The sequence below is a fragment of the Vicugna pacos genome, chromosome 9, assembly GCF_048564905.1.
Source record: "Vicugna pacos chromosome 9, VicPac4, whole genome shotgun sequence".
Taxonomy (NCBI): Eukaryota; Metazoa; Chordata; class Mammalia; order Artiodactyla; family Camelidae; genus Vicugna; species Vicugna pacos.
In genome coordinates this window covers 44700132-45725816 of record NC_132995.1, presented here as the reverse complement: position 1 = coordinate 45725816, position 1025685 = coordinate 44700132, and the positions used below count along the sequence as shown (strand labels likewise).

Genomic DNA, 1025685 nt, shown 5'->3' with positions numbered 1-1025685 from the left:
TCACAGGACTATGGGCTGCAGGCCTGAAGTGCGCGAGGCAGGCCGGCAGGCTGGAGACCCAGGGCAGAGCTGATGTGGGGTCTCCAGTTCCCAGGCGGTAGGCGGTCCCACCCATTCCTCCTCCCTCCGCGGGGCCTCTGTCTTCTCTCTTAAGACCTTCAGCTGAATGGATGAGGTCCACTCACATCATGGAGGGTGATCTGCTTTCCTCAAAGTCTACTGATTTAAATGGTATTCGTAGCTAGAAAATACCTCTGCATCAATATCTAGACTCTTGCTTGACAGGTTGGCACATACAATTAATCATCACAACCTCCATTTATTTGCTTGTAACGTGGGCAATGATACTTTTCCTCCCTTTGTTTTTGTTTTTGCAAGACTCAAATAAGGAACATAGAACACTTGGTCCACTGCAAAATTTTTCAGGGCACAACAGCTACTCTTGTTATGATTGTTGCAAAGTGAGCTGCACGGCCGGGCACTGAGGCTCTGGGCTGTGGGATACGGGGAGTTGAGCCAGAATGAATGATGGCGGAGGCTGGAGACACGCAGCTGAGGCGCAGAGCCTGTGCCCAGGCTGTTACCCTGCAGCTTGTGGTGGGAGCTGGGTGGGAGTCCCCAGGTGCCACTGAGGCGGATACTTTGACCTCACTGTGACTTCAGTAAGAACTACCTGGGCTTGGTGGAGGTGCACTCAGGAGGCACCTGGGAATCCTGGGCGCTTGTCTGAGCTCAGGGAGCTCTTTCCAGGCCCAGGGCTGCTGTGTGTGGATGACCTATGAGCAGTGCTATCCCCGGGCCTCAGGTGATCTTGGCTGACTTGGCCTCTTAGCTTTCCATTATCTACGAGCCACTGCTTCTTGCTGAATGTTTGCCCTTCGTTCCCCTGAGAACTTCTAGCCCTGGTCTGCTGGCTGTGTCCTGGGCCACCTCCCCTGGGTGACCAGTTCGGACGCCCAACCTCTGCTCCTACAGGCTTTGGGTGGAACGTCACAGCAGCCTCCTGGGAAGCTTGTGTCCTGCCTCTCATCCCATCACCATGGGGACCAACTCCTGCGGCCTTGAGAAGCAAAGGCAGCCTGGATCCTTGGCCACAGAGGAAAGTTTGGAGTCAGGGGAGCTTGGCCAGAGTTTCACCCAGGCAGTGAGCCCCTGCCTGGGACTTGTTACCCTTCTCAGGGCAGCAATTTAAACCGAAGCACAGCAGAATCACGGGAGGAAGACATCCCCGTGGCAACAAGCCTGTTGGACTTGGGCATGAAGGACAGGGTCCCAGTCTCCTCTCCAAGCCCGCTTAGTGCAGAGCTCTGGGACCAACAGCATATTTGCTTGTTCCAGGCTGCACATTTTCTCCTCAAACACTTTCTCAATATCTGGTCCCCATACTTTGCTCAGAAAGGGGTAGGCACAGACCCTCTCCATGTGACCTGGTGCCACACCTCATCCCACATGCAAAAGTTTATACTCCATTTATAATTATTATAAAATATTGGCTATGTTCCCCGTGTTGTACATACACCCTTGTAGCTTATTTTATACCTGATGGTTTGTACCTCTTAATCCCCACCTCCATCTCGCCCTTCCCCTTTCTCTCTCCCCACTGGTAACCACTAGTTTCTTTTCTACATCTGGGAGTCTGTTTCTTTTCTGTTATATTCACTAGTTTGTTGTATTTTTTTAGATTACACATGTAAGTGATATTTTATAGTATGTGTCTTTTTCTGTCTGACTTATTTCATTTAGCATAATGCCCTCCGTGCCCATCCATGCTGTACACCAGAAAATAATACAACATTTTAAATCAACTATACTTCAATTAAAAAGCAACCAACCAACCCATTTAAAATATCAGCAGAAGAACTGAATAGACATTTTTCCAAAAGAAGAAATGCAGATGGCCAACAAGAACATGAAAAGCTGCTCAACATCACTAATATTAGGGAAACACAAATCAAAATCACAATGACATACAAAGGGAGTTCCCTTGTATGATATTTGTTGCTTTTCTCTTGCTGATTTTAATTTGTACCATCTCACACCTGTCAGAATGGTCATCATCAAAAAGAACACAAATAACAAATGCTGGCAAGGATGTGGAGAAATGGGAACCTTTCTACTCTGCTGCTGGGAGTGCAAACTGGTGCAGCCACCATGGAAGACAATATGGAGGTTTCTCAAAAACCCAAAAAAGAACCACTACATGGCCCAGCAAGTCCACTCCTGGACATATATCCAAAAAAAAACAAAAACATTAATTTAAAAGATACATCTACCGCACTATTAACAGCAGCACCACTTACAATCTCCAAGATATGGAAGCATCCTAAGTGCACATCAATAGATGAATGGATAAAGAAGATGTAGCACACACCCACAAAAAAGGATATTTTGCCATTTGCGGCCCTTAATTCACTTTTTTTTTGTTTTGCACTTCAAAACCCAGAATTTTATAACTGGCATAAACATTTCCATTGCATCAAAAACAACAAAATACCTACAAAAAAACTTAACCAAGGAGGTTACCTATACTCCGAAAACTGTAAAACACTGATGAAGGAAATTGAAGATGATATAAAGAAATGGAAAGATACTCTTGGATTGGAGGAATCAACATTATCAAAATGGCCACACTACCCAAAGCAATCTACAGATTCAGTGCAACCCCTGTCAAAATACCCATGACATTTTTCATAGAATTAGAACAAACAATTCCAAAATTTATATGGAACCATAAAAGACCCTGAATTGCTAAAGCAATCTTTTGTTGGTCTTTTTTTTTCTTTCTTCTTTTTGTTCTCTTTTCTTGTGGTTTGATGACTACAGAAGTTCCTTTAACATTTGTTGTAAAGCTGGCTTGGTGGTGCTGAATTCTTTTAGCATTTATCTGTGAAGCTTTTGATTTCTCCATCAAATCTGAACGAGAGCCTTGCTGGATAGACTATTCTTGTTTGTAAGTTTTTCCCTTTCATCACTTTAAATATATCGTGCCACTCCCTTCTGGCCTGTAGGGTTTCTGTTGAAAAATCAGCTGATAACCTTACGGGAGTTCCCTTTTATGTTATTTGTTGCTTTTCTCTTGCTGATTTTAATATTTTATCCTTATCCTTAATTTTTGTCAACTTGATTACTATGTGCCTTATTGTTTTCCTCTTTGGGTTGATCCTGTGTGGAACTCTTTGCATTTCCTGGACTTGGGTGACTGTTTCCTTTCCCAAGTTAGGGAAGTTTTCAGTTATTTTCTCTCCAAAAATTTTCTCAGGTTCTTGCTCTCTCTCTTCTCTTTCTGAGACCCCTGTAATGCAAATATTTGTGCACTTCATGTTGTCCCAGAGTTCTCTTCAACTATCCTCATTTCTTTTCATTTCTTTTCATTTTGTTTTCTGTTCTGCCACAGTGATTTCCACTAATCTATCTTCTACCTCACTGATCTGTTCTTCTGCCTCATTTAGTCTGTTCTTGGTTCCCTCTAGTGTAGTCTTCATTTCAGTGATTTTATTCTTCAACTCTGTTTGGGTATTCTTGATATTTTCCAGTTCTTTGCTAAAATCTTCATTCTGTGCATTTATACTCCTCTTGAGTTCTCTGAACATCTTTGTCATCATTACTTTAAACTCTTTCTCAGATATTGCCTATCTCATCACTTATTTCTTCTGGGATTGTATCTTGTAAGATATTCCTCTGCCACTTCATATTGTCTATCTTTCTGTTTGTATTTTTAGGTAGGTTAGGTAACGTTCCTTGACCTTGGAGCAGTGGCCCTCTGTGGGAGATGTCCTATGCGTCCCAGCAGTGCACTCCTCTCTTGTCATCCAAGGGCCAGAGTCCAGCTGGTCCCAGTGCAGAGTCTGGCCTGTGTTTGTGAATTCCTTCCACAGGCTTTGGGATTGTTGTTTTCTTATTTCTAGTATTTGCCCCTGGTGGATGAGGCTGGATTAGAAGTTTATGCAGGTTTCCAGGCAGGAGGAGCTGGTGCCTGCCCACTGCTGGGTGAAGCTTGGTCTTGGACCTCTGGTGGGTAGGGCCCTGTCTAGAGGTGTTTGTGGCTCAGGAGGTCTGCCGATGGGTGGGGCTGTGTTCCTACCCAGTATGTTGTTTGACCTGAGTCTTTCCAGACTTTAAGCCTACAGGCTGTTGGGTGGGGCTAGGTCTTGGTGATAATGATCCAGTCAAGATGTCAGTATCCAGGAAAGCGCATGTAGATGAACACTCCTGGAATGTCTGCCATCAGCTTTTACGTCCCCTGGGTGTTTCACAGCTGTATCCTACTTCCGCAGGAGACGTTCCAAAACCAGCAGGCAGGTCTGGCCCAGGTTCCTATGAAATCACTGTTTCTGCCCCTGGACCTGGTACAAGTGAGAGTCTATGTCTGCTTCCCAAGAGAATGAAGTCTCTGTTTTCCCCCAGTCCCATGGGGCTCCTGGAGTTAAGTCTCACTGGCCTTCAAAACCAGATGTCTTGGGGTCTCCTCCTCCCAATGCCAGAACCCTGGTCTGAGGAGACTGATGTGGGGCTCAGAACTCTCACTCCTGTGGGAGGGCCTCTGCAACTTAATTATTCTTCAGCTGTGGGTCACCCACCTGGGGGGTAATGATATCATGAGATCACCCCTCCTACCATCCTGCTGTGGTTCCCTCTATATGTTTCCAGTTGAAGAAAGTCTTTTTTGCTAGGTTCTAGTCTTTTTTTCAATGGTTGTTTAGCAGTGAGTTGTGGTTTTGTTGTAGTCACAAGGAGAGGCAAGGTCATGGTTCTACTGCTCCGCCATCTTGACTGGAAAACCACATTAATTAATTTTTAAATGTTAAACCAACCCGGCATTCTTAGAATAAACACTATCTGGTCATGGTGTTTAATCCTTCTATATGGTGCTAGATTATGTATCATAATATTTCATTGAGGATTTTTGTGTCTCTACTCATGCCTGATGTTGATCTATAATTTTCTTTTCTTGTGATGTTTTGGGGCTTTGGTAGTAGGATAATACTGAACTTATGAGTTGGAAAATCCTCCTCTTCTGCTTTCTGAAAATGTTTACATATGATTGGTATTATTCCTTCCTTAAATATTTGATAGAATTCACCAATGAAGCCATGTGCACCTAAGCTTTCCTTTGTGGGAAGATTTTTAAGCACTCATTCAATTTCTTTTACTGCAATAGGTCTATTCAGATTTTCTTTTTTTTCTTTTTTTAAGATTTTCTATTTTTTCTTGAGTCCCTTTTGGTAATTTGTCTTTCTAGGAATCTGTTTATTGTACTTATATTGTTTATTTTGTTGACATAAGTTGTTCTTAATAGTCCCTTACAACCTTTCTGATTTCTGTAGGATCAGTTGTGATGATGTCCCTTCTTTCTTTCCTGATTTAGGTAATTTTGTCTTTTCTTTCTTTTATAAGTGTTTATTAAAAGAAAAATTTTAATTGTACAATCATCTTCATAGAAATTTTACTTGCAATAAACAAAAGCTAAAAACAACCCAAATATCCATCAATGAGAGTGAAAATACAATGAAACACTAAATATCAAGTAAAATAACAACAACAACAAAACAACCTACTGATATAGGCAACAACACGGATTAATCTTACAGACATTTCATGGAGCTAAGGACTCTAGCCCTCAATGTATGTCTATTCTCTATTTATACGAAATTCTGAATAAATAAAATTAACTTATGATTTCTGATAGAAATCAGATTAGAGGTTGCTTATTGGGGAACTCTGTCTTGCAAGAAAGGGGATGCTCATTCTCAAAACCCACCCCAAGCACTCAGCAGGCTCTTGCAAAGTCTGGACCCAGGAGGAAATATTGCATACATTACTTTGCAGTGCCCTGGTTAAGGAGTCCAGCAAGGTTGTCGCCCCTGCTTTACACCACTGGACATTGAGACCCAGGGTGGAAGTGATAATCCCTGGGTCATACAGAGAACCTGGGTTAGAACCTAGGGCTTCCAATGTCCAGTCTGCTCTTTTCTCTGCTCAGTTTCTCCCCCTCTGGCTTCTGAAGTCAGGCTCACCCTGGTCTCCTCTTACAGTGAAACAGGGCCCCTCCAAACTCATTCCACTCAGGTCCCAAAGTATATTTTCCTCCCACCTGTGCTACATGCCCAGCTTTGTGTTACAGGAAAACTAGCCACTTTTATCTCCAAAGCCCAGGAGCAGGACTTGGGTCTTCTGTTACCCGGCATAGAGCAGGGCCATGGGAACTGAACTCAAAGGGCCATGAAGTAACTGAAAGCACCAGTGTCTGGGAGTGTGCAGACAGACCCTGGATTAGCTGGGTTGCACCATGTGCTTGCCGGGTGACCCGGGAAAAGTTCCTTAGACACATTGAGCCCAGCTTCCTTATCTACAAAATGGGTACTGCGTCTGCCACTGCCCAGGGTTGCTGCAACAATTAAGTGAACTCATCTGTAAAGGTGCTTTGTAAGCTCTATAGAAAAAGGTCACTATTTTATTAAGCACTTCTGGGATCCAGATGGTGAATTTGAGGTTGTCTGGTTATCAGTTAGAGGGAGAGAAAGGCCCGAGGCCCTGGGTATTTTAACGGGGCACGCAACTGAAGGCCAGCTTAGAGGTCCTTATGCCAGCTCTGCCCCAACTCCCCAACACCCATGAAGGTATCCACAGTCCATCGGTGTTCCCCACTCCCACTCCAGCAAGCTAAGCCCACTTGCATCTCAGCAGAGCTTCCAGGGAGTGGACACCTGGCTCTGAGTGGGTGCAGGCCTAGGGGCCAGGGGTCACACGCATTCTAGAAGGAGGATGTAGCTGGCTTGCAAGACTGTCTTTTGGGATGGGTGAAAAACCTTTGATCTGCCCTGAGGGGAATGCGGGCATTTGACTGTGGCCTGCAGGACAGATTCCTTTTTCTAAGAAATGTGGGCCATGATACAGATCTGCTTCAGCTTATTCTACTGGGATTGTGCAAGTCTCGGCCAGGCCCTGGGGCATCATGGCAGTTTTCTGCCCTCCTGCTACACTGTCTGTTTGTCTGGAGGCCAACTTGTTCCCAGCAGGGGCTCCAGTCAGCCAAGGGCATCACGTGCTCTCCTCCTGGGCTGGTCCTCTCCTGGCCTGTAGTCATGTGAGTGGGGGTAGGGGCACCAAGGCTGGGTCCCAGCCCCCTACACCACCCAGACAGATTGTCCTAAGGTACCAGTTTCAGCCCCAGCTCACTCCCCTGCAAACCCAGCACCCCAGTGCCCCCACTGGTGGCACCTGACTAGTGTGCGGTTACCACCTGCCTATGTTTAATTCATGGCTGGGGGATGGGATGAGCTTCCCAAGAAAGTAAAGAACTTCCTTAGGATCTTGCCCAGTTCCTGCCTGCCCACAGGGCACAGGGCCCCAGCCTCCCCAGGCCTGGGGCTGAGAGGAGAAGCTCCCGATGGGCCCCAAGGACCCTGTCCCAGCAAGGGCACAGCCATTATTCGTTAATCCGCAGCCCTGGAATGTCTACGGGCCAATCAGCAGGGTCTCAGAGGGCTCCCCAAGGGCTCTAATAATCCTGCAATGATTAGCAGGGGCCACGGGGTCATTGTGAACCACTCACTAGTTTGGTGGGCTGGCTGACCAGCGGCCAGAGGAGGGAGGGAGCCCAGGATTGAAGCTGTCTATCTCCTTTCATGCCAACGCTGACAGAGGCTGTTTGGACACACCGATTACTCACCAGCCTCCCCCTTTTGTCTGGCAGCCCAGCCTGACTCCTCGAGATTGTGAATAGCTCCATCCAACTTGGGAAGCGAGCTGGACAGCTGAGCGCCCAACAGGCCCATGCTGAGGCTGGAGCTCTCCCCCAGGCTGCGGGGCCACCGGCCTGGCCTCCTGCCCATGTTCCTGGCTCTCCTTGGCATGACCTGGGCAGAGGTATGGCCACTCCAGCTGCAGGTGAAGCAGGTTCCAACGTCTGGAGGTAAGGGGCTCTGGGTGAGAAAAGAAGTAGAGGAGCCATGAGCCCTGCAGAAGGGTCCCAGGGGGCTTCTAGAAGCCAGTTCCCAGGCCTGAGCCCTGGGCATGCTGGTGTGATTTAAAGAGCCACCCTTAAACAGTCCAGGGGTCTGAGATGGATGGAAGAGGCTTGGGGCTGAAGAATGAAGGGGAGTGGGACCAGGCTTGGGAGTGAAGGAGGAATACCGGGAGCCTGCAGCGGGGCCCAGGAGAGGCCCAGTGGCGGAGAGGACTCCCAGCCAAAGAGGCTGCTGCGAGCCTAGGGCTGGCCCCCTCCTCACATCGAGCCCCCATACCCTTCTATCACCCCACCCCCAGCTCTCAACCCAAGGCTCCTTTACACCTCCACCTGTCTCTGTCTCAGCCCCACTCTTTTCTGCATCTCTCTCAGTCTCCCCCATCCCCCTGCTCCAGATCCTCCCACACACCCACCATCATCCAGTCCCATCTCAAGTCTTGTATCTAAGTGCAAGTTTGTACTCTCATCTCGCCATGGTGACCCCCACCCCATCACCCAGAGGACAGGCCCAAGTCCCACTGCTCAGGTGGTCTGAACTTTTCTCCCGCCCCAGCCCTGAGCAGGAAGGAGAGCTTCCTGCTCCTCTCCCTGCACAACCGCCTGCGCAGCCGGGTCCACCCCCCTGCAGCCAACATGCAGAGAATGGTGAGTACCCCCAACCCCCAACTCACCCGGGGGACGGCTGGAGGGGACCCCTGAAGAAGGCTGAGGAGGTCTTACCGGTTCCACCTGGCAGGGCAGGAGGGGCGCCAGTCAACTGCACACTTCAGGGACTGTGCCTGGTTGCCAGGGGAGTGGTGTGGGGGAGACAATGCTTCCTCCACCCCTAAAAGGCAGCCCTTTGACCTTTCATTGCATCCCTTCCTGTTGTCTCGGAGACCAGGAGACATGGAAAGAGCTGGGGTCCCCTCTTCCAGGGAAGAGGAGCATCACAAAGGAGTCCCAGCAGGATGGGGGAGTTGGGGGGAGGGAGAAGTATCCTGCCAGGGGTGGGAGGGGAGGAGGCTTGTGTGCGACCAAATCTGCTGCTTTTCCAGCAGTTTGTCTAGACGACTAGGAGGGGCCCCTCCCAAGTTCCCTGCTCATTCACTGGGTTTCCCACCACTCCCTGGGGGCTTCAGGGTTGAAGGTGTCACCCTGGGGCCCAGAAATGCTGCCCCAGTAGTATGGAACCCCAGCTGCCCCAGCTCACGGTAAGAGTCCAGGGAGCGAGGGCGGGACAGCATGGGGGCGGGCAGGGTTCCCCATGGCTGCTTCCCATAAACTCCTCCAAGTCTGGCGACCTTGAGAGCTCCCGGGTCAGGTTCCCAGGAGGTGGGGGTGGGGCGGTCTGGCAGGAGGGGGTCGCTTCTCCCCCTTTCCCTGCTTTGCAGTGGCTCTGCCCCTCCTCAGGCCCAGGTCCTGGCTCCCATCTCCTACACTGGTGAGGGTGTGCTCCCAGCCACTTTCTGTATTTTCCATGGCTCTTAACAGCATTTCATAAAAAATGCAAGTGAAGCACCACCGCTCAGCCTCAGTCACATCCACAGTTTTGGCCCTGGGCACCCCTCTGGGCCTTTAGGCCTTTTACCTAGTAGAGGCTGAGGTCCTTGGGGTGGTGCTGAGCTGTTGAGACGCCCCAGGCAGTCTCCGGTGCTCCCAGCTCTAGACCCCATTAACAGTAAAATCACAACCACCATCTATCAAGTGCAACCCTTTCCTCCCTGCATCCATTTAATCCTCACAATCTTATCATATAGGTACCTCACTATTTCCATTGTACAGAAGAGTATGTTGAGTCTTATGGAGATTAGGGGACCTCTGTAGGTCACACAGCTGGCATGAGGTAGCTGGGCTAGACCAGGGCATAATGGTGGAGTGACATGTCATCCTGGTTGCTGAGCCCTTGTTTCAGGGGAGGGGCAGGGCAGCTGGTGCGTAGGTGGGGAGAGCAGATTAGGCCGCTCCAGAGAAGTTGGGTTGCTGGGCTCAAAGTGCTGAAGCCTTGGAGACCTCTCACACCGTCTCTGGTCCTGCTTCCCAGCTGGTGCCCCTACATACTCCAAAGCCAGGATTGGGGAATAGGACACAGAGGCCTGGCTGCTGTGGCTCTTTGTGTCACAGAGGGGAAGCCAAGAGGGAGTTGACAAGCCTTTCTGACAATGGCCAGGGCTAGCTTTAGCTAACAGAGGTCTCTGTTTGAAAGGCTTGGGCACTGCCCAGGGCTCGCATTACCAGACAAGAAAAATTACACAGCAGAAGCGCATCCCATCACCTGGGCTGGCATCACACCCCCAGGAACCCCCATCCCCCTTAGTGGGGGGAGCCCTGGGTGGGGCCTGAAGGTACCCACTGAGGGAGTCAGGAGGACTGAGGTTCTCAGTCCTGGGCGGAGCTGGGCTCTGGGTGGCAGGTCCAGACAGGACAGGTGCTTTTCCAACACCTTCAAGCATCCTTTGCAGGTCCCGTCTGACCTTCCCTGGCCTCAGTGAAGTAGGTGAAACTCACTCAGAGCACTCAGGCAGCCAAGCAGGGCTCCCAGTCCAGGGCTCTCTTCTCTGCATGACCAGTACCCCTGGAGGCGCAGGAGCCAGTGGGGGGTCAGATCACTAAGGGCTGGCTCAGGGATCCCTGCTGATGTTGCTGTTTGTGCCCATTCCCCCAGGACTGGAGCGAGAACCTGGCCCGACAGGCTCAGACCAGGGCAGCCCTCTGTGGCGCCCCGGCCCCGAGCCCGGCCTCTGTCCCCCGGGCCACCCTGCAAGTGGGCTGGAATGTGCAGCTGCTGCCCGCGGGCTCAGCATCCTTCATCCATGTAGTAGGCCTGTGGTTCTCAGAGGGGCAGCAGTACAGCCATGTGGCAGCCGAGTGTACCCCCAACGCCACCTGCACCCACTACACTCAGGTAAGGCCAGGGTACCAGCTCTGAGACCCCTGCCCTGCTGGGCCAGCTCAGAAGGGCTACAGTTTGTCCTCAGATTGGTGGTTGCTTTTCCTCCCATTTGTTTAGTTTTACTTTTTTCAGCTCTAAATACGAAATATTTCAAAACTAAATCAAATAATGGACTCCCTCTTACCCATTACCGAGATTTAGAAAATGTCAACTATACTTGTTTCTCATTTCTTTAAAACAAATAACTAAACTAAGGCCTCCTCCTGCCCTCCCTCCCTCTATCCCTTCCCAGAGGTAACCTTCCTGAAGTCCAGGTTTTTCACTTTCAAGCATGTTTCCTGGTTTTTTTCCCTCAACAAAATGTGTCTTCTCTATAACTGGCATTGTTTAGGTGTTAAGGAACAGCAGTGAAAAACACAAAATCCCAAGCATGTTTTAAGCCTTTACTACACATGGAAGTGTTTTGATACCTTTTCTACTTGTCCAAGTGGGTGGTGTGTTATTAAATCCTACCTAAGTGCTCTCTCTGTGTGTCTCCTTTTGCAATTTGTGTTTATCACTCTAGATCACATTTATAGGATTTATTTCCATTGATCTCTCCTTGCTTCCCTCTCCCTACTGGTAATCGCTAGTCTGTTCCCTGTATCTGTGAATCTGCTTCCTTTTTGTTATATTCACTAGTTTATTGTCTTTTTTTTAAATTTCTCATGTAAGTGCCAGCAGACAATATTTGTCTTTCTCTGACTTACTGCACTTAGCATAATGCCCTCCAACTCCATCTGTGTTGCTGCAAATGGCAAAATTTCATTCTTTTTTATGACTGAGTAGTATTCTGTTGCAATATACATACCACATCTTCTTTATGCATTCATCAGTTGGTGGACACTTAGGTTGATTCTGTATCTTGGCAATTGTACATAATGCTGTTGTAAGCATTGGGGTGTGTGTATCTTTTCAAACTATTGTTTTGGCTGTTTTCAGATGTATACCCAGGAGTGGAATTGCTAGGTCATATGGTAGTTCTATTTTTAATTTTTTGAGAAACCTATATGCTATTTTCCATAGTGGTTGCACCAATTTATATTCCCATCAACAGTGTACAAGGGTTCCTTTTTCTCCACATCCTCACCAACATTTGTTACTTGTGTTCTTTTTCATGATAGTCATTCTGACAGGGGTGAAGTAGTAACTCATTGTGGTTTTGATTTGTATTTCCCTGATGATTAATGATATTGAGCATCTTTTCATGTGCCTGTTAGCCATCTGCATTTCCTCTTTGAAAAATGTCTATTCAGTTCTTCTGCCCAATTTTTAATCAGGTTTTCTGATGTGAGTTATATGAGCTGTTTATATATGTGGGATATTAATCCCTTATCAGTCTTACCATTTACATATATTTTCTCCCATTCAGTAGGTCATCTTCTTGTTTTGTTTATGGTTTCATTTGCTTGCAAAAGCTTTTAAGTTAAATTAGGTCCTATTTGTTTACTTTTGCCTTTACTTTCTTTACATTAGGAGACAGATTGCCCCCAAAATTGCTATTTATGTCAAAGAGTGTTCTCTTTTCCTTTAGGAGTTTTATAGTATCTGGTCTTACATTCAGGTCTTTAATCCATTTTAAGTTTATTTTTGTGTATGGTGTTAGAGAATGTTGTAATTTTATTCTTCTACATGTAGTTGTCCAGTTTTCCCAACACCACTTATTGAAGAGACTGAGTTTTCTCCATTGTATATTCTTGTTATGGCTCACTTTGTTTCATCTGTATCCCTACCTATTTCCCTCTCTTCCCATGTTATTTTGAAGCAAACTTCAGATATCATATAATTTTATCCGTAAATAAGCATGCATCTCTAAAAATAATCACAATACCAACATTAATATATATTTTTAATGTTAACTCTTCCTTGCCTTCCTACTTGAAGGGCTGTAATTCATCTGTGTATCATATGCTCTAACAGTTATTCAAATGTTAAAATACTTACATGTTAGTAAACAGCTGCTACCTCAAGTTCCCAGAATGCACCTGACCTAGCCTCTTCCCTGGGACACCTGGGGCCTCTCCTACTATCTAGAACCAAAGGGTGAATGTTTGGCACAGTAGTAGGTCTCCAGGATCCTGCTCCAGGCCAGCATCTGTTCTGATTGGCAAGTATGCATGCCTACTAGTTGTTACATATTTGGAATATCTGCCTACTTGGCATGTCATGTGATGTGAAATAATGTAATGCTGGTGTGTGTGTATGTATTATTTTTAACTAATTGCTACATTTGGTTTGCTAAATATTACTTGATAGTGAAGTTGACCTCTGATTTTCTTTTCTCATACTGCCCTTAGCTAGATTATACCAATGTTCTACTAACCTCATAAAATGAGTTGGAAGCTTTACCTCATTTTCTATTTCCTAGAATAGTTTCTATAATATTTGCTGTAACTATTCTGTAAAACTATTTGGGCTTTGTTCTATTTTTCAGTTGTTTTGTGTATGTATATGTATCCATAGATGTTTAACTACTGGTTCAACTTTTAGAAATGGCCATAGATCATGTCAGTCAGATTCGCTATTTCTTCTTGAGTCAGTTTTGCCATGTTCTTTTTTCTAGGAAATTGTCCACTGTATGCTTTCCAGTTTGTTGGTTATAATTGTTCATTACTTAACAGAGATTTAAAACTAGAGTTAAATAGATTTCAAAACTATTTCCTGTGTCTGTAGCTATGTTCAACATTCTCCATTTTGTTTATTTGTGCCTCCTCTCTCTTTTATTCTTCATCCGTCTTCCCAGAGGTTTGTCTATTTTAACCAAATTTTTGTTTGTTTTTATTCTTTTTTTCTATTCTGTTTACTAATTTTTGCTCTTATTTTTTTTTCTTTATTTACTCTATGATTCTTTTTAATATTCTTGATATGGGTTCTTAACTCATTAATTTTAACTTTTTTTCACTTCTGCTATACGCCTTTACAGCTATAAATTTCCCTTTCAACTTTGTTGGCTTCATCCCATAAGTTTTGATATTTAGTGATTTCATTGTCATTTAGGTCTGTGAGTTTCCTATTTTCCTTTATGATGTTGTCTTTGATTTTGAAATATATATTTAAATATCCAAACTATGTTTTCTCCTTTACTTACTTCTAAGTTATTTATTTTAGATTCTATTGCATTGAATTCACAGAATGTGGCCTGTAGGATATTGGTTATTTGATATTCATTGAATCTTGCTTTGTGGTTTAGTGAAGGTCAATGATTGCAGAAGTTCCCTGCTCTCCTAAAAAGAATGCATATTCTCTAAGTGTTGGATACATTTGTAAGACTCCATGTGCACACCTCCCTGCTTCATGCTGGCCATTTTTAGTGGCTGCCAGAGTTGGCTTACCTATTCATTGATTTTAAGACTGTAAATCTACATTTTGAATACTATGAAACTTATGTCTGTTAGCTGTTGCTGAATGACACATTACCCTGAAGTTGAAAATCTGAGGATTCTGCAGGTGGGCAGTTTGGCTTGGACTTAGCTGGGAGGTTCTTCTGATCTTGGCTGGGCCCATTCCTGCAACTGCAGTCGGCTGCTGGGTGGGCTGGGAGCTGGCTGTCAAGAGCAGCATCAACTGGTTCATCTCTGCCCTTTGAGGTGGCTAAACCTCCAACAGGCTTGTTCACATGGTGGCTGAGCACCAAAGCTCTAAGAGAGTGAGTGGAAATTGCAGGGTCTCCTGAGGCCTAGATTCAAAAAGGTTCAGTATCACTTCTGCTGCATTCTGTCAGCAACACAAGCCATAGGGCCCCCAGATTCAATGTGTCAGAGAGAAACTCCTCCTCTTGATGCAAAGAACTGCAGAGGCACATTTCAAAGAGCAGGCGGTAGGGAGAAGTGAAGGGTTGTGGCCATTTTTTTGCAGTCATCACAAAGCCATTGATGTCCAAGTCCTCCTTCATCACTGTCCTCTACCCATCCACAATCCTCACTCCCTTCAGGTGTCACCTGACCCTCACCTCCCCACCCAGAAGGCCTTTTAGACTACTCCCATCCATCTTTATAGCCCTGCCCAGCACGGCTGCTCTCCTGGGGCCCCCAGGGAGGTGAGGGAGCTGTCTGTCTGCCTGGTCTGGGGTAAAAGCTGGGTCCCCCTTCCCCAGGTAGGCATCATCTGTGCTGCTGGCCCCCAGACTGGGAGTTGGGGGGAGCTCATGGGTTTCTGAGCCACTGTGTCTCCTGCAGCTGGTGTGGGCCACCTCAAGCCAGCTGGGCTGTGGGCGGCATCCCTGCTCTGGGGCCCAGGCTGGGATGGAAGCCTTTGTCTGTGCCTACTCTCCCGGGTAAGCCCCCTCCGTGACAGCTGCCCCACCATCCCCTGCTGGTCTGTGAGTGGCATGCTTTCACCCAGGTTGAGACACTCACCCACCCACAGGCCTTTACTCCTTGGTTTGCACCCTGGGTGGGAGAGGGAAGGTGGGAGAAAGGGAGAGGATGCAGAGGGGCGCAGCACCAAGCAGAATGTGGCTTCTCCTCAGACGCCCCTTCCTGGAAGCACTATTCCTACCCTGCGTTCAGGGAATTTGCCCAGAATTCGTTTGGAGGTCTTTTCTTTCCTAGGAAATCTCCCTGTCTCACCCAGCTCCCTGACTTCCTGGCTGGGCCAGAAGGAACTGAAGGGGCCAGTGAGGCAGGCAGTAAGCCCTGCCCCTGCCATGCCCAAGGCCAAGCCCTTCCAGCTCCCTGCTACTTGCTCTCACAGAGGCAACTGGGAGGTCAATGGGAAGACCATCATCCCCTATAAGAAGGGCGCCTGGTGTTCACTCTGCACAGCTAGCGTCTCAGGCTGCTTCAAGGCCTGGGACCACGCAGGGGGGCTCTGTGGTAAGTGCCCCACCCTACCTGCCTCTGGCCAGGCCAGCAGATACATGAGAGCTTGATCTGTGATCCAAAAGGAGGGTGGCTGCCCCAAAAGCCCTGGCCCTCACTCAGCACCCAGGGAGGCACCTGCCTAGCCTGCCTAGAGGAGGCCCCCTCTCAGAGTTTCCTTCTTGTCTGACCAGAGGTTCCCAGGAACCCATGTCGCGTGAGCTGCCGGAACCATGGACATCTCAACGTCAGCACCTGCCACTGCCACTGTCCCCCTGGCTACACAGGCAGATACTGCCAAGGTGAGGGGCACTTGGAGTTCCAGATGATGACTCCCTGGGGGACCCAGTGAGTTGTCTGCACACTGCATATAGTCACTCAACAAGCATTTACTGAGCACTGACTGTCTGCCACAACCTGAGCGGTGCAGGGGAATCAAAGTGAAATCAGATCTGGCCCCTTAGGTTCTGGGATGGTGAGGAGAGGACAGTATTAGGACCCAGAAGCGGATTCCTTTCCCACCATCCACCCTCCCCAGCTCTGTGACCATGAGCAGTTCTGCTCCCAAACCCCAATCTGCTTTTCTTTACAAGAAGATCAAACCCAAGATGCCAAATGTGGCAGTGGTTCCATTCCTGAGAGGGGTTTTCTTGCTGTGGTTCCCCGCACATCCGCAGCCTGTGGGGGGCAGTCCAGGGTCCAAGGGCTGTGAGCTGACTGTTGTCCCCTCCCATCCCGTCCTGGCAGTGCGGTGCAGTGTGCAGTGCGTGCACGGCCGGTTCCGGGAAGAGGAGTGTTCCTGCGTCTGCGATGTCGGCTATGGAGGAGCCCAGTGTGCCAGTGAGTCTTGCCCCTAAGCCCCTTGACGAGCCGGACCCCTCCCAGGACCCCCTCGGTGTGATGCGGGGTCTGGCTCCGACCATATCACAGGAACACATCATGGGCACCTCTTCCCCATGCCCGCTCAGTGTCATCACAGTGGTAGCTTCAATTTGGCCACTGTGGGGGTCTTTCTACCACAGAAATGGCAAATGCTAAATTCATAGTTTTTTTTTTTGAGACAGCAAGAGAGATGGTTGTTACACATTTACCAGCACATCACTGACCCCAACCCACCCTCCAGTTTGGAGCAGGTGGCCAGAGGAAGGGGCACCTTGAGCTTAACTCCCTGGCAGGGCAGGAAGGGTAATGATTCGGAGATCCACACACACAAAATCAGGCTCCCCTCCCCCCAGCCCAGGTGCACTTTCCCTTCCACACCTGTGACCTGAGGATTGATGGCGACTGCTTCATGGTGTCCTCAGAGGCAGACACCTATTACGGAGCCAAGATGAAGTGCCAGGTGACGGTCAACCCCTGCCTTCCCAAGGACCACTTCCCAGGGTTCAAGCGAGGGTCTTAATGGAGGAACCCTGGACCAAAAGACAAACTCCTTTTACTTCTCCTAACCTGACTCTCACCTTTAGTATAAAGTAGGGATCACAAGTCAGAGGCCCATGGAAGCCAGGAGGTCACTTAATGAGCTGAGGGACCCCTCCAACCCCCATCTAAGTCAGGATGTTGACTCAGCCTGAGCTGCGGGCTGCCAGGCAGGAATTTGAGTTCAAGAAAGCCAAAACCTGGGAATTTTCAAGAGAACCAGGAATTCAGATTTTCACTGGCATCTCTTGATTTATTAATGTTGGCAACCAATTCAAATGCATTTAAGACACTGAGCAGATGAAGCAAAACCCCTCCAAAGGTGAGATGCTGCCAGTCTGGGCCCCTGTGCACAGAGAGAGGAGATGTGGGCAGGGAAGAGGAAGGGGGACCCCTGCTCTAAGAGGCAGGAGGCTGTGTGTGTGTGTGTGTGGCAGGGGGGTTGATGACAGCCTGGCCAGTACACAGATTTGACATCCATGGCCATGGTGGGTGGCAGGATGGAAAGGAAAGGTTGGCCTGAGCTCTGGGGCCCTGCCAGCATGACCCAGAGTCGGGGTTACAGGGAAAGGGCGGGATGCTAGCCCAGATTGAGAGCCAGAAAGTGCAGGACATCCTCGCCTTCTACCTGGGCCGCCTGGAGACCACCAACGAAGTGACCAACAGTGACTTTGAGACCAGGAACTTCTGGATCGGTAAGTGCCTGGCTGATCGGGGGATGTGGTGAGTGCTGGGGCTGGGGTGCTCCAGGAATCTGAGCTGTATAAACCCACAGTATTCTTCAGCAGATAGTAAGCATGTGGTGAGGGCTGGGCAGAGTAGAGCCAGTAGTCAGGCTGGTGGCCCTGTTTCCTGGGGAGAGAGCTGAAGAGAGAGCCACCAGGGGTGCTGGAAGTGCTGGGAAGAGGGTTTGAGGGTAGGGGGCCAGACAGGCATTAGGCAGCAGGCTCTGGGCTTGGATTCTCATCTCAGGGAGCCTGGGCTGCCAGTGGAGCCCAGGGATTTCAGGTGTGGGGCCAACCCTGGCTGCTGTGGGCTCACAGGGCTCACCTATAAGATGGCTAAAGACTCCTTTCGCTGGACCACTGGGGAGCACCAGTCCTTCACCAGTTTCGCCTTTGGGCAGCCTGACAACCAGGGGTGAGTCTGAGCTGCCCTCCCTCCCCAGGGCCCATCTTCTAATCTAGGCCTGCTTGATGAGCCCTCAGACACCAATGAACAACCTCCACTGAGCCTGCTGCCTGGTGGAGTACCCTAGAGTCTGGGCCTTTCCTGATGCCCAGGTGCCAGGAAGTCTGGGCACAGCTGGGTGTGGGCCCAGTGCTAAGATGAAGTATACCCTTGGTGTCGAGGGACTCATATAAAAGAGAGGAAACCCAAGTTTTCACCCAGCCACCGTCCCCATCGTCCCCTCAGCTGTCTCCCCATCCCTCTAGTGTCTGTCCATCCCTCCTCCCGTGCCCACTCTGCCTGTATCAGGACACTGGTCCTGGCCCTCTCTAGCTGGCCACCCACCTGCATCCACACACCCACACATCTGCCCACCAGCCAGCCTGTACTGAGGGCGTTCTGGTTACATCGCCCAGCCCTGGTCCTCAAAGCCCAGGAATGCCCAGGGCAGGCATGGAGGTGGTCAGGCTGTGTGGCCACTAAGGGCTCCAGAAATCTCACCTAGACTTCCCTCTACCTCCTTGATGGCAGCCATGCCCCTTAGCCCCCTGACAAGCCGGGCCCCCTCCCAGGACTCCCTCGGTGTGATGCTAGGTCTGTTCCAACCTTCTCCCCCACCCCTGGTGGCTAGTGTGGCTGAGTGCTGGCCATGGTAAGTGGAGCTGTTACCCCAGAAGAGTGCAGTGGTCTGAGGAGCAGGCATGGAGCTTGGGGGTGGGTCTGGCTCCCAGAAGCCCCAAAAGTGGGATGGGGGCACCTAGGAGTCACCTCCCTAGATGCAGTTGGCCTGCTAGGGTGGAGGATTTAAGCCTCTCCCAGATTCCCAATTTCATTCCTCCACCCTGAGCCCTCAACATCTTGGCCTGGCAGGTTTGGCAACTGTGTGGAGCTGCAGGCATCGGCCGCCTTCAACTGGAACGACCAACGCTGTAAAACGCGAAACCGTTATATCTGCCAATTTGGTGAGGGCCTCCCCACGGCTCCCCTCCTCTGGTCCCTGTCCCCTGGGGTACCTGCTGGCCCACTCCAGGCTGCTAGGATATCCAGGTGACAGGCTTGGAGAGTGTCTGATCACACAGGGCCATGAGGACGTCCTGCTCAGGGCTTTGCTGAACCTATAGGCCCCTGAAGCCCAGGGGGTAGGTGAGGCCGGCTTCACGTAGCACGTCCACGCAGTAGCAGGACCAGAACTACAGCCTGGCCAGGAATTTCTCCAAGATTGCTTTCCTCCCATCTCTAAAGCTGCCACACAGGGACCTGTTGAGCTCCTCAGTATTCACTGATTCCCTACAGCCCTGTGAACTGTGTTTGGAGCAGAGGTGAAACCTAGCCCAGAACTGGACCCCAGCAGCACCTGCTGTAAGGGTCTGGAGCTTGGCATGTGACCTTGGCCATTTCTGGACCCTGGGCAGTCGCTGACCTTCTTTCTGTTCTCTTCCTTTCCAGCTCAGGAGCACATTTCCCGGTGGGACCCTGGGCCCTGAGGCTCAGCCAGGCCTCCCCTCTGCCAGTGCCTGAGTGCACAGCCCTGCTTGCCTGTCTGCCCACCTGTCTGAAACAAGGGCCGGACTGTGACTGCAGGCCCAAAAGCCAAAGAAGTCTCAGACCTTTCAGGGAGTGGGGCAAGGGGACATGTGAGGTTGACAGAGAGCCTGACATAGGGGGAGGGGAGCCTGGGTCCCCCACAGCCTGCTTTTGATTGGGAAGAGGGATCTTAATTAGGCACTGAAATAGGAGTCTGGGCCAGCGGTCAGAAGAGGCCATTCTCCTCCAACTGGGCTGGGCCCTCTGGGGCAGATGGAGGTTCCTTACTGCCCAGGGTGCACCACGCAAAGGATTAAACTAAGTTATGGATCAAACAGACTTGTGAATGTTCATTGTGAAGGGGAACCCAGAACGATCCTGGGAAGACCAGACGGCCCCCAAGGCATCACTTCCAGGGAGACTCCTACCCACCGCAGTCCCTTCCCTGTTTACCCACATGACCCACGCCACCCACTGGAGGTTTTCAGACTCTCATTCCTGAGTAATGCAGATTTACAATTCTCTTTTGCATCCCTAATTTCCAGCTCCTCTCACCACTGCCTCTCTCAACTAGTTTCCGTTCACACCCTCTCTTTTCATTCATTATGCCTACTTCTACATGTTTCTTCTTTCTTTGTGATTATCTGAACTGGGGTGTGTTATGGCCCCTTCTCCTTCCTCTCTCTACAGTGGTGAGAGGGTGCATCCAGGCAGGTGAGAGACTGGGAGTTGCTACCAGTAGTGTCCAGAATGCACCATAGCTGGGTTGCACACTATTACATGTGAACATCAAGTTACTTTGCTGGTTGGAAGCAGAAGTGTGGCCTGGGACCACAGAATGGGGAGAAGCGTATCAATCACGGTTCTTAGTTGCAACCAACAGAAATACAGAAATAGCTCTGGCTAGTCATGGCAGAAAAGGAATTTATGAGAAGGACAATGATTTCAAAACGGGTAAAGAACTTGAATAGACAGTTCTCCAAAGAAGATATACAAATAGCCAACAAGTACATGAAAGGATGTTCAACATCACTAGTCATTAAGAAATCCAAGCAGGGGAGAGGGTATAGCTCAGTGGTAGAGTACATACTCATGAGGTCCTGGGTTCAATTCCCATTACCTCCTTTAAAAGAGTAAGTAATCCTAATTACCTCCTCCCAACCAAAAAAAAAAATCAAAATCAAAACCACAATGAGACATCACTTCACACCCATTCAGATGTGGTCAAAGAAACAGACAATTAACAAGTGCTGGTGAGGGCATGGACCAGTTGGAACCCTCATGCATTGCTGGTGGTAAAACAACGCAACTACTGTGGAAAACAGTTTGGCGACTCCCAAAAAGTGAAACACAACTACCATATGACCCAGCAATTCCACTCCTAGGTATGTACCCAAGAGAAATGAACACAAGTTCTCAAACAAATCCTTAAACACAAAGTTCAGACCAGCATTACTCACAATAGCCAAAAGGTAGAAACAAGCCAAATGTCCATCAGTGAATGAGTGGATAACAAACTGTGGTGTATACAAGCAACGGAATATTTTCAACCATTAGAAGGAATGAAGTACTGATACATGCTACAAAGTGGATGAACATGATAACATTATTTTAAGTGAAAGAAGCTAGTCATAAAAGATCCCATATGGCATGACTCCATTTATGTAAACTATTCAGAATAGGTAAATCCACAGACGCAGATGGGTGGTTTCCAGGGGAAACAGGAGAACACGGAGTAACTGCTCAATGGGTATGGGTTTTATTTTGGAATGATAAAAAATGTTTTGGAACTTAGGTAGAGCTGGTGGTTACACAACATTGTAAAAGCATCAAATGCCACTGAATTGGTTAATTTCATGTTGTGCAAATTTCACTTCAATTTTCTTTTTAAAGGACAATATTTGGTCACAGGATCCTGGGGAGAGTGAGAGAACGAGGTGGAGGGGCTATGTGGCCAAGAAATAGTGCCCCTAATTCTGCTGCAAAGCCAGTCTGGAGAGGTACTGCTTCCAGGCCGGAGAACGGCAGAGTGTACGCTGACAGCAGCCACATGGGAGCCACCTTAATGGCAACTAAAGCTGACAATCCAATGCCCTCTGAGGCTCTGACACCCCAAATACGAGAGTCCCATTCAGCTGCCTTTCCCATCAGCGTTCCTGACACTATGGCACTTCCTTCACCAAAATATTTCTCAATTCCTCAGCAAAAGACGTGTCTTTGGGGCCATCTCAGGGTTCGTGGGTGGGGATGGCAGTGTGCAGGTCCTACCTGAAAAGGCCATTTCAATATCCTTATCTGCAGGCTCTGCCACTTACTATGTGACTTTATCCCAGTTTACCTGGAACTGTCCTGGTTTTAGCACTCAAATTCCCACATGCTGGGAAATCCCTCCATCCCTGACAAACCGGGACAGTTGGTCACCCGAAAATATCTCATGATCCTCTTCTGTAAAATAAGGATAAAAAAATGAGTTAATATGTTAAAGTGTATGAAACAGAGCCTAGGGAGAGTAAACACTGATGAATGTTAGCTCGGCTGAGCCAGCGTGCTCATTCTCAACTCCGTCATCAACATGACACCATCTAAAACTCATTTGTTAGCTAAGTAAATTTGTTAAATAAATAAAGTGCTTAAAACTGTCCCTGGCAGATAGTAAATGCTCAGCTATTACTACTCTTACTAGTCTTAGCTATTCTTACTCTTATCCGCTATTAGCTAATATTATTTGGCCACAAGTGAGTCCACATGTTAAGCAACCATCAGCACAACTAGAACCATCTCAGCTACTTAAACTAGCCTCATAAAATCCTAAATATGAAGACATTTAACCCCATCTAACATTTTCTTCTTTCCCCGCTCTCCACCCTCAAAATCCATTTCAAGATCACTTTGTAGGTTTTTGCCAATATAAATGAGCAAAATCTCATGGTTCTTTCAGTGTTTCAATATCTTCCTCCCAGATATGAAGTTTTTGGCCCCTGGGGCCTGCAGGGATCTGACTTAAAGTCTGGAGACAATGAGGGGTGGTGGGGTAGGCCACACAAGCGGACTCCTTCAGTGCAAGGGCGTCTTATTTAAGGAAACTTAAGCTGCTGGCCTGGTTGCACATGTACAATGGGGGAGGGGAACCCACACTGAGTGAGGCCCTGGCACCTGCAGCACACTGCTTCCCAGCTCACCCAGGGCATTGAAACTCAGGTGGCCAACTTGGGAAGCAGGAGGGTGGACAGTCATTCAGAGGATGCTAGGGGCCAGGCCTGGAAGTAGTGCACATCCTGTCCACCCATCACCACAGGCCACATGTCAGCCATGCAACTCATTAACTGCAAGGGAGGGTGGGAAACTCCACCTAGATGTGTGCTCAGAAGGAAAGGGATATGGGTTTGGCAAAGAGCTAGTGAGTTTCTGCCACCAGGACCTTCAGAATGACCAAGAAGAGTCCCTTTGGCTGGCTGGGGAGCCTCAGCAGGGGTGGGGGTACTGAGCTTTCCACAGCTCTCCGCAGAACCCCATTCTAACAGCCTCTCTTCTCCACTCTCCACTTTTTCCCAATTAAAGACCTAGAGAAGGTGTGAGGCCACCTGGTGGTATCACTTTATAACCACTGATGAAGCCTTAAGTTTGTATTTTAACTCTTAGCCTTGCAGCTACAAGATATAAAAATTCCCTGACTTTGTAAACATGTCTTGAGCCAAGAATTTGGACTTTGAGTTTGTCTTTCTTTCCTTTAAACTATTGGTGACAATAGCACAACACTCTGCCCAGCAGCTCTTGATTTCAGGGTAATCTTTATTTTCTTCTCTGGCAAGAGATACCAGGTCTCAAAAGCCTTGCGTTTGATGGGCACTTTGTTCTGGGGGAACCACAGGATTAAGTGTCTCACCATGGCATGCCACCGGCTATTGCTGTCCTGTCCCTTCATACGAGATGGATTTTCACTGTCCTCTGGCCACTTGCCAGCCTTACGTCATCCCTATTTCCCACAGGGCTTCTTGCTCTATCCACTTTTAGTCCTATTTTTCTATCAATCAAGGTTCTTAACTTTAAGCAACATAAACTGATTCTGGTGACTCTAATTAGAAAAAGAATTTTCCCAAGATACTAGTTAGTTCTCAAGAGTTCTAGAAGATCAGAGGATCAGATCTGCAAGAGACCCTACTGTCTCTCTTGGGCACAGATGCCATAATTGGCACCACCAGCGAGGGACGGAGGTGGCACCACCTTTGAAAGCTGGATGTAGCTGCTATGGCTGCCGCCGTCAATTACTGAGATGGGCTTCTTCCATTGGCAGCTTTACTTAAAGTTGGGCACATGGGTCTGATTGGAGGAGCCAAGTCATGTGCCGAGGTCCTTGCTGACAGGGTGGCTGGAAAAGGGAGGCAGAAAGGGGCATTTTCAGCTTCTTTCATGGGAGGCAAGTTCTGTCTCAAAGCTGGGGGATACCTCTAACACAGGAAGGGGGCTCAAATGTGTGGTGGCCAAAAGAATGACTCAGGTCCATTGCAAGAAGCTACCTGGTGCACCCGAGACCCTGGCCTGCAAGAGCTGGCCTTGTCACCCCATGCTGTAACCAGGGACCTCACCAGCCACTGGATTCTGTACAGAGTAAAGCGGGTAATGGAGCATTCCTATGCAAAGGCACCGTGGCCTGGAGGTGCTGACAGAATCAGGCCCTGCTTATAGCTGAGCCCAATGGTGCCTTCCAGTACGTTCTCTAACTTCCTGGAATACTGCAGTGGTTGCCAGGCAGGTGACTGAGATCTCATCATTCCTCACAACTTGCTTTTCACATGACCCTGGACACATTCAGTAGCCTTTCTGTAAGATGGGGAAGCTGTTGTGGGGATTAAGTGAGATTATAGATGTAAAATCTGGCACCTAGTCAAGTCCCACATCAGAGGGAATGTGCAGATTGGAAACTGTTGAGGCCACAACTGAGTAACAAGGAAGGTAGAAGGGAGAACTCACAGGCATTTCCCATCTAAAGTCTGTATCTTATCAAGGTTGTAAGTATTGGAGATCACCTTAAAGCATTAAGCTAGCATCAACCTATTGGGTACATCATTTTTACAAAAACTTGACAAGCAACAGGTACAAAGTTTTAAAATGATGATGCAAAGCAAAGTTAAAACTAATATGACAAGTTTACTTTGTATGATAGTTCTAAACCAGGAGCCCAAACCTGAAAGTAACCAGCTAAATAGGTCAAAAGACCAGGGCTTATCAGGTGAAATTTGTTTTAACCAATGGGCTTATTCCCTGATCTTGTGTAATTAAGTTTCTGTTTCTCCAAAGGTATTTACCCATATGAAGCAGGTGTTACTTGCAATTGTACAAATGCCATCTTGCTCAGCAAGTAGATAATCAAGGGCCACGTGATTATTCAAAACTACTTTAGCCAATAAACCCGGTAATAACTATGGTCAATTAATCTTCCAAAAAGGAGGCAAGAATATACAATGGAGAAAAGAAAGTCTCTTCTGCAAGAGGTAGTGGGAAAGCTGGACAGCCATATGTAAATCAATGAAGTTAGAATACTCCTTCACACCATACACATAAATAAACTCAAAATGGCTTAAAGACTTAAACCTAAGACAGAACACCACAAAACTCCTAGAAGAGAACATAGGCAAAATATTCTCTGATGTAAGTTATACCAATATTTACTTAGATCAGTCTCCCAAGGCAAAAGAAATAAATGCAAAAATAAACAACTGGGACCTAATCACATTTAAAAGCTTTTGCACAGCAAAGAAAAGCATAAACAAAAAGAAAAGACAAGCTATGCATTCGGAGAAAATATTTGCAAACAATGCATCCAAAAAGGGGTTAATTTCCAAAATATACAAACAGCTCATACAACTCAATACCAAAAAAAGAAACAACCAAAAATGGTCAGAAGACCTAAACAGACATTTCTCCAATGAAGACATACAGGTGGCCAACAGGTACATGAAAAGATGTTTAACATCACTAATTGTTAGAGAAATGCGAATCAAAATTACAATGAGGTATCACTTCACAACAGTCAGAATGGCTGTCATCAAAGTCTACAAATAATAAATGCTAGGGAGGATGTGAAGAAAAGCTAACCCTCCTGCACTGTTGATGGGAATTTAAATTGGTACAGTCACTATGGAGGACAGTATGGAGGTTCCCTAAAAAACTAAAAAGAGACTTACCATATGATCTAGCAATCCCACTCCTGGGCATATACATGGAAAAGACAAAAACTCTAATTCAAAAAGTTACATGCACCCTGATATTCAAAGCAGCACTGTTTACAACAGCCAAGACATGGAAGCAAGCTAAGGGTCCATCAACAGATGAATGGATAAAGTAGATGTGGTGTATATATAGACAATGAAATATTACTCAGCTATAAAAAATGAGTGAAATAATGCCATTTGCAGCAACATGGATGGACCTAGAGATTATCATACTAAGTGAAGTAAGTCAGAGAAAGACAAATATCCTAATGTCACTTATATGTGGGATCTAAAAAAATGGCACAAAGGAACTTATTTACAAAACAGAAAGAGACTCTCAGATATAGAAAACAAACTTATGGTTACCAAAGGGGAAGAGAGGGAAGGGATAAATTAGGAGTATGGAATTAACATATACATACTACCATACATAAAATAGAATTTATCACATAGCGCAGGGAACTATAGTCAGTATCTTGTAATAATCTATAATGGAAAAGAATCAAAAAGAAAGAATACATATAGGTTATACATACATAACCAAATCACTTTGCTGTACACCTGAAAGTAACATAATATGGTAAGTCAAATATGCTTCCATTTTTTTTTAATGGGGGCTGCGTACATCAACTATGGTACTTCCATTTTTAAAAAAGAATTAAAAAAAAAAGAAATGGGAGACATTCTTTTAAATAAATATTGCTGCCTGACTGTAAATCTGAAAAGACAAGACAACAAAATATGAACCTATCAGAGAGTGGTTACAGCCTGGCCTTGAGGAGATATCATTGTGTGTGTCCAGGGTGGAAAGGGTGGCTGCTCTTGTCCTGCAGAGACCCTTTTGTTGCTCCATTTACTGTGGTATAAGAGCACTTGCTCTCAGATGTGTTGGATTATTCCACAGTAAGAAATACTATGGCCCAGCAAATACTTACACATAAAAAACATATAAGTAACTGAAATAGAAGTTTAATAAACTGACATGTATCTCCTATTTTCCATGTATGCCATGCATGCACTCTATTTTGCATTTTATGAAATTATTCTCTTCTATTTATAGATAATAAACAAATCTATAATAAAGTTATCTATAAATTATAGATAAAATTGAAGATCTATATTATTCATTTATCTATATCCACACAGACAATATGTATATTTTCTATTTAAATAAATGTCAATCATAATTCATCAATGGTCTGTGATCACAGTTTGAAAATCAAGAAGTTACAGTAAGTCTTTCCACAGTAGGAGAAAGCTCTTATGGGAGCTTCATTGTTTCTCATCTTCCAAAGGGGTGACTGCTTTGCCTGCATCCTCTCAGAGTCAATATACAGTTTGTGTAGAGTTAATTTACATTTATTACTCTAAGTGCTTTTTTTAAATTGAGGTATAGTCAGTTTACAATGTTGTGTCAATTTCTGGTGTACAGCACAATTCTTCAGTCATACATGAACATACATATATTCATTTTCATATTCTTTTTCACCGTAAGCTACTACAAGATATTTAATATATTTCCCTGTGCTATACAGTATAAATAAACTTGTTTATCTATTTTATATATACCAGTCAGTATCTGCAAATCTCAAATTCCCAGTTTACCCCTTCCCACCCTTCTCGCCCCTGGCAACCACAAGTCTGTATTCTGTCTGTGAGTCTGTTCCTGTTTTATATATAAGTTCATTTGTATTTTTTTTTTTTAGATTCCACATATGAGTGATATCATATGGTATTTTTCTTTCTCTTTCTGGCTTACTTCACTTAAAATGACATTCTCCAGGGACATCCATGTTGCTGCAAATGACATTATTTTATCATTTTTTATGGCTGTATTACTCTAAGTGTTGTGATAGTTCTCTGTGCTTCGTCTTTTCAGCTCTTCTTCTAACTTTTAAAACTATTTGTAATCTTTATTTTCTAGTGAAAACTAGGAAGCAGGAAGTTGTGAACTGTCTGTCATGTATTAGCATCCTGCGGAAAGCTAGTATACTTATAAATACACTTCATAATTTCCAGAAGTATTTTCTTAACTGTAAAATTTTGTAATGTGGCACAAAACATGTTTATTAAGAGATTCAAATAACTTTTGTCTCTTTGTAAAAATTAAAAAGACAAAAATAGATAAACTATGTTTAGCATTTAACATTTACCTTACTTGAAAATGATTTAGATTCAATGAATATCCTTTATTTAATTTAAATTAGTATAAATTTTGATCTTATATTTATTTTAAAACCTTGGTTTTTCTTGGTAATGTACAATAGGATAAATATAATTAACACTGCTGTTATGTTATAAATGAAAGTTGTTAAGAGAGTAAATCCTAAGAGTTCTCATCCAAAGGAAAAAAATTTTTTTCTATTTCTTTAATGTGAGATGATGGATATTCAGTAAACTTACTGTGGTAATCATTTCATGATGCATGTACGTCAAATCATTATGCGGTCCACAAACTTATACAGTGATGAATGTCAATTATTATCACTAAAACTGGAAGAAAAAATACTTGTTTTTGACAATTATGTTTGGAGTAGACACTAAATAGCTAACCATAATCTTAAGTTCTTTTCTTTTTTTTTAATTTTTCTTTTTTAAAAATTTATTTGGAGGGTAATTAGGTTGTTCATTTATTTATCTTAATTTTTTAAGATTTTTGATGAGGTACCAGGGATTGAACCCACAACCTTGTGCATGCTAAGCATGTGCTCTACCACTGAGCTATATCCTCCCCCTTAAGTTATTTTCTTGCTGACAGATTTTGAAACAAAAAATGCATGAGCCTTTTTAATTAGTAAACCCAGGCAGAAAAAGTTGCATATTTGCATTATACTCAATACTGACAACTCTGAAGATATGCTTGTTTTTATTTGCCAAAAAACTTCAACTAGCTTTTATCTATCAACAATTATTCCAGGTCATACGAACTTGAAAAACATTTGAGTTAATTTCTATATTTCTGAGAGTATACTTGATTTATAAATTCTTAATTTTCTTTTAAGCCAACTAAATACAGCTCCTTACAAATTAATTTTGGCAACACCATGTGAAGGTAGAAAAATATCACATACCTATAACATATACACACAGACATACATAATATACCAACAGACATAAAGATTTTACAGCTTTTAAAAAAAAATTTTAGCCATGTCCCAGGTATAAATTCAAATCCAAATTACTTTTCTGGCAGATGGAGTTAAGGTTATCTGATCAGATGGGCACAAGTTTTTGTCTGTTTGTTTTGGGGTTTTTTTTTGGTCTGTTTTTAATTGAAGTTTAGTTGATTTACAATGGTGTGTTTTTTCTGGTGTACAATGATTCAGTTATATACATGTATATATTCTTTTTCATATTCTTTTTCATTATAAATTATTAGAAGATACTGAATGCCATTCCCTGTGATATACATTGGGACCTTGTTTATTTTATATATAGTAGTTTGTATCTGCTAATCCCAAAGTCCTAATTTATCCCTCCCTCTCTTCCCCACTATTTCCTCTTTGGTAACCATAAGTTTGTTTTCTATATCTGAGAGTCTCTTTCTGTTTTGTAAATAAGTTCCTTTGTGCCATTTTTTTAGATCCCACGTATAAGTGACATTAGGATATTTGTCTTTCTCTGACTTACTGCACTTAGTATGATAATCTCTAGGTCCATCCATGTTGCTGCAAATGGCATTATTTCACTCATTTTTTATAGCTGAGTAATATTTCATTGTCTATATATACACCACATCTACTTTATCCATTCATCTGTTGATGGACCCTTAGCTTTCTTCCATGTCTTGGCTGTTGTAAACAGTGCTGCTTTGAACATCAGGGTGCATGTAACTTTTTGAATTAGAGTTTTTGTCTTTTCCGTATATATGCCCAGGAGTGGGACTGCTAGATCATATGGTAAGTCTCTTTTTAGTTTTTTAGGGAACCTCCATACTGTCCTCCATAGTGACTGTACCAATTTAAATTCCCATCAACAGTGCAGGAGGGTTAGCTTTTCTTCACACCGTTCCTAGGATTTATTATTTGTAGACTTTTTCATGATGGCCATCCTGACTGGTGTGAGGTGATACCTTGTAGTTTTGAATTGCATTTCTCTGATAATTAGTGATATTGAGCATCTGAAAGATCTTTTTATTTGCATGCTGTAAGAATCTCTTAGAGTTTTTTTAAAACTTATTTTATCTTTTAGAAAATTCTGCATACCAATCAAAAAATGCATTATGCTGTCTCTAAGAAATTTAGAATCCTCTCTTTTAAGGGTTCCCTTTAGGTGGACTTATCTAAAACAAAGTTTCCCTGAAATGGCCATTATAACTCCAAGTTATCTAAAAGTTCACCCATTTTTCCAGAAAGGCATAAGATGCTGGTTGAAGGATTACGTGGAACCTATCTTGCCTTTGGATTTCCTAAAATGTCTTAATTGTGTCATAATTTTAAAAATTATGTTTCCCAATAGCTGTTTTAAAACACTAGGACTCACGTGTTTCCCATTTGGAACAAGATGGGTGACTTACCAGGAAGCTTCATGAAAACAGATCTCTATAAAGCTAGGGAACTCAAAACACAAAGAGAACAGAGCTCAGACCCAGGAGAAAACTTACCCTCAAACTCCAGGGTTAGCAAGAAAGCAGTGAGCTCAGTGAACTCTGTCAGTACCAACACCTGCTTGCTCACCAGCCTCCAAGTCATTAGATGGTACTCTGGATCCCACTTCTGATACCATGCAATGTCAACCTTAAAAATAAAACAGCCAGTTATTTTACCAGCAAAGTGGGTTTATTTGGGAATAGCAGAGAATTGCCACTTAGGACAGGCTAGCTATGGTGAATCATAGGCAAGCCTGGAGAATAAAGGAGAGGGGCTTGCTTTTACTAGGTTTTAGAGGGAAATTGGGAACTTTTTTGAATAAAAGCTCATTGCAGAAGGATGAGACTTTGAAGTTGTGGCAGTTCCTCATTGGTTGCAAGTGGTGGTTAGAGAATTGTTGCTGGGGTAAGAAGGATCTTCCTTCTTTTCTGAAAAAGCAAAAGATAAAATCTGCATGTGATTAATGTCCTCTCTTGACAAAATCATTCTTCATTCTTCCTGCTGGTTATGCAAGCTAAAACGAGTGGTACACGTGTGAGTTCCCCTTTCAGGGCTTCTCGACTCCATTTTAACTAAGGTTTCCTTTATCTTTACAGTCCTCATGGACTATTGCCCTACATGTTGGACATGGCTGTGATTTTCTGTCCCCTCTGGACATTGCAAGTACGAAAGTCAAAGGAACAGACACAGAAAGCCAGACGACGTGGAAGTATAGGTGTTTTCTTGGTGCATGGGTATTTGTTTAATGTGTCCTTGAGTGGATATATCAGGGTCACAAATGGAAGAGAAGGTCCAAGGGTGGGGGTACAGAATCGCCAACTTCCTCTCAATTGAACCCTTGATCTGGATTGTCAAACCCTCAGGGGCATCGTTGTTGGTCTCCTTGTTCCTCACCACGAGCAAGCAGGTGCTGGATAAATGCTCCTGGTGACTGTGTTGCAGGAAGTCTTGTGAAAAGGAAAATGAGACGGCTCACAGTTGTTACTGTATGACAGCTAAAAGTGGGCCATGGATGATGATCATAGATTCAGGAAGAAAAGGGGTGGGCTCAAGGAGGTGCCTCCGAGTCACAGGTGAAACTCTGTGGTCTGATTCGAACCCACAGAATTGATTTAATGCAGTTCCATTCATTTATTTAGCAGATATCAACTGAGCACTTACTGAGTGGCCAGGCCCTAAGTGAGCTGTGGGTATACAGCAATGAGCAGGATTCCCCTCCGTCTTGTCTCCTGAGAGAGCATAGAGCTATGTGCTCAGAGGGTGAACACTGAAGGAGCCGAGAAAGGAGACCATTCGGTGGCCGGGAACTGGTGCAGATGGCTGCCGGGCTTGACTTCTCAGCCCTCCCCTAAATCGAGTTCAGTGACTCTTGACTCCTCCACCTCCAAGAGAGTGGGCAGTGGGGCATCTTCTTCCCAGCCCAAGTGGACTGTTTGCTTTGTTTCTCACTCAGAGCCACCCTGGCCTTTTCAGACACAGCCAACCCAGGGGCTTAGACCAGAGGCAGCTGTGGGGCGTGGGCCAGGCAGCAGGCAGGCCTGTGGGCGGGCAGACAGGCAGCAGAACACTCAAGAATTAACCTGGACCAGGGCTGGAAGTCTCCTCAGAGGATCACGGACATACCCCCTCCTGACTTTTGACGGTACCACCCCCAAATTTCAAGGCCTGGGCAATGGGGTTGAGTCTCATAGTCAGTTTGAGGAAACAGTAAAGCGCCCTCCCCACCCCTGGGTTTTGTTGTTGTTGTGAGGTGAGCCAAAGGGACTGTTTGTCTCAGCGTCATGGTCCCCTCAGGATGGAGGTGGCCCCTCTGAGCGGGAGCCCAGCCCTGAATAGGTGGGCCCAGGGTCCAGAGGCCAGGCCAGGCTGCCCACTGACCAGGGACAGGCGCTCTGCTGTGATGCCTCTCAGGGGTCACTGCCCACTGCCTCAGAGCTGAAAAGCAGGGAAGAGCCAGCCAGGAGGCAAATGGGGTCCATGTGCTCTTGGCCCCTTCCTCCTGCACCCCTCCCTCCCTCCAGCTCTGCCCCACTCTCTGGCTCTCTTCAGATTTAGCCATGGCTCAGGAGCCGAAGCCCAGCCCTGCCCCGCCAGGCCAGAAGAGGCCATGGGACACAGTCATCTCCTGGTGAGTCTGTCTGGGGTTGCCTGCTGGGGATGGAGACTGATCGCTAGCTTGTTTGGGGCCCTGGGCTCTCCTGGGGCAGAACAAGGACCCCAGGAGACTTGTTCACTGAGTTGTACCCCCAGCCAACTCAGACTGCCAGTCCTACTCACTGTGGTACCAAAGGAGGTCCTGACTCCCTCTGCCACAAGTTTTGTCTGTAAATGCAGGAGGGGTCCATCCAATTCACTCCAAGCCCCTTCTAGCTGATGTAACCCAGCCACCATCCTGCTGGTGGTGTCCCCACCCCTGGCCTGGACCCTGGGTTGTGGGTCCTCCAAGGAGAGCCTCACCTGTTGGGTCCTTGGGGCTTTTTCTGAGTAAAGGTGTTTGGGAAGTAGCAAATGGGAAACTTTCTGGATGAAATCTTGTCTCTTACTTGGGAAGCTTAAAGAAATTTTAAAGAAACCTTCAAACGTTTTCAGAAAGGAGCTTACCAACCTCTGCCAGCCAACGTGCCATTTTCACAGGCGTAACGAGGGTGTGTGTAACCCCAGCAGCTCCTTCATCCCCTCAGCGAGGCATGTGTGATAGTTGCACTCAGCTCCTGGCCCCATCTGTGGGCATTTGGGTGGGTTCTGTCTTCACCAGCAATGGAGGCAAGGAGGCAGTGTGGCAGGTGGTTGCTGTTAGGAAAAGCATTGTGTAAACACCCTGGTGGCAAAGGTTCTGATTTCTCTTGGGTCTCATACCCCAGAGGTGGGATGGCAAGGCTGGATGGGGGCTGCTGTGAGAAACCTCTGCACCTCCAGGTTGACCTGGAAAGAGATTAGGCCAAATCTCTCCCTCAAAGTGGCAGCTTGTCGACGGCTTTTTCATTGTTTTGGGCTGATGGTAGATGTGTACTCATAGGTAACTCCTAGTTTTTTAAACTTGGGTTTCTTTAGTGATGCAGAACTGCACATGCAGTGTGTTGGTTTGCCTCACGTCTCCTGTGGTAGCTTCTTATCTGGAGGTTGATAGGGTTCTGTAAATAATAGTCAGATATGAGCAAAGTGGTTCCTTCCCATCATACTCTCCTGTTTCTTCACATGGCCACTTTGAGGCTGGGTGAACCCCTCCTCAGTTCTTCATTTCCAGTTGCCTTCTTCAGAGTTCATGTCTACCCAACCCCCACAACACCCTCTTGCCTAGCAGGCTTGGACCCAATCCTGTAGGTACAGGTAGGGGAACAGGGAAGCAATGGGGAGTAATGGCAGCTGTGTTGCAGGAGCTCTGACTCTATTCAAAGGGGCACCTGACATTCAAGGCCCAGGGCAGAGGTGGCCTCCTTAAGACCCATGTGTCCTCAGGGGACCCCACTGGGGAAAATGAAGCCCTTCCCTGGAGGCTAGGGCAGCATGTCTGGGGCAGCAGGCTGTAGCTGTGGCTCTGAACCCTTGGGATGGTGTCCTGAAGGTCGGGGGTGGGGTTCTTGTGGTTCCTGAGCTGCTGGATGACTTCTCCATAAGAACTGGTCACATCCAGGCCATGTGCCTTGGGTCTCAAAATGGCATTTGTCAACCTGGAAGGAAAGGTTTGTGATGGAAGGATTGCCCTAGGTCCCCTTCCCCACCACCCTCACCCTTGGCCCTGAGGACACTGGAGAAGGTGGCTTGACCTCTGCCCACAGCACTTGGTGTGTTTTATTTCTCTTTTTGTGGGAAGCCCCAGTTTGCAGACTGTAATTAGCCCAGACCAGGGAATGAATGTGGCTGCGAATCCTGGGCAACCAGGCAGCTGCCCCATGGGAAAAGAGGGTCAAGGCCACACTGCCAGGGCACAGGCATCAGACCTAGCTGATGACTGGGGACAGGGGCAGAGCAGGGAGGACCTCAGGCCGGGAGGTTCCCCCTAAATGCAGCAAGCTGTAGCAGCGAATATGGCCTAACCTCTTCCTCCTAACTCCATCCTGCCCTCGTCTCAACTCAGGTAGCTCCCAAGTCTGTGCTCATCGATCAGTGATTTACCATTTCTTTACCGTTAATTTTTGGGTACTTTAAAAAGTCATTTTAGGGAAAAATATAAAGGGGCAAAGAAAAGATACACCTCGGGAATTGGCCGGTAATCGAACCTGGGCCTCCCACGTGGCAGGCGAGAATTCTACCACTGAACCACCAATGCTCTGGCATACGGTGTCTCACCACAGCAGGTAAGGCTGTCAGCTATTGGCTCCCAGGCTGTGTCTAATCTCTGCCAAAGTTTCAAGCCCAGTCCAAGAGAGGGGCCTCCAAGGGGGCCTGAACAAGTGAAAATTTTCTCGAGTGGTTGTGTCCAGCTGAGACTCATCACCTTGAGTTTTGTCCTGCCCCCAGCCCTCCTGTCTTGGTTTGCCCTGGTCCTCAGAGGGCTGCCTGTTTCCTGCACTGCGCCCTGATCCCCAGGCCCCGGACCCGGACCCGGACCCTGCAGCGCCAAAGGGGTGGGTATAGGCTCACCCAACGCTCTGCTGGCTTGCTTCCCTTTCTCCAAGGATGATCCTCCCACCACCGGAATCAGCATCCCTGCTGCTCCGGGGCCGCCCACCCAGACTTCCTGAGGCGGAAAGCAGGGACGAGGGTGGCCGGAAATCTCATCAGCAAGCCTGGGGATCTCTCGAGATGAAAGAGAAGCGACCCTGAATGTCCTCCATTTCCCCTCAGTGCCCTCCATAGACCTAGCCCCTCGTGGGCTGGGCCTGAGCTGGGGGTGTGGGTGCCCAGTACCAGGAAGTTACTTAAAAAACTTTACCGCCCCCAGCATGCAGTCCCTCTCCTCCCCCTTAACTCCTCACTTGCCTCAGCCCAAGCTGCAGGCTTTACCTGAACCTCCTGCAGCTGTATCCCCATGGGGCCTTCCTGCCCAGGCCAAAGCCAGTTCTCTCTCTGCACCTGTTTCCCCTTCCCTTCTGGGCACCAGTTCCCTGGAGGTGCCTGAGAACAGGGATGAGACCAGGCAGTAAGAACTTCTTGGGACCTTCCAGGTTCAGCCTCTCTCCCACTGCCTGGAGCGAAGGGGAAAGTGGCCTGGCAAGACACTAACCATGGCTGAACTTGCATCCTGGGAATTCCCACACAAGGATTAAAGGCTCTCACACCCTCTCCATGGCTTTAGGCCCTGACTTAATTCTTCCTTTTCATCCTTTGCCAGACTAAGAACCAGACTAAGATCAGTAGTGCCTGGGTCAGGCAGAGGAGCCTTTGGAGGGCCCAGATCTGGCTGCCAATTGCCCCTCCTGCCACCTGGAGCCACCCAGAAGGTGCCTGTATCAGAGGCCAGCTATGGGGAAGCTGGTTTGCTGTGGTCTCCAAAGTGACCTTGGTCAAGTCTCTATACAGGAGCTCTTCTGGTGGAGATTCTTGGGATTCCAAGGAAAAGCTGCATACCTCAGCTCCTGCAAATTAAACTGCCGTCTGCGCAAGGACTCTGGCCCTGGCCCTGGCCCATTCCCATTTATCTCTATCACAGCAGGAACTATGACCTGGACTATGAGCTGTACAGGGAAGACATCCCCTATAGGTAGGTCCCCTGCCCCCTTGATCCTCTGGGCAAGCAGGTGGGGCAAGTTGGCCTGACTCCCTGTCTGTCCTGTCTCAGTAGGGTGTATGAGTACCAGAGGATCCCTCCACTAATCAACGGCGTGCCTATCAAGATCCGGAGAACCCATGTGGGCATGGGGCTCAGGAGCAACTTTAGTCCCCACAAAGCCCCCAGGAACAGCCACCTGCACACAGGGCAGATAAAGCGTGAGTGGGCACAGCCCTCATCTGCAGGGTTGGGGGAAGCTGGGTGGCCCTTAGCAGTGAGGGCAGGCTCAGGAATCCTGGCAGCACTGCCCTCTGCCCCCTGAGCCTGGGAGACACCAACTCTGGCCCCTCTCCCAGCAGTCCAGACTGAGGAGCTGCACTCCATCAGAGGAGAGCTGAGCCAGATCAAAGCCCAGGTGGACCGCCTACTGGAGAGTGTGGAGCGCATGGACCAGCAAAGGGACCGGCTTCCAGGTCAGGCACCCGCAAGTGTGGGCCTAGTCCACGTGCTCAGCAGGCTCCAGGTTTTCCCACTCCTGAAGGTAACAGGGACACCTGGGGTCCTGCCTCGGGCTTTCCCTGTCTGCAGGGCTCCTTCCCACCCCATTTCCCTCCCTCTGGCTATTCTTGTGGATTCTAGGTTGTACTACAACCCCTCACCCACTCAGCATCTGTCTGGAGCCAGAGCAGTGTCCCAGCTTATCCCCTTCTTGCCCTTCCCGGCTCTAGACACCCTAGATCAGTGATAGGCATCAAGTGGCCTCCAAACCCAGCCACTGACCAGTGACTCTCCCGGTACAGGGACAGAGGGCTGTGAAGAGAACAGGGGCTCCGAGAGTGAGGGTTCCTCATTCAGAACCACTGAACCCCAGCAGGAGCCCAGGAGTCAGAAGGCCCATCCAGAGGCGGACAGCGCTCAGTAGAACATGGACCCCAAGGATGTAGTGAGTGGTCTTGCACCTCCCCTTATCCTCATCCTCTTGTTTGGGTCCTTGAGGCCTCTCTATGAGCAAGGGAGGGACAGGGTTTGTGCAGGAGCCCACCATAGTGGTTGTGGGGAGGCATATGACTTCCATCACAGGCAATGCCTGGAAGATGGGGCTCTGTCCTATTTCTTTTATCCCCTCCCAACTCAGGCTTAGCTCAGCTGGGCCAGGAGCTCATGCTGGGAGCGGAGCCAGTTCTGGCCTGAAACACTATCTCCTCCTGGAATGTGGGTGGAGAGGGGGCTTTGAACACTATAGAGGGAATATCACAAGTGTTCCTCAGAGCCCCAGACCCTTTGCTTGAGAACCACTTGGTAAGCCTGCCCCTGCCCCCACTTGCTACCCCAGGGGCTTTGGGCTGTCTTGCATTGTACTATGCTCCCCAGAGAAGCTGGAGCACACTGATCTTCCTGGATTAAGAATATCCAAAACTGAACCTGATGATAGCCCTTTGTGCAGCTTGAAAAGGCTTCAGCATTCCCTGCCCTACCATATCCTCCTTCCCTATTGGTGATCCCTGAGGTGGGCTAAGCCCCGCCGTTGTTGTTTGTGCCATCCTAGCAAGGCTGGGGCTGCTGGGGGTTGGCAGTGAGCAGTCTCCCTTCCTTCACCTGCCCAGCTCTGCTATCCCTTGGCCTGCTGGGCTCCAAGATTGAGTCACATCTAGAAGACTAGGCTAGGTAGAGAAAGTGCCTTTTGTCTCGTGGTTCTGGGTTCCCAGGTGTCAGGAAGAATCTAGAGTAGCACTGAGCTGCCAAAGTTGCCAAGAAAGGGAGGTGGGGGTGGGAGACTGGGAGATGTTAGCAGATGGCCCTCCCTTTCCTACCCAGGCCATGCCTTTCAGCCCTCTGGGCTACAGTCCTGCTTCTGCTTCTCCTACAGGTGAAGAACCATACATCAGATCAGGAAGGCAGCCAGTAGAAGGTTGGAAACACCCTCACACCACTCACCCCTGCCCTGCCAGTCTCCTCAGCTCTAGGCACCTTCCTGATGGTTCATTTCTTGACTTGAGTGGTTTTTCAAAGGCCTCCCGGTGGCACCCATGCAATCCATTCTGGAGCAAGGGCAATGAAGTGGAGGCACAGCTCTGCCAGACCAGCCAGGAAGCCTCCCCCCAGTGCTGGCTTTAGTTTTGAAGGTCGTTTCCAGATGACAGTCTGGGGACTGGCAGGGATGGGAGAGAGGAGGTCTGCAACTGCCTAGCACCAGCTCACTATCCTCATAAAGCTGAGGCTCACTCTTGCAAGAACAGCTGGACAGCCCCCACCCCCACCCCGCCCCAGAGCCCCAACAGCCCTCTGACTGCTGCTAGTGCTTCAGCTGCTCTTTTCCCCTCTCAAAGCCCCACCAGGGCTTTGACACCTGTCTGGGTGTCAATAGGGTATTATCATTTTTATGTCACTCCTATCTTGTTTCTTGCTGGTGAGGTATTATGTATTTCAGGTCTGCTTTAGAAATGTATTATGTCACTGGAGGAAAATAAAACTTGTATTTTTTTCCCCTGGTCAAGGGTTCTTGGTGTGGTCCTTCAGCTGCCCCAGGCCAGCCCTTGCCAGAGAAGCTGAGCAGGCCCCTGAGACACACAAGCTCAGAAGCTCATACCAAGCCACGCCAGAGAGGGGACCAAGCTGCCCTTCCTTCCTCCATTCCAGACCTAAGCACAAACCCACAAGGAAGATTCCACCTTTGTGGTCAGACTAGCCAGTTCTGCCCTAAAGAATGGCCAGACTGCATCTAGTTTCCCAACATCCAGAAACTCTCACTCCTAGCAGTTCAAATGCCCTCTCCCAGGAGCCAAGACTGAACCGTTTTAAGACAATGCTGACATGTTTAAGACAATGCTGTCTCAAGGCCTTGACACCAAGAGTCCAAGAACACACTACCCAGCTTAGAAGAGCTTTTTAAATCCTGTACCAAGAACAACAGAAGACCTTTTCAGATATAAGAAGGCACAGCCCCCTTGACCGACTGTTCTCTCAAAAGCAGCCCAATTATATAAGGAGTCACTGGCTGGCCTGTATAGGGTCCATCCTTTACAAGACATCAGCTCCAGGTTCCGCTTTCCAGGCAAGTCCAGATGAAGTCCTTTCCAACTTGGGAGTCAGGCTGCATTCGCAGGTTTCTTTCAACGGTCGTGGCTGGGAGCCAACTCAAGTACAAAAGTTTCAACATAACAGTTTGTAAAAAATCGTTCCAACAGAGGTGTCCAGGTGCATCAATTCCAAGCGCGCCTCCCCAGATTCTCTCCCGTGCTCCGAGTTCTCAGCTCCCCACAGTGCAAGTCGACAGCGCGGGTCCTTTCGGTGACAGTGGCAGCTTGGTCCTGGGCGTCCATCGTGGCCCAGGCTTCCAGTTCAGGGCGGCGCGGCGGTGCCCCTTCGGCGGGCGGCCCGCACCAAGCACTGCTGCAGAACGGGGTAGAGGCGCTGGCAGCCCTCGAGACCCAGGCGCACGGCCTCCGCCCAGCTTTCGGTAGGGCCACCCTCCCCGCTGCCCAGCAGCCCGGCCACCTGGTTGAGGACGGGCATGAGCGCCACAGTGAGGCTGGCGGCGGCGCGTTCCTCCTCGAGCAGCGTGGGGTCCAGCAGCCAGATAGGCGCAGGCCCCGGCGCGCGGCTTAGGCCGCAGCCCACTACCAGATCGTACATCTCGATGCCCGCATCGGCCAGGGCGAGCGAGGCGGCAGTGAGCGCAGCAGCCAGCGCAGAGCCGCCATCTTCTAGCAGTAGTGCGGACACCTCGAGCTGTGCGCGTGGGTAGCGGCCCAGGCGCACCGCCGGCTCCAGTGCCTCTTGCAGCGCCAGTGCCAGCTCGCGCTCTTCGCCGCCGCCTGGGGGAGCCCGGCGCCGACGGCCCGAGAAGGGAGCACGGCGGAAGTCGCAAAGCAGCCGGCCGCGCAACGCGGCCGGGGCCTCACCGCCCGCTCCGGCCGGGCCGCTGCCGCGCTCGCCGCCCTCGACCTGGCGCGGGCCAGACACGGCGCACAGAACCTTGGTGCCTCCCGCCTCCAGGTAGGCGGAGCCCTTCGCCTGGCTCAGCAGCCCCGCACGCGCGTACACGGGACGCAGCCGTGTCGAGTCGCGAGCGACTGGCGCCTCGTCTTCGTCAGCCGCGTACAGCTGAGGCGGCTGCGACTCTTCAGGCCCGCGGATGCGGCGGTGGTCCCCAGGCATGACGACGCCTGGTGTGCTAGCCGCTTCCGCCCGCTTAAAGCTCCGCGCCCGCGCGAAGATTGTCGGGATAGCGGCGGGCGGCGCCGTTCTGCCCCCTGCCGTCTCGGAGGGAGAACGGCGAGCGCTGCAGAGCCCGGGGGCCGCAGCCAGGACGTCCAGTTCTGAGTGGATGGGTGCATAGATGGACCGGGCTGGCCTGCAGAAGTGGGACCTGGACAGGCCCAAATGACCTCTAGCCACAGGACCAGGGAAGTCCAGGGCTTACGTCTTCTTCCTTTCACTTGTGAAGTTTGTAATTATTTTAATTTTGCACTTAATTGTGTGACTATTTTATGTATGTTCCCCACTGCCTGGCCCAAGAGGGCAGTGACTTTTTTGTCTTAGTCATTCTGTACATCAGTGCCCTGGCTGGCATAAATGCTCGTCAAGTGAATGAACGTAAGTGTGTCTCTCCTGCATTGGATTGTGTAAGCTCTTTGTACCCCTAGCACTTGTTGCTGCCAGGGCCTCAGCACCCTCTGTCTGCTTCTCATCCTCCAAGTGAGGCCAGCCCCTCAACGCCAGGCCTGTGACAGCCGGCCTCTGCTTCTCCTCCCAGCATAGATCTGCTTTTCCTCCTCCCTCTGAGTTAGCAGGGCTGAGATTGACCCTGGGCTCCAGAGCCAGCCTGCTGTACCCAGGGGACAGAAATCAGCCATAGCGAGCACAATCCAGTACCATACACCACTGCTTCCAAACCCAGCTATCTTCAGACTTGGGTGGACAAAGAACCAGGTCAGATTCTCTATCCTCACTGTCCAACTCAGGCCCAGGAACCAGCAATGATGTTTAAGCAGTTTAAGGAGTAGGGGGAAGCAACTGTATCCTAACACCTCCTATACTAAAGAACACCTCTGACCTCACACCCAACCTGCACATCAAGAAAGGAAGAGGGACATGGGCCTAAGAAATGGGAGAGGTTCTTCTATAAGAGGTTCCAAGAAAGGAGCCTCTCTCTCTTTCTAGTAACCCCGTAGATCATGTTTCATTGAATGATTAATGCCTCTTTCCAGCTCACCCTCCTATTCTGTGAGCCACCTCCACCAAAGTCTTTAGGCAATCCCAGGACCCATTATTTCCAAAGTCCTGGGGTCTGGGGCTGGACTCAGTAAGGACTGCAACCAGAAGCCAGCTGGAGCCACAACAGTTATTCTACAGACACCCAGAGAACCTCGGGCTGTCACCCTGGGGATGCCTAAGGAGGGGAGGGAAGGTAAGAGATCACATAGCATTATCAAGTATTATTGCACATGGTCCTTTTTATTCTCTGCAGCAAAAATGATTTCTCCCTGCAGACCCAGAACTTTGGGTCTACAGAGAACTCTTTCTATAGACATAAGCGTAACAACGATAAATAGAAAACCTGGGGTAGTGGTTCTAAATAGACGGCACTGACGTGCTGAGGGCAGAAATGTAACGTGGGCATTGAGTCAGGCTGGCTCCCGGGTTAAGTTCCAATTACTGCTGGGTTAGGAGGACACAGAGGGCTGTTTAACAGTCCCAAGATTAAAATGTCCTTGTGGTGGATGGAGAGCTCTTGGCTGGATGGATGCATCCGGATGAGGGGAGATGCCTCCTAGTGGAAGCCACTTTTGCCCCTCAGTTCTTCACATCTCCCAGGTGGAGCTGGGCAAAGGAAGTGGCCAGCTGCAGCGCCTCCTGCAGGCAGCCCACATTCTTGCCTGTGGCCTGAGCAGACACGTCTTTGCCACCACCTTTGCCGTCCATTAGGCCTGACACCTGCTGTACCCACTCGCTGGCTTTCAGGCCCCGGTTGGCTGCATTCTAGAAGACAGGAAAGAGAAGTGGAAGTCAGGACAGAGGATGGGATTGAGGGAGACAAGAGACCCAAGGGAAAGAAAAAGGATGGGGGAGCAGACCTGCCCTGAGTGACACTGCCCTGAGTGACGTTGCGGGTGTTGAGACAGCCAGGGTGGGCATACTGAGTAACAAAGCCAGGGATCATCCAGCAGAGGCAAACATATCCACCAGGGAAGGGAGGGCATGAGGGTAAGGGCTGTTGGGGAGGTGACAAACAGGTGGGCAAGAGAATAACCATTTCTAACAGGGGGTACACAAACATGGGTCTTGGCAAACAACTATAAGCACTTAGTTCCTTGAAAACATCACTTCCCACTGGCACAGAAGTGCTGTGAGCATTACTGCAGGGCATTCTGACCTGGGGGACTTGACACAAGCACGTGATCTTGCCAGCCTCATTATCCACTGTGAAGAGCATGGCAGACGTTTGAGGGGAATGTGTCTTGAAGAGTTTCAAGGCTTCGTTCAGGGCCTATGAGGAAAACCTGGCATCAGGCCATGGCCCTGGGAAAGGGGACCATGCTCTCCACAAGTGCAGTGGGTTTGCAGAGCTCATTTCAGAGCCCCCCACCCCCGACCCCTTTTAAGAGCAGGTTCTGGTCCCAGGAGCCTGGATGAAGGACTCAAGCACAGTGCCTCACCCACCCTCTGGCTCTGAGGTTTGCCTTCCACCTCCAGGAGCCACAGCTTTCCAGCCACCAGACCTCTCCATGGCTCAGCCTAACCTCAGTCCCAGAGAGTGGGTCCTCAGGCAACTACTCTGCTAGGGCCACAGAGTTCACACTTCAGCCACCAAAGGGCTGAGATCCCAAGAGAAGGAGACAAGCAGTGGACAGGCACAGAGCAGCATGTGGAGCCCCAGCCCCTGGGTTGCCTTGGCCGAGGCGCCGCTCTCCATCTCCAAGATGACAAGGGGCTGGTTGGGGTTGCTGTCAATGAGCTGCTTTGTCTTCTCCAACACCTGCAAGGAGGCAAGTCCAGAAGAGTAGCCTCAGGTCAAAGGCCCAGACGTTTACCCAGCAGTCTGCACAGCCTCGGCTAGGGAAATTGTCCTGGTTCCCTTCCAGCCACCAGCACTGCCAGGACTCACTCGCTTCTGGACGTCAGCTTTGCTAGCCCGGTCTAGATCATCCATGATCTTCTTCAGGGACCTGAGGTTCTCCCGGAATTCATCCTTCTGCCACTGGGGGATGACTGCGGTAGCCAGGGCCTAGAACCAGAACAGAACACCGCTGGGATCTCGACCATGAGGAGCTAGGATGTGAGCCCATCCCACCCTTCTGGCTTTGAACAGCAAAGTCCCCCCGTAGCGTCCAGAGGAGAGAGAACACAAAAACAAAAAGGCATCCACTGGGCCTGAGACCCACCCTTTTATGAACAACTGCATCAGCTGTAGCGAGTAGGGCTGGAGAGAAAGGAGCAGACTAGAGAGAGCTGGACCCTCTGTTAGACCTGGTTCCTACAAGGCAGTGAACAAAGCCTGTGAAGGGCTAATGGGAGGACCCTGAAAACCAACAAACATGGGAGGCCTGGAGACAGTGGGCACTTGGCGCTCCCCCAACTCCCTCCACACCAGTGCCCACTGAGTTGGAATGGGCTCTTCTGCCATTGGCAATGGGGGCATCTGGCAGGCTCCAGGGGTCTGTAGAACCAAGAGCCATGGAGTCCCCCTTACAAGAATGCCAGACAATAGAAGTCAGTCCAAAGGCCCTGTGTGCTAAGAACCAGGACCCGAGGAGGGAGGCTGTCCCTACCTCACCAAGGTCAGCAATCTCCCTCTGCACGTCCTTATTTGGCGCAGTCTGGGCCTTCACTTTGGCCTCCATGAGAGAGAGAGAGTTCTTCAAGCTTTCCGCTTTCCTGAGGGCCTGGGAGGACAGTCAGAGCTGTAAACTCCAGGTCAGGTAACTTTCAGCTTCATGATTCTATCTATAAACAACTGTGGCAAACACTGACGGCAGGTCATGGAACAACACAACCCCAAGACGCCAGAACTTTCTCTTCCTTCAAGGACCAAGCGTTTGCAACCTCATGCCCCAGAAAGGAGCACTTTCCTCACACACCACGACAGCGGAACTCAGGTTCAGGGTCTGACAGAGAACTCACACATCCTGTCACACCCCACGAAATGATCACTCCCCAAGCTTCGGCACACATAGGGCACATCCCCATCCCCAGAGCAACTGTCCCCGTGGTCCATGCCTCTCAAACTAGGTACGTACTCTTAGGGAGACACAGCTAAGTGCTGGGGGCACAGAAACTATGGCTTACCCTCCTAAACACAGATATGTTGTGGCACAGAATTTACATATATTTTAAAGATTAAACATAAGGTAGCTAGAAAGCCTTGTGTGGCGGTGGCTTTCTCCTGCCAGGCAGGGGTATCTGGAGGGTATTTTGGAGGCAGCACTGCACCTCCAATTCTGACCGCAGCAGCCACAGGACCATGTGCACTGTGGATTCAGAGTCTAGACTTCTCTTGCCTTGTTCACATGAGCCACAAACCAGCCTGACCCGCTCACCTTCTGGGCTTCAGCACCTGTGACAGCAACAATCCTCCGGATGCCCTTGGCAATGGCTTCTTCACTCACAATCACAAAAGCTCCCGCATGACTCGAATTTTGCAGGTGACTGAATGGCAGAAAGCAAAGTCCATGGCGATGAGGAAGACTGGGCACCCCGGTCCTCAACGCACCCAGGGAGCCCTTGGCTTGGGGACATGAGCCCTATATGAGGTAGTTGCTCCCAGGGAAGCTCCATCAAGGGGAAAGTGGGAAGAGGCCCTTCATTTGCATTTCAGAATACAGCTCTGGCTGGGAAGGGAAAGGCAGTCAGAGAAGGCCTGGCTGGGGCTGAGCATTGTTTTGTAACAATGAGCAAGACATAACCTTGCTGAGCCTCAGTTTTCTTATGTATAGAATGGGGATAACACTCCCCAACAGAACTGTTGTGAAAATCAAATGAGATCAAATGAAAGTGCTTCGTAATTTCTAGTACGTAAAACGTCACTGCTCGTGAGCTCTGCTTCTTCAGATTTTCTGTACTCTTTGGTGGAAAGTAAGCTACATTCTTCTATCCCTGCTCAATAGCTAGAAGTATCAGAGGGTCACCTTTAAAATCTTACCACAACCCCTTTAAACGCATAGGTTTTAGTCCCCGTTTGCTCAGAGAACCTCAAATGCTCATTAACTCTCAGTCATCCTGCGAGGATGATGTAAAGTCTCTGAAAGCTGTTTCCTGTGCTCTAGAGAGTGTCATATAAAGAGGTATTATTATGGCAGAAGTGGGACTCATTCAAAGGCCCCAATTCAACTGCACAGAAGGGAGCCTGGAATGTGACCTCCCAGACCCCTGCCCCACCCTCCACACGTCCACCTGTCTCTGCCTCCCTGAGGCCCACAGGAGGCCATGGATGGGCTCTACCATGGCCTGAGAATGTTCTTTTCACCAAGATTCCTTGGGAAGCAGGAATTTCCCAGTCCAGCAGTCCATCACAGAAAGACCCCAAGGGCCAAGGAGGAGTCCAAGTTGGCAGAACAAGGGGCTCGTCCAATAGCCAAACTGAGCTGGTTCTACCACAGGGCCTGATTCAGGGGCTCTGAGACAATGAGGTTAATTCCCTAGATGCTGCTCAAGCTGGCAAAGGGAACTAAGGGAGGCTCCAGGAAGGAAGAGGGACTCAGACCAGGTCAGAAGCTCCATGTCCTTGCTGAATCCGAATTCACCGGCCTTCTTGTCAGCATCAGTTCAGAGACCAAGAGCAAGCAATTGTGAGGTAAGTGTTAAGATAACATTTTTCACCTTCCCCTTCTAGGAAGAACATTTAATCACAAACCCCGTAAATGTCAACATCAGACTTCTGATGGAAGCCTGAGGATGCTGATTCTTGGGAACGCTGTTTGGCAACTATATTTCTGAGGTCTTTACTTCAACCTCAAATGATAGCTGGTCTAGCTACTACCTACATCCTCCAAGGGTAATGCAAATGAATAAGAGGCAGATCCACCCACTGCTCCCTAAGGTACTCACGTTCCCCCACAGAACTCAACAGAAGTGAGTGAGCCAGCAGGACCAGAAGGGTCATCCAACAGCTCAGACACCGGGACCCCAATGGAGACGACTCGCACTGGGTCAGGATAAGTCTCATCAAACACAGCCCGCAGGCCCTGGATGGCTTTAGCTGCTGCCAGAGGACAATCCTGGGTGTAGACGGGCTGCCATGGATAGAAGACAGAGAAAAGGATGGGAAAAGATCTTCTCTTGAGGTGCAGTAGGAAGCAGTAGGGATAGAAACAGGCAGGGCTCTGGATTTCTAATCCCAGTTCTGCATATAATGTGCCCTGAGCCTCTTGAAATAAGGCCCTACATATAAAGCCAAGGGGATCAAAATAGGAATTTCTAACTATTTTGTTAAGCCGTGAACCAAATCATAAATGGATGTGCTATATGTAAAACAGACCTAACTATAAAAGCTCTGATTGTTCTAAGGAGGGCGTGAAGCAAAGACCTCCCCTTAAGCCCCTCCACTGAACACCACCACTACCCACTACTCAGCAGAGTTGAGAATCACTGCTTTAAGCAAATCTGTGTGCAGGACAGAATATGGTTTGACAGAGTAAGAGCATTTGGGCTGCTGAGGCTCCATGGATAGAAAGCGATGGTGCAGGAAGGTGTGAAGTTCATGACCCAAGAACTCACATGTAATACAACCTACCTTGGCTGCCTCAATCATCTCATTAGCAATCTCCTCAGCCTTCTTGATCTGTTGAGTAGACATGGCTCCCTTGGCAGTGAAGTCAAACCGAAGGCGGTCAGGAGCAACCAGGGAGCCTCTCTGGTCAGCCTCCCCAAGCACCGAGCGCAGGGCGAAGTTCAGGATGTGGGTGGCTGTGTGGTTACTCATGACAGGCCTCCGTCGGGGCTGTAAGGGGCAGAGCCGGCTGGTGGAAAGGTCTACAATGGACTGCTGGTCAGCCCCCAGCCCCTGCTGCCCACTTTTTCCCAAGTACTAGAGTTTTTAGTTGGACATAAGGCTACCCAGAATAAAAACTACATTTCCCAGGTTACCTTGCAGCTAATTGTGGCCATGTGACTAAATTCTGGTTAGTGGGCTATGAGCAGAAGTGAACACCCTCAAAGGGAAGGAACATGCCGCCCCACTCCTCTTTCTCACTGTCTAGAACAAGAGTTGGCAAATTATGGCCTGTGGGCCAAATCTGTCCAGCAGTCCATTTTTATAACTAGGTTTACTGGAACACAGCCACATGTGAGTGTTTACACATCATCCATGGTGCTTTTGCGCCACAACAGCAGAGTTGAGTAGTTGTGATGGGGACCGTATGGTTCAGAAAGCCAAAAATATTTACTATCTGGAAATTTACAAAAAAGTTCACCAACCCCTGGCCTAGAAAACAGATCTGATAGCTGTCTTCTTGGACCATGAACTCAAGGACAGCACCCCAGGAAAGATGGTGGAACAAAAAGCAAGGAAGAGCTGGGCCCTATGACTTCGTGGAGCAAGACCTCTGCATCAGCTTACACTTTCAGGTGAGAAACACATTTCCATCTTGTTTTAAGCTACCATTATTAGAGCTCTGTCACATGCAGCAGAACCCATTTCCTCATTAATACAAGATCCTTAGCTCCTGAAGAAGTATTTGAGGTTAAATTGGAGAAAGGCAATCCATGAAAATGAGTCTATAGGATCTCAACTGAAATCACTGTGGTCTGACTTGGGAACACACAGACTTAACTCTCAGTCACGTCCCTCACAAAACTCACTCCTGTACCTTACTTATAATAGCCTACTTACAATTTCACTTAGGAGGGGCAATAATGATGGACCAATCTGAATCCAAGGGAGGGGTTGAATTCTTTTCATAACGTGTATCAGATCACCTTAGTGTACACCTTAAATATCATTTGGGCCCTTTAGGCCTCAATAAAGCTGAAATTTATTTTTTTAAAAAGGGGAGATGATTACTAACCAGCATCAAGCAACTCACCTCATCAATAAACAGCCGGACTTGATCCCCCACTTTCAGGCTGCCATAGACCATCCCTATGTGTAGCACATACCCTCCTCGGACCTGAGCGTTCTTCACTGTAAACTCGGTTTTCTAAGAGGAGTCAAGGAGGAGACCAATAAATAAATAAATCCAAATATATACATACGTGTACATATAAAAAGATATATAAATGTATCATATGTAAATTCTCCCTTTATATATACAAATTATACTCACACACACTAAGACTCTAAGACTCTTCTTACTGGTGTGTGTGTGTAAATTTACGTATATACCATTATTACCTAATATATAATTATTTATATACACATATGCACCACTATAAACCTACAGACCATTGTATACACACAGTACTTTCTACATGTACACACATGTATGTGTATATATATACACAGACACGGACACACACACACACATACTCCATTAAGGAGCATCTTACAGAATTAAAGCCACCATGAGGAGCCTCAAGCCCATAAAGTCAGCAGTGGCAGCACAAGAGGCCGAGTCTTCTACAAGGACATCTGCCCTCCAGAGAGCTGCCTCTCTTCATTTATGAGGAAAGCGTAGAGAACAGAGGATCAACCTAAGCAGCCAGGCTGCAAGGATCCTACTCCTAGGGGACCTAACAGTGACGAAGACAACACAGTACAAGAAGCAGCTCCCTCAGCTTCAGAAATACCATGAAATGCAACCCAAAGACAGGTAGTATGTGCCCCTCAAAGCTGGGAGCACTGAGGAGCCAGAAAAGCTGCCTGGGTCCCAGCCCCGTCCTTTGTTGGACCCCCGCCCCTGCTAACAAGGAAGAACTGTTGGCTCACATCTTCGCTGCTGTCATCAACCTTCACCAGGTAGCCTTCATCATAGATCTGCCCTCCTTGCTCGGCATAGAAACAGGTCTTGTCCAGCACCACTCCACACTCCTGTCCCGTGGACACTTCTTCCACGAACATCTTGTCTCTGCGCAGAGCCATCACTGTAGCCACTGCGCTCTCAAACGCTGCACAGAAGAGGAAAAACAGTGTCGATGACTTAATTCACATATTCTTATCTGGCTTTTGTTGGATTCTATTTCTCAGATTTTCTGTAGGCCCTAATTGTCTAATTTTATTTTGGAAGCAAGTTTCCACAAAAGGACTTAATGTGCTGGTTTTCTGCGGGAGAACACAACACTCAGTAGGGTGACCAACTGTTCTGGTTTGCTTGGGACCAAGGGGTTTCCCAGGATGTGACACTTTTTCAGTGTCAACACTGGGACAGTTCTGGGAAAATGGGACAGCTGGCCACCCTAACTCTGAGCTACTGAGCAGAAACCTGGTGAATTTGATTAGTAGGTATTTGATAGTAATAAATTCCCTGCTCCAAGGTCAATTCACAAAGAATGTATTCATTTTGTGGGCTTCTTTGGATAGATTTAGGTCTCTGCTGGAACAAAAAAAGCAAAAATGTGTACCGCCTGTATATTTCTTTAAGTCATCTTAACTTTGGGATGCTACTATCATGATGCAAAATTCAACAGCCACTGTGGACTGTATCCATGTTAACTTCCCTGTTTCCTGCAAGATGTTAGTAATTTCCTGGTAATGTCTTTTTTACAACTTCCTGTGAATCTATAATTATTCCAAAATAACGAGTAAGAAGATCAATTGCCAAGGATCTCCATGACTATAAAATCACTTAGCTTGACTACACAGTACCACAGGAGTGGCTACCATGGATGTCTTGGGTTCCTAATCTACACGCTTCTCTTGAAAACCACTCCAGATGAGCACAGTAACATACCGTAGCTCCCACTGGAGTCTGAATGGTAATTATACTTCGGGGAATCGTCTGTTGCCTCCAGACCCCTTTCCCGGAGCTCTTCAATAGCATATATGTCCAGCATAATGAGGTCTTCCCCACTGGCTCCCTTGCCTTGTGATTTCAGCTGCCAGTAAGAGAAATAAGCACAAGTTACCTTAATGTCAGAGAAAAAGAACTCTGAAGGGCCCCAAATTGCTAAACAATGCTCAATGTAAAGCTCTAAAACAGTTTTTCAATCTCGGCACTACTGACATTTGGGGCCAACTAATTCTTTGTTCTGGGGGGCTGTTGACTGTAGGATGTTGAGCAGCATTCCCAGCCTCTACCCACTAGATGATCTGCCACTAGCTGTGAAAACTAAAAAATGTCCTCACATGTTACTGCCAAACAGCTCCTGGAGGGCCAAACTGCCCCAACTTGAGATTCACTAGCCTTGGGAAAAACAGAATTTCTAAGACATGAATGGAAGGAAACTCTTGCTTTGTAGCAAAAGTGCCAGCTTGCTTGGTGCTGAGTTTCTTCCTCACTCCCCAGATGCTTTACCTGGGCCAGTTTCCTCTCCTCTTCAAAGCCATCCATATCTACCACCAGGCCCTTCTCCTCAGCAATCAGTCCGGTGAGATCCACTGGAAACCCATAGGTGTCATAGAGGAGCCAAGCAGTGTCCCCTACACAGCACAAAGGAATTGTGTAAGAATGGCAGAGACGGCCCCTTTCTTTTCCAGCCCAAGCCCTTCCCAGGAGGACACTAGCAGTGACAGAAAGGATTATAAAGCAGGCAAGTTAGTATTGGTTCTGTGTATCTGTCAGAAAATCCATCAAATCTTTTGAAATTGACCTGGAAAAAGCACAAGAGGTCCCTGAAAAAGTTCTGTTTCTTAATCTGAACACAAGTATGTTCAGTTTGTGGAAATTCATCAGGCTTTCCCCTTGTACTTTCTATTATACTTCAATAAAAATTATAATCTTTTGGAATTAATTTTCCTGTCTGGTAAAAAATAAAGCAACTTGCAGAAGTGTATACTATATGTTCCCATTTTTGTTTGTGTACACACATGTACACACACAGATACACCACTACATATACACATTTGTATACAAATAGAGAAAAGTCCTAAATAGTTATATACCAAATTCTTAAGAGTTGTTACCTCTTGAGAAGTGAGCTTGGGAAAGAGGATTTTCACTTTTTACTTCTACTGTTTGAATACTTTGCCACGATAATATATTACTTTTATAATCTTACTACAAACCCCATTTTACACAAAAAACAGTTTAACCAAGTGATGCTGAGCCTTTGGAGCCACAGGAGCCAATGTCAGTTTGTGAAAAATGGGCTTGTCCCTTCCAGAATGAATCAGGCTGATGAAGAAAGGAACAGACTGGTCCTTACCGGGAATGGTTCTGTTGTCTCCTAGGCTCTGAATCTTCCGATCCAGGATGCGGCGCCCTCTACTGAGAGTCTTGAGAAATTGCACTTCTTCTTCATTAATGATGTCCTTCACCATATCTGGGTCCTTCTTTAGCTCAGGAAATGCATCTCCCTGGCAAATGGGAAACAGAGATGTGGGCCCAATAAAGCCAGGACCTATGCCATGACCCCTCTAAAAATTCTCATTAACACTATGCTATTCCCTACCCTACCCCTCTTAAGGTATGTGCTCTAGTACAGACGAGGTAAGCAGGAAATATACCTACCAGGGACTGGACGACAACATCTACTAATGTAGCAAAGAAACCCCTGCTGGCGTTGAGTTTTTCATGGGAGTATCGAACAGCCCGGCGGAGAATCCGTCTCAACACATACCTGTAAGAGGCAGAACCCAGTCCCCTGCTAGACAACACTCCCAACCAAGAGTTTTGCAGTGGGTCCTTTGGAGTTCCATCCAAAGCAATATGGCCAACTTTTTAGTCTTTCTCTTTCAGAGACTTCCTTTTTTCTTAAGCCTGCTGCTTTCTGCATTCCCCTAAGGTCATTAACTTTAATTCCAGCATAAAACTCAGTAACATACCCACAAATACACATCAAGGATGAGCTGGGGTAACTTTGGTTTATTTTCCAACCTTGTTCTGCAGAACCAGAGATGGAGGCCAGAAGTATAGACCAGATAGCTGACTTGATGCCCACAATCCCAGGTCCTGCCGGTCAGTAATGGGATTACTATCTACCCTGCCCCTGCCAATATCTTATCAGATAACTTTAAATACAGTCCTTATCATCTCGTACTTAGCAGCAAAGATTTAATATAGTGATGACTCTTTGAAGTGAGCTGAAACTCCTTTTATCTTTAAAAAAAATAAAGGGATCCCTCCAACTAACTAGAAGACAAAGGAAACAATGATGAAGTGTGACTTTAAGTTCCAGAGAGAGTCAAAATACTCACAGCGTCAGTGTCAGTCCTAACCCTGTTCCACGTATAGCACACTTACCCTCGCCCAGTGTTGTCAGGTCGGCCGCCATCGGCCAGGGCCACAGTGATGGTCCGAGCATGGTCAGCCAGCACCCGGTAGGCCATGTCGATTCCATCAGCATCATCAGCACCCACCTTCCCAGTGTATGGCCGGGCACCTGTGCCCTACAGATTAAAAACCAGGAAGTAGCTCATCAGGAATCAGTCCTTCTGGCATTGTCTTACCCTGGGAGATTCTGAGAGGACTGTGGGGGCATTAGGAAAAAGAATGACCCTCTTGCCAGATCCTATAACTCCAAGAAATGCAACAGCAGCAGGAGTGAAGAGCCTCCAGCCAGGCCCCTGCAGACACTAAATTACAGTGCCTTGGGCTGAGACCTTGTGTTAGGTTGGCAGATGGTCACAAGTACCCTCAGATGGCAAAGCATATGACTTTTATACTTGACAGTACTAATGAGAGAGTCCAGCCTAGAAACCTCCACAGAAGTTTGCAATAGGACCAGTACCTTCTGAATGGCTTCAAAGTATGGGACAAAAAGGTCAGTGTCATAGTTTGACATCTTATTCTGCAGCACAGACACCAGTCGCTCCAGGCCCATTCCTGTGTCAATGCTTTTCTTGGGAAGAGGTTTCAGAACGCCATCGTTTTCCCTGCATGATCCAGAGAAAGAGGAAGATGAAACAAGGACACAGGCTGCCACCTCTCCCTGCCAGGTAAACTCACTTAGCATAGTTTGCAGGCTGTGACTGTCTGCCATTTGCCTCTGCCCATTTTGGTGGGAGAAGGGAATGGAGGGAAAAAGGGAAGAAATACTCTGGGGATCATTAAAGAGTGAGGCAAGTTTCAAGGAAATGGGCTTTAAAAGAGCAGTCGAAATTACAGCAAAAATGACCTTACAGGAATATCACTTAAGCAGATATTATGGAGAATAAAACTAGTTAATAAAATAAGCCCAGCCTTGTCCCAGAGATCAGAGGAAAAATCTGAGAAATAAAATTTAAAGAATGTCCCCAAGATCCCATGATGCCTTCAGTGCCTGCTGTAGTACTGCTCCACTGTCCCCAAAGATGAGAATAAGGAGACAGCCATGTGTCTGAGTTCCTCTTTCTCTACTTGGTTTGAGGAAAGGTCCCGCTCCTAGCTGTTCAGGACCCCACGGCCACCTGTTATATTGGATGAACACAAGGTTCCAGATCTCCAGCACATTGGGGTCATCCTGGTTGACGAGGTGTGCAGCATCCCGACCACCAATCCGGTCATAGTGGATCTCACTACAGGGACCACATGGGCCCGTGTCACCCATCTCCCAGAAGTTATCCTTCATGTTGCCGGGGAGGATTTTGGCGTCATCCAGCCTACACGTAGTAGGGAAGATAAGCCCAGTTACAGCCGCTGACAGGATTCCAACCGGACGTGCAGCCACCACAAAAGGAGATCCTTATGCATTTCTAGAAAGAAGGCTCACTCTTTGGTGATTATTAATCCTGAGTCTGCATACAAATCCTGATCAAGAAACAGGACATGATTCTTCTCAAGAGAGACTACAATAAAATACAAAATATACATGTGCTATGGACATAACTAAATAAAAATATGCCAAGATACAGATAAAGCCTAGAAAGGAACACATAAAAATGAAAACTTTTATGCTGAATATGAACAGAATTTAAACAAATCTCTTTCCACATTTCTTTGCAAATGTTCCTTCATTTTTATAAATGAAAACAATTATATTGTATGACAGTATAAGTGTTAAAAAGCTGTTGATTATTTAAAGTCACCTCACTATGCCCCAATTTGTCATCTTTTTTATCTTAAAATGATACCCAGAATTTAATAAGATTAAAACATTTCCAAAATATTTGATTCTGCTGAGAGTTGCTAGAAAACAGAGCACTCCAAAAAGATTATGCTTGCTTGAAAACAAAGTACAGATATACATAAACCAAGTAAAGTGGATTCAAAAAGTCAAGATCAGTATTTAAATTTCACATGCGTCACTACCCAAAATATCCAAGTACATTTAGACTATAGAGTCTAATCAAGTAGGGGTTTCAGACGAAGTACAAGGGGAAGCTGGATTGGAATAATATACCTGGACTAAAAGTTAAAAAAAAAAACAACAGAAGCAACACTGCTTAAGCGTACTAAAAGGCTATGCACTAAAGGAAAAGAGAGTTTAAGTAAAAAGAACAAAAAAATGAGACAAAGACATCATGGGAATCCCATCTATCCACAGGGGAACATCACCCCACCTGCATTCCCCGAGGCAGCACTTCATAAATTGTCTTAGGTTCAAGACACAGAGCACACACTGCTCATCTATCATGCTAACTTTTATGCCATATTATTTTATTTTAGGATTATATTATGTTTAAAAAAAAAAACCCAAAACTTCCTTTGTCCTAGACATGTTTGATGCCATTACATTTCCATAAGAAATAAACTGTTTCACATGAAGAGTACACTCCATTGAAAAAGACACACATGTACATGCAGGGCTACAGAAACAGGGAAAAAAGCCTGGAAGACTATATCTGGGATATTAAACTATTAACATAGACTAATCACAGGGATCTTCCATTTCCTATTTTTTACATTTCCGTATAGTTTGATATTTCATAACATATGCACTATATGTACAATTTCTAACAAACATACGAAAAGGACAAAAATGAGAGACTCTTTATGTTGGCTTTCAACAACAGAATGATCAATTAAACCTACTAAGAAGCGATGGATGCACCAAAGGATAATTACTCTCAGTCACCTCCAACTCCACCTCAAACGTGCCCCAAGTTTTAAGACCTCACTCTGGTACTGAGTGTAGGAATCAATTTACTCTTCCATACTCTCAACATGTGAGCCGCATTCTTACCCCAAATTTTGCCAGATCTGTTTGCACTCCAGGTCTGGTTCTAAGCCTGCTGCTTCATCTCCACCAAAGTAAGTAACATAGAGTCTTTCAATTGGAATGCCAAACTCTTGGGTGAGAAGTTCTAGAGCCATCTTACATGCCAGTTCCTACCGAAAAAACAAACAAACAAACAAAAAAGATGTGGAACATGGCCAAACCAAAATCTATTTAGTGTTGAGTATGAAAAGGCCAGTTCCTGGAAACACAGATATAAAAATACAGTATCTTCACCATAAACAGCCACATTCAGGATCAATTTACACAAGAAATCCAAATGTAAACTGAAATCATCAAATTACAAGTACAGCTTCCAAGAATTCTTAGAATTAATGCCTTTCATTTCTGAATCTCCTACATGATATTCTGTATTTTGAAACAAGCAAAATTAGAACCCACTTCCCTCAGTAGAAATGAACATTTTGCTCAAAATCCAAACAGATCTCCTCTTTGAACTTACCTTGAAGTAATCTCCAAAAGACCAGGAACCCAACATCTCAAAGAAGGTGTGATGATAGACATCCTTGCCCACGTCATCCAGGTCATTGTGTTTGCCCCCAGCCCGGATGCATTTCTGTGTATTGGCAGCTCTGCTCAGCTTTGCCATGGGGTGAGATGGGTCAATAGTATTCAGAAAGATGGGTTTGAACTAAAAAAGAAGGGAAACATTTCAACTCTTAAAGAGCTACAGATATATCAGATGGTCACATGCTGGCAGGAAGAGACCACATATAAACTGTTCAGTTCTGGATTTGATTAGCCTGCAATACAGAAACTTATCAGAGGCAGGTGGCCTGCTGGGGCTGCAAAAGAAGTAGCCTATCTTGGAGCAACTCCTCCTTGGTCCAAATTCTCTAATGATCCCACCACTGTCAGTAACACCACCTGCACAAAGGAAAGCCCTGGCAGAGCTGAGATAACAGCTAAAGTTGATGCAGTAAAACCTGTGCTTCCTCGCAAGGCTCTGACAGGGCTTATCCCATCTTTCTGGAAGAATTTATTCTAAAACTGATGTGCTGGCTTAGTAGTAAAGGTGCCAAGGAAAAAAAAATTTTTTTGAAACCTTTTAAAGGAGTAAAATCAGCACAGCTTGGTCACACTATGTCACACTAAGCTGGTGTGTGATTAGATATAGAATATTACCATCACCACAGAAAGTTCTATTGGACAGCCCTGTGCTAGACCGTAAACTCCTTAAAAGCAAAAACTCTCTTACTCAGCTCTGTAGCACCTAGAATAGTACCTGAAAAAGAGCAGATGACCAATATATACTAACTCAAAAAAAAAAAAAAAAAAACAAAGAAGCAGAAAAACAAAAAAAGTCAAGGTATTTCTTATTAAGAGGCAGTAGAGCACATAAGTTAAGCAGATGACCATCTGGCTTCAAATTCATGTGCCAGCATTTACCAGTTTCGTGAGCTTGGGCAGTTTACGAGTCTTCCATGCCTCAGTAGGATAGTACAGAGTGAAGATTAATGAGTTAATGTACATAAGACACAGAAGAGCGCCTGGCTATAGCAAGTGCTCTATGCAGGCTACTAGTTACTGTTATTCAGAGACTATAAACACTGGACCCTGTGTGTGGTCTTTCCACCAAGTACAACAGCTCATATGGAGAAGACAAAGCCCATGCCTAGGTATATTTGAGTAGAACAGAATCGTTCCGATGTACCAGAAAACCCACTATCTTGAAAGACTCCCCCTAAAATGAGTGTCCCCAATTCCAGGTGTATGCAGAGGACTCATACATACAACTAAAAATATTTTTATAATTTCATAGTTAATGTTATACAAGGTGGAAAATGTTCCTGCTGCCTCTAATTTTCCATGCCAGAGAAGAGACCTGAGAGAAAAGAAAATGTCAACTTATCCCAGAGTGAGGCACATCCTAAATGCTGGTGGGTCCTCTGGGCTAAGCAGGAATCCCATACAACCTCCAAAGCAAAGTCCTGAGGGCACCATCTATCCTGAAACCACGTCCAGTCAATTAAATAGCTTTCAGTGCCATAGGCATATTGAAAGGAACTCCTTTTATTTTTTTTAATATATATTTTTATTGAAGTATAGTCAGTTTAGAACGTTATATCAATTTCTGGTGTACAGCATAATGTGAAAAACTCTTTTTAAACGCCTTTATAAACTTGTGATGCTCCCATTATTTCAAGAGAAAATTCTTTTCTCCAACAACAAAACTTTCAAATATCTTTTATAATTCAGCTGCCCCAAACACAAATCCTACTAATAAAGTTTCTTCAGCAGGGGATCCAAATCGGCATTAGTGGCTGTAGCTTCCAGAAAGAAGTTAAAAAAAAAATCAATAAAACTGTGCATGGCCTAGAATAGGAATGAAAGCAAAGCTTTAAAAGAATCCTGAAGAACTGACTTACTTAAAGAGAAAAAAAAAGGCAACAAAAAGATGAAGAACCACAACAGCTGAGATAACAAGTCTTGTCAGGGCTCAGCAAGATTAACCCAGCCTCTGATTCTAATAAATACAGCTTCTTCCTTAGGGAGAAGGCAAAACTTCACAGACTAGATACAGGCTCTGTTTTTCTTGAGAGGCACACAAGTTTAATCCATGGGTATCAGAGTCTTTCATCATAATTATAACCATGTCTGAGCAGCTACTCAAACACTGTGCTAAACATTTTTAATGTTCACTGCAACCTAAAGGCAGGCAATATTATTATTCCCCATTTCCTGGGCAAAGAAACAGAGGTTCAATGACATAAACTCTGCAAGATCACACAGTAAGGGGCAGAACTGGGATTCTACTGCCTCCAGTGTGGACAAATAGCCAAAAAGGAAGGGAAAACACCCTTACCTGGTTCATGCCTGCATTGGCAAAGAGCAAAGTGGGATCATCCAATGGAATGGTGGCAGAAGAGTGAACATAGGTGTGTTCATTTCTCTTGAAGAAATCTATAAATCGCTGACGGATCTCACTTGCTGTTAGGGTTGAGTCCATCTTGAAAATAACCCTACGGAACTAACCAAAGAAAAAATGAAGGAAAATTAGGGGAATTGAAACTGAGAGATAAAAAGCATTACACAAGACTCCGAGCTCTCAAGCCAAGTCAAAGCAGGACCCGGGTAAGCTGGTTGATCCTAAAACCTCTATGCTATAATGTCCAAGGCTAGAATCATCATTGAAGCAAAACCTGCAGCACCAGCAGACAACAGCCCCATGTGCTATTCCTTCCCATGCCAACCTCAGTAGGTTCAATACACCAACACATCAACTGGAACAGGAGGTGGTTTCACGTATTCATTCACTGCAAGAAATGTACAGAGCATCCACTATGCCAGGCCCTCAGACAGGAATTAGGAAATAGGAATAAAAACCTCACGTTCATCGTAGGAGAGAAGCGCACTGGAGATGGGGGAGGCTAAGGAGACCTGGGTTCCAGTCCTAGCTTCAAGTCCTTAAGGGGGTTACTTCACTTCACCACCAAAAGGAGAGGCCCATGCTGGATGAACTCTAAGAGCTCTTTCAGCTGTGTGTTAACCCACATGCCCAGAACCACACAAAGTTCCAATATCACTAAAGGCAATGTCTCTAGGTTTGGGCTGACCATCTTGGGGAGGCTGTTGCCAGCAGCAGTGGACCTGGGGATGGGTCCATCTGTACAAGGGACTGCCCACCAGTAGCAGGAATGTATGTGCCAGCCTCCACTTAGCCTAAGCACCTCCAGAACTCAACTGGTAAACTGCTGCCTTCCCAGCTATTAGATTACTGGGGAGTGAGGATGCTGTAGCCACACTGAGGAGGTAGAACTCAGAATGAGTGAAAGAGAAGGGGAATCAAAAGAGAGGGAGATTAGGAAATTAAACTTTATAATGTCAAAGCGCTTTCACGTATATTACACGATTTCTCTGAGGGGCAGTTCAGAGAGAGGTGACAGGCCTTGGTGGAGGGTACCAATCACTGGCATGGAGCTGTAGTGCTATGTAGCACTGGGCATCTAGAAAAATAGGAACCATCTCATTTACAACATGACCTAAAAGTCTCTAGAATTCTAGACCTAGCTCTAACCTTAAAAAAGTCACTTTGTTCTTGGTTTGTTTCCTTTTTTTGTAAAAACGTAGTATCTACTCTGCCTACTTCACTGTGGGTGTTGTGAGGCTCAAATGCCATCCTGTATTTGGAAGCAATTCGTAACCCGGAACAAATGGAATACTATTACTTTAAGTCACAGCTCAATGTTTTCTTCCTTTTTAGGAGGAAGATACAGAGATACAAAGTGAACATGATGTGAAAAAATGTACACTGTGAACATGAGACTGTGGCCCTCAGATTTATGTTTAACCACAATTTCAACTGATTTATCCACAACCCAATTAACTCATTGTTCAAACAAAAGCCCTTTGGGCAAAAAGATGGTGGAACAATGTCTGAAAGAGCCAAAGAGCTGACTAAAACCCCCATAGCTGAGAACTTTTTGTCCCTGCGAAGGACTCAAGCCTAGGGTTTCCATAAACATTGTCACATCACAGTCTTCCTTGTCCCTCCTCATCATGGCTCTCAATGAATCCTTTTTTTTTTTCAATGAATCTTAATAATAGCAGCAAAAACGAATGCACAGTGCTAACTCTGGCTGAACAGCAACATCAGAACTGTTTCAGGGGGGTGGAGGGTGGGAAGGGATAGACTGGGATTTCAAAATTGTAGAATAGATAAACAAGATTACACTGTATAGCACAGGGAAATATACACAAAATGTTATGATAACTCACAGAGAAAAAAATGTGACAATGAGAGTGTATATGTCCATGAATGACTGAAAAATTGTACTGAACACTGGAATTTGACACAACATTGTAAAATGATTATAAATCAACAAAAAATGTTAAAAAAAAAAAGAACTGTTTCAGAATGTTCACTGCTCCTCCTCTAAATGTGCTACTGAGGTAAATAAGTTCCATTCCAAAAGAGACATGAATTTTCCATTTTTGCTTATTCACTCATCATATGGAAATACATACAATATGCTGAGAACCAAGATGAATGAGCATCTATACCTTAATGGGGAGACAGTCATATGCAGAAATAACTATAGTAAGGTGTAAAAGGATCCAATATGTTAACGTTAAGCCCTATGGAGGCTGGGACTATTAAAAGCCTTGTTATGTGGTGGAGAGATAGCTTAAGCGGTAAAGCACATGCCTAGTATGCACAAGGTCCTGGGTTCTAATCCCCAGTATGTCCATTAAAATAAGTAAGTAAAACAAACAGACAAAAAAACGAATTACCTCTGCCTCAAAAAATAAAAATAAAGAAAATTAAGTTTAAAAAAGGAAAAAGCTGTATCACTATCACCACTCACTCATTTATTCAATATAAATATACTGGATGGCTGTAGGGGACACAGAGGTAGCACAAAGGAGAGATCTCTGAGTCCACTTCCTAGCAGAAGCTGTAAAGGTCTGAATATCTTATATCACAGTGGCCTTTACACAAAGGCTCCAGCCAGAGGAGCTTTCAACACACTTTTCATTTGTCAGGTCTGCTGTCAACTCTACTCACACTCTTTCCCTTTTCCTAGTTAATTTCTCATCGTTGGTATCTCAATTCCAAAGAGCCTTATTTAAGGAAGTCTTCAGTTTCTTGATCAGATTCTCCCTAGTTTATTCTCATAACCCCAGGGGTCTTCCTTTATAATTTCCACATGCATTTGAGGGCTTGTTTAACGTCCACCTTCCCATCAGGCCTCAAGTATCAGCACAGTGGGAATCATGACTGGTTTTTGCTCACCTGTATGGGCATATCCTCAGCATCTAGTACAATGGTTGCCAAATAAGTATTATTACACGACTGGGTATAATAATCCTTTAACAGCAAACTATGAATGACCCTAAAACACACCGGAAACGCAGGCTGTCTGAATAAGTAATAGCTGAACGCGATGGAGCACGGAGAGCATCTCTAGACGGACCTGGACTAGTATCAGTTACTTAGCTAATTTTAAGAATTGAGAATGGCTCACAGCCAGATTTCACCTGACTGGACCGGCCGCCCCTAGAGAATTAAAACCACAGATTAAAACCTCAGCTTTGGGAGAGTAATCAGTAACAACGGTGATCCTCCCAAGATCTTGGTCTTCAGGAAGACCATCCAAAGCCACCCCACCCTCAGTGTTCCTGGGGTCTGACAAAGGCCACTCTTCGCCTACGGTGTCGCCAAGCGACTGCCCCAGCCCCGGTTCCAGCCCAGGCCGCGGTTCCGTAGGCCTCACGGTGCCTGGCCGGGCTCCGCCGTTGTCGCAGCATCACAGAACTCTCTCAGAGGCCCGCCTGCTTCTCCCGAGGGTCGCAGTTCCTAACTCTCCCCTCAGAGCCCACCGCCGGGAGCCCATACTTACCTGTTCCCGCAGACACGCAGATGCACGGACCCCAGTCCACGACCCGCCGCAGCACGCACCGCCTCGTCCAATCAGAGCGCGCCGATGGAAAGTGATCCGCTGCACCTTACCTTCCCTAGATATTATTGGCCGACCAGCATGCCAATCACGCCGAGCACAAGTCAGCTTATTAGTTGGTTCCTGGGAAGGTGGCTCTAACTCGGCTGATGCAATGGCGGGTAAAGAGGGGACGGGGCATGTCACATGACAAGTTAGGCTGCAGACCGCCAGAGACCGACATGTTGGTATCCTTACGCAAAGTCCTAATTGTTGACATGGTTAATGAGGGGAAACGGTGACGTGTTTTGTAGAGGTCACAGCTCTTAGTAAATTGTCATGTTCGTTAAATAGTTGCAGAATAGCATGCAGACCTCAGAGATTCTGGATATGTTGTGTCCATCGATACATTTGTCCTTGTCAGATCTTTTCGGACATGATGTGGAAGAAATAACTTACTCGTTGAGAGATCATTGAATTGGCATCTGGTTCTTGATTTGCCTTTGAAAAATACTATTTAATATTTATATGCAAGGCATTATATTAAACATTTCATAGATCATTTAATTTTTAAACCCTATGAGGCAGGTCAACTGGCATCCCTTTTACAGATAAAGTAACTGCCTTGCCAAAGTTCACTCTGAAGAGTAAATTGAAGAGCCAAGATCCAAACTCTTGTCTAGACGTTTAACTCCGAAGTCCATGCTCTTAATCTCTCCACTATTATCTACACCATCTCATATATCTAAATAAAAGGGTATAAAATAGAGCTGCAGGTCGTAACTGAGTTAAAGATATTGCAGAAAAATCGTACTCTTTTTATGTAAAAGAGCATACTATACAAACAGAAGGTCAAGCTCAAAAGCTAGTAACAAATACTTGAGTTAACTTCCCAGTTCACAGTGACTCATTAATAATAATCATCACACCTAACATTTGTTGAGCTCTTCATATGCAGCAGACACTGATCCTTAGAACAACTTTATAATGAATGACAATTAAAACCTGCTATTAACAGCTATGGAAACTTAGGCACCCAGAGGTTAAGACAGCTAAGGTCAAAACCTAGACAGACAACTGTTTGTTCTGATCCAAACTGGCCCAAAATAGCATATTTAGTCTAAACAATGTAAGAAATGGTCAGACTTTCGTGCTACCATAATTAAAATGGAAAGCCAAAATCATACAAATTGTACTTTCAAAAAGTAATATTGGTTGTAGTCCCAATAACTTAACTACGTTGCCAAAGTTGTTGCTGTTCGGATAGCACATTTGCTAACAAAACAATCAGAGATGGATTAAAAAAAATTTTTTTTATTCACCCAATGACTGGGTCAATACACATGAAGAAAAATTGTCATTGAAACCCAAAGGTCACATTCTTCTAAACATGAATTTTCTACATAAATTATTCAGATAATTACCCAGTTCTCTATGATATTTTTCTCTTGTAGATAATGTCAACAATATAGTTAAAGGAAAGCTATCTTAATGCAACTTACAAATTATCTATTTTATGAAACTTCTAACTTATTCTAGACTAAGCAAATAAGTCTGTAGGTAAGACTGAATGCTGTGCACATGACTTGCTTTGCAGTGGAATATTGGTTGAACGTCACCTGGGACATGAGGAAGATAACAGGGGCTCAAGATAGTACAACTAAAATACTTAGTTTTGGAAGGATGTGGTCTTAGATTCTAACTCTCCCATGGCACCTAAGCTACTTTTATGATATATAAAATGGACTTTGAATGTTCATTTACTTGCTGTAAGGTCAAATGGGTGTAACTGAATAGTTGTTTTCAGACCATAAAATGCTGTAGGAATCACCTGGGCTCTTAAAATGCAGATCCTGAATTAATAAGTCTGGAGTGAAGCCTCAGATTCTGCATTTCCAATAGGCTCCTAGATGTTATCTATGCTGCTGCTGAGGGATCAAACTTGGAGTAACAAGGGTCCAAACTGGAGAATGCGCTTCCTTACCTATTTGCTCAGAGGCAAAGATTAAAAAGTTTGATCTGCAGGTGGGGTAGTCAGGGGTGCAGTCCTCATCTAGTTTTTCACAAAATGAGTGTCTATTATGCATTAAACCCTAGAGATCAACATTAAGGAGAGCAGGCACTGCCCTGTCCTGCCCTTATGGAGTTCCCAACCTGACGAGGGAGCCAGACATTCAGCAAAAAATGACTCAAATTAAAAAGCTCCAGGGGGAAAAAGAAAAGCTCACTACACAAAGGCGCCCCCTGCTGGAGCCTCGACCTGGCCTTTTGCCCGTAGGCTCCTGGGCTTGCCTGCCCGAGATTTGATGTCCCCTCTGTTGATTGGCTGGCAGGATCGGCATCCAAGCCTAAGACCATGAGGCTCAGGGTGTGAGCGGCCGTTGGCCGAGGTAACCGCCATGCTGAAGGGCGATGGCTGGGGCTGCTGGCCGCTTTCGAGGCCGCGCCCTAAGGCTCTTTCCGCTCGCCCTGCCTGTCGGCGACGTATCTCTGAGGCTAGAAACGAGACCCCTATTTTCCATATTTAGGCGTCTCTCTCGCTCCGACCCTGGGGGACGGGGCAGGATTACTAATAGCTTATATTTATCAAGCCTTCGCCATAGGCGAGGCACTGGGCCGGTAGTCTTAACTTTGTGATCTTGTTGAATCCTTGAACCTTGAGGTGGGAGACGGAGGCTGCCTAAGGTCACGTGGGAGTAAATGCAGAAAGCTGAATTCAAATATAGGTACTCTTACTCTTCTAATTCTCTCCATGCCCCACTTGGGAAACCAGGTTCCTTCTTAGCAGGAGTCTCACATTGTGCAGGTGTGGGGGATGGACGTAGGAAAGTCTAGAATCCTGAGGCATTTTTTTAAAAGAAAAAGTTATATATGCTAAAAGCATTTATGGGAAAGATAAGCACTAAATTCAGGAGAGAGACTGCCTCTTGCATTGGCAATGCAGGGGCTTCATTTGAATCTCGTTTTATTAAGCCTTAAGGTCGGACTCAAGATATCTGTTACAGTATTACCTTTCTTGTTTGCCTGAAATACAATTATAAAAGGACAACACACACATGAAAAAAAAATCTTCAGAGGCTAAATTGTACACAATGAAAAGGAAGTCTCCCACCCTAGACTTCTAGAGCCCCTAACTAGAAGCAGCCACTGATAACCAGTTTTGTGTGTACCTTATACATTTTCTGTAGTATCTACAAGCATATATGAGTTTTGTTTGCTCAGGTGGATCCTCTTGTATACGGTCCTGCACCTTTGATGATTTTTTTTTAACCTCATTAAACTTAAAAGCTCTTTAACCTCTTCTAGCCCTGTGATCAGTGTAATTTGGCAAAACATCCTCAGGGTTGCTTTTGACATTAGATATAGGTCTTGGTTTGTCAGACTGCATAATTGCCTTTTTCTTTTTGCATATCCCCACCTATAGGGTCCAAAAAAACTTCCCCAAATTAACCTTGTAAAGAGTGCAAGAGAAAAAGAATTGTGGCAAGAAGATTGCAGGAACTGCTTTACCCTTTCCCAAACATTTTTACTAGTACTCTACAAGTAAAATTCTACATAGAGCCCACTATTACCTAAAATTAATTTGTTGTAGTGGAATATTGGCGAAGTGAGAGACATGGGGATTCATTTCTCAGGTTGCAGGGAAATTCCCAGCTTCTTTCTAGTGAAGTAACAACGATAAGCTTGTTTGATCCCAGTTAAGGTAAAATGTCCTTATTTTACCTTTTCTAAAAGCCCATTTTTCCCCCCTTTAAAAAATTTCTCCCAATCACAGAACATTACATGGGAGGGCTGGGATTTTAGCCCAGGCACAGCTAACTCCAAAAGTCACACCAGAGAGGGAGGAGTTCGCTGGAGTGAACTCATTTGCTCATTAAGCTGCTCTGCTCTGCCCTCTTCATGAACTTCCTACCAATTTCTTCCTCCCTGGTTGTTAATCATTCCAGAAACTGTTCAGTTCCACAAAACGATTTTCTCTTCGCCTGTGAGCCTCTGCCTGGAATAAAGTTCCCTAGCACCCTCTTCGAGTATTTTTCGAGGTTAAATTCCTGTTAAATAGTGTCTGTGGGACAAATTTTTAACCAAACGGTGTTTGACAGGGCTGATTCCCAACACCCTGCTCAACACTTGGGCATTTAAAATTACCAGCCTTAAAAGTGAAGGAAAAACCTGTTTCCAACTCATTTTGCCTATTAGCTGTAATGGGTTTGTGTACTGGTATATTAAATCTATGTGAGCATCTTCTATGCCGCTGTGCAGGGCGACAATGTGGTTTTGCTCTTTGGTTGGAAAGACGATTGACATGAACTTGGGCACTTTAAGATACTACCTCAGTCTGCGGTCCTGGACGTTGGATAAGAAAGAATGAGCAATGTAGAGGTGAGGGTGGGGGTCTGAAGGCGACAAATGTGACAGTCCGAAGGGGGCGAGGGGCTGCCGGGCCGGCGCGGACTCCTACGTCACTGCGGCGCGCCGCTTTCCGGTCCCCAGCGCGGGCGCGAAAGACTTCCCCCTTGGTGGGGCCGGAGTTACCCGGGATCGCGGATCGCTCATCGCGCCGCGCTAGCCGGCGAGTTCGCCAGCACCAGCGTCTCAGCTGCGCCCGGCACCATGGCCACTGACTCGTGGGCCCTGGCGGTGGACGAGCAGGAAGCGGCGGCCGAGTCGGTGAGTTGGCTTCAGCCGTAAAAGGGTCAGGGGGCCAGTTTTGGCTGGGGGTCAGATCCCTGGGAAAAAATCCCTAGCTTGGTCTGGGCCGGAATAGGGTGTCGGGGGGAAGGAGCCTGGCCCTTGGCTTCCTTTACCCACCTGCCTCCCGGTTATGTAAGCTCAGGTGAGCGCTCCCATCTGTAAAGAGACCAGTCATCCGTCTGTCTTCCTAGAGTCAGTATTGACTGCACTCACCACCCTGAATTGTAGTAATCGCCTTTGTAGCTGTCATTTTCCATATCCCGATTCTGAGCTGCTTGGGCTCAGGGACCATGGCTTATACATATTTGTGCGGTTCAGCTTGCTCAGTGATGATGAATGATAGACTGTAGGCCTGGCAGTCAGTAAATCCTCTCCTGATCCGCTTAACTTTGTGCTGGACCTGACACACAGTAAGCAACATGCGTGTTAAACGTTACAACGTGGGATTAATTTTTCCCTGCGAAACGCTCTTAAATTCTGATAGTGCATAGGACCCGCTTTGTTAATACTTGTTCCTATGAACTTCTCGAGAACAAGTTCTTAGTCTTATTTTTTACAAATGATTAAAAAATGTTTCATGTACACATAGTTCGAGTCAAATAGTTTTAAAAACTAGTTCCCGCCCATTTCTTTCCTTTCCAGAGAAAACTATTTCTTTTTTCTTTTTTAAAACTTTTTAAACCTTTTTAAAAAATTGAAGTATGGTTTACAATGTTCTGTCAATTTCTGATGTACAGCATAATGTTTCAGTCATACATATATATACATACATTCCTTTTCATATTCTTTTTCATTATAGATTACTACTATAAGATGCTGAATATAGTTCCCTGTGCTCTATACGGTATACATTTGTATCTGCAACAAGTAGTAGTTAGTGTCCGCAAATCTCGAACTCCTAATATAACCATTTCTCTTGGAATCGATTTACAATATTGACCTCCTTATTCCCTGGATAACATGCATGCTTTGCTACTTCTTGAATTTTCCGTTTTAGATGTTTATTGATTTTGACACTTTCCGCCATTCTCCTTTCCCCGCCACAAAAGCACACCTTCCCATTCCCCATTTCTTCATTTTATTGTCATCTTAATTAGACCAGTATTGTGTATTTATATTAGTCAATTTGTGAATTCTTTTATTTCCTGTACAACTTTTCCTTGGAATTTATCATTGCCTTGTGTTTTTGCATTGTGCTCTTTGTGCTTATCACCAATTCAACCCCAAGCTCTTTGCTAATTGTCTAAGTTTATTGCAGGATGTTCAGACACATCAAGTATTCTATCAATTCCATTTCTGCCTGGTCTTTTAGCCTTTTTCAAGCTGTGCTAGTAGTCCCTATGTTTAGAGCACAGTTAATTTTGGGTACTGGAGGGGAATAGGGCTAATTTCTGCCCTCATTCTGGGCAGATCTCCTTCTGTTTTATATTGGATCCCCTTCTTTCTGTATCCCCTCTCTTTGTCTTTATTAATTTGGTGGAGCCATTCATCAGCTTTCTGCATATGTATGGGAAGTAAGTTCCTTAAGATACATTGCCTTTCCAAAATTAGCTTCTTTTGCCCTATCTGAATAATAATATGGCTGGCAGTAGAATTGTAGGATAGAAATTATTTTTTTCTGCCAAATTTTAAAGGAATTGTTCTATTGCCTTCTGGATGTCTGTATTTGTTTTGAGATGTCTGAGACTGTTCAGATTCCTGATGTGACTTTTTTTTTTTTTTTTTACTTTTCTAAGCTTGAAGAATCTTCTATGTGTCTTCAGTATTCAGAAAATTCATGATGATATGTCTTGGTATGGGTCTATTTTCATTCATTTTACTAGGCACTTGGTGGGAACTTCAATCTGGAATACTTTTGTCCTTGAATTATGGGAAATCTTGAAATTTTTCGTTTTTAATTTCTTCACCTTTTTTTATTCCATCTTTCCAGACTCTTATTAGTTGAATGTTGAATCTCTTAGACTGCCTTTTAATTTTTTAAAGTCAAGTTTATTGAGATACAGTTTATATAAAGTAAAATTCACCCTTGTTAGTACTACAGTTCTGTGAATTTTGACAGAGGCATACAATTGTGTAGCTACCACCACAATCAAGATATAGAACATTTCCACCACTCCAAAAAGTTCCATCAAACGTTTTGCATTCAGTTCCTTCTCCCTGCCCTTCTTTAGCAACTGCTGATTTGTTTTCTGTCATTTAGTTTCCAAAATGTGGTATAAGTCAAATGATATAATATGTAACCTTTTGAAAAATTTGGCTTTCACTTAGCATAATACATTTGGGATTCAACGACGTAGTTACATGAATCAATAGTTTGTCTTTTTAGTGTTCCATATATGGATGTACCATCTTCTGTTGAACATTCAGATATTTTCTAGTCTTTGACAATTATGAATAAAGCTATTATATATATTAGGATACAAATTTTTGTATGGACTTATGTTTACATTTCTCTTGGGTAAATACCTAAGAGGGTGATTTGCTGAGTTATACGTTAAGTATATGTTTAACTTTATAAATTATATGCCAAACTGTTTTCAAAGTGGCTGTACCATTTTGTGTTCCCACCAGTGATGTCTGGGAGCTCTGGTTGCTACATATCCTCATCAGCACAGCATGGCAGTTCTTTTCGTCCATTCTAGTAGGTGTATAGTGGTGTCTCACTGAGGTTTTAATTTACATTTCCCTAATGAATAATGATATTGAGAATCTTTGCGTGTGCTTATTTGCCACCCATATAACTCCTTTGAAGTGGCTTTTCAGATCTTTTGTCCATTTGAAAATTCAGGTTGTTTTCTTGAGTTGGGAGAATTCTTTATATATTCTGGATACAAGTCTTTAATCAGATACGTCCTTTAAAAAAATTTTTTTTGGTGGTAGGTAATTAGATTTATTTATGTGTTGTTTTAATGAAGGTGCTGGGGATTGAACCCAGGACCTCGTGCATGCTGAGCACATACTTAACCACTGAGATATACCCTCTCCCCATCAGATATGCCCTTTGCATAGTCTCCCAGACTGAAACTTGCTTTTTTATTTCTTAACAGTACTTTTAGAAGAGCAGACATTTTCAATTTTGGCTAATTCTACTTGTCAGGTTTTTTTCATGATTAGTTCTTTTTGTGCTCTAAGAAATATACCGTACCCAAGGACAAAACTTTTCATCTGTATTTTCTTCTAGAAGATTTACAGCTTTAAATGTCACATTTATGCCTATGATCCATTTTGAGTTATTTTTTTTAATGTAGTAGGAAGATTGGATCAACATTACCACAGTCAATTTTATAACATTTTCATCACCCTGAAAAGAAACCTGAACCCATCAGCATTCACCCCTTTTTCTCTTCAACCTCCTACCCCAGCTCCTTGCAACCACTAATCTACTTTCTGTTGCTTTAGATTTGCCTATTCAGGAAAATTTCATATAAACTAGTCATATAATACATGATCTTTCATAGCTTTCTTTCACTTAGCATAGTATTTTCAAGGTTCATCCATGTTGTGCAACTGATCAGTATTTTATTCATTTTTATTGCCAAATAATATTCCATTGTATAGATATACCATAATTTATCTATTCATCAGTGTCCATTGATGGACATTTATAGTTTTCTACTTTTTAGATATTATGAATAATGTTGCTATGATCATTCATATACAAGTTTTTGTATGGACATATATTTTCCATTCTCTTGGGTTTATATCTAAAAGTAGTATTGCTGGATTATATAGTAACTCTGTTTTTAACTTTTGAGGAATTGCCAGACTGTTTTCCAGAGTGACTGCATCATTGTATCATCTTTAAGTGTATTATTCTATTTGAGATTAGTATCATCTATGAGAGGCACTGTTGTGTAGAAGTTAAGACCTAAAACTTTGTAGCCAGACAGACTTGGATTTGTATTCTGGGCCCATCACTGACTAGTTATATGATCTTGGGCAAATTGCTTAACTATCCTGTGCCTCAGTCTCCATATTTGTAAAATGGGGATAATCATAGTACATAACTCATTGAGTGATGGACATGCCTAAAATAAGTGCTATATAAGTGATAGCTATTATTATAGTTGTTGTTGTTGCTATTTATAATTCACAATTTGCTTACAGGAATCTTTTAAATTACTTGTCCATATTGTACTGATTTGCTGAACTTGGTTAAGTTTTATGAATCTACTTAATCATGCACAGGTAAATTATAATAGATCATAGCATTCTAAAACTGAGCAAATGAGCAGAGACAACTGTTCACCTCTGCTTGTGGAACTCCCACTGAGGATCCCCACAGGAATTGCGTGACACAGGTGACTGTGACATCTACAGTGCAAAGTTACTGTATTTTAATATCTCATCAAGCTTTGTTTCTTACTCATTTTAGATAAGACAGTATTAGACCCTATTTATATTTATTTTCTCATTCCCCTGTAGTTTTTCTTTGTCCTCCTGGTTCCTTGGGAAATTTCTTTTCGATTTAGAGGTGGGCAAAGGGAGTAGGAAATTCTGATGGGTAAGACTCTAAGTCTCCTACTTCACCATCATGTCTAAGGCAGTCTTTATTCAGTATAACCCCCCATCATTAAATCTTCCTCCTTATGTCTCGAGAATCCTTTCTCAGGTAGTTTTTAAATAAAGTGCAGTGTGTAATGGTGTAGTTTTCAATTATTTTAACATATCTTAAAAACTAAAATATTAATTAAAACATTGAAACATGTAGATATTATAAGATGGGTGGGTTTGCTTTTGTGCCTTTCAGTTAATTTTCTGGATTTCAAAATGGTTTCCAAAGAATTTGCAAGAGAAATCAGTTTCTCCATTTTGGTCTAAATAAACAGCAAAGGAAGGAATCTGAACTAACTGGACTTTTCAATGTATATTTCAGCATTTGGTTTACTGACACCACAGTAGGTGATACAAACTTCACTGTCCTGTTGCTTTTGCTGTATAGGCTTTGAGATACTTAAAGCCAAATGAGGGCTGAGTATGTTTTCAGAATCTGCTGTAACTTCTCCAGAATCTGATACATGGTAACCAAAATAATACCTATTGATTTCATTTACATTGTTGCTATCAACTTTTCCTACACATTGCATTTTAGTTATTTTAACTATTTATTTACTTTGTTAGCTTCAATTTTAACACTGTATCAACAACAACAAAAAAGGTTGTCTTTTATCATTGAATATTAAAATGCTTTACAATAAAGGATATTTCTAACTCATTGGTACCTCATTAACTCTTTTATATCTCAGCCATAACATTCATTTTAGGTAGCAGTTATCACCCTAGGAGTGAATACTGTTAACCCTACTCTTGTAAATATTGCTGGTAAGTCAGTCTCTCTGATTTTAATATCACACTTAAACTAGGTTCAGTGGCAGGATGTGGAGGAGGAGTGCTGTAGTGAAGGCTAGACTATATGGAACATCTATTATATATCATATCTTATACTGGTTGCCTCATATTCATTATCTGTTTTTTGGAATTAATAACGGGTTGTTACTGCTTTATAATGATTTTCTTTTTGGCCAGTTTCCTTTCTTGTCAATCTCTCCAGTGTATTTCTCCCTGGTTTCCCCTTCCTCCACCCCAACACCAAAGTAGCCAGAGACACCAGAAACTCCCTTTTCAGTTTCCACCAGTAGAAGTGAGATTCCTCCACCCCCAACTAACTACCCATTAAAACAGTTTTTACATTCTTCCCTCTACTTTCCTCTGTCTTAAACTTAGAAGAAAAACAGAAATAAACCCCAAAACATAAAAAACTTGTGTAGGTGGTGCTTTAAGAAATAGCCATTTGATTGTGGTGATTTTCATTCTTCCCCCCTCACTATATGATGTTTTAAGCCCCACTTAATATTTTATTATTAATCTGCTTTGTGCTAGATCCAAAGGTCAACTAAAAGTAAAAATATCCTGTCTTTAAGTTTTTCTTTTCCCCCCACTTTACTGAGGTATAATTGATAAATAAAAGGGTATATTCGTTGTAATAGAGGAGGGATGTCCTGCCAGGAAATCCATAATTTACAGTGTTTGATCAAAATCCAAATAAATCTTTCTTCGAAATGTCTTTGCTCTGTCCCTTCGTTTCTATTCCCAATTCAGCCTGCTGGGTATTTTGATTATATAGTGTGCCATGATGCTCCAGGCTGTTCCCAGTTTAAAATATAACACATCCAGCACAAGGCAACCCAAATTTAAGGTTGCATGCATAGCAGTGTGCTGTTGCCTGTGGCTCAAACATAACCCACAGCATAGCTGATTCCCACCCACAGAAGGGGGAACCTGAGGGGGCAGGGCTCGAGGCCAGCTGGAGCGGGGGGAGGCCTTTTTTTTTTGGATAAATTATGAAATTTATTTATATTTCACCTTTTAAAAGCCAGAACATAACAAATGTCACTCTCTGGAAAGTCATCTTATTAGAAATTTAATACAAGGAAATCAGTTTCCCACCCACAGATGCTTTTCATTGTAGTCCTCCACCTCAGTGTTCTCTGAAGAATGACTGTATTTTCCAGGGTCTCTTTAAATTTCTTCTTGTTTGGAAATTGAGAGTGACAACTCAAATGGTATTCTGTAGAGAGGTCTTTGTAATCAGGGCATTAAGCAAATTCATGAATTGTAATTGTCTCTAAGGATTGTAATTAGGTAATGTGGATTTTGAGCTGTTGTGTAATCAATTTTTTTCTATTGCTGTACTTAGGGGATATTTTGTTTATTCTCGCCCTAACACTTAGTAAACAAAAGGAGTCCAGCAGAACATCCTAATGAATATGTCCTAATGAATAGGTTGTGAGAGTGGTTCATTTCCCCCCAGCTTCACTAGGGTAGGCTCTGTTGATACAAAGTCTTTTCAGTGATTTTCCTGACACTTTCCCCCCTGTATTCTCCATTTAGCTGAGCAACTTGAATCTTAAGGAAGAGAAAATCAAGCCAGATGCCAATGGTGAGTAACTAAAAGCTAGTTTGAAAACCAACATGATCTCCTATAGTATTTATGTTTTAGCATAGTAACTATCTGGGAAAAAATTATATATGTGCTAGAAAGGAGGCTGGCAGATACTAGAAGTCATTTAGTTTGGGAATCAACAAACTGGATTGTTTTATACTGGGCTTAATATAAGCATGAGGATGGTTAATTGGTTTATAAATTACTGAATTTATTACTAATCATGAAAATACACTGCCAAAGATTATTTGTTGTTTTTAAAAATATTCCTCAATTTGAGATGAGATGGACAAAGTATGAGCAACCTGAGAGTTAACCTATTGTAATTATTCTGAAATCATATCTACTAAAAATCTAAGATTTCCATTAAATTTTTGTTGATGTATTTAAAATTATAGGGGAGAAATTGTAACATTTATCTCATTCTGAATTATCTTTCTCTGTATATTTTTACATAACTACAATGCTGAATATGTGTTTCTGTTAACAGCTTATATTCATAGTCTCTTAATGGTATTGTGTTCATATTTTGATGAAATATGATTTGCATAGATATTCCTCTGTTGAGCATCAGGGTGGTTTCTGATCATTGCTGTAATGATCTTTCTGTAACATTTGAGAAATGTTGATGCTGTGAAGGAAATTAATACTAGGTTTTGGGTATAGTGAGAGGACTTGGAACAGGAAAGAACTGAAATACAAGTAACAGTTTGCATACCTTTGTTTATGTAGGAACAATAAAATGTTTTTATCTGTGGCTTGGTTTCCTCACTTATTTTTTTGCTCCCCAGGCCTTTACATTTCTAGTGTCTCATAGAATTTGAATTGTCTCAGCTGTTGGGTATGGGATGTGATTTTGAATGACGGCCACTTTGTGTCTGATAAAGGTGCTGTTGTCAAGACCAATGCTAATGCAGAGAAGACAGATGAAGAAGAGAAAGGTAACACAGCCTAGAGTCATATATACATGAAGTTCTACACACTAAGAGAATGAAATATTATAAGGTTTCATTTTTACACGCTACTTGGTTGGACTTTAATGGGAACCACAGTGCTAGTAAAAGTTTGACCTAGTCATTGGTAAAACAATTCTAATTGTTTACATACTAGAGAAGTTTTCCTTTGAACAACTGATAAATTTCAGCAGCAGCACGAAATACCCCTGAATGATTATCATGTACAGGTCTTTATAAAAGAAATTCTAGGATGCATCTCCACTTTCTAATAAAATTATATTTAATGATACTTTGACACACTTAACATGAATAAAAAGATGCAAACAGCTTATATGATGTCAAGATACAGACTTTAATTTATTTATATTTACAAATCAAAACTAAAATATACCTTGAATCAGAAGTCCCAGTACAAATAAATGTTATTACTTAAAATACCAAAGGCAATTGAATTCAGATGAGCTCACATTAGATTTCACAGACTTTTTTTTTTCATTGAGTTATAGTCAGTTTACAATGTTGTGTGGATTTCACAGACTTTTAAAAATCTTCATGCTGTCTTTCCTGACAGAGGACAGAGCCGCCCAATCCTTACTCAACAAGCTGATCAGAAGCAACCTTGTTGATAACACCAACCAAGTGGAAGTCCTGCAGCGGGATCCAAACTCCCCTCTCTACTCAGTGAAGTCCTTCGAGGAGCTACGCCTGTGAGTACTTACTTTGACTCTCCCCTTTGTGTTTAGGTAGAACTCCTAGGCTTGTTAATATGTTTTTTTTTTTTAATCACAGCAGAACATTTTGAGCTAACACACGTTTAATAAAAGAATTTAGCTGCTTTAGGCTAGTAAGTAAAATTTCCAGGTAATTTGTAAAAGCTTTAGTTGCACTCACACATTGTGCTCAGTTTACAATTAACGTATTGTTAGCTAGATATCTGGCTTCTTTCTTCAGCCAAAAGACTGTGACTTTCATCTTTAACTGTTTTTCTAGGAAACCACAGCTTCTCCAGGGAGTCTATGCCATGGGCTTCAACCGTCCATCCAAGATACAAGAGAATGCATTGCCTTTGATGCTTGCTGAGCCGTATGTGTCCTGATGCAACTCTATCCCATATTCAATTTTCCATGTTTTTTTTAAACTTTTATTATTTTAAAAACTAAACTAGTAATTTGTGCTTCTTTTAAAAAAGTTAGAAAACAATGAAAAGTAAGAAAAAAACTTGTGATCTCCCTCCAACACACTCTTAATATTTGGAGTAGAGACTTCTAGATGTCTTTCTGTGTAAACTTACATATGTATATTTTCTTCTTAATGGAACCATATAGAATATTTAAATGCTTTTTAAAAACTTAATTATAAGATAATCTATGTTGGTAAATATATATACATTTATGTCATTTATATACAACGTGATTTCAGTGTATGGATATGTAAAATTTATGTGTCAAATGTAGTAGGCAGAAACCAAACAGGGTTCTAGGACACCAGAATAGTACAGTTACTGAGGTGGTTTTCTGGTGCAGTGCTTCTTGCACTTTCATAGGTATGTGAATCTCATAGGAATGAATTAAAATGCAGATTCTGATTTCAGTAGGTAGGAGGTGGGGACTGAGGTCCACCATTTCTAATAAGCTCTGGATGACTCTGATACTGCTAGTGTCAGGCAACTTTCTGAGTAACAAAGTTCCGGGGCATAGGAATATTTGATAGAAATTGATCCCTACATTATATATGATTATGTAAAATTGTACTGCATATAATCCTAAATCCTAAAAGCCCTTTCCTTATTTGTCTGAAAATAGATATTTTAGGTCTTATTTTCTTCAAAGTTTTCTTTGTTCTGTGTCATAAAAGTGACATCTTTTTCAAGATGGGTAATTTCTTCTTTTTACTTGTCACTTTGAGCAAACTTAAAAGTGAATAAATGGAATGTTTAGTAGATTGTTTCACTTTAGTCATTTTTACTTAATGGATTTTGATGCTTTCATAGATGCTCATTGTTACATTATCAATGTTAGAAGAGACTTGAGAGAATTATCTAGTACTTTTTCTTCATTAACAAATATTTACTGAGGGCTTGGTTTGTAACAGATACTATCCTAGGCACTTGGATACGTTAATGAACAAAGCAGACCAAAACTCTTGCCCACAAGATGCTTATATTCTAGTTTGGAGTATAGTTGATTTATTTTTATTAAAAACAAATAAAATATGTGGTATGTTAAAAGGTGATAGATTATAATTAATGCCACTGAATTGTACACTTAAAAATGGCAAATTTTTATGTTATATATTTTACCATAATTTTAAAAAATAAAAAATGTAATATAGCATAAAGCCCTGACTTGTATACTTTAAAAGGGTGAATTGTATGATACATGAATTATTATCTCAATAAAGTTATTTTTTAAAAAGGTGATAAATGCTAAGGAGAACAATAAACAGAGCATAATAGGGGAGATCGGGAATACCAAGGACCTGATTGCGGTTTTACCCCCAACATTTTAAGAAAATTTGTTCAAACATAAAGTTGAAAGGATTTTATAGTGAACACCTATATACCCACCTCCTAGATTCTTTTTTTTTTAAGTTAATTTGGGGTGGGTAATTAGGTATTTTTTTAGATTTATTTTTAATGGACATACTGGGAATTGAACCTAGGACCTATGCATGCTAAGCATGCACTCTAGCACTGAGCTATACCCTCCTCTCCCCCAGATTCTTTCATTAACATTTTATTATGCTTTATCATGTATGTATCCAATACATCTTGTTTTTTAAGGCATTTCAAAGTAGGTTTGTGTTTTTTTGGGGGGTGGGGGATAAATTCGGTTTATTATGGAGGTACTGGGGATTGAACCCAGGACCTTCTGCATGCTAAGCACACACTCTACCACTGAGCTATACCCTCCCCACTGCAATTTTAAATCAAATAGGGTAGAATCTCATCAAGAAGGTGATACCTGAGCAGAGACTTGAAGGAGAGGAGGGAGTTGACATGTTGTCATATGGGAACAATTGTCCCAGGCAGAGAATACCCAGTGCCCAAGCCCTAAGACAAGAGTGTGGCTGGCATGTTTTCAGAGCAGCCGTTGTGGTGGAGTGGAGTGAGTAAGGGAGAGGGTGGTGGATGAGAACAGAGAGAAAGTGTAGAGATCCAGATCAGGTAGGACCTGGGAGGGCATTATGAGAACTTCAGCTTTTACTCTGAATGAAATCTGGAGCAAATGGAAGGTTTTTGAGCAGAAACATGATATCAGCTGACATATTTTAAGAGAATCACTGACTGCTGTGTAAAGAATAGATAAAAGATAAGGACTGCTTCAAATCTCACCATAAAATCTTCTGTTTGTGAAGGTAGCATGTGTAACTCTGCTACAGAATCCAAGGCCTCCTTCTGTAAATTAAGTTTGAATACTCATTCTTTAATTAAGCTTTATTCTTTACTTTTATTCACGGGAAGAATACTTGCGATTTAAACTCCTAAACAGTTTGTTTTCTTGTGCAGCCCACAGAACTTAATTGCCCAGTCTCAGTCTGGTACTGGTAAAACAGCTGCCTTTGTGTTGGCCATGCTCAGCCAAGTAGAACCTGCAAACAGATACCCTCAGGTAAGGCCTTGGTGAATTTGGGTTTTCTAACCCATAGCTAGAAGGGAAATGCCACTTGATGGATTAAAAGCCAAGCTATGAATTACTCTTCATATAAACTAGAACTCCTTAGGTTGAGCATAAACAACATGGTCAATCTTCCAGTAACAACAAAAATCCTCTTCCCCTTTTGATGATTTTCCAGCCTTGGGATACTGCTGATAGTTCTGACTCCTTTAGTTTCAGGAAAAACCTCCTTCATCTACAACTATCATCCATTAGAAAGTTCTGAGAACCTTCTGAGTAAGTAGAAAGGAAGCTGATCTCCAACTGGAATTTCAGATCCCTGCTTACTTGTAGGTTTTGGTACTCCAGTGACCAATAGCTGTTTTCAGCATCTTTACCCAGCCAGAGTTCTGACCCTTAAAAATTCTAGCTTATGCAGCTTAAAGAATTGAATGGTGTGCACTTTATACATCCTATCCTTCAGCCTCAGCTGGAGGAATAATTAAATCCTAATGATAATTCCCCATTGCAAAAGAGCTAGTGTCTTGAATTCTCACCCTGCACTCTTTCCCTGCCAGTGTCTGTGCCTCTCCCCAACATATGAGCTCGCTCTTCAAACTGGAAAAGTGATTGAGCAGATGGGCAAATTTTATCCTGAACTGAAGCTAGCATATGCTGTTCGTGGCAATAAATGTGAGTATGAATATGTGGTCCTAGTGAATTAAGCTAATAACTTTTCATTTTGAAAATTTTCAAAATGTACGCCATAGTTGAAATAATACAATGAACATGTGCCTTCTGCCTAGATTCGAAAAGTTAACATTTTGCCATATTTGCTTTATCTGTACACGTATATGTGTATTTTTGGTGAACCATTTGGAAGTAGATTGTAGACAATGTGGCTCTTTATTCCTAAATACTTCAGTATGCATTTCATAATAACAGTCTTCAACATACCCACAGTACCCTTATCACAACCAAGAAAATTAATAGATTCTCTAATAACTAACATCTAGTCCATTTCCATTTTACCCTAGTTGTTCCAGAAGTGTTTCTTTATGGCTTTTTTGTTTTTGAACCAAGATCGAGTAACGTATATGCATTGCATATTGGTTGTTGCATCTCGTTAAGTTTCAGTCTGGAATAGTCCCTCACACTTCCCCCCACCGTTGCATTTGACTTTTTCAACAGACCAAACAAGTTTCATATAAAATCTTCCAAATTCTGGATTTGTTTAATAGCTTAATTTCTTTTTAATGTCATTAGAAGAACAAAAGTGTTCTAAAATGTTCATGGTGATTAACTATGGGAGCTATTTATATTATTTTCTTTATCCATCCTTTCTATTTTTGCTTGTTTTACAACAAACTAACAATATTTAAGTATTTTAAAATTTGTGGGAATCTTGGTTGTCTTGTGGATCTTTAACACAAACCTGTGACTTTATGACTGTCAGAAATCTGCCTAGAGTGTCCTAAAGCCAACTTAAGTCAGTTCTGAGGAGAAAAGTTAATAAAATAATAAAACTTAGTGGAAAATCATCATAAGACATTTAAAATATTGAAATTTGGATTTGAATCAGGATGGCAGAGGATTCTGAATATTTGTTTGTGGCGGGCAGTAATTGGTTTGTTAACTGGTGAGAGGCAGCATTTGTTAACTTTGAATTGACTCAACATTGACATTTGGGCAAAACTTTGGCTGTGACTGGAGCCAGATATATGTATGTATTATACGTATCTGGTCAAGGCTGCACTGTAATTACAGGACTAAAAATTGAATCAGTAAGTACCACCTAACTCAAAATAAGCCAAATTCTCAAGGATGTGCCGTGGTCTGCCAGGCCTAGAGGGAGGAAGCACTCTATCTAAGAGAGGCAGTTTGTTTCTTTGAGGAGACAACACCTTTTATAATGAGTCCTATTTACTGAGCTGGGCAAGGGGCATGTAAAGGCAACTGACTTATTCAGTATAGATGCTGGGAGAGCCGAGGGGCAGAGTACAATTGGAGTAAGAAGAACTCTGAAAAAGTCTACCTGTGAGGAAATGCAAACCTAGGCTGGGGAGAAGGTTGGCGGAGAAGAAATAAAGATAACAGATCCTTGAAAGAGGATTGATGATTGTAGACAATGTAAAGAATACCACTGAAGAGGTTTCCATCTCATTCTTTATACCCTTACTGTATCTTTTCAGCATTACTACCTGTTTTTTGTATGTATGCCCATTAAATACTATAGTGCTATCCTAACCTTCCCTTAAAGTATTAATGCAAATATCAAAACAACTGCATTAAAATACATCATAGCTTTAAAATGTCTCACAGAGGGGAGCTGGCTTTGCCAAGGAAATACCCACAGACACATCTTGTCTCCACAGTGGAAAGAGGTCAGAAGATCAGTGAGCACATTGTCATTGGCACTCCTGGGACCGTTCTGGACTGGTGCTCCAAGCTCAAGTTCATTGACCCCAAGAAGATTAAGGTGTTTGTTCTGGACGAGGCTGACGTGATGATAGCTACTCAGGGCCACCAAGATCAGAGCATCCGCATCCAGAGGTAGGGACACTTGAGGCAGGAGGAACTCTCCAGACTCCATTTTGCCCCTGCCAGGTTCTTTCCTCCACTGCTCCAGGAGCATTTGTCTGATGGGCCATTTCCGTGTCAGCATGGACCACACTCCCAGCCTGCGCTGAGGAAGGAGACTTAGGGAACTACTGGCACCCCGTCCCTGCCCTGTGTCTGCTCGCACCTCCTTCCTGCAGTGCTCCTCTCCTCTCTGCTGCCTTCCTGGGGGTGTAGGTCACCCTGGCCTGGGAGGCTGGGCTTCTGTCCCTCCCAGTGAAACATTTGGGCGGGTCATGCCGAACACCTGGGCCTTCCCTTGCAGGATGCTGCCCAGGAACTGCCAGATGCTGCTTTTCTCTGCCACCTTTGAAGACTCTGTATGGAAATTTGCCCAGAAAGTGGTTCCAGACCCAAATATCATCAAACTGAAGCGCGAGGAGGAGACGCTGGACACCATCAAGCAGTATTACGTCCTGTGCAATAACAGAGACGAGAAGTTCCAGGCCCTGTGCAACCTGTATGGGGCCATCACCATCGCTCAAGCGATGATCTTCTGTCATGTGAGTAGCAGCAGCAGCAGGAGCAGGGGGAGGAGGAGGAGGAGGAGGAGGAGGAGGAGGAGGAGGAGGAGGAGGAGGAGGAGGAGGAGGCGGCGGCGGCCTGTAGGGGAGGAGCTCCCTGGAGGGTGTGGCCCCACCCCTCCCTCTCAGCCAGCTCCACCTTAGTGCTGGGGCCAGGTTCCCTCCACACAGCTGGAAAGGAAATGAATCCCCTACATCTGGCCCAGGACAGATTCTCTCAGATTGTAATGAGTTGTAAGATGAAGACTGAAGAGCTAAACCTTCTTTGATCCCACTTCTTAGAGATAACTTGGAAAAAACTCCAAGTAACATCTAAGGAAATAATTTTAAAGTATTAAGACTATAGGGCGGAAGGTATAGCTCAAGTGGTAGAGCGCATGCTTAGCATGCATTAGGTCCTGAGTTCAATCCCCAGTACCTGCTCCAAAAATAAATAAACCTAATTACCACCCCCCCCCAAATTAAAGTATTAAGACTATAGAGTATTTAGGAATGAAAACATTTGGCTCAAACCACAGTCTTCCTAGATGAACACTAAGATCATTAAGTTATTCATACTAGAAAAATCGTGGCTAAAAAAATAGAGAAAATTTAAGCCTGATCTCCTGACTGAACTCAGCTGAGCGTTTATGCATGTTAATGGCAATAAGCCACTTTTCTGCAGGGGTCTTCATTTTTTTTTTTTTACAGGTATCTTCATTTAAAACAATTCTTTTCACTCCAGACCCGTAAAACAGCTAGCTGGCTGGCAGCAGAGCTCTCAAAAGAAGGCCACCAGGTGGCTCTGCTGAGCGGTGAGATGGTGGTGGAGCAGAGGGCTGCCGTGATTGAGCGCTTCCGAGAGGGCAAAGAGAAGGTTCTGGTCACCACCAATGTGTGTGCCCGCGGTGAGCACAGAACATACCTCAGTATGCTAGGCTCAAGGGAGCAAGAGAAATCCTCGTGTGGGGGACACTCTGGTGGTGTGGGGGAGAGCAGGTACGCTTGGTAGCGACACTGTTTGCTAGGAGAGCCTGTTTAGATTCCCTCAGCAGATGATAACTTTTGCAGAAACCAGGAGTCCTGACTTAGTGGTTTAGAATGGCGCCTGCTCTTCTTGGGGTCCCCAGTGAGGCTTTAGCTGCTTCTCCACATACTTGTATCCAGCAGAGGCTTTGACTGATCTTGTAATTTGGCCAGCATCTGTGGAAGTTCTGTTTTTCCCCTCTGGGTTCTGTCACCTGCCCCTCTGTCCAAATCCCAGAGCTGGCCCGTCCCAGACTCTTCTTCCACCTGAGGTTGGTGTGTGCAGGCCCGAGTGTGGGTGACAGTGAGTTACATCCTGCCTTACTCCTCTCCACCTCTCCTCCCTGCAGGCATCGACGTTGAACAGGTGTCTGTCGTCATCAACTTTGACCTCCCCGTGGACAAGGATGGGAACCCGGACAATGAGACCTACCTGCACCGGATCGGGCGCACTGGCCGCTTTGGCAAGAGGGGCCTGGCAGTGAACATGGTGGACAGCAAGCACAGCATGAACATCCTGAACAGAATCCAGGAGCACTTCAGTGAGTCCTCTGGAGGGTCCCTGCCCCGCCCTTGCCTTACAGGGGCGAGTCAGGGGGAAGGGGAGGTTTTCCTGTGTCCCTGAGAGAGGCCTTTGTTTCCGTCCCATTTTCCTCCTTCCCTACAACGCGGAAGTTCTCAAAGAGCACACCTGGAGAGTTTGGGGCTCGGGGACTTGAATGACAGTCCCCCTTGGCCAGGCTGCAGGGCCCAGTGCTCTGACTGTTGTCAGTGTCCCTCGCTCAGTCACCGGAAGCCTCTGGGGTTCCGTGAAGGATCCCTGTGGCCAGAGGCACAGAAGTTCCTAGGGGGCGGAGACCTGAGTTTCCTCTCTCCCTGCTGTGTGGCCCCTTCCCTGGTGGTTGTCTCTGTGTAACCCCATGTTGATCTCTCTTTGAATTCCATTTCTCCCCCAGATAAAAAAATAGAAAGACTGGATACGGATGATTTGGACGAGATTGAGAAAATAGCCAACTGAGAAGCTGCAGCAGTCAGTGGTGCCCGCCCTTGGCGCTCCCCCTGCGTGGACACTAGTGCTTTCACGGCTTAGCCTTTGACAGTCACCACAGAGATGAAGGCACGAGTAGAGAGAAACTACCTACCTCATTTTAAATTACGTTTGGACTTGACAAAAATTGTGCAGATGATGGGGAAAGGTAGAAAAACTGTTTACACAACTTTGAAGATTAGGCGTGAATACACAGAAATTTACCTTTTGGAAATTCCGTCGTCTTTCTTGGCCAGCGTTTTCCCCATCATTACATCAGTCTTGATGTTGTGGCTAATTACTTGCTCAGGATCCTCTGAGGCAGCCCCTGCCTGGTTCTCTGCATGGGCATGTTGAGGCCAGCTTCTTGCCCTTGTGGAACTGACAGAATAGAGGTGAAGAGGGGACACAGGGAGAGACCCCAAGTAGGACAGGTGTGTAAGTCTGCCATCATGTTTGGAGGAGACCTGTGAGCTGCTGCTTTGAATTTGAGTTGGGACAGCTCCTCTGAGCGTTGTCAGCCCCCTCTGTCCTGAGGCCCACAGCAGGAAGGGATTTGCTAAGCATGGACCAAAATGCCAGCCTGGGAGCTGTGGTGAATGCATGTCTGTGTTGCAGACCATGACCTGTTCTTAGCAGGTATGGTCTGTGTAGAGAGCACATCTGATTACTGGTGGGTCCCTTGCTTGTGCTTGAGCAAGTCCTGTGGAGAAGTCATGGTGGAGAATGAGTGGTGGTCCTAGCTTGCCACAAAACCTGGTTTTGTGGGCACTTGCAGCATTTTTTTTTACTTCCCTAACATCACCTTGACCCTTTGGTAGCCCCAAGCATATAAAAGGTGATCTGAGGTTTGGATCCTCAGTGAAAATTGTGGTGTCAAGTTGCTAATGGCCAGTCTTAAGTCACCTCCAGAAGTCATCAGACATAGTCACAAATCCTTGCTTTGTCTCGATTCCAGAAGTCAAGTTTTTTGTCAGAACTGAGGAATAACTTCAGAAATTTGGCATCTTGATTCTAAAGGGAATCTGAACATCTGCGTTCACAGTGTTTGGAATACAAACAGGTACGACTAAGGGACAAGGTGGGCTGCAGCCATTCATCTGTCCAAGGCAAGAGTAACTGCCAAGGCCTTTGCCCCATCTTTATTTGACATCCTTGTGCAGAACAGTCAGAGCAAATAATAGTAGTGGACACTTTCTGACACCTGGCCAAGGCTGTTGGTACCCACAGAGTGACAGAGCAAAGATGAGACGAAAACAGCTGCAAGAGCAGTATGAAACCCCAGCCAAAAGGAGTCCTCTTCAGCTCTGTGACTTTGACACAGCAAGGCCACTTTATTTAGGACCAGATCTGGAAGAGGGATTTTTGTGATGAGAACTATTCCAATTCTAGACCTCCTTGTAGGCATTTTTGTATTTTAAGGCCAGATTTGTCTCCTGGGAAGGGAGAGGACCAATGTCAGCCTCCAGGTGGTGTCCTTCATCTGACATTACAGGTCCTGCAGAGAACAACAGACTCCCAATCCTGCCACATTCCCTATGGGCACTTGACTGTGTTGAATCTTGTTTGTACTTCTGGCCAGCTCTGATCTGCCTTGGGAGTCTTGTAAGAAAAGAAGAAATTTTATACTTCCCCCTCCCCCCAAATTCTGTGGATGAACCCTGAAATGACTTATAACAAAGGCAATAATTAAAACAATATAGACTCCTCTCGAGGCTGCCGGCTGAGTATATCCCCCAGCTTCTCACAACATGAGTAACCTACCCACTAAGTAGCCCTGTAACCAAGCAGGAAAATGGGAAGGGATGTGCTTCAGACTCTTCGGCAGTGGGAGTAAATGGTATCTGGTAGAAATTTGGATCAGCACTTCCTAACCTGGGTGCTTGGACCCCTAAGAATTCACTGGATGGGTTTCATGGAGTTTATGAAGTATATACAATATTTTGAGTTTAAATGCATTTTCCTGGGGAGAAACTCCCAAAGGAGTATATGCCTTTTAAACAGGTAAGACTCACTGTATGGATGGCTCTGGAATGTCACCCCAATGTCCCTGCAGTCTATATTCCTGCACAGTCCAACTTCATTCCTGCCAGCGCTTGGCTCCTAGGGTGCTCTGGTCCACAGCTTCCTCTGCAACCTTGTGCCGTATTGAGACATCAGTGATGTGACATGTACTGAGCCCTTGCAGAGCTTCAGTCGTCAGTTTCTTTTACTGTTTTCAGTAAGTTCCTCTGTATGGAACTGTCCATAGAACAGAGAAACTCACTTGAGAAAAGGAGATTTGGGTCCAATGGAAAATTCTGGATATGTTCAGTATCCATAAACAATGGATTTCACTGGTTTTGTTGAATGTTCATTGACTGTATGCATAAAAACTAATCAGTTAATGTATTCTTTATTGAGGTTAATGGAACGTAATTGTAATGTTCACGTTACTGAGATATTCATGAGTACAAGAAGAAAACAGTAGCATGTTTTTGGTTGCTAGTATTGGTGATCATAAGTACTTGAGTGAAGATTTACGTATTATTCCATAGACTAGTCATCACCTGATATTGCTGTTCCATTTCAGAGTTGACATTGCTCCAGCATGAACAGTTGGGATGTCTCCATAGGCCAAGGGCCCTACTCAGTTGCCAGAGGGCTCCTCATGTTCCTTTTTTCCCTGTTGGTAAACCAGAGGATGCTGGCTGACTAGTCAGAAAGAAGGTAGATGCCAGCAACACAGAGTTCTCACAACCTATTTTCTAGTCCTAGGAAATGAACAAAATAGAGCTTGGAAAGAGGTCTTCTCCCTTTGTTGTTCCCATTTCATTTATTATTTAACACGAAGGCTGTTTCATTCCAGATGTCTTTGGTATTCAGAAGGTAAGGATTTCTGAGGTTAGAGAAGACCTCATGAAGGAGTGGTATTTGCTGATGAGAGAATAGTGGGATTCCAAGTGATAAGAAGTGTGCCCTAGGCAGATGAGGCCCTATTAAGACCAAGGCACCTTCACCAGGATAAATGCAGTGTACTGGAAGGGCAGTGAGGGGAGCAGCCTTGCCATGTGAGTAGAGAAGTCTTGTTAGGTAGAAAATGAAGATTTGATTATTTCAACAGTATTTGGATTCAGTAGTAAATTGTCATAGATTCTTAAGTCATAGGAAGTGATGATGTAGTTTTGAGGGTGGGGGAATAGGTCTACCAGAGATACTCAGGATATATTGGAACTGGAAAAGGCTGGCGTCTGAGAACACAGTTAGAAGATTATTACATCAGTCCCATCACAGAGCAAGTGCCAGGACAACATTGGTTGCATTGAGAGCACAGAAGTAGACCAGAGGGATATTACAGAAGAGGAATGGTAGGCTTTTATACCCACTTAATGCTGTTATTCCAAGAAGATTGTGTGGCTCTTAAAACTTAAACTATCTAAAAATAATTCTGGGGAGAAACCCAAAGGGAAGGTTTGGAAAGAACAAATGACATCAGGGTTGAGTCATGAGGGAATGACTCATGAAGTCAGGCCCATTCCCTTTGCAAGAAGAGACTAGCCTCTCTTCACCAACACCCCCAAGCCCTTACAGATTTCAAGGCCCCTCTTCAGTTTTCTCTTGGTCTTGGACATAGATAACAGGTTCTTAGGAACTGCCTGCAGTTTTACCTGACTTTGCTTTTCTGGCTGAGAATTAATTTCCCTATTCTGTTGATTGACTCAGATTGCAGGATCTTCCAAAAATGACAGTAGAGGTGAGGGAACCTGAAGGGCTGATGCTAGGAGGCTCCAGTACCCTGCTCTCCAAATCCTAAATCTGGAACAGGGCTCTCCCAGAACAGCTTCAAACACCTAGTGGGAAGTTACAGGCAGATGGGAATCTGCTTGGAGGACGTTCGTCACACTCTTAACCTCATGCCCTCTCTTTCTCCAGCCCATTGGATGCTTCTGCCTTGGCTTAGAAACAGTTCTGGCATTCGTATCAGCAGAGCAAGAGGTTTCTCCATAGTAATACTAATTGTAAAATGGGGAGTGGGGTAGGTGGAGGAAAATACTAGATGAAGCCTGAGAATGGTGGCTGTCTAAGATATCAGGTGCTCAGATGAGACACAGCCTCTGCTTTATCAATATGTCATAGGCAGAGGTGCTTGGGTGGCAGATCTTTCTTTTATGCCATCCTACAGCCCAGGGCTACAGCCAGCTTCTCCAAGAGGAAGTGGGGTAGGGGAGGGGGCTGTTTAGATGGAACTCTTCTGGAAGTACTAGTACACATTTTGTGAGTCTTTACAGCTGTTACATCCTCATCCATATGCTTCCAGCATCCTCGGAATTCTGCAATTGGAGAAATGCCAAATAGTTTTAGGTTAGCTTATCCCTATGAGCAAACGTCCCTACACTTAGACTTGAAAAGATCTGAGTTAGCCCCTGATCAGGTTGTGTGGCCGAGTGTGTTAGGCATATTGTTCTCTGGTCTTTGTTTGTCTCAAGTCACTAGCAGCTTCTAAATTTGCACAGAAATTGTCCTGAAAACCAATGCCATTTTGAGTCCAGGTTTAATAACAAAACAGGTCCCAGTGTTTTGGCTTTGCTTTGTTAATTTCTAAAACAAGTAGAATTATGCTAGAGGGACAAATTAAATATTGTCCAATTCACCTGATTTCATATTTAACATCAGCAGAAGGAACAACTTCAGAAAAAGTTGCAGTGTCTCTAGCCTCATAGATTAGTCCTTTCTGGTTAATTACCCTACTCTGTCCAGTTACCATTTCAAGACTTTCACTCACCTTGAAAATCCAACCCCATTGTCCCCTCAACTGTCAACAAATAATCTCCCTATTCCCAGTAATGGCCAACAAAAGGAAACTCCCTCAACCTTCTGTCCCAGACCTTCCTCCAAGCACATTATCCTTCCTGCCCTCCTATTACAATGGGAGAGATATCCCTATTTTCTAAATTTCTCTACCAGTGCACCAAAGGCCCTCTGCTGCAGCTTTGTAAGGACTTGCTCCATTGATTCATTTTCAACCTCTCCCACCCTGTCTACCCCATTAGCTGGTCCCCTGCTCCAGTTTTCTTGGGGTGGGCTGTTTGTTTTCTTTTTTCTTTTTTTGTGGCAGTATTATAGGGATTGAACCCAGGACTTCTTGCATGCTAAGCAGCGGCTCTACTACGGAGAGTTCCAGTAGCTCCTGACCAAGGTTCATTCCTTAACCAGTTTAGTTTAGTCAGGCTCCTGAAACTTCTTGGCCCATCTGTGCACTTTCCTGTAAAATCTAGTTTTAGTAAGAACTGGACCACCCTCCATATCAAGTTCTTCATCCTCTACCACCACCCAGGTGATGTCTGATCACCCTGGCCTGTCTTTAGCAATAATCCTGTTAAATTGGTTTAACCAAAACTCTCCTTGCCCCTGATATTTCCTCTTAAGTTTCCACCCACCTTTCTGCTCCTTGGCTATAAATTCCCGCTTTCCCATGCTGTATTTGGAATTGAACCCAATATTTCTCCCCAGTACAAAACCCCATTGCAGTGATCCCTGTAACTATGGTAATGGTCCTGAATGAAGTTTGCCTTATCATCTTTAACAAATGTCATTCAAGATTTTTTTCCTTAACATTCCACATCCTTACCAACGCAGGTGGATCTTGCCAGGATGCAGTGATACCTCACTGTGACTTTGATTTGCATTTCCTTAATAACAAATAATTTCGAGTTCCTTTTCTTATGCTTACTGACCATCTATCCTTATAAAGTGTTCAGTTCATTCACACACTTTGACATAAATGTTGGAATGATTAGGAATGTGTCCTAGAGTAATACGTTTTGAACTAAAATTTATATTAGTCAATTCAGCCATACATTGAAAAGTATTTATTGAAAATCTACCATATGCCACGCAATTTTCTAGGTTCATCAATCAGCTGTGACTAAGGTTAAGCTCTTTGCTGTTGAAGAGTTAATATTTTAGTAGGGAGAGACACAAAGTAAACTAGAAACAAGATGATTTTTGATGGTATGGAGAGGCTTACTTAAGTCTCATCAATTATCCATAAAACATGGGAAACAACCTATATTCCTAAGCGGGGGAGGAGGACGGGTACTTAGGTGATTTATGTGATATGAGCTTGATGGACTATTATAAAGCCATTACATTGATAATTATGACATTAAAAAATACTTAGCCGTATAGAAAGTCAAATTTAAAATTGTATATGTACTTTAACACTATGTAAAACACCTGTGCTACGACGCATACGGACAAAAATTGGAAGGACCCAGAAGAAAAAGAAAATGCTAGGGTTTTTTGTTTTTCTGTTTGTCCCCCACCCCCGTCTTACACGTTATCTCGCTCGTAACAGTATAAACTGGTATTATATAGTAACGCCCTAAGATTTTCCTTTCTGTAAAGCTTTACAGTTCACAGACTTACAGATTCATCATGAGACGTGGCAGACTTAAAAATAAAATTTAGATTACCTCAGTGTGACGTGAAACAAAGAAGTATGGGCTAGGAATTTCACTCAATAGAGCTTAGGAATTTTAAGGCACGATGAGGCTCTTCCCCAGGAAGTCGGCGGAAAAGAGTGTTTGCGAAGGAGGGGTTGGGGCGAGACTGGAGGACAGGCCCGTTGCGGCACGGCACGGAATAGTGACGTCTTATGGCGCGGGGCGGGAAATGACGTCATCTTTGCGCACCGTCGCTTCCGGCCTGCGTGAGTGTTGTTCTCGCGCCTGCGGCGGGCTCACGGCAGCTGTTGCCGCGCGTGTGGTCCTTTTTTCGCGAGTCAGCCTCCCTTCCCCGGGACCATGGCCACTGACTCGTGGGCTCTGGCAGTGGACGAGCAGGAAGCGGCTGTTAAATCGGTTAGTTGCTTCAGTTCCGTGCGGGGGAAACATACTAGGAGGGCCCAAGCGGACCCTGCTGGGAGTCCAGGGAACTGCCCGGGTTGGGAAAGCGGTGGCCCACACACCTTTAAGGTTTGCCTCAGGGAATCATTTAACCCTTATTTGTGCCTAAAGCTGAAGAAACCAATCTGGAGCCTTTATCTCTTGATCTGGGCCATTTAAAGACTTTTATCCTATGGCAAATCCGTCCCCGCTATGTATTCTGTCTGTCTTGCCTTGCACCCCCGCTTCTCAGTGGCGATTGTAAGGAAAGACATATTCAGATGCTGATTCTCTTTTTCTGATTTCTCTGTTTTCTGGGTGAATCTGTGTTACTCTTAACATTTTTTATTTATTTTTTTAACATTTTTTATTGATTTATAATCATTTTACAATGTTGTGTCAAATTCCAGTGTTCAGCACAATTTTTCATTCATGGACATATACACACTCATTGTCACATTTTTTTCTCTGTGATTTATCATAACATTTTGTGTATATTTCCCTGTGCTATACAGTGTAATCTTGTTTATCTATTCTACAATTTTGAAATCCCAGTCTATCCCTTCCCACCCTCTACCCCCCTGGTAACCACAAGTCTGTATTCTCTGTCCATGAGTCTGTTTCTGTCCTGTATTTATGCTTTGTTGTTGTTTGTTTGTTTGTTCTTAACATTTTTTTAGATGCATGCTTAACATGGTTGGCAGTTTGTAGCTCTTTGCAGAATAACAGATTAAGGTTTATTTTACATTTGTGCTGGATATTAGAGAATAGTCATTTAAGATAGAAATGAAGATGAATGGCATTTTAAAAGAACAGAATGCACAGAAGTGCTGGACTTGCCTAGAGAACAGGAATCAGAACTCATTTCTGCTGCAGCTTAAGATTATTGGGTTGTAGTAGAAGCAGTATAGAAAATATTGTAGGGAGTGTACTTTGGACTTAAGTACTTAAAGAGGAGAGGCCTTACTTGGTTGGTTTGGGGATTTTTAAGGATACTGACAAGATTAGATCTAGAGCTGGCAAGTTTTATTGGACTGCAGAGAACAGAATATATTAGGAGTGATGTCTAAAGAAGAGGAGATGTGTGTGGAAGTTACTCTAATAGTCCAGAGGTAGAGGGCCTATGTTGAATGGTGAAAGTGGAGATGAGGGATTCAGGAGATAACTATGGAGGTACAAAGATTTAGGAAAAAGAAGAGAAGGGAGATAAAGGCAAAGATTACTGCTTTCATTCTGGATCTTACAAGGTGTTATTAATAAAAGTGCTAATAACAGGACTAAGGGAGTGGGAGGAAAGGCAGATCTGATATTTAGGATGAAGAGTTCAGGTTTGGCTGCTCCGAATTTGAGGAAAGGAGTACAGTTTGGTAAGCTATCTGTGTTGAGAGTCTTCAAGAAGTGTCCAGATTCGATGATCACTGATGAGGATTCACAGGACTCAGGATATAATTAATTGTATTCACAGCTATGATTTATTACAATGAAAAGCAAAATCATCAGAAGGAAAAGGCCCATGTTGCAAAGTCGAGAGGAAAGCAGGCACAAGCTTCCAAGAATCCTCTCCCAGTTTAATTCATGTTGAATTCATGTTTAATTCCTCTAGCCATGGATGAGGTGTTTTCAGTGGAGCTCGTTAGAGACTCGGTGCTTGGGGGTTCTGTTGGAGACCTAGCACATAGTCATCTCTGCCTAACAGGTACCAAAATTTCAGACTCCTAGAAGGAAAGCAGGTGTTAACATAAACCACAAGTTTTCATAAACATAATTAGTGAACCCCTCAGTAGTTCTGGGGATAGTGGGAACCCTCTCAAAATCCAGGTTCCCCGGATGCCAGCCAGGGGCTAGCTTTGCAAGCTGACTTGCCTAAGGATAGCAGTCAGACTTGCTATGTTAACTCCTTTCTGTACAGTACCCACTTGGAAATGTGGCACTGGAGTTCTGGAGGAATTAGGTCAGAGGTATAAAATTGTCAGTTATCCTCAAATCACAAAGTATTATAAAGGATATGGTTCTGTACTCTAGAGTTTAAATCTAGTATTTAGCATCAGATCTTCCCTGAATGACAGTTACTGAGAATTGATTTCAAATCTTTTTAAACCTATGACCCTAGTCTAGGTGTGATATGAATAGCACAAATACAGACCCAAACATACTTGGTATCTGATTTTAACCACTCTGCTTATTGGGTGGCTGGTATAATTAAATGTGTTAAAACATTGCTTCCTAATAGTTGGGGAGGACTCTCTCCCCATTTTTTTTAACCATATAGTCTTGTGTACATTAGCTTAATAAATACAGTTGACTCTTGAATAATATGGGGGTTATGAGCCCCTAATCCTTCCTGTAGTTGAAAATCTCTGAATTTGTTGAAATTACCCCTCCATATATGTGGTTCTGCATCATCAGATTCAACCAACCAGGGGCTGTGTAGTACCGTACTGTTTATCCATGGATAAGTGGACCCTTAAAAGTTTAAACTCTGGTTTTTAAGGGTCATTTGTAATTCATGGTATTTGGTTATTACATAGCTCTGCTCTTAAGTGTTTCTTTTTATTCCCCTTCAGATGAGTAGTTTGCAGATCAAGGAAGAGAAAGTCAAACCAGATACCAATGGTAAGTCACTAGTAACTATAAGCTATGTGTGTGATTCACTTTGCACTCATAGCTGCAATGTGGAAAGAAGCTTTCTTTAAGTTTTTTGGGGGTTTTTTGTTTGTTTGTTTTTTTAATGGAGGTCCTGGGGATTGAACCCAGGACCTCATGCATGCTAAGCATGCACTCTACCACTTGAGCTATATGTTCCCCGCCACCAGTTATCTTTTGATAGATACTTGGATTGGTTATATTCTATTTTTTTCTTTTTTTCCAGCCATATTCTTTTTCTCTTGTAAACACTGCTTCGTGGAATAACGATGAACTTAATTCTTTTTACATGTATGCAAATATGTTTGTAGGATAAATTCTCCCAAAATGGATATTCCATGGTCAAAAGTATATGCATTTGCAATTTTTAGTAGTATTTTCAAGGTACCCTCCATAGTATTATATAATTTACATTTCTATCAATAAAGCGTAAGAATGTGTGCTTCCCTATAGCCTCACCACAGAATTTTTAGTCAAAACCTTGAAGTTGATCTGATAGGTGGATCAGCATTTTAATTTGTATTTCATGAGTAAGGTTGAAAATTTTCATAAGTTTAAAAGAATTTGTATTTCCTTTTCTATTGAGCTTTTTCTCTTCTAATTATGAAGAACTTCATATTTTAACTGTGATAGAAGTTTTAATACTTTTGCCAGTTTTATTTGTCTTTAGACTTTATTTCTTGTGTATTTTTGCTCTACAAACATTTTTATATAGTCAAATGTATCAGTGTTTTACATTATTGTTTCTGAAATTTGAGTCAGTTTTCATAGTTAGTCTTTGATCCTTTTGGAATTTTTCCTGGTATGCTTTGTGAGATATGGATCTAAATTGTTTTCTCTAGTGTGTTTCACCTTTTAAATTTCAAGATGGCTACAGATTTGTTTCGGTACTACTTTTGTATTAGTACATTTTTCCTCTCTAGTTTGGGATACACTTGTATAATATACTAAACTCAGCATTTTCTCATCTATCAAGTTTCTTTTGCATATTCATGTATCAGTATCATATTTCTCATTGCTGGAGCATTATGACATGCTTTAATATCTGTGAGTGCTGGTCTCCATTCATTGATCTTTTTTAGAGTTTTCTTGGCTGTTCTTGCTTATTTTCCATACATGTCCTTTTAGAATCAACTTGACTAGTTCTAAGAAGAAAAAGGATCTTTTGGTATTTCTCTTGAGACATGATACATTTATAACTTAACATCTATATGCTGTTGAGTCTTTACAGAAACCAAATGTCTTTCCATTTTTTCAAATCCCTTTTTGTGCCCTTTAGGAATATTTTAATGACTGTAGGATATATGATGTCCCCCACCTTTTTTTGTGTGTATATATATATTTTTTTGAAGTATAATCAATTTACAATTTTGTCAATTTCTGGTGCAGCATAATGCTTCAGTCATACATAATATACATTTTCATATTCTTTTTCACTGTAAGGTACTAAAGATATTGAATACAGTTCCCTGTGCTATACAGTGTGAACTTGTTGTTCTACTTCCATTTCTAAAAGTGGGAATATGTGTTCTACTCTTTTTATTGAGGAGTCTATCTAGAGGCTTATCAGTTTTTTTATCTTTTCAAAGAGCCAGCTTTTGACAATGTTAGTTTCCTTGAACATTTGTCTTTTATTTCATAGGTTTCTACTCTATTTTTTTCCTTTCTACTTACTTTGGGTTTACTTTACTCTTCTTTTCAGAGGTATTTTCTGTTGTTGTTTGTTTTTAATGGAGGTACTGGGAATTGAACCCAGGACCTTGTGCATACTAAGCAAGTGCTCTACCATGGAGCTGTATTGCCACCTGCTCTTGTAGACAGCTGACAGTTGAATCTTGCTTTTTAATCCATTCTAATAATTTCTAACTTTTAGTTAGAGTGTTTTATCTATTTACATTTAATGGAATTATTGATGTGATTGGGTTTAGGTTAACAGTTTTACTATTTGCTGTTTACTATTTTACTGTCCTGTTTGTCCCTTCATATTTTATTTCTCTGCCTCTTTTCCTGCCTTTTCAGTTAATTGAATATCTTAGAATTCCATTTTAGTTTATGGACTTTTTAGCTTTATCTCTTTGCATTATTTTATGAATGTTTTAAAGGTTTTTTCATGTAAGTCTCATATTTTTTGTTAACTTTATTTCTGGGTGCAGTATTTTATATTTCTAGGTGCTATTATAAGTAGAATCTTTTTAATTATATCTGTTTATATCTATAAAAGCCATTGATTTCTTTTTATTTTGTACATAGCTCTTTTAATCTTTTGCTGAGATATCTTATTTTGTAGTCATTTTTAAGTTGATACTCAAAGTCCTGTAAGTTTACAATCATATATTCTACAAGTGGTCATTTTACTTTCTTTTAATTTTTAATACCTTTATTTTCTTTCTCATGTCTAATCGTGTGTGCTAATACAATGCTATATTTTAAATTAGGATAAGTAAATCAGAGGTAACCTATTCTGATCACTTTAAAGTCAGCCAGGATTTCTAGAAATTTGAAATTTTCTTATGCATTAAATTTCCTAGGAATAAAAATCCATTAAACATAAAGAAATACCAACTATTTACATTTTGACCACTTAAATAAGGTTTGATATTTATATTGTCCCACCTTTTGAGTGGATTTAATATTTGCCTTTCTGATTATGACAACTGTTTTCTTGTGTAGGTGTTATCAAAGCCAATGCCACTCCAGAGAAAACAGATGAAGAAGAGAAAGGTAACTACTCTTTGAAACCCTGTAGCAAGAGATGTTATATCACCCAAGACATGCCTCTCTGGAGCCAGAGGTACTCTTAGTTATATGATCAAGGAGATGAGGGAGAATCAGCAAAGGATATTGAGAACAGTCAAGTCAGATAGAAGGAGAATCAAAAGAGAGTAGTATCCCAGAAACCAGAAGAAGGAAATGTTTCAAAAGTAGGGAATCATCTATAGGTAGGTACTAGGTTGGTTAAGAACTAAAAATTGTTCTGTTCAGTTGATTTAGAGTGTAGAAGTCATTGGTGAACTTGACAAGGGCTGTTAAGGTCAAGTGGGGAGGTTATATTTAAAGTCTATTCAGTGTACATTTCACAGGGAAGGGGAGAAGAGGAAGTGGAGCTATGAGTACAGACAGCCTTGTCAGGGAGTGTTCCACAAAGGGAAGCAGAGAATCGGGGCAGTAACTGGATCAGGATGTGGGGTAAAGGAGGAAGCAGATTTACGGTGAGAGATGTTAAAACGTGTACATGTGCTGGTGGGAATGATCCATTGGAGGGGGAATCTGATAATGCGAGAGAGAAGGTCAGTGCTGGGAGAAATGCCCTTTCAGCAAGAAGGGATGGGGCCTGTTGTACAAGTCAGGGGTTAGCCTCCAGGCACAGATGTCCAAGTTATAGGGGTGAAGGTGGAGAACACGCGTACAAACGCAGGTGGGGGTGAGGAGTGGAGTATAGAAAGGCATCTCAGCCCACTGGAGTTTAGCAGTCAGGAGTTTAAAGTGAGACCTTTTGGTGTGATTGTGTCTTTCTCACACCTTGCTGGCACCTCAGTGTGATTACAGACGTGGAGAGAGGGGTTTCACGAGGGTGAGGTTTGCCTGATGAATATGAAGATCTACTGGTTTTTTTTTCCTGACAGAGGACAGAGCTGCCCAGTCCTTACTCAACAAGCTGATCAGAAGCAACCTTGTCGATAACACCAACCAGGTGGAAGTCCTGCAGCGGGATCCAAACTCCCCGCTCTACTCAGTGAAGTCCTTTGAGGAGCTACGCCTGTGAGTGTTCGTTTCTTGGAACAGTTGTTCTTTGCCAGTCCCTACTTTATAACACTTAGCATCCGAGATCTTGTGGAAATTTACTTTCCACTTTTATTTTTCAAAAATCTTAATGTATTTACTTCTTTGACTAACCATGATTCAAAAGTTAAAAAGTATGAAAATGTTTACAGTGACGGTCTCCTTCCCACTCTTGTCTCTTGGCTACCTAGTTCTCTTCCTCTAGGTAGGGATTTTTAAATGCCACAGATTTATTCATCATAGCTGAAAGTCTTTTTTCTTTTATGCTCTTAGAACTTTCAATAAAATATTGGCTGACAGGTGATTTCTGGATGTCAGGAACATTTCTTATTAGGTAAGCCCTTTTGTTAGACTATAGGGTTTACAGTCTTAAGAACAGTTTATCTGCTTTTATAAAATCTGTCAAAAAAAAAGAAAAGCCTGTTCAGAATTCCCAATACCTACAGTGGAAAGCAGCCTTCAACGTTCCAGAATTTTTTTAAAAATTCAGAGCCCTGAATTAAGCATTAAGGGTGGAAATTTATGGCATTGTGCTAAGAATAACTTCTACTGCGTCCTTATTTTAAAGGCAGAGAATTATGAAATGTCATACCAAGCGTTTTGTTTCCTTCAGTAAGTTAGTAAAGGGGTGTTTAGGGGTCATTGGTTTAGGTACATGCCACTGTGCTGGGTGTTATGAGTAACATAAGACATAACTACCTCTTGCTGCCTGCCAGGACCAAAATCCCAGACAGAAAATAGGTGGTAAATAAGAAAGTCGTGGAATAAATGGATTCTTTGTCTTTGTTCAGCAGAATCTATCATATGCCCACTGTGGGCAAGTAGAGGCCACATTCCTTCCAACTGTTGCCACCATTGTAGAGTAAGAGACATTTAAAATAAGAGAGCTAACTAGAACCAAATCAAGTTGTTAATGAAGCAGTAGCTAAGAACAAGTTTTTTATTTTTTGGGGGGGATAATTAGGTTCTTTAATTTATTTATCTTTTTTAATAGAGGTACTGGGGATCGAACCTAGGACCTTGTGTATGCTAGGCAGGCGCTCTACCACTGAGCTACACCCTCCCGCTAAGAACAAGTTTTTTTTAAATGTGGCCTTTTCAGTGTTTTCAGGAAGTTATACTTTCCTGTGTATATTTCCTCTGTCAAGGGCTTTTTTCAGCAAACCTGCCATCTCTGCTTTTGTTCATAACTGTCAGGGCAGCTGGATGTGCTCTATTGTTTCTTGAACTGACAGTTTGCTTTTCCAAATATCAGTATTTTTTTTTAAGTTCCTTTCATTGAAAGGACTGGAGCTCTCAGACCAAGTATTGCTGAATTTTCCTCTTTGAAAAGTTAAATTCTCTCTGATTTAGTTATTAGTAGCCAAAGGAAACAAAGAATAAAACCTAAGTCACCTAATATATTTGGTCTACCTTGTACTGAAAATATTTGAATCTGCAAAATAAAAGAGAAATAATGAGCCACTGATAGCTCCTAGATCACTTGAGTCCTTGTTCAGTAGTGACTCTGTTTCCTTGGCAACCAAGTCAGAATCTATTAAGCTTCATAGCCTTTTCTTCCAAATGGAAGTACGTTACTTTTCAAAGTTCTTTGATTCTGAACCAAAGAATCAGCATATACCAGAAGAACTGCCTTTTAGGGAGTCTGTTAAATTCTATGGAAGGCTTAGAGAACAGTCTTGACTTGGTTTAATTTTTCTTTAAAAATAATCTGGTGTGATTTTTGTTAAACACCTTGTCAATTTAGATGTAGCAGAGAGCTTATTATAAATGCACTGTAAGAGCAACTTTAATTGATACTTGAGGTGTGGCTACTTAGATAAGAAGTTGTTGCTTTTCTAGTCTTGATTTTTAACCAGACATAGTGAGTAAATCTGAGCATATGTAAAGTTCAGTATAACTGAACTCCCCTTATCTGTTTACTAGAAACTGGCTGAATCAATTTTCTTACCTCTTGATTGCCCCGAGTTCTTGCGCAGCTGGCTTTGTAAGATCCATGAACACAAAATGAACTGTGGTTCAGTGGAGTATCTGCACTGAGAAATGTATAGTGAAATCCCAGTCTCTAAAGGGACTTCTGTATCTTAGCGGTATAGTAAGCAGTGTTTATTTTTTAGCTATGTCCTTTATAATTTATTTTATACTGTAAATTAATAAATAGCATTCTTGCAGTATCCAGAGAACATTTGTTATTCAAGGCCAACCAGATTTGTAGGTCTGCTGAAAGGATGAATTTTTCCAAGAAAGAAAAGAAGGAAACTAGCCTGAATTTTATAAATTGCATAATTGTTTCAGATTAAGATTTAGTATGGAAAGATGTTGGTTTTGTTTTAGATAGTATCTCTTAAGGCATAGGGAAATACGTCTGACAGATGGGAAGTACCATTCTTTGCTAGATATATGGGAAAATAAAATTCTAGGCCTTTAAAACAATTTCAACGACTAGGAATCCATCCTATCTCTCCTTGGCCTCCTAGGAAACCACAGCTTCTCCAGGGAGTCTATGCCATGGGCTTCAATCGACCATCCAAGATACAAGAGAACGCGTTACCCATGATGCTTGCTGAGCCGTAAGTATCACAGACCCCAGTGCACCTCTTAAGAATTTGGTTTAACCTCTCCCACCAAGAGCCATAGTGTTCCTGAGCACAAGATGGGCCATTGAGGGCAGCATGCTTCTTTCAGGGAAACAGCTTGGACAAGTGCAGAGAGACTCAGATGCAATTCAGTACAGTTTCTGCTTTTTCTACTTAATGAAAACTGATAGAGAAAATTGGTGCTGTTAATCTATGCAATTCTAAAAGCTGGGTTTTTAAGTTTTTGAAATTTTTGAGACCTACAAAAAGGTATCATGAGCAATAACCAGGAACATCTCTGCAACCCCATCCTGCCAAAAAGTGAAGTGTTATTAATCTAGTTGACAACTGAAGCCCCCATGTACTCCTCTCTGTTCACAGCTCTGTCTTCCACCCAAGTGAACCTCATCCTGACGTGGGTCATCATTCTCTAATTTCTTTATCCTTTTACCAAATATCTATGTGTCCCTAAGAATCTAAAGAGGAGTTTGCATATTTTTAAACCTTAGATAAATGTTATCATACTTTTTGTAGCAACTTTTTTTTTATTCAACTCTATTATTATTTCTCTTTTTTTAATGATAAAAATGCCACCTATTTCCACAACAAACGTGAAGTGAAATGTGAAAGTTCCCTCTAAAGCATCTGATTTGGTATTATAAATTTTCCATAAAGATGAGAAACAGGAGCACACAGAAGGAGCCAAGTCCTGGAGACACATATGGCTCAACAGAAAATGTCCCCGGGGACTTGTCTCAGCACAGATCTTACTCTGCAGTCTTAATTTCCATGGGCCCTTGGGGTACAAAATGAGGGCACTCTAGCTGTGCTAGAGTCTAGAGTGAGGATTTCTTAGTGTGAGCCCATCTAAAAGAATCATTATTTCCCTTAATATTTAAGCAGTTTTTTAAACAACATATAAAGAAATTATCTTTGTGCTCAGTGCAGAAAACCTGGGTAATAGGAGCATGAAGGGGGAATATCCATATTCCTACCACCCAAAAAGAACATTTGGACACTTGATTGTTTTACCTAATATTATCTTCATCTCGGTTCTCCCTTAATCCAGTCCACAAAACCTGATTGCCCAGTCTCAGTCTGGTACTGGTAAAACAGCTGCCTTCGTCCTAGCCATGCTCAGCCGAGTGGAACCAGCAGAGAGATACCCCCAGGTGAGGGCTGGGGAATCCTGGGGGCTCTGGCTTGCTTGTCCTGGGAAGGGTGGCACCATCTGGTAGGAGATTAACGAGAGTGCTCCTGGTGGAGCCTGAATGTTTCTGATGCCTCAGATTGTGGCTCAGGCAAAGCTCCGTAGCACACCAGGCCCTGACCTGGGTAGAGTTGAGTCGGAATCAGCAACCTGAAACAGTGGCTTCTGAAGGCATCCACCAAGCCAGGGCTCTCTACTGAAGGCTTCCATCTATAGCTAAGAGGTGGACCTGGTTGACAAGGATGTGGTTCCCTGTAGTGTTCAAGTGGTAATGACAGCAGTGTACTTGCTGCTTTAGAGCCTGTTGTCTGTTACTGCAAGGCTCTTCTAAACTCATCCTCTATGATCTGCCTGTCAGTGTCTGTGCCTCTCCCCAACATATGAGCTGGCGCTCCAAACAGGAAAAGTGATTGAGCAGATGGGCAAATTTCATCCAGAACTAAAGCTTGCTTATGCTGTTCGAGGCAATAAATGTGAGTATGAAGGGACAAGACCTATGCCGTGAGTCGGGGTGGGTGGCTGGATGTTTGAATTTTGAAGATGTGATGACCATATTCAACTTTCTGATTCAGTCTGATCTTGGAGCCCAGATCCACTGCTTTTAGCAAATCTATTTAAATACTTGCTGACTTGTTATTAATCCTCTCCACTCTTAAAATAAGATTTGAAGTTTTTTTTTTTTAAATCACATGGGTCATGGAGTTCTTAAAGTGTGAACTTTTCCACTGAAGAGACAGGGTTTTGGATTTGGCATCCAGAGTTCTGGAAGCTGCTTACTAGGGAGGGCTTAGCACTGAGGATGGTAGGTTGGGTCAGATCCCTTTCTCTAAAAGTTAAGCACAGCATTAGTTAAGAGTAATCTAAGAGCACAGACAGTTAACTTGGTCTTATCAAAATCAGAAATCCTTCCAACGAGTCTTTCTTCCTTGTCTGCAGTGTGTAGGGAGTGTGCGTTAGAGTAGGGGGAGGAGCAGGTAGATTAGGGGTGATAGGGAAGTTGTCAAAGTATATAAAACTACAAATCAATAAGAAAAAAGTAAACATTTTCATAGGAAAATGGACAGAAGAGTCCCAGATGAATAGATGCGTCACAAAAGAAGGAATTCAGATGGTCAGTAAATATGAAAAATTGATGAGCCTCACTAGTCATCAAGGAAGCATCAGTTGAAACCACTATATGCCTCTCAAGGGGTAGAAATGAGGGAGTCTGACACCACCAAGTGTTGGCAAGGATGTGGAAGAATTGGAACACTCATATGCTCCAGTGGGGAGTATACACTGGCACGATCACTTCAGGAAGTAGTTGGCATTACCTAGAAGAAATGGAAGAGAGACATCCCTTCCACCCAGCAGTTTAGAATTCCAAAAGTTCTTCAACTTTGTGGTCTCTTACACTGCTTTAAACATTGTTTAGGACCCCAAAGCATTTTTGTTTCTGCAGGTTATCTCTTGATTTCTGCCTTATCGGAAGCCAAAAATTGAGAAATTTTTTAAGTACTTACTTTGGAAGAAAAGAAGAAAATCTGACCTTTCAGATAATTACAGATACTCTTTTTTTTTCGATGCCTCACCAAAACTTAACAAGGGGTAATTACTTAAAAGTTAGTTGCAATGTGACATCTGAAATCATATTAATAAACTCTTGGTGCTTTTACATTAAAATTCCTTGGTCTCTCTCTTGCACTTTGAATGCATCTTTTCCCAAGAATGATTTTTTAATATCATACCTTAGTCATTTGGAAAATCCTGTCTTACTGAGTTATGCTGATCTTCCAAATGCTGACATGTTTCATTATACAAAATTTTAAATAGCATTTAAAATGCACTAATAATCACCACCAAACTCCTCAGAGGGGTTTATACATGGAGAAATGCTCAGCCTTCTTATAACTGCACCTACAGGTTTTTTCAAAATTTGAATTCTAATTTTCTCTTAAGCTTAAATGTTACCATGACAGCAAATAACAGCTGATTATTTTCATTGAAGAGACAGGCTCTCTTTGCTAATTTTCAAGAAAGTGTTTATCAGATTCCCTCCTTGATTTTCTGTAGTTTGTCAGTCAACAAATGAAAATGACTAGTGCAGTTTACCACATGAATAATCACAAATGAGCTTTTCCTGGAGAAAACCGTCATATTTCAGCATGCAGCAAGAACACTTTAACTAATAGTTATTAAGTTGGATATTTTTGTATTAATGTCTCAAACTGATGGGTGCACACAAATGTAGTGTACCAGAATCTTGTGACAACATGTATCTTCTCTAGATTGTTTTATAATAAATAGCAGGGGACTTCACTGTGTATAAAGAATTAATATATTAACTAATGTATCATTTTTTAAAAGTTCAGTTTAGACTGATGGGCAATGGACAATGAGAACCATTGTATGTAAGACTTCATTTAAAACTTTTCCAATAGATAGTTGATGACTTCCAAACTCCCCTTCTCAAATCTTAAACTTTATTTTTAAAATAAAGATACTCACATGTTTCAAAATTGAAAGGATGTATGGAAGAAACTTTTCTTTCTCTCATACCTTTCAACCACCTAGTTCTCTTTCCTAAAGGTACCTAGTACTAACTAATTCTCATGTGTCCTACAGAGATAGTCTGTGCGGCTACAGGCAAATAATCATGTGTGTGTAAATATATAACATGTACATTCACATACACGTACGTATATTATCTGTATTCTTTTTTGCCCTTTTTGGTATGCAAATTGCTCTGCAATTTTTTTTCACATTTAATAATGTATTTTGGAGATTGCTCAATATCAGTTCCTAAACAGTTTTATACTTTTATTGGTATCTTACATTGGGTGTATCATTTTGCCTGATTAGCTATGTTTTGATACATGCATATCCTTGGATATGTTACTTCACACATATTCATATACGTATAGGATTGATTCCTAATAGTGGAAGTATTGGTCAAAGGCTACAGTGCATTAGTAATTTTATACTTGGCTGTATCCCTCTACTCCCACCAGGTATAATTTGAGAGTAATGTGTGTTTTAAAGAGAATTTGTACTGAGGAAAATTATCTACACAATTACAATATCTAACAAAGCAAGAAACCATCGGGCCAAGATCCTTGGAGTCTAAACTACCAATTTATGAGGAAATTAATGAACCATGAGTGAAGGATGGTATGAAAAGGATGAGTAATGCCAGAGAGAGAGTTCGATGATGGTGAATTACAGGAGAAAGTAGGAAAAGGGAAACTAATACTTATGGAGGGTTCAGTGTGGAGGATTTAATCCCGACAGTGCAGTGAGACGGGTGTCACGATGCCCATCTTGTAGTGGAAGAACCCAGGAATTTTGGATAATACTTCTGTATATTTTGAAATCTTGAGTTAACTTGTTCTACTAGATTTGGAAGGATGGGCAAGGCTTTGATTTCTAAAGCTGGTTTAGCCATGAAAATACCCACAGACACATCTTGTCTCCGCAGTGGAAAGAGGTCAGAAGATCAGTGAGCACATTGTCATTGGCACTCCTGGGACCGTTCTGGACTGGTGCTCCAAGCTCAAGTTCATTGACCCCAAGAGGATTAAGGTGTTTGTTCTGGACGAGGCTGACGTGATGATAGCTACTCAGGGCCACCAAGATCAGAGCATCCGCATCCAGAGGTAGGGACACTTGAGGCAGGAGGAACTCTCCAGACTCCATTTTGCCCCTGCCAGGTTCTTTCCTCCACTGCTCCAGGAGCATTTGTCTGATGGGCCATTTCCGTGTCAGCATGGACCACACTCCCAGCCTGCGCTGAGGAAGGAGACTTAGGGAACTACTGGCACCCCGTCCCTGCCCTGTGTCTGCTCGCACCTCCTTCCTGCAGTGTTCGTCTCCTCTCTGCTGCCTTCCTGGGGGTGTAGGTCACCCTGGCCTGGGAGGCCGTGCTTCTGTCCCTCCCAGTGAAACATTTGGGCGGGTCATGCCGAACACCTGGGCCTTCCCTTGCAGGATGCTGCCCAGGAACTGCCAGATGCTGCTTTTCTCTGCCACCTTTGAAGACTCTGTATGGAAATTTGCCCAGAAAGTGGTTCCAGACCCAAATATCATCAAACTGAAGCGCGAGGAGGAGACGCTGGACACCATCAAGCAGTATTACGTCCTGTGCAATAACAGAGACGAGAAGTTCCAGGCCCTGTGCAACCTGTATGGGGCCATCACCATCGCTCAAGCGATGATCTTCTGTCATGTGAGTAGCAGCAGCAGCAGGAGCAGGGGGAGGAGGAGGAGGAGGAGGCGGAGGCGGCGGCCTGTGGGGGAGGAGCTCCCTGGAGGGTGTGGCCCCACCCCTCCCTCTCAGCCAGCTCCACCTTAGTGCTGGGGCCAGGTTCCCTCTCCGTGGCTAGAAAGGAGGTGGTTTGTGAAGATGCAAGAAACAATTTCTTCTTAGTATCCCGAGGTATCCATAGTCAGAGCGTAGAGCTCCCTGAACTTTAATATTTGAAGATGATACATTAGAAAACCCAAAAAAATTAACTGATACTTACAGGAAAAATAAGAAACTAAACAAAATGGTTACAAAATTAATAGAAAATAAGTAGTTTTTCAGTCTCAAACACAAACACTTAGAAAATGGAAGGATGGATGGATCCCATTAAACTGAGGATCCAAAAAATTTTTTCAGGAATAAGATCTCTGAAGAAAACATCAAAATGCTGTTAAGGGATATAAAAATAAGACAGCTCTTACTCTGTTAATGGAAGACTTGTAAATTAAAAAAAAATTTTTTTGAGGACTGGCATCCCTCCCCCAAACTCAGATTGAAACTTTTAGTCATTCATGGACATATACACACTCACTGTCACATTTTTTTCTCTGATTTATCATAACATTTTGTGTATTATTTCCTTTTTTTTTAACATTTTTTGTTGATTTATAATCATTTTACAATGTTGTGTCAAATTCCAGTGTTCAGCACAATTTTTCAGTCATCAGATTGAAACTTTTAAACCTACAGAAAAGATGAAAAAAAATAAAATAAGCACAGTTAGACCTGTCACCTATTGTCAACACTTAGCCATATTTGCTTTACCCATAAGCTTGTGTGTGTGGGATATCTGGACTTTTTCTTTTTTGCTGAAGCATTTTAAGGTGAGTGGTGGACATCAGGACACTTCAGATGCTTCCTAAGAATGAGACTACTCCTGCATGAGCACAATATATTGTCGCACTTTTCACGATGATGGCAGCGTTAGTGTCCCCTCTGCAGCCCATTCACGTGCCACTTTCCCCGTATGTACCAAAATGTTCTTCATTGCTTTTGGCTCCTGCTGTTAAACCTTAGAGCCAATTAGAGATTGTTTGTTGCATTTAGTGTCATGTCTGTTAAGACTCCCTTAATCTCGAACAGTTTCTCCACCTTTCATGACATGGACATCTTGAAGAGGCCAGGCTACTAACTAGTTTTTAGAATTTCTCTGATTTTTTTTCCCCTTGTAATTATATTAAAATTAATATTTTTTTACGATTACCACACAAGTGACATTGTTACTTTCACACTATATCATGTTAAGAATTGTAGGAATTGTAACGCTTAGCTGCTAAAGTAGTCTTCCAGATCAAAAATATTCTCTTAAGTTACTTCATTTTTCAACTGTTGTCTTCCTTTCAGACCCGTAAAACAGCTAGCTGGCTGGCAGCAGAGCTCTCAAAAGAAGGCCACCAGGTGGCTCTGCTGAGCGGTGAGATGGTGGTGGAGCAGAGGGCTGCCGTGATTGAGCGCTTCCGAGAGGGCAAAGAGAAGGTTCTGGTCACCACCAATGTGTGTGCCCGCGGTGAGCACAGAACATACCTCAGTATGCTAGGCTCAAGGGAGCAAGAGAAATCCTCGTGTGGGAGACACTCTGGTGGTGTGGGGGAGAGCAGGTGCGCTTGGTAGCGACACTGTTTGCTAGGAGAGCCTGTTTAGATTCCCTCAGCAGATGATAACTTTTGCAGAAACCAGGAGTCCTGACTTAGTGGTTTAGAATGGCGCCTGCTCTTCTTGGGGTCCCCAGTGAGGCTTTAGCTGCTTCTCCACATACTTGTATCCAGCAGAGGCTTTGACTGATCTTGTAATTTGGCCAGCATCTGTGGAAGTTCTGTTTTTCCCCTCTGGGTTCTGCCATCTGCCCCTCTGTCCAAATCCCAGAGCTGGCCCGTCCCAGACTCTTCTTCCACCTGAGGTTGGTGTGTGCAGGCCCGAGTGTGGGTGACAGTGAGTTACATCCTGCCTTACTCCTCTCCACCTCTCCTCCCTGCAGGCATCGACGTTGAACAGGTGTCTGTCGTCATCAACTTTGACCTCCCCGTGGACAAGGATGGGAACCCGGACAATGAGACCTACCTGCACCGGATCGGGCGCACCGGCCGCTTTGGCAAGAGGGGCCTGGCAGTGAACATGGTGGACAGCAAGCACAGCATGAACATCCTGAACAGAATCCAGGAGCACTTCAGTGAGTCCTCTGGAGGATCCCTGCCCCGCCCTTGCCTTACAGGGGCAAGTCAGGGGGAAGGGGAGGTTTTCCTGTGTCCCTGAGAGAGGCCTTTGTTTCCGTCCCATTTTCCTCCTTCCCTACAACGCGGAAGTTCTCAAAGAGCACACCTGGAGAGTTTGGGGCTCGGGGACTTGAATGACAGTCCCCCTTGGCCAGGCTGCAGGGCCCAGTGCTCTGACTGTTGTCAGTGTCCCTCGCTCAGTCACCGGAAGCCTCTGGGGTTCCGTGAAGGATCCCTGTGGCCAGAGGCACAGAAGTTCCTAGGGGGCGGAGACCTGAGTTTCCTCTCTCCCTGCTGTGTGGCCCCTTCCCTGGTGGTTGTCTCTGTGTAACCCCATGTTGATCTCTCTTTGAATTCCATTTCTCCCCCAGATAAAAAAATAGAAAGACTGGATACGGATGATTTGGACGAGATTGAGAAAATAGCCAACTGAGAAGCTGCAGCAGTCAGTGGTGCCCGCCCTTGGCGCTCCCCCTGCGTGGACACTAGTGCTTTCACGGCCTAGCCCTTGACAGTCACCACAGAGATGAAGGCACGAGTAGAGAGAAACTACCTACCTCATTTTAAATTACGTTTGGACTTGACAAAAATTGTGCAAATGATGGGGGAAGGTAGGAAAAAATGCATTTTGAAAAGTTTAGTCTTTCTTCCCTCTCCCTTTAAAAGGAGAGGGAAGAAAGACACAGTTTCCCCCAGCTTTATAATAATGTGGTCACTGCTAGTAATTGCTGGCCCTAGGATCCCCTGCCTGTTTTCTGGCCAGGGGTGTTGGGACCAGCCTCCAGCCCCTGAAGAATGAGAGTGGTGTGGGCAGAGGGCAGGAGTGGCCCGGGCAGCACAGCTGTATGAGCCCCATGCATGGATGGAGCATGGGGAGTAGCCCCCCTTCTCTGTCCTTTGTGACAAGAGACTTGACACAAATGTCTCTTGCCCCTGGCTACCTTCCTTCTCAAATTCAGAGATGTTCCAGCCCATCCCTTTTAACTGTTTTCTATGCCAAGAGGATATCCCTGTTTCTCCCTGTTTGAGCATCTTGGCTACTTGTGTGAACCTCAGATTTGGGGAGAAGCATGGAATTCAGTGAATCTTCAGAGGGACTGGCCTGCAAGGGAGATGATCCAGGCCTACCTTCACCACCTGCAATTGCTCTGTCTGCTCAAGTACCTGTTGTCAGTCACAGCAGCCAGAGGACTTCAGGTGGTTTTCTGATGCAACTGGCCCAGTGAGTTGATTCTCACCCATGGGTGTCACACTGCCTGGAGGTGAGCTGCAGAGTTTGGAAAGGAATTTATGATCAAGTGAAAACTAATGCTGTTCATCCTTAATACCACTATTGGTTACTTTAATTCATACATTGTCTGTATGAATAAGGATGGATAAATTAGAGCTATACCCATATTCATTATGTTAAGAAATTTAAAAATAATTATGAAACGCTTTACTAATCATGATTTGTTTTTACTTGTATTTTTCTGCTTATTAGACTAATATATGCTCATTAAAAAAAGATGCGTGTGTGTGTGTATATATTAAAAAAACATACAAGTGCTCTATGTCCCTACCTCTCTGGGATCATCATTGCTGACAGTTTGGTGAACTGTTTGCCTTCTGTTTGCATATATCAACCTACTTTCCTTTTACAAAAATGTGAACATTTGTTCTTGTGTAGCCTGCCTTTTCACTTACCAGTGTATCTCTCAAATGTGATGTGGATGTACCTCACTCTCAACAATGGCATCATTCCAGCGTGTAGCTGCCCCAGCATTTACTTCATGGCTCCTAATGATAGGCATCTGGGGGCTTCCACTGTGCTGTGTTGCCCACGGTGAACACAGGATCCAGCTCCTCCCTGCCCCACTGATACTCACTCAGGATGTGTTCCGAGAAGTAGAGTTGTTGGGTCAAAGAGTGGAGACACTTAACATTTTAACACACTGCTGATGTAGCCTGCTGAAAAGTTTTTACCAACTTACGCTGTTGCAGTAATAACAAAAATACCTACTACGTGCTTGCCAACTCCATTGCCAGTTTTTAAAACTGCCCGTTTAAGTAGCAAAAATAGATTATGTAACTGCTTTTTTATTTTTGATTTAGTGAAGTTTGGCAATTTTTCAATTTATTGGTATTATGTATTTTCTCTTTTGGGGTGCTGCCCATTCTTGTCTCACTATTTTGCTATGGTGTGTAGGGAGGTAATTAGGTTTAACTTACTTATTTATTTTTTAGAGGAGGTGTTGGGAATTGAACCCAGGACCTTGTGGATGCTAAGCAAGCACTCTACCACTTGAGTTATACCCTCCCCTCAACACCATTTTGCTATTGAACTGCCAGTCCTCAACAATTTTTACCTACCTTTCTATTTTAGGGAAATTAGACTTTGTCTTGAGCGGTAGATGTTTTCCTAGTTTGTCTTTACAAAATCATTTTTTCTTAATACTGCACAAAAATTTAATTTTAATACTGCTCAGATTTTATTTTTTAAGAAATCTAGATTTCACGTCATGGCAAAAAAAAAGCTTTCCTCAGTATTATAAATGATTTACTTGTGTTTCCTGAAGTGGCAATTCTTGGGCAGAAGGTTTTCTAAATTTTTGTAGGTCTTAAAATATCTTTTTTTCCCAACTTATTTGCTGTGAGTGATTACAGGTACCTCAGGGTGAGTGGGGTAGGGTGCGGGCCAGAGTCCAGACTGAGCAACAGAGGGTCCAGATGGGATCAAGTGTCAGAGAGAGAGACTGAAGTGAAGCAGGTACCCAAGTGACTGCAGGTGTGAGGGGCGCATGCAAGCCACAGTGTGGGGAGGGAGTTCTGAGAAAAAAAGGGAGCGAGAAGGGGAGCAAGGCTCCAGAAAGGCTGGGGATAAGGGGAAGTGGGGAGGTGGGGGAGCAGTGTGAGGTGTGCTCTGGCAAGGCCTGGGAAGGGGGAGGGAGTGAAATGGGGGAGGGAGGCCTCGTGCAGTGCCAGCATTCCAGTTACGTGATACCCACTTTCACCCCAAAACACAACAGTGATACAGAAAAGATACAACTAGAAAACAGGAAACATACCGCCTGACCCAAAAATGAGGTGAATATTTCTGTGGACGAGCAATGGAGCGAAAAGGCAAAGTGGTGAATAGGGCTGAAGCCAAAGCTTGCTGGGCTCCCTGAAGCTGAAGGCTGTGAGGTCCCAGGCACTGAGGGGCCTGGAAGGGCTGTACACAAGAACCAAAGGCAGGCTCGCAGCTTGGAGGGGCCGGCTGGATGGGAGCTTCATGCACGCTGGTTGGACAGGAGATTTTCATCAAGACACAGGCCCAGAGAGGCGGCGGGAGGACTTGGAGCAATCCCCACCCTCCCAACCTTGTCGACTGCCTGCCTGGTCTGTGATATCCCCTGATGGCTGAATCAGCACACCTGGTTCGAGAATAAGGCCCAAAGGGGTGGGGACCTGGATGGAGCCCATTGCTAAACCCAACTGTGGATTGTAGGGAGAGAAGAAATCAAATGCTAAGACTGCAGACAATAGAGGGAAGAGGGGAAGGGCAAGAGGGGTACACAATTAGGAGATACAAACTACTATATATAAAATAAATAAGAAACAAGGATATATTGTGCAGTACAGGGAAATACAGCCATTGTTTCCTAATAATGAAATGGAGTATCATCTATAAAAATATTGAATCTCTGTGTTGTACAACTTTACTTCAAAAAATGATATAAAGAAAATTCACCCCAAATAAAATTAATTGTATAGAATGTCCTTATAAAAGACTTGAAGAATGTTTGGATATTCAAAGAGGACGAGAACAGGGGGAAGGATATAGCTCAAGTGACAGAGTGCATGCTTAGCATGCATGAGGTTCTAGGGTCAATCCCCAATACCTGCTCTAAAAATAAATAAATCTAATTACCTTCCCCCACCAAAAAAATAATAATAAAAGAAAAAGAGAATAGAATACATTTCACTGAACAAGAGCAAGGAATTATGAAGCAAATTTAGACAAGAGCAGTGGTGTATTGAAACTCACAAGAGCTGGTTGTTAAATCACTTCATAGCTTGAAGTGCTAGGAGTACTTACACCACAGAAATCAGTAAACGCTACAAATCAGGCATTTCAGTTTGTTTTCAGAGAGACAGTTTACCAGCATCCTACTGGGTAGAAGTAACCAAGATCAGAAATTTTAGAAATGAGAAAGTTAGTTATTGAAATAAACTCAATAAATGAGAACACTAGATTCTAAATCTTAATTAAACTCTCATTTTAAGGACAAGAATAAAGAGAAAAAAAAAACCCACAACCCTAATGTCAGTAAATTCACACAATAAAACTTTCTTGCTCTAAACCAATGGGTCCTGATTGGTTGGCTCTTCTGGACATTACCCTCCTCCCCTAACTCCTTCTGTTTAAAAAATGTGGGTTTGTTTTTTTTTTATAGACTTTATATTTTAGAACAGTTTTAAATTTATAGAAAGGCAAAATTATTTCATAGCAAAAGGAGGACTGAACTCTGATCCCTCTGAATGCAGATACCATATGTTCTTTCTCCTTCAAGCCTTCTCCCTAGAGAGAAGCCATGTTGCCAGAAAGAGCCTGCATTATTCTCAGGAACAGAAACAGTTGTTAGAGGAAAGGTGTTGTTTCTATATTCTCAGAGGAAAAAGCTGATCCTGATACCCACAGTTCAGCAAGTTTTGGGGGAGGGGGCATCTTCTTGCATTTTTGTACCTTAGTTTTCACCCAGGCATAGACTGCAGAGGCTGTTACTCTTCTGGAACGGTAGTGAGAAGGAGCATTGATTCCTAAAGCACATTCAGAAAGGAGTAATTTGATTTTTTTAAATGTAGGTTTAGGATTTTACCCTTCCCCTCACCTAGCAAGGGATGATGTTTTCTTACCTTGCTAAATACATCACAGGAGGCAGCTCCTTGCCTCCTGAATGGCAGCCCTCAGCTGTTCCTGTAACGGTAAAATACTTAATAGCATTCTGCTCTTCCCCTGGCATTCAGCCAGAGTGCCAGCCAAGTGAGTAGCCATCCACTCCTGGCCAGGCCATAAATTCCAGTGTTTCCTTCCAAAGAGCTCTCTGTGTTCAGACTGTATTACTGCTCATTTAAAGATGGTGCCTCTCCCAGAAGAATACAGATCCTTGCTAGACTGAGGCATGGCCATGGGACTCCTTTGGCAACAAGAAAATGGGAACTTCTTGACAGAAGTTTTACGAGCCAGCATGTGATTGACCAGATTCTCTTTTCCTGCCCTTGAAACCCAGATCCACCACAGATAATGCCATTGTCTGCCCAGGTCCCTGAGTGACTGTGACGTGCACAGCCCATGATGGAAATGTGGTTTGAGTGAGAAATAAACTTTGTTGTTTCAAGCCTCTGGGCGTTTGAAGGATGTCTGTTACTGTAACATAACCTAGCTTATCCTTACCACCATACCACTCCCCCCAACAACCCTACCCCCATCCCCACTTCACCCCCTCCTTTGGAACGGCTGTTGGAAAACCTGTCCAGCCACTCTAGTGCCAATCCAGATAGTAGATGTATCCATCCAGGTACACAAAATTCCCAAGCAGTTTCTTGTTCCACTATTTCAGAAGAGAGAACAATCTACAATTTCCAATTATTTAAAAAGCCTCCATCGTGACAGAGAGAGGTTAAATAAGCAACCACACAAAACCAACTCTGTGGAAACAGAGGAAAACCAAGGAAGGTGTCTGCAAAGTATGTGACTAAATATCACACTTACCTAGCTTTCCATGAGCTCAGTGAAGTCATAGGTAAGAAATGAAACTGACATGGACAAATGTTAGGAAAACACACACACACACAAAATGAAAAAGCTCCCACCTATTCAACTATTGATGTGCACTTAAGATGCTTCCATATCTTGGCAATTATAAATAATGTTGCTGTTAATAGCAGGGTGTATGTATCTTTTTGAGTTAATTCTTATTTTGTGGTTGGCTTTATTCCTCTGATAACTATGTAAGTTTAAAAAGCTAAATCTCTAAACGTTCTTACAATGAACAGTACATATATGTAAATTAAAAAATATATGTGCAGTAAAAAAAAAGATCTATCAAGCCATGAAAGACATAGAAGAAACTTAAAAAGACATATTACTAAACGAAAGAAACCAGTCTGAAAAGGCTACAAACTGTGCGATTCCAACCAAATGACATTCTGGAAAAGGCACAGCTACAGAAACAATAAAAAGATCGTGGTTTCCAGGGGTTTGGGGAGATGGAGGGAGGAATGAATAGATGGAGCACAAGGGATTTTTAGGGCAATGAAATTATTCTGTGTGATACTATAGTGGTGGCTACATGTCATTATGCATTTGTCAAAATGCATAGAATGTACAACATCAAGAGTAAATCCTAATGTAAACTATGGACTTTGGTTGATAATAATGTGCCCATGTTGGTTCATTGATTGAATCAAATATGCCACACTGATAAGGGATGTTGAGGGTAGGGGAATATATATGTGTGGGTGGGGAGGGCTATGTAGGAACTCTGTTTTCTGCTCAATTCTGCTGTAAACCTGAAACTGTTCTAAAAAAAAAAAAAAGTCTATCAAAGAAAGAAAGAAAGAGGGAGGGAGGGAGGGAGGGAGAGAGAAAGAGCTCCCATTTTTAGCAATACAGGGAACTATCCAAAGCATGAAAAAATGTCCCAATCCAAAAACCAGCTACAAAGCTATTTTATTTTATTTATTTTATTTTTTGTTTGTTTTTGTTTTATGGCAGGTGGGGGATTAGGTTTATTTATTTACTTACTTACTTTAGTGGAGGTACTGGGGATTGAACCCAGGACCCCTTGCATGCTAAGCATGTGCCCTGTCACAGAGCTATACTCTCCCCCCTACAAAGCTATTTTAATGTATAAAAAAATTACTACTTTTAGAGTTTTATTTTTTACACTTAGTTCTGATTTATTTGGCATTTTGGTGAATGATTTAAGGTATGGATTTAATTTTATCTTTCCCCAAATGGTTATCTAGTTATCCCAATAAATTTTATTTAAACATTGACATTTTCCTAAGTGATCTGAGAGACCATCTTTATTGTAAACTAAATCTCCCCATGGACTCCGGTCTAGGCAATCAGACTAATGAAAGAGAATAGAGTATCCAGAAACACTCGAGTGAATATGGAATGTCAGGGTAGTGGCAGACTTCAGGGGAAGGTAGGGGGTTGTGTTTGGCAAGGAAGATGGAGCAGGGAGGCTTCTGGGGAGCTTGCACAACCTGAGTGGTGGTTACATGAGTGTTCATCTTAAAATAATTCATTAAGGAAATTCCATACTGTTCTCCATAGTAGCTGCACCAAGTTACACTCCAACCAATAGTGCACAAGTGTTCCTTTTTCTCCACATCCTCACCAGCACTGGTTATCTCTTGTCTTTTTGACAGTAGCCAGTCTAACGGGAGTGAGGTGTTATCTCACTGTGGTTTTGATTTGCATTTCTCTGATGATTAATGATGTTGCACATCTTTTCACATACCTGTTGGCCATCTGTGTGTCTTCTTTGGAAAAATGTCTATTTAGATCTGCTCATTTTTTTAACCAGACTGGTTTTTCTCCCTATTATGTTAGTCCTTTACATATTTTACTTTCAGGTCTTATATTTAAGTCTAATCCATTTGTAGTTAATTTTCGTGAGTGGTGTGAGATAGGTGTCCAGTTTAATTCTTTTGCATGTGAATATAGAACTACCACATGATCCAACAATTCTATTTCTGGGTACAAATTTAAAGGAATGAAATCACCACCTGGAAGAGACATCTGCACCCCCCATGTTCACTGGAGCATTATTTACAATAGCCAAGACATGGAAACAAACTAAGTGTTCATCAACAAATGAATGGATGAAGTAAACATGGTATATATATACAGTGGAGTATTATTTGGCCATAAAAAGGAAGTAAATTCTGCCATTTGTTACATGGATGGACCTTGAGGGCATTATGCTAAGTGAAGTAAGTCAGACAGAGAAAGACAAATACTGTGTGATCTCACTTATATGTGGATCTAAAAAAATTAAACTCATAAACAGCAGATTGGTGGTTGCCAGGGAGTAGGGTATAGGAGTGGGTGAAGGTGGTCAAAGGTATAAACTTCCAGTTATAAGATAAATAAGCTCTGGGGATGTAATGAACAGCATGGTGGTTGTAGTTAATATTGTAATGTATGTTTGAAAGTTGCTAAGAAAGTAGATTTTGAAAGTTCTCAACACACACACACAAAATTTAACTATATATGATGGATGTGTTAACTAACCTTATTGTGGTAATCATTTTGCAATGTATACAATCACTACATTCTACACCATATACACATATACAATATTCTATGTCAATTATCTCTCAATAAGGCAGAAAAATAAATAAAATTCTAGCTTTTCAAACTGTTCTATATAACATGTTGAATCACCTCTTTTTTTCTTCAGTCCATTTTGGTATCCAAATAGCAGTGGAAATTGTTTTTCCTTTATCATAGAAATTATAATATACAATCCTATCTATTTATAATCTATAATATATATTATATGACAATATTATCCTTTCTTTGCTTTACCAAATAAATTTCCATTACGGAGCTTTAAAAACCAGTAATAATTCATTAACTATATATTTTTGTACATTTATTTTTATATTCTTTTCTATATATGTATTTTATCCCACAACAAAAATGGTTTTAAAAAAAAAACTAATCGCATTAGCAACTTGGGCACCATCTTTAAAGAACTCTGCGGTGGCTGTTACGTGTAGGTCAGAGAATTTGATCCAAGCCTGATAAAGACCAGAAAGCTAGCTCAGGTAGGGAGGCACATGTACAACAATCCAGTTTGGCCATTAGAGTTTTGACCTATAAGGATTTGGGACAATAGTTAATCGACCATTAAGTTCCCCAGAAATGAAAGAGATGTTGGGCAACTTACTAAAATACTGCTTGATGGGTATAGGAGGGAAAATTCTAGGTGTGCTGAGAGGAAACCTGGGTCACAAAGTTGGAGATTTACAACCTCTCACCTAGTTCCCAGACCTAATCACGTCACATACCTGGAGCATTTTTCAAGGCGATCTCAGTGTCCTTTGAGGAGAGATCCTATGACGTAGCAGGTATATAGTGTGACTCTTCTCCCAAGACTTTCCAGAGGAACCCATTTCCTGGAGTGACAGTGCACTGTGGAAAGGGAAGTACCTAGACCTTTGGGAGTTATCAGCCACTGGCTGAGACCCGAATGCCAATGCAGCTCACCAGTTAGTCAGAGCTTATTATGAGAGCTTATTATAAGCTCATCATCTTTTAGATGGAGCTCTGGTCTAAGTCCATTTAATGGTAGGTCCAGTGAGACCACAGACCCATTTTAAGGTTGTTTCCTCAGTTTCATAAGGAGAGATATTTACCACCTGGCAAAATCATCATATTGGCAACTGGACCCATGGAGGGATAATGGTTATGATGAGATGTGCCTAATAGAAGTCCCTGGAACTATCTCCAACATAGTAAGTCAAATGCAATACCACATCCCAGCAGGATGTGCAGACTGGTGCTGCCATCCAACCTAAGTTATGGAGGGGTACGTGATTTCTTCCTTATCCCATTTACTCACCATCTGAATCATGGAGAACAACAGTAGTTTATTGCAAATGTAAATAAGTAGTAATGCCAACCTGTGGTTCCATATGTGGCATCTTTGCTGGATCAAACCAACACAGTCCTTGTCCAACATTTGGGAAAAAAAAAAAAAAAGACACATGATTTGGTGGGACTCTTGATTCTGGAGGCAACAGATAAAACATCTGGAGTGCTGCTCCAACCAAGTGTAGTGACTTATAATCCATAAGGCAGTGGCTCTGAGTGGCACCCAGACAAGAAATAGTTCTCAGCAGTGCAGGCTATGTGAACACCATGACCTGGGCCTTAGGACTCGGCCAACCAAATGCTCTTGGAGACTGTCTGTAGTGGAGAGAGATGTTTTATGGAGTCCTATGGTTTTAGAAAAAGATCAATTCCCTCCTCCACCAAAAAGTATTCTCCATTTGAAAAGCAACTCCGGACTTGCTCTTGAGCACTGGCAGAAACTGGGTTGTAAGACACCAAGTGACTACAGACCCTAAGAAGTCCATCGTGAGACCAATGTTATCTGATTCACCAAACTATAAAACTGTATGTTTTATGGCATTCCACTGCAGGCTTGAATGGCTCCAGGCAGCCCAAGGAAGAGGCACAGGCAGCTGCCCCAGAGGTCTGTGGCACCTGCTCCTATCATTTTGCCAATTCCCTGCCAACCCACACCTATGGCATCATGAAGTTCCACAGAACTTGGAAATGGAGGGGAAAAGCCCTATTCTGGTGTTTGCTGGATCTGCACACGGTGTTGGCCCTGACAGTGGACAGTCTCTGCCCTGCTGATACACTTGGGGCCCGTGAAGAACAGAGGTGAAGAACCACCCTCCTGGAGGGTATAGCTGGCAGCTGGGGGTTGGGAGGCCTCAGGTATAAGGGGAGGGTGTCTGGGAGTCATCCTCCCCCCTTTACATCCCCCCAACGGTCTTAGCCATTACTTAGTCACAGCTCCCCACTGACATATACACCTTCTTTCCACAATAAAATGTACTTCAGAATGGACGAATGACTACATAGTTTTTGTGTTCTTTTTAATTCAGAGAGAGAAAGGGAAGAAAATAAAAAAACAGTTGTTTAAATAACTATTGCAGAAAAGAGATTTGGGCTGGATGCTGGGACCTACCTCTTCCAGAATGGGGATTTATTAATGTTTTAAACAAAACCAAACCAAAAAAAAAAAAAAAAAAGAAAAGAAAAGAAAAGAAAAGAAAAGAAATAAATTATTCTGCTCAATACTGTTTGGCATAATTGCATTTTTTTTTTTCATCTTCTAAACACTCAAAACAGCTTCTTCAGGAAGCACTGAGATGAGGCTGGCAAGAATGGTTGGGGCCTCGACTCTGAAATGGTGGGGGAGGCCCTGAGAGAGGCGTTCCATTAAAAGGCCCCCAAATCCACCCCCATTTTTTACCCTTCCTACTTTTGGAATTGGGAAGGAACATCCTCATGCTAAGTCCTCAATATATTAATATTTAGGGGTGCCCACTGCCCCACCCTAACCTTCCAATATATTCCCCTGCGGGTTTTGGTTTCCCCAGCCAGCTGTAGGAACTACATCAATGGCCAGGAAGGTGCTGGGTAGTATCAACTAAGAAAAATGGTGGTTTTTGTGTTCATCACTGTTGGAAAGGGGGATCCTTTTTAGTGGTTTGGAAGCTTCACAGAAGCACTTTCCCACCTCATACACTTCCCCAAGCTTGAAAGGTGAGAATACCTTCAACAGTTTCCTCTAGGGACTTAAGCTGGGTTCAGTCATGCAAATAGCTGCCAGCTGTAACCTCTGGTTGTTAGCTTCCCAGCCCTTCTAGAGCTGGAAATGGAAAGTGGGTTAGAGGGAAAAGGCAGGAGCTGAGCATGGAGGAGGGGATGTGTGGGCAGGGGAAGAGGCATGCAGGGGCAAGTCTACTCCTCCTTCGCTATTTGCATGGCAGCTCAGAATTTGAAAAGAATTTTTATTGGTCAACCACTCTTCGTAATTTCAGGTTAACTAAATTATGAGCCCAAAGCAAATTTCACTCCCAAGAGATTTCCTACTCCTCTTTGGGACAATGGATGAAGGACTAAACAGCTGGGCTCCACATCGCCAGCCTTCTTTCCCACGTGTTGCTCTCTCTCCTTAGAGCCAGCCAAGGACTGTTTGTGTGTGTACGCACACTCGAAAGGTTGTGGGCGAAACAGTAAGGGCCAAAGGTGCACGTGAGTGAGAAGCACCTTACATTTGATGTGACAGGGCTTCCTCATCCCCTGCCCTGTTCCTTACACCTGCGTTCCGGAGTTAAGCCCTAGGCAAATTCCGGCCCCCCTGCCCCGCAAGAGGTGAACACAATTCTGGTTTTCTGGTGAGACGCTAAATGCCATGGTCAGAAAGGCCATTCCATAGGGTGGCCAAAGACGGGAGGGGAATGAGAGGAGGTGGAGGAGAACTGGACCCACGCGCCCTCTGGAGTCACCGCGTTTCTTTGGTGGGTTTACACTTACCCATCTGGGCCTGACCGAGAAAGGAAATGAGGGGTCTAGTTCTCTCGAAGGTCCGGGGCGGTTTGGGAGGCTCTAGCTTTTCCCTTAGGGGAAAATGCGCTCCCTGGAAACCACCTGACCTCCCCTCGACCACCAGAAAGCCTCTGCAAACAAATCTCCGCCCGCCCCGAAGCCACGAGGGCCCCCCCGGGAAGGGGAGGCCGAGGCGCCGCTGCCCCGCGCCTTCCCCAGCGTTTCCTTTTCGGCGCCCCACGGAGGGCCAGGCTGGCAAGCGACTGAGACGCCTGCTGCCAAGTCTAAAGAAAGTACTTCTCGAGGCCACACCCAACTCCTACTCCTCAGAAAGCGTGAAATTAAACCCTACCCAAAAGCATAGTGGAATGGGGACTGAGTGGCCGCCAGCCCACTTCTAAAGGCCATTGATTGGAGGAGACGGAGCCCAGCGCCGGAAGTTCTCCTTGAGTCGCATAATTGGCTGAGGAAGAGGCTCCGCCCAACGGCAGCGCTGATTGGTGCTAGTGCCAGGCTGGCCCCCAGAGTCTTGTGATTGGCGAGGGACAGCCAGCGCTCACTGGACTGCAGCTTGATTGGTCCAGACCGCGTCTGGCGTCGCTCCCGATTGCCTGCCAACGCCCAACGGGGCGCCACGCCTGCGCCGAGGCCGCAGCCCCCTGGGCTGGCCCGGAGTTCCCGCTGGGGCGCTCGCCGGCGCCTCGCAACGGGGCCTGAAGAGTCGCGGCAAGGCTGGGCTCAGTTGCCTCGGTAGACCTCGATCTTGCTGGCCTTGGCCAGCATGTCGATGATGTGGGCCTCGAAGTCGGCGTCGTGCACGCCAGTCTTCCGGAACTCGCCCGCGTACCGGTTATTCTCCCAGTAGTGGTGCCAGTTGCCCCGGCTGTCGGCCCCGAACCCGTACACATTCACCTGCGGGGGAGGGCGGCGCAGGTCACCCCACGTAGTGGACCAGGAGCACAGGGCGCGGGAGAGACTTGGTCGTGGTTGAGGAGGAGAAAGGAGCCACAGCGACCCGACCATAGCCGAAGGCCTGGAGCTCATCAATGCCCAGGGCGGGACACCCAGCTCTGGCGCTAAGGACACTGACCTGGAGGGAGACTTCTCCCTTACGGTTCTCCTTCCACCCACCCGTCCGGTGACATCAAGAACGCCTCAGTTTGGGGCTAGTCTGAAGGCTCTCGAACTCTTGCTAACTTTTTTTTTCTTCCTTAATGGAGTACTTTTATTGAAAACTAGTCAAGTACCCAATACTGTACACTAAAGAGCACACTGGTAATAAAACTGAAACAGGGAAAAAAAAGTGGGTGTGCTGGGCGTGAGCGCTGCCCTATTAAGACACAGGAGCCCTTCCTGATAGAGATGTGGCTCCTTGAATGATTAACCTACATTTCTAACAGTAGATGTGGGACACACCAGCTGCTGAAGCTTAACTACATTGTTTCTATTCCATTTATGTTAATAGTTATTCTTTTATGGCAAGTAATATCAATTATGGTTGTAGTATTCGATTTCCTTTTTAAATAAATTTAACGTTTCAGTGAAGTAATTCCAGATTTGGTAAAATCATGAAAGTATTAAGTTTGGGTAATGCATATCTATACTTTGCAGCCTAGAAATGAGAATGAAAATCACCTGGTTTCTGCCTACAAAAACATATTCCTCTTGAGGCACTGCTAAGCCTTGAGAAGGGCTGACTCCCACTGTTCCATGGGTCTCATTATTTTACCGCCAGACTGGGCTACCCACCTCATCACACACATGCAGGGCAAAGAAGAGTACCAGCATCCCAGTGGAAGGGTACCGCCCGTGATGCTCTGTCCACCTGTCGTGGATGTACTTGAAGAAGGCTGGGTTGTAGATCTGGACCTGAGAGGAGAAAAGGTAAGGAGGACATAAGGGCTTCTGGGACTTGGAGACTGAGCCAGGATTCCCTGGTTCCTGTGGCCTCTGTGGGAGTCAGGTATACCAGCAGATGGGGGCTCTGAAGTTTACAGAAGGGTATTGGGAGATACCTGAGCCACAGGACTAGGCACATCACAAGTCAAGCTTGCACTGTTTCCCTTGAGGTGGGAATGAAGGAGGAGGAGGAGGGAGCTTACCTTTTCTTTGTCCACTCGAAGGAAGGACTTCACTGGGGCATAAGTGCTGCAAGCAATAAGAAAAATAACATTGAGATGGCCCCATGGACTCAGGGATGCTCTTCTTCCCACCCAGGCCTGAGTGATGACAGCCTCATATCAGGCTCCCCTGCTTCCAGACTGCTCTCCCACAGCACATCACTGCAATACCTTGCTCAGAAACCTTCAATGGCTCCCCATGTCCTTCAGGATAAAATAAGGATGTTTTAGACAAGCACTGGGGTCTTCCATAACCCAGCCCCAACTTTTCTTCCAACAGCTCTCTGCTGTGACCTCTCCACTTGAGTTAGCCAATCCTCTCACACCCACCATGTCTATGCTCTAACCTCTGCTCACAATAACCCTCTCACTACTCTCCTCATATTTGGCATAAATCCCTCCTTCTGTTTTAGGCACCCATGGTGCCTATAACCTACATGCCCCTTTCTGAGTATTTATGGGACTTAAACTCTACAGCATTTATTTTAGCCCTTATGTCTCCCAAACATAAGATAAAGTCAGAAAACTGTAACTTACACTTATGTGTTTAAAAAACACATGGTGACAACAAGCAAAAGGTGGAAACAATCCAATTGTCCATTGAAAGATAAATGGATAAACAAATATGGTATATCCACACAATGGAATACTATTCAGCCTTTAAAAGGAGTGAAATCCTGACACATGCTACAACATGGATGAACCCTGAAAACATTATGCTAGTGAAATAAGCCAGATGCCAAAGGACAAACACTGTATGATTCCACTTATATGAAATACATAGAATAGTTGAATCATAGAGACAGAAAGAAGTGGTTATCAGGGGCTGGAAGGAGGGAAGAATGGGGAGTTAGTTAGTGTTTAATAGGTACAGAGTTTCCATTTGAGATGATGGGAAAATTCTAGACTTGGACTATGGTAAGGTTTGCACAGCAATATGAATGTACTTAATTTACTGAACTGTGTGGTTAAAATGGTATATTTTATGTTACACGTATACATTTTTTACACACACAGACAAACTGGTGCGACAGAGAGTGGATTAGTGGTTGCCTCGAGCTGGGGAGTAGAGGTGGAGGAAATGGGGGTGATGACTAAGGGTTACAGGGTTATCTTTAGATTAAAGATCTTCATCTTTAGAACATGAATGTGCTCTAAAATTAATTGTGGTAATGGTTACACAACTCTGCGAACATACTAAAGCTATTTATATGTACATTTTAAATGTGTGAATTTTATGGTGTGTGAATTACATCTCAATAAAGCTGTTAGAAAAATACTTGGTGAACTGCATTTCCTGAGGCCCCTAGCTGTGACTGAGCAACTGCCTCCAAAGAAAGTTCTCAGCAGGCAGAGCTCCTACAGTCAGGAGCCACCTCCTGGGAAGGAGACCAAAACCAGATTGGTCTTTCCCCACTTTGCTACACTAGTATGCTAGCTGCCACCATGCAGGAAGTGACCCAGAACAAGCTGTGGCCTCAGCTAACCCACCATTTTGGTCCCTCCCTACTGTTGCCTCTCTCCTCACCAGCCCCTCTTGGCCAAAATATTCAAATTAAAGGAATTCTAAGATCCTGTCCCTGGAAGACTCCTTCCAAGGTGGAACTGTCACCCATATTCCACTCCCAGCCAGCAGAGTGGCTCACAATCGGATCTGCCCTGTGGACAGGGCACTGGCGATCCACAGTAGGTCCAGGGCTTTGAAGGGCACCAGCACAAAGCTGACGTTGGCGGGCAGGTTCTTGGCACTCTCAGGGTACATGAAATGGTGGGTGGTTCGACTGCCGACATCCTGCTCAAAGCCCACAGTTGGTGCCTGATTCATCCTGCAGGAACAAGAGGGTAACGTGAGAAGACACCGCCATGGAAACTGGTAAAAGAGCTTTAGAGGACAGTCCAGTGCTGGCCATCAAACATGTAAATGGGTGTGCACTTAACCAGCAATTCCATTTCTAGAAATCTATCCTATAAAAATGGTTGCATGAGTGTGCAAAGATATGTGTGTAAGGACATTCATGGCAGCATTATTTACAACAGTGAAAAGGAGGATCAATCAAACAGTAAAGAACTGGTTAATACATTTTGGCACATTCATATAAGAGTAGCATGTAGCCATCAGAATGAATGAAGTATAGTTACACATGCTGGTAAGAAATAAGGCCAAGAGCTATTCAATGAAAAAAACCAAGTGGTGTGAGAAATCTCACTTCTTTCCTTTTAACACCTATCTTTTGAATGCCTGTGCAGCAGGAGGGAATTGCAAAGCAGAAAAGCAAAACAAGAAATTAGATAGTGTGATTCTATTTTTTTAAAAGAAGAAAAAAGGAAGGATGGATGGAAGGAGAGAGAGTAAGAGAGAGAGGAAGGAAGGAAGGAAGGAAGAAGGAAAGAAAGAACCAACTTTTGTATATGAATAGAAAAAATCTGGAAGAATAGTAAAATTGTTAACAATGGCTACTTTTGGGGAATGGGACTAGGGAGGGATAATTCACTTTTTAGTGCATACATCTTTGTTTGTTTTTTTTCCCCAATAAACAAGCATATGTTACTTTTATGATTTTTTTTTTTTTAAGAAAAAGTCTTTCACAGCTTAACTGGGTTGTTCTGTCCTCTTTCCTAGAAGACAAGATAAGAAGCAAGAAGTTGAAGCATTCACCCGGCCCCAGGGCAGATGGTTCTATTCCACCAGCTCCAGCCACCCTTTCTCTATAGTTTAAGTGTCTGTCTCTTGTCTCTTGTCTTGTTTCCACTCCAAGGCCAAGAGGGATGCCCCGAGTTCTGACAATGCCCACCTGCGGCTGTCCTGGGCAGATGTGCAGTGCAGGGCTGTCTATCCTACGCTGTCATGGAAGAACCCAGAACCGCAGTGCAGGCTCCCCACCCCGGGGGTGTGACAAGCCAAGAAGGCTTCTAGTTCCTTTCAGGTGATGCAAAACATAGGCTCAATAAAATCATCTTAAAACAGGTGATCTAGCTTTAAGTACATATGTGTTGGCCTTTTCTTTTTTTTTTAATTTTATTTTTTATTTTTTGGGGGGAAGTAATTAGGCTTACTTTACTTATTTTTAGAGGAAGTACTGGGGATTGAACCCAGGACCTTGTGTATGCTAAGCATATGCTCTACCACTTGAGCTATACCCTCCCCCACTTGTTGGCCTTTTCTGCTGTGACCGATTATGAGAACATTCCTGTCTTGTGTGGATCACACTGCAGAATCATACCACCCAGGTGGGTGACTGTAACCTGGGCATCTGCTGAGGACACAGGGATTTGGGAGAGAGGGAGCAAAGTCTCCACATGCTCTCCCAGTGTTTTATGCCTGTTCAAACATTCCCTGTCCTTTGAGTGGCCAGTGCCCCCTAGCTGGGTGTGCTGCTTTTCTCTTGCCCATCTCCTATTGATGGCCCATTGCAACAAGAGGGTGTGCAGAATGCCCCACCACCACTGGTCACACTGCCGTACCACTTGCCTCTCTGTTTCTCTTCCCCTGAGGGACTGGAGGGTACTTTGGGCTGGGACGACATAAAGCCCAACAGTGGCCTGATTTAGAACTAGAGTGAGTCCTTGTTCTTCACCACTTCAGTTCCAGTCTGGTTCAAGCAGATGCCTAGAATCTTTCCTGTAGGACCACCTGTGCTCTGGCCCCCATACAGGGATCCAGATCCTGCCTCACTCCCCTAAATGCAATTCTTTAGATTAACTTCCTCTTTGCCTGTATCTGGGGGTCCCTCTGATCTTTTGATCTTTAGGGTTCAGAGTCACTGCCTATGAGAAGAGCTGAGAAGTATTTTCTCATCTATTAATAACAGTTTGTTGCGGCTGCTACAGCTCCACACACAGCCTCAGTCCTACTGTCACTGCATCCACAGCCTGGATCTGCCTCTGCCATGTCAGCCCTGGGGTGTGTGAGGAACAGAGCAGGAACAGAGCAGCTGGAGAGGAAGCCTTAAGGGGGATGATGTTTCTCAGCTGCCTGAGATATGGAAGTCGGTAGCAGGAGGTAGAAGACTGAGATTGGTGACACTCAAGTTGGCTGGGGCCTGGGCTGGGCAAGAACTGAGGTCAAGGTTCACTCTTATGAGGACCCAAGAAACAAACCTCATCTCATCCAAGATGGAGAGGTCAAGCTGGTCCTACAGATCTAAGGGCTGCAGCTGCCCCAGGCTGGCCTCTGAAGACACCCTCTATATGCCTTTTCCACTGACTCAGGGACCAGAGCTTTCATAAAGTCCCTTATTAAACCTGTCACCCAGGATTACTGCCTCCCACCCTTCAGTCAGCCCTGCTGTAGAACCTCTATCCCTTGCCTCCAGCTGCCACCTGCTTGCTGGGCAGGCACCAGCTTTCAAAAGTCTGGGAATGAACAGAATAAGAGGTTCAAAAAGATGTTTCAGAGCCTCCAAGAAAAGAGAAGGAACATGGCATGCATGCTGCTTGAGACAGAATTGTGCTTTGAGGCTCTGATTCATTCTGGAGAATCCAAGCCCTGGAAAGGGACCAGAGCAGGATGGAGAGGATGAGCTGGAGCTCTGTGACTCAGGAGAAAAGCATTCTAGAATTCCAAAGAATGCACCTGAGGGCAGGGGCCCAAGCAGGATGGACGTACATTCATGTTTAGGGTTTGGTGTTTGGTCACCTAGTCAGTCTCTTTCATTCATTCCTGTATTTATGGTGAGCCTACAATCTGCTAGGCGCTGTCTAGGATCTGTCTGCTGGCCAGCGGAGGCAGGACCAGCTCAACTCCATTTGGAGTTGTCAGCAGGACTTAGAAGACAGAGGGGAGGAAGCAGCTAGGGGAGAGCAGGTGAGTGGGGAGTGCGTAGGGCCATCATCTCACTGCAACTCAGCTCAGCCCTGCTTCCAGGAAAGGAGACCTCACCTCCACTGGTTCGAAACCAAGACACATTTATAGGCAGTCACTTCCATGACCATCTGGCTGCTTCTACAGATCAGCAAAAAGCCAATTACCATCTGGGTCACTCCTTCCACAAAGCAATTTTAGGGTCCACTCTCAAACATGTCATCTCAAAACAAACAAGAAACACCCCATCTCCTAGTCTGGTCCCTGTGAGAGAACATCTGTGAATTCCTTTCTGCAGCCTAGCCTGACCAGATGTCAGAGCAGCCGAGCCTTTCTATCTGCAGCGCTCCTCCCCTAGAGCTTCCCAGTCATCACTAAGGCACTTAGTGAAAGCTCTGCAGGTGGTGGGGCAAGGGAGGCAGTAGCTTTGGGTACTCGAAAGCACTTCCTGGGGCTTCCCAACTCCCCAAAGGCTACACTGACACAATGGCCGCCTCATTCCCCAATCTCAGCCACTGTCTCTTGGGGAGAGAGGCCCCTTTCCAGCTCCCAGCTTTCCTCCTTTGCATTCTGGGTGCCAGCAATGGGAAGCTGGGGGAGAACCTCAGGTGGTTCTGGGTGCCTGGATGGGGCCTAGCATCCCCCTCTCCCCCCACTCCCCACCATTCTCAACATAAGAAAGGTTTCACAAGGAATGTTGAAAGCCTCAGAGACATATAGCTGCCTTGGTGTTGCTATGGAGACAGCAACAGTTTCTAAGACAAAGCCCTGCCTTCCGCCTCCTGGGAAACCTGGTCTTTCTGCAATGCTCATCCTAAGAAATGCTTAGTGAAAACGGGGCATTTTCACTATCTTTATTCTTAGGGCTCTTCCTCCACCAAGGGGTAGGATGGAAGGATCCCCACTGTGGCATTTCCTGTCCCCAAGACTAGGGAGGGAGTCAGAAAACAGAGGTTCAGGAGCAGAACCAGCAGACCGTGTCTTGGTCACAAGACTATGCTCTAGTCCCTGCTCTGTGCCTTTGTCTGGCATGCATGCCCTTCCAAACCTTCACTTTTCTTCAGGGCTGGGTACAGATGTCTGTGGAATAAATGAGCCCCCATATAATCTAAACTCTATGAGATAAAGCCCCCAGGGTAGGTATCAATAGCTCCTTTCTCTGCCCAGGACACCTGTCTTCTGTGAATCAGCCAGAAGGAATCAATTATCTGTGGCTATTAAGCAAGATGCTAGTCTAGGACCTGCACTCCTGGCCCTACTGCTATGGGAACCAGGCAGGTGGAAGGGCTCCTGGTGGGAATTTACACCAGACATCAGCCAGGAATCTAGTTTTAGCTCTTTTCAGAGGCATTCAGGGCTGGAAACTGAGTGTGGGCCTCAAGCGAAGTTTAGAATGGGAATTTTGCCTTCCCATCTACCCCAACAAAAAAGCCAAGAGACTTGAGCCTGTCATGGAAGGTTCTGGGTGTCAGAGCCCCACATCATCCCCAGCAGCTGGCAACTCCCATGCTGCCAGATAAGGCTAAGGAGGCCAGGGCCCCTTCCTGGAGGCTTGTCCTGAGCCCAGCCTTGAACTCACTGGGGCTCACCTCATGATGAAGTTGTGTCCATCCACATCTGGCCCATAGCCAGAGCCTCGCAGGTTGCCGGAGTTCCCCACCACGGCACAGCGCCGGCACTGGTGAGGGTCCCGGAAACGGTAGGGGTTCTCGCCTGGTACTATCTGGAATAGCTTCTCCAGCACCTCGTTGGTGTTGTGTGACTTGAACTGGGGCTGCAACATCTGTGGAGAGAAGGAGAAAAAAAGGAGGGGGGACAGAAGGGGAGCGGGTGTGAGCAGGGGTGGCTCTGCTGCTTCCCCTCCCTGCCCTCACTCTCCAAGGTCTAAGCGGCATAGCCCCCTACGGGGCTCTGTCAGGGAGAGGGAATCCTCTCTGAGCAGGGAGGACCCTCCCCCTCAACAACAGTGTGGTGTCCCTTCCCTTGCCCTGCTAGCAGAGCCCCTCTGAGGCACTGCATGGGGCTTAGGGGTCAAGGCGCTATGCAACGCATTCTGTAGGTTCTGCAGGCCTGTGCTGTGAAGCAGAGGAACTTCCTGAGCTCGTCATGCATGAAGAGGCCTCTACTCTGCTGTCCTGTCGGAGCAGCTCTGATTCTCATGAAGAGTCATTTTTAGGTGCAGTTATGTGGAAAGTCCCACTGAGCTTCAAGGCCTCATTCCCAATCTACCTGCAGGGGGCTCCCCTGGGACACAGCCCAAAGGCTCCAGGCAAGATCCGTGGGGTACCTGGAGCCCTGAGCCCTGGAGCTTTAAAAGGCAGAGAGGCACCCTTATTCTTTCAAAATCAGAATGGCTGACATGAAGCTAGTCCCCTGCACCTCCCACCACCAGTGTTGCAAAAGACCATGAAATGAGGCCAGGGCAGCACTAAATGCCTACAGTGCCAGGCAGGAAACACACAGAAGTGAAGACGCTGGTGGGGTCTACAGCAAAGGAGTCCCCATCAAAAAGGGGTGACTTCAGCCAATGGTTGCCTTGTGAGCCCAGAAGGACCTGATTTTCTGGTTTTTCAATAGAAGCTGAAAACACAGATTTCATGAGAAATATCTTAATTCCTAAATGATGGTAACCAATGAAAATAGTTTAAAAGCATTGAGTGTGCTGGGCTTGGCCCCCAGGCCACCAATCTGTAGGGTGGAAACTAGGGCTTTAAAATGCTCTGTGGTTCAAGCTATAACACCCTGGGTTTGCAGCCGAGCAGGAGCTGCTCAGGGAACAGAATACATGGAGAGGGTGGGTGGGCCTGCTTTTCTGCCTCTTCTCTGAGCACAGGAAGGGTCCCTGAGCACAAGAACATGAACTCAGTGTAGAGAGGAAGCTTAGCTGTGAGACAAAAATTTCTAAGTTCACAGCAAAAGGGGGTGACTGTGGGGAACAGCAGAGAAGTGGCTTCTGGTGCTTAAACATGCTAGTTCTTAAATAGCCCTGAGTTCCATCCCGGTGGGCAGGGGGCCCAGCCTGCCTCTGGGTCTATTCCTGCAAGAGGCCTGTTCTGGCCCTCAGTGGTCTATGTCCTTGGGCAAGTACTTAGCACTCTCTGAACCTTGATTTTTCCCATAAAATGAGGGCTGTGACTACAAGTAATGGGCAGGACCCTTCAAGGGCTCCAGGATGTCACAGGAGGGCCTATGGGGCTCCTGGTGACCCCTGATCTATAGACTCTCCATTCTTAGGGACTCTGACAAGTCTGGGCCAGGAAGCAGAATCTGTGAATTGCTCTGATAAGCTGGATCGCACAAGTTCATCCTCACAGCTGCCCTGAATGTGAGAAAAAAGGGGCATCATCATTCTCCCCACTGGCCAGCTGGGAAAACAAGAGACCATGAACTGCCTCCCAAGTCCTCTAGCAGGGAATGCAGGAAGGTTAAGTACTGACACTGCTCCACCTCTGACATGGGTGGCAACCAGATGGCCTTGGCAGAGCCTAGGGAGTGATGGTCCAGAGATGACAGGGATGAGGTGAAGGGAGTTAGAGCAGCAGAAAGGTGACGGAATCCAGAAGAGCAGGGAGGCTTGGGCACACCTGTCCCCTCATCCCCTCTCCTTCACCTCCCTTACCCTCCAGAGGAGCTGACAATGCTTTCTTATCCTAACTCAGAAAGACTTTTCCAGCAATTGTAAAGAACCGAGTGAGTGGTCCTCACGGTGTTCAAAAATTATTTTCACCCAACAAATAAGGATATTTAAAAAAAAAATCAGGACTCCTGGGTTCCCTTAAAGGGTCAGAGGATCCAGCAGTGATGGGATGCCTCCCTGCAAAGCAACAATCACTGGAGCTGAGGGGCTGCCTCCCTTATGAAGGGCGGGCTTTCTTCCTGTTGTCATGGTCCTCACTTCCCGCCATCTTCTCCCTAGAGACCTGCTTTTCCTGTCTATTTTATCTTCCTGGCCCGGTAGGCATTTCTGGTCTATGTTTGGCCCCTGAAGACACTAGAAATTGTTAGTTCTCGCTTCTTCTAGGCCAAAACTCACTTTGCCCTTCAGAATCTGTGACCATAGTAGCTATCTCAGGTCCAATGGACCTCATACTCTTTCAAGGCTTTGGGGGCCAGAGGACAGACAGCCCAAATCCAAGAGGGAGGGCTCTATGGGTGACACCTGAACAGGGGGGACAGAGTCCTGGAGAAGGGGCAGCAAAGGGGAGGCAGGTGGGGCCACAACTTTCTCACCATCCACCACCTCTGGACATCCGGGGGCAGATCCATGTTCTCTCGGGTCCAGACAGGGGAAATGTTGCTGTTGAAGTGGCTATCAAACCAGTCGGAGGCGCCAGCATCGCCCATACAGCGGGGGCAGGCACAGCTCTTGCCTGCAAGCCCCTCCTTGCTGAGGCGCTGCAGGCCGGCATAGCCAGGCACAAGCTTCACCCGGTGGGTCCCGCCCAGGGCGCCTGAGTCCAGGTAGGGCAGGGTGGCCATGCTGTGGTGGGAGTAGGTGAAGAGCAGGGACATGATGAACACCAGCAGGAAGGCCACGGAGAGGAACCACACCCGCAGGGAGCACTTCATGGTTCGGCGCCCCGGGGAACTGGGCCCCCAGCCCAGCAGTCAGGCGGGTGTCACCGTGGCCAGTCCTTTCCCAGTCCGATGATGGGCCAGCCACAGTGTACCCTGCTTGTTCTGGAAACACATGCAAAGGGCATAAGGGCACGTGCCGAGGAGGGGACAGTGGCAAGGGTCCCAAGCCACGCCCTCTCCCAATATCACAAGAAAGTGCCTGTCCCTAAGCCACCCAGGCCCTGCTTATGGCTTCATTGGGTCTCTCCGTCACTAGCTGGGCCACAGAGGCTCTGCTTCTCCTGGAGCCCTGGAGACGGGGAGGTCAGTCCATCCCAGCCCTCTAGTCCCTTGGGGTTGCTGGCTGCCAGCTCCAGGGGTCCCCCTCTTTGGCAGCTTGAAATGATCCAGTCTGGAGCATTCGGGGTCCTTGAGGTTCATGAGCAGATGCCGAGGCAGCCCCTCGTCCCCTGCAGCAGGGAAGCCCTTGAACCCCAATCACAGCAGAGAGCATGTGGGCTTCAAGCAGCCTGGAATTCACGCAAGAGTCGTCCCCACCTTGGTTGGCCCAACCCCTCTGCGAGGGAAGGGAACCAGGTCCCAATCCAGAGAGAAGAAACCCAGGAAGCTCCGGGGTTGTCTGAAAACTCTGCAGAGACCAGGAACCTCCTTGTGTTAGGTTCTACCTTTCTGCTTCCCATCCAAGGCACAGGCCCCTTCTCCGAGGGTCACAGCCCCATCTGTAGGTGCGTAGGGGTGGCGGAGCTCCGGCTCCTGCTGTGAGGTCCTCCAAGGCCTGGGAACAGCCGTTCCTCAGCAGGGTGCTGCCTTGAATGCCATCTGGGTCAGCTGAGCAAGTGTGTGCAGAGCTCCCGGCCAAGGCCCAGGCCTTCTTCTTGGTGCTGCTGGTCTGGGCTCGGAGGCTGCTCTGCCCATCCCCGCTCCAGTGAGGCTGCTGTCCTGCCTCGAGCTAGCAATAATCCCCTGGCGGTTTCCCCTCACTAGTCAGGCGCCAGGCTGCTGCAGCATGACCCTGAAATTGCAGAGAGGAAAAATAATGTGCAGACAGATCACACGTGCACACAGGCTCTCCCTCAGCCCCGCCCCCAAGTCCCAGAGGGGTCAGAGCTGGCAGGAGAGGAGATACCCAATTAACCAAAGGGTGGACAAAAGAAAGGGCTCTTTCCTCTAACTACCCAGAGACAGTGTTGCTCTGCTTTCAGGCCTCAGAGGACCAGATTAGCCCACTGTCCTTACTTATTAGTCAGAACATAAACAAGTGATTTCCCTAGAGTCATAGGGAGAGTCACTGGAAAAGCCAGGTTTAGGAAGTTCTGAGTCCAGCTATGTGAGGTTAATTCTAGGTGAAACTTAAGACAAAATGGCCCAGAGAAAAGATCGCAGGGGGCTGCAGCTATGACTCCCAGCCCAGGCACTCTCTACCCCCAATAAGAGGTAGAGAAGCCCCTCCAAGGGTGAAAGATGGGGTGGTTGGCCTGGGCCCTGGGATTTGCCCGCTTCTCTCTCTGGTGTGGGCTACAGATGAGGCATTCTTGGGTTAGCTGGGTGAACCATTAACAATCCTTCCAGCCTAGGGTCAGGGAGAGAACCTGACTGTGTCAGTGATGTGCTGGGCTCAGCAGCACCACCTCTCAGCCCTCAGTGTAGCTGCTTTCATGTGCAAGTTACAAATCAATGCCAGGGTCCCTGGCGATACGACAGCCTGAGGCACTGTGCTACCCTGGACAAGAGGAAGGAGAAGATGTATCAGGGTGGTCTAGGGCTTGGCCCTAAGGAAAGGAGCCTGAATCCATGCCATGTACTAGGGAATCAGGGCAAAAGTCAGGGACAGGGCTAAGGGTGGAGCCCCCGAGCCCTGGCTCCACACCACAAGGAGCACTTAATCCTGACTGCTTGCCTGTCCCTACCATCTCTACTCCAAACCCAGCCTGATCCAGTTCTGACCTGGCCCCTGGGCCTCATAACCCCTTGTTGAAAGCACCAGCTCCAGCCAGCCCTTCCAGGGACCTCTGGCTGCTGCCAGCAGCTGCAGAGAAGGCCTCTTAGGCTCTATATTCAAGAACCTCCACCACCCCGCCCTCCTTCGTGGCAGCTCAAATTTCTGGGGCCAAGCCAAACCACAAAGCCACCAGGGAATGGAACTAGCACGTTCTGACAAGGAGGACATTATTCTGAGTGGAGAAACAATGCTCACAGACATGAAGGAACTTGCCTAAGGTCATAACCTCCTGAGTGGGGGTGAGATTTGAGTCTGGGTCTATCAGGTTCCAAAGCCTGCAGCTGGCCAGGGTGTAGAAAGAAGCCCATGAGTTCCTTCAACTACCCAGGGGCTCACGAGTGAGAGACAAGGAGACACAAAAGCAGGCTTCCCAGGGTCGAGTGAAGCTTTGCCCACATGCCTCACCAGGGGCTCCCAGCTCTAACCCAGAGGCCTGGCAGCACCAGTCCAATAAGCTCCCTCCAATGTTCAACTGCGCCCTTGTCAGGTCGGACTCCAGACACAGCCTTCGGTGGAGTCATCTGTAAATAGAAGCCAGGTCACTGTCTCCTCCAGTCCCTCTTTGCTCATATCCACCCCCGAACATAAGGAAAAGAACTTGGTTTTGCAGGGTCCTGCTCTCAGTGCCCTGTGACCTGAGGAGAGCCAGCAGGAGGCAAGGGGCCTAGGAGGTGGTGACTTTTCAGGCCGAGCAAGGGATGGGTGTGAGGGGCCTCGCTGGGGAAACATGGCTTCTGGTGAGCACCCCACTGTGTCCCCCAAAGGCAAGGTTGGCAGCAGCTGGCACAGGAGGCTCTGAAGGAAACATCTACCCTATGGGGAAGTCAGTAACTCCTTGGGGTCTAATGCAATGAAAGGGGCATCTGCGGTAACCGGCTGCCTGTCAGGGAGAGAAGTCCCAGTTCGTCACTGTGTTTGGGAAGAGCAGAGAAGTGAAGTCATGAGCAAAAGTCCTGGCTTTGGGATCCCAAGGCTGGGCCATTTCTGGGAGTGTGAGCTGCTCCACTTGTGCTGAGGGCACTGGAGCAAGAACCATCAGGGGCCCCAGACGTGCACCAAAAATCCCAGAAGTCACCTAGTTGAGCCCTTCCATGCACCTCATTTGCTTCTGGGAAATCCCTGTGCCCTACGGTTGCACAGCTCAGTTTGATCTCTCCCCTTCACAGCTGCTCTGATCATTCACATTAAGCCCATGCAAAGCATAATATAAGTCAGGAGGAGGGCCACACTTGGGCATCAACCCCCACCTGTGGTGCCTGCAGAGGGAAACAGGCCAGCCTTCTGGGATCCCCTGGCTGGTGTGGGCTCGTGTATTTATTCGACAGATACTTAACGGGCCGGCGTGCGGCCAGGGGGCTGGTGGGGGACAGAACACAGACATCCTGTCCACATGGAGCTTCTGGTCCAGCAGCAAATACAACGGCATGGGGATTACAAAGTGTCCTGACAGGGAAATTTCAGGGCACTGTGAGAGGGAACAGTGTAGAGGGCTTCAGGAGGAAACAGCCTGACCTGTCAAAAACATGGCAAGAAGGCCAGCGAAGCTGGGGAGGTGTTGGTGAGGAAGGTATAAAGGGCCCAACCACAGAAGGCTTTGAAGGGGTTAGGATTTATGATGAATCTAACGGGAAGGTTTTGAGGAGGGATGTGTCATGATCTGATTTATACTTTAAAATGGACCCTTGGAGCAAAGTTTTAAAAACTAACAGTACCAAGGGTTTGGAGAGGATGAAGAGTATTAAGAACACTCACACTCACCACTGGTGGGAAAATAAATCAGTACAATGGTTAGGAGGTTAACTGGGCATTACTTAATAAACATGGACATCAGTATATCCCAGTAGTATTTTTTTTAAAGAAAAATTTAAAAACATCTTTCTCACAGAAAATATGATGTGGGAACAGAATGAGAGATTAGAAAATTCCCCCATTTGTCCTAGGCTAATTTATTTTATGATGTCCCATGTGAGTAGACATTCTCAGAGACTGTAATCCTCCTCAGGTTTGGGTGGGAACAAATGGTTTCTCACCCAAAGGTTGACTAAGAACTGATGAAGTACAAGGCTGGTGAGTCAGCCTGCTTGTCCTATTAAGCAGATTTTAAGCTTAAGTTCAACCATTACAACTGGTTGAATAGACTGTTTCATTTTCCCCCAAAATCTTGCCCCTACTTGCGACAATCTTTTTTTTTCCCTTTTTTTTTTTGAGGTTTTTTTTTCCCTTTGAGGTTTAATTCATGAATAAGTGGATGCAGAAGTCTTTTAACGTAAAGCTTAATGAATGTTTACCTGTATGTACAAGTGTGTAACCACCAAGTATAAAATACAGGGCACTTCTATCACCCCAGGAAGTTCCCTTGTGCTCTTTTCCAGTAATCATTCACTGCTCTACCACTTTACTGAGTCCTGTCACCATAGATTAGATTTATTTGCTCTTGAGCTTCATGTAAACACTCCTGCGTGTCTGGCTTCCTTTGCTCAGTGCAATGTTTTGGAAATTCATCCATGTTGTGTGTATCAGTAGATTGTTCATTTCTATGTTTGGACATCTGAGTTGTTTCCAGTTTTTGGTTATTATGAGTAAAACTGCCTTGACCTTCCTGTACAAGTTGTTTTATGGACACATATTCTCACTTCTCTGGGGTAAATATCTGGGAGTGGAATTACAGGGTCATAGGGCCTGTGTGTGTTTAACTTTATGAGAAATTATAGTTTTCCAAAGTGGTTGTAGGATTTTATGTTTCCACTAGTAACCTATGAGAGCTCCGTTTGTTCTATGTCCTGAATAGTTTCTACCTTTGTAATTTTAGGCACCTGGGTAGGTGTGCAGTAAATTCTAGTATTTCTACTACTAAGTACACCTGAACATGTGTACCGAGAGATGTACAAGAATGTTCAACAGCACTGTGTAATAGCTGAAAACAGCAAACAACCCAAATTTCCATCAGAAATGGATAAATTGTGATACATTCATGTCATATAATAAAAATTAATAAACTCCAGTTTCAGATATCAACAGGGATGAATATGACCAAAAAAACTATTATGTTGAGTAAAAAGAATAAGTCAGGGATAAATGTCTATAGTATGAGTTCATAAAAGGTTCAAAAGTATGCAAAGTGAAGCAAGACATTGTTTAGGCCTCTATACATAGATGATGAAAAAAAAAAAACAGATAGAATCTAGGAAACACTGTAAAATACAGGAAATTCTCCCAGCGGCGAGGAAGCTAGATAAGAATAAGGTCCTTTAGGGACTTCAGAAGTGCTGGGGAAAGCACTACTCCTTAATTCAAGTGGTAGGAACAGAGTATTTCAAATTTTTATTCTTTAAAGAATTTATATGATATATACTATTTTGAATATGTGACGTGATATTTTATAATAAAATCTAATCTTCTTTTTAGATTAAAACATTTTTTTACTCAAGGACCATTCTGGCTGCTATGTAAGATTAGCAAGGGACCAGAGAGGAGGTACTTCAATATCCCAGGCAGTAGAGGTTATGAGAAGTAGCTGGATGTATTCTGAAAGGTTTAACTGATGAGTTAGATGGAGGGTGAGGGGTGGGAGAAGAAGACCAAATCAGAGGCACAGGGGCCCAAGCAAACTGGTGGCGGAGGTGACATTCATTTATACAGAAAAGTCAGGAAAGAGATAGTTTGGATGAGAAAAAACAAGACTTCTGTTTGTGACAGGTTAAATCTGAGATGCCCTTTAGACATCCATGCAAAAATGGCAACAAGCAGCTGGACACACACATCTGAAGTTCATGGAAGAGGTCAGAGCTGGAGGAATGCCTCTGAGAGTTATGAGAGCACAGTTCATTTTTAAAACTACAGGAGCAGGAGAAGCTGTCAGCAGTGACCTTCATAAATGCTGGTTCAGAGGTATGGAGGGGGTGAAAATCTGAGTGGATGAGAAATGTCCAACAAGTAGATGAAAAGATTCCCGACATCATTAGCTATCAGGGAAATACAAATCAAAACCACAATCAGATACCACTTCCCACCCACTAGGATGGCTATAATCAAAAAGTCATATAATAACAACTGTTAGTGAGGATATGGAGAAATTGTAACCCTCATACATTGCTGGCGGGAAGGTGAAATGGTGTAGCTACCTTCAAAGACAGTCTGGCATTCAAAAGGTTAAATACAGAGTTACCATATGACTCATAAATTCTAATCCCAGGTCTACACCCAAGAGAAATGAAAATATATATCCACACAAAAACATAAACACACACAAAACATATATACAAATGATTAAGTGGACTCAAAGTTACATCAACTGATAAGTAAACAATATGTCGTATATCTATACAATGGACTCTTATTCAGCCCTAAAGAGGAATGAAGCACTGATAACATGCTACATGGATGAACCTTGAAAACATGGTGCCTAGTGAAGAAAGCCTGACACAAAAGACTATGTCATATGATGTGACTCATTTATATGAATTGTCCAGAATAGGCAAATCCATAAAGTAGATTAGTGGTTGCCTACGGCTGGGGTTTGGAACAGATGGGGAGTGACTGCTAATGGATATGGAGTTTCCTTTTGGGGTGATGAAATGTTCTAAAACTGTCTGTGATCTAAAATTGCATAACCATGGGAAATACACTAAAACCTACTGCCTTGCATGCTTGGAATGGGTGAGCTGTACGGTATGTGAATAATATCTCAATAAAGGTGCTACCAAAAAAAAAAGAGAGAATAAGACAAAGCAGAAAGGGAGATATTATAGAATGTTTGTATAACGGTGGGGATGGTTCAGTAGAGGGAGAAGTTAATGCTTCAGGAAAAAGAGAAGATAACTAAGGAGTAAAGTCCCTGAGCAGCAAGAGCAGGGTGGGAGGTGGGGGAAACCAGTGCCCACATGACCAGGGTCAACCTGTGCAGCAGGAGGCGAAACAGACCATGGGTATAGGCACAGGGAGGGATGCATCCGGGGGCAGGAAAATGAGGAGGGTCTCTCTACTGTTGGGGTTGGAGTTTTACAGAGATCAGATGTGAAACAGTCCTCTAAGAAAGAAGGGGAGTAACAAGGAAAATTTTAACAGAAGGCAAGGCAATGCTAGGGACTTTCCAGAGGTCTGTGGCCACAAATTTAGCAAATTTGGTGAAACATTTAACGATAAAGATCTCCTGAGTGGCTAGTCGAGCTCAAGATGCTGAGGCTGAACAGAGGAATAGGAGACAAGAATCCAGAAGGTCAAGGGGCAGCCTTGAAGAATGTATGGTAATTTACCTCCAGTAGAGCCTTCTCCCAATCAGAGGATGCATGCTTGATCAACTTCGCTGATACAAGGAATCAAGGGAAGCTAAAGGAGACCCTTGCTGGCTTGTAGGTGGAGGAGAGAAAAAGCAGGCATATGGGATTAAGCAGCAAATCTTGCCCCAAAGGAGGAGAGGAGGGGCTGGGTTTTGGAGGCTAGTGTGGTTTTAGAGCCAGTCTCCGGTCAATTCCCAGGAGACAAGCCATTAAATTAACCTAATGAAGCACAGGATAGCACAGCCTCAGACCAGCACAGCTGAACACAATCTTCTTGGCAGGCAGAGAAAAGAAATGTCAAAATAAGGCTCAGAGGATGGGGGGAGGGAGATTGCTTGAATCTGCTAGGGGTGTGGAGAAAGAAAAAAATCCCAGCCCAAGACGCTGATAAAGCACCTTCTTTCCACCCATTGACACACAGCCTAAGGATGTGTCCCAATAAAGGCATCAAACCACAGATTAGTACTCACATTGCATGATGCTTTATGAGCTTCTGAGCACTTGCAGGCATAGCCTCTCATTTGGTATGCAGAGAAGTCCCATGATGAGCTGAATGAGGTCAGCCAGGCGGTAAGTGACGGAGCTTTAATACTATTCCAGGTCTGATGGCTCCAAGGCCAGTGGTCCTTCCACAAGTGCTCACTGCCTTCCAGAGAGGCTTTTCTCACTAACTGGGGTTCCCTGTGTCCCAGAACCCTGCCAGCGGAGCAACCCAGCAAACTCCCTGCCTTCTGAGTGCAGCAACAGCTGACCCTGGCAGAAGATGCCCTAGGTCATCAGTCAATATCTGGAGGAAGAGACCTGACAGCCCCTCCCTCACATTCAGCTGAAGCCCAGAGAGGCAGTCCATGATGTGTCTGAGAACTGGCTGCTTCACCTCTGCATGCCTGGCTAACTGAAGTCACTGCATTGCAACATGCTGGCCCAGCCTCTGGCACAGACCCCTCATAGCTATCCTAGTGACTAAGGCCTCCTCGCTTCCCAGTTACAACCCCTCTGGCAGCCTCTGCCTTGGGAGCTCCCGCTTTCCTGCAGGATACCTCACTTTGATTTACTGTCCAGCCTGAGATCTCAGCTCCGGTACTTCTGATGCTGCCCAGAGTGAGCAGCCAGGAAAGCAGAAAGCAAGAGCTAACAAATTTCTTCCAGCCTATGATCATCACTCTGGCTAACTTTCAATGAAATCCCAGAGAAATAAACCATCAGTCTTCATCGCAAGAGAATGGATGTTGAACTCTAATAGGTTCTAAGGGGAGGGATGTTGGGCTGTGAGGCACGGGGAGGGGATAGGGCAGGGGGACAGCTGAGATGTGGGGTCCCTGCTGTACTCCACACCTGCCCCCTAAAGGAGCCCCAGTGTGGTTTGTTGGTGTCTTAAGCGGTGGGGGGGGGAAGCCCAGGAATTTGTTATACATATCTACAGTGGGCAGGAAGCAGTCTAGAAAAACAACACTATCTCAGTAGCAAGGCAGACAAAGCCAATCAGAAATAGTTGGGGATAGGGGGAAAGATAGGGCAAGGAATAGACAATTGTTTAAAGAACAGAACCATCCATGTGATGAAGGCCAGAGCTGTTCCTGTTAAGTTTCTGTGTCCCATTGACCAGAGTTAGCAGCCAGGAAAGCAGAAAGCAAGAGCTAACTATTTCTTCCAGCCTATGATCATCACTCCAGGCATTTTATCCAGTCTGGTAGTTTTTTCTTTTCTTTCTTTTTTTTTTTAAGTTTGGGTGGGGGTGATTAGTTTTATTCATTCATTCATTATTATTATTTTTAAAGGAGGCACTGGGGATTGAACCCAGGACCTTGTGCATGCTAGGCATGCACTCTATCACTGAACTACATCCTCCCCCAGGTAGTTTTTTCTATTTAACACATGAGTATAAACCTTTATGTATTTGGACTTATATTACTATCTTTGTGTTTCCTCTTTACTAATTTTTCTTTAGTTCTTTTTCCTTTTCCTGACTTCTGTTGGATGGACACACTACCCTTACTCCCACCACTTGTTTTTCCTCCTGGCTTGGAAATTATATTCCTCTTCTTTCTTTGTTTAGTGGTTAACTTGTTGGCATATATATATTTTCCTAATGAAGTCTAGTTTTCAGCAGCACTATTCTCTTTGACAAGGCAGAAACTTGGTGTGATTTAAACCATGAAATTCCCTTCTTTATTTTACCTTATTCTTCCTTGATAATGTGGTCAACAACTTTAGTTTTCCTTTTTTAAAAATTAAAAGACAGACTAGCTACTGCATTTGTTTGTGTGTTTTGCCATCTGTGGCAGACACTGTTGGTTGCCTACCAGCAGCCACTCCCCTTTCTTTCCTGCCAACAGAATCCTGATTTTGTTCAGGCAGCAAAGGACTCAGTCCCAGAAGATGAGGCAAGCCTCATCAAAGCCAACCACATTAAACCTGTTTCCTTTTACCAGGAATTCGTGTAAGGATGAACCAGCTCAGGCCAACGAGACATAAGATATCTGCTGGGGACTTCTTGAAAAGATTCTCCTCGCCAAAAAAGAGGCACATTAGAAAGAGCTTCCTTTCTCTTAGAATCTCCCTGCCTTCCTGCTTGGGATGCTATAGGACAATATGATACCTGGAGTGCAGCAGCCATCTCACAACCACGAGGAGAGCGATCTTATATCCTTAAGATGGCAGAGCAGAACAAAGGAATGACCCAGCATCTTTCATGTCAATGCTGGACTGCCCTACCCTGAATTCCCTACCTCCACACTTCTCATTATAAGCTAATTAAATATTTTTCTAGAGTTTAAGTCAAGGTGGGTGACTTAGGCATCCTGATATACTGTCTATAGTTTATTAAATTTACCAACATGATGTGTCAATTTGTGTTCAGTGTTGGTGCTAGCAACCTGCTCCTCCCCCAGAGTCTACATTTCTTCCTACTAAAGTAATATACTTTTAGTAGTTCTTTTAGCAAGGATCTGTAGGTGATAAAATTGTCTTACCACATCCAGAAATATCTTTTTGTTGTTGTTGTTGTTGGGGGTAGAGGTAGTTAGGTTTACTCAATTATCTGTAGAGGAGGTACTGGGGATTGAACCCAGGACCTTGTGTATGGTAAGCATGCGCTGTACCACTTGAGCTATACCCCCCTAGAAATATCTTTATTTCACTTCATTCTTGAATGATAGTTGGATATAGAATTCTGGCTTCCCTAAGCTATTCCTCGATCATCTCTGGCATCTAATGTTGATGAGATGTGGTCTGCCAGTCTGACTGTCATTTCCTCAAATTCTGTCTTTTTTTCCTCTGGTAGTTTTTAATATTTTCTCTTTATTCTTATCTGCAGTTTCACTATATTATGTCTAGATATTTATTCTATTTTGCATTCATGTTGTTTCTTCAATTCTGGAATTCTCAGCCGTTATCTCATCAAAAAAAATTTTTTTTGCCATTTTCTTGACTCATATCTGGAATTCCTACTAGACACATGCGAAAGCCTGTCACTCTGTCCTCCACATCTGTGCCACATACTAGACGACTTCCTCAGCATTAGCTTCCAATTCATGACTTCTCTGTGTGCAGGCTACAGTTATCCATTGTTTAAAATTCTAATTACACTATTTCTCACTGCTAGAACTTTTAATTTAAAATTTTCATATTTATATATTCTTTTTTCTTTCATAACTTCCCTTTATTTTCTTTAATGAATTTCAAATTTCCCTATTTCTTCGAGGATCCTTAACCTACTTCTATCAAAGGTATTTTCTGATTACTCTGTTATTTTCATTTCTTCTGGGGTAAATTTCTTTGATTTTTGTTCTTTTTCTTGTATTAGTTTTCCTCACATGTTTCTGAATGTCAGTGTATAAGCTCAGCCCTCCCTGATCTGGGGGGTTTTCACCTTTGCCTCCCCAGGTCCTCTGGGTCTCTTGGTCTAGAATCAAATCTTGTAGCAGTAGCTTAGGTTAGTCCAGGCTGTGAGGTTCTGCCTTCTGGGTAAGCATATTCATAATAAGCCACAGCCCCAAAGAATGGGTGACAACAACTGTTTTCAGCCTACTTTCCCAGCCCCTGGTTTCCAGCAGTGTACTAGCTTTAATTCCATGCTTTGTGTCCAGCACATAGCTCTGTCACCCCAGATTTCTAGCTGCTTCTGCCTGCATCCAGACTCAGAGGCCAGCAGCCCTGCAGCTTCTGCCCTGCTTTCCCCTGTGTGTTCCTGTTCCATTTCTCCTCACACGGATGTTTATCATTTTATGTATGGGGAGGGATAGGGAGTACAGTGCTATGTTTTTAGAATTTTGTCTTTTATGTATTCCTGCTCTGTGTTTAGAGCATAAATTTACAGTGCCATCTTGACCGGATGAGTTGGATTAAACTTTGTACCCAGAAACTGGGGATCCTTGCCAATATGAGTCTCCTGAGAAGGCCTATCAAATCATCTCTAACGAGATTCACAGAACTCCAGCCAGCACACAGAGGGAAGCCACTGAGACAGCCTGGGGTAAGCGATCAAAAGTCCCAATTAAAACGGCTCTCCCATCCCCACCCCAACTTCGTTCTAGTCCACAGTGGGGTGAGTAGGGGCGGGAGCAAGCAGACAGGCAAACAGGATCTGTCAGATGTGGTCTGGCCAGGCTTTCACTGAGGAAGTCCACCCCCGCCTTCAGCCCCTCTTCCACGCCACTTGAGCATTTCCCAGTGTTTCACCTGGCCAGGGAAACATGCACACTGGCCACACGGACACCTTTGATGAAAGGCCCATCTGACTCACTTCAAGTCCCCAGCCTCTCTTTACTTTCAATTACATCAGAACAGCAGTGGATTCAGGAGCCAAATTCTAGTCCAGGCTGTCACTAGGCAGCTAGCCACTTCTTTCCCCCCAGGTCAAGGTTCTTGAATAATCAGAAGGCTATCCCACCCTGACTCTCTTCCTCTCAGCTTATTCTCCTGCTTCTTCCTCCTCACTAGCCTGTTGACTTCCAAGCCACCGCAATCTACTTTCTTGACTCGGATCCTTCCTTACTGGCTTCTTTCAGCGGCTAATAGATTCTGAAGGTTCTGCCCTCAGCCCTTTTTCTCCTTTGCCTCTCTGCTGTGCCTCATCCCCTTCCAAATCTAAGAGCCTGCCCTTTTACCTGGATTCTGGATGTACATTCTCATCTGCCTCTTTAGCCATGTAGCATTTCAGACTTAACAAATACATCATCTTCCTGAATTCAAAAGCATATTACACAGAGACATGGCACTCATTCATGGGGCTGTGGCCAGGCTCTTTAACACAGCATCCAGAGATCCTAAAACCAGGACACCTTCCTAAGCCTCATCTCTCACTGTGCCCTATCCTCTAGGGATTATAAGCTAATTTGGACCACAGTCTAAATCTGGCCCGTACTTATTAAGATCCTACACGAAACCTAGAAAGACACAGACATTATCCCCTTCACTTAAAGTCTAAGTGTACAGAAACCATGTTATTTAATTTATTATCTAGCACTGGCCTACATATAGTAGGAATCAAAAAATAAATATTTGTCCAACTGAGTATCATCTCAATATATAACCCTAAGGTTATAAGAAACAGAAGAAATAATTGTAATGAAAAAATACTTTGAAACCATTTTTATAAATTATGTAAGGATGGAGATAGAGGTGATAATTATATTAAATCCCCACTCTTCCAGCTCCGATATTCTAGAAGTGAAAGCTTTCTCTAACTTCTCTTGGACCACCAAGAAACACGAGGCCTCAGGTATAAACCAGACTTATCAAATTAGAGGCAATGAGAAAGGTGAGTGTATAAAAACTAAAAAAGCTACCTGGACAGTGGGAACAATTCAAGTTTCTGCTTTTAAGTTTCAGTCAGCAAACACACACCAGGGCTGCTAGAATGGGACTCTCTCTGGTCACTTCCCTAGCACCGCAGGCTCCTGGCTAAGTCCTCCCTAGCTTAGACTCCTCAGATCTCACCACTGTTCACCCCAACTCAAAGTCCCTTTCCAGTCAAGCCTCCCAAAATGAAGAAAGCACCTAGAAAAACTTGGCTTCACATTCTGGTTTTGCCACTTGCCGGCTATTAACCATTTAACTTCTCTGGTCTGTGGTCTTATCTGTAAAATGGGAGTATCACCCATCTTGGAAGGTTTCTGAAAGGATGAGAGCCAGAAAACTCCCAGCACAGTGCCTGTGCTGCTGGGTCGGGCAGGTTGAGGGTCATGGTTCTGTTAGCCCCAGATCCAGCTTGGCCAACTCTCTGGTCTGGAGTCCCATGATCCAGGATAGGCATCACACGTTCCTCAGCACCCCACTCCAAAACCCCCTCCTCAGCACCTCCAGGATCTTGCTCCAGAGTTTCCTTCTCTGCCCAACCCCACTGACCCCTCACAGTGGCAGCTTCCACAGGGCTGAAAGCCACAGACGTTAATCGACATAGGAGACTGGGAAAAAATCTAAATTTCTTTGAAGACTTTTGAAGGAAGTGGGGAGTGAGATGAATAAATAAATGGTAGACTGGGGCAAGCCAGAGATGAGTCTGGAGAACTGAGGTCTAGACCTTATTGCTCAACTCTGCCTCCCAAGGGCAATTAGTTGACCACACTGCCTTCCAGGGTCAGGGGACTAGGGTGCTTATAGTCTGCTCAGATTTCCTTTAGAGATAAGGTTCAAGCAACAGGTGGCTTGGCTATTCATCACTATTTATGATTTGGATCTCAGGCATACCTGAGATGGATAATGAAGAGCTGCAGAGAAGCTGCTGGGCCCTCCTTTTCCTTCTGTACTTGTCTGGATGTCTGGGATGTTTTGAATCTCAAGAGGAAATCAGAGGATGCATTCATTCAACAGATATTCATTGCACCAGGGAACAGCAGATCACACAGGAAGAGCCCCCGTCCTCTCCCTCCTTGTATAACCGCATCACTGACCCCTTAGTGAAGCCCATCTTTCTCCAGCCTTGCAGCTCCTGCTCTGTCAAGGAGCAGAGCAATGGAGCTCCTCTGTTTTGAGGACTCCCCTCCAGCCTGCCTACCAGCCAGGGCTCCTTAGTTTTGTCATCCAAGCTCTCCCTATGAGGGCTGCCCTTCCAGGGGCAGCTGATCCCAGATACCAGTATCCAAGGTACCAACTGTCAGCCTCTTCCTCTAAAGAGGGAGCTGGTAACATATTTCCATGGCATATCCCAGAGGCCCTAGGAGGGGTATAACTAGAGCAGTACTCACCAGCTAGAACATTGGCGGAGGGCAGAGCCGAGGGCTTCCGTAAGGAAGAGGTGAGTCAATCCTTAACTTACAGACCCCTTGGGGAAAAGGATCATGCTTTCCATCCAACTCACTCTTATCAAAGGGAGCCCTCCTTGCTCATCAAAGAAACATGGGTTAATCCAATCCTCCCAAATACTGGCTCCCCCAAACACACACACACACATCCTCTACTCTGGTGTGGGAGGACTAGTGCGGGTTTAACAGAAGGTTCAGAAGAGAGTCTCATTGTATTCCACTGCCCTCGCCAGAACTGGGGTGAAATGCAAGAAGAGTAAATGGTTTCTCCAGGTAATCTTCAACCTCATCTTCCCCAATCCACACACCCACGTGGCAGGGAACCAGCCAGTAAAAACTTGGCCATTACAACCAGAGAGCTTCCTGGAACACTCCTGGGCAGGGGCTGAGAAGGAAGCTTTAGGGACTGGGGGCAAAGGTTCTCCTAAAGGAGCTGTGATTCATACAGATGGCAAAAAGAGTCAGGGTGTTCCCTCCCTAACCCCCAACCAGCCCTCTCAGCAACACCAGGAATTCCTGAATCTGATCACCCTTGCCTTCACCTCTGGGAAAGGAACAGGACTGCTGCTTCTGCTAAACACCACTGCCCTCACTTGCCCCTTCCCAATCCTACACGGTGGCACGGGGCTCTGGACTGGGTTCTCCTTCTTCCACCGCAAGCACTGGAAGGTTGTCCACCCTGAAGAAAGCTGATGGAGAAGGGCTGAGCTAAGGTCTATACAAATCCTGCCAGTGCACACCTAGGGAAGGGAGAAGCTGTGCTTCTGGAAGCTTCCAGGCCAGTCTCTGCAGCTCAAAACTCTAGCCAGGCCATGGCCCAGGCCCCGAGTTGAAGGATTCAGCTGAAAACTCAAGGAGCATGTATCCCTGTATCTTCTGTGGGATGGGGGCAATGGGACAGAGAATGCCGAGGAAGAGGTCATAACCTAATCGCCGGCACTGTGAACCTGCAGGAAAGGGGCCCAGGAAGCAGGGTAACTGCTGCTTCTCTGGCAGGAATGCTGCAGGCCTGGAGTCTGTGCAGTCATTGCAAGCAAATGACCCAGCAGGATTCTGGGCCTTCAGCAACCAGAGGGCAGACACCAGCACTTCCTGGGTGGCACCCTGGGATGGACTTGGCCCAAAGCTCCAAAACACAGGACAAGCTCCAGCCCCTAGGAATGCTGACAGAGCTGATGGGATGAGAGGGCCCAGAAAAATCAATGCTCCCTGAAAGCACAACAGCCCCAGTTCTGGGGTTCTCCCCTCTCCCAGCTTGAGGGGTAGTCAGGAACAGCACACTCACTCTGCAAGGGCCAGTGTCACACTTGGAGGTACAAATGAGAACAGGGCTCTCTGTCCTCAGCCTCAGGAATGTGCCAACCTCTCTCTGGCTGGTATGACCTCTGGCTAGAACTTTTCAGTCCTCATGGCCCAAACAACCCAGGTGGAAAGTCTGCCAGAGCCTCTGGGACTGGGCAGTATCATGAAGGTGACAGCCCAGCTGCAGGCAGGGGAGCCTACTTTGCATGGAGCAAATTTCTCTAAAGGGTTCCCACCCCACCAGGGTGGGGACAGCGGGCTGTAACTGACAGCAGACAACCTCCCTCTTCCTACCCACCCAGCCCCCACATTTCCTTATGAAGCAGCGGTTCTTTTGATTTCTTGTGGCTTCATCTGAGCTTTAGGTATGAAATGGGAGCACCAGGTGTGCTGGCAGTTTAGAGTGTGGAGACCTGCCTAGCTCCTGGGCTCCATTCACATGCCAGGCAGGAGGCAGAGGTGGTGCTGCAGGCACCACTTTGCGGTCAGGCGCTTATCTTCTTCCTTCATCAAGACTGGATGACTTCAAAGTGTTCTTTTTGTTTTATTTTTAAACCAGAATAATCTTTCCCCCAACCCACATGAAAACTTCCATCAACCAGGCCAACTTGTCAGCTTCTATTCTTGTGGCCCATTGGGAAGTAGGAGCCAGAGGGTGAGACATGTACAACTCCTGCCAAGACTGGATGCTGGAGAACCACCAGCCCTTTATGGCCGCTTTTGGGCTAAGCTGGGGCCTGAGCGCACGGCAAGAGATGGGTCCTATTACAGGGCTCACTTAGAATAAATGAGGTGGCACTCTTAAAGGTACCATCATGTAGGTGCCAAGCCCCTGTGGTCCTAGGGAGGTAGTCATTCCCTCAGAGCCAGTCAGCCCTGGGTAGAGAGGAAGATGGGACAGGCACTTGGCTAGTAGATGGCCCAGCTGCCCTGGAGAGGACTCACGGTGTTTTGAGTCCTAAGGGTCCTTAGATGGAGAGATAGATCAGAGCTTGGAGACCAGAGACTCTGGCAGAAAGGCATGAAGAGGTGCGCTGGCCCTAGGAGTGGGTATCTCCAGTAGGGAGAGTGCCCCGAAAACCCTGGAAACAAACCAGTAACCTGAACTTTGTGAGCCAGACTGTTTTCATTCTTCATACACCCTATATTTAGCTTTCTTTCGTTTTCCTCTTATATTGAGTAATGTCTTTTGAAAAGGTCAGCCTGTGGCAGCTATGCTAATGGAAACCCAAAGGAGGTGTTTGCATCCATGCCTGGACCAGGAGATTAAAGGGAGCAATGTCCCCTCTCTCCCCAAGGACTGGATGTAGAGAGTAGTCCAGAGCTGAGCCCCTTACTCAGCCACTGGAGTCATCATTCCAACAGGAACCTTGGAAGTTCCAGTTAGAGGCCCTGAGATCATGCTCAGTCTGGTGCCACAGGGTAACTTCCAGCACCAAGCCTGCAGGAAACACCCCTGCCCTATGCCCCTACTATTCCCTGTATCCTGAACATTCAGCTCCAGGAGGCAGAGAGCAGATGGTTGGTAAACTGGAGAGCCTAGCGCACACTTGCTTTCATTCCTCCCTTGCTGTGGCTAAGCCATCTTCCTTTTCACTGAGGAGCTGATAATAAGCTGCAATGGACTCAGGCAGGACCCCTGGGAGGAAAGAACATCCCCAAGGTTGTTAGGTAGGTAATCTGCTTCACCATTCCAGGAAAGCAGCAATATCAGCTGCTAGGAGGAGGCCAAAGGTAGCCTTCTCCTTGCCCTGCCTCTGCCCCCCACCCCAGGTGAGAGGAGCCAGGGTGAGAGAGCAAGGGGCCCTCCCCAGTCCCATCCTCAAGGACCTAGCCTAAATTATACACTCCCTGCTAAGATGATATCTGTCATGACATGCATTACTACTGTTAACTTTGCAGGGATGTGGAGGGGAGGAATGCACAGACTGGGGTCCAAGACAATGGTACCCAGGGAGTGGTCTCTGTTGGCAGGCTTTATTACGTATCTTAGGGTTACAAGGGGATGGCCAACATGATGGTGCTTGTTTGGGGCTTGAGCTATGCAGGGGTGACCTGAGGGCCATGAAGATGTGGGGCCCAGGGGCCTCCTTTCAAGCCCCCTGCCTGTGAGACTGGGACATCCCAACCCTAACGCATGTCTATGAGTTAGCATTTTACAACGAACTCTGGACTAAACCCAGATGACCTCAATTCCAGGACTGGCTCTGCTATTCGGCTGTTGTGTCTTGACAAATCGTACCTCTCTGGGCCCCAGGTCCTCCATCTGTAAAGTGGGCATAATGATGCCTGCCCTGTTCATCTCAGTCCCTGTCAAGATGAAGCAAGCGATGACCGTAAGCTGCAGAGCAGTATGTACCTGCGGTATCATTGAGTCTCAGCTTCACAGAGAGGAGGGAAGCAGGGATAAGAGCAGACACTGTGCCTAAACCTGAGGGAACAGAAGGTCTGGCCCAGGCTGGTGCATCACCGAGAACACAGCCCCAGACAAAGACAGACAGACAGGGGAGCCTCTGGGAGCCAAGCATGCGGGGCAGACAGAGCACTCTGGTCAGTCTGGGTTGGCAGACAGTTGAGAAGAGAAGACTGGCTGTCAGCAAATATCTGAAGGGCAGGAGGAAAGATGCATGAGGAGATGGTCAGAATGAAAGAGGAATTTAGCCCCAAACTCAGAAGAGTCCTGCCTCACTCAATGAGCACCAAGGATCTAGTGAGAAGCCCCCAAGCTCCCTGGACCTCAGCATCTTGTTAATATATAACTCACACTCACGGGGACAGCCTTCCTTTTCTGACCAGAGGCCCCAGGGGAGACCCACTCTAGGCAAGAACCCTGTTAGACTGAACTTGAGGTCTCCTCTTGCTAAGTTGGAGGCTTGAAGCCCAGAGCTCTTTCTATATAACACCCCATTCCTGGCTCTGCCAAGCTGGGTCAAATATCTATACCCTCACAAATTGGAGTTGACAGGAACTAAGGCCAAAATTGTGCTATCTGTCTATTTGTACCTGGAACTGGCCCCACTGTCCTGGGCATTCCCTTCCAAGGGAAAAGAAGGAGGGGTACCACCCTCCCAGCAGGAGATAACCCAATGTAATTCAGAAAGCACAGCAGCCCTAGAGGTAGATCCTTATCCAGGCCCCAGCAGGAAATAATACAGAGGAGGGTGAGCATGCAGGAAGCCGAGGGGACAAGGGTGATAGAGAGGGGATGGAGGCAGCACCAGGGCAGAGGTTCTCCAGAGCTGGGCCAGTGCCGCCTCTATTTACTGGGACCTAGTTGAACTCACACTGAGTGATGTCTCCTTCATCTCAAAAAGATGCCTGCTTAACACCATCCACCATGCAGATACCCCTGGCCACCAAGAGGAAGGGACCAGTTGCCATAACCCACCTGTCAGCTCTTTGTCCTGTGGTCCAGGCATGAATCACTTTTGTGGATGGGCAGCTGGGCCACCAGGGAGCTCCTTCCTAAAAGATGCCACTTCCTACTGGAAAGAGCCTCAGCCTGCAAGTCTGATGACCTGGGTTCTGGTCTTCATTCTTTTACACACTTATCTGAGAACATCAGGCAAATTTCTCAACCTCTACTTCCTGATCTGTAAAATGGAATGACTTGAAGACTCTAAGTCCCATTCGACACGCCAGCATTCAGTTTTGAACAAGGTAAATTAATAAATGACAATAAATCCCTATTAGTCTGTCAACAGTAGTGATTCTGACATGCACACATAGCTCTGCCTATGGCCTCAATACATGATGTCTTTAGAAAGGACAACAGCCCCATTTTCCTTTGGGGAATCATCTCTCCCCAAATTCCCATCTCTGTGCCTGGCCAATCAGAACACCAAATGTACCCAACCACAGTACCCAGTCCAGGGTTGGGTAAGGGCCCCAATTCCAAGTGGCAGTCCTGGGATGGGATGCTGAGAAGACTGCAGGCAGGCACCTCCTACCATGTGGGAACTGAAAGTGGCATCACCATGAAGAAGGGCAGGGTGAGATGGGAGTTGCTTGAGCCCCTCATCTTCCTTGCATGTGGCCAGCCATAGCCTCAGGTATGACTCAACAGAGTCATCAAGGCACTTTCATCAAGGCACTTTGAGTTGGATTTTTGGCCATTGTAATTGAACAAGTCCAACTGATACAATCTTGCACACACGTACAACCATTTTTCATTTCATTTAAAAGAATTTTAAGAGCCACTACAGTATCGCTTGCTATCTGATGCAGAAGGGCTGCCTGAATCTGGCCCTAAAACCCCACTCTAAGTAGGTCAACCCAGCTCAGAGGCCCAGGGGCCCACAGGAACAGAAGTGGTTCTGGGATTCCCCGCAATGTCTCAGTTCTGGCCAGGACCCAGGTCTTTTTCCAGCCAGGGGCACAGCACAGATGTGCAGATGGTGAGAGAGGCACCGACGTGCATAGCCTTCCTGGGTGGTCTGGGGTCAGCACTGTCCACCACCAGAGTCCCCCCAATACGGGGACAACTCAGCAGGGTGCTGCCCAGCCAGGAACTGAACTGGCTGAAGTAGTCAGAGAAAGAGAAGATGATCCTGGACATGGAATGCAAGGGGAAGTCAAGACCCTATTCCATTCCTTGTCTGGCAATAGATTTTGCAAACCTGTTTCTCAACCTGTTAAGAGTCATGTCTGGCTTCTTAAATGATGCCAGAGACTCCCCTGAACTCCAGACCTGTCTATCCCACTCATTTCTGGAAGCCTACTTTGATGACAAACTGTAGAAGTACACCAAAGTACCAAATTCACACATGTTCTAAGTGCTTCAAACATAGACTGACCTCCTTCTATATTCCCAGATGCTGGGAAAAGGACATTATCCATCCAACCTGAAACCTGGGAGTCATCTATGCCCCTTCCTTCCTTCAACATCCTTCAGCCAACCTATTACAAAGTCCACCTGCTTTTTACCACCTAAATCTCTCATATTTCTACTTCCCTCCACATCTACCTCCATTACTCAGTGCAAGAATATCATCTTCCACCTACAGTAACCCCTTAAGTGCTAAAGCCCCAGATCTACTCAAGAGAACCCTCCAATTCAATCTCTACAAGGAGACCAAAGTGATCTTCCCAAATGTAAATCCCATCAGATCTCCATCTCCATTCCTCCCAGCAAAACAGCCATACCTCCCAATGCTCTGGGGCAAAGGTGGGACTCCCCAACACCCTTGGCCCCAGGTCTGGCTGGCTGAATGGCAGAGTAACCCTGGGACAAAGATGGACCAGGCAGGTCTGGGAGTAGCTGCTCAGCCCACTGTCCTGGCTGTACCCTGGGGTGACTTCCCACTCCTAGGTCAGACTGAGAATTGGCTCAGTCTTGCTAGGACTGACCCTCCCCCAGTGCAGACTTCATCTGACCACAGACAGGAATGGGAGCTGGCGGCCAGGCAAAGGAAACCCAGCTGGGCTGAAGCCAGGGACTGTCTATGTTAGGAAGAAGAGATGGAGCAAGAGCAGGGCCACAATAGACTGTCAGTATCTGTGGGGCTGGCAGAGAGAAGGCAGCTGTCGGGAGGATAAAACTCAAGGAGTCTATCTCTTCTCTCTTATCAGACTGACCCATGGCAGCCTAGCAGCCTGTGGAAAACAAACAGTCGTTAACAACCCTTCCCACACTTCCTCCAAGCACAATCCTGTGTGACCAGCCAGCCCTGGGAAAGCCTGAGCCCTCCCCTCAACCAGGGTGGGTCTTGGGGCCCATCTCTCTGCCAGACTTCTCCATCCTGCCCCTCCTTCTTGGGCAATGACCCAAGAAACGTTATGCTCTGCCCAAACTGGTCTCCTCAGGGCCCCAGTTGTCCCTTGTCCCTTCAGCTCCGGCCTTTGCCTCAATGCCTTCCTTCTCTCCTCTACTAAGAAATCCTACCCCAGCCCTTCCAGGTATGTTCTCAACTCCCAGTGGACCCACCAGGTGCCTGTGCTGCTGACCTGGTGCCTCCCATGATCAGCCTGTGATCCAACCTTCCATGCTGGCTTTGGGGAAAAAACCTTGCTAGGACAGAGTCCAGGGCATAAGAGGGTGAGGGGACTGGGAGCAGAAAAAAATGAAAATCCTATAGTCACCCCAGGGCCTAACCAGTGGCCAGTGTAGGAAGGGAAGAACATGATGAGAGATCAGATGGATTTTTCTGCCTGAACCCAGGACAGATCCAGAGCAAGGGTTGGGAGGTGGTATGAGGCCAATGGGAGGCCTGGGGACTGCTCCCTTGGCTGCAGGAGCCCAAGTTCTCCAGAGTGCCAGAGAAGGCTGGCTGCTTTTCTATACATCCAAGCGTGTTAGGAGGGGAAAGGTCAAGTGAATTCGGCATGGTAACATCCAGAGCACCCAGTACTGTCTCCCTGCTCAGGATATAGTGTTCCTCTGTTGGGTCAACCAATGGTTTGAGAGAGAATCTCTGAGCAGGTCTTCAAATTCTTTACTCACAGATGAGAACTCTGAGGCCCAGAGAAGGGCAGAGACTTACCCTGAGTCACACGGCACCAAACCTCCTATGAGTAGGTAAGACAGTGAGAACCCTGTATGCACTCAACCAGATTAGGCCCTGGACTGTGAAAATCATCAAGAGGGCCCCCTGACCAAACAAGCTGCTTCCCCTTTGGAGAGCCAAACAGCCCTGCCCTGAGACTCTCATCCAGCCTAGGTATCCACCTTGGCCTCACTGGCTGCCAACAGAGGGCCTGCTAGCTCTTCCTCCTGTTTTGCACAAGAATGGCAGGGGATGGGCAGGAATTGCTGGGAAGGTGGGTGGACAGCATGAGTGGAAGAAGACACCTTCTGAAATTCCTCACCCAGGTGTGATGAGGGGTGAGGTATCTTCTGTGTTAACCACAGAAAATGCCACTTGAGAGACTTAAACTCACATTCATCCTAGAAGTTTGTCCATCCTAGAAAGTTTGCTGCTTTAGGGTCAAGCGTGAATTGCTTTTCAGGCACTGAGGAAATCCCTCCGCCTATCAGCTGCCACTGTGGCCTTGGGCTGGACCTCCTTCACACGCACTGTTTACCAGGCTCCCTGTTTATCCTGCTCCCTTTTCACAGCATCTTCCTGTCTAAGGAAGTGCTGGTGTAGGCTCCCCTACACTGGAAGAGCCTGAATGGGGTCCCCATGCCTCTCCTAACCCACTTTGGGCTTTCCCATCTCCCTTTACACATGGTACTTGGGGTCCCCTCCTGAGCTATGCCAGAGGCCCCAGGAACCAGCCAGAAGCTGAACAGGTGTGGGTCCTGGGAAACTGGACATCTGGGACAGGACAGAACAGAGAGAAGGCCAACCCCTGGAAACTCCCTTGCAGCCTGACCGCCCTAGACTGGTCCCCCGAAAACACAACAGAGATAGGAACCGGGAGCTCAGGGGCTATCTCCCATACCCTGCCTTCCCACATAGCCTCATTCCTTTTGGGCATACAGTCAGAGGACTCAGCACAGGCCCAAAGAGACTTTCATTTCCTCCTGACTCTGGTTGCAGTTCACCATCAGTATCAAATGATTGGTATTTTAACTGAACTTGGGTGGGAATGAGGGTTGGGGGGAATTCCACTGACACGTCAGGGCAAACCCCAAGCAACCCCCACAAAGAAGGAAGGAGGTTGTAACTATGTATAGTGATAGATGTTAATTAACTCGTATACATTTTGTAGTGTATAAAAATACCAAATTATTATGTTGTACACTTGAAACTAATATAACATTATATGCCAATTACCCTTCAATAAAAAAAAAAGAAGGAAGGAGGGAGCAGGAGTGGAGAAGGATGGAGCTGTGGAGGTGACAAGGGCCAGGAAGGTGACTCCGCCCCCCCATTCCCTCATCTGTGCCTCTTTCTACAATCCACCTCTCACCTGCCCCTCTTCACTCCCCCACCTCAACCCCTCCAAATTCTCTTCAGCCACACAAATAACTAACTTGTTGATTCTTCCTCACCAGAGCAGTTCCCTCTAGATCAATTAGCTATTTGCATTTGTTGCCGATTTTCTTCCTCAGAAGGCTGCAAACCTGCTCAGGCTGGAAGGTTGTTGCCTGCCCACTGTGCTAGGACTTTACAGCTGAAGGATTCAGAGAGAAAAGGGTGAGGATTGCTCTCTGGGGTCCCTGGGTCATGCCCCAACAACTTGGCGTCTCCTGCCCTCTATTGAGCTCCCTTTCAGGAGCAGGACAGGCCTCATGCCCCAACTGCACAGAAGTAGGGTAGCTTTCTGTGTCCCTCTGGTATGTTTCCCACCCTGATCCTAGAGAGGAAGAGGAGAGAAAAGGGAAAAGACTGTTCATGGGCAAAAATTACAATCCAGGAAGAGATGAGAAACAGAGGACTACACACAGAGAACGATGCCCCTCCAGGCAGGAGATCTCTGTGCTGCTGGCTCCCCTCCCACCTCAGCAGCCAGGGGAGTGATGTCAGTCAACCTCCTTCTCTCTCTGGGCTTTCTCATTTGCAAAGTCACATCCCCCTGAAAGAAATGCTGTCTGAGGATATTTTTCAATACGTAATAACAGAATTGTTTGTTTGTTTTAACATTACTATTTCACAAATACAAATTTAGCACTGACATCAAAATTAAGAGAAATCACTTTTTTCTCTAGATTTCCCTTGTCCCTGGTTCACCTTATTGCGTAAGGTAGTACGCACTGTGTTCATTGATGGCAAAACAACACATATATTTGAAAGCGAACAGCTGGAATTGAGGGGAACAGTACCCCAGGAAGGTATTCCTCTTCATTCTCTTCTCTCTGAGAATCTGTGGGGAAAAGTGGCGTTGCCCCTCCGCTCCAACCCAAAGAGGACCCTGCTCCCTCCCTCCCATTCTTATAGGAGGAAACTTCCCTAGTTCTCAAGTAGAAAGTTGGGCCCAAAGCCCAGCATATGCCCTGGAGCCTTAGGAGAAATGGACAATGGCAACACAAAAGTGTGACTGACAATATGTTGTAATTACAATAATGATTTATAAATAAGCAACAAGAAGCACTCTAGAATGACTGGTTAGGGACACACAGAGGGTCTCTGGTGAGTACAGCATAACTGGAGGAAAAGCCTGTATCCCCAGAGAGCAGGCAAAGTTCAGATGCTCTCCTTGCAAAAGGTCATTTGGAGATGTTTGCCCAAATAGTTAGCAAGGACTTGTTAACAACCACTCTGAGTAGAAAAGGAGGAAAACCTGAAAACCTAGGTCCAGAAAGCTGGGCCAGGCCCTTTAGTCAGTAAGGGCTCAAGTATGCGGAACATGCAGTGGGGGGAAGTTGGGGTGGGGGAAGTTGGCCCATGGGAACTGAGAGTAGGGGAGGGGAAGAGGAAGAAACAGAAACCCACCCCAGGCTGAAGTGTGGAGACAGAAGAGATGCAGGCGTGCTGAGCCTGGATCTCAAAGCCCCAGCTGCTTTCAGGACACACTGGGTCCCTAGAGCTTTGCGGCCCCACCTCCTCAGGGCCAAGGCCCCAAACAACAGGGAGCATGGAGTCAGGAGTAATGAGCTTACCAGGGTTTCAGGTACCCTGTCAGCATTCCGCATGTAGCTTCTCCAAAGCAAGGACATCATCTCCTGCAAACGCTTCCTCCACCTGACTGCCCCATTTCAGCTAAAAGAACCAACCTCATCACCCAGACACTGAAGTGTCAAACCCCAGCCAATCAAGTGTCTGTTCCAGAAGATACCTACTTTCACAGTTTTCTAGAATCAGTCCCTTCTTTTCCATTTTTACTGCCAAGTTGCTGCCTTCATTAGGTCTCACCTGGACCCTATCTAGTTTTCCATTTTCTCCCTCCCTTCTTTCTTTGTCCCCTTGTGACCCAGCCATACCTTGCTGCCAGTCCACCCTCTGCCTGCTCAGAAACTTGTCAGAACCAAGTCCTCCCCTTGCTGCCTGCCAATTCAAGTTCTCATCTAGTACCCTGCTGGACTGATCTTTTGCAGTGTCCACTTCCTCTTCTTCCAGGGACATTAGCTTTCACATACAGTCTAGGGGGCTGCATACCATGCCACCAGCCCTTCCCTTCCACCAGCCAAGGGAGGAAGCATGTCCTGAGGCTGGACCAACTAGACATCTCCTCCTTAGAATGTGACTCCCAAGCTGTGGTGAAAAATTACAGAGCACAGCTGGAACAGATTTATCCTGGTGACAGTGGTACCCTGAAGAGGCTGGCCCTTGACTCCTGTTGTACCCACTCCAAGACCCTGGAGGGGAGCTGGGTCCTGAGTTATCCCTCTGATTTTGGGAGTTTCCATAGCCCTCCAAGGAAGTCCTTTCCTGCCAAAGTCAGCCAAGTTGTTGCTTGTAACCAAGCTGGATCTTCTCATTATTTTTTGAAATACCTCTCCTATGCTTCAACTAAAAGGGAAAATTTCCCAAAGTGCCATGGTGGACTCTCTCTGCACCTGTTGGCCTGCACACCTGTTGGCCTGCACACCTCTCCAGCCCACAGGTGCTGCTGGAACTCTGCCCCTTTAGGGCCCAACGCAAAGTCCTCTTTTGAACTCTGTACTGGGATGACTTCTACCTCCTTTAAACCTACAAGAACTGGCTGCCCCTTCTGCCTTCCACTGTAGACACTGGTGTCTTATCCTTCTCCCAGGGGACAACGACTTGGACATTGTCTCCTCTACATCCAGCATAGTTCCAGGCTCAGTAAAATTCACCAGGCTCTGGGGGCAGACAATCCAAAGGACAATTACAGGTTTGCTGAGCAAGACAGACAGTGAGTGACAAAAAGCACAGCATGTGCTGTCAGAAAGACCTGAGTCTGACTTCCGGATCCTCCACTTACTTGCTGTTTTTGGGCAAGTCTCCTAAGTTCTGTAAACCTCAGTTCTTCAATGAAAGAATGACAATATGCCGACCTTGAGCCATTACTGTGAGGGTCTAACATGTGAGAACATCTAGCATGGGGTCGGGCTAGGAGTAAGCACTCAGGGGACAGCAGCTGTTATTCCAGCTATTCAGAGCTACTGCTTTAGCAGATACTCCATCGGAGGGTTGGAATCAGGAGTCCTTGGCCTCTGTGTGACCCACAGTGCACCTCTCTGTTCCTCAGTAACCCCACCTGGGTCTACATCTGCCTTATAAACATCCCAAAAACCACAGGTAGAAAATGCTTGGCAAGTAAAAACACAATGTAAGTGATTCCTTCTGTTTTTCTAAATTTCAGAGATTCTCAGGCATCCTGTCCAGTGTGCAGCCATGGCCAGCATCCCAACCTGCTTGGTCAGAGGGACAGGGATAAGGCAGATGAAGGCCTGGTTCAGCGTCTGCTTCCCCATGTCCACACAGCCACCCCTTTTCCAAGGCCTTGGTGCCAAAATGTCCTGCTTTTGTGGGGCCTTTCTTCAAATAACCGTGGGGGCAGTTTTGGCTTTGTGGTTACAGAGGGACTAAGAGCTCAGGCACCATAAGTCATCCCTACCATTAACCTAGCTAGCACTAGGCAGCATGAGAACAGAAGAAAAGACCAATCCAGGGCAGCTGCCAGAACAAGCCCGGATGGGGAAGAAAGGTGGGAGGATTAATCTCCCAAGCAACTGTCATGGCCACAAACCAGTGGTTCTCAAGCATTACCACCAAGGAGCTGGGTAGAAATCAAATTCTAGGCCTCACCCAGACTGCCTGAATCAGAAAACTCTGGGAGTGGAGCCCAGCAATCTGTGCCTCAAACAGCTCTCCAGGGGGTTCTGATGTCTGGTCAAGTATGAGAAATCTGCCCTAAACATTTAACTGGCAAGACTCTCCAATTTAACTTAAATTTCTGAACATTTACTATGGGCCAGCTGGTGATATTTCGGAAATAAGGACACATCTGAAGAACTTCCACAGTCTATAGGGGACCAAAATCAAGTACATGAATACACAAAGCAAAGGAATCAGCTTTCCACCCTCTTACCAGACCCCACACCTCAGATCTTCTCTTGCCATGACTGGAGAAAAGGAAACCGCAGTTCTGGGAAACCTGCTCCGCATGCTGCTATTTTGGATTTCTCATGGTTGCAGTAGTTTTCTCAAGAAGAGAGTAAGTCTCACCCTAAGGCATGTTTCATGTCCAGAGGTTTGGTTCATGGAGAAATGGTCCATGCGGCCACACCCAGTGGTTCTTAGCAGCTTGGAAAGTGGCACTATCTGGGGTTTGGGCTCAGAAAGTACCTAGAGGACCGTGAACATGCCACAGTATCACAACACTGCATTCCCGGGCAGGGTCGCTTCCTCAGGTCCCTAGCAAGCTTGCATGTGAGCACACAGACAGTTGGCCCCCTAGCCTCCCTTCCTCCATTCTCAAGTTACAAGGTTAAAGGCTTCCTATTCACAGCCAAGGGGGAGGGATGTGAGAGCGGGTACTAAAGCAGGGAACCATCTGGTTCAGATCAAGATTGCTCATTCAGGACCCCGATGAACTCCTAGAGCCTTCCCGCCTGCCGAGCCTTCCTGATGGCTCAAAGATTCCCCTCCCTCCCCCCACTTCCCACTGGGAAACTGAGGATTGGGCTGGGAAGCGATGATCCAAAGGCAAATCTGCCAAGGAAGATGAGGAAACAAAAAAGTGAATTATACAAGCAAGCCTCTGTGCTACCTCTCTGAGCCCTGGCTCCCTCTTCCCTTCAAATCATGAACACCACGACTAAACTTGAGATCACCGCCTACAGACACACAGTCTTCCTCCACAAAGAGCTCAGGGCACCTGGCAGGCATCCTTCCCTGAACAGGCAACCCCCTCCAAAGTTAGCAGTAGAACAAGATGAGGCTTAGGGGTGTGGACTCCCAGACTCTTCTTATGCCTCCATCTCCACCAAGGTAGGAGGTTCCCTCCATCTCAGGGACTTCAGAGTCCACCAGGCATAAGAGGAAGGGATGACAAACCAGTTTCCAGACAACTGTCCCAAAAACAAGATGGGAGTGTGTGTTACTGGCTAGGAATGACTTACCCAGGGACCCCAGAGTACCCTGAACTCCCATCTGCTGCTTTGGCTGAAATAGGCTGCTATTCCCTTTCCACCACCGGCACCTCTCTCTCCCCTTTCCCCCAACACCACCTTAGACTTTTTGACAGTGCTTTACAGAGCTATATAGCAAGAGGCAAGATGGATGTAGTTGGTAAGAAACAGAAATTGAAAGGCTAACTTGAGCAAACAAGCAATGGGTGGGTGACTCTACAGGTAGAAAAGGTCAGGAGTAGGATAAGGGAAGGAGGAGGGGGAAACAGAAGTAGGAGAAAGCTAAAGGGGAAACGAAGGCGGGCTCAGCCCAGAGCTGCATCAGGGGGCTAGGAAGTTTGGTCCAGTCACAGAGGAATGACTAGAGGGAAGAAATGACTTTCATGCCAAGGCAGAGGCTCAGGCCAGCCCTACAAGACTGGGGCCAAGTTCCTGGTTTGTGCCAAGCCTCAGTTTCTCCAAAGTGGGAAGGAGGTAAAGCTGTTAGGTTTCATCAGAGAGAACTGGGCCACTGTGGGTGGCAGTGCCAGGTAGGGAAAAAGGAAAGGTGCTGATGGTGCAAAGACAGTCTCCAGCCAAGAGGAGTGGGGCAGGGGTCTCCAGGTAGTGCAGAGGCCGGGAGCGCGCGTGGAGTTTGGGGGTGCGAACTAGGCAGTGGGCTGAAGTCAGGACTGGGGCAAGGAGCGCTTCCTAGGGTTGGTGCTGGGGGCTGGGGACTGCCACCAAGGAGTGGAGCAGTCGCGCCTGGAGGGCTGGGAGCGGCTGGAGGTGCGGAAGCAAAAGGCGGGGATGGGGATTGAGGCCAGTGGAAGAGGACCCCCGCCCCTACGGGGGACGCCAGGGCCCCGACCCCAGGGAAGTTGCCGGGGTGGACTGGGCGGGTCTGGGCCGCTGGCAGAGTCAGTTGCTCGCGCAGAAGGGGTTCAAGGCAGCGAGGGGCCCGGGGCACCCCACATCCTGCCCGCCCTCATCCCGCCCGCGCACCTCAGTCAGCGCTCGGCGCCGCGCGGGCCATGCTTGCCGCTCCTGTCGCCGCCTCCGCCCGTGCAGAGAAAGCCGCTGCCGCCGCCGCCGCCGCCGCCGCCGGCGTCCAGACCCGTTAGCTCCGCGGCTCCCCTGCCCGCCCGCAGCGGGCTAGTCCCGCCCTTGCCGGCCCTGCCCTCCCAGAGAGCTGAGCCGCCGCCGCCGCCGCCGCCGCCGCCGCCGCCGCCGCCGCCGCCGCCGCCGCCGCCGCCGCCGCCGCTGCCGCCTCAGCCCAGCCCCTCCCCCCACCCTAGCCCAGCTGGAAGGGAAGGGTGGGGGCAAGGGGTTAGCTGCCCCCTCCCCATTCACATCCTTCTGGTCTGTCCCCTCCCACCTCCTCTTGCACGCGCGCGTGCATGCTGGGATATGGAGTCCAGCCCGCGCTGGGCTGCTGGGTGTGCTCCGCATCCAGGACTACTACTCCCAGAAGAAAGTGCGCGCGCCCTAAAGTTTGTGGGCTTTGTAGTTCGGCCCGGGCTCAGGGAGTCTATCACGCAGGAGGGGAGAGGGAGATGAGAGAAGTCTATTCCCAGAAGGCCGGGCTCCCGGCGGTGGAAACAGAGGATGTGGAGTCTGCGATGCCCCGGACCCGGGTTGAATACCTGGCTCTCAAGGGAGATGCAAAGTAGCCCAGGATGCCTCTCAGACATGGCTGTGGCCAGCGCCGGCCGAGCGAGACGGGAGGGGAAAGCCTCTGGCCCGAGAACCGCGCCCTGGGTACAGTTCCCATTCGCGCTCGCAAAGAGCCATGACCTGAGGCTAGCTTGGGTTACTGACCCGGCTCCGCAAGCCCGAGCTGCGGTGGGGCGGCCGAGCCCAGGCTGGAGGAGACAGAGCACCACGAGCTGTGTGGGCGTGGGGTTTTCCCTACCTGGGAAAAGGGGGCCGAGTGTCTGGGTTTCCTAGAGCGCTCACCCCCTTGGGCACCTTCTTATTCCAGTCTGTCTTTTTGGCTGATGCCCTTAATTCCCAACTGTTTAAGGCAAAGGCACACATTTTAAATATTTTTCCATGTCTTCTCATAGCACATCCTTTCTCCAATTTCCAAACCTAGCTCAAATTCTTAAATGAAGCTTCTAGTCTACGGCAGTTTCACCCTCTAAACTTCATCTCCTCTGGCAGAGAAGAGGCCTGTAGGTCAGTGGTTCTCAAGCTGGCGTGTATCAGATTGTCCTGGAGAGTTTGTTCAGACACAGTTGACCCATACCCCAAATTGCTGTTTTTTCAACTCCATGGTGGACCTGAGAATTTGTGTTTCTAACAAGTTTCCAGGTGCTACTGGTCTGGAAACCACTTTGAGAACCGCTGCTGGCATTGTCCTTCAAGGATGAGCCTGCTATGGAATAATATTAGCCTCTGAAGAGCCAGGCCGTAGAAAGCTGGATCTCAGGGCTAGTTTAGTACAGAAATGCTTTTTTATTTATACCAAAAAGACCATTCTTTTATTAGAGTATGTTTATGGTAACTGCATGGAGATATTAATTTCAGGAGGCAGAAATGCTCTTTTTAATTGAAATAAATAAAATCAGTTCATGCAATAAAAAGAAAAGTGGGCCTGAAAGATGTTCCAGACCTTAGCCCTTGGCATTCTCTTCAAAGCTGGGAAGGTTTTCTGTTTCAAAGGAGGGCAGCCGAGGTACACCTGGTGCTACACACCCCCCGCCCCCAACCCAAGCTATGGATACAAGGCAGGAGTTGTGATTTCAGACCTCTAGGATAGGGTCAGCTCAGTAGAATCCACTGCTTCTGGGTGGGCTATGACCTAGAACAGGCTGGAGGAGTGAGAGGTGCGAGGTGGATTCCTGACTTGTCACTTACCTGAGTGACTCTACTACCTACCTAGGTAGACCTTGCTTACCAGCTGCTGTCTTGATGTTCTGGGAACTACAAACCTCTGAAGGGGAAACTTCGTGCCCATCATCCTCAGGCACGATCTCAGCTGTGAAAGAACAAAGATTCTCTGCTGGACCAAACTCTAGCCAGGCTTCTCTGGGCCCTCTTCTACAAAAGGCCTCAGCCTTGGCCTATAAAAACTACACTCTCAACACAAATAATTTCATCCACCCTCCTCCCCCTATATTAAAAGACTTGGGCACAATAGCATAGTTTGTAACAGCTCAGAGCCACATCCCTAGGATGACCCTAGCCCCCTTTAACATGCCTGCTTGATAAAGCACAATGCTACTGAAAGAATTTACTGTTCTAGCCAACACCTGTTGTAAGGTTCCTGATCACCCTTCTTAGAGCATTTGCTGAAAAGGGCTTACAATTGTGACTTCTTCCTCTGTCCCTTTGAGGTGTATATAACGTGTATATGTATTATGTGTCTCTCCCAAGGACCTGAAAGCCATTCCTTTGAAATGTAATCATCGGAAAGGATAGGGCCTCTGTCTCCCAGCCTCTGTGGGAGAGTAGAATCCTAACTTCAAAAATTGCCAGCTGACAGATATAGCTGGCCTAATCAGCATTTGCATGAACCAACCCTTTGTAATTTTTCACTTCCCTGACTCTACTGAGCCCCCGCTCACCTTGCTCCATACTCCCTCATTCTCCCTTGAATATGCCAGTTCCCTCTGTGCAAATCAAAGTGGAGTTCAGTTCATGCTGGACCTTCTTCCCTATTGCAGTAGTATATTGGTTAAAATTTGTCCTTACCACTTTAACTAGTGTCCGGCATTGTTTATCTTTGACAAAGAGGTTAGCCCTCTATGAGTCCTGGGGGCTCAGGTTCTAGCTTTCCTCACATCCACCTAGGGTCAGAAGGTGAATTATCCTTAGGTCCTTGAGCAAGTAGCCAAGTGGCCACCAGAGGCATTGGGCCCTGACTAATGATGACCTTGGAATACTTTTCTAGTTTTTTTCAGATGTGTGTCTCTGTGACAGGCTGAGGGGGCTGAGTAATTCACATGCATCCCTGTGCTCTGCCCCTAAAACCAGCTGCCAGGCCCTTCCTGCAAGGGCTTTGCCTCTGCACCTGAGTCACATACAACGGCAACATTCCCTCACAGGCAGAAGGTAAATGAGCCTTTTTGAGTTTACATTCATCTGCCAAATCTCTGTTAGCAGAATATTCAGGGAGAATTAAGATGTCCTTTTATGGGCAGGACAGAGAGACCCTCTTGATCCCTCGACTCCAACAGGAACTCCCCTCCTCGCCCTAACTACCTCCCAATTAGATGTCAAATTGGTTAGCCCATGTCCGCTTCTTGTTGTGCTTTTCTATCCTCTCCACCCATCCAAATTCTGCCCAACTGTCCAAAGTCTGCCTTGAGTTTTTCTTCTTGCACAAGGTTCTCCCCAACTGCCTCAGACACATAGCCACACATGAACATCACCCCTTGTGTAGCACTTGAATTTGCCTCATTGACTTGAAAGCCTAACTCTGCTGGTGAGCATCCAGTGCAAGAAAAGCAGTGGTGCAGAGAGTCAATGCAGCTGATGAAAGCACAGGGTTTTGGAGGCAGACAGCTACTAAGTAGCAAGGTGCAAAGAGAAGCTGGCTCCCTTCTTCCCTGGGTTTCTGATCCACCTGGCAGCTCCCACACCTAATGGTTTGTGTGACCCAGAGCAAGTTACACAGTTCTGTGATCTGTAAGATGGCAATAATAATAATAGAGCCTGTCTTTTAGAGTTGTTTTAAAGAATAAATGCCAGCAATCCCACTCTTGGGCATATATCTGGAGGAATACTAATTCGAAAAGATACGTGCACCCCAATGTTCACAGCAGCACTATTTACAGTAGCCAAGACATGGAAGCAACCTAAATGTCCATTGAAAGATGACTGGAAGCCATAAAAAAAGAATAAAATCATGCCATTTGCAGCAACATGGATGCACGTGGAGATCATCATACTAAGTGAAGTAAGCCAGAAAGAGAAAAAAAAATACTGTTATGATATCACTTACATGTGGAATCTAAAAAAAAAAAAAGACACAAATGAACTTCTTTATAAAACAGAAACAAACTCACAGAAAACAAACTTATGGCTACCAGGGGCAAAGGAAGGAGAGGGATAAATTGGGAGTTTGGGATTTGCAGATACTAACTACTATATATAAAATAGATAGACAGCAGGGGTTTCTACTGTATAGCACAGGGAACCATATTCAGTATCTTGTAGTAAACTATAATGAAAAAGAATATGAAAAGGAATATATGTATGTATATGTATAACTGAAACATGTTGTTCATCAGAAAGTTAATCTATAAGTTTAATGTGACCACAGTACAAATACCAGGAGGGTTTTTGTGGGCTATTTTTTGGAGGAGTAGATAAAATTTTGCGTGTATGTGTGTGTGGGGGGGGGCGTAATGAGGTTTATTTATTTTTTTATTTTTAATGGTGGTACAGGATATTGAACCCAGTACTTCGTGCATGCTAACCATATGCTCTACCATTGAGCTATACCTTCCCCCAAAATTTATTTTAAAAATTCATTTGGAAAAATAATAAGTAACACTAGTGTCAATGAATATTGATCAATAGTTGAACTAAGAAAGAAATGGAAAATTCTATTAAAGCCAACTTGAGGACTCTTCTGCCTCTTAGAGGTCAAAGCACAGTTATTTAAGTTCTTGAGATAAGAGGTTAGACATCAAATGACATATTGGCAGTTTACAGAATCCAGATCTGAATGTACAAAGCAAGTAGTGTGTCATCATGATCACTCACAAGATTAAGAAGGAAGGTTATCTCCTAAGGAGATCTGGTTAATACAGATACACAGTACACTCTAAAGGGGAAGGAGAAAGACCAAACAGGCAGAGAAAATTTTTATGTTTAAATTTTTCTTGTCTTGCCATAAAATATGAATTTCATTTCATCACTAGTCAGGAAATTTTTGAAAAGCTAACACTAGTGAAGGGTGTTAGCCCTCTCAGATATTAAACATATTATAAACGTACAGTTAAAATAGTATGATAGATCAATAACAGACCTGCAAGTCTAGGAATAAACTTAAATATTCATGGAAACTTGAATATGGTAAAGATACATTTCATTTAAGCAGGGTGAAGACGAATTATCCTATAGATGGTGCAGGGACAATAGAGGACCATCTGCTTAAAAAAATGTCAACTCTGGATCTAGGCAAAAATTACCACTGGCTACCAATATCACAACCAATGAACATAAACAGATAACTGACCCCTGATGGAAGTACAATATTCTGAAAGTAGTGGTGAAAAAAGAAATCACCTGAAATCTGACAGCTACCAATGTACAGAAAATACAGGTATCAGAGGGACATGTTATTTGAAACCATGGGCATTCAATCTACAAAATTCAGTGAGAAACTGTATAGGACAAATGACCCAGTTTCTTCAATGAATACACTGAAAAAAATTTTTAAGGACAGAGGAGAATCTGTAAATTAAAAAAAAAGCTATATCAACCAATTGCAATGTACAGACTTTATTTGAAACCTAATCCCAACAAACTGAAAAAAAGTATGAGAAGAGGGGAAATTTGACACTAACCATTGGATGTTACATAATTATTAATTTTAAATGTGCTAATGGTGTTACGGTTAGTTGTGTGTGTGTGTGTTTAAGATACTTCATTTAGTGATGTATACTGAAAACATATTTATGGAATGACAAGACGTCCAGGGTTTGCTTCAAAATAATCCGTGATTGGGGTGGAGGTATAGATACAAGGTTGGCTAAATTGGTAATTGTTGAATCTGGGAGATAATGGTCACTTGAGATTTATTATAACATTTTTTTTCGACTTTTGCATGTACTATATTTGAAGTCTTACATAATAAAATGGTTTTTTTAAAGTTCAGTCAGATTTCTACCTCATACCTAGCTAAAAACCAAAACAACAATAATAACCAAATCAATAGAAAAATGTTATACCAGGGTAAAAGGCTAATACAAAGTGCTCTGTAAATCAGGAAAAAGATGACCAAGAAACCAACAGGACATGTGAAAAGAGTATAAACAGACAATTTACAGAGAAGAAAACACAAATGGCTGTAACATGAAAAGATGCTTAACTTCACTCTTTTTTTAAAAATTGTGGTAAAATATACAGAACATAAAATTTACCATCTTAACCATTTTTAAGTGTACAGTTCAGTGGCATTAAGTATATCCATATGGTTGTGCTACCATAACCACCAGCCACTCACAGATTTCTTTTTCATCTTGCAAAATTGAAATTCTGTACCCATGAAACAATAACTCCCCACATTCTCCTCTCCCTCTAGCCTTTGACAACCACCAGTCTACTTTCTGTCTCTGTGAATTTGACTATCAAGTCATGTAAATATGAAGACAATATTTGTCCTTTTGTGTCTGGCTTATTTCACTTAGCATAATGTCCTCAATGTTCATCCATGTTGCAACATGTGTAAGGATTTCCTTTTTATTTTTACGCTGAATAATACGCTATTGCATGTATATACCACATTTTATCCATTCATCCACTGATGGACACTTGGGTTGCTTCCATCTCTTGGCTATTATGAACAATGATATTATGAACACAGATGTACAAATATCTCTTTGAGTCCCTGCTTTCAATTCTTTTGGATATATACCCAGACGTGAAATTGCTGGATCATGTGATAGTTCTGTTTTTGATTTTTTGAGGAACCACCATAATGTTTTCCACAGTGACTGTACAATTTTCCATTCCTACCAACAGTATACAGGGTTCTGAATTTATCCACATCCTCACCAACACTTATTTTCTCAGAGCTTCACTCTTAATGAAAGAAATGCGAATTAAAACCACACTGAGCTATCATTTTTCACATATCAGATTGGCAAAGATCAAAAAGCTTGACAGCTATCTTGGCAGAAGTGAGGGAACAAGGATTCTGGTACACTGCCGGTATGGCTGGAAATCCTTACAGCCTCTATGAAGAGCAACTTGGTAATATCTTCAGATTACGCATGCATACACCATTTGACCTAGCAACTTCTAAAAAGGTATCCTATCTGCACAACTATCTACTTAGTTACAAATAGAGAGAACTATTTGTGACAGCATTGTAAGAGCAAAGATTAAAAATGATCAAAATGTTGATGGTCTAGATTAAACATTAAATGACTGGAACTGAGGAAGCTTCAGTTTATGGTGTCTTCTGTTATCATTACTTCAGTAGAAAATGCTGATTAGGTATTGATTAAATTAATTAAAGTATTTCTTAGCCCCTGGCAGAATAAATTGGCAGGCAGCTCAGGGAGGTAAAGTGGTTTGTACAAGGTCATCCGTAGAAACTGTCCACCTGTTCCTCATATGCAAAGCATAGTGGCAGGCACTGTGAAAATAAATTAAATTGAAGAATTGGACCCTGTCTTCTAGAAGCTTGAGACTTGAAGCACTCTGACAGACACGAACAATACTAAGCTTTTTTAAAGTGTCCTTTCTATTATATCAGTGGAGATCATCAGTCTGGTGTATAAACTGAGGCCCAGATCACAGAAACGGTTTCTCAAAGGTCATACAAAAAGGCATAAGAAGAATGCTGAGTAAAACAGAAGTCATCCTTCCATTTGTGCCCCAACCTTAGTGTCCTAGGGGTCTCATTTCAAGGGACCCACTTTCCACTAATGTTCTATGCACTGGGTCAGCCTTCGACATTATAGGTCCTGTGAGATGCTCCCCCAAAAAGGATTCCCTAGCCTAAAATGTTTGTGAAATGCTTTATATGTTAGCCTAAAGCTTCCCCATGCACACAGGTATTTTTTTTCCCCTAGCTTTATCCACTGAGAAAGCCTGGGAGCAGTGACACCTTATTAGTAACAACCACACTGAGCTTGTTATTTTATTAAATTGAGGTGAAATTCATATAACATAACATTCAATTAACCATTTTAGAGCATACAATTTAGTGTATTTATTAATATTCACAATGTTTTATAACCAATATCTCTATCTAGTTCCAAAACATTTTCATCACCCCAAGAGAAAACCCGCTAAGCAATCATTCCCCATTCTCCCCACTCCCAGCGCCTGGCAACCATTCATCTGTTTCCTATCTCTATGGATTTAATTATTTTGGATATTTCATATACAAGAAATCATACACTATGTGGTCATTTGTGTCTGTCTTCTTTCACTTCGCATGTTTTCAAGATTCATCAATGTTGCAGTATGTATTAGTATTTCGTTCTTTTTTTATGGCTGAAAAATATTCCACTGTATGGATATATCACATTTTGTTTATCCAGAATATTGGATTTCTTTTCCATTTTTCTTTTCTTCCAGTATATTAGTTTTTTAAAGTTGTGAGAAGAAAATAAACCAGTCTACCTTTGTTTAATGGACCTGCACGCCCTCCGCTGCAACACTTGTTAATATCCTATAGAAGCACACTTTGAAAAATACTGCACAAGATATTTACCAAAGGCAGGTCAGGCTCTGAGGAACAGGGGCTGTTTAATGATAAAGTAAACTTAATAGCTCTCCAGAAAGAGTTTGCTGTTTGGTTATCCTATCAGGTCTGGGTTTTGATTATTTAAAACCATACCAGTGGCTTCAGTTTCTCCTTGGAAGACTCAGCAGGAGAATTTAATAGCCTCTCCCTACTTTCTTCAGCCAGTTTCCATCTCTTTGCCAGTCTCCCTGCAGTAAATTCTCTTGGTTCTATCCCTTTACAGGGGTGGTGCACCCATTCCCCAGCCGTTGTGAGTGTTGGCTGCTAATGTCTCATATCTCTGCCCTTCTCTATAGAATTGTTCTCAGTCCCTGTGAGTTGCTTTGCCCAGAGATGCCTGGGAAGTTATGCTCCTCCTTTCCCCACCTCCCCTAGGTCTGCAGTCCATGAATGACAGATGTGAGGTACAAAGCCCAGCTCCCTTGCTTCCAAGAGGGATAAACCTTGTGGTGCATTTTATGCTCCAGGGCTCCCCATAGGATCAGGCAAAGGCTAGACTTAGCTGAACCCCCATCTTTGCTTGACTTCTTCCCCTGCCCTATACTGCCTCCCTCACTGCCCTAATAAATCATTTGCACAAGAATCTCTTTCTCAAGCTCTGTATCTAGGGAACTCAACCTAAGATATCCCTGTGGGTAGTCCTGGCTCTCAGGGGGATTTCCTGCTACCAGCAGCAGCCACACATCTCATGCAGGATCCTGCAGAATGTACCTCCTCCTAGAAGCCTTCCAGAACTGCACTCTCACATTCTGACAGCATGATTGTTTAACAAGGAAGTTAGACGCCTACTCTGTGCCAGGCACTGTGCCAAACCCTTCATATACGTTAGCTCACTGAATCCTCCCAACAACCTGGTTAGGCAAATACTACTGTATTCTTACAGGGGAATGAAACTGGTGCTCAAAGAGGTCGAGAGGTTTGCTCACTGTCAGAAAGTGATGGGAACTGGGGAGAATTTGTCTAATTCCAAACCCTGTATTTAACCACTAAAATTTGCCCTATATTATGGCATCAGAATGCTTTTTATGTCTGTATCTACCCCAGACAACGTGCCTACACACAGAGCAGAGAGCTACATGTTTTTGTGTCTGCTACTGACAGATTGCACTGAGGGCTTTATCCTGTTTAAACAAACAAACAAACCTTCCCTGAGTATCTTAGTTAGTGGCCTTGAAGCCACTCCCCACCTGGCCAGCATGCTTGCCCTAGGAGGTGGCACAAAGCCCTTCGCCTCTGAGCATCTTGGAGCACACTGTTTTCCTTGAGCCCCCGCCAAAGCTGCAGCTGCAGGCATCCCTGACTTCCACTTTACTGCAGAGTGGGGATCTGCATTGCTGAGAACAACAGTAGTGGGAAACAGCTCATCACCTCCCTGGAGGCCTCCTGGGTTCACAGGAGAAAAGAGCAGGTGCTAAAGTGTGTGGGAAGGAGGATGAGACTTCGGCCAAGAGAAGAGGGGCCTGACTCTAGTGGGAGAAGATTGAGGGAAAGAGAGAGATATAGGGGAGGAGGCAGAGTAGTGAGAGCTGAGCAGGGGACTATTCTATATTCATTCAGTCAACAAATTGTTTTAACCACCTACAATGTCCTAGGCAGATTCTAGTTAGAGGATACAATAGTGAGCAAATCTACTACTGTTTTAATGAGGCCCTGTGGGAATAACAACATTTTAAAATAATCATAATAGTAGTTAATATTTTGGGAGCCTTTACTATGGAGTCAAGCATTTATTTATCTTATCCTCATAAAAATCTCAGGCATTTGATACTAATACAGATGCATTTTACAGATGAAGACAAGGGAATACAGAGTAGCCAACGACTAGTCAAGGTTGCACAGTGTTAGAGCAAGGTCACCTATCTTCTTTGAGACTGACTATTGGACCTCTCAGGCTCCTTATTAATGACAGTAGATTTGGAAAGTATATTCTTGTAAGAAAAATTCAAAAAATACCAATTAAGCTCAAGTTCTCCCTGCCTATCCCTATGCCTGGTAGTCTCCACCTCACAGTGTGCTCCTTCCAGTCCCGTTCCTGTCCACATGTACTATATGTCCACATATATGACTTTTGACCTGGGTGGCTTCCCATAGATAATGTTCTTCAATAAATGTCTTGAATGTCTTTGCCTATTGTACATATAGATCTAGCTCATTATTTCTAACTGCTGCATAGTATTCCATCCCATGGATGTGTCTAGTTTAGTTTTCCAGTACTCTAGAGAGTGTGTTTCCAATTTTCCACTATTACAAACAACGCTGCCATTCATAACTTTCCAAAAAAGCTGCAGAGTTGGAAAGTTTCTACCAGAGGACTCACGTGATGAACCCGCGAAAGCATTGCCAATTGGCCGATCCTAGGGTAGTCGCTTATGCTGGGACGACATCACTGTCTCCCCTGGTCCCCTCGTTTTTTTTTTTTTTTTAATCTTCGGAGAAAAGCGGCGCCCCCAGGCCTGGCCAGGGGTTTAAACAAACAAACAAACAAACAAACCAACCCCCAAACTGGAACCCCGAGTCCCAGAAAACAAGCTGTGTCTTTAAGACCCACCGGTCCCTCTGGGAGTTGTAGTTTTACCACCCAGCGAAGCCGCCTTCTCCCCTCACCTCCCTTCTCCATGTGAAGACTCACTGCCCTTGAGGAAAGCGCTGCCTTGACCATCTCCGCTAGCTCATGCGGTATCTCGGAGCTGGTCTTTGGGGGAGGACAAGCCAGGGCGGGCAGAGGAGTGAAACTACATTTCCCAGGGTGCACCGCTAAGGCACCCACAGCCCACGTTAAAGAGCCCGCTGCGCTGAATGCCCGGCCGAGGCAGGTACGTCGGTCCGCTTGGGTCCCGAAGCCGCGTACCCCAGTCCCCGCGTCTTTTCCCCGACCACACTCTTGGACCACTAGGAGTCAGCTAGGCCACTGGCTGCCCAGTTCCTACTAGGGAAGAGTCTCCGGGAACTCTGCCAGCGCCGTAAGGGCGTGTCCCTCTACCAGTTGGTCTGGGTCTTTCCACGGAAGCTCCGGGACCTGGGGACACCCGGGACAGGAAGGACAGGCAGGTGGGCCGCTGGATGTTGGCGCTGCTGATTTTGGTTTGAGGTCGCCTCTCCTGCCTCAGTTTACCCCATCGGGGCTCATGATTATCCGCAAATCTCAATTATATGCCGTTTGTGCAATTTGCAACGTGATTTTATTCCCAGTCACCTTTCTTCTGCTTTTTTCTTTCTTTTTTTTTCAGAAGGCAAATCAGGCCCCTCTGTGAGCCTGTTTTTTTCTCTTTAAAGCTCTAAAATGCAAAATCCCTGCCCCATCTCTCTTTGAAAGCGTACATGAAGAGGCATTATTTTTTTCTGTCCGTGACTCCCGTTCCCTATCAGTTTTGGGCAGCATGTGGCTGAGAATATTAAAAACGATTTCTACTTAGCTTCACTAGATGAAGTTCTATTGGAAGTGTGCAAAATGTTGGCACAGAGCCCTGAATTCTCTAAGATTTCCGTACAAATGTCAGGTATAACAAAGGGCAAAGACTCCAGGAGAGATTTTTTGTTTCTACGGGGTGGCTAAGAACATGAATCTTGGAGTTGGACATACCTGACCTGCCTATACTAGCTGTATATAACCTTGGGCAGACTGTTTCATCTCTTTAAGCTACAGTTTCCTTACATATAACATGGATGTGGTAATAGTCAATTCATAGGGCTGTTGAGTGGGTCACATGAGCTGATACCTCAATGTCTTTGGTGTGGTGCCTGAAAAAAACACTCCATAAGCTACTGGTACCATTCCTTTTGTGTTCTCAAAATACCTTTTAGGCTGATCTGGCTACATAGCCTTAGTGGATGTTCCCAGGCCTTTCCTGATTTTTTCTTCTTCAGGGACATTTTTTTTTCTTTTTTGAGTTTTAGGGTAGAGGTAATTAGATTTATTTATTTATCTTTAATAGAGATACTGGGGATTGAACCCAGGACCTCATGCATGCTAAGCAGGCACTCTACCACTGAGCTATATCCTCCCCTATTTCAGGGGCATTTTTGACCCAGAGTATATTTCAGAGCCTTCACTCCAACATGCTTCAGGGTCAAGTTAAACTCTCCTGCTGCTATTCTCCATTGGAGAGAACTACCATTCTATGAGCTCCTGCTGTGTGCCACATATTTTATGTTTTATTTAGTGCAACAGTCCTAGGAGGTTGGTGTCTTTGGCTCCAGTTTTCAGATTAGGAAATTGAGGCTTAGAGAGGTTAAGTAACCTGTTTAAGACCACACAGGAAGAGGCAGAGATGGAGGCAGGCTCTGGGGGTTGATTCCCAGACCAGGACTATTCCTCTGCCCCAGTCTCTAGTAAGGTACAGTCCAGATCATGCTGTCTTCCCTCCTCTGCCCATGACCTGTCACCTGCCCATGGCTCCTGGTCACTATGCTGAAACCAAGACTGGGCTCAGACCTTTGGAATCTCCTTGGAGCATTTCTTCCTTGTTTTTTTTTCCAGTGCCTTCACTTGGGATCAAACATCATTGTCACCATTACCTAAATAAGAATCTGAGAGATCCAGGTCAGTCATGACTGCATTTGTAAAGTAGACAGAATACTTACCTGGCAGTGGTGTTGTGAGGATGAAAAATCATAGTGTCTTAACTATGGATCAGAATGGGTGAGTGAGCTCACTCCTGGCGGCTGTTATCATTAATGTCATCATCCCCATTTCATTGTCACCTTGTATTGGGCACTTTACATACATTTAGTACTTTTGTTCTTTACTCAATCCTGCAAAGTAGGTTTGATGTAGTGGTAAAGAGAATGGACTCTGGGAAAAAGGTGTCTGGGTTCAAATTTGGCTCTACCACTTGTTAGCTGTGTGACATTGGGTAATTTACTTAATTTCTCTGTACCTCGGTTTCTTCATCTTTAAGGATAAAGAAAGTACTTCCCAGACATTAAGTTAGAAGTTCTTACAGTAGTTTTACCTTTGAAGATGCCAAGTGAAGATGATACACTTCCTATGTTGGTTCAGATCCTTGGAGAAGCAGACAAGATGGGATTAGACTTGCAAGAGATTTATTGGGGGAGGGAGGAAGGGGAGGGAGCTGGACGAAATAAGGAGAGCTGTCAGTTTGCATTCCATGTCTGCTTCCTGAGACAGAGCACCGGAAGGAAGAAAGGTATAGGTGGAAGGCTCTCAGATTGCAGTGCAGTTCTAAGACAATTTCTTTTGGGTTGGTGGGGAGTTCTGGAGCCAAGGTTGCCTGTCAGAGGATCCCCATTTTGCAGGAATGGGTCTGTCTTCATGTCATTGGCTAGTGGGAAGCATGGCCTCCGTGTGAACAAGATGGGGCATCTGTCAGTTACACTTCCCACTACGGGAGGCCAGAGAGGGTTAGGGGTGCCAAAGATCACTGAAGGAGTTTGTGGCCAGTCTGGAATCCCCGGCCACCCTCTTTTCTGGGAAGGCCAGATGGGCAACCTGGGGAATGACTTTGACCTCAGGTGCCCGGACAAGATCTCTAGCTCATATTTCCCCTCTGGGTTTCCCTCATGGGCTGAGCAGGGAACAGACCAGTTTCTGTTAGTTGTGGAGGCTTCCCTGAAAGCTTGTGGGAGTGTGGGTGTTGCTAAGTGGCAGTTCTATCAGCCTTAACCATAGGTTTGGTGGCAGCAGCATCTGGCATAAGAAGAAACCGTTAACTGAGGTTCAAGTTTCCTGTTAGCTCTGGCTGGGGCATGGGCTGACTGCTGGACCTGTGTGCAGGGCACCTCTAGGATGGCATGAGCTCAGTCCATGTCCCTCCCCACACAGAGCTTCAGGGGCTGGGGGAAAGAGGTGGGGATGGGCTATTTAATGGGACAGCAGCTGGGACCCTGCCAGAGGTGGATGCCCATGCACTCCTAGGGACTCATCTACGTTGGTCCTGGGGAGGCCAGAGCTTTGGAGTCAAATTGGTTTCTTGTCTGGTAGGAGAGGAGTGTTGGGAGGAATGGGAGCGGGTGAAGCCACAGCTTTGGCCTCACCTTCCCCTCACTTGCTCACGGTGCTCTGGAGGAAGATGGCTGACAGGTGGGGTTACAGCCCCTTTCTGGCTTGGAGACTCTGAGAAGGGAGGTCCCTTCTGAGGCCCCTGTGGTGGGTGCTGTTGGCACACTGCCCAGATCCCCTTGAACAGGCTGGAACTCCCCTCCCACAGCTGCCCTCTTCTTCAGGAAATTGCCCTAGGCCTCAGAAACCTGGAAATTAGAACCACCCTCCCCCAGCTCACAGCTAATAATTGGACAATGAGAGGTCTGCGGTAAGAAACGGCAGCCCCTTGCCTTAAGGTGGGACCCACGGCCAACCCCACTCTGCTCCCCTTACTTCCTCTCCTGAGGAAATCACATGCACCCAGATTGATAAAATCAAAGATATCCTTATCATATGACCCAGTAATCCCACACCTAAGTATCTAGGAGAGATGAAGTCTTATGTTCACACTAAACCTGCACATGAATGTTTATAACAGCTCTGTTCATGATTGCCAAAACCTGGAAGCAGCCCAGTGGGTGGGTGGAGAAACAGACTGTGGAATGTCCGTGTGATGGAATAGTGCTTGGCCAAAAAAGAGAAAGAACTATGGATATACACAGCCAACTTGGATGAATCTCAGAGGCATTATGTTGAGTGAAATAAGCCAATCTCAAAAGATTACATTCCAACTATAGCTTTGGAGAACAGATGGCTGGTTGTCAGGGGTGCAGGATGGAGGAGGGTGTGACTGCAAAGGGTTAGCTTGTGGGACTTTTTTTGGATGTAGAGGTCATGACCACAAGAATCTGTACATATGTTAAAATTCATAAAACTATTTACAACCCAAAAAATCAATTTTAAGATATGATAATTAAAAAAATTCACATATACCCATATCTCTGCCCAGAAAGCCAACTTTGACAGAAATGGAGCAGCCGAAGGGGGTTGATTGGACGGTCATCATCCTGACATGCCAGTACAAGGACAGCGTTGAGGTCTTCCAGAAAGGTAGGGGACCCTCCCTCCCTGCTCTGATGTAGAACACCGTTTGTCTTCCTTGCCACATACCCCTACAGCCCCAGGAGCCAGGCAGACCTGGGTTCAAACTCAGATTCTGCTTTTTCCTAGCCATGTGACCTCAGGCACATATTACTTCACTAAGACTCAGTCTTCTCATCTGTGAAATGGGAGTAATTGTACTTACCTCACAGAGTTGGGCAAAGATCTAGTGAGCTACTGCATGAAAAGCTACTAAGTCAAAGAAGATAAAATAGTGACTGTCAAGGTTTGCTTTAGGTGCTTGGGACCAGGGCGGGGAGACTTGGAGGGTGGGCAGGGCAGGTCCCAGCCACGTTCTGACCACAGAGCTGGAAATACGACAGAAGCGAGAGCAGATCCCTGCCAGGACGCTGCTGCTGGCTGTGGAGGACCCCGAGGTTCGTGTGGGCAGTGGAGGAGCCACCCTCAATGCCCTGCTGGTGGCTGCTGAGCACCTGAGTGCCCGTGCAGGCTTCACTGTGAGTGCTCCCAAAGTGGCTCTCTTGGCACAGCAGGGATGGGGGCTTCAGACAGAGTCTTTCCAAGGTCCCAGCTCTTCTGGCTCTGTTGCCCTGCCCGTTTGGCATCAGTTTTTACATCTGTAAATTGGGCAGACTCATCCAGGTCAGGGTAGAAGGCAGGGCTAGCCTTTGTAGTGGTTTTAGAAAGTTGGAGCCAGGATCTCAGAATTAGGCTTTCTGGCTTCTCTGGAAGAATCTCATCTTGCTACCCTAGGCTCTCTTTCTCACATAGCACGGCTTGCTTTAACTGAGATACGGCGGGCCTCATTTGCACAGGGGATGGGTGTCATCGTCCCCACTGGGCCCACATTCCACACACACCCAGCCACTTCACTTGGTCACCTTGCCTGCATGGCACCCTGGCATAGTGAGCAAAGGTGGTCACAGACATGGACACGCTCTGGTGATGGGGTTGCTAGGTACCTGCAGGGGAGGGGACCACTGTGTGGTTGCCATGGAGCTGACTTACTATGAGTCACCCCACCAGCTAGCCCCACATTCTTGCCTTCAGCCTTCCCAAAAAAGGGGACTGGGGACAGCCCAACTGGAGGGCCATTGTGCCTCCTTATCCAGGAGGGGCCAGGGCTGCCTCCTGCCTGTCTGTGACCATTAGTCTTGACCTTGCCTATTGTTCCTTTGGTACTTGTGTGGATTTGTGCTGGAGTCTCTCTCTGGACAAGAGGGTGCCATCCTTGGTTGCCATCTGCAGACCTCTGGCAACAGGGCTCTTCCACGTTTGACAGGTGGTCACGTCAGATGTTCTGCACTCAGCCTGGATCCTCATCCTGCACATGGTTAGTAGAATACTGGGAAGGGGCCATGCTGAAGGCTAGAACCATTGTTCCTCCGGTTGGATAGGTTTTGGGGCATCTTTTACCTTTGTGTGCAAGGTGTTCATCATGCAAATCCAGAAGAATCAGAATCAGAGTTGATCCAAGTGTCCAAAATAGGGAACTCTTTAAATATAAACAGCATATCCTCTTGGCGGAATATTAGGCAATGATTAAAATATCCATTTAACTCTGTGCGTTGACCTGAAAAGAGACTTACCAGCTCTGGGACCTGGGGCAAGTCACTTGACCCTTTCTAGGCCTCAGTTTCTTCATCCATAAGAGGACGGCAGGAGTTCGTGCTTTGTGTTGATGTGCTGAGGTGACCCGTTAAATGCTTAAATTGGGGCCTGGCCTGGCTCTCCATGAGCATCAGTGAATATATTTTCATTGGTCAGTAAGAAAGTCCAGCCACACAAGTTTGTGTAGAATGATCTCACTTTTTTTTTTAATGATTTCAGTTTTTTTTTAACTGGAAATTTGATTGTGATCATTCTAGATCTACGTGTAAGAAATAATCCAGAAAGAAGTCTTTGTAAACTTTGCCCAGACCCCCACAGTGGTCATATTTTCTAAAACTATAGTATAATTGCAGCCAAGATATTGACATTGAAATAGTTCCCAATCTTATTTCCCCACTTTGATTTGTACTAGTGTGTGTGTGTGTGTGTGTGTGTGCGCGAGAGAGCGAATTTTTGTCTCCACCTTTTTCATTTTTTTAAAAAAAAATTGAAAAGATATTCATATGAGGTATATGAAAGAGTGTACCTCAAAAGGAGTGCAGTGGTTATTATCCCTGAAGGATTGTTTTTCTGTTTGCATATCTGCATTTTCTAGTTTTTTTTTTTACCATAATTATGTTATTAAAACAATCATAAGGTGGTCTTTGTAAAAGTCCTGTAGCTTGATGGCTTTCCACCCAGGCTCTCTGCCTCAAGCTATTCTGCCTGTCCCTGCTCCCACCCTAGGGCCGAGACTTCCCCTTTGATGACTGTGGCCGGGCCTTCACCTGCCTCCCTGTGGAGAACCGTCAGGCCCCTGTGGAGGCTGTAGTTTGCAACCTGGACTGCTTGCTGGACATCATGAGCCATCGGGTGAGGCAGGCTACTGCCATGGGGCTTTGTCCTCCTGCTTTCCCACTGCGCCACCAGCTGTAGTCTGTGTTGGCTCAGATGGGGGACGCCAGGAACAATGGCTCTGGGTGCCTAGAGTTAGTTAGAGCTTCAGGAAGTTAGCATTGGCCACACTAGGAGGAGGTATGGCCCCAGGAAGTAAGCAGGAGGGCTGGCATTGTCACCACATATCTCGGGAGGTCCCTGTTACCTCAGCAGCCCAAGGTCCCCTGGACAAGACAGCTGCTGGAGCACGTGGAACAGGCTGAGACTGGCTGTTTGGGGGCAGAGGAAGGGCTGGGCCCGGCCACCAGCTGCATTCTCTCTCCCCCACAGCTGGGCCCTGGCTCCCCACCAGGTGTGTGGGTCTGCAGTACTGACATGCTGCTGTCTGTTCCTACAAACCCAGGTGAGCCTGAGAAGGCTTGGGACCCCCTTCCCTAGCCGCAGCCAGGGTGGGCTCTGCCTTTCTTCACCCACCCCGTCTCTGGGCCTGGCCTGCTGCCCTATTTAGAGGGAGAAGCTATAAGATATGAAGGATGAAGCCTAAACTGGAAGCAGGGTTTCCCCCACTGGAGACACTCAGCCTTGCCCCTTTTGCCCCTAAGGCTTCTGTAAATGAACTTTAGGAGGGGAGGTGGTGGTGTTCTCCCAGAGGAATGTCATTTGGCTTTGGAAACTGTATTCCTGTAGAGATGCCTGGATGTCCCTGCCCTGAGCTCTTGCCTCCTCTTGGCCAGGGCCCTCTGCCTTGGGTTGGGGGTCCCTGGAGAGCCTCCTGACTCCCCCACCTACAGGGATCAGCTGGGATGGCTTCCAGGGAGCCAGAGTGATCGCCCTTCCAGGCAGCATGACCTACGCCCAGAACCACGGTGTTTACCTCACTGACTCCCAGGTAGTGCCCCTGGGGTAGTGGTGTGGACAGCTGAGCCTTCTTCCTGGGATGGCTTCCTCATCCTGTGCTCTGGGAAGCCTCATCCTGGACTTTCTGGCATGGTCTGGATTCAGAGGAGTTCCCCCCATGGCAGCAGCTCTTGTGTTCACTTAGCCTTTTGCCAAACATGAATTACACACTGACCCTGTGCCAGGCCCTGTGCCTGGGCTTGGGGCTGTGGAGACATTCAAAATCTTCCCTCTGCCTCTAACAGCAGAAGGTGGGGGTCTCGGGTGCTTGTGTCCCTGGGAGTACTCTGGGACCTGTCAAACTTGTGTCCTAGATTTTCATCTGGAGAACACGCTTGCGAGCCCTCCTTCCTGATCCTCTCTTGCTCGCTTCCCTAACTCTGTTTTCTCCCTCCATGTAGGGCTTCGTTTTGGACATTTACTACCAGGGCACCAAGGCAGAGATCCAGCAATGTGCCAAGCCTGATGGTCGGGTACCACTGGTATGACTGCCAGGTCCAGGTTGGGGGCCTTTGGAGACTATGGGCTGGGGGAGGGAGGGTTTGCTTTCCTGCCCAGGGCAGATTGTCACTCCTAGATCTTGGGGCAGGCTAGAACCTGAATCTGAGGAAGATCTGGCACTGGCATTCAGGGGAGCAGGTGGGGCCAGAATCTGAAGAAGAGGTAGCCTTTGAATTCAGGGTCTTATCCCAAACCAGAAAGGCTAGAACCAGACTAGGGGGGTGGGTGTCCTTCTAGAATTAAGGACAAAAATACAAGTCGTGAGTAGGGGCTTGGGACTAGACCATAGCGAATATGGAGAACTGGGTTTGGGAGGAGACCTGAATATTGAGGAGGTCCCAGAAGGTGCCTGCTGAGGCACCCTTGGTGGGAGGTGCCCCCAGTAAGCCTGGAATCTGGATGCTGGAGTGGCCCAGAAGATGAAGGACCCTGTCCGATGTGGTAGCCAGACTTGCTCAGCCTATCTGCACCTACCCTCCCTTACTCTGGGGCAAGCCTGGCCCCAGGGTCTCCCACCTGACCCTTGTGTGGGCCCTCTCCAGGTTTCTGGGATTGCCTTCTTCTCTGTGGAGACTGCTGAGCACCTCCTGGCCACCCATGTGAGCCCGCCTCTGGACGCCTGCACCTACATGGGCTTGGACTCTGGAGCCCGGCCTGTCCAGGTGACTGGGATTAGGGGCTGGGAGGTCATGGCCTGGGTGAGAGGCACTGACACTGACAGCATGGCTGTTACCTCAGGCCAGTCCTTTCTGCTCTCTGTGTCAGTGTCTCTAAAGATGGAACTGCCCCAGCTCAACCTAGGAACTCACTAATAGCAGTGCTTCCTACCCTTGCCCCAGCTGTCTCTATTTTTTGACATCCTGCTCTGCATGGCCCGAAATGTGAGAAGGGAGGACTTCCTGGTGGGGCGGCCCCCGGAGATGGGGCAAGGTGATGTGGACGTCGCAGATTATCTGCATGGCGCCCGGGCTGAGCTGTGGAGGGAGCTTCGTGATCAGCCCCTCACATTGGGTGGGTACTGCCTCTTGGCTCTCCAGAGTGGGGAGGTCATGGGAGTGAGGACCTCCAGAATGAGGCTCCAGTCCCACCTGCCTGGCCCCCAGACTTCTGAACCAGGCAGGCCTAGTGAGTGCATGAATTGGAAAATTACCCCAGAGTCTCCTGCTGAGGAAATTCTTCCCTTCTTCCTTTGTCTCATTCCTGGGCTCCAGTCCTGGTCTTTCTACTTTCTAGCTGCTTGACTTTGGGCAAGTTGCTGAGCCTCTCTGGATCTGTTTCCCCATCAGCAGAATGGGCTCATTTCCATACCTGCCCTCCCAGGGCCTGATGAAAATGTGTCTTCTGGTGGGAGGCCCAGTCTGGTATCAGAGCTGCAGCAGGCAGGGGGTTGGGGTCAGTATTTGTATCTTTGCAGCATATGTCCCTGACGGTAGCTACAGCTACATGACCAACTCAGCCAGTGAGTTCCTGCACAGCCTCACATTCCCAGGAGCTCCTGGGGCCCAGATCGTGCACTCCCAAGTGGAGGTAAGGCCAGAAGAGCCTACTGGATGGGGGCTGCAGAGAGGGGAAGGAATAGCTCATGCTTGGGACAGATTACCTATGAGTGTAGGTGTTATCCTCATTTCTCGCATGAGGCACTGGAGGCTCAGAGAGGTTAAGTTACTTGCCTAAGGCCACAGAGCCAGTAAGTGGCCAAGTCAGGATTCTGCATCCAAGTCTGCCAGATTGAGAAGCTAGAGAAGACTGCCCCAACCCTTTCTAAGGGGTCTGCTTGGGGATTCAGGCACATTTGTGGTGATGGGGGCAGGTAGAGTTCAGAGTGGCCTTCAGGATGGCAGGGGTCAGGGTAGCTAGACAGGTGAGAGAGGTTTTTCTGGGGGAGCTGTCATCTAGTGGGACCTCCATTACTGAGTTCAGATTTCCTCTGGAGGAGAAGGCCGGGAGAGTGTGCCCCTGGGGGACAAGGTGGGATGGGAGTCAGTCTGAGGCTGGGGCCAGGGAGGTACAGAGAGGGATCTGGCTGGTCGACAGGCATGGGGAGCATCAGGAATTCTGGCTGGGGCCTTGGCTGTGAAGGAGGACTAGGGCAGCCACTGCCCTCATGCTTCACAACTTTCTCCCTGGCTTCACAGGAGCGGCAGCTACTGGGGACTGGGAGTTCTGTGGTCAGCTGCCTGCTGGAGGGCCCTGTGCAACTGGGTCCGGGAAGTGTCCTGCAGCACTGCCACCTGCGGGTGAGGCCTGAGAATGCAGGCAGAGGGAAGGCAAGGCTATGGGGGCCAAGGTCCTATGTGTCTTGGGCTGGTGCTTGGGGCTGTGCTGCCCTAGTGGGATGCCTGTTCTCTCCCCTATCAGGGCCCCATTCACATCGGCACTGGCTGCTTTGTGAGTGGCCTGGATGCAGCCCAGTCCGAGGCACTGCATGGCTTGGAGCTGCGTGACCTGATCCTGCAGGGACACCACATGCAGCTACATGGCTCCCCTGGCCGGGCCTTCACTCTCACTGGCCGACTGGACAGCTGGGAAGTAGGTGCTCACTGTCGCCCCCATCTTTAGACTTTGGGGAGCCCTGGGGTTCCCAGCCCAGCCCCAACTCCACTGCAGGACTCTCTGAGCGCTCACCTGAGAGATAGGCTGTGTGGAGGGTGTGGCCAGTATAGTCTGAGTACCTTCCTCCTTGGCTCCTCTGAGGTGGGCTAGGTGGGGACTTTTATCCCCATTTTACAGGCCAGAGACTGAGGTTCAGAGAGGGAGGTGACCTCCTTGGGCTGCGGAGCCAGTTATGGTGGGTCTGGCCTAGAGTCAGGTTCTTCTCCAAGTTCCAGGCACTTGGGCAGGAGTGTTGAGGTCCAGGGCTTGATGCAGTGTTTCAGAATTGCCTGTGTGCCCCCATCTCTCTGTTCCTTCTTGAGTAGTTCCTGGTCCTCTGGCCTTATTGTCCATAACCCCTTCCTGTGGCCCCTGCAGCCCTAACTGCTTCCTTCTCTTCCCCCAGAGACAGGGGACAGGAACGTATCTCAACATGTCTTGGAGTGAATTCTTCCAGAAGACAGGCATTCGGTAGGGTTGGTGGCCCTATGGGCCTCTGTGGACCTCAGCAGCCAGGGTGAGGCAGGGAGTGGGAAAGGGGCTGCTCTGGGGCAGGAGCAGGGATTTGCCCTAGCATTTTCTCCCTGGGCAACTTCAAATTCCTGGCCGTGCTCAGGCTTTGGGATTTGTTCAGTGGCCTGGGTAAGGAGGCAGGGCAGCTAGGCCTCCCTCCCTAAATTGCCCATTTGTGCCACCTCTGGAGGAGTTCATCCTTCCTATGAATGAGCTAACCCCCAGCTAACAGGTGGTCAGGGCTTGGTGACCAGGCAGGAGCCCTCCTACTAATGTGTCTTCTCCCCACATCAGAGACTGGGATCTGTGGGACCCAGACATGCCCCCCACTGAACGCTGCCTTCTCAGTGCCCGCCTCTTTCCCGTGCTCCACCGCTCGAGGGCCCTGGGGCCCCAGGATATGCTGTGGATGCTGGACCCCCAGGATGATGGAGGCAAAGCTCTGCGGGCTTGGCGAACCTCCTGGCGTCTCTCCTGGGAGCAGCTGCAGCAGTGCCTGGACCGGGCTGCCACACTGGCTTCCCGCCGGGACCTGTTTTTCCGCCAGGCCCAGCATAAGGTGAGGCGTGTGCTGGAGGCTCGGCAGGACCTCAGCCTGCGCCCGCTGATCCGGGCTGCTGTCCACGAGGGCTGTCCTGGGCCCCTGATGGCCACATTGGACCAGGGTGAGTGTGCTGGGCACCTGCTGGGAAGCCAGACCCAGCATCACCTGCCCTATCTGCCTGCTAGGTCATCAACCTGAGGGTACTAGGGAGTCATGAGACTTTAAAGCAGGAGAAATGGAGTTAACGTTTAGGTTTCTGGGAAGCTCCATCCCTGTTAGTGGGGAGTTTGGTGAGAAGCAGAGGCTTAGGGCTGGGCCTCTGGGTCCTGTGAGCAGGAGTAAAGCCTGCATGTTCTGTGCTGGGGGCTGGATGTGGGTGAAGAGCTCCAGCAGAGCCCCAAGGGGATGTGACCGGCCCTGTGTAGGGGCCCAGGCACACTGGCTGGGGGCTCAGCCTTAACCTCACAGGCAGCACTTCATTCTCCGCTTAAGTTACTCACTCACGCAGCTGGTGGTGGTTTGCTCCCTGAGCCTGAGCTCTTAATCATTACAAGCGTCTTGGGTAGGAGGTACAGAGGCATGTCTGGGCTGGGGCTGGCAGGATGAGAATTTTGCCAGGCAAGGATACATCTTGGGCAAAAGTATGGGGCGATGGGGGTGGGCTCCCTCCCCAGCTACCCTTAATTCTGGTCCCTCAGTGGCAGCTGGTGCAGGAGACCCTGGTGTGGCAGCCCGGGCACTCGCCTGTGTGGCGGATGTACTGGGCTGCATGGCAGAGGGCCGAGGAGGCTTACGGAGTGGGCCAGCTGCCAACCCCGAGTGGGTGCAGCCCTTCTCATATCTGGAGTGTGGAGACCTGGCAGGGGGCGTGGAGGCACTTGCTCAAGAGCGGGACAAGTGGCTGAGCAGGTGGGTGCTAATGATGTCAAAACCCTTGGAGAAGCCCCCTGCTGTCCTTGGAGGTGGAAACCCAGAGGTGCGGCATCCTCAGATCACCTAGGGCAGTAAGGTCCCCAAAGCCAGGAAGTCTGCCCTCAGTTTGGGGCTCCATCCTGCCATCTCTCCCTTCCCCCTGGTAGACCAGCCTTGCTAGTGCGAGCTGCCCGCCACTATGAGGGGGCTGGGCAGATCCTGATCCGCCAGGCTGTGATGTCAGCCCAACACTTTGTCTCCATGGAACCGGTGGAGCTGCCTGTACCTGGGCAGTGGGTGGTGGCTGAGTGCCCGGCTCGAGTGGATTTCTCTGGTGAGCCCTTTGTGGGGAATGGGGATGACAGCAGCCAGCCCAAAGCTGAGCTAGCAGCCCTGTAACCAGCTTGGTCTTGTTCAACTGCCACAGGGGGCTGGAGTGACACACCGCCCCTTGCCTATGAGCTTGGTGGGGCAGTGCTGGGCCTGGCTGTGCGAGTGGATGGCCGCCGGCCCATTGGGGCCAGGGCACGCCGCATCCCAGAGCCTGAGCTGCGGCTGGCAGTGGGACCTCAGCAGGACAAAATGGCCATGAAGATAGTGTGCTGGAGCCTGGATGACTTGCAGGATTATTGCCAACCCCATGCCCCAGGTCAGGGCACCAATGACATGTGCAGGTGGGGATGGCACACCCAGCCAGCTGGGGGATGGGGGCAGAACCCTAGAGACCGTGCAGACCACGGGGGGCCTGGCCTGAGGGTAAGCCAGTCTGGCGGATGAGCCCTGAGGTCACCCACCCAGGTGAGGGCAGGTGAAGGATGTAGAGCTGGCACATCTGCTGGTGCTGGGGAGCTTAGAGGACATTTTGTGGCTTGGGATGGGGTCTGCACTGCTGCTGGGCATTTATCCCCTAGATGAGTCCCAGGCCAGCCTAAGTGTGGGGTGGGGTGTCTGTTTCTACCCTTGGACACCAAATTCCTTGCTGTGTGCTGCTCATTCTGCAGGTGCTCTGTTGAAGGCAGCCTTCATCTGCGCGGGAATCGTGAGCATCCACTCCAAGCTCCCGCTGAGTGAGCAGCTGCTGTGCACCTTCGGGGGTGGCTTTGAGCTGCACACCTGGTCTGAGCTGCCCCATGGCTCTGGCCTTGGTGAGCAGGCTCTGTACCCCTGCTGCCCATCGACTCCATTCCCCACTTCAGCTTCACCTCTGATCTCCTCCCTGGCCTCTGCCTGGTGGAGAGGGAGTGGGCGGTGCAGGACTGGCTGGACAGACCTGCTTCATGCCTGGTACCCTCCTCTGAACCTCGCAGGCACTAGCAGTATCCTGGCAGGGGCTGCCCTGGCTGCCTTGCAGCGGGCTGCGGGCCGGGCGGTGGGGACGGAGGCCCTGATCCACGCAGTGCTACACCTGGAGCAGGTTCTCACCACAGGTATGGGCAGGAGGGAGGTCACAAGCACTTTTCGAGGGCCTCTGGGGGCTCTCCTGGACTTGCAGACAGCTAGAGAACTATGCTGCTCCTTAAAATGTTTAGAGCTTCCTTCTTATCACTCTGTCTCTCTCGCTCTGATTTTCAACATGAAATATTTCTATCTCAAAGGACTTGATGTAGGAGCACCTACTAAGTGCCAGATTCTGTGCTGCACCTTTCACGTGTGCTAGGTACCTGTTAATACCACGTGCTGTTCTTCATGTCTCTGCTCCCATCCCGGGCTGTCCCTCAGGGTGGGGCTGGGTTAGGAATGAGGACCTTTGACAACTTGCCCCTCCTATGGTTATTTGTGCCCCACTTCCCCCACCTTCTTTGGGAGGCACCCAGTGCATGGCTGTGATCATACAGAATGTCATTAGCACCAGGCTTTTTCTTTCTCCTACTCACCACTGTGGCCCTTTAGAATCCACACACAATGGAGAGCAGTCAGAGGTTTGGCTTTAGAGTGCTCTGGTCACCTCAGGATGCCAGGCCTTATCTCTAGCACGACTCTGGGAAGGAAACTGCCACAAAGACATATAGATGCCTGATTATGGTATCTTCTCTGGCCACTTTGTAGCCTAGCTTCCTCTTTTTATTGTACTATCACATCCGATAATAGGTAGTCATCAAAAGGGGCAGATGGGTAAGCCTTTTCAGTTTTCTTTTGAGGTGTACCATTCATATCCTTCATTTGGTCAAATGACAACTATCTATCAAATATCTACTCTTTATTGGGCCCTGGGGATAAAATGAGCAAAAACAGGGTCCTTGCTACCATATGGTCTATTGAAGACAGATATTAATCAATAACCACTCAAATGAATGTATAATTACAAGCTGTGCTAAGTGCTCTGAAGGAGTAGGGTGCAATTAGGGAGTTCTTGACAATCCAGGCCTGACACTACCTACCATATTTTGGTTGTAAGGTTCCAGATGCCTCCTGCCATTGCATTTTATACTTGAAATCCTTGTAGGCCCTTCCCAAAATATCAAGGGCCTATCCCAGAATTATCTCAAGTTTTGTCATTTTTATATAGCTGCAAGAAGAAAAGAGATCCATACCTTTCATTACTAAGGCAAAATGTGAACAAGCTATTTTAGTTTCAGTAACAGATGCTGAAAAGCTTATTTCTAAATCAACACCCTTTATCAGGAAAGACAGGGTGCAGGGACCGTTAGTCTGTAAGAGAAGTCCTATACCATGCCTCCTCAGGAGGAAAGGTTAGTCTAAGGTTTTATCCTTTGATGTGCTTTACCCCAATTCCAATCACACATTAGTTCTGCAACAAAACTTGGGCCTTGTGTATTCTAAGCTTGGCTCCAGAATGAAGCCCCTTTCCTTGCTGGGTTCATCTTGATCCGAGGGCTGGGGCAGAAGCTGCACAGCTCACTGCACAGCTCACTGCAAAGCTGCACACTTCCCAGCTGAAGTTGTGGGACGCTGTCTTCCCATGCTGGTCCCTGCCAGAGAAGCAGAGCCAAGAGCCTAGAATGGGAGTGGGAAGTTGGGATAGAAGGGAAACAACAGTGATGGGGCCCGGGCTCTTGTAGGAGGTGGCTGGCAGGACCAAGTGGGTGGCCTTATGCCTGGTATCAAGGTGGGACGCTCCCGGGCTCAGCTGCCACTGAAGGTAGAGGTGGAAGAGATCACTGTGCCTGCGAGTTTTGTACAGAAGCTCAATGACCACCTGCTCCTGGTGTACACTGGCAAGACCCGCCTGGCCCGGAATCTGTTGCAGGTGAGCCCTGGCCCCAGAAAGAGGGAGGAAGGCAGACGGCTCAGCTGGGCTGAGACTCTCTGCATGCCTTCTGCCCCATCTGTAGGATGTACTGAGGAGCTGGTATGCCCGGCTGCCTGATGTCGTGCAGAATGCCCACAACCTGGTGCAGCACACTGAGGCCTGTGCTGAAGCCTTCCGCCAAGGTGAGGCACTTTTTCCTTGGACTCAAGCACCAGGGGTAAATGCCTGTTGCCTGTGGGTCTGAGGCTAGGGGCCTCTGCAGGCTGGGCACCAGCCCCAGGCATGAGGCCCCTGCGGACAGAAGCCTACTATTTATCCTCTGCAGGGTCTCACACTTAGGTGGAAGTCTTATCTCAGGACAATACTTACATCTTGAGGAAGGCCTCCAGTCCCACATACCAGGAAGCAGATGGGAGAAGAGGCTTGGCTCCACAGCCAAGTTCTAGGGAGTCAGAATTGATTAGGGCTCCAAAGTTCACTGAACAGTATGCTGGGTACCATGCCAGCTGCTCTATGCTCATTAGTCCTCAAACAACCCTGTGGGTGGGTATTATCACTCCTGTTTCCAGCTAGTAACTGGGTCCAGGTTCTTAACCATGACACTGGTTAAGTAGTACCTCTTGGCACCCCATTCAGTCTACAAACAGGCATTGAGTGGTATCCTGGCTCAGGCACGCAACTTCCTTTTCTGTCCCCACCCCAGGCAGCCTGCCTCTGCTGGGCCAGTGCCTAACGTCATACTGGGAGCAAAAGAAGCTCATGGCTCCAGGTTGTGAACCACTGGCTGTGCGGCATATGATGGATGTCTTGGCCCCCCACGTGCATGGCCAGAGCCTGGCAGGGGCAGGTGGCGGGGGCTTTCTCTATCTACTGACCAAGGAGCCACGGCAAAAGGAGGCTTTGGAAGCTGTGCTGGCCAAGACTGAGGTATGGTATGGTCGGCATATGGTAACTGGTGGGGGACAGGAGCCCTCACTGTGGCCCACTAGCCAACCAGGGGCTATAGCTGTAGGTCCCCCTGACCCTGCAGCCCCAGTCCAACCTACTAATGATCTGAAATCTGCCCAGAGCCCTCTAATAACCTCCTTCCCTTTGCTCCTAGGGCCTTGGGAACTACAGTGTCCACCTGGTAGAAGTGGACACTCAGGGCCTGAGCCTGAAGCTACTGGGGACTGAGACCTCAACCTAATGCCCCTTCCCATAACGGTTTGTCCCTCTGCAAGAGGAGAAAGCCTGGAGCCATAGAAGCCCCTCTTCCTTCCCCCATGGGAGCACTCAGCTTTCTACTCTTCATCTACTTTTTTTGTGAATCTGCCCAAAGGAAGCTGTCCTAAGTTCAGGCCCAGCCCTTTCTAAAACTTGGTGAAGCAGAGATGGTGCTTGGGAACAGGACTGTGACCTCCAGGTTGACAGAGGCTTAGACTTAGTCTCTGCTCCACATGGACATGGGAAGGTCCTAAGCTTAGCATCCCCTGTGGCCTTTACAAGTCCAATGGCCCAGCTTGGGACTTGGCCTACTCACTCTCCACGAGGGCCTGGAAGGGGATGACAGCCAGCCTTAGCAGATGGCTGGGGTCCCTTCCTGAGGCTGACCCTGAAGAGGCATTTCCTGTGGCCTTCCTCAGAGGTCAAGCTTTATTTTTTTGCCTGAGTAGAGACTTCCTGTTCAACACTCACTCCCAGGCTGACTTGACAGGGGAGTGGGAACAGGGATGAGGGTCCATACTCATGTTTGTGGCAGATAGCCAGTGTGGTCCTGCAGCAAGTCACTACTAATTGAGGCCTTAACCAGCAACACCATGGACTATGCCACATGACCCAGTGCCTGTGAGCCTTGGGTTTTCAGGACTGCAGTATTTTTGGAATAAACTCACTCTGCCCTTTAAGGTTATCCTCATAGTTTTTCTATGTTCCTGCTGGGAACAATTCCCATTTACCTGGCACCGTGGGAAACTGCCCCTGCGATGATCCCAGCTTCTGGTGCTGAGGGCCCAAGAGGGGATGAGGATCTGGGATTGGATAAGGCACCTGGTATTATTTGGGTCATGGTGGTAGCCATGTGCTACTCTGGGTATGGGAGGAGGTTGAGGATTTAGGCTTTTGCCTTCAAATTTCAGTGCATCTGGTGGACCTGTCTTGCCCTGGAGCATCCAGCCCTTCCTAGAAATAGCACACTGGCATATCTCCAAGGAGTGTCTTTATTCAGGGTGATCATAAACATCACAGCCTCTCCTTGGAGTAAACCTAATTCTTTAAGTCCCTAGATAAATCCGAGTCCTTTAGGACTGACAGAGAGGCAGCTCATTTGCGACAACATCCAAGGACGAAAGAATGACCACCCATGCAGAAGGCTGGCCTGCCTTGGCTTTCCCACCTAACTAGGAGCCAATGGGGACCTACCTCTCTTGGTGGGGAGAGACTGTCCCCAAATCACCACCCAGACAGGTCTATTTACAGAGAATGGCCTGAATCAAGGTCTTGTTTCCCTGCTGCCAGTAGTGGAATCGTCTGGGCTGTGAAGAATTCCCCCAAGCCAGATAGACTTGCTCAGCTTCTGGGCTGTGGCCACTTAAGAGAATGGGCCCTGAAGTGTGATGGGCCAGTTGGGCTCACCCTGGCAGCTACAGGCGCAGCCTCTTGATGTCCTCACTGCGGAAGTCTATGCGCAGAGCCAGCACCTGGCGTACTTCAGCAGGAGTGAGGCGCCACGTCAGTGGGCCAGAGTTGGCGCCCCAGTAATCTAGGATCTCGGTCACCTGTGGGGAAGAACAGAGATGAGCAAGGAAGGGTTATCTTGAGATAAGGCCTTGGCCTCTACCAGAGGCAGAGCAGGGATGCCCAAGAAGAAGGTGGCCTGCAGGACTGGGCTTCTGGTGGAGTTTGGTTTTGAGGGAGTGGCAGGGATGCAAATTTTGTCTCTGCCTCTCTTCCCAGTCACCTTTCCCTGTCAAGGCCAAGGGAGCTCTACATACCCGCTCCAGATTGAGGATTGTGGCCATCTGGGAGAGCCGAGCAAACTTGTCTCGGATGGTCCAGGTGGTCACCGTGGTAAGGTAGGCAATGAGTGACCTCAGCTCCTTGTCAAACTGAAGACCACCCAGCTGCAGGGGAACACGAACCCAGTCACTGTTCAAGGCCTGGCCTTCTGGCCAAGCAGAACGGGCCCCCAGTTTTGCTCAGTGCCAGGCTGCAAGGCCAGCTGGTGCCTCAGTTGGCTCCACTGCCTCAGGGCAGGACTAAGCCAAGATAGGGGTAGCAGACAGAGGGTACAGACTTGTCTTTCTTAGAAGGGAAACAACAGAGCAGGGACCTGTGCTCCCTTGACGTTACCCGGTTGAAGGTGGACTTCAGCACAACTTTCTCCAACTCAACTGCAACAAGGCTGGTCATGAGGCTGGTCAGGCTGTCATAAATGACTGGGGACAGGCCGGCCTGCACACAGAGGTTAGACATCAGCAGGAGTCCCACCTCACCCCTCTGCCTCCACAGGAATCTGTGGGACTATTTCTATAGGCTGAGATTGGAAGGGTTTCCAGCGTTCCCAGTAGGAGTGTGATGAGAAGCCTCAGGCTGCTGGTTTGGGAAGAGGTGGGTAATTCTATAAGCTAGTCCCAAGATCCCCTGCTCACCTTGAACTCTGCCATTTGCTGCTCTAGATTAAGGATGAACTGTTGTACCCAAGGGTCATTGGCCTCATAGTCATTGAATTCTTCCTAATGTCAGAAAGCAAGGTGGGTTAGGTCACTGGGGGCTTCTCCAAGAAATACCATTCACCCCCACCCCACTCCCACTCCTCTAAGAAAACAGCTCCTGTAGCTTATGACTCATCCAGCCTAAAACCAGCTTAAAACCAGGCTGGTAGAAACTGCTGCTGTTTCTGTATCACACTTCTGACCAGAAAATGGCGCTGGACTGCAGCAGTGGCCCACACAATAGGGTAAAGCTCCTCGCAGTTTATTCTCTCTTGAATCTCATGTTCCACAGGAATGAAATGATTAGGCTACAAAAAAAGGCTCCTAAGTCTATGAGAGGTGGGGCAAAAAGGGCCTCAATGAAAGAGAATGTGTCAGTTCAAGGCAAACTCCCTTCAGATGTCTTTTGGAGCCCTGACTGCAGGAACAACCTGTTTCTGGGAGGAACCTAGTCTTCGAAGGTGAGGGAAGTGGGCCTGAGAAATATGTAACGTCTAGTCCATTCAGACTGCTCCACTGCCCTACAGCAAAGGGCTGGGAAATGAGAGGTAATCCTGGCCTTGATGGCTGCCCATGGTCAGTCTGACCTCCTCGATGTTGTGGGAGACAGACAGAAAGGTGTTGATCCAAGGCTGCACCTGTGGCTTGATGGCTGTGCTGTTTAGTTCTGTCAGCCCTTCCTGGAGGACAAGGCAGAGACACATCAGACACAGAAGGTGTATGCCCCCATCCCTTCCCTTCTCCTGCCCCATCCATCCTTTGACTGTCAGACATTCTTTCAGCTCTGAGGCTTTTCTGCAGCCCTATCTGAAGTCTAATAGAGATAATGCCAATCAAAGAGGCTAGGAACAACCTGTTCCTTTCCAGATATGTGCCAATTCAGGTCTAGGCCAGATACAAGGCGGTGTGGTTGGTCTGGTAAACTCTCAAAAGAAGAGATTTCTGAGTGCCTGGCAGCACCTCTGGCTAAAGCCAAGCAGATCTGAGTAATCACGTGGTTGTTTCCTCCAAGCACCTTTCTGAGGGCTCTTGGCACTGTGGGGGCCAAGTGGAGATTCTAGAGGACCAGAATGCTGGCTTGACAGGTGCACTGCTGAAAAGCCTTTAGTCTTCAAGGGACTTGCACAAGTTCAGTGGGTTGCACTCTACTCCCTCACACCTCCTTCCCCATTTCGTTATATGCACAGAGCCCCTAATAAGCCAGTAACAATATTCTCAGGATTCAATCGGCAGTTAAACCTGGGGCTTACCTGTAAGAGGTCTCGGAATTTGTTGGACACTGCAGCCAAGTCAGAAAGGCAGCTGTCAAACTTGGCCTGGGCCTGCTCCCCTCCAATGCCCTGGCTGAACAGCTTGGTGCAGTCACTCTAGGGGAGAACACCTAGCCATCAGGCTTCTGAGTATGCCTGGACCACAGGAGTGTAGGGAGGGTGGAGAGGAGGCCAACATGCAACCAGCCATTTTTCCTATTTCAGCCTTCCCTGGGAGGAGTTCTGGTTACTCTGAGGCAAGAATGCTGCTGGGTTTCAGGAAACCTGGATTTGATCCTGTGGCTAGCTACTTGGCTTCCACTTCCCCCTCTGTAATACGAGGGTACTGGTTTCAGGGAGTGTGAATAAGAAACACAAATATCAGAAGTTTTTTTCATACCTTTAGAGTCAGACATTCCTGGCTTCAAATCCTGGCTTGCCATTAGTTGAACGTACTACTGTAAATTCCCACCTGACTGCTCTCTCTCAGCCTCTCTCAGGAATCCTGTCAGCTCCTAGGCCCTCTTCTCATGTGCTGGCTCCTGGCCTTCTCAGTCTGCTCAGCCTGAAAGCCGACACTTACCGCAGCCTGGGTGCTAAGCCCTATGCTTCTGTAGCAAAGCATCTTCCCTGTTATGAGTGCCCACTGGGGAGGCAGGACCCTGGCCTCCTTCCTCCCCAAGAGGCAGAGTTTGTGAGTAGGGGAGAGTTGGGCTCTTTTCTAACACTTAACAAGGTGATTGCTCCATGCTGCTGTTTATAACTACGAATACAATCATTAACTACCACTACAGGTACTTTATATTATCTCATTCAAGTCTCAAAACAAACCTGTGGGGCAGGGACCATTTTCCCTGTTTACAGATGAGGAAACTGAGGCTCAGGGAGATTAGAGAACTTGCCTCAGGCTGCAAAACTGGTCAGTGGTCAAGCGGAGACCTGAACTCAGGAGTATATAACTTCCAAGCCTAAGCAACTTCCACTATATTATGTGGCCTTCCTTTAAAAAAATGGTAACAGCAACAGGCTCTGTACAGGGTTAAGTGAACCCTATATCGTCTTAATCTCAAAATTTATAGAGGACTTTATCACTTTTATAAGGTGCTTTCAACCCTGTTTTCTTATTAGGCCGCCCAACAAACCCAAAGCAGGGAAGGATGGAGATCTGTATCTCATTTCATAGGTGAGAGAACTGAGGCTCAGGGAGTAAGGACTTGTCCAAGGTACCATGTCCAGTATGTGCTTGAAGAGCTAATCTGAATTCTGATCTCCCAACTCATGGGTCAGCTCTTTCCACAGTTCAGAGATGCCTTTCTACCACGTCAATCACTAATGAATCCCCTCAAGTGCTCTGAAGAACTGGCTTAATGCCAGGGAATGTCACAGTCCCCCACAGAAAGAGTGCACAGGGCTCGTTCTCAAAGGAGGCCTGGGGAGGCTACAGCCGCTGAAAGCTGACAATTTTTTCCTGTACCTCCAGGGTCTTCTTCAAAGTGGATATGTTTTCACTGCAGACTTCCACGTTGTTCAGGGTCACCTGGGAGACAAGGATAGAGGAATGTGACATCCTGCTTACTGTTGTCTGTACCCATTCCAAGGCCAAACTGGCTGACAGTTGTACTCCTGAGGCTCAGGGAGGTTAAGGACCAACCATAGCACTCTCATCAGGTAAGGGGCTCAGGTGACAGAGTGCACAGAATGGTGAACTAGGATTGCCCTTTCTCCTGGGCCTGACAGCAAGGCAGCAAAGTCATCCAACCTCAGAGGCAGTGACCCAGTTTTAGGTCTTTTTGCTCCACGTTTAGGCATGCAGGGTCTGGGAGAAGTTCTGGGGCTCCAAACCTCTAAGCCCAGACCAGTGATGTAGAGGCTGACATTCATTAAAGAAATGCTTCCTGAGAGTCTGCCACCTATGAGGCATTTTCTCATTCATCAGTTTGCTGACTCTGATTAATACATTCTGCAAAACAAGTATAGTTGACCCTTGAACATTGTGGGGGCCAGGGGAGCAATAAAATATCACTGTATAACTTAGAGTTGAATTTCCGTATCCACATCCACAGGTTCAACCAACTATAGTAGTTGCCACTGAAAAAAATCCACTTATAAGTGGACCCGTGCAGTTCAAACTCATGTTGTTCAAGGGTTAACTGTATTATCAAGCCAGCTCACAGGTGGAAACGAGACTCCTAAGAGGGTAAAATGATTCACCTAGGTCAGTTAACTTGATTCAGCAAATATTTAAAGTGCCTATTATGTGCCAGGCACTGTTCTAGGTACCAAGAAGAAAGCAGTTAACAGACAAAATCCACTCCCTCACAGAATTTACATTCCAGAAGGGAAGTCAGATAATACAGTATCAGGTAGCAATAAAGGCCATGAAGAAAAATAAAGCAGGGTAGGGGGACAGAAATTCAGAGTGATAGGCCACAGTGCTAGTGCCAGAATTAGAATTTAGGTCTCCCCACTCTAGACCAAAGGCTCCTTCTTTCATAAATCAGTTGCCTTAGGTGCTTCGTGCAGAAACACCAATCATAAAAAGCAGCATGTGAGCGAGAAGCCTCGGAGGTCACTGTGGGGAAGTGGGGTGGGGGCAGCATGGCAGCCTCCTCATGGCTCTATGGAGCCGCCCCTGGCCTCCAGTACTGGAGCTGCCAGCTGGCAGTGGCCAACCTTGCAGCAATGTGTTCTGGGTCAATGGCTTCTAAGACTTCAACTGGATTCACTGGGGTAGGCAACATGGGGAATCCCATGGGAAAAAAAAAATCTTGTGAAACATGGCTATCTGCTCATTATTTATGTGTTCCCTGACACATGCAAAGACTTTCTAGGTGCAGGTGAATAGGCCAACTCCTCGCTTCCCTCAAGGTACAAGAGGCCACCTGCAGTTCCAGGTGAAGAAGTGCTTTAGTATGTTACCACCCTGGAGGTTTTTCTTCAACCAAATAGTAATTAAAAACTGCTACATGGGTTATGAAGGAAATAAAAATTTTGATAAAATATTAAAAAAGGGAGTAGGTGACAAAAGTGATAATTAAGGAACAAACTGCTATGGCTATTTAGAGGAAAGAAAATATTTTGGTCTAGGGTATTCCAGGAAACCATGGTACAGTTGGTAAATAAGCAGAACTTAAAAGGCTAGAACACAATTCTGACAGGAGAGGAGGATGAGTACATTTCTCCACCCCCATCAGCCTCCCTCTAGCCTACCGTCCTGTTTGATATTTTCTTAATGAGTCTTAGGAGTATCTGATATTGTCTTGTCTGTTTCTTGTTTGCCTTTCCCACTAAAATGAGAGCTCAGTGAAGGCAGGGACCTAGTCTATATTCTTTACAGCCATATCTCTAGGATAGCACTCTCCAATACAACTTTCTAGATGAAGGGAATATTCTAAATCTGAACTGTCCAGTACAGTACTCCTAGTCATGTATGGCTATTGAGTACTTGAAATATGGCTTAGGAACTGGATTTTTAAAGTTAAATTTTTTTTAGGGGGGGAGGTAATTAAGTTTATTTATTTATTTATTCTTGAACCCAGGACCTCATGCATGCTAAGCATGCACCCTACCACTTGAGCTATACCCTCCCTCCTTAAAGTTAAATTTAAATAGCCACCTGTGGCCAATGGCTCTCATATTGGGCAGCACAGCTCCAGAACCTAGGACAGTGTTTGATATGTAGAAGTTTTTAAATTTATATATTGAATAAATCAGTGAATGTTTTCTGGAGAAGGGTTAACATAAGCAAATGCAAAGTAGCAGAAAATCCCCAAAAGTATTTGGGGATAAGCAGAATCAGTGCACAGACATGTGCAGGGAAACAATAAAAGGTGGAGCTACAGAGACAGAAGTCAGACTGGGATTTGGATGCTATGCTGTCCTGTGGATAATAGGGTGGCACTGAGGATTATTTAAAGCAGGCAAATGCCACATGAGCACAGTTGTGGTTTGGGAATACTAATCTAGAGGCCATATGTGGGAGAAATAGGAGTTTGAGATCACACTGCTTCTGAACTGGTGTGCTGGTGGCATGACCAGCAAGGCAGGATGAGGTTGGGAGGAGCTAAAATGTCAAGAGATGAGTCAGGAGCTTCAGGATTTCAGGGTGAGAGAAGAATCCCAGAAACACAGGGATTGAGATTGGAATGTCCCTCTTGCCTTCCACAAGACTACTGGCCTTGTCAGTGTCCTGAAGCCAATACTGAATGATCATGCTGCTGACAGTGGTGCTAAGGCCACTTCTATGATGAATAAATGAGACTTAAGGCCTTTCATTATCATGCCACAAGGCTGCTAACTTCACAAGTTTCCAGTGAAATAACTGCACTGTCATGATAGCTCAAGGATGAAAGCCACAACCTAAATGTTTCGAAGGTGTTTAAGGGCATAAGAAAAACCTATCATGAGGGGAAAATGGATTTTGGTTCAAATGGTATTGATTTCTAAGTTTCCTTGTGCTGACAGTCCTTGTAAGCATGCATTCACTGGGCTTATCCCCAGCTCATGGTGAATGATGTATCAATACCATTGGGAAATTCATCCTGACAGCCAAATGAATCAAGGTGACATAAGAAATAGGCCCTGTGGTGGGAGTGATGACATTTTAAGTATTTGGCTTCAGGAAATGTAGGAACCTGTCACCAAGCATTTAGCATCACCTTTTCTTGTTAGGCCCCCAAACAATGAAGCTGTCTGAATGGGAGCAGTGAATGTGTGAACACACAGCAGCCAGCCTAATGGGGACTTGTGGAGCTAAGGGTAGAAAATAGGACTAGAGTGATAGGATGGGTCAGATTCAGGAGGCCTTCAACAAACCACTAGGCAAAGGTTTCTGTCTAGTTTTGATTTGGTAAGTAGCAAGAAGTTGTTTCTGAGCAGAGAAATCGAAGAATGAAAGTAAGTTCTGTAAAAACTTATGTAAAAAATGAAATAGAATGCAAATAAAAAGAAAAATTTCAGTCAGTTCATGACCATAAGAAGCTGGTTGTCAGACATTATGGCAAAGTTCTCCAAAGGTACAGTATTTCAGAGGCAATAATTTCTTGGAACTGGTCCTATTTTTTGGCAACAACCATGACATCCCAGATCAACTGAACCCATGCCCAGGGGAAATATTTCCAATGACAGGAAGAAAGTGGGGCTGCCTAAGTATTCTTCATGTTGAAACTGTCTGAGAAGGAGTTACTATGGGTCCCTGGGCACAGGGATGGGGTAGATATTAGTGCACTTAGGGTTCTGTGTCTGAAAGCAACATCTCTCAATTCTTTTAGTGTCAAATACCCCTTTAAGAATGTGATGGAAGCTAAGGACCCTGCTTCCAGAAAAAAACATATATACATTTTTGCATCCAACCCCAGAGTGTTCAGAGATCCCATATGTGGGCTGTTGACAAAGCTCTGCTATTGGATGTTTCCTTCAGGCTCTGAACCACAGGACCTAAGAAGACTCAGAGTCTGGCCAATGTCAGGGTAGAGCAGAATGACTTCTCACAGCACTGTTCCCACACAAGCCAGGACAACATGTGCCAGACAGGCCTCATCACTGGCTTAGGACTCATCTGCATCCTTTTGGGCTCATCACAAATTGGTTGTTACCTTGTATAATTCCTTTCATCCTTCCATACTTCTACTTCCCCAACTGTCTGTCACACAACTAGTAAGATTCACTGCTTCATCACATCTGTCATGCTGGGTAGTAAGGGCTTTAAGGTCACCTTTCTGAGGAAGTTGAAGGCCTAAGAAGTTTGCTAGAAAAGCAGTCTGGGAGGCCTGAAGGATTGGCCCCCAACCCATGCTGTGGGACTGTTTTCAGAGAAGTGGTCCGGGGGTCTGGCACAGATGCAAGCCAAGCTTGATACTCAGTGGGGTCCCTGAACAGCTGGGTAGTGCTCTTGGGAATAAGCACTGGGGAGAGCTGAGGCACCCAGCCTTCCAGGCCAGGAACAGTGCATGTCCTGGCTCAGGCTGCTCTGAAATAGGTCCATGGGTAATAAGATATAGTTTCAGAACCTTCTTTCTAGGGAGAGCTTTCCTTAAAGGAGTTTTCCCTCTATACAGACACTGGAGGAAGTCTCCAGTTGAAGACTGATTATACTGTGCTTAGAGGTCACAGTTTAACCTCTTGAGATAAACTGACCAGCTCCCGACCTGTGGGGTTACCTACCAGGAAGGACAGCTTGGCCTCGTCAGTGCTCTCGATGCCTTTAGTGTCGAATTTGCCTTGCTGGAGGCTGTTGTGCATGATGTTCACTGCACTTGTCACCCCACGCTGGATGTCCTGTAAGGTGGTCGCTGGGAAGCCCATCCGCAGCTTATTACACAGAACGTCCCTGGGGGCAGAACAGCATATGGGAATTGACAGCGTTCAACCTGGCCTCTAGGACAGCAGCACCAGAGGGCTCACTACTCTGAGCCAGCAACATGAGTTGCTCTTTCAGGGAAATAACCGATCCCTGAGATCACTGTAGGAGACTTTGAGCAGCCAGGGTATGAGGCCAACACCCCCTCAAGGGCACTGATGTGACAAGAACACACAGAGAAGACTGGCTAACTCCCTACTCCTTATGAGGCTTTTATTTAATGCCAGTGAGCTCCAACAAACTCAAGAAGATGTAGTACAGCTTAATGAAATGCAGCACCATGTAAGTGTTGAGAATAGGTTTCAAAAGTCAGACTTTATTCCATATTCTACCATTTATGAGGTGTGAGATCTGCCTGAGCCCCAGTTTCCCCTTCTACAAGAGAGAGCTAATGGTTCCTGCCTCATAGGGTCACTATTAGGACTAAACAAGAGCAGGAAATGAGCACAGTGCCTGGCCTGTAGAAATGGTAACCATGATTAATATTACAACCACTGCCTTCATCTGAGCCGCTTGTTCTATTTCCCAGGGCTGAGGGCCAGTAACTCCTCCAGTCCAGCCCAGGAAACACAGATTTTGCGTATAAGATATCTGGTTGCTGTACAACTGCCTGGAGTTAAGGATGTCATGCTATGAATAGGAGCTTATATCCTGTGTAGAACTGAACTAAAATCATAAGGAAGAAAAAGGAAGAAACAAAATGGGGCTCAGAAATCAATCACAACTAGAACCTTTTTGCTTCCTAGAAAGTAGAAAGGGCGTCAACTGTACCTGAAGTCAGACTCCAGCTCTGTGGTGGCGAGGTTGATCATGGCACAGAGACAGTCAATGCTAGAGCTAGACAGAGCCCGGCCAATGCACTTCTTAACAATGTAGAAGACATCATCCACCATGCTGGATGTCAACTGGCCCTTCTCACAGGTGTCCAGAGCCACAGCCTACCCGAAAGGCAAAGCACCCAGTGAGGGCCCCAGTCTGCATGTTACTGTTCTAGATGGTTCTGGAACAGGCCCTGGCCCTGCTCCCTTTTTTGTACCTTGTCCACAGTTTTCCCAACACAGCTTATTCTGGTCATAGCTTGGTGTGGCTCCTCCTTGCCAAAATAGCTCACTTCCCTACTGAACACCATGTTAGGAAATTCAGTATGGAGGGCATTTGCCTTGGGAACATCCGTTACATGGGATGTAAGACATCAGGTGAGGCCCTTCTTCCCCAGGGCTCCTCACCCTCATGCCTTTAGGGCGGCAGGGAGCAGGTAGGCTCCCAGAGGAGCTGAGGTATTCTTTTGTGATCCTTGGAAAGAAGTCCTAGCTGAGTCCATGAAGAGGATGACCACTCCCAAGATGCCCCCTAACCATTCAAAGCAGTACAGTCAGTCTACGCAGGGTACTCTCAAAGCAGGACCAAGAAATTTGACATACCTCAGTCACTGCTTTCAGCCTGGCTTCTTGGACAGGAAGCCCCATTTCCAAGGGACATGCCCTTTGTCCTACCTTGTTGACAGTCTCCCTCATGAAGTACTCCTCCATGGTAATATAGAGACCAATCAGCTCCTGCATGGTGCAGCTCAGGAGACAGTTATTGAGGAGTTTGTCCAGACACTTCTGGTGCTCTAGAGGACAGCCAAGAAAGGAATACTCACTCTTCTTCCCCAAGGGAAATAGATCAACTTTTCTCAGTTTTTCAGGTTCCTTTCTAGTCTCTGTTGCAAATCTATACATATTTTACATTATTATAACCACAGTACACATACATTTTTATATTTTGCTTAAAAAATTACATTATAAGTATTTCAGTGTTTCTACATAGCTTAGTTTTTCTTCTTTTTAGCTTATTCATTTTTAATGGCTGCGTGGTATTTTATCAGGTACATAGTTTATAATTTTTTAAACTACTCTATTTTTAGACACCTGGGTAATTTCCAAATGTTTAGCCATTATTAGAGATAATTGTAAATCACAGTAATTGGAGACTTTAGTTAACGTTTTTGTACAATAACTTTTTACTTCTTTTTCATTATTTCCTTAGAATTAATCAGTAAGACTCAAAAGATGTAAGGTTCAAGGCCAAAGACTGAAATATACTGGTATAAAACATTTCATTCTCTAACCAGAATTTTCTGTAATGATGGAAATGTTCTATATCTGTGGTGTTTAATATGGTAGCCACTATTAAGCACTTGAAATGTGCCTAATGTGATCGAGGAACTGAATTTTTAATTTTATTTAATTTCAATATAATTGAAATTAAATATATAGTCACATGTGAACATACACAGTCATTATTAGTAGCAATAAACTCCAAACTCTAAATGAGCATATATCCTCCTTTAAACACCAACTCAAGGCAGTACCACTAGGTCATATAAATAATTCCCTTGCCCTGTATTACTGGTATTAGCCATGCAGAATGCCACAGCTGCTGGGTCAGTTTCAGGTCTTCAGTTCAGGGAATTCTGCATATACTTAACTAGCAGAAATTAAATGTTCTTCAAAACCTGGAGAGTCAATGTGTCAATGAAATAGAACTGTGACACATCTTTTTATTCAACATATTTATCAATTCAAAAGTTGTGAGTGGGGGAACTAGGAGACCAAGGGGGAGGGTGAAAGGCTTTCCTTATACCATATACTCTTTTGTATACTCTTTATATTACATGCTCTTTTCTTGATACTATACCTCAAAACTACACTGAGGTGTAATTTACACAACATAAAGTTCACCCATTGTATATGCACAAATCAATGATTTTTTAGTAACTTTATACAGAATATTGTAACAATAGCCACAACCCAGTTTTAGAATATCCCTATCACTCCCAAAAGTTCCCTCATGAAGTTATGCATATCTTTTCTTCTATCCATCTAGCTATCTATCATGTGTACATATCATCTACTTAAATTGAACACCAATCCCCAAATCTGAGCTGGTGAGGAAGCACAGTGTGGGGAAAAGAGCAGAGAAAAATCATTTAACCATTCTTACCATTAGCTCTTCTCATCCGTAAAATGATTAGAAAGCCTCAAAGATCTAGACCAATTCTAAAATTTGGAAAGTCTGGACTTGCTCCTGGGAGTCAATTTGTTCACAGACACCCTCCCACCTGCTGCCTGAGACTAACCAGCCCTGGCTTATTAAAGGACCCATGGCTTAACAATTACAAAACAGTGCCAACTCTACCCCATCCCATCCCATCGCATCCCAAAGAACATGGGAAACACCTTTTACCTTGTTTTACTTCTTCTGAGGCCATGGAGTCCCCCACCTCAAAATCTGAGCTGATCCTTTTCCTGAGGAAGCGTAAGTACAGCTCACTGCGGGCATTCATCAGGGTGACCTCCGTCAGGATAGGATCCAGTTCCCTGAGGCACATGGAGCAGAAGGAATAAGCAGGACACTGGATTCCTTCAGACATAAGAGCTGTAGAGCAAACACAGTCCCAAACTCTCCTCCTCACTGCACCCAGAAGGGTCAGCTCTGCCAGATGGTCATCCTAGCTCTGCTAGCCTGAGTATAATCTCAAGACAGCTGTCAACTACGTATTTCATTTACATGTTTCACCTGAATTATGCCCCCCTAAAATCCTGCCAGGGCAAAATAAGAGATTGGGAGATGTATTTGTTAGTGGCTTGAGTAAAAATTATCCACGCTTCGTGTGAAAGAAATCACACTGCCCTATCCCCTTATGTAGCTGTGGTGGGATTTTTTAGGATACACCATTCAACTGTGTCCCACTTCCATTCATCTACCATATAAACAGCCAAAACAATCTTGGGAAAAAAAAAAGTTGGAGGACTCACACTTTCTGATTTCAAAATTTACTACAAAGCTATAGCAAACAAGACAGGGTGGTTTTTACTGGCATTAAGGATAGGCATACAGATTAATTGAGAGTCCAGAAATCTTTACATTTATGGTCAACTGATTTCTGACAAGAATGCTAAGACAATTCTATAAGGAAAGAATAGTCTTCTCAACAAATTGTGCTAGGATAACCATACACACATTACAAAGAATGAAGCTGATCCCCTCGCTAACATTACATACAAAAACTAAACTCATTTTCAACACTGAAATCCAAGAGATCTTTTCAAAATGTAAATCTGGTCATATTGTAATCATGATTTCCATAGCTTTTAGGATACAAGACCCTGAATGGCCTGACCCCAACAGCCTCTCCACATTCATCTCATATCAGGCTCTCTCCAACTCTGTGCTTCATCTACACTTGCCTTTTTCAGTTTTTCAAATACACAGGGTCTTGGCACATGCTTTCCCAACTCCACCTGGAATACTTTTCATCTCTTATTCCTATGTAATCTTAAAGTCTCACATCTAAGCTCACTGTCTCAGGATTCTTTCTTGAGCTTCAATGGCTTAGGTTACATCTATTTTTACATGCTTCCCTGTACTCTACATTGAATATACTATGATGGTGAATAGCACCAACTCTAGAGCCAGACTGGATGGATTTTATTCTTTGTTCTGCCATTTTCTAGCTGTATGATCCTAGGCAAGTCACTTAACCTCTCCAGGCTTCAGTTTCCTCAACTGTAAAAAATGTTTATGGATTAAAATCAGTGGTCTAAACTGGGGGTGACTTTACCTTCCAATGGACATTTGGCCGTGTTTGGTGACATCACACTACCAGTATCTAGTGGGGAGAAGCCAGGGATGCTGCTAAACATCCTAAAATGTACAGGATCATCCTCCATAATGAAGAAATGACCCAGCTAAAATTCCAATAGTACAGAAGATGAGAAAACCTGGATTAAATTATTTAGTATTTGTTAAATGCTTAGAACAATGTCTGACATATAGTACACAGTATGTATGTGTTACTTATTATTATTTGTCTACTTTTTAGGTCATAGATGCCTCAAAGAAAGAATTATGTCTTGTTTACTTTGCTTGCTAACATATCCCCAGTACCAAGGACCAGTGCCTGGCACATAATATGTACTCAGTAAAAATTTGTTGATTGAGTCAATACATTTTTATGTTTGGATTCTCTTTAAATAAGCATATATTACTTTTATTAGAAAAAATTAAGTTTAAAATTTTAGAGTAATTGTTACCTTTGGGGGAGTGAGAAGAGGAGAGTCACTTTGGGGGCTTCAAAAATACTGGTAACAATCTATCATTCTTTAAAAAATACAAATTTGCTGTTCACGTGCTTTTGTTTTTCAGCTATGTTACATTAAAATAAAAAAGGGTCATAGATAAAGTATTTTTAAAACATAAACCACACTGTAGGAGAGTAGTCTCTGATTCTTGATTACCAATTCAAACTTCTATGGGCTAAAGAAAAGAGGATTATTACCTTGGTTCTATTTTTTCTGACGTAGAATTTCTCATCAAGCTGTTCTGGACATGCCGGAACTGCAACATACCACAGAAATGAGAATGCCCTTCCCCTCCCTCCTTCTACTTGCCCCTTGCTGGTCACTCTAAACTTCTGGCATAAGAATGTTTAGGTTTAGTTTGCTTAACAGACAAGTCAAAAGTAGGTTCTCAAGATGAGGAGCCAAAGATTTACTTTTGATTTATATGCTAAGATTAACCTCTATTATTGCACTTAAAAGTGATGCTAATGTTGTTCCAATGGACTACTGTCTACAGTCTCCTAGAGTTCTAGAAATAAAATTATATGGGGCTGCCTGTATTTCTAAGTGCTACTCTTGCTTTACCTGCTCAAAGGAATGGAGAAATAAAGTTCTGAAAAAGTAAATGTTATCTTTAGCACTTAAGGAACTAAGGAGAAATTTGAGACAAGTTACTTAATACTGAATAAGAAGACCTTAAGAAATAAAATCTCACTGTATCACCAGAGGCACTGTTGCACATTCTGTGATAGAGAATTGGTCTAGCGTTTCTGTTGTATTCCTTTTAGCCCTTTTTATTTTCTTTTCAAGTCTTGTACTGAGGTCATCATCACTCTGATAAAACTTCAAGTCCAAAGCAAGCTAATGAGGGGCATGATGCAGGCTAGTCTGCATTTGGCATTTTTCTCCCAGCTGCACCTTTTTACTTTCCTCTCCAATTTATTCTATTTGGTGTTGCTGGCTAATGCTGTTTCCAAACCATCTATAAGCTTCCCTGCTTACCTGCTGGTGGTAATCCCTCTGCTTGATGAACTTGTCTACCACTTTCTCCACCTGCCTGTCACATTCCACCTGCAGATATTTTATCAGGGTATAAAGTCTCCCTGGCCCATAGTAGGTTTCCACTATTGGTTGGTGGGTCTCCACAATTCTGGCAATCCCTAAAAGGGAGAACATGAGAGGGTTGAATTCCAAATATTCTTCCCTGAAGACTAAACTCCTTTCTTCCATCCAGGACTGAACTTGGGTCTAACTTAACCCTTTTTGGTTATCTTACTTCTCAAAATGAATACAAATGGTTCTTGTCAGTGCCAGGAGCTAAGCAAATCTGCCTGTTAAATATGCAAAGTGCTGAGTATACCAGCAGGCATTTGATAAATTATACTGATAGTTTCTACAGGAGCATCTTTTGAAATAAGTATCACTCTCTTTCTAGTCATTGATTTTAGGGTTAAATTCACTCTTAGAGTTTGGGTCTCGAGGGCAAGGAGAATCACATCTAAGAACTCTAATCTCTACTAATCAGACACTGACTTGGGAAGTTAATTCTCCAATAAATCAATACACAGCAAAGTACAGAATTAAATTAAAGGCATCAGGCTAGTGAGAAGAAAAGCTAGGATGTAGGTGTTAGAAGTGTTTCTAGTTTCCTGAGAGTGGAGAAAGTTGCCTGCCTTCAAACAGAAGAGTTAGTGTATCTGCAAAGATGACTGCAGCTCTTCGATCACTCATGTCCGTCCCTAGAACCAATAGTAGATTCTCCTCAGCTTTACTGGCCACCTGAAAAAAGTAGAAAATCCACATATATTTCTTAGACCAAAGGTTAGCCTCAGTTTCCCAAAAAAGACCTCCTATCGGCTTTTTTTTCCCCATATTTCCCTTGAGGCTGGAAAAGCACAGAGGAATGTCCCCTGGGGGCTCTGGGTTGTCTGGGCCTCAGGCAAGACAAAGGACTTAACACAGTGATAACTCTTCTTCCATTCAGAAGTATAAATAATGCTTTCCTTTTTTTTTTTTTTTCAAAGTTTAACTCAAAGTTATCATTAATGGTGCTTTGCTGAGCAGGGCAAGGGATCTGGATACTGTGGAAGGGACTTTTAAGGGATTAAAAAGGAGAAGCCATTTCCAGGTTCCACATGGAAAAGTACTGATAAAAAAAGTACCAGAAAGCAGTTATATTTTATTTTTAGTTAATTAATTTTCAGAATGAGTAAAACACACTAAAACATTGAAAAGGAACAAAGAAGTGTTTGGTGAAAAGTAGTTCTTCCTCTCACCTATGTCTCTTGGTCTCCTAATTCCTCTCTTGAGAGGTAAGCACTATTAACCCTTTCAAAAATATCCTATTTATACAAGCATACATCTGCATTGCCACCTCCCTCATTTTAAACAGGAATGATAGCATACTGTTATTTGTTTAACTTAAAAAACCACATATATTAGAGAGTGAAATATGTCAGCACATATGGAACCATCTCATTTTTCTTAATGGCAAAATAGTGTTCCATTATACAGAATTTGGGAAGGGGCGGGATGCACTCTGACACATGGTTAAAAAAAACCCAACACTCTTATGCACATGTGTCTGCTGATACTTGCTTCTCTCCATCTAAGGTTGGGGAGAAAAGAGGCTAAGACTTAAACTTCAGCCTGTTTGTTTTTCAGTTTTAACTTTGAGTGACCTCACTTGCTTCATCTCAATTTTTAAGATTCACTCCTGGGTTTTCCACCTACCCTGCAAGTCTTTTTTTTTTTTAAATGATTTATTTTTTGGGGGCGGGTGATTAAGTTTATTTATTTATTTAACGGAGGTACTGGGGATTGAACCCAGGACCTCATGCATGCTAGGCACGCACTCTATCACTGAGCTATACCCTGCCCCGTGCAAGTCTTATTTTGAGACTCAAGCCTTGTTATGTAGTCTTAAAATCACGAATCAACATCTCTGAATGCTCTTAAGAAGCCAGTTCCCAGCTGACAGCCTGGAAGGGGTGATTCAACTTGTCAGAGAGTTTGCATTTTAATTCTCCTATACTTTCTGTTCGTCTGCTGGAAATAAATGTACATCAGCAGATGTCGACGCTATGCCTGGTACATAGCTGACTGGCAATGGATTAGTGTTGAATGAATGTATGCAGCCAGTCCTGCTAGGGTACAGCACAAAAGGGGAGTCAAATCCAGAGGTGAAAAAGTATCCACAGACACTGAATCTATCCAGTGCCCCAGTCTGCAGGCAGGAACTGTACCATTATCTTGCCAAACAATCAGGGCCATACCTGCTTGCAAAGGTATTCTGAGAACTTGCTTAATCCCTCCTCATGCAAACCCAGCAGTGGGAAGATCTTGAAGAAGCGCTCCACCTGGGGCAGATCTCCTTCCTTAGTGGCAATAGCAAACTTCTCTGTGACAATGGCTTTGAGGCGCTGCTCAGCTTCCTGCAGCAATTTCAGGTTGGCATCAATCATACTGCCTGCAAATGGGGAGAATATGAGAATTAATGTAAAGAATGGTACTATGTCAGGTATATGCCACTTAGTCTTCCAAAAATATGTATTAAGCTCTCCATGTGTGCAAGATACAGAACTAGCAATATGGATAATTAAGAGATGAATCAGCCATGATCCTATTGTCACAGAAGTTACAATCAGTGAAAGAGATGATTTGTGCAAAATAACTATAATGTAATTCAGTGTATGATAAGTATCATAAGAAAGGTGCCCAAAAGTCATATTTCTGGTTGAAGTAATCAGAAGAGGCTTCCTAGAGATATCACATTTCTAAAAGATGAGCAGAATTTTGATACCTGAATAGGGGTAACATATATTCCAGGCAAGGGGAATGGAATGAGCAAAGGATTAGAAACAAAAAGGTGAAGAGTATTTGCAGAGTACTGCAAGTAGTACATAGCCTGGCATATGGAGGAGCTCAATAAACATGAGCACAATGAATGGATGCAGGAGTGAATAGCATGAAATAAGGCTATAAAGATAGGGTGGGTCAAGACCATGGAAGGCCCAGAAAACCAAGCTAAGAATTTAATTTTAATTTTATAAGCAGGTAATATGGTAAAGTGTAAGGAACCCACTGGCCAGAGGAACAGCAGATCTAGTTTCAGTTTCCTTTTCTATAACGTAGGAAGGACATCTGCTTTGGGATGATCTAAGACCATATCGGGTCTGGTATCAGACAAGGAAATTTTCTAACAGATGCCCTTTTCCTGGCTGAGTTTGCTTAGTTCAGATTACAGATGCCTGTAACTAAACTATGAATCAACAGTTTGGGATGCCAACCTTCTTTACCCTGTCGGCTGAGCTCAATGACTGACTTGTCCAGGCACAAGTAGCGATGAATGTGGGCTGCAGCCTGCTCATAGTCTTCATTTCTCAGAGCAGTCTGAACTCCATCCATGCAGAACTTCAGGTCTAAGATGTCATCAGCTCTCTGAATTGCTTGATAGAGGCGATTCTGCAAAAATGCTTGGTGCTTAGAAACAATGTCCTATTCTTTAAAGAAAAAATCTCTCCAGAAGGTAGGGAGTTTCAGGGGCTGAATCTGGTTACCAGAGGTCCTTTTCAGCTTTCACTGGTAAACTAAAATCACACTTCCACTCACGAAACTTTTTGGCCATGGTCAGTACCACGAGAAGGTATCATACAACTTTATTTATGTGACCAGCATTTATTTTACTAGAGGCAGGAATGGGGATAATCCATATTTATGCTTGGCTTATATTGTTAAATTTATAACACAGACAGAATATATTTGATATTTTGGGAAGATGACACTGTAAACCAAGTAATGAAGTAAGCAAAATATGTGGAAAGTATTTTCTTTTAGAATAAGCAAGAGTGTTTCAAAAAAAATTTTAATATGTGAGTTGGTGGCTGTGTGATAAATTATTTTGGCAGAATGTGAACAAATAGAGAAGAGTTATGCTATTTCACAGGTGCAAGCTGAGGCTGGGACTGACTTGTTCAAGAGCCCAGATCCTGTGCTATTCAATACAGCAGCCACTAACGACCTTTGGCTACTGAGTGCTTGAAACACGACCAGTCCAAATTAAGATGTATATATGTAAAATACATACTGAATCTCAAAGGATTAGTACAAAAATAAATAAGGTAAAACATCTCATTAATACTATTTTATAGTAATAACATATTTAAATGGTATTTTGGATATGATAAGTTAAACAAATACATTAAATTGTTAAAATTATTTTCATCTATTTCTGTTTCACTTTTTAAGAACAGTCACTGGAAAATTTTAAATTAAATATGTGGTTTGTATTAGATTTCTTTTTTTCCAATCTGCATGACTTCTATTTCATTTTCCTGCCTAACTGCCCTGGCTAGAACCTCCAATACAATGTTGAAGAGAAGCAGCAAAAGCTAACATCCTTATTTTATTCCTGATCTTGTGGGCGAAGTACTTAGTCTTTCACCAATAAGTATGATGTTAGCTGTGGGTTTTTCATAGATGCCCTTTCTCAGGTTGAGGAAGTTCCTTCTGACAAGTTTGTTGAATGTTTTTATTGAAAGGAGTGTTGGATTTTGTCAAATGCTTTTATCAAGTCTATGAGATGATCATGTGATTTTTGTCCTTTATTCCACTGATACGGTTTTTTACCTTAATTGATTTTTAGATGCTAAACCAACCTTGCATGCCTGGGATCAATCCCACTTGATCACAGTACAGTCTTTTTATATGTTGCTATAATTTGGTTTGTTAGTGTTGTTGAGGATTTGTATGTCTATATTCATAACAGATATTGGTCTGGAGTTTTCTTGTGATATCTTTGTCTAGTTTTGGTACCTTCCATTAGGTTTCTATTGGATGGTGCAGCTTTAACTTTTAATGTGGTGCCTTCTCTAATGCCCTCTACTAACTCAAATATCAAGAGTTCAATAGGATTACCTTGGCCAGGTCAAGCTGACGGACTTTGCTAGACACATCCTCAGCTAGGTTGCAAGTAAAGGTGATCATTCCTGCCAGCTGCTTTGCATCTCCTTCAATCAACTGCAGGTTGGGACTGGAAACACACATTGTCAGCACACATAGTCACAGGGGTAGATGGTAGAAGAGGCGGAAAATTTTTTGTAGATGGAGACTATGTCTTCTACTACTTTTGTACCTCCCCAAGACTCTTAGCTCTGCTCACTCCATTGCTTTGTATGAGTGCTTACTGAAAACTCAGGCCTAACTTAATAAAAAATTCATTTCAGTAATTATTAAAGATACCTGTAAATAGGTACTGCCAAAGGAGTACAGATTCTTCCAGTTGCTAAGTGAACATAAAATGCACTAACCAACAATCTAGGAACATGATGAAATCAACAATTTTTATGACGAACAAATATACAAAGCCTATAAAAACAGTGGTTCTCAAACTTGAGCCATACATCAGAATCACCTGGTATGCTTGTTAAGATAGAGATTCCATGGCCCCATTCCCAGAGTTTCTGCTATACTAGGTTTGGTGTGAGGCCCCAGAATTTGCATTTCTAACAAGTTTCCAAATGATGTTGATACTTGCTGGTCCAAGTACACTTTGAGAACAAATTAACTATGTCCTTAGGTATTCACTTTACCTGGAGGTAATGCTCCTGCACAGTTCAAACTCAACTGACACTGTATAACAGAAAGTTAGGAAAAATAATAACTTATCCAGTGGACCCTGATGGCATTTACAATAGTTCTTGCTGAGATGAAGACTCACCCCATCCGGTGGAGAGTGACCATTTTACTTTCAATGGTGTTTTGTTGTTCCAAAAGAGCATCTAGCTCTCTCTCTACCACTTTCTGAAACACAGAGAAACATCCTATCATCAGTATGATCAGAAGGAACCTTAAGAGTTATCTACTCCAGCTACTTAGCTGAAGGGTAAATCCCATTTCAAATGTCTTTCTTTTCACCAAGTTCCCTTAGGACTTTAACAAACAACACTTCATTTTTGCATTTATCATATTACATAATAATTGTTACCTTATGTGCATCTTACTCCATCTAGGAGGTGAACACCACAAAGGGAGGAAATAAACCTTAATTCAATTTCATTAGCACAGTGGCTAACACAGGAAGGAATTTGAAATATAAAGGCTAAAATAAAAAATGAGACATCTAAAGTGTCATTCGTAAAGTCTCTTCCAGTGTACAGTCAATACTCAGAAAGTATAAGTATAATTCTCTCTCAGTCAAGTCTTTTACTGCATTACCTTAACTAATGTAACCTTCTTATGCTTGAGTTTCCTCATCGGTAAAATGGGGATAGGAATGTATACCCCACAGGACTGCTGTGTGAGCCAAACAAGACAACATATACAAGGTGCTTAACATAGCATGTGGTATATGGCAATAATAGCCACTAATATTAGCTATACAAGCACAGGGAATTATATTCAATATCTTTTAATAACCTATAACAGCAGACAATCTGAATAATATACATATATATACATACATACATACACATATATAACTGAATCACTTTCCTGTACACCTGAAACATTGTAAATCAACTATACTTCCATTAAAAAAAGCTACACATTTCTATTAAAATTAGTCCAGTAGGATCCAGAGGGAAACTTGCCCTCGATAGTCATCAAATAAAAAAACAAAACTAATATGTTGCTTCTAAAATTGACTTAATTTTCCCCCCCAAAGTATTGATTGACTCAATAAATGCAAGTTCAGGAATGTTAAGTCAAGAGTATTGAGTTTTATAAAGCACATCTTGCTGAAAGATGTATCAGAAACTGCTGGAGTTGGTGGAAGTTAACATTTCAAAAAAAAACTCAATAGTATCAATGACTCCTCCACCCCCATGCTGAAACTGCCTTTTGTGCTCAACCTTAGTGAAAGTTTGGTTTAGGGAACAGCTACTAAACTTTCAGATCAGAGCTCAGACCTTTTTTGTTTTTTCTTCCTACTGGCCAAGGAACCTAACTGACATTCAAAAACGTATTGACAGCATTAAGTTGCACAGAAAAGTGAAGGCTGCAAGGAATCTTCAACAAAACATAGCCCATGCCCCTCATTTGACACTACGTAGAGGTACAAGAGATGAAGTGAGCTGTACAAGAAGAGATAGTTGTGCCTGAATCTTAAAATCTCAAGCTTCTACAAAGTCCTGCATTTAAGCAAAACGCTAAACTTACATCCCAAAATCATTCCCAAGAGGAAATCTTAAAACGCTTCAAGTTTATTTGCTGTGATTTCTCGCTTAGATGAGATAATGGGGTGAAAGTGTTTCATGATTTTTTAAATTGCTAAGCCGTTGCAAAAGGGCCTTTATTCTTATTCTGAGAAGCAAGGGAGTCGGCGTATACTCTCAAGTCTAACTTTACTCTGGTGGAGAAATGTAGCGTTAAGAGAAATCAAAGGGGCCCGGGGGTGGGGCAGATCACTCGGACAACAGGAAAACATGCTTGGAGGCATCAGACCTAGTGAACAGAGATGTCAGGTCCCCGCAACCACACTCAACTACATTCCTGCTTCTCGAGTAAGTGCTTTTCTGTTTCCTTGGCAAGAAGAGAACTTCCCACATTTCACATTTCCCAAGACTGAAGGCTCCTAGTCCCACTGCCCTTGCATTCTCCTGGAAAAAAGAGGCTCAGCTCCCCCACCTCCTCGCCGCAGAGCCGTTCGTACACAGCTTCCAGCTCGTGCAGCTCGGTCAGAGAGCGAATGAGCTCGGTGGAGATTTCCGAGCAGCGGTCTCCTCCCACCCCTTCAGGTGGCGAAGACGCCCCTGATAGCTTCTCAGGAGAATCGACGTCCGCCATCTTGGTCCTCATTCTACGTTTCCGGCCCGACGAGGCCCCCTCCTCGTTGGCGCGCCACGTCTTTGGGGCTGCCCACGGAAGTGCCCAATGAGTTTATAATTTTTAAAAGTCTACTTAAAAGGGTCTATTCATTTTATATTCTCCTGGAAAAAGTGACGATCATAAAGTATGCTTGAGTAATTTTTAATGCGGCATGGAAGCCAAACAGAAGCTTTAAAGAATTATATATACATTCTTCAGGCGCCGGTCGGGGACTTTTTTCCGTCGCGCGCCAAGCGGAAGGTTTCTGTCTTAGGACTTAATGGCGGACGCCGGCAGAGTGGCACTGGCGGTTGCCTAGGTCTTAAAGGAACTCAGAATCTGTAGGATATCTACTCCATCCTCCCGGCTGCAGGGTAAAGAAACAGCTTCCTTACTTCCCTGAGTCCGGGGAGGCGGAAAGCGGCCATGTAGGAGGGTGCGCCGAGGCTTTGGTAGGGGTTTTTGAGGCAGCTTAGGCCCGAGAGGTACGGGCAAAGGACGAGGAGGTGGTGGAGGGGAATGCTTGGGGCGGCTTTAGGGAATCGTCTCCCTCTTCTGTTCACAGTGTGGGAACAAGGCCTAGCTCAAAATAAGCTTTCTAGAGACTGCGTAGGTTTTAGACCCTGAGGGAGGTTTGAGAAGGGGCAGGAGGGACCCCCACCCCTCGGAGAAAGTAAACGACACACTGACGGTAAGGTGGAAAGGTCGAGAGCGTTAAACGTGTAAATAACGAAAACAGCTTTTAGAACCAAGGCCTTGTTTTGTATTTGTGTTTTGGTACTTGGGCAAGTTATTTCCTTCTCTGATCCTCAGTTTTATCATTTGCAGAGTGGGGACAATATCTGTCTTGAAGACTTTGCGGAGTTTAAATGCGGTGGTGTTCCTTTGGCACTTGGAGAAGGGGTAGAGGGCAATCACCGGCTCATCTATAAAACTAGTGTAATATTGAGTGCTTAATAGGTTTCTTGTGAGAAAAGCAGCGTAAATGGCATTAGTACCTGGCAAATAGAGGGCACTAATTATAAATATGTTGTTCCTCTTACTTTATTGATTCTGCTGCCTTTATCCAGAAGTTCCCATACAAGAATAAAAATGTCTGTTAAAATAACATTTTCACAGCTGATGTTTTTCTGCTTTTATGTACTCTTAGCTTGCTTTGACTTGATAGAACTAAGACCCGGGTTGTGGAGTTGTGGGTGGCTCAGTGTTAATGCGACCATGTTCCTGTACAATTTGACCTTGCAGCGAGCCACTGGCATCAGCTTTGCCATTCATGGCAACTTCTCTGGTAAGTCCTACAGTTACTGTCTGAGTTTAATTTTTTTTTTTTTAACATTTTTTAATGTTACTAGGTTTATGCTTCAACTTGCTTTTCAAAATATAAACTTTTATTTCTAAAACAAATTACAGGAAAGAAATTTTAATCATCAGACAGTGCAATGGGTATAGATAGGATAAGAAGCCATTTAGGCATTAGTGAATACCTGTGCTAGGGCAGTGAGGATAGAAAGAAAGAAGAATGTGAGTTTGCAGCCTGAGTGGCAGAGAAAATGACAGTAACATTTATAGCAGGTTACTTGAGACCAGAGAAGGTGTTTGGCAAAGGAGGAACTTAGTTATTTTAAATATTTAGTTTAAAGTTGATGACAGCTTACCCATGTGGAATTATATAGCAGGGAGAAATCTGGACAAGTTGGCTGTTACGTATTTGTAGGTGCTGACTGCAGTTATGAAAGCAAGTGAATTTTTTAGGAGTGAGTTTAGAAGTAAACATAATACATTATGAGGTGGCAGTGTTAAAAATTCTGTGAGATCCAATATCAAAGTTCACAAAAAGTTAATACGATTTCTTAGAACAATACCCTTAAAGGTGGGCTGCACGGAGCCTATGGAAATTTTAAATTTTATGAAGCTAAACAGTCTGTGTTAATAACGTTTATAGGCAACTCCTAATTATGCAGATCGAGGACAAATCTTAGAAAAATAAAAAGAAAGTTAAATACCATATAGCTTGTGACCATTTTGGAAAGTTTTTCTTTGATACCACTGTTAGACAATTTAAATTCTAGGAAAATTATCTTTTAAAGTAGAATAAATTAACTTAAAATACTAAGCCCCCAACTCATTTAATTATATTTATCTTTAGTGTCATTTTGATCCATCCAGATTACTTTTTGGACTAGTTCTTACTGTTCATGGTCTTTATTTTTTGTGTAATTTAGGAACCAAACAACAAGAAATTGTTGTTTCCCGGGGAAAGATCTTGGAGTTGCTTCGCCCTGACCCCAACACTGGCAAAGTACACACTCTACTAACTGTGGAAGTATTTGGTGTTATTCGTTCACTCATGGCTTTTAGGCTGACGGGTGGCACGAAAGACTACATTGTGGTTGGCAGTGACTCAGGTCGGATTGTTATCCTAGAATACCAGCCATCTAAGAACATGTTTGAAAAAATTCACCAAGAAACCTTTGGCAAGAGTGGATGCCGTCGCATTGTTCCTGGCCAGTTCTTAGCTGTGGATCCCAAAGGGCGAGCAGTTATGATTAGTGAGTGCCTTTTCCTGTTGACTCTTTGACTCTTATAGAAGCTCAGTTTAGAATAACAATGTTGTGTTCTTGTCACTGTGTCAAGAAATTACTCAACCGGGTGAAGTTTGGATTATTTTGGATTAACTCCTTAACTTAAAGCTGCTTTTCCTTTTAAAACAATGGGGAGAGTTACAGCACACTTTTTTTACTTATCTAGGTGGAAATGGATGTTTTTCCAATTCTTTATCTGTAGCAAAAAGACTACACTGAACGTTTTTTATTATTAGACAATGAATATGGTTGCTTTCATCAGCCTGAAGTGATGAGTCACATTCATGTCTCTTCTCTGATAAATCTCTTGAAGAAAATTGTGTATCTGATCAGGCTTCCAGAGGGCACCCCTCTCTGACCAGTCACAAAATCATTAGATCTAGCTCAGAGAATAAAACTGGCAATTTTATGAATTATTGTTTGTTTGTCATAAAAAAATTTGAAGAGTTAGGATATTAAGATCCCTATTAGGAAGAATGGAGGGTAAAATTACGCTCTTGTCTACTTTAATGAGAGCAAAATCCTAAGTTAATACATTTGTAGAGTTAGTGCTGGGTATTAATGATTTTTCAGAATATAATCGTGATGTGAATCTAGCTTTTCTGCAGCCTCTCTTTTCATTATCTGGAGTCTTTTTTTTATGTTTTGTCACCAACAACAGGTGCTATTGAGAAACAGAAGTTGGTGTATATCTTGAACAGAGATGCTGCAGCCCGGCTTACCATTTCTTCTCCCCTGGAGGCTCACAAAGCAAACACTTTAGTGTATCATGTTGTTGGAGTAGATGTGGGATTCGAAAATCCAATGTTTGCTTGTCTGGAAATGGATTATGAGGTAATGGAGGAGTATCCATCTCTCTCTGTTTTTCTCCTCTCCCCCTCTCTCCTTTGGGTTTCTTCCACTCACCTTGGTGCTTTCCTGAGATTTTCTTCATTGTACATGTCTTTTAGCTTACTTGCTCACTAGTTTTTTCTGTATTCAAATGCTCTACTGAAGTACTTTGGAATGTTTCAGGGTTTACCTGACTATATAATAGCACTTTGTTCTGATTTGAACAATCTCCCTTTGGAAATGGTATTTACTGGGGAAAGATGCCCAAAAAGAAGATGAAACTGTATTTGGGATATTTTGTCACTGGGAGGTAGTGAAAAGTGGGGCATACCATTTTTCCCCTTGAATGAAAGGCAGTATTCTCTAGTAGATCTAACCTTGGTCCCAGAAATAGAAGATCTGGGGTTTTGCTCCCATCCTGCCATTACTCAGTAGTATGAACTTTGGCAAACCATTTGTTATCTGTGGACCTCTCCTTCCTTATTTGTTAAGTAGAGGAATTCTGATGCCCTTTTCAGCCCTTAAAGTTTTTTATTAAAAAAATTTTTTTTTTGAAGTACAGTTTACTGTGTCAATTTCTGGTGTTCATACATATATTCTTTTTCATTGTTTTTCATTATGGTTTAGTACAAGATAATGCATATAGTTTCCTGTGCTATACAGAAGAAACTTTTTGTTTATCTATTTTATATGTACTACTAAATATTTGCAAATCTCATATTCCCAGTTTATCCCTTCCCACCCTGTTTTTCTCTGATAACCATGAGATTGTTTACTATGCCTGTGAGTCTGTTTCTGTTTTGTAGATAAGTTCATTGGTGTCTTTCTTTTTTTAGATTCCACTATGAGTCATGTCATATGGTATTTTTCTTTCTCCTTCTGGCTTAGAATGACAGCCTTCAGGTCCATCCATGTTGCTGCAAATGTCAGCCCTAAAAGTTTGATTTTATGGGACTGATTAATCTTTATGCCACTGTTAATCTATAGGAAGCAGACAATGATCCAACTGGGGAAGCAGCAGCTAATACCCAGCAGACACTTACTTTCTATGAGTTAGACCTTGGTTTAAATCACGTGGTCCGAAAATACAGTGAACCTTTAGAAGAACATGGCAACTTCCTTATTACAGGTACTTTTCTCAGAATTGCTCTGTACCATATTGCTTGGTCCATTTTATGCCCAAACTTAGGAGGCTTTACTAAATAGGCTTTGAAAACTAATCCATTTGTAGTAAACCCGAGTGCCTTTTGGCTAGGTTAGACGTTCATACAGTGGTTTAACTTTTATCTTCTAGTCGGGTCAGGGAAGAAAGAACAGTCAGCTTGAAATATGGATTACTGTCAGTTGCTCTGGTGTCTTGACTGTAGTCAGTCTTTCATTCTAACTAAAATCAAAACCTGGTCTGTGAAAAGACATTATGAACAAACCCAATAATATAAAACTGTCCATGAATTTGAAAACCTAGATGAAATAGAAAATTAAAAAAAAATTTTTTAATTTTTACTTATTTTTTTGGTGGGGGGAGGTAATCAGGTTTATTATATATTTAATGGAGGAACTGGGGACTGAACCCAGGACCTCGTGCATGCTAGGCATGCACCCTCCACTGAGCTACACCCTCCCCATGAAATAGAAGTATTTTTGAAAACTGTTACCCAAATTGATTCAAGAAAAAATTGAGAACCTGAATAGACCATCATTTCTGAAAAAAATTGGAGCAGTAGTAAAAAGTTTCTTTCCTTGGGGAGGGTATAGCTCAAATGGGAGAGCACATACTTAGTATGCAGGAGGTCCTGGGTTCAATTCTCTGTACCTCCTGTAAAAATAAATAAACCTAGTTACCTCCCCCGCAAAAATAAAAATAAATAATTAAAAAAAAAAGAAACTAGGAAAAAAAATGTTTCTTTCCCTCAGAAGATTTAAGGTCCAGAGTTTTCAGGGACCTTAAATTTCTCCAGAGATTAGAAAAAGAATAAAAGCTTTTGTACCGCTTTAGAAGCGTAATGTAACTTTAGTACCAAAACAGGAAGGATTGTAATGAGAAAAATTTGCGGGCTGCTTATACTTACGACCATAGGGAATGAAAATCTTAGGTTTTAGTAAATCGAATTCAGGAGTGTTTTATATGCACCATAACAAAGTAAGATTTTCGTAGGAGCTCAGAGATGTTCACCATTAACAATCAGTATCAGTTGAAAAGACTAAAGGAGAACAACTGTATTTGTGGTTATCTAAATTTCACCAGGCTTGGGTAAGTGATTCAGTCCCTTTTGTTTCAAATCATTTGTGTTGGGATTGATGTTTTAAATGAAATGTGCGTGTTGTTGGTGGAGGATTTTGGAGAAGAATGATACAAGACAGCACTAGTCTTTAAGCATTAAACCTTAGGAAGAGACTGCATATTAAGCAGAAGAATTAAAAAAAACAGATTCTCATTACTTGCTGTTACATATTACTTTGCTTTTCACTTACGAGAGTTTCATTCATTAAACAGATTTTTGCTGAGCCTCTACAGTCAATATGTGCAGAGTCAGTCTACTGGGCTTTGGGACTGCAGTGGTGAAAAAATATTTGTGGTGTCTCCTATGTAAGATTGAGTGTAGCGGTGAACACATACTAGTAATAAAAAAATTGCCAGAGTGTACCAAATGCCATGACAGTGTAGAGGAGGGGTCCCTAACCTAGGGAATGGAAGAGAATGGGTTAGAGAAAGCTTTTCAAAGAAGTGCTCTCAGCTAAGACCTGAAGACTAGTTAGAGTTAGCTAGATGCAATGGAGGTGGAAAAATTTCTGTTGTGGGCAAAGGGAACAGAATACACAAAGTCCCTAATGCAGGAAAAAACATGGCTCATTGAACTGAAAGCTCATTGTGATTGGATCATTAGAGCTAAAGGGCTTGGGTAGAGGTAGTGGTGGGGAGGAAGCTACTGAGGGATTTTAAGCAGGAGAATAACGACATGTTAAAGGTGAACATTTTAGAAAGATCACTTACGTTTTGGTAACGAATGGAGGAGATTAAGACTTAAGTCAGGAGACTGGTCAGAAGCTGTTTCACTAAACCAGGAGAGATTCACAGCATTAAGACTGCTAAGGAGTTAGAATCAATGGGATTCTATTCAATGTCAGAGGAGAGAGAATTGAAAGGTGATAACCTGGATTCTGTTTTGGTCTATTGGTCAATTGTAGTGTTCTCTAAGGTGGAGAACCCAGGAGATAGAGTAGGTTTGGGAAGGAACTTGGTGCTTGTTTATGAATACATTCGCTTTCAAGCTGCTATGGAATATCCATTTCAGTGTCCAGTAGGCAGCTGGATTATAGGTCTGAGAACTGAGTTCTGGGCTTGGAGCTAAACATTTAGATGCTTTATCAGTTATCAGGACAGGCTGAGATCACTACCAAACTGTACTCCATTCTTCCCTAGCATAACTATCAGGGAAAAGAAACACCGTGTTCCTCACCGTCAGGCACACTGTACCTTTAAGTTGTGCTGAAGGAGAGAAGGGATGGAAAGCTAAATTGTAATTCGTGGTTATGTCATATCATTGCTGAATTTCATTTTATCTTGACAGTTCCCGGAGGGTCAGATGGTCCAAGTGGTGTGCTGATCTGCTCTGAAAACTATATCACCTACAAGAACTTTGGTGACCAACCAGATATCCGCTGTCCAATTCCCAGGAGACGGGTAAGATCTTTGTTTGCCATAAGAGAAAATATATTTTGTCTTTGTGAAATGAACTTGATTTTTGTACTTATAGTGTAGTTTCTTACATTATCTGCTTAACAAGTTTTAGTTTCTTTGTAAATGTTTTTAATAAAACCAGTAAAATACTTCAGTAAAAACAAAATAAAATCTTCAAGAAAGGAAGTTAAAAACCAACACAATTTTATGTTGTACACCTAAAACTGATGTTGTAAATCAGTTGTACTTCAGTTAAAAAAAAACCAACACAATTTCCATTTTTGAAGATCCTGTGGACACTATCAGTTTGAAATTCTGAAAGTTTATAGTTTGAAGAAGCCAGGCATATTCATTGGAGATAAGTTGTCTTTCCTTTTGTTTGTCTTCCCCCTGCCCCCCACCCCCTGCTCCTTTGCCCTATTCCAACATACAGAAAAATTTAAAAGAGAACAATGGATTCTTGTATGCCTTTCACTTAGTTTCACCAATTAATATTGCTTTGGCTACATTTGTGTTTTCTTATATGCCTCTGTACTTTAGGCAAAACCATTTGAAAATAAGTTGCAGGCATCATGACACTTCAAGATGTAGCATCTAAGAATGAGGAAATTTTCCTGCATATCCATACTATTAATATTGTGCCCATGAAATTTACTATTTTGAATAATACGATTTTCTTACATACAGTTCCTATACCAGTTTCTCTCATCTCTCAAAGTTTTCTTATATCTTTTGTCTCCTTAAATTTAGAGTATTTTTTCTCACCTTTGTTTTTGGTCTTTTATGATATGGACATTTTTTAAGAGTCTGGGCTAATTTTTTTGTAATTTGTTCCATAATCTTTTTCTACTTGATTATATCCATGTTAATATTTTCAATAGAATTACTGCTCAGGTGGTGATATGTATTTCTTACTACATCACATTAGGGGCATATAATGTTGGTTTGATTCATTATTGGTGATGCTGAATTGATCACTTTGTTAAGATGGTGCCTGCCCACCTTAATTTTATGTTTACCCTGGAAATTATTAAGCATGCAGTTGGCCCTCTGTATCTACAGTTAGCATCTGTAGATATGGAGGGCTGACTATTCCTTTTACCACCTCATTTTGTATAGCATCCATGGATTTTGGTATCATTGGGGGCTCCTTGAACCAATCCCCTGCAGATACCGAGGGGTGATTGTATGTATAATGAACTTCTGTGTATCCATCTTCAGCAGTTATGAACAGCACATGGCTAATCCTGCTTGATCTCTGCTTCTTCAATCTCTCTTCTCCCCCTGGATGATTTATTTTTTTAATATTAAGTTATAGGTCCTGGGGTTAAATGTTCTAGGACTTAGTTTGTCTACTACATGGCATCCGAGTAAGAGTCCATTAATTTTAGAAAATCTGATAAGATTAGCAAGTTAAATTCTTAGTAAGGGGTGGAAAGTAATTCAATTTAGTTTACTAGAAATTTATTGAGCACCTAACCCAAGTGCTGTACTTGGCTTTGGGTCTACAAAGAAGTACAAAACATGTTTTTCCCTCAAAGAGCTTACTCTGAGAGAAGTACAAAATGCTGGATACCTTAAAAGAAAAAAAAAAAAAATCCAGCCAAGGGGGATGCCTTTTAGGAATCAGGGAAGTTGATACAGAATAGGAAAAAAAAATTGAACTGATGATGGATGGTATTGTTGTGGACATGTTAAGAGTCTTTTATTCACAGCCTGAAATGATGGTTCTTTACATTTCATGTCTCTTCTCTGACATTTTTCTTTGGAGATAGTTCTTACCTTATTGATCTGATCAGGCTGTAGAGTGAAGTTGTGGCTTTTTTTTTTTTTTTTAACCCAGGCTTATGTATCTATAGTAGACAAGGATTTTTGGTTATTGTGTTTTAGTCTTGTGGTTGGTAGGCTGCTCTGGGTCAAAGCTTGTATGGAGAGGTTTCAGGTGCCTTTAGGCCCTGGGTGGCCTGTATGGTCCTTGTTGGTAAGGTGCTGAATTCCAGAAATAAGAAATACTCATTTCTAAGATGTTGGTTGTGTATTTGACTTTGCTAGAATGACCTGGATGACCCTGAAAGAGGAATGATTTTTGTCTGCTCTGCCACCCATAAGACCAAATCGATGTTCTTCTTTTTGGCCCAAACAGAGCAGGGAGATATCTTTAAGATTACTTTGGAGACAGATGAAGATATGGTAAGTTGACCATGGCTGAAGGGGGAAAAAATGAAAAAAACCCATTTGTTATGGTTAATTTAGTTTGATAACTTCCTACAATTTCATTCTAATTTTAATATAACATTTAAAGACTGGTAAGTACATTTAAGGTTTACAAAGTGATTCTATAAACCGTTTGTTCATTGCATCTACTCATTAAGGTAGAAAGGACAGTTTATACTTTACACATTAAAAAAATTGAAACAGAATGCCTTAAAAAGTGGTTGTGTAAGATGTTAAGGCTTTTAACACGTTGATTGCCACATCACCCAAATCTGGGTGACAGTTGTGTTTCCTCGGGGATACCCAATCCACAGTGGGCAATCAACGTGTAAAGCTTGGAACTGGTATATGCATGTAGGTTTTCCCACTCTGGTTTAAGAGATTTCTGGTCTGATAGTCTCACATATAATATGAGACTGGATAATGCTACTTTTACTGAATAGCAAGAGAAAGCTCTCCATGTCTAATGAAAACTGGTAATACACATGGTCTTTTACTTTCATTCCATGGAGGAACTCTGAATACCAGGCAATTTAATAGATACCTGTTTAGTTCAGGAGTTGGCAAGCTTTTTTTGTAAAGACCAGGTAGTGAACATTATCAGCTTTTGTGGGCTGTGTGGTTGTCTCAGCTGCTCATCTCTGCTATTACACAAAAGCAGCCATAGGCAGTATGTAAATGAATGGGCATGCCAGATCTGCAGGCTGTAGTTTGCTGACCCCTGGTATGGATATGAAGGACAGTACTTTATTTGCTGCTTTGCTTATTAAGCTATCATAATACTGGGCTACCTTCTGTGAGCTAGCTTCACTTGCCTACACACTAGAATCTTTTTCTCCTTTTATTCTAGGTTACTGAGATCCGGCTCAAGTATTTTGATACTGTGCCTGTTGCTGCTGCCATGTGTGTGCTTAAAACAGGCTTCCTTTTTGTAGCATCAGAATTTGGAAATCAGTAAGTAATCCTTTTATTACCCCGTTTCACCCTGGTTACTATAAAAGTTGATGGGAGGGAGATGTAGTTCCCAGGCCACTGAGCTTTCCCCAGGAATGTTTTAGTTTTTTCAAAAAAAGTTTTGCCCTCTGTTCCCTTTTACATTTTTTCTCTTGATGTCTTCCTCTGTTTCAGTGGCTTCTATCAATACCTGTGAGTAGCTGCAAAAAATAGCTTTAGAAGTGATCTCTTGATTTTTGCTGAACATTTCATTGAATATTTGTTGAACTGCTTAGTATCAAATAGATGTTACACAAACACTTCTCTTACATAAATCTGCAGTTGAAGCTCGTTGGTACCTACAGCTTCCCAGCCACATCACCAACCCTCCCAACCTCACCATTTCTGTTCATGTCTGATGGGCCAGTTCTAGCAACTTGAGTGTAAAAATCTCAGTTTTTGCTGTCCTCCACAACTTTCAGTTGAATGCTAAGTTATGCTTTTACTTCTGTATACCTTTTTTGTGGTACTAGTCTGAGTTAGTTCCCTAGTTTTTTTATTGCTATGTATTCTTTCCTATAAAACTCAACCTTTATAGAGTCATCTCATTAAGCAGATAAGACACAACTTTGCTGAAATAATTTCCACATCCCTGTTTTACAATCTCTGATGGCTTTTCATTGACAAATACATTACATCTGACCTCTAGCTAAAGTCTGTGTAAACTACTTGTCTAAAGCCATTTCTTCATAATGAAAATGAAGGTGTTGTCTAGGATTCTGGGATTGTATGCCATTTCTCCTTACCTTTAACATGCCTTTTGTTCATCCTCATTGATTTTATTCCAACTGTCCTGTTATTACTCCTTTTCCCAATTTATAGCTCTTTTGTTGCACTTTTCACATTAAGTCTGTTATGTCTGTTTTTAATCCATTTCTATTTTTTTAGTTTTTTTCTTAAGGAATTTTCATTGTCGAAAAGTCAGAACGTGTATGTAAGCAAAAATGTCACCTATAATCCTTCTACCCAAAGATATTTTTGTGTACCCTTCTGAAGTGTATATATATTTAAATGTTTTTACAGCAATACAACTATGCACTATGTATTTTTTTGTAACTTGCTTTTAAAATATAGTAATAAATGATAAATATTTTTCTATACCAATAAACAGATCTTTAACATCATTTACTTTTTGGTAGCATCTTTTTGTCCTCCACTTTTTTGTGGTAAAATGTATATAACATAAAATTTGCTATTTTAACCATTTTTAACTTTAATTTGGTAGCATTGATTACATTTATAGTGTTGTGTTGTCATCGCTGCCATTTTCCCAAACTTTTTCATCACTTCAAACAGAAACTCTATACTGATTAGGGAATGATTCCCCATTCCTGTTTCCTAACTCCTAGTAACCTAAGTGGAATGGTACAACATTTACTCTTTCCTGTCTGACTTATTTTTCTTAGCTTATATCATAATATTTTCAGGGTTCATGTGTAGCATTATCAGCACTTTATTTTTTAATCTTTGAATAATAATCTACTATATGTCTACCACATTTTGTTTATCTGTTAATGAACACTTGGATTCTTTCCACCTTTTGCCTATTGTGAAAATGCTGCATTGGACATTGGTCTGCAAATTTATCTGTTTGAGTCTTTTTTAAATTTGTTTGGCTATGTATCCAGGAGTGGAATTGCTGGGTCAGATGGTAATCCTGGTTAACTTTTTGTGGAACTGCTGAGCTTTTCTATAGCCACTGTGCCATTCTGCATTTCTAGTATGTGTGAGGGTTCCAGTATCTCCATATCCTCAGCAATGATTGTTATTTTTCACTTTTCTGGTTATAGGCAATAGATGTGAAGTGATATTTCTTTGTGGTTTTGATTTGCGTTTTCACCTGGGATCAGTGATGTTGAGTATCTTTTCATGTGGTAATTGGTCATTTTGTTTACCTTTGGAGAAATGTTTAAGTTTTTTACTTGGGTGGTTTGTCTTTTTTTATTTGCAAGAGTTTTTTTAATATTCTGAATATTAATCTGTTATCAGATTCATGGTTTGCAAATATGTTTTCCTATTCTGTAGTTGTCTTCATTTTCTTGATAATGTTTTTTGATGCACTAAAGTTTGTAATTTGATGAAGTTCAGTTTATCCTTTTTTCCTTTGTTCCTTGTGCTTTTTGTATTCTAAGAATCCATTGCTAAATTCAAGGGTATGAAGATTTACCCCTGTTTTATTCTCAGGGTTTTATGAATTTATTTTTTATGATTAGGTTGTTGATCCACTTTTTAAAATTGAGCTGTAGTTGATTTACAGTATTGTGTTTCACATTTTTTCATTTCAGATTTTTTTCCATTACAGATTATTATAAGATACTGAATATAATTCTCTGTGCTATACAGTAAATTCTTGTGCTTTATTTTATATATAGTACTATGTATTTATTAACTCCATACTCCTAATTTATTCCCTGTCCCTTCCCCTTTGGTAAACTGTAAGTTTATTTTCCATTTTATTTTTTATCTAGTACTATGTATTTATTAACTCCATACTGCTAATTTATTCCCTGCCTCTTTCCCCTTTGGTAAACTGTAAGTTTATATTCTATATCTGAGTCTGTTGCTGCTTTTTTCTTTTTTCTTTTTTTTTGTTTGGTAGTATAGTCAGTTTACAATGTTGCATCAATTTCTGGTATATCACATAATGTTTCAGTCATGTATATTTGTTTTCATATTTTTCATTTTAGGTTACTATTGTTCTTTTTAAAATAAGTTCATTTGTGCTTTTAGATTCCACATGTAAGTGGTATCAGATAATATTTGTCTTTCTCTGTCTGGCTTCACTTAGTATGATAATCTCTAGGTCCATCCATGTTGCTGCAAATGGCAGTATTTCATTCTTTTTATGGCTGCGTTATATTTCAGTGTGTGTGTGTGTATGCATTTGCATTTGCATGCGCATGCGCACATCCACACCACATCTTTATCCATTCAACTGTCAATGGACACTTAGGTTACTTTCATGTCTTAGCTATTGTAGATAGTGCTGCTATGAACATTGGTGTGCATGAGTTAAAATTTTTATAGGATGCTAAGTAGCAGTTTAAGTTCATTCTTTTACATGTGGAAATCAGTTGTCCTAGCATTATTTGTTGAATGTACATCATTTTTAATGCCTATACAATATTCCATTATGTGGGCATGAGTTAATTTACTTAAGTAAGCTTTTATTTGTTGTTAAGTAGACTTAAGGATATGGTTGCTAGATTGAAGAGTACACGTTTTCAAAGTTTTTGACACATTGCTTAATTACTAAAAGTTTTTGCTGATTTATGTTTTGCAGCAGGGTATGTTGTCTATTTTGCTTCATATTGTCTACACTAGGAATATATATATATATTTATATATATATATATATATATATATATATCAAGCTTTGCTAATTTGGTAAAATTTTTGTTTAATAAAAAGATTGGACTTTTTTCATTTATTTGCCTAGCAGTATATCTTCTGTTAATTGCTTAATCCTATCTCTGCGTAATTTCTATACTATCCTTTAGTCAGGGACATTTTGGAAGAGGCAGTATAGTCTACCATAAACTCTGAAGTCACACTGCCTGGATTACAATCTTGGTTTTATGTTTTCTAGCAGTATGTCTCAATTTTCTCCTTTATCAAGTGGGGATAATAATAATGTATATCTTACTGGATTTCGTGGGTATTTAATACAAATGTCAGATACTAAGAAGTACTTTTATTGTGTGAGCATTCAGTAAATGTTGATTAATCCCATTCTTGTTATTTTACTCTGGAATGTAGAAAGTTTTGGAGAGTGAATAAAGAGCAAATAAATAATAAAAACTACTCATAATCCTAGGATTCCAGAATAGTCACTTCAACATTTTGTTGTATCTACTTCCATTATCTTTATTTTTTAACATGTATAGGTAGTTTTATTTTAGAGAACTGAAACATTCTACAAAAAACTATTAGTTTACTTTTTCAAAAAAGCAGTACATCTTAAAAAAAACTTTCTGTATCAGTGAGTCTTTATTTTTCACTTAAAATTTTTATTTTGTTTTTTCATTATGGAAATTTTCTAACAGGCACAAAGGAAGAGAGAATAGTATAATTAATGAATTACACTGTTCAGTATAACTACATGTGCCCATCACTCAGCTTCAACAAAGGCCAACCCATGGCAAATCTTATTTTATTTACACCTCCCCGAAATAATAATAGTTTATTAATATAATCAAATGGCCAGTCAATATTCATATTTCTCTATTGTCTCAATATTTCTCCAGTTGATCTGTTCAGATCAGAATATTAGCAAGACCCATACATTGCATTTGGTGTACAGTATACATTTTTAATGGCTACATAATATTTTATGGCTATATCCCCTATTGCTGGGTATTTAGGTGGTTTGTACTTCTGCTGTTATAAACAGTGCTAAAATGGACGTTGTGGGTATATCTTGGCACGTTAGCTGAATAAAGCCATGGTAAAATTCCTGTATGTGGGGTGAGATTTTGATAGGAATGCCAAATTGTCTTTCAAAAGATGGTATCATTTTACATTCCCACCAACGGTGTAAGGAACCTTTTTTCTTCTCAGTACATGACAAAGGGAGAGTTAATAAGCTTTTGAAAATCATTGAATAAAAATGGGCAGTTCAGTCAATAGAAAAATGGTTACAGGATTTGAGCATGCTTTTCACAGTAAAAGACATACCAGTGGTCTATAGGTATAATATGTAAAAAGATTTTTAAGCTCATTCATAATTGAAAGAATGCCAGTCAAAAGAGGGTACCATTTTTTTCATCTAGTAGATGGCAGACATTAAAAACTTAGATAATAACCTGTACTGATAAGGCGATAGCTGCAGGCATAAGGTATTATCTTCTTGCCTATTACCTTGTGCAGATAGTGTGTTTGCTAGGATTTACACATCCCTATAGTCTATAAAGTCTTCTAAAAGTTTTTAATACAGACAATGATTTCTTTTGTTCTGAAGAATAGTGGTGTACATTTGTTGAGTACTTGTCTGTATGTATCAGGCACTGTTCTGAATGCTTTTCTTATATTGTCTTATCTTGGGTTCTCCTGTAAGCAAAGCCTGAGAAAAGGACTAAGGTGCCAGGTAGATTACTGGGAGGTAATTGCAGGAAGCAAGAATGAGAGATCAGTGGGGAGAGGTAGGGAAAGAGGACAAGCCAATATTAAGGGTGTGTTGCCAAGGTTCCTGCTGTGGGCTATGGGAACTGGCTTCTGTCAAGACCTGCTGAGAAGCATGCAAAATGCCTCTGAAATTGGCCGCCTGGAGGTTAACACCAGCTCCTCTCCCTCCTGGGTTGAAAGTTACTCCTGGGGGCATGATCTCTCCTGTACCTTCTGTTGCTCAGGCAACCTCTCCTGGAATAGATGTTTTGGGGCAGAGTCCAGAAAGCTTACAATGCACAGATGGGATATTTATCAGAGTGAGATGGGTTTGAGCTTGTGAGAAATTAGCCATTACTGCTGCTGCTGAAATCTAGAAGACTTAAGAGTGGTGATTTGGGATATCAGAAACATGTACTATGGGTGTTAACTGATAAGGCAACCTGTTTATCAAACACTTAATTGACCGTTTACTATGTTCTAAGCACTTTACAAATATTAATGAGTAACATACTCTATAACAGTGTTGTTATCCCGTTTATAGTTTAGGGAACTGGTGTCACAGAATTTAAGAAATCTGATCACACAACTAAATCTGACTAAAACCTAGACCACCTGGTTCCAAAGTTCCTGCTCTGAAGCATAGCACTATAGTCACGGAAACTGATTCAACCAGAGCAACCTTTCCTGTGATAGAGATAGTGAACCCAGCATCCTTTTGGTTATCTAGCAGTTACTAGACAGGGAAGGTATCTTTGAGAGGTGATCTTTATCATCTGTATATAGACACCTTGCCTGAATAAGGAGTTTGGATTACTTAACTTTTTATATTCTGTCTTCTCAGTGCATTTGTAAATCTTTCAAGGATAACAACTACTTGCTTTTCCATAATTTAGCATAGAATCTGATGGGTTTACCAAAGTTAAATGCTGATGTTTATTTGGCTTATTTGAGACCCTGATTTAATCATTTATCCTGCTCCTAAAAAGCTACATTCAGTTGTTCAAAGCGCTTTGTATTGAAGGTTTGCTGTATTACTTAAAGAATAAACATGACCAGTAGCAGTGTAGTGTTTTATTTTAATTGAGCTGCTTCCCACAAGTAGGCTCATTGCATACTCAGTTTGTGATGGTATATTGTTACAGATTATCTACTCCTAAATTCCGTTCTCTCTCTCTTTCTCTCTCTCTTTTTTTTGTGTGTGTGTGTTTTGTGTTTGACTCAGTTTATAGAGCCAGAGGACAGACAGAAAAGCAAGATGATTTTGTTGCTTATTATTTCTGGATATGTTTATGTTTCGTTGTTAGGAATAATATTATCTGCATACTTTTACAAAGTCATCAGTGTTTTTTTGTTAGATTTGGCCTGGTTAATGGTTAAAATGGGAAGTGGTTATAGATTTTCTTTGGATTTCCTTTATCCATATTTCATTTTATTTGACAAAAATTGTTCTTATTAGATGCGATGTAATGCTCTAAGTACTCATTGAATTCTATAGGAAAGTATTTTTCAATTTTGCAAACAAGACAAGTGAGGCACAGAGAGATAAAGTAATAACACAACTGAGGGGCAGAACTAGGATTCAAATCCAGGCACTCTAGTCGAGGCTCAGTGCTTTTTAACCACTGTATGCTGTAACTTCTTGTCACTGTACCAGTTTGAATTCAATAGTCTTACATTTTTTGCCCCTGCTCTTAAGTAGAAAAGCTCACTCATAAGCAGAGATTTCAAACTATAGATGCTGACTCAGCATAAAGTGATTTATGAGCATTATCTGGATGGCAAACATCTTCAGACAGAAAATTTTTTAAAAATGCTATTTGCTTTTTTTCTTCCAGTTGTGTTGAGATATAATTGACATACATGGGTGTAAGTTTAAGGTGTGCAACATAATGATTTGACTTACATACGTCATGAAATGATTACTGCAGTAGGTTTAGTGAACATCCATCATCTCATTTGGTATAACATTAAAGAAATAGAAAAAAAATTTTTTTCCCTTGCGTTGAGAACTCTTCGGATTTATTGTCTTTTGACAGCTTCCATATATAGCATATTAATTATACTTATCATGTTGTACATAAGACAAAGCATTTTAACTAAAGTCTTTTGCTTTTCCCCAGTTACTTATATCAAATTGCACATCTTGGAGATGATGATGAAGAACCTGAGTTTTCATCTGCCATGCCTCTGGAAGAAGGAGACACATTCTTCTTTCAGCCAAGACCACTCAAAAACCTTGTGCTGGTTGATGAGTTGGACAGCCTCTCTCCCATTTTGTTTTGCCAGGTGTGGGTCTTTTCAGTCACTATAATGAGCAATGCCAGCCAGCTGGTTTTTAATCTGAATGAATTTAAGGTTTTAACTCCAATTAAATTAAGGTCTAGTTTAAGAGTTAGGTTTAGCAGAATGTCTGTGGAATTGCCAGTGTTAAGGGTGAAGCAGCTAAAGGTACTTGGGTGATTAAAAACCATCACATAAATCCTAGGGCTTAATTTTTTTTTTTATTATAAAAGTCTTGTTTTATAAAAATTCAGATTGTACAAAGCTAAAAAAAAAAAAATCCTGGGCCATGGTGAAGGATTTGGATTCTTTTATTGGGAAGCCCAGCCCATCTCTGTTCTGCTTCCCTTTGAAGCTGTTCCCATTGGCCTTGTTAAATGTAATTTCACCTTTTTTAGAACTTTGACTGAGGTACACCTCTAGCAGTTGGCATATAAAGCCCTGAATTAGAGATTTTTTTCAAACATGTTTTATCTTTCAAAGAATATTAGGTCTTAAAAATCAGGAGCCATGAATTTTTGTATCCTCTAAAGACAGTGGCAAACTGAGTTGAGTGCACAGTAAATATTTGTTGGCTCAATAACGGGGGCAGTAATTAAATATTTCTCACTCGTGATTAGAGTTTCATTCTGTGCTCTCTCCAGAGAAGTTCTAAACGCATGTTACTTGACACAAAAATGTTAACTGAGGCCCTCCTTGTTAAATTGACTTCTCAGTTAATGACCACAGACCAATAAATCTTTTGTTAGAGGGGAAAAAAAAGAAAAGAAAAAATCCTACCCCCAGTCTTTTCAACCCTCCATTGCACCAATCCTTCACCATTAATAGCTTCCAGTGATTGTTTCCAGGCATTTTCTCTGCACCTATAAGCATGTGTGTTTTTCTTTTTAATGTAATGCCCTCATCACGGGATTCTGAAATAGACCTTTTATCACTGAAGAGTCTATGAATTCCTTTATTTATCTCATTTTAACACTCATTTCCTCCTTAAAATACTCCAGAGACACTAGGATCATTCAGTAACAGAGCCTTTTTAGGAAACCAGGGTGGCCCAGGATGGGGATTTTTGTCTCCCACTACTGGTGTTCAAGTGTAACAGGAATTTTATCATGTCAGTGTATCCTGGTTTCCTTGGGTTCCAGTGATCATTAGGTACCACCTGACCTTGTCTAGATGATTATACTTTCAGTAAGAGAGAGTTTTGCTAACTGTGTGCTAGGGACTCAGGTCGGCAATCAGTCACTCTTCCTGGCAAAATGAACAGTTCTGAAATTAACTGCTTTTCCTTCTTCCTGGGAAAGGGTTAGTTCTAAGGGCAGTAGAAAATAAGTATGAGTAATTCCTAATTGGGTTATTAGTAATTTTTTTTTCCATTTTCATTGGAATTTGAGGAAATAATTGTGTAAATAGTTTGTAGATCAAGAATAAAATGAACAGGAAGTTCAGGTATCTTTAGCAGTACTGTAAGCATTTTTTGCTACGTATTTCTTCTAGCCTGATGAGTCATCTGCATCCCCTCTCTGAATAATATTTTTAAATGTATATAGTAATAAACACGATTGTCAAGATAGCAAGTAATTTTTTAGGTTGTGAAAAATTAATATATGTGCTTCTGTAATGGGCTTTAAAATAACAAGATGCTTTTAAAATAGGTGAGTTAATTTTTTTTTTTTTAAGAAATCAGTGTAAAGGCTGTATACGCTCACAAGCCGCTTGTTCATCCATGTTACAGTAGGCGGCACTGCCTTACAGGCAGTCAAAAATTTTCATTTGAATTGTACAGCTTGACAAAATTACAAATACAAATAACTGACCTCTAATTGTACTGGAAAGCAGCTAGATGTCTGGGTTACTAGTACAAGAACACATGGCTTCCCCATTTGGTGGCAAACGACCAGGTGCAAAGTTACCCATTAGTTGATCAGACAAATCATAAGAACATCTGTAGATAGGGTAACTGATCATGTGCATTCTAGCAGCAGGTCTAAAAAATACAATTTTGAAGTAGTGATGAGAGAAGTGATAATTGGCGGTATCTGTAAACTTTAATGTTGGTGACAGAGTCACAGATAATGGTCATATAGTTTATTATCTATATTTTTAGTTGGAAGGAAACACCAAAGTTTTAGTTTGTTATATAACAGCTTCACTTACTGTAAAAAAAAAAATACTTCATTAACTCAAGAAGCTATATAAGCCTCTTTTTGTTGGTAAAACTTGTTTCAGACTGGCTTGCTTTTTGGAATGTTGGGTCTTTTTCATTCCATACCCCCAGAAACTGTAGCAATATTTACAGCCTAATATACTAAAAAGCCTTACCTACTAAAAAGTGGTTTGTCTCCCTGAGAATAATCAGGTTTGGGTGCGGAGAATTATCACAAGCAGACATTTTCCCCCCTAACTTTCTCCTTGCAGATAGCTGATCTGGCCAATGAAGACACTCCACAGCTGTATGTGGCCTGTGGTAGGGGACCCCGGTCATCTCTGAGAGTCTTAAGGCATGGACTTGAGGTAAGATTGAAATTGCTAGATCATCTGCAGAGTTTGGAGGGAAGCATTGATAACGCAACCTTTGGCTTTATTCTGATGAGACTAAAAATGTATTTAATGTTTCTGTGAAACAATGTTTTCTTCCTTCCTTACTTCCATACAGTTTAGAGTGTACATGTCCTATTCTTATCATGTTGGCACGGTGGGCATATTTGAAAAATTTGGCAAATGGAGATAAAAGGGGAAAAACACCTTTATTAGTTCTAGGTTCATGGAGATTAGGAAATCTGCATGGCACGTTTTACTCCCTTTACTTTTAGGTCTTAATTCAAAGTTTTTAGATACTTATAAACTGTTAATACTTTGTATACATTTTTGTATCTTACTTAATTTATTCCTTATTACTGTGTACTCTAAAGTTATGCTATTTTTAATGTTTTTGCAATAAACCTCCATAGTAGGTGGGTTGTAATTTATTTAATGAATCCTTTATTGTTGGACTTTCTGGGTGATACGGACACCTAAAAAATATGGACAAAATTATCTTCTCAGATCCCATAACCTCTTCTCATCATGGTTCTAGTGTTGATGCCTTTTAGCAAGTGCCCTGGACTTGATTTTGTTAGGAGTAAAATAAAGCTTCCTGTGACAGTTTGCTTTTAGAGCTTGGGGTTGGCAAATTCCAGACTCTTAGAGGGCTACTGCCTATTTTTGTTAATTTTTATTGAAACACTGGCAAGATGACCTCAGTTTTGAATTCTGGCTCTACTACTACTAAATAGCTATCACTAAGCTTTTGTTTCCTCTTCTGTAAAATGGGCTTAATAACAGCACCTGCCTTAAAGGATTGTTGTGTGAATTAAATGAGAATGCATAGGAAGCAGTTACCAAGGTTTGGCATACGGTAACTGTTCAATATTCAATAAGTGTTAGCTATTAATATTGCTGTTCAAAAACATTTTAACTCTGCCAAAATGAGTATTTTGGCATTCATCAGGTCACCCAATTTTCAATGATTCGAATGCAGTTGAGACCAGTAGTTCTTGATTAGTTACTGCTCATTGGATCCTGTTGAGTAGCTGTTGAATGAAAGCAAGTACTCAACACAAAAAATACATACATGCATTTACAGAAAATTTGTGTACGGTATAAAAGATAAAGGATTCAATTAAGAATCATTGTTTTGGAGCCCCTGCCCCCTCTCACTTTTTCCTAATTCTATAAAAAATGTCTTTGTTATATATAAAAAATATTTTCAAATTCTTGAATATTGCTGTGTTCCTTTATGTCTGTTTGTTGAACCTTATTGTCTAGCTAGATTATGGTCTCAGTTGAGCAGGGACACTGTCAGATACTACATTCAGTGTATAGACTGTAGTATACCTGACATTTACATTTTATTGATGATGAAGCTTTCTAGGGTTCTCCTGTACCATGATCAGGTACTCCTATTATTACATCAGTAAACCAACGAAAGAGTAATACCTTTCACATATGTACTTGAGTTCTTCCTATAAAAGGTACAGTGTTTTAGGCTGCTTATTTTTTTGTCTCTACATCATTTAAGAAATATTCAATAAAATTTTTATTTTAGAATGGTTTTGGATTTACAGAAGAATTACAAGGACAGTATAGGGCAGTTCATGTGTGACCCACACCCAGTTTTCCCCTCTAGATCATTTGAGTTCTCATTTAAGAACCAGTAGGACATTCAGAGGATTCTTGACTCTGACCTTAAGGAGTGTAAAAATCTAGTAGGAAGGACAAAACAGTTCCTCAGATCACTTTTTATGTAAGTATCCTAAGAGGTGGCGATTGTGATTTCTGTAAGAGCTTATAGAAGGAAGAGGAGATGACTGCCAGCCAAGAGGATAAGGGAAGATTTTTCCTAAAGGATGTAACATTTGAATTGTTCTGTGAAGAGAGTTGGAATTTGGCCTTATGGGAGTGAGAGAAAGAAATGGGATGCTAACTTAAAAGGCCTGTTTCATTCCCACATGCTCACTTTTTTGTGTGAGTTTGGATGCAACAATTATCCTGTTGCTGCTTGTTGAAGTCTGTTATGGGGATTGCTATTACCTCTTGCATTTTGGTTCTTACGTACTTTCTGACTGGATGGTTCCTTTCTTTTAATTTAGTATATACAGTGTGATTCCTGCCATATTGGAACTGTGTTAGCTTGTGTAGTTGTGAGCAAGGAGCTGAGTTTCATACTCACTGGATATGTGGTTTGTCTCTTCTGTCAGGTATCAGAAATGGCTGTCTCAGAGCTACCTGGTAACCCCAATGCTGTCTGGACAGTGCGTCGGCACATTGAAGGTAAGCAGTCCTTTCCTGACAGTCGAAATGAGGGTCTGGGTGCCATTGACAATAGAAGGCTTAAGAAGCTGTATTTGTAATACTTCTATATCACTTCATCTAGCACCATATACTAGAATCTGGCCCAATACCATGTTTTTGAGGCTCTTGCAGTCAGGATGCCTTCAGTAACTATTTGTACACATGGATAATGGGTGTGTAGGGTGGCTGTTAATATTCAGTACCTATATACTTAAGTATCATAGATAGAGCTATTTCTGCCATGTGTCATGTTCTTTGACTATATCATCTTTAAGATATTATTTCCGTCTGTAAGAGGTATGGTATAGAGGTGAAGTTTTTGCTGCTTCATTTTTCTTCAACCATGTTTTCTCTTGTGCTGAAATCACAGTGAATTGAAGGTGTTATTCTACGTATTAAGAGATTTTGTAAAGCTTAGTCAGTCCTGCTTAGTGGATGAGTATGTGCTTAAGGAAAGCAGAGGCTGATTGAATGGAATCAGAATTTTAGAGTGAGTGGAAAAGAAGGGATGGAAGAAAGAGGAAATCTGAGTTCCTGAATACAAATGGTCACCTCATCCTAAAAATTTGAAAGTTATGTGAAAATGAGTAGTAGTGCAACAACAGGAAAGTCTTGTGACAACTGAATTTCAGTCCCTTAGAAATAAAATTCAATTCTCATTTTCTGTTTAATTCTTTGGAGTTGTAGGTCATTTCTACTCCTAGACTTTATTTTTCTCTTATTCCCTCAGGAATGTGGGACTGGCCAGTATACAAAGCTTTTTCAAGAAAGCAGCTGGAAATCTTTCTGATATTTAGATGTTTTGGTTGTATGGAACAAATTAAGGGAGCTAGGAAATGTGTAGGAGGGAAACCTCTATTAGTAGAATACACATTTTAATGGATTTTGTTTTCATGTAGGGATTGGAATCCAATCTGAGTTCAATAAAAAGAAAAAAGTGAATAGGAAATTAGTTTCGTTTTAGCTGAGAAGAAGATAATTATTAGATGCTTGGTTTTGAAAGATTTCCCCATTTTGCGTAATGTCTTCATAAAGAAACTGGTCAGTGTTGATGTTCACGTTTAGATTGGTGGCTGGTTGACTGGTTGATAGTAAGGGTCTTGAAAACTTTGCTTAAACTGAAGTAGAAAGAACCTTTGAGATAAAACCTAATGTGTTCCTCTTTTTTGTTTGTTTTTAATTATTAAACTTTATTGTAAAATAGATTTGTATTTGCAGAAAAGTTACCCCTCATTTTTATGAAGAAGGCAGAAAATCACAGGGGTTGACTGTCCCAAGATAGCACACCTAGGTGATAGAGACTGAAAGCCCTGTCTCCTGAATCCCCATCCACTGCTCCTTTGACTAACCTTGCAATGGGAGTCTGGGTCCTGCTGGTTTTCTTGGATAAGTTTAGTATTCTTCAGCCTGCTGTCTTTTGAGTGTCTACCTTGTACTCAGAGTAAGTAAGATAGGATCCCCACTGTTAAGAGTACTTGCCATCTAAAAAAGAAGACAAGTATACAAAACTTTTGTGTGTTCTGATGTGATGAGAGGCATGTTGCCAGGAAGGGTTAGAGAAGAGGGAACAGACGTTTTTAAGAACCAGGAAAGGGTTTTGGGGTGATGTTTGATAAGTTAGTGATAAGCAGTATGTTGCATGATGGAATTTGTAGCTGAAAAATTTTCTCCTCTAAATACCAAAATCTAGGAAATAATTACAACCTGATAAGTTTTACTCTTTAGAAACTATAATTTGGGCAGTCATCCACAAAACCAGGTCAGGTTCTTTCTCTTTATTCTCTTTTCAGATACCCTTAGTTACTGTTGAGTGAACATTCCACATGTCCACACATGCTGCAGTCTTCCAGGCAACTACTAACTTTGGCTGGTACTTGGTGATGCACACTACCAATACCAAGCCTTTTTTTCTCTTCCACAGGTGGCTGTGAAGGTGCTGATCACCACAGGTGTGTACCTATTGCCAGGGTCTACCATGGGGTCTTAGAGTTTACCCAGGGAGAGGGAACTGCACAAAATATAGAGGCTGCCCTGATAACATCTCTCAGAGGGTAACTTTGCAGTTGGCTGTCCATGTGCACTAGGTGCATACCCATCTTTGAGTAGTCTGAGGCAGGAATCAGCTTCTCTTACTTTCTCCCACAGGATGTGAAACATAATCATTTTGTCTTTCATTACTTTGAAAGAGCTGTAGCTAGAAAACCTTAACTTTATACTCCCTTGGAGTTTCTGTATGTTCCAGGTGTAGTGACTGAAAAGATTAGGCCCTGGAGAAAGTCCCCCTTTTTCTCTTTTTCTTTTGAGTATAATCAGGACTGTGCTGAGGCAAGACAAGGACTGAGTAGTCTGAATATAAAGTGAAAATGAGATATTGGAGGCCTAAATTATCTGGATGATCACTCCCTTTACCCTTTGGAGTGGGCTGTTTGTTGAGTTTGAGATACTAAGGTAGTGGAAAGAGAATAAAGCATTCCCTCTTCTGTGGGCTGCTTACACATTGCTCAGACAGATGGAAGTCCTGTTTAACAGACAAAGATGTATCTTCATACGCTGATAGATTCTTCACTGAGGTATGAACTCATGTTCTTTTAGATGAAACTTGCAGCCTCTGGAAGAAGACAACATAGATACTCATAGTTCACAGTCCATCGAGCATCTTTATTTTTATGTCTGAGCAATTTGGGACCTTGGGTCAAAGAGAAGATAAGGAACTTAAGCAGCCCTTTTCCTCATTCCCCCCATTCTCTACATACAAGTTTAAAATGTATGATTTGGGTTTTGTGTTTTTTTTTTCCTGGATGCCCTCCTTTCCCCTTAACTGCAAGAAGAGTCCGAAATCTTGGCCAGTTAGAGCCCTTTGTTGTTTGGCTTTAATTTGCTTTGACAGGGCTTTTTAAGATACTAGGTTTCAGTGTTGAGAATGTAGGAAAGGACACAGTATTCATTTAACGTTAAAATTAAGCAATTCCTGTTGTTTTTACACACCAAAAATTTCCAGTTCAAAAACTTAGGGCTGGAGTAAAGCTTGTAAGTTTGGTGTTGTGTGAAGACTGATGTTGGGTTTGTTGTAAGCTATTAAGATACCATTTTGGGGATAACCATATCTATACTCAATATTTTATGGTGGTGAACAGTGTGGTCTTAAAAAGCCATTTTATAAGGTGTCCCCAGGGTATGTGATACATGTTGACACTTTACAACAAAATAATCTAAAATCAACTGTTTGTCTAGTGTTACTCCTAATTTGGAAATTGAACCCTTACTCTGGATTCCTGGTGTAGCCATTAGATTACAACCATCGGGAAAGATCTTTGATCCTTAACTTCTTCAGCCACCCAGTTGATATACACAGATATTATTAACTGAAGCAAAAGTTTTGCAAAACAGTACTTAACCGTTACTATGTGTGAAGCACTATCATAAATTACATTTATTTCTATATTTCTATTTTAAAATGCTGATTGAAATCCACCAAGTTGATTTTATGTCCTGCTAATAGGTCAGAATGCTGATATAGGTTATACCAGTATTAATACATTTTCATCTGGCCCTTTTTGCTGTGAAGAACACTGATTCTATTGAAAATGACAAGTAATCTTAGTTCAGTTGAACCACCTTTGGAGCAATCAAAATTCAAACTATGTCCTTGATGTGGGTGGGATGGATCAGACCTATGGCACTGAGCTCTGATAATAATCAAAACAGCATGGTATTGGCATAGAAACAGACATGAATCAACAGAATAGAATAGAGAGCCCAGAAATAAACCCACAGATTTATGGTCAATTAATCTTAGACAAAGAGGCAAGAATATACAGTGGAGAAAAGATAGTCTCTTCGGCAAGTGGTGTTGGGAGAACTGGACAGCCACGTGTAAATTAGTGAAGTTAGAACACTCCCCTCACGTCATACACAAAAATAAACTCAGAATGGCTTCAGGACTTTGTTTTAGACAAGACACTATAAACCTCTTAGAAGAAAACATAGGCAAAACATTTAATGACATAAATCTTAGCAATGTTCTCCTAGGGTAGTCTACTCAAGCAATAGAAGTAAAAGCAAAAATAAACAAATAGGACCTAATTAAACTTAAAAGCTTTTGCACAGCAAAGGAAACCATAAGCAAAACAAAACAACAACCTGTGGAAAGGGAGAAAATATTTGCAAATGAAGTAACTGACAGGGGCTTAATTTCCAGAATGTATAAACAGATCATACAACTTAATAACAAAAAAAACCAAACAACCTAATCCAAAAATGGGCAGAAGACTAAACAGATAATTCTCCAGTGAAGACATACAAATGGCCAGTATGCACATTAAAAAATACTCAATATTGCTGATGAACAGAGAAATGCAAATCAAAACTACAGTGAGGTGTCACCTCACACCAGTCAGAATGGCCATCATTAAAAAGTCCGTAAATGATAAATGCTGGAGAGGATGTGGAGAAAAGGGAATCCTCCACTGTTGGTGGGAATGTAGTCTGGTGCAGCCATTATGGCAAAAAGTATTGAAGATTTCTCAAAAAACTAAAAATAGACTTATACGATCCAGCAATCCCACTCGTGGGCATATATCTTGAGGGACCTCTAATTTAAAAAGATACATGTTCTCCAGTGTTTATAGCAGCACTGTATACAATAGCCAAGATGTGGAGACAACCTAAATGTCCATCGACATATGACTGGTTAAAGAAGCTGTTATGTTTATACAATGGAATACTACTCAGCCATTAAAAATAACATGGATGGACCTGGAGATAATCATTCTAAGTGAAGTAAGCCAGAAAGTGCAAGAAAAATGCTATATGATATCACTTGTATGTGGAATTAAAAAAAAAAAGACAAATGAGCTTATCTACAAAACAAACAGACTCGCAGAGTAAACAAACTTATGGTTACCAGGGGGCAAGGGGGTGGGAAGGGATAAATTGGGAGTTCGAAATTTGCAGATACTAACTACTATATATAAAATAGATAGACAACAAGTTTTTTCTGTATAGCACAGGGAATTATATTCAATTTCATAGTAACTTATGGTGAAGAAGAATATGAAAACGAGTATATATATGTATATGTATGACAAACATGCTGTACACCAGAAATTGACATATTGTAAACTGACTATACTTCAGTTTAAAGAAAAGAAATCTTGTTCATCTGGCTGGCAAAACTTTGAAAATAAAGAATGGTCCAAGTATATCATTCTTAAGAAAAGTTTATCACTAGATATGGTACTAAAAAATAAAAATGCTCCAAAAAAATCCAAACTATGTCCTTGATATGGGTAGGATGGATCAGACCTATGGCATTGAGCTCTAACAAGGGCTTAGGCTAGCAGGGTCTTTTAGCTACTTCTGCTAAGAGTGAGGTAGCCACTCCAATTTTAGTACCTTGTCTACTTGTCATTCTGTCCCATGTTTGCCTGATTTCTGTGTGAAGGGGACAGAAAGAGGGGAATTGATACAGAAAATTCAAATGTTAAGTAGGAAAATCTTAATTCTTTTTTAAAAAACAAATATATACCTTTATTTAGCATTTATCAAGCTTTATGCCAAACATCGTGTTGGATGTGAGACGCAAAAGCTGTTTTGTGCTGTAGGGTGGAATGTATGAGAAATAGATTAACTGGGATCTGCATGAGAAACTTTGGGGATTGCCTATATGACCTCCTTGAGAAACTCATTTGTGTTTGTTATCCAAATACATTTTATTAAATAAAAAGCAAATCCTCATGACCACTGAATAGTTATATTTTTAAATGTGAAAAACTAGAGAGGTCAAAGGGCTGACAATATCAACTACCTCATCCCTTTCATGGTTATACAGTATTTATACATCACTCCTATTGGGACATCTTGGAAATCTCAGTTTCCAACCCTAGAAAGACTTAGTTTCATGGAGGCTTAATCTCTATTTTGTTCGTTAGGTCTTGTGTTCCCCCATAAGCTTCTTTTGGAAGAAGATGGAGACCTTTCTTGGTAATAGGGAGTATCTTTCAAGAATGGATTGTGATTAGCATCTCGCATGAATAAACAGGCTCTAGCTTCAATATGTACAAATACCGTAATATTCAAATTTTCCTCTTGCTTTGTCCTCTTGCATTTTTCTAGCAAATGTCTCAAGAAAATATTAGCTTGCAGAGGTATTAGATATGGGCATGTCTAATCTATGTACTGTTTAGCTATTTAAGGAAGTATGTCTGTAGGCTGTTACGACCCTCAGTTACCTTTTGGATCATCCTATGCTGTTTTCCACATGATTGTGTGTCTGATGACTACACATAGAAGAGCCTTCGAAGGTTTCTGAAGAGAAAACTTAGTGTGTCTCATTTGGCTTTGTAACTAATGAATTCTTAGCTAACCAACTTCTTTCTTTTTCCTTTTTCAGATGAGTTTGATGCCTACATTATTGTGTCTTTCGTGAATGCCACACTGGTGTTGTCCATCGGAGAGACTGTGGAGGAAGTGACTGACTCTGGGTTTCTGGGCACTACCCCAACCTTATCCTGCTCCTTGTTAGGAGATGATGCCTTGGTGCAGGTGAGGATTCTCAGAGAGCTGCTTAACTGCTCACCTTTGTCCTTTTTTTGATCTCATTATGGTGTAGGCTGTTGGGTTCACATAAAGCTGGATGCTACAAACTTCTTTGATGTGGATGTTGCAAAATACGAACTCTTCTGAAGTTAACTCTGACTGGTCCCTCTTAACTCTTTTTTCATTGACCCAACTGGTACGTCAAATGCAGTGCCTCTAGATCTGACAGGTCTGATAGGTGTCAGGGTCATGCTTGAGTGATAAGTCAAATTGCTAAAGTCAGGTTTCTTTCTGTTACTGCCTCTAGGTGTATCCTGATGGCATTCGGCACATACGAGCAGACAAGAGAGTCAATGAGTGGAAGACTCCTGGAAAGAAAACAATTGTGAAATGTGCAGTGAACCAGCGACAAGTGGTGATCGCCCTAACAGGAGGAGAGCTGGTCTATTTTGAGATGGATCCCGTATGTTATTTTACCCTTTACTGTGGGACTTACTTAGGGTTCAGAGGTGAAGATAGGAGTTGCAATCCAGATATCTAGATTAAATATTCACGAGAAAGAGAATTGAGGAGGGAAAGAGTCCAAAAGCCCTTTTCATGGGAGTTGAAGGTGGATACGTTTTCATGTCTTTAATTCTAATTTGAGTTAGTAAATCCCATCTTAGCAATGAAACACTTTTTCTGCCCTTCACACTCGTACTTTCTGCCAACTATTTGCCATACATTTAATCTACGATCTGAATCAATTTTGGAAATTTTATTTTACTTTTATATATAGAAGGATGTTAGGTATACTTAATTATGGTCTCAGGATGTCTCTGGATATGGCCAACTGTATAGTCTAACTACGTATGATTGAGTGTTTTTTTTTGTCCTTATTTGAATTCTCTTTCACCCAAAGTATTTTCATGAACAAATAAACAGTTTTGTATATTTCCATTTCCTGAGAGCTAGATTGGCTTAGGAAATTTGTGGTGCATTATATTGCCAAAGGTCTCTTGATTCTCTTGTCAGTAATTTTGCTTGCTGTTTGCAAAATACTGTAGAATTTAGTCTTGGAACCTCAAGTAGAGAAATTCTTAGTCATTGATTATAGTGAGAAGAGTGAGAGGAAGCCAAAAGGAACTTAACAAGCCCCCTTTTCTTCCCCAGGTTCAGGGCTTGGGGGTGAATTGGAGTGGCTTGTGACCTTTTTTCATCTCCATTCCTGTAGTCAGGACAGCTGAACGAGTACACAGAGCGGAAGGAAATGTCAGCAGATGTGGTGTGCATGAGTCTGGCCAACGTGCCCCCTGGAGAGCAGCGGTCTCGTTTCCTGGCTGTGGGGCTGGTGGACAACACTGTCAGAATCATCTCCCTGGATCCCTCGGTGAGTGTCACTGTTGACTTCAAGGATTTTCCAGTTATTGGAATCTGAGCACCTGGTCCATTCCTGATGTTCTTCTCTGAGATCAGCTAGACTGGACCCTGAAATCTGTACCTTTTCCTTCTCCTGATTATTGTAGCAGCACACCCCAGAAGTCTTCTACAGTGCTTGAGAGATGCAGGTCTAAGACTACTAAATTCGGAGGGAGGGTGTAGCTCAGTGGTAGAGTGCATGCTTAGCATGCACAAGGTCCTGGGTTCAATCTCCAGTACCTCCGTTAGTTAATAAACCGATTACCACTCCTCTCCCTGCCCCCCAAAAAACACTTATGAAATAAAACTACGAAATGCTTCTTCGCCATAAGTCTTGACTCCCTTTATTAGTTAAAAAAAAACCCCAAGACTGTTTACAGAAGAGGATCTTAATATTTGAGGTGCCCTTTGCTTATTTACTTTTACCATTATCCACTTTTACAAAAAGAGGAAAGCGTGATCCTCTCTAGAGCTTGTTCTAAGGTTCAGTTTAACTAGTAGCCCACTACCTATTTATAATTCACTCCTCAGGTTTTCCCTGTCACAAGAAAGTTATTCTTCACTCCTAGAATTGGGTTTCTCTGGTTAGGTTTTTTCCCAGATGGTCACTTACCATGTTTTATTCTTGTCTCTTTCCCCTTTAGGACTGTTTGCAACCTCTAAGCATGCAGGCTCTTCCAGCCCAGCCTGAGTCCTTGTGTATTGTGGAAATGGGTGGGACTGAGAAGCAGGATGAACTGGGTGAGAGGGGCTCTATTGGCTTCTTATACCTGAATATTGGGCTACAGGTAAGAGATCCAGAAGCTCACATTGTTGGTATCAGGACTTCTTTTATTTTCTTAATTCCTTTGTTCAGTACAGGCATTTTTGGTGCCCAAGGTTTCAGTTACCCACTTAATGAAAAGTGAATGGTGCTGCTCTCTGTTCCTCTTTTTTCAAGTCTAATTAGATGAAATCAGGACTGGAAAAGAATATTTTTATAAGCAGTCTTTGGTAAAATTGCTTTGTGATCACTGTTCCGGGGCAAAAACTAGATGGGGTCCTTAAGAGTCGTCTATAGTTCTCAATATGCAGCTTTTGAAACTAATAAAGTCTGTCTGTTTCCTTGAGGGATTGGTTCCAGGACCCCTCTTGGATACCAAAATCCGAGGATGCTCAAGTCCATTATATAAAATGGCATAGTATTTGCATTTTCTTCTGTACATTAACTCTTTTTAAGTAATTGCTGTGCATGTGTGGCAAATCCAAGTTTTGCTTTTTGGAATTTTCTGGAATTTTTTTCCTCGAATATTTTTGATCCATGGTTGGTTAAATCCACAGATTCAGAACCCACAGATATAGAGGGCCTCACAGTTCATAATGGGCTCCGTTAGCAATAAAGGACCAATAGGTGTTCCCTGTTGTCAAAGCAGCTGAGCTCTCCATGGCATGAAAAGCAGGAACCTAAGGATCAGAGAGTGTCAGATTTTTGACCATATACTTTTCATTTTTCTTTATGGTTATTTACTCAGACATGTAAATAATCTAGCCCAGGTACTTTTTAATTTTACTTAATTTAGAAATTCTCAAACATGCACACGAGTTAAACTAATGTAATGAATCTCCATGTACCCGTAACCGGTTATCAGTGTTGCTATTCTATCTTTTCCTCCTCTTTTCTTTTGCCTAAAGTATTTTAAGGCAAATCTAATACGGTATATAATTTCATCTATAAATATTTAAGAATGTGACTCTAACAGATGTGTGTTTTTTAAGGCCCTAATGTTATCATGCTTAACAAAATTTTAACAGTTGCTTAATATCATCTGATAGCTTCTGTGTTCTAGTTTTCCTCCTTTTTTTCTTTTTCCAAAAATGTTTTTACTTTTGGCTCTACTCAGGATCTACATAAAGCTATCTCTAGTTTTTATCTGCTTGACTTATCTTTTTATGTTTCTTTTAATAACTGTCCCAACCTTTAAAAAAATTTTTTTTATAAGGAAATCAGATCATTTTTCTTGTGGAATTTCCCATCTTCTGGATTTGGCAGTCATTCCTTGTGTGATTAATGTTCCTTTATTCTCTGTATTTCCTACAAACTAGTGGATAGACCTAAACCATGCTACCCATTAAAAATAGAATACAAGCCACATGTGTAATTTAAATTTTTCAATAGCCACAAAAAAGGAACAGATGAAGTTAATTTTAATGTTTTATTTAACCTAGTATATCTAAAATACCATTTCAGTTACTAATCAGTATACAAATTAAGGTATTTTATGTTTTCTCCCTTTCTGTTTTTTTAAGTGTGGGGAGAACTAAGTCTTTGAAATTTGGTATTTTGTACTTTGAACTTAACAGCGCATTTCAATTCTGACTAGCCACGTGTGGCTTGATGGCTGTAGGATTGGATCGCACAGACCAAGAGGTTGGTTAGATTCAGATTTAGATATTTTGGGGGGAGGAGGTGAGGGACAAGAATATTTTATATAGGTGCCATTTGCTTCCTATTACATCACATCAGGTGGCATATGAAGTCTGGTTGTCCTACTTTTAGTGATGTTTGAATGTTTGTATCTATTTTAAATGATCTCTTTTAAAGCTTCTCATCAATCTTTTACTTAACAACAGCCATTGATACACATTGCCTAGATGCATTATGTCATTGGGGGATGGGAAATGATGATTTTCTAGTTCATTCTTCCTTTAATTAGCTGAAACTTTTCTCTAGAGACAAAATTTTCTTCATATCTTTGCTTACCCTGAAATACAGTTAATACAGGGAAAGGTAAATTTCTTTTTTTTTCCCTTTGTTTACTTACTTTCCGAGTAAGGACTTGATGCCATAGCAGTCTTCAGTGAGGACTGAGGAAGTGTTTTTTTTGGTTTGTTTGTTTTTTAACTAACATTATGAACTTGCAGATTTTTATATATTTGTGCTTCCAACTATTGCAGTCTTTTTTTGGATGTTTAATTGCCACATTTTAGATGAGTGGGAGTTCCCCTTTGAAGATGGCTCCTTTGTCCTTTTTAACATGATCCCACTATCTTTGGGGGCTTTGACACAACAAAATGGCCCACACATATCTGGAACATTATTACCCCAGACCTGAATTAGCTATTTCTCTTAGGATTCTTATTCTTTTTAAGGGAAATGGTATGTGGACACCACAGTGGGTATGGATATTTTAAACTGTGTATGTCTTAAAACTTATAAAGAAGAGTTTAACATACATGGTAAAAAAATTTTTTTAAGGATATACAGTGAAAGATAAGTACTTTTCATACAGTAAATGGTTAACAACTATTTGATTTAGTGAGAGAATGAATGAATTATTAGCATATTCTTTAAACCACCTACTCATTTCTTTCTATCTGCTCTGAAATAAAGTAGCTAAAGGAGTTTCCATTATGTATATAGGCTTTACCCATTCCTCTCCTTTTTATCAGAATGGTGTGCTGCTGAGAACTGTCCTGGACCCTGTCACTGGGGATCTATCTGACACCCGTACTAGGTATCTGGGATCTCGTCCTGTGAAACTCTTTCGTGTCCGGATGCAAGGCCAGGAGGCCGTAAGTAATGAAAGGGCTCAGGCATTATGTTTTGATGTTAGTGGCATCAGCTGAGAAAAGTCCCCTTGGTGTGAGATTTGCTCTGATTAATTCACCAGTATTATAGTTGGTCAGACATTAGCTCTATTTTGGTTAGTTTCCTTCATGTGGGAAGTCTTTGGTTCCTTAATGCAGAGCTTAACTGGAGTTTCATGGCACTGTGCCATGATTTGGTAATGGGTGAATCAGAATATTGATGCCTTCTGTCCTCAGGCTGAGCAAATGGAATGGACTGAAAGTTAGCTGAAAACCTCCTATGTAGGATACCATTACCCATGAGCAACCTGGTGTCAATATCATGGCTTACTGTGTAATATGAAAGAGGCTGGGAAGTGTTGTGTCCTTTGTAACTAAGAATATTAGTGGTGGTGTGTTCTCTGCTGGCCTTATGATAGTATTCCCATTTTACACTTGTGGAAACTGAGGCTCAGATTGAGTAGATCACCTGGCTGGTAGCCAGTAGCTTTTAGCAAATACTAAGCCATAGTGCCTCTTCTCTAGGCCTCTTTTTCTTAAGGTAGTCTTTTAGGTTTCTAAAATTCCTTGGGATATTGTACAGACTAAAATTTGGGGTTAGGGTAGTTTGGTTAGCATACTGTGTTTGAGCTTTTTCCAAGTTTATGGAGATGCTTTTCTTTCCTCAGGTGTTGGCCATGTCAAGCCGCTCGTGGTTGAGCTATTCTTACCAATCTCGTTTCCATCTCACCCCCCTGTCTTATGAGACCCTGGAATTTGCATCTGGCTTCGCCTCTGAACAGTGCCCTGAGGGCATTGTGGCCATCTCCACCAATACCCTGAGGTGAGAGAGTCCCAAAGTTGAAGCCCAAGGAGAGACTGGCAAAGAGCCAACTTTTCACTGTGTGGCTAGTGTGTTGCAATTGAAACCTTCATTTGGCTCAGGATATAAGTACCTGGTAGCTAAGTTTTGGTGTTTGGAAGTTTTAGCTTCTGTTTAGACTTTCAGGGCCAAGTTATAATACTCAGCAGAGTAGTTCAGTTTGTGAAATTTAAAATTCTTGTTTTCCAGGTACATGCCATTGGGTTAGTTTTAGAGCAGGCATTGAATCGGTATTTTGTGGGTTGTTTTTTTTTTTTTTTTTTTTTTTGTGGTAATGTCTCAGAACTTTTAATATGCTAGTGTCACTGTGAACCTCCAAGGTTTAGAATCTTCTGGCCAGGATTTTTCTTTTTTTTACTGAAGTATAGTTGATTTATAATGTTTCAGGTATACAGCAAAGTGATTCAGTTATACATACATATTCTTTTTCAGATTCTTTCCCATTATAGATTATTATAAGAGATTGAATATAGTTCCCTCTACTAGGTCCTTGTTGTTTATCTGTTTTATATGCAGTAGTGTGTATCTGTTAATCCCAGATTGATCCCTCTGCCCCCTCCCCCCGTCACTGGTAATCTTTTCTCACTCTGTCTTGTCATTTTCATTGTTAAATCTTAAATTTTAACCTCAGTATAATTATTTAGGCCTTTGCAGGTTAACAGACTATTTATAGTGATAATGATAGAGTGAGCACTATATATATTGCAAGATAGAAAATAACCTATTTAGTGTGACTTCTCAAGGTTTTTTTGTGGGGGTGGGTTTTAATGCCACTGGTGTCATTCATGTCCTAGTTACAACTATTGACAGTTCCAGTGGAACTCTTGCCTCTTGATACATGAATCACTATCACTTGTCAAGTCCCAGATTTGTCTGCAGCAGCTTTCAGGAACTCTTCAGTCATTGTTATCTCTCTTTCTAAGTTTCAGGCACTTTGTATACCTTCTACTCCAGCAGAATTGCTCTCCCTGCATGCCTTCATACATTCTTTCTTGGTTTTTGATCTATGCACCTGCCCCTGGAATGTTTCCCACACACATCTTTGTCTGCCAAGGTGTAGCCTCATCCATGGGCCCTCTAATTGTTTTATCTACGCGCGCTCATCTCCTAGATTCCTATAAATTTAAACAATTCCACAGACTTTCAAGCTTTTTTTAGCAGCAGCAGATTTTTCCCACAGAACAAAGTTGTGGAAGGCCTCTGTGTGAAACAAAAAAGCAGAGTTCTTGGAAGCATAGTTTAAACACTACTGTTTATAGTACTTACTGTCAGAACCAGTCAGTTCCACTTTTGACTATTATGAGTAATGTTGCTATGAACATTTATGTGCAAGTTTTTTTTTAAACACCTTTATTGTGGTATGATTCCTACAGAAAACTACATATTTCAGATGTACAATTTGATGAATTTTGATAGATGTATGTACAAGTTTTTATGTGGGTGTATTTTTTCATTTTCTTGGGCTTATTTCTGCAAGAGTGAAATTGCTGGTAACTGTTCAATTTTTTGAGGAACTGCTAGGCTGCTTTCCAAAGTGGCTACACCATTTTATATTTTCACCAGTGAGGTATGGAGGTTCCAATTTCTGGACATCCTTACCAACATTTATTATTATATGACTTTTTGATAGCCATCCATCCTAGAGAATGTGAAGTGATATCTTGTGGTTTTGATTTGCATGTCTTTGGTAGTCAGTGATATTGAATCATCTTTTCATGTGCTTATTGGCTATTAGTTCTTTGGAGTAATGTCCTTTTAGATCCTTTGCCCATTTTTGTAATTTGGTTATTGTCTTTTTATTATTGAATTGTCAGAGTTTTTTATATGTGCTAGATACAACTGCCTTGTCAAATAATATGATTTGCAGATATTTTCTCCTGTGGATTATCTTCACTTTCTTAGTAGTATCCTCTGACACACAAAAAGCTAATTATTTTTTAAATAATTATATTTTAAAAATTCCATCTGAGAACTGCCTGAAGTCAGCTTGGGTATCACCAGTGCTATATGCCCCACTTTGACAAACTCTGGCTAACCTCATATTTTCCAAGGAAGAATACAACATGAAAGCATCTGTGTCCCCTCCCATATTGTGTTTCTCACTGAAAGCAGGTCCTCCCTTTGCCTGGAATCTGCCTGTTGGCGTGGTAGTGTTCCTTTATGAAAACAGGTAAATGTGTGGGTGGGATCAGAAGAATCAAAGCTATAGGATCTGTGGTCATGGTTTTTGTTTATGCCACACTTACATTTTTCTTGCAGAATGACAATTTTTTTAAAAATTCTTCTTTTTTCTTTCTTGTATTTCTGTGTGTGTGTGTGTGTGTGTAGGGGGAAGTGATTAGATTTATTTTTTTGAGGAGGTACTGGGGATTGAACCTGGGACCTTGTGCATGCTGAGCATGCACTCTACCACTTGAGCTAAATCCTCCCCCTTAGAATGACAAGTTTTGATGTTTAAATGGTTGATTTCTTTACTCTCACATGCATTAAGTACTATATTTTTAAGAGCATCTGGATTCTGCTCGTTTTGTACATAATTTGGCTTAGGCACATCTCTGTCCTTTTTGACAAGGTTGTACGTTTCATACTTGCTGCCTCTTTCTACACTGTTGTGGATTTCCTAAAGCTTAGGTAGTTTTCATTCAGAATGGCATCTACTGTATTATGGAACACTGTCACACAAATACTGTATGTCGGTAATTGCAGTGCTTCACAACAAATTTGAAATTGGTATTCTTTATATCACAGTTTGTCAGTAATAATCAGGAGGAAATTTTAACTATCACTATCATATTATCATTGGAGGGATTAAAAAAAATTCCTTTGGGGATTCTAATGTAGATTTCACTGGTGAAAACTGGAATCACCATGAACCAGTGGTGGCCTGTTGTGAAGTAAAGGGCCTTTCCCAGATCTCTATGTCTCTTGCGCAGAATCTTTTAGATTAGAAGGCTAATGTTTCATGTTACCTAATTCTACCATTAGAGCTTTAGGGGTTGATGTGTTTTCTGTGATAGCTTATTGACCATTTCAACACCAGTTTCTTGGTCCTGAGTGAGTGACCTATTAACTACATTGACTTTTGCCGTAGGATTTTGGCGTTGGAGAAGCTCGGTGCTGTCTTCAATCAAGTAGCCTTTCCACTGCAGTACACACCCAGGAAATTTGTCATACACCCTGAAAGTAACAACCTTATCATCATTGAGACTGACCACAATGCCTACACTGAGGCCACAAAAGCGCAGAGGAAGCAGCAGATGGCAGAGGTAATGCAGCTGAGCTTCAGGGTTCAATAACAAGGCATTTGTGTGAAATTCTATTTTATTGAAAAGTTTAAACCGCTATGTAATTGTTGGTTATTGTCTTTGTGATATTTAAGATCCAGGTCCTTCAAGTGGAGCCCTCTGCCATGGTCATTGGTTTTAGAGACTTATGGCTCAGGACTAAAACACTGACCTGGGTTTATTCAGTATTCAGCTCCCTCTCTGGACTCCCTTCAGTCCTTGAACTTCTAAAACAGTCTGTGTTATATGTTCCTTGGATTCGGGCCCAAGAGAGCTTTCATATTCCCTGCAACACCAGCTTCTTCCAGAAATCATTTCCCTGCAAGAAGCAAACAGTCCCAACCATGTAAAACTATCTGGCCTAAAAGAGAAAGGAAAAGTAGTCTTAGCAAGGGAAATCAGATGATTAGGTAGAAAAATGGTGTTTTCATCTTCATGTTTCTCAGACTACTAGTCAAGTAATCACCACAGCCGATGTCAGTTCTTTTTGGCATTGATATTTAAAAATAAGTACCTAGTTTCTCTTTCAGTGATCTTTCCCCTTCCCCTTGTCTGTACACCTCTCCAGTTAATCTTCATTTTGGGAAATCCTGATTTTGGTGACAGATTTTGCTACTTTGTATATTATGAGGACCCCCTGGAGGTGTTTTTACTGCTTGTCCACTTCTCACCTAGTACCCACCTCTGAACACACCAATTCCTCCTTGGTTCTTCGGATTTAGGAAATGGTGGAAGCAGCAGGGGAGGATGAACGGGAGTTAGCTGCAGAGATGGCAGCAGCATTCCTCAATGAAAACCTCCCTGAGTCCATTTTTGGAGCTCCTAAGGCTGGCAATGGGCAGTGGGCCTCTGTGATCCGAGTGATGAATCCTATTCAGGGGAACACACTGGACCTTGTCCAGCTGGAACAGAATGAAGCTGCTTTTAGGTAAGGAGCCCAGGGCATCAGGGTTTTTGGAGACTGGAATGGGAATTATCTAGGCTATGCCTAATGCCTGACTCCTGATTCTTTCTCTGTAAATGCAGTGTGGCTGTGTGCAGATTCTCCAACACTGGTGATGATTGGTATGTGCTGGTGGGTGTGGCCAAAGACCTGATACTGAACCCCCGATCTGTAGCAGGAGGCTTTGTCTATACCTACAAGCTTGTGAACAATGGGGAAAAACTGGAGTTTTTGCATAAGGTAGGAACTAACCAGTGGTTTTCCTGAATCATAGGTCTTACTAGACTTTTCCACTTTTGCGTGAGTTGTGGGTCGGATCTTTTGGTGACCATTTAGAGAGCCAGCTCATTGGTTTCTGATCCATCTCTTGATGGCACAAGAGAAATATTAGGGCTTGCGTGCTCCAGTGAAGCTCTGCTGCCTACTGGTGCCACAAGAAGCGTGTGTGCTAACCACCCTCCATGGGGAGATACAGACACACTGAATAAGCCCCTTGTTTTCTGGTCTTACTAAGTAGGCAGCAATTTGTGACCAAAATCCAGCAGTTCTAAAGAATTAATATTCTCAGAGTGGAGGTAATGGGGGTGGATTACTGTTTATTTGGTTACATAGTTCCCTTTTGGAAAGGTCATAAAGTTCTGAAGGTGAATGGTGGTGATAGTTGCACAACATTATAAGTATGCTTAATATTACTGAATTGTATACTTGAAAATGGCTTGAATAGTAAGTTTTATGTTATGCATATTTTACCATAATTTTTAAAATGAAAAAATTCCTGTACACTGATAGCACATGAATATGGTTTCTCTAGGCCTCCCACAAAGGGAGTGTTCTCTAGGAAATAATTGCTTCACAACCTTTTTTGTGCTAAACTCATTGTGTCTCCCTTAGAACTCAGCCATCACTTATCAGTAGGACTCCTTTCCCCTCCCCAGTATACCACTGTCACTTCTGATATTGAGACTTCACGATTAGTTAATGGCACCATGTGAATTTGCATGGGCTCTCAGGCAGTGTTCATCAGGCACCAATCCACTTTTCACTTGTGGCATCAATCCACTTGCTGAAATGCAGTGTTTGGGACCTGTTTACCCAAATACCCTGTTTCATAGAGACTGTTCTTTGTGTAGTGTATTTTCTCTGATGAGCAACAGATGATCGCTCGCTGTTTTCCTGATGGATGCCTGTAGAAGGCATTTTGGGTTGAAGGGGTATGGCTGTATGTTTTAATAGCCATATTACCTGGTTTTTTTCCCTCACAGACTCCAGTGGAAGAGGTCCCTGCTGCCATTGCCCCATTCCAGGGGAGGGTGTTGATTGGTGTGGGGAAGCTTCTGAGAGTCTATGACCTGGGAAAGAAGAAGTTACTCCGAAAGTGTGAGAACAAGGTAAATTTGCTGGTAGAGGGCCCAGATCTAGTTAGTGAGGAAGGAGGAGACTCTGGCAGGGTGGTGGACAGGAACTGTTAGAATCATGTGCCTTTATCAGTACCTTGTTCTCCAATTCCAGACTATGAATTAAGCCCTTGAGACTTGAGAAGGGCAGGAGTAGGTGGGTTTCTTGACTTCCTCACACTAAGAGCCAGATTTCTGTCCTGTTTGCTTCTGTAAGGAATTTATCTGGGGCAATTAGTCATATATTTCCACTGTGTTAAAACCATCTAGCTCTTTTTTTTTTTTTTTAACTTCTGGGGATTTATTGCTGACTGCTGTTCTTTGGTGTGTGCCATTCTTGAGACATATGTTGCAGTCAGAGTAAGCTGATCTTTGTTGATTCTGTGTCCCAAGGTTACGCCCATTGCTGTCCTTGTTTTCTCAGCATATCGCCAATTACATCTCTGGGATTCAGACTATTGGACATAGGGTAATTGTATCTGACGTCCAAGAAAGTTTCATCTGGGTTCGCTACAAGCGTAACGAAAACCAGCTCATCATCTTTGCTGATGACACCTACCCTCGATGGGTCACAACAGCTAGCCTCCTCGACTATGATACTGTGGCTGGAGCAGACAAGTTTGGCAACATTTGTGTGGTAAGGTGATACTGGGTTACAGTGATGTGTAGGAAAGCTGACTCAATTCAGTTTGTTTGTGGTAAAGCCAAGGACCCAGGACTATGAATATGGAAAGTAAAAATGGATTTAAAAGCCTTTTCAATCCCCTAACCCTTTTCACCTTCCTCCTCCCCATGCAGCATGATTTAATAATGATAAATTTGTTTGAGCTAACGACTAATACTTTCAGTTTTTGCCAGAATTTTGGTTTATCTTTTAAAGCCCAGTCTGGCTTCTCTTGTTTATGTTCTGTGGTCTTCATTTTTCCTCTTGCTGTGTTAGACCCTTGCTCACTGGAGTTTTTTGCTCCTCAGACACCAGAACAGGTGCAGGAGACTTGGGCTCAGGCCCCTGTCAAAGGACCTGGGGCAAACATGTTGCTTGGTGACAAGGGTGAGTAGGTGCAGGACCCAGCTATGTGATTTGTGTCACTTCATTGTAGGTGAGGCTCCCACCTAATACCAATGACGAAGTGGATGAGGATCCCACCGGAAACAAAGCCCTGTGGGACCGGGGCTTGCTCAATGGGGCCTCTCAGAAGGTAAGATTGCAGAAGGACCAGTCTACGTAGTACATTCTTCACGACCCTCACCAAGGGAACTTTTTTTTTTTTTTTTTTTTTTTTTAGTAAATTATCCACAGTGCACATGACTGCTGAGTGCTCTCCCATGCATGGATATCTCTAAGATTGACAGTATATAGCCTATAATGGATGGACACTGGGTTTGACACACAGTGACCAAGTTACTATTCCATTTTTTTAACAGTAAAATAGAAATTTTTCTGAGACATTTTAGCAGTGTAAATCTCTTTGGAGCTTAGTGGGTTCCTTGGGAAAGATGGTTGCACAGGTTTATTCCCAGTACTAACCAGCTTCTCTCTGAGGTGTGTCCTGGTCTTTACTCTTTTCTTGTGGGAATATACTGCTGTAGTAGAGCATCTCTGGATCTTTAAAAACAGATCCATTTTAGGGGACAAGCCTAGTGATTGCTGTTTTTTTTTTTTTTATGATTTTTTTGTGGTTTCATTTTTGTAAACTTGATAATTCAACAAAAAGATTTTTCAAATATAAATAAAAAATGATGTAACTTCAGCATGTTTGTGAGGACATAAAGCTCTAAGTAAATGCTAGGAACATTTCAAAGTATGTTTAAATTTTAGTATTTCATGAATTTTAAAAGATAGTAAAATCTGCCATTTGGAGGCGCCACTTGCTTTTGGGAATCTAGAACAGGCTTCTGAGGGCACATATAGTTAGTTACCAGTCTGGTTTTGATTTTCAGGCAGAAGTGATCATGAACTATCATGTGGGCGAGACAGTACTTTCATTACAGAAGACCACGCTGATCCCTGGAGGCTCAGAATCACTTGTCTACACCACCTTGTCAGGAGGAATTGGCATCCTTGTCCCATTCACATCTCATGAGGTGATATCTTCCACATGACTCTAGCTTTTGCCTTCCCAGTGTTATTTCTTGGTGGTAAATCTGCCTGAGAAAGCAATCCAGTTTGTCCCCATCTGCAACTCAGAGTGTTGTGGAAATTTTACAAGGTGATTGGAGTGCCTGGGGAGATAGGAATCTTGATTTCCCGCCCCCGCCCCCACCCCTTCCCAGGGAAAGCCATTTGCTTTTATACTGTACCAGGGTTTGGTTCAGTTCTGATGTAGGTATAGGGTTATTTAAAGGCCAAAGCCCCAGAACCAAACCCCACAGAACAGAAATAGTGGTATGTTGTGGACTGGGCATTTACTGCCTCATAGAGTCAACTCTAGGATTGGCTAAATTTGGTTTATGTAATTGCAGCCAGGGAAGCTGGGATTAGGAATCTAACTTCACAATTACTCTTTACATATGATGTTTTCTCTCATGTTCTACAAATACAAAGGGGTTTTCTTTCAGGTTTAAGCTATCTTGTAGCAGGAAAATCTGTGATCACCAGGAACAATTAGATATTTGTGGTAAAAATTAGTAGCTTGTCTGTTCATTGTGCTTCCGGAAACCATACACTAGTAGTTGAAATCACTTTTTTTTTTAGTGACAGATTCTTTGTTTCTTCTGCCAGGACCATGACTTCTTCCAGCATGTGGAAATGCACCTACGATCTGAACATCCCCCTCTCTGTGGACGAGACCACCTCAGTTTTCGTTCCTATTACTTCCCTGTTAAGGTAGGTCTTTCTTAGAAACTTGGGCTGAAGAGGGGGATCCTTAGCCCATTATAACCAGTCTTCTCTGGGCATCCCTTCATTAAAAATTAGAATCGTCCTGAATGAAGTAGCATCGAGAGAGTGGATTGATGGAGACAGTAATGGGGAAGAGGAATAGTGATATTCAGAGACCTCTTCCCTGAGGACAGTCCATAGCCAGAGAAGGTTTCACCCAGTTCTGCTAATCTGAACTCTGTTTACTAAGGATCAACTTTGAATATTGTTCCTGGCCTGTAAATGGAATTCAGGTGTCTGAGGGAGAATAAAAAGTTTTCCTTGCAGTTGCTGCTTTAGCATGTGCCATTTTCTTTGAGCATCTAACCTTTTTCTTCCTCTCTCATTTTTCCACATCTTAGAATGTGATTGATGGAGACCTGTGTGAGCAGTTCAACTCCATGGAGCCCAACAAACAAAAGAATGTCTCTGAAGAACTGGACCGAACCCCACCTGAGGTGTCCAAGAAGCTTGAGGACATCCGGACTCGCTATGCCTTTTGAGCTCTTCCTTCCTTTTCCCATGGGGCTTGTCAGAGACTGTATTATTTTCCTCACCACATGGCTCTGAATCCATATGGCAGAAGAAGGATGGCTGGATAATTAAGATTTTGTAATATTAAAGCTAATAGCTCTTCCCCTGGAGTGACTGGTTTCCCCTAATTGGCACTAAGATTTGCCATACTTTTTCTGGCCTAGTACATAATACATTGCCCCGAGGATCCAGTGTGGAATACAGTGCCTCTTTTCCCAGATCTTTCTTGCATTGGTATTTCTGGCTATGTTGTCTACTTTTGTACACACCCTTAATTTTTAACTGGTTTACCTGTAAATATCGTTTTGTATGATGTTACCTTTGAGGGAGGGAGGGAAGCAAAGGTAGGGACCAGGTTGGATATAGTATAATTCTGGAGTTCTGCCACTCTGGAACCTAACCAGAAATACAAACTTAGTTTTTAAGGTGACTGGTGTCCATGCGTCTTTTCTGGGGATGAGAATTTAGGTGGGAGATCTGAGCCTGAGTTGGAGCAGGAAGAACTGGGTATCTTCCTTCCAGCTACCTACTTGGACTAATGGCTTCTATTGTCCTCATGCTCCCAGCTCTGAGATGGTGTATTCGCTTTCTGTTGTCTTTTCTACTATGTAGATAAAACTTGGGCTCAATAATAACCATGTGGTCATCCATGCCTCTTGAATAGTGAGGAAGGGTGGCTGATTTCTTCTTCCCTGTTTAAGCTCCCTTCTACTTTGAGGTCTAACAGTGAAGGATTTGGCATGAATTCCAGCTGGCTAGTCTCTTAATAGATGCTCCTTTTACTTCCACAGCTCCTGAAATGATCAGTTGCCATCTGTCTACTAGGAAGGATCAGTAAGTACAGAAGAACTTGCCCTTGGGAATCAAGTCAGTACCTGTGGCTCCTATTTAAAGGCATGTGGGTAACCTGGGGTGGGAGGTGTCTGTCTGCCACAAACATCTTAGGTGGGCTTTGAAGGGCCTTTCAAGTATTAGGAGACAGCAGCTAGAGGTGACCCAGTCTTAGAAATGTTTCAGCTCACACACTATAGAATTCAGCCTTCCGCTGTCAAGCTGTGTGGGAAGCCTTAATGTTTCAGGCGGTTGTGCAGCTTTATTAAACATAGTGAGGCCTAATTCACTTCTGGGTAAGACTTGACAGAGTAAAACACCTTTTCATGTGCGTGTGTGCTTACACACTTCCATTGAACAGATTCTCTGGCAGGCACTGGGTTAGAATCAGGAATGGAAGTGGTTAGATACAGTCTTCAACCGCAGATAACCCACAGTCTAGTGCACAGAGGGTTTCTGATGCTATCCCCTGGAAATGAGTATCTCTTTAATCATGTCTTGGTTTTACATTAGTCAATAGAGAGACCCAAGTTTTGCTAGGAATTGAATCCCCAAATGACACTTTACTTTCTCACTTAGCTCATGGGTATGTATAGTAGACAGTACTTTTGAATTACATTATTACATTTGCATAGCCTAATTCCAGGGCTCATTTTTCCTGCAGCCTCCACTTGTTCTGTTTAGCCTTTCAGATTCTGTGATGTTGACATGCAGAAGTATGAGAAACTCAGCATTGGTACTTGAGCAGCAGCAATTTGTTCCTAGCCTCTCTCCTGAAATATTTCTTCCTACAGTATTAGGAAGTATTAGGAGGAATATGTAAGAAAGGAAACCTTGATCTCTGTGTATAGTCAGGAATTGCCTTTTTTTTTTTTTTTTTGGTTATCATGTAGACAGCAGTTTATTGGTCACATCAGAGCCCATGGGAGGAAAATACTGCATGCCATGCACTACCACATGGGGGTTGCACTTAGGAACCCAGTAAACAACTGGGGGCTTTGGGAGACAAGCTTTATATTATCAGGACGGTAGAACGCTTCCTGGTTCCTGTGAGAAGTTGTGATTGGCTTGTTTGAATAAACCCATGGACTGGCAGGGAGCCGAAACCTGCTGCTCAGAGGTGGGCAGAAACTGTGCCTGGTCCTTTGATACAGAGGGTTGTTTAGCTACAGAAGGAACCTCATTCACAAGAGCAGAATGGGGACGGAAACCTGTGTGTAGGCCATTTGGAACCCTTCTGATTTTACAGCATGTAATACTGAATCTTAATTTTAGATCTTATACCACAACTGGGAATGTGTGGTCATCTGATTATTGCCCCACAGGAGAGCTACAGGTAGGCCAGACGAGGGTGGATTTCTCGTTGGATCATCTTGTGCTTCTAGTTTATTACAAGAATAATACGAGTGTATTACTCTTTTCCATCCCCAGGTAAAATGATACAAACTCTGGAATTGTCAGAGGAATATGGGTGTGTTTTGGAAAACGTTATCAGATAGATGACAGCAAATCATGAGCTAATATTCCAAGCATTGTGCTAAGCATAGTGAGAAATTCTCAAGGCCTGCTCAGCTGAACTTGACATTCCACTAGGGGAGAGGAAGCTTATACAGATGAAATAATCAGCCAAATGTGTTTATAATAGAGAACTAGAATCAGGCAAAATGTCAAATAACAGCTGAGTAAATTTGGGCAAGCCATTTAAAACTTCTGAGCCCTGGCTCCCAATCTGTAGAAAGTGAAAGGAGAGGTGTAATATATGCTGCACAGAAGTCCTTAAGTATGTGGCCCAGCCCACTTGGAACAGCATCTTATTAGTTCCTTAGAATCCCAACATTTATCAGCAAGTCAAAGTGATCATGTATCTCTTGTGAATACAAATTTTCGTTTGTATGTTTGTTTTATTTTTCCCGAATTTTCCTAATCATGAAAATTATCCCTTAGGCCACTTAATAAAAATATTGATTCCTCAGAGCCTCCCCCTTAAATCTGGAATGGGAGCTTGTAAATAAGACTAGGCATGAACTCATAAGGCCTGAGTTCAATCCGGTCTCTGCCTCTGATTAGATCCATGATTTTTGGTCAGGTTGGTTGACTTCTCATCCACAACATGGAGATAAACAGGATTGATCTCAAAATAAAATGAGATCATATACCTCAAGTACCCAATAGCCAGCCTAGCACATTGTAGGTTATTACTGATCCAAACCTGAGCTCTTAATGTGTGGGGCTTGGGTCAGCACAGTGAAGTCTTCCATTTTCCTTTAGGAGTCACCATGGTTGCCAATCTCCTTCCCTCCCCACCCCACACATAAAGGTGATACTCTCTTTTACCCTTATGCTGCTTTTTCAATGTGTCTGTTGACATTATCACATTCTCTGATGTGGCCAAATGGGTGCCGGATGAGGTAGAGTTTCAAGAGGTAAGCAGATAGTTTCAGCTCCATAACTAAGGGGCCTTCTCTGGATTTGATTTCTCTACGAATTCTCACAGCTGGAAAGATTTTCTTTTCTCTGTGTTTTTTTTTTGGTGGGAGGAATATAATTAGCATACATCACTGTATATTTTGATTTAAATATATTGTCAAATAATTTATCATCTCATAGGTACAACAAAAAAGGCAAAAAATTTTTTTTCTTATGATAAGAACTCTTGGAACTTACTCTTAACAACTTTCACATGTATCACACAACAATCTTAACTAGTCATTATGTTGTGCATTACATTCCTTGTACTTATGTATCTTATAACTTCTCTTTGGCTTATTTCACTTAGCGTAATGCCCTCAAGATTCATCTAGTCCTGCAAATGACAAGATTTCCTTCTTTATGGCAGGATAATTTTTTTAATTGTGTGTATGTGTGTGTGTGTATCTATCTCACATATTATTTATCCATTTATCTGTTAATAGACACTTGATTTGTTTCTGTGTCTTAGCTATTGTAAGTAAGGCTGCTGTGAACATGGGGGTGCAGACATTTCTTTGAGTTAGTATTTTCATTTCCTTTGGATACTTTCCCAGAAGTGGAGTTGTTCTATCAATAAGGGACTTCTATTTTTAATTTTTTGAGGGCACTCCATATTGTTTTCTATAGTGGCTGTACCAGTTTATAATCCCACCAACAGTGTGCAGGAGTATCTTTCTCCCCACGTCCTCACTAGCATTTATTACCTGTTGTCTTCTCGATGATGGCCATTCAAAAAGGTGTGAGGTGATAGTTCATCATTTTTTTTTGATTTGCATTTCCCCAGTGTTTAGTTTTGTTGAATATCTTTTCACGTACCTGTTGGCCATTCATGTATCTTTGGGAAAATGTCTATTCTGGTCCTTTGCCTATTTTTTAATTGGATTACTTGTGTTTTTGCTGTTGAGTTGTATGAGTACATATTTTGGATGTTTACCCTTTATCACATTGTGGTTTGCAAATAATTTTTCCCATTCCACGGGTTGTCTTTTTTACTTTGTTGGTTGTTTCTTTTGCTGTGCAGAAACTTTAGTTTGTAGTCCCATTTTGTTTATTTTATAATTTTGTTACTTGTGTTTTAGGTGTCCTATCCAGGAATTGTCACCATTGAGCTTCTGCATATTCATGAGTTTGCTGGCCCTCTGCACAAGGGCTCTCAGAAGTGGAATTTTAGGAGCGTAGGCACAACAAATTAGGCTTGAATATGTTAAGAGCAGTTTTGTCCAGTTCGTAGTTGTTGCTATAGGATCTACAAAAAATGTTTAATAAAATTTAGTGATTCGATGAGTCTAAATTTACAAATCTCGTCTGTGTGTTTAGGGGACCTAATCAACTCCTTTGGTTTAGTTTTGCAACCAGGTAAAGGGAGAACTCTGTCCTGTCTTGCAAAACACAGTAGAGGTTGCCATGAAACTGAAAAGGAATGTCAAGCCACCAAGGCATTTGCCCTTGGTTATCAGGATTGCTCCCATTCTGCTGCTGTTAAGTCTCTGCAACTTGGGTCAAAAAAAGGACTGAAAAGTTTTTAGTTGCCTCAGCCTTTCCCTGGCATCATGAGTGGAGGTTCCACAGATATTTCATTTTGAAGATCTTTTGCCAGGAACAGCATTCCTTGTGGGGAGGAGGTTCAAGTTGGACTGCAAATGTAGTGTTTTTGTTTGTTTGTTTGTTTTAATGTATTATTAGCAAGACAGCTGCTGGGGCTGGAAAAGGCCCTTGGGGTTCACTCATCTCATGGGAACAGCTCTGGTCTCCAGAATCTGTGTTGTTCTCATGACTGTAAGCCTGTCTTGAATTTCTCATTAGTGGGAAGCCAGAAATGTTGGGAGCATTCTTCACATGGATTAACTGGCTTTCTTTTCTTTTCTTTTTTCTTCTTTTTTCAGTTCCTAGATTCTGTTTCTCTCTCTCTCTCTTTTTTCTAAATTGAAGTATAGTTGATTTACAATATTGTGTTAGTTTCTGGTATACAGCAAAATGATTCAGTTGTACATACATAGTTTATTCATTATGGCTTTTTATAAGATATTGAATATAGTTCCCTGTGCTACACAGAAGGACATTGTTATTTATATATAGTAGTTTGTATCTGCTAATCCCAAACTCCTAATTTACCCCTCTCCCCACCTTTCCCTTTGGTAACCATAAGTTTGTTTTCTATGTTTGTGAATCTGTTTCTGTTTTGTAAATAAGTTTATTTGTATCATATTTTACATTCCACATATAAATGATATATTTGTCTTTCTCTGACTTCATTTAGTATGATAATCTCTGGGTTCATCTGTGTTGCTGCAGGTGGCATTATTTCATTATTTTTATGGCTGAATAGTATTCCCCTATTCTATTGTGAATAGTATACACTGCCCCCCCATCTTTGTATCTATTCATCTATTGATGGACGGTTAGGTTGCTTCCATGTCTTGGCGATTGTAAATAAGGCTGCTGTGAACATTGAGGTGCATGTATCTTTTTGAGTTAAGAGTCTTCTCCAGATATATTCTGTTCATTCAGAATAGAAATGACATGTGTTTGGGTGAATCATTAACTTGCTCATTTGCATATGGAATATTATATGTGAATTTTGTAAGTTTATTGCATGCTTATGATATATTCAAGGGCTGTATCCAGAACTCAGAAGAAGCATCTGTGGTGCTGAAGTCAGATCTTAACCAAAAAAATAACAATGTTGGGGGAAAGGTGCTTGGAGTACATGGGTAACAATATCTGGGATATATGGGTAGCGACTTGGTGAACACCTCTGTGGTTGGTGGCTGATTTATAGTTGGTCCCTGTGTGGGCCATGTATGAAGTTTAAGTGAACTGAAATCAGTAGATACTGACTACACAGCAGTCAGAAGAATCCCCTTCACTGGTCTACATCAGTGTAACCAAGAGCTGTTTTTATAGAAGTTTTGAAAGCAAACATCAGGAGACATGCCTAACTCACTAGAAGATGGTGCTACATAGGCCAGTTTTTACTGAGCACCTACTCTGTGCCACCTCCTCACAGATCTGCTCTACACCCAGGAGTTTTTTTATAACCTAGCAGTTCCTATTTGAGACTGCTGGTGAGGTGAGTCTGCCAGAGAGCCTGGCAACAAGTTTCAGAAGAGCCTAAGGCCCTTAATCTGGTTTTCTCAGATAAAACAGGCACAATTTTGGACTTCTCAGGAAAATCGGAAGTTCCTAAGTCTGAAAAGGAAGAGGAGGGTGGGCAGCCAAAGGTTCTTGTCAGAAAACTAGGAAACCTGTTGCAGTGGCTTTTAACCCCAGCTGGACATTAGGATTGTTTGAGTTTGTCAGAATAGTTGCCTGGATTCTGCCCTAGATCTCTTCTGGGAATGTCTGGGCACCTGTATATTTCACAGCTGAAAATTACTAGGTATGATGGAGAATGAGGGATCATTGATTCTTGTTCAAACAAAGGGAAAAAAAATCAAAGCACCAAGTTTGCAAATTCCAGTTTGGGGACAAAAGGCTGGGAGACTCAACTGGAAGTAGCTAAAAACCTCTGTCAACACCACCCTACCCGTTACCCCCTCAAATCCAGCAGCTTTGTCAGTACCCAGTCAGGTGTGGTTGTAATCCCAGAGGCAAACCCACCTCAGTTCCCCACCTCTGTCTTTTAGAGTCAGTCTTCAAATTTTCAATCCACAGGCTCACCCAGCAGAATTCACTCTCTTTTCTAACTGAAAACAAAATCTCAGGGGATGAGGTTGCTTTTGATCAGATTATTTTGGGAGAGTTATCACAAGTTAATAAATTGCAGTCATAAATGTGTATAAGCTAGTGACATGGTAGTCAAGAGAAATACTAGCATTTACTGTGGGTCAGTAGGGCTTAATGCTGTAAACAGGGCACACTGGATAATCTCTTGCCTTTAAGGAGCTGATGCTGCAACTGGAGAAAGGCACCTTCAAATAAAGCAATCAGAAACAAGATCTCATCTGCCAGGTGCCAAGTAGGCTTGAAGCCCAAAGAAAGCACTGGACACAAAGTCAGATGACCAGGGTTCACCAGTCTCTAATCGTGGTTTTGGTTTCCTGTCTGTAAAATGGGAGAGTAAGACCAGCCTCTAGGGGTCTTCATAACAGAGAAGTGCTTTCCCCTGAGCTTTCAGGGGGTCTGAGGCGTTGTGGCCGCTGAACTTGGGTCTGGAAGCCTTGGGAGACCTGGAACCACCTCCATCTTGAACTGCAGTCCTTCCTATATGTGCTACTTTGAAAGAAAGTATTCTAAGCCACAGGGTCCTGCACAGGGCACGGTAAAGTTTGTTTAGGCTTCTGTGAGGCTGCAATGAGATCCTGTGGCTGTGCCCCCATCACTTCTACCTGACCTTTCCCTCCCATGGACTGACTACTGTGAATCAGCTTGGCAGAGCTCTACAGCAAGGCCTTGTAGAGGGTGTGGCCAGCGTAGCCTTTGCCTTGGCGGTGGGGGTGGGGAATTATTTAGCCCAAGTGCATTCCGTTGTAGGTGTTATTGTCCACAATAATGGAAGTTCAGGGCCAAACCAGGGATCTAGTTTTGTCAATCCAATTGAGAAACCTTTTCTTGAGAAACTTTTCTTGAATAACTGCTGTGCCAGGCATTGGCATTCAGAATAAGACATGCCAACGTCTTCTAGGCCAGTGTTTCCTAAACTAGGTAGTGTGGAGTCCTAGATGCTAATAAAAAGCCCCTTTGTGCTCTACACTGGAAATTGACACAACATTGTAAACTGACTATAACTCAATAAAAAAAATTTTTAAAAAAGCCCCTTTGTAAAGGATTCTGTGCTCACATTCAGGGAAACATGCAAACTATCTTCTTGGATAGTTTGATACTTTGAACACAGGCCTTCCCCTGTCCCTTGTTCCCCACTTGTAATGTCTGCTGGTGTTGGAGCTAAAAGACCCCTTGGGATTGGCCCACCCTTGAAGACTCCAAATAACAATAAATCTGGGAGCTTGCTCTGAAAACTAGGGTAGAGATGGAGCTGCCCCCTCTGGTGCCCACAGAACTCTGCTGGCAGAGCCATCCTCAGCACTCACTCTGACCCAAGCAAAGTCAAAGTCCTTGGAGATGGGTTTAAGGGCCTCTCTTGTGTCATCAGGAACTCCCACAAGTGCTGTGGCAGACCATATGTTGCACCAGGACAAGCCCTGAGTTTTGGGGAAGTGAGCCCTCTGGCTGTGTGATCTTGGGTTAAATACTTCATCTCTCTAGGCTCACTTATCCATCTGTAGACTGACTGACTGGTCCTCAACACTGATATTTATCAAAGGCCTTTTTAGTAATGTTTTTTCCCCTACGTAGACATGCCCTCTAGTCACTATCAAATCACCCAGATTTACTCAGTTTTGTAGAAGAGTTTTTGTCAGTAAATGTGTTCTGGAGAGGAGCTGGGATAGTCCCTTAAAATGGCCCAAACTGCCTGGGAGCCAGGACTTGGTTTGGGGGGCTGCCACCATTAACGTTAAAGGGCGTCCTCATAATGGTTCCCGACTGATCCTCCGGGTTTGTGGCCCCCTCCTACTCCACAGTCCAAGGCAGACAGGCCACGTGGCCCCGCCCCGCCCTTGCTGGCTCCAGTTTCTGAATTGCAGTGGCCTGCTTTCCCCGCCCTTCCCACCAGTCGGGAAGCCTGGATTGTGGACTAGGGGAAGCCACAGCCTCTCCCACCTGGCACCCACTGCCCCCAGCGCCTAGGCACCTGCTCCGAGCCCCTTGAAGCTGCCAGCAGAGCCCTAGAAGACTGCAGCCTGGTAGGTTGACAGGTAAGAAAGCGGTCGGTTTTCTCTCACATGGTTTTCTTTGCCTGACTTGTCCACCCCAATTTAGCTTCCTTCACAGATTACAGCAAGAGGGATTTGAGCTAGACTTGAAAAAGACAGTCCCAGCAGGAAGCTCTGAACTACATCTCAGAGAAATGGTGTGAATTCTCTATTTTGTTTCTTTTTTAAAACTTTGCTTTCATCAGCCTTGCAGGAAAACAGCAGATCCAAATAACCATAAAGCAAGTTACTTCCCTCTGTGTTCCCTTCTGAGTTTTGTAAATCAGCAAACCCACATTCTTAAATGGCTGTCATGGGTTACTGGAGGCTGCTCCACTGGATATTGCTTTAGATCTTTAGTCTTTAATGTACCATGTACTGAACTATGTACATGAATTACCTTATCAAAAATTGATTTAAAATTCTTTAAAGGAAAGCATAAAGATAAAATGGCATAAGTGAACCTTCCTCATTCAGATGGTATTCTGAAATTAAAATGAAGTGTTCTCCTTTTACACTTTGCCTTTATTCTAAATGCATGTAAACCAACTGATTTTTAAAGTCCATGTGTATCCGCCACGTTAACAAGCCCATCCCAGGATACGCAGCCTTTGTCCATCATTTGTGAAGTTAGATTGCTTCCAGGTGTTTTGGAATTAACAATTGAACTTTTATGGACAACTCTGTGGATATAACTTTTTTCGTCTTTTCAGATTTAAAAAAAAAATCTCTCCTTGGATTTTATTCTCCATCCAGAATAAATACCTGGGGCAAAGGGCAAGAACATTTTTGTAACTCAGCTCATGTTACACATGGGGTCAGCTTCCTCATGAGAATTTTCAAGACTGATGTCATGAAAGAGTGGGTGGGGAACTTGTTTTCTCTGAATTTTTCAGGAAGGGGGATGGAGGCAGTCTAGTACAGTGGTTAAGCTTTGTCCTTTGAAGGCAGGAGAGCTTGGTTTGTATGCATAACTGCCTAACCTTCAACTCTCACTTAATAACTTCAAATACTTCACATGTGAAATACAGATTAGAAATCTCCTTAGGGTACAGGAAAGGCAGAGAGAGTATTTGTAAAACAACATTGGGTTCTTAATAAGTACTCCTCGAAGGATCTTTCAAACCTGGGGCTTTCTCTGGGTCATTTTACAAGCTGGGCAGAATTGAGACAGTCATCTCAAGAGCATCTTTTTGACCCCTTCCCTTCTTCTGATTCAGCTATCTGTTAGAGGTAGTTTTTGTTTTATTTTGTTTTGCTTTGGAAGTTAGGCTTCTATCTATGCATCAGGGAACAGCAGTTCAGGTCAGTCTCTTTCTGAAGGTCCCCCAGACTCTGGGCCTTCTGCCATCAGACCTGGATGCCACCCATCCCATCTCTTAGCCACCTTCCTTGAAGGGCAGGTTTAAGGGATCCTTGGGCAGAGTGGAGAATTCCTCAGAAGTCCGCAGGCACACCTTTTGTTCCCCACTCTGGTAGGATACTGGGAGACCACACTGAGGCCCAGTGGAATGTGCACAGATCGGGTGGGGTCCTAATCCTGGCTGTACCAAATCCCAGCAGTGCACAGTCAGTGGACCCCTCTGAGTGTCAGTTTCCTCATCTATAAAATGGAAATGTTAATACCTGTGCCATAGAATTACATGAGGTAACAGGTAAAACAGCCAGCACTTAGGGGCCCATTACTGTGAAAGGTCAAGGCCATGTTCCAGAGCCTTTGGGAAAGTACCAGAATTAGCAATAAAAGACTGGCAGAAAACTCATGTTCATTGTCTTGATCAACAAATATTTATCAGGCTGGCTGATCATGGTGCTGGAAGCTAGTGAGAGAGAGATTATGCAGGCTCCCTGCTCTTGGTACAGGCATACAGTCCATCCTGAGGGACAGAGGAGACTGACTACAGCTGCCTGGGCACTCCGGGACAGCTCCCTGCTTAAGAAGGAAGAATAGTCTGTTAGGCAGAAAATGGGGAGGAAGCAGGAGTAGCAAGTGCTAAAAAACAAGTGGTTTGGGAAGGGGTGGGAAGTTCAGGAGGGCTGCCGAATTGGGTGAAGGGAAATGAGAGGAAGTGGTGGAGACCAAATCTGAAGAACCTTAAAGGTTAAGTAGAATGTGGGCTTCATCTCAAGGATGGGGGGATTTAAGTGGATTTTGGAATGCCCCTGATGGCAGCTTTGGGTGGGTAGAAGATGATGTTAGAGGCCTGGAATGCCCCAGCCTTCCACTCTATCTTAGGGGCATTGATGATACCTAAGATAAATCATTGCAGACAATGGGATTCTCAGGATAGGCTTGGTGTTGGGAAGCCTGGCCTGGGAGTTGGGGCCCTGGGTTCTGGAGTTCTGGTCCCATTTCTTCCACCACCAGAGTAGGTGGATCTCCTCTCCTGCCTCAGGTGAGAGATCAGGGCATTCAGGTTTCTTACAGCTCTTTCTGTGTGTCTGCAAAATGTCTCTGGAGCCCACATTCCCCTCTTCTCTCCCCACCCCTGCAACACTGTCCATGGTGGCTGTCCATGACCCAGCCTTATCCTTGGGAGGAAGAGTCATCTTGTCTGAGGTGGAGAGTCTGGCCCTTTGGCCCTTGAGAAAATCCATGGAGGTCTGAGAACTGTGGCCTCTAGGCCTGTGACAATCCCAGGGGAAGTTGTGGGCTCTGACAGTTCTGCACATTTGTGCCTGAGGGCCGTGTCCCACAATTGGGTGGTGGTGTCCCCTGGGAGCAGAGCTGTAGTCAGCCTGGGAATCTACCTCCCAAGCTTCCCAGGGACTGCTAGAAGAGTGCTGTATGTGCAGCTCAGCCAGGAAGGGCTCGATTGTCATGCCTAGAGAACCCACTGGGACTTCCCCCTTGGGGCCATTTCAGGTGATGAAGAGGTAGATGAGAAGGAATGTAGTACAGTTAGCAAAGTTGAGATCAAAGTGATGAGTTTGAAAGGCCAAAGAGATGTGAACTTGCCTGGCAGCTGTTCAGAAAGGTCAGGCCCTGCTCTAAGGCTTTCTGGGTGCGTGTTGTCTGTCATAGCATGAGAATATCCACATTCTGGTCCAGGACTCTCTCACCACATCCAAACCCCCTCTTCTGGCTTTATCACCTGCAGATCTCAATCTTCCTCTCCCTGTAGCCACACCTGCCCTTCCCTCTTTTCCAAGAGCCAGGACTTTCCTGCTGCTTTGTCTTCCTACTTTCTCAGATCATTAAAATCTCTTCATAAGCTTTTATAACCATCTTAATCATTTTTAAGTGTATAGTTCAAAAATATTAAAGTATATTTACATGGTTATGAAACAGACCTCCAGAACTTTTTCATCTTGCAAAACTGAAATTCAGTACCCGTTAAACAATAATTTCCCCTTTCTCCCTCCAGCCAGTACCTGGCAATCACCATTCTACTTTCTGTTTCTGTGAATTTGTCTATTAGTTACCTCATATAAGTGGAATCATACCATATTTGTCTTTCTGTGCCTGGCTTATTTCACTTAGCATAATGTCCTTAAGGTTCATCTGTGTTGTAACTTACATCAGAATTTCCTTCCTTTTTAGAGTAGTATTCCATTGTATATATGTATATATACCACGTTTTGTTTATCCATTTTTTTGTCAATGGATGCCTATGTTGTTCCATGTTTTAGCTATTGTGAATAGTGCAGCAATGAACATGGGTATACAAATATCTCTTCAAGACCATGCTTTCAGTTCTTTAGGGTATATACCTGGAAATGGAATTGCTGGATCATATGTTAATTCTGTTTTTAATTTTTTTGAGGAAACTCCATATTGTTTTTTATAGTAGTTGCAGCATTTTACAGTCTTACCAACAGTACACAATTGCTCAAATTCTTTCACATCATCACCAACACTTGTTATTTTCTGGGTTTTTGATAGTGGTCGTCGTAATGGGTGTGAGGTGATATTTCACTGTGGTTTTGATTTGTATTTTTCTGATGATTAGTGACATTGAACATCTTTTGTTATACCTGTTGGCCATTTGTATGTCTTCTTTGAAGAAATGTCTGTTCAAGTCTTTTGCCTTTTTTTTTTTTTAACGGCGCTACTGGGGATAGAACCCAGGACCTCGTGCATGCTAAGCACTCACTCTACCACTGAGCTAACACTCTTCCCTACTCCTTTGCCATTTTTCAGTCAGGTTATTTGATTTTTTTTGTTATTGAGTTGTAGAAGTTCTTTATATATTCTGGACTTTAACTCTACATCGTATTTGCAAATACCTTCTTCCATTCCAAGGCCGCTTTTTCACTGTGGTGATGTGTCCTTTGATGCACAGAAGTTTTCAATACTGATGCAATTCCGTTTGTCTATTTTTGCTTTTTGTTGCCTGTGCTTTTGGTGTCATATCTAAGAAATCATTGCCAAGTCCAATGTCACAAAGCTTTTTGCTCTTCTTCTAGAAGTTTTATAATTTTCGATCTTAAGCCTTTGCAAGCATTTTAATAAGCCTTATTATTTTTATGACTTGCCTATTATTTTAAAATGCCAACAGTTCAGAAAAGCACAAGAAGAAAAGAAAATCTCAATCCCATTCCCAGAGGTAACCACGCCCTAATAATATTTTACTGAGCAATTCTCCAGACAATGCCTTACTTCATCTCTTCTCAAACTGTAACCTGCACTTGAATCACGGAATTTTGTTAAGTTCTGGTTACAAAGGCCCAGGATGAGCCCAAGAATCTATATTTTTAACAGGCTCATAAGTGATGCTACTGTTATTGATCAGGAAAATGTACTTGGAGTGTCAATGGTCTCTATGTATAGACACACACAACTTTGTCCTGTGAGATCATCTATACTTGATTTTCTCTTATAACCTCCCCACCCCGACTCAGATGTATATTATGGAAATGATAAGAAATATAGGTCTTCATCATTCTTTACAGTGGCCACCTACTAACGATCCCATTGCATGGTAGAATGGTAATCGAGCTAGTCCCTACAGAGGAAGTTCAGGTGCTACCAAGTTATCACTGTTACAAAGAATACAGTGGCAAACATCGTTGTGACCATGCTTTTGTTTACCTGAAGGAATTACTGGTATGGTGTTTTTTCCCTAAGAATCAGACCAGAACTAATACATTCAATGTGTTACTCCTCAGATTCACCTCGGGGGCTGGATATTTAATCTCAAGGCTCTGCCTGCCCTCTAATGGTGAGAGGCAGAGAAGTGTGGGATAGGTGAGGGAGGAGGCAGTGGTGGCCAGTGCTGTTGGTGCCCACTATTCAGCCAGGCACCATGTGTCTGGTGCTCATTTAATGCCAACAGCTCCCTACAAGGTTTGACTTAGTCTCCCTCATTTTACAGATGAAGAAACTGAGGTGCAGGGAAGACTCCTAGCTTCCCATAGTCACACAGGTGGGATGAAGCAGCACAGAGGATCCACCCGACCCTGCGTCAGCTGCTAGTTGCTTGGATCACCTTGTGTGCCTGGCCTCACCTTTCACGTGACCCCACCCCATGCTCCAGCTGCACTAGGCCTCGGCTCCACCAGATATGAGAGTCTGCAGGCCGCCCTGCACTGCCTAGATTGGCTCCTTGCTCTTGCCCTATGCCACCCCTGCTCTCACTCAAGATAATTCAAGACACCACCAGCCTCATCAGCCTCATCAGGATCCTGGGCTGGCCCCCCTACTCCAGCTCACCGTGAGAGGGAGACCCAGCCAGAAGACGCCTCCAAGCTCTGCATGGTAAGGCCTTTGCTGAAACACTAATTGCAGGGTCACCTGACACTGGGGTTAGTCTTGCACTCTGGAGCAGTGGGGAGTTTCTTTTTCAAGGTCACTCCCTGGCCAGGCCTCTTTGGACGGACCTCAGGGGATGTTGGGGGGGCCCAGGGTGGTCACTGACCAGTTGGACATCAGGGATTTGTTGGAATGGGGGCTGTTGAGAGCACTGGACAGCCGCAAACAGCTTGAGCTTAAATCCTAGCTCTGCTGTGTGCTGCCAGTGGGACCTTGGGCAAGTCAGGGCTCCTCTCCTGTTTCGCTTTCCTCAGCTGTAAAGTATGGTAAACATAGGCTCTCCCCATACCCTCTCACACACATTAGGATGGTTACTGTGCAGAAACAAAACAAAATAACATGGGTTGGCCAGGATGTGGAGAAATTGGAACCTTGTGCACTTTTGGTAGGATTGTAAAACGGTACAGACGCTATGGAAAACAGTTTGTCAATTCCTCAGAAAATTAAAAATAGAACTACTATATGATCCAGCAGTCTCAATTCTGATTTGGGTATATACCCAAAAGAATCGAAAGCAAGGTCTCAGAGAGATTAGTGCACCCATGTTCATAGCTTTATTTACAATAGACAAAAAGATAGAAGCAAGTAGAGTGTCCAGTGACAGATGAATGGATAAACAAAAATATATACACACACACATACATATGTATACACAATGGAATATTATTCAGTCTTAAAAAGGAAGGAAATTCTGATGCACACTACAGCACGGTGAACCTTGAGGACATTACGCTAAGTGAAATAAGCCAGACACAGAAAGACAAATGCTGTGTGATTCCACTTACATGAGGTACCTAAGAGTAGTCAGATTTATAGAAACAGAAAGTAGAATGGTGGTTGCCAAGAGCCGGGGGAGGGAGGCATGGGGGAGTTATTGTTTAATAGATTTAGAGTTTCAGTTTTGCAAGATGAAAATATTCTGGAGATAGATGGTGGTAATGGTTGTATAACAGTGTAAATGTACTTTATACCACTGAAATGTACACTTAGAAATTGTTAAGATTTTATGTTATGTGTGTTTCACCACAATTTTAAAGTAGAATATGCCTCACAGGGCTTTTGTGATGATTGTGTAAGGCAAGTGAATGTGAACTATTATTAATGTCAGGTCTGGGGACGTCCAAGACTCTGCCTCATGGACCCAGGCATTGGAGGGGATTTGTGTGTTCCTGTGGGGAGCAATTATGCCATTCTACATAAGATGCTCAGGATGGGGTTCAAGGGAGACTTCCTGGGGGAATGACTGAGGCCCTGCTCAGAGGGTTCCTAGCGTTTGAGGGATGGGTGGATTCCAGACATTGGAAAGTCTCTGGCAGAAATATCACTAAGGGGCAGTTTGCAGGGAGATTTGGCTCCACCTAGTGAGTGATCGGAGTGTCTGAATGTAAAACAAGCTGCCTTATGGAGTGGTGAGTTCTCCGTTAGTGAAGGCATGTAAGGAGAGGCGGGCAAGCTGCAGAGGAGACTCCTGCATGAGGCGGGAGTAAAGCCAGAGGGTCTCTTAGGCTCTGTGCCTCTCTGATATGATCCAGTCCAGACAAAATTATAAGTAACAGCCCTATGTAAACGTGGACCCAAGTCAGAGGGAGAGGCCAGATAGGTGGGAAGCCTTGCTACCAGCCCTCTCGTAAAAATCAGTAATAATAGCTGCTGCCATTTACTGTGGGTACACACTGTGTTAAGTGCTGAATGGGCTTGATCTCAAATACTCACCACAACCCTGTATGGTGGATACTACTGTCACCCCCATTTAACAGCTGGGAACTGAGGCCCAGGGGTTAAGTCTCCTGCACAAGGTCAGCCAATAGATGGTGGAGCTGGCATTTGAACCCAGGCAGTCTGGCTCCCACCCACTCTGCTAGGTGGAAATCTCCAAAATCTGCCTCTGCAAACTGGCTACTCTCTGCCACCTTGCTCCTGGCTGACAGTCCAGGGTCCTGACACTCTCACAGGTAGGGATTAACAGCTCTGGCCCCTCCCTCTGGCTGGCTCCTCTGCATAGCCAGGCCCCACCTGCTTAGGTCTCCAGGGTTCAAGGATAACGTTGTGCAAACAGCACTGGCCTTGATTAGGAGCAAGGCTCCCTGTCACTCACTTCTCCCTTCTCCTTCAGTTAATGGGACCTTCCTTGACAACTCTCTTCAGGGCTCCAAGTCTTTCCTATAGCTGTTGAGTTCATTCTGCCTTTTTTGCAGCCGTGTTTTTTCCAACCCACCTCTCTGATTGCCAAGACCTTGTCCGCATGATTCAATTTGTCCAAGTTCCCAGGCTAGCACCTGCAAGTCAGTAAGTGCTGTCCCTAATGGTGGCAGTGAGTAGCGTCCTCTGTCCTCAGGATTACAGAGGAAGCCCTGGCAGGGACAGTGATTTATCCAGAATGATCCAGTTAGCAGGGGAGGGCATTCACCTTATGAAGGCACAAGGAGCTATCATTTAAGGACAGTTCCATGCCAGGTGGGGTGCTAAGCTCTGTTTAGGCACCGTCTCAAGGAATTCATAGTCTGAGAGGTGAAGACCTATTATTTTCCCATATTTCAGATGAGGAGACTGAGGCTCGGAGAGGTTAGGTCACGTGTTCAGAAGCTCAGATCTTTCTCTCTCTCCACTGCTGCCGTGGTGGCTCTGTGTCAGTTGTTAGTCTGATAACAGTAATATTAGTGCCACTTGCTGCTTGGGGGAGTAGTGTACATTTAAGATTCCTCTCCCACTACCTCCTGGTCCCTCACTGTCACCCTGGGAGTGGGCCTGGGTAGTGCTATTTTATTGATGAAGAAGGTGATTAGGGCTCCCCAGGGTCCTAAGGGATACACCAGGGTAGGGCAGTGGTCTTTCTGGACCCCTCACTCTGCAGGCCTCTTCCCACCTCTACATCCTGGGCCTCAGGCTCCATAGACCTCCCACTTGAGGGGCTGTCCCAGGCCCCAGTGAAGTGGTTCTGCATAGAGGCCAGCAGACCAGCTGGCCGAGCAGAGGCTGGCTGGGGCCAGGTGCTTTCCAGTGTCTCCCCGCAGCTGGGAAACGTTCCTTGGATGACACTGAGAAAGATAAGAAAAAAAGTCAGTTAAACTGTGATTTGCCACAGATTCTGATTTCAAAGAGGTTAAAATCTGGAGAGAGGGGGGAAAGGTATGCTTTAGAATCAGTGGGATATGGTAACACTAAGAGCCCTATTGTGCATTCAGTGTGCAATGTCTCACTATCAATGGCTAGTAAGCAGGCACTATATGCCCAGAACCATCCTAGACTCTAGGGGATTTAGTTCTCTGCCCTTATGGAAATCACAGGCTAGTTGGTGATCTCGGAAGGAGGTCCAGAGAACATATGCAGAATAGCTCAAGGCTAGTCTCTATGGTGTGGATGATAAATGCTTTAAGTGTTTGCAGAAGGGATATATCAAAGTTGGCCAAAAGTGGTTAAAGTAGGTTTCATGGCAGGGAGAAGGGGTAGAGACTTAAGCTAGAGAATGAAGGGTGGAAAATGTGGACAAGAGAAGACAGAGGAGGGAGAGGTGGGGATAAAGTGAACAAGGCATGGAGATGAGGCCCACATGGCAGATGCTCATGACAGCAAAGAGAAGGTCATTGGTATGGAGCCAAGAAACTGGGTGTCACGGGAGTCAATTTTGGACAGGCAGGACAGTAGCAAACTATACCAGGCTTTGAGATCACACATATTTAGACTTGATACTTGTCCCATTTGCTAGCTATGTGATTTGGGGCAAGTTGTTGAACTTCCTCTGCTTTGGTTTTCTTGTCTTTAAAGTGAGGGTAAGAGTCCGTAACTCTGGTACTGATGTGTGTGTGTTAGGGAGGTGTGGATTAAATGATATAAGGTGATTAATATTAACTGTTATGATGATGATCATCATCAGTGTCCTTTTAGTCCTTTTATTCAAGCCGAGATAGCTCCAACTTCTTCCTGTGGACACTGCCTACATTATTAACCCAGATTTTATGGGCCCCAAACATCCCTGAAGCAGAGGGAGCTCCATCTCTGTGGCCATCCCCAGCCTTGACTGGGAGCTCTAGCTGCTTTTCCCTCATTCTTCTAGTTTCCACTGAGCATCTCCTCTGTGTTCACTGGAGGCTTTACCTGGTGAACACCAGAGCTCTAGTTTCATTGGAGAAATAAGGCAAAACCCCATGTAAAGTTATAGCTAAAAACCAATACAAGGAAAAAGAAATGTAAGTGAGGCTTCTTTTCAGCAGGATGGATGATTTGATGATTTTGTGGGAAAACACTACAAAAACATTCAGAAACTTAGGATACAGAACAACCAGCACATTTCTTATGCATAGCTAGCTGCATGGAAATAATGGGAGAGTCTTGTAAAGGAATTTGGGAGAGAGAGAGGCTGCTTTGCCTTCCCTGAGGGCCCTTCACTGGTCTGTATAATCCAGGGACTAGGGCCAAAGTTTTGAGCCTACATGAATCAGGGAGACCCCCACAGGCAGCTGGGACCTTTGAAGGTTTAAGCTTCCAGTGAAAGTTAGGTCAGAAAAAATTCACCCACTGGCAGAGGCAGAGAAGGAATCTTTTCTAATCTGAACTGGGTCTGGTTGGAGAAGGGGAAGGCTTCCTCTGAGACATGTATAACCACACATCTGCCCTCTTTTGGATTTGGGATCAAATTTACACTACTCATGTGATCCTAGAGACTCCAGGCCAGGAAATGAACATAAAAGCTATTCCTGGCTGGAAAATTCATAGAGAAAAAAAGTAGAATGGTGATTGCCAAGGAGTGAAGGGAGGGGGAAATGGGGAGTTGTTTAATGGGTAGAGTTAATGTTTTGCAACATGAAGAGTCCTGGAGATTAATTGCACAACAACATGCCTTGCCTCTTCCTGGGTTCTGGCCTGTGTTTGGGTTTGAGGCCACTGTGGGAAAGACTGGGAGGCTGGTAGAACCCAAGGTTGCCCACCATTGTGTTCCCTGTTGAGGAGAGTTGGGCCTGGGTGTCAGTCTGTAGGCCTCTATCTGTGGTAAAAAATATTTCTGGAATTCTAGAAGACCCCTTCTTGCCCAGACTGGGTCCCCTTGTGAGACCCATCTGTTAGAGGGGGGGTGAAGCCCACCCCTTCCCAGCCCCCTGTCCTCTCTGTGCCCCCTCCCCAGCCTGCTCTGTGACCAGGCCTCCCCACCAGTGTCAGCTTCTCCAGGCTGGGTTCCCAGCTTTCATCTTTGTGTTCCAGCCCTGAACACACAGGAGAGGCATGGATCACAAATGCACATAGAACAGAATTTAAGTCTGATGCAGAGACTCCATGACCCATTTAACAAGTTTCCTGTTCTTGTATAGGTGGCAGGGGCAGGAGTGGGGGTTGTGGTGGAACCATGGTAGGTCCTGGTCAGACTGGTATATGTGAGGAGGGGGAGGGGATGCAGCTGGCCTTACAAGGAGGCTGGCTACTCCCCCATAGTCTGAGACCTTCCCTTTCCAAGTGGCTCAGGCACAGGCGGCTGCGTCTGATTCCCCTTTGGCTGCTATAGTGATGCATATTAGAAAATACAGCCCAGACCTCCACCGCAGAGCTTCCTGCCTTACTTAGTTAACACAGAGATTGAATTCTTTTCATGATAGGCATGGAGCTAGGAATTCAGTGGGGCTTATGCTCCAGCAGCGGGGAGAGATGTGAAACTACTAATGCATAATTGTTTAATTATAGTTGCAATAGCTGTTATGAAACATAGGCCCCTTGCTCTTGGAAGGTGTAACAGAGCAAGTCTGATGATGAGCCAGAACAGAGCCTGTACACCAGGGCCTGCATCCCTGCCAGCAGCTTCGGAAGAGCAGGGCTTGAACCCAAACTCAACAAATATGAGGCCAAATTTGCAGGGAAACAGGCCTCATGCGACCAGGACACTCCCAATGGTAGGGACCTCTGCACACACCCTTACTTCCCCTCTACCACTTCTGCCTCTGCATCCAGCTTGAAGAAAAGCTTCTCAACTCCACTTTTCAGATGGGTAAAGTGAGGCCTAGAGTAAGGAACTAGAGTAAGGAACCGATCTGCTCTCCAGGTCCAAAGCCAGGCTTCCTGGCACTCTGTGCAGCCTGCTCAAGTCCCCACAATCTGTCCTCTGTGAACCAAAAAATGAGAAACAAAGCTGCTCTGTTCACCGAGAATTCTATTTTCCCATTGTTCTCCACTGAGGACATTCCTGAATTGGTAAAGAAGGGAATGACTCAGCCCAAGTCCTGGCAGTGATCGGCTGTGCCTAAACCAGAATCAGTCAGGAGACAGAGGGTGTTAGAAGTCTGAGATTTGAAAGATCTCCCAGCTGGAGGTGAGACAGGGAATAGATGCTCAGGACAGTGTTATCAGGTCAAAAGGACTGAGGGTGGAGGGGGCATAGAGAGACAGCTCCCTCCTCTTTCCCCTCAAATGCAAATGTCCACTTATATGCAATATTTTTCAGTTATTTTTACTTTTTTATTGTGGTAAAATATGCATAACTTAAAAATTACCATTTAAAACATTTTTTAGTGTATAATTCAGTGACATTAAGCACATTCACAATGTTGTGTAACCATTATCACTATTTCCACAACTTTTTCAGTATCTCAAACAGAAACTCTGTACTCATTAAACCACTCCCTCATCCCCCCTCCCTCCAGCCCCTGACAGACTTTCTGTCTCTAGATTTTGCCTATTCTAGGTTCCGCAATATGTATGCAATTTTTGAAGAATGGCTTATTGAGTTAAAATTGACATGCAATAAACTGCACAAAAGTGCATAATTTGCCATTTGATTATGCATCCAGATACTGACTATATCAATCACTGCAAAAAATTTCCTTGTACCCTTTGAAATTCTACTTTTTGTCCCTATAGATTAGTTTGGATTTTCTGGAGTTTCAAATACATGGAATTACACAGTTTGTACTCTTTCTTTTGGGTTGTCTGGTTTCTTTCAGCATAATTATTTTGAGCTTCATTGATGCTTTTGGGTGCATCAGTAGTTCATCCTTCCCATCACTGAGTAGCATTCTGTTGTGTGATCTACTGTAATTTTTTTATCCATTCGTCTGCTGTTGGACAATGAGGCTGTCTCCAGCTTTTGGTGTTTGTAGATAGAAATTCAGTGGATTTTTGTACCTTGATCTTGTGTCCTGCAACCTTAGATGAACTCGTTTATTAGCTCATTTTATTCCTGATTTTAGGGGAAAAGCATTCAGTTGTTCTCCGTGTGGCTGTCAGTTTCTCATAGATGCCCTTTTCCATGTTGAGGAAACCCCCTTCTATTCATAATTTGCTGAGAGTTTCCATCAGGAGTCAAAAGGACAAAATCTATTGCATCTGCTGAGGTGACCATAGGTTTTCCTTTTTTCAGTTTGCTAACACGGGGAATTTACAATGCTTGATTTTCAAATGTGAAACCAATCTTTCATTCTTGGTACTACATGTGATTAGAATAGAACTCAGGGATCCAGGTACTGGGATCCAGGGGCTTGTCCCCTAGTGAGAGCAGGCTTTGCGCCAGCCATCCCGGAAGAGGGAGGAAGGGGGAAAAGGGCAAGGGCGGGGAGAGCGTCGACTGCCAGACATAGCAGCCCTAGGTGAGCTGCCCAGGTGAGCCAGGGGCCAACCTGGGGCGTAGCAGCTGCTCCCTGCAGCGTGTATGCGGGGTAAGGCAGACCCTTTTCTCATGTGGTCTTGCCTGAGGAATCTCTAGGCCTCGCCCTGAGACCAGTGCACAGCCCTTGCATCACCTGGAGCTTCTATCTCCACATCTGTGAGACGGAGCTGTGGTGGCCAGGCCGCCAGAACACTTGGACTGTGAGGAGGCCGTGAGCCGCGGCCAATCGGCTCGCCCCACAAGGGGTTCCCGAGTGCAGCGACTGCCCACCAGGCCAGGTCCTCGCCAGCGTTTCCCTTCTCTCTGAAATGAAGGTAATGATCCTTCCTCCCAGGGCTGCTCTTTTCAATAACCTGTCCCCCATGGTGACAAACCACTTAAATAAATCAGATGAAAGTGTCCAACAGACAATGTGATGTTGGACTCTAGGCCCTCACTCACTAGCCGTGTGTCCTTCCGCCAGTGGCTGAATCTCTCAGCTTTCCTCTCCTCACGCATTAAATGGAGATAATGACACCACGAGATAGGGATACGGTTGATAATTCGATGTCATTGGGCAGATGAGCGAGCGCCTGGCACGTGGGAAGTGCTGGGTAATGTCTTGGGCGGTTCAGGTATCCAGAGCCAGTAAGGCTCTGGGGTTGGAGACTGTTCTGGAGCTGGAGAAGCTGCAGAGGCAGCTGCAGCACCAGTGTACCCTGCCCTGGTTTAAGTGTGCAGTGGTGTGCATTTGAGCAGCCTTCTGCCACAGCCAGTGCTCTCAGCAACCCTGCCAGTCTGGCATGATCCTTGGCCCCCACCCAGATACTATCGGGATGGGTGGGGGCGAGAGGGAGGCTCAGAGTTAGAGCTAGCGTTGGAATGCAGATGCCCCTAGTTATGAAAAGTTTGCATCCTCCAAAAAGGTGAAGGATCTCCCCAGGGCTGCTAACTCTGGTCCCACGTTGAAGGGTAGGAATTGAGAGATCTGGGAGAGGAGAAAGGAATCAAGTAGCCAAGGAAATTCTTGGTGGAATCTCTCCTTCCCCACCTGGCCTTGGGTCTGGTTTTCCCTGTAGCTTCTTGGGCTGTGGAGTGTTTACTGACCTAGTTCTCCTTCTCAGTTGGCATTTCAGCATCTGGCCCAAATGTCCTAGTCATTCACTTAGATATTTTTCATCACAGGTTATCCTCCTCCTGTATGCATAGGCTCTGGGGACGTAAGTGAGGAGTTCAGAACAAGGCTCTGTCCCCAGAGGCCATTCTAATAACAAGATAACACACAAGTGAACACAGTCAAAACAATGTCAGAGTGGCCAGTTCCATGCATAAGTGCCACAGAGGGTGTGACAGGGAATGACCAGAGAAAGGCTCTCTATGCAGGCAATGTTTGAGTTGACAACAAGGAGCTAGCTGGGCAAAAATCTGGGTGGAACATTATAGGCAGAGGGAACAAAGTCCTTAAGGAGCAGTCAGTCTGCTGTGTGACTGGCGGTCAGTGCATGGCCATTGGGTGTAGCTGGGGGAGGGTTCACCTTGCAGTTTGCCAGGATGACAGGGGAGCACTTAGGATTTGTTCTAAGTGCAGATTCCAAGATTCTTCTGGAAATGAAAGTGCTTGTATTCTTTCCTCACCTTCTGTCTTTTTTCTGTTGGGGGCATCTTATTTGGAAACACATTGGAAAGGCTCTCAGAACTGGAAGGAAGTGTTGGTGCCCACCAGATCCCCTTTAGCCACTGTTGTACCTACTTCCTGGTTGCTGCAGGGTGGGAGGAGCTGCCGTGAACATCAGATCCCATGTCATTCTCTAAGCCACCTTGCCAGAGATACCTGGGGGGTCACATCCCCTATAAGGACCACTGACTAGTCAGGGATATGAAAGCCCAGCCTCCTTACCTCAGGGTGGGAGGACTCTGGTGTTATTTAAAAATGCTTCAGACCCTCTGAGATCTACCCTTCCCTACTGTCTCCCCTCATTACTTCACCTGAAAGGTTTTTCTGGAGAGCACGCCCTCAGTAACTTATGTGAAACCAAACTCCTGTCTCAGGCTCTGCTTCTGGGAAAGTCAAGCTTAGACAGGCTTAGGGACCATGGGTTTTTTGGATTAGAAATTGGAGTTCTGGGATTAGAACCTTTCAGCTCTGAAAGTCCCTAAAACTGTGTGATTTATTCAATCACACAAGTTAGTGGCAGAGCCAGGCCCACAAACCACTCAACAGCCTGAAGGCATCGGGGTGGTGGTGGTGGGGGGGTTGCTGCTGGTGAATGTGGTGCAGAACCAGGGTCGCATCTGTGGTTTGCAAGCAGCTATGTTCCTGGATCAAGCTTCATCTCAGGTAAGGCAGTAATTAAGCTGCCTTAATTACTCCAGAGAACTTGTGTCCAGGATTCCACCCACGTTCCTCATATGAAAATAATTCACACTAAAAGGTGAAAGATTGTTATCTCAGAGGCAATGCATCTTGAAAAGATGCTTGTTAACTTAAATAAATCTGTAATTTGATGGGCTTTTTGTCAAGGTGGTAAAGTGAGTTGGGAACAATGCATACAGAGCAAGTCTATCAGGTTTTGAGGTCATAAGGAAGCCATATATCAGGAAATTCCTCAGCTTTCCCAAGGATTAGCTTCCACACCCCCATTTATGCTTCTCATCACCCTCATGTCCTCACAATCAGACCAAAGTTAAAAAGTGAGTCAGACTGTTGAAAAATACTTGGTGGCTTCCTCAGGTTTCCACAGCAGGGTCTGTCAAAGGTGTGAATCACTGGAGGGGAAGGTGACTCAGCTAAAGAAATGATTTGGCCAAAAGTGCATTTTTAAAAAGAACAGACTTGTGATTTGAGCTAAGCTCCGTGGAAAGTGGCTGATTTCTCAGAAGCACAGAGGACTGTGTATGATTTAGCAAATTTCCATGCCATTTTCTAAAGGGTTGGCATCACTTACTGACTTAAGCAGGTTTGTGGTATAAGTCTGGGGACAGTAGGGGAGGCTCTCCTGAGGAATGGTGGCCATCCTGGATGGGTTTCACCTGATCTCTGCCCTTACCGTCCAAGTGGCCTTGGACAAGTCATTTATTTTTTCCCAGGCACAGTTTCCTCATCTAAACAAATGGAGCTGGATATTCCAGAGCCTTGGTATTCAAAGTGTGATCTGCAGACCAGGAGCATCTACAACACTTGGGAGCTTGTTAGAAATGCATAGTCCCAGGTCCCACCCCAGAGCTTGTGAATCAGAATCTGCATTTTAGGAGTCTCAGGCCATTTGAACACACATCACAGTTTGAAGAGCCCTGCTCTGGACAAGAACTATTCAAATGTGGTCCTTAAACCTGCTGTATTAGCATCACCCAGGAGAAGAAGCTTGTTAGAAACGAGAGTTCATGGGCCCCAGACCTACTGAATTATGTCTCTGAGGGTTAGGCCTAGAAGTCTGTGTTTTAACAGCCTCTCTAGGTGATCCTTAAGCACACTGACCTTTGAAAAGCACCAGCACTCAGGTCTAACATTGATTTCAACACAGCCTTGGCTGTAGAGCAGCTAGTGTGTACAGAACCTGTTCAGTGCTGCTTTGCGGCTTCTGGAAATGCTCACACCAGCACTTAACAGTAATTTGGTGATGTTCTTTTGTCTTTTTCTTTGCTCTACCAAAGAGAAAACTGAAGTTTAAGGGAGGTTAAACTAGTTGTCCCAGATATTTCTGACTCGCAGTGTCTTGCATAGCAATATTAACGTAAGATGTTTCTGGCAAAGTCAGTTGTTACAGGGTAATAAAACTCCTCCTAAATATTTGTTACCTGTTGGTAAGTGAATGACAAAGTTGGAACATGAGCAGGGATAGATTTTTGTGAGTCTTGATCAAGGCTTAGGAGCTTGGGAACTGCAGCTCTTCTTTTACTGTTTACTGTTTTGATTAGATAATACATTCATATGGTTTAAACATCATGTAATAAAGGACTATAGTCAAAGTTTTTCTCTTACTGTTGTTCCTTAGCCACCCAGGTAACTGTTTTTAGTTTATTGGATTTAGTCTAATTAAAGCTGATTCTTGGCAAAGCTGTGAAATCTAATATATGGCTACCTTCATGACCCCCAAAATATCTGGTCTTGCTCTATCTGCATTTTTCCAGTTCACTTTATCATCCTGACAAAAACCCCACCAAATTACAGACTTGTTGGGGTTAACAAGCATCTTCTAAGGATGCACCATCTCTGGGAAGTTCTGAGCTGGCAGTCTTTCACACTTTAGTGTGAATTATTCTAATAGAGGGTCTCTTTATGAAAATACAGGCATCTACCAACATGTATATATTTGTTATATAAAGTATGTATTAGTAATATAATATAATAATATATATTATATATATAATGCTTTGTCACCTCTGTTTTCAGTTTATAAAATAGAATACATGCTGTTCTGTGCCTTGCTTGTTTCACTGAATATAGCATGCCATTCTATCGTGTGGTAGCCGTTGTTTCTATTCTACAGTCACAGACACTTCTTGTATATGTGGCATTTGGCTGGTGCTTATTATATATGCAGGATAAACTCCCAGAAATGAGATTTTTAGATACCTGCGTTTGTAATTTTAAGAGATATTGCCAACTTGCTCTCCATAAGTTAATAACAATTTGCACCTCCACCAGCTTTGAGTGAGAGGTTACTGTTTTCTCTGTCTTCACCAACTCATCAAATTGTCACATCACTGGAGTTTTACCAGTCTGATAGGTGAAAAACAGTGACTCAACTGAGTCTTAATTTAAATTTGTAATGAAAAGTTTTAAACTTAGACTATGTTTCAGGGTCATTTCTATTTCTTTTTCTACAACTAACTTACTAGTAGTACTCTCTGCTTATTTTAAAAATTGGATTATTGCCTTTTTCTTTATTGATATGAACTGAGTATCTATTAGGGAAGATCAGCCTTTTACCTATGATAAAAATTGTGTCCAGTTTTGTATTTCTTTTTTATTTTGTTGATGGTTTGTTGGTTTTGTTTGCATGCATTTTTATTTTTTGCAGTCACATTTGTCAGTTATTTCTTTTATGATTTCTGAATGTTGAATCATAGATCCAAAGGTCTTCCCCACTTCAAGATACCAGAACATGTCCTTTATTTTCTCCTATTACTTGCATTCAAGCTTTTTTATAATAAATTTATTTTTTGTTTTTTTAATCAATTTTTTTAGGGGGAAGATAATTAGATTTATTTACTTATTTATTTATTTTTAATGGCAGTAACGAGGATTGAACCCAAAACCTCCTGCATGCTAAACATGCACTCTACCATTGAGCTATGCCCACCCCCTTTTTTGCATTCAAGTTTCGATCCATTTGGAATTTATCCTGATGTAAGCTGTGAGGTATAGAGTCAGTCTTTTTTTTTTTTCTCCAGATGGCTATCTTTTATCTGCTGAATTGAGAAGCTACTTTATTGTAAGCTGCTTATCATAAGTTTTTTTCTCATACACATGTGGATCTCTTTCAGAACTTGCTACTGTTTTCCATTGGTTTCTCTACTCATGTTCATACTGTTTTGCTAGCTATGGTTTATAATATTTAAAAATATCTTTTAATATATGGAAGGACTGCTTCCGTTATCCTTAGATCCCTTTCAGGCTATTCTTGCTTATTTGTTTTGCTATTTGAACTTTAAAATCTATTATATAATTATACACACATGCTGGGTTTTTAATTGGAATTGCTTTAATAATTGAAGTGAAACATACATACAGAAAAGGGAATAAGTTTTAAGTATACAGCTTGATGAATTATCACATAGTAAAGTGAACTGTTATCTAGATCTGGAACTAGAGTGATACTAGCATGCAGAAACACTGCTCCAGCCTCAAAGCAGTTACTACCCTAACCTCTTCTGAAAGGTAATCATCATCATTTCTTATGTTATGGATTGGTTTTGCTTTTTTTTTTAACTTCATATAAATGGATTCTTTTGTATCTGGCTTGTTTTGCTTGACATTATATTTGTGAGATTTTTTTAATCTGTTCTGCTAATGGGCGTTAACATTTTGGTGCCCATATATGCGCATTTCTGTTGGGTATTTACTTATAAGAGGATTTATGCATGGGATATGCATATGTTCAACGTCAGAAAATACTGCCAAACTGTTTTCAAAATAGATATGTAACAGTTTACCCTCCTTCCAATAGTATCTGAGAATTTTAGTTATTCCATGTTCCTGCAACACTTGGTTTTGTTGGTCTTTTGAATTTTATTTGTTCTGGCGTTTGTGGTGGTAATTAATTGTGATTTTAATTTTCACTCCTGTAATGACTAGTAAGGTTAAGCACGTTAAATATATGTATTTTTTGGCAATTTAAATATTCTCTTGTGAAATGTATTTGGATTGCTCTAAATTTATACATTAATTTCAGAGAATGGCCATATTGATGATATTGAATCTTCCTATCCAAGAACATGGCATGTCTTTCTATTTGTTTAAATCATCTGTGTCCTTTAGTATTGTGTGCAGTTTTTTAGTATATACCTTGCACATTTTTTGATAGGTTTATTCCTAGTTATTTTATCTTTTTATGGAGTCTTTTCTAACTGGCTATTGTTTGCAGTACTTTCATAGTTGATTCTCTTAGATATTCTGGGCTTATAACCATTTCATTTATTAAATAGAAATAGTTTTACTTCCTCTTATCCAGTTCTTTCTTTTTTATTTTCTTATTGAGATATAATTGACATGTAACATTGTATTAGTTTTAGGTGTTAACACATAGTGATTTAATATATGTATATTTGTGAAATGATTGCCACAATAAGTTTAGTTGACATTCATCACATTTCTTATAATGAGAACTTTTAACATTTACTCTCTTAACAATTCTCAAATATACAGTACAATATTGTTAATTATAGTCACCATGCTGTGCATTATATCCCCCCATCTAGTTCTTAAATCTGCAATTTCTTTATCTTATCTAATTGCACTGGCTAGTACCTCCTGTACAATGATAGTGGGCACGTATGTGTTGTTTCTAACTTTAGTGGGAATGCTTCTGGTGTCTTAAGCAAATGGCTTTTATCTGACTGAGATTTATGTATTTTATCATGTTAAAGAATTATCCATTGATTCCTACTTTAATGAGGATTTTTATCAGGAAAGTATATTTTTTGTCAAATTTGTCAGAGACTTATTCAACTTAATGGATTTCTTGGGATTTATCATTATGGTATACTATTTTAAGAAATTTCCTAATATTGAACCATCCCTATACTGCTGGAATAAATTCCCTTTGGTCTTTTAATGTGTTGTGCCAACTTACTGTTGACTGAGCCAACAGCTACTATGAATTCCTCTGAAGTGTCCTTTCCTGAAGTAAGATTGGTTTGATTCTCTTCCAGGAAACCCAGCTCCAAATTTATCCTTGGTGAAATGGGCAATAGAAACAGATTTTCCCATCAAGTTGGGAAAAAAATGCATGATTCTGATCTCAGCCTTTTTCAGTTTAGCTCTGTTATTTGGTTAACTTTCATCTCAAAACAAAACAAAACATACCAAAACCCAAAAAACAAAACTGAACAATCTTAATCCTGTTACACTCAATTTTTGTTTATGTAGTGCTTTGGAGGATGTCCCAATAGACTTTTAGAGTCTCTGGACTATTATAAAACTAAATTTGGGACTCGTGGTTCTCAAGAAGGGAAAAATATGTTGAAAGAGTCTTGATCTGTAACAAAGGGAAACCTTTGGGTTCTTGGTCACTAGGGAACGCTGTGCCTGATCCAAAGAAGAGACATCCACTTGGCAGCACAGTCCAGCGAATAAGACTTTCAGGCCAGTATGGGCTCAAATCCCTGTTTCGTGGTTTACTACTGTGCGACCGCGGACAAGTAACTTCACACCTCTGGTCCTCAGTAGTTTCCTCATCAAAAAGTGAAGATAATAATGGTCTTATCTCTAGCCTTGTTGTGAGGATTCAGTGAGTTTATGCACAACAAGTTCCTTAGCCATTAATGTCGGGGAGCAGGATGGAGATTAGAGCATCCAGTTGGGACTGGGCCAGGTGGTCTCTGTATTCAGTGACCTTCCTGACTTTCACTGACCCTAATGCTCATGCAGATATCTGCAGGTGTGCTTAGACAAGTGACTGGCAAGTTCTCAGGATCAGGGGCTTCTAAGATGAAGCAAAATAATGAATAAAAATTCTCCTTTTGTAAGTTTCTGGGCTATGGAAAGCAACGAAATGGAAAATTCCTTAAGGTTGATACTTCAGATAATAAATTTGTGAGTGAACGAAGAGTTGGATTAAGGTTCTTGGCCCCTAACCAGGCTTTCCTGCAGTCTTTAATTGTGAGGCTTAGAGCTCCTTCAAAAGTGGGCTGGTTCACTTTTGAACCGGAAATGTGCAAGGTGGTGTAGTGCTGCCCTCAGTCCCCATGTTATTTGTGTTTGAGAAGGTGAAGGAGACATTTTTGCTGTGGGCAGAAGGGACAGCTTTGTGTGGTGGATGAGCATGAAGGGAGAGCCACTGGGAAGGAGGGGTCCTGCTGAGCAGTGCCTGGGTTCTCCCACTGCATGTGGATTCTGAACAGCATTGGCTGGCTCTCCTTTATGTGTTCTATCTAATTTGGTGAAGCATAAGCCAGGATGGAGACCTCATCACCAGCTTGTTGTTTCCAATGAGCTATTTTCAGTTTTTAAAATTGGAGTGTATTTATTTAAAATAAAAAGCACAGACATTAAACATTTGGTTTGATGGTATATTAGTTTCCTAGGGCTGCCATAATGAAGTACCACAAACTTGGTGGCTTAAAAGAACAGAAATGTATTCTGTCACAGATATGGAGCCTAGAAATCCAAGATCAATGTATTAACAGGGCCGTGATCTCTTTGACCTTTCATTGCCTCTTCCTGACTTCTGGTGGTTGTACAACATTCCTTGGCTTGTGGAGGGGAGGGTGTAGCTCAGTGGTACAGCACATGCTTAGTGAGCAAGAGATCCTGAGTTCAATCCCCAGTGCCTTCTCTATAAACAAACAAACATACAAACAAACCTAATTACCTCCCCCCACTTCAAAAAATTGATAAAAATAAAACAAAATTTCTTGGCTTATGGACATAAATTCTGACCTCTGTCGTCACATTGTATTTTCCTTGTGTGTCTCTATTTTCTCTTATAAGGACACCAGTCATTAGATTAGCCTTCACTAATCTGATATGACCTTTTTCTAATTTAACTAATTACATATGCAAAGACCCTGTTTCCTAATAAGTTCATATTCTAAGATTCTAGTGGACATGAATTTTGGGGAGACACTATTCATCCCAGTACAGATGGTTTTTGACAATGGTATATACCCATGTGACTGCCACCCCATCAAGAGCCAGGATATTTCCATCACAAGCCCCTTTTTAGTCAGTTCCTACCACCACCGCTCAACCCAGACAACTGCTGTTCTGATTTCTATAACCTATTCTTACATTCAAATATATGGAATTATATAGCATGTGTTCTTTGGTGTCTGGCCTCTTGTGCTCATAATAATGTTTTTGAGATTCACCCATGTTGCATGGATCAGTAGTTTGTTCTTTTTTCTTGCTGAGTAGTTTTCTATTGTGTGATTATACCACAGCTTGTATATCCATTCTTCTATTAATGGACATTTGGATTGTTTTCAGTTTTTTGAACTGCATATTATTCATAATATGAATAGAGTAACAATGCACATTCTTGTTTGTTCTTTTTGTGGACATAGATCTTGATTTTTCTAGGTTAAATACTAGGAGTAGAATTGCTCTGTCAGAGGGCAGGTGTGTATGTAACTTTATTAGAATTGACACACAGTCTTCAAAATGGTTGTGTGCTCCCAAGGCCGATGTGTGAGAGTTCCAGTTGTTCCACATCTTTGGAACTTGATGACTTTCTTGGCGATAGTTATTTTCTGTAATGCCTTGAGAAGATAATCCTCTGCAGAGGTTTTCGTTTACAGAGCTGTCAGGCTAAAGGCTTTCTAGCTACTGACTTCTACTTCATCCCTTTTTGTTTTGTTTTGTTTTGTTTTGTTTTTTACTGTGTTTCTCCAAGGACACTTTTGGGCACAAAGTTCTGCTGGAGTCCCTTTGTTCAATTGCCCCTCTTTTCTGAGAATAGCACGAGGATGGACCCTCCAAACTCTGTTCTTCCACTCTTGAATCTCCTTGCTTGTTGGAGGGCAGAGATTGAAGGTCAGTGGTTGGAGTCCTTCAGGAGGACATCAGCAGCTTTCTTGAAGCAGTAGCTCTTCAGAGTGTTCAGGGGTCCCGTGTGACTAGTTCCACATTGGGCTTCTTTCTTTCTTTCACAATCACGTAAGTCTTTTCCTCACAGAACTCTATTGATGGTGCAAAAGCAACAGCAATAAAGGAAGTCATTCAAAAATAAAAGAGAAAACATAAGTTTTCTAAAGCCCATCTTTACTGCTATTTATAATAGTGCATAATAATAATAGTAAATACTGAGCTACTGCATACCATCCCATGTTCTATGTTTTCTATATATAGAAACTTGGTAAATACTCTCATAACCCTTTGAGGTCAGAATTTTATATCAGGCTCATTTTATAAATGAGGAGCCTGAGGTAGGAAGAGAAACGTGGGTTGTGTGCCACTGGTTAATATTGGATGTTGTAACATGGTACTTGGATCCTGCATTAAATAATATTGAATCCTAGAGTGAGGAAATTACTTTTAAGTTCTTTTTCAACCCTTCTACCTCTCTAGGAAACAGGGTTTCTCAGCCTTAGCACTATTGACATTTAGGGGGCCGAAAAATTCTTTATTGTTGGGGGGCTGCCCTGTGCATTGTAGAATGTTTACAGCATCCCTGACCTCTACCCACTAGATATCAGTAGGACCCCCATCTCTAGTTGTGACAATTAAAAGTCTCTCTAGACATTGCCAAATGTCACCCTGGGGACAAAATCCACCTCCCAGTTGAGAAATACTGCTGTAGGAGAAAGACTCAGTCTAGTGCTAATATATTTCAAACACCTCTCTAACCCTTGCTTATCTTCCTTTTCCAAAAAGAGAAAGCAGAACCCTAGCTCAGAGCCTTCCGCAGGCAACGCTTTCTCATTCGAATTTAATTACGTTATTTACTTTCCTAGATGTTACCTTTCCATTTTGGCAAATGAGAACTATTTTTCTCTCAATGTTAGTCTTATAAAGTTTTCTTTACAAATACATTTAAGTAAAACAGTGAGTGAATACAGAGAAATAAATCTCGATATATGTAGATGTGGTCCAAATAGTGCTGTGCTAGACCCCTGGTTCTAAGCAAATGCTGAGTAATGCGTTTTCCTGTTTCAGTGCTTCCATCATCTGTAGCACTGGGCTGGTTTTCATGTTTTGCTTCACCTAAGACAATACTCTAGCTTGGGACATGCCCTAAGGATCTGGTGTAGGTGCCAATCCTCTCAGATGTGCTGACACTGATCTCATACATGCAGCGTCTGTCAGAAGTGAAATGTCTGCTGCAAGCATTTGGTCTGTGGGCCCAGGAGTGAGTCTTAGTTGACAGAATAAGGTAGCTTTGGATTACAAGGGTAAAGGCAGTGCATGTCTGGGTGCTAGCCAATCTCTTTCTGAGAAGCAGGCATTTGAAAACAAATCACACAGACCTGTTGCCTTTCTGATTTTACTGAGAGGGCAGATGTGGGAGGAAAGCACAATATGTCATTCATATCAGACATTTTGGCAAAGCTGCTGATCTGCTACTGACTCTGCTTGCCTCATGGGAAAAGGCTTGATCAGATAGCAGTGTGAGTGAGAATATCACACTTAGCAACCCTTGGTTAATTAGTAGGTCTAGGCATTAAGCATCATTAGCTGCCAACATCAGAAAAGAGTGAAAGCCGGGCATTACTTGTCTCCTGTTGGGAGAAACCAGCACCATCTGTAGTTGTGACAAGGGATTTGAACTTGAGTCTGATCCCACCACCAAAGTGAAAAGCAGAGGATAGATGAAAGTGTTGAATTGCAACATGAGTGTGCAATAAGCAAAGCCTAGACTGGAGATACTCTATGGGACACATATCCTGGGTTCTTTAACAGATGAATTGTCAGAGGAAGAATGGGATGGAGGAGAAATCCTGTAGATTAAAAGAGGCTTAAAAGATAGACGAAAAATTTTAAATACACAAAGCTAAAAACTGTAGTGTCTAGGAATACACACTTGGTTGATAAAACCAGAAAGAAACCTAACAAAGTAATTGCTGTAATGGTTGAGATGGTGGTTACTTTTCTGGAGAGATGTGAAAGGTTTGACTGTCTTATAATAATTCATTAAGCTATACATTTGTTTTCTGTTATATGTATCCATGTTTTATTTTTAAATAAAAAGCTTTTTACATGTATAACTGAAAAATTGTGCTCTACACTGGAATTTGACACGACATTGTAAAATGACTATAACTCAATTAAAAAATGTTAAAAAAAATCATTTGAAACATGGGGGAAAAAAAGCTTTTTAAAAAAGTAAGCAAAAGATTTGAATAGATGTTTCTCCAAAGCAAATATACGAATGGCCTATAAGCACATGAAAAGTTGCTCGGCATCATTAGTCATCAGGAAAATGCAAACCAAAACCACAGAGATACCACTTCATTCCCATTTGGATGATTATAATGAAAAAGACAGATAATAGCAAGTGTTGGTGAGGGTATAGAGAAATCAGAACCCTCATACATTGCTGATGGAAATGTAAAATGAGGTAGCTGAACTGGAAAATCAACTGGCTCTTCCTCAAAAAGTTAAACATAGAGTAGCCATATGACCCAGTAACTGCATTCCTAGGAACACACCCAAAAGAACTGAAAACATACATCAATACAAAAACTTGTACATGAATATTCATAACAGTATTACCCACCATAGCCAAAAAATGAATTCAAATGTCCATCAACTGATGAATGGATAAAGAAAATGTGGTATGTCCATACAGTAGAAGATTATTTGATAATAAAAAGGAATGAGTGTTGGGCACGGTGGTGAGATGGCAATTGACACAGTGTGATGTGGTAATGGCAGCAACTGAGCCAGAGCTGCTCAACCACAAAGAAGCAAAAAGGGAAGCAGAATCTTTCAAGGAAAGTAAAAGGAAATGCATACCATGTCAAGGAAGATTGAAATGACTCTTTTAACAATTATACATAGATAAGTGTCCTAACAATGCCAGCTATTATGGAAGCTGGACAGTCATCTTAATGGTGCTCAGAGGGTTCTGGGAAGCTCTTGGAGATGCACAGCAGTGAGCAGAGTTGGATGACAGTTTCATCCAGGGACACCTATGAGAGGGAAAAAGGCATCTATCTCTAGGGAATGCCATGGTGGCATGTTGCAGTTTCCAGAGAGCCCTAGAACTGGATCACAAAATTGCCCTGGCACAACAGAAGTTCAGGAGTGCTAATGCAGTCACAGAATATGAGAAAATAGCCAAAATGAATTTTGAGAAGCAGAATTTTTGGAAGCCTATTTCCTATATGGACTATGCTTTAGAATTTGCCCCTGCCTGCTATTGCTTCAAAATCCTCCAAACAGACTATTCAGCAATGCTGGATTGTTACTCAGAAGCACAGTCTGTGGCCAGTGACATTTTATGAATGGATTACACCAATGTGGACTCTCTGTATGTATGAGGTCTTTGCCTTTATTATGAAGATTGTACTGAGAAAGCAGTTCAGCTTTTTGTACAACCGCTAAGGATGATTCCTGAGCACGAGGAGACCTGCATTACTTGCAGAAATACGAAAGCACTTAAAGACAGAAGACAGGAATAAAGCATTTAAAGAAAGAATTTATAAGCTCACATATGAACTCTACACAGAAGCCCTGGAGATAGACCCCCAAAATATTTTTTAAAATGTTAAACTCTAGTGTAATCAGGGTACAGTTAATTTCAAGTGTAGAAGACAGCACAAATGCAGTGAGGCTTGGTGACACACAGAAGCTACTTGAGAAGAGCTCAGTGCTACATGGACACAGAACAGTATGAAGAAGCAGTGCAAGACTATGAAAAAGTGCACCAGGTGGAGAAAAGAGAACACAAACAGCTCCTAGAAAATGCACAGCTGGTACCGAAGAAGAGTGAGAGGAAAGATTACTGCAAGATTCTGGGAGCGGGCATGAATGCCTCTGAGGATGAGATCAAGAAAGCTTATTGGAAATAGGCCTTGATGTGCCATCCAGATCGGCCCAGTGGAGTCAGTGCTGAAGTTGAGGAGAAGGAAAAAAGTTCAAGGAAGTCGGAGAAACTTTTACCATCCTCTCTGATCCCAAGAAAAAGACTCACTATGATACTGGGCAGGACCTGGATGAGGAGGGCATAGATATGGGTGATTTTGATGCAAGTAATATTGTCAAGGCATTCTTTAGCTGTCCTGGGGATTTCAGCTTTGAAGTATCTGGTCCAGAGAATTTCTTTTTTTCAGTTTGACTAATGGAGGGAAAACATCCAGAACCCGGAAAATGCAGACTTGCTTGGTTAAACCTTGAATGTGGGTGCAGTTTACCTCCTCCCTTTATCTTGTCTCCAGATACTTAGAGCAGTTTTGTTTTCTCAGTTTGATACCCTGTAACTGTGTGAATGGAGTGAAGGAAAGGGAGCCAGACTGAAGACCGTGGGTAGGGGAGGGAGACAAAGCATGAACAGGGAGGCAGCTTGTGAATTTTTGTTTTACTGTTTAAATTTATTAAAAAGGAAAAAAAAATTAAGAGGATAACATGTTTCACCTTTATTTTTTTAAACAAAGGAGGGAAGTACTGATAGATGCTATGTCTTAGTCAGCTCAGGCTGCCGTAACAAAATACCATAGATTGTGTAGTTTAAACAACAGAAACTTATATTCTCACAGTTCTGGAGGCTGAAGTCTCAGATTAGAATACCAGCGTGATTAGTTTCCGGTGAGGACTCTCCTGTTGGGTTGCAGATGGCCACCTTCTGGCTCTGTGCTCACATGGCCTCCTCTTAATGGGATCCTGGAGAGAGAGAGCAAGCTCTCTGGTGTTTCTTCTTGTAACGGCACTAATCCTATCATGAGGGCTCCACCTTCATGACCTCATCTAACTCTGATTACCCCTCAAAGGTCCCATTTCTGAATACCATTATCACATTGGGAGTTGGAGCTTAAACAGGAATTTGGGGGTGGGGGACACAAACACTCAGTTTATAACATGCTACAAGATGAATGAACTCTGAAAACATTATGCTAAGTGAAAGAAGCCAGTCATAAAGGACCACATATTGTAAGACTCCATTTATATGAAATGTCCAGAATAGGCAAATCTATAGAGATAGAAAGCAGATTAGTGGTTGCCAGGGGTGGGGAGAAGAGGAAATAAACATTGACTGCTGATGAATACAGAGTTTATTTTTAGGGTGATGAGACTTCTGGAATTAGATTATGGTAATTGTTGCACAATTTTGTGAACATAATAAAATTTCACACTGAATTGTACACTTTAAAATGGCTGATTTCATGGCATGTGAATTATATATTAATTTTTTTTTTAAAAGGAAAAAAGATGTAGCAACACATCAGTCAATGAACTACCTTATTGGGCTCTTGATTCAAAGAAAGCAACTGAAAAAAGACATTTAAAAATGCTGGAGAGGGTGTGGAGAAAAGGGAACCCTCCTACATTGTTGGTGGGAATGTAGTTTGGTGCAGCTATTATGGAAAACAGTATGGAGAGTCCTCAAAAAACTGAAAACAGAGTCGCCATTTGATCCAGCAATCCCACTCCTGGGCATATATCCAGAGAAAACTCTAATTTGAAAAGATACATGCACCCTAATGTTCATAGCATCACTATTTATAGTAGCCAAGACATGGAAGCAACCTGTATGTCCATCAACAGATGAGTGGATAAAGAAGTTGTGGTGTACACACACACACACACACACACACAGGAATACTACTCAGCCATAAAAAAGAATGTAATAATGCCATTTATAGCAACATGGTTGGATCCAGAGATGATCATACTAAGTGAAGTAAGTCAGACAGAGAAAGATAAATATCATGTGATACCACTTATATGTGGAATCTAAAAAATGATACAAATGAACTTATTTACAAAACAGAAACAGACTTACAGATAGAAAACAAACTTAAGGTTACCACAGGGGAAAGGGGGAGGGAAGGGATAAGTTAGGAGCTTGAAATTAGCAGATACAAACTGCTATATATAAAATAGATAAACAAAAATGTCCTACTGGGAACCATACTCTATATTCAATATCTTGTAGTAACCTATAATGAAAAAGAATATGAAAAAATATATATAAAATAACTGAATCACTATCCTGTAACCAGAAACTAACACAACATTGTAAACCAGCTATACTTCAATTTAAAAAAAGACATTTAGAAAATAACCAGTGAAAATTGAATATGGCTTATTTAATTTTATTTTTTGCTGCAGTAACATTGGTGTATAATATTATATGTTTCATTGGTACAACAGTGTATTTCTACTTATGTATGCACTACAGTGTGCTCACCACCAAAAATTTAGTTTACATCCATCTACCATACAGTTACACCCTATGTTGCTCTGTATCTAAGTGTTTGTTTTTGTTTCATTTGGTTTGTTCTTTTTTTTGTTGTTTTTTATGTTCCACATGAGTGAGATCATATGATATTTGTAATTCTCTGTCTGAGTTATTTCACTTAGCATGGTACCTTCAAAGGTGCATTCATGTCGCAAATGGCAAGATTTCATCTTTTTATGGCTGAATAGTATTCCTGTGTGTGTGTGTGTGTGTGTGTGTGTGTGTGTGTGTGTATCTTGCTATTTTAAATAATACTGTGAGGAACTTAGGGTTGTATATATCTTTTCAAATTAGTATTTCATATTTTTTGGATAAATACCTAGAAGTATTGCTAGATCATATGGTACGTCTATTTTTAATTTTTTTGAGGAACTTCCATACTGTTTGTTATAGTGGCTGTATCAGTTTACAATCCCATTAACAGTGTATGAAGTTTCCCTTTTCTCCACATCCTCACCAACATTTGTGATTTCTCGCCTCTTTGTTAATAGTCATTCCAACAGGTGTGAGATATTTCATTGCGGTTTTGATTTGCATTTCTCTAATAACTAGTGATATTTAGCATCTTTTCATGTACCTGTTGGCCATCTATGTATCTTCTCTGGAAAAATATTTACTGAGCTCCTCTGCCCATTTTTTAATTGAGCTTTTTTCTTGTTGAGTTGTATGAGTTCTCTATGTATCAGAGAAGACATATGCTTTGCAAATGTCTTCTCCCATTTAGTAGGTTGTCTTTTTGTTTAGCTGCTGATTTCGTTTGCTGTGTGGAAGTTTTTTAGTTTGATATGGTCCATTTGTTTATTTTTGCTTTTGTTTCCCTTGCCTGAGGAGACATATCTAGAAAGATATTGCTAGGACTGATGTCAAAGAGTGTACTGCCTGTATTTTCTTCTAGGAGTTTCATGGTTTCAGGTCTTACATTTGAGTCTTTAATCCATTTTGAGTTGATTTCCGTGTATGGTGTGAGATTGTGGTGTAGTTTCATTTTTCTGCATGTAGCTGTCCAGTTTTCCCAACATCATTTATTGGAGAGACCATCCTTTCTCCATTGTATGTGCTTTGCTGCTTTGTAGGAAATTAATTGGCCATATATGTGTGGGTTTATTTGAACTTTTTTTTTATTAAATGATATAAGGAATTATTGATGTGGGAATGTGCAATAATAGTAATGCGATTGCATTTTAAAATCATTACATACTGGTAAAAATGGCATACTTGATATTTGCTTTAAAATACTCTAAGGGAAAAAGTTGAGGGATAGGTGAGAGAGGAATGACAGATTGCTGATAATTTTTGAAGCTGAGTAATGGCTGTATGGGGGTCTATTGTACTATTCTACCTTGTTTGGGTTTAACAAAGCTATAATAAAAACATTAAAAAAATAAATCAAATATGGCAGAGGGGAAAAAAGTCTTGATTAGCATTGAATTTCAGAAAGTTCCTCTTTCAACAGAAGGTTCTGAGTCAGGCCCTAGGGCAGTGAAAGCACATCTTTTCCTCTAAGGGCCTGAACTTTATTCAGAGGAGAGAAGCCAGCAGAACCACTCCCAGAAGATGCTTTGGGTTAGAATTGATCAGGCTTTTTACAGAGCATTTGCAGAGATGGTATACTTCCAGGCTGTATCAATTAGCTTATGTTGTGTAACAAATTACTCTCAAGCTTAGTGGTTTAAAATAAACAAGCATTGATTATTTCTCACGATTCTGTGGGATTCTGGGCTGACTTAACTGGGGCCAGATGGTCTGGTCTAGGATGGCCTAAATGAAGTGTCTGGGGCCTCAACAGTGCCTCCTGTAGGAAGCTAGCCCAGAATTGTTCACATGATAGGAAGCCCTCCCAGCAGCAAGAGAGGACAAGCCCAAAGAACAGGCACATCTCATTGGTCAGAAAAAGTCACATGGCCAAGCCCAGATTCAAGGAGGTAGAAATAGACTCCTTTGCAGATTGGATTGTACTGAATGGGAGCTGAGGGAGCCAGTCAGAGTGTGACTCAGTCTACTTCTGTGGGTGAGACTGACTTCTCAGATGTGGCCAAGAGTGGGTCCTATGTTATCATGTACCCCAGGCCTAGAATTCTCTTTCCCCTGGTAAAACAGAGGTTGGGTGAAATGTTGCTTAGAAGTATAGATCCTGGGCTACTGGAGTTAACTAGAATAAATCATTCCTATTTCTGCTGTTGTTTGTCTTTCTTTTTCTGTGGCCTGAACTCAGTCCTGTTTTTCTTCCACCGCCTCCTTGAATTGAACATCTGTGACTCACTCCTCATGGCTGTTTGATAGAATGTCCCTTCCCACATTCTCAAAGGGCTGAGTGACATGATTCACAGGAGGAGGATGGGGCTGGGCATGAGGCCATGGGACAGCTCCCTCCCCCAGCCCTGTTTTCTCATGTCTAGATGCAGGGGTTTGCATGGAATGCCTCTGAGGCCCTTGTGGCCCTGCCCTGCTTATAGGAAAGTGGTCAGGCTGGAGTAGGTAGTCCAGTGCTCTGTCCACTGGGCCACTTTGGGGAGAAGATTGCTCTGTGTAGATATAATAGATTAGTTGCAGAAGTAGCCCCATTTCTTTACACACACCCCTATCCATGCCCTTTGCAATGATATTTTGCAACTCCCTCCACCAAGGAGTGGGGTCTGTTTCTTGCCCACCCACTCCCCAATCTGCTTTGGCTGATAGAATGAGGTAGAAGTGGTGTGGTTGTTCTGTGCCTTGGCCTTAAGGAACATGGCCTTATTTGCTCCTTTTCTTAGAACAAACCTAGGCTAGCCGGCTAAAGGATGAGTCATCCCAGCTGAGGCCAAGCTAGACCAGCCAGCACCCTGCTGACCTATCATCAGGACTCGATCAGCCAAGTTCCAGCCAATCCATAGATTCGTGAAAAGTAATAACTTACTGTTGTTTTTAGCCACTATATGTTGGGATGGCTTGTCATACGGCTGATAGCATGGACACTTAGGCTGTGTGTGTCCTAACATAAAACTGCGTCTCCTCTTCAGGCTGGGCACAGGCTCTAGAGTTTAACTGCTGGGCTCCAATTCAGGTTCCATGCCTCCCTCCCTGGGGAGCTGGAGCTGTCTTCCTTCTCAGGCAGAGGAGGGAGGAGCCAGAGCAGGCAGGTGAGGGTCCTGGGGGAGCAGGTCCTTGCTGCCCGACCTGGATGGACACAGCAACACAATTCCAGCATTGAAATGCCTTTTAAAATGTGAAGTTTCTCTTTTTTCACTCAAAGTTACATCTGCTCCTGAATTGAAGAATCAAATCGTACAACATGACTCTGTTATGAGCAACAGCAGGCACCTGTCTTTCCAGACACACAACTTTCAACATTTTTAAAAGCAATGTATATGTTTTTATCCTTCTAAATAGCATGCTCTTATTGCTACTTCTCCATTTGAGACACTATCTGTTGACCTTCCACCAGGGAACATTTAGGTCCTTGTCACAGCTTTCCTTTCCACACACGTGCACCCTCCCCAGGCCCTTGTCCTACCAGAATCCTTAAGTCATGATTCCATTAAATTAACATTCACTTTTTACTTGCTGTGACTTTGAAAATGCTATTTATAATTAAACTATGCAGAATCATACTCCAACTTTTACTTTCTTACACAACTTTTCTCTGTTTGAGCTTCCTGAGGACTGTTCCAAGCCCTGGGGTAGAGTTAGGGTGGGACAGGAGAGGCTATTCTCAAACTCCTCCCCCTCTCTCTTCCCTACCAGGGAGAGACAGAGGGAGAGGTGCCCTGGGCTCTCCCAGGATTCGGCAAGGCCACTCTTTTAGGTGATTTCCTCCATGTCCCTCCACACCTAGAGAAGGCTCTGGCTTCTGTGTCATTGGGTAACTCCCACTTTGTGCCTTTCTTGATCTTCACACATCTCCCCCATTTCAGTGGAAGGGTGGGCCCTGCAGAATTAGGGGTCTGTGGTGTTGCATGAAGGTGACCATGACCCCATTCCTCATTTTCTCAGCTTCTCTATCCCAGGCTGGTGGTCTAGGGCTCATGGTGGGGTCCTTTCTGGGAGATCTCTGAATGAGAAGGTGGTCAGGAGAGTTTTATGGGGTGTGGATGGGATGGCAAGCCTGATTCTGGTGTGTGCATCTGTGTGGGGAGGTCTGGGCTGAGGGACGCCCCAGCAGTGGGAGCAGGATACCACTGTCCAGGCCCCAGTGCACACTGTGCAGAGCTGAGATGTGCTGAAGGGCTCTTGAGCCTCCAGGTTACAGAGAGGCCCAAGAGAAATGGAAATTACATCCACATCAGTGAAGGCTTGTAATGGCTCTATTCACAATCATCAAAAAGCTGGAAACAATCCAGATGCCTTTCAACTGGTGGATGGACAGACAGTGCTCTGTCCACACAATGGAATACTACTCAGCAAGAAAAAAGAACAAACAACCAACACAGGCAGTGTCCTGGATGAATCCCAAATGCATTCTGCTAAGGGAAAGGGGCCCAACACAAAAGACCATGCACTGTGACTGCATTTATAAGGCATCCTGGAAACACAGACTGCTGGATGGACAGGCATGGGTTGTTGCTTGGGGTTGGGGTGGGAGGAGGGATTGACTGCAGAGTGGCAGGAGGGAATTTTCTGGGTGAATAGAAATGTTTTATATCTTGATTATTATAGTGGTTACATAGCACTGTGAAATTTGTCAGAACCCATGGGATTGTACACTGAAAAAGGTGAATTCTGCTGTAGGTAAATTATACCTCTATAAACCTGAAAAAAATGAGCAACGATAACAAAAAGTTTCCATTAGGTTAGTGTTTGTAGTGATGCTGTAATAGCAGAGAAATTACCAGGGTAGGTTAGAGAAGGAGCTGAAATTCAGGGGTGATCTCATACAAGCCTGTGTTCTCTGGGTGAGGCTCTACCTGTCTCGGGGAACCTCCATGGGTGAGAGCCAGCACTTCCAATACATTCTGTGGGGACACCACAGATGCCACAATGGAGAAGACCCCCAAATCATACCTACTTTCTTCTCATGCCACCAACCTGTGGCCATTTCCCTTGACCAAAGGGGAAATAGGGGAAAGGCAAGAGAATGGAACAGTATTGTATCAGAGGCTGAACTTCAGAGCCAGCCAGTCTCTGGCCAACTCAGCCTCTCAGAGCCTCAGTTTCCTTACCTGCAAAATGGGGACAACAGCCCATTTCTCAGACAGCCCGGTGAGGGATAAATGAGATGACTGTGAGCCCTGAGCCCCCTATGCCCAGCTGGCAACTTACATGTAGGTTGAACTCCTGTTGCAGTTCTTACTAGCAGCTTTGTGACCTTGGACAAGTATCTTAACCTTTCTGGGCTTCAGTTTCCTCATAGATAAAAATGAGTCTTTATGACTCCATAAGATTGTTGTAAGGATTCAATGAATGTAAACCTTAGCTCTGGGCGTAGTACATCATGAGCACTCAGGAAGAGTTACTGAATTGCTATCATAGGGTTGCCAATTTAGCAAATAAAGATACAAGACTCCCAGTTAATTAGGAATTGCAGATAAGCAATGAATATTTTTGTAGTGTAAGTGTGTCCTATGCAATATTTAGGATATGCTTATACTAAAAAAGTACTCATGACATAATTATACTAAAAAAAACCTTATCTGAAATTCAGATTCAGCTGGGAACAGGTATTTCGCCTGGCAACCCCATTAAGAGGGGAAGCAGATTTGGAGTAATGAGGATGGGACTAAGCCTGAAAGTGAGTAGAGGGGTGAATGGTTTGCTTTTTTTAACCTCCCTGCCACCCAAGTTATTCATGTACTTTTAACATATGGTCTTACCGCATTCAGGAAATTCCCTTTATTTAACCGATACAGTCCATTCATTCCTTGGTCCTGCTTTTGTTCTGACCTCAGGCTGTCAGTCAGTGTCACTGGAACTCACTCCGGGGCCAGGGATGCCCTCTGGATGTTCTGAAGTCATTTCTGTGTCCCTGAGTAGCCAGCTACCAGGCAGGGCTGCGCGCCTCTGGCCTTCCCAGGTGGTCCCAGCCAGGCAGTGGGTGCAGCCTGCACAGTAGGCTCTGCGCGCCTGTGGCTGATGGCTGAGTGGCAGCACCACTCTTACATAATCGGTTTCTCTCCTCCTTTCTCTTTCCAGAGCCAGATTTCACACTGAGCAGCTGCAGACGGAGAAATCAGAGAAAGCACAACCCAGCCTCAGATTCCGAGGGGCCTGCTGGGGACTCTTTCCTGCTCAGAAGGAAGACCCTGAGGCAGCTGTCTCAGGCCAGGTCCTGGCTGCAATGGAACTTACCACCACTGATCCCCAGCTGCCCTCTGCACTGCCGGGCAGATAAGGACAAGCCCTGCCCAGGACCACCTGCTACCTGCTGCTGGGCTGCTCCTCTGTGACCAGCCCTTCCTCGACTTTGGCCACCTTTGCTGACCTGAGGCCATGTAGGCCCCACTTGGGCCTCTGTGAATAGAACACCACTGGGGAAGCCACCTCTGCTCTCTGGGGGACCCAGTGCACCACCATGCCCCGGGAACTCGTCTGGCTGCGCTGTGAGTACTGGGGTGGGGGTTCGTGGGGACTGCCTGGGGAGGCCTTGGCCTAGAGCCGGCTCTGCAGTAACCATGGCAACTAGGGCTTTCTTGCTGGTGAGAAGTTGAGATGCTTCCCAGCTTAGTGGCAGGTGCCCTTGGGGACTCCCACGCTGCCATCTGCCCTGTCTCCAGCGGACTGCAGCTCAGACGGACATGGTGGGTGTGAGTCTTAGGCTGGGTGGGCACAGTCAGTGGGTCACAGGGACAGAGCAGGCACTGGGGGTAGGAGGCAGCATCTCACCTGCTCAGACTCATTGGTGCTGGGGAGTCTGGTCGGGGTGGAGGTGGCAGAGAGAGGATTTCTGGCCTCCCTGGGGGTGGCCAGCCAGAGTGGGGGCTTGTAAAATTGTAGAGAGAAGGGCAGCCTGTTCCCTCTGCCTCTTCCTTCATAAAGAGCAAAATCAAAAAGAGCAGAAAGAGAACAGTGTTGTTGGGAAAAAGAAAAACAGTTGAAATGAGGACAGAAAAGAAAAAGAATCTAGAAGCCTCTAAAGCCTACTTGTGGGAGGCCAGACCAAGCTCCCTTCAGACTCCAAGATGCAATTTAATTGACTCAAATTCAGCATATTTTTCTGGTGCCACCCACATGCCCACTGGAGAGGCACTGCCATAGTGACAAGGACCTGGGCTATCTTGTGTATCCTTCTCTAACACCTGGCATGGAATTAGGCTCTAGGAACTGTGTGCCGAATGAATGAGGTTTGGAGTCTGATCCTGCAAGGGATTCACAGAGAAGCTGTGTCCACCCTGGCCCTGTGGAGGGTACTGCAAAGGGGTCAGGATGTTCAGAACGGGTGGAAGGGCCCAGACCCGGTGTTCTGGAAGCTTCCAAGTCATGAGCAGGGGAAGCAGGAGAAATATCAGGTTGGGGTGCCACTTGAAATGATGTCAGGGGTAATGGAGTTCACACTTGCAGACATGGCAAGGTGAGGACACTGTTCCTTCCAGGAAGAGGGAACAGCCTGAGCAAAGGCTGAGCAGTGGGACCGTGAGAGGCCAGACTGGAAAGCTGGTTTGGACACAGGCAGCTGAGGCCTTGAAAGCCAGGGTGAAGAGTCACTAATTCATGAGATAACAGGGAGCCCTGGAAGGTTTGTGATCTGGGGGTGGGGGCTATGATGGGGAGTTACTCTGCTTTCAGAAGATCAACCTGGCTGTGCTTTCAGGAGTCTCTGTTGTGATCTTCTGGGCAAGAGGTAATGAGGGTCCCTTCTGGAGATGGAAGTGAAAATGAAGAGGCCTGGCAGAGGGGAAAAGCTGGTGAAGGCAGATTGCAAGATTGACAAGGACTGGCTGTGGGGTGAGGGGAAGCGAGGGATTCAGATCAGGGACTCAGAGAGGGGCTGGAGTGCTGGAGAAGGTGTGGCTGCCATAACAAATTACCACAAACTTGGCTTAAAACAGCCCAAATGTATTCTGTCACAGCTCTGGAGGCCCAAAGTCTGAAATCAAGTTGTCAGGGCTATACTCTCTCTGAAGGCACTAGGGGAAGATCTTTCCAGTCTCTTCCAGCTTCTGCTGGCTCCTGGCGTTCCTTGGCTTTTGGCGGCATCACTCCAATCTGCCTTCATCTGTAAAGGCCACGTGAATGGTCTCTCTTGATATGTCCTTCCCTCTTCTTGTAAGGACACCAGTAATTGGATTTAGGGCCCACCTTAAGTCCAGGATGATTTCATTTGGAGATTCTTAATAATACTTGCAAAGACCCTATTTCCAAATAAGGTTGCTTCTGAGGTTCAGGGTGAATGTGAATTTGGGGGGATGCTATTCACCCCCTACACAGGCTCAGATTTGGGGATGGTAGGCAAGCCCCATTTGTCACTGTACAAAGGTCATACTCTTTCTGCAGCCTCTTCTATCTTGCAGGCCTCTTACCTCTGGAGGGAGGGGGCAAGGTGGGTTCCTTTGTCCAAATACTGGGATGAGAACATCAGGAGAGAGAGAGAGAAAGGAAGTACAAGATGGATTGCAAATTTGCAGCTTTGCAAAAAATATCGTCAGACTTTTGCGAGGAGAAGGGCTGGTGGTCTGCAGCCCATAAGGGGCCCGGGCTTGAGTAGACCTGAGGGGCTCCTGGCCCAGCAGGAGCACAGGCCTGGCAGCAGGACTGAGGAGGAGGAAGGGAAGTGGTGGTGAGCAAGCCCAGGCCAGTGAGGGTTTAAGAACAAAAGTCTTCCAAAGTGCCAGGAAGGTGAGTGGGTAAAGTCCAGTCAGTAATTCCTACTCACAATCAGGGGTGGATCAAAGAGATGACTTAGCCTGCCTGGCTATTTTTGGAAAAAAAAAAAGAAAAGAAAAGGAGAGAAAAAGACTGCTTTTGACTATAACAATAATAGATACTACTTGTAGAATATGAAATATATCCTATGAAATATATCCTATGAAATATAAAGAAGAGTATAAAAATCTCCCCAAAAGATTTGGTACATATTTTTCTCTACATTTTCTATGCACACACATATATATTAACAAAATTCAAGTCATGCTTTTATACCCAGATACAGAGTGTTCAGCCAATCTTTTTAAAACTTCACTAAGCATATCAAAAGTATTTTTCTTATCACATAAACATATTGTTAGCATTCTTTGAGATCTTTATTGGCTACATTCACTATTTTTGAATATCCAGGCCATTTGCAGATGTTCACTATTATAAAATAATACTGCAGTGGATTTCCACAAATCCCTTTCAATTATGGCTCTCTTTTTTCTTTTCCTTCACATTTATTCCTAGAAATGAGTTTAAATGGTCAAAAGGTGTGGACATTTTGGAAGCTTAGTGGGTCAAAGTGTGTTGACATTATTAAGTTCATTAATATTAAAAATTACCAAATTGCTTTCCAGGATGAAAGTGTCTGCCTCACTACTTTGCTAACACCAAGTGTTATTAAAATAAAATAAAACAACAACAATAACAAAAACCCCACTTTCCACTGAAACAGGTGAAACATGGATCTGATTGTTTTAATGTGAATTTATTAGTAAGATTGGTTTTCAGGTATGTCTCTTGCTCATCTGTATTTTGTTCTTTCTGCCCTGATCTACTTAACCCTTGTTCATATTTGTTGCAAATTCTCATATTTTTTGTCTGTTCAGTTAGACAGAAACCATACTGTTTTTGAAGTCACAGTGACCCCCAGTGGTGAAAGGCTGGTAACGTTTGGAAGGTGGCAGCTTGTTTGTTAGCAGGGAAGAGACAAACAGCCTGAGTGAGATTCCCTCAGCATCCTGCAGAGAGACCAAACTGGAAAGGCTGCTACAAGCTTGCTGGTACCTCTAACTGAGAGGCATGCCATGGTCAGATAGAGCAAGGAAGAAAATGGCTTGGGTCACCCAAACGTCATTTGGAGAGTTGGAACTAGAATCCACATCTCCAGAATCTCTAGATGGAAAATGCAGAAAATCCTAGCGAGGAACAGAGGTTGCCCTGGAAGGGAGTTTTTGCTTCCCCCATGGGTTGGAAGTGGGGAGGAGACTGGAAACCAACCCTAGCACATAGCTCCTGAGGAGGCTCTGCAGGCCCTGGTCGGGGTGGACAGGCTGGACAGCTCATGCTTGCCTGGCCTTGCTGTCCTGGAGCCTGGACCCCAGGGAATGCATTCCCGGTGCTGGGAAGGCCTCCTTGGGGCTCTATGCCCCATCCCTGACCCTCCCATGAGGACTTGTAACCAGGAGAAGGGAGGACAGTGTGCACAACTCTGCACCCAAGGACATGTGGAAGCGGTTCAGGTGGCTCATGTGTTCTTGTTGGGTGTGATCCACAGATCTTGGGATCCTCCTTGGCATGGCCTTGGGGAACGAGGGATTGGAGTTGTGGCCCTTGACTCAGAGTGAGGAGTGTGCCATCACTGGCTTTCTGCGGGACAAGCTGCAGTACAGGAACCGCCTTCAATATATGGTAATGTAACCACAGGGGCACCTGCTACATCCCTTTTCCCACACCCCTTGGCTCATGGGACATAAGGAGCTGGACATTCAGTCTCCTGGGGCCTGTGTCAGCCCTGAGCCTACCATGCCTCCTTTCTCCATCTTATACACATGTGCCTGGTTTGCACTTCCTGTCCCCTCTCCTGCCATCCATCCCCCGGGCCTCTACCTCTCCTCCTTGATCTGACCTTTGATCCCCTCTCCACGTGGCACTCGCCCAGTGACTCAGGGATGGATTCCAGGAAACCTTGGGGGGAACCCTAAACATATTATTATCAGAGGAGATAAGGACCTAGAAATTGGAATGTTTGATTCTTTTTATAGGGTGGACCACGTGGCATGTAGCTCTATAGGTCTTTTTTGTCCAACAGCTTTATTGAGATGTAATTCACATACCACACAATTCACCCATTTAAGTGTACAATTCAATGGCTTTTAGTATATTTGCAGTTATGCAGCCATAACCATAATAAGTTTTAGAACAAACTTCTTTTAAAATATACATATATATTTAAATTTATTTTGGGGGGAGGTAATTAGGTTTGTTTGTTTGTCTGTTTATTTATTTAATGGAGGTACTGGGGATTGAACCCAGGAACTTGTGCATGCTAGGCGCATGCTCTACCAACTGAGCTATACCCTCCCCTACTAAAATATATATTTTTTGAAGTATAGTCAGTTTACAACTGGAACACTCTTTTAAAGTCATCTTCCTCCCCGAAAGGATATGGTTCTCTTGGGGTGGTAAGTCTCTCATTCTACATCTTGGCCTGAGACTTCTGCCTTAACAGGAACTACGTGTTTTATTTCACCTTCCCTGTGTCCCAGACAAAAGAGCTGTCTTTATCACAGTTGGGAGCCAAGTATATATTCCCTGTAGAGGACCCACACTGTCATCGAGGGCTGGTCCTGGTTCCTTTCCTCCTGCATCACATTCTTCTGGGAGGTTGGGGGAGTCTGTCTGAGATGTTTCTGACTCTGACTTCATGCTTTGTTCTTGTATCTCCCCAGAAACACTACTTCCCCATCAATTACAGGGTCAGTGTGCCTTATGAGGGGGTGCTTCGAATAGCCAACATCACCAGGCTGGTGAGACTCTCCCCCAACCCTGACTCCAGGGACATCCCTTGGGCCCTGCCTGAGAGGCACATTGGTCTGGGCAGGTACTGTTGCCAGAGGTCATTCCTGGCTCCTAAAGCAAGCCCATCCTTGGTTCAGGCCCCAGGTTGCCCCCTGTTCACAGTAGACACCCATGGTCTGCTCCCTCTGCAGGGCAAATCTGGGGAGTGGGGTGCGATCTGAGCTGTGAGGGGCAGGGCCCAGAGGCCCATGTCTGGGGTTTCAATAATTTCTCCTGTCCCTGCAGCAGAGGGCCCGGGTGAGCCAGCAGGAGCTGCGGTATCTGTGGGTCTTGGTGAGTCTTAGTGCTACCGAGTCAGTGCAGGAGGTTCTGCTCGAGGGCCATCCATCCTGGAAGTACCTGGAGGAGGTACAAAGGCTGCTGCTGGATGTCCAGCAAGGCCTCACGGTGAGTAGTGTGGAGATGCAGGCAGGCAGGGCAGGTGTGTGTGTGTGTGTGTTTGTGGGGCCAAAGGCTATTGAGGGAGGATGTAAATGCATGGAAAGTTCTGGCATGTCCTGGAAGATGTGGGGGACATGGGGGTGTGGGGTGGGCTTGTGGAGGCAAGAGATGAGCCTGAGACCCTGTTCTTAGACTCTGCAACCCTGGGCAAGTCATTGATTCCTCTTGCTTTGTTTCTGCATCTAAGAAACGATGTTCCTTTGTAGGGGAGGGAGGAGGGATGAACAGGTGGAGCACAGGCGATTTTAGGGCAATGAAACTCTTCTGTATGATAAATGGACTTGAATTAATAATAATAATAATAATAATAACAATAATAATAATAAACAATAATAATAACAATAATAGAGTTTCCTGATCACTGCCTGTTCAGCAGTATTGATCTGAGGCCTGAGGGATATGTCTTCCAAAAATTCTAAATAGTAAGGTGATGGGACCCGTGTGTGTCCGTGTAGGCCATGTGTGTGCCAAGGGACCCCCTCCCCACACTCCCACTTTGCTCTACTCCCCATCCTAGCCCTCCCTGGGACCCTGGTACATACCTGCCCTGAGGCCCCCACCTACTTCCCAGTGAGAACAGCCAACAGCAACTGTGAGCTACTGATGACACCAGGGCTTAGGGGCCAGCAATTGATTTTGCAGCTACCTAGAACTTTGGGGAGGGGCACTCAATTCTGGTATAGGCCCGGAGACCAAGCCATTTCCTTGGTGGCTTTGTTGTGCCTGTGGGGAGAGTAGGTTGGAGCTGACCTGAAGAACAGACCATGTTCCCTCCTCAGTTTTGCTCAGGAGAATCTCTGGCTCTTTGCTCAGGAGAGCTCTGGGAGGCTGGTTTGGGGGCTGGGAGGGAGACTGTGGGTAGGCTGAGACCCTGCCCACCTAGGCTGTTTAGACTGAACCAGCTTTCAGCCTCTTCTTTCTCCCAATGTTAGTGGTGTACGGCCTACTCCAGATAGAACCAGCATCTATGGGGCAGTGGGTCCTCCCTTGCTAGGGAGTTGGCCTTGGGAATGGGTCCCTTTTCCTTTCCTCTCGTCATCTTCACTTCTCTCTCTAAGTCTTTCTGTATTAGTTTTTTTTTAGGGCGGCCATCACAAATGACTAACAGCTGGTGGCTTAAAACAACAAAATTATTCTATCACAGTTCTGGAGACCAGAAGTCCGAAATCAAAGTGTCAGCATGGCTATGCTCCCTCTGAAGGCTCCAGGGGAGGATCCTTCCCACCTCTTCTGGCTTCTGGTGGCTGCTGGTGTTCTTGGCTTGTGTCAGCATCACTGCCATCTCTGCCTCTGTCTCCCCATGGCCTTTCCCTCTGTCCCATGTCCTTTCTCTTGTAGTAACACCAGTCATTGGATTTAGGGCCAACCCTAAATCCAGAATGATCTCATCTAGAGTCCCTAACTATAATTACATCTGCAAAGACCCTATTTCCAAATAGAGTCATATTCACAGGTACCAGGGGTTGGAACTTGGTTAGCTTTTAGGGGGATGTGGGGCAGGGGGACACGCAATTCAACCCAGCACACTTTACTTTTAGGAAGGTCCTTCCCCAGCTCAGGCCCCAGGATTCCTCCTGCTCAGTCCCTCCCACAGCTCCTGGAGCTCCCCACACCATGTTCCTTTTGTTGTGTTGTGGACAGAAGCCCCTGAGCTTGGAGCTGGAGACCCTACCCTTCAGTGTGCTTTGTGCCTCAGTGTCCTCAGGATACAACTGACCTCATTAGGGCCCTGCCTCTTCTTCCCTGGAGTCGATGAAGGCCTTTGCATCCTGAAGGACAGTGTCCCTGGGCCAGGGACTCCTCATATGGTGGTGGCTGGGCCTGGGTTGAAACAGCAAGAATGCCCCAACCTCTTTGCCATCTGGCCTGCCTCCAGGACGGAAAAGAGAGAAGCCTCTGTGTGTTGTGCTTGGGTGTAGGGTGTCAAGGGGCCCCTTCCAGGAAACATGGCACCTGCAGGAAGAAAAAGGAGAGAAATTGCTCCTAGGCATCCTGGTCACAGGAAGTCCTGTCCTCCTTCCAGGCAGGACAGCCCCCACAGCTCTCCTGGGATGTTGCCCGCCTCTTCACAGTCTGGAGGTGGTATCTGTGGTTTTAAATGTTTCCTCCTTTCCAGGGTGTGGAGGTCAGCCCCCAGGTGGAAGCGGTGTTGTCCCTCCTGAGTGCCCCAGGAAGCCTGAAGCTGGTGCGGCCCAAAGCCCTTTTGGACAACTGCTTCCGGGTCATGGAGCTGCTGTACTGCTCTTGCTGTAAGGAACTGTGGCTGGGGCTGAGGGTGGGAGGCTGGGTGTCCATGCCCAGGTCATTGAGCAGAGCCAGGACCCTCCTCGGCACGCCCTCTACTCCCCAGGGCTACAGGCCATTTTTGGAAGCTGATATGGACCCTGGATATGGGGATGAAAACAGTGTGACTTGGTCTGGGGACGAGGCAGGGTGTTGATCACTCCTGCAGTCTTTTGTGTGTGTGTGTGTGTGTCCCCCCTACAGGTAAACAAAGCTCCGTCCTAAATTGGCAGGACTGTGAGGTGCCAAGCCCTCAGCCTCACAGCCCAGAGCCCTTGTCACATTGTGTGACTGCCCTGCTGTACCCTCCGCCCCAGCAGTCCCTCACCTCCCTGCCTGGCTCCTCGGGATCCATGGCCAGACTGCCGGCTCAGTGAAGCTGCTGAGGGTAAAGGCCTCCTGCCCTGAGTGGTCTGAATGGTGACCTGGGTAAGGCAGCTGAAGGAGTTCTTGCAAGAGATGGACTGGGCCTAAGACTTCACTGGGTGGTGGTGGGGAGAACTTCTTGGGAGAGGAGGCCCAGGGTCAGGGGCTTCCTCTGAGGGGATTCTGTGCCTGAGAAGGCTCCGCTTCCCATCTTCTGTACCTCACATGGTCTCACCTGGAGTGGTGAGGGCTGGGGACACCTGAAGGTGGACAAAGACAGAGCCTGTGGCCCCTCCTGGCACTGCCCAGCTCCTCTTCCCTGAAGGCAGTGCTGATTGTCTCCTGAGCCCAAAAAGGCAAGAGCTGTTCCAGGTGGGCATGGTGGGGACATGACTCAGCAGGGCCAGGAGAGGGCAAAAAGCCTGGGGAGAGGGCAGAGCCACATCTTTTATTTTTTTCTATTAAACACCCGCTTTGTTTTGGTTTGGTTTGGTTTTCATGTGAGGGTGAACTCTGAGAAGGCCATTTTCCCTTCCCCTCTAGTTGGCCAAGTACGGGAGGCAGGAAGAGTAGGATGGTCTGGTCTGGTCTGGGTCTGAAGATTCAGATTTGGAATGGTTGTGGTGCCTTAACTAGGGCTCTGGAATGGTGGGAATTTGAGGGATTGTTTCTTCCAGTCCTGCCCCGGCCCATGAAGCCTCAACAAGCCTGATGTGTCAGTGCCTCCTGGCCACCGGCCCACCCTCTCTCCCTCCATCTGGCAGTCCCAAGCCTGCCCCAAGCAGGGACAGAGCTGAGGCAAAAGCATGGGTCCTGGCACAAGATATGGCCACTCCTGCCCACCTCCAAACAGAGCCCTGCAGAGAACCCCCCACCCCTGGCCGGGAACTGGGAAGGGCAAGTGCTGGCAGAGGCTGCTGGGGGCGGCAGGTAAGCGGCATTGGAGTAAGCCAGGCAGAGGCAGGGGTGTTACAGTACAACTTTATTAATACTGGAATCTTCACAGTGCATTTGTTACTTGTAGCAGTGACTATTTAAATCAAGGGGAGGATGGGTTGCAGGAGGCGGGGGGGGGGGAGGAAAAGATAATTTATCCATAAACAGACAAAAAGAAAAGAAACAAAATGGTTCTGATGGGATGGGGGTGGGGTGGTGGAGGGAAAAAAAAGTGAGTAGGAACCAGGAGGGGAGGCCTGGGGTGGGGAAATAAATTAAAAAAAAGGAACAAGTTAACAACAGCACCAGAAAAGTTACTTCAGTCAAAAGACGCTTTTGAAAAGAATATTTCTCTGTACAAAGAAAAATGAAACAAACATAAAGTCCCCCAAAACAAACTTTGTGATGTGGGATGGTTGGCTGGGATCCCAAAGGGGTGGGCCTATGAGGTGGTTACTACATGGACGAGAGTTGGTCAAGGGGATGGAGGAATTATGTACAGCCCTGGGGTGGCTTAGAGGGGAAGGCAGACACGGGACCATGGGGTTGGGGGGCGGCTGTGCCACACCCATCCCCTCCCTGGCTCTCTGAAGCCCCCTCCCCTCCCCCGGGGGCAAGCTCTTCCTCATGGGGACTCAGCTATACCCCCACCCCACTGCCCCTTACCCTGCTAACATCATATGACCTGCATCTTACCTCAGCCCACCTGGGCAAACCCGGGGTTGGGGGGCAGTGTAACCCCCCCTCCAAGGGTTTCACAAATAGGCCACTTGCTCTCTGGGCCCTTTCAGGCCTTCCCGCCTCGGGCCCTTCTCCAGGTGCGCTCAGCAAGGCTCCTTTCTCAGACCTAGCGACTTACAGGTACCATTCTCTACCCGCTTTCGGGGAGCCCATGGGGCTCCATTCACTCAGGGCTACCCTTGGTTCCCCAGTCCTGACTGGCCCGCCCTGCCTCGCCCCCAGTTCCCAGCACAACAACTACCAGAAGCTCCAGCCTGGTGCTGGGAGACTCGCCCCAGCCCCAACCCATCCAGACCAGGAAAAGCCAGCTCTCCTGACCCTGGGAGGTCCCTGCCCTGCGGCCCTGCTAGGCCACAGGAAGCCCTCCGCTTGCCCTTGGCACACGTGCTTTTTACCTGCTTAGAGTTGGCGTGACAACTGGTGTGGGGTGGGAGGAGGGGAGGTGGTGGTGAGGAAGGGTGTACTCCCCTCCCTGCCCCCACCACCAGCACAAGACCAGGATGCGGGGACCATCCTGGAATGGCATCTCCTCTGACAACAGAGAGTCAAAGCCAATCTCCCCTACTCCCTGACTCCCACTCCATCTGCTGCAGACCAGCAGGAGGTCCCGCCCCCAGCCCTCTCCAACCTCATTTCGGCTTGAGCCGCTGGAGAGAATAGCTGCCCCCTGGCTTGGCGGGGGGGCTTTTTGGCTCTCTTCCTCCTGCCATGGGACCACCAAGCCACTGTTGGGCCCCCTGACCCTCAGGCACTCTTGGACACACCCTGTACCGTCTACCCTGTCCCCACACGCAGTCCTTGTCCAGTCAGCTCCATTTTATTATATATTCATAAAAGAACCTTCCCGGCCCCAGCTCCAAATCCTGCCCCCAAAGGTGGCCAAAACCATGATCAAAGTGCCACCAGAGTTAAATTGTCTCCATGTGACCAGGTGAGGCTGGAATATGAAAGTAGCTCCTGGGGGACTGGCTAGATGACCCTCTGAACTTCCCTGCTGCCCAGCCCTACCCTGCCCCCTAACCCCAGCCACACCTTGGGGAAAGGGATGCTTCCTCAGGATCCTCCCATCCTCCAAGCAGGTCCCCTGCATTTACCCCCAAGAGACTTGACTTGGGCCCTTCCCCCTATAGGCAGGCTGGCTCCTAACTTCAACTGGCTCCCTAAATTGCCAGCCACTTTGTGGAGTTTTCCAGTCAGATCAGATACCTTAGTGCACTGGGCTCCTGGTCCCTCCACAGCCACTCTGCCTCCCAGATGGAGAGGAGCCTGGGAGAGGCAGAGAGAAGGGGGAGGGAAGAAGAGTGAGCCCAGTCAGGGAGGAGGGACCAGCATCCTGGAAAAGCCGGAGGCTGCCAACTTGGGAGATGGGGAGAAGCCAGGCCAGCTAAGCTGTGGCACTGAGGGCACAGCTAGGCAGGTAGGGTGGCGGGAGGTGGGCCCAGCCTCTGTTGTGGGAAGGGAGCACGATTCTGGTGCTCACACAACGTGGAAAAGTCAGGCCCTAAAAGGAGGAAGAGGAGGGACAGAGTAGGCAAGAAAAATATGAAACAGGCTCCAAATCCAGTTCAAGGCCCGCAGGCTTCATCCTGGTGAGGTTTGGTAAAGAAGTCACTTCCTGTTTAAACGCTGAAATCTAAGCTGAATGTCTCTTTCCATAAAGTGGCTTTGCCTTGTGTGACTTTCGAAAAAAAAAAAACTTGCCTGACTCTGTTCTCTCCTGACTGTGCCTTTGCTCTGAGTGGCTGTTGCCCCCACTGGCCAGGCCACCTGCCTTGCCTGGGCCCTCTGAGGGTGGGAGGGTGGCGCCATCACAAGATTCGGGGTGCCGACCTGTCATTGGTGACCGTCCTGCGGAGCCGCACCCCGCGCCGGATGGCCACCAGCATGTCTTCAGCTGGGGGGTCGCTGGTGGCAGCTGGGGGTGGGGTGGGTGTCTCCTCCGCAGGGGTGGCTGAGAGGGCAGTGGGGAAGGGGAACTGGCCCTCGCCCAGGGCATGGGCGCCGGCCACCAGCTCCCCAAGCTTCTCCACCAGGCTGTGACGGTTGGCGGCCAGCTGCTGCTGCTGCTCCTCGTCCTCGGCCACCAGCCCGGCCCCCGGCCCAGGGTAGCTGGCTGCCTCGGGGGATGGGCTGCCCCAGGCTGTGTTGGGCAGGCTGAGCCTCTTTGGGGAGGCCTTGGCCAGGTCTGGCGCCAGGGGTGAGGCAGCCTCATCAGTGTAGAAGACGCACTCCTCACTGCCCGCCCGCGTGGGCCCCACGTAGCCAGGGGAGTCGGGCACCGTGGGTGTCTTTACAGGGACGATGGGTGGCCGGATGGGGATGGGACCGGCACTGGAGAGGGCACGGCGCACGGTAGGCTTGGTGGAGGGTGTGCGGCGGATGGTGGCCACACCAGGCGGTGCACCTGAGGCAGTGGGCAGCCCAGCGGTGGGCAGCCCCGCAGTGGAGGCTGGGCGCTTGGTCTGGATCAGGCGGCGATAGTTCTGGGCAATGTTGCTGTTGCGAGGGATGGTGGATGACTTGTCAAATTCGGGTGGGCCCTCGCCGTCTGCGTCCCCATTCACTGAGTAGCAGTCATAGTCAGAGCCTAGGGGACATGGACACGATGGGACTCGGGCCTCGGGACTGTGAAGGCTCAGCTGCCCACCCCCAGCCCCTGGGGCCTACCTTGGGAAGGGATGGTATCCTCGGAGCATGAGGGCGTGGTAGTCTGCGTGCTGTAGCCGCTGGAGTACTGCAGCGAGTCCCGGCTGCTCTTCTGGTGCTCCAGGCTCAGGCCACGGGTCAGCACCATGGCCAGGTCACTGGCCGCAGGGGACACCTCCTCACCATGCTGGGGGTAGCAAGACTGTAGGCTGAATTTTTGCTCCTTGCTTCCCCCCTCAGCCTGGACTGCAGACAGCTCCAAACAGACAGAACTGGCCCTGTGACCACTTACCAGGCCTCCTGGCACTGATGTGAGAGTGAAGGTGGGGCCCTGGCTGGGCTGCCTGGGGAGCTGCTGCTTACCTTGGCTGCAATTGTGGCAGGTGACATTCGGGGTCTCGGGGCCTCCTCTCCACTGGGTCCCAGGGGTCCCCCGCTGGCTGGGCCTGGCTCTGTGTCTCGTAGGAGTTCCACTCGGTCCTTCCTCCGCTGCAGGGTGGTGCCCGAGGGCTGCTCGTGCGGCCCAGCCTTGGACCAGTCCTGCAGGGTATGGCAGGTAGGTCAGGATGCTTGGCCCTACTGCCTATGGCCAAGGGGGCCCTCACTGGAGTTGAGGATCACGGTTTCCAGGCCCATATGGAGCCTCAGGCTCACAATCATGGCCGAGGGCAGAGAATGGAGGGTGCCGTGACCCACCTCCCACCCCAAGTCCCGCCAGGCCCAGGAGCAGGAAAAGGAGCCCCAGGAGGGAAAGACGTGAGTGTATGGGGAGTGGCTGCAGGTGGTGCCCAGTAGCCTTGTCTTGTAGGGAGAAGGTGCTGTTTGCACACCCTTCTGGTTGGACCTGGTCCTTTCCTGAGTACCCCTGCAGGTGGGGAGCACTGACCGATGTGGGGGAGCTGCACTCGCTAATAGACTGGCAGGTTTCCGAGGCCTCAGAGGACGCAGAGCTGGAGGACTTCTGCCATGCAGAGGTGAGCAGGCAGGCGGATGGGGCAGGAAGGCAGAAGGAGAGGAGAGAACAGATCTGGTCAAGGGCCGGCATGCAGCGGGGCTTTCCGACTCAGCACCCCATCACATGCCCCACAGGGCCACGCCTGCGAGCGTCTGCAGCAGAATGCAGCACTCAGAGCACACACCCGACAGGCACTGACCTACCCCTGGGCCCAGGTCAAGAACCACATGTTTTTAGGATTAACAACAGGACTGGTTGCTGATGGCCTGGATGTGGTGGGCGGGGAAAGAGATACTAAGGATGGATATGGGGTGCTGGCTTGAACCTCCAGGTTGTTGGTGTCACTGTTTCCTCAGAAGGGCAGGCCTGGGGGAGGTATGGAATCTAGAGTTCCATTCTGCACGTGTTAAGCTGAACTGCCTGTTAGGTATCTATGCACAGATGCAATGCAGGCAACTGTATTTACAAGTCTGTAGTTTAGCGAAAGGTCAGGGTTGGAGCCACAAGTCCACTAGCCATGGAATGGAATAAGGTCATCCAGGTAGTCAGGATGTGGGTAGTTAGAGAAAAGGTTCAAGAATATCAGGCCGACATTCAGTGCTTGGGAAGAAGAGGAAGGTCCAGCGAATGAGAGTGACAGGAGCTGCTGGTGATGTTGGAGGAAGACCACGAGCAGGCGACATCACAGAAATCAGAGAACCTGGTGTGTGAAGAAGGGAAGGTCATCGGTACTGAGGCTGCTTGGGGCCCATCATATGAGGCAGAGAGATGTCCATGGAGACCTCCAGAAGTGCTTCACAGCATGGTGGGGGTGGAAGCCCATGGAAGACGGGACTGAGGGTGTCCAGGAAGCTCCTGCCTGGACACTGGCAGGAACTAGGTGCTCTGAGAAACCTCCCCCTCAACTCAAAACAACAAAAAATGAAGAAAAAAGAAGAAAGGGCAGAGGCTGGCTTTAGCACTGTGGTTGAGAGACTGGACAAATGGCAAGGTGGGGAGGTCATCCTATGATGACCCAAATTAAACCTGGAAGGGCAGTGATCAGTAGTGCCTCTTCAGATCCTGTACCAAATCAAATTCTCTAAATCATCCTGATTTAGACTCCCTGATGTTTACAGTTTATGATGAACCAAAATGACCAAAATAAAAGGAAACAAAACTCTGTAGATGAGGATTCAGAGGAAATAATAAACACATTTAGAATTTCAACCAGTATAACTGTTACAACACTTAGACTAGGACTAGAAAGGAACTTCTTTAATTTGACAAAGAGAATCTACAAAAATATCAATACTTTTATTTCTGAGGTTGGAAAAAGATAAGGATGCCCACTACCACCATTTTTATTTAGCACTGGTAGTCCTAGCAGTGCAAAAAGGCAAGAAAAAGTAAAAAACAAAAAGACTGGAAAAGAAGAAAATGGTTATTTGTAAGAGATATGATTGTTGTATGTAAAACACGCAAAAGAATCTATAGTTATCAGAAACTAATACGTTTTTTAAACAAGGTTATTGGATATAAGATCAACATGTTAAAAAAAAATCAAATTTCTAAAAAAAAAAAAAATCAAATTTCTAAATAGCAGCTAACACACAGAAGAATCCAAAAAAGTCAAAATAGCTTAAAATAGCATCAATAAACATCAAATACCCAGGCTAAAAAAACAAAAACCCTAGTGACAGATGTGCAAGATCTTTGTATGAAAACTACAAAATATTACTGAGAGAAAGAAAAGCCATAATAAATGGAGGCTACGTAATCCCAACCAAAATCCCAGGTTTTTTTTTTTTAGTGGAAACTGACAATCTGATATTAAAATTTAGAACAACATGCAAAGGTTCAAAAATAGACAAGGTAATACTGAAGAATAACAAACTTGGAGGACTTTAATTACCAGACATCAAGATTTTTTGTAAAATTACAATAATTAAGATGGTGTGGTATTGGTACAAGAACAGACAAATCAACCAGTGGAACAGAATACAAACTCCAGAAACAGCTACACATACACAGACACCTGTTTTATGACAAAGGAAACAATGCAGTGCAGTGGAGAAAAAGATGATCTTTTCAATAAATTGCCAATTAGATACTCATATGGAAAAAAAGACCCCTATCTCGTAACTCACACATACAGACAAAATCAATTCTAGATGAGCTATAGACAAAAAAAAAAAAAAAAAAAAAAAAAAAAAAAAAGGTTAAAAAAAAGGCTTTTAGAGGAAAACATCTTTGTGACCTTGGAGTACACACAAAAATCTCAAACAGGACAGGAAAAGCAATAATAATGGGAAAAAATGGGAAAACGACATATATTAAAATTAAGAACTTTAGATCATCAAAAGACCCGATTGAGGGAGTAAAACAGCAATCCACAGAATCAGACAAGATACCAGATGAAGGGCTTATATCCATGATATGTAAGAAATTCTTCAAATCAACAATAAAAAGACAACCTATAGTAGAAAAACAGGCTAAAGATCTGAACAGGTCCTTCACAAAAGGGGATATCCAAATGGATTTAAAAGTATAAAAAAAGTATTCAATGTCATTAGTCATCAGGGAAATGAAATTTAAATGCGTGAGGCAGTATCACTATTAACACATACCAGAATGGCTAAAATGAAAAGGATGTAAGATACCAAGGGCTGGTGAGGACGCGGAATAGCAGTAAATCATTGCTGTGCTCTTCTTGCCAAAAATCTATGGCCACCATCTAATTATGAGAAGACATCAGGCACACCCAAACTGAGGGATATTCTACCAAATACATGCCCAGTATTCTTTAAAAGTCATGAAACAAGAAGAGGAACCGAGGAGACATTACAGACTGCAGAAGCCATAATAATAAAATGCATTGTAGGATCCTGGACTCTTGGACCAGGAAAAGAGTATTAGTGAGAAAGTTGGCAAAATGTGAAAAAAGTCTGTAGATGAGTTAATAGTACAATGTGTGTATTAATTTCCTGGTTTTGAAAATTGTTTGGTAGTTACATGAGATGATGACCTCAGGGAGACTATAGGAAGGGTAGGTGGGAACTCTATACTCTTTTTACAAATTTTCTATAAGACTAAAATTATTTCAAAATTAAAAAAAAAGCCTCAATGGATAGGTTAAATAGCTATAAAATAGAGAGAAAATACATTGGAAGATAGAACTGAAGAAATTATCCAGAGACACAAGGAGATGGCAAATGCAAGAGTGAAGAGACACAGACACACAAAGACAGAACGAGAAGGTCTGACAGACATTTCACTGGAAACCCAGAAAGAGAGAATAGAAAGAATGAAAATAAGAATAAAGAAGTAATGGCTGAAAATTCCTAGAACAAGTGAAAAACATGAATACAAAGAAAGAAGAACATAAGCATATCAAGTGAGGTTAAATAAAAACAAATCTACAACTAGATACATTGTAGCAAAACTTAAGCGGCCAGAGAAAGAAGTCAGATCACTCCCAAAGGAGGAACAATGTAACAGACCTCTCAATCCATCACAGGAGGCAGAACATGGGGAAAACAGCTTCAAAATGAGGGGACACAATAACTGTCACCCCAGAACTGGTCCCTGGCAAAACTAACTTTCAAGAGAGAGGAAAAAAATAAAGCATGTTTATAGACAAATAAGTGAGACTTTACTACTATAGACCCATCCTAAGAAAACTTCTAAAGGATGTATCTTACTTCAGAAAGAAGGGAAGTGACCTTAGAAGGAAGATGGGATACAAGGAAAATATGAACCAAAGAAGTATAAACACATATGGGTAAATCTAAATAGATACTCTGTGTAAAATAGTGATGAAATTAAGAAGAAAAATGTCAATTGTAGGGATAATAAAAAAGGAGAGAATAATGTATAATAGCTTATAAGTTGGGAGGGAGCGGGTGCCTGAAAGTTAAAATATACATTAAGGTCCTTGAGTTACTTAGGAGGTGGGGTTGTGATTTTCTGAGGATGCATGGTAAAGTTTCAGGGTAACCTGTAAATGAAATGGAATAAGAAAATCCAGTAGAGGGGAAATAATGGGGAACGGAAAAACAAAAAGCAAGGGAAGAGACAAAAAGAAGCATAGAAAAAGCAGAATAAATAGAAAGAAAAAAGGCAGACATTAGTTCAAATATGCCAGTAATCATAATAAATATAAATGAGCTAAAAAGGTCAATTAAGAGATAGAGATTCTCAGATTGGATAGGAAAAGAAAATCTAGGCATATGCTGTTTACAAGAGACTCATTGAAAACATAAGGACATAGTGAGTTTAAAAGCAAAGAAATGGAAAATGTTAATGTAAATATTGAACAGTGTAAAGCTGAAGTAGCTGTAGTAATGTCAAACAAAATAAACTTTAAGCTGGAAAACATACAAGGAATAGAGGATCAACTACATCATGTTAGGAGATTCAGTTCACTACGAAGAGTTAACGTTTTCAACTTGCATGTACCTAATAAAATAGTCTCAAAATATAAAGCAAACATGGATAGAAGTATATGGGAGAAATTAACAATCTTGGTTTTTCAATTACTGATAGGTGAACCAGAATTACCTGAATGGGAAATAAGGTAGAGATAGATGGCCAGTGTAGACAAATCTTTTGAGAAGTTTTGCTGTGAGGAAGAGACTAGGTGGCTAGAGGAGAACATGGAGGAAGGGAGGGCTTTTCAGATGGATGATACTGGAGTACATGTTTGTGTACTGATAGGAAGGAGTCAGCAGGGGATGAAGACTGGGAATCCAGTGGGGACATCCTTGGATATGAGAGCAGGAAAACACAGAATGTTGAGCTTAAATGGGGGCACAAGCCATGATGGGGGACAGCAGAGTGGATATGAATGCAAGTACGGTCACTCCTGCTACCCTGAGAATAGAGCCTTGGGCATGTGGCCTGACCTCCCTTTGTCTTCTGCTGTAGTCCCTCTGTTTGCATCTCACTGAGGCTGCAGGATCTGAGATTCTTGGGCCGGTGTATGCATTCAGAGTAAGTTGGCCAAAGTGTAGAGAAGGGGAAGGATGTCTGCAGATCCTTGGGCCCCTGGGGATGCCTCCTAGGGCCAGCCACTCCATCACAGTCAGCCTGTCCTGAGGGAGGGTCACAAGGGCTAGAGCTGGCAAGCTGATGCTAGCTTCTTCAAGACCTTCCCCACCTCTCCTGAGCCATGAGGCAGTGAGTTTAGGTTGGTCCCCAATGATGTAGCCCCAGGAACCTCCAGGCTAGTGTCAACAGCTGTAGGTGGACCCCTATGTGGATAGCCCAAGGCAGCATGAAGCAGCTGTACCCCACCCTGAGTGGTTCTGCAGACACCCCCTCACCTGGCTGGTGATGTCTGAAGGCATGGGTGAGGGGGGCTTGGAGTAGGTGGCATCCTGGGAGACGAAGCCAGAGTCGTGGGAGGAGACGCTGGAGAGGCGGGCAGTGGTGGTGGCTGGCTGTGCCAGGCTGCGGTAGCGACAGGTGGAACCGGGTGAGTATGTTTGGGCACCCCCAGGCCACGGGGCTCCGCCACCCTTGGCACTGCTACCGCTGCTGGGGGCGCTGGGGGAGTGAAAGGGGAGGCACAGCAGCCAGACAGGGAGACACAGGGGTGTGTGTGGAGGGGAAAGGTGACAGATGAGGGTAGGGGAGAGAGGTGAGGGGCAAGGAAGGAAAAGACAATGTCAGACTACAAGGTCCTGAGACCCAAATGCCACAGAGGAGCTGAGTTCTGGGAATGCGGGATAGGTTGGGGCCTGGGCAGGGGACCATAATGAAGAGCTGGCTCAGCAATTGCCCCTGGAGTGCCCCGGATCTCCAGGAGCTGCTGTCAGGGCACGCCCAGGACAAGGTCGTCTCTGCACCTCCTACTCTGCCACTGAGAACAGCAGATCTTAGGTTACCAATGGGGAAAGTAAGCTACTGTCAAAGAATTTCCCAGTTAGACTAGAACCAGATACAAGTCCAATCATCTCTAGACTGTCTTCTCAAAGTCTGATATTTGCCATCAAATCCTAATTGGACATCCAGTGTGTGGTGATGGTCTTTGTGGGTCTTGGACTCACCATCACCCTCACCTCCACTCTCTAAGGGGTGTCCGGCCCTCTGTAACTCACATCCTCTAGGCAGCCATTTCACCACTGGGCAATGTTTCCAACAATGAAGGCTGCCTTCCTCCTGAGCATGACCCAGAAGGTCCCACCCCTGGTCATGGGTATCCCCTGCAATCAACCCTCCCTCCTATGCTAGCCACCCTCTTGGGGTCTAAAGAGCCTCCAGCTGACTCGTACCCTCCTCTTTCTGCTGTGCCTGGCTTACCACCCACTCCCTCGGTGCCCAGCCAAGGTGGTTCTGGGGAAAGGGTGTGCGTAGGACAGAGGAGCCTCTCCACTAGTAACTCACTCTGTGCTCACTGCCCTTCCGCTGAGGAGCCTTAAATCTTAGTCATTTCCTCAAATCCTGCCCGGGAAGCACCTCGATCCTGAGCCTGCCCAGTGATTGAGGAAGACCCTTGGCCTCTTCCTGGTTCTGCAAGATGCTGGGGGCCAGCCTGGGCTGAGGTTTGGGCCTGTGGCAGCTGCCTAGGCACCAGCTCTCAGGAACCAGCCCGGCTGGTGCCCATAAGGTAAGCTTGTGGCCTCAGTACATGTTCCCCGAAGCCTCCATGGCACCCCCATTCATCTTAGATTCTTACTATTGCCCCAGACTGTGCAGGGCATGGCAGAGTCTAATGGCTAAATGCTGGGATTCTGTGCTTCAGTTTCCCCTTCTGTGAAATGGAGACAATACCATACCTGATATGGTGATGTTAGGATTCACTGAAGAAAATGCATAAGGCATTTAGCAAAGTACCTGGCGCATACTTGTTGCTTCATAAGTGAAGCTGCTGCTTCCCTGTCATCACCTCCCCCCAACAATCACAACACACGCCTGCACCAGCATCAGTCGTGCAATGGGAATGTATTTTCCCCTACTCTGGCAGATTCCTCAAGGACACAGAAGTATAAAATTTGGGGCCGTGAAGCAATTCTTGATGCAGTTTTGGTGGGAGCTCTCCCATTCCCTGCTTCAGTACCCTTGTCCCTCCCTGCCCCCTTTAATTCCCCCTGACCTGCACATGCTGGACTTCCGGGAGCTGGAGCTGCTGGGTGATGAGGGTGGAGTCTGGTAGGACCAGCTGTAGTCTGAGCCCTTCAGGTCTTTGATCACCTGGATGGGAACATGGATGGGGTCACTGGAGGCAGCCTTGTCCTGCAGAAAGCTGTATCATTTTCCTGGCCGCCTACCCTTGGAGGGATGGTAAGCTACAGTCCTCCCACTGTCTTCCCAATTGGGAACTAGGCCCTAGAGGAGAATCCCCAGGAGTCTGAAGCCCCTCTCCCCCCACCTCTTCCTAATGCAATCTCCTTAATCCAGGGTAGAAAGCAGGGCTGCCAGGGGGCTGGGGGAGATGCCTGGGGAGATTCTGCCTTCTCTGATTCTCAGAGACGTTGCCTCCGCGTGGGGCCAGGCCTGCTCAGCTCCCACACAGTGGATTCTGAGCCCAGCCTGGGCCAGGCTGGGACTTGGGAGAACCTGGTGCTCCTGAGGACTCACTGATGCTGGAAGAGGAGCTAGGTCACAGTGACCATGAAGGGCACTATGGGATTCAAATCCTGGCTCTGCTGTGTCCATGGGCAAGTTTCTGGGTCTCTCTGAGCCTGTTTTCTCCTGTGAAATGCAGCCAATCATTCCTATCTTACTGGGCCTCTGGTGTGATTGAACAAGATGACCCTTGAGAAGTGCTCAGTGCAGGGCTAGGCACACAGTAAACATCCAGTGAGAGAAACGCCACAGCGCTGTCAGGCAGAACTGACCCTAGTGCAGGGGCAGTCTGGTGGTGGGGTGAAGTGGGCAGGGCGGCACATAGCGGGCAGCGTGCCTGGGTCTAGGAGAGCTAACAGGTGTGGGCACGGACAGCAGGCAGGCAACACACCAGGTCTGGCTTGTACAAGTGAAGCCTGAGGACGGATGCCAGACCCACCCCTGAGGACCCGGGACTTCAGCCCATCTGCTTTCAGGCTGAGGCCCCCATTGGGCCCTGGGTATAACACCCCTCGCCTGGACATAACACCCCTCGCCTGGACAGGTCCTCCTGGATCCCCACAGAGGGTGGTCCTCTTGGACAGACATGGTCCTCTGTATCCAGCTGCTTCCCCCAAATGCTGTTCCCTTTTCTCCTCTATTGCCCTCAACCAAGGGCAAGCCATCCCCTCCCCTGTCTCCTCGCCCCAGAGTTGGCCGCACCTGCTCACTGGCGGGGGGCAGCTTGTGGGGCTCCGCGGTCAGCACCACCAGGTCGTCGATGATGCCCTGCAGGTGGGTGATCTCTCCCAGCATGGTCAGCTCGCCGTTCTGCCGGAGCAGTGAATCAGCCTCTCCAGCCCCACCCCTGCCATGTATCCTGGAGGAACAGGCCACACTGGGCCTCTCCTCCCTCCCCCTTTCCCACCAATCAATGCTGCTTGAACTGATGGAGGCTCCCAAATCCTGGTTCTTAGGATTTTTTGGGATTCATGGGGACCCCTCAACTAGCCCAGCCTTGGGGATGCTCAGAATGCCTCTGTGTCCCTGAAAACCCACCACCACAGGCTGCAGGAAGGTGATAAAGGTGCAGAAGCGGCCGCGTTCCTCGATCAAGGCCCGGCGCACCGCCTGCTTCTCTGTCTCCTCCAGCAACAAGTACATGTCATTGACGTCCTGAAGGGCACTGTCCAGCTGGGGCTGCAGATCTCCTTTCCCTGGATGGGTTGGGAGGAGAGGCCGCGCTGGGGATGGTGGCCCAGCCCGCTGCATCCAGGGCTTAGGCCCATTGGTGATGTGCCTGGCTGGGAGCTGGGTACTGCCATGGGTCAGGGAGGGGACTAGGGAGGGCAGCTGGGATGCTGGGGCTTGCGAAGGGGCTGGTACCCAGGGCAGGCAGAGAAGACAGACAGACAAGCACATAGGAAAGACACCAAAGCTGCAAAGCCACCCAGGTCCTGGGGTGGGCAGAACCCTTGGAGCAGCTGTGCTCAGGAGAGACTAGTGGAGGCCTCCACAAGAGCTGGGACTCCCACCCCCCAGGATACCTTCATTGCCCAGAAGAAGGGGGCCCCTCACTTCTCAGGGCACAGGGAGGAGGGCTGGAAGTAGGACAAAGTAGAGCATGGGGGCTCAGTTGCAGGCTAGGCCACTGAAGGGTGTGGGGACCAGGAGAGCGAGGGACTGGGCCAGGTGGCAGGGAAGGGAGTGTCTCAGTGTGGGCCCCCACTCAGCTCAGGGAGCGACACACAAGGACAGCAACAGCAACACAAAGAATCAGCGAGAGAGAGAGAGAGGCAAGATGATGTAAGGGAGATGGCGACACAGGAAGTGGGAAGGCAACAGGTACAGACTCTGGGCGGGCCTGGTCGGGGTGGGACAGCCAGGGCCTGTGCCCCCCACCCTGTCCAGTCCAACTCCTCTTGGCCTGGCAGACTGACCCAGCAGTGGTCCCAGACTCATCCCTGGCCAGGGGCCCCGGGGGCCCCAAGGGGACTGTGCCCAAAGCCCCTCCCTTGCTGGACCGACCGCCTTCCTCGCTCCTCCTTGGCCTGGAGAGTCTCCTTCCAATGGCCCTGAGCTGGGGGAGACAGACAAATGCGACAAGGACGGGAGGAGCAGCTGGAGGAACGGACATCTGACTTACCAAGTAGCTCTACAGGAAGGATTGGGAGGAGGAGAAGAGAGACAGAGAAAGAAAGAATGTGTGAAAGACAGCCGGATGGACAGAGCCACTCCTTGGGGCAGTGGGGGGTGCCTAGGACTGTTGGGCCTCCTGCTGCCTCCCTGAGAAGGGAGGTCTTGGGCCAGGTCTGGGGTGCTGGGCACTCCCTCTGCCCCACCCAACAGGTTGGAGGGTCTTATGTCCAAGATAGGGCCCCTTGGGCCAGGATGATGACCTGGGATGCCTCATAGGGTAGTGGGGGATGGGAGTGGGGCCCCGTGGGGCTGTGCCTCCATGGGCCACTCTGGGCTCTACCTTTGCGCGCTTTCTTTTGCAGTTTCAGCGTGTCTGAAGACTTCTTCTTGATCTCATGCCGGGCTCGTTTGTACTCTGTGCCGGGGGTGAGAGAGGAACACTATGATAGAGTCTCTCAGGAGTAGGGGGCAGGAAGGCCCAGCCCAAGTCTGAGTCCCACCTTTCGCGTGGTCCTTGTCCAGTTGGTTGGCTGACTTCTTCCAGTCCTCAATGCGCTCCTGCAGTGGGTTAATGAGGCTCTCCAGCAGTGCACTGTGGGCAGGGGCGAGAGGGTCAGGGCCACCATGGGGATCTCCCTGCGACACCCCCGCCCAGCCGCAGCGCCCACTCACTTGGTGAACTGCCGCAGCTTGGTCTCGATGCTGCGGTGGCGCATGCACATGCGCGTGAGCGCCGAGCCGATGTCCCGTGTGGCCCCTGGCGAGGCAAGCGCGCGGCATTGGAAGGGGCCCGTCTGGCCTTCTGCAGTCCCGGCCTAGGGCCACAAGGGGGCGCACCAGCCCGCGAAGGCCGCACCTCTCGCCGGCGCCCCGCCCCCAGCATTCCGCAATCCTGTCAGCCCGGCAGGGGATTTGATCTTTCCTCACTATTTACCAAGCCCCTCCGCTGTGCTAGACCAACGTCCCACCCATCTCGGCCATGCCCGTCTCCTGCAGCTGTGGGTGCTCTGACGGTCAGGCGAGGGGCCGCCCTTCGCCAATCTAGGAGATGCTAGCGCTAAAGGCCGTCCAAAGAGCCAGCCAAAATTCCCTCCTGTTCTACAGGGAACCCCTTTCAGATGTGCCTAGATGCAGGTGTGAGAGTGTCAGCATGCTCCCATTGCCTGGATTCTCATCGGCCAAAGGAGCAGGGGCCCCAAGTCCCTGCTACTTGGACCAGAAGGCAGAGGAGACACCACGGCCAATAGAGAATGTTCACTTGTACTTCGGGCTCTCAGAAGGGCAGGTGGGGGTGGGAGAGAAGCCATAATCAGACTCACTGTACGGCAGGGTGAACAACTGCAGCTGAGAGGTCAAGCCAGCTGCCCATAAGTGAGAAGGAAACCCCTATGAAACATCCCTGTCACCTTTCACCCACTCCTGCTTGTATGACTCAAGTGATTAGAGGCTCGCTCTCTGCACAAAAAGCCCATTCCATTAGGGAGCAGAACTCAAGGACTCTGGGCCTGGTGTCCTCTCCCTGGCTCACATTCCACTCAGCCTTTCCAGCTTCTGAGCCCAACCTGGAGCATCCTCATCCTCCAGCCATGCCCCTCCCCACCTCGGGTGTTGGTGGCCATGTCAGCCACTTTCTGGAAGGCATCCAAGAAGGCCACAGCAGCCAGCACAGTGGTCCTGGGGAGATACAGTGAGATTGTTTGTGTGTGAGGCGGCTTCTTCTCTACCCATCCCCTTCGTAGTGGGGCCCCCTCCGCAACCTCACCTCAGCTGGGAATGCAGCTTCGTGGCCTTGGAGTTGAAGTCCTCCCAGATGGGGTAGGAGCTCTGTTGAGGAGACAGGAGAGGAAGTGAGACTCTCTAGGGGCAGCAGGGCTCTACCTGGGCTGGGCTCCCCACACGCCTGGGTCCAGACTCTGGGCAGTTTCTGAGAAAGCAGCCCTGCTCCCACGGAAAGGGAGGCTCCTGGGCCCTTTAGGCAGACAGAGGACCAAGGACAGAGCCATGGGGCATGAGGAAAGCCTGGCCCTGGGAACAGGCACCTTTGTCCATCCCTCCCTTCTCGACAGTCAGGAACTCTGGCCTACTGTCTGCAGTGGTGACCATTTTGGCCTATGCCGTCCCTCAAGGGAGATGGAAACAGTGAATGGCAGGTCCTGTCTCCTCGGGGATCTGAGGGTTTTGGCAGGGAATTGAGCCTCACGAGGGGTGCTATGTCCCCCGGACACAGCCTAGGACGGTCCATATGGCATGGGGGCAGAGGCTCAGTGCACAGTGGCAGAGCTCAATGCATGCCAGGTCTAAACTGGGGCCTCTGGTGGCCCCCACCCTGTGCCCCGGAAGCTGCTGCTGGCCTGGCCACCCATCCCAGGCCAGCAGCGTGGCTCCAAGACCCAAAGAGGCTGTGGCTGCTGCAGGACATGGCCAGCCTGCCCAGGACAGTCAGGCCCCAGGCTGAATGGGGCCTTGTGCAGCCAACAGAGCCACCTTTCTCCACCCCCTACTCCCCTCCCCTCCAGGGGACACAGTGTGGCCTTTATCCCAGCCTGGCCCAAAACTCTGAATTGGGAGGGGGTTTCCCAGTAGGGAGGCGACCAAGTCATCCAGTGTGATCAAGGGGCTTTTCTGGCTAAGATGCCCTCTCATGGCTGCTGGGTCTTGGCTCAAGGGCCCTATAGAGACCTTGCTCCTTGAAGGGGAGCCCTGGCACCCAACACCAAGGGGCTTCTGACCCTCTCTTCCTTGTGGGATGGGGTGCTGGGGACTGGGCTTTTTCAGAGGAAAGGCGGAAGGCAGAAACCCCAGACCCCAAGGCCTCAGAGAGAGGCTCTGTCGGGCTGGAATCCCAGGGGCAGGGCAGCTTCTGGGAGCCTCAGAAACTCCCTCCCCTCCCAGCCCAGCCCAACCAGTGCCCAGGGAAAGCAAATATTTGAGAAGTTCACACAGGCTGGGGCAGGAAGGGGGAAGCTGCGGGTGGGCTGTCTCTGTGCGGCAGGGTTGAAGATAAAAGGGACTGGGAGGTCATCCCTGGCAGTCCTGAGGACCTGGCACCACCAGGGTACTTCTGAAAGGTGGCACCCTCCCCCTACCTCAACACATTCAGTCCTAAGCCTTGCTAAGACCTCCAGGATAGAGAGATGATGCTGTGGGTGTAGGGGTCCAGAGGTAGCTCCCCTGACCCCTAGGAAACCTCAGCCCCCTTGGACTATATTAGGGAGCAAGGGACTGGGAGAAGCTGGGGAGAAACAGATCCCTACCCCATTAAAGTCCTTGGGCTGGGGCCCACCCCTACAGTTTCTGCCTGGCCAGCCTGACTCCATCCCAGACCCTCACAGCCTCAGCTCTCCCAGTGGAGAGGGGAAAGGATAGGGCATGGAGGAGGCCGGACGGACAGGAGCACCTTGGTCTCGGAGGACCTGGGACTCTATCCTCTACTGGTAACTCATTAGGACCTCAGAGGCTAGGAGGCTGAGGGAGTGGAGCAGCCAGTGCCCCAGGGGAGTGTCCTCAGTCTTCACCTGGGTCAGTGACCTTACCCAGGCCGCATCCTGACCCTCAGGGTCTAAGACTCTGGGTTATTATCACTAGTGACACTGATGCTACCCTTGATCAAGTGCTTATGGTGGCCTAGTCACTGGGCTAAGCCCTTTCACTGTGTGATGGCATCGAATCCTTACTACAGCCCTGTGAAATGAATACTGTTATCACTCACTTTCTACAGATGAGGAAACTGAGGCTCAGACAGATTAACTGCCTTGCCCACCAAGTGACAGGGTCAGGATCTGATCCTATGTCTGACTAGTTGCTACATGTCAGAGTAGAGGGACCTGCTACTTCCAGAATGCAGGGAGAAGAGTTTCTGGGCATCAAAGGTAGGGAGGAGGCAGGGGCTGACTGCAGGGATGAGAGAGATGCCCAGCTCTGCCCTCAGAGCAGTGAGCTGCTCTGGAGGGGAGAGGTTACGTGCTTGTCACTAGAGGAGCCCAAGAGGATGGGATAAGATCAGTGTGGAGGCTGCCTGGCCCCTGGCTCCTGGATAGTCTGTCTGTAACTGGGCACAGGTGAGTGACCAGGCTGCGATCTCAGAGAGGGGCTTTCTGGGTGGCCTTGGGCCAGGGCCTCCTTACCTGTAAGGTCAGAATGGGACATGCACTTACATCACTGGGTCAATGTGGAGACTCTGCGTGGAAAGCACTAGCACAGCGCCCAGCACACAGTAAGTACCCAGTTAATGCAGGCGGACAGAGTGGACAGGTAATCCCTGCCTCTCTGCCAGAAGCCTCTCCCACCTGGCCAGGGCCTAGGTGTCTGGATGACATTCTCCACTCTTGAGAGAGAAGGCAAAGATTATGACCCCATTTTCTGGATGGGCCAGTGCTGGCAGAGGCCCCATCCACTCTGCTGAAGGTGCAGCCTGGGGCTAAAGTAAAGCCCCAAGTGCTGCACCCAGTCCTTTCATCTCAGGCAAGTCCCTGCCCCTCTCTGGGCTTCAGTGGGCAGCCTGGCACCCAGTGGGCATCTGAGCTGAGTTAAATGAGACACGGCAGGCAGGCAAAGCTCCTGAGGGCCCCCTCCCCGTCCCTGAGCTAGTGCCCTACTCCAGGCCCTCCAGGCTCCGGGTTCAGCCCACCCTCCCCTTACTCTGCCACCCCTACACCAGGTCTGACCTCTAGGAGGGCCAGGCAGGCTGTTTTGGGGCTGGTGGATGAGCTGTGGAGAGGCCTCATGGGTAAGCTGAGTCTCCTCAACCTGGCAACCTTCCTCTATGGAAACCCTGCTGCTTCTGTGACTCGGGCCATGGAGGGAAACAGCCAGAAGCTGCCCCCAAATCCAGATGATTGGCCTCCAGGTGGCCCGGACCCCTGCTCTGTCTCTGGCCCAAACACACGCATGTGCCATAGGTAGGGAAATATCAGGACTTGGCATCACCCCAGGAGAAACCTCTCCCAGTTTGTTTCCACATGTCATAAAATCCTGCCTGCTTGCTGCAATCTAGGCCCATTTCCTTCTGTCTCATCCCAAAGTTCCTTGCAAATTGCCTGGAGAGGGAGGGAGACAGTCCTGCCCCTCTTCGCTGAGCAAAAGCTGCTGGTCTCTGCAGTGTTTGTGGAGAGGATGCCAGCAGTGGGAGGGTGTGGGAAGGCCCCTCTCCGCCAGCCCTGGGAATGGCTGGGGGAGGGCAGTCTGGGTTGCCTGGTCCCAGGAAGGAAACCCAATGCTAGGGCTGTGATATCTACAGGGCAGGAGGGGCTGCTGGGGGCAGAGAGAGGCCAGGACTTCTAGGGGCCAGCAGAAAGGGCTTGGAGGTAAGTTGCAAGGGATGGAAGTCTCAGGAGAACAGTCTGTGTTGGGGGCTGTGGGGGGCATCTAGACATGCTGCTGACACTGTAGTTCCAGGAGGGGATGGCTCATCTGGCAACTGCCTTGGGGCTGTTCCCCTGGAAGCACCAGGAGCCCCCTGAAGGGCCTGTTCAGACACTGGTGTGTCTTCCTGGAGCCTGCAATGTCACTGTAGGATTCTGTGTGTACTTGGGAATGTAAGGGACTATTAGGATTGAGGCTCTCAGGAATTCCTATGGGAAGCCCAGTTTGCTCCCTTGCTCTTACCCTGCCCCACAATCCTGCCCCAGAGGAGAAGGGTAGAAATGCTGCTTCCTGGCCCCCATCCTGTCATTGGAGCTGGCCCTCCTCTCTGCCTAGTCAGCTTGGGTCAGCCCTGCCAAACCCTGGCCTCTTTGGGGGTGAGGATCTCCCTCGCTCCCTGGATCAACAGTGAGGGGTGAGGTTAGGGACAGCGTCCAACAGACTACTTAATGACCTTGAGCCATCCCCAGGCCTCAGCATCCCCACCTGGTAAGCCAGTGGCAGGCCAGAAATTGGTGGCCCGCTCCATCCTGACCTTGGGCAATCATGGGGAGGAGGTTGGCGCTGAGAGCCTGGAGTAGTAGTAGGCCCTCCCTTGGGGTTGCTCCATCAACCCAACCTTCTTATGCCTTCCAAGGTGAGGACACAGGCCTTGGGATGCAGGGACACTCATCGAGGAGATCTTGGAGTCCTGGAGCTTCCTGGGGCTTGTTTTGGGGGACCAGGGCAGGGGTGGTACGTGCAGGGTCGGTCGCAGAGGCCGAGGCCGGCAGGGAAAGAGTTAACGGTTCTGTGCTTTATTATTTTCCCCTGCTTTGGCAGTGACAGCATTGTCTGGGCTCCGGGGCGATCGGGGGCGGGGGAAGGCGGAGATGGTGGTGGTAAGGGGCAGAGGCCGGAGAGACCCTGGACCCATTAAAGGGCCATGGAGTCGCCCCCACAGGCAAACCCCATTCATGGTTTGGGAGTCTAGGGAGCGGGGGTGCCCGCGTGTGCGCAGGCTCGGGTCGAGACCCCAAGAGGGGCGCGGCGACCCGGGGCATGGACCCCGGGCACCGCACGGACACCCCGACACATGAGCACCCACATCCCCGCAGTCGGGCACTCACAGACCTGGGAGAATGGCAGACGCAGGCCTGATACGCTCAGACAAGGACACACAGACAGGGCGGCGCACGGACACAGCGGGGCACCGCTACCCGCCGCCACGCGTCCCCAGAGGGGACACGCACTCGCGCGCCAGCCGGGCGCCCGGCCCCACCGCGCCCCTTTACCTTCATGTCGTTGACGATGGCCTGGAAGAGCCCTCCCAGGGCGCCACACTCCTTCTCCGCCGTCTCCATGCTCGGGCCGGGCGGCGGCGGCGGCGGCGGGGCGCAGGCAGGGCGCGGGGACTCGGGCCGCGGCGGCGCTCGCTCCGAGGCCAGGCCGGGCTTGCCGCCTCTGGGCCACGCTCAGCGGCCGGCTGCGCCGCGCTTGGGGGTTGCGGGCCGCCGCGGAGCGGCGCGGGCCATGTCGCGGCGGGGCTGGCGGGCGGCGCGGGGGGCGCGGCGCGGGCAGCTGGCGGCGAAGCCTCGGCGCGCAGAGTGGAGCGGCGGCCGTAATCCGAGCCGCCGAGGCTCGGGAGTCACGTGGGCGCGCGGAGGGAGGACCGCGGGGAGGGGCTGGGCCGCGGTGGGAGGGGGCTGTGGGAAAGGCCAGGCGAGCGCCGGCCCATTCACCGCCAGGAGCCTGGGCTTTGAAATCCGAGCCCGGGCGCGGCCAGACTGGTTAAGCGAGCGGGCCAGCCGAGCGCAGGCGCCACCGCCGTTCGGGGGCGGTGCTGGGGCGGGGTCTGCCTGGCTTCCCCTTGGGAGTGGGACGTGTGGTTGGATACCTGACCCTGGGAGAGGCTCACTACCACCCTCCAACCTTTGGTCTCTGGCCGGGTTAGAGGGGTTCCCGCGCTTTCAGAAGAGGGCAGCAGGCTGGGGTCCTCGGGGTGCATCTCGCGGGACGGATACACCACACTCAGCAGAGGCGCATGGTGTCATGGGGGCTGCCCGCCCTGGGAAGTTTCATCCCAGGCACAGAAGAGTTTGAGCCCTCCTCCAGCTTCTTTTCCAAGCAGTGCGGTGCTCATGCCACCTGGATGGGGTGCCCCAGGCGGGGACTTTGGAGGTGGGAGTGGGAGGGTGGTATCCTGGTCCTCAGACCACCTTCCTCCTCGGAGGTGGGGGCCGTGTGGGACCCACAGAACAGAGGTGGGCCACTCTCCCCAGTCCCTGATGCCTGGGTACATATGTGTGGGGACAACACAGTGAGTTCATCCTGTAGTTCTGTCCTGGAGACTTCAGGCAGGGAAACCCTCTGTCTGGTGCCTGTGCTGGGGCTCTGGGGAAAAGCCCACACAAGCTCCTTCTCTCCCATTCCAAGGGCCCACAAGAGCCACTTGGGAGCTCATTAGGCCAATCCAGGGCTTCCCAAAGTCAGGCGGACTCTGGCCGATAGGTTTGGTGAGCTAAAGCTCATTTAGCCAAATCAAGGGGTAGGCGTGGGGAAGCTCAATGCCCACCATACCCCCAACTCCCTGAACTGATCTGGGCCTTTCCTTCCATCCCCACTGATCTGGAATGTTCTGCAGTGTGCAAGGCCCATTCATTCAGAAACTCTAGAGGTGCACTCAGTTCATCTGTCCAGTGGGGACGTCTCATCCCCTCAGGGGAGTCAGGATGGAAAAGTCAGATTAGGTGCTCGGGAAGGCAGGAGTCAGGGGGCCAAGCCAGTGCTTAGTACTCTCCAGGAAGAAGGGGTGGGTCTTAGGGATGAGAGCAGGGCCCCAGGCCCACACCCCTGTCTGGTGAATGAATGCAGTGAGTGACCAGCCTCTCATGGCACAGCCAGTACTCCTGGGGCCACCATGAGAACAAGTCTCTGGGGGCAGGTGGCAAGGTCCTGGGATAGCTGCAGTGCCAGGCAAGAGGTGGATACTAGTGGGAAGGAGCAGGCCAGGCATGGGTTGAGGGTTTTCTGTCCTTTCTTTATTGGGGCAGGGGGTGCATCATTCATACGGACTTCTGTGCTGGTCCCTATGTGCACACAGGTGTGTATACACATATGTACACACACGAATGCATGAGGCCAGAGCTCTAGTGGGCTCGGGAGGTCAAGAGAGCATTAGAAAGAACGTGATTCCAGAAGATGGGAGCTTCTGAGGCTGCAGTCCCACCCTGGTGGGAAGCCAGCTCTATGAATGCCAGAGTGCAGGCGACTGTCTGGGGGCCTGGGGCCTGTGAGAGGAGTGTGAGTGGACAGAGCCTCTGCCCCTCTACCCTGCCCTGGGCTGGTGGCCTGGCCCAGCTCTGCCCCTGAGGCAGGTCCCCGGGCTCTGTGGGGAGGGGGCCAGAAGACCCTAAGTGCTCCATGGGACCCTCCATGGGCCCTTCTCCATGGCAGTCCTGTCAGAGGACAACCCTCCGGTCCAGGTGATCCCCACGCCCACTCCGCTGATGCCTCACTTCCAGGTGCTTCTTCTGGACCCTCTCGAAGTGCTGCAGCAGCTCTGCGTAGTCGATGCTTGGGGAGTCTGCTTTCTGCGACTTGGGGGCTGCCTTCAGACCGTCTCTGGGGGAAGGGAGCAGAGGGGCTCAGTGTCAGTGTCTCAGCACAGGGGGATGCTGGGGGGCGGGCAGCACCAGCCACAGGAGGGCAGTGGGGTCAGGGCAGGTCCACTGGCTGATGGAGCCCAACCTCCATCTCAGGTCAGGCAACCCTTCCCCAACAGTCAGCCCCAAAGAGTGGGGAGCCCTTTGAGCACCCCGTCCCCCACAGTTGGTGGGACTAGTCAACACTGCTGCTTGGATATGCCCTCAGCTTGTGGGTTGCCGATGGCGCTCAGAGCAGGCATCACATCAGGAAGCATTTCCTGTTTATGAGTGGCTCTCTTTGGGGTGAATGCCAGGGCTAGCAGCCAGCAAGGAAGCCAGCTGGGGCCTGGAACAGGGTCCAGAGAGAAGAGGGAGGAGGCAGCCTGGCTTCTTCTCTGGGATAGGGCTAGGGCCAGGGACCACAGGGATGGCTAGAAGAGTTTCTACTGGGACCTCAACTTTGCAGAACGTCTGTTTTTGAGTGTTGGGGCCCAGAGGCCTGCAGTTACTCTCTGTCCCTGGGGAAGGAGAGCTGGTCTTACCACTGTGCAGCTGATGGGTCCCAGAACTCCTCTTGTTACCACCCTCCCCAGCTGCTCCATACAGCAGCACAGGTTGTGCACTGCACCACTACAATGTGCCCGATGCTCCCTATAGTTGGGCAACACAGTAGCCCTGCTGTCCCCTTCAAGCCCAGTGTTTAGCTTGTACCTGGGGACAAGATCCCCTTGGGCCCCTGTCTCATTCCTAATCATCACCCCTGCAGAGAGTCTCATGAAAGACTTCTCCGCCCTCATTTTGGCCTCACTGGTTTGGGGAAGCACATCTATGTGGGCTGGGAGAGATCTGCTTCCAGCCTCCAAGCCCTGGTGGCCCTGATAAGGCTGTGGGGCTGTTTAGCTAAGCAGAGAATCTTTGGGCCCTTTGAGTTCATAAGGAGATTCCAGTGGGGTGAGGGGCCAGGCAGCAGCTGAGCACAGGAGCTTGATAGACCTGGGTCCGACTGTAACACGACCACTTCCTAGCCACTAGACCTTGCGCGTGTAACTCCGTATCCTCATCTTTAGGGGGTGCTGCCACAGAAGTCACCCCATAGAGTGGTTGAGGATTCCTCCAGACTTGACATGTAACAACTTAGCCTGATGCCCAGCCCCAGCCTAGGTACACAGTGGGTGGCCACTGTGGCTACAAATACGTCCTCTGAAGTGAGACCAGCCGGGGCCCAGCAGCTCAGTCCATTTAAGGGAATCGTGATGGTGCTTTCCCCAAATGGGACCCTCACCAATGAGCCCAGCTCCTGGGACGGCACAGACAACCACTGGTCAAACCCTAAAAGGCATCTCTGACAGGCCACCAGGCTGCTGGGGCAGGACCAGGGGCAGTGGGAACTCTTCTCACAGTTGGGAGCCCAGAGGTGCGCCCTACTCAGCCTGTTCCCTTCCTGTTGAAGATGCACCACCTGAAAACACCTCGGATGGGGGCTGTGGCTGCTTCCTTCTTGGGCCTCAGGCCCTGCCTCCGGAGCTGAGATTCAACTAGCGTTAGTTCCATGAAGATCAAAAGCAGCTGGGTGGGGCCTGCTCTAGGGGGCCAGACTGCGGGCAGCACTCTGGGCTCTGGCTGCTGCTTTCAACTCCCCTGGGAATGGAGGAGACACCTCCTTGTCACAGTAACCCTGTGGCCCAGGTGCCACTGCCCCAAGAGAGCAACCTGGGCTTCTGAGGAGGCTGAGGGGCACCCTGGACCTTGGAGCCCTAACTCCAGGGGGTGGCCTGATGCCACCCCAACCCACATAGGCCAGGACGGGGGAGAGATGTGTAGGCCAGAGATAACACTAATGCTGGGCCCCATGGGTCTGTATGCTTCTCCCCCCGGCTCCCAGCATTAGATCTAGAGGAACTGAGATTAGGGGTTTCTGGGGAGATGCCAGCAACGGATGGCAAATGTGGGGTGATGTGCACAGACATGGCCAGAGGAAGGTGGTGGTGGGGAGGAGTGGGCCGCACTTTGCTTTCTGGGCCCTCATGGAGGCAAGAAGTCCTGTCCCCAGGGACTCAGCCTCCCTGTGGGCAGACCCTTCCCAGCCTGAGGTCTTGGGCACAGAGAAGGGTGTGTCCATGGGGTGTGGGGACTCCTCTGAGCATGAAGGCTGGGGCTGTCTCCCTGCCAGTCATGTGGACACGGCTGCTGCTCAAGCCTTCATTTTTTCTGTATGTTTACAACAACCCTCAGGCAGTGAGTGACTGGGGGACACTCAGCCAGCAGCACAGATCTGGGATTCCAGAACTCAAAGCCAGCTTTCTCTCCTGCCACTCCACCCACACACCTGTCACCAGGCTAATGCTGGTGAGTGTCACCAGCTTCTCCTTCAGGGGCTCCCTCCTGCCTCACTGAGAAGATGGTCCCTGGGGAGTGGCCTGGAAGCCTGAGTAGGGGTCAGGGTCCCCTAGCCCTGCCGGCGCCTTGAATGCACAGGAGGGATGGACAATGGCAGATTCCTCCAGCTGTTCCTGGCATGCAGGCCTGTTGGGCAACCCGACGCTGTCTTCCAGCTGCCTGCCCCTCCCTGGGCTGAGACTGTCCTCAGCCCCCTCTCCAGGGTGGGAGCTGTCCCTCTGCACCCAACCCTGCAACCTGACCCTGCCCCCAGCTGTTCCTGAGGCCCCCTCCTCATCCACCACTCCCCTGCCTTTTTCTATGACAGCTCTTCATAGGCCTTTGCACAGGAAGGCTGGGAACCCAAGTCTTGAAGGCTGGGTAGAACCTCAAGGATCCATTTAGTCCAAATGTTCACTTACTGATGAAGAAACCAAGAGCCCAGAGAGGGCAGGGGGCTTGTCTGAGGTCACACAGTAAATCCTCAGTAGAACCTGGACCTAGATCCTAGTCCAGGCCTGTGAACCATACAGTGTCTCACAGACTCCTCTACCCAGAGGCCTCAGCTCTTTGGCCCAAGACTTCCTAACTCTGACCAGGGCAGATTCGGAGGAAAGCTTCGTTTTCTCCAGCTTCCCTCTGCAGACTTGCTCTACCCTGGCTTGGGGTGCACATGGAGAGGGATCCGACTACTCTGAGCCTTCCTGCCTTTTCCAAGGGATGCTCCCTAGAGGAGGAGATGCAGCAGGCAGAGGTCTGAGAAGGCGCTGGCCCTCAGCAGTACAGGGTCTGTGGCCTGGCCCAGAGGTCACAGGGAAGCAGCCCTTCCCGCCTCCCTCTCCCCTTGAACCGCACTTCCCCTCATAAGTGGCTGCCAGGGTGACCCTAACACCCCTTGGGCACTGGGAAGGCGGGGAGAGGCCAGGCCAGTGAAGCACGGTGTGGCGGCAGGGCCTCTCTGAGGACGAGGAGCCAGAGGGGCTCTGGCCAAGGAACTCCAAATGCAAACTGAACTCCATGCTCCTCCCTGCTCCCCTAGGACACTCTGCACTGAACACCATCTCCTAAGGATGACGTGGCGGCACCGCGAGCAGCTATCCCTGCCACCTCAGCACTGTTGTCTGGGGAAAGGGGGAGGTGGGCAGGAGCCACACCTGCAAGGGGCTCCAGCCACTCCAGCAGCCTGGGGCAGACACCCCATCTGGTGCCCCACACCCAGCCCCTGGAGGGGCCAGGTCAGGGAGTGGTGGTGGTGGCCGAGGCCCTGTGGCACGGAGCTGCACAGGGGCTTGGGTCAGTGCCCCTGAGCGCTGGGAAGGCCCATCTCAAGGCTGCCTGCATCCATCCCAAGGGCAAAGGCCTGAGACTTTTCGTGGGAGCGAGGCGCCAGGCCTGCCAAGCGGCTCCAACAGCCTGGGAGGGAATTCTAGACACACAGGGCATCTGATGCAAGCTGGGTGCGCTCCATTCAGTGTAAATCTTCTCAGTGGCTCTGCTTGTTTCCATGGTGACCTGACAAGTGAAATTTTCCATCTCAGATGCCAAATGCCTGTGGATGAGGCAAAGCCTCTAAGGGTTACCAAATATAGACATGACCCAACAGGCTGTGGGGGCCAGGCCAGCAATGGGTTCAGGGTGGGAGCCTGGACACCCCCGAGGGGCTGCAGCCCTTCTGCCCAGTGTCTGCCATGCTGGGCCTCTCCATGTAGAGTGCCTGGGACCTGTGCTTCCCACAGGCAGGGCCCGAGCAGGGGAGCCACGGGTGCACCCCTGCCTCCCACCTGACTCAGAACAGTTGGGAAGGTCCCAGCAGTGCCGGGGTGGCTCAGTGGCCTGAGGTGAGCCTCTACTACAAGATGGGAGAGGAGGGCTATCTGGGGCCTGGGAGCTCTCTGGCCCATCTGTCACCTGGGACGCAGTCTCTGAGCTGGGGCATGAACTGCATCCCCTGGACTTTCTAGGGGCCTCTGTTTGGGTGACTCCAGCACACCCTCGATTTTTATGATTAATTTAACCCTGATTGCTTGGAGAAGGTATTGCCACTACCTACCTCCTCGTAAACACTCCCAGAATTCCCCAGCCTTGTGCTCCGATGTGGAAACGAGAGGCCCAAGGGCAAGTGGCTGTGGGGCCGACAATGTCTGCAGTGACAGGAGGTGTGATGCTGAGGCGGGGGAGACCCTAGGCAGCCCCTTCAACACTCTGCACTCGCCAGGCACTGCTGACCCTGACCTTGCTCAGTGGCAGAGCCCTGCCCCCCAGCCGGGCACTCACTCTGTCTGCAGCAGCTCGGGGTTGGGCACGCACTGGAGCCGGTGAGACAGCAGCTGGAAGGCGCTGCTCTGGGGCAGCAGCATGAGCAGGCCGTACAAGGCCTTGATCAGGTACGGGTTGTTCTTCACGTCCAGCAGCTGCAGGCGCAGATCTGTGGGAGGGCAGAGAGCAGGGGTCAGAGGGCAGAGGCCTGGCACTCCTCTGGACTGTCCCTCAGCCTGGCCAGGAGATGGCCCGCCAGGTGGCCAGGCCTTAGAGCGAGGCGGGGCTCCTCACAGCCAGACATGCCTGCCCCTCCTCCAGTGGCATCTTACCCGACGATCGCATCATCCTTTCTTCCTCCCTGCCCACCTGCCTTCTGTCTGATCGTCCTAACAGTCACCTCAGCCCGGTGACCCTAAAACTGCTGCCAGGCCTGGCCCCTCCACCACTGCCTCTCTGGTAATGAGGGCGCTGGGGGCCTGTGCATAACAGATTCCCCAGTCTGCTCCACACGTGCCAGCACAAGAGAGCTATAAATAGGGTGAGCTGGAGAGAAAGACTGGATTAGGACAGCTTTAAGGGAGGGCAGGATGGAAAAACGCTTTCGTGTGTGATTAAACACACACCAGGCCCAGGAGTGTCTGGTAGATGCTTTTGGAAATCCACCTCAGATACCAGCCCTGCCCCCACCCCGCCAGCCAGGAGGAGATGCACCCAGGGCCTGCCCAGCACCCATCCCAACCAGACAGGCCCAGCCGTCTCTCCTCTGAGCCCTTCCAGGAGAATCACTGGCTTCTACCTTTAAGGCGTGTCTGGGGCATCCTTGGTGGAAGATGAGCCGCAAACTTCTAGAGAGCCCACATCACCCCAGCAGCTGGGCAGGGCCCCTGGGGCCAGGGTGAGCCAGGAAGCAGGGGCCTCCCACAGCAGGCCCTCCCCTTCCCCCGGTGGCAGTCGTCTCCAGGCCCAGTGACTCCAGCAGAAGCGGAGCCCTGTTTTGAATCCAGGCCCCACTCTGGGCCTTAGGAAACTGGCCTTTGAGGCCAAGCCAACCACCAGTGGGGTCTTGGCAATCTACGGTTGGAATGGGTGCTGGGAAGGACCAGGGTATGACTGCTGTGGTCACCCCAACAAAGTCCTGGAGGGAAGGTATTCATGGCTTCTCTAGGGTTGGGCCGGACTTGATCTCAGGTGAGAGCGTGCCGGGCTGCCACAGGAGGCCGTTGGGGAAGTGAAATGTTAGGCCATAGGACCATTTGGGACAGGCTTTGATACACTCTGCTGGGAAAAGTGTCTCCCCTTCTGCTTGTGTCTCCCAGGCATCTGTCACTGTGGTGGCTGGCTGTTTGGAGAAGCTGTCTTCTGTTTGGATGGGAAGGGGGCCCCGACTCCTGGGAGGGCAGGATGGAAAAATGCTTTTGCCTTTGGGCTCTAGGGTGGAGGCTTATGGGCTCGCCTTGGGCAGGTCAGGGGCGCTGCCGTAGAGCAGCAGGCCTGGGCAACCAGCCTGGCAGGAAGGTGGCCGTGGGCAGGGCTGCCTCCCGGCTTCTCTGTCACACAGTAAGCACATGAGCTTCATTCAGAAAGTTGCCTGCTATGGGGAGCAAGCATTGTATGTGTTGAGGCGCCAAGAGCTGCGCTCGGCCCAGCCAGCTGCCACTTTTGCACATTCAGCCTGGGTGTTACAATCAGGCAGCTCCTGCTTATCAGCTCCCAGCAAATGCCAACTCTACTTTGCAGAGACATGAGGGTGTGGCTCCTAGGCACAATGGAGCCGTGCAGGTGGGCCCAGGGTACTCCCAACTTCCAAGATCTAGGGCAGAGGGCAGCACACTTGGAGGGGTGGCTGGGGACAGCTCTGGGATGGCTGCCCCACTGGCCCTCTGACAGCATCGCTCCAGTTCTCCTTGCCGGGGTTGACACTAATCTTCAGGTGATTTTTGCCGTCAGTGGGTCGATACCCACCTTGAGGCATGCAGGCAGGACCCGTGTTCTGATGCCACATGTCCCAGCCCTGTTCTAGCTGATCTCCTCAGCCCTGTCATCCCCATCCTTACACTCCTGACATTCCAGAAGCATCCCTGGGGTGACTGCCCTCCCTCCCCAGCAGCAGCCAAGAGCTGCTCTCTGAGCTTCGCTGCACCCAGCCTCCCTCCAGGCTGGCCAAAGGCCAGAGGCAGGACTCTCACATGTGAAGATAGGGCACTCGATCAGCTGCACCAGCTTGTCCACCTCTGTGAGGAAATCCACAGTGACCTCCAGGTCCCCGCTGAGTGGGCAGTCAAGGGAAGTCTGACCACTGACCTGGGCAGCTGGTCTCAACTGGGGGTAGGGGCAACCTGGGCTCGACCCAGTGGCACCAAGCGCTCCTCCCACTGGGACCTGGCTTCCAGGCACTGAACGTGGTTCTGCCTAAGTGGGATTCAGCAAAAGACAGCAGCCTATTCTCCTCTGCCTTTCTGTCCCTCTAAACGAAGAGTAGCACAGCTGTCCCCCAGCACGGCACTCCGGTTCTGCTCCAGCAGCTCTCTCCTCTGTGCCCTCCAGTCTCTGAAAGGCTCTTATCACAGCCCTGCAGCCCATAGGGGAGGGCTGGGCAGGAAAGGCCCTCATTCCTGCCTGAGTGGACGCCTGTCAGCAGGGCCAAGGATAGGCACAAGCATGTGGCCTACAGTCCCTAGGTGATACCAGGGGCTGAGAGGAGCAAATCTAGGTTTGAAGGCGAGCAGGCACCTGGAGGGAGCCAGGCCAGGCTGCAGCTGACCCTCAGTGAAGGCACCTCAGGGCCCCTCTTTCCTTACCCCCAACTCCTGGCCCATGAGGGAGGAGACTAATTTTGTGCCCTAAGTAGATCTCCAATCCAGGGTCACAAGCCAGGTGTTCACAGAAGCTGGTTTGCTTCACAGTGTTTCAGACAAAATCTGACCATGGATGCCTTGCTCTGAGGCAGGCCCTGAAGTGTGCTCTCCCTCTCCCAGAGGCCACAACCCATCCAGCCTGCTTCTCCCTGTTATGTCATCTGATGAGCCTGCTGGGCTCTGCCTCTGTGGCCCCTGAAGGTGTGTGAACTCCTCACCCGCCACCTGCTGCAGCCCAACAGCCCCCTGCTCCCAGGCTTTCTCTCTCTGCTGTCCCCCAGCACTAGGCAGAGGGCACCCTGCCTCTTTCCCGGGGTTCCCTTACTTAGGTCGCCTGGTAAGCACCTGTCTCTGATCCCCATTCACAAGGCTTCTTCCAGGGCCAGCTCCCCTCTGGGGAGACCCCAGACATCCCTGTTTATTGCCAACAGCAGTCTCTCAAATACATCCCTCACTGCGCTCTCACGAGTCCTGAGGTTGCCAGGCCGGGAGGCAGAGCCTAGGGTCGGGACAGGAGGATGGCAGTCCGGTCTCTCACGTGGGTGGAAAGGGGGCCCCTGGCCCACACCTGTCCCTCAGTGGCTGGGCGGGAAGAACAGTGAGTGAAGGATACAACTTCTGGATGAGGTCATAGGCATGCCGGTAGTTCTGGGTGAGGAAGCAGAGGGACACCGTGGTGACTGGGTTGTGGCACCAGGAGCGGTACAGGCAGCAGAAGAGGTTCTGACTCTCCTGAGGGGGAAGAGGTGTGAGCAGTTAATAGAGCCCCTGCTCCATCCCCTCGGGGTCCACAGCCTAAGATTCGGGGATGCCAGGGAGCCAGCTCAGCACCCGGGCTGTGTTTGGCAGCCCAGCTGGGAACGAGCTGTCACAAAGGAAATGCTGACAGCTCCTCCTCAGACCCTGTCATTACTCCTGGTCCCGCAGAGCCACGTGGTGGTGGCTGTAAGGGCCTGGTCAGGAGTGAGTCTGTCCTTTGTGCTGGCATTTCTGCCCTCGGCAAATAACAGTAATCGTCCTCTCCAGAACTCTGTGGTCCTGGAGCCTGTGGGGCCGGGACAGGGTGTGACAGGACGGCACTGGGGGGCGGGTGGGGAGGAGGCTCCCTCAGGGCCCTGGCTCTCCCTGGCAGCATCCTCCCGTCTTCCTCCAATGCCATTGCTCCCCTCCTCTGCAGCCCACCGTGCACTCGGGAACCAGCCTAGGAGCTGGGCCCAACTCGGGAGAGCCCCTGCCCTGAGGAACATTCTTCAGGCCTCCACGAATGTCTGGAAGGAACCACAGGAAGGAGGCAGAGGTGTGGCCTGGATCACTCCCAGGGGCTTGGCCCTGGATGCCCTCAGGCATGGGCTTGGATGTCCTGGAGCCTCCCTAAGAGGGGCCCAAGCAGGTCTGAGGGCAGTACCCCCATCTCCAGCAGGGTTATCATCCTGAGGCCAGGTCCTGCAAGGTGGGCTCAGAACCCAGCCTACTCTATGTGTGAGGGGGCACTGCCGAGTAGGGGAGGGTATCAGGGAGGGCGTGTGGATCTTGGAATGGGGTCTGGAGTCTCCTGTGGGCAGAGACTTCCATAAGGTGGCTCCAAGGAAACTCGCTGTGACTCACTTCCATGGCTGGTGCTTACATGCAGCCAACCCAGAGGACCCATATTTGACACTGGACCAGGGAGACCTCAGGTTTTATCCCTGTCTCCTCCCTGCCAAATTCCTGGGGCCGAGGGGTGGGCTGGCACAGCTGTGTGCCTGTGTGCATGCGGAGTACCGGGGTCTTCAGGTCCTTGAGCTGGTTTCGCAGCTGGAATAGTTCAGTGGATGTAAGCAGGATGGTGTTGAGAGTGTGGACCATGGTCGAGGCGAACTTGAGGTCCTCTTCCCGGAGCAGGATGTCTGCCATCGAGTGGAAGATGTTCTCCGCATTCAGCAGGAGGCAGAGCTGCCTGAAAAATGCGCCGAGTGGAGGTTCTGGAAACCTCTGGGCCTCAGCCTCAGAACCCTCTCCCTGGTCTTGTAGCTCCTAAGGAAACCTACTCTTCCCTGGTCTGGTGTGGGGCCCCAGCTCCGGGGCCTGTAGGGGCCACTGGGGCTGCTCACGGGTGCTCAGTGGACCTGGCTCCACTCATCCCAGCAACTCCAGAGCCCCACGAGCTGTATTTATCCCGCCACCCAGCCCCAAGCCAGAAAATGTTTCCTGAGACCAACAGCTGGGCCTCTGGCTACCAGTGTGGTCAGAGGAGCTGAGTTACCTTTCTGATCTTGGCAACACCCCTCCAGTGCCCCTTCCTGGTTTTATTTTTCTGGATCGAGATTATCTTCATGTAAAAATAACACACATACTGGTCACCCACGTACTGTCCCTTTGCCCTCCCCCTGAGAGAGTCCTGGGGTCAAGAGCTGTTTGTGCTGTTCACAGTGGCTCCCCTGCCTGGAGCGGTGCCTGCAGGTAGAGGGGCGCGGTAGGTGCCTGTGGGATGAACAAGCCCTAAGACAGCCCTGAATTTTGCCTTCGCTGCTCTGATAATTAAACTCTACCGGTGCGGTAGCCAAGTGACTTGGCCAAGGTCTCCGGATTACTTAGGGTCACTTCTTCCTACCATCTCTCCCCTAGGTCTCTGCCCACAGAGGCCTGGCTTTGAGGGGATGAGCAAGTCTTCCTGTCGGACTCCAGGGATCTCAAGGCTCTGGATCGCAGACAAGCAAACTTGGTGAGGAAGGTGGGGTGTGGCCCCGAGCCTTCCCTGCCTCCTGTCCAGGGTTGATGTCTCTTTGCCTGACTCCTAGTCTCTGCTCTAGGGAAGCACCCACAGACTGTGCCTTAGGCTTGTGGGGTCTGAGGGGTCTGAGGCCCCAAGGCCTTGGGTGCTGAATGACTGAGCACTCTTTGAAGCCAATGTGCCTGACACCATCCATCCCCAGTCACTGAACTCACACTAGACTCAGCATTATCAGGGACCGGCTTCTTGTTTCCCTCCAAATACCAGCCATGCCTTGGGGCCAGGCTGGAGAAGATTCTTCCCCAGCCCCGGCTCCAGAAAAATCCCAGAGCATTTGGTAACAGAGAGGCCAAACCACGAAGCGCAAACAGCAGGCAGGCCGTCTCCAGCCTAGGCCCAGCCGGAACCAGCAGACTTGGGCAAGAAACCACCAGAGAAATGGAAACAAGGTTGTTGGGGGAATGAGGCTTGAGGGTGGTGTGGGGAGGGCTCTGCTTCCCCCCCGGGGTGGGTGTGTGTGTCCCCTGCTCGCATGGTGTGGGTGTGGGATGGGCCACAGCCCCAGAGCCTGGTGCTCCTGACCAGCTGTGTCACCCAGTATGTCCGTGTGACAATTTCTTCTCCTCCGAATTGGGGGTGACTTCTATCTGCACCATGAGGGCTACTCAGAGGACAGCTCCTAGACTAGTGACAACTTGGGTGGGGTGCACAGTATGTGGCAAATAGGATCCCTGGTTGGGTACCCCATTAGTACCATGGGTGGGGACGACAGCCAGCTCCCAGGTGGAAGCCTGGCCCTTCAGCAGAGGGCAGGTAGCACTTCCTGTCCCCCCCTCCCCCTGCTCCATTCTCCCACCGAGATGGGCCCCATCTCCAGGGCTGAGGGACAGAAATGTTTCAGGAGGGCAGGCTGGGGAGGAAGGGTAGCATTCTGACAAATGGTCACAAATGCCCGTCACCTGCAGCTGCTGCCGTCTCCATGACAGAGGCCGACAGCTGAGGCTGCTGCCAGGCAGCACTCTCCAGGGACCACAGGCCTGAGGGACCTGAGGCAGCTGGGGAGGCGGGGGTGGTGCGCTCACGTGAGGGCCGCTGGGGAGGGTGTGAAGGGGCAAACGATGGGATGGCGGCGGGGAGAGGTGGGTACCAAAGTCCTCTTGGTGTCCCCAAGAACCTGGGAACACTGACAGAACTACAGAAGGTCAGAGTTTTCTGGAAACACTCTGCTCTTGCCACCATTACACTCACCTCCTCTAGTGTTTCAGTAGCCCTCTGCTCCCTCTCTGGTTTGCACCTGTTGGTGGTCATGTCTGGTCCCATGGATATCTTCAAAGTCATCTCTAGATCAGTCGCTACTACATGCGCCTCTCGAGCCCCTACTGAACTCTGGATGGGACAGCCACCTGCCCAGTGGATGCTCTGCCTGGCTGCCCGACAGGCATTTCAGGCTTGGCAGGGCCTTAGCACACCTCTTGGTTTCCCTCGGACTCTGGTCCCCCAACCTTCAGGGGGGGCGTCACCGCCCACCAGCCTCAGGAAGTGGCATCACTGGCCAACCAGCTGCTCCAGCCCAAATCGAGGAGTCCTCCTTGATTCCCGGGCCCCTCTGTCCTATGCACCAGCCACCTGGGGACTCTGCCTGCAGGGCACACCTGCCTCCTCCTGGCCCATCTCAGCTGTCCTTGGTAGGAGTGTCTTAAAAAGTCTCATCAGAGCATGGCATTCACCAGTGGCTTCCTGCTGGATCTAAATAAACCCAGCTCCTCATGTTGGCCTCCAGAACCTCATATTGGCCGCCAGAACCTCATGCCTTCTGGTCAGTTCCTCTCTAACCTCAGCTCTTACAAGTCCTCCTTTACTCACGACGTGCAGCCTTCTAGAGCATTTCTTCTGTCCCTGACCTCTGCCCTGGCCAGCTCTGCCCAAGGACCCACATGTGGCTGGCTCCTTCCGGCCTCCAGGTCTCAGCTCCAACACTAGCCCCGGTGAAGCCTCTGTCCCCTGCACCCACTCCCACCAGCCCTTTCTAAGGAAAGTCGTTTCTTTCCAAGCATTTCTTACTACTTGACTCATCTGGTTGATGGACTCATTTACTGGGTCCCTGGTGGTTTCTCCTAACAGAATGTGAGCTGAAAAGGGCAGGGCCTTGCCTGTGACTCTTGTGTCCCTCATACCAAGAATCACTTTTGATCATTACTGCTGATCTCCATCCAAGATTTTATGGACAGGCCTGAGACCTTCCTCTCCTCACTCCAGTGCATCCCTTAGCTCCTCCAACATGGGCCCCGGCCTGCTGTGCCAGCCTGGTCTGCAGAGAGCAGCTGCCCTGATGGTGCACTTCTACCCTCTCACCCAGGGCCTGGCTGCCTGGCCCAGGGAGACCCCAGGAGATGACTGAGCACACGTGGCCTGAAGGACTGGCAACACAGCCCACCACAGGGTCTCCCCTGAACACTGCTGATTAAGCCAGCACAGGGGGAGGGTGATGGAGGAGCGGCAGCGGGGCACATGCAGTCGCTAGTCTTCAAGTCCCACCCACGGTGCTCTGGGTGTCTGCAGCTACCCTGGCTTCAGTGGGGTTTCTCTCCTGGCCCAGGAAGCCACTTGGCAGAGCCTGGAGGGCCTGAGGCAGCAGCTCGGGGCCGGCGGGGTGGGGGTTCCAGCCCTGCAGCTGGGCAGGGGCAGGGGGTAAGAGCAACACTGGGGGTTGTACCTCACCTCATCTGGCCTTTGCTGTCTCATCCCAAGGTCAATTGAGTTTGGGGAGAAGGAAGATAGCTCCCAGACCGCTCCAGGAAGCAGGAATGATAAAGTACTTGCTGGCTCCTGGGGAGACCTGACCACATGCCGAGTACTGTGCTGAGGGTGTTACACCTGTCCACTTGGGACAGGCCAGGGGTGACAAGAAAGGACATGTTCATGTCTCTAAGTGCTCACGCGGTTCAGGGCACTCTCTAGGCATTTCAGAGGAAGGCAAGTTTGGGTGGGTGGATAGGGCTGTACCTTGGAGAGCTCTGCACACCTGTATCAGGGAGGTGGGGGAGGGAGGAGAGGGGTCCACTCTTCACCCAATCCTGAGTCTCCACAAGCCCAGCCTTAGGTTCCTCCCGTGGCATTTGCTGAGTCCTCACACAAGCCTGGACCCCCATGCAGAGAAGCCCTGCGCCGCAGGTCATGTAGCTGCCCAGGGGAGGAAGGAGGGTGGGTCTAGATCCAGAAGCCTAGTTCCTTTCTGCACTCTGCCTCCTCTGTGCCTGTCGTGAGCGGGCACCAGGGGCCGTCCCCACCCGGCGGGGCCTGGCAGATGGCTGCCTCGCAGGGCTGCTGCATCATCACTTCTCTCTGAGCCCCCGCCTGGCTTGAGCTGCCTGCCGGGCTCTCAAGCAGAGCATCAATAATGGAACACAGCTTGCAAGCATTAAAATTTGCCTATATTTTTTAATACCCATATTAAAGTGCTATTCATCATGAGACAATGGCTTGGAAAATACTTGGGGACAAGGCAGAAAGGTGGGGCGGGAGGGAACCTGGATGGGGTCTGGGAGGTCACAACCTGGAGGCCCACCTTGGGGCCAGAGGAGGACAGGGGTCCACACGTGTGTGCCCTGAGGTGGCCTCTAGTGTGTAGCCAGGGGCCCATAGAGGAGGCTCTGTGTCCCTCTCCGCCAGACGCCCTGCTGCTGCCTAGACAGCTGTTCCCCCACTTCCAGGTCTGGCTTCATGCTTGGGAGGGAACAGCTCTTTTATGTCTCTCTGTCATATACAGGAACTTGAGGGGAGCAACCTGCCTCCGGTTGTTTCTGAAGCCCCTGGGACCCAAGAGGGGGAACACCACTTTCCCTAATAGACTGAGACAGCACAGAGAGGCCCACACAGAGGCTTCAAAAGAACAAGACCTACACTGGGGCCAGAGGAAGGCCGCACCATACCTGTCTGGTTGGTGTGAGCCTAGTGTTACTGTTGCTTCAACTACAAATACTGGCTAAGCATCCACATGCACCAGACTCTGGCCCTGAACGTGCACCAGCCTCAGCAGAGGCCCTTGGTGGGAGGTGCTCTCCCGAGCCCAGCCTGGTACCCACCTACTGCTCCTGCTTCAGGTAACAGGTGGGCCAGAGGGAGTGGGAGGAGGAAGGCATTAACTGGCCTTGCAGGTGGGTCAAGATGGGCCGGTCAAGCTGTGAGGCCACGTGGCCTGGGCTGGGCAGGAGAAGACCGGCCTCCTGGGGGAAAGACATGGGCAGAGCCAGCCCCCTGGGCCAACAGGGAGCCTGGTGCTGTCCTTTGTTCTGTCCTGGGTGTGGGAAAGGGGCTACATGCTGCTTCTTTTCTAGGGACCTGGCCAAGGTGAAGCCTCGGTTTGGAGGACAAGACCTGCCCAGTAGCTCTGAGCCCTGCTCTCCCCCAGCCCAGGTGCATGAGGAGCAGGTGAAAGGAGGCGTTGCCAGACGCCCCTTCCCACCTGGTTAGCCCCTACTCTCAGAGGGGTTCATCCTGGGGGCCTGGGCAGGGGACGAGGGACAGGGTTCAGCAGTGAGACCACGCTGGTACTGAGGTACTGAGTGGGGAGCCATTCCTTTTGAGACAGATGTGTTCTAGTGGCAAGTAGGGCCTGGCACAAGGAGAGGGGCAGGGACATTGGGGACAGCAGGGGACAGCTGAGGGTTGTAGCAGGAGGAGTAGGGGATGGGCTTCTCCCCAGAGCCAGGCCTGTGTGTAGACGCAGGGGCCATACACTGGGGTGTGGGTCCTAGGGGGTAGAGGTCCAAGCATAGGTGCCCATCCTGGGGAAGAGGCATTCTGCTCCCCACTGTGCTGGGCTCTGGGGAATAAGAACTCTGCCATGTAGCTTCGGGGGAAGATGTAAAACTTCTTCCCATGACCCCACTTCCCTGCGTCCTTCACAAACAGGACCAGCAAAGTTACCACTCCTCTACTCCCACTGTCAGCGGATCCTTCCCAGATCCCTGGGTTTCCTTCTGGGGCTCTTCCGGGCTCCCATCACCAAGTAAGGGCATGCTGACTCCCCCACTGCCCTGGCCCTGCCTGTTCTGACTCTGAGCCCAGAGTGGACGGTTGGCTGGGGAAGTGAAGTCAGCTCATCTACACTTGCTGGGGCAGTGCTGGGGCTGCTGCCCTCCTCTCCCCTACCCACTCCATCCTCAGGCCTGGTTTTTTGAGAGTGACAAAGGCAGAAGCAGATGTGTCTGATGCATGGAGGGGATGCCTGGGGTGGGCGTTCAGCCTGAAGGGTCCAGGAGTGCCCCTTATCCTGGCTGACAGAGCTGGCTTTGGGGTGGGCTGGTGGGTACAACCTGCCCCATTGGCAAGTCAGCCCAAGGCTACTGGATGGGGACCAGGTAGATTCAAGAGATGCTTAAGGTGACATGGAGGCTGGAAGGACCACTTCCCCACAGGCCTTTCCCATTCTTGACTATCCCAAGCAATAAGCTGACCACATAGATGGGATGGCCACCAGCACAAGGCACAGAACAGCCGGTTGATGGGGAGAGACCCAGGATCTACCCTACCTAAGTGGAAAGAGATACTGATGTTGAGAGATGGGCATAAAAGCTGGGGGCGCCTCCTGCCCCTCAATGCCCCCCAGTTACTACTAACACAGTTCATTCCCTCTTCAACCCTTGCTCGCCTCCCTGCTAACTGCCCCATGGAAACAGAGAATTCAATATCAGCCTCGGCTGCCAAGTTCCAGACTGCGAGGTGCACCCAGCTCTTTAACGCCCCCATCTGCTGTGTGGTCAAGGGGACGAGTCCTTCTTGGGCCTGTCCAGACCCCGAGGAAGCAGGCCATGTTAGTGCCACACCAGGGGCAGGCGATGGGAGTGATTTCATTTGGCACCTCCTGTTAGGTTGGGCCCAACAAATGGCTTCCCCGACGCAGGAAGGTCTGTCTGCCATCACCTCAACTGCCCTAAATGCTCACAGAAGCATCCCCATCCCTTCCACCGACACTGCCCCGCTGAGGCCTTCCTGCCTCCACTTCTGCCCTGGGGCATGAGGACCACCTGGTGCCCCATCTTAGCCTTCAGGTTGGGAGCTGATGGGTGGTGTGGACGCTGGAGGGCAGGTGAGGTAGGCCACCAGCTCTGAGCTCAGAGGGGTGGCTGGGCAGGCAGTCCCTCTGAGAGGGTTCGCACTCCCTCTCAGAGGCTGGAACTGAACACTGCCTTTGAGGAGAGCTCAGGGTGGGATGGACTCCGAGGCCCTCTGCAAGCCAGCCTCAGAGCTGGGCCAACTGGCTGGAGGGCAACACGCTCCAGGCACCTCCTGTCCAGGCATCCTTGCAATGGGGCCGAATCCCTTCTGCTCAGAGTCTCTCCTTCTCCCTTGAGCCTGGGCCTCCTTCCTTCACCTCCATCCCCAGCTGTGTGCGTCCTTAACAGGCTAACATCACAAGTGAAGGGATAGGCCCTCAACAACTCTCCACTTTGGCCGCTAGCCGGTGTTCATGTCCCCTCAGTGTCCAAGGCCAACGGGACATGGGCTTTCCCGGGAGACGCCTGGAGCCTCGCAGCCAAAACTCTGAAATGCAGCCTAATGTCAAGTACAGAAAACACAGGGGCCCAGAGCCATTCCCACCGGAAAGGCCTTCCCGCCTGTCTCTGCCCAACAGCTGGGATCCTTTAGGAATTTAAAGAGAAAGCAGCTTTCAGGTCAGTGTAACATTAGAGTGGGGGAGGAGGGAGTGGCCTCCCCTCTGAAGTTCAGAAAGCTCCAGAGTTTCACTGCATCCGCCCCCCACTTTCCCCTCACTCCTCGTCCCTTCCAGCTCTCTGCTTCCTAAGTATGAAAACTGTAAACCTGTTTTATTTATTTCAATCAGTCCTCGGCAATGTGTGCCCCTCAGGGCAGAGGCAGCCATGGTAACCCTGCCAACTCATGCCTTAAAAATTCATCATGTTTAATGCAGTCGATGTGTCTGATACACTTAAAAGTTTCTTGGTGGGGTGTGGGGTGACAGGGGTAGGAAGAGTAGGCAAAAGGATTTGTTTTTCTGGGTCTTGCTGGGAACTGGTGGAAAGGGGATGGAGGGAGGGCCACGGCACGCTGAGGGAGAGGCGGAAGAAAGGGGTCTTTTGTCCACTTAGCTGTCAGTCTGTCTCTGTTTAAGAGCAGCACGGCCAGACTCTGGGGGGCCACAGACACCTGGGCTCCTCTGGGCAGATACCGTCAAGAAAACCAAATGGTCTCATGCCTCAGCCCCTCTGTGCCGAGCCAGCCCCTCTCCAGGTTTGGAGTTTGCTCTAGGGACCAAGGTGAGTGTAGAACAGAGCCAGGAGAGGTGACTTCCACTTCCTCCACTGCCCAGGGTGGTCTGTGGCGCTTCCTGCCACGTGAGGGGCTCTGGCCACTCCCCAGGACAGAAGACATGTGCACATGGCCCGCCAACCTGCTGGGTCTCGTTTCCCATGTGCTGTTAGCAACCTGGCCAAGTCTGTCTCCACTGTCAACTCCCAGGCACCTCTCCAGCCCCTTCTGGGCCTTTGCTCAAGCTGTCCCTGACCCCTGGGAGGGCCTTTTGCTCCGCTCCTGCCTCCCTCTTGCTAGTTCCCCAACATCTGCCTCCACTCCCCTGAGATCTGTCTCCTGACACTTGTGGTGTCTCCTTCCTTAACCTCAGCTTCCCAAGGCAGAAACCCCACCGGCTGGGCTCCTGTGGGCAATAGGAAGATGGATACTTGTGGAACAGGAAATCAATTGCCAGGAGGGGCCGGGTGGCACAGGTCACTACAGTGTGGAATCCAGCTTGCATGCGGAAGTGCAGGTGTGGGGGCCCAGGGAGCCAGGTGGGTTTTGAACCAGACATCGGGGTTTTGTGAAGCATCTGGTTCTGGCTGAAGCACTTTCATAATTTGAAAGGCAGGGACAATGTCCAGGAAAAGAAGCTGCACCTTCTGTCCCCCAGGGAGCTTGCCCCAAATAGGTCTGGAGGCAGGTCTGATGGTAGGGGTACGATCACCTGCTGGAGGCTCCAGGGACACCATGAGATAGGGTGGAAAGACCCTGGGGACGGATGAGGTGTGTTGGGCACTGTGAGGAAAAGGCAGTGCTGGGAGGACCAGGCTGGAGAGAGGGGACAGAGGGAGAGGCTGCGAGAACGTCGTGCTGGGGGCCATCTCTCCAGGCTTCAGTGAGTAGTGAAGGAAGCCCTTGGCTTCAGTGTTTCATCTTTTGAGCCCCCAGGGCAAATGAAAACAAAGGGATGGGCCACTAAAGGAAATTCTGTTGTCTCCACAGTGATCAACTCCACCAAGCCCTGAGAGATGGGGTTCCTGCCTCTCCTCTCACAGGGATTCACTTCAGGTTGAATCACCATCTCCTTCCTGGCCACGGCCACATGTAACCCACATCTGTGACTGCTTTCTCGACATTAGGCATGTCATGGACCTTAAGTCCTTTTAACACGGGACTGGTATTATTTTAGCCATCCTCTTCTACAGAGAATGAGGGTGAAGCACAGAGCAGAGCCTTGCCAAGGTCCTCATGTGGTCAGCCCACACTGGCACCCAAGCTCTCAGCTGCCATCTCCCCGTACACTCAGCTTGTAGGTTCCAGGGCCCAGCTGGCACAGGGGCTCAGACGTGCTTTTTCTGGAAGATGGATGGTTTTCTGGGAGGGAAGTGGGGGCACCTACAGATATCACCAGGCCTTCTGATGGACCAGAGCCTGAGTTGCTCCAGAAACTTCCTGTGGTTCTGGGGCAGTTTCTATGCAAACCAGCTCCTTCTACCCGACCCTCACCCTGGGGCTACATCTGGCCAAGACAGTGCTGACCTGTGCCCACACTTAATTCTGCCCTGCTTGGGTGATGGCCTATCTCCAAGGAGTGAGGCAGAGTCTGGGAGGCAGGACCCAAACTCAAACCTGGATCGGGATGGGGGCAGGATCTATGGGGGTGACTCTATCAGCAGGTTCCCACGCCAGTGGCTGCCCGAGGTCCAACAGGGAATGTAGATTTCAGTACACTGACTCCTGGTGCTCCTAATCCAGGCTGAGACTGCCAGGAAAACAGCGACCCTGAGCCTTGCATGCCTGGGAGTCCCCTGGGTTGGCCGTTAGAGAACCAGATGGAACCTTTCCCCCCTTGAAGCCCTCTGAGCTCCGGCCCTTTCAGAGGGATTTCCTCCCCAGGATGCACTTAGTACCCCCACTGAGGTGAGCCCTGCCTGGAAAGAGGCTGCACGCTGCCTCACTGCCAACTCTCAACCAGCACAGCAAACTGTTTCCTGGCCCCAGACTGACTGCCATCCATGCCTCTGCCAGCTTCCAGCCAGGCTCAGAGAGGCCCTCGGAGATCAAGTGCTCATGGGACAAAAAAGAAACTGAAGCCAAGGGCTGGTCTAAGCCACTCAGCCAAGGCCATAGTGGAGTCGAGTCCCTGACCCAGAAAGTTTCATTCTGCCAGACAGTCCAGTGCTGTGTGTCACCTACACCAAGACACACCTCTCCTCCCTAGCCCAGCCCCCTTTCTACCTGATGGCTCCAGTTCCCTGTGACTGGACTGCCCAGGGCATAGACACCCCTTCAGTCTATGATATGTGACCTTAATCAGATCCCTGGAGGTAGAGTCTGTCCTGGGACAGGGAAGCGAAAGGTAACCCTGCATCTCTGCCATTTCCCCCTTCAAACTTTGGGGGTGACCTTCTGAGAAATGAGGCAGGCAAGTAACAAGTTTTGGGAGCCAGGGGAGGCTGGCTGGGGCTGCTCCACTGTTCCTGGGAATGGCTGAGGGACACCCCATGACCCAGTAGTCTTCTTGTTACCAAGCTGCTCCGTTCATGCTTTCCTTTACTTCATCCCACTATTTCCAAACTAGTCCTTTGTTTCAGGCCAAGGGATCACTTCCTGCTACTGTTATATGACCACAAACACTTACAGATGGCGAGCACCTCTCTCTCACCTCTGTCACTGTGGAGTTCAGAAACCGAGGCCTTGAGATCCCAGGACTCTGCTCCTCTAACCTTAAAGCCACGTACCCGACTTGGGTCCAGTGTTCCCATGGTCACTGCAAGGAGGCCAGAATGTCCCCCATCTCAAACTCTTCACCAAATGGGCTGTCCTTGCAGGGGTTGGTCCAGAGTGATCACAGAGATTCACTTCTATCTTACTTCCTGAGCTAACTTTCCTCCTAAGGATTAATGTGCTCTGAAGTGTTCCCATCAGGGGGCTGTCATTTTGCTTTCCTGCCCTTGGGCTCCACACACACCTCTCAGCAGGGAACCACCAAACCTTGTCCCATCAGTGTCCTTACCAACCCAGATGGTCACACAATTACCCTCCAGAACCAAGAGTGCCCTCCAAGCCAGGAATAGCCCCTTACTGAGAGACCCCTGACTCTGGCTGTACACTGAAGTCATGTGAAGACCATCTGGGACACCAAGACCATGCTCAGGCCCACTCCGGGATGTCGGCAATCTGTATTCCTAACAGGCTTACAGTCAGGACTGAGAACCACTGCTCCTAGCTTCCACTGCTACTAGCCTGGCGATGCCACTCTCCGAGTGGAAATGGGGAGATTCCACCAGCAGCTCCAAAGAGCGCACAGCTGCAGAGTCTGGGCTCAGCTTTGGGTGAAGAACCTCATGACCTCCTCCTCATGACCACACCCCCACCTCCCCAGATCCTGGGTCCTAGTTTTCCCTAAGTTTCTGCCTCGTCTCCACCTTAGAGCCCTAAGTCCTTGGTACGCAGCCAAGATTTGCTTAGTTCAGATGGGAAGAACAGGAGATGAACTCTCAGGCCAGACCTCTGCTTGCCCAGGACCGTCCTGCCATCCTCTCCTAAGGCGGCATCACCTCTCCCAGCCTGAGATGCGGATGTGCTGGGGGAGGAAGCTCAGCTCCAGCCTGCCTCTGGCATGTGCCTCTCCCACTTTTCTGGCTACATTTGGCTTTCACAGGAGATAACAGTCTTCTATTAGGGAACTAGAATGATTAGTGTCTTTCTGGCCTTCAGATCTTTAGTATGGGAGTTTTATGGAATTTTATGAACTGAGATTGTTTTCTGTAGCTCTTCACAAGTGCCCACTTAAAGGGCACTGAGATAAATGGCAGAAAACAGAATGGGAAGTGAAACACCAAAGCCCACTGCTGGTAACAAAGAGCAAATATCAGAGCAGCCTCACTGTGGAGTCTCTTGGACAATGGTGAAGAGATCGGAGTGAAAGGGCTGGGAGGATGGAAGGGTCACAGAAGAAAGGAGGGGACAGAGAGAGCGTGGAGGGGACTCCTTCAGTCCTTTGTGGCCACATGGAAGAGGGAGGGAGGTTTCTCTTATTTGTACCCTCATCCACCCCAACATGAGGCTGAAGAAATTCCCTTTATGATCAGTCATTTTTAGGGAAATTTAAGATGCATGAAATAGGCTTTTCATCTGAATGTTCTTTTCCAGCCCAGGAAATCTTTATTGGATTAAATGCATGAGAATGAGAAGGGGCCCCATATGTGAGGCATCTGTTAAGTTCCTCTGGTGACAGTGTCCTGCAGGTGCCTAAGGAGTTCCAGGTCTTGGCTACAAAAGAGGCCCCTACACCCCAGGAGAGGTGCCAGGCCAGGGGCCTGCTGGGGAGCCACCCACCACCCCATCATCACACCACTGCCCATTGAGCAGAGAGACTGGGCCACTGCACACAAACGAGCGATGGCATTTTAACACCGATGTGGCAGCCTTGATAAGGGAGAGTGACCCTAAGCCAGTCTGCTTTGGCCAAGAGATTAGAAGGCAGTGTCCTAGCGAGCTTGGGATCCTGAGGGAGCTATGCCTGCTGAACGCCAGGTGATGCGAGTGAGTGAAAACAGGGCAACTGTGAGTCTGAATCCTCTGCTAGAAAACCAGGACCACAACCACAACCAAACAGAATCATGTATTTATAAATGCAAAGGCAAAGTTTTGGAAGGATATACATGAAAATGAAAGCAGAGGCTACTTCTGGGGGAGGAAGTGGTGGTGAGGGTCTTACATTTTATACTATATTCTTCGGCATTATTTCAATTTTTATCATATATGGATTAAGATTTTTTTAAACAACAAATAAAATATTTAGAGTCCTACACATTTGGGGATCATCTTGGACTCCCTGGTGGAGATCTCAGAGGCAGAGCAGGGGAGATTTAACAATGGAAACAAGCATTTTACAAATGAGAGGATCAACAGCCGGGAAATGATATTTTTAGCTACTGTGGCTCTTCGCTTCAAAGGCGTAGGTTTCATCTAAAACCAGGCAAACCTCCTACAAAGTCTGCCTGTTTGCAAGGAGTGATTAGCATAATACTCCTTGCAGGAGAAAAGGCCTGGCTCCACTCTGAGGCAGGAGTGTCTACTACAAGGGAGGCTTCTCCTGAAATAGAATCCAAGCAGAACAGCCAATGTTATCAATGGAGATGAAGCCCCCGCCTTCACTTAGAGCCGGAAAGCTGCCTCACACCGAGAGCCCGGGGATTACGGGTGCCATGCAGCCTGGCAGGGTGAGATCTGAGAGTCCACATCCGAACATAGCTGTGCAGGGGAAGCCTACGCTTCTGGGCTGCTATTTAAATCACTTTTGCCTCATGCAACCACCTTCTCCCAATTTTAAGAACACAGGGTCTGGGGAGCCTTTCTAGATGCCCCTTCTGAGGGGAGGGACAGAGCTAAGTCAGGCTGAGAAAGAGGGATGGACTTGGGAGACGGCAGCAGGGAAAATGGCAGCAGGACTCAGATGATGAAATCTCAGGGAGGTGCCCTCCTCTGGGGCTGTGCTGGACCCGCAAGGGGCGGCACAGCTGTGGGAGAGATGGTGCTGCAGCTCAGTGCCACCCTCCGCCCTCCCCAGCCCCTCGGGCACTCATGCCTGTCCAGGTCTATCCATCCTGCCTTCCTTTCTGGCCTCTCCTCTCCGAGCCGGGGCCCCTCACTTCCCTCTGCCATTATGCTTGGCCTGTGGCATATCTTTGATGGCTGTCTTTTCTCTCCTAGAAACTCCCTAGTTGGCTCAGGAAGACTAAGCAAGTAAAGAGAGGTTTGAACTTTTCTGCAAACACCACAAGAATGAAATAAAAGCTGTGACCTTCCAAGAGCTGTAATTACAGATAATCATCTTGGGAGCTGAGCTGGGACAGATATCACTGGGCAGCTGCTCCATCACACCAGGCCCAGCACCCCATCCTGGGGGAGTTGACCTTGGGCTGTACCGTGGGGCTGGGGGCAGAAAGTGGCAGTGCGGGTGCCATTCCAGGCATCACTGGCAGGAGCGGGGCAGAGGGACTGGTTGGGAGAGGCAGAGAAATGGAGGAGCAGTCCTTTCTCCAGGGACCCCTCCCTGCAGGGTCCCCACAGCAGTAAGATCACAGGTCTTCCTGTGGAGGGTCAGGGGACCAGGAAATACTCACAGACGGAGTGCACAGTTGAAGATCTGAGAAACCAATTACCACGCTACTAGGGGGCTGCAGAAGCAGAAGGAGTTGGACTGGGGCGGCTGCTCAGGCTTCAGGGGCAGGAAGGAAGTGAGCTAACTCCAGGAGCCTGCCAACTGTTGGGGCCAGGGGCTACCGGCAGAGGTGGGCGGGGGTCCCCATCAGGAGAAGGGCTCAAAAGAGGCAAGCCTCATCTGCTCAGCTCATGCGGGAGGAAGGAAAAAGCTGACTCTTCTCTGGAAACAGATGAGGCAAGTTGGCTGAATTTACAGGCACCTGGAATTAACTGGCTGAAGGCAATGTCCCCTGAAGAGCCAAACGTTTCGGGGCAGGGATGTCTGGGGTGTTGAGAAGGTTTTAAACTTAGTCCAGATTATCTGCTCAAACTGCTGGTCCCAGCAGCACTAAACCTCCTAGAACGATGCAGCAGCCAGATCCCTTGTCCGGCCAACTTCCTGAGCTTGCTGAGCTCCTTGAGCACCCTTTGGTGTTTTAGGCGGCTAATGGCACAGCAATAGTAGGCAGTGAGTGAGTGTCCCCACCATCATGAGCCCTGGGCCCACTTCCCTGCCATCACTGGAGCTCAGGACAGGGGGCTCTGGGACCACCACCTCAGGTGTGTCCTCATGCAGCCCCACAGGCCTCCTGGCTCTGTGCCAATCTGAAGACTGCAGGGTGGCCACACGTCAGGGATGTCTCTCAGGATTTGTGCACACCCATAGCAGGTGGACAGCTTTCTGAACCTGCCTGAGCCCTGCAGTGGGACCCTCACTGGGTCCCTTGGGGCTGCTTGCAAGGCAGCTGGAGGCCCGGTCCCAGCCATATTCCCAGCTCCCGGGGTGCTCGGGCACTGGCCTCTGGGCTTCTGAGCAGACTCTTCCTACAACAAAAGCATCTTCTCCTCCCACCCCTACCCACAGCGAGTTTATCATTCATGGCTCAGGTAGACAGTATTCTTTCTAGAAGCTTTCCCGACAACTCCACTGGGCCTGGACACTCCCCCACCTCTCTGCTCCCACAGAGCATCATCGCTACCTGCATTTATGACCACCCTTGTTTGGGGGCAGGGACTAGCTCTGCTCACTGCAGAGCATCAGTGGGCACTGGGATAGGCCTGCTCAATGACAGCTGGCATTTCCTAGCCCTCTCTAGGCCAGTACAGCAGCAGCCCCTTCTGGGGGAGGGGGAGCTGGGAGAGACTTATCTATCCTCACAGGGGAGGGGCTGAGCGCTGGCTCCCGGCAGTTCCATTCAGAGACGAGGACTCTTGCCTGGCCTGACAGCTGTGGCCTAATTTCCAGGGCTATACCCAGGCTCCTTAATTTTACCCACTTGGTTTTTTTTCACTCCCAAAGAGGGGAAGGAGAGGGATTGTGGGTGGGGGAGGTGTGGACAAATGGAAGGGATGAGTGCTGTGGGGCTGCAGGATTCAGGCAAGCTGGTAGGGACTGTGCAGAGAGGGGAAGGGATGGGGGTGAGGAGGGCCAAACTGATTTTTAAAAACAATTTTTGATAAGGAAAAAAAATTCTCAAATCCTACCCCCCTAATTTTCCTGGGTAAACATTTTTCAACAAGGTCACAAATGCACTGGCTCTATAGATTTTTGGCTTCAAACCACATTTCAGGCAGCCTTTAAAAGCTGATTCTTGGCGAAGCTTCAGCTGAGCCCGAGGAGAGGGAAAACTAGGGCACTTCAGTGCTCTGAGAAAACATCCGATCCAGGTCACAGCTTCTTGGCTCTGCAGAAGCTGTGGGGCACCCCCTTCCCACAGGCCTGAAACTGTGGACACCCCCGTTCCCGCCGTTTCTTCCATCATCCACAAATCACAACTCTGGGCCACACGTTTCTTAGTCACTTGTCGCCTGTCTGCCGATGTCACTAGACTGCCACCTCAGTGAAGGCAGAAACTGGCTCTTGGTTCCATGTGTGCACCAGGCTGGCGCAGGGACTGGCACACTGCAGGCACCCCAGGAAGAGCCAAAGAACAGACCATGGGGAGTGAACCTTTGACCTCTGCCTCCTGACTAGGGTAGCCAGAGCTCTCCCTGCCCTCCACGACGCTCCTGCTACACCTGAGTGTCCTGTCTGCAGACTGTGGTGACCAGGCCTGCATTGGCCCAGTCCAGCCGTGGCACAAGGGCAGCATGGGGGGAATTTTACTGGAAAAATCGGAGCCTCAGTTTCCTCCTGTGTGAAAGCCTTTGGCTGACCCTTAAGGTCCCTGCTGGCCCCTGTGAACTAAGCCTAAAATCTAGATGGAGATTCTCCCAGTCTCTGTTCAATCACCATTCTGGGAGCATACTGTGGGGAAAGGGTACAAGCAGCCTTGCTGGGAGGGGCTGGGCCTGAGTCTGACTCCCCAGCCCCACAGGCAATGAGGAGGGATCAGCTGGAGACCTGGCTTCTCAGATGCAGCTGTACTCCCCACCTGCCCCACAGTGGTCTCTGGGAAGGTCACTGGTCACACACACAGCTCCACCCTCTCCCTGCCCTCCTTCCTGGGGGACAATCCAGCTATTGGGAGGGGAGGTTTCAGGGGGAGGTCCCTCCTCCCTCTGCAATCATGGTGAGGCTGGGCCCTCAGGGGGGCCTGCTTCCCACCCCTTTTCAGCCAGCATGTGAACCTACACTATGGAGTGGCACTGGTTGGATCTGCTTCCCAGTGTCCACAGCTTAGGATTCTGGTTCCAGAATCAATTTTCCACAAACAATGGCTCCTCCTCTGCCTTTGAGGGTGGGTGCACGATCCCGTCCTGAATAACCAGGGCACAGGGACAGGTCCGGTGAGACTCAAGTCCAGAACTGCTGCTGAAGGCTGGTGCTAAGGGACAGCAGTGAGCTGAGAGCTGCTGGTGGCTGTCTTGCCACAGGACAGCCAGTCTGCCAAGGATGGGCTGACAGAGGAGAAAGAGCCAGCTCAGCAGTGAAGGGGTAAGTAAGAGCGAAACCGAAGTAAACGAGGAGGGTTCTAGTCGTGGACCTGCCGATCCTTGTCCCTGACTACATACTACCTTTATTTCGTTCAACATAAGGGTGAGAACTGGTTCTCTTCACGAGCAATCAGCAGTCCAGACTGGGTAGCTCTGAACAGGGTGGGGTCTATCTAGGTGGGGGCTGAGGAAGGAGGAAGGGAGGACACCTGGGGGCAAGTCTTAGTTTGTTCAATGGTTTTTTTTCTTCCTTTTTCCCTAGAAAACAACAGGAAGTGACAGTCAACTCCAGAACTCCTGCTTTCCAGGAGCTGAGCCTGAGGGAGGGGCTGTCTGCCATATCAGAGGGAGCAAGGGGCCGGGAAGGTGGTGATGGGAACCAGGCCAGCGCTGGGACCACGGATGCCTCCACCTCCCGGGCTTCCTATCTCTGACACATGCAGACAGGGGGCTGATGATATCGCTCATCACAATTACCGTCACCATCGCTACCGGTACCTACTGCACAGTCACCAGGTGCAAGACACTCTTCTAAACACTTTTTGTTACATCATTTAATCCATCATTAGTTACTAGGAGATCATGACGGTCACCATCTCCATTTTTCACATAAGAAAACTGCTCAGGAAAGCAGCCACGTGGGGCACCCCTGAGGTGTCCACTCCTGGGAAGAACAGCCCTTTTATTCTGGAGAGCTGTTGCTCCTCACTCCACTTGGGGTTCTGTCAGGGCTCCCCAGGGGAGCCAACCAGAGCTCCTCCCAAGCACAACCAGCAGGGGTGTGATGGCCATGTGATGTGGTGGCCACCAGTGGAAGAGACCGAAACAATGAAGTTGACCTCAAACAAAGGCCGAGAAAAGATGCCGAATTCTTGGACCTCACAGCCCTCTGCCGGGGTCTGGGTATACAAACCAGTCAAGCTCCCCTGATTGTTTTGGTGCCTTTGATCTGTATTCCTGCCTCCTGCCACCCAAAGACTGCTGACCACCATAGTTAGATTAGCGGTTCCCAACTCCAGGTCACAGACCTCCACTGGCCTAGCTGCACCAGAAACCCCTGGGGTTCAGTCGGGGTGGGGGCTGGAGGAGGAGTGGGAATCTTAGTTTTTACAAAGTGCAAGCAGGCTGGACTAGGTGACCTCCAAGACCCTGTCCAGAGCTAAGAAATAATACTTCTGGGCTTTAGGTGGATTGTATTCGGTGTCCAGGTCACTGGGAATACTTAACAAACATCAATCAGAAACAGGCAGCTTTATGGTTAGTTCTCATGAGCTCCTAATCCCCTGAAAAAGCACCACAAACCATAAAAAAATGCTAACTGAGAAGAAAAATTGGTTACCTGGGCTGCATAAAAATAAAGAACTTCTGTTCATCAAATAATGTTAAGTGGGCAATAAGGCATACCACAGAGTAGGAGAAGATAATTACAGTACAGACATCTGAGAAAGACTCAAATCCAGAATATATAAAGAACTTCCACAAATCAATAAGAAAAGCACTGAAAACCCGATTGGAAAATGACTTGAACAGGCTCACTGCAAAAGAGGATAACCCAAAGGCAAAAAGTGGTGAGAAGTTCATTAGTCTTCACGGAAATGCAAATCAAAACCACAAGGTAGTATCACCACATACCTACCGGAATGGCTAAAAGCAAGGACTGAACAGTGCCAAGTGTTGGTGAGTAAGTGAGCAATGGGAACTCTCACACATTGTGGACGGGAGTTGAAATTGGTGCAGCCACTTTGGACAGTATCTACCAAAGATACTGTATGGTCCCCGATCCAGCAATTTCTAGGTATTGTCTAAGTGAAATGTACACATACATTCAATGGAAGACACCTGAAGGGATGTTCACAGCAGCATTATTCACAATAGTGCCAAACTGAACATAACCCAAATGCCCATCAATGACAGAATGGGTACATGAACCGTGGCATCCTCACAGAGTGGGGTGCTCTACAGAAATGTGAACTACTGCTGTACTGAACACAGGTGAATCTCCAAACCACGAAGTGGATCAAAAGAAAGTTTACAGTTTATAAAAGTGCACAGACTGTATGATTTCATTTATATAAAGTTCAAAAAGCCAGGTGAATGAAGGGATGGTGTTAGAAGTCAGGCCAGTGGCTACTTTGGGGAGGGGGGTAGGGGTAGTAACTGAGAGAAGACGCAAAAGGGATCTCTGGGTGCTGACAATGCTCTACTTCTTGACCTGAGTGCTCGTTACATGGGTGTAGACAATTAACAAAAACTGAGCTGTGATACACTTATGATTTGTGCACTTTTATACAGTATGTTGCTCTTTAATGAAAAATTTACATTAACAAAAGTCATCATGGGCATTGCAGCATGGAGAGTGGAAAGGATGTGATGTTGCCCTGATTAGAAAAAGGAAAAGACACATCTGGGGAACTGAAGCAAAAAGTGTCAAACTTACGTGGTTAAGAAAGAGAGAGGGCTTTGCCAAAGAGATGGCAAAATTGAGCAAAAAGCAAGTTAGAACTTCTGGGGACGCAGCAGACCAAGAGTTAATGACAAGACTCGAGGGTGAGGTGGAGACACGAGCGCCATTATCAGGCTAAAGAGGTTCTCTGGGGGAGCAAAACAAGGAGGCTCAGATGGCCCCACGTTTGGGAAACTGGTCACGAGTGAGAGCTGGAGCTGGAGCTGGGGCGCGTGACTGCAGTCCAGGCACGGAGTGCAGCCGGTGGGAATGGATAAAGGGATGTAGAACTTCACAGTTAGGAAAGCAGCTTCCGAAAGGAAAGAGTGAGAGGCAAGGCTCAAAACAGACAGCACAGGATGCTCGACAGAGGACTTAGAGAAAAATGAGAGGTGACTCAGGCATGCACTTGAAATCCGTCTCAGCTCAGCTTCACAAAGGGAGAGAGGCCAGTGTGGATGATGTGAGCAACTGCGATAAACCACAAGGAAAAACAAATAATCTGGGAGGCAGGAGGGGGTGAGACACGTTCTCTTGAGCAAGAGTCAAAACGGAGATTTAGACCAAGAAAGACATTCACTGTCCAAGTGCCAGGCAGTTCCAATGAGATTATGTCATCTAAATATAGACCGGAAATAGGCCAGGATAATGGATGGGCAGGAGTCTGGAGGGCCCGGGGCCCAGAAGGAAGACAGGGAAGGACACACAGATCTCAGTGTTTCACTTCTGTCTGAAGGGTGGCAGCCAGCAGGATGAGAGCCCTGGTAGAGGATGATGAAGAGGAGGGCACATCAGGACGGGTCTTGGTGGGGATTTTCTGCGGGTTAATGACTCTGGGTGAAGGGGGACATCACGAGAGAGCACAGCTTCTTTCCAGTGAGGTGGAGGAAAAGCAAGTCCAGGCTGGAAATTGGGCAGTTTTCCCAAATGGCCCCGAGTCTGGAAGACAATCAAGAACCTCAGCTCTGGGATCTCTGGATGGTACACAGCACCCCCAAGAAAATGTCATAAGACGGGGTGAGGGAGCTGGGGGCAAAGGCTCTGATGCTAACAGGGGTATTAAAAGATACAAGACAACAGCAACAGACCCAAAACCCATACTCTCCTGGGAGTGGAAGCTGCAAACTGTTAAAGAAAGTCCCCATTTTCCACTTCAGATCCCAAAAGCTTCTCTGGTGGGCCCCGGAAGCCTGGGTTACAAAGCACCCTTCCCAGTGGACTGAATGCTGCTTCACGTGGGCTTGTGCTCGTTGTCTGCACTGACTTCAGACCCAAGGTTCCTCCAGGCCAGGGCCCCTCCAAAGTGCAACCGTCATGTGCTCTGAGACAGGAACTCTCCTTCTACATGGAAGGGGTGGCTGGTCAGATGGCCCTTAACAAACTGCACGTGATGGAAACTCTTCTGTGTATTTTTCTTAAGACAGGGGCAGGTGTATGTGTGTGTGCATGTCTGTGACCTTTGTGGGGACCCACTAAAACAATCCACTTGTGGGGAGAGACAGGAGGACCACACATGGGCCTCTCAGGGCTGCCTGAGGAAACCCAAGGTGAAAAGGCTGGGTTAAAGGGATACAAGAAAGAGATTCCTGAGAACTGTGTTCTCCAATGGACAAACAGGACACACTCTGCAACGGCTATTCTAGGAGTTTAAAAGCACTTTTAAACTAAGGATACCATTTGTCTGTCCAGGTTCCGATGCAGCCCTACTCCAAGGAGGTAGGAGAATGGAAGTGACCATTAGGGGCCAATTCCAAACCTGCTGCTGTTTTGTTAAGTTGCTAGGTTATGATACCCATCAGCTACTTGCTAATTAACCAAGCTCTCTGGACTTACCAAGGTCAAAACTTTGCTAGTTTCCTGGCATCCTAGGGTAAAGTATAAACAGATCCAGAGACTACTGCAGATTCCACCTCTCAAGCTTCAGAAAGAAATTCATTATCAAGTTCTCAGCCCCTGGCAACAGTTCCTGACAACCACCCCCAGCCCTGCCAGCTGTCTGAGCCATGGGCTGGGGTGTAGACTACAAAGAAAGCACTTTTTAATCGGAGGCTGGAAAGGGCCCAGCAGGTGCCAGCACCCATAAGATGAGTCTTTAGATGACTTTTAAAGCATCTCTTGTGGTGAGTGCAGGACAGTTCCTGAACCCTCAGCCCCACAACAGGGGTTCCCAGATGTGCGGCGCAGGTGAATGGCTGGTTCTGTGGGTCACATGGCCTCCCCCTGTCAAGTTCACCTGTGACCTCTAACCTCCCACAAGTCCTGCTCACAGAGAGTGGATCCCTGGCCTCCTTCTAGCCTCTGCTCTATCAGCACCCTCTACCACAGGGGCTGAGGAGGGCCCTTGAAACATGGGGACACTTTTCTCTAAAGCTCCCCAGACTTCCAGAGTACACTGCATAGGGCTCCCTCTGGTCAGCACTTCCTCACCTCCCCCCACACCCATGGTGGCACCTAATTAATCCCAGCCTGGCCTTGCAAGGCCCATCACATGTGGTTTCCATATTCCAGAAGAAAATACACCACTTCTTGCCAGGAGCACTGTGTATAGGCCAGTGGGCTCTACAGGGACAGCATGTGGACTGCTTGGGGGAGGCAGAGCAAAGCCACTGGCCTGCCCCCAGCCCTCCCTGCCAGCACTGGGTCACAGATGGTTCTGTGAGGTGCTGGGATATTGGCACTTTGCCACAGATGAGGGGACAAGGGAAATGGATGAGGCTGGGCTCTCTGAACTTTGCCCCTCCCAAGGACATGTTTTTACCTTGGAGGGCAGGGCTTTCTCACAGGCAACCTCCTCTGGCATCTAAGATCATGCCTCTCTGCCATTCCTGAGTTAGGAGAGCAGAGCCAAGAGCTGGTTGTGCAAAGCGGCTTCTGCCATGCACTCCCTTTGCTGTCCTGCATCTCAACAGAAGCACCCTGGCCCTGGCCCCCAGAAGATTCACACAAGGAGCTGGGCAGACTGACCCAAAGCCAACAGAAGAGAAGCTTCCTCTGAGAGGGATGTAAGAAATTCCTTGAAGAGATCCCCTAGCCCTGTTCAATGTCTTGTCTCCTTCCCTTCAGCTGAGGACCCAATCAACATGGCTACAACTAATAAAAGATCCAAATCCATCTGCATTCTGGGGAGGTGGATCAGGGTCTCTTTTAGCAGAAAGACTTAGGTTGGTGTGTGTTTGTCACAGCAATTTGTTTTTATTCTGAGCAAACAAACGCAATCCATTAAAGGGGCAAGAGGAAGAGAGACAAGCGGGGCCTCTCAGACGCTCTCTCCTGCAGGCTGGGGGCCAGAGGCAAAGCTGCTTTTCTAAAATGCCATGTGAATGGGGAATCTGGGTCTTGCCACTTTACAGATTCATTTTTCATTAGCATCAGCACAATGGGCTTTTAGGGGCCGGGTCAATGCCCCCGGCAGGTAAGGAGGAACATAGGAAGAGACAGGGAAAAGGGGGTGCACCTGGCACCAAATGAACTGCAGAGACCAGAGGATACAGAGATAGAGGAGGGGAGCTGGGGTTGGGAGGGATCCACAGTGTGGGCTGCCCCAGCCACCATGGCCGGAGGAACATACAAGGACAGCAAAGTGGAATTTCCCAATTACGGCATGAAAGAGAGCTTCTTCTCTTGAGCCATCAATGCCCTGCCCCTTCCGCTCAGCAATTAAAAACAAGTCCAGTTTCCAGTGGCTTCCTAGGCCTGGGCTTCCCTGCCCCACCACCCACCTCAGCGGCCAATCAATTCCCCACTCCACTCGCCCTCCAACACAGGGCTCTGATGCAAACCCGGGGCACTGGGAAGGGGTGGGCAGGATAAGCAGGGGTGCATCTTAGGGATAAGCAGGGGTGCATCTGAGCCTTAGCTGCACTGGAGAGGCTGCCAGGCTGGTCTGTGTCAGAGGTGAGAGGAGGACCAGAGTAAACTAGAAGTCTTATCATGGGGCCTCTTGGGATCAGGGGTCTCATGAAAAAAGCCTCATGATGGCTCCCCCCTCTTCCACTTGGCGCCCTTCCATCTTAGGGGCTCCCTTTCTCCGGGGAGGGTGCTTGGGATACCAGCCATGAAGGACTGCACTGGTTGGGGCTGGAGCCCTCGAGTTCACAGCACAGTCACTCGTTGAAAAGAAAGCATTCTCTGGAAAGTCCTCTTTGCAAGGCAGCAGGGAAGAAGGGGAGGGGAAAGGCGCAGTTGATTAAGCCAAAGGATGGCTGGCCAGAGGGCCGTGTTGGCCGGCAGAACGAGCATCCTCAGCTTCGCTCCCTTCCCAGCACAGAAGCACGCCTTGTAAAGATCACAGCTGTTGGACTACGCTGGAGTTCATATCACAGTTTATCAAAGAGGCTGCGTTTTCTCCCTCCTCTCATTTTCTCCTGAGTACAGTGGAACGGTTCGTGGGAAAACAAGCCCTGTGCTTGTTCTGCCTGCACTGCCGGGGAGGGTGGGAAGAGGCCGGAGGAGGGAAGTGTACACGAACACCCACTTGGGGCAGAGTTGTTTTAATGGGCTAGGGCTGGGCTGCTGGTGGGTGCTCTGGGTGCTGGGGCAGCAGGCCTGGAGCACCAAAGCCAGCTCTCTGCACAGAAGGTTCAATTATTTCACCCTCTCCCAGGTCTGGTTTCCCCTCCCCACAGACCACTGTGGGAGGCTGGGGCCACATTGTGAGGTCTACCAAGCTGTGCTGAGAGCTGTACCATGCACAGGCTTACATAATCTCCCCTGCAAAATGACAAGGAAGGCACGATTATCTTCGTCTCACAGTCAAAGTAAAACAGGCTTAAAACCAGGTCACACCATGAAAAACCAGAGGAACTGGGGTTCAAACCCAAGGCTGTTTGGCTGGAGAAGTTCCCCTGTCAATTTGGCTCACCAGTGCCTGTGGCACCGCACCCCCTCCTGTGGAGCCCTGGGGAGGGGCGTGGGTGTGGGCAGGGCTGGGGTGCCCTGTCCCAGCCCACACTCAGCACTCCCACCCCATGTTCCCATCTTCCCTCTGTATGTGGGCCTGGCCTCAGTCCCTGCAGCCTGGAGAAGGGCCGGGTCCTGGAGTGTGTCACAGCCAGTCTGACTCATTGGCATCTCCAAACTCAACATGCCTCTGAACTGTTAAGTCCACAAGATAACAAGGCCATTTGGACACAGAAAGGATGGCTAATACGGCTGGAGTTTGGGGTCCCACTCCCAATCCCCATGGAGGTGCAGCCTGGAAGAGCTGAGTCGGGGAGAGGAAATGCTCTGAGGCCTGAGGAAAGTTATGCATTTTCCTCAAGGTCAAGACCCCCCACCAGATGTCTGTCCTCAAGAACTCCAGATGCCTTTGTCCTTCTATAGACAGGAGCTGATCCTGGACTCTGAGCTAAGCACTGCATAAATAACGGCTTTTCACCTGTTTGCTGGAAGAATCTCTTTCTTTTTCTTTTTTCAATGCCCAATCTTAAGGGTTGAGAGGAACAACTTATAGTTGGCTTAACTGAAGGCGGGGGTTAAGAATCATTTACTGTGTTTCTTATCAGGCCTGTGGCTGCATCTCAGCAGCCTGCAAGCACCATTATCACGATCCTCTTTAAAGCTATCAGCAGAAAATAAAGAAATGAAATGAGAGGCAGGCAGGCAGGCTGACACTCCGAGTGCTGGGCCCCAGTGAACCTCTGCTAAAGGGCCTTGGCCCCTGTCTGACCACGGGAAGGAGGAAGGTACAAGTCTTCAAGGCCTCCTCCACATCTGATTCCATGCTGTGTACACTCTGAGAACCCAGATTGGGTGGCTGGCACGCTGGCTTAGCAGGCAGCAGGCCCACAGGAAGCTATAGAACGAAATGACAGGTGCTGGTGCTGGTGCTGCTTCAGGGGGGACAGTGGGCTGGACAAATGCAATGAAGGACCAGGAGGAACAACATACGTGAGGGGCCCATCCACAAGGCTCCTGGGTTCTCTGTGCCCAGGCCTAGGAGATCTCTGTGGCTGTGCGGGCTGGGAGTGAGGTACGCCCTGGAGGACAGGCGTGATGCCCTCTGAGGCCCCAGTGTGGTCCATGAGGGGCGTGAGCCCTGAACAGTGAGTGGTGCCATGCTGGATGTACTGAGCCCCAGGAGGATGAGGAGGGAGAAGCCAGGCCCCAAGTGGTCCTGGCTCACTGGCTGTGCAGAGCCCCTCAAGGCCTCTGGCCTGGCACTCCCACAGAAGGGACAGAGTGGCGGCTGGAGAATGAGCAGAATGCTGGGTCTGCAGCCCAGATCCAACCAAGCCAGGCAGGCATGTGGCTTCCTCTCATTTCCCTCCTGCAAAATTAGGATTCCTATCAGCCCAGGATGCCCAGAGACACAGCAAAGTAAGCAAAGCCTCACTGTCTTGGAGGCTGTAAATGGGAACGTGGCAGTGACAAGGTCACTAGCCTCTTGGAGCCTTGGCCCTAGCGGGTCGGGAGAGTACCCATGCGCGCACGCCCACGCTGTCTGCACTTCTACCAGCTGCTGTCTGGGGATGCTGCTGACTCCCTGAGCTCCTGCTCTCCAAGCCCCTGGGGGGCATGCGAGGCTGACAAAGGATGGAAAAAACCCATTACAGCCCAGTTCTCCAGAGAGGAAACTAGATACAAGTCTCTTTTTCAAAGTCCTCTCTCTCCACTGCTTCCCTGAAAAGTCTTCCAGGCAAGGAAGACTCATCAAAAGAGCTGACACCTCTGCAGTTTGGAAAACCACACAAAGCTAACTGTCACTTGTTTGGGAAGAGCCCATCATTTTCCTGATGGCAAGGGGAGTCTCTTGCACCACATCTAATCTCTACCTCAATCCCCGAGTGTCCAATTTGATGTGGAGAAAAACCGTGGAAATCTTCCTCTTTTGGCCAGGGAGGATATGACTCCATTCTTGTCCCTCTGTAACTGTGGTTGTCACCCAGGACAACTGCGCTCCCCAGGGCACCTCTGGCATTGTCTGGAGACATTTTTGTTTGTCCCAACTGGGTGGGTGGGGTGCTACTGGCATCTAGCGGGTTGAGGCCAAGGATACTACTCAACATCCTATAGCTCACAGGACACTCCCTGCCACAAAGTATCCAGCCCCAAATGCCAACCGTGCTGGGGCTGAGAAACCCTGCTTTCTCAGAGCTCAGAAAAGCAGAGGGGCAGTGACACCCTTCCACCACCCCAAGACACCTTTTGGTGGTCTAGACCATCAGAAGTCCCTTCCTCCCAATGGGCAGGGACTTCGTGGTCTTGCTAATTGCCCTTCTGGCCAGGCAGGCCTGTCCGCTCCGGAGACTCAATCTTTTGGCCTGTTCCCTGGGGCGGCCTCAATGCCACCTTCCACCTGGAGCTAGGGCCCAGTAACTCCTCCTCCTTCACCTCCCCACTGCTGCTGACACCAGAGTCCTGGCTGTCACTCCCAACCCCCTCTCCCCGCACTCCCTCAGGCCATCAATCACTAATCCACCACACTTCTTACTAATTCCTGAATCCCGCTGCTTCTTCCCATCCCCCTACCAAGCTGCCACCTTGGACAACAGCCTCCCAGCTGGTCTCCCACACATCCACCCATTCTCTCCCAGCAGCATAGTCATCTTTAAATAAAAACAGATATCTGGTCACGCCACTCCCCGCTCACGTCCTTTCAGTGATCTCTGGGTAAGGGCCCCAATCCTTAGTATGGTCCACAAGGCTGACCCCTCTCCCTGTTGCCTTCTGGTTTACCGCAAAGTGAACCATCCAAGCTCCTTCCTGCCTTGAAGCTCTGTGAAGGCTGGACCCTCTACCGGAATCCTTCTTCAACTCCCCGATCCCCATATGGCCTCAGGAGCCCTGATCTTACTGGTCAAGGGGGGCACCTAGCCATCATCTTTTTTCAAGCCTCCTTGGTGACCCACCACACAGCCAGGGCCAAGAACCACTGCTGTAGAGTATCTAGGGCCACTCAGATGATTCTGGGAAACTCCTCTTCCCCGCTTTGTTGGGGAGCCTGGAGAAATATGTGCCCCATCTAGATTCTGATGGCCTGAAGGTCACTCTCCTGGGGACTCTGCTCCTTGGAGCCAAGCAAGAGGCAACGGGACAGACCTGGCCATGCTGCTGGGGGTGACAGTTCTGGAGGCCTCCAGTAACTAGGGCTGGTGCCCTGGGACTGTCCAGGGCTGGGCTCACACAGCATAAGAACCTGGTTCCACCAGAGCCACTGTGGCCACCAGCTGTGGCCAAACCAAGCACAGCCCCGTTTACATTCTATCTGGCTCACCTTCTTTCCTCCCTGAAGGTACCCTCAGGGATGTTTAATAAAAGCATATTTAACCTCAAGGAAAACTGTCCCAACAAGTGAAAAACTAATTCATTTGTTTGAAAAATGGTGACATTGACTTGCCCCATGTCAGTGGCACCAGCAACCCAGTGTGAAGGGGGAAACTCCTTCATTTAAGAGCTCAAAGGTCAGGAAAAGGAGGCAAGAGGAGCAGAAGAGAAAATGGTTGCTTCGACATCTTGTGTGGTGTGAGAATGAAAAGCTGAGGCTATGGGAGAAGAGAGGGCAGGCGGAGGCTCACCTGATGATGAAGGCGCCTCTGACCTCCAGGAGCTTCCGTTCACTGCTGAATCTCTTGAGAAGGTTGATCATGAACTTATAAAAGTAGGAGTTCATGGTGGGAGTGGAAGGAGAACATTCCAAACCTTTGGTACCTGACAAGAAAGGGACAGGGCTGGAGTTTATGCTATGTATTCACAGGATATAAATAACTGTCAATGCCAGAAACTAGGGGAGGGTCTATGTGGAACATGATGAGGGAACATTCTCAATCAAGGGCCACACTGATGGCAAAAAACCCAGGACTAAACAAGTTTGCACAAGCCAACACAACCCCGCTTACTGCAACAGCACCATTTCCCTGTCCACCCCTCCAGCTGACCCCCCATCACTTAGCAGACACCTCCTGTGTGTGAGGCCTGCTGCTCGGTGCTATGAAGTTTTGAAAAAAACCAAACTTTTACTCATTATCCAAATAAGTAAAATACATTTGGGTTTTGTTTTGGCTGGTTAAGAACAAATGGCGAGTCAAAGAGAAAAAAGAGGTAAGGCAGGCACACATCCTCAACGGTCAATAAAGCCGACAGACCCTGGGAGGCAAAAGCCACACTCCTTTCCCACTGCTGCTTAAGAAAAAGCCAATGATGCACTCAGCCACCAGGTTAAAGACGGCACACGCTGACAAATGTTACCAGGCATTTTATCTTCTCCCAATGTTTGGAAATCAGACATTCTTCCTCATTTTCAGGCAAAGACTCTCGTTTAGGGTAGTGCTCTGAAGACTTTCAAAGTCCAGAGCTTTACAACCAGAAGCACATTTGAGGTCTCCTGATATGTGTCCCAGCTGAAAACACACTGAAAGCCAGATATAGCCACCTGTCCCAGCCTGAGCCTCGCCCATGCTGCCCTCTGAAGGCTCCCAGCCCAGAGGAGACGAGGGCAGGGCTGATGGAATGCTTAGATGATCCTGGTGTAGTATGAGCATACGCCCCGTGGGGACCCTCCCCTTCCCCTTCCCAACACACGCTGACCTCAACAGCACTGCAGGGAAAAACTGTTAGTGATGGTAGCAATCTTCACTCCATCTGCCTGAGGCATTAAGAGGGCATCTGATTTTTTTAAAAAAAAATAACAGCTTAATGGAGATGTAATTCGTATACCATAAAGTTCACTCTTTTAAAGTATACAATTCAGTGGTTGTCAGTATATTCACAAAGTGGTGCATCAGTCACCACTATTTCCAGAACATTTTCATCACCCCAGGAAGAAACTCTGTACCCATTAGCTGTCATTCCCCACTTTCACCAGCCTCTGGCAACCATTAATCTACTGTCTCTACAGATCTGCTTATCCTGGACATTTCACACAAATGGAATCATGCACTATGTTCCTTCTTTCACTTAGCATATTTTCAAGGTTCATCCATGTTGCAGTATGTATCAGTCCTGTATTCATTTTTATGGTGAATAATATTCCATTGTATGGATATACCGTATTTTATCATCACTTGGTGGATATTTGGTTGTTTCCACTTTTTGGCTACTAAGAATAATGCTGCGATGAACATTTACGTATATGTTTTTGTGAGAACATGTTTTCATTCTCTGGGTTATATACCCAGGAGCAGAATTTCTGGGTTATATAACTATTTTTAATGTCTGAGGAACTGCCAGACTGTGTTCCACGGTGGTTGTACCATTTTACATTCTTACCAGTCATGTATGAGGGTTCCAATTATCTCTGCATACTGACCAACACTTGCTATTATCTATCTTTTTGATTATAGCCTTCTTGGGGGATGGGAAGTGGTATCTCATTGAGGGTTTGATTTGCATTTCTCTAATGATTAGTGATGCCTAAAATCTTGTCATGCGCTTATTGGCTATTTGTATATCTTCTTGGCAGAAATGTCTATTCAAATTCTTTGCCCATTTTTAAACTGGGTTATTTGTCTTTGTATTGTTGAGTTGTAACAGCGCTTTATATACTGGATGTGAGCCTCTTATTGATATATAATTTCCAAATATTTTCCCCTGTTTTGTGGGTTGTCTTTTCATTTTTTGATGGTATCCTTTGAAGCCCCAAATTTTTAATTTTTACAAAGTCCAATTTACCTATTTTTTTCTTTAGTTGCTTGTGCTTTTTGTGTGATATCTAAGAAATTATTATTTAATCCAAGGTCATACAGATTTACTGATTTGTTTTCTTCTAAGAAATTTTTTTCCCCAGCTCTTACATTTAGGTCTCTGATCCATTTTAATTTTTGTATATTGAGGAAGGAGTTCAAATTCTTTTGCATGTGAAAGGATAGCCAGTTGTCCCAGTAAAACATATCTTTTTTTCACTTTATAGATACTTCATTTTTCATATTTTTTCCAGCTTATTTGATATAATTGATGCATAACAATTTGTAAGTTTAAGGTGTGCAACATGTAAATTTGAAACGCATATACTGCAAAATGATCATAACCATAATGTTAGTTAACATCTCCATCAACTCATATAATTACCATTTCTTATTTGTGGTGAGAACATTTAAGATCTACTCTCTTACCAACTTTCAAGTAAATACAATAGTATCATTAACTGTAATCATCGAGCTGTACATTAGAGCCCCAAAACTGTTTCATCTTCTACCTGAAAGTTCATACCTTTGGACCAACGTCTTCCCAATGTGGTATCTTAACAGCCAACTGATAGCTACCACTTACTGAGGACTTACTATGTGCTATGCATGTCTAAACCCTTCAACACAGTATCTAATTTAATCTTCATAACAATCCTTGAAAATATGTGCTATTTCTATTTTCAATATATACATGGAGAAGCTGTGAATTAGCCTGACGGTTATCCAGAGTCACAGAGCTGGTGAGTGGTAGAGCCTCCGACTCAGGCATCTGGTCTTTAGAGCCCACATTCTCAGCAGCTCCACCATGCTGCCCATCCCTAGGGCACTGGTGTTAGGGTGGGCTTGGGGTTTGCAGGTTAGGAGATGGTACCTTCCTAGGCAGGAGGGCAGAAGATGGCATAAAGACGAAAGCCAAGGTCCTGCCAAGACTGAGGAGACAGAGACCATGATACTATCAAGAGTTGAAGAGAAAGCACCTTCTCTGGGAATGCAGGGAAGATACTGGGGGAAGCAGAATGGCTGGCAGAGGCCTCTGGGGCCATCACTTTCTGGGCTGACCCCTCTCTGGCCCAGGAACCCTGTGGGAGTCATGATTTCCTCCCCAGACCAGGGAGAGGATGGCATGAAACAGGCAGGGTGTGGGGTCCCTGGGAATCAAGCTTGGCTGTATGAGGGGATATCAGCTCCCAGAAGCAGCAGCCCAAAGCACAAAACAGGAACGTGTGGAACCATCCAGAGTTCTACAAGTGAGCCATACAGAGGAGCCCCTACAGGCTGACTTCGTTAGTTGTCAGTGGCCAGGAAACAGTAGTAAACCTTTTCCCAGCAGCTCTGTCATTTTGCTGAAATCAGACTTCCTATGTTCTCGTGTGGTCCTTATGGGGAAGTGACTGGGAATGTAAAATGTATTTTCTGTTTTCTTTTTCCCAGCTGTGAATTACTCTATAAGGATTTCTTACCAGGAGCCATACCTTCAAATCATGGTCCTCTCTCCTAAGCCTCCTTGACAGTTCCTGTGAACTGTGCGTGGGCGAGCCATGGGTGAGATGCCCGGTTCAAGGGCAGGCCTCATTGAGCTTCTTGTTGTTTGCAGTGTGTTGTTCTGGGTTCCCATCCGGAAAAGCCTGGCCCAGGAGGTCCTGAGTGACTGCGGAATGGCAAACAGTCTCTGCTCCCTGGCCCAGAGGGGCTGTTTGCAGAATCAAGTGTCACATTCTTACAGATCAAGTTACCCCAGGCCCAGCTGGGGCTGATCTCTGCAGGGGTGGCTGCAGATACAGCTGTGGAGGCAGCCCCTCCTTTCTGTCCCCACACTTGAGAATATGATTTCTGCTGTCCCCATGGTGGCCTGACTGGAGGGCAGAGGCTGCGATCCCCTACACTGGAGGTGCGTGTGGATTGGAGTCCAGCTCCCTGCACCTTCTCCTGGGTGCTTGTTCATGATGGCTCCTTATGTCCCTGACCCCCTCTTGCTTCTGTATGTGCACCCCTGTCCCATCTCATTTCCAGGCTTAGGATCTAAAGTATTCCAAAGGACAAAGGGACCAAAACAGGGACTAACCATAAAGAAATCCTCCCCATCTGGGGCCACGGTCCCCATTCCTCAGGGGCTGGGTGTCTTGGGTAGGCACTGGGGAGAGGTGCCAGGTGGTTTTGTCCTTACAGAGGCAGTGGGAAGCATCAAATACAGTGTTTTCGAGCTTGGCTGGGAAGTCTACCACATCTGGCTTCAGAGCAGATCTCCACTCAACCACTTACTAGCTGTGCAACTTTGGACAAGTTATTGAGAAAGCTGCCACAGCTCAGTTTAAAGACTACAAAGAGCAGGAGGCCAGATGCAACCTGAGAGGGGGCTGGCTGTCCTCTTGAGGCTGACTCAGCTGATGGGAGCTGCCCGCGGCCTTTGGCCCTTTAGGCACCCACTGGCCGGAGTGGACCCTAGTCAGTGCTGTTGCCCCTGAGGAGGAGCCTCTACAGGACAAGGCGAGGGGCCTTGGGAAGCTCGCTGAGGTCCCAGCCCCACAGTGTGGAGAAGAACAGTCTGGGCAGGGCCGTCCTCTCATGGTGGGGTTAGGGGTGGCAACACTGGCTGGGTGGGCTGGGCAAGTATGGGGTGGAACACAGTGCTCACTGTGGACAGGATGAGGGCCGACTCCATCCCTCCCAGCCTCGGTTTCCCACTGGCCTCACCAGGCACATTTTTGCCTAACCAGCCCTTCAGGCCCAGCTGGCTTGAGGGAGAACCTGTGAGATGTTCTCAGGCAGGGCTGCAGGCGCGGGAGGAGGGAAGGGGAAAGAGAACAAACTCACCCCAGGAGTGTTACTACAGGGAATGACAGGCCTCTCAGCTGAACTAATTACTGCCCAACCGCAGCCTGCTCCTCCCCGTGGGGAGCTCACAGCACCTCTGCTGGCCACCTCTGCCTCCTGCTCATCTGCACATTTGACAAGCTTGGCTGGGAATTGGCCCCCTTTCTCAGTAGCTCTGATAAAAGCCAACTCTGCTGAGCTCTCTTGCCAGGTGGGCCCCCATGCTAGGTGCTGCCCATCCATTGTTAGGGGGCAGAGCCAGATAGGAGCCCACCCTCCAACACGTGCTATGAGGATCTGCTGGGATGACAGGGCTGAGAGGCTTTTACTCAGGTGGCATTATTGACAGCACAGTCTTCCAGGCCCATCAAAGATGGTGGGCGAGCCGTTCTGGCTGGGCGACCAGGAGGTGGGGAGGAGAGGAGAGTGCTGGGAGCAACCTGGCCATGGGTCTCAGGAGGGAGGGGCTCTTTGAGGGGCTGAGGAGAGCGGGATTTCCACTCCCCAATCCTGCTGAGATGCCACTCGCCTCGCATTTCTGGTTTAGAGAAGCAGGTTCTGGCAGGAAGTTCACATGACTGCCGGCTGGCCAAGGGGCAGACAGATACTGTCGGGAGCATCCAGTACACAAAGCCAGGCTGGTGGGGTGGGCGGCTGGGGAGCCAGCCCTGCAGATGTTACTAAGTGAAACCTGATGTGGCGACATGAGAATCTGCAGAACGTCTCACAAACAACCTTCCTGGGGATGTTTTGGATTGAGTTTTGTGGCTATGACGTGAAGGAGCCTCACATGTCAGGATAAAAATAGCCCTGGCCTCAATACACAACGCGAGTTACAGTTCAACAAAACCAGATGCGAAAACATTAGCAGCCCAGCCCAGGCCCAGCAGGATCCCTGCTCTACTCCCAGCCCTCCCATCTATCTCCCCGCATGGGTTGGGGCTTGTGAGCCTGCCTGACTAGCCCCTCAAGGGGGCATCTGGATCTGCTGCCCTAAGGAGATGGGGAAAGGGCCAGAGGACCCAGATCTACCCTGACTGGCAGGGCAGTCTTGAGGAAGAGACACCTTCTCTGGGCCAGTTCCTGTCTGTGAACCTCTGGAGGATAAGAAGCATAACGCAGTGCCTGGCACAGGAAGTGCTCTGAGGAGGGGGCTGCATGACTGGGAGGCTTGTATGGAACCAATAAGGATGGGGAGTTGGGGGGAAGGGGCACCTTCTGCACAAAATCAAGGGGCTGGGAAAAAGGACGGCCTTGGCCTCTTGTGAAGCAAGGTCTCAGGGGGTGTGGAGTCTGCCGAATCAGAGGGCCCAAACCTCACCGCTGTGTGGAAAAAAGGTGGTTAAGGTGTTGCAACAATGGTACCCTTGGGACCTGATCCAAAAGGCAGTCACTTTCTTTTCTGTGGCAAAGCTGGAGAGCCCTTTGCCCCAGGCAGTCACCCAAATCCAGGAGGCTTTCCAGCTGCCTGGTTCAGAGCAAGAGATAAACTTATAGGCCACAGCAGGGCCTGGGAGGAACTGCCAACTACAGGGCAGTGGAGAGGGGCTGCACAGCAGCACTCCTGCTCCTGCAGGAGCCGGGTCTGGGGCCGAGGGCAGTCCTAGAGACAGCAGGGTGGGGACTTGGGCTGATCAAGGGAAATGGGCTGGGTAGGAGGGGGCCAGGCTCTCTATCTGGTGATGGGGCCGCCTCAGACCCGGCGTTGGGGACTGGTGACAGGGTCTGACCCTTACTGGGCACTTGATGCTGGGGATTCAGAGATGAGTACAACAGGCCCCTGTTATTGAGATGGTGCTTCTGAAACTGTGAGGAGCATACAAGTTACCTGGCGATTCCGATAAAATCAACACTGAGTCTGGGCTAGGCCTGAGCGCCCACATTTCTGATGAGCTCCAGGTGACAACGAGGCTGTCACAGTCTGCACTTCGAGTAGCATGGGTCTAAGAGGTCATGGCCAGGAAGGAAATGTGTGAACTCCACCACCCATGCCATGTGGTGGGCAGAAGGAATGGAGGCAGGAGAGAGGAGTCTGGCCTGGGATATCGCAGAGAGCCACACAGGGGAGGGGCCATCTGAGCTGGCCTGGAGCACATGTGACTTGTCCTTATTAGGACAAAGGCAAAGGCAGCACCTCACATGTATGGGGCATTTATCTGAACTCCTTCCATGTAAGAGCTCACAGTGTCCCCAAGGGACCCATCACCCAATTTACAGGGGAAGAAGACTGAGGCAGGACACTTGCCCAAGGTTGGGTACAGCTGGGCTGTGAACCTAGATCTTTCTAGGACCCCAGGGCCCATGCGCTTTTACGCTGCCTGTAAAGGGTATGTGGGAAGAAGGACCTTGAAGGCTCAAAGGGCAGCAGGCAAGGCTTTCTAGGGGTGGGAAATGGTCTGGTGTGGCTGGAGGAAGAGGTGGGCAGGTCAGGGAGGGAAGAAGCAGACGGGCAATAGGTGAGATGCTGAGGTGGCCTAAGGCTGGAATGCAGTCTCTGAAGTCACTGTGAAGAAGTGGGACACCCCCAAAACTGCCAGGCTAGGGCCACGGCCCAGCACCCAGAGAAGGAGGCTGGACCACCAGTCCTGTCACAACTGGTGGACAAGGGTGGGGTTCACATGTGTTCCCATCCTCTGAGTGTGAAGGTGGAGAGAGCAGGTTCTCAGGCCAGGCTCCTGGGCCAGCACCACCGTCTGTCACGATCCCTCAGCCCAGGTGGGAATAACAGCAGTGCTCTCCTTGGAGATGAGGTCATGAGGGTCAAGGGGCTGATTCACGGTGAGGTTTAGTGTAGCCAACACATGGGATGTGCTTAGAACACATGTCCAGTCCTACACAAGAGCTGAATGTACAAGAGGTACTGTTATTATGGGGAAAATTGCTCAGGGATGGGTTTCTGGATTTCTTCTAGAACTTGTTTCTGCATTTGGCTACACCAGGCTGAGCTATAAAGAACAAAACCAAATCAGAACATTCATTTTTGCCCATGTGTTTACAGCTGGGGGTCAAACTTCACCTTGAACCAGAGTGTCCTGCAGGGCATACTCACACAAGCTGTTTTAGCCCAAGAAGGGGCCCTGTGGCTGGGAGAGACGGTCAGGAAGACTGAGTTTTGGGGGCAAACATCAGTCCTCGGGTGATCTCTGGTCCCAGATCAGAGGCCCAGGCTCCTCCCTCTCCTGCAGTAGGATGTCCAGGCCCATCTCCAACGACGGACCCATCCCAGAGCCCAGAGCCTGCTTCTGTCGAGCATTCCACTCAGCTCAGGGCAGGCCCCGCAGGCCTGTTCTCAGCACCTCACCATTCCCTCTCCTCATGTCCCTCTGTGTGGAGGCAGGCAGAGAGGCATAGTAGTTGCAAAGTCACAGGGGACCCAACCAGCTGTTTTCACATCATTTCACCAAAACACAAGACAGGGAAATGTGGTGTCCCTCTATTGGCAGAGACCACCGTCCGCCCAGGCAGCTCCCCTCCTGACTGCCTCAGAGGTGGCCCTCTCCCCAGCCTGGGGCTCTGTCAAGGTCAGGAATGAAGGGAGGTGGGTGGGAGAAACAAGACCATCACCTCTGCCCGTGCTGCTCTATGCTGGAGGGAGAGATGTTCATGCTAGGCCAGGCAAGAGAGAGCAAAGTCCCCTGTGGGCAACTCAGCCTGTGGCCCCGGAGACCACTGCTGTGGTGCATTTAGGCCAACACAGCAGCTGCCCAGGTGTGTGAGCGGCCGGCTTCTCTACTGCTGCATTCAACCTGCACCGTCTTGAGTTTACAGACCCGACACACAAGTGGGGCCATTTGGCTTCCTACAATTGCTACAATTCCTACTGGTTTCATCTTTGCTAGACTCTCTGCCTCCTCGGCTTTCCAGAAAGTCCCTTTATGGGGGCAGAGAGATCTATCATAAAGGGACACAGCACTACAGTCTGCAAGGTCTCAGAGCTGTGCCCTGGTCAACCAGAGGAAAGCAGAATCCAAAAAGGAAGAGGGTCTGGCCTTGCAGCCTCTGCTCATGGGCACAGCTGGATGGAAACACACAGAATGAATCCCTCACATGCCTGAGAAGCAATGGGAGAAAGAGCAGCCAGAAAGGAATGAGCGTGCCCTTACTACATGCTTTTTTTTTTTTTTTAACCTACATGCTTTCTGACTCACACAGCCACTCCTACCATCCTTGGTGCCTGGTGCAGGCCCTCCCTAAGGCAGCTGAGGCGGGAGAGGGGACATGGCATAGCTCTGGCTTCCCGTGCTCTCTTATTACTGCTTTGAGCTTGACTTTGACCTTATAAAATCACATCTGAAAGATCTGGTGCCAGCTGTGGACAGTATGCATGTGTGGTTCCCACACTCCTTGCAGGGCACACGTGGGTCTCCGGCTAAGAGCACAGGGCCCACAGCTCTGTTTATCCTCGAAGAAGGAAGCATTACTGGCTGCAGGCATTTCCTTGGTGCTCTTTCCAGGATGGAATTTCTTCCCATCTGGCACACTTGGCTGTTTTTTATGAATTCAGGGTGAGTCCCTAGCTGATGTGAGCCAGTCTGACAGCTTTGTGAGCTGGGGCAAGTCTTCACCACTTCAGTTTCCTTAGTGGCCCACCTGTCTTGGCAGGGCCAGGAGCTGGGGTTCAGAGCTCTTTGCCATCCAAGTCCCCCTCAGCCCTTGCTTCCAAACAGTGGAAGGTGTGCTGCCGGAATGCCTCGGGCTAGGCCCTGCAGCAGACCTGGGTTGCTCACAGCTGTTTTTCTGGCCCCACCCATCTGCTAGCCAGGAAGGTATTTCACCATTATAGATCACAGAGAGTCCTGGGAGAGCAAGGTGTTCCCTACCTGAGGCTGCACTGCCTCAGCGTCTCCCCTTCTGAGGAGGAGAAAAGATGCCTGACAGCTGCTTCCTGGGAAGGGAGATCTGAGGGCTGCCCTCTGTTGGCAGGAAGCCTTCTATCAGTTGCGGCTCCTGTACCCTCTCATGGAGGCCCCCACCCCTTCCTCAGGCCTGGCCCCATACTCAACCTGGGCATTCCTAGAGCCCTCTGCTCCTTCCTTGCTTCAGCCAGAAACAGCTGGAAACTTGGGACCAGCTGCAAGCAGAGCGTGCACAGTGGCGGTGGCCTGAGCCTGCGGTCCTACGTGACACCCCACTGTGGAGCTTGACTTCAAGTATCACCAGAAGACGTCTTCAATGCATGGCTCTCTGTGACTGACCTGGCAGCCCTGGGGCCACCTCCAGCTCCGCTGAGCAGGTGTCCTCAGGGCTGGGTACCAGTACTCTGTGGGACCAGCAAGGTGGGGCTGCAGGAGGGAAGCTGCCACTGAAAGGCCCCAAATCTACTTGGCCCTTGGCTTCTGCATCTTAGGAGGAGTGTCTAGGACCTTGTATCTGGATGTCAAGAGCTGCTCAGGGGACAAAGAGACACCCCAGGCAAACACCCAAGATTCGCTGGGTACTTTCCTTCCAACTTATGTTCCTGGGCATTTTCCAGTATTGTGTTGTTGGAGCAAAGTGGTATCTGCCTGGGAGGCAGGACCTGGGAGTTGCATTGGCCCAGGGAGAAGAGCCACCTGTTATCTGGAAGGATCCTGAGGGGTAAGCACCAGGAGTGCCATGGCTACCTTCACATCCAAGGACTGCCCGGAAACATCTTGTTTGAATTATCCCCTCTCCTTCCTGGGCTGCCTGCCACTTTGTTTGCTATTTTCAGCTTCTCAGTGAGGAAGGAAATGGCTGCTTAGTCTTCCACCTGTGAGACTCAAGACTCCAAAGCCCCTTGATTCCTGACCAGGGAGATGCCACCCCAGGAAAAGATAATCCGCTGACTCAGATGGTTTTATATTTAGCCAGTGGCTCAAAAGTGTGAAAGGTGCAGGGAGACGAAGGGAAAAGGATGTGAGGGTCTCTTACAGGGGTGGAGGGCTGCTGCAGTGAGAGCCAGGAGGCAGCAGGAGGCCATGCTCTGTCTGTCTGCCTCCCAAAGAGTGGTAGATCACTGGCCCGCACACCCTGACAGAGCTCCAGGGAGGGACAGCCCAAAGGCTGGTCCAGTCCAGGACGAGACTGAGCACTGCAATTCCCAGGGTCCCTGAAGCTGCAACCATTTGAGGAAGACTCACCGGGAGTGTTCAGCAGGCCAGCTCTGCTGGAGGGTGGCACTTGGAGCTCTGAGTGGTTGACCCGGAGGTCAGGGCCATCAAGGGGACCTGGGTCATCCGTCTGGCCTGCGGGGGAGGAAGCAATTTCTGCCAACACCTCCAGATCCTTCAGGATAACCTGGGGGAGAAAAGCAAGAGGATGAGGGACAAGGACCTGCACACTGAGCTGTGGCCAGCGACAGACAGCTGCCTCCAGGGGGTGGGGAGGGGTTGGCAGAGAGCGACAGGCTGGTGAGAGCTGCCAAAACTCTGGCTCTAGCAGTGCTCAGAGAGTTCTACAAAGGATATGGACTGAGGAGAATATAGACAGGCAGTAGACAGGGGCAACTGGAGGAAGCAAGCTAGAGTCTAAAGACTGGGAGTCAGCTCTCCCATGACCACTCCTCTCTGGGCCCCAGAAGATGAGGGACTCAGGCACCAGCGCGCAGTCTGTGTGGTGTGTGCTTCAGGGCACCTCGACTGGCCATGTCCCATGGCAACCTGGGTGAGTGCCTAACAGTGCCATCCAGGCCACACTGCCGGGTGTGCTGGTCACAGTCCAGCCCACCATCAGACCACAGGACAGATTCTTCTGTAGTGGTGACCCCAGGCCATCCTCCACATTCAGGGTGTAACCCTGGGTTCTAGGATAGAGCGATTCCCAACTTACAGACATGCTGTTCAGTTCTCAGCTGCCTCTGTGACATGAATACACAGGTGTGAGAGGCCCCCAGGGCTGCCCCTACAATTGGGACCTTTAGAAGTTGTCTTCCCCTGCATAGCACCCATTGCCTCCTGCTCCTCACCTGGCATCAACAGGGAGCAGGGTGGTGTCCCATGGGGGCTGGAGGTGTGGGGGGAGCAGCACACTGTGTGCGTTCATGTGTATGTGAGAGACTTAGTAACTAGCCTGTCCCAGCTCCTCCAGCAGGCCCTTCACCACACTGCAGGCAGGGCTGCCCACCCTGTTCTGCTCCCTACTCGTCTTTGTGTTCAGAAGAGGGGCTGTGCCTGTCCCAGCACAAGCAGATGTACCCTAGCACCCAGTGGACATCCAGTAGGCATCAGGTGAATGGATGGATGACTGTGCATGAACCCAGGCCAAGAATTACCATGGCAACCGAGGGCTTCAGCCCCAGACCATGGAAGTAATGCAGCCATAGTGCAGCGCCGCATGACCAAGCAGCCCCTCCATCTGGTACATCTACCTAGTGAGCAGCAAGCCAGCTGTGCCTCAACAGTTAAACAGAGTTACAGGATTCTAGTGTTTGACCCAAGGGGGCCGAAGATACATCCCACAAAAACTTACATAGGAATGCTCACACCATCACTGTTCATCACAGCTAGAAAGTAGAAACAACTCCAAGAGTCCAGTATCAATTCTGATGTGTATCTTTTTCCCACACCACCAAGCAATTTTCTGACACAAGTCAGGTGTCCCACAATTCAACTCAATTCTGACACTACCTGGACAGAGCGTCAGATCCCACAGGCTGAGGGCTCAATCATAAGACTGCCCCAAGAAGGCTCTCTTCAGATGTCAATAGCAAGTCCAGGTTGTCAACTGCATCTGACCGACTGGTTATAGATCAGAGGTTCCCAGGACTCCCTCCTTGGGTATAATTTGCTGGAGCCGCTCAGAACTCAGGAAACATTTTGCTTAACTGGATTACAAGTTCATCATGAAAGGATGTAACTCAGGAATGGCCAAATGCAAGAGAAGCACAGGGTGGGGAAATGGGCACGGAGCCGCTGTGCTCTCTGGGTGCACCACTCTCTCTGAGCCTCCACGTGAAGCCCGCCACACCCTATCCTTTTGAGTTTTTATGGAGGCTTCATTACATAGACACGATTGATCAAATTACTGAACTTTGGTGACTGATTCAGCCTCTAGCCTAGAGGTAGAGGTGGGGTTGCAAGTTCCAACCTTCTAATCATATGTTTGATTCTAATAGCAATCACCTTCCATCCTTAGGGGAGATCCAAAGTCACCTTAGTAATCTAGCAAAAGACACGTTTATCACTCTTATCACTTAGGAAATTCCAAGAGTTTTAGGACCTTTGTGCCAAAAACAGGGAAGGAAGACCAAATATATATTTCTTATTATATATCATAATATCACAAGCCCAAATGTACATCAACTGATCAATGCATAAACAGAACATGGCCTATCCATGCCATGGACTATTATTTGGCAATAAAAAGGAACAAGGTTCTGATACCTTCTACAACATGGATGAACCCTGAAAACATTTGCTAAGTGAAAGAAACCAGGTGCTCAAGGCCACATACACTTATGTGAAATGTTTGGAATAGGCAAATCCATAGAGACAGAAAGTAGGTTGTGGTTGCCAGGGGTTAAGGGGAGTGAGACACGGGGAGTGACTGCTAATGGGCACAGAGGTTTCTTCTTGGGGGTTTCTACTTTAAAAGGATGAATTTTATGGGATATGAATTGCATCTTAAAAAAGAAGAATCATGTCAAAACCTGATCCTGATTCCCTATCTAGGGGCACTCATAGACTGGTTTGCTCTTGCTCTGCCCATGGCTGAGGAAGTAGGGCCTCACCAACTTCCTGTGATCTCACATCTGGCTGGGACTCACAGGGGAGCTGATTGGGGCAGGGGGCGGGGAACCTGTGTCTCTTTACATCTTGTGGCATGTGCCGACCCCACTGCATCCCTCATGCTGACTGCGCCTCTAAGCCTCAGGCTACTCCTCTCAGGTCTGGCTGCACATGTGGGCAGCAAATTCTGATGGTCAAATGCCGCCAGTGAGAAAATGAGGCAGCTGGGGCCAGGACAGCACCTGGCCAGATGCTCACCCAACAAGGGCCACAACGACCCACAATGACCCATACCAGGTTTCCAGTGGTGCTTGCTTCTCTGTCAGAAAAGATGCTTGGGAACAATCACCACACCTGAGAGGCCTGGCCCGTGAGATGTCCCCACCCTCGAAGTAGCCCCAGGACCAGGCTATAATATAAGGGAAAGGGAGGCCAGAGGAGGCAGCTGTCCTTGCTCCCAGCCAGAACTAATGACCTCACTGGTCTGTGGTCTCACACACAATCACCTGTTCAAGGTGACAAGGGCTTTATGGTCAGACAGTCCTGACTTCTAATCCTGACCCTGCCATTCAGCCACCTGACCCTGGACCAGTTACCTTCACCATCCAATCCCCTCCCTACAGCATCTACTGAGCGCCCACCGTGGGCCGGGCCTATGCAGGTTGGAGGAGATGCAAGGCTAAACAGGACAGGTCCTGCCCTTCAGGGGGCAGGTGGTTCACAAGCACTGATAAGACAGTGTGTGTGCAGCTGGAGCGGGGCTGGAAGACTTTAGAAGTATCTGAGCCCCAGTTTGCTAGGGAACTGTTAGGGGTAGGGTGTAGAGGAAGGCATGTAATGCACTTTCTTAACTAGCATGAGCTTTTCATGGACATAGAGCCAGACCACGTGGCACATCCAGGAACCTAAGCTTTGGCCTACCTCCAGAATAAGACATGGGGCTGGTGCGGGGGCACAGCCAAAGATCAGATGGAAACCATATGCATGGGCAGGTCATCAAAAACGGTGACCCAGACAAAGAGATAGCTCTGTACTTGATTTTGCAGGTGACAAGGAGCCTCAGTTTCCTCCTATGTGCCAATGGAGATTTGCCCTTGCAAGGTTGTTGTGAAGATTATAGGAGATACCTACGTACCACTTCAGAGATTTTTGGAACCACAGCCAAGCTTAGTCAGTGGATTAGGGACTGGGCAGGGACAATGGAACACACACAGATGGCTTCAGATTTCATTTTTTCTACCAAAGAGAATCTGCATCACCCATCTCTGAACCTCCTACTGCCCCACTGGGGAGCATAGGCAGCAAAGCTGCATATTTCACATTTTGAATTCTCTTACTTTAGAAAGTTTAACACCAAATGGCAAATGAACGCAAATTATACTTCAGTTGCACAATTAAAGCCGGAAATGTTGTCTACTGGTTCCTTCAATAATCCTAGCCTCTCCTCTGGTGCTTACTTATCAGATTTGTCTCTGGTCCCTGGGGGCTAAAGCCAACGGGCAGCAGTGCGTGTAAGCACTTGTACACATACACACACTTCCCGCCCCATAAAGTGGGAGGGAGTCCCCTTTAAGTGGGAGGTGGAGAATAGCACCTTCTTGTTCAGCCTCTAGAGGCAAGAAGCTTGAAGGGGCTGCCAAAATGCAGGCCAAGGAACATCTTGAAGAGGGGAGTGGGGAGTTGAGGGGGAGCCACTCCGAGGTTCTGAGGCTCCCGTGCCCATCAAGTCTGGCCGCTGGCTCTCTCCCAAATGACCAGCAAACCCCAGTCATTCCAGGTGCTGGACATGAGAATATGGAACCACAGTCCTGACCCAGGCCTAGGCCAGAACTCTGCTTGGGGGTGGTGAGGAGACACCCTAGGGGTGGGGGGCAATGTCAACAGGGGCCTGGGACAGAGCAAGAGAAATCACAAAGGGGTTGCCCTCTGGCTGGACCTGGCTGTGAGTCTCTGTGCCAGGCTGGGGTTTTGGTGCTTCACTCCCCTGGAGACCCCTGGCCTGTGGGCAGGAAGCTCTGGGATGAGGACGTGGTGATCTCAGAAGCCCTGCTTATGCTCATGGCCTGGACAAAGGCCACAAGCTATAGATGCACCGCCTAGTCTCCAGAAACACAGAGCTTGTCCCCCTTCCAGGGAGCAGGCTGGCTGGGCCCATGACTGCACTGGCCTGTAGTGCTGGCTCTGAGGACAGGGAAGGCTCAAAGAAAGCAGGAGGAAGCCACACCAATTAGTATGCACTACACAGCTTTTCGCAGAATGAATATAAAACACTTGTGCTTTCTTTTTGTGTGAGAGAAAGAAGGGGGAAAGAGAGGGAGGGAAGAAGGTTACAAGAGAGCAATATTCTGCAGGAGCAGGAGTGCCTGCTGTTACCATGGCAATGGGCTGGGGGCAGGGAAGGCACATCAGCTGGGCCTTGGTCCTAGAGTGAGCTGGCCATCGATAGAGTGAAAGGATTGGTGGCAACTGGGTGAGGAAAACATCTGACAAAGCAACTCTGAGGGGGAGGCTGCAGGGATGAGGGGGAAGGGGCATCAAACCCTACACAGTTTGGGGAGCAAAGTGAGGAAGCCAGAGGACTCCTGAGAAGTGTGGGAGGAGAGTCATCATTTGGATGGGCCATAGCAGGCTGTCTCCCCCTGCATTCCAGTAGGCAAGGACAGTCTCCCAGATGGCAGCTGTTTCCCTCCTTCCCTTCATTGGTCCATCCAGATACTCCCTGTCCCAACCTCTTGTTCACAGACTAGCCCTGGAAAACCCCTCATGGTGGGAGGCTCCCTCCTCTCTCTCTCCAGGGTGTTCCTGCTTGCTCTTTCACCAAGTTGGAAATGGCTGGAAACCCAGAGCTTTGCAAGACCAAGTCCCTAGGCTGGGAGGCCTGTTCTCTCCTGAACATGAAGTCCCAAGGTGAGGACTCAGCAGATGTTGAATAAATACTTGCTGACCTGCAGGGCCAGGCAGGAAATGGAAGATGGATAGTTCTCGATAGCTTTTGCCAAGGCTACCTGTTTCTCTACCCACATATCTCTAAGAAACTTTGTCAAAAGTTTGGCTAGGCCATCAGTCAGCTGATTAGGCCCCAGATGTCAACTGGCTCGGCCTTCCAATCTCGTGGAGAGGGAAGTAAATCCCCAAGATCGGCCCTCTCCAGTCCCCGTGAGGAGGAAGCCACAAGAATGTTTCCAAGGAACACACTAAGGCTGGCAGAAAAGGTGAATTCAGGCCGAAGGCCCTAGAGGCTGAGCTCTGTGGGCCACTACCAAGAGCTATCTGATGCCTCTGCCCAGAACAGTGGGGTCATAGGGCTGTGCCTGAGATCTGGGTCAGGTTGGGCTACTCCTTATTCTTAGGAAGTGGAGCTGAGAGTAACTGAAAAGACACCGAGGCTGGGCATCCACAGGAAGCCTTGCATACAGAAGCCTGTCCCGCTCCTTTACAGGGGACGTAGTGCAGCAGGTCAGGCCTCTTGAATCCCTGACACCTACAGGATGGCTCCTGCAGCTGGTGGACCCTAGGAAGCCAGGCTGCCATCCCCAGGAAGGCATTCCCTAAACCTGAGCCGCAGAAGGCAGCAACCAGGCCCCAGGCTAGTGCAGCCTGGCAAGAAGTGATTTTCCTAGAAAAGCCTTCAGCTACAATGGGGTCAGAACAGGCCATGCCCAGCAACTCCTGCGGGACGGGCCCCGCAACCCTGCCACCCCACCACCTGCAACAAGCAGAGAAAGCACTGGCAAAAAGAACACTTAGATTTGGGGGTGGAGGAGAAGAACTGCTTAGGCTTAGACCTATTTTACCACTGAGAAAACCACCCTGATTAAAACCTTGCATGTCTTACTAAAGCAAAAAGAACCTTAAAAAAAAAGGGGGGGGATTATAACTTGGTTTGTTGCCTTTCTTTGAACACAGGCCCTTAAGAATTAGGACTGCTTTCTTTTCTTTCTTTCTTCTTCTCTTTTACTTTTAGGACTTTTTTGAAGTCCTTCCCCAAGTGTCCAGTTCTGTGCCATACATGCCAAAGGCCAGCACCTAATACTTCTTAAACTTCACTAACAGTGACAGCACAGTGTGGGTTCTGGCAGCTTAAAACCTTCCAGCTGCCATCCCTTTGAGGTTAGAGGAGGGAAAGGCCAGCCTGGGGTGAGACAACTGAAGACCAGTTCCCTGGCCCCTAGACCCTTTTCTCTCCATCCCCTCAAGGCTTCCTGCCGAAGGTAGCCATCACCCACTTGCATCACAGAGGCCCCTGACCAGCAGGGGTGATAAATTCTCCCCATGAGCTAGGCAGGGAACAGGGGCAGCTCGGGAGCAGTGTGCACACGTTCTAGCTCGGTTACCAGGCGAGGAGCCGAGGGGCCATCTCTGGGGTTTGGGTCCATGGCAACCAGGAGAGCAGTGCAGGGCTTCCTGGTCTCCTACCCACCTCCAGGTCTCTGCTTAATCCCAGCCTATGTGGAAGCCATACTCAGCCCCAGCCTGAGGAGCCAGGGCCAGGCCCCAGCAAAGGAGGCAGGAGGGCGGGGCAGGTCGCAGGGGGGTCAGCTCACCATCTGCCCCACCTCCTATTTGTTCACTTGCTAATGTAATGTTTCTGAGCACCTACTATGTGCTGGGCATGGTCTCTGTCCTTACAGAGTGTGGCAAGGGCACAGGATGCTGTAATGATACAGACGGGGACCTGGCTGGCCTTGATGGGCAGGAGGAGTGGGTGGTGTACATGGTAAATAAGGCTTCATAGATTTATGGACCATCAAGCTGAGATCTTGACCAAGTTACTTCACTTCTCCAAGTCTATTTCTGCTTTAGTGAAATGGGGACACAGTAGAATGTACCCGTCAACGGCTTTCGTGGAGATGAACTAAGATCAGGCACATATGATGATGCCTAGCACAGATCTGGTGTGGGGTGAGCATTAGGTGGGCTTCCTGCCTTCAGCATCTCTAGCCAACAGAAATCCCCGCCCCATCAGTGGGCCTTGCAAACTGAAGGTGTCACGGAAATTCAGCTGATCCAGCTTTGGCTATCTCCGGAGGAAGAAAAATGAACAGACATCTTGGGAAAATTTTTGACTTCTGAAGATGCCATGAGTGGGGTGGGGGTGAAAACAGAGGGCCCTGGCCTTGCCACCACCTTGAGGAGAGAGGGCATCAGGACTGAGAGCTAGGGGCATGGCCCACAGTCTCCCAATAGGATCTTAGGCTGGTCCACACCTGAAGTTCTCAACCAGAGATGTGCATCAGAATTACTGGAGGGCTTGTGCAGAACACTGGCGCTCAGGCCATGCAGCCCCACCTAAGAGAACAATTTGGGAGATCTAGGATGAAGCCCAAACTGCCAGATTTTTTAAAGTTCCAGAGGATTCTGACAGTGGCCCTGGTGTGTGTGGCTTCCTTATAGGGCTTCTGTTGGGTTGCTGGACTTAGGCCTTTCTAGGTGCGATGACTGATTGCTTCCTGAGTTCAAGAAGAGATGGACTGGGGGAGGTGTGTGCTCAGCCCTACAGGCCACTCGGCCTATCACTTGGCTCTGCAAGAGCTGCCAGCCCTGTAAAGGGGAAGGTGGTTCCCAGCTGGCTCCCCTTCGTGGACTCCTTCCTGTGCCACCAGGCCTTATGGGAAAGCCAGCCTCCCCTGTGTCGGCCAACCGCTGCCCATCTCAGGAGCCTGGGGGTGCCAGGCCACAGCCCCTGCCCAATCAAAATTCTAGTTATGGTGTGGCTTTCGGTCCTCACTGGCTCATTAGTGGAGGGAATACTGAAAGATTCAGACTGAAGCCCCTCTCGGCACACAAACCTGCCTTCTCAGAGCAGATGACTGCGGGCATTGTGGGTCCCCCTTTGCCCGTGGGAGGCTGATGTGGGGCACTGAAAGTGCGCAGTGTAGAGAAGTGGAAGAATGAGAGCAGTAGGCGTCCCCTTGAGTGCAATTCTGGGCCTGTGACCATGAACCCCCCACCGCCCCTGCCCCACGGCAACAGTTTGCTGCCAAGGGCTCGCAGCAAAAGGCCTCCAGGACCCCTAACGGTGACTGCCAGAGCCTCTGTTGGGTCAGGGGGACCTGGGGCTGGTGGTCCCTGGGGCTTGTGACTGGAGGCCTATGTCCGCCTGGCTGGCCACAGCTTTTCTCCCTGCTCATTCCTCCTCCTCTTCCCCCAAAAGGAAGCCCCAGGGAGAGCTGAGGGGACCAGTGTCTCGCATCCTTGGCAGGGCCCCTCCCTGGAGGGCTGCAGCAGGAAACGGTCCACAACTTTCCTGTTCGGGCTGCTTGTGCTGGGATCCAGCTCATCTCCACATGTTGGTAGGGCCTTGGCAAGAGGAACCAAGTTCACAGACCCCTGACATCTTACCCGTTGGTTCTCCAGCCTGTGATCTGACTGTAAAGAAATCTTCGGAATTGAAGTGGAGGGGGGTGTTTTTGTTTGTTTTGGAGAGTGGATGGAATGAAAATTGGAGTGAAATAAAAACTGAGGCAAGGATATGAGAGGGAAAAACAAGCCCCATTCTTACAGAAGACTGTCCACTTTTGAGCGGGCCTCATTAGTATTCCAGGCAGTGGAGTTAGGACCACACAAAGTCAGAGCTGGAAGGGACTAACAAGATCCATTCCAACCGCATTTTAGGGAAGAAAACTGAGGTGAGCGATGCTGTGGACTTGCCCGGTAGCAAGGAGAGGGAGGCAGTGTGGAGCAGGGGCCTGTCCTCCTGTTCCTCACCTTGGCTGCTTTCCAAACCACTCCAAGGCCATCCTAGTCACTGGCCACACTCATTCTAGGTGAGCATACCAGGGGCAGCCCAAGAGGGCAGGTCAAAGTCAAATGCTCAGAGAGATGCATCTAGACTGGAGAGGGCTGGCTTGGATAAGGCAGCACGCCATCCCGGCTTCCATGGTAGACTTTCAGCACCTTTGTTAGATGTTCCTGATCACTTCTTAGACTCACTAACTCCCTTGTACGCAGGAAGGATGTGGGACAAACACAGAGCCCATCTTCCTGATTTCAGTGTGTGTCTCTACAATTTTACAGAAATCATATCCAGCATCAGAGGAGCTAATGTTTACCACATGTTTAGTTGTGCTGTGTCCTATGCTGAGCACTTGATACTCATGGTCTCATTTAATCCACACAACAAACCTGGGAGCTGGGATTCCACTATTATTTTTGGTTTTCAGATATGGAAACTGGGGCTTAGAGAAGCTAGGTCATTTGCTCAAGGTCAACCAATTGCTGAGTCCAGGACTGGACTCCTAGAAGTTCCGCCACAAGACCACACTGTCACTCCGGGAGAAAACCTTACTGGAAAGGGATGCCACTCAAAGTCACAACAAAATATTAAACACCAAAAGCAAACTTCATAATAATAAGACCAACAAAGAAAGACCCCGAAGTGTTACAAGATGACTTAAATGGGGGTGAGGCCTGCTCCTAGGCGGGAAAGCTCAACCCGGCAAAATGCCAATTTCCCCCTAAAGACCTTGGGACGACAGACAGGTTGTTACTATGGGCCAGGATCAGGTTGGGAGCTTTATAAAGCCCCTTTAAATAGCAGTCTCTGAGGCACGTGCAGGCATCACTCATCCTTCGCATAGGTCAGAGAGGTTAGGCTCCTGTCCGGGGTCCCTGGTAAGGATGGGTCAGAGCTCTTGGAGATTCAAGCTCAGGTCTGGTGACCTGATGTCTGGGATGCTGTGCTCCCTTGGAGCAGGCACCAGACGTCCTTCCAGCTCTCTCTTCTGAGATTGAGACTTTCAAAAACTTCTACATATTTTTTTATTTTGTTTAAAATAGATTTTATTTTTTAAAGAGGTTTTAAGTGATGGCAATGTTGCACAGAAGATACAGAGATTTCCCACATGTCTCCTGCCCTGCACATGCACAGCCTTCCCCTTATCAGCCTCCCTTTCACTACGGAGGTGCATTTGTTATAATCAGTGCACCTACACTGACACAACACTATCCCCTAAAGTCTACAGTTGACATGGGGCTCACTCCTGGTGTCGTACATTCTGTGGGTTTAGACATATGTATAATGACACATATCCATTGCTATCCGCTGAGGATTTTAAATGCAGATTAAAAGGCAGTTGTGCTTGGGAGTGGGGTGGGGGTAACTGAGGCCCCTCCCAGGCAGGCCACTCCATTAAGAGCATGGAAAAGACTTGTCCTCCAGGGGCTCACGGGCAGAGCCCGCCCAGGCAGCTGCAGGCTCCGGAGGCAGGCGACAACTGGCATCTTCCGGGCAGGGGAAGAAGCAGTCCCACCTCCCACCAGGGTCCAGCAGGAAGCTCTGAGCATGTGCCCTGCATTCCACGCTGTTGAATCAGGGTCACATTTTCACTTAAAAACAAGTAATTGGCGCTCTAGTTAATGGGAGGATTTCTACTCTGGTGCCAAGAATATTAATTTGACACCTGCAAATTCTTTCTGACAAAAGGGATTTTCAGATAAAGTCTGCAAGGAGCAGGCAGTACTGAGGAAACAGCCACTTATCCTGAATAACGGAAAAGCAGAGACAACTGAGGATGCCAGAGGGGTGTGGACTACCAAGCTGTCACTGGGAGGAAACCCAGAAACAATGACAGTGAGGCCACACGCCAGTGGGACTGCAGAACATGGGGTGGGGGCAGTGCTAGGTTTCTGAGGCTCTGCCCCTCCCTGTGCCCAGTGCTTGCGTCATTAACACCTGGGCACACTATGTCCCCTGAGGCCAGCGGCTCTTGCCAAGGGTGACGAGCATGTGGGTTTATCACACTCATACTGGGAGAGAAAAACACTTGCAACACAGATGATACATGGAATGTCTCTGATCAATAAATCAGTAAGAAAAGGGAACAAAAGGTCAAGGTGCTGAGGGAGAGCTTTTCCAGAATACACACACCTCTCTCCACACTAGATTGAGAACTCTTCTCAAAATCTTGTGGAACAAGGGAAAAAGGGTAGAAATGAGCACAACTAAACACAAGCTCGGGTTCTCATGTGGGTGGCTGAGGCCACATGTGGTGAAACACAGGCATGGTGGCTAAGTGATTAGGAAGAAGGGCTTTGTCGTCAAAGAGATCTGGTTTTGAGTTTGGCCCCATCACTCCCTAGCTGTGTGCAAGTTACTTCACCTTCCTCGGTCTTGGTTTCTCAACGGCAAAATGGAAGTAATAACAGTACTTGGCTCAGACTTATTGAGGATTCTGTAGATACCACAGGGGGTCTTGAGCACGGTTCCTGGCACTGTAATGACTTCACATGAGTCAGCTGTTATTAATGGGATATCTGTGCATCAAAGGGCCCCAGGCGGGATGGAAGGCCCTGCACGGGGGGCCATGGTTACATTCCAGAAGTGAAGGGGCCTCTCCCCACCAGTCTGGCTGTAGTCTGATTTGACTGAATGGTCTTTCAGGGTCTTGAACTCCAGGGATATCCAATCTGAGATCAGGGCAGGGTATGGAAATACTGGGAAAATCTAACAGAGAGCACGATCTATATATCCTATATGCTTGCTGCAGGAGAAGAGGGACTTTGTCTTGTTTGTGGCTGTATTTCCATTGCCAAGTAAGCCCTCAAGGTCACCAGATAGGGCAGGGGCCACTTAGGAATGTGATTCTGATGAAGAACCAGGACGTGGCAGAATCATGACTCCCCACTGATACCGAGGTCCCCAAATCCCTCCCCTGGAGAGATGGGAAAGCAGGGACTCTTCCCTCCTATTACAGCAGTGCTCCCCCAACCCTTGGTAACTGTCGCCAAGAGCAGTTCCTACCCTCTCCCCATTGGAGGCCCATGAGATGTGCCCCCAAAGACTGACAACATTTGGCACTTCAGCAAATCAAGTTTCCACAGCCACAACCTGAACAGAGCTGTTTAATGGACTGCATCTCCTCCAGCTCCCTTGAAATGCACATGCACACAAAAACCAATTGCGAGCAGAGAAGGCTGGATGGGATTAAACAACTCAATTTAAAGGACTGAAAACTCAGCTGCTTTCACTGAAGTCCTAGGGAAGGAGCCAATCAGCAAAGCTCTTCTCTTCCTTTTTGTATTGAAATGAGGGCCATGACTGTGCAGTGAGTCACTACAAACTCAGGCAGAACTGGGCCGTGTCCACCTGGGCCTCGTGCTGCGTTGGCGGTGGGGGAAATAGAGAGGGGGTGGTGGTGTGTGTGTGTGCACGCATGTGCGTGGTGAGCAGGCAGGAGGGGACATGGGCAGATTCCCAGACTATCTGCTTTGGGTTTTTCTGGAAGTACAGAGTGCCTCAGGACCTAGAGGTGGACACCTGCCTGTCTGCATCTCTCTTCAGCTCAGGTTCAGGGAAGCCTCACAGTGCCTGGTAGCAGCCCAGGAAAGACCAAGGTGGCTCCTGCTACAGGAGCTGTAAGCCATGTCCCTCTCCATTTTACCTCCAGCCCTTGTCCACTCCTGTGTTCCCACTAGGCAGCTAGGAGGTCTGCAGATGTCTGTGCCTGCTGCCTCATGGACCCCACAGCTGCCTGGAGCCCAGAGGAGGGAAAGAGGGGCAAGTCACAGCATGGGCCGCCAGCATCTGATACGCAGCCTGAAGCTGGTACAGAGGGAAGGGATGCTACCCTGGCAAATGGCAAAGCCCAGATGCAAATCCTGCCCCCTGGCTGGGAGGCAGGAGAGTCTTAAAAAAGAAGTCCACAGAACAGAATGCTCCCGTGCTGAGAGTTGTGCGGTTGGAGGAGCCCCTCCCCCAGATGGCAGGATGCAGGGCCTGCTCTCTCTCCCTCCCACTCTCTGGGTTTTCCACCTGGGGCTCCTCCTGCCTGGGATGGGGCCATCTTCTCCCTTTAGCTCTTGGTAATCCCAACAGAATCAAAGCTTCAGGGTCCAATTTCAAATTAGAGGTCCAAATGGAGTCTGGCTGATGCTCCCTGAGTGCTTATCATGTGCCGGGATAGCACTTGGCATTTTCCGTGGGTCATTTCATTCTCACAACCTCATGTACTATTACTGCCCCACTGGATGGAGAAAGAAACTGAGGTGAGAAGTCAGGAAGTGACGTGCCCAAGTATGGGCAGCTGAGCAGGCTGGACCCTACCACTGGGCACCCCACTACCTCTCTACGGCCTTCCAGGGACAAGGCTCCCTGCTGGACTGGTTTCCTTGTACATGACCAGACCCAGAGTGCTCTTCCGAAGGGCTCATTAAGGAAGAGTCCTTATTCCCAGAGCTGAGGGCAATAAACACAGCTTTTCCTCTAATGGATGCACCTCACCAGGTATGAGGTAATAGGGTGATTTGAGGGTGTTGGTTTAAGAGAACAACAGCAATAACAAAATAAGCACTTCTTAGCTACACGATCCTGTCAGTCATTCAGGAGGGGAGGCAGGCAGCCAGGGCACAGAGGAAAGGGTGCTGGTGACTTACCTCATCAGATTCATCTGATAATGTCTGGAGCAGGATGGGGAAGAGGCTGTCCGTGTGCCGGAACATCTGGAGAGCAGAGAAGCAGGGGCACCAGTGAGCTCTCCCTTGCTCCAGGATGGGGTTCCTGCAGACAGGGTTCCACTGCAGGGACCAACCCCCCACCCCGACACCAAGGGATCTTCAGGGATCTGCCACTCCTCTGCTTGCTAGGGTTTCTCCAGAACTGCAACGACCAAAACCCTACTAAGCACAGGCAGGCCCTCAAAAAACACCTAGAAGAAGCTCCCTGGCTTACAGGGGCCTACTGGGCCTGGAAGCTCACCTTCCGGGGAGTCTTGATGTAGAGATGGTAGAGCCACTTGAGGACGGCGATCCTGGTCATCATCCCGATGGCCATGTCACTGAGGTGGCAGTTCAGCACCTGCACAATCCCATCGAGGTGGAGGGTGACCGGAGCCCTTTCAGCACTATGAGCAAGACCAGGAAGGAGCCGGTTGAACCCCCTGGGGACCCTGGCCCTCAAGCCGTAGCAGCACCCCAGCCCTGCACACTCAGAAGTGCATGCTCTGCTTGCTGTCCAGGAACAGTGGAGAGGGTATACACCTCGTGTGGCGCTCAGAGGGCTCCTCTCCCTGTCTCCCTCCTCCTTCTCCAAGGTTGGAGCCATGACAACCATGTTCGGGGAGGAGGGCTAGTCTGCTGAGCACCCTCTCCCCACTTCCCCTTTCGCCTTCTAGCACTAGCTTGGCTGATACAGGAGAAAATCTGTTGTCATTGAGATGGGCCCCAGCAGACCTCACAGCTGAAAGCCTGTTTAACGCCCTCAGGGCATCACATCCAGACTCTTTGCTGATAAAACTAAACCACTATATCCAGACAGTCTGGGGAGGGCCTGGTAACACCCTATACATCCAATAGGTTCTTCACCATGCACCCAAAGAACATTTCTCCAGTGAGGACAGGGACCATGGCTTTTCACCTCGTCACACTCTAGGGCATTCAGCACAGTGTTTGGCCTGGTTAAGAAGCCTTGAGAGTCGCCCCTGAAGCTGTAACATTCTCATCTGAGTCGAGGAAGAGGCAACACAGCTTTGCCTACAGTAAATAGGCTTGTTCAGAATTCCTTTGCTCCAGTGGGGCACAGGCTCTCTGGCTTCCCTGGCCTGAAGTCCTGCTGGTCATCATGCAGAGAAAAGTCTCACTAAGCAGCCCCAAGAGAGCTAGGTGCTGAGGGAACACTGAAGCTTCCCTCTCTGCCCAAAGCATGGTGCCCAGGCAGAGGCTAGAGCTGTCAGGGGTGGGGACGCAAGGACAGAGAGCCTTAGGATGGCAGGGAGGGGCTCCCCTCCCCCCCAACACAGTACAGTCTTGTGCAAAACAGTCTTTCGTGGTATTTCCAGGCTGCTCAATTATTCATTTGTATCAGGAACTCGATGCCTGTGCTTTCCTAATTCGCCTGCAGCCTCTCTGAAGCTCATTTGATGTGAATTCCTAAAGGGCACGATTCCAAGCTCTGTTAAGTGCTAAACGGAACTCCTATTTAATATGGTTCGATGATTTCCCATGGTGCTCGTTTCAGGGGTGCAAGTGGACACTTCTATCCTCTGGTGGCCAGAGGGGATGGGCATGTGAGTGACGTGGCCCAGGAGCCCTGAGCCTCTGGGTGGGGCCGCCACTAAGATTTCCCAAAGAGCCATATGGCTGGAAGTTCTGGGGTCTTCTAAGGAAATCCAAGCATGTGGGTTCTTTGGTAGTCTAAGACAGATGGGGAAACTCAGGAAGATAGACAAGTCCAGAGTGGCAAATGTGGGCTCCCAGACAATCTCTTAATTTCTCTCTCTCACATTCACTGTCCAACAGAAATATACTACGAGCTACATAGGGAATTTTATCTTTTCCGGTTTTATATTAAAATGCAGAAAGAAAACAGGTGAAATTAATTTTAATGATATATTTTAATTAACACAACATACCCAATTTATCATTTCACATATAATCTATATAAAAATCAATCTACAGATCAGTAATAAGATATATTATATTCTTTTTGTGTCCTAAGTCTTTGAAACCCAGCATGTCTTTCACGCCTATAGCACACCTCGGTGCAGACTGGCCATAGTACCCACGCTCAGCAGCAACATGTAGTAGTGGCTCCCACCATGGACAGCACAGCTCTCTGGTGCAGGCTGACAGTCCATTCTAGGGCTTCCTAAGCAGTTTCTTTTTCTCTCTGACAATTTCCTAGATACTCCCTCTTCCTCCTCCGATGGCCAGGGTTTCATGCCTAATCCCCAAGTCCTTCCTTCCCCCAGCCTGCTGGCCTCCTATCGAGCTCCTTCTGCTGTGCTCTGTAAGTGCTTCTCCCAGGGAGGGCAGGATCTCATGGCTGGAGATGCTCCAGTTGCCTACCCGCAAGGCCTTAAAAAAGCGAGTTGGGAAAGCAGTGGGGAGTGAATAGGAGCCTCCTTCCCTGCCTGTTCTTTCCTAATCCCACAAGCCCAAGATCCACAGTGAGTCTCTTTCCCCAGCAGGAGATACCACGTGGACCCCAGGGTGCCCCGAGTGCCCCACATGTGGTGGCAGGTCACTGCCACATTCTTAGCTGAAACAGTCCCCAGGAGGGAGGTCTAGTTTTTACTCACCTGGGGATCTCAGGGCTGCAAGACTAGCATGGCTGTGTCCTGAGCTGCTGGTGGGAAGGCAGTGCCAAGCTCAGCTCCCCCATCCACCTTGCAGTTCAGGCCCAGCGGGGTGTACAAACTTTGGGGTAGGAGGAGATGTGACAACACACGGCTGATAACAATGACAACAATGATGGACTAAAAATGATGATAATTCACGTGTTTTGGACAAATTCTCTGTGCCAGGCATCTTGCTGAGCTCTGCACCCGCACAGCCTCATTTACTTTCCTCAAGGGCCCTATGTCGGCAGCAATGTTATCCTCACTCTGGAGACGGGGGAATCAGAGCACAGCGACGTTAAGTAATCTCTCCGTGTTATACAGCCGGGAAGTGGTGGAGCCAGCAGTTTGAATGCGAGCAGTCTGAGTCCAGAGTGGCCTCATCCACCATAGCGTCCTAATGGGTCATGCTCAGGAGAGGCCACAGTGGCATCATTTCCAACTGTCTCCTGGCAGGAGCAGCAGGATGCCAGCCCCTGTGTGACCTGGCCAGGTCACACCGGGCAGCCCCGTGAGCTGGAGGAATAAAGAGGTTGTATTTTCTTGTCAGAAAGGCAAAGTCTCCATGGAGGGCAAGAGAGGACACCGGGCAAGCTCAGTGCTGATCTTTGTGGGGAGTAACTCCAAGTCCAAATGGCCCAAAGAAGAACCCAAGATGCCAGGCCAGACAGTCCTTCGGCCAGCGGGGCTCCTTAACTCACAGTTTCAACCAACCGGAACTTCATGGCTGAAAGGGTCTCCACAGTTCTAGCAACCCTGTCCTTCAATGCGCATATCTGTCCAAGGCCACGAGGCATGGAGAACTCCCTCCCTCAGCTGGAGGTGTGCTCTCTGGCTCTCACTTCCCTTGGCTGGCTGGAAGTGAAGGCCATGGGGAGCAGGCACACCCCAGGGCACTAGGGAGATTGATCTCAGTGCCTGCGAAAGGGAGGATCCACAATCCTGCCTACCTCTGAGGGGGCAGTTCTCAGCTGTCCCACTGGGTGGGGCCAGCTGCTGTATGCTGGGCTCCGTGCACACCCTGTGGGCAGCGGGACTCTGGGACCCAGCCCTTCCGAGAGCAGGCATGCAGCATTGTATGCTCAGCTCAGGAGCCTGAGGCGGTGTACCCTCCGCCCTGGCTCACCTTACCCAGAGAACAGAATGGAGCTCACTCATGGTTTAAAACATTTCTGCACTGGTTCCAAAAAGTCTAGACTAGTCACTCTTTGGGACTTCTGAGTTATTTCAAGATGTCAGCAAAACCCCATTTCCACCAAGCATTTTCTCCAAAAGCATCTCATAATGCAGGTCTTACACGTATATGTACTACAATTTCCAAATGCATGGCACTACTGCAGCTATTAAAACATTGATTTATTGAATAGTGCTCTGATACTACTACACCACGATAAACCCCAATGGTTCTCTGGGAGGCAGCACTTTATTTCTGTAACATCTTCCTCCTTACGGCACTCGTATATTACAGCTCTAACCTGATTGGAACAAAGGTAAATACTGAAAAAGGAATTGTCACTGAATTCAAAGTTGCTTTTAAGAAAAGACCTTTACAACCTTTTTTTCAATTAGCAGATGCTAAAAGTTGGGAAGCACTGATTTCTAGATCTTTCCAGATCTTATGCAGCCAGCTGTACCAACAGACCAGTACAGAATGTTCCTCATGACACTGGTCTTCAGCAAAGCCCAGGGCATCAGAGTAGAAGCCTGTGCACATGGCAACACCTGTCCAGGGCTCCTGTGTCAGGTCACAGGCCAACTCAAAAAGCTTCTGCAACTCCCCAACTGTGCTTAACAAAGCCCAAATCTGTGGGCCTGGGAGTCAGATAGACTTAGCCTGAATTCCAAGTTGGTCACTAGTTAGCTGAATGACTGGGCAAGATGTTAACCTCTCTGGCCCATATCCTTATTTGTAAATGGGGATAATGACAAGGTTCTTGTAATAATAACTGTAACTGAAATGTGTAAAGTGCTTTCCGTGGGCCAGGCACCATTCTGTGCTTTTACCACACTTATTTAAGTTCCAAATCCCTATAGGGTGGGTATAACCATAATGCCCAGTTTACAGATGAGAAAACTGAGGCAGAGAGAGGTTAAGCTGCTTGCCCAGGGCCATTCAGCCAGGAGCAGTGAAGTCAGGATGTGCGCCCAGGCAGTGGGATGACATGATTCAGAGGATTCACAGTGATGATGAACATGCAAGCAGCACTAGACAGACAGACAGACAAAGACTGACAGAGCCAGGGAGAGAGAGAAGGGAGGGGACAGAGAGAGAAAGAGGTGGAGGCTATTCTTCCTTAACACTTTCCTCAGCTGCAAGCATGGCTCCTCCATCCCTTTCCCCACCCCTTCCTGGGGAGTCTGGTTTCCAACTCTGTGTGCATTTCTCATGCTCCTGGAGGGTGGAGGAAGCCAGGCTCCGTTAACTGGAGCCCCTCCTCACTACAGTGACCTCGCCACCTCTGCTCATTCAGGTGGTTCTCCCCTGTGGCTACTGTCCACCTGGGGCCACATGTGGCTCTCCCAGCATCCTGGGACAGAGGGGAGATGAGGGAGGGAGAAGAGGCTGACACTCTTGGGTTTAGTCAGTTAGTCTTCATGTGTTTAGGCTCAGGTGAGGATTTAACGATTAAAAAAATATCTGGGGTGCAAGGATTGGCTTTGAGGAGATCCCTGAACTCCTGAAAGTATATTCCAAGTTTTGTGTGTAAAGAGGGCCCAGAGCTTTCATCAGATTCTCAAGGGGTCAGTGACCACTAAGAAGCTCAGGAGTGTCACCTCACTAGCTGTGTTCTGCCAGGCAGGGATGCTTCTCTGCCATGGGAGGGGTCCCCAGTCTGGCTGCTGCCCTTGGCTGGTCTGAATTGAGTGAAACTGGCACCTGTAAACAGTGCCCTGGGCAAGCAGCATACACGGAAAGTCTCAGGGTGGGTTTTGTTTCTTGGTGATCCAGAAAGATGCCATCTTGCCCAAGCTCAGTCTCCCTCTGGCAGAAGTACCCCACCCTACTGTCTTAGCTGCCTTCTCCCATGGATAGGGGGTGGGGTCAAGGGCCTCAGCTTTGGGTTTGCAACTCTGAAGGCCACCCTCCTTTCCAGCATAGCTAGTGACTCAAACTGGCAGCTACCACGAAGAAATGTCTGTCTGAGGGAAACAGAAAGCACTGGATAATTTGTTATCGATAGTTTTTTTTAATTTCAAAGGGTAGGATCCACGTTTGCTTCTGAATGACAGGTAGATACCAACACACTGGTTCCAGCCAGGTGGTTCCCGGCCATAGCACAAGAACCAAGGCAATCTTTAAACCGGTCCCAGCGAATCTGGGATCGCCGTCTTCCAAGTGAGGCAGCGGAGTCCTGCCCACCTCCCAGGTGGTCAGTTATGTCCAATCTCTGTTCCTCCCAGACCTCCCCCACCCCACCACTGCCACCCCTGGGGAGCACGATGATCCCCTGCAGCCTGGATTAGTGACAAGTCTGCAACAGGCCTTTCCGCTGACAGTTTTGTCCCCCTCCCTCATCTACCCTTCCCAGCACTGCCAGAGTGCCTTCTAAATCTCAGGTCTGCTCCCCTCAACTCCCAGGGCTTTCAGAACAAAAGCAGATTCCTCTGCAGGACAAGCCAATCTCCCTGCATCTCCATCCAGACCTCCCCACCGAGTTCCGGAATCCAATATTCTTAATCGCTCTTGGGGGAGGCTCCGAGTCACCTCAAACACAGCTCTGGATGGGCCCACTCACACACCTGTTCCTCCTTCTGCTCCAGACTGTGACATACCAGGGTATCCTGATTGGCTCAAGCCTCAAATCCAGAAATTCTTTCCCTCATTTCCTTCCTCTCATTCCATCCCCTCCATCGGGAATTCTACCTTCAAAATATCTCAAATCTATCAGCTTCCTCCATTCTGCCACCTCTTCAGATTGAGCCTGCATCCCTTCTGACTGGGATGGCAGTGGTGGCCCCCTAACTAATCTGCACCCACCCGAGTCCTCAATCCATTCTCTACACAGCAGCCCTGGCCTCCTGTCCCTCCTCAGCCCTACAGTGGACATAATACTACTACTGACCCCATGGGATTAAACATCAGCAAAACCTAATGGTGTGACACAAAGCATTGAGTACAGCCGGGCCTAGGAAGCACTCTCCCAGTGTTCCTCATTGTCAGCCACCGTTCCCTAGAGCCTCAGCTGGGGCACCATCTGCCCCCAACATCCTCTAAGCACCACAGCACAACAATCACTACCGTTTCTGGTCACTTCCTGCCTACTTCTCTGCCTCCCCGATAGAGAAAGAACCCCAAGGTCAGGGACCATATTCAGGGGCTGTATCTTTATCTTGGAACCTGTAGGGCTGAACATAGGCAGGTGCTCTGGACATGTGTGACAATTAACTAAAAATGAATAAATGAATAATGTTTACTGGCTTGCTGAAACAATTTGGGAGAGGTCTTAGGAACAGTCCATATTTATAATCAGTACTTGAATACTTTGAAAACACCCATGGGTCCTTAGAGATAAAACTAAATTAAAAAAAAATGATATAAAAGGAGAAAAGATTCTAAGGGTCTGGGGAGAACAGAGCCTGCTGGAGTTGAATGTATATCTTCTCTTCATGAGTGACCAGTTCCCCCAGTGCCCAGGTTTAATGTTGACTTCAGAGTCAAGAAAAATCCTATAGGAGAACCTCCACTTATTCCAGCCCCATGGCCAATTCCAACCAAGGAAATAGTGACATGGGGCAAGTCCAGGGGCCTCATACAGGGACAAAATGCTGATAATTCCTTCCTTAGGGGAATGCCATCATTCTGCAGGGTACAGAAGGGATTATCTTGCTGCTGAGACTGCACTGCCCCCACGTGGAAGGCTGCGCTGTTACAGCCGACCTGGACGCCCAGGAGGACAGTTCCTGCAGCCCAGTATATGCACTCTCAGATTCAATTAATTACTGCCTGTGCTCTGGACGGTCCTCAAACAGCCCTTCATGGTCAGTCTCATCTGTCCCACGTTATTCTGGATGAGCAAAAAGGGGTTGCGAAAAGCAATCTGCAAGTATCTTCCTGTAATCACCATGCATTACATTCTTACAACTTGTATTTACTGACCTCTAACAGCTTCTAATCCTTCCTAAGAGACTACCTGCCCATCAGAACCGGGTGGGTTGGGCTTGCTTAATATCTTTCAAACTCCCTCACTATGTACCTTCTGTGTCCTATAAGTAGTGGCCCCAAGACTCTGCCACAAAGCTTCACTGCAGTCTTCTACACCCAGCAAAGCTCTAGGCTGCTCACTTCCCACAAACACCTCTGGCTAGAACAAAGCACTTACCTGGCTGGAGTGAAGACACTGATGCCGCTACTGAAGCTGGAGTCACACGAACCATCGGGCCCTCCTAGGGAGAGTAAGAGGAACAAGGCCTCATGAATAAGGCTCTTGGGGTCTTTTGAATGAACAAGATTCCTGTCACAAAAGACCTGCTAGTCCCCAAAACCCTGATTCTATCTCTTGGAAAGAGACATGGCTCTGGAGTCCTGAGGACCCAATGCCTACTCACTCCCCAAAGCGTTTGGATGGTACCCATGCTTGTAAGTTTTTAGGCACAGTGACCTCATAAGGAGGGAGTCACCAGTGCTGAACACATCTGGGAAATCAGAGAAGGGACTGTTGGCTCAAGGGCAAGGGATGTTAAAAATGACTTCTAGAACACTCAACATCATTAACCATCAGGGGAATGTAAATCAAAACTGGAACAAGATACCATTTCACACCCACTAGGTGGCTAAAATAAAAAACACAGATATTAGTAACAAACGATGGTGAGGATGTGGAGAAACTGAACCCTCATACATTGCTGGTGGGAATGTGAAATGGAGCAACTGCTTTGGAAAACAGCCTGGAAGTTCCTCAAAAGGCTTAACACTATTAGTTACCATATGACCCATAGTCCACGATGAGGTATAAACTAAAGACAAATGAAAACTTATGTCCACACCAAAACTTGCACAACAGGTTCGTAGTAGGACTATTCACAACAACTAAAAGTAGAAACAATCCAAATGTCTATCAACTGATAATTAATAATAGATAAACAAAATGTGTTATAGCCATGCAATGGACTATTATTTGGCAACAAAAAGGGCTGGAGTACTGATCACACTACAACATGGATGAACCTTGAAAACATGCAAAATGAAAGAAACCAGTCACAAAGGATCACATATTTTATCCCATTTATATGAAATGTCTAGAATAGGCAGATCTATAGAGGCAAAAAGTAGATCAGAGGTTGCTGAGGGCTACAGGAAATAGGGTGTAATTGCTATTTTCTTAAATTAAAAAAATACAACAAACTTACAGCCAGCATAATACTCAACACAGAAAAGTTGAAAGACTTCTTGCTGAAATCTGGAACAAGACAACGATGCCCACTCTAACCACTTCTATTCAATATAGTATTGGAAGTCCTAGCCATAGCAATTAGACAAAAAAAGAAATAAAAGGGATTCAAATCGGAAGAGAAGAGGTAAAATTGTTATTATATATGGATGACATGATACTATATATAGAAAACCTTAAAGGCTCCACACAAAAATTACTAGAGCTGATAAAAGAACTTGGCAAGGTAGCAGGATAGAAGACACAGACATTCAGAAATCATTGCATTTCTTTGCATTAATAATGAAATAGCAGAAAAGGAAAATAAAGAAACAATACCCTTTAAAATAGTACCCAAAGTAATAAAATACCTAAGAATGAATCTAATCAAGGAAGTGAAAGACATATAAGGAGAATATAAAACATTGACTAAGGAAATTAAAGATGACTTAAAGAAATGGAAAGATATCCCATGGCTTGGATTGGAAGAATTAATATTGTTAAAATGGCCATACTACCCAAAGCAATCTACAGATTTAATGCCATTCCTATTAAATTACCCAGGACTTTTTTCACAGAACTAGAACAAATAATCCTACAATTCATATGGAATCACAAAAGAACCAGAATTGCCAAAGCAATACTGAAGAAAAAGAATGAAGCTGGAGGAATAACCCTTCCAGACTTCAGATAATACTACAGAGCTACAGTAATCAAAACAGCATGGTATTGGTACAAAAACAGACATATGGCTCAATGGAACAGAACAGGAGAGCCCAGGAATAAACCCACAAACTTTTGGTCAATTAATCTTTGACAAAGGAGGCAAGAACATATACTGGAGGAAAGACAATCTCTTCAGCAAATGGTGTTGGGATAACTGGACAGCTGCATGTAAATCAATGAAGTTACAACACTCCCTCACACCATACACAAAAATAAACTCAAAATGGCTTAAAGGTTTAACCATAAGAGAAGACACTATAAACCTCTTAGAAGAAAACATAGGCAAAACATTATCTGAAATAAATCTTAGCAATGTTCTCCTAGGGCAGTTTACCCAGGCAATAGAAATAAAAGCAGAAATAAACAAATGGGACCTAATTAAACTTATAAGCTTTGGCACAGCATAGGAAACCGTAAGCAAAACAAAAAGACAACCTATGGAATGGGAGAAAATATGGAGAGACTGAGGAACTGTCACAGATTGGAAGGGACTAAGGAGATGGGACAACTAAATGCAACTGAGGGGTCCCAGATTCAACAAAGGATAGAGTGGAAAAACTGGCAAAATTTGGATTCGGTCCGTAGTTTGTTTTGTAAACATAAACATAAATAGGATCAGAGTATATCTTCTGCAACTTGCTTTTTTTTACATCCTGCTGTGCTTCAAGCAGTGCTGTTTCAAGTGTGGACCATGGATGTTCCCTCAGTCCCCCAGTAAAGAGGGCCTGGAGTTCCACGTTGAACAGAAAAGCTCTCAGCTGTCACCTGTCCTCTCTAGTCCCAGAGGGCCTCTTGGGGACAAGGCACAGCTCGGAGGGACCAGGGGAAGCTGTGGGCACCAGCTGGTCCTCCTGACCAGCCCAGTGTCCACTGCAACAGGCCTGGGGAAAGGTGAGGAGGGCAGGCGGGGAAGCCTGGGCGGGCCAGCCGGGAACTGCAGCTGGGGCTCCGTGCAGCTGATGGCCTCTCTCCCTCTTGTCTTGTAGAAACACATTCATTTATAGATGAAACGATATGATGTTAGAAACTGGCTTCAAATTAATTTTGATTGTTTCCTAATTTTCACTCTTATATCTCTCCCATGCTTCCTTACACACCAGAGTGGGCCCTTCTCCAGGATCCCAAATACAGGGGCTGCTGAGTGGGAGGGTCAGACAATTGCTACTTTAACAGATACTGCCAAGCTGCCCTTTAGGAAGGTCAGCCGGTACATATGCACTTCAAAAATATACATACACTTCAGGAACAAGGAGTAGTCATTCCCCTAAAGCCTCACATGGGAGATATTAGTAATATTTTAAGTAAAATGAGTAAAAATGACACATTGTTTTACTTTGCAATTCTGGGATTCCCAGTCAAGCCGAGCATCTTTGGTTGTCCTTTTGTATCAATTTCCAGATTTGGGAGCCCCTGGGCCTGACTCCCCTAATTACTTGCTGTGTGACCTTGAACAGGTCACTTGCCTTGGCCTCCATCTCCTCACCTTTATAATGGACTAAGACCAGTGCCTGCATCAGAGGCTTGTTATGACAATAAATGAGCTAACATTTGCTAGGGGTTTAAGATGAATAACCTGACCCACATCTATATTTATTTCCTAGGAATAAATTCTTAAATGTTTAAGGTTTTTGATACACACAGCCAAATGTATTTGCCAGATAATATATTTAACTTGTTTACTCTCTGCCTTCTCTCAGTAGGAATGTCTCCATTTTCCCCTAAATCTCTCCAGAGAATGTGTATTTCCTTTATAACCAGAGTGAAAAGTGGGGGTGGGCTTAGGGAGAGCTGAAGTGAAGGAGAAAGAAAAGATCCAGGTCAAATAACTTTCACTAAGCCCAGCCCAGTGCCCCCAGTGCTCCGTGACCATGCCTGATATCACATGATCACTCATCTGCAGATCTGTCCCTGAGCTCCTTGCAGGCAGCATCTGGGTCTGATTCACTTGCATCTGCAGTATCCAGAGAGGGTGCTGATACGTGCAGTCCCGTCAAAAGCTCTGCAAATGGGTGGATTCCATTACATGCTCACCAAAGGCGGTCACTAGCCCTCCACCAGAAACCATATTTATAGCTCTGGTCCTCACTCAGCACATGAACTTCCATCCCTGACCCTCTATGATCCCTCATTTAGGACCCACAGGGGATCCATTACTACCTGGGCAGTGCTGAAGCTAAAAGACAAAAGAGTGAAAGCCCTGCCCCTGACAACCTTGCTAAGTAGAGGGTCTCATTATAAACATGAATTAAAACAGCTGACACTGAAACACCTGTTCTTTAGAGTGTTTGACCTGTGCTATGTGTTAAGAGCTTCACATGCAAAAATCTTCAGAATTCACAACCACACTACAGGTCTGGTATTATCATTGTTTCATTATTTAACAAGTAAGGAACCCGAGGCTTAGAAAGGCCAAGTGGCTTGTCTAAGGGCCACAGAGAGGAAGTTAGCAGGGCCAGGACTCACAGGCAGAGTTCTGAGTGCAGAATCTAGGCTGTGACACCTGAGACAATCAGGGACGGGGAGGATGCATCGAGCGCCCAGTAACTAAGAGTCACAGAAAGGACTTGTGGACCCCTCAAGGGGGCAGGGCAGAGCAGGAGCCAGAGCAAGTGAAGGGGGCTGGGAGCAGCATGGCACAAACGAGGGCCTGGCTCAACTGGAGCCCTGTGGTGAGAGGTGAGGGTGGGGCACATGCATGTGCAGGTGTATGAGTGTGTGCTCAGAGGGCCTGGCTAACAGGCCTCACTGTGGGGCTTGCCTGGTGGTGTGCAGTGGACAATGCGGTGTGCTGTGGGATGCACAACGCTGGCTGCATCAAGGAGAGGGGCTGTAGTTCAGCGAGACCAGGCAGGTGGTTCCTGCCTTCGCCAGGATGGAAGAGAGGAGCAGAGTAAGAGTAAGCAGGAGGCTGGATGAACCTGTGGACTGAATAGCTAAATCCTGACTCTCTTGGCTTGCTGGCACCTTCTCCTGGCACCTTGGTAAAATGCTGGTTAATTACAAGCTGAGCGAGTCTGGAGTGGATGTGGAGCCCCAAAACCAGCTGCTGCCATCTCTGGGAACTACTATAAAGTGAGCTTTGCATCTGCTGAAGTGCTGTTTATGAGGCAGTAAAATCTGGAGCCAAGCTGCCTGAATGTATCCTGATTTAGGATAAGATTCTCCTGAGCTGGGAGCTGTTTCAAGAATGCTTAGGAAGATTGTCTAAAAGGTTAACAGAGCTGCATTGGCCGAGAATCGAACCCGGGCCTCCCGCGTGGCAGGCGAGAATTCTACCACTGAACCACCAATGCTCCAGCTGAGAAGTGTTCTGCCCCCAGCTGTTTTGCTGCTTCAGCTCACAGTGGCATTAGCACTGCTGTAACCTGACACCTGAGATGGTCCTGTATGGAATGCTGCTTATTCTACAGACCAAATCCATGGGAGGAGGCCCATAGGGCACATGTGCCTGACATTCCGCTCAGATATTCAAAAGAAGCCTGAGAAACGCAAGGGGAGAAAATGCTTTAGAAATTCTTTTGGCTTCTGGGGGCCAGACCTCAGTCTGTTGGCCTTAAAGATTTCACTAGCATCTGCGTCAATTGACTCTTCGGCTGATTCTGCAAAGAAGAACGTCACCCTAGAGCTGATCAGTGACCTCTCAGTGAAGATAGAGGACCACGAGATTAAAAAAGTCAGAGTTCTAGGTAACATTTAGAGAGTCAAACTCCAGGCTCCAATTAATAATAAAAGTGGTTTATTCACATTACAGATAAACAAGACATTAATTATAAAGGAGTTTGAAAGGAGAGCAATGGAATTCCCAAGAACTAAATAAACCAGAGCTGGAGCTTTATTAACCCCCTCACCCTGAGAATGACTGGCACAGCAAAGGCAGCCAGCTTGTGAATCGCTGGATGTCAAGTGAACCCTGCAGCCAAGACTCAAGTGAATCCTGCAGCCTGTACTCCTGCCATGCTCCAAACCCTTCTATGTTGACTGTAGCTAGACCCAGAAAAACATTAAGAAAAGCATTAATGGTCTTTGAGGCAGTAAGAGTTAAGAGCTATGGGTTCTGAGGCAGACGGCCATGGTTCAAATCCCGCCTCTGCCACTTAGTAGCTGCCAGATCGTCAGATTCTGCTGGTGTTACTTACCTTCCCTGAGCTGATTACAGAATGAAGATAGCAGTTCCTCCTTCACTGGGCTGTTACCAGAACTAGGAGTTAAGACATGGAAAGCAGCCTTGGCTGGTTAAGTGAGGCCGCAAGTTAAGATCTACAACCTCTGGTTCCCAGTGGCCCTCTCTGGACGGTGAGGGGCGGGAGGCAGAGCCCACTTACCACTGGCTGTCCCCTCCTGCTTTGCCAAGGAGTTGTCGGGGTTGGGCTCTGCCTGCTTCTGCACCACTGGCTTTGGCTCGTCGGGTTCGTCATCCTCAGGGGTGACCAGCTTCATTAGGCTCTGGTTGCACACATTGGCCACCTCCTTGATGCCTGAGTCCACTGATGTAAGGAGCAGCCTGACCCAGGGGTATGTTAGCGGGCAGATAGGCAGGCTGAACTGAGTTCCCATTCTCCTTGCCACACTGGTGTCCCCACAAAATATCTCCTCATAAGGCCCCTTCCTGATGGACCTCCCAACAACAGGATGTCCACCACCCAGGTGAGGCAGTGAGAGCTCAGAGAGTTGGAATCTTGGGACCTGGGAGCTGCTCCAGAACTGTAAATAATCAAGTGAGGTCTGGGAAAGGCAGCATCCCTGGAGCTGCCCTGGCTCTCCCTGTCCATGTTCAACTCCATTTCTTGCTGCCTTGATGCCAGGGGCTATCTGGAGGTGTGATAAATCCTAAGGGAGCCCTCACCCCCACTCCAAGGTCTTGTAACTTCATGGCCCCATTTGGGGCTGCTCTTGTTTCCTTTCTCCAGAGTGAAGGATACTTTTCTTGCGATCATCGTAGGCCAGGCAGGGCAGGACGGCGGTCAGGATCCCAGAAGAGTAGGGCAGCATCACCCGGCCGGCCAGCTGGATGAACTCCCGCATCCAGCACATAGCTGTCAGCTGGATCAGGTCATCTGGAAGAGGAATTGGCTGGTTCCAGAAGGATCAGCCGGAGTGCTCCCTCCCTCTGACCATGCCCACAGATGGGACTGGAGAACTAGAGAGGACCTGAGGGCATGCAGGGCTTCGACCCTCACCTATGCTCTCTCACCCTTGCTTCTTCCTTCCAAAGGTACATACAAGTATCAGGTTGACATGGAACTGAAATCTTTCGGCAGACTGTAAAAGCAGCCACAACTCTCTACTCACCCCTGGGTCCATGCCCCCACAATGGGGCTCTGCAGCTCTTCTCATCAAGAGGTGGAGTTTATTTCCCCACTCCTGCTATCTGGGTTGGTTTTACTACTTTGGCCAAGGTAAGTTAGTAACAATGGTGGTGTGCCTGGTTCAGCCTAGGCTTTAAGAGGCCTTGCTCAAGTCTACCATGCCTTTTGGAATCCGCTGATGCTACATGAATGCACCTGGCTGGCCCACTGGATGAGGAAACACCTGGAACGACCATTCCTGTTGCCCCAGGTGATAGCTGGCCAATTGCCAGACATGAGTGACACCATCATGGACAACCCAGCCCAGCCTCAGCTGGCCCTCCAATTGACTGTAGGCACATGGTCTGGCCCAGCCCAGCCTGGCCCTAGTGAGTAGGGCCACCCAGATGATCTGCAGACCCAGGACAATGACAAGTGACTGCTGTGTGAAGCAATTATATTTTGTGGTGGTTTGATACTCAACAGAAGCAAACAGATACATGACCCCAACCTCCAAGCATTTCAGTTCACAGTGCTAATGCCAAGCTTGACAGCAAGAAGGCCTCCAGATCTCACTCTAAGGTCATACCAAGTGAAAGGGCCTCCATGTTGGCAGAGAACCGGAATCCCACAGGGACCCACCGTTCCAGGATCCACTGTCACATTGATTCACATTCCCACAAAGACTCTCTCCGAGATGGTGAGAGAGAAGGTGCTTCTAAGGAGGGTGGTGGCCTTGGAGCCTTGACACACTCACCCGTGGTCTGGCAGTGGATCACCAGGATGTTAGCCATCTCAGCAAACTTAACACTGGAGGGGTTCTTCTTAATTTCTTTCAAGAATTCTCCAAGGACCACCTCACACCTACCAATGAGCAGAGGAGAAGGGAAATAGCACACGCCAGCCAGGGCTGGAGGAGCCTCCACCAGTGCCACTTCTGCTCTGGGTCACCCACCCAGAGGGGGGAATCACATTTTATGAGATACACTTGTCAGATGGAAATTCCTCAGAGGCCGGGGATGGATGAGCTCTCAGCTCCTCAAAGTGGGAAGCACACCAATCAGGAGGAAGAGAGTGAATTTTGTCTTCTCCCGCTGCTGCCTGTCTGTTGGATATGGGGTATACATATGCACTGAGGGCTTTGGCAACCTGCCCCTCCCTGCTCACTCACATTTTCCGAATCTCTTTGCCGTTGTCGCCCAGGATTTGGAAGAGTCCATCCAGGATCTCCGGCAAATAATCCAGCAGGTTAATGTCTGGCACAGACTCCAGAACCAGGATCTGACCCAGGGAAGAAACCAGCAGGGAAAGTCACCAGCCCAAGAACCTGCATCTCCTCACCCATCCTCTGGGACTGGCCAGTGAGGAGGGGCGCTGCTGAGACAGCTTTTCAGGGAATTGAGGGGACCCACAGGGGAGAGGGTGCAAGCAGCTGTTCTTTCTGTTCAATGTGCAGGGCCCCAAGGCAGTTCAGATGCCCAGGGGAGGGGGGAATGCATGGGAAAGGCAGGCAAGATTAGAAGAGGTGTGACAGCTGGAAGGAGTACTGTTGGCTTCAAGGAGGAATCTGGGTGATTTTGAGGACAAGGAAAGAACTATATGCTTTCAAAAATGATGGGCTTTGGGGGCAGAGCTGAATAAGTGTCACTGATTCCTAGCCGGATAACAATGAGGCATCTCTGCAGCCACAGGAAATGCCCAGGGATGACAGAAAGCTGACTTTACTCAAACAGAGGCTCGTTACGTCTGAAGAAAGAGTGTCAAGGGGTCAGATCTTACCCAGGAGATGATGAACTGCCGGGCGTACTGGTTGTTAGAGTAAATCCTCTCTCGCAATAAAGGGATGAAGCCCACCAGGTCGAATTTGTTGCTCTCCGTCACAATGTCCTGTGGGTCAAAGGCATGTGAGCTGCTGGGGGCAGGGGTCGCCTGAACCAATCCCTGGCCAGGGCTGGAGCCAGGGGTCAGGCGGCCACGGAAGATGGCAGAGCCTGAGCCAGGCAGGAGAGGCCCCCAGAGCATCCATCATACAGTCTGAAGGCAAAACCCTACCTACATCTCTGTGGTCTGGATTGAACGCTCTGGTGAGCTTAGCATGAATGGCCCATTTCATTCCCCTCACTGGCTGCAGAGTAGGGCTAGCACGAGGGGACTTTAGGGGTGATAGAACAGTCCTGCATTTTGATCCTTCTGGTGACATAACTCTATACACTTGGCACAGAACGTACACTGTTTCATTTACTGTACGTAAATGAAAAACATTTTTTAAATTGGGCAGAGTGTGCCAATGATAGAATTTATAAGCTGTACAGACAGATGAAGGAAAGAGATTCTAAAAATAAAAGCGGAGACCAAGTACAAATACCTTTAAGAGGCGGTCTAGGAGCTCAGATCCGCTTTTCACATTGGGGTCTGGGTCAGCAGCCAACTACGAGAGGCACAGAGGTGGAGAGAGGGTCACAGTCAGTATGTAAGACAAGGAATCCACTGAAATCCCACCGCCAAGGCCTTGGTGTGGCTGGAACGTCACAGGGCACCTCTTTCGGTGCACCGGGAAGAAAGTACGGGAGGCAGGGAGGCAAAACGGAACCTGGCAAAGGCGCCAAGATGCAGTGGACCCCTGACCTGGTCAGGTACCTCTGGACGGGACCCGCTGCCACCGGTCAGGTGGCTGCTTCCCGGTGGGCTCCCTCAGGGGTTTTCAACCTAACAAGGCTGGGTCCCCTCTCCACTCCCGGAGAGGACGGAGCAGCTGTGAGGCGGATCCTCTAGAAAAGACTAGGGCCTCAGCAGGGCAACAAAGCTTCAGGGAGGGAACCCCGAGAAGCAAAGGGTGAAGCTGAGGCTGTTAGGGACCCCGAAGCCTTTCTAATAGAGCTTTTCCAGAGCCTGTGCTCTCCTCACAGGGGAAATGCAGTCTGCACTATGCATTCACCATCTTCACCTTCGATAAGGGAAGTTAGTGCTTTTGTTTTCTTTCTTTTTCTTTTTCGTTTTTGTGGGGAGAGGTAATTAGCTTTATTCATTTATAATGGCAGTACTGGGGATTGAACCCAGAACCTCATGCATGCTAAGCACCCACTCTACCACTGAGCTGTATCCTCCCCCAATAGCGCTTTTCTTTTCCTTGAAAATTTCTTTTTTTTTACTTAAAGTATAGTCAGTTACAATGTTTCAGTTTCTGGTGTGCAGCATCCACAGTGCTTTTCAAATGACTGGTTTTTGACTCTCCAGCTCCTGGTGGACTGATGCTTTCATAAAATGAAATGCAATAAAAAATAAGCTAACAGAGATATGGGGGGGAAAACAAACATAAATACAAGCCCGTTTAAAACATGTATCATTAGATTCAACAGACAACAAGTCTCCCTGGCAGCAGGTGCTGATCTGCTCCGCTTGCCTCTGGGAAAAAGGTGGGTGGGACGAGCTCAGCCCAGCTAGAGTGAGGAGCGGTCACCTTGCTCAGCCCGTCAAAGAGCACGTTGAAGTGGGGCAGCACGGCGCCGCGGGCCACCTTCACGATGTTGTAGAGGGCCTCGCAGGCGTAGTAGCGCAGCCTGCTGTCAGCGTCATTGAAGCAGGTCAGCACCGGCTCGATCAGCTCTTTCAGGTAGAGCCCCGAGTCCTGCAGTGGAACAGGAAGAGAAGCAGCTTAGACTGGATCAGAACCCAGGCCCCAGGCCCCAGGCCCCAGCCCCCAGCTCCCACGGAGATGCTCAAGCCTCTGTGTGAGGGCAGGGCTAAAAGACCCTCCGCAAGTCAGCCTCCCAGCATAGGGGCCGTGCCCGAGAACCAGGCGGCAAGGCCAGAGAGCCAGCCTTGCTGGCCTGAGGTGGGGAGAGGATGGCGAAAAATGACAGGTCTGTAAAACCCTGCTGGGTCAGAGTCAAGGCCATGGCTGGTGTGTCTGTTCCTCCAGGAGAAAGGCCTACCTTGCCCAGTGCGATGGAGCAGGCGGCCAGGCCGATGAGGCCCCCTTTCCTGCTGTGGGGGTGCTGAGACAGGGCAAACTCCTGAGACAGGGTCTGGATCACATGTTTGATTTGCACGGTGTTGTTTTGGGCCACGAACTCCCGGACCAGCCTAGAGAGAGAGAAGAGAGGGGTTGCAGGACCAGTAGGATCAGGCTGCCCTGGCTGCTGATGACTCTGGGACCTGGGGCAGGGATGAGGCAGGGGGAATGACCTGTTTAGAAAGAGGAATCTGGGGTCAGGCATCTCAGGGCAGGCCTTCCCCAGTTCTGCTGCTGACTGGGAGGTACTGTTGTTTCCCTATTCTGGGTCTCTGTTTCGCTTGTCTACAATGAGACCAGAAACAGTGGAGCAATCTCACTTCATGGAATCTGAGAGAACATAAGTAAACGTCATGCTGGGGGCCAAAAACTGCAGTGCTCCACCATTTTCATTCAACATTTGCTCAGCCCTCCATTCATGCACCAAAGAGGTTCTCTGTGTCTGTCATTATTTCCAGGAATGGCACTGAACTAGGCCCAGGTCCAACAGGCAAGATCTAGACTCAAACAAGTATGTGTAGCAATACAGACTAAGCCACACCGCAGAAGCAAGAATGCCATGGGCAAATGTCTCTGGGCTGAGTGGGAGGTGCCATATGAGTCAGATTTCGGAATCATTAACAAGCATTCTCCTGGTAAAAAAGGAAGGCAGGGGAGCTCAGGCACAGGGAAGAGCCTGGTTAAAGGCAGGGGTCCCTGAAAGGCATAGTGTATTTAGGGGAGGGTGGAGTTTAGCGTGTAGAAGGAATGGCTAGAGACAGTTAAAGGAAAAGATGAGCTGGTGAAGGTTTCCAGTAGTGGGAGTGACACTCTCAGGTCTGTGCTTTGATGTGGTACCTCTGGTGGCATCCTGGAGAGGCTGCGCTGGGGGAGGTGGGCTGGTTTGACAGGAGACTGAAATATCCGCACAGGAGAACACCACAGCTACAGGGTCAGGAAAGGGGCCCAAAATATGACTGAGGCAGTAGGAAGGAGCACCGAGGGACTCTTTAAAATTAAACAGAAAAACATCAGGAGCCCATGTAATATGGGAGAGGACAGGAAGGGGAAAAACACCTGCAAGGTATCTACCTGGGGAGTGATGCTAACAGGGAGAAGTGGGGCTCTCTGAGGGAGGCAAGGCCTGTGGTCACTCTGGGAGTGGATGCTCCCAAGGCAGGCCCTGGCCAAGTAGAGGCAAGCAGAGGGAGGCCCAGCTCCAAAAGGGACCAGTGTCTCTTTCCAGAGCCCAGTGGACACGAAGACAGACACACTGCCCTTCAGAAGCTCATGGTGTCTCTGTGGTAAGAAGCCTCATGTGGGCAAATAGTGGCACGAGGGGCCTAGATAAGTGATGGAGAGCTGTGGCTAGGGTGTCAGGGACGCCTTCCCAGAGTAGGAGTTGAGCTGGGCTTGGATGAGGTGGGGAGAGAAGGAAGCAGAGGTGTTCCAGGAAGGAGAAAACGGTGTGAGGAACTGGGACCAGTCTAGCAGCTGAAGGTATGATGAGGGTGGTCCAGAGATTTCGGACTTTTTGAAACAGCTGCTGGGTCTCACTGTCAAATCTCTCTGTGTCCTTTACGGCAGGCATACTAACTTGCCTATGGCATAAATGGGGAAGTTGGCTCGAGGAATTTTAAGGACAGTCCAGTGCAAAAGGTATCAGTTTGTGTGCTTCCAGCTCAGTGTTAAGAACCTGTCAGTAATTAGAGCTGTTTAAAAGAAATGTGTTGTCCTGTGAGGCGGTGACCACTCCTGTAGAAAGGTTGTTCAATGAGGGGTTTCAGGACTTGATAAGACTCAAGCCAGTAAGTTGTAAGGGGCACCTATACTGTGAGCACTAGTGAACCAAAGAAGCCTGGCTCCTGAGCTGGTGGATGTGGGAGCAGGGATGGGGATTCCAGGAAGGTGCGGCACAAATGGCCTGTGAGGGGCCTCTTGCTTTGATCTTTATAGGGTGTGACTTCACCAAGGCCACTCCAGGGGGCCGAGGGCTATGTTTGAACCAAGGGCCTCAAGTGGAAGCCAGTTCCCCAGGCCCCCACTCTTAAAGCAGGGTAATAAGGCCCAGCAAGGATGGTTCTAAAAAAACCTGCTGGATTCCCAAACTGGACAAACAGACTGGATGAGGCCCAGAGATGGATCATAGCTCCTCTGTAAGCATGGACAGACAGCCCCTTGAGAAAAGGTCTGCAGATGGGTCAGGGAACAGCCGAAGCATTGGTGGTTCAGTGGTAGAATTCTCGCCTGCCACGCGGGAGGCCCGGGTTCGATTCCCGGCCAATGCAGTGCTTTTTTTTTTTTTTTTTTTTTTGTGGCCTTTCCTGGCAAGCTCTCTCAGAGAGATCCTGCTGGAGGAGCCAGCTTCTCAACCACACCCTGCCTGCAGCAGCCAAGGGTGCTGTGAATCTCTAAGCACACTTCCCTGCTTTGTGAGCAAGAACAGCAGCTGGGTTCTCCAGAGAGGCACTAATGGCTGTGGGGTCAAGGCCTTCATGTCCTTCACCACTAAGGGGACTCCTGCTGCACCCCATCAGCCCTGGTGAGTCTCTAGCAGGAAGCTGTGGTGAAGCCTGAGAACCATAAAAAAGCTCAATACACGATGTGAACGTGGAATGGGAGGGCCCACACATCAGAAGGAAGGAAGTCACCATTTAAGTCTCAGTGTGTTTTTTGCTACTGAGAAGCACTTGAGCTCTAGTTTCTGTCCTGGGGTCTGATGGCAAAGTAACTTCACACCCACACCCCACCTCCACCCTCACATACCTGCCTTCTCTTGCCTGCTCTGGAGCCTAAGCTGTTCTGGCAGCTGTGCTGATGTGGCAGCATCAGAACATGGTCTTATATTCTGTGAATCAGCAGAGACAAGGAGACTCAGGGCAGGGGTTAAAGGGAGGTGCTCACACAGCTGCTGACAACTGGAGCATTGGTGGTTCAGTGGTAGAATTCTCGCCTGCCACGCGGGAGGCCCGGGTTCGATTCCCGGCCAATGCATCAGCCAACTTTTTCATAATCTTAAAAGACTGGATTTGAGATTTCACCCTGCCCAAAGCATTTGTGAATACACTCTGAGAACTGAGAATTACTTGTCCCTAGCTTGTTTTATATACCTGTTTCCTAAATTCCATAAAGATGTAGAACTTGTGTCCCCTTGCTCTTAAGGGGGGTCACCAAAGCCACTGAAAGCAGGGTGCCTCCCACTCCTGCCCAGACAGCCTGTCCAGGGACTCTGGGGAAGCCAGGCCATGTTTCTGCTCAGTACAATTTAGAGCAGCCCTGGGAATAGGAGAAACAACACCCATGAGGCTTTGGCAGGGGAGCCAAAGAAGCTCTATCCCCGCCAGTAGCACAGACCATCTTGGAACCACCTGCTCGCCTGTCTCCTTGTTTCAGGTCACAAGTGGTCCCTGAGCAACTGGAAAGGGTCCTCCTCTCCATTTGAGAGCCAGCACAGGGACGCATTCCCTGCCCCCTTGAGGGGCTCTTTGCCAGGATGAGGCAGAGGGAAAACAAGAGAGACCTCAAGAACTTTTTTGCGAAACAGAGGGAAAGAAAAAGACCAACCTGGTGAGGAGGGGGCAGGAGAGAGAGCAGGGCAAGCATCTTTGGTGCAGAGGGAATGAGGTGTGGCTTCATGAGGGCCAGCTTTTGATAGGGGTTCTGAAGGATGAGTAGTGTTTGTTCTGTAGCTGTTCAGGACCAGGTAGCCCAGACAGAAGGAACAACATGAACAAAGGCTCAGATGAGGGAGGGAGGCACTTGGTTTGGCAAAGCAAAGGACACAGGTAGGGGAGAGGTGGGTGACAGGGCCGGAGAGGTAGCTCCCAGTCACATGCTCAGCAAAGGAGCTGGAGTTTGCTTCTGGTGGCAGTGAGCAGCCACGGAAGGTAGGAGTGACTTGCAGTGGTGGGTGGTATGGACTTGAACAGCATTTAGGGAAGTTTGAGGACTACAAAGGCTAACAGACATTGAACAGTGAGAAGGAATGAGGAATAGGGCACTAATATCAGGCGACAGCTGGCAACTGTTAACAGGGTCTCCTGACGCAGGGAGGAGATGGACAAGGGGAATGTCTGTGTTCAGCACTCTCCGCCTTCCCTGTTCCCTCTACATCAGCTGGAAGGCTTCCTCCACCTCAAATTCTACAAGGGCACAACTCAGGGAACCTCAGGCCACTACAAACACAATGGCCCTTTCAAGTCCCAGGCCCCCCTTGGAATCCCAAGTCTCTGCCATATGCACTCTTGCACTTGAGGGAAGAACAATGTCCATGGCCAGGAAAAATGGCAAAAAATGGTTGTCTCTGAAGGGGAAACCCTGAGGATGTGTTTTCATCAACATTATCAGCCACGAGAACACTGTGGGTCACACCCAGGGCCACAGCAGGAAGAGCTATCCCACAAATCAAACCCACACTCTCTACGTGACACTCAGGGCAATCTAGACAGGGCCAGCAATCTCTCCAGTCTTACTGCCCGGCTTCCCAGCACAACCTTCTGCTCTAGCCAGATCCACCTCCTTGCTGGGCCCTGCTAGTCTACTCCTTCGACACCTCCTGTGCGCTCCACTCTCGGGGAAAGCTCCCACTCATTTCCACATCCTCTCCAGCCTTCGAAGTCCAGCTTAAATCCAACCCCCACTTTCCCTGACCAACCCAGGAAGGATCACTACTTTGAAAGCTGAAGGACTCAGTGACCCCGAATCCCATACCCAGCAATGTAGCATCGAATGTCATGGATTCCTTCTCATGTGTTTCATGTTTCCAGCTCCACGTCCTTGGTAAAGTCCTTGAGGACAGACTAATGCCATGATTCTCTGCCTGTCTAGTGCCAGCCCTCTCCCCACTTCTACATCTCTGCACACGCTAAGTGAGGAATCAGTAAGCATCTGCCTAGGGACTGATCTATGCAGGCTGGTGGGGCTAAAGGACCAGTTGTAGAGATACAGGCAGGTTCCCTGTGGAGGGAACCAGTTGTAGAGATACAGGCAGGATAATGTGGAGGGTGGACTGCTGATCTACATCTAACTTGTTGCATAAATTAGAATTGTATTTGGACAGGTCTAACCTCTAGTTCATAATTCAAGTTAGCGGGGACAAAGGGCACCACTACTGGGATCTCAAAACCCAAACTGAAGAGGACCAGGTTCCCAGAGCTGTGGCTGGGGACAGATGAAGATGCCAGGATGTGACCTGACATGGGTCTGCCAAGGGGTGATGGATGCTCCAACCCTCGGAGTGCCTCAAACAGACCCCATCAGCAGAACATGGCCTCTCTACTTCACAGGGAACGTGCAGAGAGAAAAAGCTACTATAAAGCGAAGCAGAGGGAATTAAGTTTGAAATTCGGGTGCCCCCAGGTCCAGGACTAGTCTCTCTTCAAAAGAACAACCCGTCTCCTCTTTCATCTATTGGTTGTGAGCCACAGGTTGGGGATCTGAAGCTGAACTAGTTTTAAGTTAATATTTGACCCAGAAATTTACAATCACAAATCTCTGGGATCTTCATTGACTTACTGATCAATGTATCAGAGAAGAGATCTGCTTCTCTAAAAACCCTGGCTGAAAAAGGGTACTCTAGAGATTGCTCAGAGCCTCCATCCTCAACCCGTCAGAGGGGTCCCATGATGGCAGAAACACCCATTCCCCAAGAGGCACAATCCCCAAAGGGGCCAACTCCAAGCTCTTGGCACTCCTCTCAGCTTCACAAAGTGCAACATCCCACTACTTTGCCCCTGATTGGAGAAGGAGCCACAGACAGGCCAGAATTATCTTCTACACAAGGAGAATATGGCCCCACACGGGACCCTAGGCCTCTGTAATGCAGCCCTGGGACAACCACAGTCCACAGGAGGACTGAGGAGCTGAACCCTTCCTAAACACACACTTTAAATTTAATTTCAGGGGTCCGTTACTCCTCAGAACAAATTTCTTCTTTGGTTGTTATTAGCTAATCTTCCAGATCTGAAACACAGCCACAGGGGAACCCAGTGCCTTTCTCAAGGTTAGAGCAGCTGAACCTTGACACCTGCAAAGCCCATCCTCTCAGCTGCATACCAGTGCCTCCTCCCATCTTCTTACACCGAGTCAGCTGCAAAGGGCACACACCCAATCACAGAGGGTACTTCCCTTCTGCAGAGCTCAGGCCCCAAAGAGAATGCAGCTTTCTCCACTCACTGTCCCCACTGTCCAGCGTTCATACATCTCTGAAGCGTTCCTCCCCGACACACGGGGTGTACAGATGAGGGGCATTGTTGAGATGTTGCAGTGAAGGTCTAGGGCTGGTCTTCTACTGCGAAGGCAGGAAATGAGTAACCATTTGCTGAGCACTTAGGACACACCATGTAGGGTGCTGGGTGCTGTACATGTGTTATCTCATTTCAACATGAAAATGGGCCACGGAACTAGGTTCTACAATACCCATTTTACAAATGAGGAGAACGGAGGCTCAAAGATGTTAAGAAACATGCACAAGGTCACATGACTTACAGATGGTAGGTGCAGAAATCAAACCTAGGTTTTTCTGACACTGGGTCTGATATCCACCATGTTGTCCTGTCCTCCACTGCAAACATCATGGCTCCTGTCTGTGGGTGCCTCCTGGGTGCCAGGCACTTCACATGCATGATGTCGTTTATCCCAACCCCATTTCATTTGAGGGATGTCCAGCATGTGGCAGAGGTTGCAGGCACTGCATACACATTCCTAGGTCTTCAGAGGGGTGAGCTTCCCTTGGAAGGTGGGACTAGTCATTTCAGTGGCTTTGCATTGTTTTTAGAGAATTAAATAATAAAAGAACACATGTAATGTGTTCTGCCCTGCCTGTGCTCGTGAAACAGAACAAAATCAGAAACAGAGACACAGACTGATCTCATACACACTATACAAGATCAGACCTGTTCACTAACTGTTGACTGAGAACCTGCTTTGCTCCTGGCTCAAGAAGGATAGAAAGATAAACCCAGAGCTGCGTTTATTCCTGTGCTGGAAAACTCTGAGCCTGGACATTAGGCTGCCTTTTCCTTCCTGGTGAGTCCAATGGTCCATCCCAGTTCTCTAGGTAATGTGCTGTATTTAGGAGACACATCCGGGCAGTGATTTCCCAAAGAGAATCTGGGTGAATGTCTTCTCCATCTACTTTGCTGAGTATTTAAGTAATTTGGTTTCCACCTGCTCACTAGTCTCCAATACCTGAACAGGAAAAGCAGAACATCTGACTCTGAGGAACGGCTTCTGAGGAGGCCTAAGACTTGGTTAAGTAACAAAGTATACTGAGCACCTGCTGGACATAATCAGTGGAAAAACTGTAAAGGAGAAAGGAGTCAGAGACACCAGGAGGCATGTTTGGAGCTCAGGTGACAATCACTGGGACCACTTAATGAGTGTTTCCCTCACACTGCCACCAAACCTACAGGCGCTCTTAGTTTTTAAAAATTGAGATATAATTCACATGCCATAAATTCACTCTTTAAATGTGTACAATTTGTGTGTTCACAAAGCTGTGTAACTGTCACCACAATCAATTTTAGGACTTTTTATCACCCCCAGAATAAACCCTGTGCCCATCTGCAGTCACCCCCCATGTCCCCTCACCCCCAGGCAAGCACTAATCTACTATCTGTCTCTAAGGATCTGTGTAGTCTAGGTATTTCACATAAATGAAATCATACACTTCATGGCCTTTTGTGACTGGCTTCTTTCACTTAGCATACTATTTTCAAGGCACATTTTTTTCTTTTCCTTTTAAGATGAGATACCTGAGGCACAGAGAGGTTAAACTCCAGGTCACAAACTCAAACGCTTACAGGGGCCAGGCAGGCGACACAAGTGAGAACAAGGGAGGTAAGAGGGGTTGTGGCGAACCTGCCAACACAGGAGGCAAACTGGGGAGCCATGTCCTGGTCAGGGGAGGAGGGTGGACCCCCAGGTCCCCTGATGTGCTGTGTGGGAATGTAGGCCCCACAGAGACACATCTTTCTATTCCTTAAGAGGAGACAGAAACCCAAACTTCACTGTGAAATTTCTCAGTATACCCTGAGATCTGGGCCAAACTAGACAGGCCTGCTGGCAGGACGCAGCCCCTGGCTGCCGGTCTGTGACCTCTGATGAAGCAACTTGCTGAGGTCCCACTGCTAATAGAGTAGTGCTGGGTGGAATTCTGACCCACAATCCAAAAGCTGTCTTAAACCTCTTGGTAATAGAGAGTGTCTCCTTACAGAGGTGGTAGGCTCCAAAGAGGTAGGTCAAACTCAGCAGTTCAACCATGATCTGATCACAGAGCCCTAGGGACCCCTCCCCACCCACCTTCCTGGGCAGGCAGGGACGGGTCATTCAGGAGCCCTAATCCAGAGTTCCCCCTTGGGCTTCGGGTTTCTCAGGGCATGTGGCCTGAGCACCTACATTTGCTGGCTTTGGGAACTCAAAGATCAGGAAAACCAGAGCTTGGTTGTGAGCCCATCTTTGGTTACTGTGAGGGGAATCGGCTCTCCCAGCCTGCAGTGAGGGGCCCTGCCACCACAAGGTAGGGCACAGTCCACATTTATGAGAGTGCCTGCTGGCATTTCTCCCCCTCACTGGACTCTCTTGGAAAACTGAGCCTTGGGTCTTAACCAATCTTGTCATCAGGACTGATCAGTGACTATATCTCCTGAAACCAAGGGCCCGCCAAACCTGAAACAGTCATTCTACAATTTTAGCCAAAGTACCTTATCCCTGAGAAAGCTGTGTGGGCATGTTGGAGCAAGGCTGTCGGGTAAAGCTCTCCAGGACTGTGCCAACAGGCCCACACATTTAGCCATCAGATACTGGTCACTTAACACAGCATGCTTGTGTGATTCCGGGGGTCTTTCAGTTGAGCTAAGCACCCATCTCTGCGTTTTTAGTGTCTGAGAGTCTCATCAACAAGATTAAACACCCTCGTCTTATTAGGAATTTTAATCCCGCACTTGAACACTGTATGCAGTACTGGCTCTGTTACCTGAGCAGATAGATTCCAGGGTTCCAGAAAACTGGAAATGGTGGTGAAAACTTCCATGGGGATGTTCAAGTAGGAAATTTCTTTTATTAAGTATATGTCCTCTTTCTGGCAGGGAAAATCATTCATTGTAGGGGGGAAGTATTTTTAGACCGATGAACCTGGATTTTTTTTAACCTGGTTCTAGCTGTGAAACCTTGCAAAGATTATTTAACCTCCAAAAGCCTCTATCTCCTCATCTGTGAAATGGGGTAACACTACCCAGCTTGTAGGGCAGCTGTACAAAATAAATGAGATGAGGGTGTACAATGGCCAAATCCTCCTCCTCCAAACAGGCATACAGTGCTTTACACGTAATCAGTTTTTAAAATGGTCAATGTTATGGACTGAATTGTCCACCTCCCTCCCCCAATTCATACAGCCTGGTGTCAGTATTCCAACATAGGGCCCAGAGGTAAGAAATTAAGCTTAAATAGGTCATAAGTATATTCCAATCATAAATCATAAATAGAATCCAATCTACTTATAAAGATCATTGTCCATATAAGCAGAGATGGCAGAAAGCTCTCTGGGGAAGCACAAATAAGGACCTGTCCGTCCCTGAGCAATTTGTGAAACATACACTCTGAGGAACATATCAAACAGGGCACTACTCATTCCAAATATGGCTGAGGAAGGCCAGAAACTGAATGTAGAGTCTTCTAGGCCAGTGCTTCTCCAACTCTCAAGTGTACACAAAGCATCAAGGGTCCTGTGAAAACGCAGATTCTGATCCACAGGTTTGGGGTGAGGTTGAAGAATCTTTCTAACAAGTTCCCAGGTGACCCTGATACTGCTTGCTGGTCTGCCGGCTACAGTTTGAGTAGCAAAGTCCTTACACTGCAATGTTACTTCCCCACTGAAAACCTATGGTCATTTATTCATTCATTATTTATCCATAAATGCCAATTGTCAAATACTGCCAGGCACTGTGCTAGTTGCTGAGGATAAATAAAAGAGAGTCTCTGCTCTTAAATAGTTTCTATGAACCAGTTAAGGCCTGAAGGAGTTTTTCTGACTTCCACAAACCAAGGACTATGACAAGTACAAAATGAACCCCATTAAAGACAAAACCCTTTCAGAACAGCCTGTGGAGTGAGAGCATTTACAGAGGTTGTGCTGGAGGCAACAATAATGCTGAGATGAACACCTCCATTCAAGGACTCAACTGATGACTCAAGCCCTGTTCCTCAGAACCAGAACAGGTGATGGACTAAACAGGGTGTCACTGTAGCTTCAGCCAATAAAACCGCGGACTCAAAGACCCGTCTATACATCAGCTCTAGGTCTCCTCCTCAGTGCAGCAATACTCATCATCACATTTTGCTGGCACTGATGAGAGCCAGCAGTGAGAAAAGAGAGCACTCAAGATAGCAGTGATTGATGAGCGAAGCAACTAGGTGGTTCTGTACATACTGAAAATTGGAGCTGATGGGAGGGTCCTCTAAGCAAAATCCAAACCCTGAATTGAGGAGGAAACTGAAACCCAAAGCAGTTAAGGCAGCGCTCTCAACCGGGGGCAATTCTGTGCCCCCAGGGACATTTGGCAATGTCTGGAGACATTTTTGATTGTACAACTGATGGAGTGCTCCTGGTATCTAGTGAGTAGAGACCAGGGATGCTGCTAAAAATCCTGTAATGCGTGAGGCAGCCCATCACAACCAAGAATTATCTGTCCCAAAATGTCAGTACTGCTGAGGTTAAGAAACCCTGAGTTGAGGATTTTGCCAGAGGTCAAAGAACGGGTGACATCACACAGACTAGATTAGAGCACTCTGCAGTGATGGAAATGTTCTAAAATGTGCACTGTCCATTATGGTAGCCAACAGCCACACGTGGCTACTGAACATATGAGTGGTACAGCTCAGGAACTGGATTTAAAATTTTTATTTCTCTTTCATAATTTAAATGTAAATAGCCATGTGTGGTCAGTGGCTACCCTACTGGACAGGGCAGAACTACAATCCATATTTCCTCACCCCCAGACTGGCATTCTATCAGTTTCACTGCCTGCTTCTTTCTACTTTTCTGAAATCACCCACCCACCTGACTTTATCACAAAGATACGACTGGAAAAAAATGCAAATGTAAAATGACAGTGAAAAATCTTAGTAAAATGTTCCCAGTGAAACACCATGTTTTGTACATTGGGAAATAAAGCAAAATGTCAGCTCACGGTTACACATACAATAGTCCCCCATTATCTGCAGTTTCAGTTACCAGTGATCCATTGTCGGTCTCAAAATATTAAACGGAAAATTCTAGAAATAAACAATTTGTAAGTTTAAACTATGTGCCATTTGAGTGGTGAGATGAAATCTCACGCTGTCCCACCGGGACGCAAATCATCCCTTCCTCCAGCATATCCATGCTGTATATGCTACTGCCCCACTTGGTAGCTGTCTGGGTTATCAGATTGACTGTCCGGTATCCCAGGGCCTGTGCTCAAGTAATCCTTATTTTACTTAATAACCACCCTGAAGTGCAAGAGTAGTGATGCTGGCCATTCGGTTATTCTCTTACTGTGCCTAATTTATAAATTCATCACAGGTATGTAGGTATAGGAAAAAACCTAGTATATATAAAGTTGGATACTATCTAAGGTTTCTGGCACCCCCTGGGTGTCTTGGAGTATCCCCCACGGATAACCAGGTACTACTGTACATGTAATAAGACTGCAGAAACAGGTCAAATTCCTTCCACTTCCACTTGCAGAGAAGGGTGATATGACAGAGAAAATAAACAGCCCTCCCAGCTTTGAGATCTTGAGGTTCTGAACCTGGTTTCTCCATTTGGTCAACTAACTGTCCCTTTCCCTTCTTAGAAGCTGGGTAAGAAATGAGGCAGGTCGACATCACTACCAAAGTCTCATGCTTCCCACCTCCCTCCCGTTACAGAGGCTACACCGAAGACGCACCATGTGCCAGTCCCTGTGCTAAACACCACGCATACAGTATGTCGCTTCATTCTCAGGGCAGCCCTAAGCAGCACACAAATATCAGGTTACTTAATTCTCAGGGCAGCACTTTGGGACACTAGGAAGTTAAAAAACTTGGCCTAAGTCATGCAGTCAGTCAGAAGCGAAGCTGGGACTCCCAATCTCCTGCTCTGAAGCACTGCGCTAATGACCTGGAACTTGGAGTGGCGACAATGGTTGCAAAGGCATGGGGATCTGCCCTAGGGAACCAGACCCTTGCAAAGCCAGTGCTGGGTACTGGCTCTGCTACCCACGCCCCATCCTGGGTGCCGGAGACTCTTACTTCTCGATCTCCAGCGCTGCCACCTTCCGCTTTTCGTACAGCTTGTCATTGAGGGCCCGAACGATGTTAGGCGTGAGCGGCGCGAAGTCCTTCTCCGGGTTCATGGTGGCAGCTCGGGCGCTCCCGGGAGCGCCGGGATTCCTCAGCCGGTGGCTGCCGGGGCCGCGCCGGGGCTAGAGGAGTCTGTGGCTCCGCGCTGCCTCCGGCGTCGGCTCATGGACCACGCCGCCTCAGGCCGGCATGTTTCGCTCCCGCACCGCGCCCCGCCTCGCAACTAGGGTCTGCACTCCGTTCCTACACACCTGCTCCCAGCCACCCACCTGCTCACGAGACCCGCTCCCACCCGGCACCTGCGGCTCTCAAGGGGCAGCGGCCATGTTACTCGTATCACGTGACTCGCAACAGCTTCCGCCTTCCGCCTGGAAGACCCGCCCCTGGCCAACCACGCCCCCGCATGGTAAGCCGCAGGTGGGTTGGCCACGCCCCAGTTGCTCACATGCCCTTTTTTAGACCCCTGCAGTATGAGTCTTGTTTTAGTAGCGCTTGTTGGGAACTATGTCTCATGCACTCAACTGCAGGCGCACGTGGGGTCTGTAGACTTTCATAATGAAGGGGCTCTTGGAACCTGACTTGCTTAGCATAATTTATTTCATATTTACTGAAATCGACTGTTCATTCAAAACTTAGTCATCAATTTCCCATATGCCAATGTTTCGCAAATTGGAGTAACACCATCTTGATTTTCACCATATTCTAGCCACTTGTACTATTATTTTAAAAATATAATTTACAAAAATATTAAATTCCTGATTTAGTCTTGCTATGCCTCAAAATCATGGGTTTGAATAGTGATATATTTTTCTAAAACACATAAATTGCAGTTAAAACGGAACTATCTGCCTAACACCTAAAATTTCAGGTACCAATAGTGGCTGTCACCCCATCATTTGGGACTTGGGGTGTGTTTACCATGCTGATACCTCGGAGGGCTGGGTTACAGACAGCATAAACCCCGATTGTACTGAGTGCAGGTCTCCAGATGGACCCACTATAAAGCAGCCCTTCCACGTGCTTTGAAATGTCACACTAAATGGTGGAACAGAAATTAATCTATGTGACAAAAATTTTAAAAAGCATTTTATGGATGTAGAGTGGATAAAAGCGCAGTACCAGGGAGATATAGCAGATTTCCTTACCGTAAGCTTCTGCATAGGACAGGTGTTAACTGAACCAAACTTGGGTCTGTTTGCCCACTTTCAACAAAGCCAATCTACTGACACCTGGTTGTGGTGAAGAAAACCCAGCGTTTACCACAGGGTATCAAATAAGGAGTCCAGATAGCTAGTGCTCAAAAGTCCCAAATTCTCTATAATAATTTCAGGGAGAGGTTTTTAAAGACAGTTGAGGGAGTAGAGTTGAGAGGTGTGTGATCAGCTTGTGGACTTTCTTCTGACTGGTTGGTGGTGAGGTACTAGAGAGTCAACATCATCGATCTTCTGATTCCAACCTGTCTCTGGTTTATGTGCTAGTGGGCAGCATACAGTTAACTTCTTCCACCTGGAGGGGGTTTCAATATCTACAAAACAGCTCAAACAATATGGCTCAGAATATCATCTATAGCACTTGAGGAGGAACTAAAGGTCCTTGATTATGTTTAATGGCTAAGATACTATTATTTTGTCCCGCTGGACTGTTTTCCTTTCTTTCTGCATTTTCTCTTTTCTCTGATTAAATTTATTCTTTGAAACTCAGGGAATGACTAGTTTGATCTTTGTAATGATTTGGGCTCAAAGCACCTGCCCATCTTACCATCAGAATTATGGGAGATTAAGAACTCAAGTTAGAGGTTTCAGACTGCTACAGAAAATTTAAAAATTCAGGTCTTTGTTCATATACCTGGTTCAGGTGGAATTTGGAGGTCACAAAGATCCAGAATTTTAAACGTAGTGGTAACTCAAACTGCACCCAGTATTTAAAGACTACACAATGCAGTAGAACACTCACACAGTAGGAAATCACTTTATGTTTAAAGAGTCAACTTTTCATCTTTTTCTTTTTGTAGTACTCTCTCCTTTTGACAAAGTGGACTCAGAATTTCCATTACCCATTATATAACGAGGGGGTGATGTTACCACATTGTTGCCTTGGGGCAACTAACACTTTATAACTGGATAGGAAAATCGTTTGCTGAGAGATAAGGCTAAAGGAAACGGAGGCCGCTGGAGTGACCATAGCACACATCCGCAGTTACTGTCCAGGAGAAGGCCACAGCCTCAACGTGGTCCACCTAACTGGAGCGCTTTTTCAGCGGAGTCTCGCCTTTCGGCTGTAAGTCACCACAGCTCGCCCACCCAGACGCTGTCGTCTTGGCAACGCCCTTTGGTCCCACCCATCCCATCCGTTTGTCTCGCCCACCGCCCTGTACGTCTGTGGCCAGCGAGGCTTCGATTGGTCCTTCTGTCCTTCATTCTGGGAGACGCTGGGGGCCGTATTTGAGTTTTGGCGCGGAGAGCTTGTAAGGTGCCAAATGGAGCTGGGCGTCTTGCTGGAGCCAGCAAACTCCGTGGTGAGAGACCCTGAGGGAGAATGACGAAAAGGGCGGCCCGGCCCGAGGTTCAGGGCGTTGAGTCAAACAGGCTGCCTCCAGATGGGAGACTACAGCTGGGCTGCGGCTCTCCCTGAGGCAGGCCCCTCTGTTCGCCTCCTCCCAGTCTCTAGGTTCTTTCCTCGCGTCTGAGAGGCCGCGCGCCCGCCCGTCTTCTATCGGCCCTGTGGGAAGGCTCCTCTTGACGCTCCCTTCGCTCCTCTTTGAGGAGCAGTGTCTCAACTTCCTTCCCTCCCCAGCAGAAACCCTCCGACTCTGACGTGCTTACACCTCCCCCGAGCACACTTTACCCCTCCTCCCTCTTCTTCCAACCCTGACAGAAACTTTCTACCAGCCTTTGACAGTGTGGAAAAATGTCTCTTGAGCAACCTGGGGAGCGTCCCACACCTCACAAACTGAGTCCAGAACGTTCCTTATCTAGAAAGAGGGTGCTGTGTCCTCTTCTTCCCAAGTGGGACTAGTGAAGTTCCGGTGGAAATCAACAGGTGCAAGCGCTGGATAAAGCGCTATAGAAATGTCAGCTCTGGTCTCACTCAGTTGCTGACTCAGAATGATGATGGATTCCTGTCAAAAACAGGATTATTTTATTCTCGGTCGGGCCCTCTTCACACATACATTTACTATTGGCGTTATGAATACTGTCCAGACCTTAGAACAAAGCCAGTAGGTCTGTTGGAGTACAAACTGACGCTTGATCTCAATCTTCTAAAAATGGCTGTCATTTAATTTCAGTTATTTTAAGACTTGAAAGTTAGAAGGCAGTGGGGATTGAGAAGGCTGAAGCAGTTTTATTAGCATTATGGAACTAACCCGAGTCTGATCAGCTGCGCAGAGTAAGGCCAATCTACTGACACCCAGCTGTGGTGAAGGAAAGTGCAGCATTTATTGCAGGCACCAAACGGAGTCCAGGCACCTAGTGCTCAAAAGGCCCGAACCCGCTAATGGCTTTCAGGGAAAGTTTTTTAAAGACTGGGTATTGGACAGGGTGGCTGGGCATATGATTAACTCATGGACATTATTCTGATTGGTTGGTAGTGAGGTAATCAGGAGTCATCACCATCAGTAATCTGTTTTAACCAGCCTGGGGTCTACGTGCTTGTGGTCAGCGTGCAGTTCACTTCTTCCAACTGGTGGGGGTTTCAGTCACTGCAAAACAGCTCAAAGGATATGGCTCAGAATATCATCTGTAGCCCTTGAGGAGGAGCTAAAGGTCCTTGACTTTATCTAATGGCTAGGCTATTATTATTTTGTCCTGCTTGACTGTTTTCCTTTCTTTCTGCATTTTCCTCTCTTCTCTGATTAAATTTATTCTTTGGAACTCAGATAAGGCCTAGGAGGCTAAAGGTTTTTGTTTGTTTTGTTTTTTACAGACCAGAGGCAGGAGAAGGACATAGTGTGTGTGTGTGTCAGGGGGGACTCTGTCCCGGGAAGGCCGCATAGGGTCCTGCTCAGTTACATTTGTAGCACAATTTTCAAATGAGCACTGAGTTAAGAATTTTAGAGAAGTAACTGAAATGCTTTCTAAAGTTATAGGAAGGTCTTTCACAGATTAGAGTATGAGCACACAGACATATAAGAAATAAATTAATAAGATTTTATATCCTGTCTTTTTGAATTACAGTAACAAGTAGTAAAATCCTTGATTAACATTAAATGTTAAAATAATTTGTTGCCTTAATTTTTTGGATGTTTTATATTAAAATAATTTTTATTGTGAAATTCCACTAGCATGTCCTGAATATAATTTATATTGCCAAGCATTATTTTTTTCATATTAGAAATTTAGTTCACCTGAAACTTAGTTTTATGTATGATGTGAGAAATGACTTTAACTAATTTTTTTTCATTGTTCTATTGCTATTTGGAAAACCATGGCCCATGGGCCAAATCTGGCCTACCATGTTTTTGTAAACAAAATTCTATTGGAACACTAGCACATCCATTTGTTTACTTGTTGTCTGGCTCCTTTTGTACTACAGGATCAGAGTTGAGTAGTTGTGACAGACTACATGTGCTTCAAAGCTTAATATAATTACCATCTGGCCCTTAATGTAAAAAGTTCGCCAACCCCCAAAATAGGACATCCTTTCCTCACTGAATGGATAATACGTTCCTATACAGTTTCTACATATATGTTTGCCTTTGTTTTTGAGCTTCTCTAGTCTGTTTCATTTAATTTCTCTGTTTGAGAATTGTGTCCCGTCAAAACAGATGTTCAAGTCCTAACCCTTGGTATTTGTGAATGTTATCTTATTTGGAAATAAGGTTTTTGCAGTTTTTATCCAAGTTAAGGTAATGTCATAGTAGATTAGGGTGGGTCCTAATCCAGTGCCTGGTGTCTTTATAAGAGAAAGAAGAAAGGAGATTTAGATACAGAAACACAGAGAGCAGATACATACCCAGGGAAGATTCTGGCCATGTGATGGTGGAAGCAAACATTGGAATTATTCAGCTGCAAACCAAAGAACACAAATGATTGCTGGCAACCACTAGAAACTAAAAAGAGGGAAAGAGGGCTCCTTCTCTAGACTTCAGAGGGAACATGACCCTGCTGCTACCTTAATTTCAGACTTCTGGTCTCCAGAATTGTGAGAGAATAAATTTCTGTTGCCTTAAACCTCCCAGTCTGTATGCTGTCCTAATACATTCTACATCTTCATTACTTTTACTAGGCACTACTTAGTTCCCTACAGCAATTAGCAATAAAATACTTAAAATGAAAATGACTGCTAGGCTTGCTGGTGGGACATAAATTAAAAGAGAAACCAAAACACTGTAGGTAAGATTACTTGTTCCTGCATAATGGAGGAAAAGTTAACCTAAAATGCTCTCTGTTACAAACATACATATATATCATATAAAAAGAAGTCCTCAAGGTCCAGAAACAATTAAGGTGCTAGGAAAAAAAGCAATAAACCTGTAGGCTCATCAAACCGCCACTGAGAGTAAGAAGGTCTCAGTAATCTAGGGGCTTGAGTTTTAGAGGCATACAGCTTCAAGAGATGAGGTCTTGGAGTCCTTAAGAGTCTAGTGGTTAGAAATTAGACCCCTGCAGTTGGCCTGGCTTTGTTTAATATAGCAATACATTAGCAATTAAAAATAAATTATCTTGATACTTACCATCTTACTATTTGTCTCATCACTTTTTCCCCTTTCTTGTCTTCTATTGGATTGATTTTTTAAAAAATTAATTTCATTTCCCCCTCTGTTCTATAATCTTTTTTTTTCTTTTTCAGTCTTATTAGGTAGAATTGTTACAATTTGACTGCACAAATACAATATATTGCATGTAAATATATACAATATACTGCACATATGTTTTTTAGTTTACATCCTGATCATTGTTTCTAAGAACAGTTTAGAGCTTTAGCTTTTTAAACTTACATATATATCAAAGGAATAAAGCCAACTACAAAATAAGAATCAACAGAATGCAGTAATGCAATTATAAAGGACAGTCAAATGTGCTTACACATATTCAAGAAATCAGTCATCTAAGTTATAAGTAGTTCATTTGTTTCTTTTTTTTTTTAAGATTCCACATATAAGTGGTATCACATGGCATTTTTCTTTCTTTTTCCGGCCCACTTCACTTGGAATGACGATATCCAAATACATCCATGTTGCTGCAAATGGCATTTTATTATTTTTTATGGCTGAGTAGTATTCCATCACACACACACACACACACACACACACACACACACACACACACACACACACCCCACATCTTTATCCAGTCATCTGTTGATGGACATTTGGGTTGTTTCCATATCTTGGCTATTGTAAATAGTGCTGCTATGAACATTGGGATGCATGTGTCTTTTTAAATTATATTTTTCTCCATCTATATGCCCAGGAGTAGTATTGCTGGATCACACAGTAAGTCTATTTTTAGTTTTTTAAGCAACCTCCATACTGTCCTCCATAGTGGCTGCACCAATCTACACTCCCACCAACAGTGTAGGAGGGTTCCTTTTTCTCCACAGCCTTTCCAACACTGTTTGTACACTTTTTAATGATGGCCATTCTGGCTGGTGTGAGGTGACATCTCATTGTAGTTTTGATCTGCATTTTTCTGACAATTAGTGATGCTGAGCATTGTGCCTATTGGCCATTTGTACGTCTTCATTGGAGAATTGCTTATTTATGTTTTCTGCCCATTTTTGGATTGGGTTGCTTGTTTTTTGATATTAAGGTATATGAGCTGTTTGTATATTTTGGAAATTGGTCCCTTGTCAGTTGCGTTACTTGCAAATATTTTCTTCCATTCTGTAGGTTGTCTTTTCATTTTGTTGAGGGTATCCTTAGCTGTTCTATATTCTTGATTTATCAAATCTATTATTACATTTAGTCTTATTTTTTCATATTTTGCTGTTGTTTTATTTCTAGTTTAAATCCTCTAAGATGTTATTATTATTGTAGATTTACCTTTTTTTGTGACTTTTCATTCCTTTCTATGTCTCCTAGCTTTCACTGGTGGGATGGTTTTCCTTCTGCCTAAAGAATGCTCTTCAGTATTCATTTGAATGTGGATTTGTTGAGGACAGATCCTCACAATTTTTCATATATCTGAAAAAAAAGTCTTTATTTCACCTTCATTGATGAAGGATAGTTTTATCAGTTATGGATTGATAGTTCAATTTTCCCATTGCTTTGAGGGTGTAATTCCTTTATCTTCTGGTTTCTACTGTTTTTCCTTAGAAGTTAGCTATCAGACTTTTTATACCTTTAGGAAGAACTTACCTCTTTGACTCATTTTAAGATTTCCCCTTTTTGGTTGTCATTAGTTTTACTATGTTGTTCTGAGATAGATAGATAGATACAGATATAGATATAGATATAGATATCTGTTTGTTTGTTTTTTTAATGGAAGTACTGGGAATTGAACCCAAGACCTCATGCATGCTAAGCATGTGCTCTACTACTAAGCTATAAACACCCCCTTATATATATATATATATTTTTAAATAATGTATACTGTTTATCCTTTTGTAGAGTTGAATCATGGCTTGATATGTCACTAGTTTTGTAAAATTCTTGATTGGTATCTTCTCAGATATAGCTTCTTTCCCATTCTCTCCCTTTACCCTGAAAACTTCCCTTGTCCCACTTTCAGTCCTTTTCCCCTCCCTTCTCTAACCCTAGGCAGCCATGAATGTGCTTTTTGACTTTATAGATTCATTTTGAGTTTTCTCTAATGTCATATAAATGAAATGATACAGTATATACTGTTTTGTATCTGGTTTCATTTTCTCAGTATTATATTTTGACATTAACTTATATTTTAGTGTATATCAGTATTATAGTATTTCTGTATCTATTTATATATTATAATTTATCCATTCATTTGTTGATTTACATTTGGTTTGTTTCCAGTTTGAAGCTATTATGAATAAAGCTGCTATGAACATTTGTATGCAGTCTTTGGGTAAATACCTAGGAAGTGGAATTGCTGGATCATACAATAATTATATGTCCAACTTTAATAAAAACTGTTAAATTGTTTCCCAAAGTATTTGTATGATTTTATATTCCCTTCAGGAATGTATGAGAGTTGTAATTCTCCACATCCTTGTCAGCACTTGGAACTGTCAATCATTTAAATTTTAGCTATTCTAGTGGGTATTTATTTATATCTCATTGTGGCTTTAATTTGTACTTTACTGATGTCTAATGATTATGACCATGTTTTCATGTGTTAATTGAGTATTCAGATATCTTTCATGATTAAATACATTCAAAATCTTCTGCAACCATCACCACTATCCACCTCTGTAACTCTTTTCATCTTGGTAACTGAAACCCCACACCCATTAACCAATAACTCCCTATTTCCCTCTTCTCCCAGGCCCTGGCAGCCACCATTCTACTTTCTGTCTCTGATTTTTTTAACACCTTTATTGTGGTATGATTCCTGTATAGTAATCTACACATATTTCAGATGTACAATTTGATGAATTTTGATAGATGTATACACCAGTGAAACCACCACCACAACACACAAGATAGCTAAATAACATTTTCATCATTCCCCAAGAGGTGCAAATTTCAAATGCCCAATTTATCCCTTCCCACCCCTTTTACCCCTTGGAACCATAAGTTTGTTCTCTGTGTCTGTGAGTCTGTTTCTGTTTTGTAGATAAGTACATTTGTGTCCTTTTTCTTAGATTCCACGTATAAATGATAGCATATGGTATTTTTCTTTCTCTTTCTGACTTCACTCTGTCTAATTTTGGCCACTCTAAGTATCTCATATAAGTGGAATCATATAGTATTTTTATTTATGTGATTGGCTTATTTCACTTGCCATAATGTTCTCCAGGTTCATCCATGTTGTAGCATATTGCAGAATTTCCTTTTGGATGAATAATGTATATCACATTTTGCTTATCCATTCATTGGTTGATGGATACTTCAGTTACTTCCACATTTTAACTATTATGAATAATGCTGCTGTGAATATGAGTGTACAAATAACTCTTTAAGACTCTGCTTTCAGTTCTTTTGGATATATAACCAGAAGTGAAATTACTGGTGATGTGACAATCATATTTTTAATTTTGGTGGAAATGACTATACTGTTTTCTATGATGGCTGTACCATTTTACATTTCTACCAACAGTGTACAAGAGTTCTGATTTCTCCACATCCTTGTCAACATTTATTATTTTCTGGGTATTTTTTTGATAGTAGCTATCCTAATGGGTGTGAAGTGGTATCTAATCATAGTTTTGACTTGTATTTCCCAAATGGTAGTGACATTGAGCATTGTTTCATGTGCTTATTGACCATTTGTATATCTTCTCTAAAGAAATGTCTATTCAAGTTCTTTGCTCATTTTTGAATCAGGTTGTTTGTTCTTTTGCTGTTGAACTTTAGAAGTTCTTTGTATATTATCATATTAATCTCTTATCAGATATATGATTTACAAATATTTTCTCCCATTCTGTGGATTGCCTTTTTAATCTATGAATAGTGTCTTTTCATACACAAAATTTTAAAATTTTCATAAAGTCCAATTTGTATCTTTTTTGTTACCTGTGGCTCTTGTGTCATATCCAAGAAATTATTGCCAAATCTAATATCATGAAGCTTTTGCCCAATGTTGTCTTCTAAGAGTTTTGTATTTTAAGCCTTACATTTAGGTCTTTGATCCATTTTGAGTTAATTTGGTGTAAGGTAAGGGTTCAGTTTCATTCTTTTGCATGTGGATATCCAGTTATCCAGTTTTCCCAGCACCATTTGTTGAAAGGACTATCCTTTCCCCATTGAATGGTCTTGGTACCCTTGTCAAATATCACTTGATGACACATATGTGAGGGTTTATTTCTGGGCTCCCTATTCTATTCCATTGATTTATATATCTGTCTTTAATCTATCTGTCTGTCTGTCTGTCTGTCTATCTATCTATCTATCTATCTTTATGCCTGTACCACACTGTTTTGATTACTGTAGCTTTGTAGTAAGTTTTGAAATCAGAAAGTATGAGTCCTCCAGCACTCTTCTTTTTCAAGATTGCTTTAGCTATTTAAGGTCCCTTAAGATTCTATATGCGTTTTGGGATGTGTTTTTCTCTTTCTGCAAAAAATATCATTGGGAATTTGATAGGGATTGCATTGAATGTATAGATTGCTTTGGGTGGTATTGACATCTCAACAATAATAAGTCTTCTATTCCATGAACATGGGATGTATTTCTATTTATTTGTATTTTCTTTAATTCTTTCAGCAATATTTTGTAGTTTTCATTGTAGAAGTCTTTCAACTTCTTGGTTAATTCCTAGTATTTTATGCTTTTTGATGCTGTTGTAAATGGAATTTTTTAAAAAAATTCATTTTCAGATTGTTCATTGGTAGTGTATAGAAATGGAACTGATTTTTGAGTGTTGGCTTTTATCGTGCTACTTTTCTGAATTCATTAATTAGTTCCAAAATATTTTTCTGGATTCTTTAGCATTTTCTACATAAAAGATAATATTATCTGCAAACAGATAATTTTACTTATTTTTCAATTTGGATGCCCTTTTTTATCTTACCTGAATGCTCTGGCTAACACCAATTAGTTTTGGTTGATTTTGAGCTTCATTTAAAAGTATGTGCTACTTTGTGTCTAGTTTATTTTACTTAAAATATAATGTGATGTCATTTTGTTGTGTACAGCCATCTTTTATTCTCATTGCTGTTCAATATTCCACTGTATGAATTCATACAATTTATTTATCTCTCCTTTTGTTCATACACATTGAGGTTGTTTCAAATGTTTGAGTATCAATATTGAAGCAGTTATGAATGTTCTTGTATATGCCATTTTATAGACACATACACTCGTGTCTCTTGTGTGTATACATATGTGTATGTGTATGTATATATACATGTATCTGTCTGTCAGAAGAATTGTTGGGTCATACAGCAGGATTGTGTTTAGATTTAGTAGAAATTTTCTAAAGTGATTGTAGTAATTTACAGTCCCGTCTATATTGTGTAAGAGTTTCATTTGCTCCACATCTTTTCCAACACTTGGTATTGTCTTTAATTTTGACTGTTTAGTGTCAGTTTATATTTCTCCTTTCACCGAAGACTTTGCTAGAAAGCTCTAAAATTACCAGGTGAAATAACCTTATTTTTATTTTTTTGTTTTTAATTTCTACTTTTATTGTGTGATCAGAGAATACTGTTTATGTTGTTTCTACTTTATGGCACATATTGATACTTTCTTTAAGACTTAATACACTTGGTCAATTTTTGTGAATGTTTCATGTTCACTTGAAAAGTATTTGTTATGGGGGTTTAAAGACATAGATATTGATATAACTTGTTTAGTTTGTATGTTCCATATCCTTTTATATTTTTTGTACACTTGTATTGAGTTTGGTATGTTGATGTCTTCCTTTTTGCATCTTTATTTATCCTTGGTTCTATTTTATCACAGTACTTGCTGTGTTATTTGGTACATAGCTTTTCCTATTATATATTTATTTTAAATTGGTCTTTCTATCATGAAATGTTGTTTATTAGTATGTAATGCTTTTTGGTCTCAGTTGGTACACAGCTTTTCCTAACTATTATATATTTACTTTGAATTGGTCTTTCTATCATGAACTGTTGTTTTATTAGTATGTAATGCTTTCTGGTCTCAATTTTACCATGTCTGATACTAGAATTATAACACCTGCTTTTTTGTTGTTTCCATTTGCCTTGTTCGTCTCTCCCTTGTATTTTTACTTTTGGAATTGCTTTATTTTAGATGAGTTTCTCTAATTCATTGTAGAGTTGAGTTTTGCTTGGTAAGTTAATTTGAAAGTGTTTTTTTTTTTAACATTTTTTATTGATTCATAATCATTTTAAAGTGTTGTGTCAAATTCCAGTGTTCAGCACAATTTTTCAGTCATTCATGGACATATACACACTCATTGTCACATTTTTTTCTCTGTGATTTATCATAACATTTTGTGTATATTTCCCTGTGCTATACAGTGTAATCTTGTTTATCTATTCTACAATTTTGAAACCCCAGTCTATCCCTTCCCACCCTCTACCCCGCCCCCCACCCCGGTAACCACAAGTCTGTATTCTCTGTCCATGAGTCTATTTCTGTCCTGTATTTATGCTTTGTTTTTGTTTGTTTGTTTGTTTTTGTTTTTTAGATTCCACATATGAGCGATCTCATATGGTATTTTTTTTCTCTTTCTGGCTTACTTCACTTAGAATGACATTCTCTAGGAGCATCCATGTTGCTGCAGAAAGTGTTTTTTTTTTAAAAAAAAAAACAGGGAAGCTAAATCAGTGTTCATTTATTGATATGACTATGTGTGGTTTCTATTCTGACAAAATATTACATATATATTTATCATGTGTATTAAATTTCCTCTTTCATTATGTAGTATGTTCCTCACTGCACCCTCTTTTTGTATGTTCCTTGGTTATTTTGGAAGGTTTGTGTTTTTGTTCTAGTAGCTACTTTTATACTATTATTTATGATGGTTTTAATTTATCTGTCCCCTTTTTGCTTACTTCGGATTTAATTGGTTGTCAGTTTAAATAACATAATTTGATTCCTACCTTCCTATTATCTTTCTTTGTAAATTGCTGCTAAGTAGTCTGATGCCTGTTTGATTTTCCTTCATTGTTTTTTTTCTTTTTTGTCATTATTTAATGGTTTATTGCCCTCTAGTGGAGAAATAAGTATGTTTAGAAAACTATAACTTAATGGTAAATTTGAGAAATGAAATGAAAAAAGTCATTAAAGTATTCTTACTTATTTGTGTTTCATTATGTAAGCTCCAGCAAAAGGACTTTCCATTCATTGTCTGGTGGACAAAAATCCAATAAGGTCCTTTCAGGCAGTCACTATTAATTATTCCCTTTGCTGTTTTTCATAGTGTTTCCTTATACCTGTTATCTAATTTGTTTTCTCCCTCTCTCTCTCCTGCCTGACTTGCAGTAGGATGAATTCTTTGATGGATAACTGAATGAAGCATCAGGAATGAGTAAATACTAAAGTTAGGAAAACATGATCATAGACTTGGGAATGATTTCATATATGGTATCTATTGCAATTTCTCTTTTCTCTTTGATTTTATTGGGAAGGATGGTGATATAGTATTACATTTCTTTTGTCCCATACAGTCAGCAAACCATATTCCAATTTAATAATTTCAACATATTTACTTATTTATCAATTATTTATTGTGTAGCTTATAAATACCAGGTGATGGGAATAATATATTTTGACAGACAAAACAGACAAGGTCCCTACCTGGTCACTAGACTTAGTGCAAGAGACAGATTTTAAACCAATAATCACACCAAAAAACTGAAATTCTGGCAAATTCAATTAAGGAAGTGTACAAAATATTATAAGAAAATACAACAAGGGGACTGATGTAGTCTTAGCTTGGGGGGATGTAGAGAGAAGGGATAATGGGCATACAGATAATCTTTTGAAAAGTATTTTCTCTCAGAGTTGTCAGATTATTTAAAGATGATCTTAATTTCCTTTATATAGTTAAAATATTTTTTAAATCCATTACTTTTATAATTAGAAAAATTAATAAATATAATAAAAGTACTAGGCAGAGAACTTAGCAATTATGTACAAAGAAAACCCTGGGTCCTCTCAACCTCTCACAAGTAGAAGTAGAAACAAGGAGGCTGAGATGGAGAGAGAGGAAGAAAAGTATAAATGCTAGGGAGTTAATTAGGGCCTCAGTTGGCTTTTGTTTTGAAGGCCCAGAGACTGTTCAAGTAAACGTCCAGTAATGAAGACTTTGATAGACTTACGCTTATGAAAATATGTGGGGTCCAGGTGGACAATTACAGTGCATTTCTAATTAAACATGGAATACTCTGGAATACTTGCTTTCTCTCTTTCTAGTCAAGCCATGTGGGAGATCAACCATAATCCAAGATGCTTTACTAATTTACCATGAAAATTATTGTCAGAGGGAAGGGACTCATCTTAAGCCCATATTTTCTTTTGGATATAAGTACATGTTAAGCCAAATTATAAACAGAAAGTTACTTGAAGAAGGGGCATTAGGTGAAGCAAATGTTAATGGAATCAGGCCAATATAGTTGATGCATCATTTTCACACTAGAGATGTTTTTGCCAATGGGCTCAGATATGTAAGCTCATTGATTATCACTCTCGCATCCCATTTTCATACTAGCCATGGGGATTCTCAAACTTTAGCATGCATCAATATCACCAGCAACACTGGCCTTCTCTTAGGTTCTTGAACACTAAAATGCCAAGCTCTTTCCTGCTTCAGGGCCTTGGCATAACCTATTCACTCTGGAATGTTCTTCCTTTTCCTCTGTTGCATGGCTGGATCATCCTCATCTTTTAGGCCTCAATTTAAGTGTCAACTCATCAGAGAGGCCTTTCCAGACTAACTTAAATAGGTTCCCCTTTATTCTTCTCAAATCGACCCATAAAAGGTTTCTAAGTTCCACTAGGACAGGAATCTCACATCATGTTCACCATTGTAATCCTAGTACCTAGCAGTTCTTGGCACAGAGGAGGGAAGCACTTAAAAATAATCTGTAGAATGAGTAACTACTGTATGCTTTGTGACCCAATCTTGCACAGTCAGGAAAGGCTTCCTGACTTAGAAAGTTTCATAAACTGAATTTTAAGGAATAAGAATTAGGTGGGTTGGGGACGGGATATAGGAGAGGTCTGGAGGTGAGGGATTGTGCATTTGAGGAACTCAAAATGACATTCTGAATGGTTGGAGGGTAGGGCTAGAGGGGAGAAAAACAAAGCTGGACAGGAAGTGTTAACCACATTGAGGAGTTTAGACTTAAATCTGAGGGCAAATAGGAGTAACCAGAGGAAAAGTGTTTAATGGGGAGTGGCCTGATCAGATTTGGGTTTGATCAGCCTGACAACATGGAGACTGGACAGAAGGTAACCAGATTGAAAGAAACAGAACCAGCTAAGAGGCTACTGTCATAGTTATGTAGCAGTCATGCCAAACCAAAGTAATGACAGTAAAAGTGGCGAGAAGTGTATGGATTTGAGATACTCGAGAGGCTGGTATGACTGGCTGGATGTGGGACATAAAAGAAGGCATCTAGAAAACTTTCAAGTTTCTGTTTTGAGTACACTGCTCAGTTAAGCACTTTTTCCCTCTGGTCATCAAAGCAGTTTGGAAAAGACCTCTTTTGAGCATGTATTACTCAGCATAGCAGCCAGCTGAATATGTATCTTTTGAGAACCTGAAAGGCTGGAGCAGCACCTTTTCCTCTCTGTATTTCCGGATCCAGACATTCACCCGTGTCCAGTCGGATGGCACAGTAAATATTCGACAAACTCTCGGTGAGTGATTGCAACAGCAGTGTCTAAAGCAGAGGACCGGGGCCCGGACCAGGCCCTCCCTAGGCAAAGCTCAGTGATGCGGGCCGTCAGGACTCAGCCGCAAGCCAAGTGCACTCCAATCGAATTTTTCCTTCCTTTGTAAGTGATTCCAGAAGATTTTCTTCTTATCTTTAAAGGCTAATTTTGTATTACATATCAGAATTGTTTATATCAATTTTCCAAGATCCTTTGTAGGCCTTTTTAATATGTAGATTCATGTTTTCTCTTATTTTGGTTATCTTTTTTTTTGTATTGTAGTTTTTAAATATTAGCTCTACAATTTTATGTATGTTCGATCCCCCTTCCCTCCAGTCCCCTCCCCTCCCTCTATGTTAACACTGTCCCCTGATTCTTACTACTCTCTTGCTTCATTTTGTTTTGGCTATTTTCATGCTTTTGTTCAATGCCCCTTATTATATTTTCATTCAATCCTATTCTCTCTTGAGTACTTCATAATTTATTCATTTCTAAAATAATTTTTATGTCTTTTTAATTTTTCTTGTATGAGACCAGTTACCTCTCATTTCACATCTTCCTGATATGAAGATTTTTACCTATTTCTCTTCTGAATTACTGGATGTTTGAGTTTTCTGTGTGTGGAGGGGAGAGTTTTTTTTTTTTTAATCTGTAAATACTGGTTTAACAATATATAGTTCAATTTGAGATATTGTTATAATTTTCTCTATCTTATGGTTTCTTCTTCCTTCCTTCCTTCTTTCCTTTCTTTTTGGAGAGAGGTATTCATCAACTGAAGAGTTTTTGTTCTCATTTTCTGTATTTTTTTTATAATAATTTTTACAGTGGTATTCTGTTTTCTGATCAGTTTTGAAAATTTTATTTTTCTTGATCAGCAGTAATAATTTATATAGAAAGTGGTGAGGGGGCTTACAAGGTTTCTTAGTTCAAAAGCACCCTGTTCTGTTGCTTTAATGAAGTGCAGTAACTTGAATCTATGGTGCATTTGTTTTGGCTTATAGGGCTTGACCTTTCTCTAATTTTGTGCTTCTCTTTTATTTCTTTAGGACCATTATTTTTTTCTCTCTTGTTTTCTTCTTTCTCTTTACCACCAAACATCCAAGGAACATCACATCTAAGTCACTCACTGTTCTCTACCCTAGAAATGGTGCTTCCTCAAGACTGTTGCTTCTGTTTCTTGGAATTGCAGGCCTCTTCCTTTAGACTCCACAGTAATCAATACTCCAATCTAACAGGTCTTAGACCTGTTTTTAGGATTTCCCCACTTTCTGGTGCTTATTTCACCTATATTTTGTCACCTCTAAGCCCCTGCTTCTCTGTCCTGTTTTCTACACAGTCTTTTTCTTTCACCAGCATGGGCTTCAGAAATGGTTGCTGGATTTTAGTGTTCATTTCTCTACTTAACATGTATTTGAAGTTGGTAGTCTTTGTCTCCTAGTTATGTTGTAGATGTGGATTATGAATTTTTCCCCACTCTGTTTTAATTTTGAAAGTTTCATTGAGGTTATGTGGAGACATTTGGATTCAGGTGTTGCCCTTACTTTATGGGAAACTGGAGCACTATTCTATTTTCCCAAACATATTAACCTATGATTTTTAAAGTCCAGGTCTGATAACTCCAATTTGTATCTTCTGTAGATCTGTTCCTTTTCTTTTAAATCTTACTGTCGTTTTGTTTTCTGGTATGCTTAGTATTGTCAATGGGATGTCAGGTATTGGATGTGATATTTTGAGGATATGGTTAATATTAACTTTTCCCAAAGAGAGTTTATTTTTGCTTCTGGCAGGTAAGTAGAGACAGTTAAACTTAATCCAATCTGGGATTGAGTTGATATATAGCTGAGTTTCATTCTTCTGATACCTTTCTGGTTTATGACTAGCAGTGCCCAAACTTCAAAAATTTTTTCTCGTTTTTTATGATTACTGCTAACAGCTCTTGTTTAGCTTCTCAGCCTCCTGACTGAGGACTGGAAAATGACTTAAGAAAGCCCATGCTGAAAGTTGAGCTTACCTCTTTGTACTTCCGTTTTGTGCTTCTTGGACGCCTCTGATAGCTCTCCAGTGCCTTCACATTGTTGTTTTCCATATTTTACCTACTTTCTCTAGTTATTTTTATTGGAAAGATTAGTCTCTTATGAGATAATCTGCTGTAGCCTTTTCACTGAGTTTTAAAATTTCAACTACTATGTATTTAATTCGTATACATGTTTTGTGAAATTTAGGTCATGTATTTTAAGTTTTCTATTCTGTGAAGATACTTTTACACTTTAAAAATTATTTTAAACATATTAAACATGGATAGTATATAATCTGTGTTTGATAATTCCAAAAGTGGAATCCTTGTAGGTTTGTCTTTGCTGGTTCTCTTTCACAGTGCCTTGTTTACTTGCGTATTTAATAGTTCATTCCACCAGATAACATTTGTGTTTGTTGCAGTGGCTTCTTGGGGTGTGACTAGTTGCATACCATTTTGTGTTTACTTAATTTATTTTTTGGACCCATTTGGGTGATACGAATTTGGTGTGTATATTTACTTGAGTGCTAGGTTATGGTTACAACTTGAGGTTTTATGTTTCCCCCTGTTTTGCTCATTGCCAGGACAGCTTTCCTTACAGTCTCTTAATTCCAGACTCCTAGATCACCTTTGCTTTCTGGGGATAACCCTTTGAGTTCCCAGCTTCATAGGACAGCCTCTTGTTAGACTCTTTAGATGGTGTTTGTGTTTGTTTTCTATCCTTCATTCCAAACCAGATCTGTACATTTTAATTCTAGTCAAAATGATTGACTGAATATTCTCAGGGCAAAAGTAGATTAAGCACTTCACTTACCTTCTCTGAGTTCCCACGTTCACTTAGATTTTGGATTGCTGATTTCTTACTGTTTTTATCACCTGGGATGCTTTTAAGAAGTTGTTTTTTTTTTTTAATTACCTTGCATTTTTAGTTGTTTTCAGGGATGGAGTTGGTGCAGATACTCTGGGTCTCTACATTGCCTGAAACAACTTTCTGTTTGATAATAAAATTTAGAAAGCCATTCATATGAACTTTCTTTTTCTCTTGATATTTTCTTCCCACTGCGCACCCACATACTCACACCCACACACTTACACCTTTAAAAGGAGACAGATTCTTCTACTTTTAAAACTTTACTTCTAGGGAAAAGTTTCATGAAATATATCTGGTGTTGTCTGTAAAGTTGAGTTTTACTATTTGGTGCAGGATTGTAATTATTATTGGTAACATTTTTTTTAGACTCTTTGAAGCCCTTAAATAGTTTCAGAAGGTAGAGACTTAGGCTACAATCAATATATCTGGGGTATTTCTGTTATTCTAAGAATTTACTTGTACTCAAGTCATATTTCCTTTAATTGTGAAAAATAAGTAAAGGTTTATCATGAAAAGTGGGAAAAGCCTCCCTCTCTATTTCCTGAATGGTTAGAAATTTGGTAAATTGATAAAAGTTTTAAATGAGTTTGTATACTCATATGATTAAGTTTTGTAAGTAGTTTCAGAATTTAGCTTTCTTAAAGCATGACTACCCCAAAGATAAGGACTTGTTTTTAAGATGATTTTATGAAAGATTACCTAATCAATGTTAGTTGATGAAGAGAGATATTTTATGGTAGAGTAATACATAACTGTAATGTTCCTTTAGTATTTGGCTTTATAAATAAATATGAAAAGTGATTATCTCATAACACTTTTTAAAATTCACTTTCTTCTTTCCCCAGAAAGTAGCAAAATAAGTAAAATCATAGTTCTTTTCTAATCTTCATGAATAGTTCCTCACTTGCTCTGGGTGAGAGGCTGTTTTCAAGGCCATCCTATGGTATCTGCCAAGATACAGTGTAGACCTTGCAGTTTAGGGCTCTGTGAAAATGCTTCTAAATTACAGAACTGAAGAGAGCTTAGATTTACTCTTTGGATAATTTCAGTTGTGGACTTTAGAATGAAGCAGGTAGTGGGGGAAAGTTTCCTTATTAAGATAAAACCTACTGACTGTATCTTGGCCAGTGTTCTCTTTTTTCCTAGTAAGCTGACGGCTGTACAGAGGTGTATAACCCTAATGGCTTGCTGTATGCCATTAAAGGGTATTGTAAACTTATAAAAGAATGACATTTTGATCAATGCTGTTAAAAGTATTACTGTCTTGACACAGAAAAGTTCTGCTGCAAGTTTAAATATGCCTTTAAAAGCTTTTTATTGAATACATTTGCATCCCTCAGAAATGTGCCACTTTGGCATAAGGTTACTCTGAAGTATTCCATATTGTAACTTAAATGCAAAACCTTCTATTTACCTTTAGAAGTAGCAAACACGTATTTCCCTATCAAAGGGAGCTTAAAGACATGGTAATATCTTAAACCACTGTATCTGATCTAAAAATAGAATTTTTGTAAAGAGAAAGCTGAAAACTAAATTATTCCATTTTATTTTGTGACGTATTTTTTCCCATATGGTTTTGTTTAAAACTTTGTGGTTTTAATTTCCCTTTGGATTTAGGAATCATGCCTTTTCACCCATTTCAGAGAGCTTTACTAATCACCTAGGAATTAGTTCTCTTAAATAGTGATATGTTGGATGTGTTTTTCTACTGTTTTGTTTTCCTTTATTATATTTTTATTAGGAGTTTATGAAAACCATGTCATAATAGACATAATCTTCCAAAGTGAATGGTTTCTTCTTGACACAGTTGGTCTTCTACAGGTTTTCAAATCTACTAATGCTGTAATTTTAGCTTTATTTCACTCCTTGTAATACTTCTGCTATTAACCTAACTTCTGACTTTATACCATACTTTTCTGACTTGTGAACTGAGTTCAATACCCTGAAAACCATAATTTTCTTAAATATGTCACTAGAGAATGATTATTTACTTGATAGATTTTAGGTTTTATACTTTGAAAATTTGACATTTAATCCCAGTCTAATGAACTTTACATACATGGGCATATTTTAAAAAAGATAGCATTGATTTTTATAAAGCATGATGCCTTTGTCATCTGTTTTACTTGTAAAAGCAGGTGTTTTGTTATTGTTGGTGGTGGTTTTTTAATTGACTACCCACTAAGTGCCAGGTGATTTGTATACAGTATTGATAAAACTAAAACTTGCTGCATTTATTATGTGCCATGTTCTTTACCAAAGTACTTTCCATGGCTCAAAGAAGTCATGAAACTTGGTCAAACAATGAGTAAGTTTTAGAGTTGGGATTCAAGTGTTGGTAGTTTGACTCCCAACTATTGTGCTATTCTTTTTTTTTTAATTTTAATTTTTAAATTAATTTATGTATTTTACAATATCATATTTTTAAAATTGAAGTATAGTTGATGTACAATATTAAATGTTACAGGTATACAATATACTAATTCAAAGTTTTTAAAGGTTATACTCCATTTATTGTTATTATAAAATATTGGCTATATTCCCCATGCTGTATCCTTTTTTTTTTTAAAATTATATTTGACATTTTTATTTTAGGCTGCAAAAACAAAAACAAGCAAACAAACAAACAACAAAAAACTTGAAATAGGCTTGTCAAATGATGTAAATTCATCCTTTCCACGGAAGCAGAAGGTAGACCAGTGCAGGTTATCCTCAAGGCCACATACATCCTGCTTCACTGCTGCTTGCACTCTGCTGGGTTTTGATCCTTCTTTGGGTCATAGTCTGGATCATTTTCCTCATCTCCTTCTTCTTCCCCTTCCTCATCTGCTTCTTCACCTTCTTCATCATAATCATCATCATCATCTTCGATGGCTTCTCCAGTGAACCAGATCCACTGATCTTGGAATTATGTGCTCACGTAAAAAGTGACCGATTTCAAAGTCTGCGGCAAGAATAGCTTCAGCATCGTCATCCAGATCTCCACTCTCAGGAACTTCAGGGGGGGCAAAAAAATTAAAGAAAGAGTCGTTAGAGACTGTTTTGGTCACAGTACGAACTGTCCCACGTCCCTTGTGTTTCTGCTTCTTCTTAATGGTTTTCAAAGTAACATTCTTCCCTTTTTTCCAATCTATCTGGCACCCTGTACAGCCCATAATTTCTGGTCCATCAAAAGAAAAGGGATCAGAATCATCTGGTTCTGACCTCATTCTGTATGTCTTTGTCAACACTTCATTTGTGAAATATTCATTGGGTTCAAAGTGAAATTCTAAGACAAAACTCATAGGCTGGCCAGCATCTGAGAACTTCACTTTAATATCTTTCAAGTGCTTCAGAATAGGTTCATCATGTTCCTGAACCGTATCACTAAGCAAGTCAACATTCTTAAAAACAGTCAACCAAAATTCAGGAATTCCCTTGGGGTCTTCTTTTTCTTCATCTTTTTTCTCATCTTCAATCTTGGCCTTTTCTTTCAGCTCCTCCGAAATCTCATCTTCCTCATCGGGTTTCCATTCACATTCTTCTTCCGTAGGCTCATAAATTGCATTAATAATCTCAAATCGCTTATCAAATAGAGGCTGATAGAGGACAGCATACTTTCTTTCAAGATCATGAACTTCCTCATAAAATTTGGCTTCTATCTGTGCACATTTAACTTGAAGGTTTTTGAGAGCATTCACCCATCTTTTAACTACCCTAGGCAAGCTTTCAATGTATCCTGTTGGTGTTTCTACCAGACCATCAAGTCTTTCTTGAAGAGCTGCAAGAATCTGAGGATTTTGCATCATCTGAACAGTCAGTTGACGCGCTTTGATTTTTGTTTCTTCACCAGTTTCTTCCTCTTCTACTTCTTCAACATCATCCAAATCTTGATCAAGTTCAGACTGTTCTTTGTTGTCGATGTCTGCCATGTTGTATGAAGATCAAGTACCGGTGGCGAGCACGGGGAGCCAGGCGGCCGGAGCTGCGCAGGCAGTGACTCAGGGCGGCGGCAGGAGGAGCAGGAGGTGGCGCCGCGAGCAGATGGCGCTAAAAAAGCCCCATGCTGTATCCTTATAGCTTATTTTATTCCTGATGGTTTGTACCTCTTTAATCCTCCACCTCGCCCCTCCCCCTTCCCTCTCCCCACTGGTAACCACTAGTTCCTTCTCTACATCTGTGAGTCTGTTTCTTTTCTGTTATATTCACTAGTTTGCTGTTCTTTTAGACTCCACATGTAAGTGATATCTTACAGTATTTGTCTTTCTCTGTCTGACTTATTTCACTTAGCATAATGCCCTCTAAATCCATCCATTGCTGTACACCAGAAATTAATACATTTTAAATCAACTGTACTTCAGTTAAAAAGCAACCAACCAACCCATTTAAAATATGGGCAGAAGAAATGAACACACATTCTTCCAAAAGAGGAAATGCAGATGGCTAACAGGAACATGAAAAGTTGCTCAACATCACTAATATCAGGGAAATGCAAAACAAAATCACATCACAATGAGATATCATCTCACACCTGTCAGAATGGCCATCATCAAAAAGAACACAAATAATTGTTGGCAAGGATGTAGAGAAAAGGGAACACTTGTACACTGTTGGTGGGAATGTAAATTGGTGCAGCCACTATGGAAAACAATATGAATACTTCTCAAAAACCTAAAAATAGAACCATTATATGGCCCAGCAATTCCACTCTTGGGCATGTATCTGAGAAAAGCAAAAACATTAATTCAAAAAGATACATACACCCTGCTTTACTGTGCTAATCGAACCCTTTTTTATGTTATTTGTTCTAGGTAGTATTATCCCCGTTTTACTAATGAGGAACCTGAAGCTCGGATAGAGTAAGTACTTTGCCTGTTGACACAGAGTGAAGGAGTGGCAGAGCTGGCTCTGTCAGACTTCAAAGTGTACTTATTACTACTTAATACTAATTATTTTTTCTTCATCCTTCTCATCACATGTCCTCTTAATTATCTTAATGTATTTGAAAATGGTTGTTATTAGAAATTTTGGAATAGGAATTTGTCTAATAATTTTCACTTAGAGTTTGGAGAGAAGCATGTTGAACAAATAATTGAGGCAGGTATTGGAGACTTGAATTTTTGTACTATCTCATTTTGGCCATATGACATTGGAAAAAATCACCTTTTTTGGGTCTTATTTATAAAATGAAGGCACTATTGAATGATTTTAAAGGTTTCCTCCAATTCTAAAATCTAATTTAATTTTATTTTGATTTAATTTGTATACGTGTTCTCTTTAGCACAGATAGAACTTTACCACCTGTATTTTAGCCCATTAAATATTATATTTTATTAAAGTCAGGGGGCAAGGAGCTCTGATTTTTATTCTTGCACTATTATATCCAATGTTGAAATTCAATAATGGGAAGAAATTCTATATAAATAAGTAATTAATCTCATAAGGACACTCTTTTTAATACTATTCAAGATTCTCTTAAGATTTCCAGAATTGTTCTGACTATAAAAACTAATATTTTATAAAAGGAAATAAATTATTTTTAATAGAAAATATTTCCACCAAAGAAGACAGGAATGGGTGACTCCCACCTTCAAAGCATTTACAAGTTCTTACCCGTGCAATATATATATATATATATAGCAGTTATATTAATAAGTAACATTTGTTGAGAATGAATTTTATGCTACTGTATTTTATATACATTGTATCATTTAATACTCATGAAAACCCTATGATGTACATATTATTGTTATTTCCATTTTACAGAGTAGGAAATAGAGAATGAGGTCAAGGAGTTTCTCCTGAAGTTACATTGTTGATAAGTGGTGAAGCTGAGATTTGAACCTATAGAATGGCACAGAGATTTTCATCATATTTACAAAATAGGCGTAATTGTAAGAGGTTACCAATGATAATGCTTATCAATGTATGACTGAAACATGAAATTTTTTAGGAAGGAATGTGTCTGGTGACTTGTGATGAATGGTAATTTCCAAGCTCTCAGATTTCATCACTGCCAGTTACGTATTTTATTGATATAGTCATAAAACAAATAACTTTTGGATAATTTTATAACACTACTTATTTTCTGAAGAGTTAATAAATTCATTGTAAGTTATAGGAAAACATTTTTTGGAGTCTGGGATGTGGATGGGTGAGTGTGTGTGGGTATATGCACACAAACACATGCATGTTCATGGATTGGTAGCTGTAGGTTAGGGTAACTAATCATCCCAGTTTGCCTAGGCTTGGGTTTCTAGATCATGGAACTTTCAGTGCTTAAACTAGGAACTTTCCAAAACCAGGTAACAGGGAATTATGTACATACACATGTATGTATGTACGTGTGTCTAAAGTAATGGTAATAGTTGAGCTGTAAGGAATTCAGATCTTGCAGAGCATAACACAGCTCTGAGTTCATTGCCTAGACTGATGACTGTCTATTTTATTAACAGAAATCTTGGTCTCCTGTGTTTTCCCCATTTCAGGTAACCTTTTCTTGCCATCTAAGAAATTAACTTCTCTGTTGAAATCATTGCAAGTAAACTTGAGAGCAGGAGTTCTGTTACTGAGGCAGCTTACACAGTGATTTGCTAAGTAGAGCCTCTTCGTAAAGGTGAAGCAGATTTCACCAAGATTTCAGTAACCTGCTGAAATGCCTGTTTTTTTTTCCTTTCTCATAAACCCCAATATCTTTATTTCTCTTTATCCTTTGCATTTAATTATTTCCTTTGGAAAATTTACATGTATTTTCACATGATGTAAACAGTTTTTTTGTATGTATTTGCTTTTTTCTAGAGTACAGTTTGAACTGTCTGAACTTAAATTATTAGATTAAACTACATGGAATCACCAAAATTTGCCTGTTTTTGATTTATAGCAACTGGCATCATCATATGGCTCACCTAATATTTAATTCAATTTTTGAAATATTTATTTATTTGAAAATATTAAGCTAATAACTTAAATCTAAGCAGTGTATTCCATTGAAACCCTTATTAATGTTAGGGAGGAACTGAGATGAACTTTGGACTTACTACTCTATGTGGCCCGTTTGCTAAAAATACATTTTAAAAGGTATAGTTCAGGTGGAAAAACTGAGCATTTCACAGCCATTAATATTAGATAGGAATTTAAAAATTTATTTTAACCAAAGGTAAGACCAATTTAACTACTTTTCTTTCTCAGTATTTTGATCCATAATATTAATTTTAAGCTGTAGTGGGTAATGTAAATGTTCTTTTTGGAAGAAGAATGCTCCTTTCATGGAATCAGATTTAAAATTGCTGCTGTATTTTTTTTCAATGATCTGTTTTTTAATTGAAGTATAGTTGTACAATATTATATGTTATAGCCATACAATATAGTGATTCACAATTTTAAAAATTATACTCATCTATAGTATTATAAAATATTGGCTACATTTTCCATTTTGTACAGTAAATCCTTGTAGCATATTTTATACATAATAGTTTTTAACTCTTAATCTTTTATCCCTATAATGCCCCTGCCCCCTTTGATCTCCTCATTGGCAACTACTAGTTTGTTTCCTGTATCTGAGAGTTTGCAAAAAAGCAAAAAAGTTGTTGTTGTTGTTATGTTCACTAGTTTGTTGTATTTTTAAGACTCCACATATAAGTTATATCATACTGTATTTGTCCTTCTCTTTCTGACTTATTTCACTTAGCATAATACCCTGAAGTCCATCCATGTTGCTGCAAATGGTAACATTTCATTCTTTATGGTTGAGCAGTATTCCATTGTGTGTGTGTATCACATCTTTATAACCATTCATCTGTTGACAGATACTTAGGTTACTTCTATATATTGGCAATTGTTAAGTAATACTGCTGTGCACATTGGAGTGCATGTATCTTTTCCATTAGTGGTTTTAGTTTTTTTTTTTTTTTGATATATACCCAGTAGTGGAATTGTTGGGTCATAATGGTAGTTCTATTTTTAGTTTTTTGAGAAACTCCCATATTGTTTTCCACAGTGGCTGTACCAATTTACATTCCCACTAAAAGTGCACAAGTGTTCCCTCTTCTCCACATCCTAGACCAACATTTGTTATTTGTGCTTTTGTTGATGTTATCCATTCTGACAGGTGTGACGTGATAACGCATTGTGGTTTTGATTTGCATTTCCCTGATGACTAGCAATGTTGACCATTTTTTATGTGCTTGTTGGCCATCTGTTTTTCTTCTTTGGAAAAATGTCTATTCAGTTCTGCCCATTTTTTAATCAGGTTGTTTGTTTTTTGTATGTTAAGTTGTATGAACTGTTTATATATGTTAGATATTAACTCCTTATCAGTTACATCGTTTGCAAATATTTTCACCCATTCAGTAAGTTGTCTTTTCATTTTGTTGATAGTTTCCTTGGTTGTGTAAAAGCTTGTAAGTTTTATAGGTCCCACTTGTTTATTTTTGCTTTCATTTCCTTTGCTTTAGGAGACAAATCTGATAAAATACCTCTGCAATTTATGTCAAAGAATGTGCTGCCTATGTTTCCTCTAGGAGTTTTATGGTTTCCAATCTTACATTTAGATCTTTATATATATATATATTTTTTTTTAATTGAGGTATAGTCAGTTTACAATGTTGTGTCAATTTCTGGTGTACAGCATAATGCTTCAGTCATACATGAACATAGATATATTTGTTTTCATATTCTTTTTCACCGTAAGTTATTACGAGATATTGAATATAGTTCCCTGTGCTATACAGTAGGAAATTGTTTATCTATTTTATATATATTAGTATCTGCAAATTTGAACTTCCAATTTATCCATCCCACCCCCTTCTTCCCCTAGTAACCATGTTTGTTTTCTATGTCTGTGAGTCTTTTTCTGTTTTGTAAATAAGTTTGTCTTCTTTTTTTTTTTTTAGATTCCACATGAAAGTGATATCATATGGTATTTTTTCCCCCTTCTCTTTCTGGCTTACCTCACTTAGAATGACAGTCTCCAGGTCCATCCATGTTACTGCAAATGGCATTATTATTTTTTATGGCTGAGTAGTATTCCATTGTATATACCACAGCTTCTTTATCCAATCATCTGTAAATGGACATTTAGGTTGTTCCCATGTCTTGGCTATTGTAAATCGTTCTGTTATGAACACTGGGGTGCATATATCTTTTTGAACTAAGGTTCCCTCTGGATATATGCCTAGGAGTGGGATTGCTGGATTATATGGTAAGTTTATTTTTAGTTTTTTGAGGAATCTCGGTACTTTTTCCATAATGGCTACACCAAACTACATTCGTACCAGCAGAGGATTCCCTTTTCTCAACACCCTCTCCAGCATTTATTGTTTGTGCACTTTTGAATGATGGCCATTCTGCTCGTGTGAGGTGATACCTCACTGTAGTTTTGATTTGCATTTCTTTGATGATTAGCAATATTGAACATTTTTTCATATGCCTATTGGCCATTTGTATGTCTTTATTGGAGAATTGCTTGTTTATGTCTTCTGCCCACTTTTGGATTTTTTTTTTTATTATTAAGTTGTATGAGCTGCTTATATATTCTGGAAATTAAACCTTTGTCAGTCTCATCTTTTGCAAATATTTTCTCCCATTTCGTACATTGTCTTTTTGTTTTGCTTATGGATTCCTTTGCTGTGCAAAAGCTCTTAAATTTAATTAGGTCCCATTTGTTTATTTTTGCTTTTATTTCTATTGCCTATGTTTTGCCTGTGTTTTCTTCTAAGAGGTTTATAGTGGCTTGTCTTATGTTTAAGTCTTTAAGCCATTTTGAGTTTATTTTTGTGTATAGTATGCGACAGTATTCTAACTTCATTGATTTACAATTGATTTACATGCAGCTGTCCAGTTATCTCAACACCATTTGCTGAAGAGACTGTCTTTACTCTATGTATGTTCTTGCCTCCTTTGTCAAAGATTAATTGACCAAAAGTTTGTGGGTTTATTTCTGGGCTATTGTGTTCCATTGAGCCGTGTGTCTGTTTTTGTACCAATACCATGCTGTTTTGATTACTTTAGCTCTATAGTATTGTCTAAAGTTTGGGAGCGTTATTCCTCCAGCTTCATTCTTTTTCTTCAGTATTGCCTTGGCAATTCTGGTTCTTTTGTGATTCCATATAAAATTTAAGATTATGTGTTCTAATTCTGTGAAAAATGTCCTGAATAATTTGATAGAGATCACATTAAATCTGTAGATTGCTTTGGATAGTATAGCCATTTTAACAATATTAATTCTTCCAATCCAAGAACATGGGATATCTTTCTATTTCTTTAAGTCCTTTAATTTCCTTAGTCAGTGTTTTGTAGTTCTCCACGTGTAAGTGTTTCACTTCCTTGGCCAGATTTATTCCTAAGTCTTTTTTTTTTTAATGCAATTTTAAAAGAGATTCTTTCCTTTCCTTTTCTAATATTTCATTTTTTTGAAGTACAATTGCAATGTGTCATTTTCTGGTGTACAGCACAATGTTCCAGTCATGCACATACATACATATTTATGGCCTTTGTTTTAAAGTCTGTTTTGTCTGATATGAGTTACTGCTACTTATGCTGTCTTGTCATTTCCATTTGCATGAAATATCTTTTTCCATCCTCTTTCAGTCTATGTGTCCTTCACTCTAAAGTGAGTCTCTTGTAGGCAGCATATTGTAGGCTTTTGTTTTATTATCCAAACTGCCATTCTTTGTCTTTTGATTGGAGCATTTAGTCCATTGACATTTATAGTAATTATTGATAGATGTGTGTTTATTGCCATTTTGAACTTTGTTTTCCATTTGATTGGTATTTCTTTGTTCCTCTGTTTTCCTTTTTGTTTTTCTTTTTGTCGTTTGTTAATTTTGAAAAAAAAAGAGAAGAAAAGAAGAGAGAGAGAAAAAATTCTGTATTTTCTTGCTCCCCTCTCCCACTTCCTATGATTTTGGTTTTTTTTAAACATCTTCATGTTTATTCTCTTGCAACTTACTGTAGTTGTCTCATATCCAATAATGGTTTTCTCATTTCCATAGCTTCCTGCTTCTTTTCTATTTAGAGTAGACCTTTTCAATATTTCTTTTAGGGTAAGTTTAATATTGCTGAATTCTTTTAGTTTTTGCTTGTCTGTGAAATTCTTTTCCTCCTTCTACTCTAAAAGATAGTCTTGCTGGATAGAGTATCATAGGCTGCAGCTTTTTCTCATTTAGGACTTTGAATATATCTTGCCACTCCCTTCTGGCCAGCAGTGTTTGTGTAGAGAAATCAGCTGAAAGCCTTTTGGGGGTTCCCTAGTAACTAACTCTTTGTTTTCCTCTTGCTGCTTTTAGAATAATTTCTTTAACTTTGGCCATCTTAATTATATGTATTGGTGTAGGTCTGTTTGGGTTCTTCTTTTTGGGACCCTTTGTGCTTCCTGTACTTGGATATTTTAGGTTTGGAAAGTTTTCAGTCATGATTTTTTCAGATACCTTTTCAACCCCCTTTTCTCTTTCTTCTCCTTCCAGGACCCCTATTATGTGTAGGTTGGCACTCTTTATATTATCCCATAGCTCCCTTATATTGCTTTGATTGGTTTTTACTTTTTTTTTTTTGTCTGCTGTTCTGATTGGGTGACTTCTGGTATCCTGTCTTCTAAGTCACTTATTCCTTCCTCTGCATTATCTAGTCTGCTTTTGACTGTCTTTAGCTCAGCTCTTATCTCAGCTATTGAGTTTTCTGTTTTTAATTGGCTCCTCTTTATAGTTTCTATTTCCTTTTTACAGTATTCTTTCTCTATTCATAGTCTCTCATTACCTTCAGTGCTTTTATTACCCCCTTTTTGAAGTCATGATCTAGTAGACTGTCGAGGTCTATCTCATTGTTTGTTCTTTCAGGGGACTTCTCTTGTTCTTTTAATTGGGAGTCGTTCCTCTGCTTCTTCATTTTACTTGCATTTCTCAGGCTGTATGGATTTAGCAGTATCAGTTATCTACTGTTTCCTTGAAGGGCTGTTTTATTGCTTGTTTGTTTTTATTTGAAGTGGGAGCATTCCTGTGTAGACCGTGTGTGTCTAATAGTTTTGTTGCAAGGGCTATTCTTACTATGGATGGTTGCCACATCTTTCTTCTGTGTGTATTGGCTGTTACCCTTTGATTGGGGGTGTAGTTGGTCCTGTGGTGATCAAAGCCTGCCCTGATTGTTGTTGAGCAAGGCCTCCGTTTTTGTTCTATGGTTGTCACAGCCTTGACAGGGCCCAGGTCTGCTTCCCTGTTGCTGGAATAGAGGCTTCTACACCCGTTTCTGAGCTGTGGTGTGTGGTAGGCAGGGTTGGAGCACTTCAGCTGGGAAGAAGAGTTGCTGACTATACCTCCACAGGAGATGTCCCCTGGGAAGTGCTCTCTGTGGTGTTGTCTGTCACTTGTTATGCAGGCTTACAAAGTACTCTTTGTTGACCCTGCCTTTGTCCCCACCTTAGCTGCAAGAATGTCAGCCACCCACTCTGGTGTCCCCCGGGTATGGGCCCATGGAACCACCAGGGCAGATCCAATCTGCTGATCCACCAGTGTGCTAGGACCTGCTGTAGCAAGCGTGCAGTCACACACCTGAATCCATGGTGCACCACAGGGTCAGTGCAGACCCAGCCCTGCCTCCATGCACAGTAAGGTATGCTGGTCTGTTGTAAGCACCTGGACTTGCCCCTGCATCAAAACTCTGTTCACTTCCCAGAAACTCTGCTTGTCCCAGAGGTGCATGCTCACAAAGGCACCAGAAGAGCAAATCCACCCTCTTTGCCTGGGGCTGCAAAGAATTCTCAGTCCCCCATGAAGTTGAAAGGCTCCTGGGTATGGATTCAGCTTTCAGCCCTGCCTCCACATAGCAGCAATGGCTATGACTGAGCCCCAACTCTCCTCTCCTGAGAACACACCAACAATGGAGCCAAGTCGAGACTACTGCTATGACATGGCTGTTTTGAGCCCCTCCCCCCATGCACACCAGCAGTGGTGCTTTTTTATGGGGGTTCCACACTGTTCTGTTCCACCGCCCCCCCAGCCAGAGCTCATGAGGTCCTCCAGCCACCTGAGGCTGCCTCTATGCCGTGGGCCCCAGCCCTCTCCCCAGACTTGTCACAGATCTCCAGCAGGCTTGTCCCTGCCATCTCATGTCTAGGGCTGGGGATTTCAGGGATCTTTCATGCCAATTTCTCTTAGTTCTGTTGGCCAAGTGGCTGCCACTTTCTCCTCAAAGCCTCAGAAGTTCTGCTTCTGTCCCTTCTGACCCCCCAGCTGGAGAGGGGGCATCCCAGCATGAGGGTGCCCTTCTTTTGCTGCTCTCTTCCAACAGGACTGGCCCTGCACCAATTTTCCTTTGTATTTTCTTTTTCTCTCTTACTGGGTTTTGTGAGAATCCCCCTGTATTTTGAAATGAGAGACAGTCTGCCAGAGTTCAGTAGGTGTTCTGTGTGATTCAGTGAATTTGTACATGTAATTCTTGGTGCATTTGTGGGAGAAGACAAGCTGCGAGTCTCTCTGCTCTGCCATCTTGGCACCTCCCCCTATTTACGTATATAATGCATTTTGAGTTTATTTTTGTATATGATGTTAGAGAATGTTCTAATTTAATTCTTTTATATGTAGCTGTCCAGCTTTCCCAGTACCACTTATTGAAGTATCTTTTTCTCCATTATATATTCTTGGCTTTTTTATTGTAGATTAATTGACCATAAGTGCATGGGTTTATTTCAGGGCACTCTGCTCTGTTCCATTGATCTCTGTGTCTGCTTTTGTGCCAGTACCATGATGTTTTGATTACTGTAGCTTTATAGTATAGTCTGAAGTCAGGGAGCACGATTCCTCCAGCTCTGTTCTTTCTCAGGATTGTTTTGGCTATTGGGGTCTTTTGTGTTTCTATACAAATTTTAAAATTCTCTGTTCCAGTTCTGTGAAAACGCTATTGGTATTTTGATAAGGATTGCATTGAATCTATTGATTGCCTTGGGTAGTGTGGCCATTTTAACAATAAAAAGTCTTCCAGTCCAAGAACACTGTATATCTTTCCATCTGTTTGTGTCATCTTTGGTTTCTTTCATCAGTGTCTTACAGTTTTCTGAGCACAGATCTTTTACCTTCTTAGGTAGGTTTATTTCTAGGTATCTTATTCTTTTTAATGCAATGGTTAATGGAATTATTTCCTAACTTATCTTTTTATTTTTAATTTTAATTTCTTTTTTATTTACAAAATAGTATCCTCTAGGTGGCATCATTTTAATGGGAAAAAACTATCGTTTGAAGAAAAATTAATAAAAAAAATTGAGAAAGGGAAATATGGCCTTAAAAAAATTGTTGCAAAGATAGGGGATCAGAGAGAAGAGACCTTCCTGGGGGGTCATCAGGGACCCCGAGTGCACAGAGGGTCAGGGGGAAATTGCAAATTTAGGGGGGAGGGAAAGAGCTGGAAGGGGTTGCATTTTTGCTAAATGTGAATTGTCTAAACTGAAATGGCTGCTCTTTTTTCTTGCTGCTTTGTTTTCTGGGCTCCAGTCTGAGCCCCGGGCCTGAAAAGACCCCCATGTTATTCCAATCCTCCTCACACCCCCAGGTGCCTGGGGACTCTCCAGACCTTGACCCTCCCGTTTGTGCCCAGAAACACTCCCAGACACTTTGCATTTTGCAAATCTTGCAATGAAGTGGCACAGTGCTCTGGGCCCTGGGCTTCCCCTACCTCCCCCCGCCGCCAACCCGGGGTCCCCTCTTGGGGTGCAACCCCCTATCATACCTGTGGAGCTGCCACACTGTCCAGCTGGTTCATGGGTCCCTGTGGGAGGAGGTGGCCATGGTGTGTCCTGCTCTTCCCGAGCAGGGCTGCTGGTCTGTGCACAATGCTGCCATTGCCCCTAATTTGTCTTTCTGATAGTTCATAGTTAGTGTATAGATATGTAATGGATTTCTGTATATTAATTTTTTAAAAAAGAATTAGTTTGACTTTATTAAAATTAAAACATCTATTTTTTTAAAAGTACCATTAACAAATTTATAAGACAACGACTAGTCTAAGAAAAGATATTTGTAACACAAAAACAAACCAGAAAAACTGGTATGAAGAATTCCCACAATAAGCAAAAGCCAAACAAAACTCAACGGAGGAAGAAGGAAGTATATGAAAAGGCAATTACGGAAAAGGTAAATCAAATGAAAAGATATTCAACCTCACTAAATATCAAGAAAATATAAATTAAAACAATGAAACCATTTCACATCCGTCATATTGGCAAAAATTTAAGTCTTCTGACATAGAATATGTGGAACAACAGAAACCCTCATGTACTGCTGGTGGAAGTGTAAATTGAGACAATCACTTTGGAGAGAATTTTGACGCTATTTAATAATACAAAAGGTGTATTTACCATATTGCCCAGTAATTTCACTTCCAATTATTTCCCTTATAGAAATTCACCAACATGTGCACAAGGAGAATGTACTAAAGTGTTCATTACAGCATTGTAATAGTATAAAATTGGAAAATGTGTACTGTCCTTCAGTAAGTGAATGGATAAATAAAATGTGGTAGGATTTCTGTATATTAATTTTGTATCCTGCAGCTTTACTGGATTCATTGATTAGCTCTATTCCTTTTCTGGTGGTCTCTTTAGGATTTTCTAGGTATAGTATGTCATTTGCAAACATTGAATTTAACTTCTTCCTTTTCAATTTGGATTTCTTTTTCTTGTCTGATTGGTGTGGCTTGGACTTCCAATACTATGACGAATAAAAACAATGAGAGTGAGCATCTTGTCTTGTTACTGATCTTGTAGGAAATGTTGTTAGCTAGCTTTTCATTGTTGAGTATGATGTTAGCTGTGGGTCTATCATATATGGCCTTCATTATGGTGAGGTACGTTCTCTCTGTGCCCAATTTCTGGAGTTTTTATCATTAATAGATGTTGAATTTTGTCAAAGGCTTTTTCTGCATCTATTGACATGATCATATGGTTTTTATTCTTCCATTTGTTAATGTGGTGTATCACATCACATTGACCTATTTGTGGATATTGAAAAAGCCTTGCATCCCTGGGATAAATCCAGTTGATCATGGTGTATGATGCTTGTAATGTATTGCTGGATTCGATTTGCTAGTATTTTGTTGAGATTTTTGCATCTGTGTTCATCAGTGATATTGGTGTAGTAGTTTTCTTTTTTTGTGATATCTTTTGTTTTGATATGAGAGTGATGCTGGCCTCACAGATGAGGTTCAGAAGAGTTCCTTCCTCTGCAATTCTTTGGAACAGTTTGAGAAGGATAGGTGTTAACTCTTCTCTAAATTTTTGGTAGACTTTACCTGTGAAGTCATCTGGTCCTGGACTTTTGTTTCTTGGAAGTTTTTAAATTACTGATTCAATTTCATTACTGGTGAAGTCTGTTCATATTTTCTATTTCTCCCTGGTTCAGTCTTAGGAGATTGTACCTTTCTAAGAATTTGGGCATTTCTTCTAGGTTGTCCATTTTATTGGCATATAGTTATTTGTAGTAGTCTCTTATGATCCTTTGTATTTCTGTGGTGTTGGTTGTAACTTCCCCTTTTTCTTTTCTGATTTTATTTCTTAGGGTCCTGTCCCCTTTTTTCTTGATGAGTCTGGCTAAATGTTTATCAATTTTTATCTTTTCAAAGAACCAGCTTTATTGTGCTGAACACTGGAATTTGACACAACACTGTAAAATGATTATGAATCAATAAAAAATGTAAAAAAAAAAAAAGAACCAGCTTTAGTTTCATTAATTTTTTTTCTTTTTTTTGGTCTCTATTTTATTTATTTCTGCTCTTTTATGATTTCTTTCCTTCTACTAACTTAGGGTTTTATTTGTTCTTCTTTCTCTAGTTCCTTTAGTTGTAAGTTTAGGTTGTTTATTTGAGATTTTTCTTGTTTCCTGAGGTAAGCTTATATTGCTATAAACTTTGCTCTTAGAATTGTTTTTGCTACATCTCATGGGTTTTGGATTGTCGTGTTTTCATTTTCATTTGTCTCTAGGTATTTTTAAATTTCCTCTTTGATTACTTCAGTGACTCATTGTTTAGCTTCTATGTGTGTATTTTTTTTTTACAGTTTTTTTTCTCTTATAGTTGATTTTGTCTCATAGTTTCTGGTTGGAAAAGATGCTTCATATGATTTCAGTTTTCTTACATTTACTGAGGCTTATTTTGTGGCCTAGCATTTGATCTATCCTAGAGAATGTTCCATGTACACTTGAAAAGATGTGTATTCTGCTGCTTTTGGATAGAATGCTTTCTATATGTATCAATTAAGTCTATCTGGTCTACTGTGTCATTTAAGGCCAGTGTTTCCTTATTGATTTTCTGACTGGATTATCTGTCCATTGATGTAAGTTGGGTGTTATAGTCCCCTACTGTTATGTGTTTTTGTCAATTTCTCCTTTTATGTCTGTCAACATCTGTCTTATATATTGAGGTGTGCCTATGTTGGGTGCATATATATTTACAATTGTTATATCTTCTTCTTGGGTTGATCTCTTGATCATTAGATAGTGTCCATCTTTGTCTTTCTAATGTTCTTTATTTTAAAGTCTGTTTTGTCAGATATCAGTATTGCTACTCCGACTTTCTTTTGATTTACATTTGCATGAAATACCTTTTGGCATCCCCTCGCTTTCATTATGTATGTATCTCTAGATCTGGAGTCTTTTGTAGGCAGCATATATGTGGGTGTTATTTTTGTATCCATTCAGCCACTCTCAGTCTTTTGATTGGAGCATTTACTCCATTTACACTTAAAATAATTATCGACATGTATGTTCTTATAGCCATTTTATTAATTGTTTGTAGATTGTTCTTGTAGTTCCTTTTTTCCCCTTCTTTTATTCTCTTCTCTTATGATTTGATGACTATCTTTAGTGTTATGTTTGGATCCCTTTTTCTTTTTTGTGTATATATCTATTACAGATTTTTGGTTTCTGGTTACCATGAGGTTTTGCTATAGCAGTCTATATTTATGATTGTTTTAAGTTGCTTATCTCTTAATTTCAAATGCATTAAAAAACCCCTGCATTTGTACTCTCCTCCCCTCACAATTGCTGTTTTTTTTTTCATTTTTTAGTTTTGTTAGGTAGAATTGTTACAATTTAACTGCACATATATAGTATATTGCATGTAAATACATATATACAATATACTACACATATTTTAAAAATTTACATATATGTACTATTCATTGTTTCTAAGAACGTTTAGAGCTTTAGCTTTTTAAACTTACACAGTTATCCAAAGAATAAAGACAACCACAAAATAAGAATTAATTTAAAAAATACATACACTCCACTATTAACAGCAACATTATTTATAATTGCCAAGATATGGAAGCATCAATAGATGAATGAATAGAGAAGATACAGCATATATATGTAATGAAATACAACTCACCCATAAGGAAGGAAGAATATTTTGCCATTTGCTTCCCTTCATTCATTTTTTTCACTTCAAAAACAAGAATTTTATAACTGGCATAAACATTTCCATTGCATCAGAAACAACAAAATACCTAGAAAAAAACTTAACCAAGGAGGTTACCTATACTCTGAAAACTGTAAAACATTGATGAAGGAAATTGAAGATGATATGAAGAAATGGAAAGATATCTTGTGCTCTTGGATTGGAAGAATCAACAAATGGCCACACTACCCAAAGCGATCTACAGACTCAATGCAACCCCAGTCAAAATACTCATGACTTTCTTCACAGAACTAGAACAAACAATTCCAAAATTTATATGGAACCATAAAAGACTCCAAACTGCCAAAGCAATCTTTTGTAGGTCTTTTTTTTCCCCCTCTTTCTTCTTTTTGTTTTCTTTTCTTACAGTTTGATGACTAGAGAAGTTCCTTTAACATTTGTTTTAAAGCTGGTTTGGTGGTGCTGAATTATTTTAGCACTTATCTGTGAAGCTTTTGATTTCTCCATCAAATCTGAACGAGAGCATTGGTGGATAGAGTATTCTTGGTTGTAAGTTTTTCCCTTTCATCACTTTAAATATATCATGCCACTCCCTTCTGGCCTGTAGAGTTTCTGCTGAAAAATCCAAATGGGACTTCCCTTGCATGCTATTTGTTACTTTTCTCTTGCTAATTTTAGTATTTTCTCCTTATCCTTAATTTTTGCCAATTTGATGACTATGTGCCTTGGTGTGTTTCTCTTTGGGTTGATCCTGTGTGGTACTCTCTGTGCTTCCTGGATGTGGGTGACTATTTCCTTTCCCAAGTTGGGGAAGTTTTTGGTTATTATCTCTCCAAAAGTTTTCTCAGGTCCTTTCTCTCTTCTCTTTCTGGGACCCTGAAAATGTGAATATTAGTGTGCTTCATGTTGTCCCAGAGTTCTCTTAAACTATCCTCATTTCTTTTCATTCTTTTTTTCTGTTCTGAAGTACTGATTTCCAGTAACCTGTCTTCTAGCTCACTGATACATTCTTTTGCCTCATTTAGTCTATTCTTGATCTCTTCTAGTGTGTTATTCATTTCAGTGATTTTCTTCTTCATCTCTGTTTGGGTATTCTTTATATTTTCCAACTCTTTACTAAAAACTTTACTTTGTGTATCTATATTCCTCTTGAGTTCTCTGAACATTTTTACCATGATTACTTTAAACTCTTTCTCAGATAAATTGCCTATCTCCTCCTGACTTATTTCTTCTGGGATTATCTTGTGCCTTGGCTTCGGAGATATTCTTCTGTTGCTTCATATTGTCTATCTTTCTATTTGTATTTCTAGGTAGATTAGTTATGTTTCTTGACCTTGGAGAGGTGGCCCTGTGTGGGAGATGTCCTATGCGTCCCAGCAGTGCACTCCTCTCTTGTCATCCAAGGGCCAGGGTCCAGCTGGTCCCAGTGTAGAGTCTGGCCTGTGTTTGTGGATTCCTTCCACAGGCTTTGGGATTGTTGTTTTCTTATTTCTGGTATCTGCTCCTGGTGGGTGGGGCTGGACTAGAGGCTTATGCAGGTTTCCTGGCAGGAGTAGCCAGTGCCTGCCCACTGCTGGGTGAAGCTTGGTCCTGGACCTCTGGGAGGGCCATATCTAGAGGTGTTTGTAGCTCAGGAAGTCTGTTGATGGATGGGGCTGTGTTCCCACCTAGTATGTTGTTTGGTCTGAGGCTTCCCAGCCCTGAAGCCTACAGGCAGTTAGTTGGGTGGGGCTAGGTCATAGTGCTAATGATCCAATCAACACATCAAATGACTGCCATCACCTTTTATGTTCCCTGGATGAGTTGCAGCTGTCCCCTACGACCCCAGGAGATCTTCCAAAACCAGCAGACAGGCATGGCCCACATTCCTATGAAATCACTGCCTCTGCCCCTGGACCTGGTGCATGTCAGATTCTATGTATGCTTCCCAAGAGAATGAAGTCTCTGTTTCCCCCAGTCCTGTGGGGCCACTGGAGTTAAGCCCCACAGGCCTTCAAAACCAGATGTCCTGGGGTCTCCTCCTCCCAATGCCAGAACCTGAGGCTGGGGAGCCTGACATGGGGCTCAGAACTCTCACTTCTGTGGGAGGGCCTCCGTGACTTAATCATTCTTCAGCTTGTGGGTCGCCTACCCTGGGGGTTATGGGGCCTGATTATATTGCGAGTATGCTCCTTCTACCATCCTGCTGTGGTTCCCTCTTTATGTTTCCAGTTGAAGAAGATCTTTTTTGCTAGGTTCCAGTCTTTCATTTTTCGATGGTTGTTTAGCAGTCAGTTATGGTTCTGTTGTAGTTGTGAGGAGAGGCAAGCTTGTGGTCCTGCCGCTCCACCATCTTGACTGGAAATTGGGATATCTTTCCATTTATGTAAGTATTCTCTAGTTTTTCAACCGTGTTTTGTGATGTTCATTGTGTAGGGATTGAGAAACACTTTTTCCTTCTAAATTACACACCTGAGCATCATATATTATTTATACAATAAAAAGGTATGCCACAAGCAGACATTGTTAATATTACTATAGGTAGATAAACAGTAAATTAGGATATATAATAAGGTTCCCCATTTTTTAATTCCTGATTTTGGTTAGTTACAGTTTTGTTAGAGAACCAGATTCTCTCCCATAAGGACCCACCACTCCAAGATAACCTTGTCACTCTGATTCACACTCCAACGAGGCCTCTCTCCCAGATGGTGAGACAGAAGGTGCTTCTGAGGAGGGGGGTGGCCTTGGGGCCTTGACACACTCACCTGTGGTCTGGCAGTGGATCACCAGGAGGCTGGCCATCTCAGCAAACTTAACACTGGAGGAGGGGTTCTTCTTAATTTCTTTCAAGAATTCTCCAAGGACCACCTGACACCTACCAATGAGCAGAGGAGAAGGGAGACAGCACACGCCAGCCAGGGCTGGAGGAGCCTCCACCAGTGCCACTTCTGCTCTGGGTCATCCATCCAGAGGGGGACCACACTTGATGGGATACACTTGTCAGATGAGTGCTCCTCAGAGGCTGGGGTGGATGAGCTCTTAGCTCCTCAAAGCGGGAAGCACACGGATCTGGAGGAAGAGAGCAATTTCTTGTTTTCCCAGCGCTGCCTGTCTGTTGGATGTCGGATATGTATATGCACTGAGGGCTTTGGCAGCCTGCCTCTTCCCTGTCACTCAGTTTCCAAATCTCTTTGCCGTCATCACCCAGGATCTGGAAGAGTCCATCCAGGATCTCTGGCAAATAATCCAGCAGGTTAATGTCTGGCACGGACTCCAGAACCAGGATTTGGGCTGGGAAAGAAACCAGCAGGGCAAGTCACCAGCCTAAGAACTTGCGTCTCCTCACCCATCCTCTGGGACTGGCCAGTGAGAAGGGGCCCTGCTGAGGCAGCTTTTCAGGGAACTGAGGGGCCCACAGGGGAGGGGGTGCAAGCGGCTGTTGTTTTGGTTGATTTCAAGGCGGTATCTGGGTGATTCTGAGGACAAGGAAAGAACCGTATCCTTTTCAGGGGCAAACGTGATGGCTTTGTGGTCAAAGCCGACTAAGTATGTTTTTGGTTTATCTAGTGTCACTGAGTAATAGAGGGATAACAAAGAGGTGTCTCTGCGGTCACAGGAGGCACCCAGGTGGTGCTGAAGAGCAGACTTTACTCAGCTAGAGGCTCATTATAGCCGACAAAGGAGTGTCAAGGGACTGGACCTTACCCAGGAGATGATGAACTGCTGGGCGTACTGGCTGTTGCAGTAAATCCTCTCCCACAACAAAGGGATGAAGCTCAGCAGGTTGAACCGTTGCTTTCTGTCTTGATGTTCTGTGGGTCAAAGGCATGTGAGCTGCTCGGGGCCAGGGGCCAGGCGCTGCGGGGGAAGATGGCAGAGCCTGAGCCAGGCAGGAGAGGCCCCCAGAGCATCCATGCTCTCATAGCCTGAAGGAAAAGCAAAACGGATGGATTAAAAGCAGGAAACAAGGTCAAAAGAACAAATCAAAAGGCAAAACGCTATCTCTGTGGTCAGGATTGAATGCTCTGCTAAGCTTAGCATGAATGGCCCATTACATTCCCCCTGCTGGCTGCAGGGTGGGGTTAGCACGAGGGGACTTTAGGGGTGATAGAACAGTCCTACATTTTGATCCTTCTGGTGACATAACTCTATACACTTGGCACAGAACTGTACACTGTTTCATTTACTGTATGTAAATGAAAAACATTTTTAAATTAGAGTGTGCCAGTGATAGAATTTATAAGCTGTACAGACAGATGAAGGAAAGAGATTCTAAAAATAAAAGCGGAGACCAAGTACAAATACCTTTAAGAGGCGGTCTAGGAGCTCAGATCCGCTTTTCACATTGGGGTCTGGGTCAGCAGCCAACTACGAGAGGCACAGAGGTGGAGAGAGGGTCACAGTCAGTATGTAAGACAAGGAATCCACTGAAATCCCACCGCCAAGGCCTTGGTGTGGCTGGAACGTCGCAGGGCACCTCTTTCGGTGCACCGGGAAGAAAGTACGGGAGGCAGGGAGGCAAAACGGAACCTGGCAAAGGCGCCAAGATGCAGTGGACCCCTGACCTGGTCAGGCACCTCTGGACGGGACCCGCTGCCACCAGTCAGGTGGCTGCTTCCCGGTGGGCTCCCTCAGGGGTTTTCAACCTAACAAGGCTGGGTCCCCTCTCCACTCCCAGAGAGGACGGAGCAGCTGTGAGGCGGATCCTCTAGAAAAGACTAGGGCCTCAGCAGGGCAACAAAGCTTCAGGGAGGGAACCCCGAGAAGCTAAGGGTGAAGCTGAGGCTGTTAGGGACCCCGAAGCCTTTCTAATAGAGCTTTTCCAGAGCCTGTGCTCTCCTCACAGGGGAAATGCAGTCTGCACTATGCATTCACCATCTTCACCTTCGATAAGGGAAGTTAGTGCTTTTTTTTTTTGTGGGGGGAGGTAATTAGCTTTATTTATTTATAATGGCAGTACTGGGGATTGAACCCAGAACCTCATGCATGCTAAGCACCCACTCTACCACTGAGCTGTACCCTCCCCCAATAGCGCTTTTCTTTTCCTTAAAAAAAATTTTTTTTTTTAGTTAAAGTATAGTCAGTTACAATGTTTCAGTTTCTGGTGTGCAGCATCCACAGTGCTTTTCAAATGACTGCTTTTTGACTCTCCAGCTCCTGGTGGACTGATGCTTTCATAAAATGAAATGCAATAAAAAATAAGCTAACAGAGATATGGGGGGGGGGAAACAAACATAAATACAAGCCCGTTTAAAACATGTATCATTAGATTCAACAGACAACAAGCCTCCCTGGCAGCTGGTGCTGATCTGCTCCGCTTGCCTCTGGGAAAAAGGTGGGTGGGACGAGCTCAGCCCAGCTAGAGTGAGGAGCGGTCACCTTGCTCAGCCCGTCAAAGAGCACGTTGAAGTGGGGCAGCACGGCGCCGCGGGCCACCTTCACGATGTTGTAGAGGGCCTCGCAGGTGTAGTAGCGCAGCCTGCTGTCAGCGTCATTGAAGCAGGTCAGCACCGGCTCGATCAGCTCTTTCAGGTAGAGCCCCGAGTCCTGCAGTGGAACAGGAGGAGAAGCAGCTCAGACTGGATCAGAACCCAGGCCCCAGGCCCCAGGCCCCAGGCCCCAGGCCCCAGCCCCCAGCTCCCACGGAGATGCTCAGGCCTCTGTGTGAGGGCAGGGCTAAAAGACCCTCCGCAAGTCAGCCTCCCAGCATAGGAGCCATGCCCAAGTACCAGGCGGCAAGGCCAGAGAGCCAGCCTTGCTGGCCTGAGGTGTGGAGAGGATGGCGAAAAATGACAGGTCTGTAAAACCCTGCTGGGTCAGAGTCAAGGCCATGGCTGGTGTGTCTGTTCCTCCAGGAGAAAGGCCCACCTTGCCCAGTGCGATGGAGCAGGCGGCCAGGCCGATGAGACCCCCTTTCCTGCTGTGGGGGTGCTGAGACAGGGCAAACTCCTGAGACAGGGTCTGGATCACATGTTTGATTTGCACGGTGTTGTTCTGGGCCATGAACTCCCGGACCAGCCTGGAGAGAGAGAAGAGAGGAGCTCAGGACCAGCAGAAGCAGGCTGCTCCTGTGGCTGCAAGCTCGAGGGCCAAGGCTGAGGCAGAGAGATGGCCTGTTACGAAGATGAATCGAGAGTCTCGGGGCAGGCCTTCCCCAGTTCTGCTGCTGACTGGGAGGCGCTGGGGGGGTGATGGTTGTTTCTCTTCTTTGGGCCTCCGTTTCCCTTGTCTACAATAGAACAAGGAACAGTGGAATCTGAAAGATTCTAGAATCTGAGAGAATGCAAGTGAATGTCTTGCTGAAGACTAAAAGGTGCAGTGTTCCATCTCTTTCATTCAGCACTTGCTTAGCCCTCCATTCACGCACCCAAAAGGTTCTCTGTGTCTGACATTATTTCCGGGAACGGTGGTGAACTAGGCCTGGGTCGATAGGCAAGATGCACACACAAACAAGTCCAGGTAGCAACACAGCACAAGCGACGCCGCAGAGGCAAGTGTCTCCGGGCTGAGTGGGAGGTGCTGTATGAGTCAGATCGTAGAATCATTAACAAGCGTTTTCCCGGAAAACAGAGAAGGCAGGGGATCTCAGAACAGGGAGCAACGTGGCTAAAGGCACGGGTCCGTGAAGAAACCTGATGTATTTAGGGGAGGGCGTCAGAAGTTTCGTGCGTGGAAGGTGTGGCTGGAGACAAGGGAAGAGGTGAGGTGAGCCAGAGAAGGGTTTCCAGCAGTAGGGGTGACACGCTCAGGTCTGTGCTTTGATTTGGTGCCTCTGATGGGAGCCTGGAGAGGCTGCGCTGGGGGAGGCAGGCTAGTTGGACAAAAGGAAACTACAGTATTCCCATGAGAGAACACCGCAGCTACAGGGTCAGGAAGGGGGCCTCAAATATGACAGAGGCGGTGGGAAGGAGACACAGAAAAGGACACAGAAAAGCATGAGGAGGCCATGTAATACGGAAAGATGGCAGGAAGATAGAGTGTGCCTCTCCCACCTCTCCTGCCAGTTATCGAACCCAGGCAGGACCTCCTGGATGCTAGGCCTACACTCTACCACTGAGCTATCGCCTCTCTCTAGCTACCTTAGTTTCCCCACACTTACCTTTATCTCCCCAACTCAGGGAGTCAGCTGGGTTCTTAGTTCCTCAACCTGTGTTGTAGCCTGGAAACTAGTTGTTTCAGCTGGGCAAGTTACACCTGATCTTTATCATTCCATCTCAGCTGGAAGGAGAAATCAAATTCCTTCCTCCCTTCCTCCCTACCCCCACCCCCTTCTTTCCTTCCTGTCAGAACAGCCATCATTCAAAAGTCCACAAACGATACATGCTGTGAGGAAAAGGGTGGGAATGTAGTTTGGTGCAGGCGTTATGGAAAACAGTATAGACATTCCTCAAAAGACTGAAAATAGACTTACCATATGATTCAGCAACCACACTCCTGGGCATATATCCAGAGTGAACCTTAATTCAAAAAGACACATGCACCCCAATGATCACAGCAGCACTATTTACAGTAGCCAAGACATGGAAACAACCTAAATGTCCATTGACAGATGACTGGATAAAGAAGCTGTGGTATATTTATACAACAGAATACTACTCAGCCATAAAAATAATAAAATAATGCTATTTGCAGCAACATGGATGGACCTGGAGAATATCATTCTAAGTAAAGTAAGCCAGAAAGAGAGAGAAAAATACCATATGATATCACTTATATGTGGAATCTAAAAAAAAGAAAAATAAAGGACAAATGAACTTATTTACAAAACAGAAACAAACTTACAGACATAGTAAACAAACTTACGGTTACCAGGGGGAAGGGGGGGGAAGGGATAAATTGGGAATTCAAGATTTGCAGATATTAACTACTATATATAAAATAGATAAACAACAAGTTTATACTGTATAGCACAGGGAACCATGTTCAATATCTTGTAGTAACCTATGGTGAAGAAGAGTATGAGAACGAATGTATGTGTGTTCCTATATGACTGAAGTATTGTGCTGTACACCAGAAATTGACACTACATTGTAAACTGACTGTACTTCAATAAAATACATATTTTTAAAAAATGATAGGCTTTTATAGGCAGAAAGGGGAAGGGGCCAGGAAGGAAGTGGATTGTTTCAGGCATGTCACCTTCTTTTGGGGAGGGGGATGTGTCTGTCACACAAATCACCTCACCAGAGCTAATCAGGTGATTCCAGATTGACTAATTAGTAGTCACAGTGTTGGGATAAGCTGAAACTAGTTAGGTTAGATATTAAGTCTTGGTTTGTTGACATAGGTTTAGCACAAATGACTCAATTTGGGGCCTGCTGTTTCATTTTTTTTAAAAACAATATGAACATAACACTGGTGGTACTTTTCTTTAATGAGTGAAAAGCACACATGTAAAGCTCATAACAATCTTGAAAATGGAGTATTAGCCTCAATCCATAGATCAGAATTATCAGACACAACTGAGGGGCTATGGTAGCAGAATTCTAAGATGGCCCCTCAGAGTCCCACCCTTTTGGGTATATGCCCTGTATATGTCCTCTTGACTGTGAACAAATCTTGTAAATATGATGTGCTGTCACTGTAACAATTATTACAATTAACAATTATAACAATTATTATCTTATAAAGCAGAAAAGATTTTGCAGATGTAATGAAGGTCCCTAATCAATTGACTTTGAGTTAATAAAACGGGAGATTATTCTGGGTGGGTCTGAACTAATCAGGTGAGGCCTTAAAAGAAGTCAGAAGAGATTTTAAGGAGAGGAGACTTTCTCCCTGCTGGCCTCGAACAGCCAATAGTAACAACAGAGAAGTGTGTATGATGGGCCACTTGGTAAGAATATGAGAGTGGTCTCTAGCTGATAAAGCTTGTTCCCTATGATAAGTTGCCAAGAAAATGGGACTTCAGTCAAATGGCTGCAAAGAAATGAATTCTGTCAACACACTGAGGGGGTTGGAAGAGGATCTTTTTCCAGTTGAGTCTTCAGATGAGGATGCAGTTGGCTGAGGTTCCCTCAGAGCCTGTGGGACCCTCAGCCAAGACCCCAATTAATCCACTCTGGACTCCTGACACATGGGAACTGAAATAAGAAATTTGTGTCTTTCAAGCTGTTGGGTTTGTGATAATTTGTTGTGCAGATATAGAAAATTTGTACAGGAGCTAACCTCAAACTCAGCAAGTCATGGAGGAATTGTGTCTAGAAAAATCTATGAAAAATATGCTTTTCTTTACTGGTGGGGTTTTCATAGCTTTTAAAACCTTTGCCAACACAATCTGACAAGTGAAGGTGGGTGCACCAACAATCTGAAAACTGCCCCAAACCTAGATTCATCTCCAGAAGAAAACGTAGTGTTTAATAACTTCCTCCTCATACCCTGATATCAAGTAGCACTGATAAGGGCATTTCTAAACATCTTGTGATGTTTATGTCATTAGAATTTTGATGCTGGTTGATGCAAAACAATGGAAAAAATTAAAACAATGGGGATGATTTGGATCAATTTTTCCAGTGTGTACTTATTTCCACTAGATCCATATTTAATGCAATATTTCATGTGTTCTTTTACTGTTTCGTTTGGCTTTTTCTTAAAGGTGAAATGAATTTCCCAAAGGTCATAATGTGATACAGTTTTTAATAATTGAAACAGCTAGGACTTCTTTTTTTTTTTTTTTTACCAGAAGGAACTCTTTTTTTCTGAAATCACATTCTGACTAGGTTGCTAAGAAACCAGTTTTTCACTTAAGGCCCAAACCTCTGCTTTGTCCTACGTTTAATTCAGAAACTCTTGTAATAATTGTCTTTTTTTCTCTAATATCTTGGAGAATGTCAACTAGTTAAGGCTATTATGCATAACTGGACTGGCACTGGTGCTGAGAACAGACAAGGGCCACCACTGCCTTCTCTACATGCTCATTTCTCTGTCCCTAGTGGCCAGCCCTGGCCATGCTCAGAATCCTCCAGACTAGTGCATAATAATACGCCTGGTTGCACCGTGTCCATCACTTCACAGCTGTAACTCTTCTGCATCTGTGATGATGATGTCTCATTGTTGTTACATAACTTATGGGCATTGTGGCAAGAGGGTACTGGTGATACATAAGAAATTATACCTAAGTCTTGACTCTGCAAAGCAGATTCTCCAACAGCAATTTGATTTTGCAGGGGTGTCAGGACAACATGTTGAGGCTCTAAGAGGCTTGGGAGATCCCACACTTGGGACTTCTTGAGATCTGGCAGGCCCTCATGATGTCACAATAACATTGCCTCTGATCTGAGGCATGTCTCTCCTAAAGGAGTGGTTGGAGTTAGGGTGCCACACTCACCAGGGCCTCTGTGTTGAACAACATTAGGGAGCCCCATTCACATCATATTCTGTGCAAAGTGCTCTCTGAAATTGTTTCACCTGGGCCCTGATATTTCCTGAACCCCTGCCCTCCTGTGAGATGTCTCCTGGTCCAATTTGCTGAGAACGCGTTCTGTCCAATGGAACTTCCACTAGCTTGTATTAGCATGCTCGTTTTCACCAGGCCTCCCCTCCAGCCCTCTTTGGAGCTACTTTAACTTTCCAGATTTGCCAATATAAAACAATTGGTTATTGTCTTTTTTGAGCCCGTGAGAACCACCTAAGGGGAAGTGATGTACCCCATCTCAAGTCATCCAGGAAGGGGGTTCATGCTGGGGCAGGGTCTGAGCTGGCACACAGTCCCAGGGAGAAGGGTCTCTTCCCTGACCCTAGCCTATGAGGCTCTGGGCTCTAGACTCACCTCTCTGTGCCTGTGGTGCTGGAGCCAACTTCCACACTGCTTTGTCCATGTTTTCTTCAGTATTAATAGCTGTTTATCAACTAGGTTTAAAAGTGTTGAAAAAGTGCCCGTTTGAAAGAAGGTGGTGGTGGGCCAACTGTTCCCCTCCCCCAGCCATGCCTGTGGGGAGTGGGCAGGAGGAGGGACACTGTGGGCGGTGAGGTGGGGTGCATTTCATCCAGTAGGCCGTAAGCAGAGGTGGTGAGACTCCTCTCCAGGGCTCTAATGAAGACGATTAGGGATGTGAATTCATCAAAGGCTCACATCCTGCTGGCCGCCTTCAAAGCATTGCTCTCCATTGCTCTGTGCACACATACCCCCTGGGGATGCCATTAAAGTGCAGATTCTGATTCAGTAGACCTGGGGCTGGCCAGAGAGCCTGCATTCCCACTGAGTGCCCATGTGATGCGGGACGTGAGGCGCTGAGGCTTCAGCGCTGATCACAGTGGGGTCCTTGGATCAGTAGCTAAGGCATCACCCAGAACTGGGCAGAAATGCAGATTCTCAGGCCCACCCAACCCTACTAAACCGGGCCTCTGAGGGGGCGCCCAGCAGTCTGTGGGTTAGCAGGCCCTCCTGGTGATTCTGATGTGAAATTTGAGAACCACTGGCTTCTTCAGAATGCTCGTCAGAGGACCCGCTGTTTGAGATCTGCACCCTCTCAGTTTGTTTCTTAGTGTTTCTTTGCTCATTTAACCACTGGGAGTATCTGTCATCTAGTTTTTTTGTCCTTAGTCCCATCAGCAGTGTCTTTGGTGGCGACAAAAATGGATTGTCTATTAAGGGTGCACCTGCAGAAACTTTAGGAAAAGCTTCATTTGCCATGGAGTGTACTGAGTTGAGGGTTGGGGGCGATACAAAAGAGGTTAAGAATCTCCCTCCATTAAAAACACTCTAATAGCTCTAAGGTCTTGTTAAAACATAGGCTGCTGGGCCACACCCCTGGATTTTCTGACTCAATAGGTCAAGGGTGGGCCCTAAAGACTTTGCAGTTTTGCTAAATTCCCAGGTGATGTTGCAGCTGCTGGTCCAGGAATCATGTTCAAGAACCACCTCTTTGGTGCTTTCAGTCCCAAATGGCCATCTTTTTTCGTGCCTCTCCCTCTCTTGCAGGTAGGCTGGAGAGGATGAGGAGAGGGGACCCTCAGGTGCGGGCGTGTGTGTGCGTGTGTGCAGAAGGAAGTCCACTCTGGGGCCAAACTTTAACCATCTTTATTCCAACGGGTGATGCTTACAGTTATGCGGCTCTATTAATACCCACTGCGGGACCCGGGAAGCGCCTGGGGGAGGCAGATGCTCACTCCTCCTTGGACGTGGGGCTTCTGCACTGCTTTCCCTCTGAAGGAAGGACTGACTTAGAATGTCACCCTTTATGTGCACACAGAATGGCTGCAGTTTAAACACATCAAACGGACATGGTCCTCCCTCTGGAAGGAGAGCCCTGACTCAGTCGCAGCATTAATGGCCAGGTGGGTGTTTGATCTGTAGCACTGGTTCTCAGCTGCCTTATGGGCTGAAAAGAAATGATGCTCATATCCCTCCCTGGATCAATTAAATCAGCATTTCGGGAGGTTGGGTTTGGACCGGAGTCAAGGGCGGAGAATCACTGCTCTACAGACTGAGTGCCACGCAGGGGGCTGGGGGTGGGGTGGGGAACTCGGGTCTCTATTTGCATCTCTTCAGGACCTGGCCTTCAGCAAGAACTTTCTTTGGGGAACAGATATGGGATTCAGAGACGGAGGGAGCATCCCTGGCCCCTGTCCCTGCAATAATTGCCCTAATGTGTCTGCTCACTGCTCTGAAAATAGTGACTTATTTGGCCTTTATGTGAAAGCAGAATAAAAAAGCACATCAAAATAGAGTCATGTCTAAGGGCTTTTTAAGCCATTATGGGATTTAAAAAGAAACTGTGGTGCCCAGCACCACGCACCGCTATGTGCGGCATGACAGAAAGTCATGTGTGTGATATCTGGGTCATCTTGTTAAAAAGGAGGATTTTGACACAGTGCTTGGGCTTTGGAGCTATGTTAAGATGCTAAACTTTGAGACTTGCCTTTACAAAGTAAAATATAGCTCTGTTTTGTGTAGTTACCATGTTTAATATGGAATATCTATATTTCATGTAGATACTTGGAGTTCATATAATACAGAAATAAGTGCTCTTCTCATTGAATTGGAGGCTAAGACCTTTAGACTTGGGGCTGTTTTCTCTTTGCTTTGCCAGGCTGGGGCAACACACAGGTATCAAGGCTGAGAAGACAGCTTTCTGATGATGCAGCCGACCCTGCTTCCGACTAGGGGGTGATCCCCTTCAGGTAATAAACCCACTTGAGGCCGGTTTCACCACTGCCTTCACCGGGAGGGCAGGCCACAATCAGCTTGCTGGTGATGGGAGTTTTGCTGCCCGATGGGTTTCCTTCAAAGTAGACTGTGATGTTGTTGATCTTCTTGGGCCTCACGGAGTCCATGGCGCGGACAGAGAAGGCTGGGTTCTCCACGATGAAGGAGAAGGTGACCGGGTGGTAGAAGACATTCTTGAAGGGGATGACTATGCTGTACCCGGCTCGGATCAGGAAGGGGCCTTGCGGCTTGGGTGGCAGAGCCACTCCGAAGAGGGGGATGATGTACTCCCCGCCTGCAAGCGATGACAGGCTCAGGATGCCCTTGCTCTCGCCCAGGCGGCTGGGCTCAAAGTAGACCTCCACGCTGACCTCCGTGCCGCCCTGAGCCCCTGGGGCTGCAAAAATGACCTTTTCCGTGTGAAAGTCCGGACAGTCGGTCTGAAAGGGGAACAAGTGCACTCGGCTCACATATGACCCTGAAGAGTAAACCAGCAGCTCAAGTCCATCCCCAGACTCTCCGCCCTCCAACATCACGCAACCTAATTCTGTGTGACGTTATAGAACAGCCGTACCCTTATAACTCCCTGGAAGAGTAGGTATTGCTAAGTTTATCCTTATTTTACTACAAAGAAACTGAGGCCGAGAGATGTTAAATACACATGCAGAGGGATGATGTTGGGTGGTGGTCCTTGGTGCTGGTCCCCTAAATCTGCTCTTTTTTCCTTCCATGCAGATGGAAGACCAGACATGCTGGATCCTCCTGGATGGCTGGCACTAGTTATGAACAATAAGTTGTGAGTAGAAGTGCAAGGTGTCCCTTCCACACTAGAGCATTTATTTGCTGGTAAAGTGCCTTTGTGGTCTTTTCACCCATCTGGGTGCTATGACTGGAAACATTCGAGATGGTGGTTGCCCTTTAGCCTGGGTCCGTGAGTGGCTGTGATGAGCAGAATCCCATGCTGACCCTCCCTGAACAGAAAGCACTGAGGAGAGACAAACCTTTGTTGTTTTAAGCCACTGAGATACTGGGGCTGTTTGTTACTACAGCATAACCTTGCTTCTCCTGACAGATGTGAATGATCAAGAGCCTTAGCCTCTTTAGAAACTGTGAATCACTATGTTGTACAACTGAAACTTATATAATATTGTAAGTCAGCTATACCTCAGTTAAAAAGAAAGAGCCTATGCCTCTTGACCATGGCCATGGGACTCTGAGGTTGTTAACTGGGCACACAGCCACCCAGTGTAAGGCCACACCTCCTAGCTTCCCTTGTTGCTAGGTGTGGTCATATGTAGTTTTGGTCAATGGAATGTGAGTGGAAGTGATGTATGCAGCTCCCTCATTTCCCTCCTGTGGCTGGCTGGAGTGTAGACATCACAGTCAGCCATCTTGGTCCACGTGGACCAAAGCAACTTTATATATAGAGGGAAGAGCATCAGGACAGAGGGTCTGGGTATCTGATGTCACGGAGTTGCCATTCAGCCCAAAAATGCTTCTGCCCACAGTTATTTGAGAGAGGAATAAACTTCTATTTTGTTGTTGTTTGGGGTTTCTGTTTTAGTAGTTAATCCTATGTTCAAACTGATTTAATAGGTAACATGTATGGAACATTTACTATGGCCCAGGCTCAGTCTTATATACATATTTAAAACTCCTGGCAGCTATCCTATGAGGTTGGGGTATTACTGCCATTTATAGATATGGTTAGAGTGTTAGTAAATTATTCATACAACAATAAATATTGAAGTGAGGATTCAAATCCAGGTCTGCTGGATATCACAGCCTATAAAGCATGACCACTAAGCTCTAATGTCTCTTTTTATTGACCACTGAGCATGTTGTGGGGAGCTAACTCCCCCCACCCCAACTCCAGCTTGTTAAACTAGAAAATCTGTAAGGAAAAACCCAGGCCTGGCACTATTTGTGTCTAGTTGGGAGTTTCCAACTAGATAGAGCACCTGACTCTGAGTTTCACATTTCTGCATCCCCTGTGTCCCCCTCCCATGATTTCTGAACCCAGACTGCTGGAAAGGGAAAGGCAGAGGGCGGGGCAGGGGCTGCTCACCCTGCAGTAGTATTCTGTCTTCTGTCGGGTGTAATTGGTGAACTTGGCAAAGATGCTCTGGCCGCTGCCAAGAACAGCCTGGAAGTGCACGGGCTTTTCCGGCAGTGCTGGCGTGGCCTTCAAATTGAGCTCATATGGGTAGTAACCTAAATCACTGTTGTGCAGTGTTAATCTTCCAAAGGTTTCTCCAGCTTTCAGGGGCTGGAATTCAAATGAGAATGTGCCCTGCAAGAGAAGACAGAGGCTCCTGTGATACTGAAAGTCCGACCCATCCCTTCTCCCCCAGGGGCCTCAGAGCAGTGTGGTGATAGATGCTCATATTGATCTTGACCCGGGGGAACCTCTGTTCAAACCAGCCCACTTTTCCTCCCCTGGGCCCCTTCCAGGTTCCCCTAGTCCAGATTTTTTGGTATCTGGAATCTCTTTGCATCTAAAAATAGGTACTGGATCCCCTCTTGAGAAGCATAGTTATGGTGATGGGGGTGTGTGGGCTGGAGGAACAGGAGGGCCAAAAAGGTCAGGCAGCTCCTTTTTTGCTCATAGCCAGTCTCTGAACAGCTTCCTGGGTTCTACCATCATTTGGGAAGGCCTTCTTCTCTGTTATCATCCACAGCAAAAGAACCAGAGAATACTGCTTATAGTAGCAAAATGAAGGAAACAGTTTAAATGCATTAGCAGTAAGAGACTGGGTAGAGAAATTATACTTTACCCACTTCAGCAGAATATTATGTAGCCACTAAAAAGGAAAAGACAGAGCTCTAAGCATTGAAACAAAAGGTGTTGATGGTATTTTAAGTAGAAGAAAGAAGGTTCTGGAAATGTATATAAAGCATGAGCTTTTTGGTGTGGAGAAGAGTATGTCTATGTATGTATAGAAAAGAGACAGCAAGGATATACTGAATTGTTATCAATAGTTATCTTAGGGTGGGGAAATGGGATTGTGGGGGCTTTTACTTTCTATTTCACTTACTTTTGTAGCATTAAAATTTTGTTTTTCTCATGAGTAGGTACTGTTTCTTTTTTAAAAAACTAGATCTTATTGAAAAATAAAATAAAAAGGCTATCATTAAAGTTGTGGATATTTATAACAGAAAATAATGCACTACAAAAATTTACAAGATTTTACCACAATTGAAAAATTTAGATGAAAATAAACAAATGTATAAACAAATATAACTTAGAAAAGCAGACTCAAAAAGTGAAAGAAAACCCATATGGTTCTGTAACTATTAAAGAAATTTAATAGTAAAAAAATTCCCCTTAACAAAATTCCAGGATTACAAAGCTTAATCTGTAAGTTCTACCTAGTAGTCTATAGATTCTTCCAGAGAAAAGAAAAAGAGGGACCCTACCTTAACAAACATAATCTTGGTAACTAACAGAATCCAGCAAAGCTAATAGGAGAAAGGAAAACTGGATGCCAGGTTCCCTCCTGAACATATATACAAACATCTAATAAAAATGTTGCCCAACTCTAGCAACATATAAAAAGAGAATATTATATAACCAAGTTGGGTTTATTCCATGAATGAAAAGTTCGTTTACCATTAGAAAAACCAATCAGTTGTCATATTGACAAATTAAAAGGAAAACAATCAAATGAACATCTCAATAGATGCAGTAAAAGCATTTGCTAAAACACAACATCCAATCATAGTGTTTTTTAAAAAAGCTCTTAGCAAACCAGGAATAGAAGGGGACATCCTTAATCTGATAAGGGTTATTAGTAAGAAACCTAAAACAAATGTCACAATAAATGGGAAATTTTGAAAGTTTTCCCTTCAAGATCAGGAATGAGACAAGGATGCATTCTATTGTCTTCCTCATCAACATTGTTCTGGAGGTCCTACATAGCCTGATAAGGTGTGAAAAAAAAGGAATTAAAGGAAAAGGTTTAGACACGAAGAAACAAAATTGTAAATACTTACAGATGATATGACTGTACATCTACAAAATTCAAGAATATATAAATTATTAGTGAATTTTGTTAGCTGTTTGGGTATAAAGTTGATACACAAAAATCAGTTATATTTCTAAATACATACAATAAATAGAAAATGAAAATTAAAAAAGATGCTATTTATAATATCAAAATATACAAAACCTATAAATAAATCTAACAAAGGATGAGTAAGTCCTCCACACAGGAAACAAAAAAAAGTATTATTGAGAGAAACTAAAGAAGACATATAAATGGAGATTTGCTCATGGATTAGAAACCCCAATACTGTAAAGATTCACATTCTCCCTGTGGTACATAGGCTCCAAGATGGCCCCCAGGAATCCCCACGGCCTGGTATTCATACACTGCGTAATCTTCTCCGACACTGACCCAGGGTTGGTCTGTGTGGCCACTGGTACATGGGAGAAGAGATGGCATGTCCCTTCTGAGATGATTAAGAGGGAAAGACTGCGGTTTCTGTTTTGTGCACTCTTTCTCCTTTGCTGCCTCCCTTTCTCTCAGGTCGCTTACTCAAGGTACAAGAATTGTCATGTAGAAAGCAGCTCCAGGGAGAGGCCACATGGTGAGAAACTGAAACTTCCAGCCAACAGCCAGCAGGAACTAAGCCCTTTCTAATGACACATCAGTGAGTGTGGAAGCAGATTATCCAGGCCCAGTCAAACCTTGGGGTGACTAGAGTCCTGGCTGACAACTGACTACATCCTCATGAAAGACCCTGAGCCAAAACCACCCAGTTTAAGCTGCTGCTCTTGGATTCCTGATCCTCAGAAACTGTATAGGTGATAAACTTTCATTTTTTTAAATTGTGGAGTTTTGGGATAATTTTTTATGGATGAACAGAAAACTGAAACATTCTTAAAATAAAAAGCAAGAAATGATAACTGCAAAATAAGGATGGGGTGAGGGAGGGCAGGTCCTGTGAAAGGAGAGAGGTTTCTTGGGAGGTGGCAATTTTTTAATTTCTTGACCTGAGTATTGACTATACAGATATTTATTTCTTAATTTTTTGTGTAAACATTTATATGCATATGTATAAACATATGTTTACATGTACATATACATATATGTATATATATGTTTTATATAATTTTCTGTATAGATTCTATAGTTCACAATGAAAAATACAAAAGTACAATAAAATAAAGGGCATGGAGACTCTCTGAAGAACAAAACAGATTCCAGATTCTGAAGGTGAAAGAAGAGGCAGAGTGGGAGTGCAGGGAACAAGCCAGGTGGGCTGAAGTCGGAGAAACAGAAGAGATTCTGATGGAATCTGGAAAGTGAGGATTTGGAGTGGCAAATTGATAAAAAGAACATTTATCTTCCCACCAGTTCATAATTCCAGCCATCTCCTCCCACCCCCCATCAAAGGTTTCTGGGGCGTCCTCCATGAAGGAGTCTATGCGCGAGCAAGCATACATATGAATGTGTGTGTGTTGCATACATATGAATGTGTGTGTGTTGAACACTTGATACAATATTACGGGTCCTTTGCTGTTCTTTTCAACACACATATTCAATACTACTTATATAATTAGGAGAAACAAGAGAAATATTTTAAATGTGAGGAAGGCAAACACACATAATGAAGACAAGGATTCATAATAAGTAAGTCCCTTTTACATGTATGAACCCAAGTTCTGTGGCCCTGGTTTATGTGAGGACTTGGGCAGCAGAGGAAAAGGGCACAGGAGTGATGGATCCATCGCCCCCTGATTTCCCGATCACCTTAGGGGCTGGTCCCCTCAGGACTGCAGAACGTGGACCCAGAGGCCCCAGGGGAGAGCCTCTATCACACATATCAGGGTCCCTGTAGCCAGGGCCATACCTCAGAGTTGGCCGGCACCACAAACTGGGTGGGCAGGCTGATGTCAGGCACCCTGCATTCTGTGGAGAAGGTCACTGAGTAGGGCAGGGGGTTCTCCACCTTGATGGAAGCTGATGTGCTCTGCCGGATGGGGCTCACCATCTCAATAGTTTTGATGATGCCTGAAGGGATGACCTTGAAACTCACTGTGTAGTATAAGAACTCGTTGGTGACCTCATTTCGGAAGATCACCTGGGTTCAGAGAGAGTGGGAGGAAGAGGGGCAGAGCAGACGGGTTAGCCCAGGGTCCTCTGCCACTTCTGGGAACCCTTCTCCCCGTTAGCAATGCCTGGATGCGGGAAGCACAGGGACCATGCGGACACGAGTCCTCCCAGCCCATCTGAATCCCGGCCAGCCAGCCCTTCTCTTCCGGTATCCCCCCAGTCCCCGCCCCCTCCACGTGAGACAGCACTCAATAGCCTGAGTTGCTCTAGAAGAGGCTACAGCAGCACTGTCTAGTGCTGAAGGTGACGGTGTCCCCAGTGGGAACAGCTGAGTGGCCCTGGAGAACAAGCAAGACCTCGAGAGGTTCATGCTGTAGTGGGCTTCACTCCTTTCCTGCTGCTCCTGGAATAGTTAATAATGACAATGATGATGACAGCATCTAACACTTCAGCGAATGATCACCGTGTGCCAGGCACTGGGAATACTTACTTACTTTACACACTTTGTAGGCAACATTACTATTTCCCTTATTGTTTTTTTAAAGATGAGGAAATTGAGGCTTAGCAAGTTATTTTCCCCAAGGTCATGTAAATGTCAGAACCAGGATTCGAACCCAGGTTGGACTGACTCCAGAGCTCACACATGTAACCGCAGTGCATCGTCCCCTCTTCACCCCTGCCTCTGATTTGTTGATAAGCTGCTCACCTTTTTCAGTTCTCTTCCTGGATGACTGATGGTGTTGACATCTGCTCATGTGCTTGGTGATCATTCATGTATCTGCGTCTGTGATGTAGAGTCTATTCAAGTTTTCTGCCCTTTTTAATACCTTGCGCTGTTTATCTTACTAGGTGGTAATAGTTCTTCACATCTCTGCCTTTTTACTTGCAACCTCTTCCTGCTTCTGACACTCTGTCTTTTACTTGGAGTGTTTAGTCTTTTACATTTAAAGGGATCATTTATATGTTTGGGTTAAAGTTGGTCCTCTTGCTATTTCTTTTCCATTTGTCTCTTATTCTGTCATTCCTCTGTTGTTAATTTCCTGCCTCCTTTTGGATCAATGTGTACTCTTTTGGAATATATTTTATTTCCTCTACTGACTTCTTAGCTATATTTTAAAATAACAGATCTTTAGAAGTTGCTCTGGAGCTGACAACATGAATTTTTAATTTACCAAAATGTATGTAGGGTCAGTATTTTATCACTTCCCACTTTATAACTGACGCCTTAGGCTTCCCACCTCTCACTTCCTACTTCACGAATGTAACAAGCTTCCTTCAGTGTCATTTCATTGACCTCCCGCCCCACCTTTTGGGCTTTTGCTGCCATGTCTTTTACTTCTACACCTGAGCGCATCCACCTCCCAATGTTACTATATATGCTATCAACTGTCAGTTGTCTTTTTAAGGAAGTTCTAAGAAGAAAAAATATATTTAATATTTATGTACTTATTTACCATTTTTGGAGCTCTTCTTTCCTTCCAGTGGATCCAAGTTTCCATTTGGCATCATTTCCCTTCAGACTGAAGAGGACCTACCCCATGTTGGAGTCAGTTTCCATTGACTGCTTTTTCTTGACAATGGGTGACATTTTCCTGCTTCTTCACAAGTCTGGTGACTCATTTGTGTACTGGACACTATAGAGATTCTGTTATCTTCCTCATAAGAGTGTTGATTTTGTTCTAGCTGGCAGTTCAATCACTGACTTATCACCTTAAACTGGTGTAGGTTTGGTTTTATGCTTTGTTAGAACAGATCTGTGGAAAGTTCAAGGCCTTTCTCAAAAGGCCTTTCTCAAGACCTTCCAACTTGATGGGATTCAACCTCCAAATTTTTGTCCTCCCTGCAGATCTTTCTTAGGGCTCACCCACAGAAGGTCTTATACTAAGGGCATGGTTCTTTCTTCCAGCCTTTTTGGCATTTCAGCTGGGTTCCTAGGATGTTACTTTGTTCTCAATTTTTATTGCCAAATAATATTCCATTGCATTTATCCATTCACCAGTTAATGGAAATTTAGGTTGTTTCCATTTTTTTTGGCTCTTATGAATGCTATGCATATGTATGTACAGGTTTTGTGTGGACCTATGTTTTTCACTTATTTGGGGTATATACCTAGGAGTGGAGTTGCTGAATTCCATGGTAACTCATTTATCTGCTTGAGGAACTGCCAGACTGTCTTCCAAAGCAGCTGCACTATTTACACTCCCACTCAATGTGTGGAAGCTCCATTTCTCCACACCCTTGCCAGCACTAGCTGCCATTTTTTTTCATTCTTGTCATTTCTTTGCACTCACGTGCTGCAGTCTGGTGCTATGACTCTGCTCTGTCCTCTGTCTCACTAGGAACCGCTTCCTCGGAGTCTATTATACTGTTCAGCCTTCCTCTCCTCTGTGATCTTCTACTTCAAATATTCCATTTTTCATTTTCAGGTCCTCTAATGGATTCTCTTCCACAATAGCCTGTTCTTATTTTATGGGTATGATTATCTTCCTTTATTCCTTTGAGGATGTTAATATTGTTCACTAAAATCCTTCTGTTGGGAATATATGTATGTATATGCATGACTGGGACACTGTGCTGTACACCAGAAATTGATACATTGTAGCTGAACTTCAATTAAAAAAATCCTGTTGGCTTTCATCACTCTTTTATCTCAGGGGTTCTTTTTTGCCAAACTGGTATTTCTATTTTATGGTGGCTTTCTTCTTTTCCCTTCAGCTGTTTCGTGATTCCTTGGTTTTCAGGTTCTTCGTTAGCCTGTGAACATGACTGGAGTGGGTCAGCCTTCCTTAGTGACTGTAGGTGAGGAGGAGGAGGTGATGGGCTGCTGGGTGGGTTCTGCCAAGACCTCTTCTGGAGAGGTGAGATGTGTTCCTAGATTCTTCTTTTTTTTCCACTTTAAAATCTTTCCCTAGGTGATTCCATTTTCCATGTTAGTTTCAAATACTATCTATCGGTGGGTAATTCCCATAGATTCTCTTCAGCCCTGTCCTCTCTTGTGAGCTACTGATCCACAGAAGCTCCTTTTCTTTGTTGCACTTATCTCATCTTGTAACTATGCATCATAGTGCAATTATTTGATAAATGTCCATCTCCCTCCACTGGACGGTATGTTCCAGGAGAACAGAGACTCCTATTTTTGATCACTGCTGTGTTACCAGCACCTAGTATAGTACATGGCACATGTGCTCAATAGACACTGGTGGAACTAATGAACGGATCAGGAGAAACAGCTCATGTGTGAAAGACCCCGTGGTGCCTCAGAGTCAAATCTCTGAGTTGAATCCAGGCTTTGATGTCACTAACTGTGCTGAGTGATCAGCATGGGGCTGGACACTCTATGAGCACTCAGAAAAGGGATCTTTCATCATTATTATTACAGTCTGGTGTTTGCTGGTCCAGTGTTCCCTACTGCTTAAGGATTTTCGTGGTTCTGCTGTCTTGAAGACTTGGCACAGGCCTGCATGATGACTGGCTGGCCCTGCAACCTGGCCTCATCTTCAAGAGTCTGGGAATCTTGAATGCCTGTGCCAAGTCAGTCTAAACAGTCAGCCCAGCAGGGTAAGGATAGGCTGGCCATGGGAGGACACCAAGGTTGTCAACCTCAGGGCCAAACCTCCAGGGTCCCAGGGCAGTGCCTATAACATGTGGATACCTTTGCCATGTACAGTCCCTCCTTGTGAGAAAAGAAGTTCAGCTTGTAGTCTTTCTTGGAGGCAGACAGCACATCAATGTAATCAAGGCCCTTTAAGGTAACACTGAGGTCGGGCCTCTCTGGTTTCACCATTTCTACAATGACCCGGAATCTGGAGGCACATAGGAGCATAAGACAGGAGGACAGATAACATGAGACAGTTTGCCCGAAGGAAAGACAGCAAGGTACTATCTCTACTCTTGATTTTATGGAAAGCACGTGGGTCCGGGGTTCTAGTTCTCACTTTGTCACTCCCATTTACTAACCAGGCACTGAGTCAGCACTTGACATGTGCTACAGGCCTTTAGTCCTCATAGTGCCTGTGGGAGGTCCATTTCGATATCCTCTGCATTTTATGACTGAAGAAACAGAGGCCGAGAGAAGGAAGATAACACACTCAGGTAGCAACACCTGGTTATCGGCAGAACCAGCACTTAAACTTCGGTCTGAGCCTTTACCCACTGAGAGCAGGCAGCTCTCAGTAAGTTACATGTCTTCTCCCAGCCTCTGGGACCAGGCTGGTTGGCCTCAAGCTCCCCTAGCTCTTGCATTCTCCTCTACAATCTAGAGGAATTCCACTGCAAGTACAGGGTCCCAGGGACAGCCTTCTCTGGCCAGTGGCTTAGGTGATAAGAGAAAATCCTCAATAATTAAACAACCATGATTTTTGTTTTGATAATAATAATAACAACAGCTGACATTTATGGAACACTTACTTTATGCCAGGCAGTGTTCTAGGGGATTGATGAGTCACCAGCCACATAGCACTGAACAGGAGACTCTCTCTGGAGCCTTAGACTTCAGGCAGGGCTTGCCCACATCAGGGAACTCTGTCTCTGACCCTTTGCCCTCCAACATCCTCTCAAGGCCCTGCCCAGGGGAGGGGCTGGACTTGACAGTGGGACTCTTCCCTCCATCTCCCCATCCCCTCACCTCTGGGGCTTGTTCAGCCAGTTGGTGATGGGCAGGAGCTCAGTGTAGGGCGTCTTACACGGTACTTCGCGGAAGATACTGGCTACGGCTTTCGGGATCTCAGAAATCCCATGCAGCGCATAGAGCCAGCCTGTCCCGTCCGGGAGGGGGAAGAAGAGGGTACCCTAAGGAGAAGAAGACATGCAGTCAGAAGGACACAGAGGGCCCTCTATTCTGTACCTCTCAGAATAGTGGTAGTGACACAGGACTAATGAAGGCTCTGCCAATACACGTAACACATAACACGCTTGGTAATATGTTTCTGAGAGTCATAAAGATGTTCATGTGTGTTTGGACCAGGAATGGAATCCCATCCCAGGAAACTTCCTGAGGAAAAATCCTTCCAGAGAAAAAAGTTACCTGTATACATACACGTGTATATTAGAAGTGTTTATATTAATTGATGAAAATATGGAGGTAACATAAACATCCAGGAATTGGGAGATGTTAAATAAATTACAGAACTCTCATTCAATAAAATATTAGTCAGTCATTACAAATGATCATGAAGACTACACAGTAAATATGAAAATGCTCAAAACTCAGGATGCTGTGACTGTGTCTGAGTAAGGATTGGTAGAGAAGATAGAAGAAAACAGTTATTTTTCTTGGGAGGGGGTAGAAGATTGTGGTTTCTTTGCTTTTTTTTGCTTTTTATTATAGTCACTATGATGTTATTCATGCCCTTAAGCTAAAAATTGATTGCTTGATGCTTACTTAGTCCAGGATTCCATTTCAGAACTGAACACCTGGTTCCAAGAGAATCCCCTAAATATGAAAACATATAGGCAAAAAAGGAAGCCCTGGACTTGATAATCTGTGAGTCCCCATTGTTCCAACATGATTTGTGGGGTTCCCTCTTGTTGTCACATTGTCTGAACTGCTAATCTCTCTTGTACAACTCCTCCTCCCAACCACGACAGGAAACCAAGAGGGGGGCGCTCAGCCTACCTGATGCTTGCGATTCTCCAAGTTCATGGTGCGGGGTCTATAGGTGATCTCATAGGGCTTGTTCTGCTGATGGGGCTCCAGGGTGATGAACTCGGGCCCCTCCCAGTGCTCGCCCTCAAAGATGGGGTGCAGGTTCCAGGTCTGGTTGGTGCGGTTTGAGAGCAGGATGGTCTGTGTGTGCTTGGAGCGCACCTGGCAGGTGAAATTCACCACCTGGAAGAAGACAGGCACTTCAAGCAGGCAGTGGAACTTACAAATCTGCATTTTAAGGAAGGGTTCAGGCTGGAGATATTTCTATTTGGGAGATGTCAGTATAACAATGTTTTTTTAAGGTCAAGAAACCAAATGAGATCATCAAGAAGTAAGTCTATTTAGACAAAAGAAGAAATTTCAGGACTAATTCCTGACTGGCGCACTTCAACGTTAAGAAAAGTCTAAACAGGAGACGGGAAGGAGCAGCTAATAAGGTGGGAGGAAAACCAGGAGAGGGCAGTATCCTGGAAGCCACGTGAACGAGTGTTTGAAGGAGGAGGGACTTATTCAAGGTGTCAGATGCTATCAACAGATCAAGCAAGATGAGGGGTGAGAACTAGCCACTGAATTCAGCAATATGGACAGTGTGCCACCAGTGTAAACAGAGTCAAAGAGATCACGAGTGAGATAAGAACAGAGTTCAGAACAGACCCACACATATACCATCAACTGGTTTTTGACCAAAGTGCAAAAACAATTTAGTGGAGAAAGGGTAATCTACCCAATAAAGGTGCTGGAAAGTTGGATATCCATGTACAAAAAATGAAATGAAGTGAATTTCGATCCATATCTTACACTACATACAAAAATGAACTCTAAACAGATTGAAGATCTAAATGTAAAACTTGTGTCCTGAATATATAAAGGAAGTCAATACTAAGAAAACAAACAGCCCAAATAAAAATAGAAGAGTTGAACAGTTCAACAAAGAAGATATATGGATGGCAAATAAGTACCTAAAAAGATGCTTAACATCATGAGGCATTAGGGAAAGGCAAATTAAAAATCACAATGAGATACCACTATGCACCTATTAGAATGACTAAAATGAAAAAAACTGACCACATCAAGTGTTGGTAAGGATGTGGTGTAAGCCTAACTACCACTGGAAAACAATTTGGTAGGTTCTTTAAGAGGTAAACATATACCCGCCCTATGACCTAGCCATTCCACTCTTATACATTCACCCAGGAAAATGAAAGCATGTATTCTTGCCAAGACTTGTACATATATGTTTATAGCATACTGTATGATTCCACTTACATAACATTCTTGAAATAACAAGAGATGGAGATCAGGTGTCATTCTGACCATAAGCAACGTTGCCAGGAACACAGCTGACAGACCACTATTAGGTTTCTAGGAACAGGGCTGGCAGAGGGTTAACCCAAGGACATACGTATTTTTTTAAACGACAGAGAAGGAGAAAGGCGTTCACCTTTTACTTACAGAGCTCATACAAGAATTTGATCTAGCCAGAGATGTCAATACAACCTTCCCTGAGAATGAGATGCTTCAGTTGAGGGCTGAAGAATAAATAAGAATTAACTAAATGAAGAGGGAGAAATGAATTTATCAGCAGTGGGAATAGCATATGCACACAGAGGCCCTGTGGTGGAAGGGAGCAGGTCTGAATACTTGATGTGAGCACCGGGGACTGTTTAAACAGAACCACTAGTTTCTAGAAGGCCTGAATGAGTTCCTCATGGGGCTTGCTGGACCCACTCTGGCCACTGGCCCACCTGTGGGCAGCACCTACTGACCTCTTTTACTGCAGGTGGTCCCACGCAGACTCCAGACAGGGTTAGGCTCAGAGGACTGCCTCCCTGGATGAAGCAGAGCAAGTTTTTATGGAGAATCTCTTTGCCCACCTCAGTGGGATGGTAAGTCACTTCAAAAGAAACCTCCATGCCTGCAGTGATATAGCCTTCTTCTGGGCTGATGGAGAAATGAGGCTCAAATTTTCTGGCATCCCATTTAAACCTTTTCCAAGACAAAAGGAGACAAGGAAGACAGTTTAGTAATATCCTGGGTGTGTGTCCTCAACGCTGCTGAGAAAAGAGATTTTGCCTGGGCTTTTAGCTGGGAGGTTCATCCTCTTGTGTACTCCTTGGGACCTAGGAGGAGGAAGACTGCCTGGCAGAGCTGAGCCAGTGGGACAAAGGCCAGGTCAGTCCTGGGTGGATCTCTCGGCTCCCCTGGAAACTGAGCAGGGTGGGAAGTAGCGTATTTTATCTCATTCCCCACAAGTGACACATCGGGGAACACATGCATGAACATGCTTACATGTCTGTACCCAAAGTCACATAGCTGGGAAGTGGCTGCACCGGGACTGGAGCCCTCCCTGCACTGCCTCTCAGGTCAGATCCAGGAGGGTGGAGACAATCCCTTCACATGAGAGCTGTCCCTGTTCTTGGTGGCATTGGGATCCGATGGCCCTGTGGGGTCTTCGCTCTGTGGTCTGGCACTCGGTTCAGGCAGGAGGCAGAGGGTGGATGGTGCACACCAGTGCTTGCAGGGCCACAACCTTGGGGCACCGTTCACATTGAGGCTGATGTGAAGGGTGCCCCCTGCAGGTGTGTGGTGCACAGCTGGGCATGGCCGAGTAATGACAGGGACAGGCACCTGCTAGTGAGAGGGAAGAGCCCGGAAGGAGACCTGCCGTTAATATAGCTGGGTCCTAATCCCGTCTTTCTCACTTCCTGGCTGTGTGACCTCAGGCAAGTCACCTAACCACTCTGAGCCTCCACTTCCTCTGTGAAATGGGGAAAATACAGTACCTACCTTAGAGGGTCCTGGGATGGGGAAATGGGATCTTATATGTAAGCACACTCAGCATGGCACCTGCACATTGTAGGTTCTTGCTCAATGTATGATTATGGAAAAGTTACTTCATCTCATTCCACCCCAACCTTCTCTGCTGTAATATGGATCAGTCATAGAACTGTCCTTGGGTTTACATGAGATGAGCCATGTGGAGGGCGTATCACAGGCACCGAGCAAATGTTCCTTATCACGTTAGTTTTAGTAATCATGGCAGCAGTGATCACCCTGGTGTGGCTGCCACTGTCACATCTTGAGGGAAGGGAGGGGATGTGAAAGGGAGGGGAAAGAAAGAAGTGGCCACATTGGTAAAACAAATGTCTACTCCAAATCCAGGGTGAGTCCCGGCACAGAGGCTGTCCTACCTCGCGCCCACGTCGCCTGTGTTCAACATGAGGATGCGACGTGTGGCTTGCGTGTGACACACGACTGGTCCGAATGGAAGGTGCTCCTGGTCCAGGGAGATCTCTAGGGCCTGGCAGCAGCCGTTGAGGAGGAAGAGGGGCCGCAGGAGCCCCATGCACTCCATGAAAACCTCCTCGGAGAAGGGAGGGACGCGCTTCTTCGGGGCAAAGGTGACTTCCAGCTTACAGACCTCTTTGGGCTTCAAAGTGATGTTGCGGAACGGTGTCAAGGTGATGACCTAGACAAAAGGACGATGAGACTCAGGAGCTGAGGGCAGTGGGGCCGGGGGAGTTCCTGCTGCTGGGACTGTAACAGGCCAGGGACACCCTCACTCAGCTCTCTCACCAGCCGTCACTGAGTTTGAGTTCCTGCAACTTTATGTGACTCACTCTACGAGGAAGACTCGGATCAGCTGTACAAAATGTGTGGCTCGTAACAGGCACTCAGTGGACGCTAATTCCCTCTCCCACTCCTTGCAAATAACCCCTGCTCTTTTATGAGATGGTAAAAGCAAGTTTCGAAACAGTCTAAACATTGTGATTCCATTTTATTTTTAAAATTGTGTAGGAAAAACGGGAAAGACAGGCACCGAAATGTTAAGTGATTATTTCTGGGTATGAGATTATAGCCAAAATGTTTTTCTTTGTGATTCTCCACATTCCTGAAATTTTCTGCCCTGAAGACATACGCGCATTAGAGCCCAGATCTTCTGAATCCCATCAGGGGCAATTCTCTGTCTGCTTCCCTGATGCCCATTAGAGGGATGCAGCCTCTTGAAGCCTTGGTTTCCTTACATGTAAAGTGAGGGGAGCAGAGGCACCGCCCAGTGCTGTTTTGGTGAAGATGATCAGAGGCCGCGCAGGGAGCCCTCAGAACGGCCCAGCTCACTGACAGGGCCTGAGAACTGTGAGGTGTCAGGGTCACCAGAGCCGTCACCCGTGTCACCAGTGGGTGTGAAGAGGCCATGGGGTCCCCGAGCACTAACCTTGGGTTCCTGGAGTTCTGGAGTCGAGAACAGGACTGATTGGTTAAATGTGAGCTGGGCCTGGCTGTTGTTCATGATGGAAATTGTCTTTTTCACCACCTGCCCAGGCAGGATGGCTCCTAACTTCACAATCTTATTGGCTGGATCTAGGACTAAAATCTGTGGGACAAGAAAGTGAGTGAGGGGAGCGTTTGTCAGTCAATGAGAAAAACAAACGACACATGTGCCCTGGTGGGGCGGGGGGATTCCCTCTTTCTGAGTCCCGCGTCTTCACACTGGATGGGCATCTGCTTGCTCAGTAAACATCTATGTGCATAATATGACCACTCAACAACTTGTCACATGATGATGTAATTCAGGCTGGGTGAAGCACTGTGAGGGGAAAGCTCAGGGTATGGGGGCAGAGGCAACCTGGAGGTGAGGGAGACCTTCCTGAGAGCTGAAGGAAGGGCAGGATCTGTGGTACTGTCCAGCACAGGGTCGGACAGGATCCGGGGAGGAGACAAACTGTGGCAGGGCCCTGAGCTGGAGGGAGCAGCTCCGTCAAGGCCTGGGGCTGGGAGCGACGGGGAGATGTGAGAAATAAGTCTGCGGGGTGTCAGGTTTTATTCTGGGAGAAGTGGGCAGCCAGTGAGGCAGAGAGTGACTCAGAATCAGGCGTGTATTTTGTGGGGGGCTCTGGCACGCTCCTCTGTGGGGATGGACTGGAAGGGGCAGGATGGAGAGCCTTGAGGAGTGAGAGATGATGGTGGCAGTGGAGGTGGACAAGGAGATTCTCTTCAGAGTCCTCCTCTAAAGCACTGATCCAAACACTGGCCTGGATCAGGCCCAGATCAGGCTGGGCCTTGCCCTCCAGGATGGCATGACTCCCAATGAGCAGCACCCACTGCTCACTGTCATTTGACCAGTCACCAAACTGTACCCCCTGACCCCCACAACGATCTTTCTATCCAGCTCACAAGTTTCCAAGTTGTCTGCAAAGGCAAGAGCACCTCCAGCACCAGCCTGTGAGCTCCTGGAGGTCACCTCTGGGTTTCTGCAAAGTACCTACATGCCATAGGTGTGCCATGAATGAATGAAAGAATGACCACAGGAACGAATCAGTTATGTCAGAAGAGACACTGCCACTAGCTCGGGTGCAGACACACTGCACACCTGGTCCTGCTGCTCCCCTGGTTTGATGGGAAGGTTGCCAAGAACATAGCCCTCCCATTTTTTTCTGGGCTGCTGAAATGTCCCATGCACTACTGAGACTCTTGGAAGGTCTTCAGTCTCCCTAGACCTCCCATGAAATGCAAATACTCCCACCAGACAGAACCTTAAATGTTTACCAGACACTGGGAAGGAAGGGCTTCGCTTTCTATGAGGAGCACCTGGTAGATGAAAGACCCTCAGTCAAGTATACTCCTGGGACCTGCGGCTGGCTGGAGAGCGCTAGTCAATGTGGTGTTAAGGAAAGATGTTCTATCACTGCAACGTATGTTTGTATACATTGCTTATAACAGACCTTGCCTATGAAACCTGAAAACAAAACACGCCCCAATATGGGAGAAAAAGGACATGCTTGGGGTGTTGCGTCTGACAGTCTCAAATTTCTCCAAGGAGAAGAATGTTTCTCCAGGGCCTGTGACTACTTGTCCCCTTTGTCCAGCACAGTTTGGTATTTGGTGTTGAGTGAGATCCACGTGACTCACTTGAGTCTGCTCTGACAATTCACCCTGGGTGGGACTGACGGGGGGCTGGTGATGAGGAGGGGAGGAAGGTGCAGGCTCAGGTGGGTGAAGGTGGCTGGGAAGGGCGGGAAGGAGGGCACCAAGTCCGGGGATCTCCCCGAATGTCTCTTACCTTCATTTCAGTCCCTTTCCCTTTGATTTCAACTACTTGTTGTGAGAGCCCATTGATTTCAAAGGGGATGAGTTCTCGATAATTGATACTTTCTCGTGGATAAAAGGTGATCGGAATCTCCAGTGTCTTTCCTGGCTTTATCACATCGACTCGGAAATTCACCTCGAGGTGGCTGGTATTGATATACAGACAATCGATGCTGGAGAAAACAGGAGGACAGTGTGTAAGCTCTCAGATGGCCAACCTGGCGGGACTGTTTCTGACCCCAAGTCTCTTCAAGCTGAGCACTGCTGCATGTCCTGCCCTACTGTCCTGGAATCAGAATTTAAGGATTGGAAGGGACCTCGGCAATGATCCAGCCCACACTCTCCGGGCATAGTCAAGCTACTTGTCCCAGATCATATCCCCAGATCCTGGCAGAGCCAGGCCTCAAATTCAGTCTCCTGACCCTTTGCCGGGGGTTCCTTTCCCTTTCTTTGTCCTCCCTTTCTTGATAATGCAGCTTGTGGTTTTGTACCCTCTCACAGAAGGAAGTGCTTGCTGAAGTGACTGGGGGGAGAGCATAGTGGAGAGGAGTATGCGTTCCAGAGTCAGACAGACAGGAGTTTGGATCCAGGCTCTATCACTAGCTGTGTGACCCTAGAAAAATGACTTAGCCCAGTTGGGTCAGTGTTTCCTTATCTGTAAAATGGGGATAGTGATTGCTATCTCATGAGGTGGCTGTGAGAATTCAGTGGGATGAAGTGACCAAATCATCGCTAAACAGGGCACATAGGAAACATTCCACAAGGGGAGCTGAACTAATTTAACCCTCCTGTTGGAGAGATAGTATTGTTACTCCTCACTTCAGGCAAGGAGAAAGAGGCACAGAGAGTTTAAAAAATTTGCCCCAGGTTACACAGAGAAGTTCTGGGATTTGAACCCAGACCTGTACTACCCAATACAGTAGCCACTAGACCCATGTGGCTAGCAAAATTAAAATTATTACAATAAAATAAAATTAAAAAATCATTGCTCAGTGGCAGTAGTAACATTTCAAGTGCTCCACAGTCACATGTAGCTGTAGGCTGCCGTATCGGATGGGGCAGATACATAACATTTCTGTCATTGAATAAAGTACTAATCCAGAGAACTCTGAATAAACACAGGTCTCTGGAGATTCTGTTTTGTTAGGTCTTGAAAAGGGCCCAGAAACCTGGACTGGAATGTTCTACACAGGGATGGCGCAGAGGTGGGATTTGAATCAGAAGGCTTAAGCTCAGCAAGGATCTGCCATTTATGGTAAGGTCACTGGCCTGAGAAATTAACTTTTTTCACTCTTCAAACCTCAGTTTCCACATCGAGTACATGGGAAAAATAAATGGAGGCCATCAAACCTCACATCAGGTCATTTGGCACTGCCCTCCTCACTTTCAGAAGATTGTTTTTTAGCAGAGTAGCTCATGCTACCCAAGCATCATCGTTAGTGCAGGGGAAGGGAGACTCCGGATGCATGCCCATCTATGTTTGACTGTTTCCCACAGTCCTTCCTTTTCTGTCTTGGCGGGACTTCACCTGTGTGAGGGCGGGAGGTCCCACAGGAGTGGCAGAGTCATCTGGAAGCTCTGGGAAGCCTGCTTACCTCATAGATGTTTCTTCCTTGTTGGTGACGACCAGAACTTGTTTATATGGGGGCATCCCAGCTTGGTAGATGAAGCAGGTCCCAAAGTTGTAGCTGGTGAAGGAGAAATGGACGGCCGGGCTCACGGCACAGCCTGAGATGCTGCACGTGAATGTTGGACCATGGCTGATCTGTGGGGAGGGAAGGGTGGTGGATTGTGACTGGGAGATTTGAGAGGAAAGGGTCCTTAGTTAGGCCCTCGGGTGAAGGAGGCAAGCAGTGAGTGCTTTAAAAAAATTCAGGTCCCAGGCCTCCATCTGCAGAGATTCTGATGAACAGGTTAGGAGTTTGTTGATTAAAAAAAAGCAAGGTGGACTACTCTGTACAGGATCTGACATTGGCTCTTGCTTTGCTCCTGCAGCAACGATTCCACTGGAAGGCGGAGGGGTGTGGCAGAGATGGCCTGTTCCCACTCAACATCCTTCGCAAGGCTTCCTTATGAGCAGGACTCTGATTAGCTGCCCATGTGCTAATGGGGGAAAAATTTGTCACTTCCCATCCTCCCTTGCCGCTAAGGGTGGCCATGAGACAGAGTTCTCAAGATAAGAATGCTGTGAGTGCTTTCAGTGTTGGACAATGTTAAATGGTCTCACCTTGATTTTGAGTTCCAGGTCCTTCAAGACACACTTCTTCAATGGCTGGAAAGACAGGGAGGTGTGAGCACTCTGCCCCACGTCCACACTGCCTTCGATGGGGGAAAATTCCAAGTACTGCAGCAGGGATTTGGGGCCGGACAGCTCTGCCTGGAAACTGAAGTTGAACTTTCCAGTGTTGATAAAGCCGAATTCACACTGGACACATTCATTCAGCTCCACCTGAAAGACAGAGAGTAGTGTTGTGTGTTGAAGGAATGCAAACCACAGTTCTCTTCTCTGGGGTCAGGATCTGCAACATGTTGGAGGAAAACATCCTTTGGGTATAGGGATGGCAGACGACGCTAGTGAGCTGAGTATCCTGAGCTTAGTGTAGGCAGATATCCCAGCAAGAGCTACTAAGTGCTGGGGGCCCCTCAGAGCTGAAGAGTAAGATGACAATTTAATTCTTAGATGTCCCCTGGTAGCAAAACATCCTTCCTGTGTGTTTAGAACAAGCATTCTCCCCCTTCTCTACCATCTCTCTAACCCCTGGAATGTAAAATGAGGAAAGCTTTCCCATCAAAACTATGCACATTCTGGGGATGGCGCTGCTGCTGGAATGTTTCTGTTCTGGTCTCTTGGCAGCTGAAACAGAGATTCAGCTAATACTCACTTGTACTGCCTTTCCCAGCCAGTGTGGAAACAAGAGGGCAAGTCCTCTCCCACCTTTACCTCATAGAAGTTGACAATGGTGGTCTGGTTGGGAGTCAGGAGAGTGATGGAGCCAGTCCTGTCCTTGCACTTGACCTCTACATTCATAACGTAGCCCTCAGCTTTGACATTTAAGGTCAGAGGGTGGGCTTTCTTTTTCACGTTGCAGATCAAATTAAAATTCACATCTCCTTCCTGCGTTGGTGTGAAGAAAATATCAATTGGGAACCTGTGGGGGAAGAAGACAGCAGACTAGATAAAACCTCCTGAAGAATATGGGTGGGATGGATGAGCAGATACATGTTGAAGAAAAGGCACCAGAACTCCAAATCATGATGAATTTTGAAGGTTTGCCAGGCAAGGCGGGCCACTGCTTTATGGATTCATAAACACAGTGAAAAGCAAGGAAAAGAATACAAACATAAGAAAATACTAAGCACAGGAGCTTAAAGTTCTTGGTGCTTCACAATTCATCAGGAAAATGAACAGCAGGGAATGAGCCGGACAGAGAAGGAAGTGTTAATATCTAAATTTGAGTCGGGAGAGGCTTCATAGACAGAGCACTCTAAAGCAAATGGATTCTCCTGGCTGGTAGGCCTGGGCCCCCTGCCATGTGGGGCAAGCGCAGTCCCGGGGGCTTCCTTTGCCTTTACCTGGACAGTGGTGGGAGCCAGCCTTCCATGGGACACACGACCAAGCTGTTGCTGAAACCTTCGGAGTATCGGGAGTTGTCCAGGAAGGCGAAACTGAACCCCTGCTCCTCCTTGTTGATGACATTCACCGTCTCTCTGGCTTCTCTGCCTGAGGAGGAAACAGTGGCCCTCAAGGGAGGTCTCAGGCCTGCTCCCGAAGTGTCTCAGCGGATACTCCTCCACAGGCCAGAGGAGGCCAGAATTCTTAGAAGAGATTCTCCGACTTCTTTGCTCTCCTTTTCCAAGCTCCTCAGCCTCTGGCTACCTCTCTTCTTTTCGCTCCTCCCAAGGAAACTCCACTGCTTTCTCCTAGAACTTGACTCTGTCAACTGCCTGCCCCTGCCACATGGGCTCTCCTGGGATTCTCCTGTCTCTTCAGACCCAATGCCCTCCTGCTTTTGTCAATACGGGCGAGTAGATGCCTAGCTCTGCCCTGATCTCTGTAAATCATCCCTGCAGCGAACTCTTTTGGGTTAGACTTTGGGTATGTCATGAATGTCCTGACAGGGCTCTGACTAACACACCTCCTATCACTATTTGGCTTTTTCTTACTCTCCTTGACTATTGTAGAGCATTGACTTTTCCACATAAACTTTAGAATCATTTTACCCAGTCTCCCCTCACCCCTATCCTTTCAGGACTAAGGTTGTCAGATTCAGCAAATAATTTTTTAGTACAAGTTAAGTCTCAAATATTGCAGGGGACATACTTATACTGAATACTTATTCTAAAAAATTAGTCATTGTTATCTGAAATTAAAATTTAACTGTGCATCTTGTATTTTTTTCTTGCAACCCTAGTTAAGGTTTTAATTGGAATCTGATACATTTGTGTTTAACTTGGGGACAACTGACAAATGTTCAGATCTTGTTTGGGGCATTTAAATAAGATTTTACAGTTTTCTTCACATAGGTCCTATGCTTTTCCTGTGACATTTATTTTTAGCTATTATATAGATTTTATCAATATTGAATGGAATTTTTTGTTTCTGTTTCTAGGTGCTTATCCCTAGAAGAAAGAGAAACCATTGGTTTCATATGTATCTTGTATCCAGCTACTTTCTAAAGTATCTTGTTGATTCTAGTAGTTTATTTTGTATTTCTCTAGAGTCTCTTGAGGTTATCTATGTATGAATCATCAGCAACAGCATGAGATAGTTTGTCTCTTTTTCTCCAATATTTATGCCAATTATTTAATTTTCTTATTTTATTGTATTTGCTAAAATCACTAAGAAATTGTCCCATAATAATGGTGATAATGAGCACCTTTGCCTAATTCCTGATTTTAATTGAAGTGATTTTAGTGGTTTATGACAAGATAAAATTTGCCTCTTGATTTTGGCCCATCTTCTCTTTTCCTATTAGACTTCTTATTGAGAATGTCTGCTGACTTTTAGCAACGACTTTTCAGTCTATATTAATATGATCACCTTGTTGTTCTTTAATCTGTTGATATAATGATTATGTGGAAATGCACCACTATTGCATTAGATTAAATTCTGTTTGTCTTATTATTCTTATGCTGCATTTCCCATTTCTTGGTTCAAAACCTTTCCAAACACTACAATCTCCTCTCATCTATTTATATGCATCAGTACAAGAAATGTGTGGAAATGATACACATCAAACTGTTAACACTGGTTTCCTTTGATGGAAAGGACAGGGTGAGATAGAATGGGTGGGGAGTGATTTTTATTAAATTTTTCCTTATACAACACCACACTGATTGACTTGTAGAGAGTATTACTTTTACAAATAAAAAAATCTAATGAATTACTAAAAACTCCTGTGACTTTCATCGCATTTTACACACACACACCATACACACACATCTCATCTATGTGATAGACTGGCAGTGCTGTAAGAGACCTGGCAATCACCTCCTTTACTTCCTTCAAAGTGTCTGCTCAAAGTCACCTTCCCATACTGGCATTCCTTATTTCCCCTACTCTGCTTTATTCTTCTCTAGAACACTTCTCAGCATCTGACATGCTATATGTTTTGTTTTCTCATTTTTTGGTGGTCTGCTTGCTGTTACTAGAACGTTAACTACCGTGAAGGTGGGGACTTGGACTTGGTCCATTGTATCGCCAGCTTACAGAAGAGTTCCGGCCTCATACAAGGGACTCAGTAATATTTGCAGAACCAGATAAACGTGTGAAAGTATGGCAGAGAAATTTGGACACTGTGACAAAGACCAAGAAGCAAACAGATACAGTCCATAATCTGGTGGCCCATACAAGTAGGATGGGGATGACATGGGGCTCTGGAAATAAACATAGTCAGTCCAGGCCCCAAAGGAATCTTCCAAGTAAGAGCTGCACCAAGCCTCCTTAATTTCCTTAGGTTATTACTGTGTGAGTTTAGAAGACACTTGATGGAGATTAGATTGGGAGGTTAAATATTTTGTGGCCTTGTGAACCATGATAGAGGCCCTCTGATGTGCTTCTGGAAGGCACGAGGAAGAGTTCCCCACCAAAATCTGCTCCTGGGGCCCATCGCTGGGTTGGTCCCATTCCCCTCCCCAGATCATGGCAACTCTAAATATAAACCAATAGGGCAGCCTTACCAATGAGGAGACAACTGAAGTTGATATGTGACTTGTCCAGAATGATGAGAGGATCACTGGCTTTGCCTACCAGCAGGAAGGGGACTGTGATGTTGTGTTCAGGGATTAAGAAAGTCCAGAATGCTTCTGAGATGTCCAGATGGGAAGGTGAGAACTGGAAGACGATCTAAGAAGACAGTTTGGAGCACAGCAGTTAGAGCCCTTTCTGTTTGCTGACCCACGTGGCCTTGGAGGCTCTCAGCACTGGCGTTACGCTGGTTGACACTACCAGCGCACCACCTTGTACCCTCTGTGTAAGGGCATGTAAGTTTGGCTGTACCAGCAACATCAATGTCTGTGTGTCCTGCCCACAAATATTTCTAAGGGGATCTACCCTGCTCACTGCCTTTGCTGGCTAGGCTGCTGTATTTCATGCCACGTCTTTGGATGGCATACAAAAATGGAAAGGTTCAGATAGAAATTTGTAATTTTGGCTTTTCCTGAAAAGTTTGGGAGAATGAACAGCTCTGGGTCCACTCGTCTGTGTGGTGAGCTACAGAGAAGCACTACAGCTAGCCAGCCCTGATGCCTAGCGTTCCCTATCGCTATCCCCTTGGCTGGTGTCATTCATTTGTGTGAACTTCCTGAGGGCTTCTGAATTTGTAACTTCTGTTTCATGGATTTATTCCTGCCTCCAAGATTCTCGTGGAACTCACAGTACATGGGGCCCATGGATCTATTTTGGTCAGCAAGTTCATATTTCTTTAAGTCTGACCCTCTGCTCTAAATCACTGTGTGAGCTTTAGGACTAAGCCATGTGACATGACTCCATTTTTCTGTTTTGCCCTTTGGCCTGGCCAAGTAAAAACACATCTGTGTCGTTTCACTGCTGTCAGTCCCTTGGACAAAAGTAACTCTTTACTTCTTGTTATTGTATGAGTCCTAGAGTCCCCAGGCAGTGGTGTCCAGCTCTCCTTTCCTTGCTTTAATAATATCAATTTTTAAAGCTTCAAATACTAGAGCTCTCTCTTTCTCCATGGCCAACCAAGAGAGCTCAACCATTGCTCAGGAGGACTGTCTAACATGTAAGGTAGCCACTCAAGAAATTCTTGTTGATGAACGCACCCTTAGTCTGTTCTCCTTAACTCTACCTCTGCTCCACAGCACACCTGCTATATGGGGGTTGGGATGGGGGGGGATGGGACAGAATGATTAAAGCCCTGGGTCAAGTGGTCCCCATTCACACACACCTCAGCTTTCTTTCCAGGGAGGATGACGCCCTTCTCTGTAAGGCATGTGAAGGCTGGAGGGTTCTGGAGACTTTCAATTTCTTCAGAGATCCAGCAGAAGGAGTAGGTGCTATTGGTCGGGTTCAGGATTGTAAAATTCCTGGCCAAGGGGAAAGAATTAAAAGCAGAGAGTGAGTGAGGGAGTTGAGGATTAAGGGAAACTTTCTTAGGACCTGCCCTAGTGCCCGTCCCCTTACGTGGGAATCAGAACTGCTCTGGGCACTTTGTTACTGTAGGAGCAAAAACTGCATCTCAGTTGGGAGACCAAAGTGTGGCTAGAATTCTGGGCTGAGGAGTAGTAGTGATGCCCAGGGCCCTTCTGTCCCAGTGATCCTCTGTGGTCAAGGTGGTAGTCAGTGATCACATTTTTACGTCTTCCAAACTTCCCCCAGTGTCAAAACTAAGGAGACAGAATTGAGCTTCCTCACTGTAGTTCTCTGAAGTCAGATCCCAGGATATGGAGTGTTGCTTCTAGGTGTCAGTCTAGCTTGCTTCTCTGAATTCTTCCTCTGAGTTTTTAGAAGGACTGACTGACATGAACTCAACCAGCATGAAACTGAACTACTCACCGGAGGTTCCTCCCTCCTATGCCCACACTGATGAACTCGATCACCCGAGTGTGCGGGTCCAGGGCCCCACCGCTAGGCCCTCGGAGGTCTGGGTTGCGCCGATGACCTCTGATGTAGTCCGAGTCTTTCAGCTCAAAATGGCAGAAGGGCAGGTTGCTCCGCCCTTTTGCTGACAGGACTGGGCCTTGCTCTCCAGGTGGCAGGTTAGGAATCCTGAGAGGATAAGGTTACTCTTACCTATCTTAAATTTTTTAATCATTTTTCGCTTTCTCAATTGGTGGAAATGAATCTCATATCCATTAGAATGAGAGCTCCATGAAAGCAGAGGCTGCATCTGCCTTGATCGACAACATAAGCTCAGCTCCTTGAAGTACACAATAGGGACTCGTTAATTAACCATTGGGTGAACGAATGCATGAATGGGCTGAGTATGAAGAGCCTGAATTCTGGTTCCTTCTGTGTACCTTTCTCTGGCCTCAAGTCCTTCCTTTATCAATGGCGAGAAAATCTCTCTGCTGTAAAGTGAGCAGAGTCTAGCCCTCTGGGCCCTCTCACAGGTGTGTAGTGGGATATAAAAAATGACCCAGATATCCTAAAAAAGCTACCCTGAGCCCCTTGGAAAAAGTGAACTGGATATGAGCAGACCTCTAGCACCAGCACCGAGCTTAGGGGGCCCAGGTGTAGGAAGGGTCCCTGCACTGTGGTTGCAGGGTTTCTGGACACTCTGAGGGCTCACCTAGGTCTCTGCCACCCTAGGCCATGGATCACAGACTCCCTCTGAGGTGGGTGTCCTCCATGGGGCTTCCCTGGGAGCAGGTACCCCATCAGGCACTTTCACTGCCAGATGTTATTGACTGACTTCCTTTAACTGGATCTTGCCCATCGGCTCCTCACTTACTGGGTACCAGGTCTACCACCTCTGTCGCTGCCACCACCTAATACTTATTGTACAATGTGTGTGCCAGGCACTGTTCTAAGCTCTTTACCTGAATCACCTCATTCAGTCTTCACAACAGCTCTGCAAGGTGGGTATTGTTATTTGCATTTTACAGAGGAGGAAGCTGAGTCTCCAAAGAGATATAAGAAAACTTCCCCAAGTTTATGCTGGTCCCAGGAGTAGGTGCCCCCTGGTTGCCCACCCACCTTTCTGTTGCCCAGTGGAATCCTGTGTATGGCTGGGGATGGGGAGGTGGGCGAGTCTACAGAGGGTTGATGAGCAACACAAAAGACCGGATGCTCCTTGTTCTCACAAGGCTGGCCCCCTTGACCTTTCCAAAGGGAAATGTGGCTATGTGGTGCTGTGGAGGGGCCCGGGCTGGAAAGAATGGTGGTCATGGTGGGACAGAAGAGGGGTGAAGAGCTGCAGTACTTTGTGCAAGGAGCTTGGGTCCTTACTGGCAGATAAAAATGCTCTCGAAGTCTCCAACCTCCAGTGGGGAGAATTTTACTTTCAGCTTCTGAGTCTTCCCCACGGGCACGATGCCCGAGGCAGGCTCCACAGAGAAAGGTGGCGGGGAAGCTTCGTTCCAGTGGTCCATGGCACTGTCCAGAGTGCTGCCCGTGTGTAGCGTGCCCTGGCTAGGCTGGTCTTTTTGGGAGGAACCTGGGGGCAGAGAGTGAGCCAGTGATACTCCGCACATGCAGGGGAGGGCGGGTGGAAGGCAGCACACTCCCAGTCCTGAGGCACCTCTGTGGGGTCTGTGAGCTCACCTCGTCCAGAAGGAATACTTAACTTTGGGCCCTGGGGTAAGTAAGGACTTGGCTCCTATCTCTCCAAGAGACCCATGAAAAATACTTCCAGAAATTCCATCAAGTTTTCAAGTTTGTTTCTTTTTGGTTTGGGATGGGGGTGGGGGTTAAGTAGATGTCTTTGGGTCATCGGCCTCAAGAATATGCTGGAAACATAATTTTTGAAGAATCATTGTTTAAAAGGAGGGGTTCACAGCCTGGGAGCTGTGAAGGTCTGGGAGTCTCCAAAACTGAAACGGTGGTAATGGACACTTGCCCATCAAGTGCTGGGCCCTTTTTAAAGGGCTTCACAGGTACTGACTGTGAGTTGGCACCGGTGTGTATTTTCCTGGGGCTCACAGCTTTCATCAGTTTCAAGCCTCTAATCTCTGAGAAGGTTAAAATCTAAAAGAGAAGACTTCTAGGGAGCCATCAGAGGCGGCACGGGCCTATTAGGGGGCCAGGGTCTGGGCTCCTGGAAGGACAAGGTCAGCTCTTGAGCTTCTCAGGCCTGTTAGGCTCCGTAGATGCCAGGAGGGCTCTGCTCTGCTTCTCCTTTGCTACTTCAGGGATAGCTGGAGCAGCAGTCTTCTCCATGAACAAGGCTAACTGGGAAAAGTTCAAGCCCTGGGTTTTACCTGTCATTGCGTTTACCTTGGATGTCTGGCACTGCAAAGCTGACAGCCTTTGCCGTCTCTTCTGAGATCCAGTTGAATTCTAGCTGCACGCTTCCTGAATTAACCAGTTCAAACCTGCAAACAGGTCAGGGAATGGATCTGAGAAATGTGCTACAGATGGTTTTTGTGCTGTCGGCACATTGCCTGTACTGTTCATTTCTTTCTTAAAGTCATTTTGTTTCTTAAATATTTCTTCAAAGGCAAGTTTTAAGCAATTTTATCTGAAATCATGCCTTTGATGTACTAGTTATATTTCCTTCTAAAACACATAAAGTATATGCATAGCTATTAAAAGTATCCAAATGTTTAGCACTTAAGTCATCTTGCATACCACCGACACCCCGGGCAATGAGCTCTCAGCCTGCATCACGATAATCCTGAAAATCTCCCATGAAGAAGGAAACAAAACCTATTTCACAGTACAGTACCTTCCTCAGGTGCAAATTCCATAGCCCCTCCCTTCCTGAATCACCTTCAATCAGAAACAAACCACATCTGGTGGTCAGAACCCCTCTGACCCCTGCCTGAGACCCCTTCACTGGCTGAGACACAGACTTGTCTCAAATTCTGAATTGGCGGAGACTTTTCTTGCTCTCAGCCAAGAACTGGGAGATAGAAGCTTTTTCTTGAATCACTAGTAAACTTAATTGCAGACAGTTACAAGAAAATGATTGTGCAAGACAGAAACACACACGCTTTTCCTGGTTTTAGGGGAGAAGGAGGGGTTGAGAGTTGGGGTGGGGGGGTAGGTCTAAGGGTGGGGTGTAGGGATTAGATTTCCATTAATCCAGTCCAGATAGACCATGCAGCTATGTCTGAAGTCAAGCTTTGACCACAGGGGCTTGTGTGAATTTATGAATTGTGTGAATTTACAAGCACTGGTCTTTATCCTAAAGAAAATCCTTATAAAGGGGAGCAATCTCAGTGGCACAGAATACTTTTAGTAAAACATTCTTGGTTTAGGTCAGGGGTCAACACTTTTTTGTAAAGGGCCAGATAATAAGGTTTTTTGGCTTTGCGTGCCAGAGGTCTCTGCAGGAACTACTCCCTCTGCTGTTGTAGTGCAAAAGCAGCTGGAGACGGTACAGAAATGAACACCTGTGGCTGTGTGCCCACATAACTTTATCTGCACAAAGAAGCGGCTGGCCAGGTCTGGTCCATAGGCCACTGTTTGCCGACCCCTGCTATAGGTGAAATGGCCGTCAGCAGAAGGCCCCATGTCCCATCTCCTATCTTTTGGTTCTGTAATATTTTGAGAGGACAATTTAAGTGCCACAAATGTAAAATGAGTTGAACAAGTTAATTACTAATTTTTATATAGTAGGAATGTCAGTGGTTTACATTTTTGCGTTTGTGATTCTCAAAGAACAGTCACAGGCCTTCCCCCTTTATCTGTCTCTGTGCATGTTGCTCTCACTGCCTAAAGGCCCCTTTTCTCACTTTTTCACCTGTCAGCTCCTATTTGTCCTCCAGAGTTCAGCTGGGCCCCACTTTGCCTGGGAAGCCTTCCCGGACACTCTGTGTCTCCCTATATCTTGGTCTGTTTTAGGTACACTTGCCACATGCACAGAACACCATACCAAACCATCATACCTATTTTCACCCATTCCCCAAACTCCTGCCATGAGCTCTCTGAGAGCAGGACTCAAGGTGTCCTTGTATCATCTGAGTGTGGTTAAAGGGTTAACATAACCCTTTCTCCTTCTAAAGACAATTTTGACATTGAATTAACTTTCTAGCTCTGTTTCCCTGGAAACCTGATAAGGGAGAAATGCCAGCTATATTATTAGACAATCTTGTTTATAGTTAAAACAACCTGTGGTTGGTAACTTGCTTTAGGTCTGGGAGGAATCATGATCACCTGGAGGGAAGGCATAGCGTTTGGGGTCTCTGAGTGCAGTGACTCTTGTAACTGGCCACATTCCCCTCCAGGGATCCTGGAAGCTATAGTCACACAGTGGTTCTGAGAAATGTTGGCTTCTACTGGTCATGGGGTTTCTAAGCTAAGATGGACCCCATGACCACTAGTGTGGATATTTTCTGAGTGGTTACTGGGGGCCACCAAAAACAGTTCCTGGGTGGTGATACAGACTGTTGCAAGGACTGGTCCCACTGAAGCCTGATGCCACGCTCCTGGTAGACTGTGCTTCCAGGTCTACATCTTGATTTTAAACGTGAACTTCAATAGTTTTGTGGTCTGAATGTTTCACTGGACCTATGAAGGCCCTCTAGGGCAGCGTACATAGATGTTGTGGACACTGCATAAAAGTTTGATGGAGTGAGTAAATGAGGGATGAAAGAACTTCTCTGAGAGGGTCAGGAGGCTTTTGATGACTCACTCAAACACTCGGGTCTGGTAAACCAGTGTTTCCTTAAAGTGCACATCAGTCATTTGGCACTGGTATGAGGCGAAATTCACGTTGGCACTGATCTGTAGTTGCAGTTCTCGGTAGTTTTCTTCTAGAACTGAGTGAGCAGGCTCAGGATCCATCTCTACCACCTGTAACAAAGCCAGTTGTATTCTCAGTGATGCAGGTTGTTTTAACTATAAACAAGATTGTCTAATAATATAGCTGGCATTTCTCCCTTATCAGGTTTCCAGGGAAACAGAGCTAGAAAGTTAATTCAATGTCAAAATTGTCTTTAGAAGGAGAAAGGGTTATGTTAAGCCAGCCACTTCACAGGAAAAATGGGGAGATAAGACAGTGCTTTATTCTACGTACGCAAATGAGCACCAACTTGTAAACTGAAGTTCCAGAATAAATGATGAAGGCAAACCTAAAGTGACTCATCAAAAGGAAGGGAAGAAACTGAGTAACAAGACATTACTGAGAGTATCAAGACAGCACAGGCATGAGTCTTGGGATCAGACAGACTCCAAAGAAGGTAGAATAAAGGAAATCATAAAGATAGGAATTTATATTAATGAAATAGAAAATAAATCTAAAAGAGAAGAGGACCAACAAAGCTAAAAGTTGTTTATTTGAAAATATTTAGAAAACATGTGGTAAAACTGATCAAGAAGAAAAAAGAGAAAGTACAAATAACCAATACCATAAATGAAAAGGGAAACATTACCATCCATCCTACAGATATTTAGATATTTGATAAGAAAATATTATAAGTAATTTTATGAAAATACATATGAAAACTCAGTTGAAGGGCAAATTCTTAGGAAAACGATTTAATAAAATGGACCCCAAAACAAATTAAAAAACCTGAAGAGTCCCATTAACTATTAAAGAAACTCCAATGGCAGTTAAAAAGAAAACTTTAAAAAGACCTAAACAAGTAGAGAGATTAAAGGAAGGAATGTCATAAAATTGTCAGTTCTTCCTGAACTGGTTTATAGGTGCAATCCAATTCCAATGAAGTTTCCATCAGGGTTTTCAAAGTACTTGGTAAATGGATTTCAAAATTATACAGAATAATAAAGGACCAAGAATAATCAAAATGCTTCAGAACAAAACAGTATGGAGATAATCACAAAAAGATACATTAAAGAAAGTGAAAGGGTAAGTGATAAATATGGTGCAGACATTTGCAGACAAATAAAGAAATAAAAGAGTTTATGAAAAATAAAATAACTACTACTCACATTTTTCTAAGATAATGCCCGAGTGTTTTCCAAAGTGGCTGTACCAATTTACACTCCTACTAGCAAAGAGCCACTCTGGAAACACTCGGGAATCATCTTGGAAAGTTGAACATTCCCACATCCTATGACTCAGAAATACCACTTCCACAGGGAAATATATACAAGATCTTGTGGTAGCTCGCAGAGAAAAAAATGTGACAATGAATATATATATGTTGATGTATAACTGAAAAATTGTGCTCTACACTGGAATTTGACACAACATTGTAAAATGATTATAACTCAATAAAAAATGTTTAAAAAAAAGAAGAAATTCCTTTCACTTCCTATGACACATTTTAGGAATATAAATTCTCACAAATGAACACCATGTGGCATGAACTATAATGCTCACAGAATACTGTTCATAGTAGCAAGCCCCAAATTATTTTCAAAAGAAGAATGGGTAAATAATCATGGACTTTGATCTAGCAGTGACATGAGTGTACTATAGCCACGTGCAACAATATGGATGACCACACGTAATGATCTTTAAAAAACAGAGTTAAAAACTACAACTAAACAATACGCCTTTTAGAATGCATAGGTTAAAAAAGGAATAGAAAACAAAAATCAAGGGATGAGTTAACAAGATTCAGGAGAGTGGCCACCTCTAGTGGGGAGAAGAGATGGAATGGTTGAGAATCACACAGGTAATCCACATTCTACTCCCTGTGCTGGGTGCAGGTTCACCTCTGTTTATTATATTACTGAAAAGAAACGAACCAAGGAATAATGAAAAGAGGGGTATGCATAGGCCAAAGAAGAGATTCTGTCATGAAGCAGAGATTATAATTAAGCTAATTCTGGACACTGAAGGGAAAAGGAAGCAGCTGAAAGACAAGTTATGTTTCTGAAGAGGAAGAAGGTAGGAGGACTTGCTCAACTAGATCTCAAGATTTACACTAAAGTTCCATCCACTCAGGTGTGTGGTTCGGGTGGTATGTGAAGTGTGGATGGCAGGCAGCATGCCTGAAAGTTGAGTTTGCCACTTCTGGAAATTCAGGTCAAGTGGAATGGGGACTGTTTTTTTTTTTTTTTTTCAGTGAAAGAAGGAAAGGATGAGGCATTGAGCTTGAGAGCAGCAGGCATCCAAGCACAGCAGGCCTGGCCAGACTGAGGCCTGATGTCCCTACTCACCTTCCGTTTGGTAGTGAAAGTCCCGGGCGTGTTTCTGAGCACGTCCACCCACTTGACCGTGTGCATGCGGTCATCCCAGTCAGGGACCTGGTCTGCCGGCAGCGGAAACATGATCTTGGAGAGCTTGCACTTGATCCCCATCTTCTTCAGGTTGATGGGAACGTCCGACTTCATGGTCACCACTATGTCCTTTGCACAGCCAGGGTGGAGGTGGCCCATCTGGGAAAGAGCCTTGTGTTAGGATTTTAGGGAAATTCAGTCTTGGTGATTTGATGCAGGATGGTGACATTCTATGGGTAGAGCCCAAAGTCTTGGCAAAAAATGTTTCATTCAAGCCCATATGTGTAGACTGTCTTAAATAGCTACAAGAGGTTCTTAGATAGAAATATAACCATAAAAAAAGGGCAGCTACATTTACTAAACTGTTACAAGCTTCAGGCACTATTCTAAATATTTGTAAAATTCTATAAATCCCCACAACAACCCCATAAAAGGTACAGCTAGAACCCCTATTTTACAGATGAGGAAACTAGGATCTTGCTCAAGGTCAGAGCAATAATTTTGGAAGAGCTGGATTCAGACCCAGGCAGTATGGCTCCAGGTGCCACACTCTTAAACATCCGTATTTAATCATATGATCAGTACAAATTACAGACAGAGGTCCACAATATATCAGCAATTCTCAGAATGTGATCTTGTGACCTTTGGGATCCCCTAGACTTTTTCAAGAGTCCATGAGGTCAAAACTACTTTCATCATTATACTAAGATGTTATTTGACTTTTTCACTTTCATTTTCTTATGAGTATACAATGGAGCTTTCTAGAGGTTACGTGACGTACGACATTGCATCAGATTTAATGCAGAAGCAAATACGAGAATCCAGCTGTCTTCCATTAGGCCAGATATTAAAGAGACTTGTAAAAATGTAAAACAATGCCATTCTTCTCAAAACATTTTTAGGAAAATATAGCCATTATCATAAAAATATGATATTTATATTAACATGTAATAGGTTTGTTATTATATTTTAAAATCAATAAATACATGCTTATAAACATTCTCAGTTTTAACTTCTAATATGCAAATAATGTTAATCATAACCACATAGACAAAAGCTCTTTGGGGTTGCTCAATAATGTTTAGGAATATAAAGGAGTCCTGAGACCAAAAAGGCTGAGATTTGTTGAAGTATTCCAGATATATGGGAAGTCCAATTTGGTCTGTAGAAAGAAAACATTTGTGATTTAGCATACATAAACTCACACACACATGCCCACATATATACTATATACAGTCTTATGTATATAGTCCTTTCATGTGTCTGATAGACAAGAAGCTCTCCCTGCTCTGGAAATTGAAGAGAGAAGAAAGCTTAATATTTCCCAAGGCCATAGCTGTGTATGTGTGTACAGGTACGAGTGTATGCCTGAGTGTGTGCATGTGGATATATGTAAATGGACTATAAGAAGCTTATCTCTGCCAACTTTACATCCTTTCCTGGTAGCACCCTAAGATTTAAGGTGACAAAGCAGGGTTCCCAACCTTCCTCATTCTGTTCCCCCAGAGTTCTATGCTTGAACAGACTCGATGGCTAAAATGGAGCAGGAGGCCGTGGATACATTCAGTCCTGGGAACTCAGAAGTGAACTGTCTGTGAAAAGCAAGCGCTGGTCAGAGGCAAGGATCTGTTGTCCTAGGCCTCATTCATTGTCGAGCTTTGGCCAGCAATTCATAAAACGTGTGCTGTGAGAGGCTAAAAGAAGGGGATAGAAAATTCCAGATAAAACAGAGTTAACTAGGTTTTAATGTGCTGAAGGGCACTGGGAATCTTTAGGCAAAAGATGTAACTTGTAACATTTTCTAAATCTCTGTTGTCCACATCCACCACTCCCATTTTAGCTTTTGATGAGCCACTTTTGCAGGACTAACACTCTAAAGAAACACACACCTAGAGGGACACAGGTCTGTACTTGGGGAAGAGGAAGACTGGGACCTGTCTACATCCATGTAGGTCTCCATGTAATTTCTCAACATCAGCCTAGGAACAGTCTTGGCAGACCTCATTCTCTGCTCTTGGACCAGAGGGGACACTTTTGGTACCAGGTCTGAGTGAAGGATATATCCATCCCCTCCCATGTATCCTTGGGAATGGATGATAATCAAATTGATGTTGGCTTAGGCTTAAGAGAGTTCAGAAAAGAGTGACTGGTTTTTACTCACCTGTGGGGAGAAAGAAACTGTAGCTAAAAGGGGCCATTCAAATCGTATCACGTTTACTTGGCTGTGATTAGTGACTGTGAAGCTCACGTTATAGCTGTTTCCAATGTGGCAGTCCCCAAACTGGATGTGGTCCACCAGAGCAGCTAGGGGACAGAAGCAGGAGGCCAGTGAGTGCTCCCTGGTCTCCTCCTCAGGCTCCCTTCCCCAGGGAGGCAGCACCTGATAAACACTGTCCCACACCCTCATGCAACTCCACCCTCCTTGGATGGTTGTATTGGAAATCCCTGGAGTCTCTGAGCAGCATGCTTTCTCCCAGGGGAATGTACTTATCCTTCCATCCATCCATCCATCCACCCACCCTAGCCTCACCTCCATTTGTACAAAGGAAAACATAGCCACTCCCCCAACATTTATTTGCTGAAAGAATACTATTAAAGGTTAGAGTTGCCATATAAAATACAGGAGTCCTCATTCAAGTTGAATTAGAGATGAATGATGAGTAATTTTTAGTATAAGTCTGTCCCATGCAAAAATCTGTGACACAAATATGCTGAAAATTATACATAGTTTATTTAAAATTCAAATTTAACATCTGAAATTCAAATTGAATGGGGACTCCTGTATCCTGATTTTCTAAATCTGATAGCCTTATTATGTATGAAAATCTAATTTCTGAACTAGGGTTCACTACTGTCTCTGGCTTGACCCCTAACAAGAGAGATGTCACCCTGTAGCTGCAGAGGTAAGACACCAGATATGGGAGGAGCACTGATTTTAGCCCATGTTGTATGGACTGTTTAACACTACATTTCAGGACTATAGTGAAGCTCCTAGAAAGACTGAGACTGTGTTTATAGCTCACTTCATAGCAATCAGCCACACAATTAGGGTGTTTAGCAAATGCTTTTTGATAACAATGATGAAGTAAATTTTCTTCTATTCAAAGAATATAGTCAACCAAATGTGGTGTTTGACAGACTGCAGGGCAGCACTTCTTTTTTTTTTTAACATTTTTTATTGATTTATAATCATTTTACAATGTTGTGTCAAATTCCAGTGTTCAGCACAATTTTTCAGTCATTCATGGACATATACACACTCATTGGGGGCAGCACTTCTTAAGCTCTAATACACACACAAGTCACCTAGGGATCTTGTTAAACTGCAAATTCTGATTCAGTATGTCTGAGGTGCTGGGGTGGGATATGAAATTCCCATTTCTAACAAGCTCCCAGATGATGCTGATGCTGTAGGTTCTCAGTGCATTGAGTAGTGAAGCTAAGGAGAATGAGCTTCTACAAGTGGCACAAACTACATCTTTCTAATTAAACAAGCCTGTCATTTCTCCTAGAATGTCTAGCATACGTGATTTAGATGAAACAGACAACTCCAACACAAGCCAGCTAAAAGGTATAGACAGGGAAAACTACAGAGACACATGTATTCACGTCTTAGTGAATTTGAATTTCACTTATTAGCTAAATTGGAATTTGAGCTCAAAGATTAAGCTCTCCAAGGGGCAGACTCTCTTATTAATTACTCCTTGGAACTCCAGGCTCATGCCCTCTGACGTTCAATAAATGTTCCTTGAGAGAACGTATGGATGAGTGCAGTGACTGAGCCAGGCATGATGGAGCAAACAGTAACAGAGAGGAGATTCATTCCTAAGTTCCCAGGCAGCTAGCCAGTCTTTGATTCAAATTTCACTTCTAATTAAAATGATCCAAGAGCCAACAGCTGTCAACACCTCACTGCTGCTTCTCCTACCTGCCACCAAGTCTTCCATTGTGTTTTCCTTGAACATCTCAGAAGTATCTGAGGCCTCCTGGATGGTGGAAGCCACCAGCCCGTGGATGTTGTCCAAGGTGATGTCATCCTTGTAGCTCTCTCCCACAAGGTGGATGACAGTCTCCTCATACTGGTTGTTGATCACTGACAAGTGGATGGTGCCTGCCATTCTCCCAACCTTCAGGGAGTGGAAAACCACATCAAATTCAGCTGTGTCTCCAGGAGGAACAACCAGGGAGGCCGTGTGAGCTTTCTTTGCTGCAAAGAGAAGAGGGAGACATGATTTAGAGCCAGTTTCAAGGAAGATGCATCCATAAGGACCCGGACTCAGGGGAAAACAGACCTAGTGTGGGGAGGACCCTTGGCTAGAGAGGCAACTGGTGACAAGACGGGTCATCTGACTCTGGCTGGGTCCCCTAACAAAACAGCTTCTGGGACCCACTGCTCTCTTGAAGCTATAATCTCCCAACTTACCTTTTGCATGTGGTTTGTTTTCTTCTATGATGTAGATGTAGGAGGTAGAGGGCTTCCCTTTCAGGGAGAAAACTCCTAGTTGGTCCTGCAGGTCAACATGAAGCTGGCAGAAGGCAAGCAGGACTGAGTGTTAAGCTTACAGGCTGCTCGTGAGTTTTGAGTCTGAAGTGAGATACTGTGCTGTTTGGGAAGTACCCCCCAAATCATCCTGCCTAGTGCTCACTTTTTGAGTTTCTTATTAAGAGGGAGATATAAATATTAGATCTGGAGACAACAAATGAAAATTTAGTTCAGCCTTTGCTATTCAAGTGAGGAACCAGAGGTCCAGAGAGTGTAGGTGACTTTCCAACTTACCCAGCTAAGCAGTGTCAAAACAGGGTTGCCTCTGTATGTTATTGACAGAGGCAGTTGTAAAATATACACTAGAGTAAGAAAATGGAAATGAAAACTTGTCATTCCATGAGGGCCTGCATGAATGTGAGTTCCAAAAAACCAGTATCTTCTAGGTGCTAATGCCTGATAGTGTTATGTTAAGCATCCTTAACCGAGAGAGGAGGAAAACCAAGGTGGGCATTTGCTTTACTTACCTGGAGAAAAGGGATGTTTTCCAGCCCACTGGAAGCCAGAAGCTGATTTAAAAAACTAAAGCTGTATATTTGATTTGAGGTATGAGAAACCAGCAGACATTTCTAGAAGATAAGTTATGCTGGCATTATCATGAACAAGACTGAACAACATAAAAAATGGGGCATGAAGAAGGAAGAAACAGTGACATCACATAGAAGTTTCTGAGATGTAAAAATTATGTACTTAGAAATAATCTTAATAAGAAACTATATGAAAGAATTATATGAAAAAATATTGACATAAAAGAAGATAAAAATAAATGGGTTGGAATCCTAAATGCTATTCCTGGTGGAGAGCCTAAATGCTCTAAAATAGAAATTCTCCCCAGGGGAGGGTATAACTCAGCAGTAGAGAGCATGCCTAGCATGCACAAGGTCCTGGGTTCAATCCCCAGAACCCCCATTAAAAAATAAATGAAAACCAAATTACCTCTCCCCCAAAAAAACAAAAACAAAAAATCTTCCCCAAATAATTCATAGGATTCCCAACGGGATTTTGTGAGGAACATTTACAAAATGATGTTTAAAGTTCATATGAGAGCCTAAATATGCAAAAGTTGTCAAGGAAAAATTATAAAAACAGGGAGTGGGTGCTAAAACATTTTGTAAAGCCACAATGATGGAAATCATGCAAGTTAATGGTAAACTAGGTAATTTGGACTCAAGACAATAAAAAAAAATTGCAAGACAACAAACAAACAAGCCCCTCCCAAACTTTAGAAGTGTCAGAGAACTAAGAAGACAATGAAGGGTAACCAGACCAAGGTCTGGGAAAGCACAGATATTCACCCAGGCCAGCCTAACTTTCTGGGGCTGTTTTTGACTTGGAACTTTTGCCAATCTGGATGAGGCACATGGGAGGCTGAACTGTGTTTTTGATGATCTCTTGGTGCTAAGAGGGCAAAAGTCCTGTGAAGGGTGGGAGTGCTTTCTTTGCTTTATCTAGACTAGGGCTCCAAAGGTCTGAATAATAAGACAAAGATTAGGCTGGATATAAATCAGCTCTCTGAAGGACAGCAATCCCGCTCAGCGTTATTTGTATAATACGGAAAATCTCGAGCCCTGAAATGAGTTTAACGTGATCCTGCATTTCTAGTTCTCTCAAGAGCTAGGCGGAAGCAAACAAAAATTGTCTCTGAAGGAAACTATTATCCTTAGTCTAGTTTCTAAATAACTTTTCAAATATAATACAACATGTGATAAAAAATAATCAAGTACACGAGGAGACAGGACAACATGGGCAAAACTAAGAAGAAACAGCAGCCCCACTGGGACTTCAGATTTTGAAATTATCAGGTAGAGACTGCATAATGGCTGTGATTACTGTGTTCAGGGAACAAAAGCCAAGTCTGACAGTTTCAGCATGAGACTAGAAATTGTAAAAACTGGTTATGCAGATTTGAAAAACAATCTAATAAAATTCTAGAACTGCAAAATAACTTAAGAACTGAATGGAAGGTTTAATAGCAGATTAGATACAGCCAAAGGGAGAGTTAATGAACTGAAGACAGGTCAAAAGAAATTGTGGAGAATGAAGCCCAGAGAAAAATGGATGGAAAATACAGCGAGGTTGTGAGACACAGAAGATATAGTGAGAAGACCTTCCATACATTTACTTGGCCTCCCAGAAAGAGAGATGAGACAGAATGGAATAGAGCAATATTTAAAGACATGTCTAGGAATTTTCCAAAACTGATTAAAGACATCAACTGCAGAGTCCAGAAGCCTGGTGAATTCCAAGAAAAATCAGTTAAAAGAAGTCCACACCTAGACACATCATAGTAAAACTGCAGAAAACAAAGACGAAGGTACAAAGCCGGGGGGAAAAAGACTGCCTCAAAGGAACATTTTTGACTTATAGCTGACATCTCAGAACTAACAATGGAAACCAGAATGCACTGGAATTATATCTCCCATTTGCTGAAAGAAAACATCTGCCCACCCAGAGTTCTACAGCTGGTAAAAGTTACATTTAAAATGAAGGAGAAATGGAGTTTTTCAAATAAAAACAGAGAATTCACCACTAGCAGACCTGCCTTATGGAAAGATTAATGAGTATTCTTCAGTAGGTAGGAAATGGATCTCAGGTGTTAAGTTGGAGATGCAGGAATGGAGGGCAATAAACATGGTAACTTGTAGGTGAATTTAAGTGAGTCCTAATTGTAGGAACAATAACATCAACAGGAATAGTGTCTGGTGGAATCCAAAGCCCTCTCCAAGTTGTTCCCTCACTCTGCCCTTCTGATTTCTTGCTGCTCTTCTATCTACAATCCTATGTTCTCACGTAGCTGTGTGCTTGCTAGTTCCTGTTTGCACTCTCTCTCTCTCTCTCTGTATATGTGTGTATATATATTTGCTTCTGTGCATGTAGCTGTGTGCTTGCTAGTTTCTGCTTGTAACACACACACACATACATATAAATATTTTTGCTTCCATGCCCTTGACTTTGCAGTTTTCTTTCTCTGCCTGGAACTTACTCACTGCCATGCCCACTTACTAAAACCCAGCTATCTTTTGATGCCCAGCTGAAATGTCATTTCAGAGTGAAATTTCCCTTGATTCCCCTAGATGGGAGTAGAGCATTTAAAAAAGTCCTACAGTTCTTTGTGACACACTTATACAATCTATCACTTTTTCTGTAAAATAAAAACATAATCGCTGAACCAAAAGTCCCTTCAGAGGTTGTATGTCTTACCCCTTTTGAAATTTCTTTTGCTTTTTCCTTATTACAAATGAAAAAGTAAAGAAGACACTAAGAATACCCATAACCCTACTCATTTAGCTTGGTGTATATCATTGCTCACTGCCTCACATGCTAATTATCAGTGTACTAGGTAATTTGCTTTCTTACACCCCTTGAGGGCAGAGACCATGCCTGGTCCCACTGCGCATGTCCCATGTCTCATACAAGATAATCTATGAGGAACATCAAAGAAGCTGTCACAAGTTAGGGATGGCAGAGACTCCAATGTTGGAAGTCTTACTTCTAAATGATTCTCCCTTTTCACCCCAGGATTCACCCTCCAGCAGTACCTTGGCGGGGATGGTGCCATTGTTCTTGAGGATGAGAGGCAGTGTCTCTGAATGGCCAAGCAGAAGCCTCTTAAAGAGGAGCAAGGGGTTTCCATACTGGTTACAGAGAACTGGCCGCACAACAGTCACCCGAGGGAGGTTCCCCTCTCCAACGATATCAAACACAAGGCTTCGGTTCTTGGCTAGGCTGCTGTGGGGAACAGGAAGACCTTTCAGCCTGGCATGGCAGAACAACATTCCACAGAGAGTGTGGCCTGCAGTGGGGCTGGGGGGCTGGTACCTGGCCAAGCCATCCAAGGTAGCCTCAAAGATACACTGGTAGGTCTGCATGGTCTGCGGGGTGAAGGACACCGTGGCAAAGGCGTGTGAGTGGCTGGTGATGCACATCTTGTTGGGTTCCACTTCAAAGATGTCGGTGATGCGGGCAAAGATCTAGGGAGGTGGAGCAGGGCTGGTGACTCTGCACTTGCACTGGGCTTGCTGCTCACCTCTATCAGCCCTACTGTGAAATCTCCCTTCTCTAAACTCTGTGGGAGAAATGTCCCACTGCCTGCATGCTCACTCCTGGGAGGAGCAGCCTGGGTACTTGGGGATCCACCCCGCAGCAATAGTTGGCTGGACTTCGCCTGGTCTTTGATTCAAATAGATGAACTAAACCATATCTCAGATAGCTCTCTCTGTCTGTCTGTCTGTCTGGTCTTCTAAAAGTCGGATTTCAGGTGACAGTTCTAGTCCTACAGAGCTCTGGCTACAGAATGTGTTCTGACCTATATTTGAGGTCTCGGATTCACTGAAGCAAGCCTTGCTTTGTTGGGACCATCCTACGTGGGCTTCTACTCCTTGCCACTCCAAGAACTTTAGATAGAACCACCTGCCATAGTGCTTTATCTGTTCTGTCTGTTTCAGTGTTTTGGGAAGACTGCAGGGACTGTGGGGACCCCTGGCATGACCACATAGGATTTTTTTTAAAGGATTTTTTTATTCTTGTGGGAGGCAAATGGATGCAAGACTGACTGTTCCCTCTTATTCTTAAACTGAGAGCATAAGGTTTCTTTTCTCTTTCCAAGGGACAGTATGTTACAACATAATGGCTGCAAATTCCTGTTAAAAACCTATCTCTGTTTAGAAATCAGGCTTGCTCACTTTTCATGTTTTCGGTATGGAATAGGGAGAAAGCTGCCCCTTCTTGCCCCAAATGAGGTCAGAGAATAATGACAGTCTCTCAACCCCTGCCCCTCTTCAGTGACTGTCTCCTGGGAATACACACTAGTCTCGGCTCAGGACTAGGCCAGCCCTCTTGGACATCTCACCACCACCAGCTGTGTGCATGATGCCAATTCTGGGGCACAGGGGCCACAGAGGCCCAGATTCTACCTTCAGGCCAAGAACTGCAGTGGCTGAGATGAGACTAGGCAGTGTTTGTAGCACACTGATTGGAAATTAAGGGTGAGTGAAACCCATTGACTAAAGCTGTCTCTCTTGGATCCTGAATTTTTTATTCCACTGCCAGGAAAAAGGATCTCAGGTGGTCTGACTCCGAGAGGAAGGCAGTTTTGGTCTAGCAGACCCTGAGATGGACATTTATTATTTATCTTGTATGTGGATGAAGCCTGGATTTAAATCAAGCCCTACATCCCTTGGCTCTGGGACCTAGGGGAGGAATCTAGCATTTCTGAGCCTCACTTTGCCTAACTATAAGGTGGGGATAATAACACAAGGTCCAATAATGCAAACTTGTTGTGAGGATGAAATGAGATAATGAAAATCATTCAACATCGTGCTTAGCATACAGCAGGGGCTCAATAATGTTCATCATTTCCCCTTACACTTATATTCTGACATCCCCCAAATCCCCCTTACATGCCAACCTGCAACTTGAGGCGACCTGCCTGAGCAGGCCCTCATCTTTGGCTCTCCCCAGGGTGCTCTGTCTACTGTGAGCACACGGTGTATGTCTGATAGATGAGGGCACTGCTCCCACCCGTGTACCAGGGGTACTCAGAGGAGACACCCACTGGGACAAATAGATGGCCCTTGACTTAGGTGAACCCCCTCCAGTCACCTCATGCAACTTCTCGCAGGCCTGAGGGCCAAACAGTCCCCACTCACAACACAGGTCCAAGAGCAGCAGCTTCCAAGAGCTCTTGCCCTGGCTCTGGGTCAGTCCTGGGGGCCCAGGGCCATAGGGCCACTCACCTTGCTGGAGATGGGCTTAACCACAATGTTCACGTCACAGGTGATCTTTCCCGTGTTGCAAATCTTGAACCGAGCCTTGGCCTGATGGCCCACCAGGACGTTGCAGAAGATGAACTTGTTCTCATCCTCCACAAACAGCCCCCCACTCTCTATGGTCTGCAGGATGCTGTACAGGTTGGTGGTGCTACAGACCTGGTGCTCCTCAAATATCAAGGCGTTGTTGTCAGTCACGAAGGCTGGGGAGTGGAGAGAAGGCTGTGAGATGAAGCCTGAAAGCTCGATTCCTGCTTTCTGTAACTCCTAATCTGGACGTTTAGATTTCAATGAAGAACGATGACAGAGGAGAGGCAAAGGAATTCACACAATGTGGTGTGAGTGATGGGATAAATCCTATCTTCTCTTCCTCTTTTGGATGCTTTTGTTGGTCTCCAGACTCCAACTACCTTTTCCTTCCAATGGTAAACAGGAATAAGATCTGGGGTGAGTGGAGGAAGGAAGGAGGCATCTGGCTCACTTTGGTGCGAGACTGCAGGGTACCTACAGCCAAAGCAAGAGGAGCAGTCTCTGCTTCCTCTGCCAGCTTGCTGGGTTAAAGTTACAGTACGCTCAATCCCTGACTATCATTCTCTGCACATGTGTTACTCACAGGGAGTGGCCTGGCCATGAGCAGGATGCCATGTTCCTGGGTCCTGTGCCATATCCCATCGCACCATGACTCCCAGGTAACACTATTCACCTGAGAATCCTAGACTAAACTCAGCAAGGGTAGGAGTTTCAATCTGCACATCCTCTTCTAGGTCTGCAAGCCCTGTAAGTCTTTAAGGAAAAATATGGCTGAGGACACCAGAGAAAGTAAGGTCCAAAAGGAAGCAGCCTGGCCACATTTGCTAGATATTTGCAAGGGGAGGAGGTTTGTTAGAGAAGAAGGTATTTTAAGGGGTGCTGTCCCATTTGAGAGCCCAGTACCTGGTTGACAAGCTTCAGCCAACAGGGTGTAAGGAATGCCAGCAGGCTGGTCTCTTGGGTCTCGGTCAGAGATGTCAATAGCTATAAACTCCTCACATCTTCCCACGGGGTCAGCCACACAGTCAACGGTGATGACCTGCGTTCCTCCGGAGGGGATGGTGCCAAACCCAGGGTACACGGTGAACATGCCATGGGTGAAGCGAGCCTGCAGGAAAGGGTGGGGGGGCGAGGGGTAGAGGCAGACTGGGGATCAGAGTCTGAGCCCTTTTACCAGAATCCTGAGATGGTGTCAGGAGGGACCGGATGGTGGGGTCTCTCCCCATAGGCTCTCTCTGGGCCCCAGCTCTCCTCTTGGAGGCAGAGAGGGCCTGGGGTTGGGGGTGGTCTTCAGGGACAGGCCCTCTCAGCACTTGTCTCTATGCACAGTCCTTATGAAAATCATATCTGAGTCGGGTTTAAGGGAACAGACATAGTCTGCATAGTACAACACTTACCCAGATGGGAATCTCCCAGCAGAGGGGCACAGGTGGAGTAAGGTTAAGATTATGAACTTTTCAGTCAGATACTCCTTAGTTTGAATCCCAGCCCTGCTGTATATTAACTGTCTGACCTTGGACAAGAGACTTCTCTGAGTGTTAGTTTATCCTGAAAATGAAGCCTTTCTTCTGAGATCACTGGAGGCTTCCAGGGAGAGCATCTGGCACAGAATCAGTGCTCAAACCATGGGCTGTTGTCATGCATTCTTCTGGTCCTTAGAAGCCTCCTTCCTTTCTCCTTCCTCAACCTTATTGAGATATAACTGACATATAACACTATGTAGTTTAAGGTGTACAACATGATGATTTGATACCTGAATATATTGCAAAATGATTGCCACAGTAAGGTCAACACATTCATCACCTCAAATAATTACAATTTTATTTTGTGTGTGATGATCTTTAATGTTAAGATCTACTCTCTTAGCAACTTTCAAGTATATAATGTGGTATTATTAACTTGTCACCATGTTGAATATTAGGTCAATCCCCAAAACTTACTCATTTTATAACTGGAAGTCTGTACCCTTTAACCAACATCTACCCATTTCCCTGATACCTGATCCCCTTGTGAGTACACTGGGTCCAGGATAATCCAGGATAATTTCCCTATTTCAAGGTTATTAATTAATCATATTAACAAAGTTGATCACTAATCATCAGGGAAATGCAAACAAAAACCTCACTGAGGATCTTTTTATACCTTTAGTATCACCAGTCAAAACTTCATTAGAAACTTAACTAAAGCCACACAGACTCTATTTAGCACACGGGTGATAGCTCCTGGCAGCTAATTTATCAGTGTTTTAAATTTTTTAAAGCTTCTTATTTAATAGGTGATTGGTCAGTGAAATGTATAGAGTTTATGAACTTCCCTTCAGTCCTCCATTAACCTCCTATAAATAACAATACAACTTATTACTACTTTTCCCTCTCATATCTCTCCAGATTTATGTCTGATGCAGACAGTATTTGTTGAATAAATTCTGAGCCAGGCACTGTATTTATTACTTTACTGCAGTTAAAATCATTTGATCTAATTAATTAAATATTCTTCATTAAATTATATGAAGCCAATTAAAATTATGAACCCAATTTTATTTTATAAACTGAAAACATGAGTCTGAAAAACATTGAATGAATTTCTAAGATTTCAGAGAAACACTGAAAAAACTGGCACTAAAACTTGAAGTTGGTTAGGCCCAAGGGTTTATAATTGTTTAGGCCAGGGGTCAGCAAATTATGGCCAGAGGCCAAATCTGGTTCACTGCCTATTTTATTAAAACACAGCTCACTGATTTATGACTCTGAAAGATGATCTGAAATAAGGAATATTACAAACTCTAAATCCTTGTTTCCTAAACCTCAATAAAGAATAACCATGTTGAAAATATTTGGCAATTAAAAAAACCCCAAAATAAAAACAACCACCCTGACAAAAAAAAATTTCAATGAGATTATCACCTCATATCTGTCAGAACGGCTATTTTCAAAAAGACAAGAGATAACAAGAGTTGGTGAAGACGAAGAGAAAAAGGAATCTTTGTGCTCTGGTGGTAAGAACATAAGGTGGGGATAAGGAGAAGCTCTGGATAATAAGAATGGTTGGGTATTGCCTCCAAGGAACAAGATCACAGTGAGGTCAAAGAACAGCAGAACTGGTGGACTTGAGCTAGCAAGATGGGAGAAGGGGAAGCGACAGTCAGGGAAAGGGATCTTAGAAATCAAGACTTCAGAAGCACCTCAGTTTCCTGTGATGTGACATCTAGAGCGTGACCCTGAGACTGAATTACCAAGGTGGGAGAGAGAACTAGGTCATTGGAAATGAAAGGTAGGGTATTGGAGAGACTGTTTCACTGAATGGATAGTTGGTGAATAAGGCAACCTCCCCCAAATATATAAAAATATAAATAAATATACATATATTAACAGATAAGTTATAGAAACATATGTAGAAAATTATATATGTTAATTAAGTAGGCTTTTGTTGAAGAGGAAAGTACTTGAAAAGACATAAAAACCAACATGTAGAAAAGTCATTTCAATTCAATCAGTAACTATTGGTGTCCACAGAGTGCAGAGTACCTACTTCCTCTTATATTTGTCTTTAATGCAGATGTGGTGGCTGGAGCTGCAGCAGCTGTCTTGGAAACACGAGGAAAAGTCAAGGGAATTACAAACATCAAAAAGTCTGTAAACCAACTCCAGCAACTGCCTATCTGCTATGTGTTTAGACCACTAATGTTGATTTTCTGTTACTTGTAGCTAAACACAGTCTAATACACAAACCAAGCACCTCCTCCTCTCTGAAGTATTTGATAACTTTTAACAGCTATCAGGAACAGCAGGCCTTCATTCCTCCATCTTTCTGGAGCCTCTCCCTCCATACACATCTCAGTTATAATATTCACCATGTTGCCTGTCAATTGCTTATTCACTCTTTGCTTTTTATAGGCATTTAAAATATTTCTTCCACATCCATTTAGAACCATATCAGACAGTGTTATAACCTTTGCTTTAATTGATAAACAAAAGTTAGAAAACTCAAGAGGAAAAGGAAAGTTTATTGAATTTGCCCATATAATTGCTTGCCATGTTTTTCCTTCCTTCTTGATGTTCCATGATTCCTTCTTTTATTATTTATTTTCTGTTTAGAGAACTACCTTCAGCTATTCTTTTAGGACAGATCGTTGGTCCTCCATTTGAGAGTTTTGATTTTCCATTCATTTCTGAGGGATATTTGTGCTGGATATAAGATTCTGGGTTCACAGTTATTTTCTTTTTGCATTTGCAAAATGTTGTGCCATTTCCTTTTGGCCACTTTGGTTTTTTATTAGAAATCTGCTGTCATTCACACAGTTTCCTCCCTGTACATAAGGAGTCAGTCTTCTCCCACTGACTTCAAGGATCTTTGTCTTTAGTTTTTAGAAGTTTGACTATTATCTCTGTTGGTATGGATTTCTTTAGGCTGGTCCTGTTTGAGGCCCAGACTCTTGAATATGTAGCTTTAAATCTTTTGCCAAATTTGGTAAGTTTTCAGCCATTATTTCTTTGAGTACCTTTTCAGCCCCACTCTATTTCTTGGCTCTTTCTGGAACTCTGATGACAGGGTTATTAGATTTTTTGTTATCATTCCACAGGTCCCTGAGGGTCTGTTAGCTTTTTCCCATTGGACTAAACAGACTTTCAGTAGACTCAAAACAGAGTCTATTTTCTCTCTTGTCTAGATTTGGCACTCTAAGACATCTACGATTGGACATCTCTTATAAAGATGTTGACATTCTAATCCTTGGAACCTGTTAATATATTACCTTACATGGCAAGGGGACTTTGGTGATATGACTGAATTAAGAACCTTGGGATGGGGATATTACCCTGTATTATCCTGGGTCCAGTGTAATAACAAGGGTCCTTAGAAATGTAAGAAGCAGGCAGAAAAGAGTTAGAAAGAGATGTGACTATGGACAAGGTTAAAATAATGTGACGTGAGAAAGACCCAATCCCCCATTGCTGGTTTTGAAGATGGAGGAAGGAATCATGAACCAAGGAATGCAGGTGTCTTCTAGAAATGTCAAAAAGGTAAGGAAATGGAATCTCCCCTAAAGTTTCTAGAAAAGAATGCAAGTATCTTGCCAATACCTTGACTTTAACCCATTGGTACTTGTGTCAGAATTCTGACCTACAAAACTACAGAAGATAAAAAATTTGTATTGCTTTAAGCCACTAAGTTTGAGGTAATATGTTATGGGAGCAATAGGAAACATACAGAGGAATTTCTGTTGTTCTGCCTTCAAGTTTACTGATTCTTTCCTTTGTTTCCTCCATTCTGTTGTTCAACCCATCCACTGAGTTTTAAATTTTGGTTATTTGTTCAATTCCAAAATTTCCATTTGGTTCTTCTTTATATTTTCTTTCTTTGCTGAGACTTATTATTTATTTACTTATTTCAAGCATATTTGTAATTGCTTCTTGAAGCACTTTTATGTTGGCTGCTTTAACGTCTCTGTCAGATAATTCTAACATTTAGGTCAACTTAGCATCGGCGTCTATTGCTTGTTTATTTTCATTTAGTTTGAGATCTTCCTGGTTCTTGTTATCATGAGTAATTTTCAGTTGAAACCTGGACATTTTGGTTATTACAAGACTCTGGATCTTATTTAACTTCTATTTGAGCAGGCTTTCTCTGACACCACTCTGGCAGGGGAAGGAGGAGTACTGCCTATTGCCAGGTGGGGGAGGTAGTCCAGATTCCCCACTTGGACTTCTTATTACTGCCAGGCAAGGGTGGGTGTTCCAGTTCTCCACTAGTCCTCAGCTGATACCTCCCAGGTGGGGATGGGTAAGAGAGTCTCGTTACTGTTCTGCTGATGCCATGGGGTAGGAGGTTCACTGAGGAGAATGGGAAGGACATCTCATTACCACTGGACTGAGGTGGAAGTCAAGACTCCCTATGTGGTGTCTCCATTGACAACAGTGGAGAAGGTGGTGGGTAATGAGAGTCTGGCTTCCTACTGAGTGTTCTCAGACATACTCTGGCAGGGGGTTGGGGGACCTCATTACAGCCTAGATGGGTGGAGGTCTAGGCTCCCCACTGGCCTTTGCTTACAGGAGTGGGGAGGACCACAGATTTCTCTGTCATGTTTGACTGTCATATTACAATTTTTATCTGAAAGTTTTATGTCTTGCAAGACTACCTTTTTCCTGGTCCTTTGGCTAGTGGGAGTAGGTATTTATTGGGGCTTTTTTGTTCTGTGCTTGTTGATGTTTCTGAATTGCTGGCTCCTTGAGTACATGGTCTGGGATATATGAAGCAAAAAGAAATCTCGGGGAACTCACCACCGGGATGTCCACTGGGTCCCAAGGACCCTTGCTGGTCTGATTTTTTTCTCTCCATTTTTTAGTCTTCTATGTTTACTTTATACATAATGTCCATGGTTTTTAGTTGTACTTAGTTGGAGGAATGAGGTAAAGTATAACTACTTCATCTTCCCAGAAGCAAAAGCCTTCAAATCTCCTTTTATTAAAGCCAATCTGAATGGGCTTCTGTTTTGCATCAACAAATGATTCTTGATTAAAATACTTATGAAGAGTAGAAACTGATTTTAAAGCAGTGAGGAGCCAATGAAGGTTTTAAAGCAAAACAGGATATCCGAATTAAGTTATAACTCCTTCTTTTAAGATGAACGTGACATTTCATTATAACTACTATTCCTGCCACAGTAGGAAGATTCAAAATTCAAATCCTGCTATCCTAGGCAGGTATTTGTTGCAAGAACTAGTTGGGAGTTGGCCTTACAGGTTTTCTGTGGATAAGGAAAAGGGTGCTCACCTGGTTTGTGATGTTTATGTCTTTCTGAACAGAGTCAGGGAACTTGGTTGCTTTGGAAGGGCCAGTCCTGTAGAAGCTGTCGCTTTCTCGGGATCTTGCATGTCTAACATGGCTGACTCTGATCAAAGAAGCAAGAGTACACCCTCAGGTTGGGGTGGTCATTAACACCACCTGTCTGTCTGTTTGCAAGGTCCCTTCTCCTAGGAATGGGGGAAAGGTCTTACCTTGCCCAAGAGGGCATTGGGGTAGCATAGCTTATTTATCATCAGCCGAACTCATTTAACAACTCTGAGAAAACTACAGAAATTGTACTTGTTAAATATGATTCATAAGGACATTAAAAACTGCTGCAAGAAAACAATAATTTTAAATGTTTACTTCAGTCCACTGGAAAGCTGTGAGTGGAAACTGCAGACACCAAGTCTTTTATCTAATATTACTTAAAACGTGCAATGACAAATAGATTTAATTCTGTCCCTTTTCTTCACACTTAGAGTCATGGTGTTTGTAAGTCTTAGTTTAAGCAACAGCACAAACATAGGTTTTGGAGCTGTTCACTCTACTTGAAGGTAGTTTACCCAATAATTAGTTTAGAGGCCAGCTCACATGAAGTATTCAAATGTATTTGAGGTACAATTTTAAACTTACAAGATTTTTATATATTCATTTGCCTAATAACCAGAACAACTGACATTCAACCCCCCTTTGAGTATTTTGCATGAATCTCTACATGTTAAAATGAAAAAATTAATTAAAATGTAAAACAATGTAAAGCAAAACAAAGTTATATTATAACATCTATAAACACTATTAAATTATAAAATAAATGATAAAAATTAGGTTGAAATTAAATTTGGAGGGAGGAGGCTTTAGACAGTTTAATAAAAAATGTCTTAGTATGTTCAAATTTTGCCAAAATGGAAGAGGATATCCACAAAACAATGACAAAACAACTCCAAACAATGTAAAGCTGTATGTCTGATTTAAAGCAATTAATTAGAAAGCCAATCTGAATAATTCATTATTTAGAAAGTCATTTCATTAGAAAGTCAGGACAAAGTACCTGGGAATTGGTAAACCCATCCTTCATTTGCCAAAAAAGAACATGACAATCAAAAGCTAGAAGCATTCAAAAAGGTAAACTGTTTTGGGTAATTGATTGAAAGATGCCTTTTGAAGAATACAGAATTTTACCATTGGAACAATTATTAAGTTAGGTGTCATGATAAAGTGTCTTCATGGGGAAAAGGCAAAAACAGTCCCAGAAGAGGGAAGGCATTACCATGTTTTATCTGGTCCAAATTTCCAGGGTACCCTTTGCCATCCCCAGCATGAAGCACAATTTTATTTCTTTTGATGTAGCTTGCTGTTACAGTAGACCCTTGACATTCTACAGAACCACACAGATGGGATAATGCCTTAGTGGTCATTACTACAGCACACTAGAAACACCAAGAAAATAGACACAATCCCAAGCAGAAGGCTTTACATTTGTTCAATTAAAACGTATCATATATTTGACAGCAGTTAGAAAGCATGAGAAATTTGGGTTCAGAACTAAGATCTTCCATAATCTTGGATGGGCCATTTTAAAACCTTAGTAACTTCACCCACAAAAGGAGATTGGGTGAATTTAGATAAAATATATGAGAGCTTATTGTAGGATATAAAGCACTAGTTGGTTAACCAGGGAATGGAATGAGTTAAATAAATACTTGTCTTACACTTTCTTTTGATGAAGGGCGCTCTCGCCTGTCAGCCTGTAAAGGTTGTACTTGAAATCGATTACACCTTGATTTTCTATGGTGAAGGAGGAGCTTTTACGAGTGCCACAGATCAAAGCCCCAAAGTTGATGATGGAAGAGGGGCTGATGTTGTATTTGGAGAACACTGCATTCACGGAAAACTTAATGGGGATGCTGGCAATGATTTCACCTCCCTCTGAGACACTGGGCTCAATAATCTAGAAAGGGAAGAAGGATTGGGAAGATGTCAGCCACCAGCACAGTTCCAGAATTCCCAAGACTGTCTACTTCATTCCCTATTTTTATCACTGACATGAAGCCAGTTTCTTTATTTCATTCTCTTTATATTACTGCATCAACAATATTGGTAAATGCTAACATAAAACTTACTATGTACCAGCCATGGGTCAACAGAGACCAACTTCACCTACTTCACCTCCCATTTTCTCCTTCCCACTCTTCTTTTGCACTTGATGACTGAACTCAGCTTCCCTGTCTCTGTTCTGGTCTCTTCCAAAGACCAGGGGCCACATTTCCTCTCAGGCTCTCAGTTTCTGATGCCTTTGCACCCCTCCCACTGGACCTACCCATGCCTGTAGTTGGGGACCACACCCTGGTGTATCCTCTCTTGTTGCCACCAGGCCACCCCCTCCCCATCCCCGCCACATGTACTCTTCTTTTCAACATGAGTCCCACAATCCTGCCACCAGGTGCGTCCTCCCTTTGAACTCTCTTACCTGACAGCGCAGAACTGGCTGGTGCTCAACCTTCACTTCCTTTCTTGCACGAAAGAATACCTGGACATTTGTGGGCTTTTCCATTGCGGTCAGCAAGCCCTTCTTGGGTTGGACTGAGATCATGGAACTCATATTGACTGCTGAGATCCCTAAGGAGTCTACGGAGAAGCTGAAAAACAAGAATAAAAAGTCAGTTTTACAAAAAAGGACTCATGGACATACAAAATAAACTATGCTTACCAAAGGGGAAAGGGAAGGGAGGGATAAATTAGGTATTTGGGATTAACAGATATACTCTACTATATATACAATAAACAACAAGGACCTACTGTATAGCACAGGAAACTCTGTTCAATTTTTTGTAATAAGATAATGGAAAAGAACCTGAAAAAATATATGTATATGTGTATGTATGTATATATGTGTGTGTGTATGTATATAACTGAATCGCTTTGCTGTTCACTTGAAACTAACATTGTAAATCAACTACACTTCAATAAAAAATAAAATTTAAGAAAAAAGTCAGTTTTAGCCATTATCTATGGAACCCAAGATACTAGAGAGGAGACTCCAAACTGTTAAATATCTGCTATGTCCTCAGCCCTATATAATCACTATGCCTAGCAGTGTTCACTGTGCTTCATACTCTGTGATCTTCCCTCTTTAGCCAGGACTGACCAGGCCAGGGATTGATGCCTGAGGCAAAGACAGCCCGTGGTTAAGAGGTGTCCTGGCAGGAGATCTCTGTCCAACAGGGACATGTGATGCTGGATAAGAATCAACTAAATTACTCCATTTCTCCCTCTCCCTGTCTCTCTCTCCCTATCTCCCTCTCTCACTTTGTCCCCCTCCCTCCTTGCTCTGAGACTGAACGCAGTATGCATAGAGGGAACAGGGATGCAGAAGCCAGGGGCTCTAAGGAAGGAGAGAAGAGGGGTGCAGAAGTCAAGCAACAGAGGTGCTCAGAAAGGGAGGCCACAGCCCTGTGCAGGTGAGGTGACATGCCACAGAGAAAAGTTGACTCATGAGATGGCAGGGGGACTAGAGCTGGAGCAAAGAACTCAAGATGAGGCCAAATACCTGGAGTTGCCATGGGGACCCAAATGTCACCCCCATGCTCCAGGAGATCTGGCCCTTTCATTGCTGTATGCATGGTGCCTGTGCTTCCTCATTGCCCTGCACATCCATTCAATGAAACTTGATCACATGTTCCAACCCAAGGGAGACTCTGGCCCATGCATCCTAAAAGAGCAGAGCTAAAGCCCTGTCATAATTTAAAACAAAACCCATGACGGACAAGATTCCATTCAGCACTAATTTCAAAGTGACCGTGGCTTTCCTAGGCTTGTTCAGCTTTAATTGATATTTATTTCTTTATTTCTTTACTTCAATTTATGGTTTTAAAATATGGGAGTATTGAGGTGGGACCTCTCTAATTTCAGCATTTCTTGAACTGAAATGAAACTATCATGGATATACTGAATTCCTTCCAAGTCTGCGAGCAGGGGATGTCCCTTTATCATTCTTCTGGGGAAAGGAAAGGATGATCTTTCATAAAATCGACTGGCCATGGGTGCTAGTGACCCCCTCCTTCCCTGTCCCCAGTGCCACCCTTTCCTCTCAGAGGAATTTCCCTTATTTAGTTTTTCATTTTTCTTTTTTGGTGGAGGGTAATGTGCTCTACCACTGAGCTATATACCCTCCCGCTAGTGTTTCATTTTTAATCTCAAGGACGAGCACAAGCTAGAGCTCTATTCCACCTGGCTGCCACTTAGAATCTATAAAATAGTGATTCTTAAAATTAAAAAAGAAAACTGGAAAACCCCTTCTTTGCATGAAATCCTATGTAGAACACCAACTTATGAAACAGAGGAGGTGGAAGGAGGGCAGGACAGCTAGAGGTCAGATCCCTCATCTCCAGTCTCCCCCTCTACTCCCAAGACCTTCCCTCACCCCACTATCTCCTCTTCTCAAACTCCCCCTTAGGTTCTGCTCCCACTCCCAGGCCCCTGTGGCTCCAGGTGCATTCAGGGGACCCTTTGGAGGCCCTGTAAAGTCAATGAGCAGTTGGAATTCTACTCATTTGAAGCCAAGAGAGGCTAAAAGCAGAGATGGTTCTTATGATTTCCTTGATCGATTTTGTTTTTTTAATCTCCCAGGCAACTCTCCTCTACACTGTGAATGACCACCTGCCGATAATTTTCAGTTTACCTGAACATGATCTCGTATTTCCCACGGTTCTTCAGTTGCAGGGGCTGCTTCACCTCCTCCAAGACCCTCACAATCCCAAAATCGAGGCCTCCTTCAGCTCCTGCAGAAGCCAGGGGCCGGGGTGGGGAGGGTGAGTACACATGGGAGTGACAAGCAGGGGGACTTTCTGCTGAAGTTCACATGGAACATCCATGGTGACAAGTTAACAGCACATATTTTCTGAAAACACTGTGGCTAGAAAAATCTCTTGTAATTGAGTCTTAGCAAACAAACACAGACACTGCTCTTATATCCAACTCAAGAGGGTGGTTCCCTCTGGCTTCCATCCTGGGACCACTGTACTTCTTTTCTTAGGTAATGTTTCCCATTACCTAAAACTTCTAGTATTTAAAAAAAAACTTTTATCAAGTGTATAACATACAGAGTTGAGATATAACATAAATTTGTGCTGTTATACTTCATGTAACATTATAAGCATCTTCCCACATAATTAAAAACTCCCCATAAATGTGATTTTAATGGCTGCATAATATACCATGATGTAGCTATTTCATGATATATAGTATTATTCCTACAACAATAATATTCCATTATCGATAGACATTTAGGGTATTGCTAATCTTTCATTATTATACATAATGCTGTAATAGATGTTATCATACATAAGACTAATGACCTCTAGGCAAATACATAGCTTTAACATTCTCAAGCCTTGCTAAGTCAGCAGAATAATGCTCTGTCCACAAGCCCTGTCCATGTCCTAATTTCTGGATTATGTGAGTTTACATGCAAAGGGAAATTAAAGTATCAGGTGGACTCAAGATTGCTTATCATCTGACTTTAAAATAAGGGTGATTATCCTGGATTCTCTGGGTGGGCCCCAAGTAATCACAAAGGTCCTGAAAAGCAGAAGAAGGAGACAGAGGTGGGAGAACCAGAGAGATGGTAGTGTGGGAAAGATGTGACCCAACACAGCTGATGCTGAAGATGGAGGATGGGGGTCGCATACCATGGCACATACCATGAGCCAAGGAATGTGCATGGCTTCTAGAAGGTGGAAAAGGCAAGGAAATGGATTCTCCCCAGAACCTTGGGAAAGGAGTGTATCCTTGCTCACACCTTAATTTTAGACCAGTGAGATCCATTTTGGATTTCTGACCTCCAGAACTGTAAGATAAGAAATGTGTATTGTTTTGAGCCACAGAGTTTGCGGTAATTTGTTAGGGCAGCAATAGAAAAGGAATACAGGCAGGCTGATAAGAACTCACTCTCAGATGACAGTTCAGAAAAGAGCTCTGCAGACTTTATACTTTGACCATCTCTTGTCTCCAGCACTCTCACTATTTATTTAAATTCCACCTCTCTCTCCCACCACCACAGGTCTTTTCTCTACACAGGAAATACATGGCCCTGAAAGACATAACTTCTAAACACCCTTTCCTTGAAGGTGTCAACAGACCTTTGGGGAAGGTGATGTCCAAGGCAACGTCATAGGACTCAGCAAAGACCAGGATGTTTTCGATCTGAACAACACCAACAAGATTGTCCACATCTAAAACCTGTCCGGGCAAGAGAAACTCTTCAGTAAAAGCAAGACCAAGGAGGTGCTTGGAGCCTGAACTGTGTGACGTGCAGGGGGAGTCACAAAGAAGTGGAGATGGTAAGGGATACTTTTGAAATGGATTTAGCTTTTGCTTTCACTGAGCATTTGGCAGGATGAGTGTTCTTCACAATACCCTTTGGGGAATGCCGGTGTTGACAGTCAGTATGAGGACGGGGAGAAGGGACTGCATTTTTCCATCTTGTCCACGTACTGGGTTTCAATAATGTGCATGATTGTCACTATATTACTGAAGTTTGGGTTGTGAGTATACATTGCAGGGAAGTGTTCTTTGAACTTTTAAATCAAATAAACAGAAGAGCATTTTTCTGACAGCTGAAAGGAAAAACTTTTACATTCTAAATTATCCTTGCTTTACTCATTTTATAAATCTGAATTGTTCTGTTCTTTGGTTCTGATTTGACCTGTGTAAAAGTGCTAGATTTTTCATATAAAATGAATGTTTAGTGTTCCTCTTTTGGAAATTTCAGTTTTTTTTTTAACGTGAACATCATTACTATTAAAGCTGGAAATGTTTAAAAAAAAAAAAAGGCAAGACTCCTAGTCTCAAGCTGCTCACTGCACACCACTCCCCACCCCAACACAGTGGTTGTCCCTGGTGGTAATACCTCCATTACTGTCCTGAGGAGCATCTGAACCCACCAGTGTCAGCTATCAGCTGGATCCAACTGTTGACTCCTGAGACTAACCATGGGGCAATAAAGGGTCTGTTTGTTAGGGAAAAGAGCACTTGCGGGCAGTGGGTGTGGCTCTCCTGCATCTGCCTGGAGGCTACCCACCTCTCTGTTGAAACCTCAAGTTGAAAAACTAAGCCACCAGCTCCCCACTGCATGTGCTTCGGGTGGCAAGAGGCAATTTGTAGCTGTCACCAAACTCAAGTTTTAATTCAGAGTTTCTATCTTTTCTTTCATCAAGCATTTTATCAATGTTCCACAGAGCAAATTGGACTGACTTGAGTTTATCTCCTTTCTTTTGAAGTTCAGCCTCTGACAGAGATGATAAGAAGGGCAGGCAGCAGAAGAGAAAAATGAGACAAAGAACTTGGACTATCAGTCCCAGGATTTATATAGGATTCTTCTACTGATACCAAGGACCCAGAACACTCTATTTCCTTTGTTTCCTCATTAGATGGTGGAGGTGGGGGGTTAGGGGGTGGGGGATTAAATTTTGTAATTGAGGAAAATAGGAAGGCCAATTTAAGAGGTAAAAAAATAAAATAGAGCTCACCAGAGCACTTTTCAAAGGGACCAGAAAGCAAGGCATTTCCTCATGTAGATGGTGAAGGAATATAACCTGGGGAAGGGAAACCTTAGACCACTTTGGGAGCTTGGGAGACCCACTCTACCTGCTTTGGCTGGAACATACAGGAATGTGACGTCAACTGTTAAATTACAGAAACTTTTCCATATTAGTTGATAAAGAGATGTCACGATGACACTTGGGACCCCTCCAAGTGTTCCCTTGCTGCTTGCCTCCTGCACCCCCACCATGGGAAACCCTGGACTCCCCATGATTCAGTAACTAACGGACGAAGCTGGCACATCTGGGACCCTACACCAGCTATGTGGCCTGGATTCATTGTGCAGAGATCCGTGTTGTGTAGAAACCAGTGTTGAAAATGCTGACTATCACCTCTGGGATTCATACACATTTGTGGATTGGATGAATCTATCAATATCTGTCTTCAGCTATCTGAAGGGCTGTCATGGATAGGTGATAAGACAGATTAATTAGATGCAGTGACTGGCCCCAAAAGGTAGAAACAGGATCAATGTGTGTAAATTACAGGGAGAAATCTGAGCTCAACCCCAGGAAGAAGTGATAGTCAGACATGTTCGAAGGACAGATGAGGCTACTTGGAAATGCTTGTGAAGTTTTCTGTCCCTGGAAGTATTTGAAGAGACGCTTGGGTGACTTCTTAATTGTTGCAGAATCAATTCAAACATCAAAAGTTAGTGACATTCATTCATTCATTCAACAGATTCTACTGAGTGCTCTACATCCAGGCCTGTGCTAGACACTGGGGATATGATGGGGCAGTGGGTTGAATGGTGGCCCCTGAAAGGTATAACCATGTCTTAAACCTTGGAACCTGTGAATATGACTTTATTTGGAAAAAGAGTCCTTGCAGATGTGATTAAGTTAAAGATCTGCAGATGAGATCATCCTGGGTTATCCAGGTGGGCCCTAGATCCAAGGGAAGTATCCTTATAAGAGACAGAAGAGAAGACACAGACAGAGGCAGAGGCTGTGTGAAGATTGAAGCAGAGATTTGAGTGATGTGGCCACAAGCCAAGAAACACCTGGAGCCACTAGAAGCTGAAAGAGGCAGGAAGAATTATCCTCTGGAGCCTCCAGAGACAGCTTGGCCCTGTAGACACCTTGATTTTGAACTTCTGACCTCCAGAACTGTAGGAGAATAAATGTCTGTTATTTTAAACCACTCGTTTTGTGGTCATTCATTTTGGCAGCCATCTGGAAGTAATACAGATGAGGAGCAAGTGAGGTGAGATCTTGCCTCACTGGTGTTAACGTAAGGAGTAAATTGAAACAGGATGATGTCTGAATACAGTAGGTGCCCTGAAGGATGGGAGACAGGGTGAGTGACCACAAATAATGAGATTTCCTCAGTGGGTGATTAGAAGAACCCAGTTGAGGCAATGTTGTACAGCAGACTCTCAGGCAGGAGCCAACTCCCCACAGAGCATAGGGACAACATTCCTGGCTGCAAGACCAGGGTTCCAAGGCAGATAAAACTTGATGCAGATATAGAGGTAGGTAGGTACTCAGAAGCAGGTGAGGACCCTGGGCTTTATTCTTATTGCAATGGGAAGACTGTCTCGTGCATTAGGAAAGGGTGACCTGTTTTGACTGACATTGTAAAGATCCCTCTAGACACTTGGAGGGAGAGGGAAGACAGAAGCTAGTTAGGGAGCCTCTATGGAGTCTGAGTGAGAGATGATGCAGGTGGCCTGGATGATGGTGGCAGCGGCAGTGTAGACAGAGAAGTGGATGGGCAGAAGATGCAGTGGGAGATAGAACTGACAAGACTTGTTGGAGGACTGGGTTGGAGGGGAGGCCATAAGAAAAAGAGGGGGATCAAGGATGATTCCTAGGTATCTGTTGGGAGCAACTGGGTGGAGGGTGACGTTTACTAAGTTAGGACTCGAGGGGTAGCTGGGTTTGGGGGTCTGAAATCAGAAATTTAGTGCTTACAAGGAATAATAACAGCATTCATTCATTCATTGATTCACTCATTCACTCTGCATTGACTGAGTGCTCTGTTTCTGGCATGGGAAATCAGCCATGAACAGGACTGCCTTTATGGAGCTTAGAGTTGTATGCGGAGCAGAATATTGTGAGTTGGGGGCTGTCCAGCAGGTATCAGATGGGAGTGTGTAATAAAGAGAGCTGGCTTATTATATGTATGTCTGTGTGTGTATCTCTATGTGTATGTGTGTGTGTGTGAGGGAATCCAATGTGTACACATTTTGATGACTGAGTCTGAAGATGGAGGAAGCCTCACCTCTAACCGAATCGCCTTCTTGATGTTGATGGCTTTGGAGGGTTGGAAGTGCACTTGCAGGCTCTGCTCAGCCTTGGGGGGTATGATCCCCTGCATCACGGACACGGTGAAGTCTTCACCCAGGTGCTCCAAGCTGGTGATCCGCCAGGCCACAGGCAGTAGGGTAACATTGCGGAGAAGAACCACCTTGGATTCTTTTCTGCAGAGAACAAAGGAAATCAATTCCATATAATTTTGATTTAGTATGGCAGGTCAGGAAAAAGCCCTTCTGGTTATTTCCATTACTGCTAGTTCACTGATCAGTATTTATCAGGGAATGGGGCCTAGTGGTTATGACCAAGGAATGCAGGACACATATATCAACATTCTCTCCTAGGACCTCAGAAATAAATAGTCTCTATTTAGAATAATACAATTTCAGTGAACGAATATGTAAGTTCTAGGTGTGGTCTAGTGTTCTCTGTTTGTCCTCTAATTTCTAGAGCCAAGATTCTTAACCTTTTAGGGTGATGGACTGAAAATCTGGAAAAAGCTAGTCCTTCAGAGAAAAACATAAATACGCAGACTTTGGTAGTTGATTCTAGGGGATCCTAGACCCTGCTGACGTCTATTCATTGAGCCCAAGTTGACAACCAGTGAACTCATAAGGTTACTATCCATCCTGATTTACACAGGACCAGAAGTTTCCCAGAATCCAGAATTTTCAATACTAAAACCAGGTCAGTCCCAAGCAACTCAGGATGAACTGGTCACATTAGAACTAAATTTCTTTAAATTTCATTCCAGTCCTGGTATCATTCAGAACTCTGACCTGTGCAGCAAGAGCCGGTCAAAATGCAATTGTTTGGGGTCCAGCTCCAGTTCTGGGCGGACCCCCTGGCAGCTTAACTTGAAGACAGCTGGCTCTGGGTTCTCCTTGATGCAGCAGACAATGCTGTCTTCAAAGACACCAACCGCAGTGGGGTAGGCCCACACATTCAGCATCTAACAGAAGAATCAAAACAAAGTATATTTATATCAAGGACATAAAGGCCTCAAATTTCCTAAGAAGGTCTTGCCCTAATGGACTTGTTTCCACATGACTGTACCTGCTGCTCATTGGGTTTCAGCACCATGGTGATGGGCTCCAAGAAGTAGGTGTTTGCTTTGACATCATTCTGAAAACAGAAGAACACTTCCACGACCATTGGGGAACTGTTCAGGATTGTCAGGGTCTCCATGTTGCCTGGAAACAAGGATGACTTATACCTGGAAATGAACAAAAATTAGGGATGTGGATGTGAGGACTGACTAAGAATTCAGGTGCAAAAGGAGACTGTGAGGTGCAAAGGAATTTCAAAGGATAATGTGGTTACATAGAGGCCATGGCATGGTGGCCAGGAACACAGGCTTTGTTGCGAAGATTTGCAGCTGTGACGTGACCTAAATTCCCCCAAGCCTTGGTCTCCTCATCTCTAAGATGGGATGATAATGTCTCTTAGGATTTCTATGAGTATTATATGAAATAGTGCAGCTAATGCCCTTAGGACATCTGCAGATATCAAGTGCCCAATAAATGGTACTTATTACTGTTGCAAAGATTTCTAACTGAGAAATATGCATCTCTATGCTTTCCATGGCTTATACCTCCAGGAGAGATGATCATTTGAGTAACTTTTAATTTCATGTCTGTCTTAGACATGACCTCATTGATTGCCTTCTACACTTGCACAGGATATTACTGTTCCGACATGGATTCCTTTGGCACTGTTCACTGTTGCAAGGCTGTTTCTGTTCCCTAGTACCTTAGGGAGAGATCCACAGAGTCGAGCACTGGAAGAATTGGAAGCTGCTCAGTTAATGGTACCAAACAGAAAAGGAACCACAGAAGGCACAAGAAATATCAATGAACACACACATCATTGGAGATCAAAGCACAGGTCAAGGAAGCAGGACACTAGAGTACCCACTGGTACCCAGACCCATCTGAAAAGCCCTCTGGACAGGGTATGATGCAGGAAGGAAGGAGAGGGAACGGCAGAGACTAAGTCAGAATCAGAGACACAGAGCACTCTGTGTGTAACTGCCAGAGGGGTGGCGTAATCACCACCACCCAGCACTGTGCTAAAAGGTCCATGTGCATGATCCAGTTCAGTCTTCAGAAAACTGTGTAGTAGGTGCTACAGTTTTCCCACTTTGCAGATAAAGACATTGAGGATCAGCAAGACTTAAAAGAATAGATGGATGATACTTGTTTTGGGATCACAAATTGCCCTCCTGGATCACTGCTGTCTGGCCCCACATCCTGGTTAATTCCAGTGATGCCTGGAACAGATGCCTTTCTTAATGGCCATCATTTCCACGATTCCCAGGCTGCTCTGTACATCATGTCCATCAACCTGACCCACACTCCTCCTCCCTCCTAAGCCCTTCTTTCCATTGGGCCTGGAAGATCCTCTCCATCAACAGTAAACCCTCTTCACCTTAATTTTCTAGTCCAGCATCTTGGAAATAAACTGGAGGTTATAAAGGGAATGGAGAACAAAGTTGGCTCATTAGTTCCACCAAGTAAGCATAGACACAGAGACTCTCTACTTAAGACAATAAATCTAGCTTGAATGAAGACATGGTTGAGACCTTGGTTCTAGTTTTGGTCTCACCTCTCTGCCTATACAAAACACAATTTATATATAACTAAAAAAATTAGTGTCACTAAATATTTATGATCATCAACCTTATCCAGGCCCTAAGTTCTGCCTGATAAATCTTAGTCTATTTCTCTAATATTCTTCCTCTTCCACTTTGTGCAGAACCTTCTCCATTCTCTCAACATTTTACACTTCCTCCCACTTTCTTCACTGTTAGGGATGACCTCCCATCATTCATCATGGAGAAAAGAGAGCTGTATGGAACCTCCTCACCATTTCAGTGAAGTCTATAAGCTTCCCTGCACCTGAATGCATCTCACCTTCTTCCGTCCGTGTCAGATGAAAGTCCCTCTTCCTGGCAAAGACCAGCATCCCCAGTCCCATTGTGTTGTCTCAGGGAGCTACACCACCAATGGCCCTTACTTTCTCCAGAAATTCTAACTTCTTCCTCCCTACTTCCCCTTGACATCTGAACATCGTAAAAACAACAGTGTACAAAAAACCTCCTCTGTACTCCATGTCTCCCTCCCATCCTCGACAACCTCCATCTCCCTTCAGAGCCAAGCTTTTCCAAAGAGCTATCTCCACACTCTACCTCCATTCTCACCTCCCACAGACTCCTCAACTCACTTTATTTGGGCTTCATCTTCAGAAATCCTCCCCAAAGGGCTCTTGCCAAGGCTCCTCTGACTTTCATGTTACTGAACTTTGTGGATGCTGATGTCCTCATCTTTCTGCCCTCTCTGTCACAGTCAACGTAGCTGACCATGCCCCCTTCTCATAGCTCCATGACACCACCTTTTCTTGGTTTCCACCAATAGCTCTTTTGTTGGTTTCTCCTCTTCTGAGTGGTAGAGCTCTTTGGAGTTCCAGTCATGGTTCTTCTATCCTTACTGAGTACTCTCATCTTAGGTGATCTCATCCACACTCATGATTTTTGTTGTCTTGAAGACAGACTCTCCTCTGAGAATCAAAACTATGCAGAGTAGTCCCTGCTTTATGTGGCTACTGCTATATCTCTCAAGCTTCTCAAACTTAACACATCCCAAAGTGAACTCTTGATCCTACCTTTTCCCTCCCAAAATGCATTCTTCTTCCAGGCTTCCCCATCTAGGAAAATGGCTGCTCCATTCACTTGAGTGCTTAGCAGAAACTTGGAGCACAAGAACCCTTTGTCCTGATTTGTGGTTCAGGGCTAACTGAGGCAATGTTAGTAAAAGCTATGGCTACACAGGTACCCTGCTTGTGCTATTCATGAGTCCAACTCAGGCGTCTGAAATCTGCTTTGAAATAATGGAAAGCTTACTTATCTCTTGATTTTCCACAAAGCAGTGGACCGAAGTAAAACCTCTCCATGCTGACAATATACTTCTTAAAGATGACCTCGTTCGCATTCATATCCATCTTCCGCTGAGGGAATACCACTCTGGACATGGGGGAGGAAGAGGGGAAGAGACGCTGTCTGAATGGAAGTTCAATGCCACCACTTGATGTTTACATGAACTCAATACTCCCTGTTCAGCAAAGGGTCCAGGTGTCCAGAGATAGAATGACTCTTAATTTGAGGACATTTATTCAGCCTTTATTCCCGTGTCCTTCCTTCCCCTCCTCTGAGTAAAGAGAGAAGTGTGAACTTGAGAAGAATGATTCCCAGTGGTGTCTGTCATAGTGAGGGCTGATGATAGAGCTGAGTTTCCTGTTTCAGCCCAGCTAGAAAAATTCCTGAGAAATCCTATGGAAAACAAGTTCTCATGGATATTAACCAGTTATTGAGTTCTCTGTCCAATGTGGCCCCTTGGTGAGAACTGCCAAAAAGCTCCTCTTGGTGGACAAGCTACAAAAGGTCCCCCTACCTTGCTCAGCCAGGTGCCTTTATGTGGTACAAGGATTCAGTAGCTCAGAAAAAAACTCCAGCCCATAGAGATTCACACATATATCGATATTATGGGGTAAAAAGTCCTATAGTAAATATAAAATGAGTAAGCTTGCCCAATAGTTAAATAAGCAAACTAACTTGCCAGAGGAAGACGTTTTCCCCCTCTTCACACCTACTAGCATTCTCTTTATCTCATTCTCATGGTACCATGTCATTCCTGTGTCTTAGTCAATGGCCAAGACTTTGGAGCCTGATACAAGAGGGCCTGGGATGCTGTCCCAGTTCTCCATTTGTATTAAGAGCCACCTTGTTCAAAGTACCATGGGGGAAAACTGCAGTATCTATCAAGCTTTCCTTTTAAAGTAAAATACACTTACTTTGGGTCTTGGCAGATGTATGGGTAAGTGCAGACACCTCGGCAGTAAAGCTGATACTGGCGGCGAGTTCCCAGGATCTCAAAGTTAAACGTTTGGTCAAAGATGTTGAGATCATTAGAAGAGAAGTGTACTCTCAATGTCACCTCACCGTTGGCGGGCACGATCCACCGGAAATGATTTAGCCTGCAAATAACCACACAGCCTTTTAAAGCAAGAATGTTTCCTTTGGGCCAAGAGAAAACTACATTGGGGCCTGGGAGAATTCCTGTCCTGCTGAGGTTCTGCATGGCAGTCCATAGAGCCTCCCAGCCAGGCTGGCTCTGTGCCCATCTAGTGCTGTGACAGCCACACCCTCCATCTGGAGCTTCAGCCTCCCCTCCCTGGGCTGCTTGGAGGCCCACCTGATGAGTTTTTCCTGGGAATGCTGCCCAGAGAAGTTGTTCTGCTCTATGTCCAACAGGGGAGCAATGGTTCTAGAAGTTCCTCCAGAAGGGCCCTTTCTGTTGAAGGCCATGCGACGTTTCTCCTTCTGAGTCTCGCGGGTCTGATCCACTTTTTCTTTCAGTTTCTGTTTGCTTGACTTAGATGAGGTGGTCTGCTCCTCCTGGCCCTTAATTAAAATGAGCACAGGGTCCTGTTTCCTTCTTTATCTTTTTAATTTGGACTCTGCTCAACTAAGGCCTGCCCCCTGATACTATGGCCTCAGATGCTGATTTCCTACTTACTTATTAAACTGAAGCTTGGGGCTCTCTGTTACCGAACTGAGAGGATGGCAGGGCCTACAGGTGATTTTATTTGCTGCTGATTTTATTTACTCCTTGCTGACTTGCATGGTTTATGGGAAGGAGGCTGTCTAGAGAGATTCAAATTTTAGGCCACCATTCTTCTCTGGGAATAAAAAGCCCCTCTATAAATGTTAATATCGATACCTTCTATATATTACTGGTAAAATCTATTTTTCTTTATGACTTATTCTATTCATTGTATATATAACATATATGTTCCACTTTAACTTGATTTCATTTTGATTGCTTTATTTTCAATCCAGGTGGAATTAACTTTACTGCATTGTGTCAAAAGAGGAGATAAAAATGACTTTACCCAAAATATCTAATCTTCCTCTCATAATTTCTTTAATAATCTGTCCTTTCTTTAGTGGTGTGTGTTCCCTTAACTTGTGTCTGTTGATTCTTGTATTCTTATGTGCTGTGTGCATTACCTTAGTTTCACAATGCAGTCTAATACCTTTTTTAAAGAGCCAGCCTTACTTATTTTTTCTTGCAGATGAGCTTCAGAGTAACTCAACAAGTTCCCTAAATCATCCTACGGAGACTCAAAAGGTTGGAAGGTACGACTCAGGCACTTTCAGTCTCCTCTTGAGGGAGGAGGAAGAGTCAGACCCCGGGAAGGTGCAGCTTGGAAAGGCTCAGGCAGGATTACTGATGAGAGGGGGGAAACACTTGGTGAGCATGAAACCCAGCACTGGCTCAATTTTTGGCCAAGTGGAGGGAGATCTCCTCTCCTCGCCTGTCTGAAGTCCTGCCAAGGTCTGGAGGACAAACTGCTTTCTTTACCTTTGAGGAGCCTGTGGTGGTTGAAACATCTCCATCTGCTTCTGCCTCTTTCTTCTCCTCCATCAGGGAGAGCTCTTCGGATGGTGGAGTTACAAACACAAAATGCTTCAGGATTTCTGTCATGGCCAAAGGCAGCCGCTTCACAGGGTAGGAAACGATGGAGAATAAGGCAGGCGGTGGGATGGGCAGTCCAGAGGAACCCAGACCCAAGAGGTCAAGGATCTAAAGGAAAAGCCCGAGATGAGTTTCCTGTACGGAGGGTGGGCTACCCCTACCTGCCTCCCTGAGTGAGTACAGGGTGGTCAGACCCTCCCAGCTTCCTCCCAACATTCTTGGGAGATGCCCTGCAATAGGCATGTGTCATGGACAGCTTGTGAAAGGTCTTTGACACAGCTCTGCAGGACTTTCCAGACCTCTGGGCCCTCAGACCCAGCTGGGGCTCTTGCTGTGGGCTGCATGCTCTCTCTCTTAACACGACCCTTGTCACTTCACTGTGACTGTTTGTCTGTTTCTGCAACTGTACTATAAAGACCATTAGGACAGGAACCAGGGCAATACAGAACAGGGCTAGCACACAGTAGGCATTCAAAAAAAATCTCTGTTTAAAGAGATCAGCTGTTAAAGTTCTGATGTCTATAGTATAAAACTGTTTCATCCATTTTCAGATCCCCTATTAATTTTTCTTTTATCTTTAAGTATTCTTTCTGAAAGTGAAAGAAAGTTAGGTTCGGAGCAGGTCAAATACAACAAAATAAAAAAAGAAGCAAAGGTTCTAGGAATGGGGTAAAAGATGGGAATGAAGAGAGAAGTAAAAAAGAAACTTGAGGGAGAGACAATTTATCCCTTCCCCAGTCTCCTCTGATTTACAATGAACATGCTTTCTCCTGAGCTGATGGCTTGAAAATTTAGGAGCAACTTCCTTCTCAGCTTGTAAAATCCTCAGAATAAGGATGCTATCCCTAGATTAATTGCTGTCATCACAACAATTAGCCCACTTGAGTGCCCATTCTATGGACCAAACGGCCGGGGCCTAGCAAGTAACTATCTTCATGTAATCCTGTGTTTCTAATTCTGTGAGTCAGGCAGCTGAAGATATATCCTGACTAATATGTAAATAGAGTTAACTCCCAGGATTTAGAATGTCTGTGAGGAAAAGGAGGAATAATTTGTACCATTTATTAAATTACTAGACATGGGGAGTTCTTTCAGCAACAGGCTAACCTATGGCCTGGAATGTGGAGAGGATAAAACAAGGCAAGAAGATCATCCTGGCTATAGTCCTGGAACATAAAACAAGATGAGTATAAAACAAGATATTTTTGAAAAAGAAAATAACAATGATTTCTTCCCAAAGGCTGACCTGAGGCAGAACTGTAAAATGATAGGGGTTGGTGCTGTGTGACCTCAGCTATCATCTGCCCCTTCCTGTCCCACCCTGGACCACTCAGGCCAGACTCAAGGTGAGGCTCCATCACAACAAAATCCGCCCTCTTGAGGAGTTAGCCCTATCCTCTCCTCAACTCTTACCTGCCAGGCTCTGTTCTCTACCTTCTAAAGTTGCATCTAGTTTCTAACAAAAACTAAACCAGAGGTGGGCAAACTGTGGTCCCCTGGTCAGATCTGGCCAGCTACCTGCTTTTCTAAATCAGGCTGTATTGGAAAGAGTCATGCCCATTCATTTATATATAATTGGGGGTTGGGACAGAGATTGTGTGACAGGCAGCTTAAAATATTCATTTTCTGGTGTTTTACAGAAAAAAGTTTTTCCCTGAACAAAAGGCTCTAATGACCATCCCCTCCAAACCACTGCCAGAAGGGCTTCTAGATATGCAATACTTTTGTTTCTAGGAACAAAAAGCTATCTGGTAGTATAATTTCTGTCACTATGGGAAGCTTGTAGGAAAGAAATTTTAGAGTAGTTGAGTGCTTGCTTCACCCCAGAGTACACCTGCCTTGCCAGCCCATAACACAGTGTTGTCAGTATTAAAAATCAACCACACAGGTGGCTTTTAAATCGGATTAGATGTATAATTTTGATGTGTGGAACTTTCTCTGGATTTTCACCACACAGAAAAAGGTTTTTATAGCTATTATCATCTTATATCCAAGGGAGCATCAGAGATGAACGGAATTAAGGGGATAAGGATTTATGTTGAAACACCTTTCCAACGATTAGCACTTTATCGCTATCTGGCGACCTGATGGGTTGGTTACATCTCCATCCTGGAGAAGAGTCTGTACCTGATCCGCTCTGGGAAGCTTGTCACTCTCCAGCACCTGCTTCCAGCTCAAGCCTTCGAAGTTGGGCGTCTGGATATTTATGAACGGCACACCCAGATCCTTCTTCCCTTCGTGGTCCTCCTCCTCGCCCTCTCCCGTGTCGCTGCGCTCTTCCAGTGCTCGGAGCTTCTCCAGCCGCTCCCTCTCCGCGCGCTCCCGCTCCAGGCGCTCCCGCTCTGCGCGCTCCCTCTCCCGGTCCTTGCGGCCTCTGCGCCCACCTGAGGGAACCTGGCGCTGGTCAGTTCCATCCCCATCGTGGCCCAAGTCCTCAGCCCCAGCGTGAGGCTGCTGAACTCCTTGCTTCCGGTCCCAGTACATGAGGATGTTCTGGATATCCTTGAAAGTCAACTCATAGGTCTTAAACTTCTGGGCCATTTGCTTCTCAGTGTCCTTTGGGAGGTCCCCTTCACTGTCCTCTTGTTCCTGGGCAAGAGGAAACCCAAGCGTGTTGCTATCTGCCAGTAGGTTCCTCCTCTTCTTGTTCAATTCTTCCTTCTCCACCGCTGCCTGCTCCCTAACAGACACTTCTCTTTCTATTGTGTCTGACTTGACTTCTAGTTTGGACAAAGTATGTGTCTAGAAGGCAAAACACATAAAATATTCTTAAAACAGATCTTTAAGGGAGAGCAAATCACATAAGGAAGAGCAACAGGGCATTTTGTTTTGTAAGAGGGCATCATAGGATTCCAGGCACCTCTTACATACACTAGGGCTGTGCCTAAGAATCACCGTGGGGGCCTGTCTCCAAATAGCCTCCCTGTGGTCCTTCCCTGTCATAGAGCTGGCTGGGGTCTAGCACTATGCCTTTTTGTAAAAGGTGCAGAGCAAATCTGATGTGCACTGCTGGTTGAGAGCTGCTGTTCTGAAGGGTCAACAGGGAAAGATTAGCAAAAATGATCCTCTCCTGGGGAGAGGCCACAGAAGGTAATGGTCCAATCCCAGCCGCTTGGGCAGCGACGTGACAGCTGAGCCTGGTGGCTGATAAACCCAAAGACACGCTTAGGCTGGAGCGCCTCCCTTGACTATTGTCAAGGCTCAGCTCTGGGGTGGACACACTGACTTGGTGGCTCACTAGAGGCACATCTTTACCACTAGCCTATTGAGTGGCATCCAGGGGCCTGTGGGGTCAGTGGAGAGAACCAGCGCTGTGTTCAGACACAACTGGTCTGACTTCATCTTGTTCAGCCTCAGATGGGGTTCCTGTCTCTGCACTTCCAAGGGTGGGCATGATGTCAAAATGTCAGGCTTATGTGAGGCACAACACAGCACTGTACACTCAATAAGTGTTGAACAAATGGAGGTTCCTCTCCTTCTACTTTCTGCTTCACTACAAAATCTGGACAGTATTTGGTCCATTTTCTGCAGGGGAAGCATGCCAGCCTGACTGGCTGGCTACAGTGCTGGACAGATCTGGGCCTGACTTTTGCTAAGGAGAGAATGAGGGCTGCTACCTGTCGGCTCGGTATCTGAGGTTTCCTCATGGGCGGCTCCTCCTTTAATAGTCCCTGCTTTGGCTTTTTGATCTTCCGTTTTAGCTCATCTTCCTTTTGCCGCTCAAGCTCCTGTTGTAGTTTCTTTTCATGCATCTCCCTTGCCAGTCTCTCCAGCTCCCTGCATCAGACCAGGCAGACAAAACTGAGTTCAGAGCCCCTCCTGCCCGAGTGCCCACCTGCCTAGGATTGCCTAGTCGGGGGATGTGGGGCAGAGCTTTCTTGGGTATAAAAAGAAAGAAAGAACCAGAGAAAGCTGGGTAAGTAGGAAGGAAGGAAGAAGGGTGGGAAGGAGGGACGAGAAAGAAAGAAGGAAAGGAGGAAAGGATGGCTCACATCTATCTCTGAACATCCTTCAGCAAAACCAATTAACTGAAGCTCAACTAAGAGGAATACTCAACTAATGTATGTTTCTATTCCAATCTCCTTTCATAGGAGAGTGAGAGAAGGGCTGGAAATAAGCTTAATGTTAGCACTTTAAAAAAGCATCTTTCAAAGACTGTTATGTTACCAGGGCAGATGAGGCCTGGCTTCCTACATTGTCACGTTTGAGATTCAGACCAGAAGTGGTGTTGTTAATAGCAGCCCTTCAGGAAGAGCTTGGGACCATGGTGCTGGAGCTGAAAGCCACATTCCTCTCCTCCTCTCTTTCTTTTCTTTCCTGCTGTGGATTTAGCCATGGATTCTCTGCTGCTAATGGCAGAGAGGGCACCAAGTATAAACAAGAGTGGAGGAGACAGCATTTCTGAAGATACAAAACCCATCTATTGTGACCTCCGGGGACCCCTGGTTGTTCCTGGTTTGCTGTGGCTCTGCCCGCTGAAGCCAATTCATCATGACCTCGCTTTCTCTGTGTGTGTGTGTGTGTGTGTGATACAAACAAGTCACTACTGAGTTTTGAGGATCAGATTTGCATTTTCTAAGTCCACCATGAGATGAATGCCCGAAAGTAATGTCCTGGATGAGAAAGAAAAGTGATTCCTTTGGAATCCCAGAGCTGGGGTTTTCATACCTCTGGAGAATTGGGCATGTTTACAGTGGACCATGCAGGAGAAGGTATACTGCATACTGTATACTGTAGAGGACATAAAAGAGCTTTTGGGGTCAGTGGAAGGAGTCTGGAGGTGGAGGGAGAGGAGAGAAGAAGGATTAAGTTGTACGCAAGTATCTTGGCTCTGCCCCCTTCCTATGTTTGGAATCCCAGGGAGGGTAGGCAATAGAACCTCCCTCCATTGCCATTTTGGAAGACCTGAGGGCAGAAAGGACATATGTTCCACTGCCCACTTGTGCCTGAGATAGCCTGAGATAGTGGCCCAAGTCTCCTAGGTGATGTGGAGGGGATCCATTCATTTCCATGTGGTCCCCAGGGTTAGGCAGAGAAGTGGTTGGAAGCACTGGCTTGGGAGCCTGGGTCTCTGGTGAACTTCCTAGGCTGAGGATCAAGTGAGAGAGGTAGTCAGACCTCAGGGGATGCACAGCACCACCAAAGGCCAAGATGGCAGCCAGGGAAGGAGGAGAAATGGCTGAGTTCTGGGGGGAAATCACTCTGCCCATGTTATGAGAGTGGCCCTGGGTCACCAGCTGTGGACACCTGAGCACAGGGGTTAATGAGCCACACCTAGGGGACAGTTGTCAGGGGGAGCCAGTGAGCCAGCAGGAGCCCCAGGACAGCACAGGGGCCAGAAGCCCCTCCCCTATTATATTACATAACCTTCCTCCCAGTCCCAGGTGCCCCTAGAAAGAAGAAGGAGAGGAGAATGGCGACCCAGAAAGGCTACAGCATCCAGCACCCTGGATGTGCAAAATATGTGTTTCCTCTCTCAGCAAAGTCATCCTTCTGGGTCCCGATGGCCATTTCTGCCCCCAGGGGGATGTCCCCAGTCTCTGGGTCGGGCCACATGTCTGATGGAAGTTGCTCCTAGTGGAACTGCTTCCAGTCTGGCCAGCCCTTGATTCTGACCTCCTCTTCCTCTCCTGGAGGGCCTGCTGAACTTCTTGATTGAATATGATTTTCTCCTCCTCTGTCAAGGCATCATATTCTTCCTCATCCATGTTTTGAAGACGTTCTTTTTCTCTCTCAAGTGCTTCCTTGCGTTTGTGCTCTGGGTGGAGGAGTAGACAGGAAGGCAGGCAAAAGTCACTCACCAGCTTTGGCTGCAGGGTCCGCCAGCAGTTAAGCTGTTAGCCAAAACAGGCTGCGGAGGGTCTGTGACTGTGAGAGGTGGCTGAAACCACAGCCGGCATTGCTACTGTTTGGTGGGATTTCTTTCATTCATTCAGCTCCAAAACTGGTTTCCATCTGTGTTGGGCTGAATAGCGGCCCCAGAGATGCCCAGGTCCTAACCCCCAGAACCTGTGAATACATTACCTTATGTGGCAGAAAGGACTTTGGAGGTTTGATTACATTAAGGACCTTGAGTTGGGGGGATTATCCTGGATTATCTGAATGGGCCCAGTAGAATCACAGAGACCCATATGAGGGAGGCAGGAGGGTCAGTGTCAAAGCAGGCGATGTGACAGTGAAGCAGGGTGAGAGAAGATGTAACAATGGAAGCAGAGGTCAGAGGGCTGCGAGGTGGGGGCCATGGGCCGAGGAATGCAGGAAGCCTCTGGAAGCTGGAAAAGGCAAGGAAAAGGATTCTCCCCTCCAAAGGAACGTAGCTCTGCTAACACCTCAGTTTTAGGACTTCTGACCTCCAGAACTGTAAGATAATAAATCTGTTAAGCCGCCAAGTTTGAGGGGATTTGCTACAGTGGCAACAGGAAAGTAATCTACCACCCATTGATTTTACCCATTATGGACACATGCCACCCAAGTGCTGGAGGTGACACAACCATTTGCAGACCACGGGGAATCATCTTCCACACCCTACAGATCCCAGGTCCAGGCCAGAGCAGGACTCTGCCTTCCAGGGACAATGCCATCTCCTCCCTTGGGGGCCCAGATTTGCTAGGTCTGCTTCTGACTAAACTGAGAACTTAAGCTAACACTGCTTTGTGTGTGTGTGTGTGTGTGTGTGATATGTATTTTTCAATCACTGAAATTTTTTTCCAGACCACTAGTGTAATGACATAAAAAGCAAAAGGTTCAGAGCTACAAAGACCTTACTAATCTGCTATATAAGTCTACAAGAGTTTTGATATCTCCAAGCCTCATTTTCCTCATCTGTAAAGTGGGGACAATAACCTTCATAGGGTTATTGTGAAGATTAAATGACCCAAAGTGTCGTTTAAAGACATTTAAAATTCACAACATTGTAAACAGACTATACTTCAATAAAAAGAAAAAGAAAAAAAAGACATTTAAAGTGTACACAATGTCTGCTGCAGTGCCTAGTAGACAGGAGGCTAAAAGGTAGAAATTGTTTCATAAAGTTATCAGCACCTCTAGCCTTACAGGAAATTCCCAGTAGGCTTCAACAAAACCAACAAGCTAATCAGTCATCTGAGTCTGGATGGGACTTGTGATATGGTCCCCTCAGGAGGCTGTAATTACAGAGAAGATGAAGGGATGCAGTGTGATGTCAGGGAAAGACGAAGGTGCCTGCTGTCACAAGAGCTGGGTCCATCCTTCCTTCTATTAATCTCTCAACAGGCTACTTGTGTCTCAGTTTCCACACATGCAAAGTAGAAATAAGAACTCCCAGCCACCTTCCACGGCAGAAGTGGGGCACCAATGAGACGGTAAATGTAATAGTTTCATGTAAGCCCAATGGGTTATCATGGCAGAGAAGCATTTAAAAAAGCCTAAAGCTCTGTTTAAAGGAAAGACCTATGGGGGCTTGGGAAGGACAGCCCCGGAGGGTAGGGGCCTTGCCTTCTTGCTCCTTTTTGGCTTTCTCCTGGGCCTTCATGGCTGTGAAGTCCTGGGCCATGTTGAGCACGTAAATGTGCTCCCGGTTGCCGATGGCCTTCAGCAGGCAGAGGAGAGTGGTAGCCGCGTTCCGAGCAAAGAGCGTATCGAGACTGTCAAACACCACTCCTCGGTAGCAGTCACTCAGCTGAAACCAGAGAGTGAAGATGGTTAAAGTGGCCACAAGATCATGTGTTCTCTACGGAGAAAGTTGCTGGCTCTCTTGTTGGTGCTTTTGCTGCTGCGCAGTTGGTTCTGTAGACCTACTGGGCCCAGATGAAACATTCAGCTGTCCTTCTGCCTGCTAAATTCAAGGTGCTGTTATTAAGTAAAAGAGAAAAATAAAAACATTTTTGCAGTCATGAAAGATCTTTATGATACATATTTGTAAAGGATTTTTTCTGTCTCTGTAGAAATTTAAAAAAACTACATGTTAAGTGTATCAAAAACATGTTTTTATAGCAATTAACATCACTCTAAATTTCTAACTTTTCATGGCTCCATGTTATAATTTTTAACACACCACTGTAGGGCTGTGCCATGCCTCTGTGTTTGTGTGTTTAATGTGTTACCTTCTGCTCACTGGTCCTTCAAGGTGAGTGGCTTCAGGCAGCAGACTGAGCCAGGGTCAGGGACTGACAACTGCCATCAAAAGGACAAGTAAATGACTGTTGTGGATGAGGAAACCCATCTCTTCTCTCTAAGGGCCCTGGGTCTGAGCTGCTCTGGGTGGGCGATGGCTCAGAATCTCAGCACACAGCATGAACGTGGCCTGTGAGCCCTACAGCTCTGTGCAGGTGGGTGGACGCACCTGTATGCGCTTGGCCAGGATCTGAGTGAATAGTTCCTCAGGGAGCACGCAGCTCACCAACCCGGTATCACCTCCAATGCTGCCGCTGACACTGAGCCGGCGCTGTGTGGGCCCCGAGAGGAGAGGGCTGGAGGAAATCTATCAAGAGGGAGAAGAGTCAGGAGTTAGAATCCAGCTTGGTGTTCCAACAACTCCTACAATTACAAGCCATGTGACCTTAGGAGAATCATCTAATCTCCCTGGGTCTCATTTCCTCATCTGTAAAATGGGGATTGCATTATAAAATGGAAGATTCCTATCTCACTTAAGCAATGACTGTATGCTCTAGAAGGAACACTGTGGAAAGTGCTTTGTATGCATACTGAACAACAAACATGTGTTAATTCAGTCTACAAATATTTATTGAGCACCTCCAGTACCAGGGATACAACCACAAACAAGGCTGGTGATATTGCTGCCCACATGGCCCTTGCATTCAAATGGGGAGACAGAAAAGGAGCACAAGAATATACAAATCAATAACATAATTTCAGATAATGATGAGTCCGAGGGAGAAAATAATCTGGTAAGGAAGTAATGAGCAATGACAGAGTTGGACAGTGGCTACAAGACACGAGATCCTTAGAGAAGAATCTTTCTGAGAGGGAACAGCAGGCTCTGTCATCGCAAGTGCACTTGTGGGTATGTGGAAAGCACCCAAGAGCCCAGTGCAACTGCAGAGGAGTGAACAATGGGGAAGATGTTCAAGCTGAAAGTCAAAGACATAGCTGGGCCACAATATGCAGAGCTTGTAGGCTGGTAAGCAATCTGAATTTTATTCCAAGTATCATGGGAAGTTGTTGGCATGTTTTAGGCAGACAAATGATCTGCTTTTTATTTTTAAAAGACTGCTCTACTTGCTGCGGAGGTGATGAGAATGGAAGTAGGAAGGTTAGTTACTTATACTTCTCTCTGATCAAGGCAGATAATAGTGGCAGGGATGAGGACAGACATGGTGGAAGTGGGGAAAAGTGGCTGATGCAGGATATATTTTGGAAGTAGAGCCAATAGGATTTGGGATGGGATGTGAAAGAAAGAGAGGCATCAAGAATGACTCCTTGAAGAGGGTGTGGAGAAAAGGGAACCCTCCTTCACTTTTGGTGGGAATGCAGTTTGATGCAGCCATTGTGAAAAACAGTATGGAGATTCCTCAGAAGACTAAAAACAGACTTACCATATGACCCAGCAATCCCACTCCTGAGCATATATCCAGAATGAACCCTACTTCAAAAAGACACCCGCACCCCAATGTTCATAGCAGCACTATTTACAACAGCCAAGACATGGAAACAACCTAAATGTCCATTGACACATGATTGGATAAAGAAGCTGTTGTACATTTATACAATGGAATACTACTCAGCCATAAAAATAATAAAATAATGACATTTGCAGCAACTTGGATGGCCCTGGAGAATGTCATTCTAAGTGAAATAAGGCAGAAAGAGAAAGAAAATCACCATATGATATCACTCATATAATCTAAAAAAAATCTAAAATCTAAAACCTAAAAAAAAAAAGACAAATGGACTTATATATAAAACAGAAACAGACTCACAGACATAGAATACAGACTTGTGGTTGCCAGAGGGGAGAGGTGGAAAGGGATAAACTGAGAGTTCAAGATTTGCAGATATTGACTGGTATACATAAAATGGATAAACAAGTTTATACTGTATAGCACAGGGAAATATATTCAATATCTTGTAGTAGTTTATAGTGAAAAAGAATATAAAAGTGAATATATGTATATTCATGTATGACTGAAGCATTATGCTGTACACCAGAAAATGACACAACATTGTAAACTGACTATACCTCAATAAAAAAAAATTAAAAAAAAAGAATGACTGAGCAAGTTGGAAAATGGTGAAGTTATAAAGACAGGAAAGACTAAGAGAAGAACAATTTTATTGACTTAATTTGTTTTGTTTTTCTTTTTTTGGAGGGGGAAGCAAGTATCATATTTTGGACATATAAATTTTGAGACGTCTCTAAGCCATTCAACAGAGATATTTAATGTGAGTTTGGATATATGAACCTGAGCTTGGGGAGAAATTAGGGCTGGAGATAGAAATTTAAGAGTCCTAGGTATGCTGAAAATATTTAAGTATTTAAGTAATGAACTGGATGAGATCGTCTATAAAGAAAAGGTCATCTACTCAGAAAAACTAGGAATCTGGAGGAGATGGAGAAGCTGCAGGAGTGGAGGGAGTCACTAATGAGTTAGATGGACAAGTAGAAGAGTATGGAGTTCTGAAAGCCCAGGGAAGACAGTGCTTCCAGGAGGAAGGGGTCATCAGCTGCCAAAGAGGTCCCTTGAGGGGGGTGACAGAAAATTGGCCACTGGATTGGGCAAGATGAATGTTAATGATCTTGAGAAGAGTAGCCAGTGGAGTGGTGAGAACAAAGGCACATTGGAATAGGTAGAAGAGAGGATGGTGAGGACGAGGAGTTCTTTGGAGGAATAGCTGTGGAGAGGAGCTGAGCGATGATACCTGTAGGGGGAACCTGGGGTCATGGGAAAGTATTTTCATAGATGGGAGGTAACACAGCATGCATAGATGATGATAGGAAGGACTCAGCAAACAGACGGGGAAAAACAAATGAGAGAATGGAGAAGACTGCAGGAATTTAGCCTGTGAATAAGAGAGAAGGGGTGGGGTCCAGTGTACTTGCACAGGGATCAGCTTTGGATGAAAGTGGGGCAAGTACTCAGCAGGGAAGGCACAGCACTGGGTTAGAAAGAAGTCTGGCTAGTAGATTTGGTGGTAGAGAGGTGGTTGTCTTCTGGTTGTTGCTGCACCCTCCATGAAGTCAGAAGAGAGACCATCAGCTGAGAATGAGGAAGAGGAAGGTGTCTTAGAGGCTTGGAGAGTGATGAGAGCAATAAATGTCTTAAAGAGATAGATGGCAAATTTACTAGGGCAGACCAACAAGGCCACTTGAAATTTGTGGTCTTAAATTTAAATTAAGACCATTCAGGAGGGATGGGGATTTTCTCCAGCTATGTTCAGCTGCCCTACATGGGGGAAGTGGAGAATTGGGTTCACCAGGGCTGAAGTTTTGCTTGGAGAGTGCAATGAAGGGGAAGGGGCCAGGGAGCAAGTGGGGATGGAAGAATCCAAACTGAGTATGAAAGGAAATGAAGGGGTTTGGTACACAGTGAAGATGTGGATTGGAGGTTTCAGTGGGACCAATTACTTACCAGAATAAGTCATCTGGAAAGTTAGAAGATGGTTGTCAGAAAGTAGGATGTGTGATTTAGAGATCTTGCAGTTTATGGGAAATGATTAATGAGGTCTAGAATATGACCATGGTAGTGAGTAGCCAAGGAGGCCATGGAACTGAGAAGCCAGGGTGTTGGATTAAATATCATTCAAAAGATCAGGACTTCTTACTGGTGCTTTCCTGGAACAAGGTGATTTACAAATAAATGCCCTTATGTTACAGGTAATATCTTCATTACATGACATATTACACATTTCTTCCCATTTGCAACATGACTAAATTTTTGGTCATTAGAGAGTTCATGCTTTAGGAGAGCTTCATGAAAACCAAACAGCCATTTTGGGTAAAGCAAGGTAACAGGTAAAACGAGGTGGCAGTTGTCCAACCATTTGACTCCTGTCACTCTGGAGCAATGCAGGAAGCCACATATGGGGGTGAGTAGCATCTGTGAGCTCTGATTTCTACTATGATCTTGAGCAGGTTTTTAAGTTCCCTATTTAGTGAAGGGGGATTGGAGTCAGAATTGGGAATTTCTGTTGCCTCTGATATATTCTAAAAACCCTGACTTTACTGTCCAGATGGGCAGAAACAAACCAAAGAAAATCATTTCTCAAGACACTGTATTTAATAAAACTATATGGCTTTCATTTCCTCCATAAACATCTATGTAAAGAACATCATATTAAATCTTGGATAAGAAGATTAAAAGGATGATTATTGCAAAAGAAATTGAGCGAATGGTTTCAGTTTTCAAGATGTTAGAAGAACATGCAACTGAAGTGAAGATCGTGTGAAAAAATCTGGCACAATTCCACCTCATGGATGCCCCATATAACCATCATACTTCCTTTTACACAAAGACCTTGACCTCCACTGCATCCACCTACCCTATCCAATGCTCTAACATCCACTTGCCCCACCAACCCTCCATTCACCTGCTGCATCCAACTCATGCAAGCCTCCTCTCTGACAAGGACCTTCACCTCTGCTCCATTTACCTCAGCAAACTTCTCTGAAATGTCCATCTCTCCTATCCTCCCTACGGCACACAGACTGAAACAAGACTAATAGACCCTTTCACTCTTCCTGTTTCTCTTCATTCTATTGTCCTTCTTTTAATTCCTTCTCCACCTAGGCTGGACTTCCCATACTGATGCTACTCTCAACTCCCTTGCTCCTTGTTCTGAGTACACCCCGACCCCTGCAATGATGACAATGTCTCTCTCTGCCTCTGAATAAGGGCTTCCAGGGGCAGAATAGAGATTAGAGAAATCTTACAACTGTGAAGTTATGGCTTCACATCTTGGCCAGGCCATTGGCATTCTCAGCCATCTTTTCTTTTATCCATCATCAGTTTCTGGCTCTATTCCTCACAGTGGACACATCAGTGCTTGGCGACTCTCCTCAAGCAAGCTCTGTAACCCAACTTCCTCAACACTGCCTGCAAAGACCAGACATCCTGCATACATCTTAGAGCCATTCAGCAAAACCTTCTCCAAACTCTGTTCTCCACTCTGCTTCCCCTACATGTAGCTGTATCTGTTTTTACCTTTTTGACTCTAGAGGAAGATAGCTCCCATTTCCTGCAACTGTGCTTAATCCTGTCCTCCCTGTTTCCTCCTGGAATCTCATTCTCTCTCTCACCTTGTACTTCTCCAGGAGTTTCTGTCTTTATAGACCTGTTTGTGCCTCCATGTCCTTTCAGAGAAAGAACTCTCTTGATCTTGGATTTGCTCCTCTAATGACTACCTGATCTTTTTTCCCCTTTCTTTCTGTTATCTTAGAAGCCACACTCATTTCACTCTGCTTTCCCACTGACAACTCATCACCCACCTGTCTCTCACAGTGCCACCTACTGTCAGGCTCAGCACCTGCTATTCTGCCGAGATTGTTCCTGAAGTCCCTCAGCATGAGGCTCAAACTCTGAATTCTTTATGACATTCCAAGACTCCACTGCAGCCCTCCTACAACTTACATTCATGGAAAGAAGTTGTGCTGACTTGGTTGCAGGATGCCAGGAAGGAGAAGGAGGAGGAGGAGAAAAAGGAGGAAGAAGGGGAAGGAACCTAACCCTCCTTCTGGGGAGCCCTGATTTGTACCTGTGGTGTTTCAGATGAGTGCTGGTGATGCTGCTTCTGAGACCCAGAGCCGTGGCTCTCTGTCTTGCTTTTGGTGATCAGCACGCTCCCACGTACTGTCTTGGCAGGTTTAATTTCAGGAGTTACCAGAGTGGATTCCGAAGTTAACTTGCCCAGGGTCTCACTGCTCAGTCGGATTTGGCCCATGGCATTTTGGCTCAAAGCAGCAGTCTCCTGGGCTACACGGAAAGAGTGGGTCTATATTAAAAGTCACCTCAGGACGATGAGGAAGTAAAGGTGAAGATGGCACGCTGAAACCTAGTGTGATTCTTTTGAGGAATACAAAGCTGTCTCCATCTACAGCTGGCTGAGCAGGGCTGGGGGAAGGGGCTCCGCCCACTGAGGATGGATGATAATGACCATGGGTGAGTGCAGAGCCTGGCCTGGAGTCCCGGGCTCTTCACTGCCCATCTTCCCAGTGGATCCCACATTAGTCTGCCTCACTTTCTCCTCCAGCCCCGAGGGCAATCATTTCTGAAGCCACTGGTGTACTACAGCCCTGCCTGCGCTGGAAACCTAACACCTGAACTTTTGTGTTTCTAGGCAGCAGTGATACCAGTTGGTCAGGCATTCTCTGCTGCCATAGCAGAGCCGCTCAGAGGTACAGACAGGCCAAGTAGTAACAGTGTGCCTGCTGGCAGACATGGCTTCAAGATTAATTTCTTAGTTTCATCCGTGCCCTCTATTCCAATCAGATCACCACCCCTAAGCACTCCCACCCACTTAGAAGTTCCCTTTCAGAATCAGCAAATTGATGTAATTATTTTAAAGGATTTCCATGAGAGCTGTCCCAAAAAACTCTTGCTAGAGTGCCTTTGGCCTTTGTGATAAGCTCCTGCCCCTCCAAGCCCCCCAGTGACAATGGCGAGTCCTGTCTCCCTGAATTATGCCTTCAGCTTGACATTACTTTCTCAGGGATCCCAAATTCACGATTGGTCAAAGGACATTAACATAGCTCCAAAGACCTCTGTGAAATGTAGTTTATTTGAAAGAAAAGGAAACACAAAATCTAAGAGAACAGAGAAACAGAATTATGATGCAGCTTGGGGTTCCCCCTAAAGGGTAACAGAATATGCCACCCCAAAATATGACTATAGGAGTTCAAGATACGCCACCTCAAACTGCTGCTCTGGCACATTGATTATTTTGAGCTGCAGGCACTTGAAAAACAGCAAATGCAGGGAACAGCGTTCTCTGAACCCTCCTTATCTGGCTCAAGATAGAGCCTTCAAAAGCACCTCAATTGTGACAAATCCCTTCCTTGGGAGTTCCATTAACCAGGGAGACTGACTCTTATCACAGGAAAGACTAGAAGCCAACACCACACTCAGACAAACTTTATCACAATCATACCTCCTCATCCATTTTCTTAAGGGTCCCTCCATCTTTCCTAAAAACCATTACCCTCCCCTAAGAAGACTACACCCTCCTCCCTTTTCCCTATTACGATGGTATTTAATTCTGAATTCTAAAGCCATCCATTTTTTTCCCTGAGTATCTCTCCTGTATATGTGAAGTAAACATGTCAATAAACTTGTTTTTCTCTTGTTAATCTGTCTTTTATTACAAGGGTCTCAGCCAAGAACTCAGAAGAGGAGAGAGAAAATTATTTTTCTCCCTTATACTGAGGCGAGAAACCCATAAAAAGACCAGCAGGAACCCCAAGCAGGGCCACTACTCTTGTGTGGGCACCATCTGGTTCCCTGGCCCAGAGGCTCTATCTCACTTTTTGCCTCTGAAACGGCTTCTTGCCCCTAAAGTTCTATTGGTTCCCTGAGCTCACTTCTGATTGGTTATTTCCTTCACTCCTGATTGGTTATTACTCTCACTTCTGATTGGTCCACTTCCCTAACTTCTGATTGGTCCATTTGTAGTACTTCATGTGCATGGAGCTCACTCCTGATTGGTTATTTCTCTCACTCCTTACTGGTCCATTCCCCTCACTCCTGATTGGTTATTTCTCTCACTCCTGATTGGTCTATTTCTACAAAGGTTGTTCCTGGTTGGTCAAGTTCTGTTATACTCTATTTGCATATGATGTTGCAAAGTGTAAAACCAGCAGCCTATAAAAGCCTATGTAAACCTACAGATAGCATCCAGAGTTTAAAGTGTTAACTTGTCTGGGCCTGCTGGCGTAATAAACCTGAGTTTTCCAACTCTCCAAGTGCTGCTTGGTCTCTCGCCTGGATCCAGGTTGCTGTCACAAGTGAGCTGTAACACATTTTTCTGCAACAATACCACTAAAGAGCTATTTCTCTTATCTTCCCAGCAAAGAGTCTTCCATTTCCCTAAGCATCCCATGCAGAGGTATTGAGGGAAGGGGACACCCTGAAAGCCCCAAGCCAGTTTTATCAACCTACTGTCTCAGGCCTCAGCACCTGTTCAGCAGGCATGGTATGCTATCAGGAATGATATCATACTATTCTGAATATTTATATAAAAATGATTCTGCTCTGAGCAGGTACGCTGCTTTATATTCAATAGATTTTCCCATTGTGCAACATTGTAGGTCCTTAGAGGACTCGAGGGAGCCAAGATTCCTAACCTCTGGTAGGTAAGGCTTCACTACTATGGGGTTTAAAACTGTTAATGTTTCTCTCCAGCAACTTTCTCTTCCTCCCCTATTCCCTACCTTGGTAAATGACATAACTCTCTTCCTGGTTTCTGTGACTGGACATCTTGATGTGACCACTTTGAATGACTCCCCTTCCTTCAATTCCCTGCCACGCAGGTGGCTATCAGGTCAGCTGGCTCAGCCCCACTCATCTTCAACTTCACTATTGCTTCCTTTATAAGACATTACGAGAGCTAGTTTCCTACTGTGGCTTTCTGACCATTTCTCCCATAGGATGAAAACTGACCAACTCCTTTTTTCCTTCAAAATAAAATCCAAATTCCTAATCTTGGCATCCAGGTCAACTACGATTGGCCTCAAACTGCCTTCTCACCTCTAATTTACTATCAGCTTCCCATCTTTCTTGGCCTGGAATGTCCTTATCTTCATGTTTACCTATCAACATTCTCCTGCTCCTTCAAAGCCAGTTCCCATGAAAACAACCCCAAATTATGCTTATTGGAACCCAACCACAGCCGAGCTGTTGGGGAGAAGCTCACTGGGGAAACAGAGAAGACAGGCATGAACAGGGCGGTAAGGGCTACTTAGCACCAAAGTTCAGGGGAAACGGCTCTCACCAGACTCCTCTTCCTTCATGGACTGTTCTATGGCGGCCCTGATGCAGAGCTCACGGGCCCGGATCCCCTCAATGTTGTTGCTGTCGGAGATGGCTTCCAGCACAATGGAGTCGATGTTCAAGCAGGCTGCACTGTAGTACTTGGCCAAGCTGACTGCGGTGGCTGACTTTCCTACAAAAGAGGTCAGGGGGTTGAATTTCATGGCTCTCATTTGCTCAGTGTCTTAGACCTAAGAAACTTCTAGAACAGAGGCTCCTGTAAAGTGATGTTTCCAAGTGTTCTGCCTCTAAGTCTCTCATGTGGTCAGAGGTGGCAGCAGAAAAAAGAGGGAAGACCTGAGCCAGGAGTCAGGACTGTGGATTCTGGTCCTAATCCTACCACTGATGTGCCATGTGCTGTGGCAACCCACATTCTCTCTGGATTTTCTCCTCAGTTTAAAAAGTGACTTGATCAGATGATTTAAAAAAATCTTGGAGCTCTTACTGTCTCTAATTCTAAGGAGAAGACAATTTAAAGAATAACTTGTGCTGATTTTTTTCTCATTCCCAAATAACTATTCATTATAAAAAAAAAAGAAAGTGTAGAAATAACAGAAGAAAAGGAAAAAAAATCCATACTTTTCTCATCCAGAGAGATTACAGATGGCATATGGCTGCTAAGTATGCATATGTAACTATTTTATTTGTATTTCTTATAAAAAAGAAATGGTTTATGTGGTAGGCTGTAGAATGGCCCCAAAGATGTCCACAACCTAAACCCTGGAACCTGTGAATATGTTACCTTATACGGTAAAGGGATATTGTAGGGGTGATTAAATTAAGGATCTTGCTGTGGAAGATTATCCTGGATTATCTGGGTGGGCCCAACGTAACCACAAGGTCCTTACAAGAGAGCAACTGGATGGCTGGAGTAAGACAGGTGATGTGATGACGAAAGGAAAGAGAAGAGGACCAGATGTTACGATGCTAGTTTTGAAGATGGAGGAAGGGGCCATGGGCCAAGGAATGCAGGTAATGTTTCTAGAAACTAGAAAAGGCAATGAAATGGATTCTCCCCTATAGTTTCCAGAAAGAATGCAGCCTGTGGACCTATTTTAGACTTCTGAACTCCAGCACTGTAACAAAGTAAGTCTGCATTGTTTTAAGCCACTAAATTTGTGGTTATTTGTTATAGTAGCAATAGAAAATTAATATAGATTGCAAATTGTAAGTATGGCATTTTTTCCTTACTTAAAACAGTATATCATAAACATTTTTCTGTTCATGCTATATACTTCTATGGCACTGTTTTTTTTTATAGTGATAGTATACATTCAAAATTTACCATGTTAACTTTTCTTAGGTTTATAGTTAAGTTGCTAAGTATACTCACAGTGTTGTGCAACTATTATCACTGTCCATCTCCAGCAGTTTTACATCTTCTCAAATGGAAACTCTGTACCCATTAAACAATAACCTCTCCTTCCTTCCTTTCTTTACCCTCTGGACACCACCATTCTACTTCCTGTCTCTATGAATATGACTACTCTAGGTACCTTATATAAATGGAATCATACAGTAATTATTCTTTTATGTCTTCCTTATTTTACTTAGCATAATGTCTTCAAGGTTCACCTGTGGTGTAGCATGTGTGAGAATTCCTTTCATTTTTTGTGAGTGAATAATATTCCACTGCACCACATTTAGTTTATCCACTCATAGCCTTCTGGCTAATGTGAATAATGCTGCTATGAACGTGGAGGTACAAGACACTGTTTTTTTTTTAATCTTTTTTTAAATTAAAGTATAGTCAGTTTAAAATATTGTGTCAATTTCTAGTGTACAGCACAATGCTTCAGTCATACATGAATATATATGTATTTGTTTTCATATTTTTTCACCATAAGCTATTACAAGATATTGAATATAGTTCCTTGTACTATACAGTATAAACTTGTTTATCTATTTTTATATATACCAGTCAGTATCTGCAAATCTCCAACTCCCAAGTTATCCCCTCCCACCTCTTCCCCGCTGGTAACCATAAGTTTGTTTTCTATGTCTGTGAGTCTGTTACAAGACACTGTTTTTAACGGTGATGTAATTCACCACATGACCGTACTATGCATTAATTAACTAGACCCCTCCATAACGAATGAGTAGATTTTTAGTATGGTAAACAATGTTGCAGTGAACAATCGTGCAGCTCATCTTTGTCCACATGATTAAGTATCTTCTTAAGATAAATTTTTAGAAGTAATATTGACAGATCAAAGGTTTTTGCACGTATTTTTCCTCTTCTCTTTTTGAGTAACTTAATGCCTTGGGTTTTTCTTTAATACTTTAATGTTATTAAATTATTGAAAGAATACCAGCTCCAACAATTTGAAGATGTACTAATTAAAAATGAGATATCCTCACTCTTTCTCTAACCCCGTATCTCTAAAGTTGGAAGTTTAACAACTTGAAGATAATCCTTTGGTATATAAATTTAAAAGAAAAGAGCCTTTTATGCCCTCAAAAATTACATGCCCAAACTTTACCATAAACCCAAAAGGTGTGTGCCCTGAGGGTGGCGCATACCTGATAAGGGCGTCCCATGGACGATGATGGCAATACCCTTCCGGTTCTTGGCCAGGCGGGCTTCTGCAGAAATGTCAATGCCCAGGTGGCGAGCGATGGCCTTGCTCACTGGGTTGTTTTCTACTTCTCCAACCTCTTCTGCAGAGTGGCTTTCAAGGCTTTGAATCTTTTCAGCTGAAAATTAAAAATACATGTGCGCATGTGTGCATGTGCATGCATGTTGACACACCCAGAATTCACATGGGTCCTGATGGAAATGGGGACGGCTTTTTCTTATAAAACTTCGTTGCTTTAAGATGACAAACATAATCTGTTGGAGATGTTGCCACAGTCCTCACTCCCCTGTAGTGTATGAGAGTGCCCCCTTTTGGCTAATTCTTTGTGCACAGTTACTAGAATTGAAAATACAGATACTTTTTGACTCTTAATTCCATTTTGGGGAACCTCTCCTTCTGAAAAATAATACTGGAAACTAGCTGAATTTGCAACAGTAAGGGAAATGGCTAAATAAATGATGGCATCATATTCACATCATAGCATTAACACATAATAGTGCTAGAAGGATGCATTTTATGGAAAGGCACTGAACAGCCTTCCTGCGTCTGCTTAGAGAGAACTGGTACCAAAACGTTAAATGCTTGGTTACTTTGAAACATGATTTTTTCCAGGCTTTCCTCATCTTCCTCTTCATCTGGGTAAGTCTTGGATTCGACCACTGGGATGTGCCGCTCTTCCAGGTTGGATGTGACAGAGATCCCTTGGCTAAGTGAGGTCCTCTTCGTGCTGGCAGAGGTTCCCTGTTCTGATGAGGGCCCATCGTCCTCTTCTGCCAGAGAGTAAAGGATGAAAACACACAGGAAGAGTTCGGAGGGGGACCAAGGAGATGGGGCAGAAAAGGAAAGAGAGACAAAGAGAAGAATCGCTGAACTGGTTCCCATCACCCTAGACTATCTCACCCAAAGAACTAAGAACTGCAGTCAGCCTGCTGCAGCGTGTTTCTACATTTTAACATTTAAAAAAAATCAAAATGATACATTTGCTCCAGAAAATTTAGGAAATTCAAAAGAGCAAAAAATGATCAAATTTAGCTTCAGAAAGGGATACTGATAGACAAAGAAGTGGTAACAGAGGAATTGCAGTTTAATTTTATGATACCAGTGTCAGAGAGCTGTAACCTCTCAGATTTTTAATTTTTCAAAACTGGCATCATGCTGTACATACCAGTTTGTAGGCTGCTTTCCTCCTTACTCTATCATGAACATTTCTCCATGTGATTGTTAAGCACATCTACTACTTTATCTGCTCCGCACCCTCCTCCTTGCCGCTATTCCACAGACTTTCAGTGAGTATGTCAGGCTGTCACTGTACAAGGTGACCCCGCTCTACCCTGGGGCCAAGACATCCTCTTTGTTTAACTTTAGATTTGAGTTGCAGAGGCTGCAGCTCTCCTGGGAATGGCAGTGACATGACTTGGAGCTGCTCGCCTTCCCCGGTTGTTGTCTGGAAGCAGAGGAGGACAGGGTACTCAGTGAGAGTAGAGAGAGCAGATACTCAGAGATGTGCTGCCGAGAAGCAGAGTGAGCGCCTCCCTGGGCTCCCACTGACCCTCAGGTCCTGGCTCTAGACCACCTTTTGATGGGCCAGATGGAAAACTGAGCCCACAACCATAGCATGTAGGACAGGGATGAGAGCGACAGGGCCCTTACTAAGTCCTCTTGTGGCTCTCTGCCTCAGCTGCCAGGCACTCCTGAGTGTAAAGGTCTGTCCCCCAACCCCCTTCCTGACTGTGAGCTCTCAGAGGCACAGGCTGGTTTCACTGATCTTCCTTCCAGCATTGCAGCTCAGTGCTTGGAACATAATGGGTGCATGTTATGGGCTTAATTGGTTCCTATAATTCATTTGTTGAAATCTTAACTACCCCCACACCCCCACCTCCCCACCCCAGTATGCTAGAATGTGACTATTTGAAGTAGGGCCTTTAAAGAAGCAATTAAGTTAAAATGAGGTCATATGAGTGTCCCGATCCATCCATAATCCAATATGACTGGTGTTCTTAAAAGAGGAGATTAGGACGTAGGCACACACAGAGGGAAGTCCTTGTTAACACACAGGGGGAAGAGAGCCATCCACAAGCCAAGGAGTGAGGCTCAGAAGAAAACAGCCCCACCAACACCTTGATCTTGGACTTCTAGCCTCCAGAATTATGAGAAAATGAGCTTCCTTTGTTTAAGTCCCCCAGTCTGTGGTATTTGCGATGGCCATTTTAGTGAACTAATATGCTCAATGACTATGGGTGGAGAGGCAGCCTTCTTCTCTCATCTCCTTTTAGGGAAAAGTAGTGTTCTCTGGTTAGCTTCTATCTCCTTGAGATACAACAACACAGGCACAAGGGCAAGAAAATGGACTTCATTCACTCATTCACTCTTACAGCACATTTATCAGGCCACTATCATGGATCAGGTGCTGGTCCATGCCCTGGGTTTACATCGGGGATCCATGATCACTGCCTTTATGGGGGCTTCTTGCCTAGGGAGAGGCAGGTATAAAGAAAGGACATGTGACAACTGTCACACAGAAGGAGAGAGCAAGTAAGAACAGGGAGGGTGCATTTCCAGGATGAGGGCACAGAGAGGCAGGGAGGAGAAGCATGAGTCCTGACAAGCCACACGGTCCCACAGGTTAGATCCTGGAGCCTTAATGCTCAAGTGCACCCAAGGGAGTCCCTGGGTGGGTAATGGATAACTTGGGGGTGCTGGGCCAGAAAGGGCAAGATTAAAAGAATACAGTCAAGCTTTGGGATTGAGGTTTGTCCTCAAGGATGACGGAGGGTTCTTCCTCATATGAACTCCCACCCCTGCCTCTCGTAGGGCACCAACTTCTACCGTGCCTGATGGATTACTTGCAATGCCTTGGCATACACATGAAGCCCATGGAGAAGACTGGTTACTGTCGTGGACTCCAGAGTCAGACAGACCTGGGCTCAAATCCTGATTCTGCCACTTAAAACTGAGGACCTGGCCTCTCATTGCTTCATCTCTCATCTATACGTGTAAAGCCCTCAACATAGGGCTTGGTATCTAGCAAGTGTTCTCTATGTATATTAGCTATTTTTAAGTCTTAACTCCTCATCAGATTCTAGCGAGAGCAGAATGTGTCCCCATCTCTGTGTAAGTACAATGGGGATAACAGGAACACTTTGTAAGGGTAGAAAGGAAATACATAAGGCACCCAGTGCCTGCTTGGCACCTGGCAGGTGTTCAGTAAGCGGCTGGTCTCCCTGCAGAGGTAACTCAAAGAAGCCAGGCCAGTGGCTGGCGCCAGGGGCTCCAGAACTGCTGAGTTCTCACCGTTCTCCTGCGCCAGGCTCTCCAGATATTTCATCTTCATCTGCTCCTCTTTTATCCGCTTCACCTCCTTAAAGTACTCGTACACCTCTGGGGGCAGCTTCTCCCCGGGAAGGCGAGGAGGCAGCAGCAGGGTGTTGTAGGAGTCATAGCCCTTTAGCGTTCGCAAGATCTGCTCAGGGAGAATGGGAACTGCTGTTGGTCCCTCTGGAAGCTTCCTCCCCACAGTCCCAGGTGAGTCTGCCATCCACCTCATCAAAACCCTGCCCAAGGCTGGGGTGTGTACAAATATTTTCTGGATCTCAAAGGGTAGAGCCCTGTGGAGAGGTCTAAAGTGTATGGCAGAGCCCTGAATCTGTGGGGATATAGGATTTTTATTTGGTCTCATGTGAGCCTGGGCATTTCCCATGTGGAAAAGAATCCTCTCCTTGTTTTAAAAATCATATATATACTGTTTTTCTGGGTTTTTTTTTCCCACTGACAAATGTATAGAACTCAATTATCTACTTTGAGTGACAAGTTATTGAAAAATATTGTGGTTAGCAATATTATACTAGGTAAGGTGCCTGTCTCATAAACAGAGGATCCAGAGAAAAACAGGTAAAATGGCATTGTGTGTGTGTGTGTGTGTGCGTGTGTGTGTGTGTAAGGAAGAGAGAGAGGGATATAAGGGATGTGTATTGGGTACAAGATGTACAAGATGCCTAGTTAAAATTTAATTTCAGATAAACAATGAGTAATTTTCAAGTATAAATTTATCCCATGTTGTTCACCTGGAATTCAAATTTAATGGGAGTAATCTGTTTTTCTTTCTACTAAACCTGGCAACCTTCGTATATATGTATATTTATAAAAGACTGTAAAATCAAGTCCTAGAAAGCAACTACCTCCTATATGACCTATTTTACTGGTGTGAAAAATCAGTTTTGTTAGGTAATCTTCCTCCAAGATTACCATTTTTAGTTGTTTGAGAACCAATGTTAATGAGCTTATGCTAAAATTTATATGGAGGAACAAAGAGCTAAGATAGTTAAAATGCTAATGAAGAAAAATATATAGAGAGAGGACTGCCCCACCAGATATTAGGACTTATGAAACTGGAGCAATAGACAGGGTGGTATCAATGTCCAGACAGACAAATTGACCAGTGAAACAGAAGAGAGAGCTTACAATAGATCCATTTGTATATGGAGCTTTGACACAGGACAGAGGGGACACAGCAGATCAGTGTGGAAAGGAGGGACTATTCCAAAGGCTGGATGATGCAGACATAAAGACCTGGTCAACTTGCTACAACTGGGGCAACTCTAAAGAGCCAGCCCGGCTCCAGAGCTTCCTGTGGGACTAGCTGAAGTCTCTGTGCAATCTCATTCCAGGTCATCTTCTCTGTCTGCCCAGGTCTACTTCCCTTATTCTTCTTGGGTGTTGTCCCTGAAAGTGCTCCCAGGTAAACCTTCTGCTTGCAAACCTCACAGAGTCTTAGATTCTGCTTTCCACTGACTCTGACCCACAACAGAGGACACTGGGCCAACATAAGCCACTGAATGTTTAACAAATACCTGCTTCCAGAGGGACAGAATCCCATTGTGAGAAAAAATTTCTGGATGTAGAATCCAAATTGGGCAGAGCATAAACACTGGATATAAAAAAGATAGAAGGTTCACAGGCCAAGTTGGAGGAGGGTCCAGAGGGTCCATTCCCAAACCCCTGAACAACAGCAAACCCAAGACAACAAATGTTTTTTGTTTTAAGTTGCTAAGTTCGGGGGTAAGTTATTTTGCAGCAACAGGTAATTAACACAGCGTCAGACTTCATGAACAACAAAACCTTATGAGAAAACAATGGAGCAACACATTTAAGATATGCAAGTGCAGAAAATGTGAGCCAAGGATATTATACCCAATCAAACTGATCTTCAAGCACAGAAGTCACCAAAGAACAGTTATGAACATGTGAATACTCAGGGAATACTGTTCCCATGGTCCCTTCTTGAGGAATCCACTAGAGAATGAGATTCTGATAACCCAGTAGCAATTGGAGGAGCTTCGACACAAGGACTGGTGCTGAGCACTGAATATGTTCAAGTGTAGAACTAAGACTAAATGATGGAAATTGTGATGGAAAGTAGGTCCTGATATCTTTCTATTGTTAGCTCTGACATTATAGATTTAATACAAGAAGCAAAACACAGAGGAAGTGTACATGAGATGATTACCCAGTAGGTATTAACTGGAAGTAAAATAGTATCATTTTAAATTAGAAGGTAGTGAGGAGAGGGAAAAAGAGATTACTAGCTAATTTCATTACTGCTCATAGTAGGGAACTAAGAAGTTGTTTCTAAAAGGCAGGGTACTGAAGGTATTAGGTAAAGGTATAATTTATACAGATCAACATCAAGGTAGGAGAGCAGGGTAAAGATAGTAAAATTGCACCTGGATAGATTGATAGAAGAGAATAGAGATCCCAGAAATAGACTGAAATAAATACAGTCAACTGGTCTTTGACAAAGGAGCACACAATGGTGCAAAGATAGTTTTTTTCCACATATGTTACTGGAACTGGACATCCACATGCAAAAAATCAAATCTGGATGGATCTTGCCCCAATTATAAAATTTAACTCAAATGGATCATACACATAAATGAAAAACATAAAACTATATAATTTCTAGAAGAGAACATAAGAGAAAATCTAGATTATGTAGAGCACGGTGATGAATTTTTAGATATAACTTCAAAGGCACAGTCCATGAAAAAAATAATTGATAAGCTGGATTTTATTATAATGAAAAACTTCCTTTCTACAAAAGATAATGTCAAGAGAATGAAAAGACAAGCCACAGACTGGGAGAAAATAATCGCAAAGACACATCTGATAAAGGACTGCTATTCAAAATCTGTATAGAACACTAAAAACTCATCAATAAGAAAACAAACAACTCGTTTAAAAATTGGGCCAAAGACCTTAACAGACATCTTACCAAAGAAGATATACAGATAGTAAACAAGCATGTGAATAGATGTCTCACATCATATCGTCATCAGGGAAATGCAAATTAAAACAACAGTGAGATACCACTACACACCTATTAGAACAGCCAAAATCCAAAACTCTGAAAAACTCAAATGCTGGTGAGGATGAAGAACAACAGGCTTTCTCATTTAGTGCTGGAGAAATGCAAAATGGTATAACCACTTTGGGAGATAATTTGGCACTTTGTTACAAAACTAAACATATGATCCAACAATCATACTCCTTGGTATTTACTTAAAGGAGGCAAAAATTTATGTTTACACAAAACCCAAACACAGATGTAGTTGCTTTATTCATAATTGCCAAAGCTAGGAAACAACCAAGATGTCTTTTAGCAGCTGAATGGATAAACTGTGGTCTTTCCAAACAATGGATTATTATTCAGCACTAAAAAGAAATGAGCTGTCAAGCCATGAAAAGATGTGGAGGAATCTTAAATGCACATTACTAAGTGAAAGAAGCCAATCTGAGAAGTTTACATACTGTATGATTCCAATTATATGGCATTCTGGAAAAGGCAAAACTAGGGAGACAGTAAAAAGATCAGTGATTACCAGGGGGTGAGAGGAGGAAGGGATGAATAAGTGGAGCCGAGAAGATTTCTAGGGCAGTGAAAATACTTTATATAATACTATAATGATGGATACATGCCATTATATATTTGTCCAAACCCAAAGAAGGTACCAAGAAAGAACTGTAATGTAAACTATGAATTTGGATGATTATTATGTGTCACGTAGGTTCATCAATTATAACAAATATATTATTCTAGTGGGGGATGTTGATGATGGGGGAGACTATGCATGTGTGAGGGAAGGTGGTAAATGAGAAATCTCTGCATCGTCCCCTCAATTTTGCTGTGAATTTAAAACTGCTCTAAAAAATAAAGTTTAAAAAAGTGGACATGGAGGAGCAATAATAAAGTATATAGCTCAGAAAAGGAAAAAAAAGACAGATTTAAGACTTAACATGATTATATTAAATGTAAATGATTTAAATATACCAATTAAACACAAAGACCGCCAGAGCATATTTTAAAAATGAACCAACTGTGGGAAGGGATAGACTGGGATTTCAAAATTGTAGAATAGATAAACAAGATTATACTGTATAGCACAGGGAAATAAATACAAGATCTTATGGTAGCTCATGGAGAAAAAAATGTGACAATGAATATATATATGTTCATGTATAACTGAAAAATTGTGCTCTACACTGGAATTTGATACAACATTGTAAAATGATTATAAATCAATAAAAATGTTAAAAAAAATGAACCAATTATATCCTGTCTACAAGAAACTCATTTTAAATATAATGACTGCTGCATACATTCTTTACTGTTTGGATTTTAACCATGAGTGTGTATTAGTTTCTCAATTAGTTGTTTAAAATGTATAATAAGATCATAAAGAATCAGTGAATTCTGTTCAGGGCAAGGGAATTAGGTCAGGAAATGCTGCAAAGTGATCTTTAAATCGACAGGGAAGGGGTCAGGGGAAGAAAGAGCAAAGGTCAAGAGGAAGTTGTCCATGCAAAGAGATGAACACGAGTCCATGGCAGGACTCAGCATATGTAGGAAAACAAAGTTTGGTTTTGGTCTGTGCTCACCTTCTCTTCTACAAGATATTGCTGGTCAAATTCTAAGGAGTAAAACTCAATGGGAAAGTTGCAGGGATTCTTCACCACCACCTCGGCCTCGTCTCCAGGTGCATAAGGCAGCAGTGGCCCCAGCTTCAGAACTGAAGGACTAAATTCCAGGTGTGGCTCTAGACCTTGCCCCTGTGCCAGCAGTGTCAGCTTTTGAGTGCTCTGTGCAATCTGGAACACCAGGGTTTGGCTGTAGAATTTCTGGAAAACATGAAACAAAACAAACATCTGAATTTTTTCTGTTATGTGCCATGTAAAACTGATAACCACTGAGGGGACAAAATTGCTCCCGTTTAGACTAAAAAAGAAAACTTTTCTTATAAAATTACATGCGAGCAATTTACATTACAATATTAATACTGGGTATCTAGCCTGCCAGGCACTGTAACAAGTGCTTCACCATGGCCCTCTGAATGTTGTTCTGATATCTCTCAGATCCTCCAGTGTGTTCAGGTGTCCTGTTGCCAATATCTGCACCTCTGGGCTCTCATTTCATGGGCCGGGTTGCCCATGGGTAGGGCACGGCAGAAGTCCCAGGGAAATAGCATCTTTTAGAATCAATTGTCAATAAATGACTCTCGGGAGTTATCATATAAAGACCCCAGCTCCCTTGTCCCTGGGGAGGGATAATTCTGAAATGTGCATTCTGTATGTTTTCTCAGAGTTTCCAGTGGGATTAAGCTCTAGTCTCCAAGGTAGCTGATTCACTCACACATCCTATAAGCTGCCTTCCTTTTCCTTATCACCTTCTACTTCTCTGTCAGTATTCCCTACACTTCCTAAATAATCTGCTTGCGCTCAAATTCTTGTCTCCAGGACTGTTTCTTGGAGAATCTGAATTAACATATTTCCATTATTTGAAGATCCAGTTAAGCAGCTGGTCCAGGATGATCAGCTAGGGCATTCAGTTCATCTGATACAACTGCAATCCAAATAGCAGTGGTTTCACTGAGAAGCCTATTAAAATGCAGATTCACAGGCCCGTACCTAGAGAGCCTGACTTGGTAGGGACAGGGTAAGGCTGGGGAGACTGCATTTTTAATCAGATGCCCAGGTTGTTCTGACACAGTGTGGCTCATGGCTGGAGTTTGAAGGTCATGATTGGCTGTGTGATTTGGAGCTCTTAACCACCTTAGCTTAAGGGAAAAATCAGATGGTTGGAATGTGTAAGGACATAGACACAAGTACAGTAAAATACCTACTGTTGGAGACAATAAGAGAATGAATTATTGGCTAAGAGAGTTTTCAATATAGTTATGGGGTTAGTACCTTATGATCCAAACTTCTATATTTTAATTGCTTTTTATGGAAGTATGTCTAAAACATTTTATTCATCTCCCTATTTTCTAGCACAGAGTATGCTGAACACATGTTTTAACGTATAGGAGTGGTTACTGTGGACATTTGTGGTTTCTCTGTGCTGCTGATGCTGGTGGAGATACAGGTGTGGATCATATGGGTTGCAAGGCTAACCAGTTCCTTGTATACAGCCAATAAATTCCTTTTCCATTTCGTGGAAACATTTTATTAGTTTTGACTAATCCCAGCACAACATTTATGGAATTGCCTCAACAAATCTATTTTTTAAACTATATTTACTGATAGTTCCCTCATTCAGCAAAAACATCCAAAATCTTGAATAAACCTTCTGACAGCCTTAAGACTCTTAAGAATGACAAACACATTGATTATCATTTCTTTTAAAAGGGTTGGGGAGATTTTGATAATAATAGAAACAGGGACTCTATTTTAGAACCAGATATGAAGTTATTCACTTTTCTTTCTTCTCACTGTAGATTTTTAAGCAATTCCTCAAAGTCGTTACCAGGAAAATGGGAGTTAACCATAGGTATTTTATAAAACTTACATCGATTTCTTCTTTTAAAAGAATAGAGAAAAACATCTCCCAAACGCCTTAGACTTTGAGCAAAAGTCTTTACAGTGTAACCTCTTGAGATCCTCTCTGGTTCTAGGATTTTATTATTTTTACTGTGTTTTTTGTCAGGAGTAGCTTTGTGCTGATGGTGTTTGCAAAAGAAACATTTGTGAGGCCCAGGAAATACTTATTATTATTACAACTACTGCTAGTAATGGTAAATAGATACTGAGACAGTATCTATAGAGCAGTATGCTGTGCATTTTATTCACATTAATTCATTTAATCTTCAAAATGACCCTAGGAGGTAGGTATTGCAGGTTGATAACGTCTCACCTGAAACCCTAGGGACCAGATGCTTTCAAATTCAGATTATTTTTTTAAAGGTAAACACAGTGCATATACCCTACGTTACACAGTATCCTTGGCAGGGTCTGGGGCAGGTCCTCTGTAATCAAATACATTAATATTTCTGCAGTTGCACTGTTTGAATCTGCAAACCAAGTGGGATAAATAAAGGTTAAGTAATTTCCTGTCAGTTCCAATTAGGTTTTTCTGCCAAATGACTTTGGGTCTGAAACTTATGAAAAAATTTCCCCCCCAGTTTTTGGAACTTATTGGATTTTAGAATTGCAATAAGGGATTTTGAACATGTGATATTATTATTTTTCACTTTATCTGTGAGCAAACTGAGGTTTAGCGAGGCCGAGCAATTTGCCCAAAGCCACGCAGTCTCTAAGTGAGGAGGCAGAAGCCCACTAAGCCAGGTCTGCGGATAAAAGTCAAAGTGTTAGGTAGATCTGCTGATTCCAGAGCTGGTGCTCCTAACCACCAGGACCCAGCTCCTATGGGAACCAGAGCACTGGATGTTATCATCAGAATAATGAGGTACAGGTCACTCAAAGGTTCCCTGGAGACCAAGTCAAAGCATGGACTTTGAGTAAAGGTCAAAGTGATACAGAGTCTGAGTGAGAGTACATTTCTTTAAGGCTTACCTCTTCTTTAGGCATGAATTTCACTTGCACGTTGGACCTCTCACCAGGATCCAAGACCCCAGAAGTAGGCTGAATCTCAAAGATCCGTGTCTTGGGCTTTAATTCAGCACATAGTTTCCGTCTTAAGTACTTTGGCATGTGTTTCTCTAGCTGGTTAATAAATAGTAGACAATTAGACTATTTTCTTTGGAAAATGAGATTATTCCATCTTCCACTCACTCAACCTACGTTTACTGAGGACCTCCCAGGTCTCAGGGGCTGTGTGGATACCAGAGGCACAAAGATAAATGAGACGTTTGCCACACAGAATAGCCTGATAGGTCCTTGAGTGCTGGGCTGAGGGCCAAATTTTATTCAGGAGGCAACGGTTGTCACTGAAAGTCTTTGAGTAGGAGGATGAAATGAAGAGAGTGAAGGACTAGAATTACAAATATGGCTGAAATGGAGATGGAAACAAAGGGGACAATGGGCCACAATTCATTTACCTTACTAACTTGTTTATGGCTGTGGATAAACCATTCACAAGGGACTTGGAGATGATTGGAAAGCTGAACAGTTTCCACGAGGCACTGACCACACTGAATTGTGGCAAACTCCACTTTTGCACTGGACAGTGTCATAGTGGGAATGGTCACCTTGGCTTGGAGACGGATGTGAACTGTTGGCCCTCCAACCACCTAGAGTGGGCAGAAGATTGCTGTTACCACATGGCATGGGACTGAGGGAAGAATGATGGCTCTGAAATGGTAACTGGATTATCCCAGGGTGATTGATTGGCAGGCAGAGCCGGAAGCTGGGGAGAGTTAGCTGGGCCCAGTGGTGCATCTCACCTTGATGGGCAGAACAACCTCTTTGTTTCCAACAGAAAGACTGGCCCCTTGTGGGTCAAATCTCACTTCAAATGTTTCCGTTTCACAGTAGGGCAGATTCTTCACACGATCTAGCTCAATACTGAAGCCTGGACCAAGACAAACAAAATTTCTTTTTGGGACAGAAAAAGAGCAAATGAGAGCTGCTCTAGATAGAGCCCATATGGGGGTAGGATGACCTCTCAAAGCATCAATTAATGGCCCCACAGTTCTTTCAGCTGATCCAGAAGAAGCACAAACACTACTCCAGAAGGACAGTACAGATGGGCACCTTGTTAGAAACAACAAAGTGCAATAGGAAGGGTCTCCAGCCTGGTTACCTGTGCCATGAAGGACACGCTTCTCTGCATGGAAGGACACTGGGAAGTGACTAGTGTTTGTGATCTTGATGATGTGGGTTCGGACGTCACCAAGGATGATGTAGCCAAAGTCCAGGATATACTCTGGTAGCTGGACTCTGAAACGGTTAACAGGCTCTCCTTAACCACTCACTTTTCCAAAAGCGAGAGTGTGTGAGGCTCTCTTCTGCCTCCTCTGCATAATTCTGTTCTCTGGAGTAGAGGATAACCACTCTCCAGAATGGAGACCAGGAACATGATACTTCCCCAGAAGTCCACATTGCTGTTTCAGCCATTATCTCCAAAAGCACTAAGGCCCCTCAAGGGCCTGAAACTGGCCTGTCTATTAGACAAAGCTGGAGGCTTCTGACTTTAAGAGGCAGAGACCTGCCTGGCTGGCTGCATGCTAGAGAATGGCAGATACATGAGGTGAGTGAACTTCACTCCTACATGATCAACCATTGATTTTGGGAGCATGCTGGAGGACGGCACAGCTGCTCTGCTACACTCTGAAAAAAAAAACAACATGGGAGGGCACTCACTTGGTCAGTTTCCGGCGACTTCGGTGGCAGAAGTCATCCACAGAACCAGGGATGATTGATTTCTGATGTTCTATGGCATAGCCTTGGACTATAAGTCGCTCTATTTCCATCTGGAGATGAGTATTTAACTGGAGCAAGAGAGAAGAGCAAATGAGCAAACTCTTTAAGCACATGTATTCCCGTGTATGCCTGAAACATTATGTTGTACACCAGAAACTAACACAATGTAATGGACTATGCTTCAATCAAAAAAAAAACAAAACAAAAAAGAACATGTATTCTTAATGGGGTAATGTCACCCCTAAGAGGGGGCAAAAACTACGTCACGAAGTAGGAGGAGCAAAAAATTCTTAGATATTACAGTGGTTTGTGGCCCTCCCAAGGGTCAGAGTACATAGATATACAGTATATTTGTGGTGTTAAAATTTTTGTTGGGGGAGAGGGTGGGATAAACAAACTGGCACATCTGTAATACTACTCCACAATGAAGTGAGTAGTGAACTATCTATGGTGATGGATCTCAACGGCATTATGCTGAATTAAAAAAAAAACTCGAAAAGGTTACATACTGTATGATTCCATTTACATAACATTCTTGAAATAACAAAATGATGGAGATGGAGAAGTGTAATGGTTGCTGGAGGTCGGGATGGGGTGGTTGGGGATGGCTAGAAAGGAATAGCAGGTAAGAGTGTTAAGGGCAAAAACAAATTAAAAATAAGAGGCTCACAGACTAGGAGTTCAAAATTTGTAGATACTGAGAGGCATATGCAGAATAGATAAACAAGACTATACTGTATAGCAGAGGGAAATATATACAAGATCTTATGGTAGCTCACAGAGAAAAAAAATGTGACAATGAATAGATGTATGTTCATGTATAACTGAAAAAGTGTGCTCTACACTGGAATTTGACACAACATTGTAAAATGACTATAACTCAATAAAAAAAGTTTAAAAAAAAAAAGAGGCTGAATTCTCCCCATTGAAAATAAGGGAAGAGACTTCTTCCAGTCTCATTTTCGTCAAGAATTTACTTGAGAAAACTTTTAAGTTCTTTCTCTGCCTTTTTGAAACAAATATAAATCTTTTTTATAAGCAAAATAGAGCTTTTATCAGCTTTACAACCCAGGAGTGTCTTTCTCAAGGACCTAGGAACCATCTCTCTGACATGTCATCATTAAAGGAAGACAGAGCCCCATCCCTCAGTTTCTGTGGGAGGGTAGGAACCCAACTTTAGAAGACCCTTGTCATAGAAACACAAGAGGTTTGTTTCTCCTTTTGGTAAAGCCAATTAGCTAACACAGATGGCCACCCCAATTATCATGTGAATTTAGCATGGACTATGTGTGACACAATGTGCAGTCAAGTCCTCTTACTTGAGGTCTAGTTATAGTTCTTCCTGAAGGACTAGTTACTGTTTACCTTGAGAACATGTGTATAATGGATTGTATCTGCTTGGCTCTATAAAAGACTAAGAGTTCTGTCTTTGCAATCTCCTAGCAGACTGACAATGATACAGCACATTCTGCTTTAATGCATATCAATAATAAAATTGTATTCTTTCTCTTCTACCTTTGTGGAGAGATTTTGTGGGTTGGAAGGAGATTTTATTTGTAATTCTATTTTCTCAAAAAGCACAAGGGATATTTACGTTGATGGAACATTTTCATATCTTAATTGTGGTGGTGGTTACACAAAGCTACATATGTGAAAAAATTGGGTAGAACCACACACGCGCACACACACACACACACACACACACAAGTACATATAAAATTGATGAACTCTGAATAAGCTCTGTAGCTTGTACCAATGTCAATTTCCTGGTTTTCATATTGTTCTATAGTTATGTAAGATGTTACAATCGGGAAAAATACTTTTTTCCCCAGCTTCCTGTCAGTCTACTTCCTGTGCAGAGTGAATCCAATCTTACCTCAAAAGATTCATCCTCAGGCACTTCCTCAGGCGTCTCTGAGTGATCAAACATTTCATATTTGTTGCACTCTTTTTCCAGGTTTTTTCTGGCCTGATTTAAGAAGATTTCATACTTTTCATTTCCTGTGGGAGTTGAGGGAGAAAGAAATCAGGATGGCTAGAAATATATGAATTATGCCTAAAACACAGACTCTCAGCTCAGGGTAAGAAAGTGAGAAAGGAAGTGAGCTTTTTGATAATTTGCCTGCCATATATATACACACATATGTGTATGTGTGTGTATGTGTATATATGTATATATATATATATTTTTTTTTTTGCTTCAGAGGGTACTTTGTGAGTGAGTTGAATTTGTATCAGAAGCTTCACTGAGTTTTATGAGATTATGCTTTAGCTACCAGCTACTTCTCAAGAACTTGATGGCAGCAACATTCAAAGTCACTCGTTGGGTGACCAACTGGATCCCAGCTTACTTGTTACATTTCCTGTTCCAGAACCAACAACTGCACCACTTGGGAAACCCATATGCTGGACAAACTCAGATGGATGGTCACCCTTTAGGTTAATCTTCATGTTTATTAATTCTCTATTAACAAATATATATATATTTATATATATATATATGTATATAAAAATATATTTGCTTCAAGTTGCTTTAACTGCAACTAAATTAGCTACTGTCCCCTGAATCAGGGAGAGTAGGCAATTAGGGGAGAGATTTCAGACATCCAAGATTACTAGTAAATCAGTGCAAATACAAACGTTTGAGGGGCAAGGCAGGCAAAATAACTAAAGTGCCTACTATGAAACCATAGGAAGTGCTGGGACTGTGGTGAACTAGAGCACAGAAGACCCAACTAATGGTATTCAGATTTAAATTATTTTAAAGCCCTATATTGGCCAAACGTGTCTCCTCCCTTAATGAGGCCAGCTGGGCACCCAGTTTTCAAACATGTGGCAAAGGCTTTTCTTCCTGACAATTATATGTGGACTTGGACCAACCTCTGACTGCCTGGAACACTAGATGCAAGAAGGTAACATGCTCTCAGACTTACTAATATTTGCGTTCATATTTTCAGGGAGCAGACAATTAGGATTTACTGAATGATCATCATCAGGTGAGTTAGTGACTCTGGGGACGTGGGTAGGAGGAAAGGTTGAGGGGCAAGGGCTTAATCTGAAGCTGCTTAGGGAATATGGATTTCAAGGAGCTTGAAGAGAGAGTCACAAAGAAGGGTGAGAAGTTTCTCTTGACCCTTTGTCCTGTACCCCATGTCAGGGGGAAAGAGCCAGAGGGAGTCTGTGGCTAAAAGAGCTGCTGCATTGAGCTTCAGGATCTGCAAGACAGAAATAATCTAGTACAGAGGGACAGTTCCAAGAGCCAGATGTTACCCAGAAAAGCCTCGGCTGGGAATGTGGGCAGACAATGAATAACAGTCTAAATTAGCCTCTAGACTGTGTAATGCCGACATAAGGGGCTGGAGCCTTGGCTGCCTTTCTGTATAGTTTATATTTTGAGAACTGTACTCCTTGCAGTAAAATCACTGTCTCAATGGCCATCTGTGAGTGACAACTCAGGGAGAGACTGTAGCTGGAAGGAACATGTGACAGAGGAAAAGGCTTTTGGAAGTACAATTTTCTGATCACTCTATAAGTAATTCAACAATGGACTTGGCCAGAAGTCTGAATTTGGGACCACCATGGACCATATCTTATCTCACTCATCTTAGGTCACCAAGTCAATTTCAACTCTGGACTTATTTTTTGCAATTGAGGAATAACACCAAAGGGAACTTGTGAGGACTGCCAAGCAAATAATGTGAGGTGCCATTGACCTCATAATATGCAGCTAAAATGCATCTTTTGTCCCCCAGTGGGAACGTACTATAGTGGGTAGAAGTACCTTTGAGGTTCCTTGGGAGATCGAGGCAGATTCGGGGAAAGATTCCCTCTCCACTCAGAGTGATACTTTCTGGGTCCAGGTGGGCAATCTGTATCTGGAAACTCCTTTGAAAGACCTCGGGGACTCCAGGTAAGTAGTAAACTTTCAACACCTGCTCTTGATGGGAACTGATAAAACCCTATGCAGCAGAAAGACCAGAGAGAACTTTAAAATTTACAATGGACTCCTGCTTCTGGCAGTTTGATGGACAAGATAATCCCAAGGGTCTACTGTGCTGGTTACTGTCCACTCACACTCCTCCCCCACCGAGATTCATTCCTATGAAGCTACGAGAAAATAACAAACAATAGAGAAATAAGCAGCATGTTGACAGGCATTTCATAAAAGATGAAACACGAAATGGCCAATAAACATAGTAAAAGCCGCTCATCCTCGTAAGTAATCAGAGAAATGTAAACTAAGATCACAATGAAAAAAAATTTTAACACAAGATTGGCAAAATTTACCAAATTTTGGTGAGAATATGCATCAAAAGAAACTCATATCTATCTGGTGGGACTGTCAATGGGAAAAACCATTATGAAAACCACTTTAGCACCACCTTTGTAAAGCTGAACATATGCACAGGCCATGATCCAGAAATTTCACTTCTAGGAAAATTCCCTAGGAAAACTCTTCCACCTGTAGGCCAGCAAACAAATACAAGAATACTTGTAGCAGGACTGTTCATAATAGCAAAATTTGGTGGGAAAAATATCAGACTCTGTTTTGACTAGAAAAGGGAAAATTACTTTTAATACAGTAGTGACAAAGGAATATTATTCATGAATGAAAATAAACAGACTATAGCTACAAGCATCAATGTGAACTAGGCTTAAAAACACAATATTGGGTGAAAAAAACAAATTGTACAAGATTATATGTTCTGATGCCATTTTTATAAAGCTCAAGATAAAGCAAAATCCCATAAAACAAAATCTCCATGAGGGCAAGTATCTTTGTTTTGTTTACTATCCTGTCTCCAGTGTTGGAAAAAATGCCCGGTTATAGCAGGTTAGAAGTTTTGATAAATTAATAAATGAAAAGTACTTTGTGTAAGGATGCACACATAAGTAATAAAACTGTATTTTAAAAAAGGGATGATAAACACAAAATTAAGACTAGTGGTTGCTGGTTGGGGATAGCAAGGAGGTGTAGGAGACAGAAAAGGTGCCCGGGTAGGTTGTAGGTATGTTAAATTGCAACATACGCCAACATACAAGTGGCTTCAAATATATTAGTAATGTTCTGGGTTTGAAGATGGGTGGTAAATACATGGGTGTTCATTTTATTATTGTGTTCTGTAAGTCAAACACCTGGATGTCTTTTGTATATATCAATTATCATATAATAAAAACTTAAAAATTATGAATAAGGTCACAAAATATAATCTCTAGGTCACTAATTAGAAAATAAAGGGTGGGAGAATTGCATGGTTATAAATTACCAGAAAGGGCAAATCAGGCTGGAATCTCAACTGGGAGTGGGAAATGCTAGTATAGGTTCAAGTTATTTAAGAGTGTTTCAGAAGTCACTTTTGAAGGGGCTCCTTATAATTTTTGAACATATTTTATTATTTTTTGATGTTATAAGTGATGTATATTCTTTGAAGACAAATTAGAGAATGAAGATAAGAAGAAAGTTAATGAGGATCACCAGTGCTTACCACTGACATGCAAATAATGATTAATACTGATTAGTTTGTATCAATCCAGATTTTATTTAAATACATACACACACATGCAAACTCACCCTGGGAGTCTGTGAGCCCTGCTAGTGTTAATCAATTTATCTCCAGCCCTTGTGACAGAAATCATTGCCATGATTTCTATGAGAAGCCACTGCTTAATTTTCTTGCTTCTCTTGGTTTCCACTCTTTAATATCCTTATATGCTGTCTGTTTCAAGCACGGAACTGAGCCTTTTCATCAAATTTCACAAAGGGCTCACTCATAGGAGGCATTTTATGAAATTTTGCACATTTTACGGAACAGGTGAGTGTATGTGTATAGGGTGTGTGTCACAAAGTGGGGTCAAATTGCAGTGTGCAATGTTTTTCAGGATTCACCCTCACAGTCTTAATTCTCTCTTCTCCTCATCACTCTCTTAAGCAATCCACAAAATTCTCTGTTTCCTACAGAGTAGTTCTTCCTACACTCAGTGCTCTGGTAGGTAAGAGGGGTGGATCTCAATTTTTATCTTGAGCACTTAATAATGTATTTTTTTCCAATAAAAAATAGTTCTCTCATGTTATTCTGTTGGAAAAATGTTCTCTACCTTGTTACATGTTCAAGCATTCATGTATACTGCAGCACTCTGTGAACATTTGTTTTCATTACAAGAATTTGGCTTTATAATAAAAAAAATCTGTTAAATATAGAAAAGGAAAAACAGAGGGAAACATTTAGACACATTAAAAAGAAGGTCCAGTTCAAAAGAAGGAAGTGCGGGATAAAAGTTAATACAGCAGCCCTGAATTACTACCCTTAGAAAAAGGCCTGCTTGCAAAGTTGGCCTTTGCCTGGCTGGCATTTGGGAACTTATATTTTGGGAAGGTTCTCACCATTCCCTGGAAAGAATGGCTCACTGTGCTTCAACTGTTTGTGCAAACAACATGGTTTATGCTGAACACCTATTTTCCTTCTGGGAGACTGGAATTTTGGTGTGTGCCAGGCAGAGGGTGCCTAAGGGACTGGGCCCCACTGGCGATGAGTCTTCAGTGAGCTTCCCCGGGAGCTCTCCTATTGTGCTGTCACAACTTATTGCTGGGGTAGGGGGTTAAGAACACCCTGTGGGACTCCATTGGGAAAGGATTTTGGATGCTTGCACCTGATTTCTTCTGAACTCTGTTGTATGTGCTTTTTCCCTTTGCTGATTTTACTCTGTATCCTTTGGCTGTAATAAATCAGTCACAAGCCCAACTTATTGGTGAGTCCCCCTAGAGAATCATTAAAACTGGGGGTGATCCCGGGGACCCATGACACAGAAATGAATCTGAGGAATACGAGCAAGTAAATTCTATGAGTTCCTATTAGAAAGAAGAAAAAATAAGAAACTAGTCCATGGTCCCAGTGAGACTCAAGAAGCCACTGTATCTAATCCACAGGAGCAAAGAGTTAGGGTGAGGGAGTAAACTTAAGCTGGGAAAGAGTGCATAGGGATGAAAAATCCTCCCACTGCTGATTCTGGCAATGCTGGAGACCGCACTGTGATAGCTCCCTCTCATGCTACAAGCACAAAGATATTCTGCATAAGGCACAGCAACCACAAAGACAAAAGAACTCTTTTTAAATATACAGCAAGGTAGAAAGAAAATACCTCCTCCAATGTGAAAAAGGAACAGAAGGAAGTGTGGTTAAGTGCAGAGCGATTACCATGGTGGCCATGGGTGACATCAGACCCAACGATAGATAGTCCCTACCATCCAGGGACTGAAAGAGAGAGGATGCAGCCTGGACCTGTATGAGGTGGGGACCTGGGGCAGATCCCTGCACAAGACTGGAGCATGAACGGATGCCACTCTGTAAGGGTAACAAGAGAAACCAAGCTATTTCTCTGCTCTTCAGGGAAGAATCAAGAAAACTTGTATCCCTCTGGGCTCCCAGGTGAGGAAAAACGTATCCTGTGAGAAACAGAATGCCCAAGCCTGTATCATGCATATGCATAGAGTCTTAATGTATACCGATGGATTATTGTGGTTAATCCAGGTCAAAAAATTAACTCAAAATTTGCGCCCTTGGGGCACCTGGCAAAAATAAATACAACATGATTTGTAGCATCACATTACAATCAGGGTGAATGAGGTTCTTGCAGAGAAAACAGTCTCAGGTGAAGACGATCCCAAGACAAAAATTACAGATCATACAGGGAAAGTATTGATAATAAAGGAGAGTTAACAGTCACACAAATAGGAAGAATGGTATCCTCAATAACTTGATTAGGATAACTTAAAAGAATCTATAAAATGTTAAATGAAGAAATTAAAATCCCTATGAAAGAGATGAATAATAGGTGGAATTTTTGAAATGAAAAATATGGTTATTGAAATTAATGCTGGTTCCTCTCTGGGCTCGGACTTAGTTTGCGCCAACATGGCCAAACACACCAAGAAGGTCGGAATCGTCAGTAAATATGGGACCCATTTTGGTGCCTCCCTCTGGAAAATGGTGAAGAAAATTGAAATCAGCCAGCATGCCAAGTACACTTGCTCCTTCTGTGGCAAAACCAAGATGAAGAGATGAGCCATGGGCATCTGGCACTGTGGTTCCTGCATGAAAATGGTAGCTGGTGGTGCCTGGACCTACACCACTTCTGTGGTCACAGTAAAGTCTGCCATCAGAAGACTGAAGGAATTGAAGGATAAGTAGAAACACCACCATTTGAAATACTGCTAGCCTATAATAAATGGGTTAATTTATGTAACAAAAAAAATTAATTAATGCTGGGCATATATCCAGAGGAAAACTTAATTCAAAAAGACACCTGCACTCCAAAGTTCATAGCAGCACTATTTACAATACCAAGATGGAAACAACCTAAATGTCCATCGACAGATGACTGGATAAAGAAGCTGTGGTATATTTATACAATGGAATACTACTCAGCCATAAAAAATAATAAGATAATGCCATTTGCAGCAACATGGATGGCCCTGGAGAATGTCACTCTAAGTGAAGTAAGCCAGAAAGAGAAAGAAAAATACCATATGATATCACTCATATGTGGAATCTAAAGAAAAAAGACAAATGAACTTATATATAAAACAGAAACAGACTCACAGACATAGAAAACAAATATGGTTATCGGGGGAGAGGGTGGGAAGGGATAAACTGGGATTTCGAGATTTGTAAATACTGACAGGTATATAAAAAATAGATAAACAAGTTTATACTGTATAGCACAGGGAAATATATTTGATATCCTATAGTAGCTTATGGTGAAAAAGAATATGAAAATGAATATATGTATGTTCAGGTATGACTGAAGCATTGTACTATACACCAGAAATTGACACAACATTGTAAACTGACTATACTTCAATTAAAAAAAGTTAAAAAATGAATGCTTAGTAGGTTTAAACAGTAGGTTCTACTCAGCTGAAAAAAAGTTGTCTAACTGAAAGAGCTGAGGAAGTTATCTAGAATGCAGTATGGAAAGATAAAGAGATACACATGTGAAATATAGGTTTAGCAAGAAGAAGGACAGAATGAAGAAGTCCAAAATGCATTTAATAGTTGCTTTAGCAGAAGAGACTGGAGAAAATAAGGGAGAAGCATTACTTGAAGATATAATAAATGAAAAACACAGATCTTCAGGGTGAAGGAGTGAACCAATAGCCAAGGAAGAAGATATACTAGTGATTATTATGAAATGTATAGAAATAAACCACAGTGAAAACACAACATACCCTAACAGAGATAAAGGGAGATATTGATGGGAATATAATCATTGTCAGAGATTTTAACACCACATTAACATCACTAGACAGATCTTCCAGATAGAAAATAAATAAAGCAACAGAGAAATTAAATGATACAATAGAAAAATTAGATTTGGTGGATATTTTCAGAGCATTACACACCCCAAAAATAGGATATACATTCTTTTCAAGTGCACATGGAACATTTTCTAGAACTGATCATGTACTTGGACACAAAAGAAGCCTCAACAATTTTAAGAAGATAGAAATTATCTCAAGCATCTTTACTGACCACAATGCCATGAAACTAGAAATCAACTACAGAGAAACAAAGGAGAAAAAAAGGAAAGCATGGAGATTAAATAACATGCTATTAAAAAACCAATGGGTCAATGATGAAATCAAAGTTGAAATTAAAAAATACCTTGAGACAAATGAAAATGAAAATACAACCACACAAAATTTATGGGACACAGCAAAGGCAGTGCTAAGAGGGAAGTTTATAGCAATACAGTCCTTCCTCAAAAAAGAACAATCTCAAATAAACAATCTAACCTACCAGCTAAAAGAATTAGAAAAAGAAGAGCAAAAAATCCTAAAAGGCAGCACAAGGAAGGAAATAATAAAGATCAGGGAGGAAATAAATAAAATAGAGATTAAAAAAAATAGAAAAAAAATCAATCAAACCAAAAGCTGGGTCTTGAAATAGTAAATAAAATCGACAAACCTCTGACCAAACTCACAAAGAAGAAAAAAGAGCACAAAAAGCAAAATAAGAAAGGAAAATGGAGAAATTACAACAAATAACATAGAAATACAGAATATCATATGAGAATATTATGAAAAACTGTATGGAACCAAAATGGATCTAGAGGAGATGGACAAGCTTCTGGAAACATACAGTCCACCAAGACTGAATCAAGAAGAAACTGACCACTTGAACAAACCAATTGCTAGAAATGAAATCGAATTAGCAATAAAAAACCTCCCTACAAATAAAAGTCCAGGACCAGATGGCTTCACATGGAAATTCTACCAAACATAAAAAGAAGAACTCATACCAGTCCTTCTCAAACTCTTCCAGAAGACTAAAAAGGAGGGAATACCCCCAAACTCATTCTATGAAGTCACCATCACCCTGATACCAAAACCAGGCAAATATACTACCAAAAAAGAGAATTACAGACCAATATCACTGATGAACATAAATGCAAAAATCCTTACCAAAATATTAGCAAACAGAATCCAACAGCACATAAAAAATATTATACATCATGATCAAGTAGGGTTCATCCCAGGGACACAAGGGTGGTTCAACATAAACAAATCAATCAATGTAATACATCACATCAACAAGAGAAAGGACAAAAACCACAAGATCATCTCAACAGATGCAGAAAAAGCATTTGATAAAATTCAACACCCATTTATGATAAAAACTCTCACCAAAGTGGGTATACAAGGAACATATCTCAACATAATAAAAGCTGTATATGACAAACCAACAGCCAGGATAGTACTCAATGGTGAAAAACTCAAAAGCTTCCCACCAAAATCTGGGACAAGACAAGGCTGCTCACTGTCACCACTCCTATTCAACATAGTCTTGGGAGTCCTAGCCACAGCAATCAGTCAAGAGAGAGAAATAAAAGGGATCCAAATTGGAAAAGAAGAGGTAAAAGTGTCACTATATGCAGATGACATGATACTGTACATAGAAAACCCTAAAAGGTCCACACAAAATCTACTAGAACTAATCAAGGAATTCAGCAAAGTAGCATGTTACAAGATTAACGTTCAAAAATCAGTTGCATTTCTTTACACTAACGATGAATCAACAGAAAAAGAAAGTAAAGAAACAATCCCCTTTAAAATAGCACCCAAAGTAATAAAATACCTAGGAATAAATCTAACCAAGGAGGTGAAAGACTTGTACACAGAAAACTATAAACCATTGATGAAGAAAATTAAAGAAGACTTTAAAAAATGGAAAGATATCCCATTCTCCTGGATTGGAAGAATCAATATTGTTAAAATGGTCACCCTGCCCAAGGCAATCTACAGATTTAATGCAATCCCTATCAAATTATCCAGGACATATTTCACAGAACTAGAACAAATCATAATAAAATTTATATGGAACCACAAAAGACCTAGAATTGCCAAAGCATACTAAAGAAAAAGAAAGAGGCTGGAGAAATAACCCTCTCAGACTTCAGACAATTCTACAGAGCTACAGTCATCAAGACAGCATGGTATTGGTAGAAAAACAGACATATGGACCAATGGAACAGAATAGAGAGCCCAGAAATGAACCCACAAAATTTGGTCAACTAATCTTCGACAAAGGAGGCAAGAACACACAATGGAATAAAGATAGTCTCTTCAGCAAATGGTGCTGGGAAAACTGGACAGAAGCATGTAAATCAGTGAAGCTAGAACACTCCCTTACACCATACACAAAAATAAACTCAAAATGGATCAAAGACTTAAACATAGGACAAGATACAATAAACCTCCTAGAAGAAAATATAGGCAAAACATTATCTCACATACATCTCAAAAATGTTCTCCTAGGGCAGTCTACCCAAGCAATAGAAATAAAAGCAAGAATAAACAAATGGGACCTAATGAAACTTACAAGCTTCTGCACAGCAAAGGAAACCATAAGTAAAACAAAATGACAACCTACAGAATGGGAGAAAATTTTTGCAAACGATGAAACCGACAAAGGCTTGATCTCCAGAATATATAAGCAGTTCATACAACTTAATAAGAAAAAACCAAACAACCCAATCCAAAAATGGGCAGAAGACCTAAACAAGCAATTCTCCAAGGAAGACATACAAATGATCAATAGGCACATGAAAAAAATGCTCAATATCACTAAATATCAGAGAAATGCAAATCAAAACTATGATGGCCATCATTCAAAAATCCACAAATAGCAAATGCTGGAGAGGCTGTGGAGAAAGGGGAACCCTCCTACACTGCTGGTGGGAATGCAGCTTGGTGCAGCCACTGTGAAAAACAGTATGGAGATTCCTCAAAAGACTAGGAATAGACTTATCATATGACCCAGGAATCCTGCTCCTGGGCATATATCCAGAAGGAACCCTACTTCAGAAAGACACGTGCACCCCAATGTTCATAGCAGCAGTATTTACAATAGCCAAGGAATGGAAACAGCCTAAATGTCCATCAACAACTGACTGGATAAAGAAGCAGTGGTATATTTATACAATGGAACACTATTCAGCCATAAAACCCGACAACATGGATGTTCCTGTAGAATGTCATTCTAAGTGAAGTAAGCCAGAAAGAGAAAGAAAAATACCATATGAGATCGCTCATATGTGGAATCTAAAAAAAAAGAACATAAATACAAAACAGAAACACTCATAGACGTAGAATACAAACTTGTGGTTGCCAAGGGGGCGGGGGATGGGAAGGGACAGACTGGGATTTCAAAATTTGTAGATACCGACTGGTACATTCAGAATAGATAAACAAGATTATACTGTATAGCACAGGGAAATATATACAAGATCTTGTGGTTGCTCACAGTGAAAAAAGAATGTGACAATGAATATATGTATGTTCATGTATAACTGAAAAATTGTGCTCTACACTGGAATTTGACACAACATTGTAAAATGACTATAACTCAATAAAAAATGTTAAAAATAAAAGAAGCAAGCCTAAAAAAAAAACAGCATACTAAATCTTGTGAAAGACAGCTAATATGGTGCTTTGAAGGATACAATATTAATACTGAACAAAGATTTCAAAGTAAAAAACATTAGAAGGGAAGTAAGCAGCAATTTAAAATAGATAAAACATAAAGTCCAGGATGAACACTAAATAGTCACGAAATCCTGTTTGTCAAATAACACAGAAATGAAAATGTATAAAACAAAAATTTATACATTTTTATATACCATTTTTAGTCTTTCATAATACCATTTGTATCCCAAAACCTTTTATATGCCATTTTCAGTCTTAGAAAATCTTTTATATGTAGCTCTTAGTCTTAGAAAAATTAAATAGAAAAATAGACAAGGTTTAGATAATATAATTTAATAGAGGTTAATTTAATAAAAAAATTCACTTTAATCTGCATTCTATAGCTCGGATAACACTATTTCCAAACATTCACTGGTACTGAAAATCATTCTAGGTGACTAAAATATATTAACAAACTAACAAAAGCAGAAATTGAGAGGGTCATATTACCTGGCCATGATACTGAAAAACTCAGCATTAACTCCACATTAATAAGAGTTTAAATAACAAAAACTACAATCTGAGTCATTTGGAAATTAAAAAGAGAGAAAAATTTACCTTAAGTTACACTTGTAAATAACACTCAATTCTAGACAACTTAGAAAATAATGAAAATTATAATCGATATTAAAATATGCAAAGTTGACTTCCACTTTTTTTAATCTATAATTTTCTTTAAAGTTATGAGACAAAGGTAAAAGATATACTCAGGCAAATGCATACTGTTACTTTTTTTCATTATTAATTAAGAAAGAAAGAAAAGTAGGCATTCAACTTAGGAAGAACATAAAAGAGTAAATTCAAAAGAATTGCTAAGACAAATTGGAAAAGAATAAAAAGGGACCTGACCTAATAGATATTAAGATGTATTTTAAAGCTACATAGCACTTAATATAGTATAGAATGGGTGTAGGTATAGGTAAACGGATCAATGAAGAATAGGGAAACCAGCAGTAGACCCAAATATACATGATAATTTAAGGGAAGAACAGACTCTGTCACCCAGGATGATAGTACTCTTATCTTTGGATTGTCGGATTATGAATAATTATAATTATAATTTTTTTAATGGAGGTACTGAGGATTGAACCTAGGACCTTGTGCATGCTAAGCAAGTGGTCTACCACTGATCTCTACCCCCGCCTCTAGATTATAAATAATTTTAATTTCATTCTTTATCCTTTTTCATATCTTTTCATTTTTCTGTAACAATTATGTATTATTTTTACGATGAGAAAACTTTATAAAATTTCCTTAAAGCTGATAGTTAGCATAATATGTAGGAAGAGTATGTATTTGCTTTTAAAACCAACTTGACTCATTGCAGTCTACTGGTGTTTTCACATCTGCTAATGAAAATCTGCTTTTATTTGTTGTAGTCAGAGGAGAGGAGGCCCTTGGCCTCAAGGAATTACAGGGGAAGTGTGAGAACCTACGTGGAAATGAACTATTCTTATGAATAGCAAAAAAAAATTCATGGGGTTGTATTGTCTTGTTCACTGTTTAACCCCTGGGGCCTGAACAGTGTCTGCCTAATGCAGGACTGAATAAATACTTGTTTAAAGAACGAGTGAAGTAGTTGGATTTATTTGTTTTTTTTTTGGTACTGACAGCTTGTTAGTTTTAATTTCTAAAAGATCATAGCCATAATCCTGGCAGTGAATGCTTAGCTAATCTCATACACGTCTGGGGTAAGGCTTGTATGTTTGAATTTGGCCCCGCCCACCATTATCACATGGCCAGCAAGGGTGGGGAGGCTACTTACTGAGAGAGGCAAGATTAGTGGCACTCCTGGCAGAAGGTTTTCTGGTGAAGACTGGTGGTTGGTTAGAACCTTGAACTCAAAGCCAACTTTCCCAGTGTTCTTGAGTGTGATTTCATTCTCTGTGACATGGTCAAACAGCTTGAGAGAAGAAGAAGGAGAAGAGTTACTTCTTTGTCACCCACCCTTCAAGATGCTGCTGTCATCATGACAGAGGTGGGGAGACAAGCATTCCTTACAGACAAGGATTTCATTTTTCCTAAGGTAGGTGCTGGTCAATCCACATTTCAGTATCACAACCAGGTGCCTCCTGGGTAGGAGGAACACTAAACCCTGGAAAGCTAGCTCTGTCTTTAGTCCAAGAACTAATTTAGTTTAGTATGGCTGTGGGGTGGGCATCTAACCTCCTTGGACCTCCATTTCTTCACCACAAAGAACTCATATTAGAGGATTTTAAAGTAAGCTTGTTTAGATTAATAAGATTTGCTTTTTTTGGATAAAATGTGAGTTCAGAATTTTCTAGAATGAATTCTTCTATTTTTATGGTGAGACATGGGAGTAATGGGCCAGACACGTTTCTGAGATTTTGCTAACATAATTCAGAAGGTCCAATAACCATAAACTGAAGCCACTTCAGGGGTTCTTAGGACAAGCTAAGGCAGAACTAGCTGTTTCAAAGAATGTATTCTGAGCTGAGCCAGAACCAATTGCCCAGAAGATCCTGGAGATAAGGAATGGAAGAGAATTCTACCTGGTCAGTGTAATGCACAAGGTGTCAATAGGTGAATGTGATTTTAGGCACAGTCTTTAACCTATAAGCACACATGCACACACAATTCACTAGTCATACATGCAGTAGCTGTATAATGGTATAATGGTGTTCTCGTCCCCACTAAATATGATAGGAGATACGTGGTACCTGAGTACATAACAAAATATAATTGGGAAAAGAAGATGTGGCATAGAATTAACTGACAATTACACCATAACCACTTGGTGAAATAGGCATTGCTACCCCATTCCCACTTTATAGATGAGGGCTACTGAGGCTTGGAGGGGTTAGATGATATGCCCAAGGTCACAGTCAGTAGGAGTAAAACTAGGATAACATCCTAGTTCTGACTACAAAACCACGCTCTTTTCTCTATGTTGCTTTCTCAAATGCTGCTGGGGTTAATTGTTCAGGGATGGATGGGATGAAAAAGTAATTTGGGGAAAATCTAACTGGTAATGATATTTAGAAGGGTTAGCGGTAGAAGCTATGAGTGCACAGTAACCCCTCGCCTCCATGGAGTCCATGGGACAGCAGCATCAGCATCACGGGGAGCCTGTTAGAAATGTAGATTCTCAGGCTCCACCCTGGACCTACTCAATCAGAATCTGCACTTGAACAAGATTCCCAGGTGATCTGTATGCCCATTACAGTTTGAGAAGAACTGCTGTAATAATTTAGGCAGGGCTTCATGAGATCCTGTGGTATGATAACCACAGTGCTGATGGGAAAGGAAAACTGACTCAGAGGGATTGTTCTGGATGAATTAACAAACCCTGGATGCTGTGAAGATGAGGGGAGGTGAAGGAGAGAGTGCAGTGGAGAATGCCTTGAAGTTCGTAAACTCAAGGGACTGTGAAGGGAGTAAGCCTACTGAAAGAAATGGAGAGGTTGGAATGTGCTTCTGGATTGAGAGATGTAAATTTTAATGTCTCATACAGAATTTCAGGAGACAGTGAGACAAGCAAGTGAAAATATCTGGGAAACAGGTGGCAGTTGAAGGATGATCAGGGTCAGGGACCAGATTAGGGATTAAGGATAGGGGTGATGGTGAGACTATGATGACTGGAGATTCCAGGACAGATTAGAGCGCAAGGACTAGGACTGATGTTTGAGATAAACCCAGAAAATCTGCTCCTGATGGTTGGCAATACCTGTAATCCATAGTTAATATCCTTGGTGTCAAAGGAATAGTTGACCAGGGAGGCTTCTCCCCTTAGTATTATCTCATAGGTCGGCCCCCCTTCCACTTCACACAAAGCTTTAGCCTGCGCAATGATGTCACAGTGTCCATAGAAGGTGAAAGATATCTGGTGGCTACTGTGTGGCCGCAGAACTCCACAGAGGGGCAGAATATCAAACACCTGCAGAGAAAGTCATTCTGTATCAGAGCCTGCAAAGGGTAAGTTCAAGTTCAGCCAATTTACAGATTGATTCCTGATATGCCCTTGATTGACTCCATGAAAGATGACAAGCCCAGCACCCAGAAAACATATGATGGAAATGGCATAAATTGTGCTCGGGCAAGTCTACATTTCTGACTTGGGGCAGGTGCTCAGTAGGAAGAGTTAGCATCAGATGGCTTTAAGGCCCATGAGGTGTTACTTACTTCTTCTATCCCAATGGAAAGCATTTCATCCCATTCAAAGATCCATGGGGATTCCTGAAACTCCACCTGGCTCTGGTTGGGGTCTATTCTTTCTGTATCAGAAGAGTTCATTTTTAATTCCTAGGAAGTAGAGGGGTGAGGAAAAGCTTGCAAGGATTCATAATTCATCATCAACGTACCCTTCCCCATCACTGACAGAAAAATGAAGTATATATTTTAAAAATAGCACTTTTTTCCTATGGAGATAATTGGACAAGTGCCCAAGATGTATGTTTACTGCAATGTTGCTTATAATAGCATAACTTAGGAAGCAAACTAAATGCCTGTCACTAGAGGATCACTTTAGATGAAGAGTGTGTAGTACCTCTATTCGTGGAGGATGATGTAATGCATATTTATGGACTAGGAATGATGTGCACAACATATTACTCCTTCTTAAAGCAGAATTTAAGGGTATGAACTTGTTTTTTTTTAATTATTTAACTTATCAGCAGAGTGGAGAAGGTAATTGTGTTTATTTTTAACAGAGGTACTGGGACTTGAACCCAGGACCTTGTGTATGCTAAGAATACACTCTACCACTGAGCTATACCCTCTCCCCTTAAGTGTATGAATTTGTAAACTCTCTTGAACCTCTTTGTTTTCACCATGGAATTACTGAGGAAGACAGTCCTCCCTTTGTAGCCTCTATCTAGTGGCTAGGAAGAGCACAAGATCACCTAGGTTAGAGGTAACTGGCTCTCCCACTGCAGAGAAAATCTATTTGCTGAGGTGTCTGGGTTCTCACTGAGGTGTTGGCTCTGTGAGTGTTTGGTTGGGGAGTGACCTGGATAAAGACCTGCAGCCCACCCACCCAAGGCAAAAGACACCATACATCTGAGATGACCATGGTGGACACTTGTGCTTTTCTGTTTTCTCTTTCTTCAGACACAACATTGTCATCCACAAGGATAGTCCTGGGGAGTTTAATGAAATGTGGAGAATCACTTATTTGGCAACCATTACAGCACAGTCTTCAGCTGCATACTAGTCCCCTCTTCCTCTCCTCTCTACTGTGCCCCAAAGAATAAGTGGGGTTCTCACTCAAGGGACACCTTTCTCAAAGGTCAGAGAGCCAGTGCTCTGTTACTCCCTGTCCCCAAGCATGCAGTCTATGGCATCAAACTGGTCAATTTTCCATGGGCCCCCACCCTTCTTTCTTGGCTTTGATCAATCCCATCTGACTTACAAAAAGTTCTCACAAGCTCTAGTAATTCTTCAGACAATCTGCATGTGTCCCCAGTGCTCAAGCTTCATTATTTATTGGAACATTTTATTGTGAGAATATAATGTCTGGCCAATTGTCATGTCCTTTCCTGCTTGCTACCCTTGATCTGACCCTGGCTGCAGAACTTGGGCTGAAGGAGAGGGCAACATAAGAAGGGCTCAATACCCATGGACTCAAAAGGCTATGGCTCCCTGAGAGCAGAGATGACTTTCAACTCTATATCCCAGGTGCCTAGTCGAGGACCTCACTTATTACACTGTTGACCAGTAAGTGGTTGGATGAATAAATGAAGGATGAGTTTGAGAATGTCAGTCAGTGTAGAGAAAAGAATGTTATTTAAAGAAAATCCATTTTGTCTTTGCATTTGCACTTACTTAACAAAATCACTTAGATCCATCTCAGGGGACTCTATTGTTGGGACCGCTGGCGAACTGACAGATGCCAAGGTTTCTGGGGTAGATTCCACCTGGGATAGCAGGGCACTGTCGGGCTTCCTTGGCCATGTCATAAACCTACAAAGACATGGGGTGGGGGACACAGTTGCAAGTCAGTGCCTGGGTGGGCTCTTGGTTTCTAAGGTGAAACTCCAAATCCTAGACCAGGTGGGTTAAAAAGGGACCGCCTTATACCCTCCTTTGAATTTACCTTCTTCAAACCTTAACTGAAGTTTTACTTTCTCCTAAAAGTTTGCTGGCCCTCCCCTCCTCTCCATCTAACACAGTGCCTGGACTGCAGTGGGCATTAGGTCATGGCTATGAATGAATGAGTCACCAGGGCTCCTGCTCCCAGATAACCAGGAAGCAGGATGAGGATGTCAGGCACTCACTCTTGGGGTCCTGTAGGTGTGGGCTCAGCCTCTGTGGGACCCTGCCTCCCATCATATTTGCTCTGGGTGCCTTGACTGCTTCAGCCTGGCACTGGCCCTGCCAGTTTGCTTTGCAGCTACTCAAGTTCTCAGAGCAGAGGGTGAGGGGGAAACTGGTGACTGCACCAGCTGGCATAGAAGCCTGTATGTCCAGGTTTCACTGACTGGATGTCACAAAGGCCAAAGTGGTGGCATTGCCCCCATTCTTCCTGGTCCCCCAGGGCACAGGTGGCTTTTTAAGAGACTCCTCCCCTCCCCCATCTGAGACCCTTGATATTAATTTCAACCCAATTTCACTTAGATATTCAATCTGACTCCGCACGCTCCTACGTTTTCTCAGAGGCTCAGCAGAAACATTATGTGGAGCTCCCACCACTGTCCCATCTTCCCATTGAAAGAATTTTTTCCTCCCTCTGAAGTTTTACACCATTGCATATGCACTTTTGAGGATAATGTCTATTCTCTACCATATACCTGAGTGCTGCTTCTTAAACTTCGGGTGTTCCACTACCAACTTCATGATTTCTGCTGTGCTGAATATCACCTAATAAGTTTATTTTATTAAGGTATAATTAAAGTACACAATGCACTCATTGTTAAGCATTGTTTGATGAGTTTTTATAAATATATATACCAGGATAATCACTACCATATTAATACACAGAACATTTCTATCATGTTAAAACGTTCCCTTGTGCCTGACCCAGTCTATCCCCCCTCACCCTGGCTCCAGACATTCATTTGCTGTATGTCACTATGGCTTAACCTATGCCTACAGTGCCATCTAAATAGAACCATAAATATGTACACTTTTGTGCCTGAATTCTCTTGCTCAGCATAGTGTTTTTGAGGATCATCTATGTTGTAGCAAGGAGCAGTCATCAGTTTTTTTTTTTTAAATGACTGAGCAGTATTCCATAGTATGGATGACTAGTGTGTTTATCCATCTTGTTGATGGACACCTTGGCTTCTTCTAGCTTTTACTATGATGAATAGAGTTGCCAAGAACAATTATGTACAAGTTTTTGTGGGGACATATGTTTTCATTCCTCTTGGGTAAATTTCTAGGAAGGGAACTGCTGGGTTGTATGGTATATGCATATTTAATGTTATAGGAAACTGCCAGTTTTCCAAAGTGGCTTTACACCATTTTACACTACCACTGACAGTGACCAGAGTTCTGGCTGGTCCACATCCTCACCTCCACTTGGTATTCAGTCTTTTTAATTAGAACTATTCAAATGAGTATGTAGTGAAAACACATTGTAGCGTTAATTAATAGGCTTATTTTAAAGGAATTTTTGTATCATTACTATAAATTAAAAACCAGTTTTATCTACCATATTTAGAAAAATCAACATGATGGGAAAAAAATTAATGTTACTATTTTCTTGCTGGGTGGAGACTCTGAACTGACTCCTGACTGTTCTTTTTGGGGGGGGGGGGTCAGCTGTTTCCCTTGGGAAAACACTGAACTAGTGCCACCCAAGAACTATGAGCTCTTGGAGGGCAGGGTCCCAGGTAGTCCCTGTTTACAGCTCTCATAGCCCAGGGTCTTATATGTACGTAGGGCATGAGCTCAACGTATGTCTGACTGAATGGACAGATGGATGGATGGTTGAATGAGAACAAGTAAGCAGTAAGCAGGGTAATTTGGCTATTTGTCACCTCCACATCCACTCCACCCAACCTGGGACAGCCTCAGAGAAGAGTGGAAAAGCTCTTTTCATCTTCTTCCACAAGCTTCCATTTGGCTTATTCCAGGCCAGATGTTTCTATTTGACATTATCTTAGGCTGAAATCACACCATTCTGGGCAGAGGACACACGTTGGGCTGGGTGCTGGGAAGCTCATTAAAATAAAGATTCTTGAACCTCATCCTTGGGTAAATTCTGATTTGGCAGGTCTCTGGCAGGGCCCAGGAGTTACATTTTTTTAACAGTCTTCTCAGGTGATTCTAATGTACAGCCAAATTTAGGACCTGCTCTGGGAAGGAATGGCAACCTGAAGGCTAAGGGCTGGAGCTGATAATTAATGTGGGGCTATCACTCAGCCTTACCAGCTAGGGACAGGAAAATCAGCAGAGGGTGATTCAGAGCACTTATTAAATCACCCCAGGTCAGCAGAGATACCTGGGGAGACTCTGCTGGATCACTGCCCCATATAATAGCACCCCCATCCAACATTTGCATTCCCCTGGATGTTGTGCTAAATGAAAAACAAAAGGCATATGGGAATATCTGTAAAGGAAAAATACAAAGCTGTAGAATGTCTGCAGACCTGAGGAAAAACAACACCTCGGTTGCCAGCAATACCTGGACAATGGGGAAGTGAGAGGTCTTTTGGAAACAAAGGAGACCAGTACAGCAGCCCTGCTGCTAACAGACAGGAGACTGTGAAACCTCTAACATAATGAAGGCTTTAACTTATCATTAAAACAGAAAACCTGCTCCAAAGAAAAAGAAGGTTGGGAGAGTTTTTTGGATCCAATTTCATTTTTACTCTCGGGAACAGATGATAACTTTCCTGTTGTGCTGACCCAAACAGGATTAGATTCAGTTATTTTTAAAAAAGACTGCGTAGCCAACAAAGAAAATCAATATTGCTCCAGTTCCAGAGCTACTCAAATGAGAATCACTAGAGGAGCCAGCAAAGAAACCCTTCTTTTAGCTGGGACAGAACTGTGTGAATGTCACACACACTGTTGATCAGTCACACTGGTTTGGGCTCAGCAGTTTCCCTCTTCATATTTTATTTTCAATTCTTGGGTAGGTTAGGATCAACACAATCTTTTGCGCTGCAAATTAAAAGAAGCCCACCACTCTTGTTTCCTGTACTCCCTTCACTAAGAAGCAGCATTGCATCAAAATAAAACTTCCCAAATCAGGCTTGTGTTTCAGCTAATGTTGTGTTGTGGTTCAGATGACATTTGGAGATGGAATAGATGTATGCTGGATATCCGCTCAAGTCTCTGCAATGCAGCCAAGGCCTCCATAAAAGGTGGGGGCAGCCTTGTAGTCGACACAATGACCTATAATTCGTTGATTATAGACCTGGAATTTGGGAGTGTCGACTACAGAGGGTGAAAATGGCTCATGGCTGGATAAGAAAAGGTCCTGCAGGTGCGTTTTGTTTGGCTCATATGTTGATTAATGTTTTTTTTTCTTTCTTTCTTTTTAAGTATCAATGGTAGCAGATGCTATTGGTGCACCGATTAGATCCCCTTCACTAGTATGATGCACCCATCCCCTGGGTGCTGTGGATATTGGCTGTACCCTTCTTGGGGGCATTGCCCTGGTCCAGTGGGAGCTGCCTCACCTGCCCTGAGGTGCCTAGGCGGTTATACTTCTCATCCCCTACAGTCTTGAGTAACTTGAGTCTCAGCCACTCAGTTATGTCCCACTGACTCCCACCTTAGCATGGGTGGCCAGTTGGAAGCATTCTGGGACGTAACAAAGGGCTAAGGCAGCCTGCTTTCCATGTGTGTGTCTGTAGTTCACTTCCCCTGCTTGGGTGGCAGAGCTAGACCGTGCTGGTGGGGAAGGCACCAAGCCAGCCCCATCTGTTTCGTCTGTCATTTGCTTCCCAATGTGGGAGGATCAGCAAGTGTAAGACCACAAAGCCAGGCAATAAATATGGAAACGTGGCTAGGACTTCGTGTTTGTGCCCAGAGAGGCTCAAGAATTTACCTACTTTTAATAGATTTAAACTGATGATTATAACTTCCCTTTAGGAGCAGAAATGGGGGGGGTGGTATCTAACCTGGAGCAGGTTTGTGATGTGTAGAGCTAGAAGGAGGGCAGGAGGGAGGGAGAGAGAGAGATGAAGGTTAAAGAAAATGAGAGAAGCAGAGGTTAGATAGCTGAGAGGAAGAATGGGAATATAAAAACCACCTGATAAGACCTAATAAGTAAAGATGTATGGTTTGCCTAATGCGGCACACAAATTATAAATTAAAAGTGATAGAAATATTAGGTGTAACTGTAGGAGAAAATAGCTCAACAATGAAATGAGTTATACTGAATAGCACACATTCATAACCTTGAATGGCTGAAAACTCAAACTGGACCTTGGAACCATGCGAGGATCACTGATAGGACACCAGTGGCTTGTGTGGTCATGCTCTCATTTTGATATCAAAAGGGGGAGAGGGTGGGGTACAGGAGGCTTGACCCTGAAGGGCTTTGTAAGACTGACTAAGAATTCTGCTTATCCTCAGGAAAATGGAGAATCTTCTAAAAGTTTTTAAAGGGGAACGTGAAATGATTAGAAAGTTCACTTGGGCTGCAGAACAGCACATGGGTTAGAAGGGGACAACCCTAGAATGACAAAAACTCTTAACCATGCTTTAAAGAGTGGAGAAAAACATAACCCAATGGGATGTTTTCTGTTTTTATATCATTTATATATTAAAAAAAACAATCAGGAAGCCCACACAGAAAATAATGTTAGAAATTCAGACAAAAAATAATGGCAGCCTTGGTCAAAGAGAGTGGAGATGGAGATCGAGTGGGAAGTTCCAGTGCATATTAGGAGATGGAATGGCAGGACCATGGCCCTGGGCTGAGGATCCCAGCCTGCACAGCCCAAGAGTTTCTTCCCACACCACTGCCTCCATGGCCTGTTCATGAGCAAGGCTGAGTGGCTGGCTAGATAGAAGGAATGGAAATGCAAGAGAAGTGGAGGAGACAGTAGGGGCCACCACAATCACCTGGTCACCTGTGTCCCCCCTACATTTGCTGCTAGGGCTTGGAAACCTCCTCTTGCCAATGCCAGGAGGAAGAGGTATGTAAAAACTGTAAAAATAAAGTGGCTGGAGGAGGATCAGCACCTCTCCTGTCCCTGTGGCCACTCTCCCCACTCTCCTGTCATGCCTCCTCCACTGCTGGCCAGCACTTACTCCCAACTCATTGCTTCTGCTGTCTTCATCATCATCATTGTCATCAACATCATCACTATCACTACTGTCATCATTGTCATCATCACCGTCATCACCACTGTCAACATCGCCACCACCATCTGCTTCCATCTGGCAGCTATACATTTCCTCACACAGAAAGCCTTATCCCTTTATTATGTCCCACTGGCCAACTGTGCTAAGATGGAATTTGGTGGGACATAATTGAGTAGCTGAGACTCAAGTTACTCAGACCCTAAGTGGTGAAAACCACATTATAAAAGGCTCTCAAACGAGTTGCTGTTGGAGCTCCTTGAACTATGGTTCTCATGTAGCTGTCCACTGGAATCACCTGTGGAACTCTGACGCCAACTAATGCCCGATTCCCAATTCAGATTTACTTGGAGTCAGGATATTGAAAAGCTCTCAGCATGATTCTAATGTGCACACAGTGAAAAGACACCATCTACGAACCAGGAAGTGGGCTCTTGCCAGACACCATATCTGTCTGTGCCACAATCTTGGACTTTCCAGCCTCCAGAACTGTAAGAAAGAAATGTTTGTTTTTAAGCCACCCTAGTCCCTGGTATTTTGTTAGAGTAGCCCAAACAGACTGATAGGCCCTAATTAACAGTAGCCAATGCTTATTTATCCTTTATTCTCTACCAAGTATTAAGTGACACACTCAATAAGAACTCCCTAGTTAAATCTTCACAACAGCTTGATGAGGTGTGTACTAAGATGGTCCTCAGTCTTCAGATGATAAAACTGAGGCTCAAGGAGCAAGTAAGTGGCTGAGCTAACTAGCCTGGCTCCAAAGCTCATTCTCTTAGCAACTTTAACGGACAGTCTACCTGATCAACAGGTGAGGGCTGCCCCTTGGTTACTTCATGTTATGCCATACCCATGGCAGTGACTCACAAAGTAGGCTTTTTCATTTTAAAAGTAATTGGAATCAGGGGAGGGAGGGTATAACTCAGTGGTTGAGCACATGCTTAGCATGCACAAGGTCCTGGGTTCAATCCCCAGAAACTCCATGTTTTAAAAAAAAGGAAAGAATAAAAGTAATTGGAATCCATTGGTCTATATTTCTGTTTTTGTACAAATACCATGCTGTCTTGATTACTATAGCTCTGTAGTATTGTCTGAAGTCTGAGAGAGTTATTCCTCCAGCCTCTTTCTTTTTCTTCAGTAATGCTTTGGCAATTCTAGGTCTTCTGTGGTTCCATATAAATTTTAATATGATTTGTTCTAGTTCTGTGAAATATTTCCTGGGTAATTTTATAGGAAATGCATTAAATCTGTAGATTACCTTGGGCAGTGTGACCATTTTAACAATATTGATTCTTTCAATCCAGGAGAATAGGATATCTTTCCATTTTTTAAAGTCTTCTTTAATTTCCTTCATCAATAGTTTATAGTTTTCTGTGTATAAGTCTTTCACCTTCTTGGTTAGATTTATTCCTAGGTATGTTATTACTTTGGATGCTATTTTAAAGGGGATTGTTTCTTTACTTTCTTTTTCTGTTGATTCATCGTTAGTGTAAAGAAATGCAACTGATTTATGGAATAGAATAGAGAGCCCAGAAATGAACCCACAAACTTTTGGTCAACTAATCTTCAACAAGGGAGGCAAGAATATACAATGGAATAAGAATCTCTTCAGCAAATGGTGTTGGGAAAACTGGACAGCAGCATGTAAACCAGTGAAGCTAGAACACTCCCTTACACCATACACAAAAATAAACTCAAAATGGATCAAAGACTTAAACATAGGACAAGATACAATAAACCTCCTAGAAGAAAATATAGGCAAAACATTATCTCACATACATCTCAAAAATGTTCTCCTAGGGCAGTCTACCCAAGCAATAGAAATAAAAGCAAGAATAAACAAATGGGACCTAATGAAACTTACAAGCTTCTGCACAGCAAAGGAAACCATAAGTAAAACAAAATGACAACCTACAGAATGGGAGAAAATTTTTGCAAACGATGAAACCGACAAAGGCTTGATCTCCAGAATATATAAGCAGTTCATACAACTTAATAAGAAAAAACCAAACAACCCAATCCAAAAATGGGCAGAAGACCTAAACAAGCAATTCTCCAAGGAAGACATACAAATGATCAAAAAGCACATGAAAAAATGCTCAATATCAGTAATTATCAGAGAAATGCAAATCAAAACTACAATGAGGTATCACCTCACACCAGTCAGAATGGCCGTCATTCAAAAATCCACAAATGACAAATGCTGGAGAGGCTGTGGAGAAAGGGGAACCCTCCTACACTGCTGGTGGGAATGCAGTTTGGTGCAGCCACTGTGAAAAACAGTATGGTGATTCCTCAAAAGACTAGGAATAGACTTATCATATGACCCAGGAATCTTGCTCCTGGGCATATATCCAGAAGGAACCCTACTTCAGAAAGACACTTGCACCCCAATGTTCATAGCAGCACTATTTACAATAGCCAAGGAATGGAAACAGCCTAAATGTCCATCAACAACTGACTGGATAAAGAAGATGTGATATATTTATACAATGGAACACTATTCAGCCATAAAACCTGACTAATGGATGTTCCTGGAGAATGTCATTCTAAGTGAAGTAAGCCAGAAAGAGAAAGAAAGATACCATATGAGATCGCTCATATGTGGAATCTAAAAAACAAAAAATTACATAAATACAAAACAGAAACACTCATAGACACAGAATACAAACTTGTGGTTGCCAAGGGAGTGGGTGATGGGAAGGGACAGACTGGGATTTCAAAATTTGTAGATACTGACAGGCATATGCAGAACAGATAAACAAGATTATACAGGGAAATATATACAAGATATTGTGGTAGCTCACAGCAAAAAAAAATGTGACAATGAATATATGTATGTCCATGTATAACTGAAAAATTGTGCTCTACACTGGAATTTGACACAACATTGTAAAATGACTATAACTCAATAAAAAAGTGTTTTAAAAAAAGTAATTGGAATCCACATCATAAGGATCATATGTCTAGAAGCTTTCTTGGGAAGAAGAGGGACCCATCCTGACTGTATCTAGATGAGGAAAAGCAACACACAGTCGACCTTGCCCTTGAAGTGACTTCCCACAGAGAGTTTTGCTGCTAGATGAGTGGTGGAGGGATGTGACCAGAATCTATCTTGAAGCTCTCCAGAGGGTCCACTTCTATAAAAGCTCCAGAAGGTGTCTCCACTGCTACATGCTCTTAGAAAGGCTGCCGAACAGGGAACAGGTGGGCTGTGAACTCTCCCTTATGATCAGCTTCAAAGCTCTTCAGAAATATTTTCAAAACAGGACAGTTTTTAAAGTCAATTTCTTTTAATGTCTGGCCTTCATCAGATGTCTAGCTTTAGGGGGAATTTTAATTAATACGAACATGTAGATAAATCAGATCACTATACGAACCAAGCAGACATCATCCTAACTCAGGTTCAGATAGGCACTGATAACTTTCCACTGATTTCTTTAGAAGCCAGCTTAGTTCACACTGAATATAAAAGTCTGATGCCCTCCACTGAATTTTGAGACACTGGGAAGATGCCTTAAAAAATGAATTTATAATAAAGTAACTAGAGTTCTTCTATAACAGCACAGAAACAGTACAAAAAGTTTTATAACATTCAAAATTGAAATTAAAAACAGCCCAATTCATTTCTCTATGGGGTAACAGATATCTTAGGAAATTGGACTAAACTCAACTGCAAATAAAGCAGACTGTCATCCCTAACACAGTGATCACTTTTAAGTATGAAGGGAGCGAAACGTCTCCCTCTGCTTGGACTTGAGTCACTTGTAGGCCAAATACAAAGACAGGAAGAATGGACGGCTATGGAGAGGCCTGAGGGATGGAGGGTCTGGGGGCTTCCAGGGCTGTCAGCATGGAGGATAAGCAGGTCTGCTGGGGGTTGACCTCATACTGTTCTCTTTCACAAGGGGCTTCAAATGTACTAATAATGTCATATTTCTAATGGGGGTGACAAGACATGGATGTTTAATTATTATTCTTAAACAATGTGTATGTGTTATATACACTTCCACATGCATGATGTAGTTTCACAATAAAACAAGAGTGGATTTCAAGGAACATGTGGAGTGAGGGCCTTATCTGGGTAATGAAATCATCACTGATCTCCCAGACAGGCAAGTTTCAGTTAAGTGAGGGGCCAAAAGCCAGTTTAAATCAGATTAGGTGGTGAGAAGGGCGACTAGTGCACTGGTTTCTTATGCTTCCCCATACAGAGATACAAGAGGATGCCGAGAAGGGCTTTCTAAGATGTGGAGCACCTACACTGAATGCAAAGGTACAGGGAGCTTGGAGGCAGTAAGAGAGAGAAGAGGTTATTGATAGAGGATGCAGAGAAGGCAAGTCTGGCCTTGAAAAGCCCCAGATGTTGGGGGAGGAAATGAGATGATGAAAGCAGTAGCCTGAAGAAAAGCTGTCTCTGGTGTGGGCCAGGCAACCAGTGCCGAGCAGAGTGTGGCAGGACTCTGAAAGGGAGGCAGCCTGAGGAAGGGGATGGCTAGGAGGGCTGGAAGGAAGGACTATCCAGGAAACACGTCTGAGGAAAAACTGGTGGGACATACTAAGGAGAGAAGCAGAACTGAAGAAAGATGCCACAAAACCAGACAGGCTAGAAAAGGGAATCCTCCAATACTGCTGGTGGAAATGTAAACTGGTGCAGCCACTATGGAGAACAGTGTGGAGATTCCTTTAAAAACTGAAAATAGAGTTACCATATGATCCAGCAATCCCTACTCCTGGGCATATATCTGGAGAAAATTCTAATTTGAAAAGATACATGCACCCCAGTGTTCAGAGCAGCACTATATACAATAGCCAAGACATGGAAACAACATAAGTGATCATTGACAGATAAGTGGATAAAGAAGATATGGTACATATAGACAAGATGGAATATTACTCAGCCATAAAAAAAGAATGAAATAATGCCATCTGCAGCAACATAGATGGACCTGGAGATTAGTATACTAAATGAAGCAAGTCAGAGAAAACCAAATATCATATGATATCATTTACATGTAGAATCTAAAAAAAATGATACAAATGAACTTATTTACAATACAGAAACAGACTCACATAGAAAACAACAAACTTATGGTTACCAAAGGGGAAAGGGAGGGGAGGGATAAATTAGGAGTTTAGGATTAGCGGACACAAACTACTATATATAATAGATAAAAAACAAGGTCCTACTGTATGGTATAGGGAACTATATTCAATATCTTATAATAATCTATGATGGAAAGAATATGAAAAAGAATATATATAGGAAAAGAATCTAAAAAAGATTTATTTCTTTTCTTTAATTAAACTTACCAATGTCTAAAGTTTACTTTTTCTCTCTTCTGGAACCACTCAAAGACCTAAAATCTTTAACTCTAATTCCCCACCCTACTGTATAGCACTTTAGTCCTACATTGATACTATATTAACCCCACAGATTAAACATTATTATTATTATTATTTTATACAGTTAATAATAGTTTAAGTTTACCCATAATGTACCATTTTCTTAGTCTGGAAATCCTTCTTACATCTCAGACATTATGTCTAGGATAATTTTTCTTCTTCCTTAATTATATCCAGTAGAAGACCCTTAACGAGTCTGTTCCTCCTTTAATGGGTCTGTTGATAATGGTGTTTTGCAGTTTCTATTAGTCTAAGGACAATTGTTTCTGTTGCATCTGGTTCATAGTAGCCCATGTCATTCTCCTACTTTAAACTCTCCCTCGGCTTTTCACAACATTTTTGAAAAAAATCAAACTCCTTAGCACACAGCCTACAACATCCAACCTGACCTGGCTTGGCAAATTTTCCAGTCATATTGCTCCCACTTCCCAGACTCAAGGTCATCTGCTACCATGGCCTTTTTACTCTTCAAATGTTTACTCATATATTTACTGATTAAAAATTTTTAAAATTAAAGACTGTATGGGCTGAATTGATCCCCCTTGAAATACTGCGTTGAAGTTCTAACCCCAGGACCTCTGCCCTACTGCTCAGGAAATATTCTTAAGTCAACTGTCCCCCACCCCTCAGCCATACGTGACTTCAAAGAGTAGGCCATGTAACATCCTGAGTTGGTGAGGGAGGCCACAGAGGTTCTGGTTAAGACTCTCACCTCTTGCGCCTTCAGGCCTGTGCTCCCTTCCTTAATCTCACCTAGATGCATCCTCTGAGTGTACTGTCTACTACACGCCAGCATCAGCTTATGGTGATTTGTTCCAGCAGTGATAGGATACTCATACAGGGAAGGTGGGTGGCCCCTGTTTGCACTGGATTCACTCTTTGGGCTGTGGCATTATTATTCTGGCTCAGATGCAAGCAGGTAGAGAATTAGGGAAGAAAGGAGGTGGGAGGGACATAGAGCTGGACTTGGAACTTTGCCCAAGGCCAGCTGTGGCCACTTCTGTCCCCTCTTTTGACCCTTTTTGCTTCCTCATCAGAGCTGCTGTCCCTGTAGCCCCCAGGCTCCACACTTGCTTTTGTCTTTTTGGGGAATGGAAAAAGAAAAACACAACTGCAGAGGCTTCAGGGATTCTGAGAGGTACAGGGCCAATGGAGAGAAGAGAGGGATAGTTATGGAAGGGACAAAGGCTCAGGCCAGCGAGAGACACCTGTGGCCCTCAGACCCTGCAAGGCCTCTCCAGGCCCTGAAAGAGATGCTGACTAATTTCAGGAGATGATGTCTCCCAGGTGCCTCTGGGACCCTGCTTCTCAAACAGGGCCCATTTGAGCATCTCTAAGGTGCCAATCCACTCAGTTTTCTCAATAAAGGAATGGTCAGAACAGATGATGCTTACTGAGATTTATCACGTGACAGGCAAAGATCCAGGAGCTGTGAGGCAGTGACTGAGTTGGTTCTCACCCACGTCTGTATGTGGGAGGGGCCCCTATCCTGGCCCTCCTTCCAGATGAGGAAGCCCAGACTCAGGATGCTCAGCCACCCACCAAGGTCATATAGGGCAGGTGACCAAGCGCAAGGCTGCCGTAGAGGCCACGCTCTTAGCCAGCACCCCGAGCAGCCCTGGATGGCTGGGGAGCAAGGATCCCCACTGCTTGCCCCCTGGGATTCAATAAAACTATTTTTGTTTTGAAAGGAAAATAAAGAATCATGTTTTATTTTTCCCCTAAAGATTTTTGTTTTCTTGGTTGGAACCTTGGGCAAAGCAAGGGCCTGTCCTTGATCATTGGTCTGGGCTTACCTGGCTGCAGGGAGGAGTGGTCAGGGTGACAGGGAGGCACTCTGGGCCTGGCCCTCCTGACCACACATGATGAAGGCAGCCTTGATGAATGTACCAACAGGAAAGGGATTTTCAACCCTTCTTCAGAAGGAAAAGGGGTCTTGGTCTATCTTCCTGGTGTCTAAGGACCTGAAGGTTCCAACACTTTCAGATCCTGGGGAGAACTTCACTTAGCAGCACTTGGTAGGAAGGAATGAAGAAGAAAGGACCCTTTGAGAGCCTGAAAACTGCCACTGATTTCAGATTTTCTTTCATATCTCAGAGACATATGCACTTCATAGACATATTTCATTTAATCCTCACTCTTTACAGTTTCTATATTATCCTCATTTTACAGGCAACTAAACCAGGGCACAGGGGCTCGTGGCTAGGACACAGCCAGGATTCTAACCAGCCATGTCCCATTCCACAGCCCAGGACCTCAACTACCACTGATACATCTCATCTTAGAAAAGCTCCACTTTCGAGGCAACAGAAATTGAAGAACGATGGAGACAGATGGAAATAAACAGAAAATGAGGACCCCTCAACCCCCTTGTAGCCCTTCTTCCAATCATAATACTGTACAACTGACACTTATCACAGAATAATCACTGTGAGAACAACACATGTTTCTTTGCTATAGGGCTGGGTTCCCTTAGGCCCTTGTATTTGATTTATTTACAATCTGATTTGGAAACGAAAAGGCAAAGCTGTCCTTGGAGACCGTGCAGCCTGTGCTCTACACTCTAGCATCGCCTCAGCTTGCGGCTCTGAGCCTGGGCACAGACATCAGCTGGGCCAGCATCCGCCTGGCTCTTTCTGGCCTTTTAGAAGCAAGGCTTGGTTCAAGCCTGGGCTTCCCCATGCTCCTCTTTCATACCAGTGCCACGAAGCATCGTGTGTTTATCCAGCTGAAACATCAGGCCGAAAAGAGGCTGACTAAGAAAGGGCACGTTCCTGCAGTGCTGGCCGAGCCGGCCCTGTACCCAGCCCCGATGGGTCCGCCCAGCTTCTTCACCATGTGGGGACTGCTCTCCACCAAAGTCAGTTGAGAACCCTGTCATGCCCATGGACTCGTACGGATAAGCAGGCTTCTCAGATGATGACTGGATTCCCTCTTACGGAGTGCTTACCTAACACACTTGTCCACCCCACTTCTTTTTGCAGTCTTATATGACATGTGGGCCAACTCGGAACAAAAAATATGCCCAGATAAGAGAGATGCTTTGAATGTCTGAGTCAGAATTGCCAACAAAATCACACACACACACATGTACTCACTCCCACATGCACACACAGGCACGCATACATGTACACACACACTCACTCCCCCCACATGGCGGATGTATGTGTGCTGCAACAGGCAGGAATGTTGAGAGTGTCTAGGCCTCCTCATACTCTGCCCAGTAAAAGAAAAAGAACATTCTCTTTTATGCTTTTGTTTCTTTTACTGGTTGCGAGGCTTAGAAGAATTCTGACTGGAAAAGAAAGATTTGCGTTGTATACCTGATACAAGTGACCTTTAGCCAATGAGTGGTTCATGTTTTTCTGGCGGGTGGCACAGACAGAGCCTGTCTGGACAGCAAGTGGCATTTTTTTTCTAATCAAGATGACATTTATGCCTTGAACTGTTCCATTTGGCAGGTGCCAGGAAGCTGACAGAAAAGAACGTTAAACCAGTTATGAAATGGCTCTCCTGTCGCTACAAATACTGGGGGTCTGGGAGCAGTTAATTAATGAGAAAATACCCTATGAGGATCTACTCTGTGCTACAGACTGTCTGGGATCCAGAGGCAATAGTAAAGATGGGCTCCCTGGCCTCCCTGGGAATAAGAGCCAGCTGGGAAATTGACCATTAACCATAATGTGATGAGTCACCCAGTGCCTATGACTGGGGACCTCGAGGAGGGAAGGGTCTTGGAGAAGGCTTCCTGGAGAAGGACATATAAGCTGAGACTTGATGAGGGAGCAGGGCTAGCTGGTGAGGACAGGGGGGAGCTTCCAGCAGAGAGAGGGCGGTTAGACAAGAGCAGTGCTGGGCAGGAAAGAGGCTGGCATGGTGGGGAAACAGGAAGGTCAGCGTGGTGAGGGGAGACTGGAGTGAGGGGAGCCTGGAGAGGAACACGGGGCCAGTGAGCACTGAGCCTCGCAGAACTTGGGGAGTATTTGGTACTTTATCCCAAAGAGTGTGGGTGTCCTTCAAGGCTAGAACCAGGGCAGCAATGTGCTCATCGCTTGGCTGCTGACTGAACTGTGGCACAGGAGGGGAGGCCGAGAGCCCAGTCAGGGGCTGTCACAACAGTCCAGGCAAGAGGTGATGGGGGCTTGAACTATGGTAACAACGGTGGAAATAGGAATGAGAGGTTTTCAGAACATGGAATGGGTAGCACTTGGTGATGGATCTGATGGGGTAGGATGGGGAAGAGAAGGGTATGGGAGAAGGAGGAATCTGGATGCCTCCCAGGACAGTGACACCATTTACTGGGATGGGAGCCCTGGAGGAGAGGTGAGGAGGGGGCTGGAGGAGAACCTGAGTTTAGAGTGGGACATGTTGGACACGAGTCACCTAAGAGACATCCAAGAGGAGATATCAAGAAGGTGATGCACTTGGACATCCGAGGGGTCCAAGTGGAGATGCACATTTGGAAGCCTCAGCAGCAGTGGCTAAGTGAAGCTGTGGGTGGGCACACCTGCCAGGAAGAGCAGAGGACCTAGGAGGGAGCCCTGCATCCTAGGACTCCAGCTCAGTTGCCCCTGGACAAGAGTGAGGAAGGAGTTGTCAGGTGAGGGGACGAGAGGAAAAGCAGGAGAGTATGGTGTATTCAAGCCAAGAAAGGAATGTGTTTCAGGAAGGAGTTGGACAATTGTGCTGAATGCCCTAAGAGTTATCTTTCTGAAAAAGTTGACTCCATCACTCTCCTGATTACACCTCTCACCAGTGCATCCAAGAAAGAGTCGAAGCTCCTCATCACAGACCACCAGGCTCCTCACACACTACTGCCCACTGACCTGCCCAGGCTGGTCTCCCAGCTGTGGCCGCGCTGATGTGCACTCTGTGGACCATCTGCCTCTCCTGCAGTCTTTATCTGGAGATCTGCCCCACTCCCTTCCCTTCAGTCCGTATGGCTCTGAGGTCACCACTGCAGTCCCTGGCGTGAGGCATGTGGCCAAGCCAATGCTAATCAAGTGCTTTGCCCTCCCCTGACAGTGACTCGCCAGGGAGCGGACAGGAAAGGTTATTAAGCTGGTCCCATCAGAGTGAATCTCCTGGAAGTTCTGGGACCAAGGCTCACATTCCTTTCCCATGGCTGAGAATCTGCATGGACATGGCCCCAGGAGTGCTGGCAGCATGAGGTCACTATGGGAGAAAAGCCAATTCGAGAACATGGCTAACACGTGAAAGAGCGGAGCTGAGACAGAGACCCTGGCTCTGGGGACATTGTTTGAATCTTTGCTTAAGCCAGGCCAGAAGCCAGAATGAATTTGGTCTCCTGAGTTGCTGGAACCAGTGAATGACCTTTGTTTTTCATTTTTGCTTAAGGTCTGGTTTCCTGTCACTGGCAACAGAATCCGTGAATCCTAACATATATATGCTGTTCCTGTTACTGAGAGTGTTTCCACACTTCTCCACCTGGAACGTTTAACTGTGACTCTCTGTGCAGCCTTCTCAGACTCCTGTGAGCATCATCCTTCCCTTGTCTTCCCTCAGAACCTGGCATTATCATGTGTCCTCCATGGTTTACACATCTGCTTCCCCAATAGCCTCAGGCCAGGGATCATGTCTTACTTCTGTATCCCTGATGCCTCATACATTATCTGGTATCTAAGAGTTACTTATCAAATATTTTCTGAATAGTTCTCTGAATGAATGAATGAATGAATAAATGAGTTATAAGCAGAGGCTCAATCTCAAGATATAGAAAGATACTAAAGAAAGGAAAACAAAGGTTAAATGAATGATTAAACCAATGAAAAATTAAGTGTACCATCCCCAGTACTGGCCAAGTACATTTTCAAAATGTCATTATTTTAATTATGGAAATAGCCTCTTGAAAATAAAAAAATAAATAAAGCATGTCCCTTGCCCCTAGATGGAATAAACTCATTCAGTTGTGTTACATCAGAATAGCTTCACACTATCTGGTGTTCAAAACTCATTAGGTCAGGTTGGCTAATTTTTTCCATAGTTATTTTAAACATTCACCATCTACAGAATTTCATCCCAAACCTGAACCTAATGAGCAGGCTCCTAATGAGCAGGCTCTGTCACTCAGGCCCGGGCCTGGCTTCAGTGCTACACTGGGTCACCATCAGATGTCTATGGAAGACATCCAGAGCAAGCCATGGTTACCATAGTAACAGGCATGGGAAAGGAAAGGATGGATGACTGTCGTACACAAAATGAGGACTGAGTACAGGAAGCATTGACTAGCCAAGAAACAAGAGACCTCCCCAGTTCAGAACAGCCACTCAATGTTCAGGCGCTGAAAATTGAGCTGTCCAATAAAGAAATACAAGGAAGCCCATTTAACCTGGCCATCGACAAGACTTTGACCCAGATGAAAATGTTACTGAGGCCTGACTGCAACATGCTGTTTATGTTTTTCAAGGAGTGTTTTCCAAATTAAGTTAGATTTAGCTTCTAACTGAACAGGAGACACACTTCTAAACCCAAATACTGTGAAGACAGCTTTTCCCTTTCAGCACTCACCACTTACCACTATTTTGTACATAAGAATATGCCTACACAAGTATATGGGCCAAAATGAAACTCACTGACGTGTGCAGAAGGTGACACTCAGGGCAGCACATACTCCATGCACTGTCCTACTCAATCTATGCATTGGGTTTGAAAGGCTTATTAAGAGAACCCTACAAAGACTTTTTTTTTTTTAAGTGACAAATTGCTAAGGATCTACTAGATTCAAAATTAGAGCAGGCTTAGGGATATCATTTTGTTAATCTGGTGGCGACTGGGGCTTTCAAAGATGTTTTATCTGCTTTTCCTGTTTGGAAATCTAGGATGGACCATGACTTTAGGCTTGTTCCTTCTGTCAATGATTAGCTGTTAGAATTGAAAGTGTTCATGAAAGATGAGTATTGAGAATACAGGAAACCCAGTGCCAAACCAGAAGGAGAAAAAATGAAGAGCAGAGGAGAGCTCAGCGGGATGGCCATGCTGGTTGGTACCTTATCTTATTTTCCTCATCGTCCACCAGGAAGAACCAGCGAAACTTCACAACCAGGGGGCTGCAGTTGGTGATGGTGATGTAGCGGATCACCTCCAAATCGTTCAGGATACAGCCGAAATCCAGCTCCATGGTCTCAAAGCTGAGGTTGGGGTAATTCACTTCTCCACGCAGAAGCAGGCTGTCTACTTGCGGGTGCTCCACATACTTGATGGCTAGAATTTCTTCTGCCACCCAGTTATTCAAATCGTTTTTGTAGGAAGGGTCAAATTTGACCAGCAGGTCTTTTTCTTCACCGATCTCCAGTTTAATAGGCTACAAACAAGACAATGGGGAATTACTAATCTTTGTACTATGCATTTCCAACCTAAGATGTGAAAGAGGACAATTAAAGTTATCTATTATATTTATGTACAAACTCACATACATATACACACATACATACATACATATTAGCAGGAAATACATACATATATATATACTTTATCCATAATTGTGCACCCACACTTATACATAATTAAACAGATATTGATGTTTATATATGTATCCATATCTATGTCTGTATCTATCTCTATGCACACACAGACATTTCTTTTTTTTGGTTGGGGGAGGTCATTAGGTTTACTTATTTATTTGTTTTTAGAGGAGGTACTGGGGATTGAAACCAGGACCTTTTGTATAGCTAAGCATGCGCTCTACCACTTGAGCTATATGCTCCCCCTCAGACATTTTTTAATAGTTGAAGATGAAAACAAAAAAATTTAGAGAGGAATTATTTGAAAGAAGAGATTTTGATAGGCTTTGTGAGGTTATAAGTATTGAGGAGTTGTAAAAGGAAAATCTGCAATGAATTATATTATGAATATTCTTAACTGAAAATAAATTAGATTGTAAAATGCTCTTCCTAGAAAAGTGGAAAAAGTTCTTTGCTTAAGAAAAATTTTAATAGGCTTTCTAAAGGACTAGGGGAGGGGCTCTATAGAGGATGACCCAGAAAGGAACGGATTAGGTAATTTAATTTTTCTAATGCCTGCAATTCTAACTGCTAAGCACAGTGTTATCCACTTTCTGCGGTATTCTATTCAACTTAAAATGACATTCCAGAGCTGTACAGAGTTCGTCTGGAAGATTTTGTTTGTTCTTTTCTCTCTTTGGTTCAAATCCCCAGGTGTTCCTTGATGCCCAGGCCACAGAAACACTTTCCCATAGAAAGCCTGGCTCGGAGTTGGCTTTTTTAGGAATCGCCTAATTCCCACATTTCATCAGCAGGAAAGCCACCTCCTGGTTTTGCAGAAAGTGCCCTGAGGCAGTTGGAAGGAATGCACCCAGGAAGGAATCTGTTTACAGAACACTTCCCTCTCCAATGAGTTTTAAGGTTCAGGTATTTAACTGTGCACTTCAGTGACACGATTAGACAGTTTCAATTGATAAAGCCAATCATCCGATTCAAGAGTCAGACAGAGGGTAATGACTCTCCAGTTGGCTAATGCCCTCTGAAAGCCTCGCCAGCCACCTGAATGGGCACAATTTAGAACCCATTCTGGTAGACCATGGCATCTGCAGCACTCGGTATCACAATGCTTGGTGTTTAAAATCTTGGAAGATTGACTCAACATTTTTTAACCAGAGGAATGACTTTGTTGTTTTGTGGAAATGACACATACATGTAAAAATTCCCATTATATATAAAAGCACAGGGAAGAAGTTAGAAACTCATCCAAAGTTTCATCAGATAGTATTTCTCAGCATTCACATTTAGTAAAACATTAGTCCAGACATGATAGATGGATAAACACAATTTTACAAAAATGGAATTGGACTAATTTATTTTAAAAAATCATGTTGGAATTTAAAAAAAACATTAAAAAATTTTCTTATACAGGAGATACTAAATTTAAGATCATGGAATCTGGAGGCAGATGGTTTGGGTTCAAATCCTGGCTTGTCAGTTACTAGCTCTGTGAACTTGGGCAAAGTTGCTTGGCTTTCCTAACGCTCAGTCTCTCCATCTTTAAAATAGGGCAACAATACTACCTACCTCTTTTTAAGAAGATGAATGAGTTAATATAATTATGATGTGTTCAGAGCAGTCCCTGGCACAGAGTGTATGGTATACAAATGCCAATTATTACCACCATCTCTTTGTGATCAAGAGGATTGATGTAAAGTGTGGAGAAGTCTAAGGTTAATCTAAAATCTTCCCTTGGTGGGCCTCTTCTTTTCTGCTTTGGTCATCAGTAAGACTGGTACCTTCACTAAGACATGTCTCCCTGTTGAATTCTGTATCATTTTGTCCCAGGACAAAGTATGACCTTATTTTTCAAAATCTTAAAAAATACTTCATTTTTATTTTTTAATAGATAGGACAATGAAAAGCATGTCACCTTTGTGCCCATCTCCCCACCTAGAACCAAAGCCAACTATTCTCCTCCCCTGAGGGAACCAAGGTTATGCAAGTATCTTGTCTACCCTTGCATGAATATAAAGACATTGTATGAATATAAAATCCCATTCATATATGTGTTCTTCAATTTTTTACACAAAGGACAACACACTATGCATTCCTGTTCTGCACTTTGTTTTTTCCACTGGAAGATAACTCATCAGTGGATAAGGAGCTGCCTCACTCTTTTTAATAACTGCATTTTATTCCATCATATAATTCTGCCACCATTTATTTAACCAATCTCCTATTGATGGATATTGGCTTCTAGTCTTTTGCTCTTATAATCAATGTTGCAATGTATATCCTTGTTTATATGTCATCTTGTATATTATGTCTATGTCTGTAGGATAAATCCTTAGGAGTGGAATGTCTAGGTCAAGGGGTATGGGCATTTAAGATGTTGCTAGCTACTGCCATACTGTCTTGCAGTGCAAACTTCCCCAACATCATAATGGAATGCTTGTGTCCACATGCCCTCCCAAGCATTATCTAACTTTTGCTCTTTGCCAATCTGATAGGAAAAAAATATTTCACAGTCATTTTAATTTGCATTTATTCTAACACGAGTAAAACTGGGCATATTTTCCTATACTTAAGAGCCATTTTCTTTTTCTTTTTGTGAACTCTATTCATTTCCTCTACCATTCTTCTATTGGGTTGTTGGAATTTTTCCTGCTGATTTATAGAAGCTCTTTATTTTTAAAATTATATGTATGCTTTTATTAAAGTTATATGTGCAATTAATATAAAAGGCCAAACTCTACTACAAGAGTTACTACAACAAACTAGCTCCTGGCCCACCCTGGCATCCCAGCAATCTGGAGGCCACCATTCCTCAATTCTTGCTGAAAGGAGGGTCTACGGAATAGTTTTCCTGGGCAGAGAGGGGACAGTCAGGCAGGGCACACAACCCAGATACCAGGGATTATTCTGGGCTACTGACACTGACGCAGGAGCCATTACATTTCCCTAAATATTTTGATGAATTCCTCTGGGGAAGAGCATTTATCTTCATGTCTTGGGATAAAAGCCAGCCCATATCTTTTGAGTGGGGTTGGTGGGGACAGCTGCCTGGAGCCCAGGGAATCCCTCTGTTTTCAATGTTATGCCACGCTCGTGGCCTCTAAGCCCAGGCTACTTGGGCTGAATGACTCCCACATCTTTGCAGCCTCACTGGAGAATTTTCTAGGCTTTAGATTTTTATGCCTTTTTGTCCACCCACTCCCTCCTCATTCTATTGTCGAGAATTTTTTTAAACCTCCCATTATTTGCTACATCCATCATCTTCCTCCACCCCCCTTTTTTTATTGCTCTGGATGTCTTTCCTTTTGGACATTTCTATTTTATCTTATTAAGATTTCAAGAAGGACACGAGTGGGTCTAACCTACCACCCAGAAGGAGAGAGCTGCTCATGCCTGAATTTTCCTTTCCTCGCCCATTTGTTTTTCTCTGCTCTGTGAGTTCATTCTTTTTCTCCTCTTTAAACATTGTAGTTCATCCTTGAGTTCTTTTTCAGGACAGGTCACATCATCTGTAAGTTCTTTGAGACCACAGAGTACCACCTGTTTGTACTTCTGGTTTCCTTCTATGTATACACGTTCCCTTACAGTAGGTTTTCATCTACCTCTTGCATATGATTATTTCCTCCTCTTATTTCTCTGTTTAAAGATTTTAGCTATTTTCCCCTCAAATCATGCTTGAATGAGACCCACTAAAGAATCGGTGAGACAGGGCAGGGGAGGGTGGCACCACAACACTATCTGCCACACCTTGTCCCCTCTCCTACAAAGATCCATCTCCCTAGACTGGTCAGCTCACAGCCTCCTCCCTCAGCCCAGTGGAGATTTCTCAGTATCTGGAGATGGGCTGGCTGGTTTAGGGTCTGGGCTTTCTTTGAGTATGGAGTTTTGGTCAGATTTGAGTGGGACTGAGAGAACTGTGCTGTCATCAGTGGGAAGTCACTGTTTTCTCAAGATTGGCTTCATTATAATGGGCAGGAAGGAAAGGGCCATAATGATGAGCAGGAAGTTCCCACATCACTAATAATAGTTTTCCTACCAATGGATATTGAAATTCATTGATGACTCATTTTAGATGTTCTGTATTTTTCCCTTTGTTTCCTGGATTCTTTATATTTTTCTGGACTGAAATTCGGCAGTGTATTGATGTTATTCTCTTCCTTTATCACAGACACAGCCCCCCTCAGAGTTAGGACAGCCCCCTGTCTGGTTACCTCAGGAGTCAAGGGCAGCGGGGATTTATCAGTCTCACAGATAAAGAAGGGTCTGCTTGTTGAGAGCAACATGTTCACGGGCAGGGTGGAAATGTTCTTCACGACCAACGGCTTGTAATCAGGCTCCAGGATGGTGTTAGGTTTCTATAAAAAAGACAAAGGAGGAAATAAACCAACTGATGGTAATAAAGTAAGCCTTTGGCAACAAAAGTCTGACATTCATTATTAACGGCAGAATTAGCATTCTATTTATGTCTATAGATGTATAGATTTATATCCTCTATATCTATTTAGATATAGATTATATCTATACATGTAGAATCACTTCTCAGCAGTCCACCATACTTTCCAAATGATTTATCTAATCTCTACAAGGGATTAATATAGATTGTCTGTCTGTCTGTCTGTCTGTCTGTCTCTCTATCACTGAGAAGTGATCCTACACATACCAGAAAGCATAGTTTAGATTTTCTTACTTTCTGTTGCCTGATTAAAAAAAAACTCATACATGCCATGACTCTGGATAGAACTATTACTAAAAAAGTTTCCAGGGTCATAAAACAAAGTCTAATAAATTAGTGACATCTTATGGAAGAAACTGTGTATCATTATAAGGAATAAAACATTTTTCCTTTACACGACATTTTATTTCATGCTTAAAATACCATTTGTAAATATACCTTTCTTGCTATATTGACAAATGCAGATAACTATTTCCCGTAAATTTTCCTGATAACACTGGGATAGTTGATTTACAAGCATCTTTCACTCGGTTAGATCAAATTTCATTTTCAGCCGCAAAAAACATCAGAAATGAATCTTGGGATGAGAGATTCTGGTTAGACTGCTCTCCTTGTTTCAATTTCAGTTAAATCCTCCTGATTCCATATTTTGCTCTGTCTCTGTCTCTGCTTCTTTGTCCAGCATATTCTTTCTTTCACTGTGGTTCTTAGAGCCCCTGGCTCTAGGTGAGCTTGGATGTCCAGTGTCCAGAGTCTTAGCTATAACAAATATCACAGACTGGGTGGTTTAAACAACAGCCATTTATGTCTCATAGTTCTGGAGGCTGGGAAGTCCAAGATCAAGGTGCCAGCACATCCAGCGTCTGGTGAGAGCCCATTTCTTGGCTTCTAGATGGCTGTCTTCTCACTGTATCCTTACATACTGTATCCTCACACTGATTGAGAGATCATCTCTCTTATCTCCTCTTATAAGGGCACTAATCCCATTCACAAGGGCTCCACCTCATGACCATATCACCTCCCAAAGCCCCCACCTCCAACATCATCAATATAGGGAATTAGGGCTTCAACATGTGGGTTTTGGGGGAACATAATTAATCCATAAGGTTGACTTGAGCCTTCCGCCTTGGTTGTACCCCACAAGTCCTCGGTGCACTCCCAAAGTTCTCTCAAAGGTTCGGTCTGGCACTTGCCACGGGAAGCCAGCCACTGTCTCCCTCCCACTCACAGGTAAGGCAGGTACTGGATTCACTCTGCATTTGCAGATTGCATGCTACAGTGTGCGGAGGGGCGAAGCAGCACTTCCAACCTTCCCCTGGGCTGCTGTGTCACTGCATGTAGCTTTGAAGTGAAGAAGCCACACTCGGTTGGTATTGGCAAGAGGCCATTTGGAGGTTAGTGATGAGAAAGAGTCAATGCACAGAGAACCTGTTCTATTTTAAAATGACCCCTTCTTCTCTCTGGCTTGTTTGTCTCGCCAAATATCAGGAGACAGGATTTGCTGCTGGACTTCGTGAAGCAAACTGACTGCTAGTTTCAGTTGACCTTTTCAGTTCCACAGAGATGTGGTTTCATCTCTGTGGTCTATGAATGGTACCACAGTTACACAGCAGATCAAATCTGAGGAAACAGTGATAGAAAAATTCTTCCCATAGGCAGGGCTGGTATCATTATAGTCTAATGGACTAAATCAGATATACCGCCTTGAGCTGAAAGCAAGGAGACAGAATGGATAATTGGATGTTACGTAATTAAATCTGAATACTGAGACTTAACAGGTTTCCTGCACATGCTGGGTAATGAAGTTGCATTTCTTCATGGTCCCTGATATAGATTAAATGTGAGTAGGAAATGAACAATGAAGAATACAGTAGTAGGATAGATTTCAAACTTGTGATACTTGGGAGGAGGGAGAGAAGGGCAAAGACAAATAAACAGGGCATTGTGATCCAATTCATTTTTTAATTCAACAAGTCACTGTCATATTCAAAATATTTGCTGTTTCATTGTAGTGATAAATTCAAACAATAGACATTTAAACAAGAAGATGCTTTTTCTTTTTTAAAAAAAGACAAGGCTTAAGGATATAAAGAGAATAAAAGCAATACTACCCCACATTTTTCTAAGTGTTCATGGGTTTCAGAAAATAATCTAATAAGAAACTAAGCTGGATATTTAACATATAATGTCTTGTATAGAGTAGCTATTCAACTTATCTTCACTGAATTTTCTCTGAATAGCTACATTTAGAGAAAATATGATGCCACCAAATTTGGCACAGCTGCCACCAATAAACATCTTTCCTGATTTCTTGAAAAAGGAAGAATTTAAAACGGCAATGAAAGCTTAATAACTATAGCAGGAATTCTTGTAGTATTTTCTTTTTATGTGTCTCATGGAGAGCGTCACAGTTAGTTTAGCATCCTGTAACTAAAACCCTTATCCCACTTCTTCACTGTCTACCTCCCGCACTAGTCTGGTAAGCCAGGGCTTCTGCTGTGCCTTTACTGTCGAACACACTGTAGGTGCTCAAAAAGTATTTGCTGATGTGAATGGAACTTGTACATCTCACCTCCTGTACTAGCCTCTAAGCTCCCTTATTCATCTCCTAGGTGAGCACCTTATCCATGGTGGGTGCTCAATAGATATTTACTTAATATGAACAATATATATGGAACCCACTACCAAAATAAATGATTTTGAACATTCTCCTGCAAGCCTCTGTTAGTGGAAGGAGCCCTGGCTGGTTCCCCATGACCGGTTAGGCACTGCCACACCCAGTCCTTTCGTATGACAGCAGGGACCACACCGTGGGCTCCTCTTTAATGCTTGGTCTTCCCAGTTGGCCGTGAGGTTTATCAGGGAGGGACTATTCTCACTGTTGTATCTCTAGTACCTGACACAGTGCCTGGCACATGGTAGGTCTTAAACATTCCACTGGGTAGCCAGCGTGACTGTTTCCAAGAATACATCTGACCAGGTCACTCCCCTCCCTGAAGTCCTCCAGTGGCCACTCAGAACAAACCCCAAAGTTCAGAACCTGCATCCCAGTCATGCCCTACACATCTGGCCCCTGCCCACTTCCCTAGATGGACCTCATGTCATTCTTGGCACAGACTCTGTCTAAGGTGGCTTTTCCGTTCTTTATGCTGACCAAGCTCTTTCCTGACAGGCCCTTCACATGCGCTGTTTCCACTGGCTACAATTCTCTCTCTTCCCTTGTCACCAGGCTAACTTCTATTTTTCCTTCAAGTCCCAACTTGAGGCACTTGCTCAAGGAAGCCACATGTGCAAATAAGGTCATGTCTCCTGATACACACTCTTACTACACCTTATACTTCTTCATAGCACTGTTTAGAATTGTAATTTAAACAATTACATTGTCATAATCTTTATTTTATTGAAATATAGTTGATTTACAATGTTGTGTTAGTTTCTGGTATACAGTATAGTGATTCAGTTATACACATATATTCTTTTCATATTCTTTTTCATTATAGGTTATTACAAGATATTCAACGTAGTTAGTTCCCTGTGCTATACAGTAGGACCTTGTTGTTTATCTCTTTAATATATCATAGTTTGTATCTGCTAATTCCAAACTTGTAATTTGTCCCTTCCCAACTTTCCTTTTGGTAAAACAATTAAATTTTAACAGTTTGTTTACAGTCTGTAACCACAACCAGTCTCTTAGCTTCGATTACGTCAGATTTTCAGCACCAACATGGTCCTCGACTCAGAAGATATATTCCACACATACTTGTTCTAAATAGTAAATAATTCTCTGGTGGAAATCTGCCTAGGAGTAGGTCAAGTCCTGCTGCAGCATCTTCCCCTCCTCTTCACCATCCTGGCCTTGTGCCCAGAGCAGCAATCATCCTTGACTTTCCCCTGTCTGCTGCCCACCCCCCACTACTGCTCACCCTTCAGGACATATAAAGTTGTGGACTGTTACAGGTATATTCATTAAAGAATGTGAATCAAACAGTTTTAGCCAATTCTTCTCAAGTAGTGTTAGATGATCCACAGAAATAGCTGAACCTGTGTTTCAGTTTCCGCATGTGTATTGTAGGAAAGATAACAGAACCTCCTGCAGCAACTGCTGGGAGGGACAAGTGGGAAAATAGATGTGATGAACATGGCTCAATGCCCAGCACATGCCAATCAATAAGTGGCAGCTATTCGTACCTATTACTGTAATTATCAATAATTCTTCTCTAGCCACTTCTACACTGTGATGCTTAGTTTATTTAGAGTAAAATGATGGACTAAAATGTATTTTTGGTGCACTGGAATACCCCTTCACTTTGGTCTCATACATCAGGAATGATGGAAACAGAATTTCACGGCAATTCACATTTCAAAGGGATCTAGATTTAGATTCAGAATTTTTAGTTGAATGTGTATTGGCCTCTGAAGCTTAAAAAACATCAGCTGGGTGTGGGTGTATGAATCTATGAATTTAGCTTCCAAAATGAAAGTGTGAACATGCTGACCCACAGTGGGAGTGCCCAGCCCGCCCCAGCAAGGCCCCGCTGACCTTCTCCAGTTGGTACACGAGCTGCTTGGTGGAGACCTGGATGAGTGGCGCCACAAACTCACAGATGATGTTCACAGTCATCACCAAGCTCTTTCCCTTCTGTGTCCCGATGATGGTGCGGCACACCAGCTTTTCTTTGACTATCTGCGGATGACATATACCAGCATTTCCAGAACCTCCGTAGCTCAGAGAACTTAATTCTCAACAATCAGCAAACTGATTCTCAACTACCTGCCTGGGGACACCAGGGAAGAGCACATTTTTCTGAGCACTGCCTGTCAGGGGTGGGTCTCTGTCCCACAATTAAAGTCTGATTGCTTAGGTATGTCCAGGAGGATCCCGTGTCTCCATCTGACTGCCCCCAAGGGCACAGTCAATTTACCTTTGGTTTATCCAATATGTATATGGAAGCTCTATTATGCATCATGGCTGTTAGGAACTGGATACACACCATAGTGATGGATGGTGCAGATAAAATCCTTCGTTAGCTTAGAGTTTAATGGTGGTTTTATGATTTCTTATCAAGCTAGTCAGAAATTGGCTGGAAAAATTTTGCCTTTCATATTGAAATACTTAAAAATTGTGCTATAGAAACTAATATTTCTTTGGACCTAATAGATTTTTATAAAGTAGAAAGGACCCAAAGTGAATTTATATCGTGAAGAGCCTGTATTGAAGAGTGCTCAGGTTTCAGATGTTACTGAATTCAAGTCTCTTCTCAATTATGTTGCAGAACTTGGAAGAACGTTCAAAGAGGCTGTTAGTAAAGCTAAAACTGAATTTAGAACCCTATCAACTTTAGATAATGACATTGTAAACATGCCCCTGCAACAGGCTATCAGTGTCTTGAGATGAGGGGCTGCGTTCTATTCATTTTTGCATCCTTAATGCCTAGCACAGTGTCTGTCATGTACATCCTCAGTGAAAGCTGGCTGAACCCATGAATATCAGAGAGAAAGAACACATTATATACTCCATAATAAGAAATAATCTTTTTTTTTCCTACTGAGGATGTGGTTTCCCTGAAAATGCTTTATGAGGAAGTGATGTAAGTGAAACAAAGTGCCACCTGTGACCTCAAGAAGCTACGCAGTGAACCTGCTTTCCTATCTCGTCTGCTGGGAGACCATTTCTTATTGTCTCCAGTTTCATGAGGAGAAAGTTCAGCATCACTTCCTAATTTGGTGACACCAGACAGGAGCTCCAGTAATCATCATTTCTCATTCACAAAGTCTGCATTTGTGGAGAGGATTTTAAGTGATTTCAGAAGCCTTTCTTTTGGATTTTTGATGGTTTCCAACCTCCATGAGGGAACAGGAATAATCAGACACATGGTTTGGATCTGTTTTAAGCAGAATAGTAATAATGTAAATAACAGCAGAACATCAGAGCTGCTGAACATAAATGTGGCTCTTTTATTGATACATAAGAAGATGATGAATATACATGTGATGCTGTTGTGTCAGGCTGAGAGGGAAGGAACTGAGAATATCCCAAAACCTGGATAGGAGAGGTAGCTGAGAGTGTCTGTGAAAACATCTTTTTTGATTAAATGTTAAGTGAATACTGCTAAGCATTAATAGGCTTAGCTTTGGCTGAACACTGGATGTCCCTCTACCAGGGACTTGTCCACTTTGTTGACTCTGGGAATGAGAACCTGCTTTAAATGGTATTTTAGAATTGGGTTCACGGTATTGTAGAAACAAACAGAAAACTCTGCATAGCTGAACCTTGAAAGAAATGGGTGCTGCCATGGTAACTCAGTGCCAAATGCAATCCTTGAGAAAACACATCCTTTCTTCAGATATATATCAAGCGACTCTCCTAAGAAATAGAGCAAAGATTTATGTAGGAGAAAAATAGCTTCTAAATGTGGTTTCCTCTTACCCTGGGAGTAGCAGAATAACCTTCAAGTATCACGTCGATCGTCTGGCCTGGGTACAGCTCCATCCTGACAGGGTGGAGCTGAAACACGGGGCTCCAAGGGTCCCTGAGTGTCTTGGAGCACTGGGGCTGGGGCTGGCTCTTAGCAAGTCCCTTCTTAGCCAGATCCTTCTTGCCTGGCTTCTTCTGGTGACAGAAATCTTCATTCATCCAGAACAACTGTTGGACCCGACGTCCCTTGTTGGTCAACTTGAAGCGGTAATAATAGGTGTTCAGGCTGGAAAAGATGAGGCAGGGGTTGAAAGGACTGAATTTCAGGGTGTTCTCCACACCCTTGGGATTTACTCCTCCAGAAGTACTTAAAAAGTGAGCAACAAAATAGACATTATTATTATTATTTTTTAATGTAGGAAGGCTAAATGGTAGTACTACTAGGAGCTACCACAGAAACGGGACAGGGTAGTATCTACTCAAGGTGTCATTAGACTTGAGTCAGGGACTTGAGTTTGGTCCCTAAGTTGTCATCACCAGGGATGGAAAAGCGGCCCCACCTCTCCTCAGTTTCTCTCAGCAGGTTAAAACGCCACAGGATGCATAGACACAGTTCACGCGAAAATCACTTCAACTTATGAAAAATGGTTCTGAGGAACAAAAGCGAAATACATACTGGAGGAGAAGCATATTTCAAATTGTGTTGAGTAAATTTCTAGTGACTAGCGAAATGTTTTTGTGACAGACTTAACTTGAAGGGAACTTTGAAGAGAAACAACACATATCCTCTAAGACCTATCACAGGTCATGGACCCAAATACCAGCGGGACGGGTCATTTTTCTCAGTCTGATGTGCTTTAAAGGTGCTACTCACTCTGTCTTTCTTTCTCTTTCTTTAATCAATTCCACAGATATTTATTAAGGACCTCTTTTTTGGGAGGGGGGATGTAATTAGGTTTCTTTTTTTCTTCTTATTTTTATTTAATGGAGGTACTTGGGATCGAACCCATGACCTTGTGCATACTAAGCCAGCACTCTACCACTGAGCTATACCTTCCCCCCTATTAAGGACCTCTTGATTGTATGGCTCTTTGCTAGACACTGGGATTTCTAGTATCTTGGAGGTAGTTCAAATGTATTTTTGTTTGAGATTTTATTTTACTGATTTATAAGTTTCCTTTAAAATATTCTCAGGGGAAAAAAAACTCATCTCAAGACTGTTTTATATTTCTTTTTCATTTTGAGGGACTTCGAGTTTTCATCCCATCTGTTCCTCCTTTGGAAAGATGTCATATCTAATAAGCAAGTTGAAGCTTGATAAATAATAAGGAGTATTTGTCGGTTGTTGGTATTACCATTTTTATGTAAATATATGTCCAAAAGGACATGCTCATTGGAGCCTTTACTCTGTAAATTTCACTTCATGACTAAGAGTAGTTTAAGGGGGAAAATAATAAAAGATATATATTATTTTTATAAGCTAGGCAGAGTCTCTGTCACTTATTCACAGTCTATCTTTCAATCATCATAGCAACCCAGTAATAAAAACCTCACTTACTCCCATTTTATTGATGGAGAAACAGAAACTCTGAAAACTTAAAGGAGTTGTCCAAAAAAATGCAATCAGAACAGGGAGTATATGATATGGGTATTTCTTTAGACCCTTATGTTTAAAAAGTTGGCAAATTTTTCCTGTAAAGGACTGAATAATAAACGTTTGAGAACTTTTGGGCCACACGGTCCATCACAACTACTCAACTCTCCACTGTAGAGTGAAAAAAGCCATAGAAAATATATGTACATAAATGGGCATGGCTGTGTTCCAATAAAACTTTATTTACAGAAACATGCAGTAGGTGGCAGTGTTTCACTCTTGCTTTCGATGATTCTTCTGGAGGTTGAAGGTATGATTTTATGTCAAAAGGAAGAACAATAAGGTTTCAGCAGAGTGGACATTGGCAGCTAAAAGCTACAGTTGCTTCTATATTCATAGAAAACTTAGCTAATCCTTCAATTCCAGGCAAGTGTCAGAATATCCTTTGGGGTTATTTGACAACACTTTTAGATTAAGGAGAACACGTAATTAAGCCTGGTTTGCAGTAGATTGTTTTCTATAATTACATTTGAATGCACTTAACAAAAAAATTGGAAACAGAGGCATGGTATGCAATGAAAAAATGCCCTAGCTTATGGTCAGTGGACAGGGGGAGAGGAGCATTTTTGTATCTAGGTGACACAAAAACTGCAAAAAAATAAAGTCTCTCTGAAAACACATGCAGTTAACTATCTGACTTGCATATTACTTAATTCCTATTGGTTTATGGTATTTTTCAGTCAAGTGCCATATTTTGTAGATAGAGCAGAGGAAAGGAGGTGTGGATGGGCTTGCAGGAAGGGCTCCTAAAAGGTTTTTGTCAGGCACATCTTAGTTTCAGGGCCTCAGGCCAGAAGGCAGGAGCATCCCTTTGACATCTGCTCACAGTATTGCGACAAACAGGTACAAATTCAGCTGGCTCTTCAGAGACAACTGTAACAGCTCATGAACTTCTAAGGAAACAAAAATAAACCCTCACACGTATCCTCCACTATCAGTATCCAAATGTCATACATTTTCACAATTAAATTTAGATCATTCTGCTCAGAGGTGTCTATACTGTATCACTTTTTATTTAAATATTGAGATTCCTTAACTTTTCCTGAGTGACCAGGTGGAGCCAATTACAACCATCTCAAGGTTAGTGCTATGGTGGGGAGGCAAGCAGAGAATGTAATTCCAAAAAACATTACTGGCTTTGCAATAGCTGATAAGATACATTTATAATATATTTTCACCTTCCTAGTTATAGTCTACTTAGGTTACCTCAACAGAGATGCACCTATTTTCCACATTCATGGAGAGGAATTAGCAGTGTATTGGAATCAAAGAAGAGAAATCATGGTTCAGATTCTAAATTTATCACAAAGAAGCTACTATAAATTTTAGAAAAGAATTCACTTCCTATGAAATGTCTCTTCTTTAGTGTTGAGGGACACAGTTTGGAGAATGAAACCAAGTTATGACCACGAAATGTCTTTGTATGGCTGATGAACCCATCTGGAGAGGGAAAAGTGAGTATGGGGAATGGAAGTGGTTGAGGAGGCTAGTTCTACTTACTTAAAAATAATTTTCCAAAGTATAGGTGATGCTCAGTTTATGCAACATATGTGATACGTATAAAAACTGGCCCATGGTATTTTCTTACCTAAAATGTGCTCCCAAATTGAGTTCTGGAGCAAAGGGCTTATCTGAAACAATGGTGGAGCCAATTCCTGAAGCCTGGACAGGAATCCGGTAGGTGTTGCTATTTTCAACGTCCAAAATGACTGTGTCTTTGAATGTCACTATGTCATTCAGGTTGGCAGTCAGTGTCAGTTCAACATCACCTTCCGGGGGAACCATGCCTTCCTTGGGTTCAATTGTCCAAAGGGACTTTTCGTGTGCCTGTAACACAAGACTTCAAGTTAACAGTGAAGATATTCTTGGCTTTTCATTCTGCACGTCAAAGCCCTTTACACTTCAAATGAACTCAACATCAGAGGCAAATATTACTTTTTTGAATCAAAGCAGCTGGGTGTTTGTTGTGTTTTCTTTTCTTTTTTTTTTTTTTTAAAGCAGTATGATTCCCAAGAGCAAACCTACAATTCAACTTCTGAATGCTCTGTGAAGATTCTTTACATCTCTTAGGATGACAGCCCAGTTCTCTAACAACCTTGTATTAATTACCTGCTCTAATCTCCAAATTCTGAGATACCAACAGGAGGTACGACATCCTTCCTGGAATTAGGAATTTTTAAAAGAAATGGCTTTCAAGTGCAAAGTTTCAATGATGTTTTAGTAGGGATGAATAGTTTTCATAAATGAACACAATACAGGAAGCCATGTTGATTTCTATTATTTCATAATAATCAATAGAACTTCATTTGCTAAAATTCCAAACTTATTTTGAAATGTGATAGGATTAAATTATAGAGTTGGAAGTATCTCCCACCGATCCATTCCCTTTAATTGCTAAGATCCTCATAGCTCACTGTCTTTCCTCCCTGATGTCTTTGGCCAAATAATACCTCTCAATGAAGCCTACTCTGACCATCATATTCTAAATTTCAAATCTTACCCCCATACTTCTGATCCCCTTTACCTTGCTCTGTTTTCCCCTTAGCACTTATCATCTCCTAACATAGTGCATAATTGACTTAGCACACTTCTGCCCCCTTGTACTATGATATAAGCTCTCCATAGAAGGGATTTTTGTCTTTCTTGCTATTGTTGTTTACTGATATATCCCCAGTACCCATAACTATGTCTGGTACATGGTAGATAATTAATAAATATTTGTTAAATTAATTCATGTATCTGACTTTCAATCAAACCCTTTGATGTCAGAGAACTCATTTCTCATCTAAGGTAACTCATCCCTGGTTTTAACAACTCAAGCTGTTTGATATCTCTTCCTTATATTAGGTAGAGATTTTTTTCTTTCCCCTTGACCTTCCATACACTGGTATTTGGTCCACTCCCCTGGAGCTAAATAGAGTAAATCAAATCTCCCTCTTGCTTAACAGCCCTTCAAATCCTGCATCCAGCTTTAAAAGAAAATCTTGTATGGCACAATGAGGCTCCAAAGTAAGATGAAAATTTGGTTGAAGTGTCAAATAATAAAAAAGACTCATGCTTTAAGTACCTTATTTAATCTAAAAATATAAACTCTGCTTATTTGATAGTAATCTATTTTCTAAGGCTGCTTTTAATATTTTTCTCCTTTTATGTGATTGATTGTAGTGCAGTTCACTACAGTATGTCTAGTTATGGGTTTGTTTGTATATCCTGCTTAGAATTTGCCACCCTTCTAGAATCTTGTGGTTTGATACCTTTTATTTCTAAAAACAATTCTCAGCCCATAATGTGTTTATTTTATTTTATGGGAGACCCAGGCTGTTCTGATCTGATGACCAACAATGCGCTGGCAAAGACTGAAAAAAGAAGGATGTAGAGATCATTTCAAGACTTCCAAGATAATAACTGAGAGGCAAAGTCAACCTCTCCACTTTATTGGAGAAGAGTTTGATTGTTCACTCATGAATCTTCCTTGGCTCCTCATATTCTTCTAAGTAGGGAAGTTCACAATAAACCCTCTAACAAAAAGTGTATAGAAGAAAATAACTTAAAAACAAACGTAAAATATATTCTGTGGACTGAATTTGAGAGAGCATTCCAGTCCAAAATTATCCTTTATTTAATTTCTATTGTGTATTTCTCCTAGCAAAAGGAAAAAGAGAAATGTAAAAACATATGTAGATTAAAACAAACAAACAAAAGCTCTAGGAGGGCTTGGTTCACTGTAAAGCTACGGATCAGAAACTTCCTGACAAGCATAGATCAGGTTAGGAAAAGAGTTGCACTGATGATCATTGTAAATAAGAATGTATGTTGCAATTTGTAGGCAGGAGTTAGAAATTTCAGCTAGGCAGAATCTCACAGGATGGCAGTACCTTGGAATGTCACCAAAATCCAGGTCTGGCTCCAGTGCAGATTCAGAGACTGGATTTGGTCAGTGGACTCTGAATTATCACTCTCTGGGGAACAGGCTCATAGGCACTTAAATAAGGAAAATCTAGTATTTATACCCAAATGCCAATTTCCCAATTAACAATGAAGGAAAATCCTATTCCATAGATCAGAATGCTAATTATATTTCCTCCTGGTTTGAAGTTCTGCATGGGAACTAATAAATAAATAACATTTTAAAATTTAAATAAATTAAGTGAAGCAAAGAACAGTTGTCAAGATAATAAAGTGTTTACAAAGAGGATATAGATGAATGATGATGAGGAAATTTTATTTTAATTTTGGCATTAATGGAAATTATAGATTTAACTCTATGCCAAGAGTCCAATCATTATTCATAATCCTTTAATATGGGACATCTCTAGAGACATGGATATAAAAGACAACAATTAAACATTAAATACCACACTAGATAAACTAGGACTGAGATGGGATATTTGTACGTTAATCATCTCCATTCAGAAGATACTTTCTGAAAGAAATGCTGGTGCTTGTACAACTCAAACTGTTTTTCCAAAATTTCTCTCTAGGTTTTCTACCCATAGTAAATTAGCCCTAGTTAAGTACTAAAATATTAAGAAAACAGTAAGCAAGTCTGTCTTTTTGTGGGCTTTGTCAGGAGGTGGGCTTTGAGGTGGTAATTAGGATTAGATGATATCATGAGGCTGGAGCCTTCATGAATGGGATTAATGTCCTCATAAGAGTCACTTCCTCTACTCTGCTCTCTGTCATGTGAAGACACAATGAGAGGTCACCAGTCTTCATTTTGGAAAAGGGCTCTCACCAGAACTTGACCATGCTGGCATCCTGATCTTGGACTTCCAGTCTCTAGAACTATGAGAAATCAGTTTCTGTACTTTATAAGTCATCCACTCTATTGGTACTTTGTTACAGCAGTCTGAACTAAGATACAGCCCCAAAGTGAAAATACTAATCCTCTAACATATTAATCATAGAAAGTGACACAAAAGATGAGTTCTAAAGAGCTATAAAATGCAACTTAAATTTTCTATAGATATTATTAATGGGTCATTATAGCTTCATTTCATTGGCATTTTTATTACAGTAAATAGGAGTCTGTCATGTCATTTTCAGTCTGACCTACACAATCAACGTAATATATGGAAATAGATTTCCTGTGCTTGAGTAACCAGCCCTGTCTTTGCTTAGAACTACTTGTTTTACCTTCAGTTTTTTTTTAATTTTAGGCTACTATTTTTAGATAAAGTAATGTCAGCTACTATAAGGGAAAGATTCATGATGCTCAATGGCTTAATACAATAGAAGCTTATTTCTGGTTCACATGCATTCCAATTGGTGGCAGGAGTGAAGATGTGCTTGTGTTTCATTCAGTCATTCAAGGACACCAGCTAAAAAGATTGACATGTTTAACTTGGGGCTTCTAAGTCAGTCTGCACATTGACACTCGATTGGTCAACAAGAGAAGAAAGAGAATGGAAGGCCATGTGTTAAGATTTTATGCACCAAGTCTGGAAGTGGTACACGTCACCTTTGCTCACTTCTACTGGCCAGAACTCAGTTATGCAGCCACACCTAACTCCAAGGGAGGCTGGGAAATGTCATCTGCTCTGGGTCCAAGAATAAAGGAGGATGGGCATGGTGAACTGCTAGCTACTCACCGCTAAAGCTGCCTTGTTGGTTTAGTCCACTGTCATGTCTTAAGGTCTTCCCCCAACTACCCTGGATCTCAGATTCTGGAAAGTGAAAAGTTCACTCCATCAGAACACAGGCAGCGTAACTTGGTATTTCAATTCCTATGGGAATTGCAGGCCTGGGGTTCATGTCTACCTGCTGTTAGGACAAAAGTAGGGGCAGCTAGAAGATAAAATAAGAATGTTCTAGGCAAGATCATCTCACTCTGTTGGCCCTTCTTCCCAAATATGTGGCCTTTGAGCACTCTATATATAGTTTTACTCACTTACGAGGCTCAGCTGACAATTAAAACATAAATCAATGCCATTTTTGTCCTTTTATCAAGACAACAAATGCCTTTAAGAGGAGGATACTGTCAATGTCATCTTTCTTGTTCTAACCATTTTATTTTCCTCCTCTAGCCAGTAGCACAGGTCAACCCTCTGTCTACAGTAAGGAGAGGGTGTCATCAGCATAAATGCTATTTCAAGTCAGGGGATATTAGTTTTCAATGGATGGGTACCATTTCTATTCTGATTCCTGCTGACACAGGTTGGCTGCTCTAGAAAGAATTCCTGAAGTTGCTCTCCAGGGCTGAACTGGTGAGTTTTCTTTTTGATGAAGCTTATTAATCAATGTTTGGCATAAAACCAGGCAGCAAAGTATATCCTAGAATCCAAGAACAAGGTGCATCAAAATGCCAGCTGTGAAGGTACTGGACTATCTTTACCCAAAGTTAGGCTCTAAACCACTTTAACCTTGGTCTCTTTGGTCTCTGGCTTTTAGGGAGTGTTCTTCATTTTTAGGGAGGACTTGGTCTATGTGACATTTTCTGTTATGAGATGGCAAATTTGAGTAAAGAAGGAATGGATGAATGATAGTCATAGATGCGGAGGACATTCACTAACCCTTTCAAAATCACAATAAAGCAAGACAATGACATAGGTTAGGAAGGAGGAGTCTGAAGGAAAAAAGATGTTGTGGTTTGGGCTCAACTGTCAGATATTGGGCATGTCATGTCACCATGCCTGGCCTCAGTTTTCCCATCTGACACTGACTGCACCTTCTGCATAGAGTTGATGGTTAAATGATGTAATGCATGTAAAACTCGCGATAGTGTCTGGCACATAGTAAGTCCTCATAAATGACAGCTACTGTCATCATTTTACCAAGAGCTGGAATGTCTCCACCTGACACATTATGAGCTCAACATCATTTTCCAAAAAAAAAAAAATTTTACAAAACTGAGAAAACAAGGATGGATGCTAAGAAAGCATTTAACACATAATACTCTTGCCAGAAGAGAAGCATCTCATAGAGGTTTACAGTAGACTGAAGTCTAAGACGGCCTCCAAAGTTATCTTCTCCCAATTATTCAATCAAACACTAATCTAGGCTCTGTGGTGAAGGGATTTTTCAGATGGGGTTAAGGTCCTAAATCAGTTGACATTAAGGAAGAGAGGTGATCCTTAGTGAGCCTAAATTAATTAGGTGAGTCCGACTTAATTAGATGAGTCCTCAGAAGGGACTGGGCTCTTCCTAGTGAGATTCCAAGCATGAGAGGGTCTATGCAGGAGGCCACATGGTGGGGAACTGTGGGGGGCTTGACAGCTGACAGCAGTCCTTGGTTGACAGCCAGCAAGAAAATGGGGCCTCAGTCTTGCAACTGCAAGAAAACCAACTCTACCAAACCTGAGCGGGTTTAGAAATGGATCCTTCCCTAGTCAAGCCTCCTGAAGGGAAGGAATGAAGCTCAGCCAGCACCTTGATTTCAGCCTCCTGAGGCCCTCAGGAGAGGATCCAGCCAAGTCATGCCTGGACTTCCGATCCCCGGAAATTGAGGTAGGTAATAAAAGTGTGTTGTATGAAGCCACCAAGCTTGTGGTAATTGTTTACACGGCAGTAGAAAACTAATGCACGGTTTCATATGTTTGTTTCAAAGATGACAAAAATGAGCTTTCCTAAGCCTTCCATCAAAATTTCAGCAACAACTGCCTCTGTTTTTTTCTGCGAATCGGGGTTGGAAAGCTGGTCATACAGCAGCCCATGAATAACACGCACAGCAGGCTGGTATGTGCATGTGCCTATGAAGGTGTGAAGACAGATGGATTGTGATCTTTTGCATTTCAGAGTTCCATGCCCACTGGCAATGAGTGTTATGTCCTCCTCCCTGAAGTTTCATCTCTCTTAGGATAACATTTACTTTTTATTTGACAACAGGGCATCAGCACACTTCTTAGGCAGTGCTCAGGTCCCAAGGTAAAACAGCCGGAGCTTTTGTAAGTTATACTATCATGTATTTAATATTTGCCATGAAAGGCAGAAGTGTTTGCACATGTCGTCTCCACAGTAAATGAGAACGATGCGCTCAGGCCAACCTCCTGTCCTGCCGTGCTAATGACTGTGGGGCTTGAAGGAAGGAGCACTGTGCACTTTTCTTCACAATGACTTGCTTGCCGGTTGAAATCTGCAGGAATTTCCTTCCACGGAATGACAGAGAGGACACAAATAACAAGAGGAATCCATGTGAAGAGTGAGGGATTGCTTTGGATTATCTCAGCAGATGATCAGTTCTTTGTGGAACAAGAACAATGAACAGTCATTGAGGCTTTTTTCTTTTTTGTCTTCTAAATGGTACCTCTAGTCATATGGTTCTCTACCCTGAAGTGAGTCACTCTGCTGCTTAAAATTAACTGCATGTTAGGAGACGAAGTACAAAAGAAATGGTGCCGGAGCTTTACAAGAGGGACAGAGAGGGTCACGATTGAAAAAGGGGGCTTTAGAGTATGTGGTGACCTGTTGGTTAACTGAGGACTCTGCCATTTGTAGCCAGGTGATATTAGACTAATTTTTCAAATCTAGGTTTCAGTTCGCTGATCTGTTAAATGCAGTACTTGAAGATGAAATAAAATGGTTGCCAAACATCTAGCACTTTGTCTACCATGGAGTAAATAATAAGTGGTGGTTATTGTTAACATTATCTTCCAAAACTTCATGTCCAATTCTCCCTCCTGCTTGCCCCCTCCTCAGTCTATCTTGTTGACGGGACTCTCTTTGACACACCTGATCCTGTGCCTCTTCTGCTGGAGATTCTGGATGGCTCTCCAAAGTCTGGACTAGTGGTGCTGAATCTCCTTCCCCTTTGAGAAATCTATGAAACCCCTCCATAGAAAAAAGTACACACACACATTTCACCACATGAACACACATACCCCATGAACACACATACCCTAAACACATATCCTAAGCTTTGCATATAATTTCCAGGGTTCGTGGACTGCAAGAACGGTGGTTATTTTCCTGTTTGAAACAAGGCAACCTACAATCAAGACTGGTATACAGGATAGGAGCCTCCAGTCTGGAGGATCTATTCCAAATTCTTCATTAGAGCGCCCCAAATCACGTTTCCAGACTTACTTCCCAGGCACTGTCAATTTCCAACATGCATCCTAGGCTTTAGCCACACCAGATCTTCCCAAGTATGCTGTATATCATCATTGTTCTCTGGAAAGGTACACCCCATTTTCCTGAGTTCCTTCTCCTTATCCCTGAAGTATCCACTCAAACGTGCCTTTCTGTAAACATTCTTAATTTTATAGAAGAATTAGCCACTTTCTCCTCTGGGCTTACATATAATATAGCACACTGTAATACTGTGTTGCTTTTGTATCCATTTCCTTTTTTTTTTTTAATGCTGTAAACTCTTTGAAGAAAGAGATCATTCTATTTACTTTAACATCTCTCCCTTCAGTAAACACACTTAGCACAGTTAGTACCCAGCATGGAGGAGATGCTCAATATTTATTTATTGGTCAATAAATATGCAAAAAATGTTTAGCATCACCAGTAAGCCAAAGAAACATACACTTAAGTAACAGTTCAACATTTTTTTTTGTCAGGTTTTGCAAAACTAACAAAATGTGGGCAAGAGTCTGGAAGAGGGTGACATTCTTCAGCACTGATGGGGTCAGGGTAGGATGTAAATTGGTACTAGTCTTCCAGGAGATAATTTCAAAAGATGTATCTTAGTTATGTTCATGCCATTTGGCCCAGCAATTACATTTCTAAGCATTCATTCTAAGGCAACAGTTAAAGACTAGAGCAGAAATTAGGATATGAGCATTGTTGACAGTGGTGGAAAAACTGAAAACCACCTATCAGTAGGGGATTAGTTCAGTCAACTGTGTAGAGACAAATGATGCAGTAAATTCAGTCACCAAAAATGATCTGCACAGGAATATGCCTTAATAATTCATGTCAAAACTGACTACCCTCTATTGTTGAGTGAAAATAGCCAGTAATGAAATAGTATTACTCGATGGTGGGAAGGCAGGAATACATAGACACATCCACAGTAAGGATTTGGAAGATGTACACCCAACATCTAATACTGGGTATCTGCAGGATGGCACTATGAGTGATTTTCTTTTCTTTTAATTTTTATTTGTTTCATAAGGATAAAGTTATTTGTGCAATAAGAAGACATACACTTACATTTCTTGAATAAATAACTCATCCTAAAAGGATATGAACAGTCTTTCCCTTTAGAGCTCATTTAATTTTAACTCTGTTTGCTCTCTTGCTTCCAATTGATACCCAGTTTCCTTATTCCTTAGAAGCTTTTTCTTTAAAAATAAATAACACATGGCCACAGGGTAAAATTCAAGTGGCTTCAAGGGTAAAGAGTCTTTTTCTCTCTCCCATGCTGCCCATGGCCACTAGTTACCATCTCCAGAAGCAGCCACTGTTCACAGTTTTTTGCGTCTTTCCAGAGATACTTTATGACTAAAAAAAAAAAAATACACACACACACACACACACACACACACACACACACACACACACACACATATATATATATATATATATATACTTTTTCTTGCATAAATGGTAGCATACTTATACTGTCCTGGAGCATGATTTAAATTTTTCAAATTTTTATGAAATGTTCACATCCATGCAATTTATGAAGTTACATGGTTCTAGAAAAGGTATCTTGTAAAAAAACAGTAGTCCCTTGAACTCAATCTCCCAAACCTTCTCATTCCCATTGTTGCCCATGAATGGGAAAACTACTGTCTTCTCTTGGTATTCGCCTCCATGTCTCCAAGTAATCTACTGCTACTCAATTTTTCAGTTTGAGCCTTATCCACTTGCTTTTATGGAAGACAATGATGGTTTTTTTTTTTCCTGTCCCTCTCTCCATGTCTCTTTTTCTCTTTCACTTTCTTCTCTCCATTCTCTCAATATAGACAAAAGTTATTTTCTGGTGAGGAAAACATTTGCATTTTGACCATTATAAGCACGCAAATTTTCACAGCTGATTTATGATAAGGGTACTAGGATTACATCTCCTTTCTGGTGCCACTTTCATTTTCCCAGGAATTATTATCCTTTCTTTGCTTGGTTTTTAATGTATTAACATGGATTTATCCCCAAACTCTCAGTCAAAGGGGTAAATCTCCTCTCAGTACTTTTGGAAACATCAGATTTTCTATCAGTTCCACTTTCTTGGAGACAAATCTCTCCTGGAGTCATCTGTTCTGTAACTGTCCTATCTGGACTGGCTGCTGTCTGGGTCTAGGATAAGGTCCTAGGAGTGCCACACAGTGATGTCCTATATGTCCCTTGAGTTTCTCACCTGTGTCTGAGCTCCTGTTTCCTGAAATCATGTCTTTCTCACTTTGGTGGAGCACATTCTTCAGTACCTCCCTCAGAAAGGGTCCCTGAAGAGTAAATTTTTTGAGATCTTGCACGTCTGAAATGTCTTATGCTGCCTCCACACTTGATTAGTTTTCTGGCTGACAAAATTAGGATTTATTTTCCTTCAGAAAGACTTTTTTTCCCACCAATGTTGCTGTCACAAGAAAGTTGATGCCACTCTGGTTCTTAATTTTTTAAATTTTGACCAAATTTATTATTATTTTTCCATCTGGAAGTTCCTGCAGTCTTATCTTTGCGTCCAGTGTTCTGGAACTTAATAATGATGTGCCTTGACATGAGCCTATTTTCATCCATTATGCAGCATATTTGATGAGTCTTTCCCACACATTCCCCTCCATCAGTTCTGGATACATTCCGTGAATTATTTATTGCATATTTTCCTCACCTCTCTTTTTAAGTTTGCTCTTTCTGAACCACTATTTGGATCTTAGAACTCCTGAACAAGTCATTTTATTTTCTAATCTTCCTTTCTTAGTTTCTAGCTCGTTTTCTTCTTGTTCTACTTTCTGATAGCTTCTCAATTTTATTATCCGATGCTTTTGTCTAAATTTTAATTTCTGTGTTCATTTTCTTAAATTCTATGAGCACATTTTTGTTCTTCTTTTAAAAAACACCCCCTGTTCCTATTCATGGATGCAAAGTCATCTTTTATTTTCCTTAGATTATCAATGATCATTTTGTTTGATTTTAAGCTTTCTTCTCACTGTATTGTCTTGGTTTCCTCCAAGTTCTCATTCTTATGTTTTTTGGTTTCTTACTTCTGCATCACAGGCTTTCCTGTGGAGCTTGGTTTAGTACTTACATGTGTAAGAGTGAAGCACTAAAACCACTGTGCACTAGGATGGCAGCTAGCCAAGGGCCTTCTATATGCCCAACTATCGTTTATTTCTGCCTTTCCTTGTGGCTGGCGAAATTGTCCAGAGAAGAATATTCCAGTCTTCTGCCCATGTTCTGGGAATTGAGAGAAAAGGGAGCTGGAGTTCTACCTTTCAGTATAAAGATATTCCTGTAGTCCTCTTATTTTTCTAATGGTACCCTGCCCTCAGCAGTGTCTGGGAAGTCAGCAGCCAGTTCAATATTATTCCTTTTAAGGGAAACTGTCTTTTTCTCTGGTTATTTTTGGTTTTTAGCTGCTTTACGATAACGTGCCTAGGGGGGTTTTCTTTGTATTTATTTTGCTTTATGTTAATAATGCTTTCTGAATCTGTGGCTTGATGTCTCAGCTATTATCTCTTTTGCTACATTCTCTTCTCTCATCCAGGTACTCCAATAACCATACTGCCTGTGTTTGTTTTACCAACTCTTCTACATTTTCATCATTTTATCTGTCTGTGTTTCACTCTGGGTAGTTTCTTCTGATCTTCCACTTCCACACTGTCTCTTCATTTGTATGTAATATGCAATTAAACCCATCTATACCGAGTCCCTAATTTCAATGGCTGTATTTTTCAGGTCTTCAATTCCCATTTGTTCTCTTTTATACTTTCCAGATCTCTACCAAAAATTTAAACCTTGCCTTTATTTCCTTGCGTATATTATGCATATTGTAGTTTTCTATTAGCTTCTCTTGACTCCTTGTATGCCTGGTAATTTAAAAATTAAATGTTGGACATCATATATGAAAATTGTAGAGACTTTCTGAGGCTTAGAATGATGTTTTCATCCTCTGGTGACAGTGGGGGAATCAACAATCCTGGATCTCCTTTTTCCAGGCAGAGATTAAAATGATTTGAAGTGAGGGTCTGTTCTAGTTTACCTTGGTTCCCAGGACGTAGCATTTCAGAGTTCTAACCAAAAGTCTGGGAAGTTCAACATTCTCTAATTTTATCTCTCACAACTGTCCTGATTCCAATTTTTATCTTCTTAGATCAGTGATTTTTCTGAAAGCTCTTTTCAGTTTTTCAACCTCTTTTGGAACTACTAGGAAAAGTAATCACAAACGTTGGGCATGTTATGTCTCAATTTCCTTTTTCTTTGGGGTTGTCACTGACTTTGTGGCTCCATCATTCCCTCAAACTCATGACTTTACATATTCTGCCCGGCTTTTCTCCTTGTTCTTAGAGGGAAGTGTTCCGAAGGATAGACTGAACTCAAAGGGCTTGGTCACTGATATGCTGAGAGTTCCTGTTGGTCAAACAATTGTAAAATTGATTTCCCCTTTTGTGGGAAAAAAAGACTGTGAGAATTTTAAGGCCAGCTGGGTTTGACTGTGTAAGGGAGGCAGTTATTTGCAATTTACATTGCTCTTGAGTGATATGTACCAACAATCTTTTAAGGCTACAAGAATATATTCTTGAATAAGGACCATACTGTTTTTTCTAAAAGTCACTGCCTTCTCAAGACTCAGTGAAAGGTGTCAGATCAAACACAAGGCATGAAGATAGTCAGATAAAAGGAAACAGGACTGCTATGAGCACAGAGGCATGATATACACAGTGTCAGGAAGCATCTGTACAAATACATGAGTAAATAAGCTCCAAGGAGCTTATGAATCAGAGAGCTAATGAATCCGAAATTTCTAAAGCAATTTACTTGCTAATAAACCTCTTTTCTTTGATGCAGAACACATATGCATTCATCAATAAAAATGTTTTATATTTTACAAGATGGCTTCACTGTCAAAAATTTACAGAAACAAGTGAAAGAATGAGGAAAAAGGCAGCATTAGAGCTCCCATGTGATAGAGCTCTATACGATATGGATTAGTTAAGTTTGAAAGCTTAGGACCTCTTTGAATGTGCCTCATTTCTTTTTCTTTCTTACCTAAGAAAGAAATATGAAAGACCTTAAGATATAATGTCATAAAAATTCATGTCTTTCCACAAGCCATTTCCCCTAGATCTTTTTGTCTGTCAATATTAATAATCAAATATTGAATGCAGAATGCTTATTTTTCACCAGGAGCTTTCTACATAGATTATCATGTTTTATCTTGTAGAGGCCATTATTAGTTCCATTTAAAGAGAAGGAACCAAAGGCTCAGAAAGATTAAATAACATGCCCAGAATGTTCATGCAGCGTTAGAATGTGATTCCAGATCTGACTGAATACAGTGTACTTACTCTCAGTGGTACAGAATACTACTTCAGCACTCATATACTCAACCACCCTGGGTTGAGTGAATACCGTAGGGTAAGACAACTCTGCATGACACATGTCCATGCCTACCCTCAGATAACATTGTTCTTCCCTCTGAGACACACCCCAATTTAATGTTCTAACATCCCAGAGGGGGATTTTTTTCTTCCAAAGTATGAAACCTAATGCTATATACAACAATTTCATCACAACTGAAATATATATATATAAAAATAGACGTACCCCAAGTACCGTCCTACACAGAATCCTACTATGTTATATGTGTCCTCCAGTCTCTTTTCTTTCACTTGTGATAGGGAAGAGGAAATGGGACTGAGGAAGAATATGATTTGCTCCCTGATCGACATCATACAATCTTGATGTATGTGGACTGGGGATTTCATACCATCAATAAACTTTTATACCATGCTCCTTAACACATCTCTTCTTGTCTTTGCTCATTATATAAAAGTGTTTGTTTCATTTTGTATTAGCTTCTTACCAAAGATGATTGTCTACTGCCAGCACACAAACAGGCAGAATAAATTCTTTAGTTAATAATGAAAACGATAGGCATCCCTTAAAAGTAATGTGAATTGGTGTCTTGGTCAGTGTGCGCTATTAGAACAGAACACAGACTGGGTGGTTCACAAAGAACAGAAATTTATGTCTCACAGTTCTGGTGGGTATGAAGTCTGAGATCAAAGTGTCAACATGGCCAGGTTCTAGTGAGAGGTGTTTTCTGGGTTGCAGACAGCCATTTTTCTCATTGTATCCTTTCCTCATGTGATGAAGAGGGTGAGCGAGCTCTCTGGGGTCTCTTTTATGAGGGAACTAATCCCATTCATGAGGATTCTGCACTCATGACTTAATTACTTTCCAAAGGCCTCACCTCCTAATAACATCACATTGGGGGTTAGGATTTCAATATATAAATTTGGAGGGGGGGACACAAACATTACAGTTGGATTGATGATGATGCTGGTAATGGTGAAGAACTTATAAATTTTTATGGAGGAGGGAAGGTGGGACTTGAAAAAAAGGCACATTTGATCCATATAAAGGCAGTTTTGCCTGAACCTCCCTCTGAGGTAATGAGTATTAACTGTATATCTGAATAGTAATTAATTAGAAAAAACAATTTGCTAAAGCTAATTAAGAGCTGGAACAGGCAGAATGAAGATGGAAAAGCTTACAAAGCATAGAGGAAACCCACATATTTTTCTTTTACTTTCTGGATAGCTCTTCAGTGACAAGGGAACCAAACTTCCTTTCATTTTGTCTTTAGCTTATACTCAAACTAATCATATCCAATCAGTAGAGCTGTCGCTCTAGATGCAAGGAAGGTGCTGACCCATCATGTTACCTAACATTCAATCAATAGCTTTCCTTCTCTCAGCATGGTTTATAATCAATATGATCTGCTGGAATCGGTCTTCTGAGTTTCCCATTGAGCTACGCCAAAGTAAAAGTGAAGGTGGGGGTGAGAGGCTCACCACTCTGTCAAGTACAAACCTTTGCTTCTGGAAGTCTCTGGGTGTCATTGCCACTAGTGATCCTCTTGTCACTCAGAGTCACTTGGTGTGGCTCAGGAAGAGCACAGTCCACTTTGGAGTGGCTATGACTTTCATGTGGTAGAAGAAAATATGCCACATCATGATAAACTAGAAAGTTATCCTCTTCTTAGTTCCTTATTCCTGTGAGTTTATTTTATAGATTTTTTTTTGCAATTTAGGCCAAGATATAAGAACTCCACTCTCTCATGCCAATTGACGACACATTTCATTCCCCTTTTGTCAGTACTCACTGATAATATATAGAACACTATTAAAAAGTAGTTAAGAGGTCTATAAATCAATGAGTTCAAGCTTTAAAGCATGCCTTTCAACACACAGAAAAAAGAGATAATATTTTGAAAAATGAAAAGCCAGGCATAGTTATATTCAAAACCAAGGTAAACACTGTATGGGCCAGAAGTGGAAGAGAAACAGTAAGGGGGCTTGAAGCCACAGACCTCCTGGGCTCTAGGTCCTGAAACAAATAAATGAAGCTGAAGGAAGAAAAATGGAAACCAAAAAGATCTTCCAGGAAGTAAGGGATAAGGGCCAAGGTCCCCAGCTAAGAGAGATTCCCTGTGTCTGAATAAAGCTCTGATGTTCCCAAGGCTATAGTCTACACCTTTTCCATGCCAGTGGTGATGTACATGGTGGTGAAATAGAGATTGTCAGTTAGACAGGCCCTAGGCCAAGCCACTGCCCAGTGTGATGACTGAATCTGTATCCTCATGTGAAGAAAGGCTCAACACTTGATTCTGGATTCATGAAGCTTGTTCAGGATGAAGGCAAACGTAGAGATTATCAAATATTTGTAATGATTAAAAGTATTACAAAAAAAAGTGTGGTATGCAGCTAAAATGTTGCATAAAGAGAATATTTATAAACTTTAAATGCACTATTAAACTAAGATTTAAAATATGTAAATTAAAAATTCAAATTAAGGTGATTGAAAAAGACCAAAATACTTATTAAAAAAAGTAGATGCATAAAATGGAAAACTAAGGGCAGAAATTAGTTTATAAACATTTTTAAATCATAAGAAAATATTTGGAATAATTTTATGCAATACATTTGCAAACTTAGATAAAACGAACATTTTCTAGAAACATTTAAATCTGAATAATCATCATAGAGAGTGAATCATTAGTTGAAATTTCCTTACCACTTCCCATACACCTTCTACTCTCAATAAACACACCAAGACAAAGGGTTTTATCATCAAGGAATCCTACTTTATATTATATAGCTTATATATAGCTCTTTTCAAAGATTAGAAAAATAAGTAAAACTTACTTATAGTATAAGAATACACTATTCCTGATACCAAAACCGGAAAAGTAGAATGTAAAAAAAAAAAAAGTAAACAGATACAAATACCTAAATAATATGACAGAAATTATACCAGCAGTGTACTCAAATAAGGGTATATTATAACTGCTTGGATGGATTCATCCCAATAATGTAAAGGTGATTCACAATCAGAAAATCTATTGATTTAATTCATCATATTAAGAGATTAAAGGAGAAGATCATATCATCAGGATAGATACAGGAAATGCACTGTTTTCAGCACATGTTCTTGGTAACAGAATAGGAATGGTTGAGAACTTCCTTAATGTGACATAAGCATTTACTAAAAACCTGTAGGAGATATTATGCTTAAAGTGAAACATTTGAAGCTATTCATTAAAGTCAGGAATAAGACAGAGATGCCCAGTCTAACTTAATCTATTTAACATGACATTGAAGATCCTATCCAATGTGATGAGTCAAGGATAAGAAGCAAGGTACAAGGGCTGGAAAGGAAGTCCACAGATCAGAGTTTACCAACAACTAGAATTAATTACGACCCAGAAATAAACCCACATACCTATGGTCAATTAATATTCAACAAAGAGGCAAGAATATACAATGGAGAAAAGACAGTCTCTTAGGCAAGTGGTGTTGGGAAAACTGGACAGCCACATGTAAATCAATGAAGTTAGAAAATAAAAATAAACTCAAAGTGGCTTAAAGACTTAAACATAAGACAAGACACTATAAACCTCCTAGAAGAAAGCATAGGCAAAACATTCTCTGACATAAATTGTAGCAATGTTCTCTCAGGGCAGTCTATCAAGGCAATAAAATAAAGGCAAAATTAACAAATATGATCTAATTAAACTTACAAGCTTTTGCACAGCAAAGGAAACTATAAACAAAATGAAAAGACAACTTATGGAATGGGAGAAAATATTTGCAAATGATGCTACTGACAAGGGCTTAATTTCCAGAATAGCCCATACAGCTCATACAAGCCCAATAACAAAAAAACAATCCAATCCAAAATAGGGCAGAAGACTTAAATAGGCAATTCTCCAATGAAGACATACAAATGGCCAATAGATATATGAAAAAATGCTCAATATCACTAATTATCACAGAAATGCAAATCAAAACTATAACGAGGTATCACCTCACACCAGTCAGGATGGCCATCATCCAAAAGTCCAAGAACGATAAATGCTAGAGAGGCTGTGGAGAAAAGGGAAACCTCCTACACTGTTGGTGGGAATGTAGGTTGGTGCAACCATTATGGAAAACAGTATGGAGATTTCTCAAAAAACTAAAAATAGACTTATCCTATGATCCAGCATTCCCACTTCTGGGTATGTATTCACAGGAAACTCTAAGTCAAAAGGATACATGCACCTCAATGTTCTTAGCAGCATTATTTACAATAGCCAAGACATGGAAGCAACCTAAATGTCCATTGACAGATGACTGGATAAAGAAGTTGTGGTATATTTATACAATGGAATACTACTCAGCCATAAAAAGAATAAAATAATGCCATTTGCCGCAACATGGATGGAACAAGAGACGACGTCATTCTGAGCAAAGTAAGCCAGAAAAAGAAAGAAAAATACTATATGATATCACTCATATGTGGTATCTAAGAAATAGAAAAAGGGACACTATGAACTCATCTACAAAACAGAAACAGACTCACAGACAAGTAAACAATCTTAAGGTTACAAGGGAAAGGGGGTGGGAAACGATAAATTTGGGAGTTTGAGATTTGCAAATGTTAGCCACTATATATAAAATAGACAAAAAAAAAACCAAGTTTCTTCTGTATAGCACAGGGAAATATATTCAATATCTTGTAATAATCTTTGATGAAAAAGAATATGAAAACAAAATATGTATGTATATGCATGACTGGGACATTGTGCTGTACACCAGAAATTGACACATTATAACTGACTGTACTTCAACTTAAACAAATAAATAAATAAGTAGTACGTCTTGAATTTTTCTGTATAAATAAATAGATAGTTCCCAATCTCTATGATCAAATATTTCTGTGGTGGAACAGAAAAGGACTGGACTAAAATTCAGAAAACTTCAGTTATGGCAGAGGGGCTACCACTGGGTAACCTTGGGCAGGTCTCTCAACCAAGATACCCTCAGTTATCTGATCTGCTGAATAGGGAGACTGAAAACCTTAGGGAGTGGGTAAGTGTTGAGGACACAGAGCAGATATGGCATAAATCATACTCAACATAACAGTTTAGCCGTGAGTTAAAAATCAGCTCTTACATCTCAAATGTGTGTCTCAGTAGACAAAGCTACTATTCTGCAAAACCCAACAGAAACCAAAAAGAATATGAAGAGGTATAACAATTACACCTGATCTCTGGTTCCTGCCCTTTACTTTGCTTTTTCCTCACACTTTTTTTCTCACCCCTTTCCTTCCATCTTAGAAGTAATATGTGGCTCTGTTTGGGTTCTTCCTGTTTGGGACCCTCTGAACTTCCTGTACTTGGATATCTGATTCCTTCTTTAGGTTTGGGAAGTTTTCAGTCATGATTTCTTCAAATACCTTTTCAATCCCCTTTGCTCTTTCTTCTTCTTCTGGAACCCCTATTATGTGTAGATTGGCACACTTTATATTATCCCCTAGGTCCCTTATATTGTTTTCACTGGTTTTTATTTGTTTTTCTCTCAGCTGTTCTAATTGGGTGCTTTCTGTTGTCCTGTCTTCTAGGTCACTTATTAGCTCCTCTTCATTGTCTAGCCTGCTTTGACATAGAATACAAACTTGTGGTTGCCAGAGGGGAGGGGGATGGGAAGGGACAGGTTGGGGGTTGAAAATTTGTAGATACTGACAGGCATATTCAGAATAGATAAACAAGATTATACTGTATAGCACAGGAAAATATATACAAGATCTTGTGGTAGCTATCAGCAAAAAAAAAATGTGACAATGAATACATGCATGTTCACGTATAACTGAAAAATTGTGCTCTACACTGGATATTGACACAACATTGTAAACTGACTATAACTCTATAAAAAAAAGTAAACTATATGACAAAAAAAGCAAAAATAAAACATAGTTAGAAATAAAGAACACTTGTGGATAAAAAAAAAAAACTACAATGAGGTATCACCTCACACCAGTCAGAATAGCCATCATTCAAAAGTCCACAAATCACAAATGCTGGAGGGGCTGTGGAGAAAAGAGAACCCTCCTACACTGCTGGGAATGCAGTTTGGTGCAGTCACTGTGGAAAACAGTATGAAGATTCCTCAAAAGACTAGGAATAGACTTGCCATATGACCCAGGAATCCCGCTCCTGGGCATACATCCAGAAGGAACCCTACTTCAGAAAGACACCTACACCCCAATGTTCATAGCAGCACTATTTACAATAGCCAAGACATGGAAACAGCCTAAATGTCCATCAACAGATGACTGGATAAAGAAGCAGTGGTATATTTACACAATGAAATACTATTCAGCTATTAAAAATGACAACATAATGCCATTTGCAGCAACATGGATGTCCCTGGAGAATGTCATTCTAAGTGAAATAAGCCAGAAAGAGAAAGAAAAATACCATATGAGATTGTTCATATGTGGAATCTAAAAAAAAAGAAAGAAAGAAAAGAAAAAGACAAATGAACATAAATACAAAACAGAAACAGACTCATAGACATAGAATACAAACTTGTGGTTGCCATGAGGGAGAGGGGTGGAAAGGGACAGACTGGGAGTTCAAAATTTGTAGATACTGACAGGTATATATAGAATAGGTAAACAAAATTATACTGTATAGCACAGGGAAATATATACAAGATCTTCTGGTAGCTCACGATGAAAAACTATGCAACAACGAATATACGTATGTTTATGTGTAACTGAAAAATTGTGTTCTACACTGGAAATTTACACAATATTGTAAACTGACTATAACTCAATAAAATAAAATAAAATAAAATAAAATAAAATAAAATAAAATCTATACACACACAAAGAAAGAAAGAAAGAAGAAAGAAAGAAAGAAAGAAAGAAAGAAAGAAAGAAAGAAAGAAAGAAAGAAAGAAAGAAAGGAGGAAAGAAAGGAGGCCCCTACTTACTTGAGGAAATGACCCAACAGCTTAGGATTTGAAGGAGATATGAAAGCCTGATAACTCCCTTGATGACATATCCCTATCTATTTCTATGGCAAGTGACCAAGTAAATGTTTAAAAAGAACTATGCTTGAATGAGACATCAGAATCCCTGTTTCCTGGATCTTGGAAAGTCTAAAGATCTAACTACAAGGGCCTCTCCCACAGATCACAGAGGCAGAAGGCCACTGTGAAGATGTCTTAGTGCCAGCTGAATCCCAAGGTGCTACTGACCTTGTACACAAGTTCTTGAGTTAATGATACCCAAGGCTGAATTAGAGCCAAGGGTAAATGGAAAAGAATTCCAAATGCTTCCAAATAAGTGCTGAGCAATGCACTTGCTCCACCTAGCAAGAGACACCCATGCAAAGAGGGTATCTGTCTTCTAGTCCAGTGCTGAGGTCCCAGGGCCCAGGGTAGACCACCATATTCTCACCCTCATTTCTGCCATCACCCAAAGAGAGGGAATCTGTCTTCCTGAAGGAGCACTGTATGTAAAAGCAGAGCCCACATAGGGCCTGCTTCTATGTTCTGCTCTCACATTCTGATATTTTTTATCCCCCAAACCGGAGGTGATTTACTCTACTGTTTTGAGTCCTTCAGCTTAACCCAGGTAATCAGCTCACTGGGAACCTTTAGGGGAAGCTGATATTTCAGACATTCCAAAGCGACGCATAACAGACCGCTGGCAGCAGTGTTGCATCTGGGGAAGGAGGACTTTCACTGATGGCCAGAAGAGGAGAGAGATGACCCCTGTCGGGGCATCCAGCAAGAAAAGAAAAGAACTTCCAGACCTGGATTCATGGTAATAATAGAAGAAATGAAGATTATGCCCTTGGCTCAACTCTGAGCAAGTGAGAAATTAAATACAGTAATTATCTAACCATCACTTACCTGAGTACTGAGCACTGGGCTTAGCAAGGGAACAAACAACTATTAGTTGCAACTCTTTCCTATTGTTTAGTAATTTTTGTAAGAATGAATTGTGGGTTCAGTATTGTACATCAAGTTGAAATTTAATAAATGGTATTTCAATTTCTTTCTACTGTAGTTAATTTCTAGGGTAATGGAATTCAGCTTCTAAATATTAACATAGAGTATTTACTAGGAAATCCATCAAAAATCCCAGCCAAAACAGGAAAGGAGTTTAATTTTCACCTATGAGAACTACAGTTGAAACTACTTTTATGCTATAAGGGTAATCAACTCAATAAACACAAGTTTTCCAAGAAAGGACTGAGGGAAGAATGCACAGAGTCTACAGCAGATCACTTACATCACACATTTGGCTCCTTGGAACTAGAGCTTCTGTTTTAAGATGACATTAAAGAATCAAAAGATGGAATCATGAAAACCTTTGTGGAAAAGAAAAAGTCCCATCGAACAATCTGCTGGGTCATTCAATATACATACTATACTAGTAAGAAACAATCCTTGATGTGCTTTTTTTTTTTCTTTCTTAGAATTACCAAAAGTTGCCATCAGGAGTGAAATCTGGAGCTACCTGAGAACCAAAAGGGAGGTGGTGAGGAAGGGAATTGTTGCTGTATTTGAATATAAGTTTCTGCATATGTCCTTCCTCTGGGACCCTCCCGTGTCGCCTCTCCGCATCTGGATAGGTCGGCTGCCTCTTTTCCTATCCTCTGTGAACCATGCACATACAAAGGTGGACCAGAAGCCACACTTCCTAAGCAGTACTCCCTGCTTCCATCAAATACACCAACTAACTAATTGGATAGAGATAAAGGTGTCCTGTCTAGGATTTTTTTATTAAACATTATTCTTTATACAACATCCACAAGGCATGAGAACAAGAGTGGGGTTATGTCCGAACCTCATGTTAAAAAGAGCAGTGACTGTACAGGAAATGGATGCCTTTATAAGGAGTGATGACAAATGGTAATAGAAATAATGATCATGATATATGGCTGCTGGTTGGGACCAGTGACACTGAGGAGCCATCACAAGTCAGTAGGAAACTATAATCCTGCTCCTTTTGATAGTGACTTTTATAAAATTAATACTATTTGATTTTTCAGAAATACCCGGCAAATGCTGAAACCAAATGTCAGTTTTCATTCAAATGTCAGTAATTTGGGGATAGGGCTATGCTACTTAAATTTTTTTTTAATTTAGAAAACTTCTAAAATCAAGAATACTTTCAATGACTGGATTAGACATTCCTAGATTCTGCAAAAATCCAATATTATCTCTATTTATAAAATTAGCTTACGGAAGACTAGCAGATCTAAATGTCATTATTAAATACACAGAAATATGACAGATTCATTTCTAGGACCATTTTATATCTATCTTTCTACCTATCTTTGTTTTGCTGTGTTCTTTAATTTCTACTTTTGGCAACTACCAACTATTTTGTTGGATTTCAAACATGCTTACAAACTACATTAAAATATTGCTAGAAGGAAGAGAGAATGAAGACAGAATAAGCATACTAACAAACTTGTAGCCAAAGGGCTCAAATTAAATACAAGGAAGCTCTTTCGGTTATAGAGACATTTAAAAAGTGTTTTCTGGAAGTGTGGGGCTGGGCTCAGGAACAGTTCAGTAAGGAGATCTCTGAGCACCTTCCTAAACGGGTATTATAGTAAATACATTTGCTTGTTTACCAAGTACATGCGTATTATGTTTCTTAATCCACAAATGGATTATAATAAAGAGGAACTGGCGATGAGAGTAACATAATTCAATACAGTTGAACCATGTAAATCTCTGCTTCCGGTGATCATTTTTCAAAGGCATGTTGCTAAAATAGGGCCACTGCCTGTAAGATACAGGCAAAGCTGTGTTTTCACCACGTGACAGTCCCAAAGTCTACTCACCATGCGAGCCTTGAATACTGCGGGAATGAAGGATTGGTTAGAGAGGTTGAGAATCCTGAGGGAGTCCTTCAGGACGTAGATATTGCCAAAATTCACTTGAGTGGGATGCACGTAGATAACTGGGCCTTCTCCAATGCTCTTTATGTGGCATACCTGCATTCCAATGAGAGAGAGAGAACACAAGAATGGCTGAAATGGCTGGCCTTTAAAATCAAATTGAAACAGAAGCTTCTAGGCACCCCTTTATAAAAAAACAGGGATATAAAAGTGCACTTATTAGAATTGACATCCTTTCTCCCTGGTACTCTGTGGTCAAAAGTCACAGGGATGGCCATGCTGATCAGACTGTGAGTCCAGCCTGGAATTCCTCCCCAAAGGGATGATCCACTTCCCTGGGTCAGCCTAGAGCCCTGTGTCAAGGGGAAAGCAGAAGAATGGTCCTCTATACACCACCCAGCACTCCAGCCTCAAGAACACTTAGGGGTTAAGGACCACCACTGAGTCAGATGTGGCTGCACTGAGTCCCTGCTCTGTTGCTGTACTAGCAGCGTGACAGGGCCATCCACTGTGCAGAGCTGTACAGGCTGGGGGCTGAAATCATCTTGCTCTGCCCCCCTTGCCCTGTGCCCTCGGCCAGGCTCTGTGTCTGCCCAAGGAAGGGGGTCTTTTCCTCTCATAAAGTGCTTCCTGCTCAGTAAGTGCCCCCTCATGCTCTACTTCCGGGCTGGGCAGGTGCAGCGTAGGCCAGGACGGGACTTGGATTGTGGCACCTTTCAGGTGGCCTGCTTTCGTGATGCTGCTTTGTAAGTCAGGTGGCTTATCTATGGCATCTTCTATGGAAGAGACAGAAGCAAAATCCTTATTTATTATATTCTCTAAGCAGTCAGAATCACTTCAAACAAATGTATGTTGACATCACAACTTTCAAGTAAACCCAGTATCTAGGATTCGTAGCCTGTTGGGTAATTTCCTTCAAGATTCAAGATTCAACCTTCGATTCAGCTGAAGCAGGAGAGAGCTTTCCATGTATCCCTCTTCCCAGGCTAGGAGAAAGACTACTTCTCTCAAGACTTTCAGTAGGTAAATTTGAGATGTAAGTCCAATTGTATATAATGCAGTGTATACACACACACACACACACACATATACACACACATATATATACATATACACACACACACATGGCATATAGCTGTATATAAACCCACTAATTTACAGGAAAAGATCCAGTGAGCAGTGAGTGAAACTAGTCTGAAAGCCCACATGCAGCAATCTCGGAATACTCAGCTGTGACCTAGGAAAAACTGAGGAGGTTGTAGACACACCAATGTGCTGTCCCTCTCCCCTCAGATTCTGATTTAATAGGTCTCAAGAGGGGTCAAGTGTGTCTGTGTGTGAGAAAAATCAATTGCTATAAAGCACCACTACTTTTAGATGTATCCACAAATAGATCCCCAAAGTAACAGACCTGGTATTTTACCATGACACAGTGAAAACAAAAACCTCCAGAATTACAAACAACTGGAGGATACGTAAATACGACACTGCCCTACACGCGAAGGCCGGAATGTCTGGCAAGAAGTACGGCAATTTGAACTACACTTCTGAAAACTGGCTCTCACCATAGGGGGGTCCGGGCTCCCGAAGGTCGAGATGTAAACTGTGGACCTGCATTTCCCAGGGACTTGGGTCTCCAGAGCCAGAGGTATGTGAATGGTGCTTTGTGGGGGGATAACCCCACAGGGGGCGGGGCTAGAGAGCAACACAGCAGGCATGTCCTCAGATACCTGGTGGGAGAGAGAAGGCAGAGAAATAAGCCAGCCCCAGGTACAGTATGAAACCAACAGCATATTAAGTTATTTTGAAACAAGCGTTGTCCTAAGTCCATGGAGGGTCTTTAGAAATGTGTCATCGTTAAAGCAAGTGAGTGGGGATGAGAACCCCTATTCAGTCAAAAGGAACTTTGGCTAAGTGGGCTGTGCATAAGGCCCCAAAGACAAAGTGTGTGACCCAGCAAAGTGCAGAAATTATCCACAGTGTGAGTTAGGTAAGGACAGCAGCTTCCCACAGCCAGATTCCTTAAACTGGCCTTCACGCTTTATTCCCACCACCTCACCCCTTTGCGTTCCATCAGTAGAAGCCACTGGCACTTCCTGAACACATGATATTGCTTCCACCTCCAACTCTTTGCACTTGTGGTTACTCTTCCTGGAAAGTCCGCACCCTTTGACCCGTCCGCACACTCATCCTGATACCCCCAGCGACGCCCAGTGCTCCAGAGTCCAGGCGCTTCCTCTCTCCCTGGGGAACATCCTGCAGTCCCCTCCACAGCATGCACTATCAATGTGTCCATCTTCTCCATGGGCTGTAAACTTTCTGGGGCACGACCTAGGCTTTAATGCATGCCCAAAACACATGCTCAGTAGATAATTTTTTAAACGGGAAATAGGTAGGTGAATGAACAGATGACTGTATGAACGCTCTCCATTGTTTACATATGTATAGTCCACAGAACCCTGCTCTGCAGCATTATCACTAAGCTCTTTGCAACAAAAACAACAAATAAAACTTTAAAAAATCCCCTGGCCAAGTAAGTTTGAGTAATTCTGGGAGACACTTTTCAGCCTCAGCTCCTGGAAGGAAGGATGGAGCATGCAGGTTTCCTCTGTCTGGAGCACCCTACGATCTGTCTGCACCTGGTCTGGTACCGCACAGCCACATCTAACTCAACCTCCCTCCATGGCAGTGCTCCGTCCAGACTTCCTGGATCCTGAGCCTGAAGAAAAAAAACAGTAATATTGATTCCACTTTTACCTAACATTTTGGTATTTATCACAGATTTTTTGCATTAGTTTTGATTTCTTCAAGGGAGGCATGAAAATGTCATCTACTTGGTTACTGAGTGTTTTGGCTCCCCTCTAAATTTTGTGCTCAAGGCAAGTGCCTCATACTTTTTCCAGCCCAGCTGTGCAGAGATCGCTTCCCTGTCACCCTAGGTGGCTCAGGCTCTGCTCTGAGTTCTTGAGATGACCATGTACTGTGCAGGGCTAGCCTGTTTGGCTGTTGAACATCTGAAAGTTAGAAAAGTTGTCTCCAGTCACCCCCATTCTTGGCTTCTGGTTTTGTCTCAGAAAAGCCCAAAGAATAATCCAAATTCCCCTTTGGATTGTACAATAGTCCTTTGACTAGTCCTTTGACAATAGTCCTTTGCCTAGTGGTGGCTATTTCATCCTAGCAAATTCTCTGTTCCAGATTAGACACTGTACTTGCTCCTTAGGTGACTTGGATTTCCAGATGAACGTAGACTGACATGCTGGTTACTCCCAACATAATTATTTTTTTTTCTAAGCTTCCATTTAAAAAATACACTTCAAGATCTGAAGACAACATTCCAGCACAGCAGTGACAGGTGGTTCTCTCCTTCCTTTCGCTATGGAGCACAGTTTCCCTAATGCAGCCTAAACTTGTCATGGTTCTGTGGCCCCAACATCTGGTCTTTGGGAAGTCCAATGCACTATCCATTGTACCACAGAGTCACCTCACTGGTCTTCTAAGTTATTTTGAACTTGTAGCCAAATAAAACCCCCATTTGATTTTTTTTTGCGTGAATTTTTATTAAGAGTACTACTTACAGAACTGAGTTTTAAACCCAAATGCTTCCTTGGTAAACTGCCTCTCATTAGTAACCTTCCATTACTCTGGTCTATACAGGTCTTTTTGAATTTTTTTTCATACATGTTTAACTGCTTAGTCTCCCACCCAGCTAGGTGTAGTGGCATGTGGACAGATCCATTTCCTAGAACATTAAGAAACAATTCCTCCTTTCTCCTTCCTATATTATCTCTAGACTTCTGGTCCAGTAGGTTCATTTGTAAATTATTGTTTACTATATCTTAGTGATGCTGTTCAAGTCACAGCCATAGACATAAATGAAAACTAGCTCCGTCTCATCTCCCATGCATGGTTGATTCACTGTCAATAATTTGCAGGTGCAATTTCTGCATGTTGGCCTAATTGACCCTTTCCCTTTTTTATCAAAGGCAATTTCCCTGGGAAATTAACAACTATTTCCACCTACAGCTGCTCACTCATGCAGGTGGAAATCCACCTGTGGCTTTATAACCCCATCACCAGAGTATCCCACCATTAAAAATCAGAATTTTGTAAGATCATGTGCTCGGGAATATGGCTCTTTAGAAGGACCTCTCTTTCTCACTGAGGGAATCCAACTGAAGAAAAATCAACACTGAAAAAGGGTAGAGTAACTCACCTGAGGCAGGACCTTATAGCATCCTGGGAGGTCATCATGATTGACAAGCTGGATCATTTTCTCATATGGGTACTTCAGGAAGCAGCGCCCAAAGTCTACCTCTGTATTAACTACACGAAGGGTAGGTACAATACACCTGCTCAAAAGAAGGAGCCCATTAAAGAATTCAGAAGGATGGAGGGAGAGCTTGTTTATGTATTGAGAATGTGGAGTCCCAAGTTAAACACATTTGTCATTGTCACACAGTAGTTTTCCTCTAATAACTACATTAATCATTTTCAAATTGTCTCTCTTGTCATCCCTCTCCCTCAGCCCGCAGTCACCACTTTTTAATCAAAAAAGAGCTAGAAGCAGAACTCGTTAAACACTGTCTTCTGTGGGTAATGACTAACATTTCCATTGTTTTTCATATTGGCCCTCCTTTGGTAAGAGACCCCCACAGTGCAAGTTCCTTAGGGTAGTAGATCTGTCTCTATGACAAACAGGGCCAATGCCACCAGCATGGGGTCCTAACTAGCTGTGACACTTTGGACCAGTCAGAGTCCCCTAAGGACTGGCAACAGCTCGCACCATCTAAATAATGGTAATAATTCTAATTCCTATGCAGAACAGCTGTCTTGGATCAGTAGGCTCGGGCAGCTGCTCAACCCAGAACTGGCCCTGTGACAGAGGCGCTCAATACGGAGAGGGTGTTGGGAATGACAGGGAGGGTGAGCTGCATGTGGGGGAGGGAGAGGGGGAGGAGGAATGGAAGGCCTGTGCATGCAGTTGGTCTATTATTAGACAACCAGTTTTTTATTTTGTGTCTGTTAAGTCCCAAGGTCTGCCCTACCCTGTTGCACTGTCACAATAAAGTGCAGCAGTGGGGAGTGCTGGTATTGGAATCGGTCAGAGCCAGGTTCAAATACTAACCTTGTACCAAGTACAAGCCTGAGCCACTTGCTTTCCCTCCCGGAGTCCCCTTTAGCTCAGAGGTAAAATGAAGGTAGTTCTAGGGATTAACATTAGGATTGTTAACTCTTCTTCGGGTGTTGTGGGAACATGGAAGACAGTGTGAATGAAGGGTATGGCGTGGGCTCAGTAAGGGATGATTAACCCATGGTTGAGGGCGTGGCCAGCCGGCACTGCTGGTTGTCTGGGAGAAGCACTTCAGGGAGCATGTCCTAAAAGTAACTCTTCTGTTGAGAGTCTCTGAGCAGTTCTTACAGGTTACACCAAAAGTAGCGACATGAAAGAGAGTCTTGTTGACACCAAAGTCTGGGTTTTAGCATGGGATGAGTGTTCATTCTTAGCTAGAACAGAAGTTACTGGTTGACCCAATGATTTCAGTAAAGCTAATCCTTTACTTCCTGAAAGGCTGTGGCTAAGAGGACAGATAGTATTTCACTTGGTCACAGACTAACTACTTGGTAGGAAACTCATAGCCTCCCAGAACCTTTTTTTTTTTTTTTACTTCAGGATTTCCTACTGATAGCTGCAGGGAAAAGAGGCTGGGAAGTTTCAGAATAAACCCACATAGGAAAGAAAAGTAAGACTAGACAAAAAGGCAAATTTTGGTACAGAGAGGACCCAATGAAAGTGTTTTCACTATTTTTAAACAAACAAATTAGTTAGGTCTTTGGAAGAAATACTAAGGAATTGTGACAAGACCCTGACCTTCAAGTTCTGTTAGGACTGCTCTTTGACTTTATTCAAGACCCAAGACACAGGAAATGGTGCCAGTTATCATGGCCCCACCCACCAGCACAGCTTCTTTAAGGAGCATTTTCCTATGAGTCAAGGAAATGGTAAATTCTAGGGATTGGAGTAATGTCAGAGTTTTACTAAGCACTTTTCTCTGTTTCTCCTTCAGATGGCATTTTCACACACACACTCTCAAGTCCTAGATCTGGATACTTGTTTGCTTTCACAAGAGTGTAGCCCGTGATTTTCTTTAGGGTCACTGTCATCATCAGTAGGGGACACACCACCCTCGGAAAGATGGTAACTTAGCAAGAAGACATAATCAAAAATGGCAGAGCCAGGATCTTAACCTGACTCTAGAGCCCAGGGCTGCCTCTATTAAAAAAGGAAGGAAAGTTGGTGATGGTTCTGAGGAGTTTATGAGGTTAGAGGGGGCCCCATTTGGAGGACCTGCCTGCAGCCTGCGTTCAAGTCTTAGTGACAATGTCTTGGAGCAGAATCTTCCACTGCTGGGCTGCAAGCACCACTCTTTCTGCTGCAAAACCCTGGAGTATTACATTTAAAGATAAAAACTAAAAAAAACCAAACAAAAAACCAGCAACTGTTCACCTCGAGTATATAACTGAAAAGGTTTTAGTTATACTCGGGAAGTCAGACCCACTAGAGAGCACTATTATTCTTCTCACTGCAAAACACACACATCCCTCCTCTTTTTTCCACCAAAGGTGCGTTTGTTGTTCTAAAGCTTTGTCATTCGTGTATCAGATTCAGCTTCCCTTCCCAGGAAAGCAGAACAAACACAGTGTGAACTCGCTGCAGGCCTGCTGCCCTCTGGAGAGGCAGCCCATTTCTGGGGGCTCTGCGGGAGACTGGGGAAGAGAGAAAGCAAGTGAGTGGATACCTGGCTGTAATTAGGAGCGCCAGCACTTCCTCCCCGATGCCCTCCACGTCTACCACCAGGGCCAGCTCATATTTCTTCACAGTGTTGGAGCATAAGGTCACCTGGAAAGAAAAGGGTGAAAAGCTGCTCTTCTAAAAGGCCTGCTCCCCCTCTGCACAGGGGAGAAAGGGACCTGGGGAGGACCACACCGATGAGTGTGGCTTCTAGGTACTTTATCAGGGGATCTATGGCATTTTACATTTTTAGTTAAACAAGTTACATTTCAGGGTCAGGGCATGCTGAGTTTTTTCAAAGGCCAGGTTAGAAACTACCAAATGGCTTTGGTACAAGAGGTTTGCTGATTTCTGAGGGGGTTATATCAAAGGAGTCATAAACCTGCATGAGGGGAAACAGAAACCTGAGAGATGCTCAACATCAAACAAACTTTAATTATTGCAATTTAAGTTGTTCCCTGTGACTCTGGGCTACATAAATTGTGAAAATTCAATACATCAATAAAACACTACAACTAGATTTCTCTTATAGCAAAATACACAAATATAACCATGTCAATTCTAGAAAATGGCATACAAAATCAACTAGTTTTTTTTTTAAATCAAATCTTGTCATTCCTCCCTACCCACTACCCTCCATATTCATTAACAGAGCAGAAAAAAAGGAAGCTCCAAAGAAAGGTCTATCCAGGACAGGATCTAACTAGTAAATTTTACCCTACGTTCTTATTTATTGTTGTGAAGCTTTACATTTAGTCTTTGGAAGCCCTGTTACAATTTTTAATTGCTTTAAAATGTTTGTGCTGGAAAAGATCATTGTACGTGTAGAAAACTGCTTCTGGCATGGGTTACGGCTTTTCTACCTATAAATTATGTATCAGGTACTAATTAAAATTTTTTTGGTTGGAAAGGGAATTGTTGGATGCAAATTAAAGCCCACACAGACATGGCTGAAGTACAGATCAGGAGGGAAAACTGAAGCCTGGAGAAAGCTTCTCCAAATGTAAAGAAAAAATAAAGTGAAGAGGGAGTCATTGATTTGAAAAGAAAACTTGACAGATTTGCTGCAGCGCGCAGAGATGCCTGGAGTGACTCTAACCCTTGTTGATGTCTCTGAGTTATGGTGGGAAGGCAAAGTGTCAAACAAGTGGTTCTAGCAGAAGGTTGTTAGAGAGATGCTCATCTTCTAAAATCTTCCCGTACTATCTGGGAGAAGCCACAAAAAAGGAGAAGATGGTAGGTAATATACAAGCTGAGCATTACTAAGTAAAAAATAAATTAATTCATTGCAGCTGCACTTCTCCCTGGGAACATCACTGTTACCAACCTCTGTGATCTGAATGCTTGTAGCCCCCGTCCCCAAATTCATATGCTGAAATCCTAACCCCCAATGTGACTGTGTGAGGAAGTGAAGCCATTGGGAGGTGATTAGGTCATGAGGGCTCATGCCCTTATAAAAGAGGCCCCACAGAGCTTGACTGCCCTTTTACCAGGTGAGGATACAAGGAGATACAGCAGTCTGCAACCTGAAAGAAGCTTTCACCAGAACCACACCATGCTGGTACCCTGACCTTAGACTTCTGGTCTCCAGATTGTAAGGATAAATTTCAGATGTTTATAAGCCACCCACTCTCTGGCATTTTGTAATAGCAGCCCAAATGGACTAAGACAGCAACACTGAGAAGTTATAACAATCTATGATATCAAACCTCACTGGACCCCTGGAGAAGCCCTTAGAAGAGCTGAAAACTCCCAGAAAAGATTTAGAATGAGTCGATTCATGGTGAGCTACTATGAAGCATTTAAATCAAATCTGGGGGACAAAACCATACCTGAATCAAATATTCAAAGGCAATGACTAAAGAGAAAATTAACAACCTTAGCTATAAAGTCTTACCTTTTTTCTTTTTCAGAAAAGATACAATCATTTCAATATAGCAATCTTCTGAATTGCTAGACCTAACTGTTTGGAGAAGCGATAGTGAGGGAGGATAGCTAAAACCTTTCTCAGTTAGCTGTGAAATAATTCTGCTGGTGGCGCCATGAGGCCATTAGCAAAGCATCACACTGTGGACCTTAATATAAAGCCTTGTTAGGAACATCATATCCAAATTTGCCATGAAGCCCAGAATCGGATTAAAAATCTGAATAAACTGGATATCGTCTGTGGCATAAATCTGGACACTTATTGGTATGAATGATTTGAGTCTGAAGGAGGACTAGTTATCCATGAGTTCTTAAATCTGTGTTAGTATTGATGTGTGTACTTTCTATATAAAGCAGTGGTTTCAGTAGAAATAACTAGAATTCACTGCTCTGGTAAAGGCATTTAGATTGATGGAAACCCACTGGAGCAGTGTCAGTTCTTCTGACCAATATATTTGTATCTGTTTTTTTCTGCCACAGTAATTTACTTCCTTATAGATCCACTTTTCTATGTGAATTAGAGGCACTCCCTCCAATGACGCTGGGCATATAATGCAAACCCTAGATGTGGTCCCAATAACTATTTGACAGTTCAGCTGCTTGGCCATGTGTGCTGGAAGGCGGTGCACTTTACCCTGATAGCAGCAAATCCTTGGGAGCGAATGGTGCCACAGTGGGGGGTTATGGTGAATTCTTTCGGTCTCATTACAGGCAATTCATCCTTATTAGAAGATGATTCGTTGTTGTTGGAGTACTGCTCACAACTTGAAATGCTTTTATGGCCAATGCCATCCCCAGGGACACGAAGTCTGAAGGTCATGGGGACCAAAGAGGTATTATTGAGGGAACATATCAAGGTATGAGGAAACCCTGGAAGACAAAATGTGAGGTGAGAAATAAAAGCCCCACAATATCCTCCCCTTAACTTCAACCTCCCTTTGCACTGCCAAACCTCTTAAATAAATTGTCTATGCAGTTCATCACTATGTGCTTAATTCCAACTCTCCCCAATATTGTTTTCAATTGCACAATCAATAAATACATTTCATTCATTCATTCAATGAATACTCATTATGCATTTATTATATAACAGCAATAGACATGAAACAAACCCCTCAACTGTCATCCAGGCCCCTCTCAAGAGTCAGTCTCTACTTTCAATTTGCTGAGTAATCTTCTAGAAGCACATTTTGCATTTAATTTTTGCATAGAAATACAGAGTTTCCCCCCCAGAGAATAGAATCATATTTGCTTTTTTTATTTGCCAGTGTGTGAAAGAAGCCTGTGCAGTTTTACCCGCTGTGTGACCCACAGCCTGCCAAGACATTACATAACTCATCCTGGAGGCTCGTGCTCTCAGGGTCGATGACACAAAATCAAATAATAGCCTCTCCCGAGAAAGACTTTACGATCTGCTTTTGAGCCAGCTGGAGACAAACACATTGGCTTTCACCTCCGTTAGACAAAGCTGCTTTTTAATGTTATTTCTAGCTCTCCTACATTCAATTCAGGAAGATTCATACTCCTTTCCCAAGAGATGTGGAACCTCATGGCCTGGGAAGCAATAAATTGAATTCTGATTTTGGATTCCCTAGGTGGCCATTGTATCTGCTACCACTTTCAGAACAAGAATGATCTACAACCCTAAGAGAACAAATATGCATTTCTATCAGATGCAAACACTTCTCTTTCTATATTGAACCCTACTGTGATAAAGTGTAACAGTCTCTCGGAGTAACTGCTGCAGTTCTGCTGGCGGTATTCTGAACTGATCTACTTCTACGCATGTTTCCTTTGTGATTTCACACCTGCCAATCAACTTGGAAGAGATCTTTAATGGAAAAAGAACTGTCAGATTTTAAGGGCATTCTTGGAAATTCCAGAGGAATTGCTAGAGAGTCAGTTTCACAATCATGTAATCGATCACAACATTTGACTTTTCTGAACTTCCCCAACAATGACTCTTGAAACTATAGATCCCTTATTTTACCTGACCATTTATGGGATAAACATTCTTCTAATGTAGGGTGTATTATGGAAGTGGATCCTATAAAGATTTGGATGAGTCCTTCCAAACCATTGCCCAGACTACTTTCCAGAAGCTAGAAGTTTTTCTAAGAATAAAGCCAATTATGACTTCCTAGTTAGAATAATTTCTTATACAACTATCTGTAATACCCCATATTGTTCTCCAGGAAGCCTAAAGAAAAAGGATGCTGTTTTATTAAAGAGTGAAGAATGATACAATGAATCAACACAAATGTTATTTCTAGGTTTCTGGTTGTACCAAATCCTAATTGCTATTCTATCATCCATCTGAATGCAAATACTTTACAGTGTAGATCTCTATTCTCCCTTTTTAGTACTATCTAGTACTTTAAAAATCAACATTTATGTGACTTTTCTTGGAATAATTAACAACATGCTTGGCCTGAATGCCTCAAAGATTCACAGAGGAACCTTCATACCTCTCCTGGCACTTAAATAATGATTTAAAAGACTATACTCTCAAGCAGGTTGATTCTCATTCAAAATGTGTATTTTCACCTGACCTAGAAAGCCCCTAAGAAGAAACTTAAACTAGAAGCAAACTATCATTAAGGCTGCAAAGTAAAAATCTCAGTTCTGACAAAAGGTGGTATGTTATTTGGAACATGATCTCTCTTAAAGACTCTAGCTAATGAGAGTATTAAATTGATTCAGCAATACCCAAGACCAAAAATTAAGTTAAAATTGATAGACTTTTTGGGATTCATGGGATATTTTAGACAAAGCAAAGGGAAATGTGTTGGCAGATCATTGTGCAAAATAGGTGGTCCTTTTGTAGCTGTCTATAGAAATAACTCACGATACAGGAGATTAGTAAGCACACTTGCACAATTCATTCTGAACATAAAACATTCAGACTTAGAAAACAAACAGTACCTAAAATCAAGATCCTCTGTCCACTTCAGTGGTCTCTGGCACACCAACCATGGAGTGCCCCAAAGTCTGAGCTGGTCTTTGACAAAAACCTTATACCACAGGTCCCATCACAGAAGAGAAGAGATAATCTCTGAATACCAGTTGATGGGAATTTTTCTTCTCTGTAGCTGGGGATGTGGCTGGTTCCTGCCTTACGGATATCCTTCTATCATTTTCCAAGAAAACTGCAGTGGGACATGGGTCTACATCATACCCCAGAAGACCTTTCAAATTCAAATGGGCTGCGTTCAAATCATACAATTAAGAATATTATATGTTCTTGTAATTGTCTGTAAATTCTTTAGATGGATTTGAGCCTTCCAATACAGAAAGGCCACTGCCATAACTGTGGATGAGAAGTTGTATACTGTAACTTTTCCACCTGGGGAATACCAGCCTTACATAGAAAAGATAAAGAATCTTATAGTGTGTTAACCACTTGATAAAAAATTTCACAATCCACAATCCTTGGGAATACAGCATAAAAATAGTATTATTGATCTTAAACTGGCCAAGCTCTCTGAGGCTCTTGGGGTTTTTTGGTAAAGAGTTTTACCTTTAACTCTAATATCTATCAGATCAAGTTAGCTCCCTCTGGAACTCAGATTATTTACCTTAGGAAATAATAATCAGAAGCTCCATGGGATTACAAGTCTTTTATCATCTGAATCAAGCTTGCTTCGAGCAGATACAGTGAAATATTGTCAAGAACCAACTCATCTGTAAGTTTAAGAAGCTTTCCCTAACAACTCACCTTCAGAAGCTCTTCCTTCCTTTAACCTCAAAAATGAAAAAAAAATATATATTGCTAGTCTTCTTTACAGCCTTCTAACAACTGACCCTGCAGTTAGTTAAGAGGTGGACCTTTGGGTAAAAAGATGCCTAAAGAAACTGAATTATTGAGGGAAGACATATAGAAAACTACTCTTAACTGAAGATCTTAAATGGAAGTTTGCTTTAAAAAAATCTTCCAGAAATAGGTAACTTTCATAAATAGATTGCTATCAGAAGCTCCTCAGAATGAGCAGAATTTACATGAAGTTGAAAGACTGACGGAACAAGATTTTGCTACATACCTGACATTACTGATTCTCATACTTTCCCTTGTATACTTTTGTTTTTTTTAATCATTTTGCCATATTATTCTCTATTTACTATCTTAAAGTTGTAACAATTCTGATATCCCTGTTAGGTCTCCCTTACTGTTAATGTAACTTTCTTGGGTCTAGGCTTTGCTCATCCCTCTTATCTCTTCTGTCAATCTTTCTAAGAATTTTCTATGATCATGACATTTAAGCTTTGCCCCTAACATTCTACTTTACACTTCCTAAAGTCAATTTAAATACTTCTTGAGTAAAACACTGCCATACCTGGCTATGCAAGAGACATCAACTATGCTTTTTTTTTTCATGTTTATATTTATTTATCCCAATAACTCTGCCCTCAAACCCTAATTTCTCTGTCCAGATTATCCAGTGGTCAAATTCACTAAGGGCCTGGAACCTTCTAAACTCCTTATTCTCATTCAGTACATTCTTACCCTTCCTGAAAAATAGTGACTTTGTAGATACTTATCCTGCCTCTTTTCATCTATCACCTGGCATACCAGTTGTTACTTGGTCCATTTTATTCTTTTATTGATCTGAGGAATTATCCAAGCTATCAGGGTTATTGAACCTCTCACCTACTTTATGGTATTTATGATATCCTAACATTATCAATCCCAACAGACCCTGATGCCACATCTAAATCTTTTATCACTGAGTAAATAAATGCCATGTCTCCAACACTAGTCTATAACAGATACCTCTTCAGGAATGGGCCTTATTTCCAATATGGGGACAGTATTACCAACTTTAATTAGCGTAAGGTACTCCCAAGCTCTAAAACAGTCTCTGCAAACCTTGTTTCATTCCACACAATATATCTGTTATCCTGAAGTAACTAAAAAAATTTCTCCAATTTCTGAATGGCTCCTATATCATTTAATTTTTCTTTTGCATCTGGAACTAACTATATATACACCTATTGGCCCTTATTCCTGAGCCAATAACATGCTTAGTTTTAGCTGCCTCATCAAAGCCCTACCTGCATATATGGGGTAATAATTAGAAAGTTTCAAATAAGTGACTCTCCAATGAACTATGCTTCTTTGTGACAGGAAGCCAATCTACCTGGAGAAATAAATGAAAGTTTGTGTTGGCACCATGAAGACTCAAGTTCCAACTATGGGATTTTAAATATTATCACAAGATAATTTTGAAAGATTATCACAAAGCATCCCTAACTCTGGCCATTACAGTGCAGAATCCAGAAGCACAGCAGAGTGGCTTGAATTCACTGACGCAAGCGGTTTTGAAAACCAAATAGCCCTAGATTTCCTGTTGGCAAGAAAAAAAAAAAGATATGTTTTTGTTAACATTTCCTACCACAACACAGAGAAGATTAAGGAATCCATATCCAAACTAGAAGAAAAGGCAACTTGGGTTTTGAAGGCGGACTTTGGAGGATAAGTTTTTACATCTCAGACTTGGGGAATCTTGGGTCATGGCTCTGTAGCATCTAGCTGCTCTGTCATCAAATGGTTTGATATTATACAAAAGAAAAATAAGCTGTTTCTAATTTTCACCTAAGCTAATTACTAAAACTTCTAGCTGGACCAACTATGAGGAACAGCTGTTGATTATTATCCCTATAGCTCAAGGCAACTATGAATCAATTACCTATGATGGCCTTTTCCATATCCTTAGGGATAAGAGAGGATCAAATGGAAAACTGTTAATGGAAAAACCTGCCTAGCCTTGGAGCATGCACACATGGTTATACCCATTGTGCAGCCCATGTCTTGCCAATATCAAATACAGCATTTTGAGTAAATCAGTGGCATCTTGAGGATATTTATGTATGCTTCCTATTTTCCATATTTCATAGAAATGTACTATTACTGGCTGTGATGGTTTTAAATATTTAGACTCTAGATAAAAGCATTTTAGATATTAATGGGACTCAATAATTGGCTTATCGCTGGTATTTACATTAACATATCAGAGCTGAACAATAGGGCAGATTCTGGACAATAAGTCTGTGGAGATTTCTTGGAGTAACTGATCTGAGGTGCTTCCTTGGACTTGTTTTCTCCCTCCAAGGCAATATGACATAGGGCACATCTTCCAAATGTCCTTGGGCAGGACTTCGTATTTCATTGCCCATGGAAGGGTATGCTGCTGTCAGCACCAGTTGTCCAGGCCTCTCTGTGGACTCAGTTGAAGTGTTTGGCATACACTGCATAAGCCTCTGGGTACAGGAACTCTCTTCTTATTGTGCGTCAGTCATGGTTACCCTTGAGAAAGTATGCCTCTCTGAGCTGGACACCAGATGATCTTCAAGTTGTAGGTCACTTTTATTTTCCTTCAAAGGAGTCTATCACATAAAACATTCCTTATGAATTTGTAAATATCTCTCCAGCCATTTTCATATTCTGTATGAATAGACATTCAACTTTACTTACACAAATTTTCCTATAGTATGTACCTTACCTAATATAACATAGTTGGGGAGGACACTGTATAAATAAGCATACTGTGAATAAAAAAAAGTCATAACACCCAAATGTTAAAGCAACTGAGAAAGGCATAATGAATCAACTTTTTCTAAAGAACTATTTTTCCCCAAGTTAGATGAGCCTACTTGATATGAAGCAAAAGAACTGAAAGTCAAAGTGGGAAACAGTAGGGCAAAATAGAAAGGATTATGGAATATAGATTTAGACTAGGGTTTCACAATTTTTAAAAAATTATCACTTCCTAAAAAGAACCACCATGATAAACTAATTTTCTATCAAGTCAAATCAATTAATTAGATATGATTTAAATTAGACTTAATTTCTCCCTAACAAGAAAAACTAAATACTAAGGGATAAGATTCTGTTGGGTAGGGTGGAACTTTAAAGGACCACAAACCATTGTTGTATCTAAGTTTTTTCAACTCCCAAGAACCAATTTTTGCTTCTCTAGGGTCAATATCACCCAGATGGACAGCATATGCAGTTTATGATTTAGATAGAGCTCAACTGAAGTACTAATTCTGCCACTGCTGTGCGAACTTAGGGAGTTATTTAACTGTTTCAATGCTCAGTTCTTCCATCTCTAAAATGAAGGCCTTAAATAGCGCCTCCGCATAGAATTGCTAAGACATTTAAATGCAGTACTGCATGTAATTTCTTAGCAGTAAGTGAAATATAAGAAAGAACCAATAAATGGGAATTTTTGCTGCCACTGTTATCATTTTTATTATGAGGAAGCTTAGATGGGAGAAAATGACTCAGGGAAGTAATTGAGTAAGAAGACTATACAAAAACACAGAAGAGTCTTCAATCTGGAGTGATGAAACACCTGAATTAAACTACCACTGAGCTCACTTAAAACTTAAGAGTATCTCTGTGAAAAGTTTGCTGTGTAGCCAGACTGGCAAATCAGAACCTGCCTATAAATAGAGTGTTCAGAATGTTCAGATGGTGGAGTGAAGCTGAAAGCTTTCTGTTGTTCCTCTGCTGGAAGAAGGGGACAGCGACGGCCCGACAGCTATTAGTACCCAGGACACGAATACAACTTTCAAACTACAAACTACAAACTAGGATATGGCACCAAAATTCTGCAGAGGAAGAACGATTCTAGAATCTCTTGGCTATTATCCATACAAAATGGTAAGAGAGATTTTTTGTAAACCTTCTTCCTCCTATGTAGAGAGAAAAGTAATTCCTCTCAATTTCTAATTTAAAATGGAAAAGTACTCACCAAAGGAAACGTCACCAAAATGCAGAGCAGGAACATTAAAGTGGAAGGTAGGTCCAATGACACAGCCTCTGGAAGTAGGAATACAAGTTAAGGGAGTGGAAAGAGAATCCAGCAAATTCAAAGTAACAATCAAAATTGGAGAGAAGGTAAGTACTGAAAATCATGATTTGGTATTAAATCAGTTATAGCATCTAGGACTTAAAGAAACTATGAGATGATGATCTATCACAGTGGTTCTTAAAATTCTTTTAAAACTCTCAAACCTTTGAGTTTTAGCAAATGATGCTATGGTTAACTTATCACCATATTCCTAACAATGATGAGGCAGAGCAGACCCATCGTTGAACTAATGGCACAAAATGTTAATGTAGATAGACACTTATCATGAAAAGTTATTAACTCAGACAAAAAAATTATAGGTCTATTCATATAATAAACATCAGAGGCTATCGATGTTATCAGTATTCCTTGTCCCACATTTTTATAAAACTGTTTTAATCCAGCTCCTTCCACCAGCTAGCTGTGATCTTGGCCAATTACTTTACATCTGTAGGCCTCAGTTTCTTTTCCTAATGTATAAGAGAGAAGACTGGAATAGATGAACTTCAAGGACCCTTCACTCAAAATGTTGGTCTGCTTCTCTCTCAGTGCAAGGCTCATGATCTTGGAATGATGCTCTAACTTAAAATAAATAATTGAGATATTCTACAGCTTCTAGCAGACTTCAGGTGTGGCAGATAGCATAATGGTCCCCCAAAATGTCTCTGTGCTAATCCCCAGAACATGGACTATATTAGATTACATGGCAAAGGGTAATTAAGGCAGCAGAAGCAATTAAGGTTGCTAATGAACTGATTGTAAGATAAGGATTAGAGTCAGAATCATTCTGGTGGGCCAGATGTAATCACAGGGTCTTTAAAAATGGAAGAGGGAGGCAGAAGGGGAGGTAGGCGCGAGGCAATGTGAGAGGGACTCAACCAGCCTTTGCTGGCTTTGATGATACAGGAGGGGGACCATGAGCCCAAGACTGTAGGCAGCTTCAAGAAGCTGAATGAGGTTAGGAAATGAATTCTCTCTTAGAGACAAATAGAGCCCTGTCAACACCTTGATTTTAGCCCAGAAAGACCTGTGTTGGACTTCAGAACTGTAAGTCTGAGGTAATTTATTATAGCAACAATAGAAAAATAATACACCAGATAGTTGTTTATTGTTGTTTTCTCCAGGATCCAAGTCCCTGAAATCTCTAGACCAAAGGTAAGAACTGAAATAATTCCCCATCTACGTGCCAAGCTTTTAAAAGTTATAGACACACAGACACCAGAAACCGCACTAAACATGAGTCTCCTAATTCACTGGGATCCAGATGTTGGTGATGGAGGTGTGTCATACCATGAAGAGCGCACATGGTGCCCTAGGGATACTTTCAGCTGCTAAAGATTTGACTTCACCATGTGGCAAGAGGCTGTTGCAAGCCTGGGAGGAGGCATGACAACAAAGACTCAATGCAGCAAGTTTGAAAGTCTTTCTCAGGACCATCTATTCTGTTTTATGCTAATGATCCAAAGTGGTTTCAAAAAGTGTGGCTGGTACTTAGCAAGGAATTAGGATCCAGCAGAGAGTGAAGTCAAACAAGCCTACAGATTAGATACTTGACTTGTAAAAGAAGTTTTGGGGGGCCAAAGTAACAAATAGATCAGAAGTATCTGAAATGCACAAAAGGCTAAAAAAATAAGAAGATAACAAAACTGCAAAAAGCAGTCGTTAAATCAGCGCAGAAGTAGGAAGAAACAGAGTTAAATCACATTTGTTCAAAGGCACACGTAACTAAAGGAATTGCCACTGAATACCATCTGGAGTTGGATATGCCCACATTCATGCTAAGAGGGATTCTGAACATTAGGATAGTCTCCACTAAGATGGCATCCTCCATCAATGCAGTGGTCTGTTAAAATCAGAATTTTAAAGACTAAGAGATAGAATGATTGAATTATTATGACATATTACATGAAACAAGTTGAATGCAAAATATATCTATGCTATAGTTAAACTTCATGAAGATTCCTGCCTGGAGGCTGTCCGGGCCGAGCGTCAGGGAAAGACTAAAGATTAGATTGTAAGAAAAGAATATAGAAGCCATGTTTCGAAGACCTGTATTACAGGTACTTCATCAATGCATAAGACACGAGTCTGAAACAGCTAGCAGTTTGATTCTTGAAAGATCTCTGAATCGTGTGCAGTTGCTTGGTCGAGTAGGTCAGGACCCAGTCATGAGACAGGTGGAAGGAAAAAACCCAGTCACGATATTTTCTCTAGCAACGAATGAGATGTGGCGGTCAGGGGAAAATGAAACATACCAAGTGGGTGATGTCAGTCAGAAAACAACATGGCACAGAATTTCAGTATTCCGACCAGGCCTCAGAGATGTGGCTTATCAGTCTGTGAAAAAGGGGTCTCGAATTTACGTGGAAGGAAAGGTAGACTATGGTGAATATACGGATAAAAATAACGTGAGGTGACAAGCAACAACAATTATAGCCGATAATATTATATTTCTGAGTGACCAGACAAAAGAGAAGGAGTAGAACGGACGATTCTTCTTTGGCCACTGTTTGGTACAGTCTCATTTCCAAATCATGATAGTCTTTATAGTTTCTAAGGACACAAATTAAAGCATTCTTTCTATAAAAAGAGTGATAATATCTTGCCTGTCGCTCCTCCTCCCCTTTTAGTGTCATAAACCTACTAGCGCCTGTGTGTAATGGTATTCAGTATTTGTTTATTTTTCAAGGGATGGTTTCTGTGTGCAGGTGTGCAAACTAGTGAACTTTCAGGTTCATCCATGTTGTGGCAAAGGGATGAATGTCCTCCAGGAAGACCCCTTGTTTTTGTGCATACTTCTATTGTAGTATTGACCTAGCCACTCGGTATTTATTGAGCATCATTATATGTCAGACGTTTAGGCCATGGTCATAAATACTGATTTCCTTATCTTGCCTTAGACTGTGAGACAAGGATTGCATCTTCTTTGTATAACTGCGTCTTAACCAGTGCTTGGCACAAAATAGGCAATAAATGTCGACACACGAATGATCCTAGTGGGGTATTAAGCTTTAGCCCAAATTAAAGGGCATTGCCGAACAGTGGTTAGTATCTAACCTAGATAGCTTCAGGACTATTTTTGGACAATTTCACTAGTATCATATATGAACTAGAGTTCTCTAGAAGTACAGACTTACAGTGTAACTAGGGATGAAATAGCTCATCTCCAGGGGCTGACTCAGGGCTCTGGCTTCACTGTTTTCTATCTTTCTAAACTCCCATTCTCTCTACCTGTTTAGTCTCACCCAGAACTCAGGGGGTCCCCTGAATAACCTCTGACTCTGTTTCCCTAGAACCTCGGGTGTGAGACTTTCTTTTTATTTTTCTACATGGTCTCTCTTTGTTTTTTTTTTAATTGAGGTATGGTCAGTTTGCGATGTTGTGTCAGTTTCTGGCATACAGCACAAAACTTCAGTCATATAGGAACATACATATATTTGTTTTCAAATTCTTTTTCACCATAAATTACTACTAGATATTGAATATAGTTCCATGTGCTGTACAGTGTAAACTTGTTGTTTATCTATTTTATGTACACTAGTCAGTATCTGTAAATCTAGAACTCCCGGTCTGTCCCTTCCCGCTCCCTTCTCCCCCAAGTAACCATAAGTTTGCTATGTCTGTGAGTCTGTTTCTGTTTTGTAAATAACTTCGTTTTTTTGTTGTTGTTGTTTTTTTGATTCCACATGTGGGTGATATCGTGTGGTGTTTTTCTTTCTTTTTCTGGCTTGCTTCACTTGGAATGGCATTCTCCGGGTCCATCCATGTTGCTGCAAATGGCATTGTTTTGTTCTTTTTTGTGGCTGAGTGGTATTCCGTTGTATGGATGTGCTGCAGCTTCTTTGTCCGGTCATCTGTCGATGGACATTTAGGTGGTTTCTGTTTTTCTACATGGTCTCTTGATGTATATATTGTGTACACACAGTTATCTTTATTTTAAGATTCTGGACGTTACAGAGAACTAGTAATTTACTAATAAAGATTACATAAAGTAACTCAGTTTGAAGTTTGCATCAGCGCCTCACAGATCTGCATGCTAGTTTGCTGCAGCTTTTCAGCGGCTGGCTGCTGCCGGGCTGGTTGTCCAGTTCAGGTTGTATTGGTTGCTGTTCTGTCTGGGCCACTCGAGCTTCAGCTTTGCCTCTGGTCCAGCCTGGTTGCACCCTGGGCTTCATGTCCTCTCCCCTCTGCCTGAGACTGTGGTGCAAACTGCAGCTTAGATCGTGCTGGACTTGAACAGGTTCAGAATTCACATGCTATGTTGTGGACCCCTGACTTCGCCCGGGAACAGTAGAAATTTAATTGCCATTTTCTCGTATCAGCCATCTTCATTTATTTATTTTTAAATTTCAATTTTAGTTAATTTTTACAGCCATCTTTTTTTTACCCTGAAGCTGGGATCATTAATTAGCATATTAACTCTGCTTTCTGAGTTCACACATTAAAACTGTCTGGTAATATAATCCTTACTCATTTATGCTACATTCCTAAAGCAAAATTGTAGAGTAGATAAAATTTATCTTTTGGGCAGCTTTTAATTTATTTCCTCAACAAAACTACTTTTATACTCCTTGAAAGTTTTATGCTTTGGGAACGTGATATGATGAACAGAAAAATAGCTTACTGACAAACCCAAAGTGATTCTGAGTCCTGGCCTCAGGGGCAGAAAAGTGTGTCCTGTACCATCCCTGTCAGCTGGAGAAGGCTTGGAGTGTCCTGAGGCTGAGACAGCAGAGTGTGTGGAGTCAGGTGTTCGGTGCTGAGGCTTCAGCATCGTGTGACACGGCAGACCCCAGGTCCACCACCAGGCAGGCCGTGGGAGTGGAAGCTCTGCCCTGCCCACCTAGGCAGCCCCGTCTGCTGAGAGTTTCTCCTGTTCCCAGGCTGGTCTCAGAGTAGATGTGTGGGATCTGACAGCAGTAACAGACCGAGGGGTCTTCTAGTCCAAGTTTTGTGTCCTGCATTTCCTTCTTCATGTTGTTACTTATCAGGAAATGTACCTGCAGAAAACTGCTCTGGGGCTTTGGTTGTGGGATTCTGTGTTAAATAGATAAGTAGGATACAGCAAAATGTGGGAGAAAAAGTATCAAACAGCATGTGTGGTGTTATCCCACTTTTGAAAAAGAAGTAATTGACATAAGTATATTCTTAGAAAAGTCTGAAGGGAGAAAAGTCAAAATGTTGTGACGCTCTCTGAATGGGGGAGATTATGTGTGATTTTCTTTATTTCTTTTCACTTTTGTATATATATTTTTTTAAAGCATTGAGCGTGTGTTTTGTGATAAGAAAGAGTAAATAAAGCTGTTTACATTTTGGGGAAAAAAAACTTCATAAAGTTACATATTTAAAAACAGGAGGGAACAAAACTGCTTGTGGGTAATTTTAAAAACCATGTTAACTTTATAGGGTTGTTTATCCAACCACTTCAAATACTGTATCATATACTTGCAGGAGTAAATAGGAACCACAGAGGTACCATAGTTGTTCTGATCTTTCAAGGCTTCCTAGCCAAAATTCTGTGGTATTAAGAAGAGAACCCAACAGCAAAAGAGCACGAAACAAAATTCCAGAATCCAAAATATTAACTTTCACAGAGATTTCTTGGGCCACAAGGCCCAAGTGTTCCTGACAAAAGGCGTAAGTAAAATCAATATTAATATGTGGTATCTGGGAATAAATAATAAATTATACATGTATTTTACCCTTTCATTAGACATTTATTTTTGACACCAGATATTTACCAAGTTTTTGAGATTATTATTTGTGATTTGAAGTGCTAGAACACTTTTGGACAAATGCAATTTAGACAAGAACGTTTCTCTTAGCAATTTGTGATTATTTCACTTTTTTAATTTGTGATTAGTTTTAGGATGAACATAAATATTCTTTCTACAGTGAGATTTTCTTTTCCTTCAAAAGAAATCAGGAATGAACATCCAAAATAAGAAAGTGGCACGGGAGTTTGGGTGAATGGTAAGGTCCAGAGGATAAAACAAGAGACTTAACCTGCACAGAGCACCTAGAGTATTTATGAGTCCCAGTTTACTTGTAAGTTCGTGAGAAATTTCTAAATCGTATTCACAGTGGAAAACCCAAGTACACCTCAATCTATTGAGACATTGATAGTGACACATGCTACTAGGGATCTTTAGAAGAGATCAGAGATTTTAAAAATATACCTGTGAAATGATAGAACTATTATTCAATATTATAGGCTCCTCATTGAAACATAATGCACATGCCATACAATCTACTCATTTAAAGTATCTACATCAGTGGTTTTTGTATTTTCACATATATGTGCAACTATCATCACAGTCAAGTTTAGAACATTCTCATCACCTCTAAAAGAAACTCTATGCCCTTTAGCGATCAACCTCTATCCCCCACCTCACCCCCAGCCCTGAGCAACCACTAATCTACTTCCTATCTATATACATATCGTCTTACTCTGGATATTTTGTATAAATGGAATTATACAATGTATGGTCTTTCCACTTCTTTCATTTGTCATAGTGTTTTCAAGGTTCATTCATTGTACCATGTTGTAGCATGTACATCCTTCATTCTTTTTCATTCCTTTTTATGATCTTAACAACATTCCACTGTATGGATATACCACATTTTGTTTATCCATTCATCAGTTGGGAGACATCTGTATTAATTCCACCTTTTGGCTGCTATGAATAATGCTGTTATAAATATTCATGTACAAGTTTTTGTATGAATTTATATTTTCATTTTTCTTGGGTATGTATCTAGGAATAGAATTGCTGGGTCATATGGTAACTCAATGTTTACCTGTTTGAAAAGCTGTCAGAATGTTTTCCAAGGTGGCTGCATATTTTACATTCCAACCATTAGTGTATGAAGGTTCTGATTTCTCTAAATTCTCTCCAACACTTGCTATTTTCCATTTTAAAAATTATAGCCGTCTAAGTGGGTGTGAAGTATCACACTGTGGTTTTGGTTTGCATCCCCCTGATGATTAATGGTGTTGAGAGCCTTTTCATGAGTTAGTGACCATTTATTTGTATATCTTCCCTAGAGAAATGTCTCCTCACATTCTTGGTCCATTTTTTAATTGGGTTGTCTTTTTATTACTGGATCGTAAGTGTTCTTTATATATCTTAGTCTAAGTCCCTTTTCAGGTATATGATTTACAAATACTTTATCCCATTTTATAGGCTGTTTTTTCACTTTCTTGATAGTGTCCCTTGAAGCACAAATTTTAAAAATTTTGATGAAGTCTAATTTATTTATTTTCCTTTCATTGCTTATACTTAGGTGTTATATTTAAGAAACCTTTGCCTAATGCAAGGTCACACATGTTTATACCTACATTTTCTTTTAAAAGTTGTATAGTTTTAATTGTCACATTTAGGTTTTGGTTCATGGTATGCTAACTTTGTACATGATGTGAGGTAGGGGATCCAACTTCATTCTTTTGCATATGAATATCCAGTTGCTCCAGGATCATTTGTTGAAAAAATTTCTTTTTCCCATTGAATTGTCTTGATACCCTTGATTAAAAAATTGACCATAAATGTATGAATTTATTTTCGGATTCTCAATTCTATGCCATTGAGCTTTATGTCTATCTTTATGTCAGTACAACACGGTCTTGATAACCACATCAAATTGTAAAAAGTTTTGAAATGGGAAGAGTTAGTCTTCCAAATTTGTTCTTATTTTTGAAAATTGTTTTGGCTATTCTGGGTTTCTTGCATTTCCATATGAAGTTTAGTATCAGCTTGTCAATTACTGCAAAAAGGGCAGCTGTAGATGGAAGGAGGTCCTGCTAGGTTACTGAACCATAATAAGAGAGACTACTATGATAATTAACAGCATGTTGCTTCGGGAATCCAAATAGAATCTGCCATGTGTTCTGAAGATATGATCTTTTTCAGCACTGGGAACCAAGGTTATAGGTCAGCCCAATGGGTTGGTCACAGAGAATTTATTTTTAAAACCTGAGGACAAATGAAGAAACCGGAAGCCATCAAAAGATTTCCAGCACAAAAGCTGCAAGTGTCTAGCTCTGGCTGACTGACACAGTAAGTAGATTCTTTTACAATACCTGGAGGTATTATAGATAAGAGCATTTAAAGAATTTCCTTAAAATAAAAATGAAAGATGAAGGTTTAGAGAAACTGTGATAATAGGCAAAGCTTAGTCAAGGAGATGATTTTAACAAAACATCAATAACTTACTTTCCCTAAACAGTAAAACAGAGTAAGTAGAAACTAATTTAGTACTTAGGTCCTTATTCTTTAAGGCTGTAGCTTACAGGAAAACTAGATCCCCAAAATAGCATCTGTATCCATGCTACAATAATAAGCTACATGTATTCTGTAGGGAAACACTGGTAGAAATTTAAAATACCCCAGTATGTTAATGTGTTCATTATCAACAAAGTTAGTTATGGACATTTACGACATGATCTAGTTTTGGTTTTTTAAAGAATTTTATTTTTACATGATACTTCAGTGTCTGGATTAAAAAGAAATAATCAATGGGGAATCAAATTGTTATTTTCATCAGGTATCAATATTGTTAACAAAAAAATAGATAAATATTTTGGCAATCTAGTAACTCTCCATTAACATGTAAAGTGGTCTGGTTTTGAAGCCTAAGAAAGCAGTAGGTAAAGACATCAGTTAGTTTCCACATTAGCTGTAGAAGTATCTTACCTAATGGTCAGTTTCACAGGCTCAGGGGCCCCATTGACACTGACCAGGAACTCTTCTTCGAAGTGTCCCAGAATGGCAGAACTGAACGAGACCTGGACAGCCTGGACTCCACTCGGTTCGATGATGCCTTCCTTGGGACTGAAAACAAAGCAGGCTCCCACAGCCGAAGTTGGTGCGATCACGTTGAAGAGGGCATCAATGCTGCCTTTGTTGGACAGTACGGCCTATATCAAAAAGGCAAGAGTAAAAGGGAGACAATGGGCCTCTGATTTATTTTCATATAAGCACCAATATAGAGACAGCTGCAGGAATTAGAACAAAAGAAAAACTCCAGGGGACAAATGAACAGGGGAAAAATGAATCAAGAACTGTCTTGAGTGTTTGAAGATAAGAATCTTAAGCCAGAAAGTAATTTTGTGTTTTTGTCTCCTCTTCAAAATGTAGTTAGTCAAATGTATTATGCTCATGTTATAAAGATTGATCCTAAGCACGTCTACTGAAGAAAAGCCTTAAAATACTTTTTTTTTTAAATACTCATACTATGAAGTAACCAAGGCAAGGTAGGTATTTCTCTTGTATACATGAGAAGGCTGAGATTAAATGGCAATGCTGAAAAATAAAAAGCAAGTCATAACAGAGGAGCAAGGACTACCTAAGCCTGTGTTTATAGTGTAGCTTGAAGGATGCAAATGAGATATTATTGTGGATTCCAGATTGCAAGGATTCTCTTTGTTGTACTATTAGATTTCATCCTATTAAGATATTTTCATCTCAAACTCTATTGGATAGATAACTGTTTGGGGGTGCTTAGAAAAGCAATTGTTTTACTACAGAAAAGTTTTATTCCTATATACTAATGTTCTGGAACCATGTCATTGCCCATTTTGATTGTATACTAGGTGTGTGTAAAAAGCTCACGCCTGAAATTCAGAGTCCTCTGCAAATGGCTCAGTCTACTGCTCCTGATCCCACCTCCCACAATTCCTGTCCTTGAAACTGGGCAACACATCAAAAGAGGTACATCACTACTTGATATTTTATTCATCTTTTTAAATTTATTCCCCATTTCCCTCATTGTAAATTTCCTGGTTGTAGGAATCATGGTTCACCCTTCATTCCTTTTAAAGATAACTTGGAGAAAAGTGATTATGACCAGGGACTCAGAAGCGAAATGCCTGGGTTCAAATCCCAGTTTTGCCACTGACTTACTAGCTTTGTGACCTTGGAGAACCTGCTTAGCTTCTCTGTGCCCTAGTTTCCCCATCTGTAATGTGTAGTACTACCAACTTCTCAGATTGCTGTGAAGATGAAATTTATTAATTTACATAACTTTTCGAATAGTGCCTGGCAAAGAGTGCTTATAAATGACAGTGATTGCTATTTAAACCCCACAGCTGAGGGTTTAAATTTGAACTGGGCTTAAGAAACAACTGACACGCACTGGTGGTAACTTGAAGGCAACTCAAAGGTCTTAGTGGTAATTTGAAGGACCCTTGTTCTTCTCTTTGAGCAGGTGCATGGATGGCTTTTTTTGGTTGTTGTTCACAGAAATGCTTTACCCAGATTTTCTATTAGGTGCCAGCTCCACTCTTTTTGAGAATATGCATATCATTCTTCTCCCCATGACAAAGCAGTGACTATTTATGAATACAGAATCAAGCAAACTGTTTGGGACACAATTCTGACACCTTTTGATTACTAGTAATGCCCTTCTCCTTGCAGTGCAACTCCTTGGAGAGGAGACAATTTAAGTAGAACTTCACCTCTCATTTGTTTTCCTCCTAATTACACTGGGCAACAGTGTAATCTCTCAGGGGTTATTCTTTATGTATCTGCTAAGCTCAGCAATGACTAAGAGCAATAGCTAGTTATTCAAATTTGTCTCAAGCAGGTAATGTAATAAATTGAGAAAGATGCAATGAGGCATCAGCATTAAATTCACAGAGAGTGCAGAATATTTCCGTAAGAAGCACCTTACCATGTCCTCTGCCACTGCACAGCTCTCAAAACTGTCCAGTCTGGTGCAGCACCTCATTTAACATTTATTTAGCTGGCTGTGGTTCGCTTTATTATTCATATCTAGGAGGGTGGGAAGTGGTGGACTCAAGTACACTTATGTTAAATTTATTAGAAGTTATTATTACATTCAGGGAAACCCTATCCATTTTGCATCAGAACTAAAGGTCCTTTTCTGATGTGGCATCCATAATACAGAGTGTAAGAGAAATTCACAGTGGATAAATTACAGACAGAATATTAATTTAATAAAGAACTCATGTATCTTCCTTTTCCCTCCCCTAAGTGACCATGTTTTTTCAAAATGAAATACAGGACAATGCAACATAGTAGCTGTACCTCTTTTCATTTTATGAAAGTCATGTGACTGATTTCTTCATTTAAATTGTGCTCTTGGGTATATCCCATTTCATCATGATATTAACATCTCTACTTTTCACATCATCCCATTTGGGCCATAGTTATTGTATGTCCTCACATAGAGTACAAAAGAGGACAAACAACAATGTGGGAAGCTCTTAACATCAACTGGACACTTACCTACTGTGCCAGATTAGACTGGGCTGAGAGCTGAGTTGGCTATAGGCTGGATTTGCCCATGAGAGCCTGATGGACTGAAAAGCCAGCATAGGGCCTTCTCTTCCCACAAGATGTAGGGACCGAGAAACCCAGATGGGCAAAGTCAGGTTTGCTTTTCACTGAATCCATATCCTCCTCTTCCTGTGCCTATAGCTAGACTACAGTTCCCAGCCACCTTTGCAGTTACAGAAGCTAATAGGATGTGAACAAAAGTGATACATGCCACCTCCAGTGTTACCTCCTAGGAAAACCTCTCACTTGCATCCTTCTGAGCTTTCTCCTTCTGCCAGCGTGATACACATGAGACTGCAATCTTGTCTTGCAGGTCACGTGTTAGGGGTGGCAAAGACAAGAGGTGGAAGAAGACTAGGTTCCTGATCTGCTGGAGGAGAGCTATCTGTGGATGAGCAAGCTTGTTAGGGACTTTATGTTAGCAACCAAGTAGATTTTTATCATGTTTCAGAGAGTATATATTATTGTATTTGTTTGTTATAGTATGTAGCATTACCTTAACTAGTAAAACTTCTCTAAGCCTCAGGTTCCTCAGCTATATAATGGGTACCTACTCCACAGGGCTTTTGTGAGGACCAAGTGAACTATGCATGTGTGCCCAACACACATGAAGGGCGAGGCTGTTGATCGAAATAACTACTAAATTCCTCATGTTTCTCATTTGTAAAAATAGGTACAGTAAAATTTACCATTCACAGTTCTGTAAGGATTAGAAATGATACATGTCTACAGAGACATGCACAAATAATAAAGCTTGGAACCTGACACCTATTTGTCATTCATTAAATAAATGCTTGTATTATTACCTCTATAGAAATATAAACTCTTACAATTCAGGAATATTTCTACCATAAAGTTTCAATGGCTTGATATAGTATAACAAGTGTCCTAGATACAAATTTAGGTTTGAGATGACATTGAAGTAACTTTGATCCTCATCACCCATGAGTACATCATGTAAAAAAATCATTTTCTATTTAATTGGAAAGATAAAGCAGGGAGGTCTCTTCTAGAAACCATGATGATTGGTTTTTAAATCAGAGAAAATTAAATTAAAATTTTAAATCAGAGAAAATTTTGAAGTGTGAAAACAGCTATCCTCATTAGGACATTTTGGAAAATGTAGAAGGTTCTCTATTCTCTGATCTGCAGGATTTACACTGTCAGAGAAGAAGCATTAAACGGATGGGGAGAAGGATTTACGGTGTTCCCCTTCACAATTTACAAATGGTGAGGATAAAATAAAACCTATTAAATTATGGCTTTGATGCTTTCTGTAAAGTTAGAGGGGCTATAGATAAAAGTTGTTTCCCTCAACAAGACTAGGAGGGAGGTGGAGGGGTCCGATCATTTGGGGTCTGAATAGGTATGAGTAATGGCAAATAAATGTGACTGCACAGATTTTCTATCATTAAAGACACATAAAATAAAACAAACCAAAAAAACCAAGGACTTTTGACTCTCAATGAACAGTTCTAGTGCTTACCTCATAACAATGAACAGATCCAACAAAAACTTTTCCAATATCCAGCAATTCAAAGTTGAAGTGAATCTTTGGTCCCATTCCTTCACCTTTGATTCTGAGGGGCAGACGGATCTCTCGGCCTGTAAAAACAATTCAGACTCTGTTACCCTAAATGATGCTTTTCTACCCCAGATTATCCACAGCATCTTACCAGTGTAAGCCATCAAGATTATTGCATCAATTCCCTGCACTGGACCGAGGGAACTGTAATTTAACTAATGCTGGAGATTTAGCTTATCTTTAAGAAACAAGAATATTGTTATTTTCTTAACTCTAGGGGGCAGCTTATATTGCAATTCAGGCTGCCATTTTAGCGGGGAAAAAAAAAAAACCAAAATTAACCCAATCTTAACTGTATCTTTAAGTTTCTTATAAAGGAAGATAATTTCTCTAAATCAGTGAAGAGTGACCACAAAATAAGAGTCACCATGAGTCTCCAAAGGCCTTTGTTCACACTGATCTTCCTGGGATTTAGCAAGAGCCAGGGCATAAAAGGATCTGAGTCTAGGAGTCTTACCTGATCCTCACTTTGCAGTTTCTTTCATATAGAGGAAATGGAATCCACTAAACAGTATCCCTTACTACACATCCACAGTGGACCCATGGTCAATACAGCACATAAGCCATTAAAGTACTGACTGGTTTTGTTTCCCTTTTTTAAAGGGGTATATGAGCACTTGATAATGCATGATCATTATAAAAATATTATAGAGAAAGTGGAAATTGTCTCCTAATTCCACCACCCAAAGGTAACTATTGTTAGCACTTTGGTGCCAATCCTTTCACATTTAATCATTTTTAAATACTGTTAATGTAAATGAGAGCATATGCTATATGTTATTTTGTAGCCTGCCTTTTTTCTCTTAACAATACATCTGAAACATTTTTACATATCGTCACGTAAAGATAAAGTAAATGTTTTAACCAGTCCCTCATGTTGAATATCTAAATTTTCATTACAACAAATTATAAAGTAATGAATATCCTTGAATATATTTACAATTTTCCTATATTTTCTTTAAATATTTTGAAGATTCCATTCTATTATTTCTTGTCTTCCAGAAATATGTTGAGAACTCAGCTTACAGTCTTACTTGCTTATTTGAGATACGTCTTTCCCTCTGATTGCTTTAAGACTTTCTTTTTGTCTTTGGTTTTCAGCAGTTTTACTATAATGTCCCAGGTGTGGTTTGCATTTATCCTTCCTGGAGACTGTCGTACTCCTTGACTCCGTGGATGAGTATCTTTCATCAAACTTGGAAAATTTTTAGTCATTGTCTCCTCAAACATTGCTTATACTACATTTTCTCATTTCTTTCTCTCTCTATATATATTCATATATAATATAATACATAATACATATATATGAACTTTTTGCCACATTCTACTCAGCTCTTATGCTCTTTTCTGTATTTTGTCTCTACATGCTTCAGTGTCACTATTTCTTTGATTTCTCTAATTTCTAGTTTACAAAATCTACCTCTGGCTGCACCTAACAGGCCATTAAATTCATCTACTGAGTTCTTAATTTGTCATTATAACTTTTGAGTTCTAGACTTCCTATTAGATTTTTTGTAGTTTCCAGACCTCTGCTCAATACTGTCTTTAGTAAGAGCATTTTTAAAAATCTGTGTCTGATAATTCTATTACCTAGATCTTTGTGGGCTTGTTCCTATTGTTTCTCTTGATGTTCTATCAGATTGTGTTACCTTCTCATTTACTTGGTTATTTTTTATTGAGTGCTGATTAGTGCATATAAAAAATTGTAGAGATAATTTGAAACTCAGAGAAGATGGTATCTTCCTCCAGGTTCTGGATGGTGACTAGGGAATATTAGCAATTCCAGATAACTTAATCTAACCTTTGGTGGCAAGATTCTGTGAGAGAATTAAGCCCTATAGTAAATTATTGGAGTGACTATTTTCTCAGTTCTCCGAAGAAGGGTATGTAGCTAGCACTATCCTGGATACAGAAGAGAAGTTAATTCCTCATATACAATAGATACCTTAGAACATTAGGGATTAATTATGTCTTGGAACCCCAACAGAGAAGTCTCCTAATCAAATCTATACTTGGAAAATGATCCAAAGCTTAGCTCCAGTTCTTAAGAGGGCGGCCCATTTCCAGTGCCCACTTTACTGCATCTCACCCTTAAGCCTGGGAGATTACTAGGGCGCTTTCTTCTTGGGTATCATGTGAACTTCTATGTTTTCTTCCCTAATTCTGCTGAACTTCTGAGTCTTTGTAGTATCTGCCAAAAAATCTATTGCTAAAGTTAAAGAGGCCCCAAAGTCTGACTGTTTCGGTGTCTTTCTTCTCCTGGATCTTGGCCTCCTAAATCCTTCATGGTCCTGGCAGCTCTCTTTTGCCTTCAAAATAGGTTTGAAAAAGATTTTGCCTTGCTCTTTTAGTTGCTCTTAGAGACAGAGAGAGAGAGAGAGAGAGAGAGAGAGAGAGAGAGAGAGAGAGAGAGAGAAGAGAGGAGTTAATTCAAGTTACCCAGCCCACCACCATTGGAAGTAGAATGGTCAGAACAAAGGGATACACATTTGACACCTTCACAGCTATGGCCATATTGCCTTCCAGAATGCATGTACTAATTCACACACAAACATCAACAGTATTAATGTTTTTTGTCTCTCCATATCCTTTCTGACAGTGGGGATGCCAACATTCTTAAAAATATCTGATTAATTTGATAGGTTTTCCTTAAATTTGCACCAATAAATTTTTAAGTTATTCAAGGAAAAAATGATATATTTGTTCTGTGTGTAACGTTTCGAACACTCAAAATACTTTTACTACTCTGTTAGATGTAATTTTCAGTATTACAGCAAATACACGTTGAACAACCAAGTGATATTTCTAATTTATTATCATCATTATAATGCCTTGTGACATTTTATGTCCCACTGTCTTCTACTGCCATTTAGCTTCTGTATCTGTAACACTCCCTCTCCAAAACTGTCCTTTTAAAGACAAGATTACTTATCTCTGGGTCCTCTCTAATGCTTGGCAACACAGTGGTCATTAGGCAAGTACTGCTTTGATTATAAGAAACAAGAGCAATCCTAGCAATATTTGGGATAGTTGATTTATTCAAAGGGTACCTCCAATCCATCTTATCCCTGGAAAATAAGTTCCTCTAAAGATCGGGTGTTGGTTTGACAACACTCTAGAACATTAGTAAAACTTTCCGAGAGTCCAAACCTCATCATCCTTCTCCATTATCCTAGAGTTCTAATCTTCAAATCTGTTTTGAAGGCAATAATTTGCACTCCTTGGTCAAGAGAAAAGTATTTTGACAGAGATCCAACTTTCAGAATGACAAAGAAAGAGAATTGCAAATATATTGTGGGATAAACTGCAAGACTATTTATAACTGTCAAGCTTAAAGCCTTCTCAATCTGTTACCTTGATGGCCTTCCTTAATAAAAAATTTTTTGAAAGGAGGTATGTTGTAATAAAGCAGTGAGCCAATGTTTCTTTGTGAATTATCAATTACTTCAAAGAAGACTGTCTTATTTGTAGCTAGCCATTTCCCTCAGCCAGGAAAGAACGGGAGTAAAGTAATACCCAGCCTTGTATTTGTAAGAGTTACTCTAAATTTTAGTGTTATATTATAAATGATATTTTTTCACAAGATTTTTGAAGCAGGGATTTTTCTTGTCTTTGCAAAAGGCAGCAAGGGGGACAAGCCTAAAGGAACCAGTAAGCTCTGAGGGCAGATTTCTTATTAGAAGGGCAAAATATTAAAATATTTCTAAAATAAAGCAGATTCTCATCTGATTACAGTGCCCTGGTTTCACACATGAAAAACAGAGAGATGTACTATAGAACCCCTTTCACAGCCCTAAAATCCAGGAATGTAATAGATTACATTGTATTAAATACCAGAAAATATAACCATGGGCTTTCAAAAGCTTGCCATCCAAGATATCTTAGATGTCCAATGTGTTTGAGCTCCATTCCTGTACAATAAGACAAGAAAAAGGTGGGGTAGGGGAGGAATGTACAAATAGGAAGAACAAACTGTCATTATTCACATATTTTATGACTATCTACCTTGAAAATTCTAAAGAATCTATAAATACTTTTAAAAATTAATAAAATAGAGTAAGATTGATGGTTACCAAATCAATATACAAGTCAACTGCATTTCTATATACAGCAACAATTAGAAAAATTAATTTTCAACATAATATTTACAATAGCATCAAAAAATAAAGTATCTAGAAATAAATCTAATGAAATATACTTAAGACCTTCAAGGAACAAATTGTAAAACTTCACTGAAAAATGTTAACAAGATCTAAATAAATGGAGAACTAGGCTGTGTTCTTAAAAGGGAAGAACTCAATATTGTAAAATTGTCAATTTTCCTCCAACTCATCTATATCTGTAATTTTAATGTTCTATGAAACAAAACACTAGTAGGTAGAATTTGGTGGGATTTGATGATTGATTATAAAATTTATGTGTAAAATCAAAGGACCAATAAAAACCAAGACATTACTAAAGAAAAATAAATCCAGGGGACTTGTTCTTTCACATATTAAAATCTATTATAAATCTATTGTAATTAAGATAATATGGTATTGGTGCAGGAAGTGTAAAATGACGAAGGATACAGAACTAAGAATAAATACACATATATATGTAAGTTTGATTTATGACAGAGCAGGTGTTGACAATCAGTAAAGACAGATGGACTACATAGTATATAATGCTGAAGCAACTGGGGACCCACATAGGGTCCCCATTCTGTGGCAGGCTGAATAATGGCTCCCAAAGATATCTACACCCTAATTCCTGGAACTAGTATATAAATTATCATCTCATATGGCAAAAAGGTGAATACTATCTAGTAAGGCAAAAGATTGATTAAGTGAAGAATTTTGAGATGGGGATATTACCTTGGATTATCTTGATTACTGTAGCTTAAAAGTTGTCTTGAAATAATGTCATACTAGCTTTCTAATTTTATTCTTCTTTTCCAAAGTTGTTTTGGCTTTCTAAATTCTCTTCTACTTCTATATGAATTTTAGAATAAGTTTGTCAATTTCTACCTATAAAAGTAGCTGGGATTTTGATTTGGATTGCACTGAATCTACAGATGAATTTGGAAGAGAAAGACATCTTAATGATATTTAATATACTGACCTATTAAGGCATAGTTCTCCATTTTTTAGGCCTTTAATTTCTCTCAGCAATGTTTATAGTTTTCAGTGTACAGGTCTTACACATCTTTTTATCAAATTTATCTCTAAATAGTTTGTTTCTTAATGCTATCGTAAGTAGTATTGCTTTAAAAAAATTTAATTTCTCACTGTTTGTTGTCCAGAAACACAACTGATTTCTCTATATGTATAAATCTTGTGTCCTACAATCTTGGTACACATTTACTTTTTTAGCCCTCATTAAAATACATATTCTCTAGCACCATCTCTACAGATTTTGATTCAATAAGACATAGATGAAAACCCAAGAATCTACATTTTTAATAAGCAACCAGAGTGATTCTGTGCAGATCCTCTAAGGACACTAACTCAGGAAACATATGAACACTATTAACTACATTAACTTCTGACGACATGGCAGAGTAAGCTGACTCAGTCTATCCTTTCACTTCAAACACACACAAAAAAGCTTATTAAAAGTATGACAATATACAGTTTTAATTCTTACCTAAGCCCAAAAGAAAGAAAGAAAGGAACATATTAGGTGCTAGAAATAAAAAGGAAACTTGGAGATTGGCAAAGTACATACTGCCTTACGGTCTAATAGCTTCAGTTTTGACACCTTCACAAAAACAGGGCATAATGCTTTGTTTCTATCTGGAAATGAGGAACTGAATTTAGATCCCTGCATAAATCCAGGACCTTGGAAAGAATACCTCTTTCCAAAAAGGAAACTAGAAAAGTTCTACCTACTGATCTAAGGAAGCAGTGATCAATGAAGCCTGCTCTCTACTTTGCAGTCTAAATAGGGAAAAGAGGCCCCTGTGAGAAATCAAAGCCCCATTTACACAATACTATAGGTGAAAGAATCAGAAGCTGAGAAAATAAAAGTTGTAAGGTCTTGGCAGAAGAAATTTTTTAAATGTTTTGAAGGAATACTTCCATGATCCAGCACCCATGTTGTTTTTGTCTGTTTAAGCTGTTACAATAAATATCATAGACTGGATGGCTTAAACAACAAATATTTATTTTTCACAGTTCTGGAGGCTAGGAAGTTTAAGATCAAGGTGCTGGCAGATTCAGTGTCTGGTGAGAGCTCGCCTACTGGTTTATAGATGCTATCTTCTCACTCACGTGGAGAGAAGGGTGAGGGAGCTTTCTGGGGTCTCTTTTATAAGAACACTAATCCCATTCATGATGGCTCTGCTCTCACAACCTAATCACCTCTAAAGGTGCTACCTTGAAACACTATCACATTGAGGATTAGCTTTCAAAATATGAATTAAGGGGTAGAGGGAGACACCTTTAAACATTCAGTCCATAGCACGGGCTAAAGATAAGCTCACAATACAAACATTTCAAACAATCTAAAGAATCAACCCAGTATGAGGAAAATCAGTGGTTACCACAAACATGCAAATTAGTACCCCATGAGTCTGAGATAATAGAAAATTCTTAAATAAACTCTAATGTAGCATTCTTAAAATCTTTAAAGAAGTAAATGAAGAAACAGAAACCATGTGAATGAGAAAAAATGAAGTATTAAAACTATATAGAACTTCTAAAACTGAAAAACCAAGTTGATGAAATAAAAAATGAATAAATACACCAGATTAGACATACCCGAAGAAAGAATTAGTCAACTGGAAGAAAGATCTCAAGAAAAAACCCAAAATGTATCATATGGAAACAAAGAAATAAAAAATGTAAAGGAGAGGTTAAAAGACACAGTGACCCCATGGGAGAGGCATATATCTAAAAGAATTTCCAGAAGGAGAAAACTGAGACAATGAGATGAAAACAACAGTGAAGAGATAACTGTGGAGAATTTTCCAAACTGATGAAAGGTTCTGAGATTGAAGAAGCATACCAGGTACCAAGGAGGGTAAGTAGAGGCAAATCCATCACAGTGAAACTGTGGAACACAGAAGCATAAAGTAATTCTTAATATTAATATGATAGAAAAGACAGACAACCTAAAGAAATCACAATTTGACTGCCATAGGTCCCTCATCTCAACAATTCGTCCATTGTGCATGCTATGACGAAGCAAGCGGCCACGTGGAGAGGCTACGGATAAGAGGTCCGGCAAACAGAACCCGGTGAAGTCCCTGTCAGCAGCCAGGATCAAGTGCCAGATACATAAGTGGATGAGCTTGTTCAGCTGTCTCTATGTAGAGCAACAAGAGCTATCTTGCTGAATCCTGACCAAACTGCAGATCTGTGAGCAAAATAAATGACTGCTAGTTGTTGTAAGCCATGAAATGGAACAAAGCGGCTTAAACAGATTAGGGTTTTTATTTTGCTCACACACCAAGGACACTGGGAAATGTGGATTTGGGGTAGGGTGGGATTTAGGGGATTAGGACATGCTGCTGCTGCTGCTGCTAACTGGTAAAGATGGAAAGAAGAATGGATATTGATTTGATGGCTACTTTCTTTGCAGGTTCCTGAACCATATAACTGCATTTACTATAGATCTTTAATAAGTTTTAACATATTAGTTCTCCAACGTTATTCTAGTCAAATTTTCTAGGCAATCATAGTTCATTGATTTATTCCATAAGAACTTTGGAACTTTTAAATTTCTTCCATAAGAACTGACTAACTAAAAAAAAAAGCAAAACACCTTACTGATACTATCACATTACATTTACCGGAAGAACTGACCTATTTATAGTGTTGATTTTCCTGCTCAAACACACAGGCTTTTCCATTTCTTCAAGTTTTCCTAAATCTGGGTATGTATAAAAGATATTTGTATATTACTCTCTGTATTTTTCTTTATGTTTGACATATTTGATAACTAAAAATTTAACCTGAATTAAATGTAATTTAAAATAGTTGATCAAGAAAGTAATTTCTCATTCATAGGACTAAGACATCTTATATTATTATGAGGTTGCAGTCAGATGAGTTTTGAGAAAGAAAATTTACAAATATGTAGGGTATTACTCACTTATTATTCTGAAAACCCAAAAATGTTTTTAATGATTAGGATGATTTAGCTTTCTCTTTCTTAAATCCCCATTCTTTAGTTTAATTAGGATAAAACTCAAAAGCTTCAAATTGTGCTAAAAACTCAGATGTTTCTCTTATGATGCAAAGAATGAAAACGGGTAACAAGGCTTCATCTTAATTGGGGCTTTAAAGGAAGCGGGTACATCAGGACTCATTTCCACCATGCTGCTTTTCTGAATTTGACTCTGAAGCACCCATTAATGTTATCTAGCAATACATTTCACAGTTTAGATCAGAAAGTGTTACTTTCTTTGAAGTTCCCATATGGTGATCCAAACCAAATATGTGTAGTTTCCCTTTAAGTTTTTTTTTATAAAAAAAAATTATCTCTATTATTAAATTAGGTATTTGCACATTCCATTGGAAAATCAAGATACAAGAAAGATCAGTTTCAAGACCTAGATCAAACCATCAGCAAGTCTTTTATAAACATCTAACATACAGGTTTAACTATATCTAAGAAAACCTGAAATTTTTAAATGAAGAAAAAAATTCAGTTTCAGGTTAACTGAAAAGATTATGATGATGTTGTATTTGTCATATTCAAGTCTGAGCAGGTTACTTCCCTACTTAGAACCCTTCAGTGATTCCCCACTGCACTCAGGACGAAGTCCGAGGTTCTTAGTCTGGCAGTCAAGAGCAGCCCTCGAAGAACTGGCTCCCACCTACTACTCCAGCCTCCAGCTTCATTTCCTGCCCTCACCTTGCCTCTTCCAACTCTCTCTGTCTCTCTTTCACAACCCAAGAACTTGCGAATCTTGCTCATATTATATTTTCACATAATTTTTCTCTGTTTTTTTCACAAGTGTTTCCCTGCCTGACATGCCCAGCCTCTCCTTTTTTTTTTTTTTTCACTTGACTAACAAATATTTCAAGGGTCACTTTCTCTGCGGAGCCTTCCTTGAAAATACCAAGACTGAGCTGTGTGTCCTGTATTCTTTTCTATTATTATCATTCATTCACTGTATAGCATTACCTAGCTGTTGGTTTATGTGCCAGTTTCCCCCACTCATTTCTATGCTTCCCGAGGGCAGGAACTATGTTTCTGTACATCTTTGTACTCATGATACCTCACTGTAAACGCTTTCAAAAGAAGAAAAGGTTGCAGCTGGAGATGTGGGTTAAATTTCATGCAAGACCCTCAAGACCAGTGACACTGGCCTTCCCTGCAACTTCCTGTCTCTGAACATATACTCACAAAATGGGACACTAGCCAACAGTGAAAATGAAATACAACTAGAGCTACAAGCAACAACTTGGATGAGACATGCAGACTGATTCCAATTATGCACATTCCAAAAGCAGGCAGTATTAAATTGTAATTTTTAGCTATATATACACAGGAGTAAAAACTATAAATGAAAGCAAGGAAATAATAATCATGAAGGGCAAAATGGTCCTTATTTCAGGGAGAGGCTGGGGTGAAGGAAGTGTGATTGGGAAGGAACACACAGGGGGATGGACTAGAAATGTTCCATTATTGGTCTTGGTGGCAATTACACAATGTCTGTCTTATAAGTATTTGCTATGTTGCATTTGTATGTGTATTAGTTCTCTATTGCTGCTACAACAAATTACCACAAACTTAGTGGCTTAGGCCATTATTCTGCCTGCACAGTATGTATTATGTACATTTCTGAATCTGTGTACTATTTCTCAGTGACAAAAGGTTAAAAGTTAAATTGTGATATGTAAATACAAAGGATTCCTATACAACCAGGAAAAAGAATGACCCTTTTTAATTTAGTGTTATGGAATAGTCTGTAAGAAATATTTTTAAAGCAGTGTTAGAACTATTGTATAAGGTATGCTATCATTTATGTAAAAAGGTGTGAGGGGAAGCATATCTATATGTATTTGATTTTATATGCTCAAAGCGTTAGAGAAAAATGAAAGCAAAGCAAAACAAAACACGAGAGAAGGAGCTTTTTCTATCTGCCTAAGAAGTATTTCTCAGTGACCTAAAACCAGGAGGTTTTACCAACCCTTTGAAGATAATAGTAAGGAATCAGCACCAGCCCTTGAAAAGACATATAGAATTGCATGGAATTTATAGGGAAGATAACATGGAATTATGATGTAAACAAAACCCTTCCCTGGCAATCTTATCTTTAATACACCACTAAGAAAATAAAAAAGAATGTCATGCAGATGGAAAATTACACTATTCAGTTGCCCCAGGGTGTGAATTCTGTGGCAGAATTCAGTATTGCAAAGGAGACAATAGATAAATGCAATTAGTTATGTAATGTTTGGGAACCTCCTGGAGAGCAGCCAACCCCCTGGAAAATGGCCAAGCATGGCATCCCAGGGGAGCTGTCAATGGGAGAGAGGTCCTGCCACCTGTGATGGGAGGGCCACTGATGCACTTCCAGCTTGTGTCTGAACACTGATGTACTAACATTTCCTCCAGATCCATTAAGAAGTTAGGGGTAGATGATGCTGGTCTGAAGTGTGGAAACACTTATGTCAATCCAGAAGCTCCTAGTCCATCTGTATTCACTCTGGGGCCATCTTGAGAATCCGTGTCCAAGGGCAAAGGAGAGACCAGATCAAACTAGGATTCATTCACTTATTCATTCGTTTCATTTATTTGCTCATTCACTTACTCAATATTTATTGAGTGGCTTATCTTCTAAGTGCTAATAGCATAAGACATAGAGCATGATTTCAATATACATATATATTTAAAACAGGTAAAACTATACTATTTTGCTTAGGGATAAACACATAGGTGGTAAAATTATATATGAAAACAAGAAGATGACCATCATAAAAGACAAGGTGATGGTTACATCCAGGAAAGGTGGAGGAACATGTGCCTGGGGGAGGTGGAGGCTGGGACAGTCCTGGGTGAGGCAGCCCATTCTTCTGTACCATTCTTTGACTGCCTGACCCCTTTTGACAGAGAAAAGTGACTGCATAGATATGGACTGAAAACATGCTGGGTAGAGCAGCACAGTGGAATTTTTACACTTGGGGATACTAATGATTGTGCACTCTTAATAACACCCAAGTCAAAAATAACTACCACAGGCATATCCCTTGGAGAACTACACATTAAACAGTAGAGGTAAGTAGCACTAGCTACCCTGAAAATTAAAAACCCATTTCCTTATTCTTATACATAAATAGAAAACCACTGACCAGAAGACATTGGAAGGAATCCTATGAATGCAAGGTATCTGCTACTCTTGAGTTTTTCTGACTAATAAATGTCAGTATTTCTCAGGGCATCCTTATTTAACAGCTTTAAATGGCATTTAATATCATTTTTATTCATGTTTGAGGATGAACTCTTGTTCACAAAAGGAAGAAGAAAGGAACAAAGACGAAATACCAAATCAACTGCAAAAATAAGTTCAAAATGGCAATAAACACACATCTATCATTAATTACTGTAAATGTTAATGGACTAAATGCTCCAGTCAAAAACACAGAGTGGCAGACTGGATAATAAAGCAAGAACCTTCAATATGCTGCATACAAGAGACCCACTTTAGGGAGAAGGACACATATAGATTGAGAGTGAAAGGATGGAAAAGGATATTCCATGCAAATGGAAAAGCCAAAAAAGCAGGTGTTGCAGTACTGATTTCAGACAAAATAGACTTTAAAACAAAGGCCATAAAGAAAGATAAAGAAGGACATTTTATAATGATTAAAGGAGTAATACAAGATGAGGATATTACACTCATTAATATATATGCACCCAATATAGGAGCACCTAAGTATATAAAACAATTACTAACAGAGATAAAGGGGGATATTGATGGGAATACAATCATAGTCAGAGATTTTAACACTGCATTAGCATCACTAGACAGATCTTCCAGACAGAAAATAAATAAGGCAACAGAGAAATTAAATAATATAATAGAAAAATTAGATTTGGGGGATATTTTCAGAGCATTACACCCCCCCCCCCAAAATAGGATGTACATTCTTTTCAAGTGCACATGGAACATTTTCTAGGATTGATCATGTACTTGGGCACAAAAGAAACCTCAACAATTTTAAGAAGATAGAAATTATCTCAAGCATCTTTACTGACCACAATGCCATGAAACTAGAAATCAACTACAGAGAAATAAAGGAGAACAAAAGGGAAGCATGGAGATTAAACAACATGCTTTGACAACATATGATCAGTCCTGGAGGTCTAACATTGGACTGTTAAGATTTCCAGAATAAAATGAAAAAGAATGGAGAAAAATATATTTCCCAGGAAAAATAAAATTTCCCAGAGCTGAAGTGACACATGAGTCATCAGACTCAATGGCCCATAGAAAACTGAGGGGGATGAACTTGAAGAATTAACTCTTGGACACAGCTTCATGACATTTCAGACCCCAAGTAGAAAAAGAAAACCCTAAAAAATACAAGAGAGAAATAACAGGCCACCTATAAAGGAAGAAGAATTAGGTGACCTTCAGACTTCTGGATTTTTACACTGAAGTTGGGACAATGTCTTCAAAGTTCTGAGGAGAAATTATTTTGAACCTGGAATTCCATAGTCAGCTAAAGTGAGGCAGAGTGAGATATTTTCTTGTATTTAAGGATCAAAGTTTCCCTTCTAAATACCCTTTCTGAGGAAGTTACTTGAGCAAAGTGAGAGTGAGAAGATACAATGGAATGCACATGGAAATTTATTCTTTTTAATTCCTAGGTAACAACTGTGCAGGAGGTAACTGATCTAAATTAGAATAAGAAGCTGGTGGGCTCTGAGGAAATATCTTCAAGGAGAAGAACATGAATTCTAAAATTAAACAGGAATGAAGAAATGAGGAATTAGAAACCATGAGCGGAAAAATACCAAAAGTTGTACAAGAGAGTCAAGTCAAGTCAATTATGAAGTAAGCTAAAACGAGGTATGGTTGTGAGAAACCAGTACAGTAAGCAAAATCTACAATATTCAGAGAGAATCCACAATATTCAGACCTTAGGGACACTCTTTGAGGGATGAAGGGTCAGAACACTCAACCAATGAAGTATAAAATAAAACCCCAGAAGACAATTTGGCCCTTCAGTGTATAAAATTTATGTAGATAAAATAGAAGACTTGAATATGGTAATCAACCATGACAATATAAAGTAGAACAACTCACAGAAGAGGAAGAAATATGGTTGAACAGTGGTAGGCAGGTTAGGGGTCCCAATATCCTTGCACATTGAGAGATACTGTAGAGTTGATGGATCCAAAAATATAGTTTTAAGTATGTAAATAAAAGCTATTTGAGGCTATAAATAACTCATAAAACAAAATAAACATAATAAAAATAATTGGATTACCAGGGGCTAAGGTTGGGGATGGAATTGCCTGCAAAGGGGCATAAGGAAATTTTATGGGGTAATGGAGAGATTCCATACTTGACTTTGGTGGTGGTTACAACACTGTTGAGTTTTGCCAAAATTCACAGAACTGTACACAAAAAAGGGTGAATTTCACTGCATATAAATTATAACCCAATATGTCCAAGAAGGGGTAGGGGAGATAGAAGTGAACTAAATCCTTACCTTTCATATTGAGGACTGAAAAGTAATGTGTGAAACTGATAAATAAAAAAATAGCAATAAATAGAATCAGCAAGGGAAATTACCACTACCAGAAACAGCTAAAAGTACTTCTTGGAAGCAGTACTGGAGAAATAGACTATTATTTAGCTTTATAATCTTACTATATATATATTTTTTTACTTAGTATTGGCATCAGCATTTTCTTTAAAATGCTGTAACATTTTTTAAATACAGAAAAGTCTCCGGAGTAGTACAAAGAACTTCTATACATCCTTTGCCCAATAACCTCCTTTGTAGCGAAGGATACAAGCTAGGCTCACATGTTGTACCCAGATGTCATCACTCCCTATTCTCTTTCAATCTGGAGCAGTTCTTCCATCTTTTCTTCTCAACTTTCATGATCTTGATATTTTTGAAGATTACAGGCTGGTCACCTTACTTTGTTCTTCAGTTTGGGTTAGTCTGATGTTTCCTCGTGATGAGACCCAAGTTAGGTATTTTGGTCCTGATATCACTGAAGGGATGCTGTGTTTTCATCCTAATGGGTGATCTACGAGATGATGTTGATTTGCTCTATTACTGCTGGTATTAACTAAGACAACAACTACCAGGTTTCCTCGGTGTAAATTTAAATTTCTCTTCTTTATAATCAATAAGTATTTGAGGGAGGATATTTTGAGACTACGTAAAATCCTGTTCCACACCCTACTTTCACCTGTTAGTTACTAAGATCCACTGGTGCTCTTAACTGGAATTGGTTATTACTATGATTGCCAAATGGTACATTTTATTGAGTAGATTCATAAATTCCTATTTATTCAATCGATTATAATCTATTAGTGTCATCATTTTGATTCTCAACTTGTTCCACATTTGGGCAGTAGGAGTCCCTTTGCTGGCTTCTGTGTCATTTTTGACATATCTGTCATTCTTTGAGCATTTCCTTATTTTTCAGCACAACAGGATGTTCCAGGCTCATCTTGTTCTCTTTCTGCCTCAGTTCTAGAATTAGTCAGTTCTCCAAGTCTCCGTTTAGTGGAGGGTGGGATTTAGAAACCAAGCTTTAAGCGCTAGCTGTGCTCATTGCTATTAGGAGCGCAAAGCTTCCATGATCTCTCAATGGACATAGCTAGGAAATATGTGTATGTATGTACATAAACATATATTTACACATATATTTATAATACTCTGAGTTTATACTGATAACTCCAATTCCATTCCAGTACCAAAGGGCTCATCTTAGGTTTCCTCCTTCCCATATTTGTATCTCCTTCCTCTAAGAGTGAAAAATACTGGCTCTTGTTATCCACAGTATATTTACTTTTTTTGCTTAATTAGTCTGTATGTATTCAATCTCCTGAAGCCATCAGGTTGCCACCCTACTTGTACCCACTCCCTGTGGCTCTGGCCACTGCCAGGCTCCCTTCTCACTCCACTTGGTATGCATTATTTTGATAAACTTAAAAGGGAAAAAATTAAGTAGCCAAATACCGTAAAAAGAACAAAATATAATATTGTGAGAGTTAGTGTCAAGTAATATTCTTATGGCTCTAAAAATCAAGGGGTAACCCAGATCCATGGCTTCCCTTCCCTACCCACCTCACTACAACTGTAATATACTTCAAAGTTTGATCTATTCTAGAAAGAAGTAGGAAGTGAATAGCTTGACTCTATTATCCCCCATTGATGTCGTGCACTACACGCAGCAGGCGCGTGCGCGCGCGCACACACACACACACATGACCACTTTATGCTCCAGGCATTTGATAACCTGATTTTACTACAAGGAGCGAGTTTTACCTGCAATGTCACAGTAAACAGTCTGTTGGTAGAGTATGGCTTCCCGAGGGTTAAAGTACACAGTGATTTCAGCTGATGAGTTGGGCCAGACTTCGCCTTCCTAAAAACATGAAAGAATCATTCAAAAACAATACGAAGAAGGGAAGGTACTGCTTTTAATTTTGCTGTTGTTACAACCCCAGGAAATCTGAAGGAAATACTTTTACAATAAATAAAAGAAAGCCCTATTTTACACAACAGATAGGAAATTTCTGCTGCTTGAAGCTTCAAAGATCATGTCAGTGAGTTTATGAATACATAAGTAGTTACTAAAGGAAACTAGGATGCTTAGGGCATCTTTTCAATTTGTGGATTTAATGAACATTCATTGGATGCCAATGTGTGTCCAGCGCTGGGCTTCAGAGATGAAGAAATGCGTGATCTAAGATTGCATGCATGAAAATGATTACTAATATCTTATGCAGTAAGTGCTGAGCCTTATCTATATAAGGGCCAGAAAGGTCACAGAGAAAGCTAGCTTACTTGATGGAGAAACCACATTCCTACCTTTTGAGTCACAGCATAAGGAAATATTTTTGTTCTGTGAAAACAGCGATGGCCCAAGGCAGAACAATGGCCAGATCAAAACCTGGATCTGACCCAGTGTCAGATTTCTCATTTTACCTCAAACCACTCAAAAGTCATAACAAAAAAACTGAGTTTTGAAAATTGTAATGCAACATGCCACATGTCAGAATTCCCTTGAGACAGTCTTTGAAAAATATTTTTCTACTAACCATGTAACTTCTCAGGGCTGTAAAAGGAGATGCTATAGCACCTGCCTCAAAGGGTTTCCTAAGGGCTGATGAGGTAATGCAGGTCAAACGCTTTGCCCCGTGTTCAGTACATAGTAAGAGCTTAGTAAATAACTATTTGCTATGATTGATGTTATTTTTATGCCACTTGGAAAAACTAAGATGAAAGTATCAGAAAAATTAGGGAGAAAAAGTATGGTTTTTTCCTATGGTTTTTATAAGTAGGGCCAAGTAAGGCAACAGTGATAAGCACATCCAAAACTCTATAAACAGTCCTACCAACTAAATAGAAAACTAAGGAAAGGCAAGTTGATAAATAATTAGGATCCAGTTTCAGACAGTTCCCCGTGCATGTTTATATCCAGTCTGGGCCGAAATGAATGTAGAGCTGGAATAGAGAATCAAGCAGAGAGCAAAGTAGTTTAAAATGCAGACATCAAACAAAAGGAGGGAGATAGAAAACTAGAGCTGATTTGGGTTTGCTTATGAAGGTAACAGATTGGTGAGTGTGCTTCCCAGGCAGCGGCCCCGGATTGTAGGACAATGAAGAGCACAGAGCCTCCAAGAAGCAGCAGTGGGGGCGGTGGGTGTTACATGGGTCCTCTCACAGCCAGATCAGGCCAATAGAATGAAAGCTCCATGAGGATGAGCGCTGTTCCATCTCCAGCACCTAAACCAGAGGTGGCTCATAGTAAGTGTTCAAATTATTTACTGAATCAGCCATATCCACTTAGTTTGTCCACCGCGTAGTTACTGGCAGATGCCTGTTAATCTCTGCTCCTATTTATGCTATTTTCTTCTCAGCTGGAATCACAAAAGTCATACAATTTTAGAACTGACAGGAACTTTGGAGATCATGCAGGGAATAGGGAAGTCCTGGGAGCTTTCGCTTATCTGGGCATTTCACTGGGGGGCTTTTCCAAACCTTGAAACAGTATCTGTTCCCTTCTGATAAATGGCAAATGCCTGGCCCATTTTGATTTGTGGGGGTGTTGGTGATATGGAGTGTTAGGAACACTCACGGCTACAATGAGCAGAAAAGCCACGCAGAAGAGGTGGTTCATCCATTCACTAGTGTATCCATGGGTATTCCATCTCAGAATGGCTGAAGACCTGGGTTTACTCCTAACCCATGAGACAAAGGTATTCCCCTGATGGGTTTAGACTCCGATGTACTATGTAAGTGTAGAATGGACACAGCTAACCTGTTCCTGTCCAAACTGACTGACTGCAGGGGCCAGCTTAGATCCCCAAAAAACCTCTGCTAGAAAAGTCTCACCAGAGTGGTAGGAAATGCTCCAAAAAGGATACATTGGCAGTCAAATAAGCTCAGTACATGTGGGCAAATTCAAGGAACTTATGGTTTGAGGTGGGCTAGACCACTTTCAAAAGCATTATCCAAGCAAGAAAGTCCAGGGTCCATATGCAGAGAAGAAGGCAATCCACTTAAGTTCTATCCCAGAAGCACTCTTGGACATCCTATCGTCAAAGAACTCTGACAGTCAGATTGTTGGTTTGGAAAACGGTAGGTCAGACATACTCCTGAAAGGCAACCAGAATCTCCCAAAGCATTGACATTTGGATATGACTCACGAGCATACTGTCTGACATGGAGGCCCCTGGAGGCTGAGAAGCCCTTCTGCTTGGTGAGCAAAAACCAGTGCGAGGGAATCTGAGTCCACGGGGTTCAGACTGAGTGAAGGGGACTGTGGGTGCAGTGCTTCCTTATCCTGGGCTGCAGCTGTTTTGTTGTGCCTACTACATCTGCTAGTAACTTATAGCTTTTACTGAGCCTCAGGAGATAATTCAAGGACAAATCCTATTCGAAAAACTCTCCTGGGCTTCTATCAGTTAATGTGCATTAAGAAGGCCGTGTGTATCTGTAAAAACAGAAGTGTGATCATTCAGTTTCCTCTCACAGAGGGATGCTTTCAGTATTAGGTCATTTGAAAGAGTTTGGAACATGCAGAAGGATACTTTCAATTTTTCAGTTGGGATTAAAATAAAAGTTAAAGAGCTTCAATTCCTTTACAACAAACACTCACTATAGCATTTTCTAGCAACTCAGAGAGAGCAAACTCCAGAAACAGGCAATCAGCCTAAAATGACCCCAATTTTACCTATGTATCTTTGATACATTTTATATTACTTTTCCGACACTTCTGAAGTTAACTTCCATGACATTTATGTTTCTGAAAAGAATTTTTCTTTCTTTACTGCTCAGTTCTAAAGTCTCTTCCTGAAAGCCAAAACATTCAGAATGTTCCCTACTGGCTGTGACATCAGTGTCCTTTCTTCCCAGTCCTAGGAAACCAATCCCATCACACAGAACCCCCTGTTGTTCTGCTTTCCTCCCATCTATAACCCCTTTCCCACCTCTGTCCATTTTCCTGCTCCAAAAAAGATACTGAGTACATAGAAGATAATCTGCAAATGATCAATACCTTGTTTGTTAAAAATAATTGCCTTCAGTTTTACTGTAATTATCTTTCTCCTTGGTCTTAATGCTTTGATTTCCCCTCAGATCTATAAGTGCATTTCACTTATTAATCAAGTGACCAGCTAGAAGGAATTAACTTTGAATTTTCAGGTCTAAAGTTAATTCCCATATTTGCAGTTTTTGCCCCAATATTAAATATCTCTCCATATGGAAATTCATGTTTCCTTCTGGTACAAGAACAACCAAGTGGCTTGACAGGAACAGTTGTGAGACTTTCCGAAAGCTGTCTATGAACATACTGCCACTGGTTCATGCTAGGTGATTAATAAGATCATGAGAAAGGTGTCCCATTAAAATAATCTCCTTAAAAATTGTACCAGCAATGATTAAAGAGGCTCTTTAAATATCTCCCTTGAAAATCTTTAAATAAAAATAAAATATTTTAAAAATCACCTTTCTCCCCTCCCTCCTTTATTACACATCTTCTTCCTTCCTTCTTTCTAGTGAATTATTTCTTGAAAATTTTGCAAAATCAAAACCTAAAGTACAAGAACAGAGGGTCATGTATACAGAGGGTTGGTTTGATTTACTTGGTTTATCTGGAAAGCAGTTGACAATATGACTCAATGTCTAAATTTATCATATAAAAAACTGCATTTTAATTCCCAATTTACATTTAGAAGAGTGATTCAAACATTTGCCCATAAAATGTTATCCTTTCCAATCATAGTCTCTAATCTGACAAGAGATTGAATTGTATCTAACTCTAAATCATAATATTCACAACCATTAATTGAGAACTCATACTCCTAGCACTGTGTTGAGTGCTGTTATACATTATCTAATTCAATCTTTACAACCTTGTGAGATAGTATTAGTCCCATTTCAAAGATGAGAAAACCAAGCCAAGAAGAAGTATCTCACCCAAGGCTATATTAATAGTAAGTGGCAGAAGCGGGGATTCTATAATACTATTTGCTTTAACTTCCTGAATCCCACTGCAACTATACAAAATGTCAGGTCTCGCCTTTCTCATATTATTTAAAAAGTGCCAGAAGAAATTTTAAAATGCTACAGCTGACAATCGCTTAATTGAAGCCAGCATGGCCTGGTGTTCCTGCATACTCATATGTTCAGGTACCTTGGAAGGAGACTCACAGGAGGTTCTTATGGATGACATAGTCAATATTAGTATGCTGCTGTTCTTGAGAAATGCATGGGTAGATCTTTATCAAGCTATCCTGGTTAGGTCAGGGTACAGTCAGGTCAGAACAAGGTCAGTGAATGATGACTTCAAGAGCAGCTATAATGTGTAATGAATTCCATCATGTTCCACCAAAATGAAAATATTCTTGACTACCTAGACAAATATTTTCAGTTATCGTATTTCAGAAAAATTTAAAGAATTTTTTTGGGAAGTAAAAATATCCTATTAAAGTCAAATTTCCAGCTATCAATTAGAGGGGGAAAACAGTATGGATTAGAAGCTGTAATCTGTGTAACTATGCACAGTTGCTCTTTTAGAATCTTCCCAAAGGAGGTTTAGGAGAAACCTAAACCTAGGAGAAACCGTGGATCTTTTTATGATCACTTAGGGCAAACAGAAGTGTCTCAAAGAGAAATAGGGAAAAAATAGAAGCTAAAAAATTGAAGGTAAACTATCCTAATTATCAGTGAGAGAGAAGACTGAATTGGTACATGAAAGGAGATTTTTGTATTCCATTATATCTCCTAGGACAGGAAACTGAATTTAGTAAAGTTTTGATTTTCAAAATAATGACCAGAAAAGTTTTAAGAGAAGGGTTTAAAATTTGGTCATTTGTCAGAGAAAATTTCACAAAAGGTGTGTTCATTCTTGGGTGAGATACTCTAACCCCTACATGGTGAAAATTCCAGTCGGGTTTTGCAGAGCTGAGGCAGTTGTGTGTGATGTTCACGCCTTTCTCTGTAGAGAATAGACTCGCATCTCTTCCAACAAGGAGGAGTGTTAATTTATTTAACGAGCCATGAGAAAACTTGCTGTTTCTAAGACTTCCCTAGGCCTCCCTCGACCTCCAATACAACAGTGAATATACCAGCACAACTGGAAAAGGTTTGGCTGAGCACAAAGAACTGAGAGGACGAACAATAATAAAGGGAGGGTGAAGGGATGGGAAAACCGCACTGATGGAAGAGCTGTGACTTGTCAAGGACAGTGTGCTCTCAGCAGATCCCTGTCCTCCTTGCTTCTTCCTGGTGTCCATTTCCAAGGAGTCAGCGCCCACACCTTTGCAATGTGACTCACGGCTAATGGTACGAGAGGTGGAAAAGTGTGCAGTAAAAAGCTAACTTTTTCCTCTTTGGTAGCCATCTGGGCTTCTACCCAACCTGGTTCTGCTGAGCTCACATGCTGTGCCAACTTGGGAAAAATAAAGTAAAGTAAATTTGAGCTGTGCTTTCAAAGTCTAAATTGCTGAACCATGTGTTTTCTGTAGGCTTAGGTGACAACAAAGTATGGTTTACTATTACTTACATGGTAATAAAGAAATCATCAAGTTTCTCTCCCTTTTTAAGACTTAGTTAAATTAAACTGAAGCTTCCCTAGGGATATGGGATGAAATTTTCTTTGATGAAAAAGACATTTGCTGTTAGAAGGAGAAATGTCTTCCCAGCTCACTAATGTCAGCCAATCAGCTAGGGCTAGTTGGAGCAAATATCTTTAAATTCTCAGATCTTTCTTTTTGAGAGAATATCAAGTGTCCAATATTCAGAAAATCACTGCATCTTAAAAGTGTGACCTGAGCCAGCCATATCAAAGTTCAGAAACAAGACCAGCACATCTGTGCAGTGATTTCTCAGAGGGCTCCTAGATGCCCATGGAAATCGAAAGCTTAATTCTCTCTTTTAGCCCAGTGGTATTGTTCTGCCTCTCAATTCTCAGAACTGTGTTTTTTGTCTTTGAATCTCTCTCACTCAAGGTACCCAAGAGACCTAAGCAGAGGAAATAACAGAATGAGACTGTCAAAATTCTGTACAGCTAGAGTCCATCTAGTAAAATAGAATATTATATTTCTGAAAGTAGTCAATTCCACTTATTTTTCTGGAAGGTACAAAACATGCATAACAGACTCGATTTTGCAATTGTTTTCCAAAGGGGGAAGAAACCTATATGGACGCAGGTGACTTGAGAAATGATCAGTATTCTATAGAACCCAGTGTTTTCCCTAGGTAAGGAATAAATAGGAAACTTTAGGTTAATTACATTAATATTTTAAGAAATTATCAAAAGAGTTGACATGAGGAATTTGATATAAATAGTAGTAATATATCACATGCTCTAATGACTAGAACAACAATTATGGTTACTATTAAAATATCAAAAAATTACCAAGTAAAGCTGAAAATAATTCCTTCCAGCCCATTTTCCGTTATGTGCCCAGGACTGCCTTCTCCCTGTGGTCACTCTGGGTCTTTCGCCACCTCCTTTCTCCACCAGTGAACATGTCTGGGGTCTCTCAAAAGAAAAACTTCCACCTCTGTACACCTTGATCACATCAGTACCAAAAATGCCCCAGCATAATTCCTCTAGGTTCTGGCAGCAGACACTATGGCAAGAGGATGTAATGAGCATGATAAGAAGAAAGTGAGACAGTGGAACTAACCAGGGGCCAAGTAGTAAACAGGTGGTAGAACAGAGAAAGAACTTGCAGTTCTAGATTTTTGCATCAGTCATTCTTATAGCATGGAATCAAACTGCTTCTCACATGATCATATAAATAAAATTTGATTTAAATTCAAACCCATCACCACCTGTTGGCAATTTAGGGACGGTGACTGATCTCTTAACCTTGGATCTACTTGCTTTAAATTGAAAGAGACTCTAAAATAGAAACAATGTTCCCATAAAACACTCAATATGCAGAGAACATATAAGGGCTAAACTAACCTTCGTTTTAGCTGATGCATTTAAAGAACCAGATATATAAACATGGATCTGAGAAAAATAAGCATATCATTTCTTATTTCTTTTCAGACTCTAAGGTAACATGGGTTTTGGGATTTTTTTGTTTGTTTGTTTTTGGGGTTTTTTGGTTTTGGTTTACTTTTTAAGTTTACCTCATTTCAAGACAATGTCCTTCCTTGGTAGACACAGGGCTGAAAAGCCCATCAGAAAGCAAGGTAGTCTCTAAACCCTTGCATCCATCTTTAATTTTATTTTTATTTTTTGAACAGGACATCAATTAGAGATTGATAGTTAGATCAGTAGGTGACACTGCTTGTTTTTAATCATCTCAGCTTCTACCATGACCTCAGCTCACATCAAGAAGCTAATTAAAATGAATCACATCCTAATAAAAAAAACTAATTGCTGATGCACAGCCCAACTATCATAAATAGTAGCCATTTGGCATAACTGATCAGAAGACCCTTCAGTAGAAAATGGTGAACAAGGGATAATAGAGTAGAAAGACATGTGGAATAGGCTGGTGAGCTGTCCACTGGCTGGTTCTCCTTGGCTATCCTTCTCTGAGAATTTACACTCTCTTCTCTTTGCAGGACCTTTAAAGGTAAGTACCTGAGGGCTGTCTTGGATCCTCTGCAACTTTCCTTCTTTATTCTGCAATTTGAATTTCCATCCACTTTTCATGCCTTCCGTGAAGACCTCTAACGGATACTCACATATCCTGCCTCCAGTCCTGATTCCCATCCTACAAATTAAGTACTGCATTTCCAAAATTATTTGGACACCTAGTGTCACCTTAGACTCAACATATTCAGAACCAAACTTATCATCCTTAATTGATTTCCATTTGTTCGTTCATTCGTTCCTTCCCTCCTCTAACCATTAATTGGCACTTTGCTAGGCCTGGGGTACAGATAAGGGTAAGGCACCCCCTTGACATCAAGGAGTTCAGAATCTGTTCCCAATTGGAGAATCATAACCTAGTAGTCAAAAAGGATCGCCATGCCCTACCTCAATATTGTTATTTTGTGTATAAGACAACTGATGCCAAGGGAGATCACATGGTTTGTTTAAGGTCACATTTGCCATTGGCAAAGCTAGGAGCTAAACCCAGGGCTCCTGACTTGCCAATTTATGTCAAAGACATCATAATTCTCTTAGTCACTCTAGTTCAGATCTGAGAAGACATGTGACTCCTCACCATGTCTCACTCTCAATGGCCAGTCAAACAAAAACCAGTTCTCTTTCTTTTGAACCTCTCTCACAGCTGCCACTTCCCTTTACTTTCTGACCATCACCAGGCTGTTCCAGGTCAGCATCACCCTCACTCTCACACACCACTCTGATCTTGCCTGCAGAGACATTCAGTTTCCCTGAAGCTCCCTGCACTAGTGAATTTCTCCTGTCTGACCTGTATCACCCAATCCACCCTCTATCCATCCTCCTCTAATTTGATCCACAAGTGGATGCCAGGATAATCTTCCTAGAACATGTGGAACACACCATGTTCCTGTTCAAACCTAGCAGTGAGCCTCAGATACCCTCAGCACCAGTTACTAGACTGAGATCTGTGGAACAATGACTCTGATGGATGCTGGGTGGGACAAGGGGTTTCTGGTGATGGGGAAGTACTGCTTGTACTCTTTCCTTGGAGAATCATCTGTTCTTGAACCAGTATTTCCCAAACTTAATTTGACAGTAAAACTCCCTTTTTGCAAAGAACACACACTACCACCCCTCAGAGTCACACAAACACCCTGTGGGAGACAGCAGGCTCCAGCACAACAGGTTGCCCAGGAAGCCCAGATATGCCTACTCTCCTCCTCAGTCTCATTTCTTATATTCTCCATGACTAGCTGTTCCAGAAAAACTGATCATTTCATTGTTATTTAATATGCTATGAACCTAACAGTTTCCCCTTTCTTTGTTTTCATAATTTCTCCAATGGAAACATTCTCCTTCCTTTCCAATGAATTAAGTCTTACCCTTCCTCCAAGATTCAGTTCAGACCTCATCTTTTATATAAATCCTTTCCCAACTATCTCATCCAAAATTACTGTAGTATTTATTTACCTGTATCAGAAAACCAAAATCTCAACAGTGGAAAATACCCACAGTTCACGTTTGAGTCAAGAAGCCAACAAAATGACAGAATTTTCCCATCAAATACCTGCCAAAGTAATTCACAAGGTACAATTATATTACACTCACAAGAACTGTATTTCTATAAAACTATCAGGATATTTAAGCAGGGAAAAAAGGAATTTTAACATCAGTAAGTAAATCACCATAACTAACAGAGTTCTGCTGTTTTGATCAGAATAACAAGGAAGGAAACACACTAGGAAAGGGAAACATTAGGAAAAATTCATGCCTTCATTTTCATTTTGCAAAAATTGTCAAGAACCAGCTAATGAATACTATCATGAGAAGAAAACCTGAATACTGTCAGAAAAGACAAAATCATTACAGATGCCATTAACACCACTTATACTCTTAGCAAATATTGTCCCCCTTCCTGGTGATTTTTTTTCATACAATAAAAACAAAATCAGTCTCATTTATTTAAAAGGTATAATTTCTGTGTAGCACTATTTTAAAAGATGTTTTTCTGCCTCATGGTGAAAAGATGCTTTGTGATAAGAATCCCAATTTAGTTCCTATCTAGAATTCAAAAGTAATCATATTAAATGCCATGTTTTAACACACACATATATCTGCATCAAGAAGCTTCGGGTTTCAGGGATGAGAAGAAAATCTGAGGTAACCCTAATCTTTCTACTTCTGAATTGGAAATATACAAGACTTACCTGCAGTTCTCCCACCTTCTCCCAGAGGCCACCCACTCCCAAAAGGCTATGAGAAAAGGACAGTAGTCATCAGCCTGGATTCTCCAGTACTAGCTGGGAAGAATCTTGGGCTGTCTACACTGGGGACCTTATCAGTCATGTCTAAGATTGCCATGATTGATTGCTCCTCTTTGCCTCTGCCCCACTTAGCAACTTACTTGCTTGGACTTATAATGCCTTCACGATCTTTTCAACCTCTTTGGGCTTCAGTTACTTTTATAGGGACGTGTCCTGTCTTTCCAAGACTATGTGTTCAACTTGATGTAACCTCTTTCTGGTCTAACCCATTATATCTAAAGATCCCTTTGCTCAACTGAGCCCTGAACAGTCTTTTGACATGAGAGAAGATTCAGCTTCAAACCACATCTCCAACTATGTTTTCTTACATGAATCCCTAACTTCAAGCAAATGGATCCATTCATGGAATCTTGAATGAATCACGCCTTGTACACTCCCAATTTTGTTTTCTAAAAGTTCTATCCTGCAAGACCCAAGTCAAGGCTCTGCTCTCAAAAAGACTCCTTAGCCTATGATAATCACCTCAGCCTCTGAACTATTGTCCTGTCTTTACCAATGATTCACACAGCAATTCTCACTAAATATTAGTTTCAAAGGATATCTCCAACAGGACAGCTCCGTCTTAGAGATTTATAATGCACATTATCACATTAAAGACTTTTAGAAGTCTTACACCAAAGAAACCCTTCACACAATATTGAACCTAGTATTTCTCAAACTTATTTAGCCATGGAATCCCTTTTCTGTGTTATAGCCTCTTATAATACTTTGGAAGTGCAGACTTAAGGAAAACTGGTCTACACAGTGGTATTTCTCACAAATGACTTTGTATTCTAATGTGTCCTTGGTCCATGTCCTCTCTCCAACTGGTTTAAATGGTAACAATCCAGCAGCTCTAACTAGCTGTGGGCTTTCTCAACCCTTATTACTGTCTTTATCCTTACATCACTCTATGCTTGCTAAGATAATGTACAGTGCCTAGCACATAGTAAACAGAGAAGATGCTGGCTACTTTCATTTTGAGGCAGTGGGGCAGAGTGGTCAAGAGTTTGGTCTGTGAAAGGACCACCTAAATACATAAAGCAAATATTTACAGACATAAAGGGAGGAACCGACAATAACACAATAGAAGGAGATTTTAACACCCCACTTACATCAATGAACAGATCATCCAGACAGAAGATCAATAAGGAAACAGTGGCCTTAAATGACATACTAGATCACTGGACTCAATATATGTATCTACAGGATATTCCATTCAAAAACAGCAGAATACACATTCTTTTCAAGAGCACATGGAATATTCTCCAGGAGAGATCACATGCTAAGCCACAGAAAAAGTCTCAGCAAACTTAAGAGCTAGAAATTACATCAAGCATCTTTTCCAACTGCAACAATATGAAACTTGAAATCAATTACAGAAAGAAAAATGGGAAAAACACAAACACATGGAGATTAAACAATATGCTACAAAAACAAACAAACAAACAAACAAATGGGTCAATGAAGAAATCCAAAAGGAAAGCATAAAATACCTTAAAATGGATGAAAATAAAAACAGAACCTTCCAGAATCTATAGGACACAGCAAAAACAGTTCTAAGAGGGAAGTTTATAGCAATATAAGCCTATCTCAAGAAACCAGAAAAATTTCAAATAAACAACACAACCTACTATCTAAAGGAATTAGAAAAGGAAGAACAAACAAAACCCCAGAGCAGTAGAAGGAAGGAAATAATAAAGATCAGAGAGGAAATAAATAAAATGGGAACAAAAAAATTAATAGAAAAGAGCAATGAAAACAAGATAAATACAATTGATAAGTTGTTAGCCAGGCTCATTAAGAAAAAAGAGAGAGAACCTAAATAAACAAAATAAGAAATGAAAGAGGAGAATTTATAACTGATGTCACAGAAATACAAACAATCATAAGAGCATATGAACAGTTATATGCCAACAAATTGGACAACCTAGAAGAAATGGATAAATCCCCAAACTGAATCTTCTAAGACTGAATCAGGGAAAAATAGATGATCTGAACAGACCAATTACTAGTATTGAAATTGAAACAGTAAACAAAAAACTTCCAACAAACAAAAATTCAAGGACTGGACAGCTTCACAGGGGAATTCTACCTAACATATAAAGAAGAGTTAATATTTCTCAAATGACTGTAAAAAACTAAACAGGAGGGAACACTCCTAAACTCATTCTATGAGGCCATTAGCCTGAAACCAAAACCAGACAAAGATACTACAACATATATATATGCACACACACAATGGGGTAAAGAGTCTCTTCAGTAAGCGCTGCTGGGAAAACTGCACAGCTATATGTAAAAGAATGAAATTAGAAGATTTCCTTACATCATGTAAACTCAAAATGAATTAGACCTAAATGTAAGATGTGAAACCACAAAACACCTAGAAGTTTTGTAGGTAGAACACTCTTTGACATAAATCATAGGAATTATTATTTTTTGGACCCGTCTCCTAAGGCAAAACAAATAAAAGCAAAAATAAACAAATGAGACCTAATTAAACTTATGAGCTTTCGTACAGCAAAAGACAATCCACTGAATGAAAATGACATTTTCAAAAGACATGACTGATGAGGGGCTAATATCTAAAATATTTAAACCACTCATATAACTCGATATCAAACAAACCAAACAATCCATTTAAAAATGGGAAGACTGAAAAGATATTTTTCCAAAGAAGATATACAGATGGCTAATAGGCACATTAAAAGATGTTCATCATTGCTAATAATTAGAGAAATATAAATTAAAAAAACAGTAAGATATCACCTCACAGCTGTCAGAATGGGTATCATCAAGAAGTCTACACATAACAAATCCTGGAGAGGATATGAAGAAAATGAAAACCTCATACACTGTTGATGGGATTGTAAATTGGTGCAGTCACTGTGGAAAACAGTATGGAGGTTCCTCAAAACACTAAAAATAGAACAGCTATGTGATCCAGCAATTCCACTCCTGAAATATCTAAGAAAAAAAGAAAATTAATTCAAAAAGATACATGCACCCCAATGTTCATAGCAGCATTATTTACAATAGCCAAGATATGGAAGCAACTCAGGTATTCCATCAAAAGATGTGTGGAAAAAAATGTGTCTGTGTATATATATATGTATATGTGTATGTGTATGTGTATGTGTATGTCTGTGTATGTGTATGTGTATGTGTATGTATGTAGGGGGGTGTGTGTGTGTGTGTGTATTGCTCTGCTATAAAAAAAGAATAAAATTCTGCCATTTGCAACAAGTGGCTGGACCTAGAAAATATTTTGCTTAGTGAAATAAATCAGATGGAGAAAGACAAATACTGTATGTTATCACTTACATGTGGAAACTGAAAAAAACAAATGAATGTATACAGAGAAATATAAACAGACTAATAGAAAATAAACTAGTAAATTCCAGTGGGAAGAAGGAGGGAGGGCAAGATAAGTCTTTGGGATTAAGAGATACAAACTACTATGTACCAAATAAATAAGCAACAAGGATATATGGCACAGCACAGGGAATTATAGTCACTATTTTGTAATAACTTTAAACGGAGTATAATCTATAAAATACCTAACCATTATGTTGTACACCTAGAAAAAAGTTTGATCTGTGGAATTGGACAGACTCTGTTCTATCTCTGGCTCAGGTCTCACTGGATAGACAGTGAGGTCAAGGACTGTCTGTTTAGTTTATTGATGCCTGGTACATTATGCGGTCCCTGGTACAGAACATGCAGTCAATAAGTATTTACTGAGTGAATTAAGGACAAAGCAGTTCTCAACATAAGTGATTTTGCTCACCAGAGGACATTCGACAGCATCTGGATGCAGTTTTGTTGTCACAACTAGCATGTGATGGTAAAAGTCAGGGCTGCTATTAAATATCCTACAATGTACAGGACGAAGACGTATCCAGTCCCAAATGTCAATAATGCAGTTTGAGACACCCTGCTCTAGAGTGAGGCTAATCAGGGATACAATTCTAACTACTGACACTAATTTTTTGGCCTTGAGCAAGTTATCAAATGTCTTTAATCTTAATTTCCTCATCTATAGAATGGGGGACTGATTACAACCAATAATATACATACAAATGAGATAAACTGGGTAATGGTTATTAAGTGTTTAACAATGACTGGTGAATAGAAAGTGTGACCTATCAACGTGACCTCTGAGCACTCTTACCATTAACCTTCACTCATTGTCTCATAATGATGATGAGACTCCTTGGACGGCATCTTCATGCTCTCAGAACTCACTGTATCAATTGCAGAGTAAGTACCTGCATCAAAATAAGCATAGCTGTGTTTACTGTAAGGTCAGACGGTATTTTTGTGCTTACCAGAGGCTCAATGGTAAAAACGTTATTCAAGAAGAGCATGCTGTCTGCCTGAACCATCTTTCTCTGATTCTCAAAGGTGCGGGAGAGAATGGAAAGACGTTCTCGTAGTGAAGGATCAGTGATGCACTCCTCAAGAAACTCATCGGTCTCATTCTTTTCCGCTTTGATCAGATCATCACAAAGCCTACCAAAAAAAAAAAAAAAGAAATATGAGATTTTGGTACTCCCATGAAGAATATTGTAAAGAGCTCCCCTCTAGCCCATCCTCCTGGGAATGGTCTCACCCATGACTTTGGGGTGGTCCCTCCTTGCCCTGAGTCTATAATATAACGGCTGAGTGACCTTGTACTTTAACGTCTCAAGAACCTCAGTTTGCTCATCTTTAGTCACTTCCTTCAAGAAGTCCTCCCAGGCTTCCTGTCCTACTCAATGTCTATTTGCTTACTCCTGAGCCCTCATGTACATTTGGACAAATATTTTCTTTTAGGTAACTGTGTTTTCCAGGCTGCTTTTTGAATATTTAACATATACTCTGTCTCTCACACTTTAAGAGCAATTTTGTTTGTTTTAAACTTGCTTAGCTTTACTTCTTTCCGAGCTGTTAGCTACCTAGAGACCTAGAGAACAGAATCTGGAGCCAGCAAGGACTAGGTTTTGATACTGATTTCTACCATCTATTTACTCACTCTGGGACTTTGGGAGTTATCTAAATCCTCTAAGCCTCAGTGCCTTCATTAATAAAATGGAAATAATAGGAGCTCCTCCATCATAAAGATGTGTTGAGAACTAAGTGTGATCCAGGACCTGATCTAGTTCCTGGGACAAATCAGGTGCTAAGTAAACACCAGCTTTCTCCCTGTATCAACCGTAGGAAATTACCAAGCTGTCAAGCTTATAAAATGCTCTGACTACACCTGGAGACACCTCCTTTTTTCTCTCTTTCTAGCTCTTCATATCCCTTGCGAGAAGTCAGGAAAGCAGCCTTCCCCAACCCTCTACTCATTGCTCTCAGTGAAGCTGTGTTCACATCACCCTCAGTGTCTGTTACTTCGCCTGAATTTTGAAGACTGAAGTTTCTCTCCTCCAGGTCATATGATCATTTCCCCAGAATTTTACTGGTATTACCAGTGGTGAGAGACAAATTGTTTAGTACTGTGAGTACTGAGTGAAAGTCTGGGGGCACTGAATTCCAGTCCCAGTCCCAACTATTTCTTTTCTAAATGACTTCATGAAAAATATATACTCAGCAATGTCAAATAACTCTTTCTAATAACTTTAGTGTTCAGGGTCTTTTGGTCCCATAGCATAAACAAGGCGAAGAAATGGTTCAGTGTGTTCTGGTCCCAAGGAAGAAAGCATTCTGTGCTTCCTTTTTATTGCTAGATGGGAAACAGTGTCCAATGTTACCAGAGCAGCGGTCCTTCTATACTGCTGGGCAGGGCATAGCAAATTAAAGACAGCTCAGTCCACAGAAAGAAAGGAAACCATGTATTCCTGCAAGTGGAATTTATTGATACCCATTCTCTAGGACTAAATCCTAAAGAAACAATCATGGATGTAAACAAAGAGTGATAAAGAGGTTCATCAGAGTGCTAGCAATAATATCAGAAAAAGTGGGTAAATTTGATGTAACAGTTTAAAGGACTGGTTAAACAAATAATGGGTAGCATAAATATTACATTGATTAAGGGGGGTTAATGGAAGTCGCGTGTGGGGATAAAATGCTTTGTGTAGACCAAGGATGATAATTCTCCATGAATTAAAGATTATGATTAACTCAGCCCTTACACCAGAAAACAAAAGAGGACAAACACAAACTTCTAAATGCTGCTCTTCTCCCACATGGTTGGGGCTCTTAAATCAGTGACAGTTGTACAATGTAAAGGGAGAGGCAGGGAGAGGATACCAGACATCATCCTCTTTGCCCTCTATGCAGAATTAGAGCCATGGCTGAGAGTCTAAGAGGGGGACATGCAACACCACCTTGAGCTGGGGCGACTCCAACAAGGGCTTCTCTATACCTCAGTCTATTGTTTTGCCATCTTGTCCTGCTGATATTCATGGTCTTCTGAGCTCAGAGGTAGTTCTGTTTTACAGATGAGACCTCTCATCAGAGAGCATAACAACACACCAACCTTCTCTTTCAGTAAAGCCAAGGATATAAGTCATTTTGCAAATGGTCTGGTAGCCCTAACACCCATCACCTTTAGGCATCATCAAATACAGTCCAGTCTATGGACTATAGTCATTGGGGAAGACTTGTGTCTCAGGTGCAGTAGCATTAAACCAGTAATGCCCCATCTTGAGTTCCTAGAGACCTGCACCCTGCTCCTTTACAGCACCCCCAAGAAGTGGTAACTGGATGCCAAGGAGATTAAAAATTAAGAACCTTGGTCACTGCAGCTGGGAGAAATACTCCCATGTCCACACCTGGCATACAAAGGATGGAGCTGTCCACCTTCAAATGGATTGTGTGACCCCACACACAGAGCAACTCTGTGATGAAGATTATAAACAGAGGTCTAGAGGTTCTCTTCCTGTTTACTAAGCATCACTCAAGTCTTCAGATTCTTGTATGACCAGGAAAGGGTAGGGCTCCCAAATACAACTGAGAGTAAATTGATTACTGCCAAGTGGCAGGCTCAAAGCCCAAATAAAACTCTAAATAAATAAAATAAAAATTTATTTAGAGAAATGTGTCATTTCTAACACTGAAATGTTTTGGAACACATCCATACTGATCATTCTGTGGGGGCTCCACTGAGGATGTTGTAAGTTTTCGTACAGAGCAAATCGAGAATTAGAGCAGTTTCAATAGAGACAATGGTCATGACCTTAATGGAGAAAAGGGAAGCAGAAATCCTTAAAACCCCATGCATAGTCTCTGGATATAATAAACTGTGATGAGAACAAGGATGAAAGAATCTTGTAAGATGTTTTATAATCCCTCAGGCCAAGGTAGAGGAAATAAGGAGGAATGAATTCAGCCTCAATTTTTGAAGAAATTAATTTTTCTGCGAGTCCCAGAGAAACATCAGAAGAGAGAGACCCAAAAGACAAATTCTAAAGGCTCCTCTGATTCCTAAGGTTTAAAAAAAGTGGAAAAAAAATTTAAGCCTAGAACTTCTTCCTAGAATCTGAGATTAGCCTGAGGCCCCCAAATATGGACATGTGCCCTAAGATTTGTACCATCATGTTTTGGTAGGTGGAGAGAAAGTCATCCTTCCTAGAATGGAAATGATAAAATGCTAGTCCTGAGTAGGGCTGAAATTCCTTCGCTGGGACAAGAGACAACCAAGTCTTTGCCCAGGGACATCATCAAGATGCTGGAAGACAAGAAACCATGATGGTTGGAATAGGGTCTTCAGGGCATTGGTAATGCTAAAGTGATTAGAATTCTTGAAATGACCATGGAGCAAATTTCAGCCCCTGTAGATGAATGCCTTGGGACAAGTTTTAAGCCATGGTCTAACTTGGGAGCAGTGGGAAGGTTCTTGAGTCTCACTTAAAAATCAACACTGAAGTTTTCAAATCTTAGGTCATTGGGGTGCTGCAAAAGGAAAATTTAATCTCTCAAAGTACGTGTGAGCCCATTTAGATCATCTCTGTTCCAAGTTCAGAATGAAAGTCGACCTTTCTTTCTACACTTTAACTACAGATGTTGCTGAAGGAAGAGGAGAAAAGAAAGAGGTTGCTCACTATTAGGAGAAGGAGAATCAAACATAAAAAATATTATTCCAAGGATTCCTGCCTTGGCCTTACTGGGGAGCTCAAGGGAGAATTTATACCATTAGCTAAAGATCTCACTGCTGCTTCTCAGAAATGAGGAAACCCCTACTCACAAGCAAGCTATCCAAGAACATTCTGCTTTACCTGTCAGTGATGTGGGCCTAAAAGACAACCTGAGGGTTTGGGGCATGGAGGAGGAGAGGGCCTACACCCACAGCAAGAGCCCAGCCACCCAGAGAGGGACAGCTATCCAGAGACGGGGACCAAATGTTGAGTAAAGAGTGAACCTCTCACTATTTGCTTTGCTTTTGAGAGGATGGGCATTTAATGGCTAGTTACATCCAGGACAAGAATCCATGGCTAATAACATAAAAGTTGTGGCATGCTTGGGGCTGTATCAAGGAATGAGAAGCATGGGAGAGAAGAGACACTTGGTCAAATAAGAGGTTAGGCATCTGGCCCTAGGAGAGGGATAGGGAGAGAGGAAGTGACAGACTTCACTGAGATCAACCAATCCAGTTTGGAGGAGCATAAGTTATGCTGCTGTGTGTCACCCACAGTGAAAATTGGAGGCATTCTTATCTAGCCATCTGAAGTGACTTTTCAAGTTCTTTATTTAAGGGAAGGGCATGATCCAAGATGACAAAATTAGGCTTCCAATCATGGTTATGAAAATGCTAGCCTATGTTGTTCCCTTGCTACAAAAAATTGCTAGAGGAACTAACAGAGCAAGAGAGACAGCAAAAGAAAGAGAAAAGGAATAAAATAATGCCATTTGCAGCAACACAGATGGATCTGAGATCATCATTCCAAGTGAAGCCAGAAAGAAAAACAAAAATACCATATAGTATCACTCATATGTGGAATCTAAAAAAGAAAGAAAGAAAGAAAGAAAGAAAGAAAGAAAGAAAGAAAGAAAGAAAGAAGATGACATTAATGAACTTATCTACAAAGCAGTAACAGACTTACAGATATAGTTAACAAACTTATGGTTATGGGGGGAAGAAGAGTGGGGAGGGATAAATTGGGAGTTCGAGATTTGCAAATACTAACCACTAAACATAAAATAGATTAAAAAACAAATTCTTCTGTATAGCACAGAGAACTACATCAATATCTTGTAGTAACCTATAATGAAAAAGAATATGAAAACAAATATATATATGTATAGTATGACTGAAACATTATGCTGTATACCATAAATTGATACCTTGTAACTGACTATGCTTCAATTAAAAAAAAGAAAGAAAGAAAGAGAAAAGGAAGAATAAGACTCAAGAATAATATTAGAGATGAGGCTGTGAGTGTTGGGGGAGGTGAAACGGGGGGAAAAAAGAAAAGAAATGCCCATCCAGATGTGGTTGAAATTATATTCTCTATACCTTAGCATCTCTGATAGCAACTGGTTTGAATTTTTCTTGAATTTAACTGTTGAAATGAACTTCCTTAAATACTTTTTGGACATAGGCATGGAATCAATCATGTCCTATACACTTGGTCAAACACAAAGACATAGCTGAAATTAAAGTTGGCTTCCCCTCGATAGTACACACACATTCTCTCCAAAAGATTATGTCCACAGCACAAGTAGGAAACACTACTTTTACTGCTGTTTCTTTATTTGTACCTGCTCTCCCACTTTATCTTTAAACATGCCTGGACCATTCTGATTGTTGGTATGTACATGTCAGCTGGGGAATCAGGACAGATGAAGCAGTGGATGGGCAGTGTCCTCTTGCCTTTTTAAACTACTGGTTCTATACAGGAGGAGGTTCTATACCAGGAGGTGAAATGAAGTTTTTAGGCAGGAAAGGCTTTTCTTTTCCCACTTTTTAAAGATGGCACGGTGGCAATCCGGAGATTAAAGCTCATTGTCTGAATGATAAAGCTTCTGGTCCACTGTGTCCTATCATTGTCACAGCTCCTTCTGATTCAATTAGGGATGGCACACTGGGGGATTTCCGCCTGGTTTCCATAGACCTAAGACTTTTATTTTTATCACATATTAACTCCATTTTAAACAAAGCTTTGAAGCTTCCCAGGGCTAATCTTTAGTGAAAATGGAAAGGCAAACAAAAAAGGCTGAAATAAATTCCAATGAAAGCAGCAAAAGTGCTAATTCAGGGAGGATGGAAGGAGATAAAATTGTAAATGGAATTTAAAAGAGTTAAGGATAGATTCAGTAAAAAGAAACATTCAAAACCTCACAGTGATGAGATTAACTAAGACAGTTTGGTTTTTCATTTTATTAGTTTGCTCCACTGCCTGAAGTATCATTTTAAAAAGCAGCAGATTAAAGATACGAACAAGAAATCATTATTAAATTATATGGTTAGCAGGGATTGATCAATGATACTGAAACTGAAAATATAAAAACCATTATACCTAAGCCCTTCTTTTTCCTCATTCTTCATATTTTCTGAAAGTATCTTTTCACTGAAAAAAAAAAAACTCCATATTGATCCCAACCCAAAAGAGATTATTTTTAGAAACTGTATGAAAATTGATCTGGTTAGGGTTATGAAAAGAAATACAGACATGTAGATTAGTTTTGAGAGAATAGAGAAGAATGAGGTATTTGGTCTCTAAAATCCAGGAGTTTAGCTACTGATAAATTACAACAGGTTAAGATTAACTGAGGATGGACAATGTTGTGTTTCACATAGCTCAGCTCCAGTTCTTTAAATGAAAATAAAGAGCACTAGACCCAAGTTATAAAAATCTGACACTGTTTGAATTAGTTAGAAATTTACCACAAAACTCACAGAGTTTTCATAACTAATTTTTTGTGTTCCTATTATATAGAAAGTGGTTTTTCTTACAGACCTATACTTTTCTCCATCTTCCTCTTCCTGAGTAGCAAATATCTTCCACTGGAAATGGGCAATGATGTTACTGCGGTTGTGAATAGTTACAGTTCGCTGATTGGCCAGAGATATGTAGGTCTTCTCAATGGTCAAGGAATTCTTGTCCAGCCTTATATTCATGTCTATGGCAGCTCCATACAGAGATATAAACACTTTTTCACCTAGAAATTAACAAAGTATAAATACACTTTGAGATTTATTCTAGAATGAAGCTACTAGGCTACTTTCCCCCCAGGTGAAGTTAGGAAACATACTACAAGCATTAGACATTTCATTCTTTCCCCCCACATCAATCCAGAAATCAGACATGATCAGAAACCCTAAATGTTATGTTTGATACAGTTATACAGAAACAATCTTGCTTGGTTATTGGAAAAAATACACAAAATATGAAATGGTGTGGTGGGTCCTACCAGACTTTTTCTTCTTTGCAATAGTTCTAAGTCCTATAGCCTGACCATGAGGGCATTTGAGTTCTAGAATTATAACCATTAACCTCATTTCTATTCCAAGCATGAGCTGGATTTCTTAAAGTAATTGCACCAAGTACACCTGGGAAGAGCTGCTCAGCAAGAGGATCTAAGGCCAAAACAAAGGGGATCAGGAAGTAAGAATTAATAACTTTATTAATAGAAAACTGACTATTTAAAAGAAATCACCTGGACAGCAGCATGTAAAACAATGAAGCTAGAACACACCCTTATACCATATACAAAAATCAACTCAAAATGGATTAAAGACTTAAACATAAGACAAGATACAATAAACCTCCTAGAGGAAAACATAGGCAAAACATTATCTGACATACATTTCAAAAATTTTCTCCTAGAAGAAATAAAAGCAAGAATAAACAAATGGGACCTAATGAAACTTACAAGCTTCTGCACAGCAAAGGAAACCAGAAATAAAACAAGAAGAAAACCTACGGAATGGGAGAACATTTTTGCAAGTGAAACCGACAAAGGCTTGATCTCCAAAATATATAAGCAGCTCATACGACTCAATAAGAAAAAAAAAACAACCCAATCCAAAAATGGGCAGAAGACCTAAACAAGCAATTCTCCAAGGAAGACATACAAATGATCAAAAAGCACATGAAAAAATGCTCAATATCACTAATTATCAGAGAAATGCAAATCAAAACTACAATGAGGTATCACCTCACACCAGTCAGAATGGCCGTCATTCAAAAATCCACAAATGACAAATGCTGGAGAGGCTGTGGAGAAAGGGGAACCCTCCTACACTGCTGGTGGGAATGCAGTTTGGTGCAGCCACTATGGAAAACAGTGTGGAGATTCCTCAAAAGACAATGAATAGACTTACCATATGACCCAGGAATCCCACTCCTGGGCTTGTATCCAGAAGGAACCCTACTTCAGAAAGACACCTGCACCCCAATGTTCATAGCAGCACTATTTACAATAGCCAAGACATGGAAACAGCCTAAATGTCCATCAACAGCTGACTGGATAAAGAAGAAGTGGTATATTTATACAATGGAATACTACTCAGCCATAAAAACCGACAACATAATGCCATTTGCAGCAACATGGATGCTCCTAGAGAATGTCATTCTAAGTGAAGTAAGCCAGAAAGAGAAAGAAAAATACCATATGAGATCGCTCATATGTGGAATCTAAAAAACAAAAACAAACAAACAAACAAAAACAAAGCATAAATACAGGACAGAAATAGACTCATGGACAGAGAATACAGACTTGTGGTTACCGGGGGGGGGGGTAGAGGGTGGGAAGGGATAGACTGGGATTTCAAAATTATAGAATAGATAAACAAGATTACACTGTATAGCACAGGGAAATATACACAAAATGTTATGATAAATCACAGAGAAAAAAATGTGACAATGAGTGTGTATATGTCCATGAATGACTGAAAAATTGTGCTGAACACTGGAATTTGACACAACATTGTAAAATGATTATAAATCAATAAAAAATGTTAAAAAAAAATAAATCACATCCCTAAACAACAGCAATTAAAACAAAACAAAAATGAAAAACACATGCGTGTGCACGCGCACACACACACACACACACAATGTCTGCATACTGATTACACAGAGAAAAAATAGAAAAACAGAAACTATGATTAAAGTTTTAAATTTTTTAATGTTAAGAACACCTTTACTCAGCCTAGTAATTTAAGTCCTTGACTTCATTCAGGATGTACCAAATGCCTTGATTCTAGGTATATAAATGAGGCTCCTTGGGCTTGCACGACACAAACCTTCAAACCATATTCTTTCTGATCTCTGTAATGTCACACCAGGTGCCTTCCTCTGACATCAAAGGAAGAAAAGAAAATACTTAAATACCATGAATGTTCTGTTGATCTGTGCTATAATTTTAATCAGAACCCAGAAAGCCTGATCACTTACTTTATTATTTTTAGCAAATATTTCTGCTCCATTTATGATTGTATGAACCAAGCAGCTACTTAACACCTTTTACGCAGTGCAAATGCTCCTTAGGCCCTTTGAACACAGCAAAACTTTTCCCAAAGTTTAAAGAAAAAGTTAAGCATCTGACTCTAGAAGTTTAAATTTCTATTTTAAAATGTATACATAAAGTAAAAAGTTCAGGCATTATAAAAACATATACCATGAAAATAAAAAGTCTGCCTCCCCTTCACTCAATCCTAGAGTGAGAATCCTGCCTTTCAGAGGTAACAACTGTTAGTATTTTCACATACATCTTTCCCAAATAAAGGTATGCACTCTTGTCAACTTTTAAACTTTTTGATGAGTTAAACTGAACAGCCTGATCAGTGAAAACCTGTTGCTTTAAGTTGCATATTCTTAATTGTAGATGATGCTGAACAGTATTTCATGTATTAATTGGTTTCATATATATATGTGGTTCAGATACTAGAACCAACTATGCTTAGTAGTTTAAAGAAAAAAAAAGGATGAGCCTGAAGCTCTATCCAAGAAATAGGAAATTTTTAAAAGATCTAGAAAATTTGATAAACAGCCACACTTTAGGCTCTTATAGAAATAAAATAAAATAATAAAGACCTACATGTAAGACCAGATACTATAAAACTCCTAAAGGAAAACACAGGCAGAACACTCTTTGACATAAATCACAGCAATATTTTTGGGGATCTGTCTCCTAAAGCAAAGGAAATAAAAGTAAAAATTAATAAATGTGACCTAATTAAACTTAAAAGCTTCTGCACAGCAAAGGAAACCATCAATAAAATGACAAGACACTCTACTGAATGGGAGAAAATATTTGCAAATGATACGACCCATAAGGAGTTAACATCCAACATATATAAACAACTCACACAACTCCACATCAAAAAAACCATACAACCCAAGTGAAAAGTGAGCATAAGAAATGAATAGACATTTCTCCAAAGAGGAAATGCAGATGGCCAACAGGTACATGAAAAGATGCCCAACATTACTAATTATCAGAAAAAATGCAAATCAAAACCGCAATGAAATACCACCTCACACCTGTCAGAATTGCTATCATCAAAAAGTTTACACATAACAAATCCTGGAGAAGATGTGGAGAAAAGGAGACCCTCATATGCTGTTGGTGGGATTGTAAATTGGTGCAGCCACTATGGAAAACAGTATGGAGGTTCCTCAAAAGACTGTAAGTAGAACTACTATGTGATCCAGCAATTCCACTCCTGGGTATATATCCAAGAAGAAAAGAAAACACTAATTCAAAAAGATACATGCACCCCAATGTTCTTAGCAGCATTATTTACAATAGCCAAGATATGGAAGCAACCCAGTGTCCATCAAAAGATGGATGGATAAAGAAGGTGTGGCATCTAGATACAATGGAATAACATTCAGCCCTAAAAAAGAATGAAATGTTGCTATTTGCAACAAGGATAGAGTTGGAGGACATTATGCTAAGAGAAAAAAGTCAGAGGAAGATAAATACTGTATGATCTCATTTATATGTGGAATCTAGAAGATACAACAAACTAGTGAATTCAACAAAAAAGAAGCAGAATGACAGACGCAGAGAACAAAGTAGTGGTTACCAGTTGGGAGAGGGAATGGGGAGGGACAATATAGGAGGAGGGGGAAAAGGGTCATTATAGTATTATATGAAACCATGTGTGTGAAACTTTTAAAAATTGTAAAGCACTACAGAATTTAAGAATCTTTCATGAAATAATAAACTAACTAACTAATATCTAACTAACTAACTAATGGGAAAAAATGAAATCATATAGAAAGGAAATATCCTAATTTTTTAAACTCTAAGAATATACTTAATAGGAGAATGTTATCAATTTCACGAAAACTAGTGAAATGACAAATGGTTCAGAAAATACAAAAGGTAATATGAAAAATAAAACCAAATGCAAGATGTAAAACGAATGTGTGAAAGACCAGGCAAATGGAATGAGAAGATGTAAAAGCATTTAACTGAGAACTCAGAAGGAGAGGAAAGAGATAATAAGGCAAAGACAGTATTCTAAGAGATGGTGGTTAAGAGTTTTCTAGGATTGATTAAAGGCATCATTTTAGAATTCAAAAAGTGCAATGAATGTCAAATAGGATAAATTAAAAGAAATTCATATATAAATATACTGCAGTGAAACTAAAGAAAATTAAAGACAAAGAGAAAATCCTAAAAGCAGCTAGAGGAGAAAAGATTATCTTCAACGGACCCAACGTTAGAATTACAGCTATCTTTTCAACTGAAACAATGGAAACTAAAAAACAATAGAATGGCTTCTTCAATACAATGAACAGGAAAACAATGACAATCAAGAATTCTATGGGTTTTCAGCATTTTTTTTTGTCTACAAATGTCTTTGTTTTGTCTTCACTTTTTGAGGATATTTTTTAATGGATAAAGGATTCTAAATTAGTACTTTTTTCTTTCCAGCACTTGCATAATACCATTTTACTGTCCTCTGGCTTCTATAATTTCAGACCCAGCTGAAAAATTTGCCATCAGTATTATTGGTGCTCCTTTTAAGAGACTGTCTCTTTTTCTTCTGACTACTTTTATGATATTGTCTTTGCTTTTGTTTTTAGCAGTATTTGTACCACTAAGGGTTTGCAGAGTTTGTGAACTTTGGGTTAATGTCATTCATCATTTTTGGAAAATTCTCAGCCATTATCTCTTAAAATATTTTTTATCCCATTCTTTGCTCTATTTCTAAGACTCCAATTACATGTGCATTGTCCTCTTGACTGTGTTCCGCATGGTTTTTGCTTTCTGTTTGGTATCTCACCCCAACCCTATTCTTTGTTTTTCTCTCTGTGCTTCAGTTTGGTTATTTTCTATTGACCTGTCTTCAGGTTCACTAATCCCATCTTCTGCTTTGTCCATTTTACTGGTAAAGTAACAATTATTTATTAACTTCCAACATTGTATTTTCAGCATAACATTGTTATTAAACTCTGTCAAAGATGAAACAAATAGGCCAATATACAGGCCAATTACACTTCTGAATATCAATGTATGACCTTAAATAAAAAATTAGCAATCATAATTCATCAGCATATTAAAGCAATGATACTTTGCAACCAAGTGGAGTTTATCTCAGTAATGTGAAGAAACTCTATTGATGTAGAATAGATCTAAGAAGAAAAATTAGATAATCTTCTCCACTGATGCTGAAAAGGAATTTAACAAAATTCAAAAAAATATTTTTTATTAAAAAACTCAAAAAACCCAGGAACTGCTAAAATTAAAACACAGTATAAGTAATTAAAACAGCATAAAGAGATAGATCAATGGAACAGAATAAAAAATCAAAATTTCCAAATACATATTGGAAATTATTGTAAAGGCAGCATCTTGAATCACTAGCGTATTGATGAACTTTGTTTAAAAAGAAGTGCTATTGGGACAACTTGGTAGCCATATGGAAACACATACCTCACAGCTAACATTAGAATAAAGCCAAATGAATCAAATATTTCAATGTTCAGTATGAAACTGTAAAATAGAACAGTACTCAGAAAAATTTCTTCATTACTTTTGGGGGGAAAGTTTTCTAACTGTGACAAAATCCAGATCCCTCTAAAAAACATGAGATTTGATTATATAAACATGAAAAAAGAAATTCTGCATGGTACAAAAAGTCATAAGCAAAAACAAAGGAAAACTGGGTAAAATATTTGCAATTCATATCTGAGACAAGGGGCTAAATCACCAAATATATAAATAGCTGTTAGAAGTAAGTAAGACAATCCAATGGAAGAATGGGAATAGAGAAGAAAGGAAAGAAACGAAAGAAACAAAAGGAAGGAAAGGAAAGAAGGGAAGAAGAGAGAAAGAAAAGGAAAGGAAAAGAGAGAAAAAAGAAAAGAAAGACAAAGAAAGAAAGAAAAGGAAAGGAAAAGAGAGAGAAGAGAAAAGAAAGAGAGAAAGAGAGAGAAAGAAAGAAAGAGAAAGAAAGAAAGAAAGAAAGAAAGAAAGAAAGAAAGAAAGAAAGAAAGAAAGAAAGAAAGAAAGAAAGGAAGGAAGGAAGGAAGGAAGGAAGGAAGGAAGGAAGGAAGGAAGGAAGAAAAAGAAAGAAAAGGAAGGGAAAAGAGAGAGACAGAAAAAAGAAATATAACAGCTTTCTATATGTATTAAAAGATGTTCAGCTTGACTCTATATAATAAAAGAAGTACAACTAAAGATGTATTTATATACCATCTCCCCCATCAGATTGGTAAAACTAAAGTTTGAGAACATAATTTATAGTCAAGACTGTGGGGAGAAGGCACTCTTAGACATTCTGTGGGAATGCAAAATGGTACTATTCTTCCCCACTCCATGGAGTGAATTTGGAACAAAACATCTATCAAAATTACAAAACTATCCTGTAGCCCACTCCTAGGAATTTATCTTATAGATGAGTCAGAACAAGATGAAGGGTATTCATTACAGCACTGTTCTCAATAGCGACAGAGTGAAAACAGCTGGAGCACCACCCATCAAGAGAAGGCTGGTTCAGTAATCTGTGCTAGACCCCAAAGTGCACTACTGTGCGGGTATGAAAAAGTACACAGTGATGTGGAAAGATCTCCAGGATATATGGTTAAGTGGAAAACGCAAGGATTAGAACAATTTACACAGTATGTTATTTTTGTGTAAGGCGGGGGGAAATAAGGAAATGCATTCATGTTTGCATTTATTTGTATAAAAACACTGGAAAGATATATAAGAAACCAATAAAATGAGAACAGGGTCAGGTGAACAAGGTATGATGAAAATAACACTTTTGATACATGCTTTAAAATATTGCTTTAATTTTTGAACATATGAATATATTACTCATCTAAAACTTTAATGCTAAAAAAGGGATTACTGGGCATTCAAGAAACATGTAAAGCTGCTAGCTAGCACTAGTGATGAGAGAAATATAAAATAAAATAAAATAAAATAAAATAAAATAAAATAAAATAAAACCATTTTGTAACCACTAGATTAACAAAAATCAAAACAGTATGACAATCCTGTTTTGGCAGTATATTGGCAAACATTTGGGAAAACAAGAATTTTCATATACTGCTGATGGAAATAGACTGGTACAACCAGTTGAGTATCCAGTAAAGCTCAAGATACATTGGCCATATAACTCAGCAATTTCACTTCTAGATATTTATCCTTGTGGACAATCTCACAAACTACACAAGAAGACATACATAAAGACACTCACTGCAGCATTGCTTGTAACAGCAAAAAGCTAGAAACATGCTTATATTCAGTAGAAGAATACATAAATTACAGTATTTTCATATGCTGAAGTATGTTATGTTAAAATGAATCACAGCTATGTAACTACTATATGTTTAAATCTTTAAAACATAATGTTGACTGAAAAAGTCAAGTTGGGAAATGGTATATACAGTAATATGCAATTTATGTGAAGTTTAAAACTATTCAAGACAATAGCATATATTGTTTATAGATAAGTAGATATGTAGGAATGGCATGAAAATGCACCCAATACAGCTCCTCTGTAAACTAAGGCAGGGGAGTTATATCAGGAAAGAGTAACAAAGTGATACCAAATCTATAATCAGTTTAGTTATCCATAAAATAAAACATCTGAAAGAAATATATTTAGAAAAATGTTGAGATGTCCTAAATATAATGGTTGTTAACTATGTTATTTCTGTGCTTTTGCAATTATTTGAAACATTGTTTAAAAACTAATCAAGGAAAAACATTCAAGGGCTTACTTATTTCATACAAATCTAGAGGTCAGAGAGACTAATGCCATCAACTTGAGTTGTTCACTGCAAAATGTTCCTTCCCAGAAATAAAGCAAGAGCCACTGTACTCTTTTCAAAAACCACCTAATACTGATTTTTTTCACTACCATCTTCCAAAAATCGTCAGATCCACCAAGTGAAGAAAGCAATTAACTCTTCATCTTGTTTCCACAGCTGTTGAAGGACTTTCATGATGATAATCTTAAGTAGGGTCCCCAACCTCTAGCTACTTAGAAGACTCAAAGGAGAAAGCGGTGTTATGCCTGTGAGAACGGGTAAGGCTGCCTTATCGTTGGTATTTTTTGTGCCCTTGGAGTGCCTGTTCCCATTATGGCTCTGTTTTGGTTTCTGGGGTTGAATTCTGCAGTCACTGTAGATGAGGCTAGCCACAGTCATTTATTATGTCCTAGTAAAGACGTATTTTATGGAAGGTCTCATTACCTCTTGCAAGTTTTGCTACTATCAATCAAGCAAAAACAAGTATGAACAAAACTAATTTTACCCCCTCCAATGTGAAACTAGCTATATACACAATACATTTTATACTGTGGTTTTAGTTACTTTCAGACAACAGAGGACAGTAAATAAAATATATGAGCAGAGCCATAGATTCTCTTGGGAACTGGCAAGTTGATGGAAAGAATGTTTCTCATCTCTTGGTCACAGCAGGGTCAGATTCACCACTCAAGTGGATTGCTGAATCAAACTTCTTCAGAAGTGCTCTTTCTTTGAAGGGTTCAGGAAACAAATTACACAACTTGACTGAGCTCACCCAGCACATCAATGGAAATGCCAAAATTGGTATTCTTAACCTACATGGAAGGCAGTGTAGGGTTATAGAAAGCATGCTGGCCTCAGAGGAGTCCAAAGACCAGGGTTTAAGTTCCAGCTTTACTTAGGTGTACAGTCATTTAATGCCTCTAGGCCTCAGTTTACTTCCCCCTAAAAGGAAGGGAGTTGCAGAGATGTCCTCTAATGTCCTTTTAAATACTAACATCTAATGACTTGAGAGTCTTCACTTGCTATGCAGTTTACGAAAACACTCCACTTCCCTAAACAATCTCTGACCATCAGTTTATCCTAACTTCTGGCTATTCCCTATCCTAAGCTGCAGAATAAGAAACTAAGAAAAGAAAACTAGGTCAAGGAATGTTTGCATTGGCTCTAAAACATTTGCTTCTTTTATAATGACTGTGTTTTGCTAGATTTTGTAATTATAATGGCACATGTTTATAATTCATTATAATAATCACACAATTGACACAAAGCTCATAGAGCTAAGTCTGCACAGGTATATTCAGATACATATTATTTAGTAGTTTCACCTGCACGATTTCATATCACACTCAATTACTATATTATATTTTGGTACTCATTTATTAGCCTTTAGGAGGAAAAAATTTTCTTCATGGTTTATTAGCATAAAATACACAATTGACCATAAAGCTGCTCTATGAAGTACTAATATTACAGTTGCTTGCATGTTTAATAATATTACATCATCACACCCCTTTAGGGAAAAGAGCCCATTCGCCGATTTCTGATTCCTGAATTGAAATATCTCCTCTTCACTAAGAGACAAAATACTTTTTAAAATGCTGAATAAGTGCACCAGCTCTATTTCCTGATTATGCCACTAGTTAATGCCACTTCTCTGATGACAGTAACTTCAGCAGGCATCAAAGAAAATCACTGCTGTGCTTCTACTTTACTGCTCATCCAAATAACCTAAGTTTCAATAACAATGTCTTTTTTAAAAGCCTGTTCTGAATACTAATATTTCCTTGAATCCTTAGATTATATAAAGCTTCTTAATATCAACTGAAAAACGTAAAACTTAAGGCAATTAACCATTTGTTTCTCTCCTAATAGTCAATATTTTCACTTCTCAGTTTTACTCGAATAATGGAACTAATTTACTCAGTGTTCTGATTTCATTTCAGTTTGGGTTTTGTTGTTGTGAATGTAGCTTTGAGAAATTGAATTTTTAATCTCTTCTGGATGGATTAGTTTGTAAAAGGTATCAAGTTACTTTAGTTCCTTCTCAGATTTAGACTATAATAAAAAGGTAACTGTATTATTTCTGGTATAAAATCAATTGCTTGAACAAACTTGATTTTACTACAGAAGAGCATATACAGCAGGAAAGGAAGGGAGAGTTCTGGTTCAGGAAAATGCTAATAAATAAAATATCAGACATCAGTGAAATTTATACTTGACTTCTTTAACTGCTAGAGCACTAGTTCAAACTCCAGTTGTCAAAAAAGCAAAATCTCCTAGCTGCATTTAATGAAGTGGAGGACCCACAGTGGAAAGGTATAAACACAACTGTTAGAAATGTGATTGACAATAAAACCAAGAGCTGATTTTTTGAAAGTGTAAACCAAATTGACAAACTTCTGGCCAGGCTCACCAAGAAGAAAAGAGAGAGGACCCAAATAATCAAAGTAAGAAATGAAAAAGGAGAAATAACAACTGATACTGCAGAAATTAAAAAAAAAATAAGAGAATACTGTGAACAATTTATATGCCAACAAATTGGACAACCTAGAAGAAATGGACAAGTTTCTAAAAATATATAGTCCACCAAAACTACTAAATCAGGAAGAAATAGATAATTTGAACAGACTGATCACTAGAAGTGAAGTAGAATCTATTAAACACAAACAAACAAACAAACAAACAAAACGTCCCTTTAAACCAAAGTTGAGGACCTGATGGCTTCACTGGGGGATTCTACCAAACATACAAAGAAGTTATAGTGATCCTTCTCAAAAATCTTCCAAAACACTGAAGAGGAGGAAATACTCCCAAACTCATTTTATGAAACTACCATTGCCCTGGTAACAAAACCAGACAAAGACATTACCAAAAAAGAAAATTACAGGCCAATATATTTGATGAACATAGATGCAAAAATTCTCCACAAAATATTAGCAAACTGAATCCAATAACACATAGAAAAGATCATATACCACTATCAAGTTGGATTCATTCCAGGATCACAAGGATGGTTCAACACATGCAAATCAATCAGTGTGATACACCACATCAATAGAAGAAAAGATAAAAACCACATGATCATCTCAACAGATGCCAAACAAGCATTTGATAAAATTCAGCATCCATTCATGATAAAAACTTACCAAAGTGGGTATAGTGGGAACATATCTCAACATAGTAAAAGCTATTTATGACAAACCTACAGCCAACATAATACTCAATGGTGAAAAGCTGAAAACTCTCCCTCTAAAATCTGGAACAAGACAAAGATGCCTATTCTTATCACTTCTACTCAAGTACTGGAAGTCCTAGTCACAGCAATTAGATAAGAAAAAGAAATAAAACGGATCCAAATTGGAAGGATAGAGGTAAAAATTATGAGTATATGACAACAACATGATACTATATATAGAAAATCCTAAAGACTCCACACAAAAACTGCCAGAACTGATAAACGAATTCAGCAAGATAGCAGGATACAAGATTAACATACAGAAGTATGTTGCATTCTTTACACTAATAATGAAACATCAGAAACGGAAAGTATAAAAAAAATCCGTTTTAAAATTGCATCAAAAAATAAAATAAAATACTTAAGAATAAACCTGACCAAGGAGGTAAAACACTTACACGCCGAGAACTGCAAAACAATGATAAAGGAAACTGAAGATGATTTAAAGAAATGGAAAGCTACCTCATGTTCTTGGAATGGAAGAATTAGTGTTGTTAAGATGGCCATACCACACAAAATAATCTACAGATTTAATGCAATCCCTATCAAATTACCCAGGACATTCTTCACAGAACTAGAACAAATAATCCTACAATTCATATGGAATCACAAAAGACCCAGAATTGCCAAAGCAATATTGAGGAAAAAGAACAAAGCTGGAGGCATAACCCTCCCAGACTTCAAACAATACGACAAAACTACAGTAATCAAAACAGCAAAGTACTAATGCAAAAACAGACATATGGATCAATGGAATAGAACAGAGAGCCCAGAAATAAATCCACACACCTACAGTCAATAATCTTTGACAAAGGAGTCAAGAATATACAATGGAGAAAAGATAGTCTCTTCAGCAAGTGGTGTTAGGAAAGCTGGATAGCCATATGTCAATCAATGAAGTTAGAACACTCCCTCACATCATACACAAAAATAAACTCAAAGTGGCTTAAAGACTTAACTATAAGACAGAACTCCATAAAACTCCTAGAAGTGAACATAGGCAAAACATTCTCTGACATAAATCACAGCAATGTTTTCCTAGGTCAGTCTTTCAAAGGACTAGAAATAAAAGTAAAAATAAACAAATGGGACCTAATCAAACTTACAAGCTTTTGCATAGCAAAGGAAACTGTAAACAAAATGAAAAGACAACCTATGGACTGGGGGGAAATACCTGCAAATGAGGTGACTGGCAAGGGCTTAATCTCCAAAATATACAACTATCTTATACAACTCAATAATGATGACAATAACAACAACAACAAAAACCCAATCAAAAAATGCACAGAAGACCTAAACAGACATTTCTTCAAAGAAGATATACAGAAAGCCAACAGGAACATGGAAAGATGCTCAACACTGCTAATGATTAGAGAGAGGCAAATCAAAATGACAACGAAGTTTTGTCAGAATGTCATTTAAAAATCCACAAACTATAAATGCTGGAGAGGGTGTGGAGAAAAGGGAACCTTCCTACACTGGTGGTGGGAATGTAATTTAGCGCAGCCACTATAGAAAACGGTATGGAGGTTCCTTTAAAAACTAAAAATAGACTTACCATATGATCCAGCAATACCACTCCTGGGCACATATCCAAAGAAAACTCTATTTTGAAAACTCCAATCTTTATAGCAGCACTATTTACAACAGCCAACATAGAAGCAACCTAAATTTCCATCAGCAGATGAATGGATAAAGAAGACACACACACACACAGACACACACACACACACACATACATACACACAAAATGGAATACTGCTCAGCCATTAAAATTAAATAATGCCACTTGCAGCAACATGGATGGACCTAGAGATTATCATACTAAGTGAAATAAGCCAGAGAAATACAAAAATGGAATCTAAAAATGATACAAATGAACTTGTTTACAAAACAGAAACAAGTTTTTTAAACAGAAACTCACAGACATGAAAAACAAACTTTTGGTTACCAAAGGGGAAAGGGGAGGAAGTGATAAATTAGACGTTTGGGATTAGCAGACACAAACTACTATATATATAAAACAGACAAACAACAAGGACCTACTGTATAGCACAGGGAACTATATTCAATATCTTGCAATAACCTATAATGGAAAAGAATATGAAAAAGAAAAAAAATATATATATACATATATGTATAACTGAATCACTATGCTGTACACCAGAAACTCATACAACTATAACAGAAACAAAACAAAAAAGAAAGAAGGAGAAGGAGGAGGAGGAGGAGGAGAAAGAAAAGAAATATGATTCAGCACTCCCTGCTGAGGAGTATCAATGCTCCTCTTTGTGGAATATCGTTTGAGGAAGTATGAAGAAAAACCGATGCTAAATTTCCCTCCTCAAATTAATTCATACTTCAAACAGCTGCATAAAGTTCAATCAGATGCTTATTTAGTGAAATGAGAAGCCAGTGATCAAGACTGCTTGAAAAAGCTCTGTGATTAATTGTGTTTGGGTAATCATTAACTGTTTTTCAGTAATGACAGTTTAGAGGTCCTGGTCATTGATAACCCACAATAAAGATGAAGGCATATTCTTATCAGCAGTTCATTTCATGTAAGGAGAAATGCTACAAGACAGTTTACCTCTGTATGCAATGGTTAGAAAGTGACTTTATTCATAAATCAAGGTTAACACCAAAACCTCAGGGTATGGAAATCAACTTTTTGATGCATGATTACATTTTAATATACAAATATTCATTTCCTTTAGCATAGGACTATAAATGTAAGTATGGGTGTCAACCCCAATACTCCCATAAAACTAAAATCCAGATTGAGGGTCACTGGGAGAATGTAGCTGCATTTCAAAGTCAATGATTACAGGAGTACAAAATGCATGTGTAGTAATATGAGAGATTAGGGAGATGATCTCCTATGGTTTAAAAAAAAGCACTGCACAGGAGTTGAGTCTGAGGTTGGGTTCTAATTATACTTCTGACCAGTTAAATGTCTGTGGGCAAATCACTTAATTTCATAAGTCTTCAGTTTTACATGTGTAAAATCTAAGGACTGGATTAGATTATCACTGAAATCTTCTCTCAAGGTTTGATTCTATTGCTCTATGACCACTCTAAGCTTGTTGGTCTCAAAAACTTTTGACATTGTAACCCCAACATATGTAAACTTCTTTGTTTATAAATTATACCACTATACTAGAACAGGCACATGCCAACTGTATTAAAAAAACAACCCAAAATATTAAAAGAGCATGAGATAAAAATATTTTAAAGATAACTTATTGATACATTTACCAATTTACCAACAATTATTTTAGTGAGAGAAAAAATGTTGATTATGCTTCCTTGTTTTTTAAACTCTTGGTTTAAACATTGCGATATAGTAATCCAAAAAAGGTAATTCTCAGGCCATACATTTTTTCAATACTTAATCTTGGGGCTGATATAAACAAAAATGATACCTCACAAGGATATGGAGATCCAGATGGAAGAAATGTATCACTGATTGAGTTTTTTAACACTCATTATTTTTCACTTTCATCCACTAGCAACACTAATAACATGAAGACTTTTGTTGAAATTTAGCTAATAATTTTCTCATAAAGGTAATAATTACTTCACAATCAAACAGAAGATCCAAATCCAAATATATTAGAAGCTGCATTCAACATAAAAGGACTGAACAGTACAAAGGACTGAACTGAATTAAAATTCTCAAACTGGATTAAAAAACAATATGGTGATGCTTCCACACAGCACACTTTAAATATGAGGACACACAAAAGTTGAAAGAAAAAGAAAGAATATACTATGGATACACTAATCAAAAGAAAGCTACTGTACTATACAAATACCAAAAATCTTGTTAATGTTAGAAATCTTGTTAATGATTTAGAGACATTTCATAATGATAAAATAGTTAATTCAACAGGAAGTTATAATAAACCAAAATGTATACACACCAAGTATCACAGCCTCAAAGTACATAAAATGTAAATTGATATCACCAAAAAAGAGAAATACAAAATTCACAATCATAGCAGTGGATTTGAATAACATCCTGCAATAACAAATAAAATAAGGAGAAAAAATAGTAAAGACATAGACTGAACAACATGATTACTAACAAACTTGACCTAACTGATATTAATGGAACTTGTACCCTTTTCAAGTGTACAGAGCTCATTTACCAAAACAGAACATATTCTGGTCCATAATGTAAGTCTCAACTATTTTCACGGATAAAAATCATTAAGAATTTGTTTTCTGTTGCTGGTGGAACTCAACTAGAAATCAGTAACACAAAGAAAACTAGAAAAATCTTCAAATGTTTGAATATTAAGTAACACACTGCTAAGTAGCCCATAGGTCAAAGAATTGGTAAAAATGGAAATTCTAAAATATTTTCAATTAAGTGTTAATGGAAATGAAACATATAAAAACATATGGGCTGAAGATAAAGTCAGGTTTAGAGGAAAATTTATTGACTTAAATGCATATGTTAGAAAAGAAGAAAGGTTATAAATCAGTGCTCTAAGCATCTCTCCTAAGATTTAGAAAAAGTATAACAAATTAAACCCCCGAAAAGTAGAAGAAATGAAATAACAAAGAGTAGAAATCAATGATATTGAAAAGAAATGAATGATAGAGGAAATAATCAAAAGTTGATTATCTGAATAAATAAAATTGATAAATCCCTAACAATATAGATCAAGAAACAGAAAGATACAAATTACCAGTATCAATAATGAAAGAGGAGATATCATTTCAGGTCCTATAGGCATTATAGAGAGAATGGTTTATAAACAATTTTATGACAGTAAATTAATATTTTCTGAGTAAATGGGAAAATTCCTTGGAAAAGTTTACCAAAAATTACACAAGAAAAAAAGAGAAACAACTTAGTAGATCCATATCTCCTAAAGAAAACTGAATAAATTTTTTAAAGGCTCTAGAACCAGATGGCTTGAACAATGAATTTTTCAATCATTTAAGGAAGAAATAATATGAATCTTAAAAAAAACTTTTCCAGAGGGAATTTAAAAAGAGAATAATCCCCAATTTGTTTTATGAGATCAATTTGTTTTTTCAGATCAAAAACAAAGGCACTACATGAAAAGAAAATTACAGGCAGGGCAATCTTTCTCATGAGTTTGGATGTCAAACTCTCAAACAAAATATTAGGAAATCTAATCCAGTAATTTATTAAAATAACATTAAAAACTTAGATTTACCCCAGAATATAGCAGGGATTTAGCATTTGAAATTCAATCTGTGCATTAGAAGAATAAAGGTGAAATGATATATAATCATCTCAATAAAAGCATAAGTAATTGATGAAATTCAACACCCATTCAAGATTAAAAGTCTTAGAAACCTAGAGACAGAAGGGAATTCTCTTAATTTGATAGAGTATCCACTAAAGACTTCATACTAATTGATGAAACACTGAGCACTTCGCCTCTGAGACTGAGAACAAGGATGTTCACCATCATCGTTTCCACTGAACATTGTACTGAAGTCCTAGCCTATGCAAGAAAGAATAAGAAATAAAAGGCTAATGGGTAAAAAAGAATAAAACTATGATTATTTGCAAATGACTGATTATATATAAGCAAAACCCAAAATCATCTACAGATAAACCATGAGCTAATAAGTAAATTTATCAAGGTCAGTAGATAAAAGACAACATACAAAATTCAACTGTATTTTGATACACTCACAAAAAATTAGAAAATAAAATTAGGAAAAAACTACCCTAGTTATAAAAGAAAAAATGACAAACTATTTCACCAAAATTAAATTACTTTGCTAATGAAAAGCCCTGTTAAGAAAAGCAGAAAGATAATCCACTGATTGTGAGAAAATATTAACAATAATAACTTCTGAAAGACGTATTGAGAATATATAAACACTACAAGCCAATAACAGAATGATAAATAATCCAATAAAGAATGGGAAAAATATTTAATAAACATTTGGGAATAAAACAGTCAGAAGCACATGAAAAGTTACTTAACATTATAGGTCATTAGGGAAATGCAAATTTAAGCCAGAATAGATATCACTTCACATCCACTAGAATGACTAAAATTAAAGCAAAACAAATGAACAAACATAACAAAACAGAAACAGATTCATAGATACAGAGAACAAACTGGTGGTTGCCAGAGGGGAGAGGAGTGGACAGATGGGCAAATAGGGACAGGGGATTAAAAGGTACAAACCTCCAGCTGTAAAACAAATGTTACAGGGATGTAATGTACAGCGTTGGGAATACAGTCAATAATATTGCAATAACTTTGGATGGTGATGATGGTTATTAATACTTATTTACCACAGGGACCATTTTGCAATGCATAAAAATATCAAATCACTATGTTATACATCTGAAATTAATATAACATAAGATAATTATGCCTCAATTAAAAAAAGAGACTAACACAACCAAGAGTTGATGAGGATGTGCAGTAACTGAAACCCTCATCTAGTGCTGGTTTCAACCACTTTAGAAAACTATTTGGAAGTTTCTTATAAAGTTAAACAAATAACTATTTTATGACCCAGCAATTCTACTTCCAAATATTTACCCCGTATGTGTACACACACACACACACACACACACACAATCCTTGTACAATAATGGCTATAAAGCTTTATTCACAGTAGCCCAAAACTTTAAACAATTCAAAGTTACATTAACAAAAGAATGGATAAACTATGTACAATCATACAGTGGAATAATGCTCAGGAGTAAAAAGGGACTTACCAACACACACAACAATATGAATAAATCTCAAAAACATTACGTTGAATGAAAGAAACCTGACACAAAAGAGTATACAGTGTATGAGTACATTTACTTGAAGTCCAAGAATAAGCAAAACTAATACAGTGTGATAGAAATCAGAATCTCTGGGATGGGGGATGGAGGGATTGACCGGAATACGAGGGAAACTTCTGAGGTGATAGATGTTTTATATCATGAATGAGTTACAAAGGTATTTACATTTGTCAGAATTCATCAAACTGTACATTTAAGATCTCTGTATCTCATTGTATCTAAATCACACCTCAATTTTTAAAAAGTGGTAACAAATCATACAATCATCAAAGATGAATAAATATATAGGAATAAATCTATCAAAATGTTCAAGACTTATACCCAGAAAACTACTGCTGAGAGAAATTAAAGAAAACTTAAATGTATACAGGAGTAAACTATGTTTACAATATCATATATAGAAAGGACTGTAAAGTAGTGGGAAAGGATGAACTATCATATAAGTATTGCTGAACAATGTGAAAGAAGACATACATTACAGTCAGTTTTAAGCAGCAAATTAAACAAACTGGAGATTGAAATAACTAAAATACTCAATAAAAATATTTTTCAAATTACTTTAAAATTCATCACTAACCCGATAGGAAAATAAAGACATCAAAGTGAAGTGAAGAATACCGGGAAATAATCTAGTGCCAAGGCTGTATTTCACCCTAGTGGCTTTTGTTAACCCTTGAACTTCTGCTTTAACTATTGCATCAGGTGACTAGGATAGGACAAAAAGTCCATGACCTGCTCAAAGTGAGAATGCTAAATCCAAAAACTATAAAACACAAAGAGGCATAAGATATGATGGGGTTCAGGACACACTGTCACAAAATATGGCACCTTGGCATATTGAATATTTCAAGCTGAACGAATATAAGAAATGGCAGGTACAAGATGGATCTTCTTAACTTCTCCTGAGGCAGGTCATAAGATTCTTCCATGTGAGAGATGCCCTCCAATATCTGATGGAAAGAAGCATCCTTATCTTCGAATACAGAGGGACACCAAGAAGTATCTGAATAAACAGGCCTTATCAGTTTACTACACTTAGCTCATACCCTTTTTTGTCCTATCACAATTTCCCACAATGCTCCACTCTTCTTCAAACCTAGCATTAAAACATTCAGATTTCACCACTCCTTCAGGTCTTCATTTCCTTGTGAAGGCTCCCATATCATGTAAAACACACATTAAATCAATGTTTACATTTTTCTCTTGTTAATCTGTCTTTTGTTACAGGAGCCACAGCCTAAAAAACTGAAAGGATACAGGAAAAAGATATTTTTCCTCCTCTACAGATACAATGGTTGAAAACCATAAGAAACAACAAACAGCAAAATAAATAAATAAACAAATAAATGAGCAGACAATATGTCTGAATTATCAGATACAGAATATAAATAACTGTTTAATACATTTAATAAATTGGAAATGTGAAAAACAAGAGTAGAGATCAATCAGATTTGCCAAGAACCAATAAAACTTTCAGAAATTAAAATGATTATAATAATTGAAAAATTATAACTCAGCAGATGAGTCTTCATTGAAGAGGGAATTACTGAATGGGGTAATAGATAGGAAGAAGGTATCCAGAGAAGTCTACAAAGACAAAGAAATGGAAAACATAAAAAAAATGTTAATAGGAATAAATAATAGACTACTAGTAGATTAAGTAATAGACTAATAGAGTAACTAATTGGAATTCCAGAACAAGATAACAGAATGGAGAAGAGTCAATAATCCACTTGGGAAAAAAAAAGAAACATGGTCCCTACCTCACACATATGCAAAAATGAAATCAAAGATGTATCATTAACTTAAACATAGCCGCTAAAACTATTACCCTTCTAAAAGTAAATCCAGGAGAATATATTAATAATCTTGGAAAAGGCTAAGATTTCTCAGCAAGAAGGTGAAAATCATTAATCTTAAAAGAAAAAATGATCATGTGGATTTCATTAAAATTAAAGACTGGCTCACCAAGAAACATCATTAAGGAAATGAAAAGGCAATCTACAGACTGGTAGAGAAAATTAACAATACTTATATCTGAAAAATGACTACTACTCAGAGTAACAAGTTACAAAGTATTCTTACAAATTAATGATAATAGGAAAAACAACTCAATAATAAATGAGCAAAAGACTTGAATACTTAATTTTAAAAAGATACATGAAAAGCCAACAAGCACATGCAAAGGTGTTCAACATCATTAATCATTAGAGAAGTGAAAATTGAAACCACTAGAAGACATCACTCGATATTTCTGTATGCCTATAACGAACAATATAACATTATGCATGGACGAGGATATGAAGCAACTGGAATGCCCATGCTTTGTTGGTGGGAGTATAAAATATCACTGCTTTGGAAAACAGATATCCCTGATGGGTTATGTGCTGTACTTTTAACCTTCCACTGTTGGGTTACACGGGCCCAAAACACCCCCGTTTGTTTAAGCTAGTCCAGGTTAGGTTTGTCTTGCTAGCAGCCAGTGACCTGTGGACAACACTAAAAGATAAGGAATACAGATTGTGCTACTGGTTATGTGTTGTATGCTGGGCAGTGTGGAACCAGGACCACTTAACCACAGGTCCTCAGTCAAGGGCTTGAAAAATCAATGGTCCTGCTCAGATTCGCATCCACAAAGCCAGCAACCCTGAACAGTGACCTAGATGTCATTTGTCGCTCCTTCCCTGGCTGAGCACTTCTGTTTCCTCCCTATGACGCCCTTCTAATACAGACAATCTGGGTCAATCAATACGAATAGGTAAGAAAGAAGTGAGAAGAAAATGAGAAAAATCATGAAATAATAAATAGCAGTAATAAATATTAATTTGAAAACCAACTTGGAGACTTGCATAATGTACAAGCAGTCTACATGACCATAAATTAAATATTTGCAAAAAACAAGTGAATTTTTGTCATTATGAAGAGTGGGGTCTTTAAGAAAATGCTAGCAGCAGTAGACAGAGGGCTATTTAAGTAAGATGTTAAGTAATATATTTGCATATTCTAAGAATTAGAGTAACTGGATCTTACATAAACTAGTGGAAACACACAATAACACTTTGAACTGGAGTTTATATTTTTAAAAATTTAAACCAATACAGCAGTAAATGGAAAACCCATGAGGCATTAAGTTACTTTCAACTTTCCATTTATTATAAGTGACCTCAATCTACCAATGTAACTTCTGGATATGGGTTCCTTCCGTCCCTCCTGAGCCCTATATTTCTCAGGCATTCAGCACTGGAGAAACTGTTAGGTGGGATTTACATCCAGCTCAACATGATTTCTGCTGGAGGCATTCCTTCTTTAGTTCACCCTGTGGGTCTTAGCTTACTCTAATACAGCCAAAATAACCAGTTCCTATTTTGCTTCATCATATTTTCCATCTGAACTTTTAACAAAGAGCAATGCATACCTGTGTCGTAATACACAATAAGTCTTTCACTGTGATTGCCTAGAGTCTGTGGCTCAAACTCCACTTCCAGTTGCATGGACTGTCCTACATTAAGAGTTCCAACAGATGGCTCTACAGAGAAGGGCCTGCAATGCACATGGAGACACAACATCAGAACACATTGCTTACTAGTGTGAAGGGAAGGGGCATGGAGACCGGAGCTCTAGGTCTGCAGTTAGCACAGATCCAACACCACAATTGAATGATTCAGAAGTAAAGTATATTTTCCCCCTAATGTGAAAGAACTTTAGTTTTAATATTAAAATAACAGTAATAGTACAGAAAGTGTAAGGAAAACTTAAATAATGCATAATATTCTTATTTGTATCCTTGCCATTCAGCCATTCTTTTAACATTCATTGATAGATTCCAGTAAAAGACAGACTTATAACATGTACACAAATGCTGTAATATGCAAAACAAGAGTACCTCTAAAGGGATAAGAATCAAGTTTCGTGAGAGTTCGGAGAAGATAGGGTTTTATAGTGGAAAACATATTCAAGTTCCAAAAGGAAAGTAATCATCCAGTCACATGAGGATAAGTTGAGGGCAGTTTAACAAAGGGCCTATTTAAAAGAGGGGAAGGGGTGTAGGGGAACTACAAGAGATGATGTAATTGCCCAAGGTTATTAACAGTAGAACTGTTACCACCTCTAGGCCCAAAGAGCCAAGGAGAAGGAGTGGTTTTGAAACCAACAGAATCCTAAGACACTAGGGATAAAAATAACCTAACCTCATATCCCTAGTCTAATTGCCCACTGGGACTTCCAGCAGGATAAACTCAGCCAGAAGCCAAAGGCATGGGAGCCTATTGACCTGTGCCAGCCCCCTGGGTGACAATACACTGGAGAAGGGTGGAGAGCATTTGGAAAGGCAAGCTAGGGACATGTTCTGTGTCTTGAAAATGGAATTTGGGTATGTAGACCTTACGTGGAGGTTGGGTGGATTTGGGAACAATAGAGTTGAGTTTACTGTCCTGGAAAGGAGTAGCAAGAGAGAAGCTGGATCTGATCATAAAGTACCTTAAGTAATTTACAGAGCTGTTCCTTCTAAATAGGAAACCCAGCCTGTTTAATTATTTTCATGGTCCATTTCAGTTCTTTAAATTGCTAGTTTTTCAAAGTAATGTGCTGGACAATGTATCTGGCAGGCTAAGCTGTTTCTGATTATTCACGTCTATCAAAAACATTTTTAGAGTCTTTGTCACTTAAACGTTCGTTCCTTAAATCTTAGATAATGAACTTATTTTCAGAAAACCTAAGCTTTCTTCCATGAGGGTACACAGCTGACGGCAAGGGTGGCACTTGGTGGTCCCTGAGAGCATCACTGCAGGACCTCCAGCACTTCCTGCCATGGACAATGGTTTATTTTCTCTGGTGCCCTCTATTTGGATCGCCTTCTCCTTTCCCTTCTTTACTTTTTCATTCCTCTGTCTGTCCATTTCCCATACCTGCAGCACCAGTCCACCAGTAAACCCCAGGCATTGCTACAGGGGCACTGCGAGGTAGTAGTTACAAGCCTGGAACCAACTGAGTAAGTGCAAAACCCAGCTCTGCCATGACCTTAGGCAAGTCATTGAAGCTTGGGTCTCTTTATCTGTAAAATGAGGGTAATGATAGCATCCACTTCACAGGGTTACGGTGAGGATTAAAGGAGTTGATATAGGTAAAGTGCTTAGAATAATGTTTGGCACATAGGAAGTGCTAAACAAATGTCTATCATTATTTTTGTTATTGCTATTGTTATCTCCCTCCTTGGCAGCCCGTAGATGGAAAATGAGCCAGAGGATGATCCTGGGTATTTAGATGAGTTTAGGTGCTTATTATCAGCCCCTCAATCCTTCACATTGCTCTAGAGATGTTGTAAAACAAACAAAAAAACATACACAGGACCTAACATATCAATCTCTTGTTCAAACACCTCCAGTGGCTCCCATAATCTATGTAATAAAGTTCAAAGTCATAGACTTTCAAGGTCCCACACAATCAGCTCCCAACCAGTTTCGGCCTTCTCATTAAACAAATATATCTGTCCAAATATCCTAAACAGCTGTCACGTTCCACTTCAGGCTGGAGCGAGTCGGGTGGGAGGAGAGGGCTTTATTATCTTCACCCATAACCTTCACAAGCACTGCACCTCCTCTCCCTTCCAACCAGACAGTGTCCCCTACCTAGACATTCCAGAACTGCTAGGGTGGAATAGGAACACTCACCATTTTCCATGTCATACTTCCAGAGTCACCTGTTTCAGCCCAGACTCGAAGTTACCTCTTAAATAGAATCTTCCCTGATTCTCCCTCTTATTCATAATATCTCTTTCCTCTCAGAGGCTATAACTTTATTTTTACTTCTTACTTCTGGTTCACCTTGTACTGTAATTAGTTTTCATGCCTGTCTCTCAATAGCTAGACACTCTTGAGATGAAAGGAAACAGAAAGCAAATAAAATTTAATGAGCATGTACTCTACGCTGGGTGCTGCACCAGGCACTTTACATATGTCAATTCTTTTAATCCTCAAAAAACCTTGAGAAAGTAGGTTTTGTTATTTGCCTTTTAGACATGAGAAAACAGATGCTCCAAAAGGCCAGGCAACTGGCCCAATGTTACCCAACTAGGTAGTGGTAAAGCAGGGATGGAAGCATGCCTTCAGGATCAAGTTCTTTCTGCCCACCCCAGACCACCCCTGAATATGGAAGCCACCTGGTTAGATTATTCATCTTTGTGTCTCTCACCACCTCATGAACAGCTCTTTACTCAGAGGAGCCTCTCAAAAGAGGCTGTCCAACTGAATTATCAACTTTTAAAGGGAAATAAAAAATATCTCTAATCTTAATTAATCTATATGACATCTTGGTGTAACAGAAAAGGAGTAGACTTTTGATGGGAGATGAAGGTGAGTCTCACCATCTTTAAAGTTCTTTCTTTCGTTATAGAAGAATCTGAAGAATTAAGAACTGGGCCCAGTTTCATGGCTTTGGGAAAAACAATGTAATATTTCCTTCTATCTCTGCTTCCCTGGTTCCTAGTATTTTTCTTCCTACACTGTGCTTTCATTTGCTTCTCAAACATCTCTTAGTAGCAAAAGAACAGTTTTGAAATGAATTGGATAGTATTAAATTATAGAATCTAAGCTAATTTTCTATGGACAAAGGAACTCTTCTTAGGACCTCCACAAATCCTAATTTCATACAGTGGTAATAGATTCTTTCCTTTTGTGCTACTTGTTGGGTTTATATTAAACTAAACTTGTTCAGTCGTTAGAAAATCACCTGGGATAGCCACTGCTACTTAGAGCTGTCTGAGCTTCCTCAATAAATCAGATGTTAATTGGATAGAGTGTGTTAAATTCTGGTGCTTAAATACTGTCTATAATTTGATTTTGTATTTCATTTTCCTACAAGCAGACAGGCTGAAAAGTCTAGAGAATACCAAGTACCAGAAAATGCTCTTCCAAAGAGGTAAAAGGGTTCCTCCAGGGTATAAGGCTGGCTCTGTCTACCAAAATATTTGGTTTTGATATCATATCCTCATTACTACCAAATACCTGATTAAGGAGGGAATTCAGGTTTGTGACAAATCAAGAGCCACAGGAAAGATTTTGAATTTTTATTTAATCCACTATAAATTGCTCTTAAGAAAAACTATTCTATCCAAATGATTCAGTATTTTAGCAGAAGACTAAATATTGGTTCTATTATACCAAATACTGAATATAGTATTAGTATAGTATTTTTCCTTCAGATAATCTTTCTTATTCCTAACTTGAGGTTTTAGATTTTGAAATTGCTTCTTAATCCTTCCTATTTCACCATCCAAAATTAATCATACTTTAATAGTCAAAGTTACTCTGGTACCTACTAGAGTTTTAGGTCAAATTTGTAATAAAGTTGAAGAGTAATTGTTTATGTTCTCTGTATATTTTATAGCACACTGTGGCTCCTTTTATTAGTGTAAAAAAGATTATGCCTCTTTTATAGTATTTGGAGCATGTTTTTTATTTTAAATTATTGTAGAAGTTTATAGCCGTAGCTCCGCTGTTGTGATATACTGTTGGTTAGGCATCCTATAAACATTTATTGGGCACTTATTTATTCTAGACACTTTGCTAGATGCTGGGGACAGACAAATGAAAAGAGATATAATCCTTGCATTTGAGAAACTCACATTCTAATGGAAGCAACAGACACATAAAGGGAACTTTATTTTTTATAATTTATATGAACCTAGCCATTTATAAACTTAACTATTAATTAAATCATTGTTTTAAGGAAAAAATATAATTTTTTAAACAATTTCCTGAGGTATTATTTCTAACTGTATAATGACTGTAAAAGCAGAAATACCAACAGACCCTGAATTTTTTACTCCAAATTCTCAAACTATATCCACTGCTCTACCATGTCTATTGACAAACATTTTGTCAGCCTCAACACTGTCTGGGCAACACAATCACCTGTGCATTTTTAAGAACAGATACTCATCAGGGGATCCCCCCAGAGATTCTGATTCAATACAACGTGACCACAAATTCAACAGCATCCTTTCTTGTTGTAGTCACTAGGGTTTTCAGTTGCAAACAACAGAAACCAATTCTGGCTAACTTAGAAAAGGGATTTATTGAAAGGATTTGATGTAGCTCAGAGAACTGACATCATGGTTGGAAAACACATCTTGTGGAAAGAACATAAAACTACCATTTCCTGCAGAGTCTTAAACCAGAAAACAAAATAAGCAGGAAATTGAATTGAAATACTTGGTTACACAGAAGATGAAAAAGATGAAAAGTCCAATTGTAATGGTGGGAAAGGTTGGAGAATGGTAACGGCAGTAAGCCCTTTCCACCACTGGGCTGGAGACAGAAGGAGAGGAAGAAGTGTTACCAGATCCTGGGGACCTGGCAGAAGCTGGAACCATGGTAGGTCTGTCAGAAAGGAGTTAGAACAAGAGAGCAGATGCAGTCACCTGCTGCGGACTCTGCTGAAATCAGAGAGGCAGTAGGAGAAATATTCTAGCTTCTTCCTGCTCTCCAGTCTCCTTCCAGTGCCTCTCACTGGTCAGACCCAGCTGGAATCCAGCAAGCCCAGGACAGCAGGGCGAACACAGCTCTACAGTGATACCTGAGCAGAGCCGGGGAAGGGCAAAGAATGAATATGAAGGTAAACAAGGCCAGAGCCAGCCCATGTTTATTTTAATCCAGGTTTTGTTACTAACTTCCTAAAGGAACTTGAGTAAATCATTTCCCTTCTCAGACTTTACTTCTTTCATCTGTAAAATGGGCATGTTGGACTAGAGTTTCTAATGTCATTATGATTCCCGGCTAGTCCTTAAGTTAGCTCACCATTTTACCACAGAAGTGTTTCTATACTAGGAAAAGATGATTCACATTCATAGTTATAGGGAAGAGAAAAGTTTTAGATCTTTTCCTGTAACTTCACACTATTAAACCTGTGATTTTGTTTCACTTCACATGAATGTATTATGTAAGAAATTGCCATTTATGTATAGTTTTTAGGGTTAAGTTTACAGAACAGAGGATATGCTGTCTGTACCTATTTTTCCACCTTAGGTGGATTCGCTTTTTCATTGAAACAATACAATGTAACAGGAAGTTTTTAATGTGTGTTATTTTTTTACTTAACGTGCATAATGGTTGTGAAAGGCTGTTTTTTTAAATATCAAAAAAAAACTGGTTCTTTCTAAATCATGGTGAGCCAGCTGAACAACCTGCTCCCTCTCCTTCAACCAAAATACATAAGTCTCACCATGAAATGACAAACAAAGGTTGTATAACCACTTTGACAACATCAGGAGACACTGATTTTCAAAAGAACTCTCCCTCTGCCTCTGATGATTGATTTATCTAAAGTGGTTCAGAGTCCTGCTTCCACCTAGGCTGCAGAGAGCTGGAAAGAGTGTCTTCCCCAATCTAACAATGAAAAAAATCCAGATAAACAACAAATATCACAATTTTTCTCAAACCCATCAGAGAGTTTTGGTTGCAGGGCAAACAAGTGACCTGAAACCTAAAAATGGACAATCTCTGCCCCTAAGGAAGATGAGACATGTGCACGTGGTTTCACCTGTGGCAGACAGAACTTCCCTACAAGCAGAAGAGATGGTGAGAGAGGATGGACCAGAAGAAATAGCCAAAGAGATAATGGCTGAGATTTTCCAAAAATAATGAAAGATCCAGGAGGCTCAGAAAAACTCATGCAGGACTGAAAGCAAAACTAAATAAAAGCAAAAGAAAATCCTTGAAACAAAAAGCAAACAAAAACAAAACCCACACCTAGACACATCACATTCAAACTGCTAAAAACCAAATATAAAGACAAAATCTTGAAGGCGGCCCAAGAAAAAGACACAATTACAAACAGAGGAACAAAGATAGGAATTACAGCAGACTTCTCACTAGAAAAATATGAGCCAAAAGACAATGAAGTTACATCTTTAAAGTACTTTTTAAAATGTGTATATGTAACTGTCACTTCAGATTCCATATTGTAGAGAAAATATCTTTCAAAATATGAAGGCAAAATACTTTTTTTTCAGCTAGACAAAAACTGAGAGAATTTCCATTAGATTTGTGCTACAAGAAATATTAAAGTAGTTTTTAAGCCAGGAAGAAATGATACCAGACAGAAACTTGGATCTGCGTGAAAAGGTTCAGAGAGAGTGGTGCTCCGGGGACACATGGAAGAATAAACACAAATTCCCTCCTGAGGAATGCGCCTCAACCTGTATTATGGCAGCCTGGCTACCTATAATGTGCCAGCCCGAGTAAACTTGAAAACCCATCCGAAAATACCTAGAAAGACTGGATAAAATATAACTTACATAGAATGTGTAGCTGAGCATGCAAAAAAAAAAAATAAATAAGGCAAATCCACAGGATTCAAAAACAAAGAAGAAAAAAGAACCAGAACAATAAGCCTGAAATGTGGGTTTTAACAGCCCTGCTGGAGCAGGAGACAAGGCCTTGGGATGGTCAAGTTAGAGGACTGGTAACAAAATCCCCATGTAAACCTGGGAAATTTGAAGGGCTACCACAACATTCTCCCATTAGCACAAGGGAAAACGTCTATCTCGGTTTTGAAGGAGAGAATCTTTCTCTAGGGAATTCATAACTTTGGACATGTATCTTATGCAGATATGAGGCTTAGATATGCATGATCAGTCCAGGAACCATTATGCCAAGAAATTAACAGAAGGGTAGTCTACGCAATCTAACATTTGAAACCAAGCAGGAAAAAATGCTAATCCTTTCTGGAGAGATGTGTCCTTAAACTAGCAAAAGATTCCACAGATAAAGCCCTTCTGAAAATGAGCTCATGATACAGCACAATACATGCACTTAAAAAAAAAAGTCATAGAAAAGAACTTGACCTTCCATCTCCTGTTTTCCCAAGCTGGCCATTCTTGTTATGATCTTGCTAATCAGCCAGTGTTTTTGTGTCCCATAACAATCATTCTTTCCCATCTTAGGTTGGTGAGGGCAAAGATTGTCCTATTATATTTATATTGTCCCATAGTGTGAACTATACTGTAGCTACCCCATAAATAATCCGATTAAAGTCAAACAACTTCACTTACTAGCTATGTGCTCTTGAGAAAGTTATATAACCTTTGTACTGCTCAGTTTTCTCATCTTCAAAGCCAGCAATAGCAGGTTGAGTTTCTCTCACATCTTATCACTCTGAACTCTTCTTCTGCTTCCCTCTTCTATTTTTAAAGATGTTTGTGACAGCCTGGACCTGCCTAGATAATCCAGGATAATCCCCCCATTTTAAGGTCAGCTGATTAGCAACCTTAATTACATCTGCAACCCTAATCCCCCTTTGTCATGTAACACTACATGTTCATAGGCTCTTGGGGATTAGGACATTTACATATTTGAGGAGACATTATTCTGTCCACCACACTGGCAGTAGCTCATTTGAAGAAACAATAAAAGAAGACACACTTACTATATAGCACTTGCTATATACTAGCAGTTATGTTTATTCATTCATTTATTACTTACAACAACCTTATAAAGTGGCTACTATACTTTTCCCCATTTTTTCAGATGAGAAGACTGTGGGTGGCCTGAAAAGTGGGATTCTCCCCTAGAGCCTCCAGAAAAGAACACAACTCTGCCGACACTGGGATTTTAGCCCAATGAGGCTTCTGATCTATTGAAATGTCATATAATAAATCTGTATTGCTTTAAACCATGAAGTTTGCAGTGATTTGTTACAATAGCAGCAGAAAACTAATACAGTCAGTCATAAAATTTCAGTCAAAATAAACATGTTTATTAATAGATTCCCATGAGAGCCAATCTCTATGCTAAATAGGAAGACTCTTCTCTGGCATTTCAGAAAACCATCCACATCCAAACAGGTAACCTTGAATTTTGCTTTCCTCACGGGATGAAGAGGAAGTCTGCCCCACATCAGGGAGGTCTCCCAGCCTTGCAACTGAAGATTGTAATAAGCAGTTGTACCCTGACTGCTAGTCTAAGAAATGACCTGTGCTGACTAGATTTAGCTAAAATCAGTCAAAAACAAGAGCTGAAGGAATGCATACCTACAAGTTTTGATGTGAAACACAGCATCTTTGTTGCCAATGTTTCGCACCAGCAGAATCTTCTGAGTGCTGTATTTGACAGGGCAAGTAGAAAAATTCAGTTTGTCAGGAAAATCTAGGATAGCTCGTGCACCTCGAGCTTTGATGGGTATGATAAACTTTTCTCTTTCAGTAACACAGGTCAACATATGGGCATAATCCTACAAGAGAAGAGGACAATCATTATTTGTGGAAACACCAACATGATCGAGATAACTGCAAAAAATATGGCTGTATGACAAGCATCTTGCAAAACAATTGAATATATTCTATGAAACCTTCTCAAGACAATTAAACATGTACTTTCAATGAGATACTTTGTTCTGAGAGAAAGAGTACAGTTCAAGTATTAAAACCTACAAGCTAGTAAGGAAGCTAATGCTTCTTGTGTTTCCCAGATATTAGGGAGGTGGGATAGGGGATAGTCAAGGCACATGCTTCTTTAGATCAGAGGAGGTTCACACCAGTTCCCTCATGTCATCATTCTGAACCCTACCAACTTAATCCTTCATGCCCATGTGTTAGATTGATGGCTCCAATTAATGGTCTATGACCACACTCTTTGCAATATGAGTGTACAGCTTCTGCATCATGAGTGGAGTCTATTTCTTCACCCTGTGCTTTGACCAGTGGAATATGGCAGTGGTTATGCTACGCCAGTTCCAAGCTAAGGCCTCAAGAAGCTTTGGACATTTCCACTCTTGCTCTTGAAACCCAGCCATGTAAACAAGACTGGTCTGGCCTACTGTGAGAGCCCAGATGTCTCAGCCAGGACCATGCTAGACCAGCCTTCAGTCCCAGATATGTGAAAGAGCCCAATCAAAACAAGCTAAGTTGCCTACTCAACTTATCAGTGGGCCAGTCAAGACCAGCTGAACTGTAGTCTTGTGAGCCATAATAAATGTTTACTATTTTAAGCCATTGAATTTGGGAGTGGTCTGTTATTATACAATAATAATAACTGATACATAGTCCACCTTAAACCTGACCTCTTATGCAAAGCTATTACCAACCATTCAAAATAAAAATGCTGAGGCCTGGGCATGTATCTTCCCCAGTCTTGAGTCATGGGCATCTATCTTCTTCAGTCTTCAGTCGAATGCAACAGAAATGCTGAATTAAGTCACCCTTTATGTCCTCTCATAAGATAGAAGAATGGAACTCTCACCCTCAATGCAACATCAATGCAACAAAGAAAAGGTGAAAAGTAAACCCTCACCCCCAAGTTAATTGTGCAAGGAAAGCATTAACAGACCCCCAACAATAAGCCAGAAGCTCAGAAGTCACCATGAAAGGAATTTGTTACTTAAACTACATTCATTTTCCTTCATTTTAAGTTTCTCCATCATTTTTGTGTGTATTTTGGCTGCGAGGCAATCTTGGTAAGTATAAAGTCCACTGGGAACTTAAGTTTCCTTTTGGTAATCACGCAGTAAATGGTTTTCAGGGGTGGAGGTTTTTAAAAAACTCTCTTTGTGCTTTAGGCATAGAGCAGGAATGGGAATGTCTGACATACTGATTGACATATAGATCTGACCATGAACTCAATTTCATGAACCCTACTGGACAAGGAGAAAGCAGCGGTATCCTCGGTTTGTTTATTCATCCAACCATGTTTATTAACTTTTCAGGTGCTAGGCACGGAGCTGGGTCAGGGAATATAACTGAGTAGAAAACACAGATGTAAACACTTCAAGCTTACACAGTGATGGAGGACAATGAACAGGTAAATAAAGCATATCTAATATACAATGTAACACACAAACAAACACATAAATAAATATAAACATAAAATAGCCAGGAAGGCTCCCACGACAGACCCTTTACACCTGCAGCCTCTCTGCCTCCCTGAACTCCAAACTCATACTCAGTGGCCCAATAAGCATCTCATTGGATGCAAACTGTCCCCGTCCCAAAGCAAAGTCCCTGACTAATGCTACTGCCTGCAATTGTGCATAAAGATGTCCTGCCAAAGGGAAGGAATGGGGCCTGAAATCCAGTCCACTCTGCTGGCTCCAGCTGCACCAGCCCAGCATGGGAGCCTTTCTCATTTCCACAAAGGCTCCACAATGGTAACTGAAGTCCTGCTCAAGACCTTCCTTTCACCCTAAATCTGTTCCCTCTTTGCCTCCCCATCTTGGTACTGGGATCTCCATTCTTCCAGGGGCCTGGATTGAATACCCTGGAATGAAGCATCTTTGACTGCATTATTCCTCAATTTCTTAGTAAATTCTGTAGGACTGACCTTCAAAATACAGTCAGACCATGTCACTTCTCACTACCTCCACCCTGCCACCCTGGTCCTGGCCACTCCAATCTTTCCTGTGCTAACTAGACTCTTTATTTCAACTTTTGCTCCCCTAAAGTCTATTTTCCACACAAGGGCCAGAGAGATCCAGTTGAAACATAAGTCAGCTCAGGAAGCTCCCAAAGTATCCCAAGCAAAGCACTGGGGTGATGGTGAGTCTATGGCCTGGTGCCCCTGTCATTCCTCTGGCCATACCTCTCCCCTGACTGGCTCCTCCGCTCCAGCCACAGGCTTCTTTGCTGCCCCTTGAGCATTCTAGAGATGCTTCCCCTTCAGAGCTTTCAAACACGATGTTTATTCTGTCCAGAACATGCTTCCCTCCAGTTATTCACATCTCCCTCTCCCTCATCTCCTTCAGGACTTTGCACAATGTCCATGTTCTCCCTTAGACCTTCCCTGAAGGCCTTGTTTTGCACTTAACTCTCCCTCGCCTGTCCCGTCACTCCCCAGCCCTTCATTTGCTTTAGTTTTCCCAAAGCCATCTTACATATTATCTATTTTACCTGTTTACCAAGTCTGTTGTATATCTCCCCAAAATATCTCCAAGTCAACAGGGATTCTGTCTCTTGCATTGACTTCACATATTGAGTGCCTAGAACAGGGCTGGTACTTAGTAAATAGTTAACAAACATTTGCTGAAGACAAGCAAATGAGTAACATTAACATTGAGTGACGAGAAATACAGCATGAAAAGGGGATAGAGAGGGTTGGGAAAGGCCTCTATGAGGAGCTGACATTTCAGCAGAGACCTAAGTGAAGGGAGAAGTGAAGTTATGGGGACAGTTGGTAATCTGGCTGAAGCGTGACTCAGAGACTGTGGCCAAAGGGGAACAAGGTAAGGAGAGGTTAGAGATACAGCAAAGAGGTTGTAAGGGGCCAGATCACACCACACAGGATCTTGTAAGCCGTTGTGAGGATCTGAGGATTGCTGAAGACATTAATGATGCTGGAAGCTGATCGTGATGTACCTGATTTATGTTTTACAAGAACTACTAGCTGCTGTGTAGTCAATGAACTGTAAGGAAGCTAAAAAGAAAAAACGATGGCTGGTTAGGAAGCCACTGCAGTGGTTCAGGCAAGAGATGACACTGACCTGGCCTAGTGTGGTAAATGCTTAGCCTAGTGCTTGATGGGCAGTAAGTACTCAAGACATGTTAGCTGTCATCACCCAAATGTATTAAATACAGTGGCTCGTGTAAGGCACATTAAAAAACTCCATTTGTGTTTACTTTTGTTGTTAGGATAATAATAATAATCCTGGTAATAATGATAATAGAACAAGATAATTTCAGAGAACAATAAGGGCTTTGAAGAAAACAAAACATGGAAAAGTGATAACGTGGGAAGGGGCTGCTTTAGATTAGAACAACCAAGGAGGCCTCCCTGAGGAGGTGACTTTTGGATGGAGACCTGAGTAGCTAAAGAATCCAGTCAGGTGAGGTCTAGGAATGCAGGATCCCTGGTAAATGCAGGTATGGTAAATGCAGGATTCCTGGAAAAGGCAGGATTCCTGGCAAGTGTAAAGGTCCTACAGTAGAAGCAAGTAATAAAAATTAATGGACCGTATTCATGAAATTGACTAAAATTGAGTTGTTGGACTCACCTGTTTAATTGATTCTGGTTTCTGCATAGTAAGGCCATGCTCAAAAATTATGATACTCAGACATGAGGAAATACAAATTACATGAAGCATACTTGATCCTAGAAAACCCCACAGAATTCAACAACAGCCTAGTATGATTACATCAGAATCCTAAAGAGATAAGTACTGTTTTTGTTTTTTCTTAGATCAAACCCAGCAAGCAAAGGTTTCGTTGGGAATTAGAAACTGGAAAGCTGCTGGCACATCTGGAAACTTAATATTAACTGAGGCTTTGAGAGACACAACAAAAGATGCTACTGAATCCAGAATGAGAGGTAACCCCCGAGTAATTTGTCTTATTTTATTCCATATTTACATATTCTCTTCCTTGAAGACAGCTGAAAATTGTTCAGGAGGCTAACTGAAATATTCACAGGGATGTTTTCAAATCTTTTCAAATTTTCAAATGAGGAAGATTTGAAGATTGATCAGAATTACATATTTTTTCATAGTCAATTCACACGCTCATAAAAGAATATGAAGAAATTCTTTAAACAACTCCTTAAAAATGTATTCCCATCTCTGAAGTTCTGTATTTAACATGACGATATTAGATTATATAATATACAATTATCAATTGCTCTACTGACTTAAAATTAATTCAGCTTGGGAGGCTTTGTCAGCCTGCAAGCTTAGCAATTACTTCCGTTGATGGACTTCCTTCCACTGTACTTAAATGCAGAGCAACCAGGTCACCATTCAGAGCCAAAAGATTAATTCTGAGCTCTTTCCCCTCTACTGTGAGAGACTTAGCCATGAATTACTTTGTAACCTAAAATGTTATCCTAAATAACAATGCTCACCAGATGAAATTGTCAATCCATTCCAATCCATTAGCCTTCCTTCTAACATGCCTATCCTCCAAGCTTAAAAAAAAAAAAGGGCAGCAAAATATGAAAATGGCAGATTTGACTCTGAGAAGTGAAAAGAATAAATCTTGATTTTTATATTAGCTCCATGACAGAAAGAAGACACAGCAATAATCTTGTCCTTTAAAGTCTCAGGTGAAGGAAAATGATGTCTTCTACTGCAGCAAATGACTCTCCAGGCATTCAAGGGCAAGCACAGCCGGTGTGGTTAAGCCCTTACAATCCTCCTTCTGCCTTTTTCCCACTCCTAAACTTGACGGTGGAATAGCTAACACAATAAAACCAGATTTGATCAGGACTCAGTGCATTCAGTACTCAGTGTTCCTGAAAAATGTTATAAATTCCCTAACCAGTTAAAGTACTTATTTTACGGTATCTTCTCAATCTGAAATTCACCTCCAAAGGGGAAGAATCAGTTCTCAAGTCCTAATCAGTTTAAAAACAAGGCTGATCAGGTCTCTCAGGCCTTATCCTCTACCACTCTGACTCTTCATATGTTTTAGCTGGGGTCTCAGCTTCCTAGAGGCATCTACACTTCTCCATCTATTACAACAGATAAACAACAAAGTCCTAGTGTATAGCACAGGGAACTATATTCAACACCTTGTAACAGCTTATAATGAAAAAGAAGATGAAAAGGAATATATATATCTCACTATACTATACACCAGAAATTAACACAACATTGTAAAGTGACCATACTTCAATTAAAAAAAGGGAATGACCTCTGATCTTTGGCTGGCAGAGACCGGAGGACTTCCAAATTTGTTTTGACCATTTTTATCATTAGGATACAATGGTTGTGTGGTTATTTCATGATGCATGTACAAATCATCCACTTAAGGTAATTAATTTCCTCTTTAACTTTTTTTGCTTTCTATGTTACCCTAGCTCTACCAATCCACCTATATCTATACCCATATATTCTGTCTTCATTACTCTCCTTTTATACCAGATATCAATCCTTCCTATGTACCTTAGGATTTTCCTGAAGCATCAGTTTTCCCTCTTTACTGAACATTCACATATCAGCTTGTAACAATGCCTGAATAGCCTTATCTTAAATATTAAATAACCTACCCTCAATCCCAATATCCACCTGCAGGTACTGCCACATTTTCCCAATTATCCTTTACAGCAAAACTCCTCAGAGGTATTATATATACTCAATAGCACCACTTTCTTGATTTCCATTCTCTCTTCAATCCATCCCATCAGGCTTCTGTACCCAGCCTTCCATAGAAACTGTTCTCACCAAGGTCACTAATGATTTTACCAAATTCAATGGCAAATTCCACATCTTGTTTTATTCTACTTTTCATAGCTTTGGACACAGTTGACCTCTTCCTCTGTTCTGAAATACTTTATTCATCTGGACTCCAGAGCAATGCAGTCTCCTGATTTTCCTCCTCCTACTGCCCCTTCTTAGTGTTATCCTCTGTTGGCATCTCCGCCCTTCCCCAACCTGTTCTTTATTTACACTCGCTCTCAACATCACCTCCTCTATTCTTGGTACCATCTTTACACTTATGATTTTAAAATATCTGTCTCTAGCCCCAACATTTCCCTTTTATTGCAGACAATTGTGTCCAACTGTTTACTTGATATTTCCACTTGGATGTCTAAAGGGAAGTTCAAACTTAACATAAAAAACAGTTCCTGATTCCCTACTTTATATCCACCCAGCCTCACTAACCTACTTTTCTTTCATTTTCCATATCTCAATAAATGGAAGCATCATTTGGTCCATTTCTGGCCAAAATGCTGTAAGAAACTAGACTCCTTTTTCTTCATATGCCTTTATCTAATTCATCAGCAAATCCTGACAGCTCTACCTTAAAAATACATATGCTTAGTCTACCTACTCCTTATCACCTTTGCTGTCACAAATCATCCTCATTTTTTGCCCAACTACTACAATAGGCTCTTGTCTGTGTATTCATCAGGGTTCAGTTCTGCTACGTATAACAGGGAACAGACAAAATAAGAGCAACTTCAACTAAATAGAAGTTTATTCCTCTTCTGTTAAGAAGTCCAGAGGTGGGTGGGCCAGGTTTTATGGTGACTCAACAGTGTCCTCAGAAACCCAAATTCCTAAATTCCTGCACTACCATTTTAGCAGTGTCCAACTTCAGTGTCACCTGATGAAACAGTGACTCCTGGGATGCCAGCTATCTCTCACAGCCAAACTGCAGGCAGAAGGAGAAGGCAGTACAGAGCACCTCTCACTGTATGAGTTTTTGTCAAGTACCTGCATTGGAAGTCCTGCTCACTCTCACTGGCCAACACTTAAACACAAGCAGCTGCAAAGGAGGCTGGGGAAATGCAATCTTTTATCTCAGGCAGCACTGAATCCAATCAAAGTTCGTGATTCTCTTCCCAGTGAGGAAAGAGAAAATAGATGTCAAGGGTAGACAACCAGCCATCACACTCTAGTCTCTACACAGCTACCAGAGTGATCCTAAAAGGTGAGTCAGATGCTTCATTCCTAATCGAAACCCCCTCAAGTAGAGAAAGAAAAGATCATTTATCCTATTTTTCCTCAAGATCCTTCCTCATCAGGTCATTATAAAAATAAAGCATAATGATCCTTCCTCATCAGGTCATTATAAAAATAAAGCATAACAACAGATATTTTGTGCCTCTTGATGTGATGAATAGGAAGTACCACAGCACTGAAGAATTCTGCCCATGCCTCGGCATCAAATCAAACGTAAATCTAATCAAGCCTCTGGATCTAACTATCAGTCTACTGGAAACAGAGGCGACAGAGGATCATTCTATAGAACTTCATAGGGAGGCACACAGCATCATGTTAGGACCCTGATATAAGCAAACCAACTTACAATGTATATTTTACTCAACTGGGGAGATCTGAATACTGACTACATATTTGATGATATTAAGGAGCTACTATCATTTTTTAGGTGTGATAATAGTATTGTGGTTAAGTTAACTTTTAAAAAGGACCTTATCACTTAGAGGCAAGTAATGAAGTATTTACAGGTGAAATAAAATGACATGTGGGACTTGCTTAAAAATCCTCTGGGTCAGGGGGCAGGCCAGATGAAGCAAGACTGGTCAAGTGCTGATAGCTTGAAAACCTGGGTGGTGACACTTCACTATACCATCCTCTATACTCTTACATATGGGTGAAAGCTTCTATAGTGAAAACATTCTAAATAATTTATGGTAGCTTTCTATTCTACTTTGGATGATTTCTAAGACCCTTCATGGTCTCACCTTCTGCAAAGCTTGTCTCCTATCACTTTTCCAGAGGTTTCCTTCGTTCCAGCCACACTGGCCTTCTTGCACTTCCCTGACCTGTTGCCAGACACATTTCTGCCACAGGACCTTTGTAATTGCTGTTCCCACCCTCAGGTAAGTATCGTTCCTCAGATATGGCTTCATTTAGTTCCCTGCTCAGATGTTACCTCAACAGAAAAGTCTTCCCTGACCTTCCTACTGAAAGGAAACAACCCCCATTCTCCATCACTCTCTGTTCTGTAGCATGTCAATACCTGACGTTATTGATGCTTGTTTGTTTGTTTGTTTGCTTGTTTATTCATTGTGGAACATAAGCTCCATGAAGGCCAATCCTGTTCTATTCTCCATTGGATTCCAGCTCATAGATCTGGGCCTGGCACAGGGTGTGTGAAATAATATTCATTTTAATATCTCTATTGGGATACTAAACTACCAAGAGTTCTTTATAAAGAGAATGCCTAAGATGCTCGTTGGCTGTATTATAAAAACTCTGAAGATATGAAACAAAATGGGGAGACATACTCTTCTTACAGATTTCTTAGACATCTTTCTCCTGGTTGAAATGACAAGAAAAAAGTTAACATCTATAATAAAAGCTATATATAACAAACCTACAGCCAGCATAGTACTCAATGGTGAAAAACTCAAAAGCTTCCCACTAAAATCTGGGACAAGACAAGGATGCCCACTATCACCCCTCCTATTCAACATAGTCCTGGAAGTCCTAGCCACAGCAGTTAGGCAAAAGAAAGAAATAAAAGGGATCCAAATTGGAAAAGAAGAGGTTAAAGTGTCATTATATGCTGATGACATGTTACTATATATAGAAAACCCTAAAAGGTCCACACAAAAGCTGCTAGAGCTGATTGAAGAATTCAGCAAGGTAGCAGGTTACAAAATTAACGTTCAAAAATCAGTTGCCTTTCTTTACACTAACGATAAATCAACAGAAAAAGAAAGTAAAGAAACAATCCCCTTTAAAATAGCACCCAAAGTAATAAAATATCTGGGAATAAATCTAACCAAGGAGGTGAAAGAATTATACACAGAAAACTATAAACCATTGATGAAGGAAATTAAAGAAGACTTTAAAAAATGGAAAGATATCCCATGCTCTTGGATTGGAAGAATCATTATTGTTAAAATGGTCACACTGCCCAAGGCAATCTACAGATTTAATGCTATCCCTATCCAATTACCCAGGACATATTTCACAGAACTAGAACAAATCATAATAAAATTTATATGGAACCATCAAAGACCAAGAATTGCCAAAGCATTACTGAAGAGAAAGAAAGAGGCTGGAGGAATAACTCTCCCAGACTTCAGACAATACTATAGAGCTACAGTCATCAAGACAGCATGGTATTGGTACCAAAACAGACATATAAACCAATGGAACAGAATAGAGAGCCCAGAAATGAACCCACAAACTTTTGGTCAACTCATCTTCGACAAAGGAGGCAAGAATATACAATGGAATAAAGACAGTCTCTTCAGCAAATGGTATTGGGAAAACTGGACAGCAGCATGTAAAACAATGAAGCTAGAACACACCCTTACACCATATACAAAAATCAACTCAAAATGGATTAAAGACTTAAACATAAGACAAGATACAATAAACCTCCTAGAGGAAAACATAGGCAAAACATTATCTGACATACATTTCAAAAATTTTCTCCTAGAAGAAATAAAAGCAAGAATAAACAAATGGGACCTAATGAAACTTACAAGCTTCTGCACAGCAAAGGAAACCAGAAATAAAACAAGAAGAAAACCTACGGAATGGGAGAAAATTTTTGCAAGTGAAACCGACAAAGGCTTGATCTCCAAAATATATAAGCAGCTCATACGACTCAATAAGAAAAAAATAAACAACCCAATCCAAAAATGGGCAGAAGACCTAAACAAGCAATTCTCCAAGGAAGACATACAAATGATCAAAAAGCACATGAAAAAATGCTCAATATCACTAATTATCAGAGAAATGCAAATCAAAACTACAATGAGGTATCACCTCACACCAGTCAGAATGGCCGTCATTCAAAAATCCACAAATGACAAATGCTGGAGAGGCTGTGGAGAAAGGGGAACCCTCCTACACTGCTAGTGGGAATGCAGTTTGGTGCAGCCACTGTGGAAAACAGTGTGGAGATTCCTCAAAAGACTAGGAATAGACTTACATATGACCCAGGAATCCCACTCCTGGGCTTGTATCCAGAAGGAAATCTACTTCAGAATGACACCTGCAATCCTATGTTCATAGCAGCACTATTTACAATAGCCAAAACATGGAAACAGCCTAAATGTCCATCAACAGCTGACTGGATAAAGAAGAAGTGGTATATTTATACAATGGAATACTACTCAGCCATAAAAACCGACAACATAATGCCATTTGCAGCAACATGGATGCTCCTAGAGAATGTCATTCTAAGTGAAGTAAGCCAGAAAGAGAAAGAAAAATACCATATGAGATCGCTCATATGTGGAATCTAAAAAACAAAACCAAAAACAAACAAACAAACAAACAAACAAACAAAAACAAAGCATAAATACAGGACAGAAATAGACTCATGGACAGAGAATACAGACTTGTGGTTACCAGGGGGGTAGAGGGTGGGAAGGGATAGACTTGGATTTCAAAATTGTAGAATAGATAAACAAGATTACACTGTATAGCACAGGGAAATATACACAAAATGTTATGATAAATCACAGAGAAAAAAATGTGACAATGAGTGTGTATATGTCCATGAATGATTGAAAAATTGTGCTGAACACTGGAATTTGACACAACATTGTAAAATGATTATAAATCAATAAAAAAATGTTAAAATTTTTTTAAAAAGTTAACATCTAATACATTCCCAGTATGAAGAAATATTTGAGCTCGCTTTTTACATGCTTTGCTTTTCACATCTGCAGGCCATCCTCAAGTTGAAAAAAATAACTCATATTTTCTTGAGTTGAACTTACTTATCTCACTTGGCAAATATTTACTGCAAACTTCCTATATGTTAGGCCCTGTGCTCGGCACTGCGGTTAGAGGGACAACCCAGAGAGAACTAGGGAGGGTGAATTTCAGGCAGGAAGCAAATTAAACTCTTATCATTATTTCTCTCAACAAAAATGGTTGATTGCAGAAAATTTTATGATATCTATACTTTAATTCAAAATGCTAGCAATATAATTCATTACTGTGGTATACCTACATATCAAAATATGTTAATGTTTTTCTGCTCTTCTTGGGCCATGATTTTCAAATTTCATAGCAACAAATCAAGAAAACTATCCTGACCTCAAGTTAGATGTTTTCACAAAACAGACCTGGAGCAATAAAATTGCATCATTTCATTTTTTCTTCAAACTACTGCTGCTGTTTCCACATGCTGACACTATTATAAACAGATACTTTCTTAAGTCCAAGGAAGTACCTGGTTCTGCTTTTCTGCTAAAGTTTAATTTTTTAGATTTCTTTTAATGTTAAAAGTACAAATTTAAGAGGCCAAGAAAAATGCCAGGCTCCAGAATTTTATAGTGTTACAATAACATTGACTATTATATTTCTGCTGTCCATGACATGTACACTTGGATTATTAGATAAGTAACATATTCAGTCTTTCAAGTTTGTGTGAGAAGAGATAAGGAAAGCTAAAGAGAATTTGCTGCACCTGTTATCTGGGTATTTGGCATCCTTAACAAGTTAAATCTCCAGGAAGCTAGATTAATAGATGACAGGAAAAAATGTAAATCTGTATTATCATCTTCGACATGCTAATAAACATGGGTGCTGAAAATCCAATTGAAAGAGAACTGGCTTATTAAACTGTGGCATGCTGCAATTTACATATCTTACCCTCCAGATGTGAGGAGGGTAAATGTGAACAGTGTGTGTTCAGATCAGCAGGAGATAAGAAGGAAAAATACGTACATTAGCTATCAATTTGGCCAAATGGAGAAAAAAAGTGACACAGTGACTTTTATTCTTCCTAAAATGAATCTGGCTCTAGCTACTCCTCTGATACATTCCAGAGCAGCACTAAAAGCAACACAACTAAACCTAGCTGTTCATTCTGTGTACGGTCTTGCTGGTTTTCCAACAGGAAGAGTGAATATAGATGCTGACTGGAAAAATCTATTGGCATGGGGCCCTGCTGATGGTGCAAGCAAGGGGGGCAGGATTTTTGCAGAAAAGGGGACCAAAACTAGCAACAGAAGAGCTTCTCCAAATACCCACCATCAGTCTTAGACAGTCAGCAAAAGGAGAAATCACTATTTCCTTAAAAAAACAAATTAGGCCAAATATTTTATAGTTTAGAGTCCAATCCAACACAAAATCCTAAGGTATCCAAAAGTGGATAAATTTCTCAGAGGTAGCCATTCTACTCACTCTGTGTCTCCTCATACGTGCATGTACTTTTTGATAACTTTCAAATACTTAGAAGAAGAAACAGGAAAACAACATTTAACTTATTTTTTTTACATTAGGTCTTTCCCAATAGACCATAGGCAATGTTAGTGAAATGGAATGGTAAGAGGGAATAAAAAACTACGAGTAAGATAAGCAGCCACAAAGTATAGCCAAATAATAATCCTCAGTGGGAATGTTAGCATTTCATAGTTATAAAGTAAATACAAACTTACCTAAAATAAATTTCAATTAATTATTTGCTGTATAGATAAGCAGTAATAAAATCTCTCTCCTTTGCTTTTAGGTTTTGATTTAGGAAAATTTGAAACATTTACCAAGAAAACAGAACAATACAACAAATCCCATGAACTTATCACCCAGATTCAATAATCATTAACATTTTGTCATTGTGGCTTTATACCTCCATCCATTCCTCCTTCTATCGTTATTATTATATTTTATAGTTTTTAAGGTAAAATATAGATATATTAGAAAATATAAATACATTTAATATATGAATTCATCCATATAACCCACACACTTATCATAACACAGAAAATTCCACCTCTTCAGAAAGTTCTGTGTATCCCTTTCTCAGCCAGACTAGCTGCAGATAGAATAATACTTAATCAACAGAAGACATTTTCTCCAGCACAGAAAGAAACTGAGAGAAGCCAACACCTCAAATCCAACAAGCTTTGTAGTTCAAGCTGCACAAAAGCTTATTATAATCAGCTTCTCACAGAAATGACAGTGTAGGAAATTGACACCCAAATTAAATCCAAGTACCATTCTCTTCACAGACAGTATTCAGATCTAGAGCTTTGAGGAAAAACAAGGACTTCAATAGCATATAATAAAAAGCACTACTTCTGGAGCTCTTTATCTTTTTTGTTTATTTCAATGGTACCTCAAACAAAATTAAAGGCTCAGAAACACAACCCAAGAAATAAATAATAACACACAAAGTAGAAAAATAATTAACAGTAGCAATATAATGCAATTTCTAACCATGTACTACAGTGATAGATGCTTGGCAGACCTTTAAATTCTCTACCCTGCTCTCCAGAAAAGGAGAAACAGTAGCAGTAGCAGCAGGAATATTGGTAATGACATTTATAGCAGCTAGTAAGTATTAGTGATGGAGAAGCAGGTTTTCAAAGCTTGTTCTGTCTCCATTACGCTCTTTTGATTCTAACCATAATGGCACAATACAGATAAGCACACACATTATTAATATTATATATAAACCTGACATTTTGTTATGCCTATTTAAGCCTTATTTTTTGTTCTCGCTTCTTCAGTCATGCTGGTAAAATCCTTTTCCCCCTCTCCACAAGTTTCCACTTTGGTCCTTAGAGAGGAAAACTCAACCCACAATTTCACACTCTTGGAGAAGGGCTGGGGAGAAGCCTCCACCCTCAGTCCCCCTGAGCTGGTCTTTCCTTCCAGGAGGAACTGGAGTTGACACAACTGAGGAGAGCCTGATAATGGGCTAGATTTTCTGCAGCTGTGGTGATGCTGAGGGGACAGGGCCTCTTTTTGAACTCAGGCTCTTTCTAGTCTACCTGTGTACCAACAAGGGTCAGCAAACAAGGCAGGTCTCTGCTCTCAGCTCTAGCTTCTCTACTCATGCTGCGGTGCAGCTACTGGGTAGGTCAGCCCTTCACTGAAGACTGGTCATCTACCAGAAGGAGGCTCTGTCTGGGCCTCAGTCCTGGCCACCTTCTCTTCCATTAATGAGACTGATACTGTGATCAGTATTTGGATCTTGTGTCTCTTTCCTAAACTAGTTAGCATCGGGGAGGAGGGATGTAACTAACCAGGATCCCAAACTTCCAAGAAGCCATAATCTTCATTCTTTGTCTCAGCTCATTGCTTCTGGAGCACATCTCTTCCTTTTTGGTGTCTCTCTAGCCTGTAGTCCAACATAAATATGCTGAGGTAGGTGCTCGGGGAGCATCCAGAAGGATTACCCCTCTTTACACTCTGGCTATTTGCAGCTCATATAAGCCCTCCTCACTGTTTGACAATTCATTCCTCATTCTTAGCAGTGCTCCATACCCATCCTCTCACCCATCCTCACCACTTCTCTACCACCACCACAGCCAGCAGTAACACCATCAATGCCATCAACAACAACACTACCACCACCCAAACCAACACCACTACCACCAGTACCACAAACAATACCCCTGATGCCACCACCATCAATATCAACAACTGCAAACTGCTAGTGATAAGCATCCAACCAATTTCTCACCAGAACTCACGTTACCTTGTTCTCCTCCGGAGTGAAGAGGATTCGGAATATGGATGGCACTCCTGGAGCTACTTTGTGGCTAATATCTTTGGGGCTGATTACTTTAAAGTAAGGTGAACTTTCCTCAACAACTTTTACCATCCTTGGAATCTGCAAGAAAAACACACAGTGAGGTGGCGCTGTGCACGTTAAAGCAGAAGAAAACAGGAAAGGCTTTGTAGTTAAATACAAACTCTCCATTTACTACTTACTAATCCTGCAACTTTGGTTAGGTCTGACCTTCAGTTTCCTCAACTACAAAAGGAGATGCCTCACACAAAGTAAGCACTCAGTATACTTTAGGTTTCAATTTTTACTAACATTATTATTATTACCCAATTTAATTGTATTGCAAACCTTTATTTTATTATTTAAATGTGACTATCTTCAAAGATTAAGTGCTTAATCCTGAAACCGCCCCCTCACCGTGGAGTTACTGGACCTCCCAACATCTGAAAACTGCTCTAGGAGACAAGATCACACTTACTGCTCTCTTGCTATGGACCATCCACTGAATGTGATGTGCCATGTAATCCTCGCAATAACCTTGGACTTTCATTACCACTTATTCTACAGATGAGGAAACAGACACTTGCCCTAAGTGCTGCAGCTTTACCAAGCAATGGCATTCAGAATCAAGTTCTGGCCAACTTCCACCTCCCCTCCCTGTAGGATTGTTCTGAGTAAAGACCAATGTGAAACAAGAACGTGGAGGGTGGTGCAGTATCCCCAGGCCTGACTCAGAGCAGCTTCAAACAGTTTCATCCTTTTAAAGTCTTATTCCTCTGCTCTGCCTGCCTTGCCCAGAGCAGGTATTGCTATCTCAGAGAGCCCAAACCATCAAAGAAATGTAGTCATGAGGAGAATGGGGGTGATCAGGGTTGGAGGTTCTAGGAACACAGGAAAGGGGGAGGATTTTTTTTTTAAAGACTTCAAGGGAGCAGAAGAAAGTTAACTATAGTTAAGTATGTCTTAGAAATCTCAGGTGAAAATGAGGAAAAAAGAACTCCTATAACCTCTCAAATCTGAAACCCAGATGAGGAAGGGAAGAAGAAACACTGACAGAATTCAGACAGATCATAAGATTAGAGAGTGAGGATGTAAGGAAGAGATGTGTGCAAATCTGAGAGCAACAGAATTGGCTTTGCTGGTAAGGGAAACACGCAGTGGCATTTACAATGTATTGAATGATGCTATGTAAGCTTGCTGGGAATACTTATAACAAGAACATAACTGTGGGTTAAAAACTAGAAAGGAAAACAACAGCAACAACAACAACAACAACAATAATAATAATGCTTTAATGCTTACTAGGTGACAGGCACTGAGCAGCATACTTTACATCCATTATCTCATTTAATATCCCAAGCAACCTACTGAAATGGATGCTTAGAGAAGTGAAGTGACTTGCCCAAGCTCTGCAGCTGGGAGACAGCTCACCTGGAATCTGAACCCAAATTAGTCTGACTCTGGAGTCTGGGTGCTTATAATTGTATCCCAAGTAGAATTGTGTTGTGGCTTGTAGAGTGTTCATGACTTACCTTCAACTTGTGTGTTTGAGAGAGAGAGAAAGAAATAATAATCAAACAGTCTCTGTCTTTTGCATTTCATGACAGTGAGGAAGCAAATAAAAGGTGGAAGACATAGAAAGTATTTTTCAGTGTCCCAAATTTATCTCAGTAGTTCCTTATGTGTCCATGAACTAGGAAGTAGGAAGCAGGAAGCAGGCTACATCAGCTACCTAGGACCAGGGTCCTGGGAATAACTCACTCGAGAACAAACCTGCATCATCTACAGTATCTGTCTGTTTGTTAGTAGCTGGACTTTCTTTCGATGAGGACCTTCCTTTCCTCATATCCAATCCTCGAGCAGCATCTTACCAAGAGGTGTGGGGTTATCTACGAAAACCAAGTGCCCTTTGGTAGATAAGACTTACACATGCCTCTTATCCTTGACTTGTTCATATACATTCATGACAATCATTTCTTCTTTATGATGAGGGAGGAGTAGCCAAAGTACCCTTCAGAACTAGCTCCTCTCTGCCTTTAATAGCCTAAAAAAAACTTGAACAAGAGTCAAAAAGTAATGGAGAAAGGGAAAAATAGAACTGGAATTGAGAAACTAATTTGGATGGCAGCCCCACATGAAAAGAGAGACACCTATTGTCTATGTAGTGTATCTCTTCTTGACGTGTAGGAGCAGAATCCTGCACACCTCAGGTTCTTTTTCTTCTCTCTGCCTACCATTTAGCTTCTGCCCCATGAGTTTCTCTTGCTAACACTGCTGTAGTGAAGAATTAAATGTACAATTTTCTTCAACATTTGACTTTCCTGTCACTAAATCACCCCACTGATCTCTGAAAGGCATCACTGATTCCTTTAATGAGCTACTATACTGAATATAACTTCAAGTCTTCCCATTTGCCTTGGATACTTGCATAGTCTTCACTTATTTTCCTTTCTTATAGCTAGAATTTTTTGTCTCAACATTCTAAGACTCCTATAAGTATTTCTACTTGCCCTTACACCTGACATTTAGCATCTCTCTGATGCCTTCCTCCCTATCTGATTATTTTCACACTTACTTGTGCTTCATGCTACCCTTCTGCATTATTCTTTCTATCCTTATTGTTACATGTCAAGGAAATCTCCAGGCATCTAATATCTTTTCTTGAAATAAACCCTAACTTATCTCTGAAGAAAAAGGCGTAAGGATGGAAAAGAAATCTTCAGTTGCAACCACAAAGAGACAGGTTATAGACAGTGGTAGAAGCCATCCAAAACATTCTGTAGACAAAACCAAAAGGCTATCTGAGGTAGAAGGGAGGAGACAGAAAAGAGAAAAAGGAATCTCCATTTTTTTGAAGTTTAAAAAAAAACAATTTGAAGAATTAAGTGCATTGGCTCAAAAACTGCAATTCATGTGAGTAGAGCTTACACCTTCAACTTGGGGAAACAGTGGCTCTAATGTGGAATATGTAAACTTGAATAGTAATCACCCTGTCTTAAATGAAAACCTAGCCCAAATGGTGACTCATGAGAACATCATGACACTCATCTAGCCAATCCTTTATTCAACAAAATGTTAGTGCCCACGTGGGGAGTTTACCATTTATTGGTGCTGCCCTGGGACTGAGCAACAAACCAACCAACATAGTCTTGTCTTCATTTAGCCTATAGTCAAAAGGCATGTTTTCATCTATTTTCCTAGGTTTACAAAGTTAAAGAATAAAGCTAAGATCCTATAGGATTTCATTTTATTTAATCCCTTCTTATACATCCATGAAAGATATAGCCACCCAGCAAACATACTCACTGTGTCATTGTTCCTCAGCACCAGTGGAACTTCATAGACTTCACAGGGAGTGTAGTTCTGAAATACTATTTCTGATGGGAAGGGCTGGAATAATGCCTGATCTAGATCAATTCCTGGAAACTGAAGTTGAAAGAATAAATTAATCTTATAGTCACACAGTGGCAGAAATGACTAGGGAAGAAAAGAAAATACTACATCAACCTATGAATATTAATACTAAGAACATAGGAAACACTCAAAAAGGGGTAAGTAATAAAAACACTGTTACAATTAGTAAGATTATTGTCATTAACTTTTTTAATGAATGTAGTTTTGGTCCTCAGTTTAAAAAAAATAGGCTAATTAGAACACCAACTCAAATCTTCTGTTTCCAGTAATGGTGAATAAGATAATTTGAACCAATTCCCCTGTGAGAATAAAAGAAAAGGCTGTACCAATAAATAACCTGCTTGGAGGCCCTGAGGGGCTAACAAGATAGTATGGCCTAATGTTGAAATAGCATTTTCTCAAGCTAGTAGCTTATGTAGTATCCAACAGGTTTGGAGTATTGCCATGTATTCCTTAAAAATTTAGACTATCCCATGATGCCCTGTCAGTTCATGGTTGCATGAACTTGGCACCTTGGCACACAATTTGGAAACTGAAGATGTAAGTACCCATCTCCATAATTTAGAAGAACAATGGCAAACATAAAAAACAAATTAAAACCCAAATGAAAAAAATGACATAACAAAAACAATACTAGAAAGTAGTGAAATATGAAGTAACTATACCATAGAATCAACAAATCCAAAAGTTGAGTCTCTAAAAGCTAATAAAAATAATAAAATACCTAGTGAGCCCGATCAAGATAACAAGACAGAAGGTTTAAAGAGCCAATTATAAAGAATGAAAAAAGAGGCATTACTACAGAACCCAAACTAAGTAAAAAGATAATAGATGTGAAAATTTAGATTAAAAGTATAAATTCCTAGAAAAATACAAATTATCAAAACTAGCACAGTAAGAAATAGAAAATATGAAGTGTTCTTTAATGATTAGAGAAATTGAATCTGTAAAGCAAAAGCCTTTCATAGAGAAAATGCTGCCCAAGTACCTCTACTAGCAAATTCTAGCAACTCAACTGAAATATTATAGAAACTTCCTCAAAGGAAAGAAAAACAAAAAATTAAATATGTCCCAACTCAAGTGATGATGTTGTTAGCATAGCTTTCATATACCTGGGAAGGATAGTAGGAGACAGGAAAATTATAGGTCAAACTTACGCATGAACCATAGCTCCAAAGCAGAAAAGGAACAACACATTAGCAAACTGAAACCTACAATATATAAAAAAGATACTACATTATGACCAAGCTGAGTTTATCTCAGAAATTTAAGATTGTTTTAACATTAGAAATTTTCATCAAGAAGAAACAAAATTGTCATTTTCCTGAGAAGAAAAAAATTATTTAGAAAATTCAAAATAATCTGTAGATAAATTAGAATAAGTGACTTATCAAAAGTCACTGAATACAAGGTCAACATAAAAAATTAATTATATTTCTATATGCTATCAATGAACATTTAGAAAGTGAAATTTATAGATAATACCATTTAAAATAGCATCCCAAGACATAAAATACATAGGAATAACTCCAAAGAAAGATGTGTAAGACCTTTATCTGGAAAAACTACAAAACATTATTGAGAGAAATTAAAGAAGATCTACACTGAACCACTGACATTGCATGGAAAATACACAAATATGCATATTTATGGGAAGCAGACATCATTTAGGCAGGCTAGAATGAATCATAAGAATTCCTACAGTCAGAACTCTAGGGAGAAGAAAAGGCCAACACAACTCAATCACTTCCTCCCTTCCTCTCATTTCCCTTCCAAATAAACACACATATACCATCTTCCTTCATAAAAAGCTGCATTTAGCATCATAGAGAATTCCAGCTGGTCTGAGACACTAACCATCCTGGCCTCAACATTAACTACTTACAAACAGCAAGTCCAAGAAGAATTCCCTTCTTTCTTTCAAAGATGAGTGGTAATAATAATCATAATGACAACTCAAGAAAAGATCTATACAAAAACACTCAAGAAAAAAAAAGAAGCAGCAGCAGCAGCAAAGAAAACGGCAAATATTCACCAGAAAAGCATTGCCATGAAGCAATGAAAATCTTAACTACATCATTTTACCATAAAAAACTCAAAGAACATAATGGAAAAAATCAGAGAGCACAAAGCAAATATTCAAGAATGCAGGGAAGATTAAGCAATCAAAAGAGATGAAAAATTCATGTTTTCATTCAGTAAATACTAATTGAGTTTTCAATATTTTCCATTCCTTGAGCATGCAGTAGTGAAAAATGCCAACAAAGCCTCTGTCTTATGAAGCTGAAATTCTTGGGGAAATGGATAAAAAAAAAAAGAAACACATAATATGAGGTGGGGTAGTAATAAGGCTATGAGGAAAACTAAAGCCAGACAAGGAGACGGAGAGAATGGGTATCTCAAGGAATCTTTCTGATGGGTAGTCATGGGATGGCCTCTCTGAGGAAATGACATATATGCAGAGATCTGAAGCAAGTCATGCAAAGATCTGAGAGAATAGCATTCCAGTTAGAAGGAATAACAAGCACAAAGGCCCTTGGGTGGGAATTATCTTTGAGTGTGTGAAGAGCAGCTAGAGGGGAGCATAGTTAGAAGAGAATGAGCTGGGGAGAAGTGGAGGGGGAAAATCTATGAGAGGGGCAGGGTCAGATGATGCAGGACCTTATAACTGTAAGGATGATCGGAGGCTACTAGGTAGTTTTAAACATGGGAACAACAGGTTCTGATTTACATTTTATAAAATCACTCTTACTTCTTGGTGGAGAATTGATATTTGGGTGATGAGATGCAAACAGGGAGGCTATTTCAATAGTCTAAGATGATGGTGGGTTGAACTGGGATGGTGGTGGAGGTGGTGAGAAGTCATCTGATTAAAGATATATTTGTGCAAGTACAGTTGTAGCTGGATTACATAGAAGACATGGGAAAAACAGAGGCATCAGCAATAACTCCAAGGTCTTTGGCCTGAGAAAACAGATAAGTGGGGGTATTATAAGCTGGAGGGAGGAAAGACAAAAGAGGAAAGAATACACCTTTAGGGAAGAAATGCAATGCAAAAATTCAATCTTAAATATTTTACATCTGAGCTACCAATCATACATTGAACTGAACATACATTCCAGAGTTCAGGGGCTAGCCCACAGCAGGAGAGATAATTATAAAAGTAATCATGAAAAAGGTGAAATTTAAAGCCTCATTCCTAGAATGTATCATCTAAGAAGTGAATTCAGAAAAGAAAAGCCAAAGACCAGGTATTGGGGAGCTCCAATGTTTAGTGCTCAGGAAGAGGAGAAAGGTCCCCCCCCCAAAAAACAACCAGTGAAGTGTGAAGAAAGCCAAAGATGATATCTGAGACATAAGTAAACAAAAAGCTACAAAAAAAAATAGACAGTAACTAATGTAAAATGCTGTGAGCAACCCAAAGTGTGCTGAACTGGTCAAGCTTAAGAATGAATTGTTTGTATTGTTTGTTTTCTGAGGGGAGGTAATTAGGTTTCTTCTTGGAGGAGGTACTGGGGATTGAACTCAGGACCTCTTGAGTGCTGAGCATGCGCTCTACCACTTGAGTTATACACTTCCCCCTTAAGAATGAATTGTAAGAGAAATACAAACACACACACACACAACTCAAAATAAGGGATACAGAGGATAGCTGATGAATGTAATTACAATGAAATGACAATGAACAGAAAGTTAAAAATGGATTAGAGAGGATATATAAGATGTAGAAGCACAAAGAAGGTCCAACATGTTCACAAATTATGTTTCTAAAGAAAAGAAGCAAAAATGGCATGAACATCTGATAATTCAAAAAAAACTTTCTAGAAATAAAATAAGGGTGGTGTAGTAGTATCTCAGGAAAAATTCAGTCACATCCGAATAAAATTACTGGACATCAAATAAGAATAAGCAATCTTTGGGCATACAGGCTAAAAGATAAAAACATCTCGAGTGGGGAAAATAAATCTGGCTTCATACTTCTGCATACTGTCATTTAAAGCCAGAAAGTAGTGAAGAAAATGCCTACAAAGCTCATATGGGGAAAATGTGTGACTCAGGCATTTTATATTAAACAAATCTGCAGTTTACTTATAAAGGCAGCAGGCAAATACTGTCAAACATATAAAATCAAAGAAATATAGTTTCCATATACTCTTCTTGGGGAAATCAGAAGAGGAAGACTCTTACCCAAATAAGAGACAAATGAAACTCCGGAAAATAAAGTAAAATTAACCAACTGAGTTGAGAGAAGAAATAGGTGAAAGGAGATGTGGTATACGAATTTCCTCATCCTTCACAGCAAGAGTCAAAATTCTCAAAACACACACACAAGCAGTACACACAGAACAGAACACATGGTCTGGCCTTAGTTATACTCTGGGAAAGGAGCAAACAGCCTTTAATTAGGACAAATTAGCTTTGCAAAAAGCTGTGTTTGTTCCTTGCCCTCAAAGTTAGAAGGTGGTTATAGGGAAGAGCAGAAACAATAACGCAGGCTAGCAGTGCTCAGAAGAAGAGCAAATATTATGTATATCTTAGAAAGGGGAGGCAATGGTGTGGCATGAACAGCAAAAGAGCCTGGGGGACTCATTTCTCATGTGGGAAGTCACTCTGAGAAACCCTCAGGAATAGCTGGGAAACCTTCAATGATAATATGTGCATAAAAAGTGAAGCACGTAATACAAGAAATTAATTAAAAAGTAGGGAAAAAAGACCTTATTTTGTAATCATATGCCCCTAACGCCTGAAATATATGCTTTATGTTAGAATACAGAAACATATCAAAATAGCTATTCTTTAGAAACTAAAAGGATATATGTGTTACTGGAAATGAGCCAAAACAAACATGCCTATTTTGATGAACAATTCCTCCTTCTTCCTTTCTAGTGATGACAGCTCAGGTAAGGAAGAATTTCTTATATTAGGAAGACAACCTAATCAGGCTGGGCTAATTCTTAGAATTACTCCTTATCTTTAAACAATAGTGTCCAGAAGTAGCTAAGGAAGAAATGAGACTAGTCAAAAGTTATTTGTACTCTGTAATTCTTTTCATATCAAGTTATAGCTAAAAAGATAACAGAGGTAGAAAAACAATGTATAAAAGAAATCGAATAAGGGATTAGTAAGCCCAGAAGTAATAAGCATTGCTTAGTTCTGGTTGTTCTAAAATATTTACATTATTCCAGGGCCTACTTTATACATAAGTATGAGAGAGAGCAGCTACCTTCTGATGTGTTGTTTCCCCCATATCTAGAAGTTCAATGATCCGTGGTCGGCACATCATATGTGTATTAGCCAGTCTCTGCTCTGTGGTGAGGGTCATTTCCTTCAGGAACTCTGAGGGTGTCAGCTAGAATTTAAAACAACAGCAGCCAAAGATTCATGAATGGAAATACTGAAAAAGTGTTTTCATAAGTGCCAGTAATGAATAATTTGTGTTTGCAGCTTTCAGGATAATTCTGGAATTCCACTAAGTTCCCTTATAAAATATTTAAAATAACTAAATAATACAAACAAAGTACCTATGCACTTCTGAGCTCTCTGCACCATAATTTGAAATGACATGTGGTTGCTGTTTCCTTATGATTTTGAAGGATTCACACAAAAGAACTTGGGGTGAGGGAGAGGGGGGTCAAGAAATAGCATGAGAACATGTCCAAAGAACTTAACATTTATGCTCAGAAGAGCACAAAACTCTAGGTTTCTAAAATCACTCATAGGCTTCAGAGCTAAGGAGTTTGCAATACTTCTATTTACTTCTAGTTACAATGTGCAAGTAAAGCTTTTAGGTGTTTATCATGTTATATCAGGTTAAAGGGAAATCTTATAAAATGTAAAGGATCAGGGAAGTGTGTTTACACTGCTTAGGAATGAGTTTGAAGTTTTCAGAAATCACAAGAGTGCATGTAGACCTCATTTTAAAAGAGCTCAGATCCAGCAGCCAGTCATCCACATACTCAAATTTAAGAATGTAAAACGCTTTAACACCTTCTAATGTTATGAAGGAAAAAATGTAACCTATCAATTAAATAAAATCATTGAAATAACCTAGCAAAGGCTTACTGAAGACCAATCACTATTAATTCTGGAATGTTATGGATATTCTGGAATGTTCACTACTTTATATGCAAAGAGACCGAGATCATTGGCAACAACATAATGCTTCAGTATGTGCCAAGACTTTTTAAAACATTCAGAGGTATATAATTTAGCTGATTCATTTTGCCTTGGGTTAAAATCAATGCTGTTCGGATTCCCTACAAAATTAATTTCTGGGATTGAATCCATTTAAATGAAGGCATATTTCTAACATAGCTTCCAACTTGGTTTTTTTAAGATTGGTCTTTTGGATTGGAACACAGATTAGAACACTAAAATGCTAAGAGGTATCAGCTGTGTTGTGATTTAAGTTAAAAATAACAAGCTCTTAAAAGCAAAAAGTATGGATTACTTTAAATATGAAACAATAACACCACAAAAGAAAATGATGATAGATTTTATTCTTCTAATTCGCACATAACTAGAGACTAGTTTTTAAAATGCAGTGAATACACTTTAACACTCTAAATTGTTATTGATATTTTCTACAGCAAGTAGTTTATAATTCAATTCTCACCAAATCAGAATAATTCATTAAAAATATTAATATTTGCTATCTTAAAGGATATTCTAAAATCACACATTTCCCCTAGATATGATATAGTCATTATTTTAATGCTCTATGCTCTACAATTATACAAAGATAACTCTTGCCAATCAACAGATAATTGATTATTTATGTTACACCTATGAAATTCTGATAATTGACTGTTTTTGAACTGCATAAATGATAGTATCTTAGGGTTCAAGCTAATATTTAGAAAACCTTAATAATTTGCTTGCATAGTCTTATTTCAACTGGTTAACTCAAGCAATTTCAAGCCTCTACTTTGACATATGTGACTGCAAAAGCTTCTCAGGCTTTAAAAGGTGCCTTTGCTCTGCAGCAAGCTACTAGATTAACTAAATTGATATTATCAGCCAATAATTCTTTGTTTGATATTCTGAGAATGCCAAGTAGCAACTGTCATTCTCCTGAAAAGACTGCAGTAAGTATTTTACTCTGAAATTCTCTGATACATTACCATTCTATTTACTTCTTCTTCTGTAACCACCTTTGGACTCAGGGGTGGCAAAATCTTGCTTTGGAATCCTTTAAGCATTCTTACTAAATCCATCTGAACAGCCCCCGTGGACTCCCCAAGTCTTCTAGTTGTCATTTTTAGTTATTTCCTTTGTTAACCTATGAGTGAAAAAAAAATATTAGAACAAATACAGTTAATTCCTGAATACAGGTTACTTTTTAAAAAGCTTTTTCAAATACAAGAAGGTTTAGAAAATACTGATCTTCAAAAATACATCAAATGCTTGAAACAAATGCCTTAACTAAAGGAATCTATTCCATTAGCCAGTCTAGATTTAGCCTTATCCCCAAGTCTAGGACCCGTTTTAGACAAACCAAGTGATTTTGGACTAAGCTCATGGAAGACTTCAAAACACAAGATGTTCCTACATCTTGATCTTGGCACTTTAAGCCTCCCCAGATAAACAAATAAAAACTGCTCAATAAATACACTTCATCGTTGCTTATTTGACAATTGTCTCTGATGACACCCTTCAAACAGAGTAAATATAAGGCTTCAGGCCTTCACAGCTGGGCAGAAAATTGAAAAATGCAGCATGAGATGATATGGGGGAAAAGTTTCTGAAAAATTTTTGAAGTTGATAGTCATAAATAAGGCATTTAACAGCAGCCTAATTCCTCCAAATCAAAGAAATATGTCACTTCCCCTTTGCATATCTTTCTTATACTTCTAGCAGGACACTTGCAACTATGGGGGTCCATTTATGACTAAGTAGGGATTTCCATTTTAAGTAATAGCAGGCTAGGTTGTTCAACCCTGTACAAAAAAATAAAAACACTTGAAACAATGTTAAATAAAAAACTTTAAAATCATGAAAAATTCACAGGATGGTAAGGTACCACCAGACCAAAATGGAAGGGAAACCTGTGCATAAAGGAAAATAGATCTGAATGAAAATGAATAAGGTACACTGAAATGAAGCAGTAAAACACCCAAAGAAATCAATATGAGATCTTAAAAAAGGAAAAAAGATCACAGAAAAAAAAATGACTGAAATGGAAGACAAAGAAGTTCTAACATGCTATAATTAGAGCACATAAAGAAGAAAAATAAAGTACTGGAGGGGAACTAATATTTAAAATTATAATCTAAGAAAATTTTTCAGAAAAAAAAAAACATAATCAAGAGGGACCAGTAGGTATCCAAGAAAAGTGACCCAAAACGATCAACTCTGAGTCACATCTTAGAAGAACTATTAGACTTAAAGGATTTTTAAAATTCCTAGTAGCCACCAAGGAAAAGTTGAGTTAATGTACAAGGGCAAAAGATTTAGATGTCATTGGACTTTCTAAAAGCAACCTATGAAATGGGAAAACAGAAGAGCAACATTTTCTAAAAACTTTAAAAAGCATGAGCCAAGATTTTATAAACAGCCAAGCTCTCCTTTAATCATCAGTGCTGCAGAAAAGGAGTTTTGAACATGCAAAAGCCCAGAGAATATTATAAACATATTCCCTTCCTGAAGAATATACTAGAGGACGGGCTTCATCCAACCAAAATGTAACTGGGGAACTTCAGCAAAAATACTGTGGATGAGCATTTCATATATTTAATTACAGAGCTAAGATTAAAATGAAATTGAGGACATGAGGAAAAAACAGAACTTAAATGTTATATTTTCTGAAAAAGTGGAAAGAATGAAATTTTAAATGAAAAGAAATAAAAAAGAAAGAAGGCTGAAAAGTGGAATAAGATTATTAACAACTGTGTGTTAGGTAGGTGTCAAACTGTTTAACCAGACGGAATAAAGAAAGATTAAGGGGAAATGGTGGACAGCCCTCATGGTAGCAGTCAATGATATCTGTTTCCAACCATTCATGTGTTTATATAATCCTCTCCTCTTGAGTATGAGCTGTAGTTAGGTATTCTAACAAATATAATACAGCACAAATGATGGATGTCACCACTGAGGTTAGCTATAGAGAGACTTGGTTCCATCTTGGGCACTGTCTGGCTCTCTCTTGGATCAGTTGCCACATTGTAGGGACACTCAGGAAACCTAGAGAGAGGCTCATGTGGTGGGGAACCAAGGCCTGCCAGCAATGACATGAGTGAGCTTGGCAGTGGATCTTCTGAGGCCTGCCAACAACCATGTGAATGAAGGCAGAGTTGCCAGCCCCAGTTGAGCCTTGAAATGACTGTAGTCTGGGCCAACAGCTTGACTGGAGATGCATGAGAGACCCTAAGTAGGAGGTACCAGCTAAGCCTTACCTAGATTCCTAACCTACAGAAACTGAGAAAGCAGATATTCATTGTTTTAAACTATTAATTTGGGGATAATTTGTTATACAGCAATAGATAAAAATATAGGCACTATAAAGGGTTTTTATACAAAGAGAACTGCTGAATATAAAGATAAACCTTCCAAAATACTAAAAGAAATTTTAGAAAAAGCAAATAAGACATACTAAATATAGAAAGACAGACAATAAATCATATACAATACATATAATTTTTACAATATAAAATAATATAGTAAGTATGCGGTCACAAACATGGTGAAATAGGTAGTTGTCAACCTCAGTCTCCTGCACAGAAAGACCAATCAGCAATTGTCCATAGACAAGACACCTTTGTGAGAATCCCAAAACCTGGGATGAGACTGAAGTATCCCCTAGGATCAAAGAGACATTAAAAAAACTGAAAAACATTTTGTTACGTAAAATAAGCCAGTCACAAAAAAACACATATTGTATGAGTTCATTCACATGAAGTGTCCAGTGGTTGCTTAGGGCTAGGAGGAATGAAGGAATGCAGAGGGGGTGGGGGTGAAAACTAAAAGGTATGGGATTTCCTTTTCAGATGATGAAAATGTTTTTAAAATTGGACAGAGGTGCTGGATGGCAGAGTAGATAGACTCACAGCTCACTTTCTTTCACAAATACACCAAGAATTCTATCTACAAACTCATTGAATCACACAGAGCACCTACTGAACTCTGGCAGACTATGTCTCACTTCGAAATACAGGAGAATTCTCACAAAATCCAGTAAGAGAAAAAAAAAGAAAAAAGAAAGAAAAAAGAAAAAGATCAATGTGGGACTGGTCCTGCAGGAAAGGATTGGCAAAGGAAGAAAGGCTGAGGGTGCTCAGACACCCCTTCTCCAACCAGGAGGTCAGTAAGGACAGAAGCAGAGCTTCTGAGGCTCAGAGGAGGAAGTGGCAGCTGCTTGGCAGACAGAACTAAGATAAACTTGCACAGAGGGTCCCTGCGATCTCAATCAGCAAGAACAAGCTGGGACTGGCTGCTGGAGATTGGTGAGAAGCCTGGGGAGAGGGCTGGGGCCCACTGCACAGAGGCAGCCTCAGGGGACTGGAGGGTGGTGTGAGCTCTGGCTGGGGGTGTGTGTGGAACAGAACTGCTTGGGATCCCCGTAAAAAAGAACCACTGCTGGTGTGCATGGTGGGGAGGGGCACAACATAGCCACACCATAGCCCATCTCTACTTGGCTCCATTGTTGATGTGTTCTCATGAGAAGAGAGGTGGGCCTCTGCTGCGCAGAGGCAGGGCTAAAAGCTTAATCCATACTCAGCAGCCCTGCAACTTCATAGGTGGGACGGAGATTTGTTTACAGCTCCAGGCAGAGAGCTCTCTCTGGACCCTTTGTGGACCTGTACCTCTGGGACAAATAGGCAGTGAGCAGAGTTCTGGCACACAGCGGAGGTGAGCATGGTCATTTACAACAGATTGGCATATCGTACTGTACACAGAAAGGGGTCTGGGGTCTGCGCTTACCCTGTGGTGCACCGCAGATTCAGGTGTGTGACTGCACGCTCACTATAGCGGGTCCTAGCGCCTGACATTGGTGGATCTACACTAGTAGTTCCTGGGGCCCAGAACCTGTGGGACACCAGAATAGGTGGCCAACATTCCCACAGCTAAGGTGGGGACAAAGGCAGCATCAACAAAGAGTACTTTTTAAGTCCACATAATATGTGACAACACCACAAAGGGCACTTCCCAGTGGACATCTCCTGCGGAGGTATACTCAGCAACTCTTCTTCCCATCTGAAGCACTCCAATCCTGCCTACCACACACCACAGCTCAGAAAAGGGTCTAGAATCCTCTATTCCAGCAAAAGGGAAGCAGACCTGGCCCCTGTCAAGGCTGTGACAACCACAGAACAAAAAAGGAGGTCCTGCTCAACAACAACAATCAGGGCAGGCTCTGATCACCACAACACCAACCATTCCCCCAATAAAAGGGATAACAGCCAACACATATGGAAGAAAGATGTGGCAACCATCCATTCTAAGACCAGCCCTTGCAACAAAACTATTAGACGCAAACAGTCTACACAGAAATGCTCCCACGTTAAATAAAAACAAACAAACAAAAAATAAAACAGCCCTTCAAGACCACAATAGATAACCGATACTCCTAAATCCATACAGCCAGAGAAATATAAGTAAAATGAAGAAGCAGAGGAACCACTCCCAATTAAAAGAACAAGAGACGTCCCCTGAAAGAACAAACAATGAGATAGACCTCGACAGTCTACCAGATCATGACTTCAAAAAGGGTGGGGATAAAAGCACTGAAGGAAATAAGAGAGACTATGAATAGAGAGAGAATACTATAAAAAGGAAATAGAAACTATAAAGAGGAGCTAATTAAAAACAGAAAACTCAATGGCTGAGATAAGAGCCAAGCTAAAGGCAGACAACAGCAGACAGATAATGCAGAGGAATGAATAAGTGACTTAGAAGACAGGATACCAGAAGTCACCCAGTCAGAACAGCAGACAGAAAAGCAAGTAAAAACCAATGAAAGCAATAAAAAGGACCTATGGGAAAATATACAGCATAACAACCTACACATAATAGGGGTCCCAGAAGGAAAAGAAAAAGGGGATTGAAAAGGTATTTGAAGAAATCATGACTGAAAACTTTCCAAACCTAAAGAAGGAAACAGCTATCTAAGTACAGGAAGCACAGAGGGTCCCAAACAAGAACCCAAACAGACCTACACCAATACATATTATAATTAAGATAGCCAAAGTTAATGATAAAGAAATGATTCTAAAGACAGCAAAAGAAAAACAAGGAGTTAGTTACAAGGGAACCCCCATAAGGCTTTCAGCTGACTTCTCTACACAAACACTGCTGGTCAGAAGCGAGTGGCGAGATTTATTCAAAGTCCTCAATGAGAAAAAGCTGCAACCTATGATACTCTATCCAGTAAGACTATCCTTTAAAGTAGAAGGAGAGATAAAGAATTTCACAGACAAGCAAAAACTAAAAGAATTTAGCAATACTACACCTATCCTAAAAGGAATACTGAAAGATCTACTCTAAATAGATAAGAAGCAGGAAGATAAAGAAATGAGAAAACCGTAATTGGAAATGCGAAAAATGCAACGAGTTGCAAGAGAATAAACATGAAGATGTGAAAAAACTTTAAAAGGACATCAAAATCATAAAAGGTAGGAGAGGGGAGTAAGAAAATATAGATTTCTCTCCCTCTCTTTTCTTTTTTTTTTTTCCTTTATTCTTTTTAGGATGTGTTTGAGCCTACACGACTACAAGACTAAAGCAAACAAATACAGTAATGAGTTAACATACTTGAAAAACAGGGTAACCACAAATCAAAAGCATACAACAGAGTCACAAAAACCAAAAAGAAACCAAGCTAATACAAAAGAAATTTATCAAACCAGAAAAATATCATATATCATTTATATGTGGAATCTAAAAAAAAAAAAGACAAACTTATTTATAAAACAGAAACAGACCCAGACATAGAAAACAAACTCATGGTTACAAGGAGGGGAAGAAGGTGGGAAGGGATAAACTGGGAGTTCCTGATTTGCAGATACTAATATATACAAAATAAATAAACAACAAACTCATACTGTATAGCAGAGGAAAATATATTGAATATCTTGTAGTAACTTATGGTGAAAAAGAATATGTTCATGTATGACTGAAGCATTATGCTGTATACCAGAAATTGATACAACATTGTAAACTGACTATATACTTCAGTAAAAAGATATATTTAAAAAATTGACTGTGGTGATGATTGCACACGTTTGTGAATATACTAAAAACTGTTCGATTGTACATACACTTTAAATGGGTGAATTATATGGTGAACTGAATGTGAATTATATCTCAGTAAAGTTGCTAAAAATATATTTTAAAACATTTGAAAAAATTAATTCTTAGAAATTGAAAACTGAAAAAAATGAACTTTGCCATATATCAAGTTTGTGCCATAACCATAAAGAGAAAACAATTATTCCAACAGATCTTAAAACAGTTTTTGACTATATATCTTTAATGGATAGCAGTCTTACTATTGGTTATAATATTAGTAATAATATTATAAAACAGGTAGCTACCTCAATATTGTTAGGAATCAAGCATTTCAGCATTTAAAAAAGTACAGAACAAAAAAACGTTTTTTAACATTTTTTTATTGAGTTATAGTCATTTTACAATGTTGTGTCAAATTCCAGTGTAGAGCACAACTTTCAGTTATACGTGAACACACATATATTCATTGTCACATTTTTTTCGCTGTGAGCTACCACAAGATCTTGTATATATTTCCCTGTGCTATACAGAATAATCTTGTTTATCTATTCTGCATATGCCTGTCAGTATCTACAAATCTTGAAATCCCAGTCTATCCCTTCCCATCCCCCGCCCCCTTGGCAACCACAAGTTTGCAGTCTATTTCTGAGTCTGTTTCTGTTTTGTATTTGTTTTTTTTTTTAAAGATTCCACATATGAGCAATCTCATATGGTATTTTTCTTTCTCTTTCTGGCTTATTTCACTTAGAATGACATTCTCCAGGGACATCCATGTTGCTGCAAATGGCATTATGTTGTCATTTTTATGGCTGAATAGTATTCCATTGTATAAATATACCACTGCTTCTTTATCCAGTCAGCTGTTGATGGACATTTAGGCTGTTTCCATGTCTTGGCTATTGTAAATAGTGCTGCTATGAACATTGGAGTGCAGGTGTCTTTCTGAAGTAGGGTTCCTTCTGGATGTATGCCCAGGAGTGGGATTCCTGGGTCATATGGTAAGTCTATTCCTAGTCTTTTGAGGAATCTCCATACTGTTTTCCACAGTGGCTGCACCAAACTGCATTCCCAACAGCAGTGTAAGAGGGTTCCCTTTTCTCCACAGCGTCTAAAGCATTTGTTATTTGTGGACTTTTGAAATGTTTTTACATTAAGAAACCTTATAATCTTAAATTTAAATTGAAAATATTAGTGTGTCTCATGACTATTTTCCTTTTTTAAAATAATCTGCCTACTGAAAGAGCCCAGAAGCAACAAAAGCTCAGTAAGCAATGACAGTCCAGGGATATACTGTGGTCTTTAAACACCATTTACCACTAAAAGAAACCATAGCTCCTTGGAGAAATGGGTAATTCAAGTTCTGGGGTGTCAAATGTGTAAGATGAACTTGGAACATTCTATTATACCTTAAAACAAGGATGTTATCAAAGGCAATTGGGGTTGTGTCTAAGGGACCCAGAACAACTTGAAGGAGTTCCCATTCATCAAAGATAGGACAATTTAGGCATCAAAAAAAAAGTATGCAATGGATAAGTCTTTGAAATTCTAACTTAAAAGATACTAAAAAATTCATTGGTCACCTCTGGAATTTGCTAGGGCAGCAGAACTAATTATTTGGAAATAATAACAGAGAAAAATCAACCATTTATCCTTCACCTTTTTTGTACCAATTAAATTGCAAGTTAGCCAAATAGTTGATGACGGAAAATTATCTCTCACAGAAGAACTCCAGCTAATAAATGCAGAAGAAATGACAAATATAATCACCATTTACAGCCTCTAATGAAAGGAAGGATCATCAACGCTAAAACCATTAGGAAAGATGTTGCTGAAGAAGTTTATAATGGCTCAATCAGACTAGCAACACCTGAGCCCTCTAAATCAATCCTAACACTAAAGGAGTGAAAACCAGACGATTTACGTGCCTCCTGATGTGATGCAGTACCCAGCATGACCTGTGTAGAACTATTAATAAAAATCTAAACCTAAATCTAATTAAGCCTCTAGACCTACCAGCTAGGTTGCAGGAGATACAGGAAATGGAGGACATGTGTATTCTGTAGGAATCCAATTAAGTGAAATCTAGAATCTGGGAAATGTTCTAAGAAATAACATAGTTCACTCAACTAATAAATAGTGCATGTGTACAAACGTGTGTACAAAAGAGAGAATAGTTATGAATTAAGAGAATCACTTAACTATAATCATATAGCTAGGTTGCTAGTAAAAGAATGGAAGAGGTATAGCATGCGAATGTTACTCAAAAGAATGCATGAGTGGTTATATCAGATAAAGCTGACTTCCAATCAAAGAACATGATCAGGAAAAAAGAGGGACATTATGATATGTAAAAGGGTGAGTCCACCAAAAAGACATAGCAATCATAATTGTGAAGGCACCAAACAACTTTCAAAATATGTGACTGGAATCAAGCTTCAAAATATATAATGCAAAAACTGATAAACATTATACAAATCCACAGCTGTAGTTGGAGACTTCAACATCCCTTTCTCAACAATTGATATAAGCACTAAACAGAAAATTAGCAAGATACAGAGGAACTCAACAACACAACCAATAGGATTTAATCAATATTTATGGAACAGTGTACCCAATAACAGCAGAATGCATGTGCTTTTCATATGTCCAAGGAACATATACTAACATAGACCATATTCTAGGCCACTAAATAAAATTCAACAAAATTAAAAGAATTAGAATCATACAGAAGGTGCTAGTTACCACGATGAAATCAAATTAGAAACCCATAACAGAAAGATAACAGGATAATCTCCAAACACTTGGAAACTAAACACACTTCTAAATAATACATAAATCAAAAGGGAAATCCAAAACTACATTGAATTGAATAAAAATTAAAATACAACATTTCAAAATTTGGAGGAGGTAGCTAAAACAGTGTTGAAATTTGTAATACTAAATATTTAAGATTAGAAAACAGTAAAAGTCAAATCTGTCATCTAAGCTCCTACTCCAGAAAGAGAGCAAACAAAATGAAAGCAGACAGAAGGAAATAATACAGATAAGAGCAGAAATCCATAAAATTAAAAACAGAAGAGCAACAGAGAAAATTAAAGATCTGGTTCTTTGGAGAAATCAGTAATATTGATAAATCTCTAGTGAAGAAAGAAGATAAAATTTACCAATATTAGGAATTTAACAGGAGAGAACAAACCATACAGACATCAAAAGGATAATAAGGAAACACTATAAACAGCTCCACACTCATAAATTTGACAACTTAGATGAATTGCTTTAATTCCTCAAAGAACACATACTACCACAACTTAATGTAAAATAGATAATTTGAATAACTCTATTAAGGAAATTGAATTCATAATTTTAGAACTAAAAAAAAAGAAATCTCCAGGTCTAGATGGTTTCACTGAAGAATAGCAAACATTTAAATAAAAATTAATATCAGTAATACCAGTCTTTTTCAGAAAATAGAAGAAAAGAGAACAATTTATGATTCATTTCATAAAACCTAAGACAAAACCAGATGAAGAAAGCACAAAAAAACCCTAAAAACCAATATCCCTCATGAATAAATGAAAAAATATTTAATAAAATATTACCAGATCTTAACAAGTTATTTAGAAATATGTAAAAAATAATCATATACCATGACCAAATAAGTTAATACTGGGGATGTAAGGCTAGTTCAATATTCAAATATCAATCAATGTAATCCATCATATTAGCAGACTAAAAAAGAAACATCATATGATCATATCAATTTATGTAGAAAAAGCATCTGACAAAATTCAATGTCACTCATGATAAAAACTCCCAGAAAACTGGGAATATAGTGGAACATAATAAAGAAAACATACAAAAATCTTACAGCTAAACATCATACTTAATGGCAAAAGGCTGAATGCTTTTCCCCTAAGACTAGGAATAAGACAAGGGTGCCCACTCTCAGCATGGCTCTTAGACATAGTACTGGAAATTCTAGTCAGTGCTATAAAAAGAAAAGGCATATAGAGGAGAAAACAAGAGATAAAACTGTCCCTAAATGCAGACAGCATAATATCTACTTAGATATTCCTAAAGAATCTACAGCAAACCTCCTAGAAAAAACAAATGAGTACAGCACAGTTACAAGATATAAGATAAACATATAAATATTTTCTTATTTCTATATGCTAGCAATGAAGATGTGGGAACCAAAATTTTAAATATGATACCATTTATAATTGTCATCTCTTCAAAAAAGAAGTAGGTGTAAATTGAACAAAACTATACAGGACTTATATGCTAAAAATGACGAAGTGTTGATTAAAAAAATCAGAGTATCTAATTAAAAGGAGATCTGGATTCCTGGATTGGAAGACTCAACATAGCAAAGTTGTCAGTTCTCTTCAAATTAATACACAAGTTTAACGTAATTCTTATCAAATACCAGCAAAGGTATTTTTAAGACAAAGATAAGTCTATTTTAAAATTAATATGGAAGGGTACCAGCCGTAGAATAGCTAAAACAATCTTACAAAGAAGAAGAAAGTGAGAAGAATTACTCTAACCATTTCAAGGCTTATTATTTAGCTATAGTAATCAAGACTACGCGATATTAGCAGACAGATAAGACATGGATCAATGGAATAGAACATAGAGAATTCAGAATAGACCTACAAAAATATTCCAAACTGATTTTTGACAAAGGTACAAAAGCAATTCAATGGAAGAGAAATAGCTTTAAACAAATGGTTCTGGAGACACTGGGGCTTTATAGGCAAAAAATAATCCTCAACCTGAATCTTACACCCCATACAAAAATTAATTCAAAATGGGTCATAGATTTAAAAGTAAAATATAAAACTATAAAACTTTTAGGAAAAAATAGGAGAAATTTTTCTAGACCTAGGGTTTGGTAAAGGGTTCTTAGACATGATACTGAAATCATAATTCAGAAAAGAAAAAATTCAATACAGACGACTTAATCAAAATTTAAAACTTGTGCACCTGGAAGTTCCTTTAAGAGGATGAAAAAACTAGAAACTAGAAGAAAATACCTGTAAACTTCATGTCTGACGGAAGATTCATATCTAGAGTATATATATATATATTTTTTTTTTAAAAAAATACTCAAAACCAACAGCAAAAAGAAAAAAAAATCTGTATTAGTTTCTTCTTTCTGCTACTACAAATTACCACAAACTTGTGGCTTGAAACAACACAAATTTAGTATCTTAAAATTGGAAGTTAGAAGTCTAACAAAGGTCTCACTGGACTAAAATCAAGGTTTCTACAGGGCTGGTGGCTCTAGGGAGACTCAGTTTCTTTGCCTTATGGACTCCTTCCTTTGTCTTCAAAGCCAACCATGGCAGGTTGAGTCTTTCCCACGTAACACCACTCTGACCTCCTCTTCTGCCTCTCCCTTACACCTTGAAGGAACCCTGTTACTACATTAGAGCCACCCAGATAATCCAGGATAATCTCCCTTTTTCAGTCACCTGATTCACAATGTTAATTCCATCTGCAACCTTAATTCTCCCTTCCTGTATAATTAACATATTCACAGTTTTGAGAGATTAAGACATACTTGTGGGAGAAGTGACATTATTCTGCCTAACAATCCAATTAGAAAATGGATAAGGGACATGGTGTCATTTCACTGAAGAAGATATAATATACCAATAGCAAAAAGCATATGAAAAGATGTTCATCATCACTGGCCATCAAGGAACCACAAATTAATACCATGATGAAATAATACCACAGACCTATCAAAACAGCTAAAATAAAGTTATGTAAGATGAACAAATTCTAGCAATCTGCTATAATACATAGTGTCTATAGTTAACAATATGATACTGTGCCCTTAGAACAGTGTCAAGAGAGGGTAAAGCTCATGTTAAGTGTGGGACACAAGGAAACTTTTGGAAATGCTGGTTATGTTTATTACCTTGACTGTTGTGATGGTTATCACATATATATGCATATGTCCAAACTCATCAAATTGTATACATTAAACATGTGTGGGTTTTTTTAAACCAATTATAGCTCAATAAAGATTTTAAAGGATACATCATAGAATTCCTAATCTCTTAAGCATATGGATCAAAACAGTAGCAGTAACTTCAAATTTTTCTGTTAGTATAATCAGACTGCTAATTGAACAAAAATGTCTAGCAAGCAATTCTTGAAACTAGTAATAAATGAGTTGTCATAACAACTTTGTGAAACTTTATTATTTACTCAGAGATAAGATTTACATTGAGACACTTTGAAATGGGCTCTATATGGATATCTATTACGATGTTCCAGGAACTTAAAAAAAAAAATTGTGACAATACCAAATTCTGGTAAGGACGCAGAGAAACTGATTCTCTTATTGCTGATAGGAAAATAGTTTCACAGTTTCTTGGAAAAGTAAACATACACTTATCCTATGACTCAATGATTATATTCCTGGGCATTTACCCCAGGAAAAATTTATGTCCACACAAAAATCCATGTGTGATTATTCATAACAACATTAACAACCAAAATGTCCCTCCATAGGTGAATGGTGAAACTAACTGTGGTAATCATCCATCATGGAATATTACTCAGCAATAAAAGAAAACAAACTATCATATTCAAAAGCTTGGATGGATCTCAGGGACAGAAAAGTGAAAAAAGATAATCTTCATAGGTCACATACTATGTGATTCCATTTATATAATACTCTTAGATGAAAAAATTATAGAGAAGAACAAATCAGTGGTTGCCAGGCGTTAGTGATGGTGAATGGAGGGTAGGGGAAATGACCATAAAAAAAGATGTTTGTGGTGACAGGGTAGACTCAGTGAAATAAAATGACAAGCAAAATCTTGAGGCTTATACAATTGGAGTAAATAAGAGAAAATATGCAAATAGCAAGTTTTTCACTTCTTATAAGCTATTCAATTCTAGTGTTCAATTTCTAGCACTATCACTGGATCTAATAAAGGAATTTCCTATCTTGATTGTGGTGGAAGTTATACAAATCTACACGTGCAATAAGTTGACAGAGAACTATACACATATATTGTACCAATGACAGATTTCTGGTTTTGATGTTATACTATAGTTATACGAGACGTAACCACTGAGGGAAATAGGAGAGTACATGAGGTCTCTCTACTTTCTTCACAACTTCCTGTGAATGTGTAATTATTTCAAAATAATTTTTTTTAGTTTTTCAAGGAAAAGAAAGACTGGCAAAACTCATTACTGATCAAGATATTGTGAAGATGGGCATGCTTAGACACTACAGGTAAAATATAAATCAGCAACTTCATTTTGGCAATTTTTAAAAACTGTGCATATCCTTTGATGCTAGGGGACTTATCCCAACTATGAAAAGATGTATTCATAAGCTATGCTGTAGCTTAAATTGACCATTCTATTTCAACATAACAGAAATAGAATGTCTTCCTTTTATCAAACCAAAATACAAAGCAGTTATCTGATTACCAGGTATTTTTAATTAAAACCCACTTATTTCCATAACTGATTTCTTAAGAACTTTTAAAGTCTTGGCCATTTTCCTTTTCTGATTACAAGCACTGTGTTACAATTCCAATCCATAGTATTCAGATCATATTTTTACAGCTCTGTATCTACAACGGTTAAGGTATGTTTTCTAAAAATCTGCTTGCACTGATCCTTCTGACTGCAGTGTCCTTTGTCTCTGCACAGATCACTTTCTGATTCAAATGGCATTTTCTTATCAAAGCAATTTGTAATCCTACCAGCAGAAGTGACTGTCCAGTCTCTTTGATCTTCCAGTACCTTATATTTTCCCTTTTTATAGCATCTAAAACTTTCTACTTTCCAATCTTAGTACACTACAAGTTCCTTGAGATAGACTGTGATGCATAATACCTTGAATATAATGGATCCTTGTGAATTTTTAATGAACCACCAACAGTAAATTAAATAAGAGTCAATATTCAAGCGTGTCATTAAAAATGAGGATCACCTAGCCCACTGCTGCAATATCTAACACTGAATTCATGCAAACAGGCCAAATGCATTCATGTCCCTGGAGTGCCTTGAGTCATGTAACTCACGGGTTAGCTTAACACCATGCTTTTAAAGACCTCCCTCAAGTCAAAATATGGTAAAAGGGGCCATGAACCAAATGTTTTAACTAACGAGGTCAGGATAACAATGATTTCACTAGGGCATTTACTATCCCATCTAGACATATCTCCAAATCTTCAGTTTCCATCTAGAATAAAATTTTATTTTTTAAAATTAACTTCACAAGCTTAGGCATTATTTTTTAGTTAAACAGCCTTTATATTTCTTTCTACCCTCTGTTCCCCTGTACAGGCTGCACACAGCACACAAACATCCTCCTTTTTCTTCCTTGTCCTCTGTTTCTCATCATCTTGGTTTTCACTGTCATTTCCTCAAGCCAGCAGTCTGAGAATCATCCTCAACTCTCCTGCTCCCTCACCCCCACACCATCAGTCATTAGGTCCTGTCTTGTTGGCCCCTTGAACTCTCTTATCTACATCCCCAAGATCTTATATTTTTTCCAGGACCACAATAGCCTTCCAACTGAGCCGCCTGCTTCCAGTCTTTTGATTCTTACAAACAAAATCTTTAAAATATACAAATTTTATCCTTTATTCTCCCTGATCCCCACTCCCTGTAAGTGCACAATTTCCCTGCCTAGTGCCTATCTTCTTTGCAGACTCACCCATGCTACTCCATGTGGGTTATGCCATGCCCTTTTTTTACTCACTTCCCTGCCGTCATCTCTTGTCTATCCACCTTCTCCCACTCACCTGCTGAGGATTCTGCCATCTGTCCCTGCCCTCCCTTCCTTCCCAACTCCTGCCATCACCCTGGATGAACGCAGAAATCCAGAAAGCTGGAAACCCATTCAGAACACTCTCACTGCCATTATACTTCAATCTGCATTCCCATGGATGCCCTTCCAGACCTGATCATCACCAGATACTGCTCTATTTCTGAATAAAATCTTTAGGTTACATATCCCACTCTCTGGAATTTCCAGTCTTGCCAGCACAGCCACTTTTCTAAACGGAAAAAATGGTGGATTGGGGGGAGAGGGAAATGTGGAGGAATTAGTCGATGGGTACAAAGGTTCAAGTATACAAAATGAGTTAGTCCCAAAGATTTCCTCAATGGCATAGGGCCAACAGTTAATAATAATGTATTATATACCTAAAATTTAACTGAGAGGGCAAGTGTTAAGTGTTCTTATCTCTCTCACACACACACATAAATAATAATAATAATAGTAATAAATAAGAGGGCTAGAGGAAACTTTTGGAGGTGATGGGTAGGTTTATAGCATAGATTGTGGTGATGGTTTCATGGGTGTATACTTATCTCCAAACTTATCAAGCTGTATACACTAATTACGTACAGCCTTTTGTATATTAAAAAAAAAATTTAGGAAAAAAAAGAAAGAAAAGCCTCTCAATCCATACAAAAGTCATAATAGGCAAAAAAAATTTTGAACAATAATTAAAATCACTTTGGATGATGAATGAATGGATGAATGAATGAATGAATAAATAAATAAATAAATACAAATACTCTCAAAGATTAAATGTACAACAAGGAATTATTATAGCCAAGATATATTCAAAGAAAAACAATTCAGAACAATATGTACAATTCATATTCAATCCATTTCTGAAACAACACTAAGAGAACTATATGGAAAAACATAGCAGAGTATATACTAAACTATTAATGATACACTTAAAATAATAAACACTAAAAATTATAACAAATTATTAGAATTACAAGTGACTTCCACTTCCTAAGTGGATTTGGATTTCTAAAGTGTTTGAACCTTTTACAAAAAGCATGATATACTACTTTTTAAGTTTAAAAATAAGAACAGTTAAACACCGGTGGTGGGTGGAGAAGGTACCCTCTCTCCATATGATCAATCTCTCTTCCTAGTACTCCCAGTAAACCTGGTTGCAGCCTTCTCAGCCCTTTCGTCTCCCAGCCTCTCTTTGGCTCTCTCAACCCTCTCACATCTTCACTCTTCCCTCTGCAGCCTAGACCTTACAGTTGATCCTGTCCCCCAGTCTCGTAGCAATATTGTCAATGTCCTGATTTCCAGTCTTGCCAACACAGCCACTTTTCTAAAGGGAAAAAATATGGTCATGTCATATTTAAATCCTTTAGTCCAGAATATTCTGTAAGATTCTCAGTTGGACATTCATCCCAGGTACCTGCCTTTCTTGCACGTCATGATCAACTCGCAGTACACAAAGTCTTGAGGGTTCATGTACTTCCAGACTAGTACATAACAGCTGCAGTGCCTTTCTTTCCCCCTTCCTCTCCTCTTCCCAGCTAACTCCCATTTGTCTTTCTAGACTCAGAGGTCACCTCTTTCAGAAAGCCTTCTCTGCTCCCCAAGGCTGCCCCTTCACAGGTCCTGATGCTACCCCATCATGGTTTTTTATTCATCTCCCTCTACCATGAGGTTGTAAGGTCCTTGAGCACAGGAATTTTGCCTTTCCTATCACTGAATTCCCAATATCCAGTACAGTGCCTCATACATGTTTATTTAATAAATGTGTTAAAATAATTAATTCATGAAAATGACTTTCCAGACCCCAAATGCACCAGGCCTTTTCAAACTTCTATACCTTTATACAGATTCATCTTTCTTCTCACATCCCTATCCCTGTCTGCCTTGCAAACTTCTATTCATTCTACAAAGCTTATATCAAGGGTCCCCAGAAGTAAGGCTTTCCCTAATGCACTCAAAGAGTACCAATCACTTTGTCTTTTGTATATGCCTCTATTATTGAATGTAATACACTGTGTTGCAATTTTTTACTTACAAGCCTGTCTGTACCTCCAGAATGTAGCTTCTTTTTTTAAAAACTTTTTAAATTGAGTTATAGTCATTTTACAATGTTGTGTCAAATTCCAGTGTAGAGCACAACTTTTCAGTTACACATGAACATACATACATTGTCACACTTTTTTCGCTGTGAGCTACCACAAGATCTTGTATATACTTCCCTGTGCTATACAGTATAATCTTGTTTATTTATTCTACATATACCTGTCAGTATCTACAAATTTTGAAATCCCAGTCTATCCCTTCCCACCCCCTTCCCTTTGGCAACCACAAGTTTGTATTCTGTCTGAGTCTGTTTCTGTTTTGTATTTATGTTCTTTTTTCTTTAAGTTTCCACATATAAGCGATCTCATGTGGTATTTTTCTTTCTTTTTCTGGCCTACTTCACTTAGAATGACATTCTCCAGGAGCATCCATGTTGCTGCAAATGGCATTATGTTGTCATTTTTATGGCTGAGTAGTATTCCATTGTATAAATATACCACTGCTTCTTTATCCAGTCAGCTGTTGATGGACATTTAGGCTGTTTCCATGTCTTGGCTATTATAAATAGTGCTGCTATGAACATTGGGGTGCAGGTGTCTTTCTGAAGTAGGGTTCCTTCTGGATATATGCCCAGGAGCAAGATTCCTGGGTCATATGGTAAGTCTATTCCTAGTCTTTTGAGGAATCTCCATACTGTTTTCCACAGTGGCTGCACCAAACTGCATTCCCACCAGCAGTGTAGGAGGGTTCCCTTTTCTCCACAGCCTCTCCAGGATTTTTCATTTGTGGATTTTTGAATGATGGCCATTCTGACTGGTGTGAGGTGATACCTCATCATAGTTTTGATTTGCATTTCTCTGATAATTAGTGATATTGAGCATTTTTTCATGTGCCTATTGATCATTTGTATTTCTTCCTTGGAGAATTGCTTGTTTAGGTCTTCTGCCCATTTTTGGGTTGGGTTGATTGTTTTTTTCTTATTAAGTCGTATGAGCTGCCTATATATTCTGGAGATCAAGCCTTTGTCGGTTTCATTTACAAAAATTTTCTCCCATTCCATAGGTTGTCATTTTGTTTACTTATGGTCTCCTTTGCTGTGCAGAAGCAGAATGTAGCTTCTTGACGGTAGGGACCATGTGTGATTGGCACATAAAAGGGGCTCAGTTAATATTTGTTGAATTGAACTGAATATTAAATTGCATTCATTAAAAGAGAATTTTCACTAGACAAAAATATTTCTCAAAATAACTATTTACCTCTTGTTCCTTAATTTAAATGTCAACCTCCAGCTCCTAGTGTTTCCACGTAACAGTCTAGCTAAACAAGTGTTCAGTATGTATGAAACAGTATCTTCTTTAGCAAAAAAGAGGAAGAATGTAATCTCAGATAACTCAGGAGAACCTAGCTTGGGGATCTCTGACGAGGATACAGTCAAAGATGGCAGAAAGGGTTGCAGTCATCTGAAGGCCTGTCTAGGGCTAGAAAATCCACTTCCAAGATGGCCCAGTCACACAGCTAGCAAGTTGCTCCTGGCTGTTGGTGGGAGGCCTCAGTTCCTCTCCCATGGGCCTCTCAACAGGGCTACATGAATGTCCGCATGGCATGATGACTGGCAACTTCCAGAGCAAGCAGTCCAAGAGGCCGGGGAGAAGCTGCAATGGCCCAGAAGTCACACACCATCATTTATGCAAGATCTGTTAGGCACACAGATCAGTCCCATTCAATGTGAGAAAGGCCACACAAGGACATAAATACCAGGAAATTAGGATCATTGGGAGCCATCTTGGAAGCCATTGACCACATACACCTCATACGTTTATTATGAGGATTAAATTAGATAATATTTGTAATAATACTTCACTTTGCACAATACCTGGCATATAACTGTTCTTAGTGTTATTAGCAGAATATTTGGTTAAAAAAACTGAAAAGATGGAAATTCCATTCAATTAAACCTCACTTGCTGGAAATAAATAAGAGTGTATGAAACTAACTGTTCCCATGTCTTCAAGTTCTGCTACTGCTAAAGTAAGTGCAGAGAAATCATACTCTAGGATGTTGATAAATATTTCTTTACTTCATTTTAGCAGGAAAATATCAAAGAAAAAATCAGGAAAAACACTCAAGTAAATGCAACATGGCTTTTGTTATCAGTGAGGGATTCTCCAGGCACTCAGAGTAAAAGGATTAATTTTCATATAATCCTGCTGCTGCTTCTTGTTTTCTACTGTTTCTAAAGCTGTTATGCTCCTTGGTTTTCAATTTGTTTTATCTCTTTTAAACTGGATTAATTCAGATTTCATAGGTTTCACATTGGTCTCTGCTCTCTTCCCCTTGAAATATTTCCTGAAAACAACCTGTCTCTGCAGGATGTGTCACTTATTATATCTGAGGTACATAGAAGAGAGACAAATTTTAGAAAGAATTCTCTTATTTGACCCCGGCTGAAAAAAAAATGAAGATGTATTTTGTATTTTGTTCTGGTCACCAATCCCAACGTGCGTGTGTGTTTGTGTGTGTGGCAGGGGAAGGGGATCTTCCCCTACACCAACCAGCAATTTATCTACACGGAGATAGCATCAAATTCCGCAGGTTAAGTATTCAGTCCCAGGAGACTGCCCTCACACTTCAAACACAAGTCGCAAGCCCAGGTTGTTAGCTGTGCTTCTGATCCACTGGTTGTAAATCAAAGGTTCCCAAGGCCCCATCTTCAGATTCAATCAATTTGCTAGAGTGGCTCCCAGAACTCAGAGAAACATTTTATTCACTAGATTATCGGTTTATTACAAAAGGATATAACTCGGCAATAGCCAGATGGAAGCGATGCACAGGGAAAGGTATGGGGAAGGGGCACAGATTCCATGTCCTCTCCAGGGACACCACTCTCCCCAGATATCCATGTATGTGTTCACCAAGCCAGAAGCTCTCTGAACCCTACCCTTTTGGGATTTCATGGAGGCTTCATTACATAGGTAAGAGTGATTAAATTACGGACCATCCACAACTGAGTCAACCTCCAGCCCCTCTGCCCTAGTAGGTGGCGAGGGGAGGACTGCAAGCTACAACCCTCTAATTACACTGTTAGTTCTCCTGACAACCAGCACCCCCATCCTTAGATGGGGCCCAAAGTCACCTAACAACAGAAAATATCTTTATCCCTCATGTCACTTAGGAAATTTCAAGGGTTTTAGGAGCTCTGTGCCAGAACTAGGGGCAAAAACAAATATATATATAATTTTAATATATATTATTTATTTATTATTTAATATGTATAAGAAATATATATATATTTCTTATTTTAAATCACAACATCACAACATGTACAGTGAAACTATTTTTCCTAGAATTCAAATTAGAAAAAGAACTGCTTCTCCATAGGCAAATATCAGGTGGTGGAAGCTTGTTCAAATCATAGAAGCTTCCAGGCCAGATACAGGCAGGGAAAAATTCAAAGAGCCAACTGCAAGCCATTTAGGAAGAAGGTGAGGACTGGAAAAGAGAGAGTCACACCTGCAGAAAGTGATTATTACTATTTTTGAGCAGCAATTCACATAATTTCATGACTCATACCAAGAATCTATAAGTATTATGGTTCCAAAATAGTTTACTTTTCTCACATGGGAATTCAATTATTTCTCAGTTTAATAAATAATAGAGTATCTACTATGTGCAAAGCACTGTATTAGTTAATTACAAGTAAAATCATATTGTTTTTGAAGAATGAAGATGAAAATGAGAAATATGTCTACTAGCTTATGGAAATAAACCCCCAGAAATCTAACTGGATTTTGACTTTGACTTTGACTTTGCATATCTGCCCACATTCAGTCTTTGTCACATCTCTGAGTGAAAAGCATTGCTGCAATTTGATTGAACATGTGATAGATAAACTTTACTTTTAGTTTCACTGAGATGGATAAAAGATAAAATGATATGGTCTTTTAAAAGATTTTATGGTGAAATATTACATGCACATAGAAGTGTCACCAAAATGTACAGCTGAAATGAATTATTACCAAGTGAACATCTGTGTAATGATCACCCAAGAAACACAACACGGCCAGTGCCCAAAGAGGCTCCTTGAATCCCCTCTCAATCACTAAGCCACTAAATCACTCCCCACTAAAGGTAAACACTGTCCTCACTTTTATAGAAATCACTTCCTTGATTTTCTTTTACAACTTAAGCATGTATCCCTATAGTTTTGCCTGGCTTTTAATATTTGGAACAATGGAATCACACAGTATGTAATATTTTATGTCTGGCTTCTTTTGCTCTATTTTATATATATATATATACAGTTGCATTTAGCTATAGTCTATTCATTTTCATTTAAGTATAACAGTTCACTGTTTGAATATACTATTATTTATTAATCCAGGTTAACTATAGGTTAACACTTGGGTGGTTTCCAGTTGGAGGCTATCATGAATAACGTGGCTATGAACATTCCTCTATATATGTCTGTGCATAAGGACCAGCAGAGTATATATCTAGGACTACAACTGCTGGATCATAGGATATGCGTATCTTAAACTACGGTAGGTAATGCTAAATAGTTTTCCAAAGTTGTGCCTATTCTTCCTCCCACCAGCTGACATCTGGTTGTCCCTCAAACTTGCTATCACTTGGATTAACAACCTAAATTTTAGCTATCTGGTGGGTGTATCATGAGAGCTCATTGTATTATTTTGCATTTCCCTGATTACTAATGAGACTGAGTAACTTTTCCCATGTTTACTGGTCATTTGGATATGCCTTTTTGTGAAATGCCTCATGAAGTGTTCAATTCTCTTGCCTTTTTTCTATTGGGTTGTCTTTCTTATTGATTGTGGAAGTCCTTTTGGATGCAAGCCCTGTATCAATTATATGTTCTTGCAAATGTCTTTGCCCAATCTGTGGCTTGTTTTTCCATTTCATGTGGCTTCATAAGCTGACTTCCTGTTCATCCCTGCTCCTTCAAGGCAGCCTTTTGAGGTCCAAACCGAAAAAGGGTTCCCTCTAACCTTGCAGACCCTGGTTACCAGACCCTGTTGCATTAGCCCACCCTCTGAAGACAGCCCATCCTCTTAGTCTCTCAGCTTCTTCCTTGGAATTTGCATGTGCTCTCAGAGGCACCAAGTGTGGGGCTCATTTCCACGGGTTGCTGTTCCCCCTGGACCTGGCCTGAAAGCTCTTCATCATTTGTTAGCCTTCGAGTGCCATGAAGCAGGCCTTTGATTATAATCCATCCAGTTTTTCTAGTTGCCCTCAGGAGGGTGGACCTGCATTACCTAGCCTATCATTCCTACAAACAGAAATCCTCATTTACTGAGTGTAGATGGTATAAGGGGGAAAAAACCCTAACCCATGCCTAAAGAAATCTCCAATGAGTCCAACTTTTTTGAAAATCTGAAGACAAAATGCAGAATGAAACATAATACAAATAGTGCCTAGGACTAGTAGAAGTCTGCTTAGAGTACTGCTTAGATGTCTGAAATTACCTGGATAATCCATTCATGCCACTAATCCAAGATAGACAAAGCTGATGGCTTGACATTTTGATTGTTTCATTTTGGGTATCAGGTTGAGATACAATTACTGTTAGCTGAGATGGATCCTTAGTGTATTAAACATCAAAGAGCTACTTGCAGAACTTTAATGGCCAAAAGCAAACATTTTTCATTTGTCTACCAAGCAGCTAAGGGCATATTTTCCAGCCTTTTCTCATTTGAAGAACCAAAAAAAGCAAAAAATTTGAAAAGGTATATTAAAACTAAGAATCTTTGAGCTTTAGCTAGATCTTCCTTCAAAAAAAGACCCATGTATGGATGTGTATTATGAGACTCACTTATCACAGATACCCTCGGATGACATGATGAAGTGCATAGTTCTTGTCACTGGAATGCAAGCCTCCCCTTCCAAGTCCATTAGTTCTACTGGTACATTCTGTCCCCATTTTGCCGAGGTTCTCAGGCTTCCCCATTTCCCCTGATCAAACTATAGAGTTTCTTACAGGTAAAATCCCTGAAACTCTTACCTTCCATCCCCTGCCTCCTTTCCCTGCTTAGACTCATCCTACAGGTCTCAGGTGAAACATCACTGCCTCTAGAAAGCCTTTCCTGACCTCCCTGAAGACCCTTTGTTATATATTCTCACAGCAATTGCACTTTCTACATACTGAGTAAGTTGTTTGTGTAACTAGATTTTTATGTCTGCCTTCTCCACCAGAGAGCAAGTTCCATGAGGTTAGAGATCTTGACTATTGTGCTCACCTCTGGTATATATGCCTAAAATAGTGATTGGCAAGGAGTCAATAAATCTTTGTGGAATGATTAATGGGCAGCTGAATCACTGAACTATTTGTTATGTGTTCTTTCTCAAGGATAACTTCATTTAAAAAAAAGAATAATTTGGCAGATATTTATTGGTTTTTAATACCCTGCATCCATTCACCCTTCTTCTGGGATCAATATTATTTTTCCTCAGGGAAACACTCCACTCCTTACTCCAATGGAGGAGTGGCCTATCCAATATCATATCTCCCTGGTCATAGTTAGAACAGGGCAAATGACCCAAGTCAAACCAATCAGAGCCTCAACTCTGACTTTTTTGAAACTGCTGAAGAAGAGGCATGCTTTCTTTCCATTGAGGTTGCCGAGAAGTGAGATACGAGCTTAATGCTGCTAGCAGCCCACTTGCCCCTATGAGGGAAGAGGCTGTCTGAGAATGAAGGCACACACAAAAAAGCAGTGTGAAGAGAATGAGTTCTTATGACATCATTTGAATCCTCAGACCCAGACAGGAACTCGTGAGTTATCGGAGCCAGTTAATGTTCTTTGACACAAATGTCATCTGAGCTGTATGCTGTGACCACAGTCTCTTGACAAAGTGAACTTTTTATAAATAATTGCAGTCCATTTATTATTTGTAATGTATTACCATAGCATGAATAACTTGAGAGCTATCCAGACCATAACTTGTAAAAAGCAGTTTTTGATGGTCTTGTTCATTTTGTCAAATATGTTAATTTAAACATTGCAGACAAGCTACTTTAAGTCCATGTTTGCCTTACTAAAATATAAAAACTTCTAATTTATATGCCATTGGTTTTATTACCACCCAAGTCTAAAGACCAGTAGACTTGCAAAAGCACAGTGAGAATGCCTTTGGTTTCTATAGCTATTATATATAACGCATGTTCATTTGGACAATTTGCTTCAATTCACGCCTGTACGTACATCATTCAAGATAATCTATTTTATATGCTTATGAATGCTAGGCAATTCATATTATTTTCATCACAGCAAATTCATGAACAAATGCATATTTATTTATGAATTTACTGTAGTGAAGAAGAGATATTGAAATTACCATTCATTAATAAGTAAAATTCCTTATTTTGGGTCCAATCATTAAATCAATGAGAGCTTATCCATATTTTAATAGCAACAACACCTGAAATGGCTCACTCTTGCTGGTGTAGCATAATAGAAACTAATTTTTTTCAAAGCTGCTGTCTATCATTTCTTAGTGACTTCTTTGTGGAAGAAACCTAAGCAAAGGAAAATCTTGGGTGTATTAATTTCTTTTCCTAACACAAGAATCCTTAACTGTTCTTTCCTCCAGTGTGCTGTATCAGTTCCACTAATCTATGGAATTCTCTAACATGAGAAAATATGTTCTCATATGACTATGATGGGTTAGTGGATCATTTTCTCAAATTTATCTTACTTGGATTCAAGACTGCATACTGAATTAGGAAGACTCTTTTTAACCCTCTTTAACAATCAGTTCTTGTAAAGGATTTCTTTGGGTTGTCCAGTATGATATCCCCCTCCCATTCTCCTTCTTCCTGAAGAAAACTATTGCCCTGTCCAGAAGTCGAAGGCAGATCTAGTCAATCACAGTATCCTCTTCTCCTATCCTCTGATTGGTCTTGGGTGTGAAGATGTGGTCCTAATAATGCCAATCAGAACCCCTCCCCTGAATGATGGCTGAATACTGGGAAAGAGAAGTTTTTTCTTTGGACCTTCTGGGCTGAAAATGAATTTAAAGATATCGGCAGCTATCTTCCCAATCACACGGAAAAGGACTTTCTGCAAAACAAAACTATGGAGATAGAAGAAGAAATGTGAGCAGGATGGAAGGATGACAGGAGAGAAGAAAGGTGAATATAAGTGAATCACAGTTATATTCAAAGCAGTTCTAAACTCTGAGGCCCTGGTATCTGTGGCTCATCTTTTAGTCCTATGAGCCATCCTAGTGTCTTAGTATCCTGACTACATGGACTAATAGATTCCGTATTTTGTTTGTTAAGCTGTACTGAAGTCTGAAGTAAATTTCTGTCACTTGAAATCTAACACTCTCTAATGATAACTGTTAATATTTTTAGGAATCATACATTTAGCTGAAAATTACTCCTAGCATTTATTACGAAGATTTGCAAATAACTACTATGCAAAAGCATGACTTGCTATTTCCAAATTAAGTTTAAAATGTCTCATTTCTATTAGGATAGGAGAGAATAAGTTTATACATTTTGTACTTACATATACTATATGGACTAATTCATTTGTACCATCAAATGTACCATTCAGGATGCCTAGAAATCTGGAAATCATGAAAAATCATTGGATAGTTTGATTAGGTAACCCAGGGAAGGCAATTCCATGCACGAATTATTCTGCTTTTACAAAGCCCACGTTAGAATATGACTAGCATGTAGCAAGGTCTTTATAGAAGCTCACATGGATCCAAATATTCTGTTCATCCAGAATGTATAAGCCCAGAAGAGAGAACTGAAAATAATGCATTTTCAGACTTTAAAGTTGAAAGTCTATAAAGGGTTACAAAGAAAATCCTTTATGGAAAACTGATTCATTTTACATCATTTTCTTCAAGTACTAACAAGTCAGAATTATTTAAATGTTTTTTTATACGAGTTTATTTCACCAAATCCTTCTGACAAAAATAATGCGTAGGAATCAGATTTCCTTTCACAGGAAAGGAATTTATTCATTTACCCTTCCATGGCTCCAACCAACATGAATGAAGAAAGAGCCTAGTGCTTTCATCAATCTCTACCAGCCATTAGGGAAGTGGCAAACCCCAGAAGCAAGTGAACAGCAAGCTAGCTTGATCCTGCTAGCTGAGTGCTTTCAACAGTGATCACTCTCTCATACATTCTCACTAGCAGCTACTTGTTAAATGCTGCATGTCTACCTTTTATTAAAATGTCAAATAGAAATCTTTTAATTCATACTGGATGGCTGTCATAACAGAATTCAGTAATGAAAAACAATGACAGAGATTGGTTGCAGACTAAAACACTGTACTTGAGCTGTCTGGCACATAACAGGGCCATTTTTCTTCTTTCAGTTATCAGACTGGTAAATATTGACTAGGAAATTCTGAGTGTGTTGCTTTCACAAGGCTTGGCCAGATCGATTCCCATTAAAAGTATGAAAAATATCTGGATCCAGCCTCTATCTCTAATGAGGACAGCAATATATTTTCCCCTAAAATCAAAGAGGTCCTCCATTTCCAGTAATGGCAAGTAACAGTTCGTTGAACCAACAATTCATGTGAACACAACTAAAAACTCCAGGCAAAAAAAAATTTAATCCTTAAAAGTATTAGAGAGCTTTCAAGATAGTAAGCAATTACCAAACCAAAATCTAAACGAAATCAAACACCAGAGAAGTCAGCAAAGCACTAGAACCCATAGCCACTTTTGCCCTATGGCATTTGCTAATCCAGAAAAATATGAGCTTTGGTTTTGATGGCCTTGCTGGGCAATGAGATAAAAGTCAATGATTAGTGTCCACTCAAATTGGGAAGTATAATAAGAGATCTTTTTCACCTTAGGCTGGGGTCCACAATTAAAATCCACTCCATCACCATCACCAGAAAGTAAAACTTGTCATGGAACTAAGCAGAGAAAGAGAATAAAAAGAAAAAGAAGGGGGAAAAATACCTCCAAAGTTGGGGTCACTTCTGACTCAAATTTGCAGCCCAGGTCCCTACCACATAAATTATCCACAGAACTTCAAGCTATGAACTAGGTTTAGTGTAGTCCTAGACTAACAAATCCAGAGGTGCCCGGAAGAAGCAAATATAAATCACCTATTGAGGAAAACATCAACCTACCAGACCTCAAAAAAATCAAAATCCCTACAAATAATATTTCAAGGATAATGAGGAACAAAAATAATCAACACATAGGAAAACAAGACATCTTGAGCAAAATTAACAGAAACTAAAGGTAGTAGAAAGATCATTAAAGATTTCATATAGGTACATTAAATACAGACTATAAAACAACAATGTTTACTATGTTTCAAGTACTTACAGATAAGCCTGAAAATGTCTTCAGGACACAGAAATCTATATTCAAAAAATTATACAGCAGTTCCATAAAACAAATGGACTCTTCAAAAATGTTAATGCCCTGAAAGGCAAAAACTAACAACCCCCCCAAAAAATGTCAAGGGAACTGTTCTACACTAGAAGAGATTAAAAAGCTTAAAAACTCAATCCTTGACTGGATCCTGAATTTAATTAAAAAATAAATACAAGGAGCATTACTGAAAAATTGGGGAAACATGGAGTATCTCAGATAATACTGTATCAATTTTAAGTTTATGAACATGTTAACAGTACTGAGGTTATATGAAAGAATGTTCTTATTCTTAGGAACTATCTGCTAATATATTTAAAGGAGTAGTGTCATGATATCTCCCTTCTGTAAGTCATTAACTTGTTCTCAAGTGGTTAGAAAGAAAGAAAGAAAGAAAGAAAGAAAGAAAGAAAGAAAGAAAGAAAGAAAGCAAGCCGAAAAAGCAAATGTGGCAGAATATTAACAACTGACGACTCTAAGTAAAGGATATTTAGATACTATTATTTCAAATTTTCTTTAGATTTGGAAATTGTTTTAAGAACAAAATGTTGTAGGGGGAAGTTGTATAGATTTCAAAAGATCCAAATAGAACATCTAACAATGAAGGATACAGTAACTAAACTGAAAAATTCCTTGGGTATATAAGTGCAGTTAAGAGTCATGGAGGACAGGATCTGACGTCATTGGAGCTTTGAATGGAAGAAAAGAGATGTGTCAGAAGCAATGTCTCAAAAATAAGGGCTGAGAATTATACTGAAGTGTTGAAAAAGACCAATATATAGATTCAAGAAGCCCAACAAATCCCAAGCTAAATAGATGTGGGAAAATCCATACTCATCTTAAGAGAAGGTGAAGAAAACTAAAAATAAACAGATAAATTATTTTAAAAGGCTAATAAAAAAAGACAGATTATCTTCAAAGGAGCTATGGTTAGACTGAGAGCTAATTTCTCAATACGTAGGAAACTAGGAAATAGTAGAACAATGCATTCAAATGTACTGGAAGAAAAACTGCCATTTATTAATTCTAAAGGAAAAGGCAGCCATCTTTTAATTGTATAACCAGCAAAAATATCTTTCAAGAGTATGAGTAAATTAAAGACAGTTTTGGACAAACAATGTGGGGAGATTCACCATAGCAGACCTCCTTTGCACTTAAGTTAACTGACATTGGCTGTGAATTTAACCTACGCTGATCTTTAGATTCTGCTCACTAGTATTCTGCTGTTCTCTCAAACAATCCATCCAATGAGTCACAAGAATAATGAACAACTACTGCTGAAAATGATTTTGAAATGATTAATACAAAAATTACCCCATTTGAAGTCTCAGTGATACTCCAAGTTGTCATTCATACAAGTTCATGAATACATGTACATCCATACTGATGTACAACTTTTCCAAAATGAGAAACCAAAATAATTTGAACTCACCAGGGTTATCATTTGTCCCTGATTCATAATGTCTGTCCTATGGCTCTGTATAAACTACTTTACAAATAGACATATCATTACCCATGTATAAATTTCTTGTCTAAACAAAACAAAACAAAACAAAAATCCGTGAGTTGTGACCTCAAACTGAACTGGTTAAATTTAGGGACTCATTTGTAAAGGTCAGTGTCCTTTGCTGCAAATCCACTTCTTATGCAGATAAGAAGTTTAACCTGCCCTACGGCGCTGGGCATAATTAGCCAGCTGCACCCTCATAATAAGGTGCAGATGGTTAATTACACCAGCAAATAACTGCTTACTTGTGGGCACAAAAGCCTGTATCTAAAAATCATTGAAAGATTGAAAGTATACTTGGGCCTATTTATGCTCATGCAAACAAAACACTTATTTCCAAGGTTTCATCTGTGAACAGACCACCACAGACTCCAACTCCACTGCTCTGAGGGAGATGAATTAACATTGCTGAGGTCTGGTTCAAGGAAGGGGCTGCGTGCCACAAAGCCATATCTCAACTAGCAAAATATTTCATGGGGTGCTGAATCCTTGGTGAGAAATCCCCTAATGTTCATTTGTTGTAATAGGAACCTTAAATAAGGTGAGAATTTGATTTCCTTAGAACCCAAAGTAAATTCTATATTCTTTAGATAAAAAACTCTTGAAATAATTTTTTTCATAAGCAAACATGTCAAAATTAGTTGTCTTGAGGAGGAAAAAAAAAAGACGAATTTTCCTGGGCCCTTCAGGAATTTCACGGGCTAGCCGAGCTCCCAGAATTTAGAAAGTCATATTAGATACAACATATTCAGTGGTTTTTAGAGACTGTTCCAAAGATCCCATTTTAAAACATATTTTGTTAATCCTCATATGGTAAGAGTAGGATTTGGGGAGAAAGCAGAGAAGGGGTGACTACTTCCTAAGACCCAAGTGTGGAAGTTCTCTGCCAGCTGCAATGTTCTCAATTTGCAGGGGTTGAGATGACAGGGCTGGGGAACAGAATGTTAATCTCCTTGAATCTGCACAGAACTTTTACTCTGAAGAACCCACAGGGTGTGTGATTCTATTCTGTTTAATTGTATGTTGGGGAAGAGGAAATGCTGCTTGCAATGGTTTTAATTGCTAAGAACACACTATCTTTTTAGGAACCATCTGTTTAATTGTAATTACAAACAGTGATGCAAAAACACAAATGATTAACAAGTACAAAACTTCCCTACCACTAACAGTTTTAACATAACAAGCCATATTGTGAAAAAGTATGTTGCCTTTTTCCTCTCTGCAATATTTCATGATTTAGCAACTGACAGCCTACCACTTATTACAGAATCTCATTCTAATGGAGCTGAAGTTATTAATTAGTATTCTTAGATTACATTTCTCCATTATTCCTTTTTATTAAATTTAAATCCCTCTGAGAGTGGCAGGGATTATATCAGAAATGAAATACCTAAATCTCCTGTTTTCCACCTTCCGCTAAAATCTTTGCGATTTCTTATAATACGCATCACCTATAATTAATTATCAAGGACACTGCAAAGTATTGCAAGACTAATTTTTTGGCTTTCATAAACAAAAATTTCTGCCTTCCTGGTTTTGAAATATGCTTACCACACTGTTATTATTTTAAAAGCCACAAGTATTGGTAATTGTTTTCAGGCATGAATAAAAATAGCTTAACCTTGAAATTTATTTTAATTAAGGATTTTTCCAAACGTCGCTGCAAACTTGGGTACATTGTTTATAATAAAAACAAGCATCAACAACATAGTTGTACAGAACATAGATTTAGGCAAAGTTTTTAAACTTTGACTTACAACAGGAGTTTAAATAAATAAAAACAGACAGATGCAGTCAGATCATAAAAAAATGTTATTAAAGCAACCTTGCATCAGATATTTTAGATAGTCTATTAAAACAAGGAGATGATATTTTAAAATAAAAATGTAGGAGAGATTCATGAACTGATAGCGAAATTACAAGAGATTTCTTTCTTAGTTGTGTCACACTAATTTTTCCTTAAAGTCAGCCAAGTTGACTTTTTGATATTCATTTTAAGATGAAGACCACCACTTTAACAGCATCATATACTTTCTCACAAGACTTTCAGTCACACACAGCACACTTTTAAAAAGCCCACTCGCCTTCCCTCCTACCACAAGGGATAAATATGACCCTTAAAAAAATAATCAGATAACTAAAGCACTTTTTTTCAATTAAATTGCATTTAGAGGCATTTTGTGATACGTCAATTCCTCATTTATCCTCTGCCCACCCTGAATCCTTCTAGCCAGGATCCTACAATGATTTTTGCCTTATTTCAATGCGTTGCAAGACATTTAATATGAAGATCAGCCAAACACTAAGTGCCTCTGTGGTGTTAATGAGGAAATAGATCTTGGGAGAAATTACATGAGAGAGACAGACTGCCCTCAGGAAATGGCTGCTGCTTCACTTTTAACAATAGAAACCATGATGAAGCGTATCACTGTGTTGCGTTCTGAAACGTGCTCATCCTAAACATAAACAGTGATCTTTAACCTTCGAGGTCCAAGTCCCACCGGGAATCAGTTAAAAGCAACACTGTCCCCCAAAGGATGAACATAAACATAAAATCTAAAGATCCATATACCCAGGGTCAAGAATCTCTACACAGATTTCAAAGTAAATCAGTTAAAACATTTCAATACTTTCAAGCTATGTGGGTTTCTTTCACACTTGATTAGTTTTCATGTTCTCAGTGTGTTTGCTGCTAACATGGAAAAACATTCTCAAAGCTATTTTGAAGCTTGTGAAACTATACCAGTAATTAATAACAGATAATAATTTCTGCCCTACTTTGTGACCGACTGCATGAATCATTCTCACACACAAGCCAGATACACTGTTGTGCCTTCCCCCAAATAATTCTAAGTTTGCTCATATACAAAATGTGAAATAAAATGTAAAACTTAAATCTATAAAACTTCAAGAAGAAAACATAGAAGAAAATCTGTATTACTTTGGGTTAGGCAAAGAGTTTTAGATAGCATAATCTATAATAGGAAAAAAATGATAAATTGGACTTCATCAAAATTTAAAACTTCTGACTTCAAAAGACAACTCAATAAGAAGACAACTGAATAAGACATGGGCAAAAGATACAAACAGAAACCTCACCAAAGAACAGACAGAATAACAAATAAGTTCATGTTCAATATCATTAGTCATCAAGGAAATGCAAATTTGAAACAGAATGAGAAACCCCTACACATCTACAAGAATAACTAAAATTAACAAAACTGTCACCTGCTGGCAAGGACGTGGAGCAGGTGACATTTTCAAACTATGCTGGTACAAATGCAAAATGGTACAGTTATTTTGGAAAACAGTTCAGCAGTTTCTTATAAGATTAAACATATACTCACCATAGAACCTAACAATCCAACTCCTAGGTATCTACCCCAAAATAATAACATATGTTGATATAAAGACCTGTCTGTGAATGTTTATGGAAACTTTATTTATTTATACTCACCAAATAATGGAAACAATCTAATGTCCATTAACTGGTGGCACATCCACTTAGTTGAATAGTAATCAGTAGTAATAAGGAATGGACAACTACTGTTATATGCAACAAGATGAATAAATCTCAAAAGTAATATGTTAAATAAAACAAGCCACACAAAAAGTGCTGTATATTTTATGATTCCATGTATATGACATCCTGGAAAACACAGAAACAAACCAGATCATTGGCTGCCAAGAGCTCAAAGTAGGGAAAGGGGACTGATTGGCTACAACCAGCTACAAGGGAACTTTCTGAGCTAATGGAATCATTCTATACATTTACATGTATACATGACTATATATTTTTCAAAACTCATGGAACTGTACATCTAAAAGGGATGCATTTTGGAATACGATGACGGAATAGAAGAAAGTGGAGCACACCTCCTCTCACAAATACATCTACATGTAGAATGATTCTCACATAATACCTATTGAATACTGGCAAAAGATCTCATACAACCAAAGCTGCAAGAAAGATCACCATGTAAGGGTAGGATATAGGGGGAAAAAAAAGGAATTGGGATGGGACTTGCATCCCTGGGAGGGAGCTCTGAAAGGGGAAAGTTCTCTCACCCTGGGAACCCTCTTCACCAGCTAGGAGGTCAGACAGGACAAATAGGGAGCTTCAGAGGCTCAGAGGAGAGTGCAGCAGCCAGCTTATGGCAGGCAAGACAGAGAGAAACTAGCAAAGATGGTCCTTGCCACGTCACTGCATTCCCCAACCCAAGACATCTGCTGGTGCAATCAGGGGCTGGTTGCTAAAACTCAGCAGACAGACCCAGGGAGGGGACTCGGTTTGGCTACAGAGAGACAGTTCAAAGGGCCTGAAGTGTGCTCCAGAATACAACTAGGGGTGTGCGCAGGATGGAGCCTGGGTCCACCATAGGAGCCTCATTCTCAACACAACCTCTAAAGGAGGGGCATGGCTCCATCATAGCAGTCTCATTTTCAGCATACTCACAACAGGCACAGCTCCCTCACTAAGGGCTCTGGGAGCCTGCAAGTGCCAGTGGCTTGCCCACAGGTGGAGGTAGGGCTGAAACCTGAGCCAATTCCCAGTATTCCCAGAGCAGAGGCAGGGCCAAGGGGAATGGCAACAACAGTGTACTTCATGAGCATGCTCGGTGATAGGAGACATTAGAGAGCACATGTCCAAGAGGACAGCTCCTGGGAAGGACTACACAGCAGATCCTTTCCCACTGAGAACACTCCAGACCCACCTACCTCACACAACTTAGAACTGAATCTGGGGGCTTCTCCTTCAATAACTGGGGAGCAGACCCCACCCATGGCAGAGCTGTGATGACCACAGAGCCTAGAGGAGGCCCTGCCTAACATTCAGTGCAGGCTCTGGTAACCACAGCATCAATCACACCCCCTTATCAAGGGCATAATGGCCAGCACACCCTAAGGAAAGATGTGGCAGGTATCCATACTAAAAACAGCCTTCACAACAAAAATATTGAACTAACATAGGCTACACAGGGACATTCCCACTAAAAATAGCCCTTCAAGACTACAGTAGGTAACTGTTTCCCCTAAATTCACTGAGTCAGAGAAATATAAGTAAAATGAGAAACAGAGGAACCACTCCCAGTTAAGGAACAAGAGAAATTCCCAGAAAGAACAATGAAACAGACTTCTCCAGTCTACCAGACCCTGAGTTCAAAAAGGAGGTAATAAAAATGCTGAAGGAATTAAGAAAAGCTATTAACAGAAATGTGGATCACTGTAACAAGGAACTAGAAACTATAAATAGGAGCCAGTCAAAATTAGACAACTCAACTGCCAAGATGAAAACCAAATAAAGGCAATAAGTAGCAAAATAAATAATGCAGAAGAATGAATAAGTGATTTGGAAGATAGAATAATGGAAATCACCCAATCAGAACAGGAGACAAAGATAAATGAAAAAAGAAATGAAACCAACATATGAGATCTATGGGATAATATAAAGCATGCCAATCTATGCAAATAGGAAACCCAGAAGAAGGGAAAAGGGTATCTAAAACGTATTTGAAAAAAAATGTGGCTGAAAAGTTCCCAAACCTAAAGAAAGAAACAGATATCCAGGTACAGAAAGCACAGAGGGTCCCAAACAAGATGTATCTAAACAGACCTACTACAAGACATATCGTAATAAAAATGGCAAAGGTTAAAGATAAAGAGACGATTCTAAAGGCAGCAAGAAAAAAAAAAAAACAAGAGTTAGTTACAAGGGTACCCCTAAAAGATTATCAGCCGATTTCTCTACAGAAACTTTACAGGCCAGAAGGGAGTTGCAAGATATATTCAAAGTGCTGAAAGGGAAAAAACCTGCAATCTAAGATACTCTATCCTGCAAGATTATCATTTAGAGCAGAAGGAGAGATAAAGAATTTCTCAGAGAAGCAAAATGAAAAAGATAAAGCACTTCTAAACCTATCATAAAAGAAATATGGAAAGGTCTTTTCTAAATAGAAAAGAAGCAAGAATCCATAGGAAAGGGGAAACCACAATTGGAAAGGCACATATATATACATTGTAGATTACTTAAATAAGCCAGTACATAGATTAAAACAAATTTAAAAATTTGTGAAAGTGATTATAACCACAAGGAATAGCAAAAAAATAAACATGAAGATGTAAAAATAGGACATCAGAGTCATAAAATGTGAGGAGTGGAGTAAGAAAATGTAGATTTTTTTTTTAGAATGTGTTTGAGCTTATATGACTACCAATGTAAAGCAAATGGATATAGTTATGAGTTAACATACTTGAAAACTGGGGTAACCACAATCAAAAACACAATAGATTCACACATACACAAGAAAAGAAAAACGAAAAGAAGAGAACTCAAGTATAATACAAAAGAAAATCATCAAAACATAAAAAGAAAAAGAAAAAAAGAACAAAGAAATATAAACTCATCTCAAAAACAAGGTTTAAAATGGCAATACAAATCTATCAATAATTACCTTAAATGTCAATGAACTAAATGCTCCAATCAAAAGACACAGAGCGCCAAACTGGATAATAAAACAAGACCCTACAATATGCTGGCTACAACAGACCCACTTTAGGGTGAAAAACACACATAGATTGAAAGTGAGAGGATGGAAAAAGATATTTCATATAAATGAAAATGACAAGAAAGCAGGGGTAGCAACATTCATATAAGACAAAATAGATTTTAAACCAAAGGCTATAAAGAAAGGTAAAGAAGGACACTATATAATGATGAAAGGATCACTATGAGAAGAGGATATTACACTCATTAATATATATGCACCCATTACAGAAGCACCTAAATACATGAAACAAACACTAACAGACATAAAGGAAGAAACTGATGAGAATACAACAATAGGAGACTTTACCACCACACTGACATCAATGGTCACATAATCCAGATGGAAAATCAATAAGGCCACAGAGATCCTAAATGACACAATAGAACAGTTAGACTTAATTGATATCTTCAGTACATTGCACCCAAAAAAACCAGAATACACATTCCTTTCAAGTGCAAACAGAACATTTTCTAGGACATACAACACACTAGGACACAAAATAAGCCTCAACAAATTTAAGAGGATAGAAATTATTTCAAGCACCTTTACTGACTATAACGCATGAAACTAGAAATCAACCAAAGAAATAGAAATGAGGAAAAAAAACTTAATGGAGACTAAAGAACATGCTACTAAAAAAACATGATCAATGATAAAATCAAAGAGGAAATTGAAAAATACCTTGAGACAAATGACAATGAAAACACAACCATACAAAATCTATGGGATGCAGCAAAAGCAGTTTTAAGAAGGCAATGCATAGCAATACAGGCCTTTCTCAATAAAACAAGAAAAATCTCACATAAACAACCTATCCTACACCTAAAAGAATTAGAAAAAGAAGAACAAAGTCAGCAGAAGGAAGGAAATAATAAAGATCACAAAGGAAATAAATAAAATAGAGATAAAAAACAATAAAACCAAGAGCTGCTTTTTTTAAAAGGATAACCAGAATCGACAAACCTCTGGCCAGGCTCACCAAGAAACAAAGAAAAGAAAACTCAAATAAACAAAATAAGAGATAAAGAGGAGAAATAACAACTGATACTGCAGAAATACAAAAAATTAAGAGGTAATACTAGGAATAATTATATGCCAACAAATTGGACAGCCTAGAAGTAATGGACAAGTTTGTAGAAACATACAGCCCACCAAAACTGAATCAAAAAGAAATAGATATTTTGAACAGACCAATCAATAGAAGTGAAAGAGAATCTGTAATACAGTAACTCCCTGCAAACAAAAGTCCAAGACCAGATGTCTTCACTGGGGAATTCTACCAAACATATAAAGAAGAACTTATACTGATCCTTCTCAAACTCTTCCAAAAGATTGAAAAGGAGGGAACACTCCCAAACTCATTCTATGAAGCCACCACCACCTTGATATCAAAACCAGAAAGTGAAAATACCAAAAAAGAAAATTACAGGCCAATATATTTGATCAACATGGATACAAAAATCCTCAACAAAATATTAGCAAAACAAATCCAACAATACATAAAAAGGATAATACACTACATTCAAGACAAATTCATCCCAGGGTCACAAGGGTGGTTCAGTATGCACAAATCAATCAGTGTAATACACCACATCAACAAGAAAAAAGACAAAAAACAAAAGATCATCTAAATAGATGCAGAAAAAGCGTTTGATAAAATTTAACATCCATTCATGATAAAAACTCTTATCAAAGTGGGTACAGAAGGAACATACCACAACATACTAAAAAGCAATTTATAACAAACCCACAGCAAACATAATAATCAACAGTGAAAACTTGAAAGCCTTCCCACTAAAATCTGGAACAAGACAAGGATGCTCACTGTCATCACTAATACTCAACATAGTACTGGAAGCCCTAGCCATTGCAATCAGATAAGAAAAAGAAATAAAAGGGATCCAAATTATAAGGGAAGAGGTAAAAATTATCACTATATGCAGATGACACGATACTATATATATAGAAATCCTAGAGACCCCACACTGAAACTACTTGAACTGATAAATTCTGGCAAGGTAGCAGGACACAAGTTTAACATACAGAAATCTGAGTTGCATTTCTTTACACAAATAATGAAATATCAAAAAGAGAAAGCAAAAGACAAAATCTTTTAAAATAGTGTCCAAAAAATAAAACACCTAGGAATAAGCCTCTACAAGGAGGTAAAAGACTTATATGTTATGAACTATAAAACATTGATAAAGGAAATTGAAGATGATTCAAAGAAATGGAAAGATGTCCTACGCTCTTGAATTGGAATAATATTGTTTAAAAAGCCATACTACCCAAAGCAACCTACAGATTTAATGTGATCTCTGTCAAATCATTTAGGACATTTTTGACAGAACTAGAACAAATAATCCTTAAATTTATATGGAACCACAAAAGATCCAGAATTGCTAAAGTAATACTAAGGAAGAACAAAGCTGAAGGCACAACTCTATCAGACTTCAGACAATACTATAAAGCTAAGGTAACCAAAACAGTATGATATTGGCACAAAATAGACATATAAATCAATGGAAGAGAATAGAGAGCCCAGAAATACATCTACACACCTATGGTCAATTAATCTTCAACAAAGGAGGCAAGAGTATACATGGAGGAAGGCAGTCTCTTCAGCAAGTGGTGTTGGGAAAGCTGGACAGCTGCATGTAAATCGACGAATTTAGAACACTCCCTCACACTACAACACTCCCTCACAAAAATAAACTCAAAATGGCTTAAAGACTTAAATATAAGACAGGACACCATATAACTCCTAGAAGAGAAGAGAACAGAGAGTGACATAAATCATATCAACATTTTCTGAGGTCAGTCTTCCAAGGCAAGAGAAGTAAAAGCAAAAATAAACAAATGGGACCTAATCAAACTTAAAAGCTTTTGCACAGCAAAGGAAACCATAAACAAAACAAAAAGACAATCTATGGACTCGGAGAAAATATTTGCAAATGATGCAACCAACATGGAACTAAGTTCTGAAATATACAAACAGCTCATACAGCTCAATATCAAAAAACAAACAACCTACCCAATCCAAAAATGGGCAGAAGACCTAAATAGACATTTCTCCAAAGAAGACATACGGATGACCAACAGGCACATGAAAAGATGCTCAACAATGACAATTATTAGAGAAATGCAAATCAAAACTACAATAGGTATCACCTCATATCAGTCAGAATGGCCATCATCAAAAAGTTTACAAGTAATAAATGTTGGAGAGGGTGTGGAGAAAAAAGAACTCTCCATTGTGAGTGGCAATGTAAACGGGTGCAGCCACTACAGAAAAGAAGTATGGAGGTTCCTTGAAAACTAAAAATAAACTCACTATATATCCAGCAATCCCACTCCTGGGCATATATCCAGGAAAGACAAAAATGCTAATTTGAAAAGATGCATGCACTGCAATGTTCAAAGCAGCACTATTTACAATAGTCAAGACATGGAAGCAACTAAGTGTCTACTGACAGATGAATGGATAAAGATGTGGTATATATGTACATATACAATGGAATATTGCTCAGCCATAAAAAAGAATGAAATGATGCCTTTGCAGCAACATGGAAGGAACTAGAGATTATCATACTAAGTGAAGAGAATAGACAAAGACAAAAAGCATTTATCATTTATATATATGGAATCTTAGAAAAAAGGATACAGATGAACTTACAAAACAAATACAGATTCACAGACATAGAAAACAAATTTATGGTTACTAAAGGGGAAAAGATGGGGGGTGGATAAATTAGGAGCTTGGGATTAAGAAATACACACTACTACACATAAAACAGATAAACCACAAGACCTACTGTATAGTACAGGGAACTATATTCAACATCTTGTAATAATATATAATGGGAAAGAATCTGAAAATGAATATATATAATGTATATATCACTGAATCACTTTGCTGTATACCTGAAAGTGACAAAACATTGTAAATCAACTATACCTCAATTTCAAAAATAATTGATGCAACAGCTGAGTAAAAAAAACTTAGCAAAGGAGGCAAAAACAAAAACCAACTAAATATGAATCTAGTGACATATTTAGTCTCTTTTTTATGTCATGTCACAATGTCTATGGAATAAAAAGCAATGTGATCTCTTAAAAATAAAAAAAGAATTAATTTTGGAAAAATGTCTATTCAGATCCTCTGCCTATTTTCAGTTAGGGTGTTTGTTTGTTTTGATGTTGAGTTGTATGAGTTTTTTTGTATATTTTGATATTAATCCCTTATCAGATGTATAGTTTGCAAATATCTTCTCCCATTCTATAGGCAGCTTTTTTGTTTTGTTGAAGTTTCCTTCACTGTACAAAAGCTTTTTAGCTTGATGTAGTCCCATTTGCTTATTTTTGCTTCTGCTTCCTTTGCTTGAGGAGACATATCCAAAAAAATATTACTAACATCAATGTCAAAGAGTGAACTGCCTATGTTTTCTTCTAGAAGTTTTATGGTTTCAGGTCTTTCATCCATTTGGAATTTATTTTTGTGCACAGAGTAAGAGGGTAGTCCAGTCTGATTCTTTTTCATGTAGCTGTACTGTTTTCTCAACACTGTTTACTGCAGAGGCTGTCTTTTCCCAATAGTATATTTTTGTCTCCTTTGTCACAAATTAACTGCCCTTATATGTGTGGGTTCATTTCTGGGCTCTTTATAGATAGCCAACAGCATGTGATAAGATGCTTGACATCATTAATTATTAGAGAAATGCAAGTCAAAACTACAATGAGCTATCACCTCACACCTATCAAAAGAGCTATCATCAAAAACACAACAAATAACTAGTGTTGGTGAGGATGTGGAGAAAAGGGAACCTTTGTGCACTGTTGGTAAGAATGTAAATTGGTGCAGCCACTGTGGAAAACAGCATGTAGGTTCCTCAAAAAACTAAAAATACAACTATCATATGATCCAACAATTCAACTCCTGGGTATTTATCTAAAGAAAATGAAAACACTAACTAGAAAAGATATATGCATCCCAGTGTTCACGGAAGCATTATTTACAATAGCCAAGATACGGAAGTGCCCATCAATAGACAAATGGATAAAGAAAATGTGGTATATATACACAAAGGAGTATTACTCAGTCATAAAAAATAATCTTACCATTTGAACAACATGGATGAACTAGAGAGTATTATGCTAAGTGAAATAAGCCAGAGAGAGAAGGACAAATACTATATGATTTCACTTACATGTGGAATCTAAAACAAAAAAATGGATACACATAACAAAACAGAAACAGACATAGATACAGAGAACAAATAGTTGGTTGCCACAAGGGATGAGAAGAGAGAAATAGGTGAGAGAGAATAAAAGGCACAAAGTTCCAGTTGCAAAATAAATAAGTCATGGGTATGAAATGTACAGTGTGGGGAACATAGCCAATAATTATATAATATCCCTGTATGGTGATAGAGCATAATTGGATCTATCATAGTGATCATTTTGAAATGTATTTAAATATTAAATCACTATTTTGTATAACAGGAACTAACAGTGTTGGAGGTCGATTATACTTCAAAACCAAACTCACATAGAAAGATACCAGATTTGTGGTTACCAGAGGAAAGGGGTCAGGGGTGGTAGGTATTGGATAAAGGCAGTCAAAAGATACAAACTTTTAGTTATAAACAAGTACCAGTACATGTAATGTACAACACGATAAATATAATTAACACTGCTGTATGTTATATATGAAAGTTGTTAAGAGAGTAAACTTAAGAGTTCTCATTACAAGGAAAAATGTTTTATATGTCTTTAGTTTTTTATCTATATGAGATGATGAATGTTCACTAAATTTATTGATACTCATTTCATGATGCATATAAGTCAAATCATTATGCTGTACACCTTAAACTTATACAGTGCTGTATATCAATTATAAATAAAAACAAAAAGGGTGAATTTTACATTATGTAAATTATATATCATAAGCCTGACTTTTAAAAAGTAGCTAAGAACATACTGGAGAAAATTTTAATTTAAATTATATCTCAATATAGCATACAAAGTATTAATATCCAGGATATGTATGGTACTCCTACAAATCAACGTAAAAAGGACAAATTTAAATTGGGGAAAGATAAAGAGAGGCAATCCACAGAATATCAATTATCAATAGTCAATAATTATAAATCGCTGATCTCACTAGTAATCTGGCAAATGTAAATTATAACAAAGTGATAAACATTATTTTCCCATCAGAAAAACAAAGTTTTAAAACACTGACAGCATTAAGTGTTGCCTATACAGTACAAGTACAATCTCTACAGTAAGGCCCCAAAAGTTACATTGATGGGAATGATGGAAATTCAAATTCATACTTCACTAAATCAAAAGACAGAAAAATAGCCTGTAAAATAGTTGAGTGATTGTCTTTGTTGTTCCATTCAGTGGGCTGTAGAATGAGGTAAGATGGTAGCCCTGAAAATGCTAGTGTCCATTTCATCAGTACTGGAACAGTCAGACCAGTGCAGACTGGGGAGACGCCAGTAAGATGCATGAATAATTGTAAGGCTTTACAGCCTATCAAGCAAAGAGTGACGTCCAGGTAGCCACATAAATGGTGATAGCCTCATCAACATTCTCAGGGAAGAAACTGAAGAATGAAATGAGGGCCAAAAGAAAATTTAGAGAGACATAATGGAATGGATAAATATATCCTCCCACTAATTCATGGTGACAAGAAGGAAAAGTCTATAAATTAGAATTGTATGAAATGTGTTTAAATGTTCCCAGAATTAAAGCTTTTCAGTGGTTTGACTTCTGAATTAGGTTTCTCAAAGGTGATTTAAGGGATTTTCCAGGCATATTTTTTTACTGCATTCAACTTTGACCTTAGCAATGACTCCTAACCTAATAAAGTAAAACCTGACTCCACCATATTAAGCTCATCAAGAGCACAGATCCTGTCTTAACATTTTTTTCCTGAGAAACATCTAGGTTAGTACTAGACATGAAGTGGGACCTCATTTACTTCAAGGAGTAAAGAAAAGGAGAGTAGGGAAGAATCATCTTGATAAAATACATACTGGTTGAAATATTCTGAAGTGAAAAGGCCAAGACCCAATAGAAGAGGGAGCAAGATGCCTAAGGTAGACAAGTGAGCTCACACAGAGGACAGGACACCAGGTGTCCGCATCAGTGGTGGTTAAGAGTCATACCAATAGCCCTGATTATGGGGCACTTTCCGAACCCACATTGCTGAACTGTAAAGGGGGGATACTCATCAGAACTACTTCACAGGTGTGGCTATGAAATGAGATCATATAGGTAAAGTACATCTGAGGGTGTACTGGCCATGTTTTTGATCCTCACAGTCATCCTGAGAAGAGGGGAGGACAGAGAGAAGGGGGAGAAGTGGAGGCATGGCACCCCATTTTCCTGGTGAAGAAATACAGAAAATGATTTGCCCAAGGCCTCCTGGCTAATTATAACTTAGAAGCAAGGTGAACACCCAGGTCTCTGTCCTTTAGGTTGACGTCTGCCCCCTACCCAGATAGATGGTTTGGTTGGGGAATCCCAAGAAAAGAAATCAGAGGTTTCCCTATTTTAATGGAGCGGGGGGGGGGGGGGTGCGGGGTGAGGAGAAAGGGCCAGGGGAGGCTTGGGAGGGGTGGGGTGTGGAAAGCTTAGGGAATCCCTTAGACAAAGGGTGGGAACACGAGGACGGAACACCTTGGCCAGTCCCCACGCCCCTCATGCTGCGACCTCAGGATCACCGCGAGGACCTCCAACCCCAGTGTACTGCTGACCCGCTGTCAATACTGGGCCCCGTTCCCCACCGAGACCCCGCATCCAACTCACAGACGCTGTAGCCAAAGGGCTCCCCACTCGGCTCCAAGCAGCCAGCTCTCCTCGGGTGCAGCCGGGTCGCGGAGCTGTTGCCACCCGTTGCCACAGCAACCGCGGAGTGCAGCACAGCTTAGTAAGACGCTCGTTGATTGGAGATGGCAAGCGTCCATAGCAACCACCAGGCAGCGATACTTGGGAAGAATTTGGTTTTCATGAATTCTTCAGACACCCTCTCTCCCCAAAGGTACCTTCAGCAGGCACCTGATCTAGTTTTTTAAAGGTGCATTACCTTATTTAACACGTGTCTGCCCGTGTTGCTGTGAGAGTCATTTCTCCAGGAATTTTTAACTTAAGGGTCCTTTAACCTCTTCAGGAGGTCCATAAACTACTTAAATTATATGCAAAAGTTTATATTCACTTACCCAGTAGGATGGCCCATAATTGTACAATCTCAAAGGAGCCAGAACCAGAACCCCAAGTTGCCAGGAGCCCAATAAAGTCCAAGAGAGTAACTGCTGTATGCATTAACCCCACCTTCCTTCTCAAAGTACACGGATAAAAAGTAGTGTGGTTCCTCCCAGACTCCATTTAGACTGTGGCCTCATTCAAATCCTGCTTTGAGCCTCTCCCAAAGACTTTAACTCTTGATCTTTATTCATATAAATATCTACTAATCACTAATTATGAGTCATACATTTGTCATAGAGCCACTTTGCCAGCCACTGGAAGATAGCAACAGTCAAGACAGAGTCCCTAGTTTCTTAGTGCTCTCCTTATGGTGTGGGAGACAACAGATAAATAGACAAGATCCTTTCTGAATGTGATAATAAACAAAATGTGGCGACAGGATGGAGAGTCTCTAAGATGATGAGTACTTTAGATAGGGTGGTCAGGGAAGTTCACATTGAGGAGATGTGTCTGGGCTGAGACATGAGAAGTCACCAGCTATACAAGAGAAAGGGAGACAGTAACACAGGCAAAGGAAACAGAAAGTTAAAATAAATGAATATGGGGTATTAGAGAAAATGAAAGGCCAATGTGGCTGAAAAGGAGCTTGTAGGACTGTGGTAGGACACAATCAGATGGCCCTTCCCCTAGCTCTTCGAAGGACTGGCTACTTCTCCCTACTCCCTTGCTTGTCTGCCCCCCAGCCACACCCTGTTATGTCACCCTAGTTACTTCCTTCATAGTCCTTGTTACTTTTTATTGTCTGTGAGCTCCACTAGAGCAGAGACTGTGTCTACGTTGTTCAACAGGATATTCCCAGCACCTAAAATAACTGGCCCAGGATGGACACCAAATAAATATTTGCTGACTACATGAATCTCCATTTCACGGTGAACTCTGATAGATCATGAGAGAAAAACAAAGACACCTCTGCCTTCATGGAGCTCAAATGCTTGTGGAATAAATGAATTACAAACTATGTGGGCAAACTAAATGTGTAGAATTGAATGATTTAGACTGTAAGTCCTGTGGGAAGCCATTAAGCTGTTTTCTTGATAATTTCTTCCATAACATTTCAGTTCCATTTCACAAATTCAAATGCCCACTATATACCAAGCACTGTGGTGTACAGCACTGACAAGGCAGGAACACCACCAGTCTTGCCTGTAGAGCTATGGTCTACTGCCATGCTGTCCACTACAGTAGCCACTAGATACCTGTGACCACCGAGCACTTGATATGTGACTGGTCTGAAATGGAATATAGGACAAGTGTAAACTACGGATTTCAAAGACTTAATGAAAACAAGAATGTAAAATAGCTCATTAATAATTTTCAACATTGATTTCATATAACACTTTGGATATACTAGATTAAATGAGATTATTATTAAAATTAATTCTACTTGTTTTTTAATTAAACTGTTAGAAAACATTAAATTACATATGTGGCTTGCATTGTCTTCTGTTGGACAGAACTAATCTAGTGGGAGCTTAATGCTAGTTGAATAAACAAGTGATATCTTATTACAGATGTTGAAATAGACTTTACAGCAGAGGCACAATAGGTAGCAAATTTCAAATAGAGGAATTAGAACAAGAACTTACTAAGAAAACAGGTTAGACAACTCTTAAGCCATTCCCACATGGAGTGTATAAAAGGAGCAAGAGTAGGTGATTAAGGAAGATTTCTTCAAAGAGACCTGAGCTGTGAGCCCCACTTCCTAACAATTTAGTCCAAAAAAAAAAAAAGGTTTAAGGGGACCATTCAGTGAGCTTAAGATATTAGAAGGCACAGTGGGCTTGTGTCTGAATCCCACCTAATAGTTCTAAAGAACAATATATGAGTGGATTATTGGGCAGACAGCAGAGCAAAGGAAGAACCTTCCTCCAGGATTTATCAAGGGTAAAATATGCATGAGTGTTTTCCATGGTGCTACAGATTTCTCTTGAGAAAAGTGTAGGGTCATTTTGGGTCCGTTTTAAGAGAGAAATCAGTGGGACAGACACCTCAGCACAGGGAAGCTGAGGGTATTATCAGGTACTGAGGGGCCAATGAAAAGCAAAGAACCAGCAAAAAGAGATGCATTTGACCCTATTAAGAGAACTGCAGGGTGCAGATGCCCAGTAATGAGGGTAAGTTTTCTGACTCTTGAAAGTGTTCCACAAAAGGAAGTGTCAGCCTAATCACAGCAGCATCAGACAAGTAACAACTTCTTTAACATCTTTTCCTCTCTTCCCTCCTCATGATGTAATCCCAGAGGAGCCAGAAGACAGTCACCCAACTAGGGGCACAGATACAGAGGCTGGCAATGAACCTAAGTGATGACAATATGAAAGAAAGAAGAAAGTGATCATGCTTTCATTCCCCAACTGCAGGCTTCCTATTTGTAGCAAGCCCAAACCCAAAAAGGAGGGAGCCACAACTTTAAGTTAAAAGTTTTGATTATCGCCTTGGACAGAACATATTGAGACTGTGTTTTAATACCCAAGAAGGTTCATTTTAAAGTCTTGGCACCTGGCACTGAATTCACCCAGAGGCAGGAAAACAATTTCCCCCATGGAGACATTCTAAACAGAGACTAGAAGACAAAAATGAAGTTGTTTCATGACTGCTGCCCACCAGCCATGCTTGCTTGACTTAAGAGTTACATAAGAAATATGAGACAGGCTATAAATATAGGAAGTGATGTGTGTTATACCTGAAGTGTACAGAAGAGCAGAAGATGTATAAAGTTAAGGAAGAAAGTGCATATTATTATAGGGAGAAAAATAGATTATCTAGTCACATAGCACCTCACCTCAGACCTCAGACTGGCATCTATGCCCCATCCCCAGAAGCCTTGCTGGGACTGCTGAGAGCTGCCACCAGTGACCATGGCTGCTGCTCCCTCAAAGCTCATCTGCAGCTTCTGCATGGTGATGGAAGCCTGGTTTGTTCGCAGTGCCAGAGGGACGGGCAAGAAGACCAACACAAGGCAAAACAAACACAAAAACAAAAAAGCCACACATCTAGAAATGGATATCCAACTGAATGCTAATTATGATATTTAAAAAGCAGATCAAATTTAGGAATTATTTTTGTTAACTTGCATTTCCCTTCAGCCAAAAAGGCTAATGGGATGGATGAAGACTTCTCCATCTTAAGCTGCCTGACCCTAAAGAACCTCACATGTGGATGGGGTAAGAGAGAGGAGGTCAGGGCCTGGTTCTTTCTAAGGTATGAGCAGATAACTGGGTCAATGAGGAGACAAGGGTGTGGAGACGGAGTATTCCTCAGACCTCAAAGAGAAGTAGGCCAGCTACCCTGAGGGCCCTAAGACCAAGCCCATCTCAGCAATCCTGGTCCACAGGACCCATGCAGAGGAGAGCCCTGGGCAAAAACTTGGGAGGCAGGTATCCAGAGATCATGGACTCACCAGTATAAAGAGCCTTAGAGCTCAATGGGTATAAAACGCTTAGAATATAGTAGTTGCTCAAAACACGAGCAATGATATTTCTTACTATTATGAGATGAGCCCAGCTCTGAACTTATTCCTTATGTGGTGTTTGCTACTTAACTTCTCTGTGCCTCATTGGATTGTTGAAGAATAAACAGGATAATAACATAAACCAAGGGCTTAATAAATGAAAGCTATCATTCTTGCTAATGTCACCATATTTCAGTCCAGTTTTCTTTTTGACATAACCTCCCAACATTCATCCAGTGCTAGAGATGGAATGTTTGTGTCATTATTCAAAATTCAAAATTCACTAAACCCCAGTGTGATGGTATCAGGATGGTATTTGGAGTGATTAGGTCATAAGGGTGGAGCATCTATAAAAGGGGCCTTAGCAAGTTCACCCCTTCCTCCAGATGAGGACACAGTGAGAAGGCAGCGTCTACGAACCAGGAACTGGGCTCCCACCAGACATCAAATCTACCAGCACCTTCATCTTGGATTTGCCAGCCTACAGGACTGTAAGAAATAAGTCTATTGTTTAAGCCACCCAGTCTATGGTGTTTTCGTTATGGCAGCCCAAATGAACTAAGATACTCAGCCTCTGTTAAAACTCCTGCTCTTCATTCTTCCATATGCCAAGCTTTGATTGAGAACTCGCTAAGCATTATATTTCATGTTAGGTACTGAATATACCCAGGTGAATAACATGCAATCCCTGCCCTCAAGGGGCTTAGTCTCTTTTTTAGGATGCTTACTTCCCACCCCTTCTCAAACCTAAGATGAAGCATCAAACCACTCCATTTTCGAACAGCTAAAATTTTTTGGAAACCTCTTCCTGAATTAACCCAGGATGTGGCTCCCAATGATGTATCTCCTGCAGCAGAGCACCAGCTTCTTCACCATGCAGAAGGGCTGAGCAAGACAAGCTTCAGTGACATCAACATCGCCATCACCATCGAAGGGTGGTTTTCAAGACTGAATGATACGGCAGAGAAAAATACTTTGTACATAGTAGATTGCAGAATGAATGGGAGGGGTGATTATACACAAAGGGCTGCTTTTAGGCACTATGGGCAGAAAATGACTAAGCTCTGGCTCCTGCTGTCAAAAAGTGTTGTTTCTGAAAAACAGCTAAAGAGACTAGATTCTGAGGAAAGGTTTAAACAATCAAACACAGATATATAGATACCTAGATAGAACTAGAGGAGAGAGAAATGTTAGAAGCAAAAAAATGATACCTAACATCTCTAAAGTGCTTACCGTGTGCTTCCATGCAGAGTGCTTTATACACCAATCCTCACAACCCCATGGAGTTATTCTCTTCATTTCATAAATGACTTGTCCAAAATCACACAGGCAGTAGGTGGCAGGACTTAGGTCTGTCTGACCTGGGTCTAAGATCTTAACCAAGATGGTACAAGCCCCCAGTTTCCCCATCTGGTTTTGTGGCACTCCATCTTCCATGCCTGCCCCTCTGCCATCAGCAATTTATATTTATGCAATATGCATAAATGGATTTCTCCTGCTAGGACACCAGACTCAGCTCAACAATTAAAAGACTAATTATAATGCTCTTACAGGGCCTAGAAACAAAAGCTGTCAGCACCATGTTTCATTACCCACTGTCTTGCTTATAGGGGGAAAATCTATCTTATCTCATGTCCTGAAGATGACCTCATGTTCTTAGTCAATACAGACAATGTCTGGGTTGGAAGAGAATTTAAAGCAGATTTTATTCTGTCTTAAACTTTCTAAAAATGCAAATCCAAGAACTGTCAACAGGAATATACTTCCAGTGATTAACTGTCAAAAGGAGACCCAGAGAGAAATACTTGTCAAGAGAAGACACCGTACACTTACTGTGTCTGCTGGTTGTGAGACAGAATTTAAAGAATGGTAGATGTGAACACCCAGGATCTGGGATTGATGCATGATAATGGAAGTGTCATGCAGCTCTGGAACCAAAAGCATGTGGTAGAGAAGACCTACCATATAAAAGGGATGAGGCCAGAGATAGTCTGTAAAAAATTCTCCAATCTTTAGTCATGCACAATTAATTGTAAGGAGGGGATTTGGTTGTTGTCAATATCCAGGCAAAATAAAAATCATCTCCTATTAGGAAAATACTTGATAATGCCATGTATGTAATTATAGATGCACTGTTTTTTTCTCCTTTTATTGATGAAAATCTCACAGAATCCCTGTGTTTGTAGAGCCCAAAGGTATAGCAATACCACAGAGTGAACATGTCTGTATGTGAAGTAACACACAAAGATATATGTGCAACTATCAATAATAAATACAGCAATTTACATCAACCAGGCTAAAGAAAAAAAAACCTGAACTATCTTTTCCATTCTCTCTAGAAAATGATATTGTAAAATCATTGGGAGAGGAGGCACAAAGACATGCAAATGTTAATGTGCAATACATCACAAAATAAATAGCACTGTAATAATCTATAAAAAAAAACATTCAACAAACACAAGGATGGTTAAGAAGGGAAAGAACATGGTTGGCTGCAGTTGTTGGGAAAGCTTCAGGAGAGGTTGAAGTTAAAGTGGTCATTGAAGGGCCAGTAAAATTTGATTCATTTATTAATGTGTCCTCAGATGGGATTCATCAAATATTGTATTGAATCTCTGTTATGGAACAGATCATGCCAGTCACTGGGTGGGGCCACTGAAAGCTCACAGACCCTTCATTTATTCATTTAACATATTCACAGCTCTTCATGAATACACACTCCATGTCAGGCACTGAGGAAGCTGCTGAGAGCAAGCAAGAGCCCTAGAGAGCAGAGAAAAAGGAGGGGAAAGATTTCCAGATGAGGCGCTACGACATACCTGTAGACAGCTCATCAGGGTTTCACCAGAGTAAAGACAACAATTTCTGAGATAAAATTTAGTCTTAGATACTTGGAACAAAAGACTTGAGAGAGATAGAGCCAGAAATTACACAAAGGAGAAAATGGAGATGGGCTATGACTTTAATTTTAGAGGAAAAGATTGTGACAAAATGAGGAAGGATTTGTAAAATGTACAAATTACCTAGAAGAGAAGAAAGAAATGTTCGATTTGAATCCATATAAAAATTTTGCTCTGATAATTATATTCTATTGCAGAAATGGAAAGAAATCTATAAGAACTCATCCATTAGTTCATTTAAGCACAAATTTCTCAGACACCTATGTGTTTAAGACTATATCAACTGTGCCAGATTCTAGGGACAAAGAGAGGAATATTCTCAGATGTTAATCTTCCACCCAGACTAAACACAAAAGGGTGCAGCCTCTATGATAATGACACGGGAAGGAGGCCAGGAGGAGGCAGACACTGAGCCAGTGGTCTTTCATTAGCTGATGGGGCTGAATGTTATGAGGAAACAAGAAAGACAAATTTAAGTGTACCCTAGTGCCCTTGTCTTCTCATTAGACCAACCCTGAGGCTTTGGAGAGTCCTCAGCCCCAGGCCTCATTAGAAAAGCAGATGGACACATCAAAGGGGTTAATGGCAGCCAGGGATGACCCAGAAGTGATTTGGTCCTAGCTGCTGACCCTTGAGAGATGGTTATGACTTTGAAAACTGAGGGCAACAACTTTTGGTGGGGAATGAACAACAAGGTAAAATCTAAAATTAGGTTAGGATTTAAGAAAATGATCCCCCTCATAGGAATAGGAAAAAAAGAAGAAATAAAAATTAAAATAGAGTAGTAGCAACATTGCCAACTATTTATACAATCAAATATTGCCCACTTGCACTAATAAAGGTAGTCATGGCATAGATAATACACCAAAAAGGGGTATTTCAAAATATCCTTAGCTATTCTATTAATGAGGGCAAAATTAGAAGCCTAGTGGAAGAACACAGCTAACACATACATGGGTGGGTAGTACTGTATGTGTGTGTCTATATTTCTTGAGAGTCAAGATGAAGACAAGAACATAAAGTCTAAGTCTACATGGATACAGTAGAATTATATGATGTGTTCTGTCCATGTGGTCTCTTTATTTCTCACCAACTCTGTCAGTGTCTGCACCTTCTCACCTAAACTCTAAATAAACAACAGCCTTTACTTCTGTGTCTGGAACACAGTTATCAAAGTCCTGTGAGATGGAAGCCTTCTATCCCATGGATAAATGGGATCCCCAAAGAGTGGAAAAACATCAGTGGTTTGGTTATAGTTGCTGCTCTTATGAGATGAGCTGTAGATGTTTTCCATCCCGGGATAACAGTTTTAGTTCCACTTTCAGAAAAGTTTCATTATTTAGGAGCTCAAGAAATGAAAACAGTTTCCAAATCAGTGGTGATGATCTCTGCACAGTCTCTGCCTTTTCCCGTAACACAGCTTCAGTGAGCTGCTAACAGCTCAATATTCCTAAGTATGCAAGGAGAACATTAATCATCTTGATTAATTCATCCAATGACTTATCCAAAGTCTTGCATGTTAGCACCCTCAGACTCATGGTTCCTGCGCTTTTCACTCTTGTCTCCACCTCTGCTAGCCCTTCTCTTTGTCTAGTGTTGAGCATAAAAACCGTCCCTAGTCTAGACTGCCTTATGCATTCCTCAGCAGGCTGCCTAAGAGACTTTCACAAATCCCTCATGCACTTTAAACTTTAATAATGAAGACTGTGGACTTCCATGAATAATTGGCAGATGTAATTTGAAAGCCAATTTCTTTTGCTCATTAAAATTTAGGAGAGCCATATTATATAATCCAGCACAACAGACTCATTTCATATCCTGTGATGTGGACAACTGGCTCTCCCAGGCAAGAAGGAATTCAATTTACATTGAAACGCCATTCTCGGACTGTGACAAAAGCTCTCTGCGTTAAAGAAGTTAGAAGTATTTGAGGTTTAGCCAATGAATTTTAGAAAGTGTGATTAAAGTGCAAAAATGAGTGGACAAGCCAATACATTGATTGCAGCCTCATGACAAATCCTGAGCCAAGGAGCCAGGATTCCTGACCCACAGAAACTGTGAGATAATAGATGCTGTTGTTTTAAGCCACTAAAGAAAGGAAAACGAGTGGAGGTTTTGTTAAACACCCACACACGCTTCTGGGCAAGTGTGTATTCTCTTCACTATCTTTTCCCCTGTCATCTTTTTAAACTTGATACAAACTATGCAGCAAGGGGACTAGTTCTACTAACAACAGACTTTAAGCCATGGGTAGCTCTTTTGCCCAGCTAAAACCATGCCCTGGAGAGGTAAACATCCCCCAGCAAGGTGTGCACATCTCACACACACACACACACACACACACACACACACACACACATACACACACACACACACCCATCATCATCTACTCTTCCGGGGGGAAAATTAAGAAAACACCTATTTATTTTGAGATAAATTCCCCAACTCCATTAAATATAGAGTAAGAGAACTAATATTTACCATAGAAAACGAGGTTATTTGGAGCTAGCACCAGAAGAGCTTTGAATTCCACATCAAGAAATTTAAACATTCTGTGTGGGATGGGTAGCCATTCTGAGATTTCTCAAGATGGAACTGATGTTAAACCAATAGTTAACTGATAGTATTCAGGAAGAATAACGTGCAGAGGAAAGGAAATGGAATCAGGAGGACCAGTTAGGGCACAATGGTTATAGTTTGTGGAAAAAATAATACAGAGTAAAGAGAGACAGTGTGACTGAGAGAAGGGAGAAAATACAGAGCTACTGGGGCAGTAGCACCTTAGTAATTGACCGCTAGTTAGATGGAGGATGGAGAAGAAAGAGTAGATGCAATTTCTAGTCTTCATGACTGTGTGTGATGATTCTATTGATTGGCATAGGAATACAGAAGGAGAGGGAAGAGTTGAGTCTATGCTCACATTTTTTAAAGTCTGCCTATATTCTTGTTATGACCTGGTGAAAATGATATTTTACCTTTATGATCTTCCTCCCCAAACCCATATCCCCAGTGTAATCGTGAGAAAAACATCAGACAAATTCCAATAGGGGGACATCTAGTACATGACCAGTACATCTCAAAACTGTCAAGATCATTCAAAATAAAGAAAGTCTGAGAAACTATCACAGTAGAGAGGAGCCCAAGTAAATAGGATGGAAAATGTATATTATCCTGGGTTGGATCCTAGAACAGAAAAGGACATTAGGTAAAAACTAAGGAAATCTGAATAAATGATAAACTTCAGTTAACTGTTCTAAAAAAATAAAATCTATGTTTTAAAGGTTTACTCATTAAAGCTTTTGCTATCTGTTAACCCATCATGGGAGCTAGGGGCACAGGAAACAGATGAGTTTTTATTCCCCACCCACAAATACTCTACTACATGAGACCACAACACTGACAATTCTACCACCTCCCTACCACCCACCTGAATGAGAAAGCTGAGACGGAGGAAAGCAACTCATTGTTGCCCCTTAAACCCTAGAGTTTCTGGTACTGATGTTGAAATTAAGAAGGGTGAGATAGCAATGTGACCAGAGAGGGGAAAGTTGGCCTTAGAAGAGCATTTTCTCTTCCAATGGCTGCGTTGGGGTTGCAAAGACACTGTGATCTCATACCTCAAACCTCTGTGCTTTTGGAAGGCAGCTATGCTAACCACCATACCAACAACGCAAACCTCTGTGCTTTTGGATTTCATCCAACAAATGTTTACTTGACACGTAGACAAGCTGTGAACTGTTAGATGCTAGGGATAGAAGGAATATGCCACAGCTCCTGCCCATAAGATGCTCACAGTTTACTCTAGAACAGGATGGCAAATGGTTACAATACATTGTTAGAGCAGGGATGTAATGTGTTAAAAAGTAAATAATAATAATGATGATGATGATGATGATGATGATGATGATTATGGGAGTGCTGAGGAGAAAACAATGAATTCGACCTAGGGAGGTGGTCAGGGACGGCCACACCAAAGACAGAGCCTTGCACTGTGGCTTCAAAAATAATAGGTTCCTGCCATGTTCAGTGGGAGGATTCAACATTTGCAAAGACATGGCAACATTCAACTGTATGGTGTACTTGGGGAAGTGGGAGCCAGAGCTTCAGGTACAGACCTACTACCTGTGGGCTGTAAGAAAGGTCAATCAGGAAAGAGAAAGGCTAGAGTTAAGGAGACAAGGTAAGAGGCTACTATAATGATACCAGCTGGAGATGGCAAAACTCTACAATCAGGAAGAAATATAAAAAATGCCCCAACTCTCCTATTTCCTCATTCCTCCATCAACATATTCAAGCAAAAGAACGTAAGTCCCCAGTGTCTTCTGCTCTTGGCAATACAGGGAGGTCTAGCATCTGTTTCTTGAGCAACCAGTGGCTAGAGGTTGCCAGTGTCCAGGCCTCCTCTCATTAGAGAACCCTGGGGTGCAGGCCCATGCCTGTTTCAGAATTCACTGAGGAATTTCACATGCACCTCTGCCATCTGCTAGATAACTCTCCCTTTCTCCCTAGTACAAGTCCTCTCAGCTCTGGTGGCTAGAAGGGGGCCATTCTCACAGCCTGCCTGGAAGCAATTTGGCATAGCTTCAAAAGCTGCAAAGCTTTCCAACTATCTTTTTCTGTTTGTTTACAGGAAGACGTGCCCAAGGCCATGGAACAGCAGGCTTCTTTCTTCCTTGAAGGTGGCTGAAGACAACCTATGGAAGATACTTTGCTTACAAGTCAGTTGGCCTCATGAAACCTCAAGGTTTGGTCTCACATTCTCACTGTTTTTGCCAGTTGATACAGCTCAAGGAACTCAAGCACTGTGACCAGGAGCAGCCATTCCTGTTAGGACAGAGGCCCCGCAGCTTTGCTTTCCTGGTTGTTGTGGAGGAGAGGCATGTGGTGAGACAGTGAAGGACACAGACTATGTAGCACACAGATTTGGCTTGAAATCCTGCCTCCATCACATATCAGTTATCTGACTTAGTCAATTAGTTTAACTCATCATATCTGTTCCCCCATTTATAAAAATGAACACAGTAATAGTACCTACCACGAGGGCTGTTGTGAGAATTAAACATTATACTCCAGGTGAAGCACTTGTACACAGCCTGACACATCGTAATCAAAGTCAGCTGGTAGACACCTTTTGCCGAACCACCTGCACCAGCTCCTCCACCCTGTGACTCTGGGCATGTTACACTAAAGCAGTAAACACACTAGGCACAAAAAATAAAAACTTTTAAAAGACAACTACTGTTAATCAATAAATATTCCTTCCTTTCTGTACTAGATCTCTTCTTTTGCCAGGCTAATCAACTGCTTTGGGTATGTTCCTACCTATAGGGCCGAAGGGTCAAGGCCAGCTCTTCATTAAAGCCCTTTTCCCTCCCACCCCATTAAATAATAGCGCTATTATGGCTAGAGGTTGAGGGTAGTGCTGCATAGTGGTTGAGGGTTGGAACTCAACTGCCAGAGTTTGAATTTCAGCTACTCTACTTCCTATCTGTGTGGTTTTATGCAATAACTTATCATCTCTGTGCTCAGTTTTCTCATCTGTAAAATGGAAGTAATAATAGCAACTACCTCACAGAGTTACTGTGAGGAGCAAATGATATTCATCCATAGTGCTGCACATGGTTAGAGTTCATTATGGTTAGAGTTCATTCATTCTCATTGCTAACAGCCCACTCTTTGAATATTCTGTGATTTATTTATCCATTCTATTCTTGATGGAGATTTCAGTTGTCTCCATTTGGGGTCTATTATAAATGCTGCTGCTATGAAAATTCTTGTCCATATCTTTTCATGAAACTATATATACAACTGTGGGGTCAAGTGGAATTTCTGCATCAGAAGGTATCAGTTTTAGCAGATACTGTCAACCAGTTTTCCAAAGCTGTTCGAATTTAAATCCCTACCAGCAGTGTACAAGAGTTTAGTTGCTCCATCCTCACCAACACTGAGTATTTTCTTTTTTTAAAACATTTTTTATTGAGTTATAGTCATTTTACAATGTTGTGTCAATTTCCAGTGTAGAGCACAACTTTCAGTTACACATGAACATACATATATTCATTGTCACATTTTTTTTTGCTTTGAGCTACCACAAGATCTTGTATATATTTCCCTGTGCTATACAGTATAATCTTGTTTATCTATTCTGCATATGCCTGTCAGTATCTACAAATTTTGAACTCCCAGTCTGTCCCTTCCCACCCCCTGCCCCCTTGGCAACCACAAGTTTGTATTCTATGTCTATGAGTCTGTTTCTGTTTTGTATTTATGTTTTTTTTTCCTTAGATTCCACATATGAGTGATCTCATATGGTATTTTTCTTTCTCTTTCTGGCCTACTTCACTTAGAATGACATTCTCCAGGGACATCCATGTTGCTGCAAATGGCATTATGTTGTCGGTTTTTACAGCTGAATAATATTCCATCGTATAAATATACCACAACTTCTTTATCCAGTCAGCTGTTGATGGACATTTAGGCGTTTCCATGTCTTGGCTATTGTAAATAGTGCTGCTATGAACATTGGGGTGCAGGTGTCTTTCTGAAGTAGGGTTCCTTCTGGAATCTGCCCAGGAGCAAGATTCCTGGGTCATATGGTAAGTCTATTCATTGTCTTTTGAGGAATCTCCATACTGTTTTCCACAGTGGCTGCACCAAACTGCATTCCCAACAGCAGAGTAGGAGGGTTCCCTTTTCTCCACAGCCTCTCCAGCATTTGTCATGTGTGGATTTTTGAATGATGGCCATCATAGTTTTGATTTGCATTTCTCTGATATTTAGTGATATTGAGCATTTTTTCATGTGCCTATTGATCATTTGTATTTCTTCCTTGGAGAATTGCTTGTTTAGGTCTTCTGTCCATGTTTGGATTGGGTTGTTTGGTTTTTTCTTAGTAAGTCATATGAGCTGCTTATATATTCTGGAGATCAAGCCTTTGTCTGTTTCATCATTTGCAAAAATTTTCTCCCATTCCGTAGGTTGTCATTTTGCTTTACTTCTGGTTTCCTTTGCTGTGCAGAAGCTTGTAAGTTTCATTTGGTACCATTTGTTTATTCTTGCTTTTATTTCTATGGCTTGGGTAGACTGCCTTAGGAGAACATTTCTGAGATGTATGTGAGATAATGTTTGGCCTATGTTTTATTCTAGGAGGTTTATTGTATCTTGTCTTATGTTTAAGTCTTTGATCCATTTTGAGTTTATTTTTGTGTATGGTGTAAGGGAGTGTTCTAGCTTCATTGATTTACATGCTGCTGTCCAGTTTTCCCAACACCATTTGCTGAAAAGACTGTCTTTATTCCATTGTGTATTCTTGCCTCCTTTGTCGAAGATTAGTTGACCAAAAGTTTGTGGGTTCATTTCTGGGCTCTCTATACTGTTCCATTGGTTCATATGTCTGTTTTTGTACCAAGACCATGCTGTCTTGATTACTGTAGCTCTATAGTATTGTCTGAAGTCTGGGAGAGTTATTCCTCCAGCCTCTTTTTCTTCAGTAATACTTTGGCAATTCTAGGTCTTTTGTGAACATAGATGCAAAAATCCTTACCAAAATATTAGCAAACAGAATTCAACAGCATATAAAAAAGATTATACATCATGATCAAGTGGGGTTCATCCCAGAGACACAAGGGTGGTTCAACATACACAAATCAATCAATGTAATACATCACATCAACAAGAGAAAGGACAAAAACCACATGATCATTTCAACAGATGCAGAAAAAGCATCTGATAAAATTCAACACCCACTTATGATAAAAACTCTCACCAAGGTGGGTATAGAGAGAACATACCTTAACATAATAAAAGCTATATATGACAAACCTACAGCCAGCATAGTACTCAATGGTGAAAAACTCAAAAGCTTCCCACTAAAATCTGGGACAAGACAAGGATGCCCACTATTACCACTCCTACTCAACGTAGTCTTGGAAGTCCTAGACACAGCAATCAGGCAAGAGAGAGAAATAAAAGGGATCTAAATTGGAAAAGAAGAGGTAAAAGGGTCATTATATACAGATGATATGATGCTATATATAGAAAACCCTAAAAGGTCCACACAAAATCTACTAGAACTAATTGAAGAATTCAGCAAGATAGCAGGTTACAAGATTAGTGTTCAAAAATCAGTTGCATTTCTTTACACTAATGAGGAATCAACAGAAAAAGAAAGTAAAGAAACAATCTCCTTTAAAATAGCACCCATTTTAAAATTGTAGAATAGATAAACAAGATTACACTGTATAGTACAGGGAAATATACACAAAATGTTATGATAAATCACAGAGAAAAAAATATGACAAAGAGTGTGTATATGTCCATGAATGACTGAAAAATTGTGCTGAACACTGGAATTTGACACAACACTGTAAAATGATTATGAGTCAATAAAAAATGTAAAAAATAAATAAATAAATAAATAAAATAAAATAAAATAGCACCCAAAGTAATAAAATATCTAGGAATAAATCTAACCAAAGAAGTGAAAGACTTATACAAGGAAAACTATAAAACATTGATTAAGGAAATTAAAGAAGACTTTAAAAAAATGGAAAGAAATCCCATACTCCTGGATTGGAAGAATCAATATAGTTAAAATGGTTATACTGCCCAAGGCAATCTACAATTTAATGCAATCCCTATCAAATTACCCAGGACATATTTCACAGAACTAGAACAAATCATAATAAAATTTATATGGAACATTCAGTATTTTCTGACACCTTCATTTTAGCCATTCTAGTGGGTTTGTAGCACTATTACACTGTAGTTTCAATTTGCATTTTCCTGGTGATGTAATAAAGTTGAACACTTTACTGTGTGTGCATTGAACACCACGTCTGGCATATAGTAAGCATGCAATAAATGCTAGTCATTATTATAATTATTCCTATTTTCTGATCACCAAAGCATAACTTTTCAAACATGGACATGGGCAGAGACTTGTAGAAGCTTTTAAACATTTTATACTCTTTTGGTCCACCTTTCATCTCCTATGTGTCCCATGTGTGCCTTTCCCATGCTCTCTCTTCTGGCTAACTTCCCTATGAATAACACTCGTGGCCTCTCCCACAGTCCAGACATACTGCATAAGAGGAACTAAAAGCCAGGAGGGCCTTCTGACCTCCACCCCAAACAGGTTCCTACTCTTGCTCAGATGTGTCAGTTCCAAGAAGAGCAGAAAGAATCCTTACTCAGAGCCTCTAGACCACCCAGAGTCTGACCTCATTTCCCTCTAGCTCCTTCCTGATGAATGGTTTTGACAACTTTCTCATTATTACTGCCTCTGGTCCAAGTCCGAATTGAATCTTTAATGCCTTACGTTAGAAAAGATGCATCACTTGGTTTTTAAGATGCACGCTCAATTCCCCTTGCAAAGCCACTATCCTGAGGGGTTTGTTAATGCATAAAGTCAGATACCTCTAAGGAAAATTCCATGATGTCCTTAAAACAAGAAGACAGTTAAACACCGCACTCAGTTTAATCCCTATTGATAAGCTCCAGGAGAGAAGAAAAAATGACATTCTATAATTGGGAGTGGTGTCACATCTTACAAGATCTTGGAAAGAGAAAAACGGAAGGTAGCTTAATAATTCCAAAATCAGGTCAAAATTCTTCACCCATGTTTGCATAAAATAGTCTTCATTATGTAATGGACACAACTTTATTCTCTAAGTAGCTGGGTAAAGAATTCCCCTTAGATGAGACCCACCTTTCTTGAGAAAACTTCTTGGTGTACCCCATAGAATAAAATGTGGGACCCCTGCCACCAAGGACCTTGAAAGGCAGAAATACTCTGGATAAGACAAGAGAACAAGTTTGCTGATTGCAACAGAGGTTGAAGGGAAGAGAAAGAAAGAAAAGGGATGCTAAGAAGCCAAAGACATGGTTAAAGTCTGTGCAGTGGAATGTGTGACCCCTTAAGTCTTCAGGAAAGCTGCTTACTTCATTAACACATGGTGCGAAGTAAATCCTTCATGGAAATCCAGGAAGGAACTGAGATTTGCATGCAGGTACTCTCGGGGTACAATTGAGAAAGCCTGAATACAGGAGTCACAACAAGGGGGCATAAAAAATTAAGCAGTTCAGAATTAGCAAAAATTGTGGCAAGGGCTGGACTAAGTCAAGCTCAGAGTAACCACCTTGCTGTGATTTGTGTAGACTTTTCCAATGTCAGCATTGGAAAGCTCACATTCCAGGAACCCCTTCTGTCCCAGGCAAACTCTAGCCAGGCTGAAAGATTGAGGATTTGAATTAGGTTTACCTAAATTTCCTAGAGCCAGGGAGGGCCCAGTTGACAAATGAATTATAGTTAAAATAGCACTTATACTGCCCTGCTTTTAAATTCTAAATATGACCTCTTTCTATACAAAAACACGTACACAGAAACACAAATACCTAAAGTATATGCTAAAATTAAAATCAGCATTTCCTGACAAGCTAAATCCCCGTTCTGATCAATAATTTAAGCTTTTTTTTTTAACCAATTTACTTAAGAGCTTGCATTCCTTGGTGTATTGAGAAAAAAATCACAGCTTTACCTCAGTTCCTATTTAAACCTCCCAAATCAGCTGCCCTTCCATTGGAAAACCTTTGTTCTGATCCTGTACTTTTGCGAGGGAGGAAGAAAATGGGAGAGCAAAAGGCTCCCTTCTGGGACTCCCCTCATGCCCATTTTTCTTCCCCCAACTGGTATGCATGCAATATGAGAGAAATGATCTAGGAAGGACTTGTGTGTTTTTAAAAGTCTGGGTCCAATGATCTCCTCAGCTAAAATTAATTATGTTCTCAGTAAGTTTAACTCAGACTTTCAATTTCTGCAATCTTAGAAACCAGAAGAAATCATTTATTAAGACTATGATCTCATTTCTAAACATTTGCTAAGGCCATGGACTCCTAAACTACAGTACAAATTCCAAGAGTCAAGTCAGAACTACATTTCAGGCTAATGAAATTAGAATAAAGCAGTTTAACCTAGGTGTGCTTTAAAGCAAGGGATGCCTGGATTTTAATTACAAACCCGGCAAGAACTGGCAATCCAGGCTTAGTCATATTCCCTGTGAATGAGGGATTTGAGCAAGTGAAAAGAATCAAGAATTTGGGCTGGAAAAACTAAAAGGATGAGGTAGTAACCAATTGAGATGGTTGTAGGTAGAGCAAGTTCAGGAGGAAAGATCACGAGTTCCGTGTAGGATATGTTAAGGGAAGAGTTCTAGACTGGAAATATAAGTTTCAGAGTCACTGACATTATAGATGGTATTTGAAGCTGTGACCAAATGACATCACGAAAGAAGTGACGGCAGAGAGAGAAATGTCTGTATGTTCATGGGTGTGCTGCATGGGTTGGCTGACCAAAATTCCCTCCACGCTCCCTCTCCCCCTGCACCTATGTTCAGTCAATCCACCACAGCAGAAGGTTTGGTGCTCCTGCATGGGAAGCCAGTAACACTAGAGGATAAAGAATTTCAGGCTTGGAGATAAAAGACAGATTTGGCCTCAGCTCTGCCACCCAAGTGTACTCTCTTGGGCAAATCACTTAATTTTGATGAGTCTCTCTGTTTCTTTAAATCTGTAAACTGGAGATAACATTATCTCCCTACAGAATATCTATGAGTGTTAAATAAGTTAAATAAAAATACTTTGTAAAATGCTTTACACTTTACCTATGTTATCATTTATCCCATAATCTCTGATAACTGAAGGGAGAAAATGTTGTGCCTCTGTTAGTGTTACATATAAAATTTAGGACAGCATCCATTAACACTCAAACATACTCGTTGATGCAGCAACTGCAACTATCTTACAGAATACAGCTGCACAAGCATAAAGATAAATGTGTTAGGCACAGGTAATAATAATAAGATACTAGAAATAATATATATATCAGTCATGGGTTGGGTAAATAAATCATGGCACATTCATACAGCAGAATACCAGTTGTTAAATGTAATGAGAAAATATATGTGTACTGACATAAAAAGATGTCTATGAAATTTATGTAACATAATAGCAAGCAAGTTGCAGACCATATGTAGAGTATAATCCAATTTCTTTTACATTCCTATGTATTCGGATTCTACATTTCAACACATGCACAGCAAAAAGACTAGAAGGATATAGGCCTCACTGTTGATAGCAGTCACTAGGATCACTGTGTATGGCTGAGGAGTTCATGCCCATCTGATAAATCTGACTGGCACTGGAGAGAATTACTTTCACTTTCTCCTTTTGACACTCTGGAATTCTCTGAAGTTTGATAATTAAAAAAAAAACTATTTTCAAAGACATACAACAAACCAATCCCTGTTTTTGGGGGGGGCTTTTGTTTTGTTTTTTTTTTGACAGGGCAGTATCATCTTTTTTTTCGGGTCACGTCAGACAGCAAGCTGCAATGAACGCTGAGGGAAGGCTCTGTACAGCTCAGACATGCTCCCACCACTGCTCCCATCACTGACTAAGCTCCTTTGGAGGGTGGATGCGTATATCTAAGTCCAAAAGAATGTCTCTCTTGGGTTCCTGGTCGTATTTCAAATCAGCAGAGCCACAGCTTTCCTTCCACCAATGCATGGGGTAACATGGTAGAAGCAGCCCACTGAGAGGAAAACAGACCCCCAAAGTGGGCCACTTTGGGAAGGAAAAAGGAAATGCAAATATATTCTGAAAACAGATGGTGTCTGGAAGAGAAAGTGTGTTTGGCAACAAGAAAGAAAAATCACAGGAGGGAGGAGAGAAAGGCAGTAAAAGAGAAACAGCCAAAGGAGGTGGTAATTAAGTGCGAAGCTGAAGATTTTCAAGGGATTTTTTTTCAGCTTTGACAAAAGTCAGGCCTCTGGACAATTCTGCTGAAGTATGTAGACATTGTTTTCCATTTCTCTTATTTATTAAAAGTATTCTACGAGAGCACTAGCTCTGAACCATGATATCCTAACACTAGTTTGTTATCAATTTTTCGAGTATTAAAGTTTTCAAATAATGTACTTTTCTTTACAGTTTAAGAGGACACAAAGTAAGCGCTCTCACTCACTGACATTTGGATATGCTTCCTGGGGTGGGAGACAAAGGGCGGAGCCACTGTCACTGTGGAGAGAGTTGTGTACAACCCACAGGCTGTCTGCCTCGCCACTTCCTAATACTGTCGCTATTCTTCTCTGGGTTCTGGAGGTCCCCAGGGGTAGGCAGGACAATCATATGCTGGCACATGCCTGTAAAAATCAAGAGTCACACCACTTCCCACCTCATTTATAGTATGAACTAAGGCACAAGCATCTGAAATGTTCAATAGCAAAGAGATTAATTGACTAATTATTTTGCACTACATTGCTTGCTGTTGCAGCTGCTGGGGATGTCAAAGAGCATCCAGGAACTATGACTGTTCCAGCAGGGAACAGCTGTCGGGGCCATAGGCCAGCTCCCCATCCAGGGAGAGAATAAGTCCTTGTCTGTATTGACACCTCCTGTCATACCAGTGACAGTTCACAAACAGGATCACAAAGGATAGGTTTTGTGCTTGGTCCTAAATAACCTTTTAATGTCCTGAAAAATTCAGCCAAAGCCAAGAATACATTATGAAGTCTCAAATTATCAGTTCTATCTTTGGAATAAGATGTATACCATGCACCAAACTGAAGGTCAGGGGATAAGTCTTTTCCTCTAGACATGGTCAAAACCTTCCTGGGTCTTATAAAATAGCTTAGGATATAAATTTACTTGGCAGGGAGCTTTTGGATTGCATGAACTCTAGACATTGGATATAGAGGGCTGATATTCCAGATATTTAAATACCAAGCTCAAGTTTAATCTCAAATTACAATATATATGTACGTATATACATAGTGAATGCAAGTATATGCATACAGCATAAACATTCACATGGAATAATGGTTTATTTAGATTGTCCTTTCCACCTATATTATTATTTCATTTAACTCCCTTGAAAGTAAAGTTCACTTGTAAGAATGTCAGTTGCCTCTCCCAGATAAAGATTATTCTTTCAACATAACCACAATGTCTTTAACACATATAACAAAGTTAGTAAGTCCTCGATACCATCCAGTTCTCAGTTCCTATAAAATTTCCCCAGCTGTCTCAACGATTTTTTTTTACAATTGATTCATTTGAATCTGAATACAAACCAAGGTCCACACATTGCATTACACACATGTACACAAATATATTCCCTAGCTCTATCAACTGGGAAGGTAAGAGGGGCTGGGAGCACTAATACAAAATGGCAGTAACACCTAATCATGGTTTCTAAATATTATTCTCCGCTAAAAGGAACCAAAGAAAAACGGCTGATCCAAGGGTTAGAGGCAGGAAAGTATAAGATGTGCTCGGGACATCTTGTGCCAGAAGGTAAGGAAGTACTCACAGAATGATGGACATGCCACAGACACAAAGGCCAGATTCATGGCACACCTACATTTCTAATCTGAAAAACTCAAGTGTCAAAATGAATAATGAGAGTAACAGATTATAACCCTTTGAATAAAATGAGAATCCATGAGTTTGATGATATAAATAAATGTCTGATGAAAAACAAGGTATTTAAATATTTTCAAATAAAATACTTATAAAATACTTAATTACAAAGCGAAGAGAATAACTGCACAGTAAAGAAGCCTCACAGACCCTACCTTCATCATGTGAACATCACCGATAATGGACAAATGAAAATCACATACCACTTGACAAGAAGGTGCAAAAAGGAGAACACAGCTTCAGTTCTGTGATATTTCTTCCAGAAATGCATGACATGAGTCTAATCACAAGGAAACATATCAACTTGAAGGACAGTCTACAAAATAACTGGCTTGTAATCTTCAAAAACGTCAAGGTCATGAAAGTCAGATATTGAGGAACTGCTCCAGAATAAAACAGAATGAAAGAGACCAAAGACACATAACAATTAATGCAACACATGGTTCTGAACAGAAACCTTTTGCTATAAATAAGTTGTTATTAGGACAAATGGACATCAATGCTATTTTTCCAATTTTGATGACTGTACTGTGGTTGTCCAAGAAAGTGTATTTATGGAAAATACAAATCCTCTCAGTATTCAGTATTCAGGGGTGATGGGGCATCAGGTTGTTAACTTAACTTCAAATGGCTTGGTAGGAAAAAGTAGTTTGTTATACTATACTAGACATTTTTGCTAACTCTGAGATTGTTTCAAAATAAGAAAGATTATACAATTATAAAGAATAACTTTCCTCATTAGCTGTTTTTCCTTGAACACAGTACATACAGGAAAGTCAAAATAAATGCTTGATTCTGTACTTTTATAAATTTTCAGAGCAATGAGTTGGCACCATAGTAATTGCCAATGATGACACTCTTTGAAGTATCAGTATGAACTAGGATATTTTTATATTTTATGTACTTCAATCAATTACAGTGATTATTCTTTCTGATTCTCAATTTTCCCTGTGTCCTTCTGCCACAACCAACAGTCAATAGTTTCCTTTCTCACTGTACAAGATGTTCCATGTTCATCATTTACATTTCCTGCCCCAAACCTGGAATCAATTTTTGGACCTTTAAAAAGTCAGAGAAGTCCATCTCTTCAAAACCTACTTACTTAGTTATCTTTAAAAATAAGGAAAAAAAATTTCAGGACATCTTATTTAATCAACCCCCTGCTGAAGTTTGTTGTTTCTTTCTCCCTCAGATATCTAAACAGCTTTGGACTCCTTCCAAGAGGAATAGCAAACAAAAAAGAAGATATCCAAAGCCGAACTCTGTGGGCATTACAAGCACCAGTGCAGGTGCATGGGGAGAAGGTGGTTGGGGAAGGGTATTCTAATCCTTTTAACTCCCTTGAATCAGAAATCACTCCTTTGATAATCTGCTGTAACAGTTCACAGAACTCAGGGAAATACTTACTTACATTAACTGATTTATTATAAAGGATATAATAAAAGATACTGATGAACAGCCAAATGAAGAGGTACATATGGCAAGGTCTAGAAGGATCCCAAGTGCAGGAGCTTCTGTCCCTCTGGAGTTGGGGAGTGCCACTTCTGGGTATGTGGATGTGTGCACCAACCCAAAAGCTCTCTGAACCCCTTCAGTTAGGGTTTTTATGAAAGCTTCATTACATAGGCATGATTGACCGAACCACTGGACAGAGGTGATCGAACTCAATCTTCAAGCCCTCTTCTGGGAGGTCAGGACTGAAAGTTCCAGCCCTCTAATCAATCACATGGTTAGTTCCTCTGGCTACCAAACTTCACCCTACAAGAGTCAACTCCTTAGCATAAACTCAGGTTTGGTGGAAAGAGGCTTATTATGAATAGCAAAAGATGCTCCTCTCACCCCTATCACTCAGGAAATGCCAAGGATTTTTGGAGCTCTGTGCCAGGAACAAGGATGAAGATCAAAAATATGTATTTCTTATTTTGACATAATATCACAATGATTAAATTTATTACAACTTTTCTCATCCCTGATACTGAGAGATAAATATGTGAATCTACTTCTGTGTTTTATTTCCAGTAGAAAAATTCAGAAGTGATGAGCAGGTAAATTCCCAGAAACATCTCATCATAAAACTATATCTCACCCCAAAGCTAGAACTGGATAAAGTTGTATTATTCATTCCAGTCTCCCAACACTCAAGCTTGATCTTCATTTTTCTGATGTAAGGAAGGCTAATCTAAAAACCACTCACCAGTGCTAGAGGGAATTCACATATTCATTCAACAAATTTTATTGACTACCTACTATGGGCCAAACACTGTTCTTGGTACTGAGGGTACAATAGCGAACAAAACAGGAATAAACTCCTGCCTTTGTGGAGTTAACCTTCAAATGGTGGGAGTGGGGGGAGGAGAGTAAGAAATAGATCATAACAAGATAAATAAGTAAATTATAACATACAAGAGAAAAAAAGCAGGAAAGGGCAGTAGAAAGGGAGATACAATTTTAAATAAAGTGTTTCACTACTAAGGTGACATCTGAAGGAGGTAGGAGAGTAAGCTGTGTGGTTTTCCAGAAAAGAATTCCAGGCAGAGAGGAAATAGCTTGTGTGAAGATCTCGAGGTGCAAATGTGCTTTGAATATTTGTGAAATAGTAAGAAGGCTACTGCAGCTGGAGTGGAATGAGCACGGGGAAGAGAGGAGAGAAGGTCAGAGAAGTAATGTGAAGGTCAGAGGGAAGAGAGAACCTTGGGCCAGGTAGGCCATCTTCAGGACTTGGACTTTTACTCTGAATGGCATGTGAAATCATCTGTGATTTCTGGAAAGAGGAATGACCATACCCAACTTATGTTTTAAATGCACAGCTGTGGCTACTGTGCTGACTACAGAATGAAGGGGAGCAAGCATAGACACAGAAACCAGCGAGGAAGCTACTGAAATAATCTGGGTGGGAGATGACTGTGGTTAAGAAAATTGTGATAGAAGTGAAGGAGGTAACAAGTAGTTACATAATGGATATCTTTAAATGTAGAGCCACCAGGATTCACTGAAGGACTAAACATAGGTATAAAAGAGAGGGCGGAGTCAAGGATAACTCGTAAGGTTTTGGACTGAGCAACTTAAAGGGTGGTTCCATCAAGTGACATGATGAAGACTATGAGAGAAACAGGTTTTGGAGATGTCATTTAGTGGCTTGTTTTGGAAAAATTAGATTTGAGACATCTACTAAACATCCAAACAGAGATATCAAGTAGGTGGTTGAATATATGGTTCGTTAGAGAGAATGGTCTAGGCTGGAGACATATATTTAGGCATTGTGAACATTAGGCATTAGAACAATGCCCTCCCAAAGATGTCCACGACCCAGTCCTCAGAACCTGTGACTATATTACCTGATACGGCAAAAAAGACTTTGCAGATGTGATTAAAGGAATGGACTCTGAGGTGGGGATACTATCCTGGATTATATGAGTGAGCCCAATCTTATCAGATGGGTCCTTAGAAGCAGAGGAGAGAGAGCCGACAAAGGAAGAAGGTTCAGAGAGAATAAGATGTTGCTAAGGAATAAGACAAGATAAGAAATTAGGAGGCCTCTAGAACTTGGAAAAGGCAAAGAAACAGATTCTCCCCTAGAGAATCCAGAAAGGAATCCCCGCTGACAGGTTATTTTTAGCCCAGTGAGACTATCAAACTTCTAACCTAAGATAATAAATTAGTGTTGTCTTAAGCCATTAAGTTTGTGGTACTGTGTCACAGCAGCGATGGAAAATTAATGCCAGCATCCTCAATATAGAGATGATACTTAAATCCATAAGAATGAGATGAATAGAGACAGAAAAGAGAACAGATCTTGGGACTAAGCTTTGGCAAGCTTGAATATTAAGTCAGGGAAGTGAGGGAGATCCAAAAGAGATGATGGAGAAGGAATGGGCATGAGGTAGAAGGAAAACAGAAGAAAGGAGTGTTCTAGAAGTGAAATGAAGAGTCTGTGTCACGGGCTGCTGAAGGGTCAGATAAAAGGAGGGCAGAATTAGGAAACAAGACAGACATAGTAGGGAGAGCATGCGTGCCCAGGCCAAGCGATACACAGAAGAAAAAGAGTTGACCTTGGTCCTCATCACTCAAGCCACAATGATGGGAGAGTCACATGAGTGACACCCACCCAGAGTGCACTTTTCCATACAGAGGGACCCTAGTAACCAGCAAACATGGCCCAACTAGAATTCCTGGAATATTTCTAATCAAATCAGAACTCTTTCCCCCTGGGGGAGGGAAGGTGTGAAAGTCCATAGCAAGAGAAGGAGAGAGGAACAGGAAGACTTTCAACATTCTCTTAAGACTTACACTATAGGTCTGTACAGGTTCTTTTACTTTATAATGCTGTCTGAGCCCTCCAAGGCCCTAACTTGTTAACCAGCATATACCCTAAGCCCAAGAGAGTTAACATAATATCTCAAGATCGAGAAATAGTTTTTTCTTAGGAAAAACAGGAGGTCGTCAGAATAAAAATACATAACCTCCCAGGACCTGACATTCCATATCAGCCATAGCTTCAAACAACCTTTTATGTTTTGCCTTCCTTTGCTTCAAGTCTCATGTTAGGTAATCATCTACAAAAGACTGAAATCATGCATAGAAAATCCCTGTGGCCTGAGACAAATAAAGCCCATGTCACACTGCCTCACACTGACTAATAATTATTTGTTTAGCTGTTTGTCTTCTCCACTAGAGTGAGAAGTCCTCAAAGAGGTGAATAAGAAGAACAATAATCCATTAACTTCCCATTAGTTGAACAAATAATACACGTTAGACAAAATGCTAATTGTTTTCAGGCATTTAATCTTCACACAACCGTATGAGATGGGTATGATTAACCCCATTTCACAGTTAAGAAGGCTGAGATTCAGAAAGATTAAGAAACTTACTTAAGTTCAATCCCTGGCACCTCCACCAAAAAAAAAAAAAAGAAAGAAACTTACTTAATAGTTAAGCTAAGTTAGAGAGTAGCAGAGCTGTCCAATGTCAAATTCCATGCTGAATAATGCAGCTTCCAAAGATGTCCACATCCTAATTCCTGGAATCTATGACTGTTACCTTACATAGAAAATAGGACTTTGTAAAATGTGATGAAATTGAGAGTTTTGAGGTGGGGAGATTATGCTGGACTATCCTGGCCTCAATGTAATCACAAGAATCCTTATAAGAAGGAGGTAGGAGATCATACTGAACAGTAGGAGATGTGACAACAGAAGCAGGAGCTGAAGTGGTCTGAGGAAGGAGTCATGAACCAAGGAATGCAGGGGGCCTTTAGAAGCTAGAAAAGGCGAGGAAACAGATCTTCCCATAGAGTCCCCATAAGGAACACAGACCGGCCAATACCTTGATTTTAGATTTTTGACTTTCAGAACAGGAAGATAATAAATCTGTGTTGTTTTAGGCCACTAAATTTGTGGTAATTTGTTACAACAGCAATAGGAAACTGACAACAGTGCCCTGTGCCTCTGTCCTTTATGTCCTTACATCCCCAGGACCTAGGGTAGTCAAGGAATGTTTGCTAAGTGAATTACTGAAGGAGGAAGAGATTTTCCTCTAAGGCTTCGCCCACCTGGCCCAACCTGAACTCCTGACCAGGAGAATCTAGCCTTCCTCAGAGAGAGGTAGGCAGAAGCAGCCCAGGTATGTCTGGGGTGATATTATATGTTTTCCTAATTACTAAGTCAAATGGATGTGCTAGTAACAGTCCAAAGCTCTTTCTATGCCAGTCAGTGTGCCCTTGGAATACATGACAAAATGCAACCCTAATTTACAGCTGTGATTTAGAGCTGAAGGGAGGTAGGAGGAGGAGGGGAATTGGATATTTTTATGTTCCATTTCTGATAACAGTGTATTAAACATCACAATGATTCATTCAGTTGAAATTATAAGCAGCATTACTAAAAAGATGAACAGAAATCATATTTTACAATCTAATTCCTTTTAAAAATTATTTCATAGCAAAATAGAGCCATGAATATACTTGTACACACTGCAACTGCACATAATTCTACCTCCCTCTTTCTCTGAGACCATCATGGCCCATTCTTTAAACAAGAATGATGTATCTTCTATATTAGTATCAATAAGGAGACAGTTTTCCAACTTAATAAATTCAATACACCCCATAGCTTATAGCTCCTTAAGAAATGAAGAGCTAGAAGTCTGAAAACAGTTTAGGTTTCACAAGAGGCTCGTTGTGCCCTGAAGGATTATTTCCCCTTTCTGTATCCCAGTTTCTCCAGCCAGGTTAAAATCCTACACTTATTAAAAGCTTAAAAAAAAAAAAGCTTTTGATCTTTTAAGAACAAGTAATAACATAAGCAGAACTAAACTAAAGCAAAAACTGAAAGCAATCATTTAGAACTTAATCACAACTTCATATACATTTGTATTCCACAGTCTACTTGTAGTTAACATAGAAGGTGAAAAAAATTATTGGGTAGATCTAAGGTAAAATCAGTCACTGCCATCAGTCTAGGTCTTCTGATTGGATTGGCAATTCCCATGGTGTTTCCAGCTTGCCTGGTTTTGCAGCCAGGGTTCCCAGGGGTCCTGAATGGCTTTGGAATCTGAATAAATCATACACACTAGGGGTCCACTGAGACCACGAGAAACTCAATTTATCTGTGACCTGAGACAGGATTTTATTGCTTCTCAGATTAACAGTTTAAAATGTTTTGCTTTTCTGCCTCAGGGGTATTAGTTTGATGTATGACACAGGGAGATTATTAAATCTTTGGTGCCTTCCAAAGATGTAAATTAAACCACAGCATCTCCTTAGCCACCTTCCTTGTATGAGCTGGAGATTTATTATTAACCTGTCACTCTTGTATGCTCATCAAAACAAGCAGCACCATGATTAATTACACCTATTTATTTAAGGGTACCTGTCATTCTAACTTTTTGTGGACAGGATATTTCAGTCTCCTGATTTCTTGGCAGAACTAGAGCTAAGGACTTTTAAAGGAGAGGAGAGAATCATTGTCCTCTCCTATTCATTTCCAAGAATATATCTGAAAGAAAGGTGGCATGCATACAACTGCATATAGTTCTTTTAGTTTTAAAGGAAGGTGCACTTCATTTGGCTTCTCTTGACTGTTCTCCAACATCAATGTTGGCTAATTCTGTTCTGGATATCTGAAGACTTGAAGAGGTCCAGCACTAAATGGACATAGAACTTTAAAATTCTCTTTTCAGTTCTCTCACTCATAATTCAATTCAACAAATACAATATATATTATTAGGTCCCTTCTATGTGGAAAGAAGCAAATGTGAATTGATTCATTCATTTCTTCATCCAATATTTACTAAATGTCTTTCATGTGCCAGTAATGGTACTAGGTACATCATTCACTGTTCAAAACAGTGAACAGTCCTTGCCCCCATGGAGTTTATAGTCTTGTTACCCTCGTTCCCAAGGCATTTGTCTCCCCATATTATGAAAACAGAGGAGAATACAGGGACAGTGAGAACCGGGAAGAAAAGCAGAGTGTACCCCTTTTAGGGTAAGTGTGCACAAAACAGAGTCAGGATTAATAAGATAAGGTTCATTCCCTCCTCCTGATCAAATGTGAGTCTGCAGGACTGAACTGCATTGAAACCATGGCATTTTACCTCTTTTTTTCTCCCTGTACTTGTCATATCACAGATTATTTGGTTTGCTGAATGATCATTAAAGCACAGGAGGTTTTCAAATGAAATTTAAGGCAGGGCTGCCTGATCTCTGATCTGCCACAAGAAAGATGGACCTTTACCACTTTAAATTTTAGGATAATTACTTTTAAAAAAATTGATTCCTGATTAATCTTTGTCTCCCTTTTTTAAAGTTTTTATTATGGAAATAGACAAAAGGTACAATAAAGATGAAATCATAAAATAATGAACCTTTGGGTACCTATCACCTAGCTTCAGTAATTATTAATATTTTGCTGTTCTTATTTGTATCTATCACATTTCTCTTTCCCTCCATTTTTGAATATTTTTAAATAAATTCCCACTGTCATACCATTTTACCTTCAAATACATGAGAATTTATCTCTGACAAATAAGACTTTTTAAAAACATAACTATAATATCATTGTAATGCTTAACCAAATAGCAATAATTCTTTAATATCTCTAATACCTAAGCTCATGTTCAAATGTACCTGATTGTCTAAAAAAAAAAATCCTTTTGAATTGAAACAGGATCCAAAATAAGTCTACACATTGGATTTGGTTGATATAACTTTCATTTACACATTTTCTCCCCAATATCACCAAAATGAATTCAATATTTGATTTTTACCCAGAATAAAAAAATCCATCCAAACTTAACATATGATCTTAATGAAACCTTATTATGTAATATTTTCAAAGACAGGGTGATCATACAATTTATCATTCAAATGAAGAAACTCCTGAATGAAAGGGGGATGCTATTAATAATTATACTGGTGTAAACTATGACAAATTACTACCCTACCAGTAGAGACAGGGGGTAAAAAGATGGATCAGGTTTCTGGTTTCTACTTGGGCGAAGAGAGCTGGAAAAGACCTTACAATTGAAAACACAAAAAGTTGAACAAATTGCAAGTTTATGACTTTTCCTGGATTCACCAAATAATTGAAGTTGAGGAAATGCCAACTAGCCCCAAATCTGGGAGACAAACACATACAGGGAGATGAGGAATGCACTTGTTGACTTGGGTAACTTAACACTAATAAGAATTCACCTAGAAACGTTAAGAAATTGGTGGAGGCTGAGTACTGGCTGGTGACAGAGTCTGGAGCTCTAAAGGTTGCAGACATAAGGGAGTTCATGTCACTCACAGGCTTCTCTCTCTGTAGATCCCAATGGGTACTCACATAAAATGATAGCAAGAGTCCTGTGAAAGCATCTCTCATGGTACAGGCTTAGGGGAGGGGAAGAGCAGCTGCTGCAGGAAGGCCATGGAGTCCTGCCCAGATCCTTCTTCTCTACTTCTCCTATAAAACAAGCAAAAAAAAAAATTACCAGGGATGTGGTATACCAAAAAAAGCAAGGGGAAAAAAAAAAAAAAAACCCACAGTGCCAAGAGACAAAACAATCAACAGAATCAGACTCATAAATAACACAGACGTTGGAGCTACCAGGGAATTTAAAATGGTTATGAAAAATATGTCAAAGGCTCCAATGGAAAAATTAGACAACACTCATGTCAAACAAGTAATTTCAGGAAACAGAAACTAAGAAAAAAAACAAATGAAGATGCTAGAAATAAAAAACACAGTAATAGAGATCAAGATAGTTACTGACTGGCTCATCAGAAGACTTAACAGAGCTAAGGGAAGAATTCGTGAGCTTGAAAAATATACAAACTATAAGACAAAGAAAAAATATTTAAAAATAAAAACAAAGCATCCAGGAACTGTAGGACATCAAATGATCTAACAGGTGTGCAATTAGAATTCCTGGAGGAAAAAAGAGAACAGGATAGAATAAATATTTGAAGGGATAATGACTAAGAATTTCTGAAATTAATGACATGTATCAAACTACAGATCTAAACCACCAAGATAAATACCCAAGCCAGAGACAGACATGTCATATTCAATCTCCGAAAACACAAAACAAAGAGAAAATCTTGAAGGCAAAAGGGAAAAGAAGACATTACCAGAGAGAAATAAATGTAACAATTGTAACAGTCATCTTGTTGGAAACCATGCAAGTTAAAAGACAACAGTGTAACATTTTTAAAGGGCAAAAGACAGTGACACCATCAAGATGGTGGAGTAGAAGACTCTAGCTTCTATCCTCCCAACAAAGAACAATTAGATAACTATCCATGAAGGAAAACAGCCCAGGGAGAGCTCAGGAGTCCACTTAAGAAGCTTCAGCAACACAATGGAATAAAAATCCTGAATATAACTACAAAAAGGGTAGGAAGAAGAGTTTCATTTTGCTTGCATCATCCTATCCCCCAGACTGGCAGTGCTCAATGCTAAGAGGGAACACCTCAGCCTGAGTTTCCCTCACTCGTAAAAGGAACAGAGCCTCCTCAGCCTTTCAGAACACTGCACAAAGAACCCACTTCAGATTCACCCAGAGACCAGCAAAGTTGAGATATCCAGAGATGGTTAGGAACAGAAGAGAAGGGCAGGAGCTACCAGTATCAGTCATGAAGCATGAACAACTGTGGTTCCCGGTGGCCTGCTCTGCAGAGGACCACTGAAGTCTTCACTACTAAGGACCTCAATAGCCCTTATAGACACTGCAGACCCCCTCCCCAACTTTCATCACTGAGAATCTCATTGCAGACTCCAGTAGACTGCTCACAGAGGACCCTAGCAGCTTTCACTGCTGAGGAAACCAACAGCCAGCATAGCCACTGTGGACTCCCTGGCAATTTTCACTTCAAAGATTTTCATGCTCACAGATAACCCTGGCCAAGACCTCCATGCTCCCTTGCCACAAAAGTGCAGGATTCACACTGGCTACCAGTCAGCCTCTGCAACCTAGGCTCCCAGAGCTGATCCCCACTGCTGTGCATGCATCTGTGCTCAGCTACTGCAGCCACATGAGTGCATGCAGACAACCAAGGTCCCCTGAGCTGCTTGTGGGCCCAGAGATGGCCCCGACTCCTGTCACTGGCCTGTACCACCACAAGCAAGCCCAAGTGAGTACCTGCATGCTGCCAGCCCCAACTCCCATCACCAGCCTCCACTGCCTTGCACTCACCTTAGGCTAGCCCCCTTAGTAGACAAGTACATACCAGCTCAGGGACTCCATAGCTGTTCATGCAACCATAGCTGTTGGCCCTGGCGCTGCCAGTGGTCCTGGCCCTGCCACTGCATGGGTGTCTGTAGCCAGCCCTTGTCACCATGCACGCACCTGCAGCTGCCCCAAGGCCAAGTGTGTGCATACCCTGGCTCCAGCAACTACCACAACATGCCCTGGTCCCTAGCCACTGGACCTAGAGGCACCATTAAGGACCAAGAGCCTTTGAAGCCACTGTCGACCTCTGCAGCTCTTGCCAAGGATCATACAATTGTCAATGTCATGGATCACAGCTGCCTGAGCTGACAAGACATCATGCACTCTTGGACCCAGAACTACCACGTGCCCTGAACACTTGGTGCCCCACACCACTAGACCTGGGGTCACAAAACGCTCCAGCATGTCACCACCCAAAGGTGAGGGTCTTTCCTTATGAAAGTCAGTCCATAAAGTCTAGAAGAGGTAACTGCTTCTTCAAATGTGCAGATGTCTAAAGGGATAAGGAAGAATCAGGGAAATATGACAACATCAAAGCAATACAGTAAACTTCCAGTAATTGACCCAAAAGAAACAGAGATCAACAGATTGCCCAACAAAGAATGCAAAATAACTGTTCTAAAAATGCCTAGATTATGACAAGAGAATACTGATACACAACTTAATAAAATCAGGAAAATAACACAAGAACAAAATGAGAATTTCAAGAGACAGAAAACATAAAAAACAATCAAACAGAAACTTTGGAAGTGAAGAATTCAATAACTGCACTGAAGAATCTAATAGAGAGCTTCAGCAGCAGATTCAACCAGGTAAGAAAGAAACTAGTGAGTTTGAAGACAGGTTATTTTAAATTATCCAGTCAGAAGAGTAAAAAGAAAAAAATAATGAAACGGAATAAAGAAAGCCTAAGGAGCACCAAATCATCATCTATGCATTATAGGAATTCCAACTGATTTAACTGTAATATAACAATTTACAACCCCTACTAGAGCTAAATATCAATATTCAGTGGATACTAATGCCATTAAGTGAAAGACTGATAGAAAACTTAGCAGTGTAGAAATAAAGTTGTTATCTGAACCTCTAATTAACCCTAATATCACTGACAGGGGCAACCAGCCATTTTGTGCTTCGTGGCATGATGAAAAAAGAAGTACACACCACCACTTATGGAGTAACCTTGCCCAAAGCAATCAGTTCTCTAGATCTACCTACCAATTTACAGGAATAAATTTATAAACTACCTATTTATAGGAATAAATCTTTTAACTTGTATCTCCATGCCAATTTTTGTGTGGAGATATGTTAAAAGATTAAAAAATCAGCCAAATCCAGAATGTGGAAAATTCCAAGACAGTTAATTGGCTTGGAAAAAAAAATGTTGGGAGAGGGACTGAAGAGATTGAAAGACTTCAGAGATATATTTAGTAAATGCACTGTCTGAGCCTTATTTGAATCAACTATAAAAAGGCATGTTTGAGACAATCTGCAAAATTTAAACACAGACTAAGTATTGGGTGATGTTAATTTTGTTAAGTGTGATTAAAGTTCTTATCTGTTAGAGATACTTCATGAATTTGCTTTAAAATACTCCAAGAAAAAAAAGTGGAAGATAAAATATACTCAGCAAAATGTAGTTATGGAAAATGGGTGAAAGTACATGGGGGTGTTATATAATTTTAATATTGTTTGTGTTTGAAAGTTTTCCATAATAAACAAAACAAAATCAAGTATTATTCTCTAAACACCTATACTGACAACATGGAATACAAAATAAGAATGTCATAGTGCCTTGCCCCTGAGTTTTAATTCCGTCAAGAAAATGAAAGAATGGAGAAAACAAAGAACAAAGTAAGTAGTGCACAAATGGAATATAATCCTTAGAAATTGTGAATCCCTATCTTGTACACTTGAAACTTACATAATATTGTACATCAATACTTCAAAATATGTATGTATGTGTATATACAATACTGCAAATAAAATAAAATGTTCAAGAGAACAGAAAAATAAATAAATAAATCTCAAATTGAATGACTCAAACAGTAAGTACAATAGCTCTAGGAAGAGATTATCATTACTGGAGTTATTGGAAGCTGCAGGATGATGTTTATTCTAATTTAAAAAAATAAATTCATTAGGATACGTTTGTACTTGTTTTGAACCTTCTCAGCTAGTCAAGTATAAAGACTAACTTTTTAATCCTGAAATTCACTGGAAACAGAATAGAAACTCCCAGAAGTCCAGACAGTAAAAGCATATCCATCTTGCCCAGTAAATTAATTTGGAGTTGAAGCACGATTTTAAAGAGGAAAAAGATGCAGATACACATGTAAATAAGATAGGTTTATCCACAAAGATATGTAGACTTTTTAAAATAAAAGTATCTTTTCAGCATAATCACATAAATAGTTTAAAGAAAAAGAACAGTCTCTAGAAATATGTTATTTAACTATAGCATAACAAATTTAAGCCACAAATCAACAAGGTGGCTGCATTATTAAATAACAGGCTAAACTGATGCTCCTGCGCTTGGTATAAATGAACACAGGATAATTACACCTAGTTAATCTATTAAGACACTCTATAAAGACACAATAATCAAGATCTCAAGAAAATTAGAGAAACGCTTATGATGGCTACAATTTGTAATTGAGTACATAACCTATATGTGAACATAAGCATCTTAGACTTTTAAACAAAATTTTCATGCAAATGGAAACTAGGAAACAGAAGTAGCAATACTCTTAGCAGACAAAACAGACTTTAAATCATATAGAAAGACAAAGGACACTATATAATGATCAAAGAAGCAATACAAGATAAGGATATTACAGTTATTAACATATATTCACTAAGTGAAGTAAACCACAAAGAGAAAGAAAAATACCATATGAGATTGCTCATATGTGGAATCTAAAAAAACAAGCAAACAAAGCATAAATATAAAACAGAAACAGACTCAGACATAGAATACAAACTTGTGGTTGCCAAGGGGGCAGAGGGTGGGAAGGGATAGACGGGATTTCAAAATTGTAGAATAGATAAACAAGATTATACTGTATAGCACAAGGAAATATACATAAGATCTTATGGTAGCTCACAGAGAAAACAATGTGACAATGAATATATTTATGTTCATGTATAACTGAAAAATTGTGCTCTACACTGGAATTTGACACAACATTGTAAAATGATTATAAATCAATAAAAAATGTTAAAAAAATATATTCACCCAATATAGGAGCACCTAAATATATAAAACAAATACTAACAGACATAAAAGAAGAAATTGATTTTGGTGATGGCTTCATGTGTATTTACATATTTCAAAGTACACCAAATTGTATACTTTACATATTGCAGTTTGGTGTCCTCTAATTTTTACCTCAGTAAAATTTCTTTGTAATTCCAAAAAAAACCCAAAAAAACAGAAACAACAACTACAAAATTTTCATCTCTAAAAATCTGAGTGATTAACTGATTTCATATTCTCATTAATGTTAAAACTGTTCAACTAATGATCTTTCCTGGAAATAAAAGATAAGGTTTAAATATTGTTAAAGACTTGGTATTCTCATCAAAGGTAAGTAAAATAACAAAAGTATCAATAAACTTTCTCAACTCTCCTAATATCTTGCTTCTTTCATTCCATTTCAAGATCTTTAGAAAATAAAAATCTAATGCAAACCTAATTTTAAAACAATTATTGTAAAGATGGAGAAAGTCCACAAATTTGGATTTTAAATTTATTTCAGAAAAGATATTTTCAACACATTTAAATATTTATGTGACATTAGGATAATATATAAAAGGCCCCACTAAAATACAAAACTAACTTTTTTCTTAGGGAAAACAAAAAGTAATACCGAAGAAATGAAATTTATATGAACTCTTTCTCTAAGTTTGTTAGGAAACATATTTGTGACATTTAAATTCTCTGGTTGTTAAAAATTCTTTTTAAGTTAAAAATCTCAAAATCTACCAAAATAAATTTTTAAAGAACAGTAACCAACTTGATAAAGTATACAAACCATCACGTTACTGTCCTCCTCTACTTTTTTATTCATTTTTTTGGATAGCATTTTTCCTTCCCTTTTTCTCAAAGGAAAATTCTTATAAATCATTGGTTCCTGTCACTTACTTCCAGTTCAATATGAACCTTCCTCTACTTGTATCTCACCTCTAAAGCAAATCTGAATCCAGTTAACCAGATAAACAGCAACTGATCCCAAACACTGAGTTAAAAACCAAAATACATTCTAGTATACACCAGTATGTTACAGATTCCAATACAGGTTAGTGTTTAAAAAAGAGAAAAAAACACTAAGCATTCCATACTTATTTGAGGGGCTTAAAAAGAAAATTCTAATATCAGAACCTGGACCTAGGCTTTCAAATTCATTGTAATCAAATGGTTAAAGCAAGTAAAAATAAACTGAGTCAGTATATTGAACCAAACCAAACAAGACATAAATACTATTAAATGCCAAGGTTTCCCAAGAGTGGTTTTTAATTCTGTCTTGGTAACCAATTTTCTATCAGACTTTTATCATGGAAACGGCTTCTAAAAAGTCACCAGTAGGAAACAACATTTCTTGCAGAAATCTACCTCCAGGACTCCATACCCTCCCTGGCAAGAACTAAATCTACCCACTTCTTCCCTCAAGGATTCATTTTCCTTCCCGAAGTAGAGATTCCATAAATATTACAATATTAAGGACTAAATTTTAATGAATACAAATCAGAGGAAATGAAGGAACATTAGCTCTCATTCAAACCTTCCTTTTAAAAAATGTTTCCAAGTTATATTTTTAACTTTCCCCATGATTCTCTTTAAAAAAATGAACACAAAATCTCTCTGCTAATGACTTTATTCATGAATTTATAATGAAACTCAAAATAGCAAATGACATGAAAAAATTCAGATTAATATTTATCAACCAAATACATCAAAGAATACATCTATTTTTCATATAACTAACAAAAATGTCTAACATGCACGTGTGAGAATACAAATATTCTCCACTTCATGGAATTTCAAAGTAATGAAGATTTGCTTAATAGAGCTGGCCAGAATAGTCCATTTTTACAGGAAAACACATATAATTTAAAAGAAATCAAACATAATAACCATCTTATGGTTAATCTTTTGGTAAGGTGCTATTCTCATACTAAAAAAAGAATTAGTAAAGATTAAAATTTTAAATGTTAAACCATCATTCTGAAGGTGTTAAAATTTTTCTTCAGTCTTCACTGTATTCATCATATTCATGATCCCAATATGAGACCATAAACACTATTTGCAATTTAAAAAAAATCTTTTAGTTCACAGATTGTTTCCCAGAAGTTAAAAATTACTACACCATTGCTAAAGAAAGCTTTTCAGGACACAGGAGAGTTTTGGACACAGTAACTTCATTTTAAACATGATCTTTGGTTTGACACTGTCCTGATATCCTTTCTAGCTGGATGATTGTGGTCGGTAAAAATATTTATAAAACAGCACAGCAGCTTCATTTGAACCACAGAAGTAAACTGGATCAATGGCTTCAAGGCAATGAATGGCATATATCAAGATATCTGGCAAGATGAGTTCTCCAAATTCATAACTGACATAGTCAGTGTTAAAGGAAATCAGTGTTGCTGAGGAGTGGTTCAATTCCTTTCATCAAAGATCTCTATTAACTTATTAACAGTATTAGCCATTGAGAGAAAATAAGTTGGAAAAAAATCAAATCTGAATGAAGGCACACAGGTGAAAATCTTAAGTAGATAAATAAGACCAATAAACTGCATATGCAAGCATCAGTGTGTCCATCCAAGCACATACACACTTTTCATGTTTGAAGTTAAATATCATCATTGCACAGATTCTACGACGTGTAAAACTCTATGCCTGTGGGCGTATATACCCCAGAGATGGAGACTAGCTGATGGCTTTTCAAAAATAATAAGACTTTAAATGATGCAAAAGTTGGCCCTTCCTCAAGATAAAAGGTTTTAAGTTAACAGCAAAGGGATGCAATATCAATGGAAACTGTAAAAAGCCATAAAGTTAAATTTTCAAGGACAAGTTCAATTTTGTAACTGAAGGCTGCTGATGATTTCTTCTCTCTCTCCTTGAATAATCAAATGCAAATGCCTTTTAGCAATGGCAGCATTCAAATCCCACAAAAAATCAAGTAGTGCACCCTTAAGGAGCACCTCCATTGGCACAAACTGTAAAACCTGCTGGGGTGCATCAGAGTTAACGAGAGCACTCAGTAATTCGTTCACATTCTGTAGATACTGGAAAACTGTATTTGGAAGGTCCTGATAACCAACACACAGCAGGACTGCACAGGTCTTCAGGGTCTCAGAGGATATGGGACAAGAAAATGTAATGAATCTGAAACATCTGTGGAGTACAAAGATCAAACCAGCCATAAATCTTGTGAAACAAGAAAGTACAGGCAAAATCATAACATCTCCTGTATGAAGCTGCTGCAATGAATGCAGAAGGCAGTCCAAAAATAACTGCTGGTAAGTTGGGTCTCCATCATGAAGCAAAGAACAACCAAAAGTCATGAGTTCAGCTGATTCCAGGAGTTGAATTTCCAATGGTATGTGCATTTTGATATCATGGGGAGTTGGAAAACCCACAAGCAGGCACTTTATTTGGTTGCTGGGCTCTATATCCTGCCCATCCTGAAGGCACTTGGTAAGGCTAAACAATTCAGAAAATATCAATTCTTCAGAAAAAACGTGACAAGAACAATAATATTGCTGTTTTGGCCTAAACTTGGAATCCAAATTCAAGGCTCCCCCTAATGACTTTTCGATTGCTTCATTGAGAGCCTTTAAAATTTCACCATCACAGAAAGGAGAACATTTTACCTTTGGCAGTTTCCTTCCCTGTAAAATCTGCCATAAGTGACACTCCAGATTGGAAGCTGTCCCTTCTAAGAGAGAACTCTGCCCAGGATGATACGCAGCATGTTCTTCGGCCCAAATATTAAAGTATCCTTTGGCCACCTTATCTTTCCATGAAAGCGTTTCCAGCATTTTCCTTTCATTGTAGGTCTTAAAGTATCTGTTCCTCTGCCCAAACCATTTTGTATTTGTACTACAACCAATATTAGATTTTTTTACTAGCCAATTATTTCTGGATAGAGGCTTCAATTGAAACTTCTGCATGAAATACTGAACAGCACAGTCCCTTAAACTATTCAGCTTTGCTTGTTCCCTCTTTCCCATGCACTTAAACAGACGAATGTTCTCAGAAATAGTCTCTAGCTGGTATTTATGAAAGAACACACAACATTCTTCATGTCTTTTAAGAAAAGACTCAGGAATCATATGATGGGGAAAGAGAGCTTTCCTGGTTATTTCAGACCCAAAATTCAGCACCATCTTAGATAACAGAGGGTAGATCGCCTCTCTCCCCTTATAGTAGAGACATACCACATAGACTTCTGAGTTTCCTGCCTTGCTGGTAGCAGGTTTGAAAACATGGACTTGGTCAAAAGAACAGTTTAGCAGGTACATCAGATTTATGGAACAATGTTCAAACAAAGTAAACATCTTCAAAACCAAAGAGCCACCATTTCCAAGAGTCATCAATGCAGTGACAACTTCACAGTAATGCAAAGAGGAGACCAAAGCTTCTTGTTCACCTGGGTTTCCTTGGCAATCAAAACTCCCATCTGCAGTGATCAAGTGAACAGTAGCCATGCTGCTTATGAAATTCTGAAGTCCGGTCAGATATTTCAAGGTCATGATATCACCAGTGTTATCCGGACCAAAGTACCAGCAAGGCAAGGTATTTGCAATAAGTCGGTCATCCATAATCATCATAAGATTGTCATTTGCTTCATGGTATGGATTCAGAGTATTAGCTACCCAACTCCAGTCACAGGGGAATCGATGGGATTTTAAGTAGTGATTGAGACTAGCTATAAAAGCTCCAGGAGCTTCACAAAGGTGTAGAGAATTCAGTTTTCCATTCTGAAAAGCTTCCTGTGGAACAAGTGGAAAGCTGCACAAAATTTCATGAAACTTACACCATGCTTGAGTACAAAGTTCAGCGTTCACAGATTTTCTTACATGAGAAATTATTTTCCCAGCTTTATTAGTGAAAGCAGTGTGCTCATGCCACTCATCCAGTTTCTTATCACTCAGTAGGTTTTTTACTTCATTTAGGGAGTTCTTCAAATCAAGAAATGCATTAAATTCCATGTGGTCACAGGCGAAAATCTCACTGGGATCTGGTAACTGCCACTCATTATTAAGAGGCTTGCCATAAGAAAAGTTCTTGGCAAAGAGTTCAAAAATGTCAGCAAGAACATCTGGGCTGAATGTCTCAGGACTTGAACCCAGTGGTGGCTTTCTGCACTTACTCATTTTCAAATTAAATTAAAATCTAGAAAAAGAAAACACACAATTAAATGAATCAAATTTATTAGTGAGTGAAATCTCATCCACTGCCAATTGGATCACATTCATGACAAACCACATAAAATGGGAAGACTAATAAAAACACAATGCATTACATAACGAGGCAATCTGGAAGAAAGAAAGAGTAAAGGCTCTGACATCCAACAGACCTGGGCTCAAATTTCAGCTGTGCCACTTAAACGACTTAGTAAGTGGCCTTGGGCAAATCACTTTACATCTCAGTTTCTTATTTAAAAAACTGAGGTATCATTCTTTTTAGATGAAGATAAAACAGGCTAGCATATAAAAAGCATACACCAAAGAATATTAATCAGTAAATGGCAGCTTGTATTACCAAGGTAACCCATCTAGCTCCTCCCAAAAGTTCTCCTCTACCTATGGCTGAGACATCACCCACAGGGCCCCAAATACTTGCTTAGACTAAGATTTATCCCTCAACAAGACCTTTGATCAAGCTCTAACAAGTGACTTTGAGCTTTTTTTTTTTTTTTTTTAGCTCCCTCCACATCTCACTTCCTTCCAGGAAGAGATTCCTGTACCTGAACCCAGTACTGATCCTGCCTCCAGACCTCTCTGCCACCACCCTTACTCACGTACCAGGATTGCCAAATATGTCCTCTGTCCACATCTTACTCTCTTGCTAAATCATGCACTTTGGTGGTACCAAATCACCTTTACAGGCTACCAACTAACACTCATCCACCATAATGCTTGTTAACTGTGATGTACTTGACTGGTTAGCCTCCTGCTCAATGCTGAAACTGATCTACAGTTCACCCTGGCATGTCTCTAAACTACAGATTCGTGCCTCATATGATCAGTCAGACAGCTCCTTGATTATATTATAAAATATTACTTTTTTGCCACTAAAACTTAACACACTTTGACAGAATCATCTTAAACTAAAGAAATATCCTTACTGAATATACAAATTACAAATAGTCACCCTACATTCTGTGTACCTAAGAAACCAAAAACATCTGTCTACTGGAAAGGGAAATGGATATAAGAGAAAGACGCAAGGCTTAATGGCATCGTGTTGAAAAAGTTCTAAATTCCAGCAGATACAGCAATGAGTATTATGTGGTACTTGTTGGCGCAATGTTAATCAATAGGTGCTTCAGATCCTGAGTTCTGCATTTATTTAGCATATTCAACACATTCTACACCAGTTCGATGATTAAAATGGCAGATAAAGGTGAACCAGCACTACAATAAACACAATGACATACTGAAGACTGTATTCTATTAGCATTCACTTTGTACTGTTCTCTTAACACTTTTTTCATCCTTTTACATATTTTTTTAATTATTTACAAGTCTCTACTAGCTTGTAAGTTTCTTGAAGTAACAAGTATCTTCTCAGTCATTTGTTTGCCACAGTATATTAAGATGCATGAAATCTGTGGACAATAGTCATAAGTATCCATCAATGTCATTTGCTTACCTTAGATCTACTTTTTTAACTTTAACTTTAATTGCTTAAAGAAGGCAAAAAGCAGTCATTTTCACATTCACTAAAATCCTAAATAAAAGCAAGTGAAAGTTTATTACAAGTTATTTGTCCTAACTTACACCGTGCTTACTGGACCCCACAACCACCCTGAGATCTCAACTATATCCTATTTTGGAAAAAGTCTTATTTTAGTCATTAACTTCATATCCTAATTAATGCCTGTAAGTAAGTCCTAAACTCTTAGTAAGCTAATAGGTAATTACTTTCACATGAGAACTAAGGCAATTCAAACACTCCACTGTTCTTCCTGACCATACCTGCAGTACACAGACCAAAATTACACATTATATATAAATTATATATTATATTGAGTAGGTTTCAGGTCAATAATCCATAATTTATCCAAACATTGTTTCCTACTATCATGATGCCTAGAATCCAACCACTTCTCACCTATCTCTTGCTACCATCCTGACTGCAGACACTGTCAACTCTCTCCTGGATTACTTCCATAGCCTTCTAACTGGTCTCTTTGCATCTATTCTTGCCTCCTATATTCTATTCTGAAACATACTGACCAGAGTAATCTTGTGAAACCTATGTTAGACTTGTATCCCTGTTCTGCTCAAAATTGTGCTGCAAAGTGACTAAGTCCTTACAAAGCCTACAAGGCCCTTGAAGATTTCTGCCTTCCAGGCCCATCCTATCTCTACCCTAATGTTCTAGTCCTACCCCTTACTCATTGTGTTCCAGCCACACACACTTTTTTGCTGTTCACTGAAGACACCAGGCACACTACAATCAGAAAGTCTTTGAACTGGTCAGTCCCTCTGCATAGAATGCTCTTACCTCAGATATCTGCAAAGCTACTTCCTTCACCTCCTTCAAGTATTTACTCAAGTGTCATTTTCTCTGTGAAGCCTACCTGACATTCTAATTTAAAATTGCATCTTGCAGAGGGGAGAGTATAGCTCAGTGGTAGAGTGAGTCCATGTTTAGCATGCATGAGGTCCTGGATTCAATCCTCAGTGCCTCCCTTAAAACAATAATAAACTTAATTACCTCCCCCCCAAACAAAAGCAAACAAACAATAAAAAAAATAAAGAAAACTGCATCCTGCATTACCAATGGTACGCTTGCATTTCCATGGCACTCTTTTCCTTCTAACATATAATTTACTTATTTATATTTACTATTTATTTTGTCTTCCCAAAATTACAATCTAAGCTCCATGGGACAGAGATCTTTGATTACTCATTTATCATCCCAAGAGGTTATAACAGTGCTTAGTACACAGTAAGCACTCAATAAGTATTTACCGAATAATTGAAAGGATATCAGACTAGCACAAAAGGCGGTCCTCTGATGAAGTTTTGAATATAAGTCATAATAATGCACTTCAACTTCACTCTAGCACTCCAATGAGTAACAACAACAAAACAGCATGTTTATAGGATGTAAGTAAAGTTTTCAGAATGTTTCCTCTGTCCCTCTCATTAAGCACTTCATGGAGCTTTGTAGCATCATAATTCTGCTACAAGGGTCAATATTACCATTCTTATTCTGCAGAGTCGAGCAGGAAGTCCCGTAGCCCCCTGCCCAAAGTCACGAAGGGAAAACCTGCAAAATTCTCCAGGCTAACATAAAATGCACAAAACCTAGTCAACAGTTGTCACCTCTCCAATTAACACTTATAAAGGAGTTTTAGAAGTGTTTCTACCAACTCCTCCTCCCAACAACGGTGAAAATAATGCCTAGTGGGTATCCAGCGCTTTACTTTGGGCCGAGGCACCCAACAACTCGTTTCCTCCGGTGGAACTGAGCCCCAGGCTCCATTCAAGAGGCCTAGCCCCTGAGCTGGAGGAACCCTCAGTCCCAGCCCCTGTCTCACCACAGGAAAGTCGAAGGAGGACGCGGGCTCGGAACCTGGGCCTGGATTACCTTCGCTCACGCCCACCTCAGCCCTGAGTCTGCGATTCACTCGCTCTCCTCACTCGAGGAGGACATTCTCCACTTCCGCTCCCGGGGATGATTCCCGGGGGCGTCGCTCCTTCAGGTCTTCTGAGCCTCCGCCGCTGGGAAGGAAGGTACCACCCCTAGAGGCCGAGACCCTCCCTCAAGACACCCGTAGCGGAAGCACACCTCCAGACCGCGCCGTCGCCGAACGCCGGACTACGGTGGCCTGAGGGGCCAAACACATGCACCGCGCATGCGCGTCGAGGCCGGGCTGCCGTCACGCGTCAACGTTACGCACGCAGGCGACCATCTCAGCGCCCAGGCCTCCCTAGGTTTCGCTTCTTTGCGAAGTACACGCCCCATGGCTGCTATGGCAACTGCACGCCCATACGTAGCGTCATTTGGCCCCGCCCCCTCGAGGGCGGACGAGTGGGATGAGGCGGGGCAAGCCTGTTGGAAACACGCCGGCCCCGCCCACCTGGGCCCTGGACGCCAGAGGCTTTCAATCGCTTTTGGATGGAAGTTAGTTCCTAAGACTGGTTGAATTAAAACCGAGTTCAACTAGATACATGAGATACGAAGGCAAAATTTCAAACTGCTAAGTAACACCATGTAATTTCCACAAGGGAACATGGTTAAGCATCAGAGAAGACAGTCCAAGACAAATTCCATCTGTAGTGACAGTGCATGTCTAATTTTTTTAACGTGGAAGTGTAAAGACCGCTGAATTCTAAGAGATTAAAGATTTCTTGTCAAGACATTAGAAAAAAACAAACTAGTGCTCGAAAGACAATATGAGGTTAAAAAGCCAAACTGGGGAAACTGCGAGATAACACTCTTATCTGCTATGTTTATAAACCAATAAACCAATTAAAAAAAAAAAAGACAACCTCAGAAGAAAAATGGAAGATTTAAAAAGGCCACCCCCCAAAAAATAAAAAATAAAATAGCCCATAAGGATATAGTACAAAGCTGTTTAACTTATTAAAAAATATTGGAAGTGAAAGCAATGTTTTCTTTCCACCCGACTTAGCAAAGATTTTAAAAGATCAATAATTGTCACTGTTGGTGAGAATGTGGAGAAATAGGTTTACATACTGTGGGTGAGACTGAAAATTGATACTACCTTACTTTAAAACTGCCTTGCACCTTAGACCAGCAATTCCCACTCCTAGCAATTTATCTTTAGGAAACCTACAACTGCCACTCACTTTGGACAAAATGTGTATTACAGCATCTTAATAACAACAATAACAGAAACTTGATACTCTTTAACTGTTCACTTTAAGGGAATTAAATTCTTTATCCATACAGTGAAATACTATGTAGCCATTAATAGGCTATATGTGCCAATAATACTGTGTGAAAGTAGGAGAACTGTGTGTAGAGTTTGAACCATTTACATCAATTTTACATCAATATACATACATGTTTTGCAAGTCTTCCAGAACATGCATGAATGGAGGAAAAAGTCTTTTCAAAAAAACGGTGATAGGACATTTGGATATCCTTATGGAAAAGACTTTATTTGGACTCTTACTTCACATCAAAAACAAAAACAGATTTCATTTGGATTACCAATCTATATTTTTAAGGTCAAACAATAACTCTTTTAGCAGAAAACACAGAACATCTTCGTGATCTTGAAATAGGCAAAAAGTTTCTAACAATAGAAAAAGCACTAATAAAGAAAAAATACATAAATTGAACTACATTAAAATTAAGAATGTTTGTTCATCGTAAGACACCATCCAGAGTGAAAAGTCAACCTACAGAGTGAGAGAAGATACTTATGATACATATATACAACAAAGGACTTGTATCCAGAGTATATAACTCCTTCAAATAAATGAGAAAAGTATATAACTCCTACAAATAAGTGGAAAAATGGGCAAAAGACCAGAACAAAACTTTCAAAAAGATGATATCCAAAAGGCAATAAACACATGAAAAGATGCTCAACTTCAGTAGTTTTTGGAGAAATATAAACAAAACACAAAGTGAAATACAATTACCATAGTGACTAAAATGAAACACTGAAAATAGAATGTGTAGAGACTGAGGGGCAATCAATGGAAAGCTGTTTGGAAGAAAAAGATCTTCCAAGATCTTCCAAACTCACCAGTTGGTTGCCTTTTTTTCCCAGTTTTTTCAAGGTATAATTTACATACAGTCAAGTGCTTTGATATTGTGTACTTAATATTCAACCACTTCTGCCAAACGCCTTTTAAATTGCAGAAAGCTCTCTAGAGCTCCTTTCCAATCAGTCTCCCACCCCAAGAAGCAATCACTGATCTGTTTTCTAACTCTGTAGTTTAGTTCTGCCTATTCTAGAATGTCATATACATTCTATCATTATAGTTTGTAATTTTTAGTTTTCAGCCCCTTTCTACTCAGAGTAATTTTTTTTTAATTTTAGGGGAGAAAAGAATATTTTTCTTCTACCCTTCAAGGTTCTTAGCTGGGGCTCTATAACAAAAGATAGATCAACAAGAGAAAGGCTTATAAATGTATTAATGTTTTGCATGACATGGGAGCCTTCACAAGGGAGTGAAGATCTGAAGAAACTGTTAAACTTGAGTGTTTTATACTAGGTTTGATGAGAAGTGTAAAATTGTGGGAAAATGTGGCATATGAGTATGACCTAAGAAGAGTAAACTAGGGGAAATTTAACAAGGTATGTTCATCCATTCCTCTTGGAGGCCTTCCATCATTGGAGATAAGGATGTTCCTTTCCTCCAGGTATAGGGAAGGCATCTCTCATCCAACCAAGATGCTTATGACCTGCTTCAGGGCAAGGTCAGACAGTCTTTCCTGCACCTACCATTTCTCAAATTTCTTTAGCTTGAAATATTCAATATGCCACAGTACTATATTTGGGGGTAGTGTGTTTTGAACCCTGACAGTATTCATCCATGTTGTCTTATGTATCTATAGTTTGTTCCTTTTTATTTATCAAGTAGTATGCCATTGTATGGATAGATCACAGTTTAATTAACCTGTTCTGCTATTGATAGACATCTGAGCTCAGTTTCCAGTTTGAGACCATTATAAATAAACCTACTAAAGCATTCTAGTACAGGACATTTTTGTGGGCATGTTTTCTTTACTCTTGGGTAAATAGATGATATGGCTGGGTCATGGAGTGCATCAAGGTTTCTCAACCTCAGCATTATTGTCATTTTGAAAATCACTGAGGTAGATATATGTGTAACTCTTTAAGAAACCTCCAAACAGTTTTCCAGCTTGCACCATTTTACATCCCTATTCAAAGTACTTGAGAATTCTGGTTGCTTCACAGTCTCACCAACTTTTGGTGGTGTGAATCTTTCTTATTTTAGCTACTGGTGGGAGCTGGTTGCTTTTTACATCTGATTCTTTTTTTTTTTTTAACTGTTGTGGTACCTGGCACCATTTTTTAAATTAGCTTCTCAATCATCATCTGGAAAGAAAACATTCTAGAATAGTAACATCATTAAAACCAGCTCTGATAAAGCATGGTCACTACTATGTATCATAAAGCAGGTACAAGATATTTTACATTCAGAGAGGTATGATACAGTACTGGAGGATATAATTTAAAAAGGCATTATTTGAGACTTGATTCTACTTTCCCAGCAGAGGGCCCAAAGCATGGTTACAACACAGCTCTGGCACAGATATGCACCTTCTTAGATAGGATTTCCTTTCTTTAGTGGCACAGTTCCAGGTACTCACTGTTCTTCATGAACATCAGCTAAACACCATTTAAAAAAAAAAAAACAAAAAAGCCACTGGATTCATAAAAAGATGACTGAGTAGAGGCAAGCAAGACTCATCCTAACTAGTAGTTTACCAGCTCTGTCATGTCTGAATGGTAAGAGCTCCATGGAAAAAAGGAGATGCCAACTTTCACCTCAAAGCTTCAGGCCACAACCAAAACACAGCATTATTTCAAACAGAAGCAGTAGCCAAACACTGCCCACTTGGATATGTTCAAGGATGCTAATATCAATATTTCATCATCTGCTCACATCTGCTCACTCGTCCAGGAAGAAGGGGACATCAGTTACTGTACTTTGATTGCATTCAACTCAATCATCATGTTACAAAAGTAGCAAGCTGCCATAATAAAAAATAAGGCTCCACTATCTAGCACCAAATATCTTCTGTTCTTCACCACCAAGCCTATAAACGCTATAATCATATCCAAAGAACATAAGGGAGCAAAGAAACCACATCTAATGTCTTAGTACATCTGATTCTTAATAAATATTAATGTAAAAACTAAAAGCTGTTGATATTGTTCTTTCACAGGACCAAAGACTAGATGAAGGATATGTGATCTCTTAAACACAATCACTATGTTCCCCATGGTTTATAAATATTATCAGAAATATTCTAAAAGCAAATCTTATAGTGAGCCTGTCTTTACTAAAATAATCACATTAATTTTTTTGAGTACATAATATGTGCTAAGCACTGAAAACTACTGCCATTTTTCATGTAATCTTCTCAACAACTCTGTGAGGTAGATACATGTACTGTCCCTGTTTTATAAACAGAAAAATCAAGGACAAAAGCGATTAAGCAGTTTGCTGAAGGTCCATCAGGAGTGGAGTCAAGGTTTGGACCTAGGTCTGCCTGGCTCCAAGGCCAATCTGTTCTGCATAGAATTCCTAGAAATTGCCTCCAGGAATTTAAAAACAACTTTATAGTCTACATTCATGGCCATAAATGCCTATAATAGGTCAATAATTTAATTTTTTTAAAGATGAGTTTTATTAATTTTGTCCTAAAAGCAGGAGGGTAGATTGTTGCAAAGTTTTTGGAAAAGATAAAATGTTATGAATGCATGAAATTAGTATCTAAAACTTTGAAAAGTTGAAAGGCCTGTGTTTGTAAATTTGTATTACAATGCAGTTATGTGAATGCATTTAGTATCAACTTTTAAAAATATAGTTTAATGATCATACACTGTATCTGAGTGGATGCTAGCTATAAGCAGTTATTCTTTCCAGTTCCTGAATATTCTTTACATTCAACTGGCATGACTAGCATGTAAGTAGCATCCAAGAATTAAAACAGCAGGCTCCCCAGCCCCTACTCTGATTATATTTCTCTGTCAAAGCAAACAAAAACTAAACTGCTTCTGTGATCAGTCATCACTGTCAACTTGCTGAGTCTCTAATTACAACCTCAGACAGACTCTGTGAGGTGACAATGTACAAATCATAGTCCCAAAACCCCAGAAGAAGTTTTCTGGGGCATTGGAAGTGTCCTATATCTGGATAGGGGATTTCAGTTAAGAGGTATAGGTATCTGTCAAAACTCATCAAATGGTATGATTTAGACTAGAATTTCACTAAATATAAATTTTACCTTAAAAAAAAGAGCCATAAACAAATATTGAATTCTAGTTAACCATTTGCATGCTGTAATGTTTAGGGGAGAAGTGTACTGACATCTGCATTTTACTTTGAAAATGTGCCACACAAAAGATGGGTTGATGGATAGATAGAAAGATGGAGCAATGAAAAAATGAGTATAGCAAAGTGTTCATGATTGTAGAATCTAGGTGGTGGACATGTGGCTATTCACTATGTAATTCAGCTTTTCTCTACTGAAATTTTTCATAATAAAATACTGGGGGAAATAAACAGAGACTCACATCATGAAAGGCAGGGATGTCATCTCTCTCCATTAAAAATAAATACATACATAGAGTGAGTATCTAGTATTTGCCTTTAACAGGAAAGAGAGCCTCTGAGTGAGCTTAAGTGAACAGCTTCAGACTTGGTGAAGATCAGGTAGATGTTCTAATGGCTCAGTCACTTGACCCATTTATCTGATTTAGTGAACACCATTCAGGCTTGGTTTTGACCAATACACAGTCTTAAATTGTTCCTATTCTTTGTCACATAGTGTTCTTCTTCCTCTCTTCTTGCCACATGGAAAGGACCATTGTTGAAAGGCAGCAAACTAAGGGAACATGGACACTGAGATTCCAGAAGTCAATGAAGGTTATAAACTGATAATAATTCCTCCAATTTCCTTCATGTTGATTTTTCACCAGATTTTTAAACTGCATTCTGATCGATTTTCTCATGCAGCACCTTAAACTGTCAAAACACAATGTTAAGAGAAAATACAGTAAAAATTATAACTAATTTCTCTGTTCAACTATTGGGTAGAACATCTACATGGTGGTATTTGTAGGAAAGTGCTTGAAAACAGCTGCTTACAGTCTATTTTTTTCTTACTGTTTAGAAACTAAACAAAAATTAAAACAAATAAATTTTTAAGCATAAATGCAAGAATTCTACACATTAGATCATTAAAGTAGTTTCTGTCTATCTTTGGTGCTGTAATGCATAGCTAAACTTCATTCTGCATTTTAAAATATATTCAGAACTAAAACTCAATGTGAAATGTCTTCCTTAAAATTTATTTTCAAAATAAAAATTATTTTCAGAAATTCATGTGTTTTTCTTATATAGTTAAAGTTAACTCAACAGAATGAGTCACATACTAAATGAAGAAAAGTTAAAATGTGTTTTTATATGTTATGAATATCATTAAAGATTATATTTAAAATGAACTTTAAAATAAGATTTAGAATAAGATCATTCATAATATGCTGACCTAAAATACAATTTTACTTAAAATCACTTTACTTATTCTACATAGAAGAATAGCCAAGAGGAAATATCCAGGAGGGAGTTCCAGAAGAGAGTTCCCAGGAGGGAAATCAATGGGTGGCAGAAGTTCAGGCAAGAAAATTGAACTGAAGTTAACACTCAACCCTGTGAATTTTTAAGTACTTTGTTACTATTTATTATTAACAATCATTATGATACTTAATTTAGAAGTGAAATTAATACCAAAAGTTGTTAAACCACTAGCCCTGGGGGTTCTTACTGTTAACAGCTCACCTAACACTGTCCCTCCTTGGGATCAGTATGGCTTCTCTTTTTAATGGTTAGGCATATCAGCTCTAGCATCTGAGTGCCCCCTGGTTAAAACCTCCACCTACCAGCTCTGTGACCTTGGGCAAGAAAGCCCTCCAAGGGTGGAACTGAGGATTAACAAATGAATGTGAAGTGCTTACTATAGGTTTTTTCACTAAGCCAGTATCTGATAAATGTTAGCTGCTCCTGGAAAATGTCTATTCTCTTCTGGAAGAGAGGGTGCTAAATTCAGATCCTCCCTTCAGAGGTTTCCTTCTGCTGTTTCTTTTTACAATCAAAATACTTAATAAAGTGGGGGAGGAAAAGAAGGAAGGAGACTAAGGAAAAGAAGGGGGATAAAAGAGAAGAAAATTGAGACCAAATTATTTCATAACTGCCACCAAGAAGCTGTCAGATGTATCTGCTTTCTGTCTTCACCAATTTGGGCAGGTTTCAAAGAACAGAAAGCAGACTGTCTGTAAAATGAATGAGCACATGAATCAACATGGGTTTCAGAAACATAATGTCAAATGATAAAGTGGCAGTTTTCACATTGCCTCACCATTTGTGTGATGTTTCACAACCCATGAAGCAATTCTGTTTAATGTTTATTGATACAAATACAGTAAAAATATAAAAACACAGATGAGGAAGATGCCCACTAACTTCCAGGGAGTAGTACTCTTTGGGAAGATAGAAGGGATAGGAAAGAGGCACAAGAGGGACATCTACTCTATCTGTAATATGTTTATTCTTTTTATTAAGCTCTGAAGCAGTGGCAAAATATTAGCACTTTAAATAATCTAGGTAGTGGATACACGGGTGTTATATTTATTTTTTACTTTTTTTTTTAACATTTTTGAATGTAAAAAAAGAGGACAATCTGCTTCATTCTTAAATCGATTCAAATTCCCATGCACTGTAGAAATCCATTTGTTCAGCGAAATCATATGTAAGGATGATTTTCAGATTCAGTTTGAAAAAAGTATAATGAATCTATTAAAAATAGATTATATTTTGTGTTATGTTTACATGACTAAAACAGATTTCAAATTCTGATACCTGGATGGAATTACACATACTGCCATATTATTAAGTTTTTTATTTCCTTTTATTTTATTAACAGTTGATAGTCGATATTTGGGGGTGCTTTGTGATTAACAAATAGCTTGTGTATACCTTAAGATCACCAATAGGTTTCATCACAGGGGCAAACTCTGATTGATGGTGGCTTCCCAGAGTGCCATGGTGAGCCAGTTGTGAAATGACATCTGGCCTCCACCAGATGGGCAATGATCAGCTAGGGAGATGTGTCAAGGCAGGATGGTAGAATGGTGCCCTGTATGGCCCAACAAAACTCCTGACACTTTCCTGATTCTCCTTTTGTCTCTTTCACTGCTCTTTCTCCATCTCCCTTCACTGACCCCTTTTATCTTTTATCTTAGTGCTCCAAGAATTCCCCCTCCTTCATTCCTCTTGATCTTCATTCAGCCTGCAACAATCCCTGTCTGATTTCATCTTCACCCACAGCAACGCTCCATGCTGATGAGTCCCTCCTCTTCTGTTTTCCTGTGAAGCCTTCCCATATTCATCTGGGCCAAGTGAGACATGTCCCCTTCATCCTCACGGCTCGCATGGAGCATTTATCTCTAAGTATTCCAACTATTTGTTTACCCATCTATCTCTGCTGTTGGCCTTTGAAAGAACAAGCCTGGGTCTTATTGATCTCTGCATGCCCAGCTTCTGGCACATGCTGAGCAATCAATAAATGTTTGTTAAAGGAAAGACTGATTTAATGAATGGTGCCCTTATTTTGCAGAAAAGGAAACAGACTCAGAAGTTGGGGTTTTCTCAAGGTTATCCTTCCTCCAAAACATCCCCGTCTTTCCTCTAGAACAGAGGATGACAAATATTTTGTGTAAAAAGGTCAGATAGTAAATATCTTCAGTTTTGTGGACTATAAGGCCTCTGTCACAAACATTCAGCTTTGATGTTATAGCTGGAAAGCAACCATAGACCTATTGCAATATAATTTTCTTAAAAAAATAGGCAGTTGGCCAGGTTTGGCCCATGAGCCATAGCCTGTGGACCTTGCTATAGAAGATGGTAAAGAGACACTCTTACAGGTCTAGTTCCTTCATTGAACATCCTCTCTACCTCAACCTGAATCTCAGGATCCTGATTCCAATGTTTCCACAGTGCCTGTTGGAGCTGGACCAATAATCCCTTCTATGTCCAAGTCAAGGAGGTTAGGAAGGCTCATGAGAGAATCCCCTGCAAAGTTGTGAGACCAGAAGTGATGAGAGGAGTTTGTTGACAATGGCTCTCAAGAGACCTAGAGAAATTCAAGCCCAGCTTATCTACATTCTCTTTGAGCACTCGTTTTGAATCCCCTTTATCATTTAAAAAAGAGGTTCATTTCTTGAATGGACCCACAAACTTGGTCAACTAATCTTCAACAAAGGAGGCAAGAATATACAATGGAATAAAGACAGTCTCTTCAGCAAATGGTGTTGGGAAAACTGGACGGCAGCATGTAAATCAATGAAGCTAGAACACTCCTTACACCATACACAAAAATAAACTCAAAAATGGATCAAAGACTTAAACATAAGACAAGATACAGTAAACCTCCTAGAAGAAAATATAGGCAAAACATTGTCTCACATACATATCAAAAATGTTCTCCTAGAACAGTACTCAAGCAATAGAAATAAAAGCAAGAATAAACAAATGGGACCTAATGAAACTTACAATCTTCTGCACAGCAAAGGAAACCAGAAGTAAAACAAAAAGACAACATACAGAATGGGAGAAAATTTTTGCAAATGAAACCAACAAAGGCTTTATCTCCAGAATATATAAGCAGCTCATACGACTTAAAGAGAAACAACCAAACAACCCAATCCAAAAATGGGCAAAAGATCTAAACAAGCAATTCTCCAAGGAAGACATACAAATGATCAATAGGCACATGAAAAAAATGCTCAATATCACTAATTATCAGAGAAATGCAAATCAAAACTACAATGAGGTATCACCTCACACCAGTCAGAATGGCCGTCATTCAAAAATCCACAAATGACAAATGCTGGAGAGGCTGTGGAGAAAGGGGAACCCTCCTACACTGCTGGTGGGAATGCAGTTTGGTGCAGCCACTGTGGATAACAGTATGGAGATTCCTCAAAAGACAATGAATAGACTTACCATATGACCCAGGAATCCCGCTCCTGGGCACATATCCAGAAGGAACCCTACTTCAGGATGACACCTGCATCCCAATGTTCATAGCAGCACTATTTACAATAGCCAAGACATGGAAACAGCCTAAATGTCCATCAACAGATGACTGGATAAAGAAGCAGTGGTATATTTATACAATGGAATACTACTCAGCCATAAAAACCAACAACATAATGCCATTTGCAGCAACATGGATGCTCCTGGAGAATGTCATTCTAAGTGAAGTAGGCCAGAAAGAGAAAGAAAGATACCATATGAGATTGCTCATATGTGGAATCTAAAAAGAAAACAAACAAAAAACAAAAACAAACAAAAAAAGCATAAATACAAAACAGAAACAGACTCATAGACATAGAATACAACCTTGTGGTTGCCAAGGGTGCGGAGGGTAGGAAGGGATAGACAGGATTTCAAAATTGTAGAATAGATAAACAAGATTATACTGTATAGCACAGGGAAATATATACAAGATCTTACAGTAACTCACAGAGAAAAAAATGTGACAATGAATATATATATATGTTCATGTATAACTGAGAAATTGTGCTGTACACTGGAATTTGACACAACATTGTAAAATGATTATAAATCAATAAAAAAATTAAAAAAAAAGAGGTTCATTTCTTGTATGCAATGAACAAAGAAGAAAGTAGAACAAATAACTCCCTTCTATTCCTTCCTACCCCCTGCTCCCTTTCTGTGTTTCCAAATGACTAGTCTTTTTCTTTCCCAGAGACTACTTCACACTTCTCTTACTCTTCTCATATTTCCTACCCTATTGACTTCTCACTGTCAGATGACCTCACCTCCTCCTTCACAAAGGAAATATAAGCCATCAGAAAAGAACTTCTTCAGAATTCTGCCACTCACCCCACAATGATCTGCGTCTATACCCACTCTCTTCCTGTCATAATGCAATAGAATAATGCCTCCTCTGTTCTCTGTGTCCCAGGTCTTTCCACTTTTCAGGGAACCTGATTCCATCAATTATTTCTCTCTCTTGTATTTCTCTCTCCCTTTCTCTCTTGCTCTCTTTCTCATCCCAAAGGCACAGAGGAGCCTCTCCCTTCCCCTACCCTCTCTCCTGGTTCTATCAACATTCAGATATGCATGTCTCTGTATCTTGAAAGTAAGTCTCCCAATCCAGCAACCCCAATCCCGGGCATATATTCAGAGGGAACCTTAATTCAAAAAGACACATGAACCACAATGTTCATAGCAGCACTATTTACAAAAGCCAAGACATGGAAACAACCTAAATGTCCACTGACAGATGACTGGATAAAGAAGATGTGGTATATTTATACAATGGAAAACTACTCAGCCATAAGAAATAGTAAAATAATACCATTTGCAGCAACATGGATGGACCTGGAGAATGTCATTCTAAGTGAAGTAAGCCAGAAAGAGAATGAAAAATACCATATGATATTACTTATATGTGGAATCTGAAAAAAAAAAGACAAAGAAACTTACTTACAGAACAGAAACAGACTCACAGACACAGAAAACAAATTTATGGTTACTGAGGGGGAAGAGGGTGGGAAGGGATAAACTGGAAGTTCAAAATTTTCAGGTACTAATATATATAAAATAGATAAACAACAAGTTTATACCATACATTGCAGAGATCCATATTCAATATTGTAGTAACTTATAGTGAAAAGAATATGAAAATGAATATATGTATGTTCCTATATGACTTTTGTGCTGTACAACAGAAATAGACACAAAATTGTAAACTGACTATACTTCAATAAAAGTATATTTAAAAAAAAAGAAAAGAAATCTCTCAAACTTATGTCTTCCTCCCATCAGTACTCTGTCTCTCACCCACCTCCTTCATAGCCAAAATTCTTGAGAGAGCTGTGTGCTCATGGTTTTCATTTCATTATCTCTCAGTATTCTTCAACTCATGAAAAGTTTGTTCCTCCTCTCTTGCATCCCTGAAACTCTCACTGAAGACCTGAAATAACCTCCTTTGTCGCTACATGCAACCTGGAATTCTTCGTCCTTATCTTTACTGAATTCCAGGTACCATTCAACCCTGTGGTCTTCCTTCTTCAAACATTCTCTTCCTGAGACTTTGATGACAACATGATCTCCTGGTTTTCCTCCTATGCTCATTCTTCCTTAAGTCTCTTTGTAGACCCCAATATCTTCACTTATTAAATATTAGTGTCCTCAGAATTCTCTACAAGGCCTTCTACTCTTCTCAGTCTACATGCTCCACTAGTATATCTCATCTAATCTCCAGGCAACCTTAAATAAGTTGATGATTCCCAAAGTTACTTCTACAACCCAGAGCTCATTGCTGAGGCTAGCCAGCTGGCCAACTGCCTAATAGAATTAGAAATTATCCCTCTATCCTTTATGCACCACATCCAGTCCCATCTTTAAAAAACATTATCTTGACCCCACCATCCCAACCAGGTACCTCCCCATTTTCTTTGCCCCACATGCAACATTTCTTAAAAATGGTCTCATAAACTCCCTTCAGTCAGGCTTCCAACTGTACAACTCCATTGAAACAGCTATGGTCAAGGCCACCCATGACTTCCACATTGCTAAGGGCAACAGACAACTTTCAAGTCTCATTTTACTTTGATCTCTGAGCAGCATTTGACACAGCTAATCATCTACTTTTCTATAATACCCATCCTTCACTTGGCTTTCCAGACACCACCCTCTTCTGGTTTCCCTCCTACTTCACAGACTTTTCTCCTCAGTTTTCTTGGCTCATTTCTCCTTTATCGCTGATTCTTAATATTGGGGTTGATCATGGCTCATTCCCTGGCCCTCTTCTCTACACTGATTCCCTGGGTGATCTCATCCAATCTCAAGTTGTAAATGTCATCTCTATATCTATGATTTCTAGATGTATCTCTTCATCCCAGACCTCTAGTCTCTCATAAACAAATGCCTATCCAACATCACCTCTTGGACGCCTCAAAGGCATCTCAGGTTAAACTGAAATCCAATTCCAGTCCCCAACACATCTTCTGCCCACAGCCTTCCACATGTCAATAGATGGGAATTCACTCTCCCAGTTGTATAGGCTCAAACCCTGGTGTCATCATATATATGCAAGTTGATGCATTTCCTTTTATTATACTTTCTCCATTCATGTCTTTTTATGATGGGTTCCTAAGTGCTAAGTTTGAGCAAGCTTTAAAAATGTCTTCTTTATTCTCATAGGACGTTTATACTTTCTTTCCCTCATAAATTTGTAGAATTTGTCCCATGATCACCTGCTAGTGAGTGTTAGATTAGTTCTTCTTTCCTGACCGCTCAATTCATCTTGTGGTTTGTTAAATTTCACCATTTAAGTAGGTGGGTTTTTTCCTTTAAACTCTAGTCTTATTGAATTCATGTTCTTCATGCTGAGCCTCTGCAACTCAAAGAAATTACAAAGAACTTTTCCTAGCTTCCTTGGATTGGGGGGCAGTCTTTCATCTATTCTATGCCTGCAGTATTCATTTAAGACTTCTCTTCATTTCACTCACCTGCAGAAAGCTTCCTTGGTTACCATGTTACTTTTTTTTCACGTTGCTCATGCTTCATCTGGACCGTTCTACTCAGTTCTTCATTTTGCTCTGATAGAAAGAAGATGAATTCTCATTGACAACTTCTTAACCTTGTCTGGGACATTTTTTCCCTTCCAGCTACATTTTCAGGCCTGGGAATTGTATTCCATCCACTTTCCTATAGCCTGAAGGCAGGAAATTTGAAAGAGCTTGGCAAACTTCCTGCAGCCTTTACTAAACCCAGTCTCCCAGTCTTACCTTCTCTTCTAAGATTTTGCCATTGTCCAGACTGGGGTACCCCCCCTTTCCTTGGGGGTGGAGGGTGGAGAAGGTATCCTCAGGCTTCATCGCAGTCCCCTGAATCAGCATGGAACCCTGGCAGGTGATGACACCTGGCGGCTTTTCCTGGCTCAGCCATGATGCTGAGATCATATTTGGGAACTTCTACCCTTGGAAGAGATTTCTCTGACTTCTGTTTCCTACTTACAATTGTATCAGCTTCCATCCAAGTCTGGAGCATTAGTGAGAAATCTCAAGGTTTTGCATCTCCCAGTTTTCCTTTCTATCACTTTCTGGGGGAAAGAGTGATGTAGGAGCTACACCAACTCACACAAAAATTTTCTGCTTTACTTTTTGTTGGACACTTTTCAGTCTGTAGCATGAGGATAACCTCTTTGTTTGGTTGTTGCTGGTAATCATTCGTAACTGATTTATTTCATTGAGTGATGGGGGAGGGTGATTTGGGAAGCAAAAAAGTGTTGTTTTTTAATTGTAAGAAGACTGACCATTTTACCCTACCATCCTTAGAGACAGGGCTGGGTGGGAGAGGAGAGGAAATGTGGTGAACTAAGCAGACCCTAGCCTCATGGCAGTGGCAGCCCCTTCTTAGGGAGCCTGGTTGTTGTTGTTGTTGTTGTTTGAGGGCTATCTGGCTACCACACCTCTCATTTACTCTTTCTGCTGCCCTGTGTTTTCTCAGCAAGAAGTAGCATCACCCTTAACACAGAAAGGTCTTCTGTTATGCTTGAATTTATGACAGCACAAATGAGGGAGGCAGGAAGCTGTTCCCAACTCTGCAACCAGGCTCAGGAAGGGAGCAGCCCAGCAATGTGAATGAGTGGAGATGAGGTGGGGCAGACTGAGCCCCAGCTGCAGTAATAAAAACACAGCTTGGCAAAAGGAGACGGGTGGAAATCAGCCTTGGGGAGTGGCCTTGGGGAGGGAGTGGGGGAAAAGATGAAAGTGAGGTGGGTGGGAGATCTGCAAATCTGACATCTCCCACCATCACACAATGTCCACAGCTCCCAGTGGGAGAACAACAGCATCCCCAAGGAGTAAGGAAAACACAGTAACTGAGCATTTGAGCTTGGAATTAATCAGCAAATCGCATCAAACCTTTGACACCACAGGCTCCGGCCTCAGAAGGCAAAAGCCTTTTAAGTGCCAATGATCATCCCCGTGCTCTTCATCTTCAGGCTCCGTCTTGGTGATGGATGGCCACCTGCATGGTGCCCTGGCATTTCCACACACAAAATAATTGGCTGCAGAAGGTTGCTGGATGCCTTTGTGTGAGGGAAGCTGCAAAAACAAATTCAAGTCTGTCAACTCAAATGTTTTTTGATATTTGGAATCAGAGAGCACGAATTCTGTTATTCGTTTTCTCCATGATAAGAAATAGTTCTTTACTATAACACCAAATAGAGTAAAATTAAAATAGCCTGCCATATTTAGCAGTTAAAGAGCCATTTGTTTCAAAGAGTTTTTGCTGACCATCATTTTGTATATTTTATGTGCCTCTTTATATCATTCTTACAAAGGGCATAGAATTCTCCACCTCTTTGAAGAAGAAACTGAGGCAATAGTCACCCAAGTGTACAGGGTTAGCAGAGCTGTGAAAGCTCAGTAGCAGTAGCTAAATTTTATTGATAATGCTAATATTAGTTAATTAATGAATATTAATAGAGAAAACTGAGGGCTGGCACTCATTTAGTCCTCCCAGCAATCATATTAACTATTACCCCCTTTCTACAGAAAGGAATGTAACTTGAACAGGTTCAGTAACTTGCACCAAACCATACATCTGGTGCCTGGTGAAGTTAAGACAAGATGTAGGTCGAGTGATACAAGATGAAGATATTACACTCGTTAATATATATGCACCCAATATAGGAGCACCTAAGTACATACAAGTATTACTAACAGAGATAAAGGGGGATATTGATGGGAATACAATCATAGTTGGAGATTTTAACACTGCATTAACATCACTAGACAGATCTTCCAGACAGAAAATAAACAGAGAAATTAAATACTACAATAGAAAAATTAGATTTGGGGGATATTTTCAGAGCATTATACCCCCCAAAAATAGGATATACATTCTTTTCAAGTGCACATGGAACATTTTCCAGGATCGATCATGTACTTGGGCACAAAAGAAACCTCAACAATTTTAAGAAGATAGAAATTATCTCAAGCATCTTTACTGACCACAATGCCATGAAACTAGGAATAGACTTACCATATGACCCAGGAATCCCACTCCTGGGCTTGTATCCAGAAGGAAAACTACTTCAGGATGACACCTGCACTCCAATGTTCATAGCAGCACTATTTACAATAGCCAAAACATGGAAACAGCCAGATGTTCATCAACAGGTGACTGGATAAAGAAGATGTGGTATTTTTATACAATGGAATACTACTCAGCCATAAAAACCGACAACATAACGCCATTTGCAGCAACATGGATGCTCCTGGAGAATGTCATTCTAAGTGAAGTAAGCCAGAAAGAGAAAGAAAAATACCATATGAGATCGCTCATATGTGGAATCTAAAAAACATAAACAAAAACAAACAAACAAACAAAAACAAAGCATAAATACAGGACAGAAATAGACTCATGGACAGAGAATACAGACTTGTGGTTACCAGGGGGGTAGAGGGTGGGAAGGGATAGACTGGGATTTCAAAATTGTAGAATAGATAAACAAGGGAAGGGATAGCACAGGGAAATATACACAAAATGTTATGATAAATCACAGAGAAAAAAATGTGACAATGAGTGTGTATATGTCCATGAATGACTGAAAAATTGTGCTGAACACTAGAATTTGACACAACATTGTAAAATGATTATAAATCAATAAAAAATGTTAAAAAAAAAAAAAGACAAGATGTAGGTCATCTGACCTCAGAGCCTCTCCAGTTACCAAGTGCCTTGCTAGGTATCTGTTGCTGCATGACAAACTCCCCCCAAATTTAGTGGCTTCGGGGTGGTGGAGTAAAACTTGGTGGCTTAAAACAGCTGTTATCTTGCAGTTTCTGGGGGTAGGGAATCCGAGCACAGAGAGGTGCCTGTGGCTCCGGGCCCCTCACAAGGCTTCAGTCAAGGTATCAGCTGGGGCTGCTGTCATCTCAAGGCTCAAGTGGGAAAGGATCCACTGTGGTTGTTGGCAGGACTCAGTCCCTTGCTGGCACTTGGCTAGATGCCCCTCTCAGTTCCTTGCCCTATGGGTCTTTCCGTAGGACACAACCTGGCAGTTTGCTTTATCAGAACAAGTCAACATGAAGAACCAGATACAAAGTCTGAGCAAGATGGAAGTCCCAGTCTTTTGTAACCTAATCTTGGCCTAGTCCATTCATTAGAAGCAAGGGTCACTAGATCCAGGTCACACTCAAGGGGAGAGGATTACCAGGAGGCATGAGTACCAGGGAGTAGCAATCAGTGAGAGCCATTTCAGAAGCCATCTACCACAGGGCCCTTCTCAGGTAACGGTCCTCTCCCATCACTCACCAGGGCAGGCTAAACGGTATGATTGTATAAGGTGAATGTGACCCCCAAGCCACAGCTTCCTGCTAGCCACAGTCCAGAAATGGACACCTGACCCAAACCTGGCCGATTAGATACTTTCCCCCAGGAATTCAGAACTGCAATCCAGAGACCTGGTTGGTTTCTACTAGAGGCTTGAAATGGAATGATATTAACAGGAGCTATGGGGCAGCTGTCTTCTGTGCTCAGAAATAAGCAGAGAGAGCCATATATGGGGGAGAAAGAGAGAAGAGAGACAGACAGGCAGGCAGGCTACGCTTCCTCCCCTGTATTTGGAGAGGTACAATAAAAACTTTAGGTTTCTGTCACTTGCAACCAGTGATGATAGTCATAATATTTAACCATTAATAAGACTCAAATGCCAACCAGTCTGGAAGGAACTCACCATAAACATCTGGTGCAGCCCCATTGCTGGACACTGGGTGCCCACCAGCTGTTGGTCATTCCGAAGCTCAGCTCTCTCCCACCTTGAATGCACTGCTGCCCTCAGGGACTGAGGCTGCAGGAATGTGTGAAATAAGAACTTCAGGATCACCCGAGCGGGAGTCACACGGCAGCCTAGCCCAAACTTTGGTGTGATCACAGATTTCCTCTGTAGCCCACAGGGGAGTTGGTATCTCTGTCAGACAACTCACAGATGAGTTTTTGTGATAATGTCAAGTGCATTCACTTTGATCCCTGGAAAAATACACACAAGTGGCCTATGCAGGGATGGAAAGTTTCTATCTGATTTGTATGAGAAGCTGCTGGATCCACCACTGGGTAATGGGATTTGGGGGACTTGCCACTCCTTCTAAAACAGGTCCATGTAGCTCCTTGATACACTCTGGGGACTGTGAACTCCTTAACTGTACGGACAGAGTGTTGTGAATATCCACAGGTATGTAGCTAACATCAGGTACTCTGATCATACAACCAAGACAAAACAATTAGAGAGGCTAAGAGGTGGCGTTTAGGGAAGGGGTCATTTATTTTTATTGTTTTTTAAATGAAATCAACTGACAGTCAACTAAATCAGTGAATGCTCACACCGCCTGATTCTGCTCAGGAACAAGGAATTGACATAGCATTCCTCTCTAGACTAGGAAGATTCTCCACCCTGACTCTCCATCTCGCCCACAGTTTTCCCTCTCCACTAGGAATAAATGTCAGTGAGTGCCCTCTGAAAGCTGGTGAGAAGCTGATAACTGAAGAAAGTTTTGCCTGAACATTAGACTGAAATATGATTTCCTTTGGAGATCTCCTGTCAAGTTAAACCTTTGTATGAGAGCTATACAGTCAGATGATTTTTTTTCCTACATTCGACATTGTAGATAATTGCTCTCTGCTTCCTTGTTCAATGAAATGAGGTAAATTGTTACAATTTGCAACAAAGATAGATTGATGCCCCTGTCTCACAACAGAGCATGGAGTGCACATTTCTTTCTTTAAAAAATAAGGTCTACCTCTACGCAATGAAGCAGAGATCAATATTCATAATTATAAGTCATAACTCACAATACAAATTTTATTTGAATCAGGCATTGTGCCCCAGAAGATTTTGCTTAAGGTATATGTTACTTTTTTAATTAAAGAAAAGAGGAAAAATAGAGACATACCTGTAATTTGTTATCAAAGCTTTAGATGAATTAACTGAAAATCTTGTCCTGCTTTACCAGTTGGACCTGCAGCAACCACATGCTTGTATGTAGGGATGTCCTTTGGAGATTAAGTTCATGATTATCAGTAAGAATACATAATATTTTTTGAGCATGTGCCATGCTCATGGGCACCATACTAAACACTATGTGTATGTTAGTTCATTTTAACCTTACAATAGCCCTCCCAATAACTATTACTATCTCCATTTTATTGAAGAGGCAATCGAATTACAGAAAGGTGCAGAAATTTGACCAAAAGCATACATTTAGTATGTAGTAAAGCAGAGATTAGAACCAGGACTGTTTTATTCCAGTGTGACTCTGAACCACTATGTACTACCCCTAAATTTGAGACTCTAAAAATATCAATTTGCCTTAGTATTCAGGAATATAGTAAGTAACCCTGCAAATAGTCTCACCCACCATTACCCCACCTCCTTCAATTAGCCTACATAAAACTTTAAGTAGCATATCGGTTAGCTATTTCTACATAGTAAACACTCCCCAAACTAAGCAACATTAAACAGTAAGTATGTGCTATTGCTCATGAGTCTGGATGGGTCAGCTGAGTGGTTCTTCTGCTCTCCCACTGGACTTACATACCTGAGGTAACTGTGGGTCAGGTAGGCAGTCCTGCTGATCTTAATTGGGCTCTCTCACACGACTGGGGGCTGGGGGCTACGGGCTATAGACTGGTTTGATGGCCTCAGCCAGGTCCTCACCCTCCAGCAGGCTAGCCTGGGCTTTTTCATACAAAAATGGCAGGGTTTCAAAAGCAAGCAAGAAACTGCAGAGCATGCAAGTCTCCTGGAGGCCCTGGCTTAAAACGAGCAGATGCCATATTCTCCTGGCCAAAGCCAGACATGATACAAGGCCAGCCTGGAGTCAAAGAGGGCAGGGATCAGATATTCTCAAAGGGTATGGATACAGGGAGTCATCAACTTTGGCCACTGATGTAATTAAATCTTCCACAGTGGTAGCTATGGAAACCATAAATCTATTTTGATACCGGTAGCAATACTGGTTGAATTCAGAGTATGCATGGACTGGCTCACACCTGCTCTATTACAGTTGCCCCTTATGTGAAAGGAAACTGAGGCTTAAAGAGATGAAGAAACTTGTTCACAGTATGGTGCACCTGCACAAAGGACATAGTCTTAGCTTTGGTTGCCTCTCTCCAACCAGCTGGGCCCTGAGCCAGAGGCTCTCGTTGCTTCTTTTCTTAAAAAAGCATGAAGACTGATCTCTATCTACCTGTTCCCAAGGGTGTATTCAAGGGTTTAGCCCTTCGACTTTTCATCCTTTCTGTGGAGGTCCTGTGAAATTGATAGGACTCCAGAGTCCACAACTCTGAACAAGCCCTTTCTGTTCACTGCTTTGGTAGCTTTTGCTCTAGTTCCCAAGTGTGTGTGGTGCCTAGTGGCATAACAGCCTTCTCTAGAATGAGAAACAAAATCAGCCTCACTATTGGCTTTCATGTCCTGTCAGTACACTGGAGGAAAGAACAGGGGATAGGGACTTGACACCTCCTTGGGCCTCTGTTTCTTCATCTGCAGATGGTAAATATGTAACCTGAACCTGTCTCCCTCATAGACTATTTAGGCGGACCCAAGGAGGCCATGGGTATAAGCACTCTTTACAAAGATAAAAGGTGAGACATGGGGATGTGAGACAGAGCAGAGGACGCAGGAAGCAGAACAGAACAGGGGACAAGAGAAAAGCGGGTAAAATAGGATCTTGGATAAGAGAAAAGGTGGGCTCCTCTACCCAGAATCTGCCCAGATAAGCACGGTTTTACAGAAACTCTTCCCCAGACCCTTGTGCGAAAAGCAGACAACCCCTCACTCACAAGTAATACATTGGCTACACTGCCCCCTGCTGACCATCATGTGTAAGAGCACAGACGCTGAACCGCCAGTGAAAACAATGAACTTAGAGGTTTCAGAGACCACCAGGCCACATAGGTATGAAGGAACCTGTGATGACTCTGCCTCCTCAGCCCCAAGATGCTCCTTAAGCTTAATTCAGAATCTCCCCCTTCCTTCTCCTTTTGCCTGGGGAAAGCAGAGAATCAGCATCTGTTCCTTTGCCTCAGGCACTGATACCACCCATTCTCTAAGCTATGGCTGTAACATGGGACCCAGTCATCCCAGTTCCTCTGTTTTTTGCAAAGACAAAGCCCAAGGGTCATATTTCTTTCCAGAGTTTAATTGTTAGTCATCATGGGGAAATGGCTGGAGGAGGGAGTGGAGAGGGATGCAATACAGCAAAAATTTCAATTACGTTATTTAAAAAATGATGCGGCTCTCCCGAGGTCACAGAGTTACTGAGCAAGGATGCTGGGATTTGAACGCAGGCTTTCTGGTTCCAACACCCATCTGTTTAACCATTAAGCTACACTGCCCCTCCCTACAAGTAATGAGACTGATCTTTGCGGCTTATGGGCTCTGGGACTCAGTTTGGGTTTTAACTCCCCTTCTGCCTTTCTGTCTTCTGCCATCTGTGTTAACTTGGACACTATACTTCGAGTCTTGAAGCTTTAGTTTCCACCTCTATGAAATAGAAAGAATAGAATCTACCTTACATAGTTATGACAACTACTAAATAAAATGATGCATATAAAGCACACCACACAGAGCCTGGCAATACTAAGCACTTAACAAACGATAACTATATTTTAAAAATATTTTTTCAACTGGGCTGAATCCATTTACTGTTGGAAGAACTCAATTTTTTTTACCCCTGGATCTACCGTTAACTCACCATACGATTGAGGAGTTATCACTCATTTGGATGATAGCAGAAGCCTTCTCCCTATACTCCATGCTTTCCTGTGGCCACCTCCAATAGACCATCTTCTTTAGACAGCTACAGTAGCCCTTTCAAAATAATATCAAATCACTTTGCTTCCCTGCTTAACACTTCCCAATGGTTTCTCACTGCACAAAGAATGAAATCCAAAACGCTTGCCATGACTTGCAAAGCTATGCATGATGTGACCGCAGCCCGTGTCTTCCACCTTACCTCTCGCCTCCCCATCTCTCACTGTGATCCACTCACACTGGCCTTCTTTCTGTTCTTGAATATAACTACTTATTCCCACCTCATGGTATTTGCCAGAGAAGCAGCCACTTTGACCTTTGTAAGGCTGACTCTTTGTCATTTAGATCTTCATTCACACGTTCATTACAGAGGCATGTTCTCTCATTCCCATGGCCATCCCCTCTCCCAGTCACTCTCTCATCACCTTGTTTGATCTACTTCCCAGGATTCACCATCATCTGAAAAATTCTTATTTATTTATTCCATGGGTTTTCTCTCTGTGCCCCTCCATCAGAACATAAAGAGCAAAGAGTGTCATTAGAACGTTTTCTGTTTTGTTTACTACTGTGGTCCTGTAGTACATGAGCTCAGTGCCTGACATCTAGTAGATCTTTAAGTTATAGAGGTTATATTAATGAAAAAATGAAGGAATTCAATTAAACCAAGACTCATTTATGAAACAAGATTCAATGATACCAAATGTTCTTTCCAGCTCTAAAATTGTAAGAATCTTGGGACATCTTGGGTTCCTAAGCCAGTATAGGGAAGAGAGAGGGTCTGTCTGGATTGTGGAATTCTAGGAGACATTATTGATAATTGATGTAAATCACTGCAATATTTCACAAACTTCTCTTGGGTTTAGCTTTCTTATCTCTTCTGTATCCTCTTAATCACATCCTAAGACAAGCAAGAGGGCACTGTCAGAAAAGATGGTGGTTGACATTGGCTGATGTGATCTTTACCTCTAATCCAGAGACGTTGGTTGACTTTCAGAGCTCTCACTTTATGAGTACTTTCTTTTGAGAATGTCTCACTTTATACCATCCAGAAACAATGAAAGCTCTTTATAGGTGGACCTAGGCTGTATTCAACATCTTGGCACCAAAACTATCATACGGGTACTTGTCCAGATCATTTCTTTTAATTAACCAATTCAACAAAATGTATTCAGCACCTGCCATGTGCAGTCAAAGGGAGATCAAAAGAGATACCAATACCTATTCTTATGGAGTAAGAATTGATCAACCACCAAAACTATGTAACTGCTGCTTGTCAACTTCGATAAATATGATGGTGAAATATTCTCCGGAATCCTGTATAATAGGTAAGAAGACACAGGTTGAGAGCACAATAATACTTACAGATGAAGGACAACGGATAAGAAATATTAACCCACAGTGTAAGTAGATTTCTGAATATCTTTCTACACGTAACCTGTTTGAAACCACCCTCTTTTGAGACTTTGCTTGTTTATGGGGTTCTAATCAGTGCTTTTGATTAGAAATTGAGGAACCCTGGAGAGCCAAGCCCATCATTTCTACACAATGAAAACTCACTTCTTAAAGATCCTGATTGTCATCATGTGCTGGTCTCCATGCACACATTAATTTGTGTTCATCCCTGGGGAAACTGGGGAGGAGTTCGCAGGAACAGAAAAGAAGAACAGAAAGAGACAGGTGAGGCCTCGTGCAATACACAAAGCCCCATAATCAGCAGTTCTGGAAGGGAGGAGATTCCATCAGCTTCAGTAGCAGATGAGCCTTGCCTTATTTTTCTTTCTCATCTGACCAGGTACTCCATAAATGTCAGACAGAAGATAAGAAGAAGTAAACATGTTATTATGAAAAAAGAAGGGAGCCAGCTGGTTCATGTCAGATGTCTGGACTGTAAAATATTGCAATGCCCAGGTGACCTTGGGGAAGCTGACACTGGTATAATATTGGCCACTTACGTAGCTATATTAAGCTCTCTGGTTAGAGCCAGAGAGTGTATTTATGCGGATTGCAAATGGGGTGTTCTTTGAACATGTGTGCGCTCTTCCTGCTCTCTGGAGTTGGCTGTGTTCTCCCTGGTTGGATTTTCTCTAAGCCAACATATAGGCATGTGGAAGGTATGTTTCACTGCAGGAGTACCTGCTGTGGTTAGCAATACCTCAAAACATAAGAGAAGCATATGTCCAGATGGCAGGTGCTTTGGGTTCAGAGGAATGTGTTTTGGGCCATCAGCAAGGCTTAGTCCTCAGAGGACTTGGACTTTCTGTGAAAAAGTAAATACTATACTGTGGACTTGATCTAAATTATTCAACTCCCATACTTACACATCTTAAGGAGAACATTTTATTAAAAAATCTTTGATGTCAGAGAGGTCTGGATTTAAATCTCAACTCCAATTCCATGTGACTGGGTAACCTTGAGCAAGTTATAAAATCTCCTTGGGAATCCACTTATTTATCTGAAAATGGAGATAAGAAAAGTGTCTACCTCTTGTAAATAGGGTTACTATGAGGATTAAGAGAAATAATATATGCAAAGTGCTCAGAAGAGTGGCTGACTGCTAGCAAGGGCTGTTTTCAGTGCACGGAGTTCTGCATTGATACCTCCAGCCCTATAACCAGAGAGTATGTTTCAGGGTGCGAAAGAGAAGCTGAGCATAAAAGTGCATCTTCTGGTGACTAATTTAAGAGGTTTTAGGATGCCTTTTTTCACATACCAAATCTACTTAGTGGGCAGAAATCAGCACTGTGGACAGCTCTACCAACAGTAAACAGGGCAGAAGGTGCTGGCTTTGAACATGGACCATCTATATTATTAGTGTTTTTAAAACTGTGGATATAGCGAAATCAATACTAGAGGGCTGTGACCAGCATTTTAAAAAGAAAAGAATGGAATAAGAAATGCACAGGTGTATTTGCACAGAGTACGTACTGTTTCATGGCCCGTGTGTGTGTGTGTGTGTGTGTGTGTGTGGACTAAAATTACTCCACTAATGGCATGCAAGATAAGTGTAATTAATACATGGATAAACATCTATACAACTATAATGCTTATGTAATTTATCATACCTTACTATTACCTTCTACTTACAGTAAGTAATAATGGTTTTGGATTAATGATAGATAAATTTTCCTTATAAAATAAATTATCTAAGCAAAAATATGGGCCTGTTGTTTTAAATTGTGTAAATAAGAATGCAGGTGGTACAGAGATGAGGTAAGAATCATTATGGCAACATAAGAATACCTGACGTTTAGGAAACACTACATTACACGTGGTAGGTAAAGAACCTAAATTCAAGATCAAGACTTGAATCCTGGCTTCTTGTTCTCTCTAAACACAGCAGCTCATCCTCCCTCCACCTTGCAGTCTACATCCAACGAACAGTGAATCACAATGCTGGTAGCATTTACATATTTGTTCTGAACCTAAGCTCAGCCACAAAGTGGTACAGGAAACCTAAATATGGAAACCAATCGAGATTTCGAGTCCTTCCCACACAGTCCACTGAGCAGCAGTTGATGTTCACATGTTTTAGACAGTTTTGCCTTGGGCTAGCCTCAATTCAGTGACCTAGACATGAAAGACTGTCTGTGTCCCAGTTCTAAGTTTCTCAGTTGTGTTGTCCTGTCCCTCTGCTCTTACTGTTCATATCAAAGTGGGTTCCAAAAGACCAAAGAGTTCTCCTGTAATACATTTCTTTCTTTTTTCTTAAACAAGGTAGCTTTAAAAATTAAAGTAACACCCACACAGCTAAATGCAAGTTTATGCATGCATTCTTCAGGTACACTTCAATAATTTCACTAACCAGAAGGCATATTTCAGAGAAATTACTCTTAAGTTGTGACAGCTGCAGGGCTAAAGTCCCAATCCTGAAATTGTAAAAGGATCAGAGAGTATCAAGGATGAAATAGTATCTCTTAAATGGGGACTGCCACTCTTTTGTAATCCACTGGCTTGCTACAGAGCAGAAGCTGCAAACCAACAGCCCACAGACTGGATCAGACCCATACATGAGGGTAGGGTGGGGAATGTCAGGGGCACAAACAAAGAGGACAGGCAGGGGAGGATTTATTAGCATGAATTGCCTAAATCTTTAAATTGGAAATTCTTACATAAAAATGTTAATATCCACCTTGTTTTGACAAAATACAAATATGCCACAACACTGGGCCTCGGGACCACATTCAACTGGAATTCATGAGAGGCTGTCCCCTTTAAGTGGCCATGTACTTTCCAGTTAACCAGAGTCCCTGTTTATCCCTATTGTACTACCCCAACCCCTTTGACTTCCTTATATTACCTGCCTGAGACTATAGGACAGTGATAGGTCACTGTCTTTCCATCACAGAACTAGCCTCCTCTGTACAAAGATGCTCAGGAAGGAGGTGGTAAGTTTCATAAGGGCAGACATTCACTGCATCCATGTTATTTTCTATCATATCCCTAGCATATAACATATATCAGGTGCTCAGTATATCTCCAGGATGGATGGATGGGTGGATGGATTGAATTGGATGATGGATGAATAAAAAGATCTTGGGCCCCTCATTGGAGAAGATGAACATATGAAGCACCTCCCTGAACTCCAGACCTCTATGTAGAACTGCCGTTTAGGTATATATCTCAACTTGGATGTCAAATGAAAGGCTTGAATTTAATATTACCAAATTGAACTCCTGGACTAGAAGCAACAATATCCCAGTAGCAACAAGCAGACCTAGTTCCTAGATCTTGGTAATAGCATTCTCCAGTAAAAGGAACCAGGGATCCTTAGAGAAATAGCTAATTTTAGGACTGGGGCAGAAAATATACAAGACAAGCCTGGAGCATACTGTAATGCCAGACGTAAGGAAATGCTCAAAGACAAAAAAATAATTATGATGGGGATATGTCCAAAGAAACACAGGAGTCAAATGAAAGCGCTCTCCGTGGTCAAAGCTGGAACAACTTCAGCAACAAAATAAAGTAGTACTAGATTATAACCCCAAGTATAAAATAAAAACCCTTGAGTCCTTACTAATATAAGTGATTGAATGAATAAGTGAATAAGTAAGTAAATAAGTAAATGGAGGAGATTAGCTAAATGCAGAAGAACTTCAAATAATTTATGAAGCTACTCTGCCCTCAAGGAGGTGGAGCATAATTTTTCTTAAGTGTAGGCTGTGCAGACGGACTTCCTTTCAGATAGTACAACATGGGGAAAGGGTAAAAGAGTAACTTTACAGTAGAGAAACCAGAAAAACACTATCTTAGCCAGATGATCAAGTTCAACGTCAACATGGTAAGTCATGTTGATAGGATATACCTTTGATACGATATGATAAGAAGAGAACTTTGAGGTCTTCCTCCAAAAAACCCACAGCCCTAATCAAGAGGGGAAAAAATCAGGCAAATCCTAATAGAGGGGTATTCTATGAAATACTTGACCAGCACTCCTCAAAACTGTCAAGTTCATCAAAAAACAAAAAAGGAAAGTCTGAAAAAACTGTCACATCCAAGAGGACAGATGACTATTAATGTAATATGATACTCTAGATAGGATTCTAGAACAGAAAAAGGACATTAGGCAAAAACTAAGTAAATCTGAATAATGAAGGGATTTTGTTAACAATAATGTGTTAATACTGGTTCATTAATTGTGACAAACTTGTACTAATACACATTAAGAATAGGGGAAACTGGGTGTGAGGTATATGGAAACTCTCTGAATTATCTTCACATTTTTCTGTATATTAAAAACTATCCTACTTTTAAAGGTTTATTAAAAATTAAATTCCCCCCACAGTAAAATGCGATCCTTCTTATCTCAAAATATGGAAACTCCACTCTTCAATTGCTTAGGCCAAAACTTTTGGAGTCACCATTGACCCCATTCCCTTTTTCCCATGCCATATCCAAGATCAAAGCGCATCTTCATCTCAGAGCCTTTTCACTTGAGAATCCCTCTGCCTGGAATGTACTTCCCTCTGACCATATTGCCTCCTCTCCATATCCTTCAAGTTTCTGCTCAGAAGTTAACTTCATTGGTGAGGCCTTCCCTGAAGAGGCCTATAAAAATCAAAGCACACTCCACCCTATCTCCCCTCAAACTGCCTTACTTTTCTTCATAGACCTCACCACCAGGAGAAAGAGAAAAGCAGCCCTAACAGCCAAGAATTTGCCTGGCACCATAAGCTGGGTCATGGTATTCTTCTGTTGACCATAAAGAGTTTCACAGAACACCACCACCAGACAAGGCCACCCTGTGTCAGTGGTAGGTCAAGACAAAAACAAGCACTCTGTCTGTGCTTAATCACGTTTAAGCACAGACACAAATATGAACATGGTCCAAAACACAAGAACACCCAAACATCCCCACATTCTGGCTAATGTGAGTGACTGCTGCTGCTTTACATGTTACAGCTCTGGCCGTGCTCCATTCCTCTTGATGACTCCTGGATAAGAATTACTGAGAAACTGTGGTAGACTGAGTAATACACCCCACCCAAGCGGCCCATATCCTAATCTCAAGAACTTGTAAAGTGTCACCTTACATGGCAAAAGGAAATTTGCAGACATGATTAATTGGGAGATTTTTAGTTGGGGAGATTATCATGAATTATTTAGGTGGGTCCAATATAATTACCATAGTCCTTTTAAGAGGCAGTAGGGTTAGGGTCAGTGGAGGAGATATGATGACACTATGCTGCTGACTTTGAAGATGGAGGAAGGGGCCACAAGCCAAGGAATGCAGGTGGCCTCTAGAAGTTGGGAAAGACAAGAAGACAGATTCTCCCTTGGAGCCTCCAGGAGGAACCAGCCCTGCAGATACCTTTACTTTTAACCCAGTGAGACTGATTTTGGACTTCTGACCTCATGAACTGTAAATATAATAAACATTGCTGTGTTAAGCCACTAGGTTTGTGGTGATATGCTACGTCAGCAATAGGAAACTAACACAGATCCCCAGTTACAGAATTATCCCAACTTCCTTATAGCATTCAATCTGGAACAAAGCTCCACTTATTTGAATTCTCCCCCAAATCACTCAACACACTCACAAGTCCTATAATTAGTCCTTTCTCACATCTTCCTGAGGAGCCCCATGGTCCAACAGTATACATTCTCCCTCATTGCCAAGAGCTAATAAACCCAGCTGTGCCCAACTGCAATTGTACCTCTGGTGGTCTTTGGCTGTAGGGCGCTGACAACCATCTGATGCTCCAAATATTTAACTGTGTGTTTACTGTCCGACTAACCCAGCATGGCATCTCCCAAGATAGGATGACAGGAGCATACAATAAGTAAATCATCAATCTGTGAATAATAAGTTATTATTAAGGTTATTGGACAAATATGATGAAAGAGAAGCTCTCTAGAGCTGTATATCACGTAAGCTAAGCCAGCCAAATGAATGTATGGCAGGCAGACATTTATTGGCTTAATTTTTTATTTTTAGTCACTAGAAGGGTTCATCAACCCTTCTTTTTCTTAGTTAAGTTTCCATTAGAAAAATTTTGGCCTTGGAAAAATGGGAAAACATGAGGTCTATACAGAAGCCAGGAGAACCTGGCTGGATTAGGGGTGAGGGTGAGCAGGTGAGAGTGACCCACAGACCCACTGTGGTGGTGATGTCACAGTAACCATCACTATTTATTGACCCTCTTACTAGGTGCCAGGCATTCTTCTCAAGCATTATCTCAGGTAATCCTATAAATAGCCCTAGAATTAGATACAACTATTGCTCCATTCTATTGATGAGGAAAGTGAGTCTCAAAATGATGAAGTGATTGCCCTGAGGTCACATAGCTAACAGGTGACAGAGGCTGGATTTGAACCTAGATCCATCGGATGCTGAAACTCATGGTCTCAACCACCATTCCATGTGTCAGGACAAGGGCTCAAGTAACAGATCAATGCACCTGGTGCTAGTTTCCTGAGCTGACACTTGTCTCAACTCCTGTACGGCTGATGAGTTCTCAGAGTTTCCTGAAGAACTTCCTGGCTCAAAAGTTATTAGTTATGGAGGCAATTTATTCATGTATTCATTCATTCAGCATTTATTCATCAAGCATTTAGGATGTGCCAGGCACTGAAGCAGGGTCAAAGGCCTTCTGCCGAATTATTTACAAATGGAAAATATTCCCAGTAGGTCTGGTTTGCCACATTTCAGCTTGGAGATACAGGATCCAGAAGTGGACAAGACGACAATAGCATTCTCTTCCAGCTTTGGGTCTACTAATCTGGGTCCTCCTGAAACTGATCAGGTGTCCAGTGAAAGCATCTGAGTGATTGACAAGATGGACAAGCTCTAAGGCTGCATTTCAGCCCAGCAACACATACACCCCAAATGCCTGGCTTGCCACAGTGCTCAGTTCTTGAACAAGGTGGGGGAGTCTTGAAATAACCCCATGGTGCTCCCTATGGGGTCTCCAGGAAGGCTTGAAGGGTCCACTTGGCATTTTCTATAAATATCTCTTAAGTCCAGGCCTTTGTCCTTCAGCTGAGACTCTGGAACAGCTGCCCTTGCCAAATAGTGGGGACGAAATACTGAAGTCACACCATGGGCTGGAACCAGCAAAAAACTGCCTATTTGGTGCCAGCAGAATGATAACTCCATCTGCTGCCTGTCTTTCCTCAGGAGCCACTGGAGGGGCCATCCTGGAGGACAGCAGCAAGTTCAAGAGCTATTGTACGCAGAGCATGGCAGAAAAGGCTTCCCTGGGTCTAACCAATTTACTCCTGTTGATTTTCAGGTCAAAGAGGGTTAGCTCACAAATCAAAAGAAGCTTCACAGTCCCTCCTGCTAAGTCTGCAGTCTCTCCCAGAACCTCATCAATCCCCCTTTGGCCTTGATTAGCCTGGATTCCTCTAGGTTAGAAATGGCATGGAGGGGGCAGGGATCTGAGGATGATCTGGGCCACAGCAGTCAGCTTCCCTAGGGTGATGCTCTGAGGTCCTGAGCAATGAGGCCAGGCAGCCCAGTGGTGAGTGCTGGGACCCTGAGTCACCACCCTCTAGGTTTATAACCCTGTTTAAGTTCTTTTAACTCTCTCAAGGTCTCTTTTTCTCAAAGGGAAACAAAAGCCACTCTAGCCTTATGGTTAAGGAACAGGGGCTTCAGAATCAAACAGACCTGGGTTCAAATCCCAACTATGTCCTCTGTGACCTCAGGCAAGGGAACTCACCTCTCTGAGCCTTTCTGCATATGAAAAAACGGGCTTCCAGCAGTTCCAGCTTCTCAGACCACTGTGAGAATGAAGTGAGATGAGGCCTGCAAAAGTACTTGGCCTTTCCCTAGCAAGACCCACAAACACCACTTGTTAGGTTACGCCTATATCGGGCTTTGGTAAGAAATCAAACAGAACCATGTGTGTAAAAACACTTTGAAAAGTACAGAGTACTTTAAAAAAAAAAGCTAAAGGATTCTGGGAATTGCATTTTGGAGTTTTGGGTCTGGGGGAATCTCCTTCAAGGATGGGTCAAAGGCAGGGCACCCCAGAGCAAGATGTATGAGGTTGGAGGAAACCACTGCAGAGCAGGACAGGTGACTTTCCAGGACAATTTCTATGTGATACTGATGCTCCCCACCTCACCCCACTGTCACCCTCAGAAATGTCTGTTCTGTGCCAGCTCCCCTTCCAGGTGACAGCCATGCAGGTAACACTGCCTGTCAGCAGAGCCTTCTAACTGAGGCAGGGACTGTTTGATGCTTATCCTAACAAGCTTATCCTAACAACCCTCACCATCTTCCTTTATAACAGAAGGCCAATTGTATCGGGGCAGCAATATTTCCCAGACTCCCCTGAATCAAGGTATAGCCAGGTGACTAAGTTCTGGCCAACAAAGTGTAAGTGGAAATGTTATATGGGGCTTTTGGAAAGACTCTTTTAGAAAGAAGGTATCTCTACCCCACCCCACTTTTTTTCCCTCTGTGACCTGTCCGTATGGCTTGGCATGGGTATCTGATGACTGTGGTGCACTGGCAGCCATTTTAGACCATGAGGTGACTTAAGGATGGCCATGAACTGGAGGTGGCAAAGCAGAGAGATGGGAGTCAACCTGCACTGTGGTGCTCGGAACACCACCTCTGGACTTCCACATGAGACAATAAGCCCTTGTATGTTTTAATCTGCATTTTTTTTTCAGCTTTTAGATGATGGGAAGGAGTCATACCGCCTTGAACTGTTTAAAATTCTGCTCAAGGGCCTAGCATTTGGGTAGGTTATTTCCACCCTGAACCTTGACCTGAGACTCATTTCCAATGGCTTTCAAATCAGAAGGAAACAAAGTTTGGGTCTTGTTCATCACCCTTATTGGTAAACATTGACTAAGATTCCACCTGTGCCTTGGAGATAGGAGGGAATGTGGGCTTCTCCACTGAGGCTTCCATCACACAGGGAATCTGCAGGTAGAGGATGGCTCTCTCCTGCCTCAACTGGGAGAACCAAGGAAGATTTCACAGAGGAGCAATCAGGCTAGGACCCAAAGAATGAGGAGAATATCAACCAGCAAAAAAGGAGACGGGACAGCAGACAAAGGGAAGGTGGTAAGCAAAGGCCTAGGCAGGTAAGTTTTGAAAACTGATGGAGTAGTGTAGGTTACAGACTGCTTTGGAAGTTACACCAGATTATTCAGGCTTTACTGTATAGAATTGTCCCTTTGAAAAGTTCAGGAAGGGATCACTACTTCCTAAAATGGTCTCAAGTCAGAACTGTTAAGAGCTCAATCACAATTTCCTAGGAACATATCTATGATATATAAATGCATATAATATACAGATTTTATATATATTTGACATATACGTAAGTTTTTAAAAGATTGGAATGAGTTAAAAATAGCTAATACATTGAACATTGATTACATTCCAGGTGTTCTTCATGAATTATTTAACTTGATCCCCAGGACAATCTTCCAAGATAAGCATTGTTATCATTATCCCCCACTTTGCAGATGAGAATTTTAGTCACTTGTCCAAGTTCTTATATTTAGTACATGGCAAGTCCAAGATATGAGCCCTGCTGGGTCTGTTTGACTTAAAGTCCACTTCTTAACTGCTAAGGTCAACTCCTTCTAAAATCATTCACACCAAAATGTCAACAGTGGTTACTCTCAGATGGAGTGATCATAGATGGCCTTTCTCTATTCTGTATTTTTTCCTATTTTCCTAATTTTCTACATGCAAGATATATTGTTTTTATATTTATATTGTAAAAAAAAACACATCTAGAAATACATGCATGAAACATCAATTTGCAGCTTAGCAAACTGTAGAATAAACACCCACGGGACCACTATCCATAACTGTATCCCAGAAGCCCCACTGTGTCCTCTCTGATCACAGCCCCTTCCTTCCTCAATAAAGATAATCATTCTCACTCTTACTGTTTGTGCCCTTCTTTTCCCTCAAAATCACCACTTAATCTTATATCTCTAAATAACAGTTTAATTCTTGTTGAAGTTCATATAAATGGAATAATAATATCCTCTGTATTCTGTTGTATCTGGCTCCTTTCACAAAACATTATGTTTTTCCATAATATGTTCTTTAATAGCACGTTATTAAGAATATGTTATTTTTATAATCTGAAAAGAAATCAGTGTTACAAACTATTTTAAAGCTAGAGTCACACAAGTGCCTCTGGAGTCTGACTCGGTGGATCTCTTCTCAGTGATACCTTCTAAGTGGAACTAAAGTGCCTTAAAAAATAGGATTTGTCCCCTTTAAAAGCCCTGGCCAGAGAAAAGAAGGAACAGGGCCCATAGCTGGTCCTGTTGCCCAGCTCTCTCTGCTTGTGCTAAAGGCTGCCCTTCCACCAGGCCAGCTCAGCCAGCTGCTCTAAATGGATTATGCAACTCACTGCCATGATTTCCGAATCACTGCCTAGGTCACCAGTCACATGTCCCTCTGCCCGGTAGGCACCGTGACCTTTGGGGCAGAGGGAAGTGCCTCTGCTTCTTGGAGATGCCTGGACTTTTCTTTTTGATTACAAGCTAAGATTCCTTCGACTTGTGAGACTTATGGAATGCCCCGCTCTTTCTTCTCCTACTTCTTTTTTTCTTTCTCTTGAAGGAATTTTTTTTGAAATTTTTCAAACCAGCAAAAATACAGAGAATAGTACAATGAACCCCCCCACGTAACCAGTGATCAATGCATGTCCAGTCTTTTCTCTTCTATACCTCCACCCATTCCCCCACCGCCATTCCTAATGGATTATTTTGAAGCAAATCCAAGAGTTGTCTTTTGCAATTACTTCAGTATATATGTTTAAAAGATAAGGCCTCTTTTTAAAAATATAGGCAAATCACAAATATCATAATTCCTTAATTTCATCAAATATAAAATTGGTCTTCAAATGTTTCCAGTCATTTCCGGAAAGTTTGTTTACAGTTGTTCTGCTCAAATCACAGTCTAAACACATTCCACACACTGCGTTTGGTTGAAATGTCCCCCTTCTAGTGTTGAATGGTATTTGGAGTACTGGGCATCTCGTTGCTATGGAATTGGTCATTGTTCTAGGCTTTGGGGGCTTATATATGTAGGATGTACAAACTGTGTGTGTGTATGTGTTTTAACAGAAAAATATATGTCATAAATTGAAGCTATTTCTAATTCAAATTTTAAATTATGGAATTTTTACTTGAAGTCTTAAATTTATATTTGCATCTTTTCTCTCATGCTGAACATCTTGGTTTCTAATAACATCATTGTCTTTATTTTACTGTGTCTGTGTATCTGTGTCTCTCTGTGTGCGTGTGTGTGTATGAGAGAGAGAGCAATACTTTTGAATACTACTACTATTATTTTAATGACATTTTTACTGAAAACAGTTTAAGATCTATTTTTCATTTATTTTTGTCCTTAGGATATATTCTACTAGGTATGCACAGTTAAATACTGTTTTAAAAGTCATAGGAAATAATTTCTCTTTGTGGGTCTCCAACTTGGTACACAGTCAGGTTCCAGTTTTTCATGTTTCTTTCAATGAAAATGTTATTTTCACTTTCCAGGCTTTTTCCCTTTTTTCAGTTAATTTTGTTTCATCATCACCAAAAATGTTTATACTGTTCCAAAGTCAAATCTACAGGAAAGGTACATTCTGCAAAGTTCAGCTTTGGACCCTGTCCCTTCCACCTATTCCTTCTCCCCCTGTAGGTAACTAGTTTTATTACGATTATCATCATCATCACCATTTTATTACTTCATCTGTTAATATTAAAGAATGAATTTCTAAGGAGCAAAGACTCCTTTTCAATCAGTGACCATGGAATGCTTTTTTAATGAATAGCATTGCTGTCTGTTTCTTTTAAGATCTTTCTTCTGGGGATTTCTAAGTGTTCAGAGTCACTCACAAGAAGAGAGATTTGCCCACTTTTATAAATAAAGAAACAGGAAAGAATAAGAAAATTTCCCAAAAGCACACAGCAAATTCCGCAAAGAAAGAGTCTCATTGGCTACTTTGTAGGCACTAAACTATCCAGTGGAATACACAAGCCAGCCCTACCCAATATAGTCACATTCCCTAAATATAAAAGCACACATGTGTGTTTTTATAAACTCCCTAGGTATTTCTAAGAAGCAGCCCTGGTGGATAACCACCAGTATAAGCCAGTGACAGCCAACCAGTCTTCTTTTTGTGAATCTTGAAGCAATTTGTTATTGCAGAAAGAAATCTTGTATCCAAGATTCAGGATTGACTGCAAGAAACATTACCTTGTTTTTCTTTCTTTTTTTTTAATTTTTTAAAAATTGTTTTATCTTTTTTGTTGTTTTTTTTCTTTCGGTGAGAGAAGTTTATTAGGTTTTTTAATTTTATTTATTTGAGGCGACACCGGGCATTGAAGCTAGGACCTTGTGCTTGCTACGCATGTGCTCTACCACTTGAGCTATACCCTCCGCCACTACCTTGTTTTTCTTTAATGCAACTTAATCTCTATTCTGATCTTTCTTCCCACCAGAGAACAGACACCAAATCTTGGCCAAACTGAGGATCCCAACTCCACTTCCCCACATACTGGCATCTAAGTTTCCAGAAGTATCGAGGGGTAGTGGTGGAGGAAGGTAAGATTCTGGCTGTTCCCTGTCCACTCAGGCCTCCTCAGATTCAGCCATCACCCCATCCACCCTCATTGTTTGTCCACACAGAAGATGGCTTGGAAAACTGACCAGGCCAGAGCATCGGTCAGTTTCAGCAGCTCGCTGGCCAGCTTGGATGCCATGCCCACAGCACTGAAATCATCCCACTGCCCCTCACCCTTGGAGGCCCTGTCTGCCTAGAATTACCACACAATCCTCTATTTTCTGGAGCTCCACCAGGGAAATGGGCACAAGTCACTGCGATTCTTGATTCTGCAAACTGACCTGAGATTTTTGCCACACCCTCCCGCCCTAACCAGGACTTGGCCCAGGGAGCAGAGTGCACGGTCCTCTTCCCAGTGAGCCACTAACTTCTATGCACTTGTCTCTTCTCCCTCAGACAGCCCAAGGAATCATTATTTAGACTGAGGCTGAACAATCCTTGTTCTTACTTATCCAGCATCCTCTCATCCTTTTATCTATACTTGGAGTTCATCTTGTTCCCCTGAAGCCAAGGTTTTCAAATGTGAAATCCCTGAGGCATCTCCCTTTTCTTTTGTTGTTAAATCCCTTTTCAACGCTATCACACAGCACAATTCAGGGAGTATATTGTGAACTTCTGCAGTGCACAACATGAACAGCTGTATGCATATCCACAGCTGTATGTTTTGCAAAATATTGACCACACAGCCATACAGTCTAAGTGGGAAGGAGAAAAAATGCCATGGGGAAATAACATTAGTTAATGTTTCAAAAATATTGTCCTGACACTTAAGAAAGCTCCAGGAGGAGGAAGTGCCCATGAATCTGGACTGTTATTTGGAAGTTTGACTGGAACAGAATATTAAAGGTGTGTGTGACCTTCACCTTACTGCTTCACCATACCCCTTCCCCAGTCTTATCATCTTGGTGTACCAAAGAAAATCTTAGCCTGCCTCATCTGAGCCCCAAACAACCTGGGATCCAAGAGGATAAGAGGCAAAGGCCACAAATACAACCAGTGAAAATCCTTAAAGACTCCTTTCCAGAGAGGGAAGCACAGAGTGCTGGCATCATGGGGCACTTGGGAAAAGTCAGTTCTCACTGGTGAGCTTCCAAACACCAGAACAATTTTAAAAAGAGCCCCTTAAAGGTTATCTGGTCCCTGGTCTGTTCCTAGTCCTCAAGTTCTGAGATTCAGCCAGTTACCATGGCAGCTGCTGCCCAATTGAAATGTTCACATTTATAGAAACTGGCTAAAGCATTTGAATCTGACAGGGCTGGTACATGAAGCAGAGAATGTCAGTCCCCTAGACACATAAGGATGCTTTATCCAGAAACCATGAAAGTACCTGACCTTGAAACCAACCAGGACCTATCAGGATGCTCTCTGGTATATGAGCTCTGCCCCCCGTACCCTGCTCCTATCTCTGGAAGTAAAAGGCTTCAGATTTCCTCTGAGTCTCAAAAGGCTGGCTCAAGAGTTCATGATTAGGAAAATGTGAACATGTTTTAAGAAGTATAGCTGTTGGGCCAGGAAACTGGTAGTAATTTAAACAATAGATCAGTCATATAGCAGAGTCACAGGACTTTTAGTTCCCTACCTGAAGGACATAGATAGCAGTGCCTGATGCACATTCCTAAGTTGTTTTTACAGAAACCAGACTCCCACCAGATGAAAACTGCTAACAACAAGCACATGGACCCCAGACCATTGGGACCATAAGGTTGATGATGTAGACTCCCAAAACATCATCCTATTACCTCACCACTAGCCAATCAGAAGAAAGTTCATGAGCTGATCAGGCACCCTGCAACCCACACACCTAATGTTGCCTTAGAGGCAAACCCTTCCCTGAAAGCCACTGGCAAGTTTGGGTCTTTTGAACACTAGTTGCCTGTTCTCCTTGCTTGGCGCCCTGCAATAAACACTGTAGTTTCCTTCACCACAACTAAGTGTCAGTAGATTGGCTTTGCTGCACATAGGGCAAGTGGACCCAAGCCCAGGTTCGGTGATAGCCTAGGAGATAGAACCTGAGACTCCAGGCCCTGGCACCAGTTAACCACATGACTGAGAGCAGGCATCCCACCCAAGAGATGTCCCCTGCTGACAATTAGTGGTGCCTATTTCATCATTAACTCATTCATGCAACAGTATTGAATACCTTCTCTGTGTCAGACAAGGCACTGAGGATAAATGGTGAGCGCTGCAGGGTCCCTATGTTCACCTGGGTTGGGAAGGTCTATAAGAAAACAGAGTGAGGAGGGTATAACTCAAGTGGTAGAGCACATGCTTAGCATACACAAGGTCCTGGGTTCAATCCTCTAGTACCTCCTCTAGAAATAAATAAGTAAACCTAATGACCTCCCCTCCCATACACACACACACACACACACACACACACACACACACACACACACAAAATTATAACACAGTGTGAGAAAAACAATGAGAGCAGACATGGGGACAGGGAAGCACCAGACTGGGGAGAGTGGTGGTGGGCACTTCCCAGGTATAACCTGAGCTGAGTCTTGAAGGCTGGGCAAGAGTTGGCTGGGATAGGGTGAATGAGTGGATAGAACAAAGAAAAAAGTGCTCAGGCAGACAGAAGGGTTTATGCAAAAGCTCAGAGATGGGAGAGAGCATTCAGGGTGCAGCAAGCAATTCAATGCAGCTGCAGCGTGGAGAATGAGGGCGAAAGAGAGGAGAAATCAGTTCAAGAAGAAAGTATGTGCAGGAAAGGGAAGGTCCCTTAGTTTTTCATGGTTTCCAGCTGCCCATCTCCCCTTTAAAATCAAACAGTCCAGGATGAGATTGGTTGAGAGGTAGCTCTGTGTTTGGGGAAGGGGCAGTGTCCCTGAGAAGAAGGGAGCACCATGGCCACACCTCCCTAACACCCATCAGCCCAGCCAGTTCTGAGTCCTGTGCCATCAAGGGCTCCTCATCAAATAGGATACCCCTTCTGCCTCCTGCCTCCTGTCTCCTCAGTGTCACCACTGCTCAGACCCCTGGAACATGCCATTGCAACTTCTCAGTCATTCCATTCAGCTCTTCTAGGAGACGAACAACAATTTATTGCACATCATCTTTGGCTTGGCACTGTCCTCAGTACTTCAAATGCAAAATTCATTCATTCCAAAAATTATGTTTGAGTACCTTCTATGCAAAAGACAATATAATTCAGATACTGGGGACATGATCATGAACAAAAGAAACTCCTACCCTCTCAGAAATGTATATTCTTGGGATGGAGAAGGAGAAAGACAGAAGCAAATAAACATGTCATATGTCAGAAAAGCATAGTGGTCTAAGAAAAATAAAACCCAGTAAAGTGACAGAGAGTGATGGACGGGATAGGCAGAAAAGGGCCTGACCATCAGAACCAAGATCTAAGGAAAGTGAGGAAATGAACCATGGGGAAGACTAGAGGAATAATGTATCACACTGAGGGAATAGCAAGTGCAAAGGTCCTGGGGTGGATATGCCACTGATATGTTCCATCAGTGAGGCTGCGGGAGGGCAGCAGCAAAAGCAAGAGAAAGAAGGGACCAGGTGAGATCGATGGCAGAGAGTCAGATCATTATCATTGTAACGTGAAAAAGTCAGGCATTCTTGTCATTCCAACATTACAGACAGAAACTGAAGTTAAGTAATACAGCCAGGCTCCCAAACCTTTTCTAGACAGAGCTGGGAATCAAACCCAGCCACTCAGTCTTTAGAACATGTGTCCTTAATTGCTCCCTTAGACTATCTTGTCAAGAAGCTGTAGGTAACTAAGAACAAATCAGTAAGATTCCAGCCTCACCAAAGTTACCCAAAGCCCCAGAGATTCCACACCTAAAACTGTAAGGGGGTTATCAAGGGGGTGAACAAAGATTTAGCTACATCATTTATAATAGCAAAATAACTAGAAACAATACCTTTTCCCTAACAGGAAAGAACTGGTAAATAACGAACTTATGATATATGTATGCAAAGAGTGTATCATGCATAGATAGCCATTTTAAATGACACTGTGGAAGGATACGCAATGACATGGAAAGATGGTCAAACTATGCCACTGAAATGAAGCCGTATGTGCAGTAGGATCCCATTTTTGTAATGAATAAATAATGTATGAGTATATAAGACTGGAAGGAATTAAACCAGAATGTAATAAATCACTCATTCAGGGGGTAGGATTGTGGATGGGTTTTCTTTTTTAGCAACATTTACTACAATGAATGTAAATTATTTTTGCTCAAAGTTTATACACACACACACACACACACTCACACACACACACACACACACACACACCCAGAGGAAGCTTCTTGGGTTGGCTGCCGTTGGGTGGGACCAACCTGGGCTCCTCCAGCCTCCACCACCCTGAGTGGGCAGAAAGCAAGGACCCACCACATTCCCATCAGAATCATGTTCAGGATGGAGATCCTTATAACGAAGCAGCTCCTTGGTCTGAGCTGGAAAATTCGGTGCATACTGACTGCCTCACCTCACTCCTCAACCAAGGCTTCAGGATTCAAGGTGAGGGGAGGGCTCCAAGCCTGTGTGCTGGCAGTGGCACGGCACACAGGCCAGGGTGCCTGAGCAGCAGGGTAATTAACACTCCGCTCATAAGAAAAATCTGGTGCTATTTTTAAAACTCTTTCCACCACGTAGGTTTCACAAAGGACTCCAGGAGTCCTTCTCAGTCCACCCAGTGCTTTAGGAAGGCGAATGAACAGATTAATGATTTAGTAGAAATCACTCAGAACTTTAAAGGTGATGCATCACCTCAGGGATACAGTTGCTATTTTTCCTTCTGGAGATGGAGGGGAGTTAAACCCACCAGAATTTTCTCACCTGCACCTTGATTTCTTTCACCCTGGAAGACACTCAGAGCCATTCTCTTCCTAGACCCCTGCTGCGGGAAGCAGTTCAGGACAGATGCTTCAGAGCCAGGCTGCCAGCCCTGCCACACATCAGCATGTGACCTTGGGCAGGCTCCTTAACTTCTCTGTACCTCAGTTTCCTCAGCTAAAAAAAAAAGGATGTGGCAGAGCCCCAGGCTTCCAGGGCTGTTGTCTTCAGTCTAAGGTCAGCAAGCCATGGCTCTCAGATTAAATACAGCCCACCTCCTGTTTCTTTAAATAAAGTTTTATTGGAACACAGCCATGTAAATTCATTCACATAGTGTCTACGGTTCCTTTCGCACTAGGACGGCAGAGTTGAGTAGCTTCCACAGACTTTAAGGCCCACAAAGCCTCAAATATGTATTAAATAGTTATTACCTGGCCCTTTGCAGAAAAAGTTTGCTGACCTCTTCTTAGGTCAGACTCTCTCAGAAGCAGAACAAGGATTCTGAGGCAGTGATTTATCAAGGAAATGTTGCCAGGAAGAACCATAAGGAGGTAGAAGGAACAGGACAGGGAAGGAAAGGAAGCTAAGCCAGGACATGAGGTCAGGTAGAGTCTCAGCCTGGCTTGACCCCGCATGAGCACTTCCCTTACAGGTGGAGTGGCTCAGATGGTCCCTGAGGAAGGGAGCTAGAAGCAAAGCCCACAGAAGCTGTCACATGCCCAGGTCATTGTGTCAAGCGCTTTGTGTACCTGACAATGTGGATTCCTTGCTGCAGTGATAGGAGGTGGGAAATCTGTGATGCTCCTGTGACAGCTGAGAGGTAGATGAGATTATCCGGGAGAGGTGCTCAGCCTGTCACCGACCAAGGAGAAAGCACTCACACAGAGGAGCAGATACTGGGTCTGGATGCTTGCTGAATTCTGGGGCCACAGAGATAAACGAAGCAAGTCTACAAGCACTGTGATTAGTAACTGGAGAATCCAGCATGTAACTTCCACCAGAGCCCTAATTAGGGTTCCTATCAGGGAGGTTGGAGGAGGCACTGGGAAGGAGTCTTGAAGGAGAAATGAGAGTTGCCAGGTCGGGGAAAAGACCTTTCCAACACAGAACACAACTTATGCAAGGGCTTGGCTTTGCGGAACAGCACACACTCTGGCAAGTGCGAGAAGTTTGCTGTGGGTGGATGAGGGCCAAGCAGGGGACAGTGGGCAAGGAGGCCAGGAGCAGGGAGGGCCGCACAGAGAGCAGACCTTAGCTGATGGAGAGCAGGTGCAGATTTTAAACAGCAGGTTCTGCGGTTAGGCTGGTGTATTCACTTTCCAGGACTGCCTTAACAAAACACAAACTGCTTAGCTTACACAAAAGAAGTTTATTTCTTCATAGTCCTAGGGGCCAGAAGCCCAAGACCCAGGTATCGGCAGGGCTGGTTTCCTTCTGACCTCTCTGTGGCTTGCAGGTGGCCACCCCCTTGCTGTGTCCTCACGCATCTTTCCGTGCACGCGTGTACCCCTGGCCTCTCTCTCTCTGTGTCCAAATTTTCCGTTCTTAAAAGGACATGAGTCAGAGTGGATTAGAGCCCCCTCAAGGGCCTCATTTTAAGTTAATTACCTCTTTAAAGGTCCTATCCCCAAATACAGTTACAGTTAGAGGTATTGGGGGATTAGGACTTCAATATACAAATTGGGAGTGGGGACACAATTTAGTCCACACCAGCAGGCATTTCAGAAAGCTCTCCCTGGTTCTGGTAGTGAGGGCAGCTTGGAGAATGCAAAGCAGAGGCAGCAGGCTGGGTGAAACTCCTTGCAGCTATCCAGCTACTTGGAGCCTGAGGTCAGGATGGCTGAGTCCACAGTCCATGGGATGGCTGAGCAGCGGTAGCCAAGCTGCACTGGCCCTGCCCTCCGGCTGTGACTGACCTTCAGATCCGGGCAGCAGAGAGAACAGGAGGACAAAGGTATGCTTCTGTATAAAGGCAAGCAGCTGGTACCCAGAGCCCTGGAGCCCGCAGAGCAAGTGTCAAGGCCAACACAGGCACAAAGCCAGCTGTCACCTGTCCTCTGGTCACGCCATGGGGGTTTGACCTCCTGGGCAGCACCTGGGGTGGGGGGTGTTGCCCCCATTGTCCTGACTTGTCCCCAGACTCCATGTCCTCCCAACACTGGTCATCAAAGGAGCCTGGTACCATCCGGGTGAAGAGTTCACACCAGGAAGCACGGCACTCTCTTTATCTCACCCTTGGAGGGTCTGGGGGCCTCTACGGGGGCTTACATCACTCATCCCAGCTGGTTCCTTCCCAAAGAAGCTATTGATCTCTTCCCTTAGGGCCAGGGCCCTGCAGCTTCCATCCATTGTGACTACACATTTTTCTCTTTCTCTCTTTCTTTCATACACACACACACAAGCACGCACATGGTCCACAGTTCCTAAAATTCCACCAAAGATTTATTCCTTCAGTCCAATATCCTGGGAGAAGGAGGGTGCAATACATTAAGTCACCAACACCTTAGTGTGAACTTATTAATCAGATTCTTCTCTCTGCCTCAGCCAGGCGTTAAGAAGGTACCAAGCATTTGAAGGGAAGGGTTATTGAAAAGAGATGGAATCGTGGCGGGAAAGCAAATACAAGCAAGAGAGAAGCAACCTTCCTTTCTACCTGGTCTTGGTCAGCCTGATGCTCTAAGTCAGAAGTCAGCCAGCATTTTCTAAAATGGGCCAGAGAGTAAACATTTTCGGCTTTTCTGGCCATAGAGTCTCTGTTGCAATCACTTGACTGCCATCCTAGCGCGAAAGCAGCCTCAGACCCTATGTAAGTGAAGGGGCGTGGCTGTGTCCCCGTAAAACCTCACTTATGGAAGCTGAAGTTTGAATTTCATGTCATTTGCATGAAATCTTCTTCTAATTTTTTCCAGCCACTTACAATGTACAAACCATTCTTAGCTTGCAAGCCATGCAAACCCAGGAGGTGGCTGGATCTGCCTGAAAGCCACAGCCCACTGACCCCTGCCCTTCGTGAGACAGAATTTGCACCTCTCTCATCTTGTCAAACCATCCTCCCGGCAAGGACGAGCCCTTGGTTATTCTCTGCTGCTCACCATCCTCACCTCCCCTTTGCCAGTGTTCAAGAAAAAAAGAGACTCCTTGTTCTGTGTTCATGATCCCTAGGGATCTGCTTTCAAGTGTGGAGGAGATGACAGGGTGACAAATGGGCTGGCATGCAGGCAAGCCACCAGTGGCAGGCTGCTGCAGAACAGAGGCCTCGAGTTCATGCCAGCTGACTGGGGGGCGGGGGAGGCACTCCATCTGCCTATCCTTCCCAGCCCACAGTCGATGTATCAGGCCCCCAGGGTTCCATCTGCCACACTTCTGGGCCACCCTTTAGGCACCTCTCCCAAATTACCAAAGGTATGTATTATTATTATTATAATCATCATATCATTATTATATTTGACTTTAGACATTAATCATCCACATTAATAAAACAACAGTGCCCACTTCATATTGAGTACTCGGTCTGTGCAGCATAAAGTCTGTATGGTTCGTATTCCCTAAATGGGCCAGGCTCTGCTGTAAGTGCTTTGCATGTACTTTGTGCTCTCAGGAACCTACGGCTTTGGTATCAGGATTACCTTCCTCTCACGGATGAGAAAGCGGACATGAGAGGCGTTAACAACACATCTGAGGCATGCAGCTGGGCAGGTCGATCTGACTCTCAAGCTAGGGTCTTTTTCACTGGCTCCTCCGGCCTCCTGAACTCACAGCCACACTGCAAGACTGTGTCATGACCCTAGTTCCTTATTTAAAAGCAGAGCCCAAGACAGGGATTCTGTGCAGGTGAGTTATTGGGGGAGGTTGCTCAGGAGGAACCAGGAGTGAGGGGAGAAGCCGGGCGAAGGTACAGGTTCAGCTGAAGGCTGGCCTCAGCCTGATCCCTGGGGAGCTCTGGAGCATGAATGGACCACAGAGTTCTCTCGCCTTGAGGCAAGGGGCCAGGCCGCAAAGCCTGGTATCTGTCAGTCACTGGCTATGGGTTGTCCCATGGTGGGGGCGGGGGTGGGGGAGCATCAATGGGCAAGGTGGCGATCCTCCATAGAATGGTGCAGCTTTGAGCCCCAACAGTCAACACTCCAACTGCTGGGGAGCATTGTACCTTCGTTAGAGGGGACGTCAGTAGGGTCCAACTGGTGTCTACTACCGGCAGGTGACCCTGGAGGCCCAGACCCCATCGTCTGTGTCTGACTGCTGGAAAGCCACATCCCCTTCCCTCCCCTTCTCCTCTGCACCCCGCTCCTCTCTTCCTTTTGGACCTCCTCCTCCTCTGTCACCCTCCAGCACTGGCTGGGCTGGGCTTGGCCCCAGCTTCTGGCTCCTGTATCAGACCATCGGCTGTGACAGCTGGAGCTGAAGATGCCAAGAGGCACCCCATTGCGGGTCCTTCCGGCTGAGACCTGCTCCCCTGAACCCTGATCCTATGGCCTGCCTGTGAGGGGATCCCCGCTGACGTGATCAGGAAGGCAGGGCAGGGGAGCAGCGATGAGCCAGGCCTGCGGATTAATGAATGAGGGAGAGGACAAGAGCCAGGCAGCACCTCCTGAGCAGACGGTGCTGCAGCCCCTGCAGGGTGAGCAGCTGCCCTCCTGAGGGTGAGCTGTGGGGGCCAGTTGCACGGAACTTGATTGCCAGGAGGTGAGCCAGCCAGGTCGGTGCAAGAGGTCATTTCTAGAGCTTTCAGAGGGTCCTGATTCTTTAAGTAGAAACATCCTCTTCCTCTCTGCTTACTTTCATTCATTCATTCACCCATCCATTCATGCAACAATTATTCATTGAGCGCTTATGAGGAAACACACTATAAAATTTCCCATTTATGGTACTACCATGCTGTTTTGCTCACAGGGGCACTTTTGGAGAAGCTGATTTCTCCTAGAGAAATGCTCTGTCTTTTCCATCCTCTCCTCACCTCCATCTCTGGGCTGGTGTCTGAGCACGAGGGAGGGCAATGACAACCGGATAATAGTGGTGGGGGGTGGAGGTCACTCAGAGGGACACTGTGTCCTCCCTGCTGGCTGCAACTGCAGAGTGACTGGCCTTGTCTCTCCCTGCCTGGACTGCTCAGAGGCACCTGTTCTGTCTGGGGTGCAGCTGCTGATCTGGGGTCCCACCCAATTCCCTTCAGTGACCAGGGCTCCCACTCACAGCTGCTGCAGGTGTTGGCTGCTAACTTGTCACACCTGCACCCTTCTCCAGGTGACTGCCCTTGACTGAAGGGAGGTGCACCTCCCCTGGAGATGGACCCTGGCCAATGCTTACCTCTCCAGGGTCACCCTCACCACACACACCACCTGCCCTACGCTCCAATCCCACCGGCCATCTTAAAACTCCCTCACCGTGGAGCATGGGGTTGAAATCCCAGGAATGCTTACTACCTCCCTTCTCCTGGTTAATTTGCTCTTAGGATGACCTGCCATAAAAGCTAAATATTTACGGGACTCAGTTTGCACTTCTATGTTCCATTGTGTGAGTTGGCCAATATCTCTCTCCCCACTCAACTTTAAACTCCTGAAGGGAGGGACTGTTTTTCTAACCATAGAATCCCTAGGGTCTAGTACAGTGCCTGACACAAACCCAATGGTTATGAAATTTTTTGACAGCACAAATAAATTCAATTTTAAATGAGTTTATGAATGAATGGAATTTAGCGCGTCATACCAACATCCCTACAACATCTTGGAGAATCCTGGAAGTGGGACACTGCTCTTCTAGGGACCCTTTACCCATCCTTGGTGAAAAGATCCAAATTCCCAACCACCAGGAAGTCCCATTCTGGCAGGAAATGAAGGAGGTTTGTTTGCAAATCAAGCCCAGGGCTCCCTGCCAGGTCCTGGAGCAGAGGCCAAGCCAGCCTCACATGGAGGCTGTGCAGACTTGGATTCACCTGCAGCTCTGTTTCCCTTTCTGCTCCTTGCCTGAGCCTCGTCTTTCTCTAACTCCTCCACCCCTGTCCTTTAGTGATCTTGTCTCACCTCTGGAGATAGGGGTTATCAGCTAGCTCCCAGCTTAGCTCAGAGAAGATGAAGGGACTCTTCTAGACTCATAAAGCAAGTGGGTGTATCTAGGATCCAGTTATTCTGAGATCCCACCCAAGGATAAAGAGAATAAAAGCAGCCAATATCTATCTACTCTGTGCCAAACACTGTGTTAGGTAACTTACACGAACCATTTTACTGAATCATTACAACAATTCTTCTACATAGGTTCTATTCCTGTTCCTATTTCATAGAAGAAGAAACTGAGGCTTGGAGAAGTTAGAGAGAGCCTAGAGTTCATTCTACTAGATCAGGGATCAGCAAACTATGTCCCACAGGCCAAATCCGGCCGATCACATGTTTTTGTAAATAAAGTTTTATTGAAACAAAGCCATGTCTGTTTATCTATCATCTATGGCTGTTTTGGGGCTAGAACAGCACAGCTGAGTAGCTGAGACAGAGACTCTGGCCTGCAAAGCCAAAATAATTTACTATGTGGCCCTTTACAAAAAGAGTTTGCCAACCCCTGTTCTAGATGGCATCCCCTCCCCTGGCTCTTTTACATTTGGACTCATTGGTCAGAGTGTTTTTTACCGGCCCCACTGCCTGTTTGAGTTTTCCACGTCGAGTATCCAATACTTGAGGTATGCATTAATGCCACTGTGCCCACAACTCCATCTAAAGGGAACAGCCCCCTCTGTACATTGCCCCCACTCCCCTCACCTCCCTATCCCCCAGCCACAGCTGACTGGATCAAGGGGTGGGCACCATCCACAGCTGGGCTGCAATGATTTGAATGGCCTGACATAAAAAGATGAACTAGACTGATCAGATTTTTCTCTTGGGAATTTGGGAAAGGGAAACAGAGAGCCCCAAGCCATTAGGGGAAATGGAAGCCGTGACCATAGAGGGCAAGTTGAGGCCAGGTGGCTTGATAGGCAAGGAAAGGCAAAGTCATGAGGACGTGTGCTGTGGGAGAGAAGAAACTGGAGGAACTGTGCGAATGGAGACAGAATCTGTGCAGGAGTGGCTTGCTGCCCTAATTAAAAAGGAAAGAGAGACACCTCGGTCCCTGTTCCCCAAGTCCAGCTCTTTTGAGAACAACTATCTTCTTCTTGGATTATCAGTTAGGACTTTTTGGTTTCAAATGAAAGAAAATCCACCACAAATGGGCTTAAACACTAACAGTATACATCGACTCATATAATGGAAAGGTCCAAAGATACTTCAAGCTCAGCTTGATCCAGCAGCTCAAATGATGTCACATGTGACCCAACTTCTTGTACAGTTTCTCTGCCTTGCCTTTTGCAGTATGGGTTTCATTCTCAGTCTCCACTCTGTGCCCTTCCCCAGCCTGGGCCACTCTAGACTCTTCACTCATGGTGTCAAAATGGCTGCAGCAATGCCACACCTCACAGCTTCATGCCAGTCTGTCTGCCATAGAGAGGGTGTCTGTTTCAGTAGCTCCTTCAGCTTCTGAAATGCTATCTCTTACTCCTTATCCTTAATTGCATTTTGGCCAGGGGGATTGGCTCCACTGACTGGGTGATACCCCTCAGCATCTGCTCTGTTTTCTCACCTGTAATAACAATATTTGAATGCTTAATATGTTCCAGGCCCTACATCACCCTTTACATGCATTACCACTCTTTATGCTCACAAAAGTCATATGAGGAAGTTACTAGAATTATCCTCATTTTGCCAATGAGGAAAGGAAAGCTCAGAGAGGTTGAATGCCTTGCCCAGGGTCACACAGCCTTCACATGGCAGAACCACTGATTAGCAGAAAAACCAAGAGCTGAAAGGGGTCTGTGGGATTCTGGAGACTGAGCTCTCAGCCTCTGTGCCCCTGCCTGTTGGGGGAGAATATTTGTCATTCCACCTCCTGTGGCTATCCTAGTGACCCAAATCTTTTGCTCAGAGGGAAGTATTTTGTCCGCAGATTCTCAGGCTTCAGACCGAGTTTACACAAAAGTCTTGCTCCCACCTCTGGGTTCCTCTAGACTTTATTATCCCTCCACCTGATCCGTTTCCATGGAAACTGCTGGGTTCCTGCATCCTTTTCATCCTGCTTTCTGGGAAGCAAGGCCAGCTCTCTGGCACTCCAGTAGCCAGGCCTAAACATTATAAAGACCAAAGAGGCAATATTTGGAAGAAATATTTCCAAGCAGAGGGAGGAACTGAGTGAGGTTTCTGATTTTTTTCCTTTGATGTTCTCCAAAATAACACCAGGTGCTCTGAGCAGCTCTGCCAATTACCTCGGCCCAGTGGATATTGGCTGGGAAGTTGTTTGTCATCTGTTCTCCTGAATCTCACTGTCTCGCAGTCAACAGGCCTCCCTCCCTCCTTGGGGAAGCAATTCTGGGGTCTGAGGTGGAGGGCAAGTCTTCGTGCCAATCCTTGACACTGGACTGCAGCACTCACGATGCAGCTGGTGGGCTGGGGGTGCAAAACAGAGGATGGCACCCAATTTGCCCCTTATAGAGAAGGAGGAACCAACCATCAGCCCAACTCCTGAGCATCTCAGAAACAGTACACATGATGTCTCACCCCTCACCACTAGGAGGTGCCCTGCAGCTCTGGGGGGTCAGGACATGGGAAGAACTTTGTATATATTGTCCAGGGACTTGGCACCTGGTCCACAAGGACTCCATATACCAGAGAAGCCATTTGTTCCCTATATCCCACCCCTGCCAGGTCTTGGTTTGGTGTTACTCTCTGAACTTTGGTTTCCTCATCGTGAAAATGGGCCCACTTCTTATAGTGATAGGCTAGTTGTGAGGACCTAACCAAGCAAGACGCATTACAGCCCTCTTTGTAAAGTCATCTAAAGGTATCCTTCAGGTCATCATTATAGACCCCTCCAGGATCTATAACGAGAATCCCAGACATCTAAAAATAATTACAAAAATCTCAACTCATTGAGATATAAACATAAAAGAATTTTGTTTCTATAGTCACTGCTTTCAGATATGCTCATTGAATCTCTCCCCCATCCCTGAACCATTTCTGGATCCGAGTCTGTTTTCCTTCTCACATTCAGGTATGTAAACTTGGTCAGGACCAGCTTAAAACTCCAGCCTCTTCTCCTATTCAAAGCTTTCCTCCTTCCCCCTTGCCAACGGGACAGGAGATGGGACAGCCTGGGCCTTCAGACAGCTCTAAGTCAGACACAAGCAGCAGTTCTGTCTTCACGCCAGGCCCGGACTCCAGAGTAGTGCAGGCATCTCCCATGACCTGGAAGAGTCTTCTGGAGTCAGCCCAACAACGTATGGCTTCAGAGGAGCCACAATGCTGCACTTCCCAAAGACTAAGGCTCCTCCCTCTCCCCCACGCAGCTTCTCCTTTCACAGCCCAGGACCTTGTTTGGAAGTGGAGGGCAGCCCAGCAGACAGGAGGTGCCTGGCTCCTGGGGAGAAGCTTTCCAAGTGGGGTACTCAGCCCCCTTTGTGCTATTTCAGAACAACAAGAAAAATTCCTACCATCCAATATTAATAATACTATCTATCTTTTAATTAAGCGCTTACCTCTGCCAGGATTCTTGCTGGCTAAACCCTTGACTACGTTATTTTTGGTCCTTACACTGACCATGGGCTACCAAGTATTATTATTACCTCTATTTTCACTAAAGTTCGAAGAGGTTAATTAGCTTGCCCAAGGTCTCAAAGTGGGTTTTACACCTGCATCTGTCCAACCCCAGAGCAGGGACTTGTAATTCCTCACCGTGACTGCTCCTGCAGGACTCAGCTTGGGGGCAAAGGGATTCAACTGGGCTCTGCAGCTCTCCCCGGGAGAGTCAGGGATAGGCCTCCCAGAAGGAGACTCCAAGCCTGCAGCTAAGATGAATGGTGCAGGGCTGTCCCAATTAGGGGTTTGGAAGCCACTGTGGTCACTCTGTGGTCACTCTGTGGTCCTACTCAGGCCCTCTCCCAGTCAAGCCAACATCTTCCCCCATCTCAGCAGCTCTGGAAAGTGGGAGGCATGAGCTCCACTGTCTCCTCCTCACCAGGAAAACCAAAGCATCAAGTAGGAACTGGTTTTGGTCTTTAGAGAGCCAGAGATGAGCTTTCTCACTGCAGACTCAGGCCAGAGGTGGGTGCAGGAGGTGAGTCAGAAGAGACCAGATGACACTGTCAGAGCTGGAAGGGGCTGAGCCTGGCTCCGAGGGGCTAGCAGCTCAGTGGTTAAGAGCTTCTGTTTATCCTTTCCCCTTGGCCTCACTCTGGAATTAGCCCCTCTAGAAGCCGTTAGCTACCCCAGGGAGGGATGCTGGCCAAGGAATTTCTTGCCCAGCCAACCACTGCTGACCTGTGGCTCCACAAAGGATAGTGGGAGCATGAATTCATATAATCCTCTGAACAATTCTAGGAGGTAAATGTGCACATTCCCATTTTGTAGAAGAGAACAATTGAGGCACAGATAAGTTATATAATTTGCCCAAAGTCACACAGCTTATTCTGGGATCCAAGTCCAAGCAGCCTGATTCTAAAGTGCCTGCTCTTAACCACTGAGTAATCCTGCCTCCTTAGACCCAGTGGCTTTGGTGCATTCCTCAGCCCAGGACTCTCCTCTGTGCATGCAGGCCTGGACAGCTAGCTTCTTACTACTCCTTTTCTCTCCCACTGTTGTGCAAGTAGCTCTAAACACATTTGCCCTGGCAAAAGTTTGCCCCAGGCAAAAAAATACAAGTGGTTTTAGAACCTTCACTGTGTTGCCTCTTTCAGGCTCACTCGGGGCTCGTCCTTCCCCCTGAGGGACAGTCTGCCCCCTCTGTCTCCTCCTGGTATTCCTCTCTCCCCTGGCGACCTCCTTTTCATTCTCACCTTCTTCCCTTTGCTCTCCCTCGGGAAGGCAGTTCACCTAACACTCATTAGCACATGCTAATGAGCATCAATGCATTTCTCAGTCGCTCAGCAGGAGAGGAGAGAAAGGGGGGACAAAGCTGCCACTCTGGGGGTTATAGTCCACAAAGACAGGACTCAGGCCACCAGGAAGAATGGTGAGGGAGTCCAGCCCCCAGCTTGGGGAGTCATGTTCATATCCTGGGGTCGGTACTCTCAGCAGCTGCTTCTGTCTTCTCTGAGACCAGCGCAGACCATTTCTATGTCAGCGTGGGACCTTCTCTGCCCACCTGCCTAAACAAATTCCCACGATGTCGGTAGGTGGGCGTGGCTAAGGCCTGGTAGAGGAGGATCTAGTTCTGCGACTCTCTAAACAAGTGTCTAAATCCCCCAGAGCCTGTCCAGGGCGAGGCAAGCATCAGGGAGTGGAGGGAGGTACTCAAGCGAGGGCAATCACCAACACCCCAAGAGGGGACAGTGGAAGCCCCTCCTCCACTCCCATCCGGATCCTCCCTGGGGGTCGCTGTTTCCAGCTGCCCCCAGTAAAGCCTAGGGAACACTCGGCTTGTCTCCAAGACTGGGACCCATGAGAGCATGGAAAGAGCCGGGCTGGGCAAGTCATTTGGTCCTTTACAGTCTTAAGTCCCCTTATCAGAAAAGCCGTCCCTAGTCTTCCTGCTATGAAAGGGCCAGACGAGAGGAGGCATGAGAGCGTCTTAGGGAACTCCGAAGTCGAGATGCCAAAGACTTGTTAAACTTACATTATTATTACGACTGGTGGTGTTGCTCTTACTACTGTTACTATTATTGTTGCTGCTAGTGATGATATGCGGTGGCTGCACTCAAGATGATCAGAGAGAAGGAGAGGGAAGGCAAGGATAGCCTCTCTTCCCTTTGCACCCGAAAGCCTCTGTTTCCCAGGGCAGGAGCGGGCTAGGGTCAGCGCAGACGGGCGCCCCTACCCCCGCGAACCCCTGCTGAGTCCCTGGGCGGCCGCCGCCCGGCGGAGACCCAGGCTGATTCTCTGAGCGCGCGCGCCCCCTGCTGGCGGCCAGGCGCGGGCGTAGCCTCCGAACTGTATATAAAGGCAGCGTGGCGCGCAAGAGCTGGCCGAGTGCAGGAGCGAAGCCGGCGCGCAGGGAGAGCGCGGTGCTGCCTGAGGTCTAAGAGCGGCTCGCCATGGCTGGCCCGCAGCAGCAGCCCCCTTACCTGCACCTGGCCGAGCTGACGGCGTCCCAGTTCCTGGAGATCTGGAAACACTTTGACGCAGACGGTCAGTAGAGCTCCCAACTTGTCTGCCCACTCAACCCCAGGGGACCTGCGGTGGAAGGAAGGGGGCAATGATGATGCAGGCAGGTGTAAGATTGCCCCAGAGGGTGTTTTGGCCACCGAGACAGCTGAGGTCGAGTTTGGGAGACACCCGGCTGCCCGGGTGACAACTGTCAGGAACTTTTCTTTCCTGACAGAGATGACAGAGCCCATCAGCTTTTGCAACCTCATTCTGGGCAAGTTGGAGCTTTCCCAGGGAGGAGGCCTCGGCAGACAAGGCTCCCTGTGACTCCCCCTGCCATCTTATCTTCCCTGCCTTTCCCTTCAAGGTAGCATCCTGCCTTCAGCGGCTGCTGCCACAGATCTCAGCAGCCCATTCATTTCTTCCCTCAAGTTTCCCTGTTGAAAAGCAGCATAGCCCCGTGGCGTCCTGGGGGCTGGGGCAAGCTAGTGGGGGTCCTGAAGGGGGTCCTCCCCAGCCTGTTTGGTGAGAACAAGAGCAGAGAGTGTATCGAGTGTTAGCATCCCCTGGGCTTCCTCTGCCCATTTTCCGTCCCTCACCGGCAAGCAGATCCCACCCACAGCAGCAGTGGGTGTGGTGGGGGGCAGGTTTTGGTGCCAGCCTGATATGTTCCTTCACGGTGATAATCCTGGGTGCTTTGGGTGACTCCTTTCTCTGGGTCGGGGGAGGCATAATCTTAAATGCTTCAGTGACCCACCCTCCGCTCTGCATGGTCTTGACACTGACTCACCCAAAAATTGAGGGCTGGAATGAATGACGTTTGGAACCTCCAAGCACTGGGGTTCCAAGGGTCTATGATGGTCTGACTCTGACATAAATGGGACACCCCCCTGCCACCTCGCTTTAGAGGCTTCTGATATCACTGGAGACTTTCTCTCCACCACTCCAAAAAATTAAGTGATCTGATTTCCTTCTCAGAGGTCCTGGCTGGGGTGGGCAGCCAAAATGTTCTGGCATCTATGACCACTGGCAGGGTGGTGGCCCAGAGAGTTTATCCTGGGATTGGGAGTTTGTGGGGGGATGGAAGCCAGAGGGCGGGTCAGGTGGAGACTCTCTCCAGTCTTCTCCCTTCCCTTTCTCACCTCGGCTGGGTGGGTGTAAAGCTGCCTAAACAGAGGCTGTCCGCCCAGCGTGCTATGGAGAGGCACAGGTTAGTGTCTGGGTATAATCTTGAGTGAAGTTTTGTTCCCTTGGAGCCAACTGAGAAATCTAGGAGTGCAGAGAACTGGGCATGTGACACCTGGATTAGGACTGTAATTTGCCTATGAATTACTGGAGGAGATGGGTAGATTGCTAAATCTGTAAAATGGGGCTAAGGAGGGGTTGTACTTCCAAGCCGCAGCTCGTGCCATAAAACTCCCTTGGGAGAAAGGGCTGTGAGAAGATCACAGCCTCCCCACATTCCAGATGACATGCACATTCCCTAGGGATGCTCCTGCCAGTTTATCTGCACTAGAGACTTGAGTGATTCAAGGAAAGTTACCAAGTGGCCAAGGTCATGCCACCGGCCTCCTGCCAGATGAGTCAGCTATAAACAGAGGACTCCACAGTTCCACTCTCCCCCTCTTCTCGTGGGGACAACAAATAGCACTGTCGATAATCATGCAAATCCTCACATTTGTCTGAGACTCTGTAGTTTTCAAAACACAGTCGCACCTTCTTGAGTCCTGCATGGCGAAGCTGTGGGCAGATTATCATTCTCCTTGTGCAGCTAAGGGAACAAACTGTGACTTCTCTGAGGTCAGGTATCGAGGTGGTGGCGGGGACTGGTTCCTGGCCAGCACTTATTCCCCAACTCTGGACACTCATGGAAGAGCCCCCGACCCAGCCTCGGAGGCGATGGGCAGTTCCTTTAATACTAGAAAGGGGTCCTAGATGTGGCTAGAGCATAGCTAAGCTAGAACTAGACCCAAGAGTCTTTATAGACCCCCAAAGCCATTGTACCTGCTCCTATATGAAAGGGGAGCTAGATTGCTTCTTGGTTCCTTCCGGTGTCCCATTGCCCTCTCTGGTCACTGCTTCAGGGAAGTCCCAAGGAGGGACCATGGACCTCACAGAGAAGGAAGGCAAAGAGAACTAAAATGCCAGAGATGGCACAGAGGTGATTTAGGAAAATGAGGATACAGCCAAATTGGAATTCCACTGAAGGACCCAGGATTGAGCTGTGGGTCACCCTGCTCTGGACCTTTCCTACCTGTCCCCTCCTGAACTCCCAAGGCTGCCAGGGAGCTCCTCCCCACCCCCCAAGGCGCTCCCTGCCCTAGCTGGGCCTCCTTCCTACTAACTCCGGAGTCTGTTTTCATCTCGGGGTTTCTCCTCTGCCACTCACAGAGTTAAAGAGCTCTGGGAAGACTCTCCTTTGCAGCTCACCGGGTCTCTGGAGTGAGCTCACTGGAGCCCAATTAGCCACGGGCAACAGGTAGAGGGAGCCCCACCCTTCTGGACTCTAGTAAACAGAGACTAGGAGGCTGCAGGAGGAGCTGGATTCCGAGGAGAGTGAGGATGGGGCAGGGGATCTGACCCTAACTCAGCTCATTTCTAACCAGGAGGAAGAGTCATCATCCTGGTGACTTTTGCCCAGAGTTTGATTATCTTCAGAATGATCATAAGCCTGGTGGTAGAGGAAGGAAGGAGCAGGTGTCTGGAGAGGGTGAAATTGGGACTCAAAGAGGCAACACTCTTTTCACAAGATCACATGGCCAAGTGGCAGGGTGGGGGGAATCCTGTCTCCCAGTACCCCCCCCAACTCCTCAGCAGTCAGCCAAGGTCATGCACTTGGAAGGGTCCAGGTGTCATCTCTCAAAGGCAGAAGTACGGAAGACGGCAGCTAAGGGTACCCTAGGAGCCAGGTGGGGCCTGGGCTCTTCCACGTATCACCTCCAGGCTCTGAGTGACCCTTACGTGCCCAACATGTCTGGGCCCACTGTTCTGTTGTTTCCTGGTCACTCCTTTGTCAGAAACTTTCTCACTCCCAGATCCAGGGGTCAGAGCGATGCCCAGCTCAGAATTCACACTGGCCTCTCTTTGTGGTTCTAAGCATACGGCCAGCAGGCCCCCATTCTGCTAACGACCAGTAGGAGGTCAGCGAGGAGCCAAGTTTTGCCCTGAGCCTTTGCTACCCTTTGGACGCACCTGCAGGTAGGGATATCTTCTTTCCTAGAGGCCAGCAGACACTCACAGGACCACAGAGAGAATCCCACTCACTCCAAGAATCTATCCTACATGGATATACTCGTACATGTGCATAAAGTTCCATCAACGAGGGGGTCTATTACCGAGTTCTTCGGAATACTGAAATTTTGAGAAAGAATGTGCTTCCTTAGGGAACAGAAAAATAAATCCTGCTAATCTCTACAGTGGAATATTATACAACCACTGGAGCTTTTGTCTGACATGGAAAAATGTCCATGATGCATTATTAAGATTTTTTTAATTGTAGCAGGACACTATTACAGTGTGAACCCATTTTTGCTATTAATGAAACATGTATGCTGGAAAATATTTGAAAGAACAGAACAGCAGTGGTCCTCTCTGCAGAGTAGATGATGTCAAATTAAAAGGCCTTTTTCCTTTAACTTTCTAAGTTAATTTCCACAGCGTTTGAGATTTTACAAGAGCATGTGTTCCTTGTATACTCAGAAAAACAAAATAACTTTATGGGCACCTCCCTCTTGTCATCAAAAGACATACATATAAGCTGCAGGTGTGGGGACCTGCACAGAGTCTTCTGAGCCTTTTTCTGCCTCCAGGTGGCTGTGGTGATGCAGTGGGCTCTCAAAGCCATGCACAGGGACGGAGCTTTGTTCCTTATCCATGTGTCCTCGAGGACTTTGACAATTAGTGACACAAAGGACCATGACGAGTGAGGAAGGCCCTGCCCAGTCTTCCCTCCTCTGCCCTCTTATACCCAGTGGTAATAACAGAAAGCATCCTCCAAACCCACCCACCACAGGGGCCACTGGCCAGACCCAGGGTACCCCGGCAGGCTCTCCCAGAGCACGAGTTACTGCTGAGTTTGTGTCCCTGGTCGGGGAATGGGAGGAAAGCTGAACAGCAGGTGGAGAGAGGTCTGTCTGTGCTGGAATTCTAAAAGAAGGTTTTTGGAATACTAGAAAGACCTGCACAAACAGGGTTGCAAAAGCTCCAGTATATATTAAGCATTTACACAAATAGTGCAACTGTTACTATGCAATACAACTGTGCTATTCATAAGATAATTATAGGATTTATAAAAATGATTGCTTCTCAGCACATTAAAGTCGGAGGGCACTGGTGCCTGGAACCAAGGTCAAAGTTGTCTGAGGGAGGCTTTCTTTTAACCCTGTCTGCGTTTCTCTGTGGGGTCCTTGTGTCTCAGGCATATCAGGACTGCGCGTTCTTCGGGAGCAGCCTCCTGTCCCACCTGGGGTAAGCCTGAGGACTAAGTCCCCCATCTCACCTCCACTTTCACCCCCAAACCCCCCTCTTGTTTTGCCAGCCCTGCACCAGGTGCCCTCTGCAAGCATCTCATGCCCCACGGCCCAGCCTCTCGGAGGGTGATTGCACCAGCCAAGGCGGGGGTGGAGTGGAGGGGGTGGCAGCTGCATCTGAGAAGAGCTGGGGCTCCCTGGGGAGGCAGCTGTGGGGCGTTTTCACAAACAAGCCCGCCTCACCAGGGCAGCCACCAACCCGGCGATCCCACATCCCTGCCCTACTCCTTGTTTATCCCCTTCTAGACTTCAGCAGTTTCACTAGTTGATCCCCTGGGGGAGGTTCCCGGGGCTAAGGAGACCCCTTTGGGAAATCTCTTCCAATGCCCCGGGAGCAAGAATTAATAGAGCATGCAGGCGTGAGGCTCTTCAAGAACTGGGCCTCCCCAACTCTGGCCCCAGGGGGGGTCTGTCCTGGCCGATTGCATCAGATCCCGCCTTTGCCCAGCCGGTCCCAGCTGGGGCCTCTGGCTTCAGCCCTCTCCGCCCCGCTCTTTGGCTCTCTGCTCTCTCCCCTCCCCTGTCGTCCAATCTGCCCCATCCTTCTGGCCTCCTCCAAGCCTGGGAATCGGCCCAGCATTAGGCTGCCAGATGTCCACGGGTTCAGGGGACCCAGGCCAGCTCCGGGGCCATTGTTCCAGAAGCAGCATGGCCCAGAAACACAGATGAAAAGTCAAGTGTCTGAACATTCATCCAGTAGCTGTTCGCACTGGGTTTTTCCCTTCAGGAGCCACCAGGAGAAGTGTGCACATGTGCGTGTGCATGTGTGCATGTACATGTGCGTGTATGACTGACAAAGAGAAAAACCAATACAAATACAGATATGGGCAGAGCCTGAATAGAAGGAGAACAGGCTGTTAGCTGGGACTGACTCTCTCTCCCCTCAAACTCCTCTCTAACACGATGCCAGTAACACCCGTTTGCTTACGTGGCAGAGTCCTGAAGACCAGACAGGGTGGAGAGTGGACAGCTCTTTGTAAATGGTGTACACCATGCCAAGTACTATTAATGCAGGAGCAGAGCCTAAGGAAGCCAATTTCTTGCCCTAAAGGGTGGTATTTGGCCCACAGGAACTTGTACTGGAGGGTAGAGGGCTATTTGCCGTTCCATGAATTTGGACAGACAGGAGGCCTGGCCTCATGAACACCTTCTTGTTTAGTTAACAAAGAGTCTGAAACTGCATAACTTCCCTCCTTGGTTTTCTCCAAACTCCACATCACAGATTAACACAGAATGGTGAACACCACACCGCCGTGGCCCTAAGCCTGTGCTTCTCAAACTTGAGCACCCAGAGGGGCTTGTTCAAGCACCGATTTTCTGGGCCTCATTCCCAACAATCCTAATTCGGCAGGTCTGGAGTGGGTCTGGGAATCTGCATTTCTAACGAGCTCCCTGGTGATGCTGACACCGTCAGGCCCCAACTGCTCTTGAACAGCGCTGGTCTAGGCCCCCCGTGTTCAGAGAGGTGCCATCACTTGTCAATAGGGAACCCAGGTCTACCATCCTGGGGTGCACACCAGCCCCCCACCTCAACCTAGAATGTGAAGCCAAAGGCACAGTCTCTAGGGAGGAGGCGCTCACGTTCAAAAACGGTGGTTCTCCAAAGTTCACACTCCTACGTTGTTAAAATACGTTGTTAAAAGTCCTGGCTGTGCAGCTCTGGGGTGGGGCCTGGGATTCTGCATTTCCAACAAGCTCCCAGGTAATTCCAAACCTACTGTTCCACAGACCACTCTTGGAACGGCAAGTCCTCATACTCCAGACCTACCTAATTAGAATCTCCATTTTAATAGGCTCCCTAGGTAATTCCTGCACACCTTAAAATTTGAGACACACTGCTCTAAAATAGTCCTTTACCCTGACTGCATGTCAGCATCACCTGGAGAGCTTTGAAAACATGCCCACGAGATATTCCCACACCACCAATTAAATCAGACGCTTTGGGGTGGGGCCCCAGGCAGTGGTGCTGTTTTAAAAGTTTCCTAGGCGATTCTAACACACAGCCTGGGCTGAGAACCTGGACTCTGAAGCTTTAGTCATGCTGGAACTCTTTGGGCCAAAGGGTTTACAGCCATGGATTGGTTTGGAAGAACTTAAGAGCATAGGGTATAAAAATGATGTTTTCCATTTATGTTGGATTTTACATTTTTCCAGAATGCTTTCCCAGTCTTGTATGGCTGTCATAATGGCTATAAAGCTTTGGGTTTTTTGTTTTTGTTTTTCAAAAGGATAAGTAGTTTTGAGAATAAATATTTATACCAATTTTAGAGATCAAGAAACTGAGGCTCCAGGAGATTGACTTCCTTGACGATGCATGGACAGTCACAGAGCTGGTGGTAGAATTACCATTCTTACTGAGGTTCCTCTCACCTGCTCAACTCTCAGAAAATCTGTACACATAAATCTCAGTGAGAAATAAGCCCCTTTCCACTGTGGGGCAGGGCATACTTCAGTCAAGGCTTTCCAAGTGCCTGGTCAGATTAATTGTAAAGTGTTGTCTCACTTTACATTTGGGCAAATTGAGGCACACAGGGGATGAAGACTAGCATAAGGAAGGATGCAGGGTCCCTGACTCCACCCAGCCCCATCTCCCTAATGTTCACAGGATGTGGTTTGATACTGAGGTTGGGGGTGATGGTTGCTATGGTAACCTTATGGTCCATCCTATTGGTAATCATAAGGATGATAACTACATCCTGATCAATGCCCATCACATGAGAGTTGCATGGTGGCCAGTCACCCCACCCACTGTAAGAGGGTCAGAGGAAAAGCAAACCACTTGCCCAGTGCTGAAGTCTACCCTGGAAGCAGGTGGGCCAACCTGTCCCCCACCCCCCGCCTTGGATAATAGGTGCCTCCTGGGTGATGGGTGGGGAGTTGCCCTGAGGGAAGCCAAAATAGCAAAGAACTTTCCTCCCTGCAGCCCCTGATCTTGGGGAACAGGCCTGTATCTAAAGTTGGCCATACCTCCCTGTGCTCCGGCCACGATGTTGAACAGTTGTTCAGCTCACAAAATAAAGACTTGTGGGAATGAACCACAGAGATTGTGGCAGAATCTCTGGCATGGCAAGAGGGGTTCATCCAGTCTCTGGGAGCCTCGGGCTGCCCAGGCTGCTCAAGCTAGATTCAGGGAGAAGCTTCTTTCCAAGGGGGAACTAGCCCAGATCCTGGCCCCTCTCCCTGCCTCTGCTAGGACTTCTCAGTGAGGCCTTCCCTGCCCACCCTGTCCAAGTAGCCCTGGTAGGTAATTTCAGCTGCCTCCTAAAACCCTCACGAAACAGACTCACACCCACTGACTCACGTGTCTGCCCAGCCCTGGCCCAGGCCCACCTCTGAGGCCTCTGCTACGTGGAACACCAGCGCATGCTCTCAGTGTGAGCTCTTGCTCCCCACCACAACCCCAGCCTTGGGCTCCTGAAGCTGCCCCTGGACCCAGAGCTGAGCTCAGCTTCCTGCCTGAGAAATGGAAGAACAGCCTGATCACTGCAGGGAGTGACCGGGGAGAGAAAAGTACTCACTCCTCCAACTTAGAGGCACCATCAACTGGACAACTGTCTTTTTGCCTAGAAAGCCCTTCCTCCCTCCCCTCCTCACTCCCCCACTCCAGCTGGCTCGCAGGCTGTGAGCACACATGCATGAAAATTCCAGCTCTCCTGAGAGGCTTAGCAGAACATCCTAGAAGAAAAATGACCACTCTAGCCTAGGGGGCAAAAGGGAACTCAAGTCTCGTCCCCCCACCCTCACCCTGGCGCAATTACAGTCCTCTCTTTTCCCTGCAGATAAAAATACATAATGTGTCACATGATTCTCTCCACACACTATTTATTGTGGCATCTCCCCCACTAGAGGGCGCCGCTAAGGTTATTCATTCCACAAACCTCAGAGCACCCCCTGCTCATCACTGCAGTGGTGGCCTCCCGTGTGCTTGATTCCTGTGATGACCCCCTCCGGTGCCCCTATCCCATAGGAAAGATGCCCTGCCTTTCTCTCCACTCTTACCTTCCGCATTATTCCCTGGAGCTGCCCTAACAAAGTACGACAAGTCAGGTGGCGTAAAACCACAAAAATGTATTCTCTCACAGTTCTGGAGGGTCGAAGTCCAAAATCAAGGTGTTGGTTCCAGGCTCTGAGGAGTAATGTGTTCCACGTCTCTCTCCTGCCTCCTGGTAGTTGCAATCCACAGTCCTCCTTAGCTTGGAGATGCATGACTCTAATCTCTGCCTGCCTTCACGTAGCCTTCTTCCTTGCGTCTCTGTCTTCACATGGGCTTCTTATAAGGACACCAGTCATTGGATTTAGGGCCCACCTCATCTGGTATGACCTCATCTTAACTAACTACATATGCAAAGGCCCTATTTCCAAATAAGGTCACTTTCTGAGTTCCAGGTGGACATGGATCTGGGAGGACACTCTTCAACTCAGTACACCCTCCTACCCTGAAGACCCAAGTTCTGACTCTGACTTCAATTCGCCCTAGTGACCATGGCTTGCCACTTGGTGACAAACCTCAAGGTTGATGACCTGTTGTCCCCTGTCATCTCCAGTGCCTGCTGCCTGCCCACCTGGTTATGGACAGACAGCTCCCAGCTCCTGCTCCCTCTGCTGGAAGGCCCAGCAGCTGGTCCCTCCCAGTATTCTCTGACTACTGAATGTATACCCCGAAGACAACATGGTTATTCATCCTGGATCTCTATGGTTGCAAATGCCCAGAGGGCAAGACCCACATCCCTAACAGTCCAGGGCTGGCCCACATACCTGCTTGATGACCAATGAGAACTACTTGTCTGTGAAGCCCCTGACTTCCCACCCCACCCAACTACCATAAGTCTTACTACTTAGCTCTGAGCATCATGGCTTTTTTTCTTTGCTATCTTTGCAGGAAATGGGTATATTGAAGGTAAAGAGCTAGAAAACTTTTTCCAAGAACTGGAGAAGGCAAGAAAAGGCTCTGGCATGGTAAGCCCACCCCTCTCTCCTATTGTTCGGGATTTTCGGTCATCCTGAGCATGGCTTTGAGCATCGTCTGTCCTAGATCATGCATTTCATCAGCGGGCCTGACATCTCTGGTCTTGACCCTTAGGGTTTTTAAAAATTAGAATACTCCCTCAAAAGAGTACCTTACCTCACTATCTTTGGGTGTCTGGGATGGAGGGGTGTTCATGGGCATCAGGGATTGATGAACCCTCCAAAACTGCAGAACTCTGTATTTGTGTATGTGTGTATAAAAAGTGTTTTCTTCGGGAAGAGTCTATAATCTATCTAAGACGCTCGGGGGTTCGTGACTCAAGATTGGACGCCTAGTGGGTTTCAACTGCCTTTATTTAAGACTGGAGTTTTTCAGCCTCCACACTACTGACATCTGGGGCCGGATGACTCTGTGTCATGGAGGGGCTGTCCTTGGCATGGTAGGATGGTAAGCAGTAACCCTGGCCTCTACCCATGAGATGCCAGTAGCATCCCCTTTAAATTGTGACTATCTCCAGACATTGCTAAATGTCTCCTGCAGGGGGTGTAGAATGATCCCAATGAGAGAACCACTGTTCTAAGCTGACAGGCTGGAATTTCGGCAGAGACCTAGAAGAAAAAGGGGGATTGCTCCAAACCAAGTATCTGAACCAGACTGTACTGGTTGACCTCGTGTGTGATGTTAGACTGCCCTTCCTGGCCTGCCCAAAGTGGCTCCAAGTCACATCCCAGCCCCTTAATGGCAGGCACACTGTTCCCCCTGGTGCCAACCTGGCACTACTGAGTTCACTAAAGCCTTTTGGGGGAGCGTCTGAAATACTGAAAACATAAGGTGATTAGAGCTAGGGTGCTGCGACTTCCGTGTCTGGTTCTCAAATATATGGAGTCAGACCCATTCTCTCCCATCAGCTCCCAAGGGTCCTTGGTGGGGGGTGGGAGGTCTCTCTACTCTTCCATGCTGCATGTCTGTTGGCCAATCCACGGCTCATTGGCAAGTCTTTGTGGAGCATTTTGGGAGATGAGTCATAAATCCACTGGTGAGCACCTGGTCTAAAGCTTGGCAACCCACCCCAATGAAGAGGGCGTCAAGTGATGGGCTTAAGTGATGCAGGTGATTCATGGGTTTGTTTATTAACAGTCCCCCATCACCCTCATTACTAGGATAATGAAGCCTGGATCACAGAAAGCACAGGCTTCACAACTGGTTCTGGGCTCACGGGATAGACAGAGGAATGTGTTTTTATGAAAAGCTTCAAATCTGAAATCCTTCTCTTAGTCATTCCCTTCCTCAGATGGCATCAGGTGTGATTTTCTAGTCTGTCAACAACCGTCTCAACTAACATCATCCCAGACTGGTTCTCAGAGCAGCTGCTATGTGGGAGAAAGAATACTGGCCTTGGAAAGCAGGAGCCATGAGTTCAAATTCTGGTGATTTTAACGGGTGACCTCAGGAGAAGTCACTTCATCTCAGCCTCCATTTGTCTGTAAAATGGGACTAACCTCATGGGGACTGCTGTGAAAATTAAATAGGACTGCCACACTTATGATAAGGGCCTAGGATCATTCCATGCACATTTGTAAATGTAAAGTAATGCATATTCATAAACAAATAAATGCTAGTAAATGACCCCAGTTCCAATGGTAAAAATAAAATAAAAACCAAAAACCAAAACCCAAAAAATAAACAATAGAAGGGATTCAGAAAAGACTCTAAGAATCGGTAGAATTCCCCTTGGCCCAATCCTAGGAAACACATAACCCACCAGAAAGTCATCAGATAAGCAAAGAGGCAGCATCAAATGCCAAGTTGATTCATCATTGATTAGGGATAAGGAAGAGCTCGTTAATGTAAACAATTAATCAGCAGCACCCCAAACCAAGAGAAGTTCTGAGAACTTCAAAAGAGCCTTAGATATAAGTTAGGTGATGGCCCAAAGGAACTTCTGAAGTTCTTTGCCTTTTTAGTAGTCACATTCACCTAGTGGACTATTTAAATGACACCTTGGCTGTATGAAGACATTCTCTTCACATTCTTCCAGGCATAAAATCAGAGTGAAAAATATTTTGGAATTGCCAGTTCATCTTTAGAGAGGAAAATGAGCAATTCACCTTGCTCTAAGCAGAACCCACTGGGGGCCATGGAATAAGGTGGACTTTTTAGAAGCTGCCTTAGTAAAATGTTGGAGCCTGAGCTCTCACATCCCAGTGATGGGAACAGTCCTCACCCTTCTGACCGGGTTGTGGTTTAATCCGTCTCAAAGGCAAAGGGGCATGTTTAATTACATGGTACAGAGCATGTCCACATGTCCTGTTCCCCTCTGAAAATTATGTGAATGAGCCTTGAAGAGAAGTTAGATTTGCAGGGACCTGGGAAAATCTGGGTGCATCCCTGATTACTCAGAGCACTGGCTCGACCTGGTTCCATACCTGCGTATTTGGGGCATAAAGTGCTTCCCCACCATTGCTGCATCGAGAGGGTGAGAGAGCCATGGTTCTCAGGGGACCCAGAGCACAATCAGCACCCTTTATCTTTCTGCAGATGTCAAAGAGTGACAACTTTGGGGAGAAGATGAAGGAATTCATGCAGAAGTACGACAAGAATTCAGATGGGAAAATCGAGATGTCGGAGGTGGGTCCTACTGTCCTGCTAAGAGCTAAGTGAGAGGGGCCAACAATCACCTGTGCCGCTTCCATGTATAAGCATCCTTCTAGAGACCTGAAAGAGGCGGCGGTCTTACAGCCCCACTCCCACCCCCAGCACCTAGGCTGATCAAAGAGAACAGATGGGTCCTTTTCTTTGTCTCACAAGGAAACAGGAAGCAACAAACACTAAGACAGGGATGAAGACCTTAAATGCTCTCGGGGTCCAACAGGTGTTGTAAATATGTGATGACCTCAACTTAAGACAGAAGACAGGGTGAAGACTGGGGGACAGGACAGCCCATGCCCCACCTATGGGCATCCAAAGGTGTGTGTGGGTATATATTCATATGTGCATAGATATATACAAATTGTTAAAAGATAAATGGAAGCATATCAAAAATTCTAAGAGTCTGAGCAAAAATCAATTTGAATGGGGCAGTACCAAACTAGAACTAGTTAGGGACACTCCACCAACAGGAGCTAAGGGAAAGACTTTTATAGAGACGAGACAGAAGCAAAGCAAGGAAATCATTTGACTGGCTACCACCTGAGTGGTTGCATTATGCACGAAAGCCTAGCTGGCTGCTTTGGCTGTTTGTTTAGATTTTGGTTTCCTTATGCGGGCTATTAAGGCATCAAGGCCACCTCAGTCTAATGGCTTCCTTGAGTAATTTTACAATTTGCATATACACACATACTTGTGTCTTAGTCTAGCCAAATACCTCTGGCAATCAGTTTGCAGACCACAGTCCAGTGGTCCAGAATGATCATGGCAGCACACAAAGGAGGGCATCACTCCTCTCAGGGTGGGCTAGTTGCCATGATGTTAGGTCAGTGCTCAGGAAGCAGAGACTGAGACAGAGATTCAAGTGGGCAGGATTTATTGAGGGAGAAGTCCTCAAGAGAAGGGAAGAGAGAACACAGGAAAGGGCAGAAGAAGAAGTGAAGCAAAGATATGGTCTCAGCTGGAGCCTAGCCTTGATCTCAGTGTGGGGGCTCCAGAGTGTGGATTGTGCCACAGAGTTGGTCCCACCTTGAAGCAAGAGCTAGGATGGTCCTTTGTACCCCTGTGTTAATCAGGCCGTGGTTGCAGGCTGTCCCCTGCAGGGTGAAGGATGCAGGGAGGATGGCTAGGGCATCCCTGGTTTGGTGGAGGGCATTTCTCCTGCAGGGGGCAGCTATGAGCCACTAGCAGTCAACCTTCACAGCAGCTGAGGGATGGCCAACCGCCCAGGTAAAGGTGATGAGGGAAAGGCACCAAGAGCATCCACTCTCGTTGCCTCAACTGCAAGTCTCAAATGGCCTTAAACCAGGAGTCAGCAGGCTTTTTCTGTAAAGATCCAGACCATGGTCAATGTTTTAGGGTTTGCAAGCCATGCAGTCTCTGTCACAGCTCTTCAACTCTGCCACTGTGGCACAAAAACCACCACAAACAATATGTAAATGAAGGGCACTGCCATGGCCCAATACAAGTTTATTTACAAAAACAGGCTTCAGGCCAGGTTTGGCTCTTGGGCCATAATTTACCAACTTGTGGCTTAAACTCTGAGAGGCTTCTAAAGAGAAAGGCCATGGGGAGAGTTGGCTCCTGGTGAAGGAGGCCAGGTCTCCAGCCCTGCTTCTCTGCAGTTCTCTTGGTTCTGTTCTCTAAAACGGCTTCATCCTCAGGCTCACACATAGCAAGCTGGCCACAACAGTTCCAGGCATCACATCCAGACACAGCCATGCCCTGATGCAGAAAGGACCCATCTCATGTGGTCCCTGAGAAGAGCAAGGAAACCTTTCCCAGAAGTACCCTCAGCAGACCTCCCCTCACATCTCATTGGCCAAGACTAGGTCACATGCCTAAGCATAAGCCAATCACTGGCCAGGGAAGTGGGATTAGCACAGTTAGCTGAGACTAGTTAGGATTTACCTATGACTCAAGGATGCTGGGAGCAGAAAAGAGGGGGAAGGCCAGCTGGGTGTGCAGCCAACAGTGTTTGCTTCACAAGAGTATTTGTGTTTTTTTAAAAATCAGATTTGTTGTGGGATAATTTACATACAATAAACAGCATTGATTTGAAGTGTAAAATTCCACGAGTTTAGAAAGTTGTATATTGTAATCACCACCGCAATCAAGACACAGCATTTCGATCACCTCTAAAAGGTTCCTCTGCCAGGTGCAGGCCATCCTGCACCGGCAACCACCAATCTCAGATTAGTCTTCATTTTCTAGAATTTTATATATATATAGTCATCTGTTAAGTATTGAGTCTGAATATTTGCATCTTAAAATGACACCATTTTCTGTGCCTCCAGCTGCTTCGACCTGAAAGTCTGGGGTGACCCAGAAGCATCCTTCTTCCCCATTGCAGGGCTGTTCTCAAGGAAGAAAGCAAAATGGAGCAAAATTTGACTCCCACGCTGCCTTGCCACTGGCTATTTTCCAACCTTCCTACAGGAAAGTTGGTCTGCTCCCTGGCCGGGCTCTCCATAATGCAACTGTCCCTCTCTGACCCCCACAGCTGGCGCAGATCCTGCCGACCGAGGAGAACTTCCTTCTGTGCTTCAGGCAGCACGTGGGCTCCAGCACTGAGTTTATGGAGGTGAGACCAAGGCGCTGGCTTCTGTCTTGCACATTGGGACCTGCCTTTCTCTCATGTTCAAAGCCAAGCCCACCCAATGGCTGGAAATGGTCCCTGAAAGACACTAAACCCCTTCGGAGTAGCTCAGCTACTCCAAGTGTGGTCCATGGGCCAGCAGCATCCATGTCACCATCACCTGGGTGCTTGTTAGAAATACAGAGTCCCTGACCCACTGACTCAGAATCTGCATTTTAACAAAATCCCCAGGTGATGCGTGTGCACATTAAAGTGAGGGGAGTAAGGTGAGAAGTAAGCATGGGTGAAGTTCCTTTGGGAAATAACGTGTACACACTGGCTCCCATTTGGGGGATTTGTCATAGATATTTGCATATTACAGGCTCTGAGAAATCCTGCAGTAAAGAGATCTGTCTCACTCAGTTTGCCTCCAGACTCTCCTATACTTTCTTCTCACTCAATAGCATTGTGTCCCTGGAAGTCCCAGTTCCAAGGAGCCTTTGTGGGAAGGATGGATTTACATACCATCCTAAAGCTGAAACAGATAAGTGAGAATTCCAGTTTCCACTATCTTCCAGATTTGATCTCAGACTGTGGTCTGGGCTTCCCTGCTCACCTTTAAAATGGACATGGTCATCTTTGCAGTAGCAATGCTTTCAGGTTCTCACATGAAATAGGACATCGAAATTCATGTCTTCTGAGTAATATTCAACCAATAGACTGAACCATATGAAACTGCTCCTATTTAAACAGTCTTTATTTACAAAAATTGGAAACTCTATATCGTCTAACCAAATACATTACTAATGCTGATGCCAAGCAAACCACGAATTATTTTTTGCTATTTTTGGGGGGCTCTGCATCCTAGCCATTTAATGTATGTGTCTCTCAGGGTAAAATTCAACCAGTACCACCCACCCACCCACCCCTGCACACACATTGCCTGCTGTGATAAACAGTGACTGGCCTTCAACACGACTGTGTCGCCCTTCATCACGTTAAATCCATTTCCAGCCACTGGTAATCCCCTCTCCGTGCTTCACTGCGTAAAAACGACTGGAGAGCCAGTCCAGAACCACAAGTGACTTTGAGCTCCCCACGTGGATAGAAAGTCAGTTAGAAATAATGGATTCTCAGCGCAGAAGGCTTATTTTTTAAGTGGCAGCTTGCCTAAGCATCAGATATGGATTTAATTTTACAGTGCTTTGAAGGATTTTCTCCATTTTTTTTTCAAGATGGCAAAATTCCATACGCTGATAATTGACATGCTGGATTCTGTTCTTAGGCCTCATCTTGCCTGTCTAGGAGGAAAAGTCTGCATATACTTAGAACTTGTCAGGGTGCTGCTTGTGTGAGGGTCAGTTTTTCTGTCTATAGAAAAGAGAGTGTTTATATCGGACTGCTCCCTTTCTGATAGGAAGCCAAAGATTGGCCCCTCTTCCACCTGTGATCTGGAAAATGGGGATGGTAGCTTGCAAAGGGCAGAGATACTTAAAGAGGAGCAAAAAAACCCAAAAAAACAAAAACAAAAACTCCCTCTCTCTCTAAATCATTAGTGGTTTCTCTCTGTGTAGTTGACATGGTTCCATATTCTCACCTGCCTTTATCCTTTAAGCCCTAGCGTAACTACTAAGCCAACACCACCCTGCTCCCTCGAGTTTCCTGGGACCTTCCCCAACCATCCTACAGGACCATCCCCCTCCCAGGGTTGTCCATGTGTTCTGTCTTTATCAGCTGGAAACATGAAATGGCCCCCTGGCAGCCCTGAAAGGCTTGTGCTGACAGATGGCTCCCATCTTACTGCTCAGCATAACATTTTAATTTCTAATTTTAGTGATAACTCAGGATTTCTTTGAGATTTCACAAAGCCCGGGTCTCTTGAACTCTTTTCCTTGAGTGAGAAGAAAATAATGACCCACTGATGGCTGAGTGCAAAGTGCTGGAGGGGAAGAAAAGTCCAGCATGAGCCCGTGGGGGTGCGGTGGGGGTGCGGTGGATCCAGGGAGGGAGGGAGAAAGGGAGGTCAGACCTGCTGGGATGATCTCACTCTGAAAGCAGCCGGATGCTTTGCTCTCTGCTAGGACTGGGGTCCCTTCAGGTTATCCTCCTTTTAGGCAATGTAGGGGGTGCTGCCTTTTTACCCAGTCAAGACTCAGCCTAGATAAATTCTAATGCACTAAATGCATGCAGGTGGTTGGTGAAGTCATATTTGCAAATCTGCACATATTTCTTAGTGCTTTCTTAAAGGCAGGCTTTCAGGGAATGGGAAGGAATATTTTGATTGAATCAGGCATTTTTCCCCAAAGAAAATACTCTCTCCTAATCAAAAATCATCTACCCAAGGTGTATGTAGAATAATCCATTCTTTTTTTGGAACTTGGTCATGTCTCATAACTTAAAAAAAAAAAATCAGGAACAAATTTCTTGAGCTACTACTGTACCATGAAAATTACACAGCCTTGTTTACTGGTATGGAAGAAAATTCTAAAAAATCTATAAATTTTCAGACTCCTGACAATAAAAGGGGGACATAATGTGGAGAAATCAAGGAGGCAGGAGATCAAATTTGGGAAAAGAATTAGTGCCTGCTGACTCTCAGAAAATCAAGTGTTGCTGGTGTCCAGGTGTGCAGTTTGGAGCTGGGTGAGAAAGGAATAAAAATCAAGGGAAGAAAACTTGAAAGAAAATCTAAGAACTATGATCAGGCACCAAAATAGACCAAAGATTAAGGAAACACTGTTCTCTGGGCCTTTTGTCACAGATACACCCTCCTCCACCCCTCAGCGTGGTAATTCCCTTCTACCCTCAGATGGCTTAAATAAAAGGCTGGGGCTTCAGGACAGTTGCATTCAAGACCAGCATTTGTCAAGACCATTGTATTAGTTACCTATTGGTGCATAACAAATTACCCCCCAAAATTTAGCAGCCTAAGGCAACAAGCATTTATTATCTCACAGTTTCTGTGGTTACAAATTTAGGAACAGGTTAGCCAAGTGGTTTTAGCTCAGAGTCTCATAAAATTGAGGTCAAGATGTCAGCTGGGCTGCAGTCATCTGAAAGGTTGACTGGAGCTGGGAGGTGCACCAAGATGGTGCCCTCACATGGCTGTTGGCAAGAGGCCTCAGTTCCTCACTACATGAGATTTTCCATAGGGCTGCTTGAGTATCCTCCTTACAAGGTGGCAGCTGACCTCCTCCAAGAGTGAGTGATCCAAGAGAGAGAACAGGAAGGAGCCTCAATGTCTTTGTGACTTAGTCTTGGAATTCACACACAGTCACATCCGCCATATTCTATTCATTGGACGTGACTCAGTAAGTTCAATCCACATACAAGGAGGGGGAAACTAGGCTCTAAACCACTACAACTATTTTCCCTTGTTTCTCCTGTGTGATGTCTGCTCCTGCTCAAATGGCTAGAATAGAGAGGAAGGAGGTGGTCAGACCCCTATCACTTGCTAAAGCTCTGCTTCTCTTTGGTCCTCCAGATGCTGTGGTCAGCAGGCAGTCCCCTGATTCCTCACAGGGACCCAATACATGCACTGAATAACTGGGACTTGGATCAGAGCCCAAAACCAGTATAGGACAAGACACATGGAGGGATCGAATGTCCAGGCCTAGGTCACATGCCTACCTCTAGACATGGGTCAGCCCCTCTTGAACCACATGGAATGAGTATGAGAGAGAGGTGGTCTCCTAAAAAGAGGCGGGGAGATGCTTTTTTTAGAAAGGAGGAGGAGTGGCCTTGGGACAGTCTCAACAAACTGATTACGCTTCAGGCATGGCTGCCACATGGATCACGATGGAGGGGAGAGGAGGCAGTACAGTGAAGAGTAACCAAAGCCTGTTCCTGCCCCTTCCGGAGGGTTCTTACCCTTGCCCCAAGCTCCCACTCAGGGGATGAATGAGAAGCTTCCAGAACAGTAAAAAGGGCACCCAATATACCCACAGCAAAAATGGGATCCACCAGATGCTAATGCTAGTCTTGATAAAAATCTGTCTGGTTAGCACCTTAGAAAACCATAAGCCTGGTTACAAGATGATCCAAAGAGACACTCAGGCCAGGCCCGTAGCCAGTTAAGAGTTAGGAGACCTTGTCCCCACAGTTTTTTTCCCTTCTCTATGTGACCTTGGCCAAGACACTTTCTCTCATTTCTTCAGCTGCAGCATGGAAGGGCCTGGGTTAGACCATCTCCATGTCCCCATCTCACCTGAATATCAAGACCTGGCCTGGCCCATTAAAGGGAGGTGGAGGGAGGCTTATAGGTGTGCACAGGTCTCTGTGAATACACTGACATTCCCGTTGCAGGCATGGCGGAAGTATGACACAGACAGAAGCGGCTACATCGAAGCCAACGAGCTCAAGGTAGGATGGGCCTTGGGCAGGGCGGGGAGGGCGCAGAGAATGGTGAGGCCAGAGTGGTGGTGGTTTTAAGGAACCTGGGGAGGAGGAGACGTTGGGTGAGGAATATGGGTTGGTGGTCTGCTGAGGAATGCTCAAGTCTGGCTCTGAACTGTTGGACTTGTTCAGCCATGTGAAATCAGTAACATGGAGCTGTGGGGCTACAAAGTTCAACCAGTTCACACTCCTCTGAACATTGGGGCCCAGGACAGGCATCCTCAAGGCACCCCAGCAATTTGGACTTCCAGCTTGTATTTCTACTCCTAAATTCCTCAGGAACCAGGGGTCCCTGGGCACTGCTTAGCTATGTGTCCTGGACGCTCTCAGGAGAGCCAGTCTCCACCACCTGTCCTATGGGGTGAGGTTGCATCCAGGAGCTACCTCCACCCTTCAGGGTGACTCCACAGCATTGAGGGGCGAGGGAACTGTGAGGCTGTAAGCTATGCAAATGGCAGAAGGCAATGTCAAAGTGACTGAATGAACAGGTAAGTGAGTGATGGATGGACTGATTGAGTCAGGAGCTCTCAAGACGCCCTTTGTATTCCAGGGATTCCTGTCTGATCTGCTGAAGAAGGCGAACCGGCCATACGACGAACTCAAGCTCCAAGAGTACACCCAAACCATAGTGAGTGGCCAAAAGTAGGACTCCTCCCCAGGGGCGCAGGACATGGGCCCCAAACTGGCGGGATTCTGGGCTTGCAGGGTCTTTAGCTGGCTGATTCTTGAGGCTCTGGTGAAGTGACTCCTAGTGACAGCCAGCTAAAGGGATGCTAGTTCACGGCCCTCCCAACCCTCTCTCTGAGGTCACCACATAGCCAGGTGCTCCTGGGCCAGCATGTGACCAGAGCATCTGTTTGCATGACAATGTCTCCAGCTAGGGGAGAGGATAAACTTGGGGAGGGTGGGCCTCTGGTTCTGGCCTGCTCTCCTCTGCAGCCCAGTCCCTGAGCTGGGGAGAGGGGAGCAGTGACCTAGTGCCTGCTGTTTCCCCTGTGACCGTGCCTGATTTAGACCATGCTGGCCCTGCCTCCAGGTGACCTCAGAGGACACACGGGCACGCTGCCCCCAGCGTCCTTCCTCTCCAATATAGGGGGTGGCAGGTCAAGGCCCCCTATGAAAGGAGGTCAAAGCAAATAACCCAGGCACCACTTTCTGTCCCCAACAGCTACGGATGTTTGACCTGAACGGGGATGGCAAATTGGGCCTCTCGGAGATGTCCCGGTAAGTGCCTGTCCTCACTCACCCCAGCATCACTTTTCCCAAGACCGCTGCAGATCACCCCTGTGCTGCCGTCCCTATCACTAAGATCAACCAGTGGATACAGTGACAGGTCAGGGGTCACGAAGCTCAAATCAAAGTTAGAGGAAATCATGATCATCATCACCTCAATGCTCCGTCTCCCTCTTTTTAGCACCTTCCACTGACTCCTGATTATTAAGCGCTCAGGGATCGTTTCCATAACTCTGGATACTAAGCCTGCATCCTCTCTGGTCTGAGTTGCTTTTGCCTCTTCTCTGTCCCCTAATCGCTACTCTAACGTTCTCTTCCCAGACTCTTGCCTGTACAGGAAAACTTCCTGCTTAAATTTCAGGTAAAAGAGCCACTTTGCTTTTCTTCAATTCTTCCCTTCCCCTTGTCCCTCTGTGCTCACCTTTCCACCCTCCTGTCCCGACTCAACACACACACACACACACACACACACACACACACACACTGCAAGGCTATGGCTTCTCACTCTAATACCTTGGGCCTTTCAGGGCATGAAGCTGACTTCAGAGGAGTTCAACGCGATCTTCGCATTTTACGACAAGGTAAGACGGAGGATGGTGTGGACAGAGGAGGAGGTGGCCCAGCACCAGGGGAGCCCCCGATCAGAATGGCTCACCGTGGTCTTTGGGAATAGACAAGCTGTTGGAGTGGCAGCCCGGGCCATGTAGTTTCTTCCTGTCTCTCTGGGTTCCCTGCGGCATCTTCTGCTTAGTCAGAAAATAAAAGTCCTTCACAGTCTGTGGCCTGGGGACCCAAGGTTTTGTTCCTTAAAAGTACAGGAGAGAATAGCTCGTGGAAGAGGGTTATGCTCGGAGTTGGGGTGCGATTGCACTGTTGGGGCCCAAGAGGAGGACGTGCTCAGTGCTGCTCCCTGGGTGCCAGGTCATAATCTTGTCTTTCTAGGCAGTGGGAAGTGAGAGGCCCTCCTTACCACCGTCACCTCTCCCTTAGCCGTCCCCTGCCTGCAGCACTCCAGTGATCTTCCTTAGAACCAAAGGGTTGGGGGTAGACTTTAAATAGCCCCTGTGTACACCCTGACATCTAACTGTGGGATTTGACACCCAGGGAGTTAGCTAAATGCTTCCTGAGCCTCATTTACATTTTCAACACAAATGACAAACAGCAGGATGAATAATTTGCCCCGTGCCCTCCCTTCCTGCAGTGACTGGTAAAGTTATTGCTTATTGGTTACTGAATATCTTGGCATCTCCTTTTGCACAGAGTAAAGACTGTTAGCAAAAGGTAGACTCTGGCCAGGGGCTGTGGGGCCTGAGGCCTGAGGCTCTGTGCTGACCCTCTGCTCCCTGCCAGGACGGAAGTGGCTACATTGATGAGAATGAGCTGGATGCCCTCCTGAAGGATCTGTACGAGAAAAACAAGAAGGTGAGCAAAGGAGCCCGGGGTGGGAAAGGAGCCCGGGGTGGGGAACTGTCCCGGCAGGAAGGTGGGGACAATGCAGTGGAGTGCATTTTGCTCCTCTCTGGTCACCCATTACAAGGCAATGGCAGTTTTTTGGTTTGGTTTTTTTTTTCTGGTTGAATTGATTTTTTTTAAAAAAACCACTCATCACAGAAAGTTTGCCATCTTAACCATTTTAAGTGTACGGTCCAGTGGCACTGAGTACATTCACTGTGCAACCATCCCCACTGTCCAGCATCATCCCAGGATGAAACCCTGTACCCATTCAACAGTAGCCCCCCCTTACTCCCTCCTGCCCCCAGCCACTGGCACCCACCATTCCACTTCCTGCCTCTATGAACCTGATGGCTCTACAAAGTTCACATAAGTGGGATCAGACAGTATTTGTTTTTCTGTGTCTGGCTTATTTCACTTACTGGAACGTCCTCAAAGTTCCTCCATGTTGCAGCCTGAGCCGCAATTCCCTTCCTTTTTAAGGCTGAATAACATCCCACAGTGTGTCTATCCCACATTTTGTTGATCTGTTCCTCCATAGACAAGACACTTGGGTTGCTTCAACCTGTGGGCTAATGCCAATAATGTGGCTGTGAGGCAATGGCAGTTCTGATGTGGCCCAGTTCTTGGAAGCGGCAGCCACATGGCCAGCAAAAAAGACTTTTCACATATGGAGCGATCTGAGAGAGCAGGGCCTGGAGGGAGGCGCGGGTATTCTGAATTAACTGCAGAATCTGGGGCTGGGGAAGAGGGTCACTGAAGAATGTGTTTCCTCGAAGAGAAGGCTGGGAACTGAACTCTTACTACTTTTCCCCATTGTGTTGCCTCTTGGACAGACCCGGGGGCTCATCTGGGTGCCCTGGATGGGAGGATGCAGGTGGAACAGGAACCAGGAGACGAGTTTTGGCAGCCGTCTTCCTTTACCTCCTGGAAAATCTTTCTCAGAGCAAATTGGTTTTGCTGCTTTCTTTAATTAGATGAGGAATGTGCTCTAATTTTTTGTGTTGTCTGACTGCCTGGGCCATCAGGCAAGAGCTAAATTTAATGTTCACTTTCAGCGAAAAAAAATCATTGCTGCCCCTGAGCCTATCTATCTCCCTTTCCAATTGCCTTCTGACCTCTTAATTGTTATCCTGAATACTATCCTTCATTTCTTTCACCCTAAATTTTTTTTTTCCTTTACAATACCTACCATTGCTTTTTGAAAGAGGCGGAAAATAAATTTTAAGTAAGCAAATACGTCCTAGGAAGAAGGAGGTACTCACCAAGTATTTGAACTTGGTACATTTTTTTCTGGCACCAAATTCTAGGAGATAATTATTTGTGCATCCCTATATGTGCAAGGAATGTTGAGCAGCATAATGAAAATATCTTTAACTGCAATGGACATCACCTGCATGGATGGGGATTCGGTTTCTGAGTTGATTAATGTTTGGGGCTCCCGAGGGACAGGTTGACGGGCTCAAACTTTGCTATTTCTCAGCACTCCTAAGACAACTGCAACTCGCTAAAGCCTTTCCTAGCTTCAAGCAATACTTCCAGACACAGAAAGCAAGCAGCCCACGCCCTACATTCTGCTAAAGCTTTTTTTTTTTAACATTTTTTATTGATTTATAATCATTTTACAATGTTGTGTCAAATTCCAGTGTTTAGCACAATTTTTCAGTCATTCATGGACATATACACACTCATTGTCACATTTCTCTGTGATTTATCATAACATTTTGTGTATATTTCCCTGTGCTATACAGTGTAATCTTGTTTATCTATTCTACATCTGCTAAAGCTCTTGATGCCACACTGAACCAGAGTGTTTTCTCAAGCTCAGGGTTCATATATGGGGTCCCTTCCTTGGCTCCTAATTGAGTGGTAGATCGCTCGGGCACACCCCAGTGTCATAGACTAGGCAACACTTCCAGGAACTTCCCTACTTTAGGGAAGATGCCCCCTCAAAGCTAGAGATGCTTTTGCAGCATGCCTTGGGGCTGGGTGGTGGCACAAACCCAGAAATCAGTAACAAGAGGGGATGTCTCCAAACAATGCAATGAAAGACTGACCTTTGAGCACCAAGAAAGCCATAATGGAGGACAAATGAGCCAGGGAAATAATTACATAGACTTCAGGACTCAGGGGACTAAGGATATTTGGTAGTTTTGGCCCCATCCTTTAGCCAATACCCTAGTCTTTACACCTCAGTTTTTTTCATTCACTGAATGGGGATAATGACCCATTAGCCTGGAAGGGGAAGTATTTGAAAAAAAAAAGACCTGCCAATATATTCAATACAAAAGGAGAAGGAGGAAGAGGAAGGAAGGAGGGAAAGAAAAAGATAGTTGTTTAAGTGACTTTGCTACATTTCAGAACTATTGGCTATTTGCAGCCAAAGCAACACAAGGTGTATGGGATGGCGGTGTTCTGTTTAATTCTGGCCTCCGCTTTATATGAGACTAAGGGTATATGTTGGTGAGTAACCTGTCTCAGTAGCCTCTGAAGGCCACGAGGAGCCAGTACACGGGAAGTCGGCTGGTGGGCTTTTCCGCCAGAGGAGATAGGAGTTAGAATCCTATGGTCCAGGGGACCTGAAGACAAAACCGGGGTGCTTCCCTGGCATTCTCTTCCTCACCTGCAGGGCCTCAGATTGAGTAAATGGAGGCCCAAAGAGGTAGAGGAATTTATACAAGTTATGCAGAGATAATGAGTGTCACCAATAGCTACTGCTTTTTGGGAGCACATGTTGTGGGCCAGGCACTGTGCTAAGTGTTGTCAATGTTCGTTTCCTCATCTAATCATCGAAACACCTCACTGAGGCAGATTTATTATTGTACCCATTTTACAGACTCAGAAAGGTTGAATCCTTTCTCCAAAGCAATGCAGCCAGTGAGTGTAAGGGATAGGTCCTGCTTGGCATGTTTGTGAATGAGCAGGTGGGCCTTTAGGCGGGGCAGTCCCCTGAGCCTGCTCTTCTCTACCTCTCCTAGGAAATGAACATCCAGCAGCTCACCAACTACAGAAAGAGTGTCATGTCCTTGGCTGAGGCGGGGAAGCTCTACCGTAAGGACCTGGAGATTGTCCTCTGCAGCGAGCCCCCCATGTAATAGGGGGACACGAGCTGCTGCTCCACCTCCCCTAACCCCTGCTCCCACTGCCCTGCCACTCCCACCCAGACCCAGAGATCCTAAGCACCCCTCTGGCTGCCCCTGCCACCTGCACACAGCAGCCTATAAAGCAGGAAAGAAGAGGTAGAGGGGCTGCTGACTGACAGGCCTCCGGTGCCCCCTCCAGCCCAACCCTGACTGATGGGCACAGCGCCCGGCCTGCAGCGAGGCATCAACCACGTGGAAGGTGGCGGGGGCACAGGTGAGGGGTCCCTGGTTCTCTTTGCTGTGATGCATGAGTTCTTTTGCTGTACGACTTAGGCTCCTATGTCCAACGGAGCAGACCCTCCCCTCTCTCTCTCTCCTCTGCCTCTCCCCCGGGCTACTACCCACCCTGAGCCCCTGGGCTCCCTGCGCCACCTTGCTCATGGTGTAGCTGTCTTCTTGGCATTCCTTGTTCGTGGAAGGCACTGGCCCAGTCCTTGTCCTCTTGACTCGGTGTGCCCCTTTTCCCTTGGGTCTCTTGTTTACCAAAGAAGAGTTTACAGACAATAAAAAGGAAATGTTCTGCTGTGGAGGCTCTCCCACTTCTGCTCGAGTGGACACCTTTCTCCCCACAATGAGCTCTCTTCAGGACAAAAAGGGAGGGTGCATAGGGAGGGTGTTGGGACAACCCACCTGGGGTGTAAGCACCAGAAGCAGGGGCGGAGGACCCCAGGACTCTGGGCTCTCCCTCCCCACTCACTGCCTGCTCTCAAGAGCCTGTCACTTCTGTCTCCACGTCTGTCTTTATGTCTCTGAGATTCTATCAGAAGTTACCAGTTCACTGAAAGTTTACTAAGTGCCAGGTGCCAGATAGCGTGCAAAACAGCTCACCTGTGGTATCTCTCTCTGTCCTTTGAGAGAGGTGCCAGGATTGTCTCCGCTGTACAGACAAGAAAACTCAAGATTGAAGAGGTTAAGTAATGAGTCCCACGTCTTAGGGCTGGTTGGCAGCAGAGCCGGGGTGTGAATCCTGCAGATTGGACCCACATTCTCTGCAGTAGGGATACCAATAGTCCTTGGCAACAGTGGGGCTAGGTAATCTCCACCAAGCGGAGAGCCTCCACCCAGGAGTCCCAAACACTACGAGTACCATTTACCCCAGAACAACGTTATCAGATGCCCCTTGGTATGGGGCTAGCTTGGCCTTTGGGTCCACAGAGCTCTTTGAGATCGCAGAATGGAAAGATAACTGATTTTTTTTAATGCTCTCATTTATTGACTGTCTGCAAGATGTGTTTTGTCATGACCTCATTTCATGCCCCAACAACCCTTGCGATGGATACTATTTTCAGAAAGCTCAGAGACATTAAGTAACTTGTTCAAGGTGATACAGCTCCTAAATGGCAGGTGCAGGATGCCTGCCCAGGCGGCTCTGACTCCAAAGTCACCTCAGCACGTCCCTCTACCTGATGTCCGGGAACCCACCCGGAGTGGCAGACCCCCCCCCAAGGGTGGATATGCCTGGATCGAATGTACATCTCACTTCTTTCCCAGCCACACACCCTTCTGAGAAAGCCCATCCTGTTCACCCCCAGATGACATAGCCCGTGAATCACCCGACTTCTGTCCGCCCACCCACAGCTGCTGGGCTGAGAGTGGACATCTGGTCCAGGCTGGCCCATAAGAGTCTCCTGGAACCTGAGGTTGAGAGCCGGGGCTGTGAGGCAGAACTCACGGCATTGAAGTTGGGTGGTGATACAGCTTTGGGGGCAAGAGGTGGCACCACAGTGACCCAAAATGAAACCCAAATGGGTGCTGGGAAGAGTGGAAACCAAGAGCCTGGGGGAGGGAGCTGGTCAGAGAGCAGTGGAGGAAATACGCAGAGAAACACACGGGAAAGAGGGAAGTAGAAAGAAGGAGAAGAGAAAGAGAGACAGAAACAGAGTGAGGAGGCAGGGAGCCATCTAACAGCTCCCACCAGGCGCTGCTGTGCTTCGTCAAACCCACTTGTGATCAACCCCACGTATCCTACAAGGGCATCTCCTGTCCACTAAGCACAGTCCCCATCCCATCACCCCTGGTGTTCGGCCGGCGCCCCACTGGATGGGCGCTATCGCCCAGTCTGTGGTTTCACAGCTGCCCTCCCGACGCACACTGCTCTACCTGGGCTTCCCCTCAAGGCCTCCGAGGCCAGGTGGGGTGGTGCAGTTGCACAGTTCGGGATCCATGCAGGGGCAGAGCTGGGTCCTTTCTGCCTGCTGTAGCTCCTTCTCCCAGGCACTCTCTCTGTTCAGCGGAAGGGGAGACTCATGCTGTCAGGGACACCTGGTCTTTAATTCAGAAGTCTGTTTAGTTCAGAAGTTAGTTTAGAAGACCCCTAAACGGTCTGGAACACTGCAGTGCCTTTCCCAAGGAAAAGTGTCAACAACAAAGATATCTTCCTGACAAACCACTTTCTACCGCAGGTTGCGTGGTCAGACAGCAAGAAGACAAAGACACAGGGGTAGGCCTGATGGCACTGAGAGGGCATGGCCCTGACCCTTGGGGAACATGTGATCCCACGAGGAGGCCCTCTTTGGCATGCTCGGCACCCTTGAATGTGCGGCCTACACACTCGCTTGGCAGCAATAACAAAGGGACTGCCCCTTCCTCTGGGAATCCCTCCCTGGCTTCTTGATGTGTGGCGTGGGGGCCACTCCCACAGGCACTTTGTATTTGCTCCATTATCTTCCTTCAGTAGCAAATATTTGTTGAGTGCCTTCATGGAGCTTATACTCTAAGGTGAAAAAGAGAAAACACAGATAAAAGTATTCAAAAAGTAGTGATACACACTCTGAAGTCCAACAAGGGAAAGAGACAGAAAGAGGGGAGGTGCTGATTTAGGTTCTCGGAAAAGGTGAAATTCAAGCAGAGATGTAAATGAAGTGAGGGAGTAGACCTAGCTGCCATCTTGGGGTCGAGAGTCCAGATGGCGGAAATAGCATGTGCAAAGGCAACTGAGGTCAGAGAGTTCCCAGAAGGCTCAGAAAAGTCATCACTGGGGCCAGAGCAGAATGAAGAAAGGGGGTGAAGAGTAGATGGGGTTGGAGAAACAGGTGAGGCAAGGTGGAGGCCACAACAAAAAGGACTTCGGATCTTACAGTGTCAAGGGAAGCCACCAAGGGAGGCAAATCAGGGAAGTGACATGATTTATATATACTAATGGTCAGTCTGGCTGCTGTGTTGACACCAAACCATAGGAGGCAAGAAAGAAAGTAGAGACATGAGTTAAGCTGATGCACTAGGGCTGCCAAGCAACGCTGATGACTTGGACCAAGGAAGTGGTGGGAGGGTTCAGTAAACATCAGATCCTGGACCTGTTTCTAGGACTGACTCACAAGGGCTCACTAAGGACTGGACAAGTTATGTGGGAGAAAGACAGGAATCAAGAGCGACTCCAAGGCTGTGAGCTTGAGCAAATAGGGGCACAGCGGATGCCAATAACTGAGAAAGGGGAGGAGCAGGTTAGGGGACAGATGGGGAGGAACCGGGATGTGGGACATGCTGCCTGTTGGGACACCAGCAGAAAACAGATGGCACGTTCACAGTGTCAGCCTTCAACAAACACCCATGAGATGAACGAATGCTAGATGGTGGGGACGTGACAGCAAACAGGACAGTCCCTGGCTGCTGACAGCTTAAAGGCTCTGGGACCTGAGAGATGAGGGAACTAGCAACTCAGTGTGGTAAGTGGTGGGCTGGAAAAAGAGCACAGGAGGAGGCCCTCAGAATAGAGGTGGGGGTCAACTCCTGGATGAGAATTCCCAGCAGGGAAAAAAAACGGCTGTCATCAGTGGCACCAGAGCCAGAGGAAGCCAGGCTCAACTGGGGGAGGTGCAAGTCCCTCGAGAGCTGAAGCTCAGAGAGGAGAAGCCCAGACGGTGACACGCAAGGACCGGTCAGGACTGGCCCATGAAGGGCCCTGCAGCCCCGAGGGGTTGGGACGTCACTCTCTTCCCCCAGGCTGCTCTGTGACTCCTCTCTTCTTCCATTCTTGGCTCAACTGCCACCTCCTCAGGGAGGCCCACCCTGATTAAACTGCAACCCACTCCCAACCCTGTACTCACTCCACAGTCCCTCTCCAGGAATATTTTTCTTCACAGCACATGATCACATGATCCGATGTGTGTTCAGGGGCTCCTCCAGCTAGGAGGTAAGTCCTCCAGGGCAGTGCTCACACTCTTCTGTCCTGCCCACACCTGCTCATCCCACACAGCAGGAGGTCCCGTTCCTCCCAGCCTCCTCCTCACCTAGTACCTCTCAGCTCCCCCAGAACAATGGCCCCTAAAGATGTCTGAGCCCTAGTCCCCAGATGCAGCCAACACATCATCTTACCTGGCAAAGGGGAATTAGGGCTGTAGAAGGAATTAAGCTTGTTCATCATCATGTCTTTAGGGAGATGACCTCGGACTATCTGGGTGGGCCTGAAGTAATCACAAGGGTCCTTCCATGTGGAAGAGGGAGGCAGAAGTCAGGGTCTGATGCAAGAAGCAGGAAGGCTTTAGAAACTAGGAAAGGCAGGAAGACAGTCTCCCTGAGAGCCTGCAGAAACCTCACAGCCCTGCCAATACCTCGATTTTAACCCACTTTGGACTTCCGACCTCCAGAGCTGTAAAGCTAATAAATCTGGGTTGTTTTAAGCCACGAAGTTTGTGGTAACTGGCTACAGCAGCAACAGGAAGTAACAGGCAAAAACACAGCCCGGCCGACTCACTGATATTTGTGTTCCTGTCACGTTATGAAACGGGGGTAAGAATGCATCCTCCTCAGAGTGTTTTTGTGAGGCTGCAGAAACTCCTCGTTGCACACACCCTCACACAGCGTCAGGCCTGTGGTGAGTCGCTACCTGGCAGCCGCAATGACATTTACTGTGGTCTCCAGACACTTCCTCTCCTTCCCGCGGTGCGCTCTGAGGCTGCCCGAGGACCCGCAGGGGCCCAGCTGGTTCCAAATCTGGGAAGTTTTACCTTTCAGAGGAGGTGGCCACCTGGGGCACTGCCTCCTCCTTCCAGGATGGGAGTCCTCCGAACCTGGCAGGCACCCCCAGGGGGCAAGTCTGCTGCCATGGCCCAGGAGCTGACCTGCACCCACCAGAAACTGCCCAGAAGCCTGGCTTGGGGCGCTCAGTCCTCCTTACGCTTGTCCTTTGGTTCCACTCAGAGAGCACAGTCTGCAGGGAGAATCCGGCCCAGACATCCCCTTTCGGGGTCTCAAGCTCCCCCTCTGTACAATGGGAAGTCTGCAGTGGACGGTGTGCAAGTGTTCTTCAAAATCTGACCTCCTGACGTTTCACTGAACAGCATTTATAAACGGCAAACAAACACATCAAAGATGGTTGACATCATCGGCCATTAGGGAAATGTCAATTAAAACCACCAGTGCAAAGAGAGTATCATTTTTAAATGCTTTATCTCCATTTACAAAAGCAGAGTCTACTAAATTGTTGTGGATGGCAGGAAGGAGAAGAAAAGACTTCCTTACAGAGCCAGAAAAGAGTGTGTGGAAACTACGTCACTGACACTCTAAACAAATAACCACAATGAAATTCCCACATCCCCTCATGGAGTTCCATGTAATTCATTCTTGTTTCACTGGCTCTTGGATTAGCAGTCTGCTTTCATGAAGCCATCTGTTTCTGGACCAAAAGGAATCCTGGAAATCCTGACTTGATCCACGGGTAGCACCTGAGAGCTGCTTAAGTGATGTCAGCTCAGAAGCCTGCACCCAACAGTCTGTTCTTTATATAAAGTATGGGCAGTGTGCTGTACCTGGTACAGGCATTTATCACAAGGCTCCCAGACTGTCCTTTTTCACCGGAGACATAAGCTACAGCATCAGAGTAAACAGAAACCTCCGTGACATAACAGAGACTTCAGGGCTGCGGTTAATTCATTGCTCTAAACAGTAATATTAGAATGGAAGAGAGTAAACTTCTCTCTCAGGCTGCAGTACAGAACTGTTTTGTAAGACTCTGGATGAGCATTTCTCCTGACGGTAAAAATACAGGGCCAGTGAGGCACTGACAAATCACCAGGAACTTCCATAAAGCACGCAATTTCTAAAATGCTTACATTAACATTTCACCCATATAAGCTGAACCTCAGGAAGGGCCACACATGTTTTCTGATCTGACAGCTCTTCTTGTGCCAACAGTAACACATCAAACAAACCTAATTATCCCCAGCATCTCTCTTTTAATGAGACGCAAAAACAAATCTTTGTGATTTTCCAGGGCTCCTCTGAGAAACCTTAAAGATCACCTTAGGTATAAGAGAAATCCTGAAAGTTCCCCCTTTTTTCCCCCTGTGTTTATTAAATGATTTGAAAAGGCACAATCTAAAGAGTTATCAGAAGAGATTTGGACATAATGAATATATAAAATATGACCATGGGTGCCTGAGAAACAATCCTGAGTTACCCATTTTAATTAAGTGACAGCACTCAAAAGTAAACAGACTGCAAGGTATTGAAACCATATGTCCACATAAAAAGTTGCACACAAATGTTCATAGCAGCGTTATTCCTAATAGCCAAAAATGAAAACAAACCAAATGTCCATCGACTCATGAACGGATAAATAAGGTATGGTATGGAATGGAATATTAATCACCCACAAAATGGAATGAAGCACTGATATATGCTACAACACGGTCAAACCCCTCACACACGTTACACTAAGATGCTAAACCAAAAAAAACCCCCACATATCATATAATTCCACTTATATGAAATGTCCGGAAAAGATAAAACCATTGAGACCAAAAGTAGATTAACGCTTGCCAGGGGCTGGGGTGAGGAGTGACTGACTGCTAAAGGGTGTGGGGTTTCATCTTCAAAATGAAGATGGAATTAGGTAGAATCAGATAGATTGTGGTGACGGCTGCACAATGTAATTATGTACCAAAAACCAGTGACCTATATGCTCTCCAAAAAGGTGAATAACATCTTAATTTTCTCTTAAAAAGCCTATGCAGGCACTGATCATGGGGGAAAAATGAGTAAAATAAACAGAGAAGTTCACATATAGCTTGTTCCTCTTTGAGGAGTTTCTATCTTTTGTGTTTTAAAATGATCTATTCTAGGACACGACAAATTCAACATAAAGCACCAAAGAGCTTTCTGGTAAGACACAGAATTCCTGTCATCTAGAATAACCTTCCATTTCGTAGACAATGGTATTAACCAGTAAACCAAGGAGGCGGGCCCATCAAACCTGAGCAAACTTTGCTGAAATACACTTCAGAGTTTCTTTTCAGACAAAGGCACTGGAAAGTAATATAAGCAAAATTCACTTTCCAAACTTTGTCCTTTAGGGTGCCCTTTCACTTTCTGACACAGGCTGACACTTTACTGCGAGTCCTCAGGGTCAAAGCTATCGTCACAGTAATGATAAAATGTTATTTATGTTAACATGCAAGCTGTTCATCATCGCTATTTTCAAATGAATCAAAAAATAACTTTTTAAAATGTCTTCATTTTGATTCCTAATGCAGTAAATAGCAATAGTTTTAACCCACCTCAACAAAAGCTCTTTGTGTAATCTCAGTAAGTTTGGTGACTGCGGAGGGGACAATCACATCTTAAAACACAGTACTGACTGAGTGAGAAAGAAACAGAATAAGAAATGGCATAAAAGGACCTTTGGTGGGAACTGAAAATACTTATACACAAGACAGCAACTATGCTTTGTTAGAGCATCAAGAAACCAAAAGACACAGGGAGCAGGGAATCTCACTCAAAGGCACTAAACCAAGGGCAGGACCTTGCAAAGAGCACAAATTTAGAAGTGTGCTTAAATCCACCCTAGGTCCCAGAGGTTCCCACAGCCCCTCTGCAAGGACGCTGCAGCTGCCTGGGACAGAGCTGGCGCCACACAGAGACCCTGCCCTGGGCTCGCAGCATCCTGGAGATGCCTCACCCTGGAGGGTTTTCTCCAGCATACCCACGCGCAGGGAGGAGCAGGGGAGAGTCTGCCGGCTGCCTTGGAGGGAGCAGCTCCCAGGAAAGGGGAGGCAGGAGTGGCTGGGTAGATACTAGAGAGGTGAGGCAAGCCTCTTTACCACATACAGACCACCCACACTGACCAAAGGGGCTGTTCAGCTGCAGGGGTAAAGGTGGGAGTGCTGGCTGGGTGGGAAGCTTGTACCTAATGCAGAATAGGCAGCTCTGTCATCCCGTAAAGTGGATGTTTTTAAGAGATGCCTGAGCTGGAGCGCCATGGTGCCTGCAGGGAGGGTGTGGGAGAAAAAAGGAACCCTGCAGAGAGACACAAAGAATGCAGAGGGAGGGCCAGAAGCTCAGAGAAGAAAGTTTTTCTAAAGGCGCAGAGCAATCCACAGGGTCAGCACCACAGGCTCAGATCCCAGGGCAACGTGCCGAAGGGTGTGTGCTCCTTCACGTTAAACCAACAATAGAAATACCAGTGATCAACACCGAGGGGCTTGCTGGTTCCTGCTTCCCCATGCCCCAACCGACCAGGACCCGGCTGCTTGTCAAAGAAATAGATTTCACTGTCATGCAGCTGGGTGATGAAGTCTGTCATCATTTGACAACTGTTCTTTGGAGCATTAACCACAGGATGTGAGCCCTTCGACACTCACACTGGGGCTTCTATAATGGAGAACCACAGCAGACCCAGTCGGAGGGAGAAGAGCGCAAATACAGCCAGAGGGCAAATCATCACAAGGCCCATACAAAATGCCTCACCCCTCATGCTATTCACCCCAATGATTTTAAGGTGGTGCCTCTCCTTTTCCCTCCATGCCCACTCTCCACTCTCTCTCTCTCCTCAACCCCAGCCTCTCTGCAAAGACCTGTCCCAGCCTCCCTCGCTGCCCTCAGTGATACTCCAGGGACGCACTGAGGTCTCTAATTGCCCCTCTTCAGGACCAGCAGGGCAAATGATTTGTAGGGCCCAATGCTAAAAGAAAACATGGGGCCCCTCCTTCAAAAAATTCTGACGCATTTCAAGTTAACAACAATAGAGCATTAAACCAAGCGTGGGGCCCTTTGTGGCTGTCCACGTGGCGCACCCCAAAAGCCAGCCCTGTACCCCTGGGATGTGGAGAGAGAAATGAGCTTATCAACCCCCAGCCCAGGGCAGAACAGGACGGGTGCTCTTTCACACCACCCAGCCTGTAAGCAGGGGACGGGCTCCCATCACTGACTGCCCCCAGTGGGACCCAGTCTCACGAACTTCCCTTAAAAGGGATGGTTAACACTCTTTAGAGCAGAAATTGCAAACAGAACTTAACAGTTAAAGAAAAACAAGGTTCCTGAATACTAATTTTAAAAACCAAAGTGAAGCTGTGAAGTGCCCTTTGTGATCACAAAACTACACTTTGAATCACAAAAGCCTGCCAGAGGCTCTGAGCAGGTTTGGACAGGATCCCCTGGGGATACAGTCAGCAAACAAAAGGATGAAACTGAAGGGGAACCAGCTGTCCCCAGAGTAGCAGCTTAGAGGAGGGCGTCTCATCTCATCCCAAACGTGGCCTTACTAAGTCCTAAAGGACGGGGGCTGCTGTTCAGGACTCCCCTTTCTTGGCCTCTGGTTTCCCAAAAATCACTGAAGTCAGGAGGCACTCCTCTGAAGTATGTTATTGCATCAAAGACTAAGCAGCTAAAACCACAGCCTGGTTAACTGGCGAGGAGCTGAAGAGCCCCAGGCAAAGTATAAAGGCGAAAAGAAATGGACCCAAAAGGCAGGGAAGACACAAGTTCCAGAGAGTTACCGCCTGCAGCACATTCCTCAGTCTAGGAGTGACCCGAGTCGAGTCGGCAGGTAAATACCCCAACCTGCTCTGCTACTTCTTGTGGCTCACACCGGACCCTTGCCCCCACCCCACTCCCCAGCAACCAATGCACCACAAGTCAGAAAGCAGTTGTATCCCAGGATGAGAAAATCAGAAGTCTGAGGAGTCCGATCATGACAGTACGATCCCAGGACAAACTACGGTCCACCACAACAGTTCGAAAGAGGCGGCTGCCTTCCCACCCAGACAGAGAGAGGAGGCATCCTTGTGCTGGAGCAGAGACAAGGAAGGTGTATAGCCCACGAAAAATCAAGAGAAAGTCACACAGGCCCTCAGGAGGCCGTCAGCAGCAAGTCATAGCTCTACAGCACAAAGTCAGGAGGAAAGGGCACAGTCTGAAAAAAGACGCAGCCTCCAACCCTGGGTGAGATGAGGTGTCCAGGGGGCAGGTGCCAACAGAGGAAGGGGAGCAGTGACAGAAGCCTCTGGCCGATGCTCACCCGGAAAATGAAGGCAAAACCACACAGGCCTTCAAGAAGGCCATGGGCCACGAGTCATGCTGGGGCACAGACCACCGATTGGGAAGGAGAAAGAGCAGAAGCTGCTTGAGGAAGTGAAAATGAGCAAGCAGAAAATCCAAGAGCTAGAGAAAAAAATTAGAAAAACAACAACGGTTCTCTAAAATGTACATGGGTGTTCTGAACAGGAAAGCCACAGACTCTTGTTCTTGGCACAGGAATGTTAAAAGAGCTCTTGCCACAGAGAAGGTGGGAACTGCCAACTTGAGACCTGTTTTAGGACAAACGCACCAAGAAAGAGAGAGTTACGCTTCAACAAACCGTGTCTCTCAGAACAGTTTCAAGTAGCAAGCAGTCAGCAGAAACTTCCTGGAAGATGCCCTCAAGGACCAGAGTTCCTCCGGCCCAACCATCAAAGCAGGTGAGATCCTGCTCCCGGTATCAATAACAGGCCAACCTGCGGGGCCTCTTCTCTTCTTGGTGAAGGCGCAGGGCCTGTACTGGAAGCCCCAACACCTACCTGTTTCCAGGGATCATCCGAGGCCTCCAGTGCAGTGCACGCCTCCTGGCTGGTTCAGCTCCATCCCACCAAGAGATGCAAGAAACCCTTCTCTTCTAAAGAGCTGGATGTCACAGGCCACCTGTCACTTCCACGATTTCCATGATCAACCAAGACAAAGATGCCCACCCCACCAGGAAGACCTGTATCCCCTACATCCTTCCACCTATGTTTCCCCTTAGACCTACTGAGAAAATACAATCTGTGCTCTCCCCGAGTTAGAGCTTCCTTTTGCCCAAGAGACTATATGCAGACAGCAGTCTGGGGTTTGGGGTTTTAAACAACCGTCTGACCACTGTGAAGATCACTGCCTAAAACTGTTCTTTCTCACCACCACCCATGAGCCAGCCTACTGGGTCCTCCTTGTCCCTCACTGGAGGAGCTCAGCCTGACTGGGGCCTGGGCCTGTTGAGGAAGCCCTTGCACCTTGTCCTGGGCCCATTGAGGTCTCTCCTGATTGCATATTTGTGCTTTCCTGAAACCCTGCACTTTCGCAATTAAGTGTAGAAGAGCCACTGCGTCACAGCTCCAAAGAGGAACCAACTCGATTCCCACAAACGCAGCCAATCCAGGGCCAACCCAACCAAGATCTTCCTCAGCAATCTTCCCTGGCTCTTCCAAGTGAGAATTCTAAGACTGTGGCCCCACCTGTGGAGACTGGGCATATTCCAGCACTGGCTCCGCCGTCTACAGAGCAAATGAGAGGATGCCGCACTCTTAGGACAATTCAAACCACAATCCTTGGTGCAGTGTGATCAGCTTGAAGAAGTGCCACTTGCAATTAACTCCAAGGCTGAGACCCCTGCTTCATGGCTACTACACTCACTTGGAAAACCATAATCTCTGAACCCACCCACTGGTGATGACCTGCAACATCGACTTGGTCAATGATGCAGCCCGTTTCAACATCCTCGGGGCATTGTTTTAGAGACTCCCATGGTAACAGCCACAATGGCTCTGCAGAGAGCCACCTCGATGCGTTTAAAGCAGCCACTTTAAGTGCCTTAACACTGTCAGGCATCACACACCTTACCCAATCCTAGATGCCTCAGTGTATGCTACACTGGTGGTGGCACAGTCATGGCGTCACAAGGTGCTAGTTGGAATCAGTCAGCTGTGCAGATGGCTGTCCAGGTCCACACAATGGGAAGGGGGACTCAAATGGCCACACTCAATGCTACTGACACACACACCCCGGAATTTGACTTGACGCTGATCCCTATGCCTGAGGTCTTGGCCAAGATCCCCGATTCCCACAAAGCATAGGAGCCTCTCAAGGCAAAAACCAGCACTTGGTTCTCTCACCCAAAGATGCTCCTTGTCACACCCACAGCATTTCCAAAGCTTGCTTCTGCTGCCTGGTAGGAGGCATGACATTTCCCATAGTGAGAGAATGGTAGGCTGGCAAACCCTCAGCAGAAGGAATGAAGCAGGCTATGTGAGCATTCAGACAAAAAAGTTCCCTAAGTCTAAGGGAACATTCCTCACTCCTGAGCATAACACATCCTGGATGTGTTTTGGAATCCCCAGGGAGATGTCAGAGCAGGTATACAAGGAGTTAAGCAAGAAAAGGAGAGGTGAGCCTGATTCAGGCAGTGTAGGATTCATTATTTAAAAAAAAAAAGTCAAAGACCCTCATCACATCTAGGATGCCCTAGCATGAAGGCAGCACAGGTACAGTGATTTTAAACCACCTCCGAGATAATGGGGACCTCAAATGCTTCCAATTCTCCTTCCACAACCATCCCCTGCTGGGCCTTCTCCTTAAAACCCTTCCCTGGCCTCTCCCTGGAACTAGCAACTACCACTTCTGAGGCTTGTGGCTTAAAAAAAAAATGTATCCACCACACAAGAAGATTACTTCAAGCCTTGTTCCCCACAGGATTAACTGTTTAATTTTAATGGCAACTCAGGTTTTAACTGATAGTAAAGGACTGAGTGATTTAGAGCACTGTGTGTCATGCTCTAAAAACCCTTGGGGTTTCAGTGAAAAGAAATACAGTAAAAACTGAGTTCCAAGTGACCCAGCTGCCCAGCCAGGCTTAGAAACCAGTAATTCCTATCACAAAGAGCTGGGGTTTGAAAAGTCTGTGTCCGCCAAATTTGAAAAAACTTTTGCCATGACTTCCTTGGACCCTCCAGACAGTGCACAGAAGTAGGCAGAGACCAGTGAGGTTCAAAAAAGGAGTCTTGCTAAACTCAACACAGCACACAATAGCCCCTTTCTGAGGCTCACTCCACAGGGAATGCTGCAAAGCAGTAGTTCTCAACCAGGGGCAGTTGTGTCCTCACCTCCCCTCTTCAAGGACATGTGGCAATGTCTGGAGACATTTTTGACTGTCACAAATTGGAGGGGATGCTACTGGCATCTCACGGGAAGAGCTTGGGAAGCTGCTAATCATCCTACAATGCACAGGATAGCCCCCACGACAGATAAGGCGCCAGCCCCTGCTGTCAGCATGACTGAGGCTGAGAAACCCCGGTCCTAAAGGCACCTGACTAGGCATCCACTCTTAAGTCATGAACCCTCTGAGCGCCCGGGGGAGAGTATTTACACACACACACACATATATTCATGAATACGGGTCCCCACCACGCCCATGCCAGGCACCCAAGGATACTGAGGTCAGGTACCCTTTCTAGAGTACTCCAAATTAAAAAAAACAAAAACAAAAAACCTTCTAAATAAAAGAAAACCTGCTCAGAAGAAACTTCTGCACTTACTACCTCATTTAAACCTCACAGCCATTCAGTCAGGTCCGGACTCAGGATCACCAGGTGACAGAGGAGGCAACTGAGGTAGAGTGGTTGAGGCAACTTTTCCAAGGTGACACAGCCATGTGTCAGAGTGGCAGAGCCGCAGGCATGGCCGGGGCCCCTCCGGGTTCCGAGGCCACCGAGGAACCGCGTGGCGAGGTCCCCGAAGATGGGGTGGGGGCGCTCGGACCCCAGGCTGGCTTTCCGCCCGGCTCGCACGCTCCTCTGCGGCCGCACTCCCCTCACTGAGAAGCTAAGTCATCAAAGGTGCTGGAACCAGGCCTCTCGTACCACCCTTACCACGGACTGCGGCTCTCAAGAACGAGTACGTGGCCTGGGACACGAGGCGCGGGGCGCGGGGCGGAGTCAGCTCCCGACGCCCCCACGCCTTCCGCTGCGCCTGCGCCTGCGGGGGGAGGACGCTGCCCGACTCTTCCGCCGCGCGGTCTCCGCAGGCGCAGCCCTGGCTGACCTGCGCTCCTTTCCACCCCTACAACCAAGCGCGCCTGTGAAGTGAGCAGCGAACGGCAACTGTAGAAACTACTGGTTCATGGAGCAAGTCAGTTCCAAGGCCCCTCACCTGTGCGTTTACGCGCCCCCACCCCTACCCCTCGACCCGCCCGCTCACAGCATCCCTTTTCTGTGCTCCTCCGAGGCCAGGAGACAGCCAATGTCAAGAAATCAATGAGTAATGGCGAGTCCCTGAGGTTTCCTTATTTTTTTCTCCATTAAATCTCTCCTCGGTTCCTTCAGTCCTTCTGCTTTTGTTTCATAGCAAGAGGCTGCTTATGGACCAGGTGGGCTAGTGGTCCTGTAGGGACCAACCTCACTTTTCTCCTCTGGCTGGGACTGATGCCAGGGGCTTGGGCACTCTTGCCTCAGGGTTCGTCCTGTGTCCTCACTTCCTGGTGTCCACCCTTCAGTCAGATCACCGGGTTCCTGCTGAAAACCACCCGGCAGGCTACCTTGGCATCCCGGAGGCCTGTGACAATCAAGAAACAGCATTCAGACAAACTGTGTTCAGAAGCACATTTCTCTTATATTTTGCAAATACATGTATTCAAATACAAAATTTTTGCTTCAGAAAACAACAGCCAACCAGATTTTACAGTTGTGACCCCTTTGCTGAATGTGCACCAGACCAGTTTTTAAGTAACTAAACATTGTTCTAAAGCTAAGCTCCACCAGTCCTCCGCCCCTGCCACCACCCTGTTATTACTTCGTCACCAGCCCCCTCTCTCAGACTGGCACTGAGTCAACAGAGTATCCCTTCTCTGGATATTCCCTACTGGTTTGGTACGCTAGTGTAGCCAGAATTAACGTGTCATACCACCTGGTGGGCTCTGACAGCTTATAGAAAAGGCATCATGCTGTCCACGTCTGGACCCTACTTGAGCTCATCTCTAAAACAGCTCCAGCTCCTTTTCTTGGCTGGATATCGGATTCCTCCTGCTGGGCAAGGGTGGCTTTTCCCATCCTAGTCTGGAAGGGATGAACCCCGCCATCGGATGGAGGAGAAACAGGCCCAGAGAGGGGAAGTGAGTGTGTCAAGGTCACAAAGTCAGTGGGGATGTAGGACCTAGACCCAGGCCACGGTGAATTCAGAACCTTCTTCCTCCTCATCCCACAGAACAGGCTGTGTGGATGGGGGTCCACCTTCCACCCTACCCTGGGACTGGAGAGGAGCCAGCCAGCTACAGAGAGCTGTGCCCTGAGGCTCCAAGTTGCTGTAGTTCAACCTGTGGGCCTCCTGCCACTGGGGTCAGCATTCCTGGTGGGCCACGAGGGAGAGGAAGGACTAGGGCATCAGAGGTAGGAATCTAGGTGGGGAAGGAGCGCCCTCTGCTGGCTACCCGCTAAATAACCCGAACCTTAGGTCTACCTCAGATTTATTGTGTCGGAGCGCCCTCTGCTGGCTACCTGCTAAGTAACGCAAACCTTAGCTCTACCTCAGATTTCTTGTGTCGGAGCGCCCTCTGCTGGCTACCTGCTAAGTAACCCAAACCTTAGGTCTACCTCAGATTTCTTGTGGACCCTCCTCTGGGAAAGCTGAGGATTGGGGAGATTTTCCTTTCCCTCTAGATCACCCCTGGGGGAACCCCCAGAATCCCAGCTGATGGAGAAATCATGCTCGCCATATACAGGACACTTCTTCTCTCTTAGTGTCTCCCTGAATGTGTCCACCCAGCATCATCTATTGATGGCTTTCTACAGGCCAGTCACTGTGTCCAGTACTTTGGGGCCTGGAAATGATAAGACACTGTTCCTGTCCCCATGGAATATCCTGAGTGAGGGAGACAACTGAAGAAACCTTTGTTTCTTCAGTTTGATGGTGTGCAGTGGGCTGGGGGAATAGAAAGGAGGACCAAGGACCAAGGAAATGGATCAAAGGGGCTCTAATGGTGGACAAAGTGTTTGAACTGAGCTTTGAGGAGAAAACAGGTACACAGATGTGGGGAAAGGTTACGGCATGTGTGGGAGATGGAACAGACACAGCCAATGCCCCTCCTCACATGACCCGGGCTGCTTCCTCTTCCTCTCTCCCTCCCTCCTAACTCCATGGGTCATAGTGACAGTCCACCTGGAGAATCCACCCACCTCTCCTGGCTGCGGGGCCTCTCTCTGGCCAGGTCTGTGTCTGGCAGGATTCCTGTGACACTCCCAGCCTTAATGCCTTGACCCTGCCAATGAACACTTGGTTTCCTGAATCTCACATGAGGCTGTCCACAGTCTGGATACTTGAGAATTCAAAACGTGGGAAATATTTCTTGTGCAGGGGATTCAGCAAAGCTGAAACCATCCTTTGCCCCAGATGAAAGAGAAATCATCCCAGAGAAGGAAGAAAGGTGCAAAGGAGTCATGCTGAGAGAAATTTCTCTTTAAGTTTAGAGGAAGGAGCAAGTTTTCTCCAGGCTGTTATGGCAAGAGGTGGTGGGAAAGAAAGGGTATGAACCCCATGGGCATCGGTGGCGGCAGGATTTACATGTGTGTGATGGAGTAAGAGCAAAGGCCTGTAGCAGTTGGGCTCAGGATGACTCTGCGAGGCAGGGTACAGAGGAACAGTTCCTACTAGGCAGTTGGAAGCAACTCAAGGTTGGAAGCAGGAAAGGGACATAGTAAAAAGTGCACTTATGTAAATCAACTATAGTTCAATTAAATAAATAAGTAAATAAATGTTTTTTAAATACCCTCAAAAAAGTGTACTTCTAAAGATTCCCAGGACAAGGGTTGCCCCAGACTCTGCAGTGGCTATGATCAACTTGCACTCCAGCGCAGAGGGCGGGGGCAGCTCTGGCACCACCGCTCCTGCCCCAGGGAGTGAGAGCAGAGCCCAGCTGACCTCAGGCCCCAAGGAGCCTCACGGTGGGAGGCAAGAGGGTTGGTCTTGATGACAAACTCAGGGCTCCAAGGAAAGGTGAGCTGGATGGCGCATGAGGACAGCAGGATCTTTACCCTGAATCTGCCACTCAACCACTAAGTGACCATTTATAAAACCCCTCTCTTCTCAGCCTCCAAGGCCTCTGACGACCTTCTCAGCCCCTAGTGGACACGAGAGCTTTTACTTTACTGTGCTTGACGTTATGGGCTTCAGTGTAAGACATCATTGGAGACTGACAGACAGACACATCAAGGCCCTGGAATTGTGCCCTCTGCGCATGCCCGTGCAGCTCCGGCTGCACTGATGCTGGGCCCCAGGCACCTGCCTCTGGCTCAGCTATCTCAGACCCACCCACAACCTACTGAATCAGAATCTGTATTTTAGCAAGATCTCCAGGGAATGTGTGTGCATACTGAAGTTTGAGAAAAGCTGGTCCTAGTCACCAGAAGGGCCCTTGGGGTGATCCGGGTCCAATGCCAAATCTACAGTTTATAGATGCAGAGATTGAATACAGAGAGACTCTCTATTTGCTTAAAATCACTGGCCAAGCCCTGGGTGGGATGGCACAGACCTCAAGACCCTGACTTCCAGCCCAGTACTCTTTCTCCCATGGCACCCTGCTCCTCCAGCCCAGACCTGGGCCTGGGCACCAGATGGCCATAAGTGGTGGCAGGACTTTGGTGGGGTCTTCGAACTTCAGCACATGTGTGCTGTGGGCATCCCAGAGATGGCTAAGGTACCATCCCTGGCTCAAGGAGCTTCCATCCTCATATATAACTCAAAACAAACATACATGATATCAGCCAAGTATAACCTCTTACCTTGAGTCACGCTGTGGGACCATCTCTAAATCTAGGAAAATAGAGAAGGGATAAAAATCAGTGTGGACCAATATGTAGCCAGGGACGGCTTCCTGCAGGCTGGGCTTGTGAGAGGGGGTGGGTTAGATTTCAGTGGCTGGTGGAGGGAGGGGCAGCATTTCAGGCCTAAACACCACAACGAATGAAGGGTATTAATAGGGCAGAAAGAGGATCAGTATGACCAGGGCTCCAGGTAAGGGGTGGGCAGCAGTGAGAGATAAAGCTGGAAGGGAGAATGGCTCAGAATATGGACAAAGCAGAGAACTGCTGGGTAGAGCCGATTCAATCCCTAGGCTGGAGCCATGGAAGGTACTAGAGCCAAGGAGGAGAGAGTCTTAACCTTGGAAAGAGCTTCTGGGGTGTATCAGACATGGTGCAATAGAGGAAGGGGCGACAGGAACCCTCACCTGGGAGCTCACTGAGGGCATGGCTAGAGGCTCGCTCATCTCCAGGTCACCAGCATCTGGTAGAGCCTTGGCCCTTGGGAAGTCTCCTCCAGCGGACCATCTCCATGGGAGGCAACCCACAGCCCAAGGGCCATTTAATATTCAAGGTCTAGATCAGAGCAGGAAATGCAAGTCATGCTCTTGTGACCTTGAGCCTGTTCCATCACAGAGTGAGGATAACAGAAACACCCTCATAAGGTTACAGTGAGAATTATCTGTGAAAAGACACGTCCCATACTTGGCATCTAGCTGGTGCTCGATATCACGATGACTCCATTCCACTTCTTAACGCCTGCTGTCCCCAGGGCCTCAGTGAGTCAGCACCAGCTGGGTATCCTCTATAGCCCTTTGAGCTGCTCCTTCCAACTCTCCTCATCCCCTGATTAATGGTAGCATCTGTTGAGTACTGTACCCCTATTAAAACTCTTTATATGAACTCAATGAATCCTGCTAATGTTTTGAGATATGTTCTACTGGTTCCCTGATTTAAAGGTGGGAACACTCAATAACAGAGCTCCTGCATGTACACAAAAATGGTGTGAACTGGGTTGCTGGATCGAGCAGCCCTCCCCTCACTGTGCTTTTATGTGGCCTCCAAGTGAGATGGCCCAGGACCCCCCCTCCATGACCCTCCAGCTACACATTCTCCCTCCATATCTCCTCCTCTGACAGTTGTAGGAGTCAGTCTAAATTTTTTGTTTTCAGCCTTCATCTTCTTGGATGGACAGGCCCACATTTCCAAAGACCAGTGGGATAGAGTATCCATCCACACGGATGTCTGTCTTCCTCTGAAACCCAACCAGCCCCAAGTTCCCAGCCCCTTCTCTAGCCTGAGCCTGGGCAGCTCATGCCAGGTACCTCCTAAATTCATTCTATCCAGAAGGGTGCCCCGGTTGGTCTCCATCCCTGGTATGGGGTCCTGGAGAGCAGAAATCTGTCCTCGGGTGCCTCTCACAGACCCAAACACAGTCCATTCAGGACTCACCTATCTCTCAAACCAGTGTCCCCTCCCAGCTCATAACACTGCATCCTTCATCGGGACCTCGAAGATCTGAAACTTTCCCCTGGACCATCCCTCTCCAGAAGCCCTCTCATTCTCCCAACGGTCCTCTCTGCTCAGAACTGCCTCCCAACTGCCTTAGACTGTTCCCTCACCCCACATTCCAACAGACCAACTGCTCCCCGCTCTTCTGCAAGTTCAGGTCAAATGCAAGCCCCCTTGAGTCTTGACCACACGCTGGCCCCAATGAGAGTTAGTTCCCAGTGTGTATTCTACCCAATGAACCAAAAACTCCTTGGGGGCAGGAACCGTGTCTTTTTATTTTTTGTCCCCATGACACTGGTCACAGTAACTAGCACACAAAACCGTCAATATACATACTTTGACTAAAAGAATTTGAGGATTTTGTTAAAGCAGAAAGTGTCTGATCCCTCAGGAGCATTTGATTTTTTTAATTAACAACGTGGAAGTTATACGTATTCCTGACATAGAAACTTATCAGACTGCCCCCTCCCACAGCCAACGTCATTCTGCCCCCTCGCTGGGCACACCTGCAGATTCATTTGTTTATTGTTTTCACCCACTGACTTGTGTTGAATATCCATTCAAATACCTCTTGAGCTAATGAATGAAGGAGATGTTAATGGTCACCTGATCCAGAGAATTTACACCTGAATACTGGGAAGACCCAGGAAGTTGTTAAAAGTACAATCCTCCAGCCCATTTCTAAAATTTACTGAATCAGAATCTCTGAAGGCAGGCCCGAGGGCTTCCTCTTTTATTCATTTGTTTTTTACTTTTAATTTTTCCTTTTAAAGTAATTTTCAGACTTATAAAACAGTTTGGAAATAATAAAGTTCCTATATACCTTTCACCCAGCTTTCCCAAACATTAACACTTACATAACCATAAAGCAATGCTCAAAACCAGAAAATTTACTGATAACTGATAACTGAAAACTGATAACTCATCTACAGACCTTACTCAAATTTAGCCAGTTGCCCACTGATGTCCTTTCCATGTCCCAGAAGTCAATTAGAGAGGCTTTACAGTTTGTTTTAATGTCGGGTAGAGCTACCACCACCACCATCCCCAGCCCCACTCTTTTGATTCAATGTTTCCCTGGATATCCTAGCAGGTTTATTTTCCATACGAACTTCAATATCATCAAACCATGTTCCTGGCTGGTTTAGCTCTGTCCCACCATGAGACGCCAGAAACCTTTCTCTTCTAGAGAGCTGGCTGTCATGGGCCACCTGTCATTTCCACAATTTCCATAACCACACCAAGATGAAGATGCCCCATGTCCCATGCCACCATATCATCTGGGAGGACCTTCTGTTCCCCACCCTACCCTTCCACCTATGGTCCCCCTTAGACCTACTGAGAGAATACAATCTGTGCTCTCCCCGAGTAAGAGTTCCCTTTTGCCCAGGAGAGTACATGCAGACAAAAATCTGACGCTTGGAGTTCAAAAAACCCTTCGACCACTATAAAGGCCACTATCGATTCTGTTTCCTCCTAAAGATACACCTTTTTAGTTTAACTCTTACCAGCTCTATAAGTATAAATGACTTAGAAAGTTAATTTCTAAGTGTGGTAAATTTTACACTGTAGGTAAATCCTTTTCTGTGGATGATTAGCAAGAGTCTCTCAGTTATTCCAACGTGCAGCCAGGTGTGGGAACGAGGGGAATATGACAAGCAGGACTGGGATCTGGCACCTCCGGGAGCTGCTCCTACTCCCAGCAGGGGCCTTTGAGAACAGCTGAACTGAGCACACCAGGCAGTGAATGGGGAGGCTCAGCCAGGCCGGGGCAGGGCTGTGGGCGGGGTGGGGGGGGTGTGGGTCCTCCTGCTCAGAGTGGTCAAACCATCCAGTGATGAGTACCAGTCACCACAGCTGCCTTCCCAAGCTAGACATATTCTTCACACTCTCGAATTATACCTCGGTTCGACCTTCCAGCAGTCCAGTGGAGTAAATTCAGGTTTGACCACCATTTCACAGGAACAGAGAGATTAAGACAACCAGTCATGGCAGACCTGCGGTGAACAGGGGCATCTCACTCCAGCGGCCATGCACCAGCATCTCCAAGACCCTGGATTCTAAGAGCGCTGTGAGAGGTAGAAAGCACAGCACTACGTCCCCACTCTCTACATTGCACGGCCATAGCCCAGGGTGAATTTACGGGATGCTGGTATCCTAGAGTGGGCTGGAAGGGATTGATCCTATCATTTAGTAGAGGAGAAATAAACCCAGAAAGGGAAGAGACTTTCTCAGGATCGCACAGCCAGTCAGCGTCAAAGAGGAGGTCAGAGTCCAGGCAGGGCTCTTTGCATCCACCTTAATGCATTTGGGAGTTAGAGACAATGCAAGACTGCCCTCTGGTGGAATGGCTGGAAAACTGCAGGCGTCCCTGTCCTGAGACCCCGGGCAGCTTTACTCCGCATTATGATGGATTTCATGACCCTGTCCCTCTCTGGGAGTTTCTCCTTCCTTACTAGTGCCCCTGCAGAATCCTCAGGACTCTATTGATGAAGTCACATCAGGGGTCCTGCATACACAAAGTGGTTTTTCCTCTCACTGCGTCCTTGAAATCAGACTCAAGAAACACCTAGATAGAAATGGCTTTCATGGAGGAGGCACTGGGATGGGTGTGTGGGGACAGAACCTGAGATGATCCTGTCTGTCCCCACAGAGGTCATGACATGTTGGGTGTCTCAGACACAATCTGTGGTGAGAGAGAGCTGGAATGGGATGGGGAAGAACAGAATGCCAACTAAAGAATTAAGAGAGGGACTTGCGGGCATCACATCTGAGCCAAGTGTGAAGTGGAAAGGATTTCAGTAATGAAGAAGATGGTATGAAATTCCCAGGGAAAGAGAGAAGACAGCGCCAGGGCTTCCCCTCATGTTCCCTGGTGCCTGCTCTTCCCCTCAGCACTTCACCCCATGGCCACCAAAGTCCTGGGGTGGCAGGGTCTCCAATGTCCGACTCCTTATAATGCCCGACTCCTTACAATGCCCCTCCCCAGCTGCAGCTGCCTCTTCTCACAGGTCCACCCCTCTGTGGCCTTGGCCATGTCTCCTGCACTCACTCCAGCTCCACCCTGACCCTCAGATCTCTGAGTCCTTTGTAGGCCGGTCTACAGAGAAATCTCCAAGGTAATCAATCAGTAAGCTAAAATTAGTTCCTGTGTACCTGCTGCAAAGGATCCAGAAAGTTCCAAACCAACCTCTGCCCCACAGAAAAAGAAATCATCTAGGGTATGAGTAAGGGTGCGAGGAAGTGATGGAGAGAGAAACATTCTCTGCTAGTTCAGGGCTGCTGCACCAAAGGGGCTCTGTGGATTGCTGACATCGGATTAGGGTGCATGGATAGGTGGGAGGAAGGCAGGAGCAGAGGCTGGGAGGCAGGGAGCCTCTGGAATGGTCTGCAGGACAGCGCAGAGCCTGACTCATCAGACGGGAGGCTGAGGGTTGGCCTTACTGGCGGAGAGCCCTGAGGAACATTTCTCCAAAGGCAGTGAGGAGCCACTCTCAAGACTGGGTGCTTGGACACCTTGAAAAGTATGTTTAAAAGACTCCTGGAACAAATTGTGTCCTTCACACTGCAGCTTCTCAGGGTGGGGAGTGGTGGGTGGAGGGGGCTCTGGCTACACAGCTCTCCTGGCCTCTGGGAACCTGTACTGCCAGGGGGAGCCACCTGTCTCACAGCCAGCTTCTTCCAGTTCTTGGGACGGAATTTGTGCCTCCCCAGGATGACCTGGAGGGGCAGCCACAAGGTCAAGGCTGGGTACTGGCTGAGGGAGAACAGAAGCCAAGCCCTGACTCTGCTCACTGCACAGGCCCGCACCAGCAGTGAGTCCGGCAGGAGATGGCAGCAGATAGTGAGGGTGCCATCCAGAAAACTCCTCTGACCATCCCGCTGAATGTGGTGTTCCCAGGGGTGGCTCAGACCCTGTCCTTGGGTCACAGAGCACCCAGTCAAGGGAAGAGAGGAGTGACACATAGGGAACAATGGAGAACAACCCAGAACTTCAGGATGCGCCACATTGACTAAGTGCCCTCGGAAATCAGAGCAGGAAGAGGAAATTAGCGTGAACAGTTGTCCAAGAGATGACCTGAGCCCTGTGACCAATTCAGCACCAACTCTCTGAAGAGGGCCAGTGAGAGAAGGAGCTAGACCCACCAGATATGAAACTATATTGTTCCCCTGGTGAAAACAAGAATTCTGCAAGGACTGAAAGAAAGAATAAGCTACCCAATCCAAGAATAACCGTTGGGTAAATGGGATGGGGCAACGCTTCCCTCTTTGGTAGCCATCCCCTTCTGGGCACTGGCAGCAGAAATTTCCCTGAGGTAACAAGGAAGGAGTGCTTTTTAAAGGTGTTTATATGTTCTGTCCATCCAACCATCCATCCGTTCACCTATACAACCTGCATTCTTATAACAAAATTTAAAACCCTGCCCAGAGGGAGCGCTGCTACTCTCCCGCCCTTCAAAACACGATGCCCTATATGTAATGAGGAAGAAAAATACTTGAAAGAGAAAACAGCCACAAGGTTTAATAAGCGAATAAGCTGTCAAGTCCAAGGCAACCATAGTTTCTCCCTCCGTTTTCCAACTAAATTCACATCCAAGAGTCTTCTGGAATCTTCTCTCCTTTCTCCCACCTCAGCCCCACCCCCATCCAGGATCAGGCCTGGAGATTTAACGTCGCAAACTCCTCTGCGCGCCCCTCTCCCCGTCCCGCCCCTGCGCGCGCCCGCCCCAGAGCCCCTCCCAGCCCTCAGCGGCACCCCGACACCTACCTGCAGCTGGTGTCGCCCCCTCCGGCTTTCGTCCACCCGGACACTCGCCGTTTGTCATCTCCCGCGCGCTCAAGCGACGGTAACCGTCAGGATCGACGACCTCAGCTTGGTCGGCCGCCTGTACCACCTCCTGCGCTTCGCATCCTCGGCCGCCCGGCCTCTCACCAAAGCCAAAGCTTGCTCTCTGGGTGCCCGAGCCAGTGCGCGGGCGGGGTCACCCCTTGGAGCCCCGGCCCCAGGCAGGCCCTCCAGAGTGTCAGCCCCGCCTACTCCTGCTCAACCCGCAGACCCCCACGGGCCGCGCCTCTTCTCCCTCCTTCCCCAACCCCAGGGTGCGCGGCTGCCCGCGCCTACCTCCTCCTTGGGACCCGCTGCGCTCCCGGCAGGCTCCGGCTGCGGGGCGTGGGCCACCCTCCCTCCGCAACACGGCTCCTCTCCCGGAAGAGCGGCCCTCCTTCCCCACGTGTCCTGGGACCCGCCCTGCGGCTGCTGGGAGACACCGACGCTTGGAATGCGGCTCGGCGGGAGAAAGGGGCCGCAGGCACTTTCTTTAGTGATAAAGAAGGGTACTACCCAGTGCCCTCTTAGCGCAGTGGGCAGCGCGTCAGTCTCATAATCTGAAGGTCCTGAGTTCGAGCCTCAGAGAGGGCACGATATTTTGCTGTGCTATCGCGTAGCATTTTACAGAAATAAGCGTTCTTGAGTGGAGCTTAGACTGACCCCACAGGGGCCCGGCAGGTGGAGGGATGCCCACCCAGACCATTCACTGCAAGCCACAGCCACGAGGAACGATCGTTGTCCCCTTTCCAGTAATAATAAAATAAGATAAAACCCTATAAAGGTGGAAACACACAGCGCTGGCGCGACTGAGGGGAAATAGACATAGAGCTGCTGAGGGGTTCAATTTGCAACATCTGTGAAAAATAATCTTCCAGTCCACTTCCGATCTCCTTTTTCCCCAATTCCCTCTCCTCGGAGAAAGGCCCTGTCTCTGCGTTCTTTTGGGGCTGTCTCGGAGACTATCTTCGCTCTGGTTCAGACCCGGCTTTCAAGAGCAGGGAAGACCTGGACAGTCAGTGACGGTCTCCCACGTGGCCTGGGAGACCAAAGTGGGGCGCGGCATTGATGACCTAGCAATGGCCAAGCTGTAACTATAGCTTTAGCTGAATCCTTTGATTTTTGATTATTGTTTACAGTAAGCTCTTTGTGACTTAGTCTCTATTAAATATTTAGACGTATGTTTCTAAATGTCGAAAATAAGGAAATTTCTATTTTTATTATTTATCTCTATATTAATTGCATTATGGTCATAGAATATATTCTGTAGGAATTAAATACTCTGACATTTATGGCTCAGTTTTTGGTCAAGTTTTGTATTTTTTTGTTCTTATTACCTAGCTTTATTTATATTAGATTAATATCACATTAAATATACTTTTAATAATGAGTTAATAAAATTATATTAATTATAAATATAAGTAATAAAACTAATAATGTCATTATGTATTATTATACTTTATTATTCCAGTATTTTTCCTTTATTATTTGGAAGCTATACCCTCATTTAATATTCTTTTAGTAATTAACCTAGAAATTACAACACTACTCCTTGACTTATCAAGACTACTGTTGGGACTTTTACCTTCTTTGCAAAAAAAAAAAAATTTACAATTCTTTTACTTTATCATTTCCAATTATTACCCTCCCAACTTACTTGCCTTTGTTTTCAATTCTCTTTTTGAATTGCTGGATCATACAGTAGCTCTGTGTTTATCATTTTGAAGAGTTACTGCACTGTTCTCCCGAGTGACTGCAATGTGTTTTACCATCCCACTAGCAAGGTATGGGGGTTTCAATTTCTCCACATCCTCAACATTCATTATTGTCTGTCCTTTTTATTCCAGCCATCCCGGCGCATGTGAAGCGATACCTCACTGTGGGTTTGGTTTGCGTTTCCCTGATGATATTGAGCATCCTTTCCTGTGCATATTGCCATTTGTACACCTTCTTTATAGAAATGTCTGTTCAAATCCTTCGCCCTTTTAAAAACTGGTTTACTTGTCTTTTATTGTTGAGTTGTAAGACTTCTTTACACGCTGGATATAAGTCCCTTACTGGAAACATTTGCAAATGTTTTCTCCCCTTTGGTGGGTTGTCTGTTCACTTTCTTGATGGTTTCTTTTGTAACACTCATTTTTAATTTTGATGAACTTTGTTTTTAAAGAAATAAACATGATAGAGTCGAAGCTCCCTTTTTATCCCTTTATGTCCAATTTCTCTACCTCCCTCCCCAAAGGTTACCACTATTCTGAATTTGATCTTTACAGTTCCCTGCCTTTTTTCCTTTTTAAAATTGTCTATGATATATGTAACATAAAATTTATCATCTTAACCATTTTACAGTGTACAGGTCAATGGCATTAAGCACATCCACATTATTGCACAACTATCACCACCACCTGTCTCCAGAACTTCTTTCTTCTTGCAAAACTGAAACTCTGTAGCCATTAGGCAATAACCTCCCATATCCCCCTCCCCGCAGCTCCTGTCACCACCATTCTACTGTCTGTCTCTATGAATGACCTAAGTACCTCATGAGTGGAACCATACATTATTGTCCATGTCTTATTTCACTCTGCATGTCTTCAAGGTACATCCATACTGTACCATATGTCAGAATTTCCTTCCTTTCAAAGGCTAAATAATTTTCCATTATATATAACAAAACTGCATTTTATTTTACCTACTTATCCATTGATGGACACTTGTTATAGAGACAGTTGGAGGCTGTTTGTTACTACAGCCCAATAGGATAGATCTACTATTGGTCTCCACCCTCTGTATCATATTTTTAAACGGATTCTAAATAAATGTATTATTTAGAGGCTCATTGGCCACAGCAGGACTCAGCAAACTACAGCCAGCAGACCAAATCTGGCCCACTTCCTGTTTTTATAAAGTTTTATTGTCACAGTCACATTCATTTATCTGTTGTCTATGACTGTTTTCATGCTACAACAGCAGAGGTGAATAATTGGGACAAAGAGCATAGGACAAGGCCTAAAATATTTACCATCTGGTCCTTTAAGTACAAGTTGTATATTTCTAGAGCTATAGTTATAGACTCCCAAAAATGTAACAATTCAAATATAAGTTTATTTCTCTTCCATGAAATAATCCAGAGTTGGCAGTTTTTCTCCACGTTTGATTTGTGGACACAGGAGGCTCCCACCTCATTGTTTTGCAATCCCCTAAGGCTCCATATCATTTGCTGGAGCTGGTAGACGGGGACAGAGAACCTGGAGGGGACCCTTACTCCATTAGCCTTGGCCCAGAAATGAGACATGTGCTTCACTCGTAACCCATCAGCAAGAAAAAGGTACCCAACAGGGTCTCGATGCAAAGGATGGTACACTTGGTCCCTGGCTTTGTGCCTCCTCTGGGTAACTTCAAACTACAGACTTTAGCAGGCAGCTGGCTGTCTCAGCCATGCCAACACCAAGCAATGAGGAGGCAGGATGGAAGATTAGAAAGCAGGTCTGTACAGCTTGATTCCGGGAGCTGGGGCTGTGTTGGCCTGGCGAAGGCCAGACAAAATATTATACCCTCAAACAGGAGGTCATTGTCCTGAAATGGAGACAGGCAGATTTTGACTCTTACCAAATGCCAGAATTAGGATCAGGACTTTGAAAGACTCAGACAAAGCGAGGTTTCATCAAGTAGGAAGCTAAAAGGTGAGCTCTCCCTGAGATATGGTTAGGCCAGCTCAAGGAGTCTTCACCTGCATCAAGAGGTGATTGTATCAGTCTACCAACACCTGATACAATCTTACAGTTCATACGTGTACATATTTTGCTTATCAAACTTTCTTAAGATTCCAAGAATTCCCTGGCCCCCCAAAAAGTTATAAACAAAACTAAGTCTGGTCTAAAATTCCTTCCCCACCCTGGAATTTGCTGAATGGAGGCATAAGCAATCCATCACAATGAGTTTGTTATTGGAAATAAATGACCATCTATCCCAGCCATTTCAGGTTTTGCTTTTCTATTTTATTAATTACAAAATCCAGAAATCAGTAGTAGAAAAATAACAAAGGAAAAATTCCTAAGCCATATAATAAAAACCTGGGAGGGAAGGCTAGGTGTGGGCTGGGTGGGAAGGGGAGGACAGATGACTGGCCAGGGAGAAGGTAGAGGCATGGGAGGTACTGAAGTTACCCAGAGCCCTGGGGTCAACCTCTCAGCCCACTGGCCTTCTCTGGGTCTTCATTGTGGACCATGGCTCACAACCTTCAATACAAGAGCTGGTAAACTGTGGCACTGTTCTTAGAGCCGGTGACCAGATACTGGTTGTCAGAAGACACATCACAACACAGGATGTCTGTAGACTCCTCTGCCTGGAAGGAAAGAGGCCACAAGAGGGACGACATGCAGGGGCCAGGCTTGGGCCAGGGATTCACACTTCAGGTGAGGCTGTTTCAAGGCTCCCTATAGACATGAGGCTCGGCTAGACCCCTGGCCAGGTTCAGGGCTCTAGGTGGAGCCCAGGGGTTCACAGGACCTTGAGTCCTCCTTCCCCTCCGATATATCCACTGGCCCTGGATGCTATTTCAGAGGTAGTTTCTAGCACTATCTCTGGGGCCCCACCAAATGGGGACCAGGGCTGTGAGCCCCAAGTGCCTGGGTTGGTGCAGCCCTCCATCCAGTACCTGAAACAACCTCTGCAGAGAAGGTGCAGCAAGGCAGTGGATCGACTCGTCCTGGGTGGTCACAAAATAGCTCCCTGGTGAAGGGAAGACAAATGGAGGGGTCAGAGACCCAGCCTGCATTCTAGTCCCAGCTCAGCTCCCAACCAGACTAGGGCAAGCATCACTCTTTCTCTGCCTCAGGTTCCCCATCTCTAAAACTCAGAGACATGGCCCAAACCACTCCCTCATCTGCCCACACCCTCCGGCCAGGCCTGGGATCACGTTAAGGGTCACTAAACAGAGCAATCATATGGGGCTTCGGGCCTCTTCTGTCTCCTGTGTCTTTGGGCTGTGGTTCCATGTAGGAAGCTACTGTTATCGGCAGAGCCAGAAACAGAGAGGGAGGGCAGCAGAGAAAGAAGGGAGGGAGGGAGCCAGGCTGGCAGGGGGTAAACAGCGGGACCCGGAGGAGGCTGATGTGGGGCGTGTGGGTTGAGGACAGAGGGAAGGTGGGCCCCTGGCCACTGCTGGGGCCTGAGAAGAGGGAGTTAAGAGTCTGAAATAAGACTCTCCAGGTGAGTAGATGCCTTGTAGGGGGACAGGACACCCAGAGGTGTCGCCTGCCTGCTCACTCACCACAGGAGGCAAACTTGAGATTGTGGTGGTGGATGTATTTGTGTAACACAGCTTTAAACTTCTCCTTCCGGTGCGTGTGCAGGATTATGATGTCACTCATTCGCAAGCCCACTAACAACCACTCCTCACTGGGGTCATGCGTGATGCTGAGGATCTGTTTGGAAGGAGGTCTACAGTCAGCACTCAAGGTGCCAGTGCCAGCGTTTGTCCCACCTCTTCCAAGGCGGACCCCGCTCCCGCGGGCACCCACAACTCCCGGTCCCCGGGGCCGCACGCAGCCCGGCGGGGGCCATCCAGGCACCTCATGCTGTAAATCATGTTGCTGCAGCCGCTGGTAGCTCCTCAGGTCCCAGGAATACAGGCTGGTGTCTTCGCCTCCCGTCCAGAACTTATTGCCCGTGATGTCCACACATCGGGACCCATAGATGGGGACTTCATGCTTCCTGGAGGGAAAACTCAGAAGTTCATGCATTGGCTGGACCCCCAGAAGTTGGGGGCCCAGGAAGCCCCTAGATACGTGGCTCAGAGACGTTCTCCACGTTGACTCACCTAGTCCTACTGCTCAGAGGTGAGGTCGGGAAGGGGACACACACTTTCCCAAAGCCTCAGCGTCAAGCCCTCCCCCATCGTACCTGATCAAGATTTGGTTCTGCAAATCCCAGATCTCAACAAATCCTTTGAAACAAGCCAAGCAGATCTGGGCATTGGAGGAGATGGCCAGGGAATAGCACATGGGGCCCGTGGAGGCCAGCTGTGCCCTGATGCGAGGGGTGGGTGCTAGGTCCCACAGAGTCAGGGTCTGGGACAGACCCCCCGTGATCAACCTCTGCTCATCTGGGAACAGCTTGCAGGTGAGGACACAGTTCTGATGGTCCTGTAGGAACAGTTTACACTCTCATATCACCTTCTGGAAGCATGGGCTCCGAGTGTCAGGACAGAGGTCATGTCTGGGCTCCCCCAGTCTTCCTGATGACCCCTCACCTGGAGGTTGAGCTGGGCCTGGGGGGCCTGGTCCCAGGCGTGCAGGGCACTCTCGTTCCACACTCTGATGTAGCCATGGCCGCACGTGTACACGTGGTGAGTAGAGCCGCTGACGGCCACAGCATAGACTTTCTTTCCGTGGTGGAGTTTGCCAACCTTCCAGGACCCACGTGGAGTCCTCTGCCTGACCACTGCTTCGTCTGGAATGGGAGGCTGGGTGGCCAGGAGAGGGTCATAGCCTAGACTTGCCTTTACCCACAGCGGGGACAGCCTGCCCTGCCCTCTGACTCAATTCCTAAGCCTTCATCCGACAGCTCCTCTCTGACCCCAGACAGAGAACTGTGTCCTCATCTGGAGTCCCCATACCATTGACTCCCTCTGCACGAGCCCAGGTTTCCCTCCTTGGTAACAGGCCACGTTCTGAGATAATTCTGAGCACCAGCCATGAGAGGAGGGCCCAGCTCAGAGTCCCCTAGGATGGAACTATGGAAGTGACATTGTGAGCTGAAGCCCCACACTTGGTGATGGGAGAAGGGTAGCCCAGGTCAAAAGAAGCAGGGAGTCCCGTGCACCCACCACCTGTGGGAGAGAGAGTGGGGATGTGGACACACCGCACGCCCTCATCTTCTTCCTACTAGCTTCTTGCTTGGTGGATAACAAGAAGGGAAAGATGTCATATTAAAAAAAAAAAAAGACTTACAATTGCTCTGAGCAATGACCGGACTTCTTCACTGGGAGGAGGTGAAGGACAAAGCTGAGCTGCAGGGAGAGAGCAGCAGAGAGGGTGTCTGGCAGCAGCAGCATCACAGGATCCAGGGAGAAGGCTGCCCTCCTGACCCAAGATCTCATTCCTGGTCCCCCATCCGAGGCCCAGCCTTGGGTTACACCGAGCCTGCCCACATCATCCCAGCTGGGACTTACCAAACCCGAGTCCTGGTGGGGAGCTGTGACACATGGAGGAGACAGGGAGAAGACAGGGCATGAGATGGAGAGCTCCTGCTGGGATTCCTTGCCCCAGGCCATTCCCCACCCCCCTCCAAGTCTTGTTCAGGTGAGACCTACCTGGGGCCAGGCTCTGCTTCTTCTGATTCCACCTCAGAGAACCAAGGGACCTGCAGCTCAGATCTGTCAAGGGCCTGGGGGACCCACTGCTGTGGAGTCACACAGCTCACCTCCTGAAAAACTGGCCCACATTGTGCCAGGGAGCCAGGGAGCTGCTGCAGGGGACCACACACCTCATCCAGCTGAGATTGTGTGTGATGTTCATGCTGAGAGGAAATGCCAGGGCTTTCTGGCACACTCCCCCTCTCCTCCGGGTCATCATAAATCGTGAGTATACTGAACGAGGCCTCTTCCTTCTCTTCACTCATGTCCGTCGACTGGCAAAGTGCCTGAGCCACCTGGTTCTAGGGCTTGAGATCACACTCACCCCTGGGTTCCCAATATGTCCCGATTCCTGTAGCAAGAGAGGGAACAGATGCCAACGTGCAGATGTGCTGTTCAAGTCTATTGAGAAGGCTCAGAGAACACCCCTCTTAGGGAGAGGATTCAAAAGTGGTGACCGACTAACTTCTGATACTACATGTTGGCAGTGATGGTATTAAGGGTGAAATTCCACACAGGCATCTTGAGATGTTAGGACCAGGTGTTATGTTTTTCATTCTAGACACGCGGACTGCATTTCCTGTCCTCTAAAATCAAACTCACCCTTTCATCTGCCCGGATACTTTTCAAACGAGGGCTCATCCCCCGTGTGAATGAAACGTGAGGCCACAGGAAACTCCACACACATCTCAGGGTCTCTCTCCCCCTGGAGGGGACAGTGTGGGAAAACTCAATGGTCATGCAAAAAAGACATTCCATTTGGATGGCGCAAGGCTGCAGAATGATGAAGAGATTGGCTGGTGGGGATTTCATCTCTCCTATCCTCGGGGATAATTCTGAGAACTGTATGGAATCACATGTACAGAATACTCCAAGTCAGATAAGGACAGTGACAAACACTCAATGCATGGCAGACTGTGTCTATCTGTGGACTATGGCAGGGACCAGAGCTTTGAGGATTTAGGGCAGACCCAAATGTCTTCCTTCAGGAAGCTTCCATCACAGGGACAAGAGGGCAGATAGCACTGGGGAGAGGACCTTCCAACTGGAACCAAGACCTTGATGACCAGGCTCAATCCTTGGCTCTCACACACCCCTCTCCACGAATGCTCAGCAGTCACCCTGGGGGCCCCCAGGCTGCCTGCCCTTGGGAAGATGTGGGGACAGCATATGGCCAGACTCCACTACTCTTGACACTTGTAGGTCTCATGGTGTCTGTGGTCCTGAAATTTACCTAGCTTGTCCTATGTCATCTGCAAAGTTGTGTGGGCTGTGTTTTACAGGTTTTAATAACTGAAGCTCAGACTGAGTGAGAAAGCAGCTAGAAAGCACTGAGAAGAGGTTCAAATCCTGCCCTGCCTGGCTCTCAACAGCCTCCTTTCCTACCTCCCCATCAGAGGAAGGGAGGCAACATCCACTGCAGTTACAAATGCGGCCAGTGACCCTCTGAGCCAGCACTCTTACTTTTAGGACTTTATCCTAAAGGTGCCCCTGAATGTAAGGCATATTATCTCTGTCTAAGCTGAAGCATCACAGCTTTGCTTGGTAGCAGATGACTGGACAAACCCAAAATCCACAGGAAGGGACCCATGAAATAAGTCGGTGTATGCACGAAGTGCAATTCGATGCAACTGTTAAAAATAACAAGAACACCAATGCCTGGAAGTCGGAAATTCCAAGGTAAGTTAATGGGGGAGGGTGGATTCAATTCCAAGGTAAGTTAATGGGGGAGGGTGGATTCAATTCCAAGGTAAGTTAATGGGGGAGGGTGGATTCAATTCCAAGGTAAGTTAATGGGGGAGGGTGGATTCAATTCCAAGGTAAGTTAATGGGGGAGGGTGGATTCAATGCGCACAGCGCTGATGTAAAAGAAGGACGGAAATCAGAACCTACCTTTGCATATGTTTGTATGCACATAGGAAATTAGGAAGGGCATTGCCTTTGGGAATAGAAACTGACAAAGAGTAAAGAAGAATGGAAGGGAGATTCGTCACTGCGGAACTTGGGAGAATTCTTGCATATTTGTGGCTATTTGAACCTAAATTAAAAATTGTTGGACGATGAGCTTTTTTCTCAGCCAAGTCCTTTTTCTCTCATCTTCCCCCCAAATGACGATTTGGGCTCCTTGTGGTTCTTACTTACTTGTTTAAATAATTTAACAAATTTGCCCGGAGGTGAATCAGGCCCCTTTACCTGGGCCGGCTCGGCCCTGGGGAGGGTGAAAGCGCCCACATTCCTGGCCCAGCCTGAAGAGGGTGGACAAGAGGGATGGGGAGCTGCCCAGGCCCAAGCTGGGTGAGGCTGAAAGGCAGGGAGGCCATTTCACCAGGATTTCATGGATGCAGAGAATTTCATCCTAAGAATAAGACAAGGCTTCTACAAAGTGTATCAGGGAGACTCAATATCCCCCTCCTTTCTACCCCCAGAGCTGGAATACAGGCAACTCTCTTTCTCAAGCTTCAACACAAAATACCTGCGCCGGGTCCACCCTGCCAGCAAGGCGAGCACTGACCATTCCCCCGTGGCGTGAAACTCACCTCTGACGGCAGAAGGTCCAACCCTGGAGACGGGAGGAGCTGCCCCTCAGCTAGTGCTGGGAACCCCTTCCTCCAGCCCCATCCCTCCCACACCCAGACCCCTTCTCCTGCAGGGCTGTGGGTTTTATACTAATTGGTAATCAAGCTCAGGGGCAGGACCCGGTCAGGTATAGGGCCCGGACTGGCTCATCAGTTACCGGGCGTGGCCTCAACCACCACCTACCACAGGGCCACCCGCTGGGCTATCACTTCCCGTAAGACTGGAATCCATGGATGAGGGGGTAGACAGGGATCTGCCAGGGAAATTCACAGTGGGAGGTGAGGTGGAGTGAGCAACTTTTCAGGGGATGAGTCTTTGGGTTGGGTTCAGGTGGCCCCACAAGAGCCGGTGTTTGAGCAAAGGTGGAAACTTAGGTTGAGCTATACCCAAGAGCCCTTTCAAATTCCCTTCTCCAGGTGAGTCCTGGCTCCAGAAGGCCGGCTCTGGGATCCTTCATTTCTCACTGGTGTCTCTGTAAGTGACGGCCAGGGGAAACTTCTTTTCTGCGGGAGCTTCGTCCAGGGGTCCTGACATTGGAGCCCTCACATTACCCTGGAGGGCTTGTTGAAACAGAGCACCAGGCCCACCCCCAGGAGATCCTGATTCTGTGGGCCTGGGGTGGGGCCTCTGTATCTCTAGCAAGATTCTGGGTGAGGGTATCATTGCTGCTGCTGGTCTGGGGACCCCAGCTGAGAAGCACTGCCCAACCCCTCTGCCTGGTGGTCCCTTTCTGGCAGGAGGCGAAGGGGTGGTGAGGCTGGATCCTCTTCTGCTCTACTCCCCAGATTCACCTCCTGCCACTGGCCCACCCCCTTAATGAACATACTCTTTCTTCTAGGCTGGCTTCCTTCTCACTCATTGGCTTCCTTCTTTTGAAGCAGATGTCCTAAAATGGCTGATACTTAGAAATCTTTGATCGCCCCTGACCTCCAATCTCCAATGCTCTCGGTCTCTCCCTTTCTCTCTTACCCCTCAGGTACACAGCCCTTGTCGCCAAAACTGTTATGACTGCCTATGGTGTTCCAAACAATGGCTGGTATTTAAGACCCGTCCCCATCCAGGCCCAGCCTGTTCTTACTTTTCCCATGATTGTACCCTAACCTGACATCCAGTGTACTTGGCTGTACATTTCCACCTTCATGCTTCACTCATGCTGTTCCCTCATCCAGGAATGCTGTTCCCTGCCCACTTATGTATCAAACATGTGCTCCCATAAACTCTGAGCACCGTACCAGGGCCTGTGCACAGTGCCAGAGACCAGAGATCGGCCTTAGACCCGGCCCAAGTCCTCAGGGAGCTTCAATTTGAGAAAGGGGCATGGTCTTCATAGACACATAACTCCCCATCTGACACTTGATCCATTTTTGGAAAATTATCTCATTTTTTATTCTCACAGGAAATTCAACAGTGAGGGACACCAGCATGGATTTGATCCTCAATCTGGAAATCTGAGAATTAATTCAGGGAGTCAGAACCTTGGAGAGACTTGTCTAAGATCTCACTAAAGAGGTGGAAGAGCAAGGATCCAGGCCTATATGATGTTTGTGGGAGAGGCGTACTGATTCATAGGAGCTCTTGCTCTATGTGCTGAACACAAACCCTTCTACCAATGTTTATTTATTTATTTTTAGAGAAGGTACTGGGGATTGAAACCAGGACCTCCTGCATGCTAAGCATTTGCTCTACCACTTGAGCTATACCCTCCTCTTCTAGGTCTCTCAATGGTGTCTTCAGATGAACAGAAGTTCTCGATTTTTAATTCAATCTAGTTCATCTTTTAAAGTTCATTCTTGTAGAATCTTATTTAGGAAATATTTGCTGCCCCCAGTATCATGATGATATGCTCCTCTGTTTTCTTCTAGAAGCTTCTCTACTTTACCTTTCACATCTGGATCTATGAAATTGGGAATTTGGCACTACCTAGAAAGGGTTGCAGGGAATACAAAGGGTGCAGGAATAGAAGCCTGGACCCCTCTCAATGGAAGGCAGTGGGGGCAGGGATGAGGAGCCCAGCCATTCCATCAAACTGCCCTGATTGGAAGCCCAGGCGTGCCACTTCCAAGCATCAGGAGCTTTGACAGGTTGCCTGCCTGCCTGTGCCTCAGTTTTCTCATCTGTAAAATGGAGATGATGAAATGACATTCCTCCTAAAGCTATGGTCAGACCTGGGAGTTAACAGGGCTTTGATTATGCCAGGCTTAAAATAAATGCTCATTTAGGGTTAGCAATTCTTAGGGGACTGAGGAAGGGGAAAGAAAAAGCGTGGTGAGAGGCCAGGGGGAGGACCCCAGTGGTCAGCGAGGCAGCCCATGGAGGAGAGGGTTTCTAGAAGGGGCATAAGTTCTGGATCATAATCCAGAGCACTGGTGGGCTCTGGACAAGCAATTGCTGCACTATCACAGCCCACTTTCATAGCTGACCCAGAGGGGTGGTTTCCACTGAAGGAAACTAAAGCTTAGAGAGTTTAAGTAACTTGCTCAAGATCACACAGCAAGGAAGAGTTGGAATTAGGGTTTGAGGCCAGGTTCACACAACCCCACACAGCCCTCCACCAGGCTGCAGGAGACAGAGGAAGATGACAGGAACGGGGGGCCACTTGGCTACAGCAGTCTGGACGGGTGGTTTCTGGGCACTCTTGGGCCAGATGCTAGATTGTTAAGCATCAAATTGTCAGCCACTGATAAGAATGTAAGGGGGGGTGCAGAATTCTCAACTGAGACATCTGGACAAAAGGAAAAATGGGGCAGCCTGAGGGGTACAGAGTCAAAGAGAACAGTGGTTCTCAAACTCTGAGGCAAGTTCAAGTAACCTGGGTACTTTTAAAATACCGATGCTCAGGTATCTGGGTCCCCCACCCCTTTTCTATTTAATTACTAGGGATGCAGACTGGTCATCAGATTTTTTCAGACCTCCCCCTATGATTCCAATTCTAAAGCTAAGGTTGGGAACTGTTGGAGCAGAGAGTTCTGTAAAGAAGGAAACATGGCAAAGAGGAGAGGAAGCTGGTGGGAGATACTGAAGAGGCTGGAGGTGGAGGGACAGAACTGATGAAGAATCCTGGGGTCCTGGGAGTGGTTGAGGGGCAGGACACAGAAGGAATTTAGTTTAAGATGGAAAGGGGAAATGAACACAAAAAAGAATGGAAAACCCAGCTGAGGAAAAACAATACGGCCTCATTGTCCCTCAATCCCATCTGTGGATGGAAGCACCAGCTTGAGCCCAAGCTGTGCCCTGGCTGAGGGTTGGCTGCACATCACCAACTGGTGGGACTAAAAATGTCTGAACTGGGGTGGAGGCGCTTCTGGGCAGAGGAAGCAAATGGGGCCCTGCCAGCAATCAGATACATCTGCACATCCACCCACGTGCCCATCACCTTTCCCACCAAGTGACCAGACAGTCTGCAGTGTTTTATTGAGGTCTCAGCTATGCTGGGCTCTGAGGATTCAAAGCTGAGCCTATAGACCTGACCTTGACCCTTATGGGTTTCAGTCTTTGAAACTGACAGTTGAGCTGGCAATTATAAATCAGAAGGGTAAAGTGACTTGATGGGAGGGGGAGGTTGTGATGGGGGAGCACAGAGAAGGGGCACAGAACCCCAGTGTGAAAGGGTGTGAGGCATCAAGGATGGGAGAGGTTAGTGGCAGGAGTGGGGTGGAGGAGAGCATAGGTGAATGTTCTAGGCAGAGAAGAGCAGGTGCACAGGTTGGAAGGAGAAGGGTCTTTTAGCAATTGGGAGAATTTTCTAGAGGACAAAGCATAGATGGTGTGTGTTTGGGGAGCAGGGAGGGAAGGGATATGTGCTCTGTTCTAGAGAGAGCGGGAGGTACTGAGGGGTTCTGAGCTGGGGGAGACATGATCAGACTTGATTTTGGGAAGGACTCAGCCTACTCAGTAGATAAACTGGAGGAAGGGGCAATATTGGATTCTGGGAAACCAGTTAAAAGAGAAGATGCTCAACATCACTAGTCGTAAGGAAAATATAAACTCAAACCACAATGAAGTACCGCTTCCCACCCACTGGGATGGTTATAACAGCAACAACAACAAAACTACAGAAAATAATCAGTGTTGGTGAGGATGTGGAGAAACTGGAACCCTTGGACATGGCTGACAGGAATGTAAAATGGTGCAGCCACTGTGGAAAACAGTTTGGCGGACCCTCAAAAAATTACACATCAAATTATCCTATGACCCAGCAATTCCACTTCTAAGTAGATCCCTAAAAGAATTGAAAACAGAGACACAACAGATTTTTGTACGCTAGTGTTCACAGCAGCATTATTCACAAAAGCCAACAGGTGCAAACAACCCAAGTGTTCATCAGCCCATGGATAGATAAACACAATGTGGTATAGCTATACAAAGAAGTGTTAGCCACCAAGAAAAAGACAAGAAGTATGGATACATGCTACAACATGGATGATCCTTGAAAAGATTACACTAAGTGAAAAAAGCCAGACGCAACGACTCCACTTACATGAAACACCCAGCCAGAATAGGCAAATCCATAGAGACAGAAAGCAGGTTACTGGTTTCCAGGGGCTAGAAGTTGGAGGTTTGGTGAGTAACTACTTAATGGGCATGGGGTTCCTTTTGGGGTGATGAAAAGTTCTGAAACTAGATAGTAGTGATGAGTGCCAACACTGTTGTGCCACTGGACTGGACTCTTTAAATGAGTTAAAATGGTAAATTTTATGTTATGTTAATTCATGCTACCACAATTAAAAAAAAAACAAAAACAAAAACAGACCTTGTGTCAATGAGTTAGAGGCCTTGCAAGTCCCAATAGCATTTTTCCTTCTTCCTCTTCATCCACCAAACCCCAGGGAGTTAAGCTGATGGTTTTCTTACCTTTGCTCCCCTTAAAGAGCCAGCCAACTGCAGGTGCCCCTGCCCAAAGACCGTGGCCAGCTATAGTCAAATGGGGCAGGGGTGGGGAACCCTAGCATCTGGAGGGCGAACACTGAGGCCAGAGGTTGGATCATCAGAGCCAGACCTTAAAACATCAGCCCCCAGATCTTTCTTTGGGGTGCTGGAGCGCCCTCTGGTGAGCAATCGGAGAGCAACCCAATTCTAATGTCAGCTCTGAGACTTTCGCGCTCGTAGCCTAGTGCACTTGATAGTTGTGCTCAGGGTAGTGCTCCGCCATCTCGGAATTTCTCTTTCCGCACTAGAGCCCCCGGGGAATTTACCTGCGCGCCTGTCGTAGATGAAAATGCATAAACTATATAAACACAGGCACAGAACACTTCTTCCCTTCCTGATTGACTGATATCATCCACTCAAGAAATTATTCACGAGCAAGGTCGGGCCTGTCTCAATGAATTACCCCCAAAAAGCTTGTGGTTAACAGGGCGGGCCGGGAAGACAGCAGCTTCAAGTAGAGAGGACAGAGACTGGTAAAGATTAGCTTCACCTGGAGCTAAGCGCAGAGAGCTGGCGGACGACACAGGGCAAGGGATCCAAAGTCAACCAAGAAGGTCAAGGCCAGCAAAGGAGACGTGGCCTTTGGCTGAGCTCAGTGTGAAGGAAGAGGGGGGAGTCCTCCGAATAGAAAAGACAATGCATGCAATCGGCAGGCTCCTTCATGTCTGGTCCCTGTGCTTCCCCTCTCTTCCTCCCTCCCTGTCATGGGGAGCCTCTAACTCAACATTCCTTACCATGGGCTCTTACCAGGAGAGCATGGTGGCGGGTCCTACCCCCGACTAACCACCAATCTTGTATGGTTCTTCCTACTCATCTCAAGCCCGCTGCCTAGCTATGTAATGCTTGGATTCTGAATCCCGCGTTCCACTTTCCATCCTGGATTGACTCTTACCTCCCAAAGGACGTTTAAGCAAAACTCCCTTCCCGCCACTCCCAGGGGCCCGTTGGCAACCACCCTCTCCTCACAGTCCCACAGCAGCTCTACTTATGCGCATTTACAACATGGGCCTCTAAGATGTCACTGAGGAAAAAATAGGTTATGCTTCTTTTAAGAAATGTTTGCAACACGCAGGCTTAACTGTTCTGAGCGTCCTTCGGACTCTGGCCTGCAGGCGACAATTTTTGGCCCCAGCCCAGCTTCGGGTGGTCAGGGGCCCCTACAGGCCTTCCGGGTCTCTAAGATCGTGTCCACTCCCACCGCTACCGCCACCCCGCCGGTCCACAGATATTTCTGCCGAGAGTTCAGAACAGGCTGCCCCAGGACTGCTAGGGATAAGGGCAGGGAGGGCTTGCCGGCGCCAAGGGGACCCGGGCAGCCTCACGGTCGTTTTCTTCCCGCGCTGCAGTGAGCAGACCGGCCGCCAGGGGCAGCAGGGGGCCCAAGCTGGCGCCCAGTGCCTCCTAATGGCTTCTCGCGCCCATAGCGCCGGCCTCGGGGCCCTGGACGCGCAGGCCCGGCCTTCCCACTCCTTCTCACCCCGAGGCCAAAACGGGGTCCCAGGGCGAGAAGGCGCGCGCCCAAGGCGGGCGGGGAGGGAGAAGGCTCCCGGAAGGCCACCGCCTGGCTGCCCGCGCCACACACCTGCGGCTCAGGGCGGGTGGGACCCAGAGCCTCGGGTCCCCACCTGGAGCACGTGGGCTCTGGCCGCCCGGGCCACGCATGGCTGGCAGACGCGGAGCCAGTGGCAGGACGATCCCTTACCGTGGCGGGCGGAGGAAACCAGCAGAGAGAGGCGCTTGCGGCTGAGCCGCCAGGAGGGCTTCCTGGAGGCTGGGCTTGGGCTGAGTGTGGGTGGGATTTCAGTGGCCCGGAGGAGGTGGGGGCTTCTCTTCAGGAGCCCTGGAGCCACCTGGGGACCAGCGTGGCGAGCGCTGGGAGGGGAGCTCGGGCCACAGGCAGCCTGGGAGTAGGCGGAGGACGCAGGGCCCTGCGGAGTGGGCTCAGACCCGGGCAGGCGCCCCGGGATCCCTGCGAGGTGTTGGATTTGCTGGGATCACGTGGTCTGCAGGGCGAATGGGGCCTGAGAGTCGGCGGAAGGGGCTGCAGGGAGCTCACCCAGGAGAAAACCGAGGTTCACTCATCCCAGGTTCCTCAGCACTTGGTAAACCCTGGCCTGTGGAGGGGTCTGCAAACGTTCAGTTGAATTGAATGGACTGTGTCAGGGAAGCAGTGTCCTCAGTTCCTTGTCAGGAGAAAGGAGAGCAGACAGAACGGGATTGTGATCTGGGGAGAATGGGGACTTCAAAGAGGACATAAAAGTGTCCTGAAGCCTCTTCTCAACTCCCGCCCCACCACAGGAGAGGGCTGCCAGCCCAGAGGGAGCTGGGCTGAGCCTCGTGTTCCCCCAGATAACACCTGAAGCCCTGACTCCACCCACCACAGACCTCCCAGACCTGCCCTGTTTAGGCCTCTCTCACCAGGCTCCCCTGACCTGCTGAGTGCCCTGCAGCAGCCGTGTTTTCCTCTGAGCCTCAGTTTCCCCTCCTGACCCAGACAGGGCAGGACCAGATGTTCTCTGAGGGCCCTTCCAGTGTGACAGGCTGGGCTGGGAGGGTGCCCTGTGCTGCTGACGTGGACTGAGAGAGAAACCTTATTTCTGGCCTTTCCAGGCTCATGTCTCCCATTCATAAGAGTAGTGCTTTTGTGAGGGGACAGGGGTCTCCAGTGCAATGGCTCCTCTTTGTCGTCATAAGGCCTCCACTGGACCCAGGCAGCTCTTGGCTGGAATAGTGAACACCGAGGCCACAGGGTGTCAGGACTCCTGGGCAATGAGGCCACGTGACTTTGACACTTTGAAGGTGTCTAACTGCCTTCTTCACCCTTACATCCTTGGGATCTGAACAGAAGGACCTGCCCTGGACAGTAACAAAGCTACAAAGAGGGAAAAAATCCCTCAGGGGCTGTCTAAGTAAGAAGAACCTTAAGCTCTGGGACCAGCCACAACCCTGCACTGAGCAGGAGCCTGAGACTCAGAGGCCAAGTTCACAGAGGACACTGGTGGCAGACCTGGGACATCATGTTCTGTCCTCAGTGATTCTCAGCCCTCCTGGAGTCCCTGCCTTGGCCCTGCTGCAGCAGAGTAACTGCTAGATCCCACTGGGAGCAGGGCTACAAGACTTCCTGTCCCAACCCCCACTGAAGGCCCCTCTCAGAGACCATCTAGAGGCTGTTCACAATCTAGAAAGTTTAGAGTGAGCCATGGCCTCCTGACCTCTCCTCTGGGCTGGGTAAGGGGTCACATCAGCCACTGATTTGCTGTGTGACCAGGGACAGTGCCATGTGTTTCTGGGCTTGTTTCTCTATAAATAAATGAAGGCCTTGGACCCATGGCCTGGAGCACCTCTGGGTTTCAGTGTGTGGTGCAGAACTGCCCAGAGGAGCAGGGCCAGATGGTCAGGGGGAAGAAGGACCCTGCTCCTTCCTCTGGGTTCTGTGGGATCCAGGGTTTGCCTCCACCTATGCACAGTTCCCAGGATCTTGGTTGGGGGTGAGTGTGTCTGTGTGTGTGCAGTGTTGGGGGTACTTACGCAATGGCCCTGGGACACTGCTGAGATCCTAGACCATGTCATTAGCTTTGACAGGAATGGCTCCTTCAAGGTACTCAAGACAGCACTCCCAGCCAGCACTGGTCTCTCCAGCTATAGAAAGAACAGGAGCAGGTATGGGGAGGGTGGCACTGTAGGGGTGACCTGTGTCTGTGGGGTACACTGTCTACAAAAGGGTCTGTGTGTACATTTCGTGTTGTGGGAGAGAGGTTTGGGGCATCCTGTGTGTGATTGTGTGCACGTGTTAATCTTCACTCCTTAGAGTTCTACCAGGACTAAACATCTCTTACTTTATTAGTCATTATTTTTATCCTTTCAAAAGCTACTTGCTATTGTCATTTGCTGGGTTTTATTTAGATTACTTATCTTTCTCTTAATTCTAAGACCTCTTTGGGGTTTTTATGTTTACTTTTTATTTAAAAAAATTTGGTGGGGGGAGTAGATAATAGATTTATTTTTTATTTAATGGAGCTACTGGTGATTGAGCCCAGGACCTCATGCACGCTAAGCACACACCCTACCACTGAGCTATTCCATACCCTCCAAGACCTCTTTGTAGATACTACACTTTAATGTCACAAATTTTACAAAGGTATTTAAACTTCTTGTGCCTTATCTTTTAATCTTATTTAAGATTATTTAAAACAAAAACAAATATTTAATTTTAAAAAGTCAATTTATCAGTATTTTCTCTCATGGTTGGTTCCTAGCTTTCATCTGATGCTTGGCAAGTTTTTCTCCATTCCATGAAAATAAAAAGATCTACTCATCTTTTTTAAGGAAATCTTTATTGTTTTTCCTCTTTACGAAAGTGATGCATGCTTGTTGTCAAAAACAAAAGGGCAATAAATTAATTTAGGTAGAGTATCTTCATGAGTTTTTCTATCTAAGAACAAGGTATCTCTCTCTTCTCCCATTTATTTAACTTTCCTTTTGTGGCCCTCAGTGGAGATTTATAATTTCTCCACATAGGTCCTGAATAATTCAGTTTATACCTAGAAAATCTACTTTTCTTGATGCTGTTGGGAATGAGATATTTTCTATTCATTGTTGGTATAAAAAAAATTTATCTTTGGATGTTATATTTAAACTGGTCATCACTCCATGTTTAAAACTGAATAAAATGGAAAAGCTTTGTTTCCTTGTGGAGATTCTGCCATATTCATTTCTCTCTCAGGGTATTCCACCAGGGTGAATCTGAGGATACTTGATCCAGTTCAGCTTTAGCCTTGGCAGTTCTCTACATCCTTCTCATTAGGATTTTCCTTCACTATGGACGCTCTGATGCTGACCAAGTTGGAAGCTAAACCTGAAGGCTTTCCCACACACATTACACACATAGGGTTTCTTCCAAGTATGGACTGTCTGATGTATAATACAATCAGAACTATAGCTGAAGCCTTTGCCACACTCCACACATCTGAAGGGTTTCTCCCCAGTGTGGCTTCTCTGATGCCGAACTAAATGGGCATTAACATGGAAGGCTTTTCCACACTCCTTACATTGAAAGGGTTTCTCTCCAGTATGGATTCTCTGATGTACAATATAGTCAGAACTACAGCTAAATGCTTTCTCACATTCCACACATTTGAAAGGTTTTTCCCCAGTGTGTATTCTCCGATGCCTAGTTAGTTTGGCATTGATGCTGAAGGCTTTCCCACATTCCTTACATTGATAAGGCTTTTCTCCAGTGTGGATTCGGTGATGATCCAGTAGGTTTCTTTTAGAAGTAAAGCACTTCCCACATTCATTACATTCAAAAGGCTTCTCCCCAGTATGAATCCTCTGATGCTGCATTAGTTTTGCATTAACGTTGAAGGCCTTTCCACACTCATTACACTCATAGGGCTTCTCCCCAGTGTGGATTCTCAGGTGCTGCCGAAGCTGGGAGTTACACCTGAAGGCTTTCCCACACTCTTTACACTCATAGGGTTTCTCACCTGTGTGGATTCTCTGGTGCTGGATTAATTTCCCTTTAACACTAAAGGCTTTTCCACATTCAGTACACTTAAAGGGTTTCTCCCCTGTGTGAATTCTTTGATGCTGAATGAGTTTTGCATTATTACTGAAGGCTTTTCCACACTCCTTACATTGATAGGGCCTCTCTCCAGTATGGATGCTCTGATGCTGCCTAAGCTGGGAGCTGCACCTGAAGCCTTTCCCACACTCATTACATTCATAAGGTTTCTCTCCAGTGTGGATTCTCTGATGTTGAATTAACTTTGCATTAACATTGAAAGCTTTCCCACAGTCATTACATTCATAAGGTTTCTCTCCAGTGTGGACTCTCTGGTGTGTGATATATGCAGAACTGCAGCTAAAGCCATTCCCACACTCCTTGCACTGATAGGGCTTCTCTCCTGTGTGGATTCGCTGATGCCTACTCAGACTCCCGTTAACGCTGAAGGCTTTCCCACACACCTTACACTGATAGGGCTTCTCCCCGCTGTGGATTGTCTGATGTGTGATATAATGAGAACTGTAACTGAAGCTTTTCCCACACTCCACACATTTGAAGGGCTTCTCCACACTGTGAAGTCTTTGATGCCAAATTAATTTTGCATTAATGCTAAAGGCTTTGCCACACTCCTTACACTGATAGGGCTTCTCCTGAGTGTAGCTATCTTCATCCTGGTTAAGTTGAGAGTTATACCTGAAGGTTTCCACTAATTCTTCACATCTCAAAGGTCTTTCCCTGGAATTAATTATTTCATGCTGAATAAGTTTTGTGTCAAACCTGAAGGCTTCTTCCAATCCTGTATACTCAGGGGGCTGCTCCCCAGGGGAGATGGTATGACACTGATTCAAGTCTGGATTTTGACTAAAGAAACAGTCCTCCGTGGGGCTTGTATTATCTTCCACTGTCCCATCAATGACACTGCTGTTTTCTTTCTTGATACTTCCTACTGAGTGGACTTCCTGCTGCTTCTCTAGAATATAGGTTTCTGAAAAGTCTGTTTCCTGGGAAAAGTCCCTCTGAAGTTCAAATGATGTATTATGTTTTTCTTCATACATTTCCTCTGTCAAATTATTGTCAGTCTGGATATCAATATCTACTATAAAAAACAGAAAACATAAAATACCATGTAAGAACAATGTTAAAAAAGAAAAAGAAAGAACTGGGTGATAGAAAGAATAAAGGATCACGGCAATCAAGGGGCTCTTTAAAATCACCAACTAGATCAAAGAATTAAGGTTCATCCATAAAGTGGAATAACATGGCTGGTAAAAAACGAAACAAATCTGTATGTGCTGACATGAAAAGATGTCAAAAATACATTGTTCAATGGAAAAACAAGTTGAGAAATGGTATGAGGAGTATCTTTCATTTGTGTAAATGTAAATAAAAAGGGCTGACACACACACACATATATTTGAATATGCCTAGAAAACTACAGCAAGAATACACAAGAAACTGGCACAGGAAGTTTGGGAAACTTCCCCCCAACTCCCACTTTTTACATTTTCTGTGCTGTTTTGAGCATGTATCAATATCATAAATTTTAAAGTAATGATTTTAAAAGATCACCAGTCTCTAAACCAATAACCAATAACAAGAGGGTTATAAGTTATAGTAAAGGAGCAAAATTCTAGGTCTTATCTGCCAGGTCAGCATTCTTCCCCATTACACCATACTTTCTAACATTCTGTTAATAAAAATGGAAATTGCTTAAGAAGGAAAAGGCATAGGATCCAACATGTGGCAACATGGAATGGCAGGTGTTAGCAACACCACAAAGTAAAAGGGAATGAATCTTGTTTCCTTTCTGAGAACTTAAACTCTACCCTTTTCAAAATTCCTCCTTCAACTGCTTTTTTTTCTGCTTCAGAAAGGCTCTGTTTAGCCCATTTGATCTCTCCCATTCCATTTCTTCCTACCCTCTCTGAACACTGTTGCATTCTCCTTGCATTTCCTTCTACCTCTTCTCTCAGTCCTAAAATTGGTCATTCCCTAAAATTCTTTTTATAATCTCATTAGTCTTTCTATAATCCCCATAGTCCCAGTAGGACTACTGATCTGTTCCCAAATTTCTCATAATTGGCACCAAAATGCTGCCTCTATTTTTTCATCTCTCATTTCTCCTCAACCACACATAATATGCTCCCTCAGTATTTCATTATACTCACTCTCAATAGACCCAAATGACCTGGATTTCCCTAGCAACCATTCTCAAAATACTATTGGTCTTTTCTTGATTATAAAAATAATATTCATCTATAGTATCAGAAACTTACAAAGAAGAAAACTCAAATTACCCAAAATATAAAATCTAACAAAAATTACTGCTAATCTTCTGATGTATCTCCTGCCCATCTTCCTAAAATCATACATATATTTTTTTAAAGTAAAAGTTTTCCTTCCTTAATATTCATGATGATCATTTCCCAATGTCTTTACATATTCTATAAAAATATACATTTTAATTGTTAAAGAGTACTCCATCCTGCAGAGGTACTGTAATTTACCATTCTCCCTATCTGAAAATTCAGGTTGTTTCCAATATTTTGTTACTATATAAAATTATGATGAACTTTTATACATGTGAATCCTCATCTACAATTCTGATTATTTTATTAGGATACAGCCCTAGAAGGGAATATCCAGGTTACCAAGTACAAACTTTTAAAAGGCTCTTGACAAGTATTGTTAAAGTACCTTCTAGGAAGACTACCAATTCATATTCACCTCCAGAAGTCCACTCCTGTTTTGCTGTACTCTCACCATCACTTACTATAAATTCATTGTTCTCAATGTGATAGATGAAACACCTCTCATTGTTTTAATTTGTATTCCACTGGTTTCTACTGAGGGTGAACTTTTTTCATGTTGATTACTATCTGTACTTCTTCTGTGGATTAAACACTTATATACATATATTTTGGGTAAAACTTTTTATGGAAGTAAAACAAACATACATACAGTAAACAGGACAAATCTTAGGTTTACGGCTCAATTTTTTTTTTTTTTACAAATACCACATTTCTAATTTTGAAGCAGCATCACTGAGGAATAATTGATATATTATGAAAATGTTCAGTGATTTTTAATAAGTTTATACAGTTGTGTAAGTTGTGATCCTTATCACCTCACTCCAGTTTTAGAACACTGCCATCACCCCAAAAAGTTTCCTTGTTCCAGTCGTTTGCTGTTCCCAACCCCCAGCCCCAAGCAATCACTGATCTGCTTTCTGTCACAGTCTATTTTACTTCTCCAAAATAAAACTGGCCTGAACCCACAATGCCAAGATAGTAATCCCAGGTAATCCTTCTCTTCCTAAAGGAAGGTCCGGCAGAACTGTCCTGTCCGACAATCCATGTTACCTAAACCTGTTGCTCCTTCTCTCAACAGTGAATAAATAGGAGAGCTCGCCATCACAGAGCTCGCCAGTCAAACAGAGATCGTCAAGGTCCTGCCACAAATCTCAGAAGCCCCTAAATCAGTTAAGAATTTTGAAGTAAGATCTCAAGAAAACAAGACAATGCAAAAGCAAGCTTTAACTCAATTTGCAGTTTTCCCAAAGGACAGGAATTTGTAGACTGTTCTAGTACTCAAACATGAATATTCTGGGCCCCCTGGCACAGGGCTTCCCAACCTCAACCATTTAACATTCTTTGCCAATTTTTCTACCCTAGTGACCTTTTTTTTTTAACCAGATCCTATGCTGTGGCAGATGCTACTGGCTGCTTAAACAATATCCATTCTCTCTTCCTTACTAGCACACCTCCATTTTGAGGTAGCAATAAAAACTGCAACTAAGAACTACATTTTCCACCCTCTTTTGCAGTGGGGATGGACATTTGACACAGTTCCAGCAAATGACATTTAAGCAGAAGTCACTGAGTGGGGCATCTGAGATTTTTTAAAAAAAATCAACTCTGCTGACACAGGCCTTATGCCCTATGATTTCCCCATCTGCTTGCCTAGAATCCATTTGACCCCTTACCCCGATCAACCTACTCATGCTGACTAGATGAATGTTTCCATCTTCAGCTGAGATCATGATAGGTTGTTCAAAGACTTCAGGGCTGTCTGCTGCCTACAGAATGAAATCCAGACTTCTGAGACTAAGAATCTCCACAATATTACTTTCTTCCCCTTCTGTCTATCAAGCATGTTAAACTCTCCATTTCCAAAACATGTCTTCCTTGATCAGGGAACAGCTGGTTGAATGATTACAAGGAACAAAAATCCACTAAAACCACCGTTTTCAAAAAGAAGATTCATCAGAAAGATCCAAGAGAATCTAGGGACTCAAAATGCAGGAAGTAAAGCTGGGCCTCATGGAAATGGGAAATCACCAGGCAGCTATTCTGTGTGAGCCAATGAGAATCTCACTACTTCAAGCATGCTCTGGGAACCAGAAGCATTGGCAGCACCAGAGAACTGAAAAGCAGAATCTCAGCCCTGCCCTAAACTAACTGAATAACAATCTGTGCATCTGCAAGACTCCCAGGAGATGCCCTGGTACATCTTTTAAGAAGCACCAAACTGACAGCATTATTTCCTCCCTCCCAGCTTATTTCCTACAGCGTATTACAACTTTCTCCTCAAAAAAAAATTAATGACTAACTGAGCACACACAATAAGCTAGACACTTGGTACATGTTACCTCATTTAATCATCAACCCACAAGACTAGCACTATTATCTCATTTTATTATTATTATTCCACTTTTAAGGGTGAGAACAGTGTCTTTTAGAGAATGCAAATAACTGACCTGCTCAAAGTCACCCAACTAGGAAGTAGCACAGTTGCGACTGGACCTCAGAAAGTCTACTCTAAAGTCTAGGTAAAAAGACTGCTAATTCTTCATCCTTCACATTAAGTGGACAGCGCTTAGAAAATAGCAAGGACCCAAAAAAGTACTGAATCCATTCATTCTGTCTGAGAAAGGCAGAATTCCAAAATTAGGATTAAAAAGAATTAGAATGAAGCATTTGAAAAATGATCTGTTCTTGGATTCAGAAATAAATAGCAAACTATGAAAACAGTCAAAAAGGTCTCAACCATACCTATCTCTAGAATTCATTAAAATTTATTTAAATGTTACTCTCTACAGTTGGCTAACAATGCTAGTATGTTGCTAAAGTTGATTTTCTTCCTAAAGAGTTAAACTTTCCAGCATAATGGGCAATATGTGCCTCCCTTACCAGTCCAGAGGCCCTGGGGGCCTGTGCCTGTTCCAGAGGCCAGTGGAGATGGGCCCCCCAGCTTACCTCCTCCCTCCAGTTGTGAGATCACAGCAGGTTTGAGAAGGGGAAATCCTGTTGTAGGGAAAGGAAATAGGAAAGACAGGTGAATAATCTCCCACAGATGAGTTCCTAAACCTCTTTTCAGATTGTCTCTGCAATGGGGAGAGAAGGAAAGAGCCCTGGGGGTCCTGTGCCAAAGAACTATGGGAAAGTAGGGGTGGGTGTTGGAAGGTATATGTGCTTGGTAGGGGTGGGAGCCTTGGGAAGATGTGGGAAGAATTGGGAAGGGGCCAGACTGAGATTCTGCCCAAAGGGATACCATTCTTTGACCATGGCCTGAAATAGTCAAAGTACACTGAGATCCTTGGAAAGACTCAAAAGAGATGCAGGTAGGGTGAGGGGGAACCTGAGAATAACACTGTGGAATAGGAAGTTACTTTTTTCCACACTGTGTTCAAAACACAGCCTCCTATTAGAGTGAATCAAGAGTACATACCAGTCCCAGCAAAGTCCTATATTGGCCCAAACAGGGCCTGGGGTTCACCCTTCCCAGCAACCCCTGGGTCTAGAGGATTAGGAATCAGCCCTGGGGTTCCCATTCAGTACAGGATTATCAGAGGCCCCACCTGCAATCAGTGGAGGGGGAAGGACGCCAGGAAACCCTAACCGGCAGAGTCTGAATTCCAATGGGAGAGAGGCCTTACCCAGGGAGGCCACATTCCCATAATTCTCCAGCATCACATCCCTGTACAGAGCCCTCTGTGCAGGGGACAGGCCGTCCCACTCCGTCTGGGTGAAGTACACAGCCACATCCTCGAAGGTCACCGACTTCTGAAACAATAGGTTCCTGCTGCCCCAGGGCCAATTCCATGGCTCAGGCCCTAAGTGAGGGGCAGAGGGCAGTATAAGGGCTTGGGGAGGGGCTTGTGAAGAGCACAAAATTAATAACAAGGGGAAAGATTTGGAAAAAACACCTGGAAAGTAAACCACAGAATAGCTGACTTCTCTCACAGCAGAGAAACCTCATGCCATATTTCATACTTAGAAAGGATGACATCAGTTGAAAGAAAAAAAATTCCCATGACTGGGTTCCCCTAATGCCACTGCTTTCTCTCAGTTAGGCCACACCCTCACTGGTGGAAGCAGCTTGGGACCCACCCAAACGCTTTCTCACTGCACCCCCTTAAGGTCTTACCTTCTCCATCCAGATTGCCACAGCTTGCCTTCACCCTCAGACTTCAAGCCACCCGCAAAGAACAGCCAGGGCTTCCGTCTCATGCAGCCCCCACCCTGCCTGATCTGGGTCATGAACCCCCTACAAGAGGCTGTGCAGCCCCTGCTCCGGCACCTCCAGCCGAGGAAGTTCAGCGCTGCTCAGATGGGCTGGAGGCCGGTGAGGGGTGGAGGGCGGGGTGAGAGCAGGCAGCCCATTCTGCTTCCAAGTGGCTCTCGTTGGAAACCCAGCATTTTCTGTTACCCTCTCCCATCCAATCCTCATCCTGTCCAACTTCACCCAGGACTTCACCGTCTCTCCAAGGAGGTTCAGAAAGAAGGGAGGTCGGCCATCTTTTCAGCTCCTCCTCTGCACCACTTTGTACGCACAGGCTCTGCCATCACCGCGTGCGGCCCCCAGGCCCACTCTTCCCCTCTGGGCAGCTGCCACCTCTGGCTGCTCTTGCTCTGCCCACCTTGGCCTTCTGTAACAACCTTGGGGACACACTGGCAGCAATTTGCCTCTCAGCGTCTCCCTGCCAGGCTTTGTCTTGCTCAATTCTACTGGCCTCCACCCATCAACAATCTGGTCCAACCTGTGGGTGTTTCTGTGACTCACTCACCTTGTGATCCTGGAGGTCAAGTAACATCTCTGCACAAAATTAAATGCCTTCACTTCCATCCACTACCCACCTTTACCCCACAAGGGTACTTCCTCCTGAATTCAAATCTCAGTGGTGTCACCCACTACTATCCACTTAGGAAAGAAACCTGAGAATTCATTCCTGACTCTTCCCTCACCCTTCCCCAACCCCAATCCATTGACTCTCCACCCTCAAAGAATTTTATGTAAGCATTACTTGAATGGGCTCCCCCTCTTTAACAACTACTTGCCTTAATAAAGCTTCCATCACCTAGACCAACGGGACTCTTTCTGAGGTGGTCACCTTGCTTTCAAATCTCTCCTGAATTACTCCCTACACAGCTGTCATAAATCTGACCACTTTAACTTTGCTGGTTCCACACGTGTCACGAGTCTGAACAGAGTCACACAATGACTGTGTGACCTTGGGCAAGTCACTCAGTCACTCCCCTTTGCCTTTGTTTCTTCTGTGGTAGGATGAACATAACACAGCACCTATTTTAAAGGGCAGCTGTCAGGACTGAATGATCCATGCAAAGCGCTTAGTATGATGCCTGAAGCATAATAAGCCTCCAAAGGTGTTACTAGAGTTACTGTGACAATGATTATTCCCAACCTATAGTCCATGGAGGTCCATGGATGAGCATCAGGTGGTCCAAGAAGTCCCTGAAATCGTATGGAAAATTTTGTTTGCATGTTTATTTTTCTAAGGTAGAGGTTCCAGAGCTCTCAACAAAGACCTAAAGGTTGGCCACTGCGTCCCAAGGCCCGAAAACCTCTCCACGACACAATGAGACATCCTGCCCCACAGCTTCCTCTTTCCCTCCCCTGACCCCACTCCCCTCATCCTCCCTGTCCCCAGAAGCAGAGGCACAGCCATCCTTTATGTGGATCTGGTCCTTCTATTCCTTTTTACCTACACCCCGTCCCTGGAACCCTAGTCCTCGGCTTCCCTCCTCCATTCACAGGCAGCTTAGAGCCCTCTGCTGGGGAGCTCCTGCACCACAGGGGCAAAGCACACTAGTGTGCAGAGGCTACACTTCTGCCTTTCAGGCACACCTCCCTGCTGCATCATCCCTTCACTGTCCTGTCTCTGGCCCCAATCCCTTCACATCACTGCTCTTCCCACAAGCCCCAGTCCAGCAGGCAGAAGCATGGAGGCCCCCTCCAGCTTTCATCACAAGGCTCACCAGCTTCCCTTCTCAGTTTTCTTCAGTGAGAAACTGCTCACAGGAAGAGTTGAAGGACCCACAGCTCACCTGGGGCCAGACTGTTAGGAGCATGGCTGCCATCACCTGGTCTCCCTCTCAGAAAAGGACTGGAGCTGTGGAAGAACAGAGAGAGAGAGACAAGTGTGAGACAAGCCACCCGCACCAGGAAAAATACTGCCCCCACAGATCTGAGACGCAGGCAGCCAACATCCAGACAGAAGTACAAGCAGGATCTGCCATGGGGAGAAGGGAGCCATCTGTTCCCGAGCTTTGCACCCAGGGCTCCTCCCAGCCATGACACTGATGCTCACTGCCAGGAACCCTAGGATTTTACAATTCTGACACCATCATACACACACAAGGGTGTACATAAAATGGATGCAGAGTCTAAAGAACAATAAAACAAAGACTCATGTAGCAATGATTCAGCTCAAGAAATAGACCTTTCCCAAGACCTTAGACCTATTTCTTTCTCTCAACAAGCATCACCCTCTACTATACTGCAAGAGAAGCCAGGCTGGAGGGGCTACAGCCCCAGCACTGAGGCCTCAGAGTCTGGCTCCAGGGAGACAGTACCTGGAGAAGGGGACAGCTGCTCCCTCCCATCCTGCCTGTTCCCTCAGACAGCTGAGTGTCCTCAAGAGTCCTGATATTTCTGTATAGAGATCACGGGAGGTCAGCTTCCTGCATGGCCCAGGCTTACCTTGAGGAAGTGAGGTAACAGGCTGGCTTCTCATACCTTCCAGCCTTCTGATGGCAAAGAAACCAGGGCCTAAGATGCCTGAGAGGGGATCACCATAGCATCCAGGGTGCTGTGACCCAGCACTCTTTGTCCTTTCTATTCAAAATCACATGGATTGGTTACTTTCGGATGCTTGCTCCTCCCAAAGTCAGTCTTCAGATTTTCTATATTCCTAAAATATTGCCTATGTCTTTCAGAGTTTCAACTTCAGTGTAGTTATGGAAAACAATGGCTCATGATTTTTCATTTCCTCCATATCTGGAGCTACTTTGCTTTTCCCATTTTTTCTCCCTCCAGTTTTTAGTTTTATTAGGTAGAATTGTTACAATTTGACTGCACATATAGAATATATTGCATGCAAATACATATATACAGTATACTGCACTTTTTACTTTACATATATGTACTGTTTTCTAAAAACAGTTTAGAGCTTTAACATTTTAAACTTTCAGTTACCAAATAAAGCCAATCACAAATAAGAATCACCAGAATGTAATAATCCAATCATAAAGGAGTCAAATGTGCTTACACATATTCAAGAAATCAATCATCTAAGTTATAAATAATAAGTAGTTCATTTGCGTTTTTTTTTTTAGATTCCACATATAAGTGATATCAAATGGCATTTTTCTTTCTATTTCTGGCCCACTTTATTTAGAATGATGATCTCCAGGTACATCCATGTTGCTGCAAATGGCATTATTTTACTCTTTTTTATGGCTGAGTAGTATTCCATCACACACACACACACACCCACACACACACACCCACATCTTTATCCAGTCATCTGTTGATGGACATTTGGGTTGTTTCCATGTCTTGGCTATTGTAAATAGTGCTGCTGTGAACACTAAGGTGCATGCGTCTTTTTGAATTATATTTTTCTTTGGGTCCCACTTCTTCTTTTGAATATACGTGCTTTCTATACCTTTTCCCCTTAGTTAATGTTATGGACTGAATGTGTCTGCCCCAAATTCGTATGTTGAAGCCCTAACCTCCCATGTGACTGTATTTGGAGATACAATCAGTGAGGAGGTAATAAAGTTAAACCAGGTCATAAGGGTGGGGCCCTAATCTGATAGGATTGGCTCCCTAATAAGAAGAGACCCCAGAGCTCTCTTTCTGCCATATGTGGACACAGCAAGAAGACAGCCTCTGCAACCCGAGAAGAGAACCCTCACCAAGAACCAAATTGTCTGGTACTATGATCTTGGACTTCTAGCCTCCAGAACTGTGAGAGAGAAATTTCTGCTGTTTAAGTCAGGCAGTGCATGGTGTTCTGTTATGGCAGCCCAAGCAGACCAATAAAGTTAGGCTGAACTGTGGTTTATCTATGTTAATGTTGTTTTCTTTGACTTTTCAAGAACCAGCTTTTCTATTTATTAAGAACACCACTCTCTTTTCTATTTGTTTTTAATTTAATTTAATTTAATTAAGTTCTGCTTTATTAACATTTCTTTAGCTCTGTTAAGAGACAACTTATGCACCTCTCCAAATCCTCTTGTCCACTCTTAGTCTGGTTCAGAGGCTTTGACCAGCTCTGCACAAGTACAACCTACCAGGGCCTCCTCAGGGGTCTACACTACACATGTCTGGCACCTGCCCTGGAGCTTCTCTGTGACGTATGGGACATCTGCAGACATCAGCCGGGCCTGAAGGACAGAAGAGTTAATGCTTGTGAGGCTGCCCTTGACCAACAGGGGACAGAGGTCAATGGATAAACTTTAGTCCATCATGTGGGCAGCCATGAGATTCCAAGGCTCCTCAAAGATCCTGTAAGACAGAATACCAGTCGCCTGTAGAGAGGCGAACCTGACAACGCGTCTTTCTGTGTTTTACTCCCCTTATTTCTCACTTCTGAGACGACATTACTAAATAAACTGCCTCTGTCCTATGTTCTGCTTTTAGGGCAAGCTAGACTACAAAAGGCTTTTTTCTACCTTCTAAAGGTTGCATGATTTATTCACTTATTTTTATTCTTTCCTATTTGGCAATCAAAACCTTTAAGGCCATAAATGTTTCCTTGAATACGTTATTACCCACATCCCAGAGGCTTTTTATATTTCATGTTTTAATCACTATTTTATAACTCATCAGCAATTGTGTTTTGTCTCTGAACAAAGAATTGTTTAGGACAGTTTGTTGTTAATTTATCTTCTGTCTTTATTGCATGGTGTTTAAATAACCTGATCTATTTACTTCTGCTTTACAGATTGAGAGTAGTTGTTGTTGTTGTTTTTGGTAGCTGCAGTAACCATTTAAACAATATTCTATGAATGCTTAAAAAGAAAACTTATTCTAAGAGGGAAGAACACACAATTCTATTTGAATCTAATAAATCAACTCTACCAATTCTATTACACAGATTTCTCTCTGTAATTCATGATTACTTTTACCTAATTAAACTGAGAGAGCCAGAAAAGAGTGAACTCTCACAAAACACTTAGCCAATATATATCATGGGCAAATCCTTTCACGTATCTAGGAAATGAATAATTCTAACACCAAACTGTAGCAGAGAACAGAAAAACAAGTTTCCCAGTCCTTTTTCCGATGCCAGCACAATACTTATACAAAAACCGTAGACCAGTCTCATTTATGAATACGGATGCAAAAATCCTAAATATTGAGGAGTATGCCATATTAATACTCCAGTAGTTCATTAATATGACACATCATGACTAAGAGGGATCATCTCATGAGTGCAAGTTTAATATTAGCATACAGATTAGTATACTTTTCCAAATTAATAAGTCAAAGAAAGGTAAACATACTCTCAATCTCAGTGGATGCCAAAGATGTTTAATAAAATTCAACATTCATGCTTAAATTTTAAAACTTATACCCAAGAGAAACTCTCATACATAGGAAATACATACAAAATTATTCATTATCAGCAGGATTTTAACAGCAGAAAACTAGAAACAACACACTTGTCCACTGAGAATACATAAATAAGCTGTCATACAGTTTATATGATAAAACATTCCCAGTAGCAAAAAATAAGCGGCTCACAGCTAGAACACAATATGGATGAATTTAGGAACATAATACCTGAGTTATGCAAGTCTCAGAGGACTACAGACACCATGATGTCATCTTCATAAAGCTCGAAAAAAAATAAATCACATTATTTACAGACACATGCATACGTAATAAAATTATTTTTAAAAAATAAATAAGGCTACGATTAACACAAAATTCAACAGTTATTACCTCCAGAGGTGGGAAAGTGGGAGCCGGGTTGAAGAGGCACACATAGACAGATGCAACCATACTGCAATGTTCTTAATGGTGTGGTGTGTTTAACAGGTGCTCATTTTACTACTATGCTTCATAAATGCCATGCTAAATATAATCTTCTGTATACGTGAGTGACATTTAAATATGTGTGTGTGTGTGTGTGTGTGTGTATACACACAGACTTATCTTTATGATATGGAATGACTTCTCAAGTGCAAAAGTTGGGTTGCTACCTTTTGTGTAATAAAAAAAAAGAAATATAATAAAATATACGTGTATCTGGTAATTTGTGCAAAAAGAAATAAAGGATAAACCAGAAACTAAGAAGAATGGTTGCCTCAGGTACGGATGAGAAGTGGGTGAAAAGAACCCAGGAATGGAATCAGGATGGAAGGAAACAGATTGGAAGGGACAATGAGGATGTGACACTTCTGAGTGTGCCTTTTTGTTCAGACTTTCATAACCATAGAAATGTTTCCTATATATATATAAATCATATATATATATATATATATATGGTTGGTTGATTATATATATATATAATTATATGTATGTAGGTATGTGTGTGTGTGTGTGTGTGTGTATACATATACACACACACACACACACATATATATCCCGGGATGGGATAGGGGATGAGGACGCAAAAAGGAATACAAAAAACAGCAAATGAACCTAAGTATAACACAACTGAATAACATAACCACACTGAAGTGGTGGGAAAGAAAATAACCAAATAACTTTGGAAAACAGTATTTTAACTAAACACTAAAAGGCTAAAAAGACTTGTACCCAAAGATTTCTTGAGGTTGCACAATTTTTAAATTTATTTTCATTCTTTCCTATTAGGCAATTAAAACCTGTAAGGCCACAAATTATCCTTTGAATACACTACTAGCCACATTCCAAAGTTTTTTTTTAATATTTCATGTTTTCATTACTATTTTATAGTATATTTTTGGTAAACTTGCTTTCATGAGGGTATGAATGAGCAATTCTGTAACTATTTTATGTATATTCTAGGACTGAACAAGTCAGTATACTCTACATTGCATAAATTATTCTCAGGTCACTGTCATCCCACAGCCCAAGAGAAATTGAGCCGGGTTACCTTTTGGAACCGACACCACTCCAGAAGACAGTGGCCTCCAAAAGCCGGGCTTCTGCTCTCGGACGTCCTGGTGGGGCTCTGCTTTTTCTGCTTCCCCAATGACTCTGACTCACGACCCTGTGTTAGACGCCAGGGTGCATACAATCCATACTTGAAATGCATTCAGGTAGAAGACCCTGCACGACTTTAACATGTCAAAAGACCTGATACCACTTCAGGCCGCTTCACGCCTGCAATAATGCACCCTGTGGCTGCTCCAACACATCTTTCCAAAAGGCCAGCAGCATTTTCCCCAAAGTGCTAAATTCTCGGGTCTTCGTGGCTGTGACAATAACCCACGCTTCACCTTCCACGGGATGGGACGGAACGTAATTGGCCACCAAATACAAAGTGGAAGTAGAAGAGGGGCGGAACAGGCCCCCAGGTACCGGAGACCCAGCTCCACCCAGGGTGGAGAAGCAACATAACAGCACCCACAAACTCGGAGTCAGGCACCTCCCCGCCTCCCGCGGCCCCACACTCACCTCCGCAGCAGGCGGCTCTGAGGCACGGCCGGAAGTGCGTCACCAGGCCGCGACCGAGCCTCTCTAGGAGCAGCGGCGCTCCCTCTCGTTGGTGCTCTGGCCTAGCTCCCTGCAGCCAGTTGTTTCCGAGCCTCCAACTTGTTTCTTCTTCGTCTTCTGTGGTTCTCATTCAGAAAGCAATTGCTCCTCGCAGTGGGCTGGGAAGGCAAGAATGAGAGGCAAGCGCTGGTCCCAACCTGGAGGGTGGCGCCGGGGCTCTGTATCTTAGTCGATCTGCAGGTATAGACAGATCTGGAAGTCTCCGGACTGGACCCGTGGATCGCTGTCAAACTCAAGGCCCCCCTTCCGGAACAAATGTTTCCTAATGACCACCATACTCCCCTGTCATGAAACTCATAGATAACGGCATAGAAGATCACAGGCAATATAAACAGCCTGAATTTTAAAAATTAATTTTATGTAATAACATGTGGGAAAAGAGAAATAAAAGGAAAGTAATTTATAATTAAAAAAATATATATCTCAGAATGTAACTGTTTGGTCATGACTATTGTAGGAGAAGTAATAAATTGATCAGATAATTTGCCTCCTCACATAAAATGTGACTGAATGCCACAGCCACAATGCTTGTATCTTACATTGGTGTTTCAAAATCATAAGGTGTGGTCCATAGTGGTGATCCCTTTTTGGTAAAGTTCTGAATGAAACAGTGTACAATCTTCTCTTCATTATACAGTAGTTATCTTTCTGGAGAATCAGCTATGTTAAAACTGTGCAAAAACACACTGTGTTTATCTCGGGGGAAAAAAAAAAAGCTCTAGATTCAGGTAATTTCTAAACAGTTTTTACCCACATAAATGTCCAGCAAGACATGAAAGTCTGTGAAAACTTTTTGATAGGTGGGTCCAACCTGTGCATTGCAGGATTTTTGTGGCCCTCCTGGCTTCCATCCAACATCACCAAATCTTGTGACAAAAAAGTCCCTGTAAAATTCCAAAATGAAGCCTGGGGGAGGGGAACAGCACTAAAAGCCCCTGGATTAACCACTCTTAGTTCCCTCCCAACCCTGACAGTGCAGGCCTTTCACCTTTCAGTTCTGATGCCTCCAATGTGGCTGCACTGGAAGGTAGTCAGCCCTCCCTCATCTCTCCAGCCTCTCAGCATTCTAAGTCTCTTCCCTTCAGCTAGGGCACAAGGCCCAGCACAAAGGAGGCATGCAATAAACATTGGTTGTTGACATGTCCAAGGGCTTCAGCCCCAACTCCTGGTAGAACCTTTCTTTATTTCAGTGCCACTGAGGGTAGGATATGTCTTATGCTTGAGATCATGACACTAACCAGGAGCTCTTCTCTGCTTTGTCTCTTCCCTGATCATCACTGTTGCCCAAAATGAGCATTCAGATAGGAAAGTGGTCCCATGATTGGTCAGAATGATAGCTGGGGATTACACTGCTCTTGGCAAGAAGTGCTGTTTCCACTTCTTCCTAAGCCCAGAAAGCAGACCTTTAGCTAGGAACGAGGTCTTGTCTAAAGAAATAAAAAAGAACTAGATCACAGTGTCACAGAAATAATGGCCTCAAATGTTTTACAGATAAAGTAAGGCCTCCTAAATGATCATGAAGCTCCGACTCCTAACAGTGCTGGGACAGGTGCATGACAAGTTCCTAAAGCTATACAGAAGGCCTGGAGAGGCAGACCACACTCCTTGTCTTCCAACCCGTTTTCCCTTTCTTATATGTAACAGAATCTCTAGCAAGGCAAAGACAGTCCAGAAAAAAAATAACACTTTCTAGCACCCTTTACAATAAAGTGTGGACATGTGACTAACTTCTGGCAAATAGGCTGTAGGAAAAAGCAATGCTATGCCCTTAAAGAGAAGGAGCACACCCTCCCTAGTCCCTCAACCAGGGAATGCTGCCAGGGGTGTGAGCATCTTGGACCATGTGGATGAGGATGTGGCCCCTGAGGATGAGAGAGCAGCCAGAAGGGAGAGTCATGGAGCTGCTATATCAGCCCTAGCAGCCCATATCCTAACTAATTCCCTTGGAAATGAGGGATGGTGGAAAAATCACACAAAGTAATGGTTAAAAACTTAAGCTGGCTCTCATAGTTCAATGTTCTGGAAGTCCATCTCTATGCTGGGCCTATAGCCATGTTCCTTCCTACTCAGCTCTAAGGCTTCTTCTGTACCCTTTGTCCCTGCATTCCCAGGGCTTCCATAAGACCTTTCCTCTCTGTCCACTGGGGAAATTGACAATCTTCTTGCATTAAAAAAACCTCTTTTGGTGTTTCCAGTTTCAAGATGACAGAGTAAAGATGGTTCTGCCTGTGTCTCCTCTTGAAAAGTGTGGGAAAACAATAAAAGTCTGGTTGGGGTTCATTCCAGGTGTTCAAGGATGCTTCAATAATATAAAAATTTTCCTTATTTATTGACATTGTGAATTAAATTAATAAATCATTCAACTTACTATGTGGAGAAATATACTAGGGTACAGAGAGATCTTATTCAAAAAAGCAATGAAACAGCCAAAAATATTTAGGAATAAATTTAACAATACGTGTTTAAGACATAGATGAAGAAAACTTTAAATACTCGGGGACTAAACTAGCAACAAAAAATACTTGTACAAATGGAAAGGAACAGGTGATTTTTCAATAGGAAGGGCTTCCATCTTGACTTAATCTCTAAGGCCAATTTCAAACAATTTTGAAAAAGGAGAATAAAGTAGGAGGAATTGGTCTACTCAAATGAAACCCCAATAGGATTTGTTTTGGTTTTGTGAAAATGATTCTGAAGTTTATCTAGGGAAAAAATAGATATTTACAAGGTACTACTAAAATATAAGAATGCAAAAGGATTGAAAATTAAAGAATGAAAAAGAGATATGTCATATAAGTACTCAGCTAAACGAAAAATGGCATAGCAATATTAGTATCTTATAGCAACCACTTTAAGACACAAATATTAGGCAGAGTTCTCTTTCAGGCAATGTAGTAAATGCTGTAAAATAGTATCTAGAAATTTAGGATAAGATATAATTTACAACATCATTTTAAACACTTACCGCATAGGAAAGTATACCCAGGTGTCAAAAATGAAGAGGAACTTAGTGCTGTCTAGTCAGTAAGTTCAAATCACTTACCAGCTAGCTGTTGCAGTATTTGATTTAGTGGGAATGAAACTGAGGAGCCCTGGTTCCTTCACTGACCAGCTATGAGACACTGGGCAATCACTTAGCATTTCTGAAATTCCAATCATTCATCTGAAAAGTAGAGTAATAGTATGTAGTTGTTGTAAATACCATATATTGTTTTACTTAAAATACATACAATAGGACATGGGATTCGGTGATTGCTCAATTAATATTAACCTTTTTCCTCCTCCACCTTAATTGTGGGTCCGACCATCCTTATATATTTTTCAATAAAGGAATAACTAATCAATGCATAAGTTTGTAACTATGACACTATAGCAACAAGGGGAAAGAGGCTGCAGTGCCAAACTCTTTCAGAAGTTTGTTTTGCCTGACTTCACTAAAACTTGCTGACAACAACCAACTTCAGAAGTTTCTTCCACAGTGAAAGAAAACCCAATCCACTCTTTCTGAAAAGAGGTTTACACTCGGAGGCTAGCAAGTTATGAGTATAAATGAGAAGTTGCCTGTCTCCAAATGAATACAACATATCCTCTTTCTCACATTTTTTCCACTAATAGAAGAATCCTGAGTAGTATTCTCCGTGTAGCACAATCAGGTATCAGATATTTCCTCCTAACTTGAAGGATGTCGGCTCCCAGAATACCAGTAATACTGGGTCTCAAACTCACAGCTCTCCCAAAGGGGTCCAATTATGAGCTCTGATGCTGAAGTCTACTAGAAGGAAAGGAAAGAATCTCATCCCTACACTGTCATAAAGAGCCTTCCAAAAGAGTGCTATCTATAGGGGATTACAACTATTCAGCATAAAGAAGTCAAAAGTCTCAGGAAATTAGCAGAATCATTGCAACGTGCATTCACGGACGAACTACAGTAGAGAAAAGTAGGTAAAGTGTGGTGCTGTCCGAGGTGCTGACCCTGCCTCAGCGTATTTCGGAGCTCTCCAACGTTCTCAGTCTGAACTCAAAAGCTTTGTTCTCCAGCCTGCCCATAGTCCCCCCTGAATGTGTTTAAACACTTGTCTCATTCTATTTCTTATTTTGAATTCAGCTGGCCAGAACCTGACACATATCGCCTAGTGTCCCAACTCTAGCTTGCTTCTGCCTATCACTTTGCCTCAAAATCTATAGAATTCCAAAGATGAGAATTTATTGTGGACCCAAATGACCAAGGTGGCTCTTCTGGGGATTTTTCTTACATCTTAAAGATCTCTATAATTATGAGTTATTTGTCTTTGAAAAGTTAAAAAGACAAGGACTACATATTTTTCTTGTTGGTAAAAGTAAATTACCCCAATACAATTTAAACATAATAAAACTACACAACTTAAACATAGATTAAATATAATAAACGTGTAATAAAACTGGAAGCTCTAAATGTTCCAATTGCTTTACTCAGCCACTTCAAACTCTTCCTGAACGAGTTACCTTGCATGCAAGTGTTCTGATTTTTCATCTGAATGGCACTTTATGAGGTCATAAACCTTTCATATTTATTATGTAATTGTTTCTTCACATCATCCTGAAGAAGATATAGAAGGTATTTTTTTATTGAAGTATAGCTGATTTACAATGTTGTGTTAGTTTCTGGTGTATAGCATAGTAATTCAGTCATATATATATACTTACACATATATTCTTTCATATTTTTCCCATTATAGGTTATTACAAGATATTGAATATAGTTCCCTGTGGTATACCATAGGACCTTGTTGTTTATCTATCTTGTATATAGTATTTTATATCTGTTAATCCCAAACTCCTAATTTATCCCTCCCCACCTTTGCCTTTTGGTAACCATGTTTGTTTTCTGTGAGTCTGCTGCTGTTTTGTAAACAAGTTCATTTGTCTCATTTTTAAGATTCCACATATAAATGATATCATATGATATTTGTCTTTCTTACTTCACTCAGTATGATAATCTCTAGATCCATCCATGTTGCTGAAAGTTGGCATTATTCTTTTTAATGGCTGAGTAGTATTCCATTGTACATGTGGTATATATCACAACTTCTTTATCCAAACATGTTGATGGACATTTAGGTTGCTTCCATGTCTTGGCTACCGTAAATAGTGCCACTATGAATGTTGGGGTGTACGTACCTTTTCGAATTAAAAGTTTTCTCTGGATACATACCCAGGAGTGGGTTTGCTGGATCATATGGTAACTGTTTTTAGTTTTTGAAAGAATCTCCATACTGTTTTCCATAACAGCTACCCCAAACTACATTCCCACCAACAACGTAGGAGGGTTCCCTTTTCTCCACACCCTTTCCAGCATTTATCATTTGTGAACTTTTTAATGGTGGCCATTCTAACCAGTGTGAGGTGATACCTCATTATGTTTAAGCCTTTTAGCCATTCTGAGTTTAGCAGAAGGCATTATTATAGCCATTTTATAGATAAGGAAAAACAAAACTTCCAGGTTACAGCCTTTATAAAACATAGTGTACGGTGGAAGAGAAAAGCTTTAAGTAACCAGCACCTGAATAGTGCTATGCAAGGTGAGTTCTGAGTTCCACAGAAATATCCACCACAACTATAGCTGAAAACACAAGTGTCACAAAAGTATGTTATATGGGTACTGAAGTCATCTGCTATATTTTACCATCAATCTGATGGGTTTCATTATCCAAACTGTAAAACAAGGGTAAACATAGTGCCAATCTCAGAGTTATGAAAATTTAAATTTACTGAGCACAGCCAGCCGTCCACCAACATTTTTTCCATTTTCCAAAGCTTTTAGACATGTAGAAACAGATGGCAGTGATGAACTACAGCTGAAGGAGTTAGTTGCCCACTCAAACATCTCTTCCCCTCCTCCTCAGTAGCAGAATCCTCAACTTATTTGATGTAGCACACTGCCACCCAACTAAGACACTTCCCAGTGACCTTAGTCAGCAGCCTGGCATAGCCATGTGGCTAAATTCTTAACAAAATTATTTAATCAGCTAATTCTTAACACAGTTACTTAATTGGCTAATTCTTAACAGAATTATTTAAGTAGGAGAGTTCCGTGGTACTTACCAAAAGTCTTCTTAAAAGCAAACTGGTGAGCCTTTCTCCCCTTTTCCATCCTGCTGGAGATGGAACAAGCACTTAATGGTATTCTAGCAGACACCTTGGACCATTAGGATAATGACCCCACTGAGGATAGCCAAATGGTAATTTAGAACAAGACTGGGTCCATGCTGACATTGTACAACTTGCCTTGCCAGTTCTAGGATCTCTTTTGTGAGAGAAATATATTTCTATCTTATATTAGGGCCTGTTTTGGGTTTTTCTCTTTTATACAGATCAATATAATTACTGTTAGAAGACTGAATAGCCACTCAAAGATATCAGGTTCTAATCCCTGTAAACTGTGAATGCTGCCTTAGATGACAAAGTTTTTGCAGGTGTGATTAAGGGTTTTGAGATTAGATTATTCTGGATTATCTGGGTGGGCCCTAAATGTCATCACAAACATCCTTATGAGAGCAGAGGGGGGTTAGATATATAGAGAAGGTAATGTGAAGACAGAAGAGACAGGAATGATGTTGCTGAACTAAGGAATGCTACCAGCCATCATAAGCTGAAAGAAACAAGGCAGATCCTGCCCTAGAACCTCCTGAGGGAGTACAGCCCCATCAACACCTTGAATTCAGCCCAGGGAAACTTATTTCATATTTCTCCAGAACTGAGAGAATAGATTTCTATTGTTTTACACCACTAAGCTTGTAATAATTTGCCAGTCAAAGGAAACTCATACATTAACCATAAATGACTAAAGAACAATTACTCAGATGGACCTGACAGTGGCAATGCGGTCAGGGACCAGCTATCCCACTCCTGGGCATATATCCAAAGGGAACTCTAATTCGAAGATACATGCACCCCAAAGCTCATAGCAGCACTATTTACAATAGCCAAGACATGGAAACAACCTAAAAGTTCATCGACAGATGACTGGATAAAGCAGCTGTGGTGTATTTATACAATGGAATACTACTCAGCCATAAAAAGAATAAAATAATGCCATTTGCAGCAACATGGATGGACCTAGGGCTCATCATTCTAAGTGAAGTAAGCCAGAAAGAGAAAGAAAAATACCGTATGATATCACTCATATGTGGAATCTTAAAAAAGAAAAAGAAGAAGAAAAATGAAGACACTAACGAGCTCATCTACAAAACAGAAACAGACTCACAGACATAGTAAACAATTTTATGGTTACTGGGGGAAAGAGGGGTGGGAAGAGATAAATTTGGGAGTTTGAGATTTGCTAATGTTAACCATTAGATATAGATATAGATATAGATATAAATGTAGAGATTAAAAAATTTCTTCTGTATAGCACAGGGAACTATATTCAATATCTTATAATAACCTTTAATGAAAAATAATATGAAAACAAGTATGTGTATATATATGCATGATTGGGACATTGTGCTGTGCACCAGAAATTGACACATTGTAACTGATTACACTTCAGTTAAAAAAAAAAGGACCAAAGGGAAAACAAAGGTATTTCTTTCTGTTAACTCTTCCCAAGTCCTGGAATTCTAACTGAACCACCTTGGGTCACGTACTGACACCTGAACCAAAAGCTTGCAGGGTAGAATCTGCAGCTGAGCTGGACCTGTGTCACACATTCTACTCCTGAGTGGAAGATGGAATCTGAAAGGAAATTTAGTGTACTATTACAAGTTAAAGGGGGTAAAAAATTCCCGGAGGCCAAAGCAACCAATATCCAGTGCAGGTTTCTCTCCTGGATAGACATGATCTAGCTGGGAAGAAGTCCTGAATGTTTCTTCGTATTTGACACATTCATTGGTTTTTTTTTTTTTTCTACTACAGACTCTTTGATGCTGAAGCAGATTTCTTTTGCTAGTGAAGATTTTTTTCACACTCATTACATGCATAGGAAGACTCCTGAATATGGATTCTTAGATGCCTTTTTAAATGATACTGAATACTAACGGTTTTACCACAATCTACACAGTCAAAAGTTTTCTCCTCACTATGGACTCTCTGGTACCGAGTTAGTTTTTTAAGAAAATTGAAGGCTGCCCACATATTTTACAAGAATAAGGCTTTTCCCCTGTGTGAATATGGTGATGTTGACTAAGATGAGAAGTCCTTCCAAAGCTTTTGCCACACTCATTACATTCACAGGGTTTCTCTCCGGTGTGGGTTTTCTGATGTCGAAGTAGTGATGAATTACCAGTAAAAGCTTTTCCACACTCATTACACTCAAAGGGTTTCTCCCCTGCGTGGATTCTCTGATGTAAAACAAACTCAGAACTACTGGTAAAACCATATCCACACTTCTTGCAGAAATAGGGTCTGTCTTCATTGTGGATTCTCTGATGTCTGATTAGATTTGTGTTATCATTAAAGACTCTCCCACACTCCTCACACTGATAGGGTTTCTCTCCAGTGTGGATTCTCTGATGCCATATTAACAAAGAATTGCCATTAAAGACTTTTCCACACTCATTACACTCAAAGGGTTTCCCCCCAGTGTGGATTCTCTGGTGTTTAACACAGTAAGAAAAATAGCTAAAGCAATTCCCACACTCCTCACATCTGAAGGGTTTCCTATCATAGTGGATTCTTGGAACCTTTCTTCTAATATTTTTTGCTCTGGGGACTTGCTGGTGCTTCTCCAATTCACATGTTTCTGGGAAGCTGTTTTTCTTAAGAACATTCTTCTGCGGCCCATGTGACATCATATCTTTTTCTTCAGAAATTCCCCGAGTTGGTGTTGACTCAATGTCAATGTTGGTTCTGGCATCTGACGTAATAAACAAAACAAAAATGCAACCTGAGAATTATATGGGAAACAAAAGAACACTAAAAACTATAGTACAGTCTCTGCTTGTCTGAAGCTTCCCTTTCTGTGGATTTCAGTTTCCCTCAGTCAACCATGGTCCAAAAACATCAAATGGGAAACTTCAGAAATAAACAATTCATAAGTTTTAAACTGTGCACCGTTCTGAGTAACACAATGAAATCTAGTGCTATCCTGCTCCAGTTGGATGTAAATCACCCCTCTGTCCAGTGTATCCACTGTAACATGCTACCTGCCTATTACTCACTTAGTAGCTGGCTTGGTTATCAGATCGACTGTGGCATTATATCAGTACTTGTGTTCAAGTAACCTTGTTTTACGTTATAATGGCCCCAAAGAACAAGAGGAATGATGCTAGTAATTTAGATATTCTTATTGTGTCTAATTTATAAATTAAACTTTATCATAGATAAGTATGTACAGGAAAATACAGCATATACATAGTCAGTCCTCTGTACCCAAGAATGCAGAACCTGCAGTTATGGAGGGTTGACTGTACTATGCCATTTTATATAAGGGACTTGAGCATCTGCAGATTTTGGTATCCACATGGGTCTTGGAGACAACTATGTAGGATTCAGAAATATCTGCAGTTTCAGGCATCCACTAGGGGTCTCGGAATGTATGCCCAGGAGATAAGAGAGGACAACTATATAGACCTTTTAGAGACTAGTATTCCAACTCCCACATGGACCTGCTAGTGAGACAAGGCTATTACAATGAAAGTGCCAAATATCATACAGGCAGAGAATGGTTAAGGTGGAACAAGGTATCAGTGTGCACATCACAGATCAGATTACTTCCTAAACTTTTTTAGACTCTTTCAATGACTTCTTCCTGGTATGTTCCAGTATCTTTTGACTTTATGGTACTTACTTACAGGCCTATAAAAGAAGGGACAGGATCTAAGAGCAAACAGTGGCTATGCAGATAGCAAGATTCTGAGTCAAAAAGTAAAAACAGAACAGTATCAGAAAAAAACAAAGGCAATGGATGAATTATTGTTCTTCTTAAAAATTCATGCCCTGCAAATGTTCCAAAAGAATGAAGACACTGAGTGTTAAAGAAACTAATTTGTGGCATGACAGAGAGAAAAACAAAGAAAATCACAGAAGCTCTTAGAGGCCATCAGCCCCAGAGGTTCTTAACTGCAGGTCAACAGATAATGAGTGAACAACCAAAAACTATTGGCAATTACTGTTTTGTCATCAGACTTGCAAGAAAGTCTGAACCTCATAGATGCAGAAACCACTGTCCTAGATTCTGCCTATATGGAAAGGGAAAAACAAAGTTTACTCAGACACGCCAAGACTGAAGAGTATCCTCTTATTAGCAAAAATGAGACAAGAAGTCACCTGTAAAATGGCATTGGTGTTCCTAACAATTGGATGACATCTTACTTAAGTCAAAGTCTACATATTTTATACAAAATGTTGGACTAATTCTGTTTTAACATTAATCGGGTTCTCTGGGGCTCATCTGCTAGTTAATCAAATTCATCCTTGGAGGTGGGAGTTAAATGAGCAAGGGCCCTTAAAAGGAGCGCAGTTGGAGAGGAGAGATCTGAGATTGAAGTAAACAGGGTAACCAACAATCTGAAAAAGAATGATCAAAACAATTGAGAACCTCAGAGTCTATTCTGACACCTGACTCTTTCTTGCTCTTAGGGTGTTCCATGTTATAAAATCAGGACTGAGCAATCAATGATTAAAAAACATTATTTTCCCTGCTGCCCTGTATTCCACCATTCACCTAGATCAGGATCCCCACAGCAGGAGGTTCCCTACTCCTGACAAACCCTCACCCCTTCCTAGTTCTCCTGTCATTATCACCTCCTTTCTCTGAAAAAACAAAGCTGCCCAGATGCAGTGCCCTCAACTTCTTTCTGTCCCATTTCTACATCCTCCCATCCCAAGCCACCCTCTCAAGTCTCACACTTCCCTATCATCCCCGGTGCCATCTCCTCCACTTTCCCTGATATACTGCTCTACCAGCCGTACCGCCCTTTTTCTTCACCTTCAACATTCTTTAGATCCTCAAATCCATTTCACACCCAATTTTTTCTCATAGTAGTGTTTTTTAAACTGCATACTTATTAATTGTGAAACTGATGAGGTGTGTCATTATCAAACAACTTAAAAAAATGAAACATATTAGTCTACATTAGAACAGAATAGAATAGGATTTGCACACATTGCAATGTTAAGAGTAAATTGTTTCCTGATACTTCAGTTTCAGAGTACATATGAGTATTTAGGGTTTTGATGCAAAATGTAATACCTGAGGCTCATAATAAAAAAAAGTTTGAAAACCATTTGCTACTGTTTACAGTATTTTCTTTCACCTCTAAACTTATCAAAGTAAGAGGCTAAAGCACTGCCTCAACTTTGTCATTTCCCATCTACTCCCTCTCTGCAAACCATCTATCCTGAAACCCCGACCTTTGGCTTCAGTTCCACTGTCCTGTCAGTGGCTATCCCCTGACTACCTAACTAATCTATTTTCTCTTTCCTCTCTCACTAAAATTAAGTATTCCTTAATACTGAAGACTCAGCCCTCCTTTTTTCTCTCCAAGGGTGTCTGCACTAGCATCCATTTACATACTCTAAAGGGACCTCACACTCTGTGCTCAGATCCGAATTCATATGAATTCTAAAAGGTCCTCCTATGTCTTGACTTCCCAATGTTATCTGACACAATGCTCCCTCTTTATGGTGGAGCTTTGATAAGATCTGGCCAATTCTACCTCCACACTCTACTTCCAGTTCCATTTTTGCATTACCACTATCCTCTACCCTATTTAACCACTCAAAAGTTAGTGCATGAAATATAATAATAGTTTAATAAGATTTTATGCCACAAATTTCCTTTGGGCCAAACAAATCACGTATTATGTTGAGCTAATATTCTGTGCACAAAACCAATCATGGGCCTCTGTCACTAGTGGCAAGGTCACTGTGGTGGGGTCACTGCTACTGCTCCACGTTCTGTTTTGTCTACTCTCATTTCCTGTTTCTATGCCATGAGTTTTCTAGGACAGAATCCTTTGGTCCACTTCAAATTCTGCATTCTAGACTTCAACATGTAGCTGGGTGGGTAAGATACACCAGCCATATTCATCTCTACTGTTGGCTAAGTAGAGGAGGTCAGAGTGTGCTGCAGACTCTGCCAGCCCCAGGCTCTAGGAAGTCAAGAATAGGAAGTCCTGCTTAGGCTTTGAATTCTAAGCCTCATGCTCTTGAACTGCTTACTAGAAAAAACAGAAGAATACTTGCAAGTGGGCTCCAGAAATGCCCACTTTAAAATATGCTCTCTAGGTGATTCTCCTGAACATTAAACTGAGAAGTTCTTCACAATGATTTACTGAATCTTCTATTTCTTTCCTCAGGCCAGACATAAAATCCACAGTAACCTGTCAAATTTGGAACATGTGGACCTGACATTGGGGGAGTATTACCTGAGTTTCTGAATTGGAATTACTCTAACCCCTCCTTCTGCTATGCTTCACAGCCCACTGCCTATTTACCATCAACAGCACTTAACACATTTCTTTCAGCTCCATCATCTGTCTCCATAATGTGTATCCTCCAGAGCTCCTTAAATAAAGCTTGGCACATGGCAAGTGTTCCAAAACTACCCCTGAATAGATCCATCCCGTCCAAGAAAGGATGGCCATTGATGTAGGCAATGCTGAAACTTAGAAAGGTGTAATGGACACAAAAATTAACTCAGAATGGATTAAAGACATGAAAATAATAAGACCTGAAACCAATAAATTCCTGGAAGAAAGCACAGGGGGTAACCTCCTTGACACAGGTCTTGGTGATGATTTTTTTAATCTGACACCAGAAGCAAAAGCAACAAAACCAAAAATTGACAAGTGGGACTACAGCAAAATAAAAAGCTTCTGCACAGCAAAGGAAACCAACAAAATGAAAAGGCAGTTTATGAATGGGAGAAAAAAATTGCTAATCATATATCTGATACAAGGTTTATATACAAAGTATATAAAGAAGTCATACAATTCAATAGCAAAAAAACCCCCACACAAGTCAATTTAAAAAATGGGCCGAAGATCTGAATAGACATCTTTCCAAAGAGAACACACAGATGACCAACAGGCTCATGAAAAGATGCTCAACATCACTAATCATCAGTGAAATGCAACTCAAAACCACATGCATGGGAAAGATATAGCTCAGTGGTAGAACTGCATGCTTAGCATGAACAAGATCCTGGGTTCAATCCCCAGTACCTCCGTTAAAACAAACAACAAACAAACCTAATCTCACCAATAAACAAATAAAATAATAAGATTTAAGAAAACCCACAATGCATTATCAACTTACACCTGAATGACCATTATCAAAAAGACAAGAAATAACAAGTGTTGGTAAGGATGTAGGAAAAGGGAACACTTGTGCTCTGTTTATGGGCACATAAATTGGTAAACCCACCATGGAAAACAGTATGGAGGTTCCTCAAAAAATTAAAAAGAAAAAAAAATTTAAAGAGAACTATCACGTGACCCTGTGACCCAGGAATTTCACTTCTAGATACTTATCCAAAGAAAAGGAAACACTAACTAGAAGAGATACATGGATCTTTATGTTCACTGCATTGTTATTTACAATAGCTAAGATATGGAAGCAACCTAAATGTCCACTGATGGATGAACTGAAAATGTGATTTGATACATACACACATACAGGTATATTACTCAGCCATAAGAAAGAAGCAATCTGTGGCAACAGATTTGTGACAATGTGGATGGATCTCAAGAGCATTACACTAAGTGAAATAAGTCAGACAGAAAGACAAATATAGTATGATCTCATTACATGTGAAATCTAAACACACGCACACACACACACACACACACACACACACACACAAAACCAAGCTCATAGATACAGAGAACAGACTGGTGGTTGCCAGAGGCAGGGGTAGAGAGTGAGAATAGGTGAAGGGGGTCAAAAGATACAAACTTCCAGTTATAAAATAAGTCATGGTGATGTAATATACAGCATGGTGATTTATAGTTAACAATACTGTACTGCATATTTGAAAGTTGCTAAGAGTAAATCTTAAAAGTTCTCATCACAAGAAAAAAAGTCTGTAATTATATAAAGGATGGATATTAACTAGACTTATTGTGGTGATCATTACACAATGTATACAAATATACAACCATTATTTGTGTACCTAAAACTAATTTAAGGTTATATGTCAATTATATTTCAATAAAAAATGTTTTTTAATTAAAAAAGAAAGGAGCAATGGATTCATGTATTATGACATGCATTAGTTATGACATATACTAATTGAAAATATGTTGAGAATAGTTAAGATTGGTGGGAAAGGTTTCCTATTTTACCTACTAGGAGAAATCACCTGTTTTATTTGAAATGAACAGCTCTGTAGGTGCTGTTTCTAAATCTGCCTCACTTACCTTTACAGATGTCTTTGGTCCCTTTCGCAGGTGGATCTTCCTGTGTCTCCAGGCCCCAAAGCAAATCCCCTCTCTCCAGATGTAAGACCAGTGCAGGTTTGGGAACTGGGTATCCTGAAAGGGGGCAGAAAATGGCACCTTTCAGTCCTGTGTCTGCTGTGTCAAAAGAAGGAAAACCTCAAGAGTCTCAGTAAGAATAAAATCTACAGAAGAGGGCTCAGGACTAGGGAAAGCCAGGGAGATTTTGCACGAGTAGAAAGTGAACATTTGTGACCTCTTCCTAAAGCAACACTTAAGAGTAGGTAAATTAGTGATCCTGCAGGATACGTGCAAATGCAGGGAAGGGGGTCACAACCTTCCCTAGACAATGGAGAGAAAACAGGCTAAGAACTTACCTGGCAATGGACACGACTATTCCTTACTGTACAGAGCCCCTTTGAGGATGAATCCTACTCTTATCGGGGGACAGTAATTCCCTACATTGAAACGAAACTGACCCAAGACTACTCCCTACCCAACAACCTCTAAAGTAGGTCATTTGCTCTCAGCCCTGGAACCATCAGTGGATGATACAAGAAATAACTCCTCTCCTTCCACAACACACCCCCAGCCAATGAGGAGGGAAAAAGGAAAGAAATAGAAAGCAGAGATCAGAGTCCCAGGAAGAAAGTGCTCTTACCCAGGGACATCAAGTTTCCCTAAGTCTCCAGCATCACATTTCTGTACATGGCCCTCTGGGTACCAGAAAGGCCAGTCCATTCAGCCTAGGTGAAGTACACAGCCACGTCCTGGAAGGTCACCACCTCCTAAAACAAGAGCTTCTTGCTGCCCCAGAGCCAATTCCCTGGCTCAGGGCCATAGAGTGGGCACAGGGGACAGTATGAGAGAGGAATTTTATTAAAGATGAATAATGAGAACAGGTGGAAGACTGAGTGTTAGGTCATTAAATGACTCACTGCAACCAAAACCCTGGAACTTCTCTCACTACCAGGAGAGCTTCCATTAGGACACAAAATTTAGTGTTATAAAACACAACATGACATTGTGAAAACCCTGGGAAGCCTTCCATTAATTAACATTTCTAGAGTAAAATCTCTTTGTAAAACTGACTCAGTCTTTTATTGTTGCACCTAGTAGTAAACAATTAGCTTTCATCTGTCCACTTACTCAAGAGGTGGCATCTCAGGACCTATCTCTTCCCCCTTCACTGCCCCAAGTGCTCAGTCAATCCATCTGTTCTCCACATGTGCTCATTCTGCCCCAAACCTCAAGTCCACGTGACAAGAACAGAGTCAAGATTTGCCTTGATGACTAGTCCCAACCAACCCTCAACTGTTGCCTGAAGAAGAGGATGTATAGCCTGTGCTCCAGAACATCCAGCAGAGAGAGCTTGGGTTCACCAGGGGCAGTCTACTCTGCTTCCTGATGGGTTTTCCCAAGAGAAGATGCTTCTGAAATCAAATTGCTGCCAGGTAGTTCTTTTAACTGCTTTCCTTTATACCTCCAAGACCATCTGTAATTGCTTCTGTCAACTAAGGCTCATGTTTTTTCAACAGTCACCCTTTCCCTTCCCTGATGGCCCCAATTCCACCTTTCCAGAAAGCTCCAGCATCTGGTTTAGAACTTCTATTCATTCCTTAGACTTTGGTATCAAACTTGGTTACCTGAATGCACAGTGAATAACCTTCCACCTTCCAACACCTCAATTGACTCTGCAGATCTCCACCTCCTACAGTCCCCGCACTGCCTCAGACTCCCTGGGTGACCAGACACATCTGATCCACCATTTAACACCAAACTCATCACCCCTCTCCCCGACGTTGGCTCCTTTTTCAATTCATATAAACTAGCTGGCACAGTGAGGGTCAGTGTTGTTTCCCTATCTCAGGTAATAGTACCAACTTCAGCCCAGTCTCCTAAATGAGAAACTTAAGATTTATCCTAGACTAACTTGTCCTAGTCACTGCTCATTTCTGATAAGCAGTTGGTAATCAAATCCTGCCAATTTTATCATCTTTAAATATTTCTAGAATCTTTAAAAATTGCGAGTCACTATACTGTACACTTGTAACTCACACAGTATTGTACATCGATAGCTCAATTTTACAAAAGAGACTTGAAATGAAAAAATGAAAATAAATAAAAAATAAAATAAATATTTCTGGAATCTGACTCTTCTTCTCCATGGTACAATCAGTACAGTAGTTCACCAGGTGGAAACAAACTTAACCCCAATTCCAGGCCTGCCCTGCAATGAATCCATCCTCAGCCAGCCAGATAATCATTGTTTAAAATGACAACCTGACCCAGTCAACTGAATGACTTTCCTGAGGGTCACCACTAACTACAACAATGGTTCTCAAAGTGTGGTTCCCCAGAGCAGCAACAGCATCACCTAGGAACCTGCTGTAAAGGCAAATTCAGGCCCCATCTGAGAGTAACTTGTGCTTTCATAAGCCCTCAAGCTGATTTTTATGCATATTGAAGTCTGAGAATTTTGGACTGCAGGATAAAATCCAAACTCAGGAAACCAAGCTCTATTAGCTGACAGGCAGTGATGGGAAGGCAGAAAACCGTACAGAGAAACTAGGTGGGAAGCTCTGCAAACAAAATCCCAGAAAAGAAATGAAAACCTTAAATGAGGGGAATATAAAAGATGGGACAAGTGGAAGAGATAACAGGCAGAAGCATTCAGACTTGGTGACTCCCTGAAAGTAGTATCACGGGAAAACACAGCCAATAATTACTCAGCAATCTAGAAACTGAGTGGTCAGGACTGTGACATGGTGATACCAGTAACTCACTAATAACTTACAGAAGATAGGAAGATGATGAGAGCAACAAGGAAGACAATGTATTGGTGAGACAGTTGTGTAGAGGGACCTGCCAGATATCAGAAATCTAGGATTGAGATTTGGGATATGGCTCATGGATGCTAAGTTATTGGATAAATAAGTTCCAGGAAGAAGGAAATGGTTAAGCAACAACCAGTAAATTATTAGTCTCAAAACGTGAAATTAACTCAAGAAACAATTTCCCTATCCCACAAATATAAGGTATTTAATGTTCATCTCACAAACGAAGTTCAGGTACAAAAAGGATAAGTGACTTGCTCAAGGCCACAATGCTACTGAGGCTTGATGGGGTCCCAAACTTCAGATGTTCTGTCCTAGTACAGATATTTCCTATTATATCTTCCTGCTTTGATTAGCCAGCAGCACTGATCTAAAGATGTATTTTCACTGATTCTGAAGCTGACTTCTTTCTTTCAGAGGGTAAATGGTTTAAGACCCCCCGTCTTCTTGTCTTCTTGCCGACTCACTGCCCCAACTTCCCAAGAATCTTGTGGCCTCATTGATCTCAATTACTTCCACCATGTAATGGACACCTAGACCAGCAGCCTGAGTCCTTCATTCTCACAGGTCCCTCTGCAGCAGGAGCTATTGAACTTGGGATCCCTTTAGCTCAACAGAAACCCTCACAGTACCGGAGGCTATACTTTTGCTTCCCAGGGCACTCTCTTCAGCCATCACTTGCTGGGCTTCTGGCTGCTCAGCCCCTCACCATCAGCTTTTCCCCCAGCATTCAGTCCCACTAGAGAGAACCAACAGGAGTCTTCCTACTGCTTTGGCTTGAAGACTTTTGCCAGAATCACGTCTCATCTCCAATTTCCTTCAAAACAGATCTCTTGAAGACTGACCTGAGGGACCCACAGCTCACCTGGTGCCAGGCTTTCAAGGGCATGGCTACCATCACCTCTCAGTGAAGGGTAGGGGCTGAGGGAAGTAAAGAGAATCAAGAGTGAGTCTGGCCCAAAGGCTCTCCTTTAAAATAACAAACGTGCCAAAAATAGCCGCAGCAAACATTTACTAAACGCCACTGGGTGAGTGGTGTATGAATCATTTCCTCTTTTAATCCACATCATGCCATGAAGTTTGAGGAAACTGAGAATCTGAAGGGTAAGTAACTTGCCCTCAGGCACCAGAGCCTGTACTCACCAACATCATGCATTACTGCCTGTCCTAAGACACAAGTACAGAGGAACGTGAATATACAAAAAGCAAAACAAGCAAAAGACACTAGAAAACTTGAAGCAAAACCTAACAAAAGGAAACCCAGACGTCTATTTTTAAAAATAAAATTTTACTGAGAAACATAAAAGGTTAAAAAATAGAAATACTTTTTGGATGAAAAAATACACATCTTGTCATTCAGTCTCCACAATAATCGTCTCAACCTTCTTTTTCCCAAAAAGGAAAAATCTAAGAGAATAATTTTCCCTACCAAGGGCACTCAGCTGGTGAATGAATGAACTTGAAACTCAAACTAGATCTGCCAGATTCCAAAGACCATGCTTTTACTATCTACATTAAATTGCTTCCAATTATAATCACAACAGCATTTCTTTTAGACCTGATAAAGTGATTCTAAGGCTAATAGGGAAAAACAGATTAAGAGTAGCCAAGGAAATTCAGAAAAAGAATCTTAGAGTAAGGTTTTCTTTTCTTGGAACTTGGGGCAAGCATGTTTTTTGTTTATCACCCCATTCTAGGACCCAATGACAACAAGAAACAGATGAGCAAAGGACTCTGAAAAGGCCACTTCAACATTCTAAAATGTCTGGGTTATTCCTTTACTTCTATCATCCCCCATAGACAATTTGTATTGCAGGCATATTTTACTAAAAAGTCCGTTTCTTCCCTAATGAAACACACTGCACGCTGCAATTTCCTGGTAGGCTCATCTTGTGCCAACCTCCTCCTTTCTCTTAGTTTAGCCACGCTGATCTTCTTTCAGTTTCTCTACTAAGCTAATTCAGCACCTTGCACCTGCTGTTTCCTCTTTGGGAACCACTTTTCTCCAACCTTAGAACCTTTGTAACTGACCTCTCTTCACCGAGATAGTGCCAGCTCATCCTTCAGATTACCACTTCTCTCCACAGAACAAGTCAGATACCCTAGTTACACACTCCACTAGCACTATACTCCCTTTCTTGTATACCAACTCTCCCAGCTTGAGATCAAACACTGATTCGTGTTTTGTTCATCCAAACAAACATTTATCACATACTTATTCCATTCCAGGACAAGTGTGAGACAGAGGAGATGCAGTGGAAAGAGAAGTGTGATCCCTTCCATCATGGAGCTTAGACTAAACTAAAGGAAAGACATATATAACTCAAAGATTATCCTAATTAGCTTTAAGATCACATTTGTGATTACTGCCAGGGAGAATTTATTCTAGATGAGGAAGCTCAAGAATAAAAATTAACTTGGCGAAAAGGATAATCTTTACAGAGTAATAGCATTTGTAAAAACATCTTCCAGAAGTGAAAGCCAAAGAAGACTTAGCAGAGCTAAGAGGAATGTGTTGAAGACAAGGATGAAGAACTCGCAAGAGACCAAGTCATGCAGGGCCTTGTGCACGTCAAAGACTTGATCTTCGACCTAAAAGCAGCAGATCGCAGCTACTAGGTTAGAAGCAGGTGGAGTGAAATTCGGATTAATAGGTGACTTTTCATTAAACGGAAAGTTCCCCCAAGAGAGGGGCCCACGGCAGTCTCATTCGCAGCTGCATCCAGGGAACCTATAATAGCAAACGGCATTTAGATGCTCCGTAAGTATTCGTTGGCCTAGGGGAGGGCGTCTTCCATCCACAGCCCCCATTTACCAAGGCGGCAGCCGAGGACCCAGCGAAGGCTCTGGCCGGGAGGCCGCCCCCGCTCCCCGGATCCGGCGGCGCCGCCGGACTACGCCCACAGCGGCATCAGGGACGAAAGCGACAGCCTTCTACAAGGGTGAAGGGCGTGCCCCCAGTAGGGTCGCTAAGGCGACAAACCACCAAAACTCACCTAAGAAAAGGCGCAAAGTGCGCTGTGACCGGAAGAAGTGCGTCACTACGTCGGCGTGCTTCCTCTCTAGGAAGCCAGAGCGCGCCTCTCGGTGGTCTGTGGCTTTACCCTCCCCTGAATCCCCGCCTCAGTGCATTTTTAACCTAGGACCTCGAATAGGAAAGGTTTATCGTCCTTTAAGCTGATCGCTAACTGAAATTTAGCACTTCTTTCAGTTATGGGTTGGCAAAAACCACAAGCATATCAGTAGTGCCTGTGTCTTTGTCACCAATAAAAATCTCGTATTTTCAAGTAACGTTACAATCAATGAAGTTACAGCGGAACATGCACAAAGTCATTTTTGCCTTGGCTGCCAAAAAAAGCACAGTTAAACTAAGTTTTCTTGCAGTAGCTATATTGGCATATGATTTGATGTGATTATCTCCTTGCATCTGAAAACATACTTAATGGTGAAAGAACAAAATGCCTTCTTTCCAAGATTGGCAACACGGCAGGTAAGTCCGCTTTTACCGCTAGTGTCCAACATCGTCCTGGGAGTTCTAGCAAGCGCAAGAAGGCCAGAAAAAGAAATAAAAGGTATACAGATTGAAATAAATAAAACTGTTATTATTTACAGAGGGCATGACTGTCTACATAAAAAAAATCCCAAAGAATCTACAGAATCTCCTAGAACAAACAAGAGATATTAACAAGATCATAGAGTTAAAGTCAAAGGTGCAAAAATAAAAAACAAAAGAAAGAAAGAAAAAAGAAAAAAAATCAATTGTTGGAAACAAATTTCCAGCAATAACATTTACTATAATTTTAATAAAAAATTTTAAAACAGTACCATTTATAACAGCACCAAAAATATGAAATACATAGGTATAAACTAAACAAAATATGTCCAAGATATGCATCTTGAAAACTATAAATCGACAAAAATGTGAAAGAATACGTAATAAATTGAGAGCAATACTGTGTTCATTGACTAAAAACCTCAATATTATTAACATGTCAGTTATCCCCAAATTGCTTTATATATTCAAAGCAATCCAATCAAAATTCCAGCAAGACCTTTTATAGAAAGCAACAAGCTGATTCAATTGCATGTCAATCAAGCAATAGAACTGAGAAAAACTGGAGAAAGGAGGAATTTCTCAACAAATTATACTGGGATATCTGGATATCCCAATAGGAAAATAAAATAAGGTTCTTGAATCACACCATCAATAAAACAATTCCAGGTGGATAAAAAAAATCTAATTGCAGCAAATATAAATCTTTGATGAAAAAGTAATGGCAGTATGATTTCTAAAAATGTGCTTTATCTTGTCTACCCCCACATCTGATGCCTGAACCCTGAAATGGATACCTCACCATGGGGCTGCTTAAGCTACACTCCAGCACTCAGAGCTGATAGACACCTCACGGAATGACCTGGTTTAACTGAGCGTTAATAGCTTTCCCACATTCACAACACTTGAGTGATTGCCTCTGTGTGAACCATCAGAATCATAGGTACAGATTTTCCAATATATCACTCACATGAAAGGTGTCTTCAATGATGCCAAATCAAGTTTCTGTTAACTCTGAAGGCTTTCGAACATATGTGACATTGAAATGGCTCAATATCAGTAAGGATTCTGTTACAAATGAAAGAAATCCCAACTCAAAGCTACTTAAGCAAAAAAAGTATTGATTTATGTCACTGAAAAATCTGTACATAAGTTTAGTTCTCTCCAACTCTGTCATCTGCAAGGCTGGCTTTCTTCTCAGTCTTCACGTGGATCAAGGCTAATATCCATGTACAGCTGAAAGCAAAGTCACTTTCTGGTAGTTAGGTACATAGGATACATATCCCTAATAACTTGTGACTTTATAGTACTTAAATGCCTGAAAATCCTCATGGAATAAAGAGGCAATCCCTGATGGCTTACAAGAATTTAGTGTATGCCCTATTACTGTTAGAAATTGTGGAGTCTATGCGCTGTTGTCAGATTCAGAAGTGTCTGCTGGATACTTGGAAAAAGAAGAGCATAGTTTGCTTCGATACTCAGGAGACTGCACAGTGTCCCTTTTCACTTTGAGAAAAATGAAAACCTAAGCTGAGAAACAGAAATAGTATCAGACCATCCAGTGGCATCTGTATTTCCAAAGACTAGATGGCATTATAAATGTTTGTTTAAAGTTAATCAACTTTAATTTTTGAGTTAAATTTTTAAAAATAAATTTTATACTCAAGTGTTGATCTTTATCAGTTTGTACCCTTTTGTTAAACATTTGTATTCTAAAATATTAGTTTTCCATGCCTTTTGCAAAATAAAACTATGTGCTGAACACCTGCTTTATATTTCCTTTTCTTTACAAATTAGCTGACCTTGATCTTAAACCACCAGAACATAAGCTCCATGCATCTACAACCTAATTACCTCCCCCTCATAAAAAAAAGAAATACAATGTGAGCCATAAATGCAAGCTACATATGTAATTTAAATTTTCTGATAGCTACATTAAAAAAGTAAAAAGAAAATGGTGAAATTAATTTTAATGATACATTTAATTTAACCCAGTGTATTCAAAATATTACTTCAACATGAAATCAACATAAAAATTATTAATGAGATCGTTTACATGATTTTTAATACTAAGTCTTTAAACTCTGGTATTTTATACTTACAGCACATCTGAATTTGTATCAGCCCCACTTCAAATGCTGAAGAGTTTAATAAGCATATGTAGTTAGTGACCACCGTGTTAACAGCACAGAAGCACAGAAAAGTTTGCTAGGCTTTCAGTACTAAGCCCAATGCACTTGAATGTGTACTAAAAAAGACAGAAGAATGAATGCTTGCTGGTGAGACCCAGAAATATCCATTCTTATATGGATTCTCCTATACCTCAGCCCATGGAGCGCTTTACAATTATATATGTGATACATGTGATAGGTATGATATCTCATTGTGTTTTTAAATTGCATTCCCTTGATGGCTGATGATGTTGAACATCTTTTCAGGTACTTATTTACCATCTGTATATCCTCTTTGGTGAAGTGTCTTTTTGTGCCTTTTGTGCATTTTCTAACTGGATTGTTTTTACTGCTGAGTCATGAGAGTTGTTCATATATTCCAGATACTGTCAGATATTATATTATGCTGGAAATTATACTGAATCTCCTATTTCCTTCCTCCAGCCAGACTAGCTTCCTTTTTTCCTCATCTGCCACCCACTGTTACCTGTTGAACTCAGAACAAATGCCCCTGCCACTGAAGGAATGTTATTTGATCTTCTAAATAGGAATTACTCTAACTCTTCCTTCCCTGTGCTCCCACAGTCCACTGTCTTTATACCAACAACAGCACTTAACACATTCTCTCTTTTTTAGCTTCTTACACCTGTCTCCATAACTAGTATCCTCCAGAGCTTCTTAAATGAGTGTCATTTGGCACACAGCAAGTGCTCAAACACTTGCAAATCATATAGCTGACAAAGAATTAAGGTTGTTGGTCTTAAGCCTGCCTCACTTACCTTTACAGATATCTTTGGTCCCCTCTGCAGGTAGATCGTCCTGTGACTCCAGGCCCCAAGGAAAATCCCTTCCTTCCAGAAGTGACATCAGGACAAGTTTGCAAACTGGGTATCCTGAAAAGGAGGGAGAAAAGAGGGTTGGAGGGGAGTCTCACATTAGTGTTCCTAAGGCAACTTGTAGCCTTCTGTCTGCTGTCAAGAGTAGGAAACCCCAAAGCAGCTCACTGAGGATGAGACAGCAGAAGTGGGGTGGAGGGTGGGGAAGCCCAAGGAGATTCTGATCAAGAGGAAACTGAGCACTTGTGACTTTCTCCTAAAAGGTCACTTTGAGTTTATCAGCAAGATCCTGTATGTATGACACACGCAAGCACAGGAAGGAATGAGGAAGTCTTCCTCAGACCACTGAATGAGTTGAAGGAAGTGAGTTGAAAGAAACTTCAACAGTAGACACGTCTTTCCCACTGTGACCTGCACGGAGCTCCCGATGATGGTAACTGTTCTCATCGTAATAGCCAGTCCTTCATTAGACCCAAACTAAGCTCAGGCTTCTCCCTCCCTCCCTGACATCCTCTGGGGCTGAGGGATTAGGAGTCTTTGTCCCTGGAAATACATAGACAGCGGTTATTAGATTCAAGACACCATCCACCCCTACTCTTGTCCTATGATTCTGGGCCCCGAAGGTAAAGTGGCCTTACCCAGGGACACCAAGTTCCCATAATTTGTCAGGGGCCCTCTGTGGTGAAAGGCCAGCCCATTCTGCCAGGGTGAAGTACACAGCCACATCCTTGAAGGTAACCACCTCCTAAAACAAGACTCCTGCTGCCCCAGAGCCACAGGGTGGGGCATGGGGGAGAGTATGAGGGCCTGAGGGAGGGAACTGTGCCAGGTGGCTTACACTGAGCTCTGCTTTGTTTCCACATCTGCAAGCTCACTGGGGACCCACCTTCCACAGTGGCCCACATCCTCACCCTAATTCCCAAAACTGCTGTGGTTAGGGACTGAAGAAGTCTGGGGACAGGTGAGACTGCCTGCAAATAGCCTCACTCGCAGGAGACCCACGCCTGACCCCCTCCTGGGTCCGCCTCCTCAAGGCCAGGGTAATTCTGTGGCACCACCCACCCTGCACGTGGAATAGAAGCCTCTCCGCCCAGCACTCACGTTCCGCGTTGCTGCTCTGGAAGTACATCACCCACCGGCAGTCCTCTTGGGGCCTGTGCTTCTGCTCCTCCAGGACGTTTGTGCTTCTCTGGGCTTCCCTCCCTTTCCCACGCCTCCTTCTTCTCCCTGTGAGGAGGAGGCTGCCTTCTCTGTGGGGGCCTGCCAAGGCGCTACCGTCCAGCATTTCTATGGGGCTTAGGAAGTCAAAGGCCAGCCTCCAGGAGTGCTAGCATTTGCAAATTCTTTTATTTGACCATTGTCAAACTGGCTATGCTCTTTGGATGGGGTCAGATTTCACCGTAGATCAATCAAGTTGCAACTGCAGTGTGAAGAATGGACTTAAGTTGGGCAAGAGAGCAGTTAGGAGGCTATTAAAAAGGCCCCGTCAGGATAAAGAAGAGCTGGAACAAGGTGTTCCCAGAAAGTAGGTTCTTGTCCTGTCACAGAAAGAGTTCGGAGGTGAGACAAGACTCAGAGTTCAAGAAAGCAAAGCAAGGATTTATTAAGCGATAAATAGAGGAGAGCAGACAGACTCAGGTGGGTATCTGTGCTGAGTTTCTTTGGCAAGCTGGTTACATGGGGTGTAGAAATGGATGGGCAGAATATTCATTAGGGAGGGAGAGATTTAGGGTCATATTTCCTGAGATTCATCCCAGCTCCCCTTCCCAAGGGGAGGGGGGATTTTTGTCCTTATTTAGTCCGGATCAGATGTGTCATGGCATCTGTGCATGATGCGTACTTTCACCGTAATGTAATGAATGAGGGCATAATGAGCAAAAGGTTACTTTGGGATGTCATTTGGCCTGTGCCCCCTTTCTCTGCTCATGTCGAGCTGTCTGCCTGCTCCAACAAAGGCAGTACTGTTTATAACTCTTTCTAATGGAAAACAGCTGTAACTGTAGATACATACAAGCTCATTTATATGAATCACATATACAGTTAGTCAGCCTTCTGGATGGTACCTCTCTAGAAATTAATCTTTAGATAATTTTAAATTTCCCATCACATAGAATTAGCATCCAAAGTACTCTGAAATCGACAGCGTTTAGTGCTCTTGGCTGACAAAGAACAAAATGTTCTGAGATATGCCTTCTTCACTTAAATATTATTCTATTATTCCAATGAAGAAATGGATTCCTAGAAAGAGAATGTATCTGAGGCCTCACAGTGACCTCGGCGGTTTTCTGGCCACCTTTGCAGGATGACCCTGGCTTTTATCTCTTTTCTCATCACCTCAACTCAGTCACTGAGGGCCTCAATATCTCTTGCAGCTCTGCAAACACTTCCAGTTCCACTTCTCCTAGACAGATAATTACCAGGCCCTGATGAGGTTGGACTGTAAGCTCTGAAGTTCAGTTCAAATTCAACTAAGTAGGAAAAATAGAAAGGGGACTTAAACTCTAGGCAGAATTCTTTGGCCCAATTTATTTATCTGGATTACAGCCAGAAGGTGTTTCCTGGGGGGCTTCTGGCTGGACAAATCTTCTATGGAGGGGCTGTGGCACTTTGGCTTCCAAGGATAGGAATGTGGGGACCTACTCATGTTCTTGGAAGTTCAGGGTCTCAACTGCAGTGGAGCCCTGGCTGCCAGTTAGTGCTCCTTTAGGATTACTGAGGGTGGAGGGAGGGGGTGTAGAAAGTGGAGACGATTAATTAAATCATGCTAGGAGAGTCTTCAGTTTACACTTGCAATAGCCACAACTTAATGGTTTTCACTTTTTCCCCCATGTGGCTTTGCAGGTGATGCCATTTATACTGTATCTGAAGCCTTCCCACATTAATTCCATAAAGTTGTTTTTTAAGATCAGTGATTGCCAGGGTCAAGGGTTAAGGGAGGATTTGACTACAAAGGGGCAGCAGAGAGTTTTACTGAGATGACAGAACTGTTCTGAATCTTGATTACAGTGGTGGTAGTTACATAACTATGCAATTGTCATACACCTATACAACCAAAAAGGGTGAATTTTACTGCATGTAAATTTAAAATAAATTAAAGACAAAAGCTTACAAACATCCTTATAAAAGAATATATTGCACAGAAAATTCATATACTATAAAAAAGCATAATGAACAGTGAAAAAATTATTGGAAATCCCATAAAACAGGAGAAAACACTCAATATTTTGGTAAATACCTTTCCAGAAATCTTCCATGCATATAAGGTCATATATACTTTTAATAACTATAAATTCAATTTCATATATAATATTACTGTAGTAGATGGATTCAAGCTCCATACTTCTCATGGGATCAATATGAAATTAATCTCCAGCTAAGACCATATCTTTGCTTACCTTTTTCTCCAGTCCTATATCTCCTAAACACATTCTTTCAACCATTTGCACAAGAATCTCCATGTCAGGTTCTGTTTCTAATAGAATCTGTCCCCAAACAGGTATCATACTCCCCATAGCTTACTTTTTCAGTCAATAAGGTATTGACACATTTTTTTCATGTTAACAGTGATTCCCATTATTGTTCTACGTGGCTGTACAGTACTCCATAGCATTTATATTAATTTATCTAACCACCTATTGATGGATATTTAGGTCATTTCCAATTAATCATTAGTATAAACTGTATATAAGGTGACAAGAAACACTCTCATAAGTACATTTATGAATACATTTTTATTATTACCTAAGAGTAAATTTCTAGTAGATGTGAAATTTCTGAGTCTCAGGGGTAGCATATTAAAAATTTTATTACACACACTGCTACCAAACTGCCACCCAGAAAGTTTGTCATCAATTTACAGTCACAACAGAGCATAAGAATGCCCATTTCTCCACACCCAAACCGGGTTTGCCAATATTTTTATCTAAGCAAATCTCACAGAAAACATAACACTGAATTTTGTTAGAATTTCACTGATTACATAAAACTGATGCCGGGCTAGTGATTCAGCAAAAACACCAGTGTTCACAATTCAGGTAGCAGAGGATTCCCCAGAAAAAGTAAACTCCACCACAGATAAGTGCACAAAACTGAGAAAAACAAAGCAAAACAATTTTGACTGAGATTAAACAGATGAGACAAAAAGCAAGATCTAAGATCTAGAGCTAATAAGAAAAGAGAATGTAAGATAATTTTGAACATAAATAGTAAAAACATAAAAGAAGAAATTAAGTAATTGAGGTGAAACTGAATATAGACATAGACTATAGCACAGCTTGACAGCGATGGAAAATACAAAAGCACTATACTAAATATCAGTGAAAATGAATGAACTTGAGCTACGTGGTGAAATTTCAATTACATAATGTTGAATTTAAAAAGTAAACTGCCCAACATGGATAGACCTAGAGAGCTTCATTCTAAGTGCAGTAAGCCAGAAAGAGAAAGAAAAATACCATGTGATACCACTGCTATGTGGAATCTAAAAAAAAAGACAAACAAACTTATTTACACAATAGAAACAGACTCACGGACATAGAAAACAAACTTATGGTTACCGGGGGTAAGGAAGGTGGGAAGGGATAAATGGGGAGTTTGAAATTTGCAGATACTAACTACCATATAGAAAACAGATAAACAGCAAGTTTATACTGTATAGCACAGGGAACTATTTTTGATATCTTATAGTAATCTATAATGAAAAAGACTATGAAAAGGAATATATGTATGTATATGTACAACTGAAACATTATGCTGTACACCAGAAATTGGTGACACACATTGTAAACTGACTCTACTTCAGTTAAAAAAAAAGTCAGCTGGAGAAGAAACCTATGATATATACCATTTATATAGATTGAAAACATGTACAATAATGTTATGATGTTTATGGAAATAACCATATATAACAGGTTGAAAAGCATCTATGGGCACGAATAACACCAAATATAGTAATTACCTCTGGAACCACAGAGAAGGAAATGCAATTCAAAAGAGGTATATAGGGGGCTTCAATTCTATCTGTAATTCTTTAGTTCTAAAAACCATGGAACAGCCATGACAAAATGTTCAGGTACAGTAAAGCTAAGAGGAGGTTCATAGGTGTTTGTTATTTTCTTTCTTTTTCCACACCTGAAATATTTTAAAGAATTAAAAAAAAAACTCAATAGTTCCACTAGTAGAATAAAGCCAGGAGAAATATCTTTTAAAAAAAGATTGATAAAAGAGCAAAGAAAGCAAAAGGGACAAAATATGACATAAGTAACCATTAAAAACTAAACGTATTCAAGATGACAGGATGTCAGATCAAAATTTATCACAATTAATGTAAGTTGGTTAACATATTCTTAACTGCATGAATACAGCAAACGGATGAGATATACTCTGCCTAAATAGGCAACTTTCCACAAATCCAAGAGCAAATGAGCCTATGAATAGGGTGATTGCCTTTATCTAGACAGCCCTCACAAATGGGAGAGCTTCTGTTTCTAATACCTGGAGAGCCCTTGCTCTCTTCACTGAGGACAAGACCCTATACACCCATGAAGTACACTATCCTCAACAGAAATTTCTAAATTACCAATGCATCAAATTAAATATAAATGAGGCCTCACTAATTATTTGCCTATAGTTTATATACAATACATGCTTTCCTGATATTTCCTGCCAAAGCCCAGGATCATTAAAGACTTTGGAGACAATAACTTCTGTGTGTTACATGTGGATTCTTTACCAAACCGGTGGGTTTGGACGCTCCAAAGCAGCTGGACACTTGAACAGCCTTGGTTAAAGCCTCAGCTTTTGGTGACAGAACCAGGAGACTATTCTGCCTTCCAGGGCCAAGAGGTTCCCCTATTTTAAAACTGTGGACAGCCTCCTCAACTCCCTCCCTGTCCTGCAGGGCAGCGCCATCTGCTATCCCTCTCCTAGACTGCTCTTTTTCCAGCGAGCGTTTGCATAGAGGAACCTGCAGCTAAGTGGATGCCAAGAGGGAACTCAAGTGCAGGTCCACGGCAGAGACCTGCAAGCAGGCACCACTGCACAGGGAGGCCCCGCACCTGGAGCCTTGAGGCCAGCACCCCTTGTGGTGTCTTTCTTCAAGTTTGGATGGCTCCAAGCACTACCAGGCTCAAAGGATGCAGAATGAATCACATGCAAGAGAAAATCAAGGTTTAGGGAGTTTTAATCAGGCCATAACAATCATATACTGGGATCAAAGGGGGGAAGAAATGAACAATTTCAAACATGTGACGGTCTCCCCCTGCCCTGAATATTAAATAGCATGCCTGAGTACAGCGCAAGGGTGACATCTAGTGTTAGAGAAATCTCAGCTAGCTCTGCAATTGACCTGAAATTCAGAGAAATGGTCTTGGTGCCTCCCTTCCCATCAGGAGTCTCACCTCAGCTTCCTGCAAGGCCAAACAAGTTGGGTTTGTTTTTTTCCCATTTATAATTTGCCTTTGAATTTTCTTAACAATTGCTCTTATTTTTCACATTGTTGAAACAAAACTGACGTATATTAGACTGGACATTTTAATTTTTAATTGAAATACATTTTACATAACACTGTGTAAACGTAAGGTGTATAACATGTTAATAGGATACATTTATATAATGTCATATGATTGCCACTGTAGTGATAATTAGCACCTCTA

The 1025685-nt window shown here is 43.3% G+C and overlaps 19 protein-coding genes, 4 long non-coding RNA genes, 6 other non-coding genes and 4 pseudogenes across 63 annotated transcripts; 18 read left to right on the top strand and 15 right to left on the bottom strand.

Annotated features, from left to right (window-relative positions):
* The first annotated feature begins 7542 nt into the window (after positions 1-7542).
* On the top strand, positions 7543-20128 carry LOC102537522 (C-type lectin domain family 18 member A). Of its 4 annotated transcripts, none has more exons than XM_006199687.4 (12): positions 7543-7912; positions 8520-8611; positions 10611-10850; positions 15053-15150; positions 15570-15691; positions 15871-15978; positions 16424-16516; positions 16912-17018; positions 17661-17790; positions 18139-18235; positions 19136-19227; positions 19712-20128. In XM_006199687.4, the coding sequence occupies exons 1-12, from the start codon at positions 7774-7776 to the stop codon at positions 19747-19749; spliced, it is 1356 nt and encodes a 451-aa protein (XP_006199749.1). In that variant the 5' UTR covers positions 7543-7773; the 3' UTR covers positions 19750-20128. The 4 variants fall into 4 exon arrangements, with proteins under 4 accessions (XP_006199749.1, XP_072823815.1, XP_031536677.1 ...); XM_072967714.1 differs by having other exon boundaries at positions 7720-7912; positions 18068-18235; XM_031680817.2 differs by having other exon boundaries at positions 7721-7912; positions 18085-18235.
* Positions 20129-30776: 10648 nt separating this feature from the next.
* EXOSC6 (exosome component 6) lies at positions 30777-40459 on the bottom strand. Its single transcript, XM_072967712.1, has 2 exons — positions 39137-40459; positions 30777-33377 (listed from the first exon to the last, which is right to left on the bottom strand). Exon 1 carries the CDS (start codon positions 40393-40395, stop codon positions 39577-39579), a length of 819 nt encoding a protein of 272 aa, XP_072823813.1. The 5' UTR covers positions 40396-40459; the 3' UTR covers positions 30777-33377; positions 39137-39576.
* A 1216-nt stretch (positions 40460-41675) lies between these two features.
* AARS1 (alanyl-tRNA synthetase 1) lies at positions 41676-61873 on the bottom strand. Its single transcript, XM_006199689.4, has 21 exons — positions 61773-61873; positions 58235-58399; positions 55871-56059; positions 55375-55520; positions 53660-53851; positions 53002-53146; positions 52515-52660; positions 51783-51891; positions 51478-51628; positions 50628-50752; positions 50064-50208; positions 49103-49281; positions 48261-48374; positions 46970-47176; positions 46285-46469; positions 44778-44886; positions 44010-44123; positions 43346-43465; positions 43130-43216; positions 42614-42727; positions 41676-42219 (listed from the first exon to the last, which is right to left on the bottom strand). Exons 2-21 carry the CDS (start codon positions 58376-58378, stop codon positions 42034-42036), a joined length of 2907 nt encoding a protein of 968 aa, XP_006199751.1. The 5' UTR covers positions 58379-58399; positions 61773-61873; the 3' UTR covers positions 41676-42033.
* Positions 61874-66279: 4406 nt separating this feature from the next.
* On the top strand, positions 66280-84879 carry LOC102525904 (ATP-dependent RNA helicase DDX19B). The gene is made up of 12 exons (XM_072967709.1): positions 66280-66476; positions 73392-73440; positions 74331-74384; positions 74971-75106; positions 75390-75482; positions 77908-78010; positions 78574-78688; positions 80371-80548; positions 80880-81117; positions 81863-82025; positions 82494-82685; positions 83100-84879. The coding sequence occupies exons 1-12, from the start codon at positions 66420-66422 to the stop codon at positions 83159-83161; spliced, it is 1440 nt and encodes a 479-aa protein (XP_072823810.1). The 5' UTR covers positions 66280-66419; the 3' UTR covers positions 83162-84879.
* LOC140698181 (uncharacterized) lies at positions 83108-89787 on the bottom strand. Of its 2 annotated transcripts, none has more exons than XR_012075758.1 (4): positions 89626-89787; positions 86818-87480; positions 85186-85835; positions 83108-83551 (listed from the first exon to the last, which is right to left on the bottom strand). It is a non-coding gene; the product is annotated as an uncharacterized lncRNA (long non-coding RNA). The 2 variants fall into 2 exon arrangements; XR_012075759.1 differs by having other exon boundaries at positions 85720-85835.
* A 63-nt stretch (positions 89788-89850) lies between these two features.
* On the top strand, positions 89851-107364 carry LOC102526151 (ATP-dependent RNA helicase DDX19A). 2 transcript variants are annotated; one of them, XM_072967710.1, is made up of 12 exons: positions 89851-90012; positions 92601-92649; positions 95350-95400; positions 96303-96438; positions 98937-99029; positions 100105-100207; positions 100604-100718; positions 103703-103880; positions 104212-104449; positions 105872-106034; positions 106503-106694; positions 107109-107364. In XM_072967710.1, exons 1-12 carry the CDS (start codon positions 89956-89958, stop codon positions 107168-107170), a joined length of 1437 nt encoding a protein of 478 aa, XP_072823811.1. In that variant the 5' UTR covers positions 89851-89955; the 3' UTR covers positions 107171-107364. The 2 variants fall into 2 exon arrangements, with proteins under 2 accessions (XP_072823811.1, XP_072823812.1); XM_072967711.1 differs by lacking the exons at positions 89851-90012; positions 92601-92649; positions 95350-95400; positions 96303-96438 and adding an exon at positions 96739-96793.
* Positions 107365-118297: 10933 nt separating this feature from the next.
* Positions 118298-160322, bottom strand: ST3GAL2 (ST3 beta-galactoside alpha-2,3-sialyltransferase 2). Of its 3 annotated transcripts, XM_072967707.1 has the most exons (8): positions 160082-160322; positions 132756-132871; positions 130004-131363; positions 127363-127556; positions 122619-122798; positions 120955-121000; positions 120602-120721; positions 118298-119764 (listed from the first exon to the last, which is right to left on the bottom strand). In XM_072967707.1, exons 3-8 carry the CDS (start codon positions 130340-130342, stop codon positions 119591-119593), a joined length of 1053 nt encoding a protein of 350 aa, XP_072823808.1. In that variant the 5' UTR covers positions 130343-131363; positions 132756-132871; positions 160082-160322; the 3' UTR covers positions 118298-119590. The 3 variants fall into 3 exon arrangements, with proteins under 3 accessions (XP_072823808.1, XP_072823807.1, XP_015090986.1); XM_072967706.1 differs by lacking the exon at positions 132756-132871; XM_015235500.3 differs by lacking the exons at positions 132756-132871; positions 160082-160322 and adding an exon at positions 138097-138574.
* LOC140698180 (uncharacterized) lies at positions 120658-123952 on the top strand. The gene is made up of 2 exons (XR_012075757.1): positions 120658-120736; positions 123593-123952. It is a non-coding gene; the product is annotated as an uncharacterized lncRNA (long non-coding RNA).
* Positions 160323-171197: 10875 nt separating the features above from the next.
* Positions 171198-189061, top strand: FCSK (fucose kinase). Of its 9 annotated transcripts, XM_072967699.1 has the most exons (25): positions 171198-171328; positions 172993-173055; positions 175406-175506; positions 175881-176015; positions 176801-176851; positions 177856-177981; positions 178336-178408; positions 178797-178894; positions 179304-179384; positions 179946-180065; positions 180243-180414; positions 180818-180930; positions 181539-181640; positions 181762-181932; positions 182402-182466; positions 182803-183173; positions 183751-183961; positions 184132-184298; positions 184392-184613; positions 184966-185109; positions 185272-185391; positions 186985-187172; positions 187258-187357; positions 187879-188102; positions 188278-189061. In XM_072967699.1, exons 5-25 carry the CDS (start codon positions 176849-176851, stop codon positions 188362-188364), a joined length of 2958 nt encoding a protein of 985 aa, XP_072823800.1. In that variant the 5' UTR covers positions 171198-171328; positions 172993-173055; positions 175406-175506; positions 175881-176015; positions 176801-176848; the 3' UTR covers positions 188365-189061. The 9 variants fall into 9 exon arrangements, 8 of the variants coding, with proteins under 8 accessions (XP_072823800.1, XP_072823801.1, XP_072823803.1 ...); XM_072967700.1 differs by lacking the exon at positions 175881-176015; XM_072967697.1 differs by lacking the exon at positions 172993-173055 and having other exon boundaries at positions 171211-171328; positions 175864-176015; positions 184966-185031.
* COG4 (component of oligomeric golgi complex 4) lies at positions 185982-212401 on the bottom strand. Of its 4 annotated transcripts, none has more exons than XM_031680815.2 (20): positions 212206-212384; positions 210299-210381; positions 209497-209611; positions 207870-208044; positions 206856-207049; positions 205254-205359; positions 204583-204740; positions 203799-203857; positions 201704-201837; positions 199969-200087; positions 199247-199413; positions 198280-198445; positions 193592-193654; positions 192118-192234; positions 191455-191547; positions 190805-190888; positions 190506-190607; positions 190148-190276; positions 189789-189931; positions 185982-186919 (listed from the first exon to the last, which is right to left on the bottom strand). In XM_031680815.2, exons 1-19 carry the CDS (start codon positions 212374-212376, stop codon positions 189797-189799), a joined length of 2370 nt encoding a protein of 789 aa, XP_031536675.1. In that variant the 5' UTR covers positions 212377-212384; the 3' UTR covers positions 185982-186919; positions 189789-189796. The 4 variants fall into 4 exon arrangements, with proteins under 4 accessions (XP_031536675.1, XP_031536674.1, XP_072823806.1 ...); XM_031680814.2 differs by having other exon boundaries at positions 185982-186894; XM_072967705.1 differs by lacking the exon at positions 185982-186919 and adding an exon at positions 186967-187089.
* A 211-nt stretch (positions 212402-212612) lies between these two features.
* On the top strand, positions 212613-256709 carry SF3B3 (splicing factor 3b subunit 3). Of its 3 annotated transcripts, none has more exons than XM_072967696.1 (27): positions 212657-212759; positions 213214-213324; positions 213536-213673; positions 214608-214934; positions 215629-215801; positions 216786-216927; positions 219368-219480; positions 221530-221667; positions 222542-222645; positions 229911-230076; positions 232486-232581; positions 234807-234879; positions 241292-241443; positions 241745-241900; positions 242651-242806; positions 243480-243623; positions 246265-246387; positions 247071-247225; positions 250356-250530; positions 251271-251476; positions 251575-251731; positions 252754-252879; positions 253310-253522; positions 253986-254084; positions 254827-254970; positions 255608-255712; positions 256108-256709. In XM_072967696.1, the coding sequence occupies exons 3-27, from the start codon at positions 213604-213606 to the stop codon at positions 256246-256248; spliced, it is 3654 nt and encodes a 1217-aa protein (XP_072823797.1). In that variant the 5' UTR covers positions 212657-212759; positions 213214-213324; positions 213536-213603; the 3' UTR covers positions 256249-256709. The 3 variants fall into 3 exon arrangements, with proteins under 3 accessions (XP_006199757.1, XP_072823797.1, XP_015090989.1); XM_015235503.2 differs by lacking the exon at positions 213214-213324 and adding an exon at positions 236822-236849 and having other exon boundaries at positions 212661-212759; XM_006199695.3 differs by lacking the exon at positions 213214-213324 and having other exon boundaries at positions 212613-212759.
* LOC116281978 (small nucleolar RNA SNORD111) lies at positions 215227-215304 on the top strand. Its single transcript, XR_004191453.1, has one exon. It is a non-coding gene; the product is annotated as a small nucleolar RNA SNORD111 (small nucleolar RNA).
* On the top strand, positions 221190-221280 carry LOC116281977 (small nucleolar RNA SNORD111). The gene has a single exon (XR_004191452.1). It is a non-coding gene; the product is annotated as a small nucleolar RNA SNORD111 (small nucleolar RNA).
* Positions 256710-265191: 8482 nt separating the features above from the next.
* On the top strand, positions 265192-310413 carry IL34 (interleukin 34). Of its 5 annotated transcripts, none has more exons than XM_031680806.2 (8): positions 265192-265335; positions 270651-271033; positions 301319-301725; positions 305532-305665; positions 306706-306783; positions 307064-307222; positions 309393-309525; positions 309764-310413. In XM_031680806.2, the coding sequence occupies exons 3-8, from the start codon at positions 301698-301700 to the stop codon at positions 309934-309936; spliced, it is 705 nt and encodes a 234-aa protein (XP_031536666.1). In that variant the 5' UTR covers positions 265192-265335; positions 270651-271033; positions 301319-301697; the 3' UTR covers positions 309937-310413. The 5 variants fall into 5 exon arrangements, with proteins under 5 accessions (XP_031536666.1, XP_015090990.1, XP_006199886.1 ...); XM_015235504.3 differs by having other exon boundaries at positions 307061-307222; XM_031680805.2 differs by having other exon boundaries at positions 265196-265323; positions 307061-307222.
* On the top strand, positions 291570-292436 carry LOC140698317 (dnaJ homolog subfamily C member 7 pseudogene; annotated as a pseudogene).
* A 479-nt stretch (positions 310414-310892) lies between the features above and the next one.
* On the bottom strand, positions 310893-331840 carry MTSS2 (MTSS I-BAR domain containing 2). Of its 3 annotated transcripts, none has more exons than XM_072967693.1 (14): positions 331508-331840; positions 326635-326696; positions 326473-326546; positions 325545-325629; positions 325373-325464; positions 325213-325287; positions 323793-323950; positions 323457-323564; positions 322282-322379; positions 320510-320732; positions 315135-315209; positions 314612-314788; positions 314270-314435; positions 310893-314189 (listed from the first exon to the last, which is right to left on the bottom strand). In XM_072967693.1, exons 1-14 carry the CDS (start codon positions 331574-331576, stop codon positions 313411-313413), a joined length of 2241 nt encoding a protein of 746 aa, XP_072823794.1. In that variant the 5' UTR covers positions 331577-331840; the 3' UTR covers positions 310893-313410. The 3 variants fall into 3 exon arrangements, with proteins under 3 accessions (XP_072823794.1, XP_072823796.1, XP_072823795.1); XM_072967695.1 differs by having other exon boundaries at positions 320510-320636; positions 331508-331839; XM_072967694.1 differs by lacking the exon at positions 315135-315209.
* A 1391-nt stretch (positions 331841-333231) lies between these two features.
* LOC102527176 (protein VAC14 homolog) lies at positions 333232-428054 on the bottom strand. 2 transcript variants are annotated; one of them, XM_015235507.3, is made up of 19 exons: positions 427661-428054; positions 415332-415482; positions 414857-415024; positions 413765-413827; positions 413179-413286; positions 412571-412680; positions 412157-412263; positions 411034-411168; positions 410437-410589; positions 404342-404405; positions 396662-396806; positions 396340-396405; positions 382381-382537; positions 371363-371495; positions 343111-343285; positions 341963-342081; positions 340681-340760; positions 338510-338660; positions 333232-333836 (listed from the first exon to the last, which is right to left on the bottom strand). In XM_015235507.3, the coding sequence occupies exons 1-19, from the start codon at positions 427762-427764 to the stop codon at positions 333674-333676; spliced, it is 2352 nt and encodes a 783-aa protein (XP_015090993.3). In that variant the 5' UTR covers positions 427765-428054; the 3' UTR covers positions 333232-333673. The 2 variants fall into 2 exon arrangements, with proteins under 2 accessions (XP_015090993.3, XP_031536663.2); XM_031680803.2 differs by lacking the exons at positions 340681-340760; positions 341963-342081; positions 343111-343285.
* On the bottom strand, positions 409337-409407 carry TRNAG-GCC (transfer RNA glycine (anticodon GCC)). The gene has a single exon. It is a non-coding gene; the product is annotated as a tRNA-Gly (tRNA).
* On the top strand, positions 417608-417678 carry TRNAG-GCC (transfer RNA glycine (anticodon GCC)). The gene has a single exon. It is a non-coding gene; the product is annotated as a tRNA-Gly (tRNA).
* On the top strand, positions 418314-418384 carry TRNAG-GCC (transfer RNA glycine (anticodon GCC)). The gene has a single exon. It is a non-coding gene; the product is annotated as a tRNA-Gly (tRNA).
* Positions 428055-430619: 2565 nt separating the features above from the next.
* LOC107033121 (protein VAC14 homolog) lies at positions 430620-470599 on the bottom strand. Of its 5 annotated transcripts, none has more exons than XM_072967688.1 (7): positions 470213-470599; positions 469724-469891; positions 468650-468712; positions 468050-468270; positions 467110-467413; positions 432665-432717; positions 430620-430829 (listed from the first exon to the last, which is right to left on the bottom strand). In XM_072967688.1, the coding sequence occupies exons 1-4, from the start codon at positions 470345-470347 to the stop codon at positions 468121-468123; spliced, it is 516 nt and encodes a 171-aa protein (XP_072823789.1). In that variant the 5' UTR covers positions 470348-470599; the 3' UTR covers positions 430620-430829; positions 432665-432717; positions 467110-467413; positions 468050-468120. The 5 variants fall into 5 exon arrangements, with proteins under 5 accessions (XP_072823789.1, XP_072823791.1, XP_072823792.1 ...); XM_072967690.1 differs by having other exon boundaries at positions 467224-467413; XM_072967691.1 differs by lacking the exons at positions 430620-430829; positions 432665-432717 and adding an exon at positions 460690-460717 and having other exon boundaries at positions 467224-467413.
* On the bottom strand, positions 448562-450026 carry LOC102539628 (nucleosome assembly protein 1-like 1 pseudogene; annotated as a pseudogene).
* A 5931-nt stretch (positions 470600-476530) lies between the features above and the next one.
* Positions 476531-479093, top strand: LOC116281927 (uncharacterized). The gene is made up of 3 exons (XR_004191395.2): positions 476531-476620; positions 477376-477466; positions 478227-479093. It is a non-coding gene; the product is annotated as an uncharacterized lncRNA (long non-coding RNA).
* On the bottom strand, positions 477240-956209 carry HYDIN (HYDIN axonemal central pair apparatus protein). Its single transcript, XM_072967685.1, has 93 exons — positions 956012-956209; positions 954988-955135; positions 954542-954572; positions 947546-951323; positions 911813-911921; positions 875098-875347; positions 873972-874154; positions 845136-845255; positions 771817-771974; positions 769917-770042; positions 764585-764704; positions 761246-761380; positions 746426-746625; positions 737816-737940; positions 716090-716291; positions 709535-709718; positions 695121-695220; positions 679564-679682; positions 675471-675694; positions 666679-666746; positions 659556-659791; positions 657003-657103; positions 654419-654554; positions 651771-651935; positions 650149-650301; positions 627490-627728; positions 624260-624533; positions 622373-622516; positions 617591-617734; positions 612912-613225; positions 595057-595194; positions 594290-594371; positions 593416-593535; positions 592961-593170; positions 591038-591175; positions 580030-580207; positions 578125-578249; positions 576189-576316; positions 575629-575765; positions 575270-575397; positions 574925-575116; positions 574440-574589; positions 571530-571769; positions 566889-567057; positions 564188-564367; positions 563542-563715; positions 560981-561151; positions 557750-557967; positions 552381-552518; positions 551534-551717; positions 549677-549818; positions 547678-547837; positions 546188-546802; positions 543947-544168; positions 542774-542982; positions 542373-542555; positions 541426-541545; positions 538581-538740; positions 538304-538476; positions 537493-537691; positions 533805-533904; positions 532346-532445; positions 530135-530303; positions 529377-529615; positions 527653-527770; positions 521788-521992; positions 520822-521057; positions 518906-519057; positions 518626-518815; positions 514967-515069; positions 514472-514750; positions 512705-512847; positions 510484-510702; positions 508046-508206; positions 505684-505781; positions 504697-504904; positions 503302-503514; positions 502694-502832; positions 501465-501630; positions 498858-499005; positions 498226-498433; positions 497512-497733; positions 496880-497049; positions 495259-495457; positions 493414-493572; positions 492389-492666; positions 490964-491183; positions 489168-489380; positions 488178-488341; positions 487206-487356; positions 483351-483581; positions 479560-479784; positions 477240-477931 (listed from the first exon to the last, which is right to left on the bottom strand). Exons 9-93 carry the CDS (start codon positions 771949-771951, stop codon positions 477446-477448), a joined length of 15339 nt encoding a protein of 5112 aa, XP_072823786.1. The 5' UTR covers positions 771952-771974; positions 845136-845255; positions 873972-874154; positions 875098-875347; positions 911813-911921; positions 947546-951323; positions 954542-954572; positions 954988-955135; positions 956012-956209; the 3' UTR covers positions 477240-477445.
* Positions 584159-584434, top strand: LOC116281926 (large ribosomal subunit protein eL43-like; annotated as a pseudogene).
* LOC140698179 (uncharacterized) lies at positions 591045-608269 on the top strand. The gene is made up of 2 exons (XR_012075755.1): positions 591045-591298; positions 608077-608269. It is a non-coding gene; the product is annotated as an uncharacterized lncRNA (long non-coding RNA).
* Positions 668741-669332, top strand: LOC102539867 (single-stranded DNA-binding protein, mitochondrial pseudogene; annotated as a pseudogene).
* Positions 851887-859091, bottom strand: CMTR2 (cap methyltransferase 2). Of its 2 annotated transcripts, none has more exons than XM_072967686.1 (2): positions 858813-859091; positions 851887-855430 (listed from the first exon to the last, which is right to left on the bottom strand). In XM_072967686.1, the coding sequence occupies exon 2, from the start codon at positions 855409-855411 to the stop codon at positions 853105-853107; it is 2307 nt and encodes a 768-aa protein (XP_072823787.1). In that variant the 5' UTR covers positions 855412-855430; positions 858813-859091; the 3' UTR covers positions 851887-853104. The 2 variants fall into 2 exon arrangements, with proteins under 2 accessions (XP_072823787.1, XP_015090995.1); XM_015235509.3 differs by having other exon boundaries at positions 858863-859091.
* CALB2 (calbindin 2) lies at positions 911755-937303 on the top strand. Its single transcript, XM_006199698.4, has 11 exons — positions 911755-911876; positions 921243-921319; positions 923868-923957; positions 926479-926559; positions 930859-930915; positions 931499-931576; positions 932117-932172; positions 932503-932542; positions 932709-932762; positions 933532-933603; positions 936612-937303. The coding sequence occupies exons 1-11, from the start codon at positions 911783-911785 to the stop codon at positions 936726-936728; spliced, it is 816 nt and encodes a 271-aa protein (XP_006199760.1). The 5' UTR covers positions 911755-911782; the 3' UTR covers positions 936729-937303.
* A 5208-nt stretch (positions 956210-961417) lies between the features above and the next one.
* TRNAM-CAU (transfer RNA methionine (anticodon CAU)) lies at positions 961418-961490 on the top strand. Its single transcript has one exon. It is a non-coding gene; the product is annotated as a tRNA-Met (tRNA).
* Positions 961491-964866: 3376 nt separating this feature from the next.
* On the bottom strand, positions 964867-978276 carry TLE7 (TLE family member 7). 2 transcript variants are annotated; one of them, XM_072967678.1, is made up of 11 exons: positions 978169-978276; positions 977807-977933; positions 968206-968599; positions 968065-968087; positions 967844-967902; positions 967144-967356; positions 966795-967036; positions 966464-966605; positions 966163-966316; positions 965548-965621; positions 964867-965235 (listed from the first exon to the last, which is right to left on the bottom strand). In XM_072967678.1, exons 3-11 carry the CDS (start codon positions 968511-968513, stop codon positions 965131-965133), a joined length of 1320 nt encoding a protein of 439 aa, XP_072823779.1. In that variant the 5' UTR covers positions 968514-968599; positions 977807-977933; positions 978169-978276; the 3' UTR covers positions 964867-965130. The 2 variants fall into 2 exon arrangements, with proteins under 2 accessions (XP_072823779.1, XP_072823780.1); XM_072967679.1 differs by having other exon boundaries at positions 978183-978274.
* A 1771-nt stretch (positions 978277-980047) lies between these two features.
* ZNF23 (zinc finger protein 23) lies at positions 980048-1002504 on the bottom strand. 2 transcript variants are annotated; one of them, XM_072967676.1, is made up of 9 exons: positions 999758-1002504; positions 998319-998438; positions 995177-995373; positions 994653-994769; positions 993353-993407; positions 989605-989669; positions 987195-987321; positions 986515-986562; positions 980048-982352 (listed from the first exon to the last, which is right to left on the bottom strand). In XM_072967676.1, the coding sequence occupies exons 6-9, from the start codon at positions 989635-989637 to the stop codon at positions 980551-980553; spliced, it is 2010 nt and encodes a 669-aa protein (XP_072823777.1). In that variant the 5' UTR covers positions 989638-989669; positions 993353-993407; positions 994653-994769; positions 995177-995373; positions 998319-998438; positions 999758-1002504; the 3' UTR covers positions 980048-980550. The 2 variants fall into 2 exon arrangements, with proteins under 2 accessions (XP_072823777.1, XP_072823778.1); XM_072967677.1 differs by having other exon boundaries at positions 980048-982349.
* A 180-nt stretch (positions 1002505-1002684) lies between these two features.
* On the bottom strand, positions 1002685-1020317 carry ZNF19 (zinc finger protein 19). Its single transcript, XM_072968301.1, is given in 7 exon segments — positions 1002685-1003203; positions 1003205-1003377; positions 1003380-1004108; positions 1009618-1009731; positions 1015469-1015582; positions 1018976-1019089; positions 1020134-1020317. Coding segments are annotated over 7 exon segments (1620 nt in total). The 3' UTR covers positions 1002685-1003011.
* Positions 1020318-1025685: the final 5368 nt, after the last annotated feature.

Coding starts and splice junctions, on each gene's coding strand:
- SF3B3 (XM_006199695.3), top strand. CDS start 213,604: ATGTTCCTGTACAATTTGACCTTGCAGCGAGCCACTGGCATCAGCTTT. Junction 219,481..221,529: donor GTCCAATTCCCAGGAGACGG/GTAAGATCTTTG, acceptor TGACTTTGCTAG/AATGACCTGGATGACCCTGA. Junction 222,646..229,910: donor GCATCAGAATTTGGAAATCA/GTAAGTAATCCT, acceptor GCTTTTCCCCAG/TTACTTATATCAAATTGCAC.
- LOC107033121 (XM_072967688.1), bottom strand. CDS start 470,347: ATGGCCCAGAACAACACCGTGCAAATCAAACATGTGATCCAGACCCTG. Junction 469,892..470,212: donor GCTCCATCGCACTGGGCAAG/GTGGGCCTTTCT, acceptor GTTCCACTGCAG/GACTCGGGGCTCTACCTGAA. Junction 468,713..469,723: donor TCTTTGACGGGCTGAGCAAG/GTGACCGCTCCT, acceptor TGCCTCTCGTAG/TTGGCTGCTGACCCAGACCC.
- LOC102525904 (XM_072967709.1), top strand. CDS start 66,420: ATGGCCACTGACTCGTGGGCCCTGGCGGTGGACGAGCAGGAAGCGGCG. Junction 66,477..73,391: donor AGGAAGCGGCGGCCGAGTCG/GTGAGTTGGCTT, acceptor TTCTCCATTTAG/CTGAGCAACTTGAATCTTAA. Junction 78,011..78,573: donor CTGCAAACAGATACCCTCAG/GTAAGGCCTTGG, acceptor TTTCCCTGCCAG/TGTCTGTGCCTCTCCCCAAC.
- LOC102526151 (XM_072967710.1), top strand. CDS start 89,956: ATGGCCACTGACTCGTGGGCTCTGGCAGTGGACGAGCAGGAAGCGGCT. Junction 100,208..100,603: donor CAGCAGAGAGATACCCCCAG/GTGAGGGCTGGG, acceptor TCTGCCTGTCAG/TGTCTGTGCCTCTCCCCAAC. Junction 104,450..105,871: donor AAGCGATGATCTTCTGTCAT/GTGAGTAGCAGC, acceptor TCTTCCTTTCAG/ACCCGTAAAACAGCTAGCTG.
- IL34 (XM_006199824.4), top strand. CDS start 301,698: ATGCCCCGGGAACTCGTCTGGCTGCGCT. Junction 305,666..306,705: donor GGAACCGCCTTCAATATATG/GTAATGTAACCA, acceptor GTATCTCCCCAG/AAACACTACTTCCCCATCAA. Junction 309,526..309,763: donor GCTGCTGTACTGCTCTTGCT/GTAAGGAACTGT, acceptor TCCCCCCTACAG/GTAAACAAAGCTCCGTCCTA.
- HYDIN (XM_072967685.1), bottom strand. CDS start 771,951: ATGACAACTAGAAGACTTGGGGAGTCCACGGGGGCTGTTCAGATGGAT. Junction 501,631..502,693: donor TCCCTGGAAAGAAAGCTGAG/GTGTGTGTGAAT, acceptor CTGTCTTCTTAG/ATCGTCTTCCAGTTCTCACC. Junction 488,342..489,167: donor TGGAGAATCGCAAGCATCAG/GTAGGCTGAGCG, acceptor TCTTCTCCTTAG/GGTACCCTCTTCTTCCCCCT.
- EXOSC6 (XM_072967712.1), bottom strand. CDS start 40,395: ATGCCTGGGGACCACCGCCGCATCCGCGGGCCTGAAGAGTCGCAGCCG.
- CALB2 (XM_006199698.4), top strand. CDS start 911,783: ATGGCTGGCCCGCAGCAGCAGCCCCCTTACCTGCACCTGGCCGAGCTG. Junction 911,877..921,242: donor GAAACACTTTGACGCAGACG/GTCAGTAGAGCT, acceptor CTATCTTTGCAG/GAAATGGGTATATTGAAGGT. Junction 932,543..932,708: donor ACTTCCTGCTTAAATTTCAG/GTAAAAGAGCCA, acceptor TGGGCCTTTCAG/GGCATGAAGCTGACTTCAGA.
- FCSK (XM_015235501.3), top strand. Junction 180,931..181,538: donor TCGTGCACTCCCAAGTGGAG/GTAAGGCCAGAA, acceptor CTGGCTTCACAG/GAGCGGCAGCTACTGGGGAC. Junction 182,467..182,802: donor TTCCAGAAGACAGGCATTCG/GTAGGGTTGGTG, acceptor TCCCCACATCAG/AGACTGGGATCTGTGGGACC.
- ZNF23 (XM_072967676.1), bottom strand. CDS start 989,637: ATGGCAGCCATGCTCCTAACAGTCTGGCCCCAG. Junction 987,322..989,604: donor TCCTAACAGTCTGGCCCCAG/GTGAGCTGTGGG, acceptor CTATTGTTTCAG/AAGTCGGTGACCTTCGAGGA. Junction 986,563..987,194: donor TGGGAATGTGGCCTCCCTGG/GTAAGGCCTCTC, acceptor TCCCTACAACAG/GATTTCCCCTTCTCAAACCT.
- CMTR2 (XM_072967686.1), bottom strand. CDS start 855,411: ATGAGTAAGTGCAGAAAGCCACCACTGGGTTCAAGTCCTGAGACATTC.
- ST3GAL2 (XM_072967707.1), bottom strand. CDS start 130,342: ATGAAGTGCTCCCTGCGGGTGTGGTTCCTCTCCGTGGCCTTCCTGCTG. Junction 127,557..130,003: donor ATGTCCAGAGGTGGTGGATG/GTGAGAAAGTTG, acceptor TTCTCTCCACAG/ATGTTGCAGCCCCAGTTCAA. Junction 120,722..120,954: donor TTCGAGTGGACAAAGAAAAG/GTAAGCTCCCTC, acceptor TTCTCCTCTCAG/GTCCAGATCTACAACCCAGC.
- MTSS2 (XM_072967693.1), bottom strand. CDS start 331,576: ATGGAGACGGCGGAGAAGGAGTGTGGCGCCCTGGGAGGGCTCTTCCAG. Junction 325,288..325,372: donor GGACAAGGACCACGCGAAAG/GTGGGACTCAGA, acceptor CCCCCGGCACAG/AGTACAAACGAGCCCGGCAT. Junction 322,380..323,456: donor TGCCCCCCGCCAGTGAGCAG/GTGCGGCCAACT, acceptor GTTCCCATCCAG/GTGATCAAAGACCTGAAGGG.
- AARS1 (XM_006199689.4), bottom strand. CDS start 58,378: ATGGACTCAACCCTAACAGCAAGTGAGATCCGTCAGCGATTTATAGAT. Junction 50,753..51,477: donor AGACAACAGAACCATTCCCG/GTAAGGACCAGT, acceptor TGTGCTGTGTAG/GGGACACTGCTTGGCTCCTC. Junction 42,220..42,613: donor GCTTGTGTCAAGTCCCCCAG/GTCAGAATGCCC, acceptor CCTGTCTTCTAG/AATGCAGCCAACCGGGGCCT.
- TLE7 (XM_072967678.1), bottom strand. CDS start 968,513: ATGAGTGAAGAGAAGGAAGAGGCCTCGTTCAGTATACTCACGATTTAT. Junction 967,037..967,143: donor AGGCCCAGCTCAACCTCCAG/GTGAGGGGTCAT, acceptor CTGTTCCTACAG/GACCATCAGAACTGTGTCCT. Junction 965,622..966,162: donor TCTCAAGTTTGCCTCCTGTG/GTGAGTGAGCAG, acceptor TCCCTTCACCAG/GGAGCTATTTTGTGACCACC.
- LOC102527176 (XM_015235507.3), bottom strand. CDS start 427,764: ATGAACCCGGAGAAGGACTTCGCGCCGCTCACGCCTAACATCGTTCGG. Junction 371,496..382,380: donor TGGCCTGCTGAACACTCCCG/GTGAGTCTTCCT, acceptor CTTTCTTGTCAG/GTACCAAAGGTTTGGAATGT. Junction 342,082..343,110: donor TCAAGGACCTGAAGACCCCG/GTACTCCGCATG, acceptor CTTCCCCCTCAG/GAGAGTCAGAACCTCTTCTG.
- LOC102537522 (XM_072967714.1), top strand. CDS start 7,774: ATGCTGAGGCTGGAGCTCTCCCCCAGGCTGCGGGGCCACCGGCCTGGC. Junction 8,612..10,610: donor CAGCCAACATGCAGAGAATG/GTGAGTACCCCC, acceptor CCATTCCCCCAG/GACTGGAGCGAGAACCTGGC. Junction 15,692..15,870: donor CCACGCAGGGGGGCTCTGTG/GTAAGTGCCCCA, acceptor TTGTCTGACCAG/AGGTTCCCAGGAACCCATGT.
- COG4 (XM_006199692.3), bottom strand. CDS start 212,376: ATGAGGACCAAGATGGCGGACGTCGATTCTCCTGAGAAGCTATCAGGG. Junction 208,045..209,496: donor GTCAGCTTGACCTGGCCAAG/GTAATCCTATTG, acceptor GCATTTTTGCAG/AATCGCCTCTATCAAGCAAT. Junction 200,088..201,703: donor CTCAGAAGAAGTAAAACAAG/GTAAAAGGTGTT, acceptor GCTGTCCTCTAG/AGCACCAGAAGTGTCTGGAC.